Source organism: Macaca thibetana, chromosome 7 (genome assembly GCF_024542745.1).
Source record: "Macaca thibetana thibetana isolate TM-01 chromosome 7, ASM2454274v1, whole genome shotgun sequence".
Taxonomy (NCBI): domain Eukaryota; kingdom Metazoa; phylum Chordata; class Mammalia; order Primates; family Cercopithecidae; genus Macaca; species Macaca thibetana.
In genome coordinates this window covers 59861674-61015106 of record NC_065584.1, presented here as the reverse complement: position 1 = coordinate 61015106, position 1153433 = coordinate 59861674, and the positions used below count along the sequence as shown (strand labels likewise).

Here is a 1153433-nt window from a genome sequence, read left to right as displayed (position 1 = left end):
CCTCAGTCCCATTCAGCAGAAGGAATTTTTCCCAGTATTTTTTCTAACAGCTGTGAACAAAACAGAACAAAAATACCCTGCTTCACATGTGAGGGTGAGGACAACAGACAACCTAAAATAACCAAGACAGCCTTACCATTCTCCTTAGCTTGACTAAACTTTAGACAGTCTTCTTCTTGCATCAAGGCCCCCAACTGCTCTTTCTCTCAGGTCCTTTCAGAACCCGGATGACCTAACCACTGATGTTCCTCCACTCCTTTGTCTTGGAGCATTTACTTTAGAAAATTTGTAATTGCAAATTCCTTATCTGCTCCTTTTAGATATAAATATTCTGATAGCCTTTTGCCAGTTTTACAACCCAGGGCTATCTTTTTTTTTGAAATTTTTTTTCTTTATACTTTGAAACGTAATTGTCAAGAAAGATAGTGCCTCTATCTCCTGCTCTCTTTGGGAGCGTAGGAGCCTGACTTAAATGAGTAACTTGGTCCAAGTTGTAATACTACCTCAAAGCGTGAAAATTTTAAAAAGTTGACTTTTTCTTACAGTAAGCTCAATTAGCAAACACAGAGGGCCTTTTATTCTCCCACTCCAGCTCTTAAAAACTCTCCAGTCCTCTGTTTCAGTAAAATTGAGTTCAGACTGTGCTTTGGTATCTCTACCTTATTGCAATAGCCTTGAATGAAGTCATTCTTACCTATTTAACTTTACTGCAACTTTTGCTTTTACAAACAGTACATATAGGTTTGTAAAAGCAAAACCTTTGTCAAAAGAAAATCTGTGGGGGAAAAAAATAAGCAGAGTTTAGGGTACTAGTGCTGAGAAGTATGTCTTCTCAATTTTTAGAAGACTGGCCAACATAATCTTCAAGGAAAAGGAAACATTTGAGCAAAACCTTGAAGGTGAAGAACAATTCTTGAGGAAGAAGCCTGCCAGACAGAGGAAACAGTGAATTCAAAGACCTTGAGATGTGAATGAAGACGTGCAACATGGCCAGTGTATTCACAGTGAAGTGACAAGGGCAGAGAAATACAATATAAAATTATGGAGTTTACAGGTGCCAGCAATACAGGACCTTACAGGCCATTGTAAGGATTTCTGCTTTTACTTCAAGATAGAATAAAACGTTCTCGTGGAAGACTGAGCAGGAACAGGTCGTGATCTGAAAGTTGCCACGGAGTACTTTAAGCAGGAACAGGTCATGATCTGAATTATGTTTCAAAGGGGCCACTGCTGTCTCAAAAATAGACATTCAGAGACAAGAGTAGAGAAGCAAGGAAACCAGTTAGAAGCATATTCCTGTAATTAAGGAGAGAAAGAGAGAGAGAGAAAATGGTTCTTGAGCCAAAGTAGCATGGAGATGTTAGGAAGTGGCAGGATTCTGGTTGTATTTTGAGTATAATTTGAATAGAGAGTCAATATCATTTCCTAACAGATGGAGTTATAAGAATAAGACATGTCAAACATGGATTGAAGTGCTGTTACTGTTCTGTTTTGTTTCTTTGTATTTGTTTGGTTGATTTTGATGTTTTGTTTTTGTTCATTCCTCCTTGAAGCATTGTGTTCCCATTAACTGAGATGGTCAGTTTGGGGAGAAAGTTCAGGAGTTCAGTTTTGAACGTCTTAAGTTAAAATATTTGTTATATTAAAATACTTGAGGCCGACAGCATAAATGGATAATAGAAGCATTGATTTCAAAGTGTTAGTTACGAGAATCAACAGAGGTTTCACATGAATAGTTATTAGCCCTGTGCATAGTATGTAACAAGAGCTTTAAAATGTTAATATAGTATTACATACACAGCTGTAGGCCTGGACCCCGTAAGACCCAATGCTGCCTTTGACTACTCTGAAATAAAATTTGTAAGTAATATAATCGATCTGTATGATTAAAAACATAAAGCTCCAAGTATACTTTTAAAAATAATCTCAATAAATAATCCTATTGTAGATGTTCCATTACAATGCTAAATAAATAGAAGTCAGGAGACTAGTAATAATGCAAGATTTTTACAATAATATCTATTAGTGAAATATAAAGAAACTCTGGGTCTGACATGTCCATGCTAATTTAAAAATATTTTATTTTAAGTTTATTAAAAAATATATTTCTCTGTTAAATATTTTCAATAGGACTTACTGATTTTGTACTAAGTGTGTTATCAGGCTAAAATATTTTCAATTTTTATTTAGTTGCTAATGCCATAACACCATAGAATAAACGGAATGGTACAAGTTAATACATTATTCAATAATTTTTTTAAAATGTCGGGTGGGGCGCAGTGGCTCATGCCTGTAATCCCAGCACTTTGAGAGGCCAAGGCGGGCGGATCAAGAGGTCAGGAGATGGAGACCATCCTGGCTAACACAGTGAAACCCCATCTCTACTAAAAATACAAAACATCAGCCAGGCGAGGTGGCGGACGCCTGTAGTCCCAGCTACTTGGGAGGCTGAGGTGGCAGAATGGCGTGAACCCGGGAGGGGGAGCTTGCAGTGAGCCCAGATTGCGCCACCGCACTCCAGCCAAGGCGACTGAGCGAGACTCCTCAAAAAAAAAAAAAGTCTTCCCAAAAATTAAGCTTTCTTCTTCATCACAAGCTTTCTCTATAGTCTTGGAATTATTATTAAAATTGGACTTAATAAAACTTATTTGAAAATTAGATATTATTGATTTATATTTGTAGTGGGTTTAATATGGCAGGATATTTAAAAATAATGCTGGACAGAATATAGTTCCCTGATTTACAGGACGTATAACATCCCTAGCCCCTATTCACTAATGCCAGTAGCATCTCATCTCTATTACTGTAGTAACTAAGAATACCTTCACAAATCTTCAAGATGCCTCTGTCATGACTACTCATGTAGACTAATAAAATAGAGGCCTATTGTCCTTAAATTAGAGGAACAAATTCAGTCACTCCTATAAATAATTACCAGCTATGTATTGAAAATATCCATTCCTTTCATAAATATTAAAGCATTTAAACAATCTAATTGAACATTCATTTCTTTTACCTGAAGTTGGCAATAATATTTCTCATTTTTTCAGCTGAGAATGCTAAGAATATATAGATGCATAATTTAACTTATATAAAGTGTATTATATATCCAATGGAATATCTTTACTATTGGTTATTGTACTGGATGACAACAGCATTCTTGTTAGCAAAATGGAAGGTAATATTCTTCAATCAGGAAACTAAAAATATATGATTGATGTTAGTCAACATTTATAGATTATTTACTCTATGGCAGGTATTCTACTAGAGAGCTTGCCTATTATATCAGTTGGGGTCCCATCATCCTGATTGAAATTAGGGAACTCATCTCAATGGCAGCAACTCTCATCATTATCCTCAGCCTACAGAGGCAGCCACCCAGAGCTTTTCAAGGATGCTCATGCCCCCTCATTTCCCACTGCTTTACTGAAAGGAGAGCTTCTGGTCTTCCTCAGGGGATGTAATAGGGAATTAATACGCAGAATGCAGATGATAAAATCCACCTCTATATTTTCATGTATTTAAGCCTTTGGATTGTTTTCTCTGTATTATCCCAGGGAAGTTTTAGCATCTTACTCTTATTAACATTAGGCTACCACTGACCAAGGGTTTCAGCCAAGCATTCAAGCAAACTCCTTAAACTAAATACATTAAATCCAAAATATCTGTTCATGTACCGCTATACCTATAAATTGGGCCAATCAAAGGTATGCTCATTCCTGCCTGAACTGCCTGAACATGTTGCACTGGTAGGGGTTCTCCAGAGAAACAGAACCAACAATAGATGATAGAATGAAAGACAGATGGAAAGATGGATAGATGAGAGGAGATTTAACAAGGGAATTGGCTCACATGATTACGGACTCTGAGAATTCCTACAATAGGTCATCGGCCAACTGGAGAACCAGGGAAGCCAGTAGTGTGGCTCAGTCCAAGTCAGAAGGACTGAGAACCAGGGTAGCCAGTGGTATAAATCTCATGCCTTTGGCCTCAGACTGAGACGCTGAGGGCCACTGGTGCAAGTCCTAAGGTCTGAAGACCAGAGAACTTAGAGTTATGATGTCCAAGGGCAGGAGTAAATGGATGTCTCAGCTTAAATAGGGAGAGAAAGAGAGGGTCAGGGAAGAGAATTTGCCTTTCCTCTGTCTTTTATTGTTCTATCCGGGCCTTCAGAGGATTGGATGGTGCCACCTACACTGGGTGAGGGTGAATCTTCCTTGCTCAGTCCACTAATTCAAATGCCAGTTTCTTCTGGAAAAACTTTTAGAGCCAAACCCAGAAATAATGCTTCACCAACTGTGTATCCTTTAATCCAGTCAAGCTGACATCTAAAATTGAGCATTACACATGTGTTCTTCAGGATTCTATATATAAAAAATTACAAAGTTTTACAATTCTTCTGGAGTAAAAGATGTTTCCTTCTATGTCAGACCTTTCACTTATCCTCCCTGGAGCATGCTGAGATCCAACACTATAAATCTAAAAGCAATGAGAGATAATACCCTAGGTCTTTGGGAAAATAACTTCCCCCTTGCAAGGCAACAACTTCAAGTTTGGTTATAAAGATCTTTAAGCACAGGAAGACTGTTATCTACATTCAAGTGAGAAGGGGCTGGCTGCTTCTGTCAGAAACGGTGAGTCAAAAAGGCTTAGCAGTTTAAAATTCTCACTTTTATTCTAATAGAACTAATGTTACTATTCCAAGCCTCAAGTTCCCACTACTTCCTAATCAATGCCTCAATAAACACAAAAGAGACTTACATATAATTTCTGTAACCTACATATTTAAAATATAGGTCTGATTTTTAACTATATATTCACTTTGGCTATAAAAATTTGAGATTAATTTAAGTTTATCACAAAATGTCTCTGGTTCTCTGATATATTATTAACCGATCATTTAAATCCCTCAGTTTTTCATTTTCTTTTCTTAAACTCTACAGTGTAGTTAGAAACTACAACCATGCCTTAAAGTCTTTACCATCAGTGTTTCTACCATCACAGTCAAGTTCAGTGGTCACTTGTTTTCTCAAAGCATCAATCTTTTTTTTTTTTTTTTTTTTTTTGAGATGGAGTCTTGCTCTGCCTCTCAGGCTGGAGTGCAGTCGTGTGATCTCCGTTCACTGCAACCTCTGCCTCCTGGTTTGGGCAATTCTTCCACCTCAGCCTCCTGACCAGCTAGAATTACAGGCGTGTGCCACCATTTCTGGCTAATTTTTGTATTTTTAGTAGAGACAGGATTTCACCATATTGGTCAGGCTGGTCTCAAATTCCTGGCCTCAAGTGATCCACCTACCTTGGCCTTCCAAAGTGCTGGGATTACAGGCATGAGCCACTGCATCTGGCCTCAAAGCATTGATTTTAACTGATTGTCTTACCCCAGACAACTTGTGGTGATAATTTAATTAATGGTGATGCTACTGCATGTGATATTGTCAGAATACTACTTCCCATTGCCATTGTCCAGTAGCCCAGCCAAAACTGGCTTTGACTCCAGGTCAAAGACAAACAAACCAATACCAAATCCTAGATGTGAGTATCTTTCTCCCTGGCATTACTCCTGATACCAAGTAACGTAGTCCTATTGTGGTAGTACAGTACCTAGTACTGTAAGTCCAATTAGGATACCAAGCCCCATTAGGCATATCAAAAATAAATTTAATACACAGAGTTGGTTAGAAAAGTATCAGGAAGCTAAATAACCAAAAAGAATGCTGGATTCATCTAGAATATTGCATAAAACATCTACTACCACTAGATCTGAGGGAACACAAAGGAACAAGTGACATGACCAGAACCTGGGACTCAGCAAGACCTACAGGGATGGTGCTTGGCTCTCTGGGGAAAATGGCACAGTTGATGCTCAGGTATCTGAAAAGGGATATGACCCAGTAAATGCTCAATGTGAAGGTGTGTCACTCTCTAGGAGAGGAAATATGGGCCAAGAAACACTTTGTCAAAGGGGTGCAGTGTTGATATTGTTGCAACTCCTGCAGGGGCAAGGGAAGAATGCTATAAACTAGCTGATGAAATGTACTGACCAACACTTGAAAACATGAAAATAGCATCTTCTCCCATCCTTTCATCTTCCAGTTTCCTGCTTGGACTTCACAGTGGAAGAACCTAACTAGTACAGATGTGTTTGGCCTTCCTCTGACACAGGAGTTTGAGACACTTATTTTGCAGAGTCCCTGTCTCCGTATCACAGGGCAGAGAACAGAATAGTAAGCCTGGAGGTAAAAGACAATGGATAAATTACTAGCACTCTTATATTAACTTATTTTACCAAAACAACAATATGGTAGTATAATATCATGGTCTCCTTTTTCTAGAAAAGGAAACTAAGGCAAAGAAAAATTAAAATACCTGCCCAAATTTACTCAGCTGATAAGTGCCAAGATTTGTTACCAAGTATCATGTTTTCAAATGAAAATACTGTTAAAATATTAACAGTATTTAAAATACTGTTAAAGTACAAATGATTTTTTGATCATGACAGAAAAATGATTTGGTCTAGCTAGATGATTCTTCCAAACCATAGGTTTGATACATGCTGCATCTTGGCTATCACTATGAGTGCTCTATATAGTTCAATCTGGCTGACAGCCTGATTTATACGGGTATCCATGCCTTTGGCATATATTACATTAATGAGAATAATACACAAAATAATACATGCTGAAAGTCGATTCAAAGGTCTGTATCTGAGTTAATAATATTATACCAACATCAATTTACCGATTTTGACAATAGACTGTGTTTATAAGATACTACATTAGGGGAAGCTGGGTACAGAGTATATGGGAACTCTGCACTGTTGCAATTTCTTGAGTCTCAAACTATTTCAAAATAAAAAGTTATTTTTAAAAAGTCAACTAGAATTTCTGAACAGTGGTTAAAATTTATTTTAAAGTTGTTATGTGATAGTATGAGATTACATTGAAATACATATTTATAAATGAAAATGTATAATGTTGAGGGTTAAAATACAACAGTGGCTACCTCTGCACCCTTACTATGCAAGACTGAGTGCTAAGTTTTTACCAAAATGTGTAAATTGTATGTCAGTCCTCACAACATTTCATTGATAAGGAAACCTAAGCTCAAAGATGTTTTTCTGGACGAGAGCTCAGCTGGCAAATGCAAAATCCCATGCTATTTCATTACAATCCCTGCCTTTCACAGAATTCTAATATGTTTTTTGATTGAAGAGCTTATCTTGTCTAGCTCACCAGTCAGTGACATTGTCAAATATGACTGTATTATTTCACCACGCTCATAAAAAAAAAGAATTAAATATTCCATAATATGCACCCTGTTTCTTGTAATGACATAATATGTTATACTTAACTTGCAGATTAATAGATGGGATAAACCAAAAATGAACAGTTGCTTAATAACCCTTGCATCTCAAACGTTCTTAGACCATGTATTTGTAGGCTTTCCTCTCATAACTATAAATAAACAAAACATCTAGGAGAAATATATACCTTATGCTCAGTATTGTAATTTCTGTACTTACATATTTGTGCAAATAAAGAATGTTGTATTAATTGACCTGAAATGGTGTTATTAAATGACCATTCTGACAAATTTATTATTAATGCACATTGATGTTTGACAAATATAGTATATTGTCTTTCTTGTTATCCATGTAGAGATACAGATATATTTACAGGCTATCTAAAAAAGTCAAGTAATAATTTCATATCAAAGAAATTATACATATTATATTAAAATTATATAAATCATATAAAATCTTTCTATTATTAGATTTAATACTGAACTTGGGAACTTGATTAATTTTTCAAATGAATAAAATGTTCATGTAATAAAATGAAACAAAATCCCATATAAATAAGTGTTTCATTTCTTTCACTTTTATTTTAGGCTTAAGGGTAAATGTGCAGGTTTGTTATATAGGTAAACTGCATGTTAAGGAAGTTTATGTGCAGATTATTTTGTCACTCAAGTAATAAGCAGAGTATCTGATAGTTTGTTTTTCAATCCTCACTCTCCTCCCACCCTCTACCTTCAAGTAGGCCCTGCTGTTTTTTGTTCCCTTCTTTGTGTCCATTTGTACTCAGTGCTTAGCTCCCGCTTATAAGTGAGAACATGCAGTGTTTGGTTTTCTGTTTCTGTATTACTTTGCTTAGGATAATAACCTTTAGCTGTATTGTTGCTGAAAAGGACATAGTATGCCATGATGTATATGTACCACATTCTCTTTATCCAGTCTACCATTGGTGGACATAAAGTCCAGGACCAGACAGATTCACAGCCAAATTCTACAAAATGTATAAAGAAGAGGTGGTATCATTCCTACTGAAACTATTACAAAAAATTTAGGAGAAGGGACTCCTCCCAAACTACTTCTGTGAAGCCAGCATCATCCTAATACCAACACCTGGCACACACACACACACACACACACACACACACACACAATCTTCAGGCCAATATCCTTGATGAACATAGATGCAAAAATACTCAACAAAATACTAGCAAAGCAAATACAGCAGCACATCAAAAAAGAAATCCACCATGATTAAGTCAACTTTATCTCTGGGATGCAATGTTAGTTCAACATATGCAAATCAATAAATGCGATTCACCACATAAACAGAACTAAACAAAGACCACGTGATCATCTCCATAGATGCAGAAAATGCTTTCAATAGAATCTGACATTCCCTTATGTTAAAAACCCTCAACAAATTAGGCATTGAAGGAATATACTTCAAAATAATAAGAACTGTCTACGAAAAACCCACAGCCAACATCATGCTGAATGGAGCAAAAGCTGGAAGCATTCACCTTGAAAACCAGAATGAGACAAAGATGCCTACTCTCACCACTCCTATTGTACCTAGGACTGACAGTCCTAGCCAGAGCAATCAGGCAAGAGAAAGAAATAAAGGTATCCAAGTAGGAAGAGAAGAAGTCAAACTATCCCTTTTTGCAGATGATATGATTCTACACCTAGAAAACCCCATAGTATCTGCCCAAAGGCTTCTAGATCCGATAAACAATTTCAGCAAAGTTTCAGGATACAGAATCAATGTTTAAAAATCACTAGCATTCCTATACACCAACAATGCTCAAGCTGAGAACCAAATCAATAACACAATCTCATTCACAATAGCCACAAAAAGAATAAAATACCTAGGGACATAGCTAACCAAGGAGGCAAAAGACCTAGACAATAATTACAAAACACTGCTCAAATAAATCAGAGATTACACAAACAAGTGGAAAAATGGTTGATGTTCATAGATAGGAGAATCAATATTGTTAAAATGGCCATCCTGCCCAAGACAGTTTACAGATTTAATGCTATTCTTATCAAACTACTAATTACATTCTTCAAAGAATTAGAAAGAAAAATTGTTTTACAATTCAAGTGGAATTTTAAAAGATACCAAATAGCCAAAGCAATCCTAAGAAAAAACAAAACAAACAAACAAACAAAAAACAAGCCTGGAGACATTACTGTACCTGAATTTAAACTGTACTACAAGGCTACAGCAACCTAAACAGCATGTCACTGGTACAAAAGCAGAGACATAGAACAATGAAACAGAAGACAGAGCCCCAAAATAAGGCTGCACACCTACAAACATCTGATCTTCCACAAAACTGGCAGAAATAAGCAATGGGGAAAGGACTCCGTATTAAATAAATGGTGCTGGGATAACTGGCTAGCCATATGCAGGAGATTGAAATTGAACCCCTTCCTTTCACTATAAATCAATGTCTTATCTTACATTTTTCATAGACAGTTGACTTTAAAGAACAACGTAAATATCATCTGGGAATTTATAGTTAGTTTCCCCTACTTACTATGTTTTACAGCAAATTTACGACAAAGGAGGAAAACTAACTAAGATTTTAATATTATCCAGTTTGAAAATATGGACTGGGGACAACCTCATGGGCATATGCTCAGAAATTTGTTACATACTCATTTATCGTACTCATCGCATCGTTTATGTTGGATTACAGTTGCATGTTTGATAATATGATAACCATTACACATCTGTAACAGTTTTGCAGCTTCCAAGAATAAATGATATGTGATGATACTAAGAGACTTAATGTCCCTTCAGAGTCATAATTTGTGTTTTACAGCAGTTCACAATTAAAGACAAGGAAATCAAAGCTTAGAAATGTTAAATAGCAAGCACTGAGCTAAATGAAATGAACACCATGGGATAGTGTGCGTGTGTGTGTGTTTAAATATGATAAATTCTTGAGCTTGTTAATATGCCAAAGACAAGGTAGAGAGAGTGTGAATACACTTAGAAAGAAATGGAAATGGATAAGAAATTAAGTGGACCTGCCCAAAGAATCACAAAGTGAAGTAGTCAGGGAGAAGGCTAGTTGGATCATTTAATATTTTAGTAAAGTAGTAGCTGGAAAATTTTGCCATATGTTATTCAGCCACTTCATGGCATTTTATGACTTATATGTAAGTCGTGTTAATCTATACAACCCTACTTAAAACATTGTTAATAATTAAGTGCATTGATGGACAGATAATAATAATGTGTTTAAAAGAGTAATAGGATTAACTCACTCCTTTGAATCTAAAATTCAGAAACAGAGAGAAACCAAATAAAGGTGGTAGAAAATATGAAAGAAATAATACATTAGGCAGATGTGGATGTGACTTTTAGAGTTATTGAAGTTATCCAATTTTCCTAAGCTTTGGTTTCCTCGTCTCTAATTGTGGAGATATCAATTTTAACTTCCACACTGGATTCTTTTAACATTAGCTGAGATACTGTATATAAAGTGTTCAGGATAGTAAGGATTCAGTGAACTAGTATTCTATACCTTTCCTTCTTTACTAGCATAAAGATACAGGACATAGAGTTTAGATTTAGACCCCCTAGATCAAATTCCTGGTCCTTGATTTACCAGCTTTATGACCTTTGGCCAAATTGCTTAAACTTTCTATGCCTTAGTGTCTTCATGTGTAAACAAACTACATCCATAGAGACTAAATAAGTTAATACATGTAAATTACTTTTAAAAAATTTGATTTATGTTAAGGGATATAATAAGATTCTGTCTTCTCTTCCTTATTCTTCATCTATTACTATTACCATCATCATCATCATCAGAATGAGTTTTGTAGAAAGAACAGTTGTACTTAATGTCTCATATTTCTCATCTCCTTGACCCAATACTGTCTAGCTTTAGCACTCCTCTCTCAACACTTTCCAGTTCAATGTTGTTAGGATTATTGTTCATCCTCTATTTGTAAAACCCAATGGCCTCTCTTCAGTTTTTATTTTGGTCAAGTTTGGTTATCCCCCTGCTCTTATTAAGTCTCTTCTTTCTTTCTATAATTCCACCCCTGGCTTTCTTTATACCTCTGGTTGTTCCTCCTACAATATAAGGCATCTTTTTTCTACATTCACTTTCTTTCCAACATACAATGCTGGTATTAGTCAAGGACTCTGCAATTAGTTTTTCTGTCCTCACTCTTAATATTATTACTGGGAAATCCCATCTATGACTGTGGCCCAATCATCTAACATACAAATCAATACTATAAGCCTATATCTCTTTCTGGTCTTATCATAAATGCCAAAACCCCAGTGATGCCTTTTTATATTCCCCAGATGGAGTAGGTCTCATAATAGTTCACATTTTTGTTAACATTTTCACAACGTATGCTTATTTAAGAAAATTGAAGTACTTTCCTCAAATTATGAGTTTATTATCCTGTTTTCACACTAGCCTGTAACCTATATAGGGTTCACACTCTGTTTAATTCACCCATGTATCACAATAACCTTCAGCAGGCCAAGCACATTTCTGACATTCAGGTATGTTTGTTAACTGATCATTGAACTGAATCTGAGTTCTATAAGTGAATACCCACAACCATTTGCAAATATCAACCTGAGTGTCCCAAAGGCCTCAGAAGCATAAATCCAGAAAGCAAATAGTATGTACCTTTTTTTTGGTCTCTATATATTCCTATGGAATCATTGCTTGTGCAGTTATTTAGGTACAAGAAATTTCCTTTGCAATCTCTCCAATAAATTTTCTTAAAGTTTCAGCCTAAATAATAGGTTCTGGAGTAAACCTAATTTTCTATCAAGATATTGAATGAATGACTGACACTGCCATTTTTTGCTTCATATGTAGCTTGATACACTGAAAGTTTTTTCCATTGATGTGTTGTGAATAATCTTTTCACCAACATTAATGGATTAGTCATTGAAGGCAGGGGTAGTATATCTTTAGCATATTTTTGAATATATAGCCGGGAACCACAGAAAGGAAGATCCATTTCTTTTTGACAAAGATAAGATTATAATAAAAAAGAAACTGTTTAGAGAAGTATTGCAAGCTTTTAGACCTCCCTGGCTTCTAAGGTCGCTCCACTAAGGCTATAACTCATTCCCTGACCACTACATGAAAAGTAAGCAGCATCCCCAAGTCATATATCTGTCAACAAAGCTGGGACTTCAACTTCTGAAACAACGCTATGAGCTGAATTAGGTCCCCACATTTCTCTGTAACCTTGCCCAAATATGTCCCAAATGAAGGTTGAAGAAAAGATATTCCATTGTGTACTTGAAATATCTCCATGCTGTGTCTGCACTTTGATATAAAATTTGATGATCATGACCCTTATAGGTGTTTATAGTTTTACTTACTCTAATCATTTGTCTCTCTTATTAAAGATATATCCACTTCTAAAAGCTTATATGGCGCTTCCACAGGGAAATTCCATTTTTGCTGTCATCATTGCCATCTTTATCAAAAGATAAATTTTCCTTTGATCCTCAGCTATGTGTTCAAAAATCCATACATATACACTTCCTCTGCCATTTAAGAGTAGTGTGTTGTTTTAACAGAAGAATCATTCATAATATAGCAACCGTGCAAAATGTCAGTGCTTTCAAGTCACATGTAGTGCGAAAACCAGCAATATCAATCATTTGTTCAGCAGCCCAATGGGAAATTAAGTTCATTCTAAAAATCTATTATTTATATTTTAATTACAAGAAATTTTCTTGTACCTAAAATAATCAAACAAGCAAACATCAAAATGAGGGAAAAGTATTCAATCACAATAACAACTATTTTTAGGAACATAATCGAAAGGACAGAAAAAATTTTCATTTATTTTTCTTTGGAAGATAACTTTTACTAAGGGTCACAAAATTCAAGCAACACATTCTTAACAAAATGGTATAAATCTAGAATTTAGATTGTCAACTTTATAAGGGTAATGGCATTGGATTATTTCCAGTTTCATAATTAGTCATGGCTGGTTTAAATTTATATACATATATTATATGTATATTTATATGTATATAAATTTAAGTATACTTATATAATTATATATACATTCATAAAACAAATATTTGGATGATCAAATTTTATTTGTTAATTTCACTGTATACATCTGGTGCTTTTTATATCACGTCAACTGGTTTTAGTCTGAAATGCATTTTGATCTAGGCTAAAAAAGAAATTCAGGTTAATTCATCTAGTATATATTATTTCAAATTTTGGAATTAGGAAGAGATGAACGTTAAGGTTTTAATATTTACATTAATTACTTTAAATTTTTCTTTTAAAAAACCCAGTGCTGTGTTCTTTCACTCAGCCTTGTGCCTGGTGTCTCTCAGGGCTCTCTTTACTGCCAACATCAGCATGTTTTCTGGATGCTATTAGCTTGCAAAGCTAAGGCATTTGGGATTTACTAGAAAATAAAAATAGGTTTGAACTTGTTCATATTCACCTGCTGTTTTCAAGATGAAAACACTCAGGAAAGCAATTTGGAACTGCATAAGACTTTTTTCTTTCTTTAATTTAAGGAAATTATTATATTTAATGAAAGTATGGCAGCTCAATTTTGCACCAGAGAAAAAACTACTAAGCTTTAGACAGTCGTGTCTTGGTAGAAGCCTAAAACGTTTTTATACTCCTATTTTTTTTACCTACCAATCATGTATATGTTTAATTGAAGAAAAAAGCAACAATGTGTACAATATATTTTAACTTTTCTCTGTCCTGAGATTACACAGTTTCAGTAGGTGGTTTCTAGGGAGTGTATACCACTTCTAATTCTACTGTGATCACATATTCCCCTCAAAGTGATATGGTATATGGGTCAAGGAAATGAAAAATATATATCTCTCTCTATAGATGTATCATATATATATAAATCATGTATAATTCATATATAAATCATATATATATAACGATTAAAGTGACACCTTCAATGCCAAACCAGCTACCAACAGTGCCTGAATGACCTACTATTAGAATTAGAATTAATCTTGGTTTTAGTTGAATTTCATATTTGATTGGCACTAGGAGTTCATGTAAAACATGAGTCGTCTACTCAGCAAGTTAGGGGCTCGAACTCAGGTTTGGCTTCTTATGAACTATTTGACAGTGGACAAGATACTTCTCTGAGATTTTCCGTATTAATCTGTAAAAATAAGACAATGGCATGTCTTATAGAACTATTGTGAATGTTAGATAACTGAGTTGAGAAGTGTCCAGCATAGTGTAGGTGCATAATAGATTTTTCCTGTTTCTTTTCCTTACCCATGTTTAAATATGCATTCAACATATACTTTCTTTTTGGAAAAGATATCACAATTTCCTCTTTTTGCATCTTAATAGTAATCGTTTTATTGTACCGGAAACACTTTAGCAGAAAATTGGGTTCGAAGGGTACTTAGGTACTGGCGTGGTGGAATTACAGTGATTACAAAAGACACCTCGTTTACTTGGCATTTCCTTCTAGGGTTGTGTTATGGCCCTTCTAAAACTCCTCTTGCATGTACACTTAAGACAGATGGTATCTTCTCAATTGTCCTTCTAGGTTCCTACTTTCTCCCCTATGTTTAAGACCAAACTGTGGTTTGCAAATATTTTCTTTCAATCTGTAGGTTGCTTTTTTATTTTATTGATTGCTTCTTTCCTAGACTTTCTAGGTGTTGTGCCAACAACATAAAGAAACTTTTCCCTTGTGTTTTGTTCTAAGAGTTTTATGATTTCGGGTCTTACATTTAGATTTTTTACCCATTTTATGTTGATTTTTGTATATGGTGTAAGATAATGTGTGAGATATGGTCTGATAAGAGGTTGATATCCAAAATATACAAGGAATTCACACAACCCAATAGCAAAAACAAAGCCTGATTTTTAAAATGGGCAAATTATCTAAATAGGCATTTTTCCAAAGAAGATTAAAAATGTCTAACAGCTATAGGATAAAGTGCTCAAAATCACTAATAATCAGGAAAATGCAATTATAAACCATAATGAGCTATCGCCTCACACGTCTGGATAGCTATTATCAAAAAGAAAAGAGATAACAGGTGCTGGTGAAGATGTGGACAAAGGGGAACACTTGTACACTGTTGGTAGAAATGTAAATTGGCACAGCCATTATGTAAAGTAGTATATAGGTTCCTCAAAAATTAAAAATAGAACTTCCATATGACCCAACAATCCCTCTATTGGGTATATACCCAAAGTAATTAAAATCATCACCTCATGAAGATATCTCTGCTTCCATATTTATTGCAGCACTATTTACAGTAGTTCCAGATATGGAAATCACCTAAGCATCAGTTGATGGATAAAGGAATTGTGATACATATTTTTTAAAAATAAGGAGATGCCACCATTTGTGACAACAGGGATAAACTTGGAAGATGTTACACTAGGCGAAATAAGCCAGACACAAAGAAACAAATACTATGTGATCTCACATATTTGTACAACCTAAAAAATAATCAAATGCATAAAACAAAGAGTAGAAATTTGGCTACTAGGGAAAGGGAGGGGAAGAAAATGAAAAGTGGGTATAAATTTGCGGTTACTAGAATGAATATATCTAGAGATCTAATATACAACATGATCACTAGAGTTAATATTGTATACTGAAAAGTTCTGAGAGTATATTTTAGATGTTCTAACCACTCACACACACACACACACAAAGGTAACTAGAGAAGGTGATTGATACGTTACTTTGCTTAACTGTAGTAATCATTTCATTATGTACATGTATACCAAAACAGCCTGTTGTATATCATATATATATCAAACTATGAGTGTAACTTTGCCTAATGAATGAAATAGATAATGGGTAAGATGTTGTGACCCTTTATGCTCCCTAAAACTTTTATGCTTCATATTTCCAAATCTGTTTTTTTAGTCACTATTCACAGGACTAAATATTTTTTTCTGGCTTATATTTTTTGTGGTACTTGGCCACAGGTTGCCAGACACGTTCATTTAGGAAGAAACAAATCAAGATAGGTTTCTTAGTCCATTCTCACACTGCTACAAAAAACCTTCCTAGGACTGGGTAATTTATGAAGAAACGAGGTTTAATTGACTCACAGTTTCTCAGGCTGTACAGGAAGTATGGCTGGGAGGCCTCAGGAAACTTACAATCGTGGTGGAAGGTGAAGAGAAAGCAAGCACGTCTTGTTATGGCTGGGCAGGAGAGACAGTGAGTGAACGGAGACATGCTACACACTTTCAAACAACCAGATCTTGTGAGAACACCCTCACTATCACGGGAACAGAAAAAGGGAAATCTGCCCCCATAGTCCCATCATCTCCCACCAGATCCCTCTCCTAACACTAGGGATTACAATTCAGCATGAGATTTGGGTGGGGACACAGAGCCAAATCGTATCAACAGACAAAGGAAAAACGGTAATTGACAAAGAAGAGCTAGGAAGTGTTCTTGGAGTAAAAACTAACAAGATTCCTTTGCTTACTTTTTAGCAAAGTAACAAATATTGAGTGATCTAGGTTTATTTCTATAATTCTAAAAATAATTTTCATCTTTCAAGGGAAAAAATGCCCTATAAATTAATAAATTTTTATTCTTTTATACAAAATTAGAAACACTTTTAAAGTACAGTATAGTACAAGGATATCAGAAATCACTCTACCCTTCAATCTCATTAATTTGTCTTTTCAAAGACTTTATAATCCCAGTTATGTGAAAGGTAAATAAGTTAGAAAATATTAGCTCTTTACATTTTAATATGCGTGATTGAGTTTCATGACATTATGCTGTTTAAACAAGTCCTCTCAAAGAAAAAAAAAAGCTTTTGAAGCCTTTCTTCAAAGAAAATCTTTAGAGACACCAAAAATAGAAAAGAGAGTGAAAACTGAAATTTCTCTTATTGAAAGAGGAAAGGATTTGAGAGAGTTTGCCCCTTGTTCCTTTACCACCTGGAGTCATTTCTGGGTCCCCAGACGACTTAAACTATACTATTTCAGACCACAGGCCAAGATAAAGCAAACTCTCACTACTCTTAGAGGCAGTCTACTTATCTAAACCGTTTTCCACACTGTAAGAGAGAGATACTGTCTTAATTCTTTGCATATCTTGGTCCATATGTCAATGTCTGGCCTGGCTTTTAGTTTCTATATCCTAATAAGGACAAAGATAGCACTCAAGTAAAAGTGTTTTCTGTGTATATTAAGGCTCCACTCATTTGCAGCAGCTTCTGTTATGGATTTTGCATTTCAGCCATGCATATGGCACAGCTGTACAAGAGCTGTTTTGGTGCTTGGCATATTGCTCATGACTCGCTAGTAATCAATACATACATATAAAATATATATATTATATTTATGTTGGGAGCTCTTCTATTCAAGACATTTCCCCTTTTTGGTTTTCCATTTCAAGACTGAATCTTGATGAGATACATATTTTCCAAACTACTATATCGCTTAATCACAAGAAAGCACTTTGCTTCATGTGGAGGCCTGCACAAAAGATGTGAAACACAAATGTGAGAAAATTCAGCCCACAGACTATTGCAAATGTTTCATCTCACTCATGTACATTTCAAACAAATACATAAGGAAAATTTAATTATTTCAATTTGTCACATCACTCGGTATATGTTGTTTAGTTGAGAAATGCTGAAAGGTTTTTCAGATTTTTCTCTGATCTTTAAAAAAGGGTTTTACATCTTATGTTACTTCATAAGCATGATTCGAATGGAGTCCTAACGCATCCATGATTTTCTGAGTAGACTTCTATGAATGAAACAACTTTCTATTTTGTGTAACTTCTGTATTTGTTAAAATATATCCACTTCCTTTCAAGAAAAGAAAATTCCTTGAACTTACATATGTAAGCTCATATGTAACAATATATATGCATTCTTACATAAAGTCTTATGTAACAATACATAATTTATATTAAAATAGTATGCAGAGTATTCTGTCTAATGAATGAAATGAACTGGACTTGGAAAAAAAATTATTCTGAACCACAGAGCCAAAATTTATATATATGTAAATAAAATATTAAGTTGAAGCAATCATTTGTCAAATTCTACTTTAAAATACTTCAGTTTAATTATCTAGGTTTTTAAAATTGTTATGAAATTATTTGCTTCCTATAGAGGAAATAGTTGTATTTCCTTTTTTAAAATATTTTAAACTTGTTCGCTAGCATATATTCTTTCTTTATTTATTTTTTTAAAATTTTTAGTTCCAGGGTACATGTGCAGAATGTGCAGGTTTTTTTACATAGGTAAATGTGTGCAATGGTGATTTGCTGCATCTGTCAACCCATCACCTAGGTATTAAGCTTGGCATGAATTAGCTATTTTTCTTGATGCTCTCCTCCCCCAACCCTGCCCTCCCCCTTTTGGGAACAGCCCTCCCAAAATCTGGCCATAAACTGGCCCCAAAACTGGCTGTAAACAAAATCTCTGCAGCACTGTGACATGTTCATGATGGCCATAACACCATGCTGGAATGTTGTGGATTTGCCAGAATGAGGGCAAGGAACACCTGGCCCTCCCAGGGTGGAAAACTGCTTAAAGGCATTCTTAAGCCACAAACAATAGCATAAGAGATCTTGCCTTAAGGACGTGCTCCTGCTGCAGTTAACTAGCCCAACCTAATTCTTTTAATTTGGCCCATTCCTTCGTTTCCCAAAAGGGATACTTGTAGTTAATTTAATAACTATAGAGGCAATGCTAATGACTAGCTTGCTGTTACTAAATAGTGGGTCAGTCTCTGTTCGGGGCTGTCAGCTCTGAAGGCTGTGAGACCCCTGATTTCCCACTCCACACCTTTATATTTCTGTGTGTGTGTGTCTTTTATTCCTTTAGTGCTGCTGGGTTAGCGTGTCCCCGACCAAGCTGGTCTCAACATCCCCCCAAATTTTAACATTTGAAAAGTCAATTACCAATTAGGGAGTGTTTATTTTTCACATAAATTCGTGGTGGCAACATTAATTTCTTGGCTATCATGAACTGTACTGCAATAAACATGGGAATGCCCTTTTAATTGGGGAGAAATTATGTCTCATTCTTGTTTTAGTTTACATTTCTCTCATAATTAGTGATTTTGAGCATTTTTTAATATACCCATTGGCCATTTGTATGTTTTCATTTGAGAAATGTCTAGTCCAATCTTTTGTCTACTTTTAACTATTTATTTGTTTTTTTGCTATTGAGCTGTTTGAGCTCTTTATACATTCTGATTATTAATCCCTTGTTAGATGAATATTTTGCAAATATTTTCTTCCATTCTGTGGGTTGTAGCTTCACTTTGTTGATTATTTCCTTTGCTGTGAAGAAGCTTTTTAGCCTGATATCTAGCTTTGCTTTGTGTCTTTGCTTTTGAGGACTTACTTTAAAAATCTTTTCCCAGACAAATGTCCTGGATCATTTTTCCAATATTTTCTTTCAGTTGTTTCAGATCTTAGATTTAATTATTTAAATCATTTTTATTTGAATTTTTGTATGGTGATGGATAGGAGCCTAGATTCCTTTTTCTTCTTATGACTGTCTTCCTCATTGTATATTCTTGGTGCCTTTATCCAAAGTGTGTGGGCTATAAATCCATGGATTTGTTTCTGGCTTCTGCGTTCCATTTATCTATGTGGCTGTTTTCATGCCAGCACCATGCTGCTTTGATTAATACAGTTTTGTAGTATATTTTGAGATCAGATCATGTGATATCTCCAGCTTTGTTCTTTTTGCTCAGGATTGCTTTGTCTATTTGGGGATTTTTTTGTGGTCCCATATAATTTTTTTAATTGTTGTTTTTCTATTTTTGTGAAAAATGTCTGGCGTTTGATAGAAATTGCATTGAATCTTAGATCACTTTGGGTAGTATTGCCATTTTAACAATGTTAATTCCTCCAATAAATGACTATGTATTATATTTATATTTTTTGTGTGTCCTCTTCAATTTCTTTCATCATGGTTTCATAGTTTTCCTTGTATAGGTCTTTTAATTCTTTGGTTAAATTGATTTCTAGGTATTTTATGTTCTTTGTTGCTATTGTAAATGGGATTACATTCTTGAATTATTTTACAGATTGTTTGCTGTTGAGATACATAAATTCTACTGATTTTTGTGTGTTGATTTTGTACCTGGTGACTTTACTGAATATGTTTATTAAAACAGTTTTGTTTCTTGGTTGAGCTTCTACATATAAGATCATGTCATCTGTGAATAAACCTAATTTGACCTTTTTCTTTCCAATTTGGATGTCCCTTATATTAATTTCCCTTGCCTAATTGATCTGGCCAGAGCTTCTAGTAAAATGATGAATACAAACTGTGATAGTGGATATATTTGTTCCAGAAAAGGGTAAAGGATTTCAATCTGTCCTTGTTCAATATGATGTTAGCTGTGGATTTGAAATATATGACCTTTATTATTTTGAGATATTTCCTTCTATACCCAGTTTGTTTGATAAAGTTTTCATCATAAAGAAATGTTAAATATTATCAAATGCATTTTAAGAATCCATTGAAATAATCATACGGTGTTTGTTCCTAGTTCTGTGAATGTGATGCATCATGTTTATTGATTTGCATACATTAAATCTTCCTTGCATCTCTAGGATGAATCCCACTTGATCATAATGAATGATCATTTTAATGTGTTGTTGTATGAATTCAGTTTGCTAGTATTGTGTTGCTAGTATGCTTGGTTATCATGAACAGTACTGCATCTATGTATTTTTGCATCTATGTTCATCAGTGATATTGGAATATAGTTTTCTTTTTTGATTGTGTCCTTGTCAGTTTTGGTAACAGGGTAATGCTGGTGTCATAGAATGAGTTTAAAATATTCCCTCCTCCTTAGTTGTTTAATTGGTATTATTTCTTCTCAAATATTTGATAGAATTCATTGATAAAGCCATTAGACTCTGGGCCTTTGTATGATGGGAGACTTTTTTTTATTATTATACTTTAAGTTCTGGGGTACATGTGCAGAACATGGTTTGTTGCATAGGTATACATGTGCCACAGTGGTTTGCTGCACCCATCAACCCATCATCTACATTAGTTATTTCTCCTAATGCTATCCCTCCCCCAGCACCCCACTCCCTGACCAGCCCCAGTGTGTGATGTTCCCCTCCTTATGTTCATGTGTTCTCATTGTTCAACTTCCACTTATGAGTGAGAACATGTGGTGTTTGGTTTTCCATTCTCGTGTTAGTTTGGTGAGAATGATGGTTTCCAGGTTCATTCATGACCCAGTGGAGGACATGAACTCATCCTTTTTTGACAGCTGCATAGTATCCCATGTGTATCACATTTTCTTTATCCACTCAATCATTGATGGGCACCTGGAATCATAAAGCAAATTCTTAGAGACCTACAAAGAGACTTAGACTCTCACACAATAATAGTGGGAGACTTTAAAACTCCACTGTCAATATTAGACAGATCAACAAGACAGAAAATGAACAAGGATATCTAGGACTTGAACTCAGCTTTGGACCAAGCAGACCTAATAGGTATCTACAGAACTCTCCACCTCAAATCAACAGAATATACATTCTTCTCAGCACCACATTGCACTTATTCTAAAATTGACCACATAATTGGAAGTAAAACAATCCTCAACAAACGCAAAAGAACAAATCGTCTCTCAGACTACAGTGCAATCAAAATAGACCTCAGGATTAAGAGACTCGCTCAAAACCACATAACTACACGGAAACTGAACAACCTGCTCCTGAATGACTACTGGGTACATAACAAAATGAAGTCAGAAATAAAGATATTCTTTGAAAACAATGAGAACAAAGACACAACATACCAGAATCTCTGGGACACATTTAAAGCAATGTGTAGAGGGAAATTTATATCGCTAAATGCCCACAAGAGAATTCAGGAAAGATCTAAAATTGACACCCTAACATCACAATTAAGTGAATTAGAGAAGCAAGAGCAAACAAATTCAAAAGATAGCAGAAGACGACAAATAACTATGATCAGAGCAGAACTGGAGGAGATAGAGACACAAAAACCCTTCAAAAATTAATGAATCCAGGAGCTGGTTTTTTGAAAAGATCAACAAAATAAATAGACCACTAGTCATTTGTATTTCCATTTTCATTTGTTTCAACATTTTTTTAAAAATTTCCTTCTTAATTTCTTCATTGGCCATTGGTCATTCAGGAGTATGTTGTTTAATTTCCAAGTGCTTGGGTATTTTCGGAATTTCTTCTTGTTATTGATTTCTAGTCCATTGCAGTCAGAAAATTATTTGATATAATTTCGAGTTTTCTGTTGAGACTTGCTTTGTGACCTATATTAACCTGTTAAATTGGCCAGATTTTTGCCAAGTGCATCATATGTTTATTGGTCTTTATATGGTATCAAATGCAAAAAAAAAATTACAGTAATTAAGTGGTTTCAAGTAGATAATTTTGTTTAAATAAGACCTTGTGAATATCTGACATTAATTATAGATGTATTAAAATATCTCATTATATACTGTATCCCAGTCACATATTCTTTCTCCTTTATGTCTGTATTTCTAATAGTGAAAACTACATCTTTTTAGCCATTCAATCTTAGAAACATTGAGTTACTTTCTCTTCCTCTTACTCCCTCTATATGTTTAATTATCAGTTCTACATTCTCTAAAACTCTTTCTTTCAATTTTTAATATTATTATTGTTCTTCTTACCTCTTGTTTGGGTGATTGTATCAATCTATTGTTAGTCTTCTTCGACATATAGCTTGTCTTCTCCTCTATTGCTAAGTTAATTTCTTAAGGCATAACCATGATTATAGTCAGATGATGGATCAAAAATGCTTCCTGGATTTTTATGGCCAACAGAATAAAATAAAATATATAACATATCATCATCTAGTCTGAATTACCTTCTCCTATCATGTCTGCATAATTGCAATAAACTCTTCATTTACATTTTCACAATTAACCACTGTTATTCTTCCACTTAGGTCTTGGCCACTTAGGTCGTGACTATATACCTTTAACTTGGAATACTCTTCCTTTAATCTCCAATATCAATATGTAACCCATCATTGAAGGGCCAGTTATTTGATATAATTTCTACTTTTTTGAATTTGTTGAGACTTGTTTTGTGACCTATATTAACCTGTTGGAATACTCTTCCTTTCCTCTCCAATATCAATATGTAACCCATCCTTGAAGGGAAACTGACATTCAATTTCATATTTTAAGTTTCATTCTCCATCTTAGCAAAAAATATCAATCTGCTATACTTTATCAGCAACATAGAATTTGTCAAAATATGCAATGTCTTAATTATCTGTATACATGTCTTATCTCCACACAGTAAGCTATAAAATCCTCAAGCATAGAAAACACGCTTCATTTAAACTTGCACCCTAGTCTAGCAGAGTTTCTGACAGATACTCAAGGAATGTGTATTGAATTGAATTATTCAATGACATATAAAATGTCCAAACTAGCACAGTGTCTTTAATAGTTTCCTCTCACCTATAGTAACTCTGCTTAATTAGAGGTGACCTGGCTCTATCATCACACCTTAGGGAATATTTCTTGGCTATATGTACTGTTTTTCCCCTGAACTCACTCATTCCATTTAACTGAAATTTGCTTTATTTACTTCACCTAGCTGTCCTTGCTCTCTCCCTCAAAATCTCCTTGAATTTGGTGCTTTGTATTTCTCTTTAATTCCCAAAATTTTCATGAAAGTTCATCTTTCATTCAAAGAATCTTTCTTTGGCTTATCTTTGCCAGTTCTTTTGTGACCCTTTGTATACACACACACACACACACCCCCACACCCACACATACACTGATGTGGGACTTGGAAGTTAAGGCAAGGCGAGTTTGTTACTTTTGTTATTGTGGTGCTGACTATTCTATTTTCATGGCTGGGTACTTTAGGTATTACACACAATTTTCTTAATAGCAGTAGATTCAAAAGGAAGCATATGCACTGACTTAATTTTAGTAGGAATTAAATTCAAAAATTAAAACTAAATTAATTACAGGAAAAGCAAGCAAGTTTGGGTAGGACAAAATAATAAAGAGAAAGTATTGTCCATATTCAATCAGCATGACATTTTTTCCTCACTTTTTTCCATGTTAGAACTCTTACATATTTTGCTCACATATTGCCTATGTGATCTTTACTATTACTTCACCTTCTCTTTTTTTTTCAAGATGCATTTCTATTAAAGAAAAACAAGAACACTTAGTCTTGTTCAAGTAGAGATTTAAAGAAGTGTTTCTCCCTGATGCTTTTCATCCTTCATATTCTGGTTCATTCCTAGAACAAAAAGGAAGAAGTAAAGGAAGTTGGAAGAAGGTGGAAAAGCAATTGTGCAGTGAAGAAATCAGATAACTTATAAGCAACACACTCCCCCAGTTATGTACAAAATAAGTTTCTGATTATTAGATAATACAATCTTCAAAAGTAGTCTGATAATTTCCAAGACAAAAAGAAAAGAAATTTTACATTATCCTTACCACTACTTCCATAGTTGGCCAGAAATTAGGCAAATGTCTTTACAACTGTGGAAGAGGAAAGGGCCATATGGATCTGTTGAGCCATATAAATGGCCAGAGGATATTTCCAGTGCCAAATACTTTTTGATTGAATATCTGTGTGCTGAACACAAAAAGTGAGATGTGAATGACTGGGGCATAAGGACTGCTCAATAAAAGTTAGGGTAGTAATTTGTGAAGTCTAATGTAGACAGACAAATGAAATATCAGAGAAACCAGAATAAATAACTGGTGATAGACAAATATAAAGGTCAAGAGATTGACCCAAACCATAACTGACAAAAAAAATTCAGATAAGAGAAGATATTGAGAAAGAGAGAGAGATCAGCACTTGATGAGGACAAATTTGAAAACATGTCCAAAGCAGCAGGTTAACAAGGTGGAATGGAGTGAAAATTTTTCAAAAGACTAAGGGCTAGAAGCATTAAATCAAAGAAAAATCAAAATTTTATATCTGAAATATGGAGACTAGGAAAGGAAGAAAGAAGATCAAAGCAGAAAAACAGTAAAAAACAAAACAAACAAACAAAAAAAACAATATCCAGTGGAAAAGGAAAATATATGAATGACAAATTATTCCTGCTTTTGGTAAGATGATAGAGAAAACAAATATGAATTAGTTACGTAGCTCACCAAATTAAGTGAGATATATAATTTCCACTAATCACTTTTTAACATTCAGTAATCTCTAACAAGGAAAGGTTAGAAGCAGCAGTATTAAAACATTAAAGAAATACACACACACACACACACACACACACACATAAAACTCCTGGGTTCCTGGGTTGCTTTTATTACATAGTAACAAACCAAAACAATCCCTTCAAATAAGAAAAAGAGACAAAACAAAATGAAAAAACAAAGTTGATAAAACTTTGAAATCCCAAGACTAGAAACAAATGTTTGAAAAATTGTCAATGTAAAGAAATGCTTTGTACAAAGATGTCTTTTATGGTATTTGTTGTAATCGCCACAGAGAAACAAAACAAAAGTAAAAACATCAGGATAATAGAGGGAGACTGTGACCATGAGGATGAATAACAAGGGAAAAATCTAAGGAATTAGTAAATATTTAATACAGAAAACCACATAAGGGAGGAGAAAAAATAAAGAATTTAAACAAACAAACAGCTAAAGGAAATCAGCATAAAAAAGATTGCAACAGGACACAAATGCATTGTGTACCTTTGTGCAGTACTGAGGTATACATAATTTGGTTACAGCTTATTTACAATGTTCCATCTCAATAACTCCATGAGTGGCAGGTATCTGAAAATGCCATCCCTCTGGGATATTTTAGTGAGACACGATAAAGTAAAAAGGCTGACGTTTGCAATCATATCTGATTTGGCCATGGTACATCTACTTGAGCGGATGGTGGATGGCACAGTAAACATTATGGAAAGAAAAACAAGGGGATGTGACAAAGGAACTAATAATTAGGCACATGTAAGCTTGAGAGAAAGAGAGAGGATAACATTTCGATAGTCAGCAATTTTGTATCCCGGCCACTAAGTATTGGCTAAAATCTTCCATTGAAATTCTGCCCTGCGCCACTTCCTTCATTGCAAGCAAAGCCATTCATCAGTTCTTTCATGCTGGTTCAATTAAATCCTATAGTGCTCCCAGGCAATGTAGCATCAGCTCTGGTAAAGAATTTCAATTCCGTAAACAGGCCTGTAAATATGCTACTGTGGATAAATTGGCCATCAGGGTGATAGAGAGTAGCAAACGAAAATGTGTGATTACAGCTAGTTTTAGTGTGCTAGAAAGCTGCTGAGCCATTACTGTGAGCGAGAACAATGTTTTTGCCTCTTCTGCTTATCGAGTGTTTTTGCTCTTTCCATATTAGCTATTTCCAGGCAAATACACTTTGTCTGATTTATGTTTCTCACTTAGTTACTCTCACAATGACCCTGACCTAAATTTTTTTAGAACTAAAATCTAACATACCCCTCAAGCGCATTCTCTTCCATGTACTATCTTCATTATGCTTTGTCCTCCTAGGCTTTCCAGTCTTAGAGTGCTAGGAATATAGGCTGGCTTTCTGTTTTGTTTTTAAACTTTAAATTAACTACAAATGGAGAATTCTGATCTATCTGCAGCTTTGAGTTTTCCTACTTTTATATCCTTGTTTTTATACAACACTTAGACAATCAATTTTACACTGTAATGGGAAAAATGATTTAAAGTGTTTTACTATCATTACATTATGGACAAAAGTCACACTTGCCTTCAAAGCAAATGTCCTTTTTTTTTTTTTTTTTTTTTTTTTTTTTTTTTTTTTGAGACGGAGTCTTACTCTGTCACCCAGGCTGGAGTGCAGTGGCGCGATCTCGGCTCACTGCAAGCTCCGCCTCCCCGGGTTCACGCCATTCTCCTGCCTCAGCCTCCCGAGTAGCTGGGACTACAGGCGCCCGCCACCTCGCCCAGCTAATTTTCTTGTATTTTTAGTAGAGACGGGGTTTCACCGTGTTAGCCAGGATGGTCTCGATCTCCTGACCTCGTGATCCGCCCGTCTCGGCCTCCCAAAGTGCTGGGATTACAGGCTTGAGCCACCGCGCCCGGCCGCAAATGTCCTTTTAAAAATAGCAATTTGTTTAAAGAAAAAATACTAATATTATATGAAGCTACCAAAAGTGCTTTTCTCTAATAAACTAGTTATCTCAAAAACTTCCCAAGATAAAACTTAGGCATTAACAGAAGGAAATCACTTTGTGCAAAAAAATTTCTGAAACTTATTTATATTTATCACATACAATGAAATTTGTTCTGCCAAGAGACATAGATGCAGGATTTTCTATGTTCAATAAAATAAACAACACATTAAGTCTTCGGGTTTAAGGGTTTTCAAATAGAAAATCCCCAAGAAAGGCAACTATGTAATTGTTCTGACATTGCTAATCACTATATACTGAACTTCAGATTTTCGCGTATTTTTTCCTAATACGAAATTCATGTGAAAGTGGATTTTGCATTGAATATTACAGGTAAAATCACAAATCAGAAGATTTCTATAATCTTCAATAGCCCTTCACCAGCAAGAGAGGCAGCATTCTCTCTTGCCGCTACTTTACTTAATATTAGCAGTTACAATCCTTCTCACCTAAAAATGCTGTGTAGACTGGGAGTGGTGGCACACACCTGTAATCTCAGCACTTTGGAAGACCAAGGCAGGAGGATCCCTTGAGGCCAGGAGGTCGAGATTAGCCTGGGCAATATAGTGAGATCGTATTTCTACAAAAAGTAAAAAAACAAAACAAAACAAAACAGCTGAGCCTCCCAGCTAATCGGGGGCTGAGGTGGGAGGATCCTTTGAGCCCAGGAGGTAGAGGCTGCAGTGAGACATGATCATGCCACTGCACTCTAGCCTAGGCAACAGAATGAGACACCATATCAAAAAGAAAAAAAAAATGCTGTGTGTTTCAATGCATTGTTCTTTCAATTGTATTCTAAGAACTGTGTAGAGAAGAATCAACTCTACTGTTATATTTACAGGTAAGTATATTTTAACAGAGTTGGATTAATATTGTCCTTGACTCTAATATCAGCCCTTTTAATTATGTTTTGTTATTTAAATGAAGAATGATAAAAGTGTATTTGGGTCACAGACTGATTTTTCAGAGAGGGATTTGAAACACTTAGTCGAAAAATACATATCTTTTTTTTTAACAAGAGGTAAGCAGAGAAATGTTTTAAATTAGAGTAGCTCTTGAAATAGATGGAGAAGAAAATTTGAGGCTACTATATGGGAATAAAGGCTGAGATATGTTCTCTTTCTTTCTAACAGTTAATCAGTGTCTAGGATTTTAATACCTTTCTTAGACCTCCATGTCTTTTATTCAGAGTGAAAGAAATGTGTTCTCCTCCTTTACATAAAACGAAACCATGTTCTGATTAGTTCTATCTAAAAACATACTTCAGTATGTTTCAGATGTGGGGTTTATGCAAGTACAGAATTAATTATTTTAAAAAGAGATCTTATTAGATTTTATCAGAGTCATCTATGAGCATTCCAAAACTTTTATCTTTTACATTCTTATAAATATTCACATAATTGTTAGAGATAACAGACCAAGGGGCCTCAGAATATTTGTGCAAACTCCAGTGAAATGATGAAGCAATTCAGCCTAGATTTGGATTGAAATTATAGATCTGCTAGATATAAAGTAGGTCATATAACAATTGATAAGGGATTAACAAGGAGTATACATCTTTCCTAAACCCTGGTTATTTGATCATTCCTTAAACTTCAGTTACTTCATTTGTAAAATAAGAAGTAATAGTAATAAGTAACTCACTGGGTTTTGAGAAGCTTAAGTCACATAGCACAAGAAAAATTCTTAGCATAGTAAGTGTACAACAAATGTTAGCTAAGCTAATAAATCATAATACATTGGTTTACCTTTCTATGACTAGCACAATTTTTCCTCCTTTTGTGATATTAGTGCTGTTTCTATAAAGTGGAATACACATTTTTAATGCAAATTTTGAAATAAATGGTCTGAGAGTCTACATCAGAGGTTGATGAACTATACCCCATTGGCCAAATCAAACTCACAGGCTGAATTTTTAGTCTTATTTGGAAGACAACCTGCCCATTTGTTTTTATATAGTCTCTGAGGACTTTTAAATGTCAACAACAGTGTTGAGTAGTTATTACAGACACTGCGTGGCCCACAAAGCCTAGAATATTTACTCTCCGGCCCTTTACACAAAAGTTTGTCAATCCCAGGTCTATATCATGCTAAACATCTGAATTTTTTTTTAAGCTCAGTAATTTTATGGGAATTTCAGAGTTTTCTCAATGATTTCTTTATTAATAGAAGATTCTTCCTGTCTATAGGATGTCAATGAGACAAAATATAACATGCCTGAAACAGAAATCTTACTGCCCCATATCCCTCATCTAAAGTTGTTTTTCTCCCAGTCTTACCTCTCAGCTAACGACACTCAACTTTTCTAACGCGTTTTTTAATTTATTTTTTGCTTCCATCCCACCCTATCTAATCCACCAGCATGTTTCATAGAACCTGGCCCCAAAGTACTTCCCTACACTCATCTCTCCTCTTTGTGGCTTTGTCCCACTCTACTTCAAGCTATCTATATGAGTTTTGTATAGCTACTGCAACAAATTGCTACACAGTGACATAAAACAACATAAAGTTATTATCTTATGGCTCTGGTAGTCAGAAGTCTGAACTGGGTTTTACTATTGGTGTCCACAGCTGGGTTATTTTCCGGAAACTCTAAAGGAGAGTCCATTTTCTTGATTTTCCCAACCTCTAGAGGTTCCCTTGCATCGTAACAGCCAGCAATTGCCAGTTGGGTTTTTCTCATGAATGAGCCATCTCTCAGCTGAGGCAGGAGAATGGTGTGAACCCAAGAGGCAGAGCTTGCAGTGAGCCGAGATCATGCCACTGCACTCCAGCCTGGGCGACAGAGCGAGACTCCGTCTCAAAAAAAAAAAAAAAAAGACAAGAAAGAAAGAGTCATCTCTCTGGTTGTGGCTTTTCTACCTCCCTCTTCCCCATTTAAGGACTCTTTAACAATCCTAAATAATCCAGGATAATCTAATCTTAAAATCAGACAATTAGCAACCTTAATTCTATCTGCCACCTTAATTCGCCTTTGCATTTTAACATAAAATATTCACTTGCTTCAGGAACTAAATCGTGAATGTCTTTCATGGTGGAGGGATGTTATTCTGTCTTTTTATTGAGTTTAAACTATCTATCTGGACTACTGCAACAGGCTCTGACCTGTTGTTTCTATTTGTATTCCCTTATTTTTTTTTTTTTTTTTTTTTTTTTTGAGACAGAGTCTCGCTTAGTTTTATTGCTCACTGCAAGCTCCGCCTCCCGGGTTCACGCCATTCTCCTGCCTCAGCCTCCCGAGTAGCTGGACTACACTGGCCCGGCTAATTTTTCGCATTTTTTTAGGAGACGGGGTTTCGTGTTAGCCAGGATGGTCTCGATCTCCTGACCTCGTGATTTCGGCCTCCCAAAGTGCTGGGATTACAGGCGTGAGCCACCGCGCCCGGCCCCTTACAATCTCTTGAATGCACTGACATCACCATGTACAACATAAAACCGTAAAACTTCGCTGAATCTTGCCACTTCCCTAATAAAAAACCTACCAGGAACTTTCCACTTTACACAGAAGAAATAACCAAACTCCTTACTGAGCCCTTTAAGACTGTGTGTGATCTTCTGTTTGTCTTTTCCTGGATCACTTCCATCACTTTCCAGAAAGAAGGGTATTAGGACATCACCCTGACCTTGCCAAGCTTATTACTACTTCTATACCTAGGTAGTTCTTCAGTCTTTTCCCAAATCTTCACGTGGTTAGCTCTTTTTTGTTACTTAGGTCTCAGTTCAAAGACCACATCTTTAGATAATTTTCTTCTAGCACCTAAACTAAAAGTGTCCCTCAACAAATAATTCACTGTACTACAATACCTGCCTTATTTCCTTCCCTGACGATTAATTTGTTTGATTGTTTATGATGCATCTTTTTCTATCAGAGTTTAGGTGAGAGCTGAGACTTCATCTGTCTTGTTGAGGATGTTATGTCCACACATTGAGTAGGATGAGGAACAAATACTAAATAAATATTAGATGAATAAATAAAAGAAAGAACAAAAAAAGCTGAAGCTGACAATCATGATGAAAACTCTTTCTGTCACTAGTACACCTCATTTATAAAATAGGTTTAATAATTAATATGGATTGTATATAGTAAATTCCCAATAATTAGCTATTATTATCATCATTATTACTATTTCTCCAGTAGTACTAGTGCTCTAATTTTATACTCAAAGATACAGAAGTGCTCTATAGCAAGGGTAAAGGGTAAACAAGGGGTGATAATCTAATAACAGCTAATAATTATTTCATATTTTGGGATTTTATGATCATGTTAGGAAAAATTTACAGAGATTATCACATTTCAGTTTTATCTACAATTTTACGTGAGAAGAAACTAGCCCTTTATGAATTTAAGCAACTACTTTGTGGCAGAGAAGTGAAGCAAAATCCATGCTCTCAATCTCTTCATTATCTAAATGACCATAGAAACTCATGAGCTCTGTGCCAAAGAGTTCAAATGCCACACAGGAAAGAAAACAAAAATGAATCAATAATAACAGAATGGATTCTGAAATATTACAACAAGTAAAGAAATAAACAAAAATAGCTCTAAAACAAGACAACAAATTCAGGAAAAGTGTATTAGATGTATAATGACTAGAAGGTAGAACCCTCTCCTACACATCACTCTGTCGTTTCCTTGAGTTCTGCCATAAATTTCAAAAACAAATTAGTAAAACTGATATTCTTAGTTAATGCTGACTTAAATAAAAATTCAGAACTAGCCATAATTGCTTAAACAAAAGCCTTTCCCTGAAACTAAATTAAAATGTTATCATCTATAAAAAGGGCTTTCAAATAATGATAAACAAGAGCACTCCTGAAATAGAAGCTCTGCAATAAAGAGAGTATATTGCCATTTAAAAACAAAAATACCACCACACAAAATGCCCAGAGTTACAAATCACATAGCAATCATAGAATAATGGGTCTCATATCTGTTCTTGGAGTGTATCACTTGTCAAGCAAGGGGGGCTCTCTCTGCTTCTTTCACTCTGCTACCAAAGCACTACAAAGTCTTCACATGTGTGAGGAAACTTGAAGTGTGAATAGGTTTATGAGAAAGGAGAATAAAATTAGGTTGTACATGATGCACCGTGAGTGGAACATAAAAATGTAATAGAAAAACACTAACATGGACATCTCAATAGTTTGAAAGGAGACATAATAACAAACAGGTAGAAAAGATAACATTGCAATGTTCATCTCTCACACACACACAGAGGGTCAACTATTGTGTTAAATATGACAATATTAATCATTTAAATGAACATGAATAAAACACTAGTGTTACTGTTGGGAAAATGATTGTTTTGATGAAAAGTTATGTATTTTTTTCTCGCACAATACTTAGCTTTATGCGACTGGCATCCATTGAAGCTGTTTTACAAATGTATGAATTGTAAGTTACTGATGGCAAAGCAAAAAAGTTCTTCTCTTCAGACATACAAACTCTGCCTTGTCAGGGAGTGGCTAAACTGACTTCTCTCCCTCAATGTAGAAGAAGTTAGTTTAACCTCCATTTATGAATTCAATTTAATGTCCTTCTCCTATAATTATAACTGTTCTTTAGATACTCTTTTGAAGCTATTATAAAATTTTCCTGGTTTCCTCATTATTGGTTAAATAAAATGTCTAACATGTATTCATATTTATATCTGTATGATAGTCATAATTTTACCTTTCTTGAAAATTATCTCATAACACTCATGTCTGTGTTAACCATGCAAAGCCACCAGTACTATACCTAAATCTCCTTTTTTTTTTACACTTGATCTTAGCCAAAAGGCCGAGAAGCGATCCTTTTTTTTTTTTTTTTTTTTTTTTTTTTACTTTTTAATAAGGGGCTTTTCCCCCTGCTTGGCACTTCTCTCTCCTGCCACCAAGTGAAGAAGGACGTGTTTGCTTCCCCTTGTGCTATGATTGTTAGTTTCCCCAGGCCTCCCCAGCCCTGCAGAACTGAGTCAATTAAACCCATTTCCTTTATAAATTACCCAGTCTCGGGTATGTCTTTATGAGCAGGTTGAGAACAGACTAATATAGTGCTCAAGAGTACCTTGCATAGTCTTTTTCTATGGGGCTTTAAGAGATTCTTTCTTTGCTGAATATTTGGCACTCAGGCATGCAGCTGATGGCAAGAGTTCTTAGTCTCAAGGGATCCTCTTGTGTCGGCCCCTCAAAGTGCTGGGATTACAGGGATGAGCCACCACACTCAACCTTTTGTTGAGGATTCTTTCATCTATGCTCATCAAGGATATTGACCTGTAGTTTTCATTGTCATTATGTCTTTGCCAGGTTTTGATATTAGCATTATTCTAGCTCATAGAATGAATTAGGAAGGAGTCCCTCTTCCTCAAATTTTTGGAATAGTTTCAGTAGGATTGGTTTCAGCTCTTCCTTTTATGTCTGGTAGAATTTGGCTGTGCATTCTTCTGGTCCAGGGATTTTTCTGGTTGGTAGACTTTCTTACTGATTAAATTTCCAAATTTGTTATTGGTTTGTTCAGGGTTTTAATTTCTTTCTGGTTCAATCTTGGGAAGTGTATGTTTCCAGGAATTTATCTCTTTCTTCTACGTTTGCTAGTTTATGTGCATAGAGATGTTCATAATAGTCTTTGAGGAGTTTTTTTTTTTTTTTTTTTTTGTAGTTCTGTAGGATCGGAGGTAATGTCCCCTTTGTCATTTCTGATTGTGCTTATTTGAATCTTCTCTCTTTTTTTCTTTATTAATCTAGCTGGTGGCCTATCAATCTTATTCTTTCATAGAACCAACTTTTGGTTTCACTGCTCTTTCATATGGTTTTTCATGTCTCAATTTCATTCATTTTAACTCGATTTTTATTATTTATTTTCTTCTGCTAGACTTGGATTTGGTTGGCTCTTGTTATTCTGTTTCCTCTATGTATGAAGTTAGGTTGTTAATTTGGTATCTTACTTTTTTATGTAGGTGTTGGTACTACAAAGTTTCCTGTTAACACTGCTTTAGATATTTCCCAAAGATTCTGGTATGTTGTACTTCTGTTTTCATTAGTTTCAAATAATTTCTTGATTTCTGCCTTAATCTGTTTACCCAAAATTGTCATTCTGTATTAGGTTAATTTTCATGTAATTGTATAGTCTGAGAGATCTTCTTAGTATTGATTTCTACTTTTATTGCACTGTGGTCTGGGAGTGTGGTTGGTATGATTTGTTTGTTTTAATATTTGTTTAGATTGTCTTAAAGCTGAGTATGTGGTGAATTTGGCATATGTGCCATGTGCAGATGAGAAGAATGCATATTCTGTTGTTGTTAAATGGAGTGCTCTGTAGATGTCTGTTAAGTCCATTTAGTCAAGTATTGAGGTTAGATCCTGAATATCTTTGTTAGTTTTCTGCTTTAATGATCATCTAAGACTGTCAGTGGAGTATTAAGTCTCTCATTACTGTTGTGTGGTCATCTAAGTCTCTTTGTAGGTGTCTAACAACTTGTTTTATGAAGCTGAGTGCTCCAGTGTTAGGTGTGGGTGTGTGTATGTAGAATATTTAAGTCATCTTGTTGAATTGAACTCTTATCATTACACAATGCCCTTCTTTGTTTGTTTTCCTTTTTTCTTTTTCTTTTCTTTTCTTTTTTTTTTTTTTTTGAGACAGGGTCTAAATTCTGTTGCCCAGGCTGGAGTGTAGTGGAGTGATTATGGCTCACTGCAACCTTGACCTCCCAGGCTCAAATGATCCTCCAACTCAGCCTTCCAAGTAGATGGGACTACAGGCATACACCACAACACCTGACTAATTTTCTTTTCTTTTCTTTTTCTTTCTTTATTTTTTTAAATAGAGGCAGTGTCTTGCTTTGTTGCCCAGGCTTGTCTCAAATTCCCACCTCAAACGATCCTCCCACCTTGGCCTCTCATCTTTATCCTTTTTGATTGTTCTAGGTTTGAAGTCTGCTTTGTCTGAAATAAGAATGGCAATACCTGCTTTTTTTTTTTTTGTTTTTCATTTGCTTGGTAGATTTTTCAACATCCCTTTACTCTGAACTTACGGATGTCATTGCATGTGAGATGGGTCTCTTCAATATAGCACATAGTTGGTTTATTTATTTATTTTTTATCCTACTTGTTTTGTCTGAAATAAGAATAGCAATACCTGCTCTTTTTATGTTTTCCAGTTGCTTGGTAGATTTTTCAACATTCCTGTACTCTGAAATTATGGATGTCATTGCATGTGAGATGGGTCTCTTCAAGATAGCACACAGTTGGTTTACTTATTTATTTTTTTATCGTACTTGCCACTCTGCCTTTCAGCTGGGGCATTTAACCCATTTATATTCAAGGTTTATATTGATTTGTGCAGATATGATTTTTGTCATTTTGTTGTTAGCTGGATGTTATGCAGGAATTTCTTTATAATGTCAATGGTCTATATACTTAAATGTGTTTTGTGGTGGCTGGTAATAGGCTTTTGGTGTTTTAGCACTCCCTTAAGTACCTCCTGAGGGCAGACCTGGTGGTAACAATTCCCTTAGTATCTGCTTGTCTGAAAAAGATTTTATTTTTCCTTCACTTATGAAGCTTAGTTTGGCTGGATATGAAATTCTTACTTGGAATTTGTTCTTTAAGAAAGCTGAACGTAGGCCCTCAATCTCTTCTGGCTTGTAGGGTTTCTGCGGAAAGGTGTGCTGTTAGCCTGATGTGCTTCCCTTTGTAGGTGACCCACTGTTTCTCTCTAGCTGCCTTTAATATTTTGTCTTTTGCATTGACCTTGGAATATCTGATGACTACGTGTCTTGGGGATAGTCATCTTATATAGTATCTCACAGGGGTTCTTTGCGTTTCCCAAATTTGAGTGTTGACATCTTTTGAGATGTTTGGGATATTTTATGTAAAGTATCCTCAAAGATGTTTTCCAAATTGCTTTTTCTCTTTCCTTCTCATTCAAGGATGCCAATAAGTTGTAGGTTTGATCTCTTTACCTAATTCCATATTTCTCAGAGTTTTTTTAATTAATTTTTTTTTATCTGACTGAATTAACACAAAGAACTGGTCTTCATACTCTGAAGTTCTTTTCTCAGCTTGGTCTATTCTTCTGTTAATACTTCTGATTGTATTATGAAATTCTTAGTGTGAATTTTTCAGCTCTATCAGATCAGTTTGGTTCTTTCTTAAAGTGACTTTTTCACCTTTCAGCCCTTGTATCATTTTACCGGATTTGTTTTACTAGATTCCTTAGATTCTTTGGATTGGGTTTCAACTACCTCTTGAATCTCAATGATCTTTGTTGCCATCCAGATTCTTAATTCTATGTCTGTCATTTCAGCCATTTGAGCCCATTAAGAATCATTGCAGGGGAGTTAGTGCAGTCACTTGGAGGTAAGAAGACACACTGGTTTTTGAATTGCCAGAGATTTGCATTGTTTCTTTCTCATCTGTGTGGGCTAATGTTCCTTATAATCTTTGAACTTGCTCTCCTTTCGATGAGACTTTTTACTTTTATTTTCTTTTTCTGTTGTTGAGGGTTTGACTGTAGCATAAGTTGATTCAGTAACCTGGCTTTGTTTCTGAATGACTTTAGGGGGCCAAGACTCAGCTCAGCACTCCTGGGCTTTGCACTCTATCCCTGGAGGGCTGAGACCAGGCCCAAAGCTTTGTTCTCTGGCACCTCAAAGTTAAGCACCTGCTACATTTGAGGAACCTATGTATTCCTGGTGTGCTGGCAACAACACTCCAATGGGCATTGCCTGCAAAAGCACTTTGTCAGAGCAGTGACAGTGGCATCTGCAGTGTGTACTGGCAGGAGTGGGGTGACTACAGTGAAGTCCATGCATGCACAAGTACACTGCTGGAGGTGGGGCATTGAGGTCTGCTCATGCAATGGCAAAGCAGGGTTGAGAGTCTGTGCGTGGGTGCCTGCCAGTAAAATGATGTGGGAAGCTATGTGTGGGTGCATGTTGTGGGGTACCATCAGCAGAAGCTCTCCAACAGTTAGGCAGGACCTACCTGCAAATGACCTATGGTGGCTGCTGCCAGGAAGTACCCCATTTGGGCATCCAGGGCTGTGCTCCAAGCAGACTTGGCCAGGCAGGAACCCCAGGAGAGGCTGGTAGACAGAGGTGCACTCAGATCAGACTGGCTTTTTCCCACAGGCAAGATTGCCCTGATCTGTCCAGGTCTGACAGTCAACAAAAGCCAAAGCCACCTAGAGCTGTGTCGTGAACCTTGAGGCTGGGCATCCCTGGCCATGCTCCAATGCAGCTGTTCCCATGCCAAACCTTTGCTCAGCACAGTCTGGAGTCCTGTCCCTGCCACCTCTCTAAGATGGCACAAGTGTCCATGGGGGTTGTGGAGTCTCTTGAAGCTAGAATTCTGGAGGTCTGTGGCAAGAGTAGGCCACCCCTCACCTATTTAACTCGCCAAGAGCCACTGTGGGCCAGAAACAAGTCCTGGTGCTCAGCATCCCTGTGCAGGGTTCCCAGCTTCTTCCCACTTCAGCCTAGGATCTATGTTCACCCTCCACCCATTCTCAGTGTCTTCCTTTCTAAGATCTGCTCAGAGTGTGCCGGTCTTCTTGATGGTCTCGTCTCTGGGTGGGAGATACACTTCCTTGCTGTGTCTATTGGCCACCCTAGTTCTTCTCCAGAAAAAGACATTTAAAGAAAATATAAACGGCAAAAACAATAGAGGAATTATCTTAAAGAAAATTTTTTAAAAATACAAACAATAAAGGAAATAATTTATATATATAAATACAGTAAGCTTCATTTCAGCTTATCCAAACACCATAAAGAAGTTGAAAAGATAAATGACAGATAAGCAGAAGACATAAGGAACATATAAAACATATTTCATAAAGGTCTAATATCCAGAAAAACTCTAAATTCAAAGGCAAAATGAAAACAGCCATGCAGAATATTTCCAAAAGACAGAATATGTTGTTTCACAAAAGAAGAAAAATGAATGGCCAAATCACATTTAAAAACCTGTAAAAGCTCCTCAGAAAAATGAAAATTAAAATCACATTTAGATATAATTTCAACATTATAAAATTGTTTAAAAGCATAAAAAGTCAAAAAAAGTTATGGGAAATATTTGGGAATGGGAATCTCATACATTGCTGGTAGAAGAATAAATTCACATGGTTTTTTTGAAAAGGATTTAGTGTTATTTGGCAAAATTGAAGTATTCTACCACCTACAATTCTATTCATTGATGTTTTCCCTAAAGAGATTAAGAGATTCTTGCACTTGTGTACCAAGAAACCTATGCAATGTATGGAATCCTCTAAATCACATGGAGTAATAAAGGGACCACTTTTACTCAAGTTTAAAAACAGTTATACATACCATAATTATGAACCACATTTTGATCTTTTATCCCAATTCTGACAAGTTGACCAATCACTGTATTAATAACAAGCCTATTTTCCCTTTTACAGACCTGAGAGTATTTTGTTAGTCTTGATAATACTTCTATCTGAAACTAAAATCCTGTGGCTAAATCCAATTCTTATGACTTTTATCCTAATAGTTATTGAGATTTTTTTCTTGCACTGATATTACCAACCTTGTTGGGACTGGAATTTCCATAACATTTCCATACCAGCTTGTAAAGATGCCTAAGACTTCTTGAAATTGCACCAATTGTAATGACAGTTTTGCCAATTGTTACCTGTGTCCACATTTTTGTTAGAATGTTCTACCTTTCAGATGAAATTGGAACTTCATTCCAGGGGTTCCATTTCTAGGTTCAGTTCTGTCTCAGTCTGCCACATCCCAATAAAAGTATTTAATATTCAGATTAACCTAATAAATTGAATATATTTTATCTAAAAGTACATCTGTATTAAGAAAGAATACTATTTACCTTTCACACAGCTACTCCATATTTACATGAATAATGGATTAATTTGAGGTTGGTAATAATGAGCCTTATTACATTACTCAGACTACCTTTTGTTTTAAGAGCATTTAGGAGCATTATTGTAATTTGCAAAGAGCAAGCTTAACTAGGAATTCTACACATAATTTCTAATTCCTTCTTATATATTAACATCTGATCAGTATACTAATTATTATTCTCAAAGTTCAAAATATTATGCTTATTTAAATATAATATATTTTTGGACAAATAGTTGATATTTAAAATGTTTCATTCCAGAGTGATTTTTCCTTTCTTCTACCCTTAGTTGATTAGCCTGTGATTAGACTGGATTGAATATGAAACTTCCAAATTTGCTAGACTACTGAGTTACTGACCATCTCAAATATATGTGTATGTAAAAAACGTATACACACATATGTGTATGTATGTGTGTGTGTATGTGTGAGTGGGGTGAGGGAGAGAGAGAAAAAAATCTTACAAATCAGAATCTAGCATGAAGACTTTGCAATTATGTGAGAATTTGATGCATTGGTAGGGTTAAGTCCAAATTAAAGACAATGCCTAGGTCACATTCCTTATGATCTTACAGTTGCAGTTCAGTGTTTTTTAAATCACTGTGTTTATACAGCCCATTCTTTCATTTTATAAACCTCTTAAAATACATGAAGACAAATTGAAATGCTTTCTCCAACTTAATCATAGCTTTTCATGGTTCATTCAATCTAATATAATATATATCAATATCCTGCTATAGCTTGTAAGTTGGAAATAATGAATTATCTTGGTATTTTTATACTGCTATAAAAATCATTACTTTATAATATTATTTTTCATAACACACACATCATCACTTGTGGAATTAAAATTATGATTAAATGCCTTAAAATATATTAACATATACTTTAAATAAGATATCATCTCACACCAGTTAGAATGACAATCATTAAAAAGTCAGGAAATGACAGATGCTGAAGAGGATGTGGAGAAATAGGAATGCATTCACGCTGTTGGTGGGAGTGTAAATTAGTTCAACCATTGTGGAAGACAGTGTGGTGATTCCTCAAGGATCTAGAACCAGAAATACCATTGACCCAGCAATCCCATTACTGAGTATAGACCCAAAGGATTATAAATCATTTTACTATAAAGACACATGCACACATGTTTATCGCAGCAATATTCACAATAGCAAAGACTTGGAACCAACCCAAATGCCCATCAATGTTAGACTGGGTACAGAAAATGTGGCACATATACACTATGGAATACTATGCGGCTATAAAAAAGGATGAGTTCATGACCTTTGCAGGGACATGGATATAGCTGGAAACCATCATTCTCAGCAAACTAATGCAGGAACAGAAAACCAAACACCACATGTTCTCACTCATAAAAGGGAGCTGACCAATGAGAACAGATGGACACAGGGAGGGGAACATCACACACTGGGGTCTGTCAGGGGGTGGGGCACTAGGGGAGGGATAGCATTAGGAGAAATGCTTAATGTGGTTGATGGGTGCAGCAAACCACCGTGGCACGTGTATACCTATGTAACAAACCTGGACATTCTGCATATGTATCCCAGAACAAAGTATAACAACAAAAAAGTTAAAATATGGCAGAATTGCCTAAGCTACAATAGTTATTCCACATAAATTTTTTGTGTCTTCAGTACAGAATCAGAATGAATATGCCAGGCAATACTGGATATGATGGCTATTACATACCTTTCACACTTATATTCAAATACTACATCACTATCAGATTTACTGAGAAAAAAATAAATACAATGTACACTTTAAACATGAATTTTAAAGATAACATCAAGGGATTTGGAGATTCTGCAATCAAAATGGGTGCCACTTTAATTTCATAACCAGAGTAATGATATAAACTAGTTTAACTAATACATAGTGAATTCCTTTAAGTTCTAATATTTAATAAGAAAGGACAATAATAATAGGCAACATTATTCAGAGTGTACTATGTCCCAGAAGCTGTGCTAAGTGCATATTCTCATAAATACCACTTTATTTTACAGATGGGAAGTTTATGAAGCTAAGGCCCTGAAAGGTTCAATAAACTGCTCAAGATGAAAGGAGAAGTAGTGGGCAGAATGAGGATCTAAACAGAAGTCTGTATATTCCAATATATTTGCTCTTTTCAATAGCTACATCGAACCAAGTTTTGATCTTTTCCTGATTTTAATGATCGTAACGGCCATAGCAGTTAGTTTGCTCAAGGAAGAAGATTTAAGCGTAATATAGAATAAGAGATTTATTATAGGTGTTAGACTTTGCATAATAGTGAGAAAGGCTGGGAAAATAACAGTCCTGAAGGAGACAGTGTGATCAGATAAAAGTCACCTAAGTCACTAATATAGTTTGTATCTGTGTCCTTGCCCAAATTTCACATTGATCCCCAATGTTGGAGGTGGGGCTTGGGAGGAGGTAATTAGATCATGGGGGCAGATTTTCCCCTTCATACTGTGTTGCCATAGTGCATGAGTACTCATGAGATCTGGTTGTTTTAAAATATGTGGTATCTTCTCCCCCACCCCCTCTTGGTTCTGTTCCTGCGATGAAAGACACCTGCTCCCATTTCGCCTTCCACCATGATCGTGAGTTTCCTGAGGCTTCCCCACTAGCAGTTGTTGCTATGCTTCCTGTACAGGCTGCAGAACTGTGAGTCAATTAAACCTCTTTTCATCATAAATTACCCAATCTCAGGTATTTCGTTAGAGCAGTGTGAGAACAGACTAACACAGTCACCAAGCAGGGACAATGAAATTTCCTGAATCTGATTGCCTCTTTTCTGGTGGTGAGCACAAAATTGCTACAAGCAAGTAAGGCAGACAATTTGGAGGAAAAAAAAAAAAAGCAAAGTAAAGGTAAGTATAGACAAACAGTATCTCAGTATCTCACAGGACAAATGGAACTCACAAGGATAAATTGAAACCCATGAAGACAATCTAAAATCCAGGTCAGTGCCTCTAACTCCAACAATGTCTGTGAATAGAAGTCTGTGCCACTCGGCACAAAGACGCACTTATGGCTGGCCTGGGTTTCAGAGAGGTGAAGGGCACGATGTAGCAAGGGCTGGAGGAACTGACATAGCTGGCATCCTTCAATTAAGTGAACCAACAAATCAAACACAACATTTCTGAATCATAATGATGCCTGGGGCCCTGCACCAATTTTATAATTGTTGCTTCATTTCTGCCTTCCAAATTTCATGTCAATTTCTATAGTGATTAAGCACCCTACGGAGAAGAGAATTTTGAAAAACATATTTCCTTACATAAGTAAGATAAGGCAATAAAAATCCACCACTTTGTACAAAGTATTTTGGATCTAAATTTTTGCAGTAGGCAATAAAATTATAAAGACTATACTATGTATGAATCTGTGTACATTAATATGATTCCAGGGTATAGATATCACGGTATTTTTCAAGAAACAGAGATGAAATTAAAATATATCACAAAACTTCCACTTAGCAGTATGGAAGACTATGTACTGTAAGTGATCCACCCATCTAGATATAACTAGATTTTGCCTACGGTCTTACCTTTTAATACATTTCTAGGTTCACTAGAAAATAAATAAATCTTCAAAGACTTAAGCCAGAAGCAAACAAACAAATGGGAACTGGAGCAGAGAGCTGTGAATTGTTAGTATACGTAAGGTGGTGGATTTATCAGGGACACACAAATACAAAACCTGAGGGCACAGCAAAGTCAGAAAGCTCAACCTGGGAACCACACATTTTTTATCTCTCATGACAAGAGAAATTGGTTTCAGGATGGTAGCATCCTAAGGAACAGGCAGAATCAACTACAAATTTTCTCTGGTGGCAAAAGTGTGTGAATTAAAGAAAGAGGAAAGAAACACGAGCAAAAAGTACCCAATACAGATCTTGGTGTACAAGAGGATAAGTTAAGCATAGTATAGGCCCACAAAAACAAAACAAAACAAACTACTATGAAATAGGAATAAAAGTATAAACAACAAATAATAAACTTACATCTCCCAAGACCTCCAAAATAAAATTATCAATTATAAAATATAAAGTAATATATTTTTAACTTTATAAATTTACTTTAATAAGTTTTTCAAGGCAACTGACTATGGTAATCCCACAAGCTGATTTTCAAATTTAGAATCATTGGAAGGGAAAAATTCCAAGAATAGCCCAGACATACTGATGAATAATGACCTGGAAGGACTTGCTTTAAAAGATAAAATATTATTATAAAGTACCCTCCATAGATTATCCCTGTTCCTCCCCTGCCATGTTATGCCCCACCCATGCAACTACTATCCTAAATTTTCAGTTAGCATTACCTTTAAAAACTAGATCTATCATATATTTATTTACACATAACACAGTATTACCTCTGGTTTTGTTGCATTTTGAGCTTTAAAAAAATGACATACTATTATTTAGAGTCTTATTTTCTTTTTTTCATTCAATATCTTCTGAGAATTATCCATGTTTTAGCTGTAGATGTCATTCACTGATTCTCAGTGAGCATAGTAGCTCCCATAGCTAATATACCACAATAGATATATTCATTGTCTTCTTTATGTAAATTAAGGATAAAAAGTGTTCGCTACTATGAACAATGCTATGAAGGCCCTTTGCATATATCTTCTGGTTCATATAACAGAGCTTTTCGACAATAGATATCTATAGTGTTATTACTGGATCTTAAGACATAGGCTTTTTCAAATCAGTTATGTAATAAAATATTTTCTCAAGTTCAGGGGTCCATGGACTTCAAATTCACTAGTTCTGTCAATAAATCCTAATGGCATTTGCTACAAATATGTCATGAACTGTACTTATGAATAAAACTTCATAAAATCTCAGCCTTGCTTTTAGATAAGGTGGTTTTGACCTTGTAGACTGTTATATTTTGACAACTTAAAATTATCATTTGAAAAATGTATATATATAACTGTGAAAATGGCATTTTTATTAATGTCATTTTTGGCATTTTGTTTCAAAAATGGACGGCTTACAATTGCAGAGTATTGGCATAAATTGAGGCAGTCCATTGTACGTATAAATCAAATTCCTATTAAGTAGATGGAAGATAAGACTGATAGGCATTTTTTATGGGAAATTTGGGAGATCTATAGGTAGGTAGACTTACACAAGATACAGGTAGGTAAGTAGCTGAGAGATAAAATTTGACTACAGCCACATGAACATAGGTTTCAGTGACGATAATTTAAAGTTTGCTTATATTTAAGGCATTTCCTTAATGATATCTGAGGTTCTTTCCAAAACTTTTCAATCACTGCCAATTATGAAAATTGTTATTTATCCTTTTTAAATCTCTCACCTGTTCCATTAGTGTAACCTAGACTAGCAGTTTCAGCTACTTAGATCAGGAAAAAGGAAATTATATGCTCTCTTATTCCTCTTTTTCTCCCCCATCCCTTGGTTTAGATTATTGACAACAGAATGTAAACATAGACAATATTCTCTTTGTTAAATGACTTCAAGTCATGAGAGACAGGTTCCCTTTCAGCTGTTGGTGGTTTTCTTTATACTACTCTTGTTTCTCCATATATTTAGTGGCCAAATGCTGGCGATCATTAAAAAGTCAGGAAACAACAGATGCTGAAGAGGATGTGGAGAAATAGGAATGCTTTCACACTGCTGATGGGAGTGTAAATTAGTTCAACCATTGTGAAAGACAGTGTGGTGAGTCCTCAAGGATCTAGAACCAGAAATACCATTTAATCCAGCAATCCCATTACTGAGTATATACCCAAAGGATTATAAATCATTCTACTGTAAAGACACATGCCTTTGGTTCTTCATATATTTCATGGCCAAGTGCCGAGTCTTTTATAGGGTCTATTTGTCAGTTTTTTAGAGGATACTGGAGTTTCTCTCCCTATCCAATTCCCTCAAAGGAAATCTGGCTAAGGCACAGTGGCTCTTTTCTTGCTGCCTGCAGCTGCAACCATAGAGAAAGTCCCCCATACAGCCTCTTGCTGCCATATTGCCCCCTCCCAATAAACAATGCTTTTGAAGTATAGGGCACAGAACATACAATGTTGCTTATATTTAAAACACTATAATGGCCCCACACTAACAGGAAATGTAAGTCTTATCCTTATTATGTCAGAGACTGAATATAAGGGCTGTTTCCTGACAATCTCTATTATCAGTTCCACCATCTCTTCTGTCTTTACCATCACCATGAAGTCTCAGTTTAGTGATGTAACATTTGGGCAAAATAAAACACCATTTCCTGTCATTGCAATGTCCTCTTCCTCTCTGAGAGCAGATGGGACAGTTACACCTTTGAGAAGACTCCATTTGCCCAAAACATTCTGTCCTCTTCCTCAACCTCATATATTTCTATTTATCAGTGACCAGTCAACTTAGTACAAAAGGAAATTTCATGAATAGGACCCTTGAAGTGTCTAATAATATGGTCCTCAAAATACATTTTCTACTGTACATATGGTCCTGTTCTTTAAATATGTGAAGCACAAAAATATATCTTAATCAGTAACTCTTGTCTATTTATATACACATATAAAACTAATTAATTAGCTTATTATTTATAACATATTGAGAGTTGTTAAGATTCTGTATGGACACAAACACAAAGATGATCTTTTTGGAACTGATATTTACAGTTTATCATTTTGATACTCAAAGTATTTTAGATATAATTATTTGAGAGCCACAACAATAAAAAATAACTGGAAGTTGTTACAAATGTGGAAATGTAGAGTTTTTACATGAGTTGTCTGAAATATTAAAGTCTCCAAAGGTAGATCATTCTTTAGTCCGACATTAAAAACTATTCTGGGTAATAACCTGAGGAAAAACATGATCAGATGATTTCTTTCCCCAATACCTAATGAAATGAATAAAATGTGATAAAATAAATATAGCCAAAGGCAGACAAGGAAATAGTTATGTATATCATAAATTTAGAAGGAGATATAAAAATGAAGGCAGTATTTTCATGTGGTAAGTCAGAACCAGATTTTGCTTTCTTAAATTAAAGATTTCTGGCTGAATACATTTAGTGTAATTCCATATTTTGAGGGATTGGAGGAAATCATGAGTTACATAACAATCATTTATAGCATGTACCTTTTCAGAACTGTCCAACCTCTTAAAATATAAAATTTCTGAAAAGAAACGAATTTAAAAAAATATGTTTCAATGATGCCTTAATATGTAGAGAAATGTACTTAACATAGACTTACACAAGCAAAAATTGTAGAAAAATCCATTGACAAGTGGAGGTCACACCAACACCAAAGATGCACAGCAATTGGCTTTGACATTTTCCAGGGTTGTGCACCGAATAATAGCAGGCCAAATGTGAATATGTCACAGCTGGAGAGTGGACTGTGTACCTGGCTGACTGGAGTGTGCTTTGGTGTAGGATATTTAATGGATCTCAGAAGAAGTGGAATCTAGCCAGCATCAAAGGGTATACTTAAACCTTCAAGTTCTCTCTTTTCCCCATCCTCTCATCCCAAGGCCATGGAAAGAAACACCCAATGAGAAGTCTAGATGAACAAAAAAAGGTCAAAAGTTTTGTGAAACAGTGACAACAGAAATGCACCCACAACCTTTCTGATTAAATAGAATGAGCAGAATACTCTGCATGACATACAAGCCGTATAAAAATAATGACATAATAGCCATATAATCATTCTTTGGAAAATAAAAATGAAAAAAAAAGAAAAATAATATTGAATTTAACAAGTGGCTAAAGTAGATAAGAAATCCAGTTGGGGGACAGAAGAGTAAGCTAATCCCCATAAGTGAGTCATATGTAGAGGATAATCAGTAAAGCATACATTTTTTCAGAAGAATTTCACAAAGAGATGACAAAACACAATGACATGAAACTGGGAATTACAGAACTAAAGATTAAAAAGAAAAAAAAACTTGAAACAGAATATTGAATCCATTTAAATCCAGAACTAAGAGTATATAACTAGAAGCAATGATTGCAAGACAGAATATTAAGGTTATAAATCAAGAAAAAATAGTAATACAAGCACCAAAAATTAGTAGCTGAGGGGTGAAGCAAGAGCAAATGTAATAACATCAATATTAACTGAATATCAATTTTGTATAATTAATATGTGCAAAGCACAATAGTGTTCCATTTCTCCACCAGGTACAGTGGCTCATGCCTATAATCTTAGCACTTTGGGAGGCAGAGGTGGGCAGATTGCTTGAGCCCAGGAGTTTGAGACCAACCTGGGCATCATGAAAAAATCCCACTTCTACAAAAAATACAAAAACATTAGCTGAGCATGGTGGTGCATGCCTGCAGGTCCAACAACTTGGGATGCTGAGATGGGAGGATCACCAAAGCCTGGGAAGGTCAGGGCTACAGTGAGCCATGATCACGCCACTGCACTCTAGCCTGGGTGACCCTGTCTCAAAAAAATAAATAATCATAATGATAATAAAAATCAATTTCTCAATGCATTATCTCATTTAATCCCAAAATCAACCCTATAACTAAAGTGTCTTCATCTCATTTTATAGAAGGCAAAATGACTAAGAACGGCTAAACTTAGTAATTTGCCCAAGAAAGTAAAAAGGCTGAGATTCAAATCCAATCATCCTGACACCAGCTTTTCTTCTTATAGATTGTTTAGTGACAATAACCTCATTTTGAATTATTATTGCAAGTATAATTTATTTTGACTTTACTATTTTTCACCTAATTTGCTGTTAAAAAAGAATATATAGGTATTTTTATGAAAATGAGGTCATTACACTGAAATACAAACAAAAGCAAAAACAAAAGGGCATTAATATAAAGCCAGGAAGATGAATGAGGTGAAATGATGTCTTAGCTCAATCCTTAGGTCAGTAGTAACATTCTGAGAACCAGAAAGCTCTACTTAAATTATGTAAGGGTAGGCAGTACAAGGCTGCTAAAGCAGAAGTAAAATGCTTGCCAATGTTAGTGACAGCCAATTCACAGAAGAGCTAATGTATATTTTTATAAAAATTAAAGATTTTTCAAGCTAAATATGCTTAATACAGTTGTATATTTTGAGGGAGTAGAAATGATGGATTATATAACAATCATTTATGAAATACGCTTTTCAAAACTAAATTGATACAGTACATAGTCCTACTGAAGTTTTCTTCATCTTCTTATTCAGTCAGTATTTTCCATTAAAACCTATATATTTAATCAATTAAATCAAAAAGTTTCATTGGGCAGTATTTGCTTGAATTTCATTAACTCGCTTGTATTTTTTTATTTCAAATGAGCAAACAGTTCATTTTATTGCAGCAGTAAATGGACATAAATATGTTCCCAAATGCAATTTTCCATTTTGAACAGAAATTTTAAAATAACGAACTCTGCAAAATTATAATGAAACTACCCTTCAGCCCAGTTGCCCTACCATTTTTAAAAATAATAATTAGAATGACCCTAAAATAAGAAAATGCTGAAAAAACAAAATTATGGCTTGGGGAAAATTAGTAGGAAGGATTTTTAACAAAAACAAGTAAAAGTGCTTGCATGTCGACATTTTAAAAAAGAATTTATATATAATCCTTATAATGTGAAACTGTGGAAAAATTCAAATAAAAAATTGACAGCTACCTGCCAGGTTTTAAAGTATTAATTTTTAATCTTTCATTTTCTCTTTACTCCCATATCTATATGCATGAAAAATTACTGTTACCAATCCCTTAGGGCAAAGAAGTTCATGAGCCTATACTTACCTCTCTCCCTGTATATTTAGTGAGTGCAGAGTTCCAAGTTTGAAGGTCAACATGCTTTGAGAGGTTTAAGACCAAAGAGAAAGGGAAATAATGAAGATGGAAAACATTTTCAAAGCTGGGCCATGGTTGTACTAGAAGCTAAGGGGTTGCTTATTTTATCGTGTTTTGTATTGCCTTTCCCTTTTGATTATTATTACTGAGGTTGAATTTTCGTTTTTGAAAGTGTGGCAAAATGCAAACATAAAAAAGTCTTAAAATAGGAACATAGCTTAAATATATACAAATAGGAAATATAGCAAGGGCCTGAAAGAAATATCCAGCCAGATACAACATGTTAAGACTGACAAAGCAATTTTTTAAATAAAAGAAAATTAAATAGTAGTGTTTCTATACTATTTAGTATTTCTTTTGTTGTTTTCATTAAACGTGTTGACTTTGAAAAAGAACCATTAGTATAAAAACACCGAAGGCACTGTTAGCAGGATTGAGATTGAAAAGGCTAAGTCAATTGTAAAGAACAGGAATTTTTTTAATGCAGTACAAACTCAGGAATTTTAGCTTACGTAGTTTCAAAAATAAAACAAAAAGCACTTGTGTGATCAATGTAACTCTAATACAGGACAAGCACCTACAATTGCAAACTCTCTCTAGGGTCCTTATCGAGTACAGATAGCTGATTTAGTGTCATTTTCTCTCTTCTTTTGGTTCTACTGGAGCCCAGATACAAGCAATATGAACTCTGTTGTCACCTATGACTTTTCTATGATGAAAAAAAGATTAGACTGTTATCTCTTGACTGTGAAACAATGTAAAGTTCATCTGGAAAAGCGTGTTTCAGTGATACTCAATTGTCCTAAGGCTGATAATCAGAGGTGTAAGGTAATTCTAAAAACAATGTACAGAAATTTATAGGAAAACATAAGGCAACCAAGTTTAGAAATAAATTACTTCCACAGGGGATGCGGTTGAAATATCACGAATGCCTACTATTATTTTCATCGCTACTGTTTAGTTTGTATTCTATAAACAATAAATTTTTTCACTCAAATCTATTTTTTATTCAAGAAATGATAGCTGCATAACTTATGACTTTACTACAAACAAAACTTTCAACATATTGCTCTATACTCTCCTAAAGTGTTTGATTAAAACAGTAATAGCTTTCTCTATAAATTGTATAGTTTTACTGAAGGAAGATAACATTTGCCATTAAAATGGCATAAATTGAAAAAAAAATTATCTAGCAGTCTATATTCTAAAACACTGGATAGTTAAAAAATATTAAAATTTAAAAAGTAGTTATTTATGTCAGTAAACAGAATTTATTAGTAAGCATAAGTCAGACCGGCATGGCCCAAGGAGACAGTGCTGCCAAAGCCTTCATGAGTGCAGAACCCGCCACTTGTCCAAAGGGCCATGACTGGGAACGTACTTGACTCCACAACCGTCAGGGATGAGGCGCTTCTTGGCCACCATGTCTTCGAATTCGTCAGCATTAAACTTCGTGAAGCCCCACTTCTTGGAGATATGAATCTTCTGGCGTCCAGGGAACTTGAACTTAGCCCTGCGCAAGGCTTCAATCACATGCTCCTTGTTCTGAAGCTTGGTGCGGATGGACATGATGACTTGACCAATGTGGACGCGGGCCACAGTACCCTGGGGTTTTCCAAAGGCACCTCGCATACCTGTCTGGAGCCTGTCAGCCCCAGCACAGGACAACATCTTGTTGATGCGGATGACATGGAAGGGATGGAGCCGCACTCGCATGTGAAAGCCATCTCTGCCACAACTTTTCACCATGTACTTGTTGGCGCAAATACGGGCGGCCTCCAGGGCTTCAGAAGACAGCTGCTCATATTCATCAGACACCATGTGGCCACAGAGTGGGAATTCATCCACTTTTGCCTTCTTTCGACCCAGGTCAAAGATGCGGATCTTGGCATCAGGGACCCCTCGGCAGAAACGAGATTTTGGGTACGGCTTGTTCTTACAATACCGGTAACAACGAGCTGGACGGCGGCCCATGGCAACACAGGAACGTCTTCACTGCGTCGAAGTCAAAGTGCGCTCCCTGAACTGCGCCTGCGCGCATCTTATATACGTTGCCCGTCGTCCCGCGCGGGAACCGTAGAGTCCTGAGGAAGATGTGACGACTCTCTTTCGCGACGTCCCAACTAGAGACGCAGCGACGCCTGGAACCTCCGCGCCTGCGCGACTTGGCCTATTGAGGTGAGCAGAGAGGCAGCTGTGGAGTCTACTCTCCCTGGCGGCCAGGCAAGGAATTGGGCCTCGCCTCAACGACGCAGCGGCAGCTTCCTTCCTGCTGGCCATCTTGGGCTAGGAGCTCTTGCTTTCAGCTTTGCCTTAAGTATAAAAGAGGTTATTTCCAGGCAGGAGGATGGCTTGAGCTCAGTTCACGACCACCCTGGGCAATATAGTGAAACTCCGTCTCTACCAAAAAAAAAAAAAAAAAAAATAGCTGGACATGGTGGCAAGTTCTTGTAGTCCCAGCTACTCAGGAGGCTGAGGTGGGAGGATCGCCTGGGCCCTGGAGGCAGAAGTTGCAGTGAGCTGAGATCGCACCACTGCACTCCAGCCTGGGTGACAGAGTGAGACCCTGTCTAAAGAAAAAGAAAAAAAAAAAATCCTAGAATTCGAGAAGAAAAATCCTTCCAGTTATTCAACATACTGTTTCCAGTTTGACCAGTTCATTCTCCAGAGCTTGTATCTCACTGTCAGCATTTGTAGATCAATTGCTGTTTCTTGGAGTATGTGGCCACCTTCCCTGGATAAAGTGGTTTCTTGGCATGAGTGCTTTGATGAGACTCAGGAAGAGATGAGAGGAAGAGTAGAGAGAGGGATAAAGAGAAAATATGTGTTGAATCTGTAGCTTGGCAGTTGTTTTATAAACATGAAACTTTGTTTTTTCTTTGTTTGGCCTAAAGAAATGATTTTTATTATCAAAATGATACATACAAAATTGAAATGCCAACTAGATTTTTTTTTAAACTTAAGGCTGTTTGCATTTTCAAATGTTAAAGCTGCTGAAACTATATAAAAGAGTAACAGTTTGTGCTTTAGTAATCTTTTGCCCTTTCTTGAGAGTAAATTTAATCTTTTTTTTTTTTCTTCTCAGAGTTTGTAAAACTATTATGACAAGGATCTGAGTGTAGGAAAGGAGAAGAGAGAGGAAAAGAAATTAATAGTTTACAAACCCTACTTGCATTTTTCTAGCTTTTTTTTTTTTTTTTTTTTTTTAATGTTGTTTCGCAAATCCATTACATCATGTAACAAAATCCCTCTAATGTGAATATATTCTGTCAATGCTTTTTCTTTTAAGGGAGAAAAATAACTCCTGCCTTTAAAGTGAGTGGATTTTTACAAAATACTAAGGATAAGACAATTAAAACTCCCAATGTAGAAAACTTTCTCGCCTTTAAGAAAGCTTGGTCACTTCCCTTTTCTTCCTTCCTTTTACTTTCCCCTTTTTCTCAACTAGTTTCTGTTTACTATATGCCTGAATATTGAGATAAAGTAGCTAATACTATGTTGCTGCCCCCAAGCTTACAAGCCTTGGAGAGGATTTAGATACCTCTCATATATCATCATATTACCAAGTGTAAAATGTGCCAAAAAGGAAAAGCAAAGTAAGCCCTGAGACCGAAAGCTTGGTCACTTCCCTTTTCTTCCTTCCTTTTACTTTCCCCTTTTTCTCAACTAGTTTCTGTGATGGCTGAATATTGGGATGAGACGTTTGTCCCCAAGCTTACAAGACTGAGATTTAGATACCTCTCATATATCATATTGGTAAAACAAAAAGGAAAAGCAAAAAAGCCCTGAGACCGTTTAGACCATAAATGGACAGGAAAATCTTTATCCAGAAAGACATTTCATGTTGTGACCATGGCATATGGGGTCTGATGTATGCTAGACCTGAAGCAGGCAGAAATACGGAACATTTTAAAGAACTTAAAGTTAGGCCAATGTGACTGTGAGTGAGAGGGTGAGTCACATAACATGAGCCCCAGTGTGTGTGTGTGTGTGTGTGTGTGTGTGTGTGTGTGCGCGCGCGCGCGCACGCGTATGAGAGAGAGAAAGGGGTCATGCTATCATACAGGGCCCATTTTACCAAGTTAGGGATCCTGATCTTTAATGCGAGGTCATTAAAGAGCTTTGGATAGGTTTTATCACTCTGGTTATGGTATGGTAAATAGACTGAAACAAGCCCAAAAAATGTATGCAAGGAGATCGGAAAGGAAGACTGCAATACTGCAGAAAACACATAATAACTTGAACATACTTTAAAATATTTGACTTTATATACAAGTTAGTATCTTTTTTATACTACTAAATGCCCTGAATCTATGATAGCGCCTCAGGGGGAGGTGTTTGTGAGGCAAAAGGAAGACACCTGGAGTTTATGTGCCACGACACACTCACTTCCACTTGTCTGATCTCCCACCTGTCTAATGTTGCCAAAACCCTAGAATTCTCTGACCAGCAGATGCTGTGTTGCTGTCAGGGCCTGTCTACATAAGTTTCTTTCTTTAATCCAAAGCTTGAGCAATCCTGGTTTGTGCGGGTCTGTACCAGTTTTAACATTCAAGTCCTGGGTCCTGCAACACCCCTTAATACCACAGGAAGTGGGAGGGTTGGCCACCCTACTCCATTCATGCATGAGGCCTTTCACAGTTGCAGATTAGGAGGGAGGAAAGGGAGGGCCACACTGGGATCTTCTATTTATACTCCTTTCCCTAGCCCTGCAGATATAAGAGGAGAGCCTGTGGAAAAATGCATGAAGCATCACCATTCTATTGAAATATTACAAGCATTCCTCTCAATCAATTCCAACATTTTGAGTGTTTCCCTGCCTCTCTACTCTTGCCATCCACAGTGTACATCATGCTAAGCAAACCTTGCAACAAATATATAAAACTTGTCTGCTATGAGATATATAGCTATGGGAGACATTAATATCATGTAAAATAGAGATGGCTTAAAGAATGGGTAGAACATTCACAAGTAGAGATACAGGATAAGGTAGGAATGAAGCAGAACAACTTTTTAAAACCATTAAGATATATGAGGACAGAAGTATCTCTATCTGGTTCACAGTTTTGTACCCTGTTTTTGGCACATTGTGTGATCAGTAGCACAATGAATACACACACTACAGAGGTGCGGTGCGGTGTTAATAAACATTTAACAACCTGCTCATGGTGGAGGTCAGGATTTTGAGGAGAAATCCCTGATTTGTAGTGTTTGATGATTTATTTGGTAGAAATACTTTTTCTGTCATCAGTTTCAAACATCAGTGTGATTTACTGAACACAAAGATGGGTAGAGACGTGCACTATCAGCTTCTGTAAGCCAGTGTTAGCCAGCTCCAGCATGCTGCCATTTGGTGTGTATACACAAGACAGAAAAGACAAACTTGTCTTTGCTAATGCTAATAATGCATATCCTGTAATAATAATTTTTGGAATGATCAGGGAGAAGTCTTTTTTAGGAGCCCTTAGAAAGCAGACAGGCATGAATGTTTAAACTTGATTCAGCTTTGGCTGTGAAACAGTTTCCCTCTGTGGTTTCTCCCTCCGGTTCCACAACCCTTATGTGAAAGGCCTGCACTGTTCTTTACTTATTGATTGTAAGTACTTTCCTCATTGATTACTTACTTGTAATTAGCGCTAGACAGTGTGAGAAATACAATCAAATTCCAGATATCCTCTGTCTTCATGCAAAGGCTGGAAAAGAACAGTTCTGTTTATTAGTTCAACATAGCATTTACTTTTCTTTTTTGATATCATCTTTCAAATGTTTCACAATGGGCTAAACCTGACTTTGTTCTCAAAGGGGAACATGCACTGGAGTCTGATGAACTGAGTGGCACACACCGTGGATGCCCTCTCCTGCTACAGGAAGCATCTGCATTGTTGATCATTCAGTCATTGTATGGAGGACCATCACTGGGTGCTTTACAATATACTGAGATTCATAGATCATGTTCCACTTGGACTCTCAATGAAGTGTGAAGGCTCCACTGATGACAGTCATTTTCATCTGCATTTCTTAGTAACTTCACACTGGGGGCTGTAATCTCAATGTTTTTGAGACTAGGTGAGCAATTTGACTGTCTGTATACAGTATTCCTAGAATTGAATCATGAATATAAAAGAGCCATGGTTATGGCTGGCCTTTTCTTCAAGCCAGTGGATTGTGCCTATTGTCATGGCTAATGAGTGGTCATGCTGCCTGTCTCTCATGCACTGGATTCACAATGGTCTCTTATCTAGTGACAAGAAAACATGCAGAAATGCACATTTTTTGAACAGAAATATAGTCAGATAATTTTAACTCCTTAGCCCAGAGCCCTAATACATTTTGCTTTTGACTGGTATTTTCTACATTCTTCTTCTTCTTTCTTTGGGAACCTTTTTTAACTTTGGATATGGGAACTGAACATGTACACTTACCTTTGTAGTTTGCTTGTGGAGAATGAGTTTCCCCCAAATGAATGACTTTTGACGTTGTTCCAGAAAGCTGGAAAAAAGTAGGAAAGGATTAAATCAGGGAGAGGAGGCACACAAATATGCTCGCTAAAATTTGGTTATTTTTTTTTTTCCTTATGCATTTTAAATTTACTTGTTTAGGTTTCATACTTGTACAAAATGTATAAGCCATTAATTAGTTTTATATGGTAAGTAATTGAAATGTAGTTTTATAATTATAAACGTTTAAGCAATGCTATAATAAAGATATGATATGTAATAAACAATTTGAATCAACATAAGACTCTACACCAGTTTTTGAAAGCCCTTTTCTCTAAAAAGGGATTAGTTCAGTCTGCAAATTTGAGAAACACTGATCTGGGGTTAGGGTGCTGAGTATGAAGTTTGCCCCCCACATATTGAATGCATAGCCTTCCTGTGCTTTAGATCCAAATTCCTGTCTATTCATTTAAAAGGCATACTGATGAGAGCAGTGTTGTTACTTCCTTTGCCCAGTTTACTTAGCCGTAGTTTGTGTGGTTTACAAGGTTTACAGAAATGCATGAAGCACATATTTAGCTAACTATATAGATTATTTAATCATTCATATCACAACAGCCAACTCTATTTCAGGTTAAATTCATCTTGTACTTTTAATGGATGACTCCTTTATCCATTAAACAGATTATTTTTTTTAATTTTGAAAGTTAGCAATCAACTTTAGTAATTACATTATAGATTATTTATTTATGAAACTACTAATTCCAGTTGATAAAGCACTTTGGAAAGCTTTTTAAAAAGTTTTGCTTCACTTATTGTTATAGACTGAATGTTTGTGTGTTCCTAAAATTCATATGTTGAAATTCTAATCCCCAAAGTGATGGTATTAGGAAGTGGGGCTTTGGGAGATAACTAGGTTATAAAGGTGAGACTCTTATAAGTAGGTGAATACCATTATAAAAAGAGACCTCGGAGAATAGCCCTCTTTTTACTACAGGAAAATATAATGTAAAGTTGGCAGTCTGCAAACTGAAAGAGGATCCTCACCAGAACCGAACCTATACCACTTTGATCTCCTACTTCCAGCCTCCAGAACTATGGGAAATAAATTTCTGTTGTTTATAAGCCACCAGCCTATAGTACTTAGTTACGGCAGCCCAAACTCACTAAGACACCTGTCCAGCCTTTTCATTCATTCACTTTGTTCATTCATTCATTAACAAAAAAGAAAGAAAAAGGAAATAGATTATGAATACAAAATTAGAGACAAAGCAAATATTTGTTTAGAATGCAAAAGAAAATAAATTGCAAATTATAAGTAGCCAATAAACATCATTTGCATCACAAGCTTTTAAAAATTTTTTAACTGCCTAATCCATCTTTATATTCTTTCTTCTTTGTATTTGCTAGCTGCATTTGACCATTACTTTCTAATATATTTATGAAAAGATTGAAAGCTTAATTCAGTATGTCCTCTAGTAAATTGTTTTAAATTTGTATTGATAACACACAGGTTTCTTTTGGCCTCACAACTCAATGTTATATCATATGTATATTTAGGATTATTGTGAGATTGAGAAAATCTTACATCTTTCATATGCGAACTATAGTATTTCAAAAAACTTCATTTCTCTGGGTACTGACCACTCTCAAATATTAATGGAAAATCTTCATAAACTAGTTTACAGTTGATATTCTCCTTGTAATATAGCATTTGATGGGGTGGAAATCACTTATACCAGTTGTTCTCAGAAGAACTGATTGTGTGCATCTCTTCCCGAGTTTTTAGTTCAGTCACATAATATCGGTAGGTTGAATTGGTGATGGTGGGACTATTTACAGCACTGGAAAAACTACAAATCCAGTCTTATTTTCTCCCTGGAGAGCCACTTATTAAACATGTATCAGTACACCACTGTTAATACCTTCTTTCAAGTTATATGCTGCCTTTATTGGTTTCAGTAATTCATGTCAGGTCAGCCAGAAACTTCAGGCTTTCTCTAATGAGCTCAAACAATTTATTATTCTTCATTAATTGGATTGTAAAATATTAATAATCTTAGAGCTGATTAACTGCAATTAAAATATTTGCTTAAAGACATTGATATGATCTGAAATTTTTTTGTTAACAATTTGGTACTTTATTATTAAATACTTTCTATTGATATTATTCATATGTATTGCATTTGTTTTATATACTATTAGTTTTTTCCAATTTTTCTCTCAATTTTTTAATAAATAAATTTGAAATTACTGCCAAATAAGAAGTCTGTATATTTCAGTTGTTTTAAGTGAAATGCTCCAAAATGTCCTTTTCAATTGCAGTGAAAATAATGTATTTTATCACTTTGCATTATTTAAATAAACACTTACCTCTTTGGGCGTATATCTTTGTATCAAAATGTTGATGAGTGCCAGATGAGTCAGCACAGGGGTAGTCAGACTATTTTTAGAAGCAATTCCAACACCAGACACACTAGCAATACCTCATCTATTCACCAGTGTGACTACAGAACACATAAACACACCCTATTAAATGTGAACTAAATACATTCTTTAATAACTTTTCCTTTAGCAGGATCCCCAACTTGCCAAGATAGCTTCAATGATGCCTACTCTCAGGGAGAAGTGTGAAGGAAAGTGGGAGTACAAAACGGAGGGCAAATTTTATAAAAACAATATATGAGCTCATTGCTAGGGCCCATCCTAGGGCCTGGGAAGGAAGCTGTATACATGAAGATTCCTGAATCCAAGGCTTTATTAATTTTGTTAGAAGTTAATTTTATTTCTGAGCAGGTGATATTACTGTTTTTTTAAATCCCTTTTTATTTTTGCCTGCCTAAGTGATGTTCTTCTCCCATCTGCTTTCTACAGCCCCAATGTCTTCAGAAATCTCCAAAAAATATTTATACCCTAACTACCCTCAAGTCTTTTACTCACAGTAAAGTTCTGTACTGTCCTAAAGTCCTTAACTCTCCTTAAATCCTTTACTCACAATAAGTACTTGAGGGCAGATGGGGTATAAATATTGTTTACTCATGTCCTTTTATTTACTAAAATGTAGGTTATAGTTTTCAACTTAAAAGTGTTTCTCTCTTAAGATTTCCAAGATTAAAGCCTTACAATAAAATACATGGGTAACAATAGTAAACAATTTCAAGTAACCATGAATTAAGACAAATATTTTGGTGCATGAGACTATACAGATTCTTCTAAAATCATAGTTTACATTTTAATTGGTTGAAGAAATAAAACTATTTAATATATGTTGGTTTGTTATTTGAAAAAAATCTGTATACTTGCTGAATTTTTTATAATAGATTCTAGAGGTATTAGTAATGATTTAAACGTTAGAATAAAATAAAACACTAGAAGAAAAGATACAGGAAGTTATTATATTATTGAAGTGGGAAAGGCTTATTGAAGCAAGACACAAAGAACAGAACCTATAAAGGAAACATGTGACATCATAAAATATTTAAACATCTGCAATATTAAAATATATATATACACACACACATACATACAGGTGTATAGATATAAAGATCTCAATATTGAGACACAGAATCACACACACACACACATACACAAACACACACAGACACTATATAAGTCATAGTTTTTTTTACTTTATTTTTAGACAGTGTTTTCCTAACAGTGCCCTGGATTTGATCTTTGCCTGGAAGCTATTTCTGAATTTGAAAATTGTTTGCCATTCGGAGAATCTGGGAATGAGAAACGGTTTTATTTTGAAATCAGCAAATTTTGGCTCTTTTATATTCTACCATCTGTTCATTAGCTAATCTCTCTCTTCATTTTATTATAGGCAAGTAGAAGAAGCCAAGTGACACTTTCTTTTTTTTTTTTTTTTAATTTATTTATTATTATTATACTTTAAGTTGTAGGGTACATGTGCATAACATGCAGGTTTGTTACATATGTATACTTGTGCCTTGTTGGTGTGCTGCACCCATCAACTCGTCATTTACATCAAGTATAACTCCCAATGCAATCCCTCCCCCCCCCCCCCCTCCCCCCTCCCCATGATAGGCCCCGGTGTGTGATGTTCCCCTTCCTGAGTCCAAGTGATCTCATTGTTCAGTTCCCACCTATGAGTGAGAACATGCGGTGTTTGGTTTTCTGTTCTTGTGATAGTTTGCTAAGAATGATGGTTTCCAGCTGCATCCATGTCCCTACAAAGGATGCAAACTCATCCTTTTTGATGGCTGCATAGTATTCCATGGTGTATATGTGCCACATTTTCTTAATCCAGTCTGTCACTGATGGACATTTGGGTTGATTCCAAGTCTTTGCTATTGTGAATAGTGCCGCAATAAACATACATGTGCATGTGTCTTTATAGCAGCATAATTTATAATCCTTTGGGTATATATCCAGTAATGGGATGGCTGGGTCATATGGTACATCTAGTTCTAGATCCTTGAGGAATCGCCATCACTTTCAACACTTTGCCTGAAATCCCTTTAGCCAGATATCCAGTTCATTAAGCAATTTTCTGTTTTCTGTGCTACCACAAGCAACAACGTTGCTAAACTTTCTGCCAGGAAATAACAACGGATTTCTTTTCTCTAATTTCCTATCACATTTTTCTAACTTTTTATTAGGTGCTCACCAAAAGCCTTTTCAAGTCCCTTCAGTATTCTATCAATCATCTCAAGGTACTTCCAGCATTTTTCCACTGCTGAATCTCAAAGACATTGCAACCGATTTAAAATTTGGGTCCATAGCATCCTACCTCTAGTATCCCAAATCTGTGTCAATAATCTGTGACTATGTGACATGAAGCAATAGTTCTTTACTATTATCACTAAGGTTTCTGAGAGTTGATTAGGTTCAGCTAGGAAGTCTTTGCTCAGGATTTTTCACACAGTTTTGTCAGATGGTGACTGAAAACAACTTGAAGGCCTTTCACACACATAGCTTTAGTTGCCTCTGGCTGGGGTCTCCCTGGGCGCTGATAATAAAATTTTCTACACTTAGCCTCGCTATGTGTCCTGGGCTTCCTTGAAGCATTGTTTCTGTATTTCAAGGGATGGCATCTCAAGAGCGGAGCCAGACAGTTTTTATGTTGCCTTTTGCAACCTAGGCTTGGAAGGCTTGCAATACTGCCACTACATTTTATTTGTTAAAAGTTAGTCACTGAGGAGACTTATGGAATGGTGAAGAAAGGACCTATGAGAATCTGTTTCTCCATAAAGGCAAGAAGAACACTGGCAAAACTTGTTAAAATCAACTTTTTCAGAACTCTGGAAACTAAACTAAGACCTGCAACAGTCCATGGAAAGTTTATTCTAGAAAACTTGCTTCTCCTCAAGGACAGTGAGCTTTGTGGTTAACTTGCCCTATGTCCATTTCCTTTTCTTCAGATCCATGGCTGCTGTGAAAGTCAGCAGGCAAGCAACCACTAGGTGGGGCTGACTGGGTAAAGAGCTTTTCCTAAAGCTCCATCTCCAGAGAATTGTCACAATTTGACTTGTTTGTTGGTACCCTGGTAAAACCTCATACACAGGGCTGTTGTTATTTGATCTAAATCAGAGCTTGCTCAGTGGGAAAAGCTCTATTGCTGAGTTGTTTGTTGGAAACAATCAATAAATAGCTATTGTTTAGTATCACAGCTGCCTGAGGTGAGAAGTACCCATTGGGAAAAACAAGAGGCTGGCCAAAAGATGTAAAAGAAAGCTCTTGGCAATGAGATATCTATGGGGAGCTTTGAAGAGCTCTGACATAATTCTGGGGGTATAGAAAACCACACATATGTAAAGGGCTGTGTACATGCTCAAGAAATCCTGAGAAGGCTCTAATCTCTTGCCTTTGGCTGGCCTTGGGTCCCTGTGTAAAAATAAAGCCTAAGACAGAGCTCTAAACTGCGAGAACATTGAAGGAATGCCCCAATATATATGTAAATCCCGGCCACATCCCAGTGTGTTTTGGTGACTTGAGGCCCTCCCTAGTTCATGGGATTAACTGGAAGAGACTTCCTCGCATTAATTGTGCAATGAGGAGGTGTCCTTGTGCAGGAGTTGTGACCTGCAGAATTATTGCTACTTGGACAAGCCTACAATTTACTTCTTTCATCCTTGGTTGAGAATTTGCATTTGTAATTGTTGGCAGAGAGAGGAAGAAAGTGCTCCCCTCGGATCCGAGGAGCATACAGAGAGAAGGCATGGAAGAAGGAACACGTGCAGCCTTTCAATATGAGTGAAGTCAAGATTTGAAATGCACGTTCCCTGCCTGAGGGGCTTCAGAGTGTTGTGAGCCTCTGATCTTCAAGGTAAAACGAGGCCTATTGGAAGTCGGAGGTTGAGGCATGCATTTCTGCACTTATGGCTGGAAAGTTGAACCAGGTTTTCCAAAAACTGTCGTTTTTGCTTTCAAGGGTGCTAAAGGTAAGAAAGGGTTAGGCAGTGAATAGAAAGTAGTGCAGCCAGGTTGTGGTTAGCTAAGCAACAGGACTGTCATAGAGGGTTATTTGTCTGAAGACAAAAGTCTGGGGCTTTTGGGCCATGAGGAGTTGGGTTATTGCATTGCTCAGTTTAAACTGCCAGCGTGAGAAATGTGTCAGATACTATTAAAGTTAGGCAGCTCAGTTTAACTCTAGCTCACTGATCACCAACCACCTCCTTCTTCACTCCTTTCAGTGACTGAGTTAAAAAGAGAAGACGCAAAAAGAAAAGTGGTCTTTCCCTTTCCCTCCATTGTAATTAGGACTTAGTCCATCTTGGCTCACAATTGGAATTTTAGGATGGAAAGAAAAATCTTGTCGTCTTTGCTCTTGACCCTGAAGAATAGAATCTCAAAGAAATACCTGAGAGGAAAATTCTTTCCTTCACTGAAATGAAAATTGGAGTGCTTGCAAAACTGAACAAAGAAAGAAAAAAATTAGTAAGCATTACAGACAACTAGCAGTTATAGTCAGATTATTTTTCAATACATGAGGAGGATATACAATAAAAAAGGTGAGCGGGAGCCAGGAATAAAAACAGGGAAAGGAGATAAATGCAGAATCTTAGAGACTGCAGAAACCCAGGAGTTCATTGTCTTCTAATGCACATCTGGAAAGCTGCAATTGAAAAGAGGAACCAGGAACTTCAGTCAGGGCAAACACAGCAAGGAAATGTGAGCCCCAGGTCGCAGAAGGAAGAATCAGTAAATAGTTGCAGTTTGACAACATGTACCATCAGTGGCTTCTGTTGCTTGAATGTTTTTTGTTGATTTTCATGATCATGACAGCTAGTAAGTTCATCATGTTGACCTTTAAAGATCCAGATGTGTACAGTGCCAAACAGGAGTTTCTATTCCTGACAACCATGTCAGAAGTGGGGAAGTTGCCAGAAGAGAAGCACTTTCTTGAGGTACTGAAGCTGACTGGGAAGATGCTTTTGGACAGATGGCTTGTTTAGCCCCTGGTCTACATGGAGCACATCGAATTCATCAGAAATATCTGCAGGGATGAAGCCCTGAAGAATCTCTTGTACACTCCTGTCTCCAGGTTTGTTCTGGACTGAATATTTGTCTGTGACAAGCACAAGATTCTTTTCTGCCAGACTCCCAAAGTGGGCGACACCCAGTGGAAGAAAGTGCTGATCCTTATAAATGATTGAAACATACTTCAAGTTTTTTTTATCGTAAGAGATCCCTTCGAAAGAGTTACTTCTTCATTTAAGGATAAAGTTGTTCACAATCCTTGGTTTGAACCTTGGTACAAGCATGAGATTGCCCTGGCATTATCAGAAAATACAAGAGGAACCCAGTGAAAACCCAGGGGATCCACTTTGAAGATTTCATGTGCTACCTGGGTGAGCCAAACCACAAATGACTAGACCTTCAGTATGGGGACCACATCATTCAATAGATGATGTATGTATAACTCTGTGCACCCTGCGAGTTAATGTACAGTGTGACTGGACACCACGAGAGACTGGAGGACGATGCCCCATACATCATAAAAGAAGCTGGCATTGACCACCTGGTATCATACCTGGTCATCCCTCCAGGCGGGGCATTATCATGTATAACAGAACCAAAGTGCAGCACTATCTTCTGGACATCAACAAGACATCTGATGCCCGTATGCACGTTTCAAAGGGGACTTTAAGCTCTTTGGGTATCAGAAACCTATTTATTTATTTTACTAAACTAAGGCATAGAACCTACAAATTTGAATATCTTTGTTAGACCAGGGGCTAACCAGGTGGAGATCTGAGCACAAAATGACACTTCCTCCACCACACCTCCTCCTTTTAGGATGTCTGAGATCTCCCATGGGCCTGTGAGCACCTCGACCTATGACACAGGGCCCTGACTGTTACCACTTAGTTTGGATGTAAGATGCTCTGAGGACCCTGCCCCCTCCCCTGTCATTGTCATTAGGATGCCACTCGCCTCTGTACACATCAGACGGGGGAAAAGATTTGCAGTCTGACAGCCCAACAGGGAGGAAACATTACACAGCATTAGGAGCAGAGTGAGCCATTTCCCACAGTTGTCAAAGAAGGGAATGCACCTGAGGCTTTGCTGGCCGGGGTTAGGGATGGTCTTGCCTACCACTGGTGGATTGCAGGAACAGCACCCAGCACTTTCAAGAGGTGTAGAGAAGCAAGGGGACTGCAAAATCACAGAGGCTCATGCAGCATCAAATCTGAGGAGTTAAATGACACCTCTGGCTTTCATCTTGGCACTCCTATGATCTTTTAGGCAAATTGTTCTTTCTGTGACAATTTTGTTCCTGTGTTCGGCAGTGACCAGAGGGTCGGGTTCAGGGGTTCATCTTTTCAGAATCCATGGCCCTGCAATGCTGGTCCATGCTTCTGAACCTCTGTCTGCCAAGCACCTACTTCATTTGGCACAGGAGATATGATTTTGGAAAGTGAAGGGGGTTAGGCTTTTTCCACCTAAGAAGGGGAACATCTTCTTTGGGGGCCTTAAAAGGAACATGGCTCAGGAAAGGGAGAGGGCTGGTTGGGCTTGGAGCTCAGGCCACTGTGGATTTGGGCACATCAGCCCTGACTTGCCCCACTTGGGTGGTCGGCAGTGGGTCTCTACCTGTATCCTCTAGGAACCCCCCACCCTTGCCCCTTAGGGACGAGGACTAGCGGGGGGAACATGCCAGCATCACAGAATTCAGTGCAGTTTACACATTTTCATTCCTTTCATCTCAGCAAAATGGGCACCATCAGACCTAGTTCTGATCATGCCACCATCCTGGACCACGTGACTTGAATGTAGATGAACAAGTTCACCAGCAATAAAATCCTGGGCCCAGGTGGCCTCTGACACCATGGCTTCCAGGCACTGAGGGAGGCTCTGGTGCAGGGCAAGCCACAGCAACTGTTTTAGAGGCCATCCACAGCCAGGGCCATTGAGACCCTGGACAATTTTCTGGGATGACTGTCAGCTTGAGTCTGCATGGTGCTGCCGAGATGGGGTGGAAGAGGGAGCCAGGCATTGCTAAAGGGTGGCCCTGAGTTTCCTTTTTCAGAATGGTTTCCCGAATGTGTAAACGTGTAAGTAAAATTAAATTTAAAATATGTGCCAAAAAAATACATATATATATACACAGCCACATAAATCCCTTCAGCCAAGAGTGGAAAGCATATTGGTTCAAAGCAATTAAGGAAATATCTGTCCAGTCATCACTCTCATTAGCAGATCAATAACTGAGCAGTGACTTTTTTGTTTTGTTTTTGTTTTTGTTTTTTTTTTTTATTACTATACTTTACGTTCTAGGGTACATGTGCACAACGTGCAGGTTTGTTACATATGTATACATGTGCCATGTTGCTGTGCTGCACCCATTAAATTGTCATTTACATTAGGTATATCTCCTAATGCTATCCCTCCCCCCTCCCCCCACCCCATTACAGTCCCCAGTATGTGATGTTCCCCTTCCTGTGTCCAAGTGTTCTCACTGTTCAATTCCCACCTATGAGTGAGAACATGTGGTGTTTGGTTTTCTGTCCTTGCAATAGTTTGCTCAGAATGATGGTTTCCAGCTGCATCCATGTCCCTATGAAGGACATGAACTCATCCTTTTTTTTATGGCTGCATAGTATTCCATGGTGTACATGTGGCATATTTTCTTAATCCAGTCTATCACTGATCAACCTTTGGGTTGGTTCCAAGTCTTTCCTATCGTGAATAGTGCCACAATAAACATACATGTGCATGTGTCTTTATAGCAGCATGATTTATAATCCTTTGGGTATATACTCAGTAATGGGACAGCTGGGTCAAATGGTATTTCTAGTTCTAGATCCTTGAGGAATCGCCACACTGTCTTCCACAATGGTTGAACTAGTTTACAGTCCCACCAACAGTGTAAAAGTGTTCCTATTTCTCGACATCCTCTCCAGCACCTGTTGTTTCCTGACTTTTAATAATCACCATTCTAACTGATGTGAGACGGTGTCTCATTGTGGTTTTGATTTGCCTTTCTCTGATGGCCACTGATGATGAACATTTTTTCATGTGTCTGTTGGCTGCATAAATGTCTTCTTTTGAGAAGTGTCTGTTCATCACCTTTGCCCACTTTTTGATGGGTTTTTTTTTTTTTCCTTGTAAATTTGATTGAGTTCTTTGTAGATTCTGGATATTAGCCCTTTGTCCGATGAGTGGATTGCAAAAAATTTCTCCCATTCTGTAAGTTGCCTGTTCACTCTGATGGTGGTTTCTTTTTTTTTTGCTGTGCAGAAGCTCTTCAGTTTAATTAGATCCCATTTGTCAATTTTGGCTTTTGTTGCCACTGCTTTTGGTGTTTTAGACATGAAGTCCTTGCCCATGCCTATGTCCTGAATGGTATTGCCTAGGTTTTTATATAGGGTTTTTATGGTTTTAGGTCTAACATTTAAGTCTTTAATCCATCTTGAATTAATTTTTGTATCAGGTGTAAGGAAGGGATCCAGTTTCAGCTTTCTACTTATGGCTAGCCAGTTTTTCCCACACCATTTATGAAATAGGGAATCCTTTCCCCATTTCTTGTTTTTGTCAGGTTTGTCAAAGATCAGATGGCTATAGATGTGTGGTATTATTTCTGAGGGCTCTGTTCTGTTCCATTGGTCTATATCTCTGTTTTGGTACCAGTACCATGCTGTTTTGGTTACTGTAGCCTTATAGTATAGTTTGAAGTCAGGTAGTGTGATGCCTCCAGCTTTGTTCTTTTGGCTTAGGATTATCTTGGCAATACAGGCTCTTTTTTGGTTCCATATGAACTTTAAAGTAGTTTTTTCCAATTCTGTGAAGAAAGTCATTGGTAACTTGATGGGGATGGCACTAAATCTATAAATTACCTTGGGCAGTATGGCCATTCTCACGACATTGATTCTTCCTATCCATGAGCATGGAATGTTCTTCCATTTGTTTGTGTCCTCTTTTATTTCGTTGAGCAGTGGTTTGTAGTGCTTCTTGAAGAGGTCCTTCACATCCCTTGTAAGTTGGATTCCTAGGTATTTTATTCTCTTTGAAGCAATTGTGAATGGGAGTTCACTCATGATTTGGCTCCCTGTTTGTCTGTTATTGGTGTATAAGAATGCTTGTGATTTTTGCACACTGATTGTGTATCCTGAGACTGCTGAAGTTGCTTATCAGCTTAAGGAGATTTTGGGCTGAGACAAGGGGGTTTTCTAAATATACAATCATGTCATTTGCAAACAGGGACAATTTGACTTCCTCTTTTCCTAATCGAATACCTTTTATTTCTTTCTCCTGCCTGGTTGCCCTGGCCAGAACTTCCAACACTATGTTGAATAGGAGCAGTGAGAGAGGGCATCCTTGTCTTGTGCCTATTTTCAAAGGGAATGCTTCCAATTTTTGCCCATTCAGTATGATATTGGCTGTGGGTTTGTCACAAACAGCTCTTAGTATTTTGAGATATGTCCCATCAATACCTAGTTTATTCAGAGTTTTTAGCACGAGGGCTGTTGAATTTTTTCAATGGCCTTTTCTGCATCTATTGAGATAATCATGTGGTTTTTGTCTTTGGTTCTGTTTATATGCTGGATTACATTTATTGATTTGCGTATATTGAACCAGCCTTGCATCCCAGGGATGAAGCCACTTGATCATGGTGGATTTTGATGTGCTGCCGGATTCAGTTTGCCAGTATTTTATTGAGGATTTTTGCATCAATGTTCATCAGGGATATTGGTCTAAAATTCGCTTTTTTTGTTGTGTCTCTGCCAGGCTTTGGTATCAGGATGATGCCGCCCTCATGAAATGAGTTAGTGAGGATTCCCTCTTTTTCTATTGATTGGAATAGTTTCAGAAGGAATGGTACCAGCTCCTCCTTATACCTCTAGTACAATTCGACTGTGAATCCGTCTGGTCCTGAACTTTTTTGGTTGTTAGACTATTACTTATTTCCTCAATTTCAGAGGCTGTTATTGGTCTATTCAGGGATTCAACTTCTTCCTGGTTTAGTCTTGGGAGGGTGTATGTGTCCAGGAATTTATCCATTTCTTCTAAATTTTCTAGTTTATTTGCATAGAGGTGTTTATAGTATTCTTTGATGGTAGTTTGTATTTCTGTGGGATTGGTGGCGATATCCCCTTTATTGTTTCTTATTGCAGCTATTTGATTCTTCTCTCTTATCGTCTTTATTAGTCTTGCTAGTGGTCTATCAATTTTGTTGATCTTTTCAAAAAACCAGCTCCTGGATTCATTGATTTTTTGGAGGGTTTTTTGTGTCTCTATCTCCTTCAGTTCTGCTCTGATCTTAGTTATTTCTTGCCTTCTGCTAGCTTTTGAATGTGTTTGCTCTTGCTTCTCTAGTTCTTTTAATTGTGATATTAGGGTGTCAATTTTAGATCTTTCCTGCTTTCTCTTGTGGGCATTTAGTGCTATAAATTTCCCTCTACACACTGCTTTAAATGTGTCCCAGAGATTCTGGTATGCTGTGTCTTTGTTCTCATTGGTTTCAAAGAACATCTTTATTTCTGCCTTCATTTCGTTATATACCCAGTAGTCATTTAGGATCAGGTTGTTCAGTTTCCATGTAGTTGAGTGAGTTTCTTAATCCTGAGTTCTGGTTGATTGCACTGTGGTCTGAGAGACAGTTTGTTATAATTTCTGTTCTTCTACATTTGCTGAGGAGTGCTTTACTTCCAAAATGTGGTCAGTTTTGGAATAAGCACGATGTGGTGCTGTTGATTTAGGGTGGAGAGTTCTGTAGATGTCTATTAGGTCCACTTGGTTCTGAGCTGAGTTCAAATCCTGGATCTTCTTTTTAACACTCTGTCTTGTTGATCTGTCTAATGTTGACAGTGGGGTGTAAAAGTGTCCCATTATTATTGTGTGGGAGTCTAAGTCTCTTTGTATGTCTCTAAGGACTTGCTTTATGAATCTGGGTGCTCCTGTATTGGGTGCGTATATATTTAGGATAGTTAGCTCTTCTTGTTGAATTGATCCCTTTACCATTATGTAATGGCCTTCTTTGTCTCTTTTGATCTTTGTTGGTTTAAAGTCTGTTTTATCAGAGACTAGGATTGCAACCCCTGCCTTTTTCTGTTTTCCAGTTGCTTGGTAGATCTTCCTCCACCCGTTTATGTGTGTGCCTAGGTGTGTGTCTGCACGTGAGATTGGTCTCCTGAATACAGTACACTGATGGGTCTTGACTCTTTATCCTATTTGCCAGTCTGTGTCTTTTAATTGGGGCATTTAGTCCATTTACATTTAAGGTTAATATTTTTATGTGTGAATTTGAGCCTGTCATTATGATGTTAGCTGATTATTTTGCTCGTTAGTTGATGCACTTTCTTCCTAGCATTGATGATCTTTACAATTTGGCATGTTTTTGCAGTGGCTGGTACCAGTTGTTCTTTTCCATGTTTAGTGCTTCCTTCAGGTGCTCTTGTAGGGGATGCCTGGTGGTGACAAAATCTCTCAGCATTTGCTTGTCTATAAAGGATTTTATTTCTCCTTCACTTCTGAAACTTAGTTTGGCTGGATATGAAATTCTGCATTGAAAATTCTTTTCTTTTGGAATGTTGAATATTGACCCCCCACTCTCTTTGGGCTTCTAGAGTTTCTGCCAAGAGATCCACTGTTAGTCTGATGGGCTTCCCTTGTGGGTAACCCAAACTTTCTCTCTAACTGCCCTTAACATTTTTTCCTTCATTTCAACTTTGATGAATCTGACAATTATGTGTCTTGGAGGAGTATCTTTGCAGAGTTCTCTGTATTTCCTGAATTTGAATGTTGGCCTGCTTGCTAGGTTGGGGAAGTTTTCCTGGATAATATCTTGCAGAGTGTTTTCCAGCTTGTTTCCATTCTCCCCATCACTTTCAGGTACACTAATCAGATGTAGATTTGGTCTTTTCACACAGTGCCATATTTCTTGGAGGCTTTGTTCATTTCTTTTTACCCTTTTTTCTCTAAACTTCTCTTCTCGCTTCATTTCATTCATTTGGTCTTCAATCACTGATACCATTTCTTCCACTTGATCGAATTGGCTACTGAAGCTTGTGTATTCATCACTTAGTTCTCATTGCATGTTTTTCAGCTCCATCAGGTCATTTAAGGACATCTCTACACTGGTTATTCTAGTTAGCCATTAGTCTAATCATTTTCAAGGTTTTTAGCTTCTTTGCGATGGGTTTGAACTTCCTCCTTTAGCTCAGAGGAGTTTGATTGTCTGAAGCCTTCTCTCAACTCGTCAAAGTCATTCTCCATCCAGCTTTGTTCCACTGCTGGCAAGGAGCTGCATTCCTTTGAAGAGGGAGAGTGGATCTGATTTTTAGAATTGTCTGCTTTTCTGCTGTTTTTTCCCCATCTTTGTGGTTTTATCTACCTTTGGTCTTTGATGATGGTGACATACAGATGGGGTTTTGGTGTGGATGTCCTTTGTGTTTGTTAGTTTTCCTTCTAACAGTCAAGACCCTCAGCTGCAGGTCTGTTGGAGTTTGCTGGAGATCCACTCCAGACCCTGTTTCCCTAGGTATCAGCAGCAGAGGCTGCAGAACAGCGAATATTGCTGAACAGCAAATGTTGCTGTCTGATTGTTCCTCTGGAAGCTTCTCTCAGAGGGGTACCCAGCCGTGTGAGGTGTCAGTCTGCCCCTACTGGGGGGTGCCTCCCAGTTAGGCTACTCAGGGGTCAGGGACCCACTTGAGGAGGCAGTCTGTCCATTCTCAGATCTTAAACTCCATGCTGGGAGAACCACTACTCTCTTCAAAGCTGTCAGACCATTTATGTCTGCAGAGGTTTCTGCTGCCTTTTGTTTGGCTATGCCCTGCCCCCAGATGTGGAGTCTACAGAGGCAGGCAGGCCTCCTTGAGCTGCAGTGGGCTCCATCCAGTTCGAGCTTTCTGGCCACTTTGTTTACCTACTCAAACCTCAGCAATGGTGGGGGCCTCTCCCCCAGCCTAGCTGCCGCCTTGCAGTTCAATCTCAGACTGCTGTGCTAGCAATGAGTGAGGCTCCATGGGTGTGGGACCCTCCAAACCAGGCACAGGATATAATCTCCTGGTGTGCCATTTGCTAAGAAAAGCACAGTATTAGCATGGGAATGACCTGATTTTCCAGGTGCCGTCTGTCACCGCTTCCCTTGGCTAGGAAAGGGAATTCCCTTACTCCTTGCACTTCCCGGATGAGGTGATGCCTCGCCCTGCTTCAGCTTACGCTCAGTGGGCTGCACCCACTGTTCTGCCCCCACTGTCCGACAAGCCCCAGTGAGATGAACCTGGTACCTCAGTTAGAAATGCAGAAATCACCTGTCTTCTGCGTTGCTCACCCTGGAAGTTGGAGGCTGGAGCTGTTCCTATTCGGCCATCTTGTCGGAAGGAGAGCAGTGTCTTTTAACTGGTACACACAACAGGGAATAAAATCTTGAAAGAATTACTCCAGAAATGCTATTAGTCAAATAAGGAGCAACAGTAGCAGCAACAATAACAATAACAACAAATAGAAAGACAGAGACCTTATTTCTTGAGCTGCCATATGATAGTTAACCCAGTTTTCTACTAAAGTGTATGAGAACTCAAAGAAACAGGTATTATCCATAGATAGAAAAAAAAAAGAACGCATAGAAACTGTCCCAAAGGAAGTTCACATGTTGGCCTTATTAGACAAAGGCTTAAAAGTAACTATTATAAATATCTTCAAAGACTAAACAAAATAATGTCTAGAGAATTAAATTATGAGAATCACCAAACAGAGAATACCGATAAAAAGTTCAAAATTATAAAAATAACCAAATGGAAATTTTACAGTTGAAGTGTACAGTAACTGATATAAAAAATTCAGTGGAGGTACTCAATAGCATATTTGACTTTGCAGAAGAATCAGCAACCTTAAAAATAGGTCAGTTGAGATTATCAAGTCTGATTATCAGATAAAAAGTAGTCAAGTAAAATGAACAGACTCTCAGAAGAGTGCAGGATACCATATGCATACCAACATGTACATAATGGTGGACTGAGAAGTGGAAAGAAAGAAGGGGACAAATTCCTAGAGAGAGATAAACTACTAAAACTAACTTAAGAAAAAAAAAGAAAAAATCTAAATGGACCTATAACAAGTAAAGAGATATAATTAGTAATTAAATTGAATTCATAATCTATAAACTTCTTCCAAAGAAAACCTAAGCCTAGATAGTGAATTTTACCAATTACTCAAATAAGACTAAATGTCAATCCTGCACAAACTATTCTAAAATGTAGAAGAGGTGGAAATACTAGCTCGTTAGCCAGTGTTACTTCACTACCAAAATCAGACACAGATATCACAAAAATGAAAACTACAGATGAATATCTTTATCAGTATAGACATAACATCCTCAACAAAACCTTAGCAAACCAAATTCAGGAACATATAACAGTGATTATATTTGCAGCCAAATAGGTTTTATCCCCAAAAGGTATGATTGGTTTAATTCAATATAACATATGAAAAAGAGAAAGACTAAATGCCTTTTATTAGACAGAAAACACTTGTTATCCCAAAAGACACGTATAAAAACATTTAACAAAATCCAACACCCTTTTATAATAAAAACTATTAATAAGCCAGGAATCAAATGGGGACTTTCTCAACGTGATAAAGGGCATCTTTGAAAGCTATCAGTTAACATCATACTTAATGATGAAAGAATGATAATTTTATCCTAAGAACAGGACAAGTATATTTTATTTCACACTTCTGCTCAACAATTAATAGATATTTTAGACAGAGCAATATGGCAAAAATAAAATACAAGTAAATAAATAAAAGCATACAAATGGGGAGGAAAGCAGTAAAATCATCTTCATTTGCAGATGTCATCTTCTATACAGAAATCTAAGAAAGAAAATATCTTGGAACCTAATACCTAACTTTAGCAAGGTTGCAAGATACAAGATCAATACATAAATATGTGTCTCTTTGGATTGTGGCAAAGGACAATCCAAAAATTAGGAAAACAATTATATTACATTATATATTTGATAGCATGAAAACATAAAATAGAAAAAAAAAATTTTCAAGGCTGTACACTGAAAATTGCAAAATATTGTTGAAAAAAATTAAAGATGTAAATTAGCAGAAAGATACCCATCTTTATGAATTGGAAGGCTTAATATTGTTAAGATGATGATTCTCCCTAAATTGATAGTTGATTTAAAATTTCAATATAGGCTTTAACAAAATCATTGCTGCCTTTTTGGTGGAAATTGTTAATTAAGCTGATCCTAAATTCGTGTAGAACTGCAAGAGATCCAGAATATTCATTAAAGTCTTGAAAAAGCTAAACAAAGTTGGAGAATTGACACTTCTCAATTTCATAACTTTTTGAAAAGTTACAATAATCAAGACAATGTGGTCCTGGAGTAAGGATAAACACACACACACACACACACACACACACACACACACATATATCAGTTGAATATAATTGAGGGCTCTGAAGTAAGCTATTTTATTTATGGGCAGCCAATTTTTGACAAAAGTGTCAAGGCAATTCAAAGGGAGAAAGAACAGTCTTTTCAACAAATGGTTCTGAGACAATAGCTATACATGAAAAAGGACAAGGTTGGACCTCAACTTCAAACCACATAAAAATTTAACTCAAAATGGTTTATAGACCTAAATATAAGAACTAAAAATGTAAGATTCTTAGAAAAAAATACTGTAGTAAAACTTCACGATTCCTTTTGTACAGCATCAAAAGGAAAAATGACAAAGAAAAATAGAAAAATTGGACTGCATCAATTTAAAAAATCTTGCATGCTTCAAATGACACCTGCAGGAAAATGTAATGATAACTCATAGAATGGGGGAAAATATTTCTTACATATACATCTTTTCACACTGATCAGCATATTCTAGCTAACTTCATGTATAGATTTAACTAGAGTTTGTCCTTTAATGTAGTTTTAAAAGACATAAACCAAATGGTAGCATACATTGGAAGTGTTTTAAAATGTACTTTGGAATAGTTTTAGCTATTACATTTATGCAGTTGAAACAATGTAAAAGATGTTCAGGTAGCCTTTATTAATAGCATAGCACAGGAGGAGCTGAACTGGATGCTTTGCATTTCTTTTCTGCCTTGCTATATTTAATACAAATAAAATGCCTATATTTCACAAAAGAAAAAAACAATATTTTGAAAAACTCTGCATGATGCATATTTTGTTCAAGCCCATTTTTTTCTAGAAATACACATTAACACTTCAGCTTTATTTGTTACTTTTACAATAACAAAACGGGGATAAATTGAAACCTAAGAATAATCCCTTAGAGAAGTATGAAATATTAAAGAAATGGGTTATTAATGACTAATTTAGATTAGTGTGAAACAGTACTCCTAAGCAACTCTTAACTAATTTTCAAATGCAACTGTTACTAATTTTGAAAAACAAAAATCCAACCAAGCATTTCAGGACATGTGTTTTTTGTAAAACATTATTACCAGAAGACATAATTCCTGTTATGCTAAATATTACAGCATTTATATATTGTACAAGTTATTTTCATGGATGATGTGATCAATGGAAATTATTATTATAAAGCAGTTAATTGGCTAATGTAGATAAATAATATCTATATAGTTAAAATGTGTACAGACCAGGATATTACAGTACATTAATTTTTAATTTCAACATTGATCTAGTGTTGGAATCCCAACTCATCTTTACTCTGTGATGGATATAGTTTCATCTTCCTGGAAAGTGACTTATAAAAAGGATTTCATTTTGTTTGGCAGATCAAGATTCACGCATCCTCTCCTAATTATAACAGTGGCAGTTCCTTATCCAATCAGTAGCACAGTGAATCAGACACTATGTCTTGAGTACAGCTGCATGGATCTGTAGCTCCAAACTTGTTAAATCTCAGTGTTCTGACTGGTATTCTCTTCTCTATTTCTTAACAAAGTCTAATTTTGATTAAGATTTAAGCTATTGTAAAACTTAGGTTGTGATTTATATGCTACTCACCTGTTAATTATCCAACAGGCAGAATAGATTTAAATTTTTGAAAGAGCAGAGGGCCAATGCTACTAAATTAATACTGTACACATATCTTCACAATAGAACTATTTTCATAACATCTCTGTTGGAAAGTATTTTTTTTCATTTCAGTCTACTATATCTGAATCAAATTGAAGTCTGTATAAATTTTTAATCCAGTCACTTAATGAACAAAGATCTATTGAATGCCAGATGCTCAATTCTGCTCTACTATTTCCCAGACGTATAGGGGGACATAATCAGGAATAGATGTGGGAAAACCTAATTTTGGGAGGTAAGATGTGTACATATTAAAAGATAACTAAAAACTCAAGACACTATAATAATCACAATTTAATTGGTGTACACAATGGGAGATCTAAAAAAGTGGAGGAAAGTAATAGTTCCTTAAATTTAGATGGTGAAACACACCTTATGGAAGAGGTTTCAATTATAAATTCAAACACCATCCTTCTTCTAAGATCCTGCTAGTGTCTGACAGGAAACTTGTTTTTTAATTTCTATTTCCACAGTCGCCCTTCTTTACTTGTCTTTTCCAGTGCCTTGTAACCTGCTAGAATGGATAAGTTCCACTTTACAATACAATGTTTAGGCAGAAATATTTATATCCATCACCAGGGAGGCACAAAATTATACTCTCAACGTGTTTAATAATGATTAATGTTCAGGCACACAACATATAGTGACTTTTATCCAGGTAGTTCCTGAAACTTCAGGTTGAGACATTTAACAAGACTTAGCAGCTCTAATAGGAAGAAAGGGGAAGTCAGATTTTCTTGTCAGTTATTTGCCCTCAAAGAGCAAATATATGTCTTTTATGAGTGTTTTCTATAGTTTCTGTAACTACCTTAACTGGATAAATATTTCTTTCTTTGTTTGATAGGCTTGAAGGTCTGCAGCCCATGCTAATTTGTTTCCATTTTACATCACCTCTTTTTTTTAATGATACAAAATAGCTGTACAAGTATTTGTGGTAGAGGCGATGTTTTGATACATGTAAATAATATGTAATGATCAAATCAGTGCAATTGAGATGTTCATTACCTTAACTATTTTTTCTTTCTGTTGGAAACATTCCAGTTCTCTTCTAGCTATTTTGAAATATACAATAGGTTATTGTTAACTATAGTCACCCTGGTGTACTATCAAACACTGGAACTTATTCCTTCTAACTGTATTTTTGTACCCAGTAACCAGTTTTTCGCAATTTTCCACCCCTTTTCAGCCTATGGTAACTGGCACTCTCTGCTTCCATGAGAATGACTGTTTTAGCTCCCACTTATAAGTGAAAAGGTGACAATTGTCTTTCTGTGTTTGGCTTATGTCACTTATAGTAATAACCTCCAATTACTTCTATGTTGCTGAAAATGGAAGGATTCAATTCTTTTAATGGCTGAATAATCTTTCACCACCTTTTTTCTTTATCCGTTCATCCACTGATGGGCACTCAGGTAGATTCTATGTCTTCTTGGATGCTGTGAAGAGTCAATATATTACCTTTTGATGGAGAATTGAAAACTACTTCTACCTGTTTCTGTTGGTCTTGCGTGGCATATCTTATGCCCTCAAGACGTTTGGCATTACACTTAAATCTTTCTGAGGAGGAAAAGATTGGATGAATAATCATAGTAAATTATTATCTGGCCATAACTTTCCACATGCACAATGCTTTTCACATTTATTTTACCTTATTCTTCAAATATTATTCCTTTCCCTTGGCAATCTATTAATAAAAATTGAATCTAATATAACATTAATGTGATCTTTCTTTTCTATGGCACCAAACGTTGGTATATTTATTATTTTTTCATATTGGTGTGTTATTAACAACTCATAGTATTTTAATTATTAATAACTAATAAATATATTCTATACGCACCAGTCAGGTGTGGAATAAGTGATTTATGTTTAGAGATTAGCAAAACTCTCTACATACCGTTAAAGTTCATGTCACTAAAATTAGGTTAAAGGGGTAAGAAAACAATATTGCTTTGACCCAGTGCGGGAAAATAATAAATATTTCAGTAGATATAAAATCAAATCAGAAGAAAAGTCATTTTTAACCTTGTTAGTGGGATAAATTTTACTGACTGGGGAGATTCAACTGGGCACTTGGGAAATATAGGAGCTCAGAGCTTGCAACTGGCAAGTGAAATAGGAAAGACACAAATCAGAGTTAAGATGCTGGGTCATCACCAGGCTGGTTCTAAGGTAAATGAAAAGGAAGTCATTGAGATAAGACAGAGTACAAAGTAAAAGGGACCTTAAGCCAGACAGATGAGAGGCCTGTGTACGGGCAAAAGGAAAAATACGGGCTGAGGAACTTGTTAAAGAACGATGATATAGAGTAGTTTAAAAATATTAGATTTGATATTTTAATATTGATTTTTAAAGAAGTTGTTCTTAATAAATTAACATATCTCCTATTTAAGTACAAAAATAGGCAAAACTAGCCTATCAATCTAGAAGTCAGGGTGGTGGCTACCTTTGTCAAGGAGCAGTTAATGACGGACGAGGCATATGGGCTACTTCTGGGGGTGGTAATGTTCTGTTTTTCAATCTGGATGTCCCTACAGGGGTGTGTTCAGTTGGTGAAAAATTTATTTTTACATTTACTAGGTGTGCATTTTATATGTATATTGCAGTTAAATGTTATAACATTTATATATTAATGTTATATTTATGTTACAGTGTGTTCAGTTGATGAAAAATTTATTTTTACATTTACTAGGTGTGCACTTTATATGTATATTGCAGTTAAATGTTATAACATTTATATATTAATGTTATATTTATGTTACCATATAAACAATAAGGATTTTTTTAAAAGGTCATGAGTAGATTTAAAAGGAAATTCACCTCTGCAGTGCATCAGTCCTGAGTGAATGGTTGGTAGGTACCTCTCAAGTGCTGGGAGATGAGCCAGTGCTGTAGAATGGCTTCTGTACTAGCTGACTAGAGCTGAGAGAGCCTCTATGAGTCCTCTCCAGTCCACCTCTATGCTCTACCCGATGTTAGTAGCCTTAGCACCCAATCGAATACTAATAAGGAGAAAGCTTCATCATTGTGTGGTGGGGTGGAGTGGATAAACAAAATACAACAATGGCTTTGATGTGTCTCCACCCCTGGTACTGAGGTAGGATATCTTCAAATACTGGCTCATCTTGCTCAAAATAGATTTTGCTGACATTATGTATTTGCAACCCCTGATGGACAAGAAAGTGATAGTCTTTTGCCTCTAGATCCTTTTGTGGTCATGGTGGTTGTTTTAAATCATGGACACATGATTAAAATATTGAAGGTGGGTCTTAGTAGCTGCACTCTATCACCAGGATCTGAGTTTTATCACTGCTCTCTTCTCCCAGTGCTTGTGCTTTACATTACAATGATGCTCTCATTGATCCTATCTTCAAAATGCTATTATATCAGGAGTGAGGGCTTTATTTCTCATTAGTGTATTTCTTCAGATAAGATGAGATGTGGTGTGACAGTTAATTGTATGTGTTAATTTGACTGGACAAGGGGTGCTGATATACCTGGTCAAATATTATTCCAGGTGTGTTTGTGTTTAAGATGAGACAAATATTTGAACTGACATACTGAATGGAGAAGATTTTCCTTCCTAATGTGGTAATCCTTATCTAATCAGTTGATGGCCTGAATTGAACAAAAAGATTAATCTTACAAAAACTGTAAGGAGGGAACTCCTCTTGCCAGGTCATTTGAACTGAGACATGAGTCTTTTCCTGCGTCAAACTAGAATGGAAATGTTGGCTCTTTTTTGGTCTTGTGCCTACTGGCTTTTGAACTGGAACTTACACCAACAGCTCTCCTGGGTCTCCAGCTAGCCAACTGCAGATCTTGAAACTTCTCAGCCTTCATCAATGGATAAGCTGATTTCTTATCCTCTCTTCTCTTCCTCCTCCCCTCTCTCTCAACAGAGAGAGAGCTCCTGTTGGTTGTGTTTCTCTGGAAAACCTTCACTAACACACATAGTCTATATGGTCTAGTAGATCCAGTCTCAACAACTACAACTATAACTTATTTATGTAGAGACAAGGGAGAAGAGACAAGTTTATGGTAGCCAAAATAAAACAAAGTCAAAATATTATTCTAGCCAGACTGTAGTAACCAATGTTGACTATATTTTATCCATAATACCTTTTATTTTAAAATACAACTATATGAGCTATTTTACACAGGCAATAAAAACAACAATACATTTAATAGGGAAAAAAATCTCCCATACTCAGGTTCACACTTGTGTAAAATTGATGTCTTTTATCTCAACCAAGTTTAGAAAATCACAAACAGAATTTTAAAAAGACAATACTTTCCTCCAGTGCACATGCTGCTAAAGGAAGGAGAACTTGGTTCCTCTGGCATAGAGCAGATGAGCGTTTGGTCATCCCTATTAAAAGAAGTTGGAGTGACAGGTAGAGTGACCTATTTGAGAAAGTTTCCTTTTTAGTTAGAACCAAGAGTGGGGTCAGGAAAGGACTCTGCAGGCTATTTAGACCTCACTAGCAGGGAGAGTGAGATTTAGTGGTGCTAGTTATCTATTTTTAATAAAGTCAAGTACTTCCACCCTGGTGTGGGCAGTATTTATTCTATCATTTGGCTGTTTTAGAGTAAAAATGGCTTTAGTGTGTTCTTATTCAGGATAAAGAGAAGTCAATTTAAAATTTCAACTTATACTGGAAAGGCTTCAAATACAAAACCTAGAGAACTTTTTAGTCTTTTTAGGAAAAAAAATTGGAAAGACGAGAGAATCACCTATTTGATCTACGTTATAAAATGTACTATTTTGAATTTAGAGCTTATACAGGGAATGTGTTAGCTAACTTAAATAAATGCATATACATAAGGAGTGGTACATTACCTTGTTGATTTGTAAAAGTTTATAGCTACATGTTAATTACCTGAAGTCAGTGCTTAAAAAGCTAACTCCCTGGCTATAGTACTGAATGCAACTACAAAAGGCAAAGAGCCCCAAATAGAAACTAATTAACCTCCAAGGACAACTAACCAAGTCTACTTAATTGTAACAATATCAAATGTTACACCAGTTTAATAGACTTTGTAACTTTTCAGTGAATGTTAATCAAATATTTTTACAGAAAACATGCTTAGTGTCATAGGATATATTGTATTCTTCAACTCAAAATAATAAAATTGTTCTTTGGGAGGACAGCATAATTATTAGAACATAATGTTATAATATTTTCTCATTCATTTAGAGGCTTTATACCTGGAAATGCTAAGAAAACAGATTCCTCTTAAAATATCTCAGTGCTTTTAGAACATAAGAGAGTGTTAAACTTTAAATTTTTGACGTGGATAATTTATGGCTTGGAAGCTATTTATAAGCATCACAGTAAAAACAATGGCATGCTATTACACCAGCAAGTAAGAAATACTTCTGTATCACACCCATAACCAATATCTTAAAGCAAAATTTTGGTCAATGGCTAGGAAAACACATTTTTCATTGAGTTTCTAATGTACACAATTATAAAAGGCACTTACATTAAAAAAGCATCTGGCTAAAAACAACAAATGTGTTTCAGTAAATGACCTCTAAGCTTTATCTTTTGGACCAGCTTCAGCAACATGGGGGAAGGCTAGGCACCTTGAATTAAGAGTTTTGAAGGTACTCTGGGTTCAGGAAGAATGACCAACTGGCAAGACTGATTTACCAATATTTGCCTTGGAAAACTCAAGGTGGAGAAAGCGTGGCAGCAATTTTTTAAATTATAGATAAATAAATTAAGTTATCTCAATTGTCTATGGTATTAAGTTCTTTGAATTTTCAGAGGACACCTTCAATGAAGACATCAGAGTTTCTTCAGGATTCGTGCAGAGGAATTGAAATCTAACACCTGGTAGATGATGTGGTAAAGAAATAAATAGGCAATTGCCCCTTCACTCTGTAAAGAGTACAGATTTAAAAGAAAAATTTAGATGAAGCTTGCAAAAGTTGATAAAACACAGCAATGGAAAAGATGTAGAGAAGCAAGTATTTAATTATTCTATTGGTAGGAGTATAAAATAGTACAATTTTTAGGGAGCATAATCAAAAGCTATTAGTCAAAATGTATACTGTGCAAACTCTTCAACTCCATTATTCTATTTCTTAGGTTTTATTCTAAATCAATAATAAACAATTTAGTATATTATTAATTAAAATAGTAAATATGCAGACAATTTAAGTGTTTCACCCCAGGAAATAGGAAACAGATAGTATAGCAACATGGTGTTATAAATCTGGTATATTGATAAGGATGTCAAAGTTATGTTATAAAGGGTAAGGCCACACTGACATGAAAGCTATTGGAATAGACTTAAAAATCAAAAGCAGGATAAGAAAAAATTCTTTCTGTATAGTGGGGTTGCTAGATATGCTCCTACTTTGCTGGACACTCTCTATCTGATTTCTCCAAGCACTTGAGGGCTCTCTCTGGCTTCAGAAATATGCATGGCAGACTTGAATTGCCAGGAAGTTAATACCCTTACATACACTGTCAGCCAATAGTGGGTAGGAATGTGTGAATAAATATTCCAGCTTCTTCGCACATTGGGTGGGACAACTCTGAACCATGTTCTCTGCAGTTTCCCAGGCATTCCCAGCAGGACTGATCCTGGGTCTCTCATAGTGGCAACTTATCCATTAATACCCCTAGTGGGCTTTCTTTTCTCTGCATGCCATTTTTCTATATATGCTTCTGGTTTACCTTCCAAATAAAATGATTTGCTCTTCAGGCCTCACTTAGGGTCTGCTTATGGAAAAATCTAAACTAAGGCAATATTTATATGTGTATGATATGGTGTGTAGGGGTGTGAGTGTGCGAGAGTGTGTGTGTGTGTTGTGTGTGGTGTAAGGCAGTATAAGAATATAAACCAAAATGTTAACAGCACATCTCTGTGCAATAGAACTAGAAGTCATACTTGTAATTTTCTGTTTTATATTTTAACTCTGTTCAACACAAGGAAGATGTGTGGACAAGAAAAGCAGTACACTGGGCCTCCTGGGTATACTGCATCTTAGACTGAGCAGAGATATACTCCAGATGGGGGAAAGAAGATGTTTGCAGTTCATATGCTGCCTTCCTGCAGTGGGATTGTCCTTTCTGTTCTGCAACTTGGCAGGATACAGGCTGAAGGTGTGGTCTCTCAGGGGGCCTGTGGTAAGGAACTGAAGCAGGCAAAAGTAAAGGAAATTAGGTGGATCTGTCATGAAAGCAAAAGAAAATCAAACTTCCTGGCTCTCCGAAAGCATATCAATTTAGCACATGGTACGAATTACTTAGTAAATTATTTTTCTGCTAGAGGACCCTTTCTATCATCTTGACTGCTGTTTTTCATAATTGCTTTTAAAAAGGACTATGTGGTTCTTAAAAAATATTGAAGTCTATTGAAATAGATGTAAGAATATACATATCAATATCATACTATGGCAAAGGCATATTCATTAGTGCAGTGCAGGTTCACATGAAGAAATGTCAACACTGAAGATATACAAATTTTAAGGAATAGAACTGCAGATTATTTAGACAACCTCCATTAATTTTCTTGATGTTGAAAGACAATGATTTATTACCATATCTCTATGCATATTATGTGTCTGTATAATTCTCTACTAGCTCCCTAAAAAGAGGAGTTTTTTAATTATAAAAATTAGGTATATATTGCTCAGAATTTGATTTTCACTCATTAAAATAACAAACTAAAGAAAAAATTAAAAACTATATATTTTTATTTATTACTCACAAATGTCATGGATTGGTAATTTTACCTTATGAAGCACTAATTCCCTGTTTATTCCACCTAATTCTAAATTAAATACAAATTTGGCTGGATTTTTACTAACTAAAATTACATATGATCATAATATCTATCATGTCCTACTCTAAAACTTAGAAATAGCTGGAAAACACAGGTTAGTGGTGAGCCAGACTTGCTCTTGCATTACATCTGTAAACCATATGCACATTAGGCCAATTAGACAATGTTTGGACATTTATGTAGAAAATATAACAGTAAAAATTTTGGTGTTTTGATAATGGAACAGAAAAATAATATTAACTGCAGAATAACATTATATTACCTTTGTCAGGGTGATTACATTGCACTATTCTATTTAGTCAAGGGGAGGTGAAAGTTTGATCTACATGACAGCAGAATAATTCCATAGGGAAAAATTGTGTTTCAGAAACATGATTCATTTAAACATGTTTTGGGAGTAAATGGAAGAGGTGGAGTAAGGCGGCTGAAGAAAAGAAGCCTCCACCGATTGTCCTGCCTGAAGGAACACCAAATTTAACAACTATTCACACCAAAAAGCACCTTAATAAGAATCAAAAATCAAGTGAAGGATCACAGCACCTGGTTTTAACTTCATATCACAGAAAAAGGCATTGAATACGTTAGGAAAGACAGTCTTAAATTGCCAATGCTATCCTTCCCCCATCCTTTGGCAGCAGACACATGGCACAGAGAGAGAATCTATGCGCTTACATGGGGGAAGCACAATGATTGAAGGATTTTGCACTGGAACTCAGTGCTGTCCTGTCACAATCAAAAGCAGCAGTGGGCAAACAGCTGGCACCTAATGAGGGAGCATTTAAACAAGACCTAGCCAGAGGGGAGTTGCCCATTTCAGTGGTTGGACCCTGAGTTCTGGCAAGCCTTCCTCCTGTGGGCCAAAGTGCTGTGGGGTCTAAATAAACTTGAAAGGCAATCTAAGCCACAAGGACTGTAGTTCCTAAGCAAGTCCTGACCCTGGGCTCAAAGCCAGTAGACTTGGAGAACCATGCAACCTAGTGAGACCAGCCAGGGTGGCTCAGAGAGTTCTTGTGCCACCTCTCCTTCAACCCCAGGCAGCACAGCTCCCATCTCTGGGAAAGAATTATTTCCCCCACTTGAGAAGAAAGAAGAGCAAAAGAAAGAAGGCTTTGTTTTGCAACTTGGATACCAGCTCAGCCATAGTAGAATAGGGTACCAAGCAGAGGTGCCCTCTCCTAAGGCCCTTCTTCCAGGCCCTAGCTCCTGGACAAAGTTTCTAGAAAACCTCTAGGCCAGAATGGAACCCACTTCCTTGAAAGGAAGAACCCAGTCCTAATAGCATTAATCATCTGCCAACTAGTGAGCCCTTGGGCCCTGAGTAAACAGCAGTGATAGCCACATTATAGTATTCGCCATGGACCTTGGGTGAGACCTTGAGAAATACTGGCTTCAGGAAGGACACAGCACTTTCTTAGCTGTGGTGGCTACAGGGAGACACTCCTTCTGCTTGAGAAAAGGATAAGGAAGAGTAACTGAGACTTGGTCTTGCAGCTTAGGTGCCAGCTCAGCCATAGTGGGGTAGCACAGCAAGTGGGCTCTTTGGTTCCTTAATTCCAGGCCTTGACACTTGGATGGAATTTGTGGACCTGCCCTTGGACACAGGAGAGTCCATTGCTCTGAAGACAGAGTCCCAGACCTGATAGTATTCACCACAAGCTGACTGAAGAACCGTTGGGCCTTGAGTGAACATAGGTGGTAGCCAAGTGGTACTTGCTGTGGGCCTGCAGTGATGGTGTCCACAGGGAGAGACTACTCTGCTTGTAGAAAGGTGGAAAAAGAGTGGAAAGGACTTTATCTTGTTCCTTGGGTGCCAGCTCAGTGCAGTAGAATAGAGCACTAGGTAGATTCCTAAAACTTCTGACTGTAGGCCTTGGCTGTTAGCATCTCTAGACTCACATGGGGCCAGGGAACTTGCCTCCCTGAAGGCTGGCTGACTTTACCACCTGCTGGTTGTAGAGCCCTAGGCAGTAGTCAGGTAATGGTTACTGAGGGCCTTGGGCAAGACCCAGTGCTGTGCTGGTTTCAGCTGTGATCCAGGACACTCCTAGTGGTGGTGGACACCAGGGTGTTTTTATCACAACTGCCCTAGCTCCAGGCAGCTTAGCACAGAGAGAGACTACATTTGTTTGGAAGAAAGTGAGGGAAGATAAAAGAGCCTCTGCTTGGTAATACAGAGAATTCTTCTAGATCTTATAGAAGACGGTCAAGGTGATATGTCTATGAATCTGCAAAAACCACAGTGTTACTTGGCTTGGGGTACCCCTAATGCAGATACAGCTGCAATAATCAAAAACGTAAATCACAGCACACAAGTACCTCTGAATACCTAAAAAGCCTTCCCAAGAAGGTGGGGTAGAAACAAGCGCAGATTGCAAAGACCATAATAAATACCTAACTCCAATGTCCAGAACCATGAAGACCATCCAGAAACACGACCTCACCAAACAAACTAAATAAGGCAGCAGAGAACAATCCCAGAGAAAGAGAGATATATTACCTTTCCGTCAGATAATTCAAAATAGCTATTTTAAGGGAAACACAATGAAATTCGAGATAACACAGAGAAGGAATTCAGAATCATATCAGATAAATTTAGCATTGAGATTAAACTAAAAAGAACCAAACAAATTCTGGAGCTAAACAATGCAATTGTAATATTGAAGAAATCATCAGACTCTCTTAATAGTAGAATTGATAGAGCAGAAGAGAGAATTAGTGAGCTTGAAAATAGACTATTTGAAAATACACAGTAAGAGGAGACAAAAGAAAAAAGAGTAACAAAGAAAGAAGCATGCTTGCAAGATCTAGAAAATAACTTCTAAAGGGCAAATATAAAAGTTATTTTAAAGCCTTAAAGAGGAGGTAGAGGGAGAGACAGGATAGAAAGTTTGTTCAAGGGGATAATAGCAGAGAACTTCTCAAACCCAGAGAGATATGCTGGTATTCAAGTACTAGAAGGTTATAGACCACCAAGTAGATTTATTCCAAAGATTACCTCAAGAAATTTAATAATTACTCACAGAAGTCAAAGTTAAAGAATATATACAAAAAGTAGCAAGAGAAAAAAACAAAACAAAACAAAACAAAAACAAACAAGTAACATACAATGAAGCTCCAATATGTCTGACGACGGACTTTTCAGTGGAAACCTTACAGGCTGAGAGAGTATCATGACAAATTTAAACTACTGAAGGAAAAAAATTTACCCTAGAATAGTATTTCCTGTGAAAATATCCTTTCAACACGAAATAGAAATAGACTTTCCCAGATAAACAAAAACTGAGACATTTCATCAACATTAGACATATCCTACAAGAATTACTAAAGGGAATGCTTCAATGATAAAGAAAAGGACATTAATGAGCAACAAGAAATAAGGTAAATGTACAAAACTCACTGGTAATAGTAAGTACACAGGAAAACATATTATAACACTGTAACTGTGATGTGCAAACTACTCATATTTTAAGTAAAAAGAATAAGATAACGGATCAAAATAATAAGTACAACAACTTTTCAAGATGTATACAGATTGATAAGATATAAATGAAATAACAAAAAGCTAAAAATCACGGAGACAAAGTTAAAATATAGGGTGTTTATTTGTTGTCTTTCTGCTTGTTAGTTTATGTAATTAATGTCATCAGTTTAAAATAATGGGTTACAAGTCATTATTTGCAAGCCTCATGTAACCTCAAATCAGAAAACATACAACAGATACATTAAATATAAAAAGTAAGAAATTAAAATATACCACCAGAGAAATCACCTGCACTAAAAGGAAGACAGGAAGAAAAGAAAAAAGGAAGAGAGGACTGCAAACAACCAGAAAACAAATAACAAAATGACAAGAGTAAGTCCTTACCTATAATGACATTTAATGTAAATAGACCGAATTCTCCAATCAAAAGACATAGAGTGGCTGAATGAATTAAACAAACAAACACAAGACCCGTGATCTATTGTCTACAAGAAACACACTTAACCTATAAAGACACACATAAACTGAAAAGAAAGGGATCAAAAAAGATATCCCATGTCAATGGAAACCAAAAAAGCACAGGGGCCAAAATACTTACGTAAGACCAAATAGATTTCAAGACAAAAACTATAAGAAAAGACAAAGAAGGTCACTATATAATGATAGGTCAATTCAGCAACAGGATATAACAATTGAAGATATATACATACACAACACTGGAGCACTCAGATTTATAAAGTAAAATTGTTAGAGCTAAAGAGAGAGATGCAATAGTAACTAGAGACTTCAACTCCCCTATGCAATAATAATCCCAATGCAATAATAACTAGAGACTTCAACCACTCACTTTCAGCATTGGACAGATCTTCCAGACACAAAATTAACAAATAAATATTGAACTTATTCTGTACTATGAAACAAATGGACCTAAGAGATATTTATAGAACATTTCACCCAATGGCTACAGAATACACGCTTTTCTTCTCAGCACATGGATCATTATACTTCTGGCTGCAAAACAAGTCTTTACAAATTCAATAAAATTAAAATTATATCAGGTTTCTTCTCTAACCATGATGGAATAAAACTAGAAATCAATGACAAAAGAAATTTTGGAAACTGTACAAGCAATTTGAAATTAAGCAGTATGCTCCTGAGTGACCAGTAGGCCAATGAAGACATAAAGAAGAAAATTGAGAAAATTCTTAAAACAGATGATAATGGAAACACAGCATACCAAAATCTATGGGATAAAGCAAAAGCAGCACTAAGAGGGACGTTTATAGTTATAAACACCTACATCAAAAAAGTAGAAAAATTTTAAGTAAACCATCTAATGATGCAACTTAACTAGAAAAACAAGAGAGCAAACCAAAACCACAATTTGTAGAATAAAATAAATAATAAAAATCAGAGCATAAAGAAATTAAAATAAAAAATACAACACAGAAGATTAATAAAATAAAAAGTTGTTTTTCTGAAAAGTTCACAAACCATCAGCCAGACTACCAATAATAGTGAGAAGACATGAATAAAATCAGAGTTGAAAAAGGAAGATGTTACAACCAATGCCACAAAAATTAAAAGGATCATTAGAGACTATATTAGCAACGGTTTGTCAATAAATTGGAAAACCTACAGGAAATAGCTAAATTTCTAGACACGTGCAACCTACCAAGATTGTACCTTGAAAAAATCCAAAACCTGAACAGACTAATAACAAGTAATAAGATCGAAGCCATAGTAGAAAAATTATCCCAGCAAAGAAAGTTCAGGACTTGATGGCTTCACTGCTAATTTTTACCAAACATTTAAAGAATTGACAACAATCCTACTCAAACTATTCCAAAACATGAAGGAGGTGTGAATACTTTCAATATTAGTATTCAATATTAGTATCAAATATTATTGGTAATAGGCCAGTATCACCCTAATGGTAAAATCAAAGGTGTATCATAAAAATAAAACTACAGGCCAATATCCCTGATGAAAATTGATGCAAAAATCCTCAGTATAACACTAGCAATAAATTCAACAACACAATGAAAAGATTGCTCATCATGACCAAGTGGGGTTTATCCCAGGGATGCAAGTATGGTTCAACATATGGAAATTAATCAATGTGATACATCATATAAACGAAATGAAGGACAAAAATCATATACTCATTTGAATTGATGCTGAAAAAGCATTTGCTACAATTCAACACCCCTCATGATAAAAATCCCTTAAAAAAAAACTGGGGAAAGAAGAAACATACCTCAACATAATAAAAGCCATGTATGGCAGACCCACAGCTAGCATTACACTGAATGGGGAAAAACTGAAAGCCTTTCCTCTAAGATCAGGAATATGACAATAATGCCCACTTTCAACACTATTATTAAGCATGATACTGGAAGTCCTACTTAGAGCAATCAGATAAGAAGGAGAAATAAAGGACATGCAAATTGGTAAAGGAAGAAGTCAAATTATCCTTCTTTGTAAATAATATCTTATATTCAGAAAAATCTAAAGAATCTTCTTCTTTGTAAATGATATGATCTTCTATTTAGAAAAATCTAAAGAATCCACCAAAAATCTTTTAGAACTGATAAACAAATTCAGTGAAGTTGCAGGATACAAAATCAACACAGTAAAATCAAAAGCATTTCTATAAGCCACCAGAAAACAATTTGACAAGGCATCAAGAAAGTAATCCCTTTATAATATTTAAGAATATAACAACATACCTAGACATAAACTTGAAGAAGTAAAATATCTCTATAATAAAAACTATAAAATACTGATGAAAGACATTGAAAATGAAAAAAATATTTAGTGTTCATAGATTAGAAGAATCCATATTGTTAAAATGTCCATACTACCAAAGCAATCTACAGATTCAATGAAATCCCTATCACAATACCAATGACATTCCTCACTGATAGAAAACAATAAATCCAAAATGTATATAGAACCAGAAAAGACTCAGAATAGCCAAAGCTATCCTGAACAAAAAGAATAGAATGTGACTGAAGGAATCACATTACCTAACTTCAAATTATACTATAGGGCAATCAAAACAGCTTGGTACAGGCAAAAAAACAGACACGTGGAGCAGTGGAATAGAATAGAGAACCCAGAAACAAATCTATATTTCTACAGTGTACCAATTTTCAACAAAGATGCCAAGAACAAACTTTGGGGAAAGAATAGTCTTTTCAATAAATGGTGCTAGGAACAATGGATGGAAAAACATCGAGGATGTCTCCAGGATTTAGAGTGGGCAAAGATTTCTTGAGAAACACCTCACAAGCACAGACAACTGAATCAAAAATGAACAATTGGGTCACAAAGGGAAACACTCAGCAAAGTAAAGATACAACTAATAGATTAGGAGAAAATATTTGCAAACTATCCATCTGACAAAGGATTAATAACAAGAATATATAAGGAGCTTAAAAAGCTCTACAGGAAAAAATAATAATAATCAAATTTGAAAATGGGCAAAATAGCTGAATAGATAATTCTCAAAAGAAGACACACAAATGGCAAACAGGTATGTTGAAAGGTGCTCAACATCACTGATTATCAGTGAAAATGTAAATCAAAACCACAGTGAGATAGCATCTCACCCCATTTAAAATGACTTTTATCCAAAGACAAGCAATAACAAATGCTGGCAAGGATGAGGACAAAATGGAACCCTCATACACTGTTGGTGGGAATGTAAATTACTGCAATCAATATGGGGAATAATTTGGAGGTTCCTCAAAAAATTAAAAATGAACTACCATATGATCTGAGAGTCCCACTGGTAGGTATATACCCAAAAGAATGGAAATCAATATATCCAAGACATATGTATACTCCTATGTTTCTTGCAGCACTATTCACAGTAGCCAAGATTTGGAAATAAACTAAGTGTCCATCAACAGACTAATGCATAAAGAAAATGTGATACATATCTACAATGGAGTACTATGTAGCCATAAACAAATGTGGTACATATATACCATGGAGTACTATGTAGCCATAAAAAAAGAAAAGAATGAGATCCTGTTATGTGCAACAACATGAATGGAACTAGAGGTCATCATGTCAAATGGAATTAGCCAGGCACAGAAAGACAATCTTTGCATGTTCTCACTTATTTGTGGGTGCCTAAAGTTGAAACAATTGAACTCATAGAAATAGTGTCTAGATTGATGGTTACCAGAGGCTGAGAAGAGTAGCAGAATGGTGGGAGGGAGGAAGTGAGGATGGTAAATGGGTTAAAAAAACAGAATGAATAAGATCTGGTATTTGATAGCACAACAAGGTGACTAGTCAACAATCATTTATTGTATATTTTAAAATAACTAAGAGAGTATATTTAGGTTTTTTGTAACACAAAGAAGAATAAATGCTTGAGATAATGGATAACCCATTTACCCTGATGTGATTATTATGCATTGTACCTTTGTATCAAAATATCTCATAAACCCCATAAATATATAAACCTACAATGTAGCCAAAAACATTAAAAATGAAAACTTTTATTTAAGAAGTGATGTTTTAAAAAGCTTTAGAATTTTCTGTTGTGTGTAGATCCACAATATTTGCTGAAATTTCAAATCAGATTCACAAAGATGTAGTCTAAACTTTAGCACCAAACAAGCTGTTATTAGGCAGAAACTCAAAAGTACTTCATGTTTCAAGAAAGTGAAAATATAAAATACAGTTCAAGAATAGCCTTGCAGCTGGGCGTGGTGGCTCAACGCCTGTAATCCCAGCACTTTGGGAGGTCAAGGCAGGCGGATCACGAGGTCAGGAGATCCAGACCATCCTGGCTAACACGGTGAAACCCCGTCTCTACTAAAAATGCAAAAAAATTAGCAGGGCGTGGTGGCGGGTGCCTGTAGTCCCAGCTACTTGGGAGGCTGAGGCAGGAGAATGGCGTAAACCCGGGAGGCGGAGCTTGCAATGTGTCGAGATCGCGCCACTGCACTCCAGCCTGGGCGACAGAGTGAGACTCTGTCTCAAAAAAAAAGGATAGCCTTGCATAAAATAGTGATTAAATAGGTTTAGCTATTTACAATAAATTATTCCAATCTAAACATGAGATTTAGCTTACTGGTTTATATGTTAAATCTGATCTGTTATTTCTACTACTAGAACTATTAGGCAAAAAGCCTGAAGAGAATGTTCTAGAGAGCATTTTCTATGTACAGCATTTTATTCAAAGTTTTTTCCAGCCAAAATTTGAAAATCTTTAAATATTTATTTTAGGAGAACTCAAAGATTAAAATGTTTAGAGTAAGGTAAAACTAGAGCATCGAGTATTATGTCATATACTTGTTAGCCGTTTCTATGTCTTCTTTTGAGGATATACTCAATGTAAGTTTTTCTCAATATGTATATATTGAGAAATGTTCTCAGAATATTTTATTAAGCGTAAGCGTAAAGGTTAGCCTGGGGGAAATATTAGCTGCCAATCAAATTTGTTTATTTAAATATGTATGTAGAACTCCATTGATAAATAATTTGGCAAGGTCTCCTTGTCTATGTTGTTAATTGAAAGATGTATTCACTTAAAAGATAAATACAGTGGCCGGGTGCGGTGGCTCATGCCTGTAATCCCAGCACTTTGGGAGGCCGAGGTGGGTGGATCACCTGAGGTCAGGAGTTCAAGACCAGCCTGGCCAACATGGTGAAACCCTGTCTCTACTAAAAATACAAAAATGAGCCAGGCGTGGTGGCAGGTGCCTGTAATCCCAGCTACTCGGGAGGCTGAGGCAGGAGAATCGCTTGAGCCTGGGAGAGAGGTTGCAGTGAGCTGAGATGGTGTCATTGCACTCCAGCCTGGGAGACAAGAGTGAGACTTCATCTCAAAAAAAAAAAAAGATAAACACAAAATTATAATTTTTTCCTGGTACAAAATTTTATTCTCAAACCTAAATGAATAAACTGATATTTTGTGTGTTTCATGCATATGAATAATAGTTTCAAAGTCTAGAGTAATTTCTCTTTTATTCTCTTCTTTATACCTATACTACTCTTAATTTTAATGTTAAATAATGGAATTGATAACAATTCAGTGAATGTAATATTTCAATACACTTTTTACCTCATAAATGAACTTCTAATATTAATTTTTTCTGCCTGGTTCACCTCTGGAAACCATTCTACTCACTACTGCCCTGATATCAACATTTATCTCCCATATACAAGTAGCAATAGGCAATCTTTGTCTTTCTGTATCTGGCATATTTAGTTTAACATAAAGACTTCCAGTTCCATCCATGTTGCTGCAACTTACAAGACTTTATTCACTTTTATGGCTGAATAGTACTCCTTTGTGTGTACATACCATATTTTCTTTATCTGTTTGTCTGCTGATGTACACTTAGGTTGATTCCGTATATTGACTATTGTGAAGAGTGCAGCAATAAACATGAAAGTGCAGATAATCTCTTCAATATACTGAGTTCCTTTCTTTTGGATATATGTACCCAGCAGTGGGATTCCTGGATTGCATAGCAGTTTCATTTTAGTATTTTGAAGGAGCTCTATACTGTTTTCCATTGTTTACATTTCACTAACAGTTCTTAAGTGTTCCATTTATTTGCATCCTTGCCAGCATCTGTGATTTTCTGTCTTTTTGATAAGAACCATTTTAACTGGGGTGAGATTATGCCTCATTGTGGTTTTGATTAGCATTTCCCTGTTGTTATTATGTCATATACCTGTTAGCCATTTATTTGCATGTCTTCTTTCGAGGCATACCTATTCAGATCTTTTGCCCACTTTAAGTTGGATTATTTATTTTTTGCTATTGAGTTGTTTAATTTCCTTATATATTCTGGTTATTAATTCTGGGTATATAGTAAGATATGGGAATCTGGTTTTAATCTCCTACAAGTTGATATCAAGTTTTCTCAGCACCACGTGTGAAGAAACTGTCTTTTTCCTGATGTATGTTCTTGGCACCTATTTTAAAAATGAGTTGTCTATAATGCTAGAATTTATTTCTGCGTTCTGTATTCAGTTCAGTAACATTCTCGATTGACTACTCTAGCTATGTAATGTATTTTGAAGTTGAGTAGTGTGATACTCCCAGTTTTGTTCTTCTAACTCAGGATTGCTTCGGTTATTTGTGGTCTTTTTTAGATTGCAAACACATTTTAGAAATTTTTTTCTATTTCTTTAAAGTATATCATTGGTATTTTGATAGGGATTTCATTAAATCTGTATATAGCTTTGGGTAGTATCATTATATTAACAGTATTGAGTTTTCCAATCCATGAACATGAGATATCTTTCTATTTTTGGTATCTTCTTCCATTTTTCTCATAATGTTTTATTGATATTCATTGTAGAGCTCTTTCTCTTCTTTGATTGATTCCTAGGTTTTTCTTTTTGGGGGGTGGTAGCTTCTGTAAGTGAGATTGCTTTCTTGATCCCGTTTTCAGATGATCTCAATTGGTGTATGTAAGTGCCACTGATTTTTTGGATGTTTATTTTGTATCCTGCACCTTGCCTAAATTTATTTATCATTTCTAACAGGTTTTTGTTTTGTTTTGTTTTGTTTTGTTTTTTGGTGGAATCTTTAGGTTTTTCTAAGTATAATATCATGTAATCTGAAAAAAAAAAAAAAGAGCCTAATTTGAATTCTTCCTTCCTGTTTGGATGCCCTTTATTTCTATGTTTTACCTAACTGCTAAGCCTAGGACTTCTGGTATTATGTTAAATAAAATGATGAAAGTGATTATCCTTGTCTTGTACAGATCTTAGAGAAAAGGCTTTTAAATTTTTAAATTTTCCCTGTTCAGTATGATGTTAGCTGTGAGTTTGTCATATACAGTCTTAATCATGTTGAGGAATGCTACTTCTATACCAGGCTGGTTAAAAGGTTTACCATGAAGGGATGTCCATTCCTGAGATGAATCTCACTTGATCATGGTGAATAATTTTTTTTGTACAGATTTATGTAGTACAGGAGAAATTTTGTTACGTGTATATAATGCATAGTGATGAAGTCAGAGTATTTAGTGTGCCCATCACCCTAGTGTAGTACGTTTTTGTTAAGTGTATTCACCATACTCTGCTATCAAACATTGAATTTATTCCTTCTATCTTACTGAATGTTTGTACCCTTCTTCCCAGTTTTATTCATTTTCCACTGTCCTCCACACTCTTTCCAGTCTCTGTTATGCATCTCTTCACTCCCCACCTCCATGTAATCAAATATTTTGGTTCCCACATGTGGAAGAACATGTAATGGTTGTCTTTTTATGCCTTGCTTATTGCACGTATGATCATGACCTCTAGTTCCATACACATTGCTGCAAATGATATGATTTCATTTTTTCTTGTGGCTGAATAATATTCTATTGCATATACCTATAATATTTTCTTTTTGCATTTATCTGTTGGTCAACACTTAGGTTTATTCCATGTCTTTGCTATTCTGAATAGTGTTGCAATAAACATGAAAGTGCAGGTATCCCTTTGATATATTAATTTATATTCCTTTGTGTAGACACCCAATAGTGGGATTGCTGGATTTAATGGTAGTTCTATTTTTAGTTTTTGATAAATCTCCATAATGTTTTCTACAGTGAATGTACTGGTTTGCATTCCCACAAACAATGTATAAGAGTTTCCTTTTCTCTGCATCATTGCCAAATATGGAGGTTCAGTCAAACTGGTGGGAAAAATTTTAGTTATAGCCATAAACCCCCTTGGCAGGCCTGAGAGTTTGCATAACTTCAGTCATAAATCTCGCTGAAGGAAGCCTAGTCTTCTTATCTTTACTTAAATAATTTAGAGTAGAAACAAAGGAATGTGGGGAGTTTAACTAACTTGTTTACTCATGTGGTCTTTAGACTAACTTTTGCTCTACCCAGGTGCTTAACTGCTTTCTACTTGGGAAGTCCACAATGTCAATGGTGTTGACACCTCTAGTGGTGTTGACTCAAGCCTTTACCAGTTAATCTTTACTGAATAAATGTGAGTCTTGATGGCTGACTGGGGCCATGGCTGCAACTAAGTGGTCCAGATGCTCAAACTGGCAAAGCAGAATATCTGTGTGTCAGTGTACTTTATTCATCCTTCGTTGGGTCAGGATCTGCGGGACAGACCCCCGCAGCCAAACATCTGTTATTTTTGTCAATAGTAGTCATTCTGCCTAAGGTGAAATGATATATCATTGTGGTTTTGATTAGTGAGCCTTTTCCCCTCATATACATTTTGGCCATGTGCATGTCTTCTTTTGAGAAATCTCTGTTAAAGTCATTTACCCACTTATTATGATATTTTATTTATGTGTTTATTTAAGTTCCTTGTACATTCTAGATATGAGTCCCCTGTCATATGCATAGGTTGCAACTATTCAATAGTGTCTCTTCACCCTGTGAATTGTTTCCTTTGCTGTGCAGAGGCTTTTTAGTTTAATATTGTCTCATTTGCTGATTTTTGTTTTTGTTGCCTGTACCTTTGAGGTCTTAGTCATAAATTCTTTGCCCAGATCAATGTCCAGGAGAGTTTTACCTCGGTTTTATTTCAGTATTTTCAGTTTCAAATCTTACATTTAAGTCTTTAATCCATATTGAGTTGATTATTGTATATGGTGAAAAATAAGTTTCCAGTTTAATGCCTCTGCATGTGGCTATAATTTTCCCAGCATGCTTTATTGAACAGGGTGTTTTTTTTTTCCCTCAATATATTTTTCTTGTTGGCTTTGTTTAAAATTGTGTGGTTGTAAATATGTGACTTTATTGCTGGGTTCTCTATTCTGTTCCATTGCTCTGTGTTTCTATTTTTATACCAATACTATGCTATTTTGGTTACTATAGTCTTGTAATATATTTTGAAGTCAGGTAATGTGATACCTCCAGATTTTTCTTTTTATTCAGGATTGTTTTGGCTATTCAGACTTTTTTGTCCCATATGAATTTTAGAATGCTTTTTCTAATTATGTGAAGAATGACATTGCTATTTTGACAGGGATGGCATTCAGTTTGTAGGTTGCTTTTAGCAACATGGTCATTTTAACAATTTTAATTCTTTTGGTCTATAACATGAGATGTTGTTTCATTAGTTTGTGTCCTCTTCAATTTCTTTAATCAACGTTGTGTAATTTTCCCGATGGAGGTGACCTCCTTGGTTAAATTGACTCCTAGAGTTGTTCTTGTGTTTGCTTGCCTTCCCCTTTGGTTTCTCAGCTAAATCATTATTAATGTATAAGAAACGCTAATGCTTTTTGTATGTTGGTATAGTATCCTGTACTTTCCTAAATTCATTTATCAAATCTAAGAGTTTTTCAGTGAAGCCTTTCAATTTGTCTCAGTATAAGATCGTATCATCAGAAAAGAGCAACAATTTGACTTCCTCTTTTTTGTTGTTGTTTTTCCAGTTTGGATGTCTTTTATTTTTTTCTCTTGCCTGATTGCTCTGGCTAAGGCTTTCAAGTACTATGTTGAATAGGAGTGGTTAAAGTGGGAATCATTGTCTTGTTCCGGTTCTTAGGGAAAAGATTTGAACTTTTCCCCATTTAGTATGATGTCACTTGTGGGTTAGTCATATATAACCTTTATTATTGTAAGTTATAATCCTTCTAAGCCTCGTTTGTTAGTTTATTTTCATGAAGGGATGTCGAATTTTATCAAATGCTTCTCTACCTCTGCTGAAATGACAATATGGCTTTTGGTGATCTTTGACCTTGCACCTGGTTATCCATATCTTTCTCTAGATTTGGAAATTTCTGTGTTATTATTATGAATTTTTTTTTGAAATGCAGTCTCACTCTGTCGCCCAGGCTGGAGTGCAGTGGCATGATCTCAGCTCACTGCAACCTCCGCCTCCTGGGTTCAAGTGATTCTCCCGCCTCAGCCTCCTGAGTAGCTGGGATTACAGGCACCTGCCATCGTGCCTGGCTAATTTTTGTATTTTTGTAGTGATGGGGTTTCACCATGTTGGCCAGGCTGGTCTCAAAATCCTGGCCTCAGGTGATCCGCCACCTCAGACTCCCAAAGTGCTGGGATTACAGGCATGAGACACTGTACCCAGCCTATTTTTTAAATAAGCTTTCTACCCTTCTCTCTTTCTCTGCTCTCTCTTTAAGGCTGATGATTATTGATTTGCCTTTTCTATGGTATTTTCTAGATCTCATACATGTTCTTTGTTCTTTTTTATTATCTTGTCTTTTTTTCTTTTCCAATCGTGTCTTTTCAAATAGCCTGTGATTGAGCTCATTAACTCTTTCTTCTGCATGATCAGTTCTGCTTTTGAGACACTATGACGCATTTTTCACTTCATCAATTGTATTTTTCAGCTCCAGGATTTCTGTTTGATTTTTTAAAGTTATTTCCATCTTTTAAAACTTTCTCTGATAAATTTCTAAATTGCTTTTCTGTGTTTTCATGAAGTTCATTGAGCTTCCTCAATGCATCTATTTTGTATTCCCTGTACGAGAGGTCACACATCTTTATCTCTCCAAGGTCTGTTGCTAGTGACTTTCTTAGTCCTTTTTCTGAGATCATATTTCCTTTAATGTTATTGATTCTTATGGTTGTTAATTGGTATCCGGGCATCAAAGAGTTAGTTATTTATTGCAGTCTGGCCTTGTTTGTGTCTGTCCTTCTTAAGAAGGCCTTTCAAGAATTCAAAGGGTCCCTAAGCCTGTGGTCATTGCAGCTGTTTCAGCACTAGAGGGTACCCTAAGCCCAGTTATATAGTGACTCTCTTGCAGGCTCCTAGATACCCAGTACTGATGGGAGTTGAGAAAGATCAGGGAGAATTCCCTAGATTCCAAGGCAAAGTCCTCTATTACTTCCCTTTCTTTCACCAAAGTAGAAGTGCCTCTCCATGCTGAGCTGCCTACATTTGGGGGAGCGGTAATGAAGGCACTTCTGTGGTTACCACAGCTGGCACTGTTTTGGGTCATACCTTCAGTCCTTGGCCTGACTACTGCTGCTTCACTTAATCAGCTACTGTCTGACTGCCACTGATGCTTATTCAAGGCGCAAGGCTGCTTTGGTCAGCCACATGGGAAGCTTCTGGGACTCTGCTCTGTCCTGTGGGGTGCTGGACTCTAGAATCATCCAGGGGCAATGGCCTGGAACTGGCTTCTCCAGGATTCTGCTCAGTGCTGTGTTTTACTATGTCAAGGCTGGTACCAGTTCCCAGGCAAAGTCCCCTGTAATCTCCCTTCTACTTCATTGCCTGGAGTTGGGTGAGGGGTGACAAAGGCAACCCATCGTTCCCATAGCTGGTGTCACACTGGGTCTCACCCTGAGTTCACAGCCTTTCAGACCAGTGCAGCACCAGGGTTCCCCCAAGGACTGTGGTTACCACTGTTTAGCTGCCACTGAAATTTATTCAGGGCTACAGGCTACTTTAGTCAACTAGTGGTGAAGCAGGTCACAACTCAGGTTTCTCTTGCCAGGGCAGTGTATTTCCCTCTGGCCCTGCATAGGCCTAAATGTTTTGTCTGTGAAATCAAGGACTGGAATTCTGCCCCGTGCTGTGTTCCACTGTGGTGGGAGCCAGTACTGAATTCTAATGCAAAGTCTCCCACTCACTTCCGTCTCCCACATGCAAGCACATAGATGCTCTCTCTTCTCTGTGCTGCCTGGGGTTGGGGAGAAGAGTGATATAAACAGTGCAAGAATGTTTATTTTTTACCCTCTTTAATGAGTCTTCTTATTACTGTGCTAAAACCAGGCATTGTGATTTCTCACCTGAATTTTTACTTCTGGTGAAGGTGTTTTCTTACATGAGTAGTTGTTCAATTTGATGTTCCTGCATGGGGACAATTGCTGAGGACATTATTTTGCCATCTTACTCTGCTGAACCTTTAATTATTTGCACGTTCGTGTTTGATTACAATGGAAAAATGAAATCGGGACCTATTTTATTGTTTGTTTCTAACTATGGTGGTGGTTGTTTTAATAGCTTACTATTTGTCATGTATTTTGGCTAAGCATTCAACATATATTAACTCATGCAATTGTCAAAATAAACCTACTAAATAGATTAATTTATTGTTCCCATTGAACAGATGACATCACTGAGACTTAAGCAGCTCATCTAAGTTCACATAGCTTCTATATGGCAAAACTGGGACTTGAGTAGTCTAATTCAGAACCTGGGCCTGAATTATTTAGCGTAACTAATAAATTATCTTATTATTTCTTTACAAAAAGTATGCAGCTTACCATATTCTTATGTCTATAACCTTGTCTAAAAATTTAATATTTTATAATGCAACTGTTCATTTCTAATACACACTTATTTTTCTATATCCTTTAGAAGAATATGATACAAGACACCATCTAAAAACTACAAACAATGTAATATACCTATAATGTACATCTTGTACTCATGCTCCCTTTCTACTATTCTTAAATTAGGAAATAATTGTTTTTTAGAATATGATTATATTATGTAAAATTATTTTGTAGTTATCAGGCCCATCATTGATGAGTGGTAAAACAAAAAAGTCCTGCAATTAGACTGGTGTTACATCCTTGTTCTACCATTTACTGACCATAGGGTCCTAGGAAAGTTAGTTATATGTTCTTTGCCTCTGATTCTGTGTTTGTAAAATGAACAACGCATTAACACTTTGTGGAAATGCAGTGCATTGATGATTAATGTATGTACAATATGTAGAATAATGACTAGTAGACAGTGCTCAGTTAATATTAGGTATTGTAATGAAAGTAATGATAAGTAATAAAATGTTTAAGGTACTCAAGTCTCTTCCTCCTACCACTGGTCCCTATTCCTGTCTATGTCTTCCTTTAACTTATTATCTGTTTCCTATGCATCTTGATGACTTTTGTTTTTCTGGAAATATATTATTTTACATTTTATTGCATTAAAAAAAGAGCTGGATATTTTATAGCAGTTTTTTATTATTTCTGTTCTTTTGGCCAAGTGCACAAAGTACAAACTCAGTTACTTCCTAATCAATCACTCCAAGTATGTGGGTTTGGCATTGCATACTGGTTGGTTAATAGCTCTAATGATGTTCTCAGCAGTAGGATGGCTTTTTTAGCACAACTTCAGTTTTCACTAATATTCCTGTGGAACATTCTCTTTTATCATTTTGTCATTCTTCTGATGGAATTTCTTACACCAAGATATTTGTAAAATCTATCAACTCAATTTTAGGATTACATTTTCATTACAAAAGGTAAGCTTTCTAAATGTTTCATTTCAAGCTTACAAATGATCACTTCTTTCCTTTTTATGAGAATCATTTCCTTCTTATTATAAAACAGCTTATAAAATCTGAATTCATTGTAAATGTCTTCTTCCACAAAGGTAGGCAAAGAGAAATGTCTCTAGGGTATTTTCGAGTAACTCTATTCTCCATATTCATTTATTATTTCAGTGAATTAGTAAAGCAGAAAATTTGGTTTTGAAACTTAAAGAAAAATCCTTTAAAAATTCTTAGAATCAGATTAAGAGGATATGTCTCTGGAAAATTTCTAATTAATATATTTATTTCCATAGAATCTTATTATAAACATTTAAGTTATTTATAAATAAACTTTGGAGCAATTACATTTATATAATTACGGGAGAATATAAGAAATTTTTTTTATATTTATTTTTGACAAGGTACTTTTGGGTAGTTTCTGATCAAATATATTCACATAAATAAACTTATCATACCTTCCATTAAAATTTGGTGTTTTACAGAGATAGTTTTTTCCTCTGTCAAGCCTAATGCCATATTCCTAGAAAAAGAAAGCTGACTGTTTATAAGAAAAGAGAAAAGCAAGTATTCCTATACCCTGCTCAAAATTGCTTCTTGAAACTTGCTAAGGATGACAAATTAGCTAGAGTACATAGCAAGTCAAAGGCAAAAAATAAGATCATGATAGTCAACATGTAAAAACACAAATACACACAAAGAATTTGGAAATAACATTTTCATTAAATGTAGACTCACCTAATCATCTAATTTGCCTTATACTTAATCATCTAATTTACCTTATACTTAATCATCTAATTTGACCTTAAAATCTGGGGTCTTACCATGTCTTTTGAAAACCTTATGATAGTTATTGATCCTCTTTCCAGAACTGTACATCCTGAAATCTATCTACTTAAAAACTAAAGATTAAGAATACTCTTAGTTCTATCAAATAATCAAATAACTACACTTTACTATCTCCAACTTTAGCAGTCTATACTCACAACCATTCTGAGAAAAACTGTGACTTTCTTAGAATTTTTGCTGTTCTAAATTTTTTCATATCTGTATCCCAACAACTAACAAAAATCTTTTATCAGTTTGATTTTCTTGTTGGTATCATCTTATTCTACAGGGTTTAAGTCTGCAAAGTTGATAGAAAGGCAAGAGCCCACACTGTCTAATTATATAGTTTCACTGAGATACAGTAAATTTTGAGAGAAGTTCTATGAAAATCAATACTATAATGTACAACAGAATAGAGTGGAACCATTTGTCTCTAAGGTTTTTACATCCTGGAGAAGCCTAATTCAAAAGGCTCAGAAATCACTCTTTAATGAGACCCACCATTCTTATCCTTTTTCCTAACCTTCCAGGATTAATTTTAGGGTTTTAGCAACTTTTTAATAATTCCAAGAAATACAAAGAGTACATTTTTCCCCTTCATAGTAGAATCTGATCTCCCATCAGCAAGAGGCCTATCCTGTTACTGCAAAACAAAAATAGAAATTACCAAAGAGCTTGTTTATTTTTTTTTCAAAGGCCTGGCTACTTTCCTAGAATAATAGTTAATCCGTTTATTTCCTCCTTTGATTCACTTTCTTCTCTATTTCCTCAAGCTGGCAAGAGTAGATGAATATTTTTTCCCTCCAGTAGGAACAAAATAAAATCAAACACATATGAAATCTCAATATGTCATTCTATGTCACTTGTTAAAATGAACGGCTTTACCCATTGTGGCAGCTACTCTCGTTGCCCAGTCAATAGACACCCTCTGCCATTATTCTTCCTTGCTAGAAACACACAGTAATTTTGTTTGAGTAGTCTTCTGCCATGCAATCAGTTGTGGTTATAATCCTCACCTACCTCTAGGCCCTAGAGTGAATGATGAATGTTCTAAGCCAATCATAAAAATATTACTCTAGCCATTGGTTGGTTTATGTATGGATATTTGTCACATTCTTTGCCAATGTAATGAGATGGAAAGCTTCCTTCTTAGAAAGGTTTTCCTCACTAGATCATGTAGATGGATAAGAAAAAAAATGCTCAGTTCCCCATTGGATGATGTTGCATTTACATGTGATGACTGAAATTCTGGAGTCCTCATACATCAATGTAGTAATACTTAGCATGACTGGCATGCTAAGTATGGCAAGACAGAAAGATAGACTAGAAGTATTCATCCTGAAAGATCTTTCCTGTTATATAATAAAACAAGGTTTATTCTTTAAGCCACTTTTACTAGGGTCTTCAGTTACAACTGGAAGAAACTATTTGACACATCCAATTTTCTTATACAGGTATTTTCAAAAATGTGTTTGTCTATCTATAATGAGCATTAAAATAGTAAAAATAAACTAATCCTGTTTAACGGATGGCAGTGTTACTATATGAAATAAAGTCATCTGGTATGTAAAATAAATGGTGCAGAGTTTCATTTTTCTTACCAGGAAACCAGATTGTTTTATTATCCGATAATACTTATTCATATAGCTTTAGTTAAGAATTTAAGCTAACAAAAATATTGGTCTTATTGATATAAGTGTTTACTTTTTCAAAGGAGGTTGTGGTCACACTATTAGCTGCTTTCCCTGATAATTACTTTTTTTACTTTTACATAAAGGTACACTGGATGATTGACTGATTGATTTTCAGACTACAATCATCAACCAGAACCTCCACGCCTCCATTTTCTGTTTATCTATGTCCTAAAGAATCACCTTCCTTTCTTTTTTTAAAGACAGGATGTTATCTTAGAAACCTGCTGAGCAGTGGTAGGTCAGGCTTCTTCCCAGACACTGTTCTTGTTACATATATCAGCACATGTTCTTGTTAAACATCTCAACAACTCTCATAAGCAAATGCCAGTGTTATATCCACCTCAGCTGTGTGATGAATCACTTAGTAACACAGGTAAGAAATATTCCATTCTTTCATCAGGGCTATCACCTCCAATCTACTACATCTTAATACTTCATTGAGAGAATAGTGCTTATGAAGGCTTGCCAAATACTACAACAAGTTCATATTTGACATACTTTTAAAATTTTAACTTGAATTTAATTAGTCTTCAGGTTATCATTGATGTAACTGTTGCTAAGGTTTTGGTGGGGACGATATTCACTGATTAAATAGAGTATTATTTTTATAGAGAACTACATAGAAAATGTCTTTTTGTTCCTGGTATCAGGAATTCTTATGCTTCTTTTAAAAAGAATGATTCACTTTTATTCTATAAGTACTGTAAGAAATGACGTATTTACTTCTTTGTGTCATTTTCTAAAAACATCAGAGGTAGTAATGTGGCCCATATCTGGCAAAATTCAAGGATCAATCTAACCTTTTGCTTTCTATTCTTGTTTTTTCTACTTTTAAAACATTTTTACCACCATTACTTTCCTTTGCTGTAATCTTCTCACTCACTAATTTGCCAGCTTCCACATATCCATCCCACTTTGCTCATCAGAATGCTGGGAGCTTTAAATTTAAGTTTCTCTTGAACTATTTTATCTCCAATAAAATCACCTTACGGCAGGTTGCTAGAATCTCCTTTAAAGCTGTGAGAGTTAGCCAAATTTCCTTTGGGCCCTCTCTAATTCATTCTGTTGACTGTTGGCAAATAATCTTTTCAACATGAAAATTTGATTGGGTACTTCTACGCCAAAACTTCTGCCAAAACACATGAGCACACACACACTCCTCAAATTCTTATAGCCTTATGTAAACCTGCCAAATCCTGGAGAATTCTAAGACCAAGGGGAAACTATTTCCATTCTCTACGTTACTAGCCCAGACCATAAAAGAGACACTTTCAACTTCCTGGGAGATGAAAAGGTGGTTTCTGTCTTAATTTAATTTAATAATTGTCTTAATTTAATACTTAATTTAGGAGAGCTAAATAATTAAACATGAGGCCAAAGTACATAAGAAAGCGGCAGTCTTTTATTGCAAATATGCACACACTCTCGGGGGAGGTTCTCCGGTCCTCAGGTATGGGGCGCCTGCGTTCTCGGGTGAGGTTCTCCAGTCCACAAGTAGGAGGGGCCGAAGAAGTCACACCGGCTCCTGCCGGCAGCGGACTTTTATACATTGGTACTCGAAGGGGGAGGGCAGTGGGCGGGATAAGGGCGTGATAGGAGCGTCTCCATAGGTGTGGCCGGGTAAGTTTCAATCTCTTCAGATTGTCATCACCTGGCGCATGCTTGATTGATCTGCATCTTCCCAGGGGCCGGCTGCATTTTCCCACATGTGGGAAAGTTGGTGAGGAAGAACCCGGAAGCAACATGGATTGTGCCTTCTTGTTCACCTTCCTCCATCTTGTCCTTTCTCCCTCACCCAAACAGTTTCCTCCCTTCCTTCTTTGTCCTTCCCATGCTTTTTACCATGGATGAAATGTTTATCTGATTGGAAAGATTGGAGAAGTGATTAAACATGTATATTTCACATCTTCTGCACATTTTCCTTGGTTCTGCAAGCATCAAATAAATTGTGGATTCATGAGGAAGCTAATGATGGAGACTTGGCAGGCAAGACTATATTAATTTCCTAGGGCTGCTATAAAAAAGTACCACAAAATGGGTGGCTTGAACCTACAGAAATATATTGCATCAGAACTCTGGAGGCTAGAATTCTGAAGTCAAGGTTTTGGTGGGGCAATGCTCTCTCTGAAAACTGTGAGGGATAATTATTTCTCGCCTCTTGGTAAATTTTGGTGATGGTCGCGATTGCTCCTTGTCTCTCAACTGCATCATTCCAATCTCCACCGATGTAGTCACACAGTGTTCTCTCTGTGTCTTCACATGGCATTCTCTTGTCTGTATCTTTCTTTTCTTCTTATAAGGACACCGGTCATATTAGATTCAGGGCCCACCCTACTCCAGTGTGACTTTATTTCATTAATTAACTACATCTGAGATAACCATTTTTCCAAACAAATTCACATTCTAAGAGGTGGGACTTTACCATATCTTTTTGAGTGACCCAATTCAACCTATAACAAGTAAAAAGCTGGTTAAAATGAGCTTTCTAGTTGTTTTTATTTAAGGAGAAAGTTAATCTTAACTCTGTTATATTTGTGTGCATGTTTCTCAACTGTTTCAACATTTTTGAATGAAGGAGTATGATTAGCACATCAGGAGCAAACCTAAAGAAGCCCAAGAGTTATGTTTTGGTGCCATGAAAGAAAAATAGACTCTCAGGACCACAGACTCACTAGGCCAAAGGAAAAGTTAAGCTTTGGTACTGGGTCACCAGTAGTTTTCCTTTTGTTCCCAAATAGATAGCTGGAATTTCACAACCCTATGTCATAGCCTCATTTCCTCTACTCCCTCTTTTCACATGTTTACTTCCTCTTAAGTATGATGTAGATATACTGAGTAGGAGGTGATGCATAATTCACTTTTTCCTGTACCCCCTCTTTGTGCATGTAAAATGTAGATTTTCTGAGGCTAGTCAAAACCTCACAAGAATGTAATCAACTGCCTCACTTGCTTACCCTCTTTCTCTTTTTCCCCCCTCCTGCTTGCTCTTTCTCCAGTAAATACCAAAGTTCACAAATCCCCTGTTGGTAAACGCCTAAGACACAGATGATCCTGTGATTTTTGTGTTTCCCAAGCACTTCTCTGGCCTTGGCTGAATAAAACTCAAATCGGTTGACACTTGTGTCAGTCACTTTTTCGTTCACAGTGCTAACCACTCCAGAATTATCCCATAAAGCACAGCTTTCTCTCTAATCTAGTTGCAGGATTGTTTGATTTCTCAAACTCATCTGGTTTCTCCTTCACAAGCACTCCCTCATCTCCCCATTCATATTCTCCAGCAGGCACAGTGCCTATATGCTTTATTGATTGTAATACTTTCCCCATCTCTTTTCACCTAATGAAATTGTATTTATTTTTTACATCTTAGTGTAAGTATCTCTTCCTCAATAAACCATACAACTCAGAAGTCTGGTCACATTCCTGTCTTATATATTCTGACACACAAGATCCCTTGTTTTAGGAACCACTATATGAATGTGTTAGTAGATACTAATCAGAATTATTAACAGACTCCTGTTTTCTCATCTAGCCTGGAATGTTCATAAGTGATCTCTTTTTGATCACCATAATTAGCCCCAGTAACTACCAAAATCCCTCAGGCGTCAATAAATATTTGCTGAGTGTATAAATGTTGAGTTAGTTTGTTTGAAATACTTTTGTGCTTTTTTTTTTAAGTGGAATAAGATGGAACAGAAGAAACAGTGAAAGAGAGAACAAAAGAGCAAGGGAATGAATAAAAAATGAAAGATAAAAGGAAAAAAGGAAGGAGAATGGAAAGAGGGAGGAAGAGAAGAAGAAAGGAAAAGAGGGACGGAGGGAAGGTAGAAGGCAGGAAGACAGGAAGGAAGGTAGGAAGGTGAAACAAAAGAAAGAACTTACCAATAGATGGTGAGTCATAGCTCCATTCTCATTTTAAAAATATAAGAAAAATCTTGTGTGTATGTTGTGTTGTCACATTTTGAATGCTTTTTCATGTTTGCTTTTATCACCTGCATGTAACTACGAATTCTAGAGTTAACACATATGCTCGGTCTTTCAAAATACGTCAAATTTGCCCTTGGAAAGTACTTATTGAGAATTTCCAGGATATAGGTATGTGAGTTTTGGGGGAAAGCTGTATGTATATAATTCTGTACATTCTGGAAGAGGACAATTTTTATGGCTGCTGTGATTTTATATGTTTTAATCAAGTGTGAATATAATATATCCAATTGCAAAGTTACAAAGATTATATATGTAAGTTTGCAAGAAGGAAACTTTGGTATTTTTATTTAAGAAATTTGATATAAAATATGTTCACATTTAAACACCACATACATGACAACCACATGACAACCACCCAAAGCTTTTTGATTAGTTGGTATATTTGCATATGTCATTACATCTGCTTTGACTGCTCTTCCTCTTTTCTTCCCCAAGCTAAAACTCTGTCATTATTTGAGACCCAGGTAAGAAAGATTAAGCCTTCCCTTGCTACTTCAGTTAGAAAATGCATGCTCTGTAATTTGCACATAAATCTATAAAAATATTTTCTTTTTAATCCAAATGGAGTTTTACTTGTTTATATGATTTTTACTCCTAGTCTGGTTTTTAAAATGTCTGTCCACTCATTTCACTGTCCTGTATAAACTCTTCAATGTCTTCTCATTGCATAATCAAATTTAGATTCCCTCTCTGGGACATCAAGAAAAATCTGTATTATCTTGTGTTTTCATACCTCTCCTGTGCCAACTGGAATCATTCTTTACATTCAGTATGGCTTATTTTTAGTCTTCAAACTGCTAGGTCCACATTGCCTCAGAACTTTGTTTCCTTGGTAGGTTCTTCTAACTAGAAAGCTCCTTCATGGGCTCTTCACATGGCTTCTCTCCTTCTGCATGTATTAGGTTCTTAGTCCTAACTAACCTCCACAGAGAAATCTACCTTACCAGTCTGTCTATTATCCTTACCTCTTAGATTTCCAACGACATCTGTTCATTGCTTTCATAAGATTTAAAACAATCTGAAATTATCTTGCTTATAGATTTTATGCATTGATTTTCTAAATCTTCCTGAAGTAGAATACAATCTCCATAAGGGCAGAGCTTTGTCTTTCCTACTCACCATTATACTCGTATGTGGTTCCATTATTGGTACTCTAAGCATGTGGGAGTGATTTATATCTTACTGCTCAAGGTCATTGCCAAGGTCTGATTTCAAAATTCAAAAAATTGCAACCTCAGGCATAAATGGTTTAAAAATATGCCCCTATTTTTTGAAACTTCCTTCAAAAAATGGAGCTTAATTCCCTTGCTTTCGAGTGTGAACTAGACATAATAACTTGGCTCCAATGAATAAAAAAGAACAGTGTAAATGATAGCATCTTAGTTCATGCAGGTTGCTATTACAGAGTATCAGAATGGGTGGCATGTAAACAATAGAAACTTATTTCTACAGTTCCGGAGGTTGGGAAGTACAAGATAAAGGCATGGGAAGATTCAGTGCCTGGTAAGGTCGTGCTTCCTGGTTCATAGATGGCCAACTTTTCATTATAACTGAACATCATTTTTAGAGGTGTGGGATCACTCTGGGGTCCCTTTTATAAAAATGATCCCATTTGAAACTGCCTTTGCAAAAATTATAACTGAGGAAATTATGAAAGCGAAAGGTCAGACCTAACTGACTCCATCTTGCTTCGAATCTAAAAGCTGTCCTTGTTCATTGCTGGGCATAGGCTGAACTAACTTTGGGAAAGAATTCAGTTCATGGTTTGACTCTAAAATAAAATTGATGATAACCTTTCCCCCAAAAAGACCTCCTTCTTGACTGGGATCCTGTCTGCTTTTGCAGGACTAACAAATTAGCTACAAGTTTAGAAATTATGTTTTAGCGGGTCATGCAACCTGTGATGCCAAGAGTCTGAACCTCCCCAAATTGCTCCTGGGGATAACATCAGTATTGTAAAACCTAAGATAAGTGCTTGAGATATTTTGCAGACCCTGTACTGGATGGGTCCCACCCAGGAACAGAAGATGGCAAGAAAACCTGAAACCTCACTTTGACCCACTATAATTCCATCTCCAACCTGACCAGTCAGCACTCCCGTCTTCCCAAGCCCCTGCCTGCCAAATTATCTTTTAAAATTCCAATCCCTGACTGTTTCAGGAGGCTCATTTGAGTAATAATAAAATCCAGCCAGTTCTGCAAGAATTATTCTTTCTCTGTTGCAATTACCCTGTCTTGATAAATTTGCTCTTTCTAGGTAGCAGGCATGGTGAACCCACTGGGCTGTTATAAATTCATGAGGGCTGTACCCTCATGACCTAATCACCTGCCGAAGATCCCACCTCCAAATACTATCACATTGGTGATTAGGTTTTAACACATGAATTTTGTGGTACACAACATTCAGTTTATAGTACATACTGTGGGACTTCTGAGACAACATCATAAAAGTAACTTCAATTTTTGCTTGCACTTTCTCTCTCTCTCTCTCTCTCTCTCTCTCTTCATAGTTTACTGTGGGAGAAACTAGTTGCCTTCTTGTGGGAACACTTGAGGAGCCCATGGAAAGGCCATGTGGTGAGGAACTGAGGCATCTTGCCAAAGCCATGTATGGGAGCTATTGGGATTTAGAAAACAATACCCCCAAAGTAAGGCCTCAGAAACCAAAGATTTTCTCTGGCCTTCTTCCCTCCTGCCTCTGAGATGCATCCTGAGCTTAGCCATGTAAATTAGAATCCCTCTTCCCCAAGGCAGGTCATAGAAACCAGACCCCCTTTACCCCAAAGCCAGCCATAAAACTTGCAAATATTACTCTAATTTTCCTTCTGCCTTTCTGTGTAAAACTGGCCATATAGGAATTGTCTGATCTTCTTTTTAGAGTGTAGGTTATGATACTTCAATTCCAGAGAGTTCTACCCTATACCCGGAAGGAAGGAATGCATGTTCAGAGAAGCCAAGAAATATCTAGACAGACAGGCCCTGGTATGTTTTCCCACTTAGTCCATTAGCTTTGGATCATATTCTTTTTGTTCAATCATGTTTCTACATGGCTGGTCATACTGGTTGAACTTAAATATAAAAATGGACAATTTCTCCTGTATTTTGGGATCTTCATTCTGAAGGCTCTTGTGTCACATATAACTATGACCAAATACATTTGTATGCCTTTTCTTTTATTAATCTGCCTCTTGTTAGTGATTTTCAGCAAATCTTCAGAGGGTGAAGGGGAAGTTTTCCTTTAGCACAGACAGAGATATTTTGGAAAAAATTTCTCCAATCCCTATCAGTATCCTGACTGCAACCACAACAGTAAATCTGAGCCAGACAAACACAGCCAGAGGTTTGCCAGTCCTAATTCCCAACACCCAACAGAAATTTAGGATAATGAGTGTCTTTGATAGCACTTAGTTTTTATTTAAAATTTATGTAATATTTGACTAACATACTCTACTAGCTAAAATATTTTGTTACCATGATAAGTTCTTATTAACATACTTGAATAAATGAATGAATTAGCTGATTTTCAAGCATTAATGGAGTAAAATATCCAATCATGAAGAATGGGGCTGCAGCTAATTCATGTTTCAACTTCTGCTAAGCTCATGTTTCTGCTCAGCAGTTCTTACTTTGCCACTATACAACTGCCTCAGTTCCTTTCCTTTTCACATTGAGGCGATGAATGTGCCTTCTAATTGAGGAAAATAAAACAGCATTGTGGAGGAGGACACTTTTGCTACTTCTTTTTGTTGTTGTTGTTGCTGTTGTTGTTTCTGAATCCTTCCTGCTTGCTTTAGAGAAAGATGTTTCTTTCTCTTCTAGGTTTACCTTGCATTTTTGCAGGTGACTATTTTTCCTTCTTTCTCTGGAGTCTAACATAATTTACTTATTTATTAATTTATCCATTTACTACCCGTAGACTTTCTACTATAACACAGGATTTAAATTAGGTACTTTGTTAGTAGGGATAAGTATTACAATGTGGGGATAAACACCCAAACATAAGTTACAGCATAATGTAATAAGAACTGTAATAAGGCTATGGAACAAATTTTATGATGCAGCAGATGAGGCAGAGGGTAGAGTGTAAACCAAAGCATGACTTCATAGAGGTAAGCTTTGAAATACTAGGAACACATTATCAAACATGTTAGCTGAAGAATGGCATTTATATGATGACACAAGGTCTGGAACTGGCTGTAGAGGAGGTATATATTATAATTACAAGATCTGATTTCTTCAGTCTAGAATGCTCTGGACTCTCTCTACCTAGAAAATTCCTTTAAGTCTATTATATCAGTAGTGTCATTTATGATTCTTCCAGGCAGAGCTTGTGCTTTTTTTTTTTTTTTTTTTTTTTTTTTTTTTTTTTTTTTTTTTTTTTAACCATTCAGAAGAACTTACTTCATTCTCCTGTAACTTTTCTCGTAATGTGTATGCCTTCTGACTGGGAGATAATTCTGGGAAGAGGACATTTTTTCCCCACTAAAATAGCGCTTATTCCAACTCCTGGCACAGAGTAGGAGATCAATAATTGTTTGTTGAATGAAAAAATGCCTACCGACAGAGAAGTATGGAATTAAATTAAATACTCAAACTAAGCCTCCGAGAATGTTTCCTGGTATGTGGACATAATTGAAGGAAGCATAAGTAGGATTTCATTTAGTTTGAAACCAACTCGATATTCACATAGAACTGAAGCTTGAGAAACTTACACTTGTCTTATATGAGTTCCTTCATCAGTAAACCTACCATCAGGCCTCCCAGCTAGTATAGAGGAACTTAGACTTTCCGGATCACTGCATCTGTACAATGAGATGCACCTGCTGCCTGTTGACCAACTCCTTTTCTTTAATCTTTCCTAATTCCCTGCTCTGTTTTGTAAACCCCTAACTTTAGTCATTTAGGAAAAGGAGAGGTTTGACAGTTAAGCTGATGTTACCCACAATAAAGCCTTTCTTCCTTGGCAATACTCATCGTCTCAGTGATTGGCTTTCTGTGCAGCAAGCAATTGGACTTAGGCTGAAACTTTGGCATTTAGCAACAATTCCAGTAATTATGTCCAAAGTCTACAATGCAAAGATAACACTATTGGATCAGAATTTTTAAAATACAGAAATTATCTTCTAGATTCAATTGTATCTAGATAAAGAAAACAGATATTATAACCATAATTGAAGTCAACACAATGGGCATGAAGCTGACATGGAAATATATTTGTCTTAAAAAATATATGTGGCATTTGAATTACTCTTAACATCCTCTTTTGAATAAAGGGAAAATGATAAACTTATATGCCAATATCTACAAACAGGCTATGTGTCCCCTGTTTTAACTGCATCATCTGTCATCATAATACTCAATAATTTTAGAGGTTTTTGTTACCTTCCAATATATTAATTAGTACTTTTTAATGAAGTTGTATTATTTGGACCAGTTAATTAAATTTTATATTTTATACCAATGGCAAATTGCTTGGGAGATGAAGATATTCAATATATTTTACAATTCTGTTACGAAGGGTTCCTAGGAAATGTGGAGAAATTGTAATATTTCAGTGGTATTCTGTACTCTTAGGGACTTAGTCAGAGATGAAAGTAAGCAAAAGAAAATAGCCACCAGTTGAACAACATAAGACCAAAGTTGGAGAAAAAAACACTGAGGCTATAGCCAACACCTTTCTTTATATCACACTAATTGTTTAATGAACTAGAAGGGAGACTTTGTTCACTCATTTATTTCTAACCACGAGGTGTTGTAGTAATCTTATCCATAGGCTGTATATTTGGATGATACCAGCCACGCAAATTTTAAGTATGTAATAAGTATATTTTAGCCCACTATGCAATCATTCTGTAGCTAAACCACATTGAAATTTGGTCACACATTAAACAAATCTGAACAAAATTGAAATCGAAAATATTATACTCTAGTCAATGTACTCTTACATTTTTCATTATATGTCTCTACTTTTATTTAGCTTTTCTTGTAAACATTTTCCACAAGACTTACAATTTTTATCTTCAAGCAAAGATTTGCATCTCAGCTTTTTACTGTTGAGTGGTTTTTGTTCCTTAAATGTTAGTTTACTCATCCTAACTTAAAGTTCCACAGTAGGATACATTTGTAGGATATTTACTTTAAAGGCATTCAAGAAAAAATTATTGGGAATTCTTGTAGCTTTTACTCTGGTACACACCTGCAGAGAAATTATTTAACAAAATTTTAATTATATATGTTTTTGGATATAATTTTCTCTTAAAAAATGTGAAGACATTCATGTGCATCAGAGAATAATATACAACTAAAGACAGAAAATTACTTCTCTTAAAATTTGGCAAAATGAGAGCATGCATTTTCACTAAGAAAATAAAGTTTTTACTCGGAAAAAACAGTATATTATACTGCATATCCCTCAAAAGTTAGACTATAATGGCAAATTATGTAAAAAACTAAAACTGAATAGGCAAAAAAAAAAAAAAAAAACAATCCAATGCAGCAAATTCAGAATTTTAAAGTATAAAATAAAGTTATAAAATGTGCTAACATAATTTTACTTGAATACTGCATATTCTGAAAGAAAACTAAGGAAACTACTTTGTATTTAGACAGAAAAGTCTGAATTATAATTACATTTTCCCCATAGGAACTTGAATGAAACTAATTGGGAGACATTCATTTTTTGTTTGTTTGTTTTATAATGACCAGTATAATTCTTTCTTTCTAGTACATGCAATAATTTTTAAAGAGATAATTATGTTCTAATGATACTAAAATTTTTGCTAAAGTTGTTTTTCAGTTCCTGAAGAATTTTCCTTGTGAGGTATTTTCAATATAGGGATACAATATAAGACACTGAAAATTACAGTGAATTTATAAATGTCCTCAAATTAAAAGGATATCCTCCTTCTTGTGTAGATATTTTAGTAAAGCTGAGGTGATCTGTGTAATCTTTACTGTGGATCTAGAGGTGTGCAGAAGAGTGATTTTCTAGCTTTTGATTCTGCACATATTTAGAACATAATTTTTTAAGTACCAATCATACATAGGGAATAATAGTAATAATTTATTGTGTACTAGTTATCATTCAGTAATATAAGCAGAAAAGTAATTCAATTATGATCTTAATATGCAAACCTATTTAAAATATGATGATCAATTTTATGCTCCTTCTCTGAGCGGTAAAATAAGAAAAAATAAATACAAGATAAAGCTAAAGGATTGCCTTTAAATATAAGAACTTTATTTTTACAGGGAGTCTCACTGAGGGTAAAAGTAGATAATCAAATTTTAAGAATTGTATCCTAGTTATGTTGCTGCAAAAAACTGCATAGTGAAAATGTAGACTGTTTCAATATAGATCTCTCCTTAAGTCAAGATAATGTAAGTCTGTGAAGATTCAGGAGTTGAGTGAATAGTAGTCCTGATATTTGTGAAAGAATTTCTTTATGATATAAAAAATTTAATTCTGTTCATGTCAAGTTAGGTTTTCTCAAATATATACTGCATGACCAGTCAAAAAAGTTAATGTAGCAAAAAGGTAGATACAGAGCTAATTTCAGAAATAGGAAGATGAAACCTATTTGTCTCATCTTCCTCATCATGATTGGCTGTACATGATGAGCAAAATTATTGTGTTTCACAATTCTAACATCACTTCATTACTACATTCAGAGTTCTAAAGAAACTGTCTTATGTTGAATTTCACTTAAGTGCAAGGAAAATCTATGAGAAACTCTACAATAGACCTACCTTCATATTGCATTGCCCAGAATTACGTGACATACCATGACTAAACCAATGAGTTGGCAATGGAAGCAAGACAGCCATGATTGGCTGTGATTAATGGTAAGGCTGAGGAGTAGTCACTTCCCTGAGCTCATGGCACAGCAAGGAAGAAGCAATGGAGGACTAGACCTGGGAAAAGAAGTATCTGCTACAGGTTTTCAGGAATCCTGAGACTGCAAACATTTTATTCTTTTGAGATATTACAATGCATTTGAAGCCATGAGGGTGATAGTATAGAAGGTATCATACTCTATACATAGAAATTCTGGTTTTTTTCTATACAACAGATCTGGGAGTTGAAAATTAAACTTTATTATCTATTATGGAAACATTTAACTAAACCCAGCATGTCAACTACACAATAAAAGTTAACAAAGAACAGAGGCTGAAAAAGTATCTGCTATACATTGAAAGTACTCCTGTAAGTGTAGAAATCAGGGAACAACCATAGGAACAAAAACAATATAATGCATTTTTTTTCCTCTGTACATTTCACCTGAGACTCTTAATAGTGCTATGTGACTAGGAGTAAAAGCAAGTATTGTGCGCTGTCCACTCAGAATAAGGGCTTATCATATTGTGACACTCAATTGTGACACTCTGTAAGTGAGCCAAGTTTTTTGACATTTCTTTTTTTCTTTACTATCATTATGATAATGATTATTACAATTCTAAATCTAGTCAAATGCAATTGGATATAATTTCATGAGTCTTGAAAAAACACACTCAAAATGTCTACTTGTTTGATTTTTCTTTTGATATTACCAAAAATATATCTTTTGTTTATCTATTTCAGTGTTCCATTGTTTTAATAAAATATAAGCATAATAGAAAAAGCCTTATGTTAATAGTTTCAACAGAAAATCTTTTTTACATTTTAGTTGATTAAACCAGAAAATTAGCCGCATTCTCTGTTTACTGTATTGTATCATACTTATTTGCTCTAAAGTAAGCTCCCATAGAACAGAAAATGTTTTATTTATTATTGTATTTTAGTAGAAACTAGATAGTTTTTTTAATTAAAGTGAGCTATAAAAACCAACAATGCCTCAATTTCTGATAGTAGCAATTCTGCAATCCGGTAGGGATGTGTTTGGCCGATTCAACTCCATTTAGTTAGAGCAAATAGCACAAGGTCTAATATTTTTCTAGTTTACACTTAGAAAATCCTCTTAAATGTCTGGGAAAATAGCAGTGATATGTTTTCAAATATTCTGTGTTGACTGAGTGGATACACTGTTGGTAAGGTTATCAATTGCTACCTCGGTTACATTCCACTTAAAAGCCATTTTTGAATCTGTCACCAAGATTTTAGTATTTCACTTGAACATCATGCTGTCATATATCTGATAAAGAAAGACATACTCCAATATTCCCACTGATCTGTAATGGTGGGCCACTATTTGAATGTGAGATATTTTAAAAGGCTAAAATCATTTCAGTAATCATTCCTATGAATACCCGGGTAGGTTTCCATCAGGCAGCAAGAAGGAGTTTGGCATATCATCCTTGTGGTTGTATGCCCAAATGCTCAAATTCTAAGTGCTGTCATTTGCATTATTAAGTTCAATAATGTTCATTTGACCTAACCTGGGCACTTTGTGGGATTGATGAATCTCAAAGGAGATTGCCTGTCTCCCATATATAAATACCAATAAAATGTTAAATTTTTATACTCATGTATATCAAAGTGAAAGCACATGATCTTTTTCAAATGGCTTTTGGAATGTTTCTTTCATTGCCCTTGAGAAGAATTAGCTGTAAGAAATGAGACCCATAGTAAGTCACTTAATCTTTCAATATTTCCCTTCCTCTTATTGCCTCATAATTATGATATTTAACAATGCTGACCAACTTCTGAAAATTACATAAGGAATTGTTAGCCAGTGCAATTTGCCCAGACTTTCTACTATAACTGGGCTCCCAGCCTCCAGTTTCTCCTGCTAGAGAAATCTCCCTCAAGTTCAGTTCATGTCATGTTAATTTTATGAATTATTTTTTATTCTATAAATATTTATTATTATATTGAAACTTCTCTGTGCTGTGTTAGAACATCAAAAATAAACACTACATCAGCCAATTTATTGTTATACTGAAGACAAAAACTTAAGTAAACAAGTACTAAAATGTGCTAACAGTTTAATGATAGATGGATATGCAGGGTGTTAAAGGCAGATAGGTCAGAGCACTTAATGCCTCTTGGATTAATTGGTTATGGGTGTCAGGAAATCCTTTATAAAGAAAAAAAGCAACAATTACATTTTAAACAATCAATATAATTTACATGGTAAATATGTTAGGGAAGTTTGAAGAAACTGTTCAAAAGCGAGGTGTCTAAAGGAAGTAGTTTGGAAAACTTTAAGAAAGCTGAAAATCACGTATGAACTAATAACGTAATGTGCACCCTGCTTAGGACTTTGGATTTAAATTGATATAATGAAACACTAAACAAAGAATAATGAATTTGACACAGGAGAAGGGTATGATCAGATTTGTGTTTTAGAAAGTCGCTCTTAGATGGATATGGATGTACCAAAAAAGGGAAGAATTATGGAAAAATAGATGCTGAGAGAGCAGACAAGAAACACTAAGTAACAGTTTGCAAAACAGTGAGCAAAGAAAGATGAACCAAATACACAGCCTTGTTACCAAAGAGCAAGATCTAGCCCTAAATTCTTACTTTAATGTTATATCTCACAGCTTTCCAGCTGGTACTCCATATTTCTTGAACTATTTTCCTGTTCTTGGCCTTACTTATTTGCTTTACTGACTCTGTTCATGTCACTTGGACCAACCTTCTCTTTCTTTTCAATTAATCCAATCACTGCCTAGGTCAAAATCCAGCTACTCCATGGAGCATTTTTGATCTCTCCAAATAATTTATCTTCCCTTTCTCTTACCTATCAATTTACCAATTTGTATGCCTAAAAAATGGACTTCAAGGAGTTCAACAAATAAAAGGTATAAAGTACCTTAAGCAAGGTGGGGGAAATGGAATTAAAGAATGACATAAATTGCTCCTGCTAGATGACTTCTGGGCCACTACACAGACAAAGAGAAGAAAGAAAATAGGAAGAGAGAGAGATCATAGAAAAGGCCAAAGTTAATCTAAGTCTTAATTCTTGGGTAGGATTTGAATATACAGCATTGTGAGAAGGCATTTTCTGATGGCAGAGAGAACATAAGTAAAGATGCATAGATAGGGACTAAAATTAGCTCAGGTGGCTGTAATACAGGCAAAGTAGGGAAAACAAAACTTGAAAAGATTTGGAATACCAGAATACAGGGAGCCTTAAATGCAGGACAAGCTAAGGGGACTGGGATTCAGTTTCTGAGCAAGCAAATCTTAGAAATTGTAAGTGTCTTAGATATTCTCTTCTTTATTCATATTCACTCCCCCTTCAGACAGCTAGAATTCCAGATTCTCAGGCCCTGTCTCCCTTCTTCATTTCAGAGTATTAAATTTTGGCATACAACCAGCGTATTAGTCAGAGTTCTCTAGAGAAATAGAACCAGTAGGATATATAAGCGGTGATTTACTGTGAGAACTGGCTCGCTCACATGATAATGGAGGATGAGAAGTTCAACATTATACTGTTCACAAGGTAGAAGGCCAATGGTGTAGTTCGATCTAAACCTGAAGACTTAAGAACTGGGAGAGCCAATGGTGTAACTCTTAGTGTAAGCCAGAAGGCCTAAAACTTAGGGGATAGAGGAGTGGGGTGTTGGTGTAAGTTCCAGACTTTAAAGGCCCCAGAATTTGGAGCTGTCTATGGGCAGGAGAAGATGAATGTCTCAGCCTCAGAAAAGAGCAAGTTGTCCTTTTCTCTACCTTTTTTTTTTTTTTTTAAATCAGGGCCCTCAAGAGACTGGATAATGCCCACCCACACTGGTGAGTGTGAATCTCCTTTATTCAGTCTGCTGATTTAAATCTCAATCTTTTCCAGAAACACTCTCCCAGACACAGCAAGAATTAATATTTTACTAGCTATCTGGGTATCTCTTAATCCAGTCAGGTTGACACATAACATTATTACAGTCAGGTGTGTCATTTCCTCTTTATCATCAACACTTCCAGAAGGACCACACTTGTAAACATTGCAGCCAACCTACAAACCTCCAGTTAGTAGCACAGTCTCCAGTTTTCTTACAAGTCCTGTGCCTCTGAAACTACTTTGCAAAAAGTTATTTGGAGGTATCAAGGACACATTCAAGTGATGGTGCATTGCTTTAAGGGAACTGTATTTCCCCATCCTATCACCTCCTCCATCACACTTGAATTCTAGTAATACCAGATAGTTCATGTGTATAAAAGTGACAACATTCATTAGTCATTTTTATTCCCTCAGTTTGACTTTATTTTTTTCTTGTGAAACTGGAATATCTGAGTAGACTGAGGAAAATGGTACTCCTGACACCAAAGTGTACATTTTAGCCTTGTTGCTGCTGCTGCTGCTGCTTGCCCAGTATCAAGATGCTTTTCCTTACTGGATGAATACCTCTATCAGTATTATTGTTAAAAATAATACCAAGCACTTAAAGGCATGTACAGTGCATATTCTCTACATTATCTCATTTCATCTTCCCAGCAACGTTTTTACTTATTTTGTAGATGAGGACATTTATGAGTAAATAACTTAATTCCCCCAGATCACACAGTAGTAAATGGAAAAACTGTTTTTTGAACCCAGGACTCTCTGATTCCAGAGCTGGGCTCCAAACATCAAGCTCTGACCCTATGTTATTAGCTCTGTTGAAGCCATTTGTCCTCCATTTCTTCAAGTAAAAGGTACTTTTTGATTTCTCATATTGCTTTGGGGAAGGTATAGAACAGACACTTAGCTTTCCAAATACACAAACATCAAATAAAGAGCTTACAGTTGCCAATAGGATGGTGTTTTGCCTCGTCCTTTCACCGTCATGTTTTCCTGGAAATTATCAAAATGTTACAGATAAAATTGATATGTGGAAAATGGCATTTTTCTTCTGGATGTAAGGAACACTATTGCTTAGGGATTTTTTTGTTAGCATTTTTGAATAAGCAATTTCATTATATCCACAGGTGTTTTCACCTGTCTTGTAAAAATATTCTTGCTCAGAAAATGCTTTAACTAAGGATGTATATTATGTAGTGTTGGTTTATATGACTTATTTTTATGTAGTGTTGGTTTATGTATGTTGGTTTATGTGACTAAACCAACACTACAGGAACAAAGAAAATGATTTCTAAGTTTTAGGTTTTTATACTTTTAGTTTATGCAGTTCCAGCCTTTGATGGTTTTGATAGGACTAATGTAGCAGTTGCATTTTAATTCTCAATAGTAAAGTCCTGAATGCTAAATATTGGGAAAATGAATGCCACTTTGATGCTTTCAAAACAAGAATGTTGAGATTATCTTTAATATGTTGAGAAAATCAAAGTTTTCTGCTACTATGGACTGAACATTTGTCACCCCAGAATATATATGTTGAAATCCTAACCCCCAAGTTGATGATATTGGGAGGTGCAGCCTTTGGAAGGTGAATAGGTCATGAAGTAGAGCCCTCTTTAGTGAGACTGGGTGCCTTTCTCTTTTTCTATTTGAGGACACAGCAGAAAGATGGTTGTCTATGAACTAGGAAGGGGGCCCTCACCAAACACTGAATCTGTGGGTACTTTTTTTAAAAAAACTTTTATTTTAAGTTCAGGGGTGTAAGTGCAGGTTTGTTACATAGGTAAACTTGTGGCATGCAGTTTGTTGTACAGATTATTTCCTCATGCAGGTATTATGCCTTGTATGCATTAGTTATTTTTCCTGATCCTCTTCCTCATCCCACTATCCATCCTGCAAAGGCCCCAGTGTGTGTTGTTCCCTCTATGTGTCCATGTTCTCTCATCATTTAGCTCCCACTTGTCAGTGAGAACATGTGGTATTTGGTTTTTGATCTAATTAAACTAGGGAGATCTGCTGGTACTTTTCTAGGACTTCCAGCCTCCAGAACTGAAAGAAATAAATTTCTGTTCTTTGTAAGTCACACAATTTATGGTGTTTTGGTATGGCAGCCCAAACGAACTGAGAAAATCTCCCACTGCCCATGCCATTTTACCATTTTGCAAATAAAGGATTATTCTTGTTTTGTTTAGACTTGGAAAAACAATCTGCTTATTTATGTAAGACAATTTACTTCCTATTTTTAAAAATACTTTTATATTATTTACTTACATATGAAGATTTTAGAACAAATATTGATTTTTTATTGTAGATTATTGGGATCACAATATTACCAAAATCTATAATATTAGATATATCATTTATTGTTTACTAACACTTAGGAAGACATTTGTTTCTAGAAAAATGAACTGCTTCTTGGAAAGTTACATTCTTGGAGAGAAAGTACACAATGGGCATTTATAGAACAAATGTTTTCATTGGTACAATTTTATTAAGGATATGAATTGAATTTCATACTTTCATATAATTTATAGACTTTTACATTCATCAAATTCTTATTTCATATGAAAAAAGATGGACTCTACTGGAATTGTGCAATATCACCTCAACTGATTAATGGCTGAGTGGAAACCAAAAATTATTTTTAGTCTAGCATTCTTTCTGTAATGCTCAATGTTGTATCTAATATATTTTCAGGTGTAATATTTTAAAGTAACTAGAAAATTAAAATTGACATTGATATTCCTAAGGTCCAGGTCTAGACCTTCACCAGATATTCGATTTCATGGATATTTTTGTTCTAAATCTAAGTTGCAAAGTTATACTTTGCAAGTTTATCTAGCTAACTTGTTCCTCATTTTTCTCATGTTTAAGTGTGTAAGGGGTTAGATAATATGAACTATGATTTCATCTCGTTGTAAATTGAGTATGTTCTATGATTAATCAGCTGCCACCTTCATATTTGGGATTCTTCACAAAATTAAACTTCAATATGCCACAAATATCTATCTCTTCCTCTACAGTTTTACTGTTCTTTCCTTAGATTTAGCCTTTAAAAAGCTTCTGCTTAAATTATCTTTCTTTTGGGTGACCAGCATAGCTGAGAGAAAAAAAAGACTACACATACACACACACGTGCGCACACACACGTATATATTTGCTATTTGTATTTCTGACTTTATTTTCTGTATTTCAATCCACATCGTCTGTCTCCATTGGTTACTAGATCTTCTGTGGTATTATAAATCAATATGGTATTTTTAAAGTGGTGGGAGATTTATTATAGAATTTAAAAGTTTATACTTTTCTAAATAAGTTCATTTTTTAAAATTTGCTTATTATTATTATTGTTATTATTATTTTGAGACGGAGTCTCGTTCTGTCACCCAGGCTGGAGGGCACTGGCTCAATATCGGCTCACTGGAAGCTCCGCCTCCAGGGTTCACGCCATTTCCTGCCTCAGCCTCCCTAGTAGCTGGAGCTACAGGCGCCCGCCACCACGCCTGGCTAATTTTTTGTATTTTCAGTGGAGACGGGGTCTCACCGTTTTAGCCAGGATGGTCTTGATCTCCTGACCTCGTGATCCACCCGTCTCGGCCTCCCAAAGTGCTGGGATTACAGGCATGAGCCACCACACACAGCAAAAAAATCTATTATTGCCATGTCAATACGAGAACAACAGTGACACACAGGACTAAGCAACTCATCCATACACAAGAAAAAGGCTAGTTTTTCCAAGACTTTTATTATCTTTTTACATTTCTTTAGGACTGAAAAGGACTTGGGCGAGTGAACATGCATTCTTTGTTCTCAGTAACAAATAGTGCAAATTAAATTCTACTGTAAAAAAAATTAAAGATTTTTTTCACCTCTGGATTGTTGTTATACTTCTTGGAAAGCAGACCATCATTAAGGTTTAAAAGCATTTTTAACCTATACATTTATGGTATAACATTACTTTCTGAAACAGATTTTGACCTGAAGTACTTTAAAATGTTAGGAAAAATGTGCAAATATAGCACTTGTAAAAGAAGCCTTCAAGAAAATTATATACCAACTCAAACCATTACTATTACACATTGCTTAAAATTATCTGACTGTATCTGGAAAGTGATAAGTGATACTTGAATTAATGTGACATCCAATTTTAGAACAAGTGTTGATTCTGTTCTTTCCTAGCATCTAAGGGAATGTATGTGTATATGAATTGCACTTATGTGTACGTGTTTCTATGAAATTCACTTACTATATGCAAATCACATCAATGTTCCAGCAGTTCCAGCAGTCTGTGGTCTTCTAATAACTGAATACTTTGCATGGAATTTATGTAATAATTTTTGTAATGGTTCTGTTCTTTTTTTTTTTTTGGAAATGGAGTCTTACTTTGTCACCCAGGCTGGAGTGCAATGGCGTGATCTCGAGTCACTGCAACCTCCATCTCCTGGGTTCAAGCGATTCTCCCCTGCCAGCCTCCCCAGTGGCTGGGATTATAGACACCCGCCACCATGCCCAGCTAACTTTTGTATTTTTGTAGAGACGGGGTTTCACCACGTTGGCCAGGCTGATCTCCAACTCCTGACCTCAGGTGATCTGCCCGCCTCGGCCTCCCAAAGTGCTGGGATTAAAGTGTGAGCTACTGCGCCTGGCCATTCTGTTCATTTTTTAATGTCATATTTTTAAATAATAATGTCTTGAGAAATAAACCTGTTTATAACCATTAATCCTAGCAAATTCATCAGTGGGTTTTTTTATGCATTTACTAGAAGCAATAATTACTTAGGAACAATCATTCCTAAATTTGTATTAAAAATACAGCAACTGAGTCATATTAAGACATAGACATGAGACAAATGCCTAAATGTCTTTTGTAAATAATTATAGCAGTGTAAGCTGGTGTGTGCAAATTATAGTTGACTTTCTAGAATACCCTTCTTAATAGTGCTAGAAACATTAATATTAAAAAAACTAATCTCTTCAATAAGGTCACTAATATATAATACTTTATTGTAGGTAGTAAGATTTATGTGAATTATCAGCTGATTTATATCCATTTGTTCAGCTGATAGATTAATAGCAATAATCATTAGTCACTGAATTAAATATGGGGAGTACCCAGAGTATTCATTTTCAACAGTGGAAAATTAATTAATTTTAAAATATTCAGTACTTTTGAAAAACTTTCCTCCAGCTTATTAAGGTATAATTGAGACATGAAAATTATATATATTTACAGTGTACAACATGATGTTTTACATTGCCTACAATGTTTACATGCATACTTTGTGGAATGATTAACAACTAATTAACATATATACCACCTTACATACTTTTTTTTGTATGTGGTGAGAACATTTAAGAATACTCACTTGCCATTTTTCAAGTACATAGTACATGATTATTAACTACAGCCATCAGTCTGTACAATAGATCTCCAAGATTTGTTTATCCTAACTAAACCTTTATACCCTTTGATCAGTTATTTATTTTAATAGCAGCAAAGAGAATTTTATGAGTTTTGTTGAGAGGTATTATTTATATGAGTTTTAAAACATTTGACTTTTTCTCAGAGGAAATTAATGTTAATATGTATTTTTTAGTCAGACTTAAATGTGTGATTATGCAAACTGAAACCCATTCCTACTCCCAAGCCTAGTGTCACACTACTTTCAATCCTGCAAAAGTATTGGAAAGTCTAACTGTTTTATATACATGAATCTCACTTTAACTAGCTCTCTGCCTCAGAGACGAACTATGTGGCTGGGCTTTTAGGTAAATGTGACTGCAAATATTAGGAACCATGAGTTGAGGCCTTGACAGGCAGGGTTAGTGTAAGAGAGGACTGGGATCCTCACTTGTCCTTATAGGACAACAATGAGGAAATAACACTTTCCAACTGTTGGAAAGTCAGTATAATTTCTTTTCAAGTCATATATGTTTCACTTTAAAGTATTTTAAGTAATGCTATAAGTATAAGGAAAATGAAAATAATGTCATAATAATTCTATACAAACCTCCATGTCAGATATAATTTTCTGATTATAAAATAATTGATTATAATATAGAGTTCCTTTACTCTATAATACTTTTAAATTGAAGTATACTCTAAACTTCGTAAAAATAAAAATGTTTTCACTTTCTGTGAAACTGGTTTCACCTAGTGAACACTTGAATTCTTCACGTGCTAAGAAGAGAAAGTTGATTTTTTGATATGTGATATGTTCTTATGTAAATGTCAAATGTTACAGTAGTGCTACCTTTTATTTGCATTTACATGACTTGAAACTATAAAGACAAATTTGAAATTTGCTTAATTATTATTTTTACATTACTGTTACCTTAAATATAAAATATAACAGCATTATTTATTACTGGTTCTGGTACTGAATGATTAATTGAAATACCTTGATTGTGGTTTGATTTTCCCTTTGTATTTAAGAAACATTAAAAAGTTCATGTCACCACTCATTTTCTTGTTTATCTAATAAAGAATCTTTATAATTTTTCATATCATATTTAAAATTATAAATTGTTATGCCATTTTCATGCAGCACGTAACCATGGTCTAAGACTAAGTGAATAATAAATAAACATGTACAGGGAAAAAATTGTTCATCAAATTTTAAAGTTTTTATGGTAATCTAGAAAAGGGTTCAGCAAATTTTTCTGTAAAGTTCAAAATAGCGAAAAGCTTAAGCTTTTGGGTTTTGATACCATCTCTCATCCCTGCTATTATAGTGAGAAAACAGCCGTAAACAATATGTAAAGGCATAGGGATGGCTGTGCTCCAATAAAACTTTATTTACAAAAACAGACAGTGGGCTTGTTGTGGTCAAGAGCTCTTGGTTTGCTGACCCCTGACTGCTAATATTAGATTTTAATTACTATGTAAAATTACTTTTTCTTTATTAGTTTTTTCTTTTAAAATACACGGTAATTTGCCATGTCAAAAATATCACCTTTAATACAGAAATATACAACCTGGAATTTATTGATAGGAAAAACAAATTTTAACTAATGAATTCAAAATTTTTTTTCTGAGAAATATATCTACACAAAAGCATATATTATTTTATATTTTATTATGGTTTAGATGGTAAACATTACAATTGATTTAATTTGGCACATTATAACCATGAAATACTAAATTTTACAAGAGCCAAGCACCAATTAAAAGTGAAATGAAAAAGATAGATAAAGGATATACTTCTAGTAAATCAATTGACACAAATAATCCCTAAATTTAGGTGTGACCATCTAGCTAAGTTTCCAGGCTACTCTCTGTCATGTGTATGTCTATTTTTATTGGCTAGCTATGAGTTATATTTTCTGCTTCTTTTTAAGTAGTTTTGAAGCTGGTTTTGGAGGTAGTTACTTTTAGATCAGCTTTTTTGGTTGGGTCAAAATAGCTTTCACCATAGGCTAATTGACACCTCCTACTGAAGCATGATTTTCTTGGGGTTTTATTAATATCTCCAAGTATCCAACATATCTCTCCACTCTGGCTGGTGAAAATCTGAACATCTCCTATGCCATGTAAACTTAGAAAATTGTTTAGTTTATAGTCTCCTGGCAATAGTTCTTTCTTTGACCTCATCAAGTTTCCCCTTATCTTTGTCATGATTAGTACTTAAGGGAAGACTCTCAAGGGACTTCATGCTAATTTCTGAAGTTTTTACTCAGTTATAGTTCTTGTGTCTCTAGTACTCTGCTTTGCAAATTCCAGCCTTCTTGGCTTCCTTATACCTGGATTTCTGTTCTTCACCTCATCAAGACTTTCTAGGCTCTCCCTCCATGTCGGAATAAGAAATTCCTTCTCAGTAGAAAATTCACATTTGTAGGTTTCTTTTATATACTTCCCTTCTCTCATGGATCACAGCTGGGCAATGATTATTGCCCAATAATTGAAAACTATTGTTTCATATGTTTGGAAAAACTTTTATAGTTGTGTACAGTGAGAGGAGAAGTCTAATACTACTTGCTCCTTAGTAAGTGAAAGAAGGCAACAATTTTTGTGATTTAATACAATAAATCTACTTATTTTATGCCAGACTTATATAGGAGATTTGACAGTTTTGTTTTGAAAAGATGAGCTCTTGCTCATCTTTTCCTTCATATTGAATATCATCTGAACTGTACCCAAAAGTGGTCAGCAGTAACAGCAAAGATGTCCTAAAACTTTCTTTCTTTCTTTCTTTTTTAAACAGGATGATTCTTTCAAATATACAAGCATGTAGATAAAATTTGTTGTTTGGATGCACATTGTGGAACTTAAGCATTGGGGCTTAAGAAATTTTGACATTCGATTTTACCAAAGGACATGCCAGTCATAACAAGCAAATCTCTAAGATTGTCTCCCTTTCAGTATAAATGATATTAAAGAGCTCTCAGGGTGAATTGGAACTAGAGAGCCACATCTTGAAATTGCAGAATAAATTAACTTATTGCTTTGGACACTTTCTGTTTGACATTGATATGGGAAACGTTAGTGTCATTAATGTTAAGGTATTTTTCCTTGCCAAAATCAGCCATTACCAAAAGACATTTCTTAAAGAAACTCCTGAATCGAATTATCACAGATCAAGCCAACAGCACAAAAGTAGATGTTTTTTCTTATTCTTTGCTATCATGGATTGTCAACAGCAAAGAACATTCCAGAATTAACAGTAATAAATTGTTTCAGAGTGAAATTTAAAACAAAGTAAGAATATAACTTTTTCTACTGCATTTGATGGTTAGAATTTAGAGCTGAAATTTGATATTTTAACAGTTTTTCTTTACTCTGATAATGACTGTATTTTTATTCTACAGACTTTGAAAAATTGTTATTAAACTGAGAGCCATATGGTCACAACTTATCACAGTGCCCATCTTGTCAGACCTCAAATAGCTTTTAGCAGTGAAGAAATGCATGTTACACATATGCTGTGGTGGCAGAAAATTGCTAGTTATCTGTAAAGCTGGTTTCCATTTTTTGAGTACACAGCTAAATCAACTTTCCCAGCTTACTTTGCAGTTAGGTGTGTCTAGGTAGTCTCTGACTATTGCAATGTGGGAGTAGGTAATGTAAATCTCTCTAAACTTGGTCGTAACAATCATCTTCGTGATCCTCCCTTCTCTCTCTTCTCACCATATTCTGCTACTAAAGATAACTCCAAAAATACAGAGCAGGGCAGCCTCACAGTAGGAAAAGAACAGGGGTGACAGAGTAAGCCCTGTTCACCCTCCCGCCCACAGATTTGACTTTATCTGCACAAGAAATAAAGTTTTGTTGTGTTATGACACTGAGATTTTGAATTTATCTTTTGTGGTGTTGACTTGACTAATACAACTTTATACATTCAAACCATAAAGACACTGATATGGTAAGTTATAAAGAGGGAGATCCACATTATGGGGTGCAAAACATGGAGTTTGCTGAGCCCAGCCCACTGACACCACAGATCAAAGGACAGTGGTTGGAAATAGTCAAAGGGTGATTTGAGGCTTTTATTTTCTGTTTTTTGGCAATACATTTCATGAAATAGGTATGTTTAAGCAAAATTGCGTGGTTTTCAGAGATCAAAGCTATTAGTAAGATTTGATGGAGCAGACGCCTTGCAGGCTTGAAAAGGCCAACCGCTACTGAAACTGAAGTAGTAAGAATATAAAATGAAAGAAGTTTTGAGCTACAGTATCACACAGTAGAACTCCTCCATGGAACAAAGAAGCTCTGCAATACAGGAAAGACCAGTTAAGGGTATGACATTCCCCTGAAATACCATACCCGATTCCCTCAAAGTAACTCATTAAATGAGAGAAACAACATCAGGGCAAGGAATCAGAGAGATAAAGCAAAGACACTTGTGTCAAGGAAAAAATCTAGGTGCTGTTACTGGCACATGCAAATGCATTGGAATAGATCAGAAGCTAATTACAAATAGTTGAGGGAATTGTAACATGTGCATAAGCACACACACACACGCACACACAAACACACATACAAGTCCAGAACAAACATCTTGCATTGTTTGAAATTCAGTAAAACTCCCAAACCCTTAAACTTGTTTAAATAGAAAACCAGCTGTGGATAATGGGATGCTCTCAGCTGAGTATATCCTCTAACACCTGTTCCAATATGTACATGGAGGATAATGGGCAAGGAAGAGGCTGTCAGAGATCAGAGCTGTGGTATAATCAAGGAACTCTCACTAGCCCCAGAAGAGGAAACTGCAAAGTGCCTGATGTCACTGTTTTGTATTACTATGAAGGAATACCAGAGACTGGATAATTTATAAAGAAAAGAAGTTTGTTTTGGCTCCTGGTTCCACAGACTGTTCAAGAAGCATGGCGCCAGCATCTGCTTCTGGTGAGGTTCTCAAAAGGATTTTACTCATGGTAGGAGGTGAATGGGGAGCAGGCATACCACATGCCAGAGAGGGGTTAATCGGAGGAGGCACCAGGCTCCTTTAAACAACCAGACTTCCCGTGAACAACCAGAGCAAGAGCTATAGGAGGCCATTCATGAGGGATCTGCCCACATGACCCAAACAACTCCGACTTGGCGCACTTCAAACACTGAAGGTCACGTTTCACCGTGAGAGCGGTACATCCAAATTCTATCACCGGCCTAGCAGAATATCAGAATTGATAGAGACCAGGGACTACTTTGGGTTTCTCCTTCTCCTTTCTAAGTAGGAGTGTTTATTGCAATTTTCCTGTTCCTGTTCCACTGTTTAATATTGTGTGTCAGGGAAAAGAGATAATTTATCTCCTACTTAATAAGTCATTAGAGCTTACAGAGGTACATCTCGACTGCATGACCTCTTAGGAAGAATGGCATGTCACATTCTGGAATTTTTCTCAATGCTTTGACTACGTGGGGCTTCGTATTGTTTTACTTGGGAAAGAAGTGAGTTTTGTGTGAGTATGTGTGGAAGGAGAAATGAATAGGCACTTGGTGACCATAAGGGCAGACCGTGATAGAGAATAGCTTGTTGTTCACCAAACAGGGTTCTTCTTCCTCCTGGGCAGAGCCATAATCCTTTTCCTGTCTTCTCTTGGGGTTCAATGTAGCCCATATATTAAATTGTGAAGAAAGAAAGTAGGTGTAATTTATAAACATCATCTCTCCAACCCTTGGAAGAATGGAGAAGACTATGAAGGTATAGAGAAAAGCTGTGGTAAATATTTCAAATGTCACAGCTAACAGATGGACAGCACCTCATCTTACTTTAATACGTATAAGCACATACACATCCTTTATATTCACGTGCAAAGCAACATAGGAAATAGGGGCAAATATCATGGTAATTCAAGTGCTTATCTCTGATATCAGATATTTCTGAAGACAGAATGCAACTTAATCAGGGAAAATTAAGGGAGTTATAAAACTAATATTAATGATTATCTTTAAGTGATCTGTATGCTGATCACTAGTTTATTCATTTATTCAACAATAATTAGTGAAGACTTACTGCTTTTGCTGTGCTAGCCACTGCAAATGGAGAGGTGAACAACACAGACAAAAGTCCTGCTCTTATGTGGTTCATGTGTTATGTAGGCATCATGATCAAAAGAGGTAGGTGTGATAGCCAGAGGCTAAAGAATTTGCTGAAACTCACACAACTTACAAATGGCTAAACCCATACCTCTTTGACATTAAAGCTTTTAGTAATTTCATGTATTTGAACATTTCAAATTAAACTAAATATTGGATTATAGTTGTCTAAAAATTGCCTCATGTGTTTTTTGATGTAATCACATGGACCATTGCATAGCTCCAGTCTTTAACATTACTACACTGTAATGTTTGATACAAATCTTTACTGGCAAAACTTGATACATTTAAGTCACAGAGTATATCTCAGATCATAATAATCTTCTAAAGATATGATTTTACTTATGTATCATCAACACAATTTTGCATATTACATCTAAGTGGTTTTGAATTATCTAGATAATTCTTTCATTTTTTCCTTCCTGCTTAACATATGGTCAGGTTTGGAACCAATTGCTGAGTTAAAACAGAGGCAGCCATAAACATAAACATATGCAAATCACTGGTAACTCTTTGCCATTCACTGTATATAGATTATCTACTTTGAAATTAATTCCACGTATCAATGTAAAATCTTGTGTGAATATTTTCTCATACAGTAAGGGAATGGTTGAATATAATGTGTAGCAAAATGTGAACTATAAATTAGAAAATAAAATCTTGATCCATTTTCCAGTGTAATACAATTGTGAATACGAGCAAATTAAGGGAATTTTATAGACTTTGGCTCCATAATAGACTGTTGGTGAATGGAACTTCCTCTTGACTTTCAGTTCCTAGTGTAAAGCTATTAGATTTCATATCCTCATGTCAGATTTGACAAATGGTGCACTGAATAAAGCACTCAGACTACAAATGAGAAGTTATTACTCCAGGAGGAATTTGATGAGCTTAGAGAAAAGTCACACATCCCTTTTTGTCTGTATATCCAGAGAAACTAATTAGTGAAAAGGCTTCCGGAATTACAATAATCTGTTAATGTAGTTATTTTTAATATAAAACCTTGTTGATTTTAGTTTTGGTTTGTTTGCAATTATTTTTCAATTAACACATAAGAAGGATGAATTCTAGAATTTCACCATTGCTCATATTTGCTTATTCACTACTGCAAAAGGAAAATATTTTGGATAAAATGCTCTTAAAAAATGAAGAAAAGAAAATGCCATCTAAAAACATTTATGTAATTTCTGATATTTTAAAATCTTGATTTCTGTTTAATTGTTACATAAGTAAAATTATATAACAAATAACACGTGTATAGTATAGGTCACCTTGATTATTGTGTGTTATATTAATCCATGGAAGAAATACTTTTTTAAGGTATTATTTTAGAACAATATTCAATCTGATATGTTTAAAGTTATTTATCGTTCCATTCTGTATTGGTTTTCTCTTGCTGTTGTAAAAAATTATCGCAAATTTAATGACTTAAAACAACACAGATTTCTTATTTAACATTTCTGAATGTCAGCTGTTTAAAATGGGTCACAGGGATGCATTCCTTCTGGAATGGAGAAACCTGTTTCCTTGCCTTTTCCAGCTACTAGAGGCTGCCAGCATTCCTTGGCTCATGGCCCTGAATAAGTCTGGCCTTTGCTTCCATTGTCACATTTCCTTCTCTCTTTTACGATTACACTGGCCCTACCCAGATAATCCAGAATAATCCCTCCATCTCAAGATGCTTAACTTAATTGCATTTGTAAAGTCCCTTTTGCAATGTAAAGCAACATGTTCATGGGTTTCAGGATCAGGACATGGACATATCTGAGTGACACTGCACAGCCTACTACACCTTTGATTTGTGATATTTACTGAGTGCTAATTTATTTATATGCGCTTATATTTTAGGTGACACAAAGTTGAAAAGGACCTAGATTTTACATTAAGAAGTTTATGGAAGAGAAAAGAGAGAGAGAGAAGAATTAATAAATATTACTATGGGTTCAGGAAATATGTTATGGAAATTCAAAAGAGGAATTACCTTGCACTTTTCAGTTCACAACTAGAATACTTACACCTTATCTCTAGGAATCATATTCAGGTATAGAGTGCAGTATGCTCAGATAAAAGAAAGAATTGTTATAGAAATAGACAACGGTCAAGGAAGGTAAAATGAAGAGAACTAGGAATATTTAACTCAGAAAATGGGCTATGAAGATGAATGGATGAAGAAAATATATCCCATATATATGAATATTATTCAGCCTTAAAAAATGAAATCCTGCCGTTTGCAACAACATGAATGAACTTGAAGGATGTTTTACTAAATGAACTTATCCAGACACAGAAAGGCACATACTGCATATATATATATATATATGTTATAATATATATAACATATATATCATAAATATGTAAAAATTATATATAAATCTATTATATATATCAAGCTGTATACCTTAAAGATAGATATATTTTTAAGACACATTTTAAAAATATATATTTTATGGTATAAATACATATATTTTTAACATAAATATATATTAAATATATATATTAAGGTATACAGCTTGATGCTTTGATATATGCATACATTGTGAAATGATCACCACAATCAAGCTAGTTAAATTTCCATCACCTTATATAGTTAGCTTTAGAAAAATTATTTTGGTGAGAACACTTACAGTTAAGATATGCTCTCTTATTTAAATATATATAAATTACATATATGTGTGTGTGTGTGTAATTTCCAATTATCAATTATACCCCAATGAAACTGAAAAACTTAGAAGAAAGAAGAGGGACTGTAGTAACTATCTTTAAACACTTGAGGAAATATCATTTGAGAGTAGGAGTGAACTTGTTCTGTGTATCTCCAGACAGAACCAATACATGTAAACTATAGGAAGTCAAACTTTGACTCAAAATAAGAAACAACTCTTTGAAAATCAAAAGCATCCAAAAGAGGAACGGACTTCTTCAGGAGGAAGGAAAGTAAATAAAAGAGGATGACTGTTTGGTTATGTAATCATAGAGAAGCCGCACACGTGAGACATGTGTCTGAACTAGATGACCCTTGTTTTCTAAGATCTCCAGTTATGTGATTCAGGAAAATTTTCCTAGAAGGAGTTGCAGTTGAGATTCATATGGAAGGATAAGTATTATTAGGATTTAGATATCTTTAATTTAGGAGAGGATACATCAAATTGAATGAAAAGCATGAGCCAAATGGAAACAGGTGGGTGAGTTTGTTTTATAAATTCTCATGACAGAACCTTTGGTTTGATTTGAAGGTGTGTGCACTCTAGTATTCAGACCTGTCTGAGAGTGTCTGAAGAACTATTGTACTAAGTCTGCTAAGTGTCTATTGCTTATTCACAAGAGAAACCAAGAATTCTCCTGGAAAATGAATTAAAAATATAGTTGCTCTGAGAAAACTGAGACAATTACAGAAATTTATATAAATGATTCCCTCAGCTACTCAGATTTATTTCCCAATAAGCCAAGGGGTTCTAGTGTTTCCATAGAGTAGAGGTTTGAGGAGAGGTATCTTTCACCTTGTTTTATATTTCTTTGTGAAAAACAGCAACTGATGTAACATTAAAGAAGAGTGAATTCTCTTGGTGAATTGGATGCAGAATCAAGCAAAGAGAGAAAACCTTGTGTCTTCCTTGCATCACCTCTTTGTGTCCATTTCCATCAGAAATCAGACATTCCATTCTGTTTCCCATGTCATATTTTACAGACAAGTCCCCAGATGAGGAAACCCATGGTCTACTGGTACTACCAATATCAAGCTGAAAAATTCTTCCTTATTCTGGGATTCAGTATTAAGAAATTTCTTGTTTCCATATATCTAAGACAACTTTTTCAGTATCAATCTTATTATCAGTAATAAAAAAGTAACTGAGCTCCATTCTGACTCACTTTCATCTTCTCAATTGCTTCAGAATTTGGGAAGGAGGAAAGAGGAATTATTTAGTAGACTACTTCAGACACCAAAAGTGAACAAGTTAGAGACATAGTGATTTGTTAGTGTTAGTTTAATGCTTTATGCAACATGTAAGGTCTCAATAAAGTTACTCAGTTTGTTTTATTTTTCTTACTTTATTCTTACCTAAAAACAAAAGGGCAATATTGCTATCTAGATAGTATTTGAAATCACTGAGATTTTAGGTGTTGTTAAAGTCAACACATACAATATATACAGATTTTTTAAAATCAAAAGTTAATCCAGTAAACAACCCAAATGTCCTCAATTGTAGAATGGGTAAATAACAGTGGAAATGAGCAAACTATAGTTACACACAACAACCTAGATGAATATCAAAAACATAATGTTAAGATAAGGAAGCAAGACACAGAGAATATAGTTTCAATTTATTTTTAAAAAGCTACAGAAATGAGAAGAACTAAACTATATTGTTTAAGGAATATATAGGTATAACAACAATATAAAAAGCAAGGAAATTATTGTCACAAAGTTTAGAATAATTCTGGGGGGCAAATGAAGGTATTGCAAATGAGGAGGGGCATGTGGTAGGTATCTGGGGTTCTGGCAATACTCTTAACTCTTGACCTAAGAGGTAGTTACATGGAGGAGTGTCACCTTTTGACGTTCTTGTCTCACAATGCAGACCAACCTATTCTTTGTCCTCTCTTTTCACTTAACTTTTATTCTCCTTAAATTCTACCAGCATGCTACTCAGCTGTATCTATTAGAAATTATAATTTTCTCTTCCTTTTGATTTATGAGGAAGATAAGTTTATATCCACAATCTCTTCCCTTTTTTCCCCAGTAAATCCTATTTCTTTCTTTAGGATAGCAGTGTGCATCGTGGAGATGGAACATTAAATGTCTTACGGCTTTTACTTCTGTTTTTATTTTATTTTATTTTCCTTCACCACCTCTCCCTCTCTTTCTTCTATTCTTTCCTTGCTACCATCCTGTGTGCTTATCTTTTAACTTTGGTTCGTTTATTCTAGGAATTTCCTCCCAGAATCCTGGAGTACCACTTGAAATGATATATATATTTATAATGGAAATAGCTATATTTATAATGGAAATAGCTTATTTTTGGACTTTATGCAGTTTCACTATGAGAAACAGATAAAATGAAATTATTAGCATGTAAGACTAAAATCAAATTCACTATGGCATGAGTAAACACATCAAAAATCTCAGAACGTTGTGGATAGTCAGAAAAAGTAGATAAAACAATAAACCCCACAGCCATATTTTCTTTCTACACAGAATTTTAGGGACCTGTTAATATGGCAAATGTACTGGTTGTACTCTGTTATTTGATCGAAAATATATTACCATAATATTAAAAGTGTCTCTATGGCAAAGAGACAAGTTGGTTTAATGATTCATGTTTAGGATTTAGACTCCGAATGAGGAAGAAGTTGTAAGATGATTTTCCAAAATAGTCTTGACTAGGTGAGAACGGGTGTGTGTGTGTGTGTGTGTGTACGTGTGTAAACGACAGTGAAAATTAAGAGTTCTTGAGGTTTTCAAATAGTCGTTATTCTGGTATGGTAATTTACTCTACACTAAAAAGCCTTTCGGCCAAAATAATCATTTGCAAAAAACTAATGAGATATATAATAATTTTATAAGTTAAAATTATAGGATAGTACCCAATTTTTATATTTTCCACAGCAATTATGGTGACAGTATTTAATGGCACAGCATAATATTATACATTTATTTATCACAATATTTCTCTATGGAAAAATTTAAAATTTCAAAAAATATATTTTATACTCTGAAATATTTTTTTACTAAATTATATATAAATCATTGCAAGGTAAACTCAGCCCAAATATTTATAAAATGATATCTAATTATTTTTTAAATTAAAAATATTTTAATGCTAAGAATAATAGTTATAATTTTAGTATCCCAGACATAGTTTTAATAAGTTAGGAGAATATAATTTTGTATTTCAAATGTGGATATATATTAAATTATAGACATTTTTAAACCAATGGTTTATCGTAACTGAAAGAATACTAAGCGTATTGAAAAGTATTGTTAGCATTATTTTATCATTAAGTTTTGATAAGTCGTATACACGACGTAATACAACTGCAAAATTGAATTCAAGCATTGGAAAAATAAAAAGCAAAAATACTTTAAAGAGAAGCCATATGAGCAAAATGATAGTTCTAAACATAACTTTTTGGCTCTAGAGTGAGTATAATAAAGTATTGCCTAGCAATAGCAATGGCTGAAGATGCTATGAAAATTGGAAATGTCGAATTTGTCCTCTTATAACTAATAGTTTTAAAGTTATGTATGGGATAATTCACCCAAACTCTCCAGAAATGTAGACAAACTAACTTGGTATCTCAAACAACATCTGCCTAATATTTCTCTTCTTCCCTTATCACAGGACTGGTCACTGACCAAGATAGACTACTCAAATTGGATTCCTAAAATGAAGTCTAGACAATTTCCCTGTTCTATTTCCTAGAATAACTACTAATATTACTTGAGATTCAAAAACAAGTGTAATACACCTTACTGAATGTTAGGTAATATTTTAGGAAATTAAAAGGAATATCTTGGTCTCTATTTTCTAAAACAAGTGCCATGCAATTAAAAAACCTGATAGAATATTCCTTATAGTATTTGATGTAATTAGACCCCTGTAGCTGAAAGTCATAAATATGATCAATGCACTGTTGACATCTGAGATATTACTCAATATAATCATATTATATATATATTCATGATTATATAAAAGAATAGGAAAGACTAATAAATTCCTACGTGTAAGAACTCAAAATTATATGAGCTGTTTAAGTTAGTTTACACTAATAAGGTAAATAGGAATAGAAACAAAACATTAATAAAAATCAATTCATTTAAATTAGTTATAAGATGTTTATTAAGTATACAGTTAATAATAATTTTTTAACAAAACTTATAAGGCACAAAAAACACTAACTGCCCTACACTATTTTGAAATAAGTTATAAGGCATTTGGAAAGGGCATAATCTCAATAAAACCTGAATATTGAATTCAAAGTCCATGCCAATGTTCTTTGAAAACAAACATCAGACATTTAGAAAGCATATATTACGTATTATTTATGGTTATAAACAGCATAACTGGTGCCACTTTTCCATTTCCATCTCTTAAATCACACTATCTCTTAATTAATGATTCTGCTCTCATGATTTAGCATACTCATTCATTTTATGATTTATTCTTTCATGGAGATGTGCTGAGAAAAAATTCTAAAGGCAAAATTAATTCAAAATAACCATTTAGAAAAAATTAGACAAAATGTTGTATTACATATATTGTATCCATGTTTGTCATTTTAAGATTTTCTTTCTTAAAACACTTTTCTCTTCCTGATAGTAATATGTGTTTACTCTGAAAATTTGAAAAAATAAAAATATAAAGAAAAAATAAAAGTTACCCTAACACTTCAGTAATATCTTACTTCAGGAAGAACCGTCCTTTACATTTTGATAAATATCCATCAATAATTTATATGCACACCCAAGTATACATTTGATTATATACATTCTTTAGAAATAGAAAATCGTAATATACTTACTGCTTTATAAAATTCCTAATGTCCTCATGTTATGAAATACTTGTCAGTAATATTCTTTGTCAATAAACTACTAACTGCATAGTAGTTTATTGTATGAATGAATGACATATTATAATAAAGTCAACCTAATTCTTCTTGCTGGACAAATAAGTGATTTCTTTTTAAAAAATATTAACAACTTTAATGAATATCCTTGATATCAAAAATTTTTGTACCTGCATGATTTTCTTAAAAGTACATATTGCTATACATATGAAGTCAATAATCTAGGGAATGGCAGTTGTAACCTTTTCTAAATATGTTGCCAAATTGTTTATTCCCAATGCAATGCTAATGTTTACACATACCAATTGATAAGTACAGTGTTTGTGTGTTTATTTCCTTGTAATGCACCTATGCTGTGAATTATCTCTTTAATTTGAACATTTAAGTACTAATTGTATAGAACTTATTTTTGTATGAAATGTGAGGTCGCCCTTTCATGTAATTGTTTCTAAAATATTTTGCTTGTCCTTATACCATTTATTAAATTATCTATTCTTTCTAACCTTATTTGAAATGCCAATTTATCTTGAGTTAAATTTTTTCACATTTAATTCTGGGTGTCTATTTCATTGGTCCATTTGTACATCAAATCCGATATGATTATCTCTAAATATATTCCTTCTTCAAGCTGTCATGCAGCATGCTACTAATCCTTTCATATTATTTATCCCAACAGTATTGTAATTTTGTATTTTTCTACTGCTTCATATTACTGTGTTCATAGTGTGCATTTTGCTAGCACATGAAGCAAATTACACTCCCACCAACAGTATAAGTGTTCCCTTTTTACCACAACCTTGCCAGCATCTGTAATTTTTTGACTTTTTACTAATCGCCATTCTGACTGGTGTAAAATAGTATCTTGCTGTGGTTTTGATTTGCATTTCTCTAATGTCAGTAATGTTTAACTTTTCTTCATATGCTTCTTGGCCATAGTTATGTCTTCTTTTGAAAATGTCTATTCATGTCCTTTTCCCACTTTTTTATAGGGTTGTTTTTCTTGTAAATTAGTTTAAGTTCATTATGGATGATGGATATTAGATTTTTGTTTCTATAAGTTGTCTGTTTACTCTATTGATAGTTTCTTTGGCTGTACAGAAGCTCTTTAGTTTAATTAGATCCCATTTGTCAATTTTTACTTTTGTTGCAATTGCTTTTGGTATCTTTTTCATGAAATCTTTGCCTGCGCCTATGTCCTGAATGGTATCACCTAGGTTGTTCTTCAGGGCTTTAATAGTTTTGGGTTTTTACATGTAAGTATTTAATCCATCTTGAGTTAATTTTTGTATATTATGTAAAGAAGGGTCAAGTTTCAATCTTTTGCATGTGGCTAGGCAGTTATCTCAGAACTGTTTATTGAATATGGATTCTTTTCCCCATGGCTTGTTTTTGTCAGGTTTGTCGAAGATCAGACAGTTGTAGGTGTGTGGTCTTATTTATGGGCTCTGTATTCTGTTCCATTGATCTCCCTGTCTGTTTTTATACCAGTACCATGCTGTTTTGTTTACTGTAATCCCATAGGATAGTTTGAAGTCAGATAGCTTGATGCCTTCAACTTTGTTCTCTTTGTTTAGGATTACCTGTGCTATTCAAGCACTTTTTTTGTTCCATATGAATTTTAAAATACTTTCTTTCTAGTTCTGTGAAGAATTTCAGTGGTAGTTTAATGAGAATTGTATTGAACCTATAAATTGCTTTGGGCAGTACCATTTTAATGATACTGATTATTTCTATCCATGAGCATGGAATGTTTTTCCATTTGTTCGTGTCATCTCTAACTTCTTTGAGCAGTGCTTTATAGTTCTTGTAGAGATCTTTCACCTCCCCAGTTAGCTGTTTTCCTAGGTATTTTATGCTTTTTGTGGCAACTGTGAATGGGAGTTCATTACTGATTTGGCTCTTGGCTTGACTGTTGTTGGTCTATAGGAATGCTAGTGATTTTTGCACATTGATTTTGTATCCTGAAACTTTGCTGAAGTTTTTTTTTATCAGGTTAGAAAACTTTTGGGCTAAGACAATGGGTTTTTATAGATATAGAATCATGTTTGTCTACAAACAGGGATAGTTTGACTTCCTCTCTTCTTATTTGAATGCGCTTTATTTCCTTCTCTTGCCTGATTGCCCTGGCAAGAACTTCCAATACTCCTATATTGAATAGGAGTATTGAAAGATGGCATCCTTGTCTTGTGCCAGTTTTCAAGGGGAACGCTTACAGCTTTTGCCATTTTCAGTATGATGTTGGGTGTGGATTTGTTATATACGGCTCTTATTATTTTGAGGTATGTTCCTTCAATACCTAGTTTATTGAGAGTTTTTAACATGAATGGATGTTGACTTTAATTGAAAGCCTTTTCTGCATCTGCAGTTTTTGTCTTTAGTTCTCTTTATGTGATGTATCGCATTTATTGATTTGTTTATGTTGAACCAAACTTTCATGCCAAGGATGAAGCCTACTTGATCATGGTGGATAAGCTTTTTGATGTGCTGCTGGATTCAGTTTGCCAGTATTTTATCGAGGATTTTTGCATTAATGTTCATCAGGGATATTTGTCTGAAGTTTTCTTTTTCTGTTGTATCTCTGCCAGGTTTTGGTATTAGGATGATGCTGGCCTCACAGAATGAGTTAGGGAGGACTCCTTCCTCCTCAATATTTTGGAATAGTTTCAGAAGAAATAGTGCCAGCTATTCTTTATACATCTTGTAGAATTTAGCTGTGAATTTGTCTGGTCTTGGACTATTTTTTGGTTGGTAGGCTATTTATTACTACCCCATTTTCAGAACTAATTAATGGTCTGTTCAGGGATTCAATTTCTTCCTGGTTCAGTCTTGGCAGGGTGTCCCAGGAATTTATTTATTTATTTCCTGTGTCCAGGAATTTATTAATTTCTTCTAAATTTTCTAGTTTATGTGTATAGAAGTGTTCATAATAGTCTCTGATTTTTTTTTTGTATTTCTGTGAGGTCAGTGGTAATACCCCCCTTGTCATTTATGATTGTGTTTATTTGAATCTTTCTCTTTTCTTCTTCATTGGTGTAGCTAGCAGTCTATCTGTTTTATTTTATTTTATTTTATTTCATTTTTAAAAAAACAGCTCCTGAATTCATTGATCTTTTGGATATTTTTTCATGTCTCTGTCTCCTTCAGTTCAGTTCTGATTTTGGTTATTTCTTGTCTTGTGCTAGGTTTGAGATTTGTTTGCTCGTCATTTTCTAGTTGTTTTAATTGTGATGCTAGGTTGTTAACTTGAGATCTTTCTAACTTTTTGAGGTGAGCATTTAGTGCTATACATGTTCCTCTTAACACTTCCTTAGCTGCGTCCCAGAGAAAATTTTAAAATAACTCAGAGGAAAACAAAAATGCCTTGTCTATTGTGTCGGTTAATTTTGTGTGTCGACCTGATTAAGTCATGTGGTGCATATATATTACTCAAACATTATTATGAGTGTTTCTGTGAGGGTTTTGTTGGATGAGATTTACATTTAAGTTGGTAGACTGAGTAAAGCAGATGGCTCTCTACAATGTGGGTGGGCCTCATCTAATGTGTTGAAAGTCTAAATGGAATAAAAAGGCTGACTCTCCCTTGATTAAGAAAGGGTTTTTCCTATCCAAGTGCCTCTAGCTGGAATATCAGCTTCTTCCTGCCCTTGGACCCAAAATGAAATATCAACTCTTTCTGAGTCTCAAGTCTTCCAGACTTAGGATTGGAACTACACCATCAGCTTTCCTGGATTGCTGGCTTGTCAGCCTCCATAACCACAAATTATGTGATCCAATTTCTTATAATGAAACTCCATATTATAATGAATGTATATTATAGTATGTAATAATAAATACATTTTACATATAATTATTTTTATATATGTATGTGTATATATGTACAGATACACACACATCTCCTGTGATTCTGTTTTTCTGGAAAACAATTACTAATGTGTAGAGGAATAAGACTAAAATATAGAAGAATAAGACTAAGAATTACATCAGACTTCTCTTTAGAAACCATGCAAGCAAGAAGAGGGTGGAGTGAAATACCTAAATGTTGAAAAAAAACCATGCCAACTTAGAATTTTATATCTAAGTGAAGGAGTAACATAAACTTTTTCAGATAAATGAAAACTCAGAAGACTGTCACGATTGAATTGTATGAAATATTTTAAAGAGTTATTTCAAGAAGGTCAATGATATAGGTCAGAGACTAAGTTTTTAAATGAGTTCTATAATTCCTTGATTTGGGGATAGAGATGAAAATCCCTAATATGCCTACAAGATCCTGAAAACACTCTCTCTGATGACCACCCTAGCCTCTTCTATAATCACACCTCTAGGTAAAAACCTACTAGAGTACACTGTCATAGCGATATGTACTTTCATTGCAAGACACTATTCATGGTTAATGTTTTTATTTCCAATTAGACTACAAAGAGAAGGGACAGTGTCTAAAATTATGCGTCATTGTTTCTCCAGTTCTCAACTCAATTTCTGATACGGAATGCTTAATGCAGGGGTCCCCAACCCCTGGGCTGTGGACTGTTACTGGTCAGTGGCCTGTTAGGAACCAGGACACACAGTAGGAAGTGAGTGACAGGCCAGTGAGCATTACCACCTTAGCTCTGCCTCCTGTCAGATCAGTGGTGGCATTAAATTCTCATAGGAGCATGAACCCTATTGTAAACGGTGCATGTGAGGGATCTAGGTTGTGCTCTCCTTATGAGAATTTAATGCCTGATGATCTGAGGTGGAATAGTTTCATCCCAAAACCATCCCCCGCTCATGTCCATGTAAAAAATTGTCTACCACGAAAGCAGTCCTTGGTGCCAAAAATGTTGGGGATCACTGCCTTAACACATATTTGTTGAATCAATCAATCAATTAATGACACTTACTACTTTTTGACTAAAATGCTTCAAAGACTAGGCAAATGATAGCTATTTCCAGATTAGTTATGTAACTACAGGGTCATCTCAGAAGCCTACAGTACATTAGTACATTTTTTATTACTCAGAGTTCTGCAGAAAAACAGGACCGAAAGGAGAGAGAGAGAGGGAGGTTATGAAGAATTAGCTCATCTTATTAAGTAGGCTGAGAAGTTCCATGATCTACTGTCTGCAAGCTGGAGACACAGGGAAGGCAGTGGTGTAGTTCCAGTCAGAGTTCAAAAGCCTGAGAACAAGGATAACCAATGGTATGAATTCTCGTCTAAGTCCAAAGGCCTCAGAACCAGAGGACTGATGGTGTAAGTCCCAGTCCGACAGCAAGAAAAGATGAATGTCCCAGCTCAAACAAGCAGAAAGAACATTGTCCCTTATACAATCTTTTCATTTTGTTCAGGCCTTTGATAGACTGGATGAAGCCCATTCACACTGGGCTGGGTGATCGATTTTACTCAGTCCACAGATCCAAATGCTAATCTCTTTCATGTTGACACATAAAATTAACCACTATACATTTGCATAGGCCATTTATTTATTTTAAGGAAAAAAATTACAAACGGGGGCGTCACTAAATATGGCCCTTCAACAATTTTGGTTTGGCCTATGAATTGTTTTAATAATTAGTAAATTTCTGAAGAAATTCTAAAAATTGGTAAATCTTCTATGGGGTATCCAGATTACTACTTATACATAAAAAGTAGAAGATCTGGCAAAATAACATTTATGTTCTCACATGCCAACACGTAGCTTCAGTTTACTACAGTTCCTGATAGCTTTTGCCTGTTTAATTTACTGCTCCTATCTTTAGAGAAATTTTGGGTTGTTTACTAAACTTTTATAAAACTTGAGGTTTTATAAAAATGGATTACTACTCAGAATTTTTGAGCTATGGAAGATGCTTTAATTATTTGAGAATTTTGCCTGAAGTAGAAAAACATCAATCTTTTCTACAAGAGAATATCCAAATTATGATTTTAAAGTATGTATTCTTAATATCAATCTTGTTTCCCAACAAAAGTGCAGCAAAAAATGACCTGTAGTATCACTGATTATGGCTCTGCTCATAGTCAGGTGGGAAAATACTTCTTTCCATTCTATAGAATTTTACTGGTAAAGCCATTTCCTTTATATATTTCTCTAACTGAAAAGAAAACAATGTGTCTGGCTCAATATTTAATATCCTTTAATTCTTGGCACACTGCTTGCATGGAGTGTATGTCTAATAAATATTTGTTTCAAGGTATATAAAAAAGTAACATTCAGTGATTCTTAGTAGTTAAAAACCTATTTGGGGTTTAGAAAGTCAGCTTTAATTATATTCAGAAGCATTTGTCAATATGTTTGTAACTTCCTCATCATTGCCAGTAGAGTAAAGTAAGTCTTACAGATGGTTGAATGGTTGAAAAAAAATTGATTGAACAGATATGACTTGCTGAAAAAAATACATACTTTTCCAGTTCTCACCAGTTCTCAAACAGTAATTGTCCATTGTAAAAACACATTACAGAAAACAATGTGATTCTAGAAATTGCTTTTAAAACAGTTACATAGGTACCTGATATTTGGAACTGATTGGCCAGTTAAGTGTTTTCAAGTGAGTCAGCTTTCAACATCCTGAAAAGCCAATTGAATCCAAAATAAAGATATGAACTCTAGGCTGATAGAAATGGATCACTTTAGTGGAAGATTAAAAGCTGACTTGAATAAGGACTTCAAGAAAAACAAGGAAACAAGAATTTGAATAGTCGTCCTAGAACTAATGATTTTAGCTTTATCTTTAGCTTTCCCACCTACAAATGGATTGTTATATAAATATTTCTGCTTCCAAAAGTTCTTTATTTTACTATATATATTCCAAGTTATTGAAAGCAAATTAACTGAAGACACTGAAGACCATGGATGCCATGGATGTGTTATTCCCATATTGGCACAGTCTAGAACTACCTGGGAGATTAAGAAAGAAAACATTGGCTGTCCGGCTCCCATCTGTAGATATTCTGATTTGACTGATCTGAGTGTGCAGCCTGAGGATGAATATTTTCTTTTTCTACCTGTCCTAGTTTTTTTTTTAGTGTGCACCCACACTTGAGAACCACTGTTCTAATTCATGATCCTTAAAATTCCATTAGTATCAATGCTCTAGTATTTCTTGTCTTCTTTCACTTGTAGATGAAAACAAAAGATATTTACTTTGCTTCAGATCTCAAGGATTTGAAAAATATAAATATATAGTTTTACATCAATAATGGCCTAGGCAAAGATTATTTTAAACCAGATATTAGCAATGTCCGCTTGTATCATATTTTCTTGACTATCCTATTTCTCTCAACCTTTGAGAGACAAAGAAATAGAGAGAGACAGACAGACAGACAGATGCAGAGAGATCATTTCGTCCCATCATTTCCAAACACCCATGTATATATATCCTGAATATATCCATAGCTTCTGGTTTCATATAAGATTTGAATCAAATTTTTTCCCACTCAAAATAACCACATCAACAAAAGCAAATGTTTATTTCTCACTCTGAATATTTCATTGCTGAACTTTCAACAGCTTATGTGTTACAAAATCACCCCATGTCTAACCTCAAATATTCTTTGTACAAGCTTCTATTGAATTGAAAAAGCACTTAAACACAGTGAGACTTTCTTACTCAGAAACAAAAATCCCTGGATGACTATACAGAATAAAAATTCTCCAACCTATCAAGGACAACTTATCTTCATGACTGGTGCCCCTCATGATAGCAATGATAGCAAGATAGCACCCTCTTGACCAATTTTCAGATTTGAAAAAGACTTCACACAATTTGAATTATGCCTCTGTGGCAAAGTGAAAGGGCATATTTTAATTTTGAAATGTACTTTTACCAGGTGGAATGAAAAATGATAATATTGCTCGAGACGAAGGGAGGCATCATTCTAGAACAGCGATTCTCCAAGTGTGATCCCCAACCAAAAACATCAGTGTCATCACTGAACTCAGAAGCCCAAATTCTCAGGCCTCACTGCAGACTTATTGAATCAGAATCTCTGGGAGTATGGCCCAGCATTCGATGTTTTAACAAGCTTCCAGGTGATTCTGATACATGTTAAACTGTTATAAGTACTATTCTGAAGAGCAGATATTCCCCTGATACCTACAGTAAGCTAAATTCAACCCATGTCAAAGTGAGGAAAGCCTCAGGTAGATATTCTTTTGGGGTCTTGATACCCTCATGGAATTGTGAAGTCTAAAAAAAACCAGCTACTCAATGTAAAGAAAAACAAACCAATAAGACAGAGATTAAAGGATCAAACTGTAGGTTGTTACACTCAGGAATATGTCATTGTGCTTACACAGCAAGTAACATGGAGTTCATCTTTCTGTACCATGAAAAGATTCTTTTGAAGTTGTATCCAATGTAGGACTTAATCTTTCTGTCACAAGAAATTGAATTATAATCTCACCCTTCTCTGTAGCTCCATCAGATCATACAGGAAGCTGTCCAGGGACACAAACATTTCTCTGGAAGACACAAAACAGAATATCACAGTGCCAACCTCATAGACAACATTTCCAGAAAATAATTCACCCAGAAAATGCATCTTTAGAGTGCCCAGAAGAAAAAAGTTACCAGTATGAGTTCTATGAAATTAAAAACCAAGATGACTCAAGTTCAATAAATGTAATCAACAAAAATCTTTTATTTACACTCACCTCCCTGCAAAAACAAAAAAAACAAAGCCCAAGTGGCTCCTTTCTGAGTCCAGTTATAAAAAATCTTAGTCTATAATGTGGATATGGAAAAAGGACTGAATATTCTCTGAAAATAAGATAAAAGACGATTAGGCACCTTTGTCCACTGGCAGAAAGGAACAGAGAACCTTTCTACCTCTGGCTAAGTGGATTTTGTCAATTTCTAGTTTAGTAGGATAGTCTTTATACATGCCATCTGTTTTTGTTTTCTCCTTGGTAATCCTTCTAACCTATACATCTCCCATTATTTGAATAGATTTAGTAGCTAAAAATGACACGAAGAACCCAGTAAAAAATATAATTGAGGCCTTGATTGAAAACAATAGTTTTGAAAACTCTTACTTTCAAATGCAAAACCTGAGCTTCTTCAGAAAATAAATTATACACACACACACACACACACACACACACACATGCACACCTCAAAAAACTTTGCATTCCAAAATTCAAAGTGGCAAACTGCAGAAAATAAACTTCATAATATAAACCACAGGGTAGGAAAGAATGCTTTCAGAGATTGTTTAATAGCAATGCATCTGACATCAAAAAAGGAAATTGAGGGTTCAAGTAAATTTAAGGCATATGTCAAGAATATAGATGGTAATGTTTATGTCAGAAGAAAACCATGAAAACATCCTTAGCTAAATCCAAGTTCAGTAACGGAGTTTGAAACAATAAACACCACAGGTACATTTGGAGCATAGGTACTAGAGCATAAACGACTGGCTTCCTAGTGTGTATCCTAAAAAGCTGCAAGAATTATCATCAAGTCTTACATTCAAAAAGTAGAGTAAAAGTGGCAGTTGAAATTCTTTCGGTGAATGCACTGGATACAGTCTCACAGCATCTCTTAAATTCAAGATTAGTCCAAGGATAATAGCTAAGAATTCTCAAATACTACCCCCTAATACGTGGGTAGTGGCTCACTCACATAGTGGCTTAGAGGGCTAGCATGTTGGGAGAAATTTTATTATTTGGATGGAAAGGACCTGCCAAGATACAACCACTCAAAGTCATGACAAGACTTCACAAGTGACACACTGGGGATAGAAGCCAAAATCCTGAAACTAAATGGAATGTGACTGCCCCTTGTCAACCAGCCATAAAGCTAATAGAAGGCAAAAAGAAATAAGAAATAGACACTCAAGAAAAATTGAGTGTCTGTTTAGGATAGTGAATATTATTGACCATGGCATTAAAGCTTGATGAGGGATCAAATGATGATGAGAGCTGGAGTACTAGAGAAAGTGATCTATAAAGAGAGAAAATGGTGGTCAGAGAGTGAAATACTTGAGATTGAGATGATAGTGGGGCTGTAATTCTTGGTGATAGTTTTGGGTAATGACAAGGTATAGGATATTGCCAGGGGAAGAAGTGTCTGAGACAGGAAGGAATACAAGAAGCAAAACAATGTTTAGAAACTGAAAGGTAAGCTATTAGAATAATCATTGATTTTAGAATTCCAAGAATTATATAGTCCTGTTGGAGATTTGAGTTTGAAAATCTTCAAGGAGTTAAAGGGCAGGGGCTGGTGGCAATAGAGCAGGGCTTAATGAGTGATTTAGGCTGATAATAGAAGAGATTCAAAGCTGTGTGGTTGATGTGTTGGGAAATGGTCACGAGTGACAAAAAGGAGCACCATCTTTACAGTAACACAGTAGGGTGGGGGGAACCCAGTACTTGAGGGAGCATCAGAGGAAGCAGTGTCTTCAGATTAATAAACAGTGTGGTTTTTTTTCCCATTTGTTTAGATGTCCTTTAATATCTCAGCAATGTTTTGTACTTTACAGAGTACAGATCGTGCACATCTTTTGCTAGACTTATCTCTAAGTATTTCAAACTCTTTGATGCTATTTTAAGTGACAGTGTTTATTTAATTTAAATTTTTGATAATTGATTGATTGTAGATTTTAAAGTGCTATTAAAAACACAAATATTTATTGTCTTACAAATTTCTGAGGGCTAAGAATCCAGAAGCAGTTTAGCTGTGTGATTTTCATTCAGAATGTTTCATGAGTTTGCTGTCAAAATGTTGACAAAACTCACATCCTCTCAAGGCTGAACTGGGGCAGGAGAATATACATTCAAGCTCATTCAGTTCCTTTCAAGCTATTGGAATAAAAGCCTTAGTTCCTTGCCACTGGGGCTTCTCCATAGAGCAGCTCATAACATGGCGGGGACTCTGTTGGCTCTCATAGACCCTGGAGACATTTCCTGGTCTCCTGAGCTCTGTCCCTGGAAGAAGGTGAAATTTAAGATGACAGATCTCAGAATGAATCCCAGAGGTCTGTGCCATGAATATTGAGTGTGAGCACAGAGTTCAGAGTGCCTACACCACCCTCTGATCATTTGTAAGTCTCTTTTCTCCCTGTTTTATTTTGGATACTTTTATTGTTATGTCCTCAATTTCACTAATCTTTTCTTCTGCAAGGTTAATACGTTGCTGATTTCATCCAAAGTATTTTTCCTATTGGATGTTACAGGTTTTTATCTCTAGAGTTTGACTTGAGTCGTTTGCATATTTTTCATGTCTCAACTAACTTATTCAAATAGCTTCTTGAACATGGAATACAACTATAAAGTTGATTCGCTGCCCTTGTTTACTGATTCTGTCTTCTGGGTCATTACTGGGTCAGCTTCAACTTACTGAGTTTTTCTCCTCATTTTGGGCCATATTTACTACTTCCTTGTATGCATGATAATCTTTTTATTGGATGTCAGACATCGTGAGTTTTATCTTGGTGGGTGCTGAAGAAACCTCTACTTTAGAACGTTTAGCAAAGGTAAGAGTGATACTGTCACACAGTAAGTGATGAAATCTGGATTTGAATTTAGCAAGTCTGCATCCAGAACTTGTGACCTATAACACTTCTTGCCATGTCTGTTTTTCCTTGTATTTACTTGGCCTTTGGGCCTGGCTACTTCACTAACAGCCATTACTGGCCTGTTCCTTTCTGCCCACCAGAGTCTCTGTGTCATTAAATAATGACTATCTCTGAAACTAGAACACTGACATTCCTTTTATTTGAAATAACTTCAGATTCTAAACCTTGCACTGTCTAGATCTTTTAAAAAATATATACACTTCCCTGGATTTGTCACTCTTTCCTAATGCCTTGCATGTCAAGTACAATGATGTTAAGTAGAAACATTTTTGCTAAGTTGAACATATGCTCAGCATGGACAAAAGCAGCTTTTGTTTTAGAAGCATTAATCTGAAGCTTGAAAAAAGAAAGAAATTCTGTAAGGATGTGACAAAGTGTAGGCACATAACATTTTGGCACCAAGAACATTTGGATGTAGTTGCTTTGAACTGGAGCTTTTTTATCTTTGTCTTGAAAAAAAAGGAATAGATGAAAATTAAACATGCTAACAGTCAGATACACCAAACAATGGGGTGTGCATGGGCTGTGAGGTAGAGGATTTTAGGGAAATATAATTTAAAAGCAAAATCTTCTCAAAATCTGCTTCCAACAAAAGAAAACCTTGATATGGTTCGGATATTTGTCCCCTCAAAAATCTCATATTGAAATGTGATCCTCAGTATTGAAGGTGGGGCCTGGTGGGAGGTGTTTGATTCATGGGGGTAGATCTCTCATTGATGGCTTAGCACCATCCCTTTGGTGATAAGAGTTATTGCTCTATTGCTTCACACAAGAGCTGGTAGTTAAAAAACAGCATGGCCTCTCCTCCTTATCTTGCTCCCTCTCTTGTCATGTGAGATGCCTGCTCCTCCTTTACCTTCTGCCATGTGTCAAAGCTTTATGAGGCCTCACCAGAAGCCAAGCAGATGCTGGTGCCATGCTTGTACAGCCTGCAGAAACCTGAGCCAAATAAACCTCTTTTCTTTATAAATTACCCAGTCTCAAGTGTTCCTTTATCACAATGCAAAACAAACTAACATACCTCTCCAAAAAGGTAACAGAGACAGAAAATAGTTTTATTATTAAGTAAGCATTAAATCAGAATTTCATATGCATCACAGGCAATCCACTAAGAAATTGTGAAGACAGAAAGAAATCTTACCCTTTTACATAGCTGAGCAGGTAAAACCCATTTTGTACCTGTTCTCAAGATAAACAGTAACTAATCCTCAAGTAAGAGGACTTGACACTTTTGTTATACAAAATATATCCTAAATTCACTTGGTAGTTGGGGTAACTATGTGTGTTAGCTAGTTGTCTCTCATCAAAGGAAAAATTAACTTCTCACATTTTTATTACAAGACATAGTTTTGCAACTTGGAACAAGATCCCAAGTTAGATCCCAACCTCCCACAGAAATGGAGAGAGAAGAATGCTATCTTCTTTGATGTTTTACATTTCAAAGAAACTCAGGTTTTGAGAAAGACTTCCCTGGTTTATAAAGTTGACAGAAGTCCTACATAGTTTTCAAAAAGATTTTATGTAAGTGTCAAAGAGAGGAGAAAATACTTACAATTGTAAGTTTCCTAAAGTGAATAGTGTAAGAAAAAGGGTGGGAGGGGAAGATCTTTCCTCATTTTCAACTGAGAGAATTTAGTTTTTTAAAAAAAGGTTTTTATTTGTCCTTAGAAGTGCAAACTCAAATCTCATTCTCAAAGTGTGAGCTCCACACCAGCAACATCAGGATAACTTTGATATTTTGTTAGAAATGCAGAATTTCAGTCCTCACTTCATGCCTACTGAATAAGAAAGTGCATTTTTAAAAACATCCCTCATTAATTCCAATGCCCATTAATCTTTAAAAATCACAGATTTATAGGATGCCAGAGGAGTTCTAGATCTTCATCTGTACTTTATTTTGGCCACAAACGGTTTCAGGTTTCAAATAGCTAGCCTATCAGGTTATTATTAATTAATTACCCCAGGTGCTCAAGCCAACATACGAAAACTCAAATTCCAGATAAGTGCATCGGAGTCAAATGTCTTCAACCTGCATGACTCTGTATCTCATCACATTTAGTCTAACACCTTCACAATCCACTCCCACACATACTTCCAAGGTTTCTATATAAATAGATTGGCAAGATTTTCTAACTCTGTTGGAATATGAGTTATTTCCTTCTTAAGTAGATTTTATATCTTACTATGCTATCTGTGCTTAGTCTTATATTACGCGACAGAAGACAACTTTCAAGGGTGAGTTTAAGTCTTTTTATGTGGCAAATGACATAGGTGCAGTAATTTAAAGGTTTGTATAGGGAAGGCTGGTGTTCTCAAAAGGGTGAGTGAGATAACGCTGTTTCTACTAGCAAAAGAGCTTCATGGTATTTGAGAATGCATAATTTTTAGCCTCATTCATGTTGTTTAGGGTGTTCCCAGTCAGACATGTAACATAAAGACCCCATTCCTTCCCCTCTAGCTCTCTTAGCTTAAGGTCCTGGTATGGTTGAGCATTTAATTAGTGTTACAACTCTGCAATTCTTACAATGAAAGCATAGGTATGATCTTCTGTCATATGCGCCCTACTGTGATAGAAGATGAGATACATCTTTCAAGCTACCTTGAAAGTTTTCTTATTTTTTGTTTGTATTCTGAGTTGCATACTTGCAGCCTTTAATTTCACCTTCTTCTACTATATGTTCTCTGGGGCCATCAGAGGAAGCCATGATATGTCTAGTCATGTTTGTCACCATAGTGACTAATTGCCATGGCTACTTGGTATCCTCATACTTTGTTCTTCATCTGCATGCCATCTCATGCACCACCAGTGACAATTTGAATAATAATGACCTCTCTGTGTTTGCAAACATGCCATTAACCTTTAGAAAGGAGGCTATCCACATGCTTCTCAATGAAGGCTCCCAGAATCTCTCCTTCCAAGGGACTGTCCTGAAGTCACTCCAGCTTTGCATGACTGTATCAGTCAGGGTCCTGGCAGAAGTCCTACAGACTTGACACAGCATTGCTAAATATCATGAACTTACTCCCTTACTGCCATTCAGTCTTTCACTATGCCTCCCAATTGTCAAACCCAAGTAGAAGCCTCAGGGTAGGAGAGCTGGGTGGTATGGTCCACAAATGTTCCTAAGACACAGAGCAGCGTGGAGGATGAATCTGGAGGGGGAAGTGACATTCAACACATCTGCAATCTGAGTTCTAACCATAGTATTTGACTTTCAATTTTCTTTCATGAGAAGAAAATCATAACAATATTCATTGTAAAAATTATAATATACATGCTGACACCTGCTTTTACTTTTTCACTCAAGTGCAGAAAACAAACAAACATCTGTCTAACATAATAGAAATCTGAGAAATCCCAATGCTTTTTTTTTTTTTTTGAGATGGAGTCTCACTCTGTTGCCCAGGGTGTAATGCAGCAGCACAATCTCAGCTCACTGCAACCTCCGCATCCCAGGTTCAAACAATTCTCTGCCTCAGCCTCCCAAGTAGCTGGGAATACAGGTGCCTGTCACCACACCTGGCTAACTTTTTTTTTTTTTTTTAGTAGGGACGGGGTTTCACCATCTTGGCCAGGCTGGTCTGGAACTCCTGACTTCTTGATCCACCCGCCTTGGGCTCCCAAAGTACTGAGATTATAGGCATGAGCCACCGTGCTTGGCCCCAGTGCTTTTTAATCAACATTTTCTTATATATTTTAAGTGTACATTGAGAGTTTTCCACCCTCTTATCACAACAATATTGACAATAAGGCTTTTTAAAATAAGAGAATAAAAAGACAAAAATGTACTAAATTAATTATGGTCTCTTAAAAACTATAAGGTGCTTCACAATTATCTTACTATATTACATATCTGATAACTAGTTTTATTTACATAACAGAAATGGATGTTTAGATATGTAAAATGTATCTCTTTTAAAAAGGTGTAACTTTTTGGGAATGAACAAAGGTTTTCTTAACTGGCCAAGAATGTCAGTAGTATATTGTATTAAAACAGATTTGTTGTTGACCTTCAAGAAGATGCAATCTTTATGAAAGACAAAGTCCATGTAAGCAAAGAAAATATAATGAACAAAAGCCATTATCTCTATAAATAGTGACTCTAGGGACAGAAAGAGAGAGTCAGTCGTCTCACAGTAAGCAGATCTATGGAAACTTATTCCCTGGAGACCGAGGGAGCTGAGAGGCTGAAGAAAGAGTCTGACAAATCCAGTTTCTTTGAAAGAAATATTTAATAGGATCTCATGAACAGAGGCCATGCCTCGGGTGGTGGCAAGGTGTGATGGCAAATGCCAGTGTGGTTACCTCTCAGATCCAGGGCTTATACCATAGGGAAATGGTACATGTGCTTCTGAAAGGATGTGTAGAACAATGCTTAGGGCAGGATTTATGGCAATTTACAATAAAATCCAGGATTGTTTTGATGTAAGGGTGGATTTAAGGTAAGCATGCATTCTTACGCAGGAACAGTAGATAAAATAGAAATCTGAGGGATGTTCTCAGAACTGGGGTTAATCATAAGTTAACATTGTGGATTAACATCCAAGATTGAGTTGCTTTAGCCTCCACAGGTTTGAAATTCTTTATATCACAATAAAATGAACCAAATTCAATGATGGAATATATATGAGTGTGTGTCACTGTGTGTGTGTGTGTGTGTGTGTATGTATTTTTTTCATCAACAAGATGACTGACTTTTTCATGTTGTATCCCTTTTATCTTTAAAAATACATTTAATACATTTTTGGAAAACAAGAAACATTTGTGGAAGAAATTACTTTTTCATTCAGGAATAAAAAACAGTGATATTTTAACATGAAAACATTGGAGAAGGGAAAGGAAGAGATGTTAAGGTTATGGCAATTCATTTATATACAATCTACCATTTTTCAATAAAATAGTTTCTCCTGAAATTTCATTTAAAATAAAACGGTAGAAACTTGCTTTTTGTAAAATTATATATACTTACTGTCAGTTAAGAAAAAAAATCTCTCATGTGAGAATAGTAGAGAGAATTCATGCAGTGGAAATCAAAAGATATTTCATTTCATAAGGTTAACTGTTACCCAGCTCTAGCTGTCACCACAGGAGTTTCCTAGCTGGAGGCATATGTTTAGCTGTAACTTAGAAAATACGTAAAACAGCATCCTTGTCTAAAACCTCAGAAGCAATACCATTTTATTTTCCAATGAGTTTTTATAAAAAAAAATTATATCTAAAATATATAGCAACATCTATATATTATAAAACCTATTAAAAAGATATTTTTTTAACCGAGGGGAGAAGAGGTCCTGATGTAGCTGCCTTTTGGTGAGAATATCACAACTTAATGGTGATTTGACCTATGTTTTAAAATATTAAAACAAAATAACAGTATTCTTCAACTCAAACATCTGAGGAAGTTAATTGGTAAAGTTTCTTTATGGCTTTACTTGAGGTCCAAATGCTCAAATCATAACAAACATATTCATAACTAACTGAATATAAAACTAGCTACTTTGGTTTAGGAATGGTCATCTTATTGACTGGATAAAAAACAGAATGTATATAACAAAATAAGGCCAAGAATTTTTATCATAGTCTACCTTATTTTCTAGTGAATCATTTTTATTCCTACAAAGATGCAATAAAATTTTAAATTTATCACAGCTTTTCTTGGATTGCTTCTTTCTTAATATAGAATTCAATGAGTCACTTGCTTAGGTGGAAAGAAAATCAATACTGCAAATATACTCAATTTTGCTACAGAAATTCCCAAGAGAAATTATTCTATGGTCCAATAAATTTCTTAGTGAAGAAATATATTCTATTACTTAGTATAAATATGTACTTAGTCATTTTACCCCATAAACTCAATTATATTGCAACCCTGTCTTAACAGTGTAAACTTTTTTCTTTTCTTCTTTGTGGAGCAGAATTTTAAATTACCACTCATTGCATTCTCATGTATCTTCCATTTAGCACCAAAAATATCCATGTAAAGATTTCTCTTTAAAACTAACAACTATAAAAATCAACATTAAAGGAAGTATATTCATGATTTGCAGCATTATCACATTCTGCAAAACAATCTTTAAATGGATTCTTAATAAGAAGCTTTTGTCACATCTGTTAAATTTGAGTTTCTGAAATGCCGTAACCAACAAAATTGTTGATTACATAAATTAGATAATTGTTATTTTGATCTGGTAGAGAACTAGTTACATTTTAAAAACACGTAGTTAATTAGAAGTGCTACTGTTTCTTCAGCAAGATCCGTGGTAGAAAATACCAAGTCCAAATCACAAAGGTCAAAAAATGATACTCATGCTTGGCAAACAATCTCTGGTAATAATTGTTTCTCTTGTAAAGATTATAAAAAGTGAAGGAATTATCTGGCAATGTTATGTGAAATTTTTTGTTCACCTAGAAGTTATACTTAGCAGTGCAAATTAATATATTTTTAAGATTTAAAAAAACAACCTTTAGAATTTAATTTGCCATGTCTGAAGTCACAAAGCACAGTCAGAATTAAAATCAGTTTTATGAATCTGACATTTGAAGTACTAGATGTGTATGGATCACAAGAAAGTACTCAAAGCTTCTTGGATCTTGTCTGAGACAGCAAGATGGCTTCCTGTTTTTGTTTCTTTTTTTTTTTTTTAACTTTTAATGCATTCACTCTTTCAGCAAATATAAAGCCTGTGTTCTAGGCAGTAGTCTACACTTAAAACACAAAACAGGAGGGGCAGACATGAACACAATCACAGTTAGTAAAATGTTTTATAACAAATATTATCAAAAATAGTGAAAGTTAAAAAAAATGATTATTCTACCTGGCAGTGAGAAGTTTGCTAGATGAGGATCAGAGAAAGCTTTCTAGGAGAAGTTGTATTCTATCTGAGTCTTAAAAGATGACAGTACAGATGAAGGACTGTTGTGTGAAAAGGTATGTGTAATATGATGTTAAAAATCAAGGTTTTGATTCTAGCAAAATAGGTGACCAGAAAAGATAATTAGATGACTCTCAAGCCCCTAACTCCATTCAGGGTATGAAAAAGGTCAAGAATAGTTGAGTTAGGGAAGTGAGTTGCTTCAGAAAAAAGTGGACTGTGAGTCCCACCTTTAACACCATGTCCCTAAGAGGAAGAATGCATAGTTATTTTGACATCTCTGAAATCAGAATATATCTTAAAATCAATAGTACATGATCTATTTTTGGTAGCATATTGTCTTTCTTATTGAAATATAAATTACTAGAGACTCTTACGATCAATGGCTTCTCAGTTTCAGTGAAATCTGGTAATGAAGGATTTGTGAAGAGAATAATGAGAAAGAACCACCTGGTTGATATTCATGACAATCAATCTCCACTTTCTACTTCATGTGACAGTATATGTTATATCTGTCTTCACTTCTGTCTAGAGAAGGACCTTAAAGAGACCACCGATGAGCCTGCTATGTTTCTTTGAACTTAGTGTACTCATATGACTAGGGTCTTATTCAAACTTAAAGGGAGACAGACAGTTGGTTTGAGAGAGAATAATTTGAATGTGGTAGGCATCTCCAGATGTTTCCTGTGGATATATGTTGGACCACAGGCTGGCATAGGGTCACTTTACGATCCTCCAAGGGGCAGGCTGGAGAGCTGTGGCAGGCTCAGGAAATGACTGCTAATCCAGTGTGCCAGAGTAGAGGACAAATGACATAAAGGTGGGAGGATAAATTAGATAAGTAGGTTGAGTCCAAACTGCAAAAGTCCTTAATTTTCATGTTTAAGAACTGGGTATTGATCCTCTAGGCACTGAAGAAACAGCTTAGTGAGCAAAGAATAATATAACCTGATCTCTGTTTTTTAAAAGTCTGCCATAGCATGACGAGTGAACTGGGGGAATGTGAATCTGAAGACAGAAAATAAAGCAACAATTATTTAAAACTATTTTGCTCAAACTAGTTTGGATGTCAGTAGGTAACATAAAATGATAAAAATCAAATTATTTGGGAAAATTCAGGAGGTAAGCTGTTTTAGACAACATTTTACCTATTATGTGTTTTCACTGAAGGTGGTGTTCTTTCTCTTCCTATCTTAAAACATTCATTTTAAATGGAATGTCTTTGCAAAAGTCAGTGACATACATTTGTTTTTTTGATCTATGGTGGTATCAAGATCATTTTTCAATTTGAATTTATCTAATTATTTGCTACAATGCGTATTCTTACCATCTTTGTGGCACAAACATATGCATGCCCATAGACCACAAGATGTGGTTTTAAAAGTGTTATAATAATATCTAAATACCCAAATGTTATAATTTATTTTATTATTTTTATTAACTAATTTCTTTAATGAAAAGTATTTTGAGATATGTCACCTACATAAAATTTGCTGCATTTTTAATGTGGCTATCATGTTGTCAGAAACATAAAATTGCTAAAGAATGCATTAGACCTCTGTTTATACATCTTGTTTTTGGAAATCCCTGATCGTTTCAATTGCAATGTAGGATAAAGAAGTTCAATGATTATCAAAATAATTCTAGATAATACTTTGCTTGGGAAAATATAGAAACTTGTACTGATTTAAATGTATATTACTTTCCCCTTTTAACTGGAGTTTGTTCCTCTGTTTCTATGTAAATAAACAAAATCAAGTCAGATACACATCAGTTATTAATATCCTGATTTTGATATTTCTCCTCTTTGCAAATTTATATTGATCTCTGCAATGAATGAGCCACTTTATCCTTTTCATTCCCTGAATTTTGAAAAAATTCACTATTAACTATGTTTAAATAAAACCAGTACCAACCACTACCTCAGATATCTCCCTTCATATAACAGAAACAACGTTCTAGGAAACACTATGCTATTTTAAATTCCAATTAATTAATTAATTTAATTTTGCCACATACCTAGACTCCAAATCAATTAGAAAAGTAATAGATTAGACCCATGTACAGATGAAAAAACACGTGGGATAATGACAGTAATTTACTTGCCATTGTGTTACTTCTAGATATCTGTTGGATGACATGTTTTTACTAAATTGATGGGTGTTAACTGATAAAACCAATAAGAATTGAATATCTATCTATGATATCCATTAATACATATGCAAATACATAAATAAATGAATTAAACATAGCTTTTTGAAATGTTCTTTTGTATTATACAAAAATTAATGACATAAATATACTAATGTTCAATATACATGTTATTTATCTGAGCTGAATCTACATATTCACTTCAAAACACTTTGAAAAAAATGTTTGAGTTGGCAACTTGAAGGTCTTGATCAAGATATATTAAAGACTCCTTTTGGTTTTACCAGTTTTTATACACAGATCTGGACTTCCCAATTCCCTAAGACTTGAAGTCAACAAACAATGGTATGAATCACACTGGAGCAGATTTTCAAAGCAAAATGTAGATAAATAAATATAGTGTTTCATCTCATTTTTTCTCCTCCCTTAAAACAATGCCCCATTAAAAATCCCAAAATATCCCCAAATAGTCCCAAAAATCCCAAAATATTTTATCAAATTCAAACAACGCTGAAGCATATCAAGAAAATAACTGTATTAGTTTGTTTTCACACTGGCGATAAAGACATATCCGAGACTGGGCAATTTACAAAATAAAGAGGTTTAATGGACTTACCATTCCACGTGGCTGGGAAAGCCTCACAATCATGGCAGAAGGCAAGGAAGAGCAAGTCATGTCTTACATGGATGGCAGCAGCAATGAGAGAGAGGGAGCTTATGCAGGGGAACTCCTCTTTTAAAAACCATCAGATCTCATGAGACTTATTCACTGTTATGAGAATACCAGGAGAAAGACTTGCCCCCGTTTCAATTACCTCCCAGCTGGTCCCTCCCACTTGTGCGATTTCAAGATGAGATTTGGGTGGGGACACAGTCAAACCTTATAATTCTGCCCCTGACCCCTCCCAAATCTCATGTCCTCACATTTCAAAACCAGCCATGCCTTCCCAACTGTCTCCCAAAATCTTAACTCATTTCAGCATTAACTCAAAAGTCCAGGGTCCAAAGTCCCATCTGAGATAACACAAGTCCCATCCTCCTATGAGCCTGTAATATGAAAAGCAAGTTAATTACTTCCTAGAAACAATGGGTGTACAGTCACTGGCTAAATACAGCCATTCCAAATGGGAGGCATTGACCAAAACAAAGGGGCTACAGGCCCCATGCAAGTCCAAAATCTGGTGGGGCAGTCAAATCTTAAAGCTCCAGAATGATCCCCTTTGACTCCATGTCTCACATTCAGGTTATGCTGATGCAAGATGTGGGTTCCCATGGTCTTGGAGAACTCTGGCCCTGTGGCTTTCCTGGATACATCCTCCCTCCTGGCTGCTTTCATGAGCTAATAGTGAGTGTCTGTGAGTTTTCCAGGCACACAGTACAAGCTGTTGGTGGATCTACCATTTTGGGTTCTGGAGGATGGTGGCCCTCTTCTCACAGCTCCACTAGGCAGTGCTCCAGTACAGGCTCTATGTGGGGGATCTGACCCCACAGTTCCCTTCCACATTGCCCTAGCAGAGGTTATCCATGAGGGCTCCACCCCTGTAGCAAACTTTTGCCTGGGCATCCAGGCATTTCCACACATGTTCTGAAATCCAGGCAGAGGTTCCATAATTCTTGACTTCTGTGCACCTACAGGCTTGACACCACATGGTAGCTGCCAAGGCTTGGGGCTTCCACCCTCTGAAGCAACAACCCAAGCTGTACCATGACCCTTTTTAGTCATGGTTGGAGTGACTGGGACATAGGGCACCAAGTCTCTAGATTGCACTCAGCACCGGGAACCTGGGCTTGGCTCACAAAACCATTTTCTCCTAAACCTCCTGGCCTGTGATGGGAGGGGCTGCCATGAAGACCTTTTGACATTCTCTGGAGACATTTTCCCCATTGTCTTGGGGATTAATATTTGGCTCCTCATTACTTATGCAAATTTCTGCAGGTGGCTTGAATTTCCCTAAAAAAAAATGTGTTTTTCTTCTCTACTACATGTCAGGCTGCAAATTTTCTGAACTTTTATACTCTGCTTCCTTTACAAAACTGAATGCCTTTAAGAGCACCCAAGTCACCTCTTGAATGCTTTGCTGCTTAGAATTTTGTTCCACCAGATACCCTAAATCATCTGTTTCAAGTTAAAATTTCCACAAATCTCTAGGGTAAGCGCAAAACGCCACCAGTCTCTTTGTTAAAACATAACAAGAGTCACCTTTGCTCTAGTTCCCAACAAGTTCCTCGTCTCCATCTGAGACCACCTCAGTCTGGACCTTATTGTTCATATCACTATCAGCATTTTTTTCAAATCATTCAACAAGTCTCTAGGAAGTTCCAAACTTTCCCACATTTTCCTGTCTTCTTTGGAGCCCTCCAAACTGTTCTAACTTCTACCTGTTACCTAGTTCCAAAATCACTTCTACATTTTCTGGTATGTTCTCAGCAATGCCCCACTGTACTGGTACCAATTTACTGTATTAGTCCATTTTCATGCTGTTGATAAAGACATACCCAAGACTGGGTAATTTACAAGAGAAAGAGGTTTAATTGGACTTAGAGTTCCATGTGGCTGGAGAGGCCTCACAATCATGGCAGAAGGCAAGGAGGAGCAAGTCACAGCTTACATGGATGGCAGCAGGCAAAGAGAGAACTTGTGCAGGGGAACTCTTTTTAAAGCCATCAGATCTCATGAGACTACTGACTGTCATGAGATCTTCAGGGGAAAGACTTGCCCTCATGATTCAATTACCTCCCAGCAGGTCCCTCATCTTGTGGGAATTCAAGATGATATTTGGGTGGAGACACAGCCAAATCTTATCAAAAACAAATACCTCTTAATTCTACTTCCAAGTTTTTCACTGTTATACTAATTCCTAAGAACCAGCTGCCAACTAATTTAAGAATTCCAAATTAATTATGCCCAGTTAATCTTAATTCAACCCCACACACCAAGCTTAAAAGATTTGGGAGCATAAAACTAATGAATATTAATCAGTAGAATCTTAATTTTAATAGTAAATCTGAAAGAAAAAAAATTAAATCTTGGACCTTCAGTTTCATCTTAAGATAGTTGTGGCTTTGAACTAGCTAATATTTAAATTCTCTTTCAACTCTAAATATTGATTCCACAGTGTTATTTCTAAGTAATAGTAACTGAGTTTAACTTTATAAATAACACTTCGATTAGAATTAGAGAAAGTATAAAAGCATAAGATGGTATTCCTTCCAATACAAATTTATAGTATACAGGTAAATCAAAATATATATCTAAATTAATTAGTAAAATAACATTATTAAAATATGTTTCTGATAAAATCATTACATATAAGCAGCACAATTAGGGATTGTTAGCTGAATCAACTCAGAAAAAGCATTTGACAAAAATCTCACATTCGTTCATGGAAAAAACTTAATAAACTAGGAATATAAGGGAATTTTCTCAAATTGATGAAAAACAGCCATGAGAAAACCTAACATTATACATAATTGTCAAAGACTGGATGCTTGCGTTCTCACAGCTTCTCTTTAACAATGTACTGAAGACTTTAGCCATGGAATAAGGTAAAACATACAAACAAAAATTAAGATGTACCAATTAGAAAATAAGTAAAATTATTATTATTTTCAGATGACATGATTTTGTATACCAAATCAACTAGAAGTAACAAGCAAAACTAGAAGTATCAAGATTGTTTGATACAAGACCAGTATGCAAAAATCAGTTATATTTTTATATATTACAACAACTAGTACATAAATGAAAATAAAAAAACAATTCCATTCGTAATAATATGACAAAGAATAAACCATATAGGGACAAGTTCAACAAAATAAGTAGTTATAAGACAGGTACACTAAAACTGCATTACATTGCTGAGGAAAATTAAAGGTCTAAACAAATAAAAAGTCTTTACATGTTTATGGATTGGAAGACTCTAAATGTCAAGATCGCAATTCTCCCCAGACTGATCTATAATACAAATATAGTGAGATCCCTATCAAAATCGCAGCATTTTGTAGAAATTGGTATACTGTTCCTAACATTTGTCTTAAAATGCAAAGGATTTAGAATAGCAAAAGCACTTTCTTAAGAGAACAAATTTGGTGGTCAGGCATTCTAAAATGAGCAAAGTACTTCAATAGACATTTCATCAGAAAAGATGTGTGAATGACTGCTAAGCCTAAGTGTAAAGATACTTACCATTAGAAGAATGAAAAAGTAAAACTATACCAAACACCACTATACATGCGTAGGATGATTATAATTTAAAAAGGGAGATAATATCAAGTATTGGCAAGTTCATGTTGAAACTAGAACTCTCAAACATTGCTCAGGTGTGTAAAAGGATGTAGCCACTTTAAAAACAATTTTGCAGGTTTTTATAAAGTTAAATGCAAGTGTAACATACAAACAAGCAGTTTGACGTTTAAGAAGATACCCAAGAGAAATGAAAACACATTCTCTTGTAAAGACGTATATGTGAATGTTCATAGGAGCATTATTCTTAATATCCAAATGTCCACAACTAGTAAAAGATACAGAAAATATGATATATCTCGGCAATGGAGCACTGTTCAGCAATAAAGAGATGCTGTACTCATTTATGCTACAACATGAACTAATTTCAGAAATATTATACTAAATAAAATAAGCTAAGTGCAAAAAAGTGCATTTGCTCTCTTCCATTTACATGAAATATCCAGAAAAGGCAAATATGTAGCAGAAAGCTGATCAGTGGTTGCCTAGAGCTGGAAGTGAGTGTAGAATATTGCAGATGAATGTGGAGAACCTTCTGGGTTCTGGTAATGGAAATATTCTTAAACTAGAATGTAGTGTGGATGCACAACTCTGTAAGTTTACTAAAAATTATTGATTTGTATACTTTTAACAAGTGAATTATATATATATATATATATATACACACACACATATATAAAAAATACCTTAATAAAGTTGTTAAATAAATCAGTTATAAAATAATGCAGGATGGCAAGAAGTGGTTGGGTGGGTATAGGTAAAACTAGCTGGCGAGTCATTGATAATTGTTAAAGCAGAAAATGAATGTGTGGGGTCTTATTTCACTCTTTTTCTGCGTTTGCACTTCCTTGAAATTTTATTTGTGTTTGTTTATTTGAGACAGGGTCTGGATCTCGCTCTGTTGCCCAGTCTGGAGTACAGTGGCACGATCACGACTCACTTGCATCCTCTACTCCCAGGTCAAGCAGATCCTCCCACCTCAGCTCCCTGATGACCTAGGACTACAGGCATGTGCCACCAGCTAATTCTTTTAATTTTTTTGTGGAGATGAGGGTCTCCCAATGTTGCCCAGGCTGATCTTGAACTCCTGGGCTCAAGTGATCCTCCCTCCTCAGCCTCCCAAAGTGCTGAGAGAACAGGCTTTCTTTTAAATTTTCAAAAATAAAAAATTAAATTTTAAAATTAAGTCTTGTTGTCCACTCTACATAGGGGTACTGAGTAAAGAGAAGGTTTCAATCTTATATCTAAGAGTTTTAAAACACAGAAAGTATCTTCCTTAATGTTCTCTTGGAAGTGTCTGCCTCTAGTTGAGAACTAACCTGTCAAGTGTTCCCAAGCTTCTCAGTTTGTGGAGCAAGAGGGTCAGTGGAAACACACAGGAATTGAAGACTTCTTGAGCAGAGGCATGAAGCTGAGTTGTAGCCAAATCTCTGGTGGAAAACACAGAGGGCAACATCATTGTATGTGAGCCTTAAAGAAAATATCTTTTTGCCATGTAGCAAGTGATAGACCTCTAAAAAATATATGCCATTTTCCTTATGTTTATATTCAACTTAAAACACTTCAAAGAAAATGAGTTTCTCATATCCCTCAGGATAAACAACAAATTCCTTTAAGTTTTCCCAGCAGCTCCCCACCATATCAGCCTCACTTCTAACACCCATGAATTTAAGTTCTCCAGATTTCCCAAACTTATTTTTATTTTTTCCGAGCACTAAACTACCCTTCAGCATTCTCTTATCTCATATCTTTACACTTATGGTGTCTTTTGCTTACAAAACGTTTTCGAGTCTGTGCTGGGCTACACCCTAGCAATCCGTCAGTTCACGGATTACACGTCACTGTATCAGGAAAGCATTCACTAGTTCCCTGAATTTGGCTACTACTTCTGTGCTCTCTCCTAGGACACTGACCTTCCACTCACAGTAAATTATTGTAATTGTTTGTCTTCCCAATGCTGTAAATTCATGAAAGTATCTTCAGTGACTTGCAATGTGCTTAGCAATCAGCAGGCATTTAGCAAAAGTTGTGTTCAAGGGTTAAATTAAATAATGTATATATTCACCTCCTCAAAAACTTGATATAAAATGTATGTTTAGCACACAGTGGGTGTAAAATAAACACCTGTTTAGTGAAGGAATGGATGAATGAATGAGTCGGTCTTTTATTAAATACAGTTGATCAAACAATCCAAGATACTATTTCAAAGGAAATCAACCTTTAAAATGTAACTATACTGACTACACAGTAAATTTTCTGTAAGGCTCAATGTAAATATAAAGAAAATAGAATTCCTTTGTTTTATTATGTTTTATTTAATCTTGTTTAAATAGAAGAAACTATAAAATACTCCTTTAAAAATCTTTCTGCAATTTAAATAGTATATATTGTGTTCTTCACGAGCAAAGTAACCTTGATGTCTCAGTTGTAATAGTTTCAAGTATCCTTGGGTAGTTATTTTTGGTGGCAGGTTTTGTTTACAGAGAAACTGCAGAGAAATATCTTTGAATATAAAAATGTCTAATATTTAAATAAATACACAAACATTCATGACTTTATTCTCGACTGTTGCTGGAAGGAATAATGCAGCAAAATCATGACAAAAATAGCTATAGCTTTTTTCATTTGATTGGTCTCAGATTGCGAGCTATATTATGATAAAATAAAGTTACAATTTTATAACGGTTACTTAATAAATGTATAGAAATATAGTACACAAATTGAAGGCCTTTGCCTGTGGTGTGCTAGAATAAATTAAAAAACAGAACATAGAAGAATTTCTTTTTATTAAATGAAATAAAATGAATAAATTATGTTCATTGTTTGACTTTGTGTTATGTAAATGTTAACTTAAAGCAGCATATTTTCTTCTGGCTGTTTATCTTCTATGTTGAAGTAGCAGAATCCCATGCAAAGAGATTCCTTTGAAAGATTTATAGCTTAAGGCATGTAATAAGACAATGTTGTGTTTATCTCATTCCCTCTAGAATCACTATGCTATTTCTGTTGAGTAGAGATACAGATTAAAGTATTTTAAGATTCTACAGGGGATGTCCTAATGTGATTATGAAGCATTGACTGTTCCTTCTTTCTCCTCCCACTCGATGCTATTCAAATTCATATGCCTAGTTTCACTGGTTAAAAACAGTCAATTGACTTCTCTAACCCAGACTCCTATTGAAAGCCCAGGTTTGCTGTTCTGAGTAATAGGGAAACTTATCACTTTCAATTTCAAGGTCTGCATAATGTCTCTGATTCCCCCCAAACATAATACCTTTTTCAGAACTTTTAAAGGGTGAAAGCTTCCGCTTCCAGTACCTAAGTAGAAACCATGAAAAAGGGGATAAAGAAGGGGTTCTCAACAAGCCAGCTGTTCAAATTAACGGAAGGATTATGGTTACGACAGACAAACATCCACCCTACATACTATTTTAACTAGGATGGTTTTTAAATGAAGCTTCTTTTCATCAAAGTAATCCATGAATATGTTATACAAAATCACAAGTCTTACAGAGATACACAGGTGCCTCCCCCGACCAACCTCTAGTTTGTCCCCCTAGAGCCACCTCCTTTTAACTCTTTAAACTGTTTTTTCCTCAAATATTTAACTTCAAATTTCTCATGATTTTTATGCTGCTATTTTTCAAGTTATCAATTTTGGGTATTTATTTATCCTATGAAAGATAAAGATTTAGAACTCTAAATAAAGTCACATGTATGCTGCACTTTTTCTTGCACCATCTCCTGAAGTTATATCAAAAATTAAGTCAATATTTAATTTAAAATAACTATGAATGTGTAACTAGAATTTAAGTAGTGCACTATAATTACATTTAATTTCTTATAAAATCATTTTTTCCCTAGAGTCAATAGTTTGCCATCATTCTTTCATTTAATTTTCTGTCTATGTAATGCTATTTTTTCCCAAATTGGCAGTAAAAATTTTAAATTTTGTAGAGGACACTGAAGATAGAATGCACCAAAACTCTTTTAAGTCCTCTCCTCTTATGCTTTCATTAATTTAGAGGCTAGAAAACAAATTCACATCTTCACAGAATACATTGCAATATGACCCAGTCCTTGGCAATGACATGTAGGTGGAACTTACTGGGTAGACCTTCCAATAATTTTTTGTAAAATATGAGATTTGATTTCTGTACTTCTTTGACCTTCTGCTTCCTTATCATCCTGTCTGAAGCAAACATTTTGATTTTTTTTTTTTTTTTTTTTTTTTTTTGGTCTACCTGCTTGAAGCAGTGAATTAGATGCCTGACTGTGTTTGTAACCATGAGACAATAATGAGATCAATATTTATACTCCTGAGATGTCAGGTGTTATGGGTTGAGTTGTACCCTTCCCCATCCCACCCCCAAATTCATATGTTGACTCCTAACTGCCAGTACCAGAATGTGAACTTGTTTGGAAACAGGGTCATTGTAGACAAAATTAGTTAAAGGTGGGTCCCCAATCCAACATGACTGGTGTTCTTAAAAAAAGGAGAAATTTCACATAGATCCCCACACAGAGAGAAAACACCAAGTGAAGATGAAGAGAGAGATCAGAGTAATACAGCAGAAGCCAAGGATTGACAGAGACTGCCAGCAAACCACCAGAAGCTAGTAGAGGGGCATGGAACATATTCTCCCTCACAGCCCTCAGAAAGACCCAGTGTTGATCTTGGACAAACCCTTTCCTGTTAAGCATCAGAGGAGATCTTAGCCCAGGCCAAAACTTTTATTTCAGCCTTGTATATGACCCAACTAAGCAGTGCCTAGACTCCTAACCCATAGAAACTGAGAAGTAATAAATATGCATTGTTTTAAGTCATTGGGTTTATGATAATATTGTTACTTAGCAACAGATAACTAATGCAGCTAATTTTATGTAATCATAAATTTATTACACCCATAGAACTGAATAATCTTATGAATTCTTATTAGACAATAAAATACACATGTGGTATAAATAAATCACATAGGTAATGAATAAAATTAGTTTATATTCTATTACACTCAAAAATTTATGTTGTAAACAACTACTTGTAACCAATCCAAAGGTATATTCAAAAATGATTAATTAGGAAGATTTTCATCTGATAACAGGGATTTCTGAGATGCATTTTCCTACAGGCAGTAGCCTAAAGAGAAGTTCTGTTTGGTCAATAATGTTAAACAAACATATATTAAATATGCATTTACTGTTGAATTACTTTGTTTGATTTGGGTATGTATAACATAGTAAAGTCTCAATTATTGTGTGAGTTTCTCAAATTACAATGACATGGCATAGTTTTCTCATTTAAAGGCTTTAATTTACACTAAAATTATTGTAAAAATGTTAGCTATATACCAAAGGAAAAAAAATAGCATCATAAACATGCTATGAACAAATCACTAGCTTCAACAATTGTCAACAAATGTTAATCTTTCTTCTTGTATCCCTCCACCTATTTCCTCAGATTGCATATAATTATACTTGTAAATATCTCAGTAAGTTGCTCTAAATCCTAAAAGAAAGATTTCAATACATTTTGCTTAGCTACCAAAATTAATAATTTCATTAAATTTACTTCTGTTTTTCAAATATCCAATTGTGTCACAAATGTCATTTGTTTTACAGTTTATCCACTTGGATCATGATCCATATGAAGTATTCAGAGTAACTCTTTTATTAATCTATTAATATAATTTCTCCCATCTCCTTCTTTTTTTCTGAAAAATATTGGTAGAAGAAATAGTTTTTTGATCTGGCAAATTATTCACAGTTTAGGTTTTGTTTATTGCATTCCTCCAGGTGGTATTTAGTAGGTTTCTCTGCCTCTGTGTTTTCTATAAATTGTTATTTATAGAAAATAAATTGCTGTTTATAGAAAATATAGAAACTTCCACAAGATTACTTCATGGATAGTATAGATAGTTCAGCAAGATTACTTCATAGTTGATGTTTGATGCATATGATGTCTGGTTGAATCTATTTTGTATTTCTTTTCTTTTCTTTTTTTTTTTTTTTGAGATGGAGTCTCTCTCTGTCGCCCAGGCTGGAGTGCAGTGGCCGGATCTCAGCTCACTGCAAGCTCCGCCTCCCGGGTTTACGCCATTCTCCTGCCTCAGCCTCTTGAGTAGCTGGGACTACAGGCGCCCACCACCTCGGCTGGCTAGTTTTTTGTAATTTTAGTAGAGACGGGGTTTCACCGTGTTAGCCAGGATGGTCTCGATCTCCTGACCTCGTGATCCGCCCATCTCGGCCTCCCAAAGTGCTGGGATTACAGGCTTGAGCCACCGCCTTGTATTTCTTAAAGTGAAAAAATTTTTTTGAAAACTTTTTAACTTTTAGGGGTGGAAAAACTTTTTTTTACATTTTTAAAACATTTCTAAGAAAACTTGTAGCTGCCACATTTTCAGAAGAATTGTCATTTCAGGATAGCACCATGAGAAAAATAATAACTTACATGTATACAAACAAATTTCAGTTTTAGATTCAAGCACATTGCAACCTGTAAATCTCTTTTCAAGTGAATACAAATAAGTAGTATTTATTTCAGAATACTGATATTATAAATGAGTCTACAGAATTTTACAAAGACTCACAAATGAAATTAGAGTTTGAATCAAACTTGATTTTTAACACTAATTTTCTTTAGCAGAATTCCAAAGGAATAAAAATGCATGCAAAAATGTGAATGGCCCTTCACGTTTTATTTATTATTACTTTTGATAACTCAAACTAGAAACACAGAAGGAAATTAATTCAATATTGTTACAGAGTTTCTGAAATACTGGGCAAGTGGTACAATCTTTTCAATAATATATATTTTGTTTAAAATTATTACCTGAGCTTGCTAAGTGGATTAATGCATCAATGGAGCACACTGGATTTGCTAGTAGTATTCACTGTTATTCGGTTTGAAAAGGGAAATTCATAAATTTTCCCTCTTCAGCATGCTGTGAACATCCTGTGAACATACTTTAAGTAAAAAGTGGACTTCTACTGAGAATTCTGAAATAGAATTTCACAGAGATAAAAAGTTTTCATTGAAAGACGGGAAGCAATATTTGTTCTGTATTTGTATCTAAAAATATATTGAAAAGTTTGGAGATTTTTCTTGTAATTATACTTGTTATAACATATTAGCCACAAGCATGCATTTCTTTCATTTTCTCTTTAAGAATTTTAAAGAATTTAAAGATCATTACATTTTTTCTCTAAAGGCAGAACTTTAAAAAACAACTAACAAATGTTGTCACTTAGATACGTGCACACCTGTTTCCTACATAAACTCCACAAAGATGACAAAGACCTGGACAAGTAGATTAATAGGCCAATTCACCCCTTGATAAATGTATCCTATAATACTCCTTCTCTGAGTTTTGCTATAAAATTACTCTTAATGAGTCATTTTGTGACATTCCTACTTAAAATAGTAACCCTACCACAATTTCACTTTCCATCAGAATTTCATATTCTTTTAACTCTATTCTATTTTTCTTGAGCACTTATTAACATAGAGGCTAAAATGTAATTTATCCATTTAAAATATTTAACCTGCCTCTCCTTCCACTAAAATATAAGTTCCTATGAGCAAGAATTTTTAATTTTATTACTTTTTAGTTTGTATTTTCCCAAATACAAACGTTTAATAAACATAAATGAATGAATAAGTCCCACAGATGAATGTTGGAACAAGTCATGGCAATTGAAGTTCTTATTTTCCATTTCATGATTCTCAGGCTACTGGTGACAGCTTTGGATGTAATAGATGCTACTGGAGAACAGAATCTACATTTTATTAAAATCACTTGCTTATAAATAACCAATACACGAAGTAATACTGGAACAGAGTTAATTCTTTATATCTTTAAAATTATTGTTAGTATGCACATCAGAAATTAAAACAATAGTGAATTAATTGCCTGATGAAATTTTTGACTCTTTTTAAGCTATGTTTGCACAATGTAATAAAATAATTCTTACCATTATTTACCATATTTTCAAACCGATAAAATTAGAGCACACTTTACAAGCTCTTTATATTAAAAATTTTAATGAAAGCAAAATTTGAAGGATATTACAATGAGCACCCACCCACTTTTCAACTAGGATCAAATATTGTTAAATTTTGCCATGTTTGCTTTATCAGCAGCCATTTCTGCAAGACTTATGGTATTTTACTGAAAAAAAAAATAAGATCAATTCATTTCATCATATGTAAACTTTTTATTCGTTTAAGATCTTCAAAAATCTTGATGGAATTGTGTGAACAAAGTATCAAAATTATTGTTGCAAGCTAAGTAATAGCAACCATATCCTTATAATTATATTTTTAAATGTACCTACCACAGGGATATTGTATTTGCAAAAGTAGATAATGACTTTCTGATAAAAACAGGACATTTAAGAAATGTTAGTGAAGTAAGATAAAATTTTAAATATTTGCAAAATATTAAAGGAATCTATAATATCCAGTATTACAATGGCTTTTGTTATATTGCTGTTGTGATATTCTATTGATGACTATATATTAATGCTTTTCTGGAGGAAAGATAAAAAATATGTACAAAATTTTCAATGTATGTATCTTTCCACCCAGTGATTCTACTTGCAAAAATTTATCCTAAGGAAGTAACAAAAAACAAGTACAAAGACATATGTTCAAATATGTATAATAAGCATGGTTCCTACCAAAGGTAATTATTTAGTAAGTGATTATTTTTAATTAAATTGTATTAAAGTGAAATACATTAAAATCATCAAAACAGATGCAGGATTATATTTATTATGTATGATTAAGGAAATATCAGGTTACACATAGGCAGTATGCTTAGTATGAGAGACACTCATAACCACTGATTTGCAATATTTCAGAGGCACCATTCGCATACAATACAATGTGAATAGTGATGTGGTGTGCACCTCGCATAGTATAGAGTTAAGGGCAAGAGCTCAAGCCCACGATTCTTGGGTTCATTTATTTTCTATTCTTCATCTCCACATCTGAGTTGTGTAAACTTAGGCAAGTTATTTCTACTTTATGGGGTGAATGTTGAGACCAAATGAGCAAGTGCACATCAAATTGTGCTTAACACTTATAAGAGTTAACTATTATTTTTATTCTCCATGTAAGCTCCACACACATTCTGTTTTGTTCTCAGTTATATTGTTGCATATAATTGATTCTTAAAAATATTTTGGATGATTTTTAATTAAAACTTAATCCGAGTATAAGTGTTCATATAGATTTGGAAATTCTGAAAGACATCAACATTTTAACACTAGTTATCACTGTTACATATAATTTTATTTCGTTCTGTATATTTGTGTTTTATGAACATTTTTATTTGATAATATATTGCACAAAACAATGTACAATAAAACAATGAAATTCCATTAAAAATTCTATAGTGTATACCTTTCCTTTAACTCCAAAGTTTATTTCTAAGTGTTTACTGCAAAGAAATAGGGGATCCCTATCAGAGTGCTTTTGTCTGGAACCTACCCACTGCCCTGCCAGAGTGCTTACTCACAGCAGAGTATCTGCAGTCTCCCTGCTGCTGCAATGGAGATCTTTCACCCATAGCCACCCTGCCAACTTGCTGGAGTCCTTTTGTCCACGAATCCTCAGCCACCATGCCAGAGCACTTTTGCCTGTGGCCTGCCCGCTGCCTGACTGAAGCACACTTGCCTGCAGCAACCCAAGCCCAACCCGCCAGAGTGCTTTTACCAGAGCCACCACCATAGCTCTCTCACTGGCCACCCCTGCCATCCCACTGGAGTGCTTTTGCTGGCAGACACCCATCAGAGAGGTTTTGTTCAAGGCCACCCAACAGCCCCAACAGAGTATTGTTGCCAACAGGCACCACATCCTCCCACCCCGGCCCAGTGCAGCCAATGCTTGACCTCAAGGGGACAGAGAATAAAGCTGTGGTCGCAGTCCCAGCATCCAGAGTTAAAGAATTCTGCTTAGGAGGGCTGAATTGAGACTTATTTCTCTGAAAGCATCAGTGTCAGAAACAAAGACAATCAACTAAGCCCAACTTATACCACAGTCAAACTCTTAACAGCATTAAAAAACATAACAGCTAAAAGATCCATCTGAAGAACATCAATTTCAAAAGTTAAAGGAATATCAATCCTCACAGATGAGCAAGAGCTAGCTCAAGATTTCTGGCAAATCTAAAAGCCAGAGTACCCCCTTATCTCCAAATGAGCCCAGTAGCTCCCTGGCAATGGTTCTTAACCAGCCTGAAATGATTAAAATGACAGAAATAGAATTCAGAGTCTGAATGACAAGTTTATCAAGATTCAGGAAAAAGTTGAAACCAAATCCTAGGAACGCAAGTAATCCAGTAAAATGATCCAAGAGCTGACATAAGAAATAGCCATTTTAAGAAAAAAATCAAACTGAACTTTTGGAATTGGAAAGTTCACTATAAGAATTTCATAATTCAGTTGGAAGCATTAACAGCAGAACAGACCAAACTGAGGACATAATCTCAGATCTCAAAGGCTGGTTCTTCAAATCAACTCATTTGACAAAAATAAAGGGAAAAATTAATTTTCGCAAAGTGAACAAAATCTTTTATAAATATGGGATTATGTAAAGAGACAAAATCTATGACTCATTGGCATTCTTGAGAGAGAAGAGTAACAAACTTGGAAAACACATTTGGAGATACAGTCCATGAAAAATTTTCCAATCTCACTAGAGATATTGACATGCAAATTCAAGCCATACAGATAATCCTTATAAAATACAATCCAAAATGACCATCCTTAAAGTCTATAGTCACCACATTCACCAAGCTAATATAAAAGAAAAAAATCTTAAAAGCAACTGGAGAGAAGCATCACATAATATACAACAAGAACCATAAAGGTTAGCAGCAGACCCCTCAACAGAAACTTTACAAGCCAGAAGAGACTGAGGTCCTATTTTCAGCATCCATAAAGAAAAGGAATTCCAATGAAGAATTTTATATCCTTCCAAAGTAAGCTTATAAGTTAAGGAGAGCTAAAATCCTTCTCAGATAAGCAAATGCTAAGGGAATTTGTTATAACTAGACCAGCTTTACAAGAAATTCTTCAAGGAATGATAAACATAGAAAAAAGAGAATGATGCCTGCTATCACAAAAACATGCTGAAGCACATAGCTCACAGACACTATAAACTAATTATATAATCAAGTCTACAAAACAACCAGCTAACAACACAATAACAGGATCAATATCTCACATATCAATACTAAGTCTGCATGTAAGCAATCTAAATGACACAGTTAAAAAGCATAGGGTGGCAAGCTGGATAAAAAGACAAGACATAACTGTCTGCTGTCTTCAAGAGACCTATCTCACATGCAGTGATACTCACTGGCTCAAAGTAAAGGGATGGAGAAAGAGGTCCCAAGCAAATGAAAATTTTAAAAATAGCAGGAAGTCCTCTTCTTACATCAGATAAAATAAACTTTAAACCAACAATGATTAAAAATCTCAAAGAAAGGCATTACATAATGATAAAGTGTTCAATTCAATAAGAAGACATAACTATCATAAATGTATTCATACCTAACATTGGAGCATCCAGATTCATAAAACAAGGTCTTCTCAACTTATAAAAAGAGCTAGATAGCCACGCAATAACTGTAGGAGATTTCAACACCTCTCTGAGTGTATTAGACAGATCATCAAGGCAGAAAATTAACAAAGAAATACTAGACTTAAACATGACACTGGGCAAATTGGACCTAATAAACATCTACAAATTACTCCATCTAACAACCACAGAATATACATTCTTCTCATCTATACATGAAACATGTTGTAATATCAACCACATGTTCTATCATAAAGCAAATCTCAATAAATTTTAAAAAACCAAAATTATACCAAGCACATTTCTGGATCACAGTGCAATGTAAATACAAATCAAGAATGGTTCTTAAAGCTACTCAAATAAATGGAAATTAAACAACTTGCTCCTGAGTAACTCATGGATGAACAAAGAAATTAGGCAGAAATTTTAAAAAATTATTTTGTCAAAGCAACATAAGCATATTGTTTGATAAATAATTATTAAAAAGATCAAGCAAAATTTTATTGGAAATACATATTTTAAATGAACGAGGTAATGTTTTCTAGCTCATTATTGATATAATATTACATCTTGCAATCATCTGTCCTAAAAAATTTTCTTAAAACTTAGAAATAGGCAAAAGAGATTATTCACTATTCTACCAAAGGAGAGATGTGTGTTCTCTTGCCAATCATCCAATTATTGTCTAGTTCCATGGTGCTGTATTACCTTGTATTGCTTTTATTAACTAGGTTATTTTACAACTTTGTAGAATCAGAAGTTAAAATTATTTAAAAAATGATGGCAGTGCAAACAATTTGTGTCCATAGTGGTGAAAAAGTATGTTTTCCCATAAAGAACATAAATATTGCTAGTCAAATTCTCAAGTGAAGAGTGTTACTGGCTCTCTCATTAATTAATGAGTTGAAAAAAATAATTGACAAGTGTTCATTTTGTATTTGAGAGTTGTAATTTGACATTTTACAAGTTATAATTGCACAAATGGGACTAGGCTCACCATCAGTTCTATTCCTGTATATTTTTATAGATGTAATAACTTGGAAAACTCATTCACATTAGAGATTTGTTAAAGCAATATTTTTCTCTGTTTTAACTGCTTTCGAGTTGTCAAAAATAACATAGTAATCTATTACTATGTTAACCAATTGTCATATTCATACAATTAATAAAGCCCATTTATTATTAAATTATCATTAGTGGTTGACTATCCAATAATATTGATTCTCTGATACTGCTAAAAGCAAAGATTAAGAAACTACTAGACTTGCAAAATGTTTGTCATTCAGTAATTTGGACATCTCAGAGATTTTGTACCTAGAGGAAAAATATACGCTATTCTTTCTTTTGCCTTGCCTTGATTTCTAAGGCATATAAATCCAGGAAATGGTACTGATAGAATAAGAGAACTGGAAAATTATTTCCTTCTTCTAATAAAGAAAAATCATTCAGAAATTTAGTTATTGGTATGTGTCCAAGTTTTTTCAATCTTACATTCAATGGATAAGGGCCACAGAAAAACAATTAAAATATATACAATTAATAGGTTATAATAAAATAACATCAATTAATAAATAATAATAATATAATGTTAATAGGGCATTCCACAAGGCAAGAGAAGATTAATCATGTGTTTAATCATGATTAGATTAAACACAAGAAATAATGATTAAAGACCTGATAATTGGGACTCAATAAGGTGAGTGGGTAACTCTTTGACAGAGCATGTCTTAATTCCAAGAAAAGTTCTCAGAAAATATTTAAAGATTTTATCAGGAATGCTAATTTCTTCTAAGGATAAAATTGGGGAAAATACTTTGGTCTATTCAAGTCTGGGACTTTTTTTTTTGTTTTTTACTTTCAGACACTTCTTAATAATTGTACTATGGTTTTGAGTGATGTTAACATTAGGAGAAACAGAGTCAGATATAAGATAAATCTCTGTACTATTTTTTGCAATTCTCCATAAGTCTAAAATTGGCTCAAATTAAAAAGTTTTAAATGAGGTGTTTGTGTACATTCAAGTTTATAGACAGTGACTACCACATGCAAAGCAAAGAAACAGTGAGAAATAAGTGAACATATAATTTCCATATAATTTCTCACATGTAGTGAGTGCACAATAAATGTAAACAAATATATTACTAAAATTGGGTATATATAATTGTTACACAGTTTTGTCATGTATCACAATTTTTTTGCTTAATTTTAACTCTTGTTATTTTGTATTTTGACTTTTAATATAGAAAGTGTGAAATTTCCTTTTATGTTTTAGAATTGGTTAATTTGAGAGCAAATATTTTATCATAACACATCTCATGATTAAACAAAATTCTGCCTTATTAAAACATTCCTAGAGTGGCCATGGATATATCAAACATACCTAAAGTATAGATATTTTTCACACTGATTCTTCTTTCATAGTTTTGCTTTTTAAAACTTTATTTCAATGTAACTATGCTTTCAGAAATACACTCATATTGGTTAATAGAATACAATTTAAGTTTAACTTATCCTACAAAATTTGGACCAAAAACTTGGTACATGGTTTAAGATTTTTAGAAAGGATTTGCAGTCTGGTTTATTTTTATCTATTACAAATGTGTAAGAGATCTTCCATCAAATGCTGCTAAAGAAGGCAGCAAGAACCTTGAGAAATTTATCTTTGGTTTGCCTCAGAAAATTAACAAGTAATCCACTGCGTAAGTTTATAAAATTGGTGCAACAAAAAATTGTTGTACTGTTTCACTGCCAGTTTAGAAAATTCAATAACTAATGGATATGGAATGGACTGGGAGGGAACCTATATACACATGTGAAACTGTAAAAGCTATCTGATTTAGTTAATATTGCATGTAGATTCTAAATCTACACAAACCAAGATTCTGATAATTTCTTCAATCCGAATTAACACTATCTGTTCACTTCATCTGCTGAGGTCAATCAGGAAACTGGAATCATTAATGGTAAGTTTTTCTGACTTATGCATAAAAGAAAATTAAGTTTCTTCCTCAGCTTTTCAGTCCAGAAGTGACAGTATACTACAGGCAAGGTATTCCCTCCATTGTCAGCATTCATAGGGTGATATGCAATGAGGTCTGCTTGGGTTTCAACTTGTATCAGCACTCATATGCAAAACAGTCTCCAAAGTTAATAGCCACATGACTTTAGAAGTGACTAAAAAATAAAATGGCCCTTCTTAGAAGACTAGAGCAAAACATCCAGCCATGGTTACAAGACTTATTTAAAAAAAAAAAAAAATGCTGCTCCTTGTGAATTACACAATTAAAAAAAGTAGCCCCAAAATAAGAAGTAGCTCTGAAGGGAAGAGGAAAAAATATAACTTAAAATATCTTGAAAACCAATGTGAATATATGTTCAAAAGATAGTTAAGAGATTCATTTTCATAAGACTACCTAAGATTAAGGCTAATTATGTATTCTTGTATTTCAAGCTTATCACTAGTTACTAAACATCAATTTACAAATAACATGTTCCTTTTCTGTTTTTTATCAAAAGAGAAAATTCTAGCTTAAATTCTATCCAGTGTGGGGGAGGAGGACTAGAAAATAGAAAAGATTCAAACAGTTCCTTGCAAACATCACATTTTTTCAAATGGAAGAACTTCCAACTGGACCAGAAGTTCATTCTCTAATGTACTTTTCATTGAAACAATTATTAATAAGTACAAATAGGTGACATTAAGGGTCAGAACCTAATATAGGCCTGACAATCAAGTCCTTTTCGAATTTATTCAACAAAAGTATTGTGAGGACAAAAAACAAGTACTCAACATCCAAAATTTAAACACAAGCTCTTTCTTAGAAACAAAATCATTCACAACAGGACATGTTCCTAGTGGTATTTTGTGATCAATCCTAAAAAATTTTTATTTATAGCTCATGATATTTAGTGAGGAAGTATTTTTATAATATATATAGCATTTTTACTTAAGTCCATCATTTATTTATTTATTTATTTATTTATTTATTTATTTATTTATTTATGAGATGGAGTCTCGCTCTGTCACCAGGCTGGAGTGCAATGGTGATCTTGGCTCACTGCAGCCTCCTCCCAGGTTCAAGCAATTCTCCTGCCTCAGCCTCCCAAATAGCTGGGATTACAGGTGCATGCCACCACGCCTGGCTAATATTTGTATTTTTAGTAGAGACGGGGTTTCACCATGTTGGTCAGATATTGAACTCCTGACCTCATGATCTGCTCACCTCAGCCTCCCAAAGTGCTGGGATTACAGGAATGAGCCACCGTGCCCAGCCAATTCCATCTTTTAATCAAAACAAATTTGAAGAAGTGATTTTAATAGACCCTAATATTCCTTGGAAGTGATGAGTTACTAACATGTAGAAATGAACCAAGTTTGTTTTCTTGATGACTGATTCTATAAGGAAATGATTTGTAATTAATAAATGTTTGCTATAGTGAACTGAATTTTATCTAGATGATGTCTCAGTATTGCTTTCTCATAATTAATTTTACCCACAACAATTAGTCCTTCCCATTCCTCGTCTCAGTTCTGTAGCCTCCAGACACTTCATTTATTCCATGACTTAGCATTTTTTGCTTGTTTAGCTATTCTGTAAAAGCATTTCTATTCTTGACCATGCATATCTCCATTCTTTGCCATGTTTTCAGTGTGTCATATTCTAGCTGAATTTTGTCCCTTTGTTAATGCTTTCTACATTCTGCAAGTCTGCTTTGTTTTACAAATCAAATTTTACTGTTTCAATTCTTTTTTTATTTCTTATATTCATCAAATTATTCTGAAGCAAAATTTAACCTATTTCTTTATAACTCATAATTTTTTTTATTTGTATATGAACAGACAAATAATTTATTTTTCTAAATATTCTTAAATTCCCTGTGGGAGTTTTATGGGCTGAGATTTTTCTGCATTATTTTTTTCTTTATTTTACAAAATAGATGATTTTATGGAGATTCATAAATTTAATTTTGATTTTGCTGTTTGTTTGCAGTTATATTGTTATTAGAAATTAGGTATATTAATATGCTATGCATCAGGTTCAGTGCTAAGTAATCTAAATGGATTATTTTATTACATTAAAAGAACTCTATAAAAATTTATGTCATTACACTCACCTTTCAGTTGATGAAACTGAGGAACAGATATTCTAAGTAAATTTCCCAGGCTGGTTTTGTAGCTAACAAATGAAAGACTTTAAATTAAGATCCTGCAACCACACATCTTGTATTCTGTAAATATTGATTCGTGCAGTTTATCTTATTGTTTATTAATAACTGACAGCAGGCCCATTTTGTTCAAGGACTAATGATGCTTTTTGTCAGTACACTTAAAGAGATTTCTTTATTTTGGAAAGCAGATGTGCCAAAGGCTGATAATGTTGAATCTGAAGCCTTCAAGGCCAATGTCTCATATCTGTGGTCTGGGGAAAAGTATGAAGTTGTAATAAACTAAACACCCCTTTGGAGTTTGAATAGTGGATTCAAATATATGTATCACAGCTATGTGTAACCTCTGCCTGTTTTGTCCTCCAGTCCTACCATCGTTGGATATCCAAACCTAAGTGGCATGGGAGAAGGGTACAAAGGGAAAAATTATAATCATCCCAATGTCTTTATTTTCTTGACCATCACACAGCCACCTAATAGATGCTTCCAGAGAATGTGGTAAGAGATGAGGACTTTGTCAGTTTTGTCCCTAGAGTGCAGTCAATGTCCTCCTTCCAATCCAGAGATTCACATGTACTACAGGTAGTATGGCTGTTTCTCAATCCTGCTTCAAGTGTGCATTTGTAGAATTATAACAGATATCTTTATTTGAAAAAAAGACTTCCACAGTTTGTTTATCTGTTTGTCACTTAACTTGTTTGACGCTTTCATGGCTATTTTAATGAGAAATAGAGAGAGGCAATCACTAACAGAAAAGCTTGGTTAACAGCTTTTGGTAGTACTGGCTTGTGTTCATTGATGCAAATATATTTGGACATCAAAGAAATCTTTGAAGCCAGCTTTTTCTCACCCAGATATTAATTCAAAAAATTTTTATTTTTCCTTCATATTTTTAGACCCTTTGCTTTCAGATTTATATATTCAATTACTCTATACAAACACATACATATCTAAAACATTAAGAGATATACAAGATATATTATTCTGATATTTTGAATGAGAAAGGGTTGTATACACACACTTTCTAAAATAATTTAATAGAAAAATTACATCAACTTTAGCAACATAATTCGATGAAAAGGAGCATGTTTCTTTTAAAATTATCTTAAAATTTGTAAAGAAATGACTTAATTTAACTTGAAATTTATTCACAGATATAATCAGCTGTCTTGACAATGTTTGGAATTCAAAACCCTATGCCCGTTAAGTATTTATTCTCCCTATTCTCAAAAGTGTATTATGTAGGCCGGACATGGTGGCTCATGCCTGTAATTCTAGCACTTTGGGAGGCCGAGGCAGGTGGATCACGAGGTCAGGAGATCGAGACCATCCTGGCTAACACAGTGAAACCCCGTCTCTACTAAAAATACAAAAAATTAGCTGGGCGTGGTGGCGGGCGCCTGTACTCCCAGCTACTCCGGAGGCTGAGGCAGGAGAATGGCGTGAGCCCGGGAGGCAGAGCTTGCAGTAAGCCGAGATCACGCCACTACCTTCCAACCTAGGTGACAGAGCAAGACTCCGTGTCAAAAAAAAAAAAAAAAAAAAGTATTACATATTTCTAATTATACATACACACGACTATATGTGTGTGTATGTATGTATATGTGTGTGTGTATATATGTGTGTATATATATGTGTATGTGTATATATATGTGTGTGTGTGTGTGTATATATATATAAAGCAACCTTGTTTTCAGATTGTTCTTATGGTTGTTTTCCTAGAGCTGTTTAGCATTCCCGTCTACTATGCCTCAGTTCATTTTGTTACTCTACTTTTAAATGTCTCCAGAGATTCCTCATTTAAAAAAAAAAAAAAAAAAATCTCTGCCCTGCTTTTTACAGAAAGCCTCTTGGGATTTCTAACTGTTGCTATCCCAGCCATCCGTCCAGGTTTCTTGTCCCAACATCTCCTTTTTTCCTTTGCCTCGGACCCAACATCTTTTTTCCTTTGCCTGGGACCCACATGCTTAGCTCCTTTCAGTTGCCTCACCACCACCCATTTTCTACTCCTCGGTGTTTCCCTTCATCCCAGGCTTCTAGCTCTTGCCTCTGCTGTTCCAAGCCAGCAGCATCCTCTGTTTTCATGCCCCTATTGATGTTTTTTTTCATAAAATGCTTTCCTATTTTATTTTGTCTATTTTACTTTTATAGATTCAATTAAAATCTATCTTTTGCATAAAACCTTGCCAAAGAACACAAATGCTGATTTTCCTCCAGATTCCTAAACTCCTTATAGTCAATACAAAATTGTAAAGTACTTACCTATTTATCCTTCGATACTATTTATGCTGAAATTTCAAAATTTCAGTTGTTCAAACTACAGTTTTTCTCCCACAACCGTTTTTCACAATGGTAGATGAGTTGTAATATGAGAACTCTTACTAGAAAGAGTTATGAGAAAAAATATTTGACCACACTACTGGACTCCATCTTGGTTTGATTCACTGTGCCAATTTGATTTAGCAACCCTAAAGTGTACAGAAAGAGAAATAACTCCTTAAATTAGTTCATAGATCAGCAATCAGTCAACATAGTACTCCCAGGCAGCCAACCAATCTTCAGTTATCAAAGACAGACTTGACTAACAGAACAATCACTTTTTCTGATAAAATATGTTGCACTTTCCCTTAATAAGACACCCCTTTGCCTCTGTTCGAAGTTAATGGTCTTCACAGAGAGTGCTCTTCCTTACTATGTATATGAGTTAATAAAATACACTTTTTAAAAAGTAAAAGTACCATTCTAATACAGATATAAAATTAATGCATGTCAAAGATTGTATACATACTTATTGAGGGAACTGGTTTGGGTTCAAATAAAAATTTGACATATACAATATATGTTTGCACACCTTGGAGATATTGCAGGTTGCATTCCAGACCACCACAATAAAGTGAATAAAGCAATAAGGTGATTGCTTCATTCACTAAAACCATTTTTTTTTCTTTTTAGTTTTCCAAGGCATATAAAAGTTATGTTTACAATATACTCTAGTCTATTAAGTGTGCAGTAGCATTATGTCTAAAAATATGTACATAACTAAACTAAAAAGTATTTTGTTGCTAAAAAAAAAAAAACTAATGATCATCTGAGCCTTCAGAGTGTTGTAATCTTTTTACTGGAGAAGGATCTTTCCTCGATGACTACAAACTGATTAGGGCGGTGGTTGCTGAAGGTTGGGGTGGCTGTGGCAATTTTTTAAAAATTTGTCAACAATGAAGTTTTGCTCCATCAATTGACTCTTCCCTTCATGAAAAATTTCTTTGTAGGATGCGATGTTCTTCAATAACATTTCACCCACAGTAGAACTTCTTTCAAAATTAGAGTCAGTCCTCTCAAATTCTGCCACTGCTTTATCAACAAAATTGGTTAAATATTCTAAATGTATTGTTGTCATTCCGACAACATTGACAACAATTTCACCAGGTTGTGAATGTTATTGAATGACAACAACAGATTTGGAATATTTAATAAATATATTGTGTCTCAAGAAACCACTTTCATTCTTTATCCATTAAAAAAACCTCCTCATCAGTTAAAATTTTATTGTCAGATTGTAGCAATTTAGTCACATCTTTGGGCTCCTCTTCTAATTCTATTCGCTTGCTCTTTCTGTCACATCTGTGGTTATTTCCTCCACTGAAGGCTTAAATCCCTAAAATATTACCCGTGAGGTTTGGAATCAATTTCTTCCAAACTCTTGTTAATGTTGATATTTTGACCTTGTCCCATGAATCACAAATGTTCTTAATGGCATCTAGAATAATAAATCCTTTCCAGAAAGTTTTTAATGTACTTTGCCCAGATTTATTAAAGGTATCACTATTTATTGCAGCAATAGCTGTATGAAATGTATTTCATAGATAATAAGACTTGAAAGTCAAAAGTATTCCTTGATCCATGGGCTAAAGAATGGATATTTTGTTAGCAGGCATGAAAACAACATTAATCTCTTTGTACATCTCCATTAGAGTTCTTGGGTAATCAGGTGCATTGTCAATGAGCAGTAATATTTTCAAAGAAATCTTTTTTCTGAGCAATGGGTCTCAATAGTAGGCATAAAATACTCAGTAAACCATATTATAAACAAATGCACTGTCGTTCAGACTTTGTTGTTTAATTTATAGACCACAGGAAGAGTAGATTTAGCACAATTCTTAAGGCCTCTATGCTTTTCAGAATGGTAAACAAGCATTCATTTCAACTTAAAGTCACCAGCTGCATTAGCTCCTAAAAAGAGAGTCAGCCTGCTCTTTGAAGTTGTGAAGCCAGGCATTGATTTCTCTTCTGCTTTGAAAGTCCAAGGTGGCATATTTTTTTTCAATAGCAGGCTGTTTCATCTACATTGAACATCTATTGTTTCGTGTAGACACCTTCATTAATGACCTTGACTAGATCTTCTGGGTCACTTGCTTCTACATCAGCACTTGCTGCTTTGCCTTGCACTTTTTATGTTATGGGGATGGCTTCTTTCCTTAAACCTCATGAACCAACATGTGTTAACCAAATGTTTTTCTCCTGCAAGTCCCCACCTATCTCAGCTTTCATAAAATTCAAGAGAGTTAGGTCCTTCTTCTATATTAGGCTTACAAGAATGTTGTTGCTGATTTGGTCTTTTATCCAAACCACTAAACTTTCTCCATATTAGCAATAAGGGTGTTTTGCTTTCTTATCATTTGTGTGTTCACTGGAGTAGTACTTTTAATTTCCTTCAAGGACTTTAACTTTGCATTAAAAATTTGACTGTTTGGTGCAAGAAGCCCGGCTTTTGGTCACTCAGCTCTCGACATGCCTTCCTCACTAAGCTTAATCATTTCTAGCTTTAGATTTAACATGAGAGATATAAGACTCTTTCTTTCATTTGGATGCTTAGAAGTCACTGTAGGACTATTAATTGGTCTATTTCAATATTGCTGTATCTCAGAGAATAGGCAGGCCAGGAGAGAGAGACAGAGAGAGAGAGACAGGGAGACAGAGAGAGGAACTGCTGGTTGGTGGAACTGTCAGAACACTTACATAACACTTGTCAATTAAGTTTGCCATCTTATGAGTGCAGCCCATGGTGCTCCAAAACGATTACAATAATAACATCAAAAATCACTGATCACAGATCATCATAACAAATATAAAAATAATGAAAATGTTTGAAATATTTTGAGAATTACCAAAATGTAATAGAGATATGAAGTGAGCATATGCTATTGGAAAAATGGTGCCACTAGACTTGCTCAACACAAGTTGCCCAAAATCTTCAATTTGTAAAAAATACATCAGTGAAGCACAGTAAAATTAGGTATGCCTGTATTATATGTACATATTATCTACTGTACATTATATACTTGCATTAATGTGCACAAGAAGTATTTGCATTCCCATCAGTTTTCTACAACAAACTAAGTTGTTTTATCACTCAGGAATGTAAAATAGCCTTGTCAAAACAACAAAAGATACACATTCTTTTTTTTAACTTTGATTTTAGACTGGGGAGTACATGTGAAGGTTTGTCACATAGGTAAACACAGGTCACAGGGGTTAATTGTACATCTTATCTCATCACCCAGGTATTAAAGCCAGTACCAAATATTTATCTTTTCTGCTCCTGTCCCTCCTCCCACCTTCCACCCAGGGCCAGAACCCAGTGTGTCGTTTCCTTCTTTGTGTTCATAAGTTCTTATCGTTTAGGTCCCACTTGTAAGTGAGTACATGAGTGAATACATGAGGTTTTCTGTTCCTGCATTAGTTTGCTAACGATAAGAGCCTCCAGCTCCATCCATGTTTCTGCAAAAGACATGATCTCATTCTTTTTATAGCTGCATAGTATTCCATGGTATGTATTTATCACATTTTCTTTATGCAATCTCTCATTGATGGGTATTTAGGTTGATTCCACGTCTTTGCTATTGTGAATAGTGCTTCAGTGAACATTTGCATTCATGTGTCTTTATGGTAGAATGATTTATATTCCTCTGGGTATATACCCAGTAATAGGATTGCTGGGTTGAAGGGTAATTCTGCTTTTAGCTCTTTGAAGAATCTCCATACTGCCTTTCACAATGGTTGAACTAATTTACACTCCTACTAACTGTGTATATGGGTTCCTTTTTCTCCACAGCCTCGCCAGCATCTGCTATTTTTTGACTTTTTACTAATAGCCATTCTGACTAGTGTGAGATGATACCTCATTGTGATTTTGAGTTATATTTTTCTAATGATGAGTGACATTGAGCTTTTTTGTTCATGTTATTGTTGGTCACACATATGTTGTCTTTTGAGAAGTGTCTGTTTATGTCCTTGGCCCACTTTTTAATGGGTTTTTTTTTTCTTGTAAATTTGTGTATGTTCCTTATTGATGCTGGATATTAGACCTCTATCAGATGCATAGTTTGCAAAAATTTCCTCCCATTATCTAGGTTGTCTGTTTCCTCTGTTGATAGTTTATTTTGCTGTGCAGAAATTCTTAAGTGTAATTAGATTCCACTTGTCAATTTTTGCTTTTGTCGCAATAGCCTTTGGTGTCTTCATCACGGAGCCTTTGCCTGTTCCTATATCCAAAATTGTATTCCTTAGGTTGTCTTTCAGGATTTTTATAGTTTTGGGTTTTATATTTAAGTCTTTAATCCATTTTGAGTTAGTTTTTATGTATGGTGTAAGGAAAGGATCCAGCTTCAATCTTTGGCATATGTCTGGCCAGTTAAAACAACATTATTTATTGAATACAGTCTTTTCCTCATTGCTTGCTGTTGCCACCTTTGTTGAAGATCAGATAGTCTCAGATGTGCGACCTTATTTCTGGGCTCTCTATTCTGTTCTATTGGTCTATGTGCCTGTTTTTGTACAAGTACCATGCTGTTTTGGTTACTTTATCACTGTAGTATAGTTTGAAGTTAGGTAACGTTATGCTTCCAGCTTTGTTCTTTTTGCTTAGGATTGCCTTGGCTATTTGGGCTCATTTATTTTTCTATTTTTATTTTTTTTTTGTCCCATATGAATTTTAAAATAGTTTTTTCTAGTTCTGTGAATAATATCATTAATAGTTTGATAGGCATATCATTGAGTCTGTAAATTGCCTTGGGCAGTATAGCCATTTTAATGATATTGATTCTTCCTATCCATGACCATGGGATGTTTTTCTATTTGTTTGTGTCTTCTCTGATTTCTTTGAGCAGTGTTTGGTAATTCTCATTGTAGAGATCTTTCACTTCTCTGGTTAGCTGTATTCCCTGGTATTTTATTCTTTTTGTGGCAATTGTGAATGGGATTGCCTTTCTGATTTGACTCTTTGTTTTGCTGTTGTGGTGTATAGGAATGCTAGTAATTTTTGTACATTGATTTTGTGTCTTGCAATTTTGCTTAAGTTGTTTATCAGCTGAAGGAGCTTTTGGGCCAAGATTATAGTGTTTTCTCTTTATAGAATTATGTCATCTGCAAACAGAGATAGTTTGAGTTCCTCTCTTCCTATTTGGATGCCATTTATTTCTTTCTCTTGCCTGATTGCTCTGGCTAGGATTTCAATACTATGTTAAATAGAAGTCATGAGAGAGGACATCCTTGTATTGTGACCATTTTCAAGGGGAATGCTTCTAGGTTTTTCTCATTCAATATTATGGTTGTGGGTTTGTCATAGAAGGCTCTTATTATTTTGAGGTATAGTCCTTGAATACCTAATTTATTGAGAGTTTTTAACATGAAGGGGTGTTGAAATTTATCAAATTTATTAAAATTCACATTATTATTGAATCAGATTATTCCCAGAAGTATCTACAATACAAGAACTAACAATCCATTGCAAGGATACTCAGTCATTGCTTTTGTTTATTTCTGTTAGAAGTAATTTATTTATTAATTGTGTTAGAAGTAATAGGCATTAGAGTTGCAATGAGCTAAACAAAGGAGAAAGGGAATGAGACAAACTCCTGGCTCAGAAGCAGCTCACAGTAAGACACAGTAAAATCATGTAAAATAAATTACAAAACAGTATGACAAATATGAAATAAAGGTATGAATAAGTATTAAGAGTACTATTCAAAAGTGTCAAAAAACTTCAGAAGTATTTAGATTAATAAAACATTTTTTAAAAATAAATTGATTTATGTTAACAAAGTATGAGTCTATTTAAAATTAAGGAAAGCAGACAAATGAAAATTTATAAACACTGTAAGGAGCAAAAACAAAAATAAAAGTCCATGCTTTAATACACAGCAATTAACTTAAGATTAATCCACTGGAGTTCCCACAGACTTGAGATGGCCTTCCTCAATTTTCCTTCTTGAGTGTATATCTTAAGGAATGTGTCATTTGAGGTCTCTAACCTCTGCCCTTGTTACTTTCCTTCTAATACTAACTTTTACTGCAACATTTTTTCAAGCCTCTAAAAATATTGGCACTTTTTTCTTCCCCTTTGTTTTGTTCATCACTCTCTTGCTTTATTATTGCCATCACAAAGTTATTATTCTTTAATCTGTGTTTGCTAATCTTTGGGAGAAAAAATAAAGGTTATGATTCTTTTAGAAATGTGCTGTAATATGTCTAACATTCCTACATAATTTTTTTTCTTGTTTTCAATTTCAAGAAGAACAACCTTAAAGATGCTATCTTTTCAGGGTCCCGCGCTTTCTTTAGTTTGGTTTCTTTCAACTCAGAGACAAAACAACAACAACAACAATAAAAACCCTAAAACAAAACAAAACAGCTGTAAGTTGTGTTTCCTTTAGTGTTGTGTATATTTTATCTACACGTCTAATATTATCTTTTGGTTATGTAACAATATTAATTTTCATTGTCATGATGATTAATTGTTACTTGTCTTTTTTTTCAGTTTCCTACCCAATCCCTATTTTCAGTAGATTCATTATTAAAACATAAGATTAAAATTAGAAGAGGCTCATAAGAAAGAATGAGTTTTGTTTGTAAGTGCAAAGACTTGACCTCAGATGTCTTTGATGAAAAACAAAATTATAGAAATAGTATATTGTTGTACACAAGAAAACTAAGGGAAAGATAATGGTTATGAGAACTTCAGATTAAAATGCATTCAGGTCTCACTCTCTAATTCTTATTTCTATAATTGTCTGTATTCTCTTTAACTGTATTTCTTGAAAAATGAGAAGCATTTACTTTTGTATCAATAGGACTACATGCTCGCAACTCCGATCTGTGATAAAATACTCCTTTTTAAATGTGTAATATTTAACAGAAACCATGGAAGTCTTCTTATGTCTCTTGCTTTAGGTATATGTTTGTATTTTGGACTACTTTATCTCCTGAGATGATCAAGAATTTAGCCCTTTATTCTATTAATGTGGTGAATAAGATTGATTATTGAATAATAACCCAGGATACATTTTTGGAATAAACCACACTAGATAAGTTTTCTGGTTACCTATTACTGCCTAACAAACCATCCTTAACTCAGGGTTGCTATTATAACAAATTATTTTTATTTTTAGTTTGTATGGCTTAGGGGGTTAACTAGGCTCACATGGGTGGGTTTTGCTCACAATCTCTTATAAGTTTGCAGGCAGATAATGGCCCAGGCTGGAATCATTGCAAAGTCTTCCTCATCCGTATGTAAGGCAAATGAAGCTGGAAATCTCTCCATGTGATCTAGGCTTTTCCACAGCAGTGACTGGGTTCTCAGGACAATACCACTGAGAGAAAGGAGGAGAAATGTTGTGTTGCTCTTTAAAGTCTAGCCTCGTAAGTCTTTTTAAGTAAACAAAAATTAAGATAATTCGTCAGAAATAGGTCTACACTTTAAGAATGTTAAAGGAGTTTCATCAGGTGATGGATTTTGCATAAACCTGGGATTATGGAGGTTTTCTGCCTCTCTCCTACTGGCTAATATTTGCTTCATAGGAGAGAATACTCTAGAAAACTGTCTGAGATTTCTAGGCCAAACCCCAAAGCAGTAAATCACCCACTGCATAATTTTACCTCCAACAGGAATTTCCCTCTCCTGTTCCATGCTCAGTTCCCAAACTTTCTCAAGAGCATCTAGTGATGACCCATGGAAAAGATCTGGAGAGTGTGTGTGTGAAACAATCTTGCTACAGAACATTCACAGTTCTGTAAATTGTCTTGCTACCTTATTTTTGCTCTTTTATTTTTTCCTTTTTTTTTTTTTCTTTGAGACACAGTCTTGCTCTGTTGCCCAGGCTGAAGTGCGGTGGCAAGATCATGGCTCATTGCAACCTTGACCTCCCAGACTCGGGTGATCCTCCTCAGCTTCCAAAGTAGCTGATGCTACAGGCATGTACCACAATGCCTGGCTAATTTTTTGCATTTTTTGTAGAGACAGGGTTTTGTCCTGCTGCCCATGCTGGTCTTGAACTTCTTGGCTCAAGCAATCCTCCCCGCTCAACCTCCCAAAGTGCTGGGATTACAGGATTGAGTTGCCACACCTAGCCTTGCTCTTTAAGAATGTGTTAAAATTGTTGTTTTTTCTTACATGATTTTATTCTCCTCATTTTTTTCTTTCAGTACTTTGCCAAAGGTGAAACAGTTTCCGTGTTCCATGTTTTCCAAGAGAAATTTGTCACCCTTTGGAATTCAAAATACTTATTGTTATATGACTTCATATTTCTGATTACCTTAAAACAAACAACACAGGTTTTTATATTGTTTAGCTATTTTCTTACTGCTACTGGAGTAATGACTTTCACTTGGGTCTTTCCATGTCCTAAACAGAGTGAAACTATTATCTTTAACACTGATGGATCTTTTTGCTGGATGTAGAATTTTCCTTTGACAGATTATTTTTCCCTTTGAATATTCTAAGAATAGCTTTTCATATTTGCCTTAATTGCATCATTGTGATTAGCAAGATTTTAAAAGTTTTATCTCTCTTAAAAATACCATATATCTTTTTGGCTGACTTTAAGATTTGCCTTTTTATTTCAATTTTCAACTTTTGATTATTATGTACCTAGTTATAATGTTGGGGGGTTTATCATACTTTAAATTTACTGAGCTCCTTGGACATATGAGTTGATATTCTTGATAAAAATTGATATTGGGACTTTATTTCTTCAAATATTCTTCTACCCCAATTTTTATTTTCTTTAGTTTTCTTCTTCTCTTCCGTTAAAAATCTATTGGATTCTTTGATATAATCTATTTTTTAAAGAATTGGTCTTACATGTGTATATATGTGAAAAAATATGGAAAAGAAGAAAGTAATTATGAAATCTAAATATGTTTGGAACAATTTAGAATAACTGTCTTCACATAGCCTCTTTCTCTCTGTGCTTCAATTAAGATAATTTTTATATATTTATCATTTCTTCTGCAGTGCCTAATCTGCTGTTAAGCATATTCACTAATGCTTTATTTTATAGATAATAATTTTATTCTATAATTTCTAGTATAATTTCTAGTCAGTTCTTTTTTATATTATTTCATTTCTTTGCTGAGATTCCTATCTCGTAACTCATCATATTCATCTTTTTTTCATTAAATCATCAACCTCATTTATAATTGGCTTCACATTCATTGCTGGCTACTTTAACATCTGTGTTAACTGTATTATATGCTATACATTGTCAATGCTATGTTTCTGACAGCCTAGAATTTATTTATTAATTTATTTATTTTAAAGGGTATTAAATTCTGTTCTACCAACATGTTTTTAAAATAGTAAATAAACTTGGTTGTCTCCATACTCTGTTTCAAAAGATTTTGAGGGAAGTTCAAGAATAGTCAATTTTCTCATGCTACAGTAGCTTTATTTCTAAAATATGGTTAAGTTTTAATTTATAACAACTTCAGGCTGACTCCTCTTTCAAATAAGCTTTCACTTTTCTTTCCCTAGTCTTGCTTTACTTTAAAAGAAAGTAAATCTATTTTCATGATTGACCAAGTCATGGTGTCATAGAATCGGAGGGTTTTGTTTATGCTGTTTTCCATTTATTCTATTTTGTACTAATGACAATTGCTGTGGAATGATATTGATGTGAAGAACACTTGTCTAGTGCTTACTTTTATGCAATACTCTTCCACATGAGCGACATAGAACTGATCAATTTGCAAACCATTATTACTTTTGGAATTGCTCCCAGGAGAGAAAAAATAACGATTTTCTTATTTCATCTTCTTAAGAGTCACTGTTTTCTTATCATTACCCTCATTTTTTGTGATAAAATTATTTTTTTACTTTCATAGTAACAAAACGAATGGCATCTCTTTATTAAAAGGTGTGAAGAAGTCAGCTAAATAACTAGTGCTGACAGCTGTAATTCATTTCCTCAGCAATCAATATGCTCCAAAATGAAATCATTTATAAAAACATCTCAGAAAGTAATTTATAGGAATCAGTTACTGCCACATGATGGAGAGGTATTATAAGCTGTTATCTAATAATAAAGAGAACAATCTATCAAATATAACTGACCCAGAAATGACAAATTAATAGAATTATTATCAAAGGAATAGAAAAAGATATTAGAACAGTGACTGTAACTGTATTTCATATGTTCAAGAAAATAGAGAAAGATTGAAGATGTTAAGTTGTATTAGCCTGTTTTCATCCTGCTGATAAAGACATACTCAAGACTGGGCAATCTACAAAAGAAAGAAATTTAATTGGATTTACAGTTCCACATTCCAGGGGAAGCCTCACAATGATGACAGGAGGCAAGGAGGAGCAAGTCACCTCTTAAGTGGATGGTAACAGACAAAGAGAGAGATTGGGCAGGGAAACTCCGCCTTATGATACCATCAGATCTCGTGAGACTTATTTACTATCTCAAGAACAGCACAGGAAAGACGTGCACCCATACTTCAACTACCTCCCACCAGGTCCCTCTCACAACACGTGGGAATTCAAGATAAGATTTGGGTGGGGACAGAGCCAAACCGTATCATAAATGGAGACATAGAAGAATCAAAAAGACATAAATCAACTTCTAGAGATGAAAGTATATTTAAGATTAAACAATACATTTGATGGAACTAATAGAAGGTTATATTTTACAGAAAAAAAAATTAACGAATTTAAAGACATAGCAATAGAAAGCATCCAAAAGGAAATGTATAGAAAAAACGAATAGATTATCTAGAGCTGTTGAGCAACTTCATGCAGACTAATAAGTGTATAATTAAAGCAAATGAAGTCTCCACAACAGGACTGTATGGTGGTTTTAAAATGTAACTAAGAGAGGAGACCACCCCTCATATTGTCCTATGCCCAATTTCTGCTTCCAAAGAAAGAAAAAGTAAAACCTAAAGGCAGAAATGAAATCCACAAACAGACAGCCCGGCGCCACACCCTGGGCCTGGTAAAGATCGACCCTTGACCTAATCGCTTATGTTATCTATAGATCACAGACATTGTATAGAAAAGCACTGTGAAAATCCCTATCCTGTTTTGTTCTCATCTAATTACCGGTGCATGCAGCCCCCAGTCACATACCCACTGCTTGCTCAGTCGATCATGACCCTCTTACGCGCACCCCCTTAGAGTTGCGATCCCTTAAAAGGGACAGGAATTGCTCACTCAGGGAGCTCAGCTCTTGAGACAGGAGTCTTGCCAATGCCCCCAGCCAAATAAACCCCTTCCTTCTTTAACTCGGTGTCTAAGGAGTTTTGTCTGCGGCTTGTCCTGCTACATAACCACAAATTCATTAATATTCTTTTTTTTAATATAAGGAGCCTTATATTGATGCTCTTGAATGTGAAATGGACTTATGACTTGGTTCTAAAGAATAGAAGAAAGTGACAATGATGGAGTGGGACTTTGGAGAGTAGGTCATAAGAGGTACCCTAGCTTTCTTCTCAGTCACTCACATTTGAGAAGAAATTAGCTACCATGTTGTGAAAATAGTCCTACCTGGTAAAAAACTAATGCCTTTTGCCAACAAGAATTGAGGAACTGAGGCATCCTGCCAGCAGTCAGGTGAGTGAGCTACCTTTAAACACATTATTTAGTCCAGACAAGCCACTAGATGACAGCAGCCCTGTCCAACAAATAACTATAACTGCATGAGAGACTCTGATTCAGAACTATCCAATAAGCTTCTTCTGAATTCCTACTCACAGAAACAATGATATAATATTCAGTTATTAAAGCTGCTAGTTTTTATTTAGGAATTTATAATATATTTAGGAATTTATAATATTTGGGAATTTATAATATTTTTAGGAATTTATAATAAATTGATATTAATATAGTATAACATGAATAACATGTTATATAGCAATAGATTAGTAATACACATTTTTATGCCTAAAAGTGAGGAACTGCCACAAAATAACCATATACTGTGAGAATGACTATTAAACTGAACAGTGGGAAGAAGTTGGGAACGTTTGAGAGGGTTTATAAAAGCTGAAAAAACTTAGAATAAAGTGTTTGTAGAAGTACCATGAACTTTTGGGAGGCTCTAAGTGAGGGCTTAAAGGAAAGTGAGACAAATTTAAAATTGGAGGAGAGTGGATACTTGTTACGTAGTGGGAGTTGGAAATACTGTACCTTCTAGTAATGTTTAACATAAAAAAATACATCTAATGAACTGGATTATCTAGCTAAGGACATTCCACCCTCATTGTTGAACATGCTTTCTGGTGGCTTCTTACTGCTTACAGTAAAATATGAGAGGAAAGAGGTAAACAATGGAAATGCTCTAAAACAATAATAATTAGAGATTTAATAGCATTGAAAATTATCAGACTTTTCAAAAACAAAACATGTGAAAATCAAGCAATGGCTTCCAAGAAATAGTCAAACACAGTTCACTGTAAGAAAATCATTGTCTAAATATGAAACCAAAGGCATGAATGTAAAATGCGTTGTTAGGATCTCAGAAGTATCAATGCTCTTGCCTCAGACAAAAGATCCACTGAAGAATTTAATTAATCATCTCATGGATCCTCTCAAACAAGTGATAGGTTTTCTAAGAAGCTTGAAGGCATTACCCTTGCTGTCACAGTAGAAGTCCTATGTAGAGAACACTTATCTTGAAGAAATTTGTGAGTATAACTTTTGAGTATGAAGTGAACTCCAGTATTATTCATGCGCGACCTATGAAATTTGAAGACAATTACATTCACTAAACACTGTGAATTTACAATTAAAAGACACAAAGGCAGTAAAAAGTGAAAATAAGTTTTTGGAGTTCCAAAATTTGACTAGCAGGAAGCGGCCTAAGTAAATTATGCATCAGCAAACATGGGTTACCTTTTACAGAAAAGAAGTATGATTTATAGGGAGAAACCAAGAGCCCAAAAAGCACAGTAAAAAGCCCCAGAAGGCAAAGACAATTGTCAGGAAGCATTATTTCTTAGAAAGACTAGCATGAGTTATAGTCAAGGACCTTCTAACACTTGTTTGGATGAATTTCAAAATTAGCAAGAATTAATGATTTTGTTATTTCCATGTTTTTCCCTTTGTGAACGGGAATGTCTATAATAGTTATTGTATATCTGTCCCACCACTGTATGTTGAGAGTAGGTGGATATCATGTCTGTTTATACCTTAGGTCTTACTTCAGTAACTGTATCTAAGAAACTAAAGTGAGGGAGCGGCTTCTCCATATGGAACTGGTATAAATGGCAAGATAAGGAACTTTTTGTTAGTTATATAACGGGATAAGACTTTGGGAAACTTGGAAAGAGATGAATGAATTTTGCGTCTGATAGGATTATAAATAGTTTATCACCAGAAGCTAGCACTGTATATTGCAAAGATTTGTCTTTTCTTTATTAAATTACCTTGGCATATTTGTCAAAAATCTGTTGACTTTGTGTGGTGTGTATAGTAGGATATGCTATTCTGTCATATATATTTATGTATCCATACTTTTACCAATACTACACTGTCTTAACATTGTCTTGAAGTCAAGTAGTGTGTGTTCTCATTTTTCTTCTTTTTCAAAATTGTCTTGACTAATATAGTTATTTTTTATTTTTCATGTAAATTTTAGAATCAGCTTGCAAATTTTTACAAAAGAAATCCCCCTAAAATTTTGATTGTAGTGTATTAAATTTGTACAAAAATTTAGCTTCTTAACAATTTTTCGAGAATAGTGAGTCTTCCTATCTTTCAACTTATAAATCTCTCCATTAATTTCAATCTTTTGAATTTCTTTCATGAGTATTTTGTAATTTTCAGCCCAGAGATTTTTACATTTTTTGTGCTATGTATACCTGTTTCATGTTTTTCAGTACTATTATAAGTATTATTGTTTTTTCAATTTCAATTTCCAGCTGTTCATTGCTATTATGTAGAAATATAATTGATTGCCGTATATTTATCTTACATATATTTACTTCATTAAGCTCACAATATTTGTAGTAACTAATTTTTGTATCTTTGGATTTCTCTATGCAGACAATGATTTTCCTGTGCATAGAAACAGTTTATATCTTCCTTTCCAAATGTATGCCTTTTACTTCTTTTTCTTATCTTATTGTACAGTCCAGATCCTCCAGGATAATGTTGAATAGGAGTGGAGAGATTGAATATTCATTCCTTGTTTACTGTTTTCGGGAGAAAGACTTTCACTATTGTCTATAATGTGAGCTGTAAGCTTTGTTTTTAATAGAAAGCCTTTATCAGGTAGAGGAATTTATAATAAGTTGATATTGACATTTTTTGCATTTATTGAAATTTTTATTATTTTTTCCTTTTTTGTATGTTTAATTATATTGTTCTTCACATGTTGAATCAACTCTACATTTCCTGTATAAACCCACTTGTCAGGATGTGTTACACCTTTATACATTGCTAGATTGGACTTCCTGACATGTTGTTTGTAATCTTTCTGTCTATGTCCAAACCGTGTAGTTATATTTTCTTATATTTTTTATCACTGTTGAATAAACTATTTTTGACCTTCATGTCTCTCTTCTAATGTTAGACTTATATTTAAAATTTAACAGGGCAACATCTTTGATGAAATAAAAAACTCCTTTAATTGGCAATGTGTCACTTATATCATACAAAGTTGTTTAAAAGGAATAACCCATAAGTTTTATAAATTTCAATTTTCATCATTTAATTTAATGCTAAAGATATGATTCTCTGTTGCTAGGGAATTCAGGGAATTCAATGTTATATTTTAGGAATACTGTGTAAAGAAAATGCTAAAAATAAAGCATTTTAACTATGTGAGTAGGTTTTTTAAATTATTATTACTAGTTTACCTAAACACCAGCTCAGAGTGTTGTGATTATCAAATGCACTGTAGTTTAGTATGTTATTCAGCACCCATTATCTCCTTCCTTGTTACTAACTTAGGGATTTTTTTCATGCATATGTTGCCAGAGGGCTTAGGTGTGTCTCCAGGTGCTGGTGAGATCACTAGCCCCAGCTGGTGTTTCAGGTTCTTGAAACTGCCACAAGAAAGCATTCAGAGACAAGTTAGAATGAAGCAAAAGGCAAGAAGCATTTATTGCAAAGTGAAAGTACACACTCAAGAGGGGGAGTGCAGGTGTATTTGGGAGAGTAAGTCGCGCACAATGGAGTTTGAGTTTCTAATTTTATGGACTCTTCTAATTAGGGATTGGAATAATCTTGAGGTTTTCAAGGGAAAAGGTGGAGATTTCTTACAGTTGAGATGCCACTAGTTTTTATACTCAATATGGGCATGCTCGGATATGTCATGATGCTGGTGGGTGTGTGATTTAGTATGGTAATCAGCACATAATTAAGTCTGTGATATGGCGTGGGTGAAACTCAACACTATGTTGGACCCAGTCAGTTTCAACTAGCTTAGTCTCCACCCTGTTTTGTTAGGATCTTATCAGCCCAGGCTCATCATCGTCCTTGTAGCTAATGTTAACAACTCCTTTCTTGCTGTTATGTGAAATTACTGCTGATACGTTTCCCACTTCTCCGGTGACCCAGCATTCCTATTTTATAGGTGTTTCTTTAATTAGGGGGTGGAATAGTCATTAGATACTCTAGAAAAGGAGGGGATTTCTGGGACCCTCAGTTACTGACCCCTTTTCCCCTTCTTTAGGTTTGCCTGAGTCATGGACATGTCACTCTGATTGGGATTTTGGCCATTTTCTCTCCCTTTTGTTGGGTTTTCTCTTATCCTGTGGTTTCTTTGCCTAGTTCTGTTTCAGCTGTCGCTAGGGTTTTTCCATTGTCCTGTTACCATACAGCACTATTCCTACATCATATCCATCTCTCCTCCACCAGTTTACCCACTTCGGAAGGAACTGATCCCACCATAACCTACAGGGCTGGACTTTTTTTGCTTATGACATTAGATTTCATTCCTTTAACTTCAGTGGCTATTTCTGAGGTAGGTATATGATATATACCTAATAATTAGGATGAATTTCAGATATCTTATTTAATATTCTGTAAGAATAACTCCCTATTCTCTTTTGGATGATGGTATATGTGACATGAAGCCTTGAAGTGCTGTAGTCATTTGGTTATTAGAAAGAAAGGAGTCTTATACAAAAGTGAATCATATAGTGAAGAAAAGAAATGGGATTCTTTAGTGACCATTTAGGCACTAAATTAGATAATTCCAGAAGCTCACTCTATATCGGCACTTTCAACAATGTAAGCCAACTTTGTTTAGGTTTCCTGTTATTTATAAGTATTTGACTCCTGAAAGACGAATAATGTTTATGAAATTATTTTATTAATTTGGCTATGACATTTTCCTCAATAAAGCCATTTTATAATTTCCAATTGTTTAGGGGGTAAAGGTACAGTTTATAACATAATCAGCCAGTCACTGCCTAAAGTAGACTAGGGAGGCCACCCTCCCCTCCCCTTCACTCTCTAAACTTCACTCTTTCAAATATACCATATCCTGTCCTTCTTGAGGATTTTGTATATGCTATTTTTTCCACCTAGAATGCCTACCTTTGCCTAGTCATTGAGCATATCTCACGCTGACCAATATTTCTTCCAAGGCACCTCTACTTATGACCACCCAACCAGATTACATATTCCTATTATTCCTTTTTTTTCTTTTTTTTGGCTCAGTTGAGAAATTTCTGCCTCCCCACAGGATTTCAAGGCATCTTCTTTGCAGCCATTTTATACCCAGTGCTTATATTTAGGATATAACATAATAAGTCTTCAATAAATATTAATAATAAAATTATATTTTATATAATTACATATGATTGAAAATTATGTATTAACAAAATTATTAATATTATTTTAATGGCATTATAATATATTTTTACTCACAACATTACTAACGTCAAACATGTGGCTTTTGTCCATACCAACAACCACTTCTTCAATTCTCTGAACCATCAACTGGATGTGACACAACTCAATTCAATTGTGACATCAACTACCCGGAGTAATTGTCAGACTCCACCAGTTTAAGGGATCCATACCACCAGCTTATCCTCATTACAGATGCAAATTACAAGAATCGTGAGACTAGGGTACCCACACTCTGTCTGAGCTGGCTACAATGATGAGGATTCCTACAACCTCCTCCTTCAGGTTCGATTATTTCTAGAATGGCTCATAGAACTCAGGAAGACACTTTACTTAACTGTCATTGGTTTATTATAAAGAATACAATAAAACACAGCCAGATTAAGAGGTACATTGGGCTAGGTCTGGAAGGATCCTGAACACAGGAGTTTGGGTGTGTCACCCTCCCGGCATGCTGATGTGTTTGCCAGCTCCGAAGTTCTGCAAATACCCTTGGTTAGGGTGTTTTTGATGTTCTTGCTTTTTTTTTTTTTTTTTTTTTTTTGGACATTTTGCTATAGAAAGGGGGCCCTGATCCAGATCCCAAGAGAGGGTTCTTGGATCTTGCACAAGAAACAATTCAGGGCAAGTCCGTATAGTGAAAGCAAGTTTATCAGGAAAGTGAACGAATACAAGAATGGCTACTCCATAGACAGAGCAGCCCTGAGGGCTGCTGGTTGCCCTCCCCGCCCCCGGCCCTTTTTTTTTTTTGAGACGGAGTCTCACTCTGTCGCCCAGGCTGGAGGCAGTGGTGCGTTCTCGGCTCACTGCCAGCTCTGCCTCCTGGGTTCACGCCATTCTCCTGCCTCAGCCTCCTGAATAGCTGGGACTACAGGTGTGCACCACTGCGCCCGGCTAGTTTTTTGTGTTTTTAATAGAGACGGGGTTTCACCGTGTTAGCCAGGACGGTCGCTATCTCCTGACCTCATGATCCGCCTGCCTCGGCCTCCCAAAGTGCTGGGCCCGGCTGCTTGCCCATTTTTATGGTTATTTCTTGATGATATGCTGAACAAGGGGTGGATTATTCATGCCTCCTCTGTTTAGACCATATAGGGTAACTTCCTGATGTTGCCATAGCATTTGTAAACTGTCATGGCACTGATAGGAGTATAGCGATGAGGACGAACAGCCATCACTCTCGTGGCCATCTTGCTTTTGGTGGGTTTTAGCCAGCTTCTTCCCTGCAACCTGTTTTATCAGCAGGGTCTTTATGACCTGCATCTGGTGCTGACCTTCTATCTCATCCTGTGCCTTAACCATCTGAGAATGCAGCACAACAGGTTTCAGCCTCATTTTACCCAGCTCCTATTCAAGATGCAGTTGTTCTGATTCTCAAGACACTGACACTTTCACTACATAAGCATGATTGATTACATCAATGGCCATTAGCTATTAACTGAACCTTCAGCCCCTGTCCTCTCTTTGGTAGTTGTAGGATGTGGCTAAAATTTTTAAGCTTCAAATCAAGACTTGGTCTTTCTGGCAACCAGACTCCATCCTGAAGCTATCCAGAAGCACCTCAGTCAAAAAGTCATATTATTAGCATATGAAAGTCACTCATCACTCAGGCGATTCCAAGGGTTTAAGAAGCTGGGTGCCAGTAGACAGGAACTAAGCCCAAATATGTACACATATATTTATTTTGCCACAGACATGGAATTTTAAAATGTAGTTAGAATGGTTTACAAAAAATGATAATTACTAGGAAAGAAGTTATTTTTATATCATATGGTCATAAATGAGGGAAACTTTGAATAATAAACTTGTCTTTAAATATTGAACTATACTGGGTTTTGGAGGTAATAAAAAAAGAAAAAAATATCCAGTGTTTCCTAAAACAGAGTTGACTCACTTCCTAAAATATCTGTTAACTATTATACTCATATATATGAAATAGGCAAACTTCCAAAATGATTCTAAAATTATATTTTAAGATATATATGACTTTAGCTTGCTTAATTTATTTTTGTTAGTTTGAGTCTTTTGGCAGAATAGATACTTTGGGTTTCTTTTTCTCAATTTCCAGATAGTGAAAAATTTATAATTTAGCAAAGCATTACTCTTATTAATGAAATAATTTACGCTTGCATATTATGAGGGTTTTCAATAAATTATGTGGTACATGATAACTGTTATATATGACTGTGATTTTTTTTTATAACTGTGAATGGTGGATTTATATAGTATGTTCTGTATCCCATTTTCTCCTTGGAAATCTGCAATGTTGAATTGAAATGCATGAAATTTAAGATTGGACTCTTTCAGCCTGGGAGATGTTGAAGGGACAACATCAGTTTTCATGGCAGTTGTCTTATTCTTCAACTGCTGGGGAAAACAAACCAAAAAAAAAAAACAAATAATGAAAGGAACAAAAAATTTAGCTTCTAATCAGGCATCCAAGAAATCTCTCTTTTGTCTCCCATTTCAGGAGATTGAGAAGAAAATGGATGAAATAAAATGATTTTACAAATGTCTTATGATGTTAATATTTCTTAGGGAGCAAGCTATTGAAATGTCAGAAGTTGCTAAAAGAAGTTGCCAGTTTTTCATTGTTTAGCACATTTTATAACCCTCCCTAAAGAACACGGCTTGATAACATTACCAAATATAATCTGACATGAGCCAAAGAGTAGAAAGTAATTCCTACTAGGATAGAGTACAGTTATTAAACATAATCAAAGTAATGCCCTGATCATGTTCAGTGGTTTGGGAATGCATCAGAGATATTCATAATGACATAAATACCTAATTGGTCTGAAAGGAAAGAAAAAGTGACACACAAAGTGAGAGTCTTGGATATGCCCCTGGTTGAACAGAGATTATACGTTCACCCTTTGGAGAAGCAATGAACCCTCATCGAAAATGGGTTAGGATATCAAGATTGATGACACCACACACATACAAAAATGAATCAATAGATTTATCCATAACACAATGAGGCTTTTGAGAGAAGCAGGGGAGGCTCCCAAGCATGTCCTAGAATGGCTTGACAGAGCAAGGATAAATCACTAGTCTGGGCTTTTATTGGGGTTAAGAGTGGGGTTAATGTGATGGTTTCCTCGTGAAATCCAGGGACCATGTGATTTGAACTTCTTGCCAGTGCCACAGGAGATAGCATATAGCTTTCTGATTGGTTTGCTCAAATGTTGGGGAAAGAAGAGAAGAGGAAGAGGGGAGGATTCAAATTGTCTGCAGTTTAACATTTAAAATTGAATTAGCCTTTCTATTACAATAGGTTTATTTGACAAGTCCTGTACAACAGAATCCTGCTTAGGTATGTTAGGTATGCAATACACCTTATCCCCAAGGGAAGGGTCCTTATCTAGTGACCCCACCCCATGTACCACCACCAGCATAGCCACTAACATTTTGGTCTGGGAGAGGAGTTTTGCCACTGATAAAAGGGGAGGAGACCTAACTGGGTTTTAATGCTCAGATGCACATATTTTCAAGAAAAATAAGTAATTGTAGTGCTCTTGCTTGTAGTGGTTTTGCTTCCTCGTGGAGTATAGGTGAAGGCTTCAGTGAAACATCCCTTTTAGCTGTTTTTATTTTTTCTCCTTTTAAGATTTTTTTAATCATATTTTCTTTTCCGGCCTTTTTGCCCATGGCCTCCTTTTAGATATCTTACTCTGCTTCCTCTTCTTATTTTTGGGAATATTTCTCTGTCTAGACTCACATGGTTGTTTCAGCAAGGGCTGAGGATCAAGCATACTTTGTAATCCTATTGCTAGTGGTACCACTGTTTATAAAGTGAAGTGAAAATTTAAATAAGGCCTTAGAGAGAGTATGTATACAATATTTTGGCATGCCTATTGTTGCTCCTATATTGTCCTGTTCGGTTGATATGATAAACTCTCATCATAACTAGCACACAGTAAACGAGACTGAATACTTCTCAGTCACATATATATGATAATATTGTAAATGAGTCATTGGATATAACTTAGCACAGTGCCAGACATATAGCAAACCTCAGTAAATGATAGCTAATATTATTAATATTATTATTATAACTAGCACATCTTGTGTTCTTGATTTCATGGTCATGAGAATAGAATGAAGAAAATCTTGGCTTGCTATCAAGGAAAGATAGATATATTTATATATACCTTTCTGTATGTGTATCCACATGATAGATGGAGTTCTGTGACACGCTCCGGTATAAACCTTTGGAAGAAGCTGTGCTAATCTCTCAAACTCTCAGAATGTTCATGTGGACGTGGGAATGATGGCAAGAATGTGCCAGTAAGTGGTGGCAGTCATGCTAAAATAATACAAGAGTGCAATCTGGTCATAACTCAGCACAGAAGAATCAATAAATGTCCACAAGCAAGTCTAATAGTACCCTATGGATCTATAGTATTTATACTTCTGTTATTCTTCAAAGCATCTTGTGAAGTGAGAACCATGTCATGCTCTTTTAGAAGGAGAGAAAGGCTAAGGCACCAGAAATCATTCAGTTTGTTTCATTTATTTCATTACACGCATGCATTCAATTTGCTTATTGGTAGTGCTTCAAAGCAACATGTTAGGCAAGAGATATACAGATATATCTGTAAGTCTATAGGTATAACTGTGTGTGCATGTGTATAAATAAATATAATAAATATATAGATTTAATAAAACACAGATAAGTCCTGACCAAACTCAAGCTAGAACTACCTATGCTGTTAAATAGGCAAATGAATCTAAGAAGTTTTACATTTGGATCTATAACCAGAATTCTTTTCCAAACTTTAGGCTTATATCTGCTATTTTAAAAAGACATATCTTAACATTTTAAAAGACAAAATATGCAAAAAAGAACCCTTGACCTCAAACCAGCCCTGCACCCCAAAAAGCTCTACCTATATAATTTCTTATCTTATTAACACATCTACTTTCCAGTTGCCCAGCCCAAAACCTGGGAGTCTTTTTTAACTGTTAGCTTACTTTCATACCACATGTCCAATCAATCAGGAAATATTGCCACTATCTTCAAAATATATACAAATTTATCCACCCCACACTATTTCCAGTGGTTCTGGTCACTACTATATTTTACCTGGATTTCTACAGTAGCCTTGTGATTTGATTCTCTACTTCCACCTTTGCTCTTTCTAGTCAGTTTTCAACAAAGCGGTCAATATGATCCACTTAAAACACGGGAGAAAACAAAAAAAAGAAAACTATAGGCCAATATCCCTAATGAACATAGATGCAGAAACCCTCTACAAATATTAGCAAACCAAATCCAGTAACAGTACATCAGAAAGTCAATTCATTGTGTTGAAGCAAGCTTTATTCAGGGATGCAAGGGTGGTTGAACATACACAAATCATAAATGTGATCCACTACATGAACAGAACTAAGAACGAAAACCATATGATAATCTCCATAGATGCAAAAAAAGCATTTGATAAAAGCCAACATCTCTTAATGATAAAACTCCTCAACAAACTGGGAATAGATGGAACATGCCTCATAATAATAAGAGCCATCTATGACAAATCCACAGCCAACATTATACTCACTTGGGAAAGGTTGAAAGCATTTCCACTAAAAACTGGAACAAGACAAGGATGTCTGCTCTTACCACTCCTATTCAAATGGTACTGGAAGTCCTAGCCAGGGAAACCAGGCAGGAGAAAGAAATAAAACGCATCCAAATTGGAAAAAGGAAATCAAATTATCTGCTTTTGGTGAATGATAGTACACCTAGAAACCCCTAAATGATCATCGTGACCAGAAACATTGGAAATAGTGTTGGGTGATTGAGTTCGTACATATTCTGAAGATAGTGGCAATATTTCCTGGTGGATTTTATATATCAGAATCCTATACCTAGAAAACCCTAAATACTCTCTTGGAAGTCTTCTAGACCTGATTCAGTAAAATCTCAGCATACAAAATCAATGTACAAAAACACTAGCATTTTTAAACAATAACATTCATGCTGAGAAACAAATCAAGAACTCAATCTTATTTACAAATGGCTATAAAAATTATAAAATGTCTAGGAATACAGCTAGCCAAGGAGGTGAAATATCACTCTGCAAGGGGGACTATAAAACACTGATGAAAGAAATTGTAGATGACACAAATAAATGGAAAATATACCATGCTCATGGATCAGAAGAATTAATATTGTTAAAATGATCATATTACCCAAAGCAGTCTACAGATTCAAAACTATTCTTATAAAATTACCAATGCCATTTTTCAGAGTTAAAAAAAAAATCCTCAAGTTCATATGAAACCAAAAAAAGCCTGAATAGCCAAAGTAAGAAAAAAGAACACATTCGGAGACATCACACTGCCTGACTTCAAATTTTACTATGAGGCTATAGTAAATAAAACAACATGGTATTGATACAAAGATAAACAGATCCACCAATGGAACATCATAGAAAAACAAGAAATAAAGTCACATATCTACTCAAAACTGATCTTTGATAAAGTTGACAAAAATAAACAATGGGTAAAGAACACCCTATTCAATAAATGTTGCAGGGAAAACCGTCTAGCTATATGCAGAAGAATGAAACTGGACTCCCATCTCTCACCATGTAAAAAACGAAGTTAAGATGGATTAAAGACCTAAATGTATGATCTGAAACTATAAAAATAATCTAAGAAAACCTAGGAAAAAATCTTCTGGACATTGGCCGAGGCAAAGAATTTATGACAGAGACCCTAAAAGCAATTGCAACAAAAACAAAATGACAAATGGGATTTAATTAAACTAAAGTGTTTTTGCACAGCAAAATAATGATAATAATTAATAAATAAATAATAGACTAAACGAATAACCTACAGAATGGAAGAAAATATTTATGAGTTATGCCTTTAATAAAGGACTAATATTGAGAATTTATTAAAAAAAAAAAACAACAGTAAAAACTAGGCAAAGGCCCTGAACAGACACTTAAAAAAAAAAAAAAAAAAGAATACAGCCAACAAACACATGAAAAAATGCTCAACATCAATAATCAGCAGAGATATGCAAACCACACTGATATGTTATGTGTCAGAATAGCTTTTATTAAAAAGTCAAAAAATAAAATTAAATGTTGGCAGGAATGTGGAGAAAAGAAAATGCTTTTACACTGTTGGTGGGAATGCAAATCAGTTCAACCTCAATGGAAAAACGTATGGAGATATCTTAAAGCACTAAAAATAGCACTGTCATTCAACCCAGCAACCCCACTACTGGGTATGTACCCAAAGGATAAGAAATCATTATATTAAAAAGGACACCGACATTCATACGTTTATCACAGCACTACTCACAATAGCAAAGTCATAAAATCAACCTAAGTGTCCACAAAAAGATACTTAGTTGATTAGATAAGTAAAATGTGGTGTATAGGTTCACCATGGAATACTATGCAGCCATAAAAAAAGAATGAAACAATATCCTTTGCAGCAACATAAGTGGAGTTGGAGGCCATATACCAAGTGAGTTAACACAGAAGCAGAAAATCAAATATCACATGTTCTCACATATAAGTGAGAGCTAAACAAAGGGCACATATGGATATAAATTTGAAGAGAATACACACTGAAGACTCCAAAATGGGGGTGGGAATGAGAGGAAAAGGTTTGAAAGATTATCTGTTAGGTACAATGTCCAATATTGGGGTGATAGGTACACTAGAAGCCCAATTCCCACCATTAGGCATGTAATACCCATGTACACAAGCACATGTACCTCCTGAATCTAAAATTAAAATAAATAAATAAATATTATAGATCATATTCTCTTCAAAAGTCTTCAAAATCTTTATGCTTCACTCAGCAGGAAATACAAAAGGCCCTACATCCTCTGCTTTCCCTCCTTATCTCTCTGATCTTACCTCCTACTAATGTCCCTGATCAACATGCTCTAGCCACAGAGGACGCCTTATGGTTTTTGGGACATAAGAGGCACACTCTCACCTCTGACCTTTGTTCTAACAGTTCTCTCTTTCTGGAACATTTTCCCCCCAGACTTTCATGGAGCTAACTTCTTCACCACCTTCAAGTCTCTGCTCGGACTTCATCTTATCAACAGAAACTTCTTATTAAAATTATAATCTCTTTTAATTTTAAAATTAAAAATTATGGTTTCAAATTACCATTGCTCTGCTTTACATTTTTATTTTTTCTTTATAACACGGATCACCATCTAACATAATTTACTTTCCAAATGATATTTATTGTTTATCATCAGTCTCTCCACAACTAAGATAAACATTCAGGAAATCTGGATATATATCTGTTTTGTTCACTGATGTTCAAGTTCCAAATGCCAAGAATATAATCTGGCACATGATAGGCATTCAGTAAACATTTATTGCATGCATAGGAAAGCCAATTGGTAGCAGAAAGAGAGGAAAATCGATTCAGATAGAAATAAACATACAGAGACAGTTGAGGCACTGTAAATGGAGAGCTGTATCATGCACATTCTTAATGTTTTGTTGCTTATACAAGCCTTAGATTTAAAAAGAATTCTATTCTACAGCCAATAAAAGTTCCTCCTCATCGATATTGTAAAAGTTGGGTTCTCTTATACCCAGGCACATCCTTACTTCTAACCTGCACTACCTGAAATAACCTGTTCCTGTGATCAACAATGCCAGGCAAAAACACAAACAAAAAATATCCTAGACTATGACACGAAGCATCTACAAAATGTGTTTCAAAATAATTTTGGCTCTCAATATACCATGGGCTTTTTATATCTATAACTGAGTAGTATTCATATAAGAGACTTGATCATTAAATCTATTCATTAATATTCATCCATTATAAAAGCATTTTAAAGTAGACTAGCATAAAGATAGCTGGTTGCAAGATTCAGAATCAGCAATTCTTAGAGTAAACTTATTTTTATTTAAAAAAGCAAACTCAGGGGCTATTGTATGTGGTGTTCTTTTTGAAGCCTGAGCTGAAATATGAAAATAAAATACACCAATTAATCAAAACTTCTTTAACCTTTCAATGTATGTACCATGTTTATACCCTTGTGTTCTTCATGTCCTTATGTAATTAAACATTATATCTATAAGGTCAGATATACTTTTTGCTTGTTAATTGAATAACCTTGAATAATTAGCTCTCTACTTATGTATGGGTGGTTTTTTTTCCCTTTTTCCTTTGAACAGCTTCACATTATGGTGTTTAGCATTTGCAGTAAGATTTCAGGATAGTTCTTACTTTGACTCTCAAGTATTGAGAGAAAACTAACTTTGTCAACTACAATTTGTCACATCAAACTTAATCCATTTAATATTCCAAAAAGGCTCTTAAAGTTTCTAACTTCTTAAGAACATGCAATACCTAACTGCTTATGTTATGGTGTATTTTTTCCTTTTTCATTTTTAATGATAATTTTCATTCCTGCAATCCCTGAATATACAGATAATCCAATAGTAATGAAGTGATTGAGTGCTTACCTTTGTGGGGTGCATTAGATCTTTCAGGCCACTTAGGTCCATTTAGTAAATTGCTACTCCAGTGCATTAAGTGCAACTCCAGTAGCCTAAAATTGTTAATGCACTTAATAATTTGGCACTTGTAATTGCCAGTGATGGTAGTACATTTGCTTTCAGATTATCTTAGTAATGATTATGAAAAAAGAATTTGTGCCCAAAGAATTACATGGTTGGCCATTAGAATTATATAGCCTCTTTAAAATTTATAATAAACCCCTTTGCCATCTAATACTAAATAATGGATACTTCAGAAGATGCTGCCAAAGATTTTCTTTCTTCTCAAAATGCAAAATTTGTTCCTCTATGCAATAAAAGAAGCCACATACCTATACTCTAGTAAATAAGTCAGTGCTACATTTTCATGTTGTCTTTACATTTAACTGCATCCACTGTGAAAAACCTCATGTAAAAGTAATATATTCTATGTTATGGAGGGAAACGGAAGTGTCAGGGTACAATGTTTCAATTATGTAGGATGAAAGAGTTCTGGAGACCTAATTGACGGCATGATGACTATAGTTAATAATACTATGTATGCCTGAAAGTTGCTAAGAGAGTAGATCTTAAATCTTTTCAACACACACACAAAAGGTGACAAATATGTTAATTAGATTGATAGTGGCAATTGTTTTACAATATATGTATATAAAAAAGTCATAGTGTTCACCTTAAATATATACAATTTTCATTTGTCAGTTATACCTTATTAAAGGTTAGTAGGAAATGATATCACAGAATGAGAAGGAATTTGGCAGATCCTTCCAATAGCTGAAATACTATACCTTCCCAACCACAATGCAGAATGCCACATTTAAAACTCTACAGGATTTTTTTTTCTTTAAGCATCAAAATTTTTTACTAAGAAAACAATGGTTAGTTTTTATCCAAATTGAAGGCATAATCACATATTTCTAATTTTCTATGTTGCACGAAATGACTACTCAGTTATCAAAGGCAACCATGGGTAACAAGTAATTAGTTTTAGTCAATAGACTTCCTTTATGGCTCATTTAAAGCCACCCATTATCTCTCACTGCCGTGTGGCTCACCTTTGTCAACGTAACAATCAGAGAAGCAGCATCTTTAACATGATGCGCTTTCCAAAGCATAAGCACATGTTACAGACGATCTAATTCACCCTCCGTGTTTCAATTCTAAAAGTTCAGCAGAATTCACCATGTGTTTTCAGGAATCCTAATTTCTTGGCATTTCACTTCTTAATTAGTTGGCGAGAGGTAAACCAAGCTCTGTAATCCTGAGAGGAATTGACGTAAGGGCAGTGTTTAATTGGAGGTTTAAAATCACTCAGAAATTGCTGTTATCCTTAAATATATGGTGTCCTTCCATCATGTTGGTGTCATTTAATGAACTGATATAGATCAAGAGTCAGCTTATAAGCTAGATAATGAAACCACTTTGTTTATGCTTTGCTTCTGTAAATTTTCTGCTGCACTCTGTGAAGAGTTTCGTCTCTGTCAAGTATAAACATAAAATGGCTTTATTTTACCTGTAACTCTTACCCACTCTGTTCTGTTACCATTATTTTTGCTGAGCATCAAGATCACTTTTGAATATTTTAGTCCGATACCATGACTTGTTATTCACCTTGGGTTATCACAACAATGTGATTCAGTTACTGCGATTCTATCCTACAGATTTAAAATGTAGATTCGTATTTACTGAATGTTCTTCCCCTTCCCCGCTACCAGGGTAAGTAAAGCCCCAGTAGCATGCATTGTAGGGTGGGTAAACTTGGTGTGCTTCTCTCAAAGTGGCCTTTCCACTGTCCTTGCTCTCGGGGGTGAGACAAAAAGGAAGAGGGAAAGATGACTGTTTTTCAATGTCTGTGGCAATTTATCTAATTCTTATGATCAATCATACGTAACACAAGCAGCCACACACTGGAGATGATAAAGTTGTGGTCCTTTCTACGGTGGTCATTATCTTGAGACAGTCAAGTATAAAGGGGTCCCTGGGGAACTCCCCACCGGCCTGTGCACTGGGAGAAACGGGTGGAGCTACAGTAAGTTTGCACCTTTTGCAGTAGGGAGGAGCGTGGCCTCTCCTTTTCCAGGATGGGAACCTGGGATTCAGTCTGCGAGATGAGGGCCTGTTAACAGGAACCCCTCTCTGGTTTTGCTGTGTTGTTTTTTCCTTTTACCTTTTCACCCAATAAATTCCGTTTCTCCCACCCTTCTATGTGTCTGTGAGCCTAATCTTTCCTGGTTGTGTGATAAGAACCCAGCTTTTAGCTGAAGCAAGGAGAAAGTCGTCCTACAACAATCTCTTGTGTAGTTTATAGGATCAATGAGAAGAAAGGCAAAAACTTCCTTGAGAAGACACTTAATTTTAAACAGTCTCTCTAGGCATGGGGAATTTATTTTGGCTTGGGCTACATCTTTCACTTGCCTCCCCAGCTCGGGGGCTTTACATTGCATTCCACTGTATGGATCCTCTTGCTCTATGTTGCAGTAAGTGAGGCAAACTTGCTCTACAAACTTCACCTACTTCTTATGTCCCAGATCTGGGGAGCTACAAATCCCAGAGATCTATCTTCACTACCTTTCAGGAACCTACACTGCAGAAATAGTCTTCAGTCAGTCAGTCACACAGTATTACTAAGTCATCTTGGCTGAAATGGCACCTCACAGACCTCAGGTGTGTGCTTCTCTGGGTTGACTGGATGCTTCTGAACTTTTTAACTATTAACTCTTTTGGTTTGTGTGTTTGTTTGTTTGTTTTTTAAGAGACAGAGTCTTGCTCTGTCCCCGTGGCTGGAGTGCAATGGTCCAATAGTGGCTCACTGCAGCCTCAAACTCCTGGGCTCAAGCAATCCTCCCAACTCAGACTCCCTAACTGCTGAATTACAGGTATAAGCCACGTACCTGGCCCTATTTATTCATCAATAAGAGCTGTGGACAATACCTTCAGGTCATGGTTCTCAAACTACGATGTTCATGTTTCATTTGGCGAGCTTTAAAAAATGTGGATGATGGTTTATTTTAAGAATATGTACTGAGTTAAGGACAATTTAAAAATATGGGCCTCACTTGGAAAAACATACAGTGAAAAACAAAAGACTTGAGAATACAGACTGCCTCAAAGCAGACCTCGTAGTTCTGGTTGTGATTACAAGGTAGCTCAGCAGAAATCTGTGGGGTTCTATCATCTATATGCATAGCATGTCTCTCCACATCTTCTCTCCTCTAAGACATTATAAACTACTTTTTCTCTTTCTTTATTATCAATATTTTTCCCAACTTTGTAGCTTCTCATATTTCTTAGAATACCTGCTCTAGAGTGTTCCTTTTTCTACAACCGAAAACAACTAACTCTAAACTCAGCCCCACACGAAGCTAATATTAGACAGAAAGATTTAAGGAACCCTGACTCAAAATGTTGGGGCTTAGCCCCAAGTTAACATTCTTGCCATTTGGATCTTTGTTTGTGCTGTAATTCAATGGAATTTAATTTAATAACCAATTAATTAGTAAATGCTTTGTGCTTGACACTGTTTGTTCTAGGGATAAATTTAAATAAGGAGTTCACAGTGTGAGAGAGAAGACAGATGTCTAAAGAGTACTTATAAACAAATTAGGTAGTTAGAGTATATTTTGGGAAAATTGAGGAAGCCAAAACTAACTCAGCTAAGAAGTGCATCATGGAAGAGGGAACACATAAATTGAGTCTGATAGGGTGATTAAATTTTGAGTTGCTAGACTGAACTTTGATCCCTTCAGTAATAGCTGTCTCCCCCAATGTCCACTCATCTCAGAGGACAGGAAGAATTCTAGGGCTTTATTTTCCTAAAATGCTCAGCATTTGCCAAGATTCAAATCAATAAAACATAATATTAAATTAGAGCAAGACAAAATAATATAAGCCATGCTAATAAGTGATGAGGGAACAAGCCCACATGAACATAAAATAATAAAGATATTTTAGTGGAAAACAGCAAAAGACAGCGTATTGAAAACCTAGAATTTAAGAAAACGAATATGTATGCATAAGGCCATTTGTGCAGAAAGAAAAGAAGATACCTTGGAAAGGAAGATATCATGAGCGAAGTTTATAGTCAAGAGAGCAAAGGATATATTAATAAAATCAGTAATGCAAAGACATGGGAAGAAGAACTTATTGGTAGAATTTGCTTACTGATCAGATTCAAGACAGATAATCAAGCAAAGAAAGATAGGAGTTGGACTCTAAAATTTTGGATGTTTTCTCTGGAAATATAGATTGGAGAAAAGTTTAAAGATAAAGGCAATTGACTTCTCTATATTTAGAAATCAATTAGAGTTAAAATTATGAAACTTATTTTTCATATGTATGTGCCTTTTGGAGAGAGAGACAAGGAGTCAAAATCAGAAAACATTGGTCAGATTAAGTAAATAATCTGAACACCCAGCTTTGAATTGGTAAACAATATATAACAAAAACTGAGTTAATTTGCAAGTAACTCACACAGAACTATAAAGATTTAAGTGTTCTAAATGTAAGGTAATTGCTTGGATACTAACTATAATGTTCACGCTACTTATTATAGACAGCAATTCAATTTTTGATGTAATAATTTTCTTCTTTCTAAAGGTATTTAACACATCAGAAGTTGTAAATGACGGTAAATACATCTCTAATTTTTTTATAGCGAAAGTGTGAGAGCTTACCTGCAAATAGCCCCTTTTATCCATCTTCTAAAACAAAATATGGTGCATAAGAGAAGTGAGATATGTACAATAATCAACACACCTCATATGAATTTTAATATCACAATTTTTATATTTTAAAATTCTATTAAAAATCAGTTATTGTTTTCAATCCTAGCATAGTTGTTTGAGAGATATCTGATTTTGAATTATTTCTATACATGTGCAATTCTTGATTTTTATTTTTTCTGTTCCTCCTATTAGGGGAGAGAGAAAGAAAAAAGATTTATTTTTAGGTAATTTTCATTCATTTCATTTGATACAAATGAATGCTTTTTTTCTCTTTATTTCTTTGTCATACATCATTTCAGTTAATTTCCTAAACTGTTCTTAAACCTATGAAGAGCAAATCATCTTACAACATCTTAAAATTCCAATGCTTTCCTTCTCCCCGGCTTTATTATTATTTTTTATTCATAGCACTTGTCACAATTCAACGTGTAAAGCAGTATATTTTGTTTTGTTTGTGGTGGCACAGGTGGTGGTTTATACTTCTATTAGAACGTAAGCTACATAAGTGTAGGTATTTTTGTCATTTATCCTGTTGTGTTCTTAACACATAGAACAATGCCTGGCTCATAGATGCCACTGATTTGTTGTTGTTCTTATTATCAAATGAATAGGAAGACAGATACATTCTTGAACCCATCATTTTAAAAAAAGCCCATTACATTTGTGAATAGAACCATTTTATTACAACTTAGAAATTGATTAAACAAAAATGAAACAACTTTAACTATAATATCACTGAAAATTGTCACTTTACAGAATCATTCAATCTGCGGAAATTTCTATAGATTGGGGACACAATGTGGTTGAAACAAAATACAGGTAGTCCTCTAAATCCAATGATGTTATTTCTAGGTTATTTTTCCTTTATACTTGCAACACAACCCTGGAAGGTTTGCTTGCAATAGCTAATCAGATAAGTATTAATTTACTTAAGGATAAAGAAAGTCAGGCTTGTAATAGCTTCTTTAGAAATGGGCATATTTACCCAAAGACTCTTTAAATATAACTTCTTTCTCAATTGACTGCACAGCATCACAGATTTTGTTAAGCTCCTGCTAAGTATATTTCTTTTTTGAAATTAAATTTAGGTTTTGGGTCAGAGCTAACCTCACAAAAAGATAGTTTGCTTATGTTATACCCCCAGAATTTTTAATACACTTGCCTTATAGCTCTAACTAATGATTTTGCAAAATATCAGATCTGAGAGAAGTGAGGGCTCTGAGCAACTGACTTTGACAGAGCCTCACAGCATCCTTTCTCCAGAGTGTCTGCATTCCCTCCATTCACGACCACCATATTTTGTCACTATAGCAGTTTCACCAAATAAAGGGATACTGGGTTCATGGGCTAAGAGTAGTTTGTGGAGGCAGAGCTTCATCTTATTTTCAATGTGATTCTCCTTAATGTTGCAATGCAAAACCAAGAGTAGATCCAACATTCACAAATACCGGGTGGGTGGGGTATATTTAAGAAACATTTTACTGAGAATTGAATAGAGCTACTGCAAGTATGCACGTAAATATTTCATTCAAGATTTATTACTGTTTCCCACCAAGAAGACTGAGACTAGATTGCCTTAAATATAAAAAAACAAAAGCTCACTTAAATTGATGATATTAACTTGAGAATGGGCAGTGTCCTACATCTTGTTCACATTGCATTCCAAGTTCTAAGCAGCATGCCTAACTTGTAATAGCATACTCTATAGTTCTGTGAAATTCATGCATGCTTGAAGAAATGAATTCAGAAGTAAAAAGAAAGCAGAATAGTCTAACTCCAGCATGACTGAGTTGTAAGGCCTATACTCTAGTTAGTACATGCAACCCATCTGCCTTTCCCTCAATACTAAGCACCCAATCAACTCACAATTAAAAAGAATATAAATCCAAATGTAGGAAAAAAACCCACAAAAAAACTCAGAGAAATTCAACAAAACAAATAATATCATGTAAACTACTTTTAAAAGACTTAAATGTTCCTTTTGTCAGCAAATATTTCTTAGAACAAACTTTTCCTTTTTAACAGAAATTATGTTTCATGTAGGACATTGCTCTTATACTATCAAGTTGCAAAATTGTTATTTTTCTAGGCTTATTCTTTGGGACAGAAAATAAATTTATTCAAAGAAATTAGCAGTAGCTATACTGGGAAATCTTTTCAGAAGAGGCATGACCTTCTCCTTTGCGTATTCATTATAAATAAAAACATTAATCCTGTTTATTTGACTTCCTTACTTGAATTCTGCCTTTATGAAGTTTATCTCTACTCAGTTTCAGCATAGAATTAACAGTCTAGAAATTCCTTCTTAATATTTATAGCCAATTGGAAACAGTCATAGTACTTCTTGACAAACGGGGTGAAGGGAAATTACAAATAGATTTTCCTTACAACTAAGTCATGTCATTTCTTTAGCAATATCAGTGCACTTGCACTTAAATCTCTTAGTCACACCAAGTACTTAGTGTGTCAGAAAAGTCTTTTATATGTTTTTGATATGAAAACATTTCATATTATTACCATGGAAATTCCAGTTCTTCCCTTGAGCCTGTATTCAATGCTAAGGATGAATGAAGAAGACTATTGAAGTTTAAACACCATGTCTTCCTTGTACAATTTTCAACATGACTCTGAATCCAAAATGCAAAGTGTCACAAGGGGATTTGAATCTGACTTATTCATGTGAAGACTGCTGTGTACAAATAACACTAAAATAATTCAAGTGGCTGCAGTTATATGAACCTTAGTTTATGCTGATACATTACAGATAATTTCAAACTAGAATGAACATGGTCAAATTTTGAGAAGAATGTAAATATTTTCCAATTTTTTCCCCTTTGAATTTCTATATTATATACAGATTCATGATCCCTCGTCAAGAAATTAGTTTAGCTTCTGAGAGATAATTCTCACAACATTTATTCTAAATTATAAGATGTTTGGGAGAAATAATTATGTACCTAGAATTTTCAGTCATAAGCTATATATGTATATGTGCTGATCTATCTACATACATTTACAACAAATTGTGTGTGCATATATATTCATATACACATACATATATGTATATGCATAAACATGTATTCCTAATTTTATGCATGTGTGCCTATATAATTATAAATAACTAATAAATTCTAATTATTGCCATTTCTTGTTTTTGCATTAGTTTTATCAGTCTTCCCTTCATCTTTAAGAATATTCAGAATATGTTTACATATATTATGCCTTTAGATAAAAAAATTAAACTATCAAACACCATTGATACATTAATTCATTTTATATTTGCAAATAAATATTACTCGGATTATGAGACAGTGTAAAATGGTGATGAATGTTAAAAGACCCTGGTTTTAGTTCTATGCGCATCACGTTTTGGGGTCTTAGTAGGTCTGTTATAAAATCTCTTACTCCGGTTTGCTGATCTTTAGAATGAATATTCTATTATTTATTCTGACTATTTCACAGAACATTTGGGAATATCACATTAAGGTTTTATTAGATAATTTGAAGACAAATCCTATAAGCATTAATAATATTAAATCTTATAATAAAACAAATGATACAGCAGGAACAATAAAGTCTTTATTCTATACATTCTGATGTACAAATTTTAATGATTTCTTGAATCTTTTCTATATATGTACATTTTTATTAGTCTGGTTTCCTATATATTTAGTTTAATTCAACAAATATTAATTGAGCACCTGGTATATGCCAATCTTTGAAATTGCATGACTGGGAACATAAAACTAATAAGAAATAATACCTGCTCTCAAGGAGCTTACAGTCTCCATTAAGGAAATAAGACAAGGACCTAATAGTTATGATATAAAGCAAAGTATTCATAAAAGAGCTGCCAAAATGTGTTATGGAGTTCAAGAAGGTTATCAGAATAAAAAGTAGCATTTGACACGAATGTTCAAGAATGAGTAGGACTCCTACATCAAGATCATAAGCTAGAAGTCACTTAAGTCAAGTGGAATAGTAAGATAAAGCTTAAAGAATTTAGAAAGTGTGAATATGTTCAGTGGAGAGTATGCTTTTCAGGAAAATTTCAATGCATAGTAATCTGGCAAGATATATTATAAACATTTAAGAAAAATTGTGGGTACTCACTTAGGAGTTGTACCTCAGTCAGCATACAATAGGTAGATACTAAGGATCCCTGAGCAGGGGACCAAAATATTTGAGGCTCCACATTCTTGTAAAGGAGTAAAACTATCTTTAGGAGGACAGATTTCACACGGTTGTGATGATGAATCTCGGGTACAAGGGTAATGACATGAGTTAGTATGCTGTTACAATGTCAAGACAGGTTCTGTCTGAATTTCTCTGAAAGCAGAATGAAATTTTAAAAGGGTTAGAGATGACAGAATAAGGAAGCAATATTGATTAAGTTTTGGATACAACATATGGAGGCAAAGATGATTCTATGGGTTTTGAATATACTTGAACATAGTTGACTGGAAAAATGGGAGCATAATGGTGACCAAATTAACCAAGATAGAGAATTCAGAAGAATATCACAATTTAGGAGAAAAAACGTTTTTTAGTGATGAAGAGGAAACTGGTTTCTGATTTGGACTGTAGCGTATATGATTCATCATAAATTTTGAATCTATGTAACAAATGTAGTCTGGGAGATTGAAGTCAGTTTGGATATTATCTATTGAGATATAGTTCTTGTAATGGGTGGGATGAACATAGATCTATGGAAAATAACCACAGTTGAAGATAAAAGAAGAAATAGGTGCTATGTGAAGCAATAGATAGTACTCAAAACAACTAAGAAAAACCAGCAAACATAGTAACACCAACATGTTTTAATTTCAAAATTAAAAAGTGTGATGAACAGTCTAAAATAACTGAAGAGAATGAATCTTTGGGGAAATCTTTGGACTTGGCTTCTAAGGGATCAATAGAGGGGAAATATAGTCATTCATTGTCTTTTAACAAATATTCGAAACCCTCCTATGAATTTTTTTAAAGGTAAGCAAAACAAGCATATTTCCTCTGGCTTCCTAGAGCTTACAGTGTAATAAGCTGATAATTAACTGACAATAATAAAACACACAAATATTCATTAAACTTTTGAGGAATGTTCTAAGGCAAAGGGTAAATATAATAGAAAAAAACCTATTTGGCCTAAATAATAAAGAAAGGATTTTCAGAGGTTTGCATGTATAAGCTGAGACCAGGAATGAACTGGACAAAGGAAGAGGGGTTTAGAGCATTAGGAGACAAAACAAAAGCAGACACAACCCTAAGTATGGAGGTGGCACTAGGGAAACTAAAAAAAAAAAAAAAAGTTCTGAAGCAACGTGAGTGAAGGTGGTAGGATAATCATTCATTTCTTTATTTAAATCTGATGATAGATTATGAAATATGATATGTCCTGGGGAGTACCAAGTGCCCACCAAACGGGAGATATAAGGCTGGATTGGTGAGAAGAAACCAGGTCATACAGGCTTTATGTCCTACTTTAAGGAATTCATCTTTATTTGGTGAGCAATGGGAAGATTTTAAAAGGCTTTAAGGAGGAGAATGTGTATAGTATTTGCATTTTAAGACAATCACATAAGGTATAACAGAGAATGACTAGAGATGGCAGGATTGGTTGTAAAGGTCTACAAGAAGAAGTTATTGCAATATCCTAGCAAGAGTACATGGTAACCTAGTCTGGGGTAGTGACATTAGACATGACAAGATAGATTTGAAATATATTCAGGAGGCAAAACAAATAGATGTGATGGTTGATTGAATAGAGGGAATGAAGAATGTGGAGGTATCAAGGTTGATTCCCAGTTTTCTGCCTTAAATTTTAGTGACTGTTGCTGCCATTCCAGACAAGGGGAATACTGGAGAAGCATAGGGTATTAATACACCAGTGAAAAACAAAGTTTTGATATTTTTATTCAATAACGGTAATGAAAACCATCAATTTAGCTGCACAATCTTAGTCCCATTTCTGACTGAGAATAAGCATTGGTCCGATGTTTGGCCAAGAGTAGCAGGTTTTTCCATGGAGTTCATCTCTCCATGTATAGCTAATTAGGATGGGGTTTGAATCTACAGCACTGGCCTCATTACCACATGCCCAAATCAACAGAGCTAGCCAGGCCAGTGAGATGAAAAGAAATGCATTCACTGTGATGGCGATTACTTTCATATGCAGTGTACTATTTTCCAGAACAAATAAATACAATTGAGAGACTATAACTGAGATCAACAAATAATTAGTGTACTGGAAAGAAGGGATAAAAGTGGGAAAGTCTTAAGCACATGTCCATTATATTCTAACACAGAAATTCTACATGTTTCTTCTGGCATTTAAACTCGTCATTGTTACCAATCATTAATGCACATATTATAGTTTTCATGAACTCACAATCAAGATTTTTTCTTTTCTTCCAACTAATATTCCCAGTCTAAACTTTGAATTAAGTATGCTTCACCAAGTAGAGCATAATTTGGCTTTTCAACCTATTTGATTTCCTCTGCCAATGTGCACCATTAAGTGATATTTGCCTTTGATAATTATCCTGTTTTCTGTATCCCAGCACATCCCTAGGACTTCATTAGGCAGATGTGGTTCTCCTTACTGTATTATACTTCCCTTGTAGAATGCCTAAAGCGCTATTTCCTAGGCCAAATCTAGAAAAGATTCACTTTTGAAAAATAAAAACTCCAAAGAAAACCTTTCCTTGCACTGAACAATTTTCTTCCTTTTCTCTCATCAGGTGTTTTCCTTCCTTTTTTAAGACAACAAAACTAACATATGTTCAATGTAGGGGGGAAAAAAAAAGGAACCCAGAATAGAAAATGAATAAAAAATGAAACTGCTTCACTATATCTACCAGGCAGGAAGAATCCTAGCAGTTTAGGGTATACATGTTTTTATAAATGTATCAGATGACATATAACTTTATGTATTTTTTAGCTAAACAATATATAGTGGGCATATTTATATGTTAATACATATATCCGATGTTAAGTTTGAGCCCATTTTCTTAAACAGATTCTTGCTTCTCTATTCTACAAATAAATCATTGTTCTTTCAATGCAGTATTTTATCTGGATGGTGATGCCAGTAAATTTTGAGATGGGAGGAAACGAGAAAGTGAGTTAAGACAACCAATAAAGGATTGCTCTTGATCCAGGGACCATGGTGAGTAATAAACTTGGTCTCACTGGAGAACTCTGGGTGTCTATAAAACAGGCTCCTCAGAGCTATTCTCTCTCAGGGATGGAAATCTGAGGAGTTGATCCAAGGCTGTGGTGCAGGGTGGGGAAACAGGAGAGTGTCTGGTTGTGGTGGTGGTAAATGTCTGACACTTTTGAATCACAATCATGGATAGGTCCTGGTTCCTGAAAAAATCTCTCATGCAGTCAGCTGTCCTCAGGATGCACTGTGCTATTAAAGCTGGAGTAGATATAAGAGCACACATGCTTTATGTCATGCTCCCTTTCTGATGGGCAATTAGATCGTTTCCATTTCTTTCAACATTATAAACTACCACAATATCCTTGTACATAATTATTTGTATGACTGTCTGATTTTTTACATGATATAATTCCTATAGTGATATTAAAGGGTACTTCAAAAAATTCAAGGTTATAATCTGTGGGTATGTTTTGGGATAAAGAGAGGCAACTTTCTTCTTCTTAAACGAATGTTTCTATGGAATGTCAGATAATATATAATTAACTTTAAATGTTACCTTCTAAATTTAGATTTAATACTTAAAATATCTAACTTTTGACCACATTTGATAATTTTACATATTTCATCATTGCTATGAAAAAAGCCAGTACTTTGAGCTAAAATAAATGTACCTAACATAATACAAGTCTAAAAATTTGTTTTATTTTCTATTTTAAGATAAGGGCAACATTGATTTGAAAATTACAACGGGAAGAAAATATTTAGTAGTTAAGCCTAGACAAAGCATCCTTAGACTTTACATCAAAAAAACGCAATCCATAAAGGAAAAATAAATAATTTGGACCTTATCAAAACTAAAAACTTTCTCTCTGCAAAATACCATGTGAAAAGGATAAGACAAGGTGCAGGCAGGGAGAAAATATCTGAACAACACATTTCTGGCAAATGACTTTGATGTTGAATATAAAAAGAGCTCTCAAAACTAAACAATTTAAAAATGCAATTATAAAACAAACAAAGGACATGGTTAGACATTTCACAGAAGAGGATATTCAGATGGCAAATGAAAAGATGTTCAACTTTATTAGCCTTTAGGAAAATGCAAACTAAAATTGCAATGAGATATTACTATACACCTATCAGAATAGTTAAAACAAAAACAAAACAGTGACAATAACATATGTTGGTGAGAATGTACAGAAATTTGATCACTCATACATCGTTGGCAGAAATGCAAAATGATATACTTACTCTGGAAAGCAATTTGGCAGTTTCTTATACAACTAAACATGCAACTACTATGTTGCATGCCATTATAGTCCTGGACATTTATCTCAGAGTAATGGAAATCTAAGTTCACACAAAAATGTGTACATGAATGTTCATAGCAGCTTTATTTATAATAGCCCTGCACTGGAAACAATCCAGATGTCCTTCAATGGGTAAATGGTTACACAAAATGTAGTACGTGCATACTACATAATATTACTCAGCAATAAAAAGGCACAATCTATTGATACATACCACAACTTGGATAAATCTCCAGGAAATTAGGCTGAAAAAAGCAACTCCCCAATATTTACGTAGTGTATGATACATTTATGTAACATTCTTGAATTGACAAAACTGTAGAAATGGAGAACAGATTAATTGTTGCCAGTGGTATAGAATTGGCTGGCTGAAGGGAGATGTATTGTCAAAAGGCAACACTAAAGCAATCCTTGTGGTGGTTGAACTGTTGTGTATTGACTGTGGTGATGGATAATGAACCTACGGATGTGTTTAAAATACACAGAATTAAATACACACTTACACGCAAGCACAAATAAACCTGGGGAACAAGATTAGTGGATTGTATCAATGTCAATGTGTTTGTGATATTGTACTACAGTTTTAAAAGTTATCATTGGGGGAAAATGGGTAAAGTGTATATGAAACCTCTGTGTTATCTCTTACAACTGCATGTAAATCTATGTCAAAATAAAAGGTTAAATTTTTACAAATTAGCAACATTTCTGTCTATAATATATGTACATATATAAATATTAATGATTAACTTTTGAAGAATGCCAAACTTGTGCTTATTCACTAATACATGTCTAATTTTTCTAACTTTTACATTCTAAAATAAGCATGATTATTCAAAAGTCATTTATATTAGAAAGTAATACCAGAGAACTTACTTCATTTGAGGGCTAATATAGTTTATGTCAGTTACATAACAATATGAAAATATTTGCATCATTAAAATGTCGTGGAAAATTCTTCCTTGTCTATCCTCAAGATAAAACAAGGTTAAAAAAAGGGTTATTCATGAACAAAAATTTAAAACTATTTAGAAGATAGATTACTGCATTAAGCCATTATTTTGGGAAAAAAATCCAAAATGGTTTCTTTGCTAAATATTACACCTGATATGCATTACCTCATTTAATCATCATGGCATTATGAGATGGGTATTATTATTGCTGTGCCTTTTTTTACAGGTGAGTAAACACTTATGTAGCACTTCTTATTTACCAGTAATGTTCTAAGTGTTTTACATATATTAGCTCATAAATTAGACAACATACTACCCCCTTTTACACCTGAAGGAATGGAGGGAAATTGTATAAGGAAGAATACAGGCAGTCTGGCTCCAGACTGTTCTACGATGTGTCCAAGAGACACTAAGTAACAGATAATTTAAACCATCTACATAAAGTCACACAGCGACTAATGGTGAAATCCGGATTTGAATGTATGTTCTTTCCACTACACCAATGTTTACCAAATTCTGATTTTTTGATCATATACATCAGAATTATTTAAGCAGCTTGTTTAAAACCTAGGCCCTCTCCCTTCCTGCATCTCTATTGACTCTAAACTTCTAGTGCCAAAACCTTGGAATCTGAATTGTCAACAACCATCCTAGGAGGTTTTGATTAACATTAAAGTCCCAATCTGGCTGCATTCTAATACACAAAGCAGGTTTTCTATGAGGCTCGAATGAAGTATCTGGAATAATTATAAATGATACCATATTTTATCAATTTTAATGTTATTTATTTATTTATTTATTTATTTATTTATTTGAGAAGGAGTTTTTGCTCTGTTGCCCAGGCTGGAGTGCAATGGTACAATCTCAGCTTACTGCAACCTCCACCTCCTGGGTTCAAGCGATTCTCCTGCCTCAGCCTTCTAAATAGCTGGGACTACAGGTGCCTGCCACTACATCCAGCCAATTTTTGTATTTTTAGTAGAGACGGGGTTTCACCATATTGGCCAGGTTGGTCTTGAACTCCTGACCTCAGGTGATCCACCCATCTCGACCTCCCAAAGATCTAGGATTACAGGCGTGAGCTGCCGCGCCCGGCCAGTTAATGTTTAATTTTTAAGAACACTTTAACATCTCTGAAATAGGACTAACTGGTAAAACTGGTGGTTCCCGTAATCACAATAAAAACAGATTTTTTTTTCTTCTTCATGCTACGTAAAATAATGTTGCTTTAGATGTGTTAATGTATGCAGGTTCACTGGATATTAAAATACAAGAGACATTGCTTATTAAGCACTGTTTTTGTTTGTTTGTTTGTTTTTCGCTCCGGGGTCACACATGAAAGGGTGCCCTTCTACATGCCGTAAGAGTCAGAGTTCTGGAAAAAAAAAAATCTTAAGTCTTCCATCATATGTAGAATCACATATACTGTGTGTAAGTTACTAACCCATGAACAGATAAAATAATGAGTTTCAGAACACTTTGAAAATGATAAATCGTTATGTAAATGCTGTGTGTGTATGAGTGTAAGTGTAAGCATGGGCTTGAAGTAAGATTATTAGAGAAAGTAGAAATCACTTGATGATGCTCATTTCCAAACTTGGCACATGCGCATTGTAACAGACATCATGATTTTCAATATTCTTTTTCTTTCTTTAATAATAGGAAGCATATCAATAAAGAGTGCTCTTTATTGCTTGCTATGCTCTAGGAAATTATTTAAGTGCTTTTCACAGATTATCTTATTTGAGCCTCCCATGAATCCTGTGAGATACCATATTATTACTCTTGCTATTATCCCTATTTTACAGGAGAAAAAAGCTGAGTTGTAGGAACATTAAATAAGTTGATTAAAATTACTTAATGAGAAAGCGCTAAAGTAAAAGTGTGAGCAGAAGCACTCTGAGACAGGAACTTGCTTGTTGAAATACGTCTTAAAGTAAAATTTACTCTAAACTAACCTACATAATGCGACTTCACATAATACAGTAAGGAGAAAGTGGACAGAGAAGTCAAGTTGTAAATAGTCACTGAAAAGGAAAGAAGAGAAAGCAAGAAGATCATGCGGTAAAATATTTGCAAATGTGTTTATTGCAACTCCTTTTCAAACTTACTTGAATACTTTATTTTCACTTTCTAGATTCTGTCTCTACCAAATGCATTTGATTACAAAATTTTCCTTTTGTCTCTCTTGTACTGATGTGAGCACTCATTTAACTAACTTCATTTTAAACTACATTATCCATACCTATTCATATTTTCCCATCTCTGTGACTTCATTGTCTGTGATTCTGTTCTATAAACTCTACAAGTCTGTTCTTTGATCCGCTGCATATATCTGACAGGTGGACATTCTTCTCATTCTATCTACATTTTCTGCATTGGGTATGCGACCTGAACCTACTCTCAGGAAAATTATGAAATGAATGTAGTCTTTCAAGTCCTATACATCTTCTTTTAGCATGCTTCTCCTTCTTTTTCCTAGTCCTTCCTGGTAAGTTTTCTCAGTCTATTATTCTAGTTATTGGAAGATTTTGATCTGATAAAATGTGCCCCATATTATTAGGAACTAATATCTTTGTCTTATGAAAGTATTTGTAGTTTAAAAGAAGACTAAATGGAAAAAAGTAACGCTAAGGATGAAGGAATGGATAACTGAGTGAGAAATTGCAGAATAATTGCATCATATTCTGTAGTGGGGGGATTGATTCAGAATGGGTACCCTTCTAGCATGCCCAGATACGACTGTATTGGAAAAGCCTTTTGGATACATTCGAAATCTCAGTCTTGTACAAGATACTATCAAAATCTGAAAAAAGAAAGATGTATGTTTCTTTCATTAAAAATTCCAAACAGACATTGTATTACTTATTTTTCATTTACTTAATAATTATTATTTGGCTGCCATATATTAGCACCATACAATCCTTATATTTTGGACTCATCAACCTGTTAAATTGTGTTAGTTTTGAAAATTAAAAAATGTAATTCAAGGCCGGGCGCGGTGGCTCAAGCCTGTAATCCCAGCACTTTGGGAGGCCGAGACGGGTGGATCACGAGGTCAGGAGATCCAGACCATCCTGGCTAACACGGTGAAACCCCGTCTCTACTAAAAAATACAAAAAACTAGCCGGGCGAGGTGGCGGGCGCCTGTAGTCCCAGCTACTCGGGAGGCTGAGGCAGGAGAATGGCGTAAACCCGGGAGGCGGAGCTTGCAGTGAGCTGAGATCCGGCCACTGCACTCCAGCCTGGGCAACAGAGCGAGACTCTGTCTCAAAAAAAAAAAAAAAAAAAAAAAAATGTAATTCAAGGCAGAAACAAGTTAAAATAATAAAAATTAATAGTCCTCTCTATTCAAGGCTGTTTCCAATTTTGAAAAATAATTTGTTTCTTATTATTTTGTTCCATTCATAAGATCTAGTTTCTGCTGCATGAACTATTATCCCAAAATAGTCTTAATTTAAAAATTTTGTTTTACAATTCAAATTATCATACAACTCTGAAAAATATTTGCATGTCTGAGTATACTACACTTCAAGTTTAGATCCCAAGAAATATATACTGCAACGAACACTAGAAAGGAGCTAAGACTTTGAATTTAGTTGGAGCTTATATAATCCTACTCATGTAAAATGAAGCATAATATTCTATAATTAATACATTTTAGTTATAGAGATTCCCTAAAGTATTATTTTCATGTATAATTATGATATCTAACACAAAATATACAGAATTCATCTAATTTTCCTTAGTTTAAATATACAATGATTTTCTTTGCAGAAACATTGACATTTGCTCTTTTATTAAGAAATACGATTGTTTTCTGTAAAAGTAAGAAGTGCTAGTAAATTATGTTGCAAATGGTTAAACTGTTTCTTCAGTTGGCTTCTAATTTTTTCTCAATATACAGGAGATCTCTTCTGTCTATGAAATTACATTGATCTCATTAGTGAAAGATGAAGTTGCTGCTTATTTTTAGGTTAAATGAAAAAATTCTGGTCTAAATATGACTCTAAATCATAAATTATTTCAATAATCATTAATTCAGTAGTCTCCATAGAACCCTGACTTACAATTTACCTAGGTTCAATAGAGACTACTGAAGATGTGAATGACACATCCTTGCGATGGAAGAGGTTACAGTTTCATTGGGGAAGCAAGTATGTAGACAACTAAAGACTACCAGGAATACAAATATAGGTAAGATCCTTAATTCAACTAAAAAAGCATATGAAAAATAAACAGTAATTAACGCACAGTTAGAAAGCAGTTGGGGGGTTGACTTTTGAACACTGTCAATGAGTCTGTTAATGTTAATTGTACCTGCATTTCCAAAATTTGTTAGATTTATTTAGATATGTAATACCAAAAATAAAGATAAAATTAAGCTAAAATGTCAGTAGGGAAACAATGATACGCAAGTTAATTTTTAGAATTCTCTTTATGCTTTGGTTCATTCAATCATTGTCAAGCAACATTATTTGTTTCTCCCAGAAAACTCACATTTAGCCTAGTGTCCCCATGAAATATGTGATTAAAACTATCTTCCTGAATAACATTAGCACCATTAAACCACAATTATTTCACCTATCATACAGAAGCCCAGAGTTACTAAACTGAGTTATAATTCTTAAATCACATTAATTCAGGAAGATTTTAGTGCCTGCTTGTTTAACACAATCTTATAAATGATCCCTTAGAAAGGATGTAAAAATCCACACATATCTTAATGGGCTAATTGTGCTCACTGCAGTGTTGAGTCTATAAAAGCTTTTCAAAAGTGAGAGAAATGATGGCATTTTTATCTTAAATTGCAAACATAATTGCTCTTCTAAATATCTTTTTGTTTCTAACTTAAGTGCTATTGACAGTAGAAATTTCCCCAAAACACTAATAGAGTATTTAACATAATTTCATTTATTGAAAAAAAAATCCAAGGGAAAATAACATACAGCTATCTGAAACTATTTAGCAGGAGGAAAATATCAAAAGGAAAATGAAATTAAATCTAAACTTTGAGATTTGAAATGAAACTAATATTCAATATAAATTTAATACAATGTATATTTGATTAAACTTACACATTTAAATATATTGATGAAACTCAAGAAATAAAAATGACATCCTGGAAACCCAGGACAACAATTAAGAGCCATACAAAAACAAACTGAAACTAACAAGCTAATCCCTATTTTATAGAATTTCCCATTGTTTTATTGAAAAATAAGAATACATTTTAGCTCAACTCATGGAAAATTAGTACAATTGAAACTAAATTCAATCAGTTGTAAATATTTCCTCGAGAAAACTATTTCAGTTTCTACCCAGTGTTTAACCTCTGCCCTACTCAACATTTTGAATTCCAGTTCCCTAATTTCAATATGTTCAATGTACGTTCAGGGTAGTGATATCACCACTCTTAATTTATTAAGCTTTAAATTAATATGTTAATAAAGTCATCCATATACAAATATATGGAATATTTCTCCCTCTCTAAGCCTCGCTTATTTTTCTAAGCAGACATGAACATATGGATTGATTCAGAACTGACATAGTTCACATAAAGATTTCAAGTCTTTAGTCTTTCTTTTTCTGTGTAATAACAACATACATGTTTACTGATAAATATTATGCATATTCGGCAAAGAACGTTTTATATTAGATTTGAAAAAAATTCCGATCATTCTGTGGTAGCTTTTCTCCTACATAGAAGTAGAAAATGCCAGACATTGCTTTTTAAAAATAAGCACTAAGAAAACTAATAAACTGATTAGTCACAAAGGGAACATTATAGGAAAGGAAATAGCTTGGGAGTGAACCCTATGATTTTATTGTTTTCACAGAAAATGCAATAACTCCTCATTGACATCAACTACCCAGTTGCAAGAAGAGTGTACCTTCTGCTTTGGTGAGACACAGATGAAGCAATTAGTAAAAAGTAGTCATCAACCAAGAAGCAAATTAATTTGGGGTAAAATTTTTCCAGTTTAAATGTCTGTTGATTGGCCCTGATCTTTGAAAGGCACATTAAAAAAAAAAAAAAAAGTATTGTGGTAAATAATATGCATTCACAAGAATACTTGGAAATCAGTCTATAAAAATCAGATTATTCCATCACCATCTTTCAAATCACTAATCAGAGCAAAGAAAAATCGATCATGAAAAACAACACAGTCAGGTTCATACAGTCTTTATAACTAAATGAATTAATTGTTCTTCGAGTTACACATTTTATTGACATATGTTTATTATAAAGTTTTTAAAATAAAAATGCATGTTTGGTGAAAAGTTAATACAGTTGTAATTTGTATTTCATCATATTTTAAAATACAAAAGAATGGAATTGTTTTTACTCTATTACATGATGTAACTGACTAGCTGGGTTGTAATTCTCAATGTTATAATTATCATAATTCATTGCCATGCCGAAGTCAATTCTGCGTTATGTGTGAAATGAAATTCCTCTTTAGTTTAGCCTATTGCATGACATTGTGGTGCACCATGCATCTTTCAAATCTCTTTAAGAAAAATTAATGACAGGCCAAACTTGTGACAAAGTACTGTGAATAACATTGAAGGAAGAAACATTTTAAACAGGGGTATATTATGATTTGTGGTGGAATTAAAAAACACGTAGCAGGAAAAAGAAAAAAAAAGAGTGAACCTAGGTATATATATAATGTACTTAAAGAGAGGACTCAGATTTTTTAAATGGTCAAAATAAAAATTACATTATTTTTAAATACTGCATAGTCAGTGAGCATTTGATGTAAACCTTACAAATATGGTTGGGTGTTTTTTTTTTTCACTTTAGGGTTTGTTGAAAAGTAGTAACATTAGGCATTGTTTGGCACTTCTGGCAATGTTAGTGACTTCAGTGAATTTCATTATATCTATGATGCATTTCACATATCACTACAAAGAAATGCTGCCAATTGCAGTTAAAATGGGCCCAATTGCAGAGATGTTAATATGGAGAGAGACAAGCATTCTTGAACCCATGAAATAGAATAATACTCCAAATTAAAATTGGGATCAATTACTGGCAATAAGAGATTACATGGTATATTCTTTCTTCCAGAACATTAAAAACTCCATTGCCTGGTGCCTCTCTATAAAAGAACAAAAAATATTGGCATCAATTACACTTTAAATATGTTATCAAAATGGAAAAGGAAAAATATGTTGGTGAGTCCAGTTCATAATAAATACAAAAAGTATTAGGAAAAGGAAGGCAGTTGCTAAATGGGTGTTTTAAAAGTTTCATTATTTTTACTAACATTAAAGAAGAGGTTACTTAACAAAATTTACATTTCACTTGTTCCAGTCTTTTAAAATTTCTGCATTTTATCCATGTACTTTCAATTAAAGCAACTGAACATATGATCTGTAGTGAAAAATGTTGATTCAAATTGTTTGTTGGTTTACGTGAATGATCCAGAACCCATTTGAGATATACATTTTATTACCATCTCAATAAGCCTGATTGCTTTGCACTTCTTCTGATTGCCCCTTTGTTCTTCACATTCATCTGCAATTTTTAAAAAATTTAATCAAAATTAATTTGTGAAGTACCAGCCAGTTCTCATCAACTTCTGAAGCATTGTGTATTCTTACTGTTTGAGATGGTAGGAAAGATTTTAGTATTTTATAAATGCTTAGTAGGAGGATTGAAACTTTTTCTTACAGTAGTTTCTTTGTGCAGGATTACTTAGGATAATAGGACATTTGATTGTTTACTGAAAAAGGACACATGTATATTCAAATATTCTGAAAATAGTCTTTTTTTATTTAATTCTTATTTTTTTGCAAAAGCCTCACTCAAATCAATTTAAAGATCAAGGGAGGGAGAGGCAATGAGTTGAGTCTCCTTTTAGATCTCAAACATTTTCATTGCTACTATCATGAATGAGAGTACAGAAAATCAATTAAAAAGGATTTTTTTTTTTTTTTTTTAAAATAAGAGATAGTGGAGATATCTTACCTACTGATAAGAGATAGTGGAGAAAAGGGGCTAGTTGCCACAAAATGGAAGTCAAGATGAAGAGAAATTTTGTAAAAAGTAAAAGAAATGCCCCAGATATCGTGTACTTGAATCTCTTTGGTCTGATAAAGTGTTTAGGTTACTGTGAAACTCTGAAAAAATTTTAATATGCCTAATTCATTCAAATAAGTTATGAAACTCATTTGTTTATTATGTTTAATTTAAAGGGCTTGGTTCAGATCAATTCCATCATTACCTAAATATTCAAACTGGTCCCCTTTTGAACTGACTGAAAATAGACATTAAATTCCAGGTTCATATATATTTCATATTTAACTTTCAAAGGTTTAACTGCTTTTTGCATGTATTACAAATATAGGAGAGTGCATCAGGGAGTTCCTATTAAAATTTCTTCTGCAGACATTAAGGTATGTGGAACACTGAAGATTTATCCCATGGTAACCAATAAATTGTATAACTAATTTCATTTTAGTGATAAGTGAATATTTCTCAACAAACACACATACTGCTTGTCATACCTTACCTGGAAAGAGGCTTTATTGAACATAAGCTGTAAAATTATATTTTAAGTTGAATTACTGAATTTGCACAAACATTTCTACAGAATTGTTTTAAAAAATCAAGCTTTGTCGTTTTCCACTACATTTTGTTGTGCTTTTTATATTAATACTCGCAAATGTTATAATTTAATACTTATATTCCAATTACTTGCATAAGCAGGTTTTTTTAAATCCTGGGGTGTTGAGAGAACATATAATAATAATATTCTTCTTAGACAAAAGTCTTTTTAAATGAAGTTAAAAGCTGAGATAATTTAAGGAAAAGGATCTTCAAATTTTCATAACCAACAGGTTTAAGTGAAATTTACAATGCATTGGAAAACTGGCTGGTTAAAGATATGATTTGTCCTCAGGTAGCTCAAAATCATTTTTACAGGTTTTTGTTTTTTTGTAAAAGTGTTTTTTAATCTTGGTAAAATAATAAAATAATATTTCACAATTTGCACAGAGTCTGACTAAAGGGCAGAGGCATATTACCCTCAGAGTTTAGAATAAAGCCAGATTTTTCAGGCCCAGTTCCACTGTAGAGTTAGTATGCACTGCAATCCCAAACATTTTCTTGTTCCCTCTAAAGCTAGGGCCAATTTCATTTCAAATGGAGGTTAGAGTAAAAAAAATCACTTTTGTGTTCTACCACTTTCTGCACTAAGTATTCTTAATAACCTTTTGCTCTGGTTGACCCATTTAATAACCTGGAAGAAAAACAGTGTTGCTCCATGTCTGGTCTCAATGGAAGTAATTTTCTAATGGACAATAAGCCGAAAGGCCATGGCTGTCTAGGAGGTTAAACAACAAATATCTTGTCTGCATGGGCTTACGCAGCAGCTTCGGTCCTTTCTTCTTCAGAAGCGGCTTTGTTGTCTTGCCTGTAATTTGCACATTTAGGCTCTGTAGTTTGTTTATAAAATAGTTTTACACAAACCACTCTTAGCAGTGCAAGCTTCTGAGTTGAAAATTATTCAGGCTTGTTTCATTGAAGGCACTTGGTTTCCATGGCAATTTATAAAAGATGGTGGTTTGGTTTCTTCATTGGAACAGATGACGTAGTTTGGGTGTTCAAGTGGCCGCAAGCAAACTCCGATAAGCCTGTGTAATATGTAAGCCCAGGTTTACCATCCTGGATAGTAGTGCATGCAAAAAGAGACAGCATACAGTTATCTAGCTTAGCCATGGGAGAAAAATAATAATAATAAATGTGGGATGGGGATAAGGTGGGGAGAAACATGAATGCTTTAAATAATTCTGAGTTCGGGTTATTTTCAAGGAAGGGTAACAGCCAAAGGTAAAAGGGCCTACATTTATTTAATTCTCTATGAAAACCTTCTCGAAAGGAAAATAAATGCCAGCTCTTCACGTACCCTGTTTACAGTGAGGTTTTTGTTGGCAGGCCATTAGGTTTCCATGGTAACAAGCAAACTATTCATTTGAAACAAAACCAGCCATGACTTTGTGCTTTGACAAGGATTTCTATAGCTCTTTTTTTTTTTCTTTTTTTCGTTTTTTTTTTTTTTTTCCAGAGTTCAACCAGATGACGCTGTAATCTTTTTTAGCCACAAAAGCACCTGAAGGTCTCTTCTCTACTCAGGTCAAGAATATCTTTTATGTTTAGTTTGGAATAAGTTATACTTCCATGATGTCTTTTTATCTCCAGTGCTTAAAAAAATTTGTTTTTATTATTTTGTTTTTGAGTCAGTAGTCAGTGGAGGAATCTTTGGTAGTTTGTTTGTTCAATGTCCATTTACAAAGACTCTTTCTTCATGCCAGTGCCTGGTGAATCTTTTATAGCCTCTGCCAGGATAAGGTCACCTTCGAGGACTTAAGATAGAGATGAGGACGATAATGGGAAAAAGCCATATATGAACCAAAATCCCAACAGCACCATCAACGGAATCTAAAGATAAGGAAAATAAATGCAAACAAAAAAAAAGAAGAATAAGCATTTCACGTAGCTACTAACACAACCTGGGTGAATAATAAAACAAGTATATGGAAGATATTTATTTTTATTTTGTTTTGTTTATCAGCTTCATTGCTAAGGGAAGTGAAAAGGAAAATGAATATATGGTAAGGCACTTGATAAAAAGATTTACAGATTTTATATTGATATAATATGCTATGAAAACTTGTTCGTGAGATATTCACAGAGGTTTGTGGTTGAGCTCAATCTTAGAGAGTTCTGCTAGCCCTAGGAAAGCAGGAACATGGAGAAAATTATCAGAAATCACAAAGTAAGATTTTTGTTTTTCAAGCTTCCAGAAGTGGATAAGTTTGAAGACTGAAAGAATATCTTAATGAAAACTAGAAAGGGATGATTATGTGTACCGAAATTAACTATTGCAACTAGTAGATTATCCATGTTTAGATCAGTCCATTATCTATAAATTATACAAATCGTTTTCTCTTTAACTTTTAGAGGCATGATGAAGTCCATTCTAACTAAAAAATCCCTTCCACCAATCAGCCTGGAAAGTTCTACTTAATTGGGATTTCTGTTAAAACCTGGTGTCCAGGTGATACCTCTTAGAGTGCATGCCTCACTGAGGAGGGATAACACAGGTATAATTCATTAACCTAGCTAAAGTTACAAAATGACTTGTATCTAGGGTAGAGTTGAGTTTGACAATGGAGACATACAATCTTATATCTGGATGCTGTGGACCATAGTTCCATTTATCGCCTGGAAATAATTGGCAGCCTGAGGAATCAGGAAGAGGCTTTCAGCCTTCAGGTTGGTCTGTACTTAGAATATAATATTCATTTAATAATCATCAATCAATCAAATCCTAGTCATCAAAATGAACTTAATAAATGGTAATTAAATGACACAAATGTAACAGTAAACTTTCTGATGCCAAATAGATTATTTTTGTTCAATTAAGATTATTTATTTCCCCTAATTTATAGAGTTTAAATAAAAATATCCCCAATACATATAGGGGGTATTTTCATATTTAAAACTGCCGCACATTTCTTGGACTTGCTAGTTTAAGAGGAAAAAAACTAATTATAAAAATGTTCTATTGTAATAGAACTTGTACAGTAATGAAGTCCCTATGGACTTTCACAGGCTACTTTTATCAGTTATGCTTTCTTTCTGCACTAGGGAGTAAATAATTTCCTTTGCTTTCCTCCTTTGAAAAGTTTAATTCAATTTATTGAATTTATTTATAAGATTTGTGCTTACATTATGAAAATGTAAAATTTCTGTATATAGTTGTAACTGCCTTTAATAAAATGTTACTGCCACTCAGTCATACTATGAAATTCAAAAGAAATACTATTATCCTTTGAGGAGAATACATGTTTTCCTGTGCATTAGAAAAACTGTTCTTTTGAGTATAGATACTGGTTTTCTAAAGCAGAACTAGACAGACACAAAGATAAATTTTTACTAAATATGTTATTTGAAATACTAAGTTTATGACAAGATACTATGAGCAAAATGGCTCGTTGTTATATAAAAATCTTAGTTTTTGTCTTTTGACAATACTTAAGAATTGAGTCAATTCAGTTCATATGAGTAATCAGTGGACAATTGTACACATTTAACTTTGAACATCTAGACTGATATAGTTTCTCACCAAATATAGAAAATTAACAGACTCTGATTTGCTCTAGACTTAAACAAGATAGATTTTCATGCTTTTGTATGTGCTAAATAATTGATGAGCAATTTGCATAAATTTAGTTTGATTACTTTCTCTATATATGACCACAAAATAAAAGATTCCAAATGAGTCTAAGATAATCCTTCAATTGCAGTCATTTTTAACAGGAATGATTTTATAGATTTCATAGCTTCAAATGTGAAATACAGAGATGAGGATTTTAAGAAGCAGCTAAACACATACTTCTAAATCTTTGTGCATTATTTATCATGTTTTATTTATATCTCTTCTATTATAAAATGGACCTGTGATGAAAAAAATAAAATTAAAGATATCATTAAACCGTCATATTCAGAAGAGGGTATAAAGTGAAAATCAAATTACTAAACAAGCTTTTGGTGCAGATAGGAGATTAGACCATAATAGGGCTACTTCATTACTTAATATATGTGTTTAGGCTCTTTACAATGCTGAATCTGTTAAAATGGCTGGCAAAAGGCCAGGAGCGGTGGCTCACGCCTGTAATCCCAGCAGTTTGGGAGGCCGAGGCAGGTGGATCACCTGAGGTTGGGAGTTCAAGACCAGCCTGGCCAACATGGTGAAATCCCGTCTCTACTAAAAATACAAAAAATTAGCAGGGCGTGGTGCCGCGTGCCTGTAATCCCAGCTACTCAGGAGGCTGAGGGAAGAAAAATAACTTGAACCCGAGAGGCGGAGATTGCAGAGTGAGCAGAGATTGCACAGTTGCACTCCAGCCTGGGCAGTGAGAGCAAAACTCTGTCTCAAAAAAAAAAAAAAAATTGGCTAAGTCAGGACATATATTCACTATATTCACAAACTGGAGACATAAAAACATCTATGCTGACATGGTAAGGCTTGTGTCCTCACACAAATCTCATCTTGAAATATAATCCCCATAATCCCCACGTTTCAAGGGAGAGACCAGGTGGAGGTAATTGAATGATGGGGGCGGTTCCCCCATACTGTTCTCATGAAAGTGAGTTTTCACTAGATCTGATGACTTTATTATTATTATTATTTATTTATTTATGTATTTTGAGACGGAATCTTGCTCTGTCGCTCAGGCTACAGTGCAGTTACGTGATCTCAGCTGACTGCAAGCTCCGCCTCCCGGGTTCACGCCATTCTCATGCCTCAGACTCCCGAGTAGCTGGGACAATAGGGGCCGGCACCACGCCTGGCTAATTTTTTTCTTTGTATTTTTTAATAGAGACGGGGTTTCACCTTGTTAGCCAGGATGGTCTCCATCTCCTGACCTCGTGATCCGCCCACCTCGGCCTCCCAAAGTGCTGGGATTACAGGGGTGAGCCGCCGCGCCCGGCCAATCTGATGATTTTATAAGGGGCACTTCCCCCTTCTCTCAGCAATTCTCCTTACCGCCTTGTGAAGAAGGTACTTTGCTTCCCCTTCACCTTCTGCCATGATTGTGAGTTTCCTTAGGCGTTGACCAGCCTTGCTGAACTGTGAGTCAATTAAATCTCTTTCCTTTATAAATTACCCAGTCTTGGGCAGTTCTTTATAGCAGTATGAAGATTGACTAATACAATTTACATTATAAATATGTGCTACGTATACAGGTTCATCAAATATTTTAAGAAAAGTTTTATAATCGTCTAAAACAAGTAATGTGAAATAAAGTTTTAAAATCTTAAAAATAAAAGTGTACTTGCCTTACACAAATCTAAATCAAAATCTCACTTCTATTTTATCTTAGGCCAAATATGTCTGCAATTGAATTTAATACTTTAAAAATAACTGAAGAAACTTTAGGGTATTAGATATAAGAATTTTTAAATAAACCAACTAAAAATAACTTTTTAAAATTAATTAAATTAAATGTTAATCTAATAGTAATATTACTTTAACGTTACAACAAACCAATCTCAAGCAAAGATACTTACTCTTAGTTGCTAGGTCTTGTTTTGCACATTCTCCTTCTGCAATTGATACATCATCAATAGCAATGTCACCTTCTATTCCAGGACCTCGGATACCTTCAAAAATGAGCTACAAATATGAATGAAACAAACCTAAATATGGAGCTTTGATTTGCAGATCAATTTCTTTTGAGAAATCAAGGAGACAAAAGTAAACTTGTCAGTAATCCTGGCACCTTTTAGATTTGATGACTTTCAGAATTAAAACATGCAGAAAACATAAACTTTCATCCCAAAACCGGTAATTCAGTCTTCCTTGCATTATATTAGTTTTTCTCATCAAAAGCTCTGTGTCAATTTTAAAGCAAAACTAAATTTAATCAAATAATACAATAAAAAAACAATGACTACACATCCTCTTTTAATTTTTAAGGATAAGAAAACAATGTTTTATTTGAAAAGTCTTTCTCTGACATAGATATTTTCTGGTTTTATCTGAACATAACTCGTAATGTTAGTTTTCTAGAAATACTTTAAAGAATGAATCAATTCTGGATTCTTTACAACAGTAATATGTATATTGAAGCCCAGACCAAAGTTTTTCTATCTCTGACATTGATTTCTCACAAACAGATTGAATATGTTCGTCATATTCCCATGTTGACTTTATAATTTACCTCCATGGTTTCACTGCTGATATTCCATTTTTTAAACTTGAAGATATTTATCAGTCTATTTATGTTGAATATCTCATGGTATACCTTTGAATTTATGGTGGCTATAACAATGGTGGTCACTGAGGCTCAGTGCATGAATATTGAAAGAATAAATGAGTACAATCAGAATCCTTTATTATTAAATACTCAATACAATGACAATAGAAGCACAATTAGCAAATTTATATATATATTTTATTTTTACAGAAACAAGACTCTTAGAATTTTCTTTATGACTCCCAAATTATTCCTTGCTTTCAGGAAAACTTTTTAATCTTTTTGATGCTGTAAGGCAATTCTTGCATTTAGTGGTGGGTGTATAGTTCTAGAAAAATATTTACATGTTAAAAGAAAATATCTACTTTGGTCATTCCAAAGAATAGTTTTATAAAAAGCTGTTTCTAACATCAATCTGGTAATGTACATTATTAATAACATTTCTAGACTTATGTCATCACAACAGATTTGACAATGTTTATTTTTATCAATGCCAAAGTTTTTGTTTTTGTTTTTATTTGAAAACATCTCCTCAAAGGCAAATCAGAGTCATTTCTGAACTTTTCAAAGCTGCTGTCCTGGGAGAGCCGTAGCTTAATTACGATGATTTTGAGAGAACTTAGGCTATTTTTGAAAATTGATCCAATGGTCTTTGATATGCTCTCATAATTTTATCAAAGGGAATTTCCAGGTAGTAAGCAGAGGGAATCAGTTACCAACTTTTGTATTGAGACCCCGTCCTTCACTTAAATGTAGTTCATAAACAAAGAATAATTTTCATGATTTGATAGCAGAGAAAAATGTGAGTTCTTACTGATATATAAATATGATAAATATGGAGTTTCCTGCTTATCTATGTTAAGATAAGCATGTTCTTAAAGATTCTCCAAAGCCATCTCTTTGAAAAACATTTAAAATGGTCTGTTTCACTGAAGCCAAAACAAAATGGCAGCTGCTAGCTTGGTTCTCCTGTTTTATGTATTACGCTTGTTCCTTCGAATGATAAAAGGTTTTATAGCTACCATGGCTCATCAGAAAACTTCAGCACAAGTGTATTACATAAAACACTATAACCAAGTTAGCGGTTTAGCAAATTCTCAGTCCTCAGATAGAAGTATTATTGTGGCTGCTTGGAATTGATGACTTCCATTTGAGATAGGATGGTGTCTGGAAAGGTAACTGGGAAGTGGCTTTAAAAAGTCTCAGAAGACTTTTAAAGAATTTAGAAAAAAAATGAAAAGTATAAACATTTGAGAGAATTGAATATGGAGAAAGGGAAGTCATTTTAAGGTGCAGGATATTCCACATTATGGATATAATTTATTTAACCAGTACCCTATAGTCATTGTTAGACATTAAAACTATTATCTCCTATTATGAACAAGGCTGAGGTGACTACATTTCAAGCACATTGTTGTTTAAGGTCTATAAAGTGTCCCTATGAGCAAACTACCTGTGAGAAAATATTTCCATTTTTCCAAAAGGTAGATTTTTAAGTCTTGGGGTATATTTTCTCTCTTTGATATGTGTCCTTACATGATAGAGAGTCAATGTTAGAGTAAATCAACAGTTACTATTAAATACTGTTTGTAGAGTGCAATACAGGTTTTACAATGTAGCCATAGCAAAGATAAGGGGTTTGCATTCCCATGTGCTTTATGTGGGCAAGTGAAATGTGGTGAAGAGTCTAATAAAGGTGGGTTAAAATGCTCTGCACCTGCTCGCACTTGAAATTTACACAGATGAAGCTGAAGTCAAAATCCACTTATTAGGAAGGATATTTGAAAAACATCCCTGTGTTCTGTATCACTGAAGCCAAAACAAAATGGCAGTACATGGATTTCCCATCTTAGCTATGTAAAGGTAAAAAGTTTGAAGAAAATACCTACGCTTTTTCTTATTCAAAGTACACAATTGCTTTTACTTAGTAAGTTCTTGTTAATTCCAGGTAGGAGTCATATAAAATGGTGAGATTTCTTTAAAAATCAGAACTAAAACATACATGTCATCAAAGTCATTTCTGAGTTTTTCAAAGCTGCTGTCCTGGGAAAGTCATAGTTTAATTACAATGATTGTGCCATTACTCAAAGCATTTCAACACTTCTTCTGCTACTGCCTTTAAAGGATTAAACAATTCTCCTTTTTCTGTTACTTTTCTTTTTCATCCTGCCTTCCTGCCTCCCTGTGCAGCTTGATCAAAATCAAAAGGTTGGACCTAGGCTTGTGCTAAAAAAAAAAAGTCCAAGAGCAGTGAAATTGTGAAAGACAGACCCTTTTGTAGTCAGATTGAGAGAATGTGTCGGAAACCATCTGTAGTAAACATCAGGAAGCAGATTGACTAATGTAATTTAATATGTGTGCCACCTACCTACTGGCAATATGTTGACTGTAAGTTTGTGTTCTGCTGAAGAGCAAAAGTAGAAATCAACAAAAATCAAAGCGTCATGTGTCCACAGGGCTTCCTATACCTACAACATTACCTTATGTGAATATTTCATCCCTTGGTGATACCGAATGAATGAAGTGGTACAGTAAAAAAAAAAGTAGGCTGATTTGCAAATATATTATTTACAGTTACATTTACAGTTATTGACACTATATTTTGTCATTGATAAAGCAAGGTAATTTCTTTAAGTATAGCAGGAATTTTAGACATTGTGTGTAAATAAATCTAATTAGTGGTTATTTATTAGAATGATAAAAATAATTTCTAGGAATAAAACTCTTAGTACAGTCATAATTTATATTTTTAATATTTATTTGTAATCTTGTGATGATGAATCTATTTTAATAGGCCAGAGAAATACTTGCAGTCTTCCACAGGGTCCTTTTTGAACAGAAAGAAAAAGGTCCTGTGTAGCATGTTTGTTTCCTTTTGATTTCCACAGTTTTGCTATTAGGAAAATATAGATTAGTTTTTAACTGGTTGAATTTCACAAAGAAATATTTATTGCATTGTTTTATTTATGCTCTGAGCTCTTGACCACGATTATATTTCTGAATTATTGTAATTAAATTTTACAGATTCGAACAGATTCATAAATGACTCCTAGACTAAGATCTAGAAAGAGCATGTTTGACTTGACATTGTTTTTGTGTGAGTTAGATTAGACAAATATAAAGTGTAGATATTAAATTTAAATGATGTGCCTTAGACAAACTTTTAAGCATTTTTAAAAATAAATCTTTGCTTGGCATTTTCTAGAATATAAAGATGAGAAATTATAAGTCCATTAAAATATGATGTGTTTAGCCATAGAAGATGTGATCTTTACACAACAACAAAAAACATTAATTATATTTATTTTGAGAATTAAGACTCTAGTTTAAAAAGTTAAATTGTCATATTTTTATGACTTTCCATCATTATTTTGACTACTATTACATTACAGAGATAAAATCATTTTTGTTTCCTCTTCAGTATTTCTGAAATGCATTTTAATGGTGACTTTTGCAAATATTTACAACATAGCTTCTTCCTGACAAAAGGCAAATCACTTCTAATCATTACTGCTAAGGCAAATGCAAAACCCTAAGACTGCAGTTTGAAAACCAACAGTACATATCACTTTGAAAAACTTCAGGATATAAATATATTTTAAAATAACCATTAGCATTAATAATATTATCTTTATTTTATTACTGGTTTAGCAAATAATTGAACTATCCTCAACCATTACAAAACAAATTTGAAGAGAGACAACATAATAGACCTAGTGGGTAGCCTTGGCTTTTTCCCTGGGGAAACCATCTCAAATCAGAACGGTGAGTTTAACTTCACAGTGCTCTGCCAGTTCAACTTGTGAGACAAATGTCAATTAGCTGTCAGAATTTCTAATGTTAAATAATAACATGAAAGTCGACTGTTGGGAAAGACAAAGAAATTCATCAAGTTGTGAGCTGCAATTGGTAAATGTTTTTAATGGTTAAGTCAGGAGTCACCATTGTGTCCATATAATTGCCCTGGAATATGGCTTAGAATGCCAGATATGCTACATGAGCATGTAATGTCTGCTAATGAGGACAATATTTTCTAGCTTATTATTATTCTTAGTTGGAACATAGGGCAGAATGATGTAAGGAGAGCAGTATAGTCTCTTTTCCAGTCCCTGTTACAGTGTTAAGCATTTCTACCTTTATTTTCTCAAAAATTATGTCAAAACCTATTTCTAAGTCTTAAAATGAGTAAGTAAGAGAAGGAGATTTCCAGAATCCCTTTCACTTAAACTAAGAAAATGTAAGGAGCATTTTGTGTCTTATAATCTATTTATATACTTTACCCCTGGAAAATATTTGGAATATACTACGAAAGAAGTAAAACATTAAAAGGGGATGGTTAAATATTTTCCTTGGTATGGGATGCAAAATTAATTGACATTATAAGAATATATCCATTTTGTTTCTTTGGAATTGTTGCCCTAATTTTTCCAAATGTAGCAAAATATATTTTCATCCCAAGCACTGATCATGCTAAGTTAATTCTAGTAAATGAACCCAACATAAATTTCAATAGAATAAAACTTCTACTTGTCTTAAAAGTACTAAACAATAATTGTATTTTCAACTAAGCAAACTAATTGGACCCACTCAAACAAAGGACTGTCCAAGTAATTTTGTAAAGGATTTATGGATCAAATTAATTTAAAGTCATGCAACTCAAAACAAATAAAACAGCATAAATGTTAGTGAAAGAGACTCAAAGTCACTTATATTCCATTTAAAATTTCAAGAGGTAAAAGTTTTGCCTTCCACTTGAAGTAAATACATCCTCAAATGCCAGAAAGTTACATTTGAGTAATATTAAAGCTTCTCACAACTTAATTTATATGGTAATATATTGGTATCATTGTTGTTATCAGGAGTTCCTAGAAGATGTTACACACCAAAAAAAGTATTTTTGAGAAGCTTGACAAGTTATAAAAGATTTTTGGGTAAAAAAAATACTTTGTATAAAAAATTTAAAACATATCTTCTCTAAAATGAAATAAGACAAAAACAACAAAAGCGGCACGGGATTATTTAGTTGTGTTTCATGTTTCCTTAAACAATCAAGATTAATGAAATAGAGTCCTTAGCCAATAGACCTAGAAATATGTTGGGAAATGAAAGAGCATAGATCAAAATAAAAAGATGATTTTATCTATCTATATTTTCCATTGGTAATTTAAATAGCTTAAACATGCATCAATTCAAACTATTTACAAATACAAATTTTTCCATTTGTTTCCAAGAAAAATAGAGTAACAGGAACAAGAGCTATCTTTCTACTTTAAACAACCAAATAACTGGGCCAAGTATATGAAACCACAGTGTTAAGGATACTAGATATCAGATAATGAAGACGTGTGTTCCCTGGGAAATGGGAGTCAAATAAGGTGAATTCTTTTGACCAATATGACCAATACAAAGTTTATAGGCCATGGTGCAAGTAGGGGAAAAGAAGGTGAAACCTGGTAGAAAATCTGAGTTGAGGAGATAGGAGTTCAAAAAAACAAAGGAAGCTGGAATGTTCAGGGCAGAATACCAGAGAAAAACAGTGGCAGAGAAAAAGAGAGAGAGAAACAGAGCACTGCAGAGAGTCCCCCTTGAGTATTCAGCAGAGTACTGATCAGGACATGAAATGAGGAATCTACCCAATACTTGGGAAAGAACCAGAGGGATCAATTTGAGTTAACAGTGCCCAGCCTTCACAGGACTGGGAATGGTGACTGCTCCCATCCACCACATGGAAAAATTTCGTAATACATGGGACATTTGGTGGAGGATTCAGAATAGTCTTGCCTCCATCATGAGAAATAATTAGCCCTATATCAAACATTACTCTAGTCTCACCTGACAAATCTTAACAGCAACACCTAAAATAATGAAACTGTTTTGAAGTGACTTAACTATCTTCCCTGAAAAAGCTCAAGAATATTTATAAGAATACAAAAATATGCAGCACCTATCAAGGTAACAGTCACAATGTCTGGTACCCAGTCAAATTACCAGACTTGTAAAAAAATAACGAAAACAATGATCCATTATGAGAAGAAAAATCAATCAACTGAAACCAACCAAGAACTTATATAGATGTTGGCAATAGCAGATAATTTAAAATGGTTATGATAACTGGATTTCATACATTTAAAATATTAACCAAAGACATACAAATATTTGCTAAAAAGATTCAAATTGAACTTACAGAGATGAAAAATCCAATGACTTAGATGAAAAATACACCAAATAAAACTAAAAGTAAATTAGACATTGTGGAAGAAACTATTGTTGAATGTGAAGACAGAATAAAAACTATCACAAATTAAACTTAAATAGAAAAAAATGAAAATGCCTTAATGATTTGTGTGACACTTTCAAGTGATTTTATCTATGTGTGATTGAAATCTTCAAAGGAGAGGAGGACTAGCAGAAGTATCTGAAGAAACATTAGTGAGAAAAACCTCAAATTTTATGAAAACTATAAATCCACAGATCCAAGAAATTTAATGAACACGAAGCACATATAGAAGGAAGAAAAATATATCAAAGCACATCACAATACAATTTATAAAAATGAATGATAAGGAAAATCTTAAAAGCAACCAGAGAAAAAAGTCACATTACATACAGAAGAATAAATTTAAGGCTATCCACAGATTTATTCCTGGAAACAATGCAAACAAGAAGAATATGGTACAATATCTGAAAAGTTCTTAAAAACAACAACAACAACAACAATAACAACAACAAAAAACAAGGATGCTTAATCAGAGGAAACTTTCAAAAAATGTGTGGTATATTATGATCTTGGTATTTTGTTTATTGTGAACTTTGCTGGAATTTCGTGTTGGAGAGGCAGTCATGTGGGAAGTGAAAGTATATCTAGAATAATATCAACTTTTTAGAAAAAATTTTGCTTTTTAATGACAATATCAGTATATACATTTTAATATTAAAGTTACTTCTGTCAGTAATACTTTGGAATCCTATCTTCACAGTTTAATTTAGTTTGATGATATGTTGTCATTCATTCGACTGTATTGTTCTTCATAGAAACAAAATGATGCTTTTATTTTTCAGAATCATATGGGAATAAATCTTTTATATATCTGTAGATAATTGGCTAGTCTTACTCTCTGATTCTTTATCATTGTGAATGACTATGTATTTTTATCATCCTGGTTTGATTTAGAAGTGCAATCTCCAAAGCAATTAGAATTTATAGATTAGATTACAAGAAAAGGTCATTCCACCAATTAAAAATTGGCACGATTTTCTATACCCTTACAACATATGCCATGAAATGCATCCAAAAAAAACACTAGTAGAGGAAACATTCAATGCTATAAATACAGTGTCATGAAATAGATTTGAATTCTTTTGAAATAAGGCATAGAGCTGCAGAAGATATATGTCATAGACTTTGAAGATATTTTACCATATTTTTAAAATATAAAAATATTTGGATATGTAGATATATATTTATATATGTATATATGTTTATACACATTAAAATTATTAAAAACTGTATTAACTCCATTGAAATAGCTTAATCATCTGTTGTCTCTAAGTATAATGGCCAGTGTTGCAGTCTTTACAATTTCTGTATTTTTACTGGTAACTCTCTTAGCTAACTCTCTAAGTTTTACTTCTTTTCTATATAGAAACAAAGAAAAATAAAGTCATCTTAATTTTAATAATCAGTGATCAATTACTGATATGGCATTAAATCAAAAGGAACTTTTTGCTATGAGTACATAAAACTTCATCAAGAAAAATTCAAACAGATTGATAATTGATTACCAAGTTCCATTATTATAGAAACTTATATATATATATATATTTTTTTTTTTTTTTTCAGGGAGTAAAATATAAGCATGTGGTTTTATAGAAATGGATTACATTTTTTCCAGGCAAATCATTTAAATTTTGATAAACTATTATTCAAACCAATTACTTGATGAGTATTAATGAATAAAGGAAAAGCGCATTTATCTTTATAAAGCAGCTTTTAGAACTAAAGCAAAACTTAATCATAATTTTTGTGATGCTTATATCATGGGATTTCTGAATATTCATATTTTAATATTTCCTCAAGATCTACCTTTAATGTTATGCTCATTTACAGCAACTAATTAGCCAAAATTACTATTCTTACCTGAAATGAAGTAATTGGATATATATTAACATGAGCCTCATTCCATCTTTGTCCTTTATTCCCACTTGAAGACCACAGTGGATTCTCTATTGTTGTTTGCCCTTTCAAACGTAGATAAACATTTAAGACGCCTAAAAATGACAATAAAATTTTATTTTGCATAGTCATTTTCAACTCAAATTTGTTTTTCCTTGACCAAATACTCGTAAACTTTTTAAACTGAAATTTTACAGAACACTCTAGTGTCTTGTCCTCTCTTCTCCTCTCATTTCCTATTTTGCTCTTATGACATTTGACATTTGATCCAAAAGTAACCATGTCCTAATTCCCTAGAACATGTGAATGTTGCCGGATACTGCAAAAGGGATTTAAGGATTTTGCAATGGGGAGATTATTCTAGATTATTAGGGTGAGTCCTAAATGCAATTACATATAGCTTTATAAAACAGAGGCCGAGGGAGATTTGATACAGGAAGGAAGGCCATGAGAGAGAAAGAGATGTTACATGGCTGGTTTCGAAGATGGAGGAAGGGGCCACAAGGACTACTGGCAGCTTCTTGAAGCTAGTAAAGACAGAGGAAAGGGCTTCTCTCCTGGAGCTTCAGAAGAAGCCAGCTCTGATGACATCTTGATTTTAGGCCCAGAATGCTTTCTGTAGATTTCTATGCTCAAGAATAAGATAATAAATTTGTGTTGTTTTAGGTCATGAAGTTGGTGACCATTTGTTATTTGTTACAGTAGCAAGAGGAAATGAATATAGCATGTAATCATGTACTGACTAACTTGCTCAGAGTTGGACTCTAATTCTGTCGTCTTATATTATCATTTAGAATCTTATTTTTTCAGTTTGATTTTTACCCGTCCCATTTTTCTTCTAAAATAGTTATTGGAATATAAAATGAAGATAGCTTTTATTTCATCATTTGATATATCTTTCAACAGTTTAATGTGCTGTACACAGTAATGATATTAATGATGATAATGATATTAATACAATAAATATATTTCGAACACTTACTCCAGATGAGGAATTAATCCTCTCAACAATCCTATGAAGTATTTATTATTATTATCCCCACATTATAGATGAGAAAACTTAGAGGGGTTAAACAATTTGCTCTATGTCATACAGTAAGAACATAGCACAAGCAGGATTTGAACTCAGGGAGTTTCAGAGTCTTACATCTTAATCACTAGGCAATATTTTAATAGATAATTTTAAAAATCAACTTTATTGAGGTAAAATTTACATGCAATAAAATTCATTCATTACTATGTGTATACGCCAATAATCTTAGACAATGTTCAAGATACAGAACATTTCCACTTCCTCAAACAATTCTCTCACTTTCCTCTGTAGTTTATCTTGCCAGCCACCCTACCTTTGCTAGATAACTAGTGATCAGGCTTCTATCTCTAATTAATGATTTCTTTTATAGAGTGTCATATTAATGGAATTAAGCAGTATATAATTTTTGTGTGTTTGGTGACTTTCCCTCAGTGTAATACTGATGATATTTATGTCATTGTTTTATTAGTCATTTTAAATTCAATGCTTAGTTTACTTATGTTTAATGTACTTTATTGATGTGTTTATACTTAAATACACCATCTTGTTGGTTTGCATTTCTTTCTTCTGTTTTTCCTTCTCCCTATCCCCTTCCATTCCTTTTTTCCAGGAACAGATTTTTTTCAGGATTTATAAAAAAATAAAAGATTTCAATTTATGTAGTCTACTGACTTCTTAACTATATCTCCTTTTACTATGCATTAGTGATTATTTTAGAGTTAACAAGATATAACTTTTCAGAGTCTAATTAGAGTCAATATTTTACTTCTTCATACTACAAATCGTAATTCAAACTCCCTTCACATGTTCCCCTATTACCTTATCCTATTCACTTCAGATTCTATATCTCCACAAATGTAACAACCTTACACAACATATAATTCATTTATCTGCCTCATTTCTTTACTCAAATATATTTTACTTTTGTTTACATTGTAAACCTCACCTTACGGTACTATTTTTAAGAGCCAGATATGAATATATTTTCTATAAATTATAAGAAGAAAGGAAATATGGCATTTCAGTTTCCACTTATTCCCATTTCTGGTGGTTTACATTTCTACCTGTAGATCTGAGTTGCAATCTGGCACCCACGGCCCAAAAGGCATCCCTTAGCAGTTTTTTGCAGTGATGAGCTTCTAGGGACAACATTTCTCTGATTCCTTTAGGTAAAAATATTCTCATTTCTCTCATATTGCTCGTGAGGTATAGATGGCAGGGTTTTTTTTTTTTTTTCCAGCATATTAAAGGTGTTCCATTATCTTCTGCATGCTATTTCTAATGTAAAATAAACCATCATTCATTTTTGTCTGTCTTGTACATAGTATGCTTTTCTTTCTCTCTCAGGCCACTTTGGAGAATTTCCCTTTGTCTTTGGTTTGCAGTAGTTGATTGTGATGAATGTAAATATGGTTTTCTTTAGATTCATCTTGCTCAGGGTTATGCTGAGTTTCTTCTAAGTCTTTTCCATTAATTCTTTTACAAATTTGTTTTATTTAATCTTACTCTTTTTTTAAGAGATGGGGTCTTGCTCTGTCACCCAGCCTGGTGTGCAGTGGTGCCATCGCACCTCACTGCAGCCTCAAACTCCTGGGCTCAAGGGATCTTCCCACCTCAGCTTCCAAAGTAGCTCATACTGCAGGGGCACCCCAACATGCCTAGCTTTTTTTTTTTTTTTTAATGAATGGAGTCTCTCCATCTTACTCAGGTAGATCTCCAACTGAGTTCAACCAATCCTTCTGCCTTGGCTTCCCAAAGTGTTTGGGATTACAGATGTGAGTTACCATGCCCGGCCCCATTATTTCTAACAATATTTTCTGCCACGTGTCTCTTTCCTCTCTTTTGCACAATTGACTTATATATAAGTCAATTATATATATAATATATATATTTAAGTACTTATATATGTAATGTAACTTGATATTTTTGTATAGGTCATTATGGCTCTGTTTATTTTTCTTCAATATTTTCCCCTATTTTCTCAGATTAGAAAATTTTCCTTGTCTTCAAGTTCATTGACTTTTTTTTCTGTCACCTCCAGTCTTCTGTTAAGCCCATCCAGTAAATTTTTTTGTTTATTGTACTTTGTAGTATAATTCTTATTTAGTCCTTTTGTATAGTTTCTTTCTCTGCTGAACTTCTTTATCCATTCACTCATTTTATTTCCTTTGATTCTTTCAGCACATTCTCTTATTTCATTGAACACATTTATAATATCTTTTTTTTTTTTTTTTTTTTTTTTTTTGAGACGGATTCTCTCTCTGTCGCCCAGGCTGGAGTGCAGTGGCGCGATCTCGATCTTGGCTCACTGCAAGCTCTGCCTCCCAGGTTCACGCCATTCTCCTGCCTCAGCTTCCCAAGTAGCTGGGACTACAGGTGCCAGCTACCACACCCGGCTAATTTTTTGTATTTTTAGTAGAGATGGGGTTTCACCGTGTTAGCCAGAATGGTCTCCATCTCCTGACCTCGTGATCCACCTGCCTCGGCCTCCCAAAGTGCTGGGATTACAGGCGTGAGCCCCCGCGCCCGGCCTATAATACCTTCTGTAAAGCCTCTATCTGCTAAGTCCAAAGTTTTACTTTCTTAACTTTGGTTTCTACGAACTGATGTTAACTTTTTATGGCTATGAATCATATTTTCTATTTATTTGTACATCTAGTGACTTTCAGTGAGTTATGGGCATTGTAGATAGACCATTATAGAGACTCTTCAGCTGTAATGTTTCTCAGAAGGCTATTGGCTCTTCTTATAGCAGTTCAGTTATAAATTGACCATGCTGAACTTGTATAGGCTTGGTTTTCCACTACTAATGCAGATCTGTGAAAACCCAAAATTGTTGCCCTAAATTCTCTAACTTTATGGGACTCAATCTCCAAATCTGTCTTACCTATGAATCTTATTGGGGCTTGCATTTAGGCTTTTTTAGAGAATGTCTAGAGAAGGCCTTTCTCCCAGGTATGATTCTAGCCTTTCTGGTTTCATCGTGCTGCCAGGGATTTTATGAGATCTCTACACTCTCATCAAGTTTCATGGCTGAGACTTCAATATTGCATGCTGCTCTCCTCTCAGGTCTCTTTGCACTCCCCATCTTTGTTGTGCTGCCAGTCTCACAAAGGTTGCTATAAGTCTTGGTTTTTCTAGTCTTCTACATGTACAGTCTAGCCTTCAGCAAATACTCCTGAGGGAACCCCGTACAGACTTCTGGATTCAACCCTGCACATCTCTTTTCTTTCTGTTGTCGTGACCCACAGATTCCAATGACATCAATTGTACAGTACGCTAATCTTTGTTCCCTGACTGAGTGGGATCTTCACATTCTGCTTGAATTTCTGGGATCTGTGGCAAGTTCAGGAAATTGTCCTTAGGCAGAAAGCTTGACTGTCATGGAGATCACTCCATTAGTTTCTCTTTTCTCATCCATTGCAGTCTTACCCTGTTTTTTGGTCTATTCTCTAAAAAATGGTTTCTAACATATTTTGCCCATTTTTATGCTTGTTTAGGGCAATAGGACTTATCTGATATCATTTACTACTCCTTGGCTTTAAGACGATCTCATTTTGATAACAGATAATTATATAAATTATTAGTAATATGTTAATATATACACTTCACAATAGACATATAAAATTTCCACATAATGTAGTATATAGACTTATTTATATGAATATTGTACATAAATTCTAATGAACAGAAAAGACAATATAACATTATCATTAAATGAAATCACTCAGAGGGTAGCCTTCTTAACATTTTGTTGTATGTTGCTTTAGCTTTTAAAGCAATGTATCGTTATATGTATCGTTATATGATATAGTTTATTCTTCCAATTTTTAGAGAAATTTTCTTTAATTCTTTACACGTAAGACTATATGTATGCATATAATAGAAGTATATAAATATGGGTATCCACTTTTAAAGCAAAAACTGCATTCTTTATATCACAGCTGGATGACTGTCTTCATATCTAAATCTCTAATTCCCTCAACTTCCTCATTAGGCAAATGATAACTAAATGATGATAACTAGCATAAGCTTTAGTGAGAATTAAAGTATGTAAACCATATATTATTTCTTATATAATCAGCACTACATTTCTTATTACATGAAGATATTCAACTAAGGTTTCTCTATTACTCTATTGACGTGTTAGGTTATATTAATGCACTTTATAATATTGAACTAAATATTATATTGCAGGAATAAAATGTACTTTATAATAGACCATTGACTTTTTATTATAAGGTTGAGTCAATTTGCTAGTATTTTATTTTGGAATAATCCGTGTATATTTATCCATATGGTTCTCCAGTTTTCTTTTTTGATTTTATCTTTCAGTGTCGCATTTTCACTTTTTGCTTCAAAATTACCTTCTATCATTTTTCCCCTTTAGGGTAAGAAAGAATCTCAGACTTGTCTTCCACAGAACTGACGTTAATTTCCATAGCATATTTTTGTTTCTGTTGTTTTGTTTGTAATGTCATCTTTATTCTGCTATTATACTATTTAAAGTGTATTACTCTTTTGTGACCTCAGAATTCTCCTTTATATCAAGACTTTATCCAATTCCATCTTTTTCTTGGTCCACTGTTCTCTTATATTCTTTCATAAAGTTCATATTCTTATATGCTTTATTAAACATATAAAGCATATGCTGTACACATTTTACTTTCACTGGAAGTAATTCAGTAAGTCTTTTTCACCAGTATGTGTTTCTTCTACTACATGCCATGTGAGCCAGTTTTTATTCTATGAAATTTTCATTAGAACCTCATGTTTTTCTCTATTTTCTTCATCTTTATTCATTCTTGAATAATAAGAAGTAATCCTTTGGCATTTTTCACCAGACAATTTTTGAGGCTTCTCTTATACCCTTTCATATAGAGTTTTATTTCTCTTGGGTTGCATGACCTTTTATTTTGATTTAATTGACAGGAAATATATCCATCCAATCAAGAAATGGACTTTTTAAAAAATATTAAAAGAATATTTTAAGACCTATTATAGTTCGCTAACAAAATAGTGCATACTACATGTCTTTCAGAATTCATGCGTTTTAATACATACATGATTTAGTAAAACACATTAATATGTATGACTTATCTTTCTTATATCAATAATGATAGGGCATTGTGTCAGTAATGAATATTGTTTCTCACTAAGGGAATTCTGTTTGCCTGTGATTATGTTTATTTCTTAACATTTTCTTTTTACATATGTAATATACATTCAAACTTGAGTTATTTCTGTTTGTTGAATACATAATATGTAAAAAAATGTTTTGCCTAGGTTTAAAGAAGTCAAGTCTGAATTATTCGAGCTCTTGTTAGGTTTGAGAATAGACTAAATAAGGTATATTCATTTGTGGCTAGATTGTATTTAAAAAGGCAAATTTTACTTGTTTGATAAGAAAAAGACAAAAGAACTACAACATTGAAATAAATCTTTCAAATATAATTTCAATGTCTTGCATATATAGTAATAATTATATTATTATCCCAGTCAGTGAATGCAAACTACTTATTACTGGTATATTTTAGAAGTGATGAGAAAAGCAGTGTTAATCAACAAATGATTTTGGAACTTTTCTCTCAGTAAGTTTCCAGTTCTTAAGTTTATAAAAGAGAAATTCATGCCAAAAGATATTTAAACTTATGTCAAGTCATCTTGGTCAACAAAATTAGAACTTCTGAAATAGAATAAAGCTATTCGGGAGAAGTTAGGTTCAGCAAAGCTGATTCAGCACATTATAGATTTATAGTAAAAAAAAAAAAAAAAAAAAAAACAGTCTGAAGTGAATATGATGGATTGTGTTAATACTCCTTAAAAGTAAGTTTAAATCCCCAGAGACACTGTGTTCATGCTTTAGTAGACATCAGATACCAAAACGTATAAATTTAATCATCCCCAAGGATTTTCAATTTTATAGGAGTTTTCAAATCCTGCAGTTCTAGAATACGAGTTTGAAGAAGCTAAGCGAAACTCAACTTTTTCTTTTCCTTTGTTTCTTCATTCTCATCTTTTGATCACCACTCTCCAAAAATCAGGTGCTAGAGCTTAGAGGACTTTAGTCAGCTCTTATGTTTAAAGACTGCAGGCAAGGCTGGGCACGGTGGCTAACACTTGTAATTCCAGCATGTTGGGAGGCCGAGGCAGGTGGATCTCCTGGGGTCAGGAGTTCGAGACCATCCTGGCCAACATGGTGAAACCCCGTCTCTACTAAAAATACAAAAAATTAGATGGGCGTAGTGGCGAGTGCCTGTAATCCCAGCTACTTGGGAGGTTGAGGCAGGAGGATTACTTGAACCTGGGGGGCAGAGGTTGCAGTGAGCTGAGATCATGCCACTGCACTCCAGCCTGGGCAACAAGAGTGAAACTCCTATCTCAAAAAAAAAAAAAAGACTTCAGGCAAAAATGCTAAATGATGTAAGTGCTGTCTTATCTCATGAATAATGGCCAAAACTTTGAGGTTATTCATGGCATTATGTAATAGTCCGATTATTATTTTAATATTATTTACTATATCTTATAATATAAACTATAATTTGCAAAAATAATATTTATCACTAATGTTACCTAGTTCTCTTAAGTTCTTAACATAATTTTACTTTTAATTATTTTTCTATAAATATGTATTGTATATATTTTTGATACATAATTTAAGTATATTCTAAAATGTGCATACATATTCCCAATAGAGTCTTGAAATTGCCAAGTTCACATGAATTAATTTATAATGTGGTTTATTCTGAGGTGTGGAGATCACTTGCATATGAATCACATTGTTGTTATAATCAGTAACACACTTACTAATTTGAGTTTCACGTTTCATGAAAAATAAGGATGTGCCAAAATCATCCAGCTCTAGGCAAGATCTATGTATACTGATAGGTAATTGCTAGCATCATTTGTTTTATACATACATACAAAATGAGAAATTATAAAATCATTATTTTCTGCTTGAATAAAAACAGCTGCACACACCCATTGATATTATTTTTTCAACATATAATTGCAGTGTTATCCTAAATGAAAAATGTCAGTTTATTTTCTACAGTTATTACCATTCCTTCTGGTGCACAGGTGAATTTGTACATTAGAGTCCAAAATGTTTTTAAATTATAGCTTTCCTTTCTATTTCTCTGATGTAAGTCAGATCCCTTATGCTAACCTTTTCCGTCTTGGGTTCTATCACTTTCTCTACTCTCCCATAAGCACAGTATTCTCCCTTGTCATACACTGGCTCTGTCCATTTCTCATATTCTTTGACCTTTGTTCTCCTCCTCCTATATAATTACCTCTTTTGGAAGACGCCTTATATTTCTTCTCTTCCATAGACACTTTTATTTTAATGTACTCCTCAGTGTTCTCTCCCTTGTTCACCCATGCCATGGGCTTGTCCTACATTTTGATACATATTACTTTCAATTTTTATTTTATTCAGAAATTTATTACCTCAAAAAGATGATGAACTATTTTATGAATAAAAAAATTTCATCATATTTGTATTTTATTCTCTATAGAACCCTAAACACTATTAGGCACACAGCCTGTGCAATTCATCTTATTGTAGAGAAATGAATGAATTCAAAACCTAAGGGTAAAAAAAACCTTAATGTCAGTGAAATTAGTTTTAAAAGTTTGGTACACTGGATGAGAAACAGAAGCAGTTAATTCAATTGCTTACCATCAAGTCAATTGATGAAATAATATTGTCTGTTAATTATGCTGAAAATGAGACTCATATGGTTTGAAGTAACAGTCTTTCTCAGCTACTGAGTTCTCAGCCTTACTCAGTTCATACATTAATTTTGCCTAAACACACTAGATTTTATTATATACACTGTCTAAGGGACCATCATCAATGAAGAATTAAATAGAAAAAAGATTAGTTTAGAAGTAGTTAGTGGTTCAAACCTGGATTCCAAAAAGATAAATGTATTAGAGATTACATATAGTTTTACTAGCAGGTCTGTAACAAGTATCTGTAAAAAGAGTTTTATTGTAAACTTTTTTATTTTAAGTTTTTATTGTAAAAAGAGACTTATTGTAATAAGTCATGGCTAGATTCTATCCACCTCCTCAATTTTAAAATATATCTCACTTAGCAAAGCAGTTTACTGAATGAATGTCTTCCACCCATAGCATTATTTTCACATTGACAGCATTGGCATCATCAGTATTAAATATAAACAGGACTTCACTGACAGCATTGACTAATTCTTAACAGAAAGCGTGAATTAATATTAACTATTATCAAACAGCTCATGGTTTGGTAGTTATTCCCTAATATCTAAATGGAGAACACTAAGTAGCGTTATCTATCCCCTTGGCCACCTAAGAGTTGTCTCCTGCAAGGAACTTAATTCTGAAAATTTATCAGAATACAAGTACCTTAATATTTTATGTTTATTCCACTGAGATTCTCCCAGAGTCAGTGTAATCAAGGCTCTAAAATAATAGTTCCTTGTCTTAAGATTCTTTCTCATATGGCATTTAACTCCACGGAAAAAAAATCCCAGTATGTGAGCTGATTCCCTATTTGAGAATGTATTTGATATGTAAGCAAGAATCTTGACATTTTAAATTCTAATCAGAAGAAATACAGTCTTTGACCAAGACGAGAATAAAAATCAAACTCTTAAAATCTTGCAAAACATTATCTTTGCTTTCTCAATATCTTGTATAAAAATATTTAAGTTCCTAGTTTAAAATCCTTGAATGCCAGCATATCTGTTGAAAGCATTAATCCATTCTTGCCAAACTCTTGCTTAATCTAATAAATCTTATTAAGAGAAACTTAATGAGTAATTTCAGATTCTTTACATTCGAACTCTACATTAAGTTAGATCATCATAAGGTGACATACCTGGTCCTTAATATTTCAGCTCAAAACAAAAATTTTGTTTTATCCCTGTATTATGGTTTATCAATATATTAAATTTTTATTTGAACAAGTTTTATATGTTTATTCTTTATATGAATATCTTACTAAGTAAAGATATTACTGATTACATTACTCAAGTGTAGTTTTATAATATGCATTTCTGTTTGCATTAATTGTTAAGAATATGTGACACTTCTGCTTTTCTTTTTGCTTTAGTTGCCAGAGCATGTAGATGAAAATTCAAGTTAAGTCATTTAAGTCACTAATAAACAACTTCTTCTCTCTCTCTCTCTTTTTTTTTTACAATCTATAATGTCTTCATGAAACTACCTTCTGTTTCCAAACTAAACTGCATACTTTCAGTTCCCTTGTTTTGTTATTCTAGTATATTCAGAAGCAAAAGAATCTAGTTTGGATCATTCTTTAAATCTATTGTGTAAATGTTGTTTCAGAGAATCACATATAAATAAATCATGGTTATTGCTCTCAAGAAGTTTACAATTTTACAGGGGTCAGTGTGACAAACATTATGATAGGTATGCATATCAGGAGTTTTGGGAATAAAAGGAGCAGAGAAGATAGGAAAGAATTTCAGCAGATGTCCCTGAATTGCCTTTTCTGTTTGTTTGTTTGTTTTGTTTTGTTTTTGAGAGGAAGTCTCGCTCTGTCCCCCAGGCTGTAGTGCATTTGCGCATCTCAGCTCACTGCAAGCTCCGACTCTCGGGTTCACACCATTCTCCTGCCTCAGCCTTCCGAGTAGCTGGACTACAGGCGCCCGCCACCACGCCCAGCTAATTTTTTTGTATTTTTAGTAGAGACGGGGTTTCACCGTGTAAGCCAGGACGGTCTCCATCTCCTGACCTCGTGATCCGCCCGTCTCAGCCTCCCATAGTGCCTGAATTGCCTTTTTAAGGAAGGTTATGCATGACTTAGAAGATTAAATAGGAGAAAAAGTACTTATACAATTAGACAATTAAACAAATATTTGTTTATTAATTTTTTGGGGGGTACTTGAATATTTACATGCAGGGCAGGGTGTTATCAGAAGAGACATTATTTCTACTCCCATCAAGCCTACAGTTCATCAGGACAAGGGAGACAGCCTGTGAAGAGGCTCCAGGCACAAGAGAGCTTGTCCAGGAAAACTTCAAGTATGACTGGAATAGACTATGAAGTTAGCCCAAGGAGAAGCCAGAGGGGCATATATCCTTAGGGTCCTGTTACTGCTTTTAGAGAAAGATCTTTACCCTGGAAGCTATGGACTAAAAAGACAGCAAGAAAATCAGTTAACAAGCGAAATGTAGTACTATGCACAGATGGAGACTCAAACTGGCCATTATATTCCAAAATGCATTTCAGAAACCTAAAGACTGATGTCCTCATCTCCAACCTCTCCAACTGTGTCTATATTGTCAGTTACTTTGTGTTCCCATTTACCACTCTCCTAAAGCTATCTCCTCTTGGAACATGTACATCTGTATCTGTTTTGTAGAGAAAATAGAGACTGTTAGGAAGGCAACTTTCATGTTAGCTTGCTGTTATTGCAGCTAGAAATCTATCAGAAGCTATGTTACTATTAATACTTAATTCTTTTTTTCCCACTTTAGTGGAAATGGCATCAGTTTCTCTCTTCAAGTCTCATTTCCCAACCAGAGCTCTAAATTCTCATCTAAGCTTACCCTTTTTATTGCCTCTTTTTCCTCTTAAAATAAGCCCCTCTACAATCCCACATCTCTCTACTTATCAGTTCTTTTACACTCTCCTGCTTCTTCATTACTGAACTCCTTTGCTTTCGTCCTAATTCTACTATGCTTTACTCCATAGTAGAATTAGCTTTGTAGAGACACAACTTTATTGAACCATTCGTATCAAGTATAGTGAATGTATTTATAAGTGCCTTAATTTCCTGGTATGATATGACCCTTACATTGCACATTCTTTTTTTAAAGAAATGAATGATATATTTAACTTATTTTTATAAGCTTTTGTCATATCTAGTGATATCATATGAGATCCCCCCCTTTTTTTTTGCAAGAACATTAGAAATTCAGTAGATTCATTGAGAATTGAAATGTCCATTAGTAGTCACAGGAATGCTGAAAAAATATTTTAGTATTATCAATGGCCAGATATTATATCACTTACATATAAATCAGCAGGCACTTTAAGGATAACATTATAGTTTTCCTTTGGAAACATGTTTTTTTTCTTCAATCAATTTTGATGAAACATTTAACTAAAAAGAAATTGTACCAGTGTGGCAGAGCTCAACTCAACCTAGGTCCTAGCATGAACACTCTTGTGCATTTCTCTTCCCTTGGGTAGGGGCTTGGATTATCAACACAGTCACATTAAATGGAACAAGACACATATTATGGGATATCACTTCAGGGGTTAGGTTATGAAAAATCCTGGGCATGCATTCTCTCTCTCTTATTAATGGATTACTTGCTTTGAAGAAAGCCTGCTGCCATGTCATGCGACAGCCCCGTAGAGATGTCCAAATGGTGAGGAATTGAGGGAGGCCTCCAATCAACAGGCAGCAAGAAATCAGTATCTATAGTCCAATCTCTTGTGAGAGCAAAGCCTGCCAAAAATCAAGCAAGTGGGCTTGGAAGTGTATCCTCCCCAAACTGAGTCTTCAAATTATAGCAGGGCCCTTGTCTGAAAACTTGACTACAACCTTAGAAGGGACCTTGAGCCAAAGGCACTCAGCTGAGCTATACTTGTATTGACCCACAGCAATTGTGAGATAATAAATATTTATTGTTTTAAGTCACAAAAGTTTGGGGAAACTTGTTATACTGCGAATAAGTAATGCAACATATTTGACTTTGGTTCAAAGAGGAAACTCTCTTCTTAGTAGGGTATTTCTCATTTCTGTATTAGATAATTCTGAACCTTCTCAATGGTATACCGTCCTTTTAGTCACAGTTAAAAGTGCAAGATTTATTTACAATTACTCAAGAAGTTATAAATTTAATTAGGCTATTAGAAATTCAAGACAAGGCATCTTTGAACCTGGATTTCCAAAAGAATGACTAAAACTGAAAATACAATTTGTAAAACCAGTGACTATAAACGCCTCTTGAGTTTACAGATGAATGAAAGTCTGAGAATAATATATGCAAAGAGGGAATGTTTTAACTACCAGCAGATCTCTCTAATGAACTATCTCATCTAGTTTTAACTGATTACTCAATGTCTGGAACAGGTATTTTTGCCTAGATTTTACTAAGCAGCATGCCATGCCTGCAGCTTGCTGAGAGGAACCCAAGTAATAGACCTGATTCCCAGACTGCAACCTTCAGTCTGATGAAGCAAAGAAATGACACAGGGGTCAAAATATAAATGTTTGCCAAGACATGGAGAACTGTCCTCCTAATTTGCCCTTATCCCAAAATAATCAGAATAAAACTAGCAGAACGTCAACTGGACATCCATTGACAATAAAGAAGATAAGACTAACTAACAACTGTTAAGTTAAAAGTATATTACAATGATGTATTAAAAGTATTTTTAAAGTATTTTAAAAATTATTTTAAAATAAAGCCCTAAAATCTAGTCTTATAAATAAGGTGAACATATTTTATGACTTAAAGTAATTCAAAATATTGGTCTTGGAAATATTTATTTAAAAATCAATTAAAATATGTGATCCAATGTAAATCAGAAGAGGAGAAGGAACGTACATGAAATATATTCAAAATAAAGAGGAAATAGAGTATACATTATTGACAAAAAGGAAGAACTAGAGTTGAGCTAATCCTACATTAGTAATAATATAGTAATCCCGCAATAAATAAAATGGTTTGGCAATTATGCGATTTGTTTCCTTTCATTGGTTTTTTAAGTGATTCCCAGTTTTCCCAGTTTAGATTTTGTTTCTGAATGATTTTTACCTATTTTTATGTTTTTTTTTCCCTAAATCAAATATCTCATTATGCTTTTTGAGGAAAAATCTAATAACTCATGCCACTACTAAATAAATGTCACATACTTAGCTAGGCTTGCAAAAATCTTCCAGCAAGTGTTCCTGCGCAGTAATAAAACAGGCAGACTCTGTCCACCTTCCCATGTTTGTATTATGGCTTCACTACTTAGCCATATGATGGGCATGGTAACTAAAGTTCTTTGTATTTCAATTTTGTTATCTATGAAACAGGATAATGATTTTAATAAGCACAAATGTTGATCATGAAAATTAAGAGAAATAATCCACAAAGTATCCTAGCCCACGATGAATACTTCATAAATGTTGACTATTACTTTATTATTGCTATTATTATTGCTTTTTCAGATTCAAAGTAACCTAAGATTATGAGTGTCTGCCATCTGGTTGAAGATACTATGTATGTTGCCTAATTTAACTTAAACTACAGCTTTCTGAAATAAGAGTTATTAGTCTCATTTTACAGATAAGGGAAACTAAGGTTCAGACATTTTAAGTGATTTCTCTAAAGTATTATAGTGATTAAGTGCTACAGCCAAGTTCCTGCCCAGGTCTCCTGATTTCAAGTATATAGTAGTTTAACTTCTCAAGAGCTTTCTGGCTAGGCACAATGACTCATGCCTGTAATCCCAGCATTTTGAGATGCGGAGGTGGGAAGGTTGTTTGAGACCAGCCTGGGCAACATAGCAAGAGCCTGTCTCATAAATAAAAATGAAAATAAATTATAAAACAAAACAAAAAAAAACTCGAGTGCTATCCATTTAGGCTTGTCAGTATACTATGAAGAATACTAGTTAATACTGTTGGGTATGAGTTTGAATCCCAGCACAACCATTTACTTGGAAGTTCACACAAACTTCTTGAGGTTCAGTTTTCTCCATGGTAAAAGATGGACAGTGACGTTCACTTTTGCAGACTTAATTGAGAGTATTACTTAGCTTAAATAATATGGTGGCTGATATATATTATGTGTCCAATTGTATTAGTTTATATCATATATATTTATACTATTATTTTATTAATTTATATAAAGACACTAATGTAATCCTAACTTCTCAAATTTTACTTCCTTATTACCAGTGCCTTAACCTTCCCTGTGCTAATCTCTGCTTATTGAAAACATACCCCTTTTGCATACCCAAAGAAATGCTCTCGTTTGTATTGATGCACTGACTCATTCCTTAACTAGATATAGATCCACAATCCCTGGTTCAAGCTCTATGCTTCATTATTCAGAATTTTGTCGTATGTTAGAAAGGTGAGAGATTATATCATTTATATTATGTGATATGTCCTGGAATGATGTGGAGTAGAATCCTATTATTAAGAAGAGTAACATTTTTGCTGCAAATGGTATAAATGTTCACATTGATTTGGATAGAGAATATAAATAGGTTCATATCAGTTCAGCTTATATATCAGGCTAACATGTAATGTCAAATAATTAAATTTTAAAAATTGATATTCAATTCTCAGGATTTTAGAATTGCAGATAAAGAATGGTAGACCTGCATGATCTTTTTCCCTGCAGAGTTTACTAGGTCTACTCTCAGTGTAATGTCATGCTCTATCTGGCACAGTTGTGCATCTAATCTTATCCTCTATTACTGTACAAGGTCTCTAAAGGAAGGAAATGTGTCTTTATCTTTGTATGCTGTGAAGGACCTAGAACATTCTAGGTGTGTGTTTGGCATACTTTAAAAACATGAAAAAAATCACACCAATATTTCAAAAAGGTGGATGGTGCTAAAAATAACTGTCAATATGGCAACATGATAATGTTACTTTTCATCATGATTAATATGCATTAAATCACTATCGAAGCAAGTTTCTTTGGAAAGAAGCAGCCTAAATTATGCTGTGTCAATTCTATGAGATCTGGTAAAGAGTTTAACTAATTGATGGTCTACCTGATTTAGAATTCCAAAGGGAGGTAGGTGATGCTCTAAAATGTCAAATTCTAATCTAAATTAGATGATGGGAAAAACTTCTTAGTATCTTATTTTGCAATTTGCAGATAAATCATTTAAAAAGTAAATTGTAGCATTCTTTGACCAAAAATCGTTTTAATGCTGTGTGTTTATGAACTTTTTTCTTCTTAGTTATCATTAATTTTATAAGAATCAGTAATTATTGCTATCTCACCTATATGTTGTCCATACATGTGATAAAAGAAGCTGAAACAATATGCAGTGTTTGTGGGTCCATAAGGGTTTTTGGGAGCTATGCTGAAAACAGGGCTGAGAAGTCGAGCCTTTTCGCCTTCCAATCTGGGTCGTGATGTCTCAATGTACATATAAAAACCTTAAAACAGACAAAATAAACTGTTTAAACACATTATTCTTAGGCATAATGAAATTTCAAATCACTGAGAAGTCTTATAGTTTTCATACAAAATAAAGATGGATAGGAAGATTTGCATCTCATTTATAAAATCTGTATGTGTATATGTAACTAATAGTGGCTTTAACACAAAGAGTAAATGATCTACCAATTTAAAGATAAAATGTATAAAAAGTTGAGGACAAATTAGAAATTTAGACTTGAATTATCAAAAAATTCCTCTTCTCTCTACTATACCTATCAGTGAGTTCTGAGAAAAAATTAATATCTACAAAGTTTTATAAATATCTAAATGGATAATGCATGGAAAATTTAATATTTTATTCCATAATCTTCAAGTATATGGCTAAATAATAGTATTTCATATTTATAGCAATTTTTAAAAGTCTCTGATTTCTATGAACACAACAGGTCATACCCTCATACCTTCTTTGGAGCCACTACGGTCAGCATTAGGTCCTGTATTAGGAGTATATTTTGTATTTCTTGTTGCAGTACTTTGTTTTGTCCAGTCAAAATTATCTGTATCATCTTGAGTGAACAAACAAATATTACCATCTTCAAATCCACAATGAAATTCTCCTGTTGATAAATTTTAATTAAATTAATATACATACTGCAATATTTTCATAAGAAAAAATAAAATATTACATAGCAATAATAATGCAAGATTGTGATAATGGCATGAGAGCCATAATAGTGAATAAGATTACAACTAAACATAAAACCGATATTTAACATCTCATTGAATAATTTAATATCTCATTGAATAACCAAACAATTTTTCTCTAAAATATCCAGATAACTCAAATTAAAGAATACAATTTATGCTTGAATTATTGCTGAAGAATTTTCCCAACTTTCATTTTGTCAGTACAGAACCAACCAAAACAAAACTGTCAATAGGAAAATTACCTTTATTAATTTACCTGAGGGTAGTTTTAAATAGGTATACTTTAAGTTTATAATTTTTCATGCATGTCTGGAGATGCTTTCAAATATCCATTTGCATAAATGGAAGTGTGTTTAGGGCAAGCTAATAGCAAATTATTTTGAAAAGTATTTATCCTTCCTACTTTATCTGAATGTGGGTTTCCCAGATACTTGAAATTCAGTATGGAAATGAAGTTTAAAAGAGCTTTTAAAGACTTTGAAGAAGGAGTGTGATTTCTTGGATGCCTAACGTATGTTGAGTTCAGGGCCAACACAAGTTGAGAGAAAGACTCTTTCAGTTATCCCTGAAATGTGGGTAGTAGTAATGTTTCTAGGTATCAGAGATTTTCTTACTGCTTGAAAAAACAGGTGTAAATAAAGAAGTTGATAAGGTCCACTAGATACATTATTAAAGAGTGTGTATCCTTGAGAAAAAATAAATGTAATGTATATTATTTCACTCAGCCTCATAACAACTCTATGAAATCACAATAATCCTTACTCATGAGGCTTCACAGAGGAGAAAACGCTGGCAAAGGTCAGCTATTAAATGATAAAGTCAAATGGAATCCAAATTCCCTGGAATTCATAGAGATATAAACACTTAAAGAACAGATACTTCCATTTTAGTCTCTCTCCAACCTACCACAAGGGGTTAGATTTATCAGATATCCTTGGAAATGGAGCCCTGGTTGAGATCATGTACCAATTAATTGAAAATTATTGGTACTTACAAATAAAAATAAAACAGAAGGCTTTCCCTTTAAATTTAGGAAATGAGTTTATGTTTTGTTTTTGTTTTTTAGACTAAATACTTGCTTTATCTCTTTGTATTTATTTATATTCTATATTCTGGGTAGGTCAGGTTACAGGAAATATACATATTTAAGGGAGTATAAATAAATAAATCAATAAATTTCTGAATAAATAATATTATACATAAAATATTGATTAGACACATATTTATGTCACAGACCTTGTACCAAACAAGACATAACCTTTTGATGCTATCAGTTGGAAAAATAATGTTGGTAACAGCAGTGTAGCAGTGTATGCATTTATATACATGCATGTATTTCTTTAACGATATTTTAGTCATGACATGAAATTCCATTAGTTGCTACTCTGGAGTTTTGAATTCTATAAAGGCAACGTTTGATTTTGAATGTTTTCAGTTATTTAATTACATATTACATCTGCACAAAAAAGAGTTACAGAACAAATGTAAAGATTAAGGATTTCAGTTTATATATCTACTGCCAAGTCTTCCTTTTTATATGTTATTAAAATTATGTATAATGAATTTTTATAACACTGTTGAACCATTTTTTTTTGTAATTTGAACTTGGTTAAAAAGAGAAAATATCTTGTCTTTAAAAACCATACAATACTTTTTGAGAGTTAAATATTTAAATCTTTCATAGTAAAATTAAGCAATAATGCAGATTATGAAAACTACAAAAAATGTCAGTTGTGCCTAAAAATTTTCATAGTTTAGGTTATTTTATATGGTGTAAGTTGTTTATAATATTATAACTAGTGTAATAATTCAAATCAAATAAAGATACTTAAGCAACATCAATAGCTCTTGATTCCTTCTAAGGACATATATCTTTACAATAAATAAACCTATTACTGAAGAAAATTCATAAAAAGTTGGCAGGTAAAATGAAAATGAAACTCACTAGTTAAAACCCAAGAATTTTATGATTGTCCTGTCACTTTAAAAAGAGACAATTATAAATATGTGCAAATACATTTAATCATTTAAAAAGTTTATTTGAATAAAGAATATCTGATAGATAATGATCATGCAATGAGTTGTACAAACTTTTCAAAAGCCAATGTAATATAAAATACGAAAAGAATTTATAAGTAGGAAAGTAATAAAGTCCAGGATTTTCACAAAGATGTAGAACTGAGAATTGAGTGGATCTTGAATTTTCCACTGGTTTTCTAATTTCAGCATGATTTTGGCAGAGTTTCTGGGGCTACATAGAAATAACTAAAGATATTTTAAATATTCTCCATTACATGGTCTTCAAAATTTTGCTTTATTTGGTCTGCAGAATTTTCCCTGAATCCTTCCTAATATGATGAAAAAATAAAAATAAAAACTCAGGAATAAGAAGCCTGATACCCAGTGGTCCTTTTGCACCCAGAGACGACGCAATGCTCTTTAGTCCTTAAATTTGTAAAAAATCTAACCTTAAATTACAAATAAATAGCTCGGATTTTAGAATATGTCTTCATAGTAAATCCTCTGTTGATTAAAAATTATTTTCCAGGGAGAGATAAGTTTTAATATATGGGAATATTTTTCAGGTAGATACATATCATCTTATAACATTTAATATAAAACAAAATAAAAATAACTTTCCAGAAGTCCCCAAATTTAACAATTTTACAGAATTCATAACCTAAATTAAACCAAATACATTGGGGTGTAAGCTAGTGTTCTATAAAAGAAAGTCTCAATTAAACCCATCAAACACCAACTTTCTAAGTAACCATACTCTTTTATAAGTGGAATATAGAAATTCAAAGAAGGAAAATCAAAGAAACATGTAACAACAATAAAAATGATATGCAATCCCACAAAAGAAAAAAATAATCCCACAGTTGCAGAAATAGCAAGTATTAAGCAGGTTGGTAAATGGCTCCATATTTCAATATTTAGGAAAATCTATAAACCTCAATTATCAGTATTAAAAAATTTGTCTTTATACCCCTATCTTTTGAAATTTAAAATCTACATTTAATGCCAATTTTACTGATTCTGAACCATTGTGTTTTAAACCAACTAAGTTACTAAACAATCTTTGTATATTTATAAACATTCTATTTTTGTATTTATTAAATATAGTACCATTTTGTAAGTTAAAATATACTTACTCAAATGAGGATTTACAGGAGCTACAAGAAAAGCAAAAGAAACAAACAAACAAACAAACAAAAAAACAATGTTAGCATGGCTCGAATGTCTTTTATAAATAAAAGTCTAATCAGTGTCTCATAGTTCCTTACCAAAACTTAATGATCTTTCCCACTGTGGCCATTGAGATTTACATCTGCAATCCATTTTGTTTTAGAGGATTGAATAGAATCTGCTTTGGAGCTCAGCAATAACAGCCTCAAATTACCAAAAAGACCAATGCTAAACAGTACAGGAAATGTTCCTTTTTCAAGATATAGAGTTTCTGACCTCTTAAATATCTGAACTAATACTAAACAAAAATATTCAGATATCAAAACTGAGGCTGACACTAGGCCAATCTATAATCTAGATGATTTAACAATGAAAACAATTATCTAGCAGAATTTCCACTTCTGTTTTTTGCTGATTTCTACTTCTACTGAGAATAGAGCAGAAAGTTAAAGGCACATATGAAAATAAAGCAATCCTGATATGTTGTAATATGTGTACTAAAATGAATAGCTACATCAATGCCTTTTTGTCTAATTACATTAAAATATACACATACATACACAGGAGTGCATGCACACAGAGTTTTAAAATGATGAGCAACAAATTTTGTGTTCTGGGGTACCAAAAGAATTGTTTTTCCTAGAAAACTAATTATATTTGCAATACAAGTGCCAATGAATTTCCACCCAAAGAGAAACAAATACTTTAAATATAACTAACACATCAACAAAAGTATCTCTCATCTAAGGGCCAAAGTATCTGTATGTATAAATTAACCACTTATCATTCTGAGAAAATATTCCAATCTGGATGATAGAGAGCATTGATGTAATTCCCCAAGATTACAATGGGCAGAATTTAGTTTCCCAGGATTACAATGGGCAGTTAATCTACAGTGCAGAAGAACTTGTCATTTTTTTAGTGGTTGTCATTAACCACCTTTATTAAATTTGTGCAATACTAATAAAGTCTGATGGGCAAAAATATTAGTATATAATTGTAACATTAATATACAAATGATAAATTTTAACAGAGTAAGTTTTTCAATGATTTTCACTATCCCTACATACAGAGGACAATTCCCATTACTGTAGTTGTTTTTGATTCTACATTCCACATTGCAAATTATGAAAAGAATAACATAGAAAAGGAGCTGAAAGTGAACTAAAAATAACAACTGAATTTTATGGCAAGATATCAATGTATTTTAATTTTAAAATTAATAAAAATTAAAATTATTTCACAGTTAATATGAAAATTTTTTAAAATTATGTGCTATCTTTCAAAGATGTAAGCATCCTTGAATTATAATTTAGTTCTAAGTATGTCATATGTACATGTAAAGCTCTTACCAGATTGAATTTTAATTGAGACTTCTCCTCCAACATTTTAGTCACCAAATTCACTATACAAAATGCAGCTAACTTTGTGAAAATTTGCAAATCTAACTTCTAAATATTGTGGCGAGTCCATTTTTTTCTTTTTTCATTTGAACTTGCATGTATAATTTTTTATAAATGCATATTATAGACTATTGTGTCCCCACAAAAATTCATATGTCAATGCTTAATCCCCAATGTGATTGTATTTGGGGATAAAGCCTTTAGGGAGGTAATTAAGATTAAATTAATCTTGGTCCTAATCCAATTGGATTGGTGTCCTTATAAGAGGAGGAGGAGACACAGAGAGCTCTCTCTGACATGTGAAGAAAACACGGTGAAAAGGTGACCATCTATAAATTAGGAAGAGAGCTCTCACCAGAAGCTACCTGTGCCAGTGCTTTGATCTTGGACTTCTCAGTCTCTAAAAGTGTGAGAAATAAATCTGTGTTGTTTAAGCCTCACACTATGATATTTTGTTATGAAAGCTCAAACAGACTAGTACATTGCCTCTAAACCATTAAAGTATACATTGCCCAAACCTGTATTACATAAAAATAATTTTAATAACAATGTTGGAGATTCTAACATGTATGCCTAAGTATGTAAAAACAATTTTGAAAACTTATTAAAAGTAATATCTATTTTCCACATCTATTTTTCATTTTAGTTTGTTGCCTCAGAGTTTTCAATAACAACTACTGAGCTAATTAACTTTTTAAAATCTCTTAAGGAAAGTCATAATGATCAATTAACTTTAGCAAAGAAGTCAAGATCTTCTCTAATGGAGTGGTGAACCCTAATTCTAGTCAGGTTTGTCATTTCACAGTCATTTAACTTTGCAGGACACTGAAACTTTATGGGTCCTAATATCTTCATCTTTTAAAAATATTGATATTAATGCACTCTACATTATACATCTTATTTTTTTTGTAAAAATTGTAAGTACAAACAACTTTAATGAGTTTTTAATAGTTTTACTTCATTTTTCACATTTGACAGTATGCACTACTTCCCCCTTAAGCAGGAAACGTATACTTAAGGGTAAACATAATGGAGAACTTCAGCTGCAAACAAAGCATTCTATTATCTTTTTAAGTCAAGCTCTGATAATCAATGATAAAAAGAATCATGTTCCTGCCGGGTGCTGTGGCTCATGCCTGTAATCCTAATACTTTGGGAGGCCGAGGCAGGTGGATCACCTGAGGTCAGAAGTTTGAGGCCAGGCTGCCCATGGAGAAACCCCCTCTTTACTAAAAATACAAACATTAGCTGGGCGTGGTGGCAGGTGCCTGTAATCCCAGCTACTGGGGAGGCTGAACCAGGAGATTCACTTGAACTCAAGAGGCGGAGGTTGCAGTGAGCCGAGATCACACCACCGCACTCCAGCCTGGGAGACAGAGTGAGATTCCATCTCAAGAAAATATATATAATAATAATAATATTCTACTGAAACAATACAAAAATACGACTGTTTAAATAATGATTCATTCAAACCTGAAATACATTGAAAATTCTACAACTAACACTGAATATTAAAATTCTAAAATGCACACAAATTTCAATTTTTAAAATATTTCTCTCTTTAGTATACAGTAAAATAACATATCTAGGCTGAGCGCGGTGGCTCATGCCTGTAATCCAGCACTTTGGGAGGCCCAGGCTGGTGGATCACCTGAGGTTGGGAGTTCCAGACCAGCCTGACCAACGTGGAAAAACCCCGTCTCTACTAAAAATACAAAATTAGGAGAGCATGGTGGCACATGCCTGTAATCCCAGCTACTCGGGAGGCGGAGGCAGGATAATTGCTTGAACCCGGGAGGCAGAGGTTGCGGTGAGCCGAGATCGTGCTATTGCACTCCCATCTGGGCAACAAAAGCAAAACCCCGTCTCCAAAAAAAAAAAAAAAGAAAAAAAATATATATCTAATTGCGGTTGTTTCTCTTTGAGGTATTAATTCTAGACAAAAGTTTTAGATCTACTTTTAACTTTTTCAAAGTTCTGCGCTAATTTCTATTTTTCTCCAAATAGGACATTTAAGTAGTGAAGAAATATTTTATGCATATAGTTAATAAAAAGAAAACTATGACTAACACACACACAAACATTTAGCATTTTTTAACATTAGCAATACGAAAAATGAATGGCCACCAACAACCAAGACCAAAATCCAGCAACTAAGATGTCTTTTGATATGTATACAAATAAACTGTAGTACATTTATGCAAGGGAGATTATTCAATGATAAAAAGAAATGTGCTATGAAAGCCCAAAAAGGCATACAGAAACCTTATGTATTTCTAAGTGAAATAAGGCAGTCTAAAAAGCATTACATGCTGTATGATTCCAAATTTACAACATTCCCGAAAAGGAGAAACTATAGACAGAGTAAACATATCACTGGTTGTCTGAACTGGAGAAAGGAGAGAGAAATGGGTAGAGCATGGGGATTTTTCAGGCAGTGAAACTATTCTGTGTGATACTGTAATGGTGGAGAAATTATATACACTTGTCAAAATCCATATAACTGTACAACACAAGTAACTGTAATGTAAAATACTGATTTTAATAATAATTTCTCAGTATTTGTTAATCAGTTTTTACCAGTGTACTACAATAATGTAAGATGTTAATAATGGGGATACTGTGTCAGGGAAACAGGGCTCTCTATACTTCCTGCCAATTTTCTGTACACCTTAAACTGCTCTAAAACTGAAATCTATTAATTTTATTTAAAAAACAGAAAATGACATTTTGATCCTTTTTTACTTCTTAATAAGTTTTAAAGTCATTAATAATTTGAAAAGATAAAATGCAGACAAATATTGTACTATAACTTGTGGGATCAAAAATAAAGAAACATTGCTTATATCACATAGGTTCACAATTAAATTATTCTGTATCTCTATATTTGTAATCAAATGTCACATTTGTGGTGATTAAGGTTTTGGTTTTGGTTTGTTTAGTTAACTGGCTAATGATCCAGAAAGTCTATGGGCTAAGTTTTACTTTGTGTCTACATTTGGTAGAGAGCAGCACCAAAATTTTCCATACGGTTTGATATATAAATAATTTTAAATAAAAGGCTACTTACCACTGTATTTGATCACACGAATTGTTGAATCTCCTTCACCAAATTTGGTGAGAGGAGTCAGTCGGACTTCATAAGCTTCTGGTTTAATTAGCTCTGTCAAGTTATATGTAATTAATTCTCCCTTTTGAATATTCCCATTTATTTTAATCTCCTGCTCCCACCAACGCTGCTGCCCAGCCTGAAACAATAGTAGAATAATGTTCCCAGTATGTTCTTCAGAGGTACTAAGAAAATTGAAAGCACATTCTGAATTTTATTAAATTAAAATGTACATTAACGAACACATATCATTAAAGTTCAAGTTTCTATAATGAGACACAAATTTTGAGATGTTTGCATGCATATGTTTGCAGGTAATTGCCAAATGATCAAAGGTATTTAATAGATTTAATATATCAACCAATGTTTAGTAAGAGAAAATTCCAAAGTGTCTGTGATCTGGAAGTCGGGAGAGATCTAAGTTTAGCTACTCCTTGCTTAACATATTAATGGCATATGAGATTCTTGAATCCTTACAACTCTTTATCACATTAGCAAACATATGCATTGCATATATAACAGTTCCCATATATTCTGGGCAGTAGAAGTATAAAACAAAGACAAATCCGTAACTTTTCAAGTCTATTAAAAAGAGGCACAATAAACAAATGTATAATATAAAATTTCAATTAGTCATATGTACAATAAAGAAAAATAGGCCGGGCGCAGTGGCTCACGTCTGTAATCCCAGCACTTTGGGAGGCTGAGGCGGGTGGATCACAAGGTCAGGAGATCGAGACCATCCTGGCTAAAACGGTGAAACCCCGTCTCTACTAAAAATACAAAAAATTAGCCGGGCGCGGAGGCGGGCGCCTGTGATCCCAGCTACTCGGGAGGCTGAGGCAGGAGAATGGCGTCGGCCCGGGAGGCGGAGCTTGCAGTGAGCTGAGATCGCGCCACTGCACTCCAGCCTGGGCGACAGAGCGAGACTCCGTCTCAAAAAAAAAAAATAAATAAAAAGAAAAATAAAAAATCACAAGGGGATTAAGAGTCATAGTGGAAAGGCTGGAGAGGGGCACTCTTTTATCTAGTTAACCAGGACATCTCCATAAGAAGAATGTTGGGAAGTTAAGATGAAGGCTAGGAATTTACCGTGGGATTTGGCAAGATGGAAGCGATGGTCACCTTGAAATAAATGGTGTCAGAGTAATGACGATGAAAGGATGATTGTAGTATGTTAAAAGAAGAATGAATTTCCCAATGCTTCCCTCACTAAAAAATCACAATGCTCAGATAATTTCACAGCACAGTTATCAAAATGTTCAGGAAACAATTTTAATCTTTTATAAAATCTTGCAGATATTTTTAAAAAGAAAAACAATAACTCTCCAGCTATATTATTTAATTTAAACCAAAAAGTAAGGATGGTACAAGAAAGAAAAATTATATGCATACAAACTAAATTCATAAAGTTTTAACATACAGTATTGTTTCCAAATTCATTATACAGTACTGTTACCAAATTCATCAAGTTTTACATCCAGTATTGTTTCTCTTGCAAGGATGCAAGAATTGCTTAACATTAGAAAGTATGTTAACATAGTTAACTGGTAAAAGAAGAAAAAACATATTTCTATTAGATGGAGAAAAATTTGGGAAACATCAACTCCTATTTATAATAAAATTATGAACAAGCTAGGAATGGAAGGGAACTTGATTAATCTGATAAAGAAGGTCCAACAAAAAGGTAAAGGATGCTTTATTTTTAATGCTTATATATTATAATTTTTTTTAGAATTACAAGTGAGAAAGAATGTTCAACATAATCTATTTAAAATTGTACTTTAGTAACAATGAAGTGTATAATAATTGGAAAAACAAAACCAAAATAGATCTATAGAGCTATCTACGTAGGAATCTCTCTCTCTCCTTTTCTCTTGCTCTACCCTTCCATATGCATATACACATGAATGTCTTTTACAAGCACTTTGAAGCTTTCTTTATTAAATTTATGTATATAATTTATTATATTAGATAACAGGTAATCCACAGCTTTCTTTGCTATTGTAAATTGTCACTTTTAAGCTATTAATATTTTGCTGGCTTATACAATTGTGACAGATTTTCTATTCTCCTTACATTCAGAGAGAGATATATATGTATATATAACTGTATTTGTTATATACATATGTATCTATACTATATAGTATAAGTATACATATGTATCTATATTTATACATATAGTATGCATCATTGCCTTGTAATATGTGTCTGATATTTTTCATAGTTGAAATCTATGGTATCCTCTTTAATGGGGCTTTTCTCCTTTTATTTGCTTGGTTATTTTTCATTGGGTGCTGATAATATGGGTTAAAATTCTATTATTGGGGGTTATCTGTGGCCTATGACAAAGACATATTCTGAATAGATGTACCGTTGTTTCTGACATTCTCCTAAGGTCATCAACAATATGGTCTACTTTTACTTTGATTGTGAAACTCTTTGGTGTCACAAATTAGAGTGGAGAAGATCCCTTGTTTTCAGAAGGTCTTGAGTTTTCATTGCTGTCTGCCTCAATGGTGACAAACTATTAAGAATCAAAGTTCAAGTTTGTCTGGGTTGGCAAACAGCTGAGGGCAAAAGTAGTTTGGGCAGAAATTCTATTTGTTACTTTGGAATGCCATTTTTCCTTGTATTTTTACCTAGTACTTTCTCTCTCTCTGTATACACACATACACACGTCCACACTATATGCACATGTACACACACATATACATATCACACAATATGCACATATGTTCACATATATGCACATACTATATGTTCATAAATATTTGTTTTCTGAAGGTTAAGTTGGTCCTAATTATATAGTCTTGACTGCTACATTTCTGGAAATAAAAAAATACAATATGTGTGCTACTAGCACAGTCCTACACAAATGACAAATTAAATAATGGAATGGGACAGAAAGCCCAAATATAAAATCTATAGAGTATCTGCACAGTAGAGAGAAAAATATAAACTATTCCGTTGGTTATGCATATGGAAAAAAAACACTTGAATTGGAACCTTATATCTTATACATAAAATTCCGTCTCAGGATAATTAAACAATTAAATTTAAAACACAAAATTTAAATCATTTAAATTTAAATCATTAAATCATTTAGGAAAAATACAGAGAAAATGTTATGATCTCAGGTAATATATTTCTTTTTTTTCCTTTTCCTTTTTGTTTTTCTTTTTTTTCTACTTAGACAGAGTCTCGCCCTGTCACCCAGGCTGGAGTGCAATGGTGCTATCTCAGCTCACTGCAACCTCCGCTTCCAGGATTCAAGCAATTCTCCTGCCTCGGCCTCCTGAGTAGCTGTAATTACAGGGACCTATCACCATACCTGGCTAATTTTTTGTATTTTTAGTAGAGACAGGGTTACACCAAGTTGGCCAGGCTGGTCTCAAACTCTTGACCTCAAGTAATCGCCCACCTTGGCCTCCCAAAGTGCTGGGATTACAGGCGTGAGTCACCATGCCTGGCCAATATATCGCTTTCTTAAACAGAACAGGGAAGGATGAATCATGAAGAAAAAGACTGATAAATTTGTCTATCAAATTTAAAATTAATTAAATATAAACTTTCAAGTTAAAAAATTTGTTCTCATCAGTATTCACCATTAACAGGAAAAATACAAGCCAGAGGTTTGAAGAAGATAGTATACACATGTTAATATACACAATTAACCAGACTTTATTAAAAACTGATTTTAATAAACAAGGAAAAGAATTCAGTAGCAAATTCAGCCAAATAACAACAAGTAATTCATAGACGAAGAAACCCAAATAAGTAACTAAAGAAGAGCCTCAGCCTCACAATGAATCAAGGAAACAGAGATTAAAACCACAATATTACTTTCTACCATCAGGTAGGCAAAAACTTTTTAAAAATTAACTATTAGGGCTTTGTATAGATGTAAAACAATGAGAATCTTTGTTCATGTCAGAACCAGGGGATTGGGGTGGGGAACAAATGAGATTTTTATCCTACATATAATCTAACAAGTTAGCCTTGTTAGACTGGAGACTACTTGGGTCAAATGAAATGACTGACTCAGCATATATCCCAAGCTTTATTTTAGCATTGATCCTTCTTACCTCTGAAGTTCCACAGAAGTACTGCAGATGTGCCAAGGAGGACGCTGCACATGCCTTGATTATGCATCACATCTGAAGGACTCTGAGTTTAAGAAACCTTAGTCTTTATAACTGATAGTAACCAAATGTGTCCAACAATTGCCCAAAAAGGAGACATCCTTATTATACAGGACATCAAACAAATCTCACCTCTGTTCTAGAGGAAGGCACTACATTCAAAAGACGTTTGCTATGCAAATGACTTGAAAAGATAGGCTGTAATATAAGGGCAACTGGTGCTTCTGTACACAAGACACAAAGAAATATAAGAAAACCATGAAAAACGGAGGTTGCGTTATATCCTTGATGAAAATGCAAGTTGGTATACGTTTAGAGAGTAATTTGGCAATAAAAGCCATGTTACAATGAGAACAGGTAAATTCTTATACTTGGAAACAAATATATTCATGGCATAGAAAATGGAAAATGATCTATACCTCAATCGTTTAAGAGGTGATAATCAAATTGCAGACTCTTCATAAAATGGAATATGAAATATAGCATGAAAAAGGAACCTATTCCACATACATCAACATGGGTAAATTTCACAAAAGTAATATTGAACTAAAATTAATTTTGAAGTAGATATAAAATTTACTTTTAAACTATGTATTTTAAAGAGGATGTATAGATATATATGCATTAAAGAATAAAGAAATTCAGAGAAATAATAAACACTGAGTTGAAGATACTGTTTAAATAGGTTAGGAGAGTGTCAAAAGAAGATGATGCAATTGTGTGGGATAAAGAAAGGACTTCAACTCCGCTGGGTGATTTCTGTTGTTTTGTTTTAGATTAATGGTAGATGTAAAAATATGATTATGTTCTTTTGTGTAGGTCTGAAATGTTTCTCTGTTTTTAATAAAGAGAATTAGAGAATAAGAGAGAGAAGGAATTCTGAATTTTCTTAAAACTCTTTCTCCCTTGAATTCTATGACAGTGCTGTCTCTCATATTGCTTCCCACATCTGCATCTTTGACTACTCCTTATTTTCTTTTCCTGTGTTCTAAATGTTGATGTTCTCCAGAATTTTGTATATGGTGTTTTTGGTACTCTGTATTAGTGGTTCTCATATTTCCGCATGCATGAGAATCACCGGACGACACTGTTAACCAAAATTGTAAGTCTCAACCATCAGTAAGTATGGTTCAATGAGATCTAGAAATACAATATTTGAAAAGCATCCCCTCTCCCACATAGTAATCTGGATACAAATAATCCAGAGGCTACATTTGGTGAGGCACAGATTAGTCCTGCTAAACCACCTCATTACTATTAGTAGCTTCTTCTAATATCTCTACATTGATAACTTCTTAACTTGTATTTTCAGCTCAGAAAATTAAGAAAAAAATGTATCTATTAGTCTTTACCATGTGCCACCATTTTAACTGTCTTATACCTATCATTATATGTACTTTATCCCACAAACCCTAGTAGGTAGTAACTATATTTAGCCCTATTTCATGAATGAAAAAACTGAGGCAGAGAGAGGTTAAGGTAACTCTTTAAGTGGCAGCTTCAGAATGTGGTTAGACCAAAAATGGCTCTTTTGGGTATCACTTCCTCCTTTGTTTTCCCTGAATATATTGCTCCTTTAATTGTTTTTACCAGATCTGTTATATATTTAGTTACAATACACTATGTCTGGTCATTAACTTGATAGAAATATGATGAAATTAAATGCCAGCATACAATGTATATTTAACTGGCCTCCAAGGAGTAGGGCAGAAAATCAAAGTTATTTCAGTGAAAACTGCCTACAGTCACTGAATTTACATACAGTGGTGAAGGATAAAAAACCTAATTCCACAGAAAGTACTTATCTTTCAGATAAGAATGCATAGTTAATACTAAGTATTATGAAGCTTCTATTAGTTCAGTAGGTTCAAATTCTATAACATAATATAAATGATGACACTTTTACTGTCTCTTAATTTTAGATTTATATATATATATGAACAATAGGCAAAGTGCTATGATTTTTAAAGATAGATAAAATCAATTTAAACACACAAAAATATATACAGAATAATTTGACATTTTACTGTTACCTAAAGACACAAGTTTAATCAAGGTGTACTTTTCTGGATGTTAACACTAAGTTTAAATAAGAGTTTAATACCACTGAAAATTTGTAGTACATCACAAAGGAGACACTGCTGGTCTCCTCTTATTATAATGAGTGTTCTACTCAAGTAATTTTAGTCGGGAAATACATTAATGTTCTTACTTATTACAAACTCCAGTGTCCATAACTTCATATGTGTATTAAAAAAGCAATAACTTTGATTCCAAGTCTTTAATGTAAGCTGTAATGAAAGTATATACTTCAGCAGTTGGCAGAATAAGCAATTAAATACTTCATATTGTATCTCAGTGAGCTGTGCAAAATGTAAAAATGGAAAACTAAATGCAATGTTTGCACACACACAAAAGGAAATGCAATATTATTCCACTGATTGAAAGTAATACCAGAAAACTCTCAAGAAGATGGGTTCTAAACAATACTGCAGATGACAATCCCAGATCATACTTATAAGCATGATGATATGTAAGTAAGTGTTAAACTATTTTCTTCATATCAATTTTAAAAATCCATTGAATTTTTCTTTTATCCCTAGGAGGTATATTCCATTCAGATGATTTAGAGGTTAGCCTAAAAACCCCCAAGTCCCCTAAAATGAGACTTTTTATTAAAAACTGTAATTTGTTATTTTTACCACAGAGGATAAATAAAAAGCTATTGCTGAAAAGGTCTCAGGAGGAAAAATCATGTTAATTTTTTCTCTTAATTTTATAAGAAACAAAATTAGCTAATTTAAAAGCAGAAGGCTGCAACAGATTCTGAAATGTGAAGGGAATAGAAGTGGCCATGTTTTCCTTTTTTTTTTTCTTGGACTATAAATCTTTTTAACCACTATAATGAGCTCCACTGAAAAGTACCAGGTAAGTGAAAACTAAAACAGGAGGGGAAATGCAACAACTGAATACAAGGCATATATGTGTGTTTATTTCAATTATTTTTATGTAACTCTGTAAGAGACAGATTGATATATCCATTTTATAGGAAACTTCTGTTCATGTTTAGCAACCACAGTGATAGTAAAAATAATAGCTGATGTTAAAAATCCAGGTATTACAGACCCTAAATCATGCACACTAATGATTATCCAACAGAATAAGAAATCATGAAGATGACATTTTCATGGATTAAAATCAAATTGTCTATAATCCCAAATAAAATGTAACACTGATTTTTAAGATGCACTAGTGTTTTAATAACCCCTTTTAGGGGAAAGGAGATAATAAGTAACATGGCATTAAATGAATCTTATTTTTATTTTCTACTAATAATAGCAAACATTTATTCAACTAACTACATAACTTTTCTTCTTTCATTACCACAAATTTGAGTATCAACTTCTTTACATTCAGCAAGAATTCTTCTGAGTAGGTAGGCACTTTTCACATCATATAAATATTTTTCTTATCATACTTTGCTCATGCTATTAACACCTTTAGAAGTGACAGTGTATTTTTTAGATATCCAGATATTTATAAGTTTTTGTCTGCCTTTGGTCTTTGGAATCTTGTATTATTCTTCTTAATTGAATTACGTCTAAATTGAAAGCATCCTGGCGTGGTAGTGGGGCAAATACTTCTTGCTTGAACTCAGTCAATTTCAACTGGTCTTTCTAGTTGTGTTCTAGTGTCTAGCATCTATAGCATTTACTTTTTATGTCCTTGGAACTGTCTTGGCCTTTAGTCACTAGTTCTATTCAGTCTGCATTTTTCTTAGGCAAATCACAAGTTCTTTGAGTCTAACATCATTATCTTTGCCTTTTCTTTTGAAGGGGTGTGGAATTGGTGAATCCTGACAGCTTCCCCAGAAATACAGTAAGGCAAAGAACTAGCCAGGCCCCATTCCTTGAAAATTTGACTCAGTCTACCCTACTATGCTACTTGAGTGCTCCCCCAAGTGGGACCTAGATCTCAGATCTTCTAGGCAAGTCTTGCTATCTTCCCTAACTACATGTCGGGAAGTGAGCAGGCATCGTTCGTTCCTACTGTGGTAGGCTGTAGATGCCTTTTTTCAGGGAATATAGGCACCCACTCTATTGCCCTTCTTTATCAGGGAATATGGGACCCACTCTATTGCTCTTCTCTCACTTACACTAAAATAATCCTCTTTCCCATGCCTGGAACTCTGTATTTTCATTGGGAATTGCTCCTGATATTTTTATTCCTGACATAAAGCATTTCAGAACTCAACGCTTTTTCTCCCTTAGCCACCTCCTGCTCACTTCTGCCACCATGACCTCTATTAGATTTAAATACTAGGTTTTCAAGGCTACTGTTTTTGCTTGGACTTTATACAATCTATTAAAAGTTCATTTGTCACCTTTCTTGTTTTGTGCAGGTGTGGGTTAGTCTTCCCATTCTTGTGCCATAAACCTTAGCCTTCTCTGTTGTAATTTTAAGTAATGAGAGAAATAAAGAAAATTACAAGAATAGAAAAATGCATTTGTTAATTTGTCAAGTTCTCAACTGACCTTTTCAAAAAGTTTTTAACTTATATAGCAAACTACTTTGAACTTGCATTTAACTTTGAGTATCTTGAAAATAATTCCCTATAGTATTATTTATATTTCTTTTAGCATCAGTTACTGATTATAAAACAAAACAAACACAGCAGCTCTCAGGTAAAGACAGCATTGAATGTGTCCACAGCATCAGTGGGTCTCTCAGTCTTCCATGCAGTTTAGCAAGTTTTCTTCCTTCACCTATCTTAGTGAGTCACTGCTGTCTGAAGAGATTTGAACTGGCTATAAAAGCAGAGTCTCTGGTAAAGCTCACCAGTAAATAAATGAAAGGCCTTGCAAATATACTTCAAGGATTTTTTTAAAGAAAACTAAGCATTAAGCACAGAGAACAAGGTCTTTAGTGACAACCAAGGGAAATATTCTTGCTCAGTGATCACATAAATAGAAGTAATAGAAAAAGTAGAAATTGAAGTTGAAAAAACATCAAACCTAAAACTTCCTACATATATGAAGGGTGTTATGACAAAGTTAAATATGTAGTTCCAAAAAAACTATGACACATACAATAAAACAGAACTTTTGAAAAAAGTAAGTTCTTTATTATGCTTTCACAGTAGCTAAAATTGAAGTGAAGATGAAAACAAAGATTGGCATTTTACATAGTCTTTAATATTTAGTACATATTTTATGTGACTTTATGTTCCTAATGTGTCAGTTTAAAGTATATTAAAGAGATATGTGAGAATATTTAAAACATAGCCAATACTTATTGAGTGATTGCTATGTTCTTTTAGTTAATTTAATCCCAAGCAAATCAATGAGATAATTAACTTCAAATTGTTTCTATATTTTTATATTTTAACCCTTTCTATTAAAATGTGTAGAATTATTGTTTCTAAATATAATTCTAGAAAAAATAAAATAAAAATGAAGAGAAAAGAGTAAATATGGTATCTCAGAAAACATACAGAATAAATAATGTTCAAATGAATCTTGTTAGCCTTTCTTATTCTTGCCCCTTTGTAATATTTGAAAGGTAATTGCTAACACTTACCTTAGGGAATGATTAATGTTTTTAACTTGCAGAGCATATTTATCATGTTATATTAATATAATTTATTTCCTGTGTTATATAGTTAGCAGTACGTTTAATAATGAATTATAATCATGATTAAGTAAATTATATTGACTAATACTGTTTATATTCATGATTTGGTAGAGTTTAAAAGATTTGACATTTAATGAATAGGACATAAGAAGGTGAAATTTAGATAAATTAAATAATTTTTTATTTTAGTTTCTAAAAGAATAGGTTATTATTATTTAAAATCTAGCACATATATAGGATTCTAGTAACTACAGTTTAATCACCAAAGCATTTCCTTATTATTGGATTTTTTAAAATGATGAGACTTGCTTTATAATACTTATAATAAATATCATAACAAATATTTTAAGACTTAAAAATGAAATGATATTTGAACTTTTGCAAGTTTCCTATCTAAACTTACAGAAGTAAATGTGTTATGTAGTAGAAGTTAATATGAGACATTCTGGCTCATAATAGCCACTTTGGTCACAGTCAGATTAACATACCCTCATCTGTGGGGAAATGAGCCATAGAAAATATAGAAAACATCAATCCTTAAGATACAAGTGACTTTATTAAAAATGTTTTTAAAATAAGCTTATTTAAAGAAAATAATATAAAAATGTATTCACAAAGCAATAGTAATCAAAACAATATTGGACTAGCATAAAAACACACATACAGACAAATGGAACAGAGAGCCTAGAAATAAACTCAAGCATATACAGTCAACAAATTTTTGACAAGTCCACCAGGAAGACCCAATGAAGAGAGAATAGCCTCTTCAGTAAATAGTGTGGGAAAATGAATATCCAATGCAAAAGAATGAAACTGGCTCTTATCTTACAGCATACACGGATTAACTCAAAATGGATTAAAGATCTTTGCATAAGACCTGAAGCTATATGATCCTAGAAGAAAAAGGGGTGGAAGCTCCTTGATATTGGCTCTGACAAGAATTTTTTGGATATTCAACCAAAGGCATAAGCAGCAAAATAAAAAATAAACAATTGGGACTACATCAAACTAAAAAGCTTCAGTACAACAAAGGGAACAATTAACAAAATGCAAAGCTAGCAATGAACTGTAAAAATCATGTGTGAACCGCATTATCAGATCAAGGTTTAATGTCCAAACTATGTAATTAACTCATGCAGATCGACAGCAAAAAAACAAATAATCTGACCCTGCAAAAATAAGCAAAAGACAAAAGATATTTCTTTAAAGAAGAAGTAAAATGGTCAACAGGTAGATGAAAAGGTGCTCAATATTACTAATCATCATAAAAATGGAAATCAAAACCAAAATGAAATATCATCTTACATCTGTTGGCATAACTATTATAACAAAGATGAGATAAGAAGTATTGGCAAGGGTTTGGAGATAAAGGAAACTTCTACACTATTAATGGGTACGTAGACTGGTTCAGCCATTGTGAAAAACAGTATGAAGCGTCCTTAAAAAGTTAAAAATCGAACTACCATATGACCCAGAAATCTCTTTTCTAGATACCTACCCAGAAGGAATCACCAACTTATAAAGACAACTGCACACCCAGGTTTATTGCAGCATTATGCACAATAGCCAAGATATGGAAACAACATCAATGTCCATGAATGAATGAATGGATAAAGAAATTGCAGATTACACAATTGAATATTACTCAGCTTAAAAAAAAACAAGGTACCGCTATTTGCAACAGCAGGACGGACCTAGAAGAATTAAGCTAAGTAAAATAAAGCAGACCCAGAAAGAAATAGAGTGCACAATATCACTTATATGTGGAATCTAAAACAAAACAAAACAAAACAAAAACTCACATACACAAAAATAGAACATGGAAAAGTGGCTACCAGGGGTGTAAGTGTGAGGAAAATTGAGAGATGAAGGCCAAAGGGTACAACGTTCAGTTATGTAGGATAAATAAGGATAGAGATTTATCACAGAACATAAGGACCACAGTTAATAGTATTACATAGTATAAATTTGCTAAGAGAGTCAATTTTAGGTACTCGTACCACATACACCCACATATGGACAAACAAAAGAGAACTATGTAAGATAATGAATATGTTGATTTGCAAGACTGTAGTAATCATTTTATTATGTATATTTATGTCAAAACATCATGTTGTATACCTTAAAAATGTACAGTTAAAAAATAGAAATTTAAAAATTATTGACAGTACATTCACATTTTAATACTACAAATTTCTAAAAACAACTTTGACAACTACATTATTCTTTACATAGGAATTAAAAAATGTAATCAAAGAGATTGAGCTATTTTAAACATTATCTTCTGTGTTTTTAGTACAAATTGTACTGTCAGTCTCCCTTAAATTCACTGTGATTTCCGTCAGTAGGGTGCCTAAATATGAAATTTATAATGTCACCATGGATATTTTATAAATTTTTTTAGACTTCTATATATATATGTCCCTTAATTCCACCACCAGACATCAGAAAGGCTGGCCCCTTTAATGGCACATTTGATTCATTTTCCACAATTTTCAGAATTGCAGTTTGGAGTGACAGTTGAGACTACTCAACTAAAGTATTTTTGTTTACTAAGAAAAACAAAAAAGTAGTAACTATAATATTTTTGAGGACTCACTATTGCCAGATATTTTGCTAAATATTTTACACATTATTTTAATTTAAATCTTATAAAAATCTATTGAGGTTAGTATTATTATCTTTATTTCCTCAGTTGAAGAAGTGGATTAAACCAATAAACTTTCCCAGGTCATACAGTTGCTAAGAAGCAGAAGATAATATAGAATTATTACCCAATATTGTCCAATTTCAAGGCTACTCTCTTAATCACTATTCTCCATTTCTTCTTCTTATATCAAATGTGTTGCTTTCACAGGTTTTCCTGACAAATATGCGCTGTATTTACATTCCCTTAGAAATTTATAAATTTTTTTTTCACCATTGGAAATGCCTAATTATGTTGAACTCAATTACATAGCAAGGGGCGACAGAGGAAGATAATAAATCTAGCTTTTATCTTTAGGACAAGGGTTAGTCATACAAAAAGCTTTTGATTTTGTGAGACATGACAGTTAAAGTGAATTCGGATTCCGCTTTCCATTTTATTTAGAGACTCCAGTGAATGTGTGCTTTGGTTGTGCTGAGTTTGTACTCCGAACTGTTACATAAATCATCAAATGACAGGGTATTTCATACTGCCTCAGGAAAGAATTTATATGTATTACTGACATATCCCCCTACCATGTATTTATTACTTCCATCTGTTAAAGCAAAACAACATTGAAAACCACCCAAGAGACCATGTGTAACAGTAAAAATAATCATTCTTTAGCAGGTTCCGATAAATTATTATGAAAGAAAAACTTGCTTCCTATCAAGTTTGGAAAAAAACACATTCTAATTATTTTCTTGTCATGCTTGGATCAGCAGGTGAAAGGACACCTCAACCTAAAAATTCATTTGTTATAGATTTCAACCCTGATAAATTGGAATTAAGCAGCTCAGTCAGCATCTTTCTTCATCAGGTATGTTTTCTAAGGACTACTAAAAAAATTTCTAGGAGGTAGGAATAAATTAATAATTAGGGATTGATTTTTTTAGTTTTTATTCATCTTGGTATCAGATATGGTTTGGCTGTGTCCCCACCCAAATTTCATCTTGAATTGTAGTTCTCATAATCTTCACGTGGTGTGGGAGGGACCCAGTGGGAGGTAATTGAATCGGGGGGCAGTTACCCCCATACTGCTGTTCTCCTGATAGTGAGTGAGTTCTGACAAGATCTGATGGTTTTATAAAAGGCTTTTACCCCTTTGCAAGGCACTTTTCTCCTTTATAAATTACCCAGTCTCAGGTATTTCCTCATAGAAGCATGTGAATGGACTAACACAGTATCTATTTTATATAAGGGGAATCATAATCACTTCCTTCAATTATTTTTAAGAATAACTAGGTTGGCCAGGCAAGGTGGCTCATGCCTGTAATCCCAGCACTTTGGGAGGCCGAGGCGGGTGCATCACCTGAGGTCAGGAGTTCAAGATCACCCAGGCCAATATGGTGAAACCCCGTCTCTATTAAAATACAAAAATTAGCCTGGCATGGTGGCAGGTGCCTGCAATCCCAGCTACTCGGGAGGCTGATGCAGGAGAATTAGCTTGAACCCGGGAGGCGGAGGTTGCAGTGAGCCGAGATTGCGCCACTGCAATCCAGCCTGGCCGACAGAGCGAGACCCCATCTCAAAAAAAAAAAAAAGAATAGGTATATTTCAATAAACTTACAGGATATTTTAGTACTGCTATGTTCTGGATTTATTACTAATAGTCTTATATTTTGATTCTGCAGTGCCGCTTGTCCCTTCTGTGTGTCGTTGATAACTTCCTTTAACAGTCTTTCAAGTGAAGTTCTTGGCTTCTGGTGAGTACCGATTACTGTCCATAGTACGTATTGCAACTAAAGTTCAATCTTACTCCCCTGCTTAAACTATTTGAGTAATTGCTCTTTTGTAAAATTATTTATAGTAATAGGTATTATACCACTTTGATTCACTTTAACTGGGTTAAAATGTATAGTGTCATCATGGATATTTTCTAAGTTTTGTTAGGCTATTTTAGCTTGATATCACTTAAATATCCATTTGGGCAGTCATTTTGGTTAAAATATTTTCATAGACTTTACACAGTAGAGCATATTGATACATATATTTAAACATACTGATGTACTGTAGCTTTAATTCAATTATTGACAATGATAAAACAATTTAATTCTCAAAGTGTCCTAAAATTATAGACATAGAACAAAAGTAAGAAAAACAGGCAATGCTTCTTGTTGTGAATACTCATACAAATGTATAAATAGAGATTAGCATCACTTACTATGCTTTGGATTTAAAATGTCAGTAATAGTTTCTTCTCATAGAAATTGTACAACATTAACTGATACATTTATTCATTCATTTAAAATCATCTAACTTATGTTGGCATGATAAAAGTAATGAAGGACCAAGCAGAGTAAGCTCTTTTTATATTATATATTATATATTTGATATTTGTAATCCCAATTTTAATATGAGCATTAAAATTGAGAGTGTAAGGTAGAACAGACATGAGCATGAGGATGTTATCTAAAGCATATTCAAACATAATTTAATATAATTTTAAGCCCTCTATACATTTTACCTGAGTCTTAGAAAATTCAAAATTTAAAATTACCTCAAATGAAATATTGTTTTTAGTGATTTTATGGCCAATGAAACATAATAACTTTTTCTTAATGAATATATAGGACATTATGACAAGAAATGCTACTTGCTAATCTTTTCCCAGTCCACTTACTCATTAACAATTTTTAGCAGTGCTGTATTTCTGAGCATTCCTCTAAATTAGGTGTGGTCATATGACCTAGTCCTGGCCAATGACATGTAAGTGGAGGTGCTGTGTGAGGCCTCTACATCTTTTCAGTAGTAACTATTGAAATAGTGATATATCCAGTAGGGTTCTTAAACATGCCTCCCAAATGGCACAAAGTAAATTGATAATTGAACCAACCAATGACAATTTAGAATACATATTTTAAATGTTTTTCAGAAAGCCCTAATGTGATATCCATATTTATTCCTATATGAAATCCATATTTAGATTATTGTTCTCTACTAACATACTTACATTTACTAAGCATCTAATCTAGTATCACTCTCCACTGAAATATGCCTGTTTAAATATTATTTTAACTTAATATCATCTTCATATTTGTACTGTATATTCCTGTCAGTTTCTAGAAAAATGTTTTTTAATCATCAAAGATTTCTTAATGCATTGCTTTAGGAAATTAACAGTCGGAGAGACACTCAATGTCTTATACGAAGATGTACATTAAGGTCATTTGATATTTTGAATGGCAAATAACTACAACATTCTATTTTAATGGAAAATGTTGCACAATATCATAGATTGATTCAGTCACTGAAAGCCATCTGTTGAGAGCCTATTAAACAAATTAGACAGTCTTTGTTCTCCTTATATGTTAAAGTGTAACCTATACTTGCCTCATTGAGTTATTCTGAGGATTAGAAGAATTAATATATATAAAGCCCTTAAAAATGTTTAACAGAAAGTAAGCATTATATAAGTGTTAGCTAATGAAACAACATCTTCTATTCTTACTACCATTATGATTAAAATTACTTGGTTGCAATTGGTACGTGTGCAGAAAGAATGCAGTGAGCAATTAATTTAATTATCACTCAAAATATATAATAATAATCTGGGAACATATAATATGAAAAACATGGAGATACGACCTTGCTTAGGAATAGTAATAATCTTTATTTTTGGAAATTGGAAAATTCACCAATATAAATGATAGATAGATCCTAATTTAAAAGTAAACAATGAAACTATAAAGTGTTACAAGTAAATATTTGAGAATGTTTTTAGATCTTTGAGTGCACTATGTTTTCTAAGAGGATCTGAAATTCAGAGACCACACAATGGAAATATTGCGTAAAAATGTAAAAATATGAAAAATAAAAATAAATAAATGAAAAGATAAATGCATGGAGGACTATTTCCAAAACATATCACATAATTTCTTAATATATACAGGGTCTGTATAATCAATAAGAAAATATTAGCAATTAAAAATATAAAATATAAATGGAAAACAATTTGGAGGTCAAGAGTTTATTTTGGAAGATAATCTGGTAATTTCTCTGGTAAGAAATTGAAGTTAGTGATGGTGGTAGATACGAATAAGGGTTGAAGGATTTGAAGAATATTGAAAAATAAAATTGGTAGAAATTATTGATGAATTGGATATAGAGAATAAAATAGAGAAAGGTGTCAAGGTACATTTTCTTGCTGGCTTGAGCAATGGGACAGATAATGGCCATTCAGTCTAATGGAGATCACAAAAGGAGGACAAGGTTTGAGACAGAATAGGTTAGAATATAGAAGCATTAAGTTTGGGAGGCCACTGAGGTATCCAAGTACAGGTTTTTCAAATAAAGAGGTCTAGGGAGGTAACATTAAAACTCTGACAACTTCATTCATCAACATGTTCTTTGGTACTTGACAAATAATTTGAAGTATTATGGCAATCACATATTGTGTATTGGCTCCTTTAAAGAAAACAACCAAAGAAAGGAAGTTAGGGAAAAAAGAGATTTATTTACTCCAGGACAAGACTACAAGACTAGATAGGACGTGAGGTTTGCAGGAAAATGAAATATTTCATTAAGGTCAGACAACTGACTAAGAACAAAGGGTGTCAATCTTTTCAATCATATAGATGGCATCAACAAAAATAATGAAACAGTATAAAATATTAGCTTAGGATAAGCAAATAAATTATTTAATTGTCCACACTGCAGTTCTCAATTAAAAAATAAACAAACAAACAAAAAACTAACAGAATCTGTGCCTCTCCCCAAACTCAACCTTGGAGACACCATAAAATTAGAGGGAGATTTCTGAACCTAAGGGGAAAATTGCAGCCCCTAATGGAAAGGGGATTATGTCACAAACAGGAAATAGGGTGGCATATTATATTTTATTTCTTTTGTCCCACACCACATCATTTTTATAAGTCTGTCATTACTGAAGATTTTTCCTCTGAGAAAACAAAAATTAATCATTCCAGGTAATAGGTCAGGAGTAGATAAAATTTGTACCAAACTGGCAACCTCAGTATTTTCTCTCCTCCCCACCCTTTTTTCCCCAAAATGATTACATGTGAAGGAGCCTTTTCAAAGCAGAAGTACAAGAAATTTCCCTGAGAGCTATAATAATGTATGGAGAGGAGTCAAGTCCAGTCTGCAATGCCAAAGGCTATGCTCTGAGATGAATCATTTGTACCATTCACTTTCTGTTTGATTCTCGAACTCAGGTGGTTAGAAAGAAGTTACGATTTGAGTTTTAGCTTATCTCACAGAAATATATTACTGCCCAAGACAATTGACATGGGCAAAAGACTCTATGCTCACCAAAAGAATATGCACTCACCAAGAATATGGGGCTCACAGGAAAGCTCAACCATGATAAATAATGATAGGAAAAAAAAAAAAAACCTAGACCAGCTGAGGATGCAATTAATGTTAATTTTTAAACCCAAATGTAAGATAAAAATTTTAAATTAACAAAACTATTCTCAAGGAAACAGAAGTGATATTGTAAGTTGTTACTTGGCAAAAATATAGCTTTAACACCTTTGAGAAATACTGGGTACTGCAATACTAATTGCAATAAAGAACCCAACAGATAGGCTGAATTGCCAAATAGATCTAACTTAAGAGAAGGTTTTGAACCAGATTATGTCAAACAATGCTCTCAGAAGGCATCAGGAGAGTATCAGTATGGTTTAAAAATTATAAAAGAAGTCAAGAAATATGTAGGAAATAAATGTGTCAATATCCATATATACTTAGAAAAGAAAAAAATAAACTTAAAGTAGTCACTACTTGAAAATACAATGGTACAATTTTCTAGGATATTACCTCATATTTTTTAAAAGTGGGCAAAAGACATGCACAGACATTTCTCTGAAGAAGATATACAGATGGAAAATAAACATCTGAAATATCATTGGCCATTAGAGAAATACAAATTAAGACTAAATATGATATGACTACACACCTATCAGGATGGCTGAGATGAAAATAGTGAAAACAACAAATCCTGATAAGCATATACAGAAAGTGACTCACTCATGTATTTCTGGTGGGAATGTAAAGAATAAAACCACTTCATAAAATAGTTGGCAGTTTCTTTAAAACTAAAAATGGACTTACTACACCACTCAGCAACTGCATTGTTGGGCATTTATCCCAGTAAAACAAGTATTTATTTTCACAGAGGAACTTGTACATGAATGCTTGTAGTACCTTTATTGTTAATAGCTAAAAACTTGAACCACCCAAATGTATTTTAAAGAAAGAATTATTAAACAAACTGTAGGACATCCATACCATTAGAATACTACTCAACCATGGAAAGAGTGAACTACTGATACATCAACAAGTTGGATAAATCTCAAGGAAATTACACTAAATAGAAAAGTTAATTTCAAACAAATAAGTATTGCATAATTCCATTTATGTAACAACTGTGAAATAATACAATTATAGAGATGAGGAGGATATTAGTGGTTTCCAGGGATAAGCGTAGATTTATTAAAAGAGTAAGATGAGGGAGTCTTATGGTGATGATACAGTTGAGTATCTTGTTTGCGTTATGGTTACACAAAGCTACACACATGCAAACACACATACACAAACAAATGAGTACATGCATGTACAATGGATGAACTCTGATTAAATTTCATGGATTGTACCAATGCCAGTTTCTTGGTTTTCATGACGTACTTATGTTTGTGTAGGATTCTGGCTTGAAGTGGGCATAGTGGGGGAAGGTTTCATGGAACTTTCCTGTACATTTCTATGTAACTTCCTGTGAATATGTAATTATTTCAGAATAAATGTTTTTTACAAAGAAAAAAAATACACTCCTTATTGAAAAGGCTTTTAAAGTACTGAAGGGGATATGTAAAGGTGAGAAAAAGATACACAAATGACACACATGAATACTTACACACAAGCTTGTTATAGTAAATTTTAAGAATATCAAAGAAATAGAAAATATTGGAAAATCTAATAAGCATGAGTATTCAAGCACAAAGGATGGAAAATCGGATTCGCATGCTTCTTCCTAGCATCTTGCATACAAGAGACAATGGAGCAATATTAAAGGAGAAGAAAATCAAACCTAGAATAAATATTCAGCGAAACTATCCCACATGTATTTATTCATTTATTCAGTAAATACTTACTGTACAACCACTATGTGCCAAATAGTACCAGGCACTGAGGATAATGCAGAAAATAAAATGAGAAAAATATCTTATTCCATGTTTTTATGCAATTGTAAAAGCAATTTAATTAACCTATAATGCTCTCCACATTTCTCAACCACTCTGGAAAGCCTTGTTCAAACCTTTTCCTTTCCCTTAATAACCGATGCTCACTGCTAAGGCTTAAGGATGGTGAGCTGAGCCTGTGACCAAAACTGAGCATTCTCTGAACCATATTGCCATGGCAATCTTAATTGAAAAGCTATGGCCGCCGGGCGCGGTGGCTCACGCCTGTAATCCCAGCACTTTGGGAGGCCAAGGCGGACAGATCACAAGGTCAGGAGATCAAGACCCTCCTGGCTAACCCGGTGAAACCCCGTCTCCACCAAAAATACAAAAAATTATCTGGGTGTGGTAGCGGTCGCCTGTAGTCCCAGCTACTCCGGAGGCTGAGGCACGAGAATGGCGTGAACCCGGGAGGCGGAGCTTGCAGTGAGCGGGGACCCTGCCACTGCCCTCCAACCTGGGCGACAGAGCGAGACTCGTCTCAAAAAAAAAAAAAAAAAGAAGAAGAAAAGAGAAGCTATGGCCAAGTCTGAAAGGAGACTCAGAAAGGAGAACTGTGGCTTGTGTGGAGATCTTAATTATTCATCACCATGAAGAATATTGCTTGGGAATGAGGATGACTTTTAAGCAATTACTTCATAAGGTATATCCAGATGCCACTAGGTTTAAATGCAGTTGTCACCGATGAACCCCTCTTTCTTGTTCCCTCCCTTTTAGGGATATAAAAGCATGACTGATTATTTGCCCTCATTTTCTCCTTGTTTTACAAGAAAGAGTTTTATGCAAACCATATGCCGCTGTAGAATAAGTGTAAATGTCTTTATATAAATACGTCTATTTTTAGTTTAGTTGATTTTTTTCAATAGTAGCACCATGACCTCAATTTTGAAAGTGTTTGCATTTAAATTGTTATTACTATTTTTGTTTACTTCCCAATGTTAACATAAGTGGTAATTAGTGGAACTGGATATTTGCCTCAGAGCTCTTTTCAAAATAAATAAAACTTTGCATATGTATGGAACCCACATTCTATCTTTTCTTAAACCTGTCTCCTCCCTCCCTTACTACAGGGAAGAACTATATACAGTAGGTACCTTTTTTCTTTTCCCAAATATGGTTATATACCTTTCCAGCATATATTTGAATACACAGAAATTATACTCTTTGAAGAATAAAAATCTTATTTCCTTCCAAAATATTTGCTTTCTTTTCTATGCTAAGAGAAATTTTCTATAACTAAGGTTTTGTTTTGTTTTTAAGCAACTGAAATAAGGTAAGCATAGCATTGTATTGACGCTGAATGTATATAATACAAGGACTACAATGAGTTCCTTCCCACTATTTGTCTACTTTTATTGCTTCATATATGGCCATATTTTCACACTCTCAATTAATAATGTCTAAGAATCTGCTTTATGTTCAAGGTAATGCCATCTAGAATTTTATGGTAGAGAATATAAGCATTTTCTGAAGATTTACACTACTTAATGTGACAATGCTTCATTTGCTATAATTTCTAAGGCACCAGGAATACACAGACCTACTTAAATATACAGATTAATCAGTGTTTCTTTTCTTTATTTTATAACCTAGTGATAGATGCAGGGGGCAAACAAGGGGAAGGGCCCCAGAGAATCTCCCACCACCCTACACACTGCAAGAATGGGTTGGAGCCACGGGAAGTTTGAGCCATGTGCAGCAGGGAGGAGCCTCGCCTCTTCAGTTCCTGTGCTGTGGCCTGTTATTCCATCTGTGAGATGGGAGCGCTGGCAGGAACCCCTCTCATTTTGCTAAGAGTTTTCTGTTGTTGTTGTTTTGTTTTTTCCTTTTCGTCCAATAAATTCCGTTCCCGTCACCTTTCAATGTGTCTGCATGCCTAACTTTTCCTGGTTGTGACACAAGAACCCAGATTTAGCTGAACTAAGGAACAGAAATTCTGCAACAATAATCTCCCTTTTAGAATATATGTTAACAGAAAGGGTTATGGAGTCATGTCATGTCAAGAAACACATTCTTTTAATTTTATTGTTAGGGCAGAATTAGTCTAGTGTAACCTGTATAGGTAAGAATGTAAGAACGACAGTTACTTATATACCTTGACTTTTTCTTACCTCAAAACAATAAATTTTATTTGGATGATTTAGAAGTCTTATGTTAGAATCTTAATCAAAATATCTAATCCTATACTTGACTTCAGAGAATGTCATTCTATTTCAAATAGATGAAAGCATTTCCCCTTTTCATCTTTATTACAGAGCCATTGCTCTATAATTAATTATTATATTTCTATTTATTATTGATCATCAATATAATTTAATTTTTCTCCAAAAATTCCAGTTGAAGTTAATATTAGTCTAATACATATGCTGGTTACATTATTTGTAATATGTGGTATACTGGAATGCCTGTTTTACTCTATGGCAAAAAGTTCCTACTTTATCTTGGTTTGTGGCTTTGCCCATTTACTGAACATGACTGTGTGATTTATTATGATAGCCTGGTTTCCAAGCAACAGTTTTTTCAAGTTGAAATAAAATCGAATACCTTAATATATAACAATGTATTCATGCTTTCTGTGTGTTCATCAAATTTGAACTGTCAAATCCAGATCATACTATGAAATTATCATCTAAAAAGGAAGAAGATTTTTAAACCATGTTGAATCAATTAGAATTGCTTTATAAACAAGGGTGTTTTCAATGTATCCATTTGTTACTGAAAGGAAGACATATAAAAATGGCCAATTTTGGGCCAGGCATGGTGGCTCACACCTGTAATCTCAGCACTTTGGGAGGCCGAGGCAGGCGGATCACTTGAGGTCAGGAGTTCAAGACTAGCCTGGCCAACATGGTGAAAACCCATCTCTACTATAAATATAAAAAATTAAAAATTAGCTGGGCCTGGTGGCATGTGCCTGTAATCTCAGCTACTCAGGAAGTTGAGGCAGGAGAATCGCAGGAACTCAGAATGCAGAGGTTGCAGTGAACCAAGATCTGCCTGCAAGAGAGAGGGAGACTCCATCTCAAAAAAGAAAAAAAAAAGCCAATTTTATTTTAAATATTTGATTAAGAAATTACAATTTGTAAACAACAGGTGCTGGAGAGGATGTGGAGAAATAGGAACACTTTTACACTGTCGGTGCGTCTGTAAACTAGTTCAACCATTGTGGAAAAAAGTGTGGCGATTCCTCAAGGAGCTAGAACTAGAAATACCATTTGACCCAGCCATCCCATTACTGGGGATATACCCAAAGGATTATAAGTCATGCTGCTATAAAGACACATGCACATGTATGTTTATTGCGGCACTATTCACAATAGCAAAGACTTGGAATCAACCCAAATGTCCATCAGTGACAGACTGGATTAAGAAAATGTGGCACATATACACCACGGAATACTATGCAGCCATAAAAAAGGATGAGTTCGTGTCCTTTGTAGGGACATGGATGCAGCTGGAAACCATCATTCTCAGCAAACTATCGCAGAACAGAAAACCAAATACCACATGTTCTCACTCATAGGTGGGAATTGAACAATGCGATCACTTGGACATGGGAAGGGGAACATCACACACTGGGTCCTATTGTGGGGAGGGGCAGGGGGGGAGGGATAGCATTAGGAGATATACCTAATGTAAATGACGAGTTAATGGGTGCAGCACACCAACTTGGCACATGTACACATATGTAACAAACCTGCACATTGTGCACATGTACCCTAGAACTTAAAGTATAATAATAATAAAAAGAAATTACAATTTGTATGGTCATTATTAAGAAATTACAATTCGTATGGCCATTATTATCGATACTGGCATTAATAGCAGAAGTGCTAATTAGGAAAATTGGGTCAAAATTGGATCTAATCTACAAAAGAATATGTAGCTATCCAGAGCTTTGAAGAGGCTAAGTACTTTTATGTGCCTAATACACTCCACCTGTGAGCAACCCAAAAAGGGTTGCTCATTACTCGTGATTGTTCAAATGTACTAAGAATGTTTGAGAAAATTCATACCAAAGTCATTTATTTTTATCAAACATTTTTATGTCTGTACCACACAAGCTAATGTGTTTCAGTGTTCATAGCCACATGTTTACATTTAAAGAGTAGAGGCCCATAAATAATGAAAACTTATATAGTTCTTAATCCTTAAATTCCTAAGATGAACCTTCACTAGAAACTCCGAACTCAGGTGAGTTCTCTTTTGACATATCCAACTTCAGGCTCTCAACATCCTTGTTTCTTAGAAAATTCGCACTTGTTCCATTAGAAAGCTGCCTCCAGTTTCTGAAGTTGTATTATCAGGATAGTCTATGTGGAACCAATGGAAATAAATGGGAATCTCTGTAACTATGAGAAAGGATATGGAAGTCACATTCTATCAAAACAAAAGTAATGGAACATGCAGGGACAGCCCTATTCAAACCAGACAACCAGGCAAATTTTTAATGTTGCACAAGACTCTTCTCTGTACCTAGATGATTATCTTTTATTTCATTTCATTCTCACAATATCATTATTAAGTTCCCAGAAGATAACTTAAGTCTTTAAAGTGAGTCCTGGAAAACTCGTTTCATACAAGAGGAGGTGTGGACAGAAAGTATTTCAGATAGTCAATGAAATTTGTAATGGTGCAATTTTAAGGTCAGAAAAGGCTATTTTCAAGCAGTTGAGACTTATTGAAACCTATGACAAAATAAGTACTAACCACTGCAGGAGCACAAGTAAAACAATTTCTTTCTTTTTTTTTTTTTTCTCTTGGCAAGTGTATTCATTATGCTTCCAAATTCCATTTTACAATTTTATTTAAGTCATTTTGAGATTGCATGCAAACTATCCCATACATAACTGTTGATACCAATTTGTGGTATTATGCATACGCACAGTAAACAATGCACATATTGAAATACATGCGAATGCAAGCAGATTGAAAAAGACTATGTAATGTTTCTTAAATCTTAAAATTTATCAAGTTATTATCTGGGTATCCAATATGTTACTAAAATATTGTAAAAGAGTTACTATATTGCTAGATGCTTTGAGCATCAATATGACTGATGATCTACATGACTGAAAAAATGAAATATTCATAGGCATAAAGTTCAATTCATGATGACAAAAAGAAAAAAAATCATGTTCGTTGAATTCTTTGAAAATTAGATAACTAAAACAAACAAAAAACCCCACAAATCTCCTCTTTGGTGAGCAGCCATAGTTAATCTTTGTTGGAAGTAGTAAAAGTTACCAAATTAAACATAAATCCCTGAGGGTCAACAGGTATATAGTGGGCACTGAAAATATGCATAGTTGTATAGATAAAGTTGTTGAAAATTGAAATAGAAATATTGTGTTATATTAATAGAATTTATAAAATTTTCAAAACTTACAATGGCATGTTGTCATTCTATAAAAGAGTCATCAATAATTTATGCATAGTATATAATTAGTATTAATATTATACAGTTAGTATTGATATTGCATATTAAGCCACTCTGTGCTAGATACTGTACTACAGAATAAGCAGGGAGAGAGGGAGATGTACTTCAGAAAGGAATGACATTTTTCTTGCTTTTGAAATGATTTCATTCATTTATCTGTACAATATATACCCCCAAAATGAGTGCATAAGCTTACTTTGCTTAAAATGAGATGAGTCCTTAAAATAATAATAATAATGATAATTTTACTGAGAGTTTACTGTGTGCTACTAAATTCATAGTCCTAAAATATTTAAAATATGAAGTAATAGTTGGGACCAGAATTATCGTACTTTCTTTTTGCGAGTAAATAGGTGCCTAGGACATGCTAAATAAACCTGGATATTGATAGAAACACTGAGCCTTGTCATTTCCTTGTTTTATAAAATAAAACCTATCATGGCACTTTCTAGTAAAACCATTAATTAAAAAATATGATTACACACATGTTCTGTTTAAAATTTGGTAAGACTTCACAGTTCTATTGCTGATATAAATTGGAGCATATATTTACTTGCCATCTGTTAGCTAGAACTTTGTACTTTATAACAAACAATAGGTTAATGTATCTTTTATAATACAACTCTATGAAGGGAGATAATTTTCTTTGTTTGGATCACTGTAATATTCCCACAGTCTAGACTAGTATTTATTAAAACGATGTATAACCATAGTAGAGTCAATTACTCAACAGAGAGATGTGTCTTTCTGGATCAGAAGGAAATCATTTTGCCCACCCTGACAAAATGTGCCATTATTTAAAGTTAATGGCACATTAAAAATGTGCCAATACACAGATTAATTACCAATGGACTCCCATTAAGCAATCTCAATTACAACATTGCATTCTTCGCTTACTTTTTTTTTTTTTTGAGACGGAGTCTTGCTCTGTCACCCAGAGTGGAGTGCAGTGGCATGAACTCAGCTCACTGCAACCTCTCTGCCTCACAGATTCAAGCAATTCTCCTGCCTCACCCTCCCAAGCAGCTGGGATTACAGGCCCATGCCACCATGCCTGGCTAATTTTTGTATTTTTGGTAGAGACTGGGGTTTTACCATGTTGGCCAGGCTGGTCTTGAACTCCTGACCCCAGGTGATCCTCCTGCCTCGGCCTCCCAAAGTGCTGGGGTTACAGGCGTGAGCCACTGCACCCGGCCTGCTTGTCTTGCTTTCTGGCAAATCATTTGTGGATTTTGCATTTTCATCTCCCACTAACAAGTGTTCTATTGGTCCTCTCATTCCAACAATTTGAGAATATCTGCTGATCACTCTTCTAATCTGCAAAATGTCAATCCTCTCCTGTTGACCTCTATATTATTCTAATGATTAGATTCACACTACATTTTTTAATTTAGACCTCTATTATTCTCATAATGTACCACTGTAAATTTTGTCCAGGAGACTTTTGATGATATAGTGCCTACAGAAATAGATATTATATATATGTATTTGATTTACATATGTATAATTTACTGAGGCTTTTATTTTCCTATGACGTACTTATGTGCTGCTCTCATTTCTTAGCTGAATTATTTTGTGACACCTTTTTTCATATCATTTATGTCTCTATTCAAATGCCAACTCCTTAGAGAGGCATTCCGTGACCACACTATCTTATACAATAGCAATGCCACTCTTTTTCCATTATCTGATTGTCTTCTACCCCTCAAAAAAAAAATTATTAGTACCTGATATCACAGTAGCTGTTTATTTGTGTACAGTATTTGTATTTCTCCTAAATAAAAAGGAAAGTTTCACAAAGTAGGAATTTTTCCTGAGTACATAGTTAAGGTTGTTTCTGTCTTCTCATTAGTGCAGAATGAGAGGCACATCTTTGTCCTGGGAATTAGAATATTATATACCAATTTAAAGGCAACAAAAAGAGTTTTAGGCACCATTGTGTTACATTGATATAAGTCCCCACAAAGAGACAATAACTGTCACACATATCATCACACATCAGAAATAAAACAAAAATGATCCTTAAAATTACAATTTCTGGTGCTTATTATAAAATATGAACTAACAATTTGGAGTGGTGTAAACCTCTTTCAAAATTTCAGAGGCTTAAAATGTAAAACAAAAGCTATTTGCTAGAGTAGGCTGACTGAAAGGGGATGGAAAGAGCTAAAACTCTAGCTCTTGATTTCCTAGTACTTTATATGCTGACTGGAACAACTCTTCCCTTGAAAATTTTATCTTCTGCCACTTCTCTCTTAGCTTTTGTGACACTCTAACCCTGATCAATTCTTTGGAACTATTTAGGATTATTCTATCCTATTTAAAAATTGTGATTATTGAAATAGAAAATTCACAATAATTATTTAAGCAAGCATGAAAATGCAGTATTGATTGAAACATTTAGGAGTCTTAACCACTTTTAAAGCAGGGCTAATTGCCTCCATGACAATGCCTCCTAGGTCCTCATAAGTTCTTGTTCATTAAGAGTTTGCTGTGCCAAGTGATCTGTCTTGTAAATTGTCCACAGGTTTTTACACATCCCCCAGACATAACACATCCTCAAAATACATAGATTTAAACCGTATTCCAGCTCCGAAGATTTTTAGATTTTTAATTTCTTATTCCTGAACATAATTTACGGTTCTAAATGTAGCCACTAAATTTTTAGGTAATTTACCTTATCTCATATAGTTTTTAAGAATAAGTAAAATGTCAAGTGAACATGAGAGAAGTTATTGCTTCATTTTAATTATTGTGCTTGATTATCCAAAATTAGATTCCTTCTTTCCCCAGATTGAAGTATAAGTCCACTTTCCACCCAGGTGGTTTGAAAATTGTCCCAAAATAATGAACATGTGGGAAATGTAAAGATCAGCTTCTGCCACCTTCTCAAATTTTCAATCATTTGGCACACAGAATGAATGTTAACGATGCCAGTTTTCCCTCTATGTCTGTTTTATTTGTTGCATAGCATTAATTGCTTTTTATCCATTAATTTTTTGTCTGCTTTCTACTCTACCAAACTATAAGCTTCATGATATCATGGATATTTTCTTTCTGGTGCACTTCTTATCCCATTTACCCATAGTAGAATATAATACATTTAATTGCAAAAGAGGAATCAAATCTTTATTCTTATTCCTTTAGTATTCTACAAATAAACTTTAAAAGTAGATCTTTTTGAGGTTATATTTTTAGGAAATCAAACGTACTATTAATATATTCAATCAAATACTGCTATTCAGAAAGGCAGAACTTTGTAGTAATTTGAGCTCTTCTCAAGTATTTGGTTCTTTGATTTCTTGCAAGTTCAAAGAACATCTTATATTCCCTGTGTTTTCCTCAGATCAAGTCAAGGGGTTGCTTTGGTGAAGAAAGTGTGAGCAGAAGCACTGTATGTGCTTTCCAAAAGGAGAAATTGAGACCTGGTACATGCATCAACATGCTCCCTCCAAAATACAGTTGACATTCCAAAGATAATTTTGTATCAATACATAGAAACACTTAACCTAGTTCACTAAGATTAGTGGGATACTAACACACCTTCCTTTTTTTTTTTTTTTTTTTTTTTTTTTTTTTTTTGAGACAGAGTCTCGCCCCAGCGCTAGGCTGGAGTGCAGTGGCGCGATCTCAGCTCACTGAAAGCTCCGCCTTGGCTAATTTTTTGTATTTTTAGTAGAGACAGGGTTTCACTGTGTTAGCCAGGATGGTCTCTATCTCCTGACCGCGTGATACGCCTGCCTTGGCCTCCCAAAGTGCTGGGATTACAGGCGTGAGCCACCGCGCCCGGCTAAGATAGATTCTAATATGAGGAAAGAATAATTAAAAATTATAGAGGAGATATTGTAAAGGAAAAAAATACATCTAAATAGAAATTATTTTTAAAAATTCTTCCTTTTTAAAAATTATGACCTATCATTGCAGTACCTTATATTATAGCATGAACACATATATCTTCAAAATTAGCTTATCTAAGCAGATAAACTGCTTATTAAATATAAGAAAACTATGAATTTTGTATTGTGTCATTTTGCTAAGATATGGAACTCTAAAGGAAAAATTTTAGCTTAAGATCTTTAGAACACAAAGCAAATGAACCTCATGGATATATTAGTACATTGCAGATATTTTTACATTTTAACTTGAAGCTTTCCACAGATTTTGTTTATAAATGTTATAATTTTACATTTCCTTGAAAACATTTCATGAAACCTGTGCCTAACATCCATCTCAATGACAGTTAATTTTCATTTTTAATATAACAATCATGTTCAAGGATATGTTCTCAATATATAGAAATGAGAAAAATATTTATATGAATTGACACAAGGTTGTCAAAAGACAATAAGCATGTAAATAGTGAACATTGTTTTCATTCGTGCCTTTTTACTCTCTCCCTTCCCCCAGCCTCCATTCAATCATCAAATCCTCCAGATTTTGCCACATATATTTCTCTCAAATTTCCAGTGCAGCATCAGATTCAGGTCATTATATTTCATTTGAAAAAAAGAACAGCTTTTACTTCATGCTTGTTGCCTATTAATTTAGTACCATATTAATGAGTATTTGACTTTTCTCTTTTGACTCTTTCAGTGTCTCCCCACTTTTCAAGGTAAAGTTTAACTTCTTTGGAACTGTTCCTATGGCCCTTCATGCCTCAAAATAATAAGAGCCATCTATGACAATACTGCAGCTAACATCATACTGAATGGGCAAAAGCTGGACACATTCCCCTTGAAAACCAGCACAAGGCAAGGATGCCCTCTCTCACCAATCTTATTCAACATAATAATGGGAGTTCTGGCCAGAGCAATCAGGCAAGAAAAAGAAATAGAGGACATTCAAATAGGTAGGAAAGAAGTCAAACTATCAGACTTAATGACATGATCCTGTATCTAGTAAACCCATAGTCCCAGCCATCAGTGTTCATCAGTGGTAGACTGGATAAACAAAACATGCTACATATGCACAAGGAATACTATGCAGCCATAAAAACGAATGCAATTATATCCTTTGCAGGGACATGGATGGAGCTGGAGGGTATTATCCTTAGCAAATAAATGCAGGAATAGAAAACCAAATACAGTATGTTCTCAGTTATAAGTGGTAGCTAAATGATGTGAACACATGGACACATAGAGAGGAACAACACATACTGGGGCCTATTGAAGGGTGTAGGTTGGGCGGAGGAAGAGAATCAGGAAAAATAACTAGTGGGTACTAGGATTAATACCTGGGTGATGAAATAATCTTCACAACAAACACCCATGACACAAGTTTACCCATATAACAAACTTGCGCATGTACACCTAAACTTAAAATAAAAGTTAAATAAAAAAGATAAGTGATGCCTATGATATCTAAACCATTACCTTCAAATTTCTACTTACATTATTGCTTTCATCTTTTTACAAATGGTTTCCAAAACTTGAAGTCTGATAAAGCAACTTAAACACTCAGTGATATTTTGCATTTCTTTCTTGAACATTTTAAAACAGAAAACAGAAGCTGAGAAAACATGGCAGTCCATTATTGAGTAGTTGTACAGCACTAGTTATGTAGTTTTATTGACATCTGTCATGTCAAACACTTATTATTCAAAGATAGATATTGTTTCAGCTATTTTAGTTAAACTTTTAAATGTTAAAAAACCGTCAGATTTTTGGTATAAAAGTATAAAAGTAATGGGAAAATGTGGATGACTCCACACTTCAAGATAACTTAAGAAACTTGAACTGCAACTGAAAATGATAAAGCTAAACTAATAGTCATTTATCATTAAACTTAAAAGGAGCAATTTAAACTGATGATAGATTCAAAATCAACTGCAAGTTTAAGTGAAATGACATATAAGGAAACCAATTTTACCTTAAGTTAATTGATCTCTAAACAAGTGTTAAGATCCCATGGCATAGTTCTGGTAATAAAAACATCACCAAACTTCTAAATAAAGCCCTAAACACTTCTAATATTAAACATAAAATAAATGTGAGCTATACATACATTTAAGAAATATTCATAAAAACAAGGAAGATAATTATTTCCCAGTTATTCCAGTTGAGGTTCCTGGTGTGGGGGCAGGGCTTATTCCAGCAGCCAGGGCACAAGACAGGAACCAACACTGAACAGGGCTCTGTCCCATTGCAGGGCACACTCAGACACACCCCACTCTCACTCAGACTGGGAGTGATTCATTTAGACATGCCAATTCACCTCATGTGCACATCTTTGGGATGTAAAAGGAAACCAGAGAAATCCACAGACAAGAGAGAACATGGAATCTCCATACAGACAGTGGTCCCAGCCAGGAACTGAATTTTTTTATCATCAACATTATAGCCATATGACCTTAAACAAATGATATTATTCAAGGATCTGCTGTACTTTGCTCATAAGCAAATTTGCATTTTCATATTTTAAAATTTTGTTTGTAATACAAACATACACACAAATGCACATTCACACACTGTCTTCTTAGTTTCCATACAAATATAAGATTTTTCTACCTTTCAGTTCGTTTTTGCCGGAAATTCTATGACTACTGTCTTCAGATGGAAAATTTACGCCTAAATTTTTGCTACCTTCAGTTTCATATCTAATGCTTCGACTTATAAATTAGTATATTGAAGAAAAAGTATTCACCCAAATTCTAGTAGCATGTTTCTAATCTGGATAACTGTTTTATGCTCCCTTGTCACTTCAGCCTAACAAGTCCACATCTGGAAATATGGGAATACTTGTAAACATTGATTAAAAATCTCATTTATGTCAATAATTTAACCTTCTTTCACTCTTTTAAGTGTCTTTGAGGTTGCTTGTTTCCTCCACATTCCTAATTAGTTTTCTCAAACCGTATTTCTAAACAGAATTAAATCTATACAAAGGCAACAGAGAAAATCCTCAGGAAGTACTTGGAGTTTTCCAACACAAGGTACCCTTATTTTACAGAAACTTCTACATCAATCAAGGGTCAATCCCTCAGCCAGGTCTCTCAAATTTACCATTTATATATCCCTTCTAATAAACACATTGTAAAATTAGTTGGCAGGAATGAAATAGTATGTCCAATGTCCTTCATTTGGAACATGAAGATAAACTTTACTTTTTACAACTGACATATGGCTTATTTCTTTTCCAGAGCCACAGAGACCATTTACAAAATGGTTTCTCTACATTTCTCTCAGTCCTTCATTCTCTCTCATTTCTATATGTTTAGTGCTTTCCAGAGCATTCACTAAAGAAATTGAAGTGAATATCAGAGAAATAAGGTCACTATCTTTGTCAAAATAGTTCCTCAAAACAAAGTCAAAATTCAAGTTCTGCCTATTTTAACATTTTCTTAATTCAATTTTTCTTCTTCTCCCCTTTCACTATTCTAATCTAAATCATCAGTACGTACCCCAAATATGTGCCTAACTATTGTACCTGTCTCTATTGTAAAAACATTCAGTATACTCAGTATGGTATTATAAGATTAATCTATTGGAAGATGTCATTTTATTCATGATATAAGATTATACAAAGAATCCAGATTATCAAATCTCCACAGATTTTCCTGAACTGGCATGAAATGTTCCTCCAAACAGTTCTTGCAATAAAATCTGTCTAAATGGGTTAAGTCAAGCACACAGGTTATCCCAATTTCATTTGTCTTATCCTACCGTTCTCTTTCAGCACCTGTAGACTGTACAACACTATTAAGCCTTCAACAAGCAACAATAAGCAAACAATTATTCACTACAATAACTTTTAAAAATGTTTTAGCTGAAAGGAGAAATAAGCAACAGCTCAACCGTTACAGTCACATCAACTGAAGACCAAAATTAAATTTGTAATAAAGTTATCCAACAATCAATTGTATCAAACACATGTATTGGCTTAGTAATTTTTTATTAGTAATTAGTGATTACTAGTGGTCGCCATTTAAGAAGAAAGTTGAGGAATAAACTTATAAAACTAACAAACAAATGAAGTTTGCACCTTAGTGATCTTGTCTCTTGCCCCACTACCTGGCAGTACTAACTGCCCCCATGGATTTCTATAGTACTCTTTGTTTATTTGTATTATACCACTTACTTTTATAAGATGCTGAGGACAATACTTCTTCATTTTTAAATTCCTGGAAATTACCATATAACTAATCTAATCAAAATTTTATTGACTGAATGGGAGAGCAAATAAGTATGATAATTCTAAATTTTTAAATACAACATGACTTAAAAAGACAGGAATGGGTCAATTAAGGTTTTTTTTTTTTTTAAATAAAATACCCTACTTTCCAAAGGTATAGTCAAAAAGTCACATCATTGTGTATTTCTATGGCTGAATATAAAAAAGGAAGCTGTATAAAATTGTTTATTATTTAAAACTGTAATTGTGTACATTTCAAATGAAGTCAAATGATGTTTACGTTGCTTGGTATATTTAGATAACTTAGAAACATTTTCCCTGTTTTTTAAATTCCTTAGATACCAAGGAAAGTAGACATTCAAATAACCTTTTTCTCTTTCCTGTTAAGCAACAAATGAAGCAAATAATTGGAGGTTAGTAGCTGTCTAAGGAGATTAAACAATTGCTTAGCTAAGCCTAAAAAGTACAACTTTGTTAGGACATAAAGATTCTGAGAAAACTTTTTCCACAAATTAATGTTTTAGCTGCTCATTATATATTGGTTCTCTTTTTAAGTTTCTTAAAGTAGTGATTTCTGTACTTTTTTTCTAGATATAATGCATTATTTTATAAGAAAATTGTATAAGTCAATACTGAAATCTGAGACAATCTTCCTAATCAGATTTAAATACAGACCATACAGTTTAACCAACAGGGAATGCTGGGTTCAATTTATCAACCCCATGCATCTATGAGTTTAATAACACAGCAATGGTTTTTACAGTCTTATTTTATTTAAGAATCACTAATAAGGTTTCTAAAGGTTTCTGGATTAAAAACAAGGTAAAGTCTTAGGAACTTAATTTGCTATTAGTCTTAAAGAATCTAATTTGTTTTCAGATTTCATCTCATACACAAATGCATTGTGTAATCAAGGCAATGTTTGATATTAAGAGGTGAGATATTTTGTACTAGATAACCTAGGTATTTTATAGATAGAAGAAATCATTTACATGTATAGGCTAAAAATAGAAATATTGCCTAAAATAATAAGACTTTAAAATCACAAAATATTTAACATAAATTAATAATCCTTTGAATAAAATTTGGCCTTCTAGTAAAAGACATGAACTACAGTTATTAGGACAGAAATCCATGTATTTAAAAATGTATATTGCTTAGACCAATGCCTAACTCAGTTTATTTAAACCATCTAAGTTATGTTTACTATGTTCAAAAGCTCGTTGATTTAGGATTCTGAAATAGTTTGGCAGAAGAAAAAGTCTACATGCATGTAATATAAAATATTCATTAAAATAATAAACAGTTCAGTATTCAAGAGTGATTTCAATTTCTTTCCCCAAAGGTGATTTTTAAAAGTTAGTATCTGATTGTGTCCTAAGATAATATCGATATTTAAATGTCAATGCCTGGTAAAGGAGAAATTCAAATTTTCTGAGATAATATAAAAATACACCTATTTCCATTAATGTCTTTGTTTCCTGTTATTACAAAAGAATTTTTTAAAAAGAACTACATCGATTGTATTGTATCTAGAATACTTTTGCCTTATCATCCTAAACTTTTGTTTGTAAGTGAATCTTCAAAAGCAATGTTGCTTGCTGGGACCATTTTGCATGTAGAGATGTTTTATGCAAGAGTTCAGTGCAGGGGTTATAGTTGTGAAAAAAAAAGAGGTGTGTGTCTACGTGCTCCTTCTCTTCTTACACTCCATCTACAAACAGCACCATCTTATTCACATTGGCAGAATAGCGCAAAGTCATTACTCTTTATTGAGACATCCCTGAAAGGTACATCAAAGTTTTCTCTCCCATGGAAAGAGTAAAATTACCAATTAGAATATGGCATCATGAAAAGCACCCTAGAAAAAAATACTTATTTCTAAATATAAAAGACAATCCTAAGAACAAAGGAGTCCAGAAAAGAATGTACATAGTGGCAGGTAAAGAGTTAGTTTCAAAAATTGAGTAAGGGAAGTATCTGTTTTCTGCACCATGATTTATTACACCAAAAATATGTTTTCTTTCTCTAGTGGATAGCATGCCTCTTACAAAACCTGGAAAGAAGAGTATTAGTATCAGACTTACTGATCCAATCAAGAAGGCTTGAAATGAACACTTGAAGTGGAAGAGAAAAATGTGAATCAATAACACAGACCTTACAGAAGACAATAGGTTTGAAATGAAAATGAGACATAATAATAATTAAAAAAAGGTCTAGAAATTGTTTTGTAAAAACCATGACTTGAAATAATGCATAGGCTTAGAATATAGAGTATACTAAATAAAACTCAAATAATAAAAATATTAGACATGCTCAGCTCATGAAATGTACTCTTTTAAAAAATCTGTATACAACACTGACAGCTGAGTATAAGAATTGCCATAACTGTTTGTGCAAGGAGTGCCCTGCACAAGAGTACCTGGCCTGTGGAACAAGTGGGGGACATAATCCACTTCATACTCCAATTGCCTGACAGGTATAATCTTCAATTTACAGGATAAAAACCCAGGCTTAGATATGTTCAGAAACATGCTCAAGGTTATGTAGCTATAAAAATATGAGGCTATTTTGGCTAGAATTGGAAGCCAAGTGTGTCTGGAATTCATTATTTTTAAAAAACATAGAAAAAGGAAATTTATATATACATATGGAAACATATATAATTTATTCTAAAGGAGAGGAGTAGGAGAAAATTCACTAATTTTTCAAAAGGAACAATACAATGACTGAAAAATGTGTGTCACTGCATATCAGGGAGTTATAACACCAGTTTTATGATAAAAATATTAAAAATTGAATTTGGAGATGTTCATGTCAGGAAAGGAAAATAAAAGAAGAATTTGTCACTGGAAAATGGTGCAGCAATCCTAACAAAAATATTACAGAGGATAGTTTGCGAATAAGTACAAGATATGGATGAGAAAGAGAAGGCTTAAATAATGGGATCTCTTTTGGGAGGAATTCTAACTTACTAAAATTTGGCTTATAGGTAAGGATTTGATTTGCATCCACAACACAGATACTGTGTGGAAACAAAGTTTTTGAGGTGCATACGAGTAAAGGAAGAGGATGATGAGAAGGGTTGGGTAAATTCTATGAATTTAAAACACACAGTTAGTAATGGGAAGTTACCCAGAGACTCCAAGAAAACACAACTGAGGAAGAAAGTAAGAAACTAAATATACAATTATGACTTTATCTTTGCAAATAAACCCATAACCAGAAAATAGCACAATAATTACCTAAAGAAAACAATTTTACAAATGAAAATTTAGTCATAGGTTCTTACATTTTTACAAAGAATGTATAACAAAAAAGTGAATGTGAATGATTAAACAATGTAGTAAAGAGTTTTAAAAAGTGTATTAGGGTGTAAAGTCAAGAATCCTTATAGATACTCCAAATATGAAAGGTTATAAAATACTAGCTGTGTTAAGAAAAAAAGAAGCCCACAAACTGAGGGAGAAAGAACTGCTAATTTGTTTTGTTGCTGCTATTGTTTGTATCTTCTCTGTTAAAGAAAATTAGCAAATTAGAATGAGTAGAACAATGTTCATATAGATTTTGGTTTTGCTCAGATTTACCTACAGACCTTTTTCAATGAGGGATAACCAGGGAAACATCAAGAATGATCCACTATGGTCTGCTATATCGGTAGCCTGTGAGCACTTAGAGAAGATTCCAGTAATTATCAAAGGCCAGGATAGGAAAAGCTCTTTCACTTTTTTGAGAATCTTAAACAGGCTGAATAAGAATATGCAATTCACAATGTATCTTAATGTGAGTAATGTATTATACAAGTGATTTTATTGTAACCTTGTGAGCAAGATTAAAAAAACAATGGTTTTATGATAGAATAGCTGAATGAATCATTGGCGGTTAATCAATCTTACTCTATGACAATTTTATCCTTTCTACCATCCCAACTCAAAAGATTATTCTGTGATTTAGTTAAGGAAGTGGAACATATACTTTGCCAATCCAGGGATAATACAAGATTTTGGGAGAGAGCTAATAGATTACGTGATGATCAAATAAATCTTCAAAAATGTTTTGTTATGCTGAAATTCATCCAGATAATATGCTAACAAGAAACAATGTAAAGACCTACATTTAAATTTCAAAAATATCATTTATACGAAGGATACGTGAATTTAACATTTTAACCCTTTGAAAAAGATACAATTTTTTCCACATAACCCTTGATTTTCAGCTCCCTTAAGAAACTATCATACTTTAATTTCTGTTCATTTTACAAAAATATTTCTATTTCTCAGACATATTAAATTAGCTTATGCAACATTCTGTATATATCTTGAACTCCTAAAGTAAAAATATGTACGACTTCTGGCTTCTTAGGAAACAAGACAAATGCTTATGCAGTACAGATGAGTGTGAGCACATCTGAAGTAAGTTCCTTTTATGAAGTTATACCATGTAATTTATCTCACATATCTAGTGATGAAGGATTTTAGAAGGCTCAAAGGCTGTCACTTTAATATGTCTGCTGTCATAGTGAAAAATGTGTAATTTCAAAGATTTTTAAGTAATTTGGAACAATTTGTGTAGAGTAATATACATATGGTGAAAACATATATATATGTGTGTATAGATACACACACACACACAAACACATACACATAAAATATATTTTGGAATCCATGCAAAACTATTAGAAAAATGGTAACAACAAGGTCTTCACAGAGGACCACAAAGTAAAAAGGACATCGATTAGATTTCTCACCTGTCTGATACCCAACCGGTATGCAACAATCCGATCCACTGCATCAGGATTCATCTGTGTCCACTGTAGACTGTAAGAATAAACACGGTGTCTGTTCTGCCATACTGGATTGTAGGTATCATAATAGAATTCTGGAGCATAGGCCTTTCCTGAAAACAGAAGTGTGTTTAAATTTGAATGATGACATATTGTAGTGTAAGCACACTTATTCCCTTTGGCCCTTTTACCATTTCTACTCTACCTTCCACTAGTAAAAATCCAGTCAATTCTCTGGATACATTTTGAGAACCATGTGAGATTTCCTGGTTGACTGGATGAGCAGGGTGAGAAGAGAAGGATGAACACAAAGTGTTTGGTCTAAGTGATTGGAGGAATGGGATTTTCATCAACCAAAATGGAAATCTATGGGAGGATGAAATCTGGAGAAAGAAGATCAAAGTCATTTTTAAATAATTTGAGTGATCTAAACGGATACATCAAGTATGCAGTAGGATATAACTAGTCTGGAATATAAGAGAGATCAGAACTGGAGATATAATCTTGCTAACCGTAGGTATGCAGATAGAATTTAAATTTAAAGCCATGATACCAAAGGAGTGTGAGTAGATAGAGAAGGTGAAAGTCTGACACTGGGGCAATCCAAGGTTGAGAGTTATGGGAGGAGATAAAAATCACACAGAAGCCCAAGAGGGAACAACCATAAATTTGGGGAAAACTAAAAATGTGGTATCCTAGAGGTCAAAAGAGGTATTTTGGGAAGTGAGTGATTCACTGTGTAGAAAACAATTAGCAGAAATGAAAATTTGTGTTTGTATTACCTGCGGCTTTCATCAATAAAGTGAACTTAATACAACTTAAAACAATTACTTAATAAAAGATCTAGTCAATATTTAGCTTATATTTAGATTTTTAAAGAAATATGAATTACATATAGCGTATATAGCACATAAAAAACATCTGTTTTTCTTAATTGCCAAAATGAAAAGTTTACACACCATTTGGAATTATAGATCCAACTTCCCAATATTCTGAAGTATAATTTTTTCTATTACAAATAACATATTTATTTAATAATACAACAATATTTAATGACAATCTATTCAATGAAAAATATTGTCCTAGATATTAAGAACACAATGAATGAGGAGGTGTGGCCTCCTCATTCATGGAAATTAATTACATTTTTTCCAGACTTTTCATGTAGCTTTGCAATTCTTAATAAGTGGAAAAGCTGCATTTCTGTCATCACTCATTTAACATCTTTTCTTTTTTTCTTTCTTTCTTTTTTTTTTCTTTTAATTAGATTAGGCCAGCTGTAGGGCTCATGCCTGTAATCCCAACACTTTGGGCAGCAGAGGTGCTCGGATCTGTTGAGCCCGGTTGTTAAAGACCCACCAATCTGAGCAACGAAGCGAAATCATGCCTCTACCAGAAGAAAAAAAAAAAAAAAGCAAAGTCCCAAATGAGAGGAAAACAACATACTGAGTGAAGGAATCAATTAACAAAACATTCTTGGTAATTTGTATTTGAAACAAAATTTTTCAAAATGAAATAAAGGTGGTGAATTTAGTAGTAGCTGAGTCAGATAGCTAGAGGTTTTAATTAAAAATACACATTCAATACCTACAAATTTACTAAAGAAGTAATGAGCTGCTTAGATGAGTAACATAAACCTAGAGTGTTTTCATTACAGACTGGTATCTAGATTGAATTGGGGAGGTAAAAGTCTAGTGTTTCTTTTCTATGAAGACTGAGGGGTTGCTTTTGTTATTTAATCAAGGAAGAAGCCTAAGGGTGACTGATTCAGTTCTAGGTAGCCCATTCTTAATAAAGTAAACAATTCATTCAAAGAGAATCAAGAAGAGAATACTGGCACAACTAGGGATTATTTAGCATGGGAAAAAAGCGGGGGTGGGGGGTGGGAGAATAGAGTTTTCTAGGAGTTGAAATAGATCACAGATAAAATCAGAATAAACGTTAACAGATATATGAAATAAGATGAACACCAGTGATTTCCTATTAAAATGGGTACATACTTTGACTTAGAAATATTCTACCAATGACTTTTGAATATGGAATGGCCTACCTCAGTAGACTATAAATTTCCCTTTACTTGAGGTATTTAGTCAACACTTAAACAGCCATTTAGCAGGGCTGAGGTGGGTAGCTGCCCACAAGATGGTCATTTAAAATAACTTTCAGTCCTGAAATTGAACTGTAGGCTGCTATAAAACATTGCCTGTCAAACTGGATTTGATATGTTAACTAATTTTAGACTAAATATGGTTTAAATACAGAGGAACTGGCACTTCAAAATTATCTCATAACATTAAAAAAAAAAGTTCTCTTGAAAGGCTACGTATTTATTGTAAAGAAAACTATCTTTCCAAATATAGTATTCATAAGGATGAATTCACCTCTAAGGTGGTGACCAGGAATTCAGACATTCTCAAATACCCTGGGTTATTCTGATGCAAGGAAATACAGGTCTTACAATTTGGAATGCTTTAAACAGGCTGAAATTTCTCTCTGAAATTACCTCCAAGTCTATATAATAAAAGATGTAAAAACTTATCCTAAAGTCATAAGAAACATCTCTTTGGTCTTCTTCCTCCTCTGAGACTGGATGCCTGATCCGACAGCCAGGATCTCTCTGGGGCAAGACTGAGAGACATCAGATAATGGGGATGGGGCGAAGTAGGATAGAATAATAACCGGAAATATTCGAAGCATTTCAGGAAGTAGCTATCCTAGTATAGTTGACTTTTGTTGACTACCACGATGATAACTGGCTGCATGCCCTGAATACAAATTGCCATTGTTCTAGGAACATTATTTATCTAAATGAACACTTTTGAGGTTACTGAAATAGTTTTACCCTGAAGTTAAAAAACAGATCCTCATGATCTTGTAATATGAATTTGTTTATCAAGATCCATTTTCAAGGTAGTAAAAAATTAAGCTCCAATCTAATCCATTAAAATATTACAAATAGATCCAATTTCACTATAAAATGTTATCTTTATATTTAATTGCAGGCTATTACAAAGGTTTTCCAATGTATTTTTAAAAATGCTTTATCTGCATTGGCTAAACCACAGGTAATATTTTTTCATGGATCATTAGATTAGAAAATACTTTAGAGACTATTTCAATATCTCATATTATATATAAATAAATAAAGGTGCAGAATGGAGATGGGGATAACATATGAAAGGTTATACAAATAAATAATCAAATACAATAAGATCTATTACTTTTTTTACTTAGAATCATGAGATTAAAAAACAAATTAGTGAAAGTTTTTTTTAGTTGAATAATCATATTACTTGGAATTAAAGGTAAAAAACATTTTTAGATGGTGCATAAATAGTAATGTTTAGTAATAAGTAATTGCTAATCAGAAATAATTTTCAGTTATCACGATTAAATATAGACGTGCTTACTTATTAAATATAGACGTGCTTACTTACGCCTCACGGCATACTTTCTACTGAACCTACCAAGGAAAAGCTTTAAAAAGGAAAAATGCTTCTTGATTTTATTGGAAAAGGGCATCTTAAATTTTTTGAAATGGGACACACTTAATTTTCTCCTCTAATTTCAGAGCCAATTATACTTTATGCTTATATACTGATTTGTAAAAAAGACACAGTAAAACTAAGGAAATAGCCTTATAATAATCTTGGGCTTTGACATCCAAACATGACATCTACTGGTTGAAAAGGGAAAGAATTTGTAAATATTTTGTTCCATTTTATACCTCAGGCATTTTAATTCTTCCAGTAAGCATACCAAGAACATTTTCTTACTCTTTCACATTCTAGTTTTATTCTTATACAATGTTGTTCCAATCTAAATATTTTCAGATTAACTGACCTAGAACTATATTCATTAACTGAACTGGGAGGTAATTTTTGGAATCATCATGTATGATTATATATAAATCTTGGATTTTAAAAATATCCCTAAAATATCTATATAGAAAAATTTGTTTTTGAAAATATTCTATAGATTTATATAGAAATACTGGTATTTTGCAAAATGGTTTTGAAAAATAATTACATTGAGATTACAAAATATAATTTTATGCATAAAGTTCAAACATAAATTAAAAACAATTATTATTCCCACTATGAACACTTAAAATGTGCTTGGATAAAGGAACTGATTTTAGTAAAGTCAATAGAGTTTTTGAAATAAAAACAAAAAAATATATAATAGTGATCAAGACCAAACATATCTTGCTTTTGAAAATAATTCACATTTTGGAAAACAGACTGTAGGAAGATAAACTTAAAAGAACTACACAGGTTTATAGGACATGTGTGCAAATTTAGGGATATCTATTAATTTTTCACTTTGTAAAAGAGACAATATGTAGCTAATATATATTGCTTTCCTACGAGGTGCTGAGAAAATCTAGATAAATAAAATGAGCCCACTTTATCATCAAATTGCACAATCTCAGAAAAAAAAAAAAAGAAAAGAAAACTCATACAACAAATTCTGATACAGTTGTTGGCATAATTGACTCAAAACAAGAACAAATTTATATTTCTCATCTAGAAATGCTAGATAAAATTATGCCAAACATCTTTTTAGATGTATGTTTGCAAGCAAGAAGAAGAAGTCTCTAGGGATCACAAAACACCACTGAAAACAAGACATTTAATGAGAGTTAGGGGAGATAAATAGAGTGCTGTTGGTCTTTTTTACCATTGGGAGATGGATTTTCAGGCCCATGGGAGATAAGGTTAACAGACTATTGCAAGAAGAGACGTTGGTAATGAGGCCACCACCTATGAACAAAATCTAGAAAAGTTATGGTTTCAGACATAGGATATACTAGAAAACATTTGACTCTCACCAGTATAGGAAGATGACAAAAATATTTATGTTACCATAAAATTTTTTTTGACTAGTGATACTGCTGGAGTGCTTGAAAAGAGCTAATGCCAAAATGATCTTGAAAGACATGTTGTCAATTTAAGGTGCAGATAATTCCTCTAAATCCCAATGATTATAAATTCACAAACATTTTGAATACACAAATACACAAGAAAACATTCCACTGTGAGAGATTAACAAGGTAAATAAATAGCAAGATTAGATATCAGATAAGAGAAAAATAAAATAGAATTTAGGCTGGGCACAGTGGCTCACGCCTGTAATTCCAGCACTTTGGAAGCCCAAGGTTGGAGGATCATTTGAGGTCAGGAGTTCAAGACCAGCCTGGCAAACATGTTGAAACTCCATCTCCACTAAAAATACAAAAATCAACTGGGAGTGGTGGCAGGCACCCATAATCCCAGCTACTTGGGAGGCTGAGGCAGGGGAATTGCTTGAATACAGGAGGCAGAGGTTGCAGTGATCCGAGATCGCCCAACTGCACTCCAGCCTGGAAGACAAAGCAAGACTCTACCTCAAAAACAAACAAATGAAAAAACAAAAAAGAAAAAAAGAAAAGAAACGAAAATAGAATTTGTAAGTATACATAAGTATACTTAATAAGACTGAAGTCATACAATAGAAAAATATAAACGAACACCATGGAACATTCTATGAAAGAATAATTGATACTCTCTACTGGGACCATAGAAAGCCTTCACAAGAGAAATGTCTGGCATTTTAACTGATCTCGAAGAAGAAAAAATAAAATCTCTCAGACAGACAAGGTTGGTTCATGAAGGGATAAAAAGGAGAAGAAATAAAGTGTGACTGTATGTGGAGAAAAATGAGTATGTTATAGATACTTTCGAAACTACTTTAGGATACGGTACTGTTGTAACATTCAGTGCTCACCTTTCCTACCAAACTGTGCACTTCTCAAGAACAGGGATGATATCATCAGCTCTTACCACAATGGCTGACATAATCCATGTGCTTGCAGAATACAGGAAAAATATGTCAGTGCTAACTGGTGAAGCATCTTAGTGATATAAGATGTTGAATATTTACTCTAAAGTCCAGTTATTCTGAAATGATTTTAACCAGTTCTCATGTAAATGGGAGAAAAGATTTTATAGTGAATCCACTGATTTTCATTTTTTTAGTGTGAAAAGAATTGAGTGATGGCAAATAATTGGATAGGAACCAAATAATTTAAATGATGGTAAGGAAAGAATTTCACAAAAAACACATTTGCAAAGTATCAAAAATAATTAAACCTAATTTAAAACTTCTCAAATGTATACTGAAATCCAAGGTGAACTTAAACACTGATGATACACTGATTTGAAAAAAAAAAGAAAAAAGAAAAAAAAGCCTTCTAAAAATCAGAAATCACAGCTCTAGAAGCTAATCAATATAGTGAAACTATTTTAGAATCAAAGTCATATTGTGTTTACATACATAGACTGGCTAAGGTGCGGTGGGTTATGTGTTAAAATATTAGATAAAATATACAATAAAAATATATGCAGCTCTCTGTCATTCCTCCATAGGGCAAATCACAGATGTTAACATGCAACTATTGGAACCAAAATTACATTCTCTTCAAATTAATGAATCTTGAGTCATATTAATTAGAAGAGAGAAAAAAATGTTTCTACAAAAAAAAAGGCATTTTTCTAAATATTTAATCAGGGAAATGATATAAATTTATTTTATGTTTTACAACAATAACTGCTGGGAAAGAAGCTAATGGATTGAATGAGTGAGAAACCTTAGGCAGGAAACTAGTAAAAAAATACTGCCTATAAAAAACAAAAGATATATTATTTGAGAAAAGAAGAAAAGCTGATGAATTCAAAAGTGATTGTGCATAAACTCCTGATCAGCATGTGTCTTCTGACTGGATCCTGAGCGTAGACTACTAAATTTTCAGTCTTGAGAGACTGAATGGTCACTAGCATCTCTGAGAGGGAAAATGACTGTGAGCATCTCATCCTGGAAAAGGAGTGAAAAATTTCATCACCTCTTGAGATTCTGTCCATCTGAAGGCTTATTGTTTAGATTCAAAGCCATATAAAAATATGTGTCATGAAATTAGGAGCATAAAGAGTACTTTGAGGAAAATAAGATTTAATTCTGTCAAGTCAAAAGAAAAATTTTAAAAATAGCAATATACTCATCTCAGTTATCTTTATTTGGCATTTATTTGTATGGTATTTAATATTAGGTCTTATCATATTAAAAGTAAGTAATACAGGAATTATTACCAATTTGATGAGTTCTACCTAGTTCAGTGGCTTGAAAGATGCTAAATTAATATGAAGAAGGAATTAAAAATGTTAAACATGCAGGCAGTACTTAACAAAATAAACAATTGTATCTGACTTTAAAACAATATATTGGAATTAAGATGAATGTCACAGCAGCAATAAAACTCAATGTCATTAATAGTTTGTTCAACAGTGATAACTTGTCAATATGTATGCAGGAAATAAAAACATAACAACAAATTAATACAACTGTGAAGTCAATGACAACATTTGTCAGTTAAAGATTCATTTTTAAAATGAATGCAAGATGTGTGCAACAATTTATAATCCAACTAAATCATTTAGGTCAAGTGCCTTTGTACTTGAGACAGAGAAGTGTTTATCAAAACTGTGTCTTCCCATTTAGTAACAGCGAATATATTCTTCAATGACCAGTCATTATCACGACATTAGTTTTAAATTGCAATATAGCTGGTTTATTCATCCGTTACTTGAATTCATTTTCTTCTGCTGGAGGCAGAGCTGTACACATCACATTAAGGCAGACTACCGTGGGACACATTTCAGCACTCAAGAACTTCCTAAGAATTTATAGCCTTGGAAAGTAGGTTTACTGATTAGTTAAATAATAAAACTATTGATTATATTGTCAGTCTTTACAAATCTCTGGGATCTTTATAGAAAGCCTTTAAATCTGCTCAGGCATAAGGTACAATTGCTTTGGTTACAATATTATGATTTCTCTTGTAGGTTATGCCTCTTCAAAATAAATCTGCTGAAGAAATAAATGTCTCATTTCCCAGAAATGATTTTATTTAAAACATTCTGTGTCAAGTTAGTATTCTTATTATTAATCTGGAAAACTTGTTTACAAAAATCAATTTTAGCATTATTTTTTAAAAATTCAGTCACAAAAACAATACATTCAGCCAATATATGAATTTATGAACTGATAAAGTCATAATAATATGTCTAAAGCATTTTTATGATGAACATATACCAGGAGAAACTGGGAACAAGCTTTATGGAACTTATGGCTAAATTCACTTATAAAAGGAAGTCTTGCCCACTCATCTTTTTCTGATTCCTCTCTTGCATTTACAGATTCATCTTTTAGAATGCCTCTTCTTTGTAACTATTAGAGTTTATTCTAATAACATTGGATCTCACTCTTATCACTTCACACCAACAAAAGCTTTGCAACTCAGTATTTATTGAATAAATCAATCAATGAATTTTCCACATGATTTCACTTCTCCTCTTCACTTTCTAGTGACTCAGCATGCCAATGACTGAATGTTTCTAAAGCCCCAGTTTTATCTTCACACACCTTGATCCCATAAACTAAAATACTTTCCTCCTGCAGTTCCTCTCTGCTTTTCAATTGTTATCTATCTTTTAACACCAAAATCACGACTATCCTTCCTTCCTTTAGTAACTCTTTGTTCTATGATAATTATTTACATCATAGTACTTAGCATTTAATTACAAAAATGTCATAATTTTATTCCAATACAAAATAATTTCTGAAAATGCATTCTATAAAATCATTTTTATTTCTTGTTGAGGCCCTTTCCCAGAATTAGACATAATATAGTTGAGGCCAGTAGAGGGTACTGAGCAATACAAAGCAACCACGCCATTTAAAATGTAAAAAACATTCTTAGCTCATGGGCCATATATACACAGTTGGCCAGCTGAATTTGGCTCTGGGGTCACATCTATGACCCATGATTGCTAAACATATATATATATATATGTGTATATATATTCGTATACACATATATAGAGATATACATATACATACACACACACACACACACACACACACACACACACACACACATCTATTTTTTTTGAGATGGACTCTCACTCTGTCTCCCAGGCTGGAGTACAATGGCGCCATCTTGGCTCACTGCAACATCTGCCTTCCAGGTTCAAGTGATTCTCCTACTTCAGCCTCCCGAGTAGCTGGGATTACACATCCAGCTAATTTTTGTATTTTTAGTAGAGACAGGGTTTTGCCATGTTGGCCAGCTGGTCTCGAACTCCTGACCTCAGGTGATCCGCCCTCCTCAGCCAGCCAAAGTGTTGGGATTACAAACATGAGCCACCGCTCCCGGCCCATGATTATATAATTTGAGAGGGTGACAAATGCAGAATTCACCTAATCATGCAATGAGTTGACAGGTTATTTGTGCTCCTATTTTTATTATTTTCAGAATTGACCATGTCATTCCAATTCTAAGTATTCATTTACAACTGAAAACTATTTATTTCATGAATATGCAACACCCAAAGAAGGAAAGAAATAAAACTGAAAAGATTGAGAAGTTCAATATTTCTAACATGTAATACCCAAATGTTGGCAAATGGCTTCAATAAAGTTTAACAGAATTTGTCTCCCACAGATAGATAATTAAAACTTAGTCCCCACTGCACTTTGTAGATGCAGTACAAACAATACTTTTCAAAAGTTCTCTAGAACAAATTAAAAGAGATTTAAGATGTCATCAGAGTATTTTTTTAAGCCAAATTACTGTCATATCCTTTTTGGTGTTCTATGCATTATTCTTTCATATACCAACACCAGTGAAAAAAACAAACTTTAGTAAATAAAAACAGTAATATTTAGAATATTTAATGGACTTTTTAAAAATCACAAACTTAAAAACCCTTAGAAGAAAACTTCAGCTAAAATAAGCGCTTATTTTCCTTGCTTAACTAATCTTATATAAGACCTGTTTAATGACAAATAATGACTAAGAAGATTCTATTTGTCACATGTACTTGAAATGAGAAAGAGTTAATCACTCTGGCATATCTTTTCTTTCCTTAGGATTATTCATAAAATCCCTATCCTTATAACTACCTTCATTTTGATAAAATGACTGCTGTTACTAACGAAAATACCTCCATGCAATGACCACATTATATTTTAACACCTTTTCAATAGTTAATTGTCGTAATTTATCTTCCTGTTTTTTAAATAAATTGTAAGCTGCAGATGGCAAATATCTCTTTTTCATATATTGTCCCATCGGTTGAAGATCTAAAAGGAAATCAATTGTACTTAAAATAAAACTCTTTTTAAAAATCTCAAAATCTGGGCTGGGCACGGTAGTTCACGCCTGTAATCCCAACACTTTGGGAGGCCGAGGCGGGCGGATCATGAGGCCAGGAGTTCAAGACCAGCCTGACTAACATGGTGAAACACCGTCTCTACTAAAAATACAAAAATTAGCAGGGCATGATGGCACACGCCTGTAATCCCAGCTACTCAGCAGGCTGAGGCAGGAGAATCACTTGAACCAGGGAGGAGAAGTTACAGTGAGCCAAGATCATGCCACTACACTCCAACATGAGTGACAGAGTGAGACTACGTCTCAAAACAAAACAAAACAAAAAAAACTCAAAATCTTTTTATTGAGATAGTCATTTGCAGCTGGTAGGGAAGAAGCAGGAATTTAGGCACTTCTTACAGAGTTATCATCAGAAATGTGTTAATTTACATTTTGTCAATTGAAATAATATTTTAAAATTTGTTAATATTAGGGAAAATATCTCCTCTGAATAAAGCACTCAAATGTGTACCACGTTTTTCAGTAGAACCTTGGAGGACAATTTATTTTATAATTTTCAATTATAATTTAGAAAAAAAATGTGTTTCATTCCAATTTCTTTGTTTATTTTTACTTCTTTTTTTTTTTTTTTTGAGATGGAGTCTAGCTCTGGCACCCAGGCTGGAGTGCAGTGGTGCCATCTCAACTCAGTGCAACCTCTGCCTTCTGGGTTCCAGTGATTCTCCTGCCTCAGCCTCCTGAGTAGCAGGCACTAGACGCATGAGCAACCACGCTCAGCTAATTTTTGTATTTTTAGTAGAGACGGGGTTTCACCGTGTTGGCCAGGCTGGTCTCGAACTCATGACCTCAGGTGATTCACTTGCCTCAGCCTCCCAAAGTGCTGAGATTACAGGCATGAGCCACCGCGCCCAGCCTACTTTCGTTAGTATAATTGAGAAATGTAATCAATTTAATTGTAGTCATATGAATAAAAACATTTTTAAATTTTTCATTATATTTTTAAGTACATAAAAATGACTGGAGTAATCCATAGAATATCAAAAATATCCATGGAATAACAGTAACTAATATAGAGTAAAATGGAATAATGTGTGTGTACATAACCCATAATTTGACAAATTCCAATTATTTAAGCTTTAAGTTTTTTACAATACTCCAATCTTCAGAGACGCATTTAAAGAAAATGCCATATAGCAGGATTCTCATGATATACAGATCATTTCCTTTATTAATATGTATAAGCATAAGGAATGATAGCTATGAAGTAATTAAAATTATGGCAACTTCAATTTTCTTTTCCTAATTAAAAAAATGGAAAGGAAGATCTTTAGACTTGTATGAAAACTTGTAACTTAGTCTTTTTATAATTTGCTTTAATAATTTAAGTTCACACGAATATAATATTACGTTATATAATCTAATTTCCTTTACAGATACTTTTAAAATGTTTAGATATTCACAGAATGTATGTTTATAAAAATATATACTTGAAAAGTTATTTAAGTATAATGAGTTAAAATGATGTAAATTTAAAAATCATTTTTTCTTCAATATTTTAAATACAGGATGAACACAAATCTAGTTTTATAACCTTTCCTAAAATCATCTTCCTGTATTAATACTTTATAACCATTGGGAAGGCAAAGATCATTAAAATAAGGCCCACAATGATGCCCTCCAGGCTTACTGCTAAGAATTAGAAACTAGAAAAATGATGATCAGATCGCAAGACTGTGTAATTCACCAAGAATCCTGCCATTGGTTATTAGGAAACAAGTCACTCAGACTGAAATAGGTAGGCAACCTACTTGGGAAGGGTAGAAATAACATGGTTTAGTAATTACTTCATCCTTACAAAATCATGTCTGTTTTACCAAACCACCAAATGTTCACTCCACACATACTCCACATCAGTTGAATGCTAACCTGATATATTTCCCATTGTAAAATTTCTCCCCTAGTTTAAGACACATTCCAGAAGAATTCATGTCATTTGAGTAGAGCTCTGTCATGGAAAATCAAGAGTTCTTACTCATAAAATTAATTAATAAATATAGTTAATTAGCAAAATAATATTAGTAATAGATTGATTTCATTACTAGCAAGAAGTCTTCAAAAAATATTTTGGTTCTCAAAAGGACAATTACTTTGTGAATTTGGCTAGAATAAAAAGACATATCTGAAGATCCAAAAGGATCATAATACACAAATTATTTTTAAAAGTACCTGGATTAGTCTATATAAAATACCTATCATAACACTTGGCAAAATATAAGTGTTTAATAAATATTGATCTCCCACTACACTTCCCTTGCCACTCCAACAACAAAAGAAAATCAAATCAAATAACATTCTTTAGGAAGATTTCCATAAGTTAATTTGATTATTGTTAACAATCAAATTTGATTGTTATCAAATTCCTCAAAGGAATTTGAAGGAATTTTAAAATTAACTAGACAATTTTAAATGAGTTTGCATTTATTTTCTTGAAACTTTAGTGAGGCATTATTTCAACGCAATTGTGTCACCCATGGCTTCTTTCTGGCATTGCCCTACAGAACTATACAAAGTTCTATTGGCTTATGCAACAAATATATATATAACATATATATATATGCTTTTCTTGGGCAATATAAAATAAATTCGTGATTTAACAGATAAATAGTGTTTCAACTTAAATGAATAACTCCTTGACTCTGAAATCCTGGATATACTTTGCAAAAAATGATGAAAAATATGAGTAATACGTGTCAATTTTTTTCTCAAAATAAGTTTAGTTAAGAATTTTGTCCAAAAATTCAAAAAGATTATTTAAATTTGATGAAATGATAGTGTTTACACTTGGCATGCAAGTAGGAAATTGTCTAGGACTTAAAAAATGTTGGGAAATAAAAACTATATTTTCATTTATGTTGTACTTGGAATCTTCAAATTCTCTACTCTTATTATCCTCTTGTTTGTCTATTATAGAGATTTCCAAGGGGCCTTCATTCATCACTACTGTAGCAAGTATTTAAGACACATACCAGAATTATGGACCTGCACTGCTGTTTATAAATTATTCTTTTATAATTTACCACTAAAAACATGGACTTATGAAGCAAGAAAAACCTTGATAAATGAAAATGGTATCTCAGTTTTATATAGGAATTTACAGCTCACAAAGAACTTTCACAAATATTAACTTAGTTCACTCTTCACAGAGCTGAGGGAGATCAAATACACAGAGGCATATTTCTTGGCTTGAATTGCAAATCTTAAAAGTTTATAAGATAATCATAATTACTGAACTGACACATACTACTGTCCTTGTCTGGTCTGCAGATCATACCTCAAAAAGATCTAAATGGATATTTTGAAGGAAGAGAAGTTGCATAATTCACCCAAATCTACAAAGAAAGCTGGCATTCAAACTGAGAGGTTCTGAGTACTACCTTCCTTAAGGTATGTTATATCAGGAATGTTATGGTAAAATGAAATGCTCAGAAATCCCTCCTTATGGAAATATTACAGCAAATGCTGTAAGAATGCAGAAAGAACACAAACCTACTTTTGCTTCATTTTATATTTTAAAAAATCATTTCATTAATACATGGTGTATGTCAATTGTCATTACTACTTTTTTTATCAGTGGGTGAGGAAAGCACAGGTCAGAATAGCCATGACATGCTGCATTTGGCTTTCGTCACAGTTACGGTTCTGGGTCAATTTTGTGATTCTCTTTTGCTTGTACAGAATGTTCTGCAAACTACTGCTTCAAGAGTTATGCCACTTCATCTCCAGGTGGATAGTGTCAGAATTAAAAAAAAAAAAAAAAAGAGTTATGCCACTTATTTCACATTTCACCACCATATGTTTTACTGAACCAACCGTAGAGAATGTGAATTGGTGGCATGGAGAGCACAGACATTATCAGGAGTTCAGAAGAAATTCCACGGATGTTATTTAATGAGATGGAAGCAGAAAATGATTAATGTACATTATGCCCAATTTCTGAGATCAGCACAAATCACCCATTTTGCAGTGAGTGCACCTTTGTTATAAATCTCCCACATTATAGGCACCGTGAGCACACTTTAGTTCTCTTACCAATCCAGCTCACCCTATATATCCCACACCTAAGAAATACTACTTGATTCTCTGCTGAGACTCAATCTCTAAAGTGTCTAGCCAACCATATAGAAACTCAATTGTTTGTTTGCATGTGGGCCATAAAAGAAACATAAATGTTATCTGTACTCCTCCTAAATACACAAGATATACAAAAGCATTTATAAGCCAATATATAAAATAACCCCAAACTCAGTTTATTTAGTAGAACCCACATTCTTACAAGCCCTAAAACCTTTTCCTGGCTCTTTCTGAGAATCCCCAAGAGATTTCTCACATGTGATCACAAAGCCACTTACATCAGGTTTTCCTGCCCTTCCTTTCTTGCTCCATCTTCCACCAGTCCACGGTAAATGCCCACAAAGCTAGCTAGACAAAGCTAAGCACTGCCTTCACCTTCACCATCGCCACTACCAGATATTCTATCTAGAGGCTTCCAACACTTCCATGAGTGTGGAACGCAAGGAGGGGTTTGGCAGAAAGTGCCTGGGTTGACATGGAGAGTTGGGGGAAGTTGTGACACTTCCATTTTACTTGACAGAACTGATTTATTCATTAGACACAGGAGTCACAGCACCTAGGACCTATGATAATTTAGAGGTCCAAGAAAATGTTTTAAATTTAATTCATTTTAAAATTGGAAAAAATTAACATAATACTAAATAAATAATAATAATAATAATAATTTTGGGATTGTAGATCCTATTTATATAAATGCAGTCATAAATATATAATTTTAAATTTTGATGTATTACTTATTTTATTTTTTAATGAAGGAAGTGGTCCACAAAGACAAAGGTGCCTATGGTTAAAAGTCATAATTTGTCTCTGCCAGTCAATCACTTGAGCTCATGTTCATGTCTACAATTTCATTCTTGAAAAGTTCTGTCAACTTCTGACACCAGCCCATAAGATAGGGGCAAACCACAAGCAACCAGACAATCAGAGAACAGATATACACCTTTCCCTTACATCATCTTTGCTCTTCTGCTGGGCCTTCTCTTCTCCCATGAGGGACTGCTACTTTTCGCCCCCCATTATTAAATAAAATATCTTTATTTATGGGAATGGAGGTCCATGTATATTGGTACATGTAGGGAGATAAGAATTTGAATTGTATAAGTAAAATAATATGTGAAAAAATGCCAACATACAAAATTTGAAATAGAGTGTATATCCAAACAAGGAAAAAATCCCACTGATAATGTATTAGAAATTTAATTTATTTTTGTTCATCTCTGTAATATCAGATATTGAAGGACTTTTCTCTTCCCTTCATATACTGTGGTATGGATAGCTTCTCATATATCACATCAACAGGATAAAGGACAAAAACCATATGATCATCTCAACAGACACAGAGCAAGCATTTGATAAAATTGAACATTCCTTCATGAAAAAAACAAAAGCTCTCAATAAATTAGGCATAGAAGGCCCACAATACAAGGAACCTCAACACAATAATGTCTATATAGGACAAACCCACAGCTAACATCATACTGAATGAAGAAAAGCTAAACATGTTTTTTTCGAAGAACTGGAATAAGACAAGGATGCCCACTCTTGTTCAACGCAGTACTAGATGTCCTAGTCAGAGCAATTAGTCAAGAGAAAGAAATAAAAGGCATCCAAATTGGAAAAGAAGAAGTCAAATTGTCCCTTTTTGCAGATGGCATACTTTTATATGCAGAAAAACCTAAAGACTCTACCAAAAAACTCTTAGAACTGATAAATAAATTTTTAAAAGTTGCAGGATACAATATCAGCATACACAAATCAGTAGCATTTACATATGCCAGGAGTGAACAGTCTGAAAAAGAAATAAAGCAAGCTATGCCATTTACAACAGGCATACCACACCCCCCAACACACGAATACCTGAAGCAAATTTAACAAAGGCAGTAAAAGATCTTTATAAGTAAAACTATAAAATACTGGTTAAAAAAATTGAGGAAGACACCAAAAAGCGGAAAAACATCCCATGTTAATGGTCTGGAAGAATACTGTTACAATGACCACACACAAAAGCAATATATAGATTCAATGCAATCACTATCAATTACTAATCAAAGTACCAATGACATTCTTCACAGAAATAGAAAAAAAAAATCCTAAAATTTGTATGGAACCACAAAAGATTCTAAATAGCCAAAACAATCTCAAGCAAAAGAAACAAAGCTGAAGGCGTTATACTACCAATTTCAAAATATACTACAAAGTTATAATAACCAAAACAGTATGGTGCTGGCACATAGACAAATAGAATAGAATAGAGAACCCTGAAATTAATTGACATTTCTACAGCCAACTGATTTTTGACAAAGGTGCCAAGAACATTTCTTTGGGAAAGGACAGTCTGTTCAATAATGGTGCTATGCAAACTAGATATCCATATGCAGAAGAATGAAACTAGACCTCTATCTCTTACTCTATGTAAAAATTAATTCCAAACAGATTAAAGGCTTAAATGTAAGATCTGGAATTATAAAACCACTGGAAGAAAACATAGGGGAAATGCTTCAGAACATTGGGCTGAGAAAAGATTTTATGAATAAGACTTCAAAAACACAAGCAACAAAAGCAATAATAAACAAATGGGATTACATTAAAAAGATTGTGAACATCGAAAGAAGAAATCGAGAGACCGAAAAGACAATGCAGAATGGCAGAAAATATTTGCAAACTATTCATATTACAGGGACTTACTATCCAGAAAATACAATGATCTCAAACATCTCTAGCACAGAAATAAACAATCTGTTTTAAATGGACTAACAATCTGAAAAGATATTTATCAAAAGAAGACATATAAATGGCCAAAAAATATTTGAAAAAGTGCTCAACATCACTAATTATCAGGGAAATGCAAATCAGAACCACAGTAAGATATCATCCTGCCGAGCATGGTGGCTCACGCTTGTAATCCCAGCACTTTGGGAGGTCAAGGCGGGTGGATCACCTGAGGTCAGGAGTTCGAGACCAGCCTGACCAACATGGTGAAACCCCTTCTCTACTAAAAATACAAAAATTAGCTGGGTGTGCTGGCGGGAGCCTGTATTCCCAGCTACTTGGGAGGGCTGAGGCAGAGGAATTGCCTAAACCCTGGAGGTGGAGGTTGCAGTGAGCCGAGATCATGCCATTGCCCTCCAGTTTGGGCAACAAGAGTGAAACTCCATCTCAAAAAAAAAAGACATCATCTGACCCCAATTAGAACAGCTATTATGAAAAAACCAAAAAATGACAAATGCTGGTGAAGACGGGAAGGGGAATGCAAACATTGTTGGTGGGAATGTAAATTAGTATAGCCACTACAGGGAACAGTATGGCAGTTCCTCAAAAAACTGCAAATGAAAGTACCATATGATTTAACAATCCCTCTACTGACATTTATCCAAAGGGAAGGAAATCAGTACAGTACAGAGATATTTACGCTCCCATATTTATTGTAGCACTATTCACAATAGTCAGAATATGAAATCAACCTTAGTATCCATTAAGGGATGAATTGAAAGATAAAATGTAGTATATATACACAATGAAACACTATTTGGCCATAAAAAAGTATGAAATTCTGTCATTTGCAACAGCATGGATAAGCCTGGAGGGCATTATGTTAAGTGAAATAAGCAAAGAGCAGGAAGTTGAACATTTCATGATCTCATGCATTTATGGAAGCTAAAAAGGTTGATCTCATAGATGTAAAGGGTAGAAGAGGTTACTAGAGCCTGGGAGGGGTAGTTGAGAGGGAGAGAATAGGGTGAGATTTGTGAGAGAATACAAAATTACAGATAGGAGGGATAAATTGTACTATATATAGCACTATAGGATGACTACAGTTTACAATATATTATATATTTTCTAATAGCTAGTAGAGGGGATATTGAATGTTCCCGACACAATGAAATAATAAATGTTTGAGATAGTAGATATGCTAATTACTATGATTTGATCACTACATATTGTATGTATCAAAACATTGCTTTGGACTCCATAAATATGTAAAATTGTTATATGTCACTTAAAAAATTTTTAACAAGGTTCTCATGAAATGCTTTCCACTGAGATCTTTCTATTCATAACCTTGTAAACCTGCTTCCAGTGTTCTACCACAGAACATTGTTCACAGTAAATACTACAAATTGCAGTTTCTAAAGCATTATTTGGAAGCTTAATCTTGGATAAAACAATTATTTCTAGGCCTAAGGAAGAATTGGTTCTTAATCTCTCCCAGATAGAACAAGATGTTTTAAGGTACTTTTGTTGTTAGTTGCTGTATTTGTCAGGCACCATGCTAATCAAGTTGTATACATATATTTTTTTAAATATTTACAGTCTCATGCAAGATGGCAATATGATTATCATTTTGTCCTTTCACAAGACTAAAGTGCAGATTAGAGATCTTAAACCACTTGCCCTATAGTAAGCAACCATCAAGTCACGAAGCTACATTGTGAACTCAGGCTGTCCAAAGTCCATTTTACACTAATTTCCAATACCTTTGGGTATGATTTCTCACAACCAAGTGCATGCCTGGCTGAAGGCATGACTGAGGCTGAAATCCAGGCTATATTACTATTGCTACCACTTGTGCCCTGGTATAGGAACTACATCTACTTCAAGAAAGGAGCTTTTCTCCCCTCCTAATGTACAGAGTTACTGTATAGGTTAGTGGACTTTCTGATAGGATGGAGGACTTACTGCAAAAGGATATCCACTTTGCCTCTCTGAGTATGGAAACTTAAACTACAAGTTTATCCCTAGCACTCAACCATATTTGCTATAGTATATCATTATTTGAAAGTATTGTCGACTCAGAAATTTATAAAGATAAGGATTGACTAAATCTCTAGAATAAGAACTACAAGTACTTTGTTAAATATTTAACTCAGGAATAATAAGTATACTATAAGCTGCAAGTAAATGTATTTAGTCTTCACTAAAGCTATACATTTCCTTAAAACTTAATAGTACTGGCCGGGCGCGGTGGCTCATCCCCATAATCCCAGCACGTTGGGAGGCCGAGGCGGGCGGATCACCTGAGGTCAGGAATCCAAGACCAGCCTGGCCAACGTGGTGAAACACCGTCTCTACAGAAATGCAAAAACTGGCCAGGCATGATGGCAGGAGCCTGTAATCCCAGCTACTAGAGAGGCTGAAGTGGAAGAATCGCTTGAACACGGGAGGTGGAGGTTGCAGTGAGCTGAGATCACGCCACTGCACTCCAGCCTGGGTGCCAGAGCGCGACTCTGTCTCAAAAAAAAAAAAAAAAAAAAAAAAAAAACTTAATAGTTCCAAAATATCTAAAAGCCTTGTGTTCATTTAAAGGACCATTGGTTGAGTGTGTGCGTGGAGGGGAACAGATGGATGAACTGATCCAGCGACTCTCAGGCTGAAAGAACTGAATGTTCAGTGGTGTACTTATAGACCACATTAACTTCTTGGCAAGTGCTGCTGCTGCACATGTGGGTGGTCCATTGCTGAATATGAATGTGCTGAATATCATTTGGGCAGGGAGCAAGAGGTGTTCAAGTGAGTTGGAGAGAAGCCCAGAAGGTATGCTGTTTATCTTCTAGGAACATTTATTTTCTCCAAAATATATAACTTGAGTTAATAAAGTAGATATAGATGTGAATAAAGGAAACTGGTTATTGAACCTGCATCACTGTGACTCTTCAGGAATAACTGAAAGTCTTGAATATGAATCCTAGAACAAGAAAAAGAATACAACACAAATAACTGCTCTTATCACCTTGCAAGGAATCACTGGACTGGATCTGACTGCAAAGCAGGTATCTATCTGCTGGCAGTTGGATCCCAAGGCTCCTAGTAACTGTCATTGTGATACATTCTTTTAAAATAGTCATTAGAATGATAAAAGAAGGAGATTTCTCAAGTAATGCTCACTTAAGTAATGTGAAATTATAAGACTTTGGTTATATCCTCTGGTCTGAATCCTTGACAGAATTTTTAACAAGAAAACCTCTATTGACTTTCTCAACTTAGAGACCTGTCACAAAATCTCTCTTGAGAAATGATGCCAGATCAGGCTGTGGGCTATCATCTGTGGAATCTCTCTCCTGACCACTTTAAGTCTGGCTTCAGGTATGCCCTTGGAACACACTCTGAACTGTTCTTATCCATTAATCATTCCTTCAGGGTGAAAGACAGAGGCCAGGTGCTTAAACAGACACCGGGAGGTTTAGAGATGGCTTTGATTCCACTGAACTAAAAAGTTCTGTGATTCCTTCACAGATTGGTTTTATTACCACTCAATATCTACTGAAAAATCCAAATGTGCTAAGAGCTAAATAGGCCCTTAAGAATAGCAGTACTAAACATAGGATATTAATATACATAGATGTGCTTTTCTACATTCAGTTTTCTTTGTTTCATTCTTCTCTGATGTCAGTAAATATTAGAAAGTTTCTTTTCTCTCAGAGGAAACTGTTTGAAATTTTAGACCGTTTCTTATTATCTACAAATTAGATCTAATGCAGACTAAAAAATAATGTGAGCAAGCTGTAAGACACGGTTTGCAACCCTACACCCTATCTTGTTCGAGACTGATATCTCCATCTTTCCATTATTTTATACAGCAGTGACCGTCTCTGCTTACAAAATGGTAATATTCTAAAACCTAATTGATATCTTTCTGATTCAACTTTTATATATGACTTTTGCTACCAATTTGCTACCAACAAATTGGGTCATTCCATATTTTTGATGTAACATTTGCTGTCTCTTCATGCAAGAAACATAATAGAGAAACAATGATATGGAGAGGCGAAATACTGTGAAGAATAACTATTTTCGCTCCCCCAACTAAAAGAATTTTGAAGGCTAGTGGAGAAGAAAAAGGAACAAATCATTCTTGAGGAAAAATTAATTTTGCTAAATTACTTTGCATATGTTACTACAATATGCATTAGAAAAATTACATACATTCTAACATTACATGGAACAAATGCCATTCACAATATGAAACACTTCCTATTCTCAAGCCTACCTTAGCTGGCAGATTTTTTATCCATTTACAACACCATAGTACCTTATTAAGATATAATTTACATATAATAAAATTCATACATTTTAAGTGTGATTATTGATGAGTTTGGAAAAATATATATTGGTATGTAATCACCACAATAATCAAGATACAGATTCCCATCTCTGCAGAGAGTTACCTCCGGCCCCTTCGTAATTAGTCACCTCCACCCTTGGCCCAGGCAAACAAAAATCCACTTTTCATTAATAAAGATTAGTTTTTCCTATTCAGCAAATTCATACAAATGAAATAATAAAATAAGCACTTTCTGTGTTTGGTTCTTTTCACTCGATATTGTTTTTGAAATCCATCCACTTGCATGTATCAGTAGTTCTTTCCATTTTTAACACTGAGTAAAATTCCGTTTCATGAATAGATCGCAAGTTGTTCACCTGTTGATGGATATTTGGATTGTTTCTAGTTTGAGGCTATTACAAATGAAGCTGATATTAAAGTTTGTGCCTAAGTCTTTGTGTATACATATGGTTTCATATCTATTGGGTAAATTAATTTAATTTACTTAATAGTATGCTTAAAATCTTCTAAGACATTAGTGATTTTTTTATCTCCATATTCTATCAATCACGAATAAATGGGTATTAAAATCGTGAACTATAATTGTGGAATAGGGTGTTACTCCTGGTAGTATTTTTTATTTAGGAATTTTGAGGCTGTATTAATAGATGTTCACATAATTTGAACCGTTTTGTCTTCCCTATAAATTCCTGTTGTAGTATTATTGTGTTCCTCTTTAACTCTCGTAATTATTCTATCTTGAAGTCTACTTTTTCTGATAATAGTACAGCCATGCCAGCATTTTTATGTCTGCTGTTTGAAAGCTATGTATTCCCCCATTTCCTTTCAGTCTTTTTGTGTCTTTCTATTTGAAGTGCATTTCACATAGAAAACAGTGTGTATCTTATAGATAGTTTGCATTTTTTTTCTCAATCCAGTTCTACCATTTCTGACAGCTAATTGGAATCTTAAATTCATTTACATTTAACGTAATTGTTAACAGGACTGAGTTAAAGTCTGCCATCTTTCTCTTTGTTTTGTCTCTTCAATATTTCATTCTTCTGTTACTCATTTCCTGGGGGTATTTTGACTAATTCAAAAAAACTTTTTAAAGATTTTTATATGGCTTAAAGTATGCAACATTCACTTACCGATTCTACTTAGAGTCAATATTGTACCAGTTAACATATCACATTCCATACGTTGTGCTTCTCTGAGGTCTCTGTTTACTTTTCACTTCCCACATCACAAATGTAATAAATTTACAACAGTATAATTCAAATTAATTCCATCGCTTGTGCTATTGGCATGTTTTAGTTCTAAACATGCTGTGAACCATAACTTACAATGTTATTATTTTTTCTTCAAACCGAAGATTGATTGGCAGACTTATTTGTAAAGGGCCAGACAGTAAATATTCTTGGCTTGAGCCATATGGTCATTGTTGCAACTACTCACCTCTGCGGTTGTAGCGTGAAAGCAGGTATAGACGATACATAAACAAATCAGGGAAGGTGTGTTCCAATTAAACTTTATTTACAAAAACAGTTTGCTGACCTCAGGCTGCTATTTGTTGACCACCATTTATACAGATGTTTATCAGGAAAATTGAAAGATAAAAGAAACATAACCTTTTATCTTTATCCACTTATTTACTATATCTAATCCTCTTCATTTATTTTTATAGAAACTGGTTTTCACTGATAGCCTTTCCCTTAAGTATAAAGATCACCGTTTAGCATTTTTTGTACTGCAGTTTTGCAAACTACCAATTCTCTAGCTTTTATTTTTCAGAATATGTATGTTTATTTGACTCTAATTTTTAAAGTATATTTTCACTAGACATAAAATATAAATTGACAGTATTTTCAAAAGATATTTAAAGATTTAAAGATGTCCCATTTTTTTCTAGGCTGTATTGTTTCTAATGAGAAAGTAATTGTCATGCATATCATCAGAATATCATTTTTTTTTTCTGGCTGCTTTGAAAATTTTCTCTTTATTATTAGTTTTCCACAGTTGGACTATGGTATTCTTACGTGTGGTTTTCTTGTATTTTTCTTGCTTTGTGCACCATGATATGCTTGGATCTGAGGGTTCGATTCAAAAATTTGTAGAAAACTTCAGCCATTTTTTCTGCCCCATTCTCACTCTATTTTAGAACTTCAAGTGCACTTGTTTTCAACTGTTTTACATTGTGCCCCATGTTTTTAGGTCTCTTCTCTTTATTCTTCAATCCCTCTATTTTTTTTTTTTAATCTACCAGGTTGGATCAGCTCTTTCAATTTGTTTTCAATTTTACCAGTCCTCTTGCCTTTTCCAATATACTATTAAGCCCACCCATAGAATTTTTCATTTCAATTTTTTTGAGTTTTAGTTGTTCAATTTGCATCTAGTTCTTTTTTAGGGTTTTCTGTATGCTAAAATTTCTTATTCATTTGCTCATAAAATCTGCATTTTTCTTTAATTATTTGAACATATTTTCCCATAATACTTTGAAAATATTTATAATAGCTACCTGAAGCTGTTTGCTACATCCAACATCTGATCTACCTTAAGGTTAGTTTTTAATAAACTACTATTATTCTGGACCATAAGTAACATTTTCCTCTTTTCTTTGCATGTCAGGTAATTTTTATTGTTTAATGAACATCATGAATAATATATTATAAATAACTGGTCTGTGCTCTCTTTCACCCTGTAAAGAGTGTCAAGTTTTAGTTTAGTAGACAGTTCAATTACCTGCTGTCCCTTTTGAACCTTTGTTTGCCAGCTTTTTTACATTTCATTAAATGTAAAAAGTGATGAAATCTGTGGAAATCCAAGGATGTTCCTAAGCTCTTCTAACTTGGTGGGACTCACTGTGAAATTCTACCTCCCTCTAAATTTTAGCAGAGCTTGGTATTCGTTTTTGTTATGGAGTACCTAGAGTAAGTCTTTACTCTGACATGGTTTTTATTGCTCTGACTTAATCCTTTTGGAGTAGTTTAGAATTTAAGGAGGTAAAATCTATCCTGATGAGCTGAAATTCCGGCTTCCTTTAGCATTGCTAGAACTCTATTATCAATTTTCTGCTTGCAAAAATCCCATAGAGAAGAAAATGGTAAATCACCTCATCCTTGTAGAGTCTAGTCCTGTGGTAAGGATCCACACTAACCCCTATGACCCTTCTTCTACAGAGTTTTTTAACTATACATTTTGTCCTGCGGATAGATGCTTTTGCTGCTTTGAGTTTTAATACATGTTTCTTTAGCTTAGCCAGAAATTCATGCTCTGCTCGGACTCTACCTTGCTATGTTTATATATAGCAAATTCCCCAAAATGGAGAGCTAGAATAATCATGGGGCTCAATTCATTGGTTTCCCTCTCACAGGAAATGCAGTCTTGCACTGTCTGTTTTTATTCCTTAAAATTGTAACCTCATGTAGTTTGCCCGATGTTATGGTTGTTTGTAGTAGAAAGGCTGGCTCCATTAGTATTTTCCAGATAACTTTCAAGATTTTAGTAAAGCTACAACACAGTATTCAAAAGCTTTTAACGAAGACATGAGTTGTATAAATGCATGTATTTTAAAGACATGCTTAACACATATGGTTAAGTAGATAATGTTGCTTAAATTAGAAGTCAAAGAAAATTAGAATAAAGAAAAAAATATGCTATAACACAGATAAACTGAGTCAAAAAGTGGACAAAAATCTTTAAAACTATAAATGATGTTTTAATTTAATCTAAATAAAAATTCAGGTATGAGATCTAAACTTCTAAATTTTCCTTCTCTTCCTATAGCTTCACTCATTGAACAAATATTCACTGGTAGTGCTCTATGTATAAGGAATTCCTACAGATATTGGAGGGGAGATTGTAGGCAGTGAGCTCAATATGATATAACCTTATTGTTTGATTTTACAGCTATATTGCCAATTTATATGATAATTATTGAAACTTGGTATATTCTCCCTTGTTTACTCACAAGACAATCTATTAACGTGCCTGCAAAAAAAAAAAAAAGACATTTTCAAAGGTTTCTGTACTTCGAAACGAATTAATGCATTTGCTTGTGAACTAATATTGCACTGGAGTTGTGTTGCCAATATAGCAGTAAATGAAAGGCTAACAAGCAGGAATAAGTGCTTGTTAAGAGAAATCTTAATGGCCTGAAATATTCATTCAATAAATGGACTGATGTTTGCTCCTATGGAACATACATTATGATGTGGATGTAGTCAACAAACAGTTACATAATTTCTGGGTTTGACAATATTCTGAAGACAATCTCTGAGAGATGACATATATTAAGACTTGTAGAACAAGAAAAGGCTAGTCATACCAAGGCCAGAGAAGAGGATTCCAAAACTAGAATTTTCTCTTTTATCCCTAAGTTCCTCCAGTCACCTCACTTACACCATAGGCCCAGAGAAAACTGACAATAGAGTGAAACACTGATTTTTTAGTGTCAATAACTCCCTACCATGACTGACAGGTCAGAAGAAGGATGCCAGGTCCTTCCCCTTATGTCCTCATAAGACCTGTCCCCTTACGTTATATTGGCATCGACTCCAGTCTTAATACTGAATTATTATGAATAAAATATTTTAAGCATTACTTATTTACAAAAAACGGACTTGATTAGGTCTTTACTCATCCTTTCTTCTTTCTCATATTCCATTCTTTTCCCCCAGATTCATCTCTTTCTTGCTTAATTCCAACAATCAAGAATTTTTTTAAAAATAATCTTTGTAAGATCAACTTTTAGAATAGGAGTATTTTTATCATGTCCTCACAATTAAATGTACACTTATTTGCATGCAAAATTCTTTTTCAATGTATTTTATCTTTAATATTTTGAAAACATAACTTCATTATCTCTCTGCATGTCAAGTTGCATGAAGTTTAATGTCTATATAATTCTAAATCCTGTATAAATGATCTACTTTATCTCTATAAATAGCTTTTTAAACATTTTTGTACTTGATATTTTAAAATTCATTTAAATTTATCAGAGCATGTAAATTTTTCTCCCAATCTATTGCTACTGTCATTCCATGAGCCACATCACTCAGAGGTCTAGCCAACATGGTTTGGCTGTGTCCCCACCCAAATCTAATTTTGAATTCCCACATGTTGTGGGAGGCACCAGGTGGGAGGTAACTGAAACATGGGGCAAGTCTTTCCCATGCTGTTTTCCTGATAGTGAATAAGTCTCATGAGATCTGATGGTTTTAAAAAAGAGGAGTTCCCCTGCACAAGCTCCCTCTCTCTCTTTGCCTGCTGCCATCCATCTAAGTAAGACATGACTTGCTCCTCCTTGCCTTCCACCATGATTGTGAGGCTTCCCCAGCTACATAGAGCTGTAAGTCCAATGAAACCTCTTTCTTTTGTAAATGTCTCAGTCTCGGGTATGTCTTTATCAGGAGTGTGAAAACGGACTAATACACTAGTGCTTTTTACTTTCTAATTTAAAAAATATCTGTTATTTTTTTTTTAAAATTTAATTTTATTTCTGCATTTGGTCTTTTACTTCCTTATGGGTTTCCTGCTAAGCAGATATTTATTCTTTTTCCTTCACATCTCTTAACACTTGACTTATCTTTGTGTCCCCTGCTGGGAGAGTTCCTCTATGATATCTTTCAAACTACTTATTCCTGCCTTGTCCCTATTCTGCAATTTAGTCTAGTAATGTAGTTATTTCTATCAACTGTTATATTTGTATACCCATTGTCATCAATTTCTTTTCTGCAATGCTCTTTTTTCTTCTTCATGTTTTTTATATCCTTCCTGCTTTCTTTGAGGATGAAATTTTATGTATTTAAAACTCTTACTTTCTGTTTCTTAATACTGCTACCTAATGTGGAATAGATTATTCCATTTGTCTTCTTTCTTTCATAATTGTTTTGCTCCGGATTTTGCAGATTTTATTCCTGTGAGAGCCCTAATTGCCTTGTACCATCTATGAGAGTAAGGATGACCTAGGCTCTTGCTTGTGTTCCTTAGGTAAAGAGAAGGAGTGCTTCAGGATGGAGAGATCTGGTTGCAGTATCATTTTTACCATTTCTATCTTCTCTTCCCTCTACTCTTCAGTTTTCTCCCTCCAGTTCTCCCAGTTTAAAATACTCTAGGTCCAGGCCCTGCTGTTATCTTAGGTTGGCCTGCCTCTTGGGTGTGGTCTAGCTTGAGGCAGTGTGAATGGAGATGTGAGGAGAGGAAGAACAGTAGAAACTCTGAGAGCCAACCACTCTGGCTGCCCTCATTTCTAGACACTGTCCATTCCAGCTCTTGTTCTCTCTCAATTTTTCTCCTAATATTTCAAGTTAGAATTGCTGCTTTTCTGCTCCTTGGTAATGTCAGGCAATAAGCCATCCAGAATAATACACAGAGCAGAAAAAGCTCACCTAAAATGCAAAGTTCTCTCTCAGACTAGCCACAAAATATTGTCACTGGCCTCATTGGCTCCAGCCTAATAATCTTACCACACTTCTCTTCCAACCAAAGCTCAGTTGTGCATTGATTACTTACTTTATCTCTGAAATCAGTCATCCTCCCCATCTCTGCCTTTTTGGAGGGGCATTTTTAATTGTTGTGTTACTCAGAGAGAAAGTAGCTTACCTATGGCTAAATCTGGAAATCTTCTCATCTTACGTTTATATGATCATATTGCTTTGTTTTTAAAACACTCACATTGATTAGCTTATCAGATAATCCTAAAATTATGTGAGTCATGGGAAGCAGATTTATCATCTCCCATTCGACAGATAGAGGAAGCAAGACCACAAAGAATTACATCGCTTGTACAGAGCTAATCTGTTAGAAGATGTTAAAATCTTTCATTCATGGGAGAACTTTCTTTACATACTGACCAAGAATAAAAGACAGCTGTACCCACAACAGATTATCCACAAGAGTTCCATGTGGACTAGAGGAGTTCACGTAATTTTCTCCATGTTGTAATTTGATACTGTGATTTCTTTTTTTTTTTTTTAAAGATTTTTGGGGCATATGTGTAGCTTTTTACATGGGTATATTGCATAATATACCCATGTAAAATTGCCTTCTAGTGTACCCATCATTCAAATAGTGAGCATTGAAATGTTTCCCAATGTGTAATTGTTTAACCCTCACCTCCCTTTCTCTTCTCTCATTTTGGGATCCCCAAAGTCTATTATTTCCATCTTTATGTCCATGTGTATCCATCGTTTAGGTCCCATTTATAGATGAGAACATTGGTATTTGATTTTCTGTTTCTCAGTTATTTCACTTAGAATAATGGCCTCCAGCTTCATCCATGTTGCTGCAAAGGACATGATTTCATTAATTTTTATGGCTATATAGTATTCCTCATATATATATAACACATTTTTTAATCAAGTCACCTATTAATTGATACTTAGTTGGATTCCATGACTTTGCTATTGTAAATAGTGCTGTGATAAACATACAAGTTGAGGTATCTTTTTTATATAATGATTTCTTTTCCTTTGGGTAGATACTCAGCAGTGGGACTGCGGGGTTGAATGGTAGTTGCGCTTTAAATTGATCTTTAGCATTGCAATGCTTTAGTTTTAAGAGGGTCCAATAGTAGATTTTTGATAGTAATATTGCTCTGAATCTTTTATTGAAGAAATTACATGATTTTATAATGAAGAAAATGAGTAATGCAAATAAATTAAGGAGCCATCAAACTGCTGTACAAATAACAAAAATTTTAATTGAAGTTTTTATTTAAGTATAATATGAAATATAAATACCTCGTCATACGTTTACTGGAGAAAAATAAATTTTTAAAAACATTATATGAATTTAAGTCAAATATTAAGGTATATATTTTAGTAATAAGTGACAGCATTAACTTCGTTAAGTGATACTTACATTTTTATCCCTAATTTTCCAGTTTTGCATGGACTCTCTTATATTTTATCTGGCTTGATTATTCAAATATTCCTTTATCATCACTAATAAAAGAGTCACTGACATGTGTCAAAAAGAGTTTGAACTATGTTATTCTTGGCTTCCTGGACCTCTGTTAGTTTATCTGTCAAAGGAGGGTGATAGCATCTCTTCTGCATATGTAGTAGGGTTGTTGGAGATGATAAGGGTATGTGTGGAATCACTCAGTACACTACAGAAGGCTGTACATGGAATGGTTAGGATATATTATAATTTTCTACTTAAGGTTATTTTGCAATACAACTGCAACTCATAAGCTGGCTAAAATATTGGGATCCACTAGTCCACCTGTTATCATCATAAATAAAATTCTAATAAATTTAGCAAAATTCTGGCCTTGAGAAACTTTGATTTGACACTGAAATTTCTTGTCTTTTAGAGTTATCACAGGCAATTTTACTGGCAATTATTTTTCATTTTCAAAGTATATTTAGACTACTTCTGATAGTTATTAATGATTTTTCAACAATATTATTTTGCTCATTTTTAGACATTATTAAGAAAGAAATATCTAGCTGAATAGCAATAAATAAATAAATAAATAAATAAATAAATAAATAAATACAAACACTGCCAGAGACTAAAATATATTTTCTATCTGGTCACTATTAATTCAATCCAAAATTAGAAAGGAAAAAGATAAAACACTTTAGTTTTGATGTGTAGTCAAATCTCCTTTAGTAGCTGTTTCTTCTCACTTATTCTTCAGGAATAAGAAATGCTAGATTCCTCCAACATCTTGTTTTAGGTGATATTAAAATCCTCAGTCATTTTGAAATTCTTCATACTGAACATGGAGAAATTGGTAGTTTCAATATGTCAATATGAATATTGTCATATGCCAAAAGGAAAACACAGGATGTGAAATCCTAGCTCAAATATTTCCAAACTAAAGGTTAGAGTAGCAGTTACAGGCAAAATTTTGCTTTGTAAAACCCTATTTGGCAGGATTAAGGAAAGGGATTAAACTCTGAAGGATTTCTTTAGTTAATATTTCAATAGATATAGCAGTTTCATTCCTATGTAGGCTATGTTCAAAAAGGACTCCCAGTGGCAGGAAATGCTGGTACTTGTGGCAGAAAGACCCTAAGATGACTCCCAGTGATTCCTGTCTCCTGTTTTTCATATCTTTGCATAATTCCTTCAGTGTCTGGGAAAAACCGTGACTTCTTTCTGATTAATAGAATCTAAAAACTGTGACAGAATGTCACTTCTGTGATTGTATTATGTACATAAGATTCCAGTTTAGCAGACTGGAGCTAGAGATTCTTCTTGTGGGTTTGAAATAAGCAGCCATTTTTGAGAAGCCCATGGGACAAACTATTGAGGGCAGCTTCTAGGACCTGCAGGCATATTCTAGGGTCTCAGGGTAGGTCCAGCAAATAGCCAGCAAATGCCAGGGCCTCTATCATACAACACAAGGAAATTAATTCTTTCTGTAATGTGAATAAGCTTGGAAGGTATTTTTCCCCAGCTGAGCCTCTATACAAGAACACAGCCCAACCAACAGTCTGATTGCAGCCTTGTGAGACCCAGAACAGAGGACCTACCTAAGCCATGCTTGGAATCCTGACATATAGAAACCGTGAGACAATAAATATGTTATTTAAAGCTTTTGACTCTGTAGTAATTCTTTATGCAGAAATAATAACCAACACAGCACCATCAATTTTATTATGTTTAGCATTAAAATATCTTGAGTCACTAATCAAACCTCTTATCATCTATCTTTTGAAATTATTCTGAGACTCTAAATGTTCATGGCTCTGAAAAAGGGGTATAATAGTGTTGGTGCAAGGTTTACACAAATAAAACTATAGTTCAAGGATTCTCCTTGGCAATCTCATTTTAATTTCATTGTACTATTTTCAATAAAGGCAACATATATATACACACACACACACATATAGTATATATATGTATATATACACACATATATGCGCATATATATACACATATATATATGCACATATATATACACACATACATGTGTATATATATAATGCAATTTAATCTTCTTAAAATAAAATATATGCCCACAACATTAATTGACAGTGAAGAAATATGATTATTTTCAATATCCAACCAGAAAAAAATGTGTAAAATTATTGGGAAGTGTCCTCAAAAAGAAGAAGCATGCTTCACTTTTGGAGGAAATGTGGAATTAATAGCTGCAATTTAAGTAGTCAGAGTTATAAGATGTACCATTTATTGACGGTGGTTGAGGATTAAGATGGAAGAAGCCTGAATTCCCAAGGACTTTGTGGAGCAGAATCATCGTGTTACTTTCTGAAATGATACATCACAACCTGAGTGAAATAATTTTCTAGACTGTTTAAATAATGGTTAAGCCATGTTTAAATCCTGGTTATTTGGAGTTTATTTACACGTTCAGAGAGAAGCAGTTACAGCAGTAATCATGAATTTGTGAATCATAAAATTTTATCACAGCCTGCACCTGTGTATTTGGTTGAAGAACAATGATCGACATAACCCTGGCAAAGTCATATGCAAAAGTCACTATAACTGTAGCATAGAGATACACAAAAGGCTAGTATTTCAGAATAAAGAAATATGTGAAGAAAGACAGAGTCCTACAAATGTGTGATGATTTGGGAGAAGCAGCATAGTCACATTTGAATTGAATTTGGAATAACTGGTAGAACTGAAGTAGAGATTATGCTACATATTTTATTTGAGATATTAATGAGTGCTTTGAAGAATTATGACAGTGAAGAATTTGCATATCATCCTATAGGCAATGAACAGAATCAACCTTTCTCACTTAAGCTAAGCTAGGTTTTCAAGGAAAATAAAGCCCAACAATATGAAAATTTCAGAGATCAGATAAAAGGAAACTGCAATGTCCCAGAAGAGAATATAAGGCTTAAGAAGTGCAATAGATACAAAAACAAAATTACTTCAAGATGCTATGCACATGTAAAACTGGCAAAGTTTTTCAGAGAAAGTTTTTATTGTTCTCTTTTTGATGTTTAATCTTGTACCTCACACTTAGTAAGTAGACAGGAAATACTTGTTAAATACATTCCTGATTGTAAAAAACAACTCAGTTGAGAGTACATACTGGTGGTTTTATATTCAATTATAATTTATGGCTATGCAATAAAAAATCTATTATATATATACACTGTTACCTTAAAAAAAAAAAAAAACACTCCTTTAGTATCTTTCATTTAAAAGAATCTTAAAATGTCTCCATTGATAAAATTCCTAAATGTTTTACAAGTTTAAGTATATATAACTGTATACATGCACTTTCTGGAAGTTAGAAGGGCATTCTACTTTTATCTCCTGGATTATATAGGGAACATCGATTACCATTTTATTTTGCTCTTATTTTCTTTTATCTAAAACCATGTAATAGGCCGGGCGCGGTGGCTCAAGCCTGTAATTCCAGCACTTTGGGAGGCCGAGACAGGCGGATCACGAGGTCAGGAGATCGAGACCATCCTGGCTAACACAGTGAAACCCCGTCTCTACTAAAAAATACAAAAAACTAGCTGGGCAAGGTGGTGGGCACCTGTAGTCCCAGCTGCTCGGGAGGCTGAGGCAGGAGAATGGCGGGAACCCGGGAGGCGGAGCTTGCAGTGAGCTGAGATCCGGCCACTGCACTCCAGCCTGGGCGACAGAGCGAGACTCGGTCTCACAAAAAAAAAAAAAAAAAAAAAAAAAAAAAAAAAAAAACCATGTAATAAATGCATATGTTTAGACTATTGCATTTAAGCAACTAGACAAAAAAGCTAATATAAAAATTATACTTTTTTCACATTATTTATTGCCTTGCCTGACTTGTCAAGAAATCTTAGTCTCCTGACACCCATAAACATTTCAATAAAAACATAATGTCAGAAGCAAGTCTGTTAAAGTGAAGAAATATGAAGAAAGTGTAGTTAGTGGGAACATAATTAGAATAGCTTAGAGCAAACATCTTGATTGCTAAATATTTAGGAATATCAATTAGAACAATTTGAAAGGCACAGATAATTTAAAACTTTACAAATAAACACTGCATTTGGCTGCAGATTACCTGGGTCTTCATGTTCAAAAAAAGAATAAAAGTGCATCTTCATTAATCTGTGGTGTTGTCAACAGAATCTACCAGTAGATTCTGTCATCTGGTTTCTTACATAATCAAGCTGCTGGAAACATCTTTTCTCTGCTATATTATGTAATGGGCATAACATTTCAATGTTGAAGCATCCCTTGTGGTTGGTTTAAGCCAATGTGTAGCTTAAACCTACACAATCTACTGATGTAGATGACCTGAGACCTCCCAGGTTGATTTTCCGCACTGACTGCCTCTTGCAGTTGTACGCTTGTTCCAGCTGGCCTTTTAGGTGGCAAAAGCAACCCCTTCTTACAACTTTGCTGAGATGTAAGACACGTGCACCCATGTCTCCAGGGTCTAGCCTGCTTAGTGTGATAAAGCTGAGGACAGTTGACAAAACTGTTCTATTCATCACGTATAATTTTTAAGAGAGGGGTTCTTTGAAATAGTGAGTTGTAATGTGTATTTGTTATCTAAGACTGCCATAACAAACAGCCACAAACTGGACGGCTTAAACAAACAAACAAACAAAAACTATCTTCTCCCAATTCTGAAGGCCAAGTCTGAAACCAAGGTCCTGGCAGGACCCTACTTCCTACTTCTGTAGAGACTCTAGGGGAGAATATATTCCTTGCCTCTTACAGCTTCTGGTGGCTCCAGGGGTTCTTCAGATTGTGGTTGCATTACTGCATACTCACATTGCCTCCTCTTCTCTCTTAAAACTCCCCCTGCCTCTCTCTTATAAGAATACATGTTATTGCATTTGAGACCCACCCAGATAATTCAAGATAAGCTCCTCCTCTCAAAATCCTTAACTTAATTACATATGTTGCCTTGTAAGTTAATATCCACAGTTCCCAGGGATTAGGACATAGACTTACCTTTTTCGGAGGGCACTAGCTAGCTTTCTAAAATATATATGATTTATTTTCAACTTAAGCCATCCTTTTACTCTCTCTGTATTCACTTTCTTTCTCATTTAAAAATTATTTTCAGAAATTTTCTTTCATTGAATCATTAATTCTTTTGTTCATCCTTCATCTATTTAATCACTCTAGAGTTACTGGTTTTCTTTTCTAGATCAAGCAATGTGATGGGACATAATGGGGTATAACATAGAATGATATTCAGTCATGCCATGAAAAAATAAGCCCAGATATTTTGAAGTATTGAAGAATATGTTTTTCCAGAGTTAAATATTGAGACATTTTGAATCTTTGATAAACTGAAATGCATACTCCAGTTAAATCCTGTGCTGTAATATTACAGAACTATTAAAATGGAAATATTTATGTCTACATATTAATATATAAGTAATATAGGTAATACTTGGAATTTCAAATTTACAAATGGGCTTATTCTAATAAATCAATATGCTACATTAACCTTTAGAACTTGTAAAACATAGCCCATCGTAGAAGATGAAAAATGGCATCTGGGTTTCTACTAAAGCTCATGAAGCTCACTTAAACCACATAAAACTGCTGTGACTTCACCATTAAAATATGAATACATAAAATGTATACAAATGCAAAGTATTTTTTAGTATTATAGTTAATTATCTTTAACATAGATAGTATACTACAAGCTAGGCTCATCACAGTTTCCAAAATACCTTGGCTTACTTTCTTCTTTTTCCTAGCAGGAAAATATTCTCACACCTCTTCTGACATCTAAGTGAACACAACTCTATTCTTTTAGCCCCTTACTTTAACATACATCATAAACATAGAATTTTAAAAGAAGAAAGAAAAGAGGAATAATCTTTTAAGATTTCCTGTGAGTTAATACAGGTATAGATGTCATTGCCTTTTAGTTTGATTCTATACATTTTGGTGTATAGTTAGATCAAGTCTACTTTGGGATGACTATACAAAATTCATGGTAAGTGGAAGAGTAAAATAATTGTAAAAAATAAAATTTAAAATGTTTTTAGTTAATTTGAGTCTCAGAAATAAACAGCATTATCTTGAAAGATTTGTTTTGTGCATTAAAAATATATGGATCTTTGTATACTTCTATTCCATGGCTCTCTTATGTTAGATTCAAAATTTTGAGTTATGAGAAATTCATAAGGAATACTAATCCTGATATGCTTTAGTAGATGAACTAATTGGTGTTTCAAAGTTTCATCCAGACATCTGATATGCTTTCCTAGATTAGACTAGCTAATATTACATTTCAGAAAGCAAAAATGGCTAAAGGCAGTTCATAATTAGAAAGTTCCCTCACAAGTTAGAAATTATCACTTATAATTTATGCTATTAATAAGTTTTAAGTTTGGAACATTTTAATCACTTTTATGACTTCTTTTTAGATAATACACAATGTCCAGTTTCTTTTTTTACTACCATGAACATTTCAACTATTACAACTAACTACCTATGACAAAAAAAAAATGAGGAGTATTTTCTTTTAATGCATTCCTAATTTGTCACTCAAAAATAATGTGCAGTATATAGATTATAAAAACAATGTAAATAATTACATAAGTCATAATACAGAGGGAATGTTTAAAAGACAATGACATCAAAAGTCAATACTTCTCCCTAATTTACTATCTGTCAGATACAACTCTACTGCTTTTTCTTGGAATATTTGTAAACATATGGCCAGTCAAAGACAAAATTGAAAGTTACCATATATTGAGAGGTAGTAAATAAATACATACATAAATAAGCAAATAAACAAAAGAAAAAAATTCTGGTAATAAGAAAACCAGAGCAATTATTTATTCACATGAGATTTGAAAAGAAAAAAAAAAATTTGCAACTTGATCTAATTAAAGCCAGCCAACACCACAGTATGTCTCATTATTACTGAAATACTCTAAATAACTGATATGGCTTAGCTCTGTGTCCCCACCTAAATCTCATGTGGCATTGCAATCCCCACATGTCAGGGGAGGGCCCTGGTGGGAGGTGATTGGATCATGGGGGTGGATTTCCCCCTTGCTGTTCTCATGATGGTAAGTGAGTTCCCATGAGGTCTGATGGTTTAAAAGTGTGTGACACTTCCCCCTTCACTCTCTCTCTCTCTTTCCTGCCACCATGTGAAGTAGGTCCTTGCTTCGCCTTTGCCTTCTGCCATGATTGTAAGTTTCCTGAGGCTTCCAAGTCATGCTTCCCGTTCAGCTGGCAGAACTGTGAGTCAGTTAAACCTCTTTTCTCCATAAATTACTCAGTCTCAGGTAGTTCTTTATAGCAGTGTGAGAATTGACTAATACAATAACCTACCTCCTCCTCACTAACTCTACTAAAATTCAGATAAACTTCTATGTAATTTTGTAGACCCGTGCACCCTTTATACTATTAAAATAAATTTGACTTAAAAATAAATGTGTAGAAGCTCTAACTTGAGTAGTCAAGCTGTTCTATGCTCCGTTGATTTACAAAGTGTTTTCATTCTTATATTGGCATAGCTCTAAACTCTCTTGGTCTAAAAAAACAAAACATATAAAAAGAAAATATCTGGAATCCTACCTGTTACAAGAAAGCTGCATCTCCCAGCTCCAGCTTCATTTATGATGCTACAGTTATAAACTCCATAGTTTTCATTGGAAAGACTCTTCACAGGGTACTCTGTGTATTCCTGAGAGTCAAATTGACCCGTCCTTAATAATTTATTGCCCAAGCGCCACTCGTAGGTCAGCACCCGTATTGGATAGGCTCTCAGTACTCTGCAGCTCATAGTGACACTTCGATCCTGTCCTTGCCGGATTTCCAAGAATGCTGGTTCCACTGCAGGGGGATCTGTAGAAAAGATATGTAAAAACAGATGAAAGATGTGACTTGCAATACGCCAAAAGCTACTCTTATTAGAAGAAGCCATTTTTAATAACACATGCAGCAATAGAGGAGGAGTGTGAGAAGTGAATGAAGAACACATTTAAGCCCAGAAATTTTAGCTTGGGTTGGGAAATGTGATTTCCTGAGGGTAGGAAGTAAATGAGTCTCCTTGCTTTACAAATGCATTTGCAGGTGAAACTACTAGAGCTGACTGATCCTTCTTACCTCTTTCAGCAAATATTTTTAAACTTACCTATTAATTCTAATATTATCAATATTCTCCTCTTTTCTTTTTTGTTTGGGGCCCTTTGTTTTTGTTTTTTTTTTTTTTTTTGAGACGGAGTCTGACGCTGTTGCCCAGGCTGGAGTGCAGTGGCGCGATCTCGGCTCACTGCAAGCTCCGCCTCCTGGGTTCACGCCATTTCCTGCCTCAGCCTCCTGAGTAGCTAGGACTACAGGCGCCCGCCCACCCGGCCCGGCTGTAATTTTTTGTATTTTTAGTAGAGACGGGGTTTCACTGTGGTCTCGATCTCCTGCTAACCTTGTGATCCGCCCGCCTCGGCCTCCCAAAGTGCTGGGATTACAGGCTTGAGCCACCGCGCCCGGCCCCCTTTGTTTAAAAGTGGTAAGAATTCCTTTTTTAATGTAAAATGAAAAGATTCCTCCCTTCATTCACTTCATGGTCTGATACCGAAGGCAGCTATTTAAAAAGCTAATTTACAAAACTGTATGAAAAATTATTCTACAGTGCAAAGTAAATAAGAATTGAATGACAGTATGAGAGTTGACCAGGCAAATATGTTACAAAAATGATACTCAGTTGTGTCTTCAAGAATGTACAGGGAATGGTCAGGTGAGTAAGCAGTAAGAGAAAGTATTCCAGGTAGAGAGATGTGTATATTCAAAGGTACAAAATCTGAAGAGGAAGGGATGTTCAGAGAAATGCAGATGGATTAGCATAGCTGATGCACAAAAGAAGACCATAAGCGCTTGGTGGGAAATAAAGATGAAAAGAAAGAGACTCTATTCAAGGAATGCATTTTCTTGGTATTGAGGAGATCTTCTAAAATTTTTAAATAAAGGATTTATATGATCAAATTAATTTTTTTTTTTTTTTTTAGGAAAAATATTGTGGTAGATAGGAAAAGCAGAAACCACAGAGGGAAGAGACGAGTTGCAAAAAAATTAAATCACTGGTGAAAGTCTGAACCAAGGTGAGGTCAGTGGGACCAAAAATGATGCCTTAGGCAATGAAGGGGATAATAGCGCCAGTCATGAAGACAGCGAGGAAAAGGAGAGGTAGATCGATGTATGTTTAATGTGTCAATTTTATGCATCTGTCAATCACACATCCAGAAGCAGTGTTTCTTCATTTCCAAATATATGTGTAACATTTTATTTTCTCTTTGCTTTTGATTTTTTGCTTAACTGAACTGTAGTCAGATAAAATAGTCCACGTTTTCAATCCTCTGAATTTGTTAACACTTGCTGTATGACACAATATACAGAAGATTTCTGTTCTTGGTGTGCTCGCTAAGAAGGAATAGTCTGCACTTTTGAAGTGTGATATGTATCTATTGGGCCGAGTCTAATATCGAGGAGTTGTCCAAATCATCCATATAGTTGTTTATTTATTTATTTTTTGCCTACTTATTCCAGTTGAATTAATTCAGAAGAGTATGTTAAACTCCTCTAAAAAAAGTTATAAGTTTTAGATACCTAATTTAAAAATTCTCCTTGTAGTTCTGCCTCCGTTTTGCTTGACCTGTTTTGAGGCTATGCTATTAGGTAGATATGAATTTAGAACTGGTTTATGTTGTCCATGAGTTGAATATTGAATATTTTATCACTATGGTCTCTTTTGTCTCCAGCAATGCGATATCTATATATGTGTGTGTGTGTGTGTGTGTGTGTGTGTATATATATATACACATATATAGTCTAACATTATTATAGTTACATTGGCATTTATTTTGTTAGTATTTGCATGTGATTTTTTTCCATCCTTTTTATCTTATACTTTCAATATCTTTATAAGTATTCTTATTCTTATACTTTCAGTATCTTTAAATTTTACAAGCATCTCTTTTAAACATCATGAGCTTATGTTTTATTTTTTAGGATATTTTTAAAGTCTGTCAATCGTTTTTTAACCCAGAGCACTTATTAGCACTTTATTCATTGACATTTACTGTAACTACTTATTTTGTACTTTTATTTTATTGCATTTTTGTATTAAATTTACTGTAACTTATTATTGTGTACTGTTTGTTTTCTGCTACTTTTTATTGCCTTCTTTTAGATGGATGGATTACATTATCATTCTGATCTTTTTGCTGCTACTACTTGAAGATTTATTTACTCTGTTTCTATTATTCCTATTATCTCAAAGCTTGCAACATGCATACTTAAGTTATCCAAAAACATCAATCAATACCCTTATTATACTACTGAAGAAAACAATAATCTAAGGATAATTTATTCCTTTTATTCTCATTCTAACATGTGTTAGTGAGTCATGAATTTCAATTCTCTTTTTTTTAATAAAAAGTCTATTGTACATAGTCGGGCGTGGTGGCTCACGCCTGTGAGCCTCCCAGCACTTTGGGAGGCTGAGGAGGGCGGATCATGAGATCAGGACTTTGAGACCAGCCTGGCCAACATAGTGAAACTCCGTCTTTACTAAAAATACAAAAATTAGCCGGGCATGTGGCGTGTGGCTGTAGCCCCAGCTACTCAGGAGGCTGAGGCAGTCGAATCGCTTGAACCCAGGAAGCAGAGGTTGTGGTGAGCTGAGATTGCGCCACTGCACTCCAGCCTGGGAAACAGAGCTAGACTCTGTCTCAAAAAAAAAAAAAAAATTTATTGTACATTATAGTATAATATTGTATACCTATAGTATTTTTAAAAAGTCCAGATATTTGCTAGCTTATTTGCCCTTCATTCCTTCTTTCATTGTAGACTTTCCATCTGTGACCACTCTCCTTGTGTCTGAAGTTATCATTTAGATCTATCATATCTTTAGTGAACTCTTCGATCATGATTTTCTAAAAAATATATTTTAGTTTGTGGGGCTGGGAAACCAAGAGCTCTTAATGCTATGCCCAAAGACTGAAGTTCTCTATAGGAAACCATACACATGCAATAGTGTTATGTTTTCCTGAGGAAATCCAAGACTTAGCCACTCATAAGCATGCAATAATCCATGACTAGTGATGTGGAGAAGTAAACAAAGGTCCCAAAGTGTATGTATATATGTATTTACGTGTGTGTGTATACATGTATATGTTATATACATACACACATATACATACATATATGTATATATACATATATGTGTACATGAAATATAATTTTCATTTTTCATATGTATATGTGTATATGCACATATACACATATGTAGAATTTGTGTGTACATATACATATATAGAATTATACATATTATGTATAACATACATATATGTACATATAAGTTAAAATACATATATATTTTAATATTTTATATATACATATAAATATGTTTTATATATACATACATGTATGTGTATATATATTTAATGTTTTATATATACATATATGTGTATGCATATATATACACACACACACATTAAACATTAAAAGGTATTTTCTTTGTAGGTTGTCAGGCTTTGTTCTTTCAGTGCACCATTATATAATTCCACTGTCTTCAGATGGCTCTTGTTGGTGTAAAGAGGTCAACTCAAAGTCTTACACTTTGACATGAATGTCTTTTTTTTCCTCCAGCCACTTTCAAAATATCTGTGTCATTGCTGTTCTGCAGTTTCAATATACGGTTCCTAGGGATGGGTTTCTTTTTCACTTACGGGTTTGAAATTTGTTGGGCTTCTTAAATCTGTTAAGTTTGGTGTCTTTCATCTGAAGTAATTTTGGAAAATTCTCATGATTAGTTGTTTAAATAACACCTCTATTTCCTTCTTTATATCCTCGTTAGATGATCCTGTTCATTCTGTTTTTGATGTCTTTTAACCCCTTTTCAAATTTTCCACTTGTTGATTTTTCTGAACTGCATTATGAATAAATTCATCTGAACTAATTCAGTTCATTAATTCTTTCTCCAATCCTACTTAATCTGCAAAATATATATTGTGTTTTTAATTCCAATAATGTATACTTAATGTATACTTCATTTATTCCTTTTCTGTGTAGTTATTTTGTACACCTGCCATACAACTTTTTTGTATGTTTCCACTACCTGAAAAAGTAGTTAAGCTTATCTTACACTTTTGTGAACAAAGTAATTGTTTTATACTGCCTGATAATTTTTTTTTTTTTTTTTTTGAGACGGAGTCTCACTCTGTCACCCAGGCTGGGGTGCAGTGGCACGATCTCGGCTCACTGCAAGCTCCTCCTCCTAGGTTCACGCCATTCTCCTGCCTCAGCCTCCCGAGTAGCTGGTACTACAGGCACCCACCACCATGCCCGGCTAATTTTTTTATTTTTAGTAGAGATGGGGTTTCATCGTGTTAGCCAGGATGGTCTCGATCTCCTGACCTTGTGATCCACTCACCTCAGCCTCCCAAAATGCTGGGATTACAGGCGTGAGACACCGCACCGGGCCACTGCCTGATAATTTCAATTGAAGTTTTGAGGAAGTTTTTCTGTTGGTTTTCTTTCGAAGTACTGTCGTCCTGTGTGTTCTTGATTACTTTCGATAAATTTGATTCTATGCTATTCATTGACCTTTAAAAATATTTATAGGATATTTCAATGACTAAAATGATGGTTTCTTTCTCCAGAGAAAATTTGTGTCCGCAGGCAACTATAGACATCACTGTCTAGGATCACATTTAAGTGCATGACCTCAGGCTAATTTGATTTATCAAGTGACTTGAATTTGAGTTAAAAATCCATATAAAGGTCAACTATCAACTATAATTTCAAGAATGCATTACCACATCATCCCATCCTGTTCATTTCAAAGTCACACATTTCTTGCACTCCCTTAGGAGTGGGAATGTGTAGATTGGGTTTACCTCTGCTTTACTCCTACCCTACAGATATAATCCTTTGAGTTCCAACTTCTTGGCAGAAAGTTCCACCAACAGATCCCTCCCCTAGTGAATACTCTGGGTTTGAAGTTCTGCACCTCTTGCCCAAAGATGCCATCAGAATTGAAGCTTAGATTTGTCCATGTTCAACAAATATCCTCAAGGCAAATGTAACTTCATTTTACTTCTTTCATTAAATTCGACAAAGTAATTTTTCAAATAAACATTTTAAATGTTTTTAAAATTAATTTTACAATATTGTCCAGAATTTTTAGTTGTTTACATTGGAGAGGTTTTACATAATATTTTGTCTGTTACATGCCTAGAAGCATGTATCTAATTGTCAAGAGAAAATATGGATCTAAAACTCAGAAGAAAGGACTGACCAAAGGTTACAGTTATTAAGATAGCTCAGAGTGAATACAGATAAAAAATAAGTAAAATGCCAAATATGGACTTTATTCTTGAATATAATCACTTATGGGGTTAGAGAAAAATAAAAGCTTTTAAAGGAGAATAATCATAAACAATCAATGAGATGTGGGGATCCAGAGTGTTGTGTTACAAAAATTAAAGGAGCTGCATGTTTTAGAGAATATGAGCGGTCAAAAGTACCAAATGCTATCAAAAACCAAGTTAAGACTGATGATATGTAGAATATATATTTTTTCTTTGACAAGTTTAGTACCATTAAGGAATACAGTAAAAGCAGTTTTACTGTGTATTATACGTAATTTGGGTTTGGGGTATGTGAATTGATGGTTAAACTGTGGAAATAATGAGTGATAACTGTTCAAGAACACTGTCCATGATTTTAAAAGATAATTATTTATGTTGATTCTACCTTAAAATATTTTAGGAGCTTATAAATTTGTCACTTTATCCACTACCACTACCATTGTTTCTCACATGGACTACTACAAATTCCCTGCAGTGGACTTGTAATAGGTCAATGTACTCCTTTTGTTCTCTCATTCTTCTGAGATTTTTCAAATGTGCGTTTAACAGAAAAATAAGCTCATGTTACTTTCCTGTTCAAAAAACTTTATGGACTCACCCCTGCTTGCTATTCAGGACTTCAAGGTCCTGCAAGTTCTGGCTCTGCCCATGTTCTCAACCATTCTTGTCTTGATGACTATGTCCCAAACACGTAAGTTTTCTTCTTGTTTCTACATGACAAGACTTTTGTAGACTTTAGACCTCTAATTTGTTCTTTCTGCCTGAGATGTTCTTTCCTTTGGTTTTTCAATAGCTCGCTCATTCTCATCATTCAGATTTTACCCCTTCAGAAAGCCCATCTTTGATGACAAGTTGGTAAAGTAACTTCTCCCATGGTTAATTTTTATTTATTATTGCATGTATTTTCTGCATATCTTCACTATTTGTTCATATCTTGTTTATGTAAGCTCCATTACAAAGGGACCTAAAATTCTCCAATCATTGTTGCATCCCATGTGTCCATCACAGTATCTGTCATTATAGTTGGTGATATATCATTATTCATTGAATAAACGAATACATGAGTGGTGTTAAAAGAATAAAGATGTATACATTTTCTTCAAAATTCCTCCCATCAAGACCTGGAGTTTACGTTTATTTCATTAAGTCTGGATGGGCTCTGTGATTATTTTCACTATTGGAACACAGAGCAGAAGTGATGCTGTGCCAATTGCTGGGACCAGGACACAAGTGTCTGGCAGTTCCACTTCCTATCTTTTGAAGTACCCACTCTGGAAGCTCTGAACCCCATGTAAAACTTCAACCTCTCCTCTGCAGAAACCATATGAAGAGGCCCAGAGACAATATGGAGAAGCAGAGGGCACAGTTTAGCTAAGACTTCCAGTTGTCCCCACCAAGGTTCCAGACATATGAAATCATCTTGGACATTAGAGACCAAATCAGCTATCCACTGGTTAGAATTACTATGATTAGATATAATAAAATGTGGTTCTTTTAAGCTCTGAAGTATTGGAGTAGTTTGTTATACAGCAAGAAATAACTGAAACAGATGCCTTCTCTCCTTCAAAAGTCGAGTCTGACACTATGAGTGGAGTCAAAAGAACAAGGAGGCAAAACATTAAGGCACAGTTTAAGGGACAGTCTAAGTTGGTTCAGGAAGGAAATAATTCAGAAGGAAACTCATGGGGGAAGACAACCAACAGATTGATTTGCTAGAACAACTAAAAAACTTGAAAAGCAAATATATTGAGAACAAAGGTGTCTGAGAGCCAGAATGTTGCAGTCAATACACAGGATATTGTTGCAATTTAATAGTTCACAGGTAGAGAAGTTTGGAATGATTACAAAATCAAAGATATGATCATTGGAATGTAATACTGAAGTGGAGTGAAGATTAATGATACTAGAATCAAATGCTAATAAGTTAAGTGAATACAGTCTTCGCTCTCCAGTTATATTTGTATTTGCCTAACAAAGCTAAATGTGTTTGCAGCTATTTTGTTTCTTCTTATAAAAGGAGAAATTTCCTTTTAAGTGGAAGTAGTTATCAGTGTAATTAATTATACCTAATGGGAAAATATCCCCAAATGCATATTTACTTTTTTATAGATTATTTTTGTGAGAATTCTTTGAAAGTATCTGACTTAATGAATTATTACCAGCAATGGGGGTTTTTCTAGACTCTCTCTCTCTATGTCATTTGTCCACATCTGAAAGATTCAGCCCATTCAATTTTCAATGGCCAGTAAGGAAGAATGATAATGTTGGCTTAAAATTCTTCAAACATAGTCTATTTTCATACAGTTTAATAGAGTCTGAGTTGGAAAGCATCCCTAAATTAAAGGCTACTTAAAAGGTCTTTTATTTAAAAGACTGCCCACACTACTTTGATTCCAGGGTAGTTTCTTCACCTCAAAAAAGCTAAATAATACGAAACCAAGCACACTCATTATAGTGCACTCAAGTCTGCCAATGGAAATTTTCTCCTGATAGAAGGTTCATTTTAAGCATACTAGCTATTAATAGTTTGACATTTCATTCTTTGGAATATCCAGTGAGAAGGATAGGCCTTTGCAGTTATGATTAAATGTACATTGTGAAAAATTTGAACATGATGAAAGAAAGCTTCAGGTGTTAAAAAAAAAGAAAGTTAGAGCTCACTATTCTGATAGAATCAGTTTTTTTATGGCATAAAATTTATTCAGAATGTTATTATGAAATATTTAACATGAAGGAAATGAAATATATAGGAACATTATAAGAAAATCTACTTAGCATATTCTGAAATGCTTAAAAAGTAGGATTTCTTAAGAAAAGTAGGTGCCTGTGTTTTGTTCAATTATATTATACAAGTTTTTCACTTATACTGAAATATCTGATTAAAAAGTCTATGAAACTACCACACTACATGTATACTAAAGGATGATGATTATAAAAACAAAAATAAAGATTATATTTCTTGATACTGAATATTTACTAAATGCTAGATACTGTATTAAGATATTCACGGCCGGGCGCGGTGGCTCACGCCAGTAATCCCAGCACTTTGGGAGGCCGAGGCGGGCGGATCACAAGGTCAGGAGATGGAGACCATCCTGGCTAACACAGTGAAACCCCGTCTCTATTAAAAATACAAAAAAATTAGCCAGGCGTGGTGGCGGCCGCCTGTAGTCCCCACTACTCGGGAGGCTGAGGCAGGAGAATGGCACGAACCCGGGAGGTGGAGCTTACAGTGAGCTGAGATCGAGGCACTGCACTCCAGCCTGGGCGACAGAGCGAGACTGTCTCAAAAAAAAAAAAAAAAAAAAAAAAAGATCTTCACACAGATTATCTTTTTATAACAATAACCCATTTATAGAAGAAAAAGAGAAGAGGAACAGAAAAATTAAGCAAAATCACCCAGCTAAAAAGTAGCAGAATAAGGAATCAAACAAGGCAATCTGATTCCACAGCCTATGTCACATTATTTCCAATTGCAAATACTACCAGTGGTTCATGAATTAGCTCTCTGCCTAAAAGAGGACTTTGAAAATCTTGCCTTACTGGTTATATAAAGTTGTCAATTAAAACAGAGGTTGACCTACTCACACCATCATTTAGAATTCACAAACTTGCAAAGGCATTAAAAGAAAAGTCACGCTTTGTGGAAAGCATCAAAGTATTACAATAAAACTACTAATTTAAAGAAAAATATTACAGAATTTTAAATCAAATTCAAATTGCAGTTTATATGGCAATGTACTTCATGTAAATTAATTTTGGTAGTACCCATATATTATAATATATACAAGTGTTTGTAGAATATGAAATGTCTGAAGGTAAAAGTGTGACCTTTCAAAGTAACTAAGGATTTTAGTTGTAATAAAGTCATTAAGTAACACGTGCCCAAAATTAATGATTTTAGCGTTTTCATTTTGTATCTACTGGCTCAAGATGTCCGGCAAGGTTTCCAAATACTCAGTTCTAATGTTCAAATCCATATAGAGATATCTACCTTATTTGGGAAGAATAACGCATGAAAATATCAGATTATAGGAAAATGTTTATTTGTGTATATTTCTTAATAAGGGGATGAGAGAGTAGTTCATGCACTTTTTTCACAATATGAATAAAATTTTGCCTTTATTTCTTGAAAAACAATTGCCAGTTTCAATGAGTACCAGAAGTGTAGGCAAAGCAATAATTTTAATTTTAAAAACAATAAAAGATGTTGAAATAAATAAAACCTTCAAATTAATATTAAAAATATTAATATAACCTGTTTTTAAATATTTAAGGGAGTGTGAGACAATGGATGTTAAATATGCATAGGGCTGTCTTCAATCACTTACAGTTGAAAGAGGAGTTGAAACAGTCCTGTCTATTTGGAGGACTTCATGTAAGTACAGTCTTAATTATTTAACCATTAGAGGAGCACTGAGAAATATGTACTCATTAGAGTGATTTCCTCTCGAGCCACATCTTCCCAAGTCAAAAGCATGCCCAACCAAATACTTGTTGTCTGGTTCTTTGTTGGGATTAAAGTCATTTAAGGAAAATTGTGCTCTTAATTATTTACAAAAGCAATATAAAAGAAAATCTAGGAGTTAGAGTATTAGGTCAGTGAATTAAATTCTTCCATTGCCCATTAAAAAGAGTTAAATTGCTACAATTAATGTATGACAACCTCTGTCTCCATGAACATATAGAAGTGTTGGCGGGGTGGTGTCCCTGAAGAGAGCATGGAAGATCTGTACTTCACCTTCATCAGTCCTTCCCTACTACATCTTTTCTATTTGGTTGTCCCTGAGTTGTATTCACTACAGTTGTCCCCCCTTATCCATGCAGGATACATTCCAAGACCCCCAGCAGATGACAGAACTTGCAGATAGTATTGAACACTATATTTACTGTTTTTTTTCCTTATACATACATACATACCTATGACAAATTTTCATTTATTAATTAGGCACAGTAAGAGATGGACAACAATAACTAATAATAAAATAGAACAATTATAATATACAGTAATAAAAAAATGTAAATATAATCCCTCCTCTTCTCTCTCAAAATACTATAAAAAGGAAAGAAGCTGCAGATTCAGGGAGTGAGTGACTGACCCCCAGGACTTCACAACCCCACCAATAACTTCAATAATCCTAAGCATGAGAAAACCCCTTGACTCTCTGGGGGCCTCAAGGCGAACACAGAAAGCTGCCTAGATATTATGTAGAGGAATTGCTCCGAGAAGGAACTCATTCTGGGTCCCACATGTTTCTGAGACCTGAGCAGGTGCAACATGGTGCCATTCTGAGAGCTCAGTCCTCAAAGACCTGCGAACTGCCCTGGGGCTAACACTACCTCTGGCACAGCTGGCCAAGGTAGAAGGCGGGAGGCTGGGCACTTTCACACACCCTGAGGACAAATCGCCCTGATGCTGCTGCTGCAGGCTGTTATGGGACCAAGACAAGGGGAGATCACCTGCCCCACAGGTGCCTGCCTGAGCTGCTCCCACAGACAGTGGTTCCACCTTCTCCAGAGACAGGCTCACAGCACAGCAGGCCAAAATCTCTGAAGGTAGGTGTAAAAATTCCCAACAAAATATTACCAAATAGAATCCAGCAGCACATCAACATAGTACTGGACGTCCTAGTCAGAGCAATTAGCCAAGAAAAAGAAATAAAAGGCATCTATATTGAAAAAGATGAAGTCAAAGTGACCCCTTTGCTGATGACATGATCTTAGGTCTAGAAAAATATAAAGACTTCATTTAAAAATTCCTAGATTTGGGCTGGGCGCAGTGGCTCACACCTGTAATCGCAGCACTTTGGGAAGCCAAGGTGGGTGGATCAACACCAGCTTGGCCAACATGGTGAAACCCTGTCTCTACTAAAAATACAACAACAACAAAAAAAAATTAGCTGGGTGTGGTGGTGTATGCCTGTAGTCCCAGCTACTTGGGAAGCTGAGGCAGGAGAATTGCTTGAACCTGGGAGGCAGAGGTTGTAGTGAGCTGAGATCATGCTACTGCACTGCAGCCTAGTCAACAGAGCAAGACTCTGTCTCAAAAAAATAAAAATAAAAATAAAAATAAATAAATAAATATCCTAGATTTGATAAATAAATTGAGGAATGTTGCAGGATACAAAATCAGCACATAAAAATCAGTAGTGTTTCTATATACCAATAATGAACTAGCTGAGAAAAAAATCAAGAAAACAATCCCACTTACAATAGCTACAAAAAATAAATAGGAATAAATTTAACAAAGGAGGTAAAAGATCTCTGCAAGGGCAACTACAGAACTGATGAAATAAATTAAAGAGGACACAAACAACTGGAAAGACATTCCATGTTCATAAGTAAGAAGAATTGATGTCATTAAAATGATTCTACTGGACAAAGCAATCTATAGATTGAAAGCAATCCCTATAAAAATGTCAATGTAATTTTTCACAGAATTAGAAAAAGAAAATAATCATAGAATTTGTATGAAACCAAAAAAGAGTCAGAATAGCCAAAGCAATCCTAAGCAAAAAGAAGAAAGTTAGAGGCATCATATTACCCAACTTCGAAATATAATATAATACAAGGCCATGGTAACAATAACAGTATAGTATTCATATAAAAACAGGCATAGACCAATGGAATGGAATCATGAGTCCAGAAATAAATCCACATATTTTCAGCCAACTGACATTCTGTATAGGTGCCAAGAACATACACTGGGGAAAAGATACTATTTTAAATAAATGGTGCTGGAAAACTGAATATCCACATGCAGAAGAAGAAAACTGGATGTCCATCTTTACCCATGTACAAACCCAAGATGGATTAAAGACTTAAATGTAAAATTTAAAATTATAAAGCCAACTAGAAAACAACATAGGGGAAACACTTTAAGACATCAGTCTAGGCAAAGATTTCATGGCTAAGACATTGCAATCACTGACAACTATAACAAAAATAGACAAATGGGACTATATTAAATTTAAAAGCATCTGCACAGCAAGAGAAAAAACAGAATGAACTGACAACCTGCTGAATGGGAGAAAATATCTTCAAACTATTTATCTGACAAATGATAATGTCTAGAATATACAAAGAACCCAATAACTCAATAATTTTTTAAAACTCTCATTAAAAGTGGCCTAAAGCCATAAATAGATATTTCTCAAAAGAAGACATAAAAATGGCCAACAGGTATCTGAAAAACTGCTCAACATCACTAATCATTATGGAAAGCAAATCAAAACCACAATTACCTTACCAATCACTTTACCCCAGTTAGAATGGCTATTAAAAAGACCAAAAAAACAAAAAACAAAAAACAAAAACAAAAAAAAACAGATACTGGTGAGGATGCAGAGAAAAGACAATTCATACACTACTAGTGGGCATGTAAATTAGTACACCCACTATAGAAATCATTATGGCAATTACTCAAAAAAACTAAAAATAGAACTATCACAATCCACCAATCCCACTGGATATTTATCCAAAGGAAAAGAAATGTATATATCAAAGGGATATGTACCTGAATTTGCACATTTATCACAGCATGATTCACAATAGCAAAGATATAGAATCAACCTACGTCCACCAATGGATGAATGGATAAAGTAGCATATGTACACAATGGAGTACTATTCAGCAATTAAAATAAATGAAATCATGTCATGCAGTAACATGGATGAAACTGGGGGACATTATCGTAAGTGAGGTAAGACAGTCACTGAAAGACAAATACCACATATTCTCTTTCACATGTGAGAGATACAAAATTAGATCTTATGGAGATAGAGTATAGATAGATACTAGAGGCTTGGAAGGTATATGGGTGGGAGGAGGGGATAAAGATATGTTGATTACTGGGTACAAATATGCAGTTAGATAGAAGACATAAACCCCAAAACTCGATAGCGGATTAGGGAGACCATAGGTAGCAACAATGTATTATATAATAAAAATAGTTAAAGGAGAGGTAAATAAAGAGGTAAACAGCTTAAAAAAAAAAAAAAAAAGCTAAAAGAGCCATGTGTTACCTACACATACAAATGATAAATACTCAGGGTAATGGATAGCCCAGATACGCTGACTTGATCATTACACCTTCTATACATGTAACACATCCTCACATGTACCTCATAAATATGTAAAATACATTGTTATCAATACAATTTTTAAAATTCTGTAGTATTTTTTGGACCACTGTTGACTTTGGGTTGTTGAAATAATGGAAAGTAAAACCTACTGTATAATAAACCTATAAATGTAATTAAGATGTTTTCTTGTGTTCCATGAGTTCATTGAGTCAACTATCTAACCTGAGGTGGCAGGGGTTGTCATAGGAACCTCAGAATCTATAGCTGGTAGGTTAGAAATATGGGTGGCAAACTGGGATTTGTGACTGGCATTTGAAATGGGGCCAATCTAGTGGGGCTGAGTCCTTTAACTTATAGGATGTGTGCTACCTCAGGATATTTACTGTGAGAATTGAACTGAATTGTTGAATACCCAGTTAGTGCCGGAGAATTGGAGAATTGATGTGGAAAACACACCAGGTATTTGGTGTCAGAAAGAACAAAAGAACTGCCAATTAAGTTTTAAAATAAATCCAATTTATTCAGTAGAGAACTATATGAAAATCATCTACTTGAGAAAAGATACTGAGACGTTTGTAGGATCTGTCTGAATGTATATAGAAGAAAAAAGGATTGAGATGGCCAACAGTTTTTAGATTAACTCAGTATGATTATGCTAGCACATTTCACATACTTATTACTTCATTTAATATTTATAACAAATTTGTAAACTATTATCACTAGCTACATTTTATAGATAAGGAAATTAAATATGAGAAGTTACATTTTCAAGCAACCCACGCATTCCAGATAACAGGTTTAGATCCAAATCCAAATCACATGACATCAAAGTCCAAAGCTACACCACTCCTACAAAATAACATAGAAAAAAAGCTAGATGACCTTGGGCTTGGTGATAGCTTTTTAGATACAACAACAACGGAATAATTACTGAAAGAAGTAGTTTTTAAGCTGAACTCTAATTGAAATTATTATTTCGTTGTTCTGCAAACACATGGTCAAGAACATGAAAAGAAAAACTACAGACTGGGAGAAAATATTTGCCAAGACATATCTAATAAATGATTGTTATTGAAAACATACAGAAACTCTAAAAACTCAACAATAAGAAAATAAATGACCTTATTTTAAAAATGGGTCAAAGACCTTAACAGACACCTCACCAAAGAAGAAAAACAGATGGAAATTATGAGGAGATGCTGTGCATCATGTCATCAAGGAAATGCAAATTAAAACAATAAAATACTCTGATATGGTTATTAGAATGCCCAAAATCCAGAAGAATGACATCACCAAATGCTGGTAAGGATGTAGAGCAATGTGAATTTTCATTCATTGCTGGTAGAAATGCAACATGGCACAGCCACTTTGGAAAATATTTTGGCAGTTTCTTACAAAAGTATACATATTCTTACCGTGTGATCCAGCAATCATAGACCTTAGTATTTACTCAAAGGATTTGAAAACTTATGTTTACAAACAAACAAACAAAAAAACAACCAATATCACAGTGCAGTTAAATTCAGCTAGTAATTTTTTTGAAGAAGACTTGTTCAATAAAGGAAGTAGTGCATCAACTTACATTTTAATACAAACAATGTAATCCTATTGTGCAGCTTGTACAAAAAGCCCCTTTGAGAAACACTGACCTGGACTCCATGTCTTAATGAAATAATTGGTCAATGTTTAACAGACAATGCAGGAAGCTCTGTACGGAAGGCAAAACTGTCATGACAGGACTCAGCCTGCTGTGAAATTAAAAAATGAATGGAGATTTAGAATATATGCATTCAAAAATATAGCTATCAGTGACATGTGGGCAGTTTTTTCTAAAAGGCAAAAGATTGTTTCAGCTAAAGATGTTTCAGGTAAAATGAAACAAACTCCAAACTAACGGTATCCAAATTGTAAAGAAAAAACTAAAATTACCTCTGTTTGCAGATGATAGAAAACTATGTGAAAACCCTAAAGATTCCATGTTAAATAGTTGTTATAACAAATAAATCAAAAAAGTAAGCAAGCAAAAAAGTCAACATACTAAATCAGTTTCATTTCTTTCTTTATTATTATTATTACTATTACTACTATTATTGGAGATACAGTTTTATTCACGATCATAGCCACTGCATCCTCGGACTGCTGGATTTAAGTGATCCTCCCACCTCACCCTCCCAAAATGCTGGAATGGCAGGTATAAGCCACCACACCCAGCTAATCAGTTGCATTTCTATACACTAACAATAAACATTTTGAAAGAGAAATTACAAAAAAAAATCCATTTATAATAGTGTCAAAAGTAATAAAACATGTAAGAATTCATTTAAATACTTAGGAGTTAATTTAAACAAGGAATTAAAGGACTTGTGCAATAGAAACTACAGACCATTTCTGAAAGAAACAAGACATAAATAAATGAAAATATATCACATGTTCATTAATTGGAAGACCTAGTATTGTTAATACATCAAAACTACCCAAAGACATATGCAGATTCAACGTAATCTCTATCAAAATCCCAATGCCATTTGTTTTTTGCAGAAATAGAAAAACCCATTCTAAAATTCTTATTAATCTCAAGGGTCCCTGAATAGCCACAACAAATCTTGAAAAAGAAAACAAAGCTGGAAAACTTGCACTTCTTGATTTCAAAAGTCACCACAAAGCTCCAGCAATCAAAACAGCATGGTATTGGCATAAAAATAGACATATGGATCAATCAAACAGAATGGAGAACCCAGAAGTACCCCTTGCATATATGGTAAAGTTATTTTGTAAAAAGGAGGCGAGGTCATTCAACGGGGAATAGATAGTCTTCTCAACAAACGGTGTTGTGAAAACTGGATATTCACATGCAAAAGAATAAAGTTAGATCACTATATACGGAAATTAATTTAAAATGAGTCAAAGGCCTGAATGTAAGATTTAAAAATATAAAACTCTTAGAAGAAAACATGGGACAAAACTTCATGACATTGAATTTGTTGGTAATTTTTTGGGTATGACACTAAAGGCACGGATGACAACAGAAAACAAATGGAATTCATAATTTTTTTTTCAAGTTGTGCATTAAAATAGCAACAGAGTAAAAATGTAACCCACAGAATGAAAGAAAATATTTGCAACTCTCATTTATGGTAAGCAATTAGTATACAGAATGGATAAAAACTCCTAAAACTCAATAAAAAAGCAATAGCTCAATTCAAAAATGGGCAAATAACTTGAACAGATATTTCTCCAATGATATTCAAATGGCCAGTAAGCACATAAAGATGCTGAACATCAGTAGTCATTAGAAAAATGCTAATTAAAACTACAATGAGATGCCATTTAACATTAGAAGAGCTATTAGAAGAGCTTCTACTTAAAAAAATGAAAATAACAAATGTTGGTGAGAATGTAGAGAAATTAGAACCCTTAAGCACTGTTGGAGGGAATGCAAAATGGTACAGCCACTGTGAAAACAGTATAGTTGTTTCTCACAATTTATAAAAAAGGATTACTACATGATCCAGGGATTCTACTTCTAAGTGGACACTTAATTGCAAGCAGAGTCTCAAAGATATATTTGTACATCCAGGTTCATATCAGCATTATTCACAACACCTAAAATATAGGATCAAAGCAAGTTTTCATCAACAGATGAATGGATAAACAAAATGAGGTCTACACGTACAATAGAATATCAATCAGCTTTTAAGGGGAATGAAATTCTGACATATGCTACAACATGGATGAAGTTTGAGGACATTATGCTAGGTGACATAAACTAGTCACAAAAAGAGAAGTACTTTATGATTTCACTCATATAGAGTACTTAGATAAGTTAAACTTTTAAAAACAAAATGAAATAGTGGTTGCCAGAGGCTGGTGGAGATTTCTTAGTCCATTTGAGTTACTATAAAAAAAAATACCATAAATTGAATGGCTTATGAACATTTATTTCTCACAGTTCTAAAAGCAGGGAAGTTCAAGATCAGGAAACCCGCAGATTCAGTGTCTGAGGGGGGCCAGTTTCCTGGTTCAGACATAAGGATTCTTGCTATGTCCTGATACGTGGAAGGAACAAGACAACAATCGTGAACCTCTTTTATACAGGCACTAATACCATTCTTCAGAGCTCTGCCCTCATGACCTAACCACCTCCCAAAAGGATCAACCTTCTAATACCTAACAACATTGGTGAATAGGTTTCAACACAATAATTTTCAGAGAAAATGAGGAGTTATTGTTTAATATATTGAGAGTTTCAGTTTTACAAGATGAAAAGTGTTATGAAGATGGATGATAGTGTTGGATACACATCATTATGAATGTATTAATACCACTAAACTATATGCTTAAAAATATTTGAGATGGTAAATTATGTGTATTTTACCACAGTCACAAAAATGAACTCAGAGGCTTAAAACAAACAAAAACAAAAACACAGTGGCTTAAAACAAAACAAAAAAGAACAAAACAGAACATCAATAAACCACTGTTACAGAAATTGATCAATAATCAATTGTTACAGAAATTATTTATTGATCAATAAACCACTGTTACAGAAGATTACTGTAAATTTTAAAAAATAGAACTGAAAAAGGACAGTGACATCATTCTTTACCTCTAGAACAAATGATACTATTTGATGTGACTTCATAGTTGTGAATCAGGAAGTAAGAAAACAGCTTTGTTAGAGTTGTTTTCTCTAACAGTTGGTTAGACATTCAGGCAGTAATTTGCTTTTATTTTACATGATCTAGCATGCATAAAAACCAATCTATGAATAATTCTTTGAAAATACAAAAAGGTTGATCCCAAAACAAAGCTATCATATCCATTATTGGTGCATATAATGTTATTAATTTGATATTGAATTGAGTGTGCTGTCTTCATTGTTTTATTTAATGACTGTCAAGATTTTTCATTCATTCACACATTTCTTCAGTTATTTAACATACTTTTTTCTCATATTTTTCTAAAAGCAATTCTTCTAGAATTGAGTTTTCAGGAATATAATTTCACAGGTAGAAAGGAACTGTGCTTTTCTTACTCATCTGCTCTCAAATTACATGCACCATTATTGAAACTAATGAGTAGATAATTGCAGATTAATTGTAATTTTAACAAGTTTGTGCCTTGGAATGTAAACATACCATTTTATATTATTCAAACTTCATCATTCTCATGGAAATTAAGACAGAAGTCAAAAAAGATTGTCTATCCAAATTATGTTACTAATGACATGGCGACCAAATTCTCAATTCTTTATTATTTACAGTTTTGTTTTATAAAATAGATATAGCACATTAGAGTATGCATGACTATATGACATATGTATCATCAAGCTCCAAGAGTAAAAATTAACTCTAGAAATTTCTTTTTATTTTTTTTCTTTTTTATTATACTTTAAGTTCTAGGGTACATGTACATAACGTGCAGGTTTGTTACATATGTATACATGCGCCATGCTGGCGTGTTGCACCCATTAACTCATCATTTACATTAGGTATATCTCCTAATGCTATCCCTCCCCCCTCCCCCCACCCCACAACAGACCCTGGTGTGTGATGTTCCCCTTCCTGTGTCCAAGTGTTCTCATTGTTCAATTCCCACCTATGAGTGAGAACATGCGGTGTTTGGTTTTCCGTTCTTGAGATAGTTTGCTGAGAATGATGGTTTCCAGCTGTATCCATGTCCCTACAAAGGACATGAACTCATCTGTTTTTATGGCTGCATAGTATTCCATGGTGTATATGTGCCACATTTTCTTTCTTTCTTTTTTTTTTTTTGAGGCGGAGTCTTCACTCTGTCGCCTGGGCTGGAGTGCAGTGGCACCATCTCGGCTCACTGCAAGCTCCGCCTCCCGGGTTCGCGCCATTCTCCGGCCTCAGCCTCCCGAGTACCTGGGACTATAGGCGCCTGCCACCGCACCCGGCTAATTTTTTTGTATTTTAGTAGAGATGGGGTTTCACCGTGTTAGCCAGGATGGTCTCGATCTCCTGACCTCGTGATCCGCCCGCCTCGCTTCCCAAAGTGCAGGGATTACAGGCGTGAGCCACCGAGCCCGGCCTTATGTGCCACATTTTCTTAATGCAATCTGTCATTGATGGACATTTGGGTTGGTTCCAAGTCTTTGCTATTGTGAATAGTGCCACAATAAACATATATGTGCACGTGTCTTCATAGCAGCATGATTTATAACCCTTTGGGTATATACCCAGTAATGGGATGGCTGGGTCAAATGGTATTTCTAGTTTTAGATCCTTGCGGAATCACCACACTGTCTTCCACAATGGTTGAACTAGTTTACAGTCCCAGCAATAGTGTAAAAGTGTTCCTATTTCTCCACATCCTCTCCAGTACCTGTTGTTTCCTGACTTTTTAATAATCACCATTCTAACTGGTGTGAGATAGTATCTCATTGTGGTTTTGATTTACATTTCTCTGACGGCTAGTGATGATGAGCATTTTTTAATGTGACTGTTGGCTGCATAAATGTCTTCTCTTGAGAAATGTCTGTTCATATCCTTTGCCCACTTTTTGAAGGGTTTTTTTTTTTCTTGTAAATTTGAGTTCTTTGTACGTTCTGGATATTAGCCCTTTGTCAGGTGAGTAGATTGCAAAAATTTTCTCCCATTCTGTAGGTTGCCTGTTCACTCTGATGGTAGTTTCTTTTGCTGTGCAGAAGCTCTTTCAATCCTAAGCCAAAAGAACAAAGCTAGAGGCATCATGCTACCTGACTTCAAACTATACTACAAGGCTACAGTAACCAAAACAGCATGGTACTGGTACCAAAACAGAGCTATAGACCAACGGAACAGAGCCCTCAGAAATAATACCACACATCTACAACCATCTGATCTTTGACAAACCTGACAAAAACAAGAAATGGGGAAAGGATTCCCTATTTAATAAATGGTGCTGGGAAAACTGGCTAGCCATAAGTAGAAAGCTGAAACTGGATCCCTTCCTTACACCTTATACAAAAATTAATTCAAGATGGATTAGAGACTTAAATGTTAGACCGAAAACCCTAAAAACCCTAGAGGTAAACCTAGGCAATGCCATTCAGGACATAGGCATGGGCAAGGACTTCATGTCTAAAACATCAAAAGCAATGACAACACAAGCCGAAATTGACAAATGGGATCTAATTAAACTAAAGAGCTTCTACACAGCAATAGAATTTCATATCAGAAAAAAAGCCAATTTTCAAATTTCTTCTCATTTTTTTTTTTTTTTTAAACACTTTCACTAGTCACTCTAGAATTCAAGGCCCTCCCTTTTTTCTTAAAGGATAATATGAATGGGAGGGGTTGAAATAAGAAGTTACGTTTCTAATTTTTTTTCCCTGTCACAAAGATTGACAAGCATTAATGCAAGAAACAAAAAAAGATGAAAACAGAGATTTCATTTCCTAGAATATTTAACCCTAACTATATTAGTAAGTAATCATAATTAGACCATCTATTTTATCATTGTCCACATTTTTACATCCAAATACGAAATGGCCATTTGATAATAGCCACAATTAGGCAAATATTGGCCTCCCAGAAATGTAGTTAAAATGCAGCCTTTTACACCAGGAAGTCTATTATAACTAACCATTTTATATGCTGATAGTTCTAATTAAGTCAGAATTTTACTTAAGAAGACAGATGCTTAGTTTGACAAATGCAGTATAAATTGATCATCTTTTACAAACCAGTTACAGATATACTATTGATCAATAACATGGTAGTAAACTTAGTAGGTATAAAACTTTTCAGAAATAATTTTTTCACAACAACAGAAATTGGGGCGATAATGTAGGGGGACTCGGCAAAAGAAATATCCTTGAAAATCTTGCTGGAGAAATTGTGAAGACTCGTCTTAGGCCAAAAAAGTAGATAATGTGTTGCTTTAGTCTCAGTAGTAAGGGACTATAAAAATAAATTTCATCACCAAAAATGTGAGTGAGTAGAGATTGTTTTCTTTCCAGTTTTTGCTTATGGCTTAACAGTTTTTTTCAGAGTATCTTTATATTGAAGAAGTATGTTTGTCATTTTATTTTTCTTGAGGATTAAAGACATTCATTATGTTCTAGGTATAATAGTTTCAACAAAACAAAATAAAGCAAGAAAATAAAACTAAAATGATTATAATTCCAGTAGCTGTAAAATTGTGTCATATCAAGCATAGTGATCACATTGTCTTACTTTACTCTTTTGTCTATTTTAACAAAGATAAACATTCTGATGAAAAATGTTAGGAACCACTCATATTTAGAAAATGTTTTAATATACCACTGTTATTAGGTTTCAAAATTGGCTTCTTCATTTATTGTAATTTAAGGAAGATATTTAACATATGTGCTAATATTGAAGTGCTGCATTAAATGAAGAAATGAAATGAAGAATATGGGCAATAATTTAGACAGCAATGAGTTTTGCTGCTGATATTAATTACCAAGCATTATAGTGGATGCTCTCATGATATACTTCAAAATAGTGACTATAAAAATATATTTTTTCACTATATTTAACATACAGGTACTGACAGAAGAAGCAATGCACTTTTTAATGTGCCATAAATTCCTTTATATCAAGTAGCTATAAATATGAAGTTTCAGCTTTTGGAGATTATTGTTGGTAACAGGAAAAAAGCTGTTATCATTGCCTCTCCCAAGTCATAGTTGCTGCATTTAGAAACATTGAGAAAATACTACAGAATCCCTATTATAAAAAATGCTAAATCCTTCCTGAATGACTCAGAGAGGCAAGCTAATATTTATATCTCCATTCACATTCAGTATTATGGTAACTACATTTTTCTTAAATACTGAGTTTGCAAAACAGGTCATTTCATAGACTTTCAATATATACGTGAATTGACTGCTCATGTAAACAGAGGTTGCTATTCAACATTGTAACTATTTAAAAACATACCTTGTTTTATTGCATTACACTTTATTGTGCTTCACAGACAACGCATTTTTTACAAATTGCAGATCTGTGCCAACCCTGCATTGAGCAAATTTATTAGTGTCACTTTTCCTATAGCATATTGCTCACTTTGTGTCTCTGTGTGACATTTTGGTAATTATTAAAATATTTCCAACTTTTTCACTATTATTATATGCAAAATGGTAACCTTTTTTTCAGTGATCTTACTATTGTTACTGCTATTATTGTTTTGGAATGCTGGGAACTGCACATATATGACAAACTTAATATGTGTCGTGTGTGTTCTGACTGCTCCACCAACCAGCCGTTTCCCTGTCTCTCATCTTCTCCTTCTCCTTAAGCCTTCCTCTTCTCTGAGACACAACAATGTTGAAATTAGGCCAATTAACAACACTACAATGGTCATTAAGTGTTCACATGAAAGGAAGAGTTGCACATCTCTCACTTTAAATCAAAGCTTAAAATAATTAAACTTACTAAGGAAAGCATATATGAAAGATATTTCATATCTCATATTGAAAACTGAGATAAGCCAATAGCTAAGCCTTTTGCTTAGTGAAAGCAAATAAAAGGTTCATGATGAAAATTAAAAGTGCTACTCCAGTGAACACAGAAAATGATTAAAAAAAAAAAAAGCAAAACAACTTTATTGCTGATATGGAGAAAGTTTAGCGGTCTGAATAGAAGATCAAACCAGCCACAATATGCCCTTACCCCAAACCCTAATTTACAGCAGGGTTCTAACTCTCTTTAATGGTATCAAGGCTGAAAGATGTGAGGAAGCTGCAGAAGAATAGTTTGAAGCTATCAAAGGTTGATTCATGGGGTTAAAGGTAAGAAGCCATCATGATAACTGAAAAGTACAAGATGAAGCTGCAAGTGCTGATGTATAAGCTATAGCAAGTTATCTGGAAGATCTAGGTAAGGTTATTGACAAAGGTGGCTACACCAAACAACAGATTTTCAATGTAGATGAAACAGCCTTCTTTGGAGAAGATGCCATTTAAACCTTTCATAGCTAAAGAGAAGTCATTGCATGGCTTCAAACCTTCATATTACAGATTGATTATACTGTTGGGGGCTAATGTAGCTGGGGTAAGTGCATTAGTGTAAGTGTAAGTCAATGCTCAATGGCCATTCCAAAATCCTTGTGCCCTTAAGAATTATGCTAAATCAACATTATGAATTATGCTACAATCTACATTTGTGATTAATGGGAGGAGGTCAAAATATCAACACTAACAGGAGTTTGGAAAAAGTTGATTCCAACACTCATGGAAAACTTTGAGAGGATCAAGACTTCAGTTGAGGAAATCACCTCAGATGTGCCGGAAATAGCAAGATAACTAAAATTAGAAGTGGAGCCTGAAGATGTGACTGAACTGCTGCAATCTCACAAAATAATTTCAGTGAATGAAGAGTTGTTTTTTATGAATAAGCAAAGAAAGTGCTTTCTTGAGATGGAATCTAATTCTAGTGAAGATGCTGTGAACATTGCTGAAATTACCACAAAGGATTTAGAATATTACATAACATTCATTGATAAAGCAGTGGCAGGGTTTGAGAGGATTGACTCCAATTTTGAAAGAAGTTTTACTGTGGATAAAATGCTATCAAACATCATGACATGCTAAAGATAAATCTCTCATGAAATGAAATGATGAGTTAATGTGGCAAACTTCACTGTTGTTTTATTTTAAGAAATTGCCACAGCCTTCAGTAACCACCACCACATTGAGTCAGCAGCCATAAACATCAAGGCAAGACCCTCCACCAGCAAAAATAGTATGACTCAATGACTCAATAAAGGTTCAGATGATTGTGAACATTTATTAACAATAAAGTATGTTTAGTTCAGCTATGTACACTTTTTAGATATAATGCTATTGCACACTTAATAGACAACAGTATAATGTAGCTATAAATTTAATATTCACTAGGAAACCAGAAAATTGTGTGACTTGTCTCATTTCAGAATTTGCTTTATTGCAGTAGTCTGGAACTGAACTCCCAATATCTTTGAGGAATGCCTGTGTTTCAAATTCTGACTTTTGATCATCTTAGACTTTAAAAAGCCTTTTATTATTTGTCTCTGGATAACAGCATATATTTATGATAATAAATAAATATCTATTGAGATTGAAGACTACCATCTAAGACATTTTTTTACCCTTCAAAATACTTTTTAAGAGTCTGGGCCAGGCGTGGTAGCTCATGCCTGTAATCCCAGCACTTTGGGAGGCCGAGGCGGGCAGACCATAAGGTCAGGAGTTTGAGATCAGCCTGACCAACACGGTGAAACCCTGTCTCTACTAAAACTACAAAAACTAGCCGGCTGTGGTGGTGTGCACCTGTAATCCCAGCTACTTAAGAGGCTGAGGCAGGAGAATCACTTGAACCCGGAAGGCGGAGGTTGCAGTGAGCAGAGATCGTGCCACTGTACTCCAGCCTGGGTGACAGAGTGAGACTCTGTCTCCAAGAAAAAAAAAAAGAAAGTCTGTACTAGAATATAATAAATTAAAATATAAATTTATGTTTTTAATACTACTGTATGGAAATATGCATTTCAGGCCCTCTTTTTATAGGGTTTATGGCTAAGATAAAGAAGATAAGGCATAAATATATAAACATTTAAATAATACAATAGATAAGTTTAATAGTTTAAAAATGTCAAGTGGTAGGTGTCAAAAGAGTGTTATAGAGTACCAATGCTGTAAGTTTTCATAAGAAGAGCACATCATTGTGGGATGAAGTGATCTAGGTTATCATGACCTGTTTTGTAAATAATCTTTTGATCAGACAGAGAGAAAGAAGTCGAGAAAATTGTGAGAAGGTAGCATTCACAGTAGAGAGGGGCTGAGACTAAAAATCAGAGCATTGTACACCTTCTGAGTCTGCATTTTTAATATATTTGGGTCTTTGTCAACTAAAAGATACGGACTAGCCACAAAGATGAATGATTCTTTAAACAAAATCACAGAGGTGACACACCAAAAGCATATTGACAAAAGTGATGGATAGCAGGATACTATCAGTTCAACTTAGAGCTTCAGAGGTTGAGCAATATGTGATATGCATATAATCGGATTTATGAGTCCATGCATCCATTCAAAAGTATTTGAGCATCACCTAAATATTAACTAGTCTTTCAGACATAGTATTTCTGAGTGATGTCTGACACAAGTGTTGTAACAAGAACTTTTCAATTTTCCTCAGTGTTTCAGCTATATACACAAGTGACTACAATAAAAGACACCATATGATACGAGTACTAACATGAAAAGACTAGTAGGGTAACCATGTAATTTATCTTCCAAACTGTGTAAAGGAGGTCCATAAATTATTAAAATAGTATTATGCTATGATTAAAATGGTGTAAAACTAGTACTATTAAAATGGTATATAATTATTAAAATAAAAATATTTATTTACAGATGGACAAATTAGTTTTAATATATTGGTATAACCAAAAATTAGTTCCTTTAAAAAACTAATGCAGGCTGGGCATGGTGGCTCACGCCTGTAATCCCAGCACTTTGGGGGGCCGAGGCAGGCAGATCACGAGGTCAGGAGATAGAGACCATCCTGGCCAACATGGTGAAACCCTTTATCTACTAAAAATAGAAAAATTAGCTGGGCGTGGTGGCACATGCTTGTAATCCCAGCTACTTGGGCTGCTGAGACAGGAGAATCATTGAACCCAGGAGGTGGAGGTTGCAGTGAGCCAAGATCGCGCCACTGCACTGCAGCCTGGCGACACAGGGAGACTCCATCAAAAAAAAAATAATAATAATAATAAAATAAACTAATGCAAAAATATTTTTAAAAAGTAAAATATAGCCTATATCTATGCATACTCCTAAAGAAATATTTTAATTACATTGTATTGGTTAAAGGAGCATTAGAAATAAAATAAACAAAATTGTTTTTGGCAAATAATCAGCAACCTTATTCAGTTGCTTAGCTGAATCCCTCTAATATTCTCATTAATATTTTTCTGATGAATATATTTTCTAATGTCTCATATTATTTTTAATTTTTACATAAAATTTTCTGAAATTTTCTTCACAGTTATATTTTATGACTTATAAATTTGAAATTAACAGAATCTTGAATTGGTTTTTCTCTGTCAACTGAAATGTTCTATTAATAAAATAATGCCTTTAAGTGTGCTTCCAGCAAAGCATCATCAAAAAATTCCTACCACAAGTTGAGATATCCTAAGTGCCACTGGAGAATTAAAAATTAAATGTCATACATTTGAGAACTTGTTTAATTTGTTTAGTCTACTTGCTCTGTAGGATGAATTTCAATATCTTGCCGGTTGCAGACCCGATTTTCAGTAATATCAAGGTGCTGAAAGTGTCAAAATTTAAATTTTTTGGCACTCCACACATTAAAAGAGAATAGTTTCAGCTGTATGGTAACTTTTCACTGACATATTTCTTGTCTTTGCCCTTCAAAACAGATGAGAGACAGTAAGAATTTTGATTAATTCTCTTCTCCATCCAACAAACTGCTAACCACATAATACTGGGACGCTCAATAAAATTAGTTTGAATATTTAAGTGTATAGAATTAATATTATAATTAATATTTATAGAATATTACAATTATATTTGTATATTATGTTAATTATATTATAACTAATATGATTAATATTATAAGTGCAAATACAGTGCTGTAAGTATATTAGTAATAAAACATAGTTATATTACTTGAATAAAAATATGTCAAATATTTTACATGATTCCACTGGATATCTTAGAACTCTAGATTTCAACCCCCAGGGCATATGTACCGGTCTCTACATCTGCATCCTCAGTCTTGCTTCTTTACTTATGTTATCAAACACAGAAAATCATATACTCAGTATTTCATTTTCCTGGTATTCCAAATGAGTATCTGGTGTAAATTTCTATGTCCTTAAACCGTTCCACTTCCTCTTCCTTAATAATGTTCAGTAAAAGTGTTCCTATTTGTCATACAAATATGGAAGCATTTATTTTATTTTTACTTGTGTGTGGGCAGAAAGTATTTTCTAATTGGAAATATTATGAGTGCTTCAATTACATTTCATATATTTTATATAATTCTATTTTTGATTATATTTTATATAATCAAAGCACCCATAATATTGCCAATTAGAAAATAGATGCTTTCTGCTCACACATCTCTAACTAGAAAATCAATGCAATTATATCAAAATCATGATAGTGGTTTCCAATGGATTCTTGTATCCAGCTGTCCCCACTACATTTCTCAAGAATATTTACCTTGTCCATCAATTCCCCAGTTATAATCTTACACAGTGGATTTATAGTACTACAGTTTGTCTTCAACTATTTAACTAGATGTGTTCTGGCAACGATATCAAAGTACTGATAGATGAATAGTTAGTTGCAATTGCCAATTTGCAAAAGAATTAACAATTACTTCCATGTTGTAATTTTCTGTTAAGAAAAATACAAAATTTACACTTAACTCAAGTTTCCACTTTGCGCTTTCATATTTAACACCCAGTTTTGCTAACACTGGCAAAACTTAAGCTTAGGCCTAATAACAGTCATTCTAAATTATACTTAATTCTGAAATTTCTAAGTAGGCACTTGCTGAATTTCCCTTAAAGTACTTTTAACTAGTAATTGTTCTTTAAATATCCGTAGTGTACATTTTTTTTCATATTCATTTTCTCCCTTAAATCTTCAGAAGAGAATTAGACTGCAGTAAGAGAAGAATAGAGTAGAGCTACAGACATGGAAAGAGAACTCTCCTCCCATTGCTCAAGCTGATAGCTTGAGTTACTAGGACCAAGCTACTGACCTTTCTGGGATTCAATTTCCTAGTTTGCATTTTGTGAAACTTAGATATAGATTTCTCCTGTCTTTATAAATGAGTTCTTATAAAGATTAAATGAAATAACGTGAAAATGGCTAGAAAGAAGTAATACAAATATAACATAATACCTTGGCAAGGGATAATCTAGTAGCATCAATTTTGTTTTCTGCTACTAATTTGTTTGATCTGTGTTTAAGGAATCCAGTGCAAGTACTTAAGTATAAGTAGGAATCTGTTGAAAAGAGCTGAACTGAACCTAGAGGATTAGGCATTTATATGTAATCATACATTTAAGTTTTTATGTACCATGGGATGCTGAATTGCTTTATCAATTTTTTGGAGAAGAGTAAATTTTGTGGGGCATACTTGTTTCTTACCTGAGTTACTGCTACCCCAAATACTGTTCTGTCAAAAAGATATTGTATACTTAAAAAGAATTCAAACAATAGTAGAAAAATCTGCTCTCAAAATTAAGCAATGGAATACGGCACTTATCCTGACAACTCAGCAAACCTTTGCTTGAATGGTTTACTGTGGAGCTGATGAAGTCGAGCATCAGTGAGCTGCACATTTGGCATGGTAACATATATTGATCATGAAAATAACACAAAGCAAAGTCAAAGAACACCTTCATGGACCTTACATAATTTCAATGAACAGGTTAATCAAGTGAAAAGAGTGTTAAGAATCACAGAACTCTTCCACTTATCTTATTTCATTAATAATGCTCTTATTCACCTTATTGAGAGTCACCATTAGTTATTTACAAGTGAGTCATTTTTTCTAGGAAAAAGACACAAAACTCCAAGTCTTCTAAGGTTTCAAAAGTTTCTGCAAGAATATGATTCAGCAGGAGGCAAACATTAGGAGTGTTATCTTTGCCTACCAAAAAAGTGCCATTGTAGTTTGTTAGCCATGACAGCCTGAGGAATCTTGCTAAAATATCAAGTTCCAAGTGAAGCTTGTAGCTAGTACACTATAGTGCTCACAGACCACTGTTTTTTGCTTATAGTGTGGGCACTTGGCACAGACACAACATAACAGATGGCACAAATATATCGATTGTTCTCAATTCAAGAGCAGTGTCACACACAGAACTCAATTATGCACATATGGATACACAAGTCCTTTGTACAAGAAGTTTTATCAGCTACCTCTACATCTGTGCCTTTATTATTTATACCAACAAAACCTCTTCAGGAATTCTTTCTGAGATAAAGCTACTCCCTTTAATTATAAAGCACCGGGGTGCTTTGCTCAACACTAATGACTGCATAAAATGGGAAAACAATATTGAAGGCTGACAACCTGGGCGTCTGCCAACCCTGATGCCAGAATATCCCAATCATATTCCCCCAAAATACTGATGTTAGATCTTCTTTCTGATTATCATGTACAGGTTGAGTAAATTCATAATTAACTTTGCTGGATTCCAGATAGCCTCAAACAGGCTATTGATGAAATTTCCAAAAGATAAATGTCTCAAGGAAATTAGTTTCAACAGAAATCATCTACCCAAAAGACACAACTAGCTGCTTAGCATGCTGTCTTAGTTGTCTTATAAACGTACTGGCAAATTGTTTGTCCCAAAGCATCAAGAGTAAGCTATATTTTATTGCCTAGGACTGATTTAATTATTGAAGTCAGTAGAACTGAGTAACTTATTCTACACTTTTTAGCATAATCTGCCAAGTGTGTCTGATTTTCTATCAGAAATTACTTACAAAGCTTGGTTAAGAATGCTTATTGATTTTCACGACCATTCTGAGAGATGTACTTTACAACTCATGAAGGCAACTTTTCACATTTGCTCAAAGTGGCCCTAGCTCAATTTCATGTCATTACAGTGACACAACTCTGTCCCAGTTTTATGTAAGTAGACATGTAGGTATGCATGTGTGTATGTATGTGTCTGCATATTAGTAGTAATAATAGTTCATGATAGTGACACTAAACACCTAACATAGAATGTACATTCACCTCAACTTATTTTAATAAATTTATTGACAGAAAGCTTATTTTCAAATGACAGTTCTCTCAAGTAAATGGTGAACACTAATATGCCCATGGTGACTCTTTGGGATAAGACTGGTCAAGCAAACAGGGCTGGTATTTTCATCACTGGTTTGTTAGTCCATGTGATGAGTGAGTCCTCTTGATTACTACTGAAGCACTGTCACAAAATATTTTTGTGATTTGCCCTGCCAAGGCGTAACTGAGAATTTGACACAAAAATGTCTAACTTACAAAATGTTGTTATTCACTATTTACTCATGATATCCACAAGAGCTACTCTTTATCAGAAATCACAGAGCAGCTTAATAGATATTCTCTCCTTTATGCAGAGGGCAGAAGGCCTGTGTTCTGAGTGTTCCCGAAGTCAGATGCAGCCACGTGTCACTTAGCACACTGAAAAATTGAGAAGGGGCCGGGCGCGGTGGCTCAAGCCTGTAATCCCAGCACTTTGGGAGGCCGAGACGGGCGGATCACGAGGTCAGGGGATCGAAATCATCCTGGCTAACACGGTTAAACCCCGTCTCTACTAAAAAATACGAAAAAACTAGCCGGGCGAGGTGGCGGGCGCCTGTAGTCCCAGCTACTCGGGAGGCTGAGGCAGGAGAATGGCGTGAACCCGGGAGGGGGAGCTTGCAGTGAGCTGAGAACCGGCCACTGCACTCCAGCCTGGGTGACAGAGCGAGACTCCGTCTCAAAAAAAAAAAAAAAAAAAAAAAAAAAGAAAAGAAAAATTGAGAAGGAATTTACCTTGGTGATACGAAAATAGAAAATCATTTTAAGGAGCAACACTCGTGTATCTGATCGTTTTTGTTTAATTAAGCTCCTAAGTATGCATAAGACTAACAAAAAGAACAATGCCTCGCTGATCTTGAAGGGAAAGAAATGACAGTGAAACTTACAACTATGTGAAAGGCAACTACTATGTTGCTTCTATGTGCAAAGCAATTTAACCTGGATTAAGTTAATTCAAAATACGGTAATATAAAACTGTTAAGGGCCTCAGAAGAGAACATCTTCCTTATTAATAAACTGCTATATCTAGTAAAGTAAGGGAACTATATATGCCAAAAAGTGTTGGGACTGAATATTCTGGGGTAGGGGTGTGTGCGCGTGTGTGTATGTTGTAATTTGCTGTGGAAGTATGTTACTATTATGTAAAGTACAGAGTATAGTGTGTGACGGTGAAAGGAAAAATGAGTAATATAATACTGAAATTAATATTATTAAAGTAAAATAGTAATAAAGAGTGGAGAACATGGCTTCTTAGGATGGTGCTAGCTATCAGTGCCATATATGAATGTATGAGAAGGGTTGTATTTTTTTTGCTCTCTGTGGTCTATTATTGTGTCCTCAGATTCATAATTGGAGAATCATGCTGATTATTCCATAAATCATAAAGAACGAAATAGAAAACTAGGGTCAAATAAAAAGAAGCAGAGTTACTAAGAATTTATATTTACCTTACAGAATGAATAGAAACAAGAAGGGTTGATGGGAAAAAAAATCAGGTAACAGTAGCATAATTTTGATTCGACGACTGAGACAGCTGTTGCCATAAAGTTTAATTTGAACATAAGCAACTTAATAAAAACTGAAACACCAGGGAAGCAAAGGTTAGATTCTGACATGTTTGCTGATAGGAAGCTGCTGACGTGGTGTATGGTGACAGTTATGTTTCAGTTTTCAAAAGATTTAGTGTAGCAGTTTGACACTGGGGTAGGCATATTATGGTGAGGAAGAAGCTAATGAGTGGCAGAAAGACTCATAGAAAACCAAATCTTAATGAAGATAATAAATAAGTGCAGCTTCCATATGCATCAGTGAGGATGCCCTGTGTGAGCTGGAAAGAGGGATGGATGGAGTAGAGCTTTAAGGAATTTTAGGGAGATGTCATTTATCTATCTCTTCTCAGGTAGAAGTGAAATTTGTGTTCTATAATGATTCTACCAGCAGGAATGAGACGTATTTCAGAATAGATTCTTTAGGAGAGTAATTTTCAACTGTTTCTCCACCATAATGCTTGGAAAATAGTCCTATGCACAACAGAATCCTATGTGTTCTCAGATTAGAGGTAAGGATTTTAAAAGGCTATGTGCAAAGTACAGTTTCTGGACTGCTAAACTCCATCCTTCATTTTAAAGAAAGCATATCCATGGCATAAGCTCAAATTTGTAATAATCTCTTATCATTTATACTTACATAAAAAACCAAGTCACAGACTTTAGTACTTTACATGAATAAAAAATTAGTCATTACATGCACCTATAATTCTTTGCTCGGCTATCACTTTTCTTTGTATCTGTCCACACAACTCTGAGTTCTAATGCCATTTCGAACTTCCACTTTCTGTGTCTATGTAGTTTTCCCCAATTCCACTAGCAGCTGTTAGTGGTTTGCTCCATTTATATGGGCTAGGAATACTTGTAGGATAGTGGAGGGAAAATGGAACTTCCCCCACACATATCAGAAAAGGATAGCTGCACTGGAGGAAAAAAAAAAAGGTACCCTTGTGAAGACAATAAAAAAGACTTGCCTTGGGGAACATGATTTCTTACCAGAGTGAACTCCAGGTACATTTAAACACAAAGTGGAAAGCTCATAATTTTTCATCTTGGCAGGTGACAATATGTGACTAATCCATCTTTTTCTTCATGGCTAGATTACATAATGCTAGTACTATCACAGGAAAGACTAAAGATTACATCAACTTGAAACTTCTGTTGGCAATAGCTACTCAATAAAGATCCAGTAAACTTCTGAGTAACTTGCCAGTGGGAAAGAAAAATATGTAGACAATATGAGATAATGGATTGCTTCTACTTGCTTCTACTTCCATATAGATTGTGTTTTTTTCAGATAGAGCTATATACAGGGACTTACATATATTCTACACAATTAGCTACCTAGGCAGGACCACACCAGATGGCAGAGGAGACAGCTGGCAGGGACCACCAAGTAAATCATTAATATTTCATAAAATCAAAAAGAATTCTCAGAATTTGAAAGAACAACAGAGGCTAGCATGTCAACAGCCCATTTAGTTGAACTGAAATTTCTGGTACCAGTATCCCAGCATTCAATTTATCCATATTATGAAATTAAAATAACAGCCCCAATTTTTATGTATATGACAGAATATTTGCTTTTGTCTTTTATAGGACAGGCTGTTATTAAAGAATACTCTTCTATATAATACAGTGTTCCTAAGAGTTCATAGGTTGAAATCCAGACTTTATCACTTGTTAGACATGTGACCTTGAAATGTGTTAACTTCATTTCCCTTAGGTTTCAGTTTCCACATTTTTAAAATGAAGATAACAGTGCTTAACTCTTAGGTTTGTCTTGAAAATCAAATGAGATATCATATATGAAGCACTTAATTATAGTCCCTTACTCCCTCTCAGCAATTAGAAAGTTTCTGTGGAATATTAGTCATAATAGACTAGTTTACTGTGAGATTAGGACTTGTAATGCTTTGTTTACTATAGTAATTCAAGTACTCATTTAATATTTCTTAAATAAATCACTAGATATAAATCATGAACATTTCATGAAAACTAAAACCTTTAGAGTAAAATTTGTTTAGAAATTCTGCTACAGTTTCTATTCTCCTCTTGAAAAATCCATGATATTCTTTAACAAAAAAAATGTTCTGAGAAGTATTGTAAACATATACAGGAAACAGGTAAAGAAACATGTTGACATTTGTTACACATTTTCAAAAAACTGGTCACCACTCCTTTTATTTTTGAGGTTCTGCTAATGTCTAATTACACATTAGAAAATAGGAGTCTTTGAAACATTGTGTAATTTATTATAAAGCAAGGTCAAAGATTAAAAATAATTTATAGTAAGGCTCCTAGATTCAGATAGATAATAAAATACAAATTTTGCTTGGATAGTATGTCAAACTTTACTTTGTTGGTTATAGAAAGATGATTACTAATCTGATTAAGTACAAAGAGGTATAAACATCAAGCTTCGAATAATCATATATGGATTCAAACGCGCACACACACACACACACACAGACACACAGACACACACTGCATAAGACAGAGCTGGAAAATACAGAAGCAAGAGATCATTGATTGCTTCTTTAAAGGATTATGGGATTACAGTGCAAGTATCTGAGCACACACTCTGAATTAGGCTTTATCTCAATGATTTTGTCTGGCTACCAACTGGTCCTTCAATTTGAAATAAGTAGTGGTAATATATTTAACTTGTCTTATTGGGGTCATATAGCCAGACATTTTTTTATTATTATGAATGTACTTCCTGTTCTGTCCTTTCATATTTCTATTTAAAGTTCTGTGGAAATGTCACATAGTTCGACAGGAGCATCAAGATACAGAATAATAAAAGGAAAGACATCCTCTGCCTTAGAAAGGTCATTTCCTGAGGATTATTTAAATCTTTTATAGAATGTAAAGGAGATCTTATAGTTTTCAGAAAGAAAAGAAATATTATGCTCATCTTGGGACTTAGGAAACAACTTTTATTTTTAAGTACTGACTTGTCCATTCTATTTATCAAAGAGAACACTTATTAAACAGCAATACCAGCTGTCACTCAATCATTTGCCTTGATAGTCCCTAGCACCATCCCTTTTTCATTTGTGTCTTAAGAGTCAAAGCAGTAAAGTTTAGTCATCTATGGCCTGGACATTTAAATTATTTGGAAATTTTATATTCACTAAATGGTACATATGAAAACAATACATTTTATGGAAAAAAGTTAATGATGTCTGTGAGAACATTTTCAAACTTACAACAATAGTTAATCAGTTTTTCTCCCCTCAGACTGGAATGTTTCTAAGGGAAAAATATGAAATTCCTTCATTCACTGAAACTAAAACTTAGTCATTTTCCCTAATGTTTGCAAGAGAAACAAAATAGTTAAGACAACTGTGTTTTATAATAAACTCCTAAAATTAAAAGTTAATGTTCAAATATTTTTGTTCCGTCAATACACTAGCTAGATCACTTGGCTAGAACTCAGCTAAATCACTATCTGTAATAACATAGAATTCAGGATAAGACTCTCTTGGATCCCATCCAAAGGTCGAAATACAAAAAGAGACTTGTTTATAGGTGAGCATTTTGTCATGGACTCACAAACTTGCACAGTTGTATGATCTCACTAGGAGGAGAATAATTGCTTCCAACTCATAATTTCATGATTTAGTAATAAAAGCTACTCCTAACAATATATTCTTTCTGTCAAAAGATCAAAACTAGCAGATACTTTCAATAGTTGAGGTACACAACACGACAATAAAACTGCTTCCACTGACAAAGTTTAAGAAATTCTCAATTAAAATCTATCCACAATATGAACATAAGCAAAAGAAAGAAAAGAGTGGTAATAACTATAGCAAATCTAATTTGGAATTTTAAATTTGGAGGTGGCTAAAATTGTTAAAATGTCCACAGTAAAATTAAATCTGTATTTTTATTCAAAAGAAAAAATAAAATGTAGATTAAAATCTACCAATGTTACCAGAAGAAGTTAAGGACTATTTACCATTTAAGTGATTAGTTAAGTTTTGAACTTATTTTTTTTTTAAATCTCACAGTTTTCTTCTTCCCATAAGGGGACAATTATTGGCAACTCCATGTTTGCTACAATGAAATGCTTCAGAACAATTTCCTAGTAATTTATATACTATAACAGTTGGTAGAAATCATTTATGCTTAAATTTATTATGCATTAGAATAGTACAGTGCAGTGACTTTTATTTGTATAATGTTTTTCACTCAAGAATAGAATATTCTATCACATCATTCGGATCATTTGTTGGTACTATTTCATAGTAATTTGATAGAAACCGGAGTTCTCCAGCAATCATATACTTATTTGTACTTTGCCAAAAGCTCCTATAAGATGAGCATAGCTGTGGAAATTGTTTCACTTTGATATGTAGAGAAATTAAATTTTGAGTTCAGTGCTGCAAAATGAATTGTGAGCAAAAATAGCATCCATGTCTGTCCTGATGATTCCTGATCCATGCATGAAGTTGATTAATAGCATAGCAATATGCCTTGACTAAACCTAATCACTTACATATAATTTAATATTGACAAGCGAAAATGAGTGATGTGAAAACATTTTCAACCAAAAGCACTGAAATTGTATACTTCGTTCCCCAATAACTATAACTTATTCAATCTTAAGCTTTACTTGGCTCTTTAGTTATTCGTCGTAAATAGTTATCCTTAAAAAAAAGATTCTTCTCATACACTAGGAAAGCAACCTCTGATAAAAAATGTTAACAGATTATTAGAAATAAATAAATACATTTTATTATTCTAGCATTATGATGATGTGAGGCATGCTTTTAATAAAATAGCATTGTTTATTAAGCATATTTTGTCCCAGTTATTCATAATTGAATAGAGATTGCTTGAAAACACTGGAAGCAATTTACCTTCTCTATCAACATTTTACTTCCAGCAAGGTTATTTACTTCCTAGTTTGGTTTCAAATTTAGTTTGGTTCTCAATACTTCATAATTAATAACTATTTATAAATACTGAACATTTACACCACTGATGATAAATACTACTTATTGTACATTTTACACAATTGTCACTTTTTTTCTATTTTTTTTTTTTTTTGAGACTTTTTTTTTTCTGACACAGAGTGTTGCTCTGTGGCCCAGGCTGTAGTGCAGTGGTGCAATCTCAGTTCACTACAACTTCTGCCTCCCGAGTTCAAGCCATTCTTTTGCATCAGCCTCCCGAGTATCTGGGATTACTGGTGCATGCCACCACGCCCAGCTAATTTTTGTATTTTCACTAGAGACGGGTTTCGCCATGTTGGCCAGGCTGGTCTTGAACTCCTGGTCTCAACCGATTCGCCCACCTCGGCCTCCCAAAGTGTTGGGATTACAGGCATGAGCCACTGCACCTGGCCCCTATGTTGTTCTTATATACTAGGATCCATACTGACTTTTAATTTAATCTTTCTGCTTTAAAAAACTATGTAGTATAAGATTTCGTCTTGCCCAAAGAGAGGTACTGCCTTTGTATTCAGCTTCTGGGAGGTATCTATGGTATACTTGATACAAGTGTCTTTGCTTAGGTTGGGAACTGGCCACACCCAACAATCTTAGGTTGTAGTATAGACATGCCAGAAGGACCAACCACGTGATTTAGAGGGGAGACTTTGGGTCAGACCATCTCAGTTGACCTGAGTTCAACCACGAGGTAATCGATCAATCAGTCATGCCTATATAATGGACCTTCAAAAAAATATCTGAACACAGAGGTTTGAGTAAGTTTCTCTTGTTGGCAATACTCTGTGCATACTGTCACAAATCAGTGCTGGGAAGGTAATGCCCATCCTGCTTCCATTGGAAAAAGGATGGAAGCCTAACACTCAGAACCCTACCAAGCTCTGCCCTACATGACTCTTCCTTTGGCTGATTTTAGTCTGTATTTTTCCCTATAATAATCTGTAACTTTAAATACAGTTGCTCCCAATGAGTTTTGAGTCCTTCTAGTTATCAAACCTAACAGTGACCTTCAGGACTTGCAATTGGTGTCAGGAGTTAGGGCAGTCTGCAAAGGATTGTGTCCTCAAGCTTTGCAGTTGGACTAACTCATGGGCAGAAGTGCTTGGATGACAAATTAACTAAAAGGCAAACACGCACACATACAAACACACACACACACACTTGCACACCCAAAACACTCGAATACATTAACACATAAACTCAGTCCACACATAAAAAGGACCATCAACAGACCAAACTGTAGATTAATAAATATATTTTAATAACTTACTGTCAGTGCCACATTACTTCCTCTCATGCCTCTTGCACTATAAATGGATTTTAATAGTCAATTCAAGTGTTGATGCAAAACAGCCTTAAATATAAGAGCAAAACACCCTTAAGTATAAAGCTTCTAAAATTGAAAATATTAAATCATTAATTGTCTTGATGAAAAGGTAATAACATAGGATGGTGGAAATGCAATTAAATATAATTCCCTATAATGTGTTCCTTCTTTAAAACACAAAGGATGGCTCCTTTAATCAGTTTTCTGAAGACATCATTTTCAGATCTTGCCTCATTACTTTGTCCACAGGTATCATTCTTGTGGATACACCCATATTGGTCAATACCAACATTAAAATAAAAAATTTGGAATTCCGAATTCTAAGTTTATCTTGTTTAGTACAGAGTAAAATCATATATCTAAAATTTAATAAGAGTAAAATAGCATTTCTCTGATCAAACAGAGATGGCAACAAATAATTTATGAAAAGGATTTGAGGCATCAAAAGACAATTTAAGTAAAACAAAAAATTATTCTGTTTACCTTAATTCCATTTTGTTCTACTAAAGTACTATTACTGGCTGTCAAATCAATGTCCATTAGAACCAACTAGGGAGTTTTTTGATTTTCAGATCCTAATTCATGATATCCCAAATTGACAGACTGGGCAGAATCCTGAGTTTCTGCATTTTAACAAGCTCCTAGATAGTACTGTTGCAGACCAAAGTTTAAGAACTACTGATAATATAATTTAAAAGCTTAAGGACTGGACCTAGAACACTGCTTTATGTTAAATAAATATGGCAAAATTTAAATTAATTACATTTTAGGAAGTTAATGAATTAACATTTTTAAATTAATTTGTGATTTTTGACAGGTAATCAATGTGTTTAAACTATTTCATAACCATTGCTTTTTTTTGACTATACATTTTGCTGATCCCTTATATAAAAATAAGTCTTGACAGTTGTTCTGAATGTTTTAATGTTTCATTTGATAATATTTATATCAAAGTTTTTTCAGCAGAAACTTCTTCAATATACCTTTATAAATATGAAAAATCGTTCTTCACACATTTAAAATAAGGAAAAGATTAGTATAAGAAAATTATCAAATGTTTTTAATGCAATAATAAACATTTATATTCATTTCTTTAATATAAAATTATTTATTTTATTATTCACCTAACAGGATAAAAATATTTAGAATTAAAGCAAGTTAAACAAAAAATTTCTTAAATTCTGTATATTATATATTTTGTGTAAAGGTGAGATGTTTAACTCAGTTGGTTGAAAAAATGAAGACCCCAATTTATTTTTTATATTAAAAAAAAAGCACTGGTCTATATCCAGTGGTCTATATCCATCCAGTGTCTACTCACTTCTAAGCCTGTGGTCATAAAAGGAGGAAAATCGTAAGTTTGTGTTAAGAGTTCTGCAAAATCCTTAAGTAGCATCTTGGAAGATATGATATAAGCATCATTATTTTCACAGGTTTTAGGAAAAGTTTCTTATTGTCTAAGTTTTACCATTACTTTCAAAGAGCACCAAATTTCTGCTGATAGGAAATTAAATTCTTACATACTTGAATTATCTTTCTAAATCTCTGTTTACTCAACATTGTTTGTATCCAAAATGCCAAGGAAAACCAGTGAAAGGTAGACTGCTGCAGGAGCAACAGGGTTCTGAGGTGTCTTGGGAACCTACCATACCCAAGCCTTCTGGGCCTCCTTCCTGAGGGAACCACAACCAAGATGTGGAATAGTGCATTTGAAATCCATGGCTACTCCAGCTATGGAAGAGCCAGTGGTTGTGCAGAGTTCCCTGGGGATTTGGAACACTGATGTCGTCTCAGAAAAAAATATCAAGAGCCTAAGCCCAGAACATTGTACTCTGTACTGTATCTCAGCTGCTTTTTGCTATTCTTGTTGGTGAAATATTCAAAATTTGGAATGTTGAGATTTCTCAGATCATTACTGTGGAGATAATGAGATATTGCAGAGAGGACTCCAGTCAATATTGTTGATGAAATGGATGACACAACGGTTGCATCAATGGGTGCTCACCAGTGATTTGATGCAGAGGGTGTCAGTGGTAACCACACTGTGGTTCCTTCAAAAACATATGGGAAAGTGACGGCCATCTGAGATCTTTTCAGAACAAAAAGAGCCTAGTAGCTTTTAACATCATGCCCCTCAAGGATATGAATGAGTTTTCCACACATATTCTGGAAGTAGCCAACGGATATGATGCTCAGCAAATCTAACAGCAAGGGAGAGCACCTAGCAGCAAACCAGGAATGGGTGAAGTAGGGAACTTTGGTGGGAATAGCTTCATGCCAGGAAATGGCTTTATAGTGGCCAAAAACTAGGTGCTGGATTTGATTAAGGTTTGCCCAAGATTTGAAAGATTGGGCTTTCATGATCTTAAGAAACAACTCCAATATGTCTGTAGCCTCAATCAAGGAAGCAGTGAATTTTCTTAGAATACAGGGATACATTTATTCCACTGTGAATGATGATCATTTCAAATCTATGGACACCAATAACTGGATTTAATTGGGTATTGGAGATATTTTCCAGCAGGACCTGTTTTCAGAATCCATTGGCTACAGCTGTGTCTGTTTGGCCAGTTGACTTCTAAGAAGTAGGTCTCATAATAGTTTCAGTGGCATCCTTATGAAACCTCCTAGTCTTCTGTTTCTGCTTTGTTGTTGATTTTTTTAAGCTCAAAGGGAACTGATAGAGATGCATATTCTAGGCAAGAATTTCCCGAAGAAATTACAAATAAGCTTGTTATAACATCAGGCTAGAAGGAAGAAAAGTGCCACCAACAGAGGTAAGCAGTATTACTTAAATAACATTTGGGGGTTTGTATTCTTAAAATGTTTCCTGTTGAGAGAAAATGAGCAGAACTAAGGCCCATGGTTAAAGAACTAGCTAAGAAACCCACTAACCCCTGCCTATTTGTGTTTCTCACTTTGATGATTTAGCATTACTGTCAGAATTGCATTTTCTTTCACTTTTTTGTTGTTACTGCTGCCAAAAATGAGTTTATAGGAACATAAGGTTCTGGAGTGGTGGCCTCAAGGGGCAGAGGAGAGAAAGAATTGTGACTACATTTTGTACCGAATAAATGCTTCCCCATGCTTAATAAAACTGTTGTATTGTAAAAAAAAAAAATGCAAAAGAGAATATAAAATGCTTCTTATATTTATGAGTATTACTAATGAAATTCTATTATAATGGGAAGGAAGTAGGGTGAACAAGTTTTGTGTGTGGCTGATTTCAAAATCATAAACAATCAAACCTTCTGTAGATACTTTAAGTTTAAAGGCCCGTGAATACAGGATTTTATGTAGATTGTGCTTTATCAGGAAAATGGTGGTTTTGTTATTTGAAGATTTTTGAATAATCCTTACTGAATATCATCAGAAAAAAATAAGAACCAAGAGTCAGAAATTTAGACAAACAAATAGATGGAAGAGAAGGAAAAAAGTGTTATTTTTGAAGACCCCTGAAGAAGAAAAGGGAAATGAAGTCAAATATCATAGGGCTTAGAAAATAATTTATCTAGACCAGGAATGGTGGCCCACACCTAAAATTCCAGAACTTTGGGAGGCCGAGGCAGGAGGATTGCTTGAGCACAGGAGTTCGAGACTGTCCTGGGCAACACGGTGCAATCCAGTCTCTATAAAAACTGATGAAAAGAAAAAATAATAATTTATCTGTCTATGAGGAGTGAGGAAACCAAGTCAATTGTAAGAAGGGTGGAGCTAATGAAGCTATCTTGAAAAACCTAGGGTTATATAAACATATGTATTAGAGGAAACTTTAGAAATATATTATCTGGACATATTTAATAAAGCTAAGTTGTCTAAATAAAGGTTACATAAACTTCTGTATTTAATCTTAAAACTCCAATATCAAGCTCTTCCGCATTTCTGAATCCAGTGTGAGACCCAGAAGTTGAAAGCCAATAAGTATGAGTCACAAAATGAGAAAAGCTCGTGGAAAGTCTGATACTGGTACAAAATACTTTTTAGTATAGCTATTCTTTGCAAAATAAAAATAATTAAAATCATTTTTCAAACCACTCAGAGAATTTTAAAGAAATTTAAAGAATTTAAAAGAATTTTAAAGTTTATGTTGCCAATTGTGAATAATAAATGAACACTAATTATCCACTACCCATCAATATTAACTAAATATGTGTATGATATTATTTATATAATCTTAATTAGTGGATCAACTTTTATCTTATTCAAGGTACTTACAAATTGGACAAGGAACTTGATGCCTTCATTTCTAACCTTGATTTCCCTTGCTCTGTTTTTCCTATATAATGTTAAGTTGTTCAACTACAAATTGTTCTATCATAAGAAATCTCAGGAACCTACCCTTCCCAGTAGGAAACAATCCACTGTTTACTAAATAATCTGTCAATAAAATGATAACGTGAAATAGAAATGCAGAATGGAATATAGTAGATGAAAAATACTATCTCTGGCATACGCTGGTTATTATTATTTTTATTCACCAATCAGTAGTGTTGTTTTTTTAGTCAAATTTAAAATACAGCATCTTAAAATATGATTTAAGTATACATTGTGGAATCAGAAGGCAAAAGTTCTACTGTTGTAACAGCAGGTAAAAAAAAAAATCTGCAAAGCAATGCAGTCCACCTATTTTACAATATAATGCTAATAAAGGTAATTAAGGTAATAAATAAAAATACCTTTTTTCCCCAATTACTGAGATCATAAGCACTAGTGAAAAAGCAGTATTTGCAGATACTATTGATTGGTTTTTAAATTAAGGTCAAGCGTTTGGAAAGGTTTTGCAAAACTAGATTCGTCATTACTAGCCCAAATAGGCACAAAATTACTTGATTCTAAATGCGGTGTAATATCTCAAAAAGAAAATGTATTTTATTGCATTGTAATTGAAGAGTAGAACAAATTTTCCCCTGATATTTCTCTTTGCAATTTATTGATAGATGTATTTGCAGTGAGGTAGACTTATTCTCATAAGTATAACTGAATAAACATGAATCCATCATTATTTAAATATTTAAAGTATTGACTAAGAAAGAAGGGGGCTGTCAAGGAAACAAGGGCCACTGTATCTTCCCTCTTCTGACAGCTGGGAAACCAAAAAGAAGGCATTCCTCCACCCCCTTTTCTCTGGATTATCTTTGTGGGTATCAAATCCCTCTTCTGAAATTTTGAATCATCCTGACTAATATTTCCATTGGTGAAGAAACAGCCTGGAAGGGCACACATACCAAACAAATTAGGACATGTAAGATCATCTGCTCTGTCTACCTTCACACATGTCTAAGTGGTGATACATGCTCATTAGATTTAACACATAGTATTTAATTATGGTGAAGTTTGAAGTGAATCACCTGGATTGAAATACCAGCATTGTCCTTTGATAGCTGCACACATTTTACAAGTCATTTACCCTTTACAACTTTTAGTTATCTTGCCTAAAAAAACCTGCAATTATATGTATAAAAATAACAAAACTATTATAGCTAAAAAATACACTAATATTAGTGGTTGCCATTTATCTGATACTTACTATATGCTAGACATATTTAATTCTCACAACACTGTTAGTTAGACATAATTATATCTATTTAATACACAAGGAAGTTAAAGGGTAGAAAGCCTGACTTCAAAGCATGTAACTGCTCTAAGGATAATAATAGCTTTCTTGTTTAGGTTCCAGACAGCTGTGAGTATATATATATATGTGTGTGTGTGTGTGTGTGTATATATATATATATATATATATATATATATATAAAACTATGTGCAAGATCTTTGTGAGTTAAATTGCTAACTCTGCATTGTTGGCTATTATATCATGATTTTTAAATATAAGAGGAGGTTTAACTCCCAAATTCATAAGAAAATGGTATAGAATGATTATAAAGTTTTAACATTCAATATAAAACAAAAGCTTTCGAGATCTTTTAGGCCTTTGTAATCCATAAGTTCAAATATTAGATATAGGGCAGTCAAGTAAATTGCCTAAGGTCATGCAATGAGGTTGCAGCAGACCTGGGAAGAGAACTGAATAGCTTAGATTCATAATCATGGTGTTTTAGCATCCAAAGGAGGCTACGCTTTGAATATTTGACTTTTCACAGATGATGTTCCTTTCAGTATCAACATATAGAAGAAAATAATATAACATTTGAAACCTAAGTAATTCTTTTTTTTTTTTTTTTTTTTTTTTTGAGACGGAGTCTCGCTCTGTCACCCAGGCTGGAGTGCAGTGGCCGGATCTCAGCTCACTGCAAGCTCCGCCTCCCGGGTTCACGCCATTCTCCTGCCTCAGCCTGCCGAGTAGCTGGTACTACAGGCGCCCGCCACCTCGCCCGGCTAGTTTTTTGTATTTTTTAGTAGAGACGGGGTTTCACCGGATGGTCTCGATCTCCTGACCTCGTGATCCGCCCGTCTCGGCCTCCCAAAGTGCTGGGATTACAGGCTTGAGCCACCGCGCCCGGCCTTGAAACCTAAGTAATTCTTTGATTATTAAAGTAACCATAGTTTGATCCTAAAACTAAGAAAACTACATATTATTTCAATATGACACATAAAGAAAATAGGTTAGCTTATCAAAGTATTTTAGGTGAGAAAAAAGTACTACATCATCAGCCCATGATGTGTACAGAACATAAAATACTCAGACTTCCAACACTGAACTAGGGGAGGAAACAGTGGAACTACAGTCAGGAAGTCAACTGCATCATATCACAGCAAGTAAATTTTCTCTTTTAACCTGTGAAATCAGGAACAAGATGGAAAAAGTTTCAAGTCATTGATGCAGCCAGATTAGGAATAAAAAATATAAGCAAAAATTTAAAAAGGAAAGGAATATGATGTACAAATGTGGACAAGAAATCCAGCTGAGTAAAAAAAAAAAAAAAAAAAAATCACAATTGCAGGAATAGAAGAAAATTTTATATAAGTGCTCTATGAAATAGGATATCTTAATAAGAAATTGAGTTCTATAAAATAGGTGTTCATAAACGAGGAGTTAAAGCAACAAAACAGGATGAAAAGAAATACTAGGCACTATGAAAACAATCTGAGGACCAAAACAACCAAGAAGATAAATTAGAAACAAAAGGGAACAAAACTTATGTGGCTGAAAGTTGTTACTAACATGGTAGAAAGACTTGGTGTCTTTCTACCAGGATACATGCGTATAGGAAAAGAAAGAGACTTTTCAAATAAGAAAGGAACTAATATATGGAGAAATCAAACACTATTCAATACAAAAATAAAGTATTCCTGAGGTAGTGACCTGAACAAATGAAACTGCAAACTACACAAAATGTTATTCTTTTTTCCTTAAAATAAATAATGCACGTTATCCCAAGAGAAAAACAAAACGATGTATAATACTCAACACTGGTACATATCCTGGTTAGGTTACTGAACTGCAAGGATATACGACATAGTTCTTCAGCAATTCACATGGACAGAATAAACTGCCTGGGAGAAGTATTGGTGGCAGCAGTGGTGGTATATACATTCTAGACATTTTCACAGTAGTAATCATTGGAGTGGGGAGAGAGAGGGAGAGCACAGCCAAGAGAGATCTCCAGCCAAAATGTTGCTAAGCTATGAAAGCAAGAATTAAGATTCTCAACTACACATTTTTAAAGGCAAAATATATTGTATCTATTATCTTCAGGTGGTGGAGTGGGGGCAATTCAATTGAAGATGCTGGGAATGGAGAAGTGCTGAGTAAACGGAACTGGTGGTGGGCACTAAACTAATGTAATGCAACTATTAGACTAACACTAAATTTAAAAAATAATAATTATAAAACAAAGTAAATTGGATAAACCTTCCCAATGTAAAACTAATGACAAAACTTACAAAAACAAGGCTAGAAAATCAGCTTGAATAAGGAATAAGAAGGCTTAAATTCATGAATATGGTCCGAAGTTCTATATATTGTTAAACAATATATAATGGTTTATGTGTCTTTATTTTTCTTATAATTTCTTTTTGTAAGTTTAGAGAAATGTTTTAGAACAAAATATCTGTTGTGGTGAATAAATATTCCTGACGGATTAAGCAATTCAATAACTTATTTCTTACATTAAAAATTTTTAGGCCAGGCACAGTGGCTCACACCTGTAATTCCAGCACTTTGGGAGGCCAAGGTGGGTGGATCACCTGAGGTCAAGAGTTCAAGACCAGCCTCACCAATATGGCGAAACTCTGTCTCTAATAAGTAGAAAAAAAATTAGCCAGGCATGGTGGTGCATGTCTGTAATCCCTGCTACTTGGGAGGCTGAAGCAGGAGAATTGCTTGAACCCAGGTGGCTGAGGTTGCAGTGAGCCGAGATTGCACCACTGCACTCCAGGCTGGGCAACAGAGCGAGACTCCATCTAAAAAAAATTTAAATTTATTTATACTTGAACTTAACATATTTGATAAAGTAAAATTAATATGATATTTTTAGATAAATATATGCATTTTGTGTAAGCCTGTTTTAGCTTTGTTGAGGTATAATTGTCAAAAAATAAACTACACATATGTAAGTATAAAATTTGATAATTAATGACATATACTTTGACAAACCTGTGAAGTCATCACCACAATTAAGTTAGAGAACATGTCCATCAACCCCAACTTTCTTCATGCTCCTTGGTAAATCATTCCTTTCAATCCTTCCTCCTCACTTTGTCCACAAACAAGAAATGATCTACTCTCTCTCACTGTACATTAGTTTGCATTTTCTAGAATTAATGCAACTCAAATCAGACAATATGTACTTTTTAGAAACAATCTGGCTTCTTCCATGAAGAATAACTATTTTGAGATTCATATATGTTGTTGCATGTGTCCATGATTGAAGTTTGTTTCCTTCACCTATTTGTGGACACTTGAGTTGTTGCCAGCTTTTGACTATCACAACCCAAGATGCTATGTACATTCGTGTACAAGTTGTTAAGTAGACTTATGGCTTCATGTTTCACTGGTAAATACCTAGATGTGGATTATAATAAGTGAATGTTTAATCCAAAAAAAAAAAAAAAAAACTACCACACTGTTTGCCACAGTGGTTTGTACCCTTTTACATTCCTCAACAGCAGAGTATGTTAAGTTCCATTGCCTACTCATACCCTCCAGCACTTAGTATGGCTAATCTTTTTAATATGAGCATCCTAATAAGTGAGTAGTGGAATCTCACTGTGGTTTGAATTGCATTTCTCTGATGAGTAATAATGTTGAGTACTCATTCTGGTGATCATTTGCCATCCATGTATCTTCTCTGGTAAAGTGACTATACTACTACTTTTTAAAATAATTTTCTCATCAGTGAGTTTTGAAAATTCTTTACATATTCTAAATTTGCAAATATTTTCTTCCAAACTATGGCTTGTCTTTTCATTCTTTTATCAGTATCTTTCAAACAGCAGAAGTTTATGGAGTTTATTCTGTAGTGTCTATTTTATTATTTATTTCTTTTGTGGATTGCACTTTGGGTGTTAAATTTAAGACATCATGAAACCATAAAACTTGTAGAAGAAAATATTTGTGACCTCAGATTAAGCAAAGATTTCTTAGATACAATACCAAAACAGAATTTATAAAAGAAACGATAAGTTAGACTGTATCGAAATAAAAAAATAAAACAACTTCTGTTGAAAGACACTTAAAAGAATGAAAATACAAGCTACAGACTGTGAGAAAACATTGGCAAAGTATACATTTAATGAAAGATACATATTCAGAATATGTAAAGGTGTTTCAGAACTACACAATGAGACAATGGCTTAAAAATAGATAAAATTTGAACTGACACTTCACCAATAAAGATATATGAATAGCTAATAATTACATGAGAAGATACTCAACCTTGTTAGTCATCAGATAAATAAAAATTAATGATAAATTTTGTGTTAATTTTTGTATGTCGATCAACAGGTGGATCAAAGTTCACTTTTTAGTGTATAGAAATTGAATTGTGATGATATAATTTGTTTAAAACACTATCCTTTCCCAGCTAAATTGCCTTAGCATTTTTTGTAATAACCAGTTGTCCACATATATGTGGGTTTATTTATGGATCTCTATTCTGTTCCATTAATCTAAGTCCATCTATTCCAGGACCACATTCTATTTTTGTAATAAGCCATCAGATAGTGTTAGTCACCCAACTTTGTTGTTCCTTTCCAAAGTTACTCTGGCCATAGTTGTTCCTTTGTATTTCCATCTAAATTTTAGAATCAACTTGTCAATGTTTGCCACACCAAAATCCAAAAACACAAAGAAAACTTCAAGAATTTCAAATGAGCTTGTTTTGAAAATATAGATTCAATTGAGGAGAATTGAAAACAATATTGAATATCACAATTTATGAATACCACATATCTCTCCATTTATTTAGGACTTTGTTAATTTTTTTCTCTCAGCAGTATTTTATAGCTTTTAGTGTGCAGATCTTTCATATCTTTTCACAGATTTTTTTCCCTGACAATCATATGGCATCACATTTTAAATGTTTTTAAAATGGTATTCTTTCCTAATTCTAACTTCTGTTTATTATTTGGTCATACATAGAACATAAACAGAAGATATGTGGTGAATTACAATTAATTTTTGTATATTGAAATCTTATTCTGCAACCTTGTTGAACTCATTAGTTCTAGTATCTTTTGTAGATTCCATCAGATTATTTACATAGATAAGATCATCTGTGAATAAAGACAGTTTTATTTCTTTCTTTGAAATATTGATGCGATTTATGTCTTTTCCTTGTCTTATTGTAGTAGCTAGAACCTCTAGTAGGTTAATGAACAGAAATAATAAGCGATGACATCCTCGGCCTTTTCCTAACTTAGGTGAAAGCATTCAGTCTTTTATCATAGAATATGATGTTAACTAGGATTTTGGTATCTAGTTTTATCAGACTTAGTAAGTTCCCTTCTATGTCTAGTTATCTAAGAGGTTTTTTTGGGGTTCTCTAGGAACTGTTGTTGGATTTCAACAAATTTTTTTGGCACTTATTGAAAGAAGCACATGGATTTTTTTCTTCAGTTTATTAACATGAATTATATTGCTTAACTGTTGAGTGTTAAAGCAACTTCATATTCTCAGGATAAACTCCACATCATCATAACATATTATTATTTTTATATATTGCTTGATTCAGCAACTAAAGTTTTGTTTAGAATTTTCATGTCCATGTTCATGAAGGATTTTCGTTGGTAGGGATTTTTTTATATTTTTGTATGGTTATTTCCTTTTTTATATATCTGAATAATGTTGGCATAATAGAATGACTTGGGAAGTATTGGCTACACTTCGGTTTTCTGAAAAAATGTGTATAATACGAACCTAATTTTGATATTAAAATTTTATACAGTTATTTTTCTATTTTTCATCTCCCTATATGTATATTGATACCAATCTAATATTATTGATACTAACTGCTGAGTGGTAAGAATTATAGTGCTTTGTCTATATTTTTATTTGTATACTTAAACATTGATTGTATGTTTATAAGCCATGTGTAGTATTTTTAAAACTATGCAAATCTATGTGTTAAATTTTTTTAAAAAATTAAAAACTATATTATAATATTCTGCAGTTATAAATGGATGCTGTCAGCACTTTAAGCTGATTGTCAGAGGACTATACTTTTCAAAATGTTTTCTGAGAATCACTAGTTTATCTGGAGTCCTATGATGTGGTCATCAGTAAACATGGTTGTGGAAAATAACAGTACGTTCAACTATTTCACCTCTGTTTACCAATTTGAAATTTATGAATAGGAACTATTTTCAAAAAAATTTTGTTAAAGATAATTACTTTTTTCAAGTGTTGAGCATACATTGCAAGGACTATTAGGGTCAGTTAATCTCAGGTATCTTTCAGCTGTCAAGATGCAATTCATTTCGTCTCATGTTATTTTCAGAATCTTGTGGTATTAGTGCTTATAGTAGCTAAATTTGAAATAATGTTCAGTCTCCATTTCACAAAAAAAGATGCAAAAATGGTTCACTACAACATAAACTAAAAATAAAATGACAATTATTATAATTATATATTTAATTATAAATATATTTATATAATTATATAAAATATATTCATATAATTATAAATATATAAATAAAATTTATATATTTATATAATTATATTTTAATTATAAATATAATTTTAAAATATATAAAATATCATTAATAACATAAAGAGTGAACAGAATTCCAGTTTGTGAATGTGATAAAATGTGTATTTATGAGCACCAGTCAACTATTCTATCATATCAGATAACTTAAATAATATAAATCAAGCGTACAATAAGAAAAGGAAAATGTCTTTAATCCCCCATTGTTAGGGAAGCTGATGATGTCTATTATTTAGTTCTTTCTCAGAATTGACTTGCTTGGAGTATCACCTGATGAGGAAATGGACATAGAACTTTTATTTTCTATTATTTTTTAAGCTATAAGAATTCCATTTAAAATTTGCTAACTTTTTTCCTTTAAAAGGCAAGATGCAAACTGATCTTTAAACAGAGTTCTTGTGTCAGAAAATGACCCCCTAGGTCTCCAATTTTAGCTAGGTAGATGTAAAATAGAAAAGTATGCATTATTCTGGGAGAATAGTATTAACAGACTATTATTGTCCCGGAGCAGGCTGGAGACTTAGATGAACTCTTTGAAGGCTAATTTAAGCAATGTCCTTTCTCATTGCAACTCATTGCCTCCACAAATTAATGTATATACCAAGAAACTTTAAGGAAAGAATATTTCCTTTTAAAAGTTCCAAGTTCCGGGTAACTGATAAACTGTGATAACATCCATGGAGGATACATCGAGGACTTCATATGGAATTTGCATCATAAAAGAGTGATAATCTGGTCTTGTGGTTTAATCCCCACTTCTGGGTCAAGATTTTTAGAGAAAGGATGGACTAATGAACAGGGATACCTGATGGTGAGTAATATTATGTATTGAACAAGCAGAGTAATAAATATCAAATACAAATGCTTAAGGAAAAAAATCCAAACATCCAGTCATAAATTGCTGCCCTACAATTTTTCACATTGATTCTACTTAATGAACTGAAGTTTGAGATTTCATGTTGGGTAAGTGCTCACCATACACCTACTCATAAAGGCTATTTTAGTATACACTAAAATTGTATGGTATCTTCTTAGGTGTGAGAGGCACACAGATAACTTAATGAAGACACCTTGAACATGAGCTTGCTACTTTGAGAAGGAATAAAACTTTACGTAGCCTGTTTAGAATGTAACAATCATTACAGAGGGTCAATTTGCGTTTCCTCTAAGATTAGAAAATTAAAGAAGATAGGTAGGAAAATTAAACACAGTGCAAAAGCACTGATACTTTTCAAAGATCACCCAATCATTCCTCTTGTTCCTCAATTATCTGTTTACCGACATAAATGTGTATCAGATTATTTTGCCTCTCATGTAAGTGATACTCATTTTAATGTCATAAGTTGTTTCATTTGCTAGAATTATATTAAATTAGAGTGGAACAAATTCTAAAAGTACTCAAATATATTCATTTCCAATTATGATCGAAGAAAATAAAATCAGCACAGAGTGTATTGTAATGATAAAAATTTTTGAAAGCATGCAATTTCCAAATGCATTTGTTTTATTTGTGACCTCTATTTGTTTCTACAATTCCAATTTTGAGTTTACTAAGCATTAAATAGCAACTAGTAGTCACCTACTGGATAACCGTGTGTTTAAATATTCCATAATGGATAAGTATGTACTGAGTCTCATTCTATATATAAATTTTGTGGACCAGGGGACCTATGTTTTAGAAATGTGTATGTTAGAGAAACAAAAACATTTCAGAGGTCCTCCGAACAAATATGAAGAAGGGCAAAGATACTATGAGAAAAACAAAAACATAAAGGGTAAATACAATTTCAAAGCTAAAGGTGGATAAAAAGATTCCTAACAGGTAGTGTTGGCAGAACAAGACCATACCTAATGTTATTGTTCTCCTAGCTGGCTCAAACAAGCAGCTAAACAATATATCTGGCATATGGAAGTAAGTCTTTGAAACCAAATATTCCCTCGACCGCCTTGCTAAACAAGCTGTAGTTTCTAAGACTGATATCCCTTGGTTTCTACAGTTAAGAAGCATGATGTATTTTACATTTCTGCCCAGCAAAGCTATTTTAGACAGACTTAAATATTTAAATACTTTACGGGATTTGACAGCATGGGTGAAAAATGGCACAGGTCTAGAAATTTTGGCCCCAGTTCTGTCGCTAATAAGGTGTGTGATTTAGTTCAGTCACTTAACCTCTTAAGCTATAATGTCATTGTCTATAAAATATCTGCTCTGGAAGTACAGTTAAAATAATGTGCTTGGAGGGGTTTTTAAAAATTAAAATGCTTTAAAAATATAATTAACAATCATTCTATCAGATCTCACTCTCCAGTATTTTTCTGCAATAATATTTATGATATTTAAAACTAGGAAAGATCTTTATTAAATATTAATTCAAATGTTTATTTCTCCCTGAGCACATCTTAGCTGTTCAATCATTAAATCTTACTCAGCAAATTGTGATTATCTTTCTTTCTATTTTTAAAAAAGGGGCTTGGAAGGACAAGAAAATATTCCCATTGTCCAACTCATAAATAAAATAATGTGCATTTGTTCCTAGTGAATATCAACAGGTTTACAATATTTAATTAAGCAATGTAATTTAATGTAGCACTCATTTGATAGATAAATAAAATGGTACAGTATAGCACTCCAAATAGTCCTATAGTTTAGTTTACATTTTCCACATAAATCAAGTTAGTACTACAATAAGTTTTTGCTTATATATAAATTTATTCTATTGTCTGGAATGAACATTAAAGCAATAATACATTATAGAAATACTCAAAGAGATGAGATGTTCTAAAAAAGTTAGCCAATTTAATATGCTATAGTTTCTCCTAAGATAACTACTACGAGAATAAAACATAAATGCTGCTGATTTCAATCTGACTACTCTTTACGAATCAGACTACCTGAAACTTTTTTACCACTTTACCTAATTATGGAATCCTGACATGCTATCTGGCCTCTCTCTCCCTCTGGTTCCCAATTACTAAAATCTAATCAATATCCACTTTTCTCTAACCAAGCACATTTTAAGTTCTATCAGCAATACAAACTCAAAAGGAAAAAAGGCAGACCTATAGCAACTAGGATGTAAGAATTACTTTTTTATGGTCAATGTGATACAATGAATGAACACTATGTATACAACATTAAATTGTCATTCTATCTTCTCCCAGTGAGGCAGTGCATTTAATTTCCTCAATTGGACATACTTACTGAATCAGATTAGATGTCGGTAAGAATTTTGAACTTTTAGTTTCTCAGGGAAAGAGGGCAGCAGTAGGAAGAGACAGACAACACTTTAGCATTCCATGACTTGATCCCTACCATACCTTTTCCATCCAAGCTGTGCCTTTTCTATCTTTACTTTTCACTCTAGAAATGCTGAGCCTATCTTTGTCATCCATATACATCATGCTATTTCTAGCCCTCTGAATCTTCATGCATGCTGGTTTCTCTGCCCCTTACCCACCTTTCCCAACCTATTAAGTCTGATCATCTTTCAAAACTCAGTTTAGACACCACCTTAAAGAAGAGTTCTGATTACTCCTTCTACTATGTAGGATTGAATCTTCCTCCATTAATGATCTTGTAACATCAAGTCCCTGTGGCGTCTTTGCCTTTACTGACTGGCATGGAAATGATCCATGGATATTACTGACTTCCTGGCCAGTTGGAAATTGTGTAAGGATAGAAATTAGATCGTAATAATCTTTGGATCCTCAGCACTTAGTCCAATTGCTGGCATGCAAATAGTCAATATATGCTTTTTGAACTGATACAAAGAAATCTTAGAGATAATCGAAGTGCTAGCTTAAAGGTAATCAGATAGGGATTTAAGATCTTAGGAAAAATTAAATTAGATATGAAAAAATAACATAAAATTCTAGTTTACTAAAGCGGAATGTACACACTCTGAGGTAAAATATTGGGGGACTTACCTGGTTAAAATATGGGTACTTTATTTACCTTTCTGACATATTCCAATAAACTAATCATTTTTTCTTTTATTATGCCTATTATAAAACTGATTATTTAAATTCATAACTATACATTTCCCAGTTTTGTCTCCTACCCCACTTTAAATATTTGGTGGGAACATTTAAGGGAGTCATTAACACAATGCAAAACACATAAATTTTGCATTGTATTGTTGACTCCCCTGTGTCCCCACAAAATGTCATGAAGTTTTTGGCATTGCATTAATGACATAGGTAAGTGTCCCTACCTAAGTAATTAATACAATGTGAAATTTAAGTTTTTCTAGTCATTGAATATAAACAATTGCATAGAAATATCTTCATCTAACTTATTCAATGCTTTTGAATGTCTAGTTTCCTTTTGTTAACCAACTAAATACTGTATTAATTAAACTTGGTACCTCATTATAATTAAATAAATGTAAGTCATGGACAGATGGACATGAATTAATTAGATCAGATTTATTTTCCATTAATATCCATTTGCAGTAAGATAATGGAGTTTTATTTTGTTAACTCATACTTCACATTATGTTTATGTAGAGAGAGTATTTGAGGTTAATGATTAGAAGTTTACTTTGGAAAATAAAGAAAGTAGGTAACTTTTTAGCATTATAGGGAAAAGTGAATTTGGAACTGGGCAAAGATAATCTGAAGAAAAGCAGAACAATTGCAAACAAACATGCAAACAAACACACAAAAACTCACTCTACTGTGGAATTAGAGCTCGGAGAAAAAAAATGACTTCCTACATAGCATGAAATTAGAACTATGAACTTGGAATAACATTGTTCTTGCCATAATTCATGAGCATTACATAAATCTGTGGTTGGCCATAGGAATGTACACACCATTCATCACATTATTTTCTATGTGAATGCATGTTCTAAAATTTAAAATTTAAATAACTGCCTTATAAGTGAACTTTTATAAGATAATCTAATGAATCTGTTTTCTGCTCATATGTTGAGAAACAAAAGTAACAAGTTCAGTTGGGTGTTTCTGTTGAACCTATACATTCTACCCATAGAGTGTTTCATCAAAACATGTTTCAAAGTAGTATATTGGGAGTTCTAGAAATAAATTTTTCATAAATTCCACTGACTGTGTATGTACAGTCTATTAGTTTCACACTCTAGTATATATATTTTAATTTATTTAATGACATGTGGACAAAAAATGACACTGTGTTAAATGCATATTTGTAATAGGATGCTTATATATATGGTTTATTTTTTACACTTTATTTCTGATACTGTATAACAATTAGGACAATCTACATTAAGAGATCCAAAGGAGAGTAGAGAATATCAGCATGTGGATAGCTCTGATATCCACTATGGAAAACAGTAACATACTTTGTAAGTCATGTAAAAGTAGAAATCATGAAATTGTATACAGTTTTTCTCAGATTCTCTCTTTGCTATTTTTCTCAATTTCAATCTTCACCAGCAAAGAAGAAATGTAATGTCAACGTGTTCATTTGAATATGTGCTATTGTCATCAGCACTTTCCTGAATTGTGTTGTCATCATTAGCTTTTAGGCATTTACATTTTTTTTTTACTTTAAGATTTTGATGATTTCCTCAATCTCCATGTATGCCAGGACTATACTAATTAAAATAGTGTACGATGACAAGATCAGAGAAAAAAATGCAAAAGTGAATTAATTTAAAAATCAAAGATTGGTATAAAGGATAGAGATTCACTCAAATGTCTCCTGAAAAATCTCTTCTCTATAAACTGAATATACTCGTTTGCATAAAATGATTTGACTTGTCCATAAAATAGTCAGTTGAATCAACCTCCATGATGCAAAAGGTAAATCAGGTAAAACATACACTTCAGGTGCTGCATTCTTAGAGTAACATTTTCCACTGATTTATTACATCATTTAGTAATTTTTTATGAATATTTCATTTTCAAATACCAATTTAATGTCAACTACTAAACTGTCTATAACAGAAAATACAAAGATAAATCAATCACAACTTTAGCTTTAACAAACTTAATAAGCTTAGCTCCTAGGTTAGGAAAGGAACACAGAAGACTTAAACACAAAACCAAATAAAAATACATGTACATTTGGAGAGTGACTTAAAGTTTAAACCAAATAGTGCATATAAAGCACTTACTATAGTGTTTAGCATAAAGTGAGTATTCGACAAATATCGTTCTCATTGTTACTGATGTTATGTTGATTAACCTGGGTGTAGAGGCAGGAGGTCATATTTCAGTGGGAAGGTTCAGTACAGACATCTTGATGGAGTTGGCATGTACAAGCATACCTCTGAGATATTGCAGTTCACTTCCAGACAACTGCAATAAGCAAATATTACAGAAGAGCAAGCCACCACATTTTTTGGTTTCCCTGTGCACATAAAAATTACATTTACACTATACTGCAATCTATACAGCATGCAATAGCATTGATCTAAAAAACAAAAAAAAAAAAAAAAAAAAAAACAAAAAAAAAAACAATGTACTTGCCTTAATTTAAAAATCCTCTAAGGCAAAAAAAAATGCTAATGATCATCCAAGCCTTCACCGAGTTGTACTCTTTTTGCTGAAGTGTCTTGCCTCGATGTTGATGGTTGCTGACTGATCAGGGTGGTGGTTGTTAACCACCACCGGCCTGTGGTGATTTCTTAAAATAAGAAAACAATGAAGTTTGCTGCATCAATGAACTCATCTTTTCATTAAGGATTCTCTGAAGCATGTCATGATGTTTGATAGCGTTTTACCCATAGTAGGACTTCCTTCAAATTGGAGTCAATCCTTTCAAACCCTACCACTACTTAATCAACGAAGTTTGTAATATTGTAAATCTTTTGTTGTCATTTCAACGATGTTCATAGCATCTTCATTAGGAGTAGATTCCACTTCAAGAAATGACTTTCTTTGCTTATCCACAAGAAGCAACTCTTCATCCACTGAAGTTCTTTTGTGAGATTGCAGCAATTCAGTCACATCCTCAGGCTCTACTTTCTAATTCTAGCTCTCTTGCTATTTCCAGCACTTCTGCAGTTACTTTCTCCATTGAAATCTTGAATCCCTCATCCATAAGGGTTGAAATCAACTTCTTCCAAACACCTATTAATGTTTATATTTTGACCTCATCTTATGAATTATGAATGTTCTTAATGACATCTAGAATGGTGCATTCTTTCCAGAAGGTTTTTAATTTATTTTGCCCAGATTCATCAGAAGATCTGCTACCTATGGCAGTTATAACCTCATAAAATGTATTACTTAAAGACTTGAAAGTCAAAATGACTCCTGGATTCATGGGCTGCAGAATGGATATTGTGTTATTAGGTGTATGAACACATTAATTTCCTTGTATCTCTCTCCTTTTTTTTTTTTTTTTTTGGACAGAGTTTTGCACTTTTTGCCCAGGCTGGAGTGCAATGGTGTGATCTCAGCTCACTGCACCCCCGCCTCCTGGGTTCAAGTCATTCTCCTGCCTCAGTCACCCAAGTAGCTGGGATTACAGGCCTGCACCACCACGCCTAGCTGATTTTGTGTTTTGAGTACAGACGGGGTTTCACCATGTTGGCCAGACTGATCTTGAACTCCTGACCTCAGGTGATCTGCCCACGTTGGTCTCCCAAAGTGTTGAGATTACAGGCTTGAGCCACCACCCCTGGCCCTTCTTGTATATCTTTATCAGAGTTATTGAGTGACCAGGTGCATTGTCAGTGAGCAGTAATATTTTGAAAGGAATCTTTTTCTGAACAGTAAGTCTCATCAGTGGGCTTAAAATATTCCATAAACTATGCTGTAAAGAGATGTGCTGCCATCCAAGCTTTGTTATTCCATTTATGAAGCACAGGCAGAGTAGACTTAGCATGATTCTTAAAAGCCCTTGGATTTTTGAAATGGCAAAAGAGCATTGGCTTCAACTTAAATGCACCAGCTACATTAGCCCCTAACAAGAGATTCAACCTATCCTTTGAAGTTTTGAAGCCAGGCATTGATTTCTGTCCCGCTATGAAAATCCTACTGACATTTTCTTTCAATAGAAGGCTGTTTTTTCTACATTGAAAATCTGTTGTTTAGGGCTAGTCACCTTCATTAATGATTTTAGCTAAATATTCCAGATAGCTTGCTGCAGCTTCTACATCAGGACTCGCTGCTTCACCTTGCACTTTTTATGTTATGGAGATGGCTTCTTACCTTAAACCTCATGAACTGACATTTGTTAGCTTCAAACTTTTCTTCTGCAGTTTCTTCATGTCTCTCAGCCTTCATAGAATTGAAGATAATTTAGCTTCTTGTTCTCAGTTAAGCTTTGGTTTAACGGAATGTTGTGGCAGGTTTGATCTTCTATCCAGACCACTAAAACCTTCTCCGTATCAGAAATAAAGCTGTTTTGCTTTCTTATCATCCATGTGTTCACTGGAGTAGCACTTTTAGTTTCCTTCAAGAATTTTCCTTTGCATCCACAACTTGGCTACCTGGTGCAAGAGGCCTAGCTTTTCACCCTCTCAGCTTTTGACATGCCTTCCACACTAAGCTTAATCATTTCTAGTTTTTTATTTAACATGAGAGATGCAAGACTCTTCCTTTCACTTGAACACTTAGAAGCCATTGTAGGGTTACTAATTGGCCTAATTGTAATATTGTTGTGTCTCAGAGAATAGGGAGACCCAAGGAACAGAGGAAGAAAGACATGAGAACAGCCGGTCAGTAATATAGTCAGAACACAGTATTTAACAGTTAAGTTTACTGTCTTTTATGGGTGTGGTTCATGGCACCTCTAAACAATTAAAATAATAACATCAAGGATCACTGCTCACAGATCACCATCACAGATATAATAATAATACAAAAGTTTGAAATATTGCAAATTACCAAAATGTGACATGGAGACATAAAGTGAGCATATGCTGTTAAAAAAAAAAAAAAAAAAAAATGGTACCATAGATTTGCTGGAAACAAAGCTTCAATTTATAAAAAACATAGTATGTGAAAAGTCAAAGAAGTAAAGGACAACAAAACGAAGTATGCCTCACTATCCTCAGGTAAAAAAAGCAAAGGAGAAATGTAAATCAAGTCGACATGAACAAAAAGTGGCAATATGAAAACGTGGGGAAGTGAAAACTGAGCTATCTATGGCTGCAATGGAGAGCACATGTGGAAAAGTCATGGCTGGGAAGGCTGGAGACCAATTAGGTTGTGCCAATAATCCAAGGCTAAAGGATGAGAATAACAGAATTCCAAGAAAAGAGAATATTAAAAAATGAAGCCAGGACTCAAGAAAGGGTAGGCAAGAGCCAAGGAGTGTCTGAACTAGGACTTTGGAAGTGAAAACAAGAATGTAACATATGCTTCCAAATAAGGAGTCTGAGAAACATACTGATAAAATTAGAGAGGAGAAAAAAAATAAACCCCCAAAATGCAGAATTACAGAAATCTAAGGAGCCCAGACATAAAAAACAAAAACAAAACATGAAGTAAGAATTTGGAGAGGTATAATGACCAAGAAAAAGGTAAACCATTTGGAAGTAGTATCCCAGACTAACCACTAAGGTGGTACTAGTAAAGCATTAAGTGATCCTGCTTATCTGTTTATTTGGTAGAGACATAACGTTGTTATTAGAATACAGGCAAAAACACATTTAAGAATTTTTAAACTTATTTCTTTAATTGTATTTTTTTACAACTATCTAGGTGGACAGAGTCTGCAAGCTGTCCTGTAGATTCCATGTCTTTTAGTTGCTTCAATTGCCAACTCACTTACAATATTTGCATGGTTTTTAATGGCTTAGTCATTTAAAAATTGTTGAGTAGGTATGTGTTCTTCATAGGATTGCTCTGAAGAGTAACAGTAAGTCCTTCATAACATGAGGTCCAAATTATATTAAATCTTTAATAGCACTTCAAGTATTTTCCCAAATAATGTAGTATTTGTTATTATGTTACATCCTTAAGCCTGCTAATTTTTTAAGATTTACAAACAAACATTTACAAAAAAAAAAAAAAGTTCTTTATATTTCACTTTGTATAGTCAACATAAAGTTATAACTTTATATGAAAAGTATTTCTAAATATATAGTTAAAAAATAAATGCACTGAAAAGGCTATGATCGTATGAATTTCCATGACTCACTCTGAATATCTACGTATGAGGAAAGAGCTCAAAACCATCATTATTACTCTACTAATTTGAAACCTATGATGATGCAACTTGGACACAGCTTTTGGAACTGTGAAAATGTTTTACGAAACAAATTCATAGTGAATATAACTAACATGAGTATGTTTTAAAGCAAGGTTTATTATTTATTGTAAATATATATTCATAATCAAAAAATTAAAGAAATAAAATTAATAGTCTAAACTCTGTTTTGTTAATCCACATCATATAGATCCAAGTTAATAGGAAATTATGGAGCGTTTACACAACTCACCTGCAAAAGCCTCTAAAACATTTGCTCAAAATATTTTTATATGTCTTATTCATAGTCATTTTTACTGTTTTCTTCCACACTCTATCCCATTTTCTGTTTTGTTGTGTTTCCAGCTTGCAAAATACTTGCATTTTATGTGTAACCTCCTTTCCTATTTAGGGAAAGTATATGATATTGCATATCTATTTATGTCTCTATTTCTCTTGGTTTCCATTTGTGTTTATCTAGTCTGATTGACTTTTATCAAGGTGCTTTATCCTTGAAATTGACTTTTCAAGCTTATCAAAGGTAAACATTTTCCTGACTTCATGCTCTTTTGCTGTCCATAGGTTTTAGTTTAGATCTAGAAAGGGAAGCATTGCTCCATAAGGGCCTCTGACCCAGAGGGTCAAAAAGAATTCATCAAGGCCCACATTAAAAAAAAGAAGAAGAAGAAGAAGAAAATTTAAATCTAGTTTTATTTTTGCATTGTCTTTGGTGAGAGATATAAAATATTCCACTGATTGATATTTAAACTGAGTAGGAAATACACATAATAAGAAATAAAATACATTCCAATTCTATATTATGTCCAACTACAAAGATACAGAGCCATAAAAAGGGAAACGAGAAGAGCAGAGAAACAAAGCATGACACAGTCTCAGGGTTTAACCAACCCTGAAATCAGAGCAGGAACATTTATATAAATATATGCAATCTTCAACATTCAGGGGGAAAAATACAATACAATATTCACATAATTTCTTAAGAAAATTGTTTTAAAATTCCACATAAAGCTGAAAAATACAGAATAAAAATAATTGCCCTCATTTATTAGAGATATAGGCCCTATCTTCCTGCTCTAGTGAGTGAAAAATATATGTTCTCAAATTCCAGAGATCCCATGTAAATCTACACTACCATCTTGTGTTTTAAATATTGCTTCTAATGATCTAAAACACATTGCAAGAAATGAAACTAACATGATGTCAAACCCTCAAGAGGACTCCATGCAAAATGTCTGTTTGCTTAGATATTTTTATTTTATCACTATGCCGAATTTTAGACTCAATATTTCTGGTATTTGTTGCTCTCTGTTCTTTTCCCCAGTGCATTCTGCCTGCTTTATCTTTGATATTCCTTCCTACAGACACAAGAGCACTAGTACATGCAGAAACATACATATTCACACACTATAGACAGAAGTAAAAAAATGTACTGTTTTAAAGTCCAAATTGACCCTATGTTGTGGAAATATAATTTTTTTTCCCCTGGGGTAATTGACTTTTTTTCCCCCTGTTCTTTTTTTTAAAGAAACGACTTTAGTAGTCTGTTAGATTGTGACAGGAGTCTAAATAGGAGAACATTACCATGAAAAAACTAAATTGCTGTACATGAGAAGTAGGATGTTTATGAGTTGTGCCGTCTGCTAGTGACTTTAGCACTAAGGATAAAGAGAAGTAAAGATCTCACTCAGATGGGAATTAACAAAAGGCTTACAAAGGAAAAGTTGCTTATGCAGAAAAATGCTAATGATGGCTATCTGGGAACACTGATAATTCATTCGGAATATCTCTTTCATTTCCCCTCCTCTTGGCTTCTAGAAATCTTCAATAATCTGTTCTGCCTCTTGTCCTTAGATTAAAACTGCTCTGAAAAAATTATAAAAAGAGATTATGTCTAACAAATGAAGTAATGTGAGGGGAAAATTATAATTGCTAAGGGATGATAGCAAAGTAGATACTGAGAACACAGGAAGAATTCAAAGCAAGAGATTCGCAGAGGACTTGGAGTCTCCAGAAATTCTCAGAAATATTAGGAAGGCAGGCCAAGCAACTTCCCAAACTGTAAGGCTCAAGCCATTTTAAAAAAAAAAAAAAAAAAAAAAAAGTTTCTATTGAGAGAATCAAAACAAAATGAGAAAATGGGGGAAATCTTTTTACACATTCACATCTATACCTATTGATACTGGTAAACTCAAATGTAAAAATACACACCAGACACGTATGGCTGTCAGGACAAAGCATAATTAGCTTCTACCACCCCTCCTCTGTGTTCACATGGCACCTCTGAAACCTACCTTAAAAGTCTTTGTCTGATTCTACATTGGATTATAAACTTCCTGGTATACCGATTACCTTTAATTCTTACTTGAATTTCCCTTAATCTATCAGAGAAATTGGTAAAATTTTATTGACTGAATTAATATTTATTGATGAGTTAATTGAAGTAAATATTTATGGACTGAATTCCTTAAAGCTTTCAAATTTGAATACTGGTTAAAGTTGAAATACATGAAAAATAGTTTCATTACCTTGAAAATAATGAAGCATTAAAAAATAAACATCACTAAGCCAAGAATGAAAACAATGCCGATGTCTTGAGTATAATGCAGGAAGAATCATCATAATTTTGACAAAATTATAGGAATATGTAAGTACACAAAACAATAATAATGAGATATAGAGGATACACTATAAGTAGATGTTCTTTTATAATCTGGCTTTTTTAAAAGTCAGTTCATTGTTGTTATCTTTATTGTTGCTGTTGTTTTATTAGGTTGGTGCAAAGTAATTGTGATTTTTGACATTAAAAGTAATGGCCAAAACCTCAATTACTTTCTCACCAACCTAATAACAACATGTAAAGGGATTTGGAACAATCAACATTTCAAGTCAAAACATCATCTACTTCTTGTAGGCCAGGTGCGGTAGCTCATGCCTGTAATCCCAGCACTTTGGGAGGCCGAGGCGGTCGGATCACAAGATCAGGAGATTGAGACCATCCTGGCTAACGCGGTGAAACTGCATCTCTACTAAAAATACAAAGAATTAGCCGGGCGTGGTGGTGGGCACCTGTAGTCCCAGCTACTCAGGACGCTGAGGCAGGAAAATGACCTGACCCAGGAGGTGGAGCTTGCAGTGAGTCGAGATTGCACCACTGCACTCCAGCCTAGGCGACAGAGTGACATTCTGTCTCAAAAAAAAAAAAAAAAAAAAAAAAAAAATCTACCTGGTAAAAGAGATAAAACACTTTAAAACCTCAGCGTCATATTTAAACGGATTTGTGCAGCATTACTATTGCTAAAAGGAAAATAGTATGCATTTATATTTCTATTGGTTTTAGTGTAATTGGATGAATGCAGAAACTTCACTTTCAGTAGGGTCATACATACATTTTATAGACATGTTGTGCACAACTTTTAAAACTAAAGCTGAGAATTCAAGGCACAGATATTTTAGGATCAATTGTCAACAAAGAGAATATAAATGCAGATCTTCAATCTTTTTCCACCTATGGGAACCTCTTTATCTAACAATGAAAATGCATCAGTGTTAAGGAATTCTATGAATGAGCTAATTAAAATATAAAAATATGAAATTACTGGAGCCTATATTTGAGAGTTGTAAGATCAGCATCAGATGGGATTCTTAATAAATACTAGAATACATTTATTTAGTCATCAATGTCAAAACTCTAGAATTATGGTCAAGCTACAACTTGGGGCCAAGCGTATTTCATAGGATGGTACCCATCTTATGTACAAAAATGAAAAAAAGATCAAGAATGTCTTATGTAGAATTCTAGAGAAAACCGATCTGATTGTTTAAAACTAGTAAGTGACAGATATGTTCCATCTTCACACAAGGAGCAATAGACTCAAATTACAATCCCCTAAAAGTATGTATGAACCTACATGTGTGTATAGAAAGAGAGAGGAAAAGAGGAAAGACAGAGAAAAACTGTGTGAAGCTAAGAAAGCTAAGAATATTCAAAAGCAGCCTAAGAAAATAATCACATTTTCCCAAGACTATTGAAGGAAACCTAACACACCTACTGTGCCATTGTCACATGACTTATTAAAAGTTACTTTGTGTGCTGCCAAAGATCAAAATGGTCATTTCAATTCAAATGTTTTTCAACTCCAGACAAAGGAATTTTTGTGTGCTGAACAAATTAGTTTTTCTTACCCGAATGAACTAATACATGTAAAACACTGGAAGTAAACCTTTATGACAGTGTACTTTCAGAGAAAAAAAAAAAAAGAAGAAGCTTTTTAAAAAAGACACTAAAAGAAAAAGAAAATAATTTTTAAATTAGGCATTTGACATAAAATGGCCTTTGAGAGAGAAATATGAATTTCCAGACTACTATATTTTTCCATCGCTTTGTAAAATTTATCTTCTTTACAGATAAGCTGCAAAGAATATCTACAAAGAAACAGACATGCAGACAAAAATAAAACAATTTAAGTCGATTTATCAAGCATTATGATGTTTTTCTTTGTATTTATGTAAATGTTTGGCTACATCAAGAAGAAACAAAATAATAGTATCCTTCATAAGTTAGCACATCCACAGTCTTTAAAACTAAGGAATTGTAAAATAACATATGTTTAGAGGCACGATATGTGGATCCAGTAGTGTACCTAGCAACCATCCTTATTCTAAACAGAAGCTAACCACAAAACAACGAAAGAGAAAGATTAAGGTAAAATTCACAAGACATCATCCTTTATAAACTTTGAAAATTTTATTTCACCGGGCACTGAAATTTTGTCATTATATATAGCAAGAATTCTTTTTTAATAAGATTGCAAATGCACTGCATTTTCTCTAGTGGAAACAAAGTTAAGTATATATAATTATGTATGCCTCTAGCCTTCAGTCTCTTATTTTTTATTCTTGTCTTTCATTATAACAGATAACTGAATTATTTTAACACAGATAACTTGTTGCAATGAAATTTTGTCATCCATGCATCCTTTAATTCAAGCATGTAGTTTCTAGGAGATTTCTGAAACAATTAATAGAATATGCGGTTTCTGTTACATATGCATTATTATATAAATCAGAAAATTTTGTTGGTAATAACTTCCATACTCAAAGATTACTTGGAGACCATCATACTAAGCCCTTTATTTGCATAGAAAATTTGGTGGTAGAAACCGACACAAGTCACACAATTAAAATTGGCACTGCTAGAATTTGAATCCAGAGCCAGACTTAGAATCAATCCTCCATATTTATAGTTCTTTATTATGCCCCTATTCCAGACTGTAACCATATTCATAGTTATGGTTAAAACTGGGTTTCGTATTTTATTATTTATTATTATTGTACTATGTCACCTGGGTTGAATTGCAGTATCAAAAAACTTTGTGTATAGAGTTATATCTTCTCTGACAACACTGTAGCTGAAAAATACAATCTGAATTATCTGAAAATAAAACAATTGCATCTAAAAAAATTTTTTTTTTGAGACAGGGTCTCACTCTGTCTCCCAGACTAGAGTGCAGTGACACAACAATGGCTCACTGCACCCCTGACCTCCCCAGGCTCAGGTAAGTCTTCCACCTCAGCCTCCCAAGTAGCTAGAACTATAGGTGTGCATAGTTCTAGCTACTTGGCTAATTTTTGTAGTTTTTTGTAGAGATGGGGTGTTTCCCAGTCTTGTCTTGAACTCCTGGACTCAAGCAATCTGCCCACCTTAGCTTCCCAAAGAGCTGGGATTACAGGTATGAGCCACCACGCCCAGCCTAAATAAATAAACATTGAAAATGAAATAAATGAAAAACATAACCATATTTCAAATAATTCACCAATTTACACACTTACTGATCTAGGCATTTTTAGAGTACACAATTATGTCACGAAGAAAGGAGTTTATAATCTCTTATGAGAGAGACAGAGAGAAAAAAAGAAACACGGAAAATGTCTCTGTATATTACTTAGGAGTTGAAGACTGAAATTGCTAAGTTCAGAAAATTTTTAAAAAGGTACAGATTCAGAATTTTAAAAAATTACACATAACTGGAGACTTCAGGGGAGAGCACTAGAGAAATGACATTTGAGTAATGTCTTGAAGATTGTAAAGAGTGGGCTCATAAAGATTATTTTAAGGATATTCATGACATGGGGAATGAAATGACAAAAAGTAATGAGTTCAAATGTGCATAAGAGAATGAACTGTTCACCTTGACTGGAACATGAAATGTGATGTCACAAAGGGTAGGGAATGCTATTTGCCAGTTTAGGATACACCACTTTGAATCACAGATAATGAGTAGTCATAGAGAATTTCCAAATAGAACAATGCTTGCATTTATGCCTCTGCTGTGGAGTGTGGTTACCCAAGCCAAACCAATCACGTCTCTTTGTAGTTAATCTCTGGGTGAGAGACAAAGGGGCAAGCTTTTTCAGGTGGACTGAAATGAGAACCACTAAGTGAAGCAAATACAGAAAGAACTGAGTGGATAGTTGAGAAGATGGTAATGTTTACATTCCTGGAACCCACTACACTTTCTTGCCTATAACAGTTAGATAAGAATTTTCCACCAGTTGCAACTGAAAGTATTCTCACTCATAAAAAAAGAAAAAAAAGAAAAAAGAAAGTTAATCTGACAGCAATGCAGCAATGTTGCCAAGGTAAAGAGATCAAAGGTTGTAAAAATAGTAGGAATTTCTTGCAGGAGGTAAAAGGGTCTGACCTTTGAAAAAAAGTTGGAATGGAAAAGCAGGGATGAATTCAGAGGATTTTGGAAAGAAGAGGTACCTTAAGGAGTACTACTAACATTGTCAAACACTGGTCTAAATGCTTTGTAGGCATCATCTAATTTAATCCTCAGAGAAATCCATCATAACAAGATTTCTTTTCATCATGGCAAATAAGAAAGTGAATATTTAGAGAAGTTATGAATAAAGAGCAAAGCTGGAATTCAAACCAGGTCTTTAATTCAGAATACAATATCCTAATTTGAAATGTATGGTAGAGAAAGGAAAGACAGAATGACTTTGCTCTTGATAATAGAGAGGAAAGGGATCTTTTTGGAGGAACAGGGAATTCAAGAGGAAAAAAATAATGAAAAGGAATTACTATACTTTTAATTTTAGTCACATTAGATTTTAGAATTCATGCAGAAACTAAGTTGACATTTTGCAGTAGCTAAATATCTCAGATACAAATTTGGGGAAGATCTGCTTAGCAATGACAGTTTAAGTCATTATACTGCCAAGCAAGAAAGTGTAGAGTAAGGAAACAATAGGATCAAAATCTGATTTAAAGATAGGAAGAATAAATAGCAGCCAAAACAAGACTGAAAAGTAAAAACAGAACTAGCATTTACAATATCATAAAAGACAAAGAAGAAAAATGCATTAACAGGAATGAGTGTTCACTCAATAAATGCCTCCTCTGCATGGAGACAACACAGACATAGACAGACAGACAGGTGGATGGATAAATAAGTAAATAGGGATACATCACTGCATTCATACATATCTCTCTAAATATCTGCATCATCTGCCTCTATATCTATGTATATCTGTGATTGAATGATTGTGACTTAGAGCTTCAAGTGAGCACTTAAAGTGAAAACTTTGTGTACTCGAATTACTTACATCTTTTAACTGAGCTATAAAGCACTATTCATCATTTTATGTTGTACACAAGGCAGTTATGTTGTGTTTATGAACATATGGCTTCAAACACTGGATAAACTGTTGAAACTGATGGGCACAAAGAAACAAAATACTCAAGAAACATCTGATCGCTTCTGTCATTTCATCCATGTATTTCAATGCAAATAATTTAAATTATAAGAATTAATACTTCCTATTTTTCTTAAATACATTTCAGTTTCCTGCTTAGCTTTTAATAGTTTCCTCCCTTGATTAATTGAGTGCAATTATCTTCTTAAAAAGAAATCTTACTCAAGTTAAATAATCTTTTTCTAGAAAAATATTTTAAAACTTTTATTTCATTGAATGAAAAACAGTATCAAAGAAAACAATACACATATTAAATTTCAAGAAAAGTATTTGACTTATTTCTTTATGAAAATAGTTTGAATTAAGAAGAAAGAGTAATTTCCACATTTAAAATAAGTCTTAATGGTATATAATCAAGGAGATTTTATTTTAATGTTATAATGCATGGTCAGTTTAAGTCCTGAGGTGTCCTTTTGAAGAATCTTTATTTTTGCTTATTATAATTTTTAAGGCTTCAAGGAAATATTCATTTGCCAGAAGAAAGGAACTCACAAGGTAGACTGAAATGATTTGATGGAACAGCATGAAATACAGCTACTCCCTGCCAAACCCAGACACAAAGCCAAAAGGCTTATGAAGGAAGAATACAGGCACAGCAGTTCTTAGAAGATGAATCAAAAGCCAAGTTAAAAAACAAAAAGATATATTGGAAACATACTTTCTTAATATATAAAACTATAATTATTATTATCAAATGCAGAAAAAAATAAGAGTAAAAGAATTGCTAAGAGTTTAGTATGGCAGATGAAAAGAGTAGGTGCAATTAAAGGAATAAACCTTTTCCCTTCTGTATATAGAATTTGACCTTCTTTTAAAATTCTATCTCTGATCCCCTGATAACCTGACAAGGGAAGAATGTCAACTATAATCTTAGGTGGCATTTCTACATTAAGTTGCTTCTGGATTTGAGAGGAATGTTAATACTTAATAGGAAGCCATGGCTTTGAGCTTAGTGCAGCGGTTCTTGTAACTGGCATGTCTCTTCAAGGACCCTGGAGATTCTGCCTATAGATTTGTTACAAGAGACATTGGCTCCTGTGGGGCAGAGGATTCTCCCAGATTTCCCATCCCCAAATTATGTAGACCTTGTCTCCTTGTCTATGAGTCATCATCTAGGCAGTGGTTCTTAACCGGGGGTGATTTTGCCAGTCGGGGATATTTGGCAATGTCTGGAGACAGTTTGTATCATCATGACATAGGGAAGAAGGACATATTACTGGAATCTAAAGATTACAAGCCTATGTAGCCTCTAAACACCATACAATAAACAAGCTAGAGCCTCCTCCACCACAAAAATATATATATATTCTGGGCAAGAAAACTCTGTGTTGGAAGACTGCCATATGCGTTTGGGACAATTAGCAGTAGCCCTGGTCTCTACTCTCTAGATGCCAGGAGCATTCCTTTTCCTCCACTGACTCAATTAAAACATGTTTTTAGACATTTTCAAAAATCTGCAGGGAATGGGAGTGGAAGGGCATGTTGGCAAGCTATTGTTTCTGTCTTATACCCTTGTATGTGAATTTTGATACCAAATATGCCTCTAGTAGTCCCGCAAGTTTAAAAGCAGTGGAATCTAAGACCCTTGGTAGATTATTCAATACAGGAATTTACTACAAAGTAAAGTTATTAGTGTCATGTAATATAACCCAACATAATATGATATACGCAAAACCAAAAAATGTGTGGCTGGTACTGAATATTAAAATATGATATTACATCAAAAATTGATAATAAAGATACAATTGCTAACAACATATAAGCTAAAAATCTACATGAATACTGCCTGGAGGGGATTAAACACTCCAGTAAATTAAACACTCCCATTGCTAGAGGGAGAGGAAGTCATGTCTTTCTCTCAAATACCGCCTTTGATTTCTCACTTTCAGATTGGCTTTATCATGCATTAATTAAAGTACTTTTTTGACAATCAATTTCTTATATTTTACTTAACATCTGAAGTTCTTTGAATTTATTTTTTTCTAATCAAAGACCAAAATACATGGGTCTTTGATTAGAAAAAATTAACTTATACCCTTGTAAGTTAATTTGATAGCACTTTATATTTCCCTCTGCACTAAGCATATTATTGTTGGTATATTTAAAATAAATTGATAATACCACAGGAATGTTCATATGATATATTATTGTTCACCTTTATGTGTGATTTATTATAATTATTTATTATTATTACCTTTGTGTTACAGGGGAGATGATCACAGTATGAATGAAATGCTCAAATTCTGTATTTGGGAAGAATGAATTTAGTTTTTGGAATAAAGATAAATTCCTTTTTAACTAAGAAAGATTATGAAGGCACAGAATTTTTATAGTTATACATATATATTTATATATGTGTTTATATTCATTTTTCTTAGAAGAAACTATATTTCCATAAAGCAAAAAAGGGAGAAAGAAAAAAGCCCGCAGGAACAGAGGCATGTAAACTTTTTATTGAAAACTTAACTCAGTGGGGCATAGTGGTTCACACCTTCGATGCCAGCACTTTTGGAAAGCTGAGATGGGAGGAGCGCTTGAGGCCAGGAGTTTGAATCCAGGCTGGGCAACACAGCAAGACTCTGTCTCTAAAAAAAATGTAAAAATTAGCCCAGCATGGTGGCTCACACCTGTAATCCCAGTTACTCAGAAGACTGAGGATTGCCTGGGCCAAGGAGTTGAGGCTATAGTAAGCTATGATTGTGCTACTGCAATCCAGCTTGGGTAAGAGAGAAACCCTGTCTCAAAAAATGGCGGGGGGCGGGGGGAACCTATAAAATAAATTTAACTTAATCACATATCTGAAGGGTTTCAATGGAAGAAAATATCCCAGGCCTTAAGGTATTATGGAAATGATATAATGATATTATCCAGTTGAATTCATTTTGCATAGTTGGCGTGGACAGAAGTACCTAGCTGACAATACCAATAAAAATAAGTCTTGCCTGGCTTAATTTGTACCTTTAATCATTCTGTTAAAACTACCTGGTCACTCTCACACTTCTTTGCATAGATTCTGAAAAATAAAAATTTTAATCCATACACTTTTCTAAACGTTAAATTTTGGTTGTACTTACATTAAGACAGCAGCAGAGAAGAAACCAGAAAAATAAACTATGCACTTATTTTCCTTACATGAGCCACATACTTGATAAACTGATCTTCTTTTCAGATAATGTGTAGTCAATTGCTGTATCTGAAGATATTTTTTATATATATATATATATGCAATGTACTCCATCTTTAAGTACATTTGGAAAATAACTTTGAACTTACCTTAATGTTTCTACTAGAGTCTTTGGAATAATCTCAAAGGTAAGTCTTCAAATTTTGAGTATAAATTTATATTATGGAAGGAAACTAAAGGCTGTTAGAACCAAGTCACTTTGGTATTAAGAAATAAATACAATTAGATAATAACAGTTCAGTGTAAACATACAAAACCATTAGAATTATTTCTCAACTATCTGTATAGCCAATATTACAGGATAGTTCTGAGAAAGGCAATACTGAAATAAAACCTAGTGATTTTGAAAGAAACATATCATCTAATGTGTATCTTCAAAATGAAGTTTTACTTTGAAGCTCTAAATTGTCTTCTACATACTAAGGCTAGTGTCCATGGAGCTATCAATAAAGATCTTTCATCATCATCAAGAGGCAATATAGAGGGGTGCGACTTAGCTAGGACTTAAATGGCAAAAAGATTGGAAGAATTGTTATAAACAGAAGAGGAGCATAAAAGCCTAGCCAGAGAGGCAACATTCAATTACCATGCTTATGAGACTGAGAAGAGATGGACTGAATTATTACAGAAAATAAGAAACAGACCTGGACAAGTAAAACTTGTTCAGGCTACTGAGCTGAAGGTCATTATTACCCTCTTAATAAATTAAAAATTCATTTATTCATTTGTAAAATTTTTGGATAGCCTTTTTGCCTGGCCTAGATCCTCTTGTATTTCCTCTTTTATCAGTAATTACCTTGTCTTTGATATAAGTTTTAGATTAATCCCTAGTCACACTGATATTTCCAGAATAATTTTGCTTTGAAAAAATCACAAAATTGTTATATTACCTCAGTACACTAATTCTATCTATGTCAACACTACAGAACATTACTCAGTAAGTTGTCTAACAATAGTGAGCATATGTGTTAGAGCACTTTCCAATCTATCTTTAATTTTCTTTTTCTTTGCAAGGTTCATGAGATTTTGCTTTTGTTGAATATTCATTTTGATTAAAAGTAACTGGCATACTCTCTTCATTAGATTTCTTGAGAAAAAGCCTCAAAAATAAAACCTTGATCTCTGGCTTTCTCTCCTTCACCTAATTTGGTCTTGCTTTGGAAACTGAAACAGGTGAGGAACATCGGTTTATCAACAGTCCTGATTATTTTCTTTCATAATTTTTCTTCGTTTGGAAAATACAAATTATAAGGGGTGTATTAATTAGATTTGGAATTAGGTAAAAGGCAGTTATTTAACACAGTCTAACGCTAACATCTGTCTTTGGTTTTCAGTATATATTTTATACCTCTTAACAGAAATATCATGTCATTAGTTGAAGGTACAACAAATGTGCATATCCATGGTGGAGACTTAACAGCAAAAGTAACATTCAATGCAATATATTCTCCAGTTAATTTTCAAGGAATTATACTTTGAAATATACTCACGTTACTAAAAGACTTGAATAGTGCTTTGAGATGAAACTAAAGGACAGCTTATATTAAAAATAAAATGTATAGTTTATCAAATTAAAATTATAGCATATAATTTTATAAGTGTAAATATAGTTATATAATACAGATATGAAAAACAATACTTTCTTTTAGGAAGACAATAAGCATATCCTGTATCTTGTTTTTGCTTTATTTTGTTTTGTTTTGTTTTGTTTGAGATGAGTCTCGCCCTGTCACTCATGCTTGAGTGCAGTGGCGAGATCTCGGCTCACTGCAACCTCCACCTCCTGGGTTCAAGCAATTCTCCTAAGCCTCCCGAGTAGCTGGGACTACAGGCGCACACCACCACGTCCAGCTAATTTTTGTATTTTTAATAGAGATGGGGTTTCACCATGTTGACCAGGATGGTCTTAATCTCTTGACCTCGTGATCCACCCACCTCAGTCTCCCAAAGCGCTGGGATTACAAGTATGAGCCACCTGCTTGCCCGCATATCCTGGTTTCTCATTTAACATATATATTTGAAAATTCAATGGAACTTTTGTTTAATTAATATTCAAACAATCAGGTACTTTGTTTAGAAAGTTATTTTACTTGACTGGGCGCAGTGACTCACACCTGTCAAATCCCAACACTTTGGGAGGCCGAGGCGGGTGGATCACCTGAGGTCAGGAGTTGGAGACCAGCCTGACCAAAATGGAAAAACCCCATGTCTACTAAAAATACAAAAGTAGCTGATCATGGTGGCACATGCATGTAATCCAAGCTACTCGGGAGGCTGAAGTAGGAGAATTGCTTGAACCAGGGAGGCGGAAGTTGTGGTGAGCCGAGATCATGCCACTGCACCCCAGCCTGGGCAACGAGAATGAAACTCCGTCTCAAAAAGAAAAAAAAAAGAGGAAAAAAAAGAAAGTTGTTTCAGTTGTGTTTGGTAAGCTCTATACATACTGTGATTTTTAAATACTATGAATAAATTAATATATGTAATACCTTTATTTTCAATTATGCTATTCTAATGCTGCTTCAAATAAAAATGAGTCAAATACTTAAAAAAAAATCATATTACCATTCCAAAAAATGGGAATAAATTAAACAATGGATAAAATTTTTTAATGTTATTAAAAGTTTTACCCAGAAAAACCTTTTAAGTTTAATTTTAAAATATTTTTGTTTCAAAAAACTTATATTTTCAACTTCATACTCTGGTCGATAAACTGTGTGGTAACTGACAATTGTAGAAGTTAAAAGTCATAAAGAAAAAACCTTTTGCTTTCTACAAATTAGCAATGTGAACAAGAATTAATCAAACTGTTTCGTTGTTGTGACTATGTTACTCTTAACAGGATATAGAAGGGTCTAAAATATCTCTAGGCTTCTGTCCTTCATTTTGTACAAATTTTAACAAGAGGCAAATTAATTAGTGAGAGTAAATAATTTGAAAAGTTTGTATAAACTTTATAATTTTGTAAATTATATTGCTTCCTTTTAAGCATAACATTAGCTAAGAATAAACCTCATTTGGATATTTAGACCCGTAAGTGGATGGTTCCATTATTTATATTATTTAGAAATATATATATGTACTATTTCCTTTTAGGGATGGATGCCCTTCACTCATTGATGTCCTATATACAATTCATTCTGTGCTCCTTTAGTTTTTTTGAGTGGTTATTGTTTAGTTGGATGCAAGTAAAACTAAGCAAGTAAAAAATGTCTTGAAAATACTAGATTTTTTCTATCTTATTTATTATTGCCACCTCTTTTACATTATTTTATGTCTTAAAAGATAAAATTATACATAAACGTGTGTGTGCTCGTGTGTAAAATAGGCAGTTCCAGAATTAACCAATGTAATAAACATCTTAAGGAAGAAATCTGTATGCAGCAAATCCTCAGCTACCCCTGAAACTTAAGTAATAAAGAAACAGGTGATATGGTTTGGATCTGTGTCCCTGCCCAAATGTCATACTGAAATGTAATCCTCAGTGTTGGAAGTGAGGCCTGGTGATAAGTGATTGGATCTTGGTGTGAGATTTCTCATGAATGGGTTAAACACCATTCCCCCTTGGTACTGTCATTGCAATAGGATAGTGTGAATTCTCGTGAGATGTATTCATTTAAAAATGTGTAGCGAATCCCAGGTTACTCTCTTGCCCCTGTTCTGGTGCAAGCTCCCACTTCACCTTCTGCCATGATTGTAAGCTTCCAGAAGCCTACCCAGAAGCAGATATCAGCATCATGCTTCCTATACAGCCTGCAAAACTGTAAGCCAATTAAACCTCTTTTCTTTATAAAGTACCCAGTCTTAGGTATTTCTTTATAGCAATGCAACAATAGACTAACAAACCAGGCATGAACTTTTTGTGTGTTGTGTTTACACAATAAATTTACTGTTGAGTAAACTTATATTTACTCAACAAATTTACTGAACAGCTATAATGTAAAATATATTATGCTGGGAATACAAAATATATAAAGCATAGCTTGTTATCTGCATTGATAGACTTAATTGCTAAGGATGATACAAAAAATATATATATATGTATACATATGTATGTTCACATATGTATGATATAACTTAGTTTTAATATTACATATTAATATTTCTTACATGTAGCACAGGTATCCAAGTTAAGCAAATGATAAATTATTTTCAAATTAAAAAAAAAATCAGGATGAACATGGTGACTCATACCTGTAGTCTCAACATTTTGGGAGGCCGAGGCAGGAAGATCACTTGAAGTCAGGTGTTAGAGACAAGCCTGAGCAACATAGCAAGACCCCGTCTCTACACAAAATTTAAAAATTAGCCAGGTATGGAGGTGCACACCTGTAGTCTCAGCTACTCGGAAAGCTGAGGTGAAAGCATCGGTTGAGCCCGATTTTACTGAGCAAAGCTGCAGTAAGCTATAATCATGCCACTGTAGTTCAGCCTGGGCAACAGAGTGAAACCCTGTCTCTTAAAAAAATGACTATAAAAGTTAGACTGTTTATCAATTTAAAAACATTATCTGAATTCCTATACTATTAGTTTTGCAAGAATAAGCCTTAGATAGGCATGTAGGCAAGATCTGCTGGCAGAGAATATATGTCTGGAAAATGAACCTTTGATGTACTCAGGAATATTCTGGAGTTGTTACCAGTTATTTGTACCTGGAAAATTACCATGTTGTACCAGGTTCTTCAGAAGAGTTGGAAATATATGGAAGCAAGGTCCTTGAAAGCCATGATAACATGATCCTCACCTAGAGCTGGCAAGATTGCCTGCATTCGGTTGCCTTCCTGGGCAGGCCAGGGAAGTTTGCCTCTGAGAGGAAATGCTGTTGGATTATACCCCCTGCTCCAGGAAGTCACCTTGGGATGCAGATAAATTGTATCATCTTACCCATGTTAAAATAACTAAACTTTGCCTGTGTCTATCGGTATTTTTTATTCAATTATGTTCATCCCTGTCACACTAGACAACTGTGCCACTGTTAATTGTCATTCCTATTATAAAGTTGAATTTTAAAATCTTATGCTGAATTTATTTTCTAGGGGACTAATTAAGAGGCAGGAAAAAGGAAAAAACAGGAAATTTAGTTAATCAATAAAATTCCGGATTTAAGTATATTCTATGGAGAACGGAGATTCTGATTTCTTGAAACTTTAATTTAAAGTTCTCTAGAGCCATCTGGGTTCTGTAGCTTTTATTAGCATCAGAGCCTCTGCAGAAAGGAGTGAGCAGAGTGAAAACTAATTGCACTAATAGCTGCAGGAACACTGAAGCTTTGTGCATAACTCGAAGCAGCTCAGAATTCTGTGCTTACCAACAAGATTGAAGTGTTCCAAAGTATATCAAATTCCTTTGTGGTCACTTAAGGTATCTTTTTTTTTTTTTTTTTTTTTTTTTTTTTTTTTTTTTTTTTTTTTTTTTTAGAAAATGGGAAGCAGTTTCTCTCTCTTTTCCTTTTTTCAGAAACCTGTTTTCACATGATCCTCATACCCATGAACAGACTGTCATGAGTATAGAGACCAGTGAGAAAAAGGCAATATTCCATTGCCGAATGGAACCTGACATTGAAAACCTACCTTATTTGGAGAAAAAAACTCATAATCAATTAGAAATCAAGCCAAGTTATTTGTCATTTGTTTGCAAATATCAGTTTGCATATTTATAGGACAAATAGCATAACTGGAATCTGAGTTTCTATAGGAGAGGGGCAGGGAATGGTTACGCAGCACCCAGAACCTTGTCTCTCACCCCACACTCATATCTCATACACAAATACATTTGTAGCTAAGCAGTTCCACGCATATTTTCATACTTTCATTATTCTCTAAAATATAAAATAGTTAATTCATTCTGCCAACAACTTTAAGTCTAATATAAAAATAGACATTCTTGGACTAAATTCTATTTTCAAGTTCCTGAGTTACAAAAGAGTTAGATAAAAATGACATTGTTTACTGATGTGCATGGTTTTAACCTAATTCATCTGTTTAATGAAAACTTTATGCCATATATTTAACAAATAGTATATCAACTAAAATTTGCAGTAGAACTATTAGAAACTGAGTAGACTATGTTTCGTTTTCTTCTCTTTCAGCAGTGTCTTTACCATTGGGCAGCCCAGTTACCAGGGCATTCTGTAAAAACCAAACAATAGTAACACTGGTGCATTTTCTTGACCCTTAAGTGTGTAGATTTAGGTGGTTTTAATGCTAAAAGTAAATGTAAAGTCCATAATATCTATATTTTTAATTAGAACTATAACTGTGATTTCAGTAAAAATAGAAAAATAGTTAAAAATGTATCTTATTCAGTTCTCAGAGTAAAACAATTACCTGCTAAGATTAAATCAGGCAAAAATTCAGCATCTAAGACTTTCCTGAATTATCACTATATTACTAGATAATTATGTAATTCACTGTTACAACTTCAGGTATGCAAATATAAAATTTCAATTATTAGATCTCCAAAATTTAAGCAAAGAGATGCTTGAAATAGGTAGATAATTTGGGAAAAGGACATGCAATTGCCTGAAGTAAAAACATGGACTGTGAAAACAAACATGTATTACAACCTGAATTAGCAATTACTTCCAGTTTCCACTTTGCTTATTGCACATGGACAGTTTCTCACCATTAGATTTGTTGATTATTTGGCATTAACTAACCAGATAACATCATCATACTTATCATACACACACACACACACACACACACACAAAAAAAAAAAAACACTATTAGTGTGTATAAACTCATGCAAAAAGCAGATTTAGGGTAGATTACAGTTTAAATTGGGTATCATTAATGTAGAAATAGTTCATTCAATCCCATTACAAAAATCACCTCATATTACTAGTAGAATAATGGTAACAATTCTTCCCTTGTCCCCACATGGAAATGCATAAAAGGGAATTTACTTACACTGAACGATGAGCTGCACCAAGGCTTCCCTTGGTTTCACGTTAAATCCATTGTATTGGCTGGTCTGACATCTGTACATTCCTGACATTTCCCTAGACACATTCACAATCCTCAGTGTTCCATCATAACTCTCCATTTGCATTGATCCATCAGGCATTGCAACTTCTTTATCCGCTCTAGACCAAAGGATGATTGGTTTAGGTTTGCCAGTTACTTGACATTGCAGTTCTATTGTGTCTCCTTCTCTGGTGACCAATGGTGATTTTTCCTGTGGAACAGTCAGATTGGGTGGAACTTGAAATGGGAAAAAGAAAATTTTTCAAGGTTAGTATAAACTGGTAAAGCATATTCAGATACAGAAAATCATAAGGAAACAATTTCTGCTGGTGGAAGAAATGTGACAATTCGGATGCTCAAAAACCTTGGGAATAAATGGAATATACTCTCACTTAAAATCATTCTTGATTGTTTTCACTGTATATTTTAAAATGAGGACTTCAAACATTAGCAAAATAAATAAGGCATTCAATTGAAAAATGAATGGTCAACATAAAAATAATCTTCTCAATGACCTGTAATAATTAGTCATTAACTGGGGCTTTAACATTTGCATTTCATAGGAGAGTAGCATTCAGCTGTGTAGACTTAGCAGTCACAGTAAGTGCAAGTAGTCAGAAAGGGAAAAAGAGAAACCTCTGATCTAAAATCATAAGATTTGACTGGTTTAAAACTTGCCAAATTGCTAAGATTTAAGATTTGTTTTTTTTCCCTAGTGGGAGTAAAATCAAGCAATTTGACAATCCATTCTATTCTCCATTTTTGGACTTTTAATTTTTTGTGATATTTGAATTTCTTATTATTTCACTTCATAATATTTTGATGTCATTGTAAATAGTTTGCCATAATGTTGCCAATATTTCTACAAAGTTAATTTTAATTAAATCTTCAAAATATATTTCAATGAATATAAGAATTATAATTTTTCTCAAGTAAAGCTAGTTTCTGATTTACAGCAGATATTTATGAAAAGTTAGATTGATTTTACTGTAACTTACTTTATTGTGCTGAAATATATTTAGGTTAGAATTCAGTGAAAAGCATTAAGTGATATGAGGGAAGTACTATACAATGATCTTTCTTACAAACATTATCACTAGTTCCACTGGAAGATTCTTATTTCTTTTATAATTGTATATGATTTCAAATGCATTTGTGCAGTAGAACATCTATCAAAAAAGGGCAAGCTAAATAGAATGCTATAAATACAAATAACCAGAAACATGAATAATTCTATCCTTCTGATAAATGTTATCTGTTCCCTTTGGAAGTAGTACTGCACATGAATGAAAAGTGAAAGGTTTTATTCTTCCTTTTAGTTTGATTATGCCCCAGTGTCCAGGTACAAAACCAAACATAGTTACGTTTAAAATTATTTTTCAACTAATTTTGAAATGTTGTTGCCCTTATTATAGAGACAAATAAATTCAAGTTCAAAGTGATATGACAACTATCTTCCTATTCAAATATCTTCAATTCACTTTTTAATTTAATTCCTTCACTTACTTATTGTTTAAAAAACAAATTACATAATGCATAACATCTTAGAATTTAAACAATATGAAATATTAACCACCATCGTTTTGAAGTAGATATATACATCCTAGAAATTGACATTAACAAAATACATGTTTAAAATGGCTTCATTTTATAAACCCAAATGGCTAAATAATTTGTTCTGGTATATAGAAACAATTAAATAATTTTGGCAAAGTATTTGTTCTTTTCAAAGTGAATGATGTAATTAAAATCTAAGCAGCATACTGTAACAATGGGACTGGAATGGAACTATGATACTTACTCACCCTCCATGAGAAAGGGTGCAGAATAACCTCAGCATTTAACATTTATTATCCCCCTACTATGTGACAGGCGCAATTAAGTATTTTATGTTTTCATTTAAACCCCCTTGATAATATTAAGGACCAGATATTTAATATTAAAATAAACAATTAAGAACATTGAGAATAAGAGACAATAAATACTTCAATTTGAACAGAATACAAACAAAAACTAATTTATAGTAGGTAGCTAATGTATAAATATGAATACTGAAGCAGGCTCAATAAACAATGGTATCTGGAATTAATAACTTTTGAGTGTTCGCAATAGACTCCTCTCTTCATGCTCGTGACAAATTGGACAAAATCCCTGCCTGTCGTTTGGTCACTGTTTCAAATATGAAAGACTCAAGATGAATGTGAGGGAATATACAGTAAGTATTTTGCAAATTATCTTATCTATCTTTTATCATCTTATTTATTTAGTCATTTATTACTGCTATCACAGTGGATAAGGCCAACGTCTATATTTCTTAAATAACTACGTTGATCAATTATCTGTATCTGAATATTTTTCATATGTCAAAACTGCTTATAAGATATACCAACCCTAAAATAAATATCCAAATTTAGATAAATCTGTGAAAAATAAATGAAAAAATGTATAACTTTAAAGAGTGTTATTACTTGAAATATACAATCCATATCTGTTCCAAAAACAAGCTACATGATCTTGGCCAACCAAAAACACTGTCTGTATTAATTTTACCTTTGGTGGTGGTGGTTGTTTTGAGATAGTCTTGCTCTGTTTTCCAGGCTGGGGTGCAGTGGCGCAATCTCCACTCAGTGCAACCTCCATGTCCCAGGTTCAAGTGATTGTTCTGCCTCAGCCTCCTGAGTAGCTGGGATTACAGGTGTGCACCACCACACCCAGCTAATTTTTTCGTATGTTTAGTAGAGACAGGGTTTCACCATGTTGACCAGGCTGGTCTCAAACTCCTGATCTTAGGTGATCACCTTCCTCAGTCTCCCAAAGTGCTAGGATTACAGGCGTGAACCACTGTGCTTGACCTTACCATTTTTGAAACTAAGAATTTGTACTTTATTAGCCTCAACGTTAATGATGTTCTGATTACATGAATAGTAAAAAGTTAAAAAGAGAAGTGGTGTCAAAAGATAGTGCTTACTTCCTAACTTAATAAAATGGATATTTAAACAACTTATTACATTAGACCATTCAAATCACAATAGATTCTTGACTAGCTATAATTTTTAAAAATGTTATCATGCTAAATAGTTCAAATATCCCTTTTAAAATTTGTTTATGTTTTTCATGTATTTAGATAAACTTTCCTCCCTGCCGAATTAAAGTTACAGAAATATAAACCTCAATTTTAATCTCAATAACACAAAAATTGATTTTTAGATAAATTAGCCCAGGTTTTACAAAATAGCAAAATCTAGCTAAAATATTATTTAATATCTATCTCTTCCTAGGCCAGATGTTGTGGCTCACGCCTATAATTCCAGTACTTTGGGCGGCCGAGGAGGGCCGCAGGAGATCACACTGTCAGGAGATCAAGACCATCTTGGCCAACACGGTAAACCCCGTCTCTACTAAAAATACAAAAAAAAAAAAAAAAAAATTAGCCGGTTATGGCAGTGTGCACCTGGAGTCCCAGCTACTCTGGAGGCTCAGGGGCTCAGGCAGGAGAATCGTTTGAACTCGGGAGGTGGAGGCTGCAGTGAACCAAGATCGCACCACTGCACTCCAGCCTGTGTGACAGAGGGAAACTCCATCTCAAAAATAAATAAATAAATAAATTTTAAATCTAGAAGTCAGGGTTAACCTTTCCCTACAACTCTCCTGGCCAAAAAACTATAATTCTCAAAGCTGTTATATGCTTCTCTATCTCTCTGTCCCCACTAAATTTTCTATCCCTTAGAATTACTCAACTCTCTTAATTGTTCCTATAATTTTTTCTGTTGAGAGATCTCATTTGTTCTCATAGATTTCTCTCTGTGTTGATAATAACAAATTATAACTTTATTCCAATGGCTCATAATTGCAGCCTGTCTTTATATTCCAAAAGTCTTTCAAACCTAAACACTATTTTATTTCTTGACTTGGTTAATACTTAATTTCAACAGATTCCATCTGTTAATTGAAAACCATACAATATTATGTTTCACCATTTCCTCTTGTTCACCACTTCAAAACAGCCATCAAATCTTGTTGTTTCTTTATTTGAAACTATGTCTCATATCTGCCTGTTTCTTTTCATGGCCATAGGCAGTTTTCTCAGTAGAAGTCATCATTTTATCCTCTTGTGACAGCATCCTAAGTGGTCTCTCTGTCACTAGCCTCATCTTCCAGGCTTCCTGCTGCCCTGTCTAAGCTTTATCATCATAAACAGTTTTGTTCATGTCACTATGAAGACTACAATCCTAGATGAGAGTGCTTGTCACAACACTGGTTTAGTTTAAAAAACAACCTGAAAACAGCTTAACGGAGTTGTTAAATCATAAAATAGTTGAAAAATAGAATATGACACAGTCTTTTTAAATGATGATGCAATAGACCTATATATTGATAAGGCATTTATATTAAGTGGGAAAAGCATGTTAGCAAGTAGTATAAATAGCTATAACCACTACTATTCAGTGTGTAAAACATGTCACTGTGCAGTATAAACAGTTATATCTAATTTTTATATATTAAATAACTAGGTATTAGCTGCTCTTGGCTCACACACACACACACACACACAGAAGTAACTATGCGAGATGATGAATATGTTAACTTACTTCACTATAGTAACCATTTTACTATCCATATGTATCCCATAATATGTTGCAATCCTCAAATATATACAATAAATTTTTTTTAAAAAAAATTTCAATGAGTGTTAACAGGAAGCTTCTTGAAGGGTAGGCTGTACATACATGCTCTGTCTTTATATTGTTATCATCTAGCACACCATCTCTCACATACAGAAATAGAGTACAAAATTTTACACAGAATATGTACATTAAGTAGCAAGGTAATTGGGCACCAATTCAGGGAAGAGGAGACTTACATAGGGAAAAGTCTAGAGGAAAAGAAATCCTAGAAAGAACTATACCAAAACACTAAGAGTGGTTCTCTCTGAGTGTGGGATTACTGATAAATTTTATTTTCTTTATTTCCCTCTTTTTTTTTTACTGTTTAAACAATATATATAGTACATATTAACATATTACAGGGCCCAAGAAGCCCAGAAAATTTAAAAATGTTAATTCAATCTATTTCCCAAAACTTATTCAATGAAAACTTCACATTTTAGTAACACAAATGTTTCACTCTGGAAATGATACTCTGAAAACATAGACTGAGAAATGCTTTTCTAAAATCACTAACTCCTGTTAACACTCCTTTACTGAAGTTTCACCGACTAGTTCACCTCTGAGCCCTTGAACGAGGAGTTCTTTTCCATGGTCAGAGCGTCTGGCTCTTGCTGTCTTCTAGCACCCTCTGTCTGCCCCATGTGTTGAAACTCAGTTCAAATCTTATTCCTTTTGTAACCCCAGGCTGACCTGGTTACTTATTCTTCCTGACTACATACTACATTGTATGTTTTACCCATTTAACTTGTCCTTGTGACTTTGTCCTGTATTTTCTTCTATGTTTATATCCCTGACTAGGCAGCTCCTTAAAGGCACAGAGCCTTAAGCTGTCTCTAAAGTCTAGGGTCTTGCTTTCCTGCTTGGCACAGATAAGAAAGTTGTGAAATAATTGAGAAAGAAAGAAAGGCAGAGCAGAAGATGGTAGGAACATAGGAAAATAAAAAGCTATCAAATAATAGATAATAGAGATAAACATAATCGATATGAATCGTGTATTTTGGAAGAAATGTGATAAATAATAATGAAATATAGTAATTCTACAATTAGTAGCTCATACAAGTAGCATAATCTTATGCAAAATACATTGTTAGAATATATTTCTGATGCAGATCTGGAGATGTGTGGGTGTGTGAAAAAGTTAAAGAAGTCAAGAAAAGATTCTTCCAGTTTTCTTTTTTCTTTCATTTAAATATTTGAATAGATAAGTTATGAATTATTTTAAAATAACACAGAGGAAAGAGGCAATTTGAAGACATGAAATTTAATTTTATCATTTGGTTTTTAGGTCTTAAATCAAATTATTTTTTTAAAAAAATTGTCTCATAATGAAAACATATCAAATTTAGCATAAATATTTGAAATGTCTATACCATGTAAGATCCACACTTATGCAATGTACTTGCTAGAAAAATTCACTCCTCCTCTACTCCCTCCTTGGCGACTGATCATGCACCCCTTACCATCTCATTAAAACCTAATCACCCTTACCCCACTCAACGCCAATATCCCATCCTGCCACATGCTTTAAAAGGATTAAAGCCTGTTATCACTTGCCTACTACAGCATGGCCTTTTAAAGCCTGTAAACTCCCCTTACAATTCCCCTATTTTGCCTGTCCTAAAACCAGACAAGGCTTACAGGTTAGTTCAAGATCTGCACCTTATCAACCAAATTGTCTTGCCTATCCACCCTGTAGTGCCAAACCCATATACTCTCCTATCCTCAATACCTTCCTCCACAACCCATTATTCTGTTCTGGATCTCAAACATACTTTCTTTACTATTCCTTTACACCCCTAGTCCCAGCCTCTCTTTGCTTTCACCTGGACTGACCCTGACACCCATCAGTCCCAGCAGCTTACCTGGGCTGTGCTGCCACAAGGTTTCAGGGACAGCCCTCATTACTTCAGTCAAGCTCTTTCCCATGATTTACTTTCTTTCCACCTCTCTGCTTCTCACCTTATTCAATATATTGATGACCTTCTTCTTTGTAGCCCCTCCTTTGAATCTTCTCAACAAGACACACTTCTGCTCCTTCAGCATTTATTCTCCAAAGGATATTGGGTATCCCCCTCCAAAGCTCAAATTTCTTCACCATCCGTTACCTACCTCGGCATAATTCTTCATAAAAACACACGTGCTCTCCCCGCCGATCGTGTCCGATTGATCTCCCAAATCCCAACCCCTTCACAAAACAACAACACCTTTCCTTCCTAGACATGGTTAGTGCAGTCAGAATTCTTATACAAGAGCCGGGACCGTGTCCTGTAACCTTTCTGTCCAAATGACCTTACTGTTTTAGCCTAGCCCTCATATCTGCGCACAGCGGCTGCCACTGCTTTAATACTGTTAGAGGCCCTAAAAATCACAAACTATGCTCAACTCTCTAGAGTTCTCATAACTTCCAAAATCTATTTTCTTCCCCCAACCATCGCTCAAGACAACACTTATGCTGATAATGTAGCTAAAACAGTAGCCATCAAAAGGCATCAGATGCCATCACTCAGGACAATGCTTATGCTGATAAGTTAGCTAAAAAAGCAGCTAGCTTCCAACTTCTATCCCTCAAGGCAGTTTTCCTTCTTCTCTTTGGCCACTCCCACCTACTTCCCCGCTGAAACTTCCACCTATCAATCTCTTCCCACACAAGGCAAATGGTTCTTAGACCAAGGAAAATATCTCCTTCCATCCTCACAGGCCCATTCTATTCTGTCGTCATTTCAGAACCTCTTCCATGTAGGTTACAAGCCAGTAGCCCGTCTCTTAGAACCTCTCATTTCCTTTCCATCCTAGAAATCTATCCTCAAGGAGATCACGTCTCAGTGTTCTATCTGCTATTCTACTACCCCTCAGGGATTGTGCAGGCCCCCTCCCTTCCCTACACATCAAGCTCGAGGATTTGCCCCTGCCCAGGACTGCCAAATTGACTTTACTCACATGCCCCGAGTCAGAAAACTAAAATATCTCTTAGTCTGGGTAGACACTTTCACTGGATGGGTAGAGGCCTTTCCCACAGAGTCTGAGGAGGCCACCGCGGTCATTTCAGACATAATTCCTTGGTTTGGCCTTCCTGCCTCTATACAGTCTGATAATGGACCAGCCTTTAATAGTCAAATCACCCAAGCAGTTTCTCAGGCTCTTAGAATTCAGTGAAACCTTTATATCCTTTACCGTCCTCAATCTTCAGGAAAGGTAGAACAGACTAATAGTCTTTTAAAAACACACCTCACCAAGCTCAGTCACCAACTTAAAAAGGACTAGACAATACTTTTACCACTTTCCTTTCTCAGAATTCAGGCCTGTCCTCGGAATGCTACAGGTTACAGCCCATTTGAGCTCCTGTGTGGACACTCCTTTTTATTAGGTCCCAGTCTCATTCCAGACACCAGATCAACTTAGACTGCACCCCAAAAAACTTTCATCCCTACTGTCTTCTGTCTAGTCATACTCCTATTCACCGTTCTCAACTACTCATAAATGCCCTGCTCATGTGTACACTGCCAGTTTACACTGTTTCTCCAAGCCATCACAGCTGATATCTCCTAGGGCTATCCCAAACCGCCACTCTAAATTCCCTTTTAAAGTAAATAAATAATGTTTGCTGGCAAGGCTATGCTGAACCTCCTTGGGCACTCTCTAATTAGATGTCCTAGGTCCTCCCAATTCTTAGTCCTTCCATACCTGTTTTTTCTCCTTCTCTTACCTTGTGTCTTCCATTTAGTTTTTCAATTCATACAAAACTGCATCCAGGCCATCACCAATCATTCAATACGACAAATGTTTTTTCTAATGACCCCACAATATCACCCCTTACTACAAAATCTTCCTTCAGCTTAGTCTCTCCCACTCTAGGTTCCCACACCGCCCCTAATCCCGCTTGAAGCAGCCCTGAGAAACATCGCCCATTCTCTCTCCACACCACCCCCCAAAAATTTTCGCCACCCCAACACTTCAACACTATTTTGTTTTATTTTTCTTATTAATATAAGGAGGCAGTAATGTCAGGCCTCTGAGCCCAAGCCAAGCCATCGCATCCCCTGTGACTTGCACGTATATATGCCCAGATGGCCTGAAGTAACTGAAGAATCACAAAAGAAATGCAAATGCCCTGCCTCGCCTTAACTGATGACATTCCACCACAAAAGAAGTGAAAATGGCCGGTCCTTGCCTTAAGCGATGATATCTTGTGAAATTCCTTTTTCTGGCTCATCCTGGCTCAAAAAGCTCCCCCACTGAGCACCTTGTGACCCCCACTCCTGCCCACCAGAGAACAACCCCCCTTTGACTGTAATTTTCCTTTACCTACCCACATCCTATAAAACGGCCCCACCCTTATCTCCCTTTGCTGACTCTCTTTTCGGACTCAGCCCGCCTGTACCCAGGTGAAATAAACAGCCATGTTGCTCTCTCTCACACACACACACACACACACACACAAGAAAAAAGAAAAATTCACTCCTAAAAAATGCAGATACATTCTCTAACATACAGTCTATACACAGCCCTTGATATTTTTTTGTCTGAAATGCTACTGTAGGAGATGTAATCAGAGAAACTGGAAAAACATGATATGACACCAAAGTTTCTCATTCCAAATGTAAATAAATAGACAAACGACTAGAACAAATTGCTTTTCTGTCAACTTTTCCACTGATCACAGACTGTAAAATAAAGCAAATATAGAAAAAGAAAATATTTTCATTTCTTCATTGGGAAGGCAGCTGAGAAAATTTAATCTTTATTCTTTACTTAGAAAATGGCTTAAAAAGAATGCAGAAGTTTAGTTCATTTGAACTATGCGGAAAAATATCATGCTGTCTGAAACAAAGACATCTGAATGTGCTTTTTATGGAATTATTGGTTTAAATAGATGACTGTAGGCCGGGCGCGGTGGCTCAAGCCTATAATCCCAGCACTTTGGGAGGCCGAGACGGATCATGAGGTCAGGAGATCCAGACCATCCTGGCTAACACGGTGAAACCCCGTCTCTACTAAAAATTACAAAAAACTAGCCGGGCGAGGTGGCAGGCGCCTGTAGTCCCAGCTACTCGGGAAACTGAGGCAGGAGAATGACGTAAACCCGGGAGGCGGAGCTTGCAGTGAGCTGAGATCCGGCCACTGCACCCCAGCCTGGGCGGCAGAGTGAGACTCCGTCTCAAAAAAAAAAAAAAAAAAAAAAAAAAAAATAGATGACTGTAGTGTACTTTAATAGTAAATATTGAAAAAAAGCTATATTTCTTTCAATATAAGAATCATAAGAAGCTCAGTAATAAATAGAATTTTCCTCCGAAAGACAATCAGACTCATATTTCCAAGAATCCTAAAATAAGCATGGCACTAATTCAATTATACCTGAATTTTGGAGGGAAGTACTTTATAAAAGATATGTATGTTCTCAAGTAGAATGTATAGTCTACATTTAACATATAAATAAATAAAACTTCAGAGATACTGTGTTTATGAAAGTTACCCTTAGAGAACAGAATTCAATAATTCTCATCCTGACCAGATATAAACAAATGTAAAAAAGTACAACTAAAGTAAGTAGTAAATGTGTCAATGCAAATAATCCAAATGAACCAAATCTGTGTTGTGTGTGTGTGTGTGTATGTATGCGTGTGCACACAGGTGCGTTTCTTCAAAACAAGAGATGGGTTAAAAAATTGCTGTAGACTTGATGAGTTTCATCTTTGGTGATCTGATTGAGACTCCAAGGTAAGCAACATCTTTATTTCAGAGCACAGTTTTAAAGGAAAGATATTCTGTCACACTTGAGTGCTGTTTCAGTGTTTGTGTCAGCAGTCCTCCATCTCTTCTTTGCTAGCACATTTACAGATTGGCTTCATAAGCATGAGACATGCACATGAATATACTCAGATTTTGAAGTTTTGAGAAGTCACAAAGTAGTTTTACATAGAAGCAAAGAACTAAATAATTTGCGTTTGCAACAACTGTCAATGGCACATCAGTAATGATAGCTCACAATAGGATAAGTAAGATAAGCCTCTGGTTAAGTGAAATTGTCAGTATGCTTGTTGTAACTCCACTCATTTCTCTTCCATTCAAGAAAGTACATTCAGTGTAAGCGAGAATAATGTCATGACTGTAATATGTATTTTAAAACCTCCATACATTAATATTTGAAATATTATAATTACCATATACCTCACAGCTGATATGAACACACCACTGAGATTTGGAAGAATTGCCTTAAAATACAAAATTTATAAGAACACAGTGGCCACTGGAAAATATTCATATAATGATACAAGGCAAATTTGAGAATTTCATTCAATTTAAAAATAATTCCATTCCAAGTCTGAATAATACCTTTTAAACTAATATGTTGACCCATTTCCAGTATGATTATAACTGCCTGCCAATTTTTAAAACACAATAATGTGCGTTTGCGAGATGTTCAGGGTGACCAAAAAAATCCAACATGCTAGACATTCCTCATTTATTAATGGACCTGCTGATATTTGCTTCCTTTTAGAGATCATGATTGGCAACAAACCGTTTGATGGAAGATGGCTAAACTACAACTCATTCCTTATTAAAGGAATAAAGGTTGCTATTGGATACTTACTAGAAAAAATTCTTAGTATATAAAAATGTGAAGTTAACATGGTGAGTAATATAGTATGCAGCACCTAATTTTTTTGTGTGTGGTGGTTGTTTGAAAATATGCAGAACTTGCCTGAGCCATAGGTTAATATAATAATATTATCTTGTTACACGTCCTTCTGGCTTGTCTTTCCCCTTTTAAATGAATTACTAAGATCTGATTGACTAATGTCTCTTCTTCATCTAAAAAAATTATTTACCATTTCTCAATTAAATCTTTCTTAAAAATCCTGTCACTATATTATTTAAATAGCTACAGTAGTTTCCCATTTACCAGAACAGAAGGTCTAAATCCCACTGCTTGTTTTCCATCTTATTTGTCAAACCTTAATAAGCCATAGTGCTTCTGTGGAAAGCTCTCTATTCAGTTGAGGCTGGTCTTTTCATCTGCTTAACATAATTGACTTATTCAAAACCCCAAACCTTCCTTTCTTCTCTTCAGGAATGAGTTTGACCGCACATCCAATGATTGTTACGTTCTTTAAGGTCCAATTTAAATTTCATGTTGTATTTAGTCTTTCCTGATTTCTGCATTTTTATTCATCTTCCATGTCTCTGAATTAGAGCATGTCCAATTTATTCTGTATATGTCATGACGAAATGTACACTTACATATGTAACTAAAGTGTCCTGATGTAAGCATCAGGGTTTTCTTCAGTAGCTCCCACATCATGTAATATTTTAAAGGTTTTTTTTTTTTTTTGAGGTGCTTAATAAGTGGATTGATTGATGGAGCACCAATCAAGGTTACTAAGCAACCAAAGTAAGAAAACCATTGATTAATAATCAGCTCTTGATTATCCAAGGCTTAATTTTAAAGCATATAAATTTCGAGATCATTTTTCATATATGAACTATTTTCTTTTTTAATTTTAAATATCCACCAAGAAACAATATATTTTTGTAATGTTAGTACTTCTACTAGACTTTGATTTGGAGACAGTAACGATACAAGGAGGTAAAAATAATACGCTAAAATATTGGCAGCACTTGGTAATACTGAGTAATCTGTCCATTCCATGACTTTCCTCAATCAGCAGTAAAGGAAAGGCTAGTTGGCCTTATGATAGAATGTCCATGTGGATCTATATTCTAAGACTTGTATTACTTGCAGTCCTGTGTGTAAATGTTTCATATATGAAACAAGCAGTTATTTATAAATACATCTTCACACCAGATGGTATGCCTAGTGTTTTTGTCCATAATATGAATAAGCATAATACAACTCTTATCACACTCTAAATAAAAACTGCCTTTTTTTACACTGACAGACACTTTCAAGTACCTCACCCATAATAAATCAGAAGATGCTAACAAACCAGGATTGACAATGTTTACAAATCTAGCAATCGAACAGGATGAAAACCTACATTAAAAACAAACATGAGGTTAAAATATCACAGCATGTGCATTTGGAAGTTTTAAGGGGAAATGTCCGTGCATATACACACATACACAATGCCTATATTTGAAAGAAATGGGGAAATCTTATTAGAATGGCATTGTTCATTACTTGAAACATATGGGGAGAAATAGGTTCCTAGAGGGTAGCAACTCTAAAAGGTTTGGTATTGGACATGGGGAGCATGCAGTACCATTCAATCAGGAAAACAGGTTTGGCAGGCAACAGTTGTGGCTGTTCCAACTTCCCTCACCCAGCAGGTGTTGCTATGGCATAAGAATAGTCTCTGAGGGATTCAGTAGAACACAAAGTGTAAGATGAAAGAACAAAATAGAAAATCATTCTCTGCGTGGCATTCATATTTTCCCTGCTATCAAGCTACAAGACCAGTTGCAAATAAACACAGGTTCTATTCTTGCTGCCTCATGAACAGATAAGTGAATGGAACTTCAGCTAAGGTTGCTAAGGTACTATTTGGCTAAGATTTCAAGTATCTCGAATTGTTATGATTTTCATATAATTTGGTTTTCTAACTTGAGCTTATAATAAAACATTTTTAGAATAATTAAAATAAATCTCTTAAGAGAATGTCCTAACCTCTTTGGGGAAAAAAAGAAAAAAAAAAAGAAACATAAAAGCAAATATTTCTTTCTTTTTTTAACCTCCCTGACTTGTATGTTTCTCATATACTAAAATACATAAATAAATAATCATCACTAATTAAGTATATAAAGTCTCACATGTGGAAAACTATTTTTTTTCTGAAACATGTAAACAGGAGCAAGATATTTCAACTTGTTAAAGAATTATGTCAAAATTGTAGTAAGCAACAGATATATATTAGATTGAGAATGTTAGAGGGGACTCTATAAAAGAAACACTGGATTTTTTTTGCTATAATAAGAAAGGGGGGCCAGGCACAGTGGTTCACACCTGTAATCCCAGCACTTTGGGAGGCCAAGGTGGGTGGATCACCTGAACTCAGGAGTTTGAGACCAGTCTGGCCAACATGGAGAAACCCTGTCTCTACTAAAAATACAAAAATTAGCTGGGCGTGGTGGTGGGCGCCTGTAATCACAGCTACTTGGAAGGCTGAGGCAGGAGAATGACTTGAACCTGGGAGGTGGATGTTGCAATGAGCCGAGATTGCGCCATTGCACTCCAGCCTGGGCAACAGAGTGAGACTTAATCTCAAAAAAAAAGGTAAATAAAAGAAAGGGGGTATGATAGAATGCAAAACATCAAGTAAAGCGATGAGATACTTATTTACTAAGAAATGACTAGGTCATTCCATGAAGAACTAGTAACCTATAACCATTTCTGAGAACTAGAAACCAATTCCTCAAATTAACTTTCTTAATCAAGTTTTAGTCATGTTTATTATTTTTTCAAATAATGCAGAGTAAATCTGAAAAACTATAATTATTTACATATAAGCAGGCAATAAAGAATTTTAGCCTTAAAAGTTGGATACTGCACTCCAAACAGTTTATTATACAAACCACAAATAATAGGCAGGAGGATCCTATAGCTAAAAAGCCAACTAAGATTCGCAAATTCCTACAGTTCTTATATTCCATAACATATTTGCATCCTTGCCTACTTGCTCTTAGAAATGCTGCCATGATTTACCCAAATACACTTTTATACATTTATACAAATGTATTAGCCTTTAAATTAATAGCAAGCACTCTGGGAGTAACAAAAGCAGAGTCACATATGTTACAATTTGTACCCAATGTTAGAGATAATACCAATTTATTTTAATATACATTTTTGATTCCCTTGAATCAACAAATATGCCTAAGACTAGGGGCAAGACTGATAAATTTGGTTATTCATTATCTTCAATTACACTATGTATTATGAAAACATATATTTGTATTTCACAAGAACTACACTTCACAAGAAGTAAGACTTCTTGTAGCTGATAGTTGCTAACGATTATTTCCAAATTAAAAGATTCTTTTTAATAAACATGGAGAGTTTGGAAGGCTTGTAAATTTACAAGATTAGAAATTTGACTTGGGCTCAGGTTGTAATCCACATACTGGCTGTGTAACCTTGGCAAAGGGATGTCTTAATTTTAGTTTTCTTGTCTGCAGATTAAGCTGATGAAAAGAAGAATTTAATGAGTAATGATAAAATGGCACAATGCTCAAGAAAGTGTCCTCTAAACACTTTGAATTTTGTAATAATTTGTAAAGAGCAAGACTTAGGTCTGGCTGCCTAGATTCAGTTCCTAGCTCTATCACCTACTAGCTGGGTGACCTTGGGAAAGTTGGCTAGTCTGCACCTTTCAGTTTACCTAAAGTGAGCATAATCGTACCTACTTCACATTTTTTAACACTCATAACCTCTTAAGCCAAGGTATGGCATATAGTAAACACTCAATATATTAATATGTTAGTTATTATGATGTTTTCTTATCACTGTACTTTGTGTAGTATCAATAACCATACTTCATTATTATGCATACATTTCTATATAGAGGGCATAGATTTTGTTTTATTCATACTTATGATGTCTCAAGTACTGAGCATAGGTACTTACCTGGTCAAACAAAGGTTTATATAATTCAAATATATAAATATATTTATACCTATATAAATACATTTTATTGCTATTGTCTGTTGTCCAGGAGACACATACGCATTTTAGATGAGGATACTATTTGAAGAAAATGACATTTTAGAAAAGACAGGAATACACCTTTTCTAATCTGAATAGTCAGACGCATTCGCCCAAAGCCATCCAAGGAAAGAAGATTGCATTTGTCTCCCATTAGACATAATAATTTGATCCATATGTTTGGTTAATATAACAAAATGGCACATAATACAGATATCTCAGCTCTCATTCTATTTCTCTGAAATAATGAGTTTTGGACATCTCTATATACATCTACACCTCCTTTACAAGGATAACAAAATGTCAGTGCTGTCCATTTTTACAAAGGTCAAGGTGTTGCCATGAAAACCAGGGACTAGTAACGTATCAGGAGCTGTCTGATCATGTTAATTATGGTATTGCTTTCTGGTGGATAAAGGAATTCTAAATTAAAAGGAACATAAGCTATAAATTATACATTAAAGGCATTTTATAAAAGCATTGAAAAAGAAAGATGCTTTAAAGTAATCCACAGTTTATTTTACTTTCTGGAGCAACTGTTGCTCACAGTGGTAAACTCTTCAACGCAGAATGGCCAGAAAAAATCAATTTTTTATTACTTTTGCAATAAAAAGGCCATTTGTCTCCTTGTAGAACCCACGTGACATTGTTAGCTCTCTTATAAATGATCACTCTGGACAATGCCTGTTTTACAAATTCCCTAATTACACCACTGATTGTATACCACTGAATATGCCTTATCCTGTGGAAATAGACACTACTGCCACCTTAATAAACATTTTGACATAAAACGAAGCTGGCTGTCTCGTCCTTTGTCAAGAGCAAAATGAAACAACCAGTGAACACAATGTTCTATCAACGGATCAGGGTCACATGTTCTTTAGAGCAAATGAGGTTTAATTAACAGATCCGATAATAGATAACTGGTTAATTAAAAAAGGAGTGTCTTCTTATAGCTGCATGAAGGCCTTATTAACAAATATTCTACTGAAGCATGATTGCATTTTACAAACCATTCTGCTAGTCTGTAGAAGTATATAGAAGTCTACAATAAACTTATGGACCTGATTTTAAAACCACATAAAAACTTATATAATGTGGTTGATTGGAATGACAGACAACTCATTCTGCGCTAATATGTGAGTGTGAAGAGTTTAAAACAATTTTTAAATATGGTTTTATGCTGCATTTTATTCCCAAGAAAGGACATTTCTTTTTAAATGTCAACTGTATCTATTTTGTTTGCAAGTATTATTTAGATAGCCTTGGTAAAAGTGGACTACTTATGTTTCATTTGCAGTGGACTGTCATTCATGCTAAACGCATTTTAGACATAGACATTTCAACTGCTTTTCATTTTATTATTTCTACTTCACATATTTAAATTACCAGCATACAGATACAATTCTTCCTTGATATTCACAGGACATGGAGATGGAGGTGGGGGGAGGTATTGGTTTCAGACCACATCAGATACCAAAATCTGTAGATTTTCAAGCCCCTTATGTAAAATGGTACAGTATTTGCATATAACCTATCTCATCTTCCCACACATGTTAAATAATCTCTAGAGTAGTCATACTAATACAATGTAAATGCTATTTAATAGCTGTACTATATTAGTTATTTGTATAATTTTTATTGTTGTATTTTTAATTGTTTTTCTTCTGAATACTTTTTAATAACTTTAACTTTTATTTTAGACTCAAGGGGTACACATACAGTTTTGTTACATGAGTATATTGCATGACGCTGACCTTTGGGGTAGGAATGATCCCACCACACAGTGAGCACAGTTCAAGATTGATTGAATTGATGGATGTAGAAGCACTATATATGGACAGCCGACTGTATTTCATTTCATATTCTGCATAGAATCTTTTCAAAAGTGCAGTGACAGTCTTCTCATTTCACACATTTTTGGTCTAGTGATTATTGCTGACAGACCATCTATAAAATTTGGGAAATTCTGACTTCTTTACCCATCATATACTTGGAGAGGAGTCCACTGTTCTCAACTCTTTCCCTCCCCTGCAAATCATTGCTCTGCAACCTTTTCTAAAGCTTTTGGTCCTGATCCTCAGCATCCTCTTGGGCTAAATTACACCCAACAGGATTTGCCAGGCTCCAATTCCTTAATCAAATAGGTCAGAAGGCAGACACAATGTGATTTGAAGTTTCTAAAATGGATTCTCTCATCAAAAATACATTTCTCACAGTGTATCTCCAGAGCCTAAAATCTCATTACCTGATAATCTCGTGCCCCATGATCAACAGAATATGTCATCACATGATCCAACTAGAACGTTACCTGAATCATCTCTAGAATACTGCAACACCTGTCTACAACGACCATTTCTTGTGTGTTCTGTGTAAAGAACCCAGGTTCTTCAGCCAGAATTGACCTATGTTCAACACTTTATGTCACTACTTAGTAACTGTGATGTCGATAAAAGTCAGGCCTATGCTTTCTACAGCTTAAGCTTCTCATATGTAAAATGAATATAATCACAAAATCTGCTTAAATGGTGTCCTGAGGAGTCAATGAAATACCAACTGTAAAGTGTTTAACCTAGCAACCAGAATGTAATAAGCACTCCAAACACCTTAGTTTTTCTGTCTATTTGTAACTTACTTTGAAATATTTCAGCATATGGCAACACTTTGTATCTTAAATTTGGTTTTGACACGTGTGTTTCACAAAACTGCATGCTTACAATTTATGCGTTTTTCTGTTTCTGTTATATACTGCAATAAGGGTTGAAAAAATAATTCACCATAAACAATGTGATCTTCGTTTGTGTGCTGTAAATTTTATTGCATATTCTAGCGATGCTGTTAATATTATACTACTCATGTGTATACACTCCAGTTGCAGTTAGATAGCAATTTAGAAACCCAAACCATGGGTCCACTATTTTCCGGCAGCTAGGAGAAGCCAAGTATCATCCTGAGCTGAACCAGAGAAATTTTAATGTAGCATGATGTTGAATATGTTCTTCTGTGGTGAAATAAATACTATTAAAGATATTTGCATTGGTTAGAATAAGTAAGATCTCTCCCAACTTTTGCGAGCGGGATATGGGGCTAGCAAGCAGAGCCTAACATCCTAACACTCTTTGGAGTCGCATCCTTGGAATACGGCTCTGATAATCTTGTGCCCCATGATCAACAGAATATGTCATCACATGATCCAACTAGAACGTTACCTGAATCACCTCTAGAATATTGCAACACCTGTCTACAACGACCATTTCTTGCAAGGCCTTTATCAAAGGGGTATGACTGAGTATTTGAATTGCCTGAGATAATAAAGGGAAATATTCATTTAATCTAAGATTCTAATGCATACTGCAAGCTTTCATACTGGATTTGAAATCTGAGATTTCAAGCTCAAGTCAGGATAAAGCTTTAGGAAGTGAACATAGTATCTATACTTCTGGGCTCTATTTCCTTCTCTATAAAATGAAAGGCATTAGGTCATCAATAAGCCCTCAGTATTTTAAGTCTGTGCTAATAATTAAGACATGTAGGGATCTTTTAAAATTGTTTTGTGAAACAAATATGTGGGGACCTGCACCAATAATCCTTTATTTTCTTTTTAAATTAAGAATAGATATTTAGAATACACCACATATTCCATAAAGGCACCACCAAAACCCAAATTCAAGATTTTCTACATTTTTCTAGTCCCTTTCCCAAACCTCACTGATATCTAACAACGTTGAATGAAAAATAATCAAAAGATTATGAAAATTAATTAGGTTCTTTTAAAACTGAAAAGATATTTATTGGCAAGCAGATTTGAGGGGAGAAGTTCTTTGCACTAATCATAGTTCTAGTTTCTATTTGGAACCCTTGAAAGAAAGAGCTTTAAGACATTCCAAACTGTAAAATGAAACTTAAACACATCACATACAAATTAAATCACTTTAGTAACTGTTCTCTCTGTTGCCAGGAGGTCTAGAGTTCTAGAGCTTTCACTACCACATAGAAGAAAATGGTGATGAAACTGTTAGCCTATGGATCCAATCATCATAAATATTTCTATTTAATTTTCTTTTTGCCAGTTGTGAATGGTAGGTTAGTAGTGTCATGGGTGACCATAAAAATCTGAAGTGTGATCATAACTACATTAGTAGTGAACATACCATTTCCTATATACCTCTATCTTCTCCTCTAATAAAAGACTTCAGGGTAGGTCTTTGTATTACAGCCTTAAAATAATATGCTGTAATGTACATTCCATTGTTAACTATAAATCTGGTGGAGGCATTTATTCTTTATCAGTGAATGGAGATATTTGTCACGAGTGTTTCTTTAACTCTAATACATTACTCACTGTTATCATTTTAAATGCAAATTTTGAAGCTAAAATATTATTTTCAGTCCTCATTGGAGAATTTTATATCCAGTCATTCAAAATTCAGATAGTTTCTATGTTCCCATTGCTTGCATTAGAAAATAATGAAGGGCATAGGAAGCATATATTGGGTATACTTTCTTATTTCTCATTGATCTGCTCTTATTTTCATATCACCTGAGAATTTGAAAAAGTATTTAATTTTATCAAATGAAGAAAGTCCCCAACACCTGGGACAGTAATTAGACAAAAGCAAATTAACCACTGTTAAACAAGTTGTAAAGTCAAACCTTTGTTCTGATATTTGGGGAAAATATTGGAGTATTTTCAGATGATAATTGGAGGGAAATTATAAATCCAATGTTCTTTCCATAGTAATACAGATTCAATTTTATGTGAAAAATTCCAATAGAAAAACATGTTTAATGTTTACTGAACGATTATAGGCCCATTTTTATATTTATGTCCCTCAAAATATCAATAATAAAATATTGATATAACTTATGCTTCTCAAAACAACTTGCAACTAATGATGTTTTAAATAATCCCTTTCACTCCTTTAAATGGTCTTCTTGAAAAGAGGATTCATATAATTGTCACCTTCTACAAGTGTCTGTAATGCTACCTGTGGCTTTTTAAAGAAGATGCCACATAATCTGAGGATGTATGTTCTTCATACCAAAATACTCTATTTAGACTCTGATGACCTCTTATCTTGACCTTCCCATTTTCCCCTCTCCTCTTTTCCTCTTATTCCTCTGTCTCATACTGTCTCTTTCATACTCCCTCACTCTTTCCATATTCAATCCTTTCACTTAAATGAAAATAAGGGCTCACTTCCATTATCAAAATCTATGCATCAATATTACGGTTTCTGGGACAAATACAATCATTCACATTTATTTTCATGCAGATGAAGAAGTATTGAAGGCTATGAAGATGCTCTAAATACAAAAAGCTTTCCACTGCATGAATTTTTTTTTTTTTTTTTTTTAGATGGAGTCTCGCTCTGTCATCCAGAGTGGAGTGCAGGGGCACAATCTCAGCTGACTGCAAGCTCTGCCTCCCAGGTTCACGCCCTTCTCCTGCCTCAGCCTCCTGAGTATCTGGGACTACAGGCGCCCACCACCACGCCCGGCTGATTTTTTGTATTTTTAGTAGAGACGAGGTTTCACCGAGTTAGCCAGGATGGTCTCGATCTCCTGACCTCGTGATCCACCCGCCTCGGCCTCCCAAAGTGCTGGGATTACAGGCGTGAGCCACCGCACCCGGCCGATATTCTTTTTTTTACTCAAATTAGAGAGCTGATTTTCCTTGATTTCCATTGATCAGTCTTCTCATTTGCTTCATGGTTTCTTCTTTTTGCTGTCATCTCCGTGGACAGTAATAGCTTTGCTTCTTATTCTCTTCTTGGGTGGGACCATCTGTTTCAAATTAATACAATCACTTGTGAAGTCTTAGTTCTGACCTTTTCCTGATCATCAGAACTGATTTTCTAATTGCTCACCAGAAGCATGAAGATGTTTCACCATCCCTTCAGCTACAACTAATCTCAAACCACTTTGTTCTCTCAAACCTTCTCACAGACATAAATCCTTTATGTGACATTACTGTATTCTAAATGACCGAGGCATAACATTTTGGGATCATAGTAGCAAAACAACACACTTAAAAGGAATGGAAGAATTCATCTAAGCCGATGGCTTTCAACTATGAGTAGTAAATACTACTAGTGTGTATGTATGTGTATATATATGTGTTTGTGTGTGTATATACACACACACACACACACACACACACACACACAGAGAGAGAGAATCAGAATCCTTTGTCCAAATGTAATCTTACATAGAAGTTCTATGTATACAAGAGAAACATATTTCACTCTGATTGAAGTTGGAAAGGGAAGAAATGAGTAAAATTCTCTGCTGGTTATTTCCTTTCTCTCTGCAGTTTAGTAGCACTTGCAAATATTCCAAATTGCCATTAAAACACTATTTGGAAATCAGTTCTCCAGCTGATCCCATTGTTCTATAGATGAAAAGTTTTGAGGCCCAGCCAGACCAAAGTCATAAAGCTACTAGGAGGTAAATTTGGGCCTGGACTCTGCACTGCATTAGTCTGCCTGATGTCAATCAGGCTCTTTCTTAAATTGACTTAAGAACATTGGTCATTGACTTAACTGTCCCTTTATGAGAGGTTATGAGGACTACTCAGCACCTTATCTGATTCCTATCTATCCATCCAGCTGAATAAGTGGTACCCTTCACACACAATCTGCAGAATTTTTTCTTATGCTCCCTTTCATTCATTCTGTTTCCTCAAGCTCTGCCTTGTAAATATTCCAAACCCGTGGTGGAGAGATAAGAAATCTAACATGCAAAGAGGTTAACTGACTTCTCAGATGTTGTTCCTGAGTCTCAAAGCTTTTTTTGTTAGCTAAGCTTTCTGTATCTTTTTTTTTTTTACCTAGCCACTATTCATAAAATATTGCTTGTCCCCATTGTCCAATTGTTTTTTTCTTTTCTTTTTTTTTCTCAACAGCTCTCACTCTGTCACCCAGGCAATTTTTCTAATAAGAGTGTTTTGCCTTTCTCTTTTACATTATCTCCAAATAATTCACTGAATACTCTGTCACGACGTAAAGGTAGTCTCACTGTTTGGGAAACAGGAAAAGCTGTCTTTGTCAGATTGATTGTTAAGCCTTAAGAATGTCTTTTGAAACTCTCTTTTATTTCTCCACCATCATTTCTCTAATTGTCTCTTTTCTGAACTCTGAAGATTCACCAACTGAATAGGCCCCCAAAGCACAAATCAGATCATATTGCTGCCCTGATAAATACTTTGGTCATTCTTGATTGTGTGAATGTGAGCTAGTAAGATCTAATGAGATTCATTTCCTTCTAAGATCTAGTGCCTTATTCTTAATCCAGCTCAGATGCTACCTGCTCTATGGAACTCTTGCTGACCAGAATTTATAACATTATTCTGTATGCTCCCGTATAATTTCTATAGTTTATTAAAGCAAGTGCTAGATTATATCTGTTAATAAGATTTTGCCTCAATCTTACAAAATTTATTAATGTTTGTATAGAAAAGTAACAGTTATGTGTGAGTTTAATTTTTTTACTAAGCCCATGAGGTTCAGCTTTGTAATTATTTTCTTTCTGAATTAATAGGTATCAAAAGTGTAGGTTTGAGGTCAATGCATTATAGCCTGTGGGCAAAATATGGCTACCACCTGTTTTTGTAAATAAAGTATTATTAGAACACAGCTGTGCCCATTCATTTATTGCCTATGGCAGCTTGCCCATTATCATAGCAGAGTGGAATAGTTGTGATGGAAACCATATGGCCTGAAAAGCTGAAAATATTTACTATCCAGCCCTTTACAAAATGTTTGCCAGCCTCTGATGTCCATCATTAATTCAGAGGTCATGGATTGTACTTCACAATTTTGGATTCAAGGAAAGAAATTGTTTATCTGTTCAGTAACTCAGATGCTAATTACATAACTTTTGATTTCAGGGTAGCTTCCTCTGATCAAAGGTTTGCCAGGGTATTTTATGTGATAATCTTAGGACTTCTACTTACATAAAATAACCTATTCCTTACTATAGCCATTCTATAGAACTTCAGTTTTAATCAGCAGAATTTCATGAGTTTCATTTCTCCTTAACTGGGAAAAGGACAAGGAAGCAAATCCAATTAAGCGGACTTAGTAATTTTTTTCTGTTGCCCTCCTGTTTACTAACTATTCTTCTTTCTTGTGTACTGTAGTCCTGTCCTGTGTTATCAACAACTGTCATTTTGCAGATGTGAATACTTGTACAGACACTGGTTAAATAAAATAATTATAGTAACTAGATGGGTGGCAGCAAACTAAAAATTTGAACAGATTTTCTCAGTTGGTCACCACTATGCACCTATGCCTATGCTTCAGCTTCTTGTTTAAACCTCTAAATTTTGATCCACTTTCTGCCTATAAAATGTCCATGTGCTCTAACAAGGTAGAAAAAAAAATCATCAGAATGTGTATTGACTGTTCTGCTATATTTGTCCACCAGATGTCTCATCATGGGAATTCCACAGATCAGCAGTTTCACTGTTTAGGTTTTCAAGGCATGATGCAGATGCTTCTGAGTTTACTATAAACCTACAAGTTTGTCAAGTCATACGAAGAAATAAATGCAAGCTAATGAGCATCCAAGGACTCTACCATGGAATAATTCTGTAAGAAGCAATGAGATATTTTGCAACAATGCCTCTGAAAATTAAGTCTACTGCTGTATAACAATTACTTTTTTGCAAATGTGTGACAATCAAGTGACAATAATTAAGAATTTAACTTTCGTCAAAATTTTAGGCTAAAATTCACATGCATTTTTCAGCAAATATGTGAAGTTTTTTTTATTTTGTAAAATCGAATTATAGCCATTAAAGTTTCAGTATATTTAAATTTTAATTGAAACATTAATAACAATTTTAAGTTACCTACAGTCTAGCCAGATAAAACATAGTTTCAATAATAAAAAAAACTATAAAGTTGTGATAAACCAATATAATTTGCTTATATTCCTATCAGTGAATATCAGTCCTACAGTAAAAACAATAATTATCACTTTAATATTCTTGAGACTTTCTTCATCCTATATATTCTGCCAAATATATCCTCCTTCCACTGTCACTAGCACAATGCTACTTTTGTCAACATTTATCTCAAATGTCATTTCTCTGTGAAAGTTTCTTATATTCACATGAACAAAAAATTCACAATTTCTACAGAAGTCCAAACAAGCTTTAAGCACAGTATGCAACCACTACATATTGCCTAGTTTCTATGTAATCTGTCTTGACGATTTAGATTTGAAGCTCCTTAAGGGTAAGGCCCATTTGTACTATCACCATATAACACAGAGTGTGTATGCAGCAGTAATACAGGAAAGAAATCTAAGGGAAACACTCATTTTAAATAAAAAAAATACTCCCAATGAAACAATTTGCATGTTTAAAGAATCAGGAGGAAAAAGGTATCTAATATTCAATTAATGTGAAAGACAACCTATAATCATATATATCATAGTTTTCATCACTCAATCAAATTCAAACTCCAAAATACATGAGGCCTCTCTTCTCTCTTCTTTCCTTTTCTTTCTCTCCCCTCCCTTCTTCTCTCCTCTCCAGTTTGCCTTGCCTTGCCTTGCCCTGCCATACCTTGCCCTGCCCTGCCCTGCCCTGCCTTGCCTTGCTTTGCTTTTATGAGACAGCGACAGAGTCTTGGTCTGTCAACCAGGCTGAAGTGAAGTGGTGCCATGGTAGCCCACTGCAGCCTCAAACGTCTGGCCTCAAGAAGTCCTGCTGAGTCAGCCTCCCACAGTGCTGGGATTACAGGTGTGAGCCACCATGCCTGGCCCTAAACTGTCTTTGAAAATCAAATCACTGTGTTTTAAGAATATGAATAATTCTGTAAATTAGGATTTACTTCCCTGAAATATTTTGTATTTCAATTTTAAAAGTCATCAAAAACATGTTGAAATGTGGCTCTGTCATTTAAGAAAAATGATTTTCTGTCTTAGGTAAAAATGCCTTGTGGTACCTCAGCCTCTACTTTAAAAATATCATTATATGTCTCTTAAAACATAGTAACACTCAAATTGAATGATGAAGAATTAAAGAGAGAGGAAAAAGAAACAACACAGTAACAATTGAAATTCGATGTAAGATTTTATATGAAAAACAAAAAGCTCAGAAATGTTCAAAATGTTTTAAAATGTCACCCCAAAATGCCTTATATTTAACATAAAGAAATGCTTAGCACACAGGTAAGCTACTGACCATTTGGTCAATGCTCGATTTCCTATAATAGAAATACTAGCAAAACCAAGAATCTAACACATCACCACATATATATTTATGTCTTACATCATTGTTTCCTTTTCTTTGACTCACTCACCCCATTTGTGCGAATTTCCTCAGTATCCTCCAGGGTTCATAAAATTGATATAATCCAAGATTTCCTTTCATGCTATAGCTTATTCATTTTCACTGTTCAAACTATATCCTAGAATACATCTATTTTCATATTAAAGCACTTCAGTCCTCAATAGTATTGGGATAAAAATCATTTTAATGATGTCAGTTGAATCATACAATCTCAGATTTATAGAACTTTATACTGCATTCTAGTATTCCACTCTATTGTAAGCAAATTGGAATATCAAAAGTCAGTTTTGGCTTGAAGGCAGAATATGTAATTGTCTTCAGTAACTCATTCTTTAGGTTAGGCATCATCTTTTCTAGGCCTTCTATCACAATACAATCTCCTGGTCCATCTAGACTCAAGAGTCTGCCATCTGTGTAGCCACACTAAGAAGAGCCCCAACTTTGCCTTAATGCTCTAATGTTGCCATAGTGAATTTATTAATTTTTGAAAAAGGGGCAGGCATTTTTATTTTCACTGGACACCACTGATTGAGAAGCTGCTCCTCTCTTTGGGAGTGATAAAACATTAAGTCACTATAAATTTATCTATCAAATAACTTTAAGTCAGTAAGGAATTAAAACAAGGGTAGTAAGCAGAACAGTAAATGTCTATATTACAGAGACAATGGGAGGAAGGAAAACCTAAAATGAAAGGCGTATGTATAAATTAGTCATTTTCTTAGTTAATAATTATCTATTTAGTACCTTCTATGTGCCACGTATTGTTTCGACTATTGAGATTATAGCAATGATTGATGCAGACAAAATCTCAGACCTCGTGGAGCATCCACTCTATGGAGAAACCACATCTATCTATAGTAAGTGGGGGCTTTCCAGGGGCACTGTTTTGGAAGAAGACAATATATTTCTTTTATCTCCAATAGTGCTACCTTTGGTAGCCAGGAAAATTAATGATAGTTAAGAAAATTTAATGATTACAACCAATCTCTTATTACTAATCTTGAATTTTCTTTAAAGGATTGTTGGACATTTCACAAATCAATGTTGGTCATCTTTACTATTTTGTCCCATATAACACATAGTTTCAAACAGGCCATATAACTAGTATATTTAAAAATAAATGTTAGGGCTCGTTTTGTGAGCCCTATATATAATGCTGCTTTCTTCTCTCCATTCTGTGCTCCATCTTTTGTCTAAGTTTAATGGTATATAAACTGTGCTCCCATCAAAGGAGTTCTTTTAGATAAAAGCATTGATTCTTTGGATCTGAGCTTTGTGTCACTGGTTCTGCAAAGGAAACAAGAAAAAAAAACAAAGAAACAGCAAAACCCAACCAAACAAAGCAATGGTTTTGATTAAGTCTAGAACATTTCTGGAAACTATCCCTCAGAAAATGAGGACAAATTATCCTGGATCTACAAAATTGTTCTTACTCTCTTACAGGAAATATCATATTGGAATGTCATATAGTACAGTTTACAGTGTCACCTAGCACACTGAGGTGAAGAATCAATGGATATTTGTTGATTGAATGAATACATAAACAAGTAATAACTGACTGTGTGTATCAACAGTTTTCCCTCAGAGATCCTAAAAGAATCCCTCTCTTAGTGCTAGCACCAATGTTTAAATGTCAGTTAGATTAAAAAAAAAAAAAAAAAGGTTTTTTTTTGTCTCTAGCTTTTTTTTAAGCTAGAAAAGAAATAATGTCCAAACACAAGTAATTTTCATCACTCTAATTTCCTTTTGTTTTAGTTATAGATGAAAAAAATTAAATATCTTTTAGGAACAAAGCACAATTGTACAAAGTTACCACACTTTTGTCAGCCTGAATCATAAGCTTCTATTCTTAAGAAGTAAAATCAATCCAGTGTTCACTGCAATTTGGAACCATGAGAAGGCACAAAATTATAGGTGAATACCTCAATGTACAAGATACAAAATGCTGCCTGATCATGTGTCTACTACATTTGTCTCTATGTTTTCAACACATATTATTTATCTTGAATGATGTAAAAATCTTCCATTAAAATTCAATTTGGTAACAAGTTGGCAAAACAAATACAGCTACTTTGGAACTCTGGATGTGTGCTGATTGTGCCTCACAGAATCACAGGGCTTTAAAGCATCTGAATGAACCCTACTCCAACAAATCCCTGTAATTTTCCTTGTCAACAGATGTACATTTAATCAAGAAAAAAACTAATAACATGTTTTCGTTTTTAACTTTAAAAGAAAGAATTTCACTCCAATATATTTTCGTACTTAACTATTTTCATTATGAACAGATTTCACCATATGATTCTGCAAAAAAAAAAATCACATCTGACTACAACTTTAACATATCAATTTTTGTTAGTGTACGGTACATTTCTTACATATTTTGCATCTGAACAGTCTTAAATTATCTCAGTATTTTCTTCTTAGCACTATGCATTTATGCTTTCTTTAAAATGTCTGAAAATTGTCTTAACTCTAGACATTTGCTGTTTAACTTTATTAATATAATTTTAGATTCTGCAGAGTATTTTGATGAAATACTAGTATTATTAGAAGCCTATATCTATCTTAGTCAATGCTATTAATTTTATTTGGATAATTTCTGTAAAATCTCATGTAAATCCAAATCAAAACAGATGAAAACGGTATTTCAGAACCTAATATTCATTGAGCATTCAGAACATTATAATTTTGTTTTTAGGAAATGTAAAAGGGAAAAAATATTTTTAACTAAAAACTACTTGATCTGCTAAACTTCAATTATTCTAAATGTGAACATCTTTTACATCATAAATATATGCCTCTTACCTGTGCTGCTGGATATATTAACATCGATACTGATATCAGATATTCCTCCTCCCTTCAGAGATGCTACACATGTGTACGTTCCAAAATCCGTGAATTTTAAATCAATGATGTCCAAGTTTGTTGTTCCTGGAGAGACATCAGGATCAGTCTGTGTAATGACCATCCGCTCAGAACTTCTTAATGGACGACCATTTTTAAACCAACTAAATGTTAGCTCCTCAGAAGGAACAGCTTCTACTTGGCAAGATATTTTCACCTCACGGCCAATCTGGATGTTGTCATCTTTGTGATAAGGATCTGGTGTGATCCAAAATCGTCCTTTTTTTAATGCTACAACATAAAAATTCCATAAGGGGTTAGTGTTACTTTCATAATTTTAAGGATTCATTCACTCTAGATAATCATCTCTGAGTTGAAATAAAGTAAAACCAAACTTGGTTATAGCCAAGTAGTGTGCATATCAGTAAACCTCATTTAGGTAATCCAGAAATAATCTTAAAAAATCTAAGTCAATTAAAGACTGTGAACACTTATTTTTATAAATTTGGTAATATTTTCCAGTGATATTAAAAGTAATGCCTTAGGTCTATGTGCAATTATACTTAAATATTGACATTTAATTTTGAACAAATAACAGATTCTATGTAGTCATAGGGTATTAAAATTAAAAGTAAGAATATGGGTCTCATTTAATCTAATTATTTCCCTATGTCATTACTTAATTATCGTATAATTTTCCAAACAACTCAAAAATTACACAAAGGACATATGAACATTCTCCTAAGTTGTATCTACATGTTGACCAACACTAGTTTGGTAACATTTGAGTCCATTTCCAGTTAAAACTGTTTGTTGGCTCTCTAATGCAGATGACCAAAAGAACCTCTCCACAGATAGCTTAGAAAACAGGTTTGTATGCTAACAGAAGTGTTTTCTAGGTCTAAATGCAGTGCTGTTTTCACAAGAGATCAGTAGTAATGACTACCAGAAGGCTGCCAAGGGAGCATCTATAGGCTTTCTAGTAAGGATCTGAACGTTGAATGATACTACAGTACTCAATATGGAAAAGCATTTTCTCTCTATTGTGATAGTGATTCTCTTATGCACACATTTTTCTTTTTTTTCATCATCTTCCCCATTTCCCTCTCCTTTAACATGACTGTCCCCACATGACAAAATGTAGCATAAACAGTGAAACACAATTATCAGGATAAAATATTGGTCATTCACTTTTACCATGAAGCCCAAATATGTAATGATATTGTCAAAAATGCCATGAATTTAGTGGACCTGCAGACACTAGAAGGCTGCTAACAGCATTCTGGATAGCCCCTCTTTAGTTTAACCACATTTTTGTCAGTTAGTCCAATAAAAACCAGTGAGAACTATGAAAATCTATAAAATCATGCAGAATGAACTAGAGATGAATATACTTTTAAATGTGAAAAACTTTTCTAGGTTTTAAAACTCTTTAGCCTCAAATATTTTCATGTGCTTTTTTGTTGACATCTTAATAAGATATAATTAGATATCAAAAACAATGTTTGTATCTTTCTTTTTCATTTATTTGACGGGCTCCTCCTCAAGACTAGCCACTAGGCTGGGTTCTGACTACAGGATATGAACGAAATAGACATAACCATGGCCCTCATGTACTGCAGCTTGCAGATTCATAGATGAGAGGCCAACTTATTCACACAACACTTATGATACTTATGTCTAGAGAAACCACAGACATATATAGCGATGAAATGTTTTATATGCCTGAAGAAGTTTCAATCTCAGAGGACAGTGTCTCTAAATTATTGTTTAGAAAATGCACTAAGCTTTAATCTTAATGAAAACATGAGAAGACAAATACTTAAATCACATTCTCATACTGTCATTTGTTACATTTTTTCATAATAAAATGCAACTTATGAATCTTATTTACCCCGAACCATATCTTTATCAGTAAGTTGCTCTAGGGTGAAATTAGGATACATTTTGGTATTCTGTTACCTAGAATCATATATTTATATTTTCACAGGCACTGAAGTATGACTTTGCATTGTATTAGGGAAGGGAAATGTGATGAAAACGTCCATATCTGGCTGCTATATTTGGTATATAATAATCGTGCTCATACAATGCCAATGTAATGGAAGTTTTATAGTACAAAGCAAATTATATGAGTAAAAACATATTTTCTTTTAAAAACAGATGTAAAATTTAATATGTCAGGAGCATTTACTTTTATTAACACCGTAACACTTAAAGGAGAGTTTCCTTTCATTTGCTAAGAATTTTCTTTATCCTATTTTTAAAGAGAAATTTTAGTCATAATTTTGAAAGTTTTACTATTGCATATATTAATTTATTAATAACCATATGATTAATATCAGGGTTCATATGGGATACCTTTTAGAATAGTTTTCACTACAAAGATACATGTTGGTTGCATATGTAAACACACACAACGCGGAGATGTTTAAGTGGTTGTCATTTATTTACCATGCAGCTATTGTTTTCTAGTTCTGTGCTCTGCATAGTGACATATTAAAGTGACATTGAGAGAACTGCAAACTTATCAAATTAGATTTAATGTACTAAACAACTCAAAAAACACTGATTAAAAATATGAAATCAATATCTGTATTATGTGTTATAGAATATAACAACTTTAAAACCCAAAGTAAAAATATTAGAGATTATAAACCCATAATCAATTAATACCTAAGATCATATATAATATGCAATTATACAAATTAATAAAAAGCAATATAATCAAGCATGCTTTTAAGAATGAACTCGCAGCAAAAAACATTGGTTAATCTTAGTATCAGATAATTCTATGATTTGGCCTAAGTCAATTGTACTAGTCTTCCAAATGACACAGAATCTAAAGTGAAAAAGAGAAACAAGTCTGCTAAGTGAGTTCAAGTTAAGAAATATCAGAATAACTAACATAGATTATTTAATAGAGAGTCATTTCTCTGTTTATGTTGTCCCTCTAACAAAATAACGTAACTGATTTTGCATACAAAAAAGAAATGTTCAGATAAAAGATGTGTGTGTGTACTTATATATAGTAACAGAGGACAGAGAAATTTTGTTTTCCTATTAAGCTCAGAAAACTAAGAGCATAGCTTTGTAAACTAGGTCTGGGTACATTGAGAACTTGCAACCTAATTCCAGTTTTTCATGTCTATGTAGTCCAAGATGGGCAATCTCATTTTTATGGATCAAGCACATCATTTATAAAAATAGAAGGTGATAGAGTTAGGCTCCCTTAGAGACACATTGTGAGAAATAGCTTATTAACAATTGTGCCTGAGTTTTGAAAATATAGAGTGTTTAATATAGTTAATCAACTGGGCAGCAGGTTCCTTCGTTTATAATTAAACACTCTCTTTTTCAGTGAACAATTTATAGTAGTTCACGTAATGTTAATTTAAAGCCATTTCCTGCTACCAGTTAAGATTTCAAACTTTTAAAATCAATCTGTGATTAGTACTGGAGTATAACAGAGGTCCAATAGACTTAAAGAGACTCTATAGAACTAAAGAAATTCTATGGAAAAAGGATCAGAGAAATCCCTTTCCCCAGATGCAATTTCTCAGTCTGAATATTGAAAATCCCCTAACACCAGCCTGAGAGAACATTAGATTTGGCTTAATGTATCATAAATCGTGATGGATGAACCTTAAAAGGTACTTGTTTAGTCTGGCAGTGCATGTAAAAGATTGGCATCAAGTTGAACCTCTGTTCTGGATAATCAGTTTGGAAACACTGCAATGTAACTATAGCTTCCCTTTTTTTAATATTGTGAATTGAATGCAGGCTTGGCTCTACATTCATTTTTTAGCAGTTTACTTGCAAGGACATTCTAATTGCACTTACTGAAATCCTTCTTCTTCAGGCTATACAGATGTGCTCTGTAAATGGAGTGAAACCCATGTACTGAAACGGAGGCCACTCACTGCAAAAATTTGGGTAGGGTTTGTTGCTGACCTTCCCTAGAAATAAGAGTCCATGCCTGTGAATGTGAATGCCAATGGTTCAATGGAAGACTTCAGTTATGTAAAACTAGATTACATCTTGAACTTATGCTTGAAAGAGGGAACACTGCCTTCAGAGAAGTCTAGGCTTGTGGCTTCCACAAAGAGGAGGCTGAGAGATTGTATCTTGACTGTAGTTATAGATTTAAAATTATAACATACGCTGTTTTGTTGGTCAAATGTTCCATGAAGTATGCAATACATAGTAATTCAATAATAAACTAAAATTTATTGACAGAACAAAAAAAGACAACAGTCTTATACTTTAATGTGAAAAACGTCACTTTGGAGATAATAAATATGAGGTGTCAGCTTTTAAGTTTCTGTTAAGTATCTATTTCAGAAGAATAAGATACAGAGTGACCATTGATCACCATTTCAGGTTGATAAATTGCTGAACAGAGTGTCTTAATTGATTATGTTTTATAATCAGGTTGTAGGATTCTGGACAACCTGAAGAACTGACAAAACCTTGTTGAGATCTGGATATAGAAACCATTAATAGTGTAATCAGATAAATAAAAATCAATTTCCTATTTATTTATTCTTTGTTGAAGAAAATAAAAATATCTATGTGTGAAAGATGAAGTATTTTCCTGACCCACCAAATGCCAATTAAATAAGCAGTTGGAAATAGGTTACATCAGCAAAGCAACTTAAAAGATAGTCAATGATAGTATGTATAATCTGTCCTACTATACCTAGCAATCTATCTTTCTCCTCAATAGGACTGTGAACACCTGGGGTTGGAGTGGGTACACCTTACTCTTCTTCATTGCCCCCAAATCCTGAATATGGTGCTTTGTTACAGTTGGTACTCAATACACTTTATTGAATTTAATTATAATCGACATTTCAAAGCATTAACTTTATAGATGCCAACAGTATGATAAGTTCCTGTTAATTTTGATTTTGTGTTGCAGTCGTGTGTTCTGAGATGCATCTGGGGAAATAGAATAGGAAAAAGAACAGATCTGATGTCCTCAAGGATTCAGTGATTTTGTTGTGGGAACAGAATAACACTTGATGAACAAACAGCATCAACATGGGAATATATGTGAGGAAGAGAATTCTGTACACAACACAAGAAACCTCATTCTAGCACATCCACTGACTAGTTAGCTATGTGTATGGGACATCAACTATCAAACAACTCTCTTTATAAAGGAGGATTTCATCCAAAAGGGCTTGTTTATATGCTTCAGATAATAATCATTTCTGAGCAAATATGGATAATTACTCAACTGATAATCAGTTGATAATCTGAGGAAAGATGGAAGAAGGAAAAAAACTGACATCTAAGCAGATTTATATTGTCTGAAATAGTATTTGCCAAAATCTGTTTCAGAAAAAGGTTAATAGAGGTTACATTAAAACAAAGTGTAGGCCAGGTGTGGTGGCTCATGCCTGCAATTTGGGAGGCCGAGGTAGGCAGAGCGCCTGAGGTCAGGAGTTCAAGACCAGTCTGTCCAACACAGTGAAACCCCGTCTCTACTAAAAAATACAAAAAATTAGCCCGGCATGGTGATGGGCACCTGTAATCCCAGCTACTTGGGAGGCTAAGGCAGGAGAATCTCTTGAACCCAGGAGCTGGAGGTTGCAGTGAGCCGCGATCACACCACTGTACTCCAGCCTGGGTGACAAGAGCAAAACTCCATTTCACACAAACAAACAAACAAACAAACAAAAAACCAAAGTGTAACAAAGTTTGGAGATTGACTATATGAATAAAAGTTTGCATTTTTCCCAAACTTTTCAGCACTTTGAACATGCTAACATGCACATTGTCACATTACTAGAGAGGCGATTGCATCTACCAAGGGACCCTTTATTTATGGAACATCTCTTTGACGACTAGCATCCCAGAAAATGAAGTTTGGGAAACAATGACCTAAGAAAATCTATCAGTCAAAGAGAGTCAGTGAAAAGACACTAAAATTAGATTCCATTCTTAATATTGTAGGCATTTCCCTTATGAACATCACGAAATACTCAACAAGGTGTGACTCTCTAGTGAAAATAATATTTATTATTTAAAAAGCTAAAGGGCTTGGCAATGATCTTAATTTTTTAAGTTAATAAGTAATGGTACATTGAAGTTACAAAAATATATTTCAGAGTCATCTAATAAACTCACCTACACTAAGGGCCGCATGCCTCTTTCTTTCCAACCAACAATTTAGAAAACAAAATTAACTTATCAATTTGTTCCTGTCTCTGAAATGTACATTTTGCAATATGCAAACAGCATTAAAAAGAAGATAAATGCATCAGCTTTTGTACAACTCCAAGCACTGGTGTCAACAAGACTTAATCTTTCTCATTTGTTTGAAGAAATAATAATTTGAGTTAATTTATTTATATCTTATGTTATTATTAAAAGTATATGCAGTGTTAGTCTTAAAAGTATTAAAGCCTCTAGAAAATGGATATGAGCAGGAAGGTCTTTTAAATTTTTTTTCTCTGATAAGCTATTAAGTATTCTTATATTCACTTTTCTGTATCTAACAACTCCAATTGCCAATCTAGTCTGAATGGAAGTTCATTAATAATGCAAGAACAAAAATACATTACACCCTTTCCTAAAAGTGGTTTAACATAGCACCCCGATCATCAAAATGTAGAATCAGATGATGAAATGAAGTTGGGGTTCTATTTAATTATAAAGTATCAAGGCTTTATTTATTTTGTGAATTTACTCAAAGCTAATTAGTACAGTTAATCATTTAAATTGTTTAAGCATAGTATGGTTGAATTGAAAGTGTCTTTTGAATGTCCTTTCTCAAAAGAACATCAGCAGGTAAGCATTTTGGGTAAGAATTAAAGAAAGAAAGGACATTTTAGGCAGGCACAAATTATGCTTTTTGGGGTAAAATCTTAAGAAGGGGGAAAAAGTGAACTAAAATAATAATAACATTATTATCATTATTATTTTGCCATTCCTAGCCCTATTTTGCCATTTTAGCCCTATTTTAAGTAGGAAAAAATATATATATTGCTGATAAATTACCAAAATGTCTATACTAGTGTCATAAATAAAAATCTTTTACATGTGGCTACCATGTATATGGTATTTGAATTAGCATGATACCTTAGCACCAGTTACTTGAATAGAAGATTATCACTTTGCTGGTCCTATAATGTTAAAAATTAGTGGGTATTTTGAGCTCACCTTTTCTATGAAATTTAATAATACTTTTTCACTATGAGAAATGAGAATGTGTTCAGGTATATTATATTTTTTATTAGTTGCTAAAGACCTAGGACTAGAAGCAGCCATCAGATGAATGGCAGCTGAGAAAGATTGGTACAAAATATAATTCATTTGAAATCCTTTTGAAAATAGTACATCCTTAATATTTATGAAACTGATCATGTAGTAGTGAAAATTAGATGAGATAATGAGACTAATTTAATCTAAAATATTTCATTACCTTTATTGAGCTTTTTTATTTTCTGTCTCATAAGCAGTGCTCTTTCCCTTTCTAAAGTGATTCTGCCCCTCTGCCAGCCTCTCTCATGGGACCCTGAGGCCCTACATTCAGTTGGCCACTTCTTTTGAAATATCAATATTTCCTTTTCCATACTTTATTCCCTCAGACTGGAAACTTGTTTAGGTCACACCTAAACTTAAAACCCTTCTCTTAACCCCAATAATCCCTCAAACCATTTGTGGCATATTGCTTGATAAAATGGTGACATACCAGTTGCACTCACTCACTAGGATATCTTATGTGCTGGGTTTCACTGGCGCTACTCTGGCAGTGAGGGCTCAAAGATTAGCAATGATCTCCTAATCAATTAATCCAATATTTTCTAGCTCCCATTCATGTTTGTATTATTCACACTTTCCACTTCTTGTCACTTTACATTATTGGCTCTTCTTTCTTGAACACCTCTTTTATACTGGCATCTATAACTGGTAGGATATAACATTTAAGAAAACAAATTAATGGAATGTTCTAATTCACATCACAATTGTCAGGAGAGTCTCCCTTGTTCATTTGAGTTCTGTCATTCGAACAGTTCATTTCAGTTTTATCACTTGAACAGTTCTAACATTAGAAAATAAATTAGTGAACTGTTCTCATTCACATCACAATTGTCACGACATTCTCCCAGTTCTATCATTTGAACAGCAGTTGTAAAGTCAGGCTTGTTGAGAAAGGTAGGATTTTTCTAAATTATTTTGCCATAATTGGAAGCCATGGAGTTTTTCCTTGATGTTCTCTCTTTCCTTTTGCTGCCCATGTTAGAACATGAGATAGTTGTTTGTTTGTTTTGTTTCTTGAGCTGTAGAATATTGCAATCATATTTGTGCATATTTCAATTTAAAAGAAAAATGTGTTAAAATCATTTTAATATATGTTTTCATTTTAACACTACAAAGCAAATAAAATAACTTAGATATATTGAATGACTAAATGAGAAATATCTTTAATTACTAAGAATTTATATAAATTATCTTAATTACCTTATCTGATAAGAAGATGAAAAGTGAATACTATTGACCTGGTCCATCTAAACATTCCCCTTATTTTAACTAAACTTTAGACAGATTTATTTCTTTTTCTTTTTTTTGGGAGGGGTGGGGTGGGGTTATCCATCTCTTCAAGTACTTATCCTTTGTGTTACAATTCAATTACACTTTGTTATTTTTAAAGGTACAATTAAATAATTATAATTGACTGTAGTCCTCCTGTTGTGCTATCAAATACAAGGTCATACTCATTCTTTCTAACTATTTTTTTATACCCATTAACCATGCTCATCTTCCTCCTCCCAACCCCCGCCACCACCACTCTCCTTCCCAGGCTCCAGTAATCATCCTTCTCTTCTGTTACATAGATTTATTTTTTACTATAGGCCCCTGGTCCTCATTTTCACAGAGCATTTATGCTAGAAAACTTGAAAATTTAGAGAAATTGTAAATTCTTCCTCTGCTCCATCGAGTTGTAAATAATCTGAAACTCAAAAATGTTTTTTCTCAAGTATCTGGGAGCCACCCCTTTGAAATACAATCATCATCTTTGAAGTCTCTGAGACATCGTCGCTATCTCCCATTCTCTGAGGAGGGTAAGAGCTTAACTTTGAAATGTGAAAAGAGACAAATAGCAAAGACAGATGTCTTAATCACATTGACCAACCTCTCCCATAAAGTCTTTCAGTACTTTTTGTTTTGTTTTGTTTTGTTTGTTTTTACATAGTCTCGTTCTGTCACCCACGCTGGAGTGCAGTGGTGTGATCTCGGCTCACTGCAACCTCTGCCTCCTGGGTTCAAGTGATTCTCCTGCCTCAGAGTCCTGAGTAGCTGAGACTACAGGCGTATGCCACCAAGCCTAGCTAATTTTTGTATTTTTTTGGTAGAGACTGGGTTTCACCATGTTGGCCAGGCTAATCTCAAACTCCTGACCTCAAGTGATCCACCTGCCTTGGGCTCCCAAAGTGCTGGGATTACAGGTGTGAACCACCACACCCAGCCTATTCCAGTACTTTCTATTAGTTCACCCAGGATTTAAAAATCCTCCTGCTTTTATTTCACCTGAGTTGAGTTAAATATCTCTCCCCACTGTAATGGTTTTAAATATCCCTTGTTATTTTTAACAAGCGTCCAATGTAATTTTTCCTTCACAACATTAAATTTAATCATGTGCATTTTTAAAATAGATGAAAATAGGATCAGTCTAGGAAATTCGTTGCTACAAAATTTCAAATGTCAAAGAAATACTTATGGTTACAACACACACACACACAGACACACACATACACACATACACACACACACACCACAGTATGTTGCTCAAAGATGGAATGTCATATAAGTACAAGAGTATTAGAGAGTTAAAGACGTTAATTTAATCCCTTTATAAAACTATCTTCTCCAATGTGGTAAGCTCTATTTAATCTTTAATGCCCTGCAGGTATAGAGTTTCTGATAATAAACCACAAAACAAAGATCTGAATGTGTTGGTTAATTAAAAGATGGCAGGACTGCAGAGGCATGAAGAGACTCAAAATTAAATAAATTTAATATGTTATATGTATTATAAATAGAAATACTTCCTTTTTGAAGAAGTATACCCTACCTTTCTTTAGATGTGTTTAAAGTATATTTTTAAAATACATACTATAGTGTGTGTGGATTTTTTTTCTCTTTTTAATGAGAAAATTCTATCAAATAAGCAAATAAGATAGGTCAAAATGATGGTGGTATAGACATACTTTTCCATTCTGTACAATTGTTAGTTGAGCCACAAATTGGCTTTACTCTTTGCAGTAAGAAAGGCAAAGAGGGAAATACTAATTTCACAATTCACAGTATCTGGGACTTAAAAATACTCTAATTCCTCAAATAAACAACAAACAAAAATTACTATTCCTGTTTTAGAGATCTCAATTGAATTTATTTTCTGCACCTGCATAAAGGAGACATGCAACAAGCAGCATTTTTACTCACTTCTTTAGAGTAATCATAACAATGAAATTCACAATCCTAGTTGTCAATCTATACCTCAAGGTGAGCTAACTACTGTAACTTTATACAGGAACCAAATGAGTATGTTATCACCGTATAGTTGTTCAGGCTCAATTTAAGGAAAACTCCAAAGACATTGTCTGGGTAAGTATTAAACAAGAGTGAATACAAGTTTATGTTCTATGAAAATGACCTAGGAAGGTTGTTGGTTGTTGTTTGGGAGGGGGTTTTGCAGATATTAAATGTTACAGATACATGAAAAATATTTATTAATAGTTAACTGATAAGAAATAAGAGTCACATAATCTTAGAAAGGAGAAAAGACAAACTAGGACCTAGATGCTGTAGTGAGGTAGATAGAAGAATATATGTGGAGGGAGACATTATAGAAAGCTTATATTGTACCTATACACAGTAAAAATACAATTTTTTCAGTGCAAAAACTGTGAGCACCTCAAGAAAATATTTTGCATTCAATTGTTTGCATTTCTTAGAGACTTGTTGGACATAAGCCAGTCTAATGTTAAGACACATTTAACAGAAACAATGACTATTATGTTGGAGGAGTTGATCTAAACTCATTCTCAAAGAAAAATGAGTTGATGGTAAGACCAGTAATCCACTAAAGTTATCTCTACTTTTTGAAAGTAAAACTATGATAGCGATAGTTTGAAATATTGGTTCTCCAAGTATGGACCCTAGTCCAATAGCAGCAGCATCACCTGAGAATTTGTTAGAAAGGCAAGTTCTTGGATGACACCCTGGACCCAATCCTCAGTTTTGGGGATAGAGTTCAGCCATCTGCATTTGGACAATCTCTCTGAGTGATTCTGATGTACTCTCAGGTTTGAGAACCTCTGTTATTGAAAACATTTATGCTACCATTCTTTAGAAATACAGAGAGAAGGCAGGTCATCAGCTTATCCAGAAGGATTATTGAGATATTAAAGCACAAACTAAAAAGTGCCATAGAATATCTTTTTACTTTACAGGGTCTTCAAAAGCCTGTTAATCCTAATTATAACATTTGAAATATTATTTTAAAAAAGCTCCCATAATATCTAACAAAAGAGTCTAACATTGTCTCACATAGATTAACATGGAACTACTTCCTTTCCACATGGCCAAAGCTTGAGAAAAATTTCACAAAAACACTTATTATTTCCAGATTTCTTCAGAAAATGATAAAAATGTAGAGTGCTCAATATTAAGCACCTTAAAGTCAATCTTCTTTACCAACGAATTTCTAACACTGAGTATTAAGAAGGTAACCAATCCTCGTTAGGGAATATCTAAATACCTGATATGGTCATAATTTAGGGGTAAGCGATTAATAGTTTATTAAGTTTTTTTGTGAGTGGCAATGGTTTCTGGGAGAGTCAACACAGAAAACAGTGAAGAGCAAGTATTCTGGGGTCAGACTGTCTGGTTCTAATATGATTTCATCATTTATTGGCAGTGTAACATACGGTTAGCTCTACAGAGACTCAATCTCCCAAATCTGTAAAATAGTAGTAATTATGAAGCATACAATTGATCCATGAAGCTCTAGTATGCTAGTCCCAACACAGAATAACCAAACACTAGATGTGAGCTGCTTTTTATTCTGTATTTCTGAGCACTCACAACATGTCTATCACTATACTTGCTGCCAAGGGTGCATAGATGAAGAGCTTAGTGGTGGGGAAAAGTATAGAAACCAAAAATCTTATAAACACAAGGAGTGACAGTACTTTATTATAAGACAACTCATTATTGTGAAATGGTAAGGGAAGACTTCATGTATTTGGTGGCGCCCGAGAATTCAGGTAAAAAGAGAGACGGACAGTTAAAGATGCCGAAAGGCCATTCCAGACCGTGGCAGCTTCATGGGTATTAGAACAGGAATTCTTACAGTACCAACCATTGGTTTCAGCTCAGCTTTCAATAACTCTAGACAATCCTCTCATATTCCTTCAAAATGTGTTTCTCTATGATTTCAAACATTCACTTTCATTTCCCTCCCATCTCTGAGGATGTGGGGTTAATCTTGCTAAAGCTGACCTTTTAAATTGTGCGTCTGAACTCAGATCCAGCTTTGCATTGAACATCATTCACACATCAATTTTCTCTTAAATTTTTTCCTCACAGGAAAAAATTCTTTTTTATACGAAAATTCTTTCCCATGTATTTATGAACATGATCAGAACCTCTTCATTAATTAAAACAAAGAGACAACTACATAATACAGAAAGCCTTTCCTCAACTTCTTTATCTTCTGAAGCGACTTATTTACTCTCTTTATCTCTCACTCTCAAAATAGTAATATAGTAATATATAAACTACTCACTTTTAACTTCTTTCCATAGTTTTGATTCCCACCAGTAAAAGAAGTTTTTTTTTTTTTTTTTTTTTTTTTTGAAACAGGGTCTCGCTCTGTCGCCCAGGCTGGAGTGCAGTGGCGCGATCTCGGCTCACTGCAGGCTCCGCCTCCCGGGTTCCCGTCATTCTCCTGCCTCAACCTCCCGAGTAGCTGGGACTACAGGCGCCAGCCACCACACCCAGCTAATTTTTTTGTATTTTTAGTAGAGACGGGGTTTCACCGTGTTAGCCAGGAAGGTCTCCATCTCCTGACCTCGTGATCCACCCATCTCGGCCTCCCAAAGTGCTGGGATTACAGGCGTAAACCACAGCGCCTGGCCTAGTAACAGAACTTTTAACAATTGCCAGGGAGAGTATGTTCTAAGGAGCGACAGCTCAGTCCAAACTCCTGCTGCATTTGCTGTATACAACCTATTCTGACTTTTTGTTTATAGCTCCCAGACTAATTAGACTGCCATTTCCTTTGTCCTGAATCTGGGCACCTCTTGTCTCCTCTCCGTCTACACTATCACTTCTTCACAGCTTGCTTTTACATCCATAGTTTCTATCTCAGCACAGGTGCTACTTAAGTAAAACCCTCTGGTCTCAACTCTCTGAGATACAGTTGCTTATTTCCCAATGCCTGTTCGATTTTTATGTGATGCAGCACTTCAGTCAATGTTCCTCAATTAAATGTCTTGTATCACTAAGGTATGTCTGATCTTTTTTTCCTTTTCACTCTTTCATTTATGACACATTCTCCACATAATTAAACCTTTCCCCGCCTTTTCCTTTACTGTTTTCAGTCTCCCAGAATCTGCCCTTACTGTTGCATTCACCTTGTATGACATCTTGTCCATGCTCTCTGTCCACATTGGATCCAGTCACTGAAGCCCAGATCTAATGTCATCTTTTTTATAATGCTTTCCCCAATTCATGTAATGAGTCTGAAGAATTGCCACTATTCTTTGTCTATAAGAAAACCCTCTTCCAGATATTTTATATTCTATGGACTCGCAAGCTTCGTGAAAACGGAAGTACTTCATATTACTGTCTTCCTGAGCACCTTCTCTTCCACAGAAAAAACTGTCACAGCACTTAGGTTGGTGATGTGGAAGATAAAACACATGTAAAGCTTTTCATCCACAAGGGACATATCTGAAGCTATTACCAAGTAGTCATCAGATTGATTGTTGACACCTAATAATTAACCTGAACAAATTTGTTCAATTTTGTAAATTATCACACAACTGACAAAATTTGAATAATGGGCTATCGATGAAGTAGTATTTTGTCAAGGTAAAATTTCCACATTTTAATAACTATACTGTGGTTATACAGAAAATGCTCACTAAAGTGTCTTGTGTAAAGGGGCACTATATCTCCAAGCTACTCTCAAAGGACTCACAAAACATTTATACATGTATTTATAAAAAGAATGATAATGTTAATAGAAAAACTCTCAACTAACAGTGAAGCTGGGTAAAGGCTGTATATGAGAGTTTTTTGTACTATTCTTGATATTTAAAAACAGTTTTCTTAAGAAGTTGAGAAATTAATATTAAAAAATCAACTGGTTTGTTGTTGTTATTTATATCTACAGATACAAAATCTGTACCCTCCAGTGATAACAGTGGAGTATGTTACATTTCTAGATTATCCTCCTCCTATTAAACTATTCTCCTCAAATTAAGCTTAACATTTATGACCCTTTGAAAATTATCACCAACATAAAAAATTAGTATCGAATACTGACAAAACACCGAAAGAATAACAAATAAAACTAGTGAAGAAAACTGACTTTTACTCAATAAAATATTTGTCAAGCAAATAAATTAATCCTTCTTATACAAATGGGTACAATTAGTGATGTTGCCTGATAAATACTATATACTTTTTGTAAACTACTACTCAATATCTCATAGAAACTTATACAACATTTTTTTAGTTTAATTAAAACAAATGAACTGTCATTCTGAAAAACATGCAGAGAAAAAAAACTGTTAATACTTCTAGATATTTTGAAAAAAAATCAACAAAAATATAAAATATGGAGCCATCCAATATATACCATGTGTAATATTTTTCATTAATATTCATAATTTCTTAAGATTAAGTCAAAAGGATACATTTTTCTTAATGTTTCCCACACCTATGCAGCCACATATGACTCTGTGAAAGCTCAGTTAGGCCAAATGAAGGTGTATAAATGGGGCTGCTGAAAGTACAATGCCATGTTCCATCACATTTTATCAGGGTATGACGTATTTCAACATATGTGTATGAGTGTGTGTATGTACGTGTGTGTGTGTGTGTGTATTACCCAATGAGCATTATTTTTTAAAAACATCTTTAATTAATCTGACTCTCCTTTTTCACTTCATATTTTATCTACATATTTGAAATCATACTATATGAACCATATACCTTTATTTGGAAGTCCACATGAAACTTGGGAACAAACCAATGAGAATTTTATAAAGCTATTATTCTGAAGATTATATCAGAATTAATTCCCTTGAATCCACTCCCTTGACCAAGGCGATAGTGCAATACATTAGCTTCATATGTTTTATTTCATCGTTATTATTCATGGAAACAAAACAGAGTCGTAATTGAAATTTATCTGATCTGGAAAACACTTCCTTACGTGAACATCCTGCACATTTCTACTCATCCATTTTTTATAAGATAATGATTTCTCATTTAATAGGGCTTTGCAGCAAAGTTAAAACTTGCCCGGTTGGCAACTCATCATGAACTTGTAACAAGTTTTTGTTTGTTTGTTTTTAGTATCATTGAAAACACCACTCTAAAACCACAACTTTAAACATTAAGCATTTTGAGGCACCAGCATCATGAATTTACACTACTGAACAGCACAGTTAGGCACTGGATTCCTTTTGATTATTTTTTTCCCCCTTCACTAAATGGCTACAGGCAGGCATGCATTTTTTACTTTGTGTCAGTTGCTTTTGGTTTTGGTCACTTTCTTTGCTAGTAACTATCAGCTCTTATTCCTTACAATCATCATAGGGTTAGTGCAAAAGCTTTATTCCTTTCCTAATTTACTATACAGCCTCTTTTGTGAAAGATGTATGTGAACTTTATCATATGCAGTTGTTCTCTACCTTTTCATAGTTATATTACTGTTATTTTTTTTTGTTTCCTTTTTTGTTTTCCAATTCTTAGTCGTGTTCTTCTGGGCTCAGTATGATTGCTGTATATGTGTGATGTTATTTTGTATTTCTACATAATGGGACTTAACCCAAGTTAGAAGCTGAAATTAATTTACTTATACCTAGCCATGTTCTAAGAACATTTTGCCAGGCGTTCATATTTATTGTTAACATAGTGCATCCTGCAGAAAAACAAAAACACACACACACACAAAGAAGCAATGACAATATCCAGTTAAGAAAATAAGACAAAGCCAGAACTGACATTGATAAAAAAAGTACAATAAATTCTATATATTTTACAGTGGTAAGTCATATATTACATAATAAACATTACAGCAACCAAAATAATAAGGAAACCATGGTCAATTATAAAACGGACAGTTTTTGCAGATTAAAAAAATAGTTGTACAAGAGAAGTACAATTTCTCTTTTATGCTTCTCAGAAAAATGGTATAAGATACAGTGATTAATAATATCTTTGAAAACTTTCTTACAACAAACAAGAAACAATTTTGGAGGACTATTTATTTAAAAATTGCTTAGTGTGGGCTTAAAACATCAGGTGAAGAGAAATAAGCAAAAGGAATTATAATACGTGAGGGATGAGGAAATATGATATAATATGATAGGATATGTCAATCCAGGGACAGATTTCAGTTCATTGAGGCCAGTTGTTCTTAACAAAAGGTAAACATCAGACCACAATGTCTGAATTACATCCCTTACTGATTCCAAGTATGTTATTTTAGAGTAGAGACTGGATCTAGATTTTTAAGGTCTACTAAAGATTCTGATTCATCCTTCAGAAGGAGATCTACTGACCTAGAAGAATAATTGAAAACATATAGTACATGCTTCTCCTCCATATATATTGATATCCTGAATTAAGGCTTTGAAAGATATTTGTAGCAATAACTGAGTTTATACTCCCCGACAAATAACTACAGGGCAAGTAATCTGAAATGACAGTTAAGTACAGAATCATGTGCTTCAACAGTCAGTCAAGCTGAGACAGCCTCCCATAAAAACCAAGGAGCTAAAATCTCTCACAAACTCATTAGAATGTCAATACATCAAAGAAAACATCCATATCAAATTTTTGAAATATAAATCCAATTTAAACATTAGGACAGCACAACCCATCAACCTATGTGCCTGTTTTTTCCTTCTAAAATTTGGGGGGAAATTATTAAGAAAAAACTGAGATAACTTCATTCACACATTTTTCACTAGAGAAGTAAAATAATCTTTCAAAAATAAACTCTTGGAAAGAAAATGTTGTTGACTACTAAGCACAGCAAATATATATTTCCATCTCTACTTTCTCTATCTATAACAATTGCTGAAAAATGATCCTAACAGTCCTTCCAATCCAGGCCAGATAACACCTAGAATTTATTTAGGACATAGTTCTCTAGGAAGCTACTAATATTTGACCAGCACTTGCCTTGCCAAAAAGACCTCTCTGGGCTTATTCCTCCTACCTGAAATTTTGTATCCTTTGACCAACATCTCCCCAGTACTCTCTATGGCCCCAGTCTCTCGTAACCACCATTCTACTTTCTACTTTTGTGAGTACAACTTTTTTAGATTCCACATGTAAGTGAGACGGAAAAAAAAAAAAAAAAAAAAAAGGAAAACTAGGATGGAAGGAAGAAAGGAAGAGAGGGACAAAGGGAAGAAAACTTTCTGAACATCAACAGTTACTTAATCTTCACTTGACATAAACATTCCTTAATAAAATACCCTTTGTAATTTACAGATTGCTTGGGTGATATTTTTAGTCATTTAAAGAAGGCATAAATTAGGACAAGTTATTATGTGGATAAGTTCTCATTAATAGATTGAGAGATTCACAACTACTCACTGCTCAAAACAATGGAGCCAAACATTTAATTTTGTCCTTGATTCTAACATTTCTGTTTGCAAAACTGAGCAAAACCCAAGCATTGATGAAATGTCATAACTTCAACCTTTAGATATCAGAAAAATTCAGCATGGAATTATATTTTTATTAAGTATTCCCTTATTCTTAACACTACTTGGGGTACAAGCTAGAATGAAATAATATTGGAATGCAGGCAAATCAAATATGAAAAATACAGATAATTTCTGATAGCATTATTTAAAATTTGGCAATACATTTTAGTGATAAGAACAGCCAAATTATCCCTTTGCACTCAGTTTTACTTTAGAAAGACATTTATTGCATCCAAATGTCAGTAGTTATGTGGTAATAAGTAGTTTTAGGCTGTGTTGACAAAATATGAATGTTGCCAAATACTGTGTTATTTGATTCAGCTGATTTTCTCCTAAATTCTATTTGTCGTACACCTGAAATTCAGTAAAATAGAATGAGTAAAGTATAGGAAGGTGAAAGTTAACACTTTGTCTAATTCAATTTAACACATACTAAATGTCAATTACATAATTCAGGCATTAGTGGGATATAGTCCTATCATTACAGATAGGGTAGAAGAAATGATTGTAAAATCAAGCTGGACATGCTAGAGACTAAGAGTAGTAAAAATAAGTTTACATTTCACTTACGTTTAATTCAATTATTTCTGGAGGAGATGTCTATTCAATTTATAACACAAGATCAAGCTAATTTTCTTCCACCGAGATTTTGGAAAGGTTTTATTCAATGAGAAAATATAATTTCTGACCGTCAATTAAAAATATTTTTCCATAAAACAAATCTTGAGATATATATGAGTTAGTTTTAAGTTATTTTATTTGTTATTAATAAATATTAAGAACATGGCCACTTAATATGCAACAATCTCTCTGTTACTCAGTGATGTTTTGTGCATCCTCCCTCACATGCCCTTATCTTTGCTTCCAGAATCTGTTCGTATTATCCTCAAATCCATACCTGAGCCTAATGTCACAGTCAGCAAAAACTATGGCCTCTTACTTCACTAAAATGGCATTAAGTATAAATGCCCAAAGTGAATTGCATACCACGTCAAAGCTCATTTATAGTTCCACCTCTTTCTAGCCTTTTCCATTGTGTCTCATAATGATTCATTCTTTGTCCTATTGCTATTGTACCTGGGCCTGGATCTATCATGCTCCAGCGCTCAGCTCACTTCTTTTCAATTGTCAGTCTCCATCTTGTGCTAATTACTTAACTCAAGCTTTTGCAAGTGCTCAAGTCTCTGTAATATTAAAAACCATTCTTTCACAAATCCTACTTTTACTTTTATTTACAGTCAACTTCTGCAAATCATCCAACTTCAGTCTTTATTTCTGAAATACTAGCTACTTCCACGCTCTGCCAAAATGTGCTTTCTTACTCGCGTCTCTATGTTACAGTATACCAGCGGCTTTATTTTCATGTTTCAGTCTTCATCTACCTTAACTCATTCTGGCATTTTACATTGTTGACACCTTCATTTTTAAAACTTCCTTTAAAAATATTTAAAATAGTATTACTTTCTGGTTCTCATTTTACCTCATAAACAACTCTTTCTCATTAAAATAAAATTAGCTATTAATTGTATACATTTTTCAAAAGTTCATATCCAGGTCATTTATACCATATTATCTTTAGTCTATAGATGGTGAAACAGAAACACGAAAAACTTAGTGATAAGATGTTTCTAAGTATCGAAAGTATCAAGCTTATAAAAATCAAATATTTTCCAACTAATATTTTAAATATAATTTCACAAAAGTATTTTTGTAAAACAATATACTACCCACTTATAATGCAACTTCTAAACATATAACATCTGTGCCTTTAGTTTTTTTCTCCAAGGTCAGGAAAACTAGGCAGAGAATTTGGACACATGTGCTTTTAGAAAAACAAAACAAAAACACTAGAGTTTAGTCATCTAGAAAATACTATTATGAGCTTATTTTTGGAAATGACATGTAAATAAAATTGCTGTATTACCCACAACCATATATCATATGTTAACTGGTAATTATGAATGGTTCCTAAATTATCACTGGAAAAACACATATCCATTACCATATTATTTTTAGTATGCAGTGACTGCAATTCAGACATAACCAATTAGGGAAGAAAGAATTCTGAATTTATTGCTCAATTTAAATGTTGTCGTCATTTTCTGATGGAACCATTTGCCAATTATTGTTTCAGGGCTGTTGATCATTACGTTGTAAAATTATGCTACTGTTATCACCTTTACTATGTAAATACATCAGATTATAAGTCTTTTCAGATTTTGTTACATTTTTTGCTACTCAAATTTAAGAGATAGCAAAAGCTCCTTTAACTATAGGAGTTTAAGGCAGTATCAGATTTATGCTGGAAAAATGAACCAACTTAAGCTACTCAGTTATGTTTTATTTTACTCACTTATAAAATTTGAGTTTTCTGTGTTCTATCATCATTGTTCTTCAAATACTCATACAAACTTAGTCTATCTCACTACAAATACATTCTGTTCAAAGTACACTGAATTGCATTTCCATTTCTGACTTTTCTGGGGTCACTGGCAGCTGATCAACACTCCCATAGAGAAAAAAGAAAATCCAATGAGATTTTTTTAAGTCCTTTTTGAAAGTATCAGATATCAGTTCAGGCAACCTCAACTTGAGAGATCTAATTCCAGAGAAGGAAAACAAAACAAAACAAAACAAAAAATGAGCTTCGCATACTATAGCTACTTTTCTTTCAAGTCATTGTCTATTTCAGGTATATAGCTGTAGGCTGAAAATGCAAGCAAAAATCTGCAGTGAATGACCCAGAGTATTCGACTGGAAACACTGAAAGGTTATGTCCTAGGAATAGGGCAAATAGCAGACAAATATAGCATTACCAAGCCAATCTTCAATATGCTCAGCCCCTGATTGGAATGAAACAATAAGACTACTTTATCTGCCTAACATAAGATGAAGTAATATAAAAAAGAAAAGAAAAATATTTCTGAAGAAAGATAACCTAATCCTGAGCCAGTTTTTCATACAAAATAAATGGCAGTCAGTAAAAAACAAGACGTGTCAAGAGAGAAGACAAAGAAAAATAGAGCAAAGTCAACAGACCACAGATGATCAAAACAGGTGTTCTCAGATAAAAATAGTAAAATAGCTATGATAGCAGTGCTTAAGAACATAGGATACAAAGCTGGGAAAAGCTAAATGAAAAGATGAAAAATTTTGCCAGATAATTGGAACCTATAAAACTAAATCAAATGTAAAGTTTACAATGAAAAAAATTAAATAAGTGAAATGAAGAATTCAATAAATATGTCTAGTAGTAGATTAGAAACAGGAGAATACAAGACTGGTGAACAAGAAGATGGGGCAATAAGCAATATGTAGACTGAAGCACAGATGGAGAAGAACAAGGAGGAAAAATTAGGAAACAGCATAAAATATGTAAAACTCAGTGAAAGGTCTAACATAAGTAAAAATTGAATTAATGAAGGAAACAGGAAAAAGAATGAGAAAAAATAAATATCTGCAGAAATGCTGGTCCAAGATTTTCTAAAACTTACACAACTGTAATCCACATATTCAAGAAGCTCATAAAAATCCAAGCACAATAAACACACAAAAAAATCCACATTTAAGCACTTACTATAAAATGTCTAAAGATACAGAGAAACTCTTAGAAATATAGCTAGGGCCTAGGTGGGTGGGGTGGAGGGTGGAAAGCTATATAAAAACATACACTTAAAAATACTTTACATCAAAATGTAAAACAGAACTCTTGGGATACAGTTAATAGTACCTCTAAAGGAACATTTACAGTCTTAAGAGGCTACATGAGGAAAAATAGAAAAGATAAAATCAATACTCAAATCATTGCTTTAAAATGATTACTTAGTGAAAGGAACAGGGAAAAGTACACTACTCCATATTCTAGGAAGTTCTTCATGTTCAAGAAACCCATAGGAGGTCAAGACAAAGAAAACAGAAATAAGAAATAGAGAATTAGAAACGAAAGGTAAGTTGCAGACAAGCTCTAATATTTCAATAATTATACTCAGGTGTACATTATCTAAATACACCGATTGAAACAAGGATTGGCAGAGTGGATTTTAAAAACTTGACTCACCTATATATTATCTATAAGAAATTCATTTCAAATATAATGATATAGGTAGATTAAAAGTAAAAGGACAAAAAATATATATCATGCAAACAACCATCAAAAGTAAGCAGGGTGGCTAGATAATGTAGACTTTAGGGCAAAGAAAATTGCCAGATTCAGAGAGGGACATATGTAATGACAAAAGGTCCAACCACTAAAAAGTCACAGCAATTGTATATCTGTATATACCTTTCCCCATCCAAAACAAGCAGAAAATATGTGAAGCAAAAACAAATAGAACTGAAAGGAAAAATAGACAAATCCACAATTATACTTGGAGACTTTGACATCCCCCCTTTAAATAGATGGAAAAACTAGATAACCAATCAACAAAGATTCCATAGAACTCAACTAATAGTATCAAATCAACATTTATAGAGCATTATTCCCAACAACAGAAGAATCTTACTCTTCTCAGGTTCCCATGGAACATAGGATAGACCATATGCTGCTTAAAAACAAACCTCAACATATTTTTTAAAAAACAAATTGTACGGAGTGAGTTCTCTAACCACAATAGAATTAAAAGAGAAATAAGTGACAGAAAGATTATAGGAAATCTCCAAATTCCTGGAAACTGAACAACACTCGTCTAAATAATCTATGGGTCAAAGAAGAAGTACCAAGGGAAATTAAAAAACAAATACACTGAACTGAATGAAAACAGAAGATACCAAAATTTGTAAGACAGCTAAAGAAGTGTTGACAGGGAAATTTGCACTGCTAAATGCATACAGTAGAAAAGAGGAAAAGTCTCGAGTAAATTATCTAATTCTCACTTCAAGAAGCTAAAAAAACAGCAAAAATTAAAAAAAATAAAGCTGACATGCTGAGTCATAAAGTAAAAATAAAAGTAATTCAGTGTTATGGACTGAACGCATGTGTTTTTCCAACATTTCTTTTGTTGTAACCCTACTTCCCCACCCTAACCCATTTGTAATAGTATCAGGACGTGGGGCTTTTCAGAAGGAATTAGGATTAGACAAAGTAATCAGAGTGGAGATCTCATGAGTGGGATTAGTACCCATATAAGAGTTACAGAGAGAGCTGGCTTTCCCTCTCTGCTGTATTCCATGTGAGGATATGAAACGTTTGCAGTGTGCAGCCCAGAAGTGTGTCCTCACTAGAATCCAACCATGCCGACGCACTGATCTTGGACTTCCAGGATCTAGAACTGTGAGACATCACTTTTTGTTGTTTAGAAACACCCAGTCTATGGTATTTTTGTTATAGGAACACATGCTAAGATATTCAGAATCTAAATTCTGATCAAAATGAAATTAAACAATAACAAAAATATAATTAGAAAACCCACATGTTTGAAACTTCAGAAATAAAATTCTAAGTAATCCCTGGGTCAAAGAAAAAAAAAAATCACAGTGAAAATAAGAAAGTCTTTCAAACTGAATAATAATAAACGTATTACATATCAGAACTCTTGGGATACAGTTAATAGTACCTCTAAAGGAACATTTACAGTCTTAAGAGGCTACATGAGGAAAAATAGAAAAGATAAAATCAATACTCAAATCATTGCTTTAAAAATTAGAAAAATAATTAGCATTTGAAATATAATGATATGGAAGGAAGGAATAATCAAGGATAGAAATCATTATAATAGAAAACACATGTACAACAATCAAGAAAACCTAGAATTCAAATGTTGGTTCTTCAAAATAACTAAGGAATTTGAATAACCTCTAGCAAAACTAATAGAGAAAAATTGAATGATATTGACACAGATGATCAATATCACAGTCTGGTCTCACTACAGATTACAACAGTGGTTTGTTGGAACCACTTCAGTCTTGCTTGTGACAGAAACAAAGAATTATGTTTGATTAAATATATTTAGAAATAATTGGAAGCATTTAGAATGAGCACTGAATTGGAAGACAGCAGATTATATGCATCTCTTTCCAACTACAAAACTTGGATATTGGCCATGATCTGATTATATATGCCATGAAAATTGGTAAATACTGTAAATCAAGTCTTTTTTTTTTTCCAGAGAGCTGGTTTACCAGCACACCCTGGACCCTCTTCCCCCCAAATTAAAAAACATAATTACAGGAATTACAACAACTTTATATTAATAAACTTGACAACTGAACTGGCATATTCAGATTCCTATAAAAACAAAACTAAGATGTAAAAATGTTTATTCCTGAACATTTGGCTAGTCTTATACTTATTATAAAAAGTAAATCTAAAATTGCCAATCTTTGTACAAAGCAATCTGCAAGCCCAGACGGCTTCTCCTCAGAATTATTTCAAACAATTAAAGAGAAAGTAACACTGATTTTACATAAACTTCAAGATAGCAGAAAAGAATATATCCCAATGCTTTTAAATTAATTATCTTATTTTGAATACTGAAATATAATTTACATACATTGAAATGTTCATGTCTTAAATGTATAGTTTAATCAGTTTTAACTACTGTGATTATGGACTTTGAATGTGTAAGTTTTTTTGTTTTGTTTTGTTTTGTTTTAAGCAGTCACTAATTCTTAGTTCATCTTAACAGATTGTTTGGCTAAGATGGATTTGAATTACTGGGTTGATGATTTCCATTTTCATACAGTTTTCAGATAAGTATATTTGTTGAGCCAACAAAGTAAAAAGAAGATGAGAAGATTCTTTGAAAACTAAAATTAAGAAATTTTCCTATGGAATCTAGAAAATAAACAATTAAAGAATTATATTTGATTAAATATATTTAGAAATAATTGGAAGCATTTAGAATGAGCACTGATATTGGAAGAATTTGGACAGAATTCAAAGAGAAACAAAAACACGGCAAATGGAAAATTTGTCAGGTTGTTATTTCAATTAAAAATTGTATGTAAAATCTCATGCAATTCAAAATTGCAAAAATAAGTTTTAAGCATTATTTTGAAATCAGAGAATAGAATGTATACTTACTTTTTGAAAAGATTCTATTATTAAAGATAGAAGTTAAACATAGATATTTTTACTTTAAATAATTATCAACAGTTTCTAATACTTCATAAATAAGAAAATGAAGTAAGTTCAAAAAAACTAGTTAATGTCACCATTCTGGGCAGCAAATGAAAGAGATATTTTATTTCTGAATATGTAGAGACTCTCATTTTTCAAAGCCCAGCTAATTGGAACCATCCTCTGAGGAATTTTCTCTATCTCCCTAATCAGAATTAATTGTTTCTTCATCTGAGATTTGAACAGCACATTGCCTATGCATCAATTGTGATGTTAGTTTATTCTTTTGCATGCTATATGGAGAGAATTGCCCTGATATCTTTGTCACATAAGCATATGAACTCTATGGCCTCAAGGACTTTTCCCTTGTAGCAACTAACACAGATATAGCAAAGAGGAGAAATTATTAAAATACCTATTATAGCATCACTTGCATTTATTTTCCTGGTTTAATATCCTGACATAAATAATCTATACATAGTTTTTTAGAGTATAACTTCATTAGGAAATTAGTGTTCTTCAATAATTATATGTTAATACATGTAAATCCATAAAGACGCATGTCCTCTTCCATTTGTAATGAGTATGGATCACGGAGCATTTTGCTCTTATAAAATTATAGACAGTTGGCTGGGTGAGGTGGCTCACACCTGTAATCCCAGCACTTTGGGAGGCTTAGGGGGGTGGATCACCTGAGATCAGGTGTTTGAGACCAGCCTGGCTAACAGGGTGAAACCCCATCTCTACAAAAAAAACACAAAAAATTAGCCAGGTGTGGTGGCAGGTGCCTGTAATCCCAGCTACTCAGAAGGTTGAGGCATGAGAATCACTTGAACTTGAGAGGCAGAGTCCATTTCAATAATAATAATAATAATAATTATAGATAGAGCAAATCTATCTTAAAGCTTATGTACTGCAGTTTCTTAGTATCACAGAGAAGTAACCAAAGGCCTATTTACATATCCATGATGTGAAAGCTAATTTAAGGCAAAACCACAACCAGATCACAGATACCTTGCCCGATATCTTCCTGCCTATAGATCATTTAGTCCAAACTAAATCTGGTAAGCCAGTGAATCTGGGAATTAAGTTCGTGCCATAACAATGGTAAAAATGCTGAATTATGTGTTTTCATATTAGTATTCATTGTCTTGGCACTGTTTTACAACTGTAGGGTATCAAAAAAAAAAAAAAAACAAAAAAAACTACCAAGGGTCTCACAGAAACTAATTAAAAAATTTTAGAAATGTTATTATTTGAATAAAATCCCCCTTTTCTGGACACTAACCAGTGCTGACTTTTAGAGCACTATTATCATTTTTAAAAGAAAACTGAAAGATTTTCTCTTGGCTAGAGTAAATATGACAAAGGAGACTCCATTTACTAAGTAGGAAAATTTAAAAGTTTTAATAAAATAATCATGTATAACTAAGCTGCCTGAATATCACTACATAAAAGTAATTATAAGATTTTTCAATATCTAGACAAAATTTTTTATTTGAAATTGTATTTATGATAATTTTCATAAATTATTTTAATTAACAAGGATAAGTTATATTTATTTTATTTACAAAAGGAAACTGAGCTACCTAAATTCAGATGAGAACTACTGAATGATAATTTTTAGATTTTATATGGCCTTGATTAATTTTTAAAAGATAATAATGAAACCATTTTTGAGCTACCAAATAATACAATAAAATTCGCTCTGGTGTTTTGGGGAGGTGTAATTACTACAGAATATTAAATTGGGAAAAGAGAAATAAGCACTTAATCTGCATGAATAATTGGGACACCTGCACACAGCAGACAGTTCTGCTTTTGGGGAATGTGAAGGCATTGGTTTTCTACAATTTTAGCCATCATCATTATAGTTTTAATAATGAAATATTATGTAACAAAGCTATTGACTAAAAATTAAATTTGATGAATCTAAATGCTTGGGAAGAACTACACTGGCCCAGTAACTGGAATTTCACCACTAATTTATATTCAGAAATGGATATGGGCATATGGGCTAAATTTTATCAAATCATTCTAGGAAATTGCCAATTAACTCTGATTGACACTCCGATTAATAGCTTAAGATACATACCTTTCAACAAAAACAGTGAACACACATTTGTAAGTATACGTTGTATTTTCTTGCTTATGCTAAATGTTTTAGTTATGCAAATATTTTGTTACGTAAATATTTGTCTTTAGTGATCCCATTGATCTCTTCCAGTAACTACAAATTCTTTAAAAACTTTGTACAGTCATTTATAAGAAAGCCAGTGAAAGTCAGTCATATCAAGTTCTTCAAAATATAATGATATTCAGAAAATCATAAACTGTAAACACTATGATAGTTAGAACTTGACATTAAGTAAGATTATGTCCACCATTACTGGAGGAAAAATACTGATTAACAAAAACAGAATTTCCTTCAATTCAAAGAGTCTGTATATACGGGAAAGAAAACAATGTTACTAAGAAAAATGTCTGAAGACTCAGTATTGTTGAGATTTTTTTCATGAGTATAAAAAGAAGGGATTCACAATCTAGAAAGAATCCCTAGTACATCTTTGGCAATGCAAGAATAGAGGAAATAAAAAAGGACCATTATCAGTTCAAATATTTGGGAGAAAATTAAATATCTGTAAAAACTTGGCTAAAATTTGAATGGCTCCTTGGCTAAGAAAATGGCCCTGGAAATTTATTGTGTGATCTTTGAATCCCAGCTCTATTATTTAAACAAAGCTTGCTTTGGGGAAGTTACCTAATGCTCTTTTTTTTTTCTTTCTTTCTTTTTCTTTCTCTTTTTTTTTTTGGAGATGGAGTCTCAAAGGCTGTCTCCCAGGCTGGAGTGCAGTGGGGCAATCTCAGCTCACTGCAGCCTCTGCCTCCTGTGTTCAAGCAATTCCCCTGCCTCAGCTTCCCAAGTAGTTGGGATTACAGGTACATGCTGCCACGCTGGGCTAATTTTTGTAATTTTTAGTAGAGACGGGGGTTTCCCCGTGTTGGCCAGGATAGTCTTTTTTTTGTATTTTTTTTATTATTATATTTTAAGTTCTAGGGTACATATGAGCAACATGCAGGTTTGTTACATATGTATAGCACATATACACCATGGAATACTATGCAGCCATAAAAAAGGATGAGTTCATGTCCTTTGTAGGGACATGGATGAACCAGGATGGTCTTAATCTCCTGATCTTGTGATCCACCTGCTCAGCCTCCCAAAGTGCTGGGATTACAGGCATGAGCCACCGCACCCGGCCTTCTGTTTTACTTTTGAAAAAAAATGGGAATAATAATTTTTTACCTCATAACTGTGTTGAGATGATTAAAAAGCTTATGCATATAGTGTTACTGGTAGCCTGGTACACAATAAGTGCTCAATCAATGTTATTTATTACTATTCTCTAAACATACTGGTACACTCAAATGTCAAAAACTTTTAATCATAAAACTTTGGAATTATAAGTCTTTCTGTAATAAGCATAAAGATAATTTAGAAATATTAGCAGTGCTAATATTTTACATGTTTTAGTCAAATATATTCAGAATAAATTACTTAATGTTAAAATTGATATTTTAAAAAATACAGTCCTTTCACGTCGATAAACTAGAATTAGTTAAATCATCACTTTTTGGAACAGAGTTATGATGTTCCTGTAGGTTACAGGATATTTCTGTGCAGTTAGGAAAGTATAAATTCATGCCTCACTGAATACATATTGACTTCTTCCACAAAGGTTAACTCTATTTCAATATTGACATACTTCTTTACTTCTTTATATTAGGACTCTTAGATCCTAGCCAAAAAAAAAAAAAATGCTGAAATAATTCTAAAATTAATAAAGAGCACATTTCATTGATTCTAAAATCATTTACAGTGTCATTTTGCAGAGGCTATGGGTTCAAAAATGGAAAAAGTAAAGGTCTAAATGAGTATCAAGGCATCATGGGAGCATGATGTGAAGAATATAGTTTATGAAGTATACTGCATACTACAGTGGCTTTAAAACGTGTCTGTTCCATAACAGGGTAGAGATATTTGACCCTTCCAGGGACTGGGTCAGACTTTGTCACTGCACTGAAGAATGGAATACAATAATGATACTGCATTTCTTCAGAAGCTACATTACAAAAACCCATGCAGTTCTTGGAACACTAGGTCTGGTAGTCTTATAGAAGTCTGGCTACCTTGAAGCTGCCATGTGAAGAAATCATGTAAAGAGAAAAGAATGAGAGAGAGACAAAGAGAAGAGACAGACTGCCCTGAGGAGCCCAGCTATAGGAGCTTCTTAGTACAGGCACTAGATATTTGAATAAAAAAAATTGAAGATTACTGCAGACCTAACCACCCTCTAGCTGCAATTATATGGGATACCCTGAATTTTTTAGCTGAGCCTCTCAACTCCCAGATTTGTGAACAAAACAAATGATTACTATTGTTATAAGCTACTCTTTTGGGATGGTTTGTTACATAGCAATAAATAATTAGAACAATGTGGCCTTTCAAACAAGTTGGTCACATCACACAAATTATTTAATGATTGAGTATGTACATGGAATTTTCTAGTTTTACTTAACATCATTTAATACATACTTAGGCTATCAAAGAGTCATACCCAGAAAAGAAATCTAATATGAGCCGATGAACTTAAAAAAGAGATTCTCTCACTAACCACATGTTTATTGAGCATCTACTATATGCTGGGCAATATTCTAGGCTCCAAGACTACATCACTAAATAAGACAACAAACAGACAAATTCTGTACCCCTATAGTCCTATTAAAAAGACAGATAATAAGTGAAGAAATATGGATAAAAGTAATTCCAGGTAGTGATGTGATAAGAAGCAATAAATCATGGTATGGAAATTAGAGATATGCTATGTTAAGATAGGGGAGTCAGAGAAGGTGTTTACCAGAGGGTAGTATTTGAAAAACAACATTCAAAGCAGAAAGACCAATGTGTCTAAAGTAGAGCAACTAAAAATGGGAGGCATATGAAATGATGATGAGGAATTTTAATTCCATTTTGGGTGAGATGAAAAGCTATGGGAGGAATTTGATCAGGATAATGAGATTTTTAAAATTATTTGAGTGCATAGTACGAATTTTCCAGCCTTCAAGTCATTGGGTATGAGCATGTGTCTGAGTTCCAGTCAATAGACTTGACTGGAACTGATGTGTACTTCCCATAAAAATCTCCCATGTGTGCTCATTCAAGCTCCATCCCATTCCCGACGACAGGGATGGAGGTAATACCCATAGTAACCTTAGCAGCCACTGACTGAAGATGGCAGAGACATGATGAGCCTTGATACCTGAATGACCACATGGAGCAACCCCAAGTACACTCAGCAGCAATATGAACTAGTAAACACTCTGTACGCTTTCATGAACAAAATCTGAAGTTCTTTTCTTTTGAGAAATTACGTGTATGGGTATATTTATTAACTTAGCGCAGGCTACTTTATCTAATATAGCAGGTGAATTTCTAAAAAAGGGGTACAGTGGAAAGAATAACAATAGAAAGCTATTTTAATCAACCAGGAGAGATACATCGATGATTTGGACATGTGTGGTAGCAGTGAACATGGAAAGGTAGGATCAGATTAAAAGTATATTTTGAAGACAGAACCAGAAGGACTTGCTGATAAATCGCCTTCAAGAATGCCAGTTAGAAAATCTGAAAATTCCTCTAATCCTCCTACATTTTTGTAAAGCTAGATGATAGAATAGACTTTTACCAGCTCACTTTTACCTGAAAATAGAACACACAGAATTCCATAGTAAGTGCAAAACAGACCTCCCTCTTACGTAGAATTTTTGGAGAAAGTGGAATAAATCTCAAGCCATGATTCTTAGACTTTACAGACAATTAAAGGTAAAAGAAGAGTAAGAAACCAAATTTAATTAGAAGGATATCTTTAGAGAAAACTGTGAGATGCAACTTCTTCCAAACCCAAGGTGGAGAAAGGAGACCCTGTCTGTTTCATTTCAGTCCTACTGAGGAGCTTTCCATGGGACCTATCAGCTTTGAAATATTTTCCCTCCAATGTTGCCTGACTCATATCTGAGGAAACTAAAACCTGTGTGGCAAGAGAACAGAGGTAGTACACTGAAATTTATGTGCTCTCATAGTCTATTGGTAAGCATTTCCACCAGACAGATGTGAGTCTCACAGGGAAGGGACACGACCATGTCTTGGGCTCTGTTTAGTTGGCTGCTTAGAGGAAAAAGGAAGCCATCAGCAGAGAGGGGGTAGGGGCACAGCACAAGATGCTCAGGAAATGTGGCATATCCATGGACTCAGGGAAACGCCCAATCACTGGATACCTCACTTTGATCTACATAGATGCATATATTGTCTGGGTAGAGAAACTTTCTAAGTGCCCATTAACATGTCACCAAGGAATTGGGAAAGCTTTGTATACAGATCTTCATAGCTCACTCTGAGCTAGGGTGGTCAGAACCTAGCTATCAGGCTGGGGTTGGGCTAAGTGGAGAGGTAGGTGGAGAGATAATAGACAAAAAAGCCAACTGTGCTCCATCTCCTTTTCTTACTTCAGGTCTCCAGCCCAAAGTGGACACAAGTTGGGGAGAGGAGAGAATTTGCATTAAATCAGGTTTAGAGTTATTACTATTTTGGACCATGAATCCAAAACACTGAACTAAATGTGTTTGTGATTTGAATATACTACAGAACATTCAAAGAGGCCACTGTACACTAAAATACAGTAATGTCTTGATATTTTGAACCATACATGTTCAACACAGTGGTTTAATTCATGACACAAGAGAAATGTAGGCATTTCTAAGTAGAATGAAGCATGAAAACAGAGACCTTTACATGGAAGTGTCATATCTAACAGAAGTTTGGAAAGCATTGAGCTCAGGGCATGGAACATGTGGATAGGAAATCAATGCAACATGCCTTTTAGGCAACTGCTTCTCTCCTAACTTAGGAGAAATGTAGCTCAGTCACTGCATTTAAAAAAAAAAAAAATGATAAGAAAAGGCATTGGTGCTACGTTAATAAATGTTCTCCCAAAGTAGTAAACCATATGAGATTTGTATTCAGTTTTCTACTTCTTATCTACATGGAGTGTTATCTCCATTATTTACTTTACACTGTTCTCTATTTTTATAAAAGTAGAATAAAGAATTCAGAAATGTTTCTTGAATTTTATTTCTATCAGCACTCTACACTCTTATTCTGTGCATGGACCTTCTTAAATGAGGATGGGAATTCCATGCACAAAATATCTTTGTGCTTACTCAGAAACCTGGTCCATGGATCCTGATTTAATTACAGAGAAGAATGAGAGGAGATAAACCTAGGTTTCTATATCTACTGTATCCATGACACAGTTCATCTAAGACTCACAGAGGTCTATACATTCAGAAGGCTTGAAAATAATTTCTTTGTGTAATAAAAAGAAAACTGTTTTCCTTAACTGAATTTCTTGACTTCTGTGGACCAGAAATCAGATGCCTCATATTATTGCAGTGGTTTTTCTCCCCACAGTTTAATCTAGGATCCTTTAAAACCAAGGCTACTTCTATATTCACTAAGATTATATACAAACTTGATTTTATGAATTATGTGAATGCCACTGCTGAGAAGTCCCACTAGCAATATAATACGATTATGCAAATGTACACATCAGACAAATTAAAGGCATAAAAAGAAATCATAAGATTGAAGAAATACATTTTTAAGGCTTTGTTGATTTCAGGTCTTTCATGTCAAAGTTGGAAACTTTCTTTTGTAAGAATACAGGTGAAACCTGTTAGGTGGGGTAGAGAGGAGAAAATCATTCTCTAGGCACATATTTGCTGTTCACTGGGTTAGTCCCTTATAAAGGGTGTATAAGCCACATAGATATTTTATACTGGACATTTTGCCAGTTGTATGTGGGTTCCATATACTTGCAAATGATTCCATTATGAAAATTAAATTCAATTCATCATTTTTCTCTAACAAGTTACTGTTCTTGATAAAATAATGGAATAAAAGATTCTGCATTGTATCGGCGGCACTTAAGGACAGATGTTGTGGTACTTTGATATTACACTTTCATCATTATACTTCAATACTTCAATGCTTTAATCATCATACTTCAATACTTTCATAATTACAGTAAGATTTGGTAGATTATTTTATGCCTACTTAGAAAAACAAGTATTTTAAAGCAAACAAACAAAAAATAGAAATAAAACAAACACCGAGGACAATACAATTTTTCTATTTCTTTTTAAAAAAATGGGTTAGAAAGAGAACAGAATCTGGTTGCTCACTGACACAAGGCTTAAAATGTGCCCCATTTCTCAATACTAATATTTTTAAAAATAAAAGTTGGATACTTCCATTGTGAATTATTGGTTTTCTATATATTTCCATATACAATTCCTTTGTATTTCTATATTCCATAACGGACTGTAAACTCCTTTGAGGGCAGACGTTTAGTCACTGATCTTTGCAGTCACACTCATGCATTCCTTACATTTGCTGCATCCTTAGCATATGGTAGTTGTGCAGTAGAAGTTTGTTAAACAATTGAAACAAAGAGCACATTTCATTGATTCTAAAATCCATCTTTATTTTTATATTTTAACAATTGGGAGATCAGAATGCCTCTTACATTCAATAGTCTGTCATGGTTGCTATTAGTAATCATGACCTGACTTAAAAGAAAATCTCAGAGACAGTATTTCTCTATAATTTGGAATTATTAATGCTCTTAATGACACAAGAACAATATCGTATAGCAAAGCATCATCATCAATGACCTTGTAATAAAAACTAATTTAGAAGTCGAGTTCTGAGTGTGAAGTGTTATGAATAATTTAATCAATTTAGTTTGCTTTTATTGGCCTTTTTATGTAGGCTAATAAATGTTTTAAAAGAAACATTTTAAAAGCATGTTTTAAAAGAAAATCTAAGTATAAACAAATTTAGAAGAGCTTTTTCAATAATCTTCTATCTCATAACACATTATGGTAGTTTAACTGGCAGTATGTTTTATTTTGTATTGATATGTAAAATAATTGTACATGTTATAATTACTAAATATTGTATGGTATACAATTTTGTGGCAGATGGTATGCTATTCACAGTGTTTTGATTTACACTGTAACTTGAAATGTTTTGAATAGAGTATACTTTTGTCAAATTGCATATTTCTAATAATTTGCATAACAGATAACTAAAACTACCACAGTCTATATTCACATGTTTATCTCTATACACTTGATTATGTTTTGCTTCCATCATAAGTAATTTTCATTTCCATGTTCAAAAGGTCATCTTCAGCATATGGATGTCTATTTTAACTTCAGAGGCATCAGTGTCCACCCTCCACTTCCAACCCAGGACCATACCAGGTGAAGTGAGACATGAAGAAGCATATGGTCTCTTTGTACATCTGCCTCAGAACTTCTTTCCATCTTCCAAAATGGAGGGAAAACATGCCTGCGTGGTGCCAGCATACTAGCTGGTAATGGCCACATTAGAACAGCATTGCTACTTTGACTTACTGACTTACATTTTGCTTCAGTTCCTCAAATAAGCATTGCATGTTCTATCTCTGAATTTTCTGTCTTTTCTCAATTTCAATCTGTCAAAACACTACTCAACTTATAAGATCTAGTACAAATGTCATTAGATATTCCCTAATAACCTCAGCCTGAAGTGGCTATACATTTCTCTTTAATTTCTATATCTTTTGTTTGTTCTTTTCAAACACCTTATCACATGACTATTGATAAATATTATTTTCACTATCTGACAGTGAAATCCTGAGTACAGGGTAATAATGTTTGATAGATCTCTATATAACCTCACAATTTAAAACCATGATTGTAATAGGGGCTGAATGAAAGTTTATTAAATTGATAAATTTACTGAATTCCTAAACTATGTTACAATCCATATATTTTACACAGTGAATGTTTTAAGCTGTATGCCACATTTTTTGTTTCAATTTTTTTAACAACATATAAAAAGCATTTGATGGTATCACTAAGAATGTGTTATGAAAGCTATTCAATGCAAATATAAAGCACTGTTATTAATCTTTAACCTGTTTAAGTTCCACTTATAATTACCCACCATTATGATTTATACATGATTTTGTCCATAAAGATATATGCAATATTTGAAGAGGTAATTTTGTATCAAGCATTATTCGCTTTTTGAGAGCCTAACCTAGGAATCTATGTTGTAACATCCTCTCAGCAAACTTACCTCTCACAATGATGTTGGTGGACTTTTTTGCAGGGTTTCCCACATTATTATTGGCAATGCAGCTGTAAGTACCAGCATCATCTGAGGTGATAGCAGGTATGGTCAAAGTTCCTCCATTCAAAACAGTCTTTTCAGGCAGAGTCCCAAAGGACCTGACCCAGGTGAGAGAAGGTGCAGGCTCTCCTCCTGTTGTAACACATACTAATGTTATGGCCTCTCCAGGATTTACAACTATAGGATCATCCACCAAGAGTTTAATTGACGGTGATGCTAAAAGACATAAACAAAAGAACATGCACCTATTTAGATATGCCACAACTAGAATTCAACAGCATGCATTATATTGGTTCATTCAAGAAATTAAAATGAAATACAGTCCTCTGTTGCCAAAATCATACTGTATTATACTCTCTTACTCAAATTTAAACAAGATTTAATGGTTTCTTATTTTAATTAAGTGGTATAAACATGTAGAACTGTATTAAGAATCTTACACATAGAAAGGGGAAATAAAATTTATATTTCCTGGATTATTGTTCTGAAATTGGAATAATAAGCATGATTAAGGTTTTAAAACAAAATATCCCTTTCTTTTTTAATGCTGACAATCGTCTTCTGTTTTTATCATTCCCAGTACAGATACTGCAGATATTCAGTCCTTGTATTTTCATGGTGAAGATGGTTAATCATTTATTTTTTGGATCATTCTGAGATGAAATGATAATTTTTTGCAATCTGAATACAACCAAGTGACAGATAAAAGTCATGGATCACCCAGGCTTTTACCATTCAGTGAGCCTGATTTTTGTTCTCAAAAGAAAACGTAAATCATCTAATTCTAATGCAGTGTCCATACTTCATCTCTAACCTCTTCACTTACAAAGGTCAAGGCAGTGAGCTCCTATAAACACTGCTTTAAAACTTATAAACAAACATTTGAGAGCTCAAACAGCCACTAAACCATGCTTGCCACTACTGTTTGGGTTATAATAATCCCTTACTAAAAACAAGTCTTTTGTAATCTTTTAGGTTAAAAAATACAAAGATAAACATTCATTCAATAGAAAAAGCTGTGTGCAGCCTTTTCATCAAACACTCCAAATAGAAACTGTACAAAAACTTTATTCACATATAGCACTTTTTTTTTCTGCTTCCACTGCCGTGCTAGCCTAAATAATGCATCCCTAAATAAAAACAGGGGAAATACATTATAATGACATTTCAAGTCACACATTCAGAAATATTTTGTCAGTGTTAGAGCTGTATTGTATGAAATCAATCTATATTAGAAATATTTAAACTATTCAATTGTACTGTGTGATTTTTTAAAATATATTAACTTCAGCTTAGAGTTGAGTGTTTTACTCAGAATAAAAGTTAGACTACTTGTGAAGTTCAAAATTGTCTGCCTTATTTGAAAAAAAAAAAAAAAAAAAAAACACGCCAGAAGAGGCAAGAAAATAATTCCACATTATAGTTCTATGGGAAAGGCATGAAGTGCCTGTATGACCTTTTTAAACATCAATGTTTCATGTTGACTCTTCCAACATCACTTTAAATAATATGGGAATTTTTAAAATGTCATACTATTAGCCCTTCTGAAGAGTTAATATGAAATTATAAATATTTATGATTGAAAATCTGTTGGGAAATGCACATCATGAAAAAGTATGCAAAAGTTGCCATATTTTGGTGAAAAAAATCTCAAAGAGTTATTTAATGTTAAATTGATGGAGGACATTACTAATTAAATATTCTGAAAATAGACATTATACTTAATTATTAACATATCGTCATGAAGAGGTAAAGAAAATCTCTATAGCCTGACTTAAAGTAAATAGCATAATCATAGAAAATTATTTGATTAAAATATAACTATAGAGATGTCAACATTTATATCATATTAACAAAAATTTATTTCTTTTACATCACATTTTAGTCTAATTAAAAGACCCAAGGCCTAAAGGTCATAAACAGCTTATATTTGGACTATGGACACACACAATGGTGACATTAAGTCAAGGAATATTTGCCCCTGAAATTGATTTGTATCGGATGAGTTGTTTTCTATTAGATATTATTTAATGAACAAAAGCTTAAGATAATTTCAAAGTTTAAAAATAATGCATATATAACAAGATCACTGTTCTAACTATAATACATTTTAGAACTACCTTCACAACATTATTAAAAATGTTTTCTTCCAAATTTGACTTGAAAACACAGTATTGCTCAAGTTACTTTTATTGATGGTGGCACTTATTTTATCTGATTATACCTGAAACTAAAAATAGCCCAGGTAGACCACAAAACACATAACAATTTCAAGACTTTTAAAACATGTATATATATTTTAATACCAAAATTTGCTAGCTTTAAATTTCAAAAAAAGAAAAAAAAAAGTTGAAATCATTGTCATTTTGTTCTAGTATTTTACTTTTTCTTTCATAAATATCAGCTTTTTAAAACTGTAAGGCTTTGCTTAAGAACCAGAGACATTAGGATTTATCAAGCTTCAGTGTAAATCATGTCCTTGAGTAAAAACTGATATAGGAAAAACATAAACATATTTTTGTCTATTAAAATATTTTAAGGAAAATATCTCATATTGGATGAATCATTTGCTAATTTGGGGGTATACAAAGAGTAACATAAAACATTCTAGGTTAGTCATTCTCTTTTTATAGGTTTCCATAGCTACCCCTGTCAATTTTTTCTTCATATTACCTTGTATGTTAGCCAGGCTACCACTATGACTCTTCAGCCAGATGAAAAGTGTCATGATTGCATTCTGTGAAGTATTATATAATGTGATAGCTAAGTGGTAAGAGTACAAATTCCAGAGCAAGGTACCTGGTTCAAGTCTTGACTCTGCCATTTAATACCTATGTGAACTTGAGTAAGTTCTTTGTCTTCAGTTGAGGGTCTCAATTTTCCATTGTTGAAATGGGGAAAATAATTGTAACTATCTTGCAGCATTTAGATAATTTAACATGCATAATCTAAAGCCCTTTCAATAATAGCTAGTACAAAGGATGCACAAAGTGATAGATAGATAGATAGATAGATAGATAGATAGATAGATAGATAGATAGAAAGAAATAATTGGTCCTGGAGAGGCATGGCGAAGTTGAATGACAAGAAAATAAGAGAAGAGAGAAAGAAAGCGAAAGAAAGGAAGGGAAAGGGGAGCAAAAAGTCTGTGGTTTCTATTTTCCAAAATCATAAAATCTTAATAGAATTTCAATAACTGCAACATAGAAAGTATATTTTAGAAAATACCTTTGAGAAAAAGGAATTCTTCCTATGTCCCCATAAGCACCTCTTCTCCTGGCAAACAAAGTTTTCTTGGACTGAGCAACAGACATTTCAGTGGGTCCAAGAGAGGAATAACTGGCCTCTTGACCCACACCAAATCCCAAACATTTGGATATTCAAGATCATAGGAGATCAATTTGTCCCTTCCTATTTGAGCTCACTGAGTGTGGCTGCCTATGTAGACAAGGACATAGTCATCTCATGGAAAAGACTCCCATGTTCCAGGGAAACAGCTCCCAGTCCACAGTGGTGGAATGGAGGGAGCAGAGAGACCAGCTAGCACTAAAAAGTGCCAAAACAATAGGGATGAGAGAAGTCTCAGGAAATATATGCCTGTCAAAGGATTCAGATCTCATGCTCCAGGCCTTGGTACAACAGCATCTCCTAGAATTTAAATTAAGTGGGAATTCCAAATTGATAAAGTTTTCTGAGGTTATGGCAGAATAGGGAGTTGAAAGAAAAAATAATATTGAATTATGAAATGGTAGAGACAGATACATATTTTTCAAACCCAAGTTTGTATACTGGGGTTCATGCCTACTAAAAATTGTAGTGATTCAGTTCCTCATGACGTATTCTGGGTGTGTGATGCAAATATTTAATTTGGGGGTTAACTAAGAATACATTATATAGAAAGAAAATACTATTTTAGCAGAAGTCATTGACTTCTTAGGTGCTTTGTTTTTGTCGCTACCTAACATAATAGGTAAACATGAAGATAAGCATCTTTTTTAAAATCTGAAAGCAGGATACAGTGTTAATCATCTTTACATTCTTACAGACTTTGACTCTCTGTAGATCTGGAGCACTTAATTATGAAAAAGGAACCCAGCTTTCCATCCAGACTCCGAGCAAATTAGAAAGCAGTTAACAACTGTATAAACCTTCCAGTTGCCTTGAATTAGAGATATTCTAACTTAAGCTCAAGACTTTCTTTTTTTGAATGGAAATAATCTAAGTATTATAGAGTAACCTAATTCACAGAGAACATTGTGAGGAAGGAGAAACACACGTACATACACACACACACACACACACACACAAATAAATAAATAATAATTAAAAAAAAAAAAAACAGAAAAAAACTCCAATTTTAAAATGCTCAGGTAGGAAATAACTGCTTAGTTTGAATCCCCTTAAAAGCAGGTCCTGGCACAGCAGTTCATTTGGGCTGAGATCACAGGAAACATTGAAGAAGCAGAAAAGGGCAAACCAAGGATAGAAGAAACGCCAGTAAAGGGGCACTAATGAGCAGGTTATCACTGTGGGAAACTTGGCTCCCTGCTGCTAGGAACCCTCTGAGAGACCAAGTTGAGGGCACCTCAAAGCTCTCTATCTAAAGAACAAGGAGCCTGACTCAGGTGTTTATCCGTCAACTCCTGCTCCTCATTAATTGGGCCTTAACTTTCCCATCTCATGCTCTGGCTGAACACATTCCTGCATTCAATGAAAGTTGCCAGATCGAATAATAAACATGCAATCTGTCCAAAGAAACTGCAGTAACCTCCAGGTCAGGACAGGAGGAAAGGCAAGACACACACAGTGTCTGCTATGACTTTTTTTCCATGTAAATCCAGTGATCAGCGAGTGGCTACATGGAGACAATGTGTAAAGGGTAAAGAAAGAACACGGAAGGGGTAGGTGGTAAGTGAAAGCACCCTTATCAATCAAGATATAGTTGAAAAATGAAATAATGAGAGCACAGTATGAATTTAAGAGAGACGAGGTAAAAATACACAATTAACTTTTTGCTTCTGTTCCATGACTCTACATTATTTAAATCATAGAACATACACAGATGCTAAACAAATTAAATCCAGCTTGTATGTAGAGAAACATGCTTAAACTGTGCTTACAGATTCAAGGAACAGAAAAATATTTCTCTTGGAAGAACTAGTCATTTCACTGCGATGAAGATATCACTGTATTTTCATATATTTCATTGAAATTCATTTTCAACATGTATTTCATTGAATAGAAGTAGCAATGAATATTTCACAAAATAAAGATGAGATAATATATTAGAAGTTGATATGAAAACTCAAAATAATCTACCCATTTATGTGGAGTTATTATTCAAATACTATCATTCACATATTGATTGATTCTCATTAAGCCCAAGATTGGTATCATGCTGGGAAATTCTATTTAAAATGATGCTCTAGGAAATAACAATATTTGAAATTGTATTCATAAACAGTTTTTAATGTAGGAGTAAACTTTTACTACAAATATTGAAGCCAACATGCATTTCTCATTACTTTAATATTCACAGGACAGACATTTATGGAAATGATTGCGAAGGCAGAGTAACTGTTTCTTTTTTGACAATTGTATAACTTTTAGGAAGAGATGTGATTCATATGACCATGGGTCCTAAATGAGAGATACCCTAGATGAGTTTTGTTTGCCTGGCACAGTATCTATTGTTGTTGTTATCATGAGTGAATGAATGCCTTTAGGCATTGCTTGTTCTCCCGAGTACAATACGTTCCCTATCCATTCATTCAGAAGTATTTCTACAGCATCTACTATGTGTCCGGCCCTGTGATAGTAAGCTGTGAGGTATCAGCGAACAAAAGAGTCAAAGAATCCCTGCAGTCAGAAGCTTACAACTTAACAAGAAGAGAAAGAGCACACTCCGCATGACTCTCCTTGTCTTAACTGACTTTGTATGTTTACTTCACCTGCCTGTTCTCTAAAGTCATATGCATTTATCATGCTTGACTGGGATGTTTATGTCATCAGAGCACAGTGAGCAAAGAAAACTGCCAAAAGGTACATGCTTCAGTAAACTAAGACTTTACGAAATACAGTAAGTGACACTTACGCTGGAATCTAATCACTGAACAATACAAGTAGAAAATCTAGAGAAATAGAACTTGTGTTCTAAGGTGAGCAAAAGTCAATGAAGCAAAAAAGATGATCCCCGTGTATAAGCTATACCAATAGTTGGGGTACTAATACCTAGCAGCTTGAAAGGTCTTTATAAACATTGTCAAGGTATGGTGAAGAAAAAAAATTAGCACTGCACATATCTCCTTCCCTTGATCAACAGTCCTTTACTGTTCTTTCCAACAGGTGAGCCCCCGGCAAACTTGGTCTCATTCAAGTTGACAGGAAGCTGAGCATTCATTTGCTGCAGAATCCCAGAGGGTAATCTCTTATAGAGAGAAAAATCCAAGCTAAGCATTTCCAACTGAAGTATTTGTTGTCCATAAAATTTTCTTATTATTAATGGAAAACACCAGAATTTTAAGGACAGTACTAGATTGTAAAGACACTTTCATCACAAGATCAGCAAAGAATGAACTTTCTATTTCTTCTGCCTGGAATTCTCTTCCAGTGCTTGTCCACTCATTAAACCAGTCATCAGGAAATTTATCATGTTCAAATAACAACAACAATTCTTCCCTAAAATTTCCAGCTTTTGTCCAGACCAACTGAGTTGCTTCTTTCTTTGTGTAAGAATAGTTGTTTATGATACCCCCTCATTAGAACATTTGCCCCTATGCTTTCACTGTGAGATATTTAGAAATAGGACACCAGAGTAAAAAGGGTAGTGTTTTTCATCTTTGTACCACCAGCACCCAGAAGAATATCTGACAAAGAATAGGTGCTCAATAAAGTTTTACTGAATAAAAGAAAGTTGAATTTAAAAATTAGTAAACTGAAACTCCACCTAAGCTCTGAATATTCATCAAACTTAATTTAAAATGATGAAAAGGTCAGGCATGATGACTCACACTTGTAATCCCACACTTTGGGAGGCCGAGGCGGGAGTAACACTTGAGGTCAGGAGTTCAAGACCATCCTGGCCAACATGGCAAAAATATGCCTCTACTAAAAATACGAAGATTAGCCAGGTATGGTGGCACAGACCTGTAGTCCCAGCTACTTGGGAGCCAGAGGCACAAGAATTGTTAGGACCCGGGAGATGGAGGCTGCAATGAACTGAGATTGGGCCACTGCACTCAAGCCTAGGGAGACAGTGAGACTTTGTTTCAAAAACTAAATAAAATAAAATAATAAAAAAAAACCTACCAACTGTGAAATAATGTGACAGATGATAAGAATTTCATGAGCCATTTATTGACAAATTCTAGTTATGACAACTTGCAAATTCTTTCATTGTTCTACCCATTTAAACTTACCTATGTTTTATATTATTAACAAGGAGATGACAAAGCATTTATCTATCAAAATGTAATGCACCACTCACAAAAAAGTAAATACAGCATATTGTTTGCACTCCTTTGTACTTATTTGTTCAGTTATACCATCGAACATTATTTTTAATAAACCATGTAACTCAGCCAAATGCTGACTCTGAAACCAAAATAAAGGCTACATGGCCTTTTTCACAAGAGGGCTAGTATGTACATACTTTAATAGGGATTTAGCAAATTAGTCAAGATTTAAAGCTCTTTTCTGAGTATGAAATAGCAACAGCAGAAGAGATAAAGACATCACCTCTAAGACCAACTGGTGTTGATCTCATAGCTATAGTTTTTACTTTTTCATTTTGTACCATATGGAAAGGTACTCTCCTATTGGGAAAAAGATTTTGTCTGAAAAAGATTAGTTTTCTTTCTCATAATCCATTCTGGGGACACTTTATCGCAGTGTAATATTTTGAGCACCTTTATGACTCTGTAATTTTATTTTATAGAAATTTCGACTAACATTTATTTATAGCCAATCTTAAAGAATAATGTTGAATAAATTTAACTCTGCTGGGCCTCTGTTTGCTCTTCTAAAAAATAAGAAAATTCTGTTAAATAATTTCTAAAGGATTGCTTAGAGTAAGTTTTTATCATGATTAGGAAAACACCTGGGCATATAGCCTCTATATCTATGATATATCTATGTTTGGCTACTCAAATGTCTACATTGGTTCCATAATATGGCAAAGATTAAAAATCACATCAGGAGCTTAATTAGGTAGGCCAACGATTACTACCAATAAACTCATTGTAAATTTAGAGATGTACATATGTTCTATTTTAAGAAAAAATGTTATTTCAACATATATTTATTAAGTACCAATTGCATACCAGGCATTTAGGATGTTAGAAAAAAAAACAGGCCAAAATCCTGCCCTTGTGCAGTCTGTAATTAGATGGAAACAATTACAGCCCTTAAAATGTCCTAGACATTCTCCAAAAGCTTTGCATATATTAACTCACTTAATTATAGGAGATAGGTACTATTATTACTTTATTTTACTTTTTACCAAACTTGAGAAACCATTTAGAAACACTTTTGATAACCCCTAAGTCACACAGCTAGTGAAAGGTGAAGCCAGGATTCTATTCTAGGGAGGCTGCCTTAAGATGAATGTAAAGGGCTGTAAACTCTAATGCAAAATAAACAAAGTTCATAATTTCCAAGTTTGATTGAATATTTGACGATATTTTGGCCAGGAGAAGAATTAGTGCTGCCTCTCTAACAGAAAGAAGGAATAACATTGATGACCTCTAGTATATTATGAAAAAATTGGATAGAGTAAAAACAAACTTGATTTGCTAGTCAGAATTCCAGAAATATTCACCATCCAAAATAGAAGTTGAAAAGGTTTGTGAACCACATAAGTCATAATTACAAAGCCTAAATTCTGAAATGTCTGTGGAAGAGGTTCTTAAGCCATTGCTGTGGATGTGTTCATGTCTCACACATAAAAAACTTTTTAATTGGCTCAGTGCTTTAAATTCTCAGAATCTAGGAGGTAATGAGGAGAAATTTAAAATAGAAAGACTTCTTGAGGCAGGAAAATGGAGAGCAACAGTTGCAGTTGGTAATCCACCAGCAAGAAAAGGGTAAAAGAAACAACTATCTAATATAGAATAGTAAATGGGGTCACAAAGAACAATATTAACCTAGCTTCCATATGTTTCAACCATCATCCCAAAATGCCAGATTAAAAAAGATAAGAGGTAATACACTTGAGCAGCTAGATGTTGGTAATAATATGAAGATTTTGAGATACAAAAATTTCATAGTTTTCCATAGAAGAGCCTGACAAGGATGTAGATTGTCTGACTGCAGAGCTCATGCTCTTACTCTCTGCTCAGGCTAACTCTGTATCATGGATGTATAATATGAACAATGAATGGGCTAAGTTGAAAGGACAGAGATGAGGAACCTGGAATGCAGAACAATGGCAAAGTTTATTCAACACTAAGAAAAGGGGGGAAGGAAAGAAAAAGACAGAAATGGGGAGAGAAGAGAAAGAGTGAGCAGAAAAAGAGAGACCGAATGAGAAAATTTTTTGCTTATGCTTTAAAAAAAATTTTATTTTATTTTAAGCTCTTGGATACATGTGCAGGACATGCGGTTTTGTTACATAGGTAAACGTGTGCCATGGTGGTTTTCTGCAGCTATAAACCCATCACCCAGGTATTAAGCCTGGCATTCATTAGCTATTTATCATGATGCTCTCCCTCCCCTATGCCTCAAGACAGGCTCTAGTGTGTGTTTTTCTCCTCCCTGTGTCCATGGGTCCTTATTGTTCAGCTCTCACTTATAAGCAAGAGCATGCCGTGTTTGATTTTCTGTTCCTCATTAGTTTGCCAAAGATAGTGGCTTTAAACTCCATCCATGTACCTGCAAAGAACATCTTGTTCCTTTTTATGGCTGCACAGTATTCCGTGGTATATATGTACCACATTTGCTTTATCCTGTCTATCACTGATGGGCATTTGGGTTGATTCCATGTCTTTGCTATTGTAAACAGTGCTGCGATGAACATATGCATGCATATATCTTTATAAAAGAATGATTTATATTAGTTTGGGTATATACCCAGTAATGGGATTGTTGGGTCAAGTGATATCTCTGTTTCTACGCCTTTGAGGAATGCCAACACTGTCTTGCCACAATGGTTGAACTAATTTACATTCCCACCAACAGTGTAAAAACGTTCCTATTTCTCCACAGCCTCACCAGCATCAGTTGTTTCTTGACTTTTTAATAATCATCATTCTGACTGGCATGAGGTGGTATCTCATTGGGGTTTTGATTTGCATTTCTCTAGTAATCAGTGATGTTGAGTTTTTTTTCATATGTTTGTTGGCTGCATAAGTATCTTTTGAGAAGTGTCTGTTCATGTCCTTTGCTAACTTTTTAATGGGGATATTTTTCTCTTGTAAATTTGCTTAAATTCCTTATAGATTCTGGATATCCACTGACCCCACAGAAATATAAAAAAAATCAGAGAATACTATAAACACCTCCATTAAAATAAACTAGAAAATCTAGAAGAAATTAATAAATTCCTAGACACATACACCCTTCCAAGTTGAATCCCTGAATAGACCAATAACAAGTTCTGAAATTGAGGCAGTAATAAATAGCCTACCAACAACAATAAAAAAAGCCAACGACCAGACGGATTTACTGAAACTATTCCAAACTATTGAAAAGGAGGGATTCCTCCCTAACTCAGTTTATGAGGCCAGCAAGATCCTAGTACCAAAACCTGGCAGAGATACAACAAAAAATAGGAAATTGCAGGCCAATATCTCTGATGAACATCCATGCGAATATCCTCCATAAAATACTGGCAAACCGAATTCAGCAGTGCATCAAAAAACTTTTCCACCACGATCAAGTTGGCTTCAACTTGCAAGGTTGGTTCAACATACATAAATCAATAAATGTAATTCATCACATAAACAGAACTACAGACAAAAACCACTTGATTATCTCAATAGACACTGAAAAGGCCTTTGATAAAATTCAACATCCCTTCATGTTAAAAACTCTCAATAAACTACGTATTGATGGAACATACCTCAAAATAATAAGAGCCATTTATGAAAAACTCACAGCCAATATCATACCGAATGGGCAAAAGCTGGAAGCATTCCCCTTGAAAATCAGCACAAGACAAGAATGCCATCTCTCACGAATCCTAATCAAAATAGTACTGGAACTTCTGGCCAGGGCAATCAGGCAAGAGAAAGAAATAAAGGGTATTCAAATAGAGAGGAAGTCAAATTGTATCTCTTTGGAGATGACATGATCCTATATCTAGAAAACCCCATTGTCTCACCCCTAAAGCTTCTTAAGCTGATAAGCAGCTTCAGCAAAGTCTCAGGATACAAAATCAATGTGTAAAAATCACAAGCATTCCTATACAGACACAGTAGACAAGCGGAGAGCCAAATCATGAGTGAACTCCCATTCACAATTGCTACAAAGATAATAAAATACCAAAGAATAAAATAGCAAAGGAATACAGCTAACAAGGGAAGTTAACAACCTCTTTGAGGAGAACTACAAACCACTATTCAAGGAAATCAGAGAGGACACTAACAAATGGAAGAACATTCCATGTTCATGGATATGAAGAATCAGTATTGTGAAAATGGTCATCCTGCCCAATATAATTTATATACTCAATGCTATTCTCATTAAACTACCATTGATATTCTTCACAGAATTAGTTAAAAAACTACTAAATTCATATGGAACCCAAAAAGATCCCATATAGCCAAGACAATCCTAAGGAAAAAAGAACAAAGCTGGAGGCATCACACTACCAACTTCAAACTATACTACAAGGTTACAGTAATCAAAACAGCAGGGTACTGGTACAAAACAGACACACAGACCAATGGAACAGAATAGAGTTCTCAGAAATAAAACTGCACATCTACAACCATCTGATCTTTGACAAACCCGACAAAAACAAGCAATGGGGAAAGGATTCCCTATTTAATATATAGTGCTAGGAGAATGGGCTAGCCACATGCAGAAAATTGAAACTAGACCCCTTCCTTACACCTTATACAAAAATTAACTCAAGGTGGACTAAAGACTTATATGTAAAACACCAAACTATAAAAACTGTAGAAGAAAATCTAGACAATACCATTCAGAACATAGGCATGGGCAAAGATTTCATGACAAAAACATCAAAAGTAATTGCAACAAAAGTGAAAATTGACAAATGGGACCTAATTAATCTAAACAGCTTCTGCACAGCAAAAAAAAAAAAAAAAAAAAAAAGAAAGAAAAGAAAAAGAAAAAGAAAAAAGAAATACCTATCATCTGAGACAGCCTACAAAATGGAAGAAAATTTTTGCTTATGCTTTTAGGGTGTGCTATAAAATATAAGAAGTGGACAAAAGGACAAAAGTGATCAACATTTTGCTGAATACACTCTAGACTAAAGGGCAGATAAAATAAATAAAAAGTATTCAAATTACATATAAATTCATACTTAACACATTCAAGCATTACAATTGTCAATTACTTTTAATTTTAGAAGTAATTTTATAAAATATAATAAGAATATCATACCTTGATTTTTTGAGTTGGGTCACAACTCAGACAAGTACAGTGTCACGTATCCCTTAAATCTCACCAAATACTCATTACTAGTTCATGTCTGGGATTGCTGCTCTACCTTTTAATCGATATGTGTGCATTGAAGATGTCCAGATGAGGAGTCTAATTCTAGAAGGCAGAAATGCCTCAATAAATTGAGGCCTTCCCTAAGAAACCCAAGAAATATATAGATTTTGTTTTATATGTTTGTGTGAGATATTTGCTTTTCAGGCACAGATATATCAAGTTTTTTAATTTTTATGTTTATATTGATATGCCTTCCACATGACTAATTAAATAAAAAAAAGCGGGGGGAAGAGAAAGAAAAAGATTCAGAGCGTCATTTGTTAAAGGTATCATTCAACATAAGAAAATCAATTAATATGATACACTACATTAATAGAATAAAGGATAAAAAACACATGATTATCTTAAGAGATGTAGAAAAAGCATTTGTAACAGTTCAGCACCCTTTCATTATAACATTCTCAACAAACTAAGAATGGTAGGAAATTACCTTAAATTAATACAATCCTATATGTAATTCCCACAGATAATATCATATTCAGTGTGAAAATCAAAAAGGTTTTCCTATAAGGTCTTAGGATGCCTGCTTTCACCACTTCTTTTCAACACAGTACTGTTTGTACCAGTCAGAGTAATTCAGCAAGAAAAAAGAATAGGAGGCATTAAAACTGGAAAGGAAGGAGTGAAACTGTCCCGGTTGGCAGAACATATGATCTTATTTATAGCAAGCCCTAAAAACCCTATGAAAAAATACGTCAGGAAAATTGCAGGATACAAAATAAATGTACAAAAACCAGTTCTGTTTGTACTATTAGCAACAAACTGTCTAAAAAGAAAATTTGAAAAACAGTCACATTTACAATAACACCAAAAAAATAAAATACATGGGAATAAGCTTAACTATGGAAGCAAAAGGTTTGTATACTAAAAACTACAAAACATTGGTGAAGGAGGTAAACCAAGACCCAAACAAATGAAAAGACATACCATTTTATGGATTGGAAGACTTAATATTGTTAAAATGTCCACACTGCCCAAAGTGATCTACAGATTCAATGCAATCTCATTTATTATTCCAGTGGTATTTTTTACAGAAATAGAAAAAAAATTCTAAAATTCATATGGAACCACAGAAACCACAAATAGCCAAATCAATCTTGAGAAAGGAGAACAAAGCAGGAGGTGGCACACTAGTTGATTTCAAATTGTATTACAAAGCTATAGTAATCAAAACAGTAGAGCACTGGCATAAAGACAGACAAATAGACAAATGGAGCAGAATAGGGAGCCCAGAAACCAATCCACAAATATACGTTTGACAAGTGGGTCAAGAAAACACAACAGGGAAAAGACAGTCTCCTAGACAAAGTCAAGAGGTATTGGAAATACTGGATTTTCATATGCAAAAAAAAAAAAAAAAAAAAAAAAAATTAAATCAGATTCCTAATTTACACCATACACCAAAAGCAACTCAAAATGGACTAAAGATTTAAATATAAGACCTGAAATTACAAAACTATTATAACAAAACACAGGGGAAATGATTCATTCCATTGATCTTGGGAATTATTTCATAGATATAACACAATAAGTATAGACAATAACAACAAAAATAAACAAGTGGGACCACAAAAAAAAAAAAAAAAAAAAAAAAAAAAAAAAAAGCTTCTGCATAGAAAAAAAAAAAGAGAGAATGAAAAGACAGTCTATTAAGTGGGAGAAAAAAAACTGCAAACCATATATCCAATTGAGATTAATCTTAAAATATTTAAAGAAATCCCAAAACTCCATAGCAAAAAACAAACAAACAAAAAACAAATAACCTGATTCAAAAATGGGATAAACATTTGAACAGACAGCCTCCAAAGAAGACACACAAATGGATAAATATATGAACAAATGCTCAGTGTTACAAATCATTAAGGAAATGCAAATCAAAATCATAATAAGATACCAACCCACACCTGTCAGGATAACTACTACTTTTAAAGAGAGACAGTAAGTGTCAGCAAGGATGTGAAGAAATTGGAAGTGTTGTGCAATGCAAAATGGTCCAGCTGCAATGGAAAACAATATAGAGGTTCCTCAAAATATTAAAACTGTGTCTACCATATGACCCAGTAATCCTACTTCCAGGACTGCTTATTTTTCCAAAATAAATGAAATCAGGATCTCAAAGATATATTAGGATTCCTATATTCACTGCAGCTCTGTTCACTATAGTCAAGAGGTGCACACAACCTAAATGTGCATCAACTGATGAATGAATATAGAAAATGTGGTATGTACATATAATGGAATATTATTCGGTGTTAAAAAAATAAGCAAAGTCTGTAGCATGTGACAAAATAGATGAGCCTTCAGAACATTATTCTAAGTGAAAGGAGCCAGAAAGACAAATACTGCATGATTGCATTTATATAAGGTACCTAAAGTGGTCAAATTCATAGACTCATAGAATCAAAGGATGGAAATGTGGCTATCAGGGGTTGGGTGAGGAGGGAAATGGGGAGTTACTAATCAACAGGTATAAAGTTTAAGTCAAGCAAGAAGCATAAGCTCTAGAGATCTGTGGTACAACATTGTAATTATAGTCAACAATAATGTGCTGTGCACTTAAAACTTTAGAAGCATATATTTCATGTTGAGTTCTTACTGTAATAAAATAAATTTAAAAAACCATATTTTAAAAAATAAATGTGCCAAGGAGATGGATTTAGTTCCAAGTTTTGCATGCAGTTAGAAGTCAATTTAATGAACTGAATTACAAAGCCATAAAAAAGTGTTTTATCTGAATAAAATGACAATTTTAAACTACAGAACTTGTAGTAGGTGTCATTACTTATTGACTTACCATAAATACTTAATGCTGCTTAGTACTGTTATTACAGATCTAATTTCAACAAGAGCCAATTCAAGCCTAACTATTCAACTAGCTACATTTCTTATCAGGGATTTCAGACAGTCAGAGCAGATTGTTGCCATGTTCTAGGACAATGCTGCTATGTGATAAAGGAGGTATTTATTTTTTGAATAAGATAATACTGTAATGAAATACATATAGAAGAACTAAATAGATTACTACACAAAATGGAATATTGTTTTTTATTTTTGGAATATTGTTTAAGGAAATATTAAAAAGCAATAAAATCTTTTTAATACTATTTTTAAATGAAAGATAAAACATTGGCTCACCTCTGAATTCACTTCCTCTCTGTCAATATTTTACTTCTTGAAGCTACTGAAAATACAGCTTTCAAATTCTAGTTCTGGTATTTTCAATATAGATTTTGGTACCATCACATTTCTCTTTTTTATATGATTAATGAGCTACTAAAATATCCTTGTAGAGCAAAAACAAAAATACCATTTGTTTTCAATATAGAATTATTTTAATTTACGGTTTTCAAGTTCTTAATGTCTGTTTGTGTTGATTTGCCTATTTAACTCTCCAATGACTTGAAAGTTAGACCCATATTATATATGCTTTTTTTGAAAAAACAAACAAACAAACAAAAACGGTATCTCACTCTGTTGTTCAGTCTGGAGTGCAGTGGCGTGATCAGAGCTCACTGCAGCCTCGACCTGGCAGGCTCAAGTGATTCTCTTGCCTCAGCCTCCCAAGTAGCTGGGATAACAGGCACGCACCACCATACCTGGATAATTTTTTCAAATATTTTTCACAGAAATGAGTCTCACTATATTGCCAGACTGGTCTCAAACTCCTGGCCTTAAGCAATCCTCCCGCTTCTGCCTCCCCAAACAGAGATTGGGATTACAGGTGTGAGCCACCACGTCCAGCCTACATATTATCTTTTGTTTGTTTGTTTGTTTTTTGAGACGGAGTCTTGCTCTGTTGCCCAGGCTGGAGTGCAGTGGTGCAATTTCGGCTCACTGAAAGCTCCGCCTCCCGGATTCACGCCATTCTCCTGCCTCTGCCTCTCCAGCAGCTGGGCCTACAGGCACCCACCACCACTCCTGGCTAGTTTTTTGTATTTTTAGTAGAGACGGGGTTTCACCGTGTTAGCCAGGATGGTCTTGATCGCCTGGTCTCATGATCTGCCCACCTGGGCCTCCCAAAGTGCTGGGATTACAGACGTGAGTCACTGGGTCCAGCCCTACATATTCTTTAACTGTGGATCTGTATGCATACAATAATGCTTTCTTAAATGTGTATTCATATCTAACATTTTGCTTAAACACACAATGTTTAGTGTGCAGACCATGCATATTCACTGAATATTTGAGTTCCTTAAAATGTAGTATCTTTGTACAGTTCACAGTATCATAATTTTATATGGCTATCACATCAGATTGCTTTTTACTGATGATTCCAGAATGAACAAACAAAGCCACAAACATTACAGCTTTCTTCACATTGAACTAATTTAAATTTGAAAGACAATATGCAGTAAGGCAGGACTTTATTAAGTATTCCTGATCAAGGGAATTAGAAAGATGTATTAAGAATATAAGGAATTTAGTCTCTGTTCCTCCTTTTTTCTGCTTCAAGACAATTGTCTTTGTAGATTAAATCCCAGATAAATAAATAACCCATATCACCTGCTTGCTTTTCCAATAGTTTTGTTTATGTCTTTTCTGTGGTGCCTAATATTTTCTCTTTTCACTTTGGACATAGGTATTTTAATTTGCACTTAATATGTGACAATCATTTTGAAGGACTCTCATCTACTGTTACCTGTTAAATCAAGCTATATAAAATTACCTCTATTTGGTCATTTCAGAACTATAAACATTTGCCAGCAAAACAGTGAAAATGGGTTTTGATGAATTTTCTAAAAAGATACAACACTACCCAGTGATGCTTCATTGGGAACTACAAATCCTACCTTTTCCTCAGTTGAGTACAATGTCATAATGCCAAATCAAAGTAAAAAACTTTAAGAGTAGCTTCTTAAAGTAAAAACGTAAAGAGGAGCTTCAATTGTCACACCTATTTGTGCCCAAAATCTAATACCTTGTTTCTTGATAATTTCCATGCTTATGAAACCAAGGCAATAGGTACCCAGAACATGAGGGCAAGGTTCCAATAAAAAAAATTCCTATGACACACGGTGCCTATCAAAAATCAATACTGCTGACTAACTGCAGATTTATTGGATAGAATATGATTGAAAATGCAGTCCATAAATGATTAAACAGTAGAATAGAGCAACTAAAGCAGAATGACTAAGGACGTAGAAGAAAGAAATACCTTTGAAAAATATAAACAAAAGCATATTACTAAACAACTGGACATACCTATTTTCTTCAGCAACAGAACAGTAGCAAGAAGAGTATGTTGTTATCAAGAAAAAAATAAATATAAAGGTGGCTCTTAGAAGAGACTTCGCAGAAGCTGGAAATTGAGGGAACCCCTGAAACTACTGTGATGCTTTGGAAATAGTTGCCACAACTATAGACCAAAAGTACACGCTGCATCCAGATGTACAGTCAAAGGTTGATGCTAATACATCTCTGATACTCTGCCTGTTCACTATTGCCCAGCGTACCAATCTTCTTTCCTTTTAGTCCCTATAACAATGGACTGTATACACTATCCCGGCAATATGAACTACCACATAGAGTCATTTTTTTCTGATCTAATTAAAAGCTCCATGTAAACCAACGTGGATGTTTTAAATCATGCCTAGTTGTGGTACACATGCCTCTGTAATATTAACAGTGGCCCCAAGGCTACGTTTAGCTATACCGCATTATTAAATCCTATGAGTGTAGCTAACGTCAGAAAATGTTTTGAAAGCACAAATATTTTAGCATGAAGATTTAACAAAAACGTGTTTCATCATATCAGAATATCAGAGGGGAAAAACCCACTCATTTATGACTGAGCCAAAGGAAAGCTGTTTGCATTTTGCCTTGTCTCTAACTTGGAAATGTATCCTATAAGTGTTCTTTGGAGAGATAAAAACCAGTTTCTATTTTCCTACTAAAACATTGTATTTACCTGGCACTGATTAGTACACTTGGTCTTCAGACACAACAAGAACATGTTTAGGTTTCTTCATTAAGTAAACATAGAATATTCCAAAAAGGCTTTAGAAAATTCAGCAGAACTAATGTAATAAACATACTCTAACATGCGTAATAATAATATAATTTACTTTTAATGGATATACAATTTTTATATTTACTTATTTTGCCAACTATTGACAAAATTTTGGAATTTAGCTATGATTTGATATTAGTTCTGAAACATACATATTAGTAGATAGATTCTATCATTAATACTTTTCACTAAATAGGAAGGAAAAAGGAAAATTGATGAGCTAGATGATATTTTAGAAAGCCTCTTTGCTTTTTTCACAAAGGATATTTTCAGTACACCCACTACCACCACCATAACTAAGAGCCTACTATTTGCCAGGCACTATAAACATATGATTTAATTTTATCTTCACAATATCTGTAGTGAGGTACAAATCTGGAGAAACTGGTACTCTAAATGACTTAGAGCTTGAAGAAGAACAGTGGCTAGGTGTGCATCTTCTCTTAAGTTAGGATAAAATCTTCCTGACAGTGACTTTTTCTATCAGAAATATTGATAGCACAAATATTTGCAAAGATTCACTCAAATATGTGCATTAGGTCAAGAAATAATTTGCCAGTTAACTTTTAAGAAATAATCATGTAAGCCCCATGTATAAAAGGATAACAGCACAATCAGGTAATAATCTTCTCAAATTCCATACGACTGAACTTTGCTTGCATGTACCTTGGGGCTCAAGGGCAGCTGTGTACTTATGGGCTGCATCTACTCTTTTGTAGCAATCTCATTTCTTCTGTGTTTTGTTATTGTTGTTATTGTCATTATTTTGCTAAATAAATGTAAAATTTTATTGTGAGCGTTCTCTTCCCAACATTATGTTACCTACCCGAGAGCACCTCATAAACATGATTTAGCAGAAAGCAAATTCAAAGAGTTGAAGGAATTGATCATAAGAGAACCAGAATCCACACCCAGCTCTTGTTCAATAATGCTTCTTTAGGTAGAGTTGTTTAAGGCTCCATATGCACCCACATTAACAATTGACATTAAGACTTGAATCTTATATGGAGGTAGGCTGGATAGTTGATTAGTTCATTGAGTGACCAATTGTTTTGTTTTGGGAGAACTATTGGGTTTCCCAGGATGTGGGACTTCCACTAAGTCCAAGGCAAATTGGGATGGTTGCTCTGCCTAAAGATGACATTTTGACATAATCTATCCTAGTATTCGGAGTGAATAAGCAATATGACTGGCTACATGCACTTAAGAAAATAATATTTTGTATTTTATTGGATCTCCTTTGTTAGAGCCAGTAACCTATAAAAGCAAATTGTCAGTAAATGATCATGGAGCTATTCTAAGCCACAAGTTATATATGGCTAGCTCCAAAATCATGAAGAAATTGTAAAATGCATTTCTACCAAATGAATTATTGCCTATGATAATGCAATTCTTAGTATTTCACTAGACTAATAAAACTCTGAAAAGGTTGGTCTACAAATCCATAATCTAGGAACAGTTTGAAAATTAAAAATTAATTGTTTTTAGTAGTATAAAAATCCTATTACTTTATTTTAGCATATCCTCGACCCAATCTACTGAAACAAATATAAAATACATGGTCTGAGCTTTTGCAAGATTTTCTCATGAATAACTATTTTAAATTTTGAATTATAATCTAAGAGCATATTAAAAATAATAAATACTTAAAGTTAGAAAAATATAATCAATGACTATCCTAGATGTTTGCTAAAACACAGATTATTGGATATGGTCCAAAGTATTTCTATTGTGAGATGGCTTTTAGTGTTGCCTTTCATTTGACTAAGGTTGTTTATTGTATCTGGATTATGATATCTTCTGGGAGAGTTACTAGTTTTTGGGGTATATTTATGTATGAACCCATAGTTTCAAGATACATTTGAATAAAGAAATACAAAAATTTCATTGCTAGGACAACAAAATGCACAGGTGTAGGGAGATCCCAGCAACATGTAAACTTCCTTTTACGACAGCAATAGAATTTTGAAAAATCTGGATCATCTTATTGCTCTATATACTGCCTTAGTAAAACCAAAGTTGAAACCTCACAATGACCATTGCTTCTATTAAAATGTGCTGACTTATCATCATCTATATTTTTCCTCTCTGAAGTTACATTAGTGAAAATAGGTCATATATATGCTTGATTACCTCAGGAAATGACAGAGCACTGAAATGAAGAATCTGTTGAATATCAACAACCTTGAAGTTTCTTCATTTCCTAACAAACCACTATCAATTTCATAAATAATATTTTGTATTTATGTTAAACATTTGTTCTCTTAATAGGTTAGATATAAATATACTTACAATATGAATCACTTCTATAGATTTTAGTGGGAAATACTAGTATCTAACATATGCAGTGACAAAAGTCATCCATAAAATGATTGTGAACTTATTTCAAGATTAATCATCAATGATTGAAGCTATACACTGTAGGCAGAATAATGCTCTCCCCAAAAGATGCCCATGTGTTATTATTTTTGAAAACAAAAATGTTTTCTTCATTTTTAAGAAGGTGAAAAATAAGAGAAGCTAACTATTAGTAACTTCCTAAAAGATTTAGGAACCAAAATTTAAACCTTAGACTTTTGAATGCTAAAACGTATGCAAAAGAGCTATAGGGAACATCTTATTCTCTATATCTACAATATTCTAATAATATTTGTTGTGTTCCATTATTGGCTGTAGCAGTAAACACTGTTGTTCAGATAACCTGGATTGTTATCTATGACAAAAAATTATTAAAGCACCCATATTTCCAATATTTTAGCACGTGTAACATGAAAAGTCCAATGTTTTTTCTTCCATTTCACATATTAGCTTTGCCCTCACTGAAAAAGAGACTCAGGGGAAAAAAAATCCAAGAATAATGCACAAGTTCACTGACTTATCATTTATGTCCCTGCTGCAATCTTTTGACCATGCTTTTAAAAATTCATGATGTATTACAGGAGTGATATCTGTCTCTCCCTAAAATTTCATCTTACTTTCTTCCTTTAGAGTTGCATTCTTCATATTTCCTGAAAGCTAAGAATATAGGGCCATAAATGCTATCAATGGAGTCACTTCTTTAATTTGAGTTCCCAGTGAGGAATAGGCTCTTTAACACATCTGACTCATTTTCTTGCTTTGATTTAGCATATATTATAAACTTATGTCTGAAATTTTAAGGAAAAGCAATCCTAAATGCGAAGTTCACATTCAGTAATTTGTGAGTATTATAGACTGAATTGTGTCCTTCCCTCCAAATTCATATCCCGAATCCTGTCTTCCAGTGTGACTGTATTTGAAGACAGGGCTTTTACAGAGAGGTAACCAAGGGTAAATTAGGTCCTAAGGATGGGACTCTAATCAAATATGGCTAGTGTCCATATTTGGGATACTAGAGGAAGGGACACTAGAGCTTTCTCTCTTTCCCTCCATGAAAGCACAGAGGAAAGGTTATGTGAAGACACAGCAAGAAAGCTGTCATCTTCAAGTCAAGAAGATAGCCTTCATGAGAAACCAACCCTGATGGCACTTTGATCTTAAACTTGTGGCCTCTAGACCTATGAGAATTTAAATTTCTACTGTTTCAGTCTCTCAGTCTGTGGTGCTCTGCTATGGCAGCCCAAGCTGACTAACATAGAACATCATCATATGTATACCATCTATTTTCACAAATCTAAATAGTCCTTAAAAACTGATATTGATGGTTAACTAGCATATCTAGATTCTAAATAAATGATTCTCTTGATTATCTAGATGCTATGAAGATCATCTAAACCCAAGAGGCTAGAAAAATTCATATGACTAAGGAAAATGGCTGATGTTAGTATTAAGGTGCAGGTTAGGGCAAAATTTTTACTGTTACTTCCTCTTGCACTTACATTGGCTGTCTATGACCATAGGTGTAGCATATCACAAGACAAATTGTTTTTGTATTTTGTTTCATGCTCACAGTTATCAAAAATTCTATAACTAAAATATTTTCTTTTTCATAAGGCTTAAGTAAGTTACTTAAATTCCTCTAAACATGAAGGGAACTATCATGAATAGATAACAGTATACAAAATGTGTTTTTTTTTTTTTTTTTTTGTTTTATTTATTTTATTTATTTTTTGAGATGGAGTCTCGCTCTGTCACCCAGGCTGGAGTGCAGTGGCCAGATCTCAGCTCACTGCAAGCTCTGCCTCCTGGGTTTACGCCATTCTCCTGCCTCAGCCTCCCGAGTAGCTGGGACTACAGGCACCCGCCACCTCGCCCGGCTAGTTTTTTTTTTTATTTTTTAGTAGAGACTGGGTTTCACTGTGTTAGCCAGGATGGTCTCGATCTCCTGACCTCGTGATCTGCCCGACTCGGCCTCCCAAAGTGCTGAGATTACAGGCTTGAGCCACCGCGCCCGGCCCTACAAAATGTTTTATACTGAAATTCACAACAATTGCTGGGCATTTATATTACAACTTCCCTAAGAGCTACATAAAATAATAAAAAGAGATAATAGCTGCCTAACATAGGCAGCCTAACAAAGCAGCCTAACAAAGACGTTTCTTGACCTCTATCTTCTTCCATGATAATTTATTGAGACAAAAAGAAAAAACAAAAACAGAGTAGAAGAGAAAGGACAAAAAATTGAAGAATAAATGAGAGAGGGAAGGAGGAGAAAGATATATATTTTCCCCCTATTTCTATAGCCAGTAATACTTTTATGGCTTGGTTCCTTGAATTAAATCCCATTTAAAGATGATATCTTAATTAGATAACGTTTATAAATGCTAAGGTAGAGCAGACTAAATCAAGGGACTTATATAATTAGGCCAAATGAGCCACACCTATCCCTTTTTTATACACTTCATCATAACCTCTCAAGCAGGTAAAAAATATGTTTTTCATCCTAATATAGGTAACGTACTTAATTCTTATTTGCCTTTGAAATTGTGAGACATCAAGTCATTAAGTGCTTGAAATTCATTAAAATAAATAAAATTTGTTTTATCATAAATTCTATGTGTCCTAGTGTTGGTAACACACATAATATGAGAAACTTAAAATAATTTATACTCAGTTATCCTAATTATGATAATTTCAAAATACACCTATATTACCATCTAAACTTATAAATTTTAACAGGCTTATTTTAATAAACTATGAGAAATATAGCTACATTAAGAATTTACCAATCAAGGATCAAGGGAGTATATATTCACGACAATTTGAATTTATGCTCCCAGGTTAAATATATACATATATATATATACACATGTTTTAAAGATAATTTACCAGTCAAGAGGTGATACCCCTTTTCATCCAAATATGAGCAGGGAAACAACCAAAACAACTTCTAGACCCTCCCAAGCACTGTGTCAATTGATCAGGGTGCATGACAATAAATAAATAAATAAGTCACTTTATCTTTTATAAAATTCTATGCACTGTCTCAATAAATTTTAAGACAGCTAGATTAGGTGTGATACATAATGACACTTCTGTGGCAGGAGACATTTTCATAGCATGCCAAACAAGAAATGGGAGCCAACAAATTAATTAACACTTTCTATGGCTGATAGATAATTATGAGTTCCATCACGACACTATTTCATAGTAGGAAAGTTAAGAAACCACGTTATTGGTAATTCTACAGATGACATTGACTTTACCATGACACCCAGACACTGCCTTTCGGAGCAATTCTAGAAAATTAATTTCTGGCCGGGCGCGGGCTCAAGCCTGTAATCCCAGCACTTTGGGAGGCCGAGATGGGCGGATCACGAGGTCAGGAGATCGAGACCATCCTGGCTAACACGGTGAAACCCCGTTTCTACTAAGAAATACAAAAAATAGCCGGGCGAGGTGGCAGCGCCTGTAGTCCCAGCTACTCGGGAGGCTGAGGCCGGAGAATGGCGTGAACCCAGGAGGCGGAGCTTGCAGTGAGCTGAGATCCGGCCACTGCACTCCAGCCTGGGCTACAGAGCGAGACTCCGTCTCAAAAAAAAAAAAAAAAAAAAAAGAAAAGAAAATTAATTAATTTCTATTCACAAAATGGAATGGGCTCATGGAAACAGTAGGATAACAAAGACTACATATTGCTATCATCCAAAGTAATTATTTAACTTGTTTAAAGTGTATATATTGCCAGGTCATCTGCCAGAAAGTCTAATTCAGCACGTATGGGAGGGAGCCAGAAAACTTACTCCATGGTGTAACTGTTCCACTGTAAGAACATTTTAGAAATTTTTACTTCTATTATACATTATTTCCATCTTTACATCCTGTTTCATTTGGGCATTGTGCAAATCAGGTCCATAGACTAATTGCAATTAAAAAGTTGATGTGATTGTGGAGATGTTCCAATGGCATTTTGTCTCTACCAAAAGTACATTTATTAGCCAATTATTTGACATTAATTGTAAGAATAATTTCTAAACTAAAGTAAGACTTTTATAAACATATTGCCTTACAGAGAAGATTAACCAAACATATTACAATATTTATAATTTTCTCCTGTCAATAAGGTACACATTTTCCTTGACATTTTGCAAACCAACAGTTTAAAATACGGTAATTTTACATACATCACTTAGAGATTCAAAACAGTAAGAATCACTAGGAGCAACTGACTTTCACATTGATTATAGCAATGGTAACTAATATTCCTCTTTCACTATTAAAAGAGCACTGAAATATCTTGCATGTAATTATTTGTAGTTTACAGACCTATTTGCATGAGGATGTTCTAAGCTTAATTTATGCCCTGTGTACTTTGAAAGCTACCTCAATAATTTCACCTATCTGAAATTCATAAACTCTTCCAACTATGAGCACCACCAGATGGAAAAATTTCTGAAATAACCCAGTTTGAACGTGTAAAGTATGAGGCATATGACATGTCTGATTACAGTTACTGAAGAGTTGAACGGATACTAGCTTATATTTTTAAACTCAATTACTTACCATAATTCTAATACTTATTTTGTAGTGAACATCAATCAACATTTTTGTGAGATAATTTATAAAGGTGAATAATAGGTTTTTATGTTTGCCCAGTCTAGATACATATTAGCTGAAAAATAAAAAATGCAACATAAAGCTGAAAGGTTAAATAAAATATCTCTAGTTATAGCACTACTGTGCCCTCCATAGAACAGGTATTCAACGACTGTTTTCTGAGCCTTTTTTTTTTTTAATAATCACAGAAATAAAGTCATCCAATTACTTTAAAAGATTTCAGAAATTCTACCACTTTTCCCGGTAATCTTCCCCTTTTGGCTTTAAGGTATGAAGTCCTTATTTATTCCTAACAAAACACTGGCTGAGATTTAAGTTCATTTTCTCCATCTCTACGAAAACTAAGAAGAGCTGTCAGTCTCCTATTTAGAATAACTTTTCAAACATTGGAGTCAATCTAGTCCCCATTCCTTATGAGCTGTGGGACCTTGGAAAATGATAAAAATCACATCTACAAGATAAATATATTAAATATAATTTTATTGGTTATCTTTGTCTTTAAAGAATTTTTGTGTATGTCAATTTAGTTCATTCTCAAAACAATCCAATGAGGATGTTTCATTACTGCAGGACAGTTCATTATGTGTCAGATGATAGAAAAAGACATGACAAGAAAAATCTGTTTATGTTCCTATAGTTATAAAAATAAACTGAGATAAAAAACACTAAAGACTTTAAAAATTATAAGGCACTGCTAAAGTGCAAGGTGGTAACTTAAGTAATAATATATCTCAGTGTTTTTTTCTTCCTCATTCCAGAGTAATGCTTTTATTCATCCCATAGGTCATACTTTCATTTTATTTTTTTCTCTGTGGATCATATATATTTCAAGAAAAATATCAAAGAAGCTAAGAAAAACAAAATTAGTTACAAGGCACAATGCATTTCATGCCAAGAAGAATAACATAATTACAACCAGTTCTTACGTGTTAACCTGTTTATTCTTGTTTCTCAATATCCAATTTCCCCTTTTTTAAGTCAGATGATATTAACTTTTGTAAGTCCGAAGTCCACTAAGATTTTATATTTCTATTTTTTTTCTGCAACATAATTTCCATCAACTTTTTTTGGGGGGGGAAACAGACTCTCGCTCTGTTGCCCAAGCTGGAGTGCAGTGGCACTATCTTGGCTCACTGCAACCTCCGCCTCCCAGGTTCATGCCATTCTCCTGCCTCAGCCTCCTGAGTAGCTGGGACTACAGGCGCCCGCCACCACGCCCGGCTAATTTTTTTGTATTTTTAGTAGAGACGGAGTTTCACCGTGTTAGCTAGGGTAGTCTCGATCTCCTGACCTCGTGATCTGCCCACCTCGGCCTCCCAAAGTGCTGGGATTACAGGTGTGAGCCACCACGCCCTGCCTCCGTCAACAATTTCCTACGATTATTGACAAAGTTTAATTTTCTCTCATTGTTCTTGTACTTTAATGACTTATAACTGATATGAAATAGAGCATTCTCTAGTTTAAGACAATTTAAATCTTAGCCAAAATCAGTGTTCCTATCATTGCTGAACCATAGGAGGGTCCCAATACGTTTGATGAATAGAAAAATTAATGTATAAATGAATGAACATTTCAAAATCTTGGCAGCTCGATGGAACATATGTTGATGAACCAATGCCGTAGCTGACTTTTTAAAATATATTTTACAATAAAGTCCTAAGTTTCATCTTTTTACCAACTAAGTTGGTTGGATTTGCTGACCAGCTCTTTGTTAGAAGAACTAGTAAAGTGTGTTCCACATGCTTTATATGTATCCACTCTAATTCTTTCTACAACTTCATGAATTTATGAGGAAATCAGGCAAAGAAGAGTTAGGTGACTTGCTCGACAAGGTGCAAAAGCTAGTAAGTGGCACAAGCAGAGTCTAGACCCAGACACAAAAAAGCCCATACTTTTAGAGATTTTTGTTAATGGGAAAAGGGTCTTTAAAAATCTTTAGTTTAATACAGTTACTTAAAAGTAAAAATTTATATTAATTGACACAAAAAGTTGGAGTTTCTCAAGACCAGTTCAAATTTTAATTTATTAAGGTGATTGTTTAAGCACAATCATACAAAATATGTTTTACTCATATACTCTCTCTTTGCTCTTTCATTCATCAATTTATTTTTAAGATGTTTACCATTATTCTGGGGTCTATATTATTGAACAAAGGCTAACTTAAGTTTCAATCCTATTAAGGCTTTAACTTTTATTTTATTTTTTTTGAGACGGAGTTTTGCTGGTGTTGCCCAGGCTGGAGTGCAATGATGCGATCTTGGCTCACCGCAACCTCCGCCTCCCTGGTTCAAGCGATTCTCCTGGCTCAACCTCATGAGTAGCTGGGATTACAGGCACCCACCACCACGCCCAGCTAATTTTTGTATTTTTAGTAGAGACAGGGTCTCGCCATGTTGGCCAGGCTGGTCTTGAACTCCTGACCTCGGGTGATCCACCCGCCTCGGCCTCCCAAAGTGCTGGGGATTACAGGAGTGAGCTACCGTGCCCAGTCATTTTCCACAAAAATACTGTTTTAAAAACATCTATCTGAAATTACCTATTAGTTTTCTTGATTTGACACAAAGCAAAAGAAAGATTATTTTACTTAACTCTGAAAGCACAAAACTCATTTAGCAACTTCAATCATGAATTTTTATATGAAGCATCTAGTATTTCTCAAGAATATTTTTGAACAGGATATACGCTCATTAGTGACATTTTAGAATGCAATACTTTAAAGAGCTATAATATTGTATGTTTACATGTAAACATATTACATGGAGTATATTACAATGACATTTTACTGTGTCCATGTATGAAGCTTTTCAGATATCCCAGGATTTTCTGGGAATAAAGGTGCTTATTCCTACATACACCATAGAAATAATTTGGTCTTTAAAAAGTTAAAGAGAGTTTTTAAACATTAGTTGTAGATAAGATACATGTAACATATGGAGATAATTCCATACCTGTTTTATTGGACAGTCTAAATGACACCATCTTATCAGGAATATTACATACGTTCCTCACTGAAGCAATGCAGCTATAATTAGCATAGTCCTGAGGTCGAAGATTCTTTAGTTTTAAGATCTTTGTTTCACCCTGAAAATGTAAAAAAAAAAAAAAAAGCATTAGAAAAAGCCAACACAACCAGAATGAATGAAACATCACATTACATTGTATTAAATCATATTATTATGAGAATATGACAGGCTGTCTTTTTTTAAGGGGCATGCCCTAACTTTAAAATAAGTTATAAATGTACTAACTTTAAAATAACACTGCATTTTAAAATAATACTGTAATATTAAGTATGCCTGGAGATAAAAACTAACAGACTACAATGAAAATTCATAACATTTTCTTTGCAAACTAGTTTCCCCAGGGGAAAAGTCTATTTCTGGTGGTAGTTACACAAATTATTATACAAGGATCAGAACAGTGTACTTAATAATGGAGTGCATTCAACAAACACTGCAAGCTATTCAGACATTGACGTGAGAAGACAAAGAAAAGAATCTGAAGAAGAGCCAACAAATGAAACACAGTTGTTAGAACAAAGTTAATTAAGTAAATCTAATGATAGATAATTAAATTTATAAACATAAATATTTTGTATATGGAGCAATGACAGGTGACAGATCTAAAACTGAAGGAAAGAAGCATTCATGAGTGTTTCTATATTATTATTGTTCTTGTTATTTCATGTTCAAGAGTTTAAGGGCTAACCCTCCAGGTAAATCTGCACAACTGTAGATAGATGCAAATCAAGCAAGTGGCCAGAAGTATCTAACAAACTCTTGATGAGCCAAGAAAAACTTTGTAAAAACATTGGATTGAAATTGCTGAAGGGAAAAAAAGAACATACAACAAAATTTAGTCTCCTGCCCAATTCAAATTAGGTCCCCTGGACTTTCTTTGCCTTCTAAAGTTATTAATGCATTATCTCAAAACAGTTCTTCTTGTAAATAACTTACTTATTTTGATGGCAAAATAGTGTCCCAGTGATTTTATAGTATTAGGGATACTATAAAAATTCAAAATGTTAATTTTTTTCCAGATAATGTGTGTATGGAACAATGTGTTTCATCACTTTACCTGGGTAACATGTGTCGAGTTCTAAAACTTGTAATACTTTCATATGTTACTGAGGAGGACTGGAATACTTAGTGACTTACTACATAAAAACACTGCTGTTCATTTGCAAGAAAGCTTACCCAGACATAGGCACACAGTTTTGCAAATGTGTCAAATGAATCTCTATTCTAGTGTGCATGGAATTATGGTCATAAGTATTTTCATTCACTGTTCAAATTCAGTCTTAAATCAATCACTCCTTTAGCATTTCCCTCAGTGGTATAAAAAAAAAAAAATACCTTTCAATTTTTGTTTAGAGGAAACACTGAATTTTTAACATACAATAAAAATAAATGTATCCCGTACAAATATACACAGAAGTCTATGCGTTTCTAGAGTTTATATAAAAAACTATTATCTTGCGTTACAGAATTCCCATACATGATATAAAATGCCTAGAAAATGTGCTTAGCTAGAAAGAATAGTTGAAAGAAAATGATATGCTAGAATTAGTCAACTCAGATAATTTTTGAATAAAGTGATACATCTTACCTCTCCTACCTTTGTCACACTTATTGCTCAGATTTCTTTGCTTTTATTTCTCCTCTCTATATGACTAGTGTTATTCCTTGGAATTCTACTTGTTCCATAGTTAACCTCACTTTATAATATTTCATTAGGTGGCATTATCCTTGCTGATGAATTTCTACTACAAGCTCTATTTCTTGCCCCACTCCAAAGTCTGAGCCCCCATTCCAGAATTCTCCCTGAAGTTTCAGATACACATAACAAATGTTTGTCAATATGTCCATTCTGATGCTTCAGACACATCTAAACTCAACATATCCTAAATTGAACTTCAAATCTGTTCCTTTAAACCTACTCCTATTTCTGTAAAAATTGTAATTTACACCTCAGCAGTTTAGACCTTATCAGTTATAAGTACTTTACCTTTCTTTGGAATATCCACTGCATCTTATACTATGACATATATTTGTAACTCACTATTTAGTGTTTGCTTATGAGTTATCATTTGATGTGTTGAGTTGTGCTCTTTAACTGAATCGTAAGCCCCCTAGGGGCAGAGGTATCCTGTATGTCCCACAACAGCTAAAAGAAAGCATTTCCTATCCATAGCTTAATAAATATTTGGATTAACAAGACATACTTAAATTTTGGTCTTTCTGACAGGAAGACCATTTAACCCAGCCATACTATTATTACTGGGTATATACCTAAAGGAATATAAATCATTCTATCACACAGATACATGCACACACATGTTTATTGCAACACTATTCACAATAGCAAAGACGTGGAATCAACCTAAATGTCCATCATGTTAGACACTGGATAAAGAAAATGTGGTACACATACACCATGGAATACTATGCAGCCACAAACACACAAAAATGAAATCATGTCCTTTGCAGGAACATGGACGGAGCTGGAGAACATTATCCTTAGCAAACTAATGCAGTTAAAGAAAACCAAATACCACATGTTCTCACTTATAAGTGGGAGCTAAATGATGAGAACACACAGACACATAAGGGGGAAATCATACACACTGGGGCCTATTGGAGGGTAGATGCTAGAAGCAGGGAGAGGATCAGGAAAAATAACTAATAGATACTAGGCTTAATACCTGGGTGATGAAATAACCTGTACAACAAACCCCTATGAACACGTTTACCTCCCAAGTAGCTGGGATTACAGGCGTGCGCCATCATGCCCGGCTAATTTTTGTATTTTTAGTAGAGACGGGGTTTCACCATGTTGGCCAGGCTGGTCTTGAACTCCTGACCTCAAGTGACCCGTCTGCCTCGGCCTCCCAAAGTGCTGGGATTACAGGCATGAGCCTCTGTATCCGGCCCACAATGATTTTATAATAATAAAAGATAGAAAACATAAAATCTATCTATACAAATTAGACATCTTCATTCTTCCTCATTAAACAACTCTGCCAGTCAGGATATAATAAAAATATTTTAAAACAACACGGCAGAATGTATAAGAAAGCAGAGAATATATGCACACACAGATTAATGTTATCAAATGGCATATATGTGTACATGTGGTAATGAGTATCATTTAGACTTTACTATTTATAACTACTTTATCACATAACATTAATTGCATTTTGTTGATCATTTGAGTTTGATATTTTGGGTGTTGCGAGGCTTTTTGTATGTGAATTTTCATGATTTGTAAAAAGGAATTTTGAGTTGATTATTGTCTAATTGTATAATTAGTCTAATTAGACTAATTACAACTAATTATGTAATTGATGTAAACATGTTCAGTCTTGTAATTAGATGGTGTAATTACAATACACAAGATGATGTCATGAACATCTTTACAAAAGTTCTAGACAAATGGAAAGTGAATTTTCAATTTGTAAGATTTAAGTAATTGTTTAACATTTCTTAAACAATTACAAAATTATCTGCAATATATATATTTAACTTTTGACATTACTTTTTAACAAAAGAAATAAAAGGAAGACATACAATGTATATTAGTTAGTGGCCCTTACCAATGCTGACATTGCTCTAGTGAAGGAATACACACAGCCTCAAGCGGTATTTCCATATTACTTATAAAATAAAGCAGAACTTTAAAAAAATTATATTCATTCATTTTGATACTTAGATATCAGTAAAAACTAAAGCCTGTCAAGTTAGATTCATTTTATGAAGCTCTAATGACTAATTTATTACAAACTTATAAATAGAAAATTATATATGCTAGCCTATGTCTTTTAGTAGTAAGTGAGTGGAAGTACAAAAAATATACTTATTCCTCCTAGAAATATTGCATTATGTACTTATGAATTCATACCAGCTTTAGGAACACAGACCAATTTTTTTCTGGAAACATTGTCTATAAAAAGGTATAAACAAGATTTTTGTCACTCAACAGAATTTAGGAATAAATATTCAATTCAAATTACTATAGTTATTAGCATATTATTAATCAGCATACAAAATAGATATATCTCATTATCTTAGAAATTCTATTTATTAAAAACAAGACGTTAGTAAATAACATTATTATTGAAAACATATCTTGAAAAGAAGTTTCATTTTCTAACATTAAAACTTCAGCAGACATCTGAACCCTTCCACCATATATTCCCAATATGCCTCCCCAGCTTCACAGTTCCCTGTCATCCACACATACTAAGTATTGTTCTAACTAACGAGAGACATGGATACTCTTTGGAGACATTGTCTTTCTTCTGCATTTCTTGCAGGTGCTAATGTCTCCACCTTGAATGCTCCCTCCATAGCAGTGTTGTGTATCTCTATTTTGACAATGATTTTTATTTTATATCATAATTATTGATCATCTTAAGTTTTCCTTTATATATCAACAAACATCAGAGGAGGAGCCTTGCCTAGTACCTCTGTATTTCTGGCAAAGGTATGCCCATATCTTGAATATAGTAGATCTTAGTTATTTTAACTGAATCTTATTTACGTCATGAAGCCACAAAGGCCAATGGCTATCAACCTAAGGAGATAAATTTAAAAATTAAAATATTATTGAAGTGCCCCAATATGAACAATGCTAACATAAAAGTTTTTTTCATTATAAAGTACACATGGCAGTATGGGAAACAGTAGTTCAAGAAATCAATAACATCTAAGAAGTATATATGTATATGTTTGTGTAAAGTTATATATACATATATATACACACACGTATGTTTTGTCCTTCCCTACATATATATATGTATACATATATATACATATATATAGAGAGAGAGAGACATAAAAACATTAGCACAATAAGCAAAAGATAAAGTAAACAGAGAAAGAGTAACCCAATATGGAGGTATAAAGAAGGAAGGAATGAGACGTTGTATCAGCTTTTCAGAGACAGCTTCCCTGAGATGATGAGTCTTCAGTGTTAAGAAGGCCTCTGCCATATTATCTAACTAAAGAATACCTAGAAATAAATTTAACCAAGGAGGGGAAAGATTGATACAATGCAAACCATCAAACATTGATGAGAAAAATTGAAGAGGATACAATTAAATTGGAAGATATCACAGGTTAACAGATTGGAAGAATTAACATTGTTAAAATGTCTGTACTATCCAAAGTGATCCACAGATTCAATCCAATCCTGTTAAAATACCAATGAAATTCTTCACAGATATAAGAAAACACAATCCAAAATGTGTATGAAACCATAAAAAATCCCAAACAGCCAAAGCAATTTTGAGCAAAAACAACAAAGTTGGCATCATACTATCTGACTTCAAAATATTCTACAATACTATAGTATCCAAAACAGCATAGTACTGACATAAAAATAGACATATAGGCCAATGGAATGGAATAGACAGCACATAACCAAATCAACACACTTACAGCCAATGAATTTTCAACAAAAGTGCCAAAATCTCACATTAGGGAAAGGAAAATGTGTCTTCAGTAGATAGTGCTGGGAAGCTTGAATATTCACATGCAGAAAGGTAAAGCTACACTTCTATTTCTCCTCATATACAAACAACAACTCAAAATGAATTCAACCCTTAAATGTAAGACCTGAGATAACACAACTACTAGAAGAAAACATAGGGGAAATGCTTCATGACATTGGTCTAGGGACAGGCAACTGAAACAGAAATAGAAAAATAGAATTATATTGAACTAAAAAGCTTGGGCATATGAATGGAAACAATCAACACAGTGAAGAAACAACCTACAGAATGGAAGAAAATATTTGCAGACTATGCATTCAAAGTGATAAGAGGTTAATATCTAGAAAATACACAGAACTTAATAGCAAAAAAAAAAAATCTTATTTTAAAATGGGCAAAAGATGTAAATAGACATTACTCAAAAGAATATATACAAATGACCAACAGTTATGTGAAAAAATGCTCAAAATCACTAATTACTAAGGACATGCAAAACAAAACCACAGTGAGCTATCACCCCCCTCCCATTCGAATGGCTATTATCAAAAAGACAAAAAATAACAAATTCTGGTGTGGATGCAGAGTAAGAGGAACACTTATACACTGTTGGCGGGAATGCAAATTAGTACAGCCATTATGGAAAACAGTATAGGGGTTCCTCAAAAAATTAAAAATAGAGCTATAATATGATCCAGCAATCCTACTGTTGGATAAATCCAAAAGAAATTAAAACAGTATGTTGAGGAGATACTTGCACTTCCATATTTATTACAGGACCATTCACAATAGACAAAATAGGTAATAAACCTAAGTGTTCATCAACAGATGAATGGATAAAGAAAATGTGGAATATGTACATAATGGAATACTATTCAGCTATGAAATAACGAATGCAGCTATAAAATAATGAATGTTTATTTTACCTAATATAATGTCCTCCAGATCCGTCCACATTGCTGCAAATGATGGGTCTGTCCCAGAGCCAGCAACATGGATGGATCTGAAGGACATTATGTTAAGTAAAATAATCAAGGTACAGAAAGACAAATACTATATTATTTACTCATGTGTGGAATCTAAAGAAGTTGACCTCCTAGAATTAGAGAGCACAATAATCGTTAGCAGTGGCTAGAGAAAGGGAGGTAGAAGGGAGAATAGAAAGAGATCGGTCAATAGGTGCAAAGTTACACTTTGGAGAAACAGATTCTAGTGTTCCATTGCAGAATAAGTTGACCATTTAACAATATTGTATTGTATATTTCAATACAGCTAGAAGAGAATATTTTGATCATTATCATCATGAAGAAATGATAAATGTATCAGGTAATGGATATGCTAAATACCCTGATTTGATTATGATACAATGTGCAGACATGTATCAAAACATCACACCATACCAGATACATATGGACAGTTATAATGTATCAATTTTTTAAAAGTTTGACCGTGCTTGTTTAGTAAATTTAAAATAAATCCTTAAATATTTTGATAGTATGAAAGATTTTCCAAAATCTGGACAAGACCCATGTGTTCAATTCCAAGTGATTGGACCCATTTGCAGGTTAGAAATAGCCATATAGCTAGGCACGGTGGCTCACACCTGTAATCCCGGCACATTGCAAGGCCAAGGCGGGTGGATTGCTTGAGGTCAGGAGTTTGAGATCAGCCTAGCCAACATGGTAAATCCCATTTCTACTAAATTTACAAACATTAGCCTAGTGTGGTGGTGGACACCTTTAATCCCAGCTACTCAGGAGGCTGAGGCATGAGAAACGCTTAAACCCGGAGGCAGAGATTGCAGTAAGCAGAGATCATGTCACTGCACTCCAGCCCAGGTGACAGAGCGAGGCTCCATCTCAAAAACAAGCAAACAAAAAGAAATAACCATATAGTGAAAAGATGTTTAGAATTACCTTATTTTCTATAAATGTTACCATGTTTGAAAAGATTCTAGAGGAAAAGATGTTTTCTAAATCTTAATAATGTGCATATTTTAAAAATAAATTGACAATAGAAAAATAAAATACGTAATAGATGATCATTTATCTGGATAATATTTTAAACCAAAAAATCATTTTAGTAACAATTGAAGAATGAATTAAAGCATTACAGAAAGTATGGGGGAAAATTCAGTCCTACCCGTTGGCAGAGAACACTTAGTGTCACAGTGGCCTAAAGCAAGAGACAATCAGATTAGGACAGGCCTCAGTACTATGTTATGGTGAACTGACTAGCAATGCCATGTGTGATGCTGATTTTCAGAGATTTATATTTTGGCAAGTTAAAACTGTTCTATGCCTTTTAAAAAATAAAGAATACATATTTTTATTTACAATCTATTTGCAAAACAGGAATATATATGACATGTGCAGATGTTATATAATCACTGCATTATTCCACAGTTAATGTCTAAATATTGGCAATTATATTAATCTGAAAGAGGTCAGGCCTTAGTTTACCATATAAGGAAATTTATTCAATGGTGAAAAATGGGATGCTGGGATATTTACAAAGTCAAAGTAACCTTATGTTATTAGAGTTTAGATATGAAAGCTGTATTAATCTTTAAAACTGTGGAGTAAAATATTTATAATAATTAAAGATTAATTATACATTTTCCTAGTTAGGGATATATAGATATCTCAAATGTATGTACAATGTGTCAAATTCCTGCCTATCTTGTGATCTATATAATATCCTTTTTTTTTTTTTTTTTTTTTTTTTTGACAGACTCTCACTCTGTTGCCAGGCTGGAGCACAGTGGTGCGAGATCTCGGCTCACTGCAACCTCTGCCTCCCGGGTTCAGGCGATTTTCCTGCCTCAGCCTCCTGAGTAGCTGGGACTACAGGCATATGCCACCATGCCCAGCTAATTTTTGTATTTTTAGTAGAGATGGGGTTTCACCATGTTGTCCAGGATTATCTCTATCTCTTGACCTCGTCTCAGCCTCAGCCTCCCAAAGCGCTGAGATTACAGGCATGAGCCACCACACCCAGCCAATTTATATAATTTTAAAAATTATTTTTCATTGTCACAATACTTTTGAACATTCGTCCACATTTTTTTTATTTAAAACTTTTTCCTTGTTAATTTAGGTTTGTGCTTCTTTCTAGTCATCAAAAAACCTTTATAATAACAGCACGCAAATATTCCCACAAATTTCAGTAGCTTCCTGAAGACTTATTAATTCCTTACTCTTCGTGTATTACACAATAATATTTCATATTACATTCATTCTATGTAAAATTAATTCAACTTTTATTAAATACATTTGTAATGACTCCTTAAATATTTTCATTTTTAGCACAATTAAAGCTCTATTTCTAAACCAAGTCAAAAGCGAACATGACTAAAGGAAATTAAAGATATATCTCTCCTAAAACCAAAGCCAAATAAATTTCAAACAGGTTTCTTCATGTGTTTAATAGCTATTCACCATTTGCAAATGGGGAAATCAAAATCTCTCCTTTTGAGAAATACTTTCCACAAAACCCAAATCAGCCAGCAAAATGTATAACTATGTATGTTATAGTGAAACATAGGAAAACTTACATATTAAAAAAATATGTTAGGACATATTAAGTTAAGAAATGTTTTCAAGAGTTAACATTTTAAATTTAACCACATAAAAATAAGTTGTCCTTTATATTTAAGTTCTCTAATCTTTAAGGCAAGCACATATTGGTTTTTGAAAGGCCAGAATAGAGAAACTATGTTTTCAAATAGCTATGAATTCATGCTGCCTGAATTAGGAAAGTATCCTAGCAGAGTAGGGTGGAAATACTGTACCTTAATTCATACCTGGGTAAAGAATGGTTCATAAATCTCAACTCCTTTATCAGATCCTTGCAGCAAGACCTCCTGGCCACGTCTCCAGCTATACCGAACAGGAGGATTGGAATTGGCAACACACCGGAGGAACACTGTTCTCTCATAGTAAAATTGTTCTTTAGCTTCACCTATACTTTGATGAACAGTTACTACTGGATCATCCAAATCTAGAAGAAATAAAAACAACCAAATGGCAATGTTATGAGATAGATGACTTTTAAAGAATTGTGCATATACGACCCAACCAAAAATGCACATTCCTCACTGACTGTATTACTTATCACTAGGTACTTTTTTTTCACTCAGCTTATTGAATTCATTTGCAAAGACATTTCCAATGATAAGAAGTAAAGCATATTAGTATCTCTATTTGTTGATATAGTACAAATAATCTTGTATATTTCTAACTTTTTGTCCATAGCCACGTAAAACAGGGTTCCATGAGAGAGATAAAAAATTAAAACACTCAAATTCAAGAGCTTAGCCAAAACAATGAACCTCAGTGACCAAAAAATTTAATATCAAGCTGCCTGACTTACTCTTTCTCTTTTTTCTTTTTTTAAAACAGGGTCTTGCTCTGTCAACCAGGCTGAAGTCCTGTGGCACAACTCAGAGCTTACTGCAGCCTCAACCTCCTGAACCCAAGCAATCCCCCTGCTTCAGTCTCCTGAGTAGCTGAGACTACAGGCATGTACCACCATGCCCGGCTAATTTTTTTTTTTTTTTTTTGTACATACAGGGACTGGCTATGTTTTTGGTACAGACAGAGACTGGTTGTTCTTAAACTCCTAGCTTCAAGTGATCCTACCACCTCGGTTTCCCAAAGTGCTAGATTACAGGCGTGAACTACTATACTAGACCTCTTTGTCTTAATATACTTCTTTTTCCAATTATTTATAACTGATATATTAAAAATAATAAAAAAACTTTATAAATTATTAGTCTATGTTTTGTACCAAAATATGATCTTGCACAGGACTAAATGTTATCTCAAATTTTATATTCCAGATTATATTTGTTAATTTGAAGGGTGCTAAAAGGTATTATTAAAAGGCACTCCTATTTCTATTACTGGATATTGGAACCAATTATGTGTCATTTTGCATGCATCGTAAAGAAAGACTGTACAGCAGAGGCTCAGCATTTTCTGGAAAAGGTTGATTCATAAATAGCTTGGGCTTTGGAGGTCAAATGATTGTTTCAGCTACTTATCTCTACCATTGCAGTGTGAAAGCAGCCTAACACAATAGGTAAATTAATAATGAATGTTGCTGAGTTCCAATGAAGCTTTATTTATAAATACAGACACTCCTCAACCAGCTTTGACTACTGGGCCATAATTTGCCAACCCTGACATGGCATATTCCAGGTTCTTTTCTTAAGAGTAAAATAAATTTTAAAAGTGTACTTGCATTAAAGCAGCAAGTTCTTAGTTCCATGTGCTAGTATAAACTTAGTATATACTTTAAGTATGATACAAAACCTGCTGTGTTCATTACCACCTTCACCCAGCTTTACCCCTTTGAATTATAACCAAGAAAGGTTACTTAACTTTGGAGTCTTCAATTTCCTTGTCAGCAAATCAGAATAATAATGATACCATATTATTTAGGCTGTTGAAGGATTGAATTAGATAGTCCACAAAGCCCTGGACACAGAGTTTTAAGTTGGTGCAAAAGTAATTTCAGTTTTTGTCATTACTTTTAATGAATGCTTAATAAAAGTTAGCTATTACTATTATTAATATTATTACTATCATTATTGGAGTCTCATTTAAACTCCTATTGATTCTATGCTGTTTTCTTCTTTTTATTTCACCAATTCATAATACATTCAACTCTTATTATAAATAAGTAAAATGCCACTTGTCCATTGTCCAGACTATCAAACGCTTCTACATGACAAAAACTTTTACAAAGGCCTGGAAATAACCTACAGTATTTATGTGGACATAAGAATAGTGAAGTGTGTGAGCATATGCTACCCTGAATATTTAAAAGACATTGGTCCTTAGAAAAGATTCTGTCTGATGTGTTAACATAATAAAAAGCCAACCAAAGTAGTGAAGTAATAGCTACCCTAGAGAATCAAAGTAAAGAACAGAATCCAAAATTTCCCCATTCTTTAAAAAGTTTTTAATTTTTTTTCAAATGTGATTTGCTTGACAGTCCTACTTTGATTTCTAGTTTTGCAACATTCTGAGGGTTTTTTTTTTTTCTTCCAACATCAGAATATTTTCACAGCTACCTCAAAGGCCTCTAATTTTAGTAGTGTAAATTTACAGAACAACTGCTGCTTTTTGGTAAAGCTTAAAGGAACTTTCCATTTAAATTCACTCTATTAGCTGTGCAGTGATATATGCTGTCAGGTTTTATTAAGTTGGGATATTTAGGGATACCAGCATCATTATCATAAAATGTTTTGAGATTTTAAAAATCTATCAAATATTTATTAATTAGGTGGTTAGCCTTTCATATATATCATATATATTGATTAACTGAATTTAGCCTTAGTTACTTGAAAAAAGATACTCTGATTCAATTGTAAAAAATTTATTTATTTTTCTTGTTCAAAACATAATTTCTTTAGTCACAGGCTCATTTTTAGAAGTTATGAGCTGTATATTTTGTAAAGATTAAATTCTGAATTCAGAAAGCTCAGGAATAAAACAGAATTGGATGGTAAACAGTGTAACAATGATGACTTCCGAACAGTTAATAGGGTTGTACTTTCCAACACCCATTTATTGATGTATCCCCAGCTGTTTTCTTGTTAGGTGGTAGTGTCAACAGACTCAGTCAGGAATAGACCAAACCTGTTCTTCCCTGGTCTGGATGACTTGTGGGTCATTGGTCTTCAAGATTCTAATTTTGTGACAATGGCTTATTGTACTGGCTAGGTTATCTGTTGAATTCACTCATGCTTAGAAATTTCTAAGTGTTTTTTACATTTCAGATTTAAAAACAACATGCCAGAACAAGATTTGTGTAAGACAAGTGAAATGGGAGCACAGCTAAAAATATATAATTTTAAGGGAGATTATATATGTATGTTTGTGTGTGCCTACATCTATGCACATGTGTAGATACACATAATTATATATAATAATATATAATGTAAGTAATTTATACACACATATCACTTAAATCTATTTTAATATATATTCTTTAGATTACTAAATATATATCGAATATTTGTATTTGAGTTAGGACAGGTTTCTGAGAAAACAGATGAAGAGATGTGTGTGCAGAAATGGTTCTGGTAAGTACCTTATAGATCAACACATGTGAGAGAGTGAAAGAAGTAGGATTGATCAAGGGGAGGGTTGAACTACAAAAGGTCTCAGTAGCCTTGCAGAACTTTCTGAGCTGTGATAGCCCCTCAAAGCTGCCCTGCCCTGAGGCAAAGGTGCTAAGCCTTTATACACCCACCCCCTCCCCTATCAACAGGTCATTCAATTTATGCTACCCCTCACTAGGAGACATAACCTTAGGAGGGCCTGCTCTGTTCGGCTTATTTCTAGAGAGGGCAGTTCTAGCTGACAGCAATCATCTGCTAATACTCTCAGCAGTGGGAGGAATGAGTGCTTCAGTCCCGAGGAAGGGATGTGACTGCTGCACTGCAGTATCCAGGCAGATCTACTTGCTAGGTGTGATAAATCTATCTGGGAAAAGCTACTCCAAGACTCTGGTTAGTCTCTTCCTGGGAAAACTTTCAAAAGGAACTATAGTAGGACTATATCCATCATCTCCTTCTACTATTGCCATTCCAGATTCCTCTCACCCTGAGCTAGTACATTTTTTGGTGTAGGTAGCTTACCTTGTTGCATTACTAGAATTTTGTCAAATTTGAGCCCTTGATCATCATATCCTTCTCAAACCAAGGTTAATGTACTTGTCTGTTTATGACCAAAATTGAACAAGAGAATACCAAGAAATGACTCATTGCATTAACTGGTTATCAAACATATTGCTCCCTGCCTCACTATGTAACAACAGTCCTACCAACACAGCCTCATATAGGCTGGTCACTCCCACTAGGATAGTGATTCCTCTTATCTGCTGCTTCCTGACACAGAAGCCTAAAGTAGCTGAGCTGATGCCATGGCTTAAAGATTAATGGGAATCTTGCTATGTCACTTAATAGAAGGTTTTTCCCTTTCTGGGAACTGGGACCTCTAAACTGGCAGAGCCCAGAGTTGCAGGAAGGAAAGCATTCCCCCAGTGGGTCATTGGATGTGATGATAGTGAGGTCACTTCTTGGTTCTTGGACCTGTGTATTCTATAAGGAGAAAAAGCAGCATATAATAATGGTCATTGATTTAGAATTTAACTGCATCCTGGAGGGTAGAACCCACCCCTTACTGGATATTTTCTCTGTAAAACTCAATTGCCCTCTCTAAAAGGCCATTCCATCTCTCTATTAAGTTGGCAATTTTAGTTGACGTAGTACGTGATATGACCAGATAATCCATGGCAATGTGCCCACTCCGGAATCCTGATATCCAAGTCAATTTGGATCCTGTGTATGACATCTCTCAAAGTATCTCAGGAGTCCATTTTCCCTAGTGTATGATTATTCAAGTAAATCGATGTAGGTTTTCTGTAGAAAGAACTGAGAGAATAATTACCATATACATTAGCTATGGTGTTTCAGGGTTCTTTCTGGTGATTCAGTTGAAGTCTTCAGTTAACAAGCTCAAAGTCTGAAAACTGCCTCAGGTACAGTAATTGGACAAGGATGGTGGCTTTTTATTAGGCAGCCATATGCAGACTCTTATTCACCGATTTTTAATTTATTTAAATTGTGTAGATTGTGCAATAGTTTGTTGGCTGTCCACTTATTTTCCCCTAGAGATGCTGTGTTCTGTTAACCATCTCCATAGCTCTCTGTGATTCTGGAGTCTTAGATATATTTGAACAAGCCATTCATTAAGATAAGTGCGCCTGGCTGGGCACAGTGGATCATGCCTATAATCTCAGTGCTTTGGGAGGCCCAGGTTGGGTGGATCATTTGAGGTCAGGGGTTTGAGACAAGCCTGGCCAACATGGTGAAACCCATATCTACCAAATATACAAAAATTAGCCAGGCATGGTGGCAGGCACTTGTAGTACCAGCTAGTCGGGAGGTTGAGTGGAGAACTACTTGAACCCGGGAGGTGGAGGTTGCAATGGGTCAAGATCGCACCACTGCATTCCAACCAGAGTGAGACTCTGTCTCAAAAACAAAAACAAAAAACAAAAAATAAGTGTGCTTACTTTTCTTGTGACAACTGAGAACTACCTCCTAGCCTCTATTATTTTGAAAATCTGTCATCCCCACTGTTATGAGAGAGGCCAATTCTATAATAGCATCTACTGCTATCAACATTTGCCTATAGAGAACAGTCCAGTCACCACTGAGCTTCTTAATGATGCTTGTGTCTCAGTCATCAGCATATTCTTACTGCTTTAGTCAATGAGGTGTTGTCCAAGCCTTTACAAAGAAAAAGTGAGCTGATGATATTTCTGGAACTTATATGACATATTCACTTTAGCATTCGCACTTCTCTGAGTCATTTGGTCCTTTTTTCACTGTCTGCACAGCTGTTTGGGCATTTATACTTTATTTAGTGGAGACCATTGCTTTCCCCAAGTTTCCAAGAGCCATCCTAGCAGTGTATGACACTATTTCCTGCTGTCTTTGTCTAAGTGTTAAATCTTGTATCATGGTAGAATGTTCCCATATCAAGAATCTATGTCACTATCCTCACTTGATCCTATTTTCCACCCTCATTGTTATTCAGTCTCTTATTCTCCATCCCATCTCATCCAGCAGCCTCAGGATCTAGCTCCATACATACTTCCCTAACTCCCGGCTGGGGTCTACAGCTAATTTAAAGCATAATATTTTTCCTCTCTTAGAAGCCCAACAATTCCAGAGCCAAGTAATGTTATCTAATGGCCCTATATGGATCTGGTGGCCAGAATGGAGGTGGGGTTATTTCCTAAGAAGGGTGTGAGTTACCTCCAAGGGAAGAAGTTTCTGTGTCATCTTCAAGCAAGATGGAAATGACTGCCTCTAATTGGAAGGAATAGGCAAGTTCTGTAGGTCCAGATGGTTTAGGAAAATTTGAGACTTCAAGGTTATGGAGTCCATAAACCCAGTTGTAACCACCCCCTGTAAGACTCCCCTTGTTCCCAACCAAGGTTCAGACTCTGGCATAGCTGAGGATGCAGGCCTCTTGAAATTCTGTTATACTTTTAAATAAGCCCTAAGCCTTATTATCTGCTGGTATGACCTTTGACTGCAGAAGATAAGAATCTCTTTGTATTTTTCCAAAGAGGTCTTATGCTCACATACCATGGTCAAGTGATGATTAATTACACTTAGCCTTTCATTTTTTTTCCTCCACTGCATAACAGGAACCCAGCAGAACCTAATTGATTCCATTGTCCTTATAATTATTACTTTCCTCTGAATTCCTCAGAAGCCTGAAATATTGAATTCACAAGGCATTACCTTTCATCAGTACCTATCCTTATCACAGGTGAAGATTTTAAAAACTTCCCACTATAGCAATCAAGAGTGGTTGGCCAGGCGTGGTGGCTCATGCCTGTAATTCCAGCACTTTGGAAGGCCAAGGCAGGCAGATCATATGAGATAGGGAATTAAAAGACCAGCCTGGGCTACATGGTGAATTAGTCTCTTCTAAAAATATAAAAATTAGCTGGACATGGTGGCACACGCCTGTAATCCCAGCTATTCAGAAGGCTGAGGCACAAGAATCGCTTGAACCCGGGAGGTAGAGGTTGTAGTGAGCCGAGATCATGCCACTTTACTCCAGCCTGGGTGACAGAGCAAGATTCTGTCTCAAAAAAAAAAAAAAAAAAAAAAAAAAAGAGCTATCAGTGGCTACCCTCCAACAGCAATGGGGCCCTCATTACAGCCAGCTAGTTGGCTGGTGAGTGATCCATCTCTAAAGTTCCATTTTAAAGTTATCTTCCTCAGATCACCTAGAATGGGTTCTTTGGAAATCTTATTCTTTGATGAAGACATGCATTTTGGAAGATGTTGGAGAGTGCCCTCAGAATCAACTCATGTGGTAGTGTTTTAAAAAAAGAAGGATTAGGCAGTGGAATGAGTTCAACTGTGATGTATTACTTCCAAATAGGTCAGATGGAGCTGTTGAGTTGAGAAGGCCTTTCAGAGTCACCCTGCAGAGTTTTCCTACAAAGGATATTGATGCTTCACTGCATTAGCACTTCCCATAGTGAGGTGGCTTTTGCCAGCTGAGGACAATTCCATTAGAAGGACTGACTTCAGAGCCAACATCTTCCAATGCTTCCAGGAAGAAAAAGCACCTGCTACACACTTTTATCATAAGAACTTGAAGTTACTATTCATAATTTTCTCTAGCTTTTGAATGTAGTTCAGAGAGCATAAAATGTCTCCATATTTATTCAACAGTCAATTTTCATACTCTATGACCCTGACAACATTACATAACCACACTGAACTATTTTCTGTTATTGTTATTTTATTTGTATTTATCTATTCTCTTTAAAATAAATTTAATTTTATAGGCTAAATGTGTTAAATTCAAATATATAAATATTAAATAATGTAATTTTAAGAGCATATGATTTTTATTATTAAACTGGGGCCAAAATTCTTCACATGTATATAGTAATGTACATAATTGAGTATCTTATTTGATATACGAATATTTATTTTAAATATATTTTGATAACATAATATGGTTTCCTATAAAATATATTTCTATGTGTATAGGACTCATACCATAGTTATATTTGTATTCTTAAAAACCAATATAATGGGCATAAATACTCAATAATAATCTAATAAATTAATATAAAGGAAGATTAATCTGTCATGAATATAGTCAATGTCAGTTTTCAGCAAGGAAACTGATATATATCATAATGATAATCTAAGAAAAATTTGTTTTTTCATTTAAATGCAGTAGCTACCCCTTTATAACTAAACTAATTTTCTTGAAACTTTTTTTGGCTGATTAAATGTGCCAAACACTAGTAGATTAAAGTCAGTTTAAGAAAATTAATGTAATGTATGCTGTTTTCCTTAACTCTAGAAATAACTATCTCCCAATTGTCTCCCAAAAGAATTTGTGGTATGAAAAAATTTGACAAAGGTTTTGATGTAATGGTAAGAGAAATGTTCCAAGACAATCTGAACATTTCCACAGTTTTTCTCTGTATACCTGTAAGAATTATCTTCTTAAGATGGCCGAATAGGAACAGCTCCAGGCTACAGCTCCCAGGGTGAGCGACATAGAAGATGGGTGATTTCTGCATTTCCAATTGAGGTACCGAGTTCATCTCAGTGGGGCGTGTCAGATAGTGGGTCAGGACAGTGGGTGCAGCCCACCGAGCAAGAGCCAAAGCAGGGCGAGGCATCGCCTCACCCAGGAAATGCAAGGGGTAAGGGAATTCCCTTTCCTAGCCAAGGGAAACCATGACACACAGCACCTGGAAAATCGGGTCACTCTCACCCTAATACTGCACTTTTCCGAGGGTCTTAGCAAATAGCACACCAAGAGATTATATACTGTGCCTGGCTCAGAGGGTCCTAAGCCCACGGAGCCTCCCTCATTGCCAGCACAGCAGTCTGAGATCAAACTGCAAGGCGCCAGGGAGGCTGGGGGAGGGAGACCCGCCATTGAGGCTTGAGTAGGTAAACAAAGTGGCCAGGAAGCTCGAATTGGGTGGAGCCCACTGTAGCTCAAGGAGGCCTGGCTACCTCTGTAGACTCTGCCTCTGGGGACAGGGCATAGCTAAACAAAAGGCTGCAGAAACCTCTGCAGATTTAAATGTCCCTGTCTGAAAGCTTTGAAGAGAGTAGTGGTTCTCCCAGCAAGGAGTTTGAGATCTGAGAACGGACAGACTGCCTCCTCAAGTAGGTCCCTGACCTCCGAGTAGCCTAACTGGGAGGCACCCCCCAGCAGACTGACACCTCACACAGCCAGGTACCCTCCGAGAGGAAGCTTCCAGAGGAACAATCAGGCAGCAACATTTGCTGTTCAGCAATATTCGCTGTTCTGCAGCCTCCGCTGCTGATACCTAGGCAAACAGGGTCTGGAGTGGATCTCCAGCAAACTCCAACAGACCTGCAGCTGAGGGTCCTGACAGTTAGAAGGAAAACTAACAAACAGAAAGGACATCCACACCAAAACCCCATCTCTACGTCACCATCACCAAAGACCAAAGGTAGATAAAACCACAAAGATGGGGAAAAAACAGAGCAGAAAAGCTGAAAATTCTAATAATCAGAGTGCCTCTCCCCCTCCAAAGGAACGCAGCTGCTCACCAGCAATGGAACAAAGCTGGATGGAGAATGACTTTGACAAGTTGAGAGAAGAGGGCTTCAGACGATCAACTTTCTATGAGTTAAAGGAGGAAGTTTGAACTCATCACAAAGAAGCCAAAAACCTTGAAAAAAGATTAGACGAATGGCTACCTAGAATAACCAATGTAGAGAAATCCTTAAATGACCTGATGGAGTTGAAAACCATGGTATGAGAACTACATGATTAATGAACAAGTTTCAGTGACTGATTTGATCAACTGGAAGAAAGGGTATCAGTGATTGAAGATCAAATGAATGAAATGAAGCAAGAAGAGAAGTTTAGAGAAAAAAGAGTAAAAAGAAATGAACAAAGCCTCCAAGAAATATGGGACTATGTGAAAAGACAAAATCTACGTCTGATTGGTGTACCTGAAAGTGATGGGGATAATGGAACCAAGTTGGAAAACACTCTGCAGGATATTATCCAGGAGAACTTCCCAACCTAGCAAGGCAGGCCAACATTCAAAGTCAGGAAATACAGACCACGCCACAAAGATAATCCTCGAGAAGAGCAACTCCAAGACACATAATCATCAGATTCAAGAAGTTGAAATGAAGGAAAAAATGTTAAGGTCAGCCAGAGAGAAACGTCGAGTTACCCACAAAGGGAAGCCCATCAGACTAACAGTGGATCTCTCGGCAGAAACTCTACAAGGCCAGAAGAGAGTGGCAGCTAATATTCAACATTCTTAAAGAAAAGAATTTTCAACCCAGAATTTCATATCCAGCCAAAGTAAGTTTCATAAGTGAAGGAGAAATAAAATCCTTTACAGATAAGCAAATGCTGAGAGATTTTGTCAACACCAGGCCTGCCTTACAAGAGCTCCTGAAGGAAGCACTAAACATGGAAAGGAACAACCAGTACCAGCCACTGTAAAAACATGCCAAAATGTAAAGATCATCGATGCTAGGAAGAAACTGCATCTACTAATGAGCAAAATAACCAGCTAACATAATAATGACAGGATCAAATTCACACATAAAAATATTAACCGTAAATGTAAATGGGCTAAATGCTCCAATTAAAAGACACAGACTGGCAAATTTTATAAAGAGTCAAAACCCATTAGTGTGCTGTAGTCAGGAGACCCATCTCATATGCAGAGACACACATAGGCTCAAAATAAAGGGATGGAGGAAGATCTACTAAGAAAATGGAAAACAATAAAAGGCAGAGGTTGCAATCCTACTTTCTGATAAAACAGACTTTAAACCAACAAGGATCAAAAGAGACAAAGAAGGTCATTACATAATGGTAAAGGGATCAATTCAACAAGAAGAGCTAACTATCCTAAATATATATGTGCCCAATGCAGGAGCACCCAGATTCATATAGCAAGTCCTTAGAGACTTACAAAAAGACTTAGACTCCCACACAATAATAATGAGAGACTTTAACACTCCACTGTTAACAGAACGAGACAGAAAGACAGAACAATTAGACAGAACGAGACAGAAAGTTAACAAGGATATCTAGGAATTGAACTCAGCTCTGCACCAAGCAGACCTAATAGACATCTACAGAACTCTCCACCACAAATCAACAGAATACTTCTCAGCACCACATCATATTTATTCCAAAACTGACCACATAGTTGGAAGTAAAGCACTCCTCAGCAAATGTAAAAGAACAGAAATTTTAACAAACTGTCTCTCAGACCACAGTGTAATCAAACTAGAACCAAGGATTCAGAAACTCACTCAAAACCACTCAACTACATGGAAACTGAACAACCTGCTCCTGAATGACTACTGGGTACATAACAAAATGAAAGCAGAAATAAAGATGCTCTTTGAAACCAATGAGAACAAAGATACAACATACCAGAATCTCTGGGACACATTTAAAGCAGTGTGTAGAGGGAAATTTATAGTACTAAATGCCCACAAGAGAAAGCAGGAAGGATCTAAAATTGACACCCTAACATCACAATTGAAGGAACTAGAGAAGGAAGAGCAAACACATTCAAAAGCTAGCAGAAGGCAAGAAATAACTAAGATCAGAGCAGAACTGAAGGAGATAGAGACACAAAAAAACCCTTCAAAAAATCAATGAATCCAGGAGCTGGTTTTTTGAAAAGATCAACGAAATTGATAGACCACTAGCAAGACTAATAAAGAAGAAAAGAGAAAAGACTCAAATAGATGTAATAAAAAAATGAGAAAGGGGATATCACCACCGACCCCACAGAAATACAAACTGCCATCAGAGAATACTATAAACACTTCTACGCAAATAAACTAGAAAACCTAGAAGAAACAGATAAATTCCTGGACACATACATACTCCCAAGACTAAACCCAGAAGATGTTGAATCCCTGAAGAGACCAATAACAGGCTCTGAAACCGAGGCAATAATTAATAGCCTACCAACCAAAAAAAGTCCAGGATCAGACGGATTCATAGCCGAATTCTACCAGAGGTACAAGGAGGAGCTGGTATCATTCCTTCTGAAACTATTCCAATCAATAGAAAAAGAGGGAATCCTCCCTAACTCATTTTACGAGGCCAACATCATCCTGATACAAAAGCCTGGCAGAGACACAACAAAAAAAGAGAAATTTAGACCAATATCCCTGATGAACATCGACGCAAAAATCCTAAATAAAATACTGGCAAACCAAATCCAGCAGCATATCGAAAAGCCTATCTGCCATGATCAAGTGAGCTTCATCCCTGGGATGCAAGACTGGTTCAACATACGCAAATCAATAAACATAATCCAGCATGTAAACAGAACCAAAGACAAAAACCACATGATTAATCTCGATAAATGCAGAAAAGGCCTTTGACAAAATTCAACAGCCTTTCATGCTAAAAAACTCTCAATAAATTCGGTATTGATGGAATGTATCTCAAAATAATAAGAGCTATTTATGACAAACCCACAGCCAATATCATAGTGAATGGACAAAAACTGGAAGCATTCCCTTTGAAAACTGGCACAAAACAAGGATGCCCTCTCTCACCACTCCTATTCAACACAGTGTTGGAAGTGCTGGCCAGTGCAATCAGGCAGGAGAAAGAAATAAAGGGTATTCAATTAGGAACACAGGAAGTCAAATTGTCCCTGTTTGCAGATGACATGATTGTATATTTAGAAAACCCCCTTGTCTCAGTCCAAAATCTCCTTAAGCTGATAAGCAACTTCAGCAAAGTCTCTGGTTACAAAATCAATGTACAAAAATCACAAGCATTCCTACACACCAAAAACAGACAAACAGAGAGCCAAATCATGAGTGAACTCCCATTCACAATTGCTTCAAAGAGAATAAAATACCTAGAAATCCAACTTACAAGGGATGCGAAGGACCTCTTCAAGGAGAACTACAAACCACTGCTCAACAAAATAAAAGAGGACACAAACAAATGGAAGAACATCCCATGCTCATAGATAGGAAGTTCAATAACGTGAAAATGGCCATGCTGCCCAAGGTAATTTACAGATTCAATGCCATCCCCATTAAGCTACCAATGACTTTCTTCACAGAATTGGAAAAAACTACTTTAAAGTTCATATGGAACCAAAAAAGAGCCCACATTGCCAAGACAATTCTAAGCCAAAAGAAGAAAGCTGGAGGCATCACGCTACCTGACTTCAAACTATACTACAAGGCTATAATAACCAAAACAGCATGGTACTGGTACCAAAACAGAGATATAGACCAATGGAACAGAACAGAGACCTCAGAAATAATACCACACATCTACAACTACCTGATCTTTGACAAACCTGAGAAAAACAAGAAATGGGGAAAGGATTCCCTATTTAATAAATGGTTCTGGGAAAACTGGCTAGCCATATGTAGAAAGTTGAAACTGGATCCCTTCCTTACACCTCATACAAAAAAAAAAAAAAAATACAAGATGGATTAGAGACTTAAATGTTAGACCTAAAACCATAAAAACCCTAGAAGAAAACCTAGGTAATACCATTCAGGACATAGGCATGAGCAAGGACTTCATATCTAAAACACCAAAAGCAATGGCAACAGAAGCCAGAGTTGACAAGTGGTATCTAATTAAAGAGCTTCTGCACAGCAAAATAAACTACTATCAGAGTGAACAGGCAACCTACAGAATGGGAGAAAATTTTTGCAATCTACTTATGTGACAAAGGGCTAATATCCAGAACCTACAAAGAACTTAAATGAATTTATAAGGAAAAAACGAACAACCCCATCAAAAAGTGGGTGAAGGATATGATCAGACACTTCTCAGAAGAAAGCGTTTATGCAGCCAACAGACACATGAAAAAATGCTCATCATCACTCGCCATCAGAGAAATGCAAATCAAAACCACTCATATATTTTCCTTTTTTGACTCATGAACTGTAGGCTACTTGTAAACTGAGTGATTTATATAATGCTCAGCATACTGTAGACATGTAAAATGTGCATGAAAATAATAAACATAAACATTTTAGATTAAGACATATTTGATAATACTCATCATGTCACATATATACTGGCAAATTACTTCATCTCTCTGAAACTCGACTTCCCAGGACATTAAAAGAGATGAAGTTGCTATAAAAATGAAATTAGTTGGCATATGTAAAGTTTCTTCCAAAACATCGTAGCCCCAAATAGGTTTTCAATAAATATTAGGTATATCACTCATTAGTTGATTATTTGTACGCCATGTCCTGAACACCTACATGTTGAGATTAATAGAAGCTCAAAAAAATATTGCAAAGTAAAACTGGGGAAGTAGATGATTTTTTTTTTCTATTTGATAGAATGTTTATTTTTTCATTAATTTACTCACATATTTGTATGATGACTACATCATACTTTTTAAAATTAATTAATTTTTTTATTATGCTTTAAGTTATACTTATTATACTTTATTATACTCTAAGTCTTCCACAATGGTTGAACTAGTTTACAGTCCCACCAACAGTGTAAAAGTGTTCCTATTTCTGCACATCCTCTCCAGCACCTGTTGTTTCCTGACTTTTTAAAGATCGCCATTCTAGCCTGTGCACCTGTCGTGGGGTGGGGGGATGGGGGAGGGATAGCATTAGGAGATATACCTAATGTAAATGACCAGTTAATGGTGCAGCACACCAACATGGCACATGTATACATATGTAACAAACCTGCACATTGTGCACATGTACCCTAGAACTTAAACTATAATAAAAAATAAATAAATTAATTTTAAATAGTATGATGTAAATAGTCATCATACAAATATGTGAGTGAATTAATGAACAAATAAACATTCTATCAAATAGAAAACAAAAGAATCATCTACTTCCCCAGTTTTACTTTGCAATATTTTTTTTGAGCTTCTATTAATCTCAACATGTAGGTGTTCAGGACATGGCGTACAAATAATCAACTAATGAGTGATATACCTAATATTTATTGAAAACCTATTTGGGGCTACGATGTTTTGGAAGAAACTTTACATATGCCAACTAATTTCATTTTTATAGCAACTTCATCTCTTTTAATGTCCTGGGAAGTCGAGTTTCAGAGAGATGAAGTAATTTGCCAGTATATATGTAACATGATGAGTATTACCAAATACGTCTTAATCTAAAATGTTTATGTTCATTATTTTCATGCACATTTTACATGTCAACAATATGCTGAGCATTATATAAATCACTTGGTTTACAAGTAGCCTACAGTTCATGAGTCAAAAAAGGAAAATATATGAGTAAGAAGAAAAAAAACAACGCAGTTAAAATAAATGATCCTATAGAGATCTAAGCCAAATACAGACAACTATTTCTTTCCAGAAAGAATAGTAAAGACTTCCTGAAAAGATGATACCTGAAATAAATCCTAAATTGTGAAGAGAGTATGCCAGATAATATATTAAAATAAATTGTAAAATGTTCTTTTAAGAGCATATGATTTTTATTATTCAACAGGGGCCAAAATTCTTCACAAGTATACAGTATTGTATACATGTGAAGAGTAGGAAGTAGCACATACAAAGTTCTGAGATATCAGAGCCAATATCAGATACCAGCAAAACTAGAAAAGACTTCTGAGTATTGGGGAAGAATAATTTGGTATGATGTTTGAGAGACAAAAATGGGCCAAATCACTAGTAGCACCGTCTATACTAAAGAAAATCCATTCCATTATGTTACTATTTTAGCCAGGCTTTCACTTTAGAAAGATTATCCTGGCTCTTTCTGGAGAATAGATTTGGAGGTGGCAAAAAGAGTGGTAAGGAGATTAGTAAGAAGGTGGTGGTAACAACTGAGATGAACAATGACGGGGGCTTTGAAATAAGGGTGACAATGGGCATGGAGAGGAGGCTTAAATGAACTGAACTGGGTGAGTGATTAGAAACCAGGGTGGGCAAAAGGTGAGAGTTAAAGAAGGTCTCTAAGGACCTGGATTTGGCAGTTAGGTAGACAGTGCACTAACTGAAACATGAAATGTAAAGAGAGAACTTTACCTGGCTGTGGGTGAGGTGGGATGGGAGGTGTAAAAGGTAAGAAAAAGTTGTAAAAAGTAAGAAAGTACAGGTCTCCTGAGACCTGTACTATTGCTCAATACTTTAGGTGTTTGGCTCACGCAGCTCCTCCAGTTGCAATGTACATGACCTAGAGCCAGAATAAGTCTGGGCTACAGATATGGATTTGAGAGTCATCAGTATGCTGTGGAGGGCAATGGACCACTCGAGGAGTATGCAGAATGGAAAAAGGGAAGGACCCAGTGACAGAGGTCTGGGTAGCACTAAGTACAGGGAAAAAAAAAAAAAAAAAAAGTTGGGTGGGAGAAGTTTGTAAAAGACTAAGGAAAAAGTGATAAAGAGGAAGAGAGGTAGAGTCAAAACAAATCAATAGTAAATAAAATAGCACTTCCACAGCCATGGAGAGGTTGGAGAGCAGAATAAGTGGTGAAAAGACAACAGAACTGGAAAGTGGCTTTAAATTTGGCAAGTAATAGATCACTGGTGACCTTTGCCAGAGTTGTGTCAGTGGAGTGATGGGTCTAGCATTTTCCTGTACTTTATAGAGTGAAAGTCAAGTAAAAACATGGAGAGATTAATGGGTATAATCCTTTCAAGAAACTTGGCTCTAACAGAAAATAAATAAATAAATAAATAAATAAATAAATAAATAAATAAAAATAAAGGAGTTAGGGGGCTAGAGGACACGTGATCAAGAGAGTCTTGTTTTGTTTTGTTTTTTGTTAAGCGGAGAGTTTGTTTTTCCTTAAGCTGAGTGCATTTAAATTCCTAGGATAAAATAAAACATAAGGAGCTTTAGGAAAATACCCAATGTTTGAAATAGCTATTTTTGTAGTAAATAATTATTATTTTAGTGGTACAATTTGATGGCAGCAGTGGCACCATTTGGAGTGGCAGCTGGAAAGGCGATGACTGCAGTGGAGGAGATGTAGCTAGGGCTGTGCACTCCATGGACGCTGCAGGAGCCGGGAACAGGCAGGAGCCCTGCCCCCTTCCAAGTTGGTAGGGTGGGAGCCCTGTGATCCCAGGTGCAGCTGCAGCCGCCCAGCCGCAGCAGCAGACCCGGACATCCCTGTGCTCTTGACCCGCGACGCCCCCCGGCCCTTGCATACTTGGAAGTGCCGGCTCCCACTGCCTGGCCTCTCCCGGCTCCCAGCACCTGCTCCAATTTTGGAGCAAAATTGTGGTCCAGCCCGGGCGCTGTCATGACCAGGCCTGGTGTGTTTGTGCTAGGGTTGACACTGACACACCAGCCTCCTACTGTCTCACCCACCTCTGGACTTTAGGTGCTGACAAATACAGTACAGAGGCCCAGATGGGGCTGAGGGCCACTTGGCACCGGCCTGCAGGTACCCCCTAGCATGAATAGCCAGGGCGCCATGAAGAGGGCAGAAGGCAGATAGGCACCTAGACAGAAAAGGGCAGGACCCCTGTGAAATCCCACCTTCAAACCATGGACTCTGTAGCATGGTGCCCAGGCTGCCAGTTCCCTCTACTAAAGTGATAACTTATGGTGCTTTTTCCAGGCTTGCCCGTGGCTGCCCATGGACCAATCAGCACGCACTTCATCCCCTCTTAAGCCCATTAAATTCCCAGACTCAGCCAGACTGGGATAGACAATGGAATGACCTGCCTAGGGAAAAGAGCTACACACTGTGGGTCTCCTCTCCACTGAGAGCTGCACACTCATCATGACAACCTGCCTGCAGATAGGAGCTACCCGCTCTGAGTCTCCTCTCTGCCGAGGGCCGCACAGATGCTTCCATGACCTGCCTGCGAAAGGAGCTACCCACTTCAGGTCTCCTGAGACCTGTACTATTGCTCAATAAAGCTCCTCTTTGCCTTGCTCACGCCTGTAGTTGTCCTTGTACCTCATGCTTTCTGGATGCGGGACAAGAACTTGGGACCTTCTGAATGGCAGGACTGAAAGAGTTGTAACACAAACAGGAATGAAACATGCACCCCTGCTCACCACATTGCGGGTGATGAGAAGAAGAGAAGACAGAAACAGAGAAGAGCCATGGTCCTTCGGGAAAGCCAGACCTGGGAGCTCCCCAAGCCAGAGCCATGACACTCTCTTTGGAGCTCTGCAGTTTCTTGCATCTCCAAGATTCAGGGCACCACCACATTCCCCAGTGTCTGCAGTGAAAGCCACTTGCAGTACGCCTGGTCCAGCTGCGACCTAGCAGGGAGCAAATGCCCATGCCAGTGCCGGTAGCTGCCCACCCCGCCACACCTGGCGTGCCTGGCTGTACACAGTGGCCAGACCCTGTGGTTGCTCACACAGCCTTCACCATTCCGTGCCTGGCTCACTCTTGACAGGTGTGAGATCCAGGCCAGTAGCGCAAGCTGAGCGCAGCCTAACAGGCCGAGTGGGCAAAACAAACCCAATGGACCTGAGCAAAACTTGGGCAAAGGTGCCACCCAAGGGCCTTGTGACACTTTTTATATGAATTTTTTACAACTCCACGCTCGACATTAGTAAGATCTCTCTCTCTCTCTCTCTCTCTCTTTCTTGAGTCTCGTTCTGTCACCCAGGCTGGAGTGCGGTGGCGCCATCTCAGCTCACTGCAACCTCCGCCTCCCAGGTTAAGAGATTTTCATGCCTCAGCCGCGGTGTAGCTGGGATTACAGGTGCGCCCCGGGCTAATTTTTGTATTTTTAGTAGAGGCGGGGTTTCACCATGCTGGCCAGGCTGGTCACAAACATCTAACCTCAAGTGATCTGCCCACCTCAGCCTCCCAAAGTGTGGGATTATAGGCATGAGCCATTGCACCTGACCAAGATTTATTTTATCAGTTGTGTGTCCCTATTTTTCAGAAGGTTTTCATTTCAGATTCTAGGATTCTAGGCTAGAAAACTTAAAATTATTTTTGACCCCTCCCTATACTTACATCAAGGCATACGCTTTCTTAACTTTAAAAATTCCAAAGTTAGTTATTAAATTATGGAAGCATTTGTTTAGTCCACTCTCCACTACCACTCAAGTTTCTCTAGTGACATAAACAAGCTCACTCACCTCCCAACATGCACTGGCGCAATTAATCCATAAGCTTATGATTAATCAGTTATTAACTGCAACTGAAGTCACAGGGTGCAGTTACAAATTAAAAAATCAGTTAATCGCAAAAATAATCACAGCAGAAGCATGTTTTCCACAGGGGTTTATTCCACCATTTGGTCCAATTTTTCTGTCTTTAATCTTTGAATTAAACCAAATTAATCTGAAAACCCAGATGGAAAGACACACTAAAAACTATATTGGATGTCATCTTTTTTCTCTGGAAAGTTCCAGAAATCTTAAAAACCTATACAGAAGATATGTAAATGTGGTTCCTTAAGGAAAATAACTGCTCAATATACTTGGAAGCACTAAAGCTAGAAAAGTGTATTTTTTTTCACTTTATGAACAAGAATTTATATTACTAATATAACTATAGTATGAATGCACTATATGAGTGACAGCTCATAATAATAGATAATGCTAATTACATGCATATGACTGTCAATGACCACAACCTGAATGAAATGGTTACTGTGAAGCTATACAAAAGAGAAATTAAATCATTGTTAGACATTAATAATTAAGAACAAAGCATCAATATAAATGATTTGTAGTTCTGCAGATATCAATTCAAAAGCACTGTTTTCTTTGATAAATCAATGGGAAATTTTGTGCAAATATTGATGACAGGAAATGTTTCATATCTTTCCTACATAGCAATTTTTGAACAATGGGTAATCTTATTTGATCATCCATAATAAAAGACAAAATGAATACTTACAGCCAACTTCCCCAAATTGGATATTTCTAAGAATGAGGCTATGTATAAAACTTAGATTCATTCATTCTAATGTGAAATTTTGTTTTTACTCATTTACTCACACAAATTAGAATCCATTGCACCTTCAATAAGTTTTTAAAAATATATGCAACTACCTGTTTCACATATCTTTGTTAATATTATCCTGATGGTTTTATGTATCATTCTAGAGAAATAGTTTTTGAACCTTGATATGTCCTGGAAAAACTCTCGAGGATTTTTCTTTTACCTCTTCCTCACTCATTTTCTATCAAACTCCTGAAAAATGAAAATAACAAAGGATATAAATTTTTAAACTATGTGTATATATATATATGTGTGTGTGTGTGTGTGTGTGTGTGTGTGTATCTGATATGGTTTGGTTGTGTCCCCACCAAATCTCATCCTGAATCATAGTTCCCATAATCACCACGTGTGGTGGGAGGGACCCGGTGGGATGTAATGGAACCATGGGGACAGTGTCCCCCATGCTATTCTCTGATAGTAAGTTCTCACAAGATCTCGTGGTTTTATAAGAGCTCCCCACCTCACTCAGCTCTCATTTTTCTCTCTCCTACTGCGCTGTGAAGAAGTGCTTTTAACCATGATTTTAAATTTCTGGAGGCCTCCCTACCCATGCAGAACTGTGAGTCAATTAAACATCTTTTTTCGTAAATTATTGTCTCTGCTATTTCTTCACAGCAGTGTGGAACAGACTAATACAGTATCTATACTCACATACAAACACACACACATACAGTATACAATCATGTGCTGCATAACCGTGTTTTTGTCAACAACAGATTGCATATAAAATGGTGGTTCCACAAAGTATTGTTGTTTTATTGTTGTTTTTCTATGTTTAGATACACAAATATATATTGTTGTTTTTTTTGTTGTTTTTTTTGTTGCTGTTGTTTTTGTTGTTTTTCTATGTTTAAATACACAATATATATTTTTATTGTTGTTTTTCTATGTTTAGATACACAAATATATATCACTGTGTTACGATCGCCTACAGTATGCAGTATAGTAACATGCTGTAGAGGTTTGTGGTCTAGGGGCAATAGGCTATACCATATCACCTAGGTGTGTATTAGGCTATACTATCTAGGTTTGCATAAGTATGCTCTACAATGTTCATACAATGATGAAATCATTTAAGGGCATATTTCTCAGAACATATCCCTGGTGTGTGTATGTGTGTGTGTGTGTGTGCATGCACACATATAATGTATACAGATTTTTGTCTTTTTGTAAAAATTAAATCATATAACACTTTTTTGATATTTATAGAAGCTTTCTTTCTTTTTTTTTTGAGACAGAGTCTCACTCTGTCACTCAGGCTGGAGAGCAGTGGCACGATCTCGGCTCACCGCAATCTCCACCTCCTGGGTTCAAGCGATTCTCCTGCCTCAACCTCCTGAGCAGCTGCCCGGCTAATTTTTGTATTTTCAGTAGAGACAGGGTTTCACCATGTTGGCCAGGCCTGTCTCAAACTACTAACCTCAGGTGATCAACCTGCCTTGGCCTCTCAAAGTGCTGGGATTACAGGCGTGAGCCACAATGCCGAGCCAGCAGCTTTATTTCTAATTGTCAAAACTTGGAGGCAACTAAGATGTCCTTCAGTGGGTGAACTGATAAATAAAAGGTAGTACATACAGACGGTGGAATATTATTCAGTACTGAAAAGAAGTGAGCTCTCAAGCCATGAATACACTTGGAGGAATCTTAAAAGCATTATCAGTAGGTGAAAGAAGCCAATCTATAAAGGCAACATTATATGATTCCAAATATATGACATTCTGGAAAAGGCAAGCAATGGAGACAGTAAAAAGGCCAGTGGCTGTCAAAAGTTTGTAGGGATGGAGGGATAAATAGGCAGAGCACAGAAGATTTTTAGGGCAATGGAACTACTCTGTGTGATACTAAAATGGTGGATATGTGTCATGATACATTGTTCAAACCTATAGAATTTACAACAGTAAGAGTGAAGCCTAATGTAAACTATGGACTTGGGTGATAATGATATGTCAATGCAGTTTCATCAACTATAATCAGTCACTCTGGTACTGGAAGTAGACAGTGGGAGGGGTTGTGCATGCATGGAGGAGGAAGTACATGGGAATTTTAAAATAACACTTAAAAAAAAAAAAAAAAAAAAAAAAACAACAACTTACTTTTCTCACACAAACTACTTCATTGAAATTCCTCCAAGGTAGAGCTCTAATCCTCCTCAACCTTTTAAAAATAGTTGTATAATATTCCTGGTCATGAATGTTTTCTAATTTAGTCAATCATTCCCATTAATTGACTCTAAACTCATACCTTCAAACTGGTGGCTTTATTTTGTTAGGAGAAATTCTTGTAAGGAACCTGGTTTGTAACTAGTTGTATCAAATTTTGTCTGATAGCTTTCCAAAATGAATGTACATTTCACCACAAGCATATGAGTATTCTTCTTCCTGAATTTCAGCCATAACAGGCTTTTTTGCTCTTCTAAATTTTTGTGCATTCTGATTGTGTGAAGTGATAGCTCATTGTTACTTTATATTTGCACTTCCCTGATGACTGGTGAACTTGATTTGGCTTTCATTTGATGATTTTCTAGACTTTTGCTTCCTTGAACTGTCTACTTAGATCCTTTGTCTATTTTTATCTTGGATTAGTTATCTTTTTATTTAAAAATTAAAAAAAATATATTGGTATATTATGGATAATCTTTTGGTTATTATTTTTCTATTAATTCTGTTCAGCAAATCTCATTTCATAGATATATAACTTAATTTTTATATGGTAAGATATGACTGTCTTTTCTTGCATAGCTTTGGATGGCAAAGTATAATAAAGTATGACTAGTTTTCCTCTAGATTGCAGATGAAGTCTTTACTCCATCCAGAACCGAATTTTGAATGTTGTGTCACTTTGAGGTCTAATTTTATTTTCTTTTAATGGAGATATAGTAGCCACACCACCATTGAATACTCATTCTACCACAATGAGTTGAACCCAAAATTTACCATGCATTAAAGTTTCACATGTTGGGATCTACTTCTGGCTTATCTTCTCTGTTACAAGAATTTATTTTTCTTTTCTTGTGCAAAACCATATTAGTGTGACATAGAAGTTTTTAGCTTCTGAACTCTACTAATAAAACTTCACCCTGTCCCAGTCCCTTGCTGCTATTCTATTTTGTGCTTTTTTGGTTATTCTCAAGCATCTATCTTGCAGTTAATGCTCACATTATTTTCTTTTACAAACAAACAAAAAAGCAGCTGAGAAGTGGTTCATGCCTGTAATCCCAGCACTTTGGCTACAATTTCAACACCAGCCTGAGCAACATAGCAAAATCCTGCCTCTATAAAAACTAAAAATTAGTTGGGCATGGTGCATCCTGTAATCCTTGCTGAGGTTGAGGTAAGAGAATCGCTTAAGCCCAGGAGGTCGAGGCTGCAGTTGTGAGTCATAATTGCATGCCACTCCACTCCATTCTGGACCACACAGTGAGACCCTGTCTCTAAAATAAATGAATAAATAAATAAACACACACAGGGAGAAACAAAACTATGCTGGGATTATTCATTGGGAATCAATTAAATTCACATATAAATTTTAATTTTAGGTAAGTGAAAACTCAGATATCCATCTGACATGGTACCATCACCAAATACAGATATTTAATCACATTTCTAACACTAACTTTAAAAGCATATTTTTTTACTTGGCACTGCTCTTTGGACAATATTTAACAATTTAAATTTTGCTAGAAAATAATCAATTTCCTTAAGAACTGCATGAAGCATCTCTTAATTTTGTGATCTCTCCTTTATCTAAGGTTACGTCTCTTTCCTCATTCTGAATCAGGAATATTTTTACTTCCTTTCTTCCCTCTTTTATTAGAATGACAAGTTTGTCATTTTTATTTTCCTTTTAAAATAACCAGATTTGCGTTTTAAAAAATTTCTAGCTGTATTTCCTTGCTGTTATGCTACTTTCAGCTTTTACTTTACTAATGCTGTATTAATTTACTTAATTTAATTACACCTTTATGATTGATTAGGATGAGAATTTTCAGTGTTCCATTACTTTCTTTTTAATAACTACGGCATTTTGAGCTGATTTTCCATTGAATTTAGCATTTGTTTTGTTCATAGTTTTTACTATCAATTATCTCTTTAAGTGCCTCCTAAATGGTATATAATTTGCCTATTGATTTTCCTTTGGTACAGAGATTATCAAGGTATGTTTAAAATGTCCAAGAAGAAATAATTTAACAATCATCTTTTTATTACTTATTTCTATTATGGTTAGAACTTATGCCATCCAAATATTTACATATTGGAATTTGAGGTTTTATATATATATATATATTTAGTCAAATACAATAATTTTTGAGAGAATACCCAAGAAGAGGTAATTTTTTTCATTTCCAAGGTGATCAATTTCTCCCTCTTCCCCTCATTTCAATAAAGCAAAAATTTTAGATGCCCTTCAGGGCACACTCTTACCCCACCCTCTGCTGCCCACATCCTTGCCCCTGATAAGGAACTTTAGAACACTTTTTATTTCTTCCTTTCTCTGCTGCCAACCTCAACTCCTACATTTTGTTTTTGTAGTTTTAGATTTCCCTTAAACTCATAGCTTTCAATTTTAAGAATCTAGTTGAGTTCTTATTCCGCATACTGCAGATTGTTTATTCATATCCATTAGATTTAAACACCCCACTCCCCACATTCCTTTTTTTTTTTTTTTTTTTTTGAGATGGAGTCTCGCTCTGTTATCCAGGCTGGAGTGCAATGGCACAATCTCAGCTCACTGCAACCTCCGCCTCCCAGGTTCAAGTGATTCTCCTGCTTTAGCCTCCCGAGTAGCTGGGACTACAGGTGCGTGCCACCACGCCCAGCTATTTTTTTGCATTTTTAGTAGAGACAGGGTTTCACTGTGTTAGCCAGGCTGGTCTGGATCTCCTGACCTCGTGATCTGCAGGCCTGGGCCTCCTGAAGTGCTGGGATTACAGGCATGAGCCACCGTGCCGGCCAACCCACATTCTTGCCCCATTTGAGGTCACTATTTTTTTCTTTCAATCTTTTCTAGAGTATATACCTTAGACTGTATAATGTAAAGGAATTCTCACTGGATTCCTGTACAATAATATTTTCTCCTTATGGTCAATGATATGGTCACTGGCTATAGGATTCCTGAGTTGCAGTCTTCTTCTTTAATAACCTATAGATAGTATTCTGCTGCCTTTTATCTTTTGAAATCAAATATAAGAACTCTGATATAAATCCTTTTTTAAAATTTGTCCTTTTTTGCTTCGTGATTTCCTCTTTCTCCTAGGAGTTCATATTTTTTTTGTATTAGCTCAGGCGGTTATCTTTTCTCCCCATTCAGGATGGGTTCAGGATTTTCAGTAATCACAGCTACAAATTCAAGCCTTTTCAAGTTAATGTAATTATTTTCTAAAATTTCTGGTATTTGTATATTACTTCCATAGGCTATATCCTCCAAGTCTTTCTCCCTCTTCCCCCTCCACATGATTTATATATCTTCATACTTCGTGCTCTGTATTTTGAGATATTTCTAGCACTTCCTGTCCTAGGCCACTAATTTGATTCCCATTTTCAGTTTATTTACTGAACTATTTAGTTAAGAAATTATGATTTTCAGTATCACCAAATCTAGCATGCATATGTGTATATATGTGCACATGCACTCAAAGGTATGTACCTGGCAAATAAATCTCTTTAAATATTAGCCTTCTTTTTATTTATTTGTATTTATTAACACTTAAGCTGTTCTGTGTTTCACTGGGTATATATTCCATTTAATTTTTACTAACCTTTGCTTCTGACACAGGACACTGTTGATAGGTTACTCTTCTTTGTCAGATCTTTGGGGCTCTAATCTGGGTGGTGGTGAAGAGGCAGGCTAGCCTCTTCTGAAGCACTGGAGACAATCTCCCTGCCTTCTTTGTCGCTTCTTTCAGCCTCAGGACAGAGAACACTTTCCCAGCCTATCTCTTCTATGTGCATGATATGGTTTGGCTCTGCGTCCCCACCCAAATTTCATCTTGTAACTCACATAATTCCCACTTGTTATGGGAGGGACCTGGTGGGAATCATGACTGAATCATGGTGGCGGGTTGTTGGGGTGGGGGGCCTTTCCCATGCTGTTCTGGTGATAGTGAATGGGTCTGGTGAGATCTGGTGGTTTTAAAACTGGGAGTTTCTTTGCACAGGCTCTCTTTTTGCCTGCTGCCATCCGTGTAAGATATGACATGCTCCTCCTTGCCTTCTACCATGATTGTGAGGTCTCCCAAACCATATGGAACCGTAAGTCCAATAAACCTCCTTCTTTTGTAAATTGCCCTGTCTCGGGTATGTCTTTATCAACAACATGAAAATGAACTAATACAATGCACTTTTGTGTTTCAGCATGAGGAGGAAAACACATTTAGCCAACCTTGCACTCAGACAAATCTAGTCCCCTAATATTCTGTTGGTGAAGAACTGGAAGGACCCATTCCAGTGGCATATGGTCATAGTAGTGACAACAATGTTGTTTCCTGGGAAGCAGAAGCAACTGTGCTAATTACAGCACCCTGAATTTAATATGAGCAACAACAGCACACATTAAGAAATTCAGCACACACTGGCTGCAAAAGAGGCAGCCATGTCGTCACTGGCTTGTGGAGGGATCGAGGGCTGTGCTTCTCCATGTCATCCAGCTCACAGACTGTTTTCCAAATTTCATTCTATGACCATAAAGCAATTCTATAAAGTTCACTTTTACTTATTTATTTGTTTAGTTAGGAGGTGAGTCACTAAGTTAGTTGATTAATTTAAATCAGCCAATTTTGTAATCTGCTGCTTGTATGGAACAGTTTATTAAATGAGTATTAATCAATAAATAGAGCTATAGATTAACTCCATTCCCCCTCCCACTGGCCCAGAAAGCCTATGTGATAGGCTATTTCTTATCCCACTATTGGATGAAATTTTAGGCACATTCCACAGCTTTCCCAGTCCCCTGAGTCAATCACAAGAACAGTCCCATTTCTGTAATTAAAATGTCCAGTTCAATAATTTTGAAAAAGACCTGTGAAGTTTCTGCTTTAAAATTTCTCTATTCCTCCCAGCTGTCTTCTAGTTCAGGCTTGATATCCTGAAAGTTTGAGGGGGAAAGAGTGGAAGTGGTGTTACTTATGCTTTCTTCCTCTTTACCTACTTTGTTCTTTGACCCTTCCATTTTCACTAGCCATAGGGTATAACTCCTTCAGGGTTGTAGAGGTGATGATGGAAGGAGGGGAGGTAAGGGATAGAGGTATCCCATCCTTTGTAGAGGAAACAGTCTACAGATCTTAGGGTGGAACTCTTGAAGGATCCCTCAATTGCTTCCATTTATAGGTTCCACTCTCAGCTGCTTATATATACCAAAGTGGAAGGGTCTCCCATGCTGGTATGGATGGTCTTTTAAAATGATTTCACCTTTAGGCCGGGCGTGGTGGCTCAAGCCTGTAATCCCAGCACTTTGGGAGGCCGAGACGGGCAGAACACAAGGTCAGGAGACCGAGACCATCCTGGCTAACACGGTGAAACCCCGTCTCTACTAAAAAATACAAAAAACTAGCCAGGCGAGGCGGTGGGCGCCTGTAGTCCCAGCTACTCGGGAGGCTGAGGCAGGAGAATGGCGGGAACCCGGGAGGCGGAGCTTGCAGTGAGCTGAGATCCAGCCACTGTACTCCAGCCTGGGCGACAGAGCGAGACTCCATCTCAAAAAAAACAAACAAACAAACAAAAAAAAAAAGATTTCACCTTTTAGGCCTTTGCCAAAACTGATATACAAAGAGGCTCGGTTAAAAATAATATTTTCAGAACAAATTAGTAGTAATAATGGAACTATAAGCCCTCATACATAGATATTTTTGGCTCTTGTAACAAACCCTTGTCCCAAACTAATCTCTACATACTGATAGGCAGAATAAAAACACACATTTGTGTTCTACCTTGATTTGCATAAATAAAAAAAGAATTGGTGGCTAAATATGAGATAATTCCATTTTTTGAAGGCCCGTATACACCTTTTTCTCTGTTTTGATTTATCCCATTTTATGAGCGGCACTGTTAACTTTTTTTTTTTTTTTTTTTTTTTCCCCAGACAGAGTCTCGCTCTGTTACCCAGGCTGGACTGTAATGGGGCGATCTCAACTCACTGCAACCTCCATCTTCTGGGTTCAAATGATTCTCCTGCCTCAGCCTCCCGAGTAGCTAGGACTACCGGTGCATGCCACCACGCCCGGCTAATTTTTGTATTTTTAGTAGAGATAGGGTTTTACTGTGTTAGTCAGGATGGTATTGATCTCTTGACCTTTTGATCTGCCTGCCTCAGCCTCCCAAAGTGCTGGGATTACAGGTGTGAGCCACGGCGTCCCACCACTGTTTACTATTTTAACCTTTAATTCATTCTTAAAAACTTTCAAAAGATTTAATACCAATAATAACATATATAGAATTTATTTCATCAGTTCAAAAAATAGTTATAGATATATAATTTCCTATATTTTCTATCTACTCAAAGGAAACATAACTGCATTTCTTTCTTTTAACAACACTGGCTCTGTCATCCACAATGCAGTCATCAGCATTGTCTGGTCTTAGGCAAGATAGCTTTATTAGCACCTCTTCTAAGAATAGGTCTTTAGAATTGTCCTCAAAAGAGATACAACCAAGAGAGAACTTTATCTCCAGTTCTAGACTTCTAGTCTACAAAGCTTGAAGGAATAGGAGGAATAAAACTTGAAACAAATGATTATCAAAATGAAAAACAAAAGCCAAAACAAAAATATGAACCACCACAACAAAAACTTCACCTGACATAAGAGCATATTATACACATGACTCCAGTTGTAGCCTGATGCTACTAAGAGCATAACCAACTTTGTACCTTCCACTGATTACCAAATGCTCCTCATTCTAATTATTACTTTTAAAACTGATAAACAGGGCCTCCAGGCTGACAAGACAGTTTTTGTCAGCTAGAATAATCAGACAATCCAGCCAAGTACCCAGCACATAGGATTCTGCTCTCAGTTGCCATCTCTGGTCTGGGCTTAGCTCTCAGAAAATTGGGGAAAATTAACAATATTCTCAAATGTAAACTCTGACCAGTCACCACCGGTATGCCTAACTTAGGAAAATCCACCGACTCTCTCTGTATATACTTTCAATGCTGTTCTAGGATAAGCTTTCCAAATGCAGATGTGATCATTCATCTTTTTTTTTTTCTTTGTCCAGACTATTATTGCTGAAGTTGATACATATTTTTTTTAAAATAACTGGATAAAACAAATTCTCATTTAAGTTGAATAAGAATTAGTTTATATGGCTGGGCGCCGTGGCTCAAACCTGTAATCTTAGCACTTTGGGAGGCCGAGACGGGCAGATCACGAGGTCAGGAGATTGAGACCATCCTAGCTAACACGGTGAAATCCCGTCTCTACTAAAAAAATACAATAAACTAGCCAGGCAAGGTGGCGGGCGCCTGTAGTCCCAGCTACTCGGGAGGCTGAGGCAGGAGAATGGTGTAAACCCGGGAGGCGGAACTTTCAGTGAGCTGAGATCTGGCCACTGCACTCCAGCCTGGGTGACAGAGCAAGACTCTGTCTCAAAAATAAAAATAATAATAATAATAATAATTAAAAGAATTAGTTTATCATATTGGTTACAAGGTGAACTAAGTAATCACCAAGATCTTTGCTCTTCTTATAAAACTAATATTGCAATTTAAGGCAAGATACTTAACCTCTCTGTGTGTTCATGTCTTCTCTTTATAAAGGCTCTGCTGTGGGAAGCACCTCCAAGCCAGTTGATTATGAAAAACATAAAGCACGTTCTGAGTGAGTGCATAGGGAGAAAGGCAATATAGATTTTCTAGGAAGAAAAAATCAGCAGCAGTAAGTGTTCTTCTCACAAGAGACAAAGTTACAGAGGCCAAAAGGAGCAGAAGGGAGGCAAGAATAGCAAAAGTGAAGGACTTCCAAGCATCAGGGAGCGTTCTGATTGACACTCCTCTCACGCATATTAGATTACAAGAGTTAAAGCACATTCCAGATACACATGGAAAACATCTCACGGAGTTATGGAAATAATTCAGGAAGGTCAATCCTAGAAAAATATTTCAATTTCTTATTTGACAAGTGAGTGGTTATATGAACAAAATGATATTTTACTCTAAGTATAATTATTTCATTTATAGTCTCAATCAGGTAAAACTTGAAAATCTTGGTAGACCAGCCTTGCAATAATGAGTGACTGCTGCCTGTGTAATGTCCCAAGTATATAACTTAATTGCATTTCAACCACAGCTGCATCTCTTTTATTGCATATTTCCATTTGATAAAATGTACAACTCCATTGCATTTGGCCATTTATGCATTGTTTATGGAAAAATATCTCTATTTCCCCATTTTAAACTAACAGGATTGGATTGTCAACATATTAGACATGTGTTACAGAAAACCTGTGTATCTGTAACTGGCTTGGATGCAATGGGAGTAGGTCTACATCTCTTTATTTGACAACTGCCTTCCCTTCTCTGCCATGAGCGAGTTTGCTTTTCTTCTCATGGAGTTTCTAAGAATATTTTTTTAAAAAGAAAAAGAAGCCTAAAAGCAACTATTTGCTGTTTCTCTCTCTCTCTCTCTCTCTCCACACACACACACACACACACACACGTATATACATATACAAATATATATACACATATATATACATATATACATATATGAATATATATATATAGCGCGACAGGGCGAGACTCCATCTCCAAAGAAAAAAAAGGCTTAACATCTTGACCACAATTAAATGCCAGTTTATTTTCAATAACATCTATACTCTATATAATTTTTCATCATAACTTTACCATAATTTCATTATCATAATTTGAGTAAAATGCTGTTATATATAGTTTATATATATATACAGTTTATATATATATACAGTTTGTGTGTGTATATATATACAGTTTGTATATATACACACACACACACAGACAAAAAAAAATCTCAATCAAAATAATGGGAATTTCAGCAAGAATACCATACACAAGAGAAAAGTATAACCGGCTTGGGGTGACCTCACGTCGATATCCTGCTTTATGACATTATCATCTGCTGTGTGATTGTCTTTGAATCCAGCATTCAAACCTCCCCCATACCACCACCACCAAAAAGCAAAAAAAAAAGGGAGTCAGGAACTGGTTTCCTGCTGTTGAGAATGCTAAAACATTCTAAGGTTAAGAACCCACATAATTTATTTGGGTCAGATTTATCGTTTCTGCAGAACTAGGGGCTCTCAATCAAAATGATCAATGGCTACTTATTCATGATTGTCAAAATGTGCTAGGATTCCTCCACACTAGTTTGTAAATAAATTTCTAGCATGGGAGCAATAATAAGGTCAGCTATTGGCCAGACTTCAGGTAACGATGAGATATTTGAAATTCAGTACCTTCACTTTCAACACTGAGTGGCATCATCAAAAGCAGACATAGAAGGTAAGGCCTTAAGTTCCAAAAAAAAAAAAAAAATCTTTTTTAGAGACATTTTACAGAATTCCTTCAGATTAGAAACCAGAGTCATGATTCCATGATTGTGCTTAAAAAGGCAAGCTAGACATGCTTAAATTGTCAGATGAAATTGTCAAGCTTGCCCATGTGCAGGTTTGTGAAGGAGGTCTTGTAGTCCACCCATTATATTACGTTAGCAAAAAGTCTCACCATAAAAGCTTAACATCGGGCTGGGCATGGTGGCTCACGCCTGTAATCCCAGCACTTTGGGAGGACGAGGCAGGTGGATCACGAGGTCAGGAGTTCGAGACCAGCCTGGCCAACATGGTGAAACCCCGTCTCTACTAAAAATACAAAAATTAGCTGGGCGTGGAGGCGTGCACCCGTAATCCCAGCTACTCCGGAGGCTGAGGCAGGAGAATCACTTGAAGCCAGGGGCAGAGATTGCAGTGAGCCAAGATCGTGCCATTGCACTCCAGCTTAACATCTTGACCTCAATTAAATGCCAGTTTAATTTTGTTTTCAGTAATGTTTATACTCTATATAATTTTTCATCATAATTTCATCATATAATTTCATTACCATAATTTGAGTAAAATACTGCTAAAGTAATACACAACTCTTCAGATTATTTTAAGTTGGGTATTCTTAACTGATATAAGCTATTGTATTTCTTTTGCTCAAGTTCTTTTCCCCTAATTACCTGTTTCTCATTGGACAATTGATGAAAAGTTATTACTAAAGAGAGTGTTAAAACTAATAATACATTACATAATTTAGATGTAGAGCAGTTAAATGGCATGTACTGAGTTCTAGAAACAAAGATAACTTGAATAAATGTGTGCTAAGTTTTATATTCTGATATTGAGCTATCAACTAAGTTCATTTTAAGAAACTGCCTCAAACTCAAATTAATTCACCTTAAATTACATTTATATGTTAAATTAAAGAAGATGAAATTTCACAGCAAAGTAATAAAATGCTAATAAGGCTAATGGAAGAAATTTTGCCTTCAAGACACTAATTCAACGATTTTCCTTTTGACTGAAAACTGAATCACCTGAAGTATTTCAATCTGTGAAACCTTAGCAACATTTAGACCTGATATTTCTGGATATAACTAAAATAACATGAGACTTTAAATAGTACTCTTTTGTTGTCGCATTATTGATAAAATTAAGTGGCTAATTCAGATATCTATATAGTTAGAAATTTAATTAATTAGTTTTATTTACTTAGTTGGTCTTTCTTAGGCATTAAGGAGTTCCATATGAACTTACCTAAATTCCCCTTCCCAATGGGCATGGTAAGGTGACAGGAAACAAAAGCCATTTTGCTTTATTTACATACATCCTTCAACACAGGCATGCTGAGTATATTGAATCTCAGCTTACTTATGAGTTCGATAGGACCAAATATAACATTTGACAATTTTAACAACTAATTTCCTTTCAGAATATTTTCTTCCATTTCTTGTTCTTAAAATATTCATAGATATTTCTATAATTAATTAATTATACAAGGAATTGTGAGCCAATGGCTTATATGATGTTACTTTTTCATATATATATATATTTGAATTAAGTTGTATGCATGAAGCCAATATTTAGTGTGTCAATCCCTGCGATTAAAGGGCACGAACTGGTTTTTTTCTAATCAGAAGAGCTCTGTGTTCATGTATGAACTCTAGGATTTATTCTGGTGATTGACAGTATAGGCAGATTAACTCAGGATTGTTGCAATATTATATTTAACATTCTGTATTTACTTAGTAATTCATTGTATTGTCTTGGCCTGACTGGGAATGTTATGAATGTGGAAGGAGAGTGGAGTGATTTTTTAACAGTATATGTAATTTTTTTAAATTTCTGGATGAGTTTTCTCATTTAAATATATTTGATTTATAATCATATTTTAGAGGAAATTATCATTTAAAAACTTTTAATCAAGTAGTATCTAGTTAATAAGCTGAGAAACTACAGAAATTTTCAGTTTTAGTAAACTATAGAAAAGTTTGTCTATTATACCATTGTTATTTTATCATAACTGTCAAGTAGAAAAACTGATTATGTATTATTAGCAAATATAAAAATCTCAGTTTTTAAGTTAATACTAGGCTTACTTTTGTTCTAATTAGATCCATAAATTTATGCCTTAGTATTAAAATTTTTTTTCATATGTAAGTAGTAGTTTATTTCCATGTTGACAATTTTTGGAAATTCTTAGCAAAATTACTCATTACCAATAAATATGAATCTTTTTAGTAGTATTTATAGATAAGTGAAGGCAACATTATATATTTTGAAAAGTTATAGGTACAATTATATCTGATTGACAGATGAATTGTTGAGGAACAAAGGTTAATAGAACTGCTTAGCAGATTAACTGCAAATATATATAGTAATATTTCATCATAATCAATTCTGTTCCATGGCTATTAGTGTCAAAGTAGATTCCCCTTGGAATAGTGTCACAAAAGAAGATTCCCCTTGGAGTGCATCCCAGGGATATATTACTTAATATACACATTGAAGGGGTTGGGTGTTGTAGATTCATAATCCAAAAATATAGTCAAGGACAGCTCCATTTTGATTGGAAAAAAATGTTAAAGGCATTAAGTAATATTAAAATTCATTTGAAAAGTACCATGGTGTTTTAAAGTAACTGACATAGCACTGTCATTTTCCGTTTTAAAACAAGAAATTCACATTTGGCAACTCATTAAATTCCCAGGTCTTTTCTAGGGCCATTGTTTCTTTCCATACCTAAAAAGCATTCAAAAGCATCTCTACTTGGTCGAGAGCCATGAGGCTGACATCAATCTTTTTTCACTATTCATAATAGATATTTAAAGCTGGGACTATGCCTGGAAACCTTTGACTATATTGCCTTTTATTGGTTTCTAACTTTGGGCTCTTGGAGATACAAAATACCTTTTTCCCAGTCTATTTTCTTTCAGAGCTTTACAAAATGCATTGTTCAGTTAATTCACTTATTATACAAAAAGGTTTCATGTTTACCATTTATGTACCAGGCACTGACCTAGGTATAATAAATAAATAAATAAAAGAACATTTCTACTTTGGAAGAAGTCACAATTCAATGAGGCAGAAAGAAACAGAAATATAAACCATCATCATCTTGTGTTGTGGTGCTATGGAAACTATCAGAAAAAATTATGTTATAGAAATGTGATTAACTACACAACCTGTCCAAATATATAGAGAGACTCAGTCAGAAATAGCAATAAATTCTACTTGAAGGAATGTAGAGAAGGCTACTTTACCTGAGTTTAGAAAGTGAGTACTGTTCCAGGTAGAGGGAACAGCAAATACTTGTAGGTGTAAGAGAACAAGGTATATTCAGGAAACTGCAAAGAGCTATCTATTAGAGCGACATATGGGAGCATTGGTCTTAAAAGCAATGAAGATCCACCAGGGACTTTGGTAGATAACAGGTCTATATATTATTAGAATGTTAATTTGTTTGGTAAACAATTTTAGTTGACAACCTACTGTGCACAGCCTTTTGTTAGAAGACAAACAATTGATTGTGACCAAAACACAGAGATTGTCCTCATGGGGAAGACAAATATTCAACAAATAATAATGATTAAATAATAATTACATGTGTACAATATTATATGCTGAACCGAATCAACAGGACTCATAAAGTTTTCATATGTAATAAAAATATTTATATTTATGTTTTCTAATTTTGATAGAATCATTACTTGAAACTTTTACTATTTTTCTTCTATTTATATCTACACTACATAATTCTTTCTACTGTAGCTTAATAATATTTGAGGTCAAATATCCTCACTTTTTTCATAACTCTTTGACTTTTAAATATTTGTATTATTGCAAGTAAACCATTACATATTTGTGAAGACCTGACATATCCATACTATTCAACTCCTAAAATCATGTTCACAACACATCCCTGTATTAATTAAAATCCTATTTATACATAATTAAAGTTTGGGGTTTTCTTTGTAAAATCATTTTTTGTTATATATTTTAATAGGCTACTGTGATATTGGAGATTTAATTATATACACATCACATAAAAGTATTTAAAACACAGAATTATAAGGTTCTGTGGTTCACAGAGGTAGGTAAAGAATGTTAAACTAACAATTGTAAAAATTTTATTATCAAATTGAAATATTTCAAACTCAAATATTTCTTCTCACTAAAATATTATATTGGAGTAGTTACTCACAGATTCATGACACAAAGTTATTCTATTTTTTATTCTGTCTTAACCAGATTATCTTTTGTAGAACTAAACTTGAATATTTCCTTAATTTGTCAATATCTTCTTAGTGACTACTTTGGGATTGTTAGACATACTTTTATTAGTTATGTTAATATATTTTAAGGTGTTCTAATAAACTTGACTTCTTCATTATTTTATTCTTATTCTATTCTTTTTTTAACTTTTATTTTAAACTTTTATTTTGAGTTCAGGAGTACAGGTGCAGGTTTGTTATACAGGCAAAATTGTGTCATGGGGGTTTGTTGTACAGATTATTGCACCACTCAGGTATATTGAGCCCAGGACCCATTAGTTATTTTTCCTGATCTTCTCCTTCCACCCACCCTCTGGCCTCTGACAGGCCCCAGTGTATATTGTTCCCCTCTATGCATCCAATGTGTTCTCATCATTTAGCTCCCACTTATAAGGAAAAGGACATAGGCACAGGCAAAGATTTCATGACAGAGACACCAAAAGCAATTGCAACAAAAGTAAAAATTGACAAATGGGATTTCATTAAACTTAGGAGCTTCTGAACAGCAAAAGGAACTATCAACAGAGGAATCAACCTACAAAATGAGAGAAATTTTTTGCAAACTATGTATCTGACAAAGGTGTACTATCTAGCATCTATAAGGAACCTAAACAAATTTACAAGAGAAAACCCCATAAAAAGTAGGCAAAGGACATGAACAGAAAATTTTCAAAAGAAGACATACATGCAGCCAAAAAGCACACGAAATAAAGCTGAACATCACTGATCACTAGAGAAATGCAAATCAAAATTACAATGAAATACCATCTCATAGCAGTCAGAATGGCTATTACTAAACTCATGCCTGTAATCCAGCCCTTTGGGAGACTGAGGTGGGTGGTGGATCATGAGGTCAGGAATTCGAGACCAGCCTGGCCAACATAGTGAAACCCCGTCTCTACTAAAAATACAAAAATTAGCCGGACATGATGGCACGCACCTGTAGTCCCAGAAACTAGGGAGGATGAGGTAGGAGAATTGCTTGAACCCAGGATACTAAGGTTGCAGTGAGCTGAGATCATGCCACTGCACTCCAGCTTGGGCGACAGAGCAAGACTTCCTCTCAAAACACACACACACAAACACACACACACACACACACACACACACACACACAGATGCTGGTGAGGTTGCAGAGGAAAAGGATCGTTTATATACTTGGTAGTAGTTTATATACTTGGTAGTAGTGTAAATTAGTTCAACCACTGTGGAAGACAATGTAGTGATTCCTCTTATTCTATTTCTTTAAAATCTTTTTTTACTTTAAATTCCAGGATGCATGTGCAGAATGTGCACGTTTGTTACATAGGTAAACATGAATCATGGTGGTTCACTGCACCTAGTTATACAGGTTTTAAGCCCTGCATGCATTAGGTATTTGTCCTAATGCTCTCCCTCTCCTTGTCCCCCACCCCTGATAGGCCCTGGTGTGTGAAGTTTCCCTCCCTGTGTCCATGTTTTCTTATTGTTCAACTCCCATTTATGAGTGAGAACATGTGGTGTTTGGTTTTCTGTTGTGTTTTGTTGCAGCATTGTTTACAATAGCAAAGCCATAGAAGCAACCTAAAGGCCCATCAATGACAGATTGGATAAAGAAAATGTGGTACATATACACCATGGAATACTATGCAGCCATAAAAAGAAATGAGATCATGTCTTTTGCAGGGACATGGATGAGGCTGGAAGCCATCATCCTCAGCAAATTATTCTATTATTGAATCCTTTCATTTATATCACTATGCTTTTACTTAATCATAAATAGATTAATACAATCTTAGCTTGTGATTTTTTAGAAACCAGGGTTTACTACTTCTCACTTCAGATTCATAGATGACAGTCCATTTTAGTTGAAATTTAGTTTTATCTTTTCAATTATTTAATTTTTTCCTATTAAATAAGTGAACGTCACTTCTCTTGATCTTTTTTCTCTCCTGATTTCTATTTCCATACTTTGCTTTGCAAGTCACATTATACTGCTGTTCCTGTAAACCAATATACATCATGAACTAGTGTGGATGAAACAAAAATTAAAAATACTATGTCCTAAACACAATTTTTCCATTAAATAACTGTGTGACATTTGAAAAGCATTTCGACTGATCTTTAATTTTATTCATATTTATATTAAAAAGGTGAAACTGAATTATTTCTTAGTTCCTGTATATAAACATCTAATTGTCTACATTTGCTGATAAACTAATCAAATAGTAATTTTTCACTTAGTGTTCATTCAAAACTTAATAGTTTAACACGTTAATTTATGCTAGGAACTGTTCCAAATATGTGTGGGAGCAGGCACCCTCCTTAATATTTGATTCTTCTGTTTATCTATGATATCAGGATAATTACTCTTATCTCTTCATATAAAATACTCTTAAGGGCTAGGTTTTTTGCTTGTAATAATTATTTCATTGAGGTAGTTTTAATCCTCCAGCAGATTAGGATTTTCAACTAGTTTTGATATTGTAACTGTTATAGACTAAGTTATATACCCCATTCCCAAATTAATATGTTGAAGCCCTCACCCCCAATGTGGCTTTATTTGGAAATAGGGCCTTTAGTGATGTAATTAAAGTTAAATAAGTTCATAAAGGTGGGTCTTAATCCAATAGGACTGGGGTCCTCATAAGAAGAGGAAGAGACACTAGGAGTACATGCAAACAGTGGAAAGGCCAGCAGAAGAAGACAGAGAAAGAAGTCAGCCATCTGCAAGCCAGGAAGAGAGGTTCACTGGAAACCCACAGGGCAGACACTTTAATCTTGAACTTTCCATCTCTAGAACTGGGAGATAACAAATTTCTATTGTTTACAGCCAGTCTGCAGTATTGTATATCAGACTGAGCAGACTAAGACAGTAACCAAAGATGTATACTTTAACGCAAAATTGGTCTTTGTAGTTGACATTTTGAATTAGTTGAAAATAACACCAACATATTACAAGAGCTATAACTCATACAGTTTTATATTTTCTGCTTTCCTAATGAAATTCACATACAAATCTGCTCTCAAATTAAACTGCTTTTTTGGATTTTTTTGTGAGCTCTTTTTATTCCATTTGATATTTAAATATGGGTGGGTGTTTCTCAGGTGTGTTCTCACTCTTCACAGAACCTCAATTCAATTTAATTCACTTCATGATTTTAGCTTTAATCTACATGTTGATAATGTCTAATTCTTTATTGTTAGTTGACATATCTCCTAAACTGAAATCCAGCTCAAAAAACTGCTTGCTTAGACGCATACATTTGGTTGTTTTCTGAACATTTATATGTGTACATGTTCAAAATTAGACTCATTATCTTCCTCTGCATATGGGCTCATCCCTCTGTTTGTTTTTCCAGGGAACTATATTATCATCTATCTAATTTACTATGTTTGAGACATCTTCATCAGCCTTGATTTATTCTGGTTCAACTGCTGGATCTAATAACTAAGCCCAGCGCAGTTGAACCCATAAGTATCTCTCCAATTTTATCACTCTCTACTGCATCTACCACAATTTAGGCCCATCATCTCTTATGTTACAAGCATTTTTCCTTTCTGTTTCATTCCACCTGCCCCTACATTCATTCATCACAGTATAGCAAGAAAGAGCTTTCTATATTCCAATTTTGACATTTCAATACATCCCTACTGCCACAAAGTAATGTTCATATGTTTTAATGAGATTGATAAGATGGTTCATGATCTTCCCTAGTTTGTCTTTTTCTCCTACTTTAATTCTTACTACTCTTTCATTTTAGGTGTGCTCAAATTATGTAGAAATAATTCTAGTATCTTAAATAAGCAACAGTAATAATGACAGCAAACACTGCAACAATAATTAAAATAGCATATTTATTGGTCACTTACTTTGGGCTAGGAATTGCACAAAACATACACACACACATATATATGCATAGCAAATCTCTAAAACAAATTCGAGATAGATATTATTATTAGAGATTATACAAGTATTTGAAATAAAATGACTTTTACAAAATAGTTGAGCACCAGAATTCAAATCCAGGTCTACCTGACACGAAAATCCCCTGGGTACTTTTGCCTCTGTGCCTTATATATTATACTTTCCTCTGTATAGAAATCTCCACCTCTCTTTTTACATCCTTAACTCTTACATAGTTCTTAAGGTCTCAACTTAGACATCAATTCCAGGAATATGCCTTCCATAATTCCTCCTGTTTACAAATACTGACTTAAATCCTCTTTCCATGCAATTTAGATGAAAGACTTTATTTCCTCTATTATACATTCACTATATATAATAAATAAATTTTAAAATCTATGTGTATGTGTGTATGTATGAATGTGGAACAAAAATATTTATTTTAATATGTTTTATAATTGTTTACTGTTTAAACTTCACCCTGTTTTAATATTGTCTTATTGATTTAAACTCTTTTGCTTCCATATTCCTTAATTAAAATGTATTAGTGGTCAATATTTCCTTGAAAGCTAGTCTAAGATGTATTTATTCATGAATAATTGCTTTGTAGATAATAGTAGGGTAAAACAATCAACCAGCTGCAAATTAGAACTCCATTGGGATATTTTAGAACATTTTTTTGTCCATGTAGTCAATTGGAAATCAACCCAGATAATGACAAATTTTATAAATTGATACTGGTATAACTTTGGGTTATTTTATTAAATGCCCATGTAGCCCAGATTCATTTCTATATTCTCTCTTTCTCTTCCCAAGTTCTTACACTGTTTCATAACCTATAAGACTAGCATCATTTGCATTTTTCAAAGGAAGTTTGGCTCTTTGATACCAATATGGCTATATACAACAAATATTCTATGACACTTCTTTAAAAATACCACTAATTAGATGACACTTAAGGTGAAATAATTGTTTTATAAAAGCAGAGCATAATATTCTCTCTTTAATTTTCAGTAGTAACAATACTATATTAAAAAATTTTGATTATACTAACAGACTTGTAGCACATAGAAGATTGAGTTGAATAAATATATCTAAAGCATATATATCATGAAGGGAACTGAGACACTGCTTAGTGTTTAACACAGAAGGTTGAATATGCATGCTAAAATTTTAGTTGTTAAAATGTAAAAATAGAATGTGTGAATTTAAAACCCATTAAAAGAATAAATAAAACTAAAAAAAAAAAAAGGTATGAAAGAAAAAAATGAAGCAAATAAACCATACAAAGTAGAAATTAATGAGTAATATGCTAGAAATATATCAAATATATGTTTAACTTGATAATAAAAGAAAAAAATAATAATTTGCTTTTCAAAAAGTCTAATGATCTTTTACAGGAGACATACATAAAATATAATGTTAACATAATTTTATAAAGTTTTTGAATAAAAAATATGAATAGGAAAAAGAAAATATTAACCAGAATAATATTATGGCAGCACTATTAATGTAGAAAATAAGGCAATAGTGATAAAGTGTGTCATTACTTTATAATACAGAATAATTATTCTGGAAAAAATGAAAAACTATATGCCAGGTGGTGTTCTTTAATCACTTAACATGTATTATCTTAATTAATCCTAAAAGCACCCCTACGCTTTAGGTACTATTAATATTCCCATTTTCTAGTTAATGAAGCTAAAGGTCAGAAAGTTTAAGCAATTTGCCTATTACCACACATTATTATATGATGGCTATATATATACTATAAGCATTCGTACACAGTATCAAAATTGGCTCAAGAGTAAATAGAAGACATGAATAGAATTATAATTCAATAAAATTAAATGAGAGTCAAAACTGTAAAAAGAAACATGTAGACAGTTTACAGAGAATGTTTACCAAATTACCTAGGAAAGAAAAAATCTGTTTCATGTGGCTAACATAATCCTAACCGTAAAACTGGTTAATACCATAGGAGAAAGGACATTTAGCTAATCTCATTTATGATTACAAATCTTATTTATAAACATATTCAAAAATCTTAAATATTAGCAAGATCATTCTTAATTGTATTAATCACAGAAATATCGGTAAAATTTGATGTTTGGAAGTCGAGTACTATATTTAGCCACATTAATATAAAAGATACAAAAAACCACAAATATAGATGACAAATCAATGCAGACAGAAAATAACATTCAAACATTTCAATACCTATTTATAATTAGGATGGAAGTCTTGCTATATGCAAGCTTAATACATCAAAATCAGTAATATGTGTACATATGTTCATACCATCAATACTCATTTAGACAAAAAAGAAGAAAAAATTCATTCATAAAACAAGATTCCATAAAAAATTCAGGGCCAAATTAAACAAAATAAATTCAAAACTATTAGAAAAAAATAGAACTATTTTATTGAAGTCATTAAGAAAAATACCTAAATAATTGAAACAATTTCCGTGGTCACAGATAAAAATATTCATTATTGTAAAGCAGAAACTCCCACCCCATATCAATTCATAAATGTAATGCAATGATTACATAAAGATTATGTTATGGAATTCAGCTTTTAATTTATTAATTTTATAATTTATTAATTTATAATTTATTAATTTTATAATTTACATAAAAGAATAAATTGCCAAAATAATAAGACAAACTTGAAAAAAGAGGAGTGGAAGGACTTGCCCTATTAAATATCGAATTTCTTATAAACCTATAATACTAAATTATTTTCAAATAATCGGAAATCCACACATACATGAATCACTTGTAAGAGCTAACATTTATAGGGTGCTTACCATAGCCTCGTTACTTTTCTTCATGCTTTGTGAAAATTAACTCAATATTCAGAGAAATCCTATGAAGCATAGGAGGATTACAAGCAAGGAAACAGAACTGGAGTATTTAGGAAACTGTCAAGATTCCATAGCTATTAAGTAATTGAGTTGATTTTCAAATCCAGACAGTCTAGCTCATGGTATGAACCAATGTGCCTTAAATATCAGTTGACTTAACTGTCATTGAAACCTCTAGTAATTTAATCCTTTTCAAATTATTCGACATTTGTAAATCAACAAATGGAATCTAATCCTCTCTGAAGAAATATATCTGCTAGATTTCTTCGATTTTCTAGGATTATTATGTATTGTTGATTATCGTTATTACCACCCTTCTTTTGACAATCTGTTCTCTTGTTTTGCTATGAGTTTATAATCATTTGTTTTATCTCATTCTGAATATGGCTCTGTTTCTACAATGAGCCGGGCCAATATTCCCATTTATTTCTGCTGCCAATAATGAAGAGTTAGAAAGATGCTATTTACACATGTTATTATTTAAAATGTAAATAGTTAGCCACAGCTGCTGCAATTTTCCCAATTGTAAGAAAGCGAAATGAGGTGGGGAAATGGGGGCACAACTACATCTATCAATTCTCTAGGCATTCAGGATAAAATATGAAAGAAAAAAAAATAAGAAATAATAATTTGCTTCCAGGGCACTAAACTTTGAATTGAATAAGCCTACGTAAATCCCAGCTACACTTAATATATACAATAAGCATAGTCATAAGATAGGCTTGGAATTAGTAATTTAAAAGTTTACACTTTCATAAGAGTTTTCAGAAATATTCTGTTTAATTTCCCCATATAAACAGTTGGCAAACTGAAGAAACAAAGTGTAAGATATAATTTCTTCAGTTTCAGGAAAGGTGACTTATATGCATTTTTAGCAAGTAACTTTGAACCACTTAAAAATTAGGTGAGTAAAAATATGTATTAAACATATTTTCTTCAATTTAATGCTTGTGAGATGAATCCATGTTAATATGTGACTCTAGTTCATTCATTTTCACTGTGCATAATATTCAACTTTACGAATACACCAAAATTTATGTATCCATTCTGTTATTAATAGATATGTTGATTGTTTCCTCTTTAAAAGTTTTAGATTTTTTGGTTGTTATGAACAATGCACTTTCCAACAATCTTTAACATTTATTCATGGGAACACATAAAGATACCATTAAAGTTTTAACACAACAAAATAATAACACATTGTTAATAGTGCATATATCTAGCAAAATTACAAGTAAATATATTGGGAGGAAAATCATCAAAGTCAGGATGTCAGTCATCCCTAGGAAAGGAAGAGTACATCAGGGATTTTAACTACATTGTTCATGTTTTATTATTAAAGTAGGTTTTGTGTGTGTGTGTGTGTGTGTGTCTTATTGCTGTACATTTTTTATGTTTCAAATACTCCGTCAAATTACAAAAAGTGTAGTAAAAACATGAATGTAACAACAGTCTAAAGGAAAAAATATTTTCCCATTAGCGATTCTGTAAAAATGACTCAGGAAACTGTCTTTTTCTGTTAGATTATTTGGTAACATCGTTGGTTGCATGTCACTATTTGTGATAAATAGCTCCTAAAACAAAAACCCAATGATTGCCTCTATCTGATAGTCATGTCTTGGTATAAGCTTTTCCCTTTGAATGTGGGCTGGACCTACTGACTCACTTCTAACAAACAGAATACAGCAGAAATGATAGAATTTCATCTCAAAAATTATGTTACAAAGGCAGTGTGGCTTCCTTCTTGGGTGTCCACTATTGCTCTCTTGCTTGCTCTAAGAGAAGGTGCTTACTATGTTGTGCGCTGCCACATGGCAAGGAACGGATATTTCTGGCAAACAGACTGTGAGGGAACAGCACTTGAAGCCCACCAACAATCATGTGAGTAAGCCTGAAAGTGAATCTGCCCCGAGTCAAACTTCTCCTAGATGACAGATTTATGACAGCCTTACCTGAGACTCTAAACAGGAGACCTAGCTAAGCCATGAAGGGATCCTGGACACACATAAGCTGTGAGATAATAAATGTTGGTTATTTGAAGTCATAAAACTTTGGAGTAATTTATTCCACAGTAATAAATAAGATTCTCTTCTTAGGAAAATACTATAAACTGGGCTATGAAATGTAAAAAATGTTTCTAGCAGTAAAATTACAAAGAACAAAAATGAAATAGTCTTGAAATATTCAAAAAGATGATTACAGGAGATTCATTTCTAGCATGTCAGAGCAAGGAGATAAAAAAAAAAAATTCTCAAATACTCTCCCCAAAAGAAAACCAACATTCCAATATCCTGGAGAAGGACCGTAAACATACAACAAGCTGTTGTGTGAACATTTATTCACAAAATTTACTGAACTTCAAGTAAAAGCAGAAAAAAATGTGTGATGTTTATGCTTGTGGCTACTCCTCTACCCCAATCAGGTTTTGTCTGTATAGTAGTCTAAGCAGTCCTTAGAAACAAGAAGCTTTGCTGTTGTTGTTGGAGACAGCTTACTTAATTTGAGATATTTTTCAGTTAACAACAAGCAGACAGGAGAGCCAACAGCTTTGGTATCCTGAGATTGCAACTCCAATCTCACTCTATCCTGTGGCACATATTCTCTCTCTTCCCCCTTCCCCTTTTTCACCCCAGCGTCCCCTCCCAAACCCCTCCTCTGGCTTATATAGAAATACCCACACATGCTTAGCCACAAACACACACTAAAGTATATGAACAATTTTATCAGTGCTGCCACTGCAATCCTTCATGCTTCAGGGACAATTCAGAGCTATCATGTTGCTCTTTTGTGAAAAGATTCCTCCCAGAGTGACTTGACAAGAAACCATAGAGATTACTGCCCCACAGCCATGGAATATAGTAGGTTTAAGTACCTCTGCTTAAGAATCATAAGATAAAGGTGAAAAATACTACTTATGGCAACCACAGCTGCTGATACCGAGTCAGCTGTCATTTATATTCCTCATTAAAAAAATTGAGATATTCTGAATCCATTTACTTTTCCTCCTCTCCATCACCTTTTAAACAAAAAATGCTGTCATTGATTTGCAGGTTTCATGATGACTGAAAGCACGCTTTTGCTGTTAGACAAACAGTCATCATTTAAAAGTTTAATCCCATAATTGTTTCCTAAATCATAAAAACAAATCTTAAATTTCAATGTATATTTAAATTATTAATGTGACAGACAGAACTTAGATACATGATTTTTGAAGAGTACAGACTTAAAGAGGTATTTAATCACTTTGCCAGGTAGGAGATGGACTTAATATATCTAAAATCATTTTTGGTGGTCTTTCTCACTGAGGTGGTGATAATTAACACCTAAAAGATACCTTCATGTAGCAATAAAAATAAATAATGAGGCTGTGTTACAAAGCCCTAGGAAAATGTCACTCTTTTGATTACTTCTCCAGAATTTGTCTGCCAAATCCCATCATTTCTCTCATTTATCTGTCACTTTAGCTGTAGGGTAGTGGTAGCATCTTACAGAAGTGCTCAGGTTCCTGGCTATTTACTAAACAGTCCATGATAAATTCAAATCAAATCTGTCACTACACCCAAAATGAGGCTAGAGTTAATTTACTTGTATAAATTGAAACATGCCAGATCTTCCTTTTGTTTCCATATAGTTCCCGGACATGGCCACTTTGCTGATCTAGAAGTTGGAACCTAATTACCCTTTGCAACGCTGCAGTGGTAAAATAGCATGAATGTGTAACCAGTCTCAGTGACAGCAATATACACAGCCTCCCAGGACAGAAAGCCAGATTAAAATCAATGACTTGGGTCGAAGGGCCTTCTTGTCCTTTGGGCTGAAATATTAGAAAGTCAGGACATGCTGTATTATATAAACACATCGACCTTCAAGGTATATGTCCTTTGGAATTTTTCTTATAATCTCCAGAGGAAATATAAAAACAGCAAATTCAATCAAGTTACTTCACAGATTGTCTTGAATGGTCAAAGTTCCCAGATATAGACCTTAAAACATTATCTTTGGCTATGTAAAAATAACAACAAAAACAAGAAAATAAAAGCAAAAGTGCATCTCTACAAGGTTGCCATACCTGTACAACATTATGTAACATTTAGTTTCATAATGTTCAGAAAATCATGATCCCATATAAACTATTGGGTATTTTTCTTTCCTCTCTTAATAAAATAAGTTTTATCAACAGAAATATTTCCAGGGGTGGGGGTACAAAAGAGAAAGTAGCTCACTGTGGAACTAACTAAATCAATTTTCATTTCACATCCATAGTTGAATACAACTATAACTGGCAGGGGTAATATAGTGGAAAAACCAATATGGAGACTTGTATGTGCACTGGATTTTCAATCTTATTACACTACCTTGTTTGAAACAATACAGTTAGAGGTCAGCTAGTGCAGTTTTTTTCTCTGCATAAGCTCAGTTTGTCAGGAGACAGTCATTCATTCAACTGTTTGAAAATGCATCAAGTTGAGACTTGCCCTATGGTTGTTATATTAGATTTAAGGAAGGATAGTTTTTCAACTGAATGTTAAATTTTTTTAAGTTCAAAAAATACTTGTAGCATCATGAATTTAGCCACTCCAACATACATATATATACATATCTCTCTCTCTCTCTCTCTGTGTGTGTGTGTGTGTGTGTGTGTGTGTGAGAGAGAGAGAGAGAGAGAGAGAGAGAGAGAGAGAGAGAGAGAGAGAGCGCTCAAGTATGTGTCTATTTTTCCCCCTTAGGACTACAATCTCATGCATACTAACACTTCAAAAATTTGAAAACAATGTGGAAACCCTAGAAACCCACCACAATGTTCTTAAATATGCTGCTTTTATACATCTATATTTTTAGACTCAATAAAATTAACTAGTATCATTTATTTCATTTTAAGAAAGCAAAAATTTCTTCCTACAAAATACATTAACTTCTGAATATATGCATTTAGGATATATATCTCATATATATTCACACACACACACATACACACACATATATATATGAAAATTCTAGAAGTATTATCACCAATTCTTATAGTATCCATTATTAGAAAACACTATCTTAGGGCTATCTTTATATTCTCAAAAAGTTTCAGTTATCACATCTGTTGTTTTAACATCTTGATTTGATTAGGTGTTGATTAACAACTTTTTTAAATGAACTTATTTACTAGAAAAATGACACTAAGTCCATGAAAACAACAAGATTACCAAAATAAGAATAATATAAATTTTCCCACTAATAATGACTTGCTACTTTTCTACCCATTTTTTCATCGACTGGCCAATCTTTGCAATTAATGGACATATCATAGTTAAATAATAAATCTCCTGATGTACCATAGTCTGAAAAGAGTACTACTGCATATCTATTTTTTAGCTTTTCTTCTCAGAGTCAGAACAGAGTAAATGAACCCACCCATGGTGAGCACATAGGGAGGGAATATCAAGGCAGAAAAAACTGGATGCTAATCAAGTGCAGAATACTACAGCTCATGTAAATGAGAAAAACCAACCCAGATAATGAGTAACTGACTGCTTGCACCTTAGTGAGCATATTGGAGAAAACAACCACCCTAGCCAGGCAATTAATGAAGCCTCTACATTTAAAATCTGAACTGTGCTCAAGTACAGACATTAAGAACTTTCTGCAATTAGTACTTGATAATAAGGGCAAGAAAATGACAATTGCAGCGGCGATAAGTGTGAGATGGACTGAGAGAAATTTGTGACAGACAAGAAGAGCAACAATTGCTTTTCTAATTCTTTGAAAAGATGTGTGGGGCCGAACGAGGTGGCTCATACCTGTAAGCCCAGAAAGTATGAGATGGACTAAGAGAAATTTGGGACAGACAGAAAGAAAAAAAATTGCTTTTCTAATTCTTTGAAAAGAGGTATGGGGCCGAAAGAGGTGACTCATGCCTGTAAGCCCAGAACTTTGGGAGGCTGAGGTGTGTGGATTGCTTGAGCTCAGGAGTTGGAGACCAGCCTGGGCAACATGGCAAAACCCCATCTCTACAAAATATACAAAAATTAGCCTGGTCTGGTGGCACGCAGTTGTGGTCCCAGCTACTTGGGAGGCTGAGGTATGGAAATTGCTTGAACCTGGGGGCAGAGGCTGCAGTGAACTGAGATCACCCCATTGCATTCCATCCTGGGTGACAGAGGGAGACCCTGTCTCAAAAATAAAATAAATAAATAAAAATAAACAAGATATGGGAACAATAGTATATCTTCAGAATATATTTAGACTTTATTGTACAAAACTCTCTTGAATTTAGCTATAAAACAAATTATACAAAATTATTATTTTATAGAATGTGTTCAATCATTCTCAGAGTTATTAAATGTGTTAGTTAAATAGGCCAACAATGTATGCTTGTTAACTTCAGCAAGGGTGTCTTCTAACCAGTCATGTGTAAAAACAGATTGATATTCACTGTTATAGACCTCCTCCCCAAAAACTTACCAGTGGTGCAGGCCTGTGTTCAAAGGCAGGTGCTATCAATACAGTTTTCATGTAAACCTCCCGTGAGAGCTATCTGAATCCCATTGGAAGCCTATCATTGTATTGTTTAAAAATCCCAAGTTCAGGAAACCTTTTTATTCTTAAGTTATTTGGTAAAATTCCTAAGCATACTTTAAGATTTAAGTATTATCTTTCTTGGAAAACTTTCTCAGTCCTCTTCAAAAGAGTAAGATTTCAGTAATCGAATGCAACCTTATTTATCCTCTGTAATAACTAGATTCCAGGCAGGATCTGTCATAATAGCAACAGCAACAGCAGAAACAGCAACTAATATTGTTTGGCACTGAATGTAGCATTTTACCATATTATATTGTTTAATACCTGTCATTACATTGTATGGTAGCTACCATACCACTATTAACTACTTTAATATCTGGAACCTTACCTATTGCCTCATAGATGGAGTAGATTAGGAATCAGACCCATCTGTCCCAGAGTCTGGGATCTTAACCATGTGACTATATAATACTTCCTCATTATTCCAAATTTTTTTGCAGTAGCCTATGAACTTTCTGAAGATGTTGACTATGTCATCCTGTTTATCTTTGATCTCTCAATGTATAAGATGGGGAAGTGGTGGTTTTCACGATACCTATCATGGGGGAATGCTTTAAATAGAAAAATGCACATAAAGGGCTTAGTACACTAGCGTTCTCATATTAGCCGACAGAAAGCTACTAATTAGTGTCTGCAAAGTCAGTGAATTATGGCATTATTTTAGGTGTCCTAGCCTGGATTCACAGCCTACCTAGAGCTCAGAGAATGATAAAATTGTACTCCTTTCTTAGGGTGCTTTTCAGTGGCTTCCTTCAGACAGCTACTGAAAATGCCACTTGTCACTTCTTGCTTGTTATAAAATTACATTAAACATGCTATAACTATAAAAGACAGTAGGAAAAAGATTTCCTATAGTGGTCTTCAATTAATTTAGTCTTATGGTATAGTTATTAAATGGTCAGACTTACCTCTTTAGCCACTAAGATCAAAAGCAGAATAAATTTTCTGAAGTCTCTTTAGCACAAGTAACTCAAAAATCAGTTCCCCGGCATTATATCTCAAAGAGGTGTATAAGAAATATTTTCACATATTTCCCATAATTATATTTCTATTTTACTACAATGTATCCTAAATAGCAAAATGACATGCTGGTAATAGTGTTGAAATTTAACTGAAAGGGATTTTCTAGACACAGCAACAATGCTCTTAAATATTTTGAGAGACAAGACTGATTTAATTAAATAACAACAGATTCAGAAGGTTCAGGCTTAAGTTCATCCAGAAGAATGTGGGTCATTCTTTTTCCATTTTTCTTCTGCTGACTCACCAATAATAAAGGCTTTTATCAAAAAGTACTTTCAAAGCAGCTTCATTTTAGATGTATATATAACATAGACACCTTTAATCATCAGTAGGTTTTCAATGAAGAATTGCAGTTAACTCACCCAATTTGAGAGAGACAGGTGTGTGTGTGTGTATATATATATATATATATGCACACACACACACACACACACATATATATATACATACTTTTTTTTTTTTTACAGTATCTATACTTGAAAGTTGTTGAGCCTTTTAAAAATAGGTATTATCCCTTTGCATAAGAGGAATAGTAAATTCTCATTCAACTAGGTTAACTGGACCCTTGGGCCCTCTCTAGGAAGCACAGTTTCAAGATAAGCACTTGAATCTGACAAAATAAAGCAATCAGCTAACAATAAACCAGGAAACAATAATAAAACTATAGTATTGAACTGAAGATTCAGATAAAGGAATGCCACAGAGATATGATGCTTTAAGTTATCCTAGAATTACAATTAGGAAGTGAGGTGAATCTCAATCTCTCTCTCTCTCTTTCTCTCTCACGCTCTCTTTCCTTGTCACAACTTTGCAAGATTATTACTATTATACTTGTTTTTAAAAATAGGAAATTTGATTTTAAGGATACTTCATGCCTTTCTCACAGCCATGTAGCCAAAAAATGTAGAGACAGGACCAAATGCATTGTTTGTGTTCTCTGTTACAATGTATCATTTTCTTACTAATTTTATATATTCTGGAATAATTGTAATATTAATGTGTTTGACATAAACGCAAGTTCTCACTTTTTCTCTCCTGTGCATTAAGGTACAATTGTCATATTTAGGCTAAAATTCAGTGTATCTGTTAAATAATGATGGTACACATTCTATTTAAAACCAGTGGCATAAAAATTTTTCTTCATTCAACTTCAAATTATATTCTTTTCATGCACACTTTACTTATATTTCAAGTTTCAATGATTGCATTTTGTTATTTTAGTTTCCATCAAGGTTGGCAATACTTTTTAGATTTATTTAACTACCATGAAAAGCATCCTCTTTCAACAAAATTATTAATAATATTGCTATTCTACTAGAAAATAGAGAAAATATTCTTAAAACTCCAAGGAGCACTCTTAAGCCCTTAAATTATTTAAAATTTGCAAATACCTTTTATTAAAATGTGAAGACATTAAGGCCCATCAGCTACTACATCTCAATGCAGGGAGTGTTGGATGTGTTTGATGAACTGGTTTTATTGGGCCATGGGAAAATGATACAGAATTAATATGGGCTTACATCTACAAAGTTTAATCATCTTCCTATTAAGGTTTCTTTTGATATTCAAATCAAGAAATAACCTGGTGATTTGAAAAAAAAAAAAAAACATATAAAAAGAGGTAAGTTCAAACAGTTCATTGACTTTTGTTGTGTATCTTAAATAGAAATTCAAAATGCTATTGCAGCTGAGATTTAAAATTTGCTTAAGTCTGTAACTGACAATTGAAAGTCAGGAAGGCAGCCGAGGAATTTATAGATTACATATTCCCTTCAATCTGTGGATAACATCTTAAGTGCCTGAGAAGTGCATTTAGAGAAAGTCATCCAAAAACCATGCCTAATAAAAATAATTAAAAGCCACGTTTGAAATAAAGTTAAAAGTGACACAAAGAGAAAATGCAGCAAATTATGATTTTTGAGCATTCTAGTATCAACTAATTTTAATTTCATTTACATTTTAAATATATCCTATTTTGGCACTTACTCCAGGCATTTAGTCCTATATACATATATATCACTAGTTAAATAGTAAGCTTATAAGGAAGAATTTTCAAAACAAAGAGACATTTATATAATGACTTGGTAATCTACTTAATTTCTAAGAATATTGCAGTCATTTTTAAAAAGTGTTTTCTGCTTTTAGTTACTTATTTTCAGGGAAAATGGAACTAGAATACCTTAAAATAAGCTAAATAATTTTCCCTTGAGTTGTAAAATTTATGTAAAGCACCAAACACATTGTATGAAACAACTGGTACTCATTAAACATATTATAGGAGAGCATAAGTAGCTGTAGTAGTAATAGTCTACAGGTTCTCAGTGACAAGAACCCTGGGATGAAGAAATCATTATTTCCATTTATTATTTAAGAGAATGATGAAGAGGTTTTAAATACTTTAAGATTAAACAACTTCTAAGCATTGGAGCCAGAATTTTAAGTACTAGCTGCTTCCTAAGCTTATACTTTTTGCAGTGATTTAACACCACCCACTAACTTCATATAACATCAGGTCCCACAAGCTACATTATAAGATAAACAGATGAAGAGTGGCATAACCCTAAAAAGTTGATTTATAAGAGCTTCACATTTAAGAAGTTAAAAATTATTTCACTATTTAAAAGTATCTTCTCAATTTAGGGTTCATGTAGCATCATTTACAACATAGGCATTATTTTTCTTCATTTTAGGTTCAAAGAGTATGTGTAGGTTTGTTATACAGGTAAACTGTGTGTTGCTGAGGTTTGGTATACAAATGAGCCTATCACCAAGGTAGTGAGCCTAATACCCAATGGATAGCCTTCCAATGCACACCCTCCTCCCCACTCTCTACCCTCAAGCAGTCCCCAGTCTATTGTTCCCTTCTTTGTGTCCATGTATATTCAGTGTTTAGCTGCCACTTATAAGTGAAAATATGCAGTATTTGGTTTTCTGTTCCTGTGTTAGTTCACTTCAGATAATGGCCTCCCGCTGCATTCAAGTTGAGGCAGAAGACATGATTTCATTATTTTGTATGACTGCATAGTATTCCATGCTGTATATGTAGCACATTTTCCTTATCCAGTCTACCATTGATGGGCATCTAGGTTGATTCCATGTCTTTGATATTGTGAATAGTTCTGTGATGAATACAAGAGTGCATGTGTCTATTTTTATAATACATAAAACATATTTCTAAGGGTTAATTGCTGCTATTGACTGAATGTTTATGTTCCCTCAAAATTTATATGTTGAAATCTTGACCCCAAATGATATGGTATCTGGAGGTGGAGCCCTTGGTCAACAATTAGGTAATGAGGGTGGAAGCCTTACGAATGGGATTAGTATCCTTTTAAGAGATAGATCCTTGCTGTCACTCTCTGTTCTCCACCATGTGAAGATAAAGCAAGAAGACAGCCATCTGCAAAGCAGAAAGTGCTCCATGGCTCACCAGATACCATATCTTCCAGCACCTTGATCTTGGACTTCCTAGGCTCCAGAACTGCAAGAAATAAATGTTTGATATTTATGCCGCCCAGTCATCTATGGTATTGTAATAGTAGCTTGATTGACTAAGACAACTGCCCTTCAAGAATTATCATATATTCTATACTACCTGATTCTCGAATAAAGAATATTATTATCAGGGTCTTTATTTTTAAAGTAGACATAAGTCCTTTGAATTTAAGTACTTTTTAGTATTTGCAACCTCAAGCAATATTTAGCACAACAATTGCCATGACTTAATAATGAATGATTTCTAGAATTCTTTTTAAATAATACGTGAGATACAGTGGAGTCAGCCAAGAAATTTCAGTGAGGTGAAGTGGTGAGATAATGATTTAAAAAAAAAAATATTGGGAAACTATTGTTCTGCATTTACAAATAGGAAAAAGAACTGTGTAGGCAAGAAAATAACTGTGAAAAGTACTAGTAAGAAGAATTCCTGTTTAGAATCAATTCTGCCATACTGGCCAAGCTAGACACACCCAGTAAAATATATATAAAATAAATAATATATATTATTAATTATAATTATTATTTTATAATTAATAATTACAATAATTATTAATTAGAATAGTATAAATATTATAATATATATGTTGAGAGGTTGATATCATATAGCGAAATATACTAATCACTTGAGATTATTTTTAGCCTAAAATAAAAACAATCATATATTAATGTGTTGTCAATGATATGCTTTAAAGCAACAAGAATTATGTTTTTTAACTCAGACATGTTTGTCAGAAATGTTCTTGTTGATGAATTTGAAACAAGATTAGAAAAAGGTACCATAGGCTGGGCGCAGTGGCTCACACCTGTAATCCCAGAACTTTGGGAGGCTGAGGCGGGCGGATCACGAGGTCAGGGGTTCGAGACCAGCTTGACAAACATGGTGAAACCCCGTCTCTGCTAAAAATACAAAAATTAGCTGGCATGGTGGCGCGTGCCTGCAATCCCAGCTTCTCAGGAGGCCGAGGCAGGAGAATCGCGTGGAACCTGGGAGGCAGAGGTTACAGTGAGCCAAGACTGTGCCACTGCACTCCAGCCTAGGCGACAGAGCTAGACTTCACCTCAAAAAAAAAAAAAAAAAAAAAAAAAAAAAAGATCTATTCATAGCCATATAATTATATCTCTAGCTACAGATATGTGCATATTATTGTCTTCATATATATGCATTGAATTACTTTTATGTGACCTAGTCCAAAACAAACTGGTCAAAACAACAATTCGTTTAAAATAGATTAAATGGTTAGTTTTTACTTTTTAAACTTCAGCTAGTGATATCCACTTTAACTTGCTTAAAAAATGATTGAGGGCTGGACGCAGTGGCCCACGCCTGTAATCCCAGCACTTTGGGAGGCCAAAGCGGGTGGATCACGGGGTCAGGAGATCGAGACCATCCTGGCTAACACAGTGAAACCTCGTCTCTACTAAAAATACAAAAAATTCACTGGGCGTGGTGGCAGGCACCTGTACTCCCAGCTACTCAGGATGCTGAGGAAGGAGAATGGTGTGAACCCGGGAGGCAGAGTTTGCAGTGAGCCGAAATCGTGCCACTGCACTCCAGCCTGGGTGACAGAACGAGACTCCGTCTCAAAAAAAAAAAGATTGATAAAATGATAGGATGAGTACTAGCTATAAATGAATAAAATTATGATGAAAAGATTGCAATGATGCTATGAATATTCTGTTAAAGCTTTCAACCAGATTCATTTATTTTATTTAGCAATGTTTTTAAATTTTTATTTTATATGTCTTTTATTTTTAAAGAGAATTAATTAGACATTTGGATGAAGAACAAACTCTCAAAATGATTGAAAGAGATGTGATGAGTAATTTTATGTGTCAATTTGCCTAGGTTATGGTGCCCATTTGCCTGGTCAAACATTAATACTTGGAAGTTATTGTTCAGATGTGACTATATCTTAATCAATAAATGTTGAATAAAACATATTATTCTTAACAATGTGAACAAGCTTCAAGTTGAAAACTTTAAGAACAGAGACTGAGGTTTCCAGAAAAGAAGAAATTCTCTCCAAGACTGCAATATAAAAACTCTGCCTAAGTTTCCATCCTGCTGCTTTGTGAAATTAGGATTCAAGACTGAAACATTAATTCTTACCTAAATTTCTATCCTACTGACCTGCCTTACAAATTTCAGACTTGTCAGCTCCCACAATTGTGGGAGCCAATTTCTTAAAATAAATCTCCTCTCTCCCTCTCTCTCTATATACATGTATATGTCATATATATAATTTGAAATAGTATTTTCACATCTGATTTTTTAAATAAAGACACATAAAACTTGATGTCTAGGTAACTTCCCATCTTCCAATTCAACATTCCAACAATTTTAGCTATTTATCCTAGGAACACTGTTTCTTTAATTAACAAATCATTATGACAAAGTTAAAGTGAGCATCTCGGAAAGAATAATAATAAAATGAGTTTTTAAAATATTCACTTTCTACTAATTTTTTGGTTTCACTAATTTGTTGCTTTGAAACCATAAACTTATCAGAAATGAAGATTGTAGTAAAATGTCAGTGCTAGAGTGGACCTGAGAAAAACGTCTTCCAACTCCCTCATTTCAAAGTGATTGTTGCTCTGAGGTCATACAAATAACATAACAGGTTGAAGTCTACCAATAAGGTACTACATTGATATCATACTCAAAGAAAAACAATCATACATTATGTGGAATAAATATTAACAATAAGCAGACAGGTATTTATTACATAATTGACAAAAGATAAGGACAGTTTCTTCCTCCCCTTTTTTTCCAGCTTACAGAATAGTAATTCAGATCAATTTGTAAAGAATGTAAATATGAACTTGATTCTCAGAAGTTTTAGAACAACATAATGTATGACATTTCTACTTCATTGCAAGTTTTGGTTTAAATGGCTGACCAGTGGTAAAAAGCATCCTTAAGTAAATTTAAAAATATAAAACAATAATATGGATCTCATAATATAAAACACAGATAATATTTATAAGAACCCAGAAATAATACATAAACCAAACACAATGAATAAGGGTAAATGAAAGAAAAAATTAGGAGACTGAAACAAAAAGACAGCTGATAATAGAGAAGAAATGGAAAAAGAAAACAGAATACATGCTTTTTATATATATATATATATTTATATATATTTACTTATATGTTTTATATATGTTTATATATGTTTATTCTATATAGTAATAAAGATGACCAAAGAATGAAAAAGGAAGAATGAACATAATAGTAGAGAAGCCTTAGCACAAAAAAATCAATTGTTACCACCATATATAGCATTTTTATTTATTTTTTGCTAAAGTAAAATGTAATCAAATACAATAGAGCTAAAATAATTAGAAATATTTATTGAAGACAGAACAGAATGAACAAAACAATTTAAAAGAATATCATATTTCTAAAACTATTCTCTTTGTATAGAATAAATCTGTTTCACTGGAGGCAGGCAAGTAAGAGTTTAATGCCATAATCAATATATCACACTAGTTTTTAATTACTCATATATGCAACCACTTCCCTTTTTCTATTTTTATTGCATTATCTGCTAGTTTACCTACTCCATCAACTTCTTGAGGAACACTTTTCACCTGGTTATAACCCCTCTCTCTTACATGATTCCTGCTACGAAATGCTGTGATTTCAATATCCGCATCAATACTATATCCATCCTCACTAGCTCCATATTCCCTAATATCCTCTACTGAAAGGACAGTCACTTCCATTTCACCTTGGCAACACTCTCACAAAATTATTACCTAGACCTTAGGATAACACAAAGACATCCTAGCTCTGAAATTATAAATCCAGATGGTTCTCCCTTCTACCTTGGCCTACAATCTTCTGTTCTTTCTCTGTCTTGCCTGGTGCACCTACTCATCAACCTGACTGAAGCCTTAGTGCTGTTTCACAAACCTCTTTCCTCCAAATAAATGGCATGTCCTATGTTTCATAATAATTGTTTCAATTATGTAGAATTCTCTTCAGACCTCTAACCCAGCTGTTGCTCACATTCTCACCAAAATAACTTACTTTCTATTTTGGTGTCTCAAAATGGACAACAGATATGAACTCCTTCAACTTCCTAGCCACTACCAGCCTACTTTATCTGTTTTTCTATTTCCTTCTTATCTACCTTTGTATTACAAAGTAAGATAATTTTTCCTAAAGTTATCTGAGTTTTTATTCCAGTCCCTCCGGATTCTCAATTCCATCAAATATCCTCTTTGCTTTACATCATTTATCTTTCTTCCCACTCATTATCTGTAAAATGGGACTTGTATATATTTAATGAATTATGTGATATATGTAAAGCACTTGACACATGTACAGTACATATTAAACGCTATGAAATGTTATCTTTTATTGTTAGTAGAGTACCAGTAGTGATATAATTTTAACATACATGAAGTCTTTTACACCTACATATAAACAAATTAAATATGACATATCCCACTCCCTCTTCCTTTCACTCCTACTCTTTTTCTTCTTAGCATCCTTTCATTGAGTTCTCACCATGTCATTCACCATTTTAAACCTTTCTATAGTTGTAAAACTTAAAATCCTTATAATGGTCTTAACACTTTTGGGGGCAAATAGCAAGTACTTGATTAATGTTAGTAAAAGTAGTTGTGATGATTAGATAATAAAAACAACTGTATAGATTAGATATCATCATTGTCCTTTGATAAGGAGCTAAGGAAACTGCCCAAGGCTAAAGGTGGAGATGTATGCTTCCAATTAGATTAACTCATTGACACATTGGCTTAACAATCCCTACCCTTGGAATATTTCCACTAACTTCCTGATTTATTTTTTTAAAAAAGAGCCTCTTATCAGGCACCAACCCATGTGAAGGTCACAATGCTGTCAATGACAACAATTCTTGGAGCTTTTGTCTCCTATAACCCTAGCATGCCATTTGTCAATAGGAATTAAGAGCTGACCTTCCTGAGTTCTGACTTTGTGTCAGCCATTGAACCAATAACTATACAGGCCCTGACTAATTTTATCCTTACAGCAATTCTATAAGAGACAAATTGTTATTATTGTCTCCATTTTACAAATGAGCAGCATTTAGTTGCATGAGCTTCCAACAGTGAAAATATCTGGATCATATGGTGATAAAATGTATACAAGTGACAAAGTGTAAATCCAGGATGAGAAGTCAGCAACTTGGCTCATGTTTGTACTCACAATGGTGCTCTAATGACCTTAGTGCCAAGTTAGTAGCACATAATACTGAATACATGGTTGTGGGACAAATGTTTATGCTATAGAATTAATATAACACATAGCTAAATACAATGTTAAGGAAGCTCTTTGAAATATTGGAAAATAACTTTTCTCTCCAGTTTTGGTGCTTTAAATGCCTAAAAAGAGCTTCCAATCCTCACGTTCAATTTGAAGCTAAAGGATTTGTGTTCACAGTCTTAACATATACCGAGACATTAAAAAAGGAGAAGGGTAAAAGCAATTACAGATCCTATCACGAACACCACCTGGGCACTCTGCAGTTACAGGAATCTAGGTATTTCTTATGTGGATATAACAAGGTAGAGGCATTTCATTAATCTAATATTTGGCCCTAGTTTCCCCAAAGAGATCACTCTTTTAAAAATACATTTATAGGTGTTCAGGGTGAAGGTAGAGCTGGGAGGTCGGGAGGGAAGGCCTATCAGGGCTTAAAGAAGGGGAATGCTATTTATCATGACATGGGAGTTGATGACAGATGGGGAAAGAGATTTGTTGAAAGGAAGAAGGAAGGAGAAGCATGCAGGGATGAATGGTGCCAGGAAGACAGAGAATGTTTGAATACACTGAGGGAACACAAGAAACTAGGATCAATGATTCCATCAGGTCCAGGTAAAGCTTTTGGTATGGCTAGGAGCCTCAATTATATGTGGACAATTTTCAGTTAAGTCTGCTGGGCTCATGGAAGCTTGGTGGTAGTGGAGTTTTGGTGTGAAAACAAATGGCAGCATGCTTTATGGTTGGCCCAAGCAAGATTGCACAGTGACAGAGAAAGAGAAATAGAAGTCCAGGAGGCAGAGGGCTTTGTGAACCAGGGTAATTTTCAGAAACCCTGGGGGAAGACTTTTGACAGTGTTAAAATGACACACCTAGTTTTGATTCAAGAGATTTGGGCTTAGACCAAAAGTCTCCAAATGTTTTAAATCCCAAGAGATTAGGATACACAACCAGAGTTAAAACCCACAATGTAGTTTCAGAGCTAGGAGAAGGAAACTTCTCCGAAAATACTTCCTGAGGATACACTCTAATTGCAACAGAGCAGATAAATGTCTTTGGGGCCTTTAGGCAAGTTAAGAGAGGTGGTGAGATCTGACAGTTGTCAATAAGAAAAATTAGAGTTGGCACACAATAATATTTAGAAAAGTACAAAGATGAAAAATTCAAACAGAATTAGAAATGAGCACATACACAGTGGACATTTTGAAAGGACTATACAATCTTAATTGAAAGGCTTGTTAATTAATTTTTTATGCGTACTAACACCGGAGTCATTCCACCTTGTTTTATCCAGCAGTTACAGTCAATATTACCAGTATTACCATTGTTGTCTTAGAACAACACTACATGTTTAACTTACAAGAGAAGATATATGGTAGACAAAGCTGAATGGAAATGAACTTATTGTGGAGAGAAAATAAAGCAGCAACAATTTAGTAAAATTATTTTATTATAAAGTTATGCAGAAAATGTGTAATTTATGTATATATGTCTTTCAAGTAAAATAAAACACAAATTCAATGGGAAAGGAAATCCTGAAATAGAAGTGAAAACTGAAATCTTCTCTGTCAAAAGGTTAACGAACTTACTGAAAAAGTATATAATAATCAGTTACTTCATTTTAGGTATATTTTGCATTCTCTTCTAAACTAGAGTACAGAAACTATATTCATGGGTTTTTAAAAAATATTATCTCATTCCTCTAATTCCCATTGGTTGCAACACCTTCTTCATACCTAGTATTATTCTATTAACAGTAGAACTTCAAACAGTTGTGCTCACTGAATGAATTAGCTTGTTGACAACAGTTTAGAACAGTTCAGACTCATAGCGAACTTGTTATTCATTATGTTATTAATAAAACATGTCATTTGCTAAATAATATGCTGAAAAGGAAAATGTGCTAGTTTTCTATTTCTAATGTTGAGTTCTTCTACTACCAACATTATATATTTCAAGACAATTTTACTATATACCAATTGTGGGTACATAGTTACAAGACTTAATTTCTAATTCTTAGTTTTTGCCAACAACATGCTGTGAAGATTTAAAATTGGAGTGGCCTAAGTCACAAATGTAGAAAACAGGGCTTCTGTTGATTGCTTTCTCTCTCTCAGCTCCTTCGTCATTCACACATATACTAGCAAATCTTTTTCAAATGACAATTGATATATATAGATACATAACATACATATATAGTTTGTTTCTGTCTGTAAGTGTATACTTGTGTTTGTGTGTGTGTACATATATGTGCATATGTGTGTGTGTGTATTTGTGCATATGTGTGTGTGTGTGTGTATATGTGCATATGTATGCATATATATGTATTCCCCATTCTCCCTGTTGGAAAAATACCTCCCTCTCATCTAGACTTGCTAAGTCAACTCTTTCTTGACAACTTCAACACTTCCTTTGATCATGATGGTCTTTAGTGACTATTTATTCCCCTCAACTTCTGTAATACCTCTTCCTTGTGCTTATGATCCTATGTCTATTCTTACTTCTCAGAGTGTCTACAATTTATTATTCGGTAGATAATATGCTTTATACATTTTAATATCTCCAAGCCTAATGAGTATTCAGAAAATATTTATTGGTATATTAAAATTATTCAGAACTGTTCTTAGAAAAAGAAAGTAAATATATGTTTATTAGAGGTATATTTTTCCTTCCATACTACAAAACACCCTCAAAAATCTTCATTCTAGATGATTTCTGCTTAATGTGAAATATCCTTTCAACAGAAAAAAAAAGTTCATAAAGCATCTAAAACTTTTGCAAATGATTAAGGATGTTTCATCCAATTTTTTCATTTAGAAAGGAAAAAAACAAGCTTAGACCTAGAAAGGTTAAGTAAGTCTCTTTGTTAAATTCACAATTTTGCAAGTCTGAGAGCTAACACAAGAAGAAATGGAACCATGATCTTCTAATCTTAGCTTAGCATTTCGGCTACTACAAGAAGTATCTTAACTCTTCTATGCTGGATTCTACTCTCTCTGATGATATAACTATGCTGGTTCTGTTTACCACTGTGTTCCCAGCACTGAGTCACACAAAATCTGCCACACAGAAGTCATTTGATAATTGTTTGTTGAATGAATACTGAATGCTTCACTATATACTCTACCATATGAAGTAGAATTTTACTCCCATAAAAGGCACTATTCAAAAGCATTGTTTTGCGGATCTCAGTCTCACTTTGAAAATACTGCTGTTCATAGAAAAAAGAAAGGACATGGTTAAATTCTAACTCTGGGTTTTCCAACCAAAACATACTGCCCCCTCAGAGAACTGCCATTAAGATTATTAGTCACTTGCTCTCTTTTTCATAATATACATATGGACACATGCCATCATGTCTTTGCCTGGATGCTTGCTTTGAGGAAATTTATAAGAACACAGTTTTTAAGCAGTAAGTTATTGTAATCACTGGGAATGAGTGATCACAGACTTTAATTTAAAATATATAGAGAGGCCAGGCCTGGTGGCTCATGCCTGTAATCCCAGCACTTTGGGAGGCAGAGGCAGCAGAATCTCTCGAGACCAGGAGTTTGAGATTAGCCTAGTTAACAGAGTGAGACCTCGTCTGTACAAAAACAAACAAACAAAAAAATAGCCAGGCATGTTGGCACCTGCCTGTAGTCCCAGCTACTCAAGAGGCTGTGGTGGAAAGATTGCTTGAGCCCAGGAGTTAAAGGTTGCAGTAAGCTAGGATCACTCCACTGCAATTTGCCTCTGTCTCAAAAATAAATATAAAATAAAATAAAATAAGTATGTAGGGCTGGGTGCAGTGGCTCACACCTGTAATCCCAGCACTTTAGGAGATTGAGGCGGGAGGATTGCTTGAGGCCAGGAGTTCAAGACCAAACTGGGCAATATGGCTAGAATCAGTCTCTACAAAAAACTAGTAAATTAGCCATCCATGGCAGTGTGCACCTGGAGTCCTAGCTACTCAGGAGGCTGAGGCGAGAGGATCACTTGAGCCCAGAAGTTCGAGGATGCAGTGAGCTGTTAACCGCACCACTGCACTTCAGCCTCGGCAACAGAGTGAGATCTTGTACTAAAAAATGGAGAGAGGATAGATAGATGGATGGATAGATAGATGACTGATAGACTATTTCTTAGAATTCAGAGATCATAAAAAAAAGCCCACAAGTCTAAGGAAGGATGAAGATAAAAATTCAAATGCACATTTTAAAAGAGGTAACATCTAACAGTTTGATTTTATCTACAATGCCCTTTAGTAATTAAGCAACACATGTTTCTCATACCCTATTATAAGTTTGTCACTGAGTTGTTCATTTGGACATAGTTAGGGTAAATAATGACATAAGGTGACCTCTATTCTGTAGGAGTTTACAAGACCTTTGGGAGAACAGAATGTATAGCTATGAATATGGGGGTCAAGAAGCATGATAGAGGATAGGGAGCAGGGAGGTGAGGCCGAAGGATGTTGCTTTAGGAGGATGAGGAATTAAATTTCAACACAACAGGAGAAAAAATAAGCAGAGGGGCTTGGATTTTTTTTAATCAAAAACATAGAAAGAACGTAAATTTCTAGCAGCAAGTACTGTGATGAGCATTGAATTTAAGGAAGATTGATCTGGCAATAATATGTAGAATAAATTTAAGGAGTGAACTATTATTGAGGGAGAGGTCTGCTGGGAGGTCTTTTGTAGGAACCAGGTGTGAAGTGATGAGAGACTGGAATAAGATAGTGGAAGTGGGAATAGAAAATGAAATTTGTTCCCCTTTCTCTATTTTAGCTCATTCTGAAAACTGGAAAATATTTCTAAAAGCTTTTTTTCACATGTTCCCTTCTACATTTAGAATACAGCGCTTAGGGATGGACACCTGAAAATGTTTGAAACAAACCCTTTCATTTATTTCATTCACAGCCATCTGGATGTCTTGATTGCATATCTGCCTCAGCGTTACCTCATGAAAAAGGGATTTTTATATTCTAAGCCTGGTGACAAACTCAAGAGATCATGAATAAAAACACTGCAGTGCCCTCTAGTAGGGTGCAGAAATTTGCACTTCACTTTCAGTTTAAGAGATTGAAAGTAGGCTGCTTTTCAGATATTTCAGTATTTCATGGATCAATCACACCAGTATGTTTCAGAAGCTAAGACATATTAAATTTTTCCCTCTATCAAGAGAGAACAGAGCTAAGTTTTTGAAAACATCAAGTATCGAAGCAAGGTCAGATTTATTCTCCGATACCCTTCTCAAGAATCATTTCCTTCAATTGTCGAAGGGAAAAAATAAAATAAACTCTTGCCTTAAAGTTGGAGGTAGAAATAATTTTAAGTTTAAAGAGCTTCTTATTTTGTATGAATCTCATGGCTTTTTTACTCTTTAGGAGAATCCTTCCACCTTATCCTGTAACACCAGTCAACAATGGGTATTTCAAATTTCTTGACCTGACTTGGTATAGACCAAATAGCAAAATCAAAGGTGGCCAGGTTTTCTTGAAACTGTTATAAATTTAAATTTGATAGTACAGTGTATTCTGAATACATTCAGAGAAAGTATGGCCTCAAGTGCTAAATAATTAAGTAGGCAATAATTTACCTTTCAAACTTTTACTTTATCTTCTGTGTGACTCAGAATGTGGACTTTAAAATACATGGGGAAAAAAAAAACACATTAAACATCCTCTCTTTTTTATATTCAAACCATTTTATTAGCTCACTTTACTTGTACAAATTATATACCTTCTCCAAACATTTTTTTTTTTTTTTTTTAATGAAATGTGTATGCAATACAGAGTTGATGATAGCAGACTTCGCCCTTAGGAAGAAAGCTAGATTCAGAGGGCTCCATGGACTGCCTGGAAATCAGAACACTGGATGCCAATCTCCATTCTCTGGCTGACTCAGCAGGAGCATCTGCCTGCCGCTTAACCTTTGGCTAGAGAATCCCACCCAGACCATGGTCTGTGTTCTTACGGGCCTTTTATTCAGTTTAACCACAGATTTACCTCTTTTAAATGACAAAATGTATAAATAATTTTTAGATGAAAGAGAACCTTTACGAAATTTAGATGTGAACATTTTAAAAGATATCTTGGTAACAATAAGAGCAAAAGTATAAACACAGTCACACATTCTAATGGCCTTCTATCTTTATGAAAAACACTACGAGCTTTCACTACAAACGTATTCCTGAGAATATGTTTGCTCAGGAATGGATAGTTTTTACCAGAGTAACAACCTAGAAATTAAATGCAGACTGATATAATGATTATATCCATTTTTTTGAATTCCTTAACATATTTAGTGAGAGGGCTTTCTAAGGAATGTCACGCATCACTTCTCCCTTAGTACTTTTGATATGTAAATAAATTTTTTAGACTTACCTAATTTTTAACCAAAATACTTTTACGTCTATTTTTCATGTCTCCAACTGATTACAAGGTTTACAGGGCAAAAGCCTTGTATTTTTTTTTATCTCTCACCAGTAGTACGAGTAGAGGGTTTTTCATATTGTAGGTCATCCGTTAATATTGCAAACTGAGACTAATTGAAGTGGCCTTCCCAGCTCTCCAGCTCAGAGGGCTGATAGAATGCCTGAGATTTTCAGAATCAGGTTGAATGAGGGACCTAAAGGCAGTAGGAACAGGTGCAGAGCAACTGAGGGAAAGCTACCAGTTGCCATTCTGATTGTGTATTTGTGAGATTCAGGAAGATTCCAGTAGGTGCTCTTTGAATGCATCTTAAGAGGGTGCATTTGACCAGTACTGAATGGATAATAATTGAGATAGGACTAAACTGATTTAAAAGTAATTCTTCTCTAATGTCTCCTGAATAAGAATCAGTAAACAGGTATGTAATAGGATTTTTGACAAAGCTCTTTTATTAGGAACTCTAACACTATTTGGAAATTAGACTGGTTGTATGTCCCACTTGTAAATAACACTGATAAGCAAGCACTCCATCGGTATAATTCAGAAAATTGTGAAATCCTGTCTCAAATGTTATTAATAGGGCAATTTGCATGACAGCAACTCATTTCAATAAGCATTTTAATTGCCACATCAAATATTATTAAGACCTTCCAAACCCAAGACTGATGTTTTGGGAGGATGGGTGGTAGGTGAGAAAATTATGCTTAATAGGATTTACATAAAGGATTTTTTTTTTCCAGGGTTTCTCATGTTTCCAGAATTCCCATTAGTCATTCTAGCACTTTTCCTAAACTTTTCTGTCCAAAAATCATGATGGTTCCACTAAAAATAAACTCATTGTCAATAATATTTTGCTGCTTGGTTTATAATTTTAACACAGGTAAATTGTCCTTGTAGAATAAACTGATAATGTTATACTAATCTCCCAGGTGAAAACGTAATAAATCTATCAGACAAGGACCAAAAATATCACTGCTTGTTCTGAACATAATGAAATGCAGCAATCTACCTAAGTGACATTAAAGTAGGGGATATGCTTCAGAAATAAGAATGCTTACAACATGTTTAATGGATATTGGAAAAGATTTGTCTCATGTGTGAACAGTGTCTGCACACATAAAAACTTATTAAGCTAATGGCTCTCAGTCTAATTCCTTTTTGAATTAAAAATAAGTTGTAATCAAACCCTAACCTTTAAAGTTATATGACCTCTATTACCCTATGAACCACACAGTCATGGCTAAGAATAAGTGAAAAGATTAGATGAACACACTCCTAGAAAATTATTTAAATGTACTCAAAAATCTAAAGGTAACAAATATATTTGGGAATAAGCACATTAAATTCTATGACACCATTTTTTTTTTCTACCTAGGATATACTCTTTCTTCCTCCAAAGACAGATTTTAGGGTTCTCAATAAGTGGCCATTGCTTCTTAGAGAGGACAAATGAAGCAGTATCAGTATTAGGATAATGCTGACTCTCATCAGTAGTTCTACAGTTATAAAATTACAGTTGCAGGGGCTGGGCACAAGTGGCTCATGCCTGTAATCCCAACACTTTGGACTGCTTGAGGCCAGGCATTTGAGACCAGCGTGAGCAACACAGCAAGACCCCATCATGCATGCCTGTAGTCCTAGCTACTCAGGAGCCTGAGGCAGGAGGATCCCTTGAGCCCAGGAGTCCAAGGTTACAGTGAGCTATGATTGCACTGCTGCACTGGAGCCTAGGTAACAGAGCATACCCTGTCTCTAAAAAGAAATAAAAATAAAAAGTTACAGTTTATTTATTTTGCATCTTACATAAATGGCAGATCATCATTCATATGGTAAAAACATTGGCAATAAAAGTTCAACATAACTATGACATAATTAACAGTCTATCTTTCAATTTAAGCTCTCATTTCTCCTCCAAACCCACCATCTTAACCACTAGTCCCTAAACTCTGTGGGATTATTCTCCCTTATTTTGTGCCTTAAATCAAATTTCTCACCCATTAAAAGATATCTTTGGCCTTCCCCACTACTCTGTTAAGAATGGTGAGGGGTCTGACATTTTCCCTATTTGCTGGCTAATATGTTAGCCTGCCACAGTTTCATGGATGCTAACTGAAAACACAAGACTCCTGGGTCTGAGAGAAACGACCTCATTACTGAAGCCTCAAAAGTTTCCTGTTTTCACAGGTTTTCCCGCCTTAATTTTCATAGGGACAATATATTGGGCAGCCCAGGTGAATGCCATGCACACCACTGGTTTTTGACACAGCTAAGGGACCCTGAGCTCAGGAAGCTCCCCATCTTATAAAGGTCCTGCAAGAAAGCCTGATAATAAAGATATTATCTTTACTATCCTGGTCAGGAAACAAATCTGCCCTCTTCCCTAAAGGCAGGCACTATCTCTATTGCCCAAGGCTGTTTGTTACACAAGCACTCTTGAAAAAGAGAGTACCTGGCACAAGCTGTCAAAAGATGTGTAGAAATGTCAGGGAGAATTCTTTCAAAACCCATCCTTAAAACTGCAATGTAAATCCTACTTCTTTCATAAGAGGCCACAGTAACCTTTTACTTCCAGCACTATATTTTCAGGGTCATTAGCATATCATTCACTGTTGTGTGGCATAATTTATGTTACTAACCTTATTGCTTCACATTTGTAAACCATTTAAATGAATTAAATTTTCACTTTGTCTTCTTAAGTACTTTAGACTCACTGAAGGTACAAATTATTTAATAAGTTCCTTTTTAGCCCCACAAAATTCAGTGGAGCTATATTTTGAATACTACTCAATGAATGATGTAAAAGTCAAAGTTATTTTTTAAAATATTTTATTCTAAACAACATGTAAGAAAACTGTAGTGGAAATTAACCTAAAGAGTTTTATTCCAAAAAGTTTAGAAGAAAAATTAGTTATCAGAATGTAGCACCAACATTCCCTGTGCTATTTGCCTATCTTTTATATAGGAGATAATATGTTTTTAGTCAACTTTATTTGGTGTCAAATATCAAGGAATACCAATTCTTATGAATAAATAAAGTGTGAGTATAAATCTAGTTTTAAGTTTTTGAATTAATAATGATCTGCTAAAAATTTGGAATGAAATCGGTTTTGACTTCAGGGAGCTTAATAACAAGAACCTCCAAGGTAAAAATCTTCAAATCTATATTTTATTAATTTTTTAAAAATCAAACTATGCAAGTGCAGTTTTAAAAGCCAAATAATGATACATCAAACAACCTTAGGCATTTCCAATACCCAGAGGCAACCTTTTCTAATGCATCTCTTAACTATTTATGAATGGTTTTGCCTTCATATTTTTAAGTGTTGAACTATTTATAGACTTACTTTTCATTTTCATATTGTCTTGCTGATTTCTTCTTATAGAAAGGAAGCATTTAACTCTTATACTAACCTTCCCTCATCCGCTATATATTTATAGCATGCTTGTGGTTAAATCAAGTGTTGGTATTACGACTCTGCAAGCAATCTTTACAGCTGAACCTTGTAGTATATTTAGATTACATTTCATTTAATAAAGTTTCTTACATTCCCTTAATAACTCACATTTTGTATACTCAATTTTGTATCCAATTGTCATTACCATATTATTAAGCTTTCCATGATAATTCATCTCTAAAATATCAGGTAAGCATCGTTATTCCAGCTTCAATCTGTCCTGGTTGCTTCTGAAGCTCAAAGTATGACAAGCTGCTATTGTCATGCCATCCTGCTTCCTTATCATTTTTAGATTAACTTCAGTATTTTCCTATACATAGTCTTCCTATTTTGGGGATGATATTTCTTTCTTTTTTGTTTACTTCTTAGTTTTGGAGGAAAATAGATAAAAGTAGTATCCTCAGCAAGGGTGCATTAGCCAAAAAAAATGAAATCTTATAGGTCTAAAAATGTCTTTCTTCTTCTTTGATATTTGAAAAAAAAAATAGCCTGGCTGTACAGAAGATTCTAGTTGAAATAATTTTTCTTCAGAATTTCAAAAGCTTTACTCAGTTGCCTTCTGGCCCCAGATTTCCATTGTGCAGACCTGTGCCATTTTGATTCCTAATTTTTTATATGTGGGCAGTTTGGAAAAAATAAAAACTCTTTGGACATTTTTAAGATCTTCGGTTTTTTCTTAATGTTTTGAAGTTGTATGCTGATAAGTGCATTGGTGAAGATTTTATTTATTCCATTGTGTTGAGGATCCAGCGATAGCTTTATAATTAAAAACACATGTTCAACTATGATAGGAAATTCTTAATTTAAAAAAAAAAAAAAAAAAAACTTCACTTTGACTCCGTTTGGAACTCTTATTATTCTAATGTTAGATCTGCTAGATTAACACGAATTTTCTTATCTTCTTTCTTATGTAGTATCCACTTGATTGTAAAATTTTGTTTTACTGTTTTATTTCCCAGCCCTTCCCCTGTTTTATGTTATCACTTTTAATATTGTAAGAGCTATTTTATATCCTCTGAAAGTCCCTTGTTTGTGTTTTCCTGTTCTTGTTACATGAATGCAGTATTTTCCTTTTTTTTTTTTCTGACAATACTAATTGTATTAGTCCGTTTTCATACCGCTATAAAAAACTGCCCAAGACTGGGTAATTCATGAAAGAAAGAAGTTTAATTGATTCACAGTTCAGCATGATTGAGGAGACCTCAGTAAACTTACAATCATGGCGGAAGGCAAAGTGGAAGCAAGGCACTTTCTTCGCAAGGCGGTAGTGCTGAGCACAGAAAGGAAAGAGCCCCTCTTTAGCTAGTAGTCACCTTCTTCACAAGGAAAAGTGCCGAGCGAAGTGGGGAAGAATCCTTCATAAAACCATCAGATCTCATGAGAACTCATTCACTATCGTGAGACACCCGCATGAGTCAATTACCTCCACCTGGTCTCTCCCTTGACACGTGGAGATTATGGGGATTACAATTCAAGATGAGATTTGTGTGGGCATGGGGGAAACTATGTTCAGACATTCAGAAGACACTCAGAAGCAATTTCCCCCAACCAAAAACAATTGTAATTGGTTAGCTTTTGATCAGAAATATTTACATAAATAACCAAATCAGATTTGGGAAAGAAATTTAAGTCACTGGTTATAAAATCTACCAGCCTATAAATATATTTTATCAATAAATTATATTTCCTAAAACTCTTGGAATGCTTTTACAATTCTTAAATGATAAAATTATAGGTCCTATAAATTGAGGAACATGATTATACTAATTTTTCAAACTGTATTCTTGATTAACACAATAAAAAAAATGCATATTGTAGTTCCTTTATAAAATCTATATAGCTTAATATTTTCTCCTAAATGAAATTTTAGAAAATTATGTGGGAAAAAGTCGCCAATAAAGATACATAAACTTTCTCAAAGTGATAAAAATGTTAATATAGCTATTACAAAGATTTCAAAATATCGATCTAAAGAAAGTCATTTCATTTTATATTATTCACCATTGTGTTAAATTCCTTTCCTGAAACTACATTTCCTCATCAAAATAATGACTGGTTAGCACGTAATTTTATTTTAGGAAGGTTTTTGCTCTAAAGGTAGAAAGCTGTATCAGAACGTGGGATTTGATGAGAGATACCCATTTTCACTATTATAAAAACTCTCTAAGACTACTGATGCATTACATTAATATCTACATTATGTGTTGTTATACATCAATAGATTATGGGGCAGATTTTAGAGATAATATTTTACAAGGGATTCAAGAATAAATTCTAACATTATTAGTTATTATTTTTGGTAAATCCAAGTCATAGTCTGCCTCAGCTTGGTGTTGTAAAAATATTTTTTACTGCCGATTTTGCATGAGTGTATTTTGTTTTTATGCATATCCTCTTTCCAAGTTCTACCGATGGTGATGAAAGTACCACATGTGAAATCAGTTTAGAAAAAGAAACAGAAACCTACAATGCAGTGGATGATTTTAAAGGCATGATTCCAAACAGAAAAAAAAAGTCCTATTTTTTTTTTCAGTATTTCCTAAAATAATTAAAGCAAAAGTACCTGAAATAAATTAAGTCATTCACCTGCTTGTAGTTTATATAAATGAGTATCTATTCAACTAAGCTGTCCAACATCCAACCAAAATTAGAGCACAAATAAATCTTAAGGATTATAATTCAAATTTAGACACCAACATTGCCAAATTTAAACATAACATGAATACAGTAGTCATGTCTTTATCAGCAACGATAAAGCATGTTTTAAATTATAGAAATTCAGGTAGAGAAAATGTACTTGAACCGAAAAACTCTGGGCTTCAATCAAGGTTGTATTTGGAGCACATGAACTCCTTAGATAGGTCTAGTGATCTCTGTTGTTAAGTGTTCTTATCACTCAAAGCATGTTTGAAAATTTACTATCTGAAGGAATTCATTTATTCAAGCCCTCAAAAATAGGCATAACTACTTTAAATGTATGTTTACATCCACAGAGTAGAAAGATCTCTGGCGCTAAAGGTAAGGCATTCTCTGGGAAATTCATATTAGAGAGATGTCATGTTTATTCATAGAGTGTGGAACTTAACATCATGTTATTTTCTCAAATGGTACAATTTTAGACAGTTGTTAATAAATCCTAGCCACCAAACATGTACTGAAAATAGAACTTCAACATGGTATGCATCACAGTGATATTTCACTGAAATAACATAGAACGAGATGCTTGTCAAGTTGAGGTTGCATGAGAAAACCCCAAAGGAAGTCAAAGAAAAGGAAGGTTAACAAAACAAATGTCTTCAGGCATGGTTGAATGGAAGAGGAGTCAAACTTTAAAAGGCTAGCAGGGTTTGGGAAACCTGGAGAGAACGGTGCTATTATTTCCAGTAAGGTGTGCGATATGAATAAGGCACTCAGGCACAACCCAGTCTGCAGAGCAAGAGATATGAGCAGGTAGAAAGGAGAAGGGATAATGGAGACTAGCAATGAAAAAGGCTTTCTAGTAAAAGGAAAAAAGAGAAAAACTTTTTTAAGTCTCTAAAAATGTGAATTTTCCCCCTTTATATTTAACTTGTTAACCCAGCAATACAAATTTTAAATTATCAGACCTATTGTTGTAGAAATGCAAGCCAAAAACCCCATATTCAAAACCTTTGGAGTATGTGTTTCAGAAATTTTCAGATTTTAGAAAGGTAATATAGTATACATGCCATCTATTATATAACACACTCAGCTGGATCTTTGGCTATATTTTGTAATCAAACACATTTCCTGGGCAAAACGTGATTATTCAAAGTCTGGTAAATAAGGAGTGTAAAGCTTTTTTCTACTTTTCTATTCAAGTCATTTGAGGTCAAATTTTGACACTACACTAGCTAACATCAGGTTTTGCTTACAAAAGTTACAAATAAAACATGCCCACTGGTTTTCAGAATTTTTTAGATTTTAGAATTGTGTTTAAGGTATTGAAGAAGTGTATTTTAAAATTTAATGACTTAAACTACAATAACTAAAAGAGCAGAAGTATGTACTCTAGACTATTATATTACAAAAAGTATTCAATTCTGTAAATTAAACTTAATCTAATTTAAAATTGCATATGAACAAAAACACTGAAAATATTTGGTCAGGAAAATGGAAGCCAGGGGCTGTATTATTTTGGGTAGTATACAGGTATGGTCAACCTGTGCACCACAATAAGGAAAGGGTAGTACAGGGGATGAAGGTTTCCAAATTATGCTGAGGGATAAGGGGGAAGGTGCCTTAGGAAATAGAAGATATCAGAGAGGATGAAACAAGGATCTCTCGCCCATCCTTTCCAGAAGGAAAGCAGGTATCTGAAAGTGGAAAGCAAATTCCAAGTGCTGCTTTATCACACACTTCTCAGTCATCTGAATAACTAAATGAGATTCAGCAGAGCATCTCACAAATAGACCATGTATAATTTCAAGCCCCTTCCTAACTATGTAACATCCTATCCTGCACTGAAAAAAAGGAAAGGGAAAAGAAAGGAAGATAGGCAGAAAAACAACATCCTCACTTGTTACTTATGTCTAAATTACTTTAAGAAAAGAAAAATAATTACCTTACACTAGAGACTTAAAAATTAAAATGCAAATTCTTGTAAAAACATAATGAAATGATAGAAAAACCTGGGCAAAAGACCAAATTAAATGTAGGGCTTTGCTTTGTTTTGGTGGGGAAATAAGTAAGGAGACCAAAAAGATTTAAAATATTATCATCAAGAGCAAAATGTAGGAAAATGAGACTAAGAACAAAAATAAATCAACAAACACTTTTCAGGTGGCACAGCACTGTCCAGGGTTGGTGCTGATTACTTTTAACAGAGTTGGACCAAACGCAGACTATACGTAGAGATTTTTGGTCATTTACAGGCCAATTCATAATGCTCTGTTTGTATGATGTACAAAAAAAAAAAAAAGAAAGAATAGCTGTATTCACATGTAGGTAAAATTCACAAACATAAGTTAAAGAATATACAGCATGATCTTATTTTAATAAAAATATAAAAATGCATGTATATATGTATATATAAAGATAAAAAACTTATACATTAAAACACTAGTTATTGGTGGGATTACCCATGGTTATTGTCTTCTTGTTAATGTTGTTCCTAAGTGTTCTACAATGAATATGTATTATATCATAGAAGTTATGAAAGTTTCTAGTGAAGATTCCTTTCTTCAGGGATGTTTTAAGGGAGCTATCATTATTTTACACAGTTTTCATTCTCAACTAAACAGAACTCTACGTTTTTTGAGAAAACCATAGACGTGTAGGACAAAGGAAATCCGTACTAGGCTTAATTATAGTTTTCTGGAAAATTTACTTACAGTATACATCCACTCTGATTGACTTTATCGCTGGGGACCCCAAGCCATTCTCTGCTTTACAGTAATACCGGCCTCCTTGGTGTCGCTGAATATTTGTAATCCTCAAAGTCTCATTGAAGACACTTGAGTCTTGGAATCTGTCAGAGGCACTTCCTGCTGTTTTGGTCCACCTGATCTGAGCAAGCATCAACAAAGATTGTTACTTTAGGTTGGTTTCCCCACAGATAAATCAAATAGCAATCACTCATTTGAAGAGTTTGCATTTAGAGCTGCTACATTGCCTCTCCCATCAAATTATTGAAAAAAAAATTAAAGTTTACAGACACGATTGAATTTAAAAAATTTTAATGTAATGTCATCATTGTACAGTGTGTGTAATTTGAATTCAATTGCATAGAATTCATCAACTGCCTAATCAGTGTGGAGGGCAATATAAATTATAACATAAAGGGAGTTAAATATCAGTAGTACATTGAAAATACAGATTAACTTTTCTTTTTGTTGGACATTTAAATTTGTTTTTCATATTTTCCAAACCTTATAAGATTATTTTACTTATTTAGTTCAAGTAGGTTCTCATTTTATTTTTGGACTTGCCTCATTCTTTTATTTGAAATTTCCTATTTGATTTGAATAGTTTAGACATAATACCATAATGGCGTATTGAAATTATGTATAATTTTAAACACCTGGTTGTTTAAGAGTTTTTTTTCTTTGATGGCTTTGCTGTAATAAGCTCACAAATGATTTGTTTATTTTGATCATTAGTATTCACTTTACATCAATAATTATTTTTAAAAAAATATGTAAACTTTTCAAGGAGAACATTTCTAGTAAACTGCCAAAACATTTTGAATATCTAAAACATTTCATTATAAACAATACCATTCTTTTAAACACAGCTGTGTACAACAGACTTCGTTCTTGCTAGCAATAATGACTGGTATTCAACTCAACTTTTGTGTATTTTAGTGTATAAAACCTGAATAAAAGCCACACGCTCATACTGTAAAGTGATACAAAATAGAAAGTAAAAATAATTTGATTTTATTTCCCTTCGTGCACCGCTGTATATTTTAGTTTGTTTTTATTTTAAGGTTGAGAAACAGCTGATAGAAATCCTCTGTTCAAACACATATGCTGTGACATGGAAAATGAAACTAAATACTGAATCATCAAAACACAAATCCTATACTATTGCCATTATATATACCTATTTTCATATGAAGTTAATTAAAATGTATGATCTAATGGCATAAAAAGTATCTTTAAAAAGTTATCCACATAATTAAAATATCTGTATAAATATAACCATGTTTGCCCTTAATTGTGAATGGAATAAAAATGTTATTAAGAGATGAATTTTTTAAAAATCTGTAAATCACAAAAAGAAATACCAAATATTTATTCAAAATCTTCTATATATCTGGAATACACAAAGATGAAAATGGCATAATTTCTGATTTCAAGTAGTTTATAAATGTATTACTAATATACCCATAAGAAGAAAAGGAGAATTGTGTAAATTATGTCAAAAATGGAAGCATACTCACACTTTCACTTAGCAATTATCTGGTTAAAATTTACCTTACTAACATATTTGCAAAATAATGCATAGAAATTAGCCTACTGTATGTGTAAAACTGTAACACTGGAAATGATATAAATGCTAAATGATAGAGAGGTGGTTATAAACTGACTCTAAAATTGAACTGAATACAGTCATTAGAAAAAATAAAATACGAAATGTATTATTAAGTTATAAAAGACAAAAAGCAAGAAACAGAGAATATTCTCATCTGTGTAAAAATAGCATGTGTGTATATTTGTGTGTGTACATATTACTAAATGTTTATTAAAATTACACAAGGAAACATACAAAGCTCTGTAAATGAGACTGGGAGTAAAAAGAGGATAGTGAAATGTGTTCTTTTCTTAAGTTGTACTTTAAATTCTTATTTATACTTAATTTACTTTACCAGAAGCAAATATTGTGTTTATTATAAAGAAGTTTTAAAAAGTGAAACAATTCTCAAATGAAACATAGGAAAGAGAAAAGTAAACAATAGAAGTAGAAAGGAATGCAAATAATCACTTAGAAAATTTTTCCTCCCTTTTTATTCTCTACTTTTAAGAAATAAATACTGAAATAAAATATTCCTGAGTAGTAGAAAGATATAAATTTACACATTGGGAGAGTTTACCAAGTCATATGCCTAACTGATGAGAAAAGAAACCTCCATATATACTCTGATAAAAACTGTGACCTCTAAGTCTGTAAAGAAAACTGTTCAGCCTTCCAGGAAAAAGGGACTAACTTGTAATGTCATAGGGCCTGGTCACTCCCTAATGTTAAGTATTTCCTTCTTCTTACACCGCAAATTATTAATCGCCACATGACTGCCCGAGATAAAAACATTTCCCAGTCATCCATTTAGCCACATTCTTGTTGTTTCAAGCAGAAATGTCCTTATAGGGAAGCAGCCCTTCATGTTTTGCACATTTTTTGGTAGCTTCCATTTGAACAGTGAGCCGATTTGAAACGAAAATCAAGCACAGAGAAGTAGTAAAATAGAAGAAACCTGAAATCCTGACACCATGGAGTTATACCTACCTAACCTAAACTATTGATAGCCCTGGAGTTCTATATGGGGAAAAATAAAATTCTTGTTTACTTCTTCTTCAGGTTTTTCTGTGACTGATAGCCAAATTCAATTCTAACTGATTTTCCTGGAGTGGTATGGAGGTTAGTTTGTCTTCAGGATTCTCATTTCCAGCACCGAAAGCTCAAAAACAGCGGAATAACATCCACATTTACTGAAAAAGGTGAGGGAAAGGGATATCTCCCAATAGCCCATACCCATTCAAGAGCTCATTTGTTCTAGGGTGAAATAAAAATATTCAGTGCTATGCAAACATGTTAACCTCAGGGTTCAAATAGCCCCGCATGATGAAAATCTTTGAAATACTCTAACTCCCAACAAATGAATTGTATCTGAGGTCTGGGATTTTGAGAAGATATAGAAAAGCACATCACAGTGGGCAGTTAATAGATACTCATTTAATGAATAAGGAGGATTTCCTCGGATTAGTATACAATTTAAATACTAAGTAAAGTTTCTTAAAACCAAAAGGACATAGAATAAGAAGATCTGTAATAACCTAGCAAAACCTAGAAGTTTGGGGTGGAAATGTAATGCAAAGCAGAGGTAACATTGTAGGGATGGAAGGAAAGGAAAGGAGAGAAAAAAGTTACTCTGGAATCTTAAACTTTGGGATAATTGAAAGGGGAAAATGTATCCCTGTGGGAGAAACAGTTAGGTATCTTGTATATACATTTTAAAAAGCATAAATGTCAATTAAAGTAACAGGCAAAAAATCAGTTTCATTAATGGAAGGAAACATGAGATAAAGTTGGCCAGGCGCGGTGGCTTACACCTGTAATCCCAGCACTTTGGGAGGCTGAGGCGGGTGGATCACGAGGTCAGGAGATCGAGACCATCCTGGCTAACACGGTGAAACCCCATCTCTACTAAAAATACAAAAAATTAGCCGGGAGTGGTGGCGAGCACCTGTAGTCCCAGCTACTCAGGAGGCTGAGGCAGGAGAATGGCATGAACCCAGGAGGCGGAGCTTGCAGTGAGCAGAGATCACACCACTGCACTCCAGCCTGGGCGATAAAGCAAGACTTAGTCTCAAAAAAAAAAAAAAAAAGAAGAGATAAAGGGAAGAGAGTGGAAAAAATATAAACTTGATAAAACGGGCAGAAAAAAAAATAGGGCAAAGGTAAAAGAAAAATGTATAATTTAAAATGAATACATATTTAATTTTCATTTTATTTTTAATTGCCAAAAATATACGTGTGTATATATACTTGGGGTATGATGTGATGTTTTAATATAAGTTTACATTGTAGAATGATAAATCAAGCACATTGACAAATTCATCTCTTCAAATACTTTTTTGTGGTGAAACATTTGAAATCTACTCTTTTATTAATTTTGAAACCGGTTAACAGTATATTATTATTAACTAGAGTCACCATTCTATGCAATAGACCACTATCGAGTAAGATACAACATTTATATCAGTCATAGACTAGATGTGAATAGACTGAATTTGCCCACTGAAAGAGCCTACTAGACTGAATTTAAAAGTTAAAACAAGCTTGCATGCAGTTAACATCTAATAACAATAAATGATTGGAACAATAGAAAACTGGAAGCCAAGATGGGAAAAGAAGGCATGGATAAAGTTGTAATGGAATTATGTAAACTAAAATCAATCAACCAATTAGGAGTGATATATATATAATATTATGTGATATATATGTGTATATATATATCACATTACAAGATTATATATACACATATGTGTAATCTTAATACATATATTAAGATTAAATTAATAATAAATTTGCTGTTAAAAACTAACAGGAAGAGAAAGGCATCACTTTTTGTAATATTAAAAGTCAAAAGCATAAATATATTACTTGTAATTGGTATTCAGTAAAGTACAGAGCCACTAAAGACAAAAAGCAAACAAAATTAAAAAGGGAAGAATTTGACAAACATGCAATTGCAGTAGAAAGTTCCAATACAGCTCTCTGAGATTCAGGCAGTTCTTGATAGTGCAACTTTTTTAGTTAAGAGGAAAGACAGGACAAACTAAAAAACTACAATCAACATATAAGACTAATAAATATACAGAAAGTCATCTATCCACAGGATTAGTAATTTTTTTCTTATGTGCATTAAATATTTACAAAAATTGATCATGTAGTTGATAGCAAAGTAAAACTTCACTAATAAAAAATTAGAGGTAGGACAGGCATGCTATCGAAACTTAGTTCAATACGTTATAAATAACTTATCAAAAGTTGACTAATACACGGAAACCTTTATTCACATTGTTATTGTTCAAAGAGAAAATTAAAAAGAAAATTGCTAAGTATCCAGAAGCCGATGAATAGAAAACCATTTCATACTAAAATCTATCAATACAGTTGTACTGGTCTGTTTTCACACTGCCCATAAAGACATACCTGAGACTGAGAAGAAAAAGAGTTTTAATTGGATTTACAGTTCCAAATGGCTGGCAAGGCCTCAGAATCATGGCAAGAGGCAAAAGGCACTTCTTACATGGTGGTGGCAAGAGAAAATGAGAAAGAAGCAAAAGCGGAAACCCCTGATAAACCCGTCAGATCTTGTGAGACTTATTCACTATCACAAGAATAGCACGGGAAAGATCGGCTCCCATGATTAAGTTACCTCCCAGAACATGTGGAAATTCTGGTAGATAAAATTCAAGTTGAGATTTGGGTGGGGACACAACCAAACCATATCAACAGTGAAAAGAATACATATAGGAAAATATAAACCTTAAGTACTCTCTACATATTAAAGAATGAATGAATGAATAAATAACTCATCTGAATTTATTTTAACTTAATTCAGTACTCATTGGAATTTATTTTAATTTAATTTTGGCTTGAGCTGTATCCTAAACTACTGCTTGAGATTGTTTAGGAGAGAGGAACAGGCAAAAAGCATCTGCTAGTTGTTTTTTACAGAAGGTTCTAGAAGCTGCCTCATGACACTGCTTATATGATATAGTTATTCTTCCTTAGTTACAAGAAATGCTGGGAAATATACTCTTTACTCTGAATAGCATCTTCTTCCTCTCCCCCAGCTAAAATTTGATAGTTCCTTAATTCTGGAAAAACAGAAGAGTGGATGTTTGGGACAACCCCTAGTTTCACAATGTGAATAAAATACATCCAAATTTCAGATATGCTATTGCATTAGTCCATTCTCATGCTGCTATGAAGAAATACCCAAGACTAGGTAATTTATAAAGGAAACAGGTTTAATTGACTCACAGTTCTACATGACTGGGGAAGCCTCAAGAAACTTACAATCATGGGGGAAGGGGAAGCAAAAACATCCTTTTTCACATGGCGGCAGGAGAGAGAAGTGCTGAGCAAAGTTGGAAAAGGCCCTTAAAAACCCATGAGATCTTATGAGGACTCAATCACTATCACGAGAACAGCATGGGGGGAACCACCCCCATGATTCAATTATCTCTCACTGGATCCCTTCTACCACACATGGGGGTTGTGGGAACTATAATTCAAGATGAGATTTGAGTGGGGACACAGCCAAACCACATGGGCTATATTATTACATTTGTGTTTAAATCCTCTTACAATATAACATTAAACTCATTTCTGTAAAAATAACATTAACAGAAAAAGAATGATACGAGAGTTTAGGAAATACTTTTCTTGGTAACTCTTCCTAATCTGAAGAAACAACATGGAGATTCTCTTATTTTAGGCCTATTCAATTCCCAATAGTATTACAGATATAGATAAAGATATAGATATAGATACAGATACAGATATAGATATTTCCTGAAACATCATTGCTTTTACATAGCCTTAAATAAAATCAGTATTGATTGAGATAGTCTTAGGAAAATATTAAAAACCTGAAGCATAGATAGACTTGGCTGAATCCAAAAAGTATATTGTGTAGATGCAACAAACTCAATAAAAACTTTGACCCGAGACTTCTAGGTTGCCCCATTTAATTAATGTCTAGTGAATGAGGATTTGTACACTGAAGCTCCTTTCTATTGTTTGCCAAGGAGTTCAGCCAGAGGTACTCATATCAATGTGAGCATTGTCCCAGCATTATTTATACTCTGAAGGAAGATCCTTTAGCAGTAAGAGAATCCTTGAGAGAAAATCAGATAAACATCACCTGACCTGCTATAATTATTGGGATGATCTGCCACCAGAGCCTTGGGAACTAAACCTAAAAAGGTACAGAGTGCCAGCTTGCAAGAGTATTAAGAACTATCAATGGTATGTAATTACTAATAGGTAGTGTTTATTAGAGTTTTCAAAATAAAAGTTATTCCTTTCTCCTGCACTGATATCAGGGAAAATTACAGAAGAAATAGGTTCTCTTTGAATTACTTAATAGAATAAGTGGAATTCTGAATGGCACAGGACTCTAGAGCATACAGGTACAATTTTTAATAAATTGTATCAGTCTACAATAATTATAGCAATATGTCTCACTTATTTCTAAATCTGTTTTTATAAAAAAAGAACCACAATTTTCTAACAAAGCAAAAAAAAAAAATTAACCTTAACAATTGTCTACTCTATGCATAAAAAACCATTTTTCTAGTATATCCAGAATATTAGGGACCATGATTACTATTACTATTACCACCACCACTACTACTACTAAGATGCAATTTGAAATATTTCTACAAGATATATGCAGATAAGAAGCTCATGACAGTAACAGAAAAAGGGAGACTGGCCAGCTCTTGGGGAGGCCAAGGCAGAAGGATGGATTGAAGCCAGGAGTTTGAGACCAGTCTGGGCAACATAGAGAGATCCCTCTCTCTACAAAAACTAAAAATAAAAAAATTTCCTGGCTGCAGTGAGTTATGATGGCACTCCAGCCCAGGCAGCAAAGTGAGACACTGTCTCACCATAAATAAACAAATAGGAGGAGTCTGAAGAACAAGGGATTCACAAAGCAGGTCTACTCACTATGCAGAAAACAGAATGATGAAGAGGGAGCCATCACGGTAGACAAGAAACAGAGGTAAAATACCGGGGCGAGGACATGATATTTCTGAACACTAGACAGGCCTTAAAGCAGATAGCAATAGGTTTTCTGATCCTTTTTTGCATTTGTCTTTTCTTTGAATTTAACCTTTGAGGAATGTATTCACCTCTTGTGTGAATAAACAATCGGAGAAAACAGATAAACTTAGTACTTTCCTTAAACAGCATCAGACTTCCTATATGCATCTGAAGCACTACGATAGGGCCTGCTGGCACTATTTCACACCAGAGGTGACAGAGAAGGGTACATCTTGGTGCAAATGCTTATAAATATAAAATGCTGGAAATTAATGCAATCATCATAGAAAGGTTTGATTTTGTAGCATGGCCAAGACATTACTCCTGGTCCCCAAACCACCATTATCAGAATTCGATTTCTTTAAAAGTTTACAAAATGTTATTGTTCCATCCTCTGATTTTAATGCCATGACATGCTTAGAAGGTAAGAAAACTTTTTCTCCCATTTTACAGCTCCAGTCCTTCCACGGCCATGAGACTATGTGCTATTATATACTGGGATCCTTTCTGACTTGAAAGTTCTCCCTTTTTCCTTCATTTAGTATCTAGTTAACACCCTCTGGTCCTCCAGATATCATTTTATTAGAAAGCTTTCCATCTCTCATAGAGCTCTATTATGTCCTGCCCCCTTTGTTGCCATGGCACTCTGAGATTCCCTCTGTGAGAGTGCTTATCACATGCTTTAGAAATCAGCTGTTTAGATGTTGTAGGAGACAACTGGTGTTCTGATTCCCTTAGAACCCTTTACCTTTCCTATATGTTACCTTACTAGGACATTTTGTTTTTCATGAAATGAAAACACTAGGGATTCAGAGTTACCTGCAGTCAGAGGGAAATCCTGGGAAATCTTGGGAGTTTACTCCCTACCCCTGTGACTCTTAGCCGATGAATGATTATTGTGGAATATGAAAGCCCTGCTCCCGTGCCTCTAGATGGGATAAATTCTGCAGCATAATTTACACCCCAATTTCTTTGCAGTGTCAGGCTGACGCCAACCTCGTGAAACCACATCCTGGCCCAGCTTCCTCCCTTTCCTCTCCTGCTTTCTTGCTCCATTATCAGTTTCTCCTAAGGGCATTTCCTTAATAAATCAGTTGCACATGAATCTTCATCTCAAGCTCCATTTCTAAAGAATCAGACCAAAAACAATGACTTTGCCTTAACCAATGGTAAGTTCATTAAGGCAAGGACTATTCTTAAACTTGGTATCTCCAGCCCAAATAACTGAGCCTGAGACATAGTAATGATTAAAAAATATATATATATATCATTGTTGCTTGAATTGATTCCTGGCACTATAATTCTGCTCAGAATACAATTATGAATTAGACAAAATTCCACTCCACGATGCATCCAAAATAGAATGAGTTTAGTCTATTTTGGTGGTGTTTACTTATCTCCCTGACTTCTGAACAATCGACTGCCTTAAAGCCTCATCATTTTCTTTGTACATTCACTTCCTCAGTCACTTTATGGAGTACTTTAAATACCATTTATGTAATGATGGTTCCTAAATTAGTATTTGTAGTTCAGGCCTCTCCTTTGAATCCCAGACTTTTAGCCACCAAGTGCCTGCTCTCCATTGCCAACATAACATATCCAAAATGAACTCTTGATCTCCCCTCCAAACCAACTCTCCCAGTCTTTCCCATCTCGATTAGTAGTAACTCCATCCTTCCAGTTATTCAAACCAAAACTTTACAGTCCACCTTGATGAAAAGAGAATGCTAATAAAAACACAAAATACTAGTATTTATCTTAGTTATAAAAAAACTATACTGCATCTGTGATAGACTTTAAAACGTGTTTTATAACTTGAAAAGTAGTAAAATAGTCATTTACTAAATTTTCTTGTTTGTCAGGGATCCCCAAGACCCCATCAAGGTTCAATGATTCACAGAGGACTTTGTGGAACTCATTATACAGTCTCTGACTGATGGTTTCACTTACAATTTTTTTGACTTAGTGATTTTTCTACTTGACTTTTGACTTTATGATGGTGTGAAAAAATACACATTCAGTAGAAACCATACTTCAAATTTTGATCTTTTCAATAAATTACAGGAGGTATTCAACACTTTATTACAAAATAGGCTTTTTGTTAGATGATTTTGCCCAGTTGTATGATAATGTAACTGTTCTGAGCATGTTTAACTATCATGTTAAGGTAGGCTAAGCAAAGCTATGATGTTCAGTAGGTTAGGTAAATTAAAGCATTTTTTTCTACTTATAGTGGGTTTATTGGAATGTAACCTCATTGTAAGTCAAGAAGCATATGTATAGTTATACTCATGACTATGATATATTATAGTGAAAGAAGACAAATCACAATTAATAAAAGGAAAAGGCGTTTTGGGCAAAGTTTGGTGAAAAAAGGATACAAGCTCCTGAGTCCTCTCCCTATGGAGTCACATAGGACATGTTTAATGTTGAATTATGACAGCTCTTGGGAAATGCTATCTACCAGGGAAGTTCGTTAGAAACTCAGTGCCCAATATTTTTGCTGGGGGCTGGCCACTTACGCGCCCTCTGCCCAGTATATCAAAATTCCAGTCTCCCAAAACTAAAGCAAATTTCTAGCATAAGCTGTATTGTTTGCAAGAATAGAAGAAGAAGAAGAAGGAGGAGGAGGAGGAGGAGGAAGAAAAAAATAGACATAGTGAGCCATTCTTATCAGCTGGAGAATGGTGGGACCTCTCTTGAAATCCAGATTCACAGATGCCAGCCAAAGGCCAACCTTGCAAGCAAGCATGGCATTTTCAAGCTTGCTAGATTATTTTATTTTTTTACACACATATACTATACTGTGTAAGCAGAAGTGTCACGTGGGAATTCTGAAGAAGCCCCTTAAAGGAGCTTATCTTTCTAGCTTTTCTTCCTTATTCCTGAAATTCAAATGTGATAGCTGGGAATTCAGGATCCAATTTAAATTGTGAGCATACCTCAAGATAGAAGTCACCTGCTAAGAATGGGTCCCTGGTGACACCATGAAGCCACTATACCATCTCAATAATCTCTATCACTAAACTTTATTTTCTGTGAGCAGAATTGATGTCTATCTTGTTTTAACTATTATTTCTAAATTCAGAATTAGCAGCCAATTTATAATAAAAAATTAATTAATAAAAATTAAACAAATACATTTTTAAAATGTGAAGGCCCTGTAAATAAAAGATGTTCTCTGTTAATCAAATGCAAAATAATAAAAGTAATGCCCTTGAAGAAACAACTAAAAGTAACTAAAGAAATAAATGAAACTGCATTCATTAGAAATGCTATATTTTAAAAATCTAAAAAAAAAAAAATATTGAGTAGTAGCTCATGAGGGAAAGAATACACTATTCATTTAAAAAAATTAAACTGGGCCTTTAATAGCCTAAAACAGGAAATCATAGCTTAATTATCAATATGTCATTTTTATGTAGGTAAAGATGCTGTAATGACATACAGCATATTCCAAGCCCTTTTTTGTAATGAGAGTTAATAAACACAGGATGATATTCCAGTTGGCTGTAATGTTTCTCCCATAACTTCAAAAGATTTTCCTGATCTAAATTTGGCACTTTTATACTTAATAATCAATATTGATTTATCACACATTTTACAAATGGAGGATATTTTTTACGTGTTGCTATGGAACAGCATTTCCATCTTTTCCTTGTGAGTTTCTTATGGGAATTTTTTTTCACCATTACTCTCAATCTTGTTGAAAATGAAGCAGAAACTCCTTTAATGATTTTTTATAATAGAATATAATCTAAATTAACAATATTACAAACACTGACGAGTATTAGAAATGTAATAAAAAATAAATTGCTCTGTTCCACTGTGCTCTACTACAGTCATATTTATATCTATTCATAAGGTAACCAAATAAACTCCTGCTATTTAAGGGATAAAACACCAGCACTATTATACAACAGCATAATTATAGAAAAATGGGATGCTTCCAAGGCATATAGGTTTGACATAGATGTTTGTAATTACACCATTCAAGTATTCTCCTGGCAGGTAAATTTAGCCAGACTACACCAAATACATAATATAGTGCAATTCTAACAGTGTTTTCTAATAATTAATCTAAAATCCCCCCCAAAACAAGTTACATTAAAATGGCTTAAGGAATATTACAGAGTGAATCATCTGCCCCTCTGCATTTTTCCAGGCACCTAGAACTGGGAAGAGAAAATTAACATCTCCAATTCCTATGGGTACATTTTCAATCTTATGGACACATTTTTACCTCACATTTTGCCACTATAATATCTGAACTACTTTTAGAAAACTAAGAACAAGAAAAACAACATATTTTATGGGTACCTTGCAAGATTTGGAGATGTCGATGACCTTTACATCTAACTGTCAGTTTACAATTTAAACTCCATTCAACATCCAGATGATTGAAAAATATCAATAAGATGTGCAAAACTAAACGGAGGCATAAGAAATAATATACATTAGAGGACCATGTTAAATGTTCATGTAAATAGCCCAATTTTAGGACCAATGAATCAGAGAGCATTAACAGTACACTATTCCTACACACATTTGAAATATTTCAACCCACTAGATTAATGTCAGGGTTAAATATTGTAACAATTTATATTTAACCTCTTTGGATTTTGAATACAGCTTAAAAAGATAAGAAATGTGAACTAATTTGTCGCTGGATTTTCTATTGGGAACTTTGCAATAATTGTTTTCATGTAAACTCCACTAGTAAATATATTGTAGTCTTCAATTTGTGATGACTAAATTGAGATTCAGAAATATTAACTAAGTTTCCTAGTACTGCAAAATTAGTAAATAGTGGTTCCAGGATTCCAAAAAGTATCTGTATGACTTGTTTTACTGAAAGTCACACATATTTACTAAGGACTTACGTGTGCAAATTATTCATTAATGTATCTCATTTAATCCTCCTAAGAATCACATCAACTAAGTACTATATCCTCACTTTACAGATGAGGAAACTGATGCTGCAGACAGGAAAATGATTTTCCCAGATTTCAAAGTAGTATATGAGCAAGCTAGGATGGAAGTCCCACGCCATCTGAGTCCAGAGCCTATGCTCAATCTCACTTTGATATTAAGAGACATTGACTCCAGTAGCTTTAATTTAGGTAGACCAGAAAACCTTTCTTCAAGAACAAGTGAAAATAGAAGGTTGCTGTAACTCTTGGTAAACTGAGCACACATTATTAAATTTTATTCACCATTGTAAAGTTTCCTATACATATTTACATATCTACCAGATTTTTTTTCTAATTGAAATGGAAATGAAGAATAAAACACAAAGTTATCCTATAATAACAATACCTGGGTTTCTTGGAACTGAATGTTCCTGGGACGAAAAAACAAGAAAAAAAAAAATTGAACCTGCATGTTTGAAAAAAAGAGAGAAGATGGAGAATTCAAAAGTTAAAATGAAAAAGGTCTATCTGAGAACCTTCGTAAAACAGAGTGTTCTTTTCCACAAATAGCAGGGAAATGACAGGACATAATCATCAACATATTGGCAGCTTCCAGACATATGTCTTGGGTAGCAAGTTAGCTATTTTGACTTTTGTTCAAAGACGGTAAGAACAAATGGGTTATGGGAGTAGATGGATAGGAAAGTTCTCAACATGATTGCCCCATATGACCAAAGGATACAGTTTATTGGACACTCATTGTCTCTTTCAATTTTTGACTAGAAGGCCTTCTTGCAGTTCAGGGGCCAGAAAGCCAAAATCTACATTTACCAGACTCCCTTGCTCTAAGCTTGCAGACAGAGTTTGGGTATACCATCAAGAATTCAGAACCAGATTAAGTGGGAAGAGATGTGCTTGTATTAAGAATTCAGAACCAGATTAAGTGGGAAGAGATGTGCTTTGTAGAGAATCAGTTTTTGTTGGTGCAAATCACAGTATACATGGTTAAGAAACAGATCCAACAGTTTTAGGGCAGGCTTCTTCATCCTTCGATTATAACTAACGTATATTTTTCTTGGACCTTGGTAGGGAGGGTTACTTTGTTTTTCTAATAGAAGAAGCAGTTGTCTTGGTGGGCAAGTGCTGTGATATTATTCTGTATGTTATTCTTGCAAGCATAGCCTTAGGACGTTTCTCTGCAGACTTTACTTTATGTTTTGTAAGGAATTAATTACCTAGAGTAATCCACTTGTGTTTAAACAAGCTAAATGAATTCTATTATCTGTAGTTGAACCCTGACTGATAAACCTTTTCTCCCTTCACTCTCCACTGCCCTCAATGAGGTTCACCTTTAAAGCCAGGCCAAGGAAAGTGAAGTGTAAAGTCAGGACTACTATGCCACCTCTACAGCCCCCACTCTCCAACACTATGCTCCCTCCAGGGAATTACCTGTGGCACCTATAGATGAAAACTGCAGCTTTGTTCCAAAATTATAAATCAACACCAAGAATCTAACTGCCCAGCGAAATTTATATATTGACAGATAGTCTTAGCTGCCTAAGTATTATCTGTAAATCCATGAGTTTAAATAATGGTTTTCAATTCTATAATTTTAATGAGAGAAAGAGGAATGATGGAAAATAGGAGGGCATTGGTAACTGAAGAGAGAAGTGGCACCATCAACAGAGTGTGAACAATCAGAAGTTACATTCTGCTGAATAAAAACATTACTTGGTACTACTTGAAACATGCAGAAGCTACTCTGAATAATTCATAAAGACTTTAATGTATCTTTATGAAAGTAACTGAAAGTACTGAAAGTAACTGCTATTATAAAAGAGTTTCATACTCAGTATTTAAATTATCAATGTGCTTACATTTTAATAAATAACTTTATAAAGTTTAAAACTAAAAGTTGGCCGGGCGTGGTGGCTCACGCCTGTAATCCCAGCACTTTGGGAGGCCAAGGCAGGTGGATCACGAGGTCAGGAGATCGAGACCATCCTGGATAACACAGTGAAACCCCGTCTCTACTAAAAATACAAAAAATTAGCTGGGCGTCGTGGCGGGTGCCTGTAGTCCCAGCTACTTAGGAGGCTGAGGCAGGAGAATGTCATGAATCCAGGAGGCAGGGCTCTTACAGTGAGCAGAGATAGCGCCACTGCAGTCTCGCCTGGGCAAAAGGGCGAGACTCCGTCTCAAAAACAAACAAACAAACAAACAAAAGAAACCTAAAAGTTTGCTGTTTGACAGTAAATTATGTTACAAGTTCATCTATCCACGTAAAGATAAAATCAAAATCTGCAAAAACCCATGAATACTTAGTTTCATCCTGACATAAATGAAGCTATATTTCACAATACTTACAATCCATTAGACCTTATAACTGTGAGAGAACTGCATATAAAACACTAAACTATATGTTAGGTGAAATATAAATAAAATTCTTATTACAAAACTGATATATTAAAATCTACGTCAAAATTACAATGTGTATGATAAAGATTTGTTCATCTCTCCTTACACACTTAGTTTTCAAGCTAGAAATTATGTGAATATATATTCAATTTGCATCAGTGTATTGTCCTTAATTTCTTAAAAAGTCCAACTTTGTACTTTAGCCTTGGTTGTCACTTTCTTAAGGATATCTCATTGTTTTGAATACTCTTCATGTGATATGCAATACGAGTAAGGTGGGTGAGAAATAGCAAGATGGCAGAAGGAGAAAAAAAATGAGGAATGACAGGTCCTAAAATTCAAAGAAAAAGATGTTACTGTAGAAAATGTTATGCAAAGGGTGGGAAAACAACATTTTGTTACAGTTTATAAAAGAAACTATGCTATGTGGTTAACCAGAAGGAAGAGTATTGACCTAATAGCATATTAGACTGTTTTAATTCAAACCTACATTTAGACACTTCTGGGAACATTTCACTCCCACCACAAGGATTGGGGAGAGAGAACTCAAACCTTTAAAACTTATGAATTAGAACCCCTACTAATAGATCTCTCTATTAGCCCCACAACTTGCACTCAGATCCTCTAAGAAAATGGGTGATACAATTGAAACTATTCAGTCTGTTTGTTGCTTCCTGAACTATTGAGGGCAACCCTTAAAAGGTTTTCGTCTACCTGGCTAGCTCAAATTAAAACCAGCAAAATATCTTTTTTAAATATTTCTTTTTCTTGTCACTGAACTTACTTTTTACATTCAGATAATAAAACCCAAAATCACATAGCAATAAAAATAAAATAACCAGACACAGTAACTTAATATTGTCTCAATAATATATGTGTGTGCATATGATATAAATACTTATATCATTAAATTACAAATATTAAATATAAATATTCATATTATATAGCATATAAATGCATATATGTAGATACATGTGAAACTATAATCATGAGTCATCTAGTATAATAACAAACCCGCTAGTATACAAAATACCATGAGGTAAATTATAGACACCGTTTATCAATTATCAATTAAGGTTTGGACATACCTTAAATTTTGGTTTATCATAGCAATTTTCACATATTGTATTCCTTAAGTAAAGGAAACGATAAAAACCTAGGATCTCAGTATTCCAATGCACATCTACCACTGCCACTTCTATACCTCATTCCCAAGAAGCCCCGGGATATTAAATATGTTCAAATATCAATTCCTCTGGCAAGAGTACATGTTAAAGATACAACGCCAAGAGGAAATAAATGTATATTGAACTTATCAGGCCACAGGAAATGACACACATTCCAAGATGCTACTGTGGCATTTCATGATAAGGATTTTTGCCTCACCTCATACATTTATACATTCATTATTTTAGGTAAGAGTCTCACTGCAACTCTCATTGCAAAATGAATACAATGCACATAAGACTTCTAACAAATAGCAAATGCTAGAGTTCATAGAAAGGCATTGTATCATAGAAATGTATTTTTATCCTTCCCTAATATTCTTTGATGGAAGTATTTACTTAATTTTGTCATTTCAGTCAATTATGGTATATTTACAAAGTTGGCTTAATTGTCTTTAATTAAGAAATTAGTGTTCATATGTGTAACAATTTGAACATGTAATTATGATACCTAAATATATAATTAGAGTATGTTGAAATGATCAAAATCTTCATTATCTTACTGATTTTAAGAGTACAAGATATTTATTAAGCATCTCAAGCATCACTTACAATATTGTCTTCCAAATTGCTTACTTTCCAAAGTTAACAAGACTTGAAAGACAATTAAAGAGAAGCTAATGACAGAAGTCATGTATCCTACTAGGTCATAAAACAATTTTTGCTTATCACAACCTATGACATATCAAAATTCCTATTAGTAATAGCTCATGTTTCTTCGGATCAATCATTCAATTTATTAATTTATAATATACTCATTACTTAAAAGTTTTGACTGGGAAGAAATTTTTCTTAGTCCTGGAATTATGATACAAAAAAGTTTCAGTGTCTTTTGAAGGAGGAGGTTTCATTGTTTTTGCTTTTTTAGAAACTCATCCTTGAAAGAATAATGTGAACAAACTAATAGCAATTCAGACAGTGTAGGCAGAGGGGTCTTATAAACCTTTCTGTTCCTCACGCTGTTTGCTAAATGAGTAGATTAATAACAGTTATCTTAGTCTGAATCCTTTAAAAAGACCAGAGACTGAAGCAAGGATTAGAGTATTGACATTTTCTTTGAGAGGTGCAAGCTCGGGAAATGAAGATGTGGGAAGAAAAGGGGATGCACAATCTTGTGGCAAGGAAAAATGTGAGGAAATGCAATGAGTGTGTTGTTCGTGATATGCCTTTCTTCTGCATAACAGATTATCTGGAAGGTTTGCAAAGGAAAAAACATACTTCCATTGCCATTCCCTGAGGGGAGAAATAATAATAAAAAATTATCTGTCTTACCCCTTCCTGTTTCCCATACGTCTAGACTCATGCCAAGAGGAACTAACTTTTCCACATGGCTGAGCTCCATTAGCTGACCCCAGTGGCTGCTCAGGAAGCCATACCTGAAGGCTAAAATTGGCCTTGGGAATTAAACACTTTACCAATGCCAATGAGTGCCTGGGTCCAAGGGTCAAGAAGTGGAGAGTCAAAGTTATGGTTAGAGAAAATGGGTTACAAGCAAAAAACTGTGGGGAGGCAAGAGTGTTATTACAAGACACTTTTCCAAGACCAAAGCTGAAGGATACACTTAAGCCTAGTAGGAAATGTGTAGGAGCAGTTGGTGTTTGAGGAAAGTCATGAGAGACAACAGTGATGAAGGAGACTGAGATTCACATGCTATTTCTGGGATAGAGAAATGCTAAATAGGCAGTATGCTTTCCTCCAATGGCCTTTTAAAACAAAACAAAACGAAAACAAAAACCCTGATTTTGCTAGTGATGTCTTCTCAAATGCCTCCCTAGTTTCTGGGCAAAGATAGATGAAGCAATGATAACACCCCATAAGTGATTGCTAAATGAATAAAGAGCCATTTCAGTGCCTTCTGGAAGCAGATAAAAGGATATTGTGTCTTTATACATTAACAAAGTATTAAAATGCCCAATAATCAACTAGTTTGAAAATGTCCCAAATAAGTTAACACAAAATACCAGCTTTTGGATTTTGGAAAAGTTTATTTTCAAAAAGGTTTTTCCTGAACTGGGACATAAAATATAAAGAAAAGTTTCCATGAAAATGCACTCTAACTTTGCTTGCAAAATAAGCCAACCTGTTAGAAACCTTGTAAGGCACCAATTTAATATCTCCCTCTGACCCAGTTCTTAGAAATTTGTTATCAAGTTACCTATTAATATAACTTACTAGTGCAAATACCCTGAATGTGGAGTGCTTATAATATTCAGGTTCCTATAAAAATAGCTATTGCCTCCCCTAAAGTAGAGCAAGTCTTCCCTTTCCCACAACCTAAATCTAATTTAGACAGACTTATTATTAATTCAGAATGCCAGAGAATCTAGTGCATTAAAAAAGAAAGCCTTGCAAAGGAAAAGCCATTCATTTATTGGGCATGAACCAAGAAGATAAGGTCCTAAAATCTAAAACACCTTAGTTCCCGGATTAAAAAAAAATAAAATAAAATCACATTAAGCAAATTGGAGAACTCTAACTTCTAATATAATCACATGATTTGTAACACTTATGAGAAACATTTCACACCCAGGTCTCCCAGGCCTTGCCCTTAATGCAGGCTTTCCTTTATACCTCTGAATTCACCTGAGACAATGTAGTAGAAATGATTCTAAATAATGAGTAGGACTTGTAAACATAGTTTTACAGGTAAAAATGATGGCATATTTCTTCTCAGTCACTGAAATGGGGCAAAATGGAAATAAGAATCAAGATATTCTTTTTGGAATGATCACAGATTATCACTTAGCTGCACAAAAATATTATAAATAAAATCTTTGTTATACAAATATATCTGTTCGTAATGGAAGTCGAAGTGTACTGTCAAAAAGTAGCAAATTAAAACTCCATATCCATGTATATGGCATGCACCATTCACCCAGTTCCTCATATCAAAATTCTTGAATCACCTCCATATGCAGCCCCTCAACAAAATTATCCACTGAAAATATATTTGATCTACTTTTTTCTACTATTCTAAATATTCATCTGCTTGCCCATGTCACCATCATCTCTCCCTGGACACAAGGTCCAGCTTCCAATCCTGACCCCTCTAATCTATGTCCCACATTGCATCCAGAGTGATCCTATTAAAACACAAGTCACATTCTAACTGCTTAAATCCTCTTTTGGCTTCCCATTGCCCAGAAAATGGAACTCACTCCTGTTCACCAGGCCCTGTATCCTTCTTCACATCTTGTCACCCACCCCCAGTCGCTGAACTCAAGGCAAACCTACTTTCCCGAAAGACACCAAGAGTCCTCGTGCTTCAGAGCCTGTACCCTTTGCTGTCCCTCTTTTAACTTCATGCAAGCCTCTGCCTAAATGTCATTTCATCAGAGTAGGCTTCCCTGAACACTCTATTAAAAATAGCAGTTCCTATTATTCCCAATCACCACATCTACTCTAATTTTCTTCAGCACCCTTACCAATATCAGAAATCAGAACATACATGAATTAGTGTATTACCTGTTTTTCCCTAAAAAATACAACCTTCATGTGGGCTGAGATTGTCTAGGTCTTGTTGATTGCTTTATCCCAGCACAGTGCCTCACACTTAGTAGGTGCTTAATACTCACCTCCCTTCTATGACATGATGCTGTCTTTCTTTAGAATATTCTGGGTAAGTACTGACAAGCAGGAATTATCTCAGTAATGCCCCCATGTAATTCTAACTGGAATCTGTACTCTAAGAATTTCAAGGTCTTATGTGCTTACAAAACAAAAACAAAAACAAAACAACAACAACAAAAAATTACCCATTTAGGAATAGTAAAAACATCAACACTATTAATTAAAATGTTTGTGTTATAAATTACCCTATGGACTTCTCCAAAAAAATGTGGAAATGCTGTGTTCCCAGACAGGTATTTATTCAGAGAAGAGGATTTATGAAAAGACTTTAAAGTTTAGCGGTGTTAGGAAGAATAGAAAGTAAAAGTTCAGGAACAAAAAGGAGATATATTCATTAACTTCTCCACATATAATTATGTAAAAACAAAATAAAACAACCCAAAAGATACTGTTTTTAGTAAAACTATGACTAATGCAGAGGACCCCAAATAATACAAAATAATTTATAATAATATTTTTTAAATTTGTAGAAAGAATGAGCTAAGAGGTGGAAACTTTAATATGGGAAGAAATATCTCAATTTTTGTCATAAATAAATTGTGATCGGCTCTGCAAGGATCTGTTTATTCTTTACCACAAACTCCATTATTGGTATTTATGTGGCTAGGTTTAGTTATTCTTGAACAATTATCAAACATAAATTATATTCCACAAATTTGAGTGCTACTATTGCCACCATAAAGTTTTATTGAGGGCCTAATATGAACCTCATGCCAGCTTGGGGGAAACAAAACATATTATGTGACCCTGATGACCGTAACCTTTACGAAAGTCAAAATTTATTTAAAAAAAAAAATGGCTCGATAAGTGCTAAATTAAATTACGGACAAATTCTGTCACATTGCATTAGTTTCCTGGACTAGTATCACTGAGTTGAAACATATTATTTTAATCATAAATATTTCACTATAGGCTTCTACTGTAACATGTCTAATATAAATTACTGTACATTGTGTAAAATAATTTATAAACTTTCTAAGGGATGAGAAAATCAGCCTTCTCAAAAAGATGTGTTTGCATTGCAAACAAAAGGCAAGTAATATGCTTTGATCAATTTGATGTGAAACATAAAAAGTGTCTTTCATATAAAACAGATACCAGGCATACAATTTTAATTGAAGAGAATTTTTGTTACTTCTTAATATTTCAAGGGAACACATACCAAAAGGAGTTGTAAGTCAGTTATTTTATTATTACTTTTGGCTATTTTACTATTACCTTGCAATAAGATAATGAATTTTCCTTTGGGGAAAAAACAGTCTTCAATGCTTAACAAATGAGATCATTCTAAATTAAATTATCTGCCCGAATAGACACTATTTTATTAAATATTTGATTGAATATAAGCTTTTTTCCTCCATATACACAAATGTTATTGCATCCTTGCTTTTTGAAACAACAGGCTTTATATCAAAATTGTATATCATTTTTTAAGGCATACATTTTTTTTTCCAGAGTTTAGTAGCAATCTTTTTCTCCATATATTTCAGTCCTTGAAACATATTGTGCACATTCAGTGTTATAAACTTGTCATTCAAATATCTGATACAACACAAAGTGATTTCACCAAAAATAATGGAAGGATAGACACTATTCTTGGTTAGAAACAGTTTTTGTTGTATTTTTTGGGACAGAGTCTCTCTCTGTCACCCAGGCTGGTGTGCAGTGGTGCGATCTTGGCTCACTGCAACCTCTACCTCCCATGTTCAAGCAATTCTTCTGCCTCAGCCTCCTCAGTAGCTGGGATTACAGGCATGCATTACCACTCCCAGCTAATTTTTGTATTTTTAGTAGAGATGGAGGTTTCACCATGTTTGTCAGACTGGTCTTGAACACCTGACCACCTGCTCCACTCACCTCAGCCTCCCAAAGTGCTGGGATCACAGGCATGAGCCACCACACCAGGCCAGAAACATTTATTAAGAAGAATATCGTGCTTGTCATGTTCAGTTTCTTGAACCAGGTTATCGTAATAATAAATAATAATAAAGAGTAACTAGATAATTAAAAAGTTCAAGAAGCATTGTATTTTGTCAGTGTCTGGGAAAATAGCACCCAATGTGCCTTTCTCTGTGGATGCTCCACTTAGGAAAAGGTACAAATTGGAAATGAAAAGGAACGTGGTATGGGAGTGGAGAGAAAAAGAAGTATTCGAAAAGAAGTCTCAGAAATCATGGATAGAAAACAATTAATGATTATGACTATGGAAGTAGTCTGTGTTTTAGAGTATTGCACCCATAACTGAGAGGTTTTAGAAAAAAATACATTCCCAGAAAGGAAAATGTAAAGAGGAAGCAGTGTGCTAAATTGCTGTTGCTGTCTCCTGATCTCCCAATTAGTGAGCCCTTAGCCAACTCTCTTGAAAGCAAATACCTCTAAGGAGGGTGGTGTCACTTAATTATTCATATTTTATTGCCAATTACTTTAATCATATGGTTTCTTCATAACATTTGGCTGAATCAGCTAAATTTGGAAATGTTATGCCTACCATCCAACAGTATAAAGAGGCACATGTGTAATTTTAGAAAATGGGTTATTTGAAGGAAACTTGCTTCAGATATGTTTGTTGAAATAACTGAGGATTTTCAAGTTCTACTTGAAAACTTAACCTTTAGGAGAGGATGACCAACCCAGGAGATGGGCTTTCAGAGTTACCTGATGTTGCAAAGTTGATCATTTAAAAGGTTACTTTAATGCTTCCTTAAAGTAGGTATAATTAATTCAACTCTTAGAAACCTTAAGATGGCCTGGGGGAAGGCAAATACCTTAAGTAATCATAACAAAAGCTAAGTCTGTGCTTTAAGGTTGGAGGCACATTCAGGTAAAATGGTGAAACCATTGCTCTCCTGCAGCCTCCATTTACTTTTAGATAAACATCCAAACATCTCATATTGCCTCAGGCTATTTTCACAGGGCCAACTCCCTGGGACTTAGAAAAATCCTATATATTGCATTAAAATGTCAATTCCTTCACAGGATAGAAGAAATTTAAAAATTATTGTCTTTTTGTGTGTGTTTCTTTCCATTGTCAAAACTTGTTAATGTTAGAAAGGTTTTAGTTGTTTGCTTTAGCAAAGGTGTTTTCTTTACTTAAAGGTCACTCCTTGAACCAAAAGGTTAAGTCATCAGTGAATTATTTGTGGCCCAAATTATTTGTATGAATAATTATGTGAAAAGAGTAGAAATGTTGCCCCAAACACTTTCATCTTCCTACTCTTTTCCCCTGACTGACTGTCCTGCATTCCAGAATGTTTCATTGTATCATAAAACCCTAGCACATATTTTAGGATTTTTCCACTGAGGTAAAAATAATGTTTAATATTGAATTGAGAAAGTGATGTTTACCTACCAAGAACATTTTTACGTAGGGGAACAAAAACAAAATAGTTAAATTGAAATCCCTTTTTTACCATGAAATCACTTTGTGATCATGAAGAAGGTACTCTTTTTTCTAGAACTTCATTTCCACATCAGTAAAATAGAGACAATTACATCCAACATAGAAGGCCATTGTGAAGAAAAAATGAGATGGTGCATAGAAAATGAGAATAAGTTTTGTTTTTATTTTCCGTAGTCTCTTTTCTGCTTCCCTGGCACTTCATAAAACCTACTAAGTGTCTTATCCTAATAACCTATTAAGATTGCTACTATTTCATTTCGAATAATTGTTCATACAGATTGTAACACCTTCCCCCACACATATAGGTTTGCAGTTCTGCTTTTCAATAATTATATAATTATTCAATGGTTTGATAAAACATTGCCTTGCATGGAGGATATTAAACTCATGAAACCAAACACTCCAACAATTTCAAGTGGCGACTGGAGACCAATGGTAATAGGACGTACATGTGATTATTTCATCTCTGCCTATAGCTATACCATTATGCTCTGAGTCTTACTTTATGGCTCTGTAAAAAATTAGATGACCACTGCAATTCTTTCTAGCTTAATAATTCTAAAATTTATGATCTATAAATAATCTATTCCTACCCCTGATGATTTTCCCTTGATGGCATTTAGCAGGCTTGATAATAGTTTCTTTATTTAGCTCTCTCTTGTGAGAGATTCTGCTTTTGAGGGGACAAACTTACCTGTTTTGTTAATTATTTTATCTCCAACAGTTAGCGCAGCACCTGACACATAGTAGTGAGAGACAGGACTAACTGGATTTCCTAGGCCAACTAAGAATCTCTAAGTCTAGCTGGGAAGGTGACCACATCCACCTTTAAACACGGGGCTTGCAACTTAGCTCACACCCGACCAATCAGAGAGCTCACTAAAATGCTAATTAGGCGAAAACAAGAGGTAAAGAAATAGTCAATCATCTATGGCCTGAGAGCACAGTGGGAGGGGCTATGATTGGGATATAAACTCAGGCATTCCAGCTGGCAACTGCTACCCTCTTTGTATCGCCTCCCTTTGCATGGGAGCTCTGTCTTCACTCTGTTAAATCTTGCAACTGCACTCTCTTTTGGTCCGTGTTTGTTATGGCTCAAGCTGAGCTTTGGCTCCCTGTCCACCACTGCTGTTTGCCACCGTCAGGGACCCGCTGCTGACTTCCATCCCTCCGGATCTGGCAGGGTGCCCACTGTGCTTCTGATCCAGCGAGGCACCCATTGCCGCTCCCAATCAGGTTAAAGGCTTGCCATTGTTCTTGCAGAGCTAAGTGCCCGGGTTCATCCTAATCGAGCTGAACACTAGTCACTGGGTTCCATGGTTCTCTTCCATGACCCACAGCCTCTAACAGAGCTATAATACTCACCGCATGGCCCAAGATTCCATTCCTCAGAATCCGTGAGGCCAAGAACCTTAGGTCAGAGAACACAAGGCTTGCCACCATCTTGGAAGCAGCCCGCCGCCATCTTGGGAGCTCTGGAAGCAAGGACACCGCCCCCCCCAACCCCGTAGCAGTAGGCAGAAACTACCTGCAGAACTATAATGTACTGGCTTAACAAATGAATAATGCCCAATGTATTATTATAGAGAAGATAATACAAGTCAATTAATTTTAATGTATTTAAGTAAAATTCTATTTACCCTAAAGCAATGTATTTTCTGTATAAGTTATGCACCCTCTGGAATTAAGTGAATAAGCCCTTATGTATCCAATTTTATGTTCTTGCAATTTTTATGTATATATCTGTCTTTTCTACTAGAACGTCTTAGCTATTTGAAGGCTTATCTCTGGCCTCTGGTGTCTAACATACATTTTTGGCCACATATACTAGAATACTCTATAATTTTCCATTGAAAGAATCTCATTTACATACTTACAAATATAATTGTCTTAATTATTTAAAATTAATTTTGCTTATATCTGTAAAGGTAAACTGAGGCTGGAGCCGAACCGGGAAAGAAGACACAAGGCAAATGGCAGTGAGAATAGCCTTTTATTAGGGCTTGCGAGCGAGGTTCCTCGGTCCAAAGGCGTGGGCCGAGGAAGTCGCGCTGAGGGAGGAGGGTAGGGGCTTCTTATAGCCTGAGGTAGGGAAGTTGGTTGTGCAAACAGGGCCTGGGGGGTCTTGAAACTACTAGGGCAGGAGTTAAGTAAGGGTCACGAGGAAGGGGTCTTTGGAAACTGTTAACGGAAACTGCTGTTTACCAACTTGTGGAACGCAGGTGAGCTACAGGTCATGGAGGAGTGTGGTTGCCCAGTCGGAACTCTGACGCATGTAAGTCTGCGGGTGTGTACAATGGTGAAGGGAGTTTTTAACAAAAGGCCTGCTACGCCAGGTAACGCCGCCATGTTGGGTCTAGATTTCTGCCTAACAATATCCTTTTCATTTGACTCTTGTATCTGTGTCAATACTGATTTCCAAAGCTTCAGAAAATAGAGTCAGCCTTTATGGCAAACATATTGTTGTCTAGGTTATAGCACACAGACCAGCTGGTATTTTTCAATGACATGTCATCATGATTAAAGGTGTAGAAGATGCTATCCTGTGAAAAGGTTTTGAAAATGTGGGTTCTGTGTCCGTATATTTTTATATACACATCCCAAAACAGTATTTTGTTCCCATGTTCTCTTAGAACAAGACCATTTATATGTGAATTTTCTTCCACCTCTTCCATCCCTAAGACAGCAAGACTAAGTCCTCCTCTTCTCTTCCTCCTCAGCCTATTCAATGAGAAGACAAAGATAAAGACCATTATGATGATTCACTTCCACTTAATAAATAGTAAACATATTTTCTCTTCCACATGGCTTTCTTTTCATTTCTTTTTTGATTTGTTTTTGAGACAAAGTCTCATTCTGTCACCCAGGCTGGAGTGCAGTGGTGCAAACATGGCTCACCACAGCCTCGACCTCCCAGGCTTAAGCAATCCTCCCAATTCAAGTCTCCTGAGTAGCTGGGACTACAGGCACATGTCATCATGCCTCGCTAATTTTTAAATTTTCTTTTGTAGAGATGAGGTGTCCCTGTGATGAGCCCAGGCTGGTCTCGAACTCCTGAGTTCAAGGGATCCTACCCCCTTGGCCTTATGAATTTCTTCATAACAGTTTCTTTTTTTAATCTTCCTTTATTGGGTATAATACATACAACATACAGAATATGTGACAATTTATGTTGCTAGTAAGGCTTCTGGTCAACAGTAAGTTATTAGTAGTTAAGCTTTGGTGAACTCAGAAATTATACATGGGTTCTCGACTGTGTAGGGTCCATGGCCCCTACCCACTGGGTTCTTCACGGGTCAACTGCACAATTAATTCATGATATAGAGGGAGAAGGATAGAATAAAGGACTTCAAAGTTCCTTCCTAACTCTAAACAACTATGAAATAAGAAAATTTTTTATGTCCTGACACAGAAAATTGTTCAAGACATATTTTAAGTGAATAAAAGTAAGTTGTAAAATTGTAGGTACACAGTGGTAGTATTTTTTGTAAATATATAGGATTTTAAATTTATTCTTATTTCTAACATTTAAAAAAAAAAAAAAAAAGTTAAAATCTTTCATTACCTAGTTGGAAATTCACTCAAATATGGCAACATCCTATTTGTAATTGCGACCATTTGCTTGAGAAAATAATGGTAATCACAGAGGTCTCCATTCAAGCATTTTAAAAAATAGTTTTATGAACATTAACTCATTTAATATTCACAACAACCCTACAAAGTGATTGTCATTATCACCTCTTTTTGCAGATGAAGAAATTGAGGTAAGAAAAGCAAGTTTCTTGCTCAAAGCCACATAGAGCTAATGATTAGTGGAGATGAGCTTCACAGAGAGATTCTTTGGCTCAGAGGCCAGTTTTCTCCAAGTCCACTTCCTACACTATGCTGCCCTATGCTCTTCACTCAACAGCCCACTCCAAACAGTAACCTGATATTTATGCTAATCAACAATTTGATTTTATATTTACTTTCTATCCATTTATTTTACAAATATGCTTTGAACACCAATTATGTGCAAAACACAGCTTTATCTCCAGTAATTGATGAGTCCAGCTTTTCAGTTTGTTCCCATTAATAGCTAGCCCAAAATTTATCAGTCCTTCTCAGGATCCTGATCTCGTCATTTCACAACCATTTCTAACATCAATATTGGTAGAAAATAAGAGGCATTTGTAGGCTGCTAGTAGAGATATAAGGGCACCTACTTCATTACCCTCCAGAAGGCTGCAATTTCCCAAACTCATTTCTTGCAACTCAAAATACTCACGTATTAGAACAGGTACTGTATGCATACCTACAGTGAATTGTTAGAAGAAACTACTGACAGGTATAGGAGGTTGAGCTAGATGACTCCTGAGGTTCGTCCAGATAAGTGTGGGAAGAGCCAGTTACTTACTATCTCTTGCCATGGAAAGAATAGCACTTTCCCTGGGAATGAAGACTAGTAATAAGGTCAACAAACTGCAAAAACCAAATGACTCCTCCCTTCATTTTTTAAATAAAAGGTGTATTTAAAGATGTATTAAGGTTTCCAAAGGAAAGAAGAAGAAAGGTTAACAGGAAAGAATAAAAACCCTTTAATTCTGAAGCAGGTAATGAAACACAAACACACATACATACACACACAAGGACGTATCAACAAAAAGCCAGATGATCCCTAGGAGTATAATAGGTAGCACAGGGTGAGACTGCAGTCCTGGGTTTGGAGAATAGGTAGATTCCCCATAATCTACCCGATGCCTATAGCCAAAGCAAGAAGTTACTGCTATATTGTGCAATCCTCAGTTACCAGATGGGCATTGCACACATTTTTCTGTTGTTGGTGTGTTTTTCTGTGAATAAAAATTACTTTCTACCATGTAGTGTTAAGGTTCTACTTCAGGCTGTATCTTAACCAGTGTCTTTTGGTCTCAGGACCATTTTGGACACAAGGAAAATTTAAACCTTGCAGGACAAGAGGTGCTGCATCTGCTGAACCTGCATCTTTGGGATAAGGATAGTATTTAAACCAAGGAGTCAGCTGTGGAACTCCTCCAGGTGTGGAGACAGAAATAAATAGGTGTGTATATCCCATAGTGCTGATATAGTTTTGGATTTTTTTTTTTTTTTTTTTTGAGACAGGGTCTCACTGTGTCACCCAGGCTGGAGTGCAGTGGTATGGTCTCAGCTCACTGTAACCTCTGCCTCTCAGGTTCAAGCAATTCTCTGGCCTCAGCCTCTTCAGTAGCTGGAATTACAGGCACCTGCCACCATGCCCGCTAATTTTGTAATTTTAGTAGAGGTGGAGTTTCACCATGTTGGCCAGGCTGGTCTCGAACTCCTGACCTCAAACGATCTGCCCACCTTGGCCTCCCAAAGTGTTGGGATTACAGGCATAAGCCACCATGTCCAGACTAGTTTCATTTTTTAAATATCAGTACATATTATTATTATTATTATTATTATTACTTTAAGTTCTGGGACACATGTGCAGAATGTGCAGGTTTGTTACATAGGTATACACGTGCCGTGTGGTACACCCATCAACTCGTCATCTACATTAGGTATTTCTCCTAATGCTATCCCTCCCCTAACCCCCTACTACCTGATAGGCCCTGGTGTGTGATGTTCTCCTCCCTGTGTCCATGTGTTCTCATTGTTCAACTCTCACTTATGAGTGAGAACATGTGGTATTTGGTTGTCTGTTCCTGTGTTAGTTTGCTGAGAATGATGGTTTCCAGCTTCATCCATGTCCCTGCAAAGTACATGAACTCATCCATTTGTATGGCTGCATAGTATTCCATGGTGTATATGTGCCACATTTTCTTTACCATTCTATCATTGATGGGCATTTGGATTGGTTCTAAGTCTTTGCTATTGTGAACAGCGCTGCAATAAACATATGTGTGCATATGTTTTTATAGTAGAATGATTTATAATCCTTTGGGTATATACCCAGTAATGGGATTGCTGGGTCAAATGGTATTGTTAAATAAGTGAAAAAATAAAGACAGAAAATAAATATAACATATATTATACAAGGAGTAGGAGAGAAAAACGAAGAATTTATCTTACAAAAAATGAGAAACATCAGGTGGAATAATAGGAATGGAAAATTATAATGTAAAAAGCATGCCTCTTTCCACATCTTATATAAGCCTCACAGAACAGAGAATATCATGTTAGAAAGTTTTGGAAAATAGATTAATGAAAGAAGATTTTTTTTTTATGTGAATTTGCAGAAAATCATAGCTAGATAGTAGCCACAAGGTAATAATTTAGACAGGGCAAAGCTAAATATAAAGTTATACTTTTAAAAAGTTATATGACAAATTAATATCTAATTGAAGTTATACAGTTTTATAGTAATAAAATAAGTCTTAAAATTGGCAGATGACTGGCATCATGCAAACTATATTGTCTGAGTTTTGAAGGAAGGAAGGAAGGAAGAAAAAGAAGAAAAAAAGAGAAAAGGGGGGACAAGATGATGGAGTTAGCTTAGTTGTGAGTAACAACACTACTTGATAGTGGCTTGCAGTGTGTATACTCCTCTGTTCAAAGCACTCCAAATAGCTTCCTGGCTTAGAATAAAACCCAATGTCATTTCAATAGACAACATGGCTCTGTGTTTATGGGCCCTTTGCTTCTCAGATCTTATCTCTTACACTCTCATAGCCCACACCAGTCCCCTCACAATGACACTTTACTCAGTAATACTTGTGTGATCTCACCTCAGAGACCTTTCCCTTGCTGTTTTCTCTTCCAGCATCACTCCTTTGCCTCCTTTAGATTTTTGCTCAAATATCAGCTTCTTACAAAGGTTTTCCTAAACATTTAATTGGATCTTATTTACCCCTTGACAACGTCTTCCAGCTCTCCCCACCTACTGTTCTTATATTTTATTAAATATGTTTATTGTCTCATGAACATTAGAATGTTCATGAGGACAGGAATTGGCATCATTTTGTTCATGAGTGGTTTGCCTAGAACAGTGCCTGGCCTATAGAGTTACTTTAACACAATTTTTGTCTGAAAAGACAGGAAGAACAGAGGAGTCTGGGCATCAGAAAGAGAACCTGAAGCCTTATGTCAGTTCTTTCCAGAGTGTTTGGTAGCACTGGTCTCCACATACTTTTTGTTCATATCTCTCCTAGATGACTTTTGAAAAAACAGATACTTCTCATATATTTTTATTGATATCTAATATTATTTTCCTAAGTTTAACTAGTTGCAAAGATGCATTTTAGCTACTGAGATTTGAAAGTAAAATGGTTACATCACCACTTTAAATAGGTCCATGGAATATACAATCTGATACTCAATATCTTTCACTGGAAAACATGCCTTCTTTAATAGAAATGTTATGTTATTTCTTTTTCTCCTTGGATCATTTTCCATGGCACTTTTCTCCACAGAATTTTATCTTCGTGTAATATGTTCATATGCTAGAAAATCATTTACTAATTATGATTTCATATTACATGGTGTATTAGTCTGTCCTCACATTGCTATAAAGAACTACCTGAGATTGGGTAATTTATAAAGAAAAGAGGTTTATTTGGCTAACGGTTCTGCAGGCTGTATAAGAAGCACGGCTGCAGAGGCTCAGGAAACTTACAATCATGGTGGAAGGCGGAGAGGAAGGAGGCATATTTTACATAGCCAGAGCAAGAGGAAGAGAGTGAAGGGGGAGATGCTACACACTTTTAAACAACCAGATCTGAGAACTCACTCACTATCACAAGAACAGCAAGGAAGAAACTCACCCCATGATCCAATCACTTCCCACCAGGCCCCTCTTCCAACACTGGGGATTATAATTCGACATGAGATTTGGATGGGGACACAAATCCAAACCATAGTCACATGGGAAGTGGGAAAATGTAGGTTTTTTGAGACTGAGAATCTTATCACTAAAACTATATTAGTACAGACTTGATTTACACAGTATAAACGTATTATATAATGTGAAAAGTATTTATTGGAAATGCATCAGTTAATCAGATGGATGAGGCTATTTTTTTTCCAATTAATTCATGTACTTGGAAGATCATCACTTGTTGCTGGAATGGAACAGAGGGTTCACTAGGCTGCTTTTTTTTTTTTTTTTTCATTTTTCTAATTAAGAACTGAGAAATTTGCTCACATAATAAGAATACGGAAATTTTAATTCCTGGAAATTCTTCCAAGCTACAAAAAGAATATACAGCGCCATACTAAATAATCAAAAATTGTTTCCCGTAACCTGTCAGCTGAAACTCTATTAGGTATATCTTCAATTATGTTGAAAACAGAAAGAATTGAAAACCACCTTAGTTGCAGAAGAATCTGTTACTCAAACCTAAAAGCTATTTACTGTTTTCTGCACCAAGACCAAATTCCATTTGTTTAGTGCCCTGGAGTGTTTTGTTGTTGTTGTTGTTATTGTTGTTGTTGTTTTCCATGGACTAATGTACCAATAATATGATTAAGGTTGCTCAGTATGTGGATTTTTTTCTCTTTTATAAAGAGATAAGAGTGATTATAATGGGTGGGGGAGGAGAACTTAAATCTCATCAACTCTTTCTGAAGCAGATCAATTTTAGGAAACTATACACATACAGGTTGTAGATATTTAGGTTGATTCCTTAAAAATATACTTCTACTTGCATACCCTTGTTTGAAGCCTGTACTTTAAAACAAGCAAATCAAAATAACCAATCCTATAAATAAGTGTCCTAAAATGTGTACCAAAAAGATATGTTTGAGAAATGCTACTTTTGCTTTTCCCCTTAAAAAACTCACAATGTTCATTGTTGGCATATAATGAACATATGGGTGTTCTTTGGTAAAGAAACCTGTTTGGCTTGTTTAACACAGGCTTTCTAAATCAAATTTGAACACAGGACACTTTTCTCTTGTGATATTATTTGACAACCCATAGTACTAATATTCCATTGGTACACATTTTGCACTATACTAGATGTGGCTGAAAAGAATGGCTATATATAAAATAGGAACTCAGAAGAAAAGTGGCTTTAGAAACTGAGAGAGTAGAGCGGGACCCAGGGGCTGAGCAGGATGTTGCATATTTAGAACAGAAAGAGGTCTAGTTGAAGAAATATGGGGGAAGGGAGAAGACTCAATGTTGCCACCAAGCTATTATATAAGAGACTTTGACAAGACGATCTAACATCTAGGATATTTCATACATATTCAACAGATAAGCTGCTGCTGAGAATATTCTTTTATTTTGAAGCTGGGGGCGGATGGGGAGCCTAGACAAAAAATAACTCTGCATCTCCAGAGATCAAGGGAGTTAAGAAAATTCATTCAGTCTCAAATGGTGCTAGATGGAAAAATGGTAATTTAGAGGAGGAGAAAAAGGATAGCATGGCCCAAAATATAAGAATATGTGAAAAACTGACCTGCCTGGAGAAAATGAGTACAAAGTCCAGATGAGAGCAATGAATCTTTAAATTGATGCAAGATGAATTAATATGTGAGATGAGGGAAATTTAACTTGTTTTGTTTTTTGTATATAGACAGCTTTCTCTCTGAGATTCCCTAGCACTATAATCAAATTTTGTGTGCTCAATGCAGTGCATATATTTTGGGGAAAAAAAGTGACATAAGAGAAGTAAAAGACGACAGTCAAGCTTTAAGCAGGAGGTGGAATCTTTACTGAGCCTCTAAAGGACACAGAAGTCACCTAAGACACAGCGCTGATAATAAGATGTGCCCAGAAGGTGTCTCTCTTGAAAGACTTTCTATAATGTACCTGTTCTCCTCTCAGTACCCAGAGTGTAATTTTTAAAGGTTTAGAAACATTACAGAAAAAATTACAAAGATAAGTAAAGGAGAAAAACTGAACAGCATAGACAGCACCCATAGTGAAAAAATACAATTTTTGTCTATATATTACCTGTAACATTTAGATCAGCATCCTTCTTAGAGTTCTCTGAACATATATTTGACAGGAATGGACTGGATCTGAACACACTGTAAACTGAGAGCTGATACTGGATGTCACTGCATTGACTCCTCAAGCAAACCTACATTTTCAGGGTGGCTTTGTAATATGTATCCCCTTTGTACATAGTACCTTGTACTATGGTCAGTCCATAGCATTACTAAAGAATGCAACTACCAGCAAAGATTTAAATGTGGAATCCAAGAGACAGATTTTATTTGGCTTTAATATCAGTTACTATGACAACAAATGGGCTATTTAAAGTTGTTAGCATTCTAGCCCACTGAGTTAATAATATGGACAAGAATGGCATAAAAGTTGAGCAAAAGCAAATTACCTCAATGTCATATCACATAGCAATGACAATGAAAGCTGTGTAGGCTTAAGAGGGTTCAGAGGGTTTGGAAAAACATCGTTAGGAAGGACAAATCCATCAAAAACAATAAATAGTCTTATTTATAACTAGCAGTACATTTTTGATGTCTCCTCAATATCATGTTCTTCAGGCTGTTTAAAATGTTTCTATAATGTACCTGTTCTCCTCTCAGTACCCAGAGTATAATTTTAAAGGTTTAGAAACATTATAGAAAAAATTACAAAGATAAGTAAAGGAAAAAACTGAACAGCATAGACAACACCCACACTGAAAAAATACAATTTTTGTCTATATAGTACTTGTAACATTTAGATCAGCATCTTTCTTCTTAGAGTTCTCTGAACATACATTTGACGGGAATGGACTGGGTCTGAACACATTGTAAACTGAGAGCTGATACTGGATGTCACTGAATTGACTCCCCAAGCAAACCTACATTTTCAGGGTACCTTTGGCTTCAGATTTAAAACAAAACAAAACAAAAAGTCAAATTGGAACATAAATTGGCATTTAGCTAGAATCTTACGACTGCATGATCTCCGTTTACTAATTATCCCGTTTCCATCTCAAGCACATGGTCAAGAGTGAAATGTGCAATTAGATCTTGGATATCCAGAAGATTTTAACAAGGAAAAAGGTGATGCAATAAGTAAGGATCAAATTTTATAAGCTGTTGTTTGAAAGATTCATCTGCTAAAAGCAGCAAAGAATGGTATATCATAAGATGTTAAAGCAGATGGCCTAAGACACAGTGCTACATTACACAAGTATGAAGACTAGAACTGAAATAGCCTAAGTAATATTTTTATTAACAAGATGCCAAGTACAGCAGTAAAAATACCTTTAGGAAGAAATCTCACTTCAAAAAAGGTTTTTCCTCTTTACACTTGATGCTATTTTCTGAATTACTCTTGGTCTGTTGCATATGTTTAAGCGTCTGGGTGCTCACCGTGCCCAGATGAAAGAAACTAACCCCTTTCCTTAAATGAGGGCCTCCTTGTCTTATGAGCCCACCTGTGTGATGGAGATAAATGAGAGTAAACTAAACCAGCAACCTAGGAAATAGTGCACTATACTGTATAATCTGCAGATAATTTTTTGCACAGTAAACAGGGAGAGTGGGGAACTCAATGGTCTTTGAATTAGTTATAAAGAAAGCAACACTCATTAAGTCTGTAGTGACACTAAATGTTGCTGGAGTGATCTTAAGATTATAAAGGTGATGCCAGGTGGTCACTTCCAGAATCCAGACACACAGTAGTGGCTGTAAACAGAGAGCTGTGATTACCCACAGACATTTCAACTACAAAAGCAGGCTACGACAAGCAGATCAGAGAGCTGACACTCAGACATGCAAAAGAGTTTTTCAAATCAGAAAACAGGCTAAGGCTGACAAATGGATTCACCTATATAACCCTATCAATACATATTGTTCACTAATATGTGTGTATTCATTCATCTATGGATTATACTTAGAGACCATTGTGGGAATGGTGTAGTGGTTAAAAGCATGGAATTTCAAGTCAGACAACCTGGTTTTGAATTTTCAGCTCCTCCACTCTCGATGAGTTAACATGACTTAATCTTGGCTTTATTTGTATTTTTCTCGCAAGGCTATCCCAAATATCGAATGTGTTTAAAGCCCTTAGATCAGTGACTGACACAAAATTTACTGTGGGGAAAAGAAAGAGATCAGCCTGTTACTGTGTCTATATAGAAAGAAGTAGACATAAGAGACTCCATTTTGTTCTGTATTTGAGATGCTGTTAGTCTGTGACCCTACCCCCAACCTTGTCCTTGCAAGAGACATGTGCTGTGGTAACTCAAGGTTTAATGGATTTTGGGCGTGCAGGGTGTGACTTTGTTCCTAGATAAGCTAGGTATTGTCTAAGGTTTCTCCCCATGTGATAGACTGAAACTATGCTGCCAAAATGTTTATGGAGATGTTTGCATATGCATCTCAAGGCACAGCTTTGTCCTTTGAACTTATTCATGTCACAGAGGTTTTTGTTCATATGTCTTACTGCCGATTTCCTCTTTTTTCTTTGTTTATATTGTCCTGCCACTCCCCTGTCTTTAAGATGGTAAAGATAATTATCAATAAATACTAAGGGAACTCAGAGACCGGGGCCGGCGTGGGTCCTCTGTAAGCTGAGCCCCGGTCCCCTGGGCCCCGCTTTTCTTTCTCTATACTTTGTCTCTGTGTCTTATTTCTTTTCTCAAGTCTCTCGTTCCACCTAACGAGAAACACCCACAGGTGTGGAGGGGCAGGCCACCCCTTCAATTTACATTATACACTGTTTGATGTTACTATAAAATAGTATGTGCATTGTAAAATATATATAAAATAGAAAAATGATGCAAATAGGCACCAATGGAAATTCTGATGTTTTTCTCTCTTGCTCCATGAATTTGCTTGGGCAACACCACCTAGGCCATCAAACTGAAGAACAGAAGTTCAATAGGGAAAGTTTTGAGCAAAGTACAGTCAAAAGACAAAGATGGCAGACCTTATTCAAATACAGAACAGGAAAGTTAAGACCAAAAGTTCATAATATTTGGCCTGACAGGCCCTGGTGTCTTGGACTTCACTTTCATGGAGATGAAGAGAATAGATTTCAAAGCTTAATATCATTATATGCGAATCCTATATCTATCTCTCTTTATTAAAATTTGGCTTTCCTTACAGCTTTCTAGCAAGGAAAAAAAGTCATAGCCAAAGAATGATACTACCTCTTCGGCAGGTAAATGGATCATAATACATAAATTAATCATCATTCTGCTTATAAACTTAAAATTATCGTGAGTTTTTTCAGCATGAGTCAGCCTCCCTAGTTCATTGCAAAGTTTGAGTTTTAGGGCCTATCAGGCTGTGGGGTAGATCCTGGACAAAGGCAAATTTAGCAGGGTAATTCTTGCCTTTGCCTGCCTGCCAGTCTGGCTGTATTGTCCTGGTGACATCCAGTTTCTAAGATGCTATGACTTTAAGTTTTCTAAGTTCAATCTGGCACTGCATAGTTGGGTCAATAAATTGGAAATTCCTCCTTTATGTTTCATGTCTCACAATCTTAAGAACCTAGATTTACTTAGGTATGTGGATTCAAATTATAAATTGTTACTTTGTTTCCACCGCCCCCACCACCGTCACCCATCCCCTATCCCCAAAAGCCTTATGATCTCATCACCTAAGAAAAGTATTCAGGACACAACTATAGAGTAATATGAAGCAATATTTTTCAAGCTTCTCTTAGAAAATGTGTGATTTATATTTTCTGGCTGAAGGATTATCTTTTGAATCAGAAAAGTCTTTGATCTACTACTAGTTTTTTAGTGTTTCAGTGGAGTCCTCATTAAAAAATGAGGGTAGGACATTTTTATTATATTTAATTTTATTATATTTATATCCCTATTATAGGGTAGGACAACTGATGATATTCTTTATTTTATGACCATTACTGTGATTGTCATACATGCAAAGAGCTAGAAAGTTCCAATAGATTAATCTGCATTGGATTTTCTTAGGCCAACTCTCAGGCTTCATTTCATGGTGGTGATCACATCTGAATAGCAAAAGCATCACATTTGCCTTGCAGTTGTCAGAAGATGATTTGCCTTGACAAATACTCACTTGTAAGTCAACATTTTTTGCTATTCTTTATATCAAGATGAAAAATTAATTTATTAATTTTACCCTAATTTTTACCATTTGTCATTTACAATTTTTACCAAAAATAACAATTCAACTCTAAGTTCGAAAACCCCAACAAGCACCAACCTGTGACCACGCTTCCATCTGTGGAGCAGTACAAGCTTTCAAAGTCATGTTCCGTTATGTAACAGGTTTCACTAAAATGATGATATTCAAACCACTTTTTTTATCACAGAATTTACCCCATTACCATTTCTCAAACCCATGAAGAAAATTAAGGCTATTTAAGTCAGCGTGTCCTTGTGTAATAATTTAATAACTGCAATTGTTTTCAAGAAGCAGAGAGGCATTAGTTTTGAAATCTGTCCTGTATTTGTACTTCTGAAACCCATCTATAATGAACTCATTAATAAATCACATACTACTGAAAATTTCTTCATGAGTTTTTCTGCTCTAAAATCTTTGGCAAATGGATCATATCACTATAGACATCATCAGTAAAAGATAAGAAACAAAAAATTATAAAAGAGCAAAACTACTAAAATTCATAAGTATTTCCTCCAGGTAGGCTAAAAATATTGGGTTGACTTTAATTTTTCAACCATTTCTTAAAGCATATTTTTGCAACACAGTAAATTTGGTCTTCTATGGCATTACCCAAAGAGGATACTTTTAAAGAAGACTTTCGACATCCAATGTACTCTAAGCCTTATCTACAGTCTAGGGCTGAACTAAGTTTTCTACTTCCAAGTCTTACCTTCTAAGGAAGTGTCAAATAATTTAAAATACTTTCTTAGTAATTAGGGCTTTTCATTGCATTGACTCTAGTCAATATCTTTCACTTTAACTTTGAAAAATATTTGTGATTTTTTTCTCTAAAAATTTTATGATTTTATTTTTATTTTATTTTATTTTTATTGTGGAATACATATGCAGAATGTGCAGGTTTGCTACACGGGTATACATGTGCCATAGTCACTTGCTGCACCCATCAACTTGTCATCTACATTAGATATTTCTTCTAATGCTATTCTACCCCTAGCCTCCCATCCCCCAGACAGGCCCCGGCATGTGATGTTCCCCTCCCTGTGTCGATGTGTTTTCATCATTCCACTCCTACTTATGAGTGAGAACATGATTTTATTTTTTAATGTTGCTGTAAGAAGGTACCTATGTTCAGTGTTATGCTGGTAAATGTTTAACAACTAGCTCTGTAAACAAATCACACCAAGCAAAACAAAAAGCTTTGATTTGTAGCATTTGCCAATTTCTATGATGAAATATTCTCAACAGGACAGTTTTCAAATTACCACTATAATGGCATTGAATGCAGAGTTAGGAAGAGATGCACAGTACATCATTACAGAGCATTTCCATCGTATGGATTCAGTAGACATAAATAATTTCAAGAGCATTGGTAATAGAGTAAAAGAATTATGAAGTGATTAGTTTTGAATATGTATTACATTTGGTTTTAATATATTTAATTGTAACACCATGTAATTTAATTTGTAATAGTCATTGTGTTTAAGAATAATCTTTCACAGGCCATTAAGAGATGGCTCTAGCACATCACTCCCTGTGTTATAAAGTTAATCACGATTTAATATCATATGTCTCTCCGTGATAGCAAAGTTCATATTTTAAATATCCATATAAAAAACATTCTAGAGAGTTTTCATTGGTTGGTCTATTTTCTATTGATGGTAGTTTGAGTATTCTACTATCTTATTTGCTTTTAAGCTCATGGAGAAGACCCTAAATGTAATGTCATAAACCTGACATTATTGTGGAAGCCAGTGTTTAACTTTGTTTTGGGAGTTGCATTTTTTTTAACTGATTAGCTTATCATAGGATAAAATTATTTTATTTAAAAACTGACCAGCCAAATCTGAAAACTCCTAGAGAAATCACAACTACACCGTGAGGGGTGGTGACATTACTATAATCTTATCTCACGTTAGAGGTCTTCCATGTTAATACCAACTAAACTAATGTGCCCAAGTTCCAATAACACAGAAGTTTAAAATTTTCCAATCAAGCACTCTTCAGACCTTCAAAAACCAAATCACAAATCACAATGCCTACAATGTAAGATATATGGAAATCATAATCTCTAGCCTCCACAAATCTTTACAACTGTTATTACAACTAATGCTATTAATTGCAAACACTATGAGCAAGGCATGGGTCTAGGATTAAATGAGGTCATATAATCTTTATATGTTACCTCATTTAATCCTCACAGCCAAATAGGAAGGTACCTCTTATCTTCAATGTATAGGTGGACAAACAGATGTAGTTTAAATAGACTAAGTAGCCCAGATTATTGCAGGGATAAAACTGGAACCCAAACCCAGGTCTGCCTAACTCCCAAGCCCATTCTTTACTCCAGAACATTTATTGTCATATTATCTCTACTCACCTGTCCTCTGTCTACCCAGTGTTCAAACTAGAAACCCCAGATTTACTTAATTTGGTCTAGTCCTTCACTCCCTACATATACTCAATCACTAAATCCCATAGGCTATACTTCCAAAATAAGTCTCAGACAAGTTCATCTCCACTGCCGCTACCCTGGTCAGGCCACCATTATATCTGACCAAAGTAACTATGAGTCTTCTACTTGGTCTCCTTCCCTTTCATCTTGCCACTATTCCCTCATGCTCATCCATTCTTTAGTATGTAGCCAGAATAATCTTTCTGAAATTAAAATCTGATTCTGTCAATATCATAATTAAAGTATTTCAGAGAGGACTCAACTCCAAAGTCCTTATGTAGATTTTCCTCAGCTCTTCAGGATCTGTTCCCTGTAATCGCTTCAGTCTCTGGAATTACATTTTCCCCTCTTATAGTGACCAATTTCTGGTTCTCTGAAGGTGTCAAGCTCTTACCATCTAGCTTCTGAACAAGTAATTTTCTCTGCCTGAGGTGCTAATCTTCTGCTCCTACTCTTCTCTAACACTTCCACTCTAATTTGATTAATTATTCACCTTTCAACTTCACTCTCTATGGATAGCCTTTTTGGAATCTCAAAGTCTAGGAGAGATGCTCTGCCTTCATGTTATCCAGAACAACCCCATTGAGAACACTTAGAACACTAACTCCTAATTTTCCTGTTCTCTGAAGTCAGAAACCATGTCTGTCTTATTTTTGTCTATATATCTAACTTTGGATATAGTGGCTTACATAGTAATGGTAATCACTAAACATTTGTTGAATGAATTGATGAGTTTATTCTGAGGATTAAAAAGGGATGATTACATGAAGTACCTGGTAACACTGTCCTTGTTAAGAATCTAACCATCTCTATAGACACAAACGTGGGGTAGGGAAATGACACAGTAAAAGCTATTTTGACCTATCCACTGTGATCTCAAGATATGATCTTTTTTTGGTAAATACACAGTTTTTAATCATAATTATATGAATGTGGAAATATTTTAAGTGAAAAAAAAGTCTTTAAAATTAAGATCACAAAGCCAATTTAATCACTTGGGAAGGAAATGAAATGATTTTAAATTCCATTAAAATTCATTTTGTTGAATATTTTCATTTGTATCCATCATAACTAATGTTAATGATATAAAAAATTTGACTCATTGATTTAATTTTGTCCATATCCAATTTTTAATTGTTACTTATGTCTTTTTTTTTTTTTCTTTTCCGGTCACTGCGACTATTGATTCCTAATTTCTCATGTCACAAATGGCAAATAGAAAATTTGTCACAATAATTTAATTTTTCAATTATTTTCTGGAAATAATGTTTTAAGTGTATGCATATCTGAATAATATCTGTTTTTATAGGTTACTTCTAATGAACACACACATGCCATTTTGAAAATCCCATAGAAAACACAATCTTCTCTCAATTGTTTTTCTCTTTTTTTTTTTTTTTTTTTTTTTGAGACGGAGTCTTGCTCTGTCGCCCAGGCTGGAGTGCAGTGGCCGGGTCTCAGCTCACTGCAAGCTCCGCCTCCCGAGTTTACGCCATTCTCCTGCCTCAGCCTCACAAGTAGCTGGGACTACAGGCGCTCGCCACTTCGCCCAGTTAGGTTTTTTTTTTTTTTTTTTGTATTTTTTTTAGTAGAGACGAGGTTTCACCGTGTTAGCCAGGATGGTCTCTATCTCCTGACCTTGTGATCCGCCCGTCTCCGCCTCCGAAAGTGCTGGGATTACAGGCTTGAGCCACCGCGCCCGGCCAATTGTTTTTTTCTTCTACAATTTTTGAACTTAAATTTTGTCCACTGTTGGCTTCGTGTTATTTTTACTGGTATTACTCATTATGAATGATATAAATGATTAATAATTTGATTTATTTTTCTGAACAAAATGTAAAGCACTTAAAATAATTTCAAGTTCTTTAGTACGTCAAAGATATACTTTCTAGGTGCTCAACATTAGGGTCAAAATGTTATGGTTTGATTAACAAACATTTATTGGTAGTATTGAGCAACGTTCTTTCTGCCCTTCCCTTGAGTTTTAAACATTATTTTGCTTATGAGCTTAAGTACCTAACACAATAGGACAAAGGCTACAACCTACTTATGCAACCTCAAAACATCTAACTTCGTTTTCTTCTTTTTTTTTTTTTGAGACGGAGTTTCGCTTTTGTTGCCCAGGCTGGGGTGTAATGGCGCCATCTTGGCTCACTGCAACCTCCGCCTCCCGGGTTCAAGCGATTCTCCTGCCTCAGTCTCCTGAGTAGCTGGGATTACAGGCGTGCGCCCCTTCGCCTGGCTAATTTTTTTGTATTTTTAGTAGAGATGGGGTTTCACCATGTTGGCCAGGATGATCTTGAACTCCTGACCTCAGGTGATCCACCCGCCTCAGCCTCCCAAAATGCTAGTATTACAGGTGTGAGCCACTGCGCCCGGCCCTTATTTCCTTTTTATATACAGGCAACTTCATTATAAAAATAATTTTCAAAAATTTATTTTAAAAAGAATGATACTAAAAGAACAAATGGCTGGATTCTATCAAATATTTAAAAAACAGAAAAGGCAGGAATACAAACAATAGTCAGGACTAGAATTCAGACACATTCCATCTTGAAATCCTATAATAATGAGAAAGCAAGGTGGCAAATGCTTCTAAACCCTCCATTTCTGAAAACTTGAAGTGTTTTACTGTCGTATGTCTAGATGTAATTTTGACCTCTTTGGTGCCAAAACCTTATAATTATGTATCCTTTAGAAACACAGATGCACCTTGGGTTGCACAGTTATGTCTACCCTGTGATGATCTGATGATACTATGATAACTCAACTCCAAACTATGTCCAAAACACTCTTGGCACTCATGAAGCATGAACTCTATGAGCAGATAAACTGTTTTCTTGGCATTAATGAAGCATGAGTTCTAGGAGTAGATAAATTATTGGCAATGTTAATGGAAATCAGTGTTAAAGGATACATGCTGCCATATGCAATAGAGTCATACCAAAATATGAATTAAATAAATACGCTTTAATTTTTCTGTAAACATATTAACACTTTTGGGATTATAAAGTTTTCACAGAGTACGGTGAAGTAAGGCTAACTGTGAGCTAAGTCCTACTTGTTAATACCTGGGTAAAACTGAGGAGGAGAAAAAAAATCTCTGTAGATTGAGGAAGCCTCCAATGGTAGGACTTGGCAATTAAGTACAATAGTTAAGGTTAGTTGAGGGATATAGTTTAGGAAAATATTCTGTCATCCTTAAGATCATCGCCTAGTACTATATGTAGTAGGACTTCATGGGCCCTTCCCTAAACATTTTCTTTGGTGAAGCTATGTCATATATGTGTTCTTATAAAAGGGAAGCTATAGGCCCTTCGAAATGATCCATTATCATCATTAACTATATTCATTCATACCATTCTGTATGTGAAGAACATAAAGTCAGTTACTTTCTCAGGTACCGGTTTCCTTATCCAAAAGTAAAAATACTAGACAAGATAGTTTTCATAGAATAAGTGTATAATTTGTATTTCTAAATCAGAGGACTTTGTGTCTTCATTGAAAATTTAGGAGACCATCATTAATCAAAGCAGCAGCAGTAATAACTCATTCTAACCAGCAAGTAGCATTGTTTATGAAATTTCCTGAAACATCAAAAATAATCAGATTTTGAAAAAATTCAAGTAATTGCAAGCTATACAACATAAATATGCTTTGTTGATCCTTGCTTCATTAAAGTATCAGTAAAGTATATGACAGACTCTAGAATTAGGAAAGTTCTAGGCTCTTACTCAGAGCATAATGTTTTTTTTTCAGATTTTTAACATAAAAATTTCAAGTTTATGACATCTTTGTGAGTACTGAGATGAGAAAAATTCAGTAGAAATAAGCAAGTGATATAGCATCCTCTGTGTAAGGCACCTTTGAGGGGCTGTTTTCATCTATACACTTAAGATTCTTTCAACATGTGACAAAAAAGACTGATGAAATAAAGTCTGGAAAAACACCAATATTTTTTCCCCTTGCAGCCCATTACATCAGCCAGCATTTCCCTGTAGTTGTGATTATTACATTATGACTTGATTACTAACTATTACTGCCACAGTTGGAAAAGTGAAATCACAGCGTGGAGCCATTTCCATTAAAAGAATATGAAATTCCATAACAAGCTCTGAGGCTGCATGGCTGCTGTGGGGTTGAACTCAGAAGTACATAATATCTACTTAAGATGCTGTTTGAAGGAGCGCCCTAACTTACATCATTATTTCATTTAGTTTGAACTGTACCATGGATTTTTCCATTAAACAATATCAGACACTTAAACTGTTATTTGTGCTCCAAAAAAGGTAGTGATTTTTTTTTCTACTTACTTTCCAGAGTACCAGAATTTTCTACTGCATGTATGTGCAATCCTGATTGTGCCTAATAGGACAGGATCAAGTGGTTCCATAAACTAGAGACTGCCAGTCATCTTGAAGTGGCATAACTGAGAAGAGAAGCATTAATATTCATGTGGGTAATATTTGTATCTGCCATGTGAGAACTCAGAAAGTAGTTTCAGTTGCTATGATTTAACAGAAGAACATACAATAAAAAGACCCAAATATATTTAAAACATATAGATTAATGTTAATGGGGAAAAGGAATGGTAATACCACTTTACATCTCTTCTTGGTTTATGTGTGGCTCAATTGACAAGGTGGCATGAGATGAGGAGGGTGATGGGAAGAAGCTCTTTTACAGTGTTTGTAGGACAAAATATAGTGACGGAAAAATACAAAAACTTCTTAAATATTTTATAGGAGAGTGATAATCACTGCAAGAAAACTACGAATACATTTTAATTTATGCTTGGAATAGGCTGCATGTAAGCGTGCACTGTTATGCGTGTGTGTGTGGGCACGTGAGCACACGTGTGAATATGCTCTCAAAATAATAGAAAGACCTAGAAATATATGTCTTGATTTGACTTTCAAAACAAAAGAGGCTTGTTTACTCACGTGATTTCCTCTAACCGCAATCCTGCAGGGAAAATCTATACTTAGCAGGATTGAAGCTGTCCCTAGAAGCTTTCCAGGGAAAGTTAAAAGGAAGTTACTCCTCCTCTTCTGTCTGTTTGCCATTTTCTTTCCTGTGTGGGATTACTAACTTTAGTCTTGAATGCATATGCTCTGACAGTAGCCAATGCAAGGTTTTAGTGTCTTATTATCAGAGAGAGGAACTTAAAAACTCTCCCAAACCTCCGTATCTGCACCCCAATCCTTTCCTGCCCCCAAAGTTTTAGCTCTGCCTGCCTTTGCAGTAGTGCTACTCCAATACTAGCAACAGCTTCACCTTCGAATTCTTTCTCTTTATTTTTAATATTTTAAACACAATTAGTTGAAAATCTCTAATGCAATTGTGTCCTATTTCCCCACAACTAATTTTGAACAGAAAAAACCTACAAAAGTACAGTGCGAGCAAGTCTGTTGGCCAACTAAAAGTTTGTGTGTGTTTTTTCTTTTTGAAAAGGATAAAAATAAAGTTGAAATGTAAAAGTCTAAAATGTGGTTCCAGGCTCTTTTGCAAATGTTCACTCTGTAGCAGAGAATGAGAAATGCATATAAGTAGAACCCTGGGGAAAAGCAGACTGAATTGAAAGATGCTGGGAGCACTCATTGCCCTGGAAAGGAGTCATCAAACAGCAGTAGGAATGATAAATGTCAGAGTTCCAGTCCCATTCCTGTGGCTGGCTCTGCACCTCCTGATCTATAACAAGTCACTTAAGTTACAGAGACTATTCTTTTCTCCCTTTAGACATACAACATCAATAATGTTAGAAAATAGATAAAACACTTTAAAATTGTATAAATGATTTTATCAGTAAAATTTTGTTTATAAACAATTTCTCAAATGTCAAATATTCATTCCTTACTTTCTTCTGGATTTCTAAAATAATTTTCTTTCTCAATTGTGGTGACCAACTTCCAGAAAAACTGTTTTAATCTAGGACTTCACTCTTGGTAAGTCACAGTATGCTGAAAATCACTTTTTAGTAGATAGTTTACTATTGTGTACACCCCAGTTTTGACACTCTAGATATGCATAAACAATGTTTTGCTTTTCCTTTACATGCTATTTCATGAAAGTATCCTCAAACCAAAACCTTGAAAAAGTCAAATGAAAATGCTTAGCATTTTTTTTCTTTAGTTAAGTATAAATAAGAAATACAACACATTAAGTATTAAAATGAAATTTAAGGGAAGACAGAGGGAAAGGAAACAACTAATGAAAGAGTAATTGTTAATTTCACTGGGACCTAACTACATGCAAGGTACTTTGCCAGGTGCTTTCGACGGGCTGCCTCACTTATCATCACACAACCCCATGAGGGAGGCATCATGATTATCCCTATTGCACAAATGAAGAAACTGAAGTCAAAGCTAAAGGTCTTACTGAAGGTTTCATTGTGGGTGAATGGCCAAGCTATCTCTGATATCAGGTATGTCACACCAGAAGAAAGGAGAGAGAACAAGATAGAAATAGAGATTAAAATCATGGTCAAGAGAAGAAGAAGGAGATGGGAGGGGGAGTTGAAAGAGGAAGGGAAGGAAAGGTTCTCATCTATCCTCTGCCCTTCCAGGATGGATCTGTTCACTCCCTTCACCCACTCTGAAACTCACATCCAGGGTTAGAAGCAATCCCCATATCAGCTATTACTCCACTCTTTTCCCGTACTCCAATTGGGCTTTTAATGAAGAAGAAAAGGGAATACAAATAATTCGACTATAGAAATATCTTCAGGTTTTTATTTCAAGGAAACTATTTGCAAAAATTGACACTTTAAATATTACTGGTAACAAATTTCATGCAACTCATTCCATAGCTATTTTCATCACACCAGTGTGTTTTCACACGGTTAACCTATTAACACCTTTCTATTTTTAAAAAATCTATAGAACAATATACATATGATATAGGTGTTTGCTAATCAGTTAGCGAAATGCCATTAAATTAGCTTAGCTGAAAGTAATTGGTTACTATAAAAAAATACAACTCCTCAGATGCAGGGAAATGCATAGGCCTACTTTCTACTCAACTAAGGCAGTGATTTTTTACTCTAAGGAGCCTGAAGCAATCTTTGGAGGTATCCCAGGAGATGATGGTGGCCATGGGTTGGGTCTCTTGACCCCCTTTTTATTCCCTGATAAGCAGAACATCTCTGTTCTTCTGACTTATATGCTAGATTTTTAATAAGATTTTGGTTGAAGAAAGAGTTCAGTTTAAAAAAATCTTGCAAATCACTGAGGTAAGGGACTTTCTATTTTTCTCAAGCATAATTTTGAACACAAAATCAACTCATAATTGTTACTTAAAGCCGTCTTCAAAATTCATGTCAAATTATATTCTGATATTATTAATGAAACCAGGATGACAGTGGAATATTTCAGTACAACCATATGATAATATTTGAATAACAAGATTTTAGTGGTTCAATCCAGCTCTTTTGCTCAAGTATACTGAGGCAAGGAAAAGTCAGAGCAAACTCACAGTGTTTGAAAAGCTTAATGGTGCTTTAACGAAAGATAAAATAGTCATAAGGGTTTTTTTTTTTTTTTTTTTTTTTTGGAATTATAAGATCCTTATAAGAAGAAAGTAAAATGAGGCTGATCTGATTTTTGCTTCATAAAATCATATTAATGGCCTGGTACATTTTGTCCCTTTCTGTATGTAAATATTGATTGTCTTCTCTTATAATTTATTATCATTCACACTTTCAAGGTGGAACCTTTGCCTTATTAAAATTTATATTTATTTTCAAACATTTAGGGAGAGATTTTTCCTGTCCATAGCCACTTTTAATATTAAATATTTTTTTGAAATAATACCAAAAGCCTGTTTGAATGTAAAGGATAATACGGTGAAGTTCATTGTATTCTACCTACGCCAGACCCTGGCAAAGATTTTTAAACAATAGTAATAATAAAGAAGAATTTGTCTCTGATCATGAGGAACTTTATGAGTTTAGTTGAAAAGATTGACATATGAGGAATTTATATGCCAACATAAATATAAGCACAAGCAACCAAAAGAAAGGAAAATGAGCTCAAATTGAGTTTCAGAGAAACTATTCTAGAGGCTATACTAAGAGTAAGGCTTTTATTTTATTTTATTTTATTTTATTTTATTTTTTGAAATGGAGTCTCACTCTGTCACCCAGGTTAAAGTGCAGTGGCGCGATCTCAGCTCACTGCAACCTCCACCTCCCAGGTTCAAGCGATTCTCTGCCTCAGCCTCCCGAGTAGCTGGGATTACAGGCACCCGCCACCATGCCCAGCTAATTTTTTTGGTATTTTTAGTAGAGACGGGGTTTCACCATCTTGGCCAGGCTGGTCTTGAACTCCTGACCTTGTGATCCACCCGCCTCAGCCTCCCAAAGTGGCAGGATTACAGGCGTGAGCCACCGTACCCGGCCAGGTTTTTATTTTTTTTAATGGCTTCACTGCAATCACTATTGAGATTTCATTCATACCATCCAACCTACCCATCTAGAGTTTTACAATTCAGTGTTCAATATATTCACATGGTTGTGCAACCATCACCAAAATCAGATTTTAGAACCTTTTGGTACCCTCTAAAAGAAACCCGGCAGACATTAGTTTTCACTCATCATCTCTTGCCATTGACTCTTTCCCCAACGCCACCAGCCCCTAAACAACCACTATTTACTTTATGTATGCATGGATTCGCCGATTCTGGACATTCTATATAAACAGAAGTAAGCACAATGTTTTATTTTATGACTACTTTCTTTACATAGATTAATGTTTTCAAGGTTCATCCTTCTTGCAGCATGCATTATTAGTTAATTTATTTTTATTGCTGATAACATTTCATTGTATAGATGGGCCACATTTTATTTATCTATTCATCAACTGATGGATATTTGGGTTGTTTCCACTTTTTGGTATTATGAGCACTGTTGTATGAACATTTATGTGTACAAGTTTTTGTGTGAAGGTATGTTTTTATTTCTCAAGTGTACACTAAGTAGTAAAACTGCTGGGTCATATTGTAACTCTATATTTAGCTTTTTGAGGAATTCTCAAACAGTTTTTCAAGGTGGCTGCATCATTTTATATTACTACCGGCAATGTATAAGGGTTCCAATTCCTCAACACTTGTTATTGACCTTATTTTTGTTCATAGGCATCTTAGTGAATATAAAGTGGTATCTCCTTGGAGTTTTTAATTTGCATTTCCCCAATGACTAAAGATGTCGAACATGTATTTTACGCACTTATTGAATATTTGCATGTTTTCTTTGGGGAAATGTCTATTCAGATCCTTTGCCCATTCTTAAATTGCATTACTTTTCTACTATTGAGTTGTAAGAGTTCTTTATGAACTCTGTATACAAGTTCCTGATCAGATATACGATTTGCAAATATTTTCTCCTATTCTTGAGGTGTTGCTTCACTTTCTTGATGGTCCCATTTGCAGCACAAACATTTTTAATTTTGATTTAGTACAATTTATCTACTTCTGTTGTGATTATTGTTTGTACTTTTGGTGCCATATTAAGAAATCACCTCAGCTTAAGTTTGCATGATGAGTAAGAAGGAACAAATTTAGAATAGTGGAACCTTATTCCAGACAGAGGTTAGTGAACAAGCAATGTCATGCAACCATGATACACTGTGAATTCCTCTTTTGTTTGCTTAGAAGTCCCACAGAGCCACACCTAACAACTTTGGCATACCATTATATAGATTTTCTAATGTACGATGTGGTTCCCAGATGGATATTATTCACCCTATGCTATTGCTAGTTACAGGTTAAGCTCAGTTGAAAGAGTGTATGTGCTGAAAGAAGGCCAATATAATGTAAACATTTCAAAAATGTATATATTCCTTTAAATAATTAAAATAACAATTACACATTTAAAATATTTATGCCCTCTTATGTGGAGGCCCTAAGGCAAAGTCCAGTTTATATATTTTAGTTACTATCCTAGATTTAAACTAGATCTAGATAACTGTCAAATATACCTAAAGGGCTATAATACTACAATTCAATGAAGAAAGGGGGAAACATTTAATAATATTGCTAACTGTAGCACTCATTAATATTTTTGCTTTAGACAAATCTGTATTTCTAGTCTCATGTTTTAAACATGCAGTATTTTGCTAGTTTTGTTAAAGTTTAGTACATTGAACTGAAGCAGACAAGCTCCTGACCATCTTACCTTACAGGAGAGAAATATTTCACTTCTGCATGAGAGCAGCCTGCGTAAGGTAATGAGCCAAGGTCTAAGAGTTGACACACAATTCCTGTTCTTCCCTGCATTAACTTTGTGTCCTCTGACACATAACTTGTCATCTCTATATTCCCATTGTCTCAAGCAAAAAATTCAAGGGTCTGACTAGACAATCTTTCCAACTATGACTTTCTTGGATGAAGTGGCCAAACAGAAACTACTGGTGAAGCCAGTGATAGATACCTCTATCAAGGCGGCGTAGACATGCAGTGGTATCACCTCCATGATTTCATTTGAGAGTGTCTGTTCAGTCTGTCAGAAGTATCTTCCATCTATTCATCTCTTAATTAAACAGGATCAGGCATTGGTTTAAAAATGTGTAACACTACCGGAGTCCAAATTATAAGTTCTAATCCAGTCTGTGAGGTAAAAGGGAATCACCTTAGATGAATGAGGAAACTAAGTCCTGGAAATGATAAATTGATTAAAAAACATGCTACTATTTAGTTGCAGGCCCTGGTATCTCTCCAGATTACTTATCAGAAAGGAAATAAATACTTGTACAGTCACCTTGTTCTTAAATCTAAAAATCCAGAAAAATGTGTATCAGGCAATATAGATTAATATCTTAAGGTAGTCAGATAAACCACCAAATGTTGATGGAGGTGTTTTGGTTAATGGAGTAAACTACCTTTATAAAAATGGGTCATTTGTATTTATTCTAAGTAAAAAGAGATAATGGGTCATACTATAATTCCATTTCGTCTCCAATAGAAGTATCTCTGATTTTAAAAAATCCCTTTAAAAAAGACACTAGCAAAAAGACAAATTGTAATTCTGCAGTTGCCAATGTCTCTGCCAATTAATATGTGATGACTATTCTGTGCCCCAGCAATGTGTTATTTGGAGTGCTCAATGAGTTTGGTCAACTTGGTCTGAACTACACATCTTTAGTTCTTCCTCTGAATTACAGCAGCAATTTATTTTTTCCGCTTTCATCACACTCCTCATTATCTTCTTCTGACTAGAGTCTAAGCTCCTCGATATTCCCTACTAACTTACTTTCCATTCATTTCTCTTACAAATATATATTTAGCAGTCCTAGGTCACTGTGTGGAGTACAAGGTCAGAAATCCAAGACTAAAATACCATACCACGCCACTACCAGTCTGGGAATTATCTTTTCTAGGGACAGGGCTTGACCATGTCTGACAGTGCAGTGGACTCAAAGCTACAAGGGATAGGGAAGCTCTGAGGCATAAAGCTCTTATGAAGGATCAGGCTGAAGCCACCCTCTCAGTGCCTTTGCCTGAGCTCACACCCTTGTTTTGCTTCCTTCCCTGCTCCGTCCTGCTTCCCTTAGTCCCTGCCAGTCTCCTATGAGCACTTCCCTTAACAAATCTCTTGCATGTCATTCCTCATCTCATGAACTGTTTCCAGGAAACCTGACCTAAGACACACTTATAGAAGATAAACAGTTTAAAAAAATATGCAATATGGGCCGGGCGCGGTGGCTCAAGCCTGTAATCCCAGCACTTTGGGAGGCCGAGACGGGCGGATCACGAGGTCAGGAGATCGAGACCATCCTGGCTAACCCGGTGAAACCCCGTCTCTACTAAAAAATAAAAACTAGCCGGGCGAGGCGGCGGGTGCCTGTAGTCCCAGATACTCGGGAGGCTGAGGCAGGAGAATGGCGTGAACCCGGGAGGCGGAGCTTTCAGTGAGCTGAGATACGGCCACTGCACTCCAGCCTGGGCTACAGAGCGAGACTCCGTCTCAAAAAAAAAAAAAAAAAGAGTCAGGCTTAAATAATTAATTGCATATTTAGATCATTTTTATCACCTTGATTTAACTAGCAATGCTCTAGCAGATATTCGCTAAATATATGTTGAGTGAAAAATTATAAATAATTAAGTTAACCAACAAACATAAAATACATATATTCATTGTCTAATTCCTATGCATTTGATTGGACAATATTGACCAGATAAGGACTTTAGAAAAGAAATTTATTTAATTCAAGATGAAAAGTAAAACAGGAATAATATTAACTAGGAGAAACTGAAAGCATCAACTGGGGAAAAGTATATAGGTCACTTGGACCTAATCTACCAAAACTATGAAATGTTTCTCCAACCAAAATGATAGGGCTAAGAAACACAGTGGGAGTTGGACTGAGATGAATTAAAATCTCAGGAAGGCTAAATTGTTCATGCACTTCTCTTGAATGTCTTGGTAACAGGACTGAGTCTTGAGCATACTTACTGACAATTGCCCCACCCCGCCAGTTTCCTGGAAATGTTGATGGCTAGGAACCTCACCCTAAGTAAGAGTTTATTTACCATCATTCTGCTCTATGACAAAGTGAGGCCCGAGATGAAGAGGAAGCAAAAAACAGGCAAGGGATTACAGGCATCAGCCAGCAGAGGGGAAAAAGAGGGAGGGAAGGAAAGTCCAACTAGCTATAAAGGGGAGTAAAGGATGGAAAAGAGAAATTAAAACCTCTGAGGTTTAAAACTTCCATGGCTGCAAGAATGGACACAAAATTCAAATTGAATGATGAAGAGTCAAGATTAATTAATTAATTAAATAAAAATAAGTGAATGAACACAAAAAATCAGAAAAGTTACTGTAATAACAGGGATCAAATTCAATACATAAAGTAATAGTAGTAAAAAGGTTACTCTTGGAGAGTATTTTTCATTTTTTTCAATTTTATTTTTAAATTGACAAATAATAATTTTACATAGTCAGGGGGTACACAATGATATTCTGATACATATAATGTACAGTGATCAGATCAGGGTAATGAAGCCAGAACTGAAACTGTAAAGCTGGCCATAGCTCTAGGAAACACTGCCCCCTAGAGGTCCTCTGTGTTTTCAGAGAGACCAGCTTTCATCGCAAACTCAGGAGCCAAAAGCCACAGACTCAGGCACCCGGGATTCCCAGGCAGAGATCTCAAACCAGGTCCAAAATTATGGTGCAGTCATCTAAAGACCTATGTTAAGTATCAGGGCTTAGTGAAGAATGTCAGAATAGAATGAGATTATTTTTCTTTTTCTAGTCCTCACCAACCTCTCAGTAGTACTATTCAGTTTTTAAATTTAAGGTATGGAATAGAGAATATATGCATATGACACAATTCAAAAGAAACAAGAAATGTATATAATAAAAAGTGAGTATCTTTCCTCCCAATACCCTGTCCCCTACATTATTATTAGCTTTTTGTGTGTTCTTTCAGGAATATTACATGAATTTTTCATAGACATGCCAGTACTGTGTTTCCACTTGCCTTGTCATTTTTCCCTTCTAATTTAATAATACGTCTCGGGGAAAGTTTGACATCAGAATATATAGAAAGGCCTTATTATTTTTAATAACTGCATAGTATTCAGTTTTTTGATTGATTTATGTATCTAATTCCCTAAAGTCTGACAATTAGGTTGCTAGTATATAATGTTGCAGTGAAAACCCTTGTTATATATACATGCACGTAGTATAAATGACAGTATACGCATATATACATATGCAAGTATGAATACACTGAAATGAAATTGTGGTCAAAATCTAGGTGCATTAGTTTTAATCGATATTTTCAAACTGATTAAAAATGTGTGCTTCCATCAGCAAATTTTGAGGTTATGCATACTGATACAGTACATTATCCATTACTTTTTTCTCTGCAATGTAACATTTTTTAAGTCTCTATTTTCCATTTTTATGAGGCGTATTGATAAGTGTTAGATTAAGCTAGTTTGGGTATAAGAGACATTTGAGTGTGTGTATTTCTGCCTATTCACATTCTTAGACCATGTTTCTCTTGTACTGTACTTTTTCTTATAATATGTTGTGCTTTTCTTTTGTTGAAAACATTATCTCTTTTCCTTGGATATAAGCTGTAAATATTTTATATATTATTTTCCAGTTTGATATTTGCCTTTAATGTAATTCAGGATTTTCCCTAGACTTATTTTGCATCATTATTATTATTATTATTATTATTGTTACTTAATGTATGCAAACATACTAGTTATTTATGGCTTCAGAGTTTCCTGTCATCCTTAAAAAGCTTTCCCTCCCCTGTGATTTTTTAAAAAATCATGTTTTCCTCTAGTATTTTCATTCCTTTTCTATGTTTGACTCTAGATCTCTTCCAAATAGACAAACACACCCACACACACACCCATTCCCCTACACACACACTTTTTCTTTTTTTAAAAAATTCAAATGACATGTTCCTTCCCCCACCCCTAAAAATGGCTTTATTAGACAACGGATCTTGGTATGTAACTGCTCACAATGAAAAGGACTAGAGGTGGGATCTCATTTTATTTTCCAGGCTCCAGGCTGGAGTGCAGCGGCAAAAGCATAGCTCTCTACCACCTCGAATTCCTGGACTCAGGAGATGGTGCCTCAGCCTCCTAGTTGTTGTTTTTCGTTTTTTTTTTTTTTTTTTTTTTTTTAAATAAGATATTGTTAGGCCGGGCACATGGCTCAGGCCTGTAATCCCATCCGAGCACTTTTGGGAGGCCAAGGTGGGCGGATCACCTTCTCTGAGGTAGAGAGTTTGAGACCAGCCTGACCAACATGGAGAAATCCAGTCTCTACTAAAAATACAAAATTAGCTGGGTGTGGTGGCACATGCCTGTAATCCCAGCTAGTCGGAGGCTGAAGCAGGAGGTTGCAGTGCACCGAGATCGCACCAATTGCACTTCAGCCCGGGCAATAAGAGTGAAACTCCATCTCAAAAAAAAAAAAAAAAAAAAAAAAGAAAAAAAGATATTGTCAGACATCGATCTATCTCATTACCCACACAAAAAAGCAAGTTAATTCTTGTGTACAATTCATTACGTATTGTATATTGCATAATCCATGTTATAGTGGCTGTAGCAGGAAGTTACTATGTTTAAGAGTAAACTGTTGTTGTTGTTGTTGTTGTTTTTTTTTTTTTTTTTTTTTTTTAGACGGAGTCTTGCTCTGTCTCCCAGGCTGGAGTCCTGAGGCGCGATCTCGGCTCACTGCAAGTTCCGCCTCCCGGGTTCACGCCATTCTCCTGCCTCATTCTCCCGAGTAGCTGGGACTACAGGCGCCCGCCACCACGCCCGGATAATTTTTTGTATTTTTTTTTTTTTTTTTTTTTTTTAGTAGAGACGGCGGTTTCACCGTGTTAGACAGGATGGTCTCGATCTCCTGACCTTGTGATCCGCCCACCTCAGCCTCCCAAAGTGCTGGGATTACAGGCGTGAGCCACCGCGTCCGGCAAAGGTTAAACTTTTTATAGGTGTTTTACTATGATTAAAAATAGCATTTTCTAGATATTTAGCTTGCAATGTTTTAAAATGTTTTTCAGACTAAATCTCCAACTGCAGAGATTTGTGGACAGCTCTATGGGACAGGATTCTGGAGGCTCTATCACCTGTTCATCTGCGTGCCAATCCAATGCTACTTTTTCATGTTCATCATATTATCCTGAAAAATTGTAAATCGACTCAAAAGTAAAGAGAATGGTTTAGTAAAGCCATATATACTTATCACACAGCCTCAACAAATGATAATTTGCCATTCATAGTTCCTCTATCCTCCCTCTCACCTTTAAATAATTTATTTTTGTTTTATTGAAGTGTCTTAAATTCCAGACATCATATCATATTCTCTGTAAATACTTCAGTATGAATCTCTAACAAATAAACACATTTTTTAAAACCACCATACCATTTTAAACCTTGTAATATAAACAAAAATAATATAATATACTATAAATATAAATATAATATAAATATAAAAATAATATAAAAGGTATATATGATATAATAAAACAAAATTAATATGATATTATATAAAGTATATAATATATGATATAATAAAATATGCAATTAATATAATATAAAATTACCAAGTTGTGTTCAATTAATATAATAGAAAATAAAATATAATTAAATATACTATGAAATATTAATAATTTAATGTAAGATAAAATAACCAATATAATTTAATATAACCAAGCTGTGTTCCTCTATTGTCTCAAAATGTCTTTTTAAGTATTTTTTTTTTTCAATTAGAATCTGGAAAAGGTCTATTCATTGCATAAGGATGGCATGATCATTAAGTATCTTAATTAATCTATAAAATTCACTCCCTCCCACCATCCCATGTCAGCTACTAGGTGATTTGTCCTATAGATTTTCCTACATTATGTATTTTAGTGATTGTATTCTGATGCCAATTAATACATTTCTCCATCCAGATATTTTCCAGAATTTGTAATTCATTCTAGAGGCTTAATTGTATTTATTTCCATTTTTAAAATGTATTTGATAACAGAGCATGAATAAATCACGGATAGCACTGTATTGCTCAGTGCTTATCAAGAGGCACGTAGAGGCACATACTAACCGGTTGTACCATTCTTAGGTTAGGACTTACCAGAGGATCTAAGTATTGTCATACTGATCTATCCATCTTTAATTTCCTCAACATATCTCAATTAATGATTTTAGCAGTCATTGATGATTACTGCATAAATCCATTATTTTTTAGGTGTTGTAAAATGTTGATTTTTGAATTCTATAATTTCTTCAGTATGTATTAATTGAATTTCATCTCTAAAGAAGACGCTTGCGGCTGGGCACAGCGACTTATGCCTGTAATCCCAGCACTTTGGGAGACCTAGGCGAACAAATTACCTGAGGTCAGAAGCTCGAGACCAGCCTGGCCAACACAGTGAAACTCCATCTCTACTAAAAATACAAAAATTAGCCGGGTGTGGTGGCCCCCCTGTTGTCCCAGCTACTCAGGAGGCTGAGGCACAAGAATCGCTTGAACCCAGGAGTTGGAGGTTGCAGAGCTGAGATCGCACCACTGAACTCCAGTCTGGGCTACAGAGCGAAACTCTGTGTGTGTGTGTGTGTGTGTGTGTGTGGTGGGGGGGGGGGGGGGGGGGGGGGGGGGGGGGTTAAAAAAAAAAAAAAAAGACACTTTCAACAATTATTTGGATACCTTGAAATGATGTTTGTATAGAAAAGCCAGGAAAATGCTTGACTCTTTATTATCATTTTTCCGAAAAACGAATATATGCATAAGCAAATTCTACATGTGGCCATTCATTCGTTATGTTGTTGTTGTTGTTTTCATGGGCTGGTATCATTATATACTAATAGATACTGATATATTTGACGTTAATGCAGTCACTTGAGGTTCATGCAACTTTCCACGGAATGATACTAAATAAATAGTTGACTTGAAGAGCTAGAAATTCCCAGTTAAATGTTCATGGACGGATGTTTACAGAAATTCAAACTGGGCAGGGTGCGGTGACTCACGCCTGTAATCCCAGCACTTTGGGAGGCCGAGGCGGGCGGATCACAAGGTCAGGAGATCAAGACCATCTTGGCTAACACGGTGAAACCCGTCTCTACTAAAAATACAAAAACAAAATTAGTCGGGTGTGGTGGCAGGCTCCGGCAGTCCCAGCTACTGGGGAGACTGACCCAGGAGAATGGAGTGAACCTGGGAGGCGGAGCTTGCAGTGAGCCGAGATCAGGCCGCTGAACTCCAACCTGGGTGAGAGAGCGAGACTCCATCTCAAAAAAAAAAAAAAAAAAAAAAAAAAAAAAAAAAAAAGGAAACGGATATTCTGTTCTATACAATCCGTCATCTTTTAAAAAATGTAAAATACACGTGAATATTAAGAATGGACTAGCTGGGTGTGGCGGCTTGTGCCTGTAATCCCAGCTACTCAGGAGGCTAAGGTAGGAAGATTGCTTGAGCCCAGGAGTTGAGGCTGCAATGAGCTATGATCATGCCACTGCACTCCAGCCTGAGCGACAGATAAAAGATCCTGGCTTTAATAAATAAATAAATAAATAAATATACATTTTCAAAATGGAAAGGCAGTGAAAATGTCTATTGTTCAAATGTACACTCCAAAAATCTCTTTAGTGATGAAGTCATCACATATCAAAGGTCTTTGTTCCATTTTTATGCTTACGGCTATTAATTTTGGGCAAATACTGAATGCTTCTTTTAAATGTATAGATTGTGGTAACAGAGAAAGGGAGGAGAAGCGAGGGTTAGGGAAAGAAACAGAAAGCAAAAGAAAGGAAAATATATTGAGGGGAAGGGCAGTAAGTTGGTAGATGAGGGCAAAAGTTCACAAAGAATGAATGGAATTTCAATCAGTCCTCTATTTTCAAGAAAAGTGAATTAAAATGAGATTTGGAAAGGGATAGCATGAATACTGGCATGCTCTTCTGAGAAGATGCTTCACTCAACTCTATTTTCTGCTATTTAATGCAATAAAATTTAAAATTTTAATATTTTGTGATAGGGTTCACTTTGTGTGTGTTTTGCATGTCACCTAGAACATAACCTTATACATATATATTCTTCATGCATCTGCAGTGAAGTTAGGAATAAACATTACATGAATACCATTTTGTTACATTCGATGCAACTTACAAAAGCCACCGGGTAGACCGTAAATAAAATTCCAAAGAGAGCAACTATTATGCATTGTGCCATAAATGTAAATATTTTTGATGCTAGGTGCTTGTCATTGTCAAGTTCTCAAACCCCATTTTCAGGTGAATATACTTTTGTTTTTGCTTTGTCTTTTAAGAAATGATGATAATCCTGTAGTGCTATTTTAAAAAAAAAATAACAAAAATTAACCACCAGCATTCCTTTCTATAGTTGTTTTAATAAATAAATAGCAGGGCAGTGGAAAAGTCCTGGAGTTAGTTACATTGGCTGTGCTTTTGATGAGTGATGATAATAAAATCTAAACAAGTCAAGTAAGATCATTTCAGTCTACAAAGCTGAAAAGTATACAAGTCCTAAAAAGGGGACAGAAGGTGTATAAACGTGTGAAGACACAGAGCAGTAGAGTGGAAGCAACGTGAAGTCAGCACTTTGGTAGCTACCTGGTAATCTAGCCTCTGTCCCCAACAAACTACGTGACCTTGGTCTTGTCACTTAATTTTTCTAGCCTTAGTCTGCATATTCATGAAATGCAGAGGAACAAATAAGATAAAATCAAAGTTTCATCAAAATTTTGTTTTTCTAATAAAATATAATAAGAAGCACCCATCCTAAAGAACTTAAAAGAGACTATCCTCAGAGAGGGCAGTTATGATTAATTAAGTACAATCTGGAATAGAGACATGCAAGGTCAGCTTAATGAAGCCAAATTGTTAACACATCTCTGTGACTTGAGTGTAATGTGACTGAATGTATTAATATTAATATGGCTAAAGAAAGAATGTGTCAGTCAAAGCAGTAATTGGTCAGCCCTGAGAATGAAAAAACAAGCTTGTGGGAGGACAGCTTGGCAAGTAGTACCTATTTGAGAACTGTCTGAGAAAGAAACTCTTTGCTATTGGACTCAAGCCCATGGTTTCCTACTCCACAATAGGTAAGATAGCCTTCAGGTACCCCAGTCGAAAGTTTTTGCTTGTCAACCTGATTACTATTCGGTTCTTTGGTTGACTTGCATGCATTCTCATTATTTCTCATACATAGTGAGAAATGCACCCAACCTGATTTTTGGATCGTTTGTACATGTGTCAGCCTTTATGAGTCTGGAAAATGCAAACCCATCTCTAATCTACTGCCATGATACTAACAAAACCATATTTATGAACTTGTAAAATGAATATTAGAACCTGGAGCGGTCTTATTTTGCCAAGGTTAATGCTCTCCTGTGTATAACTGCCTAAGAAGCAAGCCGGCATTACCCAGATGTTATCTCTTTGACTGTCTGCCTGTACCTAGGCAGCTACCGACTTAGCTTATCTGTATGTCTAATAGTATATTAAATGTAGTTTTTAGTTTAATTCATGAACATACCAAATCACTACAGAGGTGGACTAAATGCTTAGCAATGTTCAAACTACTAAACATAATGCTACAGAGTGTCATCACAATATTGGAACATTTACCAATTCTGTTAACCAACATATTGGCCAAGTCACTATGTTGCTCTCCAGAGAGGGTATCCAAAGATATGTTAGAGAAGTTTATACTTCTTAGAATATACAACTTATGGATCACTCATGCATCCTATTTCATGCATCCAAATTCTCTCTGCCTATAGAGGAATTAAATTTACCCTTGGGTTTTCTGTTTTGTGCCAAACAGAGACAATGTCCCCTCAAAGCCTTCTAGCAAAATTAACTATGGCTAGTTGTCAGTATGAAGCTGAATGCTTTAGCATACACCTTTTGTAACTCTGTTTTATTTTCTACTAACTTGATTTTTTTTTCCTTTTCTGACAAAAACCAAGCTTTCATCATCTCTGTATTATTAAGACATAGGATTATAACTTTTTAGTTTAGTGTAAGCAATAAATTATAAGCAGTAAATTTAGAGATATTTGTCTAAAAATCTAGTACTTTGTGAATATGTTCCAGTGACTTGAGATCCCAATGTTTCACCATTACATCTGTACTTAAAACTGTGTTCTGTTGTCAAAAGTGACGTAGAGGGTTTAAAGCTACAATTTTCTCTGACTGAAGAGCTTTAATAGCTTCATATTATTGAGTCCCATTTCCCAAGTGTCTTTAAGTCCAAGCTGGGTAGCAAAATAAGAAGACAAATTAAGTGTTCTAAGCCATCAAGGGAGCATTTAATACATCCCTACAGACATTGAGGTATATGGCTTCCAACAGTACCTCATGGACATAAGTGAATCGGAAGATTTCCTTATTAAATGCTAATTCTTAGAGGTAAATGGCAGAAGCACAGGCAAATACAATTTAGTATTTTCCAAAAGCAGCATAATTCATTAAAATACTAAATTAACCAAATTCACAGGCCTAGAAAGTGGAGACATTAGAATTTAAAACCATGCCATTTGACTCCAAAGTAATAATGCCTGTCATACTCACTCATTAAATAAATATTTGAGACCTTCTACGTGTGAAGCTTTTATGTTTAGGGTCCTGTGTGTGTGTGTGTTTGCGTGTGTATGTGTGTGTTTGTGATATATATATATATGACTTTTAATTCTTTTTAATTTTTATGGATACCTAATACTTTTACATATTTGTGGAGTTTTTGTGATGTTTTGATACAAGTATACAGTGTGTAATAATCAAATCTGGGTAACTGGAAGTACCAATCACCTCATTTATCATTTATTTAAGTTAGGAACACTCCCGATCTACTGTTTGTATTGTTTTGAAATGTACAAAAAATTATCGTGAACCACAGTCACCCTATTATGCTACCAAACATTAGATCTTATTCCTTTTATCAAACTGTGTGTTTTACACACTAACCGAACCCTCTTTATCCTGCCTTCCCTATTACCCTCCCTGGCCTCTGGTAATCTCCATTCTATTCACCGCTTCTATGAGATTAGTTTATTTGTAGCCCCCACATGTTAATGAGAACATGTGACATCTGTCTTTCTGTGCCTGGTTTATTTCACTTAACATAATGACCTCCAGTTCCATCCATTGTGTAGCAAATGATGTGATTTCATTCTTTTTTTGAGTGGGTGGCATAACATTCCATTGTGTGTTTATACACCACATGTCCATTATCCATTCATTCGCTGGAGGACATATCCGCTGGAGGACATTTTGGTTGATTCTGTATCTTGGCTATTGTGAATGGAGATGCAATAGGTCCCATATATTTTGTCCCCCAGAGCAGGATACTTTTTGAACTAGAGAGAGAATGCTTTTGAAAAGTATAGTGGAACAACAGCCACAAACCAGGACCATCTCAGGCATATCATTATACACACACACACACACACACTTTGCTATCATAGAAAACGATAATGCAACATGAAGTACTGAAACTAGGCCTCATAAAACTTAGAAACTGATGAAACTAGGCCTCATAAAACTTAGAAACTAGGCCTCATATAGAGAAAAAATTAACACCAGGTGGCTCTGGATAGGGTCCCACCCTGCCTCGATAGGGTCCCACCCTGATAGGGTCCCACCCTGCCAATTCCGGGAAACAACCTCATAGGGTCCCACCCTGCCAATTCCAGGGGTCCCACCCTGCCTCGAAGTTCCCGGAATCAGCAACTCCAAGAAAAAACCTCATAAGGTCCTGCTCTAACCAATTAGAACAAGAAACCTTGCTCAGGTCATAGCTAGACCCAATTACCACGCGCCTAAAGCTTTGTTTGAATTTCGCGCCTTAAGCTGTGTTTGAACTTGTGTTTGCCTATATAAACAACCTGTAACAAGCACTCGGGGTCCCAGGGCCAACTTAGAGCTTGGGACCCTAGCGCACTAGTAATAAATAACTCTCTGCTGTGAATCTTGTGTCGGTGGTCCTTCGCGGCGACCCCTGCCCAGGAGGGAATCGACAGTTCGGTTCCAACAGTACCTGTTCTCTAGGAATTTATAGTTCACTGAAAGACAGAAAATTTGAAAATAATTTGATTATTATCTTTTATAATTCTACCATAATCATTATTATCCAGAGTTTTAAGTCTTTCCAAGTATGACTTTATTTGATCATTAAAGAACTCTATTATATAAGTACTATAACTATTCTCATGTTACACAAGAGGAAGACAAGTAAAAGAGAGGTTAAATAAATTAACCAAATTCACAGAGCTAGAAAGTGGAGACAGTAGAATTTAAAACCATGCTGTTTAACTCCAAAGCCTATAATCTCACTCACTCCCCAAAACAGCGTCCTGTGATATATGATAGTAGGGAAGTGGCCAGGTATTCTCTGCACATGGAAGAAGCACTTAGTCAAGCCTCTTAAACCAACCAAAGCTTTTGGGAAGAGGTGACAAATAAGGTGTTTACTTAGTTAGCCAAGATGAAGGGGTGGGAACAAGTAGAAGGGACCACAAATACAGTCAGTAGGAAAAGCACTGTCACTTCCTTCAATAGTAATGATGCACACTAGTCATATTGATCACGTTCTATTTATTAATATTTTATCAACAAATAGTTGAGAAATATGAATTATATATTTATAGTGTACAATGTGATGTTTTGATATATGTATACATTGTAAAGTGGTTAAATCAAGTTAATTAATATATCCATTGTTTCACATAGTTTTCATATAAGATCTACCTCCTTAGCAATTTTCAAGTATACAACATATTATTATTAAGTATAGTCACAATGCTGTACAATAGACCCTGTAAAGGTAGCCCCAGGATTTGTTCAGTAAGAGTATGGATTATCTAATTTCAATGAATAAGTAAGATAAGTTACAGGTTGATTATGGGCCCCTAAAACATACACTGAAGTTCTAATTCCTAGTACCTCAGAATGTGATATTATTTGGAAGTAGCGTGTTGCAGGTATAACTAGTTGAGATGAGGGTACTGGAATAGGGTGTGAGCCCTTAATCCAATCCACTGGTGTCATTACAAGAAGAGGAAAACCCCACGTGAAGACAGGCATGTGATAACAGAGGCAGATATTGGAGTGATGCAGCTGAAAACCATAGGACACCTAGGATTGCCAGTTACCTCCAGAAGCTAGGAAGAGGCAAGGAAGGATTCCACCCAGAATCTCAGAGGGACGAAAGCCCTCCTGACACCCTAATTTCAGAATTCTAGCCTCCAAACAGTGAGGGAATACATTCCTGTTTTAAGAACTTTCTTTGTGATACTTTCTGATGGCAGCCCAAGGGAAGCAATACAAGGCACTATCATGGAATTCAGGCACTTGCCCAATTTTGAAATTGGAGAACCATTTAGACTCATACTGGATGTTAGCTGATGTAAAATTTACATACATCACGAAATGTGTTTACATTCATTCTGTACAGTAACAGATATCATTCTTTTGTGCTATTTCAGAAAATTCTTTTCAAAATGACCTGTAAGTTTGACTGACTACCGTACATCTTCCTGAAGACACCACAAAGAGTTATTCAAAATGGAGAGTTGTTCTGATTATGTATCATATCAACACACAACAAATTACATAAATTTGATATCATATTGCAGACCCAGACGCACAAAAGTTAATTTTTAAAAATACAGAATTTCTATGAAATACACCAGAGAAGGCACTAATTAACTAAGGGTTGTGTTCTGCTCAAGCTTATCCAACATCATTTAATGATTTCTGCCAAAGGCGAGTAAGTAAACAAGAAGAGGCCAGGTTGTAGAGGATAATGTTTTCTCATGTACCACAAGAAGCAGAAAAAGGGAAGAAATCAATGTTTGCTGATGGAAAAGGATAAAACTGCCAGGAAAATAAATGTTATTTTTAGTTTTTTGTTAAGACCTTGGCATTAAAAGGAAGTTAAAATAAAAGATTAACAATTCCTTAAAAAAGAATTGATAGAATCATTCTTAATAACTGTTTTCTTATTTTTCAGTTCTGGAAATACATTTTATATGCACTTTCCTTGTGTAGTATAAGTTAACTTTTTCAGATCACAGAAAGATTGTTATTCCTTATTGATTTTGTTTGAAGTATCTTGCAGCTTTTCAGAAAATGGCTGGGATGAATAATTTAGAATAAATGTATCATGTTTACAACCAGCAGTTGTATAGATTATTAATTACCACTGATGGCATATTCCTTTGCATAGAAGCAGATAGGCAGTATTTTCTATATTTGTAGGTTAAATTATTAAACTTAAGTCTGAAACCTCCTTTAAAGTCATTTTAATGAGTGTTTCATTAGATTACAGATATGAAAACACAAGTAAATTAATTGTCTTAATTGGCATCTTTAATGTGATAACCAAAAGTGAAAAGGATAAATTGTGTCCAATAGGACCACAAATAGATTGCTACAATATTTATTTCATGCTGCCTTTTTAAAATAGTAGGGGCGGATATAACAAATAACTCATACTGCGGCCGGGCGCAGTGGCTCAAGCCTGTAATCCCAGCACTTTGGGAGGCCGAGATGGGCGGATCACGAGGTCAGGAGATCGAGACCATCCTGGCTAACACGGTGAAACCCCGTCTCTACTAAAAAATACAAAAAACTAGCCGGGCGAGGTGGCGGGCGCCTGTAGTCCCAGCTACTCGGGAGGCTGAGGCAGGAGAATGGCATGAACCCGGGTGATGGAGCTTGCAGTGAGCTGAGATCTGGCCACCGCACTCCAGCCTGGGCGACAGAGCAAGACTCCGTCTCAAAAAAAAAAAAAAAAAAAAAAAAAAACCCTCATACTTTCTGGACTTTCACATATAAACACACACACTCACACTCTCTCTCTCTCTCATACTTAAGATGTATACATAATATAGACTCATAAACTGGATCAATTAATTTGATTATCATTTTATGATTTAAAAACTCTCTTCAGGCTATGGTAAAGTTGGTTAATCTGAGGAAAAAACATATTGTGAAATATTTGCCATTTAGTGATCTTCCCACTTAAATAATACATTTCTGAATGTCAATAAGAGTCTTCTAATAATAAAAACACAAAATTCAATTCATTAATGTTCATGTAACTGTTCAGAATTTCCACATTAAAGAAACTGCAACTGTTTTCCTTAAAATGATGTATTTATAACTATAAACAACGCAATCAATAGATTCTCAATTCTATGTTGACAGACAGTATTTCTTTCTTCTTGAAATGCCCGAAAATCTTCACATACTTATTTCGTATCAACTCTTGTAGTAAAACAATGGTCCTTATCTTATCCTTCTACCTATATAATATTTTTCATTAAAATATATAGATTTCACAAGGAGACATCTAATTTCAAATTTTCAACTAAGTTGTATACCTAATTATTTTGATTCTGAGGTTTGAGATCCATTTTCAGAGCTCCCACATGATCCAATTTTGACCATCAGACAATGTGAGTGGCAAAGTTGTTAGGATCAAACAAATGCTTGCTCTGTGTTTACATCATAAATCTCTATCACACAAAATTCTTTGGGCATGAACTTGCAAACTTAAATTGCTTAGATTTAGTTCAAGTAAAAGACATTTTTTTAAGAGATGAGAAGAACAAACAAGGAAAATATAGCCTATACTGCTATGCTCTGAATATCTGTGTCCCTCCCCAGAATTCATTCATATTTTGGAATCCTAATCCCCAGTAGGATGGTATTAGTAGATGAGGCCTTTAGGAAGTGATTAGGTCATGAGGGTAGAGGCCTCATGAATGGGATTAGTCCCCTTATAAAGGAGACCCCAAAGAGCTTGTGCACTCTTTCTGCCATGTGAGATTAGAATAAAAAGGAGAACAAGTATGAGCAAATCCTCATCATACATGGGATCTGCAGGTACGTTAATCTTGGATTGCTCAGCCCCTAAGACTGTGAAAAATAAATTTCTATTGTTTATAAGCTACCCAGTTTATGTTATTTTGTTATAGCAGTCCAGACAGACGTAGAAATATGTTCATGGTAATTCTGTTACATAAAGGTCTTAAGAAATAAAAACAAAATTTCACTAAGCATTATACCCTGGCTAATGACTTATGACTTTTCTTTACAAGTCTTTAAGAAAAATAAAAGTACAATAATTCTGAATCACAGTTAAGCAACACAGGTCAGCAGCAAGGAAGAAGATACTAGGGTCACATGTATGGATACACTCCTCATTGAGCTTGGGTCCAGAAGATTTGTAGTGTCTTATTCTTTTGGCTTGGAAAAGGAAATGTGGGATAAAATTCTATAAAAAGGTAGTTTATTTTGGGAAATAATCCCAGGGAAACCAAGTAGGGGATTTTGAACAGTGATACAAAGAATGAAGAAAAGCCAGTATAAGAAAGTGTGATTCCTTTGGTCATTGCTGAGAGTAACAGGCTCTATTCTACTGTGAAACTGACAAGGCATGCAGAATGTGCCCCAGAACTCCCTGACCAAGGGACAACAAAGGGAGCATGTATCAACTAAAACCTACTTTTTTTTTTCTTTTATTATTATTATTATTATACTTTAAGTTCTAGGGTACATGTGCATAACGTGCAGGTTTGTTACATATGTATACCTGTGCCATGTTGCTGTGCTGCACCCATCAACTCGTCAGCACCCAACAACTCGTCATTTACATCAGGTATAACTCCCAATGCAATCCCTCCCCCCTCCCCCCTCCCCATGATAGACCCTGGTGTGTGATGTCCCCCTTCCCGAGTCCAAGTGATCTCATTGTTCAGTTCCCACCTATGAGTGAGAACATGCGGTGTTTGGTTTTCTGTTCTTGTGATAGTTTGCTACGAATGATGGTTTCCAGCTGCATCCATGTCCCTACAAAGGACACAAACTCATCCTTTTTGATGGCTGCATAGTATTCCATGGTGTATATGTGCCACATTTTCTTAATCCAGTCTGTCACTGATGGACATTTGGGTTGATTCCAAGTATTTGCTATTGTGAATAGTGCCGCAATAAACATACGTGTGCATGTGTCTTTATAGCAGCATGATTTATAATCCTTTGGGTATATACCCAGTAATGGGATGGCTGGGTCATATGGTACATCTAGTTCTAGATCCTTGAGGAATCGCCATACCGTTTTCCATAATGGTTGAACTAGTTTACAATCCCACCAACAGTGTAAAAGTGTTCCTATTTCACCACATCCTCTCCAGCACCTGTTTTTTCCTGACTTTTTAATGATTGCCTACTTTTAATTAAACAAACAGATGCTTTTCAAACGGTAATTAGTATTTGGCTGCAGAAAGTTTAGTCTTGCTCCAAAATCTAAAGTTCTGTTCTGTGATTCTCTTCTCAGACTTACTGAAGAATCTACACAGCATCTTTATCCAACATCAAAGCAGCTAGATTGTATTGCCTGAGCAGTAGGGCGATTTTCACTCAGAGCTGGACTTGCTGCAGAACACTTTCTTGCTCTGAGCCCTACTTGAAACTGACAGCCTTCAAAATTAACTGATACAATGACTTGGAGATATATTTTAAATGTAGTATATGCAACCCATAGAATCCAAAGGTCTATCTTATTGTGCACCCCATTCTTAGTGATAGGACTTGTGAAGAGCAACAACTTTTACCACCTTCTGTTATGCACACAGCTTACTATGGTACCCAGACTACTCACTGCTTCCTGTTCACAAAGGTAAAAAATGCCATGATGTAATCAATACAATGGACCGGTACAGATGCTTCTCAACTTGTAATGGGATTGTCTCCTGATAGCCTCATTGCAACTTGAAAATATCGTGAGTTGAAAATGCACTTAATACATCGAACCTACCAAATGTCATAGTGTAGCCTAGCCTATCTTAAACATGTTTAGAACACTTACATTAGCCCACAGTTAGGCAAAATCATTTGGCTACACAATATACTGTAGATTATCAGTATTACATGGTTGTCTGAGAGCTGAAGCTCGCTGCCACTGCCCCTCATCACAAGAGAGTATCGTACTGCATATCACTAGCCTGGAAAAAGGCAAAATTCAAAATTCAAAGTAAGATTTCTGCTGAATGCTTATGACTTTTGTACCATTGTAAAGTTGAACAATCATGTTAGGAGACCATCTGTGTAATCGTCTATAGGTTACCAAGACAATCAAGTTCCTTATGCACTGTAATGTTACAGAGAGTGAGTGTTAGCCCTGATCTAAGGCAGACATGTACATGTGGATTGCTGTCTATCCCACATAAGAACAAACTTCTAAATTCTCTTTCATGATAAGAATTAAAAAGCATGCATTTGTTAGATTACTAGCTGCATACCAGCTAGTGCCAGGGGCGTGGTGGTGTTCCAGTGAAGACACCACATCTGATCCAGCAGCTGCTTTGGTTTGGTTGTTAACCATAAGCTATCATATATCATAATCCGCCTGACTTTTTAGTTACTTTACATGTGAAGTGAACAGGTGCATGATGGAGACTATGACTCCTTCACTGTTAAATCTTTGATGGTAGCATATAATCTCTGAAGTTTCTCCTGGGAAGGAGTGTTACTGATGATTTCATACGTTGGTTTGGGAAGAACAGTTTTATAGGATTCCACTTGGTCTTTTCTACTAAAATGATTCTGACTTATTCCAAGGGTCATATAACCAGTGTGAGGATCCTGCTTGTTGCTAAGTATGTTGGTCCCGATTATGTACTTGGGAGTCTGGGGAAATAACCATAGATCAATCCATTTACCTAGGCTAGGACTCCATTTATCTCTTGTCTTCCTCAAATCCCCATTCTAACTCTATTAGCATTACAAGACTACTGATGTCAGTGCTAGCTCAGGCTCTGTACCTTTCAGAGGTACAGAGGCTTTGCTAGTTCACTTTTTCCAGTGTAAATTTGCTAGTTCACTTTTTCCAGTGTAAATTTGCTAGTTCACTTTTTCCAGTGTAAATTGCTATGTAAAATGGCTTTGCTAGTTCACTTTTTCCAGTGTAAATTGCTATGTAAAATGGCCATAAATCCTTTTAAGGAAGGATTGAGACAGCATTTTTTTGTGTAACTTTCAGTGATATTGCTAGGTCTTTCTTTAAGAAAACCTGGTTTCCCTTTCAACCAGTAAGAGTTGGCTCCATGAACTAGTTTAAATTTGGAAACTGGATGAATGATTGTGATCTTCTATTATAGTGGAAAATGTCTACTTCCTCAAGGTGTCATTTTTGTCTTTTTAGATACATCAAGTACTACTCTAGTCAGCTATCCTTGTGTCATAAACCCTTGTTGATAAAAGAATTCCGGTTGCTATTCTGACCTTGTTGCTCTTCACACTATCGATATCAATATTGAGTTTGCTGGTAAAGTGTTACTACTAAACTTCTGCCATTTCTGAAAATGGCAGAATCAGACCATTGAGTTTAGAGATCCTTGTACTATGGTAGCATCTCCTACTACACCCTGGGCTACAGAGGACAGTCACCCTGAGCTTTTCATAGATGCCAGTGTCCATCTGACTACTGCATTTCTCACAGTGAATGCCTTGGGAATTCTCTAAAAACAAGCCTCATATAATAAATATGTGCTAACATTCCCACCTCCCTGAGTCTTCTAAGTTTTAATATTCTGTGAAGGCAGCTCTGTATCTCTAGCTCACTTACCATGAGTCCTCATGATGTTTAAATTTCAAAGAACTAACAGCATATTAGGACTAGCTCCAGGTATTCTTACTCATAATTAACCCAAGTCATGGAAGAGTACTTTATCCTTAAATTCTTCCTAGCCCAGTATCATCACACTCTAGACCCACATTACCGCTACCTCAAAGTCCAGTGGCCAAATCCAGGCATAGAGAGAGACAAATTTCAATGGGACAGGAAAGAATATCCACCTACTTTATTGAGTTAAATGTAAGTATATAGTAATAACAGTAAGAGCTTATAATTATTAAGTTTGTAAATAAATTATTATGTGGTATCAATGACTCAATCACAAATACGATTATCATTTACTAAGCATTTATGTTGTGCTAGGCACTCTGTCAAATGATCTACACATATTGTCTCATTAATTACACTGACAAATTTTTTTTTTTGAGATAGTATCTGGAATGAATGAGATGTTTTAGATTGTTCATAAAATTAAACAAAAGATGAATTCAGAGAGAATAGTAGATAGGTAAATCTTCTGATGAACAAAAATAACTTTTCCTGAGAATTTTAATAAAATTTCTAAAAATATTTGGTTGATGCTGATACACTGAGAATAAAAAGTATTAGCAATTTAGGAGTATGTTAAAGTGTTGACCCCAAAAAGCCTTTCTTATTCTATATAAAAATAAATGGAAACAAAACTATTTGAAGACTATAAGGAAGACTCTAAGTGTTTCATCCTAAACAAGTTATGCTAAATACATTTACTCATGTAACCATGTACTTAATAAAGATGTACATCACCTGGAGATGGGACTAGGTATATGAGGCAGGGACAGGGATTGTGAAAGCAGCCATTGATATGGCAATCTTTTTTTTTTTTTTTTTTTTTTGAGACAGGCTTTTGCTCTTTCGCCTAGGCAAGATCAGGGCTCAGTGAAGCTTACACTTCCCCAGGCTCAAGCAATCCTCCCACCTCAGCATCCCAAGTAGCTGGAACTACAGGCAAATGTCACCACATCTGGCTAATTTTTTTTTTATTTCTTTGTAAAGACGAGGTTTTGCCATGTTGCCCAGGCTGGTCTCGAACTCCTGAGCTCAAGCAATCTGCCTATCTCGGCCTCCCAAGGTCCTGGGATTACATGAGTGAGCCACCACACCCAGCTGATGTGAAATTTTTTTAAAAATAAATATTTGGATTCTTATTCTAAACATTTTCCACATCTTATCCAAAGATTATTTGAAAAAATATTAGTTATTTTAGTTGGAAACTCTCTAACATGATGTAGCAGACAGTTCAGTCTAGATATGTTTATCACAGATGAAAAAAAGCAAATTATATTAATTTTATAAAACACAAAAAAGAATTAATATAATAATTGATTATAGCAGAACCTAAACCTGCCCACATTAATTGGAGATAAATCCAAATATCTAGTATGTTTCTTATTCAAGTGCATGCATTCTCATTTTGTAAAAAAAAATTAACAGACTAAATTAGAAAAAAAGTAGAGGAATATGAATCAAGATATATAAAATATCTGCAAAGAACAATACACATAGCACTAATGGTTTCGAACTGAAGAACTGGCTACTAACATTTGTAAGATTTTTATCATGATAAGATTACCATTTGAGAATCTGCAGAGAAGATTAACAAGGACAAAAGCATCAATAACTCTGCAACAGCCTTGGTAGTTAAAAATACATTTATACAACAATCAAATGACTGAATACAATTCTATTCTAAAATTGAAAAATGGCCCAGCCTAGTTTTTTTATGCAAAAAGCAAATGCTCACTAAGGTTAAGGTGTAATAAACTAGTAGACAATTTTAATGCTTCCTAGTGTTTTGGATTTACATAATTATTTTTAAAGAGTGGCTTTCAAAAATATTTTAGTGATGAAAAATATTATTCAAATGAAATCCTACCCAGCAAGTCAGCATATAAAATGAAGAAAAGCAGAGCTGCTTTGATTGATGCACATTTTTTTCTTTGTTTTGTTTTGAAAGGAGAAGGTCAGTATCTTCCAACCTTGCAAACAGGTATACCTATGTTTATTATTAAAAGAAATTCAAAGACCCACACAGAATACTGGTTACAATTAAACTGTATTGCTATCTGAGAAGTCTGAAATTTAAAAGTTCAAATGTTCAGTATTCCTACTGAGAACTTCCTTTTAAAAGCCGGTCATGCTTTCTACATACGACCTCATTGCAAGAATAATGCAATGTAACTAAAATCTCAACATTTATTTGGGTGGAGAACATGAAAATCATATTTTCTAATTTATAGGGTAGATAAAAAATGTTTGAGGTCAACGGAGGAAATATTTTAAAACAACTATAAAGGAATGACCTGCTTGTTTATATATCAAAATATATTATAGGCCAGGCGCAGTAGCTCACAACTGTAATCCTAGCACTTTGGGAGGCTGAGGCGTGGATCACCTGAGATCAGGAGTTTTGAGACCAACCTGGCCAACATGGGGAAACCCCGTCTCTATTAAAAATACAAAAATTAGCCAGGGGTAGTGGTGTGTGCCTGTAATCCCAACTACTCAGTACACTGAGACAGGAGAACCGCTTGAACCCGAGAGGCAGAGGTTGCAGTTAGCCGAAATTGTGCCACTGCACTCCAGCCTGAGTGACAGAGTGAGCCGCTGTCTAAACATACACACACACACACACACACACACACACACACACACAGAGGTATATATGTATATATTTTATTAATTATATTAATTTTATTATATAAATTATATCTATTTTATCACATAGTATATATAAAATAATATATATTATATAATATATTAAATATTATGTTATATTTTATATATTATATAATATACATTGAATATTATATGTTATATTTTATATATTATTCAATATATTATATATTAAATAATATATTTTATATATAATACTATATATTATATATTTATATTTATATATTATTTATATTTTTTACATAAATAGTAAAGCTGTAGAAGGTAAAATGGAATGGAATTGGTACAGAAAAGAATAACAGAAAGGTGCAGACTAATGTAATTTTGTTAATGCTAAAAAGAGCATTTTGAAGCTGTCCAGTGGAATATTGACCATCCTATTTATATAAGGGCAAGAGGGAAAAAGAGAGAAGAAGGAGACAGAAAGCACACTAAACTAACACTTCATACTAAGGACAAAATGATTTCCTGATGATTAAATTGTCAAATACATAAATGACTATAAGCTGTTAGAAAAACAAATCTTAAATGGATATAAGGAGATCTTGCTAAAGTAGCTACAAAAGTCACAAGCCAAAAATGATTCCTCTTTTCAAAACAAAAACCTAAGAACAAAAGTATCATAAACAATCTTAAACACAAGTAACACCCTGGGAGGTGCAATTGGCAACATGTTTATCAGCAATTGAATTTATTTATGTAGTATATTTGTCTTCACAAGTCTACAAGAAGGAGCAAACTAGCAAGAAAAGAGAGGACCAGTAAATAGAGATGTACAAATGACTGATAAACATGCAGGAAAATGTTCAAATTGGCTAGTGATTTAAAATGCAAATTTAAATTGCAATTGAGTGTAATTTACTTTCTTCCATCAAATTGACAAAAATAAAAAAATAAAAAAACACTCCCATTGAGAAAGCAAGTAAAGGTCCCTTTCAACTTTGGCTAAATAATTCCATTTTGAGGAGGGAATCTAAGATACAGCAATGCTACCATACATTTCACAAAGATGTACATACAGGCAACACAAACATATACCCTACAAGTATTCATTGGATTGTTTATAACAGTGACCATCTGTAAGTAATTCCATGATGAACAACACAGCAGCAATTATACACATTTGAGAGTACTCACAGCAAAATTCAGTGCACCCATACAAAGAACTATTCAGCCTGAGTGAAGACAATGATCCAAGCCACTGGTTCAAACTTTAGCGTACATCAGATTCACTTGGAGGGCTTGCTAAAACATGAATTGCTGGCCCCAATGCAGGGATTTCTAATGTGAAGTGATCTGGAATTTTCATTTTTAATCAATTATCTCCAGAAACCACACATTAAGAACTACCAGGCTAGACCCATACTTGGTGTTTTGGACACATGGCCAAGTGAAAAATTCTAGTCATAGAATAATACTTTTCATTATCTCATTTATTAAAAATTGAAAATGGAACATGAACATAAATAATTATATAAAGGAAATGCATCGAACAAGAACTGAAAGGTGATATGCCGAACTATTACTTCTGGGAAGCAGGGCAGGTCGGAAGGAGAAGAGAAACATTTATGTTAAATATCCTACTGTTTAAGTCATTTACAAGACTATATTTATAATGTATTTAAATTATTGATGTGATAATTTTGAGAAAGGAGAAAGAGGAAGGGAAAGGAGGGGAGGGGAGGGCAGGGCAGGGCAGACAAGGGAAGGGAAGGGAAGGGAAGGGAAGGGATGCAGAGAGGGGAAGAAAGAGGGTAGCTGAATTCTGAAGCTGTAGACATCTAGAGTTTGTACTAGATTATTAGATTTACTGGCAAACTCTTTCTTTCTTTCTTACTTCTTCATGTATCTTTGTAATAAACTCTCATTAAACGAGGTATTCTGAACATAGTTCTATTCCTTGCAAGCTAAAAAGGCTAATTAACAGAGATGTATAGGCTGTGCAGAGCAATAACAAAAAAAAATACTGAAATTGATTTAAATACATCTAATTTAAAGCAGGATATAGGAATACTAAAACCAGTTTTAAAACCTACTTATTTTCATACCTACATATCCAAATATAGATCTTAGAGTTGATGCTCCTAAATTACTGAAAAATAATAAAGCCAACATGTTTCTATTACATGCTGACACAATGCTTATGTACCAAGAAAGTATAGTTGTATTTGTATGTATGTGTGTGTGTATATATATATGTATATGTGTATATATACACACACAGGATATATGTGTGTATATATGTCCATAATATAAATTTAACTCTCGAAAGGATTCTATGATACAAGATAGTTATTATCATCCCGGAAATATAAAAAAGAAAACTGAGGCAAAGAAAGCTGGGAGATTACGGAACTTTTCCAAGGTCACACTGTTAGTCCTGGTGGAGCCAGAGTTACATCCAGACAGTCTGGTTCCAGCATCATGCTCTCAACTATTACATCGTACTGACCTCTCCTTCACTTGTTTTATTTTCTTTGGATACATCAATACCTTCAGGCCACTACCTATCACTAAACAATACACCATAAAAAATTAAAGAGGCTAGAAAAAATGCTCTCTACAATACTTTTGGAAATAAACAATCTTTATGACTCTTACTGCTAGAAGAATAGGTAGCAGATTAAGAAATCTGCTGATGAGTGAATGAGGAACCTCTCTCTTCCACTGCATTTCCAACTATCATACTCAGATTAGACAAGCAAGAAAGTCATTCCAGCTTTCTGATATCAGCCAACAAAAATCATCCTCAGGACCAGCTGCCAATAGCATGCCCTTTAGACTTTGGCCAGAATGCCAAGCCCCAGCTGTTCTGTCAGCCTTCCTTATACAGTTTGTTGACAATGAAGAGGCCCAGTTAATTTTTCAACTGGCAATATAAGCTGAAACTGATTCACCTGCAAACACCTTAATTAATTCTAGGAATAAAAAGATACTGATACCAAAACAATACATTTTTCTTAGGATCAAAACACATTGAAATGTTTCCCAAAAATGGAACTGCTTAGGGGAAAAAAAAAAAAAATGAATGATCTACTTCTTCGTTTCAGAACTTAATCTGGTTTGTCTTGAGGTCAAAGATTGTACTCCTGATTGTGAATGATAAAAAGGGAAAATGTATGGAGAAAATGGGAAATTTCCAATATTAAAGGGACAGGAGGATGGAGAGAGAAGCAGCAGAGCAACACCTGGGGTGTGTTAGAAACAGAGATAAGAAGTTGATTTTTTAAATATAATTTGGAGTTCAGAAGGTGTAAATTTAGTACACTCAGTGAAGGACTAATGGGAGCCTCAGTGAATCTTCTCTTGCCATAAATTGCCTCTCATAAAGCTCTTCACAGCTTCTTTTAAATATGTTTGGACCCTCCTGTTTAGATCCCAACTTTTGACTCTGAAATTTCTATTCCATGTCTACAAAACAAAACATATAATCAAATTATAACAACACTGTATTTTCTTTGAGTTAATATTATCTTGAGTTAAGTCTATCATTGTTTAAATTTTTGGTAACATTATTTTAACTGGACATTGTTTTCTGTATAAATTTTAAAATGAAAATGCTTCACATACCCATTTCCTTGTTTCAAATTTTAACAATTATCAGTCATCAGTCTGTCCTTGTATGTTGTCTTTTGGAATCATTTTTTTTCTATCAAGCGTAATTATCCTGGCTCAAATTGTGTTTATCTAAATTTCATTAAGACAATTGTATTCTTTAATCCATTTTCATTTAATAGCAAATGTTATAATTTGAAATTATAGTTATCATGAGTTTTCCTTTTTTAACATTTTTAATAATTATTCTTTCTAGATTACTTTTGTTCTTTTTCATTTTACCAACAGCATGAGTTTTATTAAGCATATTTTACCATTTCTGTTTTAGCCATGGTCTTGTCTATTTAATGCTTCATTCTGTGATGCTTTATATGCGTATTTTTATCATTTCAGAGTCAAAATGGTAAATAAAAAGATCCTTGAGTTAAGGATCTGTCAGTAAGAGTCAAGAATGGCAGAAGTTAAAAACAGGGTTAAAATGGTGAGTTCATAAAATTTCCACATTACTCTTCACTTTTCCCTCTGTAGCTTTGTTAGCTGGATTTTTTTTTTCCTGTAACACAAATACTTAAAATATGTAACTTTATCTACTAAATGAGACTACTTTTCCTACCATAGTGCTTGTGTTGATTACAAATGTGAATTTTGAGCTAATAAGGTTATTGACAATAAGAATTATCAATTTTTGAGTAAAATATCCTCAATATTCTGCATCTAAATTAGATTGCTGCATCATATATATATATATATATATAACCTAAACATATTATCTTCTATCTAACTATTTTGTTCTTACAAATATTTTGTTTTCTTTCTTTTTTTTTTTTTGTTTTGATTGTTGTTTGAGACAGTGCTTCTCTCTGTTGCCCAGACAAGAGTGTGGTGGTACTGTCATGACAACCTACAGCCTTGATCTCCTGGGCTTAAGTGATCCTTCCACGTCAGCCTCCAGAGTAGCTGAGACTATGGGTGTGCACCACCAGGCCCAGCTAATTTTTAATTTTTTTTTTTTTTTTTTTTTTTTTTTTTTTGTAGAGACAAAAAGCTGGTCACCAGCTTCTGACCTCAAGTGATCATCTTGCCTCAGCCTCACAAGGTGCTGAGGTTGTAAGCATGAGCCACCACGCGTGAGCTTTGCCTTTACATATTGTTGTAATTTTAGTGCCCTTTAAAAGTCTCCGTTTTTATTGCTTCTATAAAATTAGCTTAAGAAAGGTGTAGCTGATGATTCTGAAGGCCTGAGTGCATACAGTATCTGCAACTGTTTGTTTCTCAAGGTTTTCTATGAATAAAATGACTAGGAGTAAGAAAAGTACATGTGACCTCATGCTTCACATTCTTCAGAACAAATACCTCTCGGTTGCAATTATGTCATCATGAAATCATGTCCCACGTTTTAAAATAAACTCATTGCCATATGAATTGTTATCCTACTGAGATATTTTTGTAGTTGTCTGTTTAACAGCTTCCTTAGAAGTGTCTTCTACATTTCCCATAATACCAAAACAAAAATTTCTTTTTTCATCTTATACACAAAAATAGCTCAAGTTTGAATGTTCTGAAATCCACACTCTTGTCCTGCATTGCACATATACTTGCACTTGAGTTACAAACACACACCCCCACACACACAGTTTTAGCTAAATATTCTAAAATATACACTTTTTGACTTCCAAGAAAAGTCAGAGAGTGTTTTCTCCAGTGTCACAGTTCGGGACTCACCTGTGGACGTGGATGTCCTGTGACTAGACAAGTCAACTCTAGGGTTTCTCCTTCCCGGATAGTGTAGACCCTTTCAGAGTAGCGCTCCTCTTCAATGTTACAGGCCAAGCCTGAGTGCACAATACGAACCGTAGGAGGAGCTGTCGAGTCAGGAAGAAGAGAGACAAGATACATGAAAAGGTAAGTAAGTGATCTGCTCATGAACCATCTTGACTATAAAAGCAATTCTTATTAGACTTCACCATAGTCAGATTAGTCAGATTCATCAGTCTTAACACCTCCCCAAGGCATTAAAGATTTTACTGGAAGAAATCTTCAAATTTATCTAACAGTGACCAACACATTTCCAGGGGAACAAGGTAGTGGAAGAACATTGGTGCCTCAAGAAATCACCATCAATACAAGACCACATGATAAAACTTGATTGTTAAAATGTGAGAAGGTCTCTTCCTTTCTGAGTTCAATCAAACTTTAATATAATAAGGAATATTGCACCAAAAAATATGTAGTACAAAAGAAAGAAGACAATTGGAAGAGAAAAGGGAATTTAAATTGAAGACATTGACATTTGTCTATTAATTATTTAAGCCATGTAGCGCACAAGATAAGAAGCTCACGAATAAGATGATTTGGTTTTCAGGAAGTGAAAACCAACTTAATTTACCATACTTACAGACATCTGTATTGATGTAAACAAAGTATGATTCTTGATTAAGCCATGGAAGAAGACAATATACCATTGTTGCCTGAGTCTAAAATTCTGATTCAAAAGAAACTTCATTAGCATAAAGCTGCCCAAATTTCTAAATATAATTTTCTCCTACTTCAGTGCCAAGGGGCCAATAAAATTTAACTAACACTCCTTGACTTACATATCATTGGGAACAACTACATGGAAACTTTCTGTGGGTCACGAGAAGTGCTTAGCTAATAAGATATGGTGCTTGCCATCACGTAAATTATTGACAGCTACTAGCTTCAAATTGGAGATCATCTCCTTTTGTGAACTCAGCATTTTTGTTTGTAATACATTTTGGAGTGAAACAGAATGGTTATTTCAGTTAAAGGCAAGTGGAAAGATTATATCTACATATAAATGACAGTGATCTCAAGAATTTCCTGATAGATATTTCGACCTAAACAGTAGTATTACTAGCAGAGGTTGTGATTGCTTAAAAATTAATGCCAGTACCAGCATATTAGGAATGTTTTGTCTAACATTTAAGACGATAAATCTTACAGAATTTTAAAATAAATTTGGTGATTCTATGGAAGAAAAAAAGATTATAAGGCCAACTCATGAAAAAATTCATTCTGGGAAAATCTGTGTTCTGAAAGTAAAATAGAATAGTTTTCAATATCTACTATTTTGTTTTATATAACGTAATTGCACAGTCTACCCACAGAGCTTAATAACTGACATCAGGGCGTATTTCATTATCTTTCTCAATTTCAGGCAGAAACTGGAAGATGGAAAAGCCCACTTATGATTAATAAAACAACTGGCTATGTCCAGCTCTTTCTAGGTACCAATGCATAATCCTGTTACTCAACCTTGAAACTCAGAACCCTGATTCCAATATGCATAATCAAAATGACAAGTAAAAGTTTCCAATTCCAATAATAGGATAAGAACAAAAGAGTACTTCTAGAAAAGTGGCCTTGACACTAAATATGCATAATAAACGCCCCTCAAGAACTTGTTAAAAATACAAATTTCAAAGGTGTTCAGAGACCTGATATATCTGCAAGAAACCCCAGGAATCTGCATTTTTACCGAACACTCAGATAGCTACAATGACAGAGCTACATAGACTAGGTTCTGGGTATTATATTTGTTAGCAAAAGAAAAATACTCCAAGGAATAAAATATCCTTTTCCTCTGTCTTTTTAAAGTAACTAAACTTTCTGCTATGCATCATTTCACTGATTTGAAAAATTAAACGATGCTTAAGTCAAATGTCCAGTTTGGTCTATGAAACCAATTTATTAAAAATTTTCCATCATGTCTCTGGACTCTGTCTAGACATTGTAATAATTTGTTTGATTTTATGACATTAGAAATCCTTATCTTTGGTGTTTCTCTTAGTGTTCTGATATGTTTCACACCACATTTCCCACAAATCATTTCAGGCAGTGATCAAATTTGGACTTCAATTTAGATAAGTAATACTAGTGAGGTAGTTATATTTAGACATCTGTCTAATATAGTCATATCCATAGTGTAGAGGTTAACAAACTGATGAAAATCTATAAATGTTTGCAAAACAAAATAAAATAAATTTTCAATAGAAAATACAGAACCATTTTCTTAAAATATATTTTCATGCTAAATTTAGCTTCATAGGTGATAGTCCACATGTTTATTAATATACCTAATTATGTAGTGACATGACATCTTTTCCAGACTAATTTACACTTGTTATTTTTGTTTTAATTTCAAATCAATGCTTAGTATTGTTATTTTTAAGGTATATCTTTCAAAAACATCATTATGCAAATAAGTAGCTTTATTTAAACCACTTAAATTATACAGTAAGCACACTGTGACATTTACAAGGGTTAATTTTCTGCTATTTTCTTCTATATTATAACACATTCTTGGAAAAGGTAATTGCCTGCATACTGCAGTCATCATGAACCTACCACCTCTCCTGTAGGAGGGTGGAATATTCCACCAAATTTTAAGTGTGGAAGTTGTCTTCCTCTTAGTATTCATTAAAATATGTGCTCAATATTTTAGCTGCTCAATGATAAGGAGAGTATTTTAGAAGCTTCCCTTAATTCTTTTGTTTGCACAAAGCTCACTTGAAAGGACCTTAGAGTTCATATAGGTCAGTGCTCTCATTTCCCGATTAGGAAAGAAAAGTCTGAGGACATCAAATGATGTCACAATCCTGTGGCTAGTTGTGGCTAAATGAGACCAGAGCCACTGGCCTATTGTTCTTTTCACTACTTGATGCTCTCTATTTAAACTATGTCTGTCATAGTTAAATTTGTGTTCTAAATAACTCCCAAACTAGACCCAGACCTAGACCAGGCTAGGGGTATAAAAAACGACTGAGAAACTATTAATAAAGCAGTTAGAGCACCATAAACTAGATTAAGAATGTAAGTAGCAGAATTGCTCCAAACTTAACCAAACTTAACAATAGACTGTTGCCCCAGTTCATCATCCTGCCTCCAGTACCTGCCAAATCCATGACATCTCACAATGATCAAAGTAGTATTTTGAAATTTCTATTTACATTATGTTGTTTCTCTGCTTAAAAACCTACAATATCTCCCTATGACATTTCATAGAGTCCTAATCGCTGCACATGAGTGCATTTAGGCCCTCTGGCAAGGGTCCTCACGCTTACTATCCAACTAGAAGCCCCATTTCTCTGTAATATCAGGCTATCCTCAGGGAGAATGCAAAGAACCCTGAGATTTTAAGAGTCTTTGCTTATAATGTTCTCCCATCTAAGATTCCCACACCAATAATTGGACCCATGTTCCTGATATCTTCTTGGATTACTTATCAATGATTATCTTCTCTTTTATTCCAGGAGGTATGTGTTTATTGCTTTGTGATTTTTCCTTTCTCTTAACATTCAAACACGATAGTAAGCATCTCAGTGCCAGACTGAGCATCATTTTTGGCATCATCCCCATATCATGTAATTCACAGCACAGAGGAGGTATTTATTAACTAATTGAGTTTTAGTTTCTATTTTAGCAACTATCACTATAATGACTCAACTTCTTACTTTAGCAAAATATCAACTCTTATGGCAGTGCATTTGCTTACTTTAAATATAGATGCAATTTGCAGTTTTATACCTGAAGCAAGACATCTCTGATCCTCTGCCTTGTTGGTAAAAAACCTCAATTCATCATCCTTAAATTGGACTAAAGGTTATGATCTCCTTTGCCCTGTAGAGTCAGCAATGAATTACAATGTTAAAATATTGCATGAGACTCATATTCATCCAAATTTTCTTGAAGTAAACCAAATCTCATTATGTAAAATCTTTCCTAACACTAATCATATCAATTGTCTTAATCTGAGGATATTTTGGCTTTGGGTTGAAGAGGTCGCCTAAAAGGGCAAAAGAGAGACATTCTTTTATCTTGTTAGAATATACTTTTGAAAGTTAAACCAAATTCACTCTGGAGAAAGAGTACAAATAAATTATTCTACAATGACAACAACCAGGGGCATTTTAATCTTTTCATCTCAGATACAGACTTTCAAGCACATATTTATTGAGCAACTGCGATGGTAGGCATGAGACTATGTGCTGGGGATATGATGATTAATGCCATGAGCTGCCCCTGCTAAGGGCTTACAGCCTACTGGGTTTGTCTAAATTATTTAAAATTATATGATAGTTGAACAGGATAGATACTCTAACAGAAGAAAATGAAAAGTGCTAAACAAAGACAAAGCAGAGGATAGCTAAATCTGCCTAGGGAAGTCTAACAAGTTTCGCAAAGTCAGTGACATTTAACCTAAGTTTGGAGAGATGCTCTTGGGAGCAAAAGAGGAAGGAGATTTCAGAGACAGAAAACTGTGTTCAAAGGCAAATCTGAAATATGCCTTTGTAATATGCCAGTGTCCATTGTGTTTCTGAAATAACCATGTAAAAAATGTGTCCCCTGTAGTTTATCATTTACTTCATGCCTTGCCACTGTACAGCCTTATCAGCTTGCCATTATGTCTCAGACACAGGAGAGACACTGGAGAGGCCTGGGAATGGATATCGGAGGAGAGACACATTTTAGAGGTCTTGCTAGATAGGACATGACAATTAACTGAATCTGAGGGTGAGGGAAGAAATTTGACTACGTGAAAGATGACAATTTTTTTTTTATTTTAATAAAATATTAAATAGGGTATTTAATAAAATAAATTTTATTATTTATTTAATATTTTTATTTTTATTTTATTTTGATTGCCATGGAACTCACATTACCTACAGTTCGGGGAAGCTTGACATGAGGGGCTCTGAGCCCAATTCATGGGGGGTGGAGGGTTGTTGGCATGAGGGCTTAGATGAGAAACATTTTTGATGAAGAAACTTTTTTTCAGTAATGGGGATGGTTCCTGAAAAACGTGCTGCTATCAGACATTTATGGTTTTGGTACTAGGAGCTTTCTCTCCTCTAAGAGCTTCAAGTAACAGCCTGGTTCTTTAGTTAAATCCCTCAAATCCCTCATACAGCTATTCTGTGGGAATTCAAGTTGCCACCAGCATGTTGCTACCTTCTACACTAGATCAATGTAACGTATGTTCTTGGTTAAGGTCACAGACCTGTTTAGTTAAGCAGTGTGGAGGGAAGGATGTTCACTGGTCCTCTCCTAGAAGCTCTAGTGAACAGCTCAGTAAACCATGCTGTGCCAGCATTACTCATGTACTATAAATGTTCTGAAGACAGACAGAGAGAGAGAGAGAGACAGAGACAGAGAAAGAGGGAGAGAGAGAGAGGCAGATAGACAGAGACAGAGAGACAGCCTATACCTTACTGTTGTCACATGGCCAAAGAGTCACTATGTATTACTTACACCATTCTCTTAATAAGCATTCAGTTTTGCTTATAAAGAAAACATAACAATAATCAAACTTTTCTCCCAGCTTTCTATTGGTTTAAGTGATCATATGCTTTCATAAAACACTTCTCAGTTTTATACAACATGTTACATTTAGCTAATCAGCATTGTCAATGGTTGGTTTCTTCTGTTAATTTCAAAATATTCAATGTAGCACATGTATAGTACTTCTAGGATATGGTGGCTTCCATTCTTCTTTTCTTTCCTACCTGAGTTTCTGGTTTAAGATAGTACATGAGATCTCCCCCACCTCCCTTTTTCAAATGGTATTCTAAACTGATTTTTATATATTTTTTGTGCATACAGTCCTAGTCCATAATTACTCCTGTTGCTGACAACTCCATTGCCTAACATCTTCCTCATTAGCCTATTACATGTTTTATCATCAAAAAATTTGACAGGGCCAGCTGTGGTGGCTCATGCCTGTAATCCCAGGACTTTGGGAGGCTAGGGCAGGCAGATCACCTGCGGTCAGGAGTTTGAGACCAGACTGGCCAACACGGTGAAACCCAGTCTCTACTGGAAATACAAAAATTAGCCAGGCATGGTGGTGGGCGCCTGTAGTCCTAGCTACTTTGGAGGCAGAGGCAGGAGAATCACTTGAACCCAGGAGGCAGAGGTTGCAGTGAGACGAGATCTGAGATCGTGTGACTGCACTCCAGCCTAGGTGACAGAGAGAGACTCTGTCTCAAAAAAAAAAAAAAAAAAAAAAAAGACAGGAAAAAAAATACAAAGATTTGAAGAAGACGGTGAATAATTCAGTTTTGGATGCTGTGGTGAATTCACCAATAGTTGACAAGTTGCTGCTGGACATTAAGTTTGATAGCTTTCAATGGTAGTTGATGGCTACATAGAATACAGGAGAGTTCTACAGGAGAGCATGTAGAGTGAGAATAAGTCATGATAGAACCATGATAAATATGTATTCTTAACTAGAGAAGCTAAAGAAAGGACTTGGTGTGATTATAAAGTCAGAGAGGTAGAAGGAGAACAAAGAAAATGAGGTGCTTTTTAAGTTACATGAGTAGACAGCCGAGCACAGTGGACTGTCCAAAAATATTACTTACCATGGAGTTGTCAGTTAAGAGCAGCACAGACAAAAGGTCATTGCCTTTGGGAATTAAGGCAGCATTAGTGAATTTTGACTGAGCTATGGCTGCAGAGAATTGGAGTCAAAGGATGAATGATGTATGGTTTGACTGAGGAAAAAGATCTTAGTAGGTCAAATCAAGCTTGAAGCAAATAGTTAAACTGCTATTTAGGCTTACTCATATGTAAAAAGGAGTGATAAGTGAAAAACTGAGTATTTCAACACTATTGTACCAGCATTTTAGGATTGCAAAGAATCATTACTTTCATCATAAGAAACAACAACTCATCATGTTTATACTTCTAGCACAATTGCAACTTTTTGCCACTACAATATTATTTTCTAGTATCCTTCCACATTCTTCAAAAATAAATCGCTCTAAAAGCCCACTTTCTTTCTTTTCTTTTTTCCCTCCCTTTCTGGTAGTTTATTTTTTTACAGATTCAACTCTGACAACTTCAGGACCACATATGAAGGAATCTCTCAAAGCTGTTTAATCTCTTCTGTAAAACAATCAAGGCTAATCCTCAACAGCATTTAAATATGCTACAGCATATAAATAAGCTTAACATGTTCCATTAAAAAAAAAGAGAGACAAAACAGTAACATTTATCCTCCTATCATCCTATCAACAGGACCCCTCTTGTCTTTCCTTTACTGTCTAGTGAGTAGAAATAATGATACATGTTTACAGCCATCCTGGGCATGTGCTTTGCCCTCCTCAGTCCACTGCAGTCTGGCTCTGCCCTATCATTTGTATTTCTAAAAGAAAAGGGCAGGAAAATAGAAGACCACTTTGGTAAATCGCTATTTCTTTTTTTGGTCATTATTGTGATCATTTGCCTCTCCTTCAGTCTTAGCTTACTTTCTTTTACTTTGATACAAAGATCTTTGAAATTACATACTTGCCCTACACTACAACACAATAAAGACTTTTGTTTTATCCCACTGCCATACTTCCTGCACCCATGAACATAAACACATATCCAAACATGCACATAAGCTAATGTTCAACTTGTATATTTATTCAATAAATTCTTCAAAAAATAATTAAAATCTTTCTGTAACTGTCATTTATGTAATCCCAAATAGAAATATATTCTGACACATAAACAACATATAGATTATTTTAAGTCAGCCTGCAGATCATTTTTATTTGTTTGATTCCATTGGTTATTTTAAACTAACTACAATGTCCACATCAGTGTGAAATTATTTTTCCACTCCCTCTACCAACCTCCCACCGCCATGTTTGGTTAACATTGTATTCCTGTCCACTAGAGGTAAATATTTTTTTGTCCTTAATTTGATGAGTTGTAAAGTGAAAGTAATAAGATCCTATTGATATATTGGATTTAATAAAGAGAAGATCATATGTTTCTCATATGACTTTAGTTGAAAGGCCTTGATTATGAAAGGGTTTTAATATTTTGTATTATTTCCTTAGTACATGTTGGGTAGCATTGTTACAAAGTAACTGAACCACTCTAAGAGACTGTACGAAGCCCAGAGTAAGGCAATTAAATTAAATCCAGAAGCCTCTGGCTTTAGATGGCAATTATTAATGTTTGCTAAATAATAAAAGTTGACATGATCTTTTAGGTTGATGTTAACCAAGAATTTAAAGAAAAAACTTTAAACTTTTAATTTAAGTTAAATTTTAATTTTATTTGTAAATTTAAAGTCAAATTACTTGTTTATGTGCAGTATATTGTACACTATTTTGAAAGAGAGATGAAAGTTTGTCATCAAAAGAGAGCAATGACATTCAATAACAGTTTAATTTTAAACTTACAGTAAATATACACTAAATTTTAATGATAAACAAAAAAGCAATTATGTAATTCAAATTCTAATGGTAAAACAATGATAAAAAGCAATCATATTTTCTGTGTAAAAACTATCTTGTTTGACAAGTATTAACTTCATAAAAATTGAATACAAAATTGCAAAATATTATTCTGAATTATCTTCCACAAAACAACATGTGTCCTAATTTTTTAAAATAAAGCACTATCAATTCTAAAAATGTTATTTCATGAAGATTTTCACATTTACAGCTTCAGATTTCATCAGGATTACCTTTATTTGTTTTCATCTAGAAGAGTTGCCTATTAGCATCTAAGCCTAAAACTTCAAAAACCCTTGCATGTTTTAGAGATGGAAAAAAAAAAAAGAAGTTCACTGAATCTAAGGTTCATAACATTCTTTTCAAATACAGCATTTGACAACTTCTGACAAGTGTGCCAGAGAAGAACCATGGGCCATCAAGTCTAGGCAGTCACACATAGCCATCGGTCATCCATGTTCCCTGTCTCTACCTGGCTATTCCCGCCCTAAGTCCCTCACTATGTTCTTCCCAGTAGATTTGACCTCAACCTGGAAGATATTTGAAAGTCCATCAAATATTTAACTAATCTCATATGTTGCTCAAAAGACTTGTATAAACTAAGTGGAATATTCCAACTTGAAGGTAAATATTGTAGGGAACTAACCTTTCCTCTTCTTTGGTATGAATGTAATATTATATATATATAACATAAATGTGTATATATAATATATATGTATATATAATATAATATATATAATATATATGTGTGTGTATATATGTTCTTTAATATTGGATCCTATGCTACATCCTGAATTGTCTCTAACTAAAGGTTAAATTAGATATTTAACAAATCAGTAAATTTTAGACCAAAAACCCCATAACTATTCCAGAAATCTTGGCAACTAGGTCATAGACTATAAAACAAACAAACAAACAAACAAACAAACAAACAAAAAAGCCGAGATAAAAACAAGGGAACTTACCTCTTGCTTTTATGGTACCATTTTTTAAAGGTTTTGAAATTTGTACAAGAACATAGCAAAGGAGGGAGAGAAGCTATTATAACACTGCAGGAAAGGATGGCATTTAATCCTTAAAATCTTTGATCAGGTCTTTCCCTCTAAATCAAACTTGTGAAATGGCATCCTGTTAATAGTATCAGAAGCCATATATCATGTGGTCAATGAACTCATAAAGGTTCTTTGAACCAAATCTTCCTTGCCTCTTATAAATTATCACAGCACCTGAAGAGATCAGGACTCCTAAAGGCAGAGGTACTAATGACATCATTTTTTAATCTCTCTGGACTGATATGTATACTTAAATCCTTCTCTAAAATTAAGGGCTCTTCAGTTTTCTTGGAAACATCCATAAAGCCCCAGAAAATACTAACCAAAATGAAATTAGTCTTAGCATTGTGCTCCAACCTTAAGCATAAATTGGGTATTTAGAGAGAGCCGTTATTTCTTCCAGCCTAACTCATCAGGAAAACAAATGAAATTTACTATGAAATATGACAAAAATGAAAACTTCAAATTGCTTTTCCAAGAGTAGCAACAGTAGGCAGAGAATTGTCAGGATCTGGCCTGCCAATGTCCCCACTGTTTCTCTCCACTGAGAAATCACTGCCACTGCCTGTGACTAGCCCCAAGGACAAGTTTCTTAGCCTGTCAGAAAAACATCTTGGATCCCAGGAGAGAGGGATCAGTGAGATAATGGCACATACCCCAAGTCTGGCTCTTTTCTCCTTCTACAAAAGGCAGAAGAACAGTTACCACAAGGTAGAAATGATTCAGACTCCACTGGGGCAATACCCTCATTGACTGCAAACTTAGTAAATACCAAGCACCTGTGTAATTCATGTTATTTTGATGATCTGTAGTCCTCTCTAAAACCCTGAAAATCATGTGTTTTTTATTTCCATTTGAACAAAATTAATATCCCCAGTGAAGGTTTGTGAATTGCCAAAGCTTAGTTTTGATGCCAATTCTGCTTTATGCTAGAAATACATTTTGTGATTTTTTAATATATATATTATAATTTCATTTTACCCTGCTGCATTTCCATTTTTAAAAGTCTAGACATTCCTTTGTGTCTTTGGGGATTTGGGGAGAAAGAATAGAATACAGAAAAAGAATTATAAATCATTTATACTCCAATTAAAAAGATACTCTTATTAAGTTAATTGGTGCCACGAGAATCTGAAGTAAAAACATTTGTCTAAACCACACAATGTGAAACATAAGCAATTATTAGTACATATTATAATTCAGCTCCTAATTTTTTTTTTTTTTTTTTTTTGTTGAGACGGAGTCTCACACTGTTGCCCAGGCTGGAGTGCAGTGGCGCGATCTCGGCTCACTGCAAGCTCCGCCTCCCGGGTTCACGCCATTCTCCTGCCTCAGCCTCCTGGGTAGCTAGGACTACAGGCGCCCGCCACCGCGCCCGGCTAATTTTTTGTATTTTTAGTAGAGACGGGGTTTCACTGTGGTCTCGATCTCCTGACCTTGTGATCCGCCCGCCTCGGCCTCCCAAAGTGCTGGGATTACAGGCTTGAGCCACCGCGCCCGGCCTCAGCTCCTAATTTTTAAAATATTAGGCTTTGACAATCTCGTAGATTTATATATAGGAGCTGAATTATCCAAAATTTCTGCTCAAACAATTCAATTTTCATTTATTTGAGGATGGAGTTCCAAAATTGGCTCTGTAAGTATGTATCTCAGTGATTCACATATGTGGCAATGTGGCATGGTACTTCCCAGGAACCTTCTTATACCTGCCATCTTCCAGATTACCTGTAACCTTACGCTCCCAGGGCTGAGCCTCACACTCTGGCCTCTTCACAAGCACTTGTACCATTTTAGCTTGCAACAGAGCAAGACTCTACTCTCGGTAGTAAAGAGAATATACTTCATTCTCCTGAGTAAATTCATAACCACTCTTATAAGAATTGTCATAATTGTCCTAAATAATGTTAGAGTTTGTTAATAAAATAAACAATATAGGAAATTTGCATTGTCATGACAGTCCTTTTTGTTTTATAAGGCAGTGGCACCATCACAAATCACTGTAAACTCTAACCTTCTGAGCTCAAAGGATCTTCCCATCCCAGCCTGCTGAGTAGCTAGGACTACAAGGTCACGTCACCATGCCCAGCTAATTTGTAAAGGTTTTTTTGTTTGTTTGTTTGTTTGGTTTTTTTTTTTTTTGTAGAGATAGGGTATTTCTATGTTGCCCACACTGGTCTTGAACTCCTAGTCTCACAAGATCCTCCCACCTCTGCCTCCTGAAGTGCTGGAATTCCAGGCATGAGCCACCATGCCTGGCCTATCACAGAACCTTAGAATCTTAATAATAGTAGAAAATCAAATGGGTGACTCACAACACTTAAATGTACAAGACTTTTTACTTTAATTACATATATATATATATAAACATATATATATACTCACCTATTTTCTCTAATACAAACTGCTAATTAATATTTCCCTGCAGTTTTTAAACTAATGAAGAAATATTAATACATAAAAAGTAACTAATTGGCCGGGCGCGGTGGCTCAAGCCTGTAATCCCAGCACTTTGGGAGGCCGAGACGGGTGGATCACGAGGTCAGGAGATCGAGACCATCCTGGCTCACATGGTGAAACCCCGTCTCTACTAAAAAATACAAAAAAACTAGCCGAGCAAGGTGGCGGGCGCCTGTAGTCCCAGCTACTCGGGAGGTTGAGGCAGGAGAATGGCGTGAACCCGGGAGGCGGAGCAATGAGATCCGGCCACTGCAACTCCAGCCCGGGAGACAGAGCAAGACTCCGTCTCAAAAAAAAAAAAAAAAAAAAAAAAAAAAAAAAAAGTAAGCATTACTTGTAGCCATACACCCTCATTGCTAAATGTAAAATTATTTTGCCTAGATTCTCACAACAAAATTTGCACAACTTTAATTTTAAATGTTATCTTGGAAATTATTCTATTTTAACACCAGAGAAGTGATGAGATCATGTTTTTGTTAGATGTCAAACCAAATAAGCTATTTAGACTTTAACTGATCTAAGTTGTAAAATGCACGGATCGGTGCCTTTCAAAATATACTTTCTTTTTATTTTACTTTTTAAAATAAGATAGGGTCTGGCTCTGTCATCCAGGCTGGAATGGAGTGGCACTATCTTGGCTCACTGCAGACTTAACCTCCCAGGCTCAAGCAATCCTCCTGCCTCAGCCTCCCAAGTAGCTGAGAACACAGGCACAAGCCGCCATGACTGGCTAATGTCTTCTTCCTCTCCTTTTTTTTTGCTTTTTTCTTTTTGTAGAGATAGGGTCTCATTGTTATTACCCAGGATGGTCTCAAACACTTGGGCTCAAGAAACTCTCCTGGCTCTGCCTCCCCACATACCGGGATTACAGGCATGAGCCACCATGCCCAACTCAAAATGTACTTTCAAAAACAAGTGGTCTATACATGTTCAATGTTGTTCTATCTAAAGCATTTTTAAAGCAATTTACATAATTCAGTAATTTATTTTTGCCTGAGATATTAGTAAAGTAATAAGTAAAATAATTAATTGTTTACTCCTAATGCTGGAGTAAGTGTGAGGAAATATATGCCTCCATACTTACTGGATGAAGTCAGTACAGTTGTAGGGGGAAGCAGTTTGTCAGTGTTGATCCAAATATGAAATATACTTAACTTTTGGCCCATCTCTAAAAAATTACTGTAAGAAGACAAATTGCCAAAAGATACATATATAAGTATGCCCACTGTAATATTTATATTGGGAAAAACTGTCAATAACAGCATATATGGAAAAACATACATTTGTAACTCCAAATATTAAAAATGGAATATTTGTAATATTTCCATTTTACAAATGGAAAAAATATTGACATCATTTGATTTTTAAAAACACAGTTTGAGAAGAGTGTGGAGCGTATAGAGATTGAGTCATCACTGTGGTTTTCATCAAGCGCTCTAAACTCAGATGTCCAGGTTCAAATCCTCACTCTGACATTCACTGTGTCACACTGGGCAAAATGGTTTGACCTTTCTGTGCCTCTGTTTCTGTATCTGTAAAGTTGATTAATAATTTAACCTTCCACAAAAGATTTTATGAGGATGTGATCATTAATGCTTAATGGAACCATGTCCCACCCATAGTGTGCTGGCAGCAGGTGTACACCATTAATATTTTCTAATTTATGTGTAAACTTAGTACATATACAGATAGTATGTACACATAGGAGTTCTCTAAAAAGATGTTCTCAATTTTTTTTTCTTAAAATGTAATTGTTCAGGCACAGTGGCTCATGCCTGTAATCTCGTAGTTTTGGAAGCTGAGGCAGGAGGATAAGGCCATCCTGCACAACATAGCAGGACCTCATCTCGACAAAAGAAAAAAAAAAATAGCTGGGCTTGGTGGCATAAGCCTGTAGCTCTAGCTACTTGGGAGGCTTAGGTGGGAGGGTCCCTTGAGCCTAGGAAGTCGAGGCAGCAGCGAGCTATAATTGCACATTGCACTCTAACTTGGGTGACAGCAAGATTCTGTCTCAAAAAAAAGTGATAACAGAGATAATCATACAAGAGGGAAAAGATACGAACAAGTATAATCATTAAAGTGGTTTTATTTTTTAAATGATTGATAAAATTATAAATATCAAGCAATAAAGCATTCGATTAATAAAATGTGAAAAATCCATAAATAGATTACCATATGACCAATACAAAAATGGTATAGTTTATTGACATGACAAGAAATCCATAATATATTGCTAAGAATAATGTGAATGGTATGACCCCAGGGATGTACTATTGCATACTGTGTACCTAGAGACTTGTCTAGAGGGATGTTAACTAGAATGTTAACAATGATGATGTCTTGGAGCAGTTAATTTTCTGATATCTTTGCTTTTTGCTTAATATGGTTCTGTATTTTTCAATTTTGTTTTGTACAATGAACACATTTTTTCCCCCAGAACTAATATAATGATTCTGTAGTTTATTTCTAAGTTTTGGAGCTAAGTTCTATCTCCCTGACTATAATACTTTTTCTGCTTCTACTTTACAGTTACCCCAATTCTCTTAATCCAGATGGATAAAGGAAACACTTATCTATCTGGATCCACTATATTTTTCTCTGTGAACTTCTGGTCATTTTTTATGGACTTAGAATCTTCTGACTTGTCTTAAATTTTGTTTCTGGCCTTCAGAAGCTCACCCTCTTCTTTGCCCTACCAAATCTGCCTGAAGCAAAACCAATACCTCTATTTATAACTTCTAAAAAGTTTGCCTTTTTCACTTATTGTGTTGCTGTAAGTGACTTTCTTGGCAGGGTCTCAGTAGGCATCCCGTGGTATAAATCTTGGGTCATCATTGGAGCATAACAAGTATTTGTCATTTTCCAAGATGCCAATGTAAATTTTTGCTTTTCCTTAATGAAACTCAATGCCTTCTTGCACTCTTCCAATCTCATTTGAATTCTCTACAATTCATTTGTATAGCAAATAAGACAAACATAAAAATCCAAGGAATGACCAAGCTCATTAAGGTTTAGGTCACCATCTCTGTCAACTTGGCAAGGTCACTTTCAGTGGCTCAGTGTCCTAAGGATTTATCTCCCAAATACAAATATTACAATTTTACAATATCAACACAATTTAGAGCAGTAACTAAAATAGTCAAAATTTAAAGCAAAGAAAAAAAGCCATGTCATTCCTTCAATAATAATGTTCTGCCACAAGGTTTTTTTTTTTTCACATCTGCTTAATGGTATTGGCAAAAAATTTATTTATATTTGTTCAAATGAATACATATATATTCATATATAAGTATAGATTCTGTATATACCTTCCTCTAGTTATAAAGTCTCCAGTGATAAAAGACTTAAATCTTCTCAGTGTTGCTAATTTATTGTGACGTGTGCGAAGTTGGATTTGCTGAGTTGGAAATGCTAGCATAATCTAAGGTAATTGCCTTTTCTTCATTTGTATAATGGGGACGATATGGCTTTCTACCTCATACTGTTGTAGCACTCACATTATATAATTCATATGTAGGAGTTACCATATTTTCTGGCTCATGGCATTAATCATTCAAATTTTTAGTTTTTGTTGAGAGTCTGAAATCTCCATGTATGGAGCAAACATGTGAAATGTAATATTATTGCTCATTACTAAAAAACATTACATTTTCTTCTCAACAATTTCTATAAAACCCCAAAAAACCAAAAATAAGGTACATTTGTAAAAATAAACCCCAACTTTATGTATATTGCCCACGTAAAGAAATGATCAAAATTGTCAACAAATCTCAAGCTCTCTTTTTGAGGTCAGTTCATCAAATAAATGAAGGAAAATTATTGCTGAAAATTTCAACTGAAACTGGGCTTTTCAATAATAAACATGGAACATAACTGTTTAAGTACTATTTCATTTACTTAATATCACAAACAACTTAAATGTATAAAAATAAGAAATATCTAATAACTAGCAGACTTATCAACAGAGAAGCAATTCTGATAAGCTTCTGTCTAATCAATCACTAGAATCAGCATTCTTAGAAATAACATTTTAATACTTAGAATGCAAAGTATGTATTTGATTCCCTATTATAACCTCAAAAGGAGCCAAATACTTGTAGAAAATTAAAAGAAATATCCAAAAAAGCTATTATAAAATGGCATTTTCCATACTGAAATTTCAATACCTAAAACGAATAGTCAAAAAGCGACATACCCAGAAACGTTATTATGCAGATTAAACCTCGATTTTAATTAATGGTTGAGAATGAGAGACCTGAGGGTCTAATTCCAGAGCTATTTTGACATATATCAAACGTTCCTTAATTTACACTGAAAGACCTTTTTGACAAGTTCTCATGTCGATAAGTTCCTATTAGCTACCAGTACCTTAAAGTGGTATTTTGTCACTGACCTACATTAGTATATCAAACTGTGACAGCAAATTAATGGTTACACATAATCCTAATTCAGATTACAGTCTCTAGCCAAACATTTAGAAGAGCACCTCAATAACAATGAAATACAAATATTTCTGCTTCTATATTACTCATTTGATGAGAGACTCTAAAGAAAAGATAAATAGAATAATAAGTAGCTGTACCGGTACTCAAAAGTCTTTTTTTTTACTTAGGATTTAATGCAAAGATTGCATAATTCAATTCTGGAAATAGACTTCCTCTTTAAATAAACAGAGAAGTAATCATTAATTTTGAGAAACCTAAGGACTGTCTTGCTCATGATATATGTATGTATATTTATGAAAACCTCAAGTCAAAAATATTTATGTCATGATATTTGTTTTGAATTATTTTGTATCATTCTTGAGATGGAGACTGCTGACAATGTGCTGTGAAGATAAGTGCATTTATACCTTTTTTTTTTTTTTTTTGGAAGAGTTCACCTAAAGCTCTGATTATATCTTTTCAAGAAAAACTTCCTGCAATGTTAGTCAACACTAAATAAGCCTCCCCTAGAAAGATCATGTTCTCCCATTAGTGATTTATATGGGGAGAGGACCTAGGGCTCATCCCAATTTGGTTGTATAGGGAAAAGAATCAAAAACCAAAAGACTGTCCCTATGCTACTCTAGCTTTTTCTCATCCATTCTTACCTAGAGAACACACACATGTTTAGAACGGCCCAGTTACCATCTATATGGTCCACAAATTTATATTTTCCACATAGGCCTTGCTCTGTCTTCTAGGCCCCCATGCCTAGCTGTCTACTTGACAGTTTCTCTTGATGTCTTAAATATATCCCAATATATCCAAACTGAATTCATGTTCAACACCTCTGTTCTCTCAAAAAAGGTGTCTTTTTTCAGCCTTTCCTACATCATTGAATGGCAATATCATCGAAAATGTTTCATATACCACAAACATAAGAACTCACCCTTTTAATCTGTCCATTTCCTCCATCTTTGCCATTCTCATGCCAATGCAAACCAGTATCATCTCTCATTCTAACTACTGCAAAAGCAGTCTGATGGTCCCTATCCCATTGAATCTCCAGGGAACACACTAGTGATCTTTTCAAAATGACCATATTAATCCCTTACTCAAGAATCTTCAATGCTTCTCTAACACTTTAAAAGTAAAACTGTCATTAACATGACCTTAAAAATCCCAGAAACTCTTCCTCTGCTTCCTCAGGGTATTCAAACTCCTTTCTCTCTCTTCTCAGTCTTTCTAACTTGCTCTGTTTAATCCTGGCCCAAGGCCTTTGCATGCATGTTGTTCTCCCCAGTTTCAAAGTCCTTTCCACTAATCCAATTGCTTACTCAAAACTCAGCTCCAGTGTCCCCTCCTCATGGACACATTCCTTGACCCCCATGAATAAATCCAGTCATTCATTTATGGGTACTCAGAGCTCCATTAACCAGCTCTTCATACTACTTAATGCAGATACAGTTTTACACACACATCTGTGATAGTTAAAGTAAATCACCTTCTGTTAAAAATAAACTCCTTACAAGCAAGAACTGTACCTGATTTTATTGGCATTTTATCCCAAGGACCAAGCACTGTGACCAGCACATTGTGTTGTTCATTCAGTGCTTACTGAATGAATTAATTAATGCAGCAGAAAAAAAAAAAAAATGGCCTATCTAGATCTATAGTAGAATGAAAAGGAGGGAGGAATGGAGAAAGGAAGGAAGGGAGGAAAGGAAGGGAGGAAGGGAGGAAGGCAGGAAGGAAGGAAGGAAGAAAGGAAGGAAGAAAGGAAGGACATAGAAAAGAGAAGCTAAACATAATTCTTGAATATGTGCAAACACTAGAACTCTAATTTTACAAATTACTTGCAGTTCTATTTCTAAATTCTATCTTTTCCTAGTTGATTGTCAATTGAGCAAATGAAACTAATTCAGGTCAATATCTCCTATGGTAAGATAAGTTATATCACACTTTCCTTTAAACTGAGGAGTAAAGACTAATTGCCTTTCCCATGGTCTATTTATTATGTGGTAACTTCTACATATAAAAATGTCTGAAAGTGTGCTGCTGAAAATGCATATTATGATTGTGTTACAATATTTTCCCGAGGTGTCATAGTATAATATTCTTACTGGTTGGTGGATCATCAATTACCTCCTATTATTCTGGACTGGAACAAGAGACTATCTGCTTTATGTAGGCAAGTCACAGATACTGACATTTGTAATTAACATCCTTGAGTTTGAACAAATTCAAACAAATCTTCTCTTCTGTGAGTGTACATTTCTGACTTGCAGGCAAGTTGTAAAACATCTATTATAATCTGTAAAACTCTATTTGTTTTCAAATAATGAAATTGTTTTTACCCATTTCTAGACCTTCATTCACCTTAAAGTATTAAATATATGTTCCTCCTATTACATCAACACCTTGTAAACTAAAAGATTAAAAGCATACCCCATTTTCAGCTAACACATGCTACTAAACTCCAACCTATAGAAAGAAGGTGCTAAGGATACTTCATCTCTTCAGGCTCATCTCCATATTTTCTATAGACCTGATCAAAATTATCAAAGCTTTATTTTCCATGATATATTTCCTAATAGATATTTCACCTACTATTTTTTATGGAAAAAAAAGTACACTATGCTCTACTACCTTGAATCTTTTGTTTGCTTGTCTTATGGCAGCAATAGGAGAAACACACTCTAAAGACTTTAACTTTTTTCTGTAATATTACCAAAAAAGGACATGTCATTTGCTATAGATGGGATGTGTTCCCCCAAAAGAGAAATGTTGTAGTCCCAACCTCTGTTAATTCAGAATGTGACTTTATTTTGAGTTAGGATCTTGACAAGGGTAATCAAGTTGAATTGAAGTCTTTAGAGTGGGCCCTAATACTATACAGATGTTCTTGTATAAAGGGGAAATTTGGACACAGACAAGCACACAAGGAGAATGCCATATAAGTATCAAAACAGAGACTGATGGGTTGCATCTGGCCAAGTCAAGGAACACCAAAAGCTAGGGGAGAGGTTTGAAACAGATTCTTCCTTACAGCCCTCAGAAGAAACCAACCCTGTGGACACCTTGATCTTGGACTTAGAGTCTCTAGAACTGTGAGACAATAAATTTGTTAAAGCCATCCAGTTTTCAGTACTTTGTTGCAGCTGCCCTAGCAAATAAATACACTATTAAACAATTTGTGGCTGGGTGCGGTGACTTATGCCTGTAATCTTAACCCATTAGGAAGGCAAGGCAGGAGGATCAGTTGAGCCTAGGAGTTCAAGGCTGCAGTGAGCTATGATCATGCCACTGCAACTCTAGCCTGGGTGACAGAGATACTGTCTCAAAAACAAAAAAACCTGTGAGAAAGACGGGATGCTTACAGTTTGGCATTTCTCCCTGATTATATGAGAATATAGTTATCAAACCTATATGTGAGTAGGAATGAGAGCATCAGATACATCTACCTATCCTTCCTTTCTTCATGCTCCCTTCCATCTTCCCCTCTCTCTACCACTTTCTCTTCCTTCGATATTTTTCTCTCCTCTTTTCCTTCATCCCTCCATCCCTTCTCTCCTCCCTTCCTCTCTTCCTTTGAATAGCATGATGAATAATGATGGTCTCAACCTTCCAAATACTAATAAAGAGAAACTGTATCTTAACTATATCTTACTATATCTTAAACTTAGATATAGTAAAATTAAGTGAGGGATGGTTATAAAATCTGAACTTATATCAATAACCTCCTCTATTTTTTCCTGGAGGAGAAGAGCCTGGGTTACAGAGATTTAAGAATGCTTTGAGTACTTGTGTTTGCCCTAAAGTTAGGGGAAATCTATCGGTCTCTGCCATTTACACAGGAAACATTGTACCCCAGATTAAACTGAACCAAACTTTATAAGAGATTATGGGCAAAGAAGACATGAGCAAGCGCTTCATCAGCAGAGGAGTTTCAAGGACACCCTATGGTATATTATGGCAAGGATGTGACCTTTCTAGGAAACACATGTAAAGCATATAGGCGACTATACAGGACATATTTGAAGGTGAATGAAGGCAGACAGAGTAGATTGTGGTTCCTGAGTGATTAGCTGTCTGCTCTGTCTTAGCTTGAGAGTGGAAACACACACACACACACACACACACACACACACACACACAAAAGTGACTCTGTACTCAGTTCTGGGTAACCCTATGCATTTGCTCTTGTGATTATCTTATGTGACAGATCTGACCTTGGTCAATGCAGTAAGAAAAGAGCTTGGTTGGTATTTTTCCTTGCCTTTCAATTAATAGCTTTTTGACACAGCTAGTATTTAACAGAGCATTATGAACATCACATCACAAAAATAGTTCCTGCAGATTCTCTTTATCAAATGAAATGTCTTGACTAAAAGATGCATTCTATTTCTTGCTATCAAACATCGATTGCCCTAAAGGCTGGTAATTGAAACCCACCCTCTACCTGCTCAGCTTGTCAACATTTAATGCCAGTTGTCTCCCACCAGAGAATGAGATTACCATCTGCTATTCTGTGGTTTCTTCTGTGCTACAAACAGATTTAGTAGGAACTATTAAAGCTAATTAACAGTCATAGACTACCCTGTGATGCTCAACTTACTACATTTTTATCTGAGCTAGAGAAAAAAGAAGAACTACAATACTGTTCTTAAGTGATTGTTTAGTTACACGAGTTAAAGATGCTTACAAACCAAGAGCAATGAAATGACCGTAATAAGAGTGTAGTCACATTGCATTACTAAATTTCCATAAACTTTTTGTCTGGAAAATTGCTACGTCTTTATTTCCATCTTCTCTCTCCCTAATAACTATTGATCGGTAACATTCAAAAAAATAATGTTTCTTTAATAATTCATTTTTAATAATGTATATTAAGAAAGTCCCTTTCAGTTCTAGAACTTACTATTTTACAACTGTATGAAACATTCCACTTAGAAATAAATAGCTAGTTTATTTGTCATTAAAATGCTAAGAATGGCTCTTCTTTAAAAATATTCAACTTCAAATGTAAGAGGAAACTGAGTGGGGAGAGAGAGAGAGAGAGAGACAGAGAGACTCCCAGATATTCCATAGAAAAAGTACTTCCCGTTAACAGTGTTATATTTGGATTTGATTTCCTATCAGTGGAAAAACAGACTGACAGACAGGGGCCATATGTCACAGGGCATACATTTTTAAACCTTAGCAGAAATAACTTGAACAGCAGAGTAAACAGTTGTAAAGCAGGGAAGCTAAAGATTTCTACATGTAAAATAACATTTTCTCTTCTTTAATAGGTATTCTACTGACAAGCTTTAAAGTGTGAAAATTAGGTTATCCTCTGACAACAGTCTTGGGAAGTAGTTTTGTGCTGTATTTCATTTTGTGCTTTATTATTATTATTATTTTAATATTAGTGCTTTCTAGCAAGAAAATAAGGAAGCCTGAAAAATAAAAATTACTGCTAAGTTTTTTGAACTCAAACAATCTGACGAGGAGATACAGATCCTGGAGGAACAGAGCTCAATCAGATTTTATCCTTCAGGAGCAGTGCTAGATAGAGCAGGCGGGACTTTTAATATCACAGGACCCAGAAAATACAACCTGCATGTAAGTAAGTTAACTTCTGTGGTATATCCACCTCTCAGATTCTATTTATCATGTGTGGATATTCAGATTCTCAGTTCGGGTTGAGACAGTGTAATAATTCTACCTTCTGTGAAGAGTAGCCTGTTGTTATTAATATTCTTTGAAGTTTATTTACCTGAAGTCTGAATATTTTTTCAAAATCATAAAGCCAAGATGCAAATACAGGAAATATTTTATCAGCATTGTATTGCATCTGCTAATGTAAACCTCCCTCTCCCTTCCCACCATAACTGGAATCGCCACTACCATATTATCTCACACACACATTCATCCTCCTCCTTTGGACAGCTGCATGGTACTAATAGAAATTCTGTAGTTGCCATACATAATGAAGGAGAGATGGTGCCTAAGGCTCTTTCAGAGAAGCAGAGGCACGAATTCTGAAGTGGGAGAACTCTTCTCCCCATTTTAAAGACTAACCACCCGTTTTCCTGGAATGAACTTTGTTACGTGTTGAATAAGCCCCAGAGAAAAAAGAGTCATGAATATATATATATATATATTTATATATATATATATATATATATTTTATATATATTAAATATATATATATATATTTCATTTTGTGCTTTATTATTATTTTAATATTAGTGTATATATATAATTTTGTGTATATATATAAAATAATATTTTATATATATATACACAAAAAGCAACAAGACAGAGAAAATAAAACTGTCTTTATAGAACAGTTACTAAACGTTTTCAACTGGAATGACATCTTCAGTTAGAATTAGTTTACAATAGAACTTTGAAACTGGAAGCTGGCAAAAGCACAAGAGGGAAAATAACTTAAACTAGAAAGGAATTTGATAATTATGAAAGCATGAAATAGCATGGAAGAAATTGGTATGAGAAAAAACAAATCCTCAGTAACTCAATTCAATTCAATTTGATGAATATTTAATTGGACAGCTACTCTATACAAAATGTTGTATTAAGATAGAGATCTTAGAGTGGGCCGGGCGCGGGGGCTCACGCCTGTAATACCAGCACTTTGGGAGGCCGAGGCGGGTGAATCATGAGGTCAGGAGGTCGAGACCATCCTGGCTAACACAGTGAAACCCCGTCTCCACTAAAAATGTAAAAGATTAGTTGGGCATGGTAGCGAGTGCCTGTCATCCCAGCTACTTGGGAGGCTGAGGCTGGAGAATGGCGTGAACCCGAGAGGCGGAGCTGGCAGTGAGTGGAGATCAGGCCACTTGCATTCCAGCCTGGGTGACAGAGTCAGACTCAATCTCAAAAGAAAAAGAAAGTAAAAGAAAAAGAAAAAAAGATCTTTGAGTAATGCAAAAGTATAAAAAACTTTTTTTTATTTCTTCCTAAAGTACAAAATATAATTAGGAGAGTCAGATACATTGGTGTTACCCATAAGCCAACTGCACCAGAATCACTGGAAATATAGATGTCAAAAATGCACCTTTGATTAATTAGGCTGAAAATATCAAAGTTACCTTCTATTTAGAGAAACTCAGAACTTTTTTTTCTTTGGTAAAAATTCACCCAGACTCTGGAGTTCTCTGTGTATCTTTCTAGTCACAGAACCATTGAGCCAACTCATTGTTTTATCAATATTATCACAAGAGTGTTCTTTTTGTATGTATTTCCCATCTTAGTTTCCTTGAAAAATGTGACGAAAATGCAAAGATCACAAATTCATGCATGTTTTCTTTTTGACTATGAACCTTTGTCTATGTATTAATAGTTCAGGTTCTAACATCAGTTGTTTTATCTTTTATAAATGGTTTTAAAATTTAAACATGCAAGAGGTTTTCTTGATTTCTATTAGTGATTATCTCACCCTCGTTAAAACAGAAAAGAGTGTTGTAAATGTTGTGATTCAGTATTGTATACACAGAGAGAGAGAGAGAGAAAGAGAGAGAGAGAGAGATGAGGCAGTTTTCAGAATAATTAAATCAAAAAGCTGTAGGCTCCATACATGACATAGCAAAATGGGGAAAGATTGATCAAGGGAAAATAGGCCCATATATCTGAATAAAAAGTAGAAGAATGGTGCTATAATAAAAGTAAAAAACAGGGCATGATTATTGTTTTGTAACACAACTTTAGGAGTAAAAGTTGATAAGCGTAGGAGAAAGAAAAAACTAGTAATAGAGAAGTGGGAAATAGCATCGAAGATATGGGTATGAAAGGTGGCATATTCTGATAGTTTTGGTTGGATATTCAGTATCTGACTGATCTCTCAACTAAACTATGAAACTGAAATAGAAAATTCAGCAACACTGAAGTCATGCATCAAATGTAACGGGCATGATTGCATCCATCCACTTATCCCATGGGAGATATCACAATTGTGAGGGAATAGTAACTTCATAACAAGATGAGATGCCATAGGCATGTAGACAAGTAGTGTCAATCCTTTTCTCTTTGACTATTGATTGTCAGAAAATAAGCTTCTGCATTAAAACCTGCAGACCTAATGGATCAGAATCTCTTGGGTTAGGGTACCTAAGGAGCTGCATTAATGACATTCGCAATATAATCTGAGGATCTCTTTTTTAATACAAAAATACTTTGAAAAGTGCTATAATAGATCATCACTTAACATGACATAAGGACATGAGGGATTGATAGAACACAATTAAGATAGCATGAAGGAGTCAAAAATTGAACGTGACCTGAGCTTTGCAAGATGATTAGAAGCTTACTAGGCATGTGCAGGAGACAAGTATATATGTCAGGTATAGGGAATAAGCTTTAACAAGGCTCAGAAATATCTGATAATGGAGTACAGTGAAGAAATAAAGCAATATATAATAGGTGGGCCAAATAAGCAATAACTCTGAATTGTAGATTATTCTGGAAATACCAGAGAGCCACAGATGGTTTTAGATAACGTTATAGAGAGGCCACTTTGGGTAGGATGAACTGAAAGAAAGATGCATTGGATCATTATGGAGGACTCTACTAGGGATAATGGGACCAAATTAAGACAGTTATAGTGGAAGATGCCCAGAATTCACTTGAGATTCCAAGCAAGGGGGGTTTATTTGAGCATATTGAGGATGACAATATTAGACATTAATCTAAGATGACAGCAGTGTGAATTTGAGGGAAAAATGTGCATGGAATTAAGAGAAACATGTGAAGATCTAAACTTCCTACTAAATTATCTACTTCAGTAAATGGTACCAAAAAAATCACACACTGTCACATCCTATATCTGCAAGTCATCCTAGACATGTTCTCTCTGCCCACATCTTTCCACATCCATAAATATACTGCTAATAGGATTTAAAATATGTATTATGTTTAAAATGTGCCAAGAACTATTCTATGCGCTTTACTCATACTAATTTAATCCAAACAAACACTCTATGAGATAGGTACTATTCTCCCGACTTCGAAGAGGTGAAGAATGAGACTCAGAAAGGTTAAATAACTTGTCCGGAGTCACAAAGGGAGTAAGAATCTGAGGATTCTTAAGCATTTTACTATAGTACCCCTCAAATAGCTTTCTAATTATTCCTTTCTAGTACGACTTTCCTCCTACTGATCTAGTTGAAGTTACTTTCACCTCTTATCGAAATTACAAAGGTCTCCTTTGTAATTTTGAATGTTTCTGCCTTCAGTTTTATTCCTTCTCAAGTCACTCTTCTTTATGCTGTTGCCCCAGTCATTCTAAAATGCAAGTCACGTCATCACTTTACCCTTAAACCAGTAAGATAGTACACACACACACACACACACACAAAATTGTATCATTTTTATAAACTCTTAATCACACACAGAGAGAAATTCAGGCAAATTGGTTACGGCTTGTCTTGGCTTTAGAAATAGAGACATTAATTGCTATTGATCCCTGGAGTTACATAATCTATTGTTCCTTCCTCTCTACAGAGAAATCATTAATTTTATTTCGTTGAAGCTTTTTTCATCAGTCAAAGTCCTGTCAGGTATCAGATAGCACACTCAAAATCGTGATTGAAGAGATATTAACGAAGAGGCTGCTTACCAAGGAGAGGATGGAGTTAAGAGAAACAGCGAGGAGTGTGAAAGACTCTGGAACTAGTGAAGGCTAGAAGCCACTTCCCCACCTGGGCCTGAACAGATAAGAAGTCTGGACCTGGCCAGGCCTTTACCTGATGAGGGTCTCCAGGCAGGAGCCATTACTTGGACAGAGGAACACACCCATTGACAAACTGTGGCTCCCTAAAAGAAAAAGTTACAGGAATAAACCCCTTAACCTCTTCTCCTCCTAGAAATCAATCTCTTTCCCCTTTGTTCCATTGGCCTAATCCAATGAGAGCTCAGCTGAGTCAGTCTGTCAGGGAAGAAAGCCAGGTAAACGGGGTTAAAGAGTGAGTATGGAAGCACCAATGGGAAATACCCAGCTCGTTTGTGTGCCTTTATATATAACAGTCTTGTCTTTGACATTAAATTGTATGAATTCAGGATTATATGAGTGTAAGAAACAAGGATATCATCTGATTCTCCACAATAAGAATGCTTGCTGGGCTTCCATTTCCCACTGCCTTATTGCAAAGATTTTGGCACGTGGAGACATGAATAAATCCTTATTGCCGACTGATAAATCCTAATGGAAAGCAAGACCAGATTATTGCACTTGTTTTCCAGAAATAACAGTTTATTTCCTCTTTCTGGCTCTTAGAATTGTTTCTCATCATGATTTATTCACAATGTATAATATAAATTACTACACAAATTATAAATTTCACATACACACATGTTATGCATATACAGTATAAACATTTATATGTTTGTATTTCCATAATTTTAAATATACTGGGCTCTTTGTTATGTGTTTCGCATAGAGTTACTCATTTAAAGTTCAACAAGCTGGGATACTGTGTCTCATCATCATTTACATAGAAGAATCCTAAAGCTTAGAGAAAGTAAGTGAATACCAAGAGTTCACATATTAAGGAAAAGTTGGAAGCTAGAACGCAAATTACAGGAATCTGAAAGTGTCTCACTCTTAATGACAAAGTTTTCCTGCCTACAATCGCTGAATTACATAGAGGAATGTACTCTTACACATTTTGTTCGTGTAATGTCGAGTAATGTACCATTACACATTGTGTTTGTGAAAAATTATTCTTCCCATGATAATCTTAACAAAGTTACTCTCTTTCTGAAGCTCCTTCATGATCAAAAGATTGAGGTGATTTTTTAACCATCACTTGACATCACGTAATTTTATGGTCTGAATACTCCATATTGGGCAGAGGGGGATAAACTAAATCACTGGAAGACAAATGTGGATTTAGACACAAATTCCTGAAGAAACAGAAAGGGAAAGATTTTCTCCACACAGTATTTGTCAACTGCTATGAAATCCTGTATTTCCACTAACTCAGGGAAACTTTAAGGAACAGTTGGGGCAAGTACAGAAAAGAAGTGTTCAGGAGAAGAAAACTACATATTGAAGAATCTATTGTTCTTCTTTCAGGGCATACAACAAAAATTTAAGCTAATATCATGCTGCATTTTAAAGATCCTAAGTAATACAAGCCTATTTTTACAATTTGCACATTTTATGCATTCTTGGAAGAAACTTCATTCACACTGTACATGCTCACAGCCTGTACTCTTGGAACTAATTGGCAAGTGTGAATTCGTAAGTCTGTCTGAAAGAACTGTGTCCCTGTGTACGTATCCAACTGTTTTGATTTTTAAAAATTTATTTGTTTTTACTTTTCTAGGTATCTAATGTGAGAGCTAACCAACAACCTTTAGAGAAAAAGCCTTTCACTGAAGGAAATTCACATTATAAATATGAGACAACGAAGACAAGCAAGCAAACTGAGTGATTTTAAAATATAAGTTGTGGATTCTTTTTAGGACCTGCTGCCCAATAAGCCAATTAAGATTGTGGAGAATATAAGCATTTTGGAAGGCACTGCATCCCCAAATAAAAAAGATGAGAATCATAGCAACATTTGGCTACTCTCACATTGTGGATACAGTAAATAGAGCAGGAGTCACAAAATTTTTAACTAGTTCTTGCTTTTAATCTTAATTGATTAATAAATGCCATATATGTGAAAGCACATAAAGCTAATTCATATTTTAAAACAATGCATTTGTTATAAACTAGGGGGAAAATTCAAATATATATATATATTTGAACAAATATATATATATATATAATTAGAGATGGGGTTTCACCATGTTGCCCAGGTTGGTCTTGAACTCCTGGACTCAAGTGATCTTCCTGCCTTGGCCCCTCAAAGTGTTGGGATTACACGTGTCAGCCACCATGCTCAGCCTGTAGTCTCTATTATGTTGAAGAACTATCTAAAGACAAACAATGTAGCTTAGTTTGTTAGACGAGACATTTATTTCTTAAACATGTCTTATTTGTAAAAAGAAAGAAAACAAGAAAAAAGGAAGAAAGAGAAGTGAAGAAAATAAAAGAAAGAAAAGAAAAGAATATGAGAGGGTATCACTCTAATAGGGAGGGCCCAAGTGAACCTCAGTAGTTCCTAGCATAGAAAAATAGGTGCTTCTGCCTGAGTTTCTCGAAGTTGATATTCTTCAAAAGCTTCTCACTTCCCACTAATGAGCACACAACTTTTCTGTAAGATTCAAGTTCGGTTTATTTTCTTCCAGAAACAAAAGTAAAGCTGTCTATGATCATTTAATACATTCTTTTTTTCTTTATCTTCTGCTCTCTAAGAAATTTTTTTTTTTTTTTTTTTTTTTTTTTTGAGACGGAGTCTCGCTCTGTCGCCCAGGCTGGAGTGCAGTGGCCAGATCTCAGCTCACTGCAAGCTCCGCCTCCCGGGTTTACGCCATTCTCCTGCCTCAGCCTCCCGAGTAGCTGGGACTACAGGCGCCTGCCACCTCGCCCAGCTAGTTTTTTTGTATTTTTTTTAAGTAGAGACGGGGTTTCACCGGGTTAGCCAGGATGGTCTCGATCTCCTGACCTCGTGATCCGCCCGTCTCGGCCTCCCAAAGTGCTGGGATTACAGGCTTGAGCCACCGCGCCCGGCCAGAAATTTTTTTAAACTATATATCATGAATACTTGGAAAGTCTCAAATTTTTATAATAAAAATGCCAGGTGTTAACTATAGTGAACTAATTATTGCTAGTTAATATATACAATTGGACATGAAGGGATAGTGAAAAAATACATATAAAAATCAATAATCACAGAACTCTAGGTAATCTAGCAATCATTTTATAATGAGAAAACTAAAGAAAAATTAAGTGGTTTACGCAAAGCCACACCTTTAGACTTCAACTTTAAAATTTAGCCCAAATCATAAAGTAGAAAGTGGGGGGAAAATCCTCTATATTTAGAAAGAGAGAAAGAAAGCAAATAATTTCAATGAACCAATCAGGTGTTTTAATAATATTCAAACTGTTGTTTATTTTCTTGAAATAGCTGCAGGGAAACCGCTTGGGCTGGAAATATTAAGGCATAACAATTTAAAAGGAAGAACTGCAGAATCACTTGTGTCTACACCTATATGTATATTTCACAAATGTCAATTTTAAAGGTTACATTTCTCTAATTTTTATGAGTGAACTACAGGTTACTTCATATAAATTTTAATTTATATCAGGTATTTCATATGTCAATTTTATTTGTACATACCTAGATCTAAAGCTGACACACATTTCAAGAATTATTATTCCTTTATATATTTTAGATATATTAATCTATATCAAAATTTCTACTTGAGATATCAAATGCCATAGTTTGTGCCATGTGTCTATGCTTTGAATAACTGGGATATACAAAGAAATGCAGGAAAGAAGGATATATATTTCAAACAGTATTTATATGACATGGCTCATAATTCAATGCACCATTAGAGGAAATAATCTACAAACATTTGGTAAATTTTAAGCCAGGAAAGCAGAACTCTGATAGTGAAATTAAACTGTGTCTTCAAAAAGAGAGGTTTAAATGTACAGAGGATATTTCTTTATCTCTGATGAGCCTAACCAGTATAACTTGTATTCCCAAGTCAATTTCAATCATGACATTAGGTAGTATACTACAGTAAATATTACAGTAAAGCTATATCATAATGATTCTCATCTTTCTGCAGTCACCAAAAAAAGAAATCAAAGACATGAGATACTTAGGCTCAAAAACCTATGCAAATGGTTTCTCAAAGAACCACAGAGGCCATTTCCTTTTCGACAATTGAAATATATATGAGTAAAATGAAGAATCAATTTAAACAGTTACATTCCATAATATTTTTCAGATCCTTTGTTTATCTAAATTTGTGTGTTTCAATAAAGTCAAAAGGTAGTTTCTATGAAAAAAATTAGATATTAATAAGACTGTGTTATCTCTGTGTTTCTGTGATGTCTAGAGCTGTAGAACCTGGACACTATTAATGAAATTCAGACTGAGTTGACTGTTTTATCAGTATTTAAAAATCCAATTCTTCTTAGGTTTACTAAACCAGAAAATTTTTATAATGAAAGTTTTGTAAATTGCTGTATCATTCCATTAAGAATTTTATTAGAGATCAATGAAAAGTTAAGTTTAAAGATAAATACATATATCTACGTAAACATACATAAACTCCCCATAAAATACTGAAAACCAACACTACTTCCAACATTAGGGGAAAACATACTTTTATGACAAAATATATTCTTTATAAAATGGTAGGTAATATAATTCTTCAATCAAATGCTGAGATTAGAAAGAAAAATATAATTTCCTGTATTTAGCCTTGAGCACTTTGATGTGAAGTAAGAAAGAAAAACGAACAGAAAAATTACTATACATGTCATTATGCCAATAGGAAGGTACTCAAATAAAATTTATGCTATAGAAACTAGTATTTTAATCTATGTGTAGTTAGTTTTGCTTATAAACATAGACATCTGAAAAAGTTCCTTTCACAATGCTTCTGTTGGCACAGATTCTTTACTGACTCTCCCACTGTTTCATATCATATTTCATGCAGACATATTTCCTCTCTTTTTCTCAAATAACTTGATATTCTTCCTGGTTATTTTAATACTTGCCTGGAAAGCTACTTAGCATTGCTTGGTTTTTGCTTCCAAATTAGCCTATCAGGACTAAAGGAAAGAGAAGCTTATTAGATTATATAATAGGATTAATAAAGACCAATTGCCTTATTTTGCACTCACTTATTAGTTTAACTAGATCGGGGACACCTTTGCTGTCAGTGATTAAATTTAAGTATTAGTGAATTTTCATTTCTAAATCTCAAACATTTCAAAAATAGTCCTTTTTAATAATTGACCACTTGCATGTTTTTCTAAAAGGAAATCAAATAAAACAACTCTCACTTAGCACGTACGAACATTTTGGCATAAAGAAGTCAAACAATTTAACCAAGGATACAGAAAAATGGAAGAATAGAAAATTATATCCAGTTATTCTCGTGTCCAGTCATAACAAAAACTTGCAAAGTTATTTAGGATATGTCTATGCACACAAAATAATAATATGGAGTTTTACTACATGACCTGTTACTTTTATCCCATTAAGTTCTGGATCAAATCTAAACTTCTTTAACTCTCTGTGTAATTCAATAAAAGGTGATCGTATTCATTGTCTCAGCTTTCTCAGCTGGAAAGCTGAAAGACAGTCATTTTTGAGGTTTCCCTCAAGCTCTCAAATTCTGTTAACCAGCGACTGGTTTGCATTTAGAAACTGGCCAAGTGACCACACTGGCCTTACTCCAGTCACTTTTGGCAACAGCATGTCAGCACAACATTGGCAGAATTCAGACATGCTGTTGAATCCAAACAACATTAAAACAATGGCAACCAGAAAAAATTAAACAGCCAATTGGAGTTAATACACAAAACTATAACCCTATCAGAAAAAAAGAACAGTGCATATCTGCCTATGCAGCTGAGAGGGAACTTTGGTTATCATCAAGTCTTATTGAAAGAAAAAGATGTAAAGTCCTTAAAAAAAATTCAAAACTAAACACTAAGTTAGCTCACTGTTAATGTAAAACATCTTTCAGAAAATAATTCTAGTTTTATATTTTAAAATAAAAATTAAATAACAATTTTTTAAATTTGTAAAATATAAAGGGTACAAGTGCAGTTTTGTTACATGAGTATATTGCCAACGGTGAAGTCTGGGCTTTTAATGTAACCATCACCAAAATCGTGCACATTGTACTCATTAAGTGATTCCTAAGCCCTCGCCCCCTCCCAACCTCCTCCCATTTGAGTTTCCAATAACTATTATTTTAAGCTCTATGTCCATGTGTACACATTATTTGGCTCCCACTAATAAGTGAGAACATGTGGTACTGTTTCTGAGCTGTTTCGCTTAACATAATATGTTTATTGCAGCACTATTCACAATAGCAAAGACTTGGAATCAACCCAAATGTCCATCAGTGACAGATTGGATTAAGAAAATGTGGCACATATACACCATGGAATACTATGCAGCCATAAAAAAGGATGAGTTTGTGTCCTTTGTAGGGACATGGATGCAGCTGGAAACCATCATTCTTAGCAAACTATCACAAGAACAGAAAACCAAACACCGCATGTTCTCACTCATAGTTGGGAACTGAACAATGAGATCACCTGGACTCAGGAAGGGGAACATCACACACCAGGGCCTATCATGGGGAGGGGGGAGGGGGGAGGGATTGCATTGGGAGTTATACCTGATGTAAATGACGAGTTGATGGGTGCAGCACACCAACACGGCACAAGTATACATATGTAACAAACCTGCACGTTATGCACATGTACCCTACAACTTAAAGTATAATAATAATAAATAAATTAAAAAAAAAAAGATAATAGCCTCTAGTTCCATCCATGTTGCTGCAAAAGACATGATTTGATTATTTTGAAAGGTGAATAGTATTCTATTGTATCTCCATGCCACATTTTCTTTATCCAGTCATCTGTTGATGGGCATTTAGGTTGATCCCATCTTTGCCACTGTGAATAGTGCTGCGATAAACATACCAAATGCAGGTAACTTTTTGATATAATGATTTCCTTTGCATATATAACCGCTAGTGGGATTGCTGGGCTAAATGGTAGCTCTATTTTTAGTTATTTGAGAAATCTCCATACTGTTTTTCATAGAGGCTGTACTAATTTACATTTCCCATCAACAATGTAAAAGTGTTTCCTTTTCTTTACAGCCTCAACGATCTCTGTCATTTTTTGTCTTTTTAATAATAGCCAACCTTACTGGTGTATGAAGATTTTTCCACAAACTGTCACACTAGTAGAAAATCAATGTTTCAAATTTTTTTGAATACAGTTACATTCTAATATGTAGTCACAGTAGATTAACAGTGTAAGATTAATATTTTATCTCAAATTACCAAAAGTATCAAAAATCTTTATTTCGGCTATGAAGTCTTAATCACTATAATCCAAATGATCAGACAATTTTTATTTGTTTCAAAATATTATTTGTTATTAGTAATATAATACAGAAATAATTTTTAAAGTTATAAATTTAATCACAGTTCCACTATCAATAATACGCCACACAACATAAATAAGTCTTTCTCCTTCATTTCTCCCAATTTCCACCCTCAACCTTCATACTCACACAAATTTAATGTCATCATTTAACAAACTAGGAAGATAATTTCACAGATAAAAATGATTCCAAATCTATTTTAAAAAGTAATATGTGTTAATATTAAATTACATTTTGACTTGACAGATGAGAAACAAAATTACTCTGAGCCTACATTTTAAAATATATATTTGTAGTGTAGTTTTTATTTAAAATGATTTCTCAGTTTCAAGTGATAAATAATAATATTTCTGGATCCCTATATATTATAAATATGGTTCAGATATTTCCTCTAGGAAAATGTTGGCATTCAGAATTTGGAGGAAGTACAGCTCTCAACAGAGATGATAACGACAAACTAAAAATAAGTCTATAATAGAATTATGACTCATCACACTCAAAAGGTGATATCTAGAACTATTTGAAATCTTGAAATGACATATAAAAACAAAGCAAAAAACCTTTTTGGCTTTTTTGTGGTGCTCTACAGCACAGACTTAGTACAGAAAAAGCAAAAATTAAAAAAAATATATCTAGAGTTGAGATATATCAGACCTGTTTTCAAACCTTACGTCTTGTGATTTTGACTCACCATAATGAAATACAATTATACATTCATTTTTAAAAATACTTTTTGTAGGAAATTTGCATTTTCAGTGGATCAAGTCTATTTTGTGTGGTGTTATTTCTTTAAAAGTAAGTTTCTGGAGTGAGTTAGCACAGCTTTTAGTTGATACTTTATTTACTACTTGCACAATCACAGGCAAGTCACTGAACCTCCGGAAGCATCAGTTTTCTCAGTTTTAACAGGGGTTTATAATACATCCACAGGATTGTTCAGACCATTAGTGGGATAATTTCTTTAAACCACATGCAGTGAATGAATATTGTTTATATCTAAATTTTTATTGAAATACATTGCTCTTAATATCTTTAATTATTTCAAGTTATATACACAAATGAAAATTAGGTTATGTGAGTTGTTAATCTTTTCTGGACAATTCTGTAAGCAAAGTAAAGATGTTATTGATATCTGTCTGGCCAGATTTTCAATATTGTGAAGATGCAGGCTGTGGCATGACTGATAATTCAAATAGAATAAAATACAAGGAACTGAGACTACTCAGAAATGTGGTGGAAGGAACTGTGACTACTAATGTGGTGGAAGGATCCCTGAGGTGGAGGTCCAGACCAGATCTGTCTTTACACTGAACGGGCAGTATCTATTGAATTAGCACTTGAAATCTTTGAGCTTTGGCTTTCCAGATAAAACAATGGGAATGTGAATTATATAATTGCTGAGATAATCTGGTGTAGCTTTGAAATTGGGTGGTTTGTAAGATAGTAGTAAAATTATTATTTGTTGCAGACTTTCCATGAACCAAACAGCATGCACTTTATGTATATTTCCTTATTTAATTTCATTAATTTAAAGCTATTAATGAAACCTACTAAGTGCTAGCCTCTTACTCTTTAGAATGATGAGGTTCAGCAGTGAAAAAGCAAACAAAATTCCTGCCTTCGTAATTCCTATATTGTAGTAGCCAAGACAGATATAACTTAAATAAAATGTGAGCAACATTATTTGGTGATCAGTACTTCATAGAAAAAAAAATGTATATGGTTAAAAAAAAAAAAAAAAAAAGATTTCCGGAGGTTGAGGGATTGCAATTTTAAATAGATTGGGTCAGGGAATACTTTCCTGAAAAGAAGATATTGGAGCAAAGCCTTGATGTAGACGAGGGAATGAGCCATATGGATATGTGGGCGAAAAGCCTTCCAAGTGGCGGAAGCAATAATGCTAAGATCCTGAGAGGGAGGGATCCTGAGATGGAGCTCGTAGAATCATGCAGACTGAGGGGACAGTCACGGCAAATAAGGTCAACAGCTACAGGAGATCAGATTGTGTAGGGCTTTTGATCTCTGTGTTTACACTGAGTAAGGTAGGAAGTCATCATGTTTGAAATCATCAGATGATTTTAAACAATGAAATAATGCAATCCTACATAAATACATATAGGTGTGTATATATGCATGTATTTGTGTCAGATTACATGTATATGTTATACATACACATGCACACAGATATATTATATATACATACATACAGGATCACTCTGGCTGTTGTGTTGAAAATACACTAAAGAGAGAGAAAATTTGAAGCAGGAAGGCCAGTTAGGATGCTTTCAGTTTAACTCAGGCGAAAGATAGTGGATTTCAGGACTGAAATGTAGGGTATAAGAGAGAGATGAGCAGGAGAGCTACATTTGTGGATCCTAGTGAAAAAATAAAAATGATGTAGGATCCCTTGTTCAAATTTCAATACAGTGATAGTGGAGCAATAAACCAAGCACAGAACTTTTCTGAGTGTGAAGCCCTGGAAAGAATTTGACAATGACTTTAAGTTTTTTACCTGAATGGAGTGACGGAGCTGCCACTAATTCATATAAGAAAAAGTGTAGGAGTGGAAGGTTTGAGGCTCAGGAAAAGGTCAGGAATTGTAAATATCAACATTTAGGATATGTCTTCTAGACTTCATGTATCTTTACCTTTAACAACACACCAGTCATTACCGACCTCAACAGAAAACTTTGGCGGACAGAGTGATAGGAGGCAGGGCACGGGGGAGCCTCTAGTAATTTTGAGGAAGAATGGAATGAGAGATTAGCCTCAGCAAGTACACAGCCATCTCAAGAATTTAGCTGAGAAAGAAAGAAAGAAATAGAGATTGGCATTAAGGAAAAAATAGAATAAAGAAGATATGTTTAAGAGGAAGAAATAATTGCATCCCCCTAATAATTATTTGAAGTTGGCATTATTTTTCTTATTTTATGAAGTATAAGTAACTTGCCCTAGATCACAGAACTAGTAAGTTGCATTAGTATGTAACCACAAATTATTTTGGTTAAAGTACCCACTTTGAGTCACTACATTAGATTAATTATTTAGAGTCTTAGAATCTTAGGGTTTGAGGAAAGAGCTTTTACATTAATAATGCAGTAAGATCTCAGCTTAAATTTCACCTCCCTCAAAGAAAAGTAGGCCCCCTCAAGATCTCCAACATATCACATAGTATGCTTCTTTAATAGTGCTCAAAAAATGTAGTTATTACATTTATTTATTTATTTATTTACTTATTTAGCTTCTCGAGTGTAAATGAGTTCAGGGATCTTTTTTGACTTGTTCACCATTTTTTCCACAGTACCCAACACAGTGCTCGTTGTAGTATGTGTTCAATGTATGCTTGATAAATATCTGTTGAATGAATGACTACCATTCTTCCATTTCTCCTTTACACATTCATGCCAATGTGCAACACATAAATATGTATCTGTACCTGCCTTCTTGGACATTGTTATATCTTGCCAACAACAAAACTACAAATATTCATTAGTTATCTTTTCAAATCTGATTCCACTTACATTTCAACCCTAATACTAACTATAAATGTAATTTACATTAAATTTGAGACGGAGTCTGCTCTTTTTATATCCGCCTCCAGGTTTACGCCAATCAGCCTCCGAGTAGTATTCTAGTTTTTTGTATTTTTTAGTAGAGACGGGGTTTACTCATGGTCTCGTTTCCTGACCTCATAGAAATTACCGCGCCCAATGAAATTACATGAATAAAGTAATAAATTCAAGGAAGGTAAAATCTGTAAGTATGTTAAAAATTCTCTATGTTCAAAATTGTTTGTAGACAATGACAGTTTCAGTAACAGCATAGCTGCAAGAGGTGATGTGGGTGCCACTGACAGATCAAAGGCCTAGGATTAAGAGAAAAGTGGGCACCAACTTGCCTTATTGGCTATTCTTCTTTCTGAGAAATGTTGATACAAATCTGTTTATAAATTAGAGCTCCCATCTATCTGACTAATTTGGCAAGAACAACAAGGCTTTTGTGTCAATTGTATTAAAAGAGAAAAAAATAGAAAAATGTAGATACAAAGTAAAGAATGAGAAAGAGGAGAGGCACTTTAAAATTTCTCAGATATAAATACTACTAGAGACTGACAGCACAGCAATGTTTTTTAGAAATAGAGCTGTAAAAATAAAATCAAAAGAAATCAGACATTTGATAAAGCAGGAGAAAGAGACAATAAAAAGAAAACAGGGGAACAAGTTGCTCAAATGATGGCTATTAATAATTTTTACCCTTAGTTTCATAATGTATGATATGATATTAAGCATTTAGAATTATACAATATTCAATATCACATGATCAGACTGTGTACATTAATGTATGTTTATATTAGAGGGAACATCAAGAAAAAAAACATGTCACACCTGCATTGCCCACTTGGTTTAGTGTAAGCTAGTCTATAAATACCCCTGATTTTGAAAATATCTTGTTTCCCATGATATGTTGTTTTGAATTACACGCACACCAGAACACCGCACTGTAGTTTCTACTACCTAGTCTGATTTTCCCTTTGAGAGTTTTTAAATAATTGTACGGTGCAAGAGAGCGATTTTGTTCTGAAAGTATCTAAAAATAAGCTGTATGTTTACTTTATTCTTTCAACTAATCTAGGTGAGACAGGCCTGGTTTTCAATAGCTGTTATACCCTAATTGTGTATTTGTTCTTTTTAATTAGCATGCCATCAAACTAGATCATGAGGATTACAGCGAATGAGATTTCATTGTATTTGATATGGTCTGCTTTAAACAGCTTGTCATGTTTATGGAAATCATTTTACTGTCTAGATAGGATATATTAAATATGTAGCTTCTGGGGAACTCTATTATGCCATGGGAGAGAAGAAACATGATGCTAAAAACACAAGAGGTCTATGTGGATAGACTACATATCTTGCTAGTATCATGGTAATGTCCTCATATATACATATGAAATATAGAGAGAGATGTTTATTTTTGAGAGATGTGAATATTAGTCTCTTTTAAAAAGCATATTATCAACCCAGCTGTACGTTCGGATTTATAACCAAAGGCAGAGTTCACATAATACATAAATAAGCACTTCTAGGAAAATATTCAAGTAGGTTGGTGAACAGTGGTAGCCATTTTAGTCAATCCATCAAGTTAAGAATTCTGTGAAGATGTAGTCGTAGGTCCATGCACACTTCAACATTCTACTCACAACACAACAATTGCTTTCTTTGGAAATAAAAGTTATCTGTAGATTCAAATAAGGCTATTTCACAGAAGCACTGTAATTCAAAAGGCATGTTTTTGAGTTATGAGATATTATGATTCATCTCTTCAACTCTGAAATATTTGCAAGTATGTAAAACCCAGTAGTGAATATTTTCACTCCTGAAACTTGGCGTTAAGCAACATTAAGGATACATATTGTTGTTCATATGATGTACAGTCCTTTCTAACTGGCTCACAAAATTCTAATTTATCACAGTACAATTAGCCATTACCTTCATTAGGAGATGCTCATTTTGAAATTTTCTATGGGCCTGTTAAGTATTTAGGAAGAAAAAAATCTGTCTATGTTATACTGATTGAAATGAATCACTAATAATAAATTTGTATCTTTTACAGGGAGTCTATTTAAAATGGACTATCATGTGTTCATTTATAATCATTTACTCTTCAAAGTACAAGGGTTGTGTGTCATATTTAGGTGTATAAAAGAATGAGGGAACTGGCATTAGTATTTAGAAAATGAAACACTATTTTTTGCATAGCTTAGTTTAATATTAACTTTTTGTTTGCAATTACAAATAATACAAAAAAGAGATTTTATGTTTCTCAAGAAAAGAGAATACAATTAATAAAAGTTTAAAAATAGTATTCTGTAAATTATACGGCTATAGTTTGGATATGGTTGGTTTGACCCCTCCAAATCTCAAGTTGGAATTTAATCCCCAGTGTGGTGGTATTGGTCAGTGAGATCTAGTGGGACGTGTTTGGGTCATGGGGGCAGATTCCCTCATGAATGACTTGGTGTCTCCCTGGAGGTAATGAGTGAGTTCTTGCTCTGTGTGCTTGTGAAATCCGGCTGTTATAATAAAGAGAACCAGGCATCACCTCCAACTTTCTCTTGCTTCCTCTCTCACCATGTGATCACTGCACATACTGGCTCCCCTTCTTCTTTCACCATGAGTGGAAACAGCCTGAAGCCCTCACCAGATGCAATTGCTGGCACCATGTTTCTTGTACAGCTTGCAGAACAATGAGCCAAATAAACCTCTTTACTTTCTGAATTACAGAGCCTTAGGGATTCCTTTATAGCAACACAAACAGACTAAGACATACACCTTACAAATTTCATAACAGAAAGCATGATTTCTGTGGCTTACATTTACATAAGCATATGTATATATACATTATATAATCACGAGTTTGTATCCACACAGGTGTTTTCCCTAGTAATGCCAGTCCTATTCTGAATTTTCAACAAATTGAGACTTACATAGTCTCAAAAAATAATAATAAAATTTATCAAATATGTATGCTCTAAAGATAGATATATGAGTAAGAAATTGCTTTTGATCTTAGACTCACATTAGAATTAGAAGAAAAAAGGAAAAATAGCATTGCGGTGCTGTTGGCTGGCTACTCGGAGAGGCCTTCCAGAGACAATCTTGATAATCATAATTTAGGGGTCCTCAGTTTCACAGGTAATCATTTAATTTTGTCAGCACAACCAGAGATCACAGCAGGATATACTCAATTGGAATGATTCTGGCTAGCTAAACTCTCAAGACATCAATGCATAAACCAACTTATAAATAGAATTCCTACTTGTCAATTTATAATGAGAAATAGAAGTGCCAAACAGACCAAACATCCTTTATCACTGTGGTCTTTCCCAGTCAGTAAACTAAAATGAAAAATAAACAAATCGCCAAAATACTAATTTTTACTCATAATTTCAGGATCCAGGGTAATTATATAGAAGGCATCAATAACGAGTGCCATCTAGTTATCCTACTCCAGAGAATCTATCTCAATCACAGAGATATAATTTCCAGATGGGTCTCTTATACTGGTGGCACTGTCACTTGTTAGTGCCAAAACCCAACCAACAATTCATTTCAAAATTGTCTTATAAAAATTCTTACTGACCTCTTAGGGTTTGTGGATGTAGCCTTTTGTGAGACAGAGTAACAGGAGCATCAGCAAAGAGTTTGCTGCCATTTCTTAATGCAATAGCATGGCAGATGTCAATTAAGGTCCTCTTTTCTCATAAATCTGGACTCAGTTTTCAACTCATTCTCGGACCAGGTAATCACTACACGTTTATTATAATTGACATTTTAAATGAAATTTGTTTATCTCAGAGTTAGAATTAAGTTTCGGTCATATTATATATTCAAACACTCAAGATCCAATGTCATAAAATTCATCCTGCTTTGTTATGCTGTTTCTGTGATTTTAGACCCAACATTTAGAGAATATTGATTCAGGTGGGTTGCTTGCACTGATGATTGATCCCACCCTCTATATTTAATTTCCTATAATTTCATTCTCAATGGAGGCCTTATCTTCACATTTTAATGGCAGCTTGTTGTTGCTTTCTACATAAGAAACTGCATTCAGTTTCATCTGCTATCTTGTAATGTGGCTAACTTACATTTCCATAAGCTAACTTACATTTCCCTCCACATTGATCTTACTCTAAACAGTCCTTTCAAGGAACATTGCAGTTAGTAACATGCAAAGGAACAGTTGAATTTCACATAATAGTGTTGGTTGGGAAACTATTTCTTAAGAAAATGCAAGTGAAGTAGTATTTGCCGTAACAAAATCCAAGGATTCTGGAATTCTTGATGCAATGGTATGTGGCCAAATAAGCCAATTTTACATATGTCATAGAGTGAAGTGACTAAACCTAGATCACTCTTTTCAACACTGATGACAATAAAGTGTTAAAATGAAAACTAGAGTGTAAGAAATATCTGCTCTTTAGTACGTAATTTCTTAATTTGGAGTAAATTCTAAGTCCAGGTTTTGTTCTTTAATGCAAAAATAAAACAAATACACTCAGTTATTCAAGAAAATCTGAAAATAGGAAGTTACTTCAATGCAAATAATATTTTCTTTGATAATACATATTTGACGAAGACAAATCCATCTTAAAGTTTAAAATGATCTCTGTAAGTTCTAATATTTCTTGGAAGAAAAGTGTTATATGCTTTCCTTTCCCTAGAAGTAATTGAGATATTTTTGTGCAGTTATCTGTGTTATTTTGGGGGCAGCTATTTGCAAAAGACAGAGGGCTAAAGTGGAGAAAACAGCAGCATGGTTCTGTGGGAAAGGGTGTGACTAGAACCGGAACGTGGCTTCTTTCTTCTTCTTTTATTTCAAGACAGAGTCCCGCTCTGTGGCCTAGGCTGGAGTGCAGTGGTCTGATTTTAGCTCACTGCAACCTCTGGCCTCCCAGGTTCAAGCAATTCTCCTGCCTCAGCCTCCCAAGTAGCTGAGATTACAGGCCAGCGCCACCAGGCATGGCTAATTTTTGTATTTTTAGTAGAGACAGGTGTACCACATTGGCCAGGCTGGTCTCAAATTCCTGACCTCAAGTGATCCGCCTGCCTCAACTTCCCAAATTGTTGGGATTACAGGCATGAGCCACTGTGCCCAGCTTGGCTTATTTCAATTCATAAGCTAGGCCTGTGAGTTCCTACATCGGGATTTTATTTATTTAAACTTGCTAATAGTTACTGAAAATTTATGCCCAGCACAGACAAAATGTGTGTGTGTGTGTGTAAACATATATGTTTATATAATATATATACAATATGTGTGTATATATATCTTCTTCAATTTCTATATGAAATGAACAATAATTATTCCCATTCTACAGATGAGAAAACAGAGGTTCATAGCTAGTGAATGGTGGAGCTGAGCTTCAAACCTTAGGATCTCTTATTTCACAACCCACGTTCTTATATTCTTTACTACCTTCCACTTAAAAACCTAGACCTAGGAAAATGTACTCCTTTCAGAATATTGTTTTCTTGTATCTGTGGAAGCAGTAGATAGTTTTCTCTGATAGGAGTAGAAAATGCAGCTATATATTTTACTAAGAAGAATTCCAGCACAGCATAGAAAAAATGTGTAGTCTTGTAAAGATATTGACCCAGGAAAATGGAGAAATGTTTTTCAGGTAGGCCTACAGTCTGGAGAATGAATGCTCAATTGAGGGTATTCTTAGAGGAGATAAATTTTCCTAGATTTAGGCTGACAAGTCACTTTAAAAAGTAGCAGCAAATTCTTCTCCATGTTGTACTTCTATTAAAGAAAGAACGCTTCCTTAAACACTTAAAGGATAGGTTCTGTGGCGGGGGGGAAAAAAGAGGAAAAGAACTCATTTCGTACCTGGGATAAATTAGGGAAAACCATACCTTCTGAAGTCACAGTAGTGGGAGAAAGGAAAGGCAGCTTTGCCTGGCAGAATGCTACGTCAGGGGAGTGGGCCACAGAGTGGGAGAAGCAGGCAGCACTACCTTGAGTCCTGCGGCAGATCCCAAGGGTTTCACACCTAAACATGGAAGCATCACCTGAATAACCAGATGCTGGAGGCACACAATAATTAATGAAACAGCTGACAGTACTTTGAGGACTCATTTCCACGTATCCTTTTGGTACAGTTTCAAGCTATTAAAAGGAATGGTGATCTCTTTCTTTCTTTTTTTTTTTTTTTCAGGAACGATTATCGAATTCTGGGCATTGTATTACATCAGGAAGGCAATGTGAACTAAGTTCTAAGTGGTAATGAGATGCTGTGAGTCTGTTATGAACTGAATACTCCCATAGCTGAAAGGAAGACAGAAAGTAGTGTGAAAAGCCTAACTTTGAACCAAACATAAATATGTGTCTGTGTTCTTTGTATCATGTCACGACATTTCACTTCTCGGTCTCATGTATACGCAGCCATTCCATTTTTCCATTATTTTTGTCATTTTTCCCTTAATGGTTTTCACGATGGCTTCTTTTTAGCTTTATCTTCAGTTGATATAGCATAATTAACTGCCACAGAGTAAAAATAGTTTCTCTAACAAAAAGGAAGACCCAAAGGAACAAAGATGCCATTTTCATTAATTATCTAAATGAAATGGCATGAAGATACAAAGGAAAGTTATTTATCTCCTTAAAAAGTTTTCATTTAGTTAGTTATAATTTCATATTGCTCTGTTAATTGATTTCTTAAAGCTCTCCCTAGTGCTCTAGGTGTTTTTTTTTCCTAGTGTATTCAAACATACACAATTATATGAGCTCTATCATTTTAAAATGCATTAAAAAAGAAAACAGTTAAGGTAATATGCATTAATTCAGAATAAAATAGCCATATGTCCCTGAAAACCCACAAAGCTATTCACTATTCAATTCAACAATGGAATCGACTGCTTTAAGGCTCGCTGATTTATCTTGCCTCTTGGAAAAGAGTGTATACCTCTGCACATCTGAAATAACTGAACTGTCATTCTTGCCCCTCTGAGTGAAAACAGCTGATCACTGTTTAACCACACAATCCCTCTCAACTACTCAATTGTTTCCCTCATTTTCTTTACAATTTCCTTCTGCCTTCTTTATCCTTGGCATTTATCAAAAACATTTCTTTTGAGGGTGAAGAGATTTATTTATTTCCTAAAGAGGAAAGAATCTTTAGTTTTGGCATGTGCGTAAGTCAGGTATTTTTCACAATGCCATGTTGTCAGGACAAATGTTTTGCCTCTCATCCTGTTGTTAAAGATTGGCCAGGGTGGGGCCTACTGACATTCCTTTGTATTAAAACCTCCCTTCCAGAAGGCAAACCAGAGCCAATTATTAAAATAGTTGATTCTTCCCTTAAACACTAGTTTGCTGTCCCAGAAAGATTATTATTAAAGAATGTGAGCTTCTCAAATTTTTTACAAGATGTATGATGGCCAATAACAATAAGTCATAAATAGAGTTTGGCATTTGGGTAGGTTCTAAATAAAGAGAAATATAACAAATCTCCGTTGTTATTTTCTTGGTTTTGTTTTTTTGTTTGTTTGTTTGCTTGTTTGTTTTGGTTTTGGTATACTGCTCCCTTGGCTCCATGAAAGAAGATATTCATTAATTAATATCTGTGGATAGAATATTATTATTTATTAACCTATATAAAACTGTTTTAATTTTGTTTCTTTTTTCGCATGTAAATGATGATGAGTTACATGCAAAAAAAAATACTTTCCCAAGAGCTGGCGAAATAGTATAATTTAACATTTTTATCATATTATCATAAAATTGCGACTTAATATGAGACTACAGACGGGTGTCTGTATGTGAGTGAGAGAATGTGTGTGTGTGTGTGTGTCTGTGTGTCTTTGTGTTTATGATATACACAAAATCAATGAATTGGTAATCATTATTTAATAACAAGTTCTAAAAAATCTTACAGGAGAGACATAGAAATGAAAGTAGAAATGTTTGGGCATATTTGATCTTAATATTCAAACCAAATGTTTTGTGAATGAAAATGAAAAATAAATGTCTACATTTTTTTTCTCACACTTCTCTCCTTAGGGAATATACTACCTCTTCCAGGAGAGTTCAAAACCAACAAAACAAGGAAGCAAACCCCATTTAATATTTATTTTTAGCTAGGACTTGGCAAAACCAGATGCCAGGAGTAGTTCTACAGTTCTGAATACTAAATGTTCAACAGATGGCTCTCCTTCGATTTTATCCAATCTGGAAATGCCCCAACAGGAAACAAAGATGGTCTTCAGCCTGTCCCCCTTTATAATAAAATATACTTCCCACACATACTATAAATAGGAAGGTAAGAATTACAATCGATTCTATAAAATAATGAAAGTTAAAGGACTATACCAATATTCTTTATTCAAATAAATATCTCCCCAAACAAGTTTTCATATCCATTTGCAAGTGAAGTATCAAGATAATAAAAGATGCACCAAAAAAAAAAAAAAACTAAACTCAAAGATGTTTTTAAATTCCCACTTTTAGCAATTTCTGGGTGACAACTTTCAACTATCTAGTGCCTGTACAATTTGAAAATGTATATCCATACCCCCACCCCTACTTCCAACTCTCAAAAAAAGCTGCTTGGTTAAACAATAAAACCACAGAAAACTGACAATTTCCACAGCATGAGGATTTCTCCACTGTAAGACTGAAGATGAATCACAATGAAGTTAAAGAATGGTCATAAATTAGCTAACCCAAATACTAGACATTTCATATTCATAGAAGTGTAGTGTGTGTTTACTGTTTTCATTATAAACACAAATACATTTGTGGATAGTATCTAAGTGAGTTGAATCAAAAGTAGCTCTTTTCAAACAGTCAAGCTTTTTCAGCTAAAAAAGTTGATCTCATAGAAGTAAAAAGTAGAACAGAGGATACTAAAGGTTGGGAAGGGGAGAGGGAAGGGAGGAATGGGGAGAGATTTCTTAAAGGATGCAAAAATTACAGATAGGAGGAATGCATTCTAGTGGTCTATTCCACTGTAATATGATTATAGTCAAAAATATACTATATATTTTCAAATAGCTAGAAGGATGATATTGAATGTTTCCAACACAAAGAAATGATGAATGTATGAGATGATGAATATGCTAATTATCCTGATCTGATCACTGTTATGTGTACTCAGACCACTATGTGCCCCATAAATACGTACAATTATTATGTCAATTTAAAAACTAAAAATTAAAAATGTAAAAACAAAAAAATTGTCATGCTAACATAAATTAAAGCACGGCTTTAATTAACTTAGCAAACATCCAATAAGCAGTAACTACTATTCTTGTTTTATTGTTAGTTGTAATCTGCAAGGCATCATATAATCTTGTGTCTGATGAAAAAACATATGCAAATTTTATATTTTAGCACTTTAAAATTTTAGCCAGTGAGGGACAGAAAAAGCAAAACTGAACCAAGGTTAGAGGTTATCCTAATTGCATTTTTAAAAATCCTTTTCTTTCTGACCTTGGACAAATCCCAAACTTTCTATTTCAGTTCTTTCATGCATAAAACAATAGTCCTTCCTACTCAGAGAGTTGTTTTAGTATTGCATAACATGTTTGTGAAAATACTTTACATATTAGGTATTAAAATTCCCTCCAACTGGAGTAAATATTCTTAATTATAGTTTTCTTATGGCACACATCCTATTTGTATTAATTCACTCAAGAAACATTTATTTAGCATTTATTGTGCCTGCCACTATTCCAAGTACTGGGAATATAATGATAGACAACACTGATATGATTTCTGCCCTTGCAAAGCATATAATCCATGAACAATATAATTCATGGCAGATAAGGACAGAAAAGCAGGCAATTACAAAGCAGTAAGAGTTTAGATGGTGAAGTATACAGAGTAGGAGCAGTTCAGTAGGCCTTTTTAAGAAAGGCTGAGAAAAACTTGGTACCTATCTGAAAACGGAAAGATGAGACTAATGGAAGGAAAACTGGGATGGGGGAGTGCACCACAAACACAACCACTGTGTTTAAGGAAGTGAAACTCTTGCATGGCTGGTTCTAAAATATATATAAAAAAGGATTGAGAAATGATCAGACGTAAGTAGGGGACCCACTAAACAGAGCTCTGCAGCCACATTACAAAGTCTGAACTTTGTTTTATGAACACTGAATTTTAAGCAGGTAAGTGACATGGCCAGATTTTCATTTTTAAAAGTCATTCTAAATGCAATCACACATAATGGGTTCAATAGGGAAGAACGTGTTAAGAATGAACTAAGAATGGGCACCTTGACGAGACTGAGGCAATAATGCCAGTATTTGAGAGTGGTACATACTCAAGAAAAAGGTAGAAAACATGGCAATAAGAATGGATAAAGGTGATAAATGTAACATATGTTTTGATGGTAGAATTTAAAAAACGTGGCATTTTATTTGCTTGTGAGTAATAACGGGCATAAAGGAATGGAAAGAATCGGTAAGTAGTCTAATAGACAAGATGACTCTAAGGCATCTGTCTCGAACTTCCAGGTGGTTGCTATTGTCATTCGCTGTGCTAGAGAAGACAAGAGGAAATACGGGTTTTGGAAAATGTGCGTTCGGATTTCAACTTGTTAAGTTTGAAATGTTTGTAGCACTGCAACGTGAAACACAGGATAGAGATATGGAATGGAGACAAAGATTTGGGAATCAGCAGCATGCAGTGGAAATTAGTCATGGGGATTTTGACAATTCAACGAAAGTGTAGGAAGCAGCAGAAGAAAGTGTGAAGGACATCATTATGATGTCCAACACGTAAAAATGGACAGATTCCACAAAAATGACTGACATGAAATGACCTGACATATTGGTATATAATGGGAAAAGTGCAATGTTATAAGATCCAAAATTTAAGGAAATGTTCAATAACATCAAATGCTAGGAAAAGGTCAAGTAAAATCAGAATTGAGAAAGGTACCTAGGAAGAAGACAAGAGTGAAGTATTAGGTGGAGAAGGCCGACTGAATTCAGAGATGAGAAAATAAAGTTAGGAGTACAAACTTTTTCATAAGAAGCCTGTCTATAAAAAGAAAAATTTAGCTGCAGTAGCTGGAGGAATACTTAGAATTGAAGAAAATAATTAAATAATTGCATTGTGCTCTCTCTCGCTCTCTGTGTGTGTGTGTGTGTGTGTGCACGCACTTAAAGGAGGAAAATCCTTAACTTTTTTTTTTTTTTTTTAAAGATACAGTCTCACTCTGTAGCCAAGGCTGTAGTGCACTGGTGTGATCTCACTGCAACCCCTGCTTCCCAGGTTCAAGTGATTCTCGTGCCTCAGGCTTCAGAGTAGCTGGGATTACAGGTGTGCGACACCATGCCAAGCTAATTTTTGTATTTCTAGTAGAGATGGGGTTTTGCCATGTTGGCCAGGCTGGTCTAGAACTCCTGACTTCAGGTGATCTACCCACCTCAGCCTCCCAAAATGCTGGGATTATAGGCCGTGAGCTACTGCATCGGGCCCTTAACATATTTAAATGCTCACTGTAAATTAATGAGAATTAGAAATTAAATATAATTGCTTGAGAGAGGGGCAGTTTCTTAAGAAAGCAAAAAGGGATGAAATCTTTTGCACATTGGAGGGATTTTACTTAGAAAGGAACAGAGCACCCCCTTAACTGTAGCAGAAAGAGCCAGAGACAGAGATGGAGACAGAGAGACAAAGGCAGAGTGGACAAAAATGAGTGCAGAAGCAAAAATCTTTGTAGAAATGGTGGCAAGAACTTAAAATTTTATTTGGATGACTTCTGTTAATCTAAAAGTGACTGCTGAATTTTTGAGTAGAAGAGGGAGCTAGTTTGCAAGTGGAGAAAATTTGAATTTTAAAAGATCTCCCAATAATAAATGGAGAGAGAATTACTGAGAAACATGAAATATTTCCTATGTACTGAGAATCCAGTGGACATTGAAAGGATGGAGAAAACAAACTTATAGTGAAATCAATCTTTTTGCTTATTTGGCCTTCTTTGGCAGTGTACAGAATTTGTGGTGTAGGAGTAAAGAAAATAAACAGTTGAATTGATACAAATATTGACAAGCAACTGTAACAGAGAGACAAAAGGGAACTGGAATTGAAAGTATTCCCTAGAGCCTACTTGAAGTGATGAACCAAGAAATATAACATGATAGGCAGACAAGTGCTAATAGAAAAGGGCTGTCAGAGGGCAGTAAAGTTTACCGACACTGGATTGCCCTAGACGTGAGTCCAAAGGCCTTTTCGTTTCTTAAATGTTTAACCTAGGATGAATCCATTTAAAGAGATTAAACGGGTGTAGCCTCTTCAGGTAACAGTTATGTGCTTGTCATATAATAAATACTCAACAAATGATAACCATCATTATTCCTATTGACAAAGTCAAATTTTTATAGTTAAGATAGAATGTTTAATAGAAACCACATAATTAATATCTGGTTGATATAAGCTTCCCTACCTACAAACTTATATGTGACTTTTCAAAGCAACTGTACGATCTCCTTAAAATAATGAACTTTTCTTGCTTTGGCACAAAAGGTTTTTTAGGACTATGTTAGTATTTTCATTTTCGTTTTAAATTTTCTATGAAAATATTTATTTTTTAAAAGATAACATGAATTATGTTTTCAAAAACAAAGTATCTTACTTTCTAATAATAGATTCTGAAATAAAAAAGCAATCGATACTAGATAAAAAGCAATCGATACTAGAGTCAGTCATTTGTGTTCTTCCCTGAGCTGCAAATTAACTGCTGACTTTTCCATGTCCATTCTCTCTTCTTCTCATTCTTGTACCCCCAGAAGGTTGATCCTTAGGGTCATGCATTAACCTGGCCCTCCTTTGCCTGCTGCCTTCCACTTGGCTCCCACCAGTGAGAGGGACTGGCAGGAGATGAGAGGGCAAGAGCTATCACATCAGATACATCCATTTCTCGAAGGCAGGACCTGCCCTGGCTTAAGCTTCATTTCAGGAAATAGGACAGGGACCTTATAACCCTGAAGACAGCACATGGCTGACTGTGTCCATTTAGAGCTCTGTTTATTGTTTGGAATTAGATTCCCTATTATGCTCCGACAATGTTCTGGAAATCTTTTTGTTAACTTTACTACTCCCCCAGGACAGAATCTGCCTTCTTTTAAACAATCACCTGTAACTAGCCCATATTTATACCATGATCTGCAACTGTATTGTGTGTAAGTTCACCCAAGGGTGCTAGTGCATTTCCTGGCCCAGTGTAAGAGTTCTACATGCTGCTCTCATTTTCTGAATGGAGTAATATTAAAGTAAAATAATACAGGGCATTTTCAAGGGGGGAGAACTGTCCAGTTAGGCTAAAGTATAGACAGGGATATAGAAATAGCAGGTAGAAAGATTAGGACTCTAAGTGGGATCCAAAACATTGGGAGAATATCTGAATTATACTGTTACACAGTTAAACATAAATGTTGTATATTAAATTCTAAATATACAAAATACAGCATGTTCAAAATAGATTAGTCATTTTTGTAACAGACATCACGTGTGTGTGTGTGTGTGTGTGTGTGTGTGTGCGCGCGCGTGTGTGGGCACATAAGACAATATAAATGATTGAAGCCTTCATTCAAAAAACTTTTGAAAGAATTTCTAAAATCTGGAATCCCACTGGGAGAATATGTCTTAGAGGTAGAGACACATAATCCTAGCATTTTAATAAATTTCCATTTCAATAGCTCTCAAGTACCTAAGCGGTTTTGGTAGCTGGATCCAGGGAGCATGAAGAGATTTCAATAGAAAGTTTAAATAAAAGACAAGGGAATTCTGAGTGTAGTGGGAAAAGGACAGTCAAAGGAAGAAGAGTGGTTTCCTGTGCAGGTGGATTTCTATTACATGATCAAGTATTTTTGTTATTTATTTATTTATTTATTTTGAGATGGAGTCTCGCTGCAACGCCCAGGCTGGAGTGCAATGGCACAATCTCGGCTCACTGCAACCTCAGCTTCCTAGATTCAAACGATTCTCCTTCCTCAGCCTCTCAAGTAGCTGGGACTACAGGCCAGTGCCACCAGGCCCGGCTAATTTGGGTATTTTTAGTAGAGATGGGGTTTCATCATGTTGGCCAGGCTGGTCTTGGACTCCTGACCTCAAGTGATCTGCCCGCCTGAGCCTCCCAAAGTGCTGGGATTACAGGCATGAGCCACTGCATGGACACCAAACTGAGAGCTACAAAAAATATCAATCATTATAACTATATTTTTATCCTTTACCCCTTAGCAAAGTGTAAACTCAAGGGCCAGGATTCAGCATCTTTAAGATTATAACTATTCTTGGTTAAGGCTCAATAAACACTTGCTAAATGAGATATAGAGTCTGAAAATCATCTACCTGGACTCAGCCTTTAATGAGTTTCTTGTATATCCATTATTCCATCTTATTTACTGAAAAGATCTGCATCAATTATGTATCTCATCATAAGTTTCATGGTAATACCTAAGAAAATAAGCCAATCATCATTTTAGTTATTGTGAATTGCTAATAGACATAGAGAAGAAATGTTTTCACAGATGATTTCAGGGAAACCAGAAAAAGTACCTCAAATACTTGAAGTTACAAATCATAATTAGGAAAGCCTCATCATGTCTTCAGCAGAATTTCATTCTAGGACTTATAGATGTTATATGCTCTCTAAATTAAAAAAGATACACACACACACACACACAAATATACACATACATATGCATATATAATTCCATGAGACTTATCATGAAAGGACCTTTTAAATAAGAAAGAAATTAGTTTCCTATTCTATCCTGAGTTTTGGTTTCCTCTTATGTAAAGTAGGCAAAAGGAGTTATCAGGATTCATTGAAATAACATTTATAAAATATCTGACACATGATTATTTCAAAAAAAATAAAAATGCAATTTGTTCTTGACCATGACACCCATCTGCCTCAGCAACTTACCTGGGCTGTACTGTCACAAGCCTTCACAGACAGTCCCCATTACTTCAGTCAAGCCCAAATTTCTTCCTCAAGATCTGAGTCCTGTGAATCCTCCTTTTCTACAGACCTATGCTGAAAAATTACGTATTTCAGCATAATTCCTCATGAAAACACACGTGCTCTCCCAGCTGATCGTGTCCGGCTAACCTCCCAAACCCCAACCCCTTCTGCAAAACAACAACTCCTTTCCTTCCTAGGCATGGTTAGGTACTTCCACCTTTGGATACCTAGTTTTACCATCCTGACTAAACCATTAAATAAACTCACAAAAGCAAACTTAGCTAACTCTCTTTTTGGACTCAGCCCACCTGAACCCAGATGAAATAAACAGCTTTATTGCTCACACAAAGCCTATTTGGTGGTCTCTTCACGTGGATGCGCATGACATTTGGTGCTGAAGACCCAGACAGGAGGACTCCTTCAGGAGACTGATCGCTGTCCTCACTCTCACTCCCTGAGGAGATGCACTATGACCTCAGGTCCTCAGACCAACCAGCCCAAGGAACATCTCACCAATTTCGAATTGGGTAAGCAGTCTTTTCACTCTCTTCTCCAGCCTCTCTCACTACCCTTCAATCTCCCTGTCGTTCCAATTTCAGTTCTTTTTCAACTGTCTAGTAGAGACAAAGGAGACACATTTTATCCGTGGACCCAAAACTCTTTGGCACCAGTCACGGACTCAGGAAGACAGTCTTCACTTGGTGTTTGATCACTGCAGGGACACCTGCCTGATTATTCACCCATATTCCCTTGGTGTCTGATCACTGCAGGGATGCCTGCCTTGGTCATTCACCCACATTCCCTTGGTGGCAAATCAATTGTGGGGATGCCTGCTTTGGCTGCTCACCCACATTGCAGTTCAGGGCTGCTCACCACCCCCTTTCTCTTCTCCACCCTCTCTTTTCTCTGAGCTTGCCTCCTTCACTATGGGCAACCTTCCACCCTCCATACCTCCTTCTTCTCCCTTGGCCTGTGTTCTCAAGAACTTAAAACCTCTTCAACTCACACATGACCTAAAACCTAAATGCCTTATTTTCTTCTGCAATACTGCTTGACCCCAATACAAACTTAATAATGGTTCCAAATAGCCAGAAAAGAGCACTTTCGATTTCTCCACCCTACAAGATCTAGATAATTCTTGTCGTAACATGGGCAAATAGTCTGAGGTGCCTGACGTCCAGGTATTCTTTTACACATCCGTCCCTTCTTAATCTCTGCTCCCAATGTGACTCGTCCCAAATCTTTCTTCTTTTTTTTCCTGTCTGTTCCTTCAGTCTCCACCCCAGATCTGAGTCCTGTGAATCCTCCTTTTCTACAGACCTATCTAACTCTCCCCTCCTCCCCAGGCTGCTCCTCACCAGGCCAAGCCAGGTCCCAATTCTTCCTCAGCCTCCGCTCCCCCACAAGGCTTCACAGACAGCCCCCGTTACTTCAGTCAAGCCCAAATTTCTTCCTCATCCATTACCTATCTTGGCATAATTCTTCATGAAAACACACTTGCTCTCTCTGCTGATCGTTTCTGGCTAATCTCCCAAACCCCAACCCCTTCTACAAAACAACTCCTTTCTTTCCTAGGCATGGTTAGGTACTTCCGTCTTTGGATACCTAGTTTTACCATCCTGACTAAACCATGATATAAACACACAAAAGCAAACCTAGCTGACTCTCTTTTTGGACTCAGTCCACCTGCACCCATGTGATTAAAAAGCTTTATTGCTCACACAAAGCCTGTTTGGTGGTCTCTTCACATGGACATGCCTGACAGTTCTTACATTTACTATGACTTTCTCACCTAATCTCATTTTTTCTTGACAAGATTATTCTGAGAAAAAACATGGCATAATATTTGCAAAAGTTTTTTGTAAATCATAAGTTACTAAACAGATATCAATGAGTATTTTCAGTAAAGTTACTACACTACTATTCCCTACATTTCAATATCTCCCAATTTGTCATTAATCTTTTTTTGTGTTGATTATTTCAAGAGCATTGTTGGGGGCACATGCTTTACTTTACAATGCTTAATGCTTAGTGAATAGTCTGGAAATGTTGATGGCCGTTATGATACCTCACTTCTTATGTTTTTGGCTTAAAAGAATTTAAATGAGACACACAGCAAAGGAGATGCAGCATAGAATAATTCACTGCAAAAGAAAAAGAATATTTTGAAAGTTAGGTGCAGAATAGACAGTACACCCTGAAGCAGACGATTCAGGCTGAGCTGCCTGTAAGGTGAGGCAACATTAATTATTGCTGGAGAAACTCCCTTTATGGGAGTTTTACATGATTATTCAAGAGGAGGTGGCAAGAGGTGTTACTAGTGAGCATGTTCTGGGTGGTCTTCTGGGTGCACACGTGCAGTAGCTATACATGCTTGCTCATACGTGGCATGTTTCATTAGCATCTTAAATCTCTACCCAGGGGTGTGTCTTTTACTATTACAATGAGCAAAAGGTCGGTTTGAGGAAAGGTGAAATGAAAAGGCATATGCTTTCTAGAAGGGAAAGTCCCTACTGAAGATAGCTTCGCTTGAATGAGCTCAATTACAATGAGAATGCTAAGGTTTATTATGTATGATGTATGGTCACTACAGTTGCTGCCACCAGAAAACACGATCATTTATTTGACTACCTCTCCTGCCTCAGTAAGTCATGTGTTACAAGCTAGATTGTGTTCTCTCAAAATTTGTATGTTGAAGTCCTAATCCCTATTTCCTCAAAATATAATCCTATTTCGAGAAAATATCTTTTAGGAGATGATTAAGTTAAAATGAGATTGTAAGAAGGAGTCTTAATCCAATCTGCCTGGTGTCCTTATAAGAAGAAACAGAAAGCCTGAGTAGACCAATAACAACAACAAAAAAAAGAAACTGTAGAAGTAAACAGCTTGCAACAAAGAAAAATCCAGAACCAGAAAGCTGCATGACTGAATTCTACCAAACATTTAAAGAACTAGAATCAATCCTTCTCAAACTCTTCCAAAGAACTGAAGAGGTGGGAATACTACTTCCAAACTCATTTTACAAGCCCATCATTACCATGATACCAAAGACAGACAAAAACACTACAAGAAAAGAAAACTACAGGCCAATATTACTAATGAATAAAGGTGCAAAACTCCTCAACAGAATATTAGCAAATTATTTTCAACGGTAAATTTAAAAGATCTTTCACCACAATTAAGTGGGATTTATCCCTGGGATACAAGGATGGTTCAACTTACCCAAATCAATAACTGTGATTTACTACATTAATGGAATAAAGGACAAAAACTATATGATCATCTCAATAGATACAGAAAATGCATTTGACAAAATTCAACATCCTATCATGAGAAAATTTCTCAACAAATTAGGAATAGAAGGAAAATTTCCTCACAGACCATTTATGAAAAGCCCACAGCTAACATCATAATCAATAGTGAATATTTGAAAATTTTTCTTCTAAGATTCAGTGCAAGACAAGGATGCCCATTCTCACCTCTTCTATTCAACATATAACTCATGTGGTCTGTGGGTTTTGGGGTACACACTGTGAAAAAGTACCTACCTGCAACCATTGCACATTGAGTTCGTGTTGTTTCAAAAAGTTCCAGGAAGAAGCTCAGCCCCAGAACAACAAAAAACAGTCAGAACCAGAGATGCCTGATTTGGAGATGAACTTTGGCAAATTCTCACCACCAACCATGCTAAAAACCCCACCCCGGGAGGAATTTATTGTCCATTTTTATACACATGACATATGAAAAAGCAAGATCAGCAACTGTGCCTGTGCTGCCGCTGCTCCACCTCTACATGCAATGACTCTGATAACCAGCCTCATGAAAGGCTCTTTTCGCCTCTCTTCTGGGAGGCACTGCTTTGAGAACTATCCGCAACGTTTCCTTTACTTGTTGCAAATAATGAAACCCCTTGTTAAATCCACCCTGGTTGTGGTCATTAGACTCTCACCCAAGCGATCAAACAAATCTTGTCTTTGGCTGGTTGGTGCCCTGGGGGACTGAGAGACATATCTCTTGTGGTCAATGGTAATCCAGATCTGGCTAACAGTGAAATTAACTGTGAAGATTAATTGTTTTTTCCAAAAAGATGGGTTTAAGGTCTATAGGTGTGTGTGGTGGGCGAGACATTTCCCAAAACTAGAAGGGACCCAAGTATGCCCAGAAACCCTCAACCTTGACAGGCTGGGACAATTTTAACTTAGGAGAATAGGCTCTTACTACCTGGGTACATTCTGGGTATATTTTCAGATATATTTTTAAAAGAAAGGGCAGCTACTGTGCCCGATGCCTGAGTAGGTACTTGGGCAGCACAGTTGGAGTTTGTGGGGAGCACACAGTTTGTGGGCTGCCTTAGGGCCCCACCAGCCCTCACACATCTGCTTATTTTTCTTTTACACATCAGAGAAGTAATGATCGCATATCAGCATAGCCAACACCTCATTACTTGAACACCTTGGGACCTATGATCAGCCCTGAACAAGGACACAAAGGTATCAGGAAGCCAACCTCTCTCCTGGAGAAAAGCCCATTAGGGTGCATTCGCTAACGCTGGAAGGTCTTTGGGTATTCCCCAATGACTGGAAAGCAGATGATTTTCTTCTGCAAAATAGCCTGACTGCAGTGTGCCCTAGCCAGGAACTATGGTAGAAGATCAGGTCATTTGATTACCATACCATTCTACAGCTAGATCTTTTCTGTAAGGGATAAGAGAAATGGGATGTGATACCCTATGTCCAGTGTTTTATGGCCCTGTACCAGAAGGGATCCTACAGATGTAGGTGCAGGCTTTGCACTCTCTAGGTGGGACCACCCAAATCTCCCACTAAACTGCCAGAGAAAGTGCTCCCAATCCTAGAGAGCCCCCTAGATGAGGAGGACTTCCTCGGCTCCACAAAGCTCAGGAACCAAGAGGACAGAGAGATGAAGGCTGTCATCCCAAACATCTGGTCCTTCCCTACCTCTACAAGAGAAGTCATTTCCCTAGTCAAAGTGTCGGGGACTTCATATTCCCACTCTCAGCATCAATCCTCCTCTCCCAGTTAGTGCAACCCTGAGTGGAAACTCTTAGAAGCTAGGAGGCAGATGCTTCTCTTTCGACAGTTTCTGAATGGGGATGGACATTTAATCTGAGTGCATATGTCTTTTCTGCTCTTAACCATTAAGGCAACCTCAGTCTCCCAGTCCTCTCTAAGGTGAAACTGACCTGTACAAGCCAAGAGACTGGGTATACATCAAGAACTGAATGACTGGCCCCACCCCGGACCAGCTCAGCCTGCATGACAAGACCTGGCCAAATGCTTCTAGGTATTCATTCTTCCCTTAAACTCCAGAGGGTAATACCTTGGATTCATCACTCAAGAGAGAAGAAAGCCCAGGAGCCCCTAGAGGACCCCTCCCCAGCATACACTTGTGAACCTGTCAGGGATATCAAATTGGTTTTCAGAAGAAAAGGCTCATATAACTAAAATGTGCCCTTGCCATTCTCTCGACATACCAGGCATCTTTCTCATCCTTGTAGGAACCCCTATACTTACCACCCTCTTTCACTCTGTTAGGTCCTCAATTGGTGGTAAAGCCCTCCATACGACACCTTAAAATGAACCCCGTCTTTTCCTTATGCTTCTTGGACCTCTTAGTTCCCATGGCCAGTGGTCTCTGGGAGGCCAGTGCAATAGTAAACTTCTCCCATGTTATAGCTGGTAGAGATAATCTGTCTGAATGTTGAATATGCCATGCATATCCCCAGACTCAGACGGGGTGGCCTGTTGCTTACCCTTTGTAGGGTAACATTAACATCACGGTGGAAAGAAGGGGATCCAAAATCCCGCCTGAACCTATCTCAGCATAAAGGGGCCCTTCCCCATCTGTGGGTTGTGTGGACCTCACCCCTAAGGGCAATGTCACCATGAAAATAGACCTCATTTATTTAAATTGTTCAGAAAAAGGAGAAAAACACCAAATGCATTCAGAACAAGAAGGTAGTGGAGGCAAGTCTGACATCTACCTCCCTTGCCTTTAACCTCACTAAACCTTGCATTCTAAACACCACCCATTGGTGTGCCCTCACAGACAGCTATGGGTACTCGATAGACCCTAACACCAAATGTCACAATCAATGTAAAATTTGGTAAGAGATAAACAACCCCCTGAATATTGGAGACTATCATATAGCACTCCTCCAGCTGCGGGAAGTGCTCCATTGGAAAAGTGAATCTTAGTGGAGATTTTACTTTTACTTAGCGGAGATTTATGGAGAACCCTTATCTTCTCAATGTTATGAGACTACCTCTCCCCTTTGGGGTCCCTGATTACTTGGTTGGTTAAACCGTTTCCTCCTCGCCACAATTTGCAGTGGATTACTCTATTGTAGATAATGTAACATACCCAGGACAGTGCACTGTGAGCCTATAGGGGCTCATCTGGATAACAGTCCATAATGAAACCAACCACCATAATAGACCCAAAAGGACTATTGGACTAATCTTGTCAAGCACCAGACTTGCTGTAGGGCTGGCTGCCCCTTTGGGGGGTTTGCATGCCATGAGATCACCCTAAAAAAAGTCACCCTATCATCCAACACTTTGGTAGCTAACAGAGGGAGGCTCTCCAAAATGTGCATATTTCTCCAAATTCACTAGTCAGTTTAGGGTTGGACAATCAATTGGCCTTAAACTATTTACTAAAAGAACAGGGAGGGGTATGTGCAGTCATTAATACCTTCTGTTGCACCTCTGGGAAAACAGAGGTTAACATAAAATAAATATTCAGACACACAGAATGGCTGCATTCCTTCAACCAGAAGGGTAGCTCAAGCAACAAGGTTTGCAAGACAGTCAAGTCCACTATACCTCACCTCACCTGGGTTCTTCCTCTGTTGGGGATTCTAGTGACCATTGTTCCCCTGTTACTTTTTGGTCTTCGTATATTTAAAGTGATAGTAAACTCTGTGTCTTACAGACTTCAACAGCTTCATCTCTAGCTTGTATTACAGCAAAAATATCAGCCTCTTTGAACAACTCCAGGGGACCCCAACACTTATTTGAACTCAGTAGCCCAAGAGTTTCACTCTTCTAACTTTAGGAGGACTCAATGCCCCTGGTCTACATGAAGTAGTTACAGAGCAATGACCTCCAGCTCTAAGAATGAGGAGTAGAATGTCTCAAGGGGGATTTGTAACCCACAGTCCCTAGGTTTTCTGGTACACACTGTGAAAAAAGTGCCTACTTGTAACTGTTGCACCTTGAGTTCTTGTTTCAAAAAGTTCCAGGAAGAAGCTCTGCCCCAGAAAACCAGCTGGATACATACATGCCTGAATTGGAGATGAACTTTGGTGACCTCTTCTCATTAGTATACTAAAAACCTCACCCAGAGAGGTGTCCATTCACCATTTTCTATGTGTAGATGTGGAAGTGTGATCAGCAACTGCTCCTGTGCTGCCTTTACTTCACCTCTATATGTAATGACTCAGCTAATAAAAGCTGAGTCTAATAAAAGCCTAATAAAAGCCCTGTTTTCATCTTTCTTCGGAGAGTCACTGCTTTGAGAACTTCCCTAGTGTTCTCTGTACTTGTTAAAAATAATAAAATCCCCTTGTTAAACCTTTCTTGGTTGTGGTCATTAGACTGTCACCTGCCAAGCAATCAAACCCACCTGTTGTGTGGCTATCAAATATAGTACTGAAAGTACTAGCAAGAGCGATCAGACGGTAAAAGAAATAAAGGGTATTCAAATCGGAAAATAAGTAAAATTATCTCTATTTGCAGAAGACATGATCCTATACATAGAAAACCCTAAAGACAGCACCAAAACCTTAAGAATGAATTAATGGGTTCAGTCAAGTTGCAGGATGCAAAATCAACATACAAAAATCAGCTGCATGTCTTTATGTCAATAAAGACTTATGCAAAAAAATAAGTCAAGAAAACAATCCCATTTATGACAGCATTAGAAACAATAAAATACTTAGGAATAAATTTAATTAAGGAGTTGAAGAATCTGTACACTGAAAACTGTAAAATATTGGTGAAAGAAATTGGAGAAGACACAAATACATGGGAAGATACTCCATGTCTATGGATTAGGAAAACTAATATTGTTAAAATGTCCATACTATCCAAAGTGGTGTACAGGTTCAATGCAATCGCTAAAAAATTCCAATGGCATGTTTCACTTAAACAAACGTATGAAAACCTCTAAAATTTGTAGGGAACCACAAAAGACCTCAAGTAGCCAAAGCAATATTGATAAAGAAAAACAAAGTTGGAGACATCATATGTCCTAATGTTAAATTATATTACGGGCCAGGCACGGTAGCTCATGCCTGTAATCCCAGCACTTTGGGAGGTCGAGGCAGGCAGATCACGAGATCAGGAGATTGAGACTATCCTAGCCAACATGGTGAAACCCTGTCTCTACTAAAAATACAAAAGTTAGCTGGGCGTGGTGGCACACACCTGTAGTCTTAGCTACTCAGGAGGCTGAGGTAGGATAATCGCTTGAACCCAGGAGGTGAAGGTTGCAGTGAACCGAGATCACACCATTGCACTCCAACCTGGAGACAGAGCAAGACTCTGTCTCAAAAACAAACAAACAAGCAAACAAACAAACGAAAAACATTATATTACAAAGATATAGGAACCAAAGCACTACTGTGCTGGCATAAAAACCAACACATAGACTAATGCAACTGAATAAAGGGCCCAGAAACAAACTCTCAAGCATATATGGTTAACTAATTTTCAACAAGGGCACCAACAATGCACAATGAGGAAAAGATAGTTTCTCCAGTGCTATTGGGAAAACTGGATATCCACAAGCAAAAGAATGGATCTAAGACCTTTATCTCTCACCATACATTAAAAAAAGCTACTCTGGAGGCTGAGGCAGGAGAATCACTTGAACCCAGGAGGTGGAGGTTGCAGTGAGCCGAGATTGTGCCACTGCACTCCAGCCTGGGCCACAGAGCAAAACCCTGTCTCAAAAAAAAGAAAAAGAAAAAAAGAAAAAATGGAAAAAAAGTCTCTTGATACTGTCCTTACCAATGGTTCTTTGGGTATCACACCAAAAGTTCATACAACAAAAGCAAAAATAAACATGTAGGGCTACATCAAACTAAAAAGCTTCTGCACAGCAAAGGAGACAACAAAATAAAAACTGAACTTATAGATTAAGAAAAAAAATTTGTGAACCATACAGCTGATAAAGGATTAATAACCAAAACATAAGAAACTCACACAACTCAGTAGAAAAAATAAAACACAAATAACATGATTAAAAGATGTGCAAAGGGTCGGGCACAGTGGCTCATGCCTGTAATCCCAGCACTTTGGGAGGCTGAGGTGGGTGGATCACCTGAGCTTGGGAGTTCAAGACCAGCCCGACCAACATGGAGAAATCCCATCTCTACTAAAAATACAAAATTAGCCGGACATGGTGATGCATGCCTGTAGTCCCAGCTACTCGGGAGGCTGAGGCAGCAGAATTGCTTGAACCTGGGAGGCAGAGTTTGCAGTGAGCCAAGATTGTGCCATTGTACTCCAGCCTGGGCAACAGGAGCGAGACTCTGACTCAATCAATCAATCAATCAATCAATAAAATAAAATAAAAAAACAGAAGTTTTGCAAAGAATCTGAATAGACATTTCTCCAAGGATGACATAAAAATGGACAACAGGTATATGAAAAGGTGCTTTCCCAATCAGGGAAATGCAAATTAAAACAACAATGAAATTTCACTTTACATCTGTTAGGAATACTATCAAAAGACAAGATATAACAAGTGTTGGCAAGGGTTTCGAGAAAAAGAAACCTTTGTATACTGTTGGTGGGAATGAAAATTAGTGCATTCATTATGGAAAACAGTGTGGAGATATTTCAAACTTTAAAAACAAAGTTTTCATTTGACCCAGCAATCTCTCTGTCTGTATATATACCCAAAGGAAATGAAATCAGAACCTTGTAGAGATATCTGTGCTCCCATATTCACTGCAGCATTACTCACAATAGCACAGAAATGAAAACAACTTACGTGTCAGGTGGATGAACCTGAAAGACATGAGGCTAAGTAAAATAAATCAGATACAGAAAGGAAAAGGTTGAATACATAAAAACAAAGTAACAAGTGGTTACCAGGGATGATGGGGGAAATGGGAAGATGTAGGTCAAAGGGTGCAAAGTTGTAGTTATGTGGGACTAATAAGTCTAGTGATCTAATGTACAACATAAAATCTATAGTCAATCATTGCATAATAAAAATTTGCTAGGAGAGTAGATTTTAGGTGCTCTCACCACACACAAAAAATTGTATAATAACTATGTGAATTAATATGTTAATTTGCTTGCCAGTAGTAATCATTTCACTATGTATATGTATTTCAAAAAGTCATGTTGTACACCTTAAATATGTGTGTGTGTGTGTATATATATATATATATATATGGTAGTAGTAACTACAACACACACAAAATATCAGGGTGCTTGAGTGTGCAGAGGCACAACCATGTGAAGAGTCATCAGGAGGCTGACCATCTGCAATCCAAGGAGAAAGGCCTCAGAAGAAACTAACCCTGCCAGCACCTTGCTCTTGGACTTCTAGCCCTAGAATGTTGAGAAAATAAATTTCTGTTGTTTAAGCCATCCAGTCTGTGGTATTTTATCGTGGCAGTTCTAGCAGACTACTATACCATGCCTAAATGCAGAGAAAACTCTAGGGTTATTTAAAACTCTTAGCACTGTCTCTGATTTCAGGTTTTTTTTTTTGTTTTGTTTTGTTTTGTTTTGAAGTATGTTGCTTTCACTCCCAAATAACTAATTCTGCTTCTCCCCTATGCCTTCAGATTTAAAGTATGATTATTATCCAGTGCTTTCTAATGGGCTGCAGAATGTGGGTTTCCTTAACCTTAAAAATAACAGATTGGACCAGATGAGTTCTTGGACTGCTTACATAGGATTCCATTCTTGAATCCTTTGATTTTGAACTGAGGACTCAGTTGTTTGGTTGATCATTGATCTGCATACCTGGGCAGTTTATGAGAAAGTTTTCACCAGAATATAGGAACATTAGAATAATATAAGGATATCAGAGTATGATTTTCAAAAATCTAGAATTACCTAATTCGAAGCACTCTTCTTCAATCTGCGTTACCATCCTTCACTTCTATTTTGATTTTTGGGTAGTAAAATATGTCCTTTCTTTAAATGGAAATGATAGTGGATTTTGTTTTAACATTATACTTTGCAAAATAGAAAGTTTGTAACCTCTGATGAGACAGCATACATCTATTTGCATATATATCACTCTTCCATTTGATTTAGCAGTCCTAAATCTTGAACTAGAAGCCTGGCTTGGGTTTCTATCCCAAGTGGCCTTGGATTTCATTCTTTCTTACTCAAATGAATTTGCATTACTGATTGAATCTCATAAAGGGAATATAGACATCTTCATGGATTCTGAAGTACCTTTATTTTCCCTTTGTTTCAAAGAGGACTCCTTTCCACATACATATTAAAATGAAGTTGTGAATACTTAGACTCTAAAAATAATAAAAATCAAATAATTTTGAAGGTATTGAGTGTGTATATCTACAGTAACACATCAATTTACTCAATTTTCAATTAATTGGGTTATCACTTATTTAATGTTTATTGGCTTTAAAATGCATGTATTTGCTGTAAGTATTCTGCCAAATAAATGAAAATTTGAGATATTGATATTTTTTAATGTGCTTAATATTATCCAGCTATTTGCTGCTTTGGTTGCATTTACTTTTCTTTCTTTTATGCCTTATATGTATTTTCACTACATTGCATTTTTTTCTAAAAAGATTACTCTGAATATGTAAGATTATAAAATTATTAGGTAAAAGTTAAAAGTCATCAGTTTCTATGTTTTCCCAATTGTTTTGAAGAAATACTTCATCATATTTAACACAACATTTCAAATTTGGCTATGTTTTTATTAGTCTGATATTTTGCTTGCTATTACTATACTCAAGATGGAAGCTTTCTCACCAGTTTTGACAATAGGTATTATTTTATTGTACTTATCCTGAATTACTTCAAAATAAATGCATCAAAAACTATCATATTAGTGTATTGAACACTGTCAGTAAAATCTCATTCTGTAGGAGCACTTAGAACTAGAAATGCTTGATAGTTTTTATTTTGAATAGAATATCTGCATCCTTGATGCAAAAGCAATTAGTAAAGCTTTTGAAAATCGTCAATAATTTGATCATAGTAACACAATTTTCTATCCTTGCAAAAGCAGCCTCTTTTCTTTCCCTTATGGATAGCTGAAGATATTCATGTCTCTGTTTATCATCTTGGTAATGATATAAAAATCTAGTGAGGATGTTTTCCTTCACTTTTACATACCTTATTTTAATATATTTTATATATACTATCAGATTTCCTAACTTATTAAAAAATGCTTGACTATCTGGGTTGTATCAAATTATGTATTTATGTATTTATTTATTTAATTGATTTATTTTTATTTTTATTTTCTGAGATGGAGTCTCACTCTGTCATCCAGGCTGAAGTGCAGCGGCATGATCTCAGCTCACTGCAACCTCTGCCTCCCGGGTTCAAGCAATTCTCCTGCTTCAGCCTCCTGACTAGCTGGGATTACAGACGCACGCCAACATAGCCGGCTAATTTTTGTATTTTTAGTAGAGATGGGGTTTCACCATGTTGGCCAGACTGCTCATGAACTCCGGACCTCAAGTGATTCCCGCACCTCAGCGTCCCAAAGTACTGAGATTACAGGAGTGAGCCACCACGCCTGGCCTGTATCAATCAAATTTACATACACACCAAATACTGACACAAATTTCAAACAGCTTCTGCTCATTGAATTATAATAAAAAGTCACATAGCATGGTAAATGGATTGGTAATCATTTACGTTCTTTTATAAACAAGGGCTAGAAGAAGAAAGACAAAGAGGGAGAGGAAGGAACAGGAGGAAGAGAAAGCAAATAAGGAAGGGAAGAGAAGGCAGGAAGAAGGAAGGGAAGGAGGGACAAAGGGGAAGAGAGAGAGAGAGAGAGAGAAAGAGAAAGCCAAAATAGATGAGTGCAAAGAGTATTTCTAGATAGCATCTAATTTAGTCTAGAATGTATCTATTTAAATACATATTGCATGTCTAACATGTATGCTTTTACTTTGATTTTTTTAAAAATTTGAACTACATACCTTAAAGTGTTCATAAATGTATAGATAGTAACTGTTTAAGTAAAAATGAGTTTATTAAAAGTTACGTGTTAAAGGAAAAAAATACACCAAATTACATGATTATAGATGAACCACAAATAGAATCTGGACAGTCTCAAGCGTGGCTTCACCGTCTTTATTTCAGGTAATCATTGCAGTGATTTCCTCTGAGTTTATTGTTTCTACTTTTAATGCTATGTATAAGTCATATCTAAAGGGTAAGTATGTATGTAAGGACTCAATAGTGAATATGCTAATTTGTTAATCCAGAATTATATTAAATGATAGAACACAGCTCTCCTGTTGAATGATAGCCAAATAAGGACCAAATAAAGTCCTTTCTTTAAAGCAAATGCAGATATACTCACTTTGTTTTGTTGTTGCTATTTTAAATAAAAATTGTATATGTGTAAAAATAAACTAAAAAACAAAAGCAAATACAGATAGTTAAAAGTGAGTGATGTACAAATTTCCATTGAGGGAATTTGTCCCCCAGGAGTATGTCCTCTTGATATTTTAAGTTGAAGCTTAGAGTTCATTTTCTCCCATAAACAACATGGGGAGAGTTGCCTAGTAAAGCCAAAATGGAATTATTAGCAGTTTATAGGTAAAATAGAATTTCATGGTCTCATCTAAAATTGAATTACCCAATATAACATTGCCTTCATGATATAGTATGTATGAATTCCAAGAAACAATTTAAGTCAATTTGAACAAAACCCATCTGTACAAAATAAAGTTCCTTTGGGGAAATTTGTAGTTGTTTTCTACACCCTTCAGTGGGATTGGGGAACTAAACAGTTGCCCAAGCCTATTATCATATAAATCAAATAAAACTCAACACTTTCATCTCCATCCGCCTCTCAATAGTATATTATTTCTTAAAGACTTAAGATGGGGTTTGTTTTTCTTCCCCTTATGGATTAGAAGGAAGACATGCCTTTCTGAGCACAGCTGGAAAATGTGCATCTTGGTGGCCCACCCCTGCCTTTCCCTTCTGTTAAGGTTCACCCGTGGAAGCTGAAGCTTGCTGTATGCACAGCTGCTAAGGCGGAGATAACTCTGTCCATAATAAATGAAGGGAGCTCTTCACTGCATAGAACACAAAGAGTTGATTGTACTGGGATGGGCAGAATTACTGCAGCTACACTGCTGGCAGCTCAACCCATTGCCATTCGTAAGCTGCTCGGTGCCCACGAGCAGTACTGGTGGACAGAAACCTAGAAAAGGCCTAGACAGCTCAGAAACATTGCACAATATTTCTCAAACTGAGAAGGAAATAATATTCTCATTTTACTCTCCTTTTATCCCCCCACATTAAGCAGTAGGAGGCATTCAGGTGTTCTAGATAGTAAATGGTAACTAATTCTGTTTCCAAGTAAAGGTGTGGCCAGAATATTTAGGGAGAAAATCCAGAAGAAAGGACATTAATACGCAGTCTTAACCTTCTCTTTCTTGCATAACATACTGCTTCATTGGACTATTTAAATAATTTTTCCTCTGGCCGGGCGCGGTGGCTCAAGCCTGTAATCCCAGCACTTTGGGAGGCCGAGACGGGCGGATCATGAGATCAGGAGATCGAGACCATCCTGGCTAATACGGTGAAACCCCATCTCTACTAAAAAATACAAAAAACTAGCCGGGCAAAGTGGCGGGTGCCTGTAGTCCCAGCTACTCGGGAGGCTGAGGCAGGAGAATGGCCTGAACCCGAGAGGAGGAGCTTGCAGTGAGCTGAGATCCGGCCACTGCACTCCAGCCTGGGTGACAGAGCAAGACTCCGTCTCAAAAAATAAAAATAAAAAAAAAATAATTGGCCGGGCGCGGTGGCTCAAGCCTGTAATCCCAGCACTTTGGGAGGCCGAGACGGGCGGATCACGAGGTCAGGAGATCAAGACCATCCTGGCTAACACAGTGAAACCCCGTCTCTACTAAAAAATACAAAAAACTAGCCGGGCGAGGTAGCGGGCGCCTGTAGTCCCAGCTACATGGGAGGCTGAGGCAGGAGAATGGCGTAAACCCGGGAGGCGGAGCTTGCAGTGAGCCAAGATCCAGCCACTGCACTCCAGCCTGGGCGACAGAGCGAGACTCCGTCTCAAAAAAAAATAATAATAATAATTTTTCCTCCTCCTTCTGTTTACAAATATTTATAGCTATAGTATGGCAACACATCCTCATTTGATGCCATGCCAAGGCATATTCATTCTTTTCATCTTTCCTAATAAATCAATACTTCTAACTCTTTCATCATTTTTTGTGGCTTTTCTCAGAAGCTCTTTTAATTTATCTAAATCTTTTTTAGAGCTAAGGTGCCAAGAACTCAATCACAAAGACAATCTCAATAATCATGCATGAAGGGAAAAAGAAAAGGCGGAAAATCTTAGCTCCAAAGCACTTTTACAAGTCATACTACCAGTAACTGCAGTTCTGACTACAGGGTCTATTCTTCCCACAGGGCAAGGAGAATTCAACGGTTCTTTCACGTAGTTCAAACTTCTCCAGATTGAGGGCTTTGGACTTTTGGTGTTGGAGGGAGGTCAGGAAGACTACTGGAAGAGTGCTGAATTAGAGAGTCCCGAATGCCAATCCCCTCTTACATAATAGTGTCTTTTCTGCAGAAAGGGTAGGAAGAATTTTAAAATGTAAATACCCTAAGGACATCTGGCTCTGATGTATTAGTCCGAGAAAAAAAAAAAAATCCAAGGAAAAGAGGGTTGTTCTAGAATTTCCTTAGAGAGTTGATGGTTCTTTCTAGTCCTTTTGGGATGAGCCAGGGTGAACTGCGTCTCTTTTCTATGATCTCTATTAGCAAGAGCCAGAATAAAAGCCAAATAAGGATTCCTACCTAATTACTTTCTTCACCTGGCTACTTTTACCAGGCGGTATAGTTTAGTAAGTGCTCTACTTACCACTCAATAAAATGGACAATACAACCTCTTCATCTGTTACAAAAAATAATATACTATATTTTTAAAGTATATACTATTTACATTTCGTCTTCTGGCTCTTTATTATTAATCAGTACAGATTGAGTACAGTTTTTGTTCATTATTGTTATTATTATTTGCCTTTTTTCAAGTGAATATATTATTTCATTAGAAGCACTTATTACATGTACTTCAAGTCATATAACAGTACTTATCTCCAAGCAGATTTAAATTCCTTAAAGATTATGTTTGATACTCTGTTTTACTAAAAGTTAGATATAATGCAATTACTTTTAGTTTGACTTTGGCCTACTAGTTTTGCATACAACAAAAAAATAGAATTTGTATGTGAAAATAAAAAGTAATGAGCAGAAACCTTAATCTACATTGTTAGAACTGTTACAAATAAATGTGTCCATAGACTAATCATCTGTCATCAAGTAAAAGACTGACAGTAGTGAATAAAATCTGACTTTATTAGCCAACTACTGTTAACATTGGCAGAGTAATACAAATATAATTGAGCTACCTTAATTGTTCTTTATTTTATAGTAAACAGTTAAAATACACAGGGATTAAGTAATCCATTAACTCTTATGGGTAATTTCACAGAAAGTGTATTCTTTGTCTTTGCAAGAGCAACCATCCATCTTGTTTCAGGGTATGATAATTTTCTGGAATTTTCAAAACAATTTAAATCTTTCATATAGATTGCTATATCTAAAAATGTTTGTCTTTGGCTGTACCAAAAAAGAGTACGAAACCAATTAAGAGTTCACGTAACCAAAATGCTCAAAAAAGACTAATGTATAACCAACCCTTCAATAGCATCCAGGAAATATCTTTAAAGTCATAATTTGTCTCTATTTACATATAAAATAATAATAAATTTGATGTTAGAACTACCAAAAGTACTGTTTCGCAGGTAACCAAATGCCAATTTTCTAGTTTGGAGTAACACCATTACAAAATAAAACTACAGAATGATAGGCCATAAACTACAAGAGATTTCTATGGGCGAGCCATTCTAAAAACTGTGCTACTCTTTTTCTTCCACAATTTGCTAAAATCAAAACAAATCTCAGCTATGCAAGAGCAACAATTACCAGCATATGTTTCTTGACCTCCTACCTCCCTTCTGAAATTCAGTTTTCTCTGCTTTAGTTAATTCCCTTACTTGACTAACACCTCTTTTGGCCTTTCTCCAAACCTTACTTCAGGTGACTCTGAATAAGATTGTTTATTACTAAAGCAATGTTCTCTGTGTCTATCTGGGGAAGTAAAAATATATCTTTCCAAAGGCAAAGTGTTCTTGAAGTATAAATTTTATTATTTTTCTCTAAAAATATCAAAGTAAAGTACCCTATGTTAGCCACACACTTTCCAGAAAAAAAGATATGGCCAGGTGCGGTGGCTCACACCTGTAAACCCAACACCTTGGGAGGCCAAGGAGAGTGGATCACCTGAGGTCAGGAGTTTGAGACCAGCCTGGCCAACATGGTGAAACCTCGTCTGTACTAAAAATACAAAAAAATTAGCCAGGAGTGGTGGCTCATGCCTGTAATCCCACCTACCCAGGAGGCTGAGGCAGGAGAATCGCTTGAACCTGGGAGGCGGAGGTTCCAGTGAGCTGAGACCACATCATTGCACTCCGGCCTGGGCAAAAAGAACCAAACTCTGTCAAAAAAAAAAAAAAAAAAAAAAAGAAAGGAAGGAAGGAAGTTGTGCTACTTTAATCTGGAACTGAAATAAATAAATGATTGTATAGACCGAGTAAACACTAACTTTAACAAAATACATTTACAAATTAAATATTTCTAACTACCATCTAGATTAGACAGGGAATAGAATTGAATAATCATACAGTGTAATAAAATTGGATCACTTTTGGAAGCCTGTAGTTGAAAGCAAGAGAGAGTTAAAATTCTGCCTTAGTCTTGTGCTTGCAAGGTTATACTTTCGGGGGGCAAGAACATGAAATACTGCTAGTCGATGGCAATTTCATGTCACTCGTTATTAGGATCTAAGATATATAACTCCATTTATTGTATCTCATTTTCATAAATAGTATCTAAATGACACCATCTATTCTAAAGAATACCATCACATTTTATATTTATTCAGGTTTTATATTGTCATTAGTGTAAAGCTTTGAGTTCAGAATTAAAGAGTTTTACTAGAAAGTGCATAATTAGAGAGTTCATATAATAATAACACATGCTTGGAGAAAAGTCACGCGAACTTGCGCTCTGACTTTAAAAAATTTAACCTAAATTTATACCTCAAAAAATTAGGAAGTGACTTCCACCATTTGTATGCCATACATGCATTCCTAAATACATTGTATGAATTTTAAATAATACTTATTACTTCTTTTCTAGATTATAAGCATAATAATACAAAATGCAGAACAATTGTGACACTACAAAAATTTTAAAAATAAATGTAAAAATTAATGAATAATAACATTATTAGAGAAAAACACTACTATACAATCTGGAGTTTTATGCCTAGATATGTATCTATTTACACAGGTAGATAGAAAACATGCTGGATATATAGTTTTGCAATACAATTTTTCCCCCTTAGTGATATATCATGAACTATTTCCAATGACAGTAAAAATCTTCTGATAACTTCAATTTACATAATGACATATATCCATATTATGATGATATAATTTGTTTGATTCCTCTCCTAACTTTAAACAATTTTTGGAACCTTAGGAACAAAAAATAATACAGAGATGAAGATCTTTGTACATACAATTGTGTCCACTTAGCTGAAAATTGCCTTTAAAAAATTCTGGAAATGGAAATACTTAAAGAAAAAGAATATTTTTTTAAGATTGACACTATTTCTTAATTGCTTTCCAAAAATGTAGTAATCATTATCATGCCTTCTCACAGCAATGTATGAGAACTCAGGGTTTTCATCGTCTTACCACCACCCTCTACCCTGCAGTCCCCTAACTCCCCTGGCCTCGACACCACCAGCCAACAAAAAGATGTCATAGTGTCATAGTGATAGATAAAAATGATGCTCACTACCATTTTATTTTGCATTTTATTTGATTACAAATAAAATATGATTTTTTTCCATCAATATAGTGGTCATCTGCTTTCCTTTTAGGAAGTTTAATAACTTTTTTGCCCAGTTTTTAGATTAATCATTTAGATAAGTTGAATATTTTCATCATATTTGTAAGAGCTAATTCTATATTAAGAACATTATCCCATTTATATATTTATAGCATATATTTCTACCAGCTAGGCACTTACTTTTTAATAGGTTTATAATATTTTTGTATATAAAGGCTTTTAGACATGTAGGTAATCATTTTAATAGAACTTTCTTTGTGATATTTTATATCATTTAATGCCTAAAATGTTATTCCTTATGCAGCCGTCTTTTAAAAAAATAACTCTTTAATAATTCTGACATTTATTTTAAAATATGAAGGTAAAAGACAAATTCTTTTTTTCATTTTTTTCTCAAATGATAACCTTACTTTTTCAACATCATTCAATAAATAATGAATTCAATCATTCAATAATGCATTCAACAGTTACTCATTCTTGCCATGAGCTTAATACCATTATAAGTGATATAAACCAGTAGTGAAACAAAGACTTTACTCTTAGAGAGTTTGCATTCCAGGAGAAGAGAAAATAACAAATAATTACATAACATATTGTGTACTACAGAAAAACAATGCTTTGAATTTATTTATTTATTTATTTATTTATTTATTTATTTTTTGAGACAGAGTCTCGCTCTGTGGTCCAGGCTGGAGTGCAGTGGCGCCATCTCGGCTCACTGCAAGCTCCGCCTCCCGGGTTCACACCATTCTCCTGCCTCAGCCTCCTGAGTAGCTGGGACTACAGGCGCCCGCCACCGCGCCCGGCTAATTTTTTGTATTTTTAGTAGAAACGGGGTTTCACCGTGGTCTCGATCTCCTGACCTTGTGATCCGCCCGCCTCGGCCTCCCAAAGTGCTGGGATTACAGGCGTGAGCCACCAAGCCCGGCAATGCTTTGAATTAAAAAAAAAAAGGCAGATTAAGAGAAAGAGAGGACTAAATATTTGTGAATGGAGGGACATTTTTAACATGAAAAGAAAGTTCATCAGAGACCTGTATCTGAATTAGTATTTTCTAGGTCTACTTATTGTTCGTGTGTGTGTATGTGTGTGTGTGTAAGATTTTTATGTTTGGGCATTCAAAGAGAAATTTAGAAAGTTAGACTTTTCTATTTCAAACAGTGTCCACATATTCAAAGAGAAATTTAGAAAGTTAGACTTTTCTGTTTTAAACAGTATCCACATATAAGAATGTGTTGCTTACTGAAATAGTTTTGTTTATATTATATATAATTCAAACTGATTAAACGTCCTTCTAGCACAGCTTATATTTATCTCTTCTTTTCTCCTTCTGCTCTGTCAATACCCTCTCTGTAAACCTCCCCTTATGTAGAAAAATAAATAATACAAATCACACCCTTGCTTTAGGTTTACAATGACTTCCAAACTTCAAATAATACATCCTCTTCTATATTCCCATTTTGCTTAGTTGACACTGCACTACCTAACCGCTTATTAAATTTTGTCTTATATTTTTCTGATTAATACTGTACTGAAGGTACATTTTATATCTTGAACCTTATTACAAATTCATCATAAGTAGGGGATATATTCTATACCTAGCTGACAGGACAAAAGGAATTTTAAAATATCCTTTGACTTGAAAAACTTCTAGAAAAACGTACTAATAAACGGGGTGAAAAAAGAGTTCTATAAAATAATAATAATTTTACAATTTGAAATACACTTGAAAAATGAACGATAGTATTATTTTTCTCTCAAACTTTAAAATTGCAAGCCAGGATTCCCTGCTAGGGCATGGGATTGTATTATAGGAAGTTTTGTTGAAGATAGTTTATTATTAAGCAACAATTATGATATTTTTAAAAATAAACATAAGCAATTTTCAAATGCTGATCTTTCTAATGCACTGAAAGAATTTTTAAGTTTTAGTGTAAAATTTTAAAACCTAAGGTACTACTTAAAGTCTCAAATACAGACCCAAGTTATTTAGAAGTATCAATCTCTTTTAGTCATCTAAATTAATGTACTGACTCTCTCCAGTCATGGATTATATTCAAGACAATATTTAATATATTTTCTCACAAAATATTAACATTATAGTAATTAATCTCCTTACCCCAGGCACATTTTTATATTCTGAATAAGAGTAAGGGAAGCACAGAACCGGTTGAATAGTTTCAGGATGGTAAGGCAAAAAGTAGTTTCCTGTATGGTAATATTTCTGAAATTCTCTCATCCCCAAAATGTACCAATTAAGAGGTATTATATGAATTTAAAATTTTCCATAGTCATAATGTTATTCCAACTGTAAGAATAATAGATTCTCATTGTTACTGAAAGGGAACCAGAAAATAATAAACACCAAAATAGTTTCTATATTGTTATACATTCTAGGTTTCTAGGTTTATAAATTGAGATGATTTATGTTATAGTATCATATAAATTAGTATTCTTACCTTTTTGATAAAAATATCTATTAGCATTATTTTTCATTTCATATCTGATAACATTATAAGTAACCTTTTTGGAATTAAACATTTACAATATATACTGTAATCTTTCAATGATTATTTTGAAATATATTTACAAAAATAAAATGTATATAATTTCATTTTATAAAATACTCTCAAATTATATAAAGCATCTGATATTTAGAAAAGGAACTAAGCAAAAATGCTGGATATTGCATTAACATCAGGAGTATTACTGAATACCTTAGAAATATTATGTCCTTTGTTTAAACATAGTATTAGTTGAAATGCACTTAAGAAATGCTTTAAAAATCATATGAAAATATTCTATCACCAGCAGGCAGAAAAAGTGTTCCTGAGCAAACCGAAATGACTGGGGGGAAAAGAATAGATATATTTGAGTACATTACAAACAATAATGGCAAAGGACAAAAAAAAAAGTCAAAAATCAAGTGATAAAATATTTGAGACACAAATGATAAGCAAATGTTAATATCCCTAATATGTAAAGAGCTCCAATAAATTGTAACAAGAAAACAAACAAACTTGATAGAAAAAGGGTAAAGGAAAAGAATTAGCAATTCACAGAAGAGTAAATTTAAATTGCTAATCAACATATGAAAAGATGTTCCCTCTCACTTATAGTCAGATAAATGCAAATTAAAGCAACAATGAAATACACATAAAATTGACAGACTTAAAAAGATTTACTATATTCAGTGCTGGTGGAGAAACTGAAACAGTTACTCTCATGCATTATTGGTTAGTGTATGAATTACTACCCACCATTTTGAAAATGAATTTAGCAATATATAGTAAAATTAACGATTACTATTGATTCAGTCAACCTAATTTGGGGAATCTAGCCAATAGAAATTATTGTATTACTTATAAAAACATATTTAAAAAATGATTATTGTAGCTTTGTAGCTGCAAAAAGCTGGAGGGAAAATAATTAAATTTGACTATCCAATGATAGGGAAATGTTTATATACATTTTATTATACTAATTTTATGGAATGCTCTGTCACTGGGAAAAATGAGTCAGAGCTATCTCTTTTGGCCTAGAGGAAAACTCATGGTATGCTTTTAAATGAGAAAAAAAAATGTATTGTAGAATAATGCAAATACCAGTATTATCCCATTTTTAAAAATTATATAACAAACCTCATATGTGTATACATTACATTTTGCACTTGCATAAGTTTGTATTTGTGTTTTATATGTTTATAAGCATACAAGAACAGTATAGAATATGGAATGACATAAACTAGGCTATTATCTTTGATTATTTGGAGAGTTATGAAAAGAAGAAAGGGTGGGAGAGATTTTTAATTGTTTTATTTAAATATAGCAACACTAATTCATTCAATTCGCTTTGGGAAAAACTGTGACAATTAAGACTAGTACAGGATAAAGTATATAAATCCCAATGTCACTTTAAAAATATCTGTGATCCTAGGTATATATCCAAGAAAAATGAAAGCATATATGCATATATAAACTCATTAACAAACATTCATATCGTCACTATTTATACCACCTAAAAGGTGAAAAAAACAAATATCTATTAACTTATAAATAAATTTTTAAAATGTGGCACATAAATACAATGAAATATTTTTGGTAACAAAAGGAATGAACTACTAATACATGATACAGCATCAGTGAACCTTGAAAGTATTAAGCTAAGTGAAAGAAGCAAGTCACGAAAGACCACATAGTGTATGATTGCATTTATATAGAACTCCAGAAAAAAGAGGCCTATAGAGACAGAAAGTCAAGGGTTGGCTAGGGCTGGGCTGTGGGGCTGTTGAGAGAAAGATGGTGAGTGACTGCTAATGGGTAGGGGGTTTCTTTTCGGAGGGGACAGGAGGTGAAAATGTTCTAAAATTAAATTTTGGTCATAGCTGCACAACTTTGTAAATCTACTAAAAAACCTTCAATGTGGGCCTGAAATGAGTGAATTGTATGGCATAAGAATAATACCTCAATGTAGCAGAAAGAAAACCTATGACCAATTTTTTGAACACGTAAATTTTTTCTTAACAAATTCATTTTTCCATATTATACTCATTAAACTAAAAACCTTATCATAAGCCATCAAAGGAGAATAAGGTATTCCACACAAATAAAATTTCCTGTTAGTGAAAAATTCCCACTTAAAATGTCAACACTTTCTCTTAATTTTACATATTTGGGATGGGAAAATATCTTTGTTATAAACCTACTTGACTTTTTAAGCAGTGTCTAATAACAACATGCCATATTTTTCTTGAAAATAGGTGTCAATAGGAACATCATCTTTAATGTTATGACTATGTAGTTTAAATATAATACACCAATAGTTCCCCCAGGATTTCCCACTAATTATCTTTGATGGTAAAGATCATTAAATATACATCTAAATAAGAGTGAAAGAATAAATCTCATTTAAGAGAAGGCCTGAGTTCCCATGAATAATGTACCTGACCTTAAATGCTTACATATTGTGAGATTGATTTTGGCTGTTCAGATCTTTTCCCTCGATTTTTGGTTATTCACTCTCTTTTTTATAAGCAAGATTGCCAGACCCTAAGACACATATGATATTAATATCTCAATTTTCATTCTGGGCAGGGCTCCTGATATTCTTGGATGCTCAAATTATTAAGATTTTCATATCTATTTTTATCCTGTTGGTGATTTAAATCACAGCATGAATATCTTTTTTTCAGTATAGAGTTTGCCAAATGCAGTTGTCATCAATGAAGGCAGCCACTAACATTTTGAAATGAAACATCAAAATAGTTTCAAATTCTGTGACAGATCAATTTAGGAGTATTATACAAGAGCAAGAAAACAGACTGGATTTGCTTCTGTGGTTTTCTGTACATTTCTTTCTCAAACAGATGAATGTCATTATTTAGAATTAGAAATATGTGATCCTTTCTGTTCCAATCTTGTATTTGTAATGGTATGCCTTCTAAAATTTATAACCAAACTAAATTATTAGATGTTAAGAGAGATTAAATATAAAACTCATTACTTATCCAAGTGTGAGCTTTGACTTGATTTTCTTTAAACTTGACCTTACCCTTACAACTAATCATTTACCTATATTTCAAAGATTTTTTTTCAGTATGTTATAGTGGTAAGAGCTTTAATTTTGAAGTCAAATATAGGGCTTATCTTAAATTCTGCCTTAATTTATTTCTAAGCATTTACTTGGTTGCTTACTTAACCTTTCCAAACTTATTTATTTTTCATTTTTTATAAAATTAAAATAATAATATCTACTTCCTAGTTCTTCAGAGTGTTTAACTAGTCATCATTAATAAAAAGTCTTTCATATATAGTGCCCTTAGGAAAAGAAAAACACACCAGTAACAGTTAATTTTCTTTTTCTTAACTGCTTAGCCTACAACTTCCGTCTTAATCAAAGCCCTTATCTCTTTGTTTGATCTTTATACAGATTATAGCTGCCAGCTTTATCTTCCTGAAATCCACTTCACGTCTTCACTCTTCAAAAATCTTCAATGGCAGGTGATGGGAATAACTTGCCAAATAAACTCAAAATGCTTTAGCTTGACCTTTAAAATCCTCCTTAATCTGGCCCCATCTTTCTTCTATTCCGAACTGATGTACTCATGATATTTTAAATAACTTGCTCTCCCTAAATCTGCCATTTTCTAATGTCAGTCCTTAAAAAAGAGAATATTAACTTTTAACTCATTTTTCTGATTCTATAACTACATTTTAAAGTTTCATTTTCCATTAAATCATCTAACAACATCTTACTTGTCCAATTCTCACAACTATCCAGATCTCAATTTTTATTTACCTCATAAAACTTTTCCTGATTATTCTAATTAGAATTCACATCTACCATTTTCTGACCTCTAGAACAATGGATTTAGAGTTCACAATGTGATTAATTTTGTGTTTCTATGAAATGTTCAGGAATTATTTGCTGTGACTTATCATTTATGTGTGATTTATGTGTACAACATAAGTAAAGTTATGTTTTACCCACAGCTGCCCCTCCCAAAAGAACCTGGCCCACAATGGGTAATTTATTACCTCCTACTGTGTGGAAAACTTGATTTGCTCTTATTTAGTTAGTTTCCACTCAGTCAACCAATGATACTCTACTTACCTATATTTACAAGATTATTCAATGTAATGCATGTTTCTGAAACATCAAGAACATTAACTCCCACTGTATTTACTTTAGAAGAGATTTTTGTCAAATCTCTTCAAAACTATAAACAATATTTTGCAGCATTTTCCTTTAAACAGAAAACACAATTTACTTCAGTGACTTCTCCCAAAGCATGTTCATTAGTCTTTATTTTATATCTATTACATTTTAATCAGCTTCGGATTTTTGATCATTTAATTTTGAAAACCTGTGTGAATAGTTCTTTTTTTTTTTTAGACGGAGTCTCGCTCTGTCGCCCAGGCTGGAGTGCAGTGGCCGGATCCCGGCTCACTGCAAGCTCCGCCTCCTGGGTTCACGCCATTCTCCTGCCTCAGCCTCCTGAGTAGCTGGGACTACAGGCCCCCGCCACCTCGCCCGGCTAGTTTTTTGTATTTTTTAGTAGAGATGAGGTTTCACCGTGTTAACCAGGATGGTCTCGATCTCCCGACCTCGTGATCCACCCATCTCGGCCTCCCAAAGTGCTGGGATTACAGGCTTGAGCCACCGCGCCCGGCCCTGTGTGAATAGTTCTAAGAGTGACTGCAAAAACGTGTGCCTGATGCTGAAGCTCATCTTTTGTAAAGGAGCCAAATATTTTATACACATTTATTCTATACTTGTTTTTTCTGGAAAATATCATTAGTATCCGTATTTACATGCCCAGTATACATAGAGGCCAATATGTCTAACAAAAAGAAAAATTAAATTGTATAATCCAACTATTATTGGTCAATCTCAGACCTAAGTTTGTTCTCTTATTCAAGTTGTAAAAAAATATAAACAATATAAATTTCTACAAGCATAACTTTATTTTTAGAACAATTTTCATTTAATGCTAACTTTAAACTTTATCTTCTGTGCCTTTAGTTCTTCTCACCTCAGTAGGGGATTAAAATCTGATAAATACTTGCTGATTTCCTTCAAATCCTTTGTTTTTTAGTTATTGTTCTTGCTCTCCATTATCCTGTCTAAAATTGTATATCTAAAAACTGCCATACAGCCTCACACCTCATAGGTGTCATGCTATTTCAGCAAAACAATGTAATTAGTTACAATGCGAAAGTTTACTGAGCATTCATTTTGTGCAGGGAACTAAGACACTGCAGAAACAAATGCAGGAAAAACTGCATAGCCTTGAGGGGTTTCGAAATCTGCTGGAGGTAGGAAAAAGAGGGACACAAAAGTTCCAAAAGATTAATTACAATCAATTGAAAACATCAACATGCTATCTACTCAACATATAAAGTAACAATAAGAGTTCTGGCGGAATACAGAAAAAATAAAGAACTTGTTAAAGAAAAGTTTTAAATTCTTTGGATTTGAAGTAGGCAAGTTTTAGAGTAGTGAGCCTTGGATGTGATAAAATGAAACTAACATAACAAAAAAGCTGTGTTTTCCTGTGGAGAGGAGAGACGGGTATTTAGAAGATGATATATAAAGTGGCAAAGAGGTAGATAATGAAAAATTAAAATTTAGAGTATAATCCATTGATGCAGTTGAAGCAGAGATTCATAAGATTAAATGTGATAAAGCTGAAGAAAAATATACTCGATTATGGTTGTTCCAAGATGGCAGAGCAGGAACAGCTCCAGTCTACAGCTCCCAGCATGAGCAATGCAGAAGACGGGTGATTTCTGCATTTCCAACTGAAGTACCGGGTTCATCTCACTGGTGCTTGTCGGACAGTGGGTGCAGCCCATGGAGTGTGAGCCAAAGCAGGGCATCTCCTCACCCGGGAAGTGAAAGGGGTTGGGGAATTCCCTTTCCTAGCCAAGGGAAGCCGTGACAGACGGTAACTGGAAAATAGGGACACTCCCACCCTAATACTGTGCTTTTCCAACGGTCTTAGCAAACGGTACATCAGGACATTATATCCTGCACCTGGCTCAGAGGGTTCCACACCCACAGAGCCTTGCTCACTGCTAGCACAACAGTCTGAGACTGAACTGCAAGGCGGCAGTGAGGCTGGGGAAGGGGCGTCTGCCATTGCTGATGCTTGAGTAGGTAAAGAAAGCACCTGGGAACCTTGAATGGGTGGAGCCCAACGCAGCTCAAGGAGGCCTACCTGCCTCTGTAGACTCCACTACTTGGGGCAAGCCATGGCTGAACAAAAGGCAGCAGAAACTTCTGCAGGCTTAAATGTCCCTGTCTGACAGCTTTGAAGAGAGTAGTGGTTCTCGCAGCATGGAGTTTGAGATCTGAGAATGGACAGACTGCCTCCTAAAGTGGGTCCCTGACCCCCAAGTAACCTAACTGGGAGAAACCTCCCAGTAGGGGCCGACTGACACCCCATAGAGCTGGGTGCCCCTCTGAGACGAAGCTTCCAGAGGAAGGATCTGGCAGCAACATTTACCATTCTGCAATATTTGCTGTTCTGCAGCCTTCCCTGGTGATACTAGGCAAACAGGGTCTGGAGTGGACCTCCAGCAAATTCCAACAGACCTGCAGCTGAGGGTCCTGACGGTTAGAAAGAAAACTAACAAACAGAAATGACATCCACACCAAAATTCCATCTCTATGTCACCATCATCAAAGACCAAAGGTAGGTAAACCACAAAGATGGGGAGAAACGGAGCAGAAAAGATGAAAATTCTGCAAATCAGAGCACCTCTTCTCCTCCAAAGGAATGCAGCTCCTCACCAGCAATGGAACAAAGTTGGATGGAGAATGACTTTGACGTGTTGAGAGAAGAAGGTTTCAGACAATCGGTAATAACAAACTTCTCCATGCTAAAGGAGGATGTTTGAACCCATCGCAAAGAAGCTAAAAACCTTGAAAAAAAAATAGATGAATGGTTAACTAGAATAAACAGAACAGAGAAGAGCTTAAATGACCTGATGGAGCTGAAAACCATGGCAGGAGAACTACGTGATGTATGCACAAGCTTCAGTAGCCGATTCAATGAAGTGGAGGAAAGGGTATCAGTGACTGAAGATCAAATGAATGAAATGAAGCAAGAAGAGAAGTTTAGAAAAAATAGAGTAAAAAGAAATGAACAAAGCCTCCAAGAAATATGGGACTATGTGAAAAGACCAACTCTACGTCTAATTGGTGTACCTGAAAGTGGCAGAGAGAATGGAGCCAAGTTGGAAAACACTCTTCAGGATATTATCCAGAAGAACTTCCCCAACCTAGCAAGGCAGGCCAACATTCAAATTCAGGAAATACAGAGAATGCCACAAAGATATTCCTTGAAAACACCAACTCCAAGAAACATAATTGTCAGATTCACCAAAGTTGAAATGAAGGAAAAAATGTTAAGGGTAGCCAGAGAGAAAGGTCGGATTATTCACAAAGGGAAGCCCATTGCACTAACAGCGGATCTCTTGACAGAAACTCTACAAGCTAGGATACAGTGGGGGCCAATATTCAACATTCTTAAAGAAAAGAATTTCCAATCCAGAATTTCATATCACACCAAACTAAGCTTCATAAGTGAAGAAGAAATAAAATCCTTTACAGACAAGGAAATGGTGAGAGATTTTGTCACCACCAGGCCTGCCTTACAAGAGCTCCTAAAGAAAGCACTAAACATGGAAAGGAACAACCGGTACTAGCCACTGCAAAAACATGCCAAATTGCAAAGACCATTGATGCTGGGAAGAAACTGCATCAACTAATGAGCAAAATAACCAGCTAACATCATAATGACAGGATCAAATTCACACATAACAACATTAACCTTAATTATAAATGAGCTAAACGCTCCAATTAAAAGGCACAGACTGGCAAATTGGATAAAGAGTCAAGACCCATCAATGTGCTGTATTCAGGAGACCCATCTCACGTGCAGAGACACACATAGGCTCAAAATAAAGGGATGCAGGAAGCTCTACCAAGCAAATGGGAAAAAAAAAAAAAAAGCAGGGGTTGCAATCCTAGTCTTTGGTAAAACAAATAAAGCATTCCTATACACCAGTAACAGACAAGCAGAGAGCCAAATCATGAGTGAACTCCCATTCACAATTGCTTCAAAGAGAATAAAATATCTAGGTATCCAACTTACAAGGGATGTGAAGGACCTCTTCAAGGAGAACTACAAACCACTGCTCAACAAAATAAAAGAGGACACAAACAAATGGAAGAACATTCCATGCTCATGGTTAGGAAGAATCAATATCGTGAAAATGGCCATATTGCCCAATGTAATTTATAGATTCAGTGCCATCCCCATCAAGCTACCATTTCACAGAATTGGAAAAAAACTATTTTAAAGTTCATATGAAACCAAAAAAGAGCCCATATTGCCAAGACAATCCTAAGCCAAAAGAACAAAGCTGGAGGCATCACACTACCTGACTTCAAACTATACTACAAGGCTACAGTAACCAAAACAGCATGGTACTGGTACCAAAACAGAGATAAAGACCGATGGAACAGAACAGAGCCCTCAGAAATAATACCACACATCTACAACCATCTGATCTTTGACAAACCTGACAAGAACAAGAAATGGGGAAAGGATTCCCTATTTAATAAATGTTGCTGGAAAAACTGGCTAGCCATAGTAGAAAGCTGAAACTGGACCCCTTCCTTATACCTTATACAAAAATTAATTTAAGATAGATTAAGGACTTAAATGTTAGACCTAAAACCATAAAATCCCTAGAAGAAAACCTAGGCAATACCATTCAGCTCATAGGCATGGGCAAGGACTTCAAGACTAGAACACCAAAAGCAATGAAAACAAAAGCCAAAATAGACAAATGGGATCTCATTAAACTAAAGAGCTTCTGCACAGCAAAAGAAACTACGATCAGAATGAACAGGCAACCTACAGAATGAGAGAAAAGTTTTACAATCTATCCAACTGAAAAGGGCTAATATCCAGAATCTACAAAGAACTTAAACAAATTTACAAAAAAAAAAAAAAAAAAATCAAACCACCCCATCAAAAAGTGGGTGAGGCATATGAACAGACATTTCTCAAAGGAAGACATTTATGCAGCCAACAGACACATGAAAAAATGCTCATCATCACTGGCCATCAGAGAAATGCAAATCAAAACCACAATGAGATACCATCTCACAACAGTTAGAATGGCGATAACAAAAGTCAGGAAACAACAGGTGCTGGAGAGGATGTGGAGAAATAGGAACACTTTTACACTGTTGGTGGGATTGTAAACTAGTTCAACCATTGTGGAAGACAGTGTGGCCTTTCCTCAAGGATCTAGAACTAGAAATACCATTTGACCCAGTCATCCCATTACTGGGTATATACCGAAAGGATTACAAATCATGCTTCTCTAAAGACACATGGACACGTTATGTTTATTGCAGCACTATTCACAATAGCAAAGACTTGGAACCAACCCAAATTTCCATCAATGATAGACTGGATTAAGAAAGTGTGGCACATATTCACCATGAAATACTATGCAGCCATAAAAAAGATGAGTTCATGTCCTTTATAGGGACATGGATGAAGCTGTAAACCATCATTGTGAGCAAACTATCGCAAGGACAGAAAACCAAACACTGTCTGTTCTCATTCATAGTTGGGAATTGAACAATGAGAACACTTGCACACAGGGTAGGGAACATCACACACTGGGGCCTGTCGTGGGATTGGGGGAAGGATAGCATTAGGAGATATACCTAACATAAATGACAAGTTAATGGGTGCAGCACACCAACATGGCACATGTATACATATGTAACAAACCTGCACGTTGTGCTCATGTACCCTAGGACTTAAAGTATAATTAAAAAAAAAAAAAAGAAAAGAAAAATATACTGGATTACTTGGTAGTGCATATCAAATGCTTGCCTAATAAGGTCCATGTATTAAATCACTACTGTATATAATATTTGATTCATTGAAGAAATATTAATAAAATTCTGTGTGGAAAGTAAATGACACATATCGCACCATTCTTCTGAATGGAGACTCATTCTAATTTCTTTTTCTTTCTTTTTTTTTTCTTTTTTTTTTTTTTTTTTTTTTTTTTTGAGACAGGGTCTCACTATCTTACCCAGGCTGGAGTGCACTGGAGCTATTTCAGCTCACTGCAACCTCCACTTCCCAGGTTCAAGGGATTCTCCTGCCCCAGCTTCCCGAGTAGCTGGGATTACAGGCACCTGCCACCATGCTCAGCTAATTTTTGTATTTTTATCAGAGACAGGGTTTCGCAATGTTGGCCAAGCTGGTCTTGGACTCCTGACCTCAGGTGATCCACATGACTTGGCCTCCCAAAGTGCTGGGATTACAGGTGTGAGGCACTGCTCCCGGCCGATTCATTAGAATTACTAATGCACAAAACACTCTAATTGTGAATATATAGTATGATGATTTTGATCATGCCTGAGACAAAAAAAAATTGTCATCTATGGACTGCATGGTGCTTAAGGCAGCCTTACATAAAGTATCTATGTAGAGAGAGAGAGAGAGAAAGGGAGACAGAGAGAGAGAGATTAGATAAAGAGATAAATAGAACATAATGATATTCCATATTGGTTAGTAACTAATGAATACCATCAAATACTCTCTCCTATACTTGAATATGAAAAATATATACAGAGGCTTACAAAGTATTGTAAAATAGAACCTGATAATCATATACACATAACATTAAAAAGTCCAGGAGGCAGTAAGGAAGGCGGAGAGTCAATACTTGGCAGCACTGATAGAGGCAAAGGGACTGGGTCAGAGAATGGACCATTAGGCGAGTTGCTGCTGAGCCACATGAGGGGCTCTAGTATCCAGGTGACTCCAATGTTCTGCATAATATACAACCTCATTTTGATACTAAACCTCAAAATAATCTTAAAATCTAGAACAAAAGCAAATGTACAGATTCTATTTTTCCCCAACCCCATAATAATCTTAAAGTCTAGAACAAAGTGAAATGTACAGATTCTTTTATTTTTCCTCAAGCAGCAATTTTCCAGGATCATTCCTCATAGAATTGTTATCTTGTATTATTCTTCCTTTCCTTCTCAATTTCTTCTATTTTCTTCTTGGTATTGCATGGGCTGCACTTGGAACTACAGAGATTTACCATTATTTGCATTCCCTCCTTTCCAATCCAGTATATTTCATACTTTTATGTTTTGCAGTATGGCTTGAGAGGGTAACTTTGCCACATACTGCCATCCAAATCACGGCTCCTGATTGCTTGGGTGGGTGCCACAGTACTTCCATACAGCTCCCAGTGGCTCCATCCCACCTGATATACCCAATTAGAGACTCTCCAGTGGAGAACAAAATATTGCAAAAACAAATTGAAAGTCACTGAACAAATGAGGGTGTTAAGCCCAGTAGGGTGGCCCAGATGAACAGAACACTGCAGAGCTAATCAGGAAACCATGCAACCAGAGAATATAAAGATAGCTGAGCCTATAACAATGGAGGAACCATACAATGAATACTTCTGATATCTTCAGCTATTTCAAATTTGTCTTGCCAGGGTTTCGTAAAAGGGAGCAAACATTTTTCTTGATGTGAGCAGACATGATTTCAAGTTCACACTGTTATTACCTGCTTATATAATCCTAGGCGAAGCAGCCAAACAGTCTATAGAGCCCTAGTTGAAGATAATACTGACTAATTTTACATATATGATGTGTATCTAATAATAATACCAATTAGATTTATAAAATTATACTATTCCTAAAAAGTTTGTATGTATGTTTCAAGTAAATTGCATATTAAGTATAATAATTATAACTATATAGATATAAATATCTACTATGACACTGATAGTTTCTGGATCCAAACAAAATATTATGAAGGCTCACATTTACCAAGATTAGAAACTGACATTCATTCCCTTAGGTACAGCAAAATTCTCTTAGTAAAAATTGAAAAAAATTGAAATAAGTGATAAATATAATTTATTAAGAGCCATGTTAGCTAGCATACATTTCGCATATGAAATTACCTATCAAAATAAAAATTCAAGCACAATCATAAATATTTTCAATAATGGCACATAGGACATTGTTTTAAATATGGAATAATAATATTACTCAAGAGAAGAACACTGATAATTGGACACTGATAATTAAAAAGCTATTTTTTTCTCTCAAAGTTTAATATAGTCCAAAAGAAAGGTGAGTGAGCATCAATGATTCCTCTTTCCATCTTCCTTCCTCCCCAGCCATTAGCAATGCTGTCTAATTTCTTCCTAAATGCCAGGAGCAAAGAAGTCATACATTTGCTCTCTTTGGAGGAAAGAAGGAAATGGATAGCTTTTGTGTGACCAAAATGAACAAATTATCTCTAAGATATTCTAAAGAAAGTCAGTGATGATAGCAACTGAGGCAGTTGCTTACCTATTTTATAATGTTGATAAATCCCAGAACTGTAGTCACTAACATACATGACCGAGGGAAAAAATAATAAATGCAAGTTGTAATTCAGAATGGTATAATGAATTAAGGAAACTTATATCATATCCATTAGAGTAGTTTTCTAATTTATGAAAGTATAGATTTAGGCCGGACACGGTGGCTCACACCTGTAATCCCAGCACTTTGGGGGGCCAAGACGGGTGGATAACCTGAGGTCAGGAGTTCGAGACCAGCCTGGCCAACATGGTGAAATCTTGTCTTTACTAAAAATGCAAAAATTAGCCAGGCATGGTGGGGAGCACCTGTAATCCCAGCTGAGGCAAGATAATTGTTTGAACAGGGAGGCATAGGCTGCAGTGAGCCGAGATCGCACCACTGCACTCCAGTATGGGCAACAAGAGTGAAACTCCGTCCAAAAAAGAAAGAAAGAAAAGACGAAAGTATAGATTTCATTTATAATCTTTTCAATGATTTTGATTTCATAGAAACTGATTATGGTGAATTTTATCAGAGAAAAAATTAAACCATTGACTGATAACACATAGTTAACAAAGACATAATCATCATCAGTTTCACAATAAAATGGCCACCACTCCTCAAAGATGTGAACATGGTAATCATTTCAGAAGAAATGTTAACAAGTGACAATTACAAGGTAAAAGTGTTCTCAGGAAATGGTAATATAAAATGTGAGGCCTGCTGAAAAGTACTGATTACCTAAGAAGAAGAGTGAAAACAGATGAAGAGAAAAAGGAAAAATGGAGAGATGGGTACCAAGACTATTTATACCTGTTGAAGTTAGCCTCTGTGACTTTGTCAAACTAATAATAATAATAATAATAATAATAAAAAGAGTCCACTTCCACAACTATGGTATTTATATCGTTCAGGGATTATATACGGGCTGCAGCGTGACTCAGTGTGACAGAGTATCCGTGAGCATAAACTCATAAGACAGACCGCCTGGCTTCAGATTCTGCTCTGCATTTACTAGTTGTGTGATCTTAGAAAGTGTCTTATTTTCCTCATCTGCAAAATGAGAGTATACTACTTCACTGAGTTTTTATGAGGAGAACATGAAGGATTTAAAATAGTATATATGGCACATGGTACATATTCAACAAACGACAGCTCTTGATACATAATGAATTTAAAATGGCACCAAAGCAAATATGATCAGACTGTACAGCCCCATGACCGTTCTTCTTCAAGGTTATCTTTAGAGGGTATGATTTGTGTTTCTGCTGCTGTTTTTAGAATACTTTACTAGGAACTAGTTGCTGTACAATCTCAGGAAACATTAAGGATTCCTCTAACATTATTTCAAAATTTCATAGACCAAATTGGTTCTACAATTGGCATCCTTTCTTCAGTTCATGAACAGGTTGTTTGAGACCAAGACAAAGAGAGTAAAGTGGGTTCCTTTGGTACCAGGGTTGGGTTATTCTCTCCCCACCTGCAAGCCCAACCCTCTATCTTTTAGAGGGAAAGGATGGAAGTTGGAGGTGGAGACTAAAGTTGTTACGACCCTATCATGCATTTCGATCTTTGTGGTGAAGACACCAAAACAGCTGGGTGTTTTTCTCTCTGTCCTCACTGTCTACCAGGTACCTCTTATGCCCACACGACCCCTCCTCTATTACTCTCCCTTGTACTCTTTTGATGTAAGCAATTTCAGCTAAATAAAGTAAAAAAGATAAAAATTAGAAGTTGCAGAAGTTGTTCTAAATTATGCTGCTTAGTAAATCAACCAAGATATTCAATTGTTTTTGAAACATCTGAGGCGGAAAACACTTCTTTGTCAAATTCAGCATGTGGGCATAATTATTTTTAACATATTTATACTTTGAATATCCATGTGTCAGGGTAAATATACTTAACTGACATACTCTAGGCCCTGCATAGAATGGATATGACAACTTTGAAAGCCATAGATCTCACCATCTCTCTGGACTAAGGATACGTTTAAGTGTAAGAAAGACCCTCTCTATTTCCAAACCTATCTGTATTTAAGGTATGGGTCAGACAAGCACAGCCGTCCATATAAGGGAAAATGATAACATGTGGATAGGAAATCCCTTTTGGTCAGTAAATCTCACTTTTGAATATTCACTACATTTATTTTCATTGTTTCCTCTGATCTTAATGTATGGTTACTGAGAAATCACAGACTAAAATGATGACAAACACTATTTCCATATTTTCCTTTCTATCTAATCCGAAAACTCATTCCTGGATGCTTTGAGGAGTTTGTTTTTGTCTTCATTGTTGTTGATTATTTGTATTTTGCTTCCTTTCTTCTGTTAGGTATTGCCAGAATCCTTGTTGAAATTATTCTGGATATGGAGACATAAATAGTAAGAAACAACGGCATAAGTGATTTCTTAGTTTGAGTTCCTTTTCTAAAATCTAGTTTGAAATTAAATACTGTCCACCATTATCCGTGTTAAGAATAGTATATTAAAGTAAACTAAATCCTCAGATAGTTCCTGCCTGGCACTAAATCAACTGTTTCAGACTCTGTTATCCCCAATACAGTGCTATTTTTCCCCTTTACAAACCAAGGCTTCTTTCTGCTTTTGTGCATTTCCATAATCTGTTCTACCTCCATCTAAATGCTGTATCTTCTGCCTACCTTACTCTTTTTCTAGGAACCTATTATCAGTTCATCTATCTTAACTGGTTGCGCTTTTGACTGAAGATTTCTGACTTGACTTGACCAAGTAAGATTCCCTTTTTCTCAGGATATTGAAATCAGGACTCTGAGATGCCAAGTAGCATCTTGAACGGATGTAGAAAATTAGGGGTTTGGAGTGTGAGTTGTATTCTTCTATCATGCTTAGAAATGTACATAAAGCTGATCTCAGGGAAAAAGGGGGAAAGCAAGGCAGGTGCACATAGAGAAGCCTAGGTAGGACGATAAGCGACCCAAGGAAAAGAGAAAGACAAAGCAAAGCCACTTTGGTTCTTAACAGCTCTTGAAGTCTGAGTCGAACTCTCAACCGAGGATAACCTACTCAGCCTCCTTGCAGTATAAAGTGCTTTCTGCCTCTCAGTTACACCACACGTCCTGATGGAAACACTGACTATTATTCAAACTCAAGGTCATATTTTACCTTCTGTATTACATCTTTCCTGGTTATTTTTTTTTTTTTTTTTTTTTTTGTATTTTTTTAGTAGAGACGGGGTTTCACCTTGTTAGCCGGGATGGTCTCGATCTCCTGACCTCGTGATCCGCCCGTCTTGGCCTTCCAAAGTGCTGGGATTACAGGCTTGAGCCACCGCGCCCGGCCCCTGGTTATTTCTTATTGATGTCTAAACTTTAAGAATTCCATTGCAATAGAGGTTTTGTGCCATAAAATTCTGTGCCAATTATACAAAGTTATGCATTATCTATATCTGTTAGTCACATTTCACCACCAAGACTGTAAACTCCTTGATCAGCATCAAGTCTTTACTTTGTAAAAAATGTTCAAATACATCAAGCACAGTACTAGCAAATAACTGGTGCTTCATTATAGCTTTGATTAACACAGTGTATACTTTGAATCTATGAAATGAAAAATTAATGTTATACAAATGCTGTATGGTCAAAATATAGGTGTGAGCATATAAACATGTTGACTTCTAAAATAGATGATGTATCATGAAATTAAATAACAAAAGTTCCCAAACTGACATATAATGACTAAGCAATGTATGTAATAATACATTGTGCATGTTTCTTAGACTCGCCTTACTAATTTTTGCCATTTTAAATGGCATACACATAGAAATACTTATTTTTAATCTATAGGGTCCTTTTTTAAAAACTGCTTTCTAGGAATGTCTTTAGATGATAAATAAATGGAAAATACAAAGCTATTTGAACAATTACAGAGCACTTGTCAATTTCCCTTTTGTAGGAAAACACACACACACACACACACACACACTTCACAAAGCAAAGCAGCCTCACCCCCTGCAGCTGCAGAAGTGAGAAGGCAAAACACTGCCCTACTTTGCAGTCCTTGGGCCTCAGGGTAAAAAAAGTGGGGAGGGATTTCCCAGAGAGCTGTGAATAAAAACTGTTGCCAGAGTCAAGTACTTTAAAATGCCTAAGGGTAGAGGATTCTAACATAATTCCCTAAAATACATACAAACAACATTTTAAGCATAGAGCCAAAGGACTTGAAAAGGATAGCAAGAGAGAAGCCATTTAACTATTTAGGGGTGAATGTCTTGACTCTCAGACAGAAACAATGTAGGCTGGCTCCTTGAATATGCTCATAGGAGTAGAGAGGCTACCTATGGAAGTAGAGGAAACGCCTCTTGGAGCTGCAAATAAAACCTTCCTTAGACTCTTAGTGGTGCCCCCTCCGTAATCCGAAGAACTTCAGCATTTGAGATGTTGATCACTCTCAATTTAAAACTGTCCCTAAAGGCAAATACAGATTAAATATGAGAGGCTTAATTCTCCCTGTTGAAAATAAGGAAATAAATTTTGTCTGTCCTTTTCTTGAAGTATTTTCTTTAGAAAAGTTTTCAGTTCTTCCTCTTCTCTTTGAAATATATGTAACTCTTTTTCAAAGATAATAAGCCAGCTCTACAACGCTGGAATGTCTTTCTCAAAGACTAGGGAAGTAACTTTTTAAAATGGAATCATCAAGGAAGATAGATAGTGTCTCTGTCTCCCAGTTTCTAAGGAATAGTAGGAGCCTAACTTTGGCTTGTGCCTCTCTCCAAAACAACCTTCAGTCATAAAGATACATTTGTTTTTTCTTTGGATAAAGCCAGCTAGCTAATAAGACAATATGCATGGTCACCCCAATTACCAAATGAAGTTAGGATGAATTATATGTAACAAATGACGCTGTCAAGTTCTCTTACTTGAGAAATAGCTACTGTTTATCTTGGGAACATGTAGGCAATGAGTTGTACCTGCTCGGACACATAAAAGGGTGATTTCTTTCTATCTTTGCAATCTTTTTGGTGGATTTCTGTGATGCACGTTACATTCCAGTTTAATGCTTATTCAATAACTAAACTGGTTTCTTTCTCCTTTACTTTCGTGGGAGAGGCTTTCCAGTTTGGGAGATTTTGTTTCTAATTTTATTTCCCTAACATCTGCTCCTGGTTTCCGGGACACCGGTTTCTCCTGGATTTTTTCCTATTTCGCTATCTGTTTCTTCTTGATCTCCTTGGCTGAATTCTTTTCCTACCACAGAATGGACCACATTTTTCAAGGTCTGGTCTTCTTTCTATTTTTCCAATCCTTATCCTGGCTGTTTCCACTCCTACCATCTCCTGTCTAGCCAGCCCTTGCATACTTTACAATGTAACACACTAGACTAGAGACATAGCATGTTACTTTTTTTTTTTTTTTTTTTTTTTTTTTTGAGACGGAGTCTCGCTGTGTCTCCCAGGCTGGAGTGCAGTGGCGTGATCTCGGCTCACTGCAAGCTCCGCCTCCCGGGTTCACGCCATTCTCCGGCCTCAGCCTCCCAAGTAGCTGAGACTACAGGCGCCTGCCACCACGCCCGGCTAGTTTTTTGTATTTTTAGTAGAGACGGGGTTTCACCATGTTAGCCAGGATAGTCTCGATCTCCTGACCTCGTGATCCACCCGCCTCGGCCTCCCAAAGTGCTGGGATTACAGGCTTGAGCCACCGCGCCCCGCATGTTACTTTTGATTCTATACTTTTAAGGTGCTGGAATCATATTCTCCATTCTCCTTGGCAGACACATAATACCCCTCCTCCGGTATGCCGGTATGATATCCTCTGTGAAGCTTTTCTGGACCAAACTCTGGTAACACTTCTTCCTTCCTTTTAGTGCAAACTCTGCTGTGATTTCATGCTGTCCTAGCAGCTTTTTGATTGTGACTGCCTATACTGTAGATTTGCCAAAGGGAGAAAATGCACAAATCTGCTCCAGAATTCCTGCTCATGTGGCAGTGATTTCTCATTATAAATAGGGTGGCATTGTTTTCCCATGGCTTTTAGGAATCTGTTTCTGTGAACAGACAAGTGTGAAACTGCCTCTAAGAAATGGGATGATCCATTCAGAGTTATTTCTGAGGTTTGAGACAGTGAAAGTCAGACTCAATATAATGGCAGCCATTAGCACTCTGTGGATGCCAGCTAGTCGGCCTTCCCTGGTTATATGTCAACCCCATCTCATTTTGGACATCTGTTTAAATTGTATTTTTTCTTGTCACAGGTATGCATATAAATGTAACACACTAATTAAGATAACTCATGTATCTCATCTTGGCTTTGTCAATTATTAAATGTCAGGTTTGATTTTTATCATCTCTAAAAGTCATTCTCACAGTAAAATACATGAATTTGAAAATGCTTTTCTAATTTTCAATGTCAACACCAGCAACTACGAGAAAAACACAGCTATATCTGATTAGTGTGAGACATTTTGTTTTCTCTTTGGTGAGCTTTGTTGTCTATAAACCCCCTTCAATATAAGTATCTCAAAGATTTGATCTAAGTAATTAAAAGTTACTTTAAACTGAAATCTCTTTATGTTAATTATTTTCATATGCATCACTCAAACAAAGAGAGGGCTAAAGGAGACCACTTTTGGCATGCTGTGAGGCAAAGCTGTGCACACCCCTGTAATTCTGTCTGTAAGAGGGTGACCTTAAATTAAGTTCCCTTTTATCTTATCAAATTTTCAGAATTTCAAACTATTAGGCAGGAATCTAGACCCAACATGGCGGTGTTACCCGGCATAGCAGGCCCTTTTGTTAAAGACTCCCTTCACCCTTGTACACACCCGCAGACTTACATGCGTCAGAGTTCTGGCTGGGCAACCACACTCCCCCATGACCTGCAGCTCACCTGCATTCCACAAGTTCGTAAACAGCAGTTTCGGTTAACAGTTTCCAAAGACCCCTTCCTCGTGACCCTTACTCAACTCCTGCCCTAGTAGTTTCAAGACCCCCCAGGCCCTGTTTGCACAACCAGCTTCCCTACCTCTCAGGCTATAAGAAGCCCCTACCCTCCTCCCTCAGCGCGACTTCCTCAGCCCACGCCTTTGGACCGAGGAACCTCGCTTGCAAGCCCTAATAAAAGGCTATTCTCACTGCCATTTGCCTTGTGTCTTCATTCCCGGTTCGGCTCCAGCCTCAGTTTACCTTTACACAAATTTTTAACACTTAGATCTCCTGAAAAGTGCATCAAATAGAGGGTCTATGTAAATAACTGAGTGAATAATGAATGCATAAGTAAGTAAATAAATAGATAAATACATCATCTAAGGTGAGGTTGAGGAAAGGAGAAAGGCATAGTTAATTATTGAAGTCAAAGGGGCAAAGACAAAAATGAAGCTTCGAAATCATTAACTTTTATCATTTCATGAAGCAAATGATCCAGCATTTAAAGTGATGGGAAACTGTCGCCATGGCATATTGAAATAAAAGATCTAGTTTTGCTGATGTCTCATGACCCACATCAAAATGTCCCACAAAAAAATTTTGACCCACATAAAATGTTTATTATAATACAGACTCATGCAAGTAGGCCTTTGAGTCCTAGCCAGATTTCAAGAAAATCTATGTTTATTCCACAAATATCTTTGAGTGGATGATACAATGACAAACAAAATAAATATAGACTCTGCCTTCAACAAGCAGGAGAACTTTTAGCGTAAAGTCCAGAGAGACCTTACTGAGCTGCACATATCCTGTGATGTTTCCACAACCTTGTCAGGAAGCAAGGCTTTGCTAACATCTGCTAGGAACAGATGAGGAGCTGCTTTATATGGCACTGTGGCTCAGCCTACATTCCCACTTATACTTACTGTCCAGAGGTAGACATATTTTTAAAAAACATAAATAAATAAGAAAAATATCTGTTGAATGAAATTTCTTAATTTAAACATAAAACACGTAAGTCTGTTATTGCCTAAATGGAAATAAGGACCACATTCAGAGTAAAGAAAAAGCTCAGAAGCATGGGAATAATGTAAGTTTGAGCATCTCATTACTTTCATTTCTTCATGAGCCAAGGACATTCTGGAGGGAAATATTAGATCAGACCAGTATTTTTTTCAGAAGCTTTTGCAGCTAAAAAAGAAAGTAATCTTCTAAACTAAAAATCTTAAAAACTAAAGTGTATGTTAGATGAACCTTGAATTGCTGGTAACCAAAGAAACCAGATAATTAAAAAAATAATGATAATTGCAAGAAGGGATACAAATAGCTTGCTGTGTCAAAAATCTTTGTTATCTGGAGACTGACAGGCTTGAGAAATTAAACAACTTTATAGTTGCTTTAATTGAGGAATCCAAAGCATTCATTTATTTCACATCCATGAGAATCTGTGTACTTACTGTGGCAAAATAACTTACTTCTAAATATACTGCTTTATATTAAAACCAGAATCCCTATTTATTTCAGGATTTTTTTTTGTTTTTTTTCAAACTTTTCTTCAATTTTGGGAAAAGTTTAAAGTGTTTAAATTGCAATTATTTTAAAATATAAAAATATAATTACACATTTAATGCATGAATATATTTGCCATGTCAAAATTAAAATACCACAGATAACAGCTATTTCTTTTAAATTGTGGGTATATGGGGGAAGAGAAAAGTGGATTTATAATCAGCAGAAGCTAATTTCCCATCATCTTAAGCTTAAGGCCCCTTATTTGCACAGTCTGTTTCCAAGGACCTGCCTCTGGTTTTTGATTTGTTATTTCATATTCTATTCATTTAGAAGCCCTTCTGCCTTCCTTCAATATTTAAAAGCTTCAAAGGCCAATGAAATCTGAATGTGATATTGATAATCAGGTAACATTCTACATCGATATGATCACCAGCTATTTTTCCATCTTTCAATAGTAAGAAAATCTTGTGACTTGTGCCTGTACAGGAAATGAGGAAATGTATTTGTGACTTGACTAATCATACTGGCTTACCAGGAACCGAAGATTTTCTTGGAAAACCTTGTATTTTGACTACAAATATAAACGAACATTTGGTACCAAAACGAGGACAACTGGTCACTGGAAGTTTGGGTTGGACAGTGGCTTCGTCAGAAGAAGGAGGACAATTAAGTTTGTTTAGTCATGTTCTCAAAATACAAAATTGCTTGTGAACCTGCATTTTCTGTCCCCCTTTTCTATCCCTATGAAATGAAAATGCAGGTTCATCACTTCCACCGTCATGAATATAAATAACATCACAATAAAAAATATTTTTATAATAAAAATGCTATGCATTTGTTAGCATGTGGCATTCCTCTAATTGCTTTTTTATCTATGCATTCATTTGAACTTTTAAACTATCCACAAAAGAATAATATTTTCACTTAATAAAAGAACTAAGCCACTGAGGTTTTTCATAAACAACTTAAGGAGACGTAGCTTTTTAAGCCTGGACCAGACCAAAGCTTCTTGATTTAGAACACAATAAATCAGTACGAAGGCATATGTAACCTAGTGTAGAAGATCCTAGACTCCAAATATTTACCAGCAAGAAACCATCTTAAAGTTAACCTCAACTGTGATAGCAATTTAACCATATCAGAAACAGTATCATATAAGAGTGGCTATTTGATTTTATCTGCAAAAAAAAAGTGGTCTTAAGTTTAAACAAGCCAGAGAGGCTACTGTATGGCTTTTTGAATACAGTATACTGAATACTAAATACTAAATTTAGTATTAGATTATGAATACTAAAAACTGTTTTGAATATTAAAACAGAATACAAAGAAGACTTAATGTTTCTCTTTATATACGCTAGTATGCATGCCTTTCTATTTTTAGTTACTGGGTCTCTTTAAAATTGTAACAGTTTAATTTGAGAATTTCATAACTATATAACTATTAAAATGTGTGGATTTATTCACATGATTAAATGTAAAGTGTCAAATTAGAACAAAAATATATTATGATCATGAATTTTTTCTCAAAACCACAATTATCAGAAAGTTTTAAAATGAATAATTTTTGACAACAAATATAAAGTTACGTATTAAAGATTTAAAACTATGACCAGCCAAGCATGGCGACTCATCCCTGTAATCCCAGCAATCGGGGAGGCTGAGGTGGGAAGATTACTTGAGGGCAGGAGTTCAAGACCAACTTGGTCAACATAGTGAGATCCCGTCTCTGCAAAAAAATTTAAAAAATTATCAGGGAGTGGGGCCTCATGCCTGTGGTCCCAGTTACTCAGGAGGCTGAGGCAGGAGGATAGTTTGAGCCCAGGAATTCGAGGCTGCAGTGAGCTATAATGGTGTCACTTCATTCCAGCCTGGGTGACAAAGAGTGAAAACCCAGCTCAAAAAACAGAAACAAAAAAACTATTTCTGATATGCTTAGACTTTCATATATTGCAACATAAATATCACACCTAAACAAATTAGAATCCTAATTTAAAAAAGAAAAAAGTTTGATGCAGAATAAAAAGAACACTTCAACAGTTTATACCAGTTTTGAAAATAAGTTCACAATATGTAGTCATAACCCAGAGTACTGGTGTTTATCAACTTCCCCATAGTATTCTTCTCAGAATAAAAAATATGATGAGTCGTATTATAATATATATCCATATATAATATTTGGTCTTTAATATACTTAAATTTTGACTTTATGGCAAGTGCCATACATAACATTAAACGTATTGGAAAGCAATAATTTAAAAAATATTAGCCTAAAGTAAATACCTAGTGATTGGAAAATGATGTTATTCAATATGAACTTGATTTTTGAGAGTTACAATGAAAACTATAAGACAATTAAAAATGTACATGATGATCCCCAGAAAAAAACATGACTGAATCACAGACAATGACCATATTAATAATTATTATATATTATCAGACAAAAATATTCATTTAGTAGGTTTTCCTTAATAAAATATGAGTTGAGAATGAATTCACACATAATTATAACTTTTAAATCATGTTCATATATAAAAACAGTATAGTCACCATTTTGTTTAACTTTGTTACAGTACTCAGAATGTTTAAATACGTGTTAAGTTAGAAAATAAGTAAAGGGGCCGGGCGCAGTGGCTCAAGCCTGTAATCCCAGCACTTTGGGAGGCCGAGACGGGCGGATCACGAGGTCAGGAGATCGAGACCATCCTGGCTAACACAGTGAAACCCCGCGTCTCTACTAAAAAAAATACAAAAAACTAGCCGGGCGAGGTGGCGGGCGCCTGTAGTCCCAGCTACTCGGGAGGCTGAGGCAGGAGAATGGCGTAAACCCGGGAGGCGGAGCCTGCAGTGAGCCGAGATCCTGCCACTACACTCTAGCCTGGGTGACAAAGCGAGACTCCGTCTCAAAAAAAAAAAAAAAGAAAATAAGTAAAGGACCATTTTTCTTTTAACTAGCAATTTATGCCACAGGTTCTCATATTTACTTTCATGTGTAGTAAGCATGAAAAACAAAAAGTAAACCCAAAGTCTGGATATTTTCTGATAGTAAGAGAATCTATGTGTTTCATAAATGTTGGAATGGGTAAAAGTGAGGAGAAATAGTAGACTGTGCACTAATAGTCATGAGGCGAGTGCACAAATCAATTTCCAATAACAAACTTAGCCTGAAACTTAAAGTGAACAAACAGACTTTTCCTAATAAACCTATTTTCAAAGTTGAGGAATTTTATTTTTTTTCTGTTCTACTTTATGTAATACAGAAGGCTTTCATTATTATAGTCACATTTGTACTTCTAAACTCTTATATGTATTCTCTGATAAAACAATTAACTCAAGATGGATTAAAGGCTTAAACGTAAGACCTAAAACCATAAAAACCCTAGAAGAAAACCTAGGCAATACCATTCAGGACATAGACATGGGCAAAGATTTCATGACTAAAACACCAAAAGCAATGGCAACAAAAGTCAAAATTGCCAAATGGGATCTAATTAAACTAAAGAGCTTCTGCACAACAAAAAAAAACTGTCATCAGAGTGAACAGGCAACCTACAGAATGGGAGAAAATTTTTGCAATCTATCTATCTGACAAAGGGTTAATATTCAGAATCTACAAAGAACTTATATAAATTTACAAGAAAAAAAACAACCCCATCAAAATGTGGGTGAAGGATATGAAGACACTTCTTAAAAGAAGATATTTATGTGGCCAACAAATATATGAAAAAAAGCTCGGCTGGGCACGGTGGCTCACACCTGTAATCCCAGCACTTTAGGAGGCTAAGGAGGGCAGATCATGAGGTCAGGAGATCGAGACCATCCTGGCTAACATGGTGAAACCCCATCTCTACTACAAATACAAAAAAAAAAAAAGCTCATCATCACTGCCCAAATAGAAAAATGCAAATCAAAACCACAAAGAGATACCATCTCACGCCAGTTAGAATGGCAATCAGTAAAAAGTCAGGAAACAGCAGATGCTGGAAAGGATGTGGAGAAATAGGAATGCTTTTACACTGTTGGTGGGAGTGTTAATTAGTTCAACCATTGTGGAAGATGGTGTGGCGATTCCTCAAGGATTTAGAACCAGAAATACCATTGGACCCAGCAATCCCATTGCTGGGTATATCCCAAATGATTATAAATCATTCTTCTATAAAGACACATGCACACGTATGTTTACTGCAGCACTGTTCACAATAGCAAAGACTTGGAACCAACGGAAATGCCCATCAATGACAGACTGGATAAAGAAAATGTGGCACATATTCACCATGGAATACTATGCAGCCATAAGAAATGATGAGTTCATGTCCTTTGCAGGGACATGGATGAAGCTGGAAACCATCATTCTCAGCAAAATAACACAGAAACAGAAAACCAAACACCACATGTTCTCACTCATAAGTGGGAGTTGAACAACGAGAACACATGGACACAGGGAGGGGAACATCACACGCTGGAGCCTGTTGGGGGTGGGAGCTAGGGAAGGGATAGCATTAGGAGAAATACCTAATGTAGATGACGGGTTGATGGGTGCAGCAAACCGCCATGGCACGTGTATACCTACATAACAAACCTGCATGTTCTGCACATGTATCCCAGAACTTAAATTATAATATAAAAAAAAAGATGACCAAAAAAAAGAAAAACCGAAAAAACTAAGACCTAACATTGAATTATGATGGAAGAATTACCTAGGAAATTTTCAAAAGCCAAAATAAAAGAAAGAAATATAAGCAAATCTGGACGTTTTCTTTTCTTTATAGATCAATAGATAAGTATCTTTATACATAGATCATCTCTATAAATATAAATTACATGAGCACATATATAAATACATGCAAACACAGAGATATTTATATATAAATACATGTAAACACACAGAGATATTTCAAAAAGAAATGCTATATAATTGTATTCTGGATACAAGGAGGTAACTTTAGGGGCTGGTTGAAGAGACCCAGATTAAGAGAGGTAAACACAGAGAATGTAAAGTTCTCATTATCAAGTGCATTTGCCTCACCTTTTTAGATAACTCAAGAATTAGAAAGAGCTGGTGACTAACAATTATATAGCACTTACTATGTACCAGGCACTGTCTTCAGCACTTTCGTATATTTTCATTTTATCCTCACAACATCCCTTTGAGAATGGAACCATTATTGACCTAATTTTACAGAAGATAAATTGAGGCACCATAAAATGAAATGACACTGCTGAGGTCACATGATTGGTGTCTGGTCCAGGTATCAAACCCACGGTGGTTGGGCTTCAGAGTCTACCAAGACACTATATATAGGCTCTTCAATTAACTGCATGAGCCCACATTTTCCATGATATAGAACTATAGCTTAAATATAGTATGCCCAGGTTACTTATAACTCAAAAAGTACTCAAGTATAGAAATCAATACTATTTTGAGAGTTACAATTTCATCTGCATTGATTCTCTCAAGAGTCTTGTAGGAAGTAGTACTGAGCCAGGCAGACCTGGGTCCTAGTGCAACTCTACTAACTTTTGCCTGTCAGAGTTTAGGCAAGTGTTTAATTCATCTTCCATCTCATTTTATACTTTACGGTATAAAGAAAAAACTAGTTTTTGGAGAGGTTGTTATGGGGATTATAGAAACTATATATACATTTTCTGGTATTTGATGAGGACTTTATAAATGATAGCTATTATTAAACTATCATTATTATTTCCAGCCACATATGAGAAAATCAACGATGAGAGAGTGTAAAGGATTTTTCTACGGGTACACAACGTTTAAGTAGTAGAGGTGTGACTTCAACTCAGGTTCTATGGTGCTGTATTTCATGCAATTTAGTGTATTTCAGGGCACCACCCTGCTTTTAAAATTCCCTAATATGTAGCACAAACTTCATCTTTTCAGTTATTTCCCTTAGTTCTTTATGTTCATATCACCTTTTCTTGATTTTAAATTTCTATGTAGTACAAAGTTTGTAAGATACAATTTAGTATTTAGCTATTTCTAGCATTGCAATTGTTGCTTCTTCAAAAACATTTCAAATTGCCTGAGGACAGACTAATTGATATATACACAACTGTATCTACCTGTACCTGTGTACTCACTAAGTAACTTTACTTGATTTCATTATAGAACAAACCTTACTCTTTCAACAAATACTTAGGGTCTAATTGTATTCATTTGATGAGCCCTCTGCCTCTCTAGATTATTTCCTCTCCAACCAAGAAAGAAAACCACATTTTTGGTAGAAATTTTGGTATTGAAAGATATTTGCAAATGTCATAGGCAATAAATAAGGGAATGTACAGAAGAGAAATGTCAAAGATAAGACAGAAGAAAGAAGGAAGCATCCATCTTAAAGAAGCATACCACAACACCACAACAAAAGAAAAAAGGAGCAGGAACAGGAAGAGGAATGGGTTTGACACTGAAATTCATTGTGCCCAATCACTTGAATATAAGAAGATAAAGGACCCACAGATATTGCAAAATGGGAAAAGCAGGTACAGAAACTGGAAATAGGAAATATCTATTTGCATAGTTGGAAGAGAGAATGAGGAATAATTGTCCAACATCTGCTTCTGTATTCTCAAAATAACTAGCTACTGCTGCTTCATTATCCTAGAAGAAGATTTATTTCAATCTCTTCAGAAACCTCAGAAGACCTCCAATATGATTGAATTAGATTCTAAAACACCCTGCACAGCATGGCATGGCATTGTGTTTTAACTCTAAGGAGCACACATAACACATTTATAGGTGCTAGAGCAGACTGAACAAATGCGTATAAGAATAAAGTGAAGTGCCCAGCAAACACTGAATGCTCAATAATTGATTCTTTAAAGATTTTATAAAGAGTTTACAAAAAATCAGGAAACAAATCGGGTCTGTTTTTAAAAATAAAAAATGCTGTATAACAATGCATGGTAATTATCAAATTTGGGATATAAAAATAACAAGCTCTAGGATTTTAGAGGAAAGAAAAGTCACCATGGGTCAGCTGATGTGGTCAGAGAAGGTATCCGTAAAGAGGATCCAAGTACACACTGAGAGTGTGGCACTGAGAATATATAATTAAGCAGTGACACCTAAAAGGCTTACATATGGCATAAGAATAGCACTTACCTCCAATTTACTTCTCTTTTTCCCCTGACAATGTTCTTCCAGTTTGAATGCATAATGTTCTGGTAAAAATAACCTTGTTGACAGAGCAATCATAAACAGAAAAAAAATGCAGAACATTTAAAAGTATATATTTATTATGAGAAAATATACTGCAGCACTCATATTCCTGTAGTATGATTTTTCTTGTTTCCTTCACAATTTAATGTCAAAATCTTTGTTCTTCAATGTGTATACTCATGGTCCCAAGCTGTCAAAGGTGACATTTAATTTGAATTCTCTCTCAAACTCATACAACTGTACATTCAATGTTTAATTCCCTTCTTTTTATGACTATTATTTTTTCTTTATTGTTTTCTGCAACTTATCTTCCTTTACTTACTATTTATACAGAATAAACGTTTTGACTGTTCTCTCTATTCCCTTATACTTACACATTTGTATCTGGCTCTGAATTAAAATCTACCAGTTATATTTGTTTAGTTAATATTAAAATATACTTCGTAGGACTGGTATCAGTGACACCAACAACGAACAAAACACTGGAAGAAAAACAACACATAAGCTTTAAAACCCTTAGTGGTAGGAGGCTGAGGCAGGAGAATCGCTTGAACCCAGGAGGTGTAGGTTGCAGTGAGCCGAGATCGTGCCACTGCACTCCAGCCTGCACGACAAAGCAAGACTCCATCTCGAAACAAAAAAACAAACAAACAAAAAAACCCTTAGTGGTAAGGCATTTTTTTTTTCTGTATGTCCCCAGTACTGTTCCGGGTGCTTCATTTGTCTAATTAACAGTAGAATCTCAATAAAAATACATAAAATAGATAAATTAACAACCAAAAGCAATAATCACACTATTGCTCATTATTATTTTTGTTCATCTATTTAGTTTATCATTAATTCTTACCTCCATTTATTTCAACAGGCATTATAGGGATAAAAAATAGAATGGAATTCCAGCCTTGAAAACAGTAAAAGTCTCCTTAGGGAAGATGACAGGAACACGTATAATTAAAACAGACATTGAAAGTTTAGAATGCCTTAAGATTAAGATTCCGAGCTATTACATGGGAAATAAGGGGAGGGGGATAGCAAACCATGTTTTGTTCTGCTTGCCAGAAAAGGGCGATAATGTAGCTTAATTATGCACAACCAGCATAATCAACTTTAGAATGAGGTACTCACCAAAATGCTTAAATTTTTTACCAACAAATTCTGTTATAGTTTGGTTATGTTTGCACATCAACACTGAATGATTAAATGAAATAAAACTGTGGGTTTGGGTGATGATCTGTTTAGTACTAGGCTACCGGGCCGCAAATTACTGACCAACCCATAGCCTACAGCTGTTGTGTGATTCTATCCACTCAGATCAATTCTCCCAGAAGTCTAAGCTGCATCTTCTGGGGCCATGTCTCCAGAATTCTAAGCTGCATCTTCTGGGGCCATGTTTCCCGCACAATCATCTGAAAGCTCTCTTAAGCAAACCTCATGCCAGCCAATGTCATTGCACAGTTTCGCTGATTAAATTAAGTGATAAATTATGATGTCCATTGAGTGGTAAGATTGCTTTATTGTGAAGTAGAATTAATACAGTCATTCTCGAAGGGTTGACAGATGAGAGACAGTAAATAATCAATATTCAAATGTCTCGTAACAAGTAATGCTCTGGCTTTAGGACATGGGGCCTAAAAGTACAAAATTCCAATTCCATTTTGTGGTCAAAAGTCAACACAAGCATGTAGTTTATCAGTGTCTATCTTACGCGGGCTAGGAGAAATACTTAAGATCTTCATGATTCGTTTCTCATTCACCAAATTAAATTTTGCTCAATGCCTATATTTGCAGCTCTCTGTAGACAGTATTAGCACATCTTTAAAAGGCATTAAAAGTGGAATTTCAGACCTCGAGGAGCTTTGGGAAGACAGGAGAATGATACATTGGCAAACTAAGTGGTACTGTTACTACTGTGTTTCCACAAACCTTATTTAGGAAACTCAAAAACTAATGACTGGTGTATGCTAGGGTAGAAACCCCAGAGACAAAAAAAAAAAAAGAGAGAGAGAGAGAGAAAAGGAGAAAAGAAAAGCCGTGATTCTCTAACAGAGTCTTATTTGCTACAATCAGAGGCTAAACTTGTCCTCAGGTGCCACATTTACAGCTCACTAAGGAATACATTATCCTTCCAATGAAATGCTATAAATGATACAGAAGTTCCATTTCTAGCCTACAAAGCATGTGTGTTTTGTAATGTTGCTGGAACGATGTAGAAAAGGTGGTGGAAGAGGAGAATGTAAAAGAAGAAAAGAGAAGGCAGAACATAAACTGTTCTCCTTTAAAAATGTGTTTTTAAAAATTTTTGCATTTGTATAGCATTATGTAGTTCACAAAATACCATATGCACGTATGTTTCATCTTTGCCCTAAAATTTGCATGGAATAGGGAAATTACAACTGAGGAGACTGGAACACACACACACACACACACACACACAAAATATTAACATTAAAAATGTACCCATTCAGTATTATAGTTAATTTTTCAAAATTCTTCTCTTCTGTTCCATTCACAAAGAGTCTGTAGTCCTGTGAAGGACTATTCCCTCCTCACCTATGCTGTGAATTCTCCACCTTTTCATCTCCTTAGGCATTTGGCACCATCACTTAACTCTGGTATTTAATTTCTCCCTCTTGACTTTTCTTGTTTCCCTCAACACAAAAGCATTAAGATCTCGCCCATGTTAAAAACAGCAGTCTTTCTCTCCACACTGTCTCTCTCTAGCGTCCATGCTGAGTGGCATTCTTTTCCTCTTATTCCTAGTCACCACTTTCCATTTCCAGCAGCATTCACTAGCAACCTATCAACTTAGTCTCATTTTCCCCAATCCTATAAAAGCACTCTTGTAAAGTCCCAGATGTCCTACCTGCTCATTCAACTGGGCATTTCCTTTTCTGAACCAAATTAACATCTCTGCTGCATTTGACACTGTCATCCTCCTTAAAAATCTTCTTATTTGCCATTCTGGAATCTGGAAGTCAGATTTTTTCCTCTTGTCCATTCCTTATCAGTCTTCTTTGTAAACTCCCCTTTTATGCTGTCTAGATGAATGTTGGATTATCACATTCATGGTCAATATTGCAGTCTTCTTGTATTTTTCCCTCTCTTTTTTCCCCCTGCAATGAACTGATCACCAGGTACTGTGCATTCAAATGACACATCACATGCAAATGCCAATCTCCTCTCTGCATCTCCACTGCCATTGTCTCAACTTGTATCCTCTCCCTCTATTACTTGGATGACTCTTAGTTTGCTAACAGTTCTTCCTGCTGTTTCTCACCATTTCCATGACCATCACCATCACCAGTTCAAATTGAGTTTGAATTTGCGTCCTTTAGCTTTCCATAATGATGGTGTTCAGGACATGCTATGCCAAAATACAGCACCTTAGCATTTGAGAAAACAGCAAAAAAAAGGAAGGTCTCCTGAATTTTCCTCTGTTCTCCCCTGAAACAGGCCATAAAATATTATCTGATTTTCCTCTGAAGCCCACTCTCTACCCAGAGAAAAGGGATGTCCTTATCTCTGAAGACACAAGGACTCAGAGATGTATCTAAAAAGTGGACTTTCCTAAGGCCTCCCTGATAGAACATAGCTTCCTTGTCTCACCATACAGCTGCACAATTGTCCAGTCTTCATCACACTCAGCATAAAAATACCTGTTTCCCTGTTTCTTTGGGTCTTCATTTCTGAAGGCTCCTGTATCACATAAAATTTATATTAAATAAATTTGCATGTTTTTCTCCTGTTAAATCTTTATTTTGTTATAGAGAGTTGTCAGCCATGAACATAGCAATGGGTGAGAAAAGAAATTTCTTCTATAATACCAACCTTTTTTTTTTTTTTTTTTTTTTTTTTTAAGACAGGATCTCGCTCTGTCACCCAGGTTGGAGTACAGTAGTGCAATCTCATCTCACTGCAACCTCCAACTCCTGGGGTCAAGTGATTCTCGAGCCTCAGCCTCCCGAGTAGCGGGGATTACAGGAGTGCACCACTATGTCCAGCTAATTTTTGTATTTTTAGTAGAGATGGGGTTTCACCATGTTGGCCAGGCTGGTCTCAAACTTCTGACCTCAAGTGATCTGCCTGCCTTGGGCTCCCAAAGTGTTGGGATTATAGGCATGAGCCACAGCAACGGGCCAATACCAAGCTTAAAAAAAAAAAAATTGAGACAGGGTCTCACTCTGTTGCCCATGCTGGAGGGCAGTGATGGGATCATGGCTCACAGGAACCTCAAACTTCTGGGCTCCAGTGATTCTCTTACCCCAGTCTTCTAAGAAGTTGAGTCTATAGGTGTGCACCACCACATATGGCTAAGTTTTTATTTTTTGTGGAGATGGGGGGTCTCGCTATGTTGCCCAGGTTGGTCTCAAACTCCTGGGCTCAAGCAATCCTCCTGCCTTGGCCTCCCAAACTGCTGGGATTACACGTGTGAGTTACCATGCCCAGCCTACCTATCATTTTTAAGCTATAATAGGATTGTTGGTTTATTTGCCTTATTTTGAGGGATTGATTATGACAGATATCTTTTAAGTATGTGAAGACAATTTCTCATCTTACCCTTAAATGAATATTAGATTGTCTGTTTGTGTCATAAAGACTTTACCCATGAAAACAATGATGAAAAACTGCAGCTCAGTTTCAATAAATATTAAAAGTAGTTTATAAGTTTTGGAGTCTGAAATAATGAATGATGTTTACAGCAATAATTAATCGTTGCTTTCTAAGCAATATCTCAAAAAGCATTTTCTTCTACGTATTTCTTGTCTAATAAATACATGTATTATGCTTATGTAAAAATGATTAATAACAAGAATGACTCAATGCGGCTTTATCAAAAGTACAAAGTAATTAATTAAAATCCTTTTTAAATCAAGAAACTATAATGTGCCCTTCATCTTACAGTTCTTAATTGAATTTCTAAATAAAATTTAAGCCATACCCTCGTTTTATGTTTTTCACTTGGCTCTCTCCTGATGAATATAAACTCTGATGTATTACTGCTAGAGTGTACCATTCTGTCATATATATAAATTCTACAAGTCTTCAGCCATGAAAAAGATGGTTACATGGTGCTTTTTAAAATGTCTGAGAATTAATCATTCATTTCTCTTTCTTGACATATCTTTTATGTTTTGCCTGTTTCTCGAAGATAAGGGGAGTAATAATGTTAAGCAACATTACTATTCCTTACTGGTGGAAAAAAACGAAACTATCATTCCCCAAACAAAGCTACGCACTTGACTTTGAAGGTGCAATACTTTGTCAAATTTCAGTCTTTCCCAAATACCTTTTTTGAATTATGAAATGCAAAATCACTTTGACAGATACAGCTTCTATTTTTAGAATCTGTGCCTTTGTCATATAATTTTGCATAATCTTCCAAGCACTTGGGGCATGAAGGCAATAAGAGGGAGATTTAAAGTGCTTGAATTGCTACAGTATAAATGACACATGAAGCAATCATATAAATTTAATCAAAAGATTTACCTCTACAAAGAACATTTCTAAAACATTATTTATGTTCATGCATGACTCAACAGTGTAAGCAGCACCTGTATGGTTAATATTTGAATAAAAGAGAAGCAATTGAAAACCTTAAGGATTATTTGAGTTTAAGCTTTTCAATCGTTTTCAGTATAACTAAAATATTCCTATAAAGTATAAATGTCTAAACCTAGGTAATGGTCCAGAGAAACGAAAATTAATTGATCTCTTTATGTGGAAATACTAAACAAGTGGTTTAATTCAAGAAAGGAGTTGTTCCTAGTTGTAAGAATTAACATATGTAAAAGTTTATACTCTCATACTGCTGGTAGAAGTGCAAATAAGATTTCATTTTGGAAAAAAATTTGGAAATAATTTTCAATAAAACTAATAAAATGTACCAGTTAAGTCAGAAATCTGTACCAGGGAGATAATCACAAACTTTCTATGTAATTAAGTAGTTCATTCCAGCATCCTTTAAAATGACAAAATTATAAAAACAATAAAAATTTATGAAATTATGACAAGTGTTTATTAAATATAGTATGAGTGATTGACAAGATGGTAACTATTTACTTAATTATGGTACAAATTTAGCATGCTTTATTAAGCAGGCACTAAAATAGCAGATTTGGAAACAAAATAAAAGTCTGAGGAGCAGAATTTACGAGGGAAGGGTTGGGATAAAGAGAGAAAACATGACATATCCTAGTATTCACATCCTATTAATTTTCTCTTCTTCCAGGGATAAATCAGAAAGAATAGACAGAAAGAGACATGAAATATTTAAAGTAGTAATTGCCTTATTTCCTCTTCATTTCTCTATTCTTTGGACTTAATGGCTACCAATAGAAATAGGTATGGTTCAATGAGTCAGCCTTTCATCCTACGTTGAACATAATATTTAGTCTTCTGTAATGATTTAAATAATTTCCTCTTCAATATTAAAGCACTGCAACCTTACTGAAGAGAATTATAAAGTTTTGCAAAGTTAGAAAGTTAGAAAAACCTCACTCACTAGGGACTGCCACTCACTGTTTGACAACTTGATGTTTTTTCTTAATTATATGATGTACGAATATAGAAATATGTACCATGTTATGTACAGTATGAACTTTCATTCATTTTTTCATTTAATATATTGTGATCATTTTCTCATTTCTTAAAAGTTATTGTATTACTTGTAAAATACGATCCATTCCCTTATCAAAACATTATGTAGGTTGTTTCCAGTTTCTTCTAAGGTTGCAATGAAGAGATGTGTATATTAATTTGGGCCCAAGTTTCTGTTTTGTTAGGCACGATTTCTCCATTGTGCATTATAGGCTAAAACCTAAGAGCTCATTTAAGATTCTGGTGTATTTGGTTTTGTTTTTTGTTTTGTTTCACTTTCCAAAATGCAGCAGTTTATACTCCCACTTTCATTTGTACAATGAAATGTATGTCCATTTCATTGCACCCTAATCAACATTCAGTATAATCATATACAAATTATTTACTACTTTTCAAGCTTAAAATGGACTCTTTTGTTTTATTTTCAATCATTTTATTAATAATGTAATAATCATTATTTTTATTAGATATCTTACTTTGTATTCTGCTTGCTTATTCATATATTTTGCCTTTATTCAACTGGAATCTTGGTGAGTTCTTTATAGAATTCCATGATATCTTCAAATGTCACCAAAAGTAGCAATTTATATCCATGAAAATATAGTTCTTAATTTGTCCTTTGGCTTTTAGTATATTTTCTCATATTGTGTGTTCTCAAAGAAGGATATGGGAATGCATTTATGTAATTAGATTTAACCTAAGATATACATTCAAAGTAAGGTTAGAATTTCCACATGTTAATTATTTTTTTTCTGATGCATCCTTAATCAACAGTGCAATACCTTAATATAATAGTGAAAATGAGAGTTGTTTATTCATTCCTGTCTTTAATACTATATATTGAGCAGTCCTTGGCTAAAAAGGCCTCCCTTCAGATACCAGATACATCAGTTACACAAAAGAGGTGCAGATTCTTGACTGCAGGAATCTTTCTTACATTCTAATAAGGAGAGATAGACAACAAATAACACATGTAGTAGGCAGAATAATGATTCCCCAAAGATGTCCCTACCCTAATCCCTAAAACCTGTGACTATTGTCTTATAGTCCCATGGCACAAGGGAATTTGTAGATATAATTAATGTTGTGAGCCTTAGGGAGATTATTCTTTTTTTTTGGACGGCGTCTTGCTCTGTTACCAGGCTGGAGTGTAGTGGCACAATCTCGGCTCACTGCAACCTCCACCTCCCGAGTTCAAGTGATTCTCCTGCCTCAGCCTCCTGAGTAGCTGGGACTACAGCGGTGCACCACCACGCCCAACTAATTTTTGTACTTTTAGTACAGACGGGGTTTCACCATGTTGGCCAGGATGGTCTCGATTTCTTGACCTTGTGATCCACCCGCCTCAGCCTCCCAAAGTCTTGGGATTACAGGCGTGAGCCACTGCGCCCAGCCGAGATTATTCTTATATGCATGGTAGACTCAATCTAATCATATGATCTTTTAAAAGTAGACAACTGTCTCTCGCTGGAATTGTAAAGGAGGTGAGGCAGAGAGAGAAATCAGAGATAGCTTATGCCTAAGAAGGATTTAATGAGCAATTGCTGGCTCTGAGATGTAGGGATCCAGATGCAATAACTTGCGAAAGGACTGTAAGCGCTAAGGAGGGGCACCAGCCGGAAATCAGCAAGGACAATGAAACCTCTACAAAGTTTTATCAACACTCTGATTATGCTTGGAAGTCTATTCTTCTCTGAGCTGCCTCTATATTTGTGTAATTTGTCCTCAAATCAGTAGAAACCTAACTCAAAATGCAAAATAATTAAATCAGATAATATTAGGAGATATTATTAAGTGCTCTTTTTAAAAAAGTACAATTAGTGTAAGGTTAGAGGGGTCAGGAATGCCTGCTTGAGGAGACCGGGCAGATGGAGGATTAAATCGGATGGACAGATTAGGACTCTTATCAAGAAGGTAATATTTGAGAAAAGACATGATGGAGGTAAGAATGTTGGCCAGGTGGACACATGAAAGAAGTCTTTTCAGGCAAAGTGACCTGAGAGACGAAAGACTCCAAAGCAGACTGGCATCTCTGAAGAACAGCAAGAAGCCTTGTGTGTCTGGAGTGGATTGGTGGAAGAGGGCATGTGGTGATAAAACCAGAAAGGTGGAGGGACTTAGAAACTGTAACTTTTACTATGGGTGAAATGGGAAAGCAGTGACAGATTTAGAGAAAACAAATAATATTATATGATTGAAAAGTTTCAAGAGCCAAGGTGGCTGCTGTATTGAACATAGCCTATTTTGGGAAGATGCCAAGAGATTTGTTCTGAGGTTACTTCGCTAAACCACATAAAAGATAATGGGAATTTAACTAAGGTTTTAAAGATGGAGGTGATGGGAAGGGACTCTGCTCTCTAAATAATTTAAAAATGTACATGGAAAATTTAAAAGATTCTTTTTCCAGGTAGCCACCATGGCATTCCTAGATGGCGTCACTTAATTATCATAAATGTATCACGCTATTATCAAACATTCATCATACAGATCTGAAATCACATGTTTACTCTTTCTCTCCTTCTAGACTGCAAATTGAACTCTAAGAAAAGCAACTGTGTATTTTAAGGTGAGCCTAATAAAAAGGTACATGCTGCCATCCCTATTTCTAATCAGTACCGTAGGTACAGTTCAGTTTTCTAAGAAGAGTTATCTTTTATGACACAGCAGAGGTCCTTCAGGCCACTTCCCTCAGAAGCTGTATCACTTCAAACCACCCAGATGACACGTAGAGGTGAAAGTCACGTTGATATTATTTTGATTTTTTTAAGAAAGAAAACCTCACGAATATACTATAATCATCAGTAGAAAGACAGTCAATTTGGAATATTGCTTCTTGGGTTTTAATTTACGTTCCCCTCTTTGTGGGTTGGAGCATTCTAAAGAAACAACGTGGACCAATCCAATAAGAAAAAAACGTGAGCAGTGACACCATGTTCACATATCACTGAGGAGTAAAGTGCAAAAACTTCAAAGTCTGTGAAGGATGTGTGATAACTGATTTCTGCTCCATAATAAGCACCACAATCATTACAGACTATGAGATTCATTTTGTTTTAAAAACTTTTTAAAATTGGTCCGCATACTAACAATAGTCAACTAACATTTGTTGTCTTCAGACAGGAAGCTTGTCAGGATCAGAGCAAAGACCATTTTGCATTCTAATCACTGGTTAGAAGACATGCCTATAAAACAATCTTTGGCACTAAAGGCTTTAACCATTTAGTACCAAGAGAAGCATACTTAACCTGGAGTGAAGCTTGTATCTTGTAGTTTACTTAAGAGGATGATCAAATATGGGAGTGTGAGTGAGAGAAAAATTAAGTAGTGATAACTTCGTTTTCCTAGCTTGGAAAATTTTAACAAGCATGTTTAAGGTCATTTAAGGAAACCAGGAAATCATTTATATCCTTTCCTTTCATTTTTATAGTACTAATTGGATCCTGGTATTTGCGAGTTTTCTTGTTGTTTTTAGATACTTGTGGTTTACCTCCTCACTCTTCTTAGTCTTTCTAACAAACTTATAACCAGTGATTTCGGACAATAAATGATGTAGCGACCATAATCACTTACATAAAAGAGATATTTGAGATACACTTCTAGTTTTGAACATGTAAATGAATCAAATGCATGGCTGAAGAGAGAGAGAGAAAATACACCATTTCACAGAACAACAGCTTTTGAAAACTTATGATTCTAAAATAACTGCAAAATGTCCACATTCCTAATTTTTCTTTGTAAATCAGCCTGTTGCTTTTACCATAAGTTCTCTCTAAAGTAAACTTGATAAGTATTTTATGCTCAACAAAATTGGTCTAATATCAAATTTACTTTTTTACTAATTGAATTAACAAGTATTTATAAAGTATCTACTATTCATCAACCACTCTGCTAGTTATTAAAAATAGAAGATGTCTAAGATTTTTATTAAAAAATAAAAGATGTCTAAGACACAGACATTTGAGACTCTCAAATACTTTTTTGAGAATACTCTCAAAAAATTTTTTTGAGAGTCTCAAATACTTTTCTAATACAACTTTAGTCTGTTGAATAGGCTTTCAATCCTGGATTAAATCTGTATCTTCTAGGGCTTGAAAGTTCACCATAATGTGTTGGCAGGCCACTGGCTTAGTGTAGGAGAATTAATCTGATATATATAGAATTACCTACAGACAGGTACATCACATTTTATGAGGGAGGAAAAGTATATCTCTTCTGCAAATGGAAGTAATCAGAAAAGGATGATTTGTAGGTTGCAAAAAGAAAGGCAAGATAATATGAATTGATCCCCCTATAATTATAATAAGAATGCCGTAAATGTCCCTTTTTTTTTTCCATCCAGTGTGAAGAGGTTAGTGGTTAGACAGCAATAAAAAAAACTCCCAAGCTTTCAGAGTACACTACAGAGTATAATATTAAAAGGGGAAAAGAAAACTAAAGCATGTATATAAGTGGCTAATGTGGTGGGGTTGGAACATTCCAGAATGTCCTCAAACTCTGGACAAATTATCATGACTAGAACTAAGGCCATTTATGTCACTGTCCAGATAGGGAGATTGTAGCCAAACTTTGCATTCCCTTAAATAATTACATATAAGCTTACCCATACTTTTGCTCTCAATTATTTAAATTTTACTACATCACTAGGACCATAACAATTGGCCTTGGGAAACAAAAAAAAAAAAAACTACAACTATAAGCGGAAAAAGTTATATAGGACCAGAAGATAGGAAAATAAAGCATATGGAAATGAAGAATGTTAACTGGCAGTAGGCGCATGAAGGAGCACATAAGGAAAATGTTAGCATTAACCTATGTGTAAAGCAGGCGGATCACAGCCATCTGCTCTACTGGTCTGTCAAATTCACAAATTCTGCTTATCAATGCATATTCTAGAAAGGATCATCAGGCATCCTTTCCTATATTGGAACAAGGGCCCTGGCCATATTAGATCATTTCATATAATCCCAAAGACCCGTAAGATTTCCTGTGGAGTGCTATGTGCCAGATACTGTTGCAAATGCTAACTATTCACAAAGACGTTGAAAAGTAGGCACTCTTACTAGGAGTATTACCATCTTACAAATTGGGAATCAAAATCACGGTTAAGTTAAGAAGCCTGTCTAAAGTCTCACAGTCTAGCACCCATTTAGTTTGGTAATATTTTTTGGAAAGAAGAAGGAAAGTGTAGTCATCAAAACACTCACAACTGTCTTCAGTTTTCCTAATATAAAATGTCTGTCAATCTTCATGGGAAAGGAGAAGAATGAATAATGTGAGGCAAAAACAAACAAACAAACAAACAAAAAACCTTAAGACAGGAAACTCTAAAGACAATTATTTAGAAGAAAAATAAAATAGAAATAAAAAAAATTATTTCCTTTTTTTTTTTTTTCAAGAGATACAGTCTCATTCAGTCACCCAAGCTAGAGTGCAGTTGTGATCACAGCTCACTGCAGCCTCCAGCTTCTCCTGGGCCCAGCAATCCTCCCTCCTCAGCCTCCCTAGTAGATGGGAATACAGGTGCATGCCACAACACCCAACTAATGTTTTTAATTTTTGTAGAGATGAAGTCTCACTGTTTTGCCGAAGTGGGTCTCGAAATTCTGGCTTCAAGCAATCTTGTAGCCTTGGACTTCCACAGTGTTGGGATTACAGGCAGAAGCTACTGTGTCCTGCTGAAAATATTTCAAGTTGCAAAAATACTTTTGAAATGATGTAGATTACAGATAATGCATAAATTCTGTGACAAATTATTTTGACAGTAGATTTACAGAAGGAGGGAGAGACTGGAATGAAAGAAATGCTCCAGGCTATCACCAACATCAGCCTCATTTCCTCGGGAAAGAGCCTCAAGGTTTTCAGATGCTATTGATGTACACACACAAACCACATGACGCCCATGCAGTTTCAAGGTGAGATTCTGAGAAAAGGGCCTTTGAGCTAAATAGCTTTGCATTCATCCTTAATCAGAAGTCAAAGATTTTAATCCACACTCTAACTGAAGGCTGAACATATTATAAATAAAGCAAACGGATGTAGCTCAGAGATTTATTAATGTGCTTTTGAAAACTATCAATATCTCATCAAAATTTGTTTTTTCAGAACCCTTTTTGCTTTAGTCTAGAAAAGTGTATGATGCTAAACCTTTTAATTCCATGTGAATAAAATCATTCCATCAGGCCAATTAACATTTGAGCCATATTTCAGTATTTCAAACTGATATTAAACCTGGCCTATCACTATTGAATATCTATAAAAGGACAAAAGTTTTTACCAGGCTGCAAAATATTTGACTGGAAGTAAACATTAGACACCAAGGAAAGCACATGCTTTAATTACTGGTATATAGGCTGGAACCTGTGCTTGGTTAATTGCTGAAGTTAAGAGCATGTCCTTTAATAAAATGAAGCCAAGAAAATTACTAAGTCTCTACTATGTCTCATGCATTGCATTAGGTGTTTGAGTTTCTAAAAATGGATCTCTGTTTTCAAGGGGAAGGGCAGTGGGAAAGAAAGAAGTAACATGAAAAAGGGGAATAAAAAAGTAACTAAAGGCATTGCCTGGGTCTTCAAGAATCCTGTAAGGGAATAATTTCAAATCTTTTTTTGCTAAATAATTGGAAAGAGTCAAACACAGATTACTATTCTGGTTAAAACATCTGAAATGGACATTTTCAAGGTAAGTATCTATACAACAAAAAGACTGGCCGTCCCTCTTGATGCTGTATTTATTTTAAGTAATAGTTTTTTGTTTGTTTGTTTGTTTGCTTTTACTTTGAGAAAACAAAGACACTTTTCAGCTTTTTGGGACTGAACTAAACACCAAGTGACATGTTCTCTATACAATGAAACATAAATTACAGAAGAACGTTATGAAAACAAGGGAATAGAGTGAGTTAGCTAATCAGCCATGACAACAGCATGGTTAGAAATTTTTTAGAATTAGAGTAGCAGAAATCAAGCTTCAGTTCTGTTATGAACATCATTAAAACTACACAGTGCCTATGTCTCAGGCTCTTTCAAGTTCCAAGTAAAGAAGAGTACCAGATGCAGGCTTTCTAGGACGTGCGAGTCTATTCAGAAGAAGATCACATTTATAAAATGATAACCAGCTTTTCTTAAGAGTAAAGAGAATGAAAGAGATATAATGTCACTCAGGAACTAAGGGACATATGAAGTCCTACTGGGATACAGTGGAAAAACTCTGCTGTGAAATTGAGTTATAGTCCTAGACTATTATCCAGCTACATATCCCGAATAAAGCTGTATCATTTCCACGTCCATGAATATTGCAGATAAGTCCACTGACTAGAAACGAGCAGCACCTTGTTGTAACCCAAGATCCATGCTTACCAGTTGTATGGCTTTGGCCTAATAACTTAATCTTTCTAAGACTGAGTATTTTATTACAGTATGAGAATAACAAATGACCACTTCATCAACTAGCTATGAAAAATGAACTATATAATTCATAAAATATAGCTAGTATATGCCAAAGTGCTCAGTAAATGTTGACTATTAATGGAAAGAATAATAACCTTTGCTAAATTACAAATGAGTATCTAAAAATAAATTTCTTGTGATATAGATAGATAAGAAAAGGGAACTAATATGAGATTAAGCACTTGCTGATTCATTAATTAAAGTAAAAACTAAAAATTAATGTTGAGTTTCCAGAGCTCTACAAAAATGCTAACATACATTGTACTTGTGGATCTGAAACCTGTCAAGGTTGAGGTATTTGAAGTTACTTTCCTTGATTCATATTTTACTGTATATATTACTACTATGTTGAACATTTGATCATTATTAAGATTTGTGATGTTTTCTCCTGATTTAAATTTATACCATGTAGCCAAGAACCCAACAAAAATTTAGATGGAATAAAACAGATATTTAAAGAAAGATAGTAGCAAGCAAAAAATCCTTAAAATTAATGTAACCATCATTTTTTACTAACATTGCAAAGATTTAGATATAATTCTATTGCAAATAAAAAACACAAGGAAAAGATTAAATTCTGTTCAAATAATCTTAATGGTGAAAATATAAATCATTATATATATTTAATATAAATTTGAGTATCTTCCATCATCAGGTTGTTTAGTTCACCCATTTCCTTTAACACCAATAAACTAATATTACTATTCTGACATGATGAAGACTCTTTGGGAAAATCTTAATTGGAGAAACAAAACCGGATCCAGATGCAGAGTAATTTCTATATCAATAATCCTTTTGTACCAGATATAATTTTGGTTGCTAACATATAAAGAAGAAACATGGATTAATCAATAGAGATGTTTCATGAATGACAAACTCAGCAACCTATCTTTGCCTCATAATCTCAGATAACAAACATTAGCAATATTCTATAATTTAACCAACTTTAGTCATCCTACCTTGTTTAAAATACGTTTTATATATAATTTGGGTATCTACACATACTCACTAGTAACCCCCCTTATACGCTGTTTCACTTTCTATGGCTTCAGAAACCCGTGGCACAGTACAATAAAATATTGCGAGAGGGAGAGATCACAATCATGTAAGTTTTATTTCAGTATATACTTATAATTGTTCTATTTTATTATTAACTATTATTGTTAATCTCTTACTGTGCCTGATGCATAAATTAAACTTTATCATAGGTATGTGTATACAGGAAAAAAAAACATAGTATATTACTATCTGCAGTCCTGCTAACCCCAAGAGAATTTTTGTATAAACCTTAACAGAACACACTCGAGGTATATAACCAAATATCCACAGATTGGGTTATTTGTAAACAACAACAATTTATTTGTCACACTTCTGAAGGCTAGAAGTTTGAGATGAAGGTGCTAGCATGGTTTCTGGTGAGGGCCCTCCCCCAGGCTGCAGACTGCCATCTTCTTGCAGCATGCTCACATGGCGAGAGGATTGAGGGAACTCTCTGAGGCCTCTTTTATAAGGATGCTAATCCCAATCATGAAGTCTCCTCTTGCATGACATAGTCATCTGTTAAAGGGCCAATCTGTAAATACTATCACTTTCATGTTTAGGAATTCAAGGTATGAATTTTGAGGGTTACACAAATATTCAGATCATACTATTCCATCTCCCTCCTGCCCAAATTTGTGATTTTTTCACATGTAAAATACAGTAATTCCATCTCAGTAGCTCCCAAAGTCTTCATTTTTATCAAGCGTCAACTCACAAACCTAAGTTGAGAGTCTCATCTAAGTATCATATAAATCAGATATGGATGAGACTAAAGGTATACTTCATCCTAAGGGAAATTGCTCTGTAGCTGTGAATGTGTGAAATTAAACATGTTATGCATTTCCGTAATACAATAGTGAAACAGGAATAGCATAGATATTCCTCTTCCAAAAAAGAAAAAGAAACAGGAAAGATGTAAGGGATTATAGGTTCTGAGTGAGTCCGAAACCTTAATTTTCAAGAATAATCTTTGACTTGATATCCAGCCTCCCAGACACACTAAAGCAAGGAGAACCTCCAACATTGAATAGTCCTGCACCCACAGCCCATTCTGAAGTTCTGCTGGGTTGTAGTTAGGGACACGTCACTCTTCCAGGTTAGAATCACATGAAGGCTGCTCTGCTGGTCCAGAGTCACAAAAGTGCCCACAGCCCCATGACTCCACTAGGCACTGCCCTAGTGGAGAATCTCTGACGTGGCCCTTCCCTTGGGATGGCCTTCTGAGTGTGGCTCCAAGTGACTCCATTCTTTGACATCTAGGTGGAGGTAGGTATACTCCCACAGCTCATGCATGATGTGCACCAGCAGAGATGGCCCTGTGCAAGGTTCACCACCTGTGCCCTCTGGAGAGAGCTTCTGCATCCGGTGCTCCACCTGGGTCTACTGAAGCAAAACCTAAGGTGACTAAAGAGCACTATGCCAGAATACAGTGAACAAAACCATGAAATCATTCTGCCCCCACCCTCCCCAGGCACTTGCACTCTGGGTTTGTAATGGAAGAGGCATAATCTCCGAAATGTCCTTTGGAGGTCAGAAAGAAAAGAGGAGGGCCGGGCGCGGGGGCTCAAGCCTGTAATCCCAGCACTTTGGGAGGCCAAGACGGGTGGATCACAAGGTCAGAAGATCGAGACCATCCTGGCTAACACAGTGAAACCCCGTCTCTACTAAAAATACAAAAAACTAGCCGGGCGAGGTAGCGGGCGCCTGTAGTCCCAGCTACTCGGAAGGCTGGGGCAGGAGAATGGCGTAAACCCGGGAGGTGGAGCTTGCAGTGAGCTGAGATCCGGTCACTGCACTCCAACCTGGGCGACAGAGCGAGACTCCGTCTCAAAAAAAAAAAAAAAAAAGAAAGAAAAGAGGAGAGCTGTAGAGAAAGCCGCCATCATCTCAGAGAACATATAGGTAATCCTGAAGAGAATGCTGGTAAAGTTATTGTGATGAGGTCTCATTGTCTTGATGAGTAATTCTTGGCTTCTGTTGAGATGGCACCTTCATATTAATCTTATCTGTGCTTTCTCATTCTTTTCTATATAAATAAGTTGAGAATTTTCGTAATTTTAAACTTGTTTCCATTTTGATTAAAAATTTTGTCTTTAAATAATTTCTTTTTTTACATTTTGCTAGCATTCAAGCGAAGCCAAACCTCACACTCAACATTTTGCTGGAAATTTCTTCAAACATTCTACTTTGTCACTCACAAATTCTACCTTCCATAAAACACTAGGACAGAAACACAGTTCAGCCAAATTATTTGCCACTTTATGACAAGGTTCACCTTTCCTCATGTTTCCAGTAACATGTTCTTCATTTCCACCTGAGACCTCATCACAGTAGCTTTTACCATCTATACTTCGACCAACATTCTCTCCAGGATCACTCATATGTTCTTTGAGATAATGGTCTCTTTATCTACTATAGCTCTCCTCTTTTCTTTCTGAGCTCTAACCAGAATCACCCTGAATGGTCCTTTCACGCAATGCAGGCTTTTTGTAGCATTCACCTCAAAACTTTTTTAGCCTCTACCCTTTACCCAATTCTGAAGCTGCTTCCACATTTTTAGTTACTTGTTACAATATCACCTCATTCTTGGTACCGATTTTGCTTCTTTATATTTTTGAGAGAGGATCTTTCTTTATCACCCAGGATGGACTGCAGTGGCACCATTACTCACTGCAGCTTTGACCTCCTTGGAGCTCAAGCAATCTTCTCATCTCTGCCTCCTGAGTAGATGGGACTACAGGTGCACACCACCATGCCAGGTTAATTTCTAAATTTTTTACAGATGGGGTCTTGCTATATTGCCCAGACTGGCCTCAAACTCCTGGGCTCATGAAGTCCTCCAGCTGGACCTCCCAAACTGCTGCGATTATATGTGTGAGCCAGTGTACCGGGACAAGTACAAATTTTCTATTTTAGCTTGTTTGGGCTGCTATAAAAATTAGGGTACTTTTAAATTTTTTACTTTTTTGAGACAGGGTCTTGCTCTGTTGCCCAGGCTGGAGTACAGTGGCATGATCTCGGTTCACTGCAATTTCTGCCTCCAGGGTTGAAAAAATTCTCCTGCCTCAACCTCCCTGGTTGAGGATTACACTGGGATTACAGGTGTGTGCTACCACGTCCAGCTAATTTTTATATTTTTAGTACACATGGAGTTTCAGTATAGTGGCCAGGCTGGTCTTGAACTCCTGACCTCAAATGATCTGCCTGCCTCGGCCTCCCAAAATGCTGGATTACAGGTGTGAGCCACTGCTCCCAGCCTAAATTTATTTGTTAAAGTTCTGGAGGCTGTGAAGTCCAAGATCAAGGTGTTGAAAGTTCAGGCTGTGCTGAGTACCCACTTTCTGATTCCTAGATGATGGCTTCTTACTATGTCCTCACTTAGTGGAAGTAGCAAGCAAGCTACCTTGAGCCTATTTTATGAGGGTCCTAATTCCATTTATGAGGCATCCACCCTAATGAGCTAATCACCTCACAAAGGCCCCACCACTTATCAAACTGAGAGTTAGGATTTTGACATATGAATTTTGGGGGGACTCAAACATCCAGACCGTAGCATATGGTTTTAATGAAAATAACATATTCAGACATCACTTGTTAGCATCTTACTGCAATTTACTTCCTTACTTCATTTTCCAAGCATTATATCTAACTGGTATGAGATAAATAGAACCCAGGTCTAAGGGAATAAGAAGAACATTAGGTCAGAAATTCTATTAAGAAGGTCAGCTCATTGGAAAGGGTTTATTTGTTCAGTGAACACTGTTGATACCACTACAAGCACTCTATGAATTCTGGTGACAAAAAGCGGAATACTATTCAGTTCTTGCCATATAGAGAGATTGTAGATTAGAAAAGGATTAAAGAGAGATTAAATGGAGGTTAAATTTAAAAAGTATTCAGACACAAAACTAAATAATTTTTATTTATTTTTAAGAAGGGCAACTCTGAGCAAGTCATTCACTTTATACTGATATATCAGTTATCCATCTGCCAGTGGTTGAACTAGATTTTAAGTTGATACTTACATGGTATAAATGAATATTTGTAAAGTTAATGGCAAAGGCTATCAAGAAGAAACGAGGATTATAGACTGAAGTGATACTAAATGCAGAGGCACAGACACATAATCAGACTGTCCTCATTTTATCAATACTGCACACTTGAGAGAAGAATTCAGCGAGGCCGGGCACGGTGGCTCACGCCTGTAATTCCAGCACTTTGGGAGGCCGTGGAGGGCGGACTACGAGGTCAGGAGATCGAGACCATCCTGGCTAACACAGTGAAACCCTGTCTCTACTAAAAATACAAAAAATTAGACAGACATGGTGGCGGGCACCTGTAGTCCCAGCTACTCGGGAGGCTGAGGCAGGAGAATGGTGTGAACCCAGGAGGTGGAGCTTGCAATGAGCCAGGACGTCACCACTGCATTCCAGCCTGGGCAACAGAGTGAGACTCTGTCTCAAAAAAAAAAAAAAAAAAAAGAAGAAGAAGAAGGAAAAAAAAGAAAGAATTTAGCAAAATGGGCCTTTTTTTTTTTTTGGTTCTGTCAGAGATTTAGTTATTGAAATACCAAATGATATTTACTGTAGGCTGATTGACCCAAAAGAAGTCACAGGCCATGACTCAAAGAAAGTAAGATGCTCGAAATCCTTAAATATGTGTCAAGTAATCATGAGAAAAATGTATAAAATGTTTCTTACAGTAGCCTTCCTTTACAGAACACATTTTAGCACATAATAAAATTGATTTATTATATTTAGTACTCTTATATTTTTAACTACACTACTAATGACCTTTCCTTACACATTTCTTACACAGATTTGCTGCTTATTTACATATGCCAGCTATAGTTCTAGCATTAGCTAAATTTGTTTAACTAATTTGTATTGAAATCATGTAAAGAAAATATACTATATCTTAGAATATATACAATATATTATTATTGTTATAAATATACTGCATATTCATATTTAAGTTGATAACTGTGGAATTGAGTTGATAATTCAATAGGGGATAAAATATTTTTCTAAGCAGACCATTTTTCTTGTGAGCTAATTGGAGAGGTCTTTTTATGGAGGTAGGCATACTTATCAAAGGCTGAAATTTCTTCAAGGAAATACAACGTATATACAAATACAAAGAAGAGGAATAAAAAAATTAAAAGGTAACAAGATATAAGCCTTGTAGTGTGAATAAAAACTAGTAATAAAAATGATCCAAGTAATTAAAAAGATCGTCAACTTTATAGTAAGAATTACTGGGTAAATTATGCAAGTGTGGGGTTTGGATGGAAGGAATATGCATAATACATGCATGCATGCATACACATATACACACATGTAATGCATATGATAGCTTAATATTTATAGCCAATTTAAAAAAATACTTTAGAATAATGATTGTAAATTGAAAGTTACTCAATTTAACTGTAATAACTGAGAAGACACCAATTGACATCAATCTCTTCAGAAATAATTCTGACATAGTAACATGCTCATGTAACAAGATAAAGATGAATGATAAAGAATTCAAATGTGGAAGGAATGAGACAGACTAAGTCTAAGATAGTTCCTGGTCTTCTGTTTTAGAAACCACAGTATCTGTTGTAATTCCAATAAATTCTTTACTTGGGAAAAATTTACATACCAAGTTAGTATAAAAGGTCTTTTAATTAACTCGAAGATAGCAAAAGCAAAAGAAAAGAGAAGAAGGAAGTAGAGGAGAAGAAAGGAGTTATCTAAATATATGTTGATATTTTCTTCTTGGTGCTATAAAACACAAATTCTAAAATTTGGAGCTGATGAAAATGGACACGTGTGGCCAGATGGGCTCAATTGCGTGCAAAGTTCTGAGCACTGTAGGACTCCTTTTCTCACTATAATCCTTTTCTCATGAAGCCATAGGTATTACAGGCCTTGGCTGGTGAAAAAGGCCCTTACTGTTGTTAAAATCAGACACTAATTTTTATAAGGACTCCCATTTTCCTTAGATTCAAAAGCAATATCTAAAAGCAAGAAAGAAAGAGAGAGAGAGAAAGAGTAAATTAATCATAATAATAAAACGTTGTAGCACAAACTGTATTTCCTCTATCAGGAAGAGCAAGCACAAATGGTGCACACTTTCAGAGGACCATTTTCATTCTTTTTTACATATGCAAAGAAAACATGCCTATTTCAAGCATAAAACCTAACTGAGAAATATACTAGAGCAAATAGACTTCAGAGCTGAGAATAAGATAGGAAGAGCGCTGCTGTTCTTTCCAGAGAGTAGAACACACACATGAGGTCAAAATGTTACATTTTACCTGGTCAATCAATAACCCCTAATATAAATCTAGGCACCTACCTTCTGGGTCAGTTTGATGTAACGTTATCTGGAGAATTTCACTCTGGGGTCTCTACTTATGTCTATCTGAAATGTTTACATTTTCAAATTATGTTATTCAAAGGGAGTAAAAGATTAAAAGTTCATTTCATGAGTCATTTAAATTAGGTAAGTCAATAAGCCAAGAAAAACCAAAACAGAACAAACCAAATTGCAAATTGTGGGGAAGAATCCTGCATTCTCTGACTGGCATCATAGATAGTCAAACAAAACAAAGTTTGAACACTATGATTCATGTTTTCAGATAAAATGGACAGTGGGACACATTTCTCTAACTTCCATACTTTAATATGTGGACCAGCTGAAAAGCAAAGCAGAATCAAAAACAAAAGCAAAACTGTGCTGCAAATGCTTCCAGTCTGTTATTTAAGGACAAAAAAGTACAACCATATTGTGTTGATACTCAGGGAAAATATTTATTTTGTATAATGGTGCATAAATAGAGCTATAATTATCACTGGTAGATCACTGAGCTACTAGTGAACACCAATATACAACCGATGCATGTGAGGAAACAAAATCAAATTTAAAAGAAACTTCTCATGAAGACTAAAGCTGTTCATTATTAACAGGATAATAGTAATGGAATTAGAGAACTCTCGCATTGCAAAAACTAGATTATATTTCCTAAATGTTCTTAATTTAAAAAAAATACTTACAAGAATGCATTCTTTTTGAGTTCGTTTAGTTTGTTTTGGTGTTAGATCATCTGCTAATTGCATTAACTTTTAAATCCATTTTTCTCAAGTTAAAAAAAATCATATGCTTGACAATTTTGAACTTTTGGCGACTGTAATAAAGTATGGTACAAAGTTAGCAATATCCTTTGAAGTTTAACTGCCACTAAAAAGACACTTTATAAAACACAGAAGTGTGCTATGGCATAGATATTCATGTTCTCTTTTGTTTAATAATTGCCAGGCCAGCATTTTCTGGTTTTTATTTCCAAACTCATAAATTTTCTACTCTCTTCCTTGGTTAAGCATTCTCAGTAGTTTGTAATAGCAATAAATTAAATATTTGAGTTTATTCATGAGCAAACTCTCCATAGACTAAAAAGGAACTATGAGTGCTAATGTTGACTTCCCAATTACTTTTTTTCCTAGTAAGTCCTGAGCTTTTCTTTAGGTTTTAATTAGGAAAGCAAATGTGAATAAGAGGAGTGACCTCCCTTGTCTCCGAAGAGGAGTGGCAGACCTCTCTTGACCTCCCTTGACTCCCTCTTGCCTCCTCCAGCTTCCAGGTTAACAAAAGGAAAATGAGTTAACCAAACATGTCTTCCAAAGGATGAGAGAACTGCCAGGATATTCCCGAAATTCAAGCTAAGAACCATTTAAAAGCGAGGCTCGAGTGAAAAAGCTTAAATTAAAGGTATATTTACATTGAATAAAGTTTTGTTTCCATCATTCAAATATTAGGTCTGAAGTTTTCTAACTTTTTACATTGTAATTTTCATGATATCTATTTTTGCCATCCCTCTTTCTCTAACTCCTTTCCTATTCGTAGGTATTGACTGAACTGGTGACAGTGCAAAAATAAAGTGAAAAATAATCAGCTGAAATTTTTCATGAAGAATATGTTTGTTCCGTTTTTCAAATGTCATCAACATGAAAGCCACAATACACGTCTCTTCTGTGTCAGCTCACTTATAAAGACTAAGTATAGAGTTAACATTTGAATTTTATACACTCAAAACCCTAGCAAGATATGATAGATAAATAGGTGGATTTTAAATAGATAGATGATAAATAGATAGATAGGTAGATATTCAGATGATAGAGTTTACTTGTTAATCTCAGACGATTATTGTATCTCCTTTTTCCTACCCGTAATTAAATAACCAATTGTTTTCTCTTTTATGTATGTGGAAGATATTTTTATGCTTAGGCAAATTATTTTGCAGTGTTTAGATGTACAATCCTTGCTTTCTCTTCTTGTTTTCATTCTAATGACTCTAAACATGTCACATCTTTATAATTATATATTAAATTTTATCCCCACTGATAGTATCATGAGCTAAATTTGAAATTCATCACTCTTCTTATTGGTCATAAAAATAATGAAAAAGTCAAAAGCATTTGCAAAATGTTTTAAATTTCTAAGTAATTTACTTCTGTGAGTTAACTTTCTTCCTCTTCCATACTAAGTAATTCTACCCAACACTTACTAGTAAAAGCTGGGAAACTAACCTTTATTAATGCTGATATCCGTCTACCAGATACTAGGTGCTTTACGTGCACTGTTCACCTAATTTAATCATCAGAGCAACTCATTTGACAAATGAGGAAAGTGAAGTTCAGAAGTGTTAACTTGCCCAAGGTGACACAGCTACTAATTGTCAGCCTTTATTTGATCTCAGTTTCCCCTACCCCCCCACCTGTGTGTGTGTGTGTGTGTGTGTGTATGTATTCTGTAACTTCAATATGGTAATTAGAAGGAAACTGAAATTTTGTGTATATTCGTCATGCATTAGGATGTTTTATTTTCTTACTTATGTAGCTTTTTAAGAATTGTGATAGAACTTAATATATTATTTCCTACTGAATTTTTCTAGTGACTAACATTGTTAAAGTCAAAAGATATGTCAGTGTTCTGAGAACTAATACACTGTTTATTCTATTTAATCTTCATTTATTTTAGTTTATTTTTGAGACTAAGTCTCGCTCTGTCACACAGGCTGGGGTTCAGTGACATAATCTCGGCTCACTGCAACATCCACCTCCCAGGTTCAAGTGATTCCCCTGCCTCAGCCTCCCAAGTAGCTGGGATTACAGGCGTGAGCCACCACACCTGGCTAACTTTTGTATTTTTAGTGGAAACAGGGTTTTACCATGTTGGCCAGGCTGGTCTCGAACTTCTGACCTCAGGTGATCCACCCGCCTCAGCCTCCCAAAGTGCTAGGATTATAGGCATGAGCCACCATACCTTATCAGCCTTAATCCTTATTAAATCTTTAAGAGCAGCTGGGCACGGTAGCTCACACCTATAATCTCAGCACTTTGGGATGCCCAGGCATGTGGATTGCTTGAGCATAGGAGTTTGAGACCAGTCTGGGTAACATGGAGAAACCGTTGTCTCTACAAAAAATTTTAAAAATTAGCCGGTGTGGTGGCTTATGCCTGTGGTTCCAGCCATTTGGGAAGCTGAGGTGGGAGGATGATTTGAGCCTGGGAGATGCAGGCTGCAGTGAACCATGATCACACCACTGCACTCAACCTGAGTGAGATTCTGTCTCAAAAAAAAAAAAAGTTTTAAGAACAAATTTAATTGAGGTTCAGAGTGACTATCCACGTTTCCATAATTCACCCAACAACTGAATGACATAGGTGGATATAGGAATTCAGCACTCTTTGTAATACTCCACCAACATCTTCTCATGTGTGTCAGAACTTTATCCCTTATACTCATTTGTATATTAGAAGGGCATCATTCCTCAGCACATACAATTATGAAAGTAGTGATTCTGATTATTATTTGTGATTCTGATTATTATTTAAGCAAACAGTGAATAGTGATATTCTAGATGTGACATGGACTGTATATTATTTAGTTAATTCAGAGTGGAGCTAGAGAGTCTTACACAGGAGCAATACATATCTATGTGACATAGGTAACTGGTCTCTTCATGTTTCTGTTTTCCATAAGAAAAATTCTGATTTCACAGACTAAGATAGAAGTTCTCATTCTCCACGTACCCTCTCATTGCCTAGCTATGGATAATCCAAAGCAAACAACCTTCTATAATCTTATAGTTTTTATTTTTGTAACTCTAAAGGAAAGAGATGTGGAAAAGGCATCTTGTGTTGGTAGGCTGTAGTAGAAGGCAATCTGAAGTGTGGAGAGAAAGATGGGGCTCGATAAAAAGGAAGGTGAATAGGGGGAATCCAGTAAAGAAGTAGCCCAAGTGGGATGGGAATTGGAGCAGCTCCCAAGGTAGACCTTCAAACAGAATTTCTCATTTAAAGTTATCAGGCAATTTAAATTTAGCTTATCTGATAAGTCTCCATAATCCCTAGTGTATTTCTATAAATTTGTGAAATCCTTGTCCTTGAAAAATGTGGTTCAATGTTAATGCCTTATTGGGAGAGGTTGCACCAAGTCTGATATTCACATTACAAACTTCAGATTTGGGGATATTCATTTTTAGCACTATCTGGTAAAAGAGGTTTTAAATATTAGTGCACACGTCGATCCAGACAATAAAATGAAATCAGATAAATACACCCTCATTTAATTTCAGTAGGAGATACATGTACAAAGAGTTACCTAAAAGCACAAAACAAGAGCATCCATTACCATCAAATCCTAAGAACGCTTTCTAACAGAAGACCTTTGGGAATTAGTGAATATGATGTCAGTTAAATGTCTAGGAGTAAAGGAAATATTAAGCACACACACACGCGCACACAAAGAAAAGCCACTGAGGCTACAATCTTCTAGGAACAGGAAGTAAATTGTTTTCTGTTCAGGAATGTCAAGGAGTGTTAGGATATTTTTCACTGAAGTATAATTTAAAGTCTACTTTCTCCAGAGAGTTTCAGAACGTAATGTTCATTTTAGCTCAATTTTGATATACTATTCCTGAGACATTTTGTATCTGTGTGTATATATATGTGTGTATATTTTGACATAATGTTAGACTTTTAAAAGACTTGGAAAAGAGTAGAGAGAGTGCCCGTATGCCCTCTACCCAGCTTTCCTTTATGTAAAAATCTTACATAGTCACAGAATATTTATCAAAGCTAAGAAATTAACTATTGGCTGAGCGCGGTGGCTCACGCCTGTAATCCCAGCACTATGGGAGGCCCAGGCGGGCAGATCACTTGAGGTCAGGAGATCGAGACCATCCTGGCTAACACGGTGAAACCCTGTCTCTACTAAAATACAAAAAATTAGCTGGGCGTGGTGGTGGGCGCCTGTACTCCTAGCTACTTGGGAGGCTGAGACAGGAGAATGGCGTGAACCTGGGAGATGGAGCTTGCAGTGAGCCACGATCAAGCCACTGCACTCCAGCCTGGGCTGCAGAGCGAGACTCCATCTCCAAAAAAAAAAAAAAAAAAAAAAATAGAAAGAAAGAAAAGAAAAAGAAAAAAAAAAGAAATTAACTATTGTACAATATTAAATTCACAAATGCAAAGATTTTTTTTTTTTTTTAGATGTCATCGGATTTTTTAATGAATGCCCTTTTACTGTTCCAGGATCCATCCCAGGATCCCATATTGAACTTAGTTTTCATGTCTTCTTTCTGTCCTCCAGTCTGGGAGGGTTCTCTGACTTACATAGCCCGGATGTTTTCAAAGAGTACTGGTTGTTTATTTTGTAGAGTATATAAAATAACATAAGAGTTTTGGCAGACAAGAACATGGACATTTTGGCGGGGATACGTTCTTCTGTATACTTCACAAAGTATTTGCTAGAGGATATCCTGTTTCTGCCCACTCATTCTGCCTCCTGAATTTTTGCTAATTTGACTTCCATCGGAGGATCTAGCCTATGGCAGTTATTACAGTGGTGATCTAATTGTGATTTTTTAACTTCTATTCTTATTTATCTTGTTGATCAAGTTATTCCAAATTTGGTCATTGGGATCTCTTTCAGAAGGATCCTATATGTTTTCAGTATGCCCCCACTTTTTTTGAGCCCTTTCTTTTCTTTTAAGCACGTTCTTACTTTTTTGACACCACAAGATGATCTGGGTATAACTGTTCGTTTAACAGAAAGATAGCAACCATTTTAACTATGAAATATGCAAAATATGGAAGTTATTAATATTACTAAATAGATAATACAATTTTTAAAAAGCACCTAAAATTATTTTTTAGAAAATAAGCGGATTAATATTTTATAAAAACATATTTTTTGAAAAAGCATCTCTGTGTATGATATATAAATATATAACACATTATATATATATCATATATATATATCTCATGTAGTGAATAACATAGTTATCCAACAATAGGGGATTAACTAAATTGTAGTATTTGATATAAAGACTTTAACATATGATATAAATTCATATTTTCAGAGGAGGAAGGACATTTATAATATACTGCTTGATGAAGAAAAGCAACTTTTGAAATTCCCTACATATTATGAATGTATATTAGAGCATATACATTTGAGTTACTTTCTTAAATCATAGGAAAAATGTCTGGAAAGTAACACACCAAAGTAATTATTGTTAGTAAGGGCTAATTAATTTCAGGTGATTTTTACAACTGTGTGATAATTTTAAAAAATGTTACTAGTTACTAGATTGTTTCTAAATTAACAGTATTTAACTAAATCTCAGTCTAAACAGGTATAAACTTCCCGTAAAATGCCATCGTGCCATTATTGTCAATAAAATAAAATGGTACACAAAGCCATTACTTTAGTATTTTAAAAATGGCTTTAATGTGTTGTCTGAGGCAAAACACCACCCTCTTCCTCCCTTCCCCCCACATTCACCTCCAAAGCCTGAAAACACAGAGAAGGATTTAAGGAAAATGATAAACACTTTTACGCTACCGAATAGCAGAGGTGGCAGGCGCCTGTAGTCCCAGCTACTCGGGAGGCTGAGGCAGGAGAATGGCGTGAACCCGGGAGGCAGAGCTTGCAGTGAGCTGAGATCCAGCCACTGCACTCCAGCCTGGGTGACAGAGCGAGACTCCGTCTCAAAAAAAAAAAAAAAAAAAAAAAGAGAACTGAGAGGTGTCAGGTAAAACAGAGGGATAGATGGCTATTATCTTCAAATGCCATGGTTTGCAGATACTGTGTTTTCAACACTAAATATTCAGAGTACTCACCAATTTGATCAATAGTAACAAGAAAAAAGTCTTTGGACCAGGTTCTCCATGTCATTTTGTAATTATTCATTCAAATACAATTACAGACACAATCTCCTCATTCTCTGTAGCCCTACTATCTTTTTGCAACATTCTCAGTAGAAGCAAGAATTAATTGCAATTGAGTATTTGTCACTAGGTTATGTGGTGGGAGACACAGAGACAGGGTCAAAAAAGAAGAACCACTTTTCTCTTTCCTGGGATGTCATGTAATGCCAGATACTTCCTCAAGTGGTGAATTTGTTTCAATTATGTAGCAAATCTTTCTCTCTTAGAAAATGCCAATGAGCAGTGAGTTAGGGGAAGCCTCACATGGCTCTGCTAAACATTTGATTCAGTGCAGATTGTGTGAGAGATGTGCTTCTCATTATTAAGAGATCTATCGTTTGAACATGCTAGGATTAAAATGTATCATGCAATTAGTCTAGATCTATGGATTAGTTGCAACCTGAGAAAGAAAGAAACTGGTGCTAAATTCCTAGGAAAGATAAATTATTCCTTGATTTCACTAAAGCATATTTATTGATCTTGCCAGATTTTTCGTTTCTTTTTTTGAGTAGCTATTTTAATTTCATGATCTGTTCACAAGGAAACTTTCCTAGGGATGCACTGCATTAAAAATATATAATTATATTCTGTATCCCACTTCAAACCTGATATAGAATTAGAAAACAGGAAAAAATTAAATAAACTCTTTACTCACTTTTTTCTATGTATTATTAATGAATAAGGATAATTACTCTGAAGAATACCATATTAGTATCATTCAGTCATTCTCATATTTGAAAAGATTAATGTGTAGTTCTAAAGTACAACTGTGTTTTACTGCAGTTGTTGCTGTGGCTTGCTTTCAAGATTTTAATTAGGCACTTTATCTTTACATTACAGTAGTACAGATGTTTTTATAGTGAGTTATTCAGTCTCACCATAAACTAGGGAAATGTTGATTAGTCTACATAAAGATTAATTTTCAAAATCAGGTATAGATTTGATTTTCAATATTTGGAATGTGCTGCTGTTTCACAATAAAAATGACCCCTTAAAAGATTAATTTTCAAGCATCTGAGTTCAGAATTCTCTCTACACATATGTTTTGTATTCTACTATCTCATTATCGTATCAAACCCAAATAGTAAACCCTGGCGGGACAGCCTTTTCTAAGTAGAGCTTTTCCCTATCATTTCTGTCTCTCACTCACTCTCCATACATACATACATATTTATTTATATAAGCACACATATACATACATGTTACACATATATTTATGTATACATACCCACACATACATAAATATATATGTATATATGTAAAATACATACATATATATAAACACACACACACATACAAAATTCTTGACCTTAAGAACCACATTTTTGTAAAATGCTACATGGAATAGTTATTTATACAAAATAATAAAAGCTTTGTTGAACAGAATCAAATCACAAGCTGGTAATAGGTTCATCCCTAAGTTATTCTATAAAAAAACTAAGGGGAGGCCAAGGCAGGTGGATCGCTTGAGTTCAGAAGTTCGAGACAAGCCTGGCCAACAAGGTAAAACCCCGTCTCTACTAAAAATACTAAAAGTAGCCAGGCGTGGTGGTGGGTGCTTGTAATCCCAGCTACTTGGGAAGCTGAGACATGAGAATCACTTGAACCTGGGGGGCAGAGGTTGCAGTGAGCCGAGATTGCATCACTGCACTCCAGCCTGGGCAACAGAGTGAGACTGTCTCAAAGACAAAAGACAAAAAAAAAAAACCCTCAGAAATTAACATAATTACCAAATATGAAGATATATATATATATATGTATATATATACACACACACATATATTTTTATATGTGCATATATGTCAAAGGAGAAAGACAGTTTTGATATTTAGTTCCACTTCTTTCTCACCTAGAAAATTATAACAATGCTTAGCAAATATAACACATGTAATGGTTTTGTATCTTCTGGCTTTCTCTTTTACTTTACTCATGGTCTGCAGACTTTCTGTCTTTTCCATGGCATTCTTCTCTCATAGCATTCTGTTCTGGGAAAGTCTTATTCTTTTTACAAAGTATCCATCATCATCTGCATCTCTGCATTGTGACTTATCAAATGCTGAAAATTCACATTAGGTATAAACTTTATAAATCAGTTTTGGTAGACTTGCTTTTTCATGCAAATGCTTAACGCCAGCTTCATTTATTAATCATGATGTGATGTATATTTATTCATTGTAAGACATTTTATTGAGTTCCTCGAAGTCCGAGGCACCATTCTCAGTACTGAGGATAAATCGGTGAAAAAGAGAAATAAGATTTGTATTTTAGTGGGAAAGATGGAGTAATACCAAGTAATTTCATGTAATGAGGAATCCTCAGAAGATGGTAAAATAAAGCAATAGAATCAGTATCTAAGAGAGAAACAAGGAGTGGGGGGGACCATAACATTACATAATCTAAAAACTGACTGAAAAGAAGGTCTGGATGATAATAACAAGAACAGCATTCTAGAGGGAAAAGCAAGTGAAAAGTGCCTGAGGTGGGAAAGAGAGGAGGACAGTGTCTCTGGAAGGTAATGAATACATGGGAGAATGGAGCTGAAGTCAGAAAGGTACAGATCTGCACTACAGGTACAGCTCCTACAGTGCCTTGTTGACTCCTCTGCACCCTTTGGATTTGATTATAACAACACTGATAATAGTCTTAAGCAAGGCAATGTTGTGATCTGAGATATATTTGTGAAAGACCCTTTCCCAGAGAGAAGCACTTAGGGAACTGTTGCAGGAGATAATGGAAGTAAAGCCACTAAAACATGCTGATGAGTTGATCAGCAATTATAAACTAAAAGAAGGAGACGATTATTTTTGTTTGTTTGTTTGTCTGTTTGTTTTCCTAAGCAACTGAGTGGACAGTGGTGCCAAGACAGAGAATATTAAGATTATGTCTGTGTTCTTAGCCAGTTAGTTTTCTATGATTATCTTACACGTGATCCCTTTGTCATGATCTGTGTTTCTTATACTTCATTGAAGAAAGTGCAGGCTTAATCAATTTGAGTGGGAAGACACTTTTTTGGGGGTGTAAGAAATTTTAAATACCTACATAAAATTTATTCTCTGTGGAAAAGAAAAAAAGGGGTACCATTATATTACTTTACTCAGTCACAATTACAAATACTGCTCCAACCTATCAATAATACCAATAATAGAGCAGCTTAAGGTGTTTCTGTTTAAACATATAAGATCCTATATTAAGTAAGCACTTGGAATAATATTTTCATGGCAGTTGAGTCTTATTCATTCAAATGATGGCATCTCATTCATTTAAATATTGACAGTACACAAAATAATCAACTATAATATTATCTAAATTCAAATCCTGGTGCCACCCGTCTAGCTGTTTGACTGGGGGTAAGTTAATTAATTCGAATAGTTTCACTTTCATCAGCTGTAAAATGCTATCAATCTCATATGGTTATTTTAAAGACTGAGTGCACACTCACCCATGTGAAGGGCTTAAAATTGTGCATACTTGAAGAACTCATCAGGCATTTGCAACCCTTATAGTTTTTATGTCATTATCTGTTTTGACTGGGGATTGTCCACAGACATAGGCAATATTGGTTAGCCCTGACCATGTCATAATGTGTGATTGGATAGGTTCGTTCCACTTTTTATTTTCATGTACATATGATTATACGAGAATATATATAAGTATATATTCATATTCCTGTATGAATCCTTAGAGAGAATGAATAATTATTAAACAATTAATCAGAGGTTACAAGCATCACCATAGGCAATGGCAACTCGCTCAGCTATAAAACTCACAGTGTAAGTTTTAATCATCTAGTTTAGGGAAGGGAAAAATACAAAATTTTCAAAATTTAGTGAAAAAAATTGCTTAAAAGTCATTTATATTTATCTTTTCATTCAAAAGTCCTGAGTAAAAATAGAATTATGATAGCCATGTCATTGGAATGTTATGGGAATCATATGTGAAAGATACATAAAATATTAATCCTAATGCCTAGAATTTGTTAAATGTTACGCCTTTGTTATTGTTATGATGGAAAAAGCAGAACACTTACAAGAGGTAAATCCACGTCTTGGCTTTACTACTAACTGTGCTTTGAAGAAATTTGATCATGTTTAAAATTCTCCCCAGAGTGCTGGTTTTTCTTTGCACAAATGAGGATTTGGGGAGTTAACAGTATTATATTATTACAAAAATAAGTTACACTTAACTGCACATATTTTTGAAACTTCATAGTGAAAAATAGATGAAGACCATCTAAAATAGAGAATTAGTAACTACAAACATTGAGATTTGTCTACATTTTTTTAAATGGCAATTCATGCTATATTTCAGTAAAGAATCTAAAAAGTGCCACAGTAAGGGAACCTTTAAATTTGCCTAACATAGCTTTCCACAACATATTTGACTATAAGCACTCTTTATTTCAAAGACCCTTATGAACAACCTGAAGCATTATTACTTGAAGGAACGAAGTCTGAGAGACACAAATATAGATAGCATATTATTTACATCAACTTGGTTTTTATCCAATGGAGATGAACATAAATGACTAACTCTTGAAAGACTGTGTCGCCAGGCGCGGTGGCTCAAGCCTGTAATCCCAGCACTTTGGGAGGCTGAGACGGGCGGATCACGAGGTCAGGAGATCGAGACCATCCTGGCTAACATGGTGAAACCCCGTCTCTACTAAAAAATACAAAAAACTAGCCGGGCGAGGTGGCGGGCGCCTGTAGTCCCAGCTACTCGGGAGGCTGAGGCAGGAGAATGGCGTGAACCCGGGAGGCGGAGCTTGCAGTGAGCTGAGATCCGGCCACTGCACTCCAGCCCGGGCAACAGAGTGAGACTCCGTCTCAAAAAAAAAAAAAAAAAAAAAAAAAGAAAGACTATGTCTATTAGATCAAAATAATCTAAACGATTGTGCTAACCTATGGGTGCTGTGCACATGTCAAGCTCTGATTGTTTTTTTAAAGACTTTGTAGAAGAAGTAACTAAGATTCATATGGGGATTTTTTTGCTCTTAGTTTTGTGGTTAAAAAATATTAAAAATCTATGGCACAAGATAAAAGTCTACTTAATGTCCAGAGTTAAAAGATATTACTGAATTAATGTCCACTTCTGATGATAAAGGGACTCTCACACTTATATGTGGGGCCACAGCTCTTGTCCAGCAGTTGAAATGTGTCATACTGTGTTATCTCATATATATCTGCTAAATTAGATTTATAAGTCCTTGGGATAACAATCTGTATATTAAAGTTAATAACTTATATGCACTTTCTGGCTCCTATTTTATCTGCATCACATGTAGAAGAAATTTCTCCATGGAATATTTAGCTGAAATTTCTCCATAGTATATTTAATTGAAAACAGGATAAGATCTCAGTCCACCAGTATATTCATATTTTCACTTATATGAACTAAGGCCTTATTAACTACCTTATACTTTCTGTGTCCTTCTGAAAAAAAATAATGCTTGTCTTGAATATAAAATTTGAAAAAAAAAATTTTAAATATGAGTGCTACAAAAATTCATCTTCCAATCTTGATATTACTAATTTGTGCAATATAGTCTCAATATATTCTAAGCAATGAATTTTTGAGGAATGACATTTTGGAAACTCTAGTTTGAAACAATCATCTCTATTTTATTTTGTTGGATGATGCAGGTAGATGAAGATTAGAGTTTTGAAGAATAATAATTATTTTAGAAGTTGGTTGCATATCAGAACCCAGGTATTAATATAATTTCATTAATTCCTTTCCTATTTATCGAATACCTACCATGTGCCTGGAATTGTGTCAAATATTGGGACACACAGATGATGAAGAATGACTCTCCAGGAGCTGTCCATGTGATCACATGAGGAAGGCATGTACTGAGTAGGTAATGAGAGATATAACTGCCTTTTTAAAAGAGAAAGGATAGGGTATACACAGAGCATAGGGAAGTTTTAGAAAAAAGTGTTCGAGGGGGAATACTAATTTGGTTAGTTATAAGATGGTCACAACCACAGTCAATCTTTTTTTTTATTATTAAAAGCATTTTAATACTATTAGACATAGAAACCTTAAAACCAGCAGAGTTGTCCTTCTGGGAAACAGAGGCCTCTCTTCCTTCTACTTGGTTTCTTGACTAGGATTGTCTTCTGGAAACACTAAGTATTGATTAAGAAAAAAGGTGAGATTCCTCCATCCACCTGAATTTTTGGAGAAACTACTCTTCAATTATCAAAGCTAAACACATAGAAAAATAGAGAAGACAAGAGAACTGAAATAATTTAAAATCACTGTGAAAAATATTTTTACCCTATAAAATAATCAAGATGACTATTGCCAGTTTTGAAGCAAGTAGCCTGATATCTTAATGAAGATATTCCCTAAAGCTTTATAAAATCTAATTCAGAACTAAGGAGACATTTGAAAAACTATTCACTAAGGGAAATTAGAAATTCTGGATTCAGGACATCAGAGAAATGAAATGTTGTGGGGGTGATGTTGCCATTTACATTGTTATTCCATGAAAATGGAATAAAGCTGTAGACTTCAATTGTAAGCACACTGAGAAAAATGAAATCATCTCTTTGTTATTCAAAGCAGACAAAGCATTATCTGCTATTTAAATATCTCATCTAGCTATGCAGGAAACTAATACATGTGCTAATTCAGGAATGTGTTGAAGCTTCACAGAGAATAATTTGAGATATGGTCAGTGAAACAATTATCAGGCATTGTAAAGTTTTGCATCTGTTTGAAAATTTAATCATGTGGTGGACATATTTGATATTAGCATATGTATCCATAATTATCATTCTCAAATTAATTTTAAATCATTGCTAAATAATAAGAGAATATATCTCTTAAATGATAAAAGCTTTTCATATCTGAAAAAAGTCATCTTGATAGCAAAAACTAAGACTTTTGGTGACAAAAATATACATTAAGATTCTCCAGTTTAGGAAATCATCATTTAAGAATAGCTTATCAATTATTGAATAGGTGCCCTTTTTAATCTTGCCATATGAATGTTTTTCTGTGATAATTTCAATTTTGACAAAAATTCAACTGTTTCAATAATACTCAGATACAGTTTACTTAAATCTATCCAGTAATTTGTTACTTATAGGGGTTTTGTGCTACTGAGTATATTAATGTTACCCTTTAATTTATATGAAAAACAGATAACAGATGTCATATCTCATAGAACTAGGATAATTTGTAGCATTGTGAAACTTTGTCTATTGAGTTCATAGCTTATTGAGTGACTTTTCAGTTGGAAAGCTAACATGGTTTACACTTTGATCAAGTGATTCTCACTAATTCTAGACTATTTCTCTGAGGTCCAAGAAGGTATAATATCATTCTCAGTGTATATGTAAAAGCAATGTGGACTTTTGTATTTATTGCCTAAAATAAAGTATTTAACAGATCGTGCATGATAAGATAGCTGAAAGATGGCTGAGATGTTAAGTACATCACAAAGATATAGGGGAAGTGGTAAATATAGCTTGTGTTGAATGGGCTAATGTCATTTCCACCTTGTAGTTACTTTCTAGTTTTATTTAGTTATAGTTAGAAGCAACATTTAAGTGTGGGGTGCATAAATTTTGATCTGGTTACTCTGAACCCCACTATTTCAAGATGGTGGTTTATAATGCTTTAATTAAAACCAATGTTGAGGCCAGGCACAGTGCCTCAAGCCTGTAATCCCAACACTTTGGGAGGTCGAGGCGGGTGTATCACTTGACATCAGGAGTTAGAGACCATCCTGGCCAACATGGCGAAAACCCGTCTCTACTAAAAATACAAAAGTTAGCCAGGTGTGGTGGTGCATACCTGTAATCCCAGCTACTCAGAAGGCTGAGGCAGGAGAATCGCTTGAACCCAGGAGGTGGAGGTTGCAGTGAGTCGAGATCACGCCACTGCACTACATCCTGGGAGACTGCGCAAGACTCCATCTCAAAAACAAGACAAAGCAAAACAAACCAACATTGCAATATACAACTGCACTTTATGTAGGCAAATACACTTATTTACCACGCTTAGCTCTAGTGAACGTATCACTCATGAGAAAGAGCTGCTGCATTGTACCCTTCTAAATATACCCAATTCTCTTAATTTTTAACTAAACCAAGATTTTGTGTTCTGCCAGACATTTAAATACATTTCTGTAATGCAAATATTTTTGGCTGTTGTATACTGTTTCCAAAATTACCCATCATTTCCTAAATAGGGACTGTGCACATTTTCACCTGGACCCATACATTAGTGAGGGTTTGGGCTCTGAAGTGTGGACCACAGCAGCATGTCTGAGTATAACCTAGAAATTGGCATTCTTGAGCATCAGTAGATTTCACTCACAAAACCCTCAACCCACATTTTAACCACCTGGCTTAGCATTATCTAGGACCTAGGCCATGTGACTACTGTGGCCTTCACAATAATGTTTAATTTGTTTTCTCAAACTTTCTAGAGTCATCATGAATGGCCATTTGCATTCATGGTAACAACTCACAAGTATTAAAGGCTTATTGAAAAATGCGAGTCCTGCCAAACCTCTCTTGTACTGAGAAGCACATGGCTTTTTGTTCCTGCCAACAACACTGTGATGGATGATTCCACTCCCTCATGGCCAGGTTACTGAAAAAGTGCCCCCTGGACTTTATGCTTCTGGGCTCAGCTCTCTCAGATCCATTCCCTATGAATCTGGCAGAACATGGCCATCAAACAGTTTGCATCATTCAATTTCTTTCTAGAAAATCTAGTGTTTCCAGCTGACCTAAAATCATAGGCTTTTTTTCTGGGGACTCTTTTCCTTTTTTTGTTTCTCTTTCAAGCTGGTCGCTTCTAGTCAGAGAGGCCATCCTTATGACCAAAATGGCTTCTCAAGCTTGACTCCTACATTCTGTGCACCCAAAACCTCAATAGTAAAGTCCATAGATTATAGTTGTCTACAAACTGGGACATCTCAGGGAAAACTCATCCATAAATATATCGCTGATATTCCCAGTGTTTTCATTTCTAAATTTGAGAAGTTGTCTTTCTAACAGGGATAAATGAAAGCTGATAAGAAATTCAAGCTTTTTTAAATGTCTAAAGTTTATATAATAGTTCAAGCAGTCTAGTGTAGCAAGGGTTAGAAATAGGTTTCATGTTAAGTTATACAGAATCATCTTTAAGTATAAACTGAGTTTCATAATGTTACATGCAGTCAGTCTCTACTAGTATAGATAAGCAGAACAAATGGCATTTTCTTTTTAAGTTGTATAAAGAGGGGACCCCAACTGGACTTCATAGATAAACTAGGAGAATGGCAGGGAAAAGAACTTCACCTGATGGAGTGTACCATACTCTCTGGGTGAACACAACATATTTCTTTATAATACCCAGGGTTTTAGGGAAACCATAGAAACTATCCTCTAGCAAAGGGGTGTCCAATCTTTTGGGTTTCCTGGGCCACATTAGAATAAGAATTGTCTTGAGTCACATATAAAATACACTAACACTAGAGATAGCTGATGAGCTAAAAAAAAATTGCAAAAAAAAATTTTTAAGAAAGTTTATGAATTCATGTTGGGCTTCATTCAAAGCCATCCTGGGCCACAGGCAGCCCATTGGCCGCGGGTTGCACAAGCTTGCAGTCTAGCCAGTTCATTTCTTGAGGAAAGCATTAGCTCAGGATCCAAGTTCTTGATACATGCTCGCTGCACCTGTACCTTGCAGAAAAAATAATGAGATCTAGCCGCCCTTGAGTTCTCCTCTGTGTGTTCATCATAGTTGTATGCATGTATACCTACCACAGTACTTCCCATTCTGCAGTGTAGTTTTTGGTTGATTTGTCTCTCTCTAACACCAAGCAAAAAGCTACTTAAAGAGCAGGCACACTACTTCATTCTTTTTAGCCTAGAATAGTATCTTTTTTTTTTTTTTTTTTTTTTTTTTTTGGTAGGGGGCAATTCCTCTAAACTCACCTCTGTAAGAAATGAAGTCAGATTAACTCCTCTCCATCCCAAAGCAATTAAATAAACATATAACTGTATGAAATAATGGCTAACTATACTAGCATTCAGATTTTAAAGCAAAATATTCAACTATCTTGTGCCTCAGATATTTCAACTGGGGAATAAGTATGATAAGGCTGCCTACTATAGGTTTGAGAGGTTTAATTAAATGTGATAATGCACCTAACCGTGGCCTAGTCAAGGGTATATGGTAAATCTCAGTAAATAACAGCTAGTATTTGTATTCCATTTCATATCTTCGATATATTTCCAGTTCCATGTTGCTTATATGTTGCAACTCTGGAAAGATTGCAAATTGCTAGAAGACAATGTCTGTGCCTCCATTTCTTTAGTGGCTATAGTATTTCCTCATGTCTTGTACTCAAATCCACCCACAGTTTGTAAATGGAATGGGCTGCCAAATTTCAAATGAAGTACAGAGTAGAGTGGAGGCAACAAATGATAGGAAGTTACTGTGTGAAACAAATCAGCCTTCAAATGTGATCAAGGAACTGGGGCCATCTCCTAATTTAAGAATATGATCAGAATTTCATCTGCAGCTGATCATTTAAATTAAACAAACAAGCACAGCTGGAAAAACACATGCAAATGTTGGTATTTCAGTCCAGCAATATGCAAGCATATCCACTGTAGGGGTAATTTGCTGAATAAGCCTCATTAATGAGCTCTAGCACCAGTTTTTTCTGAGTAGTCATGCTACACTCTAATAAAGGCAACATTTTTCTGAGCACTACATAAGGTCAAGTCTTATGTGTGGCATCTTTCCTCATAAAGCACAGTACCAGTCTTTCTAGTCAAGAATTCCTCCCATTATAGGTAGCTTGTCAAATATACATGGAGCCATGTATTTCTCAAGACCTCATTCTGAAGTACCTTTAGACTTAATTGTTATAATCCATTCTACATTAAGGTATGGTTCAGAAACACCAGTGGAAGGATTGGGTACAACCTATCCATTACTGAACTGTACTCTTATTAACCGTCTGTGCATGGATTTAGCTTCCTATTACATTTGCAAACTTGAGGTCTAAAAATAGAATAATCTAAAGGTAAAGATTTTAGCTCACCTTCAATACAAGAGTAAGGTTAGATTTTGCAATTTTGCAATGGGAGGCTACTCAACAGCATACCGAAAATTACTGTCCTCTCTAGAAAGGAGTGGCACATGTATCTAATCATCCCACAACCCTCAAAGAAATATGGATATAACTTGATAGATAAACACTGTGTTCTGACCTTGCAGCCTAGCACCGGTTTACATATGTGAGAAATGGGAACTGTTTAGAGCCCCAGTCATTTTTCACATAATTTCAAATATTCCTGATCAGGCTCTAGACGGCTCCCGTTTCTCATATGTGTAAACCAGTATAGCTACTTCCCTCTCTAGCTCCATTATGACATTTTCAAGAGACAGGAGCCAGAAATATGCTGCAGCTCTATCCCTGCAGCTGCAACTCCCAAGCTGGAAGGAGGAAATGTCAGCAATGCAAAAAGCAAAAGAAGAACCAGACCAATTGGTGCTGTTAGGGCCTGATTCATTAGCATGGGCCACGGTTTATTTTCCAGTGTAGAAAAAACTGGCACAAATGCTTGGCAATGTGCTCCAAGCTCTATCAGGGAAAGGAATTGATCATTTGGATAAGAAAAAAAAAAAAGTCTCTCGCTGCTTCACTGTGTCTCTTATGTGTGGTGCTACTGTACTGCCTTAGGAACAAGCATAGTGTGTCTATTTTTAGGGCAAATGTGCCTACTCTATCTTCGCCAACTAAATCTTTCTACATGACTAATTTGCAAGTTGAATTATCTTGGTAAATAGGCTGACTCACTAGCAAATAATCTGCAGAATTTATGCATTAGGCTTCTGTAGTGAATTAGGTCCTTTTGTCTTGCTCAGGATGCTGTAATAAACTGCAGTAGTGCTCTGGTTAATAATAAAAAAAAGAAAGGCAAGGAAGAGAAGTTATTCCAAACAGATGAGGAGTCTTTCTTTAGAATAGTTAGTTATGATAGAGATATATATAGGAGGTTATATTGAGGGATACGGCAATGACTTAAGTCAAATAAGGAAATGAACCATGGTATAAATAGATATAGGCACAGTTGATGTTTGTATATGTAAGTATGTTTTGTGTCTCTGTTTGTGAGTGTATGTATGTGTATGTTTATCTCCTAAATATGTTAATGGAATAATTTATAGTTACATAATCATTTATCACAAAATGTGCATAGCAATCAGTATCCAACAGCTAGTAGTCATTCAAGAAACATTTGTAAAATGGATGAATTACAATGTTAGGTTAACATTCTCCATTGTCAGTGGTGCTCCCTTTCAGCTGTCCCTACTCCCTGTATGCTTGTGGTGATTCAGTTGCAGAAAGACACATCTATACTTCATAGCTGTAGAAAAGCACTTTCTTTTTTTGTGGTTGATTTCATGTGGTTTAAAAAGAATGCCAAATTATTTGTACCTACACGGATAATGACCGACTAAATTTTTTTACATATGTGTGTGTGTGTATGTATGTATGTATAGTCTAAATATTATTGTCTAGTCATGGCAGGGATTATGGTTGTATGTACTCAAGTACCTAAGAATGGGCCAGGACAGTTATGCACTAAGGGAGTGTGTGTGTGTATGAGTGTGTATGCATATCAGGGCTAGAAGTATTTTATTAGTCAGTTTCCACCATTGTTGGTGCATGAAGATAATAAAAAGTAGAATGACTTTTAGCCTTTTTTCTTTTTTTGGTTTGTAAATTCTTTAAATAAAATGTACCTTCTTATTGCCTGCACCTGGGGTGCACAGTTCTTTCCACCTTTCTTGCTAGTGCCAAGATTCTCAGCAGATACCTGCAGGAGTATAGGTAGCACAGTGCAGACAATGTCACTGCTCCATCCATACCTCTAGGATTGTTTCCCCATCACATGTACTGACTCCAGTGTCTCACTCCCAACAGCATATCCCTGAGGATCCCTGGAGGAAAGCAGCCCTTCAGCTGCTGCAGCCTGCCTTGCCTGCCCACAGAAAAAAATGCACATTTGGGGCAGACCTTAATGAGGACGTATAAATATCTGGCCCCTGATCTGACATCTCTGAAGTGTGATCTCCACTATTACCAGAGCTCCCCTGAGGGACTATGTCCGTGGGACTTTGTTTATCTCACATCCTTACTTGCTGTCCTCCCCTTTCCTGTGCCATTTCCTCACTCATGGGAATGCTTTCTAGTACATCACTGTCTCATGAAATCTTGTCTTAGGGTCTGCTTATTGGGAGAGTGAGGGCAACTTAAGTCACAGGTAATTGTTAAACCTAGAATTGGCAAAACTCAGAATCACTGGGCAATTTTATATAACTGCTTTTCCAGAGAAGAGTCAAAAGAAATTCTTCTAGTTGGTATCTCTGGTAGATACCATAAAGTAATAAAGAAAAGCTAAAATAAACCCCAGGGTCTTACTCAGCGTGATTCTACCCTTTCTGTAGGCTTCTAGAAATTCCCTGGAAACGGAATTGTCAAAATATCAAAAACAATGAGATCTTCCTGTCACTCTAGGGGTGCCCTTTGTCCTCACAGTTATGCTTTCATAGGGAAAGATGTGATTATTTCCCCTGGAATCCAAGGTATCATTATGTAAAAAAATTTTACTTCTCTTATCTCTGCCCTTTACCCTTTCCAGAGGTAGCATTAAATTCAAGGGTACAGCTAATAACTGAATACATGGTAAGTACTGATTTCATTTGGGGACTGCAAATAGACAGTCAAACAAACATTCCTTACCTTCAGCTGTATTATAATACAGTAAGAGTGACAGATCTGTGCAAAGCAACTATAAAGCAAGGAAGGAAATACATGCCACAAAGAGAATGATAAATACAAGTTTATGGGAGTCAAAAGGTGAGACCAATGAACTCTGAACTGAGTGATCAGGCAAAGTAGCAGAGCTAAGAAAGCTCTTGATGAGATCCTTTAATAGGCAAGATTTGATCAAGCAGAGTCAAGGAATTCCAAACTGAGAACAACGTAACAAGGGAACAGGTTGTGATGTATAGACTAGGGCAGCTGGTCACGGAAAGCAAGTGTGGAGAGCAGAAACTGAATGGGCTCACAATGCAGGTAGCATTGAGCCGGACAGGGAGCAGGTAGACTGCTGAGGCTTCAGGAACACAATGAATACCCCCGACTGGATTTCATTGATTGAAATTCCACAGACCAATTGAGGTTGTTCAAAATGCACATTTGCGCAAAAGTGCAAATGTTTAAAAAGTCAAATAAGTGACGGAAGTAAAGCTTTTTTTAAAGACATTGTGAAGTACAAAGTAGGAAAATTAAGAGATAATCTAACTCTAATTACCAAAATAAGTATATAAATAAATATGTTCTCAACAAACTTATATTAAGCATCAATAAGTACTAAGGTTATATTATTGAGCCGTATAGACTCCCTTTCCTCATGGAATTTACAATTTTTTGAAAATCAGATTTATAATGGGTACAAAGAGCATATGACAACCAACAGAGTACCAGAATATATACTTGGTAGATAAACTATAGAATTAAATACGGTATTATGCCAACTGGTAGAATACTGTTAATAGAAATACAAATCAGTACTTGAAGTTTTAGTGAAACTTATTAATGAGACCCAATATCATGAGTACAAAACTGAGAACGATTAGAAACAGCTGCCACAATGTCTCTTGGGATAGAATCAGTGTCAAATGCACAATGGACAAATATTTTTGTGCAACAGAACAAATATTTTCCTATTTGATTTCAGAAAATAGATAACCCAGTCAAATATATTGATTTAAAGTTCTATTTAGGAAAAGAAAAAAAACCCTTCATTGCAGTCCAGTGAAAAGGTCAACAGGCTTGTGGTGTAGAAAATGTGGGGGCTCAAACAATCACTACTTGTCGTGTGATTTATCATAGGTTGGGATCAATTTTTAACAATATAATCGATACTAGAGGCAACGGAGAGGATACTTTGAGTTCTTGCTTTGTGATAAGTAGTTGGTTAAGGTATGTATACACATTTACTTATTTCTTCATTGAACTTACATTTATTGAGTGCCTGTTTAGTGTCAGGTACTGTCCCAGTTGGTACAGACCTAATGGTGAATAAACAGCAAGAAAGGCTTCTCTGATCATCTGAAGAGAGACCTCCATGAGAGAGTAAGGCAGGCAGCTGTCTTTAGGCTCAGTGTTTCCAGCACAGGGAGACAGCCAGGAGTCAGGGGCGCACATGACCTGGTCTGGGACTTAGTCGGAGGAAGCTGGTGCACTGAGGTGATGTAAGCAGGAAATCTCACCGGAGATGAGGTCAGTAGTGAAGGCAGGAGCAGAGTATTAACAAATTTATCCTCACAATGATTCTACTTTATAGGTATTATCATACCCCTCATTTCCTACATGGGCAAACAAAAGTTTAAAGGCATTAAAAAAGTGAGGCACAGCAAATGGAATGCAGGCACCATGAAGCTGAGCATGTACTCTAATCCCCATATCCATCACCTTCCTGCGGATACCACATCTGTGTATTCAAGTCCCTGTTTATCCAAAGTTTTGCTTTTTGCAATTTCATTTACTCTTGGTCGACTGTGATCTGAAAATATTAAAAGGAAACTCCCAGAAATAATTCCTAAGTTCTAAATCACATGCTGTTTTGAGTAATGTGATAAAATCTTGCACTGTCCTGTTCTGTCCCACTGGAAGACAAATCATCCTTCTGGCATACCCATCTTGTCTATGCTACCCACCCTTTAGTCACTTAACCATCTCAGTCATCATCTCAGTTATAAGATAAGTTATCAGTTATCTTAAGTTATCACTTAACCATCTCAGTTATGGACTGTCACTGAATTGCAGTTCTTGGGTTCAAGTACCCTGATTTTACTTAATCATGGCCCCAATGTGCAAAAATAGTGATACTAGCAATTAAGATACGTCCAAGAGAAGCCATAAAGTACTTCCTTTAAATGAAACAGTGCACGTTCTCAACTTAAGTAAAGAAAAAAATTGTATGCTGAACTTGCTAAGATCTACGGTGAGAACAACTCTAGAGATCATGAAATTGTAAAGAGGCAAAAAGAAATTCATTCCAGTTTTGCTGTTGCACCTCAAACTGCCAAAGTTATGTCCAGAGTGCATGATAAATGCTCGGTTAAGATATAAAAGGCATTAAATTTGTGGGTAGAAGACATGAACAGAAATGTGTTCCAACTGGTGGCAACTGTGTTCAGTACTATCCAAGGTTTCAGGTATTCACTGACGATGATGGAATGTATCCCCCTTGTATATAGAGAACTACTATATGACACTAGGAGAGCTCTAGCTTCAAAACAGATGAGAAAATGGTAATTGTGTGGTCTGGCTCATAAAATTACAAGAATTAGACTTTTCTATATATGTATTTCTGTCTGCATATTTACTATATAAAATTCATTGTTTTGCATTTCACCATTGCATAATTCAGTCCATAAATTATGCATTTATGTTATATTTTGTTTTTATAATAAAAGAATATCAAATATGGTACTAATTACCCAAGTTCATCCTCAAATGCCTGTAATATTTCAAAGAATGACAAATCCAGAATAAAAATTGAGATATCAATAAGCTGCCCCTTGCAAAGAAGGACACCTTTCACCTGTATATGACTAGGGATGTCCCTAAAGAGGGAGGTCTCAGGTGAGTGTTGGGATTTAGGCATCCATAAGGGAGAGAGTCCAATGCCTTCTGCCTGGAAACTCCCAAGGATGTTCTTCAATCCTAAGCTTGTCCCTGAAAGTTGTACTTTTCCTTCCTATATAGGTTCTGGGGATACCCTTTTTGCTGCAACACAATCACTCGATTATAATGTTATTGAAGATATATATCTTTTCCATGGCATGGGTTCTTGCACATAAGAAACACTAAAGAAGTACATGTTTATTTTACTTTTATTTTTGTTTGTTGTCTGTTGAGCATTTTATTTGTAAGCATTACATCCCTAGAAAAAATAATCCCCAGGGTTTTCCCTACTGTGCACTTTCAGCTTGCTCCTTTGTGGTCCGTGATGCCAGCTGAGGTTGTCAACACAACTAAACTGACTGGAGAAGAGCAGTTATTTTGCCATTTTTCTAGCTCTTTTGAGTTGTACATCAAAGTTGAAGTTAATCATGCCACACCTGTTTAACCTGCCTGAGGGGTTTGCAGCTCTTTTCCCAGTTGTGTGATTATCAATGATTTCAAATTTGCCAATGTAACCATGCTTCATCATCACAATGAGAAACCAGATGATGGCTCTGGAGCATGGCCCCATGAGAACCTGACGCTTGCCTCTCTTTTTAACATTGTTATTGCTCTTGAGAGCATCAGCCAGGACAATCATGAGCACCATTATGGTGGCATGGAAAGATGGTGGAAAAAGGACAGAAGCACGTGTTTAAATGAGAGATCATCTTGATTCTAAATGAATGGCAATTTGACTGCCTGTAGGCCACCTGCTAAAGAGTAAAACTTTCTATCTTATATTCATAAAGCACGCATGTAAGACATCTGGGTTTTCAAAAGGGTCATCTTGTATTAAAACCTTGATTATTCATCAGACCTTTAAAAAAATGGAAGGGCTAACTTGATGACGGTAGGTAATTAGATGTAATGGTCACTAAGCCTCATAGTCTTAGCTTGTAATAGTAGTGAATCATGCACTCCATGAGAGGTCACTAAGACTGGATTTACCAGCTCAACCTTACTTTTCTCAAGTTTAAAGGGAGGAGTTGTACATTGAAATCTTTATATACCATAACCTAACTGAATAGTGACATAATACCTACTTTTAAGGACTATATACTCAAAGTATTATAAAATGTACAATGATGCATTCGAGAAAGTTAATTAGTCAGAGATTAAGTCTTTATCACAGTATCTGCTCTGAGGTGAGACTCTTTAGGGTATGCATGGAGAGAGAAAGTGGAAAAGATGGTTAGTGTAAAGGTAAGTGCTAAACCTGGGGTATAGGTGAACAAAAGTAAGAAGAGAAAACATCGATCCTGGATGTCACCTCAAGTCTCCTGGTATGCTCTCTCCATTTTTGAAGATAAGTGAAGTTCAGCGGTGGGGCATTTGATTCCCACACTGAATATCAATGTTGACTATGAGGAGGAAGAAGAAGGAAAGAAGGAAGGAAGGAAGGAAGAGATAAAACACACTTGGAACAGCAGCAAGGTCATGGAAAAATGTCTGCTTTGGGCCACCTTCATCACCTGGCTGTAGTTACCTTTTCTGTTTACACACATTGTTCAGAGAATAAGCATCTACAGCTTCTGAAAGTAAATGTTTTCCCTCATATATCCCCAGAATTCAAAACAACAGTACAACTTTTAAGTTGCAAATCATGCCTTGCATACTCTATTTAAATTGTAACAAGAGAGTTTTATTTTTTCTTTTTAATTTGTGACTTCATGTTTGTCAACTTTCTTTATTATGAAGTGATAAGGAAAAACTTCATGAAAAAAAATTATTGAAAAAACCCAAGTGTAACTAATTTCTTAATTTGTATTCTTACCCACTCTTACTCATAAGACAAAATAAAATCCAGAGAGGGACAGCAATAAGAAATAGTGACAATAAGAAAATGAAGAATACTTTGAGGGATAAGCAGAGGGGAGGGAACAAAGAGAAAAATTACTGCACACCAACTTCATTGGATGTCATGTGGTCCCTTTGTAAATTGTCTGGAACAAGATAAGCACAAACAGAAAAAGCAAAGCAATGAGTCAGAAATGGAATTCAATTTCTTGATAGCACAATAGTAGAGGTAGGATAGCTGAAAAATAGAAACAATGGAACAAAATATAATTTATTTCCATAACTCTTGTAGGGACACACAAGGCAGTCAGTTTGAGTCAATACTTTACATGACAAGCACATAGCTTTGTAGTCTTAGCCTGCAAAATCGCATAGCTATTATTTTTTCAAGTGATTCTAACAAATCCATGCTTATGTACAACTTTTTACTCACTTCCTTAAAAAAGTAAAGAACTATCAGAGAGTCATCCCTGTGTGTAATTATTAAAGAGGAAATTTTACATGAAGATGTGTATGAGTACTTGGTTGGAGGTAACAAAGCAAAAACATCTTGGGAATTTTGTCTTCTTACCTACTCACAAAGAAGCAGGGGAAAATGTTATATTCATACATTGGGAATTATGTGTGAGAAGATTATACAAGAAATCTGAGTGGAAGAATACAGAATCAGTCATTATAAACAACAATGACTGTGACCCAGAATTTATCCTGGTTTCATTACAGCTTATAAAGGCCTAAACAGAGCTACAGCTTAAACAGTCATAAGTTTCCTCTTCCTTTTGGGTATGGTTCATTGTGAAATAAATGAAAATACTAGAAATATTTTGGTGGGTGGTTTGTTTTAAAAGAAAATTCTTTGTAAAAACGAAAGTAGGGAGTGTTGTTGGGGTCTCAGGGTAAAAAGAGAAAAAAAAATTCTTGCATGATGAAGACTTGCAAGACTGAAGTTTACATAATGTTCAAAAAGATAGTTCTCCCACTTGTCAGTGAGATCATCCACTCTCCTATTCTGCATCTCTTTAGCTAGATCCCAGAAGTAAGTAAAATTAAAAAAAGCCTAAGCCAGGGTATGTGGGTGTAGAAAATAAAAAAAAGTAAAAGACAGGGTGGGGGAGATCGGAGAGCACCCACTTTCTAAAGTCAAATTTAAACTGGTGATATTAATATCCATGATATTTATTTTAGCCCCCCTCTATTGCAGACTTAAGTGTGGCACAACAGAATTCTATTCACATACTATGAATGAATCTCATGCATTCTTGTAGCGACTCTAATCATTATATTGAATGTGCTGAACACAATGGTATAGCATCAAAAAACAATTTATTTTTTTCCCACACTATTCTCTTAAACCTAACCCATGGACTCATTCTTCCTTAACCCATGGATGAAATATTTTCCTATTACTTCTAGATAGTAAAATAGCTTCATGCTGCTCTCACATACTCTCACGTGCTAAACATTACCATTTTAGTAATGAAACTATTTAGGAAGCTACTGACTTCACAGAAGGTAATGCTTTCCCGCATACCCTACTGTGGCTTGGCTTGGTACTGCAAGCCTGGAAAATTTCTTGCTGAAGACAAGAGAAAGGTGAGGCTCTTATCTCGTGCCTACCCCAATGCCTCCCTCTACTTCCTGGCCACAGTTTCTGAATCCATTTAGGGGATTAGTGCAGGGAAGAAATGGGACAAAGAAAGAAAAAGGAGAAGGCCTCCTTCGTTGCCTCAGGTGCCAGTGGGTTATTGGGCTGGCTTGTATGGTAGTTTTTCAGTACTAATGCTGTGTTTTCCTTTGTTGGATGCTGATGTGGGTTATATGTAAAATCTCCACAGTGACAGGAGACACAACAATAAACTTCTCTAGCTGGTCATTTATGATGGCAATTCTTAACATTCTATGGGGGCATATGGTCTACATAAACTCTACAGAGATTTGGTGCCTCCAGACAGCACTCCTAGCAAAATTCTCGCTAACTTCACTGTAGATGGTTCCCAGTCCTGTGATCCATTACAGTCCATGGGAAATGTAGACTTTTGTTCTTACCATCAGTAGGAATGATTTCATTCCTAATGCAGTGAGCTGTCTCATAGATGAGGACACAGCTCCAGTCAAAGCTTATTGTCTCTAAATTTCTCAGGCAGAAACAAAATATCAGGGTGTTAGGCACTTCCAAAATTCTCTCATTTGACTTGAGGAGGTGTGGTAAAATAAGAAATAAGAAATTGTTTTTGGTCCCTTGTTTCTGACAGAAGGCTCCTAAAACCCCTGTATTTTCCTGAGTGATTGGGGTGATAAGAGTGTCTTTCAGAGGGACAAAGAGCTCCTGGATCCCTTGGAATTTTCTGGGTAACAGCAATCCCTTTTATTCTAGTAGATAACTCTTGGCTGAGAACCTAGATAGCTTTTGGTTTCCAGAAAAACGAAGCTTTATTTGATGCATACTTTTTTTAAAAAAGTAATTAATTTTTTTTTTTTTTTTTTTCCTGACAGAGTCACTCTGTCAACCAGGCTGGAGGGTAGTGGCAAGATCTTGGCTCACTGCAACCTCCACCTCCCGGGTTCAAGCAATTCTCATGCTTCAGCTGGGATTACAAGCATGTGCCGTCATGTTCAACTAATTTTTGTATTTTTAGAAGAGATGGGGTTTTCATCATGTTGGCCAGGCTGGTCTCGAACTCCTAACCTCAAGTGACCTGACTGCCTCAGCCTCCCAAAGTGCTGGGATTACAGGCGTGAGACACTGTGCCCGGCCTGAAGTCTACTTCCAATCCCCCCACCCCCACCAACAACCTTTCAATACCACTGCCCACAACTTCTTGGAAGAGAAGAGGAGCTGAGATTTAGTAATGAGGTTTGGAGACTTTCCAGACAGGTGACGCTTCCACGTGTTGAAAGGGTAGTATACCCTAAGTTAGCAGGACAGACGCTCCGGCACTGGGGACACTTTTGGACTTCTCTTTATGACCCTCTTCACTGGCTGTTCATTTGTATGCTTTATAAACCAGAAATAGTAAATAAAGTGTCTTCCTGAGTTCCTTATGCTGCAAATTATCAAGCATAAGAAAGAGATTGCGGGAAACCCCTGAATTTATTGCCAGTTGGTCAAAAATTTCAGTGGTCCAGGACTTGCAACTGGCATCTGAAGTGGAGGCAGTCATGTGGAGCAGAGTCCTTAACTTGCAGGATCTGATACTAACTCCAGATCGTTAGTGTCAGAATCTCATTAAATTGTAGGTTGCCCAGTTGCTGTCCAGAGAGTTGGAGAACTGGTTGCTGATACGAGGAAAAATCCTACACATTTGGTGCCACAAGTATCGTGTTGTTAGAAACAGATGATAATAGGTGAAAAGAAAGCATTTCTCCAATTATTTCCAGAGGAATCTTAATTACATTAGATTATTCAACCTTAAAATTAGATTAACAGCAAGGACTCATTAAACTAGCATTTTGTCTTTGCCTGTCCTGCAACAGTAGTCCAGTACCATTCCTAAAAATGTGAAGGCATGTGGCACTTGTTTTGTTCTTTACTTTTGGAAACTCTTCAACCCTATTTGTGTCTGAAAGAGTATACTTTCATTTAAACACTATTATACCCACAAAAGCAGATTTCATATTTTACATTCGACTTTCATATGGGTCTCAAGCAGAAATAAATGAAGACTTTGCTACAGAAGGAGCAAAGTAGACTATTAGACTCACCTCTACTATAAATCAATTTAGAACATATTCTTAACTATTTTTTGTGCCTATTACAGTCTTTTCATAAGTAGGGACTGATGAGAATTGGCCACAGTGACTGTTTTATTTCAAAGGAGCATAAATTTTTGTTTGTAAATAAAAGTAAACTTAGAAATCATTTAGTTTACCTTCTTAAATTACATAGATTTAACAGAGACAGTTAAACACACTTAAGAGGTTAATAACATTAAAACTATAGCTAGAGACAGTCATATAATACTAGTATCTGATTTTGTAGCTAACTACATAGCCAAAAAGTAACATGAAAGATAGAATAAAAAAATAGTTTCAGGTTTTCTAAATATACATAATCATGCAGAGCAAAAGCAAAGCTACCTAGGCTGACATTCACCAACTTTTTTATGCTTTGTGAAAATATTCCAGAATCTTGGTCAGAATGTGCTTTCTTATAAAACAAACAAACAAACAAAAAACCATGATTTAAAAACAGTTGCTACCTAAAAATGTGAAAAAAAATTTGTCATAGCCTAAACAAGACTCCATAAATTCAAATTCTTTCATTTTTTTGCAGTCATCATTGACACACAGATAACCTATATGTTCTTTTGCTCCAATTTAGTTACCACTTTTTAAAAATTGACATAAAATTGATGCAATTATTGTGCACAATGTTCTCTCTCTATATATATAGTGCAATGTTTCCATATAATTAACACATGCATTACCACACAGATTCTTTTTTCTTAATATCTATCTTCATTTGAAGGTTTTTTTTTGTACAGATAGCTTTTTATATGGTAAATGGATTTGAGGTTTACTCCTTTCTTAAAAATGGGACTTATCATGTGGTAACAAATATTAGACCCTCAATGCATTTAAATATTACACTTTGTAGAGCTGTCATTTTTCTCCCTTTATTTTCTCTAAGCAAAATCTTTTGAAACACGTAAAATAGCATCCCCCAAGGCAAAACAATCAGAAGAAAGGTAGATCTCACAGATCAGATTTAAATGAGCATCATCTATTTCCAGCCTCAAATAAGTTGCAGAGGAGCTGCTAGTCAGAAATTGGGAAATAATTTCCAAGCACTGCTGTATTGACACTGACATCATTAACATTATTAAAGATACTGAAGAGACTCTCCAAACGAAATGTAAGGATAAAATTTAAAAATCTCAGTGTCAAATGATAACATCTGTTTTTCATCAGCTGTCATTCTGAATTATTCTTATTGCATCTATGAGAATTTATGAAGACATTTTTGAGAACTGACTACAATGTGATGCATTAGGATCTTCAGGACAGTTACATATAGCCTTTATAATAATGGGAAAAAATGTATTAGTTAATATGAATAAGGACTGCTTATTTTCAAGCTGAAGGGAACTGCAATTGTTGCAAAAAAATGGTGAATAGTTTAATTTTTTCAAGTGATTGTGATTGGAATGTATAATAAAGGTTAATGGAATAGAGAACTGAAGGACTTGCTTTTCAAATAACCTTAAGGATTCAAATTAAAAATTCTTACTTAGCTGAGGCACCATTAAATTAACATTTCTGTAGGGCAGGTGCTCTCAACTTCTATTCTCTAACTCATCTGAGAGAGATGACATATGCCAGTGACCATGACTCACCACAAAAGGGACTCTAAAATGGCAGCTACTCCCTAGAAAAGGCACTTCAGTGGACTCTTCCCTGTCTGTCTCCACTACTACAACCCTCCGAATCCTCCTTCCTAATCACTGAAATAAGGCTTACTACCTGCAGATTTTAAAGATTTGCTAAACATCATATATTATAACCTTAGGAAGTAGCTGGAGGTCATTCTCTCCTACTCAGGGAAGATGATCTCTAATTTGAATCAAGTATATCAAGGGTTCTTTAAGAATACTCAAAGGAGGACAGTGGGGTAAGGGAAAAACTTTAGTGAATCTGTGGAAGGAATGAAGTGATCATAAATAGATTTGAAAGGAAAAGATTTTTTTGATTTTTTTCCTGATCACTTTGCTCACTTCCAACATATATACCTGGTATATTAAAATGGACTCTGAGAAAACCAGATTTTCCTGTCTTTGGAAGCTGCACAGATAACAGGATATGGTTCTGGGAAAAGAGAATGTGGAACTGACTGCTAAAGCTTCCTTCTAATCTTAACATAAACTAAAGGAATCTTTGAGGCTAACGTATATGTGACAGTCTACCAAGATGAGAAAATAGATGCATTTAATGGGCCAAAAACCTACGTAGTAATAAAGACAGTTTTAGTCACTGTGCATCTTTGTTAACTACATAGGGATAACAGTGAATACATTAGGCAGCTAGCTGTTCAATATAATGAGATTTTGGTCCTGCCCAGTGGATTTTTTTTATCCTCCTCTATGTAAATGAAAATGCAGTAATATATGCTACAATAAAATGTTCGCCATTTCCCCACACTGACACAAATTAAGCAAATGGAAATATATCCAGACAAAGAAGAGAAGTCCTTGGAAAGACTCAGTAATGTTCGGAGGAGAATGATGAGAATAGTCAGAACGTATATCTTGTACTGGTTTGAAGGAATTGGAGATAGATAACTTCTTTGGGTACATTTTGAGGGATGCCATTATGGAGAGGCACTAGATTTGCTCAATATGGTGTACAATTTCAAGGGCAAAATCTTCAAAAAGACTTGTTTTTAATAGCTAAAAACAAATATTTTGAACACAATTCTTTAAAGATGGAAAAAGCAGTGTTGAGTGGTAATAAGCAGGCTATCACACATGTAGAAGCAGGTCAAAAGTTTCTCAATGCCTCCCCTCACACACAAACTTACACACATTAATGCATGATGTACACATTCAAAACATGCTCACAAGATTCCCCATATTTGGCTGAAGGGATCCAATAAATAGATTTGATGACCTGTAGATTATATAGTATTTTGCCATATTACTTGAATGCAGAAGAAACTTGAATGTGAATAAAGGTAACAATGAATGAAATCAACTATTTCATGACAAAAGTAAATCCTATGAAAACTTTAAGACATTTTTAGTTACTCTTAAAATTATTGGATTTCATAAAAAGGACTCAACCATCAGACATATAGTTATATCAGATGACCTTTAGGAATTCTTCCAAACCACAGATTTTTACCATACTGCAACTAAAATGACCAGCGGTCTACCAAAGATTTGTGCTCTTCTTTAAAAACAGAATTGTTGCTCCTTAGCACTAGTCTAGCCAAGGATATATTTTCCAGTTCCATTGCATTCTAGATGGGGTCATTTAACTAATTGTCTAATATAATGTTAACAGAAGGGATATTTATTAGTTCTAAGACAAAATAGCTAAGAAATTCTTATATCTTTACCATGCTCTCATTTTTTGTGCTTTGGTTAAAAGGCAAAAATTACATTGTTCTAGGGGAAGGTAGAGACATAGACTGAAGGCATGTGAGACCATGAGTCACATTGTGGAAGGCCACCAACTTTACGTGCACATTAGAGTAACTGTTGTACTGCTGGGAAATATATAGTTTTATTATATTATGTCACTAATAATTTGGGGTTAATTATAACAATCTATCTTAAGTTATCAAAATTATAATAATTTCTGGCTCACGCCTGTAATCCCAGCACTTCGGGAGGCCGAGGCGGGAGGATCACAAGGTCAGGAGATCGAGACCACGGTGAAACCCTGTCTCTACTAAAAATACATAAAATTAGCCAGGCGCGGTGGCGGGCACCTGTAGTCCCAGCTACTCGGGAGGCTGAGGCAGGAGAATGGCGTGAACCCAGGAGGCAGAGCTTGCAGTGAGCCAAGATCGCACCACTGCACTCTAGCCTGGGGTACAGAGGGAGACTCCGTCTCAAAAAAAAAAAAATTATAATAATTTCTCATTTTCTAATAAAGTTTAAAGTATTTCATATGGTCTGGCTCTGTAATAATATTATAATTTATTACATGCTCTATTAATATATACATTTATAGAAATGGAAGAAATGTCAAAAGAGTAACTTTAAGTAAAGGCTACCTTTTCAAGTATGATCAACTGATGATGAGGCCTGAGTTTTACTTTTGATTATTCCGGCTTTGTCGTATTTCTTAAATTCCTTTGCCTTCTCATATTTAAATATAAAAATTTTCCTTACAAAGGAGTGCTGTAGAGTTTCAAAGCATATTAAAGTCTTTTGTCTTTGACAAATTCAAAACTCTAATTGCAGACTTGTGAAAAATAATAAATTTGTGTCATTCTAAGACACTAAATCTGGGAGTGATTTGTTACTCAGTGAAAGATAACCCAAATAAGTGTCATAATCATCTCCCTCACATAGTAAATTCTGAGTAAATCTTGAACTGTCTAGAAGACTGTTTTACTCATTTCTCACTCTTCTTGGTAATTTCTTCCCTCCTGATCAGATGACTGTCTAACTCTAATCATCATCTACGAGCCAAATTGAAAAGTACAAGATTTGAAATCTCACGATTTCAAGCCAAAAAAACAAAGATCTTATGAATATTAGTTAACTAAATTTTAGAGCGGTCATTCTGATAAGAGTTGTTTTAATTATAGAATTATCTGAAATCCTTTGTCAAGCTCTGAATAATTGGCTAGTCTACAGCCAGTTCATAAAAGGAGCTAAAAAGGTGAAAGCAGTTGGAAACGTCTGATGAGATCTGATTTTGGGTGAGCACTGACACCTATCAGGTGCAGTGAGTTCCATGAACTGGAGTTAGCTGATGAAATGGGAAGGGATAACTTTGCTCCTGTGAGTCTTCTAATCTCGTGGAATATTAAGCCATGTAGATGAACATGTTAAAAGATGAGGTAGCAGATGTTAAATGTCATGCTAAAATTATAGCAGACATTTCTTTGAAATCTTCGATTTGTCATATTATATATACTCCCTCTGCTACTAGAATTGTGAAAACGGCCCCCAGTAGGGAGGTTTAGCTTAATAAATGTAGCCTCTTTGTTCTTTAGGTTGCTGATCCGTGTGATTGATTGACACTTGCATTTCATCCAGGGAGGTGGGAGAGTGTCATAGGCAGCCGACTCTTAATTTTTGATGTCTGACAGAGCAAATGGCATTCATGTGACAGACTTTCCTTTCCCTCTGAACTGCATCAACATTTATTTACGATGAAGGGGAAGCTGGGTGAAAAACAGGCAGTATCGTTTATCATAAATCATGATGTTTTACATTCTGCCTTATAGGATGAGGAATGACTGGGCCATTGTACATTTATAACCTCAGTATTTCTTTAGTAATTTAAATATATAAAACGTAGAACCAAAATCACCTACAAGCTAATTCAATAGTACTATTTAATGTCCTTAAGGTATCAATACAATATTAGTATTCATTCTCTGTTTTGTTTTTAAAACTGTGTATACAGTTTTCACATTCTGTAAGAATAAGCTTTTACACATGTACCTGATTCTCTGAGCTTATAATAATTTCTCAAGTTCAGTAGCGGTGGTGTCTTGATAAAAAGATTCTGTTTGAGATGTTAGCTTATGGGTACCTATTAAAACGGCTGGAATTAAAGATCTGAAAGTGTGTTGAATGATTACCTGAAGTCATGAATGATAAAAAATTTTCTTTCAGGATGTCTGCAGGTCTGGAATCCATTCTTCTGAGTGAGATAATTGCACATTCTTCCAAGCAAAGATGACTTTGAGAAAAGATTAAATATGAATAACCAGGAGACATTCACTCCTGGAAATGGGGACTGTTGGGAAGCTAGCACTCACAAACGAACACTAATAACCACAGTGGAGAAGTGGATATAACAGTGTGATTGAAAGGCATTTATATGTATATAATCGCTTCATTCAGCTTTGTTAAATAGTCTAGAAAGATGAGAAAACAATATCATGCAACACCTTTTAAAAATATGAACAGTAGATGATAAAGCATGGACATTATACAGACGAGAATAATGAAGCAACTTGTAACATTTCTGTTGTATAAAATAATAAGCCAAAATGAGCATGAAGGTGTGTACGAATATATATTATTTAGCTTTTAAGAATGCATTGGGGGCTGGGTGCGGTGGCTCAAGCCTGTAATCCCAGCACTTTGGGAGGCAGAGACGGGCGGATCACGAGGTCAGGAGATAGAGACCACCCTGCCTAACACGTTGAAACCCCGTCTCTACTAAAAAAAATACAAAAAACTAGCCGGGAGAGATGGCGGGCGCCTGTAGTCCCAGCTACTCGGGAGGCTGAGGCAGGAGAATGGCGTGAACCCGGGAGGCGGAGCTTGCAGTGAGCTGAGATCCGGCCACTGCACTCCAGCCTGGGTGACAGAGCAAGACTCCATCTCAAAAAAAAAAAAAAAAAAAAAAAAAAAAAAAAGCATTGGGGTCGGGTGCGGTGGTTCATGCCTGTAATCTCAGCAGTTTGGGAGGCTGACGTGGGAGGATCACCTGAGGTGAGGAGTTCGAGACCAGCCTGGCCAACATGGTGAAACCCCATCTCTACTAAAAATACAAAAATTAGCTGGCTGTGGTGGCACACGCCTGTAATCCCAGCTACTCGGAAGGCTGAAGCACGAGAATTGCTTGAACCCAGGAGGCAGAGGTTTCAGTGAGCCGAGATCATGTCACTTCACTCCAGCCTGGGTGACTCAGCAAGCCTCTGTCTCAAAAAAAAAAAAAAAAAAGAATATGAGTGAGTGAGAATGGACTGTGAAAAAAAAACTGAGATTTCTTGAATGAGTTTGTAACAAGTGTTGCAAGCCAAAGAAGGAGAGGAGGGAAGGACAAGCCCTCTATTTCTATTGCCTTTTATGTGGCTTTAGGGGATATAATATTTTAGATTATTAAGAGATAATGGAAAGGTTGTCAAGAAAGAATTATAATGCTTATCCTAAAATAGACAGTTGAGTCAACGTGAGCAAGAAAATTGAATTGTTTACTTTTTTTTTTTTCAAGAAGTAGTTTCACTCTTATTGCCCATGCTGGAGTGCAATGGCATGATCTCGGCTCACTGCAACCTCCGCCTCCCAGGTTCAAGTAATTCTCCTGCCTCAGCCTCCCGAGTAGCTAGGATTACAGGCATGCACCACCACGCCTGGCTAATTTTTTTTTTTTTTTTTTTTTTTTTTTAGTAGAGACGTGGTTTCTCCATATTGGTCACGGTGGTATCAAACTCCCGACTTCAGGTTATTTGCCCACCTCAGCCTCCCAAAGTGCTGGGATTACAGGCATGAGCCACCATGCCCGGCCAATTGTTTACCTTTTAAAAGAGTTATATAGGTGTCAAACGATAAGATAGTGGACAAATCAGAAGACAAATGGGACGTTAGAATGCCCTTATGTGAGAGATAAATAAATGCACATGATTAAATGGAATAAACTCTTTGAAGAAAGAAATATGTCTGAAATTAAAGGGCTTCTTTTCTCAAAGTTGCTGATATAGGAGCAATAGAAATATAGTGACTCTGTGAGTATGTTCTGGTTACAAGTAGCACTAGGTCTTACTGAATAAATTTACTTAAGAGAAACACTCAAAACATACTCAAAAAAACAAAAACAGAAACAAAAACAGAAACAAAACAAAACCCTCATGCTATATGTAGACTCTAGTCAGCACCTCAGATATTCTAGATTAGTCAGTATAATAAGATCTTTAGAACCAAAGCTGACATACCACAACAACTGGCTGAACTTGGTGTTAGAGAGATTAATGAGGGAATATTCTGATAAAGCACATATGAGCCAACACACAGTCAAAAGTTCTGAATTAGTTAATGGAGTTAGATAATTGTACTGATGGTAAATATTTTAATATATATATATTATACTACCAACTTTGAATGAGAAAATTTAGTGTTTCTTCTTGGAATGTGTTCTCCCATAAAAGGAAATATTAGTCATATATTATCAAACAGCATGCATTAAAAAAAATAATTTCAATTCCTATTTTAGATTCTGGAATATACGTGCAGGTTTGTTAGACAGGTATATTGCTTGAGAGCATGCATTTTAAAAGGCACGCTTTCTGCAAATATTTAATAAATGCAATGAGAAACACACTAGAACAAACTCATTACCCTCATAAATTAAAATACAATTGAGAATTAAGACATGAAGAAATTTGAATTCAAGATGCTATGTGGTAAGCCATTCTGGAATGGTATAAACAATAAATTAGAAAACAAAAATGTTTAGAGAGAGAGGAGATAATATACTGTTTCCAAAGAAGACACTCTGAGAAAACTTCTAACAGTGTTCCTCAATATGACTTATACTGTACAATGTTAACTTGACTGTTCTTTGCCTCGAATTTGGAGTTAATTATGTCACTTTCGTTTTCTTTTTCAGCTACTTAAAAAAATTTAGTTTATTTCCTTTTTTAAAAAAATCTTAGTCTGAGTCCGTCTATGTGCTTTAAACATAATTTTAACCTTTTATTAATGATTTTCCCTCTCAGGCCACAGGGTCATATTTTTTTGTTTTTGTTTGTTCATTTGTTTGAATTTTTATTATTTTTTCTAATGACGAGAGCAGATATTTTGTAAAATCATCTACTGTTATTAAATTATTTTCACAAGTTCATTCTTCTTCCAAGTGGTTAAGAGGATATTGTTCATTTTTATGCAATTAATTTAATTTTTTTATCTTTTTCATAAGATGTCTCCCCCATATATATATATATATTTTTTTATCTTGTCATGATATCCTGGTTAATGACATATTGAGAGTACACCTGTTGGCCATTTGTAAGTCTTCTTTGGGAAAATGTCTATTCAGGCACTTTGTCCATTTTTAAATCAGGTTGTTTTCTTGCTACTGAGTTATATGTGTTTCTTATATATATATTGGCTATGAATTCTTTACCAATCATATGGTTTGTAAATATTTTCTCCTATTCAGTTGCCTTTTTCACTTTGTTGGTTGTATCCCTTGCTGGACAGAAGCTTTTTAGTTTGATGTTGTTCCACTTACGTTTTTGCTTTTGTTGCCTGTTTTTGGCATCATATGCAAAAAATCATTGCCAAGACCAATATCAAGCAGCTTTCCCCTCATGTTTCCTTCTAGAAGTTTTATTGTTTCAGGTCTTACATTTAAATCTTCAATCCATTTTGAGTTGATTTTTGTGTATGGTGAGAGCAGAGGGTAAACTGGTGGTTGGGAAGGACTGCAGGGAGGGGCAAATGGAAAGATGTTGGTGAAGGGGTACAAAGTTTCGGTTATGCTGTATGAGTAAGTTCTGGAGAGCTAATGTGTAGCATTGTGACCATAGGTAACAACTCTCTGCTGTATACTTCAAATGTGCTGAGAGGATAGATCCTAAGTATTGTCAGCACACACTGAGACGTAACTATGAGAGGTTATGGATCTGTTAATCAGCTAGGTTGTGGTGATTATTTCACAACATTAACACATCAAATCATCAAGGTGCACCCTTACTATATACAATAAACAAACAAGAAAAAGTTTTCCAACTGAAGAAAGGAATGTGTGAATTAATCTTTGTACTCTTGTTGTCCTCTGGGACTGAAAGAATATACCACTTTTTGGCAGGGCTGAGATGCAGTACTTTCAGTTCAATTTCCAGCAATGACCAGAAATTTATCTAGTATAATTCTGTGGGATGAAGGTATATTTTCTTCTGCCCTTCAATAATTCTTTAACTAGGGAGAGAAGTATTTATGTCCTAGTGAAATTGAGTCAGTCTATAATTCTTTGACCAGAAAAATCTCTAAATCCCTATGGCTCAGCCTATTTCTACTGTTCTGCAGAACACTTTATGCTGGAAATACACCTCCAGAAGGAAATGTGATGCCATCAATTTCCCCTCCATTATTCTTGATGTCTTTGAATTGTTGACTTACTGATGATGGGTGAAAGGAAAACGACTCTTACTTTCTCAAGAAGGATTACCTCCGAAGGCTGGCATAGTTTCTGGAGGTTGGGGGTATAAGACAGTGGCCTGGTTTTCTCCGTAGTACAGGTCCTACATCCCCAAGAATATAGGAGTCTGGGTTGTACTATTTTAGAGCATGAAGAATTCCTCTTATATTGTGGTTAGTGTTTAACCATTAGCTTCATCTTTTTTTTTTTTCAGAATTGTGAGATTTTTCAATCAGTCATCTTCCTTCCATCTTCTCCTTCCTACCTTCCTTCCTTCTTTCCTTCCCTCCCTCTGTTCCTCTCTCCCTCCCTCCTTTCTTTCTCTCTCTTTTTCTTCTTTCTTTCTTTCCTTCTTTCTTTCCTTCCTTCTTTCTTCTTTCTTTCTTTCTTTCTTTCTTTCTTTCTTTTTCTTTCTTTCTTTCTTTCTTTCTTTCTTTCTTTCTTTCTTTCTTTCTTTCTCTCTCTCTCTCTCTCTTTCTTTTTTCCTGCTTTCTCCTTTGTGTAGGGGTGTGTGTGTGTGTGTGTGTGTGTGTGTTTTATCAGTAGGAGACAATTATAGCAAGATATATAAAACTCTTAAAGTGAAATTACATATTGAAAGGAAAACTTCAAATTAACTGCATTTTCGTTCATTATTCTCTGTCTCAAACACTATTATTCTTATCAAATTGTTATGGAATTAATACCAAGATGTACTGATTTATGTGTTATGGTAGCTGCTTATCCCAAGTTCTATAAAAATGCTATGAAGTAGAATTATTTTCAGAGTAGTGACCAGAAGTAGGAAAAGAAGAACAGATTTAAATTTTTCAAACCAGGCAATTTATTTTTGAATGATCAAGAGTAGATTTCTCAATATAGTAGTGGCTGTCTACCTTAATTTGTATCTGTTATTTTTAACTTCAAATTTTCAAAATATTTTCATTTGATCTGATTCTAATATTTTATGATGAAAGGTGATACCATTTTCTTCATTCTCACTCATCATCATTATTAGAATTGACTCCTAAAAGATTTAATTCTCTTTGTAGATACGCCTAATACAGGAAATACTCTGAGGACATCTTGTTCCTGTTTTAGGCATTACAAACTTTGATTCTTTAAATGATCATAAGTCATAAGTAAATGCTTTTCCTGCTCTGCCTGTAAACATGGGTTCATGAAGGAAAAAAAGAGTAAAGAAGGTTTTTTTTTTTTTTTTTTTTTTTTTTTTTTTTGAGACGGAGTCTCGCTCTGTCGCCCAGGCTGGAGTGCAGTGGCGCGATCTCGGCTCACTGCAAGCTCCGCCTCCCGGGTTCACGCCATTCTCCTGCCTCAGCCTCCCGAGTAGCTGGGACTACAGGCGCCCGCCACCGCGCCCGGCTAGTTTTTTGTATTTTTAGTAGAGACGGGGTTTCACCGTGGTCTCGATCTCCTGACCTTGTGATCCGCCCGCCTCGGCCTCCCAAAGCGCTGGGATTACAGGCGTGAGCCACCGCGCCCGGCCGTAAAGAAGGTTTGAAGTGATTTCAAAATAGTCTGAGGATTAAGTAGAAACAAAAGAAAGGTTATAACTGAGAGAAGAAATGTAAAATATAAGTACTGTATTACAACGTTTACAATTTGGTGTATTTTTGCCTTTCTATTTTTAGAAAAACATTAGACTTACTCATTTAGATGAGACACAAAGAGAAGAGAGGGGAAAAAATTACTATAAAAACGGGAAAAAGATATACAAATTTTTGCAAAATTCCTAACAAAAGATGAACAAGAAAGTTTTATTAAGTGTTGGGAGATAATATATACAATTTTATACAGTAATATTTTCACAACTCAGGTCTCACCATGAAGTTCATCCAAAGATGTGCCCTCTTTAGAAGATGGGATATTACATAATAGCATGCCATGGTGTACTGAAAACAGAACCCAGGAGGTCCCTGGTTCTAGGTGGTGATTATCAAATAGACTATGACAAACAATAATATGAGTATTCCTGATCCATTTTTCACCTTGGAATGACTCTAAAACCATACAGGCCAACAAGTCCCATCATCAGAAATGCAGACAACCCAAGACTGAGAGCATATATTAATTTTACGCACTGTTGTCTAAACACATTAATTATAAACCTTTAAATAAGAAATGTATAGAATGCTATTTATTTCACAGAGTTTTACATCCTATAAAGGAATTCCTTTCAGTTTGATTTTTTTAAAAGAATATCTTCAAATATTGTTTTTTGAAATCTGAGGGAATAAATTTTGTACAAGTATAAAATTGCTTATCAGTAAAAACTCTGTTTTAAGAACTCACCTTACACAAATGGCAATCATTAACAGCTAAGAGGATAGGACCAGGGATGCTAGATACGGAGTCAAATCAGAATAACCCTAGAGTTTCCTAATTACTTCAATGAAAGAGTCAAAATTAAATACTTTCATCATTCCATGTAGTCCAAGATAAAAAAAAGTGTGTGTGTGTGTGTGTGTGTGTGTGTGTATCTACCATGAGATGGAAGCACAAAACCACAACAGCAGGGTCCAGGCAGCTGCACCAGGAAGAACATTTGGTCAAACTTCTTACTCAAAATAGAAATAAGAAAGAGAATTGTACAGCTCTTAGAACAGAGGGGATTCAAACCTAGAAATAACAACGAAGAACATGTCTTAGTTTTACTAACAGAATAGCACTGTGAAAAAATGGAAGCAATTTAAATTTTCTGTGGTACATTTATTTATCAGGAAAATGGTTTCCCACTGTGAGCATCCTCTCCTTTACAGGCTCTGTGCCCAGCAGTTCAAATATATTCAAGCCCCAAGAATACCTGTAATGATTGTGGATTACAGATTGAACTACAAGTAGGCAGCAAAAATGAAAAAAATAAAAATAAAAGAAGACCAGAGGTAGGTATGTATTGAAAAGAACTGAACAACAAATGATCCCCATTTTCTTATTTTCATGTGACATGAACCATACTACTGAAGTTCAAAGCTATCCACTTTTCCCAGAAACCCATTTAAAATTATTTCAAAGAGCACTTTGAAAGGATTGAAATAACAACAATAACAAAAGAAACCTATAGATGAGTAATGTGCTTTCAGGATAGTTCCTGAAATAAAATCTGTAAGATCCCTACATAATTGATTGAGGACAGTAAATTGTTCTATTTAGAAATATCTTATAAGCAATGAAGACAATTCAACAGCTAGCAATACTTTTAGGTGAGTGATTTTCTTTGCCATTAAAATAAGCTTAATAAACTCTAATTGCTTTGCTTCCTTTAAATCCAACTTGCAAGAGGTGTTCTCAATAAGACTAGTGATTATGTTAGGTGATGCCACAAAGATTTGTAACTAGGAATGATGGAAACAGACAAGAAGAATAACTGCTTCATACAGATGTTTCTCCAAACTTCCTGGATGTTAGGAATTGCCTGAGGTACTTTTTAAAAATATAAAATTCTGCCAGAATATAAGTTACATTTAAAAATACAAACTGTTGTTAAAATTACAACTTCCACCTAAGAGTCGCTGACTCAGAATCTCCCAGGGAAAGACAGGAAGCTTCATGTTCCAAATGATTACTATCAATGTAGAAGTTTTGGAAACACTGATGTGATGCAAACAATGAAGCATTTTTTTAAAAAATGGAGCATAAAAAAATCAAATGACTAAAATAAGTGATATTTTTGCCTAGAAAGTTTTAAAACTAAATAATTATTTGGACTTTTTCTTCATCCATCTCTCATGTGGAAGTGATTGAACACGTTAGCAATATATAAACGTCAGATGATCAAAAAAGCATATCAAGTTTCAAAATTGAACTTTACTAGCAAAATTGAGACATTTATTTATAATTGTGGCTTGCCACAAAAATTCTGGAGGAGTTAATGATCATTTTAGGAAAGAAATCTCTGTGTGTGTGTGTGTGTGTGTGCATGTGTGTGCAGAAATAAACTAAAATCTAAGACATGGAAAGGAACAAGAGTATTCAGTTATTCAGTAGTCCTATAATTCCTAAAAACCTAGCTATATAACTGAGGACAACAAACATTATGTCATAGAAAATAGTTTTTAACAAATTTAAATCTCAAATTAAAATTTTATTAAAACTACTTCATTTCCTTGTCCCATTCCACTGAAAAAAAATTCCTTTTAAAATCAATTATTTACAAATTCCTGCTACAAATCATATGAATGCTTGCCCCCAAACATATGGTGCAATGATGGATATTGTGTGTTAGACTTTGTTTTCAGGATATTCACAATTTAGGTATAGAATGAGGGCTCACAGACATACAAAAAATAAAAATACAAATAATAATAAATACAATAAATAATAAAAATAAAATAAATAATAAAAGTAAATAATATGCAAGATTACAAATAGCTGTACATTGTACAACATATAAATATTGTGTATCATCCAAATGAAGTACCTGATGAAAAATAAAGTCAATTGGGTTTCATGTGTGAGCCTTGATTGATAAGCTATACCTTCACATAGGAAGTAGTGATTGAGGTTAACTTTGAAAAATGAGAAAATTCAGATATGTAAAGAAAGGGGTAGGGGATTATCTGGAAGTAAGAGTTCTTAATTTCCAAGCAAACTTCTGGGAACAGGGTCATATACTTAGTATTATTAAAATAATAGCTAATTTTTTAAATCACCAGTTATATGTCAAACATTGTGGCAGGCACCTTTCATCTCATTTAATTGTCATATTTTTGTTTTTTGTTGTAGTTTTGATTCCTTTCCTATAATAATGTAGAGGCTCAAAAGTTCTTCTGATTACTCCTTATGTAATGGCATTACTTTAGTTTGTAATGGATATAACTTAAAATATAGTATTTTACTTAATCACACTACAATTTAATGGCTAAATACTCATTGAGAGGACTGATTAGGACAGATTACCAATGAGTATAATCTAAGAATGTTATAACAATACTCACAAACCTCTCTAGAACAATTAATGAAAGAAAAACTGGATAGTTTAGTTTTAAAATTCATTTCTCATTTACTATGTACACACACACACACACACACACACACACACATACACACACACACATACAGAGCCTCTGTTGCTTTATTGGTATCAGCAGACATGAATCAGAGCTGACTGGACCTGAGATGGACCAAAGGTGGATGTGAGATCCAGGATAAAATAACACAAGGGGTAGGAAAAGTTAATCGAATTCTCTTTCTCACAAGTATTTGAATTAAATATATAAATTAAGTAATATTTGAATTAAAAGAAATCCTAACTAAAGCAATCAGACAAGAGAAAGAAATAAAGGATATCCAAATAGGAAGAGAGGGAGGCAAACTCTCTTGGCAAACGACATGATTCTGTATCTAGAAAACCTCATAATCTCGGCCCAAAAGCTCCTTCAGCTGGAAAACGTCAAAGTTTCAGAATACAAAATCAATGTATAAAAATCATCAGTCTGCCTATGCATCAACAACAGCCAACTGAGAGCCAAATCATAAAGGCAATCCCATTCATGATTGCCAGAAGAAGAATGAAGTACTCAAGAACACAGCTAACCAGGGAGGTGAAAGATCTCTACAATGAGAATTACCAAACACTGCTCAAAGAAATCAGAGATGACACAAATAAATAGAAAAACATTTCATGCTCATTGATAGGAAAAATCAACATAATTAAAATGGCTATACTGCCCAAAGAAATTTACAGACTCAATGCTAGTCCTATCAAAATACCAAAGACATTCTTCACAGAACTAGAAAGAACTATTTTAAAACTCATATGGGCCGGGCGCGGTGGCTCACGCCTGTAATCCCAACACTTTGGGAGGCCGAGGCGGGAGGATCACAAGGTCAGGAGATCGAGACCACGGTGAAACCCCGTCTCTACTAAAAATACAAAAAATTAGCCGGGCGAGGTGGCGGGCGCCTGTAGTCCCAGCTACTCGGGAGGCTGAGGCAGGAGAATGGCGTGAACCCGGGAGGCGGAGCTTGCAGTGAGCCGAGATCGCGCCACTGCACTCCAGCCTGGGCGACAGAGCGAGACTCCGTCTCAAAAAAAAAAAAAAAAAAAAAAAAAAAAAAAAAAACTCATATGGAACCAAAAAAGCTAAAGGAATCCTAAGCAAAAAAAAAAAAAAAAAAAAAAAAGCCAGAGAGCCAGAGTCATCACATTACCAAACTTCAAACTATACTAAAGGGCCACAGTAACAAAAACAGCATCATACTGGTACAAAAACAGGCACCTAGACCAATGGAACAGAATAGAGAGCCCAGAAATAAGTGCACAAACTTAGAACCACCTGATCTTCGACAAAGCTGACAGAGAAAAATGGAGAAATGACTCCCTATTCAATAAATGGTGCTGGGATAACTGGCTGAAGCTGGACCCCATCCTTACACAATACAGGAAAATTAAATCAAGAGGGATTAAAGACTTAAGTGTAAAACCCTAAACTTATAAAAACCTCGGCAGATAACCTAGGCAATACCTCCCTAGAGATAGAAACAGGCAAAGATTTCATGATAAAGATACCAAAAGCAATTACAATGAAAGGAAAAAATTGACTAGTGGGATCTAATTGAACTTAAGAGCTTCTGCACAGTAAAAGACACTATTAACAGAGTAAACAAACAACCTACAGAATGAAATAAATTTTTTGCAATCTATCCATCTGACAAAGGTCTAATATCCAGAGTCTACAAGGAACTTAAATTTACAGAAAAAAACAAACAACTCCATTAAAAAGTAAGCAAAGGTCATGAACACATACGTCTCAAAAGACATACATGTGGCCAAGAAGCATATGGAAAAAAAAGCTCATTATTACTGATCATTAGAGAAATGCAAGTCAAAACCACAATGAGATATCATCTCACACCAGTCAGAATGGCTATTATTAAAAAGTCAAAAAATAACAGATGATGGCAAGGTGGCAGAGAAAAGGGGACACTTATCCACTGTTACTAGGAGTGAAAATAGTTCAACCATTGTGTAAAGCAGTATGGCGATTTCTCAAAGAGCTAAAAGCAGAATTATATACCCAGAGGAGTAAAAATCGTTCTACCATAAAGACCCATGCAGGTGAATGTTCATTGCAGCACTATTCACAATACCAAAGACACGGGATCAACTTAAATGCTTATCAGTGACAGATTGGATAAGGCACATATACACCATGAAATACTATGTAGTCATAAAAAAGAACAAGATCATGTCTTTTGTGGGAACATGAATGGAGATGGAGGCTATTATGCTCAGCAAACTAACACAAGAACAGAAAACCAAATACTGCATGTTCTTACCTATAAGTGGGAGCTAAATTATGAGACCTTATAAACACAAAAAGGGAACAACAGACACTGGGGTGTATGTGAGGATGGAGAGTGGTAGGAGGGAGAGGAGCAGAAAATATAATTATTGGGTACTGGGCTTAATTCCTGGATGGTAAAATAATCTGTACAACAAAACCCTGTGACATGAGTTTATCTATCTAACAAAGCTTTGCAGTACCCCCACACCTAAAATAAAAGTAAAAAACTTTGAATTAGGAACAATTAAATGATTCTTGTTATATAACTGAGGCTAGGATTTACATCCTTATTCGGGTCTATGTGAAAACAGAATTGACAGATGGAGAGAGATAAAATGGAGCTAAGTAGTTGAGAGATACAGAGAGAGAATACGCACCAGGTTTATCCTCAAGAAACAGAGAAGAAACTTCTTTTCCAATTTTCCAATTTCAATTCCAGCCTCTCTGTGACAAAGCTGTGCCTCATTTACAATACAGGGATGTCCATGGGATAACTTGATGCCACTTTTCAACTCACATTGTAATGAATGGGTTCTCGTTCTTTGAATTAGAGGGATGCATTTCAAGAGGACTATTATTTCAAAGTGAAGTCTACAAAATCCTCCTCTGAAACAGATGTTTAGAGCAGTGGGGTGGGTGAGGCTTTCTACACATACACATACATGTGATATATTAGATATTAATATATTCACAATATATTACTATCATGTTAATAACATGTTATAATACAAAATTATATAAACATTCCTTCATTCTGTAGGTACCTTCAATTTCACTTTCAGACCCTTGCACTTTACTGGGCACAATGTAAGTAATAGAAGGAGTTGAAGAGAGAACAAGAAGGGTAGTTGAATTACTTCTAGAAAAAAACAAGGCCAAGTGTTTGAGACACACCACCAACTCAGAGGCAGTGAACTGAAGTAATTGTAACTAAGGAAGATAGTGAAGGTGCCACTAAGGAAGTAACTCTATTCTTTAAAATGGAACCAGAATCATAAATTACTACTTTCTCAACAAAAGTCACAAAGATTTATGACAAATGCTTGCCAAAACACTAAAAAGAAGCCAAAATAAGGCTGGCAGTTAGAGGAGGAAAAATAGAGCCTCTTAGTATGTGAGAAAGGTTTCCTTTACCCTCATCAAAGACTAAGCATTATTATGTACCAATGGCTGACTATGGGTAGCTGAGATTGAAATGCTAGAATGCAAACGGCATGTGCTGCAGGAATGAAAAAGTAACAATAATAGTTTCAAGCAAAAGGAAATCTGAAAGTAGAGAGACACAAATCTTGTAGCCTGATATCCAATACAAGTTCTTGATAAGGTCTCTGGGGGAAGAGAATGTCACCTTTCCCCCTCCTCCTTTCATTAATATGCACTACAATTGCATGAATGAGGACATTCTTTAAAGGTTTTGATAGCTTGTCATAATTATCAACACCCAGAAGTAGCTAAAGAGGCAGCAGAATGCAGTGGGTAAACTGAAAGTCTCTGAGAGCCATGTTGCTTGGGTATGAATCCTCACTCTTCTACCTACCAGCTCTTTGACCTTGGGAAAATCATTTAGTTTTCTGTGCCTCAGTTTCCTTCTCTGTAAAATGAGGGACAAATGAAGTTGTTCTGATGATTCAGTAAGTATGTGTGTGTGTTTAAAACAGAGTCTAGTGCATTTTTGATGCCAATATATCATTTTGTATTATTTAATATTTTAACCTTGTTGATTGGCCTTATACAAAATGACCCACAAATTTTAACTCTGTACTTAAAACAACAGTAAAATGAAAACTCAATTAACATAGTGTCATTACTTAATGAAATGTATGTATAAAGAAGGGGCAGAAAATGGGAAACACTGGTTAAGAAGTTAAAGAAACCAGACTTTGTCCTATAATAATGGGTAGTTATGGAAAGTAGTAGTTTACAGAAATGGCACATTGACAGCGATGGGGGTTTTGCATTTCTACAAGGTAAGTACAGGAGACAGACAGCTGAGGAGTGGAAGGCAATCAGTAGAGTGCTGCAATCCTCTAACAATACAAGTATTTCTAGGTGGGTAACAGTGACAAAGACAGTCTTAGGATAGCCTCAAACCAACTTTGTGAGCTCTTTTCCAGTTATCTAAGGTCCTGCCTATCTGTAATCATAAAAAAAAATGTCTCAAAGAAAGAAAAGAGTAATGAATAGATTTGTTCTTTATGGGAGTTAAAAACTGAATATGATTATGGCAGCTTCAAAGCAGACGGACACATGTTGATTTTGTTGCCCTTCATCCTGTACTGCAGTTGAAAAGTCTGACCCCAATTATTTGTCCCTCTGTGCTATAAAATTCTTAATCAGAGCTGAGTAGAATAAGTAGTCTTTGTTTCTGAAGCCTATTCAAAGAAAGACTTATGTGAATAGCAACTTTGATTGTGATGAGGACTGAGAGTTGAGACCAAAATTAATCCAATTCTAAACGACACTTAATAAGTCAGCGAACACAAAGATAGGCTGGAATTGTTAGCTGTGCCCAGCAAAACTTCTTCAGACCTCATAAATTGAATTTCTTATGGTTATTTTTTGTTTAACTAAGGAGTTAAATAGTATTAAAATCAAGCTTAAACCAGTGAGGAAATTTTTTAAAGTATATTTTAGTTAAACTCGACACCTCTTTTGGATATAAACGCCAGGTGCACTGCTTTTCACACGATTTCATCTCATTGCAAAGTGTGTGAGCATACAAGGAATCTTGGGAATTTACTAGGCAAATAATAATCATTTAAATTGCCTTTAAAATGTCAAATCTGCTCCATACTGAGGGCTGAAAATTTGGAAAAAAATATTTTTTTTCAGGTTTTACATGAATGGGAAAATTCTAGAAATAAGTATGATTCTATTCAATCTGATTGCTATATACATGATATATCCAAAGGAATATGAAAATTATATATGGTGACCTACATAATAGCATAATATAAATATTCAATAACTGCTAGGTAAACAGGCTTATTTAACATTATTTTGGATTAGATTTGGAAAGAAATCAGCACTTTCATGTTATATTAGAAGGGCAGCCTGAAAGCGAAAATCTATAAGGATACAGAAACTGGGTATCTCCTATCCCCTTCCCCACATCTCTTCTCTGTATAAAAGAAAGGCAAAATGTCCAAGAAGTTAAAACAGTCAGTAACATCACAGGCCGGCTCACTCTAAGGTCAGCTCTATCACAGTGGCAGCTAGGAGATTTTGTGAGGCTTCCTCTGGGATAGGTTTTCTTTTGTTTTTTTTTTCCTATCTTTTTATTAATTTATTTTTATTTATTATTATTTTTTATACTTTCAATTCTGGGTTATATGTGCAGAACGTGCAGTTTTATTACATAGGAATACACGTGCCATGGTGGTTTGCTGCACCCACCAACGCGTCACCTACATTAGGTATTTCTCCTAATGCTATCCCTCCCCCACCCCCACACCCCGTGACAGGCCCCGTTGTATGATATTCCCCTCCTTATGTCCATGTGTTCTCATTGTTCAACTCCCACGTATGGATGAGAACATGCGGTATTTGGTTTTCTGATCTTGTGACAGTTTGCTGAGAATGATGGTTTCCAGCTTCATACACGTCCCTGCAGAGGACATGAATTCATTCATTTTTATGGCTGCAAAGTATTCCATGGTGTGTATGTGCCACATTTTCTTAATCCACTCTATCATTGATGGACATTTGGATTGGTTCCAAATCTTTGCTATTGTGAACAGTGCTGCAATAAACATATGTGTGCATGGGTCTTTATTGTAGAATGATTTATAATCCTTTGGATACACGCTCAGCAGCGGAATTGCTGGGTCGAATGGTATTTCTAGTTCTAGATCCTTGAGGAATAGCAACACTATCTTCCACAATGGTTGAACTAATTTACACTCCTTGTGGGATAGGTTTAATGGGACTTCCACTAAAGGGTTACCCACCATTTCTATCAAAATTAAGAATGAAAAATTCTCCCAGGAGTAGCTATTTCCGGTGGCCAAATTGTCATCAATTAATGAAAGCATGGAAGTGATGTTGATTTTATACTTAGTAATGAAACTAGTTTTTCCTTAAAGTTTATAGGAAATTTTCAGGGAGTGAATTTACATATTACGATTTACCAGAAACAGTGGATTTACTGATAAGTGTTATCTCAAGGTTGGTGGCAATGGGCAGAAATGAGGGAAGATTACTGACTTCTTTACTTGGGTAGTGTTGGATGTGAGGTTGTAAATTATACTCACCACTGTTTCAGTATCCCCAAATATTGTGAGTTGATAGTGCAAGAAACAAGTGTGTGTGTTTCTTTTGTATCTTGCCAGGTAAGTGGTAGATGGCTATCAGAATAAAAATTAAAGATGAAGAGGAGGTATTCTTGAGCATTCTTCTGTTCTTGTGATTAATGGTATTAATGCAGTTTTTTTTTTTTTTTTTTTCACCGACAGACTCTGGATGTTGTCACCTTACCATTTTTACACAGTCTATGCTAAATCACTTAGTAGTGAGAAAGCTGTAAAATTGTCTTGACATTTAAAAAATAGCACTTCATTTCTACTCTAGATTAAATTAGTTAGACATGTTTTAAAATCAAGTAAATCAAAACGGGGAAGAAAAATTATTATATGAACCAATCTAAGAAATACAATTTTAGCAAAATGTTTGTTTATTCAAGGAACAATTTTATCATGACAGCCTTTTCCCCCATTTTTAGAACTAGTCTTCTCTGGCAAAATGCTTTCTATTTTAAAATTTAAAAACATCTAGTTTTGCTTACATGGATTTACTCAATTCAAATAAAATAACTGATATTAGATGTTGTTATTTGGTTAGTGTGCAAATAGCTATAAATTTCCACATTGCCTCAATCCTCTTAGTGGCATATTTACTCATTGGGAATTAATTTAGTAATAAACTCTGTGAAAGCAAAAAAACATGGAAAGCTTGGAAAGTAAAATAATTCTGTGTTCTTTAAGAGTTCCAATTTTATGTAATAATAATAATAATTAACTAAATTCGAAGTTAATAGCTGAAAAATCATTTATATCACTTTCCAAATAACTTTAAGCTTGTTACAACACCAGGCTTGTACAAATAGAATGTTTATGGTGTTATTATATTTTCAGCGAATACTAGACAAAATGCTTTTCATTCAAGGCAATGTAATACAGTGGGGAACAGGAAGTAAATAGAAAATAACAATGTGAACTATGTGATTCTTTTTCTTCCTTTTAATTGTAAAAGTAACATATCAAAACTAATGATAATCCAGAAAAAGGGAGAAAAAGTATGCACAATCCACTATCCCAGCACAATTAATTCGTTATTAATTACTACATTTTGAGTTATTCCTATATACATATTTTAGCTATGAAATAAATGGCCATATTCACAGTATATACAGTCATGTGTTGATTAATGACAGGGACACATTCTGAGAAATGCATCACTAGGCAATTCTGTCATTGTGCAAACATCATGGACTATACTTACACAAACCTAGATGGTCTGGCCTACTACACACCTAGGCTATATGGAATAGCCTATCACATCTAGGCTACAAACCTGTGCAGCAAGTTACTGTACTGAATACTTTAGGCAGCTGTAACACAATGGCATTAGTGTATCTGAACATATCTAAACATAGAAAAGGTATACTAAAATACTGTATTTTAATCTTATGAGGTCACTGTCTTGTGAGACCACAAGCAGACCTTGTCTGCTTCCATGAAAAGGTAATGTAGGTTTAGTTAATGCCAGTGGAGGTTAGGATGAGATGGTTGGAGTGGATTTAGTATATTAGCCAGCCATGTATCAGACATGGTGGCAACAAAGAAAGGGGAAAATAAGGTGGGGGAACTTGACTATCATGAAGTACAGAGGGAAGGGGTGAAGATGTTCAATGCAAGAAGCTGGGGAGAGGGCTTCTTCTCTTACCAGTTGGATAACTTTAAAAGCCCAAGCCTCCAATTCCTTAGATGTTGAATGGAGAAAATTATAATGATGTCTACTTCATGGAATGGTTGTATGACTTAATGAGTTTATACATGAAGGGTGGTTACAGGAGTCTCTGGCATTTTTTTTAAAAACTCAAAAATGTTATTTGTTGTTGATAGTATTCTTCAACCAATTAAAAAGACAATTCTACAGTTGTGTAACTGAGGGTTAGAACCCAGGAAGTTGATTTGGGGAAATGCGAGGAGAAGCACATGATGCCCAATGGGAGGAAAGACCTACATGATGCAGTTTATTCACAATAGAGGATACCTGGGAGCAAGGTGTGCTATGAGTTTATCAGGATAAATAGAAGGATATGAAGAAGGAGCTACAATAGGAAGAGTCACCAATCAGAGCAAGTGTGAAGTCACAGGGGCATAGGCCCCACTGGCTCTGTCCATTGGCAGCCCTGCTCTGTGGTTCTAATTCCACTCATTTTGAGTTGTTAGAGCAAGGGGTCCCCTTCCAAGTCACAGAGTATGACAGGTTCCAACAATATGCCATGGATGTAACAACTCTCACTTGTTACATTAACAATTACAATACTAATAAACAACTTGGATTTATCATAGCCTTAGCAGTGCCTAAGAGAATATATTGTGCTCTGCAACAGTTTTTGAGAGAGCAAGCCCTTTCATGTTTTAAAATGAAATTTTTAAAAACCAAAGGCAGAAGTAAAAAAGGGAAGCATCAGTAAACTTCAATAAATTAATGTTAACCTATTTTCAATGTAAAAACACTACGGGCCGGGCGCAGTGGCTCACGCCTGTAATCCCAGCACTTTGGGAGGCCGAGGTGGGCAGATCACGAGGTCAGGAGATCGAGGCCATCCTGGTAAACACAGTGAAACCCCGTCTGTACTAAAAATACAAAAAAAAATTAGCGGGGCGTAGTGGCGGGCGCCTGTAGTCCCAGCTGCTCGGGAGGCTGAGGCAGGAGAATGGCCTGAACCTGGGAGGTGGCGGAGCTTGCAGTAAGCCGAGACCGCGCCACTGCACTCCAGCCTGGGAGACAGAGGGAGACTCCGTCTCAAAAACAAACAAACAAACAAACAAAAAAACACTATGAAGAAAATTGAAGAGCAAAAGAGAGGAACTGCAAAATAGAGAGTGAAGAGGTTAATATTATGGTATGTAAAAAGCCTTACAAAGAAAATTCCCAAAATGAATACTCCAATAAAAAATAAATAAGCGGGCCGGGCGCGGTGGCTCAAGCCTGTAATCCCAGCACTTTGGGAGGCCGAGACGGGTGGATCACGAGGTCAGGAGATCGAGACCATCCTGGCTAACACGGTGAAACCCCGTCTCTACTAAAAAAATACAAAAAAATAGCCGGGCGAGGTGGTGGGCGCCTGTAGTCCCAGCTACTCGGGAGGCTGAGGCAGGAGAATGGCGTGAACCCGGGAGGCGGAGCTTGCAGTGAGCTGAGATCCAGCCACTGCACTCCAGCCTGGGCGACAGAGCGAGACTCCGTCTCAAAAAAAAAAAAAATAAATAAAATAAAATAAAATAAAATAAATAAGCTTATCATATAAACAGAACTAAAGACAGAAAACACGTAATTATCTCAATAATCAAAAAAAAAGACCTTCAATAAAATTAAACATCTTTTCATGTTAAAAACTCTCAGTAAACTAGGTATTGAAGGAACATACCTCAAAATATTAAGAGCCATATATGACATATACGACAAACCATATGCCAACGTCATACTGAATGGGTAAAATTTGGAAGCCTTACCCTTGAAAACTTGCACAAGACAAGGATGCCCTGTCTCATCACTCCTTTTCAACATAGTATTGGAAGTTCTGGTCAGGGCAGTTAGGCAAGAGAAATAAATAAAGGTATTTAAATAGGAAGAGAGGAAGTCAAATTATCTTTGTTTGCAGATGACATGATCCTATATCTAGAAAACACCACTGTCTCAGCTCAAAAGCTTCTTAAGCTGATAAACAACTTCAGCAAACTCTCAGGATACAAAAAGCAATGTGCAAAAATCACTAGCATTCCTATATACCAACAAAAGGCAAGATGAGAGCCAAATCATGAATGAACTCCCATTCACAACTTATACAAAGAGAATAAAATACAGCTTAGGAATACAGCTAACAGAGGAACTGAAGGACCTCTCCAAGAACTCAAACCGCTTCTCAAGGAAATCAGAGAGGACACAAACAAATGGAAAACATTCCATGTTCATGGACAGGAACAATCAATATGAAAATGGCCATATTTCCCCAAGCAATTTATAGATTCAATGCTATTCTCATTAAATTACCATTGACATTCTTCACAGAATTAGAAAAAGAAAGCTAATTTAAAAATATATGGAACCAAAAATGAGCCAGTATAGCCAAGACAATCCTAAGCAAAAAGAACAATGGTGGAGGCGTCATGCTACCTGACTTCAAACTATACTACAAGGCTGTAGTAACCAAAACATCATGGTACTGGTCCAAAAACAGACACATAGACCAATGGAACAGAATAGAGTACTAAGAAATAAGACCACACACCTACAACAATCTGATCTTCGACAACCCTGACAAAAACAAGCAATGGGGAAAGGATTCCCTACTTAATATATGGTGGTGGGAAAACTGGCTAGCCGTATGCAGAAAACTGAAACTGGACCCCTTCCTTACACCTTATACAAAAATTAACTCAAGATGGATTAAAGACTTCAAAGTAAAACCCAAAACTATAAAAACTCTAGAAGAAAATCTAGGCAGTACCATTAGTACATAGGTATGGGCAAAGATTTCATGACGAAAATGCCAAAAGCGATTGCAACAAAAGCAAAAATTGGCCTGGCGCGGTGGCTCATGCCTGTAATCCCAGCACTTTGGGAGGCCGAGACGGGTGGATCACGAGGTCAGGAGATTGAGACCATCCTGGCTAATGCAGTGAAACCCCGTCTCTACTAAAAATACAAAAAAATTAGGCGGGCGTGGTGGCGGGTGCCTATAGTCCCAGCTACTCCGGAGGCTGAGGCAGGAGAATGGTGTGAACCCAGAAGACAGAGCTTGCAGTGAGCCGAGACTGCGCCACTGTACTCCAGCTTGGGTGACATTGCGAGACTCCATCTCAAAAAAAAAAAAAAAAAGCAAAAATTGACAAATGGGAGCTAATTAAACTAAAGAGCTCCTGCACATCAAAAAGAAACTATCAACAGAGTAAACAGATGACCTACAGAATGGAAGAAATTTTTTGCAATCTATCCATCTGACAAAGGTTTAATATCCACAGTCTATAAGGAACATAAACAAATTTAAAGAAAAAAACAACCCCGTTAAAAAGTGGGCAAAGTACACGCACAGACATTTCTTAAAAGAAGATATTCCTGTGGCCAAGAAGCATAATGAAGGTCAACTTCACTGATCATTAGAAAAATGCAAATCAGTACCACAATGAGATACCATCTTGTGCCAGTCAGAATGGCAATTATTAAAAAGTCAAGAAACAACAGATACTGGTGAGGTTGTGGAGAAAAAGGAATGCTTTTAACACTATTGGTGGGAATATAAATTAGTTCAACCATTATAGAAGACAGTGTGGCGATTCCTCAGGGATGTAGATAGCAGAAATACCATTTGACCTAGCAATCTCATTACTGGCTATATACCCAAAAGAATATAAATCATTCTATTATAAGGATACACGCACATGTATGTTCATTGCAGCATTACTCACAATGAAAAGACATGGAATCAACCCAAAAGCCCATCAATGATAGACTGGATAAAGAAATTGTGGTACATAGACAATCATGGAACTCTATGCAGTCATAAAAAGGAATGAGGTTATATCCTTTGCAGGGACATAGATGGAGCTCGAAGCCATTACCCTCAGCAAACTAACGCAGGAAAAGAAAATCAAACACTGCGTTCTCACTTATAAGTGGGAGCTGAACTATGAGAACACATGAACAGTAATTGATAGTAGTAGTAGAGTAGTAGAGGGAACAAAACATACTGGGGCCTGTTAGGGATCGGCGAGGATCAGAAAGAACCGAAAGACATGCTGGGCTTAATACCTAGGTGATGGGTTGATCTGTGCAGCAAACCACCATGACACATGTTTACACCTATGTAACAAACCTGTGCATCCTGCACATGTACCCTGGAACTTAAAAGTTTAAGAATAAAGTAAAATAAAAGAATAAGCTTAAAGTAAAAAATCAATTCAACAAATTTTAATGGCTAAAAAAGCATATATAAAAATGTTCAAGCTGAGTATTAGGCAAAGATTCATGAATATAAACAACTTGCCAAATTATCAAAAGTACAACAATATGCAAATATATATGTGAAATCTGCTGTTGGACATGAAGAAAAGGGCAGTCAAACTTGCTAGGATTATAAAATGTCATTTGGGTGCACAATTCAACAAAACATAACAAAACTCTCACAAATGTTTATAAATTTAATCTAGAATATCCTAAACAATGAAATAATGTTAAATAAGTTTTAGAGACAACACGTAAACAACTTAGATTTTTTTTTTTTTTTTTTGTAAAATAAAGATTGAGACAAAATAAGTGCTTACTGATAAGAAATTTGCTAAGGAAATGCATATATTTGTTAATTGAATATCATATGATGTCATTGAATTTGATCTAAAAAATATTTACTGGCCTATAAATATATTCCTGAGCGGAGAAAAAAATAGAAAACATACACAGTGAAATTTATTTTTTTATGGATACATTTTATATAAGTGTGTGCCTAGAAAAAATCTGAAGGACACAGAGTTTATTACTTAGCATGAGATTATATATATTTAAATTAGTCTTATTTTCCCTAATTCACGTTTTGTAAGTTTTTTTTTTTTTTTTTTTTTTTTGAGGAGTCTCGCTGTGCTCCCAGGCTGGAGTGCAGTGGCGTGATCTCGGCTCACTGCAAGCTCCGCCTCCCGGGTTCACGCCATTCTCCCGCCTCAGCCTCCCAAGTAGCTGAGACTACAGGCGCCCGCCACCACGCCCGGCTAGTTTTTTGTATTTTTAGTAGAGATGGGGTTTCACCATGTTAGCCAGGATAGTCTCGATCTCCTGACCTCGTGATCCACCCGCCTCGGCCTCCCAAAGTGCTGGGATTACAGGCTTGAGCCACCGCGCCCGGCAACGTTTTGTAAATTTTCAGTAACAAATATGGACATATGTGTATGGGTATGTAACAGAGAAAATATAATTGAAAATATAAAAATATGACTTTTCTACACAGTCAAATCTAGCACTGAGGGCCAGTTCTGCCATCAGCGATCTTATAAATCTCTTTAACATTCAATATTTTTATCTAATAATAACATCCACATTTCACCGGGCGTGGTGGCTCACGCCTATAATCCCAGCACTTTGGGAGGCCTAGGCAGATCACCTGAGGTCAGGACTTTGAGACCAGCCCGACCAACATGGTGAAACCCCGTCTCTACTAAAACTGCAAAAATTGGCCGGGCGTGGTGGCGCAGGCCTGTAATCCCAGCTACTGGGGAGGGTGAGGCAGGAGAATCGCTTGAACCCAGGAGGCGAATGTTGCAGTGAGCGGAGATCGTGCCACTGTACTCCATCCTGGGTGACAGAGCAAGATTCCATCTCAAAATACATAAATAAAAATAACATCCACATTTCAAAATTATTATATTAAATGAAATAATTCATGTAAAGTGCTTGAGACAAGGATTGACATTTAATCAGCATTCAATAAATACATTTTTTTCCAGTTTTTAGTCATTTTATTTGTAAGAGCTTTAAGATTCAAGATGTTAGAAAACATGTATTTCAATTTTAATATCTTTGGAACCCAAAGTAACATCAAGTAGAAAGTAATTCATTGCAAAATGGAAGGAAGACTGAACGCACGATATGGAAAGCAAGCTCCCACTCCATTAATGTCTCAACCAGAGTCCATACGCTGATTCTTCTGATTTTGCTAAGTCCTTACCCACGTTTTCATTTATGATTCTAACTCTGACTTTTGCTTCATGGAGTTTTTGTCTTTACCTGATTTAAGTAATTGCTGGTTCTCAACTTTGATTTCTACCTTGGACTTAAGTTATTCTTGAATGCCAAATTATATGTAATATTTGACCAAAGGCTCCCCAGCATGACAATTTCAGTTTCTTTATGCTAACCCTCTGAGACATAAGAATGATATTCATTCATTCATAAGAGAGAAATTCTAATAGAATAAAATTGTGAGAAGGATATTGCCTCGCTTTAATCAAGAAAAAAATTTGTGACATTCCAGAGATTCCTACTTACATGTAGTGTCATGAACCCTGTCAGATCATCAAGCAAACCTCTTTCTTTTATAAAGAAGAAAACTTTGCCCCTGAAGTTTAAGGCACCTGTCCATGGCAAAACAGCTAATTAGTAAAAGAACTCAGTTCAGACCTTCTTATTCCCAGACTGCTGCCCTTCCCACCATATCTTGTTGCTTTTAAGGTACTTAAAAATAGAATCAGTGCTGCTGAAACATATTATTTTTGTTCTTAAAATGGACCAGACTTCTTGTATTCTAGTTCGCAATGCCAAAGGCAAAACTCAACCTTACATACTTTTTCTAAAGAAAAGTTTAACCTTAAAAAGTTTCAGGTGACTAGTAGAAATTTAGTCTTCAATATGATTTATTAGCCAAACTTCAGTCCAGAGCTTTCTTGTGTTTCTTGAAGGAGACATATTTTCAACATGCAGACATATCGCATATATTCTAAATGAACACATTGATAGCCAAAACAAAAAGTTATTCAATATCAAATGTTGTATTCCATGATACTTTTATTAAAAATTCAATTGTATTTGCAAATATTATTATTTAGAGACAGGATCTCTCTCTGTCACCCAGGCTGGAGTGCTGTGGTGCTATCACAGGTCACGGCAGCCTTCACCTCCTGGCTCAAGTGATCCTCCCACCTCAGCCTCCTGAGAGCTGGGACTACAGGTGCCCAATACCATGACTGGCTAATTTTTGTATGTATTTTTTGTAGAGATGGGGCTTCACCATGTTAGCCAGGCTGGTCTCAAACTCCTGGGCTCAAACTATCCACCCGCCTCAGCCTCCCAAAGTGCTTGGACTATAGACATAAGCTACTGCATCTGGCTGCAAATATTATTTTATATATGTTTTAACATACAAGAGCAGTATCACTCCTAGTGATCCTTCTCTGATGAGGGAGAACACGTTGAGAAAATCTCCTGTGAGTTAGAGGTTAAGTGGAGAATGTTTCACCAACGGATGACAGATCACGCTAAATAGATGAGTGAAAGACATGGCTTTGAAGAATTAGAAATCTTTTAAAATCTTGAAGCCTTTGAAATGGTAACCAGTTTATGAGGAGCCTCACTCTTGGCTTTTTATGGGCAAGTCAGATTTTGCAATAGTTCCCTGTCGTCTGCTCTATCGAAAGAAAATATCCACGATGCCTGTTTTAAAACAATTAGTTCTGAGAGTAACAGTAGCAGACTCTTTGTGGTAACAATCTTATAAACATGTTAAACTTTTTCTCGAACTTAATTTGCAAGGTGATCTGCATATAATAATTACTAATTCCTGATATAAAGTCAGAAATAATTTGAAATAGATAACATCTTCTCTTTCGAGATGTAGGGTGAAATGATGATGATTTAAATAATAATATTCAATCTGAACATAACTGCTTAATTTTCAAATAAGGCTTAAATCACTTCAAAAGCAAGGACTTACAGTGAAGACTACTTACATACTTTTAATGTTATAGTCCATAAACCCAAAGGTGCAAACTGTACAATGTAATGAAGGATCTCCTGCTGCTTCTTGGCATCTAGCCTTAATTACAGGGATATTTCATAGAGGCACTTACTGACCTACACATTTATTCATTACTTTTGGTGAAATGTTTTTCTAAATAACCATTGGTAATCATTCAATATCTGATAGAGTAAGGAAAACAAACCGAGTTTTTCCACATAGTAATTATTTATAACATCTCCTATATTCATTCCCTTAGTGACAGCATCAACCTCTCTGCTAACCACCCAAAACCTCAGTCATACTTACACAAACAATTTACAGCTAATAAGTCAATCATGTCTGTTCCATTTCTACTTTCCTTGCCACTGTACAGGTTCACATCTCACCTTCCAAAAGTTATGCAATAATATCCTTTCTGTTCTCTCTTCCTCCAGGTCCATCCCTTTCAAATTTCATATGCTAAACTGGGCACAAAATATCATAAATAATGTGGTTCCTTTACAAAAAAATTCAATGTTTTGATTAGTTAGAAATTATTTTACACCTAAGTTTTTCCTTAACATTTATTTAAAAACTTCTAATGTATAGCTCAAACTTTGGTATGTGTAAAATTAATTCATAATCACAAAAAATCAAACATTTTCAGAGGGAAGAGCTAAACATATCAAGGTTTACAAATTCTCAGCTTACTGTTAAGCTAAGAACTGCATAATGTTAAAATAGTTTCTAGTGGTATTTTACATAAGCATTGGATCACTATTTTAAAATGTCAAAGAAATTGTTTCTAGCATGTCTTCTAAGCCTAAGCAGTAATAATACTATAAAAGTAATATGATTTATCTACAATAAAGTGATTTTCACCAATAACAATAATATTTAGTTCCCAATTGCTTTTATGACTTGGCAAAAATAATTACAAGAATTAAGACTTTAAGCAAAAATATCAATAATTCCATATTTTCCTATTAAAATATTGTTTAGTAGACATTAATATTATTTTTAAAAATACTATTTTCTTGCATTTTTGCCTTGTTTTTCAAAAGTGATGAAGATGCCCTTCATTTTCTAATTATTGTTCACAGAAGAAGGAAGAATAAACTTAGTCCACCGGAAGTGGTCCTCAAATACCTCTAGTAGCTTCTGAAACCTAACATTGAAGATTAAGCAAAATATTTTTGTGTGTGTGCCCTAATATGAATCTCTAAGAAGAATGAGATATTGTAAATTCTTCTGTAATAGTTATGACAAAGTACTATTGTAAAAATTCTCAAATTATAGAATGATTATATGATTCATGTTTACACTGATAGAGAGAAGCACCCTAGAGAATTGTTCTGATAGTAGTAATTACCTTGCTATTATAATGGAAATCTTCATCTTATATGAGAGTAGAAATGGAGAAAGAAGGGGCAAAAAACGCTGAGAAATTATGTCTTTATATAAGAACACCCTAACACTTAAGAACAAGTAATATCGCTAAACAGTACATAAATAATGACATTGCCATTGAAAATATGAGTTAACCAGATCCAATTCTGCCTAAGTTAGTGTGATGCTAAGAAAAGATACTAGCTTTATTCCTCCTACTCTTTTACTCCATTTTCCACATATAAAGTGATAAGCGTAGGAGGAAATCTGACTTGGCAAAGAATCAGTACTATTTCCAGAGAGGAAAAAAATAATTTCAACTTAGAAACTTTTAAACCAACATCTAACTGAGTAGACTATCAGAGTTTTGTTTGACAACATTTACATGATGCACTGGTTTACAGGAAATGAAATTTGCAAATGATATGGTCTGCTTGTAATGGAAAATAAGTTTTATAGATGCAAGGTATTTTGTCCAACATATTAATAGCCAAGAGGAATGAGTTCTTACAGACACTAATATCCTGAACTGCTAATGTAATGTTTCTCTGTGTCTTGATACAGATTTAAAATAGCTCTGCTTCAAAAATATCCAATCTTTGCCTAGAGACAAAAGTAATCAAATTATACCATAGTCATATAATCACTTATCAGTGACCAAATGGCTCGAGTACTTTTTATTATCCACTAAATTAAATCACATAAGAGAAATGATGTTTTGCTTAGTTTCTCCATCCTAGGTAGAAGGCATTCAAAGACAGAAACATTTATGGGCCAGAAATGATTTATATTTGACTTGGAAATTTGGCAGTAAAAATATCGTATCAGGCTTATTTCTCCATTGGTGAAAATTAAAATACTACAAAAAATGCAATTTTCACTAGAAGTACCATAGATTATTTTTGAAAAATAAAAAATCCCAACTATCCAAAGTATCCTATATATGAGTTACTATTTAAGTAGTCAGAAGTAAAGAAACAGTTAAAAAGAGGAGGATATTGTTACCCTCGATTCAGTAATGTTACAGGTACACAGGCACTGTGATATAGAAGTCTTATTTGACATATTAGTAAGATACTGTAAATAATCAGCAGTCTGAAATTTGAAGCTAGATTTTCCAGTTAGGATTTATCATAGGTTGACAACAGTGAGTGAAATGTAGCTCCAGAGTTAGTTCTTAAAGACATTATATTTCCATGTGAAAAGAAAACAAAAAAAGGAGGCTTTAGCTCTCGATTCTTAGATTCCCAAGTATGGAAGAAAATTGTGTGGTCCCAGGAATGACAGAAATTTAGGAAAAGAGGAATGGAGGGAAGTTTCCCTAATATAAAAAAGGTTGCAAAGGATTAATTACAGAGTTTCTGCTACAGAGCCATTCACAAAGCAGCATTTCGCGTGACTCTGGACATCACTCAATTTCTTCTCAACAGTTTTTATCTTCATACTGGAGGAAACACCAAACTGGAAATTAGTTCCAGGTCTAAGTAAAACTATGACATAGAACATATTACCTCCATCTTTCACCGGGCTTCAGCTGCCTCATTCAGCACAGAGAGCAATGGACTAGAGTTCATTCTGACTCTGAAAAATGCAGATGTATCTAATTTTAAAATCTACGATTTATTTTACAAAAGTTAATCAAATCTAAATTTCTAGATTGTACTACAAGGAAACCTGTGTCAAAGACACAAAACCTCTGTCTTCCTTCTTCATTCATTCATTTATCACTTAATATTATTGACCACCTTCTAGCTATCATTCTAACTCCTATGTTGATAAGCTATGGTAAGTAAGGTAAGATCAGAGAGACTTATTAGGATTTTTGGCTTGTACCAAGATGTTACTAGCAGAGGTGATAAAATTTCTAGATGTATTCTTGAGGTCAGATTCTAGATATATTCTAAAAATATAGGCAAGAGGATTTTCTGAAGGATCGGATGGTGGAGTAATGAAAAAAAAAGAGAGAGAAAAAGAAGTAAAGAGACATTCTGCATTTTTTGTTTCTACATCCTCATACCTTCCCCTTCTAATGCATTTATTTTTCCTTTTCAAGTTTAAAATACTACAGTGAAAACATTTCACAATACTGAACTGACATTTTATGACATATTTCAAGTTTAAAAAAATAAGTAATCTTTTTTTAAAAAAAGTTTTTCATTTATATTTTTTCAGATCATGGCACTCAGAAACATCAGTTGGAGTGCCTTTATTGACCCTATCTTTTCTTCTACACAATTCCAAAACATTTAATATCTATGTTTTAAACTTGGTAACTTGTATTTACTGCTCTTCTACATTACTTTCACTTTAAATGATCATACATTGCAGACATTCCATATTGTTCTTCCTCTTTCTTTTCTACTAACTTCCCTGTCTTTGTCAAGCTTTCAATCAGAAACCTTGACGAGCAAGAGCCTGCTTCAAAGAGACACATACAATGACCATAATCATGATCACTGGACCTGCCTTTTTATTTTTTTTTCATTCCTCCTGTCCCATCATTCTCATGTTCAAAGGTGACTTCCAACTTTGAGAACTTCAATTTTAAGACTCATTCTAATTATTTGAGACCTTACATTTCCAACAGTTGCAACAGAAAACTGTTCTAAATCCTGTCTCGCACAACATCAAGGTCCACCATGTATGTACAGAGAAGTACAGATGGTGACAGACAAAGCTGAAAGCTCATGAGTACATCACAGAAGTCAAAATAACAGTGGCTTTCCATCTGTTAACATATTCATATTTACCTCATTTTCCCACAAGTACTCCTCTCTACTTTCCACTCACACTGGCAAATCTCAGCAGGCAGTGAGTGGTTGGCATCTATTTTCATCTTGTAGTAGTTCTTGTTTCTCCATTTTCTAAACAGCATGATATTATAAAGACAAGAGCTGAGGACATATTCTAACCCCCAAGAAGTGCTGGAATATTCCCACTCCTCAGCAATTTTAATTTTGTCTGACCAGTATTGGTAAAAAGTGTACCTGCTATCTGTTGGTGTAAAAACTCTTGAGATACAAATTTTCTCTAATCAGAAACTGTTTCATCCTCATTTTCATAGTTTTAAAAATGTTTTTTCTAATTAATTTAGTAAAACATATTCAAGGGTAAATGAGTTGGAGAAACCTCAAAATTAATAGTAGGTATATGGCTACATGCATATTTCTATTTCCTTCACAGATTTATCACTTTTTGATATTTTTTGAGATAGCTATTTTTTACAAAGCTTTGGCTTTATACTATAAAGTCATATCAGAATTACAATATAAAAATTATAAGCCAGGAAATATATATATATTTCCACAGGATTTACTTTCATGAACACAACCAGATGTGAAATACATTTGGTCTTCAGTTTTCACACAATTATAGAGGGATATTTTACAAGATTGCAAAATAAAGTCGAGTTCATCCAATAGAGCAGCCCTTGATAACAGTGGGATAATCAAAATGAAAAATTGCTAAATTAGTGCTTTAAAAGCAGGGGAAAGAGTCATCAAAAGTGCAGAGATGTTTGTTAATTTTAGGGAGGATTCACTAACTGAAGATTTTCTTAAAATTACTAATGGATTCAATATGATCTGTTAATTTTGCTCTCCTGCTTGGTGCAAAATTCATGGAGATTTCTGCAGTCCAAAACAGCTATTTAAATTTCACATGGTGATATGGTTTGGTTCTGTGTCCCCACCCAAATCTCATCTTGTAGCTCCCATACCTCCCACATGTTATGGGAGGGACCCCGTGGGAGATGACTGAATCATGGGGGCAAGCCTTTCCCATGCTGTTCTCGTAATAGTGAACGGATCTCACGAGAGCTGATGGTTTTAAAAACGGGAGTTTCTCTGCATAAGCTCTCTTTCTTTGCCTGCCACCATCCATGTAGGATGTGAACTGCTCCTCCTTGCCTTCCATCATGATTGTGAGATCTCCCCAGCCATGTGGAACCTCAGTCCAGTTAAACCTCTTATTATTTTTTATTTTTGTAAATTGCCCAGCCTCAGGTATGTCTTTATCAACAGCATGAAAACAGATTAATACAGTAAAATTGGTGCCAGTAGAGTGGGGAACTGCTGAAAAGATATCCAAAAATGTGAAAGCCACTTTGGAACTGGGTAACAGGCAGAGGTTGAAACAGTTTGGAGGGCTCAGAAGACAGGAAAATGCACTAAGTTTGGAACTTCCTAGAGACTTGTTGAATGGCTTTGAGAATAATGCTGATAGTGATATAAACAATAAGGTCCAGGCTGAGGTGGTCTCAGCTGGAGATGAGAAACTTCTTGGGAACTAGAGCAAAGCTGACTCTTGTTATGTTTTAGCAAAGAGACTGGTTGCATTTTGCCCCCGCCCTAGAAATTTGTGGAACTTTGAACTTGAGAGAGTGATTTAGGGTATATAGTGGAAGGAATTTCTAAGCACCAAAGCAGTCAAGACGTAACTTGACTACTGTTAAAGGCATTCAGTTTTATAAGGGAAGCAGAGCACAAAAGTTTGGAAATTTTGCAGCCTAATAATGTGATAGAAAAGAAAATCCCATTTTCTGAGGAAATTCAAATCAGCTGCAGAAATTTGCATAAATGAGCAGCCAAATGTTAATCCCCAAGACAATGGAGGACATGTCTCCAGGGCATGTCACAGGTCTTCACAGCAGCCCCTCCCATCACAGGCTCAGAGGCCTAAGAGGAAAAAGTGGTTTCTTGGGCTGGGCTCAGGGTCCCTGTGTGCAGCCTAGGGACATGGTGCCCTGTGTCCCAGCTGTTCCAGCTGTGACTGAAAGGGGACAATGCAGAGGTTGGGTCATGGCTTAGAGGATGCAAGCCTCAAGCCTTGGCAGCTTCCACTTAGTGTTGAGCCTGCCAGTAAACAGAAGTCAAAAATTGGGGTTTGGAAACCTCTGCCTAGATTTCAGAAGATGTATGGAAGCCCCTGGATGTCCAGGCAGAAGTTTGCTGCAGGAGCAGGGAGCGCTCTCATGGAGAACCTCTGCTAAGGCAGTGCAGAAGGGAAATGTAAAGTTGGAGCCCCTACACAGAGTCCCTGGTGGGACACTGCCTAGTGGAGCTGTGAGAAGAGGGCCACTGTCCTCCAGACACCAGAATGGTAGATCCACTGACAGCTTGCACCATGCTCCTGGAAAAGCTGCAGACACTCAATGGCAGTCTGTGTAAGCAGCCAGGAGGGAGGCTATACCCCGCAAAGCCACAGGGATGGAGCTGACCAAGACTACGGGAATCCACCTCTTGAACCAGTATGACCTGGATGTAAGACATGGAAGGAAAGGAGATCATTTTGCAACTTTAAGATCTGACTGCCCAGCTGGATTTCAGAATCGCATGGAACCTGCAGTTCCTTTGTTTCGGCCAATTTCTCCCATTTGGAATCACTGTATTTACCCAATGCCTGTACCTCCATTGTATCTAGGAAGTAACTAACTTGCTTTTGATTTTACAGGGTCATAGATGGAAGGGACTTGTCTTCTCTTGGATGAGACTTTGGACTCTGGACTTTTGAATTAATGCTGAAATGAGTTGAGACTTTAGGGGACTGTGGGGAAGGCATGATTGGTTTTGAAATGTAAAGATATGAGATTTGGGAGGGGCCAAGGGCAGAATTATGGGTTTGGCTCTATGTCTCCACCCAAGTCTCATCTTACAGCTCCCATAAATTCCACATGTTGTGGGAGGGACCCAGTGGGAGACTGAATCATCAGGGCCTGTCTTTCCCATGCTGTTCTCATAATAGTGAATGGGCCTCACGAGATCTAATGGTTTAAAAAAAAATGGGAGTTTATCTTCAAAAGCTCTCTTCCTTTGCTTGCCGCCTTCCATGTAAGACGTAACTTGTTCCTCCTCCTCCTTGCCTTGTGTCATGATTGTGAGGCTTTCTCAGCCATGTGGAACTGTAAGTCCAATTAAATCTCTTTATTTTGTACATTGTCCAGTCTCAGATATGTCTTTAGCAGCAGCATAAAAAAAGACTAATACACAAGGGCACGGCAAATTAATACTGTGGGTTGTTTTTCTCCTTTATCATTCTTATGTGTAAATAAGTTTTGGAAAGTTTATACATTTATTATCAATTCACAATATCAAAAACATAAAAATCTCTTCCCTTAGCTATGAAGAATAACTGCTAATTTTCAATGATTTCTAATTTCATCACAATCACCTTTCCTTAGCCAAACCTTGAGTAAACAAGCAGTATCACAGGCCCCGTTCAAAACAAGGGACACAGGTATTTTATGAAACTCTGCTTTATTCATATCTTCCTGACGTATGTTAAGCTATATCAACATTACTGTTGATAATCCCAGTGGAGAGTAGACCACATTCAATCAGATGAAAAACTAGAATCCATCTGGGTCTGATTTAAAGAAGATTTAGTATCTTTCCATAACAAGGAATATGAGCCACACATTAATAAAACTCACACCTTGGGCAGATTACCAAATACTTCTACAACTTATTTGTAAAATAAAAATCATCAACCATAAGTAACAGAGTTGTAAGAGCTGAATGAAATAAAGTGAAAGAGTATGGCACAGAGAAGACTCACAGAAAATGAAAACTTTTATGATCACTATCTTCACTGACTATTCCTAATTATTAATATTCAATATTCCTAGCACTTTGGCTTTATTATTATGTCATCTAAATGACTTCTTTACAGAATGGAAGAATGGAAAAGAATATCAGGTAATTATTTGAGCCTGACATCTCTTAATGTTACTTTTTAAGTTTATTGGTTGCTTATTTCTAAATTTGGAAGCAGTCTCATACATAGAAAATGCTTAATACCTCTTTGTTGTTTAATAAATCTTAATTTACTGAAAATTAACTTTTCTTTTTAGATTTTCCAAGAATTATTCCTTTGCTTAGTTTTGGCAATAATCCCCAAAATGTCCATTACAACAAGTCTCTATTTATGCTGCTTTATGGGAAATGATTTAGATTTTAAATTATCATTTATTTTTATATATCATACCAGAATGTTCTTGCCTATGAAGCATTGCTACAGTAGGAAAGTAAAACTATTGGTGGGTTAGGAATGGTTTTTTTGAGTGCAGGCTGTCTTGTAGGAACTATTTAATGCTACACAGCCCTGGGGCTCTCTGGGCTATCTCAATGCTCCAAGCCACTTGTTTTCTACCATGGTTAGATCATTGGGCATTTTAAGTTTAAATGAACATTTTATTGAATTGAGTAGGTCACCCTATAAGGAGTATTGTCAGTTAGATGTATGAGTCGACATATGAGATTTCAAACTAAGGTGATGTACTTAGGCTAGAGAAGGAATAGAACCTCTTAAATATCCAAATGACAGAAAGTAAAATCTCTTTATAAAGCCAATTTTTGCAAAGCAAGAGACATAAGCTGACTAGTTACTTCTCCCAAAGAAGCAAATGGTCTGTGCATTTTCTTCATGCACCAGAATCAGGGAAATCATTATACTCTTTGTCATCCCACTTCCTATATTTCTACTACTTTGTGTGCTTTGTGACTGATTTAGTCTTAACAATGTACCAGTGAAATGAATGCCACTTCTTTTATAAAGTTAACAATGATTAGCATAACAGATTTTAAGGCATATATGTTGATGAATTAAAACTATATAAAAAGAACAATTGAAAAATGAGCTTAAGCAAGGAATGGATGAAGAAACACTACATAAATGCAAGTAAGGTCTTAGTTTTCATTTTAAATGTCATTAGCAATTGTTTATTAGAGATTTATAAGTAAAGCCAAAAGTTAGAAAACAATAAATAAATAAAAGCAGGCCATGTATGAACTATTGAGAGTATGTAATAAATCAAGGAGTCAAAGATGATAATTCATAACACTCTGCACAACAGAGGTTCACTAGAAGAGTAAAGAAAAATGTGCTATGGGAAATATGTTTGTCATAACCAGGAGAAAGAGACAAATTACTACAGTTTTCCTCTTAGGTAAGAGGAAGTTTTCCTCATAAAACAGGTAAGACAAAGTTACAATCTGATAATTCGCAAAACAACATAATTAAAAAATTAATCAACATAATTAAATCAACATAATTAAAATTAAACAACATAATTAAAAAATTAATCTTGTATACCATTCTGAGGACTCTCTCAGTTATGCATATCAGTCCTGGTATTTATTATGATGTAGGTTTTTCCAAAAAAAAAATATGTGGCCAATTTAAGTTCCTTGTTAGTTTATAATAATTTTGAGGACTGACAAGATTTAATAAAAATATAAATGGATGAAGAGAAATTAGTGCTTCCCTTACACTAAAAAATTTGAACTAAAATCTTAATGACAACTAGCACTCTTAAACACATTTTAAATGTTTTTCTTTCCAAATTTATAAATGAAATTCATTAAAGTTATGGTTGTATACTGAATTTATGATAACTTTTTTGTGGCACTCATTTATTACAAAATGAAATAGGCTTTTTAGTTTATGTTTTATCTCTGAACATCGTACTCAAAGAATTCACAGCTAATTAAACTAATTGACAGGAATAAACAAGATATTTCCTAAATGCTACTTTTTTTTGGTGGCCCGTTTTACTTTCTGCTCCCCATTTATTTGGGGGAGATCATAGTGGTCTGTGAAACGCATAAACCAGGTAGTCAAAAGAAGAGAAGCAAATGGCACTGATAATCCAAACAGTATATGGACTATATAAAATTTGCATGATAAAATTTTAAATTGTTCAAGGTTTTTAAAATGCTGTTTATCTGATAGAAACCCTGTAAGCATTCAGAACTGTTGCCATCACCATCTTATAAAGGGAAAATTGAGGCAACAAATGGAATGCTGCCAATGTCATGCAAGTACTCAGTGAAAGAACTGGGTAGCACTTGATTCTCTTCACAGTTTATTACATTTCAATAGATCTTCATTTCAGTTTTTCCCCATGAGTTTTTTTTTTTTTTTCTTACATAGCTCAAATTAGTCATCAGCATTCCTTTGCATCCTAGTGAATCACTTTCCAAAAACAATGTTACTTTCAAGCTCAGAAGTTACTTGGTAGTCTTCATATATATACTTTCGTGGGAAGCCTGTTTTCTACAGGATTCTAACAAAGAATAAAGAATGACTATATGCACCTACTTTGAATTTGAACAACAAAAATGAGACAGTGATTGCTGTCTTAATGAGATATACTGTGTCAGGAGTAGGATAAAAATTATTCCCCAAGTGAATGCCTACAACAGTGAGATTAGTCAGCCTTTTTGCTAATAAACTATGTAAAGATTCCAACTCTTGGGATTAGCTCATATAAAATATTTTTGCATTCTAGTTTTCTGTGCTTGTTAGTTATTTATTCAAAATCACTTTCTTACTTGCAGAAAAGTTGAACTCTACTGACTACCACAACACTAGTATGCATATATAGAGAAATCATCTTCAGTAATTTGAAAACATTTTATTTAAAGCAAATACTATCAAAGAACCTAATGAAATGAAATATTTGAGAAAAGAATCTTACTCTGAATACATTTCAAGAAAATAAGCCGCTGTTCAATAACTAGTGACTGACAGCATCATTTAATAACTCTTTGAGGACTAAATGAAGATTCATTTTGAAATAAAATCAGGTAGTGTAGTCTGTCTCCTCTACACACATCACATTAACTCAGTAATTGCCAAGTCTCACTTTCACAATCTTACACATATTGATGAGCATAAAAGGAGGTGCTAAAAAGCTATAATAGAAGTTATATTAAAGGTGTTACATTGTAGAGTTTTAAGAGAACAAGAATATGATGTAAGAATTTTCAAAGGAAGAACTTTGAAAATCTAAAAACATAAGTGATAATAAAAAATATTATATTAGCTGTGATAAGGGAAACGTCACCTAGTTACAGGGAACTCTGCAGAATCCCCTCCAAGGGTGGTATGATTCCCTGATCCTCTAATAGAATGAATTCACCTCCTTACAGGAATCAGTTGGCTAGGCCTGGTATAGATAACTCTTTCAGTGATGAGCTGTGTATATGCAATAAGAGAGAAGAACATTTCACAGAACCTGTGACAAGACTGCTGCCAACAGTCCTCTTTTTTGTCTGTTGAAGAACTGGAAGAATTGGCCTTTGATACTCTGACAGTGGGTAGACGAACAGATAGTGTTAGATAGATAAACAAATCTAATCACATTCCAAGGGCAAATGAATTTTTAGGAAATACTATAATGAAATGTTAAGTAGAATTTTATTTGTCTTCCTAGAATTGTCACTAAGGCTTATAGCTAAACATGAAATTCATTAATAAGTCTGCATCCTAAAGCAATGTTCAAGTCCCTCAAGCTGTGACCAATTGCCTGCTACAGAATCGATTAAGTAGGGCACAACTGGCCCTCAAACCACTGAACACCAATAAACCAACCCCTCCTGAGAGTTTCTCTGACGGTCTTAGGAGTACAGATTTTGCTGCAAAATCACAAACATTTTTAAGATTTCCTTTCCTCTATGAGAATAAGGGACTGGTGAATTGTATCCTATTTGAAGCCATATGAAAGAGGCACCAAGATATCAACAATAAAGATTAAGAATGCCTATAGGAAGGAGACACTAGATAGTACTTTATCTCCCAAAATCTCTGCTTAAGCAAAAGACTTACTCATTAGCGGAAGTAAGCAGAACTCATAATAAAAACCATGGAGATCCAAAATGGAGGCCTGAGAAGGTGTAGTTGTTTTGTTTTTGCTTTTTTAAGCTGAACTGGTATTGCAGATATACAGTCATGATTAAGAAATAATTATCTTTTTTCTCCCCAAGAATACCACCAGGATGATAAATACCCGTCAACAGTAAATACTAACTTTGGACAATTGTTATTTTATGTGTGCGCCACGGTAGTTATGTAACAAATCCGATTAAAAAAAAAAAAAGACATTAAAGCTATTATTAATTTTCAAAGTCTCCAATAGTTATTCCTAAAAAAAATTCTAACATAAAGTTATCACATTTGACAACAGTATTGGCGTAGTATTTTCATACATCCTGGTAATACACACTTTTCATTCAATAATTAAATAAATTATTATTCTATTTACGGCAATGACATTGTTTAGAATCTGAGTTTAACCAGCAAATATATTTGTCTTCACAGTCTCCAGCAATCTGTGACCATTTGAGAATATTTATTCTCTTTGAATCATGTATCACAAATATAAATTCTTCTTTTCTTTCAAAGATTCCTCATTCCAAGAACCCTCAAATGAATCCAATTGTGCCTTTGCTTACAATTTTCATTAATCTTAAATTTTCCGTTATTAATATGTTAACGTTGATTTCGATGCAGAATGAACCCAAAGTGCCTATCAAATTTGCCATGGTTTTTGGTGTTAACAACTAATACAATGGACATAAACAGAAGGTGGAGATGATATATTCACTCAATCATCCATTCGACAAAGATTTATTAAGTCTCTATTTAAGTACAATGTTCAATCTTGGTTCTGCAGACAATGCAAATATTAATCAGACAGAGATAACACTCTCAATGAGCTTACAATGAGTGCTCATTTTATATATATACACACACACATATACATGTATATATGTGTGGATATATATATATAGATATACATATATATCTAAAATTATGATTCAGGACAGAAAACGAGAAAAATGACAAAAGAAATTCAGAGCAATTGTTTTGTACTTTAGCAGAGGAAAAGATCATAAATCTTATAAGTTAATTTTCATCACCATAGACAAGTTAAAATACGATCAATTTCAGATCACATTGTCTGTGCTTATTTTTACTTTGACAGGACAGTTAAGTATTTTAAAGCACTGCATTAAATATAGTTCTGTCTATAATAATATTATCAAGAACATGTAAGAATTTTTTTTACTGTCCCAAACCTCACCCATGACCTTGCTAAATTATATGAGCAACAATAAAAGTATTATTTCCATGACAGACTTATGCAATATATACAGTCTTTTAGTTCATAATTCAAGGTGAGACAGTTCTATCTTAAAAGTATCAAGCCAAAAACCAGAATTACTTACTTTATATGCATCTAGGGAAATTTTGTTTCATTTTATTATTTTCTCTAATACTACATCTATCTTTCAATTATTGTTTGTATTCTTGAAGAAAATTTTAAAAATCATTCTAATAATACTTATTACCAGAATCAAAATAATAGAGTGCATAGGTATCATAAACGTGGCTCCCTAACATTTGTTAACTCTACATCTTAAACTATCTTTGCAATCTTTAAGCTTAAGTACTTAAGCCATCCAGTTATTCCCCATCTCCGAAAGAATCGAACGGACATGTACAACACTATAAATTTAAAATATTTCTGGGACTGTTATAACAAAATCACCTAAAATATATATTTACATAATTTTATGTAATATAAAAATTATATATATTATATAAAATTATACATATATTTTATATTATATAAAATATATATACACATTTTGAGACAAGTTCTCACTCTGTGGCCCAGATGGGAATCCAATGATGTGATCTCGGCTCACTGCAACCTCCGCCTCCCAGGCTCAAGTGATTCTCCTGCATCAGTCTCCTGACTAGCTGGGATTACAGATGCGCACCACTACTGCCTGGGCTGAGTTTTGTATTTTTAGTAGAGACGAAGTTTCACCATATTGGCTATGGCTGGTCTTCTTGAACTCCTGACCTCAAGTGAGGCCACCTCGGCCTCCAAAAGTGCTGGGATTACAGGTGTGAGCCACTGCACCTGGCCTAAATCATCTAAAATAGTTTTTAAGTATCTGTTTGAATAATATTATTTCCCAAAAAGTAACTATCAAATATTTTTAAAATTCCACTTTGGAATATTTTTCTCTCCCATAGATAATTAAGTATATTATTTAAACATTTGGCTTATTTTTGTCATTATCAATGCACATAACAAATGGAACTTTTGATTTATAATTTTTAAATATAAATTCTAGAAAGTCATTCTAGCTGTCATTCAAGAGATAGATATAGGCCAGGCGCGGTGGCTCAAGCCTGTAATTCCAGCACTTTGGGAGGCCGAGATGGGTGTATCACAAGGCCAGGAGATCGAGACCATCCTGGCACACATGGTGAAACCCCGTGTCTACTAAAAAAAATACAAAAAACTAGCCGGGCGAGGTGGCGGGCGCCTGTAATCCCAGGTACTCGGGAGGCTGAGGCAGGAGAATGGCATAAACCTGGGAGGCGGAGCTTGCAGTGAGCTGAGATCCGGCCACTGCACTCCAGCCTGGGCAACAGAGCGAGACTCCATCTCAAAAAATAAAAATAAAAATTAAAAAAAAGATAGATATAGATATCGATTGCAGTGTGATATGGTTTGGCTGTGTCCCCACCCGTAATTTCATCTTGAATTATAACCCGAATTGTAATCCCCACGTGTTGTGGGAGGGACCTCGTGGAACGTGATTAAATCATAGGCTTGGTTACCCCATGCTTTTCTTGTGATAGTGAGTTCTCATGAGATCTGATGGTTTTATAAGGGGCTTTCGGCCTCTTTACTCTGCACTTCTCCTTCCTGCCTCCATGTGAAGAAAGACATGTTTGCTTTCCCTTCCACCATGACTGTAAGTTTCCTGAGGCTTCCCCAGCCATACTGAACTGTGAATCAATTAAACCTCTTTGCTTTATAAATTGCCCAGTCTTGGAAAGTTCTTTATAGCAGCATGGAATCAAACTAATACATTGTGTAACATGAAATTGAGTTTTATAGAAATATTTGTGCAGGGATTGGTATATAAACTTAGTCTTCCTGAAACTCATTCTATAATCACCATAGTTTGGCTGCTATCCTACTATTTTAAAATTAAGGCTAACAGCCAAAGCTACATTCCCTCAAAGCATGCAGAACAAAGCCTTTAGAAACATATTTGCATTGTTTGCAAATATTTTTTCCCATTCTGTAGGTTGTCTGTTTACTCCGATGATTATTTCTTTTTGTGTGCAGAAGCATTTTACTTTAATTAAATCCCGTTTGTTTTTGTTGCATTTTCTTTTGAGGACTTAGCCATAAATTATTTGTCTAGACCAATGCCCAGAAAAGTTTTTCCTAGGTTTTCTTCTAGAATTTTTATAGTTTCAGGTCTTACATTTAGTTATTTAATCCAACTTGAGATGATGTTTGTATATGGTGAGAGAGAGGGGTCCAGGTTCATTTGTCTGCATATGGTTATCCAATTTTCCAAGCACCATTTATTGAATAGGGTGTCATTTCTCCAGTGTGTATTTTTTGACTTTGCCAAAGATCAGTTGGCTGTAGGTATGAGTCATCCATCAACAGTTGACTGGATTTTAAAATGTGATTATATATATATACATATATATACACACACACACAGAGGTCACATTTTCACATTTATTCATTAGTATTCTATAGTGTATGTATGTGTGTATATACGTTAGATAATAGATTGGATATTTGTATGTGTATATATACACATACATACATCATAGAATGCTACTCAGCCATAAAAATAAAATTGTCTCTTTTGCAGCAACATGAATGGAACCGGAAGGAATTATCCTTGGTGAAATGACTCAGAAGCAGAAAGTCAAAAACCACCTGTTCTCACTTATAAGTGGGAGTAAATAATGCATACACATGGACATACAGAGTGTAATAATAGACACTGGCAACTTCAAAAGGTGGGTGGTTGGGTGGGATGAGAGAAAAAATACTACTTATTTGGTACAATGTACACTGTGTGAAGATCAGATTTTACCACTATACAATACATCCATGTAATAACTCCACTTGTATTCCTAAATCCAGAAAACAAATAAAAATAAAAGAAAGAAATTTGGCAATATTGCTATGGAAAATTAGAAACCATGCTGCTTTTACTTTATTTATAATTCCTCCACCAGTAATAGTCTAATAAATCAAATCAACCAGGTTTTGCCTCAGACAACTCTATTTTCAAATTATATATCCCCTATTTGCCATCTTCATGGTTTTGAGCAATTTTATTTACTCCTTGAAGCCTCAATTTTCTATCTGCAAAATGCGATAGCTCTACCTTCAAGGAATGTTATTTGTGGTGATTAAATGCTATTGTATGTCTAATGCTGTTGAATAACTATTCAAGTATTTCTCACAGTGCATGTGAATTGAGAACGGTGATCATTCAATAGAAGGACAGAAATTATCATTGCTTCACACAGATATTTCCAAGTTGCTTTTCAAAGAAGAACAAATTTTCATTCTCAGTGGCAGTGTACATAAATACACATTTTATTGTTCTTTCAAAATCACTGGTTCTCTCTTATTTAAAAACATTTCTTAATTTGATGTTTGAAAATTTATTTCACCCTAATTTTAATTTTAATTTCTTTGAAAATTAGTGAGACTGAATTTTTTTCAAAGCTATTAGATATTTGCATTTTTGGGTAAATTGTCTCTTCATATACTTAGTACATTTAATAATTAAAATAGATTTTTTCAATATATTAATAATTTGCTTGTCATATTTTTATAATTGGACAAAAAATTTTTGAACCAAATGAATGAATGAGCTAATGCTGCGATAAATTTTCTGCAAGCAGGTGGAAGAAGGAAAAATAATATCTTTTGTACCTATCCATATTTTTACAAAATTTTATTTATTTTTACAGACAGGGTTTCATGCTATTGTCTACGCTGGAGTGCAGTGGTGCAATCATGGTTCACTGTAATGTCTAACTCCTAGTGTCAAACAACCCTCCCACCTCAGCCTCCCAAGTAGGTGGGTCTACAAGCACTCACCACCAAGCCTGGCTAATTTTTAATAATTCTGTAGAGATGAGGTCAGGCTATGTTGCCCAGGCTGGTCTCAAACTCCTGGTCTTAAGCAGTTCCCTTGGCTTGGCCTCCCAAAATGCTGTGATTACAGGCATGAGCCACCTTGCCCAGCCCCCTGACTCCTCACCTTTTTTTATACAAAATTTTAACTTTCAGGTGTGGAAAAATGAACATGGAGAATTTACCTAAGAAATTTTAAAAGAAAGATATCTGATTGGTGTTGGAATTAGAGATTAAGTATGCTGATATACTGTTTAATTAATTATAATATATACATTACTGAGCATATATATGCTACTATAATATATAATATGTTCAATAATCTATACATAATATTTCACTATAATATATATAATATATTATACATATATGCACAGTAAAATAAAACAGTGGTCCCCAACCTTTCTGGCGCCAGGGACTGGTTTTCTGGAAGACAAGTTTTCCATGGACTGGTGTTGGCAGGGGGATGGTTTGGGGATGAAACTGTTCCACCTCAGATCTTCAGGCATTAGATTCTCATAAGAAGCAGGCAAATTAGATCCCTCTCATGCACATGCAGCTTAAAATAGGGTTTGTGCTGATCTGACAGCAGGTGGAGCTCAGGTGGTAATGCTCACTCACATGCTGCTCACCTCTTGCTGTGTGGGGCCCAGTTCCTAACAGGCCATGAACTGGTGCCAGTACATGACCCTGCTGTTGTGGGAAGTCAGGGACCCCGAACGGAGGGACCAGCTGAAGCCGCAGCAGAAGAACATAAATTGTGAGGATTTCATGGACATTTATTAGTTTCCAAAATTAATACTTTTATAATTTCTTATGCCTGTCTTTACTGTAATCTTTGAACACAAATTGTGAAGATTTCATGGACACTTATCACTTCCCCAACGAATATCCTTGTGAGTGCCTATGCCTGTCTTTACTTTAATCTCTTAATCCCGTCATCTTCTTTGTAAACTGAGGATGAATGTTGCCTCAGGACCATGTGATTGTATCAACTCACAAATTGTTTGTAGTGCATGTGTGTTTGAACAATATGAAATCTGGGCATCTTAAAAAAAATAACAGGATAACAGCGATGTTCAGGGAACAAGAGAGGTAACTTTGAACTGGCCGCCGGTGAGCAGGACGGAACAGAGCTGTATTTCTCCTCTTTCATAAGTAAATAGGAGAAATATTGCTGAATTCTTTTTCTCAGCAAGGAACATTCCTGAGAAAGAGAATGCGCCCTGAGGGTAGGCCTATTAAAGACCCTCTCAAAGCGTGCTGTCTTTTATGGTCGAAGCCGAAGGGATGAAATAAACCCTGGTCTCCTGTAGCGCTCCCAGGCTTATTAGGACAAGGAAAATTCCCACCTAATAAATTGTGGTCAGACAGATGGTCTGTTCTCAAACCCTGTTTCCTGATAAGATGTTATCAATGACAATGCATGCCGGAAACTTCATTAGCAATTTTAATTTCGCCTCATCCGATGGTCCTGTGATCTCGCCCTGCCTCCATTTGCTTTGTGATATTTTATTACCTTGTGAAGTATGTGATCTCTGTGACCCACACCCTATTTGTGCACTCCCTCCACTTTTGAAAATTGCTAATAAAAACTTGCTGGTTTTATGGTTCAGGGAACATCACGGATCCTGCTGACATGTGATGTCTCCCCCCAACACCCAGCTTTAAATTTCTCTCTCTTGTGCTCTTTCCCTTTATTTCTCAACCCAGCCGAGACACTTAGGAAATAGAAAAGAACCCACGTTAAACATCGGGAGCGGGTTCTTCCCATACCCTGCGGTTTGGAGACCCCCGAAAAAGGATTTAAGTTCACATCAGTTATTTTTTCCACAAGTCATTTATGTTCATAAATTTAGAAACCATTAAAAATGTTCATTGAGAACGAGATTTAACTACTCTTAGGATTTTCAATATTGAGTCTTCTTAAAATTTTTGAGACAGATTCACTGTCTCGCCCAGGCTGGAAGGCAGTGGCCCAATCGCTGCTCACTGCAACCACCATCTCTCTGGCTCAATCAATTCTCCTGCCTCATTCTCTTGAGTAACTGAGATTACAAGCATGTACCACCACGCCCAGTTAATTTTTGTATTTTTTAGTAGAGAAGGGGTCTCACCATGTTGGCCAGGCTGGTCTCGAACTCCTGACCTCCAGTGATCTGCCCACCTCAACTTTCTAAAGTTTTGGAATTACAGGAGTAAGCCACCACACCTGGCCAATATTGAGTCTTTTAATACACAAATTCAATTAATAGAGTAGTTATACATTACCACTGATTGGTTTGGTGAAATATCCTGGATAATTTACTGAATCTGCTTGTATGTCAATTTAATAAAGGGTTTAAAAATTGAACATTACATGAATAGACTATGCTCTAGTTAAAGCAACATAATATTAAAATTTAAAATAAACATATTAGTGTGTAATGACTAGTGTTGTTGGGGTACTTTTCCCTTTATAACTACTTTATCAGAACATTTCCTTTAAATTGTGATTATCTATAATCTAAGAAATTTCTGTTACCCAATCAGTAACTTCTGACGTATACAAATTTAGGAGGTAATAAAATTTGCACTGTCAGAGGCTAGTGAAATTTAAAAATAAATCACAAACACTGTGTCTGAACTGTTAACATAAGTCAATGGAAAAATACAATGTAATTCACAATAATTCACTTTGTATGTTACTTTCTGATAAATATTCCTTTAAGTAAGGATTAAGTATAATAATCTATTTTGGGCACTTTTTCTGAAAGTTAAGTAATCATCTAACAGGCTCCACATGGGAAGCAGAAAGCAAACAGTAGAAGGAGCAGAGATGAAAATAAATAGGTCTACCGGACAGGAAACCTGGCATGTTGGTTATAAATCTCCGACTTTCTTATCAATATACAGATACCAGAATCTTCCTCATGTACCTTTCTTTGCTGTAATATAATTCTTTTCATTTCCGTAGACTATTCCGAGGCAGTTACCCTCTCTTATCAACTCTAATTATATGTATTGCAACTTGTTCACTGAACTAATATTCCTACAACAAAACGCTGAGCAAAGGATACTTTCTTTTTTTTTTTCATGAAGCTGTTACTGCAACAAGCAGGCATAGAAGACCTTGATTTTTGCTGTTAGACTGTGCTATTATTGTGAAGGCATCCTCATCCTAACCTACTGTTAGTATATACATGGGCTCACAATGTCTTTCCCATCATTATAGGTACAAGAGAAATGGTACTTTGAGTGAACACAAGAAAACTTTCCTTCAGGAATTCACCAACAAAGGTTATATTTCTAACACACTCTTAAGTCAGGAAAAAAATAATGGCATTACTTAAATTGTTATCAAATGCACTGGAACAAGTATTTCCACATTAGCAATGTATATGAAATAAAGGGGACCCAATGCTTCACAAAATAAAAATATTAGGAAAAAATATTTCAACTCTTGAATTGAAAAGGAAAAGCATACAGTTCTAACGGGAAGGATTTTGACATAGCAATTTTTGGCATATATATATATACTCTGTGTATTATTACGTATTTTAGTCAGAAAACTTTTAAAAAGCAGTTTCCTTATTTATTGCTCTGACATCACCACTTATAATTTATGAAACTACAGTTTATAAATCATGTAGCAGGGAAGTAGTCACTCAATATCTTAATGCTTAGCTATTCTGGCACTTTTTTATTCTTCAGTATTTATTTTCCTTGTATTATATGCCAATATGTTCATATCACTCCAGGATAGCTAATCAGCTAATCTTAGTCCCTATTTGAAACCAAAGGTGTGTGTTCAATTTTAGGCATATTTCTTCATAATTATTTCAGCTGGAATTAGTCCATAATATAATATAATGGAACAAAGTTGCATAAAATGTACCTGGCTGTCTTCCCACTGACTGGTCTTTGTTAGACTGAGATATCTTAAATCTCTAGCAAATTCTAGCATATTGGAGATATCAATACTCCAGGATTTGCTATAAAGGTGAGCTTTATCCTTTATTGTGGATTTTGCATGTATATTTGTTAACATTGGAAAATCATTGAAAACTAGTTTATATGTCTGTTTCAATATGCAAATATAGTTATTTCTTCCCCTACTTATACAGAATTAAAATTTAACCAGGTTAATGCCCTTCTACCAATAGTCACAATATACATAAACACTGTTATTCCCTATTCTTCTAGACCAAGAAAGTATTTTATAAATTGTAAATAGGCAATTAATTTATTTTTATGTCCATTGCTAGAATCTGAACAGTGCAGTTGTCCTATAGCTTCCTACCACTACCAGCTTATATACCTATAGCTTCCAGCAATAGAGATGAGCAAAGATTGGCTATTCCAAAGATAATAAGAGGAATAAGAGGCACAACAGAAACAGCACTTATCTTTTGATGAGTTTTTGTACTTACTAAATCATGACATCCAGGCTCTGTCTCCCGAGAAGGGGCAGTTCATAGGCACTGAAACTCTGCGTGAGAATTTACAAACATGTTTTCATTTTCAAACAGATCTAATTTATTTTACTACAACTGTGCATTCTCTCATTTTGTGTCCAGGCATTTATCTTTGTCCAGATAACCACAGGGATATATGTGTCTATATTTAATTTGAAGATGAAAGAAAATATGAAATTTAGTAGTAGACATTGTTAGAAAATACACCAACACTAAGTTTTTAAAGCAATTTTTAAAAAATCTGCACGTCTACTTCCCCTGAAAAATCATTTGCATATTTTCACAAAACAGTATGATAAAATATACTTGAAGACATGTATAACCCCCACACATAAATCTGTGTGGCTCATACCCCTTCAATTAAGTCAAAACTATGTTGAACACATTTCCTCATCTGCTCCTGTTGACTGAACTCCTAGGATATTTTAAAAGTCTTTCAAAAGGTAAATTAATCCTGTGACTGAACAATTGACCATTTAGAGGCCTCAACCAGTAACAGGAATTCTTTCCCTATTTAGGTTATTTTGTATATTATTACAGTTGTAACCAGGGGTCTTCTTTATTCATTGGTAATAAGAAAATCAAGACTACAAAGGAATATTAAAAAAAAAAAACTGGTCATGAAAAATATATACTGATTTAGATAGCTGAGCCAGAAAATCTGAAATGAAATTTCATTAGAATTCAAAATTTAACAACTAGCACCAAGTTTGTGGTATCCAAATACTAATTCTCACTTAAAGGATCCAGTGCTTCCCAGAGAAATAGCTGACTTTTGGACTCTTGGGAGGATACATAAAAGATGAACCTGGGGCATGTGCTGACAGGCTTGGAAGTTGCCAGAACCAAGCAGAAGGGGTTCCAATGGGTCCAGAATGCAAAAATTTTAGTACTAAAAATAATCATGATTACAACTGATCAAAACACATCAGATATTTTAAAATCTGTATATTCATAAGGAGACTAATGAAAGTTAATAGAACCAATTCATTACAACTGTAGTTAGTTAGAAACAACTTATATTCAAGGTTGGTTAGAAAAAGAAAATATATCAAACATTCACCCTGCTTTTTCTGAATAATTTGGGAGAGTTCTTCTCTATTAAAGATTATAGCTAAAAATACAAACAGGGTAATAAAAATTACTATTTTGCAACCCCAATGAAATCATAATAGATCTAGGTAATGATCATCAGTGAATTTTGTTAGATTAAATATTAATGTATATTTTATAATGCAAAAATAAGGGTAACCATCCCTGAAACCACTGATGAATTTTATCCTCACTGGAAATGGAATGGTCAGATATTACATGCTTCATGATATGGTATAACATTAAAAAATCTGAACTTAAATATGATTAAACCTCTGAATATTACTACCAGTTTACAGGTAAGAGATGATAGCAGAATTAGTTACATGACTTCATAAGAAATGATTCAGTCAAATTCAAAATGCAGAACATTCTATAGGACAAGTAAATCAGTTTCTTGACAACTCAATGGCATTTCTAAAAAAGAGGATGGAATAGGGTCCTTTACAGAATGAAAAAAACATCACAAAGAAATATAACGAGCAGATACTCCTTGGCTCCAATATTTCAGATACCTACTAAGATATTTTAGAACAAATCAAGGAAACCTGAATAAGAACTGGTGTTAGTGTTAAGGATTTTGTAAATAATGGTGTTAGATAAAGTTTATTATGAGTTGAATAGTGTCAGCCCAAAACTCCTAATACCTCAGAATGTGGTCTTATTTAGATAGAAAGTCTTTACAGAGATAAAGTTAAATGAGGTCAATTAACCTCAAGTTAAAATTAGGTCATTAGAGTAGGCCTTTATCCAGTAGGACTGATGTCATAAAGGGAAAGATCTGGATACAAAGATTGACACAAGTAAAAGTAATATGATGTGGAGAGGCAACAGAAGACAGCTATCTACAAGCCAAGGAACAGCTCTTTCCCCAGAACTTTCAAAAGTGCATGGCCTTGCTGAAACCTTAATTTCAAATTTGTAAACTCCAGTACTGTGAGGCAATACTTTTCTGCTGTTAAGCCATCTTGTTTATAGCACCTTTTGATGGCAGCCCTAGCAAACTAATACACCATTCAATTATCTGTATTAGTTGGACATACATTATATAAGTATTTATACATGAAACAACATGTGCAAGATTTCCAGTAAAATTATCTAACAAAACAGTAAAAGAGAAGAAATGAGAGGCTTCATAATTACTGAAGTTACGGATACATAGAATTAATGCTATATTAATTTGCAATTGACTTAAAATGTCCATTTAAAAGGTTTAAAAAGCAGACAAAATAGCTGGGCCTGTAGCCTCTGCTACTCAGGAGGCTGAGGAACTTTTTCTGAAGCATCTAGGAATGCTTTTAATTACATAATGTACATTAAAAAGTATCCCTTACTTTTAGAAGGATCCCTTAAGCTAGGAGTGTGAGGCTACAGTGAGCTATGATCATGTCACTGCATTCCAGACTGGGTGACAGAGTGAGACCCCCTTTTCTAAAAATAAGCAGGAAGGAAGGAAGGAAGGACAGAAGGAAGGAAGGAAGGAAGGAAGGAAGGAAGGAAGGAAGGAAGGAAGGAAGGAAGGAAGGAAGGAAGGAAGGAAGGAAGGAAAAGAAAGAGAGAGAAAGAAAGAAATTAAGGTTCACACTGATGAAATTAAGGCTCCCTCACAGAACTAAATTCTGTCTTATGTGTACAACACCAAAGCACAAACCAAAGAACCTAGCCAGAGAAATGCCACTCATCAGTTTTATCATGAAGATTTGTATCTCAATCTGTACCTTTTAGGATGTTGATAAGCCCACTCTAATAACTAGCTTTCTGAGAAGGTTTTTATTAAATACTATACAAAGAACTGAAATAGTTTGTGAATCCAGTATAAAATTTTAAATATAAAAGATAATCCTTTGGATTTTTTTGATTTTTTATTTGTATTTTTTCTTGGGGGACAGTGTCTCACTGTGTCACCCAGTCTGTAGTTGAAGTGCAGTGTCGTGATCATAGATCACTGCCGCTTCCAAACTCCTGGACTCAAGCAATCCTTCTGCCTCAGCCTCCCAAGCAGCTGGGACTGCAGACGCTTGTCACCACACCTGGATCATTTATTTTAATTATTATTTTGTAGAGAAGGGATCTGACTCTGCTGCCCAGACTGGTCTCAAACTCCTGACTTTAAGTGATCCTCCTCCTGCCTCCAGAAGTGCTGGAATTACAGGCTTGAGCCACTGTATCCAGCTAAAAGACACTTTTTAAATTTTTTTATATTATTTTTTATTTTATATTATTATTATTATTATTATTATTATTATTTAAGATGGGGTCTTGCTCTGTCACCCAGGCTGGAGCACAGTGGCGCGATCTCGGCTCACTGCAAGCTCTGCCTCCCAGGTTCACGCCATTCTCATGCCTCAGCCTCCCGAGTAGCAGGAACTACAGGCGCCTGCCACCACGCCCGGCTAATTTTTTGCATTTTTAGTAGAGATGGGGTTTCACCATGTTAGCCAGGATGGTCTCGATCTCCTGACCTCGTGATCATCCCACCTTGGCCTCCCAAAGTGCTAGGATTACAGGCGTGAGCCACCACGCCCGGCCTCCTCCACTATCTTAACTCTATCATTGCTTCTTATTCCTTTATTTTGTTGTCAATACCAATACAACTTTCCTGGTTGCCAATACCAATGCATATTCTCTGGAATATGGTTGAGTGGTACCGATGTTCAAGATGATATTTACCTTCTCCTTTTTCACTACGTACCTGTGATATTCTTTTAAAATGTGGTTAACCTGTATCTAGTTCGTGAATGCTTAGTCCTAGCTTCCCTCTCTAAATAAGGGTTCTCATCTTTTATAGAGCCTAGTACCAAAAATAGACATATAAAATGTGTAACCCTAAGATCTTCTTAATAACCTAGAATACACAGCAATTTTATGATGCTTTTCATACAGCTAGGTGACATAATACTTACTGGTTACATTGTAATAAAACGAATACATCGGGGATTAAAAGTGAAGGGAGACCAAGGAGCAAATTCTCTAAAAAATCTAAATGAACTCTTTCAAAACTTTGGTGTTTTAATTGCTCAGTAATTCATTTTGTCATATTTCCATTCTAAAAATGGTTTTCTAAACCATAATTATTCTTTGGATGCAGTTGTTAATTTTCTCCATAATTATTCTTTGGATGCAGATGTTAATTTTGAATACTGAGCTATGGACTAGGAACCTGCTATAGGTGACCAGTTTTGATAACATTTACAACAGTTGGGTAATTTTACATACATATATATATATACACACACACACTATATATATATATATATATATATATATATATATTTTCAATGCTCTTCTTCTCCATCACATTATATTGAATTATATTGTAATATTACAAAAGGGAGAGTACAAAAATGATGTCTGGCTTCTTCATGCTATATCTGAAGTCTCAAGAATGCCTGTTGCAGAAAGATCTTAATGGACATTTTCCAAAAGAAGACATACAAATGACTAACAGGTACATTCAAAAATGCCCATTACTAATCCTCAGGAAAATGCAAATCAAAGCCACAACGAGATACGGCTTCCTTCCATTTAGAAGGGCTATTATGAAAAAAGAAAACAAGTGCAGGTGAGGATGTGTGGAAAGCAAACACTAACAAACTGTTTATGCTATTGTTGGGATAGTAAACTAGCACAACCATTATGGAAAACAGTATGGAAGTTCCACACAAAACTAAAAATTGAACTATCATATGATCCAGCAATCTTAGTAGTGGCTACACATACAAAGTAAACGAAATTGATATGCCAAAGAGAAAACCACACTCCCATGGTTCATTCAGTATTATTTGTAAGAGCCAAGACATGGAATCAACCTAGCTGTCCACCAACAGATGAATGGATAAAAAAAAAAAAACATACTGTATACACAATGGACTTACTATTCAGCCATGAAAAGGAGTGAAATACTGTCATTTGCAATAACATGGATGAACCTGTAGGACACCATGTTAAGCAAAATAGTAAAATAAGCCAGACACAGAAAGGCAAATACCACATAATCTCATTCATATGTGGAATCTTAAAAAAAAAAAAAAAAAAAAGTGGATATCACAGAAACACAGAATAGAATAGTGGTTGTCAGATAGGGGAGAGGGAAGGGAAAAATGGAGAAAGGTTGGTCAACAAGTGCGAACTTACAATTAGGAAGAACAAATTCTGGTGTTTTATTGAACAGTGATATGACTGAAATTAGCAGTAAGATGTTGTATATTACAAAACAGCTAGAAAAGGGGCTTTTGAATGTTCTCACCACAAAAAAATGATAACTGTATGAGGTCATGTATGCACTAACTACCCTGATTGACTCATTACACAACATAGATCTGTATGAAAACATTAAATTATACTCATAAATAAGTACAATTAAGATGTGTCAAAATAATTTTTTTAAAAAATGCCTGTTGAATCACTAAAAACTCAAGTGTTTGTCAAATAAAGAAATGAAGCAATTGATGTATAATTAATCAAGTTTTTAATAATCCATTCTAGTAAAAAATGTACTATTTTTATGTAATTATTTGCAAAATGTGTACTAATTCTCCCTTAGTTTTCAATTTACCCCCAAATTTCAATTTACATGGACATTTCTTGCAACATTAATACAAAATCATAAAAAATATAATTTGAATTGAAATCCAGAGTTAATTTATCTATGGAATAATTCCTAATCTGTGGTAAGACCTTCGTGTATTCTGCATATATCCATTATGAATCTTGCCTATTAATTTTTTACTTGATTGGACCTAAATCTCAAAAAATAATAATCAATTTACTCATGAATTCACTGAATGAGTACTGAGAAGAAATGATGCTCAAAGCATTCTTCTCATTCTTCACAGTGAAGTAGGAGAAAACTATGAATAGGACACAGATCCTGTTCTCTGTGGACAAAAAGTTTGTAGGAGAGATAAGACATGCACATAAATAACTACTAAAATGCAGAGTTATTAGCGAGGAGAGGAGTATAGATAAAGAGCTATGAGAGCTCAGTAGGTTCCTATTGTCTGATAGGATCAGCATCTTCTCTATAAGGAAAGCAATTTTTGAGCACAAGTGTTTGGGCAAATGGAGTTTGGATGTCAGAGAAGACATCCAAATGGGCTAACCAGTTTGAGCAAAGGCACATAACTAAGGCTGACTGACGCCTAAGATAAAATAAAATAAATATGAAAAATAGAAATGATTAAAACAACAGCTAATTTTCCTCTAAAAAATCTATTTTTCCTACAAACACCCATTTACAAGCTTTATTTCCCAACCTTGCTTACAGTCAGATACGGTCACATGAACGACTTCTTGTCATAGTACGCAAATGCAACTGTCGTGTGCAAATTTCTTCTCAGTGTTTTAAATTAAATTGCTTGCCCTGGACTTCGTATGTTTCTCTCTCTTTTTCCTTATAGGCTGGAAGTTTCTCACACTTGACTAGGCTACACTGTATATGTGAGAACAATGCTTTAAGGTCACTGTCTCTGCAACAGTGGCCACCATTCCTGGCCTGTTCTGTGCTGTCCAGTATGGTAGCCACTAGCCAAACAGGTGGCTATTGAAGACAAGTCCTCATTGAGATGTGTTGCAAATATAAAACATACACAGGAATTTCCAACACTTAGTATGAAAAAAAGAGTGCAGGCCGGGCAGGGCGGCTCACGCCTGTAATCCCAGCACTTTGGGAAGCTGAGGCGGGAGGATTGTTTGAGGTCAGAAGGTGTGAAGTCAAAGGATGGAACTGAGGTCCCTGGATGGTTTCCTGCAGCAGAGCCAGCCTAGATCTCTAACATCCAGAGTTTATTTTATGGCCCTGGATGCCAGCGTGAGTTTAGACTTTTTTCCGTTTTTATGGTCACTAGGAGGTGGAGGAAGAAGAGACAAAAGGGCTGCTATTTTTTTTTTTTTTCCTTTGGCACACTTACTGTGTACCATCATTGTGCTCTTCCAAGTTATTTCACTAGAATTTGATAAGAAGCACTTGTTGGCAGTTGAGCATATAATGGATTGAAATGAGGATACATGATAATATCAAATCTACTTAATATCATAAATGAAAATATGAAAGAGAGAACAGAGAGATAAACTGTAGAGAATGTAGAATCATGGTTATAACAAAGGACTATCCAGCTGCCATAGTAACCTAGGAGATAATGGAGACTGGTTACTTTCAAATTAGGTAATGGAATAAGGAAGAGGATTTAGAAGACAGAATTGTGAATATGGTTTGTGAAAAAAAATACATTCAATGGTGATTTAAATATTCAAAAGAGGAACTACCAGGAGAGCAGGACTGACACGTCAGTTTAGAAAGCCATTTGCATAAAAATAAATTGAGAAAATAAGCTCCGTATAATATCAATTGTAAAGAGTGTACAAAACAGACCAGATCTGAAAAGGAGAGAGAACAGGATTTCACACAGCCATCTTTGATCCTAACCAAAAAAGAGCTAATAAACCTCACTTTTAGTCCCTTTCAAGTAGCTCTAACATGTTGGCTATAAATTATCAGACACTAGAAAAAGAAAGGTTTTGAATAGTGATTTCAACTTGTCCCTAGTGATATAAGTAATGCATTATTCTCTTAGTATTTTTCTTTATACTTAAAAGAATTCCTCCCAGATAAAACTTCCATGGATCTCATCTTCAGTGTCAGAACTGCCTAAATAATTCATACAAAATTTTGTTTCTGCTGAGATTATGTCAATAACTGAAGAAAATTAAATTTGGGCTTAAGATCTTTCAGTTGATTACTTGGGTTACTCTTTATACTCCTGTTGCAACACAGAATCTGAGAACTGAAGCAGGAATTGAAAAAAAGACCGCAACTTTAATGCAGTCCAGCTCATCCTCATACATGAATCCCACTACGCCTCTCTTGACAAGTCTTGCCTCTATCTAAATATCACTGGGTACTTCCTGACATCAGTGAAAAAGAATTCTATTTTTGAATGGCTCTATTTGTTAGGAAGTCTTCCTGATATAGTAGTGTAATCATTTCCATTCTCTATGGAAGACTTCCAACATAAGGATAGCTACTTTTCAACAAGGCTACAATTCAAATATTCGAAGAAAGTTATGTCTCCTATAAATCTTACTTCCAGACTAAATATTTCCCATTCCTTCCACTATTTCTTATATAGCTGTTTGCTCTATTTTTACTATACTGGTCATTTATTAAGGAGCATGCTTCCTGTAAAAATATCTGAGTAATGTAGAGTTAATAAGTGGCAGCCACGTATTTCCTAATTTGTTGATTGACTCTCTCTCTATATATATATATATTTGCTACCAGTATATATATATAATATTTATATATAAATATATTACATATAATATATTAAATATATATTTGCTACCAGTAGTTTTTCTGATTTTTTAAAAATATGAATGAGAAACAGAAGGGAAAAAAGAATAACACTTACTCTCATTGTTGTTATGAAAACAAAGTCTCCACGTATAAGTAAGAAAGGTTATTTGTTGCTGTTGCATTGTTTGTTGTTGGTGGATATTTCCATATGGATATGAAATCTAGTGGGTAGCTTAGATACCCTGACTAGAACACTATAGGAAGCAATAAGATAAACACAGACATAAAAATGTCTTGTGCATAAAAGAATACAACTTTTTTGTTTGTTTGTTTTTTGAGACGGAGTCTCATACTGTGACCCAGGCTGGAGTGCAGTGGCGCAATCTCAGCTACTGCAAGCTCTGCCTCCCAAGTTCATGCCATTCTCCTGCCTCAGCCTCCCGAGTAGCTGCGACTACAGGTGCCTGCCACGCCTGGCTAATTTTTTGTATTTTTAGTAGAGACAGGGTTTCACCATGTTAGCCAGGATGGTCTTGATCTCCTGACCTCGTGATTCGCCCTCCTCGGCCTCCCAAAGGGCTAGGATTACAGGCCTGAGCCACCACGCCCGGCCAAGGAACACAACTTCTTATGAGAATATAGGCAAAGAGTTAAGATGGTTGCAGATGTAGATAGGTTTCTATGAAGAAAGCTGGGTTACTCAACCTTCACACACTTTACACACACAAGAGAACATGAGAAAGTAGTTGCCATCTGTACCAGAATGCTGTGAAAAACAGACATGTCTAGATGGCAGAATTTAGTCTACATTAAGTAATCAGGTAAACTATAATACAGAAAAGATAGAATGCTAGAAGCAGATTTGCTGGGATGGGATGGGATAATATTGTTCATGGGTATATTTTGTAAAACTCTTGAAATATTTATTCTGAAACGAAGGACAATGAGTTAAAAAATTAGTCTGGAGATCATAAGTGGTTACCCATGAAAGTGGATCAGATCAATGAAGGAAAGTGGTATGAAAGCACAGAAGGGGGAAGTATGGGGAGCTCTTTTATTTGAAGTATGTAGGCAAAATGAGCTGTGTCCGGACAGCAGAGCATTGGGGGCATGACTGCCTCTACCTAGCTTTCAAAGGATATGATGACCTGGCACAGCCACAGGTACGGGACTGCAGCCCAGGATAGCTGTGGGACCTAGGCAGAGAGCCGCTGGGGTTGGGGGCCTTCCTTCCGAGCCATGTGGATGGTATTTTCATCCCACTGGGCCTGGAAAGCAGAGTATCAAATCAAGAGGATTCTTCCTGAGGATTAAGATCTTATGAAATTTGTCTTGCAGTTTGGAGTTAGGATCCTTTATACCTTCTTTTCTACGTCTCCCTTTTGGACAGGAAGTATCTATCTTATGAATGCCTCCTATGCTTGTATTTTGGAAACCTAACATGTTTAATTTCACAGATTGACAGCCTGATAGCAATTTGCTTTGGGATGAATTGTACCTTGAGTTACATCCATATCTGATCAAATGATGTTTAGATTAGACTTTAGTGTTGATGCTGGAAAGAGTTAAAACTTTTAGGGCTGTGGGGATGTTAATTTATTTTGAACGTGTGAAGAATATGAATTTTGGGGGGCCAGGTGTGTAATGCTATAGACTGATTTTTTTTGACTCATGAAAATTCATATGTCGAATTCCTAACTCTCAATTGTGATGGTATCAGGAAGTGGGACCTTTGGGAGGTGATCAGGCCATGCAGGCAGAGCCCTTCTCAGTGGGATTAGCGTTCTCATAAAAGGGGCCCCAGAGAGCTCCCTCACCCTTTCCACCACATAAGGATGAAGCATGAGGACAGCAGTCTGCAACCTAGAAGAGAGCCCTCACCAGAAACCATATTAATACCTTGATTTCAAGCCTGCAGCCTCCAGAACTGTGAGAAATAAATTTCTGTTGTTTATAAGCTACCCAGTCTATAGCACTTTATTATAGGAACCCGAACTAAGACAGAATTATATAGTGAGAAGTAAAGAAGAGATAGAGTTCTCCTGGTTTAACATTTTCTAAATAAGACATGAAAAGCCCTTTTAAGCAATTTTACAAACCTTAACTTATTTTGGCCTTTAGCCTTTGGATATTAGCTTGAGAGTTCTGCCTAATTTTATTTATTTTGATTGTTTAACTCAATGTCTTAAGAAAATCTGAGGTAATCAGAACATCCTTGAATAGTCATGTTGCTCTTTTTAGTTATTCCTCCCCTCCCTTTTCTTCCTGAAATGGAAGACTGATATCACCTAGGTGATATAGGGATAAATGGGAAGCCTTCCAGTGATTTTCCATTGTGATTACAATAAAATCCAAACTTCTTGTGGTTGTCAATAAGTCCTTACAGGAGCTGGCTCCTGTCTCTCTGATCTCATCACAGTTAACCTCCCATCAGTAGTGATTCTTTCTGTCCTGATCCAACATAACCCTGCCTGACAGACTTCGCATTTGTCAATTACTTAGCCCAGAATGGGAGTGCTTTGCTCCCATAGTTTGGATCTCAGCTCAAATGATTTTTCTTCGGCACAGACCTCATTAAGTATCTTGGCAAAAACAGCCTTACCCCTACAAGTTGTTGTTCTCTATTCTGTTGCCCTGTCTCAACTTTATTATGGCAGATCTTGTAATCCACAGTTTTCTTATTTTTATTGGTTTGTGTTGTGTCTACCTACCAACCTACACATGTTAACTCTATGAAGGCAAAAACTATGTTTCATTCATTAGTGTTCCTTCAGATCCTGGAACAGGACCTATCAGGAAAAAGACCTTCATTAAACAAACCTTACTATAATGAATTCATGAATGGAGGAAGACAACTTACACTTTGACCCAAAAGAAACCTCATTACTGGTGGAAATGAAATTGAATTTTGAAAGACTGTGTCATAAGTTCAGCATTAAATATTTTTATAGAAAAAAAAACCACTTCTAATATAGAACATATCTATTAAATAGTTAGACATTTAAAAATTATTTTATATTTAAATAGTATACATGGAAGAGATTGTTTTGTTTATAACACAGAAAGTATCTACTAAATAACTACACTATTTTAAAAGTTCTTTTTGTGGAAACAGTGAATGTGTAAGAGGGTTGCTTTGTTTGTTTTTTGCCCTTTTTCTATTGTCTCAATTCTAATGGACTTAAAACAGGACTTATATTTTCCTGAGTATAAAGATTGTTTCATGCAAGTTATTGTAAAAGTTTTGTACATTGCATTCACCGAAGAAAGGAAAGGTAGTAAATGAAGACAGATACACAGACAAACACATTTTTAAACTATAAATAGTGCAACTGGTGAAGCAGCCAGTTCAGGCAGGAAGTCTATCTTCATTTAACTGAGTAGAAGGGAAGAGCAGGAAGATAGTGAAAATGGAATGGTGAAGGTGAACAACTTATGGCAACACGGAGTCAGGTCTATCCCTCAAAGAAACAGGTGTGTGTGTGTGTGTGTGTGTGTGTGTGTGTGTGTGTGTGTGTATGATAAACACTTGCAGGCCTACATATTCCAAATTGCTCTAGTCATTTTGCATACATAAGCACAAATAATAAACTTTGGTTGAGTAAAGTCCTTGTCAAGAATCACAGAGCTGGCATGTGCTACTGTCTCATGGGGCACCATGAGAATTACTGAAAACTGCCCATTGAACACCGTGCATATCAACTGACTTAGTATATTATTTTCTTTCTAAGTTCAGGTGGCATACGTGGACATATAAACATATTAGAGTGTGAAATGTTTGCTGTTTATATCTGATTTTGATGTTCAACAATGAACTAAAATTAAATAATTGTCAGAATTTTTTAAAAAGTAACCTTGAAACTACCCATTGTAGCTTTTTCTTCTCATTCTTCTGCATTAGGAAATTTTCAGTAAAAATTTTTGGTATATATGATAATTTCCTCATTATAAACATTTAATGTGATCTCAATTAAACTATAGTTCAAAATCACTCATAAAGAGTCAAATAGACCCCAGAGTTGGGGGACTATAAAATCATAAATCAAATTCTACATTTTACTTACTGAAATGGTATCACCTTTCAAGTGCCAAAGATTTGAATGACTTATTAAGAGATGCTTTGTTCTATCGACATCATAAATCTATCGTAGTCTATGCCAAGGTCCATACTTAATAGTATTTCAACTGGGAAATACTAATTTAAATCCACAGTTCAATGATTTTCTCAGGAGATGACAGCATAATGTTGAAAATTATTGATGTCAGTCTCTTATAAAGTAGATTCCCTAGAGAGCCACTCAAAATCCATAGCTTTTTCTCACTGTGAGGGTGTCAGCCATCTCTGAGCTAGATGAAAGAATGGGAAGAAAATAGGTCCCATGTTTTATCATCCTCATTTAACACACGTTCTTTTCTAGCTCTCAACCACCATTCAGAGGTGAACTTCAAAACTCTGCTGGGTTTATACACAATGCCATAAAAAAATGACTAAATAGCATTCAAGGAAACTTTTAATAACATCCTTATATTCTCAAAGTTAGTTATTGTATCATTTATTTGGTGTACATTTCATGTACCTCATCATCAAGAAAAGAACTGTTTCACCATTTCCTATTATATATACTCATTCCATGTCAATAGCTTATGCTTTTTTTCTAACAAATCTAAAACACTGATGATGTTTACAGAAACAATGTTTCTTATACAGCAGTGTTACTGAAATAAAGCTCATGATGAAAGAAAGCATCACCTTAATAAAATAGGAACTATTAACAAATTATATAAGAGAAGTATTCACTCACATTCCTCAAATGTTTATGGAAGACTTTCTTTTTTTATATATGGCTGATATGGCAGTGAACAAAACAGTAATAGTTTATGTACTAATGGAGCTTACAATGAAAGAAATATTCTAAAACAATCACTTTAATATATACATGGGACAACTTAATATTTTGTGCAAGATCTCCTGATGTGGAAAATGTTGAATCATTTAATTCTTTCCCACTAGTATTTTTAGTGACTTTTCCTACCCACAGAGAAAAACAGACTGATAGTTTTATTTACCCATTCTGGAAGAATGAATGGGTAAATGAACATTTCACCAGTAATTTTTAGTGATTTTTTTCTACCCACATAGTAAAACAGATATTTTTACTTACCCATTCTAGAAAAATGAACGGGTAAATAAGCATTTCACCAGTAACAGCAGAATCAATCACAATGTAAACATTTCTTAGGGTGTAAATTCTGATACATATTGTTCCTAAGGCTAAGAACCATAAATAAATGATAGCTGGAGAGTGACATTTAAGAAACTAAAAGTACATTAAGTTGGCATTCCCTATCATATGTTCTGAGTCAAAAAGTAATTGACCTCTGTTTCTAATGCTGTAAAAATTAATATTAAATGGTTTCTCCAAATTCAGTCAGTAACTCACATATGAACCAATTCAACAACATTTATTATGTACCTTCCCTCCTTTTGTAAGAACTCACATACTATTGGAATAGTCTAAGATGAATGTGTAACATCTGAAATAATGTAAAAGCTCAACAAATCTTGTTGATTTCTCGGAAGAGTCTAGTAGGCTAAAACACTATGTAGAATGTAGTGACACTGGAGTGGGGAGTTGAAACTCAGAAACTGACAACAAAGCCACCAACAGCAGACCTAACAACAAGGAGTTCTGGTTTTAACAAGGTGACCACCTTGACAGCCTTTTACTGTTTTCAAATCTTTTGTTTTGTTTTTGAGAAAGGTGAAGGGAAGACTTGCTACAATTACTAGCTGCAGTTGAAGAGAAAACTCTACTTGGTACATTGTGTTTTCCTCCTTCAACAACAGGCCTCATTTTTTAAGTCTAAAAGAGAGACGGGCAATGCCCCCAAGTTCCTGAGAAATGTTACACTGACGAGCCATCTTTCATTTGTGAGCTCCGAATTGGACTTAAGAAGCAAGTAAAATTAGATCAGAAAGCAACTCTAGACTAAAATTAACTCCTGGAATTCTGCCCTTCTGAGTTTTCTGCGGTAATTATTGGAGAAGGAGGGATATTTAGATGTCTCTAATCCTTGCTTTACAAACAAGAACACTAGAAACTCTTGAGATATTTTTCGATAAATCACAAACCTATTGACACCAGCCCTGGGTCTAGAATGGCATCTGGTAATTCTACCATCAGTATACTTCCATTATATCTCATGCCTTGTAGTGCATTTTATACAGATGGGTCTTAATTTATACACGTATAAAGTAAATTGTCCTTTATACTTGAAAGATCACATAGGAATAATAGTTCTAACTAAGGGCTCTTCTTATCCCTCCTCTTATTTTATCTCTCCTCTCCAATGATTAGCAAAAGACCACTCATTTATTTCTTTGATACTCTTAGATACCACTTGTCAGCCAAAACATTTGATTACGAAGGGGTCACATCATGACAATGCTAAGTGCTTTCTTCTTTCCCACCTCTCTAGATATTATTTTCTTTTTTTTTTTCTTTTATCTTTTTTTTTTTTTTGAGACGGAGTCTCGTTCCGTCGCCCAGGCTGGAGTGTAGTGGCTGTAATCTCAGCTCACTGCAAGCTCCACCTCCCGGGTTCACGCTATTCTCCTGCCTCAGTCTCCTGAGTAGCTGCGAATACAGGCATCCACCACCGCGCCCGGCTACCTTTTTGTATTTTTAGTAGAGATGGGGTTTCACCGTGTTAGCCAGGATGGTCTTGATCTCCTGACCTCGTGATCCGCCCTCCTCAGCCTCCCAAAGTGCTGGGATTACAGGCATGAGCCACTGCGTCCCAGCCCTCTCTAGATAGTCTTATGCCAGCAGGAGACCAGTGGCCCTGTCCCATCTCCTGTGATAAGAAGCTCTGAGATGTAATTTAAGCCGAGTCATCTCTAAAAATACAGATTAACTATATTTTGTCTCTTCATCTATACAAAGTTCTACCTTTGTTCCTACACTCACTTTGTATTATAAAGTTTACTGAATAGACAAATTAGTTGAAGAACAGAGTAGAAAAGTGGCTCTGCCAGTCATAGTTAGAATAATGGTAAATAGCTTTTGCAGAAAAGGAATTTATTTCATCATTTAGAGTGACTCCTAGACTTGCACAGCAGACTAGAGAATTAGACCTGCAGGAGGGGCTGACTAGTTGATTATAAAGGTGATGTCACAGCAATGAATATTTAAGATGCTTCCCCTGGCATCATCATAGTAATTTTCAGCAATGGTGCTGGAATCTCCATTTGGTTACCACTACTGTGAATAACCTGTGAGTATCCTGCACATATCAAGATGTAAAGTTCACATCTGATAGGCCAAGCTTGTGTCACACATTGACACGACTGCAGTCAGTGAGCAGAGCGTCTACTATCTTTGTATAGAGGTCAATGGGGCATTGTCTCCTGATTCTTCCGGAATCTTCACACACTGAAAACAGAATGAATGAATATCCAGTGGCTGGGTGACAAACATCAACAAGTACTTAAGACACAGACGAGAGGGAAACCGAATCTAACACCCTAGTTAAAACTGAGGAAGTTAGTTTTAACTCTCAGAATAATATGCTCAGCAGTACAAAAAGATAAATAAGCCATGTTGTGCAAGTCTAGAAACCTAAGTTAGCAGGTACCACAAGATAGTTTTAGGAATAAAAAAAGGCCCAACTTTGAAGGACACTATATGCAGCGATTAAGAACACAGACTGTACAGGTATAAATGCCATTTCTGTCACTTACTATCTGTGTGGCCCTGGTCAAATTTACTGAGTTTTCTGCACCTCAGTTTTCTCATCTGCAAATAGGACAGAACCAACATCTACATGTGTATTTCAAATTCTGAAACACCAAATACATTTTTGAATCATAATCAGTTATTAAGTTGAAGACTGTCTGCATTCCATTGTCAGGAAATTAAATCAAAGAGAATGAGACTCTATTTCTAGAGCCAGTGGAAAGTAACCATAGTTCAATCATTAGCTCCAGTTCAAAGACTTAGTACATTTTCTTAGGCACAAAGTCCGTTTATGCATAGTTCTCTGGAAATAAGACCTGACTTGTAGGTGATGCTTATGTCCCCTCTTTGCATATTCATCAGTCCTTTATAGTACCTATCCTGGAACCATATCCTTCATCTGCATTAAATTTTACCAAGTAAAACCGTGAGTTTACAGGAAATTAAAAACAAATCAGTGATCATTTTTCATAGGAAGTGTTGTAAAATGGTCTTTTACAAATGACCTGTAGCAGACATTTAGTCACCTCAGCATCTAATTCCCATTTAATTCACCAGTAGCACCCAGATATTCCTCTGCCAAATTCCTTTGAACTCATTCTTAGCCTGTGGAGCCTTAGATTCAAAGGGACACATGTTTAAACCAGGAACTAAATTACTCCTGAGCAATAGACTTGAATATATTCTTGAGTACAGAGTTTCATTCAGGGATGAATATCTCAGATGAAGCCAACGAGCCATAAGAAGGTATTTGTTGGGTTTTGTTGGAGAGTAATCTCACCATCTTTTTAAGGGGAAATACCAGAAGAAATCTTCCTCTGATCTTCAGCTGCCATGTGGGAAGCTGACCTGGACACGGTCCCTGTTCATAGGGTCGTGCATAGCTGAAGCAGTGCACATAAGCAAAGCCAAACTTCAAAGATGACATCAGGAACCTTTAGATCAAGCTGTATATCAAGTTAGAGAAATCTTATTTTGCAGATACACAAGCAAAATTACGATCTTTTAATTTTTTAAAGCCCATTTTGGTTAAGTTTTCTACCACACGTAACTGAAAGATTTCGAATTCAAGAGTAAACTAGAAAATGATTAGAAAATGTACTGTTGCCCATAAGAACAAAAAAAGTGGACACTTTATTAATAATAAAAAAATTGCCCCATGCACTATAGATACATTCATTAGAGAAACAATCAGAAGAAACAATTGGAAGGAATCACAGATTGAGATTCAGGATAGTTGTATTATTAACAAATAGTTTATATATGTCAATAAATATTTTCACATATGATTATTTGTCCTCCTTTTAGACTGAAAATACCAGTCAGATAAAATGAATCTTCGATTGAATTTTTAAAATTAGTGCAAGGAAAATATCATGCCTGCAAAAAATGCTTTCAGCTGACTTTTATAGTTTAACTCTCAATGTGGGAGTCTTTTGATGACTAAAATAAAGAGAAGTCAAGCTTAAAACATCCCAGAGCTCCGAAAGAAAATTATGATGTTAAAATATATCCTTCAGTAAAAGTTAATGCAGAGATATTAGCATGCCATCATGTGAACACTCATCACAAAAGTGCAAAATGGCAGAAGAAAACAGGATATTTAGAGCAAAATATTTAGAAAGTTATAACTTTCAAAAATACTATCTTTAATCTTCATTTAAAAAAAGTAATATGCAACTCAGATAAGATTTGAAAAAAATCACATATATGTAAATTTATATTAAATGCAAAACATGTTAAATGACTCAGTATAACATTAGTCTATTCCAGAAAGATAGAGGCAATGTACTCTTAGATTCTCCCATGCAATTAGCTCAGTGAACTTGGGCAGTGCATAGACACCTCTGTCCTTCAATTACCCACATATTTGTGCATAAGGCTACTGAGTGAACTGACATTACTCAAACATCATGAAGAATAGATTATACTTAAATACATGAAACTCACAAAAATGCTTAATAACCTAATTACGTGAGTTCATTTGTCCCTATTTGTGAAACTATTTTTTCAACTAGAAAGCTGAAAATTTTAATGTAAAGAAAAAGTGTGGCTTAAATGTTGTGTCTTAAATCTCCTCACTTTGTAATTCTTCTTTCTTTTAAAAATATCAGTAGTGTAGAAAATTAAAGTGATGAGTGCCCATGATGAGGAGAGAAAAATGTATATGCTTTATTGTGTGTGGTCATGGGGGTGTTTATGTAGTAGAAATAAAGAGATTTTATGTTGTAGGTGACTGGAGCAGTGAAGAGTGAAGACGTATGGGTGTGCTGACTGGGCATGTATATGTATATTACTAAGGCAGGCAAAGAAATAATTCTTTCACAGCAACTGACTGATGGTACTCTAGATTTCTAGAAGCAGAATATTGTAACCAGAAAATCTTACTAAATTTGTGGGGGTGGAGGATAGGCAGGTGATAGTGAGTTCACCAGGCTTCACAGATACTGCAGGAGAATAAATTTGCTACATTTCTTTTTAATAAGAAGAAAACAAAAATGCAATTTTAAAAATACCTATATAGAGATAAATAAATTCTGAAGAAAACATATGCTAATGTTACATATGCATATGTGTGTTGATAAATATATAAAACTTGGTATAAACCGTTATAAGATACTAATTAATTGTTTAGAATAAAACAAAACATTAACCTTTTCATTATTGATCTACATAGCACATCACACACAGAAACAGATAGGAATATGTTCATAATTTGCAACAATATACAAAAAGCATTTGCCAAAAAACATGCTGTTATCTTATGCCTACTTTTATGCTTTTTCTTCTTATCTAATATTCCGTAACATTAGATATCTTTATAGGGAAACCTTTTAAAAAGAGAGTTGGATGACTAACATGTTTAAGCCTCTTACAGGAATCTGACAATAAAGCTACTTAGGAGCCATAAGCCATCTATAGCATCAGTGTGCTTTATATAAAGTCTGATGACACTAGAAGCTGTCAAACACACATTCAGGAGACATAGATAATTAGCGAAGTGCTAGACTATCATAATTTTTACTATTTTCATCTTCTAACTTTTGCCTCTTTTGGAGGCCATATGCCCTTGGTTGTTAAAAACCAAGTTATAGGCTGGGCGCAGTGGCTCATGCCTGAAATTCCAGCACTTTGGGAGGCTGAGGCGGGCGGATCACCTGAGGTCAGGAGTTCGAGATCAACCTGGCCAACATGGTGAAACTCTGTCTCTACTAAAAATTAAAAAATCAGCCAGGAGTAGTGGTGGGTGCCTGTAATCCCAGCTACTTGGGAGGCTGAGACAGGGAGAATCGCTTAAACCTGGGAGGCAGAGGTTGCAGTGAGCCGAGATCGCACCATTGCACTCCAGCTTGGGCGACAGAGCAAGACTCCGTCTCAAAAACAAAACAAAAACAAACAAATAGAAAACCTTACCAATTAAATATTTTTATTTTGTTTTTAGTTCTTAATCTATTTTATATTTCATGCATACCTACATTCTAATTTAAGCAGCTGATTTTTGTTTCTCCATAGTTCTCTTCATAGGATGGAAGGTCCACATGTCTTAGGCCACCTGTTTTGTTTTCCCCTCCATGCAATTATTTTAAATTGCAATTTTGTATACAGCATATGACTTAAAAATATAACTCATGTGGTCAATTACACTGCTACTCTATCTTAGAGAGTTTGAATTTACACGTAATGCTTAGTGGAAATAGTTGATGGTTTTCTTTTACAAATGATGAGTAAATGCAGGTATAAAAATGGCAAAGGTTAAATTCTCCCAAGTTTTTATTTGATTATTTGTCAGAGGGAAGTGGAAAGATTTTATCCCTCCTTACTCTCCCTAATTACTTTCCAAGTCACATTGTTTTAATCTTCTGGAGTCATCCTTTCATTTGGAAAAAAAAATATGAGTTTATACCATATATGGGCATTCTTACCTTAATAAGCTATAATTTGTGAGATAATCATTTCCATATGAGTAAGGACTATTTTCTCCTCTTCTTTGGAAATAAGTGATAAACCAAGAATCCAAAGACTGTTTTCCCCATCTCAGTAATACTTCAGGTAAATAAGGTGCACTGAACTAGAAGGTCATTATGCTTCTTGATAATAAACTCTCTCCTCTCCATGAAGCCAGGTCATAAATCAGTAGAGCCCATTGCTTGAGAACAAGGGGAACTACGTTGGAACAATGTCGTATTTTTAAAGTCATTTCTTATTTGCCAAATGCCATGTCTATTTACCTGACTTAGGAGACAGACTAATTCCAGACCTCAGATATTATGAAGTGCAGACCTCTGAGCCATATTCCTTAGGAAGCATCACATCATTAAATCACCTACTTCACTTATTCTCAGTAGCAACTATGAGCTCTCTAAGGATTTGCATTTACAATGTACTAGTCTCTCTTTAATGATGTTTTCCTCTCTTTTTAAAAGTTACTCTATCCTTCTGACTCAACAAATACACACTTTCAGAAAACAAGCTAAATGCAATGCACTCAGATATCTGCAACAAAAATGCTGCCTAAAATCATAAAACACTGAAAATGATCATCCAAAAGCACAGTTGCTACCATTATACCACTACAAGCAACTCATGAGATTAATTTCCCAGAAGAGGCTGATGTCAATGATAAGTAAAACTGCATATTATGAACCCATGTGAACTTTCTAATGTAAAAATCTATAATATGGACATTAAAGTATAAGTACTTTTCAAGACCTGAGAAATTGTATTAGTCATTTTTTTTCTATGACACATCACAAGTAAGTGTAGTCAGAAAATAGATACAGAACACAGAACAGGAGAAAGTTGACATTTTATTAACAATTCCATTAAAATAAATGAGCTCACATCCAAGCAAAAATCAAGAATCAATAAGTGTTTTAAATTAAGCACTTGACATGTTGGAAATGAATGTACACTTTAGAACACTGAAGGAACCAGTGACCATTCCTTGAAATATGATTCCAATCTATTAGATTCATTACATGAAAAGCTTAAATAAATTTCCCTTGAGCTAAAGATAAATTCAGATTTAAACTAATATTGACCTTCCTCAAAGTATAGGAATGGTGTCATTCAGAATTAAGGAACAATAACTTGTCAAACAATATCAGTACAGGATGAATTTCAACTTACCTGAGAATTTTATTTCTTTTCTAATGCTTATTGAAGACATTGATATTTTGTCATTGATTTAAATTCAAGGATAGCAAAACCTGTCATGGATAAAATAATTAGTGAAAATACCTTCCACTTTGAAGGCACACACATATATAGAAATTAAAATTGATTTCCCACATTGCCTGACCCCAGTCTTTTCAAGGAAAGACTTGCTTCCTCCTTCTAGAGCATCTTACTCATTGGTTCAACGACTGTCATTTTTTTATATTCAATTATTGCATAAGGAACTAGATCTGGATGTGGGTGATTATTTTTTAGATGATATCACATGTACTCCTTTCAGTCTTCCTCAGGGTACCTTGCAAAGTTCCCTGACTCATCACTCATGCATTAAGAGCAGTTTTAACAAGAACATTTACCAGGTGCAGTGATGCACTGCTAAGTTATTTACATATATCTTATTAAATTCTGACCTTGCCATTGCCCTCTCCAAAAAACAAACAAACAAATAAACAAAAAATCCTATAGAGCAGTAGTAATTAGGCTCACTTTATGAAAGAAAAAAAAAATTGAGGCTCAAAGAGTGTAATAATTTATCCAAAGCACCAAAGGTAGTAATGGTAGGAGCTCAATATGAGATGGGATTATACAAATTCCAAAATGCTCTTCAAAATACCTTTATGTTATTAAAAATTGTGATGTTTATCTCCATAGGCACATTTATTTTTTATTTTTATTTTTGAGACAGAGTCTTACTATGTCACCCAGGCTGGAGTGCAATGGCACGATCTCAGCTCACCACAACCTCTGCCTCCCGGGTTCAATCGATTCTCCTGCCTCAGCCTCCTGAGTAGCTGGGATAACACGTGCTCACCACCACACCTGGCTAATTTTCATGTTTTTAGTAGAGAAGGGGTTTCACCATGTTGGCCAGGCTGGTCTCGAACTCCTGACCTCAGGTGATCCGCCCACCTCAGTCTCCCTAAGTGCTGGGATTACAACCGTGAACCACCACACCCAGTCCATGGGCATGTTTATACTTACTTTTTGGACAAAACAAAACAACAAAACAAAACAACAAACTATCCTTCTAGTCGGGTTTTTTTTTTTTTTTTTTTTTTTTTTTTTTGAGACAGAGTCTCATTCTGTCACCCAGGCTGGAGTGCAGTGGTGCCATCTTGGCTCACTGCAAGTTCCGCCTTCCTGGTTCACGCCATTCTCCTGCCTCAGTCTCCCAAGTAGCTGGGACCACAGGTGCATGCCACCAGGTCTGGCTAATTTTTGTATTTTTTAGTAGAGACAGGGTTTCACCGTGTTAGCCAGAATGGTCTCCATCTTCTGACCTCGTGATCCGCCCTCCTCGGCCTCCCAAAGTGCTGGGATTACAGGCGTGAGCCACCGTGCCCGGTCAAAACTGTCCTTCTAGTTCTTAATATATTAAGCCCCTGAATGATGCTAATAGGAAAACCCTTTCCTTTTCTATTTCTCCTTATTTTAAATACTCCGCTGAACTAAAATTAAAGACATTAACTAATATAAACCAATGGTCAGAACCCTTTGCATTTCAGTTTTTTTATACAGGCATGCCAATGATTTTCTCTTGCAATAGAAATGCAGGTTAACATGTGAAATAGATTAATCAAAACAACATAATGTTGTGTTTTATTTAAATATATAGAATATATATGTGTGTGTATACATACATGTGTATGTATACACACACACTATTAAATGTCAGTAGAAATGCTATGTTCAGTTAGAAGTGTTCACTAAAGAAACTGCCTTCTCTTTCTGCTTTAAATAACTTTATACATGTAGTTCTGAGTAGTTTCACTACCATCTGGCCAGGGAGAATGTCTAAAACTGTAAAATTACAACAATCCAGAAGAAGTGAATGAAGTAGCTAATAACTAGTGAGGTGATATTTCTAAGTTTCAGATATTAATAATTTGAAACAACAAGAAGGAATAGAATCAGCAATAATAGCAGAGGTATTTCCTTCAAATCTAATAGTTAGATAAAATAATTCTAGTGCTAAATTAATTTAAAAAGTAACTATTACATTCAGAAGTTTATCCCTACTTTGTAGTATTTCAAAAACCCATTATTCTTATACAGTACTTCCATAACTAGGCTGCATTCATTAAGATGCCAGAATTTCAATTTCCCGAAGAGATTGACACTTTCGGGTAATCTCCACAATTTTAGAGGCAATTCAATCTATTTTGATTTAAAATTGATTAGCATCTTTGGAAATAATGTGTCGCGAATTGCTGAGCTAATCAAGGTAAATGGGGCCGTGCATTAAACCTTCAAGAACGTTATTCAATCACAAAATAACCCACATTTCCAAGCTCCAAATCAACAAATTAAAGCTGCCCTTTGCAAAGCTTAATTTCTTTGGCTCATCAGTATTGTTGTGTACATTTATATAGTTATCAAACATTAACAACATGCTCCTGAAATAGGAAACAGCCTGTCCTCCCCATCTAGGCATGCCAAATAAGCAAAGGCCAGGAAGGACGAAAGAAAAATAATGAAAATATAATCAAGTCCGTATTTCTTGCTTATTCCGGTTTCACATGACAAAACACCCAGTAAGTACACAAAGTTATTATGGCAGAACCTACCTTAATTAGAATCACCAAAATAGTTCTGGGGATACAGTAGAATTTCAACACAAAAAGTAGAGGTTAAATATAATTTAATTGATATTGATCCTGAATTATTATCTATTATTTTAATTATAATTTTTTAAAATTTTAAAGTGATTTAGAGAATGCCCTTACTTCAATCTATTAGTATGCTTTTAGCAAAAGCTATTTGAAGTGGAAAAAGTGATGACAAAGAGACTGGAATTCAGAATACTCAGAGGTTATATCTGTAATCGGTGCAGGGAATCTTCAGGTTGTCTCGATATAAATTCAAATGAAACTGTGAGGGATGACAACAGGGAAGGACCATTCAGGGAAACAGACGAAGCAAAGGCACCTGCACTTTGCTCTAATCCCCAGGTGGGCTCAGTCTCCAGGTGACTCCAGGTCTGTCTGCCTGCCTATATGTGAGCTTATAGCTAGACTAGGGGTGGGTTCATTAAGCCTTCAGCACACGATCACAACAGAGATATCTGTTTTTATTTTGCTATCCATCATATTACAAGCTGCTTTTGCCTTAGTTTGTCACTGAAACAAAATGTCCCTATTTCTTACTTCAGCAGCTTGCAACTTGAAAGGTGTATCAAATGGGAACACAACGTAACAGTTGAAACATTTATTTTCCTCCAAAAATGATCTTCAGGCAGTGGAACTGACAATACTTTTCAGTAATGCTTGAGGGCAAATCAAGGACAGAACAGAACTGAGGTATGTGGTATTTCTTTTATTTCCTCCTCCAGTTTAAAGGTGCTTTTAAATGTAAAGCATCTTTTCTACTAGATGATAGTTTTAAAAATAGACTTAGTATGAAAGTATAGTTTTGAAGATTTGTATCCTTATCATTTCAAACTACAATGTAAGCCAACCCTTCAGCCTAGATTATTAAAATGATGGGATCAAGGAGTGTTAAACCTATTAGACTGAGTAGGAGAAAATGTTTGGGGCAGGAAATAAGTGCAGAGGATTTTACTTTAATGGCACAGAAAATACATTTAAAAATTACTATTAATAACATCTTTCTTCTGCCATTACATAAAGGCTTACTTGATCACTTCATGCCAGAAAATTGGAATAATTACATTGACAACTGAAAACAGAAAGTAGAGATCATTGAATAAATGAAAGATAATTTAAGATAAGAACATTGAGGCCCCAAGTATGGCTTCTAGAGAATTAAGCTACAGTATGCTAAGATCATCTGAGTGTCCTGAAAAGGGTTATATTTATAGCAGTTTTGTTCAATACATGACAAACAGCACGTAATCTCCTCTGTAAAAAGGAATAAAATACCCATTTAGTGGCAATGAATTATTCTTTTACACTATTCAGCTCCATTTTAATAATGTATGTCCTGTCTTCTCTTATACTAAGTTACATTATAGTGACCTGAATAAGTTATAAACTCTCCAGAATAGGCTTTCTCATGTGCACAATCAAGATAATGTCAGGGACTGTGTCTTATGCCTCTTGGTAGCTCCACTGCCTGTGAGGGGGCCTTCCATGAAGTGGGTCTTCAGCAACACTTGCTAAGTTAATGACTAAATGAATGATTTCTTAAGTGAGTTGTGGTCATGAAAATACAACCATCAGTCACTAGAAGGCACATTACAGAGTTCTTTAACCTTGGAGTTACAAGGAATCTTACAGGAGAGCTCATTAAACTCACATTCAATTTAAGAATACCTTCTACATTTGTGAAGCTTCGTCCTCCAAATCTCAGTTTAAAAATCTCAATGATTGGAAGTTCACTGTTCCATTTTCATTCAGCTTCATCTGTTAAACTTGCCTATGTTGAGTCACAAATTGCTTCCTTGCAGCTTGCATCCTAACTCTGTCCTTTGGATACCACAGAACAAGAAAATTGCCTTTTCATCCTGACAACACTCGAAATTTTTTAAGACTACCGTAATTGTCTCACTTACTCGTTTCTGGTTTAATGTTCCCATATCTCTCACCTTTTTATGGTTTTCTGGTTTCCAGGTCCAGTCCCTTGGTCTTTTATGATCTCTGGACACTTGCCAATGGATATTCTCTACTTTTTCAATCACCTTCTATAAATGTGGAACTCAAAATGAACAAAATTAAAAGAGCCTGGCTGGCCAGGCACGGTGGCTCAGCCTGTAATCCCAGCACTCTGGGAGGCCAAGGCAGGTGGATCACCTGAGGTCAGGAGTTTGAGACTAGCCTGGTCAACATGGTAAAACCCTGCCTCAACTAAAAATACAAAAATTATCAGGGTGTCATGACACACAGCTGTGGTCCCAGCTACTCAGGAGGCTAAGAAGACACAATTATCACTTGAACCCGGGAGGCAGAGGTTGCAGTGAACTGAGACTGCACCACTGCATTCACTCTGGGCGACCGTGAGACACCGCCTTAAAAAATAAAATGAAATAATAAATAAATAAAACATAGCTTAATTGATTTTAAGTTTTTTCTCTCTCTTTTTTTGCAGCAGTTTGATTATGGTATGTCCAGATGTGTGTTTTGTTTTGTTTTTTCTTTATATTTACCCTCCTGGAATATACAGACTAGAATGTATCTGTAGCTTAATCATCAGTTTAAATTTTTTATTGATTCTGCGCCATTCTCTTGCTCTTCACTTTCTAGAACTCTAAATTATATACATGTAGGCACCTGTCACCAGTTTTTAAACATTCTTCTTCATTTTCCAGGCTCTTCCCTCTTTGAGCTTTAATCTGCATATTTCTAGGCACTGATCTTTCAGCTCACTAACCCTCTCCTTTGACTTGCCCAATCTGTTATGAATCCACATATTGAATGTTTAATTTTCAATCACTGCATTTTTCAGATTCCAGTTCTTTAAGAAAATTCTCCATCTTTTTCTCTATTTCTTGAAAATATTAATCATAGTTACTTAGGGGTTCCTGATAACTCCAAAATCTAAATAATCTATTAAATATCTATGTTTTTTCCATTTGTGGTCATCTAAACCTGTTTATCAGCATGCCAGATAATTTTAAATGAATATTATATATGGTACACAAGATATTGCACAAAACCTCTGGTTGGTCTGATTTTTCTCCAAATAGAATATTATTTTATTCTAGAAGACAGGTAAGGTACTGATATCTTCAGTTAAGTGTGAGTTTTGAGATTTGTTAGAGATGGTGTTTTCTTCCAGTTTGCTCTTATTCTTGGATCATGGTACTTTTGGGATCAAAACCATAAGCTAGTGGAATTTAAAAGGGCCACTTCACTTTCCTAGGCAATAAACTAAATTCTCTCTCTCCAGGATGAGTGGACTAGTGATACCTTTGCTCAGCTATTTGGTCTCCTGGGAACAGGTTTCTGCTTGATTTCAAGGAGTTTCACCCTACAGCTGTGTAGTGTAAGAACTGGCAAAATGCCTTCAGAGGAAATCACCTACTGTATATCATTTCTGGTTTATTCTCTGAGATTTCTTCCTCACCCCCAAGTCCTGATCTACTTGGCAGCTCTGGCTGTGAAAGTCTCTCTCTCTCCAATCCAGCAAGTCTGTTGTAAGCGTCTGACTTTATACTTCCTCCTCAGGCTCTCTTCTCTTTGCTGAAAATAGACAGATTTTTGTGAGAAAAAAGTAGAACAATTGTTGAGATCACCATGGTGCACTCTCCTCTCCAGAATGTTGGCCCAAGCCCCATCTGCTTTGAGTTTTCACCCACGTCTCCCAAGATTTTAGAATGTCATTTTAATTGTAGAGTGTAGTGAGCTTATCACGGTATCAGTATGCTTAATGAATATTTACTAAGTCCCAAGCACCATACTGAACAACCTACAAAGGTGATTAAGACATGGTTCCTGCCCTTCACTTCACTTAACACAGAGGGTAAGGTCAAGTGTGTGAGATGGTTACAGGAGAGTGTATTTATTTATTTATACAAGAGGGTATTTATTCTTGAGAATAATCACTATTTCTGGTTGTTCCTAGTTGGAAATAATTTTGCTTTTTACTTCTGAATTTAAAGCTAATTCACATTCATTGTAAAATAAATCAGAAAATAAATAAAACTATAAAAAGAAACTAGACACAATCTCTTGGTTCCCACTAGGAAACAGCCATTGTTTTGTTGTGTATCTGTCAAGAATTTTATAGATGGATTCTTGGAAGGAACAAAAGAAAAGAGGATGGAAGGAATAGAAAAAGGAAGGGTAGGAGGTAGGAAAGAAAGGAAAAGACAGTTATTATAGAGGTTGTGTTAAAAATGCTTGCCGTGGAAAGGATTATCTGTGAGGCATGTGTGCACGAAAACAGAAGTGAGCTCAAAACTGAGGGCAGAACCTTGGGGAGAGCTAAAGTATAAAGTAGGAGTGATGTGTATGAGGTTGGGTAGTTAGAAAAGAGGAAACTCTGGAGTCTCTGGAGCAAGAGAATAGAGTTTCGAGAAGTGGATGTGAGGAGAAGCCTCAAATGCAGCAAGAATTTCTTAGAAATACCTTCTGCATTTGACCCTCATAATATCAGCCTTAGAGGCTTCAATGGAACTATTTTGAGTGCAGCAGTGGTGGCAATGCCAGACTGCAAAGAGGTTAAGCGGAAATGAGAAAGGAGAAATTGAAGACATCCACTACCAATTATCCTCCTTAATAATGTGGACATGAGAGAGAGGAAAGAGAGAAAAGCAGTGGGTAAAAGTCAAATAAGTTACTTAGTTTTAATGCTGGAGAAACTTGAACATGTTTACACAGTAAGGGCAAGGAGTAAACAGAAGGCAGAAACAGAAAATGCTGGCAAGAGCACGAAGCTAACAAAGTAAGATTCCTTTCTTAGATGTTATAATACAGAATACTATTACCCTGGACCTTTTTTGTATCCACATTTCAGAGCAAGCACACATAAAACTTTAGGCCAAATAAAGCCACCACATCCTTTGCACAACAACTGCGGCCAGGTCAGGACTGTTCTTCTCAGTGCCTAAGTCCACTAGAAGCTTTTCTCCTGTACCTAAACACAGCACTGCTAACACAGTCACACCTCTGACCCACCATGCTCTCATTCAATCAATATTTAATCAGTACTTGTCATAGGCAGAGCATGATGTTAGCATGCAGAATAAAGCAGTATGAAACAAACGCTGTTCCTGCCCTCTGAGAGCTTATCTTCCAGGTGTTTACAGCATGATATATTCTCCCATCAAACAGTCATCATACATATTGATAAGAATCCAAAATATGGAAGTTCTTTGGTCAGTGGCTGTGGAAACTTATGGCAACTTTCCACCTTCGAATAAAAGAAGATCATAGTCTCTTCTGTCATTGCCTGAGAATAGATTTTCAGCAGATTTGCAAATAGAATTGCAGACTAGAAAACAATCATCCACAAAAAGTATAGACATATTATGGAAACAAAATTAAGTAAAACAAATGTTTTACAAGTTACATTTAACCAGATTTTTAAATGATCTATACAACAGAAAGTGTTGATTAGATTAATATTTACTTGCTTTGGGGTGCATTAGTTTTTTAAGACCAAATTGATCAAATCAAATAATCCTCTTCTAACTTTACATATCCTTAAGTGAATTCTCTTTTTGCATCTGGTTGTGAAAATCATGAATAAGATCATCAATATATTTTACCTTGTAAAACAATCTATCTACTACACCAAGAAAATAATCTAAACATCTACTCTCAAGTACAAACTATATGTATTCCAAAAAATAATTTCAGAAAACTCTCTAGGAAAGAGCCATATATCATTACCTCCTATAGTGTCAAGGGAGATTTTACAAACTTTTTTATAAACTACATCTACAGTAAAGCTCATTGCTGCATAACTTTAGTGAGTTTATTTTCGGATAACCATCCCAGAAAAACTTCTATAAATCACAGACAGATACCAACTCCATCCTTTCTTAGAAATTCTATCATGAGCAATGATCACTTTTTAAATTTGTTTTTAATTTTATGAGTACATAACAGGTATATATATTTACCTGGGGGTACATGAGATACTTTGATATAGTAATGCAATGCATAATAATCGCATCAGAGTAATGAAGTATCCATGCTCTTAGGTATTTATCTTTGTGTTACAAACAGTCCAATTATACACTTTTAGTTATTTTATTTTAAGAGATTTAATTAAATATTAATAAAGAAAAAACATGTATTCTTTGTAAAGATAATTAAAGATAAAAATCTGCCTTTTAAATTTTTAAAAATATTCTTAGTGACCATTAACAAATAACTCTTCTCCAGCATTCTGAACCCTTGATTTAAATTGCTAAATTATTTTATTTCATGAAAGATACTGAGAATGGTCAGCTAGAACTACACCTGGAGAAACAGTTGTTTTGATGGGTAGGGGTAAGTTACATGTTTAACTAAATGCTGTTATGCATGTCACAGTCAGAAACTTTCCTGAAAACTCTTTAGAAGTTGCAGGATATGTATGAGTATGACATGTATACAATTCCAAGCATTTTTCACCATTCCTGTTTGCCATAGTCATTAGACGAATCTCATTTTCACTTGAATTTTTTGCTACTTAGAAACATGAATGAGCAACATCAAACTGATAGGTAAAATAAAACAAATATTTTTTCTAGTGTTCACCTTACCTAAATTATAAGTAAATTAAGTTCATGTAATCTGCATACTTTTAAGTTTTTAAACTAAAGTTAATTTTCCATATAAGATTTAAAAACACCTCGGAAATTAACATTACATTCTGGTAGAGGATACAATATTTTGGATCTCTCTTTTAGAAAGACTTCAAATATAATCACTCTCAAAATGAGTATATAAGATGTATAATAATATAAAATTTGTATGTGTTTTATGGTCCTTCAAAAGACAATACTAGCAATGACTCATATTAAAACAGAAAGGAAGTATTTGACCTATTTTAGGCAGCCATTAGAAAATGTAATATTATAATATGTGTGACTTAACGTATCTGAACTTCAACCCCTTGCTTGTAAAATGTAGATAATAATAAATCAGCACATAGAATTGTTATGAGAATTAAATAATTAATCTCTAGGAGCATGGCATGTTCACTGTTGTCATTCTATAGCATTAAGCTAAGCAGTATTCTTTCATCTTAGTCGGGGAGACTCTTCCTTAAACTTAAGACATGTTGGTAAAGACTTGTCAAATGTTGACTGCAACACTGAATGCATTTGCCCTTTGAAATTAAGGAAATAATGGTTTCTTATTTGTAGCACTTATTTCTATATAAGTAAAAATCATATAAATTTGAAAACATTCTATTTGGTTCAGGGAATTGTGTGCATTTATATTTAGAAGTCTGTAACATCAAGGGAAAAAGATTCTGAAAATAATTTAATGAGGAAAAGACCAACAAACATATTAGTATGATCAAAGCAAATGTTGTAGAAAATAGACCACCATAAGGATTATTCGACAGAAACCACCACATCCGGAGTCTCTAGTCCACCTGAGGAGCTCCTTACAAGGGTGCTAAGCCTTTCATATAATTTGAGGTTAACAGTGCAAAGTGAGGGGAGATGAGCTACAGACTCTTATAAATGCATCAAACAGCAGTCTTCGTCTCTACATATTTATGATTAATTACCAAGCCCTTTAAAGGCAGAGAAAAATTTCCAGTTTTCATCTTCCAAGTCAATTACGATTACAGTCATTAGCATTAAAGAAATGCATTAGATCTATCCATTTTAATTGGCATTATAAATGTTTCTCTGTCTTTGGTTTTTATAACCTTGACAGTTCCTTACTTGGTCTTTCCTTCTTTATTATTGCCTTCCTTATCTTTTCACCCACCAATTTTGCCCTAACAATAAAGTTTCCTCTCTAAGTCCACTGCAGTTTACTGTTTATTATTTATGAGTTCATTTCTAATGAATTTAACTGTTATCTTAATAGTTACCCATAGGTCCATACCTCTAGCCCTGCCCTTACTTCTATTCCAGTCCAATAATTCCAGGGACCGATAGAGCAAATCTACTTTAGTGTATTTCCACTACATTATATTCACCTCCTTGCACTATCGTATTAAAATTAATCTGTGATTTTCAGTGATACTACTTCTTTCTATTTTCTTGCTACTGAGCTCTTTTCCACAAGTCACACCACTGAATATTTTTTTCTTTTTATCAGTTAAAACTTCTTTTGTGGTCAGTAACAGTAGAACCAATTCAAAATCATTTTTAAGGGAATAATTAGCTCAAGCAAATTAAAATCCAGATGTAGTATTGACTAGGTTCAATTCGAGGCTTTATCTAGTGCCTCAAACAATGTTATCAGTGATCTGATTTTGCTATGCTTTCCTGTTCCTCCTTCCTTGGAATAGGCTACATCTTAGGCTCCATACTATGGCCTCCAAAATATCATGCCTTCCCTCATGGTAGCAACATGGCTGCATCAGCCCTGGTTCTCCAATTGCCATATGACACCTGCATTGAAGTCAGCATCTTTTCTGACAGCTTCCACTTAGTCCCGGGATTATTTATTTCTTGTCCTGATTTAGGTCATATATCCATCAGTAAGTCAATCACTGAGACCAGAGATGGTTCTAGTGAGTCAGTGGCATCCTCGAATCTTCCCACTACACATAGCTTAGAATGGGGGCAGGATGAATCCTTCAAAGGAATATCAGGGTGCTGGAAGAAGGAGAAATAAGCACTCGGAAAGAAAGCAACGTATGTCTGAGACATGTGCCAATCAGATTACAAACTCTGAGTACAGATCACATTGTATACATTCTAGTCTTCCTTCCTCTCGTCTCCCCTTCCATTCCCATAATATCCAGCACTGTGGAAGACCCACCAGCTGATTCTTAGTATACATGTTGGGATTTATTGATTGATCAATAAATAAAATTCCAATCTGAAAGACACATATTGGATCAAACGTTTTACATAAATTCATCTAGGACTAAGAGGCTTGGAAGATACAGAAATAGACGATGCCTCTTTCCACATGTATTGTCTGCCTCCACACACATATGGAGAAGGCTCAAAACACCACCACATATGAGAATATAATTTGAAATCAGCATATGCTATCACGCCTATGTCATAATTTGGAATTTTGAGAATAGTGACCTCATTACTGACTGTGTCATGACATCCTCCTATCATTCCTGTGTATTTTTAATGGATATGTGTGTCTTTAGTAGACTGGATACTTATTTAGAAAAAATAAATAACTTCTTACTGATCATTTTATTAGCTCCAGAGTTGAGTAAAAGATACGTACACAGTAGGTCCCAAATATCTATTTGTTAAATAGCAGTAATTATTATACTGTTATTTGATTAGTAAAGACAGTAAGCAAAAAGTACAAATATGGCATTCCCTTATCATGATAAATGCAGCTTAAAAGGTCAAATTCATTACCATAAAATATTCTTTATAATTTACAGGAGGTCCTAGTTTAAGCAGCCTAAACCTTTTCCACTATAGTAATTAAATGGGTCTGGATATGTGTAGGGAGCCTCACATAACTTAGAAAACTACTGGAAAAACAAGTATCCAATGGGTGAGACATGGGGCTCAATAGAAGTTCAAAGACAGTGAGCTAATTTTGGTTAGGTAAGAGTGCTTTACAATAGGGGAAACATCTATTACTTGGGTTGATTTATAGCCCCGTCTTCATGAACTCATAATACTTAAACCCCAGAGCAGAGGTGTGATTGAGGGAGAAGCTGATAGCGTCAATAAAAGATCAAGTAACAATGAAAAGGGCTGACTTTAGATTCAATAGCTTTGATACCAACAACAATAGCAGCTGTATTAGTCCATTCTCACACTGCTATAAAGATACTACCTGAGACTGGGTAATTTATAAAGAAAAGAGATTTAATTGACTCACAGTTCTGGACGGCTGAGGAGGCCTCAGAAAGCCTAAAATCCTGGTGGAAGGGGAAGCAGGCATGTCTTACATAGCAGCAAGTGAGAGATAGCCAGGGGAAATCGCCACTTAGGAAACCATCAGATCTCATGAGAACTCACTCATTATCCCAAGAACAGCATGGGGGAACCACCCTTATGCTCCAATCACCTCCCACCAGGTCCCCCCCACTTCACATGTGGAGGTTACAATTTGAGATGAGATTTGGGTGGGGACACAGAGCCTAACCATATCAGTAGCTTCAAAAGCACAGGTTGTCCTGGCTCTCTGAACCAAGTGTGGGAACTTTTGGAGAATATATTGGGGCACCAAAAGCAGAAAAGGTAGACAGTATCAGATAACACGTGACAAATTTTAGAACTACAGTGAAACATATAATGGAAACCTCCCCAATAACTCCCAGTCTATCTGGAGAGAAACTGAAGCACCTAAATGTCTCACAGATCCATTTGGAAACAGCTGAGGGAACACAATATTGCTGCTCCTGTAGCAGTCGTTTGTGAATGCCACTCAGCGAAATCCTAGGAAAACCCAGACTGTGTCTCAAAATTAGAAACTGAATTGTGAAGTTTTATGTTAATATGTCAACATGTTTTTTACTTCTATTTCTTCAGAATCTATTTGTTATCATTAGGGCTTCCATGTGTTGGGTATTCAGTCTATATTTTAATTCCTGTCTAATAAAATGAAAAAAAAATTAAAAAGCAGCTATATACATTCCATTTATATCACTTACACAATTTCTTCCATATAACAGGACAATTACTTGCTTTTGATGGTTCTAAGAGCAGAAACAGAATTTCCTTTTTAGGGCAAATTCATTGTTCCGGAAGGAGCCATTTTGTTTTCCTCTCTTGGGCATGCAGATGTAAGCCAGGTACTAGTTTATTTAGGTTAACACCTAACTTTGGGAAATTAAGTCAAATGCAAACAGTTTAAATGGAATGGAAGTAATGTCATGTCTTACATTAGCAGTCAGGCAGGGGTCGCTTTTGTGAAAGACCTTTAGAGGGAACTGGCAGTCATTGTGAGGAGTTTGCCATTTTTCCCTGAGACTACAGGCCAGGGTTTAGTCAGCTCTGTGTTAGAAAGGACGTGGAAGAAGTGACTGAGTTGGGAAGGAATACATTTCAATAATAAAGTGACAGGCTAAAAGTAGAAGCAGATAATGGATCTTAGAAGTGGTGATGTTTTATATAAATAAATTTAGACAAAAAAGAGGATACAAATAAACATGAAATAGGTGCAGACTGAAATTTTTCATCTTCTTTAACTTTCAGTACAATAGTTCTAAAGGCAATGTTCTTCATAATAAAAGCCACTGAATCAATCAAAATTTTAGACACAAATGTGATACATAACAAACCACCCACAAACTCAGTGGTTTAAAATAACAATTGCTTATTCTCGCTCCCATGTCGGCCAGTTGGCTGGGGATTGGCTGGTCTAGGCTGGTCTTAGCTAGTCTTGCCTTCCAAGCGGGCTTCACATGTCTCTTCTACTTCTTGGAGGAACAGGTTAACTGAGCCCTCACGGCAATAGCAGAACCCAGGAGGGCAAGCCCAGGCATACCTTGAAAACCATTAAGTGTGTCCACATCTGTTAACATCTCATTGATCCAACTAAGTAACATGGCTGAACTCAAATCAAGAAATGGATCCCTCCCTCTAGGTGGAGAAACTACAAAGACCCAAAACAATGGGTGTGGATGTAGGGCAGGGTGAATAATTAGAGCGGATAATTTAATCTATCACAAAGACACTGTCAAGCAAATACAAATTACCAAATGAAATATGTACAAATGAATCATTAAAAACAAACTTAAAGTTATATTTTTTCTCCAGATGGTGGTTGTGTATTTATATCACGCATCTGTGATCTTGGGGATTGTATGTACAAAGGTGACATAAGTATTAGCAAAAGAAATGAATAAGTAATAATTGTCCTGACTATTCTGAAGCATGGAGGTAATTGTGAGTCTTACATTGCTGCAGCAGATGGGAGTTTCCAAGCATTTTGTCACTTAAGAGTTAAGAGTTTATAAGTCCTCTGTTGACTTGTTAATCACACTAGTCAACCATCATACCAGTTGGAACAATGGAGAAGAATAAGTGCTTGAATATATTTATACCATTGTAAGAAATAATTGGGAGTTTGTAATGAAGTGGAAATTACCCAGCAAGACAATCCAGAACTCCAGAACTACTCCTAACTTCTTTTTCTTTTTCTTTTTTTTTTTGAGACAGAGTCTCACTCTGTTGCACTACTACTAACTTCTGTGTAAGTAGTAAAAGGATTTTACTTAACCCATTTCCCCTTTGCTCTGAGAAATGAGCACTGGCAGCAGGCTGCACTGTTTTTTTCTAAACAGGAAATGGGTTAAATCACCAATAGTTTTAATAACTAAGCACATATATTCCATACAGCCTTGCCATCCAGAGATTTCAGAAGTCCAATTTCCCTAAATACATAATCTTGCCCTAAATTTAGCCACATAACAAAAGAAGTAGACATCTTTCTGTCTACTCAAAAGCAAAATATGACGCTAAATTCATGCATGTAACTAAAGCTTACAGACCACTTCATGGACGAATGGCAGACTTAACTGGTTAATCCATGAAGAAAAAAAGACTTTGAAAAGATGTCAAGTGACTGTGGAAAAATTTGAGAACTGCAACATCTAGAAATGGAAGTTCCTTCAAACGTGCAACCGTTACAAATTCTGCCAACTGTTGTACATGAAAGAAAGATGCTACTATGCAGTTCAAGAATTAATCGAAAGAGGAAACCTGGGGCTGCTATTATCCACTGTTACCTTCTCTCTTAAAAAAAAAAAAAAAACTTAAAAATAAGCAAAAGCTTGTTACAGTACTAAATGTGTCACATTACTGTTTAAATTCATCAGAGGCAGATGGCTAATTTGACTAAACCAACCTTTGTTTACACTGGAACTGATCCATTGATCCTGTGCAAAAGAATTGTGGTTTAAACTTCCCCCTACTTCAGCTACCACATTAATTCCAGGGTTCGCCACATTTCAAAAGAACAAGATTAAGATTTCCACATATTCCCCATGAATTAAAGCAACTGGATGAGTTCATAGTAATAAATATTTAGGAACCAGACTTTCCAAGGACAACATAATGAATAATAACCATGTACAGTATAGGTGGGCAGTTTTATATCTTAATATATTATTTATATGATAAGAAAAAAGACTGCTAAATGCAAAGTAATTCTACCAGCACTGATGTTTAAGACAATACAGATTCAGATAAATAGAACCTCTATGTTTTTCCATTTGCAATTTAAACTATAATTGCTAGACTCTTTTAAGTACTAATTATTTAAAAGAAGCAGTAGTTAAACAAATGTATGGTGTTTTGAATCTGTGCTAGCACACTGTAACCATATGCAAATATGTGCCCTGGAGAGATATGGCTTAGTGATAAAATAAAATTGAGAGCTTTCCCTGCCCCAATATTTTATTAAAGTATGACTAAATAATTGACATGCGCTTTCAAATTTGTGAATTATTTTTTTTTCCTACAATTAACAGAATCTGGTCAGTGAACAATTTCATGAGTGTTAAGTAAGCATCTAAAAAGTTGACTTCATTATTCAAATACCAAGTGATTCCCAGTAAATTATAGTTCTGGAACCAAAATGGGTAAGTCAAAGTATCTCAGTCTGTAACAAGACTAAGCATCCTTAGAAATTATCTTTTGTATTGAGATTTAGTGTTATATACAAAGATAACAACACAACAACTCTTGACTGGGTGGGCCTTAAAGGGAGGGTTTTCTCACACTCAAAACATCTCTAACTCTCCCTGACAGATGTACGTGACCTTCCTATTACATTTACTCTGTCACTTCCATCACAGGTCTTACCATATGATGCGCAGTAGATAGTGGAGAAGTCTGCTGAATTGTCCAGACCAGAATTGATCCACATTTGTCTAAACTAGCAGGAAACTTCCCTCAGGGTACAGGCTGGTGAGGGCTGGTTGGTGCACACACAAATGGAGTCAAAGTATTGGAGCCTGCTCACCAGCAGAGCTGCAGGAGACCAACTGTACATTGGCGACCGCGTATAACCCAGGGACAGTCATGGCAAGGACCTGGTGCCCTGGACTGCATGCACTGGGTGTGTGGCTAAAGCAGAGTGCCACTGGATGTTCCCATGCAGGCATTCTTGCAATAGAAGCAAAAAGCAAAACCAAATCATACCAGAACCAGGAAGAGAAACCCTTTTCCTTCTGCAGTGTTGCTTTAGTGCCCTCTACTGACAAAGTTTAATTTTAAGATGTACAAAGGAGAAACGCTTGGAGGGTCTAACTCCATTACAGCGGAGCAGATAATGAAGGGTGGCTATGGAGCCGAGAGGCAATGAATAGATAACCAGAACATCACTCAGCAATCAAAAGTGAAATCTGTGCTCAGCAAGGACCCATTTTAAGACCTGATCATTTCTATTCTGTTATCTTTGGGACCTACCTGTATCGTTTCTTCCAAACGATCGATCACAGTGAAGTATAGAGATTGTTTAAAGAGCACAGTTTACCCTTACTTGTATCTGAGAGAACTGGGAATAGTTATATAAGGTAAATCATATCCAGCTTCATGGTGTAGCTTAGAGTAGATTTGGCATAAATTCATTTCCTTTACAGCCTAATATTTATAGTTATGTATGGTTCATACCATATTCTGTGAAAGCTGAGGCAGTAGCAATCACCTATAAGGCATTCCAAATCTGGACCCTTGTTACTGCTCCCACTGGTTCACTCCATGCTCACCACACTGGCCTCATCAAGGTTCTTAGAACACAGTAGCAAATCCATTCAGGGAATCTGGCCTTGGTTTTTCCCTCTGCTCAGAACACTTTTCCTTAAAAAAGCCACAGGGATCATTCACTCATTTTCAAATGACTCAAGTGGTACTTCTACAATAAGACTTTTCCTAACAATCCTATTTAAAATAGTAACCCACTGATACTTCCTGTCCCCTTTCCTGCTTTTTCTGCTAAGCATTTATCACCAACACACACACTCCCTCCCTCCCCCTACCTTTTCTCTCTTTCTCTGTGTGTGTGTATGTGTGTGCGTATGTATGTATGTATATGTATATAGAGAGAGACAAGATCTAGCTCTTTCACTCAGGCTGGAGTGCAGTGTGTGCTCATAGCCCACTGTAACCTCAAACTCCTGAGGCCAAGCAATCCTCCTGCCTCAGTCTTCCAAGCTAGGACCACAGGTACACACCCCCATGCCGGGCTAATTTAAAAAATGTATTTTTTTTAGATACGGGGTCTTGCTATGTAGTGCAGGTTGGTCCTGAACTCCTGACCTCAAATAATCCTCCCAGCTTGATCTCCCAAAGTGCGAGGATTACAGGCATGAGCTACTACACCCAACCACTATATATTTGATTTGATTATTTGGTAGTTATCTGCCATGCACATTAAAACAGAATCACCATGAAGGAATTTTTTTCTGGTTTCTTCACTATGTTGTATTTTAGGTCCTAGATTACTGCCTGACCAATAAATATATGTCAAATGACTCATCCTACAATCTAAGATTAGATTATTGCTTGCTCTTTACTTCAGATTTCAAAAAATTCAAATCCACCTAGATACCAAGGCAGTCATAGAAATGACTGAAGCAGTCTGGGGTGAATCCCTGAGTGAAGTGATGAATGTGTGTCTGAAAAGAGTAATTATTTATGATCTCTATTGAAAAGTGTGGCCATACAGGAATAAGAATCATGCATTGTCATTTTCAGACTTTTCAAAAGTAGAAGAAAATAAGGACTTTGGGGTATAATCTAGTCTGTAAATGTTGGCACTAATTCAATTTAAGAACAAGAAGTATCCAAAAATAAAACCAAAACACTTTTCAAGGCAAACAAAATGTCTAGAGGCAGAAAGCAGTCACAGCAGGTAGGAGGCCACATAATTTTCTCACACTTGGGGTATATTAGGGAAATTCCTTGTTTGGTTTCTAAATTTACCCTTTCTGTACTGATGCTCAAACTCTTAATGTTGCAGTTCTCTCTCTTACCAATAAGCTCTTGTCCCCATAAAGACATCACTGTCTCTTCCCTTTTCCCTCTTTATATTCTCTATTCTTTCAGTCTTTTCTGCCGGTAGCCCACACATAGTAAATTTTCAGAAGGAACATCTGCTTCGGAATGAGAAAAAAAGGGGGGAGGGGAGAGTTGAATCATAGTTTTAGGTCTTAATCGCTCTGAGAGCTTGGAGCAATTTCTTCATCTATAATCTCTAATTTTTTTACAGTGTTTGAGTTCCCCTGGAAACCACTCCATTTTATCCTCTTCTTAAGCCTTGCAATAACTTCCCAATACCATTCTTAGGTTGTCCTCCAGGGATCTGGCTGCTCCTCCCCTGAGCAGCCTGAATCTGTCTCTGCATGATAGGGAGAATCACACAAGGCTCCTTTGTCTTCTTAAGAAAGTAAAAAGCTGGTGCTGTCACTCATTTTACCATATACTATTCTGGACTACTGAACTGCTCTCTCAATGCATTATCATCTACTTTCCTTACTTCATCTAACACAAAAGGGAAAGGAGAAACTGACAAATATAGAGATAGAGAGAGAGAGAGTTAGGAAAAAAGAAAGACACAAAGATAGGAAAACCATGAAGAAGGAGGATAAGGAATAAGAAACAATAATAATTTTGTTACAAATTATCCCTCATTCAAGGCAAAAGAATGGATGATGTAGCCTTAAAACATAATCTTAAAGCACCACTGTGTTCCATGATTCTGCGACTAATAAATAATTAAGATTGTATTTTATAAAGAGCCAAAATATTTATTTTTTGAAAAGCACCTGTTTCTCCTTAGGATATTCTACTCACAATACCTTCTATTATTATGCCTTTAACAGACATTTAAAAACTCATCTTTATTTCTGAAAAGATTTGTACTTAGACAACTTCTATGAGTTTTGTAAAAATCCCCGAGAAGCACATTCAGTGAATCAGCTGGTACACAATAGAAGTCAGAGGTTGATTATGATTAGTGTAGTTGATGCTCTTTCAGTTTTTCTTTAATTTTAGTGATATTTATACTCTTACTGGTAAATTCAGAGTCAAGACTGTTTCTATATCCTTTACACTCTAGTATAGTTTAAAGAGAGACAGTATTTAAAACCATTAGTAGGCTGAAGACATAATAATATCATTTAGGTTTTGCTTAATAACAATGCATTTGTGTTCACAAAAAAAGGTTTAAGAAAAAATGCTATGTACATACAAGTCAACTGGAGCAAAAATAAACCAGTTAAATCAGATTTTAAAAGAATTTTGAGAAAACAATTCTAAGATGCTATTGTAAAAATGCTACTTTATCTTTATATACATTTTAGTATTATTTTAATTAACAAGCAATAATTATTTCTTTTATTTGGTATTAACTAATTAGTGGATATTGACAACTGGATAATACAAATATGTGTCAGGCATTGTGTTGAATTAGAAAATAGATCTATAGGCTGGGTGCACTGGCTCACACCTGCAGTTCCAACACTTTAGGAGGCCAAGCTGGGCAAATTGCTTGAGCCCAAGAGTTTGAGACCATCCTGGGAAACATGGCAAAAACCTGTCTTTACAATAAATAGAAAAATTAGCCGGGCATGGTGGTGCACACCTGTAGTCGCAGCCAATTGGGAGCTGAGGTGGGGCAATCACTTGAGCCTGGGAGGTCGAGGCTGCAGTAAGCCATGATTGCACCACTGCACTCCAGCCTGGGTGACACAGCAAAACCCTGTCCCAACAACAACAACAAAGAAAATAAATCTATAGAAGTATTTTATCTTTTAGGTTATAGAGTAATGCATGCACTCAAAAAAAAAAAACAAACAAAAAAAAAAACAAAAAAAAAAACAAGCAGCATGGGAAGTAGAAAAAATATAAAAAGGAGGCAAAAAATAATAATTGCAATTATGAAAGTGTGACAAACCACATCAGGCACAGAGTTCACTGTCTCATGGATTATTATAATTTGCCTTATTGTCTTAAGATGTACAAGTAGAAAGAAAACACTAACCTTGAAGTAAGGAGATAGCTGGTTAAACTGTTGACACTTCAATATAAAAGAGTTTAGGACATAAGCATGATCCAAAGCAATGAACTGAGTATAACTTCTGAGCAGGTGACACCATCAATTTTCTAGTTTTTCCCCATGGTTAATAAGTTAATGACCCTTATTCTTGCCACTTCAAATGAATATACTCAGATAATTCAAAAATATCTTGTGTTCACTCATGCACCCTGCTAGAGGTATAGTCATAAATCATCTAATCTAGTCACCAGACTTCATAAAAGTCTATAAATTACCAAGGGAGATGTTTTGAAAGATGCTATCTAAGAGATTAAGCACTAAAATATCATTTGGCAAAGTGAATACCACAGAGCATTAGTCCAGTGAGCTTTCTAAGTATAAAAAAGAGCATGGGTCAGTTTCTTAGCCTTCTCTGCCAGAATCCAGAGTCGCAAAATATGTAACATAGAAAGGCTTTGAGAAAATGTATTGCAAGAAACATGATGAACTTTGTTTAATCCAGTGTTTTTCCATTATATTTACCAGGAAACATTTAGCCAAACTTTTTAGGTCCTCCTCAGGCATATCTCGAAGCTTTGAGAATGGGTCTTATAAAGTTCTAATACTAAATATAGTCAAAAGAATTAAAGATAATGTCCACACATTTGAAATATAAAGACTATAGAAAGTATGTCAGGGACTAAATGCTAAGATTAATATCACCAGTGAGAAAATAACCATTATTAACGTGTGTAAGCTCCTCTGATTAAAAAAAAAAAAAAGGCCGGGCGCGGTGGCTCAAGCCTGTAATCCCAGCACTTTGGGGGGCCGAGACGGGCGGATCACGAGGTCAGGAGATCGAGACCATCCTGGCTAATACGGTGAAACCCCGTCTCTACTAAAAATACAAAAAACTAGCCGGGCGAGGTGGCGGGCGCCTGTAGTCCCAGCTACTCGGGAGGCTGAGGCAGGAGAATGGCGGGAACCCGGGAGGCGGAGCTTGCAGTGAGCTGAGGTCCGGCCACTGCACTCCAGCCCGGCGACAGAGCGAGACTCCGTCTCAAAAAAAAAAAAAAAAAAAAAAAACATTAGCAGGTTAAAGTATACTTTACTAACTTGCTTTCCTAAGGTAAAATGTACAATTTTCTTATTTAAAACTTGTAGTTATGGGCTAACAACTATAATAAAATATATGCTTCCTAAGTTGCATAATTTTTTAATTGCCAGGAAAGCTCAATGTGAGGTAATCATTGCCTCTTCAAATCCAATTCTGAATGAATGGGTGGATGGGATATGTCAATCATGTGTCTGCCAAGCCTAATATTCCTCTCTCCAGCAAAGATGCTTCTTTGTAAGACAGTGCTATGCTGTGTGTGTGTGTGTGTGTGTGTGTGTGTGTGTGTGTGTGTGTTTGCTTTGTTGTTAATGCTATTGGTTGGTTTATTTTTTTGTACAGAGGGTAGTCACTGATGGGTCCAGAGGAGTACACTGAATACCAGGTCAATTGGTTAATGACCTCGGAAGTGCTGGGTTGTAAGGACTCTGTCTTCCCACCAGAGGTGAGGTTAATTAGCAAAGCCAATCACATAATTTCTCCCATCCACTCTGTACTAGATAATACAAAGAAGACTGTCTAACGGGATCAAACCTGTAAATACCATGACAGTAATATTACAGGGCCAATATGAAAGAGCTTATTCCCAGAACCACTTTAGATCACCAAGGATGGCTGCAGTTTCAGACTGGATTTATTTTTAAAAGTAAAACAACCTTTTCTAAATTTCATCTAATTTACTAACAGAATGATACCAAGAGAAGTGAGTATAAAATTATTATCTAAATTCTGTGCCAACAAAAATTGATTTTAATTTTGTAAGAAAGAAGAATCATTTTCATTATGCAACTATGCAACACCAAGTTCAATATTTAAATGAAAAATCCTGGCCTTCTATTGGTATTGTAAAAATCTGTCAGGTTCTGTGACAAATGAGTTTCATATCCATGAATTAATTCTAAGTCATTGCTGGCTGTGTTTAATATTTGTGCAAAAAAGAGAACAAAATACGAAGGCTGATGCCACTAAAAGCTGATGGCTAAACCCTAAATGCATTTAAGTGTCCATATTTAATGGTTGAGAAGCAGTTTAAATGGCACACCATAAAATCCATCAACACACCCTTTCGTTAAAGAGTAAATCTCCATTTTGTGGTCAGATAGACTCAATATTTGGTTTGAAAACATCTCATGTTTCTATAGATCAGAAAAGATTAGAAAGGGGGCAGGGATCATGTGAGAGGTGCAGAATACACTTTATTTCTCAAAAAAGAGTATGTTCATGATTTGATATACATTGTAAAGAAGAATGAAAGCTAGAGATTAAAGGTCTGCACATACCAAAAGCAAAGGAAAACTATGCAAGGTTCTACTTATAATGTTTTATTTACACAGGTGACTTTCTTCCAACAAAGCTTTATTTCCTAAAACACATTTCAACTCTGTGGTTTCAATCAATGACATTTAAGAAGTCGTCATGGTCAAAGGAAAAGAGATTGTACTTGGATTCTAACATCGAGTATTTAATAATTATAACAAGAGAAAAAACAGCAGCAGTCTCATGTACAGCAGTGGGCTACAAAAATAAATCAAGAAGGAGATAGTGTTGGGGCTTGAGAGCAACGCCCATCAAGTGCATCTGATCAATTTAAAAATAGTGTTTATTGAGATGCCTGGCTGGAATTAATGTAGCCCACTTTATGAACAGGCTGTATTTTAAGTGTTCATCTTAGTATGCAGTGCTGTGCTAAGCACTTTTGGGAAATATTTAGATGCTTCAAGCAGAATTTCTGCCTTTTAAATGACTGGTTTAATGGTGGAATGGAGAAGAAAGTACTGTATTTAGGAGAAAAACAAAACTATTACACCAAGTAGTATATTGGTATGCTAAAATAAATACAAACATAATTTTATGATAATTCAGAAGAAGAGAAGTTACAGATGGGGAGAAAAATACTTTATATAGAAGCTTCATTTTAACATGAACTTGGAAAGCATGATTTAAGCAGAATGATATAGCTTAACAGGCATGAGAATCCAGTAAAGATAGGAAATGGAGACTAATAAGATACAGTCTGAGAGCAGCATGTAACTAGGTATGCTGGGAAGAAAGGAGTCCTGCTGGAAAACACTCAAGGGGGTCAGGTGGTTGCTTTGGGGAAAGATTAGAAGACACAGTTACTAATCAACTAATAGTGTGGACTAATTTTGTGTAATATCCACATACACACAGGTATATGTTTACCTACAGAATCTACTCATCATAGTATTTCTGAAGCAGGCTACAATACTTATTGAATATTGAATATGAAGAGAACCATCATATTTCTATGGGAAAACAAATTCAAGGACTGTATTTGGACCATCAGGAAGTAATTCCATACAAATGCAGAAGTTTTGCTTTGCCACTAACTCTATCCAAAGAGCATGAGAAATGGAAAGGCTCCAAAATAAGCCACACAGGAAAACCCGTTTGGTTTTCACCAGGGATCTGGCCATCAAAGAAGGGTATGGGAGCTCCAGAAACGGGGGCTGAATGTCTGAGATTTCATATTAATTTAAAACCTTGAGAATGTTTCTTGATCTCTCTAGCTCCTGGGTTATTCCCTTTTTTACCTTCAGTGGATCTCCAAAAAGTCAGGGAGTTGAATCCTGTTCACTTTAGAGCCTGATGCCTAGAACAGTACCTGATTCATTTTAGGCACACAGTAAATTGAACGAATTAATGTTAAAGCTGTCAATAACTTATTTTAACCAACTTTATCCTCCATGATTCACAAAGGAACAAAACAAGTTGTGTTGTGTGTTTTTTTTTAATTATCCCCAATGTATATTTTCCTGAAGCATGTTATGTAGGCCCATTCAGTTTTTAATGAGGGTGTCTCATACGAATTACTAAAAGGAAATCTAGACTAAAACAGCTCTGTTTTAGTCCTAACCTAATTTTTTTCATTATTGACAAGACAGTGACAGATTGAATTAAGATTCTTCTATACATGAAAGAAAGACTGCATCCAATATATACAGAAGAGGGCCAGGGCAACAATAAAAGGCAGAAGGTAATGGGCAGAATTGCAGTCATCAGTTGCTACATGCGTTCATTACAGGCTGTGAAATCTTTGAAACCCAGCCCCTTGGTTTTTGGTTTTTCATCCTTGCACCTCTATTTTGTATCACTGTTGGTGCTCAACAGAATCAAACACTGAAGGAAGAAGACTCTAAGAACATGATTTCTCCAACTTCCTCATCTTCCTGTTTTCCTTTCCTAGGTTTTATGTGTTTCCATCCAGGGTTTCGTCTGAACAGAATACAAAGTGGGGAGGACAGTAGTTGGGAATCAGTCATGCCAAGTAAGGGTGACAGTCAGAGAAACTGGCTGCAGCTGAAAGAGAAATAGCATTTTTCACAGGTACTTGACGTTCCCAGGTTTATCCAGGTAAAAGCATAAAAGTTGCTTACTGCTTTATAAAATTCTTTCAAAGCCTAAAATATGTTAAACACAGAGATTCTCAATTAAGAAGTCTTGGATTTAAAATCTGACTCCGTGCTTACTCTTGGTATAACCATGAACAAGTTAGTTAAATTCTAAAACTGTAAATTCTTAAAGCATCAATTGAGCATTTGTAAATGGATAAAAATTATATCCCTCGGTTTAGATGTGGTTGTTATTATTAAATACGATTATTCTAAAATACTTAGCACTAAGGAGAAGATGGTTTTAACCACACTGAGTATTACATATTGTGGCTATTATTGTCCATTAATACAAATATGTAATCATTCTGTGTTTTAAAATGAGAAACCACATTAACTTAATGCTTTATAGATGAACACTCACGTCTGAGAGTGAAAGTTGAACCTTGTATTTTATAATATCTGATGTATGACAGAATCAAAATATATTTATATATTCACTAAAAATAATGGTTTAAAAACTGGTGAAATAATTAGATGGAGCAATAATCTTTGTTCTAATTGTTGGTTACAAATCACATCCTTAGTTCCAAGTTCAAAAAATTTTGTCATAGAGCAAGTATAATCAAAACAAATGAACTGGGTTTAAAAGAAACAAAACATTCACTTGCTTTACTTATCTTATATGTGTGAGTGATATCAATACCTCTAAAGCTCCAAGGACTAAAGGAATGGTTATATTTTTTGAAAATTCTGCTTAATTCCCATCTGGACATATAGAATATATAGAATAAAAATTGTTAATAGTGGTATGCATTTTCTAAAGTTACATTTCATATTCATAATGATAGCAGTAAAACAATTTATATGTTATTAATAACAACATTTAATTGCTAAATAAAGGTTATGCTATATAAATTGAATTAGTCTGCTTTCATACTGCTATAAAGAACTGCTTTAGATGGCCAGGTGCGGTGGTTCACACCTCTAATCCCAGCACTTTGGGAGGCCGAGGCGGGAGGATCACGAGGTCAGGAGATCGAGACCATCTTGGCTAACATGTTGAAACTCCGACTCTACTAAAAATACAAAAAAATTAGCCGGGTGTGGTGGCAGGTGCCTGTAGTCCTAGCTACTCGGGAGGCTGAGGCAGGAGAATGGTGTGAATCCAAGAGGCAGAGCTTGCAGTGAGCTGAGAACGAGCCACTGCACTCCAGCCTGCGCGACAGAGTGAGACTCTGTCTCAAAAACAAAAACAAAAACAAAACAAAACAAAAAAACTGCTTTAGACAAGGTAATTCATAAAGGAAAGAGGTTTAATTGACTCACAGTTTAGTATGGCTTGGCAGGTTCAGGAAACTTACAATCACAGCAGAAAATAAAGGGGAAGCAAGACACCTTCTTCACAAGGTGGCAGGAAGGAGAAGTGCTAAGGCAAGGGGGAAAAGCCCCTAATGAAACCATCAGATCTTGTGAGAACTCACTCACTATCATGAGAACAGCATGGGGTAAACCACCCCCATGATTCAACTGCCTCCAGTTGGTCTCTCCCTTGACAGTGGGGATTGTGGGGATTACAATTCAAGATCAGATTTGGGTAGGGACACAAAGCCTAACCATATCATTTATGGGCACATATACACTTCATAGTCCTTAAAATGGGAAAATAATATAGTACCAACAATCTGTCCTCATTTCCTTGAATAACAATGTCTTTAGTTTCAAATAAGAAAGTTAGTTTGTTGGTTTTCTTGCTGTTATTTGTTTTGAGACAAGGTCTCATTCTGTCACCCAGACTTGAGTGCAGAGGCACGATCTCAGCTCACTGCAACCTCTGCTTCCTGGGTTCAAGCGGTTATCATGCCTCAGCCTCCTGAGTAGCTGGGACTACAGGTGTGCGCCACCATGCCCAGCTAATTTTTGTATTTTTGGTAGAGATGGGGTTTCACCATGTTGGCCAGGCTGGCCTCGAACTCCTGACCTCAAGTGATCTGCTCGCCTCGGCCTCCCAAAGTGCTGTGATTACAAGCGTGAACCACTGTGCCCACCTTGTTTTCAATTTTTTCAACAGTATCCTTTTTAGCAAAAAAGTGTTTATATTTAATGTACAGTTAAATATATCTAATTGTTCTTTTATTGTTTGTGCTATTGGCATCACATACAAGAAATGGTCAGGAAGGTTTACTTCTTTTTTAAGAGTTTTACGGTTTTAACTCTTAAATTTAAGCCAATGATCCATCTTGAGATAGTTTTTTTATGTAGTATGAAGTAAGGGTCATTTTTTTGCATATGGATATTTGGATGTTCCAGCATCATTTCTTGAAAAGTCTATTCTTTTCCCTATTGAATTGTGTTGGGCATCTTCGTTCAAAATTAATTGACCATAAAGGTAGGGGTTAATTTCTGAACTCTCAATACTATTTCACTGATATATATGCCTATCCTTATTCCAGTAACACATAGTGATTAGTGATTAATGTAGCTTAGTAGTTAAGTTTAAAAATAATAAAATGTGAGTTCTCCAGCTTTATTTTTTTATATTGCTTTCTCAACACTGAATCACTTGTATTTCCACACGAATTTTAGAATTAGCTTGCCATTTTCTAAAGAAACTAAGCTCCTGAAATTTTGAGAGATTGCATTAATTTGTAGATCAATTTGGAGAATACTGCCATCTTAAGAGTGTTTTTATCTATGAATATGGAATATCTTTCTGTTTATTTAAGTTTTGAAGTACTTTCATATATATTTTATTGTTTTGAGTGTACAGATTTCGTACTTCTTTTAAATTTATTAATAAGTATTTTATTTTATGCTATATGTAGAAATATTTTCTTAAATTTATTTTGGGTTTTTTTCATTGGTAGTATACAGAGATATAACTGTTTTTTGTAAAGTAATTTTGTATCCTGAAATCTCACTAAATTTTTCTATTAGTCCTAATATTTTAAGGGTTCTTTTGGATTTTCCATAAACAAAATCAATTTTTCTGCAAATAAAAACGGTTTTCACTTGCTTTTTCCAATACTAATGAATTGTATTTCTTTTTCTTGCCGTATTTCAATATCTACAACGTCTAGTATAAAGTTGAATAGAAGTGGTGAAAGCAGACATTCTTGTCTTGTGCCTGATCATAGGGGAAAAGTATTAGTCTTTGATAACTAAGTATAATGTTAACTCTGGTGGGGTATTTTGTTTTGATTTTTTGGCTTTTTTTAAGATGCTCTTTGTAAGGCTGAGGAAGCTCACTTCTAATTCTAGATTGCTAGAATTTATTATAATTTATCAAATGCTCTTCTGCATCTATTAAAATGATCATGTGATTTCATCGTTGACTTTTTGGAGGTTGAATCAATCTTGAACACTAATAAATCCCACTTGGTCATGCTCTTTTGGATTTCTTGGTATATCCGTGGTATTAAAGATAGTGTTGACTTCAAAATATGAGTTGGAAAGTATTCCCAACTCTTTTTTTCAGGAGAAATAGGAGAATTTGTAAACAGATATTATTAGTTCTTATTTAAAAGTTTGGTAGAATTCACCAGTGAAGCAATATATGCCTTGAGTTTTTCTCTATGAGAAATTTAAAAATTCTCTCACAAGTAAAAAAAAAATTGTTGACTTATTATACATCTATTCAGACTTTTTCTGTTTCTTCTTGAGTTGATCTCAGTAGTTTGTGTCTTTCTAGGGATTTTTCTGTTTCATCTAATTTATCCAATTTGTTGACGTATAGTGTTCATGGTTTTGGTAGGCAGAAGAATGGTCTTCCAAAGATGTCAGTATCCTAATTCATGGAATTTATAAATATCTTACTTTATGGCAAAAGAGAACTAAAGCAGATGGAGTTAAGTTTGCTACTCAGCTGACCTTAAAAGAGAGATCATCCTGGATTATGGAGGGCCCTTAAATGTGATGTGAGAACCCCATTAAGGCTGCTAATCGGCTGAGCTTAAAATAGGGAGAGTATCTTTTATTATCCAGGTTGGCCCCCTATAATCAGAAGGGTCCTTAAATATGGAAGACAGAGACAGAAAAAGAGGTTAGTCTAATGCTATATGAGAACTCCACCAGCTGTTGCTGGCTTTGAAGATGGAGGAAGAAAGTCACAAGCAACGGAATATGGACACTTCTAGAAGCTGGAAAGAGCAAGGAAACTGATACACTCTAGAGCCTAAGAGAGAAATGCAGCCCAGATGATACCTTGATTTTAACTCAGTGGGTCCCATTTTAGACTTCTGAACTAAAACTCTTAAGATCATAAAATTGTGTTGTTTTCTTTTTTATTTTTTATAGGTTTGGACTTAAAACAACAACAACAACAACAACAAAAAACCAGGTCTTTCTTTGTCGCCCAGTTGGAAGTACAGTAGCATAATCACAGCTCACTGCAGCCTCAGCCTCCTGGACTCAAATGATCCTCCACCCTCAGCCTCCTGAGTAACTGGGACCACAGGCATGTGCCACCATGCCCAGGTCAATTTTTATATTTTTTGTAGAGATGAAATCTCCCTATATTTCCCTGACTAGTCTCAAACTCCTGGGCTCAAGTGATCCTCCCTCCTCAGCCTCCCAAAGTGCTGGGATTTCAAGCAAAACCCACTGCACCCAGTTGGCATTTTTAGCCTCTAAATTTGTAGTTATTTCCTACAGTAGCCAAAGATATCTAATATAATAGTATTCCTTTATAATCCATTTATTTTATTTTTTTTTTGAGACAGAGTTTCTCTCTTTTTGCCCAGGCTGGACTGCAATGGCGCGATCTCGGCTCACCGCAACCTCCACCTCCCGGGTTCAAGCGATTCTCCTGCCTCAGCCTCCCGAGTAGCTGGGATTACAGGCATGTGCCACCACCCCAGCTAATTTTGTATTTTTAGTAGAGACAGGGTTTCTCCATGTTGGTCAGGCTGGTCTTGAACTCCCGACCTCAGGTGATCCACCTGCCTCAGCCTCCCAAAGTGCTGGGATTACAAGCATGAGCCACCGCGCCCGGCTAATCCATTTCATTTCTATAAAGTTATAGTGATGCTTCCTTTTCCATTCTTCGTTTTAGTAATTTTAGTCTCCTCTTTTTTTAATTAGTCATTTGAGCTAAAGCTCTGTCAATCTTGTTAATCTTTTCAAAGGGTTAATTTTTAATTGATTTTTCTCCCTACTCTTTATTTATTTTCATTTTATTTATTTATTTCATATTTATTTATTTCAAAATAACTAACTTGAAGTCTTTCTCAATTGAACCCATCATCTGAACTTCCTCAAGAATAGTTTGACTTTTTAAAAATTATACTTAAAGTTCTAGGGAACATGTGCACAACGTGCAGGTTTGTTACATATGTATACATGTGCCATGTTGGTGTGCTTTTTTTAAAAAAAACCTCTGTATGAGCCATGCTTTCCTGTTTCTTGTGGGGTTTTTTTGTTTGTTTTTTCTTTTGGTTGAAAATGGGACAATTTAAGAAACAGATTCCCCCATCCCCAAAATTTGTTGTTGCTGCTGTGTGCTTAGTGACTAATTTTTTTGCTTAAGGACTAACTCAGAAAGTCTGTATACTTTGTTACATGCATCCATAGAAGTCTCTGCTTAGTTAGCATATAAGCAGCAAATGATTTAGGCAGAGATTTCTTAAATGCATTGAACCAGTAAGTTTCTTAGCTTTTGAATAGGAGCTCCCTGTGAGTATTGGAGGTGTGTGTTCAAAATTCTAGCATTTAAAAACTGTCTTATACTTCACTTCTTGTTTGTGCAAAGCCTCGAGATCAGTCAGGATTGAGAAATTAAGGTCTTCTGAATTCCTTTCTGGGCATGCACACAACCCTGAATGTGGCCAGGGTGCACATGCCTGTGGCCTTCTAGGTCTCCAGGAGTATGGCAGAGAATTTCATATCTCTTATGGTCTTCTCATTCCTTAAATTTTCCTTTAAAGTTGTGTTCAGTCTATTATTTGGCCCAAATGGTATCACTACTTCAGAGAGCAACAATGTTCACAACTGCAGCTGAGGTTATTTATTTATTTATTTCAACAAACTCCTAAGTGATACGCCTTTCTTCACTGAGTGAGCTCTACGTGAGGTAAGAAAAGATATAACTTGTGAATGGGGCTTTTCCAGGGTTCTGCCAGACGGGTCAAATAGTGACAAATCAGTGAGGATGGAGTTTTTTGAGGGGTTTCAAATCTGTTGTCTCTCACCAATGGATGATACCCTGCTGGTTTCCGTAGCTACTGCTTTCAGGAAGCCCCTGGTTGGTTAGGGAGAGCGGGATGAACACAGAGAAAGCAAAAAATGCCACAAAGTTTTTTGCTCTTATTGAAATTCAATGATTTTTCTCAAATAAGTACTCTGGACTGTTGCAGCTTTTTTGAGTTACTTCTAGAATTCTAAACAAGTTTGTGTTGATAGGTTTCACCAGCATTCTCTCTCTCTCTCTCTCTCTCTCTCTCTCTCTCTCTCTCTCTGAAGAGCAGGTTTTTGGACGTCCTTTTTCCACCATTCCAGTGTGATTCTCTCATGATGGCACTTTATTATTCAGAGTCAATGGTTTCCCTTAGTCTTCATCATTCTTTACTATCAGACTTTTCCTTTGGCTTTTACACTCTTATATTTTCAAAATGCAAAGCATCAGTAATTCTACCTATTCCTTGGCTTTGCTGACTACTATGGACAAAATTAAGTTCCTTCCAAAATTCATATGTTGAGTCCCTAATACTCAATGTGACTATATTTGGAGCTATGGCCTATAGGAATGTAATTGAGGTAAAACGAAGTAATAAGGGTGAAGAGCCCTGATCTGACAGGACTGATTGTCCTTATAAGCAGAGACACCAAATAGTACTTTTTTGCTCTCATACTGCCAACCCTCACCATACGCATGCATTAAGGAGAGGCCATATGAGCACACAGCAAGAAGGTGGCAGTCTATAAGCCAAGAAGAGAGCCCTCACCAGAAAGTGACCGTGCTGCACCCTGATCTGTGACTTCCAGCCTCCAGAACTGTGAGACAATAATTTTGCTGTTGTTTAAGCCATTTAATCTGTGGTATTTTGTTACGGCAGCCCAAGCTCACAAATACAGCTACTATCCCCAAATCTGCTTCTCAACTCCTAAGCTCACTTGTGAATTGTTAGCATACTTTAAAAAAACTTCCTGCTGGGTATTACTTCCTTGATGTTCTTTTGTCCTCATAATTTCAACAAGTTCCAAAAAGAACTTGTAACTAAATCAGTACCCCGACACCCCGTCTTTCCTAATTTGAGCTAATAATTCACACTCCCAGATACTCAGGTTCATATACTCTAGTAAAGTTAATTTTATAAAATGTCTTTCAAAGCTATTTAGTGACAATTTCTAAACTAGACATTTAAGGCTAAATAGCATTTTCTTTTCTTCACTAGTGACTTCTTTGTGAATAAAATGATTATAATCCTATTGTGGCTGTGGCTATAGGATGCAGTACAATATGTTTGGCAAACCACTTCAATATGTTAACATTCCTTCACTGATTTCAGAATCAACAGTATCAAGCATATAAAAGCCATGCTCTAGAAATATAAAATCACTATCGCAGACACTCACATTGCAGAGAATGTATATGTGATACTAAATGAGTGTACAGTACTGCTGAACAACCTATCAGTAGAGTAGATGATTTGGTGAAGAAAATCACAGCAATTCTTAGATGTTATGTAAGTTAATATATGATTCATTCACTGTTTTTTCTTATTCACTTTTAAATTCACTATTCCAAAAAAAAGAAAAGACCAAATTCTTGTGTCACTATATGAGACTGCGTCTTTGTAAACACTGCCCCTGCATTTAATAATAAAGCAGAATTCCTGAAATTATATGAGTGTTGCCACATGGGACAATGGTTTGCCTCTGTTACGAGTCATAATCAGTTCTGTTTAGGGGAATCTTATTTTTGATAACCAGATAACACACAGGAAAACACTCCCTTGTTGAATTTAAAGAGCAGAGGTTGGCCCAGCATTCACACTGAGAGAGTGGCAGTCTCTCTCAGAATCTACCCTGCCCAAGCCAAGCTGTGATCACCAGGATGAATTGATCTCTATAGAACATTTAGGAGGCAAACCAACCTAGCCTTTTTAAAGCATGAATAGAGTCTCATTAATTTATACTTTTGAAGGGTATTCATAAAGGCAAAAGTACTTATTAAAATGAGAAAGATATGTGTCATATTAATGTATTAGTATATATGTAAATATTAAGTTAAAATACAAATCAACTTTAATAATTGTTTAATATAATTAAGAGGATATTGTTTTTGATTAAAAACGTTTCGAAATGCATAACTCTAAATTCTGCCTCCAGACTGCTTAAGTAGGTGGTTTTCCTTTTGCCTTTTATCACAGACCAGCCTTTAACTTATTAGAGTGCTTTCTGATGACCAGCTCAGAAATAACTGAAGCCTGTCCTTTGCCTGGGGATAAACACTTTTTCTTTCTATGCTTTTCTGTTCTAACAAAACATCTCTACTGCATGCAGCTGCACTTCAGGCTAAATATCATGATGTTCTCACTTCTTCACACCACACCTAAATATGTACATATTGTTCCTCTGGGTTTCCATGAAACACCCATTTTATTTAAATAAAGGATATCCATGCCATCCTACATTAATAATTTCAACCTTTCCCCCAATTTGATCTCTTATTAATCACTGATAGACATCTCTGCATTATCAGACATTTTATATATCAATCTTGCATCTCCCAAGAATTCTCACAAAATTAAAAGCAATAGAAATATTAATAAACTCAAAGCCAGGTTTCCCAAGACCTTAGTATTACATGTCGATATCCATTCCTTGACATATTGGAACACAAAACAAACAAGTTCAAAAGAATTTGTAGCCATATTAAAAATTTTTTTTCATGTAATACTTACGAGGTAAAAATCAATTCCCATTTGTCCTTTCCCAGTAGATCTTAGCTTTATTATTTTTGGAGCGGTAAAAGGAAATTATGTATGTGAAAGAGGAAAGTGAAAAACAGTAGGAGAAATAACATCAACAATAGTATTTACAAAAGGACTCCAGTTGTTTTTCTGTTTTTCAATAAGAAAGGATACTTTATTTCTGAAAGATTTATGATCATATGGGGCTTATTTTAAACCAGACTAAAAATAATATTTCAAGACATCAACTTTCCTAGTTGTCTTTCCTCCTCCCTTGCCATTTCATATTAGCCTGATTTTATCTCAATTCAGTGACCCTGTATATTGTAGTTCTCCCAGGATTAGCCCTTAACCTTCATTTTTACTGTATAAGCACTCACTCTGCCAGAGACCTTATCTAGGTCCATAGACTTAAATATCACCTTTGACTGTCTACTGTCATATATATCCCTCCAGCCTCAAACTTTCTTCTGAATTCCAGACCTGACTATCCAACTGTCTGCTCAATGACTCCATCTGGATATTAAATGGGCATTTCCAAACTAGTATGTCTAAAACTAGCTTCGAGCTAAAGCTCTTCCACAGTTTAACCCTCCTTAGGAAATTGCAACTATGTCCTTTCCATTGTTCAGGCCAAAAATATTGAGGAAATTCCTGAATTCCTTCTCTTATACCACAGTATCCAATCTTTCAGCAAATCCTATTTATTATAATGTCAAAATACACTTAGAATCGATCACACCTCATAATTTCCACCACTTTTATAATAGTCCAAATCATCATCATCTTTTCACCCTTGAACTAGAATAGCCTCCTAACTGGTCTTTTTCTTTCCCTCTGTTAAAAAGAATGTAAGAGAAAAAGTCAGATCATGTCACTCCTTTGGTAAAAGCCCACCAATGGCTTTTCTTAAAATTTTAAATTCAAAGTAATAGTCAAATTCTTTATTTCTTACTAGAAGCACTATAACATCTCTTACTACCCCAACTCTTGCCTTTTTTCAGTCTCCATGTGACTCCTTTGTATGCCTCAAACACACTAAGCAAGTTCTTGCTACATCATCTTTGTACTTACGTTCCTTCCCCATGGATTGCTTTTCCCTCAGCTATCTGCTGGCTGGTTCTCTGACCTCGTTCAGGTATTTACTCAAATATTACCCTCTCAGGAAGACTTTCACTAATCAACCTATTTTAAAAGGCAGCCCTAACCTCTGCTTTGGCACTCTGTCACTTCATTGATTTATTTTATCTACACATTGATTATAATCTGATGTACTGCATATTTATTGGTGGCTCCTATTATCATTACCTAACTCTCCCCACTAATGTGAGCTTTCTGATGGCAAAGAATTTTGTGTACTTTTTCACTGCTTCTAGCAACAAGAAAAGTGTTTGGCACAGAGTAGATGTCTAAAAAACATTATAACTATGGCTATGACATGTGGTGTCTAGAAATCAACTAGTATATTATGGTCAGTTCCTTGGAACCTCTGCTAGGCATTCAATAATTTCTATTATTATGTAACATGAATAGATAATTAACTTATTAAGTAATATCTGAAATGAATTATATCTTTATTATTTATTTAATGTTTAAATACTTTCTTTTTTCAAATAATAGTGTGGACAACTGAAAGCTTTTGGAAAACACTAAAAGGTAAAAGAAAATGTCACCTCTATTTTAATGTTACTGATATTTTGAAATATTTATTCTTGATATTTTCCTACATATACATTGCATACATACAAGTATGTGTATACATATGTGTGTCAGTGTAATGTATTTATATATGTATATATGTGTAGATACACTTATAAAAACAATACTATAGGATATAGTTCATAATATAAGAAAAAATATGGCATAAAAGGATATATGTTGTCTTACATTTTATTGCATCTCTGAAACTTGCCAATTTTTTGCACGTTAGTGGTTTAATAAATATTTATCAATAATGAAGGTAATATGTAACTACCTATACTTTCCTAATAGCTAAGTTACAGGTGAAATAACATCACGCATTCTGTTTATTTTTGAGGTGGGAAAATAGCAGTTTTACGTATTTTCATCTGGGTTTTGTTGTTTTAACCCTTCCCCCTTTCCCCCTCCATCCCTGTTATCATTTAAGAAATCCATTTTCTTTCAATGAACGTTCAGTTGCTGAAATCGCTCTCCATTATGGAAGAGCATTTGATTCTCCGGATGCCTATGTCCTAGGTTTTGGCGTGGGAGTTCCATTACAGGTGATATTGATTTGGGCTGTGTTCCTTTCTCTGAGCTGCAGTCTGCATTTGCCATCTGACTGTCTCTGATGATGAGTTTATCACATACCTAGTAGTTTGTCTCTATTTTATTTCCCAGAAAAGCAAATATATGGATAGGAATTTTGTTGCTAGGAAAAATAACTTTGAAGATTTTTTTTTGAAATGCATGTTTGTTTTTTCTCATGTTTGTCTGTGATGCACTCAAATAATGGCAAAACCTTGAAAAATTATCCTGTCTTCAGAGACTATCCTGGCAACATAAGAACTAAATTATTCTAGATGGATGAATATCTGCGTGAATAGTAATACTGAACAGCTTAGAAGTTGGTAATAATTATTGGGAAAGTTTCCAAGGAACAGGGTAATTTTATTACTAGTACATTTTAAATAAATCTGTTTTCCTAATTGTTTTCATGATAATTTTTAATGTTAGGTGTTTTGTTTGAATAATGAGTTGATCCAATTTCCTAATTTTAATGACAAAAAAATAATTTTCCATTTCACTTAAGAGTCTCTGGTTGAGACTGGACTCTTTCTCTTCTAATCCACTACCTCTACACTTTGGTTACATTCAAATACAGAGACTTAGAAGACTTAGAATACAAAGTCTTTACACTTTGGCTTTAGTAATCACCTCCTTCAGATGCTTTCTTTTATCAGTGTGGAAACGGAGACCAAAAGTTATTCACCACAAGCTGTTATGGACCTATTTGACCTCTCTTTTCCTTATTCCCATATTTCTCTTTTCTAATTTTCCCCAGTGGAGTTACAGAATAAGGCAAACCCCAGACAAGCAAATAAGTTCAACTAAGCCAAAATGACATTCTGAATCCTGAGTTGGGCCTATAAATGTTATGGGAAAGGAGATTATTAGAACAGAATGGCTACCTTTGTCAAAGTACAAGCTGGCAACAAGAGATACGATTACTATTGTGTGTGTTCTCACTGATCAAAAGGAAAAACAAAGGCATTACCAATGATGCTTTCTCTGGCTTTCTTCGCCAAGTTGAAAGTAAGTATCTCTCCAATATTTTTAACCAAAGTCGTACAACTATCTAGCAGTAGCAGTAGAATTAGAACTCAGAAACTTTGACTTTTCATTGCTTTATATTCAACAATGCTGCAACTTTCTCAGTCACTGAAGTCTCGTTTCTTATAAGAACTGGGAGTGTGTGGCTGTGGAGAGTTTGTAAGTTGTGTATAAGAGAGATCAATGAAATTGGACATAGAATGGAAGGAAGACTATATACTCCTGAGCCTGGGAAAGACACAGCATTTTATTCTGACCAATATGTGTGCTGGGGATATTTGATGATATCATAATCAATGTTGTCATTAAGTTGCCATGTATGTTCAAAGTTAAAGTCATAAGCATCCCATATCATCAGGAGGAAGACTCAAGAGGCAGGAATGGAAGTAACAATCCACCACAATCATATTTTTAAAAGTTAAGAATATTTACATTGCAAGAGACATTTTCCCAGAAAAATGAGGAATAAGAAAATAGAGCAATAGTGAGTCAGTGAAAATTAGAGTCACTAGATCTTCTCCACCTCCCACAATGAAATAATTAAGTTGACAAAAACTCCACTAGATTTCATTTAAACTGCTCCTTCTACCTTCAGTCTCTTCTATCCATCTCAACCTTTTGGTTATTATTTTTTCCACAAACACAATTCTATCATTTACCTTCCTTTCCATGTAAGCCCTGTTTGTGAACCCTGAGAAAGCTCCTCCATCTCCCTAGCCATCAGTGAGGGCAAACTGGTTCTTCAAACAGGCTTCAACCAAACAAAATTGTTGTTTGGACTTAAAAGTTTCCTTTGCTTAAAAGTTTTGACATTTCTAAATTTAGGGCCTATCTTGAGCTAGGTTCTTACAATCACTCTTACTGAGTGACTCCCTTCCAGACACCTGACTCCCAGTTCTTTTGCTCAGAGATTTCCAGGCTGCATTCGAGTAGGTAGCTTCACTCACATTTCCCGGCATCAGATCTCAGGTTGTGCCTGGCTTCTAAGTTGGTTCTGTCATTGCAAGTGACACATAGCACAGGTTACAGCACCCTCTTGCCCACTTAGTCAAACAAGAACTCCATATAGTGACATTTAAGACTCCACAATCTGATCTAAACCAACTATCAGAACCAATAATTCACTGCCTCTTCACTTCTCTCCAGACATCTGCAAAAGTCATTCCAAATCCTGGCCAATACATTCCCACCCCTGATCCTTTCTTCACACAGTCCCCCGTGTCAGGAAGGATCTTCTCAGAATTCCATCTGCACTTGTTAGAATTCTATGCATTTTCCAAGGTAGCATTTTAAAGACAATTTTTCCAGATTATAGCCAGAAATAAACTCAGTGTCCAAAGTTTCATCACCTCGAGCAGAACTACAGAGAACCTAGATTATCTAGGTTTGGATCTTTAATACACCAGCTGGAACAGCGTGGTCAAGTTAAGTTTCTTTAACCTCTGCATCCCAGTCTGCAGAATGGAGAAAATAATAGTTGCAACTTCATACAGTTATTGGAGAATTATCTGAGTTTAAAATGCAAAGTGCCTGGCATGTAATACATGCTCAGTAAATAGTTGCTATTATAATATAGTTCTATGGTACTTTTACTAAAATAAAACTAAGACATTTAATTGGTGCAATACCTCTCTCCTTTTGTAAGCTTTTCCGGTCTCTTTACGTGCTGTTTGATTATTTGCTAAAATTTCTGCCTTAAAAAAATTGAATGCACACAATAACTCTGTAATCGATGATTTCTCCCCAGTTCACCAATAAAGAAAAGTAAGACTGAGAGACAAAGTGACTGATCCAAAGACACATCAACCTAGTGAATGCCACACTCTCTGACACTAGCCTCAGCAAGCTCCACAATGGCACAGCTTCTTTGGGCGGGAACAACCATGTGTTTGGAATCTTTCCATTCCCCGGGGCGCATAGTTCATTTTATGTTTGTACAAAGTAGGTACATAACACACATTTCACAAATTATTATTCAGGAGTAAAATTGAACTTTCCCCAGAAAGACTGTTACCTCGACTAATTTAACCAAGGAAGAAAAAATGGCACTATAAGAGAGGCAAGATTTACAAATCTAATAGAAGTAAAATTTACAGAACTTTGAGGATGGGCACATTTTAGTATTTAAATGATTATAAAGATCATGATAAAATCAGGAACATTTCAGAAACTGGGGTGTCATTTTATCTCTGGGAAAATTTAAGGATGTAATATGCAATTATAAAATAAATAGGTTCGGTTCTGCAGTTCCTTAGGTCTACAGAACATCCCAATAGTCTAGGCTGATAAATCAATTGTGAGAAAAGACTCTTTCACGACAGGTCTTTAAGAAGCAGAGAAAGTGAGAGATGTCCAACACCTGGTAGGAAAGGGAGGAGAGGCAGATACGTTATTAAAAAGCTTGAGTCAACATTCAACAGTTCAAAATAGAGAAAATTTTTCACAAATGTTACATTGCATCAAACTAAATCCATTTCCTAATTCCAAAACCTTTCACTAAGTACCTACTACAAGGCATTGTGCTCTATATCAGGCACTATAGATACAATGTGAATAAAAGATTTGTTTGTTAGGAATAGTATCCTTAGCCCTATGTCTATAACTCCTGTTATAACTGTATATGATTGACTTATGAGTCATCTTTAACAAACGTTTGATTTGGCCTCCCTTTATTAATTTGTATATTCAAAACTCAGCTCTCCACATTGTTATATAAAAGTTTTAAACAGATCCATAAGATGGGTAAACAGATTTTTGGATTATCCACATTTGTCATTATAAATATTTCACTTATCTTACATAGTTGAGACATCAGTGTGAATAGTCTATTTTCTAATAAATATGAATCATCATGACTTTAAAAAGTAGAATCCTGTGGAATAATCGACAGTGAAAATGAAGGCAAGTGGGGAGTGTGGCAGGAAGAAGGTATGACTGACACCATAATGCCAGAGCCCCTAGAAAAAAAGACTATAGTTGGGTGAAGACTCTATTCCCATCTATGCCTATGGATACAAATGTAATGTTTTCTAAAAATAACATTACTCTTCAAAGTGTATCCAATCCTGGTTTAAAATAATCTTTGATAGGGTTAGGCAGCGGTAAGAAAAAAATTAGTCCACTTTGATATCCTGGAGAAATTTTAGGTTTAGGCTAATATAATGCTAGCTTTGATTTTAACCTAGCATCTGGAGGAAGTTATATTTTCAATATAAAAGCAATGTTTACTGAAAATGACTGACTGACTATGCAGTTTTCTGGGGGAGTACATGATTTGTACCTTAACAAATGAAGAACAACTGTCAAGTTTCCAAAAATAATAAGTAAACATCTCTGGATTTCAGAAAATAATAAGTGATATAAATTGACAAAATAAAACAGGCTCTTAAGTAGTGGATTTCATCATTAGCCTCTGTTTTCAAGGAGAGCACACGTGTGCAGATCCTCTGCCCATTTTGACAAGTTATCTGCCTTTACTGAAATAACTGTTTCCTGCCAGTCAATGATAATATGCTTATCCTTTTTATAAGTGCATATAAATTTAACTCTTTCACCAAGGGCAGAGAGAAAATGTATATTAAATAATGACAATTATAATAAAACCTTGCGGGTGTATTTATGAGAAATGATTATTTTTAACAATAGAGCTTCTCACAGAATGCTGATTAGATAATTTTCTATCATTCCTGCTTGATTTTTTAAAAAGAAGTAAAATAGGCAGTTATACTCTGTAAATTTTATTACATTTTCTCAAAAATTTGAATATATACATATGATACACATATGATTTTTCAAAAGACCTTTATATTAAATTGTTCAAGGTTTTATACAGGAATCTCAAATAATAAAGCACTTTAGAACTTAATCAATAAGACCATAGATGAAAAGTTTAGATGAAGTTTTTATTTTTTTTTTTAACTTTTATTTTTAGGTTCAAGGGTACACGTGCAGATTTATTACATAGGTAAACTACGTGTTGCAAGGGTTTGTTGTACAGATTATTTTTTCAACCAGGTAATAAAATAAGCATAGTACCCAACAGGCAGTTTTTCAATCTTCACCCTCCTCCCTCCCTCTACTGTCAAGTAGGTCCCAGTGTCTTTTGCTCCCCTCTTTATGTCCATACATACTTGATGTTTAGCTGCCATTTATAAGTAAGAGCATGTGGTATTCGGTTTTCTGTTGCTGTGTTAGTTCACTTAGGATAATGGCTTCCAGCTCCACCCATGCTCCTCCTGCAAAGTGCAAAGGACATGATCTTGTTCTTTTTTATGGCTAGTCATTCTATGGTGTATATGCATCACATTTTCTTTATCCAGTCTATTATTCATGGGCATTTGGGTTAATCTCATGTCTTTGCTATTGTGAATGGTGCTGTGATGAACATGAGTCTAATTTTTTTTTTTTTTTTTTAGACAAAGTCTCACTCTGTCGCCCAGGCTGGAGTGCAGTGGCATGATCTCGGGTCACTGTAACCCCACCTCCTGGGTTCAAGCAATTCTCCTGCCTCAGCCTCCTGAGTAGCTAAGATTACAGGTGCCCACCACCACGCCCAGCTAATTTTTGTATTTTTAGTAGAGACGAGGTTTCACCATGTTGCTCAGGCTGGTCTCAAACTCCTGACCTCAGGTGATCCACCCGCCTAGGCCTCCCAAAGTGCTGAGATTACAGGCGTGAGCCACCGTGCCCAGCCAAGTATTTTTATGGTAGAATGATTTATATTCCTTCGGGAATACATGAAGTAATGGGATTGCTGGGTCAAATGACAGGTCTGTTTTAAGTTCTTTGAAAAATCGCAACATTGTTTTCCACAATGGCTGAACTAACATTTCTGCCAACAGTGAATAAGTGCTCCCTTTTCTCTGCAACCTCACTGGCATCGGTTATCTTAGGATTTTTTAGCAATAGCCTTTCTGACTGCTGTGAGGTGGTATCTCATTGTGGTTTTGATTTGCATTTCTCTTATAATTAGTGACATTGAGCATTTTTCATATGTTTCTTGGCCATGTTTATGTCTTCTTTTGAAAAGTGTCTGTTCATGTCCTTGACCTGCTTTTTAATGTGGTTGTTTGTTTTTTGCTTGTAAATTTGCTTTGTAAAGTTGCTTATAGATTCTGGATATTATAGCTTTGTCAGGTGCACAGTTTGCAAATATTATCTCTTATTCTGTAGGTTGTCTGTTTACTCTGTTGATAGTTTATTTTGCTGTGTAGAAGCTCTTTAGTTTAATTAGATCCTATTTGTCAATTTTTGTTTCTGTTGAAATTGCTTTTGGCATCTTCATCATGAAATCTTTGCTAGGTCCTATATCCTAGGTAATCTTCCAAGGTTTTTATAGTTTTAGGTTTTACATTTAAGTTTTTAGTACATTGTGAATTGATTTTTTACATATGGGGTAAGGAAGGGGTCCAGTTTCAATCTTCTGCATTTGGTTAGTCAATTATCCCAGCATCATTTATTGAATACAGAATCTTTTCTCCATTGCTTGTTTTTGTCAATTTTGTTGAAGATTTGATAGTTATAGGTGTGCAGCATGATTTCTGGGCCTTCTATTCTGTTCCATTGGTCTGCAGGTCTGATTCTGTATTGTTCCATGCTGTTTTGGTTACTTCAGCCCTATAGTATAGTTTGAAGTATGCTAACGTGATACCTCCATCTTTGTTTTTTTGTTTTGTTTTGTTTTGTTTTGTTTTTCTTAGGATTGCCTTGGCTAATCTGGCTCCTTTTTGTTTCCATATCAATTTTAAAATAGTTTTTTCTAGTTTTGTGAAGAATGTCAATGGTAGTTTTAGAGAAATAGCATTGAATCTGTAAATTACTTTGGGCAGCATAGCCATTTTAACGATGAGTCTTCCCATCCATGAGCATGGAATGTTTTCCTATTTGTTCACGTCGCTGACTCCTTTCAGCAGTGTTTTGTAATTGTCATTACAGAGATCCCTCACCTCCCTGGTTAGCTATATTCTTAGCTATTTTGTTCTTTTTCTAAGTTTCATGAGTGGGATTACATTCTTGATTTGGCTCTCACTTTGCATGTTGTTGGTGTATAGGAATGCTACTGATTTATGTACATTGATTTTGTCCTGAAACTTTGCTGAACTTGTTTATCCGGTCAAGGAGCTTTTGGGCAGAGACTATGGGGCTTTCTAGGTGTCAAATCATATAGGCTGCAAACAGGAATAGTTTGACTTCCTCTCTTCCTATTTTGATGCCTTTTGTTTCTTTATCTTGCTCTATTGTACTGTCCAGGACTTCCAGTACTATGTTGAATAGGAGTGGTGAGAGAGGACATCCTTGTCTTGTTCTAATTTTCAAGGGGAATACTTCCAGCTTTTGCCCATTTAGTATGATGTTAGCTGTGAATTTGTCATAGAAGGCTCTTATTATTTTGAAGTATGTTCCTTCAATGCCTAGTTTGTTGAGGGTTTTTAACATGAGGAGATGTTGAAATTTGCCAAAAACCTTTTCTACATCTACTAAGATGATCATGTGTTTTTTGTTTTTAGTTCTGTCTACAGGATAAATCACATTTACTGATTTGCAAATATTGAACCAACTTTGCATCCCAGGGATAAAGCCTACTTGATCATAGTAGATTAACTTCTTCATGTGTTGCTGGATTCAACTTGCTGGTATTTTGTTGAGGGTTTTAGCATCTAAGTTCTTCAAGGATATCAGCCTGAAGTTGTATTTTTTTGCTGTTGTGTCTGCCAGGTTTTGGTATCTGCACGGTGCTGGCCTCATAGAGTGAGTGAGGGAGGATTCCCTCCTTCTCAATTTTTTTGAATAGTTTCAGTGGGGATGGTACTAGATCTTCTTTATACAGCTGACAGAATTTGGCTGTAAATCCATCTGGTCATGGATTTTTTTTTTTTTTTTCTTGGTTGGCAGGTTTTTTATTACTGATTCAATATCAGAATTCATTATTGGTATTCAGGGATTCTATTTCTTCCAGGTTCAGTCTTGGAAGGTTGTATGTGTCCAGGAATTCATCAGTTTCTTCTAGGTTTTCTAGCTTGTGTGCATTGAGGTGTTCATCATAGCCTCTGAGGGTTTTTGTATTTCTGAGGATTGGTGGTAACGTCCCATTTTTCATTTCTGATTATGTTTAGTTGAATATTTTTTCCTTTATTAGTCTAGCTAGTGCTCTGTTTATCTTAATTTTCTCAAAAAGCAAAGTCCTGCATTTGTTGGTCTTTGGTGTGGGTTTTTTTGCATTTCAATTTCCTTCAGTTCAGCTTTGATTTTGGTTGTTTCTTGTCTTCTGCTAGTTTTGGGGTTGGTTTGCTCTTGTTTCTTCAATTCTTCCAGTTGTGATGTTAGGTTGTTAATTTGAGATTTTGCTATCTTTTTTTCGTGGGAGTTTAGTGCTATAAATGTCCCTCTTAACACTGCCTTAGCTATGTCCCAGTAATTCTGGTATGTTCTATCTTATCGTTGTTTTCATTAATTTTAAAGAATTTCTTGATTTCTGCCCTAATTTCATTACTTACCCAAAAGTCATTCAGGAGCAGGCTGTTGAATTTCCATATAATGTTATGATTTGAGTCATTTTTTTAGTATCAATTTCTATTTTCATTGCATTGTGGTCTGAAAGCATGGTTGGTATGATTTCATTAATATTGATATATACAGATTTGTTCCTGTCATCATGATGTTAGCTGGTTATTATGCAGACTTGTTTGTGTGGCTGCTTTATGGTGTCACTGGTTTATGTGTGTTTTTGTAGCGGTGAGCAATGGTCTTTCCTTTCCATGTTTAGCACTCCCCTCAGGATCTCTTGCAAGACAATTCTAGCGGTATTGAAATCCTTTAGCACTTGCTTGTCTGAAAAGAATCTTATTTCTCCCACTTACAAAGCTTAGTTTGGCTGTTTATGAAATTCTTGGTTGGAAACTATTTTCTTTAAGAATGATGAATATAGGCCCTCATTCTCTTCTGGACGGTAGGGTTTCTACTGAAAGGTCCACTGTTAGCCTGATGGGGTTCTCTTTGTAGGTGGCCTGCCCCTTCTCTCTAGTGGTTTTTAACATTTTTTTTTTTTTTTCATTTCAACCTTGGAGAATCTGATGACTATATGTCTTAGGGATGGTCTTTTGTAGTATTTCACATGGGTTCTCTGCATTTTCCGTATTTGAATGTTGGTGTATTAGTCTGTTTCCACCCTGTTGACAAAGGCATACCTAAGACTGGACAATTTACAAAAGAAAGAGGCTTCATCGGCTTATGGTTCCACAAGGCTGGGGAAGCCTCACAATCATGGTGGAAGGCAAGGAAGAGCAGGTCACATCTTTCACAGATGGAAGCAGGCAAAGAGAGCCAAGCAAAAGGGGTTTCTCCTTATAAAACCCTCAAATCTCAGGAGAATTATTCACTACCATGACAGCAGTATGGGAGAGACTGCTCCCATGATTTAATTATATCCCACCAGATCCCTCCCACACGTGAGAATTATGGAAGTTCAATTTAAGATCAGATTTGGGTGGGGACACAGAGCCAAACCATATCAGCTGGCCTCTGTAGTGAGGTTGGGGAAATTTTCATGAACAATATACTGAAATATGTTGTCCACATTGCTTGTTTTCGCTCCCTGTCTTTCAGGGATGTCAATGAGTCACAGATTTGGTCTCTTTACATCATCCAATATTTCTCAGAGGTTTTGTTCATTCTTCTTTATTCTTTTTTCTTTATTTTTTGTCTTACTGAGTTATTGAGGAGAACTTGTCTTCAAGCTGTGAGATTCTTTCCTCAGCTTGGTGGATTCTGCTGTTAATACCTGTGATTGTATTTTGAAATTCTTGTTGAGTTTTTCAACTCCATCAGCTCAGTTTTGTTCTTTCTTAAAATGGCCATTTTTTTTTTTTCTCATCTCCTGTATAGTTTTAATGCATTCTGTAGAATCCTTGGATTGGGTTCCGACTCTTTCCTGGATGTTGATTATCTTTGCTCCTATCCATATTCTGAATTCTGTTTTGGTCATTTCGGCCATTTCAGCCTAGGTAAGAACCACTGCTGGGGAACTAGTGCAATCATCTGGAGGTGAGAAGACTCTCTTGCTTTTTGAGTTGCCAGAGTTCTTGTGCTGGTTCTTTCTCATTTGTGTGGGCTGATGTTCCTTCAGTCTTTCAAGCTGCTGTCTTTTGGATTGTTGTCGTTATTTTGCTTTGTTCTGTTTTGTTTGCTTTTCTATCTTCTTTGATGTCCTTGGCAGTTTGATTGTGGCATAAGGTGGGTCCAGCTGACTGGCTTTGTTTCTTGTAGATTTTTGAAGGGCCAAGGTTCAGCTCAGTATTACTGGGGTGTGTACTTTAACTTTGGGGGGCTGTTATCAGGCCCCCAACTTTGTTCTCTGGCTGGAGGTTGGAAACCTGCTGAGCTGGAGGGGCCAAGGCATTCCCAAACCGTTGGTCACAATTCTCTGAGGGTGATGCCAGGCAAAGTTCTTTGTTGAGTAGTGGCAGCAGACCTCGCTTCCTTGACTGTGCCAGCAGTTGTGGCCATATGACAGGGTGTACGCTTGTTGGATGGGGTGAGATGCTGGTGGGCCCTGGGTGCCAGTCTCCATAAGGGTGTTGGCAGCGGTGGCACAGGTGGCCCTGGGGGCTAAAGCCACTGAAGTCCATGTGCACACATTTGTACTCATGGCTGCGTTGGCATGGGGACCGGGTACTGGCAGGTATAGGGCTGGCAATTTCTGTCCATGTGTTCATGCCAGCAGCAGTGACAATGTGGGGCAGGGAATGGGGCAGGGGATGTCCTTGAGTGCATTCACTCTGGCAGCAATGGCAGTTTGGAGTGGGGATGGTGTTGCTGGTGTCTGTGCATGTGTTTGTGCCAGCAATGGCAGCATCATGATGCAGGGCAGGTGCTGCACTCACAACAGGAACAATGGCATGGTGGGTGCACACGTATCCACATGCCAGCAGGGAAGGAGAAGCAAGTTCTGCCTGCACGTATGCACACCAGCAAAGCGATGGGTGGTCACTGTGGATAAGTGTGTGCCAGTGAAGTGGCACAGGAGAGGCTGTGGTTAAAGAAGGACCTGTGCAGGCTGTTGTGTGTCAGCAGGGGCTGCTCTACTAGAGCTCTCTGATCGTCAGGTGTGGTCTGCTAGTACAAGAGCTACGATGTGTGCCCTTGAAAGGCACCTCAATTGGGCATCCAAGGCTATACAGCAAGCAGGGACATCCAGGCTGGGATCCCAGGAGAGGTCAGCAGACAGAAGCATGCTCAGGTCAGACTGACCCTGTCTCACGGGCAAGATCACCCTGGTCTTTTCAAGGCTGACAGTTCACCTAAAGCTAGAGTATCCTATGGGAGAAGGCAATCCTAGGGGATGAATGTCCCTGGCTGTGCTCCAGAGCACATGTTCCCACATCAAACTCTCTGGGCTGCACACAAGCTGGAGTCTTGTACCTATCACTTCTCTAAGCAGCTCTTCCTGCTAGTTTCCTTCAAGTTTCCATGGGGGCTGGGGGAACTTCTGCTGCCAGGGTTCCAGAGGTCTGTGGCATGAGCAGGTTGCACCATGCCTGCTTAACACACTCATTCCCCAGGAGTCACTGGAGGCCAGGAACAAGTCCTAGTAGGCGGTAGCCCCTTGCAGCGTTCCCTGGTTCCTCCCTCTTCAGCCCAGCATCTGTGTCCTCCCTCTGTCCACTCTCAATGCCTTCCCTCTGCAGATCTGCTTGGGGTATGCCAGTCTTCCTGGTGTCCCAGTCCCTTGGTGGTACACTCTCCTGCTTGTTGCATCTAGTCATCCATCTTCATTTTTTTTTTTTTCTATTTTTTTTTGAGAGAAGGTCTTACTCTGTTGCCCAGATTGAAATGCAGTGGTGGGATCACAGCACATTGCAGCCACAAACTCCTGGAATCAAGTGATCTTCCTGTCCCAGCATCCTGAGTAAATCGAACTATAGGCATGTGCCACTATGCCCAGCTATTTTTTTTTTAATTTTTGTAGAGATGGGGTCTCACTATGTTGTCCAGGTTGGAACTCCTGGGCTCAAGTAATCTTCCCACGTCAGCCTCTCAAAGTGCTGGGACTATAGGCCTGTGTCACCATGCCCAGCCCAATAAAGTATTATTTTAAAATATTTTAGAAGATATCCATCCAAACATTTATCTTATACAATTATTTGCAATTCATGTTTATTATAGAACCTGTGACAAAAAGCATCTGTAACAGAATAAGATGGTAAGCTTTACTTGTGACTAGCTAAAATGAGGAACATAACAACTGAAGGAAAAACACTTATCATACATTATCCTAGAAATGCCACATGTTGAATGACACACTGTAGCAACCATTTAACATTTGCTTGCCCAAACAGGCAGCAATACTGTTTGTCTAGAAACTAAATTTCGTCTTTCTGAGCTCATTCCAACTATGACAGAGAATGCCTGCTCCTCTGAGGTAGCTGCTATCATCTGCATTTGCTTGACCCAGAAAATGCCTAGACTTCCAATTCCACTTCACTAACACTCTTTTCTTATTGGGCCAGGGAACCTGATCTAAGAGTGTTCCACTAAACTACGGCCTTAACTCTATGTATAGTTTTTGTTTATTTTGTTTTTTAACATATACCTCATCAACAAAAAGTACAAAATTTTATTTGTTGTACTTCCAGGCATGACCGAATTTCACTATGAATTGTCAGATTATCTAAAACCTCATATTCCTCTGTGACATATGTTCTTGCTGGCATGTTCCAAACACCTGGGTATGGTTTTGGACTTTCTGGGCTATTCCCATGCTAGCTCCCAATAAGCATCTAGCCCTATAGGTTTCCTGAGCTCACTCTCATGTGTCCACCAAATCCCATTTTCCTTCTTTTCTTCATTAGTCAGTACTGCTGGGGCCCTAATAGTATGAATTATGTTCCAGCTTGACTGAATTATGACACAGCAAGGTTATTAAAGTTAAAAGTTTTAAAGTCACATGTGGATTTTATGGAATTCATGCTGTCTATATAGACTAAAGTCATCAACCAACTGCTGTTCTGGGGGATTTTACTCCAGTACCACAAATAAGAATGTTAAAGTTTTTCAGCATCCCTTATTCCTGTCCACTTAAAGCATTCATCAGCAGTCATTTTTTAAATATAACATATAAAACTTGCCCGGGCACTCTGACCCATGCCTGTAATTCCAGCACTTTGGGAGGCTGAGGAGGGTGGATCACGAGGTCAGGAGATCGAGACCATCCTGGCTAACACAGTGAAACCCCTTCTCTACTAAAAAGACAAAAAATTAGCCAGGTGTGGTGGCGGGTGCCTGTAGTTCCAGCTACTGGGGAGGCTGAGGCAGGAGAATGGCGTGAACCCGGGAGGTGGAGCTTGCAGTGAGCCAAGATCATGCCACTGCACTCCAGCCTGGGTGACAGAGCAAGACTCTGTCTCAAAAAAAAAAAAAAACCCAAAAAACACATATATAATACAAAACTTAATGAATCAGACAAATATAACAAAATGCAGTTATTTTGGAATTCGTTTTTTGACAAGTACATCTAAATACTGAATATGACTGCATGGACTATGGATTAATAACCAATTTTTAGCAAAAATACATCACCAAGAAAAAAGAGCATTTTCTTCACGGTTCAGAGAAACTTCAAATATGACTTTAGAGAAGGTGGTATGGACGATTTACACCACTTAAAGTCTATTTAATTGATCATTTATTCCAGTTTAAATTTCACAGATAATGCCCCAAACACTATTAAGCTTATATTCTCTAAGGAGAATAAAGTTAAAGAGGGTTTAAATAATTGCTGTTAAGAAGTATTTGTAGATTGGTAAAATTATCTTTCTGCCAATGGTTACAGTATATAAAAATAATCCTGCTATATTGTAAATTGTTGCTGAGGTCAGAATATTTTTTAATGCAGAATTTTTCTCATGATCAATTTTTGATGACATTTACTTTGCTAGCTATTAAATATGTACTTCCAATTTCTCTTTAACTTTGCACTGATGTTTATGAACTAAGCTTCTATTTGGAGAGTTTTTAACTTTCTTTTGGTAGGGTAATTTCTTCCCTCACATCTAACTAAAACATAAAATTACTGTCTTTTTTTTTTTTTTAACAGGATCTCAGTATGTTGCCCAGGCTGGTTTTGAACTTACTATCATACTTATTGTCATTTTTGATATAAAATTGGCTGATGACTGAAATAAATAATATATCTAACCTTGCAGAGATTTTTGTTTTTAATACCTTAATTGCTTTTCAATATAACACTCTCTGTCAGCACCATAAGACAGGGTGAGAAAAAACAAAACAAAACAAAAATAACACTCTCTGATAATCGGAGATCTTATCCAAAAACTAAGGTTGAAACTAACATGAATGCTGGATTATGAAATAATACGTGTTTTTAGTGCTGAGAGTCAAAATCTAATAATCATTCTCCTCATTTTAATCCATAATTTTGTTCATGCATCTTCCTCACAACTGCCTCCAGGGGATGGATCTTGAGTACTGCCGGCTTACCAGTGTATGGCATTAACATGGCAACGGCAGTTAATCTGGTCCAGTCAGGTTAAAAAAATGATTTACAATTCGTGATTAGGGAACAGATTCTCTGTCTCTCATTGACTATGAAGAAAAACCCAACACAGTCCCAGGTCATGTTCTCAGCCATCTTGCAAGCACAATGGAAACCAGCCAAAGGAAGAAACTAGTACACCAAAAACAGTAGGGCAGTGAGTAGAGAGGTCCTGATGTTATGGTTCAGTCAACAATCAATTATCCAGCACTGAGAAATTCTGGAGATAAAAATTTCTCTTCTTATTTAGGCCAGTTCTGTCAGAATTTCCATTACTACAGCTCAGAGTGTCTTAATTCATTCAGTTTACTAAAAGAATAATCCAATTGATAAATCAAACTTCAGTATATTTCAGGTACAGATTATTCTCTTGTTGTTTTGTATTCTACTTATGTACAATTAATAACTTCTAATGTTTTAATTTCAAAAAGATCACTTTTAAAGAAAGGTTCATCATAAGCATGAGGAACTGTAAATGTGCTTTTAAAGATCTATGGTTACATTCACAAAGCAAAAACTTTAATGAAGTGTGGAATAAAATGTTTAGGCAAAATAAATCTTACATTGTTGAAGATAGGAAAATATTTAAACTGGAATCAAGGGTAACCTCATGCATTGATCAAATTTAACGAATAAAGGAAAAGGTTTTTTAAAAATCAATATTTAATATTAGAATGTGTCGAGATAAGATGCCATAAAATATTAACCTTAAAAATGTTATCTTCTTTCTCAAATATGCCACAGAATTAATTACAAAAACTAAAATTAAAAGAAAGAATGCTTTTCTACTTAAGAAAATAACAGACATAGGACCCACTTAGAATCCTCAATATATTATATTCTTGGTGCAAACATAATTGCGGTTTTTGCCATTACTTTCAATGGCAAAACCAACCTAACACGAACATTCTCTAAACCAAAGCTGCTACTATCATATTCAAATCAGCACAGATTTTGGAGTTAGAGATACATGTTCAACTTAGACAAGTGCTTTAACCTCTTTAAGTCAGTATGCTCATGTGCAAAATGAGGATAATAATTTTCCTTTCATGGAGTTGTTAGAAAATTAAATGATATATTACTTTGTAAATGATACATTTTTCTGTATTTCCATTTCATATTTTCAACCAAAGGTATATTTTCTCTTAAAAATATACAGCCCCAGAAATAACACCACACATCTACAACCATCTGATCTTTAACAAACCTGACAGAAATAAGCAATGGGGAAAGGATTCCCTATTTAATAAATGGTTTTGGGAAAACTGGCTAGCCATATGCAGAAAGCTGAAACTGAATCCCTTCCTTACACCTTAAATAAAAATTAATTCAAGATGGATTAAAGACTTAAACATAAGACCTAAAACCATAAAAACCCTAGAAGAAAACCTAGGCAATACCATTCAGGACATAGGCATGGGCAAAGACTTCATGACTAAAACACCAAAAGCAATGGCAACAAAAGCCAAAATTGACAAATGGGATCTGATTAAACTAAAGAGCTTTTGCATAGCAAAAGAAGCTACCATCAGAGTGAACAGGCCACCTACAGAATGGAAGATAATTTTTGCAATCCATCCAAAGGGCTAATATCCAGAATCTACAAAGAACTTAAACAAATTTACAAGAAAAAAACAACCCCATCAAAAAGTGGGCAAAGGATATAAACAGACACTTCTCAAAAGAAGACATTTATGCAGCCAACAAACATATGAAAAAAACCTCATCATCACTGGTCATTAGAGAAATGCAAATCAAAACCACAATGAGATACCATCTCATGCCAGTTAGAATGGCTATCATTAAAAAGTCAGGAAACAACAGATGCTGAAGAGGATGTGGGGAAATAGGAATGCTTTCACACTGTTGGTGGGAGTGTAAATTAGCTCAACCATTGTGGAAGACAGTGTGGCGATTCCTCAAGGATCTAGAAGTAGAAATACCATTTGACCCAGAAATCCCATTGTTGGGCATATACCCAAAGGATTACAAATCATTCTACTATAAAGACACATGCACACATATGTTTACTGCGGCACTATTCACAATAGCAAAGACTTGGAACCAAACCAAATGCCCATTAATGATAGAGTGGATTAAGAAAATGTGGCACATATACACCATGGAATACTATGCAGCCATAAAAAAGGATGAGTTCATGTCCTTTGCAGGGATATGGATGAAGCTGGAAACCATCATTCTCAGCAAACTAACACAAGAACAGAAAACCAAACTCCGCATGTTCTCATTCATAAGTGGGAGGTGATCAATGAGAACACATGGACACAGGGAGGGGAACATCACACAGCGGGGCCTGTCGAGGGGTGGGGGGCTAGGGGAGAGATAGCATTAGGAGAAATACCTAATATAGATGACAGGTTGATGGGTGCCGCAAACCACCATGGCACGTGTATACCTATGTAACAAACTTGCAGGTTCTGCACACATATCCCAGAACTTAAAGTATAATAATAATAATAATAAATACAGCATACATTCTCACACACACACACACACACACACCCCTGAACAGCACATTCTTACGCACACATATACATACTTTGCTCATTTGTTAAGTAAAAGTATATGCAGTCTGAACACAGGATCTGGTTTTTGGTCTCCACCATTTATTCTCATTACTCCTTTCACATAGCATTGTCTTCCATGTCTGTTTTACTGTGGAAAGAAGTTCCAAATAGAATTTGAGGCTATCCAATCCCATCCCTTGCTGTTCCAAATTCTTGCACTGCTTGTGGCATTTATGATTTATTACATTGCTGATTTTTCTTCTCTACAAAATACAAGGTATGTGTGTATACAGTGACTATGAACAGCAATTTTGACTTCTGTGTGCTCTCTTAATACTTTATAAAAGTCGCTTGTATATTTTTAATGTCCCCACACACACTTTCTATAAATCATGGGCCATATTTTATATATTAGAATAACTGTTAGCTGTACATCTTGCTTAAATCAGAAACATGTGGGATCATGTTATTAATTACAGCAATCGCTTGAATATGATTAAGGCTATGAAACTTTGATTGCATAATTTTAAACAAATTCTGACCTGATTCAAACATAAGAATCGATCATCAAAAATGTTTAAGGGATGAATTGGTGGTATCCCCTAGGTCAATACTCAGGTTTTTGCAGAGTTGGCTTACAAAGGACCAAATCTTTCAGGTAGAAATTCCACCAAATCCGACAATAGGCAACATGTCTTCTCTAGGTCCTCTGGGAGGATCTCTCCACCTCCCTTGGTACTGCTCAAGAGAGGCAGCCCAGTTTCTGGGAAGGCAGCTAGCTGGACTTACAAATACAGACCTCAGAAACAGAAATGTATTTTTTTCACAGTGGAAAATTAACTGGCCCATATATAAATGGAACCAGAAATTCTGGCCTCAGCAGCACAATCCAATAGGGTAAACCAATCAGACCTGCAGACTCATTTGAACTGCATATGTGACACAAATTTAGCCAACATTGATTAGAGTTTAATATAAATGCTGTTTTTTGGTTATTTTAATATTTTCTTTCTAGTTCAGTGCAAAGCAATGATTAAAAGCAGATATTATGCTAAGAACCAAACAATCTAATTCATTTACCACGTTCTTCTGTTTTTTTATGAGCAAATCCCTATGAAACAATACCAATGACCAACTCCTCTGCAACTGATTATTTCTCTAATTTAATGCATAATTCTGTAACCAAATATATCCATTAAGGAATTTGCTTCTCTGACTCATTTTACACCTCTGGAAACATTAATAGACATAAGTTCCATCAAAATATCAATGAAAAGATGAGACTTGATTAAGATAACAACACTGAAGAAATCAGCATTATTCTTTTGGGGAGTGTTTTCGAAGCAGTTGAGCATGAACTGTTGGTTAGAGAATCCAGCATAATATACATAGACTATTTCTGGCTCTGAAAAAGTAGCTTGCTATCAGCCACATTATAATCTTTTGGATAACACTGGCAGCAATGTTATTACATTTCTCATTTCCCGGGCCCTGAGGACTTGCCATATCACTAGACAGCACGTTTTTTTCACAACCCAGTGTTCATCTTACACACGTCTTTAACCATTAGAGTCTAACAGAAAACAAATCTTTCTCATGCTCAGTTTCCTTATCTGTGAAATGGGGGAAAAGTAATAATTACCTAATGTGCTCGGGTGTTCTGTGGTTTAACTAATTAGAGGTTGTAAAGCCTGATAAAGCACTAAGTGGTATTAAATGTCTATATAGCATGCATTTACTGGCCAACTCGTGCTCCAGCTGCTCAAACACAGCTGCTCTTAATAAGTAGGAGAAAATCAGCTAAAAGCGTATGAAGAACTGACTGGAAGAAATGACATGGAAGGAGTGTTTTACAACTCATGAATTTGCTAACCTTATTTTTAAAATTAAGAAGTGATTTCATTGTAGAATGCTGCTGTTTTCAGAAATTCCAGAAAGGTGAAAGAGTAGAGAGTAAAACTTTGAAGTTAATAGAAGAAAATAAAAATACTTTCAATTCTATGGACTGCATCAAAAGTGCTTTGAATCAAAATGAACATTTTTTGTCTTTATTCGCTATTCTCTTTTCTCTTTGTTATGCTGATAATAAACTTCACATCATGTATATAAGTACAAGCAAAAACATTAGGTTATGCATGGCAAGTTCTTATGGAGAAGAAAATGGGTTCTGTGGATTGTGGCTTTTTTTACATGCTAGAGTCAGACCAAGGAAGAAAGCAGATGAAATCCAAATCGGTATTACGCGATTCAAACACTATTAGCCTTACTCAAGATCAGCGACTGTGGCCCTATCCATATCATGAGCCTAGGTAAAGGTACTTCACCACTCCTTTAAGGTCTTACTTCCTGGGCTTCTTGCTAAGGTCCCCATGCCAGAATCCTACACATCAGCCAGCTATGCAAGTGCATCTTTCCTCTCCTGGGTTCCTGGGCTTGGCCCAGCAACAGAACTTTCATCTGCTTTGTCCCTGACCTCTAAGCCCAGCTCAGCCACCCTTATATTCCAGCTCTCTATTTCTTAGTCCAGTTTGATGAACTAAATACAATTTTCAAATATTATTTTGCTTTCATATTCTTAATTACGAATTGTACCCTAATTCTAGTTAATCCAGTCGTAACGGGTCAATTGTAATATCTGATTTCTGGCTTTAAAATGAAGAATGTTCTTTGCCTTCACGTCTGGTACCACTACTATTATTACTAATAATGAAAATAATAGATAAAATTTTATTCAGTGCTTATTATGAATGAGAAAAACTTCTTAATACTTTACATATACTAGTTATTTAACCTGAACACCAACTCTCTAAGGTAGTTGTTACTGTTATCGCTGTTTACAGATGACAAAACTGAGGCACTGAAGAGTAAATAATCTGCCCACAAAGTTATGGAGCTGGTCACTAGAGCTGGAATTTGAAGCCAGCAAGTCTGGCCCCAGAGTCTGTGCTCCTCTCTGCTCTATTCCAGCTGCTATGTGGCCCTGGGTTACCCACACCCTCTATCTTCTATCATTATCTGGCATAAGTGCATGAGTATATGTGGGTCTGTGTGTATAAAGTGTATACGGGTCTGTGTGTATAAAGTGTATATAGGTAGGTGTCTTCTATTTTTGGAACATCCATGGCTTATTTTAGTGTGAGTGACTTCCGAGTTTACTATTCCAGATTACTTTTCTGAATAAGTAGATAATTTCTAATCATTGTGTCCATTTTACAAAACGCAATCAATATATTAACTTTGCAGATGAACCACTGTAGTACACGAAATGATGGAGAGGACGTTTTATTAGATAATTGAAAAACAGAAAAAAAATCAAATCCCAGTACTACAGTGAAGAGTAATTTCCTTTTAAATACTGATGATATCATTTTCATCATTTTAATGAATAGCTTTCATATAAAATAGCAAGTAAAAAAATCTGGTCCCATTATCTAAATATTTGAAGAAATGAGTCACACATTAATTCCATCAAAAGCATAAGCATCCTTTCTGGCAAATAACCAAAATCATCTGTTCTATGTTTAAAACTGTGTAAACTCAGAGAGAAATTCCACCATGTCCCTTGGAACCACTGATTGACTGGCTGAACATGGTGACGATTAATACAAGTTTTAAAGTATTTCCAGGCAAAAATTACTTTTGTCATGTCAACCTCATAGGTATTCATTAGAAAATAAAACTTAGGATGTTTTGCCATCTACTTACCATTAAGGACAAGGAGTAATGTTTAGGAAAAATGTGTGTGAACCACCCTTTCCCTTGGTTCTTTAAATTTTATCAGAGATCAAGATGAGCTATTGTAAGGATTTGAATTTCAATTACATAAGTTTTGTCTCTCACAGAATCAACTTTACTAAAAGACAATTTAATATTGTGCCCCTAATTTTGAAGGTCACATAAAATATACATAAAATTTAATATTGATATTATGTAAAAATATAATTTAGGACATTTTCTATCAATTTATATCGAGCACATAAAAACCCACATGATGCATTTTGAAATTCAGTCTAAAGAAATCTGGGCTTCACCTGAAGAAGTATTATATCTATTCCTGGGGGGCGGAGCAAGATGGCCGAATAGGAACAGCTCCAGTCTCCAACTCCCAGCGCGAGCGACACAGAAGACCGGTGATTTCTGCATTTTCAACTGAGGTACTGGGTTCATCTCACTGGGGAGTGCCGGACAATTGGTGCTGGTCAGCTGCTGCAGCCCGACCAGCTAGAGCTGAAGCAGGGCGAGGCATCGCCTCACCTGGGAAGCGCAAGGGGGAAGGGAATCCCTTTTCCTAGCCAGGGGAACTGAGACACACAACACCTGGAAAATCAGGTAACTCCCACCCCAATACTGTGCTTTAAGCAAACGGGCACACCAGGAGATTATATCCCACACCTGGCCAGGAGGGTCCCACGCCCACGGAGCCTCCCTCATTGCTAGCACAGCAGTCTGTGATCTACCGGCAAGGCAGCAGCGAGGCTGGGGGAGGGGCGCCCGCCATTGCTGAGGCTTAAGTAGGTAAACAAAGCCGCTGGGAAGCTCGAACTGGGTGGAGCTCACAGCAGCTCAAGGAAACCTGCCTGTCTCTGTAGACTCCGCCTCTGGGGACAGGGCACAGTAAACAACAACGAAAGCAGCAGAAACCTCTGCAGACACAAACGACTCTGTCTGACGGCTTTGAAGAGAGCAGTGGATCTCCCAACACGGAGGTTGAGATCTGAGAACGGACAGACTGCCTGTTCAAGTGGGTCCCTGACCCCTGAGTAGCCTAACTGGGAGACATCCCCCACTAGGGGCAGTCTGACACCCCACACCTCACAGGGTGGAGTACACCCCTGAGAGGAAGCCTCCAAAGCAAGAATCAGACAGGTACACTCGCTGTTCAGCAATATTCTATCTTCTGCAGCCTCTGCTGCTGACACCCAGGCAAACAGGGTCTGGAGTGGACCTCAAGCAATCTCCAACAGACCTACAGCTGAGGGTCCTGACTGTTAGAAGGAAAACTATCAAACAGGAAGGACACCTACACCAAAACCCCATCAGTACGTCACCGTCATCAAAGACCAGAGGCAGATAAAACCACAAAGATGGGGAAAAAGCAGGGCAGAAAAGCTGGAAATTCAAAAAATAAGAGCACATCTCCCCCGGCAAAGGAGCGCAGCTCATCGCCAGCAACGGATCAAAGCTGGACGGAGAATGGCTTTGACGAGATGAGAGAAGGCTTCAGTCCATCAAACTTCTCAGAGTTAAAGGAGGAATTACGTACCCAGCGCAAAGAAACCAAAAATCTTGAAAAAAAGGTGGAAGAATTGATAGCTAGAGTAATTAATGCAGAGAAGGTCATAAACGAAATGAAAGAGATGAAAACCATGACACGAGAAATACGTGACAAATGCACAAGCCTCAGTAACCGACTCGATCAACTGGAAGAAAGAGTATCAGCGATTGAGGATCAAATGAATGAAATGAAGCAAGAAGAGAAACCAAAAGAAAAAAGAAGAAAAAGAAATGAACAAAAGCAAAGACTTGGAATCAACCCAAATGTCCATCAGTGACAGATTGGATTAAGAAAATGTGGCACATATACACCATGGAATACTATGCAGCCATAAAAAAGGATGAGTTTGTGTCCTTTGTAGGGACATGGATGCAGCTGGAAACCATCATTCTTAGCAAACTATCACAAGAACAGAAAACCAAACACCGCATGTTCTCACTCATAGGTGGGAACTGAACAATGAGATCACTTGGACTCGGGAAGGGGGACATCACACACCGGGGCCTATCATGGGGAGGGGGGAGGGGGGAGGGATGGCATTGGGAGTTATACCTGATGTAAATGACGAGTTGATGGGTGCTGACGAGTTGATGGGTGCAGCACACCAACATGGCACAAGTATACATATGTAACAAACCTGCACGTTATGCACACGTACCCTAGAACTTAAAGTATAATAATAATAATAAATAAATAAATAAATAAATAAGAAGTATTATATCTATTCCTTTATCAGTGTTATAAATTACATAATTACATAATGTTTGCTTTTTCCTTAACCCCAACTCCAGTTTCCTAGAAGCTGAGGTACAAATCTGAATATCAATCACAGAGACTATATGTATGCTTATAACTTGGCTTCTATATATTTGAAACAGATTTTCTAACTTCATTTCTATTTACCCATTTCATTACAGATACTACTTTTAAGCCAGTATTAAAGATTTTATGAAATGGTTAAGCTGTAAACAAAAACAAAAAACATAAAAATCAGCTTACTCTAAAGAGAATTGAATATATATTTCTATAGTATAGACCAGTATTGTTAAAACTGCTTCCATAATGGAGTTTTAATATTAATTATTGGTGTGATTTTAAGAACAACTAAGAATAGAGAGATTCCTTCCATATGAATTTGGCTCTTCATGTCCCTGCTTTTGTCATATCTCAAAATCAAGTTATGCATGATGGTGCAAATGTCAAATCAATCATTATAAAAACAAAGAGCCATATTTCCCCAGTGTTCAATCTCCAAAGTCAATCTGGCAATACTGGAAGAGTACAAATTAAAAGGAGCCCATGAGGTACATACACGAGAAGAGAACCTAGCAAAAATATACTAGATTCTCAGTGTGTCACCCAGGATGCGATTTCAGCTCACTGCAGCCTCGACCTCCCAGGCCCAAGAAATCCTCCTGCCTCAGCCTCCTAAGTAGCTGGGCATGTGCATGTGCCACTATACCCAGCTAATTTTGTTTATTTTTTATAGGGATGGGATCTCACTATATTGCCCAGGCTAGTCTCAAATGCCTATGTTCAAGCAACCCTCTTGCCTCTGCCTCTTAAAGTGCTAGGCTCATAGTATGAGCCACCATGCCCAGTCTAGAGTATTCTTAAAGAAAGATGGTAAAGTTAATCATGTTATTGTGCATATTTCTGAAAACGAGAAAGATCAATGAGACAGGAGACAAAAGTAAAGTAAGCTTGACAATGGGGAAAGGATTCCCTATTTAATAAATGGTGCTGGGAAAGCTGGCTAGCCGTATGCAGAAAATTGAAGCTGAATCCCTTCCTTACACCTTATACAACTTATACAAAAATTAACTCAGGATGAAGACTTGATTGTAAAACCCCAAACCATAAAAACCCTAGAAGAAAACCTAGGCAATACCATTCAGGACATAGGCATGGGCAAAGACTTCATGATGAAAATGCCAAAAGCAATTGCAACAAAAGCCAAAATTGACAACTAGGATCTAATTAAATTAAAAAGCTCCTGCGCAGCAAAATTAACTACCATAGGGTGAAGAGGCAACCTACAGAATGGGAGAAAATTTGTGCAATCTACCCATGTGACAAAGGGCTAATATCCAGAATCTACAAGGAACTTAAACAAATTTACCAGAAAATACAACCCTATCAAAAAGTGGGGAAAGGATATGAACAGATACTTCTCAAAAGCAGACATTTATGCAGCCAACAAACATTTGGAGAAAAGCTCAACATCACTGATCATTAGACAAATGCAAATCAAAACTGCACCCCAGTCAGAATAGCGATTATTAAAAATTCAAGATACAATAGATACTGGCAAGGCTGTTTAGAAATCGGAATGCTTTAACTCTGTTGGTGAGAATGTAAATTAGTTCAACCATTGCAGAAGGCAGTGTGGTGATTCCTGAAAGATCCAGAACCATTTGATGGAGCAATCCCATTACTGGGTATATACCCTAAGGAATATAAATCATTCTACGGTAAAGACACATGCACACTTATGTTTACTGCAGCACTATTTACCAAAGCAAAGACATGGAAGCCACCCAAATGTCTATCAATGATAGACTGGATAAAGAAAAAGCAGTATATATACACCATGGAATAGTAGGTAACCATAAAAAGGAATGAGATCATGTCCTTTTCAGGGACATGGATGAAGCTGGAAGTCATCATCCTTGGCAAACTAACACAGGAAGAAAACCAAACATCACATGTTCTCACTCGTAAGTGCGAGTTGAACAATGAGAACACATGGACACAGAGAGGGGAACAACACACATCAAAGCCAGTCAGGGGGTGGGGTTGAGGGGAAGGAGAGCATTAGGACAAATCGCTAATGCATGTGGGGCTTAAAACAGTTTGATAGATGCAGCACACCACTGCACACATATACCTATGTAACAAACCTACACATTCTGCACTTGTATCTTGGAACTTAAAGTAAAATAAAAAATTTAAAAAAAGAAATACGCTGTTTGGTCAAAATGATGTCCCAATACACAATGTCCCAAAAGTATGGTGAATTTCCATCTTACTCTATGGAAATTATCAAAATCTAAATTCAGTTCCCCAGCCAAGCAATGATGATAGTGAGACATCACCAAAATAGGACAAAATTAAGCTTTGCTAATTTTACTAATTTTCTTTCTTCTTGAATAATTATTAATTCATTCACTACCATAATACCTACAAAAAGTACTGACTTATTAAGTTCTTTTGGAATCTTTAAACGTTGTTTTTGTCAACATCAGAAGTATTTTTCTAAGTTTGCATGATCTTCATAATTATCATTGTTAGAGGCTACATGATATGCTACGCTGTTGATACATCATAATTTATCAAAGCATTCCATATGTTATCCAGTTGGCTTGTTTACATTTTGTACTGCAATGAATTTATTCTTGCTTGAGTTGAAAGATTTTCTTAAGGCGCACTTCTGGGAGTACAATGTTAGGTCAAAGTATATGAATATTTTACCCTTAGCATTCCAGGAAAAGTAATCATCACCATTTGCTATTTGGGTCCAATTTTTTAATATAAATATTTTAAATATATTTTTCAGTTTCACGAATAATTTACAGAACAGAAAGACAATGAATATATATTGTAATATGTAAGAATTGTTAAACATATTAACCTCTTTTCCAAATGAATTCTTGGATAAAAATATTACAAAAGATAACCTTTTATCAAAATATAATGGATCAAGTTTTTGTAGTAAAGTATGACATGATAATGTCCTTCCAGTTGAATGACTAATGAAGTGAGAATGCCATATTTATTTTTGTCCTTAAGAAGATATTATTCATCCACTTATTCTTGATTTTGAGAAAATTCATCTAGGATACGGTAATCTGAAGACTCATGGTTTGAGATTTTGCTTAGAAATTTCAGCAACATTATCAAAGTCTATAGTGCTGCTGTTTCTTTTCACTCACTTGATAATTGCAGATTTTCTTCCCTTTTTAATTGTATTTTTTAGTATTTTTATGAGTTGAACATTAATGATGAATAAAGAAGTAATCCCTGGGAATGATGAAACAGCAATGTGTTTCAAGACACAGGAAAAATGATACCACTCAAATCCCGTAATATATCTTAAATTTATAATAAGGGCCAATGGACCGATATGATAATTTAAAAAGACAGAGTAAGTTTTATTCTCAGTTTTAAAATGAAATATGTGTTCTCTTTGTGCTTTGGAAGACATCTAAAAATAATAAAAATCATGATACATCAATCTTTACAGAAAGTTAGGATTGCTCTCAAAAGACGCTAAAATCTAAAATTGAATCCAATAGACTCTTACGCTATACAGAAGGAAGACAGTCCTTGCTACATATCCATTTTCCAGGTGAAAACATTTTTTAAAAAAGAGATAGCAATCACTAAAACTATTGGATACCTATTATTAGTATTATTACAGTTTATTATGCTATGTGAATATATATATTTACATCTAATTTACATAGTAGGTTCAAAGAGGGAGGAATTATTATTCTTATATTACAGATGTGAAAGCAGATCCAAAGAGACTGTTTTTCTCTGTCAAATTCTCATCCCAATTAAATGGTGGAGCAAAAACTTGAACCCAGATCTATTGAATACCCTCCAAAGCTCAAGTTTTTACGTGTAAATTAATGTCTTAGTTTGTTCCAACTACTATAATAAAATATTTTAGACTGGGTAATTCATACACAACAGAAATTTATTGCTCACATTTCTGAGGCAAGGAAGTACAAGATCAAGACCCAACAGATTCAGTGTCTTGTGTGTCCTCATGTGGTGAAGGAGCAAAGAAGCTCCCTCACACCTCTTTTATAAGGGTGTTAATCCCGTTCATGAGGGCATTGCCCTTATGATCTAATCTCCTCCTAATGGCTCCATCTCTTAATCCTCTTGCATTTGGTAGTAGGTTTCAACATATCAACTTTGAGGGTACACAAATATCTAGACCACAGCAGTGAGTCTTTACGAAATGTCACCATATAAACAAGATTCCATTCAAGCCACTATTTTAAGCTCTATCAACAGAAGATCTGAGATTGTGGAAACAGAAATTTAAAGGGAAAATATTCCACCTGCCAGTAATCTCTGAAAAGAGGAGACTATATGGAGTCTCTATATATTTGAAAGCACAAAGAAAAAAAGTCAGTATGTCTCTTGGAAGTCATTTTTTTTTTCTTCGAAACAATGTGTATTTACAATTTCCTGAGGCTTTACAGCAGAACAAGGTACTGGCTGTCTTACCCCATGGTTTGCAATTATGGGAAATAATGCTTCCAGTACATAACATGCTGCCTGTTTCCTCTTAGCCAACTTGGTGGCAATGGCCCTCTCCACAGGTTACACATTATAGGAGCATATATCAACAGTAGTTGGCTGGCTTAACCAGACTTCTCTAACTTGAGTCATTTTAGAAAAGAAAAATGATTGCTAATAAGTTTGAATAGCTCCACCACACTGGGTAAAGCAAAATTTTAATCATGTGAAATCAGGAAAGCACTTACAACTTATCAAAATGCCTTAAATTTCTTCAATAATTTGCTTTAAAAGCTTTTATCCCTTCATTCAGCTTTCAAGCTCATGAAAGCCTTAAGCATGTGTTTTCATGAACATTTGGAAAGAGAATTCCCTCTCCAACCTCTCCTATATTACATTCTGCATTTGAGCTCACTTACTGACTGGAGAAAAGCAGTATTTTTAGAAAGTAGTTCTCAACAGGATTTGAGAATAACAGTGAGATACAAAAGCATCATTTCCACATTACCTCTGCCTGCTAACTTCACTCAATCCTCATTTTCAATAATCCAAGCTCTGGTTAAGGATGACTATTTTGATTATTTGAGGATATAAAAATTGGGAATTGTGAATAATCAAGTTTTTATGGAAATACGTTCAAATATAGTCTTTTAAAAAGAATCAAATAATCCAGGGGATACACTTTAGAATAAACTTGGCTGAGTAACATGGAAAGAACATAGAAAGCTCTACTGTATGAAATACATACAATGCATATTCCCACTCTAAATCCTTATATTTTGTTGTCCCATTGATTTTGGACTCAAGTCACATGACTTGTGTTGATCATCAGGATCTGAGAAGAAGTGACCGTTTGCCTATTCAGAGTAAAGCCTTCTTTAGCAGGCATAAAACTCTTTTTCTCTTTTGCTTCTTCGTGAGACGAACATGCCCCAGTGGCCAATGGTCCCAAAATGAAAACACAGGTGAAACAAGCTGAATTTATGCAGGAAAGTAAATGTTTACCATTACAAGTCTCTGAAATGTTGTTGTTAGTGCTTTCTAGTATATAAACCTGGCCAATACACACTGGGTTTCAAAAATTATTTTTACATACCTGTTTCCCTCATTCTGCCCAGTGCTGCATTCATGATTGGAGGTAAAGCAATAGCAATTAAGCATGCAAGTTCTGAAATAAAATGGACCTTCAGTAAATTAATTTCTGTGAGCTTATTCAATTGTAAAACTGACATAATATTATCTATCTCATGTTGTTATTGTTAGTGCTAAGTAAGATAACAGACTTAAAATTCTTAGTACAGTGTTTGATATACAGTAAATATTCACTAAACGTTAGCTGTGGTATTGTTGTTTTTCCATTACTTATGTCTTAATTCCTGACACAGCATTATGGCACACACTGTTGTTAAAGGCCTAAGTAGGATAAGAGACATAAAAGTGGGAGGAAGAAAGGAATGCTCTTCCAATGGCCAGTCCTCCATAATAGTGTCATGAAAATGAACCTCTATACTTCATTCAAGATTTTTCATAAAACATGCAAAGATGGAACCATAATCAATTCAATTCATGTTTTTAAAATGGGATGACAATGACTTTTACATGTGACTGAATCTGATGTTTACACTGAAATTATTTTCAGTCCTTTTGATGGAAATGTTTCTAATTTATATGCTAAACCTTGCTTGTTCAGTGTATGGACTTTCTGGAAACCTATTCATCTTTGATGACTCCATGTCTTAGCTTCTTATTAATTTTTAGTAATTATAATATTTTGTATTTTCAATATGGAGTATCAGTACTGATTCTAGAGCAAACATTATGGCTTCTATTTCTCAATCGAATCATACACAATCTTTTTGATTGTTTAGCTTAAATATCAGAGTAGGATGTATCAATGCTAAGCTTGTGCTACATGACCATTATTCTACCCAGATAAATTAATCAAAGGAAGCAGCAGTTTTCCTTGGGGTTTGTTTTATTCTCAATAAAACTGTACTTTATTCATCAGTACTCTTTGATGACATAGCATTATTCAAAACATCTTCTCTTAATCCAGAATTAGTAACAACTTCAACCTCTTTGTCAGGTTCAACTCAGTCTCTCACTGCATAAACTTCTAATTATGGCAAGTGAGCAGATGTACATCTTATCGTGAATACCACAGCACTCTCTTTGATGGGTAAATAACACCATCTTGTAAAAACTTAAGATTGTTTCTTCTGGAGACAATCCAAATTATGATTTTTATTCATAACTCGTTAATTCAATCAAATTTTACTGAGAACACACAATGTATGGTTTTTGACACTGGAGAGAGAGAAGTAAGCAAGACAGACAAGGTCTCTACTCTAATAGAGCTTGGGGTGAAACAGGCAAAGTACAAGTAAATAAAAGAGTAAGTGTAGTGTAATGCAGAGACTTAAGATAGAATTATGTGAGGGAGAATGGCTAGATTAGATTGTATGGTCAGGAAGGACGTGTCTATCAGGAGATGAGATTAAAGCTGAGCTCTGAATGACACAAAGCAGCTAGCCAGTGAGAAAAGAGAGCTTGGCAACTCCTGATTTAAATAGCAATATGAGCCTTTGAATCACCTTGACAATTATCATTGAAAGCATTTAACTGATTTCTCATTTATTTTCAGAGACTTTCAGCTGTCAGACTTTGGGATGTTGAATAATCACGATTTTCTCGAAATATAAATATATTTCAAATACGTATGAGTCCTTTCAACCTGAAAAATTGATAAATATCTTAAGGCCCAGCAATAAAACCAACTATCTGCCTTTAACTTTCAGGAGGATGGAGAAAATGATAAATTTTACATTATGTCTGTTTATTAATAACTACTACCTGTTCTTTATTTAAATCGCTGTATTTGGATCTTGGATTAAAATAATCTAAAACTGCATCTGTCTTCAGGCTGGAATATGGTCCCCAGATGATATGTGATTATTTTTAAAGACAATTACTTTATTAGCTGTCTTTAGAATTTGAAATGATTACCTTATGTGTAAACGGCATTTTCTCTGAAGAGTTTAGTTGTCCCTTTAGTGTTTTATTTTTAATTCCTTTAAATCCGCATAATCCTCAACACATTTTAGTGATGTAAAGGAAAGACGGTCTTATCCCTACTGTGCTAATGAGTAAACTGAGGCACTAGGCAATTAAGTTACTTATTTCTGATTATCACCTGCATTTTCACGGTCACAAAGTGTCTGGTAAAAAGTAAGCACCTTCCCCAGTTATCCCTCTGATGCCAATATATTTGAGAAACATATAGATGTTCATTTAAAAAATAATATCATCCATATTTTATAAAACCCTTTAATTTTTAATCCAGTGATTCCATGAAATTTGTTAATATTTCACTCCCACTGAACAAGCATTTGCTACATACCTTCTATTACCTGCACATTGTGCTAGGTACTGAGGATACAAATGTGAATCAAATGTGTTCTCTTCTGGCAATCAAGTCACTGATTTTTTTTTTTAATGTAATATGTTATACAATGTAAAACATGATCACACTTGTGAATATCTGTTTGCTACAGATTAACCTTTAATCTGAGAACATGATGGCTGTTCAATCAATACTTGGTGACTGATAATATTTTGTTATGTAAATATAATTTAAGTAGCAGAACCATAAATAAGACAGAGCTTTGTTTACAGGTTTTATGTAGAGAAAAGCACTGTTCTGTTATTGTAGTACAGATAACCAAATTTCCTATTTCTTAAACATCTTAAAAACTCTCACACCAATCCTTTCCATTCCTTCTGCTATGGCACTGGTTCAGAAATTTAGAGCCTCCTGCCTGGATTATCACAAAATCTCCTAAATCTCCCCTATTGCATAAATCAAAATCATCTTCCATTTTTAAAGGTTTATCTTCTTATGCCATCTTTGTGAATACCCAATCTTCAGTGATTTCTTTTTTCCTACTAATAAAATTCAAACTTCTTATAATCCCATAGAAGTTCCTCCATGAATTAATCATTGCCTACATCCCATTAATACCCCACAACTCAGCCAAGCTGTTACCGTTTCCATAACAATCATTCTGTTTCATGGCTTCATCCCCTTCCCACTTGCTCCCTGTCCTTAGAATGCCTTCCTCTTCAACCTGAACGGCAAGCATTTATTCATATCAAGATGACACTCAATAAAGCTTTTTCTGAATCCCACTTCCCCATTCAAGCAAAACTTTATTTCCTACTTAATGCTCCTTATAACAGTTAATATCAACTTAACTTGTAATGCCCAGACTCTAACATACTTTTAGAAACACATATGCATATAGGAGTATCTATTCCTGGTTGAATACAATCTGCTGAGGTTTACAATCTTTACTTTTTATTCCAAATAGGAAATTTGGCACTAAATGAAAATACATTCAGTGACTATTTTAAAGACAGTATAGAAGTCCTGTAGGAAACAAAAACATGCGCAAAATAGGATGGCTGCCTTTCCCCCAACTCTCCAGATGTCAGTTCACCCAATAGCCTCTCTGCAGTATTAGCAACACTCAGCTTCCAGAATAATGATGGGTCACCACAGAACTTGTACTTTATGTTTAAGATCCTGCTTCTACTGTTGACAACAAAAACTTGAGAAAATTACTGATATCTAAACCCAGTTTTCTTATCTATAAAATTGAGATAATAACAATATACATCTCAGAAGGTGCTATAAGGATTAAATGAGAATACAAACACAGGGCGTATAAGAAAGTATGGCATACAGTAATGCGCAGGAAAGAGAGATATTGACAGTTAGTAGTCTCTCAGGTGCAACTGATTACCCAATGAAAGCCAACAGAAGCCAAAAGAAGAGTGATTCACTGGCTCCCTTAACTAGGAAGTGTAAGGCATCTAATAGGCTGCCATAATTTCTTCATTCTCTTTCACTTTCGGACTCGATCTACCAATCTCTCCACCTACTCCCCTTTCATCCTTCCCTTATATATAAAATCTATTTTTCATAATATTCCTATGTACATTTTTTCCAATTGTCTTCCACTGTGTATCACTTTCCTCAGTCCAGGAGCTCCCAATTTACACATCATTCAATCTTAGCAAACCACTAAGCAAAACAAGAGGCAAGAAACATTTCCTTCTTTCATCTCACTCAGTATATACAGTCTCTGGGAAGGCCTCTGACTGGTCAACTCTGAAGAAATTTTTGCAGTTGGGAGAAGTAGTAACTACAACTTGTTCAACCTAGGTCACATGTTTACTCCTGAGTTCTGTAGGGTGGTGTCTGTTACCAGAACAGGAAATGGGGTATATTGGACAGATGTAAACAGTAGTTATTATTTTATTCTTCTTAATAATATCTCCATTTCCCACTTGGTCTTAGTTGAATTAAGCTTGTTTCAATGATTCATTTTAACTGACTACTCCAAAAAGAACTGGTGTACAGCATTAACCATTAGCATGAGACTGCACTTAATACTACTACCACCACAACCCTGACCAACAACACAATGTCTTCACACTCTACCTGACCACCTATGTTAGTCAATGAGATTTAGTTTGTCATTATGATTGTTCTGTAATGTCTTCACTCATAGTTCCTGTTTCAGTGGTATCTAAAATTTTAATTTTTTTAGATGCAGACCCAAAATGCCAAGATTTGAGTATAGCTGAGTCTTTGCTAGTATGATCTTAGAAAGCTTAGAATAAAATAGGAAAGCAAGACAATGAATGCAAGTAAGCCAACATGATAGGCATCAAAGAACAGGTTATATCTGCAGCCATCAGGGACTCAAGTCCACTAGGCACATCTGGGAAATGGTCTACCACTCTTCCCAGAGTTGTTGTTTTCAAAGAATAGAAAATCAGGGAATATTTATCCTCCAGCATTCATTTGGCAGTGGTTGAGGGCAGTTCTAGGGTATGTCTATCCCCAAGCATTTCCTCATATCCACGTTCCATGAGCGTTGAAAGAAAGACCTCCAAGCCAAAGTCACAGAAGCTTGCAGGAGGACAGCAACATAAGGAAATTGAGTACCTAGCGGACATGGGCTGAACTACACAAAATCATCTATAAGTGGTCTCCACATGCTTTGCTCTGTCCAAGCACTCTTTCATCATGAACATCAGTCCCTGTTTCCAGTCATGTTCAAACTTCCTTAGTAGTCATTGTCCATTGCATGGCCTTTCTTTCAGAGGTCAGTACCTTAGTCTAAACTACAAAAAGCTATTAAATCTTGGACTTTTTTAGTTTTGGCCATGCAGCTGAATTTATGCTATGTGCTCCTACAATAATGAAGGCATCAGGACCAGAAAATCAAACACTGCCTGTTCTCACTTACAAATGGAAGCTAAATGATGAGAACACACGGACACATAGAAGGTAACAAAATACACTGAGGCCTATTAGATGTTGGAGGGAAAGAGGAAAAATAACAAATGGGTACTAGGCTTAATACCTGGGTGAGGAAATAATCTGTACAAGAACCAACCATTACACAAGTTTACCTACAAAACTACCTGCAGGTGTACCCCGGAACTTAAATAAAACTTAAAATAAAAACCTGAGATATTTTTGGAATATATATTTATTAGATTTTTGGTTTTTTCTTAAAAAAAACCCTATTCATGTTAAAACTCAAAAAATAAATATAATGAGGGCTTCTAGCTATTCCTGTTGGCTTCACTGTGCCATTTATACACCCTTGAACTGTCTATTTTATCTGATACTGTGTCTCCCAGAAATGCACTTCTTCTGTTAGGTAAGTCACTGGCTGCAAGAGAATACGAGTAAACAAATTATTTTATGGTCCTACTTAGATATCTCTTCTATAAAGAAGTCTTTCATAACAACCTGAGTCATGTTGAGGTAGCACTCCTAAGTTATGGAAATACTTGCATATTTTTATTCAAAGTATTCACTGCCCTGAATTTTGTTTTTTTTTTTTTTTCAATTTTTAATAACAACTCTACTCAGATACAATCTGCAAGCCATAAACTTCACAATTTTGTGTCTTTGGTGAGTATATTCACAGAATTCTGCATCCATTGCCACAATCTAATTCCAGAATGTTTTCATCATCCCAAAAGAAACTCCATACTCAATAACAATCTCTTTGCATTCCCTTGCCACCCATTAGACACTCCTTGCACCTCTTATCTATTGTCTTTTCCTATGAATTTGCCTATTCCAAACATTTCATATAAATGAGGTCATATAGGAAATGCCAGCCGGGCGCGGCGGCTCAAGCCTGTAATCGCAGCACTTTGGGAGGCTGAGAGGGGCGGATCTCGAGGTCAGGAGATCGAGACCATCCTGGCTAACACGGTGAAACCCCGTCTCTACTAAAAAATACAAAAAAAAAAAAAAAAAAAAAAATTAGCCAGGCGTGGTGGCAGGTGCCTGTAGTCCCAGCTACTCGGGGGGCTGAGGCAGGAGAATGGCACGAACCCGGGAGGCGGAGCTTGCAGTGAGCTGAGATCCGGCCACTGCACTCCAGCCTGGGCGACAGAGCCAGATTCCGTCTCAAAAAAAAAAAAAAAGAAAGAAAGAAATGCTGTTTATGTCTGGTTTCTTTTACTTAACATGTTTTCAAGGTTCATCCATATTGTGACATATATTATTACTTTATTTCTTTTTATTACTGAATAATATTCAGTTGTATAAATGGCCCGTAGTTTATTTATCTATTCATAAGTAGATGAACATTTTGTTGTTTCTATTTTTGAAGTATTATGTTTCTAATTTGAAGTATTATGAATAATGCTGTCATGAACAGTCATATACAAATTTTTGTATAAAACTATATTTTCAAATCTCTTGGAGGTATATATGTGTGTGTATATATATTGTGTATATATATATACACACACATACATATATATATACACACACACACACACCCAAATTGGTGGCTCATAAGTACTTTTATGATTAACATTTTGAAAAATCACTAACTGTTTTCCAAAATGGCCGAAACATTTTATATTTCTACCAACAATGTATGAGGGTATCAATTTCTAACATCCTTGTCAACATTGCTATTGTTCATCATTTTCATTACAGTCATCCTAGTGTGTGAATTGCATTTCCTTGATGAACAATAATGTTGGACATCTTTCCATATGCTTATTAACAATCTGTGTATCTTCTTTGAAGACATTCAAATTCTTTGGCCATTTTTTAATTGGCTAATGTATCTTTTTCTTGTTGAGTTTTAAAGTTCTTTATATTTTCTACATGTGAGTCCCTCATCAGATACATGATTTTCAAATATTTCCTCCCATTTTTGAAGTTGTCCTTTCACTGGCTTGATGTTGTCCTTTGAAGCACAAATGGTTCAATTCTAACGAAGTCCAATTTATCTATATATTAGGCTTCTATTGTTGCTGTAAAAAATTACCACAAACCTAATGGCTGAAACTAATACAGAATTATTATGTTACAGTTCTAGGCAAAATGGATCTCACTGGATTTTGGCAGGACTACATGACTTCTGGAGGCTCTAGGAAAGTATCTGTTTCCTTGTCCATTCAACTCTAGAGGCTGCATGTATTAGCTTTTGGCTCTGCATCATTCCACCCTCTGGTTCCACCTTTACATTTCCTCCTCTGATTACAACTCTCCTGCCTTGTTTTTTCTCTTGTAAGGACTCTTGAGATTATATTGGGCTCATCTAGATAATCAAGAATTATCTCCCCATGTTGAGATCCTTAACTTAATTACATCCACAAAGTCCCTTTTACCATGTAAGATAATTACAGGCTTTGAAGATTCAAATGTGGACATCTTTGTGGGGCAGTTATTTTAACAAACACACTCTATTTTTTTCTTTTGTCACTTATGCTTTTAATGTCATTTCTAAGAAATCATTGCCTAACCCAAAATCATGAAGGTTTAGGCCTACATTTTCTTCTAAAAGTTGTATAGTTTTAGTTCTTACATTTAGGTCTATAATTCATTTGGCATTAATTTCTGTATATGGTGTAAAGGACAAGTCCAATGTCATTCTTTTGCATGTGCGTATCCATTTGTCCCAGTAACATTATTAGTTCAGAGGACTCCTTTTCTCATAGTCTTAGCACCCTTATGAAAAATCAACTTATCAAAAATATATGAGTTTATTGCCAGACTCTAATCCACTGTTCTATGCTATATATCATATCACATTGTCTTGATTACTGCAGCTTTGTAGTAAGTTTTTATATCAGGTCATGTGAATTCTCCAAATTTGATAGTCTTTTTCAAGACTGTTTTAGCTATTCTGGGTCCTTCAAATTTTCATTTGAGTTTTTGAATTAGCTTGTTAATTTCTGCAAAAAAAGCAGAGGGGGTTTTGATGTAGATTGTATTGCAGCTGCAGATTAATTTGAGAATTATTGTCATTTTAATAAGAGTAAGTCTTCCAATCCATGAATATGAGATATTTTTCTATTTACTTAGGTATTCTTTAATTTCTTTCAATAATGTTTTGTAGTTTTCAGTGTACAAATCTTGCACTTTTGTGAGATTTACTCTTAAGTTTATTTTTTTTTCATGGTATTATAAATGCAATTGCTTTCTCAATAATGTTTTTGGACTGTCCATTTGCCAGTGTATAAAAACATGAGTGACTTTTGTGTATTGATCTTGTACCCTACAAAGTTAACGAACTAGTTTATTACTTCTAATTGTGTGTGCATGTATGTGTGTCTGTGTGTAGTCCTTATGGTTTTCTATAAAGAAAAACATGTTGTCTGTCTACAGAGATAGCTCTACTTCTTCCTTTCCATTCTATATACCATTTCCTTCTTTCTTTTCTTTGCTTAACTGCTCTAGCCAGACCCTACAGTATAATGTTAACTAGAAGTGGTGGGAGCAGACATCACTTTTTATTTTAATTCTAAAAAGCAAAAGATAAAAAATGCCAAAAGAAAGATGCAAATAGACATTTTAGGAGATGTAGTTATCACTTATTAGTAGAAATAAAAGACCATGGCCTAGATCCTTAAGGATGAGTTGGAGTTTGACAAAGTAAGATGCATTCTGGGCAGAGGGAAAGGTGTAAAAAAATACATTTAGAAAGAAAAGATAGGGCATGACTATGAATATTAGGTGCAATTTTTACAGATTAGAAAAATTGGAGGTCTGTCTTCATTTTATTAAATTTAATTTTAAAATACCAAGAATATAATATAGATTGGTTAAATCAACATATTTGATAGCACTACAGGATAACTACAGTCAACAATAATTTATCGTACATTTTAAAATAACTAAAAGACTACAATTGGATTGTCTGTAACAAAAACAAAGGATAAATGCTTGAAATGATGGCTGATGTGACTATTATACATTGTATGCCTGTATTGAAATATCTCATGTACCCCATAAATATATATACCTACTATGTAACCACAAAAATTTTTCTGAATAGAATAAAATAAAGAAAATTTCATAAGCAGTGTTTCAGTACAATTATATTAGCATTGCATTAAACAATATTTTCCAGTATTTCCAGACCAATCACAGTCAGGAGAAGGATAATTTTCCATTGCCTTCACAAAGTAATATTTTCGAAATCTGATGACTAATCAACAAATGATGATGAACTGTTAGAAAAAAAAAAATGTCAATTTAACCCAATTACAGCCTAACTCTGGAACAGGACAGGACAGTTCACCTTTAAAATGGCAATGAATAGAACTTTGATAAGTCAAAAGAAATGACTCTATTCTATGGAATCTTATAAAATTTTAGTACCAGCTTTACAAAGGAAAATTTCTCTCTCTGCTTATCCTTATGGCAAAAGAAAACCGCTAATGTCTGATGTGAAAGTTCCCAGGTTTACATTCTGGGATTGTACATCTGCCATTCATGCTCTCACACTTATTTGTTAAAGTTTGGCAGAAATTCAAACAAGCTGAAAAGCTCAGTGCAATGCAAAGGCAGCAGTTTAGTTAAGACGACATGACATTTATAGCTGAATTCTACCAGAGGTACAAAGAAGAGCTGGTACCATTTCTTCTGAAACCATTCCAAACAATTTAGATGGAGTGATTTCTTCCTAACTCATTTTATGAAAACAGCAACATACTGATACCCAAACCTGGCAGAGATACAACAAAAAAAGAAAACTTCAAGCCAATATCCCTGATAAGCATCAATATGAAAATCCCCAATAAAATACTGGCAAACTGAATCCAGAAGCACATCAAAAAGCTTCTACCACGATCAAGTCGGCTTCATATCCAGGGTGCAAGGCTGGTTCAAAATATGCAAATAGATAAACATAATTCATCATATAAACAAAACTAAAAACAATATCTCAATAGACTCAGAAAAAGCCTTCGATAAAATTCAACATCCCTTCATGTTAAAAATTCTCAATAAACTAGGCATTGATGTAATATATGTCAAAATAATAAGAGCCATATATGACAAACCCTCAGCCAATATCATATTGAACGGGAAAAAGCTGGAAGCATTTCTTTTGAAAACCGGCACAAGACAAAGATGCCCTCTCTCACTCTTATTCCACATAGTATTGGAAATTCTGGCCAGGGAAATCAGGCAAGAGAAAGAAATAAAGTGTATTCATTAGAAAGAGAGAAAGGTGAAATGCCTCTGTTTGTAGATAGCATGATCCTATATCTAGAAAACCCCATAATCCTAGTCCAAAAGCTTCTTAACCTGATAAGCAACTTCAACAAACTCTCAGGATAAAAAATCGATGTGCAAAAATCACAAGTGTTCCTATAAACAAACAACAGACAAGCAGAGAGCCAAATCATGAATGAACTCCCATTCATTATTGCTACCAAGAGAATAAAATACCTAGGAATACAGTAAAAAAGGGAAGTGAAGAACCTCTTCAAGGAGAACTACAAACCACTGCTCAAGGAAATCAAAGAGCACACAAACAAATGGAAAAACATTCCATGCTCATGGATAGGAAGAATCAATATCATGAAAATGGCCATATTTCCCAAAGCAATTTATACATTCAATGCTATTCCCATTAAACTACCATTGCCATTCTTCACAGAATTAGAAGAAAAAAAAACTTTAGAATTCATACAGAACCAAAAAAGAGCCTGTATAGCCAAGACAATCCTAAGCAAAAAGAACAAAGCTGGAGGCATCCTGTTGCCTGACTGCAAGCTATATTTCAAGGCTACAGTAACCAAAAAAACATGGTATTGGTATGAAAACAGACACATTAATGGAATGGAATAGAGATCTCAGAAATAAGACTATACATCTACAAGAATCTTATCTTCAAAAAACCTGACAAAAACAAGCAATGGGGAAAGGATTCCCTATTTAATAAATGGTGCTGGGAAAACTGGCTAGCCATATGTAGAAAATTGAAGCTGAACCCTTTCCTTACACCTTATATAAAAATTAACTCAAGATGGATTAAAAACTTAAATGTAAAACCAAAAACTATAAAAACCATAGAAAAATAATCTAGGCAATACCATTTGGGACATAGGCATGGACAAAGATTTCATGATGAAAATGTCAAAAGTAATTGCAACAAAAGCAAAAACTGGCAAATGATATCTAATTAAACTAAAGAACTTCCACACAGCAAAAGAAACTGTTACTGGAGTGAACAGATAATCTATAGAATGGGAGAAAATTCTTGCCATCTATCCATCTGACAAAGGGCTCGTATCGTGAATGTACAAGGAACTCAAACAAATTTACAAGAAAAAAAAAAAAGAAAACATTAAAAGTGGGCAAATGACATGAACAGACATTTCTCAAAAGAAGACATTTACACAGCCAACAAACATATAAATAAAAGCTCAACGTTACTATCATTAGAGAAATGCAAATCAGAATCTCAATGAGACACCATTTCACGCCAGTCTGAATGGCAATTAATAAAAAGTCAAGAAACAACAGATACTGGCAAGGCTATGGAGAAATAGGAATGCTTTTACATGGTTGATGGGAATATAAATTAGTTCAAACGTTGTAGAAGACAGTGTGGCAATTCCTCAAAGACCTAGAACCAGAAATACCATTTGACCCATCAATCCCATTACTGGGTATATACCCAAAGGAATATATCATTCTATTACAAAGATACGCATGCATTTGTTCACTGCCACACTATTCACATTAAGAAAGACATGGAATGAACCTAAATGTCCATCAATGATAGACCAGAAAAAGAAAATGTGGTACATAGATACCATGGAATACTATGCAGCCATAAAAGGAACGAGGTCATGTCCTTTGCAGGGACATGGATGGAGCTGGAAGCCATTATTCTCAGTCACCTAACACAGGAACAGAAAATCAACCACCACATGTTCTCACTCGTAAGTGCGAACTGAACAATGAGAACACGTGACACAGGGAGGGGAACAACACACACTAGGGCTTGTTGGGGGATGGGGGAGGGAGAGCATCAGGATAAATAGCTAATGGATGCAAGCCTTAATACCTAAGTGATGGGATGATCTGTGCAGCAAACCACCCTGGCACACATTTATCTATGTAACAAACCTGCACGTCCTGCACATGTATCCCGTAATTTAAAATAACATAAAATAAAATACTTGTAAAAACAAGACTTTGCCTGCCTATTTGTGAGCTTAGTTGCTGCAAATATTTCTTGCAGAGAGATTTTTGTCAGTGACTTTCACATTTTAAATATTTAAAATATAATTGAATGACCAGCAAAACTGTAGAAGTGCTACGACTTTTCAGGATAAAATTTACAAATTTTTCAAAATAAATCAATCAGTGCACTTTTCTCCCTCAGAAAAGAATTTAGATTCAGCATGGAGTGAAGCAATAGTGCTCGTACAAAATATAATTAATTCCTAAATTAAGGCTTGCTCCCTTCAAAGAATTTATGATTTTGTGTAGGACAAACATTAGAGTAGGTGGTCATACTGTTAAAGACCCAGTTAGAACATGGTGAGGAGATGGAGATGAGTATTTTCCTCTATCTTAACATATTTTCTCCTATACATTTATAATAGCTACTGCTGGTGATAACTAATCCTATTCTGATTTCCATCATGAAGTGTCAGCATAATGTCTTGAGAGCATGTGCATAAATTCAACAGTCCCATGAAAGCAAAGCTTCATGTACAGATTTCTCTGAAGGACCCACAGAGTTGTTTTCATTGGAAAGGTATAATAAATTAATAGACACATTAAGTTTCAGTTTGAGCAAAAGAGGACTCTTTCATTTTATGAAACACTCTAGGTCTAGTGCTCCTCAAAACTTAGAGGAGGAAATACCGCCCCCTAGATGTTGCTGGTATTCTCAGAAGTCAGACATAATCATGCTACTTACTTAAAGACTCTTTAACCATGATTCTTAACCACATAGGTACTATAGATCCAGAGCCATTCCCACTAGGCCTAGTTCCCACTGTGAGGTTCCATGCACCCTTTCATTTTTAAACCAATATGTATTGAGTGCCGACTGTGTAACCAGAACTGTGCTAGATGCTGATGATCAAATGGAGCCAAAAAGCATCTTTGTTCTCAAGTTGCTTGCAGAACAATGGGTAAGAAAGATTGTATGTTGTAGATCACAAATTATCTATCATCTCCGTAATTTCCTCCATCTCCCTCAAACCTTCTGGCCTTCATTAGTACTTATTCTCCTCACCGGAGAATACTTCCCCACTCCTCATAATTAAAACCTTCCCCACTTTCAAGGTATAGGTAAACATTTTTTTTCCCACAAATCCCAGACTGATATACACCTGCTTATCTAGAACAAAGCCTGTAACAAGTTCCTCTCTTATCTCTGAAAGTGACTAACAAAAAGTTTGCATGCTATAAAGCTCTCATTTGGACATGGCAAGGGACTAATAATTGGGGAGAGATTTTCGAGCCATTTTTCTTGCGGACCTACAGCATTAAAGAGAAAAAAAAGAAAAACTAATATACTTTAAGAAATTAGTAATCCCAGCACTTTGGGAGACCGAGGCAGGTGAATCACCTGAGATCAGGAGTTTGAGAACAGCCTGGCCAACTTGGTGAAACCCCTTCACTACTAAAAATACAAAAATAGCTGGGCGTGGTGGTGGGCGCCTGTAATCCCAGCTACTCGGGAGGCTGAGGCAGGAGAATCGCTCGAACCTGGGAAGTGGAAGGTGCAGTGAGCCAAGATCATGCCATGGCACTCCAGCCTAGGCGACGTGTGGAACTCCTTAAAAAAAAAAAAAAAAGCAACCCATAAAAACTCATCCTACTATGTTTTCAGTTGAATCCAAGTGAAGGATTCACTCAAGGACACGACAGCATAATGAAGTGAGAGGCATGAATTATATTCTTTGATGTAGCCACCCTCAGCCACACATCTTAAATGTTTATTACCTGGAATGAGTCACTGGGACAGTGCTCACTCTAGGCAAAAGCATATAGGCATATAGTGACATAGAGTGATCTCTGCCCCATAACTCAGTGTTCTTATATGATTAGGTAGTTTTCATAGCCCCAAGTAAAGAAACAGACATCTGCATAAGGTATACTGCTTTTTCTATGGGAACAAATCTGACTTTAAAAAGATCCCCATAGGGAATGAAACAAGCCAAATATGAAAGGTTATATTCTATTTAGTTACATTTTTATAAAATTATAGAACACATGAAACTAATCTATAATTCTGGAAAGTAGATAAGTTGCTTCCTGGGGCCAGGGTGGGGAACCTGGCAGAAAGGAAAGCTAGATAGTTTGGGGGCATAATGGAAGTATTCTATATTTTCATTGTGAAGGTAGTTACACAGGTGTACATGTTTGTCAAAACTTATGGGCCTACAAACTTAAAATAAGTGTATTTTATTGCATGCTAATTATATCTAAATGAAATTTATTTAAAAGTTAAATAAAAAGGAAGGCAAAACACATACAGTTTTGTTCTAGTAATTCTAGAGGCAAGAAGTAGGACTTTCATGAGAATTAACTAACTTTAAGCATTTGACTCACCCTAAGAACTGAAACCTGAAAACAGATAAGGATTTAGCTCTTCATCATCTTCAGACAGCATTTCTGACTCATTCTGGAAGTCCATTTTAGCGGCTTATTTCCATATTTATGTTTTTCTTTGATGTTTCATATATTCAGGGACTACAGTAAAATTATTATGCAGATGACGTTTGCTTTTGACCATTATCCAGCTTCACTTTCAGCATCACCTTCCCCACTGTGTCTCCTCCCAGAAAGCCCATTTTGTCCTTGGCTGTCCCAAAGGGCTCCTTGTGACGTAAACAGCAAGTGTCTAGAAATTGCACTTTTCTGTTTTCCTCCTATCCTCATACCCCTACCAAAAATTACTACCAATATCATTAACAGCTGATACTACCTAAACATACAACATCTCCCAGGCATTCTGCTAAGTGGAGTAGTTCATTTAATTTTTAAAATATCCCTCTGAGGTTAGTATTTTGTTATTCTCTTTTTGCAGATGAAGAAACTAGTCCTGTGGAGGTTAGGAAGCTTTCTTAACGCCTAAAAATTAATAAGTCATGGAGTCTTGATTCAAGTCCAAATCAAGAGCCTGTATCCGTAACTAGTATGTCCTGGTAGATAAGCCCATTCTGTAAGAGCCCTGGTCTGCCTTAATCAGTAGCTAAATAAAATAAAGGATTCATGCTAAGATGTTAGTGACTCACTGTGTTACTACACTAAGAGCATACATTCAAAATCCCATCAAAACCTTCTTACTATAGATGACTGAGAGTTTCTGTGATAGAGGGGTATGTTCAAGCAGTTATGAGACACTTTCATTACAAAACTATGGTCATGAAAATTTCCCCTGAAAGGTTAAATTTTTTGGGTAATCAGTTTAAAAAATCTAAGAGAATCATTAAAATAAATTCAAGATTATTTATCACAGATTTATCACGATTGTCTGTTTGGGTAATCAATAAATGATATCTATGAAGTAACCTATCCATCTTTTAAACAAAATGAATATTTGAATTAAAGAAATTATTTTTTTCTTCAATGAAATCGAAGTCAATTGGGAAAAATATTATAGGTGACATTTTCCAGTATTCTTTTTTTCTTTCCAGCAAATTCACCAAAATTCTTTTTCAATGATGAACATAAGTTAATAATGTTGGTAAAATATTCCAACTATAATATGACTAGCCCTTGCAGTGTCATGGAATATATTAAGTCTTTTAACTTTGTATTTTTATATCTCAAAAATTGGAAAACGTAAAAAAGAAATTTATAGTATCTCCCTTTCTTTTATATTCATTGCTTATGAATATAAATATGACGAGTTTATAGTCATTTGAATCACAATAGACCTTTGCTAAACACCCTTCTCCTAATCATAATCATTACAACAACTTTAAAACACTTTCACACATCTTTGGTTGGGTTTAATAGCTGCTACAATGGCTTCCTTTAAAAAACATAGTCAATTAGAGTTTATTTTAGAGAGAGTTAAATATATGGAAGATTCCTTAAACACACACACAGACACACACACACACACACACACACAACACAGAGTCTGGACTTGTCACTTCTAGATATAATTCTCCAAGAAAAAAATATAGATTGATTAAGACATTGAGCATGTGTATAAACCTTTACAAGTAAAGTATCTATAAGACATATTCCTAAAGTGTGCTTTAGTATACATGTGGGAAAAACAAGCTGCCATAACCATGCAAAAAGGCATTCAACATCATTATTCATGAAGGCAATGCAAACCAAAGCCACAAAGCTAGGACTTCACAAATTCACACCTGTTATGACGGTTATAATTTTAAAAAGAATAGAAAATAACAAATGTTGGTAAGGATATTGAAAAATTGCAATCCTTATGCATTGTTGGTGAAAACACAAAATATTACAGCTGCTGTGGAAACCTGTCTGGTGCTTCCTCAAAAGGTTAAACATAGAACTACTACATAGCCTGTTAATTCTACTCCTAGGTATATATTCAAAATAACTGAAAGCAGGAATTTGAACAAATATTTGTACACTGGTGTTTGTAGCTGTATTATTCACAATAGTCAAATGGTGAAAACAGCTCAAGTATCCATCCACAGATAAATGGATAAATAGAAAGTGATATGTATATATACATATACAATCAAGTATTGCTCAGCCATAAAAAAGAATGAAATTTTGATACATGTGACAACATGGATAGATGCTGAAAACATGTTTAGTGAATAAATCAGACACAAAAGTACAAATATTGTGTGATTTCACTCACATGAGGTATCTGGAATAGGCAAATTCATAGAGACAGAAAGTAGAATAGAGATAACCAAAGGCTAGGAGGAAAAAGGGAAGGGGAAGTTATTGTTTAACGGGTACAGAGTTTATGTTAGAGATTATTTCTGAAAAGATTTGGGTACAGATAGTGGTGATGGTTGCGCAACACTGAGTGTATTTAATGCTACTGAATCTGTATACTTACAAAGAATTAAACTCATAAACAATATGTTCTATGTATTTCAAGCTACAACTATCTCTACACTCTTCCCCATCTAAATAAGGCTCAAAGACTTTCTCCACAGAAACAATAATTAGGAGAACTAACTGCTATGAGCTACATTGTAAGGAAGTGTTATTTTAAAAATCTAGACACAACACCTAGTGAATATATACCTAGTTTAGTAGAAAGTATCTGAGTTCAAATCACGAATCTCGTGTGCTACACCAACCATATGTCATCCTCTATTTGTTTCCCATCAGTTTACTTCATCTCCTAAACTAGATAATAAGACCATTTGGGAAGACATTATGCCTGTCCTCCTCTAGTATGCCTCAAAATATCATTATGCACAAAGAAGATATTCTATAATTGAGTCAATGATTTTTAACTTAAAACGAATCTGTCAAGCCATTCCATCTGAAACATAACTAGACAGAAAATCTGCTAGCAGGAAAGAATGAAGTCAGTTGGAAACTAAGACAAATGCTGTTGTTTCTTGTTTTTTGCATTGTATTCAAATGGCAGCAAATCAAATTAAGATAATTACTGATGTATACTTAGGCACAAAAAGAAAAGGCAATATATGGAACTCAGAACACTTACACACAGCTATTTACTGCATTTAATATTTTATTTCTTCCAAGTAGTAGTAGAAATTAGCATGTGCTTGGAATAAGGAGTCATGAGATTTTCATTTTAACTCCACCAATTAATTTGATCCCATACCAAACAATAGGCCTTAAATAAGTTACTGACATTGTTTGCTTCCATTTCCCCATTTGGAAATCACAACATTTCCTCCACACATTTTGCGAGTTTCTGATCTAAAATTATACTAATGTAGAACTAGAATGGATTTTTAAAATTAAGTGTGTCCCCATCTCTTCCTTTCACAGATAAATAAGGACAAGAACATGTAAATTACATTCTCAACGCTGCTCTGCTGGTCAGTGGATCAGTGCTAGAGCCAGGGCTCAGCATCAAGTCTACAGATGGATTATTGTGTGTCACCATCCCCTCAACTCATCGTGTTTTAAAATGAAGAAAAGGTTTTTTTGGAATGTATAAAATATATACAAATGAAAGTAAAGATTTAATATATTTATGTAGACAACCTACTGCGTATTTCATATATCCTCAATAACGTCACTCCACAGGGGCAAAATAAGAGCTTATTTGGTTGTTGGTTTACACTATACAGAATACAGAACTGTAATTCAAATTTTCAAGAAAATGTGATATACGTGACTTATAGCCATTTGGACGACATGGCTACATTGAATTTTCTCTTCTATGATATTGTATATGGGCTAGGCATGGTGGCTCATGCTTCTAATCCCAGCACTTTGGGAGGCGGAGGTAGGTGGATTGCTTGAGCTCAGAAGTTTGAGACGAGCCTGGCCAACAAGGTGAAACCCTGTCTGTATTAAAAATACAAAAAAGTAGCTGTGCGTGGTGGCATCCACCTGCAATCCCAGCTACTAGAGAGGCTGAGGCATGAGAAACACTTGAATCAGGGAGACAGAGTTTGCAGTGAGCCGCAATCATGCCACCACACTCCAGCTTGGATGACAGAGCAAGATATTATCTCAAAATATTTTTTAAAAACATACTGTATATGATTGTTCTAGGAAAATAGTTTAATACTTAACCTAATTCTTATTGAATTAATGTCTACACGGTTCCTTTTAAAGGTAGTAAGAATTGTGTCCAAACTTTTTCCAGGACTCTCCATAGTCTTCATTTATTGGAGTTCTAGGCTGTTGAGATAAAAGAAATGCATCTAAACCCACAGGTGAGGATGCTTATGTGTCACAACTCAACCTCAGTCATCCTTGTCCTGGTAAACTACGCGAGTTGTGTCTTTTCTCATCGGATCATTAAAAAAAAAAAAAAAAAAAAAGGCAGGGAAGAGAGCACTTCAATTATCAGTCCATCCCTACTGACAAAAGGCAGCTTTCAATTATCTATCTGATCGCTCATAAGTCATTTCCAAGTAATGAAAAAGTAATGTTAGCCAGTAGGTTTCCCATGACTTAATGAGCAACTTTAACAAGAATTTTAAATTTAGTGATACCAAAATTATATGCCCTTAATATAGCACTTTCTTACAACAGAGAGATATGTGGTACAAAATATCTACTGTTTATAAGACTGTATAGCTATCTAGAGTAACAGTATAAGTATGTTTTCAGAAGGTTTTTAGAGTACAGGATGACAAAATATTTTATATGAAGTCAAAAAGAAATCCTAAGCATCTTAATTTAACAAATATCTTTGAGCACTGACTACGTTGTATATTAGCAACCTCCTTTTGCTCTGTCGAATAAATACTAGTCAATGTCATCAGCTAAATAGAGATGAGGAGTGAGATAAGAGGCATGAAGAAAGTAGTGACAGTCTCTAATACTTACAGAGAATAATGAAGAGAGGCTGTTTGGAACAGCTGTGGTTATAGGGCAAGATCAAGGACTCCTTTGAGGTGACAGGCCATGAAGTCAATATTTTTGTGACTTTCTTCACTAGTCTCTGCATCACAGGTTTAGAAGCAAAATTTTCAAAAAAATCTGTATTGATCAAAGGCATTTATCTTTCTGGAAGATGACAAAGGATTAAAAAAATAGTTTAAGGTATGACCCTTAAACTATAAAGGATGCTTACATACAAAGCTATTTTCTATTACTAGTGTAGGATAAAACAGCTCTATTCATTTTCTTTTCCATTATTCAACAGTGAAATGAAATGGTTTTATTTAAAACAGTTCTTATTTTAAACAAGAAAGACAATAGCATGTAAGAGTTACACACAAAGTTGAGACAAAACTGAAATTTTGTTCCTACAAAATGTGGGTAAAAGGTTTTTTCATTTCCATTTCAGTGGCATCTGAGATAAGGTCAAAGTGTCATGTTTTAGCAACATCAGTGAATAGTGTTTAGATCTGTTAGCCCAGTGCATATGAAAGCGAGTCTGTGTATGTATGGGCCCATGCTAAAAGACATTCTTTAATGAAAGTTGAACTTGATTTAACTACAAGGAAATCTATTGAATCCATAAAAGTACAAAAATTATATTCTCTCCCCCAGCTTCGGAGTTTTGATTTAGGCTTACTTTCCTGGAGTCGCTATGCACTGTTTTATGTATGGCTACTATAGGAAATTTACTCATTCAGAAAGGGAAAGAATGATACATTTATGATGCAGAATAAATGATACAATCTATGCTACATTATTAACCTAACAAAGCTCCTCTCAGGACTGAAAACGTGTGACTATTTTGAATGCTAACAAACTATTTTTTTTTTAAATAAGTGACACATATTATGCTTCAATCTTGTACCAGCAATGTAATGTTTCTATGAGATGACCATGTTAAATAACCAACCAACAGACCCAATCACAAAAGTGCCCTATGAGTGCTAGTCATTCTAAAATCCAAAAACACGGGTAAGACCTAGAGTCCCAGCACGGAGTGAGTGCACTAAAAGCACTAATTAATGCCTGCTTCGAGATCATGGTGAGCCAAGACAAATGAACAGCATTAACTTTGATCAGATGATCACTCATTAAAACAGTAGAATAATTCAACTTCATTTTACAGGGTGTTTACAGAGTTCTGAAGCTCTTTATTTTAAAAAAAAATCACAATTTTTCTAAAAGCAGCAAGAAAAAAGAGACCACCTATGTTTCTTCTCTTTTTAGGTTGAAATGTGCATATTTTTAGTTTCCTACACTGTCTCTATCAAAAACTATTTACAGTAAGGAAGAGTTTGCACAGGAATTTCTTTTCGCCACCTTGGAGGATAAAAGTGACAGAGAGAAAATTGTTAGACTTTTTCCAATGGCAGGAAAACTTACCACCAGTTTGTCTGTAGCATGCAAACCAGATAAAAGAGAGAGCCTGGTGAAAAGTAACCCAATATCTATGTTTCCCTTATTCAGGGCTCAAGGACTGTGAAATACGTTGTACTATATATAGAAATAGCTCCACAGTGCGGAAGGTTAGGATTAGTCCTGCATCATACTTCTGAGCTTTGTTCTGATTGAATATATCACTGGAGTCCAAGTGAAGTACTTGGTAAGTCTGAATGGCTAAAGTTATCAATAAGAAGGAAACAAGATGGACCATCAGTCCTATGCAGTACTTTCAGTTATTACCCACACAAAGCCATGGGAGCCTGCTTCTCCTTACAATTCATCTAGTCAATTTAGGGTTTTAAATTGATGAGTCTATATATAATCTACCCCAATAAGAATTGGGACCACAGCTCTCTAAGTAACAACATAGTCTGTCTGCCAAGATGCAGAGACATGCAATATTTTTACTTTTTCTACCTTCAAAGATTTAAAGGAATCCTAACTTTTCCTGTCTCACTACTAATTGACTTTGCTTTTATAATCCTTTCTCAGTCATTAATGAAACTATCAGATTTCATTTGAATGCTTTATTACACGAATACATCAGTCTGCACTATTTCCACATAATGATGTATCAGTCCAAACCATCAGAGTACATCCTCAAATTGTGTGCCATAGATATAAAATCATCACTGTTAAAATACTAGCTTCTTCAAAGGGGGTCATATTTGATGTCACACTGCAAAGTGCTATGCCAGATCCTTCCACCGAACTAACAAGATACCTATATTCTGCATAATGCTCATTAGCAAATGCCCTTATTTTGTCCAATGATTGAGCTAAAATTAGAATGAAGATTTGTTTCCAGTTCCCCCACTCATTCTTCATTGTCTCTCTCTCTGTTTCTCTTGTTCTCTCTTTCTGTCCTCTTCCCTTCCTCGTTTCCTTCTACCCAGCACCCATAGTCTCTGATATGATTTAGATGTGTCCCCTCTAAATATCATGTTGAAATGTAATCTCCAATTTTGGAGGCAGGGCCGGGTGAGGGGTGATTGGATCATAGGGGCAGATCCAGTGGACGGCTTAGCACCATCCCCTTGGTTATTAGTGCTTTCTATTTGTGAGTACACGCAAGACCCGGTTGTTTAAAAGTGTGTGGTACCTTCCCTGCGGTCTTTCTTGCTCCTGCTCTTGCCACGTGAAGTGACTGCTCCCTTTTCACCTTTCACCTTGGGTACAAGCTTCCTTGAGGTTTCCCTAGAAGCTGAGCAGGTGCCAGTGCCATGCTTGTACACAGCCTGCAGAACATGAGTCAAATAAATGTCTTTTCTTTCTTTATGATTTCCCTGGTCACAGGTGTTACTTTATAGCAATATGAGAACAGCCAAACACAGCCTCCAAGCCCTTGGAAGACTTCTCTTAACTTACATATGGCTGATTGACAGTACCTAAACCAAAACAGAATAAAACTTGGAAGGAATATTTGTAAGTGGCATTTCAAATGTCACTTTCTCCTTTCCTTCCCACCTCCATCCCTTTCTCTCCCCTCTACCACTCTCATCCCATGTTTATTATTTTTATTTAGTTTTGTTTTTATTTTTTTAAGAGATGGGGGTCTTGCTCTGTCACCCGGGCTGGAGTTCAGTGGCACAATCATAGCTCACTGCTATGATTAAACTCTTGGACTCAAGCTATCCTCTCACCTCAGCCTACCAAGTAGCTGGAACTATAGGTGTGTTCCACCATTCACAACTTCCCCGCCGCCCCTGCTACCCACCCATAAAGACAAGGTCTTTCTTTGTTGCCATAGTTGGTCTTGAACTCCTGTCTTCAAGTGATCCTCTAGTCTCAGCCTCCCAAAAATGCTGGGATTACAGGTGTGAGCCACCACACCCAACATAGTCTTTAATCTTGATCTTACTCTCTCTCACATGTAAAAGGACCACATAGTCTTTGCAGCCCCTTTTGTCAAGAATGGGAATTTATTTCCACACCCCTTTAGTCTGGGCTGGTTCTATGACTTTCAGTGGAAATGATCTTGCAATTTCCAAAAAGACCTCATTCTCAATCTTTTGGTACTTTGAGATTACCTGCTCTCAGAAAGCCTACTCTGGCTTTCTGTTTGAGGCTGAAATGCCACATACAGAAAAGCCCAGCCATCCCAGCTGACCTACCTGAACAGGATTGCTCATTACAGAGTACAAGCAAGATCAGCAGAAGAATCACCACACAATTCACAAAATCACGTTTTTTTGTTTTTTGTTTTCTGTTTTTTTTAACCACTAAACTTGGCTGGCGGATATATGCTGTGAAGGCATACATGCCTGATAGACTCCATTTTCAGTGTCTCAATTTCTTTCACTCTTCCTCTCCTTTTTTCCCCATAGTTTAAAATGCCCTGTACTACCAATGCTACAGTCATTTGTCTAGTCATAAGAGTTTCCTTAGGTTTATTTATTTTGGTAAATCATTTTTTTTAAATGAGTAACAGCGGTAAATCATTTTTTTTCAATGAGTAACACAGCACTTGACCATGACTCCATGAATTTATTTAAATTTTCAATGAGATAGATGAAGGCAATCATTCTTTTTCACTTATAGATAAGAAGAAAAATAGTTAAGTGGCAATATATGTGTGTTTGTATATGTGTGCATATGGATGCATGTGCACACACTTTTTATTATAGCCTCAAGGACTTTATGTACTAAAATGTAGAAGTCCTAACGACAAGAGAGATGTACGGACACATGGAAATGGATGACTCAGCTGGTAAACAGAAAATCAGAAACTGCTATATCTTTCACATTTTTCTATAAACATTACAGATAGAATAACATCACTTGCCAGAATGGAGAAAATCACATCAAATCAGTCCAGCAAATATTCAAGGAAGGAAAACTAAGGCTATGCCCAATGTTCCCATAGTGCCATAGGTAAGCTTTACAATGAAAAAAAAAAAAAAGATTAATCAGAATTCCTCAAAATCACTTTAATATAAGTTCTGAAGGACATTGTGGAATACTTTTCTAAAAATTGAGGACTGATAATCCCTCACAAAAGGCAAATTTGATTTTACAGTAGGTTTTCAAAATCTCTATTGCCATTTGGTCATATGGTATACACATATTTTATAATGTAATGCCCTCAGTAATCCAGTTCCCTCTCCATCTCTCCTTATCTCCTTTCCCACTCTTTAATGTGTCCTTGTTTTATCTCAAATATGCTCAGTCCACACAAAGGGCCATCTCCTAGTCATCATCCAAGTCTCTTCCTTCACAGTGCTGAATCAAAGAGGCCATCTTCAAACACCATATCTAATGGTGCCTGCTGCCCAAGTTAGTGTTTTAAATATTAATCTGATATACTACTTTACATAGCACATATCATTAGCTGAAATTACCTTATATTTTAATTTGTTGACATTTATTATTAATTGCCCTCCAACTAAATAAATAGTTTATGAGATCAAGGACATTCCTTTCCATATTACATCTTAGTATCTAGAACATATGTGTTTGTTGGATGAGTTGGACAAATGAACTAGATACAGAAAGTGCAAGTTAATCTACCAGCCAGGCTAAAGTATTTAATCCCACGTAATTTCTTCCTGCCACATAATTTGGAATCTCTTGCTTTTCTATCAACACCAGTACTCCAAAAAGAAAGCTAAATTTTGATATGGGCCTAATGAAACTTTTAAAATTGTATATATTGTGGGGAACACAATTTAATTCAAAAGCTAAATATATATTCTCTATGTTTAAATGTATTTTATTATATTAATCACATGTCAGAGCATGAGATACCTGCACTTCTCCATCAGTAGAGGTAATTGAGACCTGGCTGTGTATAGCAATCTTAGAATCATGGCCTCCAGCTAAAAACTTACATTTGAGGCTAAATACTAAAGGTACTGTTTGCCTTGTGTCAGCAGATCCACCACATCACTTTGAAAATGCACCACCCTTCCCTACAGTGCATACTATACTTACAAAGATATATGATATGATTTGTTTCCCACTGGGAAGAAATGGTTTGTAGGACAAAAAGAGCTGTTGTGAGTGAGTCAGAAGCATGCATCTTGTGCAAAACTGAAATGCCTCGCTCCATGAAACACAGAGAATTTTGTAAAATAATTCACCGGTTTTCCCTAATGCTTAAACTTCGGCATTTTATTAGCAGCTTAGTGAGTAATACAAAAAATGTCCTGTATAGGTAAAAGTTATAACATTAAGATGCTTGAATAAAGAAAAACACATGTACTGCAGTTAACTAATTTTTTCTAAATTTTAAATGGTAGAAGAAAATTTTTCACCACCTTAATTTAAAAAATTGCATTATTGTTTGCTAAAGATTATTTTGTCAATGACTAGCAAGAGTCAAATTACTTTCAAAGTTAAGATTTGTTATAAGATATAAATACCCAAGGAAACAAACCTATACTTCTCTATTATATTGCATACTTTAGCAGAATACAAATTGCCTGACATTCATCTCCAGCTATGTGCTGCTTTTCATGTAACTTCTTTACTCTCCTATGAAAGAGATCAGCTTGGGGAAAAGAAGAAAATAAAGTGCATATTTATAAAGATAGGTATTTCAATTTCATTTATAGTTTAAGAGGACATTACAACTAGTGATATATGAACCTTGTTCATCCACTTATTTTTTACCTTTCATGAATTTTACTGCAGCTAAGAGGGAAAATATAAGGTTATTTTAGTTGCGATATATCAACAGAACTATTCCTTAGGCAAAAGAAAAATTTAAATACAATCTTCTGTGCCTTTGGTTTTAAAACAAACATTTTAAACTAGGAAATGGTTCAAATTGTATGGTTAGACAGCAAAGATCAATGGAAGCAGTTTTGGTTCATAACATCTAAGTCAATGAGCTGAATTTTGAGGGCATAGAGGGCAGGGGGTTAGAGGGTCCTTGCAAGCAATAGGGTAGTGAGGTCATCAGATCAATGGACAAAGCACGAAGTCCATTGCATCCAGAGTAAGTGGTTTTGATTGCATCATGTAGGCCAGAGGGGATATGGGATTTGTATTTTATAAAACTGTTTCTTAAGCAAACTTAATTCAATATGTTCAAATAAGTAGTCAATAGCTATCTGAATACTTAAAACAGGTTAATACTCTTGTATATATTAGAAATGTCCTAATCCGGCCCCATAGGAAAATTGTTCATAATATGACAAAAGCAAGTATTGTGGTAATACTTTCAATTGCATCACAGCCATTTTTTTTTTCTGATAAACTTACATTTATTGATTGTTTTTTCCTAATAAAAAAACACAAAGCTCTAAAAGACTTGTCATTATTTAAATTACTATGCTTTTCTTTTACATTTCCATAACCACAATGTCACTGGTAATGGTTTCAGAGACTTAATGTAAGCCCTATAAAATAACAGTTTAATCTCCATTGAGTAATATCATTAACTCATGGTGGGAAAGGCATCACTGAATGGTGCATAGCATGTATCACTGTTCATAGACACTGGCTTAGGAATAAGCACAAGTAGTTCCTAGTGAAATGGGGGTCTTTTATTATGACTTTTCCACTTTTATCTGGACAGAACTGTGAGAAACAAATAATCCTAATTATATAACATGATCCTCAGACAGACATCAGTAAGGCAACTTATATGTCAACTTTTGTGTAGATCCCACTAAAGCCATACATTCTTGCAAAAATATTTGAGAGCATATGATGTTCAAGAGAAAATTCTAAGTGCTGCAGACAGTGAACAGAACATACAAAAATATCTTTTCTCGTGGAGCTTAGATGAGTCGGGAATGGAGAGAGCATACAGGCTAATACATAATATATCAGATGATGATCAGTAAAACAAGCCAAGAGGTAATAGGAAATGTTACATTGGTGAGAGTAACGGAAATTGCCCTTTTAAGCAGAGTGGTCAGGAAAGACTTTGGCATGCAGACTTGAAGAGAAGAGTAAGACCTGAGGCTCGTAGGGAAGAACATTCAAACAAAGGAAATAACAAAGACAAATAAAAAGGCTGTGAAATGGGTGAATGCATGCTCGTATATGAAGAACACTGAGCAGAAAGTCCATGTGGCTAGAGTAGTAGGGGATAGGCATTGTAAGAAGGAAATTCAAAGAGGCAACAAGGGCCTGATCATGTGGAACTGCTATGCCACTGTAAAGATCTTTGGCTTTTCTCTGAATGAGACAGGAAGTCACTGGAAAGCGAAAGACATCAAAAGTAAGTTTTAAAAGAATCACTCTGGCTGCTGTACTGAAAACACACTGGGGGGGCACAAGGAAAGAAGCAGGAGACTTGTCTGTGATTCAGTTGACAGGTGATGACATGACTTTTGATGAGGGTAGTAGTAGGGAAACTGGCTGGATTCTGGATATTTGCGGAAGCAGAACTATGCTGACAGGTTAGAATTTGGTCTGGAGAGAAAAACGGGAGTCAAGATTTTTGCCCTGAGCAACTAGAAGAATGAATGTACCACTTACTGAGAGAGAAAAAAAAAAGTCTAGAAGAGCAGGTCCAGTGAGGGAAAATCAGGCATTCAGTTCTCTTTTTTAAATTTTTTCATCGATTATTGGGGTACAGGTGGTATTTGGTTACATGAGTAAGTTCTTTAGTGGTGATTGGTGAGGTTTTGGTGTACCCATCACCCGAGCAGTATATGCTGCACAATATTTGTTGTCTTCTATCCCTCACCTCCCTCCTACCCTTCTTCTCAAGTCCCCAAAGTTCACTGTATCATTCTTATGCTTTTGTGTCCTCCTAGCTTAGCTACCACATATCTGTGAGAACATACGATGTTTGGTTTTCCATTCCTGAGTTACTTCACATAGAACAATGGTCTCAAATCTTATCCAGGTCACTGTAAATGCTGTTAATTCATTCCTTTCTATGGCTGAGTAGTATTTCATCATATATATATGTTTCTTTACTTGTTGATTGATGGGCATTTGGGTTGGTTCCATGATTTTGCAATTGTGAACTGTGCTGCTATAAAAATGTGTGTGCTAGTATCTTCTTTGTCTAATGACTTCTTTCCCTCTGGGTAGATACCCAGTAGTGGGATTGCTGGATCAAATGGTAGTTCTACTTTTAGCTCTTTAAGGAATCTCCACACTGTTTTCCATAGTGGCTGTAGTAGTTTACATTCCCACCAACAGTGTAGAAGTGTTCACCGATCACTGCATCCACACCAACATCTAGAATCAGATGGATTCACAGCAGAATTCTACCAGATATTCAAAGAAGAATTGGTACCAATCCATTGACACTATTCCACAAGATAGAGACAGAGGGAGCCCTCCCTAACTCATTCTATGAAGCCAGCATCACCCTGATACTAAAACCAGGAAAGAATGTAACCAAAAAAGAAAACTACAGACTGATATCCCTAATAAACATAGATGCTAAAATCCTTAACACAATACTAGCTAACGGAATCCACCATGATCAAGTGGGTTTCATACCAGGGAAGTCAATAAATGTGATGCACTACATAAACAGAATTAAAAACAAAAATCACACGGTCATCTCAATAGATGCAGAAAAAGCATTCAACAAAATCCAGCATCCTTTTATGATTAAAACTCTCAGCAAAATCAGCATAAAAGGGACATACCTCAGTGTAAAAAAATTGTCTATGACAAACCCCCTACCAAAATAATACTGAATGGGGAAAAGCTGAAAACATTCCCTCTGAGAACTGGAACAAGACAAGATGAGTAAGTTCTCTTCCACCACTCCTCTTCAACATAGTACTGGAAGTCCTAGCCAGAGTAATCAGACAAAGTAAGGGCATCCAAATTGGTAAAGAGGAAGTCAAAGTGTCACAGTTTGCTGACGATGTGATTGTTTATCTTGAAAACCCTAATGACTCTTCCAGAAAGCTCCTAGAACTGATAAAAGAATTGAGCAAAGTTTCCAGATACAAGACTAAGGTACAAAAATCAGTAGCTCTCCTATACACCAACAGTGACCAAGCGGAGAATCAAATCAAGAGCTCAACCCCTTTTACAATAGCTAAAAACAAACAAAGAACAACAACAAAAACATAGGAATATACCTAACCAAGAGGTGTAAGACCTCTACAAGGAAAACTATAAAACACTGCTGAAAGAAATCACAGATGACACAAACAAATGGAAACACATCCCATGCTCATGGATGGGGACAATCAATATTGTGAAGGATAGGGAGAATCAATATTGTGAAAATAACCATACTGCCAAAACCAATCTACAAATTCAACGCAATCCCCATCAAGATACTACCATCACTCTTCACAGAATTAGAAAAAACAATTCTAAAATTCATATGGAACCAAAAAAGAGCCCGCAGAGCCAAAGCAAGACAAAGCAAAAAGGATAAATCTGGGGGCATCACACTACCTGATTTCAAACTATATTATAAGGCCACAGTCACCACAACAGCATCGTACTGGTATAAAAATAGGCACACAGACCAAAGCAAAAGAATAGACAACCCAGAAATAAACCCAAATACTTACAGTCAACTGATCTTTGACAAAGCAAACAAAAACATTAAGTGGAAAAAGGACACCCTATTCAAAAATGGGGCTGGGATAACTGGCAAGTAACATGTAGGAGAATGAAACTAGATCCTCAACTCTCACCTTACACAAAAACCAACTCAAGATGGATTAAGGACTTAAACCTAAGACCTGAAACTATAAAAATTCTAGAAAATAACATTGGAAAACCCCTTCTAAACATTGGCTTAGGTAAAGATTTCATGACCAAGAACCCAAAAGCAAATGCAATAAAAACAAATATAAATAGCTGGGACTTAATTAAACTAAAGAGCTTTTGCATGCCAAAAGGGTCAGCAGAGTAAACAGATAACCCACAGAGTGGGAGAAAATCTTCACAATATATATATTTGACAAGGGACTAATATCCAGAATCGACAACAAACTCAAACAAATCAGCAAAAAAACAAAAAATCCTATCAAAAAGTTGGCTAAGAACATGAAGAGACAATTCTCAAAGGAAGATATACAAATGGCCAACAAACATGAAAAAATGCTCAACATCACTAATGATCAGGAAAATGTAAATCAAAACCACAGTGTGATACCACTTTACTCCTGCCAAAATGGCCATAATCAAAAAATCAAAAAACAGTAGGCATTCAGTTCTGATTTTACGTTTGAGATGTTCCCAATCTTAGGTGCTTGGAAAGCCACGTGCCAAACAAAGCATAGTAGAGCCAATGAAAATAACAGGATTATCTGGGATGCAGTGCCTATTGATCAAGCATTTTGTTGGCCAAAAGCATAACACAGCACATCAAAAAGCAATTATGGGGAGCAACAGCAGAGTAACTCACCTATGTGAAGCACTTGCTCAGTAAACAGAGAAACACTAAAACCTATTACTTCCCAAAAGTGGAAAGTTGTGTTTAGCAAGGCAGAGATACCACAGAATCACCAGTATAAACAATTATTTGGGACTCAAACAAAATGTTTAGAGGGAAGAAACTCTGGCTATCTTATTTGGCAATACTTCTCAAGTTTCCAAATGAATGCTGAATCCAAGAGATACGATTTCCCTATTCTGTACCCAAATTCTACTTTATCACTGCATTCACCAAATTATATTTCATATTTCAAATGTGATAGATAGATAGATAGATAGATTGATAGATAGATAGATTGATTGATTTATCTTCCATGTTTTATTAATTACTAGCATCTGGCATAAAGTGTGACATCCCACAGTCATAGGATAAAAGCTTATTCGATAGAATTCATGTAATTTAGGACGTTACACACACTCATGGAAAAACTACAGATCTAAAATAATAAGTTGTTATGTTTCTAATACTCCAAAATATTTTTTTCAAATACAAGCTTTAAGAACAATAACAAAAATGAGTAACATAACTTTCTTAAGCTGCTCAAAGTTCTGGATGCCAAAGGTTATAACCTCTGGCATCTCAATTTTAAATTTTATGAGTATTTTAAGGTGATTTGTCCTTAACCTTCTTAAACAGTATTTATAATGTAATTTTTTAAAATTACTGGTTATGCAAAACTATTTGGGTATGCTTCTATACCTTCTCCAAGCAATTTGCCACTGTTGGTACTCTTTAAAAGCTATCTGTACTTTATTTTTTTCCCCACATGAGGTGTAAAATAGCATTTCTATAGGAAATGTGTTATATACAAGAAATTAAGTGTACTTTATACATATTCCACCAGGTAAAAATACACAGAATAAAACTCCTATCTATTTTAAAATATGGTACTTATTGATTAGGAAAATGTGCTCCAGTCATCTAAACCTTACAATACTTAAAACCTGATCAAGTTTACTGGCAGGACCTAATATTTCCCCTTCCTCACCTCTCCAACAATTTAGCATCCTCTGGAAACCTACTGATACCATATTTTCTTTCCCTTATTGCGCGTATTGAAAACTGAAGTTAGGGAAGAATCTCAGAAAGCCGTTTACATTGAGTTTTAAGCACTTTCCATCCGCCAGCTATTGTGATCATTGTTAGAGCTTTCTCATTTCTTTTTCATACCCACTCTGAAATAACTACCATTACCTTATTTTCCTGTAGAGATAATTGAGGAGACCTTAGGGTATAAATAACTTGCCTATGGCCACTCAGCCAGCTACTGGCGAGGGTCAACTCCAGCTCTGTCTGACCCCAAAAGCCCTGTTTTTCATTAGACTGCAAACTGCCGAAAGCATATCCTATTCAAATGAATTCTGCATCTGAACACATTAGCAAAGTTGTAAACCGAAGAAATAAAACAAGCTGCAAGGTGGATTTCAGACATTCACCAGAAGATGGGAATGTATATTTTGGGCAGGAGGCTCTGAATCTACTCTTTGCAGGCAAATTTACTTCATTTATTACACACACACACACGCACATGCACACGCGCGCACACACACACACCCCAACCATACCAGAAATAAATCCTGAACTTGCAGAACTATTATTTATTGTGAAAGAGAGATTCATTTCATATTGTGAGGGCTAAAAACACCCAAACAATCTAGGATATGAATTTAGTATGTTATCTGCACATACATTTATATATAGCTATCCTGATTTCCTTTGTGAATGATACACATCTGTCCTATCAACATTCATCACACGTGATGACAATGTAATTTTCTTTGCTGGTAAAAGATCTCATGAGGTTAACTTTTCATATCACACTAAAAACAAACCCCCATGCACTTATTAAACATTTTACCTATACTTTTATATGAAATATTTTAAATTTCTTTCATCAGTTATGAACACATTTAAAACATCTTTGTAATATTTGGAGTTGTGTTAAATATAGCTACTATGTTGCTCTATTGGAGGGGTTGACAACAGAATTTGTGCCATTCTATTAGAAATTTACATAGATTATTTAGAAGTTATGATAAAGTTTTCCCAGATAAAAATCAATTTTCCCCATAAAAGATGTTGTTTAAATTTGCCCAGAGATTGGTTATTCCTGTTTTCTTGGATTTCTGCTTGTTTCTGAATTTTTTTTTTGAGTGTCTCAAAAAAAAAAAAAAAAGCGGTGCAGTGGTGCGATCTCAGATCACTGCAACCTCTGCCTCCCGGGTTCAGGTGGTTCTCTTGCCTCAGCCTCATGAGTAGTTGGGATTACAGGCGCCTGCCACCACGCCCGGAAATTTTTTGTATTTTTAGTAGAGACTGGGTTTCACCGTGTTGGTCAGGCTAGTCTCGAACTCCTGACCTCAAGTGATCCACCCACCTTGGGCTCCCAAAATGCTGGGATTACAGGCATGAACCATGGCAGCCAGCCACGTTTTCACCTTTTAAATCAATGATTTCTCTCAGATGCATTTCACTCAGTTGTATAGAGCAGAAGCCTACCTCTCTTACACCCAATACTGGCCTTGTATTAATGTAATTTTCATACTCATTATGCTAACTCACAGAGAAATTATAGATTAATTTTAATACAACATCCTTTCATGCAGTCATATAAATTAGAAGTGTTCACCAATAAGTGATTCTTAAAGATGGCTATAGATTTCAAAAAAACCAAGTTTCCTAATTTAAAACCCTCCAGTGGGACAAGGATCTAAATTGCTATCTGATCAGATAAAACCTCTACTGAAGAAAAGGCAAAATGAGAAGTGTAGCAATTTGTATGCATCCCAGATTTCAACCAATTCCACATTCTAACATGTTAAGGTACATGTTTCCAGGGCCTAGTAATTATACAACTTCTCTATCTCTTACTTTTCTCTTCTATAATATGCTGCCAATAATAGTACCCACTTCAGGTGGTGTTTGGATTTTTAGAATATTGTATCTATTAAGGATTTAGCCCTATATCTGGTACATAGTAAATGTTCCATAAGTTTAACTTTATTAGTAGTATTTGGCAGTCACAAAGTAGATTCTATAATTCGTGGGGTTATTAAGCACCTAATTGCTTTTTTTCTTGGAAAGAGTTCATTATTTAATTTTAAAAATCCTATAGCAATTTTGATTCATATTCCTGATGTGCTATTATTATTATTATTTGCCTTTATATTCTTTCTCATAGATGTATGGCCATAAAAAAGACAAACACATTTATTTTATTTGTCTTACCCTCCTGAGCAACAGATGTTGAATTAATTTAAAAAATTCAGAAAATTTAAAAATAACATTTGTTTTAGTGGTGCTTTTAATTTCTACCAAAATAATGATTTTAACCATTCTAATAACATATATTTACTAAAAATTAATGTAAAATTTGAAATTCATGAACATTTTAAGAGTAATTCCAGTTATACAGACCAGTGGGTATGTTAAGCATTGAGGGACTGACCAAGATAAATGTAAAGTGTATGATTCTAGCCCAAGCCCACATACAGAACAATGTTTCACAGTATAGTAGCCTGGTGTAGTTAAAGTCTGAAATGTGGAATTTGCAAGTCTACACTAAGTAGAATAGTAGCTGGGCCTTTCCAATATCCTAAGTTAGTTCTCAGTGGAGATATTTACAGGGATTGCAGTTGAATTAGGTCAGTTAGACAGAGGATAGAAGGAAGAGAACAAATGCACATTGAAATGGTCCCCCAGATATTCTAATGGACAATCCTAAAGCCTCAATCTCACTTCTCACCAGCTTAGGTGTGGCACATATACACCATGGAATACTATGCAGCCATCAAAAAGGATGAGTTTGTGTCCTTTGTAGGGACATGGATGCAGCTGGAAACCATCATTCTTAGCAAACTATCACAAGAACAGAAAACCAAACACCGCATGTTCTCACTCATAGGTGGGAACTGAACAATGAGATCACCTGGACTCGGGAAGGGGAACATCACACACCGGGGCCTATCATGGGGAGGGGGGAGGGGGGAGGGATTGCATTGGGAGTTATACCTGATGTAAATGACGAGTTGATGGGTGCAGCACACCAACATGGCACAAGTATACATATGTAACAAACCTGCACGTTATGCACATGTACCCTACAACTTAAAGTATAATAATAATAAATAAATTAAAAAAAAAAAAAGAACTATTAGGTTTCAAAGGGGTCTAATAAATAACAAACCTCTTCCCCACCTGAATTCTGAACTAAGAAAATAAAACCAGAACCTCACCTTGATTATTAATAAAGCGGAAATTGTAAAGTATGACTGAAATCTGTGAGCAAATGAGATTCCTGATACTGACCCCAGAACTGAGTGGGACTGACCATGTCCATTCAGCACTGACACACTGGAACAATCTGAGACTGCGCCCATCAGTAGGGTCTGTGGTACAAGCATAGGTGGGGCTGGAAATACTAAAGGGGGAGGCCTTGTTCCTCCTTCCAATCTCTTCAAGCACAAAAGTTACTCCACTTCTCCTGGGAGGAATGTGTAGGAGCAAGAGAAAGTGAGGAAGAGTGATCAGGACCACAAAATCTCAGCACAAGACCAATAAGCACTGAGAGTTTCAGTGCTATAACTAAAATATATTTGACTCTGAATTGTGAAGCAGATGGTAAAATATGAAGGGCCATTACTGTCAAATTTGACAGGAGAACCAAAGTAAATGTCTGCACATTGTCTGCTCCTCCTCTGATACACTGCTAAAATTTCCAGACTACTTTGTTCCTGGCAGTAAACTCTGAATTAGCCAGTCAGAAGAGATATATTAACAGTGTCTGTTTATGCATTTATGCTACTCACACAATTTGTAAGACAATGGTTGTTTTATTATTGTTCTAGGTATTAGGTTAAAATGCCAAAAAAAGAAAAAGACCTAAATTTTATAATGCTGTTAACTTCTCCTTCCTCATTACTTACCTGCCAGTACAGTTTTGGAGCACGTACTTCTTTATCTCAGAAACCTTTTGCTTGAGGCCTGTCTTGAGTTTCCAAACGCTCTTCTATATTCTTCTCCTGTGAATTACTGGGTCTACTTCAAGCACAAAATAATGGGCCAAATGGTTCCTTAAGGCTACTTTTAGAGGTTGTCACACACAAAAGGGACAACTGAAATCCCACTAAGTCCTAAAGTTTGCACCTAAGAAAGCATAACATAAAAATAGAACAATTTTTTAGATAATGGACTGTAAATGCATTTTCCATATTTGTATGAGCTCATATATAAAATGTTCACAAGACACATTTGTCCAAAAACATTAGAAATATGACATGAATCAGTTAAAACTGAGCTACATACTAGGTAGTCACTAATCATATGTGACTATTTAAATTAAAATTAATTAAAATTAAACAAAAGTAATAATTTACTTCCTCATTCTTTCTAGTCTCACATCAAGTGCTCAAAAACCAAATGTGGTTAGAAACTGTCCTATTGGACAGCACAAATACAAAACATCTCCATCATTCAAGTATGTTCTACTTGATAGCAATGATTTTAGAGCACCACTGTTGGAATGATCTTGTTATTAAATAAAGAACTTTAAGGGATTCAACTCATATGCCTACAAAAGATCTAACAGTCTCATATATAGTGAAGACTAGAATATTCTGCTAAACTGGGTGAATAATAAAGTATTTCTAAGATTATTTACATTTTATTTATTTATTTTTTTTTTTTGAGGCAGAGTCTTGCTCTGTCGCCTAGGCTAGAGTGCAGTGGCCTGATTTCAGCTCACTGCAACCTCCACCTCCCGGGTTCAAGCAATTCTCTGCCTCAGCCTCCCGAGTAGCTGGGATTATAGGTACCCACGACCACGCCTGGCTAATTTTTGTATTTTTAGTAGAGACGGGGTCCACCATCTTGGACAGGCTGCTCTTGAACTCCTGACCCCAGGTGATCCACCTGCCTCGGCCTCCCAAAGTGCTGGGATTACAGGTGTGAGTCACCACACCAGGCCTATTAGTCCTTTTTAAATGAGGAACTGGTGAGCTTTGCATGCTGCTATCAAGTCAGTACAGTTTTAAAAAACAATTTCTGCACTAAACCTACTAGCTTGCTACGGTTCTTAGGTCTCATACAGAGTTTCTTTATTAACTGTCTCCTAACACAATTTCTTTATGGATGTCTTACAAAACCATAACTGAGTTGCTTGGTAAACTAATTTATATTTATTGTTTTATTTTCCTTAGGTTGCATGCATATTATTTATATATTTGCATATAGCATATTATGCGCAAACTAAATACTATACATAGACCAAGATGGATATAGAGACAACTTCAGGAACAATGTAATTGGGGGATGGTGGGTAAATTCATGTTCATTGTACACAAATGAGTGGATTAATAACAGATTTATATTAAAAAATGCCAGTACTTAGAAAAAACCCAAAGGGCTTCTTAATATATAACTTTTTAATTAAAAAGTTTTCAATATAAGCCGAATCTGAGAGTCTGAATTCAGCTAAGAAATCACTGGTTTTGCATCTCTTAGCTACATCCTATCAGTGTTCAATAGGGATGAAAATGGCAAAACTCAGAGCAATTTTGAGAAACATAATTATCATCATTATGGCCAAAAGGGAGACAAGGATAAACATATGCATAAATACAAATAACCATACTAGCTTGAGTTACTGCTTCTAATCAAGCAAAATGCTCCACTGGTAAATTGTATCACAGTCAGTCTTAAATATCATTTGGATGCCTATAAAGTAGTGAGGAGCTACTCTGGTGCACTTTTTGCAAATGCAAAATTCAGAATGAAAGGTAAGTGAATTCTATGAAAGTTAGTAGGCATTGTACCTCCATTTCTGTTCCTTTTGCCAAGTGTCCATCTGCATGTTCCTCATTATCAAAAGCCTACCTGTCCATCAAGTCCGTGTGGATGTCTACCTGGATGTTTCAATTATCCCCTACTCCCTGAATGTGACCCGTCCTTTCTCAAGACTTTCTAAAACTTTCTATTTTTCTTACTGCAATACATGTTAAGTTCTCTAAATGTGTTACAAGCAGGCACTGTATGTTGCTCATTTTTGCAATATCTAATATTTTATGTTGCTTTCTGAATGCTGCATCTAATATTTTATTTTACCTATCTTGCATTTCTTCTTTGCATTTACTTTGCAACAATGGCTATTCTAGTACTTTTAAACAGCCACAAAATTACAAATGTCCATAAGCTTGGAACGCATGAATGAAATTAGATTTAGTTTAGAAACAAAAACAAAAAAATCTTAGTAGGCTTTAGAGTTTTCCAAATTTCCTCTTCAAGGCAATCATAGAAAAGGACCACACATACAGGGCACACTGGAGGGAATAAAAGTCTTTCACAGTGGTCAGACATGACTCCAGGGACTCCAGCTTCCGCAGGCTTCTTTTTTTTAATAGGTTGAAAGGATGGAAGAATCAAGGTTTTGGTACACAGCCCTGAAGTACAAATGTCTAGGTTATAACGATTTTGATACAATGATATTATAGCATCTCCGAGCCTCAGTTTAATTATACACACACACAGAGAGAGAGAGAGAGAGAGAGAGGGAGGGAGGGAGGGAGAGAAATACATTATCTACAAAACTGCTAATATGACTGGAAACAGTGTCTATACAGCACCTAGCATTGTGTTAGATACTACTAACTAGACAATCATAAACAGTACCTAATAATTTTAGTGCCTAATAATAATATTCCAAATATAAGCCACATGAATAAAAATTGTACTCTTTATGGTATAGTGATTAGCTGCATCATCATCACAATGAGGTGGGCTGCTAAGAAAGAAACGGATGGCTTACTTTTTTGAATGAATTAGCAAGCAGCCTAAAGTACATGAAAACTAATACTAATAATTTCATAGGTAAGTCAAAGTCTTCACACATCAAGCGAAGGGTGGAAGTAGCCATGACTCAGAACTGTGTGTTCAGTCAGAAAGCATCTGAGGAGGCAGATAAAGGGCACAGCGACACATCTCTCCAGCTTTCGGATGGCAAACATGGAATCTCACAACGACCAAGACTTTAAGGGCTTTCAAGAGAGCACGTAGAGCAACTCACAGATGAGTAGGTAATTCCCTGTACTCACAGGTCAAGCATAAGGAGCTACATTGCCCTTTTTGATCCTGGTACTGATGTTTTAAAAGGCTGTGAATTTTATGTTTTGTTTCCTTTGACAAACTCAGTCATCCAGTTGGACACTTTTCACCACAGACAATATCTGAATCGGTTTTTAACACTGATTCTAAATGCGATTGAAATTTAACTTATTACTTAGATATCCAGGGCTGCTCTCCTCTTGACAGTGGAGCCTGACTGACCCACAGATTGATCTGTTGTTGTCCTCGTCTGAGCATACAGTCATCCACTTGATTCCGATGGCCCAAACCTTCCTTCACATCTTGGCCACCAAAGAGGCTCCAATGAAAGGTTCACAGGAAGCTCTTGGCTAGGAGCACACATAATCCTTCGCTTAATGCTGGCATACATGAAATCTGAAGTTAAATATCGAAGGATGGATATGAGGACCTAACCATGCATGTAATATGAAAACCAAGGCACCGAATTGATGCTACATTTTAGAAATAAAGGAATCATCAAGCAGCTAATGGAAACAGAATATTTTATCAAACTATGAATCACTGTTTCTGATTCAAGAAGACATTAATAACAGAGTTTTTGGATGACAGTAAATAACTATCAGTTATGACACTGTGGCCTGTGCCAGGACACATGGAACAAAATGACATATAGTGGACACCACAGTGATATTGTTAACATATATAAAGATACTCTAAGAAAAGTGTTGTTTAGAAGAAATCTTTGGCAAATGCAAGTTAAAACTTTCTTCAATTTGAATTCCAAATTCTTAAATCATAAAGATCTGATTACATGTGAATACTTTCCATCTAATGATAGATGTACATTGTAGATGCTTACAAATATACTTCTTCAAATAATGATGAGAGGGCAGGAGAACCTAATTGTTTTCCTAATTAGACCATAAACAGGGCCCCCAAATTTTGTCTATTCCAATTTCTAAATTATAAGATTAGCTTATACACCACCCTTCAGAGTATCAAAAAATTTTAAATAAGATTAAGAATCTGGTTGCCATTGTATGGCTCAAATATGGATAAAGCTTTGAGGGAAGAATGGAGAAACTGAAAGTATGGGCTTTCAGTCTTTTGGAATAGCAAACCTGAACTTTCCCCAGCAGTAAATGACTGGGTATCTGTGTTCACCGTGACTGGGTCAGGCTGGCTGAGGCACAACATCACTTTAATTAAGACAAGGTAAAGCATGAGTTGGCAAAATTGCCCACTATTTGTCACCTGAAGCCCAATTACAACTGTAATCACTGAGCATCTCCAATGCTGAAAATTAGATCCAGACATTTACCTGTAATATACTTTAACATAACAAATATTTGAAGATTACTTAAACAGAGCAAATCCTTTGAAATTTTGGTCACCCTCCTTCTGCTGGCCAAATGAATGATCTTTATGCCTGAATACATGCATTTGGCATTACTGAGCACTCTCGTTAACTACCACCACTCATATTCTTGCCTATTAGAACTTCACTTTCCTTTTATTTACAATTCCAAGTCCCTTCCCAAATTCTTAAACCCTATATTAAATACAGTTAGGATCTAGTCCTTAGGAATTATTATTCTCCCTTCTTCTTTCCATATCACTTTTCTTAATACTTAAACATGCATGGGAGATCCTGCCCAACCTCCCTCATCTTTTTTTATTATTTCTTTTTTAAAAATTATTTCTTTAGAGACAGGGACTTACTCCATCGCCCAGGCTGGACTGGAGCTCCTGGGTTCAAATGATCCTCCCACGCCAGCCTTCTAAGTAGCTAAGACTATAGGAGTTCACCACTGTGGCTGGCTTCCCACTGCTTAATAATACATTCTTGCCTCTTTCCATGTAATTCTCTTGATCATGCCCCCAAGGCAAACAGCATCTCTTCATAAGTATAACACATCAAAACATGGGCATCAGGAGTGGCTATGTGATTTCCTCTGGCCAGAAAATGTGAGCAGGAATGATGTTAACTGTTTCTGCCACTTCTTTCTTTTCCTTCTGACACAAAAATGTTAAGTCCTACTGTGGTCTCAATGTTGCTAACCCCCAAGAAGGACTAAGACACATCTTGAATAGGGGCTGTTCATTCTGTTTAGTTCCCAAAGTGAAGAGGACACAGAGCAGAATTACAGCTGAAGCACAGCCAACATATGTTGCAAGTGAAAAATAAGTTTTTATTGTTCTTAACAACTGAAATTCTGAGATTATGCCACCAGAGCATAATCTAGAGAAAACTAATACATTATTACACAGGAATTAACATGTAATGATGGTTAAACATAGTGAGGATTAAATGAGATAATGGGCATGGTGATAGGCACTGTACTTGTAATATAGTAAGTAGTCAATTCATATGAGCTGTTATAAAGTATTCCACAGGTATCTGTTTCATTTTCTAACATCCTTCAAAGAACAAAACTACGTGTTTTATAAATTCCTGATATGCCTAGAAGAGTGACAGGTACTTAATAAATACATATTACATTAAGTCAAAGTTAAAGGTAACAAAAAGGTAACCTGAAGAGAGCCACAAAAGAGAGAAGAAGAAGATTTGGAGGGGGATGGGAGAATGAATGACATCACTATTTTTTACTCAATAAATATTTATTGAACACTTAACTATGAGTCAGACACAGTGATAGGCATTAAGGAGACAACTGTGAGGGAGGCAATTCTGCCTTCATTGAGTCAGAGAAATCACAAAAAGGAAGCAGCAATTATAAGCACATGTGTCCTCCAGTGTGAAAAAACAGTGACTTGGAAACACACAAAAGGGGTCAAGGACATTTTCCAGAGGTTGTAACCTCAAGAATAAATGGGAGGTATGTAGATGAAGTAGACAAAGTTGATATGGAAAGAATGTTTCAGGTAGAGCAGACAGCCGATGATTATTTCCCAGTGAAAACAAGTAACACCATCTGTTGTCAATTAAAGGTGATGGGGGACCAAAGCTGAGCTTTAGGCAGTTGCATGAGGTCTGATGCAGTCATTACACAAAATACGTAAGGAAACTGACCCGTGGATGCAGAAATCTTCTAGCTGTTGTTGTTAGCCTGTTGTAAAACATCATCAGAATGGCAAGAATCTTCAGAGTTGGGCGATTTTCTATGGCAACACTAGAATTGGTCATAGTCATAGGGAAATAGATAGGTGGCTTGTTCCATAGTTCCTAATAAGGAAGCTAATAAGGAAATGAATTGTGGATGCTGACCAGGGTGTAGCTGTCATTGCGGACTATGCTATCTAAGTCAGGAAAACTAAAGGATGGTGGTGAGGGTGTGGTAGGGTTTGAATGTGTCCCTAACATTCATGTATTGGAAAAAGAAATCCCCGATGCAACAGTGTTGAGAGATGGGACTATTCGGAGGTAATTAGATCAAGAGAGCGCTGCCTTCATGAATGGATTAATGCCAATATCTCAGGCATGAGTTTGTTATTGCAGGAGTGGGTTCGTGATAAAACAATGAATTCAGTCCCTTTCCACCCTCTCTCACACATGCTTTTTTGCCCGTCCACCCTTCCACCATGGGATGATGCAACAAGAAGGCTCTCACTAGATACCAGCACCTTGATATTGGACTTCTCATCCTCCCAAACTGTGAGACATAAATTTCTTTTCTACATAAATGAACGAGTCTGTGATACTCCATTGTAGCAACAAAAACTGAACTAAGACAGGATGTTTCTATTGACAAGATACTATAAAAGCTGAAGTTTCAAGGGACTGATGGTCTCAATGAAACTAATATATAGATTTTTTTAAAAATTAGGTCACATACAATATCAAATGCAGTACTGTCGGCCTATGTCATCAGGATATATTAAATACTTCTCTCTGTGAACTAGCAAAGGCAGGCATGTCTCAAGTGATCTAAGGGGCTATTACTACTTTATTTGCATAGCACCTCCCTTTTTTTCAAATGCTTTCCAATTCATCATAAACACCTCATTTAATTGCCATTACAATTTTGTGAATTACAGAAAACCAGTATTAATACCCTCATTTTATAACTGAAAAAATAAATATTGAGGCTTGAGCAAATTTTAACACTTGCCTAAAATCTCAATGTGAGTTTATAACTAAAATCCAAACTATTACCCCTTTGGTCTGTGCCACTTAATCTATGCAGAAAAGTCAGAAGCATTAGCTGGTTATCTATATGGCAAAACCCAAGTATATACTGAAATTATCCATCATTCCAAACAAATTCTTTTGTTTGATTCCAAAACCAAAGAACAAGGCCTACTTCTTCTGGTAATTTCAGTGAGAAAAATGTTCAGCTACATTGTATTCTCAGAAAGTTATTAATCTATGTTAGCCTTACCATCCCCTTTTGTGAGGCACTGATTTTCCTTTAATGTCTACCCATATAAGTATTGTTTTAATTTAATCATTGTAATTTGTAAATGATGTGTTCACAACGTAGTAAGGTTGAAGGTCCTCATTGCTTTTGTTTGATAAATATTTTTCTAGGCCGGGTGCTGTAATCCCAGCACTTTGAAAGGCCGAGGCAGGTGGATCACCTGAGGTCAGGAGTTCAAGACCAGCATGGCCAACACAGTGAAACCCTGTCTCTACTCAAAACACAAAAATTAGCCAGGCGTGGTGACTGGCACCTGTAATCCCAGCTACTCAGGAGGCTGAGGCAGGAGAATCTCTTGAACCCAGGAGGTGGAGGTTGCAGTGAGCTGAGATTATAACACTGCACTCCAGCCTGGGCAACAGAATGAGACTCCATCTCAAATAAATAAATAAGCAAACAAATAAATACATAAATAAATGATAAATCTTTTCTATTTACCCTTGAGAAAAAAAAAAAACTATACATTTTATCAAACTGTAAGGATATAAATAGAGCCAAAGGGTTGGTTCCAGAACCTGAATATAAATGAATATTCTTATATCTAATCAGTTTTTTTAAGCTCCAGGCTATAAGATAGATGGTAAATAATTTCCCTATGTGCTTCTAATTTTAAATTAAAATTGAGGTCACATTGAAATGGTGGAAGTCAAAACCAATTTAGTTCCTTTGATCTCAACCTAGGCAAACATACACTTCAGCTTATCTTCTTCATAACAAGAAATGCTTCTCAGATAAAAACTGTAGTACATAGAAATAAAGAGACTGTATGTCAGGTACCCCATAAAACTCTGCATATATAGGATAAGTGAATTTTGAATATATGATTTTAATCTTTGCTCATATAGATATTTCTATTATTATCATAATTAAATGGAACCATCATTTAGACCTGGTTCTACTATTAACTTGACATATAAATTTTTAAAAAATCACTGAAACTCTCATTTTTAAAGTTTATGTTGGTAGAATGGTGCAATATATATGCCCTGACCAACTTATAGGCCCTAAAAATTAAAGTTTGCCCTAGATTGTACAGGTAGTAAGTGACAAACCTATGGCTCCTTTCACACAACAGATTACAGTATAGTTGTTTCTGTGACAAGTTTTTATTTACCTTGGAATGCTTTTCTTTAGCATACTATAATGGCCTCTATTAAAATGTGGTCAAACTTCTTAGATCTGCAGTGAGAGTTATAATAAAGGACACAGATGATCCTAAGCAATGTTTATGCAAAAACAAAAAATATGTATGTCATTTAACTTCAGAGTACAAGATTCTTTACTGTACTAAAATATTTGTATAACAATGTTTTACTTAATCTCCTATTAAAACTTATATTAAACTATACCTGCTACTCACATACCAGTGCTGATGCTCATAATACCACCCTAACAGCAATGTTACACAAAATTTATATTTGTATTTTCAGTCTTAAGTAGGGTAACTGTGCTTTCCAACTATCAAAATTGTCCCATGACTTTTGGATATCAAATAAAATTGGCAAATAAAAATAGACATATATAGATTCACATGAAACATTTTTAGATTCTGTTCCTCAATCTTCATTTTCAATGTCTCAAAATAAGCCTTCTTTATTATCTAGATTACTGAAATGTCTTTCTAACCATTTCCCTACGTTGAGTCTTACCAATCACTCTCCAAACTTTATTTCTCAGGACTAACAAAGTTATCTTTCTAATACGGTCATTAGGCTGATGGTCATTTTTCTGCTTTAAAGCCTTCATTAGTGCTTTAGTTTTCAGAATAAAGGAAAAATTCTTAACCTTAATCTCAGGAGCCCAATGACTTAGCCTTTGACTTCTCTTTTGCCCCACGTTCCTTTGCTATCTTTACACAGCTAATTATCCTGAGTGGAACCTCAGGACAGCAGACAGAGTTTCCAGTCTCTGTAAATTCCAAGTTACTGTTTTCCTGGCCCTAGAATCCTTTGCTTCCCATCATTGCTACAGTGAGGCTCACTCATACTCAAGTCTTTGCTCAAGCATGGCACTGACCCTCTGATTAGATGCCCTCTTGGGTGGTCTTAGTGCATCCTCTGAATATTTGCATTCTATCCATCAACAATCTGGGCTGAATCAATTTTCCACATGGCAGATAGGGTGTTTTTGTTTTGTTTGTTGTTGTTATTGTTGTTATTGTTTTTTGGGGGGTTGGTAATCTAATCATATCATTAAAAACAGTCAAGACTTGTCTCCTAAATTCTGAACAACAGCCTCCTTAGGCTCTACCTGAGATAGTCCAGTTCAAGTCTTCAGCCTTACCTGCCTCACAACATTCTTCTTCCTGTCCACTATAGCACCTGCCATAGTTTTGGGGTTTTGGGGGGGGTGGGTAGAAAAGGAGCAAACCTGAACTCTTTACCAGCTTTAGCATATTCTCTTCCCTCTGTTTCAAGTTCTCGTCTCCCCATTCTTGCCCTCACTTATCTCCAGGTCTCATCTTACTTGACACTTTCTCAATAATTCCCCTCACCCATTTTTATGCAAATTGGATAATTATGTGCCTATTTGCATGACTATTTGTTTCATGTCTGTCTCTACATCCTTCATAAGTTCCATGAGGTCTGAGAACACATTGGTTTTGTTCAACACCCTAAACTCAGGGCCTGGCACAGTGACTGGCACCATGTGGTGCTTAGAAATATTTGTTGAATGACTATTTAAAGTCTCTTTCACTAAGCTTCATTATTCTTGATTAACTGTGATTCTACGTAACCTTGTAACACTAAGGAATTGTACAATACAGAACTGCCCATAGAGGGTTCTCACTAAGTATTAGATTAACAAATGGGCAACTTTCAAAGACCAACCGAAACTCCTAAGATTAAAACTATGGTGAACGGTACTAACCTCTTTTTGAGTATCTAGATATACTGAAGGACCTTATATTTCTTTAGACTTACATCTCAAGGGGAAATATGACGCATGCTATGACGCACCAGCCAGACTCCCCTTCAAGAATGAAGATTTACTCCCCCCAGCTGGTGTTAGAGTTACAGGTCACTTTGTGCTTCACTTAAGCATAGCTTTAGAAAGTCTCAAGGGAAGGCAACTGCTGCGTTTGAGGACTTGCCTCCTTGCAGGGACATTCATACTTCAGGTATATAAAGGTCAGCCCCATATTCCAACTTGAGACGAGCCTGAAGAACCATCCCACCTCCAGAGCTCCCCATGGGGTCCACAGAGGCTGTCACAGGCACTGTAGCCTCTTCCTATCTGTGACAAGAAAAAATTGTTAGGGTTGTATGTAAAAAAATGGCTTATAAATAATCCGTGTCATATCTGTGTTGTGGAGTTGTATATGTTATTATTAAATAACTAAGCTACTAGAAGGGCAGCATATGATTCTGACAATAGCATTATATTAATACAATTCTGATTCATTTGAGCTGAGTGGAGGTTTACAGATATATTGGTATTATTGTCTTGGTTTTTAAAAAATTATTAACTATTACGGTCTGCATTTGCCTGATAAACACAGGCTAAGTAATACATTATTGAAGATAGTTTTATGCCAAAAAAGGAAATAGTGGAGGGAAGGCACGCCCTATTTGTGCCATACCACAGCGGTTTCTGCTCACCTCCCTGAAAATGGGAGATCTTCCATATAAAGGCATTGGTTCAGATAGTAAGTACTGCAGAATGAAGATATAACTAGTTCAGGGTAAGAAGGGATGCCTTATACAAAAGGAAGGAGCTACAACTTTGTTATTAAAATAAAGGAATTATTGTTTTGCAGCAGACTAGCTAAAATGTAACCCTTATTGCTTTCTCCCTTATACATTAGTTATGCATATTTTATAGTTAAGCAATTAAAATTAGGTACATCCTTTCTTCCTGAAGGAATAAACATTCTCCTTCCTCTGCAGCTCATTAGAAAATGTCTACTAGAGAAGAAAAGGCTTCCCTTGAGGCACTTGGGCTTCACAAACATTACTGTGAACACAAATCACCCAAAGGATCTCATTAAAATGCGATTCTAATTCTGGGGGTCTGCGGTGAGTCCTGAGATTCTGCATTTCCAGTAAGCACCCAAGTTTATACTGATACTGCTGGTCTATGGATCACACTCTGAATAGCAAGGTATAAAAGAAAAACACAACTTGTGGGAAGGGCTGACAGAACATGATTTAGATATAAGGCAGTAATTCTCATACTAAAAAAAGGATGTATACCATTTTTGTGAAGGAAAAAATACATACACACACACACAGCATAAGTTTAAGAAAAGTCACACAGGCACTTAATTGTTGTACTTATAAAATGAACACGTAGGCAAAAGTCTAGTTAGCAATCACTTCTGCAATATATACCTCAAAAAGTTTTATATATTTTTATAAGTATGGGTTACACGGAGCAATAAAGTTTCAATAGGTTATGTTTATACTACGGAAACTAAATCTTTATCTTGTAATTTGAGTATTTATGTATGTAGTATATGCCTATGTATGTGTATAAGTGTGTGTGTGTGCATCATACACAGATTCAAATTTTGTATGTCAACGGTTATGGAATGCATTTCAGTGACAGATAATACAAGTTGATGATCAATCCAAACACTTCGGCTTCATGTTTGTTTCTTCAGACAAGAAAAAAATCTTACTTTTTGTGCTTATGGAATTATCCATACAATACAGACACTTTCTTTCTGGAAAGAATCCTATACTTTCAGTTGTCTAAATATTAAAAACAAAGGCAATCATCAAAGTAAGCCATATGCAGCTGTGTATCCTATAAGTCTGAAAATGAATTATTATGATAGTACAAAAGGAAATAAGGACATCTAGAGTATCTATTCCCTATCTGTTCCATTCCAATGAGGTCAATACAACTATCCCAATGTTCTGAGTACACAGAACAGCCAGATATTAGAAATGAAATATTTCTAAGAATTCTTTTCTATTTGGATACAAAGAACACCACAATCAATATTCATTGTGTACTTCCTATATTCCAGAGAGTAAGGTAGTTGCTTTACATCTCTTTGGTCAGCTATTCCTCACAGCAACCTAGTGAGGTAAGCCCTATTATCCCCATTTTGCAAGTGAAACAGAAATGCTAAGAAATTTGTCCTTGGTCACAGAGCAAGACAGCTCCTTTTCTCCTCTGAAAAGATAGGTAAAAAATCCTCTTAATAGTTCTCAGCCATGGATACGCAACGTGATCACCTGGAAAGCTTTTGCAGTACTAATTCCTAGATGCTACCTCTTAGAGATTCTAACTTAAATTGTCTGATGTTTGGTCTTCATAGCCAGAAAGTAGAAGTCCCTCAGGTGATTCTCATGTGCACCAGAGCTGAAAACCACTATTCTGGAGCATTTAAATAATCTTGTTCTCTTCTACTCCCTTCAGTGTAACCAGATGATGACCTCATTTCTCATTTCTCAAGGAGAGCAGATGCTGTGAAATGGATACTTTCTATCCATATCCCCTTCCTCTGGTTTACACTGCAGAGTCATTTTTGAATCCCTTCTTCCCCCATCCCATACTCCTTTCCAGGAACCTCCCTGAATACATATCCATTACTATTTTAAAATGGTTAAGTTTCTCTTATTTTTTAAAAGAAAAACAAAAAGCCTTCTTTGTCATCACATACCCTTTTAGCCTATCCTATCCCAACAAAGCCAAATTTATTCCCCAAATTATCCAAAATGGATGACAGTATTTCCTGCCATTCATACATTACCCTGTTAGCTTGATTTCTACCTCAATTCTCAATATAATCTATTCACACCAAAACTACTCATCCAATACCTCTCCTATCAATAGTTGACTCTTAATATCTTCCTTTCCCAATTGTTTCTTTTCATAGCTGCAACACTGCACTTTCCTGGCTTTTTCTCCTATGATTTGTAAGGTCCTTCTTAGTCACTTTGCAGGCTTCTTGCCTTGCATATATTGACACGAGACAAGGGTTTCTTATACTATCTAATGCAAGCTTGTCCAACCTGTACCCCGCAGGCCACATGTGGCCCAGGACAGCTTTGAATGCCGCCCAACACAAATTTGTAAAGTTTCTTAAAATGTCACAAGATTTTTTGATGTTTTTTTTTCTTCTTTTTTTTTTTTTTTTTTTTTTTTAGCTCATCAGCTATTGCTAGTGTTAGTGTATTTCATGTGTAACCCAAGATGGTTCTTCTTCTTCCAATGTGTCCCAGGGGTGTCAAAAGATTGGACACCTCTGATCTAATGCATGGACATGAAACCCACATGAATACTGCTTTGGGATGTAAATCACAAATTCTGATGCCCTGTTTAATCTTTCTTGAACTGTGCATTCATATGTTCTACTATAAATTAGACATGTCTGCAGTCACTTAATATGTCCAAGGGCAAACTCATCATCCTCCCCCACAAAATTGTATCATCCATTTTCCCTATAGAAATGAACGGTGCCATGAATTCACTTCCATCCCAGAAACATACCTGCATTCCTGAAACCTCTCTCCTCCTACACAAACATCCAACCACTGAGTCCAAACCAATCATTAAGTCTTTTTAATCCTTAAATATGTCCTCTTGATATCACCCTTACTTTCCCAGCCTGGCTGCTATTATCTAGTACCTAAATTACTATTCCTAACTGTTCCCAGTTTTGTTCGTTCCCTCTACTCCAATACACACATGGTAGTCATAAGAAACATTGTAAAAAGTAAATTGTTAAAGGTCATTTTTCTTAATAAAACTTCAGTGGTCCTACAGTTCCCTCAGAATAAAGTTCAAGCTTGTTATCTTAAAAGATCCTTCATGAACTGATCATAATTTTCCTTTATGGCCTTATTGCATGTGATTTTGTCTTTCACATTAAAAGAAACGTCCATAATGGCCTTCTTAAATTTCCTCCAGTTTGTCATGCTCTTTCTGGCTTCTGAGACTTGGCATAGTTTCTTTTTTCTTTTTCTTTTTTCTTTTTTTTTTTTTTTTTGGCCTCTTTCCTTCCTTTCCCAACCTCTCTCTCCTTCTGATTAACACTTCACTCATCTTTCAGGATTTTGTTCAACAGTAAATGCTTATACTTTTAACTCTGCCTGTGTTTGAACTGGGACTCTATCATTTCTTACAGTGTGAACCTGAAAGCGTTGTTTAACTTCTCTAAGTTGCAATACCCCATGTGTATGCTCACTTAATAAATTCTGTGTAATATGCATATTTTTATAATATGTATCAATTTAAAAAATTCCCCAAATGATAAAACACAGTCTTAAAATTTTATTAATATTTTCTGTTGTAAAAGAAAAAATCGCTGGTAAATCTGGCCTCCAGTATACAAAACTGTTTTTTCTTTTTTAGGTTTTCTAAGCTATATTTTGTACTACATTTTAAAAATAAAATTATCAACTTTGTATTTCATATGCCTAAACCATAAACTTTAGTTAGCCTGATTGATCTTAGTAGCAATAAATCTGACTTTATGAGTTCTTGAGCCCCAGTTCATATAGGACAAAGAATACTTTTATTTACTTTGGGATAAATAAAAAATCTCTACGATGCTAGGCAAAAGGCTTATTGCTCTCAGAGTCTTCCATCTACATCATTATCATGTTCAGGTTCATTAACTGAATCACTTTCAAAAGAGCCCATTAGTATGAAATAAAACAATTTCAATGGCAGGCTATAAAATCATAGTTCAACTCTTCTTTAACAAACTGTGTGACCTCAGGCAAGTGACTTAACATCTCTGTGCTTCAGATTGTTCATCTGATTTTTATCATGGGTAACAATAATAAGACCTACCCAATAGAGTTGTGCTGAACATTAAATGTGTTTATAGACAGAAAGCATTTAGAACAGTAAATGGCAGGTGGTAAAGAAACATTTATTATTTGTATCATCGCCACTCATTTTTAATCACAGCTAGGTTTTATATTAAACTACTCTACAAAACATGGCAATAAATAAATTGTATGTTGTTTTTCTAAGAGGAAGTGCAAGGATTCTGTATCTCAAAGTTTTGACCTTAAGCAGGTCACTTATTTATCTGAGTATCAGGTTCATCATTAATAAAATCAGATAAATGCCTATAGTATGATTTAGATATGATTAGAAGAGACATACAACAGAATTGAACACAATATAATCAATTTAATCTCTCTTAATTTTTATATGGCCTGACATAGTATCTAACATAGAGCAGATGGTTTACAAATAATAATACTTTTTAAAAGTAGGGATAATTGTGCAAAATAAGTTGCTCCAGTAGACATGAATTTAATTTATAAATAATAATCTCAACAGGCCAAATCTCATGAGTTGTCATCATCCCTTACATATTAAATGTACTTTGATGCCAAAGTGCAAATACCTTTTTACAAGACTAGAAAAATACCAATTTCTGGGTAGAAAGGACTGTGGCTGTTGTCTGATTTAAATCCGTCTTCACAGAAAACAATTAACTCCCCAAATTCAATGGTCCTTAAAATCAGAAGTGTTAATGTTTTGTACTCTTGCAACTCAAACTTTCAGGAACGATGATGCCTCTAAGTGCTGATTTGCTGTCAGGAAAATTATCCATGCCTTGTTATCTTCCAGTGAGTGTAGGTTTAATACAAGCAGTGTCTGAATATCCAAGAATCAGGTGGAAAAGTATTAAATTAGAAAACATAAAAATAGACACACCTTATGTAAGACATAATCTGAGAGAATGATGATCAGACAATAAACTTATTGACAAAAAACACAGGCATTTGCAAATATTCATTCAAAAAGTTGCCTATTTTAAAATACTTGAGCAACTAAGAAGCAGCAGGATAAATTGGAAATTTTTTTCAAAAAGCTACTTAAGGAATAAGTAAGGCTTGCCAGTAAAGGACAAACAATTTCTTACAACGTGGATATCATATCACTATATCTGATCTTTTTATGGTTATATAATACTTTCAAACACTTTGATCCCCCAGACTCAAACACTCCTAAAACACACATATCCTCGTAAGGTATAACTTGAATTTAAGCAAAAATGATAAAAGAATATTAATTTTACTATTAAAAGCAACAACTTCTCAGTATAACTGAAAATAAACTGTATGAAACCACAAAGCTGTCTAACTGTGCCTTCATGCATGCAAATGAAGAAGGCAGTTTTTGTTGGTTTCTAAGTTTGAATTAATCATCAGAGCAAAATCCACTAAAATTGTTGTAGCTACAGAAAGCTACATCAACTGAGGATATCTAGCATCCAGAAGCCAGCATTAATAAATGCATGAGTGGGCCAGGTGCAGTAGCTCATGCTTGTAATCCCAGCACTTTGGGAGGCCAAGGCCGGCAGATCACCCGACGTCAGGAGTTTGAGACCAGCCTGGCCAACATGGTGAAACCCCATCTCTACTAAAAATACAAAAAATTGGCCGGGCGTAGTGGCAGGCACCTGTAGTCTCAGATACTCAGGAGGCTGAGGCAGGAGAATGGCGTGAACCCTGGATGCGAAGGTTGCAGTGAGGCGAGATCGCGCCACTGCACTCCAGCCTGGGCAACACAGCGAGACTCCGTCTCAAAAAAAAATTAGCTGAGCATGGTGGCACGTGCCTGTAATCCCAGCTACTCAGGAGGCTGAGGCAGGAGAATCACTTGAATCTGGGAAGCGAAGGTTGCAGTGAGCCGAGATCATGCCACTGTACTCCAGCCTGGGTGACAGAGCAAGACTCTGTCTCAAAAAATAAAATTAAAAAAAAAGAATAAATGTATGCACGTACTTGAAGCAGTTTAAAAAGTGCATAAGTATTTACAATGTTTTAAACATCATAATAAATATGTACATCCCTTTTCACATTTCATTTCAATATATAAAACAACTTTATGAGACCTGGTATTTTATCTGCATTTTATTTATAAGGACACAAGTCTCATAAAACATACTTATGCATATGGGTATGTATATAAAGTTGAATGACTTGACCAAGAGCACCCCGTTGACTAGGGGTACAAACAGGATACAAACCCAAGTAGAATAACTAAAGAGCTTCTAACTCTAACCATTATGAGATGCTGGTTTTGTTGGTTGTTAAGATGCCCACAGTTAATTTTTAATTTTATGAATAAACTATTTAACTTTGGCAGGAAATTATTTAAAATAACTAAATTCAGCATAAATATAAATATAAGAAAATGAATTTGAGAGAAAAATCACTCTCCTAATGGCTGAGTTCCTCCTAGATAATATAGCCAAATGGTCACTCAAAATAACTAGTACAAAATTTAGTTTTAAACAATTTTCCAAGAATAATACCCTTGTGAAACTTTAAGGAAATAATGTTTGGAGGTTTAAATATCTCCCTAAAAGGTTGTACCACTCCTACCTCTTAAAAATCTAAATTCTGCATATTGTAAATACATGTAGCTCTGCATAAAAATGCCCTCATGAAACATATTATAAGAAATAAAAACCCATGTGAATTGACCATAGAAAATGTTATCCAAATTGTAACTGCAAGATAGTTTTTAGATAGTGTCAAGGGTCAGATTTCAGATATGATATACGTAATACTAAACTTTAGCTGGTCTCATTTCATTGTTCTTCCTGGATGAACTTTCATGCTAATTGCACAGCTCTGTTCCTACATTGGCTTTGGTGAGGCAAACTAAAACACACTTAGATTAAATATCAACGCGGTTACCCAAAGAGATGATATGACACAACTCTGATCCATTTGCTTACTGTCTCCTTTGTCATCATCATTCTCAATCAAATCCTGCCAGGCTTTGAACATGTGATTATACTCTTCAAAGCTACAACAGAATCACAGAAGCTGGTTTTATGATGCCTAAAGCAAATAATTTAGATGAGGCCCCTGACATCCCGAGTCAGAAATACTCAGTAGAAAAGGGGTCCATGCTAAGTCTGTACATGTCCACAGAATACACACATGCATTATGGGTGTGTGTGCAGACATACAAATGTTTAGATATAAATGTAAAACCCATTTTGCAGTTGAAATCAATCAATAAATTTAATTTGAGCAGTAGGAGTAGCAGGCAGAGAGCATTCATGGGAAGATAATAAATTAGAAATCCAGTTTTGCTATGAGAAAACTTAGCAACAACAGTGCCTAGGGTGATTTTTGCACCTCAAACAAAAACTGCCTCTCCATCCTTACTTTAGGATGGAATTAAGGCCAACATTCATTAAATGTATACCATGTGCAGGCTCTTTGGAACATGCAATTGCCAGTGTTAGGTAAGAAGTAGGAATTACAGATCTCCCAAACAATTTCACCTTAGTATTTATTCAGCCTAATCCTGCACCATTACTCCGGCTAAAATTCCTGAGGTAGTTCTGGTCTTCTCTCTTTCTCCCATACCCCTCACCCAGTACTCAAAACTGTTAAGCCTCTACTTTCAAAATCCATCATGAATCTTTGCATCATCTCCTACCCTAGTCTAAACCACATCATCCTTCTCCTTAACTATGGCAAGTTCCTTCTAACAGGCCTCTCTCATCCAGGTTTAACCCTTTATAGTCAAGTCTTTACCCATCCACCAGAGCCATTCCTTTAAAATCCGTGATAGATTATTTCACATCACCATTCAGATCCTCCCGTTCATTATTAAAATGGTCAAGGCTCACACGACTGGCCCCTGATTATGTCTCAGGTCTTACCTTCTATTACTTTCTCTAGTTCTGTGTAATTTCTTGGCATTGTTTGAAGATACCAGACATACACATACATTAGGGTCTTGGCAGTCAGCATTTCCTCACCCTGCAATGCTCTCTCTTAACTTCATCACATAATTTAGGTCTTTGATGAAATGTCACCACAAAAAGTCTTCCCTGGCTACTTTAATTAGGAACCTCCTCTCATTTTTCTTTATCTTCTCAGTTTATATTTCTTTATAGTACTTATTACCACCTGATTTGTGTAAGTATAAAGGTATGCATATAGATATAGATAAAAACTTGTCTATTTTACCCTCTTAGAATGTAAGCTCCATGTGAATAGCTATTTATATCCTTTGAAAATGTCATTCCATTAAAAATTTGATGAACAAACATATTCACCAGACACCACTGCCGCCCGACCATGCCTCATCTTCTGTGAACGTCACTCTCTGACAAACTCTGAGGAAATCCTTCTGCTTTCCTCCGCCTTCTTCCCCTTCGAATACAACAGAGATAGTAGTTTTTTAAAAAATTATTTTCTCTAAGAAATGAGCCCTCCTTGCTTTTATGGTTACTAGTGGGCTCCAGCCTACGGCGCTTTGCATTTTTGCCTCAGAGCACTACAAGTTGAATTCTGCTCACAACTATATCATGACTCCTTACAATATGGGTACAGATCACCTCTTAGATTTCGAATTAAAATGCTATTTTTTATTCTTCTTCTATTTAAGACTTTTATAGCGTTTCATATTGTATACTGTTCTATGTTTCCATGTGTTTCCCAGTTCAGCTCCTACCAGAGGCTGCTGCTTCCCAGTCTCATTCAAGGACCTCTCCTCCAACACCAATCCATCAAAATGTTAACGCTCTATAGGACTCCACATGTGCCTTTCTGTACAGTAGAAACACTGCCTGAACAATCTCAAATATCTCTATAGCTTCAACTCTCAAATACCCATTATTCGTTTTTCCATTCTTAGCTCCTTGAGAAAAGGGGCCTTAACCTACTCATTACTGCCTCACTAGCTTTAAGCCTAGTACTTGGCAAAGCATGGAAGGTAAGTAAATATCTGCTGAATGAATGAGAACTCTCAAGTAAATGTATAACTCTATGTAACATCTCACCTTTGCTTCCAGAACTGTAGCACTTTCTAACTACTACTAGATATGCTCACTTGACTGGGAGTGTCTTCGTACATTTAATGCACATGTTCACAACGTAAGTCACATATTTCTCCATCTCCTCTTTCCTCACCCTCAAGTTTAGTGCCAAATGGTCCCCTTCTTCTATAGTTTACATCTTGAGTCAAGCATTTGAGAATCATTTCTCCTCCCTAATGGTGCATATCCAGTTTTCAACTTCTGAAGGCTTTTTCTTCTAAATGTCTCTTCAGTGAGTCTTCCCTCATTTAACATTGACACGATTATGTCAATTCATGCCCTCATTATTTCTTACCAGATGTACTGCAATGACTTCTGAACTGTCTTTCCTGCCTCCAATTTTACCCCACTAGTCTTCCTTATGGTTGCTCTTTATGGTTGTCGTTGTTGGTTTTAATGGTAAAATCATCATATCATATTACTTTCTAAAAATTTGTGGAGAGAGTTCTGTATCATTCTAGAATGGATATAAATCAAATTTTTAGCATATCATAAAAGCCCAGCATGTTAAGAATCTAACCTCTTCTTTGTACATCTTCCTTGACCCTTGACTGTTCTCTCAACTTCCAAGATCCATCTACTCTCCAGTAGTTGTTCCACTTCTAGTCATCCAAGTGTCAGAAGTTGTGGCTTACTGCACATGCTTATCCCTCTGCACAAAATATCCTCACCTCCCTCAATATTTCTGATGCTTTTACAAAGACTTAAACATAATTTCTTTTAAGAAGCCTTCCTTTCTTTATGTTATCATCAAGCCCTTTCTTCTTTCTCTCATATACAAGATCCCAGTGTAAGGCTGATAAAGGCAGGAGCACTTGTCTCTCGTTCACAGCTAGTATTATAGAGCTTAGTATGACTTGCACCAAGGAAGTACATATCAACCATTTCCTGAATAAACAAGTTTGCAATGATTACTTTTTCTTTTCCCTACTCAAGTAGCTCCTCAATGGCAAGAAGCAATGTTCATCTCCTTCCCAGTGAACGAAACACTGCAGGCATTCCATGTTTTGTTTTACTCATTTAATTAAAAATACAGAAGTATTCATGTGTACACCTATACATATGTATGTATTCAATGCAAATTAAGTATGTCTCAGTTTATTATACTTGAAGTCAAGCCAAGAAGTCCATAGGCTTGCCAGGGATACAGATTGTTAGCTTGATTCCTAAATGACCACATCTGGTCTAAAGGATAAAACAGGTTCCTTAGTCAAGTATATGCAAGTCTGATTCCAAAGCATGATCAGTTATTTCATTTACATTGTCAACTCTGCCCACTCTGGACAACTGTAATCCCCGATTCAATGAATGTCTCTAGAGACATCTCACCATTTCTGATTACTTGAGTCCAGGTCCAAATGTGACTATAAAAAGTAGACTAATGAAAATGCTATAATGAGGATCCAACTATTAGAGAAAAAGGGAAAGGAGAGAGAAAATTCAGTGGAAGAGAGGATACCAAAAAGAAATAGCATTTGAATAGGGAGTTGAATGGTGGCTAGGAGTTCAAAAGTTCAGATGAGAATCAATAAGAAATCAAAAGAAAGATTGATAAGTAGTGGCTATCTTCTAAAAAGTTGCTATTTATCATAATGAGGATATCAACCTCTTAGAATACATTTTAAGTTGAACATTTGTGGTAACAATTTGATATGAAATAATTAAAAAGTTTTGCTGTAATACCTCATCTGCATGTAATAGCTTTAGCTAAGGTTGTCAGGCACTGCATATAAAATGCCATTTTAGAAATGTATTAATTTACTAGTTCATTAACCAATTGAACTCATTTGATAGGGAGGAGATACAAGGATAGGAATGTAGAAAAGAGGAGAGCAGAGGAGAGTGAAGGGGAAGGAAGAGAATCAGTACAATCTGCAGATGAAAAGCTAGAACCCAAGTGGTGAAGAATGGGAACAGGGTGTCACAGTGCTTAATTACCTCACTCCAAATGTGTAACGCAGGAAAAGGTGTAAAGTGGAGTAAAATAAGGAGGGGAGAAGATTCTCTCCCAAGGGGAACTTGCTCTTACAGATGTGAGCTACTTTATTTATGAATAAGGAATGGACTCTGGAGACAGTTCTGCCACTTGTTATCTCAGTAGCCTTCAGCTATTTGCCCATTTCTTACTACTCAGCTCCCTCACCAGTAAAATGGGAATTATTTTGGTACTTATCTCATTGCACTCTTATGAAAATGAACTGAATCAGTATTCCCAAGGCACTGAGAAAAGGACCTGACACATAAATCAGCACTACCTAACTCTGTATGCCGAACAAATATGTATGCATTTTAAGATAACAAAATAAGCTCAAAACATGACTTTGCAGCATATTAAAAACAGACAATAACATACATCCATTGACCATTCCAGAAGAGGGCTTGGAGAGAGCTTTAGTTCCCACAGATTATCTATCAGATACATTTGGATCAAAAATTTACATTTCTCAGCCTCATACATATTGCTTGGCAAACACTGCTTCGTATCCTACCAAACTGTGTTCCTAAACCCATATTACATAGACGTACTAGAGTCCTCAATTCTACCAGCCCTATCTATCTATCTATCTATCTATCTATCTATCTATCTATGTATCTATCTGTCTATCTATCATCTATCCATCTCTAAATAATAATATCTATATTAAGGCATAAACATTGTAAATTCCATAACTCAACTTCCGTTAACTAAAAAAGGTTAACTTTGTAAATTTAGCCTCCAGAAGATTAATAAGTGGATTAGTTTGTTCGAATTTCATCAAGACTACTCCTTAATAAGATTTTAAACAATCCAATATAATTTATTTCTTAATGAGCTGGAGCTAGATTGGGTTCAAACTCCAGCTGTTTATTTAAGACTAATGGGACTTGGGCTTCATGTGTCTTTGCCTAATTTTCCTCATATGTCAAATAAGGATAACAATAGAGTATTTTGTACATATGTTTGTATGTATGTATGACACTTAAAATATCACCTGGCAAATACCACTGTGTAAGCATTCACTATGATCACTACTGTTGTTATTTTGGATAAAGCACAATGATTATATCCCTTCCTTATACTAATGAGAAATCACATTCTATTCTTAAATGAAGAGCCAAATATATAATGGGTTCTATAAATCTCCATTTATTTTAAATTCTATTCATAAGCAAAACATTTTTAAAAGAAATATTTTGAAGTATTACATCATTTTTAATAAAATGTCTATAAAAAGTTGAAAACATATTTAATGAGCACCTGTTTTAGCATCTATGGTGCTTCTTGTCAATCATTTTTTAAATGATGCAGCAATCATTAACATTCACCATTTTTGAACATACATATGTAAATTAATGATTTCTCTACACCAACAGATTTGCTATATGGAAATTACCTATGTAAATAGCATATGGCAATTTCTTCCCAGTAATTCCTAGATACCCATCCCCTAGTAGTAGTTTAATATGCAAGAGAATAGCATCCTAGTTCCTGAAATAAAACCTTGCATCTTTCTATCACCAGCCATTCACAAGTAGGAAAGCAAGGAGGCACCAAATGTTAACCTACCTAACAGTTCTTAATCTCTTCTTAAAAGGTCTGCTGTGTACATAAAAAATAACAAGAAGTCATAATTTGACTGACACATTCCTTATGTAACAATAATCTTCATTTGATAGAATAACGAAATATTTTTACTTTCTCATTTTACCTGCAATGACAAATTTAGGAACAACCAGGGCCAGAATTTTTAAATGGCATAGATTCTCCACTTTTCTTTATTTAAATAGAAAAGAAAAATTTTTGTGAGGGTTATTGATTAAATCAGTTCTTAAAAATACAGTAATAGCTAAAAGCTCATTAATGAGCACTCTCCTTGTTCAGTATAATTTATATAGTGAAAAGGAGGAAATAAGCCATTAAAAAGTCATTCAGTGGGATCAGAGTGTAGACCAGGTGAGTTTTTCCACAGCCAATTTGAAATTAGTTTATTAGTACATCTATATGCATACAGTAGGATATACAAAGATATGTTTTTATACAAAAACAGTCATTTCAGTCTATATACTAGAATCTGTCTGTGGTAGGCAGAATAATGGCCCTCAAAGATTCCCACATTCTAATCTCTAAAAGCTGTGAATATGTGTGAATATGTTGCCTTCTGTGGCAAAGAGAACTTTGAAAATGTGATTACATTAAAGATCTTGAGACTCAAAGATTATCCTGGATCATCCAGTTGGGCTCAATGGAAACACAAAAAGATTCTTATAAAATCAACCTAAGTGTCCATTAATGGACAAAATGGATAAAGAAAATGTGGCATGTATACAAAATGGAATCTTAATCATAAGAAAAGATATTACAATCTTGTCATTTTTGAATAAGGATGAATCTCTAGGATGTTAAGTGAAATAGAACAGATACAGAAAGACAAATACCACATGATCTCACTAGTATGTGGGATCTAAAAAAGCCGCAGAAGTACAGAGCAGAAGAGAAGTTACCAGACACTGGAGAGGGTAGGAAGGAGACGGGGAAGGGAAGAGATTGATCCATAGGTATAAAATTACAGTTAGAAAGGAGAAATAAATTCTGGTGCTCTATCGAACAACAGAGTGAAGATAGTTAACAATATTGTATAGTAAATTTGAAAAAAAAAAAACTAGAAAGAGGATTTTGAATGTTCTTATCAGAAAGAAATGATAAATGTATGAGGTGACGGACATGCTAAATGCCCTGATTTGATCACCACACATGTATACACGTATGGAAACATTACACTCTACACCATAAGTTTATGCAATTATTACATGTCAAATAAAACTAAAAACAAATCTTAAAAATATGTATCTATCTTAAAATAATAATTAGGTGGGAGTTTCAGAGTAGGATAAAGATTTGAAAATGTTACCATGCTCGTTTTGGAAAAGAAGGAAAGGGCCAGGATCTAAGGAATGCAGGCAGCCACTAGAAGCTGGAAAAGGCAACGAAACTGATTTTCCCCTAGAGCCTGCAGAAAAAAATCACAGTCCTACAGACAGACTGATTTTAACCCTATAAGGCTCATGTCAGATTTCTGACTTCTAGAACCTAAGATAACATATTTTAATGGCTTTAATCCACTGAATTTGTAGGAATTCATTATAGCAGCAAGAAGAAACGAAGGCACCGTTTCTCTAAAAATAATGCAGCTACCATCTTCACATAATTCTTATAATTCAATCCTTTTTTTTTGAGACGGAGTCTTGCTCTGTCACCCACGCTGGAGTGCAGTGGCGCGATCTCGGCTCACTGCAAGCTCCGCCTCCCGGGTTCACGCCATTCTCCAGCCTCAGCCTCCAGAGTACCTGGGACTACAGGCGCCCGCCACCATGCCCGGCTAATTTTTTGTACTTTTAGTAGAGATGGGGTTTCACCGTGTTACCCAAGATGGTCTCGATCTCCTGACCTTAAGATCCGCCTGCCTCGTCCTCCCAAAGTGCTGGGATTACAGGCGTCAGCCACCGCGCCTGGCCCAATTCAATTCTTATGATTCAAAAATTGTCAGAATTCGTACAATTCTTATAAATCTTATAAAAATAATTCGTATAATTCTTATAAAAATAATAATTTTTATAATAACAATTATTATAATTATGGACTGTTTTATTATTACACAATTTTTTAAGATTTCATAAAACTAGTACCAGCACTAACAAAAATGTTTACACCTGATCAAAAGAAGCTCTAACTAAAATGTAACTATTTAACAAAACAGATTAACACCACCACCCAACGTTAAAGAGGAAGAAAACTGGCTGGGCGCAGTGGCTCACACCTGTAATCCCAGCACTTTGGGAGGCCGAGGTGGGTGGATTATGAGGTCATGAGATGGAGACCATCCTGGCTAACACGATGAAACCCCGTCTTCAATAAAAATACAAAAAAAAAAAAAAATAGCCAGGTGTGGTGGTGGGTGCCTGTAGTCCCAGCCACTCGGTAGTCTGAGGCAGGAGAATGGCGTTAACTTGGGAGGCGGAGCTTGCAGTGAGCTGAGATCCGGCCACTGCACTCCAGCCTGGGCGACAGAGCAAGACTCCGTCTCAAAAAAAAAAAAAAGAAAAAAAAGAAAAGAGGAAGAAAATTTTCCTCAGTTTTACTACGTCACAGAAACTTTCATTTTTGAAATACACTCAATGTTAAATACAAAGATATAAATATATACAATATACCAATAGGTTTTGTTTTTTTCACTTACTAATGATGTGTGTAGGATAGATTACCAAACTAGTTTCTTAAAGCGTATTTCAAGAATCTATACAATTACTTCATTAAGCTTTTCACATACATATATGCATGTATATACATATGTACACATATAACATATAATACTCATATATATAATACATATAGATGCATATATATTATACATATAATTCTTTCCAGATTTTTAGCTTAAATTTTACTTCTGAAGCCAAAACAGTGGAAAAGTGATTGAAAATGCATGCTTCGGAGTCTTTCTTCTTGGGTCTGGATCCTTGGATCCTTGGTCTGCCACCTACTAGTTGGGTGAACTTGGACATGTTATTTATCCTCTCTAAGCTTGGTATAATAATCAGTGAAGTGGGGATAACAATAGTACATTCTTCATTATGATGTGCAGCCAAGAATGCATATGAAATACTTGCCCAATCATGAGCGTAATTTGTATGAATAAAAGTTTTTCTTATACATCATTTAGTGCTCTACAACCCTTAGTGTAAAATCTGGCACATTTTGAACAAATATTAGATGACAATTTAATTTTAGGGTTGAATTTGGATCAAAGAGTCATTTTATGTAAAACGAAATTGTTTGTGAGTCTGTAATTTGAAAGTCAGATTTACTTGCTCCTTAAATCCACACTCTTTAGTGTGTGTAAATAGTGCTTTGTGTGATTAACATCTCTGCTTCCCTTGGACAAGTTTCACTCAACTATTTAGGAGCATTCTACTGCACCATAATTTACATCAATATCCAAGAGACAGTTTATTAATGAAACACGTTGCCATGTCTTATGAATTATGACTGTCTATCCTAAATATTGTTTGGATTAATCTTTTGCTCTATCGTCTTATATGGTATTCTAATATGTCAAATGTTCATAAAAATAAATGTTTGTATCCATTTACCAAAATACATGTCATGCAGATTAAGTCAGGAAGATTAAAAATACTCTAATACTTTAATTATTCAATTGTATTTTAGGTCTGTTCAAACATTTTGAAGTCTCACCTTAAAAAATCAACTTCGAAAGTTTTCTATTAATTGCAACATGTTATATTAGATTATAAGCAGTGACACACATGGCCTATTTCAAATGAATTATTCATTTTATTGCACTGTATGAATCTTTGTAATGTCATCCTTGGGATGACTTTTCCTTATAATAGCAGGCATTAACATTAGACACAAGCTTTAAAAAGGCAAAAAAAAAAAAAAAAAAAAAAATGAGAATTTCTGTGAAACACAATTGCACTTCTCCATTTGGCTCTGGGACTGAATGTCATAAGATTTTTCATCCCAGATGATGAAAACCCAACTGGAGAAATAAACCATAACCTTTTGTAAACGCTGTATACAATATTGATCCCCTTTTGTAGAAAAAAGTATTCCACATTGCCCATGTTGATACTTAACTTACTCTGTGTAGTACAGTAATATTAGGGTGGGCAGGTAACTTGCCACTTTTCACCTACCACAAAATAACATGGAAATATTAATACCCTTAGGTCCAAAACATCTGTGTTTTATAACTGTTTTAAAAGTTTTAGAAGGTTAAACATGAAATATAAAACATGAAATCAAGTATATACATTGCAGTATCTTTGTCATTGTATTTTCTGAATTCTATAAATTATTGTTTTAACTTATATAGATCCATTTTTGAAAAGACAAACATTTAAGGTGATGGCTATCCCCAATACACTGAATTGATCTTTACAAATTATAGTAATGTATTAAATTATTACAGGCACCACCAAAATATGTATATCTATTATGCATCAATAATTAATAAATAAATAAATAAATGCCTAGAAAACAATAAACTATGACCAACCACTGTCCGGAGCTGCACGCCCCGGCCATAGCGAATAATAATTAAGGATTAAACGCCTGAGCTATATTCATTTCCACCCCACACCTTCTCCCTATCTTTGCCTTTTTTCCCCTGTACTAATACCTCATTAAAGATGGCGCTCTTCCTGCTTCTTCTTCACTCACTTTTCCCGCGCCCGGGAAAATTGTTACTTAATAGCGCAAGGGCAACAAGCGCAACATGACGTCCGACCCTGACCGGAGAAAACGAAACTAACCTGGCCACGCCCTCGGCAATGAGATCATTTCCGCCTTAGCCCAACCCCTTCCCTTCCAAGTGTATATAAGGCAGTGCATTACCGCCATTAAACGAGACTTGATCAGAGCACTGTCTTGTCTCCATTTCTCGTGTCTCTTTCCCCAAATTCCCACCCCCTCCTCCAGGGCCTGCTCTGACTATCCCGCGGCCGGGATAAACCACTTCAAATTGTGTGGGCAAATATCTACTCACATACACACAACTTCAAACTGTGTTTCCTGTGAACCTTCCAACGGTTTGCCTATGTCATACTGTGCCATTTTATGCCGTTGTTAAGAGACATGAATACAGATTATCGAGTGAGACACTTCTGTTTTTAATCTAGGTTTTCAATTTATTGGTTACATAACCTTTCACAATTTATGCAGTCTGAGACTTAGCCTCTTCCTCGGAATTTTGAGATACTATTAAAGATGTTGAGAATTTTTCAAATCAAGTTCCTTCTACATAGCATGTTCTCAGTAAATGGTATTATTATGGGCATGATTATAAATTCCCTTATCTTTCCAATAAGAGTATATGCCATTTGAAGACAAAAACCATTTTTATAGTTCTTTGAGTGTTTCCCTCAATGGCTAGAAAGTAGCCTGTTATATATACATAATGTCTAATAATGATTTGCTCAAAGAACAATTGTAATAAAAAATAAATAGAGGGCAATAAGTGCTAAACCATAAGGCACTGAAATATAAGCACAAGCAGAGTTCAGCTGCAAAGAATATCTGAGTGGGCTGGTATAGTCAGAGAAAGATGAATGGCAGAGAGAGAACTAGGAATGGAAAGTAAAAGCATTTCATAGGTAGGATAAGACTGGATAAATAAAATCACCCAATGTTCTCTGCAGAATACATTTCAGAAGCATATTTTGACCTAATTGAAGTGTACTTAAAATAAAGTTCATAAAGTATTCATAAAATCACTTAATTTTGGAATTTCTTCATGTGTGTTCAACACTTCTATCTTAAACCATATTTAAACAGATCTTCTTTAGAATACAAACAGAAATGGAGAAGAGATAATACATTTTTACCTAAAATTATGTTAACATCAATTGTACCTGCAGCTATCATATTAACACTTAAAAATGATGGTTTATATATGTATTCTGACCTCATGTCTGGTACCTAGAGGAAATAATTATTTAGTAATATCAATACATTTTTAAATGTCTAAAATTCATCATATAAAATATTTGTATACTCATTAAATGTTTTAATCATTATTTCCATAGTCATAGTAATTCAGAGTAACTTTAGATTTCTGCTAAAAATCCTATTGGGTATTTTGTTGTTCTTAATAATTGAGGGAGTAAATTGCAACTTACTACTGGAAAACTTTCTTACTGTCCTATGATTCCAAGACCGTAGCAACTGCTTCAAAGGTTATCTACGGACAATTTTAAGCTAAAGAGTTTGTTCATGGATCTACCCATTAATTCTGTGGACCAAGTAAAATAAATGTGTTGTGTCAAGCAAACTGCTAAGTGCTTTATGTATAAATGGCAAACAAGTCACAGTAGTTCCTATCCTTTTGGTCATCCAATTTTACACATTAAACAAATCATTTCACAAATTTATACAGTATAGCCTGGGCGACCAGCCTGGCCAACATGGTGAAAACCTGTCTCTACTAAAAACACAAAAATTAGCTGGGCATAGTGGCACGTGACTGTAATTCCAGCTACTCAGGAGGTTGAGACACAAAAATTGCTTGAACCTGGGAGGCAGAGTATAGTAAACCAAGATCATGCCACTGCCTTCCAGCCTGGGCAACAGAGCAAGGCTCCATTTCAGAGAAAAAAAAAAAAAAAGCCCACAAATATATAGAGCATAATAAATTACAATAAGTACTCAGAGAGAAAATATCTAATGCTATAGGAGATATAACAGTGGATTTAAATTTAAATTTCGGGGATGGTGATTATTGAGGTGACTCTATTTTAATCTGAATATTGAAAAACCAGGATGAATTTGGCTAAAAAAATTGGGAGAGAGGAAGAGAATGTAATGGTTAATTTTATGTGCTAACTTGACTGGGTAATAGGATACCAGATATTTGGTCAAACTTTAAGTGTTTCTGTGAGGATGCTTTTAGATGAGTTTAACATTTAAATCAGCAGACTGATTAAAGCGGACGGTCTCTCTAATGTGAGTGGGCCTCATTCAATCAACTGAAGGCCTGAAAAGAACAAAAGGCAGATCCTTGCCCAAATAAAAGGGAATTCCTCCTGCCTGACTGCCTTCAAGCTGAGACATCATGTTTTTTCATGCTCTGGGAGTCATGCTTAAACACTTCTTTTTGGGCCTAAAGCATGCCAGGCTTTAGGCTGGAACTACATCCTCAGCTCTCCTGGGTCTCCACCTTGCCAACTGCAGATCTTGGGACTTGACAGCCACCATAATCATGTGAGCCAATTCCTTATTTTATATATGTAGCAGGTCCTTGAATAACATTGTTTCTTTCAACATCTTTTCATCATGCTTTTGATGAGAAAAAGAAATCAATTCCCAGCAGAAGCCACTGCCTGTGTGGAGTGAGGAGGTTCTCCATATCTGCATGGGTTTTTTCTGGGTACTCCGGTTTCCTCTCAAATTCCAAAGACATGCACATTAGGCAAACTGGCGTGTCTAAACTGTCCCAGTATGAGTAAGTATGGGTATGTGTGAGTGCACCCTGTGATGGAATAGCAACCCGTCCAGGGTTGCTTCCCAACTTGCACCCTGGGATGCTGAGATAGAGTCTGGCCACCTGCAACCTTGAACTGGAATAAGCAGGTTGGAAAAATGCATAAATGAATGAATTAACACAAATGATTGTAAAATAAAAATCTGTAAAGCAGATGATAACCATACACATGCACGAAAAAACAATGTGACACGAATGCACTCAGCAAGCCCACCATATCTGTTATTGTTTGTTTTGAATGGCATGATGGTAGGTAGTGACAGTTTTCATTTTGCAAATGTTGATTCCTTGATTTGACCCACTGCCACTACGACTGCAGTCACTCAATGATTCACCAAAAATTGGGTAAATAATTATCTTACTTGGTGTTATGATTTCTTAAAAGTCTATATAACTAACATTTATTTCAATGTTTAATATTAGAAGCTTTTTGGGTCTTTATTTAGAAATTTGGTGATGAGTTTGTGACCAAAAATATACCACAGGAACTTGACTGTCATTTATGTTAACTAGCCTATAGTAAAATTCGTTTCATTATATGTCATTTTGCTTAAAGTCACAGTTTTTAAGAACCTGTAGATGACCTTAAGGGAGACTCTGTGTGTGTGTGTGTGTGTGTGTGTGTGTGTGTGTGTGTGTGTGTACACCCATAAATACTGAAGAACTCTAATACAGGGCAGACATTTTTGGAGCAATGGATAAGCACATACAAAGACTCTGAGGCAGAAAAGAGCTTAGAGCTTCCGTGGGATGAAATAAAAATCACTGTATCTCCACCACAATGCTTAAAGGGGAAGCAATTCAAGATGAGGCAGCAGAGTGGGCAGGGCCATATCTGGAGTGTGTGAGAATGATAGTAGAGGTGCAAATTTATCTTCAGAGGAATGAGAAACCACTGAATGGTTTTCAAAGCAGAAGAGTGATGTAATCTGCTTTGTTGTTTTTAGCCATCACACAGGCTTGATACACGGATGTATGGAGGGAGGTACATGAAGCATGAGGAAGGGGCACTCACAGGGCAAATGGGAGACTAATGAAGAGAATACTGAGACAAAATAGAAACATGGAGGGGATAACAGTGGTGGCAGTGGTACATCTGAGATCTATTTGGCAGAACTGATCCTCAAATAAAGGTGATGGTCTGCTTTCAGGGATAAAAACGGAAAGGTCAAGGTCAAGCATGACTTTCAGGTGAATGATATGTGGACCTGGGTGACTTAATGAGAGGGAGTAGGGTGAGAAGAAAGAGTTGGGTAGACCAACAGTCCAGCTTTTAACATAATAATGTTGATGCCTTTGAGCACTCTGAGAAAAAATGTGAAAGAGGCAGTTACACATACGGATCTGGAGCTCAGAACAAAGACCTGATATGTAAGTTTAAAAGTTGGCAGACAGGGATGATATTTAAACTGCCTAAGGCAAGAGGGTGCGTGGTGAGAAAAGAAAGAGGGACAAGGCCAGAAACATAAGGATCTTGATCACCTGTGATTGAGGAGAAGAGGAAGAACTAGCAAAGGATATACAGAAGCATTAGCTGTCAAATATATTTATCAGCTAGAAAGTATTATTATCTTCTTTTGCTATAAAGTACTATCAGAACATCTGAAATTATTTTGGAATAGAGAAGGTTATTTACACAAAACCTATATGCAGCCCATATTCCTCTCATCTATTATTTCTGAGAACAAAATTTTATATAGCCATTATAAATTATTCACAGAAAAACCTGAACTTTTACTATACATACATAACAGCAGTAAAAGTATCAGAAATAAATGAATGTTCTTAAATGTTATATAATGAGACTATATCCAGTGATGGAAAAACTAAAAAGTAGGTTTCCTTTATCTGAAAATACTAATTTGTTCAAGTTATAATAGTTACATGTGTTGAAACAGAATTAAGCTTTGATTCACAAGTAACAAACTTATAAAGATGATATTAAAATTTCATTAAAGTTTCGGGATTATATAATTATTTCCTGAGTTAAAACAAGTACTGTGAAACATCAGCAAACCAGGCAAATGGATATTGCATAAAAAATTAGTATCTTATAACTCTTTAGTAATTTTTAAAATTGCAAAGATCATTTCAATGCTGCTCCCCTCCCCTCAGGCACACACAAATATTTATCCAGCAACTGATAATTAATAGTGGAAAGAAAACATATCACTTTTAATTTTTTCAAAAAAGTAAAAATGAATAAGAACTATAACTCAGAGTCAGAAATTGGGATTTCAAAATCCCTAAAGAACTGACCTGTGTGGCCCAGATTCTTACCACACCACAGGGAAGTAATTGAAAGTCTGAGCCAGATTCAGGCTGAAGCACTGTCTGACAAACTATCTTCTCTTCATTTTTATCCCACTAACTTCCAAAAACCAATGCACGGAGCCATTGGTGGATGTGAATGCCATACCAGGAGAACTTCAATATCCCATAAGAATCTTAGATGGACAAGAAATAATTCTCACCATAAGAAGATGTGAAATTGCCACAGTTAAGGTCTTCTAAAATAGAAAAATAAATTTTCTATGGAACACACACACACACACACACACACACACACACAAACAACTCAGGAAATAAGAACAAGACAATAGCAATGATTTTTCCAAGAGTATAGATTTCATTCATCCAGGGAATACTGTGGAAGCAATAGTTCTTTTTTGAGATTTGCTGAGATCTATGACTGAGATTGCTCGTGAGCTTTCTGTAATTCTGTCTTCTCTAGGTGAAATGGGATAATATACCAGAGGAAGGTATGTGCAATGACGCTGGTGCTTGAAGAGTTGGGGAAAGTAATAATTATAAGGACTACAAAATTAGATGGTTATCTCTGGAGCCTACCCACGCATTTGAGAAAGCCAGTGGAAAATGGGAAGATGACACTGATGTATTACTGTGGTAAGCAGTAATAAACCAGTAACAAACAAACCAAACCTCGCCAAAAAAAGTCCATATCTTAATTCCCGGAAACTGTGAATATGTCAGACTGCATGACAAAGCAGAAGTAAGACTGTCAATCAGCTGTCCTTAAAATAGAGAGGACATCCTGAAGTATCGGGGTGGGTCCAATGTACTCGAGGGTCTCAGAAAGTGCAAGACAGAGGAGGAAGAGGAGAGTCAGAGGGAGACAGGACTATGGAAGAAAGGCACAGAGAGATGCGATGTTGTTAGCTTTGGAAACAGAACAAACAGGCCATGAGCCAAGACACATAAGCAGGCTGTAGAAGTTGGGAAGAGCAAAGAAATGGATTCTCCCTTAGAGCTTTCAAAAAGAAATGCAGCTCTGCTGAACCCTTGATTTTAGCTCAGCGATACCCATGTCAGGCTTCTGACCTACACAGAGAATTAATATTGCTTAAAACCACTAAGTTTGTGGTAATTTGTTACAAAAACAAAAGAAAACTAACACAACCATCAATTTAAGGCCAAAGATCTTCCCAGGGAGTAAAAAGAATTTCACCTCTATAAATAGCGTAAAAATTCCTTAGCTTCAGATAGAGAACTATAAGAGCAAAGATCTAGATATGGTTGAATTCACCTAAAAAGTTAGCTACGTGAAAGTAAGGGTGCAAATTAGGAGTATAAAGAGGCCTAGAGATAACAAAATCTGGTTTGATGCAGTCAATAATCTTGATCATCAGGTTCCCATGGACATTATGTGCCTACAGAAGTCTCCTCCCTGTTAAGAGACGAGTGCTTCCTGCTTCCCCCCTGCTTGAAGACAATGAAGATGACTCTTCCCTGAAAAAGAACATAAGTCTCACCCAGGATTTTCCAATACCTCCTCTGCTGGCCATATGGCCAATAACTAAGGGCAAGTCACAACTGGCTGAAGTGTTAACTCTTCAAAAGGAGGACAGGGACAGTAGTCCAAAAGAGCCACAGGACCTAGCCAATATGTTCCAGTAGAATCAGGAGAACAACTTTGGAACCAATTCTGAAGATGCTGGGTCACCAGAGAATGGAACATAAAGTTGAATAACTGAGAGTGCCAGTTATGAAGAGATCTCCACCTATCAAGACAGTATATTTCCCCCTTAGAATATATCCCAACTCCCCTACTGGCAGCCAAACTCATCACCAGGGTTAAGTTACAAGTGAACCCAGCAATGAAGGTGCTAAGAGTACCAAGGGAGAAAAGAAGAAAAAAGACTATGCTCTGAAAGAGGTAGATTTAACCAATAAGTACTGGCAGAAGCTAGAAGAGTATGTAGGTGAATTGATTCTAAGGATGCTAGATTAAGATGGGAAGGAATACAATGCTGGGTAAGGGAGGCATTTTTGATGTGGGAGGACCCTCCCAGGATACAGGATTTAATAATACCCTGGTGAGGACTCCAGAAAATGGTGTGATAGTGTTGCTAGGATAAAGACAGTATTGCATTCTAAAAACAATGTAAGATATCAGTACCACTCTTAAAGATCTAAAGGAGGCACATTTTATAGTACTCATTGTGCCCTCCATTTTATTCACCACTCTTGTTGATACAACAAGCAGATAGATGCTGGAAGCTGGAATTGAACTACACAAATTCAACCAAGTAGAAGCCCGAGTCGCCGGTGCTTGGCCAGTTACAGTATCTTTGCTACAGCAGATTAATGCAACTTTAGGTCATGGTACCTGGCAATTATCTAGCGAAAACACTGTTATCCATCTCTACCAAGAAAGTGAACCAGAAGCAGTTCTCATTCACATGGACATAACAACAGCATGCACCTTCCATCCTAACCCAGGACTAAAATAACTTTTCTGTCCTCTGCCACAATATAGTCTGAAAGAATGTGAATTTATTGGATATTAGAAAGAACATTATCCTGGTCCATTATATAATATCAACGACACCCTGTAAGAGAACCAAATAAGCAAAAAGTGGCAAGTAGTTTGGAAGTCTGGGTAAGACATGTGCTCAGAGGATGGAAAATAGACACCTCCTCAGTGAGTTGTAGGAGTCTATGGCCTGAGTCATGGAAAGACAATCTTTCCAAAAAAAAAAAAAAAGACAAATTGATGCACATTCCAAAATAAAGGGCAATCTTCCAAAAAAAGAACAAATTAGCTCACTTTCCCTATCAATAAGAAGGTAGCACAATCCATAACAGAACACTTTAGATCTAAGAGAGAACACAGTCCATGCCGGGAATACTGTTCTGACCTACTTACCCGGGCCACAGAAGGATGCTGGCTTGGACTGGGGCTTAGGGCAGTTAAAGACCTTGGAGGAGGTACAGGTTCAACTGAAGAATTAATTCCTCAAGCTTAGACCATATAACCCCAAACACCCCATGATATTAGAAGTATCTTCGGTGTGACAAGCAACATGTAAAGTCTACAGGAAGTCCCTGTATGAAAATCAAAATGTTAGCCACTGAAGGTTTTTCAGCAAGCCTGTACCATTTGCAATATAGAATTACAAATCACTTGACAAACAGTTTATGGTGTACTGCTGGGAACTTACTTAGGCAGAATGCCTGAAAATAGGCAATTAAGAGACCATGGTGCCAAAAATGTCCATTATAACTAGGTTTTGTCAGCCAAGTCATAAGATCAAGTAGGTCCTGTAGGAGTCCATTATTAAATAAAAATGATACATTTGGGACTAAGCACAAGTAGACAGAGAAAGCCCAAGTAAGCTACATGCAGAAATGGCAAACCCCTACATCTTTCCTGTTGCACTGCCTCATTTCCCTCAACTCATCCCTATGACTGCATGGGCAGTCCTTTCTAACCACCAAGTTCAAGACAGGTTCACAGATCAGTTAGCTCCACATGTGGTATAAACCAAAAAGGTACTGCACCTGCCCTGCAGCCCCACTAATGGGTGCCTTCAAAGAGTGCAATGAGAGAAAATATTCCCAATGGGGTAGAGCTTCAGGGACCATACACGTTGTATGGGAAGAGAAGTGGCTGCAGTAAAAATAAACATAGTCTTATTGGCAGCAGTGAATAACTTGGCTGATTGTTGGCTGGAGGCCTGCAAAGAGAAGTGACAGAAAATCAGCAACAATAACTCAGAAAAACAGGTATGCAAATGTACCTCCTATGGGACTGGGTACAAAGTAGAGACATCTTTGTAGACCATGTAATTGTCCCCCAGAGAGCATCCACCACACAAGAGGCATGTGGCAGACTGTATTCTTTTAAAAAGGCCACAACAATTTCTCCAATTCTCCAAGTCCTCCATTAAATGTAAACTTAACACTATTCCCATAAAGAGGTGTAAAGAGGTGGGATCTATAATCCCTTTCTTTCAACCTGAGTGGACCTTTTGTCTCTGCCTCAAATAATAGAGCGCCACATAATTGACGCATGTAACTTCCAAGGCAAAATTCGAAGCAATCCTTTGTACCTTTTCAGGATACTTACTCTTAGAATCCTGACACCATGCTCTAAGAAAACCCAAACTATGCGAGAGTTCATATGGAGAGGTAACATATAAGTGTTCCACCTTCCAATTCAGCCGAAGTCCCGGCTATCAGCCAGAGTCTTAACTATCACATGTGTTAGTGAAGATGCCAGCAGATGATTCCAGCCCCCAGATGTCAAGTCATCCTCCATCTTCAAGTCTTCCCAGGTAGGGGCTCAGAAATTATGGGGCAAAGATAAGCCATTCTGAATATCCCTCGTATAAATTATTGGCCCAAAGAATCCACGAATACAATAAAGGGAGTGTTTTACACCACAAAGTTGAGGTGGGTTGTTACAGAGCAATAGTAATTGGAATCAGAATACACAATAACTTGATTTATTGACATTAGTCAGCTTGCCATTGCTACTCCAATGTTGCATCAATAGACACAAAAAGGAAGAAGTCATAGTGAAAAGTATGGACATTATCCGTATACTGAATAGCAAAAGCTCCCATTCATCAGCGTTGACCTAGCTAATGTTGCAGTTAAACGTCCAACCTGCCAGCAGGAGGAACCCTGATGTACCCCATTCCTCAAGGAAACTAACTAGGCATTTGGTAGAAATTGAGTACAGTGGACTCCACTTACAAAGGAAAGATCAGAAATTCATCTTGATTGGAACTGACACTTACCTTGTGCCTACAGTGCCCCATAAAACACATCAATATAAGAGGTTTCAGAATATGTGATATACCCAAAAGGGGATCTCTCCTAACATTGTACTAAACAAAGGGATCCACTGAACAGAAAAGAAGGTGCTGCAATGACCATGGAATCTACTGGTTCTGCCACATCATCTAATAGAACACTCTTTTGAAGGAGCAGCATTAATACAGCAGCTTGGAGATGACGCTCTTAAAGAACTGGACCCCACATTTGCTGGATATGACACAGTCCTAAATTAATGAATATCATATGTAGCTGTGTCACATAATGACTATTATATGTAGCAGTAGGTAGAATACATAGGTCCAAGAGCCAACAGGAGGCGGTGTAGTGTCCTCAGTCATCTTCACTCCCACAACATATGTAGGGTATCTGTACTTCCTGTCCCCAGAATTACAGGGCCTCTATGGCTAACATGTGTTGGTTCCCAGAGGAGGAACACTTTTCTTAGGGACAACAGCAAGAGTCTCAAACTCTTGTGACAGTTGTCACCTGTTTATTTGGGTTCCTTATGCAAAAGACAAGCAGGCAAAGGACAAAGTCACTTTTCAGGCAGGGATAATAAATCCTGATTGTCTGGAGGAGGCAAGGCTGCTGTTATGTAACATGAGCAGGGGAGAAGACCTCTGGCACCCCAGTGACCCACATAAGTATGTGTTGATGCTCCCCTACCCAGTTCTGGTAAAAAACCAATAAATGCATCAGCTGTGACCTGAGAAGATCTTGGGGACCAGGATCTTAGGTCCTTCAGGTCACTTCGCCAAGTTCACAATCTAGTCCTTTAGAATTGCTAGCTGAGGGTAACAGGTATCTAGAAGAAGTAGTAGAAAGGGGGAATGATGAGTATCAGACATGGTTCTGAGACCAGACGTAGGAGCTGACGTTTGTCCCACTAACATCCTCTTTTGTAAGTTTCCTTAAGATAAAAGGCCAGCTCCTGAGGGTCCAGTTCTCAAATAGGATAAGCAAGCAGATATGAGCAACACAAGTGGTCTAAGATGGGATGTAACATCCAGAACTCCTTCTGCATGAAGAAGACATCCACTCTCCCAACTTCCAAGAGTGTTAACCGATGGTTGCTCACAACTGAGTTCCTTCCAGAATTTCCCTTCCACCAAAGGGAGCTGCCTAACCCAAATATAGTGGTTCTGCCCCAGGGGCAACCCACGTCCAAGGACTGGTAGAAGAGGGAGTAGACAGAATTATTTTTCTATTTGGAACATCTCTGAAGGTCCATCCCAACTCTACAGCATCTCATGCACTCAGCCTAGGACTCTGCTGCAAGTGAATCAGAGTTCACCTTCTCCCTCTGCTCTACCCAGGTTCCCTGCTTCCCTTACAGTTGTTCTTCCCAACATCACTCTCTAATAAGTTTACTCTTCGTGTAAACCTTCCACTTGGGGTTGGTTTCCTGGAGAAGTCAATCCATGACTTGCACACACTGCATTCTGCCTTGATCTATTTTATTAATCCTCATGACATGAAAGCCTCCTATCACCCTGCTATGTCAATAAATTTATTCCTATTTCTCTAGGCCTATTTCTCCAGGCTAAGATTATGACCAGGCTAACACATCTGCTCCTACCTATGCAACTTCAAGTCTAATCCCCAGAGCAGAGCACAATAGTAGGTTGAAATTCTGCTTTACTATTTTCATTATTTGCTTTATAAATAACTTTCCATCCGTAGAAATGCTGAGTCTTTCATTAATACTGTGAAAACCTCTGAAATGTCATAATAATTGTTGAGAGGGTGACAACTATGTAAAATGAATGAGAAGCAGTCAATAGTTAAGCCGCTAAAAAAATTCTTAGAACAAACTTAGAAATACCTTAAGAAAGTCTAAGTTAGTTTTCGTCACAGCCAAAGACATTTAAATGGCATTTTTAGGTTCATAAGATATTTTACCTTTTACTTTATTTAAGAAACTCTATTCCACCTTTCATGAATATTATTTAATTATTGTTGGTAAAATTAAATGATAAAGCACAACATACAGATGTACTTAAATCTTAGGTGTATAAGCGTGTACCTCAATTATGAAATCACTACCCACTCTCACTCAAAATAGAGCATGCATCTAATATATCACAACATGCAAAAATTGGAAGCAGAGAAAGATTTTAAAAAGGTGTACTATATTCTATGAGTACTCCCAAATATAGAACTAAATGTGTAAATTGTAAAAACACGAAATCTATTGAACTCTTATGAACTTGGATTTGACTCATCTTTTACTCTGCCCTTTACAAAGGCTTCCAGTTTAATTTGAAATTTTTGGTTACAAAATGCATGATGGCTCCACCATTTAACATTAGCACTATTTCCAGTGTGCAAAAAGTCACATCCCATTAGTTTCAAGTATTTGGTCAGATATTAGGAAGTCATCATTTAAAGAAGGAATTCACAAAATCAGTGCTTCTCCATGCTTTTTTTTTTTTTTTTTAAAGAAGAAATCTGGCTTTGAAATACAATAACAACAGTTATGCTACAGAATTAATGAATTCCCAATTGTAAAATGTGAATGTATAATGAATTTCAGGGCAGTGCTCTTGCAGCCAGGCTGAATTAAGAGTTAAAGTTCTAAAGACTCAATTGCCTCTGAAAATTTGAGGGGGGATGTTTATCAGTTAAAGAAAACATCAGCTGCTTAGAAATGCATGGCGCTACAGCTGAATATAATACCTTTCCTGTTCTCTCTTGAAATGGTTTCCTATTGAAGCAGTTTCTGTATCAATCACACAATAGCCACAATGATACAGGGTTATACTATAGGACACAATAACAGCATTCAAAAAGCATAGGAAAAATGACTTTTATAGTGGCAAATACTGTAGCTAAAAGCCTAAAACAAATCACTAAACTGCACTAATTTGTAAGCTTTGAGGTTTGAGGAACTCACTGTAAGCTAAGAGAAGGGCAGAGCTCGCAATCAACTGTCCTCTTGAACACACAAGATTTTCAAGAAAAGAAATCCGCTGATAGAGTCTCCTCAATTAACTCTGTGCGAAAAATGCCCAAGCAATACCCAGAGGCAACTCAACAAAATTAGGCCAAATATGACATTTAACTATCAGTCTTTCCAAGGCCAGTGATTGTTAATCAGCCTAGGGAGAAATAAAGTAGTACACCTGACAGCGGTTATTTTTTATAAGCACATACCTACTATTGTACATGGAGGAATATAACTACTTCTGCAGAATATGTAGTAGAACCATTTCTTCATTTTTAGAGGTTACCAATTATGAATAAGCTTAAAATATCATATCATTCCAAAAATAAATTATATGAGAGAGAGTCCTCAATATGGGCATTTCAATACTGAAAAGAAAAAAGAATTATAAATCACATCTTTCTTTCCTAAGAAATAAAACTGTATGGTATAAAGTGCTGACATTAGCTACCTATATATACTTCTCATGTGACAAGCTAAAATGTATTACCCAAGCTGCATTTCAAGTATATACTGCTTGAGATAATTTTCATGCATAGCCCAACGTGAGCTACCTAACTTTGATGATTTCATTAAAGTATAAGCACACCCATCTGAATATAATTTTAATAATATAAATAAATATGTATACAAGTATTTATTTTTACATACATTTCATATTTGATTCCAAATTCCGCCACCAGTAACTATATGGTGGTTATTTAAACTTCATAAATTTCAGATTTTGTATCTATTGCATACAAAGATTAGAGTATGGCATAATGTGTATAAAACTTCTAATACAAGGTGTGGCATACAGTAGGCACTTGATAAATGGCAATTATGTTATGAAAAAATACTATATCTCATCTTTAATTATTTTTCAATTATAGGTGAAAAAAGATGAAAGATAATCCAAGTTGCTTAAGTTTTGTTTGTGCATGTATTTTAGAATCCAGACATGAATATAGACATGCTGGTGCATTAAAAGCTCACTTATAAAAAAGAAAATACAACTTAAAGGCCTGATTAGTAGAACGGCAGGGATGGTCTTCTGAATATGCAAGTGATGCTAAGCTTCAAATATATACATTATTGTAATGCAGGTGAAATAAACTGCACACGCATTGCTGTTAGGCAGCTAAGAAATACTTCTCTTTTGTCAACTGCAAAAAACAGAACTAATTGGAGTTTCTTTTTCTTTCTTTTTTTTTTTTTTGAGACAGGGTTTCGCTCTTGTCGCCCAGGATGGAGTATAGTGGCGCAACCTCCGCCTCTCGGGTTCAAGGAATTCTCCTGCCTCAGACTCCTGAGTAGCTGGGATCACAGGCACTCGCCACCACGCCCAGCCAATTTTTTGTATTTTTAGTAGAGACGGGGTTTCGCCATATTGGGCAGGCTGGTCTCGAGCTCCTGACTTCAGCCAATCTGCCTGCCTCGGCCTCTCAAAGTGCTGGGATTACAGGCGTGAGCCACCGCGCTCGGCCAGTAATCGCAGTTTCTAAAGGTAATTTTGTAAACCCATGAACAATGGAAACATGAATGTATCACAAATATTTAAATACAAACTGAGTATTAGGTGAGAGACTGCATACTCTGCTGCCAATACTGAATTAGAGTTAGCTTTGCAAGAGAAGTGGGAAAAACACCCAGTTTCTTGGGATTAGCCTAAATAAAATTTAGCTACTATTCCAAGCATTGTTGAATACACACACACACTCTTATATACTCTTAACATAGTTAATAGATTTCTATTTGAACATGTAGTATGTATTTTTATAGTATACATGCCAATACTCTATATACAAATATATATTTGTATTATGAATGTGTGTGTATGCACATGCACATGTGCCTGTGTGTGTGTGTATCTTCTTTAGCTCTCTCTGGAAGAGGAGAGGTGGTTAAACATAAGGGTGTCAAAGTACTTCTTTGCATAAGTAAGCTTAGAGAGTTAAGGCATTAACAAATTAAACGACAGAAAATAAAAAACTTAAATACTTTTTGAAATATTAATCAAAAAGACATAATGATCATAGAGTTCAGCTGCAAAATCACAGGAAGCAAGAAGAAGGACACTTTCCACCCCAGCTGCTGCAATTGGAGGGATGTTTGATAGTGAGGCACAGGAAATAATCAGAGAAGAAGCAGTCTCTGAGAAACAAGACAGATTATTTCAGGCTGCAGTCCACTGGGAGTTATTCTTGTCTTGGGGAAAGACTGGGAGGTTTCTAAACCCCGATTTTCACAGTAATGATGTCATTATGTAGTTTATAATATTGTAGGGAATGGTCATAATGGAAAAGCGTTGCACTTCCTTAGACAACTATATTTAGATGAATCTATGCACAACAAAGGAGGAAAAAAAATTAGTCAAAGGTTGAGCTTTGATTGATTGGGACTAAGACCTAAAACTCCAAAATGAATATAGCATCTCTGTTGCACAGGTGGTACAAACCAGTGTGAAACATGAACCAAATGAAAAATGTAAGTTACTCAAAGGATGAGACAGAATCACAACAACGATGTAGAGTAACCCATGAAAAACAAGGAACAAGTTCAGAACTGAAATAAAAACATTAACTATGCCAACTCTTGATAATAACTTCACTCATTCTAAGATACCAAGTTAGACGGACAACTGTGAAATACTCGGGAGTTATATCTGTCCATATTACAGAGTACTGTGTGTCTTTGCTTAAGGTGATTTGTTTAGCAAAGTCAATACTGCTCATTTCACATAATGGGAAAAATCTTCTCAACTAACAATTTTTGTTGTCTTTCACAGTCCTGAGTAAAGACTGCCTTCTATTTGGTTAAAGAGATACTCGACCAATATACTCGACTAATATTGAGTTAATACTCAGACATGGAGAAGAATAATTGAATTAAGCAATTACAGCCATCTAGTTAATTATATGAATAGAGAATATGGAGGTGAACTACCTTCCACCTTCCAAAAATAGAAAGTGTTTGCCAAAGAAAACGAAAATGCATCATGTATAAAATGCTTTCTTAGGTATGTGGCTGTTACAGTTTAATGGTGAGTAAAGTCCCACTCAGCCTTTTCAGTTAATTCTAATTTAAAGATGTTTTAAATGATTAGGTGATTGGGTGGGAAACACCAATTCTGGTTACTTCTGGATCAAAACTAGAAGATGTTACACAGTAATTGTGTGATGACCCCATTTAATGGTTTATCTTCATTTTCTGTTTTTATGTATTAACTACCAATTATAAGTATTCTTATAAATATATCCCTAGGTTACTTTTTTCCAATTGGATGGCTGACTTTTATATACTCCTATTTTTCAATTAGTATTGAAATGAAGAATATTAAGAATATTCTTGCTCCTTGATTCAAAAACAAGATAGATACACGTATTTGAACACACTTATAGATTTATATAAGCATGAATTTACCCATGACCATAAGGTTCAGGATGCACTAATGTTCTCTGGAGCCCTTAAATGAGTGGGGGATGCCAGCTCCTTGCTAACCACCACCATTAAGGAGAAGAAGGAGAAACTCCTGGGTTATGTGGATTGAGAAAGGAAGACCAGCATAAGGAACAATATAAACTACACATGCATCGAAATACAACATCAAATCACATTTTCATGCACATATTTATAATACAGTGTTTAAAAATACTCAATTTCTGTCATTTTCCACTAGACTGACACAATCAGAACATATTTTTCCAGAAAAAAATTACTTGGTCTCTGTTACCTCCTAGCTTCTTATTCTGCTCTAAAAACTAAATGACAGTCCTATTATGAGGTTCAATTGCTAGAGCATCTAAGTGCAAATTTTTAAGAACAGAAGGGAAACTCTCCATGCTCCCTTCCCGCTTCTACTCCAGATATAAAAATGCAGGCCGGGCGCGGTGGCTCACGCCTGTAATCCCAGCACTTTGGGAGGCCAAGGCGGGCGGATCACGAGGTTAGGAGATCGAGACCATCCTGGCTAACACGATGAAACCCCATCTCTACTGAAAAAATACAAACAAAACAAAACAAAACAAATTAGCCAGGCGTGGTGGTGGGCACCTGTAGTCCCAGGAACTCGGGAGGCTGAGGCAGGAGAATGGCGTGAACTCGGGAGGTGGAACTTGCAGTGAGCCAAGATCATACCACTGCACTCCAGCCTGGGCAACAGAGCGAGACTCTGCCTCAAAAAAAAAAAAAAAAAAAAAAAAAAAAAGGCAGCCGTACTTTCTTATTCTTGCTAATATCTACATTTCTCCTATTCATCAGCACACTCTCCTAAGAGTTTATTAGATGTGGAAACTGAGGGATAGAGATTAAGAATTTTGCCTGAGGTAACACAGTAAAGCAGCAGCTGAACAAGAAGAAAGCCCAAGTTACCCAACAGTTTTCAACTACATCACGCTGCATGGCACAATAATAAAAAACAATAATGAAAGCATATACCTCTCTTTTCACAAGGGCAATGCCTTCATCTCAGTGGCTGTACATGCGTAAAGAACAAAATGATTTTTTAAGTCATTCTGGACCCATAGTCTGCTGCTGCTAAACAGCACTTCTTTTTAGCACTCTAAAAAGACTTTAAAAAGTCTTTGAGTTTACCTCCAAGAGGAGTTGCCCCCACAGGAACTTTAAAGATAACTGTCCTATCTTCTGAAGAAATGGTCAGTTAGCTTTGCACATTTAACACACACCACTTCAGAATCTTGATGGACATATATATCTGAGCAAGTTCCACAGTATCATACAATAGAATTGTATGATCACATAGGTTAAAGGACAGATACATCTTTCTAGTTGGGGTAAACTTTAAAGAAATTCCTGAGGCTTTATTACATACCCATTCCAGGACTACTTTTCTTTCTGCACCACTGTTCCTCCACCTAGAATCCACGCTATAGAAATGCCCCTTCTTCCTTCTTTATCTATATTATGTCAACCCACTTTCAAGTCTTACCTGTTACAAGCTTTTTCAAGTTTTCTCCAACCACAATAGGAAATGTAATTCCTCTCTCTGGTCTAGGTACATACATTTGTGTATTTCTCATAGCCTTATTTTATTTGTTTTTCTATTTGTTTTTATCTCCTGGATTAATGCATAACCTCTTTGATTTTACAGACCTTACTACATAGCTACATGCATCATCCACAGCAGTTACACATTAATTAGTTGACTGAAGTTATGAGAAATGAACTTAAATCAGCCTAGAGTTTGTGTGGGGAATTCTCACTGGTCACCACTTCTGAAAAGTAGCACATCTTCCTCTAGTATTTTCTAGCCTTCCTAGTAAAGAGTCCAGCAGAGGTGAGGCAAACACCCAACTCAGTTACACTCAGGAGTAAAAGACAGAATGCTCCAATGCTCAATCTGTACCCAACTTTTCCTTGTGTTCCCAAATCCCACAATTCATCAGCAAGAAGAATAATCTGGTTCAGAGTGACCACAGGCCCTATTAAGAGCCCTTTATCCCCTCACCCTTTCCTTTCAGGACACCAGAAAAATCTCCCTCAAGATGGTCTTTCTTCGGGCAGGCAGCAGACATTTTTCTTTTCACTCTGATGCACTACAACAAAGTTCTAGTGGCTTCAGATAAAAATATATGCTTTTGCTGTTTGGCCATTATTTAAAGGGTAGATACATTTTTCTAAAAGCCTTTACTTCCTACTCACCTCCTTCAGATCTCAGCTGCCTTTTGTGCTGTCCATTAAGACTTTGAGACGCCTAGCTGTGAACAAACCCTTCCTCTTTCAGGAAGACATGTTTCCCCTTCTACAGGATCACTTGATTATTTTTATTTCCACCATTCACATTACAACAAAACAAGACAAAAAATATACTGCTTGAAGATACTGACACATGTCATATATATGACCCCAAATATCAGCCACACAACAGTCCTTAATATAGACTTGAGCAGGAACAGCAGGAAACTGAGGTTCCTGTTTATGCAAAGTTGTAGAGACAGAAAGAGTAAGTTACATCATAATTTCTAATGCCTTTCATCATACCATAGTATGTATTTAAATAACTTTGTAGTAAATGTGTAATAGCCAAAAATGTGTTTATAATGGTTGAAATCCTATTCTGTAATTCCTAGAGAATATATGATTTGGATGTTGAAACAGAAAGCGTAGATCTTACTCAAGTCAATCAATGAAATCAACAGGAAAAGAAATAGTGTTTAAAAATATAAGATTAGAAATGGCATAGTGTCTTGGAAAAGTAGCAAGAAACTGATACAGAAAAGCTGAAATGGGATCAGTGCAAGGTGGTATAGTTAGAAAAGAAAATGGAATTGCACTGATATAAAATGGAAATAACAAAGTACATGCCCCATTATTTTAATAACAGATTATTTTAATAAGAGATTTTAGTAGTTTGTGAAAAACAAATCCATCTAATGAATACGACTGAACCCTGGAGAAAACAAGTTTCACAAACAATGTAGGACCTCCATTTGCCTGATATAATGGTAAAATCACTGTGTCTTGAATTAGTGAGATGATTTAATGATATCTTAAAGTCTCTTCTCACTTCCAGCTTTATGATTTTACAGGGCCAAAAGACTGTTAATTGGATTTGAAAATAAAGATAGGATATAGTTTTCTATGAATGCAATATTTTATTGTTTGCTCTAAGTAATATAGTGTTTACACTCACAGTCACTAAAGCAAAGAAACAAAAGTTATTTTGTGGGACCATTAAGTTACTGTCAATTACAAAGAAACTAAAAATGTTCACTCTATTCATACTTCCAATGTATGCAATATACTTTGCATATCCTTCCAAAACAGCCAAAAGGGAGCCTAAGGAAGACCTCCTCTTGTTTAACTGAGATGACAGCACATTCCCTTAGTTAATCTGAGCTACCAAAGCGCACAAGCTCTCGAGCTCAGTTCCCAGAGTAGGATGTTGTATCTGGCTGTTTGCTGTTGCCTTCGCAGATTACAAACCTGGAGCCCAACCCTTGCAAGACTCTTCTCAAAGCATGGGGACCAAGTCAGAGAATATGAGTGATGAATCACCTCTATACCTGGAATACAACCCCAAACCATGGTTCCTGACAATGTCTTAATAAAATATAATTGAATTCACAGGCTTATGCTCTAATCCCATCCCCATGAGCCCTAATGCAGTTACATTAAAATAGTAAGTTTTAAAAAAATACAGAGCACTTCCTTTCAGAAAAGTTTATTTGTACCCTTCTTCTCCAGCAGGGTTTAAGGTGTTTTACAACTATAAAACAAAAATAAAAATATTGGTAAAATATAAGTATAAAGAAGCATAACCAAAGATAATAAAATTAAGCAAAGAAATCAAGATCTTGAAAAATGCCTTCCTAGAATTTCTCTTGTGACATCTATTCACCAGAATTATTTCATCTCTAAACTTTTATCTCTGCCTCTTAATTGTCTAAACTCTGGCACCCTAACTGACTTATTCATTGTAAAATAAGTTAGGCTCAACCTGCTCAATCTAAAATATTTATTAATCCACTTAGGGGCTTTCCCAGGGAAATATAGGACAAGAGCAAGTAACACTATATAAAATAATCTGCCCATTTTGCATGTGAAATCTCAGTAATATGACCAACAAGGACAATTTTTGAATGGGCAAAAATGATCCCAAGATACAACGAACAGTCCAGTCACTTTTCTTTCGTGATCGTGGCCAAGGTGATGACAATATAAAAATGTGCATGAGTTTGTAGGGACAATGGAGTGAGAAGAGGAGAAACAGGTTTGAGCTGATGCTATATAATAGAGCTTCACATTGATTTTTAAACAGCATTTATTAAAATAATCTCTTCCTCTTTTCCTACAGACTAACACCCTAAATATGGTTTAGTCAAAGGCAGTATCTCATCACAGGGCCTCTCCAAACCCAATCTGAACAAAAATCATAATCAACATACGCCGAGATAACGTACTTTGCTATAAGAATGGCAACATCCTGAAACTGAATGTAATGGCCAACCGACCGTCCATGTCATTTTTATTCCTTCCTATCCATCCAAATTCAACCCACTAAACTACCGTCTGAAATATCTTCCAGAGCCGCCTCGTATCACTTATGCCCTTGTTCTTAATTCCACCAAGCCATTTCTCTCCAGCTACTGCCTGGGGTGTCATTCTTAAATTGTATGAGATTTACTGATATTACCTGAATTGAGTTAATATAGCTTGCTAATTTGTCATACTCACATGTTTCTTAAGCTTACTCTATTTATTACTTTTAATGCACTCTGAAAGCTACTTTTGGACAGTGAATTAACCATTTCAGGACTCCAAATCATCTTTTGATTTGGTTCCCAATAAAACTATTCAGACTTGGAATTGTATTTTGTTTTTTGTTTGTAGTGGGGATTTGTCTGTGCTGATGCATTCATAATGTTTAATAACTTTCTTAGCAATTAAAGGCATGATGACCAGAAGCAAAATTACAGAATTCAACAGAATAATTTTTCTTTCTTTAGCAAGTCAGCTGATAAGTTTACAGGAGATACAATTTTTGATATGATGTCATTATCAGTAGGATCTCTAAAAAAACAGTTAACCCAAATGACTTACTACCATAGAACGACTTACAAAGAAAACTTTCAAAACTAAGAAAATGTGTTGGATCACTTAGCTCTAGGTATTTCAATAAGCATACAGATAGCTAGGTTTTACATTCCAATTCTTAAGGCCATGTCAATCAGTTATCCTAAATCTAATGAAATGTGAGTGCAACAAAATTAATAATATGAAAACCAGATACCAGTTCATTTAATGACTTTTTGTTATCCAGTGGTGTTTAATGAAGCTAAAAGGAAAATTCAAACAAAACTTTAACATTCCAAGAGTAATTGGGAGAATTATTTTAATATAAATAGCTTTTTAAAATCCACTAAGCAAAAATCTATAGCTTAACAAAGTAAAAATTTTTAAATACACAGATTCATATTGCCATATATATATGTCAAGTGGGTATTATCCATTAAAATTGCCATGGTTAGCTCATACGATTTTTTTTTGTGCTATTCTATTATGAAGAGGTTTTCTTGCAATCTTTCCTTCAGAAATATTTTCAAATAATCCATATTACTGTAATGTTATATCTGATATCAAAAATGTAAAAAAATATAAAGTACAAACAAAAAAGTTTATAGGACACTTACAAAAAAATTTATAGGACGGAATTGGTGGCGGAAGGTAGGCAGTTAATAGATAATCTCCGTCATCCAACTCTGATACCATATATAAATCTTAGCTATTGTGCAGTTAGTTTGCTAAGCAATATTCCAAGATAAATGACAGTAAGTTCCTAGGTCTATAGCAGAAACTTTTATACTTAAGTATTGCACATGGTTGTCAAACAGATTGGGCATAACAGGAAGAAGATTAAAATACTTGAGAGAAAATTATCCATGTGTTACAACAAATATTCTCAATTCACTAGAAAATAGAATCTGAATTTCATGTTCAGAGTTTTTCAGTGAGGAAGTAGAGAAGAAAAGGGATACCCTAGCTATTCCAGGGAATAAAGTTTATAATAACACAGTTCTAAATCATGTAAACAATTTTAGGCTACAATGAAGTCATTTTTGCTTGAGTAACCTAGAAAATCATTTGTGTTTCCTCTTGAACCACGCTACTAGAAAACACTATTGAGAAATATTAGTTTGTGTGTAGTATGAATGGCTTTACATGTAGCAAATATAGGCAAATAAAGGAAGACAGATTTTTATGCTAGCAAAGTTCCTATCTAGGCTTTTGAAGCTTCTGTTTATAATAACCCTGCCTTTTAAATTAATCATTCTCAAAGTTATTCATATAAAATGTTCAAAGCACACTTTTTAACCTTACACTAAATCTTATGTCTATGTCCTTTACAATTGATTCCTTTTTTAGATAAATTTTTAAAATGTTCTCTTCCTTATAAATGCTTCCACAAATGAAAATAAAACTACTTTAGGTTAAGAAAGTTCATTATTTACAAAATCAAAGCAATGAAACTGTAAGTCTATGTCAGTGTTTCTCAACTTCAGTGTCCACTGTAATCATCACTTGAGGTGATGAACACAAACCACTGGGCCCTACACTCTTGAGTTCCTAATTTAGAAAGTCTCAGAGGGGCCCGAAAACGTGCACTTCAAACAAGTTCCAGGACGATGCTAATGCTGAAGACTAGGGGCCTAATCTCCTTTGAGAACCTAACTTCTGTGACAGGTAACACATATCTGAAAAGTAATATATAATTTGTAACCCATCTCATAGCTGTGACATTTATAATGGCCAGGAATACTGATTAATATTTTTCACACAAAAGCAATTCTATTCCTAGCTACATGAGTAATAACCACATCAATATAAAAACAAAACTAAATGAAAAAGACCCCCACCTTCATCACAATCATCAGCTCAGTAGTGGAACTGCCTCCTTGTTTATTGTTAACAGACATAAACACAGAATTATTTTAATGCTATTGTTTCCTATTTGTCTTCACTACCAGATCTTACCCTTTTCCACTACCCAATCTGAGACTTGCCAGGACAAATAATCTGAATGACAAAAAGTGACAGGAAAATGGAACCATGCCCTTCCGATCTAGATAGTTTTCAGCATGTCCCACTGTCTCCCCATGCCCCCAACCTTTCTCACTTCTCATCACCCCGTCACACACACATACCTTCACACATGCATATACACAAATCTGAAAAACACACCAGAACAAAAAAATTCCTTTTAGCTAAGATGATCTGAATCAATGAGAGAGGAACACAGAGTTGGGCATGGGATGAGAAGAATTCAGACTCTCCCATCCTAAGGAACAGCCCTTTGAGAAAGCTTTATCTCCAGCATGCCCCCATCGCTAGAATCCCCATTTTTCTCAGCCGTTCAGAGGGCACCGGGGTCCAGGATAGTCACAAAAGCACTAAGTTAATTCCTACTCTTTTCAGGCCCCACCTCCTGTTCTCAGTCAAACCTTGAGGTCTGCCAAGAGACTCAGCATCTCCCTCATACACACTTCCCCCCCCTTACCACAGCCACCACCACCACCAGACAGTTGTCTTTCATTTGGGAAGGAGGGGTTGGGAGAGGGGACATCCGATCCTTAGAGATGGGAAAAAGTGAAGGTTTCTTGGAAGCCAAGAAGGGAGCTAGAAACACAGGAAAGGGGAGGAGCAGATGGAGTGCAGTGGGTACCAGAGCTCACCTCAGCACTGTTCAGCCCTGGACAGAACACAGTGGACAGAGTAAAGGCTGGGTCTGTGGCATTCATCCCCAAACACCCACCCACTGTGCACTCCGTTCCCAGAGAGTTTGAGGACTCAGGATTCACTGGCACCTGTGTCCACTTTGCAGTCAGTTCTAGGGTCTGCAGGGAAAGCTCTGACACTTCCACAAATATTCATTCCTTTTTGCTCTGGGTCAGCCATTGACTTAGTCCTGCAGCACCAGAGTCCAAACACCTAAGCGAAACCAAGGGCAAGTGGCCTGGATTTTCAGCACACATTCTGCGGACACTAACTCAGGGGCGAGGGGTGGGATTGGCTGTGGGTGGGTCTTGGCTTGATGTCCTCTCAAGGGGTGCACCTCTAACCTCCCACCAGACCTCAAAAACACGGAAGTTATTTTTTGGGCACCACCTGCTTGTCCCAAGAAAAGACTTACATTTTAGTCCACTATAAACATGACCTGGATATATATGTATGTGTGTGTGTGTGTGTGTGTGTGTGTGCATGTGTGTGTTTCAATCCCGAAAGCTAAGGGTGCCAACTGCTGACAGGCAAAAGAACCTGAATTTGCTTTTGAGGACTTCAAAACCTCCTAATTAACAAGCTTGCCCTTCTCTAGTTCCTAAACCTAAATCTGGGTTTTCCAGAAGGGAGATGAGATTGTGTTCCCGCTGCAGCGAGCTGGTGTCCTGCCCTGGAACCCAAACGCGCGGACTTAGCAGTCCGTTCATTCATGCATTTGTTCATCCATTCACACAAACATGTCCCTTAATTGTGTCTGGCACCGAGAATCTTGTCTGCTATTTTCCCCTCCCCAAGTCAGTGCTCATGGCAACGGCTGGTGCAGAACGCAACTCAACTGTCACCCCACTTCCTGAGCCGGAAAATCAAGGCATGTAGGCATTCACAGAAAAAGGAAAAGGTGGAGAGGAGGAGGCGGCGTGGGGCGGAGAGGGGTGGGGAGACTCACGGGGTCACACTGGAAGCTTCCCTGGAGGGGTGGGGGGAAACGGCGGCACCGACACCGTGGCATGCAAGGAGCCAAACCATTATTAAATCAAAGACTGCTGGAGCTCGGATTCCCCGCGGGGATAAATCAAGTGCAAAGCCACTCGTTCGCACGAGTGCGTTGCTGCCGGCTAGACCCAACTCCGAGCCGGAGCCCAGGCGCCGGGGGAGCGGCTCGCAGCCCAATCCGCAGCGCGCTCGCTGCCTCCTTATCGCTCCCAATAACGTGATGAAGTGTAAATCAAATGCCACGCCGGGAGGGGCCCCAGAACGGCGCGAGTCGTGCATTTTCGCTCACCAGCCTATCTTGCCTAAGAATCACAAGGTCACGATAGCGTCGCGATTCCACTCACCGTACACTCCTTGGCCAGAGATCCCCTCCAGGAGGACTGTCAGCAGCCACACGAGACCGTACAGTAAATCCATCTTCACGTGAACATGAACATATCCAGCCCAGGGGGGACGCAGCGGGACCTTCCGGAGGCCGGCGGCCAGCCAGGCGCGCTCCACTCGCGCCCGGGCCGAGCCGAGGTGCCCGGGAACCGCTCGCCGAAGGAGGAAGCGCCGTCCGTCTGTCCTTCCCCGGCGGCGGCCGCGAGCGGAGCGCAGGAGCCCCGCACTCCAGACACTCATGCACACACACACTCACACACACTCACACACTCTCCCACAACACAAAACCCTGACACACTCACACGCACGCCGCACTCACACCGGGTGCCTGGGAAAATCGCAGACGCCGGGGAGGAGCAGGGGGCGGTGATGGGAAGGGGAGCTGCGAGGCGAAGTGTTCTTCAGGGAAGCGGGCTCGAGTCTCCGCAGCGGCGGCGGCGGCGGCGCGCTGGGCTGGCGGCGGGCGCGGGCAGGGGGCCGGGGGTGCCGCGCGGTGGGAGCCTGGCTTGGACAGCCGAGGAGCAGGAAGTGGCCTCTGACCCGGGACACCGAGCAGGGCTCTCTTGCCTGGGTTCGCCTTTACAAAGTAACTCGCGAAGGTCCCCGGAGGGGCGTCAAGCGGCGACAGCGGCCCGCCCGCCCGCAGTCCGAAGCCCCCAGCCCTGCTGTCTTGCCTTCCCCCATTCCATCAGTTGCCATTGCAACGCCAATCCTGTTACACGATACAGACTCGCATCGCCGAACGGGGAGAGGAGGAAGAGGAGGAGGAGGAAGAGGAGGAGTGGGGCTAGGGGAACGGGGGTGGGGAAGAGGGAAGGGAGGAGAGGGAAGAAGGAGGAGGAAAGGGTCCAACAGGGAGCGGAGTGTGCGTCTGGAGCTCGCTTGGGCACACCAGCCACTGCCGCCGCCGCCACCGCCACTGGTCTCCAAAATAGCCTTTAGCGCCCCGCCAGCGTAGAGGTGCTCTGGCCGGCCGCACCAATTCCCGGAGCCGAAAGCAGAGTCCAGGCACCGCCACTTGCAAGAGAGGGAGAATGCCAAGCAAATACCCGATCCGCACACGTCTACGCGTGCCCACCGGCACTGCGCGCGTCCTCTTCGCTTCCGCGCCGCCCCCGCCAGGTGGAGGGGGTGGGGGCGGTCGGGACAGGCGGGAGTTTAGAGGAGGGAGCCGCAGAAGGGGTTCCCCGCTTGAGCTAACGTAGTGGTGGCATCCAGAGGTGAACGCGGGAGCGGCCGCCTGCGGAGGGCACCCGGCTGCGTGGCGTCCGCTCGGGCCGCTGCTGCGGCAGAGGTGCCCTGGCTGGGCTGCTGGGCGCCCGGGGCTAGACGCCGGCCGGGATCCCTGGGTGTGCGCGGAGATGCGCGCCGCGGAGGCGAAAGGAGGGAGGAGGAAAAGGAGAAGGAGGAAGAGGAGGAGGGCGAAGCGGCGAGCGCGGAGCGCAGGCGGACCGGCTGCCGGGCTGCCGGGCTGCTGGGCTGCCGGGGAGGAAGGCTGTGTGTGGTCACGTTGTGCGCTACGTGCTGAGAGCGCGAGCTGCTAGCCGCAGCCGGGCGACGTCAAAGCCGGGTGCGCGGCTCTGCCGCCAGCCTCCGCGCCTCCTCTGCCCCTCCTTTGCTCTGCCTTCCTGTGTCAGCCCAGCTCATCAGTATGGACAACGCCGAAAGGCTCCGCGAGGCCGGCGGTATCAGGCCTCCAACCTCCCCCGCCGAAGGGCTCCCTCGCCTCTTGGGGAGCTCCGCGGCGGCTAGTGCCGGTTATGTATTTCTGATGCCGCCGTCTGCGTTTGCACGCCGAAGGGCCAGCTACCCACCTTACACCCGGGGTAATTACATGACACGCTATCTCCTCTCCGCCGCCCAAGGTCTTCCAGGATCCGTTATGCTTGACTAGAGGGCAGAACAGGCCACAGCATTTGGAAGTGGCAACGTTTCTTCTCTATTTTTGTCTTCTTTAAAGGAAGTATGGTCATCACAGTAGATGAAGGCTCTGGGGGAAGGCACACTAGGAGTTCAGAGATTAGTTTATTTTATATGCAGTGTCTCCTACTAAAGTTAACTGCTTGGAAAATCTTTTCCTTGTGTGAAAGACAGGCTCTTTTGTTGGGGCAGAGGTAGCTGTAATGTTTAAGGGGTTTTAAAAACTTACAGGTACAAAAGGATTAGAAAATCTAAAGCATCTTTAATTTACATTGCAACAAGTGTGGAAATACTCCGCTAAAAATTAATAGGGAACATCTAGGAATATAGTAGTGGTTGATTTTTTTCTGTAACCAAGATAATAATGTTTCCTGTATGCAGTCCACTTTGTTGAAAATATTCTTCACTATTCAAACAGCATATGGGTAGGAAGTGATTGGAATGGTTTAAAACGCGCATTTGTACATGTGTTACAAAAGTAATTGCTATGGGAAATCTGGAGCACAGTATTCATTTATCTGCTCCCATAATAGACTAGTAGAAGACACTGCAGGTCCCTCTCCCCATGCTGTACTTCTGCTGGGGGCAGGGGACCCTAAGCACTAGAAAATGCTTAGTCCCTAGTCTTTCCCCCAAGGTCCTTTTCCTCACTTAAATGAATGGTGCATATTATTTTTTATAGAGTGCGATTTGGTGCTTACCCTCTGGGTTTACAAGATATGAGAAACCAAACATTTTGAGAGGGTCCCCCAGAGGATCATTCACACAGTGTTGAGAACCCGTTATTTATGAAATTCCACTTTCACTAGATGGTATTAAGCGTCATGCTATAAATAAACTCAGTGTGTGCGATTTCTGAAGAAAAATGAGTGATGCTCACTTACTGGTCACCTGTGGCATAAAAATTGTCTCATGATTTTAGAAATCTGCCTTTTGTGGGTAGATCATTCCTGTACACTTGCAGCACGGTAGCTTCATGGGGCAATAAACTGCACCTCCTTTCTCAGATCAAAGCTCATAATGTATCTTGTCCATGAGGCTCTTCCTGATTTCAGCTTATCATGTTCTGAAGTAGTACTTCACCCCCATATTTGTACTGTACTTTTAAACACGTAGTTATGGAATCATAGGATCTTTGAGTGTGTGAAGAACTATAGATTGGGATACTTTGTCATCCCCAAACGTCAGTGTATCATTTTAGGAGAGCCCAGACTGAGTATGGAGATTACTCTTCTTAACCTTCAACATTTGAACAGAGCCTTAGGAGCCCAGGACCTTTCTTTTCCATATAATGCTCATCTCTGCAGAGGAAGGAACATGCACCCAGTGAGCCCTCAGCAATGCCTGAGTGAAATCTTTGGAACTTGGAGAGAACTTAGAGAACCCACTCAATTTACAATTCCAGTTGTAGTTTAAATTAAAAATGAGGAAATAGCTAGATGCAGCTACTCTTTGCTGGGCCTTATCCTAGACTGTTGTACACTTAAAGATTTTATAAGACATATTTCCTTCCTTCAAGAAGCACACAATCTGGTGAACAGAATGCATTGGTCAACATATGCACCATTACTTCTACTGACACTGTAAGTGCTGCAAATAAACAAAGTCCTAGGGCACAAAGTGGCAAATTTTACATGCAATCATTAAATGGCTTATATAACAGTTTTTTTAATGCACTGGATTTAATATGGGTTTTCAGTTCCTGTGAAAATGCTTCATAGATTACTTATGGAAATAATTGCCAATTCAATCAAATGACATTTTTTTGCTTCTTGAAATTCAACATTCTTCAGGCTGCACTGACCAGCCAGACATAATATATATAACCACACCTTAGCACTGGCTAATGAAGGCCTCCAGGTGGTGAGCCTGAGCTGAAGCTTAAGGACAGGCAAGAGATGCTTTATCAGAGAGAAGGGAAAAGCTATAGAAGGCAGGCCCAGAGACTACTATGAAATCTGGCCCAGCAAACTTTATATCGCCCATTAGAACAGTTTTCTACAGGAGTAGTGTAAATAATTTCAGAGATCACCAGTTTCTTGGATTTTTCACAGTGAATATGGATGTTGCATAGAGCATAAAAATCCCACATAAACTGTCATCATAACCTGTTATCATTTTATTGACTATAATTTTATTTAAAATTTATGTCTCCATTCTCCAATATGAGCTTGATGTTCCAACCTCCATAGCTTGGAGGAGGCATTGTCATGGAAAGAGTCACAGGTTGGCACAAGACCCAACCAAGGTAGTGGGACAGAAGTAAGAAAAACTGCTGTCTCCAGAGATACAGTTGAGTGAGGCAAATTCAGAACAATGGGGACAAATCTGTCTTTCTTTCCAATTTAGCCTCTTCCCAGAACACAAATCTCAGGCCCTGTTTGTTGTTTACATCAACTTCCATTTTCCCTGCCGGCCCTTTAAGTCACACAAACTCCCATACACACTATTGCCAAACAAGAATGTGAAAATCCTCAGTGGTGATGGTAAATTATTTCTAGCCAAATCCCTGTTCACCTGTTTCTTTCTACTTAGCAATAGCTTCCAGCATGCAAGCTTAGAAGTCTAAGAAGCATCACATAGACCTGGCTGTTTCAGATGATAGTAAAGCCATGAGGCGCAGAACAGCATTGGAGATTCCAGGTGCTGGTTATTTCAGGCAGATAGGGGGCAGTTGCTCCTAAGCAGTGGGACCCAGATACTGCTGTTAGGTATGAGACAATGATTTCATTTAGGGAAACAGAATTATCTCTCAAGAGGGCTTTAGTGAGAACAAAAAGAGGAATAAGAATGGTTAATTCTAATATTAGAAATAAGGAGGCAGGTCAAGTCCCAGATCCCCACTGTATGGACTGAGAAAGGTCCAGGAGAGATATTCAACTTGAGGAAGCAACAAAATACCCAAAGAACAATCCCTGGAGATAGCAAATCCGGGGTGCAAATAGAAAAGGAGGTACCCAGGAAAGGCTGTATATTTGGATACCGTGAGAGGATGCCAAGATAATTTGTAACCAGATGGTGGGGCTGAGGTCTCAGATATTTTGTGGCTGCCAGTGAAGAGTATCTAGCTAGGAAAAGAAGAAGGAGAGGCAGAAAGCATGAGGCAAGGGTCTTGGTATTCTAGACTATTCTATCTTCAGCTTAAAGTAGCAGCACATTTCTGTGAGTTTTTACTTGTTTGGTAAATGCCATCCCTTTTTCAAGCCAGACATGCTAGTCCCTAATTTCAACTTTCAGGATTTTGTGTACCACTCATGATTTCTATACAATTTGTATCTTGAACCTATAATTATTTTTTAAAAGACTACCCTTAGATACCATATCCTGGGTAATTTTAGTAGCCCTGCCCTAGATTTATTCTTATTCTGGCATGTCTACCTTGAACTCTTATTATAATTCTGACACTATTTCAGGAACAGACACAAGGCTGATTTGTTCCAGAGTAGAAGATGTTCAGTGCAGGGCAGTGTGACATAGTAGGTAAATGTCTGAGCTTTGACAACAGACTGCCCTAGGCTGGATCGTTGACGTCAGTATGACCTTGACATTCCCCTTATCCCGTAAAAGGAAAAGAGCAAAAAAACCTAGAATTTTAAATAAAATAATACATGTAAGATATACTCATCACCCAGCATATAGTGGTCAAGAAATATATTATTCTTACTCAATATATTTATTGATAGTATTTTTAGTTAAAGGGCATTAATATATGGGGGTAATAACTTGAGTAATTTCCATTTGGGGATGAACTGACAGCTTAGAACGTTTAGTTTTATAAGTATGATGACATGTTTTTCTCTAAAAGCATTACTTTACTTTCTTTCATTCAAACTTCATGTGCCCCATTTCTGTCCAGTCACATCGAATTCTGAAGTCTTTCCACAGTTTAGCTGTAATGGTTTGGCAGTTTAGTATTAGGCATCACTTAATATCTTCTGGAAACATGAAAATTTGAGAGTGCAATTCTGCTTCAAGATTATTTTTGAAAGTGCCACATCCCTGGATGTATCCTTGGAGAACTCGACAGCTTAAATATTAATGTGAAGAAGTTCCTGTTCATCACTATGCTTGGTTTACTGTCTTTTAAAAGCATGTTAGTATGAAGCAATGCATACATGTTTAGATTGCCAATAGACCAGATTAAAGATAAATGTCAAAGTTAGATTAGAAATTTTGTGATGTAAATATTAAAACGTCTATTGTTTCTGACAAAGAGATGATCTGATTAACCCACAGATAAGATATAAAGGACTAGAAGAGAGTTGAAAAGTTTTTCCAAGATTCTGTATTTGGAGCAATTTACAGATGTGCATGTACTAGGAAATAAAGAATATTTGCGTCTTAACCAGATGATAGGCTTGAAATTTGCCATCACAACAGATATTTATAGAAATGTAACTTTTAACATCCTCCATAATTAAACTCAGTCTGCTAATGAGCTACTCATATCAGCTAATGTTTGGACATCAGAGAAACTATCTTCTGGGTTTACAACTTAGTCTCCTTTATGTAATTACCCAGTTTTTCTGGGTTACTCTCACACAGTCTTCTCCTTGTCCTCTTCCCATGTCCTGACAATTGGGAAGGATGTCCTTTTTTGTCCAATATTGCTGGCCTCCACTTGATCTATGAGTGTCTGCCACTTACCCTGCTACACCCACAGCTCATATCTTTGCCCACTGGCTTTGAGTACAAAGGACGTAGCTCCCTCCTCTTCCAAACATCAGGCTTTTCCCAGATCTCCAGCCATGGAAGCGTTTCCCATTCTCCTCTGAGGCCATCAAGAAGTTCTGGAGCTCTTGCACATCACTCATATTGGGAAACCAAATGGCCCCACTCTTCATTCTCTGTACCTGGATATACCATGTTGACATTTCTACTCCTTTGTATATTTTCTAATGTGTACTCTGTGATGCATTTCCATCAGAGTTAATGCAAGATTTGAAAAAAGACTTTCTATGCCACAGAATGTTTAAAGTGTAAGGGACATGCATATACCTATGCCAACTTTGCTGTCTTTTGTCTCTCTTTCTCTCTCTCTCTGTTCCTCCATTGTCCCCCAACCCTCCCACCAGGGGAGTTTTTACCTTCCTTGTATAGGGAAAAACAGACCTCATTTCAATCTTGCATTCTCCCTACTCACTGGTTTACAATAGACTGCCGTGGTCTGAATCCTCTGAGCTAGAACGTAATAATTTAAAGCTTAGGTCTGGGAGTTCCCCTAAAAAACCTTTTTCTCTCAAATATCTACTCTGACACATTTTTTTCTTCCCTTGGCTTTTGCCCTTTCCCTGAAGGGATGCTCGACTTCAATAAACGTGAAACCATAGAGCAGTAAGAATTACAGGGAATCAGAAACAAATTGAATATAAGATATTTTTAATTTATAGCTGCACTGCCCAACCCTCTATAAATAAGTTAGTAAGGTGGTAGGACCAGAACCTGCCTATCTGGGGTGACCTAGAAAGGCAAAACATCTTTTTGTAAGGTCAGGAGGAGATCCACAGAAATTCAGGGCTAGAGTAGGAGGATTTCAGAAGAATCAATGAAAAGAAGTACCTTGAGGAAGGGGGGAAAAAACCTGTAGGCAGGAAATTGATTGTTAGGAGTTTGGAGAGGCAGGTATCCCCGTGTGTGTCATCAAACTGGAAGGGTAAAGAAAATAAGACCAGCCAAATAAACCTGTGCAGCTGAGGTACCTGATGTAGGTCAACAAGCAAGAACATGACAAGATAGATACAGGAAGAAGAAATGTGGCAAAGGGAGCTGTACTAGATAGTATACTTACTGTCCCCCCAAAATTCACATCCTTCTCAGAATCTCAGAATGTGACCTGATTTGGAAAACGGTCATAACAGATGAAATTAGTTAAGATGAGGTCATATTGGAGTAGCATGGGTCCTTAATCCAATATGACTGATGTCTTTTTTAATTTTCATTTTCAAGGTTTGTTGCTTAGCAGAGCAAGGAAACAGATGGGAATCAACATGTTCTAGTAAAGCACAGCAAAAGACACACACACAGGGGAGGACGCCATGTGACAATGGAGTCAGAGATTGGAGTGATGTATTGACAAGTTCAGGAATGTCAAGGATTGCCAACAACACCAGAGGCTGAAAGAAAGGCATAGAACACAGTCTCCCTAGATCCTCCAGAGAGAGCATGGTCCTGCTGATATCCTGACTGAATACTTCCGGCCTCCAGAACTGTAAGATAAAAATATTTCTGTTTTAAGCCACCCAGTTTGAGGTACTTGTTACAGCATTCCTAGGAAAAGAATATAAGAGCTCATTTTGTACCTTAATTGAGAGTCTACATACAAGTTATTTGGCTAAGACCAAATAACTAGGGTCTTTATCCCAGTTCCTTGTCTTTAGGAAATTTTCTTTTAAATCATTATGGAATCGCACTTGCCTAGCTTAGACAAATCGGTAGCACTTGAGTTTCTGCATCTGTAAAACATACTTCAGGAAAATATCTTGAGAGCTCAGTGGAATAACGCTTTTTAAAACATAGATGACATATTATTCCCTCTCTCAGGGAACCAGAAAGAACAAGGAAAACTAGACTTGAAGGACTCCTCCACCCAAGTTAACTTCGATGAGGCTGCTTTCCAGATAGAGGTGAAGTAGCCCGAGATGTCCTAGAGAAGAATCAAGGCAGCAGTGCCTTGATTCTTGATAGGTGCAGGAGAATGCTGAGGACTCCCACTTCAATGCTGATGAAGACCACTTTACTTAGAAAAGGTGTGAGGAAATCTCACAAGCCTTCTCCTCTTTTTTCTTACTTTCCTTTGACCAGAAGAGGAGAATTTCCCTCTTCTTCCTGTTTCCCTTCAATAAAATGTATGTAGAGTAAAAGCTTTCAAACTGTCTTTTCTTGCCATTTTTTTAACCTCAACCCCAAATAATATCATGAACCAGTACACACACACACACACACACACACACACACACAGGCACACACAATCCAGAACGTATTTTTTCCCTTAGAAAGCAATTACCCTTAGCACATGCAAAGTATTTTGATATGTTTCTGTCTATTCATTCCATTTTATTCCACATTATATTTAAAAAGTGTGGTTGGAACATATAAAAATTTTCTATAACTATTTAGTACGTCATGTGTTATGCTAAGTGAAAATCCTGGTTTGGGTCCTGGCACAGTGGCTCACGTCTATAATCCCGTCACTTTGGGAAGCCAAGGCAGGCAGATTACCTGAGGTCAGGAGTTCAGCCTGGTCAACATGGTGAAACCTTGTCTCTATTAAAAATACAATAATTAGTCAGGAGTGGTGGCGGGTGCCTGTAATCCCAGCTACTCGGGAGGCTGAGGCAGGAGAATTGCTTGAACTCAGGAGGCGGAGGTTGCAGTGAGCCGTGATTGCACCACTGCACTCCAGCCTGGGTGACAGGGCAAGATTCCGTCTCAAAAAAAAAAAAAGAAAAGAAAAGAAAAGAAAAAAACTGGTTTTGGGATACTGAGGTGCACGTCCAAAAAAAACAAAAATAAATTTTAGAAAAGCAACTCCTCTATCTAAAAAGCCTGAAGAGAACATTTAACATTTATCCTCACTCTGCCCTGAGGTAATAAATCTTTTAGGCCTTGGAGGAGGGATACTTATATATCTGCTAATATATCTGTGTGTGTGTGTGTATGTCTATATGTATAGATTATATATATGTAATATAGATCTAGATCTATATAGGTATATAATATCTATATCTGTATATCTATATAGAGATATATGTACCTATGTATATATGTATATACCTTTATCTATATATATCTCTATATTGATATATATAAAGATATAGGGAGATATAACATATATGTTTTTATATATAGTTCTATATATATCGATATAGAGAAAGATATATGTTATTCTTTTTATCTAAGAGTATGTTGTACGCCTTAACCAACCTCTCCCATCCCGCCTCCTACCTGCTGCTGACACACATCTTTCTCCACCTCTGGTAACTATTATTCTACTCTCTATCTCTATGAAATCAATTCTTTTAATTCCTGTATATTAATAAGAACATTTAATGTCTGTCTTTCTGTGCCTGGTTTATTTCACTTAATATGTTGTCCTCCAGTTTTAGCCATGCTGTTGTACATGACAGGATTTCATTCCTTTTTATTGCTGTATAGTATTCTATTGTGTAAATATGACACTTTTTAAAATCCATTCATTCACTGATGAACACTTAGATCAATTCCATATCTTTGCTATTGTGAATAATGTTGCATTAAAGGTAGGAATTCAGTTATTCCCTTGATGTACTGATTTCCTTAATCAGTAGTATTGATTGGATAAATACCCAACAGTATTTGGATAAATAACCAGTAGTAGGATTGTAAGAATATATGGTAGTTCCATTTTTAGATTTTTTGAGAAATCTCCACATCATTTTCCATAATGGCTTTACTAATTTACCTTTCCACGAACAGTGCATAGAAGTTCTCTTTTCTAGGCCGGGCGCGGTGGCTCAAGCCTGTAATCCCAGCACTTTGGGAGGCCGAGACGGGCGGATCACAAGGTCAGGAGATCGAGACCAGCCTGGCTAAATACGGTGAAACCCCGTCTCTACTATAAGATACAAAAAACTAGTCGGGTGAGGTGGCGGGCGCCTGTAGTCCCAGCTACTCGGGAGGCTGAGGCAGGAGAATGGCATAGACCCGGGAGGCGGAGCTTGCAGTGAGCTGAGATGCGGCCACTGCACTCCAGCCTGGGCGACAGAGCGAGACTCTGTCTCAAAAAAAAAAAAAAAAAAAAAAAAAAAAAGTTCTCTTTTCTCTGCATCCTCACCAGTATTTGTTATTTTTAGTCTTTTTGTTAATAGTCATTCTAATTGAGACAAGGACAAGATGATACTTAATTGTGTTTTTGAATTGCATTTTCCTAATCATCAGTGATGTTGAGCATTTGATGATGTACCTGTTGGCTGTTAGAATGTCTTCTTTTGAGAAATGTCTGTTTAGGTCTTTTGTCAATTTTTAATGAAATTATTTGGGTTTATTTTGCTGTTGAGTTGTTTGAGTTCTTTGTCTATTTTGGATATTAGTGCCTTGTTGAATGAATAGTTTGTGAATATTTTTCCCATTCATCAGGTTGCCTCTTCACTGTATTGATTGTTTTCTTTGCTGTGCAGAAGCTTTTTAGATTAATGTAGTCCTATCTGTCTATTTTTGTTTTTGTCACCTGTGCTTTTGATGTCATAACCATAAAATCTTTGCCTGCATCGACATCCTGGAGTATTTCCTCTATGTTTTTTGCTAATAGTTTTGTAGTTTTATAAATTTACACTTAAGTAAATTTACAATTTATGTTCAAGTCTTTTATCTATTTTGAGTTAATTTCTGTATATGGTAAGAGATAGGGATCTAGTTTCATTCTCCTGCATATGGATATCTAATTTTCCCAGCAACATTTATTTAAGAAGTTGTCCTTTCCATGATGTATATTCTTAGCACCTTTGTCAAAAATCAGTTGGCTATAAATACATGGATTTATTTCTGGGTTCTCTGTTTCATTGCTGTTTCATTGGTCTGTGTGTCTGTTTTTATGCCAATACAGTGCTACTTTGGTTACTATAACCTTGTAATATATTTCGAAGCAATGTGTTGCCTCTAGCTTTGATCTTTTTCCTCAGGATTGCTTTGGCTATTCTGAGTCTTTTGTGGTTCTGTATGAATTTCAGGATTTTTTTCTATTTCTTTGAAAAATAGCATTGGTATTTTGATAGGAATTGTATTGAATCTGTAGATTGCTTTTGGTAGTATGGTCATTTAAATAATATTAATTCTTCTTATCCATTAGCATGAGATGTTTTGCTGTTCTTGCACTCTTCAATTTCTTTTATCAGTGTTTTGTAGTTTTCTTTGTAGCTGTCTTTAGCTTTCTTGGTTAAATTTATTCTGAGTATTTTATCGTAGCTATTGTAAGCAGAATTGCCTTCTTGAGTTCCTTCTCAGTTAGTTCATTATTAGTGTATAGGAAGACCGCTGATTTTTACATATTGATTTTGTATCCTCTAACATTTCTGAATATGTTTATCTATTCTAAGAGATTTTTGGTGGAATCTTTAGGGTTTTCTAACTATAACATCATGTTTTCTGCAAAAAGGGACAATTTGACTTCCTCTAACTTAGAGTCCTTTTATTTTTCTCTTGTCTGGCTGAGATTTCTAGTACTGTATTGAATAGGAGTGGTGAAAGTAGGCATTTTTGTCTTGTTCTAGTTCTTAAAAAAATGGCTTTCAGCTTTTCCCTATTCAATATGATGTGAACTCTGGATTTATCATATAAGGCCTTTATGGTATTGAAGTATGTTCTTTCTATGCCTAGTTTATTGAGGGTTTTTATTATAAAGCAATTTTGAATTTTATCAAATGATTTTTCTCTGTCTACTGAGATGATCATATGCTTTTTATCCTTGATTCTCTTGATGTGATGTATCATGTTTATTGATTTGCATATGTTGAGCCACCTTTGCATCCTTGTGGTAAATCTCACTTGAACATGGAGTATTATCTTTTCGATGTACTGTGGATTCATTTTGCCAGTATTCTGTTGAGGATATTTGTATTTATATTCAGCAGGGATATTGAGCAATACTTTTCTTAGTTTGTTGTGTCATCATCTGGCTTTGTTAGCAGGGTAATGCTGGTCTCCTAGAATGAGTTAGAGAGAATTTCCTCCTCTTTAATTTTTTGGAATACTTTGAGGACAGTTTGAGTTAGTTCATCTTTATAAGTTTAGTAGAATTTGTTGGTGAAACCTTTGGGTCCTGGGCTTTTCTTTGCTGGGAAAGTTTTTAATACTGATTCAATCTCTTTACTCATTATGGGTCCGTTCAGATTTTCTGTTTCTTTCTGATTCAATGTTGTAGGTTATATTCGTACAGGAATTTGCTTATTTCCTCTGGGTTTTCGAGAGAGAGAGAGTCTTAAGTGTATAGTTGTTCATAATAATCTCTGATGATCTTTCACATATCTGTACTATCAATTGTAATGTCTAAGTTTTTGTTTCTAATTTTATTTACTTGAGTTTCTCTTTTTTCCCTTGGTTAGTATAGCTAGTGGTTTATTTTAATTATCTTTTCAAAAAAACCAACTTTTCATTGTATTAATCCTTTGTTGTTACTGGTCTATTTTGTTTAGTTCTGCTCTGATCTTTATTATTTCTTTCCTTCTATTAACTTTGTTTTGTGTTTTTTTTTCCTTTTCTAGTTTCCTGAGGTGACTTGTTTCTTTGAAATCTTTCTAATATTTTGATGTAGGTGTTTATTGCTATAAATTTTTCTCTTATCACTGCTTTTACTGTATCCCATAGGTTTTGGTATGTTGTGCTTCCATTTTCATTTTCTTCCAAAATTTTAAAATTTCCTTCTTCACTTCTTCATTGAACCAATGATTGTTCAGAAGCATGTTGTTTGATTCCCATGTATTTTTACAGTTTTCAAAGTTCCTCTTGTTATTAATTTCTAGTTTTATTCCTTCATGGTCTGAGAAGATACTTGATAATCAGATTTTGATTTTTTAAAATGTGTTAAGATTTCTTTTGTTGCCTTACATATAGTAGTATATCCCAGAGAATATTCTGTGTGCTGATGAGAAGAATGTGCATTCTGCAGCTGTTGGATAAAAGGTTTGGTAAATGTTAGAATTATTTTGTCTAAAGTCCAGTTTAAATCCAGTGTTTCTGTGTTGATTTTCTAGACTGCTGAGATGTGGTGTTGAAGTTTCCACTATTATTATATTGGAGTCTATCTCAACCTTTCTATCTAATAACATTTGCTGTATATATCTGGGTGCTCCTGTGTTGGGTGCCTATATGTTTAGAATTGTTACATATTCTAGATTAATTTATCTCTTTGTCATAATATAATGTCCTTCTTTATATCCTTTAACTATTTTCCACTTAAAGTCTTTTATTGGATATAAATATAGCTACCTTTGCTTGCTTTGGTTTCCATTTGCATGGAATATCTTTTTTCCATCTTTTTGCCTTTAGACTACATGTGTCTTTGCAAGTGAAGTGAGTTTTCTATAGGCAACAGATAGTTGGTTCATTTTTTTGTTTTGTTGTTTATTCAGCCAATCTATATATCTTAAGTGGAAAATTTAATCTGTTAACCTTCAAGGTTATTATTGATATGTGAGGAGTCATTCCTGTCAATTGTTTTTTCATGATTTTGTGTGTCTTTTGTTCCTTTATTTCTGTCTTATTATTTATCATTGTGATTTGGTGGTTTTATGTAGTGATAATATTTGGGTCTTTTCTGTTCCTCATTTTTGTGTTTGCTCTACCAGTGAGTTTTATACTTTCATGTGTTCTCATGATGGTAGATAGTGTCATTCACTTCCAAGTTTAGGATTTACTTAAGCATTTCTTGTAGGTCTGGTCTAGTGGTGATGAATTCCCTCAGTTTTCGCTTGTGTGAGAAAAGCTTTATTTCTCCTTCATTTATGAAGGGTAACTTTGTTGGATATAGCATTTTTGACTGACAGGGTTTTTTTTTTCCTTTAGTACCTTGAATATGTCATCTTACTCTCTCTTTACCTGTAAGGCTTCTGCTAAGAATCCCCCATTATCTAATGGGAAGCTTCCCTTATATGTGAGTAGATGTTTTTCTCTCTCTTTTTTTTTTTTAATAATTCTTTCTTTCTCTTTGACTTTTGGCTGACCATAGTGTGCCATGGAGAACCATTTTAGGTTATATGTATTTAGGGATTCATGAACTTCCTTCCTGTATCTGATGTATAAATCTCTTGCTAGACTTGGAGAGTTTTTAGCTATTATTTTGTTACACAGTTTTTGTTGTTGTTGTTTGTTGGTTGGTTGGCTGATTGGTTGGTTTTTGCCTTTGGCTTTCTCTTCATGGTTTGGAGCACCCAAAATTCCAATATTTCATCACTTTAAGGTGTTCCATTCGTCAAGTAGGCTGCTTTGTTTGTTCTTATTCTTTTTCTTTCTCTTTCTTTTTTTCTTTCTTTTTTTCATTCATTCTTTCGGTGTTTTGTCTGACTGGGTTTCAAAACATCTTCAAATTATAAAATTTTTTTCTCTGTTTGATCTAGTCTATTTTTTAAGCCCTCAAATATATTTTTTATTTCATGTATTGAATTTTTCAGTCTGGGAAGATTATTTCTAATATCTCTCTTAGTGAATATCTTATTTGTACCCTGAATTGGTTTCCTGGCTTCTTTGTATTGTTTATCTGTGTTCTCTTATATCTCATTGAGCTCCTTTGATATCATTATTTTTAATTCTTTTTCTGGAATTTAATAAATATTTTTCATTGGAATCTGTTGCTAAATAATTATTGTGTTCTTTTGGAGGTGTAACATTTTATTGATTTTTATACGTTCTCATATCCTTACATTGATAGCTAGTGTAACAGTCACTTCTTCCAATTTGTGGATTGGCTTTCAGAAAGCAAGACATTTTTCTGACATTATCTATGGTTGGGTAGGGCACTTTAGCTTTGTTTCTGGGTACCTACAGTAATATGGTCTCTGTATGATTTCCCTGGCTACAAACAGCATCAGTGGTGTCAGTGATTTCCTAGGTAGCTTGGGTGCAGTTGTTAGTGGGTCTATTCTTTGGCCCTTTTCCCTCCGTCCCTCCCTCTCTCCCTCCCTCCCTTCTCTCTTTTTTTTCTTTCTCCTTCCTTCCTTCTTCCCTCTCTCTGCATGCCTCTGTCCCTCCCTCCTTCTCTCCTTCTCTCCTTCCTTCCTTTCTTTCTTTCCTTTCTTTCTTTTTCTCTCTTTCCTTCCTTCCTTCTTTCTTTCTTTTTCTTTCTTTTCTTTTCTTTTCTTTGCCTTTCTTTCTCCACATTTCCCTTCTTCCTTCCCTGCTTTCCTCCCTTTCTTCCCTCTTTCTTGTGTTCTCCCTCCCACTACTTCTGTGTCTATTTTAAGTATGTCAATTGCATCCCAATTATAGCCTAAGGCTAAGGATCTCTTTTCCTTATTAGTTTTTGTCTTTTTCTGTGCTTTTTCTTTTTTCCTATCTAGAGAAGGCACATTAGGGGTCTCATAGCCACATATCATTTAAATGGGAATTATTACATTAAATGTTCTAAACTTTTAGTTTAAGTCATCATCTTTACTTTCATTGTTGTAAACAATCCAACCATTCTGCATATTGTTACCTGGTAGCCATAATAAATTTTGCTTTGCTTGTATTTGTTAGGTTACTTTGAATTTTGTTAAATTGTCCTTATTGCTTACAAAATATCCATAAAAAGAATGATAGAATCATAAAGTATCATTATAAGATTGTATTATAAACAAATCTCATTCTACAACAACAGAAATGAAATTGAAATGGATTTAGCACAGGTCACCTGTTTTGAAAGTGGAAGAACTCTTGCTTCAGAATCTCAGAGAAAATTCTTAGAACCCTGAACCCATACAAAACATCTGAACCAAATACATTGTGCATCTTCCTATTACTTTTATTATCAACTTTATATGAAACAAAAGGAAGCAAAACCACAAAGTATGAATTAAAAGTTATTAGATGAGTAGTAATATTAATACATTTCAAACACTGGTTAAATACATTCAGGAATGTGGAGCATTTTTATAATGCCCTGACCTTACTCTTTTGGTCCTGGAGGTCACCTGCAGTTTCAGTAAAGAATGTCATACAAGCCAATGGCTTCCCACCTCAGACACCTCAACCCAAGGGCTGCCTGTAGTTGTAGAAGCACATAAGGTCTGCTTAAGGAGCAGGTCAGAGGTGTGGGAAAAGTAATGCCCATAGGAGCATCTTTCAAACAATAAGGAATATTGATTGTTAGATAAAAGCTCAGCTTTCTCACTCACTGGGGAGAAATTCTCTCAGTATGAAATCAGCAAATCTGAGTCTCCAGTTGCTCACAGCAATGACCATTTATTAGCACATGGTTTACTGACTTTACCCCCTTTTTGATCTCTCTTCCCTAACTGTGCTTTCTGGGATCAGGCTCTACTTGTGAAGAAACGTCACCTAAGAAGTGCCCTTCTTTCTTAGAGAGCATTTCCCTTTCTTAGACGTGATTCTTAGACTCAGATTCACCTCCAAGCTTTGTATATATGATACCAAATCATTACTGGAGGTGTCAATCAATGCATATATGTCCAAGAGGTAATTTCTTACAAATTTATTCTATTCAGTTAAACTTGTCATCAAAACGTTTGTTCCAAGCCATTGTTTTACATAATTATAATAGTGCTAGTTTCTCATGTAAAAGCTTCATGCCAGGAAGTCAGTAATTGTTGCCAACCCAGGTATCCATCTTGCATCATCTTACTTTATTTTAAAAATCTTTTAATTTTTAATTTTTTGTTTTTTATTTTTTTTTTGATATGGAGTCTTGCTCTGTCGCCCAGGCTGGAGTGCAGTGGCGCGATCTCGGCTCACTGCAAGCTCCGCCTCCCGGGTTCACGCAATTCTCCTGCCTCAGCCTCCCGAGTAGCTGGAACTACAGGCGCCTGCCACCTCGCGCGGCTAATTTTTTGTATTTTTAGTAGAGACGGGGTTTCACCGTGTTAGCCAGGATGGTCTCGATCTTCTGACCTCGTGATCCGCCCGCCTCGGCCTCCCAAAGTGTTGGGATTACAGGCGTGAGCCACTGTGCCCAGCCTAAAAATCTTTTTATTTTTAAAATTTCAAAATATGTCAAAATTCTAAAAGCAGAGCATAAGACCCCATATATCCTGCCATTCAGTTTCAGTAAATATTAACATTTGCTATACATTTTAATGTGTCCTATCCCAATTTAGGTTTTAAAATCTTCATGGAATTGTAATATACACAGAAAAGTGCATATATCATAAGTGTACAGTAAAATGAATTTTCTCAAACTGAACACACTGATGTAACTAGCACACAGATGAAACAAACAGAATATTGTAAGCACTTCCAAATTCCTCCCCCATTCACATTCCTTTCAGTTAATACTCACATCAACAAAGGAACATATTAATTATTCTATTTTTCAAGAGTCTTTTAAAGCAAGTAACACTCATCCTGTCATTTTATTATTAAGTCTAATCTAAAGACAAACCACTCTCTAGTCACACCATGCTTTACCTTCCTAACAAGCATACGGTTTTTCCAAAAATTTTGTTGAAAAATGTTTTAATTAGAAATGAACAAAATCTGGATTTAGTTAATTGAACAAAAATGTATAATGACACAGTAAAATACATGCTTTCACTCTACAGGTTTGGAATTAGTCAGAAAAACAGTGTCCCAGGCTCAAAGATTGTGAAAGGCACACACTGACTTTTAAGAGACTTGCTATGTCTTCATACCTCAAATTGGATTAATTTGCTAAGAAACTGTAATTTTATTAATAATATGCTTAGATTATAGCATTACATTCTAACTTTAACCCAAGTTTTCAAGTAATTATTTTATTTGGGCATAAATCATAATCTATGTTGAAAGACTTATTTTAGGATGATTAGAAGTGTTTCAGAATAATTTTCTTTTTCTTGGGACATATCTGTTAATTTAAAATCCAGCTTTGAATTTGCAAATGCTCAAAATAATTAATTTTGATGATGACATAATGCAGTATATATTTTTTAAATGTTGTCTTTCCCCACAACATAGAGTAATTCCATATTTATTCAAGGCTTCTTTATTTGATAAACAAATGCCCAAAGGATACAATTATTGCTTATCTGACTCAGTGAACTGCCTTTTCTGCTGAAATGTAACCTTTCCTCTTGTTAGCTTAGAAATAAAGAACTGCTAGTGAATTTTGAGTTACTTCTTTACATTTCAAAATAAAGTGAGTCTCATGTTTATTTTCCATATTGAATTAATAATGTTAGAAAGAGTTGTAAACAGGAAATTGTGAAAACATACCTGGTTAATTATCACTTTTAAGAAAGTCTAGGTTTGTAATAAAATAGTTATATTTGCCCTCCTTCAATGATATGATGCAAATAAATAGTATCACTATTCAAATAATATCACATTTAGTTAATAAAACATTCAAGTAAACACAAAATATTGATTTATCACACAATGTTGAAAACTAGTAAGTATAAAATAAAATTATGTATAGAAAATCAAAGCTCATGACAGATTATTTCAAGTAACTTATAGTGAATATTATTGTTATTATTATTATTAATTTTAAAGTCAGAGTTTTTTTCTGTTAGCTAGGCTGGAGTGCATGGTGTAATCTAGCTCACCACAGCCTCAAACTCCTGAGCTCATGATATTCTTCCACCTTAACCTCCAGATTATCTAAAGGACTATAGGGATGCACCATCACTTCTGGCTAATTTTTAATATGTATATATTTTGTAGAGACTTGCTCTCACTTTGTTTCCCAGACTAGTCTTGAACTCCAGGCCTCAAGCAATTCTCCCAACTCAGCATCCCAAAGTGCTGTGGTTAGCAGCATGAGCCACTGCATATGGCTTATAATGACTGTTATCTTTAATCTTAATTTTTAAACTCCCTAAAGAATTCACACTCAGAAACAATGACTTCCAGCATGCAGAATTGAAAATTACCTATCTTGTTTATTTTGCAGATAGTGTATAATTGCCATTTATTTTTCTAATTCAGCAAGCATTGAAAATATATGCATTTCTTAAAATTCTTTGACTCAAAGATGTTTATTTTATCTGTCTAAATCAATTTTTGAAGAAAATATTTGAAAGCATAAGTTTCCAGGGATGCTTTCAAAAAGAAGGAGGGCAGTAATATAGTAAATGTCTCTAACACTAATTGTTTACCTCTCAAATAATAATTAAAAGCACTTGAAATATGTATCAATAAAAAAACTCATTTTTAGTTCTTTCTTTCTCCAGTATCCTTGCTGTCATAGCTAATTTGAGCTCATTAAGAAGTATCAGTGGGGTGGAGCCTTTTTCCTGGTAATGACAATCTGGTAATTTGGATGAAAATTGCCACTGAAAAATCACTATTTTGTAATGAGAATTTCTGTATAGCTACATATCTACATCTACATCAATCTATGTGTTTGTCTGTCTGTCTGTCTATCTAAACAAGAGAACTAACAAGCTAGTGAGAATTGTGGGGCTAAGATTTAAGAGATAAGAAAACCTAGAATAGTAACCCAAGCATTGAGGTCACTTTCCCTTCTCTTCACACAAAGAATTAGCATGTTCCTGAAGATGTGGCCAAGAGGCTGAAAAGCAAAGCAAAATATTTCAACAATTTCAAAGGCCTAGCAGGGTAAAGTTGTGATTTAGGATCCACTAAAAAAATAAAGCATGGTAAAATACCAAGTTTAATTTGAAACCCGAAAGATCTGCAATTTAGGAGTAAAGATGGAACTGAAGTAGACTAACTCTCACTGGGTCTGAATCACAGCTTTAAATCAATTCCAGCACTTATATGATTAAGGTAATCAGATAATATCATATTGCCTCAACTCTCAAGTAAGTTCTACAATTTATTTATTTTCCAATTATTTTTAGTTTCTTTATATTTTAGAGATGGGGTTTTGCTATGTTACCAAGGCTGAACTTGAACTCCTGGGCTCAAGCCATCCTCCCACCTCAGCCTGCAGACTAGCTAGGATTACAGGCTCATGCTACTGAGGCTGGAAGCTCTACAATTCATTTTAAAGTAAACAATACTGGTGGCTCAATCCAGTATATCCAAATATATGAAGAAATAAGGCAAATTGATTGCTGTTGTCTGAATTGTGCCACCTCTGTCCCAAATTCATATATTGAAGTTTTAACTTCTAGTACCTCAGAATGTGATTCTGTTTGAAGATAGGGCCTGTAAAGTGGTGACTTAGATAAAATAAGGACAATGGATGAGTTTTATCTGATATTATCTGATGTGATTATAAGAGGAGGATACTAAAACAGACACAGAGGGAAAATGATGTGAAAACATCAGATGAAGATGGCCATCTACAAGCCAAAATTGTGAGAAAATATATTTCTGTTATGTTAGCCACCTAACTGGTGCTTGTTCATCACAGTACTGTTATACCAATAGAGTGATAACAGCCCAAGGAAACATAAAATAGAAATATCTATAGGGAAGAAAGATAGTTGTGGTCTATATATAGGGAAAACAAAGTCTATCCCTACAATATTCCAGGAACTAAAATAAATGATTTACACAGAAATGGACACTGTGATAATAATCTGAGAAACTCTATAACTGGAAAATTGAGAAACTGAAATCAAGAACTCAAAGATTGATTTAATAACAGTTTTGATATAGATGAAGAAAGACTATTGAACTCAATGATAGATCAGAAGATAATTTCCCAAATATAGAAAGAAAATACAGAGGAATAGAAAATACAGAAGAGAGCATATGAGACAAGAGATCAATAAAAATAGTCGATGTATACATTATTGGATTCCAAAGAGGAAAAAGTATTAAAATTTAAAGATATGATAACTGAAAAATTTTAAAACAGATGATAATGTAAAGCCTCAGATTAAGAAGCAAATGTGTAATGACACCCATAGACTCAAAGTAAAGGGTTGGAGAAAGACCTGTCGTACAAAAGGAAAACAAAAAAAGGATCACTATTCTTACATCAGGTACAGTAGACTTTAAACCAACAACAGCAAAAAAGACAAAGAAGGACATTACATAATGATAAAGGATTCAATTTAACAAGAAGACGTAACTACCCTAAATACATATACACTCAACATAGGAGCAGCCAGATACATAAGACCACTACATTTGGATCTAAGAAAAGACTTCCACAGTCACACAGTAATAGTGGGGGCCTTCAAAACCCCACTGACGGCATTAGATGGATCGCTGTGGCAGAAAACTAATAAATTCTGGATTTAAATTCAACACTTGACCAATAGGACCTAATAAACATCTACAGAATACTCCACCCATCAACCATAGAATATACATTCTTCTCGTCTACACACAGAACACATTCCAGGATTGACCACATTCTCAGTAATAAAGAAAGTCTCAATACATTCAAAAAAATCAAAATCCTACCAACTGTACTCTCAGACCACAGTAGAATAAAACTTGAAATCAATATCAAGATCTCCACAAATCTCACAATTACATGGAAATGAAACAACTTGCTCCTGAATGACTTTTGGGTAAACATCAAAATTAAGACAGAAATTTTAAAAAAAATTATTTGACGTAAATGAAAACAGAGACACAAAGTACCAAAATCCCAGGGATGCAACAAAAGCAGTGTTGAGAGGAAAGTTTATAAGGCTAAATGTCTGCATCAAGAAGTTAGAAAGATCTCAAATTAATGATGTAACATCACACCTGGAGGAACTAGAAAAGAAAGAACAAACTAACCACAAACACAGCAGAAGAAAAGAAATAACTAAAATAAGAGCAGTACTGAATGCAGTTGAAATCCCAAAGCCTATACAAAGAATCAACAAGTTCAAAATTTGGTTCTTGGAAAAGGTAACTGAGATTGATAGATCTCTGGCTAGAATAACAAAGACAAAATCCAAATAAGCACAATCAGAAATGACAAAGGGGACATTAGAACTGATCCCACAAAAACACAAAAGATTCTGAGACTATTATGAATACCTCTATGCACACAAACTAGAAAATCTGGAAAAACTGGATAAATTCCTGGAAGCACACAACTCCCAAGATTAAATTAGGAAGAAATTGAAAACTGCAATAAACCAATATCCAGTTCCAAAATTGAATCAATAATAAAAACCTAGCAAAAAAAAAAAAAGCCCCAGACCAGATGAATTCAGAGACAAATTTTATCAGACATACAAAGAAGAGGTAGGACAAAATCTACTGAAACTATTCCAAAAAGCTGAGGAAAAGGGACTCCTCCCTAATTCATTCTAAGAAACCAGAATCCCCCTTATAGCAAACCTGGCAAAGACACAATGAAAAAAAGAAAACTACAGGCCAGTTCAAAAATCCTCAACACAATACTAGCAAATCAAATCCAGCAGCACATCAGAAAGTTAATTCTTCATGATCAGGTAGGCTTCATTCCTGGGTTGCAAGATTGTTTCAATTGTTTCAACATGCACAAATCAATAAATGTGATTCACCACATTAACAGAAATAAAATAAAAACCACATGATTATCTCAGTAGACACAGAAAAAGCCTTTGATAAGATCCAACATCCCTTCATGATAACGCCCCTCTCCCCCACCCCCAGCAAACAAGGCATTGAAGGGACATACCCCTAACTATAAGAGCCATCTATGAAAAAACCCTCAGCAAACATCATACTGAAGGGCAAAAATTGGAAACATTCCCCTTGAGAACAGAACAAGACAAGTATGCCCCCACACTTACTACTTCTAATCAAAATAGTACTAGAAGTCCCAGCCAGAGCAATCACACATCCAAGAAAGAAATAAAAGGCATCCAAATAAGAAAAGAAGTAAAACTATCTTTCTTCATTGACGATATGATTCTATACCTAGAAAACCTTAAAGACTCTGCCAAAAGGTCCGACACTAATAAAACAACTTCAGTAAAGCTTTAGGATACAAAATCAATGTACAAAATTCAGTAGCATTTCTATACACCAATAATGTTCAAGCTGAGAGCCAAATCAAAAACACAGTAGCTACAAAAAAACATAACACACCTAGGAATACATCTAAGCAAGCAGGTGAAAGATCTCTACAAGAACTACAAAACAAAACGCTGCTAAAAGAATTCACAGATTCCATGAACAATTGGAAAAACATTCATGTTCATGGATTGGAAGAATCAATATTGTTAAAATGGCCATACTGCCCAAGGCAATCTATAGATTCAATGCTATTTCTCTCCAACTAGCAATGTCATTTTCCACAGAACTAGAAAAAAAGCTACTCTAAAATTCATATAGAACTCCCCCCCCCCCAAAAAAAAGAAAACTGAAAGCCAAAGCAATCCTAAGCAAAAGGAATGAAGCTAGAAGCACCACATTACCCAACTTCAAACTGTACTGTAAGGCTACAATAACCAAAGCAACGTGGTACTTGTACAAAAAACAGACACACAGACCAGTGGGACAGAGTAGAGAACCCAGATGTAAAGCTGCACACTTATAACCATCTGATATTTGACAAAGTTGATGAAAATAATCGATAGAGAAAGGACTCCCTTTTCAATAAATGGTGCTGGAATAGCTTGTTAACCATATGCGGAAGAATGCAACTTGATTCCTACCTTTCACCATATCCAAAAATGAACTCAAGATGGATTAAAGATTTAAATGTAAGATTTCAAACTTTAAGAATCCTAGAAGAAAACCTAGGAAACACCATTCTTAACATTGTCTTTAATGTTAAGACATTAAATTTAGAAAGAATTTATGACTAAGTCCTCAAAAGCAATTGCAACGAAAACAAAAATTGACAAATGAGACCTAAGTAAACTAAAGAACTTCTGCACAGTAAAAGAAACTATTATCAGAATAAATGGGCAGCCTACATAATGGGAGAGAACATTTACAAACCATGCATCTAAAAATGATTTATAAGGAACTTAAATGATTAAACAAACAAAAAACTAATAACCCCATTAAAAAGTGGGCAAAGACATGAACAGTCACTTCTCCAAAGAAGACATACAAGCAGTCACAAGTACATGAAAAAATGCTCAACATCAGTAATCATCAGAGATATACAAATCAAAAATTCTGTGAGATACAATCTCACCACCAGTCAGAATGACTATTATAAACAACTTAAAAAACAATAGATGTTGGCAAGGCTGTGGAGAAAAAAGAATCCTTATACACTATTTGTGACAATATAAATTAGTTCAGTCACTGTGGAAAGTAGTTTTTAGATTTCTCAAAGAACTTTAAACAGAACTCTTATTTGACCTAGCAACCCCATTACTGGGTATATATCCAAAAGTAAATACATTGTTCTACCCAAAAGACACATGCACTTGTATGTTCATCGCAGCACTATTCATAATGGCAAAGACAAGGAATCAACCTATGTGTGAACCAATGGTGGAAAAAGAAAATATAGTACATATACACCATGGAATAATACACAGCCATAAAAAAAGAATGGAATTATATTCTTTGAGGCAACATGGAAACCATTATCCCAAGCACAGGATGAACACAGAATTAATACAGGAACAGAAAACCAAATACTGCATATCCTCACTTGTAAGTGAGAACTGAACATGGAGTGTTCATGAGTGTAAAGATGGCAACAATAGACACTAGGGACTACTAGAGAGGGAAGGGAACTTGGGGGTTCCGCATTGAAAAACTAACTATTGGGTACTATGGTCACAACCTGGGGACAGAATTATTTGTATCCCACACCTCAGCATCACACAGTATACCCATGTAATAAACTTGTACATGCACCCCCTGAATGTAAAATAAAAAGTTGAAATTATATTTAGCCATTATATTTATCAGAAAGAAGTCAAATGAAGAAAATGCACTTCCACATAATAAGATAAATGTGCTACTAAAACTAAACAAAACAAACAAAGAGAAATCATTAAAGCACCCGGAAAAAAAGATGGGTTACCTGCAAAGAATTTAAAATAGGATTGAAGTCAGATTCCTCAACAGAAAAAAATTAAAGCCAGATGGCAGGGAAATGATATCTTCAAAATATTAAAAGTTAAGTATTCTATACACAGGGAAAATAATCTTCACAAATGAATGAACAAGAGGAAAAGGTGCTCATTCTTAATCACAATATGATATGGTTTGGATGTTTTGTCCTCTCCAAATCTCATGTTGTAATGTGACCTCCAAAGTTGATAGTGAGCCCAGTGGGAGGTGTGTGGGTCATGGGAGAAGATCCCTCATGAGTGGCTTGGCGATGTCGTCTTGATAATGGTGAGCTCCCACCATACAAGTTCATGTGAGATCGGCTTGTTTAAAAGAGTATGACATCCTTCCTCTTGCTCTCTCATTATGTGATACACCTGCTTCCTTGTCCTCTTCTGCCATGATTGTTAGCTTCCTGAGGCCCCCACCAGAAGCTGTGCAGATGTTAGTGCCATGCTTATATAGCCTATAGGAAAATGAACCAAAATAAACCTCTTTTCTTTATAAATTACCCAGTTGCCATTCCTTTATAGCAATGCAAACAGACTAATGCAAAAATGCAAAATGAATGTGCACTATATGTCTTTTTTCATCTATTGTAATGGAAAAAGTTTTAAAAGTTTGAAAGTATTATGTTAGTAAGACTTGGTGAATAAGCATTCTCATTTAGCACAAGATAGTGCAACAAGTATGGAAAGAAGTTAGGCAACTTGACGATATCACATACACATTTTCCCTTGTATCCAGAATTCTTTCCTATCCCAAACATATACTGGCAAAAGTATACAAATAGACATGTGTACAGGAAACAAAATGTAGTACTATTTCTAAAAGAAGAGGAATATAATACAGTGCAAATATACATTAATAGGGATTGATTCAATGAACTATGGTATGATATTTAGTTAAGGACTTTTCCAAGCAAAGTTTTGAAGATGTGACCTGATTTATGCTTGGTGGGGATAGTAAAATTTGAGAAAAGAGAGAGAAATTGAGAGAAGAATTATTATACTGAAAGGACAAGGACTGATGATTTTTGGAAATTCTCAGCCAATCCATATTGCAACTATGGTAAGATAAAAGAAATTTACAATCAGGAAAGTGTGATCTATAGAAAATGCTGGGAATGTGACCTTAAAACTCTTTCCTGAAACCTCATAAAGATCAAAAGATATGAGTATTTCGTCACACAAAAAGCCTTTTTTTTTTTTTTTTTTAAGATTAAGGGTGTCACTCACAGAACTTCTCAATTAAACCATAGGACCTCTAGAAAACTTGAGGTCAATGTTCCTCAATAGTAGCAAAAATCAAGAAGGGATTATTTATGTAAGATCTCTTAATAAGTCTCTTGTATATTAGAGCAAATTCCTGTGATATACACAGAAAGTTCCTGAAATTTTTATGTCTAGAGAAAAACTATCTGGTTGGACTAAAAGTGACAGAGAGTAAAAAATGAAAGAATGTTTCACCCCAAAAACTCTAGTGGTAAAAACTAGGCTGATTAAAGTAGTCATATGTAGAGTGGAGCAAGATGGCAGAATAAGAGGCTCTCTCCCCATTTTCTCCCCATGGACACACTGATTCAACAATAATACATGAACCAGTTTCCTTGGTGAGAAATTAAGAAACCAGTTGAGTGGCTCCAGTACTCCAGAAAAGAATGAAGCTAGTTAGATTAAAGTTTTAGTAAAATTTGAGGATCCTTTTTACTGTAATCCCACTGGCGCAATGCAATTCAGAGGAAATCCCAAGGGCCTAGCTTCTTCCTGGAGAGAAAATGAAAGAGCTGAATTGTATATCCAATGTTGTCTCCTTTGGCTGCTGCATGGGGGACTGATTTCTGTTTTTCCTGAATCTGAACACTGACAGGAAAGGACTCATATTGGGAACTGCTGAGAACAAAGACAGAAGTTGGACTAAAACACAGGCACTCATTATAGCCCAGAGGTGTCCAATCTTTTGGCTTCCTTGGGCCACATTGAAAGAAGAACTGTCTTGGGCCACATATAAAATACACTAACACTAACAATATCGGATGAGCTAAAAGAAAAAAAAAAAAAAAAGGGCAAAGAAATCTTGTAATGTTTTTAAAAAGTTTACAAATTTCTGTTGGGCTGCATTCAAAGTTGTCTTGGGTAACATAAGGCCCATGGGCCATGGGTTGGACAACCATAGCCCCTATCCTGGCTCAGTGCAGAGAAAGCACATGAAACCCCCCAAACTTAGCCTCTCCCTGGAGAGGAAAAGAGTTAAAGTATGAGTCCAATATTCCAACTTTTCAAGAGGTTGCCTGAGAAACTGACATCTGTCTGCCTCTCACAGAGAACTGATAGTACCTGGCAAATTTAGATGCCCGAGGGCTTCTGAGAACAAAGGTGGAGACTTATTCTAGCACATGTTCACATGACAAAATCCAGCTTAATGTAGCATGCTTGGAAAGTCTTTCAGCTCCTGGCTTATTGCAGGGGAGGAAAATAAACAATTGGAACATCTGTCCAGTGTTTGGACTTTTAAGGTGACTGCCCAAAGGACTGGTTTTATTTTCACCTGTATTGGAATGTGGACAAGACCTGGCATAATCTGGATTCCTAGAAGCTACCAATAATGAAATAAGAGACCCTAGGAATTGCTTCAGCTCCAGAAGCCACAGTACAGCAGAGGCACACCAGAGGGAGGAAGCCATTACAAACTTCTGAAAAAAGAAATAGGAAAATCTCTCTAATGGAGAATTTACATGAACAAGTCCAGAGAAGATGCATACACAGATTTAGAGGCCCCCAGAACATCTGAGAGTTTAGGATCTCTTCCCTTCTAGGTTTTCACTAAAATTTAAGGTTACTAAAGATAAGAATTCTAGTTAAGATATAATTCTGTATATGAAATGTGCCAAAAAGATGTGTTTTATTGAGAAAAAGAATAATTTTGTCTAATTCAGAAGTTATCTAAAGATGAATTCACATTACAGACTGGAAAAGGTTATTTATTAAAACAGTAGGAAAGAGGAGAGAGATGTGAAAAAGTTATGGATATGAAGATGTGTTTTTGGTATGGAAGTTTGTAAAGAAAAAAAAATTAGGATGAAACAAAAAGTCCAAGAATGTTATAGATAGTGTGAGTAAGTCATATGCAGTTTTTCTCCTATTTCTCTGTATGTGTATCTCTGTGCACCTTCAGAGAAAATAAAAGTTGAAAAAATTTAGATAGTGAAATATTATTTAAAACCTGATAGGAAATTGGAGAAGTGTCTAATTAACCCTGCTCATAGCTAAAGTTCTTAGTCTTGATGAAGGTAAATTAAGAAATACTGTAATAAAATACATTGGCAGTTTGGCAATTCTTTTTAAACATAGTTAGGCATGAAGCCAGATTTAACATGGAGCCAAATTTCACATAAATGTCTGCATTGCATTATTTAATATTATATTTGCTTGTCTGCATAGGTAAAATTCTTTGGGTTTTATTTACATGTACATATATATAAAACCATTGAATTTTTTAGGTTCTAATGGAAGGCTTTTATTTGATTCTATTTATGAATAACCATTTTGTTCCCTTTGCATTTCCAGCAACTTCTCAGTGGTTCTATGTATCTAAAATTCCTAAGCTACCTTTTTCAGCCTGCAAAAAATTGATAGAGGATACCAGCCACTTAAAATTTGATTGATTTTGTTTGCTTCTGGTGATCTAGAGGGCTATGTGAGCTTTAAGGTTCCCAGCAAAATGTAAAATAAAAATAAAAGACTTATGTTTACAAGTTCTAAGCCAAAACAGTACATTATTTTGGTATTTGTTAGGTGAGAATAAAAATGTTTAAATCGTGTTTATTTCCAAGGTAATTCAATTTAATCAATAATTTGAGTTGTTTTCGAATCTCCTCCTTTAAGTAATGAAAAAAATCTGTGATACAAGTACAAAGTGTTAGTGTTCAGCAAAGATTGGCCTTGTCTGCAAGGAAATTATATTCATTGGGATTTATATCAAACTAATTTTGTTATCTTTGCCAATATTGAAGTGTAGTGATGTTCACTTGGATTAAGTAGTAATAAAAATATGTGAGACTTTCTAGTGATTTTTTTATCCCAAGACATTTATCACTGATGTGGCTTCATGTATGTACTTGAAAACAAAATATATACAAGTGTTCCACTGGTTTGAAGATTTTAATGGTGGAAATTGCCTAATCAGTTGTCAGTACTGTATCTGGAAACTAATCTTGGTAATGTGTGATGATGCTCTTTCAAAATAGCTGAAAAGAAATTACCTTGTGCTTGTTCTTACTTCATCCCTGTTTTGTTGTATGGTATTTAAATGAAAGATTATTTATCCTCCTATTGAATTTCCAAAGCTGATGTTTGCATTTGCCATTTTTTAATGATGGGTAGAAACACTAGTTGTCTTACTTTGCTAACTTTGGTGTAGGACCTATCATATTTTTCATGTTTTTCGTCACAGTCCTGTTACTAGAATGCTAGCAATTAGACATACACAATGAATAACCTAATTGCTTTCATACAGTGATTTGAAGTGCTGCAGGCAGTAATTCCTATACTCCGAATCACAGTGTTTTAACTTGTAACATGTTAGAGGGAATTAAAGGACTTTCTATAATATAAATATCCTATTAACTAATTCTTGTGCTGTTAAGTTACAGGCTTGGAGTTCTGGGCCTGAAAAAGTCACCTACTTCAGCTAAATCTTGAGCATTGACACAAGTCAAAGTCTTGTCTTCAAACCTGGGTGAAGGTGACAATAAAAATGAACTGCTTTTGTGAGACACAGGGCCAGAAATTACAACCATTCAATCCATCTAGGCTCAGGGACTATCACAGAAGAGGTGGGCATATGAAATTGTCAGGGTCAATTCTGAGGGGTAAACTTAGATCAGAGTTTTTCTATAAATTAAATATTAATATCAAAAGCATACTAATGCAAGGCCAGTGTTGGAGCCCATGTGTCAGAATAACAGGGTTTTCTTGAAGCACTGGTCTGCTCTTTAATAGCAAGTTGTAAAAGTTTATAAAAGGTTTATGGAAATCTTGCCTTATGGTCAAACTGATTAAAATTAGATAATTTGTTTATAAGGTTTTATTAAAATTAGTTTTAACATTAATAATATACTATACAAAGGTAAAATTTGGTTTTCTTTTCTGAAAAAAAATTTTATGTAAGGGATAATAAGAGATTTTTGTTTACGTTATGAGTAAAATGCAGGGGAGAAAAGAAGGATAGGGGAGACACAGATTTATTTGGCCTCATGCTATCTTTATTAGATCTTATTGTTTGGGAAATTGAGTCTACTCACTATCAAAGGGTAAATGTCTTCATATTATCATCTTGGCTAAATGAATGACTATTTTAGAGTAACTTGTGATTATATTTTGTCATATCAAGTATCTTAAAACTTTAATATTTGACATATTTTCCAATGGCAAAATTTTAAGTTTTAAATTCAGTCTTTTTGACCTCAAAGTAACTGTTTTTGGATATTGGGTCCCCTGAAGTCCGAGTGAAACATATTAGGCTATTTGTTATGTAAAATTACGCAGGAAGCATTGTCAAATGTGAGGTACTATTTAGCTTCATTCGAGTTGTATTTATATAGATGTGTTAATATGTGTTCCAGGATTGTGCAACATTCCTGAAATTCTGATGTGTGTGATTATGTTGTCAGTAATGATTGCAATTATTATTTTAAATTTTTGTATGACAACAGAAATAACGAAATTTCCTTGCTAACTGTGTCTTTACTTATGGCTGCCCTAAGACTTTTGTCATTCACAATTGTTTTGTGTTGATTCTTCCCAAAAGTGACTTATAATCAACTACAGTCCAGAGCTTGCTTCTTTGGGGGAGCTCATGGAAAGGACTCTTGAATGCAAGTTTCTCATAACTTTGGAAATTGTATCACTGGATTAGAGAGAAACCTTCTGGGACCCTAATTAAAAGACTAATGTGTTCACGAAGACTACTAACCCAATATGAAGCAGAGCAGGAGTTGGTTGAATAGACTGAACTAATGGAGAACTGAAATAATTTTTATGGCTTTTTAAATTTGAAATGTTGATGATTGTTTTGTTTTTTCAGGGTCTGGAGAACTTTTTTTGAGCTATTTATAGCTTTTAAATACACTTTAGGTATACTGAGTAGAGTATACAGAATTTGAGGCATATTTATCTCTCTTTGCCTAATTTCTCCGGAATTTGTAAACTATTTGTGATTCTTAATTTATGGCAATGTGTTTGTTTGCATACGTTTAATAAGAATCTGTTTCCTTTTATAACGGGACACAGTTGAAGGAACTAATTATTTTCCCATGGCTTTGACTGAAATGACCTTGTGAGAGGTTCCAGCAAAGCCAATTTAGAAGAGCCTTTGTAGACAATGATTCTTGCTGCACTTTGTGTGGGTAATCAGGCCAAGTATATGGGACTGAAGATTATTTGGTAGGTAAGTTGGTCCTGCTGTGATTAGTCTTTGGTAGAAGTGGAGGACTATGGAGAGAAAAATTGTGTTTCAGAAGATAACTACAGTATTAGATTAACCTTTGATTCCTGGGTGGCCACGTGGTCACCCATGGTATGGAGCTGCAAAGGACACCCCCTTATCAGCATGAAGCAGCCAGAAACATTGACAACCAGATTCCCAATGACTAAGGAATCAATCAATACAAAGAGGGGACTGAAACTGTCCCACAGACAGCTTTGTTTTTTGTTTTGTTTTGTTTTATTTTGTTTTTGATAAACATAGAAATTGACCCTTCTGGTTTTAAGCTTGAAACAGCAGATCCTGACAATGAGAAACCAGACCTCTCAAAAGTTACCAAAGAACTGAAACATCCCATCTAGACAGTGAGAACCAGGCCCTTCATTCATTATGATTGCCTTCTTACTCCTCCTGAGTTCCTGTTTTTCCATACATAGTTACATTTCTTCCCTTTCATATGAATCCCTAATTTTAGTTGGTCAGGGAGTTGGATTTGAGACTGATCTCCCATCTCCTTCACTGTGCCCCCAATTAAAAGCCCACTTCCTTGGCAATAATCATTGTCTCTGATTGGCTTTCTGTGCGGGAGCAGCAGGACCTAGACCAAACCTCTCATGTTTCAGTAACATAGTCTCTATGAGAAACAGTATAGTGACTCCTCAATATATTAAAAATAGAATTATCATATGATCCATCAATCCTACTTCTGGGTATTTATTAAAATAATTGAAGCTGGGCGGGTGCAGTGGCTCACACCTGTAATCCCAGCACTTTGGGAGGCCGAGGCAGGTGGATCACAAGGTCAGGAGTTCAAGACCAGACTGACCAACATGGTGAAACCACGTCTCTACTAAAAATACAAAAATTAGCCAGGTGTGGTGGCCTGCGCCTGTAATCCCAGCTACTCGGGAGGCTGAGGTAGAAGAATTGGTTGAACCCAGGGGGCGGAGGTTGCAGTGAGCCAAGATCGTGCCATTGCACTCCAGCCTGGGTAACAGAGCTAGACTCTGTCTCAAAAAAAAAAAAAAAGAATTGAAGTCAGAATCTCAAAAATTTATTTCTGTTTTATTTTCATCTCAGTATTCACAATAGCCAAGATTTAAAAACAACCTAAATGTTTATCAATGGATGGATATATAAATACAATGTGGTATACGCACTCAATGGAATATTATTTTACCATTAACAAATAAAAATCTGCAATGTGTGACAACATGGGTGAACCTGCAGGACATTATGTTAAATAAAATAAACCTGTCACATAAGAGCAAATACTGCATGATTCCACTTACATAAGTATCTAAAATAGTCAAACTAATTGAAACAGATAGTAGAATGGTAGTTGTCAGGGGCTGGGGATAGGGAGAAGTGGGGAGTTGCTATTCAAGTTGTGTAAAATTTCATTTATACAAGATGAATAAGTCCTAGAGATCTGCTGCATAACATTTTGCTTATGCTTAACAATACTATATTGTATATTTAGTGATTTGTTAAGATAATAGATCTCACATTACATGTTCTCATCACAATAAAAATATTAAAAGCAAAGTAAAAGTTGGTGTTGGCAAGTCAGGTTTGGTCCATGGAGTCCTATTTGCTAATCTTTTGTCTAGATTATCCTGACTGATATAGTCTCATAATGGAGTCATGGGAAATACATGAATGTGAACTTCAAATCATGTATTTTGATTGATTCTCCTAATGTTTTATATCTTGAAGTTAAACTAACACTTGCAAAGCAGTTTTGACACTCTGTCGTTTTCATTTTCCATGTAGTTTCTAAATAATTTTAGGACTGTGCTTAAATTTAAAAAATAAATTTCTATACCCTTGAGTTAAAAAACAAACAAACAAACAAAAAAACTATTCACCTGCAAATCCTGCTAACTATCATTAAAATGGAAGGATAATTTGTGAGGTCAGCAGAGACCAGAGCCACAAAGAATTACTCCAGGTCGTGAAACAAATGGAGCTTGCTGGGCTTGATTTTGAAACTATTTTAGAATGCTTACTCCATTTTATATTCAATTTCCTCTCTGTTTGAACCATAATGTCTGTAACTGTTATGCTATGCCTGTCCCACCATTGTGGTTGGGTAGAGAAAATGTCTTTTTAATGTCACTTATTCACATATGGAGAGAAATTGTTCCCAGGTGCTATACCTAATGGATTACTTAACGAATTCAGATGATGTGATTTGGGGGGACTATTGAGATGATTGGATTTGAGATTTTAGACTTTGATTGGATGCTGTAATGGACACTAGAAGGTCACTGCAAGATCAGAGCAGGAGGAAAGAACTTTCCTTTTACCTATATGATTTGTCCCACATAAAAGTTAGTGGATTGTTATGTAGGGAGCCTACTATTATTCAATCACAGCATCAACTTTCATAGGTTATGAGTCCTTGCCTTCCAGCAAGTTTCTCTATTATTATAACAGCAGCTTTTCGACTCCATTGTGCCCAGAACCCTTCAAAATTTTTTGTCATTGTTCACCAGACAAAGCAGGAGGTAATGGTAGTTGGGGAAAGCTTAAATCTTAGCCCCAGTTTGTCACAGTGGGCTCCTAGTTGGCCTACAGATCAATTCCATAGCTGTTTTTCCAGTTTCTGAATATGTATTTAAAAAAACACACTTGGCAACTGGCAAAATCCACACTAGCTTTGTGGCCCGTGCATAAAGGCCACAACAACAACAAGGTCTAAATGAAAGCCAGTGGGCCTTTTTCTCCCTATTCAGATATTAAACAAGAAACAATGTTTAAAGGCTTTGAAAATATTTGTACTGTCATCATATACACTTGTAAAAATGCAAGGTGGTGATACTTATCATATCTTCATTTAACTTGACTATTTGACATACACAAAAGTTGGATGTATCTTAGAGAACAATTTTGATGACTCTGTTTGCAGTTAATAATCCAGATATAATATTTTTACTATAAAAATCAATATAGTGCTTGAGACTTTGTTTTCAGATACTGACCTAACCAATTCCTTTTTCTCCATGCAAAAATTGCAAGGACCACCAGAAGTTTGCCTCATCTAGCACCATCAACGGTACATTCTCACAGCCATACCTCAGGGTTACATCTCTTCCCCTCTGTGCATAATACAGTCTTCAGAGGTCTTGATCACCACATTCCACAAAACATCACATTGTTTCTATAAATTGACAGTATTGTTGAAATTGGACTGGATGAGCTGGAAATAGTAAATTTTTAGATATCTTAGTAATACATATATGAGTCAGAGAGACAGAAATAAGCCCCACAAAATTTCAGGGGCTTCTCACGTCAGTATAGTTTCTGTAAGTCAGATGGTCTGGGGCACAAGATATATTCTTCAGGTCAAAACACAGGTTACTTTACTTCTCATTGTCTAACTACTGCCTGCCCCCAACTCCCATCTCTATTAAAAATACAAAAATTAGCCAAGCCTGGTGACAACCGCTACTTGGGAGATTGAGGCAGGAGAATCGCTTGAATCTAGGAGGCAGAGGTTGCAGTGAGCTCCATTACACTCCAGCCTGGGTGACAAGAGCAAAGCTCCATCTCAGTGAAATAAAATAAAATAAAATAAAATAAAATAAACTATCAGAAGATTGATTATCCTCTCCATGTTTGAACTTTATAAAACTTTAAGGTAAATACAATGAGACTAAGTGAATTTGATGATTAATTAATATAAACAACAATTCATATAATGATGATTAAGACTGTATGTCTCCTGATGTTAAGGAGAGGATGAGAACTTCTTTACTTGTGTGAGGTATGGCTGCATCTTGTCATATGGAAATACAGAGCTGTGTTATTCACCCCTCCTCTATTTTGGAATAGAAACAGCTTTCTGTAGTTGTTGCTTCTACAAAAGTTTACATTTACTTTTTGGAGGTTAACCACTTTTTACTAATTAACAGATTTTATATTACATTTTCCCTGTTCAAATTGCTGTTGTGGTTTCTATCTCTTGTTGGATGCTGATATGTTACTTCTACATATCTATTGCTGTATAGCAAAACACCCTCAAACTTCATAGCTTTACTCATCAATGTATTAGTATTCCATGGTTTGACAGCATCAGCGGATGATTCTCTCTTGGAGTGTCACTTTTTCTCATGTGGCTACAGTGAGGTGAAGGCTTTACTGTGCTGAATGTCCAAGATTGCGCCCTCATAGGGGTGGTAGTTGATGGTGGGAGTTCATTTAGGGCTCTCAACTACAGTATCTACATGTGACCGTCTGGGCTTCCAGTACAGAAGGTGTGTTGCCAGAGGTATCATCTTAAGAGCAAACTTTCCAAAGGAAAGAAAATGAGAGATCTCAAAGCAGTCAAGAGCTATGCCCAAAGACAGTGCCACTTCTGCCATATTTTTACTTTTGTCCAGCCAAATAAATATTCCAAGATGCTATCACTTTCCTGGGATTCTGCTGCATCACTTTAGGTACCAAGTTATCAGTTGAGTTTCTTATGTGCAACCATCATAATCTGACTTTGGCAACTTAATAACAACAAAAAATAACTTTATTGGAAGGATGTCGAGGATCTCACATAAATACCAGAATAGAAGAAGCTGACGGTCTTCTTCTATTAGGAAAGAGCCTAAATCCTTTCCTAACAGAATTACTGCTTTCATTGGTAAAAACACCATTCCACAGTTCATCTTGCCAAAAATAAAAGCACTGAGCACCAAATGCTGTTGTCCTTAAAACCTTACACTTACTGCCTCTGCTATAAAGAATTCTCTATGATGCCCAAGTCTTTGAGTATTAGCTCAAGACTCACACATCAAGGAGCTTCATAAGCTTGGCCAAATCTAGATTAATATTCTGGAATCCTATTTATCAGAAGAAATTGGTAAGTTAGAATCTTATGCTTTCAGCTTTTATAATTGTGGTAGAAATTTGCTTCCAGTCAAGATTTTTACAATGGAGCCTTCTCCAAACATAGGAAAAGGCATGGATACTAGGCAGGCTCCCAAATACAAAAATGTCTGTTATGTATAGAATATATTTATTTTCGGCCGGGCGCGGTGGCTCAAGCCTATAATCCCAGCACTTTGGGAGGCCGAGACGGGTGGATCACGAGGTCAGAAGATCGAGACCATCCTGGCGAACACGGTGAAACCCCGTCTCTACTAAAAAATACAAAAAACTAGCCGGGCGAGATGGCGGGCGCCTGTAGTCCCAGTTACTTGGGAGGCTGAGGCAGGAGAATGGCGTGAACCCGGGAGGCGGAGCTTGCAGTGAGCTGAGATCCGGCCACTGCACTCCAGCCTGGGTGACAGAGCGAGACTCCGTCTCAAAAAAAAAAAAAAAAAAAAAAAAGAATATATTTATTTTCAAAAAGCTTTATAGAAATATTGAGTGAATTGTATTCAAGTCTCTAAGATACAGCCTTAGTCAAATAACAAAGTGTGAAAAAATCTTTACACACACTTATTAACATGGGTGCAGCTTAATCACTGCATGATATGGTTCCTGTACACCTGTTTCGATTACCAAATAGGGTAATTAAATAAACAATTAATTGAGTAATATCGTTGTGAATGATTAGCATGATATGTATGAACACATTTGTTTTCAGGGATATCAATGTGTAACAGTGTAATTTTTAAGGTGGGGGCAATATAAAATGCTGGCTTGTACTCCTCATACTTTTGATATCCATAACAATTTTTTTACCTGATGTTACCAATATAAAATATATTTTATTATATGAGTGTTAGAAATAATCAAGAGGTTTTATGGTATTCGAGATAATAATAATCACAGCAATGATAACGTGTTCCATTAGTACAATGATAGTATTTCCGATGATGCATGGTTTTAAACTTAGATTCCATTCTTCACAACTTAAGATTTAGAGGTTAAGAGAAAAGGCCTTGGAGGAAACAGATACTTCTTTAAATTTGAGGAAAATATTGACTTGCTAGGGGAAGGTTAAAAGCACTAACAGATGTATATATATCTCCACTGTACACGGCTTTAGAGGAGTGACTAGAGGGAAAGAAAGAGGACTCTATTGAGCAGGAGACAACAGCCCCATACACTACATAAACCTGTCTACAAATAACAACTTATACTGTAACATGGCTATAGAACAGGGTTACCTACAGATAAAACACAACAATATCAGTTAGTTATTAGGGACCCAGGTAAAAATCTGAAACTAAATATTCTTTGAACGGTTAATAGGGAATTTATGATTCATGCAATTTAATTCCATCTACCCATCAATCCATTTATTCATTTTTTCATTAATTTACTAAGTAGTTATTGAAGGCTTTCTATTTGGCAGCAAAGAAAACACTAATGAAGCAAAATATCATTTTTTTCATGTATATTTGGTCAAATAGGGAAGAAGACAAAAATTTAATTAATGACTATATGAATAAAGTCACAAACACAGAAGTAACCAAAGATTGCACCTAGAATATTTTGTGGAGAATTTACTGATCGGTGTAGTGGTCCATGGACTGTTATGATTTGTAAACTGTGTATTGCTGGCTCACAAGGATGTAAATACAGAAATTGATAGTATATATTTAGAAAACTCCATACTATTTTGACAGAGTAAAATTTGATAACTGTTGAATCAATAATATATACACAGGCTTATGTTTTATATACTTTTTCATTTTTTTCTAGTATCTTATTTTTGTCTTATTTTGCAAAACTATCAGTCCACAAGGATTTGGGGAAAAATAAAAACCTATCCTGTATTGAACATGATTGGAGAGACCCTGCCCTTGAAAGTAAGCCGTTTACTTTCTTATCTTATCCATCTCATAAACCCAGGGCCAGTTTTTATAGGCCAATTGTAAACATTCAGTTAACTCTGTTTGAAATGAGTTGACATGACTTTCATTAAGTTCAAAATTTATATTTCCCAAATCATAACAGATAAAGAGAGAAGTAACTGGAAAAAATAAGTAAAGATAGAATATGAAAATAAGGACGATGACTCAAAAGCCTTAAAATCAAAATAAAACATGGATGAAGGGCCAAAATCCCTGCACTACCTCAGTGTTCTTAAAAGCATATCCTACACAGGAGAGTAACTGATCTTCAAAACTAGGAACCTGCATCAGGAAGAAAATGCTCCAAGTATATATTATTTATAGTGATAAGCAATGCAATACATTTTTTTAGAAAAATCCAAAATTAAAAAAAAATAATGTCACACAGTGAACTGTATAAAAGTTGTAAGAATGAAGTAATTACTACTCATAATAATATGGGCAAATCTCATAAGCATGTACAAAATAACCCAGAAACAAAAAGTTACATAATAAATGATTCTATTTATATAAAGTACAAAACAGGTAAAGCTAATCTGAGCTATTAAAAGTCAAATAATGCTTTTCCTTTTGATAAATATTAATTTGGAGGAGAAAAGAAGGGTATTTTGTAGGTGTAATACTTGTTCTTTTGGTTTTGGTACTGGTTACAGAAATCTGAAAATTTTGTGAAAATTCACTGGCCTATACATTTGTGGTTTATTATACTTTTGAATAAACTTGAAAACAATCTTTTTGTGTGTTTTGAAAGAATGAATATTCAGCTTTCTGTAAAATTCTAACTTGAATGATTATTTTCCTAAATAATCTGGATAAATCAAGATTTTTATTGTTGTTTTTGAGTTTATGTCTTGCTATAAAGCTTCTCCTTAAATTCAGTTGTTGATTACTAGTTTGTAAGAAGTCTTTTCATCTAAGATTACTATAAAAAAAGTCATTGAGATTTGTAAAAAATTCATCACAGTTGGGCAATAGCTCTGCAGATACAGTAGAGTATATATTGGAGAGTAACAATATTCGGAGACCAATGTATAGCTATAAAAAGGCATATTGTGTGTACTCTGGTTATGTATCAATACAGTAGTCCCCTTAGCCACAATTTCACTTTGGTGATTTTTGGATACCTGTGGTCAACTATGGTCTGAAAATATTAAAGGAAATATTCCACAAATAAACAATTTGTAAGTTTTAAATTGTGCACCATTCTGAGTAGCATGATGAAATCTTGTGCTCTCTTACTCCATCCAGCCTGGGATGTGAATCACCCCTCCGTCCAGAGTATCCATGATGTATATGCAACCTGCGTCTTAGTCACCTAGTAGCGGTTTTAGTTATCAGACCTACAAATTACAAGAAAAAGAAGGGTCAGTTTAGTACAGTAAGACATTTTGAGACATCATATTCACATAATTATATTGTTATAGTTTTCTTATTGCTATTGCTCAATTTTATTGGATAACGGGAATTACTGTAACAATTGTTATTGTTGTTACTCTATTTTATCATTAGCTACTGCTGTTAAACTCTTATTGTACCCTATTTATTTATTTTTAACAGTATTTTTATTTATTTATTTATTTTTATTTTTTAAATTTTACTTTAAGTTCCAGGATACAAGTGCAGAACGTGTAGGTTTGTTACATAGGTATATGTGTGCTATGGTGCTTTGCTGCACCTATCAGCCTGTCATCTACGTTTTAAGCAACATATGCATTAGCTATTCGTCCTAATGGTCTGACTCCCCTCGCCCCCCACCCACTGACTAGCCCAGGTGTGTGTTATTCCCTCCCTGTGTCGATGTGTTCTCATTGTTCAACTCCCAATTACAGGTGAGAATATGCGGTGTTTGGTTTTCTGTTCCTGTGTTAGTTTGCTAAGGATGATGGCTTCCAGCTTCATCCATGTCCTTGCAAAGGACATGAACTCATCTTTTTATGGCTGCATAGTATTCCATGGTGTATATGTACCACATTTTCTTTATCCAGTCCATCACTGATGGGCATTTGGGTTGGTTCCATGTCTTTGCTATTGTAAATAGTGCTGCAATACACATACATGTGCATGTGCCTTTACAGTACAATTATTTTTTTCTGTGGGGGTTTACATGCCCAGTAATGGGATTGCGGGATCAAATGATATTTCTGGCTCTAGATCCTTGAAGAGTCGCCACACTGTCTTCCACAATTGCTGAACTAATTAATATTCTCACCAACAGTGTAAAAGTGTTTCTATTTCTCCACAGCCTCACCAACGTCTATTGTTTCTTGACCTTTTAATTATTGCAATTCTGACTGGCATGAGATGGTATCTCATTGTGGTTTTGATTTGCATTTCTCTAATGACCAGTGATATTGAGTTGTTTTTTCTTTTTCATGTTTCTTGACTGCATAAATGTCTTCTTTTAAGAGTGTCTTTTCACATCCTTTCCCCACTTTTGATGGGGTTGTTTTATTCTTGAAAATCTGTTTAAGTTTCTTGTAGATTCTGGATATTAGACCTTTGTCAAATGGGTAGATCACATAAATTTTCTCCCATTCTGTAGGTTGTCTGCCCACTCTGATGATAGTTTCTTCTGTTGTGCAGAAGCTCTTTAGTTTAATTAGATCCCATTTGTCAATTTTGGCTTTGGTGGCAATTGCTTTTGTTGTTTCTGTCATGAAGCCTTTGTCCATGCCTATGTCCTGAATGGCATTGTCTAGGTTTTCTTCTAGGGATTTTATGATTTGGGGTTTTATATTTAAGTCTTTAATCCATCTTGAGTTAATTTTTGTATAAGGTATAAGGAAGGGGTCTAGTTTCAGTTTTCTGCATATGGCTAGCTAGTTTCTCCAGCACCATTTATTGAATAGGAGATCCTTTCCTTTCCCTATTGCTTGTTTTTGTCAGGTTTGTCAAAGATCAGATAGTTGTAGATGTGTGGTGTTATTTATGAGGCCTCTGTTCTGTTCCATTGGTCTATATGTCTGTTTTGTACCTAGTACCATGCTGTTTTGGTTACTATAGCCTTGTAGTATAGTTTGAAGTCAGGAAGCATGATGCCTCCAGCTTTGTTCTTTTTGCTTAGGATTGTGTTGGTTATACTGGGTCTTCTTTGATTCCATATGAAATTTAAAGTTTTTTTTTTTTAATTCTGTGAAGAATGCCAATGGTAATTTGATGGGAATAGCATTGAATCTATAAATTACTTTGGGAAGTATGACCATTTTCATGATATTGATTCTTCCTATCCATGAGGATGGAATGTTTTTCCATTTGTTTGTATCCTCTCTTATTTCTTTGAGCAGTGGTTGGTAATTCTTCTTGGAGAGATCTTTCACATTCCTTGTTAGCTGTATTCCTAGGTATTTTATTTTCTTTGTAGCAATTGTGAATGGGAGTTCATTCATGATATGGCTCTCTGATTGTCTATTGTTGCTGTATAGGAATATTTGCAATTTTTGCACATTGATTTTGTATCCTGAGACTTTGCTGAAGTTGCTTATCAGCTTAACGAGTTTTTGGGCTGCGATAATGGAGTTTTCTGAATATGGAATCATGTTGTCTGCCAAAAGAGATAGTTTGACTTCCTCTCTTCCTATTTGAATAGCCTTTATTTCTTTCTCTCGCCTTATTGCTCTGGTCAGAACTTCCAATACTGTGTTGAATAGGAGTGGTGAGAGAGGGCATCCTTGTCTTGTACTGGTTTTCAAATGTAATGCTTCCAGGTTTTGCCCATTCAATATGATATTGGCTGTGATTTTGTCATAAATAGCTCTTATTATTTTAAGATATGTTCCATCAATAGCTAGCTTGTGGAGAGCTTTTAACATGAAGGGATACTGAAATTTATCAAAGGCATTTTCTGCATCTATTGAGATAATCATGTGGTTTTTGTCCTTGGTTATGTTTATGTGATGGATTATGTGTATTGATTTGTGTAGGTTGAACCAGCCTTGCATCCCAGGGATGAAGCCAACTTGATTGTGGTGGATAAGTTTTTTGACGTGCTGCTGGATTCAGTTTGTCAGTATTTTATTGAGGACTTTTGCATCAATGTTTATTAAGGATATTGGCCTGAAGTTTTCTTTTTTTGTTGTGTCTCTGTCAGGTTTTGGGATCAGGATGATGCTGGCTTCATAAAATGAGTTAGGAAGGAGTTCCTCCTTTTTGATTGTTTCCAATAGTTCAGAAGGAATGAACTTTGTACCTCTTCTCTGTACCTCTGTTAGAGTTCAGCTGTGAATCCATCTGATCCTGGGCTTTTTATGGCTGGTAGGCTATTAATCACTGCCTCAATTTCAGAACTTCTTATTGGTCTATTCAGGGATTCGACTTCTTCCTGGTTAGTCTTGGGAGGGTTTACGTGTTCAGGAATTTATTCATTTCTTCTAGACTTTCTAGTTTATTTGCATAGAAGTGTTTATAGTATTCTCTGATGGTAGTTTGTATTTTTGTGGGGTCAGTGGTGATATCCCCTTTATCATTTTTTATTGGGTCTACATGATTCTTCTCTCTTTTCTTCTTTATTGGTCGGCTAGTCGTCTATCTATTTTGTTAATTTTTTCAAAAAACAACTTCTGGATTCATTGATTTTTTGAAGCGTTTTTTTGTGTCTCTATTTCCTCCAGTTCTGCTCTGATCTTAGTTATTTCTTGTCTTCTGATAGCTTTTGGATTTGTTTGCTCTTGCTTCTCTAGCTCTTTTAATTGTGATGTTAGGGTGTCAATTTGAGATCATTCTAACTTTCTGATGTGGAACTTTAGTGCTATAAATTTTCCTCTTAACACTGCCTTAGTTGTGTCTCAGAGATTGTGATATATTGTCTCTTTGTTCTCATTGGTTTCAAATAACTTTTTGATTTCTGCCTTAATTTCATTATTTCCCAGGAGGCACTCAGGAGCAGGTCATTCAGTTTTCATGCAGTTGTGTGGTTTTGAATGAGTTTCTTAATCCTTAGTTTTAATTTGATTTCACTGTGGTCTGAGAGACTGTTTGTTATGATTTCTGCTCTTTTGGATTTTCTGAGGAGTGTTTTACTTCCAACTATGTGGTGAATTTTAGAATTTGTGCCATGTGGCACTGAGAAAAATATAGTCTGTTGATTTGGGGTGGAGAGTTCTGTAGATGTCTATTAGGTCCATTTGATTCAGAGCTGAGTTCAAATCCTGAATATCCTTGTTAATTTTGTCTCATAGATCTGTCTCATCTTGCCAGTGGGGTGTTAAAATCTCCCACTATTATTGTTTGGGATTCTAAGTCTCTTCGTAGTTCTCTAATAATTTGTTTTATGAATCTGGGGTATATATATTTGGATAGTCAGCTCTTCTTGTTGAATCAATCCCTTTACCATTATGTAATGCCCTTTTTGTCTTTTTTGATATTTATTGCTTTAAAGTCTGTTTTGTCAGAGACTTGTATTGCAATCCCTGCTTTTTTTTTTTCTTCCCTTTTGTTGGGTAAAATTTCCTCCATCCTTTTATTTTGAGCCTATGTGTGTCTTTGCATATGAGATGGGTCTCTTAAATACAGCACATCGATGACTCTTGACTCTTTATCCAATTTGCCAGTTTGTGTCTTTTAACTGGGGCATTTAGCACATTCACATTTAAGGTTAATATTGTTATGTGTGAATTTGATGCTGATATGGTTATTTTGCACACTAGTTGATGCAGTCTCTTCATAGTGTTGTTGGTTTTATATTTTGGTGTTTTGTTTTCACTGGCTGTTACCTGTTTTTCCTTTCCATGTTTAGTGCTTCCTTCTGGAGCTCTTGTAAGGCAGACTTGGTGGTGAAGAAATCCCTCATCATTTGCTTGTCTGGAAAGGATTTTGTTTCTCCTTCACTAATGAAGCTTAGTTGGCTTGATATGAAATTCTGATTTGAAAATTCTTCCCGTTAAGAATGTTGAATGTTGGTCTTCACTCTCTTCTGACTTGTAGTGTTTCTGCTGACAGGTGTGCTCTTAGTCTGATGGGCTTCCCTTTGTAGGTGACCTGGACTCTCTTTCTGGCTGCCCTTAACATTTTTTTCTTCATTTCGATATTGAACAACCTGAAGATTATGTGTCTTGGAGTTGATCTTCTCATGGAGTATCTTAGTGGTGTTCTCTGTATTTCCTGAATTTAAATGTAGGCCTGTCTTGCTAGGTTGGGGAAGTTCTCCTGGATAATATCCTGAAGTGTGTTTTCCAGCTTGGCTCCATTCTCCGTGTCTCTTTCAGGTATTCCAATCAATCGTAGGTTTGGTCTTTTTACATAGTCTCATACTTGGAGGGTTTTTTTTTTGTTTCTTTTCATTCTTTTTTCTCTAATCTTGTCTGCATGCCTTATTTCAGCAAGGTGATCTTCAAACTCTGATATCCTTTCTTCTGCTTGATTGATTCAGCTGTTGATACTTGTGTATGCTTCATGAAGTTCTTGTACTGCATTTTTCAGCTCCATCTGGTCATTTATATTCCTCTCTAAACTGGTTATTCTAGTTAGCAACTCCTATAACCTTTTGTCATAGTTCTTAGCTTCTTTTCATTGGGTTAGAACATGTTCCTTTAGCTCAGCAGAGTTTGTTATTACCCCCCTTCTGAAGTCTACTTCTGTCAATTCTTCCATCTCATCCTCTGTCCAGTTCTGTGCCCTTGCTGGGGAGGCATTGTGATCATTTGGGGAAGAGGCACTCTGACCTTTTGGGTTTTCAGCATTTCTTTTTTTGCTGATTCTTTCTCATTTTCATGACTTTGTCTAATATCAGTCTTTGAGGCTGCTGACCCTTGGATGGGGTTTTTGTGGGGACTTTTTTGTTGTTGTTGATGCTGTTGTTGTTGCTTTCTGTTGTTTGGTTTTTCTTGTAATGGTCATGTCCCTCTTCCGTAGGGCTGCTGCAGTTTGCTATTGGTTCACTTTAGACCCTATTTATCTGGTTTACCCCTGTGCCTGGAGATGTCACTCAAGAAGGCTGGAGGACGGCAAAGATGGGTGCCTGCTCCTTCCTCTGGTATCTCTGATCTTAAGGGGCACCAACCTGATGCCAGTAGGAATGCTGCTGTATAGGGTGTCTGACAAACCCTGTTGGAGAGTCTAACCTAGTTGGGTGGCACGGGGTACAGAACCCATTTAACAAAGCACTTTTACTGTTGCTTGGTGGAGGGGGTGTGCTTCATTTGGTGGAAATCCACTTATCTGAGATGCCAGGATTCCTCAGAACTAGCAGGAGGAAAGTCTAAGTCTGTGGGTCCGCAGTGACTGTGGCCACCCATCCGCCTAGGGGCTCAGGCCCAGGGAGATCAGAGTTCTATCCCTGAGCCCCTGTCTGGAGCTGTTGGAGTTCCTGCAGGGAGGCCTGCTCAGTAAGGAGGGATGGGTCAAGGTCAGGCCTGAAGAAGCACTCTGCCCACACTCTGCCACAGCCTGTGTGTTGGGCTGTGGGGGATACCTCTTGGGACTATGCCTCTGAGCCTTCCCAGCTTTAGCAGGGGAAAAGCACAGCCTGGAGCTACAGAGATGGCTGCCTCACTTCCCCAGCCCTGGGAGTTTAGTGTGTTAGGTGGCTATCAGTCCAAGTGTCGGCTGTCATCCCTCCCACAAGGAGCTCAAAGGGCTAAGGCAACGGGCAGCTGCAGTTGTGGTGCTGGTCGCCCCTCCCCTTGGGAACTCAGCAAACTTAAGCAGATTCTAGCTTAGGGGCTGTGGAGAATCTGCAGGGCTCTGTGGTTGGGACCCTAGGCCCCCGTGGCGTGGACTCATGAGTGGGATCTTCTGATCTGCGTGTTGCTCAGTTCTGTGGAAAAAGCACATTTTCACACTCTGGGTAGCATGTTCACTCACCACCTCTTTTGGCTGGAGCGAGGCAGTCATCCGTCCCACAAGGAGCTCAAAGGGCTAAGGCCTATCCCGTGTGGCTCTCGGGTGGGCTGCCGCACCACATTGCTCTTCCTTCTCCGTGGGTCAGGCCAGCTGCCTAGTTAGTTCTGATGACAGAACCTGGATACCTCAGTTGCCAGTGCAGGGTTCACACGCTGTTATGGTTATTTTCAATGGGAGCCTCGGATCACCACACTTCCAGTTGGCCCTCTTGGCCCCATCCCTTGTGTACTTAACTTATAATTGAACTTTATCATAGTTAAACATACATAAGAAAAACATGGTATATATAAGGCTCTGTAGGTACTAGCCATGGTTTCATGCATCCTTTCAGGGGTCTTCAAATGTATCCCTCTCTGGATAGGAGGGAACTACTGTATATAAAATTGAGTTAAAGTATGATTAAGCATGTGCATTTATTAGGTTTCTTGATTGAAAGCTGTAAAAACTGAACTTGAGTAACCCAGGCAGAAAATCAATTTATTGGAAAATTATTGAATTATATGAAGAATGAGGTACACGGACAACTCGAAGGTGAGCAAGACAGAGAAGAGCTTCATTGAGCAACAGAACAGCTCTCAGGAGATCCAAAGTGGACAGTTCCTTTCTGTAGCCAGGTCATCCAAAAAGTATCCAGCTCTAGGCAGAGAGTAGACCCACAGTGGGTAGTTCCTTTCCACAGGTCTCAACATTTGTCCTAGTCTGGCTGAGTCTGGGGTATTTATGGTCTCACAAGTGAGGAAGCATGTGCTGACTGGTCCATGGGTGGCCACGGGCAGGCCCAGAAAAAGCACTATAGATTCTCACTATGGGTACCAGACTCCACCTAGAACTGGCAGGCTTCAGGCTATCCCTGGCTTAAAGGTGAGATTTAACAGAGACCCACCCGTTTCCACCTGTTTCCACCCAGGAGCCTGTCTTCCTCCTGCCTCTGTCAACATGCTGTTCACAGTGACCAGGGCATTTGTGCTGAGGGGCACCTGCAGGCCTGCATTGAGCCACCATCAGCCCGCTCCCCAAGTCTCACTCCCCGAACTTGTCAGTGCCCAAAGTTTCAGAGGGGGCCAAGGCAGTAACGAGTTCAAGGAGGGAGGCTTGGGGTGGGGGCACTGAGGGTGGCTCAGTGCATGCCTACAGGTGCCCCATCAGTGCCCAAAGTTTCAGAGGGGGAAAGCAGCCTGGCATGTCAGCGCCACCCCAAGCACATGCACACCTGTCCAGGTCAAGACAGTGCCCAGGCTTGGCTTCAACTTTCCTTAAAAATCAGAGCAGGTGCCGGGAGCAGGGAGAGACCAGGGAGCAGGAACAGGCACTTTCAAGCCTGCAAAGGTAGGGGGGCTTCCCGGGCCCCCAAGAGTGTAGGGGTGCCTGAGTTCAGAGTTATGGCTGGGCACCTGCAGTTGCACCTACCAACTCGGTACGGAGGGGGGCTTCCACCTGTTCCCATCCCCCTCTGGCTCCTTAAGTGCACATCCCCAGTGCACTTCCCCTGCTGTAGCTGGCGTCTTTGTAGTGGTCCCTCCAGATGGGCCATCAGTGCCTTCACCATGTTTTTGTTGTTGGTGTTGGTGTTGTTTTTGCCTTTAACTGCTTTCTTCATTTTCTTTGCCTGAGATTGTACTTTCAGATTTTACCACTCAATACCATGAAGTATCATTATTATAGAACAAATAGCACATTAAGAAATAAATTAAACTCTTTAAGACAGAATTGTTCGCGTAAAACAAATTGTACCAGTTTTAGGCCCCATAATCTTGATTGTTAATATTTAAGTAGGCTTCATTTAGTCCTATCTCTAGATAGATAAGTATATCAATGGAAAGGTAGATGGATGAATGTATAGATAGCTCATTAGATGGATAAGCATATATATAAAATGCCTGTTAACTTGGGACTTTGTTGCAAAAAAAAAAAAAGCATATTATTTATTAATAATGATTTAACTTACTTTTTGAAATAAATACTTTTTAACACTACCCATACACCAGGAATTGCAGATGTGCAAATGGATTCTGATCCTGCAAATGGATTCTGATCAGTCTTCAAATCCTTTTTTTATTCATCAACTACTATGGCCAAATAAATAGTTCCTGTTTAGTTTGTACCTGTATTAGTTATCTATTGCTTTCTATCAAATTACCCCAAAACTTAGCAGCTTAATGTATTTACTCTCTCATATACTTTCTGAAGATGCATTATCCTGGAGCAGGTTGGCTGAGTGATTTATGCTAAGAGTCTCTTATGGAGTTATAGTCAAGCTGTTAGCCAGACCAGTGGTCATCTTGAGGCTTAACTAGTGCTGGAGCATCAGTTCACCTGATTTATTAGCAAGTCTCAATTTCCTTAAACTACCATCCAGCATTGCCATTATTAACATAAACAGAAATTATATTTGAATATATAATAGGAAAATATAATTATAGGAAAAAGAAAAACCATTTTTGATTGAGTTGTCAAACTTTGATATAAAAATATAATCTAAAAATTTTTAATGTCTATGGCAGAGAGGTTAATATAAATTTTATTTTATATTATAGGATATCACCTGTCTTCAGGGATTTTATAGTATTTCATGGACATGGTTTGTGAAGAGTTTTGAGAAAAGGTCTGCCCTTTTCACGCAGTGAGAAAGTGTCCAAATTCTTATGCATTTCTAATCTGTAACACTATATTATTAATTGCTTTATGTTAAAAAATAGCAATTTTATTTAACTTGTGAGTGCAGGTACACTTCAAATCTGTGCTGCACTTCTGAGGTTATGTATCTGTGTATACCCAGTTCTGCTTGAGAATCTTGTGGCATCAACCTCTGAGGAGACAAGAAGAGTCTTTTCAGCTTCTGAATGTTTTCTCTCGCCCTTTCTATTACCCTTAAAAGAAATTTCATTGATGGTACAGATGACTGAAGTCTAGTGTGGACTGGTTCTATGATGATAACTTGAAAACTCTGGAAAGTGTTTCAGAGATAGTAAGCACCAGGGAGAGCATCAGCAACAGCATCATTTCAAGTTCACAACCAACCAAAATCCTAATAAATTGTCTGCACTGAAAATACATTGTTACAATTTTTGAATAAAGACAGAGAGAATTCTTATATCACTTGTGATGAAACAGTACAACAAAAATCAATGATATTTTAGCAAAATGAACATTTACAATGACGACAAGAGGTATTTCTTATTTTGTTTTTTTTGGTTTTTTTTGGCCCAGTATTGATCTAAATATGGAAAATGGCAATTGTTTTATGGGCAATATACACATAATTAGAGCTGCATGGAAAATTTTCATATCATCTGTGAAATTATTTTTGCTAGAATTTTTCATTTTTTGCCAAGGGCCTTTTCGTTAATTTAGTCATACATAAAAATAGCTTTCGTGTAAGAACAGCTTTCTATATTCTCGATTCTAAAATTGTTGTCTATTTTTTCCTCAGGGAAAAAATAGTAATCTTGTATGTGTACTAGAGAAGAAAATAAATCAATATAAGGAATTGTCACAGTTAATTCACATTTGATTATTCAAGGTTTTTGCACAGTGAGTGGAACTTGGATCATTCAGGGAGGCTTTGGCTTTCAGTAAGAGAAAACTCAATTAAACATGGCTTAAGCAATATGGACAACTAATTCAAAAATTATACCCTAAAGCTCTAATGTGGTTCCAGAGCTATTGAATTTGACACCTCTGAGAGGCTATTAGCTTTATTGTCATGATGACACAATCAGTCATGTTGCTCCAGGAATCCTGTCTTTCCACATCAGTGACCAAGGCAGGCAAGAAGACAGGGCATGGAGTACCTTCTAGTAGTCATGTCTTTATCAAAATAAAAGTTCTCTTTGCAAAGTGAACAATGAAGAACGTTCCCATGACCCACATTTAACAAATGAAAGGGACTACAGATGAGCCCCTTTCTTCCATGTATGTCCAAGTTAACTTGTTTACGTGGTAGTCATATCTTCTTTATAAAATAGAATGCAAGAGAAAACATTTGACCTTATTTTTGGTTGAAATTTGCAATAAATTGGCAATTTTAATATATTTTAATCTTTCACACATTAAATAATTTAGTTAACATACTTCCGTTGGCTTCTCTGGAAACAATCTGAATAGTAACCACACTTGACAATAAGTATGCTGGGCTAAAATTTAGTTTCTAGAATCATAAATACCTAAGTTAAATGTAAATGCATGACATTGGAAAAATTGCTTTGTTTATTTGTAAAGTGTGGATAATAATACTAGGGGTGTGTGTGTGTGTGTGTGTGTGTGTGTGTGTTTGTGTTTGTGTGTGTGTGTGTATGTGTAGGGAACATTAAATAAGACCATGCTCATAAAATGTCTAGGGTATTGTTATGCAAAGTCAGCATTCAGCAAATATGAACTACCAGAATGTTGATAATGAACAAGAAGAAAAAGATGATGATTTGATCTTGTATTTCTGGCTCTGACCTGGAAACTAAGCATGGTCACATGAATCACATATCCATAACCCTATATTGATGCGAGTAAGTTGACTATTTAGCGCTCAGTTTAGTGCATATCCTTCCTCTTTTTCCTGTCATTTATTGAATATTGACTGTTCTCCAGACATTGTGCAAAGCTCTTATTTGCCTTGTTTTAATCCCCAATTAATACTTGTTTTGCTGAAGAAAAAACAGATTCAGAAAGTTAAATAAGTCATTCAACTCACGGTTAGGGAGAGACATAAGTCTGCTTTGCTTCCAGCTTCTGTTTTTAACCACTGTAGAATTCGGCTTCTTTTTTACAATGCTTTTATGATTTTTTTCTTCTTTTCTTTCTTTCTTTTTTTTTTTTTTTTTTTTTTTTTTTTTTGAGACGGAGTCTCGCTTTGTCGCCCAGGCTGGAGTGCAGTGGCCGGAACTCAGCTCACTGCAAGCTCCGCCTCCCGGGTTTACGCCGTTCTCCTGCCTCAGCCTCCCGAGTAGCTGGGACTACAGGCGCCCGCCACCTCGCCCGGCTAGTTTTTTGTATTTTTTAGTAGAGATGGGGTTTCACCGTGTTAGCCAGGATGGTCTCGATCTCCTGACCTCGTGATCCGCCCATCTCGGCCTCCCAAAGTGCTGGGATTACAGGCTTGAGCCACCGCGCCCGGCCTTTTCTTTCTTTTTCTTTTCTTTTTTAAACAAAACCCACCTATATAATTAAATTTTAAACTAAAAATATTGCCCTTCGGTTTAGAACTCTAGAGTTCTGTTTTTATTTTTCTTCTTTTCTCTTGTACTTTTCATTCTTCACACGTCCTCTTTACTTACCTAATACACATGTGAAGGGATTGTATAAGAACAGCTGCAACCCTGCAACCTGTTAACTAGTTTCCCTATACAAACATTGGCATTGTGTATAAGTTGGGGTTCTCTAGAGGGACAGAACTAATAGGATATATGTATATATGAAAGGGAGTTTATTAAGGATAATTGACTCACACAATCACAAGGCAAAGTCCCATAATAGACTGTCTGCCAGCTGAGGAGTCAGAAAGCCAATCGGAGTCCCAAAACCTCAGAAGTACAGAAGCCAGCAGTGCAGCCTTCAGCCTGCAGCCAAAGGTCTGAGAGTCCCTGGCAAACCATTGGTGTGAGTCCAAGAGTATGAAACCTGAAGAACTTGGAGTCTGACACGAGGGCAGGAAGCATCCAGCATGGGAGAAAGATGAAGGCCAGAAGACTCGGCAAGTCTGCTCCTTCCAATTTCTTCTGCCTGCTTTATTCCAGCTGTGCTGGCAGCTGATTAGATGGTGCCCATCCAGACTGAGAGTGGGTCTGCCTCTCCCAGTCCACTGACTCAAATGTTAATCTCCTTTGGCAACACTTTCACAGACACACCTGGGAACAAAAGTTTGCATGCTTCAGTCCAATCAAGTTGACAGTATTAACCATGACACATTGTAACTCATTTCTTGATTTTTTTCCTATTAAAATTTATTATTTTTACTGAGTTTCTTCTCTGTCAATAAACTATTTTAAATTTTTTATAAGATATGCGTGCTTGCTGACTAAGCAGATAACAATGAGGTTTTCACATAAATTGGCATTTGCCTGTCTTATTGCAATACTGAATTTTGAGTGGATGATGTAAGTGTTTATAGTTCATGAGATGAATTGAATTGTGTTCCCCTAAAGTTCATCTGTTGAATCTCTAATCCCCAGTACTTCATATGTGGCTATATTTGAGCTTAAGGCCTTGAAAAAGTGATTAAATTAAAATGAAGTCTTTAGGGTGGGCCTTAATGTAATCTGAATGGTGTTCTTATAAGAAGAAATCTGGACATACCTAAAGGCAGCAGAAATGAGCATGGAGAAATAAGAGACCATGTCAGGACACAGTGAGGGAAGAGTCATCAGAAGCCAAGGAGACAGGCCTCGGGAGAGCCCTACCCTGGCAACACATTGATTTTAGACTTCCAGCCTCCAGAGCCTTGAGAAAACAAATTTCTGTTGTTTAAGTCACTCATTGTACAGTATTTTGTTATGGCAGCCCAAGTTGACTAATTTATTAATTTATTTATTCAATGAATATTCACCACAATTCTCCACTTCACTCCAGATATGTTCCTAGTACCTTGGCATGCACGGTTGGATGAAATTATGAAAAGTCTGTAGAATGTTACTACCATGTATGAAAAGAACAGAGTATAAAGTGAGACTGAGATATTGTGATTCTTATGGTTGTTGCTGGAGAGAAAATCATGATCATGATAATGTACCATGAAAATCAAAATTTCCAGGTGAGTTTTTGTGAAAGAATTTTTTTGTGAGAGATTATGAAAGTGTATATATAACAACGTGGATGCTGTCAAACTGATGTCCCTCAATTGTTAGTAATTCTCTGTGCACTGTGGCAACTAAGTCCTTTTACACTGAGAAGTTCAATGTTATGAATGGCTTATAGAAGTAGGTAACATTAATTTCTTCCCCATTCCCTGGACCCTACTCTTTCTGCCTGTATATACACATATATGTATATGGATAGACAGTTATATATTTATATATGATTATATAATTATATAACTATATATAAAATATAAATCTATTTATATATGATTACATAATTATATAACTATATATAAAATATAAATCTATTTATATATTATAAATATAAATTTATAATATATTATAAATATAATCATTACATATAGAGAGAGAGGGGGGGCCAGGACTATATTTTTATATATAGTGGGGGCCAAGAACTATATTTTTATATGATATACAAATAAATATAAATAAAATATATATATATCTCTTTTCTGATTTACATGGAAGTTGAAATGCCTCACAGGAGACTGACATGTTTAGACATATTAGGTATATGGATTGGCATGTAAAAATGGAGACAATTGGCAGGAGGTTGAGCTATCAGAGAAAATGTCACCAAGGAACTTGTGAAGTGTGGCATGATGAGACAGCTGTAACGACAGGGCCTGAGGTTCCTAGTACTGTGTGACAGCTTTGACCCAGATTTTCTAGAAGCAGATATGTGCTGTGGGGATAAAGAACTGTGTGAAATGCTGAAAGAGTTGTATTTTTAAAGTCTGTATTAATTTGAGAAGCAGAATAAAGAGAAAGGAGACATTTGACTGTTTTCTTCAGAGAGTTCAAACAGCACCTTTGTCTGTTGGCAATGCAGCAACAACACAAGAGGAAGCCTAGATGGCATTCTGGTAGTTGTCTAAGTGGGAAACAAAGGGCTTGGAGGAGAGGACTAGGCAGTCTATGGAGAGCAATCTGAGTGAAGCTGGACTTGGTCCAGATGAGTCTTAAGTCCATTGGGCATATAACCCAAGGCTGTATACATTCTAGATGGAAAGAGCTTCTTGGAAGAAGGCTGAAGTTCTGCAGTTGTGGAGTTTGAAAATGTGGAACCAATAGCTAACCTGATTTACTTGTTTTTCACATGCAGATCAGGTTTTGGGATCATTTTTGATGGCACTGTGACATATCCTCCAAACCAAGGGGAGATAATCAAATTGGCTACTGAGTGTCCTTATTGGAAACGTTTATTATACATAAGACTTGAAACTAAAATGCAATTCTCATGTTACGCATTTTCTACTATGATTTAAATCTCTTCAAAATTTTTTAACATATGATTTTGTGGGAGTCCATGCATCACAGTTATTCTTTGTTATACGCCGGATTTTATAATTCAGAACAAAATAATGGTTTTATACCAAAATTAAATTGGACAATTTCCAAATTTTTACTCTTTTTAAGAACAGTTGAAAAGAAATGCCAACAGTGGAATTAAGATTAATGCCTGTAATCCCAGCACTTTGGGAGGCAGAGGCAGGCAGATTGCTTGAGCCCAGGAGTTCGAGACCAGCCTGGGCAAATGGTAAAACCAAACCTTAGCCAGGTGTGGGGTCATGCACCTGTAGTCCAAGCTATTTGGGAGGCTGAGGTGGAAGGATGGCTTCGGTTTGGGAGGTGGAATTTGCAGTGAGCTGAGATAACGCACTTCAGTCTGGGTGACAGAGTGAAACACTTTCTCAAACAAAAAAACAAAACAAAACAAAAACAAAAACACTTTCCAACAGTAAAGTCTATTCTATTTTTAGTTCCTTTGCTGAATTTCTGAGTAACTTAATTTTGCTCATTTTCCTCACTTGTACTAACAAAAAATAAGCAAAGAACAATGGTGAATAAAGTAAGGTGACAATTCCTTGAAAGATCATTTCAGTAATACGCAGTCTACAAAATAAAGCAATATTACACAAATGTAATATATGCAGTGCTGTTATCTGATTTGCAATAACTGTTATCTGAATTTATAATAACTATTCCCTTCCACTTTCTTTTTTTGGAGGGTTATCCATTTTGCTTTGAGATAGACTTTTTTTTCTGAATGCAATTTCTTGCTCTCTTCCTATATAATTTGTGGTTTTCATTTCTTAATCTCTTTTATAGTCTAAATTGAAAATCTGAAGAGAGTTCACATTTACGTTACCATTTGCAGTCTTTAAATGAAGCACTCAAGTCATCCTGGGTTTATGAGCCTGTTGTAACTGCCAGATACTAAATTCCAACTACAACATATTTTCAGTCTATTTCAGAAAGGAGGATAAACATGTCAGATAACTTTTACCTCTTCTGTCAATTCACATAAATATAAAACTCATTAAAACATTTTTAACTATACCCTATTTGTCTAAATAAATCAAGTAGATGTAAAGCCAGTTTCCCCCCCCCCCCCCCCCCACTTGCCCTGTGTTTCACAAAATCCTGAATCTCTACTAACAGGTATTTCTATAGCCACCCAAAACAAACGTAGTTACAAATAGAACAGGCTTTGTGATGGTAAAATATTTCAAATAATATTTTTAGGTTGCTCGTTTAGGTGTATTGCATTGGGGGTGGATACTGAAATATAGACGAAACGATGTGATCACATTTAACTGTGCAAAATAAAAAACTGACAAGCACTTATTGGTTTATGGGCATTAGGAGCTAGGACAGACTTTAGCTCTTGTATTTCTAATAACTTAAAACTCGTGTAATTAAATAATGACTTGGGGAAACCTTTCATATATACTATGTATGTAGTGCTACTATTAAAATTATCCATTTAATTTGATTGTGTCATGGCTTAAATTGCTACAGTTTTCATTGGTAATACACATCTGAGAATGTTCTCAGAGCTTAAGATTATGCTTCTATCTGTGTCTGGTAGTAAATATATCTCTATGGGCAGATAACTTCGTGTTTATCAAGTGTTTAGAGCAGATTTTCAAACTTTTATTTTCTTGAAAAAATTATAGATTCCCTGGATTCCACATTAAAATTCTGATTAATGAGATCTGAGATGAGTCACAAAATAGTACAGAGTATTAATGTGTGTATGCTTTCTTGTTATTGTGCAGGTTCTGGTGGTTGGGAAGAAAGAGAATGTGTTTTTTGGTTTTTTGTTTTTTTTTTTTTTTTTTTTTTGAGACGAGTCTCGCTCACCTGCCCAGGCTGGAGTGCAGTGGCCGGATCTCAGCTCACTGCAAGCTCCGCCTCCCGGGTTCACGCCATTCTCCTGCCTCAGCCTCCCGAGTAGTTGGGACTACAGGCGCCCGCCACCGCGCCCGGCTAGTTTTTTTGCATTTTTTAGTAGAGACGGGGTTTCACTGTGTTAGCCAGGATGGTCTCGATCTCCTGACCTCGTGATCCGCCCGTCTCGGCCTCCCAAAGTGCTGGGATTACAGGCTTGAGCCACCGCGCCCGGCTGAGAATGTGTTGATATTAAGTAATACGGAAGTGATCATCTTAAATGCTCTCTTTGCTTAAAAAAAATAAATAAAAAGCTCTGTTTGTACTTCACTATTAGGCCTTTTCAATACTGAAAGAATGATTTTGATCAGTTAAAGAAGGTTGTGTGTTATTAATCCTTGTATTATGGAAGTAAACATTAATGTTTCCATGAGTATCAGTATAAGCCACCATGCAAGCCCAGCAGTTATGAAAAGAGTGCATGTGCAGCAGTTGTTCTTCTTCTTATTTTTTTTTTCTTGAGGTGGAGTCTTGCTCTGTCACCCAGGCTGGAGTGCAGTAGTGCAATCTCGGTTCACTACAACCTCTGCCTCCTGGATTCAAGGATCCTCCTGCCTCAGGCTCCCGAGTAGCTGGGACTATAGGCGCCCACCACCACGCCCAGCTGATTTTTTGTATTTTTAGTAGAGACGGGATTTCACCATGTTAGCCAGGGTGGTCTTGATCTCCTGACCTCGTGCTCCACCCGCCTTGGCCTCCCAAAGTGCTGGGATAACAGGCGTGAGCCACCGCGCCCGACCGCATCAGTTGTTCTTTTAGAGACTTCATTGCACTCTGTTGGCTGGGAGGCTGAGAAATGAAGTAACCCCGGAGACTAAGAAATTAAACACCTCCATTATTTGACTCTGTCTCTTTCCCTGGCAAGAGAATGGAATTTTGACTTCACAGGGAAGACTGGCCAGTTGTTGTTGCCTTCTGTCTCCTTAGATTCCACTACCAACAGTTGTAAATACTGTCAGTCACAACATTTTACTGTAGCATATAAATTAACTCATAATACAGGCTTTAGGAACATGCTAAAATTTTTCTTCCTGAATAAACCACATCATCAATTGATTTTCCTAGTGTCTTTTAAATACTCAATGAAATAACAAAAAACTGAAGATTACTAAACACATGGAAAAACATGTATCCAGTGAAAAGCATTTTTGCTTAATATTTTAGGCAAACTGTTTTTCTTAAAAATAGTTGGGAGGTGATTATTCATTAAGTGGAATTGAAAGTTTACATTGTACCATGAAAAAAGTAGAAAATAAGCATAATAAGAAAATAGATCATCCTGGCTGGGCATGGTGGCTCATATCTGTAATCCCAGAACCTGTAATCCCAGTCTCAGAGGCTAATAGACAGATCGCTTAAGTCCAGGAGTTTGAGACCACCTGGGCAACATGGCAAAACCCCCCATCCTCTACAAAAATTAGTCAGGCTGGTGACGTGTGCCTGTAATCGCAGCTACTCAGGAGGCTGAGGCAGGAGAATCACTTGAACCTAGGAGGCAGAGGCAGCAGTGAGCCAAGATCACACCACTGCTCTCTAGCCTGGACAACAGAGGGAGACCCTGTCTCAAAAGAAGAAAACAAAAAAGAAAAGAAATCATAAATCCCAACTGAGGTTATTGTTCCTGTGGACTGTTCCTATAGATATTTGGGCAGAATAAAATGTGGACTCTCTGTAAAAAAGGATAATATAGTTGGTCTGTTGTTTCAGTAGATCAAGAAACACTGCTTCCTGGTATTTTGTTCCTGGGATAAGATATTTAAACATTTAGGTACAGTCTCTCCTTTATATGCATTGTGTTAGAACTATAGGATGAACTTCGGGTTTTATTTCTTATTTATTTATTATCTTGCAGCCATTCTGCAAAGATATTTTATCAATGAATTTGATTTTGACAAGTGAAATCAATGATGTATAAATAAGAGAAATAAATAGAAATTAATTACCTGTAAGAATTAGTATGTTCTAATGAAGTCATAAGACATCAAAAGTGGACAGTCATAGCATTTTAATGCCCTATTGTCTCTCTTTAGCTTAAGGAATTCAGATTTCAATTTTATGGATCATAGGAGTACAAATAAATAAAATAATTCGTATCTCTAGTTAGCAGAAAATTTCTATCACTTAAAAGCTGTTAAAATATTATTTTCTTAAACACATTTTCAGTTTTATCCTGTTTTACACAGGCAGTTCACATTTTACTCTTTATTACTCACTTGCTACATCACATTTTCTTACTAATTTATTTAAGTGTTTCTTTATTTGATTTTTTGTTGGTTTTGAATCACATTTAAAGACTTCTGGATTTTTATGAGGCAATGAGAAACATATACAAATACATAGATGCAGCTTAATCAGGTATCAATCCATACAAGATGTTCACAGAAAGAACTTTAGATCTGTAGCGCAAAAGAAACTTCTTCAAATAAAGATGGCTTTGAGAGACACATTTATTTATCCTTCATCTGATGAAATCTGGGAGACACAGAGAAATGAAGAGGAATCAAGCCTAGTTTCAGACCAACCCAAAGTTTATGCATAAGTACTGTGTTTTCAAATCTGAGGTCTGCTGCTAACACGCTATGTAATTATGGTTAGGTAACTACATGTGTGTAGTACATACATTGTTTCCTAAAGAGAAATTACCAATGATAGTCTTTATACTTTCCTATTCATGATCATCTAGATATTCAAAAATTGATAAGCTTTCAGGAAATCTATCATTATTTTTATACTGAATGATGAAATGCATATAGTATCAAGTAAACTATGAAACCAAAATGTCTTGTCTATCAGACTTCATAAGGCATTAAATTGCTTTTATCTGAAACCATTAAACCGGTTTCCAAATTTATCTAAATATTACTAAGTTAAAAGCATTTAAAAAATTGGTTGGAGTGCACTACTGAAAGGCAGCATATTCATTTTTCTATCTCATAAAATTAATATTCCCCCAGTGGTTGGTAAATACAACCTCATTTTCAGCATATTGTGTAAGATGCTATGGTTTTCTGCTCTTATAAATTTTCAAGTAAAATCTGAAAACCTAAAAAAAGAAGGCAGCTAATGCTGATATTGTTAAATGGATAAGATTCTAAGAAAATAAGTTTTCTCCTCCTAATATGTCTTCATAGTTTAACAATAAATGAGTTTCATTTAAAAAACATTTGTTTAATGTCCAAGAAAAGGAACATTTGGACACAAATGTAAGAGCAATAACATAAGCTTTGTAAGGCCAAATAAAGATAAAGGGCCCATGTGGAGAATATCTCTTGACAGCATTAATTTTCTTATGCCAGTATATTTAATCCCTAGGACAGAGATTGAATAATATAGATTGTTTCTATAGACTTATTTCCCAGACTTGCTATAGTTTTATCCCTTTGATTCATCATGACACTGCATCTGGGACACCTTTATTATTTAAAATGTTCTGATTACGTCACTCCCAATTTTGAAACCATTCATTTGCTTATATTGCCCCAGAGAAAAATCTAAATTCCTTAATGAGGCTTAAAGAGACCTTCAGGATTTGGCTTCTGACTTACCTCATCAACCCAGTTTCTTATGGCTCTCCACCCCGGGTTCATTTATCTAATCAATCAACATCTGTCTTTTGACTATCAATTGTGTGCCAACAACTGACCTAAACTGTGAGGATACAAAGGTAAATATGACCTACTATCCATGTTCTCTTGAAATATAAGAATGAAGAGGAGGGAAGTGTTCATTCACTTGTTTAATACATATTTGTTGAGACTCTATAATATGCCAGGCACTGATCTAGATACTGATGAAATAACTTTCAAACACCAAAAATTATATCCTGAAACAGAGATAGAAATGCTCAAATATAGGCAATAAACAAGTACAGTAGTGCCCCCTTATCTGCTGTTTCACTTCCGAATGTTTCAATTGCTAGCAATCAACTGTGGTCTAAGAGTATTATATTACTCTTGGAAAGAGAGAGTGAGCATAACATTCACATAACATTTATTACAGTATATTATTACAGTTTTTCTATTTTATTATTAGATGCAGTTATTAATCTCTTACTGTACCTAATTTGCAACTTAAATTTTACCTTCGGTACGTATGTGTAGAAAAAAACAGTGTTTTTAGAGTTTTATACTCTCTGTGGTTTCAGGCACCCACTGGGGGTCTTGGAACATACCCCTCTGCGGATAGGAGGGGACTAATGTAATGATGAAAGTAAGTGATTATAATTTGCTACAACTATTAATACTGAGATTCTATAGGTTTTCATGATGGTAATATAAGGGAGATATGGTCACTTAAGTATGTCCTTGAGGAGGTGAGAGCTAAGCTGAGAAAAAAGGATAAGATTGATCCAATCGTGGCAGAACCAAATGGGCAAAGAGTGTAAATCAGGAAAGAGCTTAGAGTGTTGGAGATGTGAACCAAAGCATGAGAGACTGAAGAATAGCAAACATTTAAAGAAAGCTAAAATGTAAGAAGCAGGTGATAATGCAGAGTATTAAGAACCGTGGGAATGAGCGTGCACTCTGTATGCTAAATATTTTGATTTCTGAGAAGGTGCCATGTTTTCCATTTACAATCTGTTTTCTACTTATAATGTTTTATTTTACATCTGCTATTATTTCCTAGTCATCCCTATCAGTGACTCTTCTTCCTCAAAACCTTCCTCTTTTTTCCTTTATAACCCATTTTACGCTCCTACTTTGCCTCAGTTGTGGCATTCATCCTACTATATTGTAAATCACAACTTATCTAAATCCATAGGCTATAGTTTCCTTGGGCTGGTGGTATTTAATTTTAACCTTTCTGTCTTCAGCATCTAGCACAATGGCTGGCACATAGCAAATGCCTGGAAAGTATTTGTAAAACAAATGTGTTCATTTCCTAGTGTCAGCTCTGCCTCAATGCATTTCATTCAATGTTAAGCTTGTTCAGCTCTTGAAATGTCAATTATCCCCAAAGCCAAGCAGCAGTGTTAGACATGGTGATTGCTCTCCTAAGTGCCTTCACTTCCAGCTGGGATCCTGGACCTGGCACTGAAGCCAAGCTACAAGTGACCTAATTAGTCCTTTGGTTATTTCCAAAAAATTGGGAATAATCATGAACGGGGATGGCCAAAAACTAGGACATGCAGAGTTTGATGAAAGCTGAAATGTCTAGGGTGCCAGATGCAAGTCTTTTGGACAGTATCAATAGCTCCCAAAACAAAGTACTTTGCATTTTAACTGTTTTCTGGAGCTTTTATCAACAAAATATGTTCATTGACTAATCAGATCTTTGTACCAGATTAGAAATTAACGGTGTGCTGGCCACAGAAATAAGATACAAAATCTCTCTCTTTCTGGCCCTGCTATAAAAGAATTTCTAACAGCATATTCAGCCAGATGCTGTGTTTCTTTCCAGAGTATAATTTTGGGTCTAACAGTGAGCTGCCTTCCGATCCCATGCTTCTAATCAATGTCAGGGAATGGATGCTAAGAAGGAAACTCTCCCACAAGAAATCAGTAGTTGATAGATCTTTGACAGGCTTTTAATGTTTTTGTTTTTGTTTTTGTTTTCCTGAAAGCTCATCTCTTGCTTCATAGTCACAGTATGCTGGCGAGTCTGCTGGCTGATGTCATAGATAAGTGTAACTAATACCCTGTTGGTATCGTATTAACTCAGGGGAAAAGCCAGGGGCAAGATACTCTTTAAACAAGACAACGTTCATGGAGCAGCTGATGAGTTTAAAGTTAAGCGCCACGTATTTAAGGTGACGGTAACTGTTACCAAGAAATTGTACTTAATCTTTAGAAGGAGATCGAGACCATCCTGGCTAACACGGTGAAACCCCGTCTCTAGTAAAAAATACAAAAAACTAGCTGGGCGAGGTGGCGGGCGCCTGTAGTCCCAGCTACTCGGGAGGCTGAGGCAGGAGAATGGCGTAAACCTGGGAGGCGGAGCTTGCAGTGAGCTGAGATCCGGCCACTGCACTCCAGCCTGGGCTACAGAGCCAGACTCCATCTCAAAAAAAAAAAAAAAAAAAAAAAAAGAACACTCCCGTAGGTGGCTAGCATACAGTATCTTGCAAGAATTTGCTTTGGGTCCTACATGTCATTCTGAAGTGCTGAAGTGACAACTGACACTCAAAATATTTACTTACTTGGATGGAACACGGAAGTCTATGTATAAATATACAATTGAATAACATCTATATAACCTACATTTATGGATTTTATACTATGTGGTTCGTGGTTCTGGAAGTGAGTAATAAATACTCTCTAGTTTTGAGGACAACAGCACCAAGGTCCAGGCTGAGAATCCAAACAGTCAAAAAATACTGAGCAATATTGGAACTATAATGGTTAAAGACCATGTATAGAGATTTTAATGAAATAGCTGAGATTTGAAAGCCAGATCTGCTTCTTTCAAACACTTGTATAAAAAGGGAAACTGATCATTGTACTCACTGATGGGAACTTTAAGTTTTTTAAAATTAGGTGACCAGACCCTTGTATTGGGACCTGTTTGGATAGATGTGCACATTGACATCACAGAATCGGCTAATAACAGATGAACAGAATGAAAAACAAGCCTAGGGAATTAAATGCAAATATCTAGGGTAATCCAGCTTTAAAGTTATTCATTTTTAACTCCAGCATTTTGTAATGAGTTCTCTTTAACAGTTTAAACATTCCAGTAGAGTTCTGCAGATTCGTTCTGCTTCGGTGGAAATGCCAGTCTTTCTGTAAAATCACTTTCCGATCATAATAATACAGGTGGGTCTTTGTTGTGTGCATAAATCTGTTGTACACATTAATTGATCCTTTTGAGTATAGATCTTAAATATTGGAATGTAAATGTATCCATCTAAAGTGGTCTGAGATCACTTCAACCAGAAGATGACTGCACATTTCAGGCAAATATTCCCACCTCTTTTCTTTACTGTAGCACATGCTTACTCTATAAAAAAATTTTTTTCCCTTTTTCTTTTGTTTCTGAGTATAAATTCTCTCTCTACTTCTAGGAGAAAATTCAGGGGTTTGTGGGGCTTGAAATTCATACAATTTTAGGAGCCCATAAAAAAGAAATTGCATTATTTTGTATTTTATTATACTGTACATTATATAACATTACAAATAAAAAAGCATGACAGTCAATATTTATTTAGAAATAAAAAGTCATACAAATTACAAGTTTTTAAAGATTGAAAGATGCATGATCATACAATCTTGAAAAATACCATTATTTTAATTTAACTTCCATTATCACACTCTGATACTATTAGTTGTCATGTTTCTTTAGTCCCTTTAAATCTGGCACTGTTCCTTAGTCTATCTTTATCTTTTATCATCATAACATTTTGAACAATCTGTGCCAATTGCTTTGTAGACCCTCAGCCTTGCTTGTCTGAAATTTCTTGTGAAATGATTAAATCCCTTCTTGATTGGTGGCTTGCAGTATTGTACTTTGTAAATGTCTTTTTTGTTATTGTTTGCTTGCTTTGTATATGTCCTTGTTTTATGCCACTGGCTGCAAATCTTCTTGCTACAATATTTGAAGTGGTGAATCAGAGAACACAAGAAGAGTAGCTAGCATAGAACTTGACGGATAGGTGTTACTCAATAAATAGCAATTCCCTCCACTTCCATTTTCCTGCTTTGTGTTTCTAAATGTCTTTCAGAGTTACAATATTTTTTCAGCTTGGTTACATTTTGCATCACTCAAGGGAAATTATTGTTGCTGAAGTAATTTTTTGATGCCTTCTGAAAGTCTAGGTTAAAAATACTGTTTGCTGTCTTGAACTCTTTGTCAATTGGAAGACCTCACTGTGTCCTCCCGCCTTTGTTTCTATTCATACTATTAGCATCCTGTGGTGTCTTAACTGGTTTTGCCATTTCTCCCATGCTCTTCTCTCTTTGACTGCATTCTCCTTCCATTTTCTTGCAGCAATCTTTATAATATTTTCAATTATTACTAATTACCCTTTTAAAGCTTGTCATATCTCCCACATTTGATTAAATACACAGAAATAGAGATTTTAGTCTTATTTCAACTTTTTTCCCCCTCTACTTACTCTGATCTTTTAAATAACAGCTACAGTCTATGCATTCTCCTGGCCATAAGTCTAGGAATCTCATTTAATTTTTCCTGTATATTCCTTGCATCAATCTTTCTGTTGTTAATTCTCTGGTATCAACATTTTCCTCCCTTTTTCCATGACTTAAACTCTCATCCTAATGGTTAAACTCACAACTATAATATTGTCAAGTTCTCAATGTGGAAACTTTTTCCTTCACCTATTTTATGTGCTTCAGAACATATGAATTTGTCAACATCTGTTTTTCATGAATACTGAGAACTTCTGGTTGAGAATACATTTTATGAAAGAACAAATAGATTATCTAGGGACAATAATCACTTGAATAATATATGCCAAATATATGTTAGATTAGTGTTATGCTTGGCACCCGTCTGTTCCTCTACTCTTAGTATGCTTGAGTATACCTTTAACTTTCTCCAAACCAACCTGCGAATATGTCAAAGGCATAGTTATTTACGCACTAATCTTGTTCCTAAAAGATAGAAAGAAAATTTGCAATTCATAGGAATATATAAAATAAACAATAACATACAGAAGAAATTGGTGATACAGGAAAAGATATGTAAAACACGGGCAGGAATGCGAAATGATGTCTAAAATGAAGCTAATACAAAAAAAACCATAAAGCATACCACCTCATAATATAAACATAATGTTCTGAGTGATTAAAGTTATTTCTCTTCATGGCAACTTAAATGATCTTTAGATTTGTCTTTGGAGGGATAGTCTCAATGTATTCCATTTATTCATATTCTAAGTGTGACTTGTAGGGCAAATGCAGGCTGGCTGCTTTTACCTTTCATGTGATCCACATAAGTATTGTTCATGTTGTTCCCGAAGGAGGACAAACTCATTGAGAGGGCATTCCTGCAATGCGTGTCCACTCCCCTGGCATAGAGTAGGTATTAGGTTAATGTATTAGTCTGTTCTTGCATTGCTATAAAGAACTGCCTCAGACTGGGTAATTTATAAAGAAAAAAGGTTTAATTGACTCACAGTTCTGCAGACTGTACAGGAAGCATGGCTGAGGAGGCCTCAGGAAACTTACAATTACGGCAGAAGGCGAAGGAGAAGCAGGCACATATTATGTGGCTGGAGCAGGAGGAAGAAAGGGAAGGAGGAGATGCTACCCACTTTTAAACAATCAGAGGCTCCTCCTCCAAAATTGAGGATTACAGTTTGACATGAGATTTGGATGGAGACACAAAGCCAAACCATATAAGTTAATATGTGTGCAGTAAGATGATAAACTGAAATATTTATGTGCTTTCTTTACCTGTATTGTCAGAGACACCTACATCATCTGTGGAAGAACAAGGTCATTATTGGAGAAGAGAAAGACCTAGTGAACAGTCTGTTTCAAAACTCCAAAATAGCTTCTGAAGGCCACATCAGTACAACTATTCTGAATATCAAAGCTTTGATTAAAAAAGTATTTGGAAGAAAAATATGTCTTTGAAGATTAAAAAAGAAAGTCATGTTCTTCAATTAATGGGAAATAAGCATAAAATAAGATCAGCCCAGGGAGAGTAGGTGAGCATCGTCAACCTGGGAGGTGGCAAGAACTGCATGGTCTGTAGGGCTGGCAGTGAACAGGTGGAATCTGAGTGACCATGTGGGGAAACAGACAGCACTGAGATATTTCTCTATGCTCTTTTTCTCATCATCAGTGAGTTGAGCAGAAGTTGAGACATCTGCAGATCATCCCCTCTTACAAAAGTTAGTATGGCATTTTATTTTGTTTGAGACATGTTTGTTTAATTTTGTATTTTAGCTCACATAGTATTCAAGCTAAGACTATTCTGTAATGCCAAGGTTAATTATTTTTTCATCTCCTTATTAAGGAATTGTAAAATTTCTTTTAATTTTTAAAAGGTGAACTTTCTTGATCAATTATTGTTTTGATCTCTTTCAAATGTCTTATAGTTTTCAGACTGCTAATGCACTAGTTTGCACCTACAGAGGCCAAAGATTATTATGCTATCATGGAAAATATAATGGTTAATTCCTGAGGAATTAAACTCATTTACATATTTTATTGCTAGTTTTATTTCTTTCATCAATTACCTTGTGATTTCTCTTAAGTGGGAAGGGGATATAATATAAGTCCTACTGGTCCATAATTCCCTGTATAGCCACAAACATCCTTTTAAAATTTCAGAACAAACACAACATCTGGTTTTCTAGAAAATAATTATATTTTCTATTAATTTATTTTGAGAAGTTTGTACTTTAGAACGTTCAGAATTCTCAGATGAATGCTACTCTTTTTCCAGAGGTTTAAAATGTTGTTCTAAACTTGCCATTCAAACATTTCTGTTCTTGATAACTTATGTAAGTCTTATTTCTCTTATCTATAAAGAACAAACAAATGTATGAATATTTTTCACTACTGTGAGCAAAATATTGAACTTTTTTTGTGAGTTTTACATACATTAAAAAAATGCACAATATGTGATGATTCTGTTATTTCCTTAAACTGTGTAAACCGAATAGTAATGTCTTATATTAGAATAAATGTGTGAATAGAATGCACTGTAGCACAGTATCATCTGTTTCAACAAATGTGACAAGTTCATCTAGTGGTTTACAAATATTTAAACACATAGTTAATTGCTCTCCATTCAGGAAACATATTGGTTGTTTTCAGGTGTTGCTAAGAAAAATCAGGCTATGATGAACATTACTATAATTTCTCCTTATACATATATATGTGTGCAACAGTTTCTCAAGGATTTATTCCAGGAGTTGATTTATGGTGTCATAAATCACATTAATCATCAATTAACCATCAGGAGCGGGTTCTCCCAATATCTGTCACCCAATGTGGGGCTCGAACCCACGACTCTGAGATTAACAGTCTCATGCTCTACCGACTGAGCAGGAAGTCAGGGACCCCAAACGAAGGGAGCAGCTGAAGCTGCCGCAGAAGAACATAAATTGTGAAGATTTCATGGAGATTTATTAGTTCCCCAAATTAATACTTTTATAATTTCTTACGCCTGTCTTTACTGCAATCTGTGAACATAAATTGTGAAGATTTCATGGACACTTATCACTTCCCCAATCAATACCCTTGTGATTTCCTATGCCTGTCTTGTCTTTACTCTCTTAATCCCATCATCTTCTTTGTAAACTGAGGAGGATATATGTCGCCTCAGGACCCCGTGATGATTGTGTTAACTGCACAAATTGTAGAGCATGTGTGTTTGAACAATATGAAATCTGGGCATCTTGGAAAAGAGAACAGGGTAACAGCGATGTTCGGGGAACACGGGAGGTAACCTTGAACTGACTGCCGGTGAGCCAGATGGAATAGAGCCATATTTCTCTTCTTTCAAATGCAAATAGGAGAAATATTCTGAATTCTTTTTCTCAGCAAGGAACATCCCTGAGAAAGAGAATGCACCCGAGGGTGGGTCTATAGATGGCCCCCTTAAGGCGACCGCCTTTTGTGGTCGAAGCCAAAGGGATGAAATAAACCCCAGTCTCCTGTAGTGCTCCCAGGCTTATTAGGATGAAGAAATTCCTGCCTAATAAATTTTAGTCAGACAGGTTGTCTGCTCTCAAACCCTGTTTCCTGATAAGATGTTATCAATGACAATGTGTGCCTGAAACTTCATTAGCAATTTTAATTTCGCCCCATCCTGTGGTCCTGTGATCTTGCCCTGCCTCCATTTGCTTTGTGATATTTTATTACCTTGTGAAGTATGTGATCTCTGTGACCCACACCCTATTCGTGCACTCCCTCCCCTTTCGAAAATCGCTAATAAAATCTTGCTGGTTTTATGGCTCGCGGAGCATCATGGAACCTGCCAATGTGTGATGTCTCCCCCCGCTCCCCCCGCCCCCGACACCCAGCTTTAAATATCTCTCTCTTATGCTCTTTCCCTTTATTTCTCAAACCAGCGGAGAAGCCTAGGAAATAGAAAAGAATCTACGTTATCGGGAGCGGGTACCCCCGATAATTAGATATACACATCTTTTACTTCTACCAGATAATGTCAAATCATTTTCCAAAGTTATCATATCAAATTACATTATGCCAGCAATTGTTCCACATCCTTGCACTTAGTATTGTTAGACTTTTTAATATTTTCTCTCTGGTGGGTGTAAAATTGTATTATATTGTGACTGTTAAAAAGTAACTTTATGGCTGAGTGCGGTGGCTCACGCCTGTAATCCCAGCGCTTTGGGAGGCCGAGGTGGGCAGATTACCTGAGGTCGGGAGTCACAACCAGCCTGACCAACATGGAGAAACCCCGTCTCTACTGAAAATACAATATTAGCCAGGCATAGTGGCTCATGCCTGTAATCTCAGCTACTCCGGAGGCTGAGGCAGGAGAATCACATGAACCTGTGAAGTTGCAGTGAGCCAATATTGCGCCATTGCACTCCAGCCTGTGCAACAAGAGCAAAACTCCGTCTCAAAAAACACCAAAAAAAAAAAGTATTTTAGAATGACTAGTTAGGCTGATTGTTTTTTCATGTTTTTATTGGACAGAGGAATTTTTTCTTCTGTGTAATATCTATTCTTCTTTTCATTTTCTATTGGAGTAATTATTTGCCTTTAATATGATTTAAAAAATTGTAGTTTCTAGGTACAATTATTTGTTAGTTAATGTTGTTGAAAATTTTTTTGAATTTGTATATTGTCTGTATGGTGACTTTTGATTAACAGGTGTCATAATTCCCTACTTTTAAAAAGTAAAAGTTCTACATTTTGCTTTTACTACTTACATAATAAGTATTCCTGGAAATGATTTGTATAAGATGTGAAATCAAAATCTCATTGAATTTTTTAAAGTAAATTCAACTAATTTTGCTAGTACAATTTTTTTTTTTTTTTTTTTTTTTTTTTTGAGACGGAGTCTCACACTGTTGCCCAGGCTGGAGTGCAGTGGCCGGATCTCAGCTCACTGCAAGCTCCGCCTCCCGGGTTTACGCCATTCTCCGGCCTCAGCCTCCCGAGTAGCTGGGACTACAGGCACCCGCCACCTCGCCCGGCTAGTTTTTTTTTTTTTGTATTTCTTAGTAGAGACGGGGTTTCACCGTGTTAGCCAGGATGGTCTCGATCTCCTGACCTCGTGATCCACCCGTCTCGGCCTCCCAAAGTGCTGGGATTACAGGCTTGAGCCACCGCGCCCGGCCACAATTTTTTTTTAATACTCCACACTTTTCCTATTGATTGGCAATGATAGTTTTATCATTTGGCATTTAATATGTAAGCCTGGGTACTCTAGTCTCTGTAATTTATCCATTCATCACTCAGTCTTAATTACTATATGTATATATATTGTCTCCTTGCATATGCTCTACATGTGGTAGAGCAATGTCATACTCATTCTTTTTTCAGGTATGTATTGGAGCTAGATGTTTTATATACATTTTGGTGTTAGAAAAACAAAAACAAAAACAACAAAACAGAAGATATAGTGATGATGATTGGAGGGACTCTGATTTTATATATCAATTTGGGAAGATTTGATATTGGAAATATTGAGTCCTCTTAGTCTGGTTATGATATGCAACTCATATTCTGTAATGTCTTTTTATTTTTAATCTCCTTGGTCTAAGGTGATCCTCTCACCTTGATCTCCCCCAGTAGCTGGGACTATAGGTGCGTGCCACCATGCCCGGCTAATTTTTGCATTTTTTATAGAGACAGGGTTTCACCATATTTCCCAGGCTGGTCTCGAACTCCTGGGCTCAAGTGATCCGTCCCTCTTGGCCTCCCACATTGCTGGGATTACAGGCATGAGCCACTGCACCCAGCATCTTTAATGTCTTATAATAAAGTTTTGTAATTTTAGTTTTAGTCTTAGATATTTTAGTTGTTTTAGAATCTTTCATTGTTATTGTATTTTTATGAATATTATAAATTATATTTTAATTCATTACTATTTTTTGAGATGGGGTCTCACTTTTTTGCCCACACTGGATTGCATTGACACCATCATGATTCACTGCAGCCTCAACCTCCTAAGCTCAAGTGATCCTCAAGTCCTCAAGCCTCAGCCTCCCAGGTAGCTGGGACCACAGCTGCATGTCACCACGCCTGGCTAATATTTTTAAATTTTTTTTTTTTTTTTTTTTTTTAGAAACAGGGTCTTGCTATGTTGCCCAGACTGGTCTCAAACTCCTAGGCTCAAGCCATCCTCCTGCCTCAGCTGCCTCAGCCTCTAAAAGTGCTAGAATTACAATCGTGAGCCACCAAGCCTGGCCTATTTTAATTTCTGATTGATAACTTGTATGAAAATTTATTTTTCTATAATGATTTTATATCTAGGTTTTGCATTTAAATATTTTGCCCATTTCTTGTATTAATTTCACCTGCTATTTTCTGTTGGTTCTGAGGCCCACACTCACCTTCAATTCTATCCCTCTACTGCTGAAGCTAGATACTTAAAAATGAGAATTTCTAGAATTCCTTGAGAACTAGATTGGGATTGTTTCTGCCAAAAGTCAGCACTCTGAGATTAGAGAGGAGGAAGGTGCAAGTCATTGGCCTGTGGCTTCCACAGGCAACTGTTGGCTGTCACAGTGTCAGCGGCCGTAGCAGAGGTGGTTTTAGGCAACTGATTATAGCAATTGATTATGGCAACCATGGTGTTGGTGCTGGTAACAGGAAACAAATGGCGCCTTCTGTGGTGATTAGGTCATACTTGGGGACAGAGGGAAGTAAGTTGAGAAGAGCACAGGTTTTGGAGGCTGGTAACCAGCAAAGGGCTGAAGTTTTCTGCAGTAGGGTCTGCCCCTGGGATAGACCACCAGATCTCCCTGTAGTACCTGATTTCTTCCTCCATTTTTCCTAATCTCTTTATCATTTCCACTTTGTTTTGTTTCTCTAATCCACCTAGGAATTTTGTAACCTAATTACTGGCATTAAATTCTTGTCTATCATTTCCATTTACCTGACTGTACCTTGAATTATATATTAATTATGTATCTACAGATTTGGGGGGTTTTCTGTTTAGGGTATCTTATAACATGCTTATTATGAAACACTTGTTTCTTCCTTTTAAATCTTACATCTTATTTCTTTATCCTCTCTGATTACACTGACTTTAGCATCCTGTAAAAGATGGAATAAAATTGCTCATAGTAGGCATAGTTTTGATTTATAATATAATCTCTATTTTAAAAGGAATACATGATTTTAATATGTTTCACTATGAGTTTTGGGTAAATATTCTTTATCATATTTTGAAACTTTTCTGTCTTGTGTTGAAGGATGTAACATGAAAAATTATAGACTTTTTATTTATATATTTTCTCCCTGTGTTTATCAAAATGATCATGTAGACATTCACCTTTACTCTCTTAATGTGGCAAATTACATTAATAGTCTTTGGCATGAAACTAACTGAAATTCTGGGTTAATCTCAAATTCTCAATAAGTTATATATTGTTTCTGAGTTTTGTATCTATATTCAATAGTAAAATTGATATATAAAAATTCTCTTTCATAATGTCCTTATCTGTTTTTGTGTCAATGTTATATAATTCCAGAAATGAGTTGTAGGATAGTTTCTCTTTTCTATGTAAAAAATGTTATCTATTATGTAATATTTATTACTTACTAATAAAACCATCTAGGCATGATGTATTTTTGTGGAAAAATTTAAACTTGCTGAATTAAGTTCTTTAGTAGTTATGGACTATTCAGTTTATTTACTTCTTTTTGAGGCAGTTTTGTTAGTTGGAATCTCTGTAGGAAATTGTAAATTTCATCTAAGTTTTAAAATGTTTTGGCATAAAGTTTTACAGCTTTCTTATATCCTTTTCTGTGATTCTTTCTCACTGGAAGCTGTTGATAGGTGCTAACTTCTACTATTTTGTCTAAAGTCTGCTTTGACAACATTGACATCCTGGCCAAGAATGTTGTCTACTATTGCTTGCAAAATTTAAGATCTTAAGATATTAAAACAATGCACAAACACTAAGAGTTCTCAATCTGCTAAGAACATGACATATGTATATGTATATGTGTGTGTGTATATATATGTATTTGTGTGTATATATATGTATATGTGTGTGTGTTTTTGCATAAACATGAACAATTCTACTCTGTCACTCTTCCTCACACATTTTTCCTTTGTCATGAAGCATTAATCCGATGCTTGTATTTCAAAGTCCCTTGAAGACTGAGCTCGGATTCAGCTTTCAGGGTCTCTCTCCTTGAGATTTCAGCATGAATGAGGTCTGGCGAGGGGGCTACTCTCCACAATACACCGTTTTTCAGTCTCTATGTTTCCTGCCCAGGCTTGGATGTTCCAAATACTCCTTCAGCTAGTGAGTTTGCAAATCAACTCCTAGAGACTGCAGCCATCACTTTATGAGATGAGATGTGCCAGACATGTTGATCAACAATTATTATTCATTTTGTCACAGAATAAATTTTTTTACTTCAATTATGAAACTTATTTAGTGATGCTGTTAGTATTTTAAACTCTTGTCAAGTTAAATTTTATAGTATTCCATATTAAATTTTCTATATTAATTATTATGGTTTCCTGATCATGGTTTTGATGTTGTTTACAAGGATATTTAAATTTTTGTAATAAAATTGTGTTATTGATTTTTACAAATAATTTCATTTGATTACAATATTAGACAAATCTTTATCTTTCTACCAATTAATTAATGTATTCTGATGTTTTAACTGTATTGATCACTGCAACCTAGCCCAATGAGGTATGTTTTAAAGGCTATCTGTACTGCTATGTTTGTTTTTGTATAAAAAACAATATTTTCAATACTAATAATACTTTCATTTTACATTTGAAGCTGTTATTTGGTACCTAATGCTCAGTTAATGTTATTATGAATCGATTAAATTATCCTATTTGCCTCTTACAATGCTTGTGCCTGAACTTTACTTTGAATATAGACAGGAATATGATCAGAAATATAATCATTTGAAATGATCATATTCCAAATAATGACATGGAATTCAAAGGCATGGCAGAGATCAGAGATTAGAAGTGGATATTAAATACATAAAGATGGTAGATGAAGTCTTAGAAGTAAATGTTAATTTTCATGGCTAGACAACAAAGAAATGAAGGAACAAGGGAACATAATTTTGGAAACATTAATATTTAAAGTCTTGAAATAAGAGCTAGCAAAGGAAACTAACATCAAGTTGGTAGAAAAGGAGTTTGGCAAAGAAGTGGAATTAAAATATATATTCTTGATATATGTTGCATATGTCAAGAAGTTGGTGTTGTCAACAGCATCAAAATATTTACTGTGCACAAAGAAGTTGACATCCACTTTCAGCCCATCTATTCAAACATATAGACTACAATGCAAGATGGAAGACATTTTAAAATGTTTTCTTCACTGGGGTATCTCCAGATTCTAAAACATTGTCTGGCACTTAGTAGACAGGAATAATATTTGTTTAATGAATTAAATAGATGAATTTGTTGATTATGAAATCAATTATCACAAGCATATAACATTTTTAGACAAGTGTACTCTGATACTCAAATATTTTTTCTATGTCCACTATGCTACATTGTTGCTTATAGAGTTAAAAAGACCACAAAGTAGAACTATTTGAAACACTTTGGTTATAGAATAGTTTACTGGAAACTATTGCATAAAAATATTATATATTCATGTCATAACATTTTTCCTTTGTTCACTCTAGTTTCATGAAGGTATACACATTTATTAATAAAACTCAATTTATCTGTCCTAATATTGATAGTTCATCATAATAAAATGGCCAGTTCTTATAAAATGGAATTTAGAATGAAATACCAGATGAATAATTACTATGCTGACATTTTTATATATAGGTAAAAGATAAATTGTTAAAAGCTTACTTTACAGAAGTTTATTAATATACTCAATTCCACCTAAAAATTTAAATAATAAAAAAGCAGTTATAAAAGCCCCATAATTTTTAAATGACATAGACTCTTTTCAAATTTTATAACCATGTAAGAGCAAGTAAATTATTGACTCAATCTAAATTAATTAATAGAAGAAAAATAGTAGAAACAATTAAGTCAATCTTAGAAATTCTGTTGTGTTTATGTTTTCTGCTTGTTTTTCGTTTTATTTATTTACTTATTTTGAGATGGAGTCTTGCTCTATTGCCCAGGCTGGAGTGCAGTGGGGTGGTCTTGGCTCACTGCAACCTCTGCCTCCCAGGTTCAAGCAATTCTCCTGCCTCAGCCTCCCGAGTAGGTGGGATTACAGGCACACACCACCACACCCAGCTAATTTTTGTATTTTTAGTAGAGATGGGATTTCGCCATGTTGGCCAGGCTGGTCTTGAACTCTTGACCTCAAGTGACCTGCAGGCCTCAGCCTCCTAAAGTGCTGGGATTACAGGTGTGAGCCACCACACCCAGCCATTGCGTTTGCTTTTTAAAAATTGTAAAGTAATTGATAGACTTTTGTAAAATAATGCCAATAATTAAAAAAAAAAAACTTTTCCAAAACATGTATAATTAAAAAGTAACTGTTGTCAAGATAATAGTTAATTATGAAACGATTCACTTCTTCGAAATATGCTGCTTCTGCCCTTAAAGTTCATTTGGAAAAAGAAAACAAGAATGAATTAAATACATATATCTACCATTTAAATGTTTTAATTAAAATTATATTAGGACTGGGCACAGTGGCTCACACCTGTAATCCCAGCACTTTGAGAGAACAAGGCGGGCAGATCACTTGAAGTCAGGAGTTCAAGACCAGCCTGGCCAATATATAAAATCCCACATCAACTAAAAATACACAAATTAGCCAGGTGTGGTGGCACATGCTTGTAATCTCAGTTACTTGTGAGGTTGAGGCAGGAGGATTGCTTGAACTCAGGAGGTGGAAGATGCAGTGAGCCGAGATCGTGCCACTGCACTCCAGGCTGTGTAACAGAGAGAGATTCTATCTCAAAAAAAAAATTATATTCAGAATCTTGTTAAATATAGATTTATTCTTGACATATTCTTGTTAAATATAGATTTGAAAATTATAAACATTTCTCATTCTGAATTTTTAAAATAATATAGAATTTCTACATACTAAGTTTGATTGATATTTTGATCTAGCGAAATAAATTATGCATAAAGAGGATCTAAATCAACCCATTGGCTTCTTATGACTTTAAAGCACATAACTTTTTGAATATCAGACATCTTTAATTTTTCTCCTTGGCTTTTTGACATATATTTTTGCATATGCCCAGACACCTATGTCTTTGCCTTGACAACTATTTTCTGTAGAAATGCTTTGCTTTACTTCTTTCAGAATAAAGAATGAGTGTTTATTACTCAAAATGTGGAACACCGTGTTCTGTAAAAATATTCTACATGTTCATGGTGTTTGAGAACTAGTCATATAGATCTAAATTCAGATTTCTTTATTCTCATAGTTTATTTTCTTAAGAATTCAGATCTGAAATTTCTGATATTTTCATCAGTACTAGAGTTAACTTGATGACTGTTTTGTATATCATAATGACCATCTTTTCTATAATTTTAATCCTTTTGTGCTGATAAAAACGTTTATTCTTGAATTATCTTTAACCATGTTTTAAACAGGTCAGTTGTCTCACTTGAAGTTCTTATTACAGTTGTACAAACTGCAATATTATTCCTTCATATGAAAAACAGCATACCTTTCTCATCAAAGCTATTAACATAAGAATAAATTGTTAAACTTAAAATTTGGTGTTGTAATGCAAAGTATATATTTGTACTATCACCCAGTAGTATCTCCTCAAATACTACATATTCTAAAAATTCCTCATATTTACTTTTTATTAGTGTAATAAATGTGCTGACTCTGTGCTAGTCTAAGATATGAAGCTTTCACAAGTAGATTTTACTTGGGCTAAACACAACCAGTTCAATGTATGATTTTTTAAACAACTTGTGAATATGTCCTCCTAATATACCTTTGACAAAGAAGTAGAGACTGAATGCTTATGGTATTTTTGGATTGACTAGAATTACTGCGTTCAAAGACACTTGAAGAATCATTTGTTGCCAGTCTGGAGAGAGGTTTTCACTACAATGTTTGTATTTACATCTATCTTGTTCAATACTTCAGATCAACAATTTAGATGAATGATTTGTCATATCTATTAGATTACAGATTTAGCAAGAGAACATCAAATGGGCTAGGTTCAAAATTTAAAAAAAATAACCTGCCTATGCGGAATGAGACAGTTTGATTTTATCAGCAGAGTGTATAAAAAGCCTTAAAACTTTTATTTGGCTGAAATCTAAATGTTAGTCATTAGTGGGATACGACTGCTTGAAAATACAGATTTAGGTTATATTCTGAGAGTAAGGGAGGTCACAGTCTTATAATACTTTCCCCTAGTCAGAATAACCCTTGGTGTTAGGGTAACACCATAAAGATAATAAAATAAAATAAAATAAAATAATAAAAGAGTGTCAATGGATTTGGAGGCATTTGAAAATGTATATAAACTGTCTTCCTTTAGAATGGGAAATTTTACCTTTGAAAAATAAAGAGCGGTAAAACTAACTTTTGTTTCCAAATGTTTAAGAATGCCTTTTGGTGACTTGTTCTGCTTGGCGGCAAATTGTTGCAACACCATCATGGAGAGGAAGTGCCAGAGAGGCAGTTTTGTTTTCTATTATAAGAAAGAACTTTCTAATAATGGTAGATATTCAGATAAGGAAAGAGCTACCTTAAAAGTAATGATGTTTATGCAGCTATGAAAATGTATTAATAGTTCGTGATTTTCAGACTCAGAGGATGTTCTGGCTAAGGAGGTAAATTGGTAGGACAAGAGACCTCTACTTCAACTTAAGTAAAACAACTCCACATTTTTGTATTTTACATATCCAGATTTTAAAAGATGAAAAGATAACAAATCTATGTTTTAAAATTTTACAATCACAGAATTGCATTGGCAATATTGCTGTAAAGAACATTTAAGCATTTGAAAGAGTGTTTGAATTAGCCTTTAAAGTCTTATCAAACATCATTTTAATAACTATCATGAAATTAAAGCATTGTCAACAAGCAAAGTGCTAGAGAGCTTTAAAACTCTCCTTAATCCTCACCATAGCCCTGAAAACATTATTATACTCATTTTAAATATGAGAGGAATGAGGATCAGAAAGGTTCAGCACTTTGGATGAGGGCCTATGGCATGTGGAAAGAGCTGGGCTTATAACTAGTTATGCTCGACTTGTACCATTACACGGTATTATAAAATTGTAGAGTTGGGAGTGCTCTCAGGGATCATATTCTAAAATATTCTGGTTCTGTTATTTTAAGGCATATAAAACATCATCATCTAGTGATAGGCTAATCTGTATTTTAATATCTTCAAACTCACTCCTCTGTTCTTGGGTTATCTAATTACTTTTGGAGTACTTCAAGGTTAAATTCAGAAGTATCTTCCTGTGTGAGCTGAAATCTGCTTTTTCATGCAACCCAATTAAAAATATAGTGCTTTTTTGTGTTCTGTTGCTCTGGTCTCTTCTTTGAAGGTATTTATATTTAAATTGCAGAAATACAACATGGAGATAAAGCATACAAATACATTAAGAACTTCCCCAGTAGGATTATACCCTTAAAAACCATTTGTCCAAAATAAATTATAATTTAAATCAAAAGAGTTAGCATAATCACCCATTGTCATTAGGTCTGTTCTGGTAAACATATTTGTAAGATAAGAGACTATCATAACAAACATAGTAGTAGCTCAACAAACAAACTGCAAATATCCATTCTAAAGGATGGTTCAATCTGCAACTGAATATTAGAGAATCATAAGATCTAAGTGGAATCTCAGCTGCTAGGTTGGTCAAATCAATCAGGAGGCAACAAGGATGTCCTTGACATGGGTGGAGAAAAGCATTTCTGTTGTCAGAAAAGCATTTCTGTTGTCAGGCCCTGACAACAGAAAGACATGGGTTAAATCAAGAGAGATTTTACAGCAGGTACCCATTCATAAATACAGGGCTCCAAGTCAGTATTTAATTTCCAGGACAAAGCAGTATCTACTTCTCAGCATACCAGTCAAAAACAGATATGGGCCAATGGTAAGTCTGATCACTAGATGGCAATTCATCTCAATATGTGGATCAATAACTTAAACCCAAGTAGACAGTTAATTGTAGAGTGACCAAGTTTAAAAGCTGATTAGAAACACACACACACATACATACATATCATACATGTAAGTATGAAATCACACTTATTTATCTTAATAAGGAACTTTTTCAATTTTTTCCCATTACTTTATGTTAGAACATTATTATCACTCAGGAGACCAATTTTGCTTTTAAAGATAGAAATATATACCTGGTCTAAAATGATAATTAAGCTAATTATATATCAAAATGTTCGTAACATTGATAAGTTATATTATCTTTTGTACAAAAAGGTATACTTACCATCTGAAATACAATCACTGAGCTGGACCTCATGTCCAAATGTGCCCATTTTTTTCTGTATTCCCATTTGGACATTAATGGCCCCCAAAAAATGCTTCCCAAATTTGGCGTAGAATATCACTGAAGACAATAAGAGTTCAATAAAAGTAACATAACATTTCGGGCAAACTTAATGTATTTACTTACTCGAGAGAATCCAGTGAATTTTAGCAAATGCAACCATGTTTGCTAAAGCTGAGACAGAGCACACATACAGGATTTCATGAGATCAAAATAAGAGCCGCTGTTTCATCACTGTTATTACGTGATGGTGCTATGGGCAATACGCAGAAGCTAAATGTAATTCTGTTCATTTCTTTCTCATTTTTTCTAGTCTCTAATTTTATGAGCTCCTAGCAAACTATAAAGTCTTCTGGGAAAATGCTAGTTCATTTTAATGGAAATATGCAAATAAAAAGAAAGCACTGTTAGAAACTATATATACACACACACACATATACAGTTATTATATATAATTATATATTTTATATACTATATATATATATCTGTATAATACACACACACACACTCTGAGAAGTATCACAAAATTTGCCATTATCCAGCAATCAATTTTTGACTGCTGTGTTTGTCTTGTGTAAGATTTCAGGCTTGAATCCTAAAAGGAAATGTTTCTCAATTTTATCTATATTATTTTCTTTAAAATAATTATAACCTTATCTTTGTACTTTTACATCTTTTTTTTTTTTTTTTTTTTTTTTTTTGAGACGGAGTCTCGCTCTGTCACCCAGGCTGGAGTGCGGTGGCGCGATCTCAGCTCACTGCAAGCTCCACCTCCCGGGTTCACGCCTCAGCCTCCCGAGTAGCTGGGACTACAGGCGCCCGCCACCGCGCCCGACTAATTTTTTTTTTGTATTTTTAGTAGAGACGGGGTTTCACCGTGTTAGTCAGGATGGTCTCGATCTCCTGACCTCGTGATCCGCCCGTCTCGGCCTCCCAAAGTGCTGGGATTACAGGCGTGAGCCACCGCCCGGCCTGTACTTTTACATCTTTAAAAAATAAAGAATGGTATACAGTCAAACCATTTTCATTATAGAGAAATATCCTGAATAACAATAAATGGAAAAACTGAGAGTGTTAGAGAGCTCATATAAAGTTTATAATGGGAGTTACAAAAAGGATTGAAAAGTTGTCATCATTTGCTAACACATTCTGCAATGACTGCTTAAAATCAAGTTAGTTTTTTTTTTTTTTTTTTTTTTGAAATCACATTTCTATGTCACTCCTGATATATCATTTTAGCTCCCCTCTTTGGTTCTGCTTATTTTATTATGATGGAATCATATTTGCTTTCATTTTACAGAAGTATGACAGCCCTGGGAAAAATACTGAGAATTCTAACAAAGTACCAATAATGCAATAGGAAAAAGAAGGAAATGAATATTTCAACTCCATTTTGTTCTGACTCTCATGTTTTGGACATAGTTTTCTGCAACTTGGCAGCAATGATGCTGCAGGCAGAATCAACAACTCACTTTCTACCACATATTTAGTTATTAGTTTGCAGGGATAACGCATAATGTTGGCATTGGCTTTCTTGTTTTGAACTTAAATCTTCCAGGGAAGAAAAAAAGCATAATCTCTTTTCCCTCCTTCTGTGATTAATTTCTGGAATGTTATATGTGAGGGAAGCTGAGTGATGCTGTGCCCAGCAAGCTGTGGTGGACATCTGCTTCAAAGAAGTTAGTGACTTTGCAACCAGCTCTCTGTGGGTGTCACTTGTGTGCAGTGGTGCAGAGGGAAAATATGGAGAGGATGAAAAGAAAACCATTAATGCAGTTTGTGTTTCAGATTCCATGCCAATTTAATATTGTGTATTAATGATGCATTTTGGCAATAAAATCATTTAATAATCATTAAACAGAAATTGCCATTCCCCACTAAGTGCAGACTGTGTTATAACACATTTGCTAATTTCTCATTAAATTCAACATAAATTAAATAACAGATTTTATGTGTATAACTAAAGAGAAAAACCTCTTTATTTTCCAAAGAAAATAAACATCTTTTGGGAAAATTGTCCAAACCTTCGGGATATAATTAGAGAACAAAATGGAAAGCTTCTTTTTTTTTTAACATTTAAAATTAACATCCAAAGAAAATGAAGATTGTTCAAATATGGTGTCTTTTGAAAGAATGGTTGTTAAATGCAAGATTCAAATTTGCAACCTACAAATGTATTTAACTCTCAGTCATTAAAAACACTTCAAGAGAATTAAAGGTGGAGATTCTCAGTAGTGAAGCGAAAAGGGGAGATGGGGATAGTGGTTCTAGTTCCTCCTTACTGCCATTTCCCAGGCATAGTTTTGAGATGCTATCTGAATAGGTGGAATTCGGTAATATTGGTTCTGCCAGGTAAAGTTTGGAGGTTCACCTCTTCTTAGTTGTCTATATGTATCTGGGAATGTCAAAAGACTTCTAAACTGGGAATGTTACACTCATTTTCACCCCAGAAGAGGTTAAAACATTTTAAGTGATATTTGATATTTATTATTGTAACATGTGCTTGATTACAGGAAAACTTAATAGAGACCCCTAAAAAGGAATAAAAGTACAAAGGAAGACATCTGCATTTGCATCTATAGAAGTGTGGTTCTAGACAGTTCATGTGTACAGAAAAACTGTTAAAAATCTTTGCTTCTGTCCTGTGAGATTTTGAGTGGTTTTAACACTATTTCTTATATTTCTAGTTGGCTCTTGAACAATATTGGTTTGAACTATGTGGATGCAGTTACATAAGACTTTTTTCAATAACAGTCACACCCAGTGTGCCTGCTTACCTGCCTCCCTCTCTTCCACCTCTGAGACAACAAGAGCAACCCTTCTTCCTCCTCCATCTCAGCCTACTCTAGGTGAAGATGAAGAGGATGAAGACCTTTACCATAATCCACTTACACTTAATGAATAATAAATATATTTTCTGTTCCATATGATTTTCTTAATGACGCTTTATTTTCTCTTGCTTACTTTTTCTGTAAGAATGTAGAATAACGTAAATATAACATACAAAATATGTGTTAATTGACTTTAGGTTATGCATAAGGCTTCCAGTCAATGGTAGGCTCTTAGTACTTAAGTTTTGGGGGAGTAAAAAGTTATACACAGACTTTCAACTACATTGGGATGTCAGAGCCCCTAACTTCCGTGTTGTTCAAGAGCCACATGTACATATTTAACCTTCTTCTTTATATTTGTCATTATTGTTGATTTTTCTATGTGAGTGTTTTTCAATTGGAAAAATATGTTCAAAAATTATTATAGTTGAAATGATTATATGAAATACAGAGATAAAGACAAATGAAAAACAATGATTAAATTTAATAGTATGAATCATACTGAATATTTGTTAAATAAAAAATTTATTTAGAATTGTGACCGGGTGCGGTGTATCATGCCTGTAATCTCAGCACTTTGGGAGGCTGAGGTGGGCTGATTATTTGGGTTCAGGAGTTCTAGACCAGCCTGACCAACATGGTGAAACCCCATCTCTACTAAAATACAAAACTTATCCAGGTGTGGTGACAGGTGCCTGTAATTCCAGCTACTCGGGAGGCTGAGGCAGGAGAATTGCTTGAACCCAGGAGGCAGAGGTTGCATGGAGCCAAGATCGCGCCAGTGCACTCCAACCTGGGTGACAGAGTGAGACTCCATCTCAAAAAAAAAAAAAAAAAAAACAGTATCTGAAACAGGTCTCACTCAGCTTAGAAGTTTATTTTGCCAAGGTTAAGGGCATGCCCGGAAGAAATAAACCTAATATCACAGAAACAGTCTGTGGTCTATGTCTTCCTCCAGAGATGACCTTGAGTACTTCAAGATGTAAAAGGGAAAAAATGGGCTGAAGGAGAAATATGGAGGGTCTGATAATTTACACGTTGTCAGGGAAAAGGAGCAGGTAGGGGAATATTCAATATTACATTCATCTTGCACTCAGTAAATTGGCACTTTACATAAGATAAAGTGAGCATAGAGTAGCTACCTATGGAGACATTTAACCTTTTACCTGTAGCTATCTGCTTAGGAACAAAAGGAAAGGCAGCTTCTTTCATGGCTCAACTTTCAGCTTTATTTATTTATTTATTGGCGTAGTAGTGAATTGGAATCCTTGAGTTTTTGTTTTTCTTTCACAGAATGGATAGATAATACAGAGCCTTCTTTAAATTTAGTGGGAAATGATTGTAGTGGCTATCTAATAATTAAGCAGATGAAGAGTTTTTTTATGAATTGATCAACTGAAAGTCTACTTAAATAAAAAATAATGTTTTATTTCTAAAGCGTGTCTATGCAAAGTTGAAACATAGTATCAGGTAGAAAATATAACTCTCTAATAAATGCCATATACATAATTTTAAATATTCATTGCTCAAAATATTCTTGTGATGCCAACCGTGAAGTAAGGAAATGTTACAATACTTTGTAAGTCATTCATGGCATTGACCATATCTGCAGTTTTATGAACAGCGGAGTTTAGCACCAAACTATTAAGAACTTCTGAGAACCACTTAATCCAAACCTTCACTTTTACCAAGAAAGGACAATACCAGAAGTCTTATGTAATCCTATCAACTTTTTCAAAATACTAAAATGTGCTTTCAATTTTTCTTCAAGTCCTACTGTATTTACCTGCCTCTGCTTTCCCCAGAGATTTCTCACTGCTTACTTCAACATAGGTTTTTCTAAATTCCTATTCAATTATTAAAATTAATGCCTGCCAAGGCATTAATGGTGACTATACTATTAGCTTTCTTCTCCCATCCTCCTTGCAAACTTATTAAGGTACGTTGTTAAGTGAGATTTTCCAGTCTCTAGTGGTTCAATTCCCACCAACTAGAGCTTCTTCTTTGTCCTTGACTTTTCTTACCTGGCAGTCAGGCTCTGGAGCTGCTTCTCATGACCACTCCTTTCACATACCTCAGCACTACCTTCCAAAATGTTTGTTGGCTTCTAGGAATTTTTCTATCCTTCTCCTTTATATCAGTACTTGCATTGTTCCCAATACTTGGCTTTGCTTTGAGACATACGCAAAAGCTCTGACTAATGTCATAATATAAAAATCTCAAATCCTATCCAAAAAGTAATCAGTAAACTAAACCCTCTCTTCCTATATTTGATCAGCTACCTTCATGGAAGTGAATTGTGGCTCCAGACAAACTTAGAGACTCTTGCCTTTAATTCTGTGAACCAGATGAGTAACCAGTCAAATTCTGACTCCTAAGAATTAAACCTTAGAATGAACCCTTTCTGGATCATTCTCTTTAGCCCACTTCTGAGAAAATCCTGAAACCTGGATAGGCTAGAAAGAGGAGATAACAGCACTAATAAGCTACTTCATAGCAAACCTTAGATGCTTCACCTCCTGACCAGACACAGTGGCCATGCTGCACAGATGCAGGTCTGAAACTTTTTAATTCTGAAATGTAATGTTTATGTTGTGCTCACTGTAAAACACTTTGTTCATATTAAATTGATTGGATATTAACCAAACTAAACTATAGCCAGGCTGATCAGAAAGAGAGAGAGAGAGAGAGAGAGAGAGAGGATACAAACTAACAGCAGAAGGAATTAAAGAAGTGACATCACTATGAATTATATAGATATTAAGGAAATATTAAAACCATTGCTATAACAGTATATCAATAAATTCAACAATGTCAATAACAAAGACACATTATTTAACAACCTCAAACTACTAAAGGTCATGGAACAAGGATAACTGAAATAGCCTTATATTGACTAAAGAAATTGAATTTAGAGGTTAAATCTTCCCATAAAGAAAACTCTGACCCTATATGCCTTCACTAGTGAATTCTATTGAACATTAAGGAATAAATAATACTAATTCTACACAAACTGCTTCATATAATTGAAGAGAAGGAAATAGTTCTCAACTCGTTCTATAGGTCAGCTTTCTCCTAATACCAAAGGGACAAAGACATTACAAGAGATATAAACCCACACAAAAACACAGACCTATATTCTTATAAACCTAGGCACAAACATAGGTGCAAAACATAGGTGCAAAAACTTTATAAACATGGGTGCAAAAATTTTAATCAGCAAGTCAGATGAAATGACATTTTTAAAAGTATAATATGTTATGAGCAAGTGAATTTATAGAGACTTGCATGGTTCTTATTTTTGAGACAGCATCCCGCTCTGTTGCCCAGGCTGGAGTGCAGTGGTGTGATCTCAAGTCACTGAGACCTCCTCCTCCCAGGTTCAAGAGATTCTTCTACCTCAGCCTCCTGAGTAGCTGGGACTACAGGTGCATGACACCACGTCTGGCCAATTTTTTGTATTTTTTAGTAGAGATGGGGTTTCACCATGTTAGCCAGGATAGTCTCAATCTCCTGACATCATGATCCACCTGCCTTGGCCTCCCAAAGTGCTGGGATTATAGGTGTGAGCCACCGTGCCCAACCTGGTTCTTTTGAACATTTGAAAATCAGCTATTGAAACCCATCACATTTGCAAACTGAAAAAGAAAAGGTGTATGATTATCTCAATGGATATAGAAAAAGCATTTGGCAAAAATCTAATATTTGTTCCCAATAAAACTATCAGAAAAATAGAAACTGAAAATGACTTTCTCAAATTTATAAATAGCATCTATGAAAAACTTACAGCTAATGTTATATTTCATTGTAAAATACTGACTGATTTTACCCATACAATCAAGAAAAAGACAAGAATGACTACCCTCACCACTTTTCCTTAATATTGTACTGAAGGTTGTAGCCAGTGTAATATGACAAGAAAATAAAATCAAAGGCATACAAATAGGAAAATAAGTTAAACTGTATTGATTAGCAAATAACCTAGTCATCCATATGAACAATCTGATGAAATCTAAAACAAATCTACTAAAACTAGTAATGGAGTTTAGAAAATATTCAGTGTAAAACATTGCTTTGAAACATATCAATTGTATTACTATCTGCTGGCAATAAAAATAGAAAAATAAAAATTTAAAAATTAATTTACAATGGCATCACAAACTGTTAAATACTTAGATAAATCTTACCTAAACTATGCAACACTTGAACACTGAATAAAAACACAACATTGCTGAAAGAAATTTAAAAAACATAAGTAAATGGAGGGACATATTTTGCTCATGGGTAAGAATATTTAATATTGTTAAGGTAACATTTATCCCAAAATTGATCTGTAGAATCCACATAATTCCAATAAAAAATCCTATCCGTTTTCTTTTTGTAGAAGCTGCAAACTTATTGTAAAAATGCATGTGGAAATGTAAAAAAAACAAGAATGGTCAAAATAACTTTGAAGGGAAACAAAATAGGAACACTAACGTTACTTGATTTCAAAATATAAAGCTAAAGTATTTAATATAATTGAGTGTGATATTTGCATAAAGATCAACAAACAGTTTAGTGGGTCAGAACATGAGTTCAGAAATGGACAACAAATTTTTTGGCAAAAGTAAAAAGTATTTGTGTGGAGGTAGGATCAGCATCTGGTGACTGAATAATTAAAATTCAATATCCTCCCTATTTTCTTATAAAATGAACTTATGTCTACCCAAATACAAAAATTTTAACACAAACTGGATCTTATAGTTAAGTGTAAAACATAGAACTATAAGATATATAAAAGAGGCCAGGTCCTGTGGCTCATACCTGTAATACCAGCACTTTGGGAGACCAAGGCCTGGGAAACATCTAAGATCGAGTTCAAGACCAGCCTGGCTAACATGGTGAAACCCTGTCTCTACTAAAAATACAAAAATTAGCTGGGCATGGTGGCAGGCACCTGTAGTCTAAGCTACTCAAGTGGCTGAGGCAGGAGAATCACTTGAACCTGGGAGGTGGAGGTTGCAGTGAGCTGAGATTGTGCCACTGCACTCCAGCCTGGGCAACAGAGCAAGACTCCATCTCAAAGAAAAATAATACTAATACATAAAATAATAAAATAAAATATCTAAAAGAAAACAAAAAATCTTTGTGACTGTATTAGTCCATTCTCACACTGCTATAAGGAACTACTGGAGACTTAGTAATTTATGAAGAAAAGAGGTTTAATTAACTCACAGCTCTGCAGGCTTAACAAGAAACATGACTGGGAGGCCTCTGGAATCTTACAACCATGGTGGAAGGTGAAGAGGAAGCAAGCATCTTCTTCACATGGCAGCAGGAGAGAGAGGGCGAGGGAACAGGGGGAACTGCTACACACTTTCAACTAATGAGATCTTGTGGAAATTCTATCAGAAGTACAGCAAGGGGGAAGTCCGCCCCCATAATTCAATCACCTCCCAACAGCTCCCTCCATCAACACTGGGAATTACAATTAGACATGAAATTTGTGTGGGGAAACAGAGCCAAACCATATCAGTGATTTTGGGTCCCATATGTTGCAAAAATAATGAAATAAAAAGTTGTACATTTTGAATTTATCAACATTAAAATATTTAGTGCTTCAAAGGACACGGTTAGGACAATAAAAAGAAAAACTACAATGCCGAGACCAACTCTGTTGGGGAGACCCTAACCCAGCAGCGCTAGAGGAATAAAAGATACACGCACAGAAATATAGAGGTGTGAAGTGGGAAATCAGGGGTCTCACAGCCTTCAGAGCTGAGAGCCCCGAACAGAGATTTACCCATGTATTTATTAACAGCAAGCCAGTCATTAGCATTGTTTCTATAGATATTAGATTAACTAGAAGTATCCCTTATGGGAAACCAAAGGATGGGCCGAAATAAAGGGATGGGTTGGGCTAGTTATCTGCAGCAGGAGCATGTCCTTAAGGCACAGATCGCTCATGCTATTATTTGTGGTTTAAGAATGCCTTTATGCGGTTTTCCACCCTGGGTGGGTCAGGTGTTCCTTACTCTCATTCCAGTAAGCCCACAGCCTTCCAGCGTTGGCGTTATGGCCATCGTGAACACGTCACAGTGCTGCAGAGATTTTGTTTATGACCAGTTTTGTAGCCAGTTTATGGTCAAATTTTGGGGGGCCTGTTCCCAACATTACAAACTTGTAGGAAAAAAATTGTAAACGATTCTTATTAGAAGATACAGAGAAAATATAAGGAATCCCTAAACTCAATAAGAAAACAACCAAAAATAAAATAAAAAAGAATTTGAACAGATACTTTACTAAAGAAGATGTATGAATAAAATATAAGCATGCAAATAATAATCAATATCATTAATCATTACAGGAATATAAATTTGAGCCACAATAAGAGATTACTATATACTTATTAGATGGCTAAAATTAAAGACTGACCATACAAATTGTTTGTAAGAATGTGGAGGATCTGAAATTCTCATTCATTGCTGATAAGATTAGAAAATGGTGCAATCATTTAAAAAAAAAAAAAGTTTGGCAGCTTTTAAAAATACATGGAAAAAAAAAGAAATACCTACCATTTGATCCAGCTATTGACTTTTAGGTATTTATGCAAGTGAAAATACAGCCTATAGTCATACAAAGATTTACACATAAATGTTCATAACACTTTATTGTAATAGCCAAAAACTGTAAATGATCCAATTCTCCATTAGCAGGTGAATTGATAAACAAATAGTAGTACATCCATATAATGGAATCATATTCAGCAATAACAAAATGAACTACTAACACAAACAAAAACATAGATAAATCTAAAAGTAACTATACTAAAGAAGCCAGACAATAATCTTTATATATTACATGATTCCATTTATCCAAAATTTGAGAAAATGTAAATCAATTAATAGAGACAGCAAGGAGATCAGAGTGATTCCATGTGGAGGGCTGCGATGAAGTTGGAGGGAGATATTATACAGATGGAGGGTGGGATCACATAGAAGGAGGGAGGGATTGCATAAAAGCAGGAAGAATATTTGGAGGGGGTGATGAATATGTTCACTACACTAATTCTAATGATGGTTCTTCAGGTGTATGGACCTGTCAAAACTTTTCAAGTTTTAACTTTAAGTATGTGTAATTGATATACATCAATTATACCTCAGTTAACAATGAAAATAAAAACATTAAACCTTTTAATTCTAAAAAATTGCATTCATGTGTTTGACTCACATATAAAACCAGTTTGATCTTATAAAAATAACTGGACATTATCCTGTAGTTTTTACTCTGAGGGAATACTTCCTTATGTTCTTGTCTAATTTAAAATAAATTTCTTTCAGTCTTACTGAGGTAGAGATAAATAAAACAGCAAATTAGCTTCTCTGTCTAAAAATGTCCATTAGTGTTTTCTTCTAAAAAATTTACTTTTCATTAGTAATCAGATCTCATTTTGGCAATCGTAATTTTCATTCCTTTTCTCTAAACCATAGTTTCCTTTTTCATTCAAGGGTACATTAGTCGCTAGAAGATCTTGTCTAAATCCTAGAGGAAAATAGTTGACATATTCTAATTCAGTGATTCTCACTGGAGTCTGAGAATCTGGGCTAAGCAGAATTTATATGTATCACCTGGAGAAGTTTGTTAATATTATCAGTACTTGATCCACACCTTTGTAAATCCTAAATCCTATCAGGAGTGGACAATCTTTATTTCTTTTTTTTTTTTTTTTTTTTTTTGAGACGGAGTCTCGCTCTGCCGCCCAGGCTGGAGTGCAGTGGCCGGATCTCAGCTCACTGCAAGCTCCGCCTCCCGGGTTCACGCCATTCTCCTGCCTCAGCCTCCCGAGTAGCTGGGACTATAGGCGCCCGCCACCTCGCCCGGCTAGTTTTTTGTATTTTTTAGTAGAGACGGGGTTTCACCGTGTCAGCCAGGATGGTCTCGATCTCCTGACCTTGTGATCCGCCTGTCTCGGCCTCCCAAAGTGCTGGGATTACAGGCTTGAGCCACCGCGCCCGGCCAATCTTTATTTCTTAAAAGCTTTCCTGTGTTGATATGTAATGCATGGCCAGTCTTGGGAACCACTGGATGTTTCTGAACAGTAGGACTTTCTAAGAAACAGTAAGAAGTAGAAAAATTCTGATAAGTGGATTTGAATCAATTTATAAGATCAAGGAAATACGTATACATTTCTTCAAAGGAGAGACTCAACTGTGATTAACAATTTAGAGCAGTTAACTTCTCAAAGAAAGTAAAAAGACCTGTTTCCTTAACTACAGAAGGAAAAGGGGAATATGGACACTTGCCAAGGAGCCCAGGCAAGTGTAAAATGAAGTGGAGAAGAGTAAATGTTTCTTTAGTTTATATCCTGATAGAAGGATATAAAATATAATAGTATGTTCAGACTATAATTATAGAAATTCTGACTGATATGACAGTTTTACCCCTTGCCATTCATTACTTCCTAAAAATAAATAACATTCTGAAATAGCTACAAAATATTTGCAAAACATAGTTATGTCTTGTTTTGGCATGAATTATTTAGATGATTTCTGCAATACTCCACTTAATTTAGCTTGAAACTAAGAATGGTTTCAATCTTAGGCTAAATAAACATTGGGGAATTACTTTTGCAGCCAAAGCTCACAGTTTTGTCTTGCATTCCAATAGTATTTCCCTTCCCAACTACCCACCCAAAACTCATTAGTTCCCAAATCATATTTTAGTGATCATATCAAGGATCATTGTATCCAAAATCCCTTCTGGAGAATTCACTGGAGAATGATTAGAATTTAATGATAGAAAGGCTAGCATCTCCTTCCTCAGACAATTTCCACACTGTAATCAAGCAAGAAGACCAGGGATTTCCATTTTGTTAATGTGTTTGACTAGATATGCTGAATATCTTTCTATTGTAAAGCACTTAAACTTATGGATAAAACATTGAAAAACAAATATTACAAATGTACAGCTAAACTCTCAATAAAGTAAATAAAATATTTATGTTTCAGATTGATGATGAGACTGAAAATTAGAGTGATAAATTTAGGAGGTGATGATGCAGGTTTACTCTCAGGGAAGAAAGAAATTTTAGTAGCTTGGTTACAATGTTTACATTAGAATAGAACATGAAGTAGAGAGTGCTGGTAGTGAACTGGAACTGAGATTTTCAGCAGAAAGTGCTAGATCTGCAAAAGTGCTATACCTTCACTGGAATGATAGAATAAGAAAACACAAGTTTCCTCTGGCACTGTAAGACAAATTACACCAGTCATGGTGGCTCACACTTGTAATCCCAACATTTTGGAAGACTGAGGCAGGGGGATCACTTGAGGTCAGGAATTTGAGATCAGCCTGGGCAATATATAGAGACCCTGTCTTTACAAAAATTACAATACAGAGCTAGGCGTGGTGGTGCAAGCCTGTGGTCTCATCTACCCAAAAGGCTAAGGTGGGAGAATGGCTTCAGCCTTATAGGTTGAGGGTGTGTGAGGAAGATGTGAGGGTGTGGAGCCACTATTATGCCACTGCACTCTAGCCTGGGCGACAGAGCAAGACCTTGTCACCCAGGCTGAAGTGCAGTGGCACAATAGTGTTGCGATATATATATAATGTATATATATATAAGCTATATATAGAGAGAAGCTATATATATATATATCATATATAAGCTTTTTTATTGTGACTCGGTCTCTGGGTAAAGAGTAAAAAACATCCTCCTTAGAATTTGTAATCAGATACTGAGGTTCTATATCACATGCTCTGTGTCCAGCTTCAAGTTCTGCTACAGCTGTGGTAGAGACTTTCTATGCGTTTAGTGGAGTCCTCAACTCATGTAACTGCCCCACCCCCCAGCTTTTCTCTAAAGCCCATAACCCCTCTTGGACAATCCTCAATCAATGGAGGATGGAAGTTAGGAAAAACATTTCTCAACTCCTTTCCAAAGGAAGATTCTGAGGGATATTTCACATTGTTTCTGAGAACAGCCCAGAACTGTTGAGCCCCATCTCCCTCCAGCAATGATGACAGCTCACTAGCATACACTTTATTGGTATCATGTTCTTCACTGCCCCATTCTGACTTACTGAGAACCCCCTCCCAAATATGCCACCTATACATAAGTCATTGTATCAAGCAATGCTTTCAGGAAAATACAAATTAAGACAATGCATTTCATGACATGTGAATCTGGGCTTCATTTTTTCAATTTTCTATAAGATATGGGCATCCTTGAGCTAAAAGTATTGGTGTCAAATTATACTTAGATCAGTGGATCCCCTCATGCATCTGACAAAAACAAATGCAAGACACTCTGATGGTAAACACTCTAAAACCAAACCACCTGGTGTCATTCCAAATTAAACTCTTCCAAAATGAGTTCAAAATACAAAATGGCAAACCAGGAGAAGAAATAATCCATTCAAAGCAGTATCCAGCACTAAAGATTGTGGTATTTAACTTGCTTAGCGGCTTAAAGAACACTAATCATATTATCTCTTAGTTTTTAAGGGTCACACACTCAGTGCAGAGGGGTGCTTTCTTTCCGCTTCCACATTACTGGACATATCAGCTGGAAGACTTGACGGCTGACTGATTTGAATTATCTAAAGAATTCATTGGGGATAGAGAAGCTGCTTCTAATGTTACTTCACACGGCTGGAGAATTGGCACTTACTGTTGGCAGTCAGTCTCAGTTTTTTCTCCATATGATCTTCTCTACATGGCTACTTGAGTGTCCTCAGAACGTGGTAGCTAACTCCTCCCAAAATGAGCAAAATGGAAGACCAGAGAGGAGGCTGTAAACTTTTTAATGACCTAATTCCTACATCACACACTTTCACTTCAACAATATTCTATTTGTCACATATGTAAGTCCTATTAATTGTGGGACAGGATTAGATAAGAGTGTGAATACCAGGAGCCAATGCTTACTAGGAAAATAATGAATGTTGGTTACTACAGAGACCATGGTGGAGTTGTCTTATATGCCAAATGAACTAAACTGGAATTGCATTCCCCAGAATTCCCCTCCAAGCATAGTTATTTTGTATTAGTCCATTTTCACGCTGATGATAAAGACTTACCTGAGACCGGGCAATTTACAAAAGAATGAGGTTTAACATGGACCTATAGTTCCATAGTGGCTGGGGAAGCCTCACAATCATGGCAGAAGGAGCAAGTCACATCTTACATGGATGGCAGCAGGCAAAGAAAGAGAGAGCTTGTGCAGGGAAACTCCCCCTTATAATACCCTCAGATTTCGTGAGACCCACCCAACACCACGGGAAAGACCTGCCCCCATGATCCAGTTACTTTCCACCAGGTCCCTCCCACAACACTCGGGAATTCAAGATAAGATCTGGGTGGGGACACAGCCAAACCATATCATCTTTGTTAGTGAGGGCCATGAGAGATATTTTGTATGAGATTTGGAAAGATGAAATGAAACAGCATCTATATTCTTTTTATTTTCAGAAAGTCAGCACCGGGCACATGGCACTGTTGTGGCACATGGCACTGTTGTAGCTCATGCTGGTGTCATTTATCTGTGGGATCACCTTGTTGGAGTAGGGCAGTAGCTGGGCCCTCAGAAATGCCACAGCTGCCAGACACCCACTTTCAATCACTCAATCTGACTTTCAGTGAGGTATGGTTTAGCTCATAGCAGCTCCTCCTGCAGATCGCCCCAACTTTGAAGTTGGACACATGGAAGCAGGGTTGCAACTCTTTCCTGATAGATTCAGGTTTATTCTTGCAGGTACCAGTTTGTCTTGCTTCCCCCATTTTAAAAAACGTCCATTTTATCTTTCAGACTGTGTGTGCTGATGACTTGAGGCTCAGCACTAGACACAGAAACAATAGCTTCACAAAGACTTTTTAACAGTTTCCACAAATATATAAAGCAAATCCCTATTACAAATCCCTTATTATACACAAATCTGGTGGTACTGCTTCTCAGATCAAACTCTGACTGACACAGAGACTATAAAATAAGTAGCTTTAAATTGAATGAAGCAGGAAAGAGGAAATCAATTACTATAAGAGAGAAGGTGACATAAAAGCAGATATATTTGAAAAGAGACCAAATAGAAGTTATAAAATGAAAAATATATTAAATAAGAAAAAACCTTCTAATACATGGATTTACTAGTTATGTATACACTCTGAACAGGATATAGGTGGCTTTGACAAAATTCCACATAAACAGTAGTTCAATTAAGATAGATGTTTATTTCTCTCTCACTTTTTTTTTTTTTTGAGACAGAATCTCACTCTGTTGCCCAGGTTGGAGTGCAGTGTTGCATCTTGGCTCATGCAAGCTCCACCTCCCAGGTTCATGCCATTCTCCTGCCTCAGGCTCTGGAGTAGCTGCGACTACAGGCGCCCGCCATCACACTTGGCTAATTTTTTGTATTTTTAGTAAAGACAGGGTTTCACCATGTTAGCCAGGATGGTCTCGACTTCCTGACCACATGATCCGCCTGCCTCTGCCTCCCAAAGTGCTGGGATTACAGGCATGAACCACCGTGCCTGGCCTATTTCTCTTTCATAAATTGTGAGCATTTCAGGACTTTGATGATGGATGACATTTCCACATTGTCAACAAACCAGATCCTTTATTGTAACTTCCTCAATTAGCTTTTAAATCAGAGTCCAGCTTGGATGCGCCACATGCAGCCATCATGTCTGTACCCCCACAGTGAGTGTTAGTAGGTTGGCGCAAAAGTAATAGCAGTTTTTCCCGCTGAGAGTAATGGCAAGAAACTGTTGTTTCTCATAGTGCTGGAGGCTAGGAAGTTCAAGATAAAGGTGCTGGCAGATTATGTGTCTGTTGAGGCTCACTTCTTGGTTTATAGGCTACCAAGGTCTTCTTATTTTCATATGAGGGGAAGAGAGCTAGCTACTCTATGGCCTCTTCTTATAAGAGCACTAATCCCATCCATGAGACCACTAACATTATGAATTAATTGACTGAAAACTACCACCTCCAAACACTATCACATTGAGATTAGGAATTAGGGTTTCAACATAGGAATTTGGGGGGCCAAAAACATACATTCCATTGTAGTGGGAAAAAAGAATGAGAAGGTCTACTCTTTTTTTTTTTTTTGAGACGGAGTCTTGCTCTGTCGCCCAGGCTGGAGTGCAGTGGCCGGATCTCAGCTCACTGCAAGCTCCGCCTCCCGGGTTCACGCCATTCTCCTGCCTCAGCCTCCCGAGTAGCTGGGACTACAGGCGCCCGCCACCTCGCCCGGCTAGTTTTTTTTTGTTGTTATTTTTTAGTAGAGACGGGGTTTCACCATGTTAGCCAGGATGGTCTCGATCTCCTGACCTCGTGATCCGCCCGTCTCGGCCTCCCAAAGTGCTGGGATTACAGGCTTGAGCCACCGCGCCCGGCTACTCTTTTCCTTTTAAAACTGTGATCCAAATGTTGTATTCAGGTATATACTATTTATCTGACCCAAAGTAGCTGCAAAAAAGACTGAAAAATGTTGTATTTAGGTAGATGGACACATATTCAGCTCAAACCAACATTACTACAAGAAATATATGGATATTCAGAAAGCAAATAATAGACTCTGACACAGTGACTAAAAAGTGGATAATTCTCGACAGGGAATTAACAGAGAGAAAGAACTGAGGATTTTACGATACTAAAAGCAAATTTGAGAGATAAATAAGATACTAGATTAAAATGGGATAGTTTGAATGAAAGAATAAGAGGGAATGAGATGGTAATTATGATTTTTTTCAAAATCAATAGCATGAGCCTAATATTTGAGAAGCACACTGGATCTGGAGCAAGATAAGATAAAATTACACAGACACACACACACACCCCCAGTGCTAAAACCAAAACCAAACACCTAAGACATAAAGAAGATCTTCATAAAATCAACATAAATAACCTATGAGGAAAATTACTAGCTTCTTCATAAAATCTACATTTCAATGCGTTGCTGTGTTTGTGGGAAAATAAGTAAATCTCTAAGCACCCCTTAAATAAACAACCTAATAAGCATGCAAAAAATGACCTGAATCCTGAGATAGAATCAAAGAACAGTGCGCTGCCTGCAAGACACAAATGGGAAAGTTGGAGCTAGCCTGAGACAAATGTTGATATTAGCATTGTGTTCCAGAGACTAAGCCTGAGGGAGCTGATCCTGG

The 1153433-nt window shown here is 35.3% G+C and overlaps 2 protein-coding genes, 2 long non-coding RNA genes and 1 pseudogene across 5 annotated transcripts; 3 read left to right on the top strand and 2 right to left on the bottom strand.

The window, feature by feature from the left end:
* Window positions 1-50394: 50394 nt before the first annotated feature.
* RPL10L (ribosomal protein L10 like) lies at window positions 50395-51257 on the bottom strand. Its single transcript, XM_050797223.1, has one exon. The coding sequence runs from the start codon at window positions 51111-51113 to the stop codon at window positions 50469-50471; it is 645 nt and encodes a 214-aa protein (XP_050653180.1). The 5' UTR covers window positions 51114-51257; the 3' UTR covers window positions 50395-50468.
* An 11446-nt stretch (window positions 51258-62703) lies between these two features.
* On the top strand, window positions 62704-63732 carry LOC126959149 (carbohydrate sulfotransferase 10-like; annotated as a pseudogene).
* Window positions 63733-198761: 135029 nt separating this feature from the next.
* Window positions 198762-228180, top strand: LOC126959470 (uncharacterized). The gene is made up of 3 exons (XR_007727542.1): window positions 198762-198884; window positions 219884-219985; window positions 228083-228180. It is a non-coding gene; the product is annotated as an uncharacterized LOC126959470 (long non-coding RNA).
* MDGA2 (MAM domain containing glycosylphosphatidylinositol anchor 2) lies at window positions 227362-1057532 on the bottom strand. Of its 2 annotated transcripts, XR_007727541.1 has the most exons (18): window positions 1057253-1057532; window positions 676821-676960; window positions 598972-599146; window positions 525138-525334; window positions 515790-515922; window positions 487119-487388; window positions 451796-452125; window positions 423298-423591; window positions 344675-344944; window positions 307764-307912; window positions 269744-269921; window positions 265237-265257; window positions 261835-261990; window positions 261211-261369; window positions 245161-245291; window positions 236335-236440; window positions 231623-232695; window positions 227362-229770 (listed from the first exon to the last, which is right to left on the bottom strand). XR_007727541.1 is itself a non-coding variant. In XM_050798601.1 (17 exons), exons 1-17 carry the CDS (start codon window positions 1057530-1057532, stop codon window positions 232607-232609), a joined length of 3078 nt encoding a protein of 1025 aa, XP_050654558.1. In that variant the 3' UTR covers window positions 230760-232606. The 2 variants fall into 2 exon arrangements, 1 of the variants encoding a protein (XP_050654558.1); XM_050798601.1 differs by lacking the exon at window positions 227362-229770 and having other exon boundaries at window positions 230760-232695.
* Window positions 281853-299831, top strand: LOC126959471 (uncharacterized). The gene is made up of 3 exons (XR_007727543.1): window positions 281853-283067; window positions 283882-283953; window positions 299480-299831. It is a non-coding gene; the product is annotated as an uncharacterized LOC126959471 (long non-coding RNA).
* Window positions 1057533-1153433: the final 95901 nt, after the last annotated feature.

Coding starts and splice junctions, on each gene's coding strand:
- RPL10L (XM_050797223.1), bottom strand. CDS start 51,113: ATGGGCCGCCGTCCAGCTCGTTGTTACCGGTATTGTAAGAACAAGCCG.
- MDGA2 (XM_050798601.1), bottom strand. CDS start 1,057,532: ATGAGTGTCTGGAGTGCGGGGCTCCTGCGCTCCGCTCGCGGCCGCCGC. Junction 487,389..515,789: donor TAGACTGTCCAATAAAACAG/GTATGGAATTAT, acceptor TATGTCTTTTAG/CATCACCGTCAATTAAACTC. Junction 452,126..487,118: donor CACCAACATCATTGTGAGAG/GTAAGTTTGCTG, acceptor TTTATGTTGTAG/CATTAAAAAAAGGACGATTT.